The 1,153,433-nt window shown below is 41.8% G+C and overlaps 3 protein-coding genes, 7 long non-coding RNA genes and 1 other non-coding gene across 19 annotated transcripts; 5 read left to right on the forward strand and 6 right to left on the reverse strand.

The window, feature by feature from the left end:
* Positions 1–4,116: 4,116 nt before the first annotated feature.
* Ptprm (protein tyrosine phosphatase receptor type M) lies at positions 4,117–771,464 on the forward strand. 8 transcript variants are annotated; one of them, XM_048363182.1, is made up of 35 exons: positions 4,117–4,622; positions 181,359–181,481; positions 277,573–277,844; positions 293,654–293,732; positions 313,331–313,446; positions 337,193–337,367; positions 343,056–343,349; positions 443,885–444,193; positions 452,036–452,145; positions 461,030–461,231; positions 465,864–465,966; positions 491,002–491,275; positions 492,233–492,269; positions 499,514–499,588; positions 527,439–527,571; positions 610,738–610,889; positions 615,109–615,183; positions 615,409–615,435; positions 619,665–619,676; positions 620,364–620,551; positions 665,466–665,553; positions 676,992–677,068; positions 681,401–681,437; positions 708,615–708,712; positions 735,396–735,512; positions 736,230–736,280; positions 740,067–740,221; positions 740,428–740,563; positions 742,308–742,457; positions 743,399–743,572; positions 744,446–744,577; positions 750,776–750,901; positions 753,472–753,635; positions 761,859–761,994; positions 770,520–771,464. In XM_048363182.1, the coding sequence occupies exons 1-35, from the start codon at positions 4,550–4,552 to the stop codon at positions 770,571–770,573; spliced, it is 4,524 nt and encodes a 1,507-aa protein (XP_048219139.1). In that variant the 5' UTR covers positions 4,117–4,549; the 3' UTR covers positions 770,574–771,464. The 8 variants fall into 8 exon arrangements, with proteins under 8 accessions (XP_048219139.1, XP_048219131.1, XP_048219133.1 ...); XM_048363180.1 differs by lacking the exon at positions 499,514–499,588 and having other exon boundaries at positions 4,237–4,622; positions 770,520–771,463; XM_048363174.1 differs by lacking the exons at positions 499,514–499,588; positions 619,665–619,676 and having other exon boundaries at positions 4,118–4,622; positions 770,520–771,461.
* Positions 38,172–48,145, reverse strand: LOC125363864. Its single transcript, XR_007213368.1, has 3 exons — positions 47,430–48,145; positions 47,043–47,209; positions 38,172–38,182 (listed from the first exon to the last, which is right to left on the reverse strand). It is a non-coding gene; the product is annotated as an uncharacterized LOC125363864 (long non-coding RNA).
* On the reverse strand, positions 41,488–47,012 carry LOC125363865. The gene is made up of 3 exons (XR_007213369.1): positions 46,760–47,012; positions 46,086–46,089; positions 41,488–41,548 (listed from the first exon to the last, which is right to left on the reverse strand). It is a non-coding gene; the product is annotated as an uncharacterized LOC125363865 (long non-coding RNA).
* LOC125363869 lies at positions 126,402–141,612 on the reverse strand. The gene is made up of 3 exons (XR_007213373.1): positions 140,348–141,612; positions 135,847–135,850; positions 126,402–126,411 (listed from the first exon to the last, which is right to left on the reverse strand). It is a non-coding gene; the product is annotated as an uncharacterized LOC125363869 (long non-coding RNA).
* LOC125363868 lies at positions 147,308–169,700 on the reverse strand. The gene is made up of 3 exons (XR_007213372.1): positions 169,688–169,700; positions 160,908–160,912; positions 147,308–147,495 (listed from the first exon to the last, which is right to left on the reverse strand). It is a non-coding gene; the product is annotated as an uncharacterized LOC125363868 (long non-coding RNA).
* LOC125363867 lies at positions 171,039–172,215 on the reverse strand. Its single transcript, XR_007213371.1, has 2 exons — positions 171,148–172,215; positions 171,039–171,110 (listed from the first exon to the last, which is right to left on the reverse strand). It is a non-coding gene; the product is annotated as an uncharacterized LOC125363867 (long non-coding RNA).
* Positions 541,435–554,417, reverse strand: LOC125363866. The gene is made up of 3 exons (XR_007213370.1): positions 554,406–554,417; positions 553,802–553,804; positions 541,435–541,819 (listed from the first exon to the last, which is right to left on the reverse strand). It is a non-coding gene; the product is annotated as an uncharacterized LOC125363866 (long non-coding RNA).
* LOC125363863 lies at positions 570,840–579,085 on the forward strand. Its single transcript, XR_007213367.1, has 3 exons — positions 570,840–571,482; positions 571,822–571,825; positions 579,002–579,085. It is a non-coding gene; the product is annotated as an uncharacterized LOC125363863 (long non-coding RNA).
* Positions 771,465–889,501: 118,037 nt separating the features above from the next.
* Positions 889,502–912,682, forward strand: Rab12 (RAB12, member RAS oncogene family). Its single transcript, XM_048363187.1, has 6 exons — positions 889,502–890,015; positions 901,402–901,462; positions 905,814–905,952; positions 909,314–909,403; positions 909,842–909,946; positions 911,450–912,682. The coding sequence occupies exons 1-6, from the start codon at positions 889,502–889,504 to the stop codon at positions 911,561–911,563; spliced, it is 1,023 nt and encodes a 340-aa protein (XP_048219144.1). The 3' UTR covers positions 911,564–912,682.
* Positions 912,683–957,406: 44,724 nt separating this feature from the next.
* On the forward strand, positions 957,407–1,077,880 carry Mtcl1 (microtubule crosslinking factor 1). Of its 2 annotated transcripts, XM_048363128.1 has the most exons (15): positions 957,407–958,496; positions 969,141–969,365; positions 971,158–971,316; positions 1,022,786–1,022,845; positions 1,027,641–1,028,942; positions 1,030,020–1,030,181; positions 1,039,304–1,039,426; positions 1,042,667–1,042,897; positions 1,044,750–1,044,947; positions 1,053,732–1,053,899; positions 1,059,508–1,059,759; positions 1,065,356–1,065,652; positions 1,067,325–1,067,356; positions 1,069,722–1,071,282; positions 1,076,455–1,077,880. In XM_048363128.1, exons 1-15 carry the CDS (start codon positions 957,450–957,452, stop codon positions 1,076,674–1,076,676), a joined length of 6,039 nt encoding a protein of 2,012 aa, XP_048219085.1. In that variant the 5' UTR covers positions 957,407–957,449; the 3' UTR covers positions 1,076,677–1,077,880. The 2 variants fall into 2 exon arrangements, with proteins under 2 accessions (XP_048219085.1, XP_048219084.1); XM_048363127.1 differs by lacking the exon at positions 1,039,304–1,039,426.
* LOC125364348 lies at positions 1,034,603–1,034,730 on the forward strand. Its single transcript, XR_007213502.1, has one exon. It is a non-coding gene; the product is annotated as a small nucleolar RNA SNORA51 (small nucleolar RNA).
* Positions 1,077,881–1,153,433: the final 75,553 nt, after the last annotated feature.

The following is a 1,153,433-nucleotide window of genomic DNA, read 5'->3' on the forward strand; positions in this document are numbered from 1 at the left end:
CAATACTGGCTCTTTACATTGGCAACTAGGTGGACACTGAAGGTAGAGCTGATAATAGTCACATCTTTTATTGAAAAACTATCAGTTCTAATTAAATTTTCAAACATTAAGTAAAGTTTTAAGCTTTAAAATAATTTCAGTTGAAAGTTGATATTAAGTCTCATTGTGTTTTACTTTTAAAGTGTAATAGATCTCTGAATGTTTGGAGGAAAGTAACTTTCAACAACTATAGGAAAATAGTTTTATTCTTTTGAATTAAAAATGAACACTTCATGCAAAATATGTAATCCAACTTTGCAAAATTTGGACACTTGAGTCTTTTAAGATCATGGTTGTCAGAACTTTTTGGAGTGATGAAAATGTTCTATATGTGTGCTGTCCACTAGCGACCATGTGCCACTTCAAATGTGATGATTATCATTGAGAGACAAGGATGAGCAAAAGCTGGGAGCCACTGGCTCTTGCCTATAATCCTAGCTACAAGGAGATCTGAGGAATGAGGTTCAAAGCCATTTCAAGAAAATGAATCCCCACATTTCCAGTTAATCATCCAAAAGCTGGAAGTGGAGGTATGGCTCAAGTGGTATAGGACCAGCCATGAGCAAAAAAACTGAGAGAATTTGAGGCCCCTGAGTTCAAGCCACACACACACACACACACACACACACACACACACACACACACACATATGTCTGAACCAAAGACTGGCTGGATATGCTAATTTACACCTGTCATTCCAGCTACCTGGAAGATAGAGTTTGGATGATTGTGTTTCAAGGCCACCTCAGGCAAAAATGCAAGATCTTATCTGAAAAAAAAATTAACCTGAAGCATAAAGGGTTGCAGTGTGGCACTTGTCTAACTAGGTCTGAGTTCATATCTCAGTGTTGTCAAGAAACAAAAATAGACTGAATTGAGAGTAAATAAATGGGACCTCATATAGCACAGCATTAGTATCACCAACGGGATTGGAAAAATCCTCATTAAAACAACATTTTAATTGGGCTGGGGATATGGCTTAGTGGCAAGAGTGCTTGCCTCGTATACATGAAGCCCTGGGTTCGATTCCCCAGCACCACATATATAGAAATCGGCCAGAAGTGGTGCTGTGGCTCAAGTGGCAGAGTGCTAGCCTTGAGCAAAAGGAAGCCAGGGACAGTGCTCAGGCCCTGAGTCCAAGGCCCAGGACTGGCAAAAAAAAAACAACAACAAACAAACAAACAAAAAACATAATTAGTGATTTTACTAAGATAAAGGAGAATACTAATTTTCTAGAATATATGACAACATATATAGTCATCCTGTTTCTCACCAGAAATGCATTAACAATGATACTATTTGTCCCTGATGTCTTTCTGTCTTTTGTTACATGACGGTAGAATTCTATATAGGGCACACACTAAGTATGTTGAAGGTCCTTGTTTAATCCCCACTAAGCCCCACCTCAGAAAAGAAAAACTATAGGGTTTCTTATCTTTCAACTTGGCTTTGTCACAATGTATTTGCATGGTATAGAATATTTGCTAGCTTGACTTACAACTTCAGGTTTTATTTCTTTTGGTGGTACTGGGGTTTGAACTCAGGGCTTTCTGCTTGGTAGTTTGCTGCAATGCATCTGAGCCACAGCTTCAGCCCAACAACTTAGTTTTTAGACATATGTTTGCTTTGTCCTCTTCTCTAAACTCATCAATATTAGTAGCTAACCCGATCACACCAATCACCCTGCAAATGTCATTCTTGTCCCCAGAGAGTCAGGACTAAACTGTGAAATCGCCACTGCTATAAAACAACTCACAGAAAAAGTCCCCCTGGGAGGATTCCTCCAGGGCCTTTCCTTGAAGAAGTCCAATGCCTTCATTTCAATGGAGGCCTTCCATTGAGGCTCAAAGACGGTTTTGCACAGCTACCTTTAAGGGGCAGTAAAGAAACTGTAGTTATCTGAACCTTAAGGGACGTATTGGCTGGTAAAAGTCCATTACCCTGTTGGGTGCCACTGTAATCCTAGCTACTCAGGAGACTTGAGATCTGAGGATTGAGGTTTCAGGCAGCAAAGCCCATTAACCACCAAAAAGTCAGACGTGGAGCTATTGGTCAGCTATAGAGGGTAAACCTTTAGTGAAAAACTAAGGACAGCATCCAGGTCCTGAGTTCATACCCCAGTACTTGTGCTAAGTAATTATAACAACAAAAGGATTACCTTTTGCATCTTGGATGGATGGCAGGCTAAAAGGAGCAGAGGCAGCTCTGCACTATGTGGTGAACAGTAGAGCTCAGGACATCAGAAATCCACACACCCCTCTACTAAGCTTCAAATACTAAGTACCAAGGCAGTTCTTTAGTTTGATTCACAGTTCGATTCCTAAACCTCAGGGGGTCTCCAGGGGGTCTCAGAGGCATAACCTGCACATTAGCATTCTATATTGACTTCTCTGCTCCTCTGGCTCACTTTCTCTCCTTGTTGGGATCAATTCTTCAGTCAAAAATCACTTGTACTGAAACCCAAACCTCCGGGTCTGTTTCTGAGGGGGCCCAGCCCAAGGAGGCTTCCAGCATTTTGCAGTGCCAGCTGGACACTATGGCTCCAATAGATTTTTGCTGAAAAAAATTCATATGCTTGGTGAATGAAATTAACCTGTGTAAAGTTACTCGGAAGCAAGGGTGCTGGATTAGCTTTTACTACCTCCTCTGGACCCTAGGCTCCCACTTGTATGAAACTCTATTAGGAAAGTCATTGCCTTTGGGTGAAGCACATTTGAGCTCTGGCAAAGCAGTTTCATCAAAACTGGAAAAGTGCGGTTGCAGTGTGGACTGCTGTCACTTATTGATCTCTGTGAAGCATGAGATTCCCTTTCCTATCAAACTTCAAAATTTCATTTCACATTTCAGGACAGGGCTCAACAGGTACCTATTTGGATAAAGGAGCACAGTAATATAAGGTCAGAAGGGGAAGTCAATAACTAATAGGGAAAGACTTGGAAACAGCAGTTCTCACAAGGACTTCGTAAAGGGAATTCAGAAGCAAGAGGGCTGGTTGTCATACCCAAGCAAAAGCCCTGCAGTTCCCCAAGGTGCCCTGGACGGGTGACTCCTGAAAGATATTCTTGTTATTGGTTCTGGGGTCACTGGTGACTGGGTCAACAGGGGCTTTCTGGGGTTTTGAAATCATCCTCATAGGTGCCCAGGCCTCCCCAGGCCAAAACATTTCACTCCTTCCCATGCCCCCAACCGCATGCAGCCCAGCCGGCTGCTGCTGGCTCCACGTGTTGATCCCCAACGAGGATTACTTTTTGAAAAATGACAATTTAAACCTAAGTTTTTACTTTGGACGGCAGCCCTAGAGGCGTCTTTATTCACTTTATAAAACAATCCTCTCAGACCTCAAACGGCAAAGTGAAAGACTTCAGGACATTTCCATCCACGCTCCACCTTTCTTCCTCCCCTCCTTGCCCAGCAATTTGCACCCGATTGGAAAGTCACCGCTCGGTCCAAAGCCCGAGGCGCGCGTGGCGACGGCTTCCACGCGGCGCCGCGGCTCGCTCGCGGCCCACTCGGAACGCGGAGGCAGCATGCCGCCGCCGAGCGCGCCCCGCTTCCCGGCCGCAGGGTCGGGGCGGCGCGGGCCGGGCGCGGGGCCGCAGCCGCAGCCCCTCGGAGCCTCCGCGGTCGCAGACCGGCAGCGATCCCCGCGAACGCCTTGCTTTGCAGCCGCCGCCGGGGAACGCCGGCGCGCGGACCCCGGGCGCAGCCGGCCGTGTCTGGCGCCGGGACGGGACGGGGCTCCAGGCCGCGGCTCCCGCCCCTCCCCGCCCCGCCCCACGGCGCTCGCAAACTCCTCGCAGCTCGTGACCCGGGACAAACTTCTGGCGGCAACGCGGCCGCTCGCACGGCCGCCCTCCCCCGCCGGCCGCCGGCTCGGAGACGCTGCCCCGGCGCGGAGGGGCTGAGCGTGGCGACCCCGGGGCCGTGCCTCCCCGCGTGGGTCACGCCTCGCCCCCGCCAGGCTCCCGCAGCGCCGCGGAGGCCGAGCGCCGGGCACGGGCCGCGGGGCGCAGCGCTCACGCCCTCTAGCGGGCCGCGGCGGCGCCGGGCGGGCGGCCGTGACGTGGGCTCCCTTCAGCCGGCCTGCGGGGCACCGCCAGTCAGTCGGGGAGCAGGAGCCCCGCGCGCAGTGTGCGCGGGCTCTGCCTTCGGCGCGCCGCCGCCCGGGGGCTGGCTGGGCTGAGGCTGCAGGCGGACGGGAGGCGCGCAGCCACCACAGTCACGGCCACGGCCGTGCGCCGGCGGCTCGGTCCCGAGCGGAGGACGCGAGCGGCGGCGGGTGTCGCCGCCGGAACCCAGGACGGATTTGAGCTCGGCGGGCGCGCCCTCCGCTCCCTCTTGCTGCGGCGCCAGGCACCGAGAGGAGCCCGGGGCCGAGCGGGAGGACCCCGGAGGCCGCCCCAGTTCGGACTTGGGCAACTATTGGCACTTTGGGGGGTCTGGCTCGGCGCGTGGCTGCCCGGAGCTCAGACTCGCGTGCCCCTCGGCCGCCCGGCGCGCGCGGCGCACCATGACGAGACTCGGGACTTGCTGGGCGACTTTGGCCGGACTTTTCCTTACTGTGGCGGGGGAGACGTTTTCAGGTAAGTGGGCAGCGCGGGACGCCGGCTGGGCCCCGGGCGGGAGAGTCCGAGGCGGACTCCCGGTAGCGAGTTAAAGGGAGGCCGGCCCCGGGCACCCCGGGCGGCCGGCGCGGCTCACGCACCCGAGCGCGAGTCGTCGAGCCGGGACGCCCTCGGCGCAGCCCCGGTCCCTCTGCGGCCTGAGCTCGGGCTTCGGGTGGCGCGGTCGCTCCTGGCCGCCTTCCCGGCTTCCGAAGCAACAGCAGAAAACTTTGCCTGAAGTTCCCAGCTGCCGCCGCCGGGCGTGGGCGCTGCGCGATCCCCTTCGACCCGGAGCCGCGGCCGCCCGGGGGCTGCGGGGGCTCCGCCGGGGCCATGGCGGGACCTGGAGGCGGCTCCGGCGGCCTCGGCGGGCTCCCGGAGTCCTGCAGCCTTCCCTGCCGTCCTCCGCGCGGCCGGCGGCCGAGCGGATCCTCGGGACCGGCGTTCCGGGTGGGTCCCGGCGGGAGGTCTCCGCCGCCGGGTCCCCCCTCCCCACGCCTCCCCTCCGTCCCTCCGGCGGGCGCCCATGCCCACCCTCCGTCTCCTAGGACGCCGGGGCCGGTGGCAGCTTGCTTACCCCGACCCGAGGAAAGATGCGGGGCGCGGCGAAGAGGATGGGCTGCGAGGGGGCAGCGAGCCCAGGAGCCGGGCCTGTGTGGCCAGTGCCCAGGCGCACCTGGAGGAGACGGGGTCGTGAACCCGAGTTGGTGGGCGCTGGGGGTGCGGCCCGGCCTGGACCGAACGTGGCCTGGTGGTGTCCCAGGGCTTTCCTTCAGAAGCTCTGGTGCGTGTGTGTGCGCGTGTCGGTGACACGCGTGGGAGGATGCCAGACCCTGGCAACATTTGCACATTTGCCTTTTCCTGTTAATTAGTTTCATCAAGGAGTGATGGAAATGAATTTCTTAACAACAACAACAACACCAAAAAATACAGAAGCTCGCTGTTTACTCTTAAACTTGGTACACAAAATAGTGTTGCGTGGTTATTCGGAGCAAGCTGCGGCCTTGCGATTGTTTGCTTTTATTTGACGAAGGTCTTTCTGGTGAAAATTAATTGCACAGGAATGCGTTTGGTTCTCTGGGCTTGTTCACATCAGTTTTTGCTTTCTTGGCGTCTGGGCCCCTGGCTTGGGGGTGGGGGTGTGCAGAGCAGAGGCTCTGAGAGTGGTACCTGTGTGCTGCTGAGCTCCTGGAACTTTCACCACAGTTGGACACAGCAGGGATGGGCGAGAGCTGATTGCTCTGTGCTTTGAAAGAAATTCAAAGCCTCCAGTTGTGTGGAGAAATCACCTCTCTTCAAGTTTAATATTTCCTTAATGTCTGATAATTGCACTTACTGCAGAAGAGTTAACATAATGCACAGTTGTCTGATATAAATTCGATGCCAATTTTGGCCCTTTTATTAGTGAATAATGGAGTAGCACTTACCAGTTTGGGAGCCTTGTAACTCATTAGTACTAGAAGTCAATTTTGAGCCTGGGTGAAGTTTTCTCTTTATTAAAAATCGCAAACATCTCTGCCTGGGTCTTGTTTGAAGTTAAAGCTCGGGGATAGATTTTTAAATTGAGTGTAAGGGGGTGGGAACAAATATGTATATGACTAGTTAAGCCTTGACTGCACCACTAAAAAGTATTTCAGCCTTAGCAGTACCACTAACTTACACCTTTGTTAGGTTGATATAACCAGCCACACTGGAATAGGCATTTTACTGAATTTCACCCCAATTTTTCTTTCGGAAGAAAGATCTGTTTTTGAGTTATATGTACCTTTAATAGGAACAACTCTTTTTTTTTTTTAATTTGGAAAGCCAGAGTGATCTGTTAGGTTAGTGAGTAAAAGGGGAAAAGAGGGTTGTGTTCAAGTGATGGCTTAAAAAAGTTGAAAAATTTAAATTTGAATGTGGCAGATCTCATGTGTGCAGGGATCAGATAGGACTCGGTTGATTCGTCCACCCACCCACTTTGCCTTTTAGGAACTACATGTGCCTTGCAAAAGGCAGTTTTTTTGTGTGTTTTTTTTTTTCAAACTGGGAAAATTCATTTTGATGCTTTAGGTGACAATGATATGATTCTTTTTATGATTTCTTGAGAAATTGCAACAATTGGCTAGTTTATACCTGACATGTAAATAAATTTTAGAGAAGCTGGATTGGAAGCTCTTTGAGGGCTAAGTGATTTTCTTTCCTTCTTTGTTCCCCACAAAACACTTAACAATAGAGGCCATAGGCCCAACAGGCATTCACTATTCACTAGGCATTCACTAGTATAGATCATTTACTTTCAGATTATATGTGGTTTGTCTTCTATGAAAGTGAGAGGGAGCAGTGATTGTTGAAACCTCTTGTCTAGGGTTCCCAAAACTCTGAGGCACATCCCTAGCACCATGCAGACACAGAACACCACCTTAGGCTTGGCTTGTGTTTTCCATGGCTTTTTTTCTTCTTTAGACTACCAAATGGACTAAACTATGGACCTTTTGTAATCAGTGGAGGTTTTTTATGTAAGATTTACGCTGAAGACAACTTTGTTGCTTCTCTTCTGTGTCCTTTGGAATGGGTTTGGAATTAAAATCGCTAATTAGTCATTTCTGGAGGTGAACTACCCCTCCTTTAGCTGTCAGAAACCAGAAAGACTGCTAAACTCATTAAAAGAGTCTTTAAGACTTATCTTTTGGCCTGTGAGCACTTCATTAACTAAATATTTTGTTTGAAAATTATTTCTATCCCCATCATATGTATTGATTTGATAGACAAAATAACAGAAGTGAACTTTCTGTTTGAGCAATAGTTAACAATATTGCACTATAAGACATGAGGAAGAAAGTTGAATTGTTTCAGTTTTGCTTAAACTCGCTTTGTGGTGAGAAGTCAGAGTTGACAAGTTATTTCTCTTTGACCTCATTTTTTAAAAGCCAAATTGTAATAAGCATTGTACAATGAAGTGCTTAGTTTTGTGTCTCTGTGGGATTGATGTGTTATGTTCTGTTAAGCTATAGTTTGCAGAAACAAATACAGAGTTGGCCTATTTAATTCTTTCTAACTTAAGTATTTTGAATGGATTAAACCTGACCATAGCTTGTGAATCTGAACTCAACAGAAACTTCTTTTTCAGAATAATCTTTCAAGGACATTAGTGGGAAAACTGCCAGAATTTGAAGACAGTCTGCAGCTGAATTAAAAGCATTGTGCCCATGTTCGTGTTCACTTCTTATTTTTGGGAATTCTGCTCTGGTTATATAAGATCATTGCTAGCACCGGGGAAGCTATGTAAAGGGGGTACTTGAAGTCTTTGTGCTGTTTTGCAACTCCTCTGTAAGCCTAAAATTATTTCAAAATGCAAACTTGCGAAAGTCTATTTACAATGGGTGGTGATGGATTTGTTTAGCAGTCTGATTTATTTTTTCTTCAGATAGCTATAGTCAGGACATTTTACATTTCTGTGGTGCTTTCACTAGATAATTGATAGGAAGAAAACACTCCAAGTTTCAATCAGTGAGCCTGAACGGAATATGCTAGGAAATTACTGTACCATTCTTAGTATTATGTGTTTGCAGGGAAGAATTGCTTGAGCATAATAAATTGTTCTGATCTAGAAAATTACAGGTTTTAACCATGTTTCCTAAGGGTTATTGTACGAGTTTCCAGAGAGGAAGTTTCTGGCATGGAGTAAAGAAGTAAGTGTACATAACTAGAGTAATTCTAAATAAGCTTTCACTAACAAGCAAGTCACTTGACTTACATCTCCATATAACATCAGCCTATATGAAGGAAGCATGGTCTTTACTCTTGGGAAAAGCTGGATTGTAGACTTTATTTCTGAGACAGTTGTATAAATGTCAATGCCTTTTAAATTTTTCATTGCATGTGAGAGGTGCTTGGCCTTGTTAGGTTGATTTGGGAACACATAGCCTTGTTGAGGAACCATTGTAGATTAAGTATTCTTTCAGTTTTTGTTTTGTAATTCACGAAGTTTCCCAGAAGGATGTGTTATCTAAAATACTCTTCAGCATAGTTTTCAATTTTTCTAAATGTAAAGGTGGTGTATACTTGCCATTTAACTTTCATTCGGAGATCTCTCTCTTTAAAACTAAGTTTTTTACCATGTTCTATATAGTTTCATGTCACCAATGTGACACCAACCCTGTTAATTCTTAACCATTCAGCTAGGAAGGTTTAAGTATGAGCATCTTTCCAACTCATGAGTGAAACATTTTTAAAAGCTATAAACTACGATAAGCCAGCATTTCACAGTAAGGCAGTTCAACTTCTTGGGTTCCTAAAATACTGTAGTGGTTTTTAGGTTAGTCATCAGAAACTCTGAGTTTATACTGTAGCTTTGAAAAGGAAAAATAAGTAGGGCCTGTTGGGTGGGAGGAGGAAGGATTTTAGTCATCAAACTTTCCAATCTGTAATACACTCTCTTCCCTTTGGTGGGGCAACTTGCAAGGCCAGGGCATAATTAAGGGGCTAGAAGTGAGTGAGAGGAAACACAAGCAGAAAGGGAGATGAGTAGAATAGGTTGTATGTTTCATTCAGCCTGGTGATCCTTGCTGGTAAGGGATTGGGCTGCTTTTAGGCCCTCTTTGCTATTCAGTGGGGGATCCTGGGAAATGTGAAGAAGGGCCATGAAGGGAGGGTAGCCTGCATGTAGGCAGCTTTCGTGCCTCTGGGAGGGCTCGGCTATTTCTGTGGGTAAGGTTCATCTGGAACCCTTCTGGATGCTGTTTTCTGGGGCCTATCCAGTCACCTCTGTCAGGATCCTATTGAGCGCGTTGGCAAGCCTGCTGCCACCCTTTGAGATAAGTCCTTCCAAGAGAAAAGTTCCTAGTGTGGTCCTTGGGCCTCTAGCCTCAGCACCACACAGAAGATGTTAAAGGCTGTGGTCTAGGACCGGCATTTTGTTGGACACAGGTCTCCAGGAGATTCCAGTACACCTAGAAATGTAAGAAGCTGTTGTAAAAGTGTGTTGTTAGACTCCCTTGGGAAGAGCTGAATGAGAACTACAGATAAAAATATAATGTTCATATATCTCTTCTTACCCTCTTGATTTGCACTGCCAAAATTCCGGACACTGTGTTGTGATTGTGCCAGATTGTTATGTGTATTCACCAGTGTAATGTTTCAAATAGTCTTTTCTTTCTTTCTTTTTTTTGGTGGGATTTGAACTGACGGCCTCCTACTTGCTAGGCAGCCACACTACTGCTTGTGCTACACCCCAGCCACAGTCTTATCTGTAGTAGGCACTGATTGGGTCCAGTCAGTTGTAAAGCTAAATTAGGAAAAATAGTTTCCTAAAATTTTACATAAAACTTGCTTACGTTTTGCTGTAACATTCAGCCATTAGAACTTTCCCTGGGATACTTGGCCTAGAAGATATTAGTTGGCTTATTGTAATAAGGGTGTAACCCACTGTGCTTATTAAAATAATGCCTTTGCTCCAAGCAACTATTTCTTGCTGTTTATAGGGCCCTGAATGAGCTGGTAGTGGGAAAAGATTAAGTTGTCTTGGCTATAGTTAACAAAGCTGTCCATTGATTTAGAATTTAAAAATCTACTCAAATGTATAGAAACAGGAGTCTTTCTTTTGGAAGGAACTGAAACCAGTTTATAAAAGGGTTGGAGTTTTAATGCAGAAATCTGAGACTTTGTCTTTGGAAATATCATTGAACTTCCAAAATAGAAAGTAAAGGGCTTCCACTTTGTGTCTAAAGTACTAACTGTGTTTTCTAAATTAGAGACTAGATTTTTGCCGGCCACAAAAGACAATTGCTGCATCTCTGTCATTTAATACTTAAGGAAATGAGAGTGGTTACAATATTTATCAGATTTACTTGAACACATCCAGCCTGCCTTTCTTAGAAACATTTCAGAATGTGTGCCAGGAGAGGCTTGCCTCGAGCTCTCTTGCAACAATCTGACATGCAGCTGATCACTAGGTGTAGCTGCTGCCCTAACCCCACCTGCCTGAACCAGGAAAAGAGTCCTAGAAGCAATATATTTATGGCCAAACAGAGGATCTTTAGTAGCTCTGTTTTCATTTTTATGTGCTGGTCATATGGCTTGGCTTTAGGGCTTCTAGCTCTTGATCAGCTTTTTTTGCTTGCTTGCTTGCTTGCTCACTTGCACACTCCTTCTTGGTACTCTACCACTTGAGTCACCCAAGCCTCAAGTCTAGCATTTTGTTGGTTGATTGAAGAGATTCTTGCAGACCCCAGACTGGCTTCATACTGCAGGTGTGAGCCATAGATGCCTACCTCATCTCTAAATCTTAATTGTAAGATTACATTCTTCAGTGGAAATTATAATTCTATTAATCCTATTTGTAGCCTAGTTTGTGGTAATTCAACATTGACCCAAAGACAACTTTCTTTTTTGTCATCTGCTATGTTGTTGCTTCTCTGTCTGTGTAGGTGGAACTGAGAATAGTATTTACTAGCCGGCCAGGAGGGAATTCCTCTTAGCCTTTAGGTACTTTTACACTAGCAAAAGCAGGGGACCACTGGTGTGGAGCATCATTGGATGCTGCATATTCTTTGCTTCCATCTGCTGGGATTACTCATGAGGCACTGAGGTTTAAGTATAGGAGACACTAAAATTTGTATGGCAATCTTAGTGGTTTGTCCTACTTAACACTCAGAAACTAATGAGTCAGTAACTTTCTAGGAGGCACATAAGTCTTGGGTCCTAGACTGGAAGGAAGCAAAGACAGGTGGAGGAGCCAGAGAAGAAAGCTTACCAAGATATGACTCAGGGGAGGGGAATGGCCTCTCATGTTGAAAGAATAGATTATGGGATCCAGAGGAGCAAATGAATGATAGTAATGGAGCTAGAGACTTGTCAGAGCTGCTGGTCTTAGAATCTCTCTCACAGGAGCAGCCATGGTTTAACAATGATTTATTTGAACATGCAGCAGCCTAAGTGGAAGCAAACCATTTACTTTTTATGGGTTGCAAAGCATAAAGGCTTATAGAGTACTGGTTTATTTTCAGATGGGTGAATGTTCATTTTAATCTTTCTATTCAATATGCAGAAAGCAAATTGATCACAATGGAAAAGATACTTCTTAGTCTGGCTTCCTGTGGAAGTCTGAGGCATCCTGGCTTCCTCGGCGTCCCTCTGTGGAATTAAATCAGTTCACAGGTGGGCTTCCAGAAGGGTGGGAAGGAAGTGACCACACTCTTTGGAAATGTGTGGTTTTTTTTTTTTTTAAAGGATCCTCTTTGATCTCCCTTCTGAGTATGAGTAACTTGGCATACTTGAAATAGACTCATTGTATTCTATCTACTTATAATAAAGAAATTAAGATTCCTTTTAATTATTTTAAAATTACTAATTCTGATTGCTTATAAAGTCAAATTCTTGAATGCTGTTTGGCATATAGTAGCCATTTAGTAAACATTTATTAAGTGAATGAGTATGTATGATTTAATACTACTTTGGCAAAAAAAAAAAAGATCAAATATCCCAGATTGACTTTTTAAGCTTTAGAATAACCTTAAACAGAACCAGGTCTAGATATAGTACTTGGTAGTTTACGTATGTGTAGCAATTAATTTGATGAATTTAAAGGAAAATATGTTACCTTTTGTTAGTGACCTAGTTAAAAGTAAGCCTATAATTTTTTATCACATATAATGAAATTTATAAATCAGTTATTGACACCAAGTAGAATTTTGACAGACTGATCACTAACAAGTAAAATTTATCATGTGGCAGGTTTATGATTCTACTCTAGGAGGATTTGATTTGGTCCCTACCATATTAGAGAACCATGATATCACTAATAAAAGAATAATATATGCTATCTCTATAACCTTTTACTTCATATATACAATGAAATTAATTATACTATCACTGAACTCAAGAGTGTGCATGATTTCACTGGTCTCAACTTTGTTAGTATGTGCATGTTCTTTCTGTTCCTAGTTCAGTATTGTTATCCTTCTAAGTGATAAAAATTCATAAAAGTAATCATTTTATAAGATGTTTTCTTGTTCCTTGGCTTTTGAAAGCTCTATTCCTGATGATGATTTTCTGTAGAGTCAGGGCTATGTAGCCATTGCTTTTAGGGTCTGGGCTTATCTTAGGGGCAGCAAGATGTGCTATTGTTTCTTGCCCACCATCCACCTGAAGGGTCACAGGCCACATTCTCATAACCAAAGACAGGTTAATGAGAGAAAAGTGTGCCACATCTATTTACGTTTGAGATGACTCCAGAGCCTGTGCTCATGAAAAACCTTGAGAAAATTTCCTGTTTTTCTGTTGAAGTTCTAGGAGGAATGGACAGCTGTGTAAAAGTTTTCTAGACAGAGAGCAGAAAGTCTACAAGACCTGTCCTCCCAGATTCATCCTGTCTTCTCCAGGTAGCATTCCTTGTTCCAGGGAGAAGACAGGACTTCTCTGGGAAGAGGACAGAGAAGGGAGTCAGTGCCCTTTCTAGGGGTTTAGGGCTGGCTTTGGAAGAACAAGGCTTTAGTTTGTGTCATCTACCTTGAGGAAGACGAATTTTGTTTTCTGTGACTCACTTTGGATAACAAGAGGTAGGAGGCAGGTGAAACTCAGAGACCTCCCCAGTCTTTATGTCAATTGCTATTTGTATCACATGTGTGGATTTTTAAAGAGCCTTCTATTTCCTTGTAGCTCTGTGCAGGGGGCTGTGAATTCAGATGGGGAATATCTGTTCCTGACCTTTGGTGAGTTAGGGGTGGGGCTTCCCAGGCAAAGACTGGGAGCAAAGGGGGTGACATCAGTCATTGAGGATTCCTGGAGTATAGACACACTGGTGGGCGAAGCTCTTGGGGTGATGATCTGTTCCTGGGTTTGAGTTCTGTTTCTACCTGAATCAGCCTGTAGTCTTGGACATGTTATTTTATTTTGCCATGATTCCATCTTGTTTTCTGCATTCCAGGATTATGGAAGACATAAATCTGAGAACCAACGGTGTGATATTAAGGGTCTCTTGAGAGTATGGAGCTGTGTGTGTTTAGTAATCAAGATAAGAAGGGGTCCACCTGGCCTTTGAGTCATGAGCCTTATGGGAAAGAATGGGTCTGTGTGTGTTATGGATAAAAGGGGATCCACCTGTCTCCATTTACCTTTTAGGTATAACCATGTGAACTTTTTCTGATAATCAGAAAAACAAAAGGGTTGGACATTGGTAATCTTTCTCTGGGTCTAAGGCTTTGGTGGCCGTGGTGCTTGAAGGTTGTATAAGTGTTAATGTGTGGCTGTATGCATCTGTGTTAGAAATGGATGACTGATACTGTGTTCTAAAAGAAAATAAAGACCTGAGATGAGCAGAATGAACAACTTGGAGCTGTCAGGGTGAAAAGCCAGCACTACTGAGTGCTGCAGACAGCAGGTGGTCACCTGTGACACATTAAGAGTGTAGATCTATTGGTCCAAATCAGTATCCTAGCTTTGTGGGAGGTGCTGTAGGAGGATCATGGTTCAAGACCAGCACAAGGCAAAAAGTTAGTGAGACATCTCAAGAACAAGTCAACTACTTGGAAAGTATAGGTAGGAAGATCGTGGTCAGAGGTCAGCCCAGACAAAGTTAATGTGAGATTCTATCTGAATGATAGACCAAAAGCAAAATGGTATGAAGATATGGCTCCAATGGTCGGGTGTTGCATTAAGTACAAGGCCCTGAGTTCCTTCCCCAGTATACTGCCAGAGGGGGGGAAGGAGTGTGGATTCCTAACCCTCACAGAGTGAGTCAGGATCTCTGGAGCAGCGCCACAGAGATTGTTACAGCATACTTCAAATGATTTGCTACTCATTCACGTTCAAGAGCTTCTGGTGGGAGAATAGAATGATTCAGAGACACTGCCCTTGTGCAGAATTAACCACATCTTCTCTGATTGGTGTTAAGAACACATTTGAGGAAACTTTATAAGTCTTTACATTGTGAACTGTAAGTAGCCTGTGTGTTTCAATATCTATATGTGTATATATAAAATTTCTATGCACATAGAAGGACATGTATGGACATAACACGTATAAACACCTGCTGATTGCAGTGGCTTATAACTGTAGCCCAAGCTACTTGAAAGGTTGAGATTGAGAGGATCATGGTTTGAAGCCAACCCAGCCAAAAATTTCCATAAGACTGTCCATCTCAACCAGTGAAAAGCTGTGTGTGATGTTGTACACACATCATCCTTTTTTTGTGGGAGATGTAAATAGGAGTGCAGTGCATGCTGACCCAAGTAAAAACATGATATCCTAATGGAAAAATAACTAAAATTAAAAGGGCTGGTGGTAAAGAGTCAAGTGGTAGAGTACTTGGAAAGAACAAGGAAGGTCCTGAGTTGAAACTCTTCTGAAAAGAAATCACACACACACACACACACACACACACACACACATACACACACACACACACACAATATTAAGCAGATACATTTTGTACTGAATTTTGAAGGCATTTATAGAAACTTAGCTGCTAACACCATCCCTCAGTGTGGTGACCTCTAGTAAATGGGCTCAGTCTGGAACTTGAAGATGTAGTAAAAGAGTCAGGATAGTTGGTGATCAGAACACCAGTGATTCTTTTTAGCTCTCTAAATTGGCATATATGAGCTGCATTTTGTGGTGGCTCATTCATGGAAGATTATTTTCTAACATGTACACCCTTATTTCATGTTTATTGAAACATGGGTATTGTAGTATAATTTGCCTTAGGAGCCCCATAAGCGTAGGCTAAAGCTTGGCATTTGAGTTCCTTGAAGTCTGACAGGTCTCAAAAATGAACATTCCCTTCTGTGAAAGCACTTGAAATTTCTACTTCCTCATCATTTTGGTCAAGGAAGAAAGACACTTGTCAAAATGTATTTTCTAGGAGATCTGGCTCACTAAGTTATCTTTCATATTATAACCCTAACAGGCTGTCACCTTGATACATTGACATTATTGCATTCACATTTCTCATTTGTAAAATGAAATGTTTGATTCCAGGACCTAGAAGGTCTTTCCAGTCACTTAGAACATACGAGGACTGTCAGGTACTTACATCTTAGTTCACTTGAATTTGTTGGGAAGGATGGTGGAAGAGAATGTTACCTGGGTACTGAGATAGGTCATTTTTGATTTTGTGAGGATGAAAGAAATGTCTAGAACACTGGGTCCATCTCAGAGGAGACCTGGTAGAGATAAGGGCCCTAGTTAGAGAAAATAGGTGCTACAGGGGTATGTGGACTTTCCATGCTTTACACATTTACTATAGGCTGACGTGGCTAGGATCCATGCTAAAGAAGTGGGCACTTGCCTCTTGTGCTAGACAGTATAGTTAACCATTCACCAGGCTCCCCTCAGGCCTACAGCTGCTGCCTGCTGAGAGATGCGATTTTCTACATAAAACTTGACAATATAGTCACCTTTTATTTCAGGGGCTTAGAATTGACAGTAATAATTGATGAGTATATTTTGAGCACTAGTGATGTGCTAGGTACCATGCTGTGAGGATGATATCCTCCAAGTTACTGCTGCTCTGTAGCTAATAAAAGCTTCATGGAGAGGATCCATAAAGGCTTTGTGAAGTCAGGTTGTTCCATTCCTGACAGAGGTGGGCCATCTAAGATGAGTGCTGAAGGTATACAGTTACCTTTTTCCTGACTTGGGCTTTGCTTTCATTCACTTATGTTAAGAGTGCACTAAGAAATAGAATTTCAAAGTGTATTAGAATGACATTGAGTGATGGATTCTGTGATTTGAAACCTGTGTGATTATAACAGACAAGGGCCTCATATAAAAAATTATACCTAGAGCTAAAAAATTAACCCCCCAAAACATTCTCAAAGAAACAACCACCCCATTAGTAAATGGGCTAAAGTAAATTAAGAAAAGACTTCTCTGGAGAGGAAGTAACAATAGCCAAGAGACACATGAAGGAATGTTCAACATCTCTGGCTATAAAAGAAATGCAAATGAAAGCTACATTGAGATTCCACCTTGCCCCAGTAAGAATGGCCATTATCAAGAAAATGATAACATGCTGGCAGGGCTGTGGCCAAAAGGAAAGGCTACAATACTGCTGGTGGGAATGTAAACTGGTTCAACCACTCTGGAAAAGCTGCATGGAGGTTTCTCAAAAGACTAAAGATAGAGCTTCCCTATGGCCCAGCAATCCCACTCCTGAACATTTACCCAAATGTTCACAAAGCCACACTAAAGCTACCAGCACAACCATGTTCATAGCAGCATTGTTTACCATAGCTGCAATATGGAACCAACTCAGATGCCCCTCAGTAAATGAATGGATCAAGAAAATGTCGTATATATACATAATGGAATTCTATGCTTCCATCAGAGAGAATGATATTGCCTCATTCCTAAGGAAATGGAAAGACATGGAGAAAAACTTATTAAGTGAAATACGCCCTATCCAAAGAAACATAGACTCCACAGTTTCCCTCATTTGTAGTAATTAGTATGTGTCTAGGATAGTCCTAATAGAGCATAACAATAGCTCAGTAGCCATGTACATACGACCATATAAAATGATGCCAATCAAAATGAACTTTTAAGACATGGAAACAAGAGGGTTTTTTTTTTTTTGTTGTTGTTGTTGTTTTTAATGTGAATTGCTTTCCTCCCCCCCCCCTTTGGTTTATCCATGTTGTCACTGTATTTGATTTTGGTACCCTGTGACTTGTATATATGTTTATTTGATTTGGGGAAGGGAAGGGGAATAACAAAATGGTGAGACAAGGGACAAAGGGTGAACCAATACAACAGTGATATTTACAAGACACTGTTGAAAATGAACTTTACAACTTGGGAGTAAGGGAAGTTGGAGGGGAGGGAAAGTGGGAGAAGATGAGGGGATAAGGTAACAATGTTTGACAAGAAATGTATTCATTATCTTATTAACTATAATCCCTCTGTAATCACCCTTACAATAAAAAAATTTAAAAATTTAAATGAAAAAGAAAACTCCTAAACCTGTATGACAAGATAGGCATGGTAGTCCATGCCTGTAATTAAGTTTAGATGATGATCTTTTGGGAAGTTTCTCTCTGGGTCTTACTTCCAGGATAAGGTTTGTTTGTCCTTGGTAGTAAGTTTCTTCTTGGGGACACTGAATACTATAACCTTGTTGGGCTATTAGAAAAGTCAATGAAAATGTTAGAACATTTGGAATTAAGCATCATACTTTGGCATCAAGGGAAGTTGCTGGTGCTTGTCAGAGAGAAGGTAATGGGTGGGCAGAGCTGGTCCTGTGGGCTCAGCACTGCCATCGGATTTATGTCATTGTCTTCAAGAGTCTTTCCTCTTTCTGTGATGTGTCTAAGGAGTCACAGGCTAAATCCCACCAACTCCATGCCCAGTGGCAATAAGAGATTTCACTTTTTGGTACAAATCAGTTCTGTTATTGAGCACCCAGAGAAAGTAGACTGCTACCCATGGGAGAGAATGGATTGTCTGGGCAGAGGTATCCCAACGTCCTGTGCTGACATTTGCTTATAGATGACAGTTCCTAGCCCCTGTTTTGGTTGGATTCTTAGTTTTCTTTTAATTCACTTGTCTTATCTCATCTTAATAAGCTTTGCTGTATTTTATTTCATATTATAATTATTATAAATGTACTAAGTTGTTTTGGAACTGGGTGGTGACAGAAAATGAGTTTCGAATCTTAGGATTTGAGTGAATATTCCAGATGGAATTTTCGTGGCTGCATATTCATTTTTTCTTTTTTTTTGATTTTTAAAAGTCAAAATCTCAGAAGGTAACCCTGAAATTCACTGTGTTATAGCCCATGCTGACCTTGAACTCCATGTTCTCTTCCTTCAGCCTCCTGAGTTCTGGGATTATAGGCGTGTACAACCAGGCACTGCTTTCTCTCACTTTTTTTTTTTTTTTTTTGGCCAGTCCTGGGCCTTGGACTCAGGGCCTGAGCACTGTCCCTGGCTTCTTCCCGCTCAAGGCTAGCACTCTGCCACTTGAGCCACAGCGCCGCTTCTGGCCGTTTTCTGTATATGTGGTGCTGGGGAATCGAACCTAGGGCCTCGTGTATCCGAGGCAGGCACTCTTGCCACTAGGCTATATCCCCAGCCCTTTCTCTCACTTTTTAATGATACCATAGAATACTTTTGTAGCTTGCTAAAGGTGAATGACAAGGAGTGAGTGTAGAGCTGTTGGTCATAGACTAGTGCAAACTTATCATTTAAATACTCAAAATCTTTTGGTTAAGCAAAATTTTACATAGGTACAAAAGCATAAACATATTTGGGATATAGGTATTTTAGTTAGCAATTGCTGTGTAACAAACTACCCCAAACTTGAGAGTCTTCAAACAACCGCCATCTGTTATTTTGCATGCTCCATGGGTGGCTCAGCTGATCCTGGCTAGGTTCTTGGGAGTTGGTTGTCTAGGATGGCTTTGACTGGGACAACTGGGCACGCACTCTAACAGGGAGTTTCTAAAGGGAGGTGAATTGTAACAGGATCTCTTGGCTTGTGTTTGTGATAGGCTTATCACTTCTAACTTATTATTTTGTCCAGAACCAGGTCTCACACCAGCCTGACATATCTCACTCTTTGGTGAGTTCATTTGAGGACCCCACATTGAGGCTGTGAACAAGGTCAGGAGGCGAATTGGGCCCTGGGTAGGTCCCAGAGATCCAGTGTATGTGACCTGAGATGTCTCTGCCTTCAGAATAGAACATATGTGGGAAATCATGGGCAGAAATGGAAAAAGAAAAAAAAAAGGAACTTGGGGGTAAAGCCCTGCATTTAAGGGTCACTTCTGTCACTTACTGTCATCTGAAGAAGGAAGTTGTTAAACTCAGAGAATTTATTGGCTAACCTGCAATTAAGATAATATGCAATTAAGAGTCACTCAGTACCATCATGATTTATGGGTCTGCCTTTGAGATCTAATGACAAGACTTCCATAAATCTGTCTCTCACTGTTCTGAAGGCCTAAGAGGGTTTTATTTTTTATTATTTTTAAGTTGTTGTACAAAAGAGTGTCAATTCAACATGTCAGTTTATGAGTACAATGCATCTTGGTCAATGTCATCCCTTTAATCACCCCCCCCCCCGCCCCGCATCTCTCCCAATCCCACCCCTCCTCTCAGGTTTCCTAGTACCATTTTCACATGTGTATTTCGAATATTGTTATTGCTTTGCCTACTCTTCCTCTCTTCATTTGCCTACCGCCTTTCTTTAATCTCACCTCTCCCCTGACAACACATGTTGCACCTTTTTGGTATTTATTTTTTTGTTTTTTTTTTGTTTTTTTTTTGGCCAGTCCTGGGCCTTGGACTCAGGGCCTGAGCACTGTCCCTGGCTTCTTCCCGCTCAAGGCTAGCGCTCTGCCACTTGAGCCACAGCGCCGCTTCTGGCCGTTTTCTGTATATGTGGTGCTGGGGAATCGAACCTAGGGCCTCGTGTATCCGAGGCAGGCACTCTTGCCACTAGGCTATATCCCCAGCCCCTTTGGTATTTATTTTTAACTGTATTAGACCCTTCTTGTCTGTCTTAGTTTCCAGCTGGAAGAATTACAGGGCCCCTTCCAGTCTGGCTTGTTCATGTGTGAAAGGGATGGGACCTGCATCCATGGCCATCATCTACAAAACAGTGTAGTCTAACAGCAGCTTTTAGTGGAGTCCCATGACTCAGTAATAAGAGTCCATGCCATTGCCTTGAACTTTGCTACTTATTTTTTCCTAGTCCCCAGTCTTCCCATCTATAAACTTGCTGCAGTTTTTTTTCCTGGTTGCTCAGAAGCAAGAAAAAAAGAGATAGGACAGTATCATGTTACCTTGAGGCTAGATCTTGTATACACCTATTAACTCCCTGAGCTGTCGTGTAAGTGACAAATTTTTCTTTCCTCTCCATTGGAGAGTGAAGGAGAAACCGAGGCCCTAACACATGTCAGGTTGCTAACCAGACAGTGGGTACAGCTGATTTGGGGTTCCAAAGTGGTCCTTCCCACTAGTCTTTTGGGCTCAGAATCTGTGTTCTTATCCTCACCTGTTGAACTTCAAAGTGCAGACCATGACTTTCAGCTCTGCCTTTGTTGTTAGTATAATTTTTCACATGCATTTAAAAAGCAACTGTAAGATTCATTGTAGCCAGCATGCACATTATGTTATTTTAGAGCCCTCTTAGTAAATTAGAAGGAAGAGTACTTAGCTGCTTAGGAACTCGAGTAACATTAATTGAATAGAGATTTATTTAGTTTTTAATGAGGAAAGGAGGATAGACTGTCTTCTCTGTGCTTTCAAATTTTCTGCATAGAGCTGTGTTTTTATAATATCCGGTGTTTTGCATCTGAAAATCTGATGAAGGTTAATGGTATAAAGTCTTGTGTTTGAAGTTTCAGGAGTAAAGTGGCACTAAAGTCAGCAGTGATATGTTTTAAGACTTTTACCTCAAGTGGAGGTGAGTAGGCCTTAGGTGACCCAAGCTAATCTCCTTCTCCAGGACACAATACATTGTCCTTTGAGGTTTGGCAAAGATAAAGGCGCACATGGATCCGTATTTAAAGGGTTTAAAGCAATCCAGTAGTGTCCATCTGTGTACTCCATGGGAGAGAACTAGTCCTAGTCTGTAGAATCATCTACAAACCTTGCTTATTTAAATTGCTTTCTTTTGGAGTATCATTGGGAAGATTTACATAAAAATAAACAACAGTAGAATATTTGAAAAGTGAGAGAATATTGGCATTTTCAGTGAGTATTTCTTTGGGAATAATTATTTATTGTCAACGTAATGTACAGAGGGGTTACAGTTTTGTATGTAAGAAAGTGGGTGTGTTTCTTGTACAATTTGTTACCTACCTCCTCCCTCATTCTCTCTCCCCCCCCCCCTTTTCTTCTCCCCCTGTGAGTTGTTCAGTTGATTTACACCAAATGATTTTGTAGGTATTGCTTTTGGAGTAATTTGTCTTTTTATCCCTTGTCTCTCGATTTTGATATTCCTTTTCCCTTCCCTAGTTCTAATACAAGTATATACAGTACCCAGGGTACTCAGATGAGATACAGTGATATCATGGGGACAACCACAGGAAGGAGATACAAGAGGATCAACAACAAAAAAAAAGCTATGGTTTCACATGACATGTTGAAAATAATTACAACAGTGATATAACACTTGTTTCTATAACATGGAGGTCATTTCACTTCACATCATCTTAGGTGTTCATAAGGGCATTTTGGGCTCTTGTGGTCTTCTGCTGTGACTTGCTTAAACCTGTACTAATTATTCCCTATGAGGGAAACCAGAGAGTCCATGTTTCTTTGGGTCTGGGTCACTTCACTTAGTATATTTTTCCCCAAGTCTTTCTATTTCCTTACGAATGGAGCAGTGTCATTCTTTCTGATAGAGACATAAAATTCAATTGTATATATGTACCACATTTTCCTGATCCACTTATCTACTGAGGGGCATCTGGTTTGGTTCCATATATAAGCAATGACAAATTATATGTCGATGAATATAGTTGTGCTGGTGGCTTTAGTGTGTTCTTGCTTGTAATATTTTGGGTAGATGCCCAAGAGTGGGGCTGCTGGGTTGTAGGGGAGCTCTATGGTTAGCCTTCTGAGGAATCTCCATACCGCTTCCATAGTGGCTGAAGAAGTTTACATTCCCACCAACAATGTAGTAGGGTTCCCTTTTGGCTACATCCCTTCCAGCATCTGTTGTTATTAGTTTTCCTGATTGGCATTCTTACTGGGGTGAGGTGAAATCTCAGTGTTGTTTTGATTTGCATTTCTTTTATGGCCAGTGATGTAGCGCACTCTTTCATGTCTCTTGGCCATTCTCATTTCCTCTTCAGAGAAGTCTCTTTCTAGGTCTTTAGCCCACTTGTTGAAGGGGCTGTTGGTTCTTTGAGGATTTGTTCTGGAGGAATTTAATTTTTTGAGTTCTATGTATATTTTAGATATCAGGCCTTTGTCTGTTGTAAGGCCGGTAAAGATCTTCTCCTAATCTGTGGGCTTTTGGTTTATCTTGCAAGCTATGTCCTTTGTCCTGCAGAAGCTCTGCAGTTTGATGCAGTCCCATTTGTCCAACCTTTCTTTGACTTGTTGCATTTCTGGGCCTTTATTAAGGAAGTTTTGTCCTTTGCCAAGGAGCCCAAGTGTTTCTCCTATTCCTTCTTGTAGTGTTTTCAGAGTATTTCAGTATTTAAAGTAAGTTTATATTTCTTACTAAATTTACTTATGATCATTTCAAAGGTGCAAATGAATATATAAGTACTTACTTTGGCAAGATTCCTGATGCAGTGGAGAAAGACCAAGGTGTTTGGTGCTAGTGAGGATGAGAAAGATCCTAAGACTGATGTTTAGGACACAAAATCTTGAGGTTTGCTTTTGGTATCTGAAGCTTATGACTTTGTGTTAGGCCTTTCCCATTGCAGTTCCAGTCCTGCAGAAGTAGAGTGGGTATTATAACAATACTTTGACTATCATAAAAGGATATGTCTATGTGGTGACTTAATTTATAAGTTCCTTGGTGACATTTAGTATGGCTTGTGTTCATTATACTCTTGTTGTCCTTGTATATTTTTTGTTGGTATGGGGGTTTGAACTCAGGCCCTTGACCTCTGGTTTGACTTTATTGCTTATGGTTGGTGTTGTGTCACTTAAGCTATGCCATAGCCCAGCTTTTTTCCTGGTTATTTTTGAGGATGGATTCTTATGACTTTTCTGCATAGGCTAGCCTTGAACCATGGTCCTCTAGATCTTAGACTCCCAATCAGCTACCATTACAGATACGAGCTGCTATTGCTTGGCAGAGTTTCCCCTTGAAGTAACACTTGTCCTTCTACTTCTGCTTCTTCCATCATCTTTTAAGGTTGGCTTGTAGTTCAAGTAAATAAGTTAGTTCACTAGTTCAATGTTTCCTATTTCATAAATGAGAACTCAGTATTACGTGGGTGTCTTCTCCTCTTGGGATGCATTTTCTGAGTGCATATTGTTTGTTTCACTCTGTACTACCTCCTGTACTCTGAGATTGTACTTTCCTGCACCAGTCAACACAGTAGGAAAAGCTGAACATGTTGAGCAGCAACGGCAAGAATGTTAAAGAATTATTTGCAAGGCATGCTCTCCTCAAGAACAAAGCTCTCCAGATCAGAGTAAAAGAGCAGTGGGATAGGGTGATGTCCTGCTCTGATAGATGGCCACAAGGGCAGGTATATGAGTTCTGCCAGGGCCTGGGCCCTACTTGGTCAGCCACTGAAGAGGTGAGAATGTTGGAGTTAGGCTGCCTTATGGAACTCATAGCAACACTAGAGACCCCTGAGTTACCTGGCCCTTGTGTGTCTAAGAAGACCTAGTGTAGACATGAAGAGATGGAATTCGGCAGACAGTTTACAGGCCCTTCTGCAGGGAGAGTCATGCAGAGAAAGCTGGAGAGTGGATCCTCCAGTGGTTCGCTTCAGAGCCACATGCCAGTGACACATTCAGATATTTGAGACTAAATGCATTTTTACCTATTTCCCTCAAATGTTTCTTTCTTTTCTTCAAAACTGGTGAGTGTTTAGAGGTGGAAACTGTGTACTTAGAGTAGGGGATGGAAGAAAACCCCGGTAAACTGGAGGGAAAAACAAATAGTGAATATTAATTACTTACTTACCCGTATGGGGGTTTGAACTGAGGGTTGTGCTCACTTGGCTTTCTTGCACATATCTGGTTCTGGAATGCTTGGGACATGCCTCCAGTCCTGCATTTTGTTGGTTACATTGGAGGTAAATGGGCTTTTCTACCTAGGCTGATTTTGAATAATAATCCTCCAAGGTTCAGCCTCTTGAGTGGCTAGGATTATAGGTGCAATCCTCTGGTGCCTGGCAAGCTTTTGAGTTTTTAATGTAGAAGAGTGGTGGCTTGCCACCTTTTCTTCAGTCACAGCACACATATTTGCATATGCTTTTGGGATAGCTTTGTGTCATGCTACTGCGAGGGAGGCTGAATGTTAGACCAGAGAACCTGTCTAAAGCAATTAACTAACCAATCAGCAGCAGGTACCAAAGATGGTTGACAATTTTTGTGGATTGTTTGCCCAGACTTATCTCAAACTGTGATCTACCTGATCCCACTCTCCCAAATTGCTACGATTGTAGGTGTGAGCTACTGTATCTGACTTGCTTAATCAGTTTTAAAATGGTACATTAAAATATTAAAGCTGGCAGTGTGGTTCAGATGATAGGGTACCTGACTGACAAGGCCTAATCTATGAGTTCAAACCCTAGCACTACCAAAAAGAATTGTTTACATTTTTAAATAAATTATAAAACCATAACAAATCTGTTTATCATTGATTTACATAAATGTAATATAAGAAACACCTAAATGTATGAACTGTTATAAAGTGAGTATTATGATTGAAAAGCATAGAATTTTCTGTTAAATTTGTACAAACATGTATAGTGAACTCTTAGAATCTGGCTTCTGAGAATAATTACAAGAGTCATTGGCATACTTCCAGAAAGAATAGCATTAACTTTTAAAGACTTGAAGATCCAATTTTGTAATTCTTATGTATTTGATAAGAGATTTACGTTACTAAAATGTCAATTTTTGTCTGTCAAATTCACAAAATTTATTAATAAGATGTAGAAAATAGTAAGCTGAGGATGGATTTCCCATTACTGGAAAAATACGTAGATGAATATTTCTTAAAATAGATTTTATGTATTTTATTGTATAATACATACCAAATTGAAAATACCATACATTCTTGTTTGTGAGTTTTTTTATGTATTACTTGAAACATTTAGCAAGCAAGCATTATGGTTGAACATAAAAGGATATGTGTCAGGTCAGGCTCTCGTGGCTCCTGTCTGTACCCTTACCTACTCAAGAGGCTGAGATCTGAGGATCATGGTTCCAAACAAGAGCTGGCAGAAAAGTCTTTGAGACTCTTATCTTCATTGAAGCAGCAAAAAGCCAGAAGTGAATTAGCTCAAGTTCTAGAACACTAATCTTGAGTGGGAACAGCTAAGCAAGAGTGAGAGGCCCTCAGACATCAAGCCCCAGTACCAGCATGCACATGCATACACACACACACACACACACACACACACAGTATGTGTCAGGAATATGTAATCTTTGCATTTGTAGTTTCTAGGAAGTTCTTTCCAAGCCAATGTCATATTTGAGTATGAGTATTCTTACAAGATAGAGTCATTTATGTTTAATATTGAACAATCATCTTTCCTTAAATATTTCTAGTTCTTTGGCTGTGAAACATACTCTTTGACTATGGTCACGTGAAGGAAGATATGTGCATGCTAGGCTGTGTAATGTACCTAATTTCATAATCTCCAAGGGCTACAGGACTCTCTTTAGTTTGCTTTTATCCTCCAATGAAATATGAATGTGATGGGAGAAGCCAAGAAGCCCTGTAGTGAATGATTGCTGTTGGAATGATTGTTTACAAAGGCTTCAAAGAGGACAGCTCAGTTTCTTGGATGGAAACATGAAAATGTTCCATGTTTTGGGAGGGCTGTGCCTTTCTTTTGAAAGAGATAGATCTGTTGAGAAATGATTGGTAAAGGAGAAAGACTAATGCTCTTTGACCTTTCAGTGTTGTACCCCTGAGATTTCCTGTACCAATACTAGGTGGTTCTGTGGGGCTTTACACTTGCACTTGAAATGATTGAGCTGCTTTGTGGTTGTAGCATTTGCAGGCTTGACGTTCTCCAGTGGAGACCTTAGTGTTTGAGAGTACTGCCTACCCTCATGAGGCAGAAGTCAAGGTGAACTCTGCTTTTAGTCTCTGCGTTTGGCAAGAGTTTGGTTGTTGTGGTGGTTTTGTTTTGTTTTTTTTTGAGCAGGATCTGGCTCAAAGTAGTGACGATTCTCCTGTCTCAGCCTTCTAAGGCAAGGTTATGGGTGTGCACAACCATGCTTGGCATTTGACACCATGCTTGGCATTTTTCTGCCTTTCTGCCTCAACTACTTCTTTGGAAATCAAAACAGGTAATTATGACATTTATTTTTAGATTTAAGACGGTAGGTTCTAAGTCATTAGTACAGTGGTCCTTTGGTTTATTCTTGAAGGGATTTCTTTTGGGACCTCTACATATGCTTATTCCCTATGTGAATTAGTATAGTATTTTCATAGACACTACTCCTGGATACTTTCAAATCATGTCCATATTATTTATAGTACCTAATTTCATGCAAACACTGTAGATATGTTATTTTGTATTGGTTAGGTTTTTGCCATCTTCATTCACTGATGAAATTTGGTTTTGTTCATCCTCTTATTATTCTCTTTTCCTTCCCCACTCCCATCTCTAATCCCCTCAAACAGTTCCTTAATTACAAACATGACATTAATACGTCACTTTGGATATATCCTTGAGTGCTACCACTGGATAGACAGATAGTTCTATTTTTAGTTTTTTTTGAGGAGCTTCCATACTGACCTCCATAGTGTTTGCAGTAGTTTACATTCCCACCAGTAGTGTACAAGGGTTCATTTCCCCCCACATCTTCACTAGTATTTGTGTTCTTGATGATGACCAATCTGAACAGACTGAGATGGAATCGCAGTGTCAATGTCACTTTAATTTTCCATTTCCTGTCTGTTTATACCTCTTCTTTTGAGAATTGTCTGTGGAGTTCATTTACCCATTTGTGAATTGGACTTTTGATTCTTTGGATATTTAGTTTGTTGAGCTCCCTGTAGTCTGGTTTATTAATCCATTATCAGATGTATAGCAGGCAAAGATTTTTTCCCATTCTTTAAGCTCTTTTTAGAGGCCATTTTCTGTACAGAATTAGTTTGATGCAATCCTGTTTGTCAACCCTTGCTCTTACTTGCTGAGCTATTGGAGTTTTATTTAGGAAGTTACTGCTAATGTCAATATGTTATAGTGTTTTTCCCTATTATTTCCTGTAGTAGTTTCAAAGTTTCAGACCTTACATTAAGGTCCTTGATCCACTTTGCATTGATCATTGAGGGATGTCCAGATCAATGGCTCTTTCCTTGGGATGGAGCCTGTAAAACAGAAGTTCTCAGAGTACATAAAGAACATAGTAGGACATTATTGAAATATGACATACTGATAGGAGAATGAGAAACAAAAGTTTACGAACATGCCATTTAAGAAAAATGGCTGGCAGCTAGGCAGAATTGCATAGTGCTGTTGTGCTGATTTTTGGTGCTAAGGACAGGCTTTTATGAGTTACTGGGGGCTTTGCTGATTGGCTGCTTTTTTGTGTGTGTGGTTTTTGTTGGTTGTTTTTCCCCCTTGGAACATGCTTCAAATGAGGAATGTAGAGCCATCTGGAGATACCAGTTTTCACCTCTGTATTCTGTCTGGCCCATTCATCTGGCTTCATTCATCTGCATTCTGTTTGGTATGCCTGACACACCTCTATATTCCACCTGTCCCCACTATTTCTCTGTCTACCACGTCTCCTAACAGGGGGCCCCAGTCATAGCGGGATGTATAAAAAAAAGTACCATGGGTGTGTCTTCATTGAAGCATCATTTGGAGAAGTAAACTCTTGAAAAAAGTATAAATATCCAATAATGAGAGTGAGAGTGAAATCAGGGTTAGGTTGGCAGACAACCACAAATGATGTCAAAGAGTATTTAAGGATGTGAGATAATCATAGTGTAGTGATATGCGACCTACCCTAGTGATCTAATGTGTTAAGAGAATGTCACTAATTATTTAATTTGTCAAAATGCTTTTCAAAAAATGTATGGAAATGTAGAGGGTATAATCCTCAAATACTAACCATGGTTATTTCCAGATAGTGGATTTATTGTTATTTTTGCATTTTCCGAACCTTTGTTTACTAGGCTTGTTTGAATGCTTGTTTGGCTTGTTTGTTTCTGTCTTACAATGACAGAAAACAACTTAATGTAGTTATTATGAAAGTGTTGAGTCTGTCCTTGGGTTAGTGAAGAGCACTGTGATCTTTTGGTGAGCATGACCTGGCAAAAGCTGGTGCGCATTCCTCTTTGGTTAGGAGCCCAGTGCTGAAAGAGAAGTCCTGATGTCAAAGTTGACCTCCAGTTTCTATTTGTTCTGGACACATGGAAAACACAAAGAAAATAAATGTAGGTGTGAATATGCATTATGGTGTGTTGTTTAAAAACAACAACAACACATCTGGCCCTTCTAATTTCCATTTGGCTAGCTTTTCCTCTGGAATTGGTTCTTTGCAGGAGTGTTAATGGATTGGTTAATTTGTGAACAACACTCCTAATTGTATTAAATCTCTACAACCTTATTAAGCGTTTGTTCAGCGTTATATCCAAAAGCTTGGGGAAGTAGCCTGCCAGTGTCGGGCAAGGGGAAGGTGGGAGGATTTTGAGACTAACAAATAAGCCTGGGCACTAAATAAGACCCTTCAAACCCCCATCTCTAAAATAAAAGTTAGGGAAAATCCCAGGGTGCAAGGGACTGTAAAGCATACCAACAGCTTTCTTGTAGATCTAAATGCTACTGAAGAGACAACATGCAAACAAACTATCCCAGCATGGTGATTTTTTTTTTTAATCTTTTGGGCTTATGTTTACTTTGGGGAAAGAACCAAGCAAGACTTGACAAAATCTCCAGAGTGCTGTCTTCCTTTTTCCATTTTCTTTTTTTTCTATTCTCATTGCTTCTGATTATATTTAAACATGAGCCTAGAGGTAGTCTGTGCTTAGGGAAAGACAGGGAAACAATTTCAGAAAATATAATTGGATCATGTCTATTTAGAAAAATAAAGATAATAGCCTGGAATATATGGATTTTTTTAAAACTGTGGTTGACAGCTGTTTTTTTTTTCCTGCAAGTAAGAAAGATGAATTCAGCATCTGAGAGTATTTGTTGTGCTCTAAGCAGTGGGGCAGGGAGAAGTGTGAGGAAACAATACCAACCCCTGAGTACTAGTTCTTATTATCTGGTTGATTACCAGTCCATCCCAACATATGTGTACCCATTCCTTTCCCTGAAGACTGCAGAGTTTATACTCAGAATTATCACAGTAAATGGAACTCTAAGCATATTTGGCAATCTGCTTGTTTGAGTTAAGGGTATTCAGTATATTTTGAATATGAGCATCTTTGAAAAAGAGCTAAAGTATCACTGGGTACCAGTGTTTCATACCTGTCTACAATTCAAGCTATTCAGGAAGCTAAGATCCAGAGGATTGTGATTTGAAGGCAGTCCCAGCCAGAAAAGTTTGGGACAGTTCATCTCCAATTAACCAGCAAAAAGCTAGGCTGATGGTATGGCTCAAGTGATAGAATGCCAGCTGTGAGCAGCTGAGCCAATCAAGTGTAAAGCCCTGATTTCAAGCCCTTGTATTCCCTCCTCTTCTCCCCCCCAAAAACCCAAAAAACGATAAATATATTTTCAAGCACAAAAGTCTTTTTAATCACAAAAGCAAGTTCAAACTCCAGAGCAGTTAGACTTCTTACTTTCACGATAGGTCTCACCACATCGCATTTGTAATGTTTTTCTTGTCATTTTTTGTTGGTTTAAATTGGGTGGTCCCATAGGTTTTTCAGAGTCACCTGGAAACTCTCTGCCATAATTTTAGCCAGCTAGAACCAGAGAGATGAGACCACTTGGGGTTTGAAGCCATCTATGAGTTATAAAGTCTTTAATTTATAAAAGGTGTTTTGCCATAGCAGTGGAAAAGGGACTAGTAAAGAGGGTGAAAATAGGGCAGAGAGAGCCGAAAGGAGAGAGAGGATCAGGTGATGCTGCTCTCTGAGTTCTTTTTGTGTACTGTTATCCATTCACCCAGAGGGTCTGGAGATAGCTAGGGACGTGAGGGTAGCCTTAAAGGGGTCCAGCTCCTCTGCTTTGTAGAGCCTGCTTTTTCTTCTCTTCCAGATTCATTGGCTTATAGCCAACAAAGGCTTGACTGCTATGTCCTACTTTTCTCTGTTTTTTTTTCCTGCTCCTAAGCTGTCAGGCCATTGTCCACCTGCAGCTCCATGATTCAAAGCTTCTGATGTTGTCCAGTAGGTCTTTACGTCAGTATTCTTCCTGTCTGTGGTCATTATTATATTAATGCAATTTTTACAATCCACAGGGTCCTAGAATCTGTTCAAGAAGATTAGGAGCTGGGTGCTGGTGGATCACACCTGTAATCCCAGCTACTTAAAAGAGTCTGAGATCTGAGGATTGAGGTTCCAAGCTGGCTCAGGCAGAAAAATCCATGAGATCCTTTTCTCCATTTAACCACCCAAAAGCTCGAAGTGGAGCTTTGGCTCAACTGGTAGAGCACTAGCCTTGAGCAAAAAAGCTCAGGGACAGTGCCCAGGCCCTGAGTTCCAGCCCCAGGACCGACCAACTGACCTAAAAGACAACAAACAAAAACCAGAGACAGGAAGGAGCTGGATCCCTATAATCCCATTCAAGGGCTAATCCCAGTGACCTAACACCTCTTAAAGGTTCTATTATTTCTTATAGTGCCATAGACTTGGGACCAACCCTTTTAACACATGGCCTTTGGGGGCCACTCTGCTTACAGTGGGAGCTGAACAGAGTCCTGTAGTAGGCTGGCATTTCCCATACTTGAGAGAGAGACAAAAGGGGCTTGGCTTTTACTGTAAACTGTGCAGTAGGTTCCCTCTATTCCTTTTAGATTGTCTAGGTGCTGGTAACAATTTAAACACATTTAACATTGTTTTCTAGTTGGTTAAATATATAGGATGTTTCCTTGAACAAAATTCATGGCCAGGAAAGTGATGCAAACCAACCCTTTGGTTAGTAATTGCCGGTGTGGTGCTTTCTGCTCTTTCTCTCCCCTCTTCCCCTAATTGGTTGAGTATTAATAAACTCACGGTTTGTTTCAAGAGCACAGGAGGTTTTAATGGTCTTACAGAAATTTCAGGAAGAAAGCTAGAGAATTAACATAATAAATAATTATTGCTTGCAGGGCTTTTTGTTGTTAAGATAATAAAATGTTAAAAGCAAGCCACTTGAGCAGAAAGTAATTGCCCTGACAAGCACCACACAGGCAGCCTTCACAATAAAGCAGCCCTTCCCTCAGTGTCAGCCAGCTCTGCGTCCCCAGTCCTACTTCCTCCCATTATGGAAATATACTTTTCCTATCCACACAGTAGAATGAAAACTGCAGGCTTCTAATTAATCTTGGCTGACATTTGATTTCACAGCCACGTTAAAGGCAAGAGGCAGTGTGGCTCTCCCACCCCATAGATGTGACCACAGGCAATTCTCTCCATTAATGTCACATTGCATTGGGATGTCTCATGGTGGCTGCCACATGTCAGTCATTAATGCATTAGCAGTCACTTAAGTCCACTTTCTACCTGCTGCTTCTCTGCTTGAGAAAATGGCTGTGCAAGAATTTTATTTCATAGGCCTTTAACCTTGGACTTCTGGATTCAGGACATATGGAGCTCACTTAGATATAATGCTTTGCTTTCCTCTTCCTACTCTGGGCATCTTATCAGCTTGATGAGAAAGATCATATGCGCACAGTTCACATAGGTGGCCACTAAAATGCAGTAGATCTGTACAGCTAATGTTTTCTAGGAATTAAGTGGAAGAAACGGAGTCTCACCCCAGACTTTTTCCTAAGGTATTAAGAGCATTTTTTTTGTGGATGGAATTGGATAACTTTTTATTTCCTTCTAACTTCCTCAATATAGTGCCTGCTTTGTTACAGAATTAATAGATAATTTTGAATGGCTAAGGAAAATAAATCAAACTTTTGGAGGACATAAATGACATCAATTCCACTTGGCATATTTGAAATGGTCATGTAAGGGTAAGAATATTGCTAACATCAGAGTGGAGGCAGAAGGCCTATCTAGCATTAGATACTGCTTTTGGGCTCCCCAGCAACAGAGGGAAATTCAGGAAAGCTTTGTGCCTTTTGTTCCAAAAAAACCCAGGAGAACCAATGAGGATCTTCTCATTGTAAGCTTGAGGTCAGTGTTGCAGCACACTATGTTCAGCTTTTAAAAAGTCTGACCTTCAAATTGAAGGAACTACTTCTAACTGTTCAGTGAAAGCATTTCTGTGGTCATCCACTTGCTTCTCTGTTCTGAGTGTTGGCAACAGGGATAGCAGTGATAAATGCTCTTGCAGTAGGTAGAGTTAGTCCTAGGGTCTTTGCAGTTCGGAATAAATGCTCTTGCAGTATTAGTTCTAGGGTCTTTGCAGTTCGGGACGACTCAGAAGTGGCAGGATGTTCAATTCATTCTTTGAAAGGCAGGTTCTGCCAGGTTGGACATAGGCAGGAACCAGATTGTTTTGTTAGATTCAGACAGAGTTTGGTTGTGATCCCAGATTTCCCCACCACTGACAATGACAGGAATGGTTTTTGCATGGAGGATTTTGGAGCAGGTGTTGCCCAGGGAGTCACCATGCTTGTAGGAAGTGACAAAATCCCAGCAACCACCCTGATGTACTTGGCTGAAAAAATGCACCTCTAGGCAATGAAACAGATTGACCCAAAGATTGAATGGCATTTAAAAAATTGGCTATTTAAGTGTTGGGGGATGTCTAGCAGTGATTTTGTTCTGGCATGATGCTTGGCCATGTGGGGGAAAATAATGAGATGCCAGGTGTTTGGGTACCTTGTGTTGTGGCAGTGCCATCCTAGGAGGCTTAGTGTTGTTGCAAGAGAGGCTCCTGTGGCACGAGCATTTCTTCTACAGTGAAGCTTCAATGTCTGCATTAGATGAGTAAAGTGATGCGTCTGAGACCACACTAGCAATGCCTCTGTCCACATTGGAATGGTACCTGACCGTAGAAGATGAAGATGAAGATCATTGTACTGATTAGATATTTACTACCTCTGTTCTCATTTTTCCTTTTTCCTCTGCTGTTGATTTGTGAATATTCAGTTTTGTGCATACACTCTGTGAGGAAGCCAGTGGAAACTTCACTTATTAAGATAAGAATAAAATTTAACATTGATGTAACTTTATTTTGTCCTAAAAAAAAAATCCCTCGTCGTTGGTGATAGCTCTCATGTTTTAGAGACAGGGACACACTGGGCCCTGGAGTGGCTAATATTAACCGTCAGAGTGCAGAATGCGAGCACTAGTGAAGGCCTCGCAAATGCCCGCGGCACTAGGTGCCTCCCAGATGCAATGGTAGTCACAGTTTATGCTTGACTTGGCACCTGGCTCTTGTTTGGCTTGCACTTTCTTGTTGGCACTCGACCACTCGAATATCCTTAGCTTGTTTTCTGATGGTTATTTTGGAGATAATCTTGTGGGTGCTTTTCTGCCTGGTCTGGCCTCAAACCGCAGTCCTCCACATTTTAGCCTCCTGTGTACTTAGCTGATTCCAGGCATCAGCCCTGCTTTAGCAGGGCATAGAGAACTGTTTTTTTTCTTTTTTAATCAAGCTAACCTAACACTATCTATAGGTTCTTATATGCTCTATCTGATCTTCTCACTCCCACATCATTTTAGTTTACATTTTTGTTTTTCCAGTCCGGGAGTACTTACATTGTGTTAGGAAGCAGGGATAGAAGAGTGAGTGAAATAAATTGGATTCCTGTCTTTAAGAGTTTGTGTTTTATTGGAGGAGGCATGGAAATATGCATTTAACCAGAGAAATACTACTAAGGATGTGATATAATGTCCTGGGACATGAATCATGAGATGACTTGACCTAATCAAGAAAGGCTTCATGAATAATTGATTCCTTCCTTCTATTCCATTTTCCTTTCTTTGTCTGTTGGGGATCAAACCCAGGTTCTTTACCATTGAGAATCTTTGCCCCAAACCCTGCCAGATGACATCTGAGTTGATCCTTCATTGTGCCACAAGGGGATGGTATCAAAGAGAGTATCACATACCCTTTGTTGGTTTGGAGAAAACAATAATAAACACTGAAGTATTGAAATGATCACCATGACTGTTTTATTCTACAGGATTAAAGATACTACAATGACGACCCCAAAGTAAGCCAAGCATATTGAGATATAATAAAGTTATTTTAAGTTACCCTTTTCCCCTGTATCTTCTTATAGTCCCCCCCCCCCATATTTCCAGTTGTTAAAAACTTGCTTGTAGCCATCAGTTTTTTATTTTTTACTTTTCGCTGGTCCTAGGGCTTGAAATCTGGGACTGGGCACTGTCCCTGAGCTTCTTTTGAGTAGTTTGTTGGAGATAAGAGTCTCACAGAGTTTTCCTGCTTGGGCGTGAACTATGGTCCTCAGATCTTAGCTTCCTGAGGAGCTAGGAATATAGGTGTGAGCCACTGGCACCCATTCCACTGTTTTTTTGTTTTGTTTTGTTTTGTTTTTTTGTAAATACACAAATACTATATGTAAAGTGGACATGTTTCTTGAAAAAAATTACTAGTTTGTAAAAATTCCTATTTGCCATGTTTAGAAAATGACCTAATTTCTTTATTTGGAGGGTCAACAATGATATTATTTTATTTTATCTTCCTATCCATATAATTTATTCCAGAGTGTTGCAGTTTTCACCCCTCAGATGCCTTCAGTTGAGGTATTTTAAGCAGTTTCTCCACGCACAGCTTGTCTATATGGTGTGTACAAATACAGTGTACTAATGTCTTTAATAAAGGGATGAGGGCTGGGGATATAGCCTAGTGGCAAGAGTGCCTGCCTCGGATACACGAGGCCCTAGGTTCGATTCCCCAGCACCACATATACAGAAAACGGCCAGAAGCGGCGCTGTGGCTCAAGTGGCAGAGTGCTACCCTTGAGCGGGAAGAAGCCAGGGACGGTGCTCAGGCCCTGAGTCCAAGGCCCAGGACTGGCCCAAAAAAAAAATAAATAAATAAAGGGATGAGTTCCACAAATGGTCACTGGAGTGACTGACTTTTACTGAGAGAAGCCACCAGAAATAATTTCACTGTATGGCTAACAATCTTTTGAAACTGGTTTTCTTGCATATCTTTGGAATTCAAATCTTTTGGAAATGTTTTTGATAGTTTTGTTTACTCTTCTATATCATGAAATTTCTTTTCCTTTTAATTTTTTTTTTGTTAAGAAGTTAAGGGTTTTTTCCTAAATTGGAAAACTGAGCATATAAGAGAAAATTTTATAAACCTGTGACATCAAATATTACTAGTAGTTGATTATATTTGTTTCCATATTGTTTTTAATTTATAAAGTTTCAAATTAGAATCATATTCTCTTTCTATTTTGTTAACCTTAAATCATGACTAAATATTAAATTAAGCTTAATCATAAACTACAATTGTATGTCTTTAAAATGGAGGAAGCAGTTTGAGAACATGATTTCTGTGGTTGCATTAATACTTGGCATAGAAATACCTAGTTATCTGGTGGTACAGTGGATTGAGTTTAGGGCTGTGTCCTTCCTAGTCGCTTTGGCTTTGATCCTAGTCCTTTGGCTTTTACTTTGCCTTTTATGTAATGTCTTATGACACTTGCTGGCCTTGGGCCCTGATCTTTCTATCTCTTCCCTCTGAGTAACAGATTACTAGCATACCACCATACTGGGCCCAAGTTCATAGTTTTTCTTTCTCATAGCCTAGATATTGTTATGGCTGTTATGCTAAATGCTTAGTTGTGCTGCGTTTAAGATCATAAATCACATCAACTTTTTCACATCTGTGATTATTTTTGTAAGGAATTTCACCATGAATATCTTGAAGGTTGAACATCTAATAAAAAATTTAAAATCTGAATGTTCAAAAACTAGAAACTCTTTTAAGGTCATCTTGGTGCTCAAAGAATTTTGGATTTCCACATTAGAGATGCTTGGACCCCTAAAGATTGTACAAATATTCCAAAATCTACCAACTTTGAGGTGTAAAACAGTTTTTGTCCTAAGTATTTTGGAGAAGGGTTATTCAACCTGTGGTGTTTCTTTTTTTAAAAAAAAATTCTCTACCCTATGAAAGTCATACTCATCTCTATTCATACTCTGAGATTTTTGAGATGCACCAGAAATATTTTAGTATTTGTTCAGTTCTTAGTCAAAAGATATTTATCTCTGGATGTATTTTGAAAAAACATTGGTATTTTTTTTGAGACTTGTGTATTTATTGACTTGTGTCCCCCCCTAATGCCTTTTTTATTTTAAATGGAGTCATTATCTTTTGTTTTGTTAGGGCTCTGGAAGAATTTTTCTAACTTTCTTCTCTTAAAAATCTTTTTTTGTTGTTGTTTACATTCTTGGAAATACTTGTCTGTCTTGTAATTCAGCACTTTTATAACAGAGAGAAGCTTGATTGTGTGTGTGCGTGTGTGTGTGTGTGTGTGTGTGTGTGTGTGTGTTAGGAGGTAGAGAATGAGAAGATAAGTTAACTGCTTCTATGATCACAAGTAGCAGCCTGGCATGGCCTGGCTGCTGATAGGAGAGGTTCACAGGCAGTCTGGAAGGATACCGCTCCAGTTCTCTTGTCTTTGTCCAAATGGGCAGTGCTGATATACTGTGGTCAGTGTGCTTATTCTCATATGCATGAGAGTCTCTATAGTTTAGTGGGAAAATGAATACAGAATAAAATTAGGCACAAGTAGCTAGCTACTGTCACCACCATGTGAGGTGTTTTTGTTTGTTTTACATTATGTTTGTACTAAAGTCTTACCCACTCAGCTGTCTGGAGCGGACCAGGCAGGCAGAAAGGAGAACCATTGAGTGGGTTATGGCACACCCATGATGTGACACCAAGCATCCACTAATTGACTGCTGTTGATATAGTGGAAAATGATAATTACATGTATGTAATCAGACTTCCTGCAGAGATTTTGGAAACTACACTACTTAAAAGAGAATGTAGGTTTGCAAAGAGAACTAAATAAAGAATCTTTCTTAAAACTATGCAGAGAGGCAGTTCAGAACCCTATGTCAGACATTGGTAAATAACTCAGCATTAGTGAATAATAAAATTTCCCAGACCTGAAATAGCATATTAAAAATGTATTAGAGTTCCAAAAATGAGCTAGTTTGCATTTTCAAAAATGTAGAGAGTTTTTCTGAAAGTAGTAAGATGTTGCAGACATTATTTTAGGTCAGATTCTTGAATAAAGCAAAGACTTGCCTTTTTTTTCCCCCTTAAGAATTCTATTTAAGTGCTGGGAATGTGGCTTAGCGGTAGAGTGCTTGCCTAGCGTGTGCAAAACTCTGGTTTTGATTCCTCAGCACCACATATACAGAAGAAGCCAGAAGTGGCACTGTGGCTCAAGGGGGTAGAGTGCTGGCCTTGAGCAAAAAGAAGCCAGGGACAGTGCTCAGGCCCTGAGTCCAACCAAGCCCAAGGACTGGCAACAACAACAACAACAAAAATTCTATTTAAGAGCATAACAAAAGGAAATTCTTTTTAGTTTAATCCAAGTATATATTTCTTCTTTTGAAGCTCAGCATTACCAGGAAAGCCTTTGGTTTCCCAAAACTCAAAAATGTTTATTGTCAAGTTATTTTTTAGTAAGCATTGTGGCTCCAAATTGTGATTCTATGTTTATATAACTGAAATCTTGAACTAAAGGTTTAAGATTGTATGTTGAGTCACACATTCTCTCACAGTAATGGACACAAAGTGTAATTCTGAGATGAAGAAGTTTGGTACTAAACTTCTACTAAGTGTGTCCTTCCTTCCTTGCATCCTTCCTTTGTAGTTTTGGTAGTACGGGTTTGAACTCAACTTGAGTAAGAGTTTCACTTTAGGTGTGGACTATGATTCTCCTGTTTGTACTTGCCTTTATTGCTGGTACGAGAGGCATGTGTTATTGTGTCTAGCCATTATGCTTCCCTTGTAGCTAGGATGACAGTTGCATACCACCATGTTTAACTATTGGTTGAAATGGGGTTTCTTGAACTTTTAAGCTCAGGCTGGTCCTAGACTTTGATCTCTGCCTCTGATGTAGCTAGTATTACAGCTTGAGACACCATACCTGGCTATACATATTTGTTAATCACCTACTATACACTCAAGCACTTTGGAAACTCAGTTTTTTGGAGTGAGAGGGGGAGAAGTTAGATACTGAAGAGAATTTTCCAGAAGTAAGTAACATTGTCTTTCAAACAGCGTTAATCTTTTATAACTGCTTCCAACCATAGAAAACCTCTGCAGTATTAATAGTATTGTTGATGTCAGCACTTTTCTTGGGAGGAGTGTTTTTTGCTTATTCAACTTTTGCCTCATGTTAGATTTTTTTCTTCCTGCTAAACATTGCTATTATCTTAGTTTTTTTTGTTTTGTTTTGTTTTTAATGGCTGTTCGGTCTGAAAATTTGGTTTCTTTTTTCTACTTCTCCTAGTAACTGTGGGTCCCTTGGTACATTAGCCAGTTTAAGATTATTTATACCCAGTTATTTAGCAGTAAACTCTCATTCCTAAAGGATGCTTTTGATTGTGTGGACTCCACTAATGTTGAAGCACTAATTCTAAACTTGGAACAAATAAAGATCTTCTGTTTTATTTCAATTTTTATAATTTCCCACTACAATATGGCCTCCCACTGTGGAGCAGTTTCATGAAGTGCTTAGCATTTTTGGCTTCAGCAAGATCAGAGGAGTTTAGCTCTTCTATCATTGGGAAGTGTGATGTGTTAGGTTTTGTAAGTAGGTTATCCTTAGGAGCTATTAAAAAAAGAAACTTTGTTAGAAAAAATGATGTACTCAGTGTGCCTTATGTTATGAGGTATAGCTAAATACTTTAACTAAAGTTTTCATGCCTGAAGTAACAAAGGATTCAACACTCCTGGATGGGTTAATTTTAATTGATATCTGGATGGCTGAGATTGGAACAGAGATTATTAAGAGAATTAATGTGGTCCAAGTAGTCTCAAGTCTTCACTCAGGATTCACAGGAAGCATGAAGATGCCACTGTGTAATCAAGCCATCCCTGTCTTCTGTCTTGGCCATACCCGCATCCATAACCTGTCACCCACAGCAGCACATATTATCCCTTTCTTTGGCTTTGATCTATGAATGCTGTCATTAACAGTCACCTGGGTCCCTCACCTTTAGGGTTCCCAATATCTTCTTGGGTGTGTGCTAACGTGTAGCAGCACACTGGACATTTTTGGTTCAGGATGCTAGCATGGGGCCCAGAAGGCCTGTACTTTACAAAAGCATTCCAGGTGATTCAGAGCCCCATTCAGGGAAAACAAAAGCCATTTAATGGCCCAAAGATGCTCTTGGCTCTGTTTCCATGGCACCTGCCATAGGACTTGGCTACCACAGGCAGGCTGCTCCTGAAGCATAGCTGCATACTGGACCTTCCCTTTCTGCCCTGTTCTCTATCTGGCTCAGGTGCTGGCGTGAGGCTCACCACCTCTCCCTCCTGGGATCGCCTCTTCTTTCACTATCCAGTCACTGCCTCATACTTGTTCTCTAATGCACCCTGCTTTGTTGTAAAGTTTGATACTTTTATCTCTCTCACAGTGCTCTACCTCAATCTCTTTATTCCTTCCAGAGGAGGACTGAGGGCCCAGACACTTGAATTTGAAATGTGGATCCTGGCTTAGCTATCTGACCAAGGATAAGTTAACCTTTCTGGGCTTCTGATGCCTCAGGTCAAAGTGGGAGACTGGTAACTTCTTCATGTTTGCAGCAAGGACAAAATGAAGGGGCAGGTCTGGCAACAGTGACTAGCATTGTCAGCTGTGTCATGGCTGTGATCTCTCTCTTCTGTTGCCATATTTAGAATCACCCTGCAGAGGGCTTTATCCCCCTGGTTCTGGAGGGTAGCAGTCTTGCATCCCTCCACTTTTAGCAGCAAACACCCAGCTGCTCCCCAGGCTGCTCTTCCCACGCTGATGGGTTTGTTCTGACTTCCCTTGTGCATTCATTTCCTCATGTTGATGGTACCAGGCCTCAATGGACTTGGCTTTAAAATACGTCACCTTGACCTTCATGACTTAAAGTCTTTGTCCCTGTGGCTACCACCTGTGCTTTCTTCACCTGCTTCCCATGGAATGTAAGCCCCTTTACTGCTCATCTCCACAGCACCATCTATTCAAGCCCTGCTGTCTTCAAGCTCATCTATAGTGTAGGAATGAGCACGCTGCTATTACTACTGCTGAGGCTGGCCAGGCCTGCAGTGCACTGCACCTTCTGTACCCTCCACACCAGCTCTGGATTCACTCCAGACTGCAGCCCACCTGGTAGGGGTCTAAGGATGCAATGGGCTCAGGCCCACTGCCTGCCCTTGCTTCTGCCAGGGCCTGCAGGAGAGCACCCCTTCACTGGAATTGAGCACTGTTGGACTCACGACAAGCTCACTGCCTGCCACACAGCACTGGATTCCTGTCTGGGAGCAAGCCTGTGACGGCTGGGATCCATGCTTCCAGGCTCCTTGGCTAGTCCCATCCAGATTGCTAAGGCTGGCTGGCTCTGTGGCGTGTGTGTCTTTCCCGGAACAAAAGGAACCCATCTTGAGGTCCCCTCCTCATAAACGTGTCTACCTTTTATGAGTCAGAAAATGGGTCATAATGTCCAAATGACCGTTTTCCCAGACTGCACAGTTTATAAACAATTTCACGGATCTTAAGTCCAAGTTTCAGCCAGGAGTTCCTCCTCCTCAGTTTCTGCAAGAAGTATAGTCCTAGCTGTGGAAAATTCTCTTCTCCTTTTTATTTCTTACTCTATGAATCACTATGCTTCACCCTGGTGAATTAGTTTCCTAGGCTGCTGCAACCACTTATTTCTGACTTCTTGCTTTTTAACAAGAGAAGTTTATTCTCTCACAGTTCAGGAGACAGAAGTCTGAAATGAAAGTCCAGGAAGGCTGGTCTGCCTTCTTAGGCCTGGCCTAGTCTTTTCTTTGCCCCTCTCCTAGTTTTCTGGGCTGCAGGAATGCCCTGGTGGTCCTTTTGTTTTGTCTGCATGGATCTGGTCTCTTCATATTCAGTTGTTCATTCTCTCTTCTACCCCACCTTCCTCCTTGTTCTTCTACTTCTCTTTGCCCACCCCTTTCATTTCCCATTCCCTCCCTCCCTCCTTCCTTTCTTCCTTCCTTCCTTCCTTCCTTCCTTCCTTCCTTCCTTCCTTCCTTCTTTCTTTCTTTCTTTCTTTCTTTCTTTCTTTCTTTCTTTCTTTCTTTCTTTCTTTCTTTCTTTCTTTCTTTCTTTCTTCTGTCTGTCTGTCTGTCTACCTGTCTGTTTCACTGTCTATCTGTCTGGCTTGTCTGTGCTGGTCCTGGGGATTGAACTGAAGGCCTGGGTGCTGTCCTTGAACTCTTTTGCTCAAGGCTAGTGCTCTTGTCATTTGAGCCACAAATCCACTTCTGGCTTTTTGGTGGCTAATTGGAGGTTTGACTCACAGGCTTTCTTGTCTGGGCTGGCTTTGAACCTTGATCTTCACATCTCAGCCTCTTGAAGTACTTAGGCGTGAGGCCACCAACACCATCTTGCTTTCTCTCTCTGACTGTTTTGGGCCTTGATTGCTAGTAGGGCAGGCACTCTACTACTTGAATTATGCCTCAAACCCTTTGGCTTTACTTTTCAGATAGAATCTCACAGTTTTGCCTGGGGTCAGTATTGGACCTATATCTTCCTAACTGTTCCTCCTGTGTAGCTGGGATTGCAGGCTTTTACCATTCTGTCTAACTTAATTGTTGAGATGGGGTATTGCTAACTTTTTGCTTTGGTTGGCAGCGAGGATTTACAGACTTGAGCCCCCCACTCTATATTGACCTTCCTGGATAATCATTTCACAGTCCATAACTCTATGTGAAAGGCCCCTTTCCCTAAATAAGAACACTTTCCTGGGGTTGGGCTTGATTTCTTTGGGTGAGCATGCCCAGCCTACTGCACCTGGATAATAATAGTTTACATGGTTATACATCCATTCTAGCATGCCAGGTTCATAAGCTAAATCTGTGTTAACTGGTAATATGATTGCTACTAGGAATGTTTCATAACAATAATAATAGATATGAGATTTTTTTGGTGTGTGTTACAGTACATTTTTAAAAATAAAAGCAAATAGTGGGTCAAATCTGGTGGACAAGCTACATGTTATTCACAAACAATATGCTGGAAATGGACTGTTCATCTTAGGGGGGGTGGGGGGAGGGAAAGTTGGAGAAAAGTGAGAGAGGGGGTAGCAAGTTTGACAAGAAATGAATTCAGTACCTTACATATGTAACTGTTAACTCCTCTGTACATCACCTTGACAATAAAATTAAATTAAAAAATATTTTAGTGTATCACTTTCAAACATCTATGTATGTTATGTACACATATTTAATATTCTGATTCTTTGCATATCTAGTAATTTTTCCAGACATTAGATATCTAAACAAAATGTTTTAATTTTTTTTGGAATAATATGACTGGATGATTACCCATTGCAACTACTGGATTTTATTTTGGGGGGGGGGAATTAAGGTTTGAACTCTGTGCCTCTTGCTTGCTAGGCTAGGTACTCTATACTTGAGATATACTCCCAATCCTCTTTTACTTTTTAAAGTTAGTTTCTAGATGGGGTCATGAATTTTTTCCTAGAGTCAGCATTGGACTGCAATCTTCCTACTTGTTCCATGTAGCAGAAATTATAGCTATGAAGCATCTCATACAGCCTATTTGTTGAGATGAGGTTCTTACTAGCTTTATTTAGTCTGGCCTCAAAACATAATGTTCATGATCTCCACCTCCTGAATAACTGGGATTATAAGTATGAGACACTATGCCTGGCAAGAAAGTCTTTTTTTTTTTAAATTGGTTCCAGTCGTTCATGTAAATTGAACTCGGGACCTGACCACTGTCCCTCAGCATTTTTTGCTCAAGGATAGGACTCCACTTCTGGATTTTTTTGCAGATTGATTTGAGCTAAGAGTCTCACTTTCCTGCTGGGGAAAGTTTGTGAGACTCCTCTTATGTTGAACTAAGATCCTCAGATCTCAGCCTCCCGAGTAGCTAGGATTATAGGAATGAGCTACTAGCACCTGACTTATTCTTTTAAACCTTTATCATTCTGGGTACTATGGCACACAATGACTTCTACTGACCCAAGAGAAAAGTGCCCCATGATTCCATTTGATTGATGAAGTGACTAAGGCTTGAAGCCCTTAAAAAGCCTGGGAAGATCTGCTTAGGTCTGGCCCTTTTGTCAACAGTCTTGCAGACTGTAGCCAAATTCCTCCACTTCTCTGAGCTTGATTAAGTGTAGCACAATATAGGCTATGGAGTGATAATTCATTAAGAGGCAGAATTCAAAGACCAAGAAGAAATTTTAAACAGTTGGCAGGCTTTGATTTTGACATCGATGTTTGGGTGATCTGTGAAGTTTGATGGTGCAACACTGCTATAAAAAAAAACCCAACATTTCATAAACAGTAATGTGTTACTGTGGTACTATTTTCAGTGGTACTAGTTTTCCCCCTTTACCTAGACCATGCTCCTTTAAAAATAAACTTGTTATCCTGGGTACCAGTAATCCTAATTGCTCAGGAGACTGAGATTTTGAGAATCATGGTTCAAAATCAGCCTGTGCCCAAAGGTTTGTGACACTCTAATTTCCAAAATGACCAGCAAAAAGCAAGGCTGGAGCTGTGGCTCAAATGGTAGAGCACCAGCTGTGAGCTGTGAACAAGAAAGCTGATTGACAATGTCAGGCCCTGAGTTCAAGCCCCAGTATGGGCAGTAGAAAAAAACAAAAGAACTTAGCCCTGAGACAGTGGCACACATATGTAATCCTAGCTAATCAGGACGTTGAGATCTAAGGATTGCAGTTCAAGCCAGCCCTGCCAAGAAAGTCTCTGAGATTCTTCTCTCCAATAAACTACTCAAAAAAAAAAAAAAGATGAAAGTGTGGAAGTGGAGTTCTGGGTAAGGTGGTGGAATGCTGAGTGCAAAAGCTTGGGGACAGTGCCCAGGCCCTGAGTTCAGTCCCAGGACTAGCAAAAAATTAGAACTTTTTAAAAGAAAAAAATGCTTGTTATTGCTTTGTGAATTTATATGTTTTAGTACTTGATAATAAAAATATTTTGTTTTATTTTTTTTGCCAGTCCTGGGCCTTGGACTCAGGGCCTGAGCACTATCCCTGGCTTCTTTTTGCTAAAGGCTAGCACTCTGCCACTTGAGCCACAGCACCACTTCTGGCCATTTTCTATATATGTGGTGCTAGGGAACCGAACCCAGGGCATCATGTATACGAGGCAAGCACTCTCGCACTAGGCCATATTCCTAGCCCCTCTAATAAAAACATTTAAAGAGTGCCAGGCACTGGTGGCTCATGCCTGTAATCCTAGCTACTCAGGAGGCTGAGACTGGAGAATCACAGTTTGAAGCCAGCTGGGGCAGGCAAGTCTGTGAGACTCTCATCTCCCATAAAATGCTCAGAAAAGTCTGAAAGTGGTGCTGTGGCTCCAGTGGTAGAGTACTAGCTACCCTTGGGCAGAAGACACTCAGGGACAGTGCCAGGCCCCAAGTTCAAGACCCAAGACTGGAAAAAAAAAGTTGCTAGAGACGAGCCTGTGAAGTACCTAAGAGTTATTTCATTGGAATAATTCTTTTTTTTTTTTCAAATTTTTATTATCAAACTGATGTACAGAGAGGTTACAGTTTCATACGTTAGGCATTGGATACATTTCTTGTACTGTTTTTTACCTTGTCCCTCATAACCCCCTCCCCCTCCCCCTTACCCTTTTCCCCTCTGAGGTGTTCAGTTCACTTACACCAAACAGTTTTGCAAGTATTGCTTTTGTAGTTGTTTCTCTTTTTTTACCCTGTGTCTCTCAATTTTGGTATTCCCTTTCAATTTCCTAGTTCCAATACCAGTATACACGGTTTCCAATATACTCAGCTAAGATTACAGAGATAGTGTAGGTACAACCACAGGAAGGTGATACAAGAACATCATCAATAATAGAAGCTACAGATACACCTGGGATGTTGAAAGTAGTTACAACTGTCATATAACAATTGTCTCCATAACATGGAGTTCATTTCACTTAGCATCATCGTATGTGTTCATAAGGGTATAGCTATTGGGCCTTGTGGTGCTCTGCTATGACTTGCCTAAACCTGTACTAATTATTCCCAATAAGGGAGACCATAGAGTCCATGTTTCTTTGGGTCTGGCTCACTCATTGGAATAATTCTTTTTTTTTTTTTTCTGCCAGTCCTGGGCCTTGAACTCAAGGCCTAAGCACCGTTCCTGGCTTCTTTTTGCTCAAGGCTAGCACTCTGCCACTTGAGCCACAGCGCCACTTCTGGCCATTTTCCTGTATATGTGGTGCTGGGGAATCGAACCCAGGGCCTCATGTATATGAGGCAGGCACTTCTTGCCACTAGGCCATATCCCCAGCCCTGGAATAATTCTTAAAATCATCTTGCTATCATTTAACTTTATAGTGAAGAAATAGTTGATTTCCTTAATAGCTATTTTGTTGAGAGGCCATTTCTGCAGTTGTATATGGGGGGATTTGATGGGAGTCTTTCTGGTGTGGACTTGACTTGCATATGTAAGGCCCTGGGCTTGTTAACCTCTGAGTGAGTCTGAGAGTGGCCTTGGGCTGCCTCTCTTTTCCTTCCCTCTCTTCTCTGTCAGGAGAAAGCTACTTGTCTGAGGCTTGCTGACCCACCCTCCCACCCCCCTTCAGTTTCCCCTCTGTCACTGCCACTGTCAGTATTGGCTTTCACTTAGCAATCTCCTACTGTTGGGCTTGGAATTGTGACTTTCATTCTTTCAGGGGTCTCTCTGTGGCATAAGGGTGGTCTTTTGTAGAGTTTTTTTGCTAAGTAGGCCATTCACACTGGAGAACTGAGCCCTGCTCTCTAGGCTCCCCAGCTTCTTCAGCCAAGGTGGTACCCAACTCAGTCAGCACAGTGTTCAGTAGGCTGTTTCACTCATGTGTAGCTACATTTGAGGGGTTGCATTGCCGTAACCTGACTCTTCTTATCTGTCTTGGGGACTTGTGATGCTAGATAATTATTTATGAAATTCTTACGTTGTATCACATCTTGCTTTTCCCACCCCTATAATAAGTAATGACTTTCAAGGGATGTATTCATCTGTCTTTCTGGAAATTGAGCCTGAACCATTCATTTGATATTTTGTGGTATTGGGGTTTGAAAGTAGGGCCTCATGCTTGCTCCACTGGTGCTCTACCACTTGATTCATGCCTCTCGCCTTGCTTTTTGCTGGTTTCTCTGGAGCTTTTCTTCATGGACTTGCTTGGAACCACCATCTCAGGATCTTCGCCTCCTGAGTAGGTAGGTTCACAGGCCTGAGCCACTGGCACTTGGTTTCATTTTTTTTTTTACTGATTTACTAAAAATGTTTCTCTCTTTAGAAGACTAGAAAACGATCCAGGTTGTTGTTGAGTTGATCCAATTCTTTCCATGCCAAGCAGACTTTCAGTCTAAATTTGGGACCCCAGGAGACAGATTTAGGATTTAGAGGGTTAAGAGCAAGACATGACCGGCTGCGAGGTCACATGGCAGAGGCAGGAGGCAAGGCTGGACATTGACTGTAGCTGCCGCTCTGTTTAAAACAAACAAACAACAACAGAAAACACGGCGGGAAGAAACTCAATTCATGGGGAACAGGTGATGGGGCGTCTTCTCCCTGTGATAGACTCTGATGGGGGCACTCACTGTAGGGGCCTTGGGGGAGGGGTACCCTGAATATTGGTGCTTTTGCCAAGTTTATGAACATACAAGGAATGGTGTGCCCAGAGGAGGAGAAAAATACCGAACTTTTAATGTGACATTCTTATTTATTTATTTATTTTGCCAGTCCTGGGCCTTGAACTCAGGGCCTGAGCACTGTCCCTGGCTTCTTTTTGCTCAAGGCTAGCACTCTGCCACTTGAGCCACAGCGCCACCTCTGGCCATTTTCTATATATGTGGTGCTGGGGAATCAAACCCAGGGTTTCATGTATATGAGTCAAGCACTCTTGCCACTCGGCCATATTCCCAGCCCTAATGTGACATTATCTAGCCTATGAAATGTGTGATTGGCCTTCAGTTCACCTGGTGCCACTCCTACTTCCTCAATGGCTTAGGAGAGAGCTCCACCTCGGCTGCTAGAGAGGGGCTTGTGCCTCTTCCTTTGTGTTGGATGGTAGGATGCAGCACTTCTGATTCTCCTAGTTTTCTGGGTATGTTGCATTGAAACTATTCCAGTCTCCCTAAAGTAGAGGCTTGTTTGGTACCATTTGAAAAGTTCAGTGTAACCTGGTTCAAAAATTATTTTTTTGTATAAATACCAGTATTGGAGCTTGAATTTAATGCTTTTTGCTCTCACTGGGCTTTTTCATTCACAGTGGGTGCTCTGCCACTTGAGTCACATCTCTACTTCTTGCTTTTTGCTGGCTAATTGGAGATAAGAGTCTCAAGAATTTGTTTTCCAGGGTTTGCTTCAACCTCAGTTCTTAGATCTGAGCTCCTGAGTAGCTAGAATTAGATCACCTAGCATGGGTCAATTTTACTGTGATTTAACTCAGTTTTAGTCATTGGCTTATCCATACTTGCCATGTAGGGGAAAGGATACATTTACACAGATTTGATGATAAAGTCTTACAATTTAATGGTGTTAATAACCCTATCACTTTTTTTTGTCATTTGTGGGGCTTGAACTCAGTGCTGTCCCTGAGCTTTTTCACTCAAGGCTAGTGATCTACCACTTTGAGCCACAGCTCCACTTCTGTTTTTTTCTGGTGGTTAGAGATAAGAGTGTCACAGACTTTCCTGTCTGGGCTGGATTTGAACTGGTGTCCTTAGGTCTCAGCCTCCTGAGTAGCTAGGATTGTAGGCATGAGCCATTGCCACCCAGCTTACCCTATCACTTTTTACCTTAGAAGTTAAATGATAGTGTCCCAGCCCTTTCTCCCTCTCCTTTGATAACATGTTTCATAACATGTAGAGAAAGGATACAATCATTCTTAACAGGCCATTCTTTTCTCCAGCCTGTAGATATATAAGGGAGGCTATGTCTTCGCAAGCCCTGCAGTGGATGAAACATGGTCATTGGCTATTTCGGGTCCATTTGCCTGCTCTATGGTGGTAGTGGAGTAGGGTGAGTGGATGAGAACCATGTGTACTTCATTTCTGACCCTACCTCTTCTGCGTGGCTTCAGTTGAGCTGTGATGCACTGCAGATCAGAGGCTATGTTGCCAGCCTAGCTGCCTGGCTGTACAGCTCTTCAGATTCTCCTCACCTAAGTGGGCTCATGCAGAGAGATGAGAGGGGCCAGGCTCTCAGGCCTCGACAAGCTTTTGCAGAGCAATGCAGAAAAGGAAAGTCTGTGGTTTGGAACCGGAGAAGCATTTCCAGGACTGAGGTGAGTCTGGGAAATGGGGACAGCTGAATGCTTCCCAGATTCCTTCTCAGAACAACCTTTCCTTCACCTGGCCCCTGGCCCACAAAGTGGGCGAAGGGCTGGCTTTCTATATACATTGTACAAAGGAAGAGTGAAGCCATCTTTAAAACTTCTGTGAATTGGGGAGGCCTTGGCTTTCATTCTCAATACTGCCAAAAAGAAAACAAAATAAAAGCAAAAACCAAACTCCTTAGGATTGAAAGGAGGCCTGTATGGGATGTTTGGGGGAAAAATCCTCTGATGTTTTTATGCTGGAGAATCATACAGTCACTACCCCTCCATCCTTGTACACCAACAAATCAGGAGACAACTTGCTGTGATTGCTTCCTGGTCCTGTTGCTCCAGGAGGAGGAAGGGACTTTTTTTTTTTTTAAGTCCTCCATGTGTGCTGGGCATGGATGTGCTATGTTACTTCATTAAATGTTTGCAATAGCTCTTAAAGGGAGATATTGATGTTAACATAGTTTTTATTTTGATAATGCTGAAACTGTCATTCTGCTGCAAAAAAATGGCAATCAGAAGCAAAGCCTCCTTACTGTAGGAATGCTCACTATATCCTGCTGATGTTGCATGTGAAGAAACCTGTTTAGAAAAGATGAGCATGCTCAGGGTGCTGAAGAAATTTCTCTTTTGCATATGTTGCCCACATGATGGAGGCAGTCTAGCATACTGTTACACCAGAGCTCTACTCAGATAGATACCTGGGTTCCATTCTTTTTCCTTTTTGAGACAGGGTCTCATCCAGTTGCTCATGCTGATCTTGAACTCTTGGTCATCTGGGTTCCTCCTGCTCTGTCCTCTCTAGTAGCTGATGTTTGTGACAGTTGTGTTACCGCTCAGGATTCCAATCTTGACTCCCTACCACCTTGTATAACTGGCTAAATTGCCTACCATTTCTATGTGTCATGGTGCTGTTCATTAAACAACAAAGCATTGGAACTGGCAGTACAATGTGACTATTCTCGTACCACCAGAGGAGTGGAGCTTTGCCCTTCCTGTGCTGGCTTAGCTTGATCTGCTGGAGGACAGGGTGGGTTGTCTGGACTGTCCCAGGATAAGCTCTGGGCTGTTTGGTTTCAAGTTGCTGCTGCCTGCTTCAGGTTAAGATGTCAGTTTCCTGAAATAAGTGTCCTGGATGCCTTCAGTAAGCTGCTTTTGCCTCGCTTGGTCTCAGAGCCCTGCTCACCACTCCACATCTCCCAAAGCCCCCAGCACTGAATTTACTCCCCTTTTTCTGAGTGGCCTGGGGCAGGGTGAGGACAGCTCAGTAGCCCTTATTACATTTCTCACCTTACAGCTGCTGCTGGATGGCCTTTTAGGGGCATTGGACTCTGCTGTTGGACAAGATCTTTCTGCCATCTGTTGCAGTAATGAGGGAAACTGTGAGGCCTTCCAGTCCCTGGACAGAGATAACACTGGAAAGGAATTGAGTTTCTGGAAGAGGTATCTCATGGCTACGAGTCACCTCAGAGGGACTTATGTCTACTTTTTCCTGAGTAGGCTTTGAAAAGTGGTGTTGGCATAGAAATATCATGAGAATGTTGATGTGGCTTGGGTCAAGGTGGCATGGATGGTCTGGAGAGACAGAGGATGATTTTCTTTGATTGTATACACTCCCAACATCACACCACTGCCAGCCAGGACAAGCTTGGCAAGGACAAAGAAGATTCTACTGTCTTCTTATATTACATTTTTACAGAAGAAAAGCTCTGTGAGATGGCATTAAGGAAGTACCCTATAAGTTAACTAATCTCCTTTCCCCCTTCCACTTTGAAGTTGCATATTGATATTTAGGATTAATTTTAGTGTGCTTGTGATGTCTCTGAAGTGACAAAGAGGAGGCCTGGCTCCAGCGCTATAAAGTTGAGTGACATTGGTGTGTGGGCATCTATGGAGTCTAGGTTTCCTCTGAATTGTCTCTGAAGTCCTGGGCCTTGGGACAAAGGCCTTTATTATTTTTTTCTACTTTGGGGATACTTCCTGCGGTTCATGAGTCCCATTCTTGAACAAGGCTGTTTGGAGGTGACCCAACTACCCCAGCTATCCTAGGATGAGTGAAGAACTGAGCAGCGTTGTCCACTCTGAAATGGCTTCCAGAACCACAGAGCAACTCTGGGAAGCAAGTATGGGGCACAAGGGTAGGGGAAATAGCTGAGGAGGGAGCAACTTCTATCACTTTGAACAGATATTTTTAAAAAAAGAACAAGGCCAGAAACATCTGGAAAACTGCAAGTGTAGGATAGTCCCTGTGCGCCCCTCTGATGGTCCGATCAGAGGAGATGGAAGCAGATGTCACAGTTAGTGATCTGGGGTGCCCTTCAGAATTCCTGTGTTCTCCCTTAGGGCACAGCCTTGCTATTATTAAACGATTACGTGCACTTGCTTATTCCTCTCCTAGTGTATGCTTTCTAGCTAATGTCATTTGAAGCTAAAGATAGTTCTCTTGTCCTTAATTAATGTTCCTAAGATTTTCCTGCCCAGCCTTCTTAGATTTTCATTGTAGTGAATTTTTTTATCCTCACATCTCTGACTTGCTGTACATGGTGTAGGAGGTTCTTAGAGTTTTCAGTGTATGATATAGCTACCACCTGCACAGGTAGACAGCCATAGGTTGATCCTAGGATGTGCTAGCCTGGGGATAGTCCCCAGTGTTCTGATCTGAGTGGTACGTATTGGCTTGTTACTTCTCCTTTCAGAGAATCAGAGTTGTCCGATAAAGAATTGGATCATAAAGTAGTGATGCTTCTTGCTTTTCAAAAAGGGAAGTCCTGTATTAGTATATGCTCATACCAGCACAGGTACACATGCAGGTGCAGGCACACATATACACACACCAATACATACACACATCCTTTCTCTTAATCTTTCTTTTCAGAACTACTTTACAAGGTAATATCCTTGATTATATTTTGTCTTAGTCATTTTTGCTTCTTATGGTGGGCCCTCAATAAATAATGCTTCTAGCCGCTGTTGACCTAGCTGTCTTGTTTCTTAAGGTCACTGAAAATACTTTGAGAAACAGGACCATGTTACCATGCAGTTAGTGATTGATAAATGACTGCTTGGTTAATTCAAGTGCTATGACGAAGTGACCGATTGACTAATCTCTTGAGATTGGCAGGTTATTATTATCAGTTTGAATAGTCTCTTAGAATAGCTTTCTTTGATTTAATAGATAAATTGTGATTTTACTTAGATGACAATATCATTCTGAATGGGCATATGTATTTTCTCTGATAATAGTTATACATTTGTTTTTTTTTTTTTGGCTGCATAGTAGTTACTGGAAAAAATTAAAACAAAACAAAACAGGTCAGGTTCATGATTTAGTTTGTTTATCAGTACAGTCTGCAGATAGTAAAGCTATCAAAGATAAGATGATATATTTTTCTCTATCCTCTGTAAAACAGTTTAGGGTAAGAAGCAGAATTGAAGAACATAATGTTAAATAGAATCCAAATCATATCTATTAGTTGTGCTAATGCCTTAAGGGTTATTGTTGAAATTTATGTGGCCTACCATCTCAGCATAAAGTAATTGAAGTACAGGCTCAACTTGGTTGCTATAGTGATCAAATATACACAGGGCAGTATACTAGTGACTTGTGGGAAATGGGGGTTCAGGACACCTCTGGAATGCTGGTTTCAGATAGAAGATGGTACTAGATGTTTGATTCTGTATGGTCAGAGTTTATTTGGAATCTGAGGAACTGAGGGAATATTAAAGGTCATGTGTCAGGCTTAGAAGTAGGGTGTGGATGACGAGCAATCATAGAAAGAACAAAGCAGATTGTTTTAACACAAGGGATATTTCTTTTCAGAGGGAATGGTATCACTTATAGGCAGCAGATCCAGTTAAAAATCTGAATGTTGTCAGCCCCAGCCAAATTGTCCAGATACGTTTTCTTGCCTTCTCCTGCCTCTCGTGACAGACGAGTTCAGTGCCCCTCTCATTTTTTTTTTCAGTAGGATGTTGCCAGTTGCTGTGGACAAACCCCTAATGACTTTGACTTGGGATCGATATGCCATCAGTCCTTAGCAGAGCCATATGTTTATCTTGTAATGTAGTGTCTTAAAGCAGGGTTTAGCTTAAAGCGTTGTTTTTCACTCTAGGGAACTTAACAAAAAGCTATTCTAACAGCTAATTTTGCAAGTTTTATCAAAATTTTAAGAGGAATGATCAGTTTATAACTGTTATATGTATTGTTCTATGAGTTAAGCATTGAATGATGACCCAATTTATTTACTATTGCAAAACAATAGTAAATATTTTGGTGAGATTTAACCCCTTACATTTTCCCTGGCTTTCTTTTTCTTTTTCTTTTTTTGTGAGACAGTGTTTCTGGCTCACTATTTAATGTAAACTGGTCTGGAACTTGGAATCCTCTTGCCTCAGACTCTTCCTGAGTGTTAGGTGTAGTTTAACATTTTAATTTGAGCTGGCACTTTTGGCTCATTCTTGTAGTCTTAGCTACTCAAAAGGCTGAGATCTGGAAGACTGAGTTTCAAAGCCTGCCTTGGCAGAAAAATCCATGAGAAACCATCTCCCAAATAAAAAGCTTGGCTGTGGGCATGAATTAAATCATAGAGCACTGGCTGAACAAGTGAAGCAAGTAAGATCAAGGCTCCAAGTTCAAGCCTTGCTCTGGGGGAAGGTGTATGATTAAGTTGATACTCTGAAAGGTTAAAACTGGGAATTTTCAGGAAGGTAATCTTTAATATTGTTGGCTATTTAATCCTGATATGTTTTCAGTTTGGGAAGTTGGTTTGCTTTTGCTGTGTACACAGCTCTTCATTTATGTACAAGCATGCTTTCGCAATAATGGTTGGTAAAATCTGAGAATGAAATGTCTTCCATGATCTCATTTTGAGTGAGAGCACTGTCAGATCTGGTTTTCCTCCAGAGGTGCTTTCTTTTGTACCTTCTGCTCCTAAGGTTAGTTCCTTTGTCTTCAGTGTGACTTTCAGCTTTTCACCCTTAGGAACTGGTGCTTGGGAAGGATCTCAGCTCCTGGGGCCTCTCCTGCATACCATTTACACATTGTGCAGGGGTGGCATGATGGTAATAATCAGGAGCTGGCTCAGGTAGGGAGAGAGCTACACTTGCTTGTGTTGAAGGATAGGGTGCAAATGACTCAGGACATCGGGGGCACAAAGATACCACCTCACAAGAGACACCATCCCTCTGTGTGGCACATGCCTGGAACTCTGTACAGATAATGCTTTTCAAGAATTTCTGTGCTCTTAAAATAATCTTGATTTGTCCAGTGGCCTTTGCTTTACATGTATTTTCTTTCTGTGCCTTATAGCTGAATGGCTTATCTGGCAAAGCTAGTCTTCATCATCAAACCAAGTAGCCACATAAGGCATACCATTTTAGAAACCATAGGCAACATGTTCATAGGTGTCCTGACAGCTCCCCCAGTTGGCATTTAATACCAGGGTAGAAAATAAGGGCTAAAGATGGTGGGTGTTTTCTGCCTACTTCCTGGTAACTCTCTGAAATGCTTCTTCTTGGTCACTTTGCTAGGGTACCCCAGAAGGCACATGCCTCCAGAGGAGGGAAGCAGTGTGAGGCTGGGGCTAGATGAGAGGCTCACTGAGTGGACTGGAGATTCCAGGAGAGAACGTGTGGACAGGTGTGGGAGGGCTGCTTCATCCTAGGAAGAACACAAGAAAGCCAAGGTCTGTGAAGTGAAGTCCCTTGTTCTTCCTGCAACTCTTGCTTTGAAAGACCTTGGCACTTCCTCCTGGGATCAACTCCACATGCTTCTGGTTGGGGAAGAGGAAGTACAGCAGCCCTCTTGTGTTTGGGGCTTAGCTTCCTGCAGTTCTGCTCACCTGCTGTCTACTGCTCCTGGCACTGAACCTTACATGTACTGAGCATTACAATAGTTTGAGAGAGACTGTGTTCACATAACACTTATTACAGTATTTTGGTATAATTGTTTTATTCCTTGTTGTTGTTAATCTCATGCTGTGCCTGCTTGGCAAACTGAACTGTATTCTAGGTCAGTTTGTTTATGTGATACAAAATATCCATAGGGGTTGTTACTGTCTGATGTTTCAGGTAGCCACTGTGGGGCTTGGGATATCCCCTCTGGATAAGGAAACATTGACTACAATTTCTTCCTTCTAGTATTTGGGCTTGAATTTAGAGGCTGAGCACTGTCTCTAAGCTTTTTCACTGAGCTACTTGAGCCGTACCTCCACTTCTGATGTTTTGATAGTTGGCAATGAGTCTTATAGACTTTCCTGCCTGGGCTGGCTTTGAATCATGATCCTGAGATTTCACCCTCCTTAGTAGTTAGGATTATAGGTGTGAGCCACAGGTGCTCAGCAATGACTATACTCTGAGATGACTTGATCTTCCTAGAGTTGTCTTTTCCTTCACTAGAATAATAGAAATGACACAAAATATACTAGCAAATTGTTTGCCACAAAGGATTTCTCTCCAGTTAAATTACAATTAGTATAGCACAAGAAAGCAGCATCACCCTCAAAACTAAGAGGAATGTCATGGTCCCAAGTGTTTTGATGGCAGCCCCTCTAGACAGGGTGTCTCCTTGTTAAAGGAGACTATTGAGAGAGAGACAGCTGTTACCATATGGACAGGTGGAAAAGGGCTGTGTATCAGAAACTTTTGTTGTAGCACATTAAGCCCATTGGAAATGCACATGCTATTTTCTGGTAAGTTCTATGCACATATATGTAGATTCTGCATGAGAAAAAGGTTAGCTATTATTGTTAATGATGTTTTCAAGATTGTCCTTAAGCAAAGTATTAATTCTTGTTGTTGTTGTTTGTTTGTTTTTTTACTTCAAGGCTCCTGGGTCCTCAAGATGACCCTGAGCCATCAAGATTGCTTACAGAATATCTTGCACGCATTCACATTGGGCATCCTGCTTCTGTAGAGCTCAGCAAGTGCTAATGGCCCTTGACACCTTCAGGGAATTATACTAGAATGACAGGGCGGGTATGCTGTAAACTCTTCCCAAGTCCAGCATGTGCTTAGCTAGAACATGTAATCCAAAGTGACAAACTTTGGAACTAGGTCCTGAAGTCATTTTAGATTTTGCATCTGGACACCTCAGTGGCCTTGACCCTTGGCAAAAGTGGCTTCTCTTTGGGCCCCATGGGCCATCCCTGTCCTAGAAGATTTCTTTTTGATCTCTTGTGTGGAAGCAGGAAAGGGATGTGATCTTTCTTGTCCTGGATGCTCCTAGCAAACCTACCCTCCAGTTAAGGACAGCAGATCACATCATTTGGAATTCTGTTTCCATGCTTCTGCTCCAGATGTGTGTAATAATGGCTTGCCAAGACCTGGTGTGCAGGAACAGCCTGAGGCCTTAGGAGATGTGTGCACACATGTGTCAGGGGCTACCTGCTTATTTCCTTCTACTCACGCTCTCTAGCTGAAGCAATATTGCTAAGGTTTGGATGTGGTGTGAGTGTGACCCCAAGTGGTTTATCTATATTTGGTTCCCAGTATGGCTCTGTTGAGTGGCAGGGCTTTCAAGAGGTGAGGCCTAGTATAAGGTGATTAGGTTACAGGGACACTGCCTTCAGAAGGGATCAATGAATGTCTCATGGCTTATTTTCAAGTAAGACCATCTCCCACCCTGTGCTCAGCCTGTGGCTAGCTCTTTTGGTTTCTCTGCTATGTTGTAATGAAGCTAGGGGAGTCTCACCAGTGCACCAGTTGGAAGCCTTCGGGCATCGGAATCATGAGCTAATCATTGCTTTATAAAACACCCAATCTCAAGCATTTTGTTAGAGGAGCTATGTCTTATTCTGCAGTGCTTTGAGTCCAGCTACTAGATACCAGCCTAGACATCCCTTACCTGTAGGTCCATCCCTCCTCTCTGTTTCCTGTCTAGCATTCATGTCCTGGGGGAACACCTCAAGAAAGCTGGCAACCAGTTTGTGCTTGAGTGGAATGTGTGGCCCTTGTGGTGTTTCTTCTCTTTCCTTCCTGCCTGCCTTCCCGCGAGTGCCTAGCTGATGCTGGCTCTGAGGGAGAGGCTTACCAGTAGGAGGCCTGAGAGGTCTGTCTGTTCTTACTGCCATGGCCAAATAATCCTGGTGTGTCTCATTTGTCTGGCCTGCTTTCCTGGCTGGTGCCCAAGAATGAGTTTCTTAGTGTTTCCACATGTGAGGGCAGTGCAGTGCCTGGGTCATTTGACATTGTTCTTGCCGTCAGCACCTCTCTGATCAAAAAAAGGCAGAGAAGGAGGTTTGTGTTCACAAAAATCAGGAGTGTATTAAAAATAACATAGTCGAGTTGGTGCTTTAGAATTCATAGCTGAGTGGCTTCTTTCTAGCACAAGACGATTAGGACCATGTGGAAAAAGGCCCAACCCAGTCAGTGGAAATGGGTTTTAGAGTTGTAGGGGAGCTTGGGAAAAGTGACCTAGAAAGCTCGGAGTGATGGGACAGATACTTCTTGATAATACCACTCCTGGTACTTTTGTAGTGAATAGAATATCTGCTCACTATACATTGCTGAACTTATGGTTATTTGATTAAATTACTTTCTTCTTTATTCCCATGTGTGCTCTTTGAAGGCATAACCTCTCTCTTTCCATTTTATTTCCCTGCAGCCAAATATTACACACTCAATAAAGATTTACTGACTTGAGTCAGCATATAATACAATGTGCTTTCTGAGTATGTATGTTGAAGAAAAACATCATTTCCTAAGTATACTCAGACATTTTTTGTGCCTAACTAGGAAAAAATCTACAATTAAAGAAAAGCTTAATTACAGGTTTTGTGGATGTGTGCTTTGTTTTACATTGCTAGGGATGGAACCCAGAACCTTGTGCATGCTAGGCAAGTGCTTTACCACTGAACAACCCCTACATCCCCTAAAGCTTCATTTTGAGGAGGGTTTGTATCAAGCTTCCCATTAGAGATGCAGATCTCTATTTGCAGACCAACACTCCCCACTCCAAGTGCGAGTGTTGTTGGAGAAGTGCTGCTAAGTATATGAGTTTGAGTGGTGGAAAGTGTGGAGAGTGGGAGGCAAGGAATGCTGCGTTGAGTGTCCTGGGAGCATTTCTGGTTTTAATTTGGTTTACCTATCCGCTGTCTGCAAGAACTGGATGGAAGAGCTGGGCGGTGGCCTGAGCTTTTGGTTGGTTCTGTGTGAATTGGCTCCGAGGAGGAGGAGAAATTCTGGAAGTAGCTGCTGGCATGGGGAGTGTCAGACATGGGGCTCCTGAGAAGTACACAGACTGGAATCTGTTCTCCAAGAGGCTGCCTTGGGTCTGACTTGCTGTTGACAGCAGCCTATTGGAAACAGCATTCCACTGTTAAGAGAAATGGCTTGCTTTCACATGCAACTTCTTAATTATGTAGCCAAAAATCCTGAAACAAAACAAAATCCATCCTCTTTCCCCCCCCAAATATCTTCTGGATGCAGTTCCTTAATAGTGCACATTTCATAGACAGTTGAATAAAACAGTACAATGAACAATGTATCCTTCCCCCCAAATGGATCAAATTTTAGCCACTTAAAACATATGCAGATAGTACATTCTTATAGGTTAAGGTTAAGGTCTCTGCTTTCCTTCTGTTTTCTCACTTCCTCCCTTTCCCTTATTATGCTGGATCGATTGTTTCTCTTAAATAATACTTGATTTGTGCCAGTGCTGGGGCTTGAAGAAAGGGCCTTGGCACTGTCCCTTTTTGGCCCGAGACTGACACTAAACTGCTTGAGCCATCACTCCATTTGTATCGTTTTGCTAGTTAATTGGAGATAGGATTTTCATGGACTTCCCTGCCCAGGCTGGCTTTGCTCCATGATCGTCAGATTTCAGGCTCCTAATTAGTTAGGATTACAAGCATGAGCCACTGATGCCTGGCTTGAAATAGTACATTTTTAGAGAATGTTTTATTTCCCACCTCTTTACTCAATTTTACTATAAGTATATTAGCATACCTATGTGCAGGTTTATCTTAAGCAATATATTGAGACTACCTTTAGGAATACTAAATTGGACATGTGCCAAGCAGGCAAGTCACTGAAGATTCAAAACAACAACAACAAGATGCTTTGAAAGAGAAAATTCTCCAAATAAATCCTCAAGCCTCAGTGTATGCCCTGGATCTACTGTCTTTCAAAACTAAATTGGGAGAGTTTCCGCTCTGTATCACCTGTCTCCATCCTTTGTCATAACCTTTGATTTGTGCTGCTTTTCCCTCCACCTTCGCCCTGTGACATTTAAGATGTGTGCACATACCACAAAAGATATAGCTCCTAGCTGACTTGGTTCCGTGGCTGGGTAGGCCTCCATGCTGCACAAAACAGGAGCTGGAAATTCACAAGCAATTGCATTCATTTCTGCTCAGCAATTTTTGTGTAGGATTGGGTGTTGAAATGCAGTAAAGCAAATAATGAAGGCATATGTTTACCTATAATTCTTTTTACCTTGGGAGAAGGATTAAATAGGAACAGTTTGGTTGTTGTCAAATTCTTAGCAGTTGCTTTCAAGCGTGAAACAGTCCCTCACTCTCGGAGGATTTACTTAGCAGCCGAAATAGAGAGGTCTTTACTGCTAATGGAACGAGATGGCAGGCTTAAGCAATGGGGGGCTTTATAGCCTCTTTAGCCACTTGAGAAGATGGAACATCAAATCGTGAGACTGTCCTGGCCTCCATTGGTGCTTCAGAAGTTGTGAAAAGATTGATGCATAAATAATTCAGGAGTGCGTGAATGTCTGGGTGCCAGGAACATTGAGAGTATCTAAAAGCTTGGTCCCTGGTAGGTTTCCTCTGGAAGACCCTCCAGGAGCCTCCTTGAGCTTGGCCCCGAAAACGTTTACAGAGGATGGCAGTTTTGAAGAGAAAGAACTTGCACTTGAGACTGAATGAGCTTTGTAAAGAAACATTCACTAGGGACCTCTGTCCTGGAAATGCATGATAAAGCCAAGAATATGTTATCAATATAGATAGTTGGCACTTGCTGCTTGTGTGTGTCTATGTGTGCATCTCTGTTGTGTGTCTAGGGTCTTATACAACTGTTTTATTTAGCTTTATGCTATTTGCTGGTTGATCTTTAAGAAAACACTTGGGACACGCAGGAGAATGCAGGAGGATTTGGAACTCTGTCAACCACGATTGTCTATTTTGGGCTTTATTAAGAAATGATATTTCCCTAAAGTTTTCTCTAATGAGCAGATAGGAAAGCAGGTCCTGGAGACCTCCCTGTCTATGTATTGATATTCAACAACATCATGACTCTCCTGGGCATAGACAGGATTGAACTTACCTGTTCATTTGGACTTATCTGTGGCCATGTGACATGCTCTGGCCAGTCACATGTCTCACCTGGGAAACAACATTAAGAATCAGTGCATATTTCATTGCTCTGAGGAAGACTTTGAAAAGCACCCCAGTTGATTGGCAGAGACCACAGAGCATGAGTACAAAGTGCTCGTGCCTTGGTATTTGGTACTTAGTGCAGCATAACTCAGCCTACCAGGACTGATGGAAAAAAAAATGTGCTTAGGAGGCCCAGAGACTTCTCTTTGTCTTGGCATGTGTGGTGACCATATTCAAGGAGCATACAAAACCTGAGCCACTGGCTCATCCCTTCAGTTCCTCTCTCTCTCATCACTGTAATATTTTCTGTCTTCTTCCTACTACCACTTAAGGATCTTCTGATTCTTGGTATGGTATCTTAGCATAGTTCTCAATTTTGCACTAATCCAAATGTATTTCTTTCCTTCAGATACATGACCCTAAGCAACTGGGCCTCAGACACCCTCTGCCACAGAGGAGAAAAATGTGTATTCTAAAGCTGATGACAGAGGTCCCTGTCATTGGCAAGGAATAGAGTCATAGACTTTTCCAGAGCCAGGTTCTGGGATGTGTCATACTCAGAACTGTTTCTATAGGTGCAGCTCAGTGATTTGTAAATTTTTCTGCATGTGATCCTTGCTACTCATGGAACTCTTAAAAGGCTGTTGATAGCAAGTGCATTTTATCTCAGGGGTTACCCATCTCCAGACCCCCACTTCCAATCAGAACACTTTGTGTACTGCTATTATCACATAACTTTTGAGTGTTGTGAAATGGGAAGAGTTGGAAGAAGCAGAGGTATTTGAAACTATAGATGGAAATTCAAATATATAACAGTAATAAAATGATAACAGCTACAACTTACTAAAGTGCTTATTACTATATGCTGGCTGCACAGTTCGAATAAGTTCTTTCAGTTTATTGATGCATTTTATCTTCATAGCTGCAAATAGGTATTGAGATGAGGCAGCAGAGGGTCAGAGAGGTTAAGTACTTTTCCAAGGCTACAAACTAATAATTGGTGAGTTAGGATTTGAATCCAGGCTCTTTGCTCTAAAGCAAGGATGAGGAACATCTGGTGTAGGAGATATATAAGACATGTTAAATCATTTGGACAGATAAGATTCTCCACAAAGCCATCAATCTGTATTGATAATTTCGTATGGCTCACAGTAATATTATTAATATCCGAATAGCTCTTGGCAGGAAAAAGTTTCTCTATTCTTGCAGTTAAATAAAGATGAGATGCTGTTAAATAAAGATGAGACTATTGTTTTTGCTCTTGTATCTTAATGATCATTACATTTTAAAGCACTTTTGGTTCATAGTAAAACCAAGAGGAATGTGTAGAGACGTCCCATCTGTTCCCACACAGCGCAGCCTCCTTCACTGTCAGCATTCCCACAGAATGGTACCGTGGTACCGCTGAGGAACCTTCATTGTCTTGTCAGCACTACTGAATGATGACATGACAATGTAGTTCACTTTGTGATTCACACTTAGTCTTGAACATTCTATGGATTTGAACAGATGTACAATGCTAGACAGCCACTATTATATTGCATAGAGTAGTTTAACTGCTTTCAACATCCTCTGTTCTCCTATTCATTTAGCATCTACACTACCCCATGGCAACCACTGATCATTTTACTGTCTTTACTCTCCCAAGTATATGCTACTTTCACAAGTTGTGTACACATGTCTTTTCATCCCCAAATTGATATATAGTAAGAGCACGTTTAGTTTTGTAAGAAAGTAGCAAGTTGTCTTGCAAAGCACTGGTACCCTGTTCATATTCCTTCCAGCAGAAATGAGAGTTCCCATTGCTCCACATCCTCACCAGAATTTGGTGATGTCAGTTGAGGGATTTTGGTCTTTATGATAGATATGTGAGTATTCTTGACTTGAATTTTTATAAATATGTGCTCTGCATTTTCTGCAATATATTCTTTGAAGAATCCTACAACATGTAATACACACACACACACACACACACACACACACACACACACGTATCTGTCTTGTCTTTCAAGCTTCTAGCCACAGTCTTTCCTACCCATGTCTCCCTTACTCCTATAGGCCATTGTTCATGATAGTGGTTATGTCAGTTGTATGTTGACATAAGAAAATCAATACGGGGTTCCTTGTGGCCTGTATTCTCTGTGGTTTATTCTAGGCTCTGTAGGTCATGAGTTCTGTCTTTTCAAAAAGAGATGTTGGGATGCAAGGAGTTGCATCTAAAAAGGCCTGTTGGCATGGTGGTTTTCTGTAAGAAGAATATAGATGGAGGCAAAGAGTGGCTGGTGAACTGTCTTGAGACTTGTTTTGCAAGTCATCCTGGGATGTCTTGCATAGAAGCTAAAGGTCACAAATGCCACTAAAGCAGGCTTGGGTATCACAATTGCTGTGGGCTGTGCTGTGAAAAGTCAGGCTGGTACCCTCTGTGAGGTGAGAGGCTCAGTGAAGCAAGGACAGGAGAAAAGTTCCCCATGAGGGGTTAGCTTCAGCACAGGACAGGAAACTGTCCTAATTCAACTTTCACAATGATCCATCTTTAAAATGTCCCTTAGGAGGTAAATGGTTAACTCTGGTACAGCCAGTGGAATACTACCAAGAGCTGAAAAGAATGGGCCATCAAGCCATGAAATGACATGAATGAGTCCATGAAATGACATGGAAGAAATGTCAATGTAAATTGCTGAGTGAAAGAGAAACCTGAAAATAATTCTAACAATATTTCATTCTGAAAAAGGCAAAACAATGGGGCAAGCAAGATTCTCCTTTTACTTTGATCCAGTCATCAGCCTGTCTGTCTGCGAAGAATAAAAAATGGTCTTGTTGGAACAGCTGGGTTTAGCTAAGTTCGCTTCGAAACCCATAATCTTTCCAAGTTTTTTTCCAAGCATAAGAAGAAAAATCATTTTCTAAAACTTTCCATTTCTGAGTTTTCTGTTAGTCTGGGGAGCTTAATGCATATAAAAGTTTTATGTTTTTTTTTAAAACTCAAATCCTTTATGTGTTAAACTTTTGTATATTTGAATGCTATTATCATTTTTAGAAATTCTTATTTTTACAATTCATTTAATTGAAATGTAAATTTTAACCTTTACTTTAAAAATGTTTACTTGTTTTGTCATAATCACTTCATTGTAGGAAAAATTATAAAATAACAAAAAAGTATTGAAAGGAAAATAGAGCATAACCCAATTACTCAAAGAAGTCTTATTTACAATTTGTTGTGAATAGTAGATTTTCCTGCATGTATAGATTATATATGTATTTTCCTTTTTTCCTAATATTCACTATTTTACAACTGACATTTTCTAGAGATGACGTCATCATTTTTCCATGATGGGAAATAATCTTGGAAAAATCTTTTACAAAATCTGATTTCTCTTTTTTTAAATGCCAGTACTAAGGCTTGAACTCATGGGCTCTCCCTTAGTTTTTTCACTCAAGGCTAGTCCTTTACCATTTAATCCATACCTCCCCTTCTGGCTTTCTGGTTACTAATTGGAGGTAAGAATCTCATGGACTTTTGTGCTTAGGCTCTTTTTGAACTGTGGTTTTCACAACTCAGCTACCTAAGTAGCTAGGATTACAGATGTGAGCCATTGGTGCCCAGTAGAAGAGATGTTTTTTTTTAGAGCTGGGTGTGACTTTGATGCTCTTTCATCCCTTAGCCATTTGATTTGCATTGTTGGGCATTAATTTGCAAGTAGTCTTCCACCATAAATAATGCTGCAGTGAACACTTCTGTGCCCATAGTTTTAGGGGATTTAATTCTGTGTATGAGAGATGATTAAGGCCTCCTGTCTAGTGCATCTTGTGCTTTTGTAAGAGAATCTCAAAGACTGAGCAATTTATGAACAATTGACATTTACCTGCCTCACAGTTGTAAGGATTGGGAAATCCAAAGTGGAGGGACCACATTTGACCAGGATCTTCTTGTTGCTTCAAAGCATGGGGGAGGACAGCCTGTGGCAACAAAGTAACAGAGAACCAAACTTGCTTTTATGACAAAATTACCCTTATTTTTTTTAATGAATTTACCACTCTAATAATAATATGCACCTGTGCCTAAGAGTAGAGTCCTAGGTGGTCAGATCATTTCTTAGAGGTACCAGTTCCTAACACTGTTGCCTTGAGGAATAATTTTGCAGCTTAAACTTCGGGGGGCCACATTCAGACTATGGCATCAAGAGTAAAAAAATGTCTTATCCACATGCTTCTGCTGTGACTGAATTAGACACTTCACCCACTCCAGAGCAGCCATGCAGGTTGGGATACATGCCCCTTACAGCTTTGTGGTAGCTCATAAGAGGATCTGATTTCAGGACTCTGGACCCAGCCCCCTCCTCTCCTAGGCTTGGGCACTCATGAAGAGCAGTGTGCTACTCTGGTGAGAGGACTTCTGGAAATCATGTGGGGAAAACTGCTGCCACTTCACCAGACACTGCTGATCATGGAGGATTCAAATCCAGCTAACGTGGGAATAAAGTGGAAACCATCCCCAGGTCCTCCTTTAGCTTCTGGAGCTTCAGATTTACAACAGATTGTCCAGCAGTAGATTAAGTAATGGCTTGCCTACAGATACACAGTGTATTACTTGGGGGTGATTAGTGTGATCCTACTCTCCCACAAATGACCTTCTATGTTCTTCCCACTCTGCCGCCTTCTTAAAGAAGGCAGGCTCCAGAGCACCCCTCTCTTTATCTGCAGTCACAAGAAGAAACCTCAGGGGTTTCTTCGAACTAAATGATGGACTTAATATCTGCCAATGTCCAGTGAGGTGTAAGTACAGAAGTACTATGTAGTAGTTAGATTTGAATTCTAAAGCACCCTTTTTTTTCTGAGTAACCTGGGCAGTGCCTCTGTTTCCTTTTCTGTGAGGAAATGAAACCACAGCAGCATGTACTTAATAGATGATTGTGAGGGCCAAGGAATGTGTGTATGTGCGTGTGTGTGCACATGTGTGTGTGCACAGAACCCCAGGCAGTTCAATGTGTCTCAAGTGAGCACTGTGCCCAGAGCACTGTTCCTTTTCCAGCTCCTTCCATTAGCAGCAATTTTCAAAGACCTTGAAGGAATCATTCTTGCCTCACAAGACCTTGAAATGCACCTATAGCTGTCATTCGAGAGTGTATATTTAGAGAGTAATAAGATAAAAGCTTCTGTGAAAAAATCTTGCCGGGCTAAGAAAACTTGCAAGTTCAAAGGGCTTTTTAAGCATGCACTGGAATGTCATCTCCAATGTTTCCTTTGTTTCCTGATATGAAAGTAGTTAAAACCAAACAAAACAACTTGATATCTTATCAATAAGTTGCAGCTCTCCAGATTTCCTGATTTGATTTGATTTATTAGTAATTTCCTAGCTCTTATTGTATTGAATACAAACAGATGCTTGCAAAAGTCTAGTTTCCCACACTGTTTTATTCCATTTTGCTATTTTTGGCTTATGAATGAGCAAGGAATATGGCCTCAGGCTTGCACTGTAGTTTAGTTGAGTTGCAAGGTGAAACAATAGAAAATGCAGATTTCCCTTAAGATCCTCTATGCCTTCTTGAAGAGAACAGTTGGGAGTTAGTAGGAGGCAGAGTTTGGGAATCAAGATGCACCCTCTAAGTCTCCACCAGGTGCTTCCACCCGTGCTTGCACTGAGTCTGGTAATGGGGGGCATTGTGTGGCAGATGTGGTCATGAGCCTAGGCTTAGAACCCAGGTGCACAGTCTGTTGCTGAGATGAGCTGCCCTCTCCTGGCAGCTATACTTCTCTGTGAAATAGGATGCAATGCTTCCTACTGTGAGGTTGGAATGAGTTAACATTTATTTCTGTAAGTGCTCAAGCAAGGCTCTTGTGATTCTGGCATCATTTTCTCTGATGATGTTGTTTACACATCCTCAGAACTTCCTGCTCCGAAGTAGGACTTTATTCTAGGATTTTAGACTAGATTATTTTCTTACACAATACAACCAGATAATGAGACATAGGACACACTGTACGGTCTGTAAGACATAAACCTGACTTTGTCAAGGTCTCACCTTTGTTTAAAAGGTCCCAGAAATCTTTGTTGGTTAGCCAGCTCTTCAAAATACTGACCCAGTACATAGAGTTTAGCAGAGAAAAATTTTCCATTTCACAGTTTCATACATAGACTTCAAACCTGCTCGCAGGGACTTCCTTAACAACTTCAGCTGTCATTCTGGATTCTCAGAAGGATGTGTGTGGAGAGTGGTAGGGGCAGGCAGGTAACTTCTGCTAGTGTAGCCCCCCCCCCCCTCCCAGAAACACAGCCAGTGGTGTCTTGACCCAAGAGGCCCGGCTAGCAGTGAGGCCGTCACAGGTGAAGCCTCCCTGTGCTCAGGGTGCAGCCTGACTTGATTCCACACTGGAACTTGGTTGAGTTCCAATTGTGAGGTTTCTCCCCTCCAATACTGGGGTTTGAACTTGGGGTCTTGTGCTTGCAAGGCCAGCACTTTACCACTTGGGCCACATCCCCAATGCTGTTGTTTCTAGTTTCTTTTTCAAACAGGGTCTTGAGCTTTTGCCTGGGCTGGCATTGGAACATTGTCCTCTTATTTCTGCTTCCCAAGTAGCTGGTACCACAAGCATGCATCACCACACCTGACCTAGCTGTCAGTTACAGTTGAAGTGCCAGACTTTGAAGTCAGGCCCTACTTTACCACGTGAACCCCACCTTACCACGTGAACCCCACTTTACCACGTGAACCTGAGAAGCAGCCCCTGTGAGCAGACCCAGGACAAGCCCATTAGGGCCCAGTCGGTCTAGAACTCTAACCGCTGGGAATGCTTAACTCTGACCACCCCTAGAATGCCTCGAACCCTGAGCCAATCAGATTTGTACCTGTGTCCTAATCTTGCTTGCTTGAACACCTGATTGTTGTAACTTTGTTTTTTGCCTTTATAAGCCCTGTGGAATCGTAGCTCGGGGCTCCCTCCTAACCTCCGTTGTGTCGGTGGGTAGGACGTGGCCCGAGTTGCAGCTCGCTTAAATAAAGCCTTGCCTTGCTTTTTGCATTTCGGAACGTCTGAGTCTCGGTGGTCTTCTTGGTGGTCGTTTCGCGACTTGGCACAACAACTTGATGTGCTTCTTTTCCTTATCTCGTCAAATCCTCCCACTGGGGAATTGCTCTCAGTTGACCCCAAACATTGTAGCCCTCATCATCACCTTGTGCATGTGGTCTAGTGTCTTTCCTCGAGGTAGAGAGACCACCTTGATTTCCTTCCTTGTCTTGAGGTTCTGAGATGTCTCATACTAAAATATGGGCAGATTAGGATTCTTTCTGTAAGTTATTTCCATTCACTTCCATGACCCTATTGACTTGTATAACCAGCTACTCTGTCATCTTTCTGCACAAGACATTTTCCACTTTCATTTTTTTTTGTCTGCCATACATTCTAACTCTTCTCTTTCCCAGGTAAGGGACTGTCTCATAGTTGCAGCTATTCTGGGCAGGGATGCACGTTTACTGGCTTGGAGCATGCACCCTAATACCTCCTGTCTATAGCCCCTAGTCCTTCTGTGTGAGATCCTACCATATCACAGTTCTGGCCCTTCCTGGAGACTACCTTGTCTTTTGGGGGGGATAGGACTTGATTCTGAAAGTTCTAGATCTTAAAGTGCATTGAAGGAGCATGTTTGGGATTCCACAGGCCTAGTGGCTTGGGATGAGGCTCAGTCCATTCAAACAAGTATTTAGGAAGCATCTTGCAGCACTGTGAAATTCTAAGGAGACAGGAAGATGAGACCATTAGGTCCAGAGGTGCTGGACCTGAGCACCTGGGCTTTTATTACCTTAATGCTTCCTTCAGCCCTTCACCTGCATGGTTGTATAAGAGATAGCAGAATTGATTATCTTACCTGGGGATTTTTCTCTAACTAATGACCTCTAAAAGGAGCATAGAGTGTGCTGACAGTAGCTGTTAGTTGGGAACAGGTTTTCTATAGCAACTGAAGTCAGAGTTTCATTTATTCCAAATGGGAAATCATGTATAGTGCTAGGTTATGGCTACAGATAGAATGTATGCTTAGCATGTGTGAGGGTTCAATCCCTAGTAAAGCACACATGCATGAAAGCAAGAAAGCAAAGGAGCTGTCTTGATATTTATGAATTGTTTTGGAGAGCCTGTCACCAGTGTCTTACACCTGTTGTAATCCAGATCTCAGAAGGCTGAGATCTGAGGCTCGTGATTCAAAGCCAGCCCAGGCAGGAAAGTCCATGAGATTCTTATCTCCAATTAACCACCATAAAGCCAGAAGTGGAGCTGTGGCTCAAGTTGTAGAATGCTGATCTTGAGCATAGAAGTACAGTGATTGTGCCCAGGCCCTGAGTTCAATCTAAGGTTGGCACCAAAACATAAATAAAAAATAAAATGAACCTTGAGTGATACTCACCAGACACTATGTTGGGAATGAGAGGAATCAGTGGGGGAGGGGGAATGGATGAAAAAGAGGGAAGGGACAACATTGTTTAAAAAGAAATGTATTGACCATACCTATGTAACTGTAACCCCTCTGTATATCACCTTTACAATAAAATTAAAATAAATAATGATTTGGAAAATTCTCATCTTGACCATATGACAGATGTACTAGTTCAATTATAATATAAAAATTTATGAGTTAAGAGCCAGGTGCCTGTAATCCTAGCTATTCAGGAGGCCGAAATCTAAAGATTTCAGTTTGAAGCCACCAGGGGTAGGAAAGTCCTCGAGACTCTTATCTCCAACAGTCGTCCCCCCCACCCGCCAAAAAAAAAAAAAGCTAGAAATGGCACCATGGCTCAAGTGGTAGAGTACTACCCTTGAGCAAAAAGAAGCTCAGGGACAGTGTCCAAGCCCAATGTTAAGCCCCTGGACCAACAGAAAAAAAAAAACACCCCAGCAACAACAAAAAAGAAGAGTTAGGATACACATTCTGTGAGCTTCTATTAGTTTCTGAATGTCAGACTAGATTTTAAGCATGTATGAAGTATTCAGTACTTTCTCACTTTAATACCAGAGCATTCACACAATTCAGAAATGAAAATAGTAATGAAAATATAATGATTCTGCTGTAAATTAATGCAACTAATTTAATGTATCTGTGATTCCCCAGTGTGCTATTGCAACACAGCAGTTACTGTCTTTGAAATGAGAGTTTAAAAAGATAATTTAACTTTCTGCAAATTGCAGTTATGGTACAAAAACTTGATTTTAAATCATGTATGTCTTATGCTATTTTATTTAAAAGAATAGACTATTTAAATAATGCCAAAAAGTATTAGTTGGCATTTCAAGTCATTTAATGAATGTGCTTAAATATGAACTGAAAGGAAAAACTAAATTCAAATTTATTTCCATCTTCCATCTTTTTAAAGAGTACATTAAAAAATTTAAAGTTTCTTAAATTCAAGTAGTATATATGGCTGTTAATAATTCATTCATTTGATAGATAAGTATAGAATATCTATGGTGTCTGGTCATCTTCCAGATGCTAGTAACACTAACCAAAATAGCCATGAAACTGTCTTCAGGGAGCTCATACTCTTTATCTACACTTTCATGCTACCCATGCATGAACTGTTTTCCTTTTATCTGCCCAGAGAGCTGTATGGACAAAAGGATCCGAGAAAGACAAAGGGCACTGCTGTTACACAGTTTAACACAGGAGGAAGTTGTGGCTTGGTGAGAGCAATCTCAGGCCCCCAAAGTGATTACTGGGTTTCTTGTTCATCTCCATCTATCCTAATACTGGTTTTGTGGTTTGAACTATTAAGTTAGCTTCATTGAAGAGTTGGTATGGAACCATGTAGTGAGACATTAGGCACCACAGTTAAAAAATAGTGGTAGAAGCCAGGTGTTGGTGGCTCATCCTGTAATCCTAGTCACTCAGGAGGCTGAGATCTGAGGATCATACATTGAAGCCAGCTAAGGTAGGAGGGTCTAAGACACTTAGCCCCAATTAACTGCCAAGGATCTGGAGCTAGACTGTGGCTCAAGTAAAAAAAACTAGCTTTGAACACAAGAAGCTCAGAGATAGTGCCCAGACCCTGGATTCAAGCCCTAGGTTTGGCGCGTGCATGCTTGAACACACACACACACACACACACACACACACACAAGCACACACACATACACGATGATACATTTGTGTATACAGCCTCAGAGGAAAGCAGTAAAGATGGTGGAGTCACCTAGTGAGGCCCAACTGAAGGAATTACTGAAGTGGACTCAATGGGTAGAAGGGGCAGGAGGCAGATTTCAGGTCAACATAAGAAAGAGACATCTAACCTGTCCACAAAGAGATAGTCTACCTCATTAGATGCTGAGTTGTGACTGGAGATCTTGGACTGGATAGTTGATTATGTTAGGTTCTTAAACTTACCTACCCATCAAATGATGTAACTGTTTGTTGTGAAGGGCTTTATTTCAGTGGCCCTGGAAAGGCTCTGTTTCATTTGGTATAGGGTGGCCCTGGAACATCAGAAATGTCAGCCAATGCATTAGATGGCCCGTTTACCAGGTAGGGGGGTTGGGACATTCACAGGAAGTTACAAATATGCAAAAACTATTTTTTGAGGTCAGTGTATGAAATGCTTTAGGAACTTGAAAGCATACTTTGTAGCTGTACAAGAGAGTGAAAGAAAAGTTGTAGAAAATAGGGTACAGGCAGGTGTCTGCCAGAAACTGGAGATTGAGCTTTATCATGTTGAAGGACTTACACAATTGCAGACTATTTTAACCTTTAACAAAAGTGAGTTCCCTAGATTGTATGGCACATGAAGGTATATGTATATACACAAGGTACACATGTATACACATGTACAAACTCAGTCAGGCTATGAAGAGACTGGATTTGCAAATGTTGGTGGAAAGAGGCTGGTAGGGATGATGGCAGATAGGCTTAATGCCAGGCAAGCAGTTGGCTAGGAGCTGACATGGCGTAGACTTCATGGTTAGCTGAATACATGGGTGAGATGAAGAAGAGCATGGTGTTAGGAGGGGAATCCAGGGAGCACCTGGGTAGACCCAAGTTTGTGAGTATGTTTTGAGTGTGTGGGACCTAGACATGCCTGTGACAACCAGTGTGCTACTCCAAGAGGTTGAATGGAAATTTGGAGATGTGGGGTCAAGCTTTGGAGCTGTGACTCCAAAGCTTGTAAAATGATGTAGCGTAAGATACTCTTTAGAGAGCAAGAGTGTTGTTGAGGAGTGAGCACTCCTGATGTCTAATATCCATTAATTGAGATGTACACAGGACAGTAGCTGTTGTGGAAGCTCAGGGATGAGGAAGGAGGTTTCCAGACAGAGAAGCAAAGGCCTTAGAAGAGGAGAAGACAGATCTTTGATTCTAAAGAAGGACCTGTACCTGGAGATTGCTATTTTAGCTTTTGAGGCAGGATCTTGCTTTATAGCCTAGGGAGGCCTGGAACTTGTGATCTTCTTGCCTCAGTTGTCTTAAGTGCTAGAATCATAGGTGTGTGCTACAATACAGGGCAGAGAGTTTTTGAAATGCTAGAAATTAACCTGTGGCTTTGCTAATGTTATATCAGCAAGCATTTTACCATTGAACTATACCTCAGATCTTACAAGCACTTCTTAAAGCTGGAATAGACTTTTTGTGTATATGCAGATTTGCTTGAGTAATGTAGAGGAATTAAAGGAATTAATAGAGTGCTTTAAATTTTTCATCTTTGTTATTTAAAAGTTTTTTTCTATCACAGATTCAGAAGAATTGTTTAGTGGATGATAGATTTACATTTGTCAGTCTTTTACACAGGGATCCTTGTGAAATAGCTTTTTTGAAACTAAAGCTAATTTTTTTCTTCTTGAGATGAGACACATACCTAACAATATCATTCTGCTTTGGTATTTAAGGAGAGGGTGGATCTAGAAGTGCATTTGTGAAATCTTAAGAGCCAGTGGTTTGTTTTTGTTGGGTCCTGTTTAGTCAGCTCATTTTATATGCCCAGACAACAGGGCAGCTTGTGCTGTCTTGTGTCCCAGCCTGTCCCGTGTCCAAGATCTGATTTTCTTTTTCAATTCATGATAACATTAATTTCAGTTGCCTCAGAGACTACTGTCCAGAAACATTTTGTCTCTTAGTGATTTGATTTTTTGGTTCTACAAATCTTTGTCATCTTATTTAAAACACATGTAAGTCCTTAATTAAGAAGGCTTTAAAGTCATGAGATTACAAAGTAATCTTGAATCCAATCCTTTGGAATTTTAACTAAATCACTCAATATCTTTAAGCCCACAGTATTCTTTCAGCTTTAAATTGAAACTGAATCCCACAGAGAAAATATTACCCAGTCTTCTCAAAACCTGTGTTAATTTCTTTTTTTTTTTAAATCCTTCCTTTCTTCAAGAACCAATAGCTTGATATGCTACAGTGGGGATTCTCAGCATTAGTAATGGTGAATAGGGTGTATTTCTTCTCCCCAGCCTTACTGTAATAACACATTGGTATGCAGAATGACGGGGTGAACAAACACAGGCGAACTTCAATTTCATGATACATTAAAGGATTGGTTGGGGGCTGTTTCTTAGGATTACAGAGTCCAGTTTAGGAGTTAGATGATATGGAGATTCTGAAAGATTTTTCCATCCATAGGTAGTTTTTCAAATACTGCCTCTTCTCCCCGGTTAGGGGTATTTCTTACTGTTATTCTTGTACTACAGATCCATCAAGAGTAACACACTTATGGTAACTACATAGGTTATGAAATTTCCTTGACAGTACATCTTGTACCAGTTGATTCACTAAAATTAAGCAAAATTATAGGGTACAAATGGGTAACAACTTGAGTGCTAGAACTAGTTTATATGGATAACTGGAATGTGCCAATCTATCTTGGGCATGTGTTACCCAGACCTGAGCTATCTTAATGGAAAAACAAGTGAGAAGATTGTTTTGAGTGTGAAATCAGCACAAATGGACGTTGTTAGTTGATATTAGTGGCCAGTGGCTGTCAGGATGCTTGCGGGGTGAATCTGTTTAGCCTAGTAATATAGCTATAACATGAGTTATAACAGACAGGGTATTTCCTGTGTCACTGGCTGTATTGTGTTCCTAGCCCTGTCCTCCTGGACATTTAGGATACAAATAAATGACATAATTTGATAATTCTTAGAGATGAGGAAACCAAGCTCAGTGGTGTTGTATAATTTCCCTAGAAGCTACAAAGAAAATAAGGGTCAGGTTGGAGCTAGAGCTTGTGTTTAATTCCACTGGCTATATTTCTACTCATGGGACATTTCTACTCTTAGAATGTGGAATCCACAGATCTCCTCTACTCAGATCCATCTCCAAGAAACGTTTCTGTCATTCCTGTGAGGAGATTCTCGTTTACCTTGTTGACAAACTCTAAAACCATAGGGAGGAAGTGGTGCTTGTGGCTCAAGCGGTAGAGCATTAGCCTTGAGCTGAAGAGCTCAGGGATAGCACCCAGGCCAAGAGTTCAAGCCCCATGACTGACAAAAGAAAAAAACACACACACTAAAACCATAAGGAGCTGAGTAAGGCTCCCTGTCTGTGCACATCTCACTAGGAAATACCCATCAACTCTGCCTGTAGTCTAGAGACAGAGCATATTATATCTGGGTAAATGATTGAAGCAAATAATCTGGATTTAGGGGTGGTTTTATTTATTTATTTATTTATTTTGGCCAGTCCTGGGCCTTGGACTCAGGGCCTGAGCACTGTCCCTGGCTTCTTCCCGCTCAAGGCTAGCACTCTGCCACTTGAGCCACAGCGCCGCTTCTGGCCGTTTTCTGCATATGTGGTGCTGGGGAATCGAACCTAGGGCCTCGTGTATCCGAGGCAGGCACTCTTGCCACTAGGCTATATCCCCAGCCCCTAGGGGTGGTTTTAGAAGGAGCTGTAGAGATGAAAATGCTCTCTGCTGCTTGCCTCATATACATGAAGCCCTGGGTTCAATTCCCCAGTACCACATATATGGAAAACGGCCAGAAGTGGCTCTGTGGCTCAAGTGGCAGAGTGCTAGCCGTGAGCAAAAGGAAGCCAGGGACAGTGCTCAGGCCCTGAGTCCAAGGCCCAGGACTGGAAAAAAAAAAGAAAAAAAAAAAGAAAAAAGAAAAAGCTCTCTGCTGTTTACGGTAGGAATTGGCATGACTGGTTAGTACACTTCTTTGAGAAACTGTGAAAATGTCCACAAAATTTCAGAGATTGTCTCAGTGCTCTAAATAGTCTTATGCTAGCAATTAGCAATAATGGTCTTTCATTAATCCATCAAATTTCAGATGCTTTTATCACACAGTGGATCACAGAGAATCCTCGGGATTAGCCACATGGCCCCATGTGGCAATGTGTCAGACACCAGGGGTGCTGTGATACTACATTGAAGCCAGGATATAGTAGAGTGGCACTTGTCTTTAGACAGTGGTTTCTTTCTCACTTAAATTATGAGCACATGCATATAAGAAGACACATTACTGACAACAGTGTGGATCTTGAACTCACACTTGATGTATGAAAATGGGTTTTTAAAGTCATACTAGTGAGATGCTTTTGCAAAATCAAGATATGCTAATTTTTCCCCTGCTAGGAAACATGAGTGCTAAGTTGGAAGGACCCCTAGTATGCATCATTGGTTAAAGAAGTATACCATGGTCATATTATTCAATTTTACCAGCAGACTTGTCCTCTTTCAAATTTGTAAGAATCACTCAGCAAATGTTTTACACATGTTTTTCTGTGTTTTTAAAAAATATTTTTATCTTTAAGTAGTTGTACAAAGGAGTTGCCATTCAACAAAGGCAATTTTATTTTTTAGTCCTCAAATCCTTTGCCTTTCTATCCTGGCAGGGAGCGTCCCCTTTTATTCTCAGCCATCATGTCATCTTTCCCACCTTCCTTTTGTTCCCTTCTGTTGTCACCTCTTTGGAACACGTGTGGGTGTCAGAATTGGACAGATCTAGATTAGAATCTGACCTGTTCCATATATTACCCTGGCACATGTTCTGCTGCTTCTTATTTACAAATCCTTGATGTCCCATCTTTCTTTCCACATACTCTTTCATAACCATCTTGTCTCAGGAAATGACACTTAAAAAAATCTGGTTTATAGGCAGAAATATTTGGAGTCATCCTCACTTCCTCCATTTCTCTTCTACCTTTCAACCTGCTGTCAAATTCTGTTGATTCTTGCCTTTGAATATTTGCAGCCAGCCTACTGTCCTCAAGCAGGTCTTTCTTGGTGTGACTCCTCCTTAAGATTCTTGCATTTCTAACTGGCCTTCTTACTTGCAAAATAGAAATCAAATTACAAAATAGCTTCTCATGTCAGTAGGCAAAATGCAGAGTTCTTGTCAGAAGCTCTTCTTTGGCTCTTCTTTGGGCTTACTGCTCCTTTTCTCTCACTCCTATAATCCCCACTCACTTTCCTGTCTTTTCTCATTCTTCCAGGTCATCTGTGACTCTCCATTAAAATATCTACCCCTGTAATATTTATCATGGTGGTTGTGGACACTGTTGTTTGGTTTTTGCCATGTGTTTCTTGTTTCATGCGATAACAGGAATTTTTCAGTTTTGTTAACTGCTATATATGCTCCCTGTACCTTTCTCTTTCCTTGCCTTTTCAATGTGAGAGGTAAAGTTCAAACTACCTAGTATGGCATTTGGACTTCTTCAACATACCCACTTCCATATCTTTGCAATGTATCAGTTTATAACTCACAGGAAGCCAAGCTGTGCTTGTGTGCCAGACCTCAGGTAGACCTTGGCCTTGTCTTTATTCTTCTCTTAACTGGGAAGATCTTCTCTGCTTATCTTTACTTGCCTAGGGCCCATTTTTTATTTTTCATGCCCAATCCACCTCAGAAAAACATCTGAAATGCCCCTCTATAAAAATGTGTTCCCCCTTTCTTCCCTGTGCTGTTTGCTCCCACATATACATATCCATGTGTGGCATTGGCCACACATGGCCTCAGAGAAGTTATTTATGAGTATCGCTGTGAGTATCGCTGTACTTTGTTGTCATTGTACCATCCTTGATGATGGATTTTAGTTTAATTTCAGTGATCCATACTTAATTATCACATGGTATGCTTTTTTTTTACTGATAGAAACATCTCTAAATTCCTATTTGAAATTATTTCAATTAAGCATGGAAAATGTTATTTCCCTTTATATGAATTATTTATATGAACAAGAGAGAGCATGTATATAACAAATTAGGGTATGTTATTTTCATATTAAATGTCCCTAAGATAATAAACGATGAATTATTAACGTACCAGTCAGGCATATATTTTATTTATGTTTTTTGTTTGTGTGTTCTTTGAAGTGGAGAAACTCAAACCTGTAAGTTCTTAGTGAGTTTTAGATTTTCATAAGAAAAATGATTTTTACTTAAATAGAAATTACTACTTACAAAGAAAAGGCAGTTCATTTTCCCTGTGCCCTCTAAACTTATCTAATATGTTTGGAACATTTGTTCTATATATTTTAGAGCCAATACTTTTATGATAGTAGAAAAAAAACAAAAAAATGGACTTAGGTTTATCATTAAGTCAACATATAATTATAACTATTTCCTTTTTGTCTTTCTGCCAGGTAAGTAGTACTTTATGATTGGATGTGCTAATATTTTGTATAAAGTATTTATTACAGTCCCGTGTATATAATATACAGGGAGTGCTTGGTAAATGGTGGTTTTTATTATTCAAAAAGTACTGTCCTCTTTTTAGAGTCCTTGCCTTATTTTTCAGTATTCAATTTATCTTGGTTGTGTTATTTTTAATGTCTTTTCTAGCTAAGCATAGTTTAAGATTGTAGAGAATTTTGTACATTGTGAGGAAGTAATAAATTATTTATCCACTGAATAAATAATGAACGTGTGAACATTCTTTTAAATTTTAAGTAGCTTTGATTACTTGAAGTTCTATAATACAGACCCCAACCACAGTGGAAACTTCTGAGCAGACAAGTTAATGCCTGAACTAATCCCAGAAAAGCCACTGGAGACAGGAGGATTCCCTGGGGACTAAAGAGAAGTCACATTTGCCTGTCTATGCTTCCTTGCCATAGACAGAGAGGCAGTTCTACAAAATTAGTGGGGATGTAGTCCTGTGATTAGAGACCTCTAAAGCACCACAAAACCCATAGATACCCTACTGCAATTAAATTTGATAGAGTTCCCCATTTGGTGAAGATTAGTTATTCAGGTTATTTATGGTTCATGACCATTTGGCTTGTATTGTTTGAGAACGGTAGGAAGAGCAATGAGCTTCACTGTGTATGTAGGGCAGATAACTGCTTCTGTTTCATGAATGTGTAGGCATGAGGGCAAGGTGGCTTTTCAAAGGTGAGACTTTTGAAGAGGGAAACTGTCTTTGAGAGCTGGACCTGCTCTGTTGCAGGTTTCTTTTTGTCTGCCAATTAACCAATCTAGTATTTGGAGACTACTTGGAAGGAATGATGACAAACTAGATGAGATGTTATCTTATGTGAAGGAGCTAAGCTCACTTTGCAGAGATGGTTTAGTATCCAGTTTTGCTTTGCCAGGACTCTATGCTTTGCCTGAAAGGTCAGTTCCTTCTCAGATCAATGAATAGAACTGATCTTTGCATCAATATTGTGTTGTATCATTGACTTCTGAATAAAATCATCCTTCCTTGTCATAATTATATTAATTTTATTCATTCCTACAGTGATTCTGTGTGTCTCAGAGTTACAAGGCCTCTCCTGAGTAATAGTAGGGGCTCTATTATAGGATGTATGATATCTTCCAGAGGAGATGAGGCCAACTCACATCACACTCAATACAAGACAAAGTGAGTTACCCACACTTATTTTCTGTACAGTATGTAGGAATTATAAACACTGGAGAGAGAACAAGTTGGATTTTCAACAGGCCTTACATGAGATACCTGATTTGAAAGAAATGGACTGGATTGGAAATTTTGAGTGAGGAAATTGCAGTAATAGAGAGGAATAGACATAGTAATTGTTAACTGGTTCTACCATTGATTTTATGAGTTATACAATTTTAATTCACTAGGATATACACATTTGCCTTAGTAAAAATGATGTATTTTGTGAAGTAGTAGGTAAACTTGTCATCTTTATTTCCTTTTGATATAGGACAGAGTTCATTATAGCATTTTACTTCATTTAGGTTTGGGTGATTGCACTGTTTTACTTCAAGCATTGGCATTTGTAATCATCAAGATAAAAAGGATATCATAATTGAGTGTTGTGGTTTCCTCTGCAGTCCTATTGGACAATGTGGTGCCTCATAAAACTTAGTCATTGGGGTCCTGTGTACATATCTGTCTCTTATCCACTAGCATTGGAGCCACCTTACTGATTTAATTGCTCTTCAAATATTTATTACCTACCTACTATGTGCCAGGCACTCTCTGGTATCTTTTAAATTATGCTTGCATGCCTTTCAATGAGTTCTATGTTTGTTTTGCTTTTGCAATTCCAATTAAAATATCCTTGGGTGGGTATTAGAGATTCTTAGTAATTACCAAATGTGTGCAATATTAAAAAATGTCAGAAGGGCAATAGAAAGGGAGATGGACCTATTGAAAGTGTGATTACACTTTGCATCTTGAGTGCCACGATGAATTCCTGTGCTGAGTGAAGCTGCTCTAGATCACAATGTGTTTATTACTGTTGAAATTTTCCTGGTGCCTTGCATTAATTCCACAGATAAGCAAGCATTTAAGGACCTAATTTTGCATTTTGACTGACCTTACCAGCTAATGGGGTTTTTGATATTTAAGCATGAAGTCTATTTCTAGCTTTTACTAGGAAAACAGATGTTCCTTATGGTTTTTTTAGTGCTAAAATTTCCTTAGGCTATTTTAGCTTTTACGTGATTTCAGAGTGAATGAAAACCAGTTTAATCTACCAAACAGAAAAACTGAAGGTTGATTAGTTTTAAGTCTTACAGACCATGGTCTTTGTATTATACCCCCAAACACCCAGTTTCTGGGGAGACCCAGCAATGTGAATTAGTAGAAAGAGTCCCATAGTAAAACATCAGAGGAGCAACCAAATCTTTTGGAAGACATAGTTCCATTATTGTGATTTTTATGTGATAAATCTTGTTTGTTTCTCCCCCCTACCTCTCTCCTTCCTTCTTCTTCTCCTCCTCCCTCCCTCTCCCCCTCTCTCCTCCCTCTATCTCTTTCTCTCTCTCTTTTGTGCTAATCCTGGGGCTTGAATTCAGGACTTGGGTATTGTTTCTGGCTAGTGTTCTATGAGCCACAGCTCCACTACAGGCTTTTTTGATGGTTAATTGGAGATGAGAGTCTTATAGAATTTCCTGCTTGGGCTGGCTTCAAACCTTGATCTCAGATATTAGTCTCCTGTGTAACTAGGATTACAGGTCTGAGTCACCAGCATTAGCCTTGAGCAGAAGAGCTCAGGGACAGCGCCTAGGCTCTGGGTTCAAGCCCTGTGACAGATTTTGAAAAAAAGTATTATTTTCTTCTGATACAAGTTTGAACCCAGAACCTTGTGCTCACTTGACTTGCTTGCTCATCTTGCATTCTACTACTTGAACAACAGTATTAGTTCTGCTTTTTTGCTGGCTGCTTTGCAGATGGAGTCTCACTAACTTTTTTTCCTGGACTGGCCTTGAACCATGCTTGCTTGGATTTCAGCCTCCTAAGTAGCTAGGATTACACATGTGAGCCATTGGAGCCCAGAATGTGGGAAAGCTTTTAATTTGATGCAGTCCCATTTGTCAGTTCTCTCTCTCTCTCTCTCTCTCTCTCTCTCTCTCTCTCTCTCTCTCTCTCTCTGTGTGTGTGTGTGTGTGTGTGTATCTTAAAAGAATTTTTCTGCAGATACTGAACTCTGGTCCTTTTACTCTTGCTCTACTTGTTTGCTCATGGCTGGTGTTATACCACTTGAGCCATGCCTTCACTATGTCATCTTTTTTTTCCTGAATCCTATTCAAAAAGTCATTGTTTTGGGGCTGGGGATATACCCTAGTGGCAAGAGTGCCTGCCTCGGATACACGAGGCCCTAGGTTCGATTCCCCAGCACCACATATACAGAAAACGGCCAGAAGCCGCGCTGTGGCTCAAGTGGCAGAGTGCTAGCCTTGAGCGGGAAGAAGCCAGGGACAGTGCTCAGGCCCTGACTCCAAGGCCCAGGACTGGCCAAAAAAAAAAAAAAAAAAAAAGTCATTGTTTATGCCTCTATCTTGAAGTGTTTCCTTATAGTAGTTTCAAAGTTGCTTTTAAGTTAAAGTTTTTTTTATCTACTTTGAATGGGATACAAGGAGGGAAGGGTTGTCTCCTATATATGACAGTTTTCCCAACATCTTTTGTTGCAGAGGCTTTTTTTTCCCAATGTATGGTTTTCATACCTTTGTTAACAGGTGGCTGTGTCTATGTTTATTTCTGGATCTTCTGTAACACTCTTTTACATGTCAGTTTTTTGTGTGTGCCACTTCCATGCTGTTTTGTTACCATGGCTCAGTAGAATAATTTGAACTCATGTATTATGATTGTTCTTTGATGTTAGCCAACAATGTTTCTGCCTGTCCCATGTGTTATCATGTTATGTAAACAACTCATTGCACTTTGGTTTAATGACATATACTTGTAAGCATTCACAGTTTATTTCTACTCTAATGCTTTGCTTATTTTATGTTTATTTCTTTTGCTGAAAATGTTAATTTAGGCCATCTTATCAGAAAAATCATGAAATACTCTATCATAGAAATTATGATCTTACCTTTACTGTATTTGGTAATTTAAGTTGTTAATTTGAGTCCTATGCTAATTTTAGATTTGTTACCAAAGTCTGTCAGAATTCTGATACTTTTTTGATCAGAATATCTAAATCTTCCAATTACTACTCTTATTCCTTGGATTCAGCTGTAATTCACACAGACAAAAGTACAGATCCAATAAGTTGCAAATGACTCACACTTGTAATCCTAGCTACTTGAGAGGTAGAAATCAGGAGGTTTGAAGTTTTAGGCCAGCCCAGGAAAAAAAGTTAGTGAGACTCTTAACCAATAAAAACTAGGTGCTGTATCGTGCATCAGTTATCCCAGCTATGTGGCAAACATAAATAGGATCATGGTTCAGGCTGTTTTGGGCAATAAGCAAGACTCCATTAGAAGAATAAGGAATACAAAAAGATTGTAGAGTGCCTACTTAACACACAAGGTCTAAATTCAAACCCCACTATCACCCAAAAGAAATAAATGCATATGCATTTCTTATGGATATCTTATGGTTGAGGATGGGAGGGAAAGACTGAGAGCCACAGAAGGGGAGACATTGTTCAAAAGGAATTGTACTAATTGTACTTGATTCATGAAACTGTAACTCCTTTGTATATCAACTACACATAAACAATTTTAAAAAGTATATACATTTCTTATGCATCTATTAGACTATGCTTTTCTTTTGATCTAAATGCTTAGTGAAAGATATATTTCTAGCACTTCTAGATCTAGTTAAATATTAAATTCTACATTCCAGAATGATTACAAATCTGAAAAACACAAACTCACATAAACTTAACCATATTTCTTTCCCTAAAACTGTTATGTTTTACCTTGTGAGTTTTCTTGGTTTCTACGTGATGAATTTCAATTAGGTATCTTCATTTCAATTTTCAGCATTTTCTCTGACTTAAACAGTTTTACATATTTTCACTTACATGTGTTGAGCAAGCAGATACTCTCCTTATATTGTAACACATGCAATTTCTTACTCTGTTTCCACTGGCTCATTTCCAGTGAGCAAATAAAATGCATTTTTATATTAGTTATTTTTATTAGCTCATGTCTGGCTAGAATATATCTGTGCTTGAAATTTTACCCAACAAACACAGGTGTAGTATAACAAGTTAGTAAAGTAGGAGCCAGCTAGTCACCTCATGCTTTGTTTTAATGTAACTAAATGCAAACTCCTGAATCATCCACATGGTGCAGTTAACTAGTGTTTTGCTGATATTTTACTTGCTATGGTATAGTAGGGTAAAGGTGGTGAATAGTTAAGGGAAAGTGGTGGAATGCAAAAGTGATTGGCGGTGACAGATGTTGACAAAAGAGGGGAAATGATATGTTAAAATGAACTTTATCGGGGCTGGGGATATAGCCTAGTGGCAAGAGTGCCTGCCTCGGATACACGAGGCCCTAGGTTCGATTCCCCAGCACCACATATACAGAAAACGGCCAGAAGCGGCGCTGTGGCTCAAGTGGCAGAGTGCTAGCCTTGAGCGGGAAGAAGCCAGGGACAGTGCTCAGGCCCTGAGTCCAAGGCCCAGGACTGGCCAAAAAAAAAAAAAAAAATGAACTTTATCTGACAGGGTGAATGAAATTATTACCTATTATAGTATGCTGATGAGTAACATTTGGGTTTTCCTTCTGACGTGGTTAAGATTAGTTGTTGGGAAACCAGAACTTGCTGAAGAAACTCCCTTTGTCTAACCGAGGATTTCCTGATTATCTGCTAGTTACATAGCTAGGAAGGGATTGTTATATAGAAGGAACCCTGGAGATAATCTTATTGTGATACTGGGAAATCTGAGGTTCAAGGAATTTGGCTTTTCAAAGGTCATTGTGTATTAGGATTTTTCACTTATAAAAGGATATGCAACTGAAACTAGTTTAAGTAAACTAGTCTAAATGAAAGATTTAGTCCTCTACACATGCAGGGCACTGTTCTATCAGGTACGCATTTTGAATCCCAAACATTTCATAAATAAGATTCATCTCAACCACTAGATTTGCTTTGTCTTGCAAAGTTAAATATGCTAAGTATGAATACATGAATTTATTTTTTTTCCAGTCTTGGGGCTTGAACTCAGGGTCTGAGCACTGTCCCTGGCTTCTTTTTGCTCACTCTACCATTTGAGCACCACTTCTGGCCTTTTCTATATATGTAGTGCTGCGGAATTGAACCCAAGGGCTTCATGTATGTAAGGCAAGCACTCTACCACTAGGCCATATTCCTAGCCCCCTGGATACATGAATTTTATGTCTGAATTTTCTTATCTATTTTTACTGGTTCTTTTCTTTTCTTTTTGTATTCTTACCTATTTTTACTGGTTCTTTTCTTTTCTTTTTGTATTGTTATTGTAAAGGTGTTTTACAGAGGAGTTACAGTTAAATGAGCCAAGATTTCTTCTGCTTCCCTAATTTTTTCCAAGTTTTGCCCTCCCCCTTCCACAAGTTGTATAGTTGATTTTCAGTAGTGTCTAATGAGTATCACTGCTGCATTTGTATACCCTTTGTTTTACCATTTCTGTGGTCCCCCTTACTCTCCCCTAAACAGATAAACTTCCATACAGGACAAAAGATACAGAAAATAAAAACAGGGACAAAGGAGAAAAAACAGAAAACTTCTTGTTTTTATTTCTTGGACTTCATTTCTATAAAGATATGCACATAGCTATTGAGCCTTTGTGATTCTCTCCTAAGAATATCCTCCTTTTATCTCATGGTGCGAATGTCTAGAATCCTGTATAAGTTATCATGTTCAAATGTTCTTTTTGTCATTTGCTATCCAGTGTGTTTACTTATAGGTTTATATGCACATTCTAGTTATAACAAATGAGGGAAATAGTGCTACCTATGTTTCTTTGAGTCCAGCTTACTTCGCTTAATATAATTTTCCTCAAATCTTTCTATTTCTTTACAAATTGCAAGATATTCTTTCTGATGGAAACACAGAATTTTATTGTGTATATATACCACATTTTCTTGATGCATTTATCCATGGAGGGCATCTGGGTTGATTCCATGTCTTGCTATGGTAAAGAATGCTGCAATGAACGTGGTTGTGCTGGTAGCTGTAGTGTGGCCTTTTTAGTGTTCCATTGGATAAATGCCTAGTAGTGTAATTGCTGGGTGGTGGATCAGATTTCAGTGTAAGGCCAGATACTATCAAAATATTACAGGAAGGGGAAGGGGAAACACTAGGGATCCTAGGCACAGGTCCAAACTTCCTAAGTAAAGATCCAGAATCATAACAACTGAAAGAAAGACTGGATAAATGGGATTGCATCAAACTTAAGTTTCTGCACGGCAAAGGACATAGCTAACAAGATAGATAGAAAGCCACAGAAAGGGAGAAGATTTTTATTATCTATGCATCAGACAAGAGGCTCATATCTAAAATATACTTAGAGCTAAAAAAATTACCTCAGCAAACCCTCAATGTAACAACAATCCAGTTGATAATGATAAATGGGCTAAAGACTTAAAGAGAGACTTCTCAGAAGCAGAAGTAAGAATAGCCAATAGACACTTGAAGAAATGTTCAGCATCTCTGGCCATAAAAGAAATGTAAATCAAAACAACAATGAGATTCTACCTCACCCCCAATTACAATGACCATTGTCAAGAAACAATAACAGATGCTGGTGGGGATGTGGCCAAAAGGGAACACTACTACACTGTTAATGGCAAAGTAAACTTGTTCAACCACCCTGGAAAGTACTATGGAGGTTCCTCAAGTGGCTAAACATAGAGCTTCTCTAGTAGTTTTAAATGTGATCAGAAATATGCATTGTATTAGAAAAGAAATGAAAGCAAGGAGGGAAGGACTAGCAAATCCAAAACAGTGTAATATTTGAAGATAGGATTGCTATCATATAAGAAGATATTTACTTTCTCTCCTTAGAAAACATACATCTTCCAGTATTAGTAATACAAATGCGTACTCTTTAATTGCATCCAATATTGTCAAACCAGAGAGATGTCATGAATCTAATATGTGGGCATTTTTCCAAATCTGTGATTCAATTTCTGATGGATAAATACAATGACCGATCTTTCTTAAAGAGTTTGATATGATATGGAGAACGTATTGATGAGTCAAAGGCAGTCTTACAATAGAAATTGACTTTATCATTGTTAACTTGCTGTGATCAGAGAATAGGACAGTAAAGAACAGTTGAAAAATATATTGAATACGTACTCTTGGTCCAGCACTGTCCTATACATACACTCTAATACAGTTATAAATACCAGCCTGTGTTACAGAGCAAACAGGCCCAGAGAGGCGAAGCAAGTGTTCTGAGGGAGATCTGCATCCTGGCTCTTAGCTACTGTGACGGATGAGGAGGACAGGCACAGTGTCCACCTTGGGTGTAAACACAACTTTTTTTTAATACGTAATTCTTTATTGGGTTTAAGTTATTACATATGTATCACAGTACACATTTTAACTTTCATAATGATGAAAATTATCATTCTACTCTAAATAGCTTACAAAGTCTATGAACTTTAACAATGAAATCATTTTCTCCATTTTGGATGATATGTACATTACGTTCCTTTTGTTTAGCAACATCTGTTCCCTCCTTCACTCATTCCTTCCTTCCCATTCCCACCTAGGAGTTGCTTAGTTCCCTTTCATCAGTGTCCAATGTAGAGATGGTCCCTTCTGCTATATTATTATTGTTATTATTATTATTACTATTCTCACACACTTTCCACTCATTCTGTGTGCTCCTTTCTTTTTACTGTATTTTGGTATCTTGAGACCTGTTTATTTTGTTCTGTCTCTTTGCATTTTAATTCTAACACCCACATATCAGGGAGACCATACGCCATTTATTTGTCTCTTGGTTCTTGGCTTGTCTTACTCAGCATGATTTATTCTAGTTCCATCCATTTTCCAGCCAAAGGCATTACTTTGTTTTTTTCTAATGGCAGTGTAGAATTCTATTGTCTAGAGGTATTTTTCCATATCTTGGTTATTGTGAATAGGGCAGCAATGAACATGGAGGTGCAGGTGACCTTGTCATACCCTGGTTCCTGTTGCTCAGGATAAATGCCTAGGGGTAGTATGGCTGGCTCATAGAGTGTGTGTCTATGTTTAGTATTTTTGAGGAACCTCTAGACTGCTTTCTAGAGTGGTTGTACTAGTTTACATTCCCACCAGCAGTGCAGTAGGATTCCTCTTTCTCCACATCCCTGTTCACATTTGTTATTGTCTGAATTCAGAATATAGGCCATTTTTACTGGGGTAAGGTGGTATCTCAGTGTTGCTTTTATTTGCACTGCCTTTATGGCCGGGGATAGTGAGCATTTCCTCATGTGTTTCTTTGCCATTTTTATTTCCTCTTTTGAGAAGGGTCTATTTAGTTCCTTTGCCCATCTAGTGATTGATTTATTAGGTTTGGAAGGGGTTAGTTTCTTGAACTCTCTGTATTTACAGAGGTAGATATTTGGCCTTTGTCTGTTGCCTTGCTGGTGAGTATCTTTTCCTAGTTGGTTGGCTGGATTTTTAGTTTAGTAGCAATGTCTTTAGCTGTGCAGAAACTTTTTATTTTAATTTAGTCCCATTTGTTGAGTCTCTCTCCAATTTGTTGTGCCCCAGTGACTCTGTTCAGGAAGTTCCTGCCTGTGCCTATAAGTTCTAGTGTTTCCCCTTCTGTGTCCTGCATTACTTTCAGAGTCTCAGGTCTGACCTTGAGGGATCTTTAATCCATTTTGAGTTGATCTTAGTGCTTGGTGACAAGTGGGGGGCACAACTGACTTTTGGACAACCTTGTCTTCTGCCTACATTTAAAGCAGACATTGCCCCAACTTTTTTAGGATGGATAAGCAGGTAGTTGTGCTACAAGTTATTGACTCATAGTTCTGTGAAGAAAAAAAATTGAATTTGTGTTTCTGAGAAGAACTATTCCAAAGTTGAATGTGTGCTTAAATAGTATCAAATTTCAAGAAATGTTTTTTAGGCAAGAAAAGTTCTCAGTTCTTTTCCCTAGAAAACTCTCTACAACTAAGTGCCCTTGGAGGAACAGAATATACATTCAGTTGTTGCCAGAGAACTATTTATTCTCTTTTAGAGAGAAGATTTGATCTTAAAAGTTGGACAGCGATCACATCTAATACGTCTGCTGTCATTACAATTTCCTATCCTAATCCTAAACCCTGTGGAGGGTTTATTACATTGGTTGGAGGCATTATCCTGTCAACAGCTGGATGAGACAGAAGTTAGAAAATGGACTTTTCGAGGACAAGAAGCCAAGCAACCAGAAGAACCAATTTGTCAACTTGAATTATCTTGGGAATGGAAAAATTATTCAGCAATGTGGGAAACACAGTACTGCTTGGGTACTCTGTTTTGTTTTATTTTTCATTGTCTTTCCAGTGAGTACCTCCTCCCTGGGAGCTGCATCAAGCATGGATAACAGACACGTGTGAGCTACCTTTCCCGTGGAGAGCCACGGTGGCATCTGTGCTCACTCACTTTGCTTGCTGTAATGACTGCCAGGGGGACTCTGAGTGGTCTGTATCCTTCAGGTCCTGTGGCCACATCAGCAGCACACCCTGGTAAAGGGAACGAAGGGTTTGGAGTAGCCCCCTTTTTTTGTTATGTTACTACTTTAAAAAAAATCTTTCAGCTTTGTAGTATTTGTCTTTTAATAATAGGACATTACTAAATTTCCACATCTGGGCTACAAGTATATGAAAGGTGAACTTCATTTCTGGTTTATAGAACTGTTTCTTCATAATATCTAGGGATATATTGACTGTGTATGGTTCTATAAAATTTACATATGTTGTATTCTTTTTTTCAAATTTTTATTATCAAACTGATGTAAAGAGAGGTTACATATGTTGTATTCTTTTAAGTAGGTATTATGCTTTGTAACATGAGTGGGCACATAGATTATTTTGTGAAATTATGAGATGGCTCTTCATAGTTGAAAATGTTTGTGAGCACAGTGTGGCTTGGTACTCCTTTTCAATTACCTTTCTCTGTTCTTCCTTGGAATTATACTTTAGTAAATTAAAAATTCATATGCTGACCCGGCCGGAACTAAGACTTATTATTGGAAAACCCTCTGGAAGGCTGAAAGCTACATTTCTTTATTTTTAGTGTGAAGCCATGTTTTTCTGGTTATATCAATGGACAGTAAAATAAAAATTACACTTTCTTTAAATAGTAAAACACATAAGCAATTTAAAACAATCTGGGACTTTTTTGTTAAAACAGCTCAAAGAAAATTTGGACTAATTTTTACTAAGATTATTGTTTTTGTTTTGATCACTGTTATTTCATTTGTACTTGTTACCACAATTCATAGACAATCTATTAACTTCACAACAGTAGTATATTATCAAAACAGTATTAATGAAATCAAGTTAACAGTTAAAAGGGAAGAAAACATGTAATAACCAGGCAGCAAAATTTAAACCTAATAGCTTCTTAGAAATGTTTTCTATGTTAAAACAAATTTCTTTGTACATTAGTGACAGATATTATAATGAGAATTTTTTTCTCTTCAAGTGTGTATGTGGATTGAAATGCCATAAAGGGAATGTTTTATAATACTTTTCACATTTCTACTTGGTTTGGTAAAAGGGCTAAAAGTTGTTCTTTGGCAAATGGAGGAAGGAGTTTTATAAATAAATATCCCATTATTTGTTTTTATATATTTGAGGTATCACATACTATATTCATTACTTTTACTTAAACTAAAGGATACATATATTTAGTTTAGTTGTAATTTGGATCTTAAATGTGCCATGAATTAGGTCCATGAATTAAAAGCTTGATCGACATGTGACACTATTGGGAGGTAGTGGAACCTTTAGCATGTGGGGCCTAGTGGGAGTTGGGTCAATAGAGATGTCCCCTTGAAAAGGGGTGGTGGTGGTATTGGGACCTTGATCCCTTCCTCTTTTCTCTGTTTGCTTCCTGGCTGCTATGAGGTGAACAGCTTTGCTCTACCAGACACCCTTTGCCCCAATGCTCTGCCTCACCATAGGCTCCCAAACAATGGATCCAGATGACCATTGACTAAAATCATTGAAACAAGGAAGTATAATACATCTGTCTTCTTTTTAAATGGATTATCTCAGTATTTTTTTTTAAATCACAGTTATAGAAAGCTGCCTAACACAGTTTTCAAAGTAGGTCTTTATATTCTGATACTAGTTCATGTTAACTGATGTTTATTCCATGATAAATGCAGTAGGTTTGTGTGTCTAGAAGTGTCGGTTGCATGGGCTCTTAACCGTGCTTATTCTGTTTGCATTTTTAGTGTAATCAATTTGCAACTTTATTCTGCCAAGAAAGTTGAAGAAGCATGAATTCGGGGAAGAAAAAGCATTGATCCATAAAAACTTGGATAGATCCTTTAGGAAGACTAAAAATGAGCTGCTTTCGAAAGGAAAAAAAATGTTACTGCACTAGGATAATCAAGCTAGTTCAGAAACAGGAGAGAATTAGAGGAAACCTAAATTGCAACGCTGAGAGAAAACATAGGTATTTGAGAGTTAAGTAAAGCCGATAGGTTAAGCACTCTAATCAGCACAACTGAGAAAAGGCTATGGCCATAGATTAAAAGATTAGGGAGTCATACACATATCTACTACTTATATTCAAAATAAATGTTTTGTCCTCAGCCCTTGTTTTGTAACATCTGTCCAGTGAAGTAAAAAACTATTATTTCTTCAAGGTTGAACAAAATACTTTTAACCCAGTGGTTATTGTTAAACACTCTCTATACACTTGTTTCATAGATTTCATTTCAGTTTATATATATAAAACTTGTCAACTAAGTCAGATAGTTATATTCTTCTACCATATTAACATAATTAAATATAAAAGAACTTGCTTTTCTCTCAACATATACAGTAATCTTGGCCATTAGACTAAGGAGTAGTTTGTAGAAATGTTACATTTTTAAGTGCTACCCAGAAAGTAATTAAACACTAAATGTTTACTTGAAATAAAAGCCACCTTTTAAATTTAATTGTATAAAAACTAATTGTAAATACCATCCTCATTTTCCACTATTTATTTGGGGAATAAAATCAGTGCTTGGAATATTTTTGTGCCTATGATTTAATCATGTTTCAGTTTTACTTATGTAACTGTTAAAACAATTCCAGGAAAATGCTTCCTGTTTAGAAATGAAAATGATTCATGACCCACCTAATTTATTAAAACAGTAACCTCTGGTTTTCTTTTGTTTGGATCACTTCTATTAGATAAAGTTCTTGGCCTGTGCACCTATATGGTGACCTAGCAGACCACAACAATGTAAGAGTTTAATAATAGTGTGTGAGTTTTGCTTGGGTGGTAGCAGGTGGCCCTGATATTCTGTAAACAGTGAAGTAGTTAAGTTGTGATGAGTTGACTGGTTGACTATACTCTGTAGACTCTTGGATTGTTTTCTGTCCTTCCATTCTGTTTTCCTGGAAATGTGACTGCTTACATTATTGGTTGGAGTTCTCAAGAACCTGTTTTAGAATCTTCTGATCCATAGTCAGAAGTGGTCTCCATTGAGCCTTGTCTTGTTTATCAGATTTGGGGAAGGGAAGGGGAAGCATAGAAATCATGGGATAAAAGATAAACCAATTCAGCAGTGAAACCCATTAGACACTATGTTGGAAATGAACTCTGCAACTTTGAGGGAGGGAAGTTAGGAGGAGAAAACATGGGAGATAATGAGGGAGGGAGGGACATTTGTTGAAAAGGAAATGTACTCATTCCCTGACTCATGTAACTGTAACCCCTCTGTACATCACCTTTACAATAATAGTAATAAAAAAATTTAAAAAAAAAGAAGAATCTACTTTACTTTTGAGTGCTGTCCTGTCTGGGAATGTTTTGTTTTCTTTGCTCAACAAACTCAACTGAATTTAATGGGGATAAGGAATTTCCTGTTTTAGCACTTCTAATGGCATGTAGCCATTGTTCTGAAGGATACCAAAATGCAAGTTGGATGGATGTTGCACAAATGCTAATACAAACCCTCTTAAGTGTCCAAGACAATGACTGTGTGAGCAGTTTCGTCTGCTACCATGGAATGCTGTTCCTTTTTCTGGAAGACTAGTCTTAATGTAGTAGGGAGCATAGATAAAAAGCAGCCCAGCATACTGTTCTCATCTGTAGTTTTTAAATCTGTGGATGGAAAGAAGCTGCCATGGAGAAATAGACCATGGTGCTCTCTGGAGGGCAGCATCTCTTATGAGTTTGCCTGTTTTAAGATCAGAATCTGTTCCTTGTCTTTGGAAAAGGTAGTAGCAGGTTTTTCAGCCCATGCAGATTGAGCCCCTTCCAGAACAGAAGCATTGTCATTTTATTAATTTGTATTTTGTTATTATTATAATTTTTGATGACAAGGTCTCACCTGTGTGCCCAGGCTGATTTTGAACTGGTGGCTCAGCTAATTGTCCTGTTTCAGCCTTAGTAGCTACTATACTTCGGTAGATACCACTACTTCTGTACTGGTTTTATTAATTTATGACAAAATAAGACAAATGAAAAGATCTGGGTATACAAACTTCAGCCAGGACAGTCTTTGATAAGCACTGTGGGGCATTTCTTTTAATAGAGTTACTTTTGGTTAGCCTGGAAGTAGGGAATGGAATGTACTAGAAGTCAAGTTTTTCTGTAAATATATGCCAGGGCTTAGTGCAGCCATATTAACATTACCCACAGTGCATTCTTTTTTTTTTTTTTTTGCCAGTCCTGGAGCTTGGACTCAGGGCCTGAGCACTGTCCTTGGCTTCTTTTTGCTCAAGGCTAGCACTCTGCCACTTGAGCCACAGCACCACTTCTGGCCATTTTCTATATATGTGGTGCTGAGGAATCTAACTCAGGGCTTCATGTATACCAGGCGAGTATTCTTGCCACTAGGCCATAATCCCAGCCCCCACAATGCATTCTTGCCGCTTCCAAATCACTGCTTCCAGTCTAGAGAGGAGCATATGTTTGGCTGGTTGGTTGATTTGTTCAGCTTGCTTGCTCAATAACTCTACCACTATGTTAGGCATCCAGTCTTACTTTTTTCTGCCTGGGTTGGCTTTGAACCTTGATTCTCAGATCTCAGCCTCCTATGTAGCTATGATTACAGGTATGAATCTACATGCCCAGCTCAGAGGCTTTTGTGTTCAAGGCTAATGCTCTACCACTTGAGCCACAGCTCTACTTCAGATTTTTGTGGTTAATTGGACATGAGTCTCACAAAGTTTCCTTCCCAGGCTAGCTCTGAACTGTGAGCCTCAAATCTCAGACTCATGAATAGGTAGTATTACAGGTGTGAACCACTGACACTCTCAGATTTACTTGTATTTTATTATTTTTCTTTTCATCTCAGCCTTTCCACTTACTTCTGTCACTGTGCATTTAAGCTCTGGTGCAAGCTACATAGTGCTGGCCTGTCATCCTACCTGTTCAGAAAGCTTAATACCAGGAGGATCACAGTTTGAAGCCAACTCAGGCAGACAAGTGTAGGCTACTCAATCTCCAAAATAACTAGGAAAAAACTGGGCTGTATGCATGGCTCAAGTGGTAGAGTGCCCACTGAGCAAGCGTGGGGAGTGCAAGGCCCTGCATTCAAGCCTGTGTGGCAGCAAAAAACTCAGCAAAAAAGAAACAACAAACTTCTGTGCAGTGCTGGGCAGAGAACTAAATCCACCTGAACTGTGAAGAGATGGACATGTGTCACAAACCTTCTGGTGGTGAGTGCCTTCATTTCCTGCAGCCCATCTGGTTACCTACCCTTTCTCTTAAATTTTTTAAAAAATTTCTTTATTGTCAAGGTCAAGAGGGGTTACAGTTTCATACTTAGGGAAGTGTGTACATTTCTTATCTAACTTGTTACCTCTTCTCTCATTTTTTCCCCACCTTCCCCCCTCCCTGTTTCCCTCACCCTCCTTGCAGTTGGTTTCACCACATAGTTTTGTAAATATTGCTGTTGCCTTGGTTTGCCTTTTTATCCTTTGTCTCTCAATTTTGATATTCTCTTTCCCTTCCCTAGTTCCATAACCCCTGATGTCACTGTAACTTCCTTTTCTCTCAAGGGCTAATAGGCAGTACTTCAAGATTTCCTTGTTTGCTTCACTTGTGGATGGGATTCAGATGTATTAATGGTTTGCATAGCTCCCAAACTCTAAACTTCTCATCCCACTGAGGAGCAAAGCTACTTTATAAGAGCCACTACTTTTTCCTATGGAATTCTTAACTTCTTTTACCATTGCTTTTCATATTACATTAATGCGTAATAAGCAAAAATTAACCTTGTTTTCTCTGAATTTTTCTTTGCAGGCCTTTCTATTTCATACTAGCCTTGCATTTTCCCATAGACCATATTGCTTTTGATAAAATTTGGATTCTTCATTTGGCAAGAAACTGAGAGTGTCCCCATTCAGCAAATGTCACTCTAAAAGATGTTTCTTATTACCATGCTTCCCCTGAGTTTAATGGTTGCCAAATGGGCAGGGCTTCAAGGACAGGGGGCTCTATGCCTGCCTATTTCTAGATCTTCCATCCACAGCATCCAGATTACAGTGAAGCTTGCAGGCTGTGACAGTTCAGGGCAAGCGTGATGTTGCCATGGGCAGTCCAAGCGGAGGCCTCTCCCAACCTCCTGACAGAGGACATCCGTTCCTCCTGAGGTGACTTGTCCTTTCTGATGATAGATTGAGAGAGACAAGCAGCACATGGGTAGATAAACACCTCACCCAGGCAGTGGGTGCCATTTAGCAGTTTCCTCCTGAGGTTGACATTTTCATTTCCTCCCTTCACCCGGCTCATCACCAAGTGTTTGCATCTTATTTTCTGTACACAGTAGTAATGCAGAATGACAGAACACACACACAGCTCCATTACTCATTTTATATGCTATTTTCTAGTCAAATTACACAGTGGGCTTTCTTCAAGCAGAGCTATGAAAGGGGCATGTGCTTTTCATTGTGCTCTGGCCTTGCAGTGAGCAGCATTTGTTCAAGATAGACTGAAATTTTCATGAAGCATTGCAGCTCAGAAAAACAACAGTGAGATGAGAAAGGTGTTTCATTTATGATCTGCTTGTGCCAGCTCCAGCTTGCCTTGTTACCAGGAAGCCTCTTTCCCAGGACACGATAATGATTTTTAATCATATTCCTGTGGGAAGAGCACTGTGTTGTCACCTGTTCATTCTTTTTTTGTGTGTGTGATTTTTTTTAAGTTTTTATTATAAAACTGATGTACAGATAGGTTACAGTTTCATACGTTGGCATTGGATACATTTCTTGTACTGTTTGTTACCTTGTCCCTCATACCCCCGTCACCTGTTCATTCTTTCCTGCAGTTTTATTGAGTTATAATTGGCAAATAATTCTTTCTATTTAAGGTGTGCAGTGTAATGTTCTATCACTTCCCATAGGCAACCATGGATGTGTGTTGTAAGGGCATTTAAGTTATATCTCTCAGCAAATTGCAAGTCTGCAATATAGGTATGGAATTGATAACCTGTAGTCACTGCTGTACATTGAGACTACTCATCATGTGTGTAGGCTTCACTAATTGTGGGGGACATTCGGCTCTGTGCGCTACTCCCCCGCTGGCAGGAGGGCAGAGTGTGTCCCAATTGAGACTAAGCCGAGATGGGGTTGAGCAGGTGAAACCCCCTTACATTAAGAGCAGACCCTGGACACGGGGATTTCGGGGAGCTGTCTGGTGAGCTTCCGTTTATTCAGGGAGAGGGCAATTGCATTCATTACAGTGATGACGGCGGGAAGGGGAGGGGCTTGGATTGCTTACCTAGGTACTAGCAGTTGGCTGACAAGCTGCTCATCATAGTGATGTCACAGAACTTCCTCTATGGGCGGAGATCATGGCCCACAGAACTGCCTCCCCTGGGCTCGGCTGGCGCCATGGTGGCACACGTGCTTACAGACGGAGGGCGGGGCTGGCTTAGCTCCCTCTTCCCGGGGAGGTTCGAGACCCGGGGAGAAGGTAGGAGTGAATAACAGCCAAGTAGCCCCAGGGCAGGAGAAGGGCCCTGCGTCTTAGGTATAGCCAGACCACAGCAATGTGTAACTGGAACTTAGTACTTTGTGCCTTTGGACAGTTTCTCTGGAACTTTTCATTCTTTAATTTTGTTTTTTGTTGTTGGTACTGTTGTTTAACTCAGGGCTTAGAGATTGCTAGGCAGGCACTGTAACTTCTGAGCCATGTTCTGCAGCCCTTTTTCCTCTAGTTATTATTTTTAGATAAAAATCTTTTGCATAGGACTAGCTTCAGACTGCCATCCTCCTACCTCCTCCTCCTGCATATCTGAGATTACAAGCATGTACTATCATGCCCAACTAGAGATGAAGTCTTGATATTGTCTGTCCCAGTTGGCCTTGTAACTTGATATTCACATCTCTGCCTCCCAAGTAATTGAGATTGCAGTTGTGTACCTTCTCTAATCTTTTCATTCTTCCATGTTCTTTTGGGTTCCAGAGTAGCTACTGAAATGAGTAGTTATGTAGAATTTGTCTCTTCTTTTCCAGCATCATCCCTGGAAAACTGGAGAATCCATTTAAAAGTTAAAGCTTAAAATATATATCTATGTGTACATATATGTATGTGTATACATACATGTGCATGTACATGCATGTATATATAGTATACACGCATATACATTTAAAAATAACAAGCTTAGTGTAGGAGGTAGTAGAATGCAAAGGATTATTCCAGGCAGTTTTCAGGGATTTCAGTTTCAGACATGAATTGGATCAATTGGCCTCCCTCCTCCCTGGTTTCCTTCTATCCAGGCATCAATGGTATTAAGAGGTTGCATGATCAAGACTTAATTCTCAAAAGTTGCTTTCTCCTGCTGAAAAGGACTTTTCATTGTACATAAAGACATTGCTTCTGTGGAATTCTTTTTTTTTTTTTTTTTGTGGCCAGTCCTGGGGCTTGGACTCAGGGCCTGAGCACTGTCCCTGGCTTCTTTTTGCTCAAGGTGCTTAACACTTTGCCACTTGAGCCACAGCACCACCTCTGGCCGTTTTCTGTATATGTGGTGCTGGGGAATTGAACCCAGGGCCTCATGTATACGAGGCAAGCACTCTTGCCACTAGGCCATATCCTCAGCCCCTTCTGTGGAATTCTTGCCAATGTATCTTCTGTTTTCAAAGTCTTGCTCCTGAGTTCTCAGTAGGGTAAGGGTGAGAAAAGTCTTTGGGAAGGCAGACTCTGTTTCTTGGCACAATTTCCAGGCTAGTACGTGGAACGACAATCCCTGCTGGGTTGGAAGAGTTTCTTCTACACAACTATTCTTAGAAAATGAATTAATGAGAAAACAACCTGAGTAGGGCAGGAAGACCAGGAATTCAGTGGAGAGGTGAAGGATGTGTTCTACTGTAGACCTGTAGCTCTGTGACATGGAAACTTCTTCCTCTGGCAGCAAGTGTGTCTCCTAAGAGGCTTCTGCATGTATTTTCTCCGTCCTGGCTGGGGGAGGACTGAGACAGAGCTGAGAGTGAGGGACAATATGGTGTCATGGAAGGAATGCTAGCATAAATCAAAATTATGATCATTGCATCATTAGTTGTTTTACTTGCAAATGGTGATATAGCTTGTCATCTATGTTCACAGATGTAGACAGAATCAAAGATGTATGTTAAGGACTATGCTTTGGTCGTTTCCTTTTACTACCCAGAATTCTTTGAATTAGAGACATTGTGCTGAGTGAGAGTGACTGCCCAAGAAGGGAAGACCAGTCCTGTGTGTAGTACTTGTGGTTCTCCGTTTCCCAGAACCAGCAGCCCCTGCCTCCCCAAGCATTCTAACCATCAGGAACACATGCTGAAGATAATCCTAGATTTAGGATGCCTTGGCATTGCAGGGTGTGTAACTTGGTGCACATTCAACAGTAGCTTGACTTTGTGTTTCAGTATCTTCTTGAGCTAGCAGTCTGTGACCTGCTCCTCTTTTAATATTGGGCAGTGAGCAGCGACCACAGCTCCCAGTCTCCCTCTATCATGAGTGGAAACAGCCTGTACCCTGAAGTGTGTGGAATGATGAGTCGATGATTGGTGTAGGGTAAGTGGGTTCCATATAGTTTCTACTCTGAACATTTCCAAGGTAGTGGTGGGTTCATCAAGGCAGAACCTCAGTGAAAGTTGAGGAGCTCTAGTTCTTACACATTATTTTCAACTAGTACTGTAGTACTTGGTGATACTTATTTAGAGCTGAGTTCTCTTGAGATGGGTCTTAAGTTGTATTGACTACTGTGCATGATGACCCAGTGTTCTGGGTACTGGGGATATAGAAGTAAACCTTCAAAATCACTGCCTTCACACAACTTCGAACAATGTGGGGGTGAGTTTGCATGAGAGAGAGAGGGGGGATTGTGGGAAAATACACAGCATGTGTTTCAGTGATTTTTTTCTGTACAAACAAGATACTCCAAGACACAATGACTTAAAAGAATAGCAAGCTTATGCTCACACATCTATAGTTTGGGCAGGATTCAGTGGGGGAAGGCTCATTGTGGTAACTTGGTACAAACTGAGTGCTGGTTTGAAACAGAGGTCCCTTTTTAAGAAGCAGAGAAAATTCATGTTAAAATGTGAAATATCTTTTCTTTCTTCAATGATCTTTTTCTTCATAATCATGCAATCTCACCCCTGCCCTCTGTACCAGAGTTTTTTTTTTTTTTTTTTTTTTGGCCAGTCGTGGGCCTTGGACTCAGGGTCTGAGCACTGTCCCTGGCTTCTTCCCGCTCAAAGCTAGCACTCTGCCACTTGAGCCACAGCGCCGCTTCTGGCCGTTTTCTGTATATGTGGTGCTGGGGAATCGAACCTAGGGCCTCGTGTATCCGAGGCAGGCACTCTTGCCACTAGGCTATATCCCCAGCCCTCTGTACCAGAGTTTGAACTCATGATCTTGCTCAACTTTGCTGATGCTCTACCACTTGAGCCATATCTCAGGTTTGCTTTCTGGTTGGTGATTTTAGAGATTGTGTCTTGTGAATTTTTTTTTTTTTTGCTTGGTTTTACTCTAAACAATCTTCTAAGTCTCTGGGCAGCTAAGGTTACAGGCTTGAACTTGTGGCAGTCTTTATTTGCTCTGTAATAATGAGGTCCTTGAGAAGGTTCTTGCTGGACATTGCCGACTGTCTCAGGCAGCGGCCTGAGTGATCTCATTTTCCAAGCTGCTCCACTTCTGACCACAAAAGAACTGACTCAAGCTCTAGGTTTGGGGTTGTGGGTGTCAAAAAGAACTTTTACCGTTTCCGTGTCTACCATAATAAACAGTAGACTGATGATCTTTGAGGGGTTGCTACTTCCATGTGTAATATGCTTGGCATCTGGGTTGGGGTACCAATCCTGACACCCGTCACAGTTCCTAGCGCTAAATGATGTAGCTCCTACCATGCTATGGTGTGGCATACCATGGAACATGTGCCTGGCCTTTCCTAGGTTTTCACACAGACACCTTCAAGGGCAGAGGAGGCAGTAGTTACCAAGGTGGTGGGCAGAGGTGGCCAGGGGGCTAGAAAGAGGACACCTAAAGCCATGCCTCAGGGAGATTGGATCACACAGGGATATAAGTTCAACCATCCTTTTCCCATTGGTCTTCACTTGCAGAACACAGATTCAGAATTCAAGTTGCTTAGAATTTTGAGAGCATGACTATAGTGCATTAGGTTCCTAGGAGGTCCTTCAGAATCCAGGGCTCTGGCAGATGTACTGGTTCCCTAGCCTTGCCCTGTTCTGTAGGAGTTGCTTCCAGGTACCTGCTCCCCTGGCTGGTGCATTGGGGCTGGTTGTTGACTAGAAGCTCAGCCAGATGTTAAGATTGGTTTTTTACCATCTGGGCCTGTTCTTGTGACTGTTTCTGTGGCAGGGCTTTCCTTGCAGTGTGATGGCTGGCTTCCAGTAACATGTCCCAGGAGAGCCAGACAGACGTTTCATTGCATTTCTGGCCAAGCTGTGGAACTTAGGAATCAGTTCCCACATACATTGCTGAAGCAGTCACAAGGGACTGTCCACGTTTGATGGGACAAGATACAGGTCTTAGACCCAAGAAAATAATTGATCTGCAGAAGGCAGAAAAGGAGTGTTGGTGGGTGGGGTGGCTTGCAACACTGCATAAGTTTCTTGAAGAATGTTAGAGATGGAGGCATTATATATATGGGGAAAGAATGTTGCATTCCAAGGAAGTGCATTCCTTCTGGAGCTGGTCATGGAAGTGGAGACCAGAATCAAAGGAGGCAAGTAGGTGAGGTGGATTTGGAAGGGACCAGCGGGGCAGGCGTCTGGGAGAAGACTTCTTATATGAGAAGCTTTTGAAGGCTTCTTAGCTATGGCATGGCATGACCATCATGGCTAGTCTGATGTCACTTTCTGGAAAGATCCCTCTGCCAGCTGTTTGCTCTTTATAAAATGATCTGTAGACAGACAAAGGTGGAAACAGGGTGACCCATTAGGACACTGTTGTAGTAGTCAATTCAAAGATTGATAATTGGCCTAGACTGGGTTGTAACAATGGAGGTGATGAGGAATGACTGCTCTCTGGATATATTGGATATATTTCTTTTCATTTTTGCTTGCTTTTTTTAATGGCAGTACTAGGATTTGAATTCTGGGCCAATAACTTGCTAAGTAGTACCTTACTGCTCAGTGATGACTCTATTCCTGTTTTCTAATTATTTATTTTGAGATAAAGTCTCACCTCTTGCCTGAAGATGATCGCCAATATTTTAGATTTCACGATGTAGCGTGATAATAGCAATCATCATGTCTAGTTCTTTGTTGAGAACGTCTTGTAAGCTGGCATCAAACCATGATTTCCAGTAGCTAGGATTGCAGGTATGATCCACTAGCATCCAGATTCTCTGGATATCTTTTGAAAGGTAGAGCTAGTAAGATTTAGTGACTGGTTAGATTTCACTTGTGAGATTGGTTAAGGGTGGCTCCAAGGTTTATGACCCGAGAAATGGAATTGGTTTTATTGCTATTACCAAGATGTAGAAATCTGTGGGTAGAACATGTATGTGAGTTGGAGTGAGATAAGGAAGCCGAGGGAGGGATTTGCTCACATGAGAGTAATTATGAATTATGTATGTTTGCTGTGCATGGGTATGTATTACATTCTAGAAATCTCAGCTGAGATCTCTCATTTGTCATGTGTATAGTTTATGGTTTTGGTTTAAATTATCTATATTTTTAAAAAATAATTTTCATTTGAATAAATGTTTTCATATATTTTACTCATTAACATATAAATTCTTAAACCCATTTTATAGCTTAAATGGTGCTTAAAAGATTGGGAGACAAAATGATTGCCCCTCTTCTAGCAATTTGAATCTTTTTTGAAAATATCATTAATTAAAAGATCATTTAAACGGAGTTACTCTTTGGATCAGCATGTATGCTCTACCTGGACTTGAGTCATGGCTTTACAGAATGGAAATTTTTATCTTTTGTTAATATTCTCATTGTTAATATTCCATAAGTCTTAAGTGAAAAAAAATTCTATTAGTGTGAAACCATGAGATAAATTGACTGATGGCAAACTAACAAGATGTATTAGAGATCTAATAATAAAATATTGAAAAATATTAACATTTTATTTAGTGAAGAATATTTTCACTCAAAGAAAAACTTGTTAGGAGGCAAAACAATATTTTTGTTCAAAAACATTTTACTCCTTGTTTTTTTTTAAGTTTTTATTATAAAACTGATGTACATAGAGGTTACAGTTTCATACGTTAGGCATTGGATACATTTCTTGTACTGTTTGTTACCTTGTCCCCTTGGGCTCTTCTTTCATCTAATCTTTCTATCTCTTTTCTCTTTCTCTCTGTTCCCTTTCCCTTCACCCACCCACCCACCCATCTATCCATCCATTTGTCTGTATGTCTTTCCATCTATTTCTCTGTCTGTCCATGGATGCATCCATCCATCTATCTAGAGTCTTGGTGGCAAGAGGGATCTTACACAACAGAAATATCAACAGTAGCACACATATCATGGTACTTTGACCTCACCTTTTGGCTGAACTTGAAGAAGCCGAGATTCCAAGATGCTTTTGTTTTCTAAACACTGGGCAACCTGACACTTGGGATCAGAATTAGACTTTAATTTAGGGAGAGGCTCAAATATCTCAACATTCTTTACAGCACTTGTTCTAGCTCTCAGGGCAGTTTTGCAAATGTGATTCCATACCTGGGAGTACTGACTGTCTTCTGGATATGCAGATCCCTCTGGACTGGTCTTTATCCTCAGTCTCATAGATGAGGAATTGTTTTCAAATAAAAGCCTTGGCATTTTTTTTTTGGCAAAGTATCATTGTGTTTCCTTTCCTCTTCAACCAACATTTCCCAGACTCCAGAAATGACTTTAGGATTTATTAGATTAGGGAATTCAAGAAAATCAGCAGACTGCTTGAGAGGACTAGACCAGCAGGGAGAATATTCAGAGGAAGTCAAAAGCAGGGACTAGTGATTATGAAGCTCAGTCTGCCTGGAAGACTGATGTGGACCTGAGCTTTTAGTTTAAGACCATAGATGAGGTGTGCATTCACAACTTTGTATGGAAGCACGATTTTAGTAAATAACACTAGGGAACAAGCCTATTAATATGCCCAACTGGGGAAATTAAGCTCAGTTCCTTGACTGATAATGATGCTTAACAGTTTCAGGTGTTGGGATTTCATTAAGATGGAGTGTTGTCTCTTGCCATACCCATGTACATATGTGTCACGCATTTCAGATTAATCATAAGCATAATTAATCATTGTACTAATTAGATCACCATATGATGATGATCTACCATGTAACTGAGAATGAAAAGCAGCAAGACAAATGAAGAGGCCCACCTAGGTCTATATAGTCAGTTCTCAGTGCTTCATGAGACTTAGCAGAAAAAGTCAACTCAGGATTAATGTATTGATGCTTCAGTTCAGTTGTGTTCTTCTTATAACAGCTAAAAATGGAGACCATTTTTAATGGGAAATAGAGCTCTCTTAGGGCCATTAGATCCCAAACCACCCTTGCTGAATTATTTTATGAAGATCATTTGTGACAATAGTTCTTATTGAAAGATAGCTTACTTTTGATAAATAAAAAATGAATCAGGTAGTGAATACATGATTTAATGTTTCTTAAAAGCCTAATTGAGATAAACATCACCCTGCCTAGTACAAAAAAGAAAAAAAAGAGTTTGAGAGTTTAGAACTTTAATGAATTATTGAATGTATTTCAAAGCAACAATTTTTTTAAAAAAATATTATTTTGAATCCTTCTGGTTAACCTTAAAGAGCTTAGTAAACCTTTGCATGGAAGTTGATTTCCAGTTCTGATTTGCCCTGGAATGATTTCAGATGGTTGTAATGAGGACAGTAAGTTGTAAGGCTATGTAGAAACTGCATGCTACTTAATAAATTATTCATGTTAGCCCAAAGGTATAATTATTCAGTGAAAGGAGAACTAAGAAAATTAGTTCTGCATTAATGTTTATTTATACTGATGATTTTTTTTCTTTTCCTCTACTAGCAGCAAAATGTGAATTTATAATCTTAAGGCAGTCTACATGCTTGCTATGTTTCCTGACTAAATGTTGAATCTGGTTAGCAGTGCCAGGTTAATTGTCTTCACCCCCTTTTTTCTTTCTGTTGTTGATGTAATGTGTTTTCTTTTGGAGAAATAGTTTCTTTCTTTCCTATAACAGGCAATGTCAAACTGTGGTTAAGGCCCATCTCCTTTGAAGGCACAGCGAGGAGTCAAAGCGAGGTAGCACCATGGACAATGCTAGTATTCTTCCATCTGACAAGACTCTTGCATTAGGAGTCAGTAACTCCACTTTGGGTCCACCTCTTTATCACACACAGCCTTTTCTTTCTCAGTCCCAATCAAAAATTATTATTCTCTTCTTTCTTTCTTGTCACATTATCTTGCTTTCAATTGTAACAGCATTTGATGCCTTTTAATTAAATATTCCTTCTGGTTTCTTTATTTTCCCCCTTCTTTATTGTCAAAGTCATGTACAGAGGAGTTACAGTTTCATATATAAGGGAAGTACATTTCTTATCCAACTTGTTATACCTCCTTCGGGCCTAGTGATATTTCCAGAAGGCAGAGTGTATGACTCTGAGCCATGCCTTCTAGAGGGTTCTCATCTCAGCCAAAGCTAGTCTTTAGGATGGCCCCTGTCCTCTGAGATCTGGCCACATGACCCCTTTGAACATTTGTCACTCATAACCTAGCTACCTCCTGCAGAGGTAGACTTCTTGCAGGAGGACCATAATAGCCATTTCTCCCAGCTGTGATGTCTGCTGCTTTCAGCTACCCTGTTGAAAGCAGATTTGCTTCTTTTCCCTCTTGTCTCTGGTGAGGTGTCACCTTCTCAGATAGGCTTATCCTAGCACTTTCATGCACCAGCTACTCACTCACCATGGCCCCAGAACTTTCCTGAAATTTTTGTTACTTTTGTTGAGCACTCACTACTTCATAGAAGTGGCATATAAGTTGCCTTTTTGTTATATTGTTGGTTGTCTGACTGCTTGAACAGGAGCCTTTGTGTCTCTTTCAGTGATGTGTGCCAAGTTCTTCCAACAGTGCCTTGAAAAATTGTTGCTGAGGGAATGAATGAAAACATATCTTGAAAATCTTATAAGCAAAAGGTGAAACCAGGGTCTATGTCTATTGCAGAGCAGATAGCTCCATGTGGTGAATGCTCATTGTGAGTTTCCAGTGACCAGTATCCCCTGGAAAAGTAAGGACAGGAGGATGTAAAATGATTGGAGCAGTGCTGAGCTTTGGTAGCTTAGGGCTAGAATTCATCCTGGAATCCTGCCATTTCTAGTGCATAGTGCATCCCTCACCCCTCAGGCATGGCCAGTCCCAAGTTTGGTGGTAGGAAAGAGGCAGGGAACTGTGTGTGGGGCTTAGATGTTGAGTGAGTAGCTGGGTTTCAGTTGAAGTCTTACTGAATTTCACCTGCCAGTATTTCATGCCCTTGTGCAGGTGTCAGCCCCTTTTGTCCCTGTTTCGGTGCCCTGCTTTCCAGGAGCAGTGCTGATTGCCACAGCATAGCCAATTTCAAAAGCCTGTGGTTTCCTCCTGGGACAGTGGGGTCACAATTGACTTGGAAACTTTTCACAGCAGGAAGCAGTGGAGCAGAGGAAATTTCTGGAAGAGTTAAATGTCAGGGATGAGGCTGGAGGCAGTGAGCTGCTTTGTTTCAGTAACCTTCCTGATGGGCAGCTTGCTGCCTCTCTCCCCCTGTAAGTCATGTGAGAGGGAGCTACAGGGGGAAGGTATGCTGTGTTATACCTTTTTAATCTGATGATAATTGAACTGCTTCACAGACTATTTCTATATCTGTCTCTAAAAACACACTGCCCAAGGCTAGAGGTATAGCTTAGCTGTAGAGTCCTTGCCTGATCTGTTCAGTATTCAAGGTGCTCAAGGGTCTGGGCTTTATCCTTGGCAAAGGAAGACAAAAACAAAAACAAAACAAACCCTCATAAAATGCCAAATCAACACTTTCCAATACAATGTATAGTTGTGAGCTACAGTTATAAGTCAACATTTTCTAGTAACCATATGTTTAAAAAGCAATGTTTACTGCGTTTCAGCCTGTCATCAATATAAAATATACTTTACTTTTATAAAATCCAAACTTTCAGCCAAATGCTAGTGGCTCACATCTGTACTCTTAGCTGCCCAGGAGGATTAGATCCAGAGGATGGTGGTTCAAAGACGGCCTGGGCAGAAAGGTTTGACTATCTCCAATTAACCAACTAAAGGCAGGTCTGGTTTATTTTTTAGAAAAAAAAACAAAACCAAAACAACAAAAAAGTAGTAGAGTGCTACCTGAGCAAGCTAGCCCAGTGAGCATAAGACCCTGAATTCAAACCTTAGTACTAACAACAACAACAATAATTTCAAAATTTAAAGTGCTTTTTCAAGTATCCAGTAGTCACAATTACCTATGCCTGGTGTGCGTGGATGGACATCTCAGCTGAGGAGTTTCATGATAAGAAAGAAAGCTGACTACATGTAGATTTCTCCTCTTTGTTAAAAATATTTGCTTTTATTCAAAATGTCTTTTCAATATATGAATTATACAATAGCATTCCTGATTTTATACATACATTATATAATGCAGGATAAAATGTATATTGTTCTGTATGCAATCATGAACATAGTCATTAGTTGTAACAATTCCGTTTTCTAAAGGTGAATCAAGTAGCAAAGTCATTTCCAATAGAAATAGTGAATACAGAAATCCAGAGATGTATAGCTGCACATGTATATATATGCATGTATGTGCTACATGCAGTTTTACAGATAGTTTTATTTTGCTACATGAAACTTCCACAGAAGTCTATAGTAAGAATTCTTTACCAGCGCTGAAAGAGGATTGGAGGTGGTAATTCATGCCAAAAATCCTCCATTAGGCTTGATATGCATAGCAAATTAGACTGAGAAAGAAGCTCTTGAAATTATTTCACCATCTGAGTAAAACAATGATGATACCTTCTGAGTTAAAAAAAAAAGATGTTTCATGAAGATGTTATTAAGATTTGGAATCATTCTCCAGGTTTTGGCTCCTTGCACATCACGTCCGTTACTTTATTGCCATTTTTAAATCCTCTGTATACTTTCTTGTTTTGTTTTTTTATTGCCATTTTTAAACCCTCTGTATAATTCCTTGTGTTGTTTTCCCGCTCTCCACTCCCAAGTCTGAGAGACAAGTAATTATATACACACCAGCTAAACGTCTGGTAAAATCTCCAGGCAAAACTGAGTTGACTTATGTGGAACTGAATTTAAAAATACTTGATAGGATATTGCTCTGGTCTCAGGATACATGTCAGTTTGCATTTATTGCTGCTGCCTTCTTAGCCAGATGTGTGCTAGGGTCCTTGGAGACACTTCCTGCATCTCCCTTCTATGTAACCCACAGGTCCTCACTTGGCCAGTCTCAATTAGAAAAACAGAACAATAGCTTAAGAGAATTTTTTTTATTGGTTTTATGTCTGGACAAATGTCTCTATGATGGACATATTTAGGTGAGTGTTTCATTATTTGTATTAGTGGGATGTACAGTAATATGGAGTATATAGTAATTATTATTTATAAATTATTCCAAAGGAAAGCAATTTGATTTTGAAAGATATGTGTCATTTTTATAAGCCAATTACATATGTAGCTAGCCATTGACCTGTATTGTGGTTTTGCAGTTGATGTTATATTAGTTTGAGTGCAAGGAGAGTGCCTCCAGAGAAAAGAAAACCAAACTTTTTAAAGTGCATAAAGATTAATTTTAATTTTTATTGACCTCAAGTAGAAAAGTTAGAACATAAATGGAGACAGGATTAGAATTTTATATAGTAATATATTCCTTCCAGTTCCTTCCTCCCTCTCCCTTCTTTGTCCTCTCCTCTTTTCTCTCTTCCTTCATCCCTTTCCTTCTTCTCCCTCCCTTTGTCCCATCTCCTCTTTCTTTCTTCGTTCTCTCCCTTTCTTCCCCTCTCTTCTTCCTACTCCTTTTTTCTCCCTCCCTCTCCTCCTTCCCTTCTTCTTCTTCCTTCTTCTCTTCTCCTTCCTCTTTCTTCTCTCTCCTGTCATCCCTCTTCCTCCCTCTCTCCTTCCTCTCTCTCCCTCTCCCCTTCCTCCTCTTCCCCCCACCTCCAATTCCCCCTTTTCTCCTCCCTTTTCCTTCCTCCTTCTATCTTTCTTTCCTCTTTCACTGTTTTCTTTACCTTTATGGGTTTGTTGGGAATGGAATCCAGGACCTAGTATCCTGGGTCTCACAACTAGGGCTAACTACTTTCTAAGTAAGTGCTCTACCACAGAGCCATACCCTCAACCCTAAGGTTAACATTAAAATGTAGTTTCTTAGAGAAGAATTTTCTTCCTCCAAGTGTTCAACTTGAATTTATTCAGAAGAATTTATTTGGAAGAAATTCATGGCATTGGAAAGAATCATAATTTTCTGTCTTTCAAGAACTCGTGTGTGTGTGTGTGTGTGTGTGTGTGTGTGTGTGTGTGTGTGTGTGTGTGTGTGGGAGAGAGTTATATAGTGAAGATGGTAAGTTCAATAAATGCTAGAATTCATAACCATTGATGTGGATGAAGTATTTCAGGTTATGAAATGAAAAGCACCTATATCTGATTTACATATAAAGTGAGAGTGAAAGGTAGCAAAAATAATAATGTGACTTTTGGAGGTGATTTCTGCCTTTGGGAGTATAAATTAATACAACTTTCAATACTTGAACTTAATATGACTTCTGGGATAGTATTTGTCTGGCTTAACTATAAGGAAAATGTTCATTGGCTTAACTTCAAACTGATTAAAAATTAAATGAAGACCTAAAGATGGTGGTGTAAAGGAATTTTTTATTCTAGTTTTATGCTTTTAAGGCCACAAAGGAACAAAACAATGAAAAAAACAGAGGAAGAATTGCAGTCTTCTATTAAACAACTGTGACTTCATACCACAAATTCTACAGCAGACCTGCCAGATGCCATGAAGTTGGAACGATAGAGCAAAGGCTGCTGTGAACTTCCACTGCCCTCAAATCTGGGGCAGGAAAAATTTCTCAAGCTGTTGTTCTCTGGACCAAAGAGCTTTGCTGAGATAAAAGAAGAGCAGACTGGGTCCCTTACCAGGCCATGCCACTACTCAGGACAGACAGTTCTGTGTAGTACTGGGCAAATGTCAAACTAACCAACTCCAGAGACCCCATGGCCATCAGGGTCTTCATGAATGAAGGTTCTTGGAGTCAGCTTCCCAGTCCCCAAGCCCATCGCACCCAGGATGACTGGTACCACCTTAGTGCCTAGAATGTACTGAATCTGCATTGAGGTGGAGGAGGATCAGACAGGAAGAGATTTCACCACACAGAAAGTTAGTGACACAGGCCTACTTGCTTAGGTTAAAGGGAGTAACCCCAAAACTGTGTCTGAAATCCTCCCTACAGTCCAGAAGTGGTGGAACGTTGGAGGTCAGCAGACACATGGAGCAGTTCTCTAGCATGTGGCCTGCATGTCACTGGGTATGGGCAGTGCATACCCACAGAGGTCAGAGGAAGATAAAAGCCATACGACCTACCATTTTACCAGCAGAATTAAAATTCAGACTCCTTATACTTCATGGCCTGTAAGGCATGATGGGACTGAGTTTTGTCAAATCAGAGTTGAAAGGAAAGATACATCAGATGAAAGGAAAGAGAAAATAAAGAGGGCTGTGAGGGAAGCAATCCTAATAGAGAAAGAAATACAAATCTACTGGAAAGATGAAAATCACCTTAGAAACCACCAAATAGAGTAAACACAAGTGAAAATTCAAGGATAAAGAGACTGGAGAAAACAAAGTGAAAAATGAGATAAAAAGGCTTTCTCTGAAGATGACAAGTGAAAAAAGCAGGCTTACCCATCACACACTTAGCTGTTTCCTCAAGGAAGTGAATGTGAAAGGGGAGGGGAAAACTTTCAAAGGGTTAGTAGAAGAAAACTCTGCTGATAAAAGAGAGACAGGCGCAGGTGAAAAGGTCACACTATGTACAGCAAAAGCTATTTTGGACAGTGAATCAAAAGCCCTGCACTGCTGGACAGTGGAGAACTCTGGGACATAGGACTGGGAGTCCAGGGCCTTCACAGGGCACTACAGCTGAAAGCAGCTCTCAAGCAGCATCGAGGTAGATGTGGAGTGAACTGGGTAGGGAGGTAGGTGAGGCCAGCAAGTAAATCAGGCCATAGGCAAATCAGACCAGGCAAAGTTTCCTCACCTTGCAGAGTGGGGAGATGGAGACTTACTTGTCAAAACAGAGAGATGGGAAGATGGAGAATTGTGATTACTGACAGCCAGGGAAGCATGGATATTTTCATACACATAAGAAACATCATTGTAATGGGCCTACCTATCACCTCAAGCATTATTGCTTCTCTGTGTTGGCCTCATTCAAAACTCTCTCCCCCAACTGTTTTGAAATATCCAGGAATTGTCATAATCTATCTTGACCCTATTTTACCACTAGAAGATTTTCCTTGCACTCAAGTTCATTTTAGTGTTTATTATCCAGCTGTCTCCATCTTCCTTCCCTCACATTTTCCAGCCTCTGTTCTCCTCTTTACTTGCATGAGATTATAATCTTCAGATACCACATCAGAATAACAAATGCACTAGTTGTCTTTCTGTGTATGGCTTATTTGGCTTAATAAAATGTCCTCCCAACCCTTCCATGTTACTGCAAATGACAGGATTTTATTATTTTTTACATCAGACTAATATCCCATATCTGTTCAGCCATTAAAGAACAACTCAGTTGTTCCCATTTCTTGGCTGTCAGTGACCATGGGAGTTTAGATGACTCCTTAGTGTATTCATTTTATTTCTTTGTATATACTTCCAGAGGTAGGATTCTGGGGTCCTATGGTAGATCATTTTTTAAAAGAATCTCTCAATACTATTTCCTATAATGTCTATACTAATTCATATTCTTGTCAGCAATGCAAGAGAGTTTGTTTTCAACATCCTTACCAGTATTTGTTAGTTCCTATCTTTTATTTTTATAATAAAGAAGCTATGTTTTCTTATCAGAGAGGGCTGCAAATATTTAATTACCAATAAATAATATGAAGATTCAAGGCCTGGGCTCTCAACCTTGAATGCAAATTGGAACCACTTGGAGACAACACTGATGGGTAGGTAATAAAAGTGTGGCTCATGTAGTAGAACATCTGCCTGGCAAGCTTGAGGCCTTGGGCTCAATCCTCAGTACTGCCACAAGCCAAAAACACAAGTAGAAATATGAAACACTGATGGCTTGTCACTCCCACAGAGATTCCTATTTAATTGCTGTTAGACATGTGTGCAGTGGAGATTTTAAAGCTGCTTCAGTGATTCAACAGGATTTCTGAATTGGAAAACAAATTTTATAAGCCATGAGACAAGATCCTAAGAAGATGGGAGGGAATTAGATCTTCAGCAGTTAGAAGGACTGTCTTAGTTCATGTTGTGTTGTTATAACAAATATAGAAGGCTGGGAACTTTATAAAGAAAAGAGGTTTACTTTGGCTCCTGGTTTGTACAATGCTAGCATCTGCTGGGCTTGTAGTGGAGGCCTTTGTTCTGCATTAGAATATGGCAGAGATGCAGAAGGGAAAGCAAACATGTGCAAAGTAGAAGCACACATGAGCTAACACATTCCTGCAGTAAAGTATTAGCCCTTCCAAGGGTGTACCCTATGGCCTAATCACCTCCTATTAGAGCCACCTCTTAAAGATTCTACTCCCTCTCAACATTATTGTTCTATGGACCTAGTACGTGATTTAAGAGTGTGGTGTGTTGGCATGGTAACAATTAAGTGTTGACACTTTGTGCTTACCAAACTGCATCTTAAAATAGAATTTGAATGAACTTGGAGGAAAAAAAACTAAATCAGTTTTACTAAAATCATCTTGCTTTGTAAATACTCTAAGGAAATTTTTATTCTTTTCTGGATGATGATGGGGTCTTAGGATCAGAAATTTTTGTGTTGTTAGGACCTTAGTTCTTCAGTGTTTTGAAAACACAATTACCTTTTGTAGGCAATTTATGTTTGTACTCATCTCATATAACTTACTGAGACCAGCCTGAAATTGGTGCCAAGGGCAATGTGACATATTCAAGGAAAGCAAATAGCATTGGGCACATGAGTGCCCTCTTATACAGGGATACTGGAGGAGGGAGCAGGGAGCTGAAATTCACAAGAGCCGGTAGAGAGCTCCTGTATTTTAATGAAAACAAAATGTTTGCACATGTTAAATCCAAGGTGAGCATGTGAAAACCTGTCCAGGTGGATTTTGTCAACCATTTGTCCTTAAACAGGTAGCTGAAATGTGTAATGTAGGTGTTGGTTATGGGCTGTAGGGGCTTACTCATTGGCATACTTAATAGTAACTTCTTCCCAGGGTCCCATCTCTAAATATCATTACTTGGATATTTTCATCTTCTCTGGGGAAATTCTCCCATGTCCCTTCCTCCTCTCTTCCTTGCTTCCTCCCTCTCTCCCTTCTTTTTGTGTGTTAGTGTGATTGTATAATGATTTGAACTCAGGACCTGGCATTCTCAGTATTCATGGATAGTGCTCTACCACTTGAGCCATTCCTCGAGTCCAGCTTCTATTGGAGATAAGAGTCTCATTGATTTTTATGTCTGGACTGGCTTCAGACCAAGATCCTCAAATCTCAGCTTTCTAAACAGATAGATTTATAGGTGTAGGTTGCTGGCATATAGCTTATGTCACCTACTTCTTTTCATTGCCATAGTGTCAGAGATAAAGCGCTGATTCCTTTGGACAAGTTTCAGAATGGTGCCCTCTGTCTCTTTCTCCATTGGAATCTACTGTCACATGCAATTGAATAGGAGAAATTTTCTTCCTGCTTTCAGTCTTTTTTTTCTCTTGTAACTGTAATTGTCACCAAGGGGTGAGACCATATTTGAGTTATTCTCAAGAAGTGCATTCTAAGCATTTAGAAGTCCAGGGAAACAAAGACAGGTTTTTTTTTTTCTTTCTTTCTTTCTTTCTTTTTTTTGGCTTATTTTTCAAGTGCTGTCATGGTCTGTATTCATAGCTAGAGAAAATAAAAGTTTATTATTCAAATTGTTAAAAAAATCTTTTCTTATTGTTCATTTTCTACTGCTATAATGGAATCCCTTGGACTGGGAAATTTATAAAGAAATAGGGGTTGTTCAGCTCACAGTTTTAGAAGGCCAGGTTTGAGGCTCTTTATCTGATGAGGCCCTTCTTACTGGTGGGAATTCTGAACAGCCTTGAAGTTTGAAGTGGCACAAAGCATCACATAGAGTGTTCCAGTGAATGAGGAATATTTTAAATATGAGGGATGAAATTCGTTGGAGAGGGCAGGAACCCCAATTGTGATTCTGTGCAGTGAGGTAACTGGCTCTTTATCCCTTAAACTGAAGGCAGTGGTGTGAGCAGCAGCTGCTTATAGCAGGGTGTCATATCTAGTGTAGCAGCAGATTTCCATCTCTGAGTGCTTTACTATGCTGTAACTTGATCAGTTGATGCCCTACACATTACAGTGCTAAGTAAAAATACCTTGTTTTGGAGTAATGATGAAGGCCTCATGTTTGTGAGGGAAGATATTTCAGAAGATGCAGCAGCACTGTTATTACAATGCTAGAACTGTTGAGTGTTTCTGCTGTATGTTAAGTGGTGAGTGTCAGGACTTTACCTGAGAGATTGGCCATTTTGCCTAAAGGAGGGTATGCAGAGATATTATTATCTTTTCCAGCGTTATAGTGAAAATATTCTTTAAACGTAATGAATGACTTTTCTCTTTTGGCCCAGTCCTGGCCATGAGCTCCCAGGACTGTGTACCTTGTAAGTGGAGTTATCACTCTTCTTCACCTCATTCTTGGCTTCCATGTGCATTCCTGTCCAAAGCCCCTGGCCTTTAGTGTGTGGCACCCAGTGTGTGCACATATTATTTCTCCCGTCTTCTCCCTGTCCTAGGCACCATTTCCCCTGTCTTAAAACCCTGTCCTAGACACCAGTTTGGCTCTTTCCGGAGGGTGTGAAATGCTTAGCAGGGTCAAGGGGAATGTAGATGAACAGTGCGGAGGTGAAAGGAAAGACCAGACATTGCTGTAGAGACCTTGAATTTTCATAAGCTGACTTCCATGGAGAAGTGTGGTGATTTGCCCCGAGGCCTCCCTCCAACACTTTGGTGATTTGGTATATTTTTGGTATGAATCTTGGAACTGTCTGGTTAATAGTTGTAGTGGATGTACTTCATGAGCCCTTCTTATGGATTGTTATATAATGTCATTTAATCTTCAGCTGTCTTGGGAAAGCACTCATAATCCTTCTTGAGGAACTTGAGGTTGGGTGAAGGTTAAAATAGCTTGCCAAAGTAAGGATTGCTGGAGAGGAGTGTGTGGCTACCCCTATAACCCACATGTACAGAACATTTTGTAAAACAGTCCCTACCCCTCCCTTCCCCTCCCTTTCCCTTCCCCACTCCCTTCCCCTTCCCCACTCCCTTTCCCTTACCTTCTCTCCAGCTCCCTTCCCCTCTCCCCTCCCTCCCTCCCTCCCCCCTCCCTTCCCCCTCCCTTCCCCCCTCCCTCCCTCCCTCCCTCCCTCCTCCCTCCCTCCCTCCCTCCTCCCTCCCCTTGCTAGGGGGCCTTGTGCTTTCTATTCCTCCTATGCAAGCAGTTTTGTAAATTGGCAAAGTTGTAATTGTTGGTTTGTGGGCACGTGGAGCTGTGCATATGCATCAAGTTTGCTCCAGTTTTGTTTTTATGATTTCCTTGATGTGCACCTCAGCTCAGGGGCTCTCACTTCCCATGTTTACTCAGAAATGTATCCAGGAACGTTGCTGCTAATTTGCTCAGTGGTACCCTTCACAGCCCCCACGACTTACTTGGTTTTCAGTGACTTCTCCTTTAATTACAACTCTAAAGTTTTCATGCCCATTTTACTTAAGATCTTACATTTTTGTGGCTCTCTCATACCTGTGGCCAGGAATGAGTAAATCTGTGGGCTGACCTAGAGATGGATAGGCCCAGAGGTCTCTCCTTTGTCTCTCACATTGGGCAGTAGTGGAAAGAAGTATTTGTACATACCAGAGAGCAAAACACCCGAGGGCTGATATTTATGTGCTCTGTGTGTGTGATCTGCCTTTTTCAAAGCTGAAATTATGCACAAGGTTTTGTGGTCACATAGCTAGGAAGTGACAGAACTGAGTTCCAATTCAGCTGGTCAGATTCTTGATTCTATATTCTCAAATGTAGGCTAGAGTTTAGATGTAGCCTGGTATACATATATTTAAATACTCTTTAAGGAGGGTATATCAGGAAGTAACTTGGAGAAAGGCATTTTAAAGGAATGTCGAAGAAAATGTTAAATACCTTGATTGAGGAGTTAACATTAGAAAATACACTAAACTATTCATTGTTCCTAGAATCATTTACCTATTTATCAAGATTACAACTTTTTCCTGAAAAATAATAGGACTAAAGAAGAAAGCCAACAGCATATTAAATTTTATTCAGTTCTGCTCCCTAATTTTTCTCAGGTTCTATTTGATTTATTCTCCCCATTTCACGACATGGGAAAATTGTTTATAAGACCAGAACTGCCTCTTTTCAGTTTGTATCTGACAGAAAATATTTAAACAGTGCTGTCTGTGAAAGATTCCCTTAGTATCCCAGCCTCATGGTGTTGTAACAGTGGGGTCTAATGAAATTTATGACCTTTGTGAGTTAGTTGTAAAATGTAGCATAAAGTTTAGGCAATATTTATTTGTTGGAAATTGCACATCTTTTAAAAATCGCAATTTGCTGAAGGAAGTCATTTGGATCCTTTTATATTAAATAGCCCTTTGACTGTGTTGGGATTCTTTCTGTCTTAGGCATGATAGGGTGCCAGTAATGTTCTCAAGGTACATCTGAGAACTGTTACAACTTAACACTGACCAGAGGGCCATGTGACCTCAGCCATCTCCTCCCGTTTCTTTAGTGTTCTTGTGATTCAGAATCTTGCAGTGGTTTTAGGGTGAGTATAAATTTAAGAATAAAAACTCAGTTTGTGGGAGAACAGCATGTTCCTTCTTCGCTTTTATTGCTGTTGTGACTTTGAGCTTGGTTTTGAGCTCCTGTGTAGGCTATGTCTGTAAGGCTTAGTTTTCTCAAGAGTCTGTTCAGGATGTGCTCAGGGTTGTCAGGGTCAACATGTACCACAGAAAGACTGTCTGTGGTATCCCTGGCATAGATTGGCATACAAGGTTTCTTTCCTTCCTTCCCTCTGGTGACAAGCAGTATGCATGGGAGGCTAGCTGGGGAAACTGGAGGACTTGTCAGAGATACTTTCTTACCCATGGGAAGAGACCTTGAAGCCCTAATGTGAGAAGCAATGCTAGATTGATATTCCCTTTTGTGTCGCTGGAGAACATGTTGCTACAGACACAGTAGATTGAAGTAGTACCTCTTTATTACTTGTGAATGGGCTTTACCAAGCCAGGGATATGGAAGAAGCCACAGTCAAGTTTATTGGTGGAGCTCTTACCTGGAGGCTATGGGAGGAATTCCCTTCCAGGTTCCTGTAGTGTTGGGAAGGATCTGGCTGCTTGTGGGTCTATCTCTGTCTGAGGTGCCTATTTCTTTTTGGCAGTGGCATTTATTTGTTTTCAGTTGTTCAGGGCTTCCTGCATTGCTTTACATGTTACTGATCTATCTTTAAGCCTAGCATTGCCCATCCAGTCAAATCTGTGACATCTCAACTCACCAGCAACCTCAAAGCTCTGTGCTCCAAGGGGTCCTTTGGTTGCATCAGACCCAGAGATTGGCATCACTTTGTATTAAGAATACTTTGTATTCTTTCTACTTAAGAATACTTTACATGGGATTTACCTTCTTAAGAGACTTTGGTGTATATAATACAGTATTAGTTACTATAGGTATGATATTGTTCAGCACATCTATAAAATCTATCTTATAGAAGTGACTTTTTCCACCCACTGATCAGCAGTTCCTCATTTCTCCTATCCCCCTGCTCCTGGCAACCACAGTTCTATTCTTTGCTTCTGTAAGTTTGAATATTTTAGGCACTTCATAGAATTGGAATTCTACACTATTTGTACTTTTGTGTCTGGGCTATTTCGCTTAGCACAATGTTCTCAAGATCTATCTGAGAACTGTTATATGCATATGCTGTTTCTGCCTTAGTCTCTGAGTTGCTGTGATTATAACACTCCCTTGTGTAGCTGGTTACAAGTATTTTCTTCATTCACTTGTCTATTAATGAACATTTAAGTTATTTCCACATCCTGGCTATATTGAGTAGTTCTGAAATAAATTTGAGAATTCAATCTCTTTGAAATCCTGACTTTAATTCTTTTAGATAAATAAGTAGTAGTGGAATTGCTAGCTCAATTGTATAGTAGTTGTTCTCTCTCTCTCTCTCTCTCTCTCTCTCTCTCTCTCTCTCTCTCTCTCTCTCTCTCTCTCTCTCTCTGTTTTGTGCTGATCCTGAGGCTTGAACTCAGGGCATGCATAACATTCCTGAGTTTCTTTTGCTAAGGCTAGTTCTCTAACACTTGAGCCACAGCTCCAATTCTGGCAGTTTGTTAGAAATAAGAGTCTCACAGACTTTTCTGTCCTGGCCGTCTTTGAACCATGATTCTCAGATTTCTGCATCTTGTGTAGCTAGCATTACAGTCATGAGCTACTGACACCTGGCAGTGGTTCCATTTTTAATTTTACATTTTGAGGCATATTGGTACTGTTTTGTATAATGGCTGTTCCAGCATATGTTCCCAGCAGCAGGACCCAAGGATTCCAGTTAGAATTGCCATGTTTAATTAAGGTCAGCAGAACCATCTAGTAGCATGGAAGACTCACATTGCGGTCATTATATTGCAATGTAAATCATTGTCACGGTCACAAGTTATATGCAAGTTCTATAGGATGCAAACTCTGGTTATGTGGGTGCATATTTTATCATTTCACCCATTTCCAGGGACATTTCATATGTTCCTGGCCCTGTCTGAACTATGCTGTTATTTGCTGGCCTGGCTAGCATTCCATTTCAGTAAAGATAGCTAATTTCATTTGATTTTAAGGTATTTATGGGCAGAAATTTCAGCTAATGTGCTATCATTATATCTTGATGTTCAGAAGTGCACTAGACATTCCTGGGAATAAGTAAACATTTAGAAAAGGAACAAGTATTGTTCCAGCTTTGTAGACCTGTTTATATCTAGACTCAGTATTATACGATGTGACAAAGACATATGTGGGTCAGTTTGCTGTGCATTTTATCACAGGAACAAGTGTGGAACTGGGGTACTTGGGATTTCCACAAATATAATTGGGCTTATAGGTCATAAATTAGAAGGTCTCTCACATACATGGACAAATGTAGCATTACCATCTTGATCACTTACTAAATCCTAAGGCCACACACTAACAGCAAAGCCATTAGAAGTAGTTCTCCTAAGACTATTGATATTTTTTTAAAGTTTACCTCTAAGGATTCCTCAGAGCCAGAAGGCAAGTCAGGCAATAATTTATCTCTAGAAAGAGTGCCTGGTTGTTAAAATGGAGTCAATGTCCATTACTTTATCACAGAGATAATCTCACAAAAGAGCACTTGTATTATTTGGGGTTCATTGGTTGCCAGCAATAAAATTAGACTGCAGTTCTCTTAAACCAGAACAGAAATTTATTGTATGGCCATCAGGAAACTCACAGAATGCAATTGCAGGCCAGAAAAGTAGTACAGCATACAGATCAAGAGAGATTGAGAACTCCATTTCCTGCTTAACTTCTGCCCTGGCTTTCAGATGTGGTGAAGGAAATGGGAGGGAATTGGTCTTACTCTGTCCAAAGTATTTCTGGAACAATGTCTTGGGAAAGGTAACCAAGTCTGCTACCTGAGGAGTTCCTCAAGGAGAATGCTGTTCCAAGCAAGGAGAGAGGAGATGCTAGGGGATATTCACTGTTAAGTACCCTGGGATCCCTTGTTGTTTGAAAGGTTGTCTCAAAATGATTTAGAAAAATTACCCAGGACCTAGTGGCTCATGTCTTTTATTCTAGTTACTCAGGAGGCTGAGATCTAAGGTTAGTGATTGGAAACCAGCCTGGGCAGGAAAGTCTCTGAGTCTCTTATCTTCAATTAACCAGCAAAAAAGACAAAAGTAGAACTATGGCTCAAGTGATAGAGTACCAGCCTTGAGTGGGAAAACGAAGGAACAGTGCTTAGGCCCAGAGTTCCAGCCTCAGTACCTGCATATTCCCCCTATCCCCCCCCCCCCAAAGACAGTACTGGATGGTTATTTAAAAAATTCTTAGTTAAAAAAGAGTAGTCTTTTGTTACTATGCAAATGTTGCCCTAAATCATTCAATAGTCAAAGTTATTACCTCTACCCAAATGTGTTAGAGTATTTTATGCATATTCTTCTTTGCATAATGTCAATGGAATCCTTTGTTTAGATGTTTATAAAGGTTCCATTCATCATATCACAGTGAAAGTGATGTCTCCATACCCTCCTCCACTCCCAGAAGGAAAAATCAGCAAGTAAATACACAGGAGTAAATACTACTCTGAGGTCAGGGTCATGTTAGCTATGTTTTTATTGGTGAAGTAAATACAAACGATGAAAATAATCTCTGTTCTATTTATTGCATGAAAATAGCTTTTAAAATGAACAACATTTGTGTCTCACATAAAAAAATCTGTATCTGGGAATTTATAGGTAAGTTATCATTTTGTAATAGCATTGTATCAAAAGCTGCTTTTCTTTATAAACCTTACACTTAATCCCTCCAGCCAGCCAACCTGCTGCAAGTTTCTCTGGGAATTAATTTAAGATTGAAGATAAAAAAAGAGGCCAAAGTTAATGACATCAAAGAGAGAGGCTCCTGAAGGAAGTAATAGTTTCAAAAAGATTTTGACTTATTTTATAAAATGAATATAGGCTGCTGTTAAGAAGAGTCATGTAAAGTAAGGTTATTGGTTTTGACTGATTCAAAATGATTTTTTTTCTGGTTTATAACCTCAGCTAATCTTGTAATAAATGTTTTAAAATAAAATTTTAATGTGCGCCTTGGGAATTCCGTGGACCATTTTGAAAAGTTCTGTTAAAATATGGATAATATAATTTTGACTGGACTAAAGCATTGCTTTTGGTAGCACAAAGTTTGTATACCTAAAATGTGAGATTTCTAGATGGATAAGTAGGCAAAAAGAATTATGTTGGTGAGCTAAAAATCTCAGGATTTAATTGTGTTCTTGCAGGAAAATTAAAAAAAAGCATAAAAACAGCAGGGAAATTAAGAAAATGACAATTTTGGTGGATGATCCTCATTTTATATAAAAGCCTTTTCTTATAATGACTTACACCTATATTAGCATTGAAGCAATACGTTATTTACACATTTAATCTTATTTTGATTTACTCTAATTAATCTGATATCAGCAGCCTGTTAGATGATAATTTAAAAATCTGCTGCCACCGTAATTGCTTTAGCAAACCTTCCTAATGATAATTTTATTCCCTGGAATAATTTAACTTTCCATTTAAAACGCACATCTCAACGTTATAAAGTGCGTATTGGCATCAGAAGTTGTTTGCTTTCATGGAGAATGATGGGTTTCTTAATGGACAGCAATGCTAGGCTTCATATTTTATGGTAATGGATGGATTAAAATTGCTTTGTACTACATGCACCGTCCATGGCTGCATTAGTATAAACAAGAAACTGTTTAAGAAATGCAAAAACTTAAAAACTAGCCCCTAGCAGGGTCTTCATGGGGCAAGCTGAGTAATGGTATCATAGTTTGTCAGCTCTCACTGGTTCTCCTCTGGCCTAAGCAATTCCCTAGGCTGGTGGCACTTCTGAAGACCTTTACCTCCTTTTTTTTTTTCCCCTGGGTAGATTGTGAGAAGAGGAGGGGACAGGATTGGTTCTTTCTTTCTGACCTTGTTTCAGCATCACAAGTTACTCAGAAACAGCTTCCTCAGTCAGAGCATGGCTTCCCACAGAGAGCTGCCTTCCACCAGCTCTCCAAGGGCTGTTGCTGAAAGAAAGGAGAATCATGGGGACTCTGCAGAGAAATTCTATGGTAGGTACACAGAGGTAGTCCTAGAAATCATGTTCAAGTTCCCAAGATGCTAATTTCAAAGACTGTTGTCTACCCATCATAAGAGGACGGAGGCTTCATAGTTGTCCCTTGGTGTCTATAGGAGTTGGTTTCCAGGACTTACCTCAGATACCAAAATCTGCAGTTACTCAAATCCCTCTTGTAAAATGGTGTGGTAATTTCATAGAATCTATGCATATCCTCCTGGAAACTTTAAATCACCTCTGAATGATTTACAATACTTAATGCAAATGCTATGGAAGCACTTGTCGTACTATGTTACTTCAGAATGATTTCAAGGGGAAAGAAAGTCTTCTTATGATACACATAAATGTAAAAATAGTTTTAAAAACTATTTTCCATCTTCAGTTAGTTGAACCTCATAGTGTGGTGTAGCTCTACAAAATTCTCTATGTTTTTGTAAATGCTGAGGACAAGAGTAGTTTTGAGGGAAGACTGGAGCTCGGATAATGACATTAGGAAAAATCACAAGGTCAGGCATATCATGGAGGATTGCGGAGGGAGGCTGAGAAGACTACAAGCCAAGAAGTTAGGAGATAGTAGTCCAAGCACCTTCTGGTCCAGGGGATTTGCCTTCAGTTGACACAAGTTGCCCCTCTGTTTCATCTCACCTGTACTCTGATTTCTATCTGAACACCTAGCCTGTTCTGTGATAGTCAGATGCATGGGCATATATTCATTCTGAGAATCTGACTTTGTAAGCCAGAGAAGATTGTGTGAGAAAGTTGTCAGCAGATCTTCCTTCAGAAGAAACAGTGTTCTTGTAACTCACTTGGGCAGGAAGAAATCCTCAGCCAGGTGAATGTGAGCAAAGTTTTGGTGACTAAATACAAATTAATATGCTGATGTGTTCTGGATTTCTATTTCACAGTGATTTCAGTGATTCATTAAGTCCTTGTTTTCTATATCTAGTCCAAACATGATCTGCAGTTGGAGTATAGTATGTCCTTTTATTAAGGATTTTATTATAAGGGAGACAGATTTTTGATAATTCAGGTAAAAGAAGCATGACATAGGTTTCATGGAAGAAAGAGCTATGTCCCATTTGAAGTGAATTGATAACAATATATATCTATCAAACATTGCATTGGTGCAGAAAAGAGAAGCTAAACAAGAAGGAACTGAATGGCAGCTGTAGGAGTTGAGTTCTGAGCAGTGTGACAAAGCTTCCTTCAGACTACAGAGTATTGGATTAATGGGCCTGGAAAGCAGTCTCATTTATAGGCCACATCAGGTGCTTGGAGCCACTGGGGAAACAATAGTAATATACTCCCTTTCCCACTCCATGATCCTCTCTCTGCCAGCAGCTTTTGGATTATTTCCCCACCCAGGGAAGATACTGGTCTCCTTATGCATAAAAAATACTCCATGACTTTAAAATTGAAATCTCATTGATGACAGGAGCTACACTTGTGGTTTATCACATCCTATTCAACTAACATTGATTGATTGATTAATTGACCAACAGGATCTCTTGGAATGCACGTTGTAGTCCTTGTTGGCCCTGGATTTACCATTCGCCTGCCTCTTCATTGCAGGGTGTAGAAGCACGCACCGTGCCACCATGCACAGCTTCCCACTGAATTCGCATTTAGTCACCAGGATACAGATGTATGTTGATTTTCCATGAAGGAATTGTGTCAGCAGTAGAAATGGGAACTTGAATTTTTTTTTGCCAGACCTGGGGCTTGGACTCAGAGTCAGAGCACTGTCCTTGGCTTCTTTTTGCTCAAAGCTAGCACTCTGCCACTTGAGCCACAGCGCCACTTCTGGCTGTTTTCTATATATGTGATGCTGGGGAATCGAACCGAGGGCTTCATGTATACGAGGCAAGCACTCTTGCCACTAGGCCATATTCCCAGCCCGGGGAACTTGAAATTTAAACATATTTTACTGAGAATTTTACAGGCTAATGTCAGAAAATAAGCAACAACTGGTAATTGTGGCATTAGTTACAGTCCTTGCCAGTGGTTTTATTCTTATTTATTATACTCATATAAGTTGTAATTAGTAGTAAGTACCTTTTAGTTTTTGTAAAATAATGTTCATAGTTGGTAGAGGTTATTTGCATTCTGGTTTTGTTGAATAAGTTTCTTTCCTAAAAAGGATTTATCCTGAAGGTGGTAACTGTTTTTATCTTGTATAGCATTGCAAGGAGCCCAATTAAAAAAATTATTTGAGAATAACTCTCTTGCATTACTTTTCACATTTAGATGCCATAGTATGTATATGTATATAATTTCTAGATACTTAGACTTATTTCTAGATATATGTAGCTGTGTGTGTATATGTATGTATGTATGAAAATTATGTAGTTTAGAGACCCTTTTTGTTTTGACCAAGAACCACCAGTAATCAAAGGAAGGAAGCCACTTGCCAAATGTGGTCCAATCAAATATTTATTTATTTGAATATTTATTTTTATGGTTCTGGGGATCAAACTCAGAGCCTTATGGTTGCTAATCAGATACTTTGATGCTGAATTAAACTACTACACCAGTGCTTTCGTCAGTAGCCTGTAGCATTCAGTCTATCTCAGAAGCAAATCTTGAGTTGTGATACATGATCTCTCTCAGAAGCCACAGAAGTTAGATCTGTCATATTCTCCCTGTCTAGACACATATCTTTAAGTCCATTCAGATTCACAGAGACCTTGCAGTTATCAGAGTCCTCAGAAATGGCATTTCTCTAGGATAATTTGTTAGCTCCTTGTTTGGAATGACATTTGTAAAGTAAATAAATAAACAAATAAATTTGTTTGAACTGCAGCTAGGTTCCAAATTCAGCTCCCCAATACATATTTAACCACTATATATCTGTTCTTTCCCCTGCTTTGTATGCTATTTATATTTGTATATGATCTTTAACTTGCTTTTATTTGCAGTATTGATTTATCAGGCTCAGGCCTACCTACTTGTAGTGCATGTTTTAGTACATATTTTTTAAAGTGAATAAAAGTATAACATTTAATGGGTTCCAGAGAACTATAAATGCACAATGTGTATTTTCAGGAGAGAAATCTATTCAGAATTTTAAGTTGGAAAGCCAAGAAATACTCATGGCATATGTAAATTGAAGAATGTCTGCGAGCAATGTAGCTCAGTATTTTAAAATTATGGCTATTACCTAAACTTCATTAGCTCTTACTGCCTTGATAAAACCCTTTGGGAAATGTACCATTTCTTCAACTGCAGAGTAATCAGAATAAAAGAGTCAGTACTGGGCTTTAGGATAGGCCTTCTTCTAGTCTAATTATTTTCTGACTCAGAAAAAAATATGATTTATATGCTGTGTTCTTTGTTTTCTGGAATGTTAATGGAATGTGAATAATTCCATTACAATAGATTTCAAAAGCTTGGTCCTTTGACCCGCAAAGGGTCTTTTTTTGCTTAGAGAGTGACTATTTCTTGATTAAGCAATTTTTAGGAGCCAATTGTTCAGCAAATGTTTTGGTTTCAGTTTTTCTTTATTTTTAAGACCTCAAATTATTCTAACCAACTTCCTTGTAGGGGAAAATATGAAAATCAGGCTGCTTTTCTGTTTGGAAATATTGGAAGGAAAATTCCAAAATGTTCATGTTGAACATATGGGGCCAGCACTGAAACTTGTGAGCCGTGCTTTTAATAAAAGCTTAAATTGTGTTACATGTTTATATTTTGAGATTTGAATCTGTTTGACTGTTTTCCTTTTGACTGCTATTTCTCTGCAAAACTGTGTCTTACTCTTTTTTTCTTTTTCCTTTTTCCAAAGTGACTCTCCTTGATCATGACAAGAACCACTGATGGTTGTGGGCTGAATAAATTAGGAAAAATTGATTTAGGTATGTTGGAGACCACATGAAATATCTTCCTGCTTTCTCTTTCTGGGACCCCATTAAATCCCCTTCATTCCTAAATGTATGTTAAAATCCATGATGATACTTTTGCTCAAGCCAAAATTCAGCTTCCAAAATTCAAGAGTATAGGGGTAGGAGATCATTTTAATGGGAATATGAAATGGAATGCTATCAAAGTTTGATTCAAGGCTGACCAGCATTTTATTTGGGATAATTATGTGAAACAGTTGAGGAATAGGAATCAAGTGATGCTTGAGGCCAGGATCACTTCATGAGTTTCTTGGATGAATACTGCTTTTGTGGGTAAATCATCTCTGTTTTTCTAATGATGCCAAGGGTATGCAATGTTCTCCACAATGTGTTCTCCACAATGCATGGATTATCTGATGGAGAGTAAAGCAGGGACTTTATGGAAATGATGTTGATGTTCTCAGATATTTTAAACTCACAAAAACTTGCCAAGAAGAGAGAATTGGAGGACAAACCTTGAAAATTACGAAGGAATCTGAAGAAATCAGCTTTATTGGGATTAATAAGTATTTGAGGGAGGGGGACCCTGAATTCCCACCACTGTAATCTCAAATACACATTATCTAGAACTAGGGTAAACAGTAGCTGTTACTGCCTCATCTGTTAGTATCTTGTCCACATACTCACAGTTAATAATGTGGCACAGTAGGATTGGAAACCAGACATTTGAATCCCAAAGACCAACCTTCCTATTTCACAGTGTTTTCCTGTTCCAAAAATATGAAAAGGTGTTTTGAAAAGTGAGAAGTGTAGGTGTGGTACTCCATACCCTGTGATCCTAGCTCCTTGGGAGGTAGAGATAGTTATACCATCTCCATCCAAGTCAAACCTAAGGAAGGGGAAAAAACACTCTATCTTTATAAAAATAATCAAAAGGGACTGGGAACATTGATCAAGTACTTGCTATACCCATAGTTTAAGAAAACAGAGGTGTAAAGGACAACAGAAAGAAACTTACTGGTACCAGATCTTATAAAGTATTGGTTCATGGGGCTGGGAATATGGCCTAGTGCTTGACTCATATACATGAAGCCCTGGGTTCGATTTCCCAGCACCACATATATATAAAACGGCCAGAAGTGGCGCTGTGGCTCAAGTGGCAGAGTGCTAGCCTTGAGCAGAAAGAAGCCAGGGACAATGCTCAGGTCCTGAGTCCAAGTTCCAGGACTGGCCAAAACAAACAAACAAACAAACAAAAAGTGTTGATTCAAGCCAGGCACTGGTTGCTCATGCCTATAATCCTAGCTACTCAGGATACAGAGATCTAAGGATCACATTTCTAAGCCAACCAGGGGAGGAAAGTTCTTGAGATTGTGCAGCCGTGGCTCAAGTGATAGAGTGTTAGCTCAGGGATAGTGTCTTCCCTGAGTTCAAGCCCCAGAACTGGCAAATATAAAAGAAAGCTACTTTACCTTTTGCCTTCTGCAATACCCACTGTTCACTGAGTAGTAGGAGTAGTTATGAACCAAGATTTTTTTTTTTTTACTGTCAGTCCTGGGGCTTGAACTCAGGGCCTGGGGACTGTCCTTGAACACTTGAGCTCAAAGCTAGTATTCTACCTCTTGAGACATAACTTCAATGAAGTAGCTTTCTGCTATGCCATATATGGGATTAAGTGTGGCCCATGTTATTATAGAGCTTGGGAGCTCTGTATAAGGTCTTCCCCATGGCTTTTATGACACCTTTATGCCTGTTGCTTTTCTCTGATGTTATCCACTCACCAGTCTCGGAGCTGGGAGGGAGTGTGTATCATCATCATCATCATCATCATCATCAATACCATGTATGCTGTGTTTAAGGCATTTCCTATTTTAGGCAACATTGTAAGAAATTACTTATAGTGCACCACAATGGCTCTTGCTTATGAAGAACAGTGCTTTCAAACACATGGCCTTTGGATTGGGTCAAAAGGCAGCAATTATGTTGACAGCTAAGAGGAGGAAGCATAGGAAATACCTTTTCACACTAGTATTCAGTACATAGAGAAAAGCCAAGGTTCCAAAATGGGAGAACATAATGAGATGAGTATAGCTCTTTTAGATATGTGGTAGGTCCATTATAAACGTCTGGATAAATGTTTAAAACAGTATTTACAAAATTAAGGTTACACAAAAATAATCACCATAAGCTGAAAAGGGAAACCGAAGCAAATATCTGTTGAAAGCTGTTCTCGTTCTGCTTTTCCTAAGCACTTAGTTCTATTTAATTTTGACATAGTTTTGACAGAGAGGGTCATTGATACTTCCATTTTGCTGATGAGGAAACATCTGCTCAGTTAGTGTGAATGACTTGATTGAAGTGCTGTGATTACTAATGAGCAGCAGAGAGTCTTGAGCCCAGGTAGGCCTCTATTTCCAGCATACTGTTTTGTAACCTTTTTCTTAGCTTATCATGTCATTAAAACCACTTGCCAAAGACACATAAAAGGAGTCCCGAGTCCTTGGGTTATAGAAAGGTAAGATTAAATTATAGAAGGGTTTAAAAAAAATTTCTCTTTGGATTATCCGAAGTATCTTCAGGAATTCAAGGAAGCCTGTGATTTGGGTTTCTTAGAGTGAGGGACAAGGGGCTGCCACACAGAATTTTGCCACTGCAACCTGTGCCTGTCCAGTGGACCACTTAATGTGTAGATTGGATGTGCGCCTGTGGTTGTTTCTTAGCTTTAAGTGAATTTAGCAGCACATGCTATTCCATATGTTCACTAAATCCTTGCCTGCTATTGACATATAATTGTTTATTTTCCATTTTCATGGTATTTTGTGCTTAGATTTCTTCTGTTTCAGGTGATCTTTAAGATATAATTAAGCTGCTCTGAGTATTGCCTTCTGCTAGGTTAGTAGGAAGGGCAGTGTTTAGCGCCATGCTGCATATTAAGGTATCACTAGTGAGTCTGGACTGAAATTGATGGCCAACTTCCTGGGAAGTGCAGACTTCATGTTCCTTCAGTGAAGCAAATGGCTTTTAATAGGAATATTTGACATTGTCCTCAAGATGATTTAAAGATAAATAGGTAAGACAATTCTTAACATACAGTTAATTCTTATAGGAACTTCTTGCTTAGCATTTCTTAATATTTTTGATATCCTAATTCTAGCAATCACCTAATATTTCAGTGTGATTCATTTAATGGCTAATGACATGTTCACAGTCACTAAAATAGAAGACTGGAGAATTATTCCTCACCAAGTATATTGATTTTAAAGCAAAGACCAAAACTGACTTACAGTATCAGAGATAGTCCTTATCAGGAATTTCCCCCTTTAAGTAGATTTATATCTTAATGTCCCTAATGTCCTACTGAAAAATAGGATCATAAAAAAGTCTCTCCTTTTTTTTTTTTTTTTTTTTTTTTTTACAAATCAGGCCGTTAGAAAGTAAGAAGTATCTCATGATTTTGATTCTAATGACATACTTGAAAGCATAGTGCATGCTATGTATATTTTAAATTTCTTAGGACCTGGTTCTCAGAGAATATTTGTTGTCATGTGTGATACCAAATTGTATCTATATTCCTCATCCAATAATGAAAAATTATTGAAAACACTTATTTTTTTTCTGGTGTATTTCGAGATAGATATAGGAACACTGCATTAGGCATAGAGATGCAAATGTACTACATAAGAATTTTCTTATATGATGACATCAAATTGCGAACTGCATTTTCATTGTTTCCCCTTGCTTTTAATCTTCCTGTTGCTGGGTATTTGTGCAAGTCTTTATGCAGAGCCTGCTCATGGACTGTTTGCAGATGATAACTAGAAATACAAACAAGGAATTGTGGTGGCTATATTTCATTCCTAAAGCTGAATTATGTCAGGCATAATTACTGGCACTAACATCTGGAGCTGTTTATTAAAGGGAAACCTGCCAAGATTGTTAGCATATATCGAACAGCATTATCCATATGTGTGCATGTGAAAGGAAAGGAATACTATCCAGCAATGGATTGCCCCAACACATTAGCATCTCAGAGCTAATTGCAGTTTAGCACAATGAAGCACTTTGCTAGAGATTTTACACATCATACTCATCCATACCTTGAAGATTTCTGGATCCTGAGGTACCTGGTTGTTGGTCTAATCAGAGTTAAAATACACTCCTTCACAAATGCCCTGTTGAATTATCTTTTCTTAAAAGTGTTCTGTGAATCCTAAAAGAGAATTAAAAGCTATTAACAAACAAGCTTAGCAGATATTGAAAATGTAATATATGCTGATCTTGTTGAAGATTAGTAGATACACTTGACGAATTTAATAGGGAATCTTCTCTACTAGGATGATAAAAGGACACTGTGGTGTGATTGGCAAATTTCTTGGAGTAGTATTGAATTACTCTTCATTCTTTTTCTTGGAAGGAAGCTCAGTAGTTGGACAGAGTCTGAAGGCAACAAGAAATCAAACTCTAAGAATGCTGTACTTTTCTAATAACCTTGTATTTCAGTTTGTTTCCATAGTAATCAAGAGAGGCTACCATAGCGTGGCCTGGTAGATACTGAGCTCATTAAGCATCGACAGAGGATGCCTTTAGGGAGGAATGGTGTTGTAAGCCAGTCAAGGTAGGAAAGTCTGTAGACCCTTATCCCAAATGTACTACCAAAAAGCTGAGAGTGGGGTTGTGACTCAAGGGGTAGAGTACCAACTTTTAAATGTGGAAGCTAAAGGACAGTGCCTACCTAAGCCATGAGTTAAAGCCCCAATAACAGAAACTCTCCAAAAAATGTGGTAGGATGGTTTTTCATAGACAAAAGAAAAAAACAAGAAATAACAACAAAAAACAGTCCTGCTTCTATAGTGAGTATGTGAAATATGGCAGTTGAGTCAGGATAATTGGCATCCCAAATAGTTAACATCTCTCTTTGATTAGACCATTTGAAATCTCCATGTCTGCAGATGTTTTAAAAGGCAGGTTATCAACAACTGTGGTTATTGTACTGTACAATAAAACGTCAGAACTTATTCCTGGATTGAGAATGTTGCATTTGCTTAGTATTTGTGAAATCCTAGGTTGGATCTCAACACTACCATTTAAAAATGAAAAACACTCATTCTTTTCATTTAATTTTAGCTTTGTACCCATTGACTAACTTGCTGTCACATTACCTGTTCTTGTTATCTCTAGCCTTTGGTAACTTGTAGTTACTACTACTTTGTTAACTAGTTAAAAAATTGTATTTGAGGGAGATTAGGCTATATTGTCATTCTGTACCTGGATTATCTTAATATAATGTCCTTCAATCTCATCAATGTCCTAAATGACAGGATTTTGTCCTTTTTATGATTGAATAGGATTCCCTTATGTATATTTTTTCCATTAACCTAAAAGTGATTTTTGTTATTTTTCTGTTTACATTTAGGAAAATACAAAAAAAACACCTTTCATTGTGATATTTTTATACATGCATGGGCCCCTGATCCTATTCACCCCCCACTATTCCTGTCATTCTCTCATTTCTTCAGACAACTTCAGCAGGTTTCATAGTTCTATTTGTATATATGTCTATCAAGTACTTCAACTGTATTCACTGTCCTTTACCCTCTCCATTTTCCCTCCCTCTCCCTAATATAGAACTTGCTATGCATTCTTATTCGTCTCTTTAGTGTATATTAATTGTATAAGGAGGCTTCACTGTGATATTTTGTACATGCAAATACTACATTTTAATCAGCTTAACCTGGCTTACTTCACTTATCATCATGCTATGTAGATTCATACAGATTAACCTTTTCTATTACTCTGTCTTTCTACATTTCCTTGCTACTTCTATTATTGAACAGCTACCAATGAGTTTCTTTTAACATGGACATAATGTATTTGATATGATTTATCCTATAGTATTTTCTTAGCCTCTCAAGACTTCTCCTTTACATCCCCTTAATCAGCCCACAGTTACAATCATGTCTCTTTATAAATATATATATATATATACACACACATACATGTTTATATATGTAGTTCTATATATCTCTTTCATTTACCTATAGAGATAGCTAGCTAGCTAGCTAGATGGATGGATTATTTGATTTATCTTTTAGGATTAGATTCGACATATAAGAGAAAGCATGTGACCTTTGTCCTGAGTCTGGCTTACTTCACTTATCACCATCATGTGTAGATTCATACATTTTCCTTCACATATTATAATTTTATTCTGCTTTATGGCTGTGTGTTTCCATCCATCTTTAGTGCTTGTTTCAACTCTAGTGATACAGATTTCATATAGCACTTCAACATCTGCCTCTAGTGGTAACCTTTGAGCTTGCGGAAGGAGGGATTTCTGTTATTCCACTGTGTTCCCAGGGCTTCCAGTGCAAGTGGTTTACAAGTAGTGTTGATGGTGTAATGTGTAATTGAGATGCTAATTGAACTTGCCCTTGAAGGAGAAGAAAGGTTTGTCAGGGATGAACTGATTGATATGTATTTACCAGAAGGCAAACTTAAGATGGTCCCTCACTTTTAAAAATAGGTTTTAGCAGAATAGACTTCTTGGGCAAGTAGATGGAAAGCTGGTGAATAGATGAACCCTCCAGGGAGAGTTCCCTCTGTGTTACAAGTCTTGCCCTTTCAATGCATGTTGTTTTAAAAAATCAGTTACACAAGTGGTATGAGAAAGCTTTTGACTGATTCTCTGAATAGATGAATTACTTGATTTCTACTCTTATTTATAAATTGCTGTTTTGTAGTTTTAGAATGTACCAATTATCGATGTCCCAGTGGTTCTCATGTACTGTATAGAAATATATGCTCATATATAGAAAGGTTTATAGTTGATCTAAGCATGTATAAACAGTTTGCCATTTATGAATTATACGGACCTGTAGCAAGAGATGGTTGCTGAGTCAGCTGGTCCCAGGTATTCACCTTGAAGACAGGATACCTTTAGTAACTTAGGATTTACAGGCTGTGGAAATGATGGGGCATTTCAAGTGGCTGTGGACTTTTGCCTTACCTAGCGCTATGCATCTTCTCTCCTTTGGCTCTCTTCTGTGAGTGGTTCCTCTGTTTATTGCTTTCTGGTTTCCTGACAGTTGATTAGGACCTGAAGAATGTGTCCCAGTAAGACCAGAAAATTTGCAACACACAATTTGGGGTGCAGGAGTAGTTCAGACTCTCACTACTACACTTTGTGTTCAGATAGATCAATAGCTGTGGAATGTAGGATTGTGTACAAAGAAACTAGACCCCTGAATCTATCTCTATTAGCTTTTGAATATGTGTGTGTATACATGTATATCTATGTATATATATATGTTTTATTATTGTAGAGTTGATGTACAGAGGTGTTACAGTTTAGCTTTTGGTTCTTAATATAGAATGATAAAGGTGATTTTTTTGTACTTCTTGAATTGATAGATATATCATTCATCTGAATTCTTTCTTAACATCTCTCTGCTCATTTTTTTGTGTGGCTTTTCTGCTTTAGTGGTAATGATAAAACTGGTTTTTTAGGCCCTGGCCCCAAATCCAGAATTCCTGTATTTGCCCACATATGCCAAATAAAGAGACATGATAAAGGACAGAAAAAGGAGGGTTAGTACATACCAGTCATGGCAAGACAACACTTCATACCTCTTCAGCCATTTTAGGGAATATGAACTTGCCCTACATTAATACAGGAGAGAATTGGGAGCAGGAGGGAAGAAGATATACATAATTTAAACGTGGCATGCCATAGGCAGACTCAGATGTGGGCAGAGGTCGTATGATGTGACTGTCTATTGTCCCAAGATTGTTCATGTGCAGCCTTGTTAAAAAGCTTGGCAGATGTTTCCCACTCTCCCTAGATTCCAAGATGGTAGTAAGATGATAGCAGAGGAGAATAGCCTAGAACTAAGAACTTAGGTCCCAAAATGGAAGTCTAGGATGCTTAGCCTATTGGCTGCTCCTTGTCAATTCATGAGCCCTAGTTAAGAGTCTGTTTTTCAGCAAAAGAAGTTTTTAAGTTACTCCTATAATCACCCTAGGAGTTCATTTCAGTAGTTAATTTGGTAAACACCATTCCCAATCTGTCCCATATGCTCCAAGGAAAGATATAAATGAATACTTTTGTGTGATTCAAACTTAGCTCAGTAAATAAAATTTTACGTTTTGTTCATTTCATAGGAAAAATGGTCTGAAACATTATCTGTGTCATTGGTGGCATTAATAAATCAAAGAATTTATACATGCTTAATTTCAGAAACAAACAGTGTTCCCATATGATTGTACCATTTCACAATCTCTCAAAAGTGAAATAATGCTTTGGTTTCTCCACATAGTTGCCAGCACTTGGTCTGAGGTCATTCCAAAAGAGTGCTTCCCAGGACCTGTGGTGGTGAGCTTACAATAAAAATGTATGAAATGTTCCAAGGAGTGAGGGAGAATATGAAAAACTTTTGGAGAATAGGCAGGTTATATGTCAACAAATGGTAGAGGGACTACAGAATTTTTATCAATAACATTAGATGACATTGAAATTTATACTAAGAGAAAATTTTATACCAAGCTAAATTACCTCTTAGGATTAAAGAAGAAAGAACACATTTTAAGATATGAACAGAAAGATAGGATACTTTTCAGAAGAGCAAAATGTAAATAGGTGATGAATACAAATAAACCAACTATTAATAATTAGGGATAAAATTTTAGAAATTGTTTATTTTGCATCTATCAAATTGAAAAACAGTAGACCATCAGAACTATTGAGCTGAAAACCACAGTAGACCTTAGGTCTTGGGACATAGAACTTATTCTTGGCTGGTAGGTTTATATTACTATATTTTTTAGATAATAAGGTAGCAGTAGCCTTAAACTAGTACAGTGTCTTTGAACCTATAGTTTCCATCATGCAATATATCCAAGTAAGAAGTTCATTCCAGTGTTTGTAAGAGTTCAAACCTGAAAACAGATTTCCATCATGGAGGGATTGGTAAAGCTGATTAATTCTGTATAATGGAATTACTATATAGTTACTAGAAGTAACATGTATTAATTTATAAGAAAAATACATCAAATTAAAACAAGGCACTAAGTATAAAATATTACTTTTGAACAGCTTACTCTATTTGCATAAAAGCAAATAATCATTTCTGCCTAAGGATGTTTGAAAATATGCCAGTATTTCTGAAAAGTTTAGAAAGTCATATTTGGGGAATGACATGTGTGATTTAAAAAATCTTAATAGTTGCTGTTTTATTATTTTACCCAAAGTTTGACTTTTTAGAAGGAAACAATATAAAACTTGATCTCATGATGTTGGGGAATTACAAAGAAATCATTGTAGTTACTTAAGGCAGCAACTGGACAGGATGAAATTGGCAGGAACAAAGTCAGCTGAGTCTGCTTCATAGTTTTTTCATTGACTTTGAAGGAGTAAGATGAGTTTCTGTCCCTACATTTTTCAAATTTTCTAATTCTCTCTTTTAAAGTTTCTTTAAAATGTCAAAGAATGAGAAAGTATGGTATTATATATGTAAGGGATCATATTCAGATATAATATTTTCTATCATAGTCTTCTTAAGTTCCCAAATCCTGTAAACATCTTTATACTTTCTTTCTGTAGACAATATTGAAACATTTGTTTGGGTTAAAGCCATCTGAGAAGGATATATGGGACATATAAGGATCATCTGTTATAGTCATGGGAGGTGAGAAAAATCAATAAAGTGGGGTGTGTGGGGGTATGCGTGTGCATGTGTGAGTGCATGTGTCTGTCTGTGTGGTATTCAGTGTTTCCTTTCTATTCTTGCTGAGATTTACTAATAGCTCAGAAGAGGTTATGGCTACTAATGGAACGTGATTTAGAAGGTCTTGGAGGTTCGAGGTTCAAGTTGTATAGAGGAACAGGCTGTCCCTGTAGAACACAGAGCACCCACTTTTCCTGTATAAAGGTAGTCTGTTCATACCTGGGGACTGAGGTGTGCTTCAAGGCGGGCAGTGCATATCCTGAATTTTGAGAGAATTAAATGAGTTAGGATTTAAATCAGAACAAGATTTATGAAAGGAAGTATAAATGATTGGCCTGGCTTTTATATCTTTCTGAAAGTTTTTGTTTTACTTTTGAAGCTAGCCATTTAAAGAGGCTTCAAGATTGGTGGTTGGAGTGGGAAGCACAAAGGAAAATATACAAAAATTGACTTTTAGTTTTCAGAATGTTGATATTTAGTGGTTCTTAAGGCTTGACTTCCTTATGGAGATGTTATGAAATACATGTTTTTAAAACCTACCACTTGTTTGAGAGAATTTTTAGTAATCAATTTACAGAAAAATATAAAGACTTATTAAGCATTTGAAGTACCATTCTGATTGTTGGTTATACAAGCCAAAATCTTGAAGGTTATTTATTTTTGTTGATTATTTATAGGCTCTGTCTCCTTTCTCCTCTCCTCCTCTCTTGTCTCTCTCCTCACTCGCTTCTCCTCTCTCTCTCTCTCTCTCTCTGTCTCCTTTCTCTTCTCCTCTCTTGTCTCTCTCCTCACTCGCTTCTCCTCTCTCTCTCTCTCTCTCTCTCTCTCTCTCTCTCTCTCTCTCTCTCTCTCTCTCTCTCTCTCTCCCCCTGTCCCTGTCTCTCTCTCTCCAGGACTTTGAACTTCGGGCTTCTCTTTTCCTCTTTCCTCTTTCTTCTGTCTTTTCTCTCTCTTCTCTTTTCTCTCATCACATTTCAGGGCTTTGAACTCAGGGCCTCTTGTTTGGTTGGTTTTCTTCCCTGGTGCTCTACTATTTAAGCCATACCTCTAGCTGTTTTTTTTTTCTATTTAATTGAAGATGGCATTTCTGAAACTTTTCTCCCCAGGCTGACTTCTAACTGTGATCATTTAAATCTCAGCCTCTTGAGTAGTTAACATTACAGGTTTGAGACACCAAAGGCCTGGCGTTGAGGCTCTTTTTAACTGAGCTAAGGCAAATTTACCTCAGGGTTTTGAAACAAATGTAAATCAAAGCTTACAATGCCAGTTATCTGATAATTTGTTGTGTGATTCTTAAAGTATGGTACACAGAGGAAAGGAAGCAAATGGACTGCAGTTTTTGCTGGATTGAGAAGCCTAAGCAAGTTTTGGCTCTGTCAGTAATCTCATGTGCAACCTAGAAACATACTGTATTTCCTTGGATTAGTATTTTTTCCTTTCTAATATGAGAGTGTGAATTTGCTAGTAGGCAGTCATTAAGGTCTTTCTTCCCTATCACAATAATCTGTTTCTGTGTTCAGACACAGTGATTCCCAGTGTTGATACCCTAATGACTCTAGTATCCCAGTAAGAATTAGTACAAGAATATCGCAGAAACATTGTTTAAAGTGTTTTGATTATTTGTACTCAATGGCTTTATTCTGCTTTTGGATTGGCCTTTAGAAGCTATGGTTAGGGTTTTAAAGTAAAGTGAACATCTCGACTTACAGAAATATGAATTAAACACAGGTTCAAGACTAGGTGTTTTTGGTACATATCCAACTTTTGCAATATTATATCGGGAGCCTTACCCCGATTGTAAACAAATAATGTTTTCTAGTCTGTTTCACTTATATCAGCTTAGCAGATTACTCATGGAGTATAATTGACAGCTAGTAAACCCTTTGCACAGACGAATCAGCTTTTAACTTCATATTAAATTATCCTCTTCTAAATGACTGAAAACTATAATCAAGCTCTTTCTGTGTAATTTGCCATAGATTGCTACTTTAAGAGAATAGCACCCTTTGTTAAAAAGGCTTTTATATTATTGGCTTACCTTGTCCCTTCCTCCCACTGAATTAAAGCCTTCACCCCACTGTTCAGAGCCCCAAGCTTCTCACCTGCATGGTTTTACAATAAGACCATAATGAATGTTGAAAGTTGTGTAGATTATTTAAAATCGGCTTCCATTAGCTCTCTTGCTGCTCTTGACCTCCAGGGAGAGAGAAGAAACAAGCTCCCCAGGACAGAGATGGAACATTTGTCAGATGCTTTAAAGCTTAAATTGTCCAGCTTCTATAGCTCTTTTTTTTTATTTCTTGAGCCTATTCGTCAGGTGAGAAGTGGGAATACTCCTTGCATTATAAACAGTAAAAAAAAATATAATAATCAATGTGTTGTTCAGGAAAGTTGGGAACTTAAAATTTTTCAATCAGTAATTAAAAGTAGTACTAACTTTGTGTGTGAGCTTTCTTTAGATAGTGTATTCAAAATGTCTTCAGTAGAAAAGTCTTTGAAAAAGGTTAACATTCATTTCTGAGTTGATCCCTAAAATAAACACATTCATTAAACTGGTCATTTATGAACATGGTATTGAATATTTAGATTACACAAATAAGATCAGCATCTTAATTGGTGGCAAAATCTGAGAAGCATTCCTACCAAATGCCAAACAAGGCCAGCATCACATTGCTTTTGCTGTTATTTAATGTTATGCTGCAGGTAAATAGCAAGTGAAATGAGAGAAAGAAAAATAATTTGAGGTGTAAAAATTAAACACAAGGAAGGCAAATAATCTTACAGATAATACCTGAAAAATTCAGTCAGTGACAAAACTGTTACAAATGATCAGAGGGTTGAGTAAGATAGCAGTATATGCAATTAATATACAAAAATGAGTAGCCTTAATACACGGTGAGCACTTTTACCACTAGGCCATATTCCCATCCCTAGCCTTAATATATTAATGTTAGTTAATAATATGAGAAAACAGAAGAGAACAATCTGTTTAGGATATTAAAAATACAATAAAATTATAAGCTTAAAGTAAAATTAAGTATGCATTTGCAAAATCTATATAAGGGGTAGTTTAGACCTTACATCAAAAAGTAGACCTGAACACATGGATCTTGGCAGGATTCTTCCTTGAAAAAATGTCACTTCTCTATAGATTACTTTGGAGAAATACCTAGTCAAATTCTTTGACCATTTTATAATTGGGGTGTTTGGTTTTTGTTACTGAATTATAAGAATTCATTACATGTTTTGTATCTTAGCTTCTCATCAGATTAGTTTGTAAATACCTTCTACAGTTTGTAAATATCTTCTCTTATTCTGTGAGTTGCCTTTTTATACTGTTGTATTGTTTGATGCACAGTTTTAAATTTTTATCCAATTTACCTATCCTCCCCTTTCTTGCCTATACTTCTAGTGTCATATCCAAGAAGTCACTGATTATTCCTGTTAAGATTTTTTAAGGTGTCACAGTGTTAGCCCTCTGTTCAGGTTTCTTAAGTTCATTTGGACTTAGTTTTTATATGTGGGGTAAAGTAAAGGTCTAGGTTTATTCTTCTGTCCATGGGTACTGTTTCTTCCACCACCATTAAATGCACTAAGTATCCTTGTCAAATGTCATTCCATCACATAAACAAGAGTATGTCTTTGTTTCATTCTATTGTTCAATATGTCTGTATTTATGTTAGCACCACACAATTGCAATTTGATTTTATTTTTGAGTAACATTTTAGATATGATCGAGTGAAAAGTACAGAGATTTCTTGAATACTCCTTGTCAATCCCCTCTATTAAAGAAAAAACTTAGCATTTGCATGGTGCAAATCCTGGAGGTATGGCTCAGTTGTAGAGTATCTTCCTGGCAAGTGAAGCTCTGAGTTCAAACTCCAGTACTGTCAAAGGGGCAAAAAAGCGACTCTTGGAAATGTTGAGCCTCACTGTTTGAATTATAAATTCATAACATTTTGATAAACATAGTGAACTGTACTTTTTGCAGAAAAGATAGAGGCAACTTACGGTTCAATACAAGACAAGATTAGCAAAGATTATAACAGCAGTATTGAAGAGAGGTTGGAACTCAGAAACCATGGAGTAGGTGATTGGAAAATTAGTGACTTTCTTGCCTTCCACAGTTTGTAGGTAGAGGCTGGGTGGACAATGGTCAGGGACTGGTAGAAGGGAGTCTCGATTCGAAGTTACGCTATCCAAGTTAGTTTGAAGGAAAGCTTTTTTTTTTTTTAATTTACACTTATCTTTAATGCTATTAATATCCCAATATACTTGTGAGAAAACTCTAGTTTAAAAAAATTAAATGATGTGCATTGTTACTGTATTTTTAATTTAAAAAACAAGTAGCTCTTTTAAGCTCAATTTAAAAAATGATTCAGTAATTAATTTGTGTTATAAAGAAAATATATTCAGTATTAATAGCTACTGATGTATTCAATGATTTTTATGGTTTTAGGAGTGGACCCATGGCCTTATACATACTACAAGTGCTTTACCACTGAGCTACATCTCCAGTCCCTCTTGATGATTTTAACTGTATGCGCAGATGAATTTTTTTGCTTAGTTATATATTCTCACTTTTTTGGTGAAATTTCACAGCTGTATTTAGTAAGATCCTTGGAGAGACAGCCAAGTAACTGAATTGTGTGTGTGTGTGTGTGTGGCAAGCCAATGGCATGTCAAATTTGAATTTATGTTGGAAAGCTGTTTTGCACAAAGAGAAGTCCAAATAAACAGCCAAATTATCATTTGTCCTTAATTTGGATGTGGGAAAGTAAGTAAGGACTTGGCTTTTATTTCTAGAGGAACTTGCAGATACAAAAATAGGTTTTCCTCTGAACTGTGCTAGATGTTTGCAATTTTGAAAAAATTCCAAGTGGGAGAAATTTAACCCGAATGAATTATGTTAAGTGGTTCAAACATCTATTACTTTGGATCATCTGCTTGTGTCATATCATTTATAAATGAAATGGAAGTCCTTAAATAGCACTGTAGTATTGTATTATTTCTATATTGCAGGCAATAAAATCGATGGTATCATAATTTATGGAAACTTCTCATGGACATAGAGTCACTGTGTATGAGTAATAAACCTGGAATTTGAACTCAAAAACATTTTTTTGTTGTTATATGTGTGTGTGTGTACTGGGGCCTGAACTCATCCCGGGCCCTATCCCCAAGGCTTGTGCTCTTTGAACCACAGCTCCACTTAACGGCTATGTGTTTGTGTGCATAAGCTTAATTGGAGATCTCACAGTCTTTCCTGCCTATACTGGCTTTAAACCATGATCTTCAGATCTCAGCCTCCTGATTAGAACCCAAATCTTGTTTCCAGTTAGAAGCTGTTATTTAAGGGTTTCTCTGAGTTTTTCCAGTTTCACTTGTTTATTTTACCTTATATAATAAGTTTTAAGCATTCTAAGTATCAACTATTCCAGCATTTCTGTTGATAGAAGTAGGATTAATTGATCTGTGTCCTAGACTACTTGTGAGCTCTAACTCAAATTTAAATGTATTTTCAGGAGTAAAAAAACACTGAATGATTATCAATACTCTACCTACTAATGTTTATAAAACTTAGATTAGGGGGCTGGGGATATAGCCTAGTGGCAAGAGTGCCTGCCTTGGATACACGAGGCCCTAGGTTCGATCCCCCAGCACCACATATACAGAAAACGGCCAGAAGCGGCGCTGTGGCTCAAGTGGCAGAGTGCTAGCCTTGAGCGGGAAGAAGCCAGGGACAGTGCTCAGGCCCTGAGTCCAAGGCCCAGGACTGGCCAAAAAAAAAAAACTTAGATTACCTCCAGCTTTCTGTGTGAGTTGTTCCTGAATGGATGGGCATGTCTTGTTTATTATCAGTGTCAGAAAATTCAGTGATCCTCAGGCCTTCAAGTTTTAACTTTTTCTTTTTGTTAATGGAGTATTTCGCAGTATGTCCCTAATTTTGCACACAGGACTCCCCTTTGGGTGATGGCCTCAGAATAAGTTACACAGTCATGGTATAAGCTTGTTCTTGAGTACAATCGTTTCTTGCCCCTCTCTGTTAATTTTCTGCTACAGGAACAACTGCTGTTTTTACAGATAGCATTTCAGGGCCAGCAGTCTATAATCCTAGAGATCTGAGGATTCTGGTTCAAAGCCAGCCCAGGCAGGAAAGTTCATGAAACTCTTATCTCCAGTTAATCACCAAAAAGTTGGAAGTGAAGCTGTAGCTTTAGTAGAGTGCCAGTCTTGAGCAAAAAAGTTAAGGGACAGCACCCATGCCTTGATTCAACCCCCAGTACAAGCACAGAAAACAAACAACAAGAACAGATAGCATTTATTTTATAGTAAGATAGAAACAAAAATAGTATAAAACACAGAGAACACACTGCAGGTAGACTTCATGTCAAAAGGAGGTATAATGTGTACACAAGTATGTTAGTTAAAAACAATCCTTAGACTCATAATTTTGCTAACTGTATTGATAGTTCTAGAGCAACTGGTATATTTTTTTTCCCTTCATTTTGCCAAGGCAAAACACCTACTAAACTTTATTACTTCAGTTATTATTTTAGCTACCTTGGTTTTTAAAATGTCTCTAATGGAAATTTAAAAATATGATAATATAGAACCATATCAATCTAATTAAACTGTTATCTCATTTTTACTTTGTGATAATGAACTAAAATCAGTATCTCTACTTGTTGTGGAAGCTGTCCCTAGTATATCTCATAAATGGCATGTTTTCTCCCTGGTACTTCAGTGCTTATGTGGAATCTTTGGTAGGCCCTGAACCTTACTGTTGCATCTTTTTGGCTTGTATTTCATTACTTCATATTGAGGTAATGAAAACTATTCCATAAGGGCCAGGAATGAACCCTGGTAAGTGAAAGTGAACTATATTCATTGAGTTAAAATAAAATATGTTTACATTAAAGACTTTTTATGGCTGGTTTTGGGAGGAGGTGTGAGGTTGAAGTTGAAGTATGTTATGTCCACTTTTTCTTTGTTGAGAACTAAACTTTTATTTGCTTATGAATTTGGTATACAAATGGTTGTCTTAACCTATGGGAACATGTAGGGGCCAATTATTTCTATATAACTTGTTAGGAGGTCTTCCTGTTTTTTTTTTCAGTTCCCATCTTCCCTGTCCAGTTATAAATTAACTTGAAAATGAGCAAGCAGAAAATGGTCTGCATTGCCTCAAACTCCACACTATTGGACAGACACACATGCTCAGTGCACGTGGCACTCTACAAACACTTTTAACCACCTGAAGGCCGAACATTTCTTCTTGGGTTATGCATAGCTGAGCTAGTCTGTGACACTCATTTATCAATGACTGTGGCATTACTCAGGAAACATGGAACCTGAATATCTGCCAGTGCCTCATAGTTAATACTTTCCCTAAAAGCAAGTCATTAATGTAGCCAGAAACAATTTTTTTTCATTCCCTAGACGAGACCTACTTATGTCTATGTTATACTTCCTTTTGACAAGTAGTCTACCTGGACTATATTCTCAGTGTATAGAAAGTTTCTTGGAGGCCCCAAGTACTATAGAGTTGTTGCCTCAGACTTGTTTATCTGACATGTTGATTTCACTTCATACCACAACCCAGTACTGAGTGGCTTATTTTCTAAGTGTTCTGGCCTTCCCTTTATCATAATTGAGAGTGTCACATTGTTCTGATGGAGATAGATGTGGAAAAAATGTGGATGGGAAGCTCTTTATACAAAGAGTTCAAACACGTCTGCTGGAACTTCATCAGTGAGCGTCACTCATCTATCATAATTTAACAAAAGGAAAAGATCAAGACAACTTGCCATCCATCATGTCTATTTAACTGTACTCCAGAGTGAACTAAATTATGTTGAACAACTTTTATCTTTCAGGATTCACACACTCTAAAAGTAAACAGCACTTCTCCATCATGCTGTTGCTTTTTGTTTGTCAATTTGAGATTCAGGAACTTATTCCAAAATTCTCCTTTTGAAAAATTATTTTTGAAATTGTCATGATCATTAATTATACCCTCTCAGAAATTTTTAACCAGGAATATGACTGTCAAATTTAGTAAAGCAATGCATATGGGCTACAGTGATATGAAAAGATAATGTTATTCTAGAATATTGATGTTATTAATTGAAATAAGATGAATTTCTATGACAAGTTTTAATCTGGAGCCCTTGAAGGTACTTTAGTAAAGTACTATTGCAAGATTATTGAATCCTAGCTTTAGAAAGTACCTAAAGCTTTCATTAAAAAAAACCAACAAACCAAAATCCTGAGCCTTGAGAGGTACCTGACCTTCATAACAAGGCCATCTGAATGATCCATAGACAAACCAGGACAAGAATAAAGGTTTTCTGATTCTTAAAAAACAATGTTTCTTTTATGTCACTGTAGGCCTTTTTTAGTATAGATTTTAGATGGTTTCCATGAACCTCAAGTCTTAACAGTCTTTGGAAACAAAAGGAAAAAGGGAAGGATGACTATGAGATATATGAGTGAACGTTAAATGTTAATCCATCTCTTTGGAGTGATGAGACACATATGTGGAAAAGAAAAGGAAAAGAGATCACATTCTGCCCTTGCTTCTCTCCAACTCAACTAACATAGGAGAGCTGTCAAAATTTGATTTACAAAATTTTCTAGTAGAGCCACTGTGTGTTGCCATCTTGGTTAAATTGTACATTGATGGGGACAAACCCCAAATACTTACGGCTTTTGTTACTAACCTTGAGAGGAAGAAAATCCAGGAAGAAAATATTATGTAGCATCTTGATGGAAATTATTGGCATAAACCTTCAGGCTTAGATCTATGCTGAGATGATGGGGGACCAAAATTAATAACTGTCAGCAAGTAGAAAGTATTTTCTTTGTTCAAGTAAAGGAAGTACAGAATCCACAGGTTCCTTTTCTCTTGCATCTTCTACTATCCTCTATTATTCAGCTTCCCATCACCATGAAAAAATACGTGAGATAAGCAAGTCATAAGTGTGAAAGGTCCATGGTTTCAGAGGTTCTAGTCCATGGTTGCTTGCCCTGTTTGCTTTGCGGGGAACCACTCATCATGGCAAAGAACATGGGGAACAGAGCTGTTCATCTCTCGTTGGTTTCAAGTCCTAATATCCTCTTTAATGTACCCCACTGTGACTTAACATCCTCCCATTCGGCTCTATATCCTAAAGGTTTTACCACCTCCCAGTAGCACCAGGTGCTGGCCATGAAGAATTTAGCATATGGGTCTTTGAGAGACATTCAAAATACAAACCATAACATACTGCAGTATTGGAGCTGAGCTGCATAGACCATAGGTGGCATAGACCAGAGTGAACTGGCTTTTGAGGTGGTGTCTGGAAGCAGCTACATTATACTTTCATTTAGATTTTATTGTCTTGGGTCAGAACTTAGTTGTAGGAACACTTCCTATTTCAAAGAAGAATGTAAATTTCAGTCCATCTTCTGGGAAGTCCAGCTAAAATTGGGACTAAATCAGTCAATGTGATTTTAATAAATCATCTCAGTTGAATTTGAGCTTTGAGTTGGTCATTTTGTTTTGAGGCAGGGTCTCCCCAGCCCATGCTGGCTTTGAATTTGGGACCCTCATTTCTCAGGTTCCCTCTGTCTTGTGATTATACATGTTCACAAACCTGGCTGGTTTGACTTTTTTATTCTTTTGGTGTGTTTGTAGCACCATGTGAATACTTTGTCATTGGCGCCGAGTCGTTCCATTAGAGACTTAACTGCTAACAAGTCCTCTGACCTCACATTCTCTGTGTAAAGTCTCCATTTGTATGGAGTGATTTCTCCTTTGACTGATTCTCCCCTCCTACATGAGCCTAAAAATGAAAAGTACTTTGTAAATGCCTACAACCTTCTATCATGGCATTTTTAGTACCTGTGCTTAATTTTCTGTTGCTTTGTTGCCTGTTACTTAAAATGAATGGCACAGTTTGGTGAAAAATCCTGTGCAAGAACATAAGTAATTCCAGGGTCTTGCCTTCCCACTGGTGAGAGCCCATCATTATATAGACCTTTGACATACAGTGACAGGGCTATGAAGAAAAGGAAGGTTCTCTGAAGCTTTGATGAGTTGAAGTTTTTCCCCCCTCACCTGACTCCTGGTTCCCCAGGGCAAGCTTGGGCCTCTCCTCTTTCATCCTCATCCCACCTCTAAGTACTTCTTCTCAACCTCTCAGTGGCCTTTAACCTAGACACAACCTTGACAGAGGGATTCAGAGCAGCACTGACTGGAGGGAGGCCTGCTTCTTGACATACCTAATCTTTAGGAACTCGTAGGAGGGATGTATTCATAATTTGGACTCAGAAACAGCATAGTTAAGCCTGGAGCCAAAGGCTCTGGGTTTACTTGCTAATTTGTTTCCAATGAGCTTTTTCAGGACTCCTCAGGAAGGTAGCTTTATGCAGCGTGTAGGAACCACTGTTCAGGCTATTAGACACCCCCCCCCCCAATAAAGGAATAAGCTGTTTACACTAAACATTGCATACTTGTCAAGGGGTGAAACTTCTGGGAAGTTGCACAGCAAATTCAAAGCCAAATATGGTCTAGTGGAATTTTGCGTTAAATGCACTAGACCCTTTCTGGGACTCTTATGTCGTAAGCCCAGAGGCAAATGCATGTTATCAATATTAAGCAGCACAAAAAGTACAAAGACTAGGTAGCCTAAATAATTTTTCATGAGCAGCAGTGTTGGAAGTGTCTGTAGGAAAAGAAGGAAGAAGGTGGTATGTGCTCCAAAGCACACAGTATATATGCAGCATGCTCACCTATGTCCAGAGATATTTCTACTTTAAATTGGATTTTAGCATATCTAATACATCTGGGGTCTATTTATATAGTTGTGATCTCATTTATACTAACAGTTTATTTTTAATTATTCCCCATTAATGTTTTGAGTAGTAAATAAAGGTTATCATATCCACAGACAAACATCTCAAGGAGGAGGCAGATAGACTTGGATTCTAGTTGAACTGATAGTTAATTGAGTTACTAGTTAGTATAATAGTTAACAGACTTGTTTTTACTAAGTGTGGAGTAGATACAGTTCTGTTATACATGATGGAATGAAAAGTTAGAGAAAATGGAATTTACCACATGCAGTACATTGAAAAAAGGCCCACTTACTAACATTCCAGGTGGCATTCTGACATTGCTAAGTTCATTTAAAAATAGTCACTGGCAAGTGGGAAAATAGGGATTCTCTAAGGAGTTAGCACTTTCAGATTCATTAGGACAGAAATTTTCTGCCTTACTCGGGGAATTCCCTTTGCTTCAGTTTGAGGCCCCGTCTTCACTGTACTGCCACTTTATAGCAGATACTCAAAGTCACTAACCTAGATGACTTCAGGGATGAGGAACAGATGACATTCACCACAGTGATGAAGTAAAAGAGGGGACAACATAGTTTTAGGAGGGTGCGTTTTGCCAGATTTGTATAGTTTTTTTTTTTTTTATAAAAATTCAGTCCAGAAACTTCTAAGTGAAATGTTATGATCTTCAAAATGTTGCCTACTAATTCATATGAAGTAAAATAAGAAACACCAGGTGATGTAAGGTGTGGTCTGACACCCTCAGGAAGACTCCACAGCTTCTATTTAACCAACAGTGGTGCACATATACCTGGCTATCAAAATGTGAAAGAGGCATTGGTTGTTCAGTGGCCATTGCTTAGTGCTGTTGGTCTTACTGAAGAGCTCTGTGTGGCTAAGGACTGTGGAAGTGCATCCATGGCAATTTTTCTGTACCAGGCGGTCCTTTATACTTTGGACCAAAGTAGGCTAAGTCTCTAGTACATAGCATTCCATTATAATGGCAACAGAATACATGGAAAGGCAAATATCATGTGTCCAATAGCCCCACTTGAACTGTCTTGAACTTGAACTTGTCTTGAACTGCCTGTTAGCTGCCCACTGTCATATGTCAGAGTTGTTCATGTGTCGGACTTCAGTATCCTGTAGCTTTTACTTTGATTGTAAAGGTAGCATTCATTAACTATTTTGAGTTGTGTTCTATTGCATACAGTGCATGCGTTGTCAGTAAATCTTCCCATTATTGTAAAATTTTTTTCATAGACAAGGATTCATTTCTTTGGATTGATGAAGCATTCCTTTGGGTTATAGACCAGCTTATTTCCCTTTTGTTTTCTTACTCTTTAGTCTTGGGATTTAGTGGGGGTACTCAACACTGTAAACACCATAGTGAGCAGGTAGGCTTCCCTTGTGTGTCTTACCTATTATCCTGTTATTCCCCCCACATTGCCTCTCACTGCTGTTTTATGTATTTAATCTTGCTTTTGCTTCCTCTGCACCATCAACATACAAAGCTTTTCTTGTTCCCTTACCTATACGAGTGGTAGTTATATCAATTTGGATTGTCTTCAGCTTGTTTTTGTCCTTGAGTTTTTAGAAAAAGGGGGTTCATTTGTATTTGTCTTATAGTATTTACCACTTTATTTCCTGCTCTGTAGTGATAGGAGAACATATCTTTTGTCTCGATTTAATCTTTAAAGCTGAATTGTTCAGCACACATACCATAATCCACCTTTTACTGCTTCAAGTAGAAAAATTAAATAAAATAAGAAATTTGGCCACTTAAGCTGCATTAGCTACATGTGGCTAGTGGATACCATGAAAAATAGCACTGCCATCTCCTTTATCAATGAAAGTTCTGTTGGATTGGGCTGCTGTCAGATCTTGGGGGTGCAAATGCTGCCCTCTGTCAACTCTACCTCTTCCTGCCAGGCTGGAAGAAACTTGTCTGTAATTACCCTGATTTTTAGTGGGCTGGGTTGCATAAGTTGTGTGTGGGTAGTAGTGTGAAGGCTCTTATACTTTAATGGCTTTGTGACTAGAGCAAATTATGAATTTCTCTTGGCTTCAGAGTTTCTTTAATTTTTTTTTAAATTGGAAAGTGGAACAGCCATAGTGGGATACTTTCTGCAAAGTTCTTAGCATAGTGGGTGGTGGGCATAAACTAGGTGTACAGTGAATGTTCTTGTCATGTGTTGTATATCAGGTGAGCACATCATGCCTGAAAATACATGCATCCTCACTTTCGCTGTACTTGACCTGTAACCAAAGAGGAAGTAGCTCCCTGTGTCCAAAACATATTTGTGCCATGGAGTTTTAGAGAAGCTAGATAGTTGGTTCTACAGTTCTTTTTTCCTTGATTATTATGCTTATGTAAGTGTATGGAGCAAGCATATGAAGCTATGGCTCAAATGGCTGGCAAGGTTAATGTGTTGACAGGATCTTTTTAAAACATCAGAATCAGGGAATTTATGTTTCTAACTTAAATTTCCTTTATGTTTTTTTAAATAAAAGTTTGTATTGGCTAGTAACTGTTATTTTCAGTTAATGAAAACACACAGGAATTGTACTATGCTTTCCTATGGCTTCCATGCAGCACTGAGGCTGATTGTTCTGGATTAAACTGTTATAGACATTAGTAAGCTGCCTAGCCTTCAAGGCTAGGATGTTAAATCTTAAGGAGTTTTCATCTCAATAGGTGCCTCTGCCTCTGATGAGATGTCTTTCATCCTGCAGAGTTCTGTTGTGAAGGAACCATGAGTTCCTTTGGTAGAAATGAAACCTTCCTGCTGTTTTGCCTCAACAGATGATGGGGAAGTCAGCTCTATGTCCTGTAATTGCTTTTATCAGTGTCCTCAGGCAACAGCCAAATTATAGATTGGGGGGTGGTGGTGGGGTGGCAGGGCAGAGGAAGTTTTCCTATAGAGAAGTTCCTGATTATGGGAACGGCTGTGTACCCATTTGCCAAGAGCAATTATATTATGTAAACATGTACCTTCAACTTCTCAAAGTTTTATTAAAAAGATGAATTCTTGTAGAACTTACCCATTTATGCAACTAGCACATTGCTGTTTACTGAAGTTTCTCTGTGTGAAGGAAGACAAGATGTAGGTATGTGAGAAGCAATAGATGGGTATATTCAGGTATTCAAATTTTGGAACTACCAAGGAAAGGTGGCATAGGACTATACAATTTAAAGAATTATTCTATAGAGTTTTCATATTTCTACATATAAGGCATTTTATACATGGTAAGTAGGATGATTTTTAAGTTACAGTGAGAGGAAAGCTACTTACAAAGTTTACAAGTAACCTCTTTATGAAATTTTGCATAAATGGGGAGGGGGGAATGAGGGACAAGGTAACAAACAGTACAAGAAATGTATCCAATGCCTAACGTACCCTAACGTCTACTTCTGAATAGATAGGAGAAAGGTCCAAAATCTAGTTCACCTGCTGCGACCTATGTAGCCACTGATTATCTTATAACTTATATTTGCTTCATTTTCCTGAGCTGCAATGAATGGGCAATACAATTCCTGCCTTACCGAATGCAATATGCTGTTGTGAAGATAGTAAGGGATAATGGGTATGAAATGCTTGGTGTACTCTTCTAGGCTGTATAAGTAAAAGTTAATATTCTTGTACTTGGAAGAATAATATATCCTTAAACTAAAAAGAAAAAAAACTTGCTCCACCCTAACATTTCAAGAAATTAAACAAATGGAACTCCTGCTTTATTTAGGGAGTGGACCCTGGGCTTCACCTACAGGATTGTCTGTACTTGGCAAATGCCAGTGTGTTTTCCCTTGAATATTTTAGATTTGAAACAGGAAAAGAGAAAATATATGTAATGATTCCTTAATATATTTTAGTCTATAGTTTAGTTTATAGAGCAGCTTGTGCTCATCTTTTAAACTGTAGATAAAAACATCTATATAAGCTATCAAAATTAATAACACTTTTATTTACATAAAAGTAGGAATGCATTATTTAATAGCTGTTCTTTTGGGATTAGTGTGCTTTTATCTAAGAGGCTTCATGAGTATTCTGAAATTACAGAGTTCATCAAACAAATGGCAATGATTACCATGAAACCGGGCTTGTAAGTTACATTTTTCTGTGAATTAGTGGGAAAGCATCACACATGGATTTGTGTTATTTAGACTGACTGGAAGAAATCATTTTTAAAACCTAAAGCAGACTGTACATTTAAAAAATTAATGAATACAGATAAAATTTATGGCTATGAAGATGTTGACCTTTTAGCAAACCAGAGACTGATCTGCAAGGAGATTTAGTCTACTAGGTGGAGGCTGGCATCCTCTATCTCTACTCCATCCAGCAACACAGCAGCAGGACAGTAGTAGAGCCCAGCAGCCTTCCAAAGAAAGAGGAGAGGGAGCAGGAGAAATAAGAGGAAGAAGAGGAAGAGGAAGAGGAGGAAGAGGAGGAGCAGCAGCAGCAGCAGCAGCAGGAGATGGGAGGAGAAGGAGGGGGAGGAGGAAGAAGAAGAAGATGAGGAGGAGCAGCAGCAACAGCAGAAGATAGGAGGAGGAGAGGGAGGAAGAGGAGGAGGAGGAGGAGGAGGAGGAGGAGGAGGAGGAGGAAGAGGAGGAGGAGGAGGAAGTGGAGGAGGAGGAGGAGGAGCAGCAGCAGCAGCAGCTGGAGCTGGCCTTGCTCCAAACACTTTCCTTCTTCTAGACTCATTCCATGAGAGAGCTGAGGACAAGGTACTGGAAACACAGGCCAGAGTGGACAGCCCCTGAGAAGAAGTTAGAGTAGACAGTGCTCATAATGGGATACATGCTTCTAGGAACCTGCTTCAAAGTTAGAGTCATGGATGTGGTAGAAGACAAAAGCCCTCAACATCTCTCAGAAAATATGTTCACAAACCACAAAGCCATGTTTTTATGGGGGTGGGGTGGATTTGACTTGATATGGCTGACTGGTACTTTCTTCAGGCCCACAAGGTCTATAGTTATCCTCTATGACCTGGAGCCACTTGCTGGTGTGTCTTCAACCTAGAATTTCTCTTTAGCCTTCTCCAGGAGACAGCCTAGTTGGTGGTTCACAGAACATGCAGACAATAATGCTTATACTGCCTGTATCTTCCATTTCTGTATCTACTTGCCCTGATAACTCTAGTTCTTCCTGGTGGGGACCATGAGGAAAATATCCCAGTGATTGTATTTCTTATTTGATAGCTTTTTTCTCTACAAAGAACAAAAGAAGGAAAAGATGAACTGGAGGTACCTGTGTTGCCTCCAAGGGAAGCTAGATACCAAGGATATGAATTGACCTGGCTACTCTGACACTGGAACTCTGCAGTTGCATGGCAAAGCTTTTGGCTCATGCACTGTAGTAACTCAGCAGAGCCATTTCTTCTATAGGTTATGGGAAGACTAAGAAGCAACAGAGGTTGAGGTCACTAACTGAACAATACCAGTTCATCTTAACCTCTTTGTACTTGTAAGTCCCTAGTCCTAGAGGCTGGTTCCCAAACCAACTTTTTTTTTTCTTCTTATTTATTGTCAAAGTGATGTACAGAGAGGTTACAGTTTCATACGTTAGGCATTGGATACATTTCTTGTACTGTTTGTTTCCTCCTCCCTCATTTCCCCCTTGCTTGGGGTTCCAAATGGCACTGGGGACACCTGAGCATCCTAGGAACATTGAGTATTTCTTCCTCTCAAGCCTATGGTTTCCTGTGAGTAGTAAATAAGGAAGAACAGGAATTTTTGAAGACTCCCAGGATTCACACTGAGAGAACTGAATTGAAGTTAAGAGCTTACAGTGGTAAATATAAGCACCTTAGGCACAGGGGTCCCCAAAGGTCATATTCTAGGTCATAGGGTACATGGAAGTGACACGGTTGAATCATCTAAATCACTGATTAGATTACAGTGGTCTGGAATTGCTAATGCCCCAAACTTTCCTGATTGTCAAATGTCATTCATAAACACACTTATGTATATTTGAATAGATGGCAAATCTGTGACCAAAAAACAAGAAGAAATACAGACACTAGAAATATATGTATGTCCCAGTGCCTGTGGATCACACCTGCAATCCTAGATACTCAGACTGAGATGGGTTCAAAGCCAACCTGTGCAAACAAACTCAAGAAACTTATCTCCAGTTGATCAGCAAAAAGCTGGAAGAGGAGCCATGGCTCAAGTGGTAGGACAACAGCCATGAACAAGAAAACTAAATGAAAATACAAAGTCCTTATTTCAAGCCCCAGGACTAGTGCACACAAGGAAGGAAGGAAGGAGGGAAGGAAGGAAAGAAGGGAGGGAGGGAGGAAGGAGGGAGGGAGGAAGGAAGAAAGGAAGGGAAGGGAAGGGAAAAGGGAAGGGAGGAAAAAAGGAGGCAGGGAAGCTAGGGAAAAAGAAAGAAAGAAGAAAGAAAAACCTATACACAAAGTATCTAGAAAACAGAGTGTAGAGATATGTGCAAAAATGATAAGATTGAAAATTTTATATCAGTTACTAGAAATATGAAAATTATAAATGTAACAGCTCAAATTTGAAGATGACTTAAATAGCTTAGTCACATATGAGTAGCAAAATAGTGAAAATACAAAATATCAAGATTGAACCAGAGACCAAACAATGTGAGAGATGAGGATATGATAGATAGATATGATCTAACATGGAAGTAAAGACTTGAAAAAAATGAAAGAAGAATGAGATAAAGGCAGTGTCTGAAAATGTTCTGTAAAATGTCTTAAATTGATCGAAGACATTGATCAGAGATTTGGAGAAATTCAAGTGTCAACAGAATATGACAAAGAACAATATATATAGGCTCATCATAGTCAAATTGCTAAAAGTCAAAGACAAAGTATTTTAAAAGCATACAGAAAAGATACATGTTTACCAGAAGCAGCAAATGCTTTTTACTTGATTTTTCCAACAGAAGTATTGGAATCTAGAAGACAGTGAAATAATTTTCAAATCCTGGAAGAATTAACACCAATGTAAAGCCCAACCCAATAACGATCTCGTATAAAAGTGAAGATATGATTCAGATGCATTAAGGCATACGAAGTTTAGTAGTGTGTTGAATTTGTTAGATTCCCTTAGCAGTTCCAGATTACTGCATGTTAAATCAGGAAAACCCAGTGCCACGAGCAGTGGGGGTCCAGTAAAATCATTTGCTCAGAGTTGTACCTGAATTCTACATGAATGTAGAACATATCTTTCTCCTGTCCTTTCATCCCATGATAACCTTAGTGGTAGTATAAACCTCAGTGGTAGTTCAGTTTGTTTATTTTCCCCATCTTGATGGTGGTTGGTTGGTGATGACTTCCACAGCCAGCTGTGTCCACCAAAGGAGGCTGGAGGGAGATGGAAAGGAAAGGAGACAAGGTGCGGCTTCTAGCCATGCGGAGAGGGAGCATAAAGGTCTTTGCTACTCCAGGGCTTCCTGCAGGCAGGAACTTGATTTTTCGTTCCTTGAGAAGTCTTTTTACCTCTGTCTCTTCTACTTCCTGTTATTTGTGGCATTTATTTCTGCCTTTTTGCTTTCTTTTATTATTTATGTATTAATTTTCAAACTTATCTAGTGTTATTGGAAAGGTGATGTACAGAGAGGTTACAGTTACATAAGTTAGATACAGAGCACATTTCTTTTTGAACGTCACTCCTTCCCTTGCTCTCCCAATGATTCTCTCCTATCTCCACCCACAAGTGGTTTAGTTCATTTTCAGCATAGAGTCTAGTGAGTATCACTGCTGTATTTGTTCACACTTTGTCCACTATTTTTGTGTGCCCTCCCCCCATTACTCTCCCAGAGATAGATAAAAGAACAAGCAAGACAAATTTTTGACAAAACTTGGATTTGGTCATTAGGACCTCAAGCTTGCTAGGAATGTTTGTAGATTTTTCTCTTGGTCTTTTTGATCCTAAAACAGGCATGCGATCCATAGATAATTTTGCTTTATAGTTCTTTAAATTAATTATCTTAATGTGATAATAGGAAACACATGAAGGTTAAAAACAGCTCTCCCAAGCACACATTAATGTGAAATATGGGCATGTCCAGTGTATACATGATGAGAATATGCTGCATTCTAGTGCTTTGTTCATAGCAGCCGTAGAGCAGGTGTAGAGGCTATTAGAGGCCAATGATAGGAAAAGGGGGCGGGGCAGTGAGGGAAATCTGACAGGGAAAATTGTATTTCATATACCACATGTCTCATGTGGATTAGGAGTACATGAGAGCTGCCATCCACAGCACCACAGACTGGGTAGAGTGGGTTAAACAAATGGATTCTCTCAAGGCTCTGGAGACTAGTTGTAGGCAGGCGTGGACTCTTCCAAAGGCTGTGAGGGAGAATTCTTGTTCTGGTTTGTATTGTCTTTTGGCAATTTTTGCTGTTCATTGGCTTGTAGATATATCATCTCTGTCTCTACCTTCATGTTCGTATGACGTCTCCTAGTGTGGGGTCTCAGTGTCCAGATTCCCCATTTTTATAAGAACACAATTCACATTGGATTCAGCCCATCCTATTCCAATGAGACTTCATGTTAAGTAATTCCATCCACAATGACCTGAGTTCTAAATAAAGCCACATTCTGAGGTTTGAGATTAGGACTTTGACATAAGAATTTGGGGAACACAATTGGACCCATAATATTGTTATTTCCAAGTGAGCTGTTTTTAAGCATGTTTTCTTTCTTTTTCTTTTTAGGTAGAAAAGAGTTTCTTGGGTGGGGGAGAGCAAACGGGGGCCTGCACAAGATGGAGGAGCAAGGAGATAGAGGATAAGGAAGAAGAGAGAGAGAAAGGAAAGAGAGGAGAGAAAGGGAGCAAGAGAGTAAGAGAAAATGAAAGAGCAGAAAAAGATCGGGGATTCCTCTTGAGCCTGCTGGAATGTTTTAAAACATTATATCTGAAGATTTTAGGGGGGTATGAGGGAGGAGGTAACAAACAGTACAAGAAATGTATCCAATACCTAACATATGAAACTGTAACCTCTCTGTACATCACTTTGACAATAAATAGGAAAAAAAAGAAAACAATCTCTTTGCATGCTACACATTGCAGCTTTCCCTGGGTCTCTTCTGTAGGAAGGTACTATCAAATCTGACTTGGGTTCATGGTATTCACCATCAAAACTACATTTCTCTGTCCCTCTGGCGGTAGACGGGGCTTTTAAAAAATTGCACATGAGGGGCTGGGGATATAGCCTAGTGGCAAGAGTGCCTGCCTCGGATACACGAGGCCCTAGGTTCGATTCCCCAGCACCACATATACAGAAAACGGCCAGAAGCGGCGCTGTGGCTCAAGTGGCAGAGTGCTACCCTTGAGCGGGAAGAAGCCAGGGACAGTGCTCAGGCCCTGAGTCCAAGGCCCAGGACTGGCCAAAAAAAAAAAATTAAAAAAAATTGCACATGAAAACTGTCTAATAGAGCTTTCTGTGATGATGGAATTGTCTGGTAGGGTGGACATTTAGCATATGAGGCTGCTGAGCAGGTGAAATTGCCTGTCATGTTTAAGGAATATACCTTTAATTTTAGTGATGCAAAGTTTCTCTCAGTTTAAATAGTTACATGTAGTTTGTAGCCTAGTATTGAACAGCATATCTCTATCAGTGCAATAGACCTAGGATTGCTAGGCACACCATCCAAGTACCTGCTCAGGGTGGAGGCCACCCTTCTTCCTCCTACTCCCCAATCCCTCAGCATAGGTATCAAGGTGATGGCTGGAGTCCTAGCCTGACCTTGAGGATGAGGGCCTTGCTGGAAGGACTATGGAACATAGGCTTGTGTTTCTATGGACTTTGTGAAGTAGCTGACTTATCAGCCCCAGGCTACTTATGCATGTGGAAAATATCTAGGACAGGAATAACTGGAACAGTATCTTGTTTAGCCCACTAGTGCCTGAGTTTTCTCACCCTCTCTGGATAATCCCATACTATGTAGTACTGGAGGCAAAGGCCAAGTGTAAATCTCAACAGCATTGGCAATGCCAATAGATGAATATTTTATAGAGGCAAAGATACTCATTGTTATCCTTTAAACAAACTCTTTGAAAAGAGGAGGAAATGGGGGAAGGGGGATTGAGGGACGAGGTAACAAACAGTACAAGAAATGTATCCAATATCTAATGTATGAAACTGTAAGCAAAAAAAAGCAAAAAAAAAAAGAGGAGGAAACAGAATTGTTTTTCTAGTAACTTACATCCATCCATTTGCCATGGAGGAGAGAACCCTTCTAGCATCTTCCCCACTAGGGGTAGCTACCAACTAGGCATCCTGGAAACTTCTTGTCTATAAAGCATTTAGACAGATTTGCTAGTGTTTAACTCTAGGCTAATTTTAGAATTCCTCTGTTGATCTTGCTTGATTACAACCTAAGGCCTCTAAGTTTGCTTGGAATGAGAAAACTGCATTTGAGTAGTAGTTTCACTTAAATAGTTTTAGGATTTTAGCTGTCTCGACAGCTGCTTTTGGGGTTACTTGTCCATAAAAAGATCCCCCAAAGGTTCTATGTAGAACTAAGGGTTACTGTAGGAATTAGGTGTGTGTGTGTGTGTGTGTGTGTGTGTGTGTGTGTGTGTGTGTGCGCGTGTGTAGTGGGGGGAGGTTCTCCTAGTGCCATTGGGTGCCAGGGTGGGTACTGAGATGGCAGCATTGGTCTAGCTTCCCTATTACTGCTCCATTTGGCTGGCAAAGTCACCACCCACTGTTTTTGTTGGCAGCATTTCTGCAAGCTGTGTGTGTTTAAACCCACCATTTTTTTTGTCAAGCTGTTTTGACAGCGATTTAGTCTTTAAATAGTAATAGCTCATTAATTGTCATTCTCCCTGTAATCTAGAACCTTCCCAGTCTCCTTTTGTATACTTTGGAATATCAGAAGATATAAGCTACTAATATTTTTATCTCAAGTGAGATTATGGATGCATTACAAACAACACCCCAAAGCTCCTAGCACATATGGGAAGTGTGTCGTGACTGAGGTCAGTCTTGGGGTCCTATTCAAGTGTGATTACAATCTGACCTCGTTTGTTCCTGACATGTGGTCTGGGCCAGTGTGATGAGGTAGTGGGCGGTTTGTGCTTATAGGATCATGTGCAGAAAGCAGGGGCTGCTAGCAGATGCTCTCACTTAAGATGATTTACCTGAATCTCTTGCTTTGTGCTTTACAAAGTGTAGATGCATCTCTCAATCCTCATGTTAGGGCTAATACAGAAAGCAAAACGTTTGCCAAGATCCATAGAGTTAAACAATTCTCTTTTTAAGTGAAATTGTTTGTTTCCCAAGGCCAGACCTGTTTCTGCTTTGTGAAGCATTTAAAATATTCATATACAACAAGTCAAATAAAAAGTGTTTTTGTGTTTGCAGATGGCTTACAAAACATTGTATCTACTATAATGACATTTCATGTTGGGTAACTGTTGATAATTTGATTTCTTATGTAAGGTCCTTTCTTATTCACCCAGATTTTAAGACTTGGTATCCTACTTGATAAGAATTTCTATATAAATCCCCTAACACATGGTATTTTTCTAGGATTTCCGAGGAAAATTAGAATTACAGGATAGTGTTATGATTAAACCATATTTTTCTGCTATCACTTAATAACTCTAGAAGGAGATACCAAGGGATAAGTTTAGTTGTGATAAGCTAAATATAAGTATATAGACTTTGTTCACCTTTAAGTAAGTTCTTTGTGTATGTGTATGTATGTGAGTGTGTGTATGCACATTAAAAAAGTTTTAGCTAGGATTTACTTTAGGATAACAGGGATAACGTAGGGGGAAAGAGAAAAAGAGAGAAATATTTTTGCCCCATGCAGGAAACAGGAAATTGGAGTTAACAACTCAACATGGCATTTCTGATAGTAGCTTTTATACCTATTTTGTGTGTATGTGCACACTGGTCCAGGGGCTTGAACTCGGGGCCTGGGCACTCTCTCTGAACTTTTTTCCTCGACTACTTGACCCATAGTTCTGCTTCAGCATTTCTGTGGATAATTGGAGAGAAGAGTCTCACAGACTTCTCTTCTGGGGAGGCTTTGATCTGTTTTTCTCAGATCTCAGCCTCTGGAATAGCTAAGATCAGGTATGAGCTACTGCCACTCAGCAGCTTTTGTACTTTTTGAGCTGGTGAAGTCCTCTATTAACTCTTAATCCTAGCTAGTCATTCTGGGTAGGTTAAATGTGTGAGACCCACCCAAAACGCAGATAACCTTCAACACTTCGATTTGCCATAATAACTCTTGTCTTTTTTTCTCTGCTCATTCATAAGTTTGAGATTTTCACCATTTCAAAGAAAGTACATTTAGGTATATCTTTTGATCTTGTAATTTAACATAAAACACTGAAATGATTTACTTCTTGATTTAAAACATTTTATTTTTTATTGTTATTATCTTTAAGTCTTTATACAAAGGGGATTCAATTCAACATATCAGTTTGTGAGTACAATGCTTCTTGACTTATATCACCCCTTTCATCAATTTCAAATGATTTCTAAGCTTCTTAGTAAAACAAGCTTGTTAAAGCCTTTTAGGTAACCTCTATTAAATTGCCAGATCTTCCTCCAAAGCACTTTGTGAAATTAATCCCTTTTCCTAGTTTTGAAGGCACCTGTGCAGTCATTGTTGGCCCAGTCTTCTTTTACTGAGCTCTACATAATGCAGCTGCAAACAGAACAGTATAATCTCATCAGTTTTCAGGCAGGTCTAGAATAGCTGATTATTGGCTATGATAAAAATTTCATGTTTTGTATTTAAGGCCTTTCAACACTTGATCTTCTTGCCTCCTGTTTGCCACACCTACTTTATCATCCCCTCCTATCAACCACTTTTACCATGGATCTTCCCCTTACATATCCGAATAAACTGGCTTCCATCTCTTAACTGTAGTTAACTACATTTTCTTCATTTTGGGGTGAGTATACACTCAGTTAAAATTTGCCTCCTTCACATCCTTTGATTCCAAGAAAACTGAACTCCCAATTTCACAAATCCAGAACTGAGTGTCAGAGGCCAGTGATGATAGAATGGAAGAAAGTCCTCTTAAAGTGGGAACAATGATTATGTCATATTAGTGCCAGTGGAAGACTCAGATTGAGCTTGTTTTCCTGTGTGTCTCAAATGTGTTCCATATGAAACTGTCTCTCCAATAGTACACTGGGATGTAAAGATTATTTTCTCTATTTATGTGCTAAACTGTAAGGAAGGCTGGAAATCGCTAGCTTAGAGAACAAAGAAGTCCTTGCTTAACAACCTAGGCCAATGAGCTCTATTTACCTCAGTAATTTGAATTTGTGCTGCTAGGAGTATGATTTTCTGTAAATATGTTCAAAATGAATCTGTTGTTTATTTGCTAGATGTTTCCTGTCATTTTCTATTAGACCTGTGCCTGACTCTTCTAACTTGTCTATTCCTCTAAATAGTACAAAATGTTTGTGTCTCATTTGGCTTTTCTTTATCCCTCTACCCCTGTTTTTAACTTGGTTGGGTTTTCACATTCATTTATATTCAATCCCAGTCTTTGCAATACATTGCTGCTGCCACAGCTTGCCTTTATTGCCAGTCCAGAAAAGTGATTTCATGTCCTAGGGTCTTGATCTTTAATCTGAAAATGAAGGGAGTGGGGAAACACATTTTTCACATGTAATTTTAGAATCAGACCTATATCTGGGAAGTAATTTATTTCATGTACAATTTATGTGACTTTAGGTAGAAATTGTAGTCTCTCCAAAGCCCCAGTTTCATCATTTGGGAAGAGTGTATATAGTCAGTTCGTGATAGAGTTGCTGTTAGGTCTTCATGAGATGTCCTACTTTGTAATGTGACCTTTACCTTGCCAGGCACCTAGTAGACATGTGGTAGTCCCAGATGACTACTGCAGTCTTCATTCTAGTCACTTCATGTTCTGGTGCATGCTCCTCTCTCTGAAAATTTTTCCCATTGCATATTCTCCTGGTAATAAGAATTTTATTTTTAATTTTTTATTCCTCTTTTACACTGAATAAATAATCACAAGTGTACTGAGTGCTACCAACGCATAGTACTAAATTCTGTCGGAACTTGGGACAACTTATTTGGCTGAGTTGGGTTGGGACAACCAGGAAAGCCTTTGCTTAGGATATGATGCTTGAGCTAAGTCCAAAAAGTCAGAGGAATGAGAGAGATAAAGAGACTGAATTCTTCCCAAGGGCATTTAGCTAGGGTTGCATATTAATGCTACTGAGAATATTTTGTGTTGTATAGAACTTTTGCAGTAAAGCTATAAGACTGTACTATAATCACCCATTGGTGATTTTTGTTGCTGTTATCAATGTTCATTTTTTTCTTTGTTGCTCTTTGTTTCCTGTGAATGAGCAAAACTATTGTGAATGGAAGCAGCTCTTGGATCCCTTGAATTCTAGATGCTTCCATTATTCCTGATAGACTTGAATGCAGACTTGTTAGACAAGCAGCCTCTTCAAGCACTTGGCTAGACTGTCTTGCTGGGACCTATACCTGCAGGACAACATCGCTACCAATGACTTATGCTTCAGGAAGCCTTGCTTCAGTTAACATTCTGCACTGGTCTTAGAAGACATTACTATTAGGCAAGCAAGGTGACCACAGATGAGCTCACTCTGGAGGAATTTTCCCTGATGGTTCAACAGAAAGCTTATGATTGGTCCCATGTAAGTGCTATAATTGATAAAACTAGAAGCTGTTGTGTTGTTGGTGCAAATTACAGCACCCATACCGTACCTCTTTTCTGGCTATACATATAGGCCATTTGCTTTACTTATCTGGAGAGAAGGCTATATAGGGATTGAACTCAGAGTCTCTCATTTGCTAGTCAGGTGCTCTACCACTTGAGTCACATCCCCAGTCCTTTTTCTTCTATAGTTTGCTTTGCATATAGAGTCTTGTGCCTAGGTTGACCTCATACTGCAATCTTCCTACCTCTACTTCCTAGGCAGCTGGGGTTACAGGCCTGTCCATCATGCCTAGTCTCCTGACCTTAGTCTTCTGTACTGCTCCTTGGTGTTTCAACAGTAGGCCCTATTAAAGGCTCTCTCCTGAGTGGTTTTTTTTTTGTCTACTTGCGTTCTTTATCGAAGGTTAAGTGGGCTGACCTGTTAACACAGTAGATAGAGCGAAGACAGCAGCAATGTAGGCAGTAGTAGCAGCTCATTTGGTGGCAGCACCAGCAAGAGGCAATAGCAGCAGAAGTAGGAGCAAGAATGTGACTGAAGAGCTCCTGAGTTTACCTGGGGGTAGAAATGGTGGGGAGCAGATACAGGAGAGGTGGTGAAGGAATGTGTAAACATAAAGAAGGTAAGAGAAGGAGAAGAGTCAAAGATGAGAGACTGTGGGCCCTAATTGATAGCAATTCCAGGGAGTTACCAAGAATTATGAGCTGAGGAATCTAACATCAATGGCTTGGGAGCCTAATACCGGCATTGTCTGCTGCTGTTGGTACTTGTTGCTGCTATCAACTGTGGATTGCTGGTCAACCAAGTGGGACCACTGACTACCAAAGGCCAGAATAATAATCCTCTCACCTGATTACCTAGAGCTAAGTGTCTGCCCCCCAGAGCCAGAGGCCATAACTTGTAGTTCTGTGGACTTAGAGCCATGAGCCTCTGGGTATGTTAGTCCAGTTCACGGGCAGTTGGCACTCAGGGCACTCAGCTGCTGACTGAGGAATCTGCCCATTGACTATTTGTGATTTTCATGCATACATTACTGAAGAATCCCCAGCTAGTGGGCAAGAGGACCTTGATCAGTGATGCTCAAGAGGTGTGAAAACCTGAAGCAACTACTATGACATAGATTAAGGCAGTAAAGGGTCATTGTAGCTCCTTTCAGGGAGTAGTATTATCTTTTGAACTTGTCTTATATTATCTTTTGACCAGAGAACCCCCTTTCTATTATATCTTGTGTTTTTTTAAATCTCCATAAAGACCAAAACAAAAAAACGTCTAATTGTAATCATTACTTATTTATCCAAAGTATATCTTAATTAACAGGACATGGATCCATTAGTGCTATTATCCATTGAGTTCCATGACACTGGTCAGAACACCACCTGGTGCATAAAAGTTACTTATGCATGTTTGTGAACCTAATGACTTACCTGTTGATTAACAGTTTTTTAATGTTGCTCTTGGGGCTTGAACTCAGGGCGTGGATGTTGTTCCTTAGCTTTTTCTTTTTCCTTTGTGTCCTCAAGGCTAATGTTCTACCACTGGAGCCACAGTTCCACTGTTGGCTTTTTGATAGTTAATTGGGGAAAAGAATTTCCTGCCTGCACTGGCTTTGAACAGTGAACCTCACATCTCAACCTCCTGGATATCTAGAATTATAGGCATTGAACCATAGCACCTGGCTGTTTATCAAATTTAATCACACCTTTTTAGGTATTTTTCCTCTCTCTTGCTTTCTCTCTAATTCTCACACTCACATTTCTAATCAAATGAATTAGGTAATATTTGGTTTCAAGTCATAGTGGAAATTACATGAGGATTAACAATCATTCCTAAGTTCAAGTGAATTTGTCATTGTGGTTTCAGATCTTGTATTGTTGAAGGTATGATTCTGAATATCATTGGTGTTTATCCTGTATGACATTCTATTTTTTAATTTAAATTTATTGTCAAGGTGATGTACAGAGGGGTTAGAATTACATACATAGGTAGTGAGTGTATTTCTTGTCAAACTCGTTACCCTCGCCCTCATTTTTCTCTCACTTCCCCTCCCCCTTATCCCTCCTCCGAGCTGTACAGTTCACCTTTTGTCCTTTGTCTCTTGCAGTATGACATTTTAGAAAGTTATTTCTGATGGGCATTCAGTGTATTCTTTTTAAAAATCAGTGATTTCTATTAGTAGCAAACACTATAGAAATGGCTAAATTTTAGATTTTATTAATGTTTGATATGGGTTTATGAATTGTGGAAAGAACACTTAGAATATGAACCTCAGATGAGATGTCCAGTATCTTCTCAATTATGGACACTTGCCCAAGAATGTTTTCTAAGTTTCTTAGTGAACTGGCTTAATTCTGTCTCGATTCTGTTTCTTATCACATACTCTTAATTTTTAATCCCTCTTTAAAGACTTGGGTGATTTAGGAAGTTTAATTTGTGGGAGGAGAGATAGGTTCTGGAAATGTGACCAACAGGATATGGTGGAGCAGTCTTACATGTCTTTGGTTTAATAAAATCTTATAGCCAGTTTAGAAAGGCATAATAGATGCTTTTTAGCTATACAAGTTTGAATGAACATATTTATAATTAATTTTGTAGAATACCCATTGAAATTTGGTTAGTGATCTATATTTTTCTAATACTTGTGGGAGAAATAACTTAAAGCCTTCATAGCTAGGTGCCTGTGGCTCATTCCTTTAATACTAGCTGCTAGCTAGTTGAGATCAAATCAGCCCAGGCAGGAAAATCCACGGGACTTTTATCTCCAGTTAGTACCCGCGGTCTTGAGTTCAAGCCCCAGTACTAGCACATACATCAAATTTCCTATTTTTATCTATATTATTTTATATAGAAGTAGATATTTTCATATTTATACCAACAGCTCTATGTACTATACTATATATTGTGTATATGTACATTTTTACGCATGTAAAAAATATATGTATTTATAAATTTTAAGAGGAAGAAGCCTATGTAAGAAATAAGATGTGCTCTGAAACAGACATATGCTGCTTTAATTGCTAGTTACTATCATTAACCCACTGATATTATCTTAAGAAATTTATTTTACTTCTCTTGATTTTAGTTTATCAGTCTGATGAGTATGGTACTTTATATATGGTTTGGCTGCAGCATTTGTAGTGGAATCATACACTTTTCTGTGGCTTATAATTCAACTTTCTTTTTGGCTGTGTGTATTCTGTTTCATTTTAAGCTGTATTGCGCTGTTGGAATTTGGCTTCCATTACCTTTCCCTTGTCTCCTCTTCTGGCCTGCCTCATTTATTTATTTATTGATTGATTGATTGTTGTCAAAGTGATGTACAGAAGGGTTACAGTTTCATACGTAAGGCAGTGGGTACATTTCTCAAATAATTTGTTACCTCCTCCCTCATTTCCCCTCCTCCCCCTTCCCTTTTCCTCCCCCCCACCCATGAGTTGTTCAGTTGGTGTACACCAAATGGTTTTGCAAGTATTGCTTTGGGAGTCATTTTTCTTTTTATCCTTTCTCTCTCGATTTTGATATTCCCTTTCCCTTCCCTAGTTCTAATACAAGTATATACACTATCCAGGGCATTCAGATGAGACAGTGATAGTGTGGGCACAACCACAGGAAGGGGGGATACAAGAGGAACAAAAACAACAACAAAAAAAGCTATGGTTTCACGCGGCATGTTGAAAATGCCTCTTCCTGTTTCATTTTAGCATCCCTATATTGTGTGCTGTACATTTGCCCTGTGCATCTTCACTGGTAGAATATTTCTTTTATTATTTTTTTATGACAAATGTATATTTCAAGTATCTGAAAAGGTTTTCAAACCTACTGTAAAACATAGATCAGCTAATATTTTAAACTCTAGTCACTGTTGTATAGTTGTGTTTGGGGTTTCTCTTTCTTCTTTCACCATTCTGTCATACAGTCTATAGTTTTTGTGATCCATGAATGATTATTAAGGAATCTTGCGGGGCATGATGTGACGTGCTTATAATTGTATGACTTGAAAAGCTAAGGCAAAAGAAAATTGAATTAGAGGCCAACTTGGGTTACATAGTCTCAAAAAAAAAGGAATCTTAATAAGTATATCAGTGTCCTGGATTTTGTATCATGTAGTATAAAAAAAGCACAAATACACAACATTTCTTGTGTGCTAATTGCAGGCAAAATTTCATACCATGTTCTTGGCACTTGAACATAAAACAGATGAGTGTGCTGAATTCAAACGTGGTTAAATAGTACGTGACTGAATAGTAATCAAACAGACATAGCACATTTTACTATAGCCCAGCCTTTTAGTTCCCAAGATATGGACTTCCTTCCTTTCTTCTTTATGGATTGAAGCTTGCTTTCTCTGTATCAATAACTGCCATGTGGCTGTACCATCTGCAAGGGACAAGGAGTTACTTGATTCGTTCAGCAGTCACACTACCTGTGTTAGGAGCTTTGTAGCAGTATGGCTTTAGTGCCCTTCATAGTCTGTTCTCTTATGAAAAAAGCAACTAGAACTGCAACTAGTGTTTTTTGAGATCCTGAGAAATGTATGGGCTGCTGTTCACTTCCCTCTGTGGAAACTAGAGGGAGATGGAGTTGCTCCTTGCCAGGTGGAAAGTGGATTTTGAGAACACTAGAGGGTTAGCCTCACGAACTCCTGTGGCTGAGTCCTATCTGTATCTTCTTCTCCACACCCCTGCTAGAGCATGGTTCTCTAATCTTACCATTATTAGTTTCCTTTTTCATAAAATGCCTTTTTCAACTTAAGTATCTGAAGAATCTGAAGATGAAAGTCAGATAAATCAAACAACTAGTGGTAATGGAAGAATACATAATCCCCGACAGAAAAAGAAAAGGTAGAATTTTTATAGAAAATAGACACCAGAGATGGTTCTTGAGTAAAAAATAGGAAAAAACACAACTCAGCTACCCATAAAGATCTGACCTAGGCTTTATTCAAGGTAAATTTGAACAGCTAGGACAGAAAGTTGGATGACTTAACAAGAAGAAAACAAATTTAGCTTTTCTAAATGGAGAAATTAAGTTTATTTTTAAACTAGTACATAACACAAAAGTTGTTTTGAGATTATATATATATATAAATTTCTAATTAGGTTAAACACATCTATATACTTAAACATTTTCTATTTCTTTATAGTTAAAACATTTAGTATCCTCTCTTGGGATTCCATCAAACTATAAATCTACTTCACAGCAAAGAAAATACTCATCAGACTAAAGGGACAGTCTAAAGGATAGGAGAAACTATTTGCAAACTGTACATCTGATAGAGTTAGATTCAAAATATATATGGAACTTAAAACAAACCAGCAGCCTAATTAAAAAGGAGTATAGGCCTAAATAGATATTTCTCAAAGAAATACATGCAAATGGCCAATATGAAAACTGGTTAACTTCACTAATCATCAGAAAAATGCAAATCAAACCACAATGAGACATTCCTCATCCAAGGCAGAAAGGCTGTAATCAATAAAACAAAAGATGTAAGTGCTAGGTAGGTGGTGGAGAAAAAAAAAAAAAACCCTTGTAGACTTTTGCTAGGAATATAAGTTAGTTCAACCATTATGGAAGTTAATATAGAGTAACCTCAAAAAGCTAAAGTAGAGCTATCATATGATCCAGCATTCCTCCCCCTGAGTACATATCCAATCAAATGAAAATCAGTTTATCAGGGAGATAGCTGCACTCCTATGTTCATTACAGCACTACTAACAATAGTCAATAAATGGAGACATCATGTTTCCCTCAACGAATGGATGTATAAAACAATGTAGTATATGTGTACATAATACCATTTAGTCATGAAAAATAATGAAATTATTTGTGGCCAAATGGATGGAAGTGGGTATCACCATGATAAGCAAAATAAGTCAGGCACAGAAAGACAAGTGCTACATAATCTCACTCCTATGTTGACTCTAAAATGATCTAATTCTTGGAAGCTGAGAGTGGAAAGGTAGTTAAAAGGGAGGTGGGGAGGGATAGAGGAAGGTTGATCAGTGGCTACTAAGTTACAGTTAGTTAAGAACAAGAAGCCCAGGGGGGAAATGGGGGAGAATGAAGGAAGGAATAATGTCAGAAAGCTTTATACCCAGCCTTACTCATTGTACCCCTCTATACAACTACTTAATAACAATAAAATAAAAAATAATTAAGAATAAAAAAGAACAAGAAGCTCGAGTCCATTGTAAATGTTTATAGTGATTATGTGTTTTAACAAGCTGGGAGAAAGGATTTTGGAGGCTTTGCAATACCAAAGTGATAGAGTTTTCATTTTGAGATATTTTCAAGAGTTGAATTTGTTGAATCAGTCCAGCTCTTTATGTACTGTGGAGGAAGGCCACAGTGAGAAGAGGGACAACATCTTGGGATGTAGACAAGGAAGGCCTCCCTGATCTGGCCAAGAAGCACGTATTTGATTAATGAGGAAGAATCTTAAAATGCTTTGTAGCTGATTGAATTTAGATTTGAAGTTTACTCAAATAGGTTTTGAGGACACTTCAAAAATCTTAGTTTTTGCTGTGTGTCACTGACTTGTAAATAGACTTTAAATATAATGACAGAACTTACTCTTCCTCCATTTCCTTGTACTTTTTCTTGAAAATCATTGGCCAAAAGGGGACTTAGTCTTTTATTTCTAAAATTCTATCTATAAAAACCGATGTCTTGGTGCATCATAGTTACTGTTTATCCTCAGATTTTTGTTTTATGCTTGTTCCTTGCTATGTTGGTGGCTAATATAGGTCGATGCTAACTACAAGAGACTGATGTTAAGGGCCCTGTGCTAAGGGCTCCTACAGTCATATCTTTTTAAACACAAAGATGTGAACTCCTAGACTTGCCCTTGCCCAGTGTTAAGTTGCACAACTGTGTTCATCATTTAGTTTTTTAATAAGATTTCTCTTCATTTCCTCTGTTCTATCAGATTCCTCTACTTCTGTATACTGTTAGGCTGAACACATTGTTTTATTGTGCTGTGAGGAATAGTAGCTGCCGTTCCAGTCCAGCTTTGATATTAATTTCCTCTCCAGCGTGGTGATCCTGAGCTGGGTACATTAGCATTTCTTTATAATTTTGAAGAGAGATTTTGATCTCCAAGCACCCTTACCAAGGGAGCATACTTTGTTTTTCTTTTTTTCTTTTGTCATGACGGGGTCCACCTGAGCCTGGTGCATTCTAGGCTATAAGTACTTTTACCAATGAGCTATACCCTCTGCCCTCCTTGCATTCTAGATGATTCATTGTACCTGCTTTCTGTGCTAGGTTAGTTTTCTCCACTTAGGTTCTATTGTGAATTGGAAAGCAAAGGAGCAGTTACCCCTTGGCCTTAAGGAGCCTATTGCCTCTCCAAGTGTTCTTGCATAGAATGCTTTTGTTTCTACAGGATTGATTTATTTGTTCAGCAGAATTATTGATAGTCAGTACCAGCAGTGAACTTTTTTGGGTATCTGAAGAAATTAATCTTGCTTCTCTGTGCCTTTCTTGATTTTTTTTTCTTTTATTTTCCTGTTTAGGATAGAACCTATAGCCTTATGAATGCTTGGCAAGCATTCTACCACAGAGCCTCATAATGCCTTAAAAAAAATTAACTCCTTTCTGTTAACAAATCTTCACTTAATGAATGTCGAAAGGAACATCAGTGGTATTGAGGTGCCATGTTGTTTGTAATTCAAAGGTGACATCTAATGGCTCTTGCAATTAGATGCATTTCACTTAGGAAGTAGATAGCTAAGGAGAACAGTGCATTATCCTACTGTGGTTGTCTCTAATTGTATTTTTAGGAAAACTTGACCCTTGGGACTAAGTTACCAAGTATCAAGTCCTGACCCCCTCCTCACCACTGTGTTGCCTTTCTGTAGCACTGCAGCTGACTCATACCATTCTGATACTGTAAGAGGGGAGGATATCTTTACTCTTCTTTGTTACCAGACTTGTGGTAGCTGAGTGGAAGTGTGATACAGTAGTGTGAAGAGCTCAGTTCTGTTGGGTAGACTGCTACCCAGCACTGTAATGCTCCTAGCCACATTTGCAACCAGATCTCCAGCTATTCTTTGAGCTGCAGTAAACTTCTGTTTCATGCATTCATGATGTCCCTGTCACATACTCCCTGTTGATGCTCTCTGGAATGTTCTGTGCCTCAAAAGTTTACCCAGCTTCCCAGCTGCAGTTTAAATGTCTTCTTCTCTATGAATTATCCCTTGTTCTTTCTAATCCAAAATTACCTCTTCATATCCTCTGCTACATGCCCTCTTCTTGCCACTGCATTGAACTGCATTTGGTCATGTGTGAGTTCTGTATTCTGAGTAGAGCCAGGGGCAGGATACTTTGGTGCCTTTACCCACAATGAACCTTACCCTGATGTGGATCAGGAGATAGTAGATGTTGGTTGGATTTCTTTTGATATGTCAGGCAACATCCTCAGTCTTAGAATACTTTGGGCATCATCTAGCAACATTTTTAGATTTGGCATGTAGGATGACATGATTTTAGGTTCTGTGTGAACACATATATTGGATATCCTTTAGCTTTAGTACAGATAAAGAGTGACTCCAGTGCACTTCGTAGCAGGTACTGTTTCTGTAGCAAGTTTTGGGTGCCACTGTATTGTTGGAGGCTGAGTGTGCAACTACCCAATGCACTATGTATGAGAATAAGCATAAAGGGCCAACATTCAGGAACAGAGGGGTCAGTAACTTTCTGAGTCTCAGGGCATGAGAAACCATTAGTGTGCAAGAAAATGCCTCAGAGCCTGGCGTGCAAGGCATCAGGGCATGTCCTACATTCCACACTCTAGGTTCCACATATATACTACCCCATCCTATAAATATAGAGTGAGGCCCAAGATGGGTGTTGTAATAAACTATCCCAGCAAATCTGACACAGGAGGCAAATGAGCTACCCTTTAAATAAAAGCTGAATTGTCTCTGGGTACTTCATAAATAAGGAATCATAAAAAAGTATACACATATACATTGGTATTGGAGAGATACAGTTTATGGATAGCTCAAGAGGGTCTGTAAGCACTAACTCTATCCCAGTACCAGAATCACTGAGCTAGGAGAAAAGCACATAACAAAGAATGACCAGCCAGGCCAGGAAATCAGAAGATGGGGAACTATATGGAAATGTTCTGTGAGAATTAGTTAGGTTTTCAAGAACTTTCAAGGAAGTGGTGAATAACATCCAATTTGTATGTCAGTATTCTGTTTATGTTGATTTCTCAGTGTTTAGTGGATCGAATGCTTTAGCTGTACATTTAAAATAAATTTCATTTTTCATGACACAATTCCTCATTTTTTCTGACCTAAGAAATTCTTTTGTTTTACTCTGAGGTTTTATGTATTTATTTTCTAAATTCTATAGATGGGATTATATAAATATGAAGTAGAATGAATGTCTTTATTGAGAATTATTAGTAATAGTGCCACATTTCGCTCTCCTATGGTTAAGGTCACAACTGCATTTCTGTTACAAACATCTTCCAAAAATTGATAGAGCATGTGGGAAAAACTGAGGTAGGTATAACTTGTTGTCACTCAAGTTTCAGTCAAGTGTACTGCTGAAAAGTAGTGTACAGTCCCTCACTTCCCTCAGTCCCAGAGCAGAAATAATACAATGTTGGTATTGATAAATTCAGCCTGCAAATGGAATTCAGCCACTGGAACACAGGAATTCTGTAGCACCTGTTTCCCAGAAATGGCCAAGGTAGAGGTATCAGTTAGTAAACTTGAGCTAGGGTATGGCTCCCAGAGTACTATATTGGATCATTTGGCTTTAACATTACAGATGTTGAGCTGGCCTGGGAAGATTTCTCTAGGCAAATTCATGGCCTCATGGAGAATTATTTTTGTTTAAGGCACTGGCTTTAGTGTTTGTTCTCGATTCCTAAGATGCTCACACTAAGCTAGATACTGTGAAAATAACCAAGGTAGTTTGGAGTTTTCCCCTAAAAAGGAAATAGAGAAGCTGAGTATGGAAATAGACACCTACAATCCGGGCACTCAGGAGGTTGAGGTAGGTGGTTTGTGAGGCCAGCCTGAGCTATACAGGGAGCTTCTGTCCGAAAAAATAAACAACTACCATCAGAGAAAAAGATAAGTGGTGAGGAAGGAGAGAGGGAAGTATCTTCAGACCATGCATAATAAAGTATATATTTATACTTAGACTGGACTGAGCTATTGCTTAAGTGGCAGAATACTTGCTAGTATATGAGAGGCCCTAGGTTCAATACCCAGTTAAAAACAAACAAACATAACAGTGATCCAAATCATTCATGCTATTCTATAGACAGAAACCAAGGTCCAAGAGGAAAGAAAGGCAACATTTGCCTATATTGACCCATAGATAGATAGGTAGATAGACAGACAGACAGATACATGAGTAAGTATGTAAACAGGTAGACAGATACAGCATAACACACACACACACACACACACACACACACACACACACACACACATGCACATATACAAAATTACCCTTATGCTTTTTTTCCCCTTAGGACATGAGGGTAGTTTGAACTTTTAGGCCTATGATTGATAGGCTGAGACTGTCATTTGAGGGAACATATCAGCTCTTTTCATGGTCTTGGTTTTGTTTTTTATTCACATAGTTGTATTGTTTTTCTTGGTCTGGCTTTAGATCATGATCCTCTTATTTCAACCTTCCTTGTTGCTGGCATTACAGGCCTTAACCATCACATATTGCTTGTGTTTTGAGCTAGTGTCTTGCTAATTTTTTCATGGGCTAACATTGACCCAGGTTCCTGTATCTGCCTGCTAGCATGTGATGATACCCCACCACCAAGTCCTTTGTACCATTTTTGAAGTTAGACAATTTTACACATGAAAAGATGAAGGAGGCCTTTACATGGGCAGGGCTAGAATTTTTCTTTGGGATCTTTGGTGGCATGTATACTTTCTTTCTAACATATCTACTATATCAGCTGGTTACCTTGTCTAGAGCCATATATTTGTGTGTGTGTGTGTGTGTGTGTGTGTGTGTGTGTGTGTGTGTATATGTTTATATATATATATGCTTATATATACGCATGTATGTATGGGTAGAACCAAGACCACCTGCCCCTTGATCCATGATCATTCTTCTCTTGGCTTGTTTTTCTTTGTAGTAGGTGATAAATATATCCTTACAAGTGAATTGAGCAAACACTCAATGAGAACTGGAAAGACACTTTAGCTCTGATGACCTGCAGAAGGTTAATGTTATTAGTTCCCTATATTTGAGTAACTGGTCAAATCAAGTGACTAGAAGGATATTTTATATACAACATTTTTGTACTTTGTAAGTATTGCTTTCAGCCTGGAAAATTTTGCATGGAATTCTGATTTTAAAATTAGATAACAGTGTGTGTGTGTGTGTGTGTGTGTGTGTGTGTGTGTGTGTGTGTATGTGCGCGCACGCACAAAGCATGCTTTTTTTATAGCCTAAATGCCAAAATTTGATGCCAAGTATTAACTGTATTTATGTTTCATAAACTTGAAAGATGCATAATATGTAATCATTAACATTCTTTTCATGTTTTAAATATAAAACCAAATATGTCTGGCTGAGGCTTTAAAGCTTTGGTGTGGGGCATATACCGTCTCTGTGTATTCTGTTCACTTATGCTGAGATCTGCCAAATAGTAACCTCATTATGCAGATTCTTAGAATAGCCATGACGATCTTAGTAGATTCTTACATCCAGTTCCTGACTCTCCAGTTTTCTTTTTATGTGGACCATTTAGGAAGATAACTTCAGGATGAGTTTTTGTTCTCTTTTTCGGTTGGAGGGCAGGTCCTATAGAATTTTCATATTTCTCCCTTTAACTTCATGTGTCCCTTAAGTTGTTTTCTTTGAGGAGAACTTTATCAACCTCTAATCTTTTAGTACTTTCCTTCCTTCCCCTGATTGAATGCCTGGCACATAATTCTTTTGTTAGGAGTAATGAGGCTGGGAGATAGCAGGAGATGCCACCAGTCAGATCAGTAAAGGTAAGAACTCTAGAGTCAACACATCTTCTGTTGGTGAAACCACCTGTTTTGTGAATTGTGTCCATTGTCTTTCTAACAAAGAGAACAGTGTTGTTTTTTAATTCTTACCTCAGTGATAACAGTCTTCACAAAATTCTAAACCCCACAGCTATTTACTGAACATTTAGCACTTATCAAGGTTTGGAAACAGGTATATACTAGAACAGAAAATTGTACTGGTCCAGATGAGAACAGGGCAGTAAAGAAGATGAACATATTCCCAACTGCCCTATAGTACTTTAAGGCTGTCAGGAACCCCTAAGTCCTTTGCAATGATGGTACATAGGAAAGAGTGCTTTCTTTGTGAAAAGGTATCATAATGGATACACAGGACAGATGCTTTTTGCCCTGTGCTTTGAATAGTGCACAAGAGTTTTCAAACTAGACTCAGGTTGGTGTTCAGTAGGTACAGTGACTGCATGAGCGATTGGTGATGTGAGCAGCACTGTCTTTGGGAGCTGAATCTTTGGATAGCTGGGTTTAACTTGTAAAGTTGGAAATGGTGGCAAGAAAAGATTAAAAAGGGAGCCAGAGATCAAACCTGAAAAACAACCTATGGCATATGATAAAGCTTGAACCTTAGTCCATTGTGAATGAGAGCACAGTCAGCTGTGTATTTATAAAAAACCATCTTGCTTGGGGTGTGTGAGACATGCTAGAGAAAGAAAACCTGATAGAATGGGTCAGATAAAGTGGGAATAGGCTAAAACTGAACTTATGCTGATGGGAATAACATTTAGAAAGTAATTGAGACATAAAGTGTTAGGCAATGAGGGAGGTAACTCTACCCATAAAGACAATATAGCTAAGGTAGAGGTATTTTATTGCTTTACCTTCCTATTTCCAAGGTCCTGTAGGCCAAAAAGCTGTGAGTTTTATTGAAACCAATCTCATTTTGTATCAAAAACTACTTGGCATGCACCAAGTTCATCTTTCCCCATTTTCCTGGAAGATACGTGGTTACGTTGTGAAGGAATCATAAATGCTGCAGGACAGAGGTTCTTCAATTTGCCCATGGTCATAGTTATCCTTGAAAATCCTGTAGGGAACTTATGGGTTGAAGATCAGCATATTTCCTCAGGCATTTCAACAGAGCCCCTCTGGGGCCTCCTTATGTTGAAATAGATTGTTCTTTCCTCCTTTGAGCTCAGAGTCAGGTGTTAGTAAAATTTCTGATTCTTAGACCTGAGAATAATTCTGTCTCCAGTGAGATGCTATATGGAGAGAGTCATAAAGGGTGAATCAAGAGACCAGATTTTTGAAAAGTAGGAAAGACCATCAGGTTGCCTTTCTCCTTTGTGGTTCTAGCCCATCTGGGGTATTTGATTGTCTTCACTCCTGAACTAAAAACAGTGACTTCTTTAGCACACATTTCCCTTTTCATCCTTGAAATCCTGTAAGTTCAGTGTACCTTTGTGATAAGCCTGCTTATGCCTCCTAACATAGTGATCAAGTCACACTTCACTGATGGATCAAGGACAGCATATATCCCAGGCCTCTGGTCCCATCATGTACAGTCAAGTGTACAGGTTCCCTCATGTTAATGAGAGGAGATTGGGTTGAATATTTTATCAAGAAGATATGTGAAGTGTTATTTACTTCCTTTTAATTTAATTCTGCTAAATGAGGGTAATAGGTACAAAAGTTCACTGAGGGATATGCATTTAGCTGAGCTTAAGTTAAACAGCTCCCACAATTGTGAACAATTGGCTGGCTATGAACAGCATAGTTTGACTTCATGGCTTAGGCTGGCTATGAACAGCATAGTTTGACTTCATGGCTTACTAGTGAAATCCAAAGTTTGTTTTATTAGCTGTCACAGATCATGATTTTATGCTAATACAATCATCAGAAGACAGATTTGTAAATCATATTAGCCTGGCAGGAGTGCTCCTGGGCATTAAATGAAATTTGCTTTGTACTAATAACTGGGTATCACTGACCAGTAACCAGGATCATTTTCTGAGTATAATCTCTCCCTCACTGTGTAGTTCCATTTAGGAGAAACATGACAGATCAGGGGTTTCTTAGCAGGAAATTAGAGGCACAAATTAAACACTTTCATCTAAGCATGCTTTCTGTTGTCCTTACTCATCTGAAAGGTACATATAACTCAAGTATTGAATTATCTAAAGTTATAGCCTTCTAAAGGATTCCTTCATGTTTTCTTTGAGGAATACTGTGTGTGTGTGTGTGTGTGTGTGTGTGTGTGTGTGTGTGTGTGAGAGAGAGAGAGAGAGAAAGAGAGAGAGAGAGAGAGAAAATTTGGTCTTCAATGCATATGCATATTTTTCCTAATAATACTGTAAAAAGCCAATTGTATTGTCAAAACTAGTGTATATATAATTTATAAATAAATTTATAAATACGATGGTAGGCCTTTAAAAACTGGTAAAGGGTCTTTTATTTTTCCTCTTTTATGGTAGGGATTGAGCCCAGAGCCTCACACATGGTAGATAGACTCTGTCACATCCCCTCTGCCTGAAAAGTAAAGATGTTGTCTTAAACAGCTTCAAACCACTGAGCTACAACACTGTTTCTAAAATAGGTCAATGATTAGATTATTCTGGGACATCTTTTGAAAATCACAAATTCCTGGGGCTGTTCCCAGAAGATTGTAGTTAAATAGGTCAGTCTGGAGCAGTGGTTAGCAAACATTAGTGTGCATCCTAATCACTAGAGGCTTGTTAAAGTTGAGCTTCTGAGCCTTCACCTGCAGAATGTCTGATTCAGGAGTTTTAGGGTCAGGCTGGGTCATTTGCACTTCTCACATGGTCTTGGGATCTGCAAGTGGCCCAGGAACCCACTTTGAGAATCACTGTTCCAATGTAGGATTCAGAGTCCAAAAGTCTGATGATTGTTCCCCTAGCTTGGGAAGGTTCTTCATTATTTTGTTTCTAAGCCATGTTTCTTGATTTTACAGTAATGATTTTTGGAATGATGGTGTATGCCACAATAGCTCAAGTGTTAAGTTCAGGTATATTCTAATTATAAAGGGAATTCATGTGAGTGGTTTAATTAAATCCAGTAGTAGCCTCATTAGGTACTTAATTAGTATATGGAAAAACAGAGGTAGTTAAGTCCCTTAACTTTGGCTGTGTCTGAACTGTATTTAGAAATAATATCATTACTCATTAAAAAACAGATTTTAACATCGATATGAAAAATACATGGATATTTGTTGTAATTAAGCCTTTATATACATTAAGAATCTGTAGATTGATGTGAAATGAAGTATATGGTGAGTGTAATAAGTCACAGAAACTTTAGGAATAAGACAACTCATTTCCTTTGTATTCTGTGGGATATATCCATTGGCAAGCAGCACTTTTTACAACAAAGCATAGCATTAGCTATTTAAATACCTCTGCAGTGTGGAAAAACTGCTTGCTAGATTAAATTATGTACAAGAGCATTTCTTTAATGCTTAGTGTCTGATTCACTAAACATCACCAGCACACTCAAAGTTTAAGAGGCATTATAGACTTTTATTGTTTGGCAGGCAATTAAATGTAGATGTCAGTGTGATTTAAAAGAAGAAAGTAGAGACTCTGGCATGTTGGTATAGGTTTTTTTTTCTTTAACTCTTAAAACAATTATGTCTATTATAGCTCACCTTGTGTTTATTCTTTGAATTGTATGACTTACAGCCATTTATCTTACAGTCTTAAAATATGAAATAAATGGATCCAAGTGCTTAAGATTTTATGTATGTTAGAAAACAGAACAGAGGATATTAGATTTTGGAGGGGCTACTTTCACACTATTTTAAAATCTATTTTCTGTATGGAGAGACCCATTTAATATTTTATGCACTTGATAAGGGCTGCCTTAAATGGGGTCATTCTGTATTTAGAACAAATGAGAAAAATGTTCTGGAGAATTCCTGAAGGAGTATTACAGACTTTTTACAAAATAACTTTAAATGGACTATAATTGCCAGAATCAGAATGATTACTGGAGTGTGTAAGTCAATTTAACCTCTTTAAGGCAAAAACCATCGAAGATGTGTGTTTAAGTTAAAAGTTTATGAAATTAACATTTGATCATCCTCAATGGCTTCTTAGAAACTGCACTTGTTTCTGTGCAGTTCTCTTGACACTTGGTGTATTATTTGCTGGCTTTATAGGCGTGGGTGAAAATGTACAGGCTGGAAAGAGCTTAGAATACAGACCTTATTGGAACTTCTGGGCATGCACTGAAACTTGTGGAACTTTGGGTGAGATTTTTTTTAATTACTTTTATTTTTAAAGCTATGTTTAAATAGTGTACAAAAGGGTTTTGCTTTAACTTATGAGTACGGTGCATAAATTTGTGAGTACAGTGCCTCTTGATCACCCCTTCTGTTACTCTTTGCCATCTATCCCAACCCTACCCATCTCTTCAAGTTACCTAGTTCCCCCGCCCCCTAAGATCCCCCCCTCTCTCTCACACACACACACACACACACTGAGTATTATGACTGTATTCATCCATTATTCACCACTGTAAGCTGCTATTTGTAAAAACAGAAATGTATTGATCACGGTCCAATCAGAAGGAAGATATAACATAGTAACTCAAATAGGGAAAGTTAAATATAAAGAATATTGATGTAAACTGGGAGATCAGAACAGCTGAGATTGGCTAGTATGAGCTAATAAGAACTCTAAAGAATAACAAAGATGTGTGGTGCAGCCCTACCCTCAGGGAAAACATGGAGCCACACAGAAGACCCTTCTGGGCTGGAGTACAAGGCAGGACTGTGATTAGAGAAATCACTTATAGGCCTTGGAGGGAGACTGTCCTTGAAATACAGTACAAGCTATTATATTACAAGGAGCTACTCTGCTGGAGTTCTTTGCTACAGAACTGCAGAGTGGGGTGGGGGAGGGGAACCTAGTTTTGCCAGATGAGGAGCTAGTACATTCAGTGTCCAGAGGACTCTGCCACTTTGCTGAGGGAGGCTGTCCTTCCTACTGACTCTCAGACTTTCTACCAGGAAGTGGAGCTTTTCTGCTCTCTGGAACAGGAAATACAGGTAAAGGGCCTGGACATACTTTCTCAAAGCAAATGATCAGAAGTGGATTTAAAGTTGATGACTGTTAGGAATATATGTATGCTTATCTCCAGAGTTGTAAATAAAACTAAGTGAGATAATTCATACACACACAAATTGTATGATTTTTTCCATTGCAGTGAGTTCTTGCAATCTAACCTATCAGACAAAAGTCTTTCACTACATGTGAGGAATAGGTGAAATATTAAATATATTGTCCTTTATGTAGACTATGGCTGCCATCTCCCCGTGGGGAGGAAATGGGAAATGGCAATACCAGAGGATTTTTGTAGATCACAAGTTGCTCTCTTTTAGCAGTGCTCTTGCCCATTGAGTATTGGTTAACAACTTCAAGCTTAATAATCAGTCCCTGATAATGGCTCTTAGCCACAAACCTCAGAGGATATAATGCTAGCAACTTTGAAAGGTATTGAAATCAGTTCTTTAGATCTAGAGCTGCCCTTTATAAAGTTAATTAAGAACAGGACAAAACAGGTTTGGTTTGTACACTGTGCATATCTTTGCATAAATATGACATGACCATGGCTCACAATTAGAAACATATTTTTAAGATCTGACTTTAAGTGATGAATTCTAATCCTTACCAATTTGTTTTCTGGTGTCTCCTTTCCAGGCCTAGAGCTTAAGTAGTATATAGAATGCTTATATGAAAGGTCTAGAAGGTTCACTTTGAGATGCCTTTCTGTTTTTTTCCCCCGACATTGAGATTTGAACTCAGAGCCTTGCATTGCATTTGCCAGGAAGGCACTGCACTATTTGAGCCACTTTCACTTCCCCAGCCATATTTTTCCTTTTTTTTGAATGTGGGTTTTGTGTTTATAAATGGCCTCCCTCCAAATTTCTGCCTGTGGAATAGCTCAGATTATAGGGATAATCCCATAGCACCCATGCTAGGCCATCTTCTTTTTACCTTATTCCTTTATGGTTTCATACTACTCTTTATCAAATGCCATTACTGTGAAGAGAAAAGAAAGAGAAATTCTCTTCAATATGCAAATGACAATATTTTATTTTCATAAATCAGATATGACCTTTATAGACAACTAGCCTTGCTATCTAATTATCGCCAGGATAAAAAATAAGTTGGAGAGCCATGATTTGCTGAGACTTCATTAACATTTAACTGGCTTATACTTTTCAACCACAATAAAAAGTGAATGTGCTCAGTGATTTAGTCACATTTTGCAGCTGTGTTATCTTGGGATCTACCAGAACCAGGCTAGATGGTTTGTGGAACTGTATCAACATGTTTTTCATTGTTTGAGTGGATATTACATTATACTTCGTTAAAATTTTTCAGGCAAAATTGTTGCAGCCAGATTCTACATAGAATTATGGGGATTTCATTGCTCATTTGTAAAGGAAGCATTTATTAGGTATGCCTACTGTAGGGAATACTCATGTAACTAAGATGCAGTTAGAATCACTATTGCTTTTGAACAGAATTCCTCTGCTGCCCATGAGCTTCCAGATATATGCCCATAAAATATGCAGATTTTATGAAAAATACCTGGGAGTGTTTGACTTGTATATATTGCTGCTACTTAAAGCTTCCTGGAAAGCCAGAAGCTTAGTAGTTCTCTTTTTAACTGGTTGTTTTAGTTCTGACATCATTTCCTTTAAGCTCATCTTATTTTAGCTCAAAAAACCATGTTTACTATCTTGGTGGGTCCCCAACTTACTTTAGTTCTGTAAGCCATCTTTTCTGTCTTGAGGGGTGCTCACTAGTAAAGATAGTTATGCAGACGGGATATATTTTAGGGCCATCAGAAATTCATAGTACAGGCATCTCACTTTGGAGGGGCTTAGTCCAGATAGAACCATTTTGTACATTTTATGTTTCAAGTGATAAAAACAGCTTCGTGAGATGAGAAAACGATATCCTTGCGTTGGCAATGTATGGGTCTTTAGGGTTTGCTATCAGCCACGCATGTTCTTGCCCGGGTACTTGTGTGTGTTTTCAGTACGAGCAGTCATTTTGCAAACCTAGTCATGTACCGGCCTAGCATGGTTTGTGATGGGGCCCCAAATGCTTGCTGTTTAAGATCATGCTACAGGGCTTCATCAGCATGCTGTGTGTGTCTCCCTAGGGGGCCAGTTCTGTCAAGATTGATGATTATTTTATTCTTTTGGTTTTGTTTTTTTTTTTTACTGTTATTTGTGCTGCTGCTGTTCAGGCTTATCCCTTAAGCACTGAAACTACTCTGTACCTTTAAAATAGAGTTTGCATCCAAAAAAAAATTCTCATCAATGTTTGCACACACTTCTGACATTTCTTATACCAAATTGGAAAGCCATTAGCATTATGAACTCAATAAATCCAGTTTGCTCCTATACTTGTTAAAAACTCAGTGAGAGGGCGATATAAATGACCATTTGTTGTCAAAGTGAAATGTTGAGTTTAATCCTGTATCTTTTGTAAGGAGATTTCTTTTCCCTGGGAATTTAGTTGGGACCAGAATGGTTCAAAGTGTTGCAAACACAGAGCACTGATTTCAGGCCTGTGACTAGGATTGCTGAGCAAGACAAAGGCGGAAAGCTGAGAGAAACCACTTAAAATAGCCCAGAGTTTCTTCGCTCTCCTTTGTTGAACATTTATTGGCATGTAGAGACAAATATAGATAGCATCTCATGAAATTGGCAAATACAAGTTTTCCAAAGGTTTTGGACCAGAAACACTTCAGATTTGTGAATTGTTTTGATATTGACATATATGTATATACATAATTTGATATCCTGGGGATTTTACTAAAGTTTAAAAAAATGTATTTATTTGTATCATCTGCACATAGCCTGAAAGAATTTTGATATAGTGTTTTTGGTGTGTCTACTTTTTTATTTTGACCTATCAACATGAGGTAGGGTGTAGAATTTTCCACTGTGTCATCTTGTAGATGCTTACGAAGTTTAAGATTTGGGAGTGTTTGGGATTTTGCTTGTTCTGATTAGGAATATTTGTTCAATATGCAGCATGAATCTAGTAAGATGGCTAATACCTAAACAGCAGGGTCAGAGTTCCACAGCTCTCCATAGGCCAGAGTGATATACCCATAGCAACCAAATGAATTTAGTCAGGAAAAGTGGACATCCTAGTATAAATTCAGAAAAATCACTTACCTCATTACAGAAAAGGAGAAACCACTGGAGAGCAGTGGTATGGAAATGGTGGATGGTTCTCAAGGTCTCCGCAGTTCAGAATGGACAAGCAAGCACTTTCCCTAGGTTGTTAGTAGAGCAAGAGGTCAAGGGTAGGGCTTATATGATTTCTGGTTCCAGAGCTGAGTGCTATTCTTTGGGACCAGTGAGAACACTTACCAAGAAGGGATGGGTCCTAAGTGTTCTAGTAGGAAGAATTGAGGAGAATACAGCATGTTTTGTCTGGGGAAGGGAAAACTTAGAGCATGATAGTCCCTTCTAAGCAATCAGCTTTCATGTATAGGAGCAGAGAGTTTCACAGTTTCCCAAGTGATTAGAGCTAAGATAAATGGGTATACATCTCTAGAAGTCAAACATGAGACTTTTTAATGAGATTTTTTTTACATGGTAGGTGTACTTTACAAAATTCTGACTTTAATCCCTTATCTTATTTCTTAGGAGTCTGACTGGCTCTCTGGGAGAATGTGGGATTGAGTTGGACTTTTAACCTCCAACATTTGTTTTCCCTTTGGGAATATATACCTGTTATTTTCCTCAGACATTGAATTCAGGGTATCAATATTCTTTTTCCCCATTAAACCTTTATATTTTTATTTTAAAAATTTTCCTTCTTTATTGTCAAAGTGAAGTACAGAGAGGTTACAGTTTCATATGTAAGACAAGTATACTACTTATCCAACTTGTTACCTCCTCCCTCATTTTCCCCCATCTCCCTCCTCCCTAGTTCCCCGCTCCTCCATGAGTTGTATGGTTGATTTTCACCAATTGGTTTTGTAGTTATTGCTATTGCAATGGTGTGTCTTTTTTATCCCTGTCTCTCATTTTTGGTATTCCCTTTCCCTTCCCTAGTTCCAATACACGTCTATACAGTATTCAGAGTACTAAGATCAGTTAAAGTAATAGCAGGAGTAAAACCACAGGAAGGAAATATGAGAGAACAAAAGGTACAGTTTCACATGCTATGTTGAAATTAACTACAGCAATGATATACCACTTATTTCCATAACATGGAGTTCATTTCACTTAGCATTATCTTATGTATTCATTTGGGCATAGTTATTGAGCTGTTGTGCTCTTCTGCTATGTTTATCCTAGAGATGTACTAATTATTCCCTATGAGGGAAACCATACAGTTTATGTTTCTTTGGGTCTGGGTCACTTCACTTAGTATGAATTTTTCTAGAGTTATTTTGCTGTTTTTTTATGATACTAGAATTTGAATTCAAGGCCCTTGAACTTGCTAGAAAGGCATGCTACTAATTGAGCCACATCCCCAATCATTTTGTGTTTTTTGATTTGTTGAGATAGGGGTCTTGATAAATTTGTATAGACTAGTCTCAAAATATGATTCTACTATCTCTATCTTTTGAGTGACTCTTGGATTACAGGCCTATGTTATCATGTCTGACTTTATTATTGTTATTATTAGAGATAAAGTCTTGCTCTAATGCTCATCCTGGCCTGGAAGATGCTACATAGGTCAGGCTGGACCTCAAACTCACAATCTTCCTGCTTTGAGAGTATAGACACATCTCATAAAACTTGCGTTCATGTTTCTTTGACTTTGATGCTACTTCTCTTTGTTAGCAAGAAATCATAATAAGCATGTTGACATAATATAATTAACATGCTACGTGTTGGGTTATATAGTAATATCCATTATATAATGGGTGGCTTGTTTTCATAATCATTACATGATCAATATAGTCATGTACTTGATCCATAGGAAACATTTGGCAAAAGATCTGATACCACGATCATTCAAACTTGGAGACATTTAAGAAAATGTAGGGTGGAACCTGAAATCATCATTTGCTGTATGCTGTTGATGCTAAAACAGCTGAACTTTTATGCACATTCTGCATTTTCTATTATTTGTTGTTCCTTTATTTAAATAGTTTATTTCTAGCACCAGAATTAAGCAGATGTTTGCCACATGTTTAATCTTGAAATTGTTATTGCTTTAAAAACATGTGTGGACTATAAAATAAATTTATAATCTTTTTAATTTTGAGATGTCAAATTTCCAAAATCATAAAATGAAACCTGTTCTATGTTAGATTTAGTTACAACCCTTTGAAAATGGTTTGTAAGCTGTGACTATCTATAGTTTGTATTGTGTTTCTTCCTTTTCTGCTATTGTGCCATTTCTGTGGTGGAAGCATTTTCTTTTCTTTTTTTTTTTGATGAATTATGCTGTACTTTTCTTATTGAAAGCATATTGAATACTTAAGGATGTTCTATTAAAGTTTTGCATGCAAGATGAATTTTCTAAATTCCTATACATCTGGAAAATGCAGTTTTAAATTTGCTTATGTCCTACTTCCAATTTTCTTCTACCAACACTGAATTCTTTTTGGAAAGCAAAATAATGTAGCAGAAAGGACAAGGCATGCTTGAGAGTTCATAACACCCAACAAGAGTACGATAAGGGCCAGATAAAAGCTTCCCATTCAAACAGGTCAAGACAAATTTAGTGTGATATCAAGCAAGTATGTGGCCTCCTATAGTCATTACAGCTTATTTTGAATTCTGGCTGTTATTTACATTAGTTTTTTTTCTTTCACATTGTAGGTGGTTGTGTCTTTGATGAGCCTTATAGCACATGTGGATACAGTCAGTCTGAAGATGATGACTTCAATTGGGAGCAAGTGAACACTTTGACTAAACCAACTTCTGATCCATGGATGCCATCAGGTTTGCTTTTAATTGTCAGGTTTTTTCAAACCAAAGGAGTCTTAAACAAGTCTTAAATACCCCATGACAATATTGGTCATGGGATATTGGTGAAATGAAGAAGGGTCTTATTCTTTGAGGGTAACAGCGAATGGCTAACAGTTAGTGAGAATGGTATTATCAGGGTGTGAACTAGGAATGTCCCCTTTTAAAATCGAGTGATGATTTCCTTGACTCATGGATGGAACTGTTGCTGCAGAAGACAAGTAATAAGTCTCTATCTCTCACAGAGGAGACCTTGGAGGTGACTTCCTTTCTCAGCATCAAGGGTTTACTTAGCACCTGGGGAATGTAGGAGGATACCCATTGATCTTGAAAGCCTTCAGAAGATTCAATAGATGTCATTTCACTAAGCACTCTAGAATTACTGTATTTTATGCTGAATGAGACAGCTATTTTACTAAAGCCCAGCAAGAACTTAACTGTGATTTTGGATGGAAGAACAGGAAGATGGTGACTGGAAAATTGTAGTCATACTGGAGATTGTCTAATTCTATTGGACCTCATTTTCAGGTTGTAACCTTGGATCACCCTTTAAATTTTTAGATTCTCAGGTTCATTATAGTGATGGGTTAATGAGCGTGCCAGTTTAGGATTCATAAGTGATCTTGTAAAGATAGCTTTGAAACATGAAGTAGATTTTAATGTAAATATAACTAACCTTTGGTGCCAACCATGTTCCTCTCGTTCCCTTCCTACCTTCATAATTTCAAATAAGTAAGATATCACAAGAAATGTACTCAATGCCTTATTATGTAACTGTACCCCATTTGCACAACACCTTGTCAATAAAATTTAATAAAAAAAGAAAAAATAATTTCAAATAAAAGAACATGGGCTCTAGAGCACTATAGAGTTTTTACTCTTCGGCTCTTGGTCAGTTCCTCAGAGCTCTCTTTTTCTTTGTCTATCTCTTCCATTCTCTTGTATCTGTGTGTGCCTTTGAGTATCAGTGTGTTGGAATCAGTGGTCCACTTGAGGTGATTTACCTGCTTCGACTCTTGGTAGTGATAGTTAGAAGGAGTACGGTTATGCCTTTCAAGCCATGCTGCCTTTTTCTGTCTCATCATGGAGCTGTTGGGTCTTCTTGTGGCCTTTCTTGAGAGTCTAGCTGGTGTCTAGATAGGCTTGCCAGCTGAGGCTAGGGCAAGTGGGAGTGTTCTATATTTATTCATTCATGGTAGATTTCTCCACAAAAGAACATCCACAGTTTCTTTACTGAGTTTTCATCGATGAAACTGTGTGTGTGTGTGTGTGTGTGTGTGTGTGTGTGTGTTGTTAGGATGTTAGGATTGAACCTACAGCTTATAGACAGCATTTCTACCACTTTTGTGCTGTCACTCAGTACAAATTTGGGCACAATTCCAATCCTCCCCAAATTATAATTTTTTATATTAAGTAGTTGATTTCATTATTGTAGTACATTAGATTGAAGCAAAGTTTGGGAAAAATAACTTATAAAAAGAAGCCCAAATATTGTGAAATCATTGATCTCTACTTATCCTAGTTTCATCACCAGACAATCCACTTCTGTAGATGAAAGAGATGAGAGAAAGCCCTTCTTGGTGCCATCTTGTCCTTTTCATCTTTTTGATATCTCACACTACCAACACAGACTAAACTGACACTTTTTAAATAAGTAATGGGCGAATAGTGGAGTCCATTAACAATAATAAACAGCAAAGGCTAAGAGTAGCTTAAAACAGCTAGATAGGTTACAGAAAGAGCAAGGCAAGTTACTGAAAATATATGACCTTGGAAGGCTTTTCTTCCTTTTAATAATGAAATAAGACATTTGAATGTTCTGTTTCCAGTAGAATAATTGTTGATTAATATGATATCTTTGAAGCTTAAACTCTCTGAAAATTACATCATATAATGCTTTCTGTCAGGGGTTTCTGGTGATTACAAAAGGACTCCTGTTCTCCACACAGGGTACAGATCATGGTTTGAAAATGGCGTTATTTTCTGTGTTAATATGTTAAGTGAGGAAGAAAAGCCTAGTGCTTTCTTTTGGGAGGGCAGTGCTGGAGTTTGAACTTAGGAGCTCAAAATTTCTAAGCAAGTGATCTGTCACTTAAGCCACACAATCATTTTGGTTTTGTTATTTTTAAGTACGGTTTCACTTTGTGTTTGGGCCAGCCGGAAACTTGATCTTTCTATTTACATTTCTTGTGTAGTTGGCATGACAGGTGGGAACCACTGCTCCTAACTTTTTATTGGTTAGGATGGAGTCTCATAAACTTTGTGCCTAGACTGGCCATGAACTGTGATCCTCTTGGTTTTAGTCTCTTGAGTAGCTAGAATTACAAGTGAAAGTCCTTGTGTCTAGTTAATCCTACTGTTTTCTGTATCCATCTGCATATTTTTACCTGCCATAGGAGTAGATGAGACATTTGAAAATAGTTATCCTGTCATACTTATCTTGTAAATACCTTCTGTATTTTAGAATGTTAAGTTATAATATTTATTTAACAAACCTTAGTCACTGCTATTCTTTTTGGGTTGGTCCTTAGGCTTGAACTAAGGCGTGATGTTCCTTAGCTTTTCTTTGCTCAAGGTTAGTACTCTACCACTTGAATCACAGCTGCTTCTGGCTTTTTAGTGATTAATTGGAAGTAATAGTCTCATGAACTTTCCTGCTAAGGATGGCTCAGAACTGTGATTCTTGGAGCTTCTAGATTACCTAGTATTATAGGCATGAGCCACAGGTGTCTGGCCTGTTTTTGTTTTGTTTTTCTTAAATCCCTAGTATAAACTAAACATTATACTAATTGCTACAATAGACCATAAAATATATTTTATCTTACCTACATAGGAAAATCTATTCTAACTTTCCTATACAGGAAAACTGAATAGTCTAAAACTGTATACAATTAGATGTAGGACTAAGGGATCCTGTTTTGTTTTCAGTGTAAGCCTAGTGCATTAGTGTTGTAGACTTGTGCCCACTGGCCCTTTCTTCCTATGTGAGAAGTTAAATTCTCCTGCAGTATTATTAGAAGAAAGGAGCTATCTCCTTTTACATTTGCATAAATAGTTTGAACCTTCCTGGTATGATTATTTGAAACTTGAAATGATTCAAATTATCCAGTATTTTGAGCGCTGACATGATATGACATCAAAAATAGAAAATTCCACACCTGACCTCATATGATGATTTAGAGTCAAAACACAGTGCACAGAAATCTTAGGTAAAATTACATATGTGGTCTGTGAAATCATTTGTAGAACATTTGCTTAGCATTCAAGGAGCTGCATTTGAACTCCAGGACAGTAAAAAAAATATTAACAGTGAGCTATTGCATTATGTTATTTTGTGTTTAACCTTGAGACCAATCTCCAAAGTATCATATTATATACATATGTGAAGTTCAAGAAAATTCAAAATACCCACACTTGTACTACCAAGTATTTTGGACAAGTAGTATTCACTTGTCTACATTAAGGGTTGTATTTTTATTTCATTTTATTGTAAAGTTGATGAACATAGGGTTACAGTTACATAAGTAAGCTAAGGAGTACATTTCTTTTGAGCAGTGTTACCCCGTCCGTTGTTTTCTCATGCTTTCCCTCCCCCTGATTCCTCCCCCATGTTGTAAAGTTCATTTCCAATGTAGTATCTAGTGAATATCACTGTTGTATTGTTTTCCCCTTTGTCCCCCGCCATTTCTGTGATTCCTGTTCCCTCTCCAAATCAAATAAACTTATATACAAGGAGAGAATACTAAAATTAGAAACAAGGACCACGGGGAATAAACCAGAGGATGAAAAAAATGAAAGACAAAAGAAATAACTGCAAACAGTACACTAAAATGAAAAAAGAAAAAAGGAAAACAAAACAACCACACAAACACAAAAAAAAATCCCTCTTGTTTCCATATTGTGGAGATAATTTCAATTATGTGGTCAATGTACATAGCTGCTGGGCTATTGTGAATCTCTGCTAGAACTATTCTCTGCATATTACTAATTATTACAAATGAGAACTCCCTAAAAGACCCAGAAACACAACAAATTAAAGAAAGGCTGGATAAATTAGATTGCATCAAACTTCAGAGCTTCTGCGTGGCAAAGGACATAGCTAGAAGATATATAGAAAGCCCTTATATTGGGCGAAGATCTTCACTAGCTATATAATAGACAAGGGCATCATATCAAAAATATACCTAGAGCTAAAAAGAATTACCCCCCCCCAAAAAAAAACCCCAAATCCTCAAAGAAACAATCACCCTATTAAGAAGTGGGCTAAAGAATTAAAAAGAGACCTCTCTGGAGAGGAAACAAAAATAACCAATAGACATAAGAAGAAATGATCAACATCTCTGGCCATAAAAGAAATGCAAATCAAAACTGCATTGATATTCCATCTCACCCCAGTTAGAATGGTAATAACAGATGCTGGCAGGGATGTGTCCAAAATAGAATACTGCTATACTGTTGGTGGTAATATAAACTTGTTCAACTACTCTGGAAATTCAAAAGAGTAAACATAGTGCTCTGCTAACACCCAGCAATCCCACTCCTGGTCATTTATCCAAATGATCACAAACAAGATCACATTAAAGCTACCAGTACAACCATTTTCATAGTAGCATTATTTCCTGTAGCTACAATATGGAACCAATCCAGATGCCTCTCAGAATATGATTGGATGAAGAAAATGTAAATGCAGCACAAATTTGAAATACTATTTAGTTTCAAGTATTTCCTTTTCTTTTTAATTTTTTGTCTTTTCCTCTTCCTTTAGTGTGTTTATTGTAAGTTTGGCCTCTCAACAACTAATTACAAAGCTGGTCCTCTAGTGCAAAAACAGAAGCTAACCTTTTTTTTTTTTTCCAACTTCTTAGGATAAATAAGGGGCAAAAAATCACACACAGCCATAGCTTTTTGTGGGTTTATTAGTTTAAACCTTTTATTTAGAATATAATTAGACTTGTTTTATATATGTATTTGTCCCCCCCCCCCAGCCCGAGCTGCTTCTGTAACACATTAGACTGACAGTTGATAAATTGTGTCCTGCTGACCACATTCAGCACCCATCACTGTTAACTGTTAGCTAGAGATGTTGCCATTTCTAAAGGATTGAAAGACTACTGAAAGAGCAGGGCTGGGAATGTGGCCTAGTGGCAAGTGTACTTGCCTGGTATACATGAAGCCCTTGGTTCAATTCCCCAGCACCACATATATGGAAAACGGCCAGAAGTGGCGCTGTGGCTCAAGTGGCAGAGTGCTAGCCTTGAACAAAAAGAATCCAGGGACAGTGCTCAGGCCCTGAGTTTAAGCCCCAGGACTGGCCAAAAAAAAGAAAGAACAGCAGTATTTCGGGATATGTGAAATTCACTTTTCAGCATTCATAAAGTATTATTGACACATAGTCATGCTCTGCTATTTAAATCCTAGTTGTGGCTGATGGTAAGGTGAAAATCAGAGTTGAATACCTGAGGTCCAGTTGACCTATGGTATTTGCATGGAATTACTGGTTTGGACTCCTGGTTTATATTGTTACTGTTTTCTCTACTCATAATTTATTGATACATAAGCATTACTTTTCAGTTTCTTTCACTTTCAGTTCATATAATATTTCTAAAACAGATTTTTTAAAAAAAAATCAATAGAAATAAAGTTAGTGATTTTCTTTGTATTAAATACCTGTTGTAAAAATATCTCAGTGTTCTTCCAGTACCACAAGCTTGTTTCACTACTGTTATTCTAATTATCAATAACCCATGAAGATGAATTTAAAATGATAACTGATGAACATTTCTACTCTCTTAGCTCTATGGTTTTTCTGTATGTTTTGAAGTTAGGGTTACCATGTTGTAAGTCAAGTGCTGGAAGATATGTTTCCCTGTGTCTTTATATATGAAGTTAACTTTAATCCACAAAGATACTTTCTACCACGTAATAGATCGTTTTTCTGAGGCAGTGACATTAGTTCTGGAAATACATAATTAGAATCAGTAAATATGAAATTCCCGTATATCTTTGTAGTTCATTTCAACATTTAGAGTTAACAAAAGGTCATGCTTTTCAGACATCTCTGAACAACATGGTTTCCTTGATGGTAAAACAAGGCCAAACCTAGTTTTCATTGGTGAGATGGGCTTTATTTCATAGAAGATTATCTTCTCCATTAGCAATGGGGAAATTTTTTGGCTTCATCATAAGGATTTTTACTTGGAGCACAAGATTGATTTCAATAATTTGTATAGCTCTTCTGCAAATTGTTATATACCACAGAATGTTGTATAGTTACCACGTGGTATAGTTACCTATTGTATAGTTACCACATAGGAACAAAATTGTTCATCCAATTAAGAAATCTCAACCTACCTTATTTAACAACGATTCATGTTTTATACTTTGTTTCTGCATAACATTTGTATATTGCTACTCATATATTTCTAAAACTTGGAATTTAAAAAACTGCTATATTATAGGGATAAATGTTACCCCGGTATATAACAATGGGATAAACTTTCAGTATAGTGTTTCATGCCTATAATCCCAGGTACTTGGAGCATGGGTATTAGGAAGATTTTCTTTGAGTAGGCCAACCTAGTCAAAAAGTTTATGAGACCCTATCTCAGCCAATAAGAAATGAGTCATGGGGGTACATATCTGCCATCCCAGCTAGGCAGTATGTATAAACAGGAAGATGGAAGTCTAGGCCAACTAGAGCAAAAATGGACAAGACCCTATTACAAAAATGCAAAACTTCCCCAAAACAATAACAAAAGGGAAAAGGGCTGTGGTTAAAGTGAGGCAATACCTTGCCTGCCTAGCAAGCACAAGGCCCTGAATTTGAACCCTGGTTTCTCTCTCTCTCTCTCTCTCTCTCTCTCTCTCTCTCTCTCTCTCTCTCTCTCTCTCTCTCTCTCTCTCTCTCTCTCTCTCTCTCTCTCTCACACACACACACACACAGAGCTTACTATTGATAGTTACAGGTAACTTTTAATTATATTTATTTGATAGGTGATAGTTATGGCATTGATATTTATTCCCTGTGTTTTCTCCTTCACATACAATACATATAAAAGTAGCTGGCATGAAGTGAAGTTGAATCCTAGTGAGGGAAAAAGGTAAATATCTTTGTCCTCTGGAAAAGGGTTGTTGCCTTCTCTAGGTGATACAGAAATCTCATCTTGCCTTCCATGTCTCAGCTTTAGACATTTGCTCATCTTCATGGCAATTCTGTAACTAAGGATGGAGTCATGGCTGTAATGTAATGCTTGTATGAAAAGCAGAGGCCGAGGTCTGAAGTAGAGCAGCCATGTGTACCCTCAGTATGATGACCCAGAAAACAGAAACAATGACTGTTTGTTTAGCATCAGCTTCACATTCCGGAAAGATGATGGATAGAGAGACAAAGTAATTGAAGTTCTCTTTGGGTGCATTTACTAAGCATATGTTGTGCGTGCTAGAGAGGACTTCTCCATTTATTCACTCTGCAGGATTTCTGCTCAGGTTTAATGAGTAATAAAGAGAAGACTGTGCACTTGGAAAGAGTTTTTTCCCCTTAAAATTTAGTGTGTATCCAATGAGAAATATGTTTGGCACAGAATTCTTAGACAGTTGTCTAATTATGTCATTCATTCTTCAATCAGTCAACATTCTACAAATGTTTATTAAACACCTGCCTCATTCCAGGCATTGTTATGATGATTGGGCTTCTGCACTGAGAAAAAAGAGAAAGATACCTTACCTGGTGTTCCTTATGCTGTCTGTTGTTAATCCACTGTTCTTGAATGGACAACAGAACCTATGCTAGCTGGGCACTGGTGGCTCATGCCTGTGTAACACTAGCTACACAGGAAACAGATCTGAGGATTGTGGTTCAAAGCCAGCCTAGGCAAGAAAGTTCACAAGACTCTTTTATCTCTTACCATAAAAAAGTTCAAAGTGGAGTTGTGGCTCAAATTGTAGTGCTATCCTTGAGCAAACAATTTTGCTCGGGGATAGCACTCAGGCCTTGAGTTCAAGCCCCAGGATCTGCACATAGACAGACACTCACCAGAAAGATCTTATGCTGCTAATCATGTTAGGTCTCATTTAGAAATGAATTGGTTCAGTTCATTAGATTTATATTTCCTCTATAGTTTACAAAAGAAAACAAGAACAAAGGCAAGAAAAAGTTTAATCAAACACAGGACAGTGCTGTACCTTCTGAGTAATGTGTACTGTGAAACAAGGTAATCTTGTACACACAGATGACACTTAGCAGTTGATGAATTGTGCTTTTATGCTTTCTATCTTTTGACCCTCATGATGGTCCTGAGAGACAGCTGACAGTATCCCTATTTGACATAGAGAGACTAAAGTTAAAAAAAAAAAGCTCGGGCTGGGGATATAGCCTAGTGGCAAGAGTGCCTGCCTCGGATACACGAGGCCCTAGGTTCGATTCCCCAGCACCACATATGCAGAAAATGGCCAGAAGCGGCGCTGTGGCTCAAGTGGCAGAGTGCTAGCCTTGAGCGGGAAGAAGCCAGGGACAGTGCTCAGGCCCTGAGTCCAAGGCCCAGGACTGGCCAAAAAAAAAAAAAAAAAGCTCAGTCCAGCGTTATCAGTGAGTTAAACACCCTCTGTCTTTGCTCTTTTGAATGTGGTTGAGTGACCTTCCTGTGTACACACAGGCATTAAGGGAAGGTACTAGCCCTACCTTCAGGTGACATCTGTTGGCAACTTCTCAAGATGAATATGAATATCCCCCACTGAGGGGGGCTGAATGCGTACACTGCCAGAGTCTGCCTGTTCTGACCTCTTGTTGTCCCCAAACTTGAGCAAGTTCTTAAGCTCTTTAGTATTACATTCTCCTTATCTGTACAATATCAGTAATACAGTCTACACTCTGTATCTAGGGGTTCCACATGTGTGGATTTAAATATCTGCAGGTTGACGGTGTTTTTTTAATGGTCATATTGAATTTGTACATTTAGTTATTTTTGTTATTTATTGTTATATTTAATTGTTGTTATTCAGCAACTGTACACATAGCATTTGTGTTGCATTTGGCATTATATGACACTCAAATGATTTTAAGCATATGGAATGATGTACTTAGCAAATATGATACCATTTAGTACAAAGGCTGGATATCTTTGAATTTTGCTCTCATTGAGTGGTCTTGGAACCAATTCCCTGTAGATATGGAGGGACCATGGTATGTTTAAGGAGTGATTACTGTGGGCTTTTTAGTAAATGCTGGTACAACAGCTGAGTCTATTCACTTGTCAGTGTGTATTTCATGAAGAAGGCAGCTGACCAATGCTGAGAGCCAGGAAGATAATAAATCAGGATAAGGGCTTAGGGTACCATGGGAACAGCAGACTCGAGGAGGCAGTCTGTGAGCAGAGACATGAATCAAAATCAAGGAGAAGAGGCTGTGGTAGCAAGGCGATCCAGGTGAGGTGTGACAGTACCAGTGGGGCAAGCTTTGCTCGTGGTCAGCTCATGTAGGATCTGATAGCGACAGGAAGTGAGTGACAACCTACCTGAGGAGTGTTGACCAGGAAATGGCCCATAATCCTTACCTGAAGCTTAGCCTCATAACTGATTCAGTACATGTTTAAGCAATGTCTTCCCCTTTATATTTTTCCTCCTCCCTCCCCATGTGTTTCCTTCTTTTATGGGCAATATGATATGAATCCAGCCCATAGCTTAATTTTGACTAAGTGAAGTAGGTAATTCATGCCTAATTCATATTGTTTCTTCTAAATGATACAAGAAACAGAATCTATGTATCTTTACAAAATGTTTAAATGAATTAAAATAGAAAAGCCAAAAGTCAATTAATGTATCAAAATGGTAAGATTCCTTCATTTCTATTCTACACATTTATTTATGAGCTACTATAACTTGATAATAAAAATTAATACTTAAAGGGTTTGTGGGAACATTGGATTTGACAGTATTTCAGTTGAGCCTGAATATTTCCAGTGATTGAATGTGGTTTTGTTGTCCTTGGTTGTCTGTATAAATGTTCCACACTAAGATCCTGTCTGACATCAGATGTAATGTAGTCACTGACAAGTATTCTTCATATCTGGATCTTTCTTCGTCTTGGTGTGGCGAGGCTCACAATGAGTTTAACAGCTAGATTTTAAGTAGCACATGGTAAAATACCACCAAAGATGTTGGACTAGAGTTATATGCAGCCAGCAACTTCAAAGTTATAGAATTTAGAAAAATAAGTTCATAGATTTAAACAAAAACAGTTCAGGTCAGGGACCTATAGTGGAGCCACTAGTCCAAAACCACAAGATTTTCAGTCCCCTAAACATGGAAGTAACAGTGTGCAACTGGTGACTCTTACTGGTTGGTTATGTGAGGTACGGGTCATGTCTCACCTGTTCTCATTAATTAAAAAAGAAAGCAGAGTTGCTTACTTCTTGAGGTAAGTATCCGATTTGGATTTTCTCCCATTTAAATAATTGTGGGAGAATACATAAAGCATAAAATTTACTATCTTAAACATTTATTTTTCTGCCAGTGTTAGGGTTTGAATTCAGGGCCTGGGAATTCACTGTCCCTTAACTTTTTCTACTCAAGATTATTACTGTTTTGGTATCCTGTGTCTGTACATTTATGTACATTTATCTGATATGGGAAGGGAACAACAGAAAGGTGAGACAAAGGACACAGGATGAATCAATGCCATAGCACCACTCACGAGACAGTATGTTGGAAATGAACTTTACATCTTGGAGGGAGAGCTGGGGGAAGGGAAAGTGGGAGAAAAAGGAGGGAGGGGGTAACAATGTGCAACAAGAAATGTACTTACTACCTTATGCATGTAGCTGTAACCCCTCTGTACATCACCTTGACAATCAAATTAAATAATAAAAAAGAATACTACTCTGCTACTTGATCCACAACTCCACTTTTTTCTTTTTGGTGGTTAGTCTCACAGGCTTCGTTGCCTAGGCTGGCTTTGGACTGTGATCCTCAGATCTCAGCCTCCTGAGTTGGTAACCGTTAAAATGAGCCACTAACACTTGGCTCATTTTAACCATTTTTAACTGTGCAGTTTACTGGCATTAAGGGCATTCACACTGCTATGCAACTTTCACCACCGTCCATCTTCAAATTCTTTGCATTTTTGCAAACTGAAACCTTCCTTCTGTCCCCAGTTCCAGGAACCACCCTTCTACTTTCTGTTCTTACAGATTTGTCCATCCATAGAATGGAATCATACAGTGATGTCATTTTGTGTCTGACTTATTTCACTGAACATAATGTTTTCATTGCCTCTATTTTTATATGTCAAGATGTTTCAAGGTTAGAGCCATCATTTTTAAGCATTTTTGATTTTTAATATTTAATTGTTTCACAGGAACTTGTGTTAGCCATTGAGCTACAGAGATGACCTCGGCCATCAGTTTATCTCTAATATTCAACAAATGTTTTCCTTCCCAATTCCTGTGGTGTCTGATTGGAAACTCACATACACATAAGTGTAGTGGCTAGCTGCGTTTTAAATATTTGCTAAAATGTATACAAATTAGCTTTGTATATATAAGTAGGCATTTTAAAGTACTTTCATTTCTTAATTTCTTGTATAACTGTTCAAGATGACATCATGAGAATTATGTGTGGTCGAGTACTAGAATAAGCAGATGAACCAAGTACAAGTGCAACAGATGTTGTAAATCATATAGTTAGCATCTGACTGTAGTGTGTGAGAGGGTAGAGATATATGGAGAGATGAGGACCAGAGAGGTAAGGTGATAGAAGTTTTTACATACCACACTAAGGATTTGTTAAGGTTTCAGGTCTCCTGCATCCTCTGTGCTGAGCTCCACGGTGCATGGCACTGGCACAGAGAAGGGAAGGGAAGGCACTAGAAGACCCTGCTTTGGCATAAAAAGTTTTAAAAATGGATACTAGCTTACAGCTCAGAACCCAGAGATATAGCCCCTTGTTCTTCTCATCACAGATTCACAATAGAATTGTGGAGGGTGTGTTAAGTAGGAATAGAATTAATTGGCAATTAACTTTTCTGAGGAAAGCCAGAACCCTAGGGAAGCTTTGCCTCATACATGAAGAGGAGACATCCAGTAGCACCCGCGTTTAGGGAGCAGGACTGAGGGGTCAGATGGACTTGGGTGGGCTATTGCTGCATCATCTGGCACAGAGCATTGGCAGATGGATGGTGACCTTTGATGGACCCTCACGCAGACTGCCAGAATAGGAAAGGGCCTTGGTATTTCTGGGTGGCCCAAGGGCTTTTTTCTGCCCATTTCCTGTCAGAATGAGTCATTCACAGGATCCTTGGCAGTGCCTTGGGAATTTCCATAGTTCAAGAACCAAAGACCTCAACACAGTTAGATGAGAAATGTTAGACTCCTACCAGCCAAGCTCAAGTTCTGCTTTCTGAGCATAAGGTCCACCCCCCAGGAGGGCTCCATGCAGATGCCCTACCTGTTTTAAGTCTGCACCCAGTACCTGAGTTACCTAGGTAAATGGAATACCTGGAGGCAGTTACCTCCTCCTCTGAGGTCACATCCAATCCACCTGGCCACATCTCCCACCTTTTCCTATATATTCTGGCTCAACGTGGCCCCTGCTCTCTTTTCCCTTTCTCTCTTACTCTTTTCTTTCTTTTCATCTTCTTGCTTCTCCTCTGTCTCCCCATGCCTCAATTTTGTGTGGGCTGGCATTTTGCTTTCCCCCAATAAACTCCTTTCTGCCTGAACCATGTGGTAGGTTTCCTTTCTGGTGAACTTTAAATCTGGTGCCGTGACTCCGGAGGGTACATTCGGGAGTTGCTGGATCTCCTCCCCCCTCTTTTCCATTGAGGGTTAATCTACCTCTTTGACCGCCCCTCCTTGGACCAAACTGTCTAAAGCTGGGGGAAACTCACCTCGGACTTCTTGCCTATACCATTGTTGGCTATGCATCTACCACACAATCTCCTTTCTTCGTCTGGTAAGTGACTCCCGTCTATGGGTCCTCTTTGTCTGACCATGCCAGAGGGACCCTTATGCCTTTTTGGCCAGTCTGTTCTCATTTCAGGGATACCTGTATTGAGAATTTGACCCTGCATCCTGCGCCCCCCCCCTTTATGTCCTTGTGGACCCCCATCTATGTCCTTATAGACTCCTATGTCCTCACCAAACTGCTCCATAAAGTCAGAATGCCTCATAGGTTAGAAACTCAACCTTTTGGCTTGTGCCCTTGAGAGTGCGACATGGGCTGGGGTCCTCCCTCTAGGTTCTCTCTCAAAGGCTAGCCATTCTGGGTTTGATGTACTCCACAAGCCAAAGGAAAAGGCAGGCTGTTTTAGCGAAATAACTCTGACAAGCATTTGTGGTCAATTCCTAATAAGTTACAGCCCCTGCTTCATGAGACTTCTTCCCAGGCTTTACTCAAGGACCATCTACCATCAAAGCACAGCTGCTGCTTGCCTTCTCTGGGAGGGGCCATATCTCTGCCTTTTGCCCCTAATGTTGAGGTGCCTTGGAAGCCAGAAATGGCCAGAGAGTTGATTTCCTTTTTCATAATTATTAAAAGGTCAGAATGTAAAGTCCACACCTGGGAGAGCTCCATGTAGATGCCCCCTACTTGTTTAAGTCTGTGCCCAGTACCTGATTTACCTATGTAACTGGCACACCTGGAGGCAGTTACCTCCTCCTTCTCTGAGGTCACATCCAATCCACCTAGCCCTGTCTCCCACCTTTTCCTATATAATCTGGCTCAAACAGTCCCTGCTCTATTTCCTTTTCTCTCTTACTCTCTTGCTCTTTTCTCTCTTTCCCTCTTCTTGCTTTCCCTCTGTCTCCCCATGCCTCCATCTTGTGTGGGCTGGCATTTTGCTTTGCCCCCAATAAACTCCTTTCTGCCTGAACCATGTAGAAGATTTCCTTTCTGGCAAACCTTACAGTGGTATGTTTGGGACACAGGTTCAGGTACCAGTCTTTAGTGATAAGGCAGTACCCAGGCTTTCTGCTGGTAGAGAAGAGATGTGGTGAGAGCATATTGCTGGTGGCTCCACCCAGTTGCTTGGAGCCTGACAAGGTTATTCCTCAATCAGGGCAAGGGGTGTGAGAAGCAGAGGGCTTTTCAGGAGGAGGCAGCACCCTAGATGGGCACACAGCATGAGGAGTGAGGCTGGAGGTCAGAATGCTCAACAGACAAGCCTTCTGTCCAAAGGTAGGGGGGGGGGGTGAGGAAGAGAACTCAGGTTTGTATAAGCTGGAGGTAATTTGGGGAACTACCAGCTACCTAGAAGAGGAAAAGAAAATGGGGATCCTGAGCAAGGACTCTGAGAGGCCATAGACCATGAGGCCGCTTTGAATATTGAATTCTGTCTAGCAAAGGGAAAAGAGAAGATATTTGACTATGGGAAGGAAAGAAGAAAATACTATTATTCTGTTAGAAAAAGATATGCTAAAGAAATCTTATTAGTAAATACATACCTAAGAAACATGTAGAAGAATGTCCATGGTATTAGGAGAGTTCACGGCAAAGTATTACGAGCTAAGTGTTCAGAATCTGTGTAGAGGGAAAAAAATGTGCGTGCACGTGCATGCATGTGGCAGTAGGTCAGTGGTAAGATGTTAACATTTGGTAAATCTGGGTGAATTGTAACTAAATGTTGTATCTTTTCAACTTTGCTGTACTTTTCATGCTAAGTAAAAAAATTGTAATCTAAATTAAGGAAACAAAAAACACATGATTGAAAGAAACTGGCTTTATGTCATGCCAGTGTGATTTTTACCTTCTTATGAATTTAAAATAAATGTAATAACACTGAGATGAAATTTCATAACCCTGTGTTGAACCTTGGTTCTCCTTCCTGTGCAACTCATGACGGTCCTTGGTTGTTAGTGCAGAGGCTGAGTGGAGCAGATGGACTAATGTAACACCATTTTGGAGCACCTGATTTCAGGGATATCATTTTAGGACTTTCTAAAATAGGATAAATACTCCATGCTGTGGTTTTTAATGCCTCAATGGTTGTATCAAATATAGCCATCCTTATCCCATTGGTAGATAGTCGTTAATGGACGCTTTATAAGAAAGTGCATCAAGATTTATTAAATTTTATATTTGGATCCATACTTGTATGTATTTATAGCTCTTCATAATATGGGACTGGATATGGAAAAAAACATAATACAGAATTTCTTGGCAAATTCCAGTAAGTGATTGTGCAGATCATTATTTTAAATAAGTGGACTTTAATGCCTAGTTAATATACTTTATTTTTGGAGTTTTGCCTGGCTTCGCTCTACCCCCTGCCCTCATCCACGTGGGAGGGGGTCCTGGGCTTGTCTGTCTCTTCCGTGTGGGATCCATTCTCACTCTCTCAAGTCTCCTGGCCAGTAGAGATTAATCGCGGAAGCGGGGTCCCAAGGCAGCCTCAGTTTGTGTGTGGTTGCGAGACCCCATGCCCGCCAGCCCAAGGAAAGACACGGGTGCGTGGGAGTCCCGGAGAAAGCCTCTGGGGCGTTCTGCCTTATTCAAATGAGGAGCCAACAGATATACCCCCAAAGGTGGGCACAGGAGAGGGGCCACTGGTTGGCCACAAGGGCTGTCCCTCAAGTGATGTCAGGGGACTTCCTTTATGGGCGGAGACCACAGGCCCATAAGGACTGGGTTCTGGGGTCCCCAGCCATTAGACACGTGCTTGTGATGGGCTAAAGCCAGCTGTCCCTCTTAAAGGCACAGCTGTCCCCAACAGAGTTTGTGACAAATTATATTTTAACATGGTTGTTTTAAAGCCTATGCGGCTGAAAGAGGAGTAAGTATGGCGATTTAATTGATTGTGTACTAGACAAGCACCACACCTGGGATGGTGGGTGGGTGAATTTGAGAGACCGACTATGCTGTAGGAAGTATCTGTGTTGGATATGACAGGACCATGTAAATATGGTGGCTCCTTTAGGGAAGATTTCACTGAAAATTATTTTTTCATATGACCACCCTCTGTGCTTTACATTTTCTAGTTTTCATTCCTTCTTGCCTTCTAGTCTTCCTGCCTGCATGCTTATTTGCCTTTCTCGTTTTCCTTCCTTTGCTTCTCCCTCCCTCCCTCCCTTCCCATCTCTCTTTCTAATACTAAACTGGGGCTTGAACTCAAGGCCTCACACTCTTGCTCGTTCCCCCCTCCCCAGTGCTCTACCACTTGAGCCACAATCTAAAAATAGCTTTTTTTTTTTTTTCAGATTAACTGGAGAAAAGAGCCTCAGGGATATTTCTGCATAGGCTGTCTTATAATTTGGATTCTCAGATCTCAGCCTTCTGAGTAGCTAGGATTACAGATCATAGCTGTGAGATTCCAGTGCCTGGCTTAGTTTTGTTCGTTAACTGCATTTTCCCCTCACAAATGAAAAAAATATGTCTTCTTATTTATAGTAAATGTATGGAATATTGAAATCCTTGTAATAAGACTTGAAGACACAGGTTGGGTTTGATCTCCACATTGATCAATATGAATGACTGGGTCTTCTGGTAGTTATCTTGGGAAGTGGCTGATTCCTCATCAGTTTATTCCCTTTCCTGGTGCCTTCTCTTTTATCTCCAGAGAATTTAAGACTCATTCTGCTCAGTGCACACCTTGTGAAGATGGTGGCGCCTCCCTAATTGCACTGTATAAATAAGACACCCTGACAGAATCCTAATGATCCTTGCTGACTGGGGAATGACAGGCTGCAATTTGCCCATAGGTCAGTGACTGAGCTGATGACAAGTGACCTTTCTGGCACTGCAATCGATGCTTGTTATTTGGAAAACAAAATGATACAGTTTGTATTTTTCAATGGGTAGGTTATTGGGCCCATCTACCATTGACATATGAATTTGTTCCTGGGGCCAGATGAGTCACTTCAGACAGCAATGTTAATTCTTTCCCCATTGATTTGGGTCCTGCCCTTAGATAAAGGTTCATGAGATTTGTGGATGGCACAAATTATTGTAATAATTGGTTTTACATATTGAGCAAACAAATGTTCTTAAAGGGCCCATTTTACATGATACTATTACTAATTTTGGATTTACTGGCAAGAATTCACTTAAGATATGACATTTTTATACTGGATATTTTTTAATAGTTTTGGGACAAAAACAATTGAAATAAGTGGGTTTATGTGTGTCATAATTAAATAGTATCTACACATTTTCTGAAATGTGTGTTTTGGGGTTGAAGAGTCATGCAGGTAGCTAACTTTTGGGAAAGGCTGTGCAGCAGTTAGCTGCCACCAGATGTAGCCACAGGTGTAGTTAGTCACGGCTAGACACTGCTTTCTGCCTTCTGGCCATGTAGGAAGATTGTAAATCTGTGTGGTCTTTGACCCACACATAGAATTACCTACCAATGCTGACTGGTAAGTATTCATGGAAATGCCTGGTGTGACTTTTAGTCAAATGCTTCTAGAACCAGGACAAGATTCATCAGGTGAATCTATGCTTTTTCTCTTTTTCCTTCCTTGGTAATTGTGGAAGCATTGGGATGCTTTTAGGCTAAGATGCCTGCTATAGCTCTTAGAAAGTCTTCCTATAGCTTTTATTAGCTGGATGGTGTCTCAGGCTCACCTCAAGCCATAGTCATCCTGATCTCTAACTCCTGAGTAACTAGGATTACAGGCATGAACCACTGCTACCAGCCTTAAGGTCTATTTTAACATGTTTAGAAATATCTGGAGGTTTTTGTTCATGTGGGTATTATCTGTTGATAATTTTGAATTATGCATTAAAAGTGAGAAGATTTGAAAACATGAGAGTACATAAACATCCATTTTTACTGTGCATCAGAACAGTGTTGTACACTTGGGAGTAGTTGAGCATCAAATGGGAATAGTGAAGTCAGATTGTGTGTGTGTGTGTGTATGTGTATATACTGGAATTGAATTCAAACTCTGGGCACTGTCCCTTAGCTTTTTTACTCAAGGCTAGTGCTTTACTATTACTTCAGCTTTTTGGTGGAAGATCAGAGTCTCTGAGACCTTTCCTGCATCTGCTGGCTGCAAACCATAATTCTTAGATCCCAGCTTCTAAGCTAGGATCACAAGAGTTAGCTACTGGTGCCTGGCAGATAGTGGTTTTTTTATTACCATGACCTTAGGTGTTTTTTTTTTAATCAGATCTGATGGCATATGCCTATAATCTCAGCTAGGTGGAGGTGGAGGTAGGAGGATTTTAGTCCTGTCTTGTTAAAAAGTACAAGTCCCTATCTGAAAATAACAAAAAACGCTGAAGGGTGTGGCTTAAGTTGTACTTAAACTCAAGCATAATGCCCTGAGTTCAAACTCTAGTATTTCCCCAAATAATAGTAATAATAACCAAATAAAACACTTCTGATCTTGTGGCCTCACTAAAAGGATCTTAGGGATCTCAAAGGTCCCTGGAAAACACTTAGAGAACCATTGGTGTAGTCCTTCCTAAGGGATGTGCCTACCTATAGTTAAAGACTCAGAGGAGTCATGAAAAAAAACAAAACACAACATTTTGAAGCATTGCAAAAAGGATATCCCTGACTATTACAATTTACCTTTTCTTTTTTTAATAAGAACAATAGAAGCAGTTTATTCTAAGTAATTTATTCTTATTATTGAGACATAGCCCTTTATAATAACAAATATATATTTCACTAGAGTAACAAATGATATAACTCCCAGAGGATTACATTGTATCAAGACGCATACCTGTATGTGAATGTTATTAATGTTGTGAAGGTTGAGTTTATGAAATCCTTTGCTATATAAAAATTGGAAAGTAAGATTAATATTCATATACTTGAAATTGAGTATAGGATTTCTGAGTGGTAGAGGGTTGGATAAAGTGAGTTATTTAAACTTATATATGGGTATCCTATTTAAATTTATTCAATGATGCTACTTCTGAGATTTTTAACTGTGATCTGTCATATATTTTGTCATGATAAAATCACTTCAGTTCCTTTTATTGTGAAATGAATAGTGACAAAATGATTTTATGATGACTAAACATGTTTCAGAAGACTTGGAAATTGTGCTTGGTGGCGGTTATGAATCAATAACAAATCCCAGGTGAATTTACCAGTCACAAGTCTTTTGTCAATAGTCTGATTATGTAAAGTACTGCATTTATTTCTAAAGATGAAGATAGCAGTTCTAACAAGCCTTGCTAATATATGAAAGCCATGATAAACAGTGTCTGAATTCTATGTTGATGCAGATGGCAAAATTTTCCATTAAGATGTGGTGATTTTCATAGATTTGTTCAGCTACTGTAGATATCTAATATTTAAGCTTACAGGCAGTTCTTTCATTCTCCTTTTTAGAATAAATACTTATGAAGGCATTATTTTTGTTTCCTACAAGTTGAGTTCTTACAGGCTTTGTCTAATAAGTTTTGAGGTCAGGATAGGGAGCCTGACCACTTCACCTTCACAGGAGGATTGAGTGTTAAAATTTAATAATAAATTGGAAGAAAGTTAAATTCATCAGATGCCTTAGACTGACCTTAACAATTTTATTTACGAATTGACTACGGACTATGGTGGCTTTTGAGCCTTAGACTCACTTTGGAAATGATATGCTATCAAAGCCCCTAGCAGGCTAAGAACACTTTAACTAGGACTTGTGTGACCAAGGAAATGTAGTCCATAGAATTGGGAGAGCCTAATGTTGCCACTTGACATTTGCAAAAGCTAGCTGTCCTTCACCTCCCATAGGTTCCCAAGATGCTCCAGGAGCAACATCTTCCTTACAGGCAAGTGAGAGAGATTCTTTCACTTCAAGATGTGTTCATGTCGTACTTCTGTTTGGCTCCTATATTGTTGACCCTGACACTGAAGAGAGAAATGGCATGTAGTATCATTTTATCCTTTAAGCAATAAAGGTCGTAGTGGTGACTGAGCTGGAAGCATTTCTTACCCCCACAATTAAGTAGTGTTTTTTAATCAAGTCACACCTTGTAATTTGAGTAATTCCTTTAGTCCCCCAGCAGATGGAGATGTGTAATTCTTCACTTTCTAATTGGGGCCCACTGCTCCATGCCCCAGGTTAAGATGTAGGGTAGCTGTTACTAATTAGGTAATGAGTATACCCTCCTGCTTCTTCTTTATTCTTCTTTCATTGTGTAAGGTCTTTGTCATTAGTGACCTTCTTCAGTAGATGAGAATAATATTTTCTTTAATGATATATCCTCAGCAGAGCTCAGGGCAGAGAGCATCCTCTCAGCTGCAGGGGGGACAGATTAAATCTCATGTGAACAGCTCAGAGGGCACATCCTGCTCCTGTTTTGGTTCAGAGCACATCCCAAAGGCCAGATCTGATTTCAGCCAGCAGGGTAAAACTCTGATCGCAGATTTTGGAGGTCAGCATAGGGAGTAGAGGAAGGCCATCCTCTTTGTGTACTCGTTGACACACATTCCAAGGGGGTCTTCTGATTTCTTCTTTCCTCCATGATACTCACCCATCTAAGAAGAGATCATATGAGATTTTATCTCTGACAACCCAGTAGAACCTTCCCAAGATTAAAATTGTTATGAAGTACATTATAGCCAGGCCATATTTTTCGTTTATTACTCTTTATACTGACCCTCTGGGGGCAATGATTGCCTTTCAGATTTTTAAACACAATCTTTTCTCTGCAAACAATCTTTCCTCCAGAAAGTTAAAAAGCAAAGAAAGGTAGCATCCTGAGGCAATTCATGGAAGTAGCTGTGGAACTCTTAAGACTTGGCAATGAACTTGGTTCAAAATAAAACATGTAGGGCTGGGGATATAGCCTAGTGGCAAGAGTGCCTGCCTCGGATACACGAGGCCCTAGGTTCGATTCCCTAGCACCACATATACAGAAAACGGCCAGAAGCGGCGCTGTGGCTCAAGTGGCAGAGTGCTAGCCTTGAGCGGGAAGAAGCCAGGGACAGTGCTCAGGCCCTGAGTCCAAGGCCCAGGACTGGCCAAAAAAAAAACAAAAACAAAAAAAATAAAACATGTAAACACCTACAAAACAATTCGCTTGCCAGACAATTAAGAAAAATGTGAAATGTGACCAAGTCTGTTGCTCTTAGAATAGTGTGTGTGTGTGTGTGTGTGTGTGTGTGTGTGCGTATGTATGTGTGTGTGTGAGAGAGAAAGAGAGAGAGAGAGAGAGAGAGAGAGATTAATTCCTGGGGCTCTAGACACTGTCCCTGAGCTTTTATATTCAAGGCCAGGGTTTAATTTACTTTTGAACTTTCTAATGTAAGGCTTTTCTGTCTTTATAAGAGTCAATTTAAGGATGTATTGTAGGCTAAATAATGAATTACACTCATGCATAATATTTTCATTTACCTTGTAAGTCTTTATAAGAGCAAATGAAATGGTTATTTCATAAATCCCTATTGATTTACTGGAGTTTTTTTTTCTGGAGTTTTTTTTTTAATTATAGTTTTATGTTTAAGTATTTGTACTGTTTTGAAGAGTACCAAGAATATGAGAATACATCCAAATTCAGTAGGCATGTGTTCTAGATTTATGGATTTTGTAGAGACAATAAAACTCAACAATGTATATCTTAGAGTAGTACTAGATGTTGTACAAAATTAATCTCCAAGTGCCAATGCTTTATCCCTATAGGCAGTTAATTTGCATTGTATCATGGTGTGGTGTGGCTACAGATGGGAAGTGTGTGAGTAGGAGGATCTACACAGAAGTCCGGACTAAAAGGCTGTGCCATCTTCAACACATTTCTCAAGATTACCCCCAAGTGGATTTCTACCTGGCAAGGGAGAGAATTTCTGGAGGGTCTTGTGAAAAGTTTTTTTGGGCCATGTCTGGATATAGAAAGAAGGGCACTGGGGAGCAAAACTTAAGGACTGTTGTTTAGTAGCGTGTCCCAAGTTCCAGGAAGGAAGGAAAGAACATTTGATGGCTTGCTGTTTGTTTCTGCTGCACATGGCCTAGAGGATTTTGCTAAGAAAATGGTCTCCTGACCAGGTATAGTAGCTCATACTTGTAATATCAGCTCTGAATAGTCTAAAATAGGAGAACCAAGAGTTGGAGACCAACTATGTAATGACACCCATACTAAAAAAAATAAAAACAAAAACAACCAAACCTCATCTCTCTCAATCCCCATAAATGATAAAAAGGAAATAGTCCTGGAAAATTATTAGAGGAGAAAATTAAATAGGATTACTTTTTGTTCTTTTTAGAAGTGTCTTTTCAAAAGATCCAAATAACTGGCTATGATGCTTTGAGAATTCTGTGCCGGTTTGACATACAAGTTAGTGAAGAACTAGTCTATGACTACTAGATCTTAAATCACTACATTCTTCCCTAAGCTTCATATTATTAAATTACAATCCTAAGATTTCTATAAAATATTCACTTTTCTCTGGAAAGATAATTTCCTAGATACAGCAGTGATATATGAGCATATATTGCTACTTAATTCAGTAAAGCAAATATCATTGAATAAATGTCAGCTTTCCAGAGAAATCACTGCATATAACCTCCCTGGATAATATATTAATCAAAAAATCCATATTGAAAGTAAACAGATTTTTTAATACATCTGAAGGATCTTCCTAATAAACCAAAATGCCAACCCATAATATAAAGCTATTGGTAGCAATAGATATTTATAGATGATGACATGATTTTTAGAGATCCTTCTTCACTATGGTCTTGTTTGTACATCTAATTCAGTTTAACCTTGTGCTAGGGAGAAGTGAGTTATTATGAAGGTGCATAAAGACTACTCTGGCTTCTCTTTCCCAGTAGGAAAACTCCAGAAGGATCCGATCTCTTAGTCTCTGGGTCCTTTCTTTCCATTTACTCGAGTCAAAGCTATGTAGTCCTGATGATCTACTGCATACCACGCCTCTGAAAATGCGTTCTTCTTGGGATTCCTATTCTTTTTATATGGGCTTTATTTTTAAAAATGTGTTGATTACAAGACTGACAGAAGATTTTTTTCTAAGAGAAAAACTTGATCAATTTTAGGTTGTTTTGGAAAGTTTACATTGAATTTGTCAAGATAAATGGTTCCATACAAGTGAATGAACATAAACATATTTATAATAAAGTTATGTGCTTAACTGGCCTTTGAGATTTCCTCCTGTACACTCTACAAGGACCAATACCCCTCTCTGCCAAAAAAGTAAATTCACCATGGAAAACTGGAAATAGAACATTTCAACTCAGAGATAATAAGTAGGCTGCCAGATCACAAAGTCTTTGTGTTCAGCTTTAGAGAATAAATATTTTCTAATTATGTAATGCATCATGTCTTACTAGTAAAAAAAAAAGTCACTATTAGCAAAGTTGGTAAGAGTTCTTTGATTTCAGTGCCCCCTAGATGTATAACTTTGTTAAAGCTCTTTATTTCCCTGAGACTCAAATCCTTCATCTGTAAAATGGAGAGAATCTGTCTTGGCTCCTGAGGTAAATGAGAACATTTATACCGAGCTGAGAGCAAGGTCTGGCCCAGAGTCTAATTAGTTATTTAGGATTAGGTTCATATTCTCTTATGTCTTCTCACCAAAATTCCACATTTACTTTCCTTTTAAATGATTTACCTCTAGGTCCAAGATCCATGCTGAGTTAATTGCTTTTCAAATAGATACCAGTAATAACAACCTCATTTGTAAAACAGACTATCTAGTGGGATCAGAACTGCCTTCTCTCTACCTCCAAAATTCTTGCATTGGGGTCCTTGACCTCATTCCATAAAGTAAGCCATATTTGGAAATAGTATCTTTTTTGTTTATGTGCTTTTGCTGGCATAGGGGTTTGAACTCCTAGGGCCTCACAAGTAGTAGATAAGCACTCTGCCTCCTAAGATCAAGATGACAGGCCCCAGGCCAGTACCCCGAGCTATGTTAAGATGAGACCTCATAAACTTTTTGTCCTAGCTTGCCTCACACTGTGATTATCCTGAGCTCTGCCTTCTCAGCAGATGGGGTTACAGGTGAGAGCCACCAGCTCTTACATGGACTTGTTTTTAGTCCTAGTGATAGAGGAACAAATGATTGAAGACAGGAATGTAGTGCTGAAACATTTCAGCACCTCTCTTGAGTTGACACCTGAAGTCATGGTCTGACAGGAGTGTAGAATGTATTCCAGAAGTGTCTAACTGCTGGATTACATTGCTTCACTTACTGTGAAACTCGTTGATATATTTTTTCTTATTTTATGCTCAAAATGTTTTGATTGGAAGATATTGGAAGATAGCTCATTAAAATCTCCATATGATTAAAAACATGGAAAATAGAACATTCTGAAATACTTTTTTTCCTCCCCCACACTTTCTTTGCTTTAAAAACTAGGTCACTACTTCTCAGGAAAGTTTTGAACATTTAAATAACACCCTCTGTCCCATCCCAGGTTATGTTTATATAATGCAAATGAGACATTTAAATCTTAAGATAATATTAATAATGATTGTTTAGAATCTGAATGGAGCCACATGGCAATTTGTGATGAATCTTCAGTGGAAAAAGTCAGTTATCAGTCACTTATTATAGACTAAATTAGGGTAGAATACTATGCATATGAATGAGTTCACCTATGGCTTAGTTTTTTTTCACTTCCTGGATGGGTTGATGTTTTTATTTTTTTTTACAGTATAAACAACGTGAACCTATTGTGTTATAATTTTTCACTCTTTAAAGTGTTATGTTAAACATTTAAAATAACACTAAGAATAGTATAGTATCATCCCACCATTTTTTAAAAAATTTTTGTGCTGGTGTGGGAGCTTGAATTTAGGGCCTGTGCACTGTTCCTAAGGTATTTTGTTCAAGGTTAATGATCTACCACTTGAGCCACGAACTTCAAAATAGCATTGGCATGGGGCTCATTCACCCGACTCTCCCCATGTAACTGCTCACTAGGAGTAAATCAAGGTATAGCTCAGTGCTGGCACTGTAGGCGTATCCTGCTTTGTGGCTGACAATTCAAGCCTCCTGTGATTTAAAATTGCTCTTCTGTCAAATTAACTCAGTTGTTTCTTAGTCCTTCCTTGTGTACCCCAGAGGAAGTAAGTGATGTTCTGACTATACTCAATGGCTTACCCAGTGGCAAATATCTGGATGGTAATTTTCCTCCTGTTAGTTTTGCTGTTAGACTAACAGCTAGTAGCATCGCCTTTGCAGGAATTCTGTCAGTGCACTCTTTTTACCCCAAGTATCAACCCTACAGCTGGTTCTGAGTGTTTTGCAGTGTAATTTGAGCCTCTGTAATGGCACTTGTGTAATTTAGAGTTCTTCTTCCTCTCCCCTGACCTTTTCTAGGTGGGCAGAGGAAATGACTGTTGGGGGACAATCCGAGGTAGGACTTGGAACATTTTATAAATTTGTGTGATGCCATTGTTTTGAATGTTTATAATGGTCAGTTTATTGAGGAATTGAGGCAAATTACTATCAGTCATGTCAAATCTGACTTTCAAGATAGTCATCTTCTGCTTCCTGTTTGTACTTTATTGCGACAAAATGTATGGAATGATACCTCCTGAAGACAGATCTCCATCTGGTGCCAGCACATGCTCAGTTCCACTGCCGACTTGCACTATATGTCTGTTTACCAGGCAGCTTTCATAACTAGAACATTTGTTACTGCTAGTGTCACTATTCTATGTTAATTAACCACTTTGGAAATAAGAATTCATTTGTATGAGTTCTGGTCAAAACACATCATAACTAAAAAAAGGCCATGGATCCAACAGCTGGTGTGAAACAGTGAGGTAGAGAATGTGAATGCTGGTCTGGTGAATTCTGTGTGTGGCAGCGTTCCCTACCCCCATTCAGGTCACAAGTGGACTGCATATCAGACCATAATTTCTTGTTTGTCTTTTGAGGAAAATGTGTGAATATATATGACCTTTAGGATTAAACAAAAAGGCTCGCATTGTTGGGTGGGGGGGGCTATATCTCTTCTATGCCACTAATCCAGGAGAAGGACAATAACAGTTCCTAGTTTTTCTAGATAGTTTTTCTTCACTTATACAGGGAAGGATCCCTGATATACTTGTCTGTTCCCATGGAGAGAGAAGAGGTCTTGGGCCAGTACCTCTTCTGATGATAGAAGGTTGTGATGACTTGCATTCCAGAAGAATCAAATAGTTTGAAATGTTGTCATCAGCATTCAGTCAGATCAGATAATCCAGAAACAGAGTCACACAATTTCAGGTATAATTTAGCCTGTCATCTGGTGACCATTTTGATGGATCCTTGCTAATTGGTCCACTGCGCTTAAAAGAGCTGGCTCCAAGAATTCCTTTTCGTTTCCCTCTGGATGTATGTGCATGTGGTGCATGTATAACTTTTGAGGGCCAAACAATTTTTATTATCCTGGCAGGATGTGAGAATATTTCTGCATTCAAATTTATAATATGTATATGAAGACAGTCACTCTGCCCCTACTTCCTATGCCATCACCATGCTGTCCACTTACTTCTTCAGGGCACAGTTAAGGGCTGAGGACCAAATCACCGCCCCATCTCCATCTGCCTGTCCTCTTTGCTCTGAGTGCTCAGGTATCTAGGTCCCCTCTTAAGAGAATGGAATGCCCATCCCTTGAGTCAAGTGTTGGAGCTAGGCTTTCATCAATGCTTGTGGGCCTTGTTCCTCTCTAACCTTGCTCTTTGCCCTGTACTTGGACACATCTGTCTGACTTTACCCATTTCCAGTACTTCTTCAACTCAAGATATGCTCTCCTGTAGAGCTTCCTCCTCTCTCAGATGTCTGCTCTTTGTCCTCTTGTTCATGCTGTTCCTTTCTGAGATCATTAGGTAGGTACCATTATTTCTGTTGCATTTAATGTGTTAACATCCCAAGCATCAGGGCTGGGAATATGGCCTAGTGGCAAGAGTGGTTGCCTTTTATACATGAAGCCCTGGGTTCGATTCCCCAGCACCACATATACAGAAAACGGCCAGAAGTGGCACTATGGTTCAAGTGGTAACGTGCTAGCCTTGAGCATAAAGAAGCCAGGGACAGTGCTCAAGCCCTGAGTTCAAGCCCCAGGACTGGCAATAAATAAATAAATAAATAAATAAATAAATAAATAGATAGATAGATAGATAGATAGATAGATAGATAGATAGATAGATAAATAAATAATGTCCCCAGCCTCTATGTCCCTAATAACCAGGGTGCTTCTCCACTCAGAGCCACTCCATCTTTAATGCTTCAATTTGTTTATCACTGCAGTGATCTTCTGTAATTGAAGATGGCACGGAAAATAACTATGCAGATCATCCACTGTCCATCAGCAAGTCAGGCACATGGGTTTTTAGGCCATTGACTGGTGACTCTGAATGAACTTAGTTGAATGTTAGCCTCACTCTTCTTGCTTCCTGGTCTGGGAGAACACCATGAATATACTGTGATCTAAAGTGTCGCTGAGGTCCTTATCTGAGTGCTTAAGAAGTCTGCTGCCACCATCATGACAAATCCCTTCATGTGAGGAATTTCCAGTCTCACATTGATCTTGGCATTTGACTTGACTAGAGGCTTTGACTTCGCAGGTCCCTGTGTGCTTTTACTGAAGCGCAGGGAAGGACTCTTCCATTTTGAAGTTGGACTACAGATAAGCAGGTCTGCTGTCTGCTCACTGCAAGTCCCCTAGGGTTAGATATCTCCTAGTTGAGGGACAGATGTGATGTACTTACTATACCTGCATAAAGAAAAAAGTAAGGGGCTTGTAAAGGTTGGCAGTTAAAAACAAATCATGAAGATTTATAGCAAAAACTGTATTGACCTCTGTCCTTAAAATGGCTAAAATGACAAATTGTATATATCCGTGTTTATCACAATTGTAAATTAAAAAATTGAATCATCTAAAGTCTCTTCTAGCTTCCTATAGTTATTGAACTAGAATACAGAAACAGATTATGAGTTATTCCACTATAATAAATAAGAAATGCTTCTCTAAGCCTAGCAAATATGAAAGTGTAAAGTTAATTTTTGGCCAGGTGCTCCTTGGTCACACCTTTAATCCTAGCTACTTGAGAGGCTAAGATTAAGAGAATTCTTGTTGGGGGCTACCACTGGCTAAAAGTTTACCAGAGTCCAATCTAAATCAATACAAGCTGGGCATGGGGATGTCTTTCATCTCTGCTGGGCCCGAGACTTAATGAAGAGAGATTGTGGCCCAGGCCAGATGAGTCATAAATGCAACACACTTTAAGCAATTTTAGCTAACGCATATAGGATAATTGTGTGGCTGAAGTGTTAAAGCATTTGCTTGGCACATGTAAATCCCTGAGTTCAAATTACAGTACTGCTGAAATTGTTATTTTTGTACCAGTTACATATTATATCCTTGATGTTTTGTATGCAGACAAATTTATGACTTATAATGTAGAGTAATATTTCCTATTCTTCTTTTCTCTCCCCCCCTGCTCTCCCCCTCCTCCCTCCCCTCATAGTGTTGTACAATCATCTTCACCATTTAGTTCCAGAAAATTCCTACAACCCTAAGTTGAAGCCACGTACACAATAGGGAATAATTCCCATATTTCCTCGCAGACGAATTTTCTCTCTTTGTGGACCTTCTACTATGCTGGAACTTCCTTTGAATTGGAAACTATTACTTTTGAAATAAAATTTAAATTGATCTTCAGGTAAGAAGATCAGACAACTGAGCCTATTCTCTTTTTGTGATTATGTTAAAAACTATTAATATATAAATGATAAATAATGAATATAATTTTTGTCCAAGTCTTTCCATTTCCTTACAAATGGGACATAAATTATATTAAGTGAAATAAACCAGACCCAAAGAAACATACACTGCGTAGTTGCCCTCATTTGTAATAAGTAGAGTATGTCTATAAATCTACAAGTTAATCCAGTGGATAGTGAAAGACAAATAATTACAGTTGGACAGGATTAAATGGCACTCCAAGCATTCCCACTGTGAAAACAAAGGAGCATATTCTTAGGAGAGGATCATAGTAGCTCAATAGCTCTGTGCATATGACCAAAGAAAATGATGCTTATTGAAAGGAACTTCAGGAAATGGAAGCAAGAGGTGTTTTTTTTTTGGGTATGGTACTGTTTGTAGTTATTTTTTTTCCTTTAGCTTATTCCCTTTCATCATCATTTTTTTTTTAAATTTGTGTACCCTTTGTTGTGTATAAAAGTTTATTTGATCTGAGGAAGGGAAGGGGAATCACAGAAATGGTGGGACAAAAGGTGAACCAATTCTGCAGTGATATTCACTAGACACTATGTTAGAAATGAAATTTACAACTTGTGGGAAGGAGGGGAGAGGGAGAGGAAAGTGAGAGAAAATGAGGGAGGGGGTAACACTGTTAAAGAAAAAATGTATTCATTAGCTGACTTATGTAACTAGCCCCTCTGCACATAACCTTTATAATAAAATTTAAATAAATTTAAGTAAATATTCATCAATCTGACTAGGATATAACTGAAAATTCTAAATCCATTATAGGGGAGGTCCGGATATGCATTTATTGACATTTAGAACAGTTTATAGGAGTAGAGGTGTAGCTCTTTGGTAGAGGGCTTACTTACTATCCACAAGGCCTTAGATTCAATGTCAAATACTATAGTAAGAACTTGGTGATATTAATTAAGAGAAAATTAAGATTTCAAAATTATATGGTATGATCATATTCTACAAAAATCAGAGCCATATGTGATGCATAGCAGGATATAATCAAGGTATTTACAGTGACTTTTTGATAGATTCTTGAGTTTGTTTCCTAGTTTTCTTTATGACTTAAATACTAGTACCCACTTTTGAATTTGTGAGAACATTTGCATAAGTGAGCAAATAGATTGATTTATTGCCTTAATCAACATGAAAATAATTAGTGCATGACTTTGTGGTATTTAGAAAATCCAAATGAAATACATTAATCTCTTAATTATCTTAGGCAAAAATTCATTGACTAAAAAGCCTTGCAAATGAAAATACTGAAAATACCTTTATACTCTGCCTTGCTCTGTCCTCTCAGAATACAGTCATGACCACATCATGGTTTGAATTTTTTTTAATTTAATATAAAGATGGTGTATAGAGAGGTTACAGTTACGTAAGGTAGTGAGTACATTTATTGTCAAACTTGTTACCCCCTCCCTGATTTTTCTCCCACTTTTTGGAATTTTTAAAAATGTTTTGAAATAATGGTATACATTTGTTCAGTTGGAATTTTTAAAAATGTCTTGAAATAGATGTATAGATTTGTTCAGTTGATGTAATTCCCAGAAAAGAGTAGACAGCGCTTGATGACTGTAGTAACTGTAGCATATATTGCCTTTTTATCTGTTGGAACAGGTCCAACTTACCCCTTTTTATGTTCATTGGTCGTATCTTAGTGACTTGGTCCATTTCTTCTGATATGAAAGAACTGGAGACTTCAGGATGTGTAAATAATGAAAATGTGCTTCCCTTTGTTGTAGAGTCAGGGAAGTACAAGATCAGGGCACAGTGAATTTGATGCCTGCTGAGGGGTCTGCATCCATGTTTGCACCACTTATGGCAGCAGTAGGAGGAGGAGAGGACATGCAGCTCTCCACCTTCTTCTGTAAGGACATTAGTCCTGTCCCTAAGAGACAGAGAGAGAAAGAGAGCCTTGATGCCCCGTTCACCCACTAGAATACCACATCTGGGATGTTACATTAAAACAAAGGAGTGTTGAGGAACATACACCACAGCAGGTGCTATAGCATATTCTCCTGGCATTTCTGTATACAGTAAGCAACCTTATTTGTGGGTTTGTACACATGGCTTTCACCACCTAAGGTAAAAAAAGATTCCCATTTGTGCATCCCACAGCTGAGTTGGAACAAAGAGACTGCAAGTAAGTCTCATCTCAAGTTGTATCTCAATAGTTGTATGATATGCTGTGTATTTTCCTGTAAGTGATTTTGTGAAAATGTCCTTTCCTGAAAACAAATAATGTCCAAAGAGCAATGTGAAAGTGAACATGCTCAATGGAAGTAATGAGGTGAAATTTTGAGATAGGTTGCAAGGCAGCATGTCTTTGGTGTCTTGGGGAAAGTGAATGCAGGATCTACAGAACATCACTGAACATGTGTATATTCTCTTGTGGCCAGTGTTCTTGGAACCATATACTTCCAGATAACAAGGGCCTACTGGGTATTTTAAATCCAGCTTGTCATCTAGGAGGTTGATTCTGGTTGTCTTTATGGATTGTGAGAAATTAGCTATCTAAAATACATTGTGCTTTCTAATCAGCTAATATGTGTCCATTTACTTAATCTTCTAATTTTCTGTTCACTTAAGAATATATATAATTGATATATGTGTATATGTCACTATATATAATACACGTGAAGTAGAAATATATTGTGCATTTATAAAATATTATAACGTATTATATATAATATAGAAAACTAGAAATATAATGTACATACATATATATACACAAATATACACATGTATATAAACATATGTCTGCATATATATTACATGGAATATACATACATAGAACTTTGTAGTATACTTGAACAGCTTTGGTTAGATGTTATCTTGATGCTTGGTATTTTTAAATATGGTTGTAAATGTTATCTGTAAAGAAGCACTTTTTAGCTGGGTGCCTGTAGCTCATGCCTGTAATCCTAGCTATTGAGGAGATTGAGATCTGAGGATTGTGGTTCGAAGCCAGCCTGGGCAGGAAAGTTGAGACTCTTATCTCCAATTAACCACTAGAAAACCAGAAGTAGTGCTGTGGCTTAAAGTGGGGACAGTGCCCAGGTCCTGAGTTCAAGCTCCACAACTGATTCAAAAAAAGAAAACTTTTTAACTATTTCTGTCATATAAAATTGCATTCTTTTTACTCAGTTCATTTAAAGATTCTGAGAAAATATATATCATCCTAGACTTAGGATGATAAGAATTTTTTTTTCTGAAGCCTTATTAATCATTCATTAAATCAGTGCTGCCTATTTACTGTCACTTCCTGAGCACTCCGCTCACTGTAGTTGGGATGTAGGCCAGGGCAGCATGGTGAATGTGGACTGATGTCACCCTGACCTCACTCTGTTGAGTGCTGTGGGATGTTTGTGTCTGAATATCTTATGAGTCTAGCTAGATCCCAAGTAATAAAATCCCAATTACCCTAAGCCCTTAAAATTAATTGTTCCTATTATCTGTATAAACACTTGAAAGCATTAAATCTCTCTGCTTCAGTTGATAACAGTTACATTCAACAGCCAAGTGAGAAATCTATTACAGCACTGCCCAAGGGAATTTTCTGTGGTGAAAATCCTTATATGGGTAGTGTCCATGCTGTATTAGGGAGTGTAGTACATAAACCACCTTTAGAAATATCCTATTCAGTTCCCGCTTTTTGGCCTCACTACTTTTAGGTAGAAATATTTCTTTCTCTCCACTTTATTATCCAAGTGTTTTTTAATACCCTTTTCAATTTGATACAGCTGCTAGGTATCATATTTTGGCCTTGGTTTCCTGCATGCTTTACCTGGGAATTCTATCTGGCCACTCATTCTCTATCCTGAATCTGCTTGTTTGGATCGTGGTACTTCTTAGTCGATTGAGAAAAGATTATGTGTGCTGTGCTTTTTTATCCAAGGGCCATGGAGTAATGGGATTCTTTGAGTTAGCCTAGGAGAAGATTCCTGGGCTTTCAGCATTAAGGTTCTGGGGGACATAAAGTTGTAATGTCATGTCAAGGCTGGCAAGGCTGTTGGTACTACAAAGGTTTGGAAGTGGTGTTAGCTCTTGAGGATTACCACTAAAAGAGTCAAAGATGAAGCCCTGGTGATTCAGGGAACTGTGTATTCTTTGGCATCGGCATTTAAGGGAAATACAACTCGGTATCTTGGCTTTATTTTCTGACCCTTCTGTGAAAAAGCCTACTGCTATTATTACAGATGTGCAGTAGTTAGTTCATGCTGCAACATAAGAAGGCTTACAACATTGACATCACTTTTGAAACCAATCTCTTTTGAATTAGATTTTTGCCTTCAATGAGTCAGTCTATTAGAATTTTATAGAAAGGATGACATTTCTGAATTGATTCATTGATTCACTCACTGGCAACATTCATTCACTCAACAAACAATTATTGAAAAATTCTTTATACAGACACTTTCCTGGGTGGTGCATATTTGATGGTAAACAAATCTTCAAAGAAGTTTCAGTTTATTAGGGATATAGACAAGTGTACAATCCCTTGTCATTCTAATCATTGAAAGTCTATTAGGATTCTGGAGAACCACTACTTCATACTAAGGAAGGAACTGACCATTGGATTGTATACACTGCCTAGGGAGGAGACAAGATGCCTAGAGGATAGGGAATGGAAGACTCTTTTAGACAAGTACATTGGTTTGTTATGACCGTTGTAATAAATTGCCACATATGTCTTAGCTTACAATAATAATTTCTTACTGAGTTAAAACCCACAATGTCAAAGGGCTGTGTTCCTTCAGGTGGTTCTTGTGGTGAATGGGTTTCCTTGCTTTCTCAGCTGCCTGCTTTTCTTGACATGTGGTTATTTCTTCAGTCTTCCAAGCCAAGCAGCCTGACCTTTTGGCCTCTTTTCCTTCTTTATAAGACTTTTGTGATGACACTGGGCCCTTCTCCATCATATCCTAATATATCCAGGTAAGCTGATAGGCTACTCTAAAACTATTTGCAACCCTAATTCACCTTAGATTTGTGTGGGACATAAAATACAGTCATGTTTCTGTAGATTAAGACACACCACGATTGTGAGATAGCCTTACTCAGCATTCCTAGAAATGAACATATTTGAAGAGCTGAAAAAAAGCATTTCAACCAGGCTAAACCATGGGAAAGCAAATCATAGGAGAAGGACTGAAGAAAGCAGCCACGAAAGTGTGATTGAGTTTTATCCTGAGGAAAGTGAGGGACTGTTAGAGGGAAATAATTAGATTTGAGTTATTGAAAACTTCCTTTACCTGCTCTTGTAGGCTCTTAACTGATAATACATGCATACTTCACTGACTAGAAATTGAAGCTAATTATCTGAGTTAAATCTGAAATATGAGTTAGTGAGAAAAAAGGAATATTCCTGTACATAAGCAGAACACCAAAAATATAATTCTACCAATACTTTGATTATGACAAGTCGCTTGGACTATTGATTCACATTTGAATTGTACCTCTTTTATCTAGTAAATACCTTTCTCAGGTACACCCAAACTCACACAGGAGGAGTTGGTTTCAAACTATCAGGTATAGATGGGTCTGGAGGTTGATATGGTCCTATCTCTGCTCTTGTCTGTATTGGCTTTATCTTCAGTATTCTCTTGTGAAGGCAGATATCCAACAGCTCAGGCTGTTGCTCCATTGGATTACACTCCTGACACAGGATGAGAGGAAGTGCCTCATTACACTACCCTGAATCTCACACTCATCCCTTTATCAATCTCTGTGTTCAGAGTGGTGGGACTATGTATTGAGCAGCCCATAGGAATCATGGACAATTTTGCTAGTTAAGTAATCCTGAAAATTGTTTCTAAAAGTTAGCTGTATATTGAAATATTGGGCTCTGATCTTTGTCCTCAAATTTCAATTAAAACCATTCAAATGGAGGCATTCGCTAAGTTTCTTTGTTGTATGTTATCATTATTGTGGACAGATATCATCTGAAATCCATCCTGCTATGGATACTTTCTAATTGTTCTCTGGAGTTAGGTCTGGGTTTGAAATCTTAAGATGTACACATCTGTATTCTGCCAGATTGTCAGTTTTAAATGAGCACAAAGACTTTTGGTAATGGGTGTCATTTGCCTGAATTTGAAAATGGTGATATTTAATTAAACTTCATATAATAATGAAAAAGATTGTGCTTTTATCTTAGATCACTTTTTTCCCTTGAGCAACTATCTCTTTAAGTCTCTGCCAGCAGATTTAATCTTATTTCCAGTAAATCCCTTTTAGTCACATTATCTTCATTTAAATACAGATGCATGTTAGGATAATTCTCTTTTCCTTTCACTTTGACATTTTGCCCCTAGCATTTCAGTTGTTCATGCCTGAACATTTGTCAAAGAGCATGAGAATTCAGACTGAAAAAAAAAAAATGCAACTGCACTAAAATGGCATAGTTTCTCTCGTTGGCTTTATGTTAAAAGTGATAGAAGCTTTTTTCTTTTTTTTTTTTTTTTTTTTTGCCCACCAGGTCTTGAATTCTGAGACTCAAACTTGCCTGGCTGGCACTCTACCACTTGGACCATGTCTCTGTCTAAGTTTTTTGGTCATTATTAAGGACACCATCTAATGGACTTTTCTTCTAGCCTTGATTTGAACTGAAATTCTCAACATCTGTGTCTGCTGAGTATGTAGGATTATAGGTGTGAGCCACTGGTGTTCTACTGAAAGTGATAGAAATGTGGAGTCCTTGTCAGGGTAAGCCCTCTGAGGCCCTGCCTCTCCCTCTTCCCTCTGCAGTTGTCTGGCAGTAAGTAGCACCACGCCCTTCCTGTGCTTCTGTGTTTCCAGCTTTGTTTCTTAACAGATAGTGGCTAATGACAGTTTTGTGAACTTTCTATCTCTATAGCTGCCCTTATTCTCTCTGATTTCTCTGCTGTACTCCCTCCTCCTGTTCAAACCACCAACACAGCACATTTCATCCAAAGTTTCTACTCATTTCTTTCCAGAATGATTGCTCCCAATCTTTCAATTCCTGGTACAATTTCTGAACCTCTCCAGTAACCTGCTGTGCTCTATCTGTAAACTCTTTCACTTCAGTCTTCTGATGATTGAGATAAAGACTTTCCAAAATACTTTCAGCGCCCAAAGAGTTGTGAGAATTGAGCTTTATATCCCACTACTTCTATGACAGCTGGTTGAGAGGCAGTTTTACTGAACTTGACAACCCTTGGTGATTTTTGTATTCTTTGCTTGATACTTATATCTTCTATGAGTATCACCTTATCTTTCAGATTGGACTTTGTAAGTCCTTAGAGGGTAGAAGGCATAGCTTGTACTTTTCTGCACAGAGGACATAGAGAACTGAGTACCACTCTTGGTGGAAGGTAGGTACATAGGACATTTAGTTTGAAGATGGCAGGAGAGAGTTTAGAGACTGAGAGAGAAAGCTACCTTTTCTTGGGCTGGCAGAACGAGTTAAAGAGGATGGCTTCTTCTATGCTTTGATCAAAGGACACATTACAAAATTGAATATTTTTAATATTGCAAATAAATTTTAAAAGCCCGCTCTACTACCTCAGTCCTAAGAAAGAGAATTCTTCAGGTGTCAAAAAAGGAGAGAGAGAACACAACTTTTCTGAGAAGAGAATTTGCAGCAGGTCTAGATTGTCAGTTCAGGCAGACTGAGGATGAGTAGAGGTGTGGGCAGAGCAGTCCCTGATGAAACACATCACAGAGCCACTTGGAAATTGGGCCTCTAGATTGTCCCTTCTTCATTTGATAAATTTTCATTGTGCAGAATCCTCAGTCTCAGTAACAAATATAAACAATTTCCTGTACATTATTGAAGCTTATTAGGACCACTTCAGGGCATCTTACAACGCGGGACTCCGGGGAAACTCTGGAAAGATAAAACATGCTGAACTACGGTGAGCTCACACCCGAATATTGTTATCGCATTCGAACATCCAGCAGCTTGAAATATAATCAGCAGACACAACAAATAACATCAAACTAATTACAGATTACAGAAATTAAAGTAATACAACCTACAAGGAATACTTAAGATATTAGCAACAAGTTACAGACGGATTTGAGGAAAGTAGAGTCTAAAAATAAAAATATAGCAATTGAGGTTTTTTCCCTCAATGCTAGGATCTAACCCAGAACATGACACATGCTTGTCACATGCTTTACCACAAAGTTCCATCCCTCCAATTAAAATTTTAACTGTACTCAGTTCAACAGATTGGTTTAAGAGTGATCCAGCATGCTGGCCGAGGCCACTTTCCCATGTTGTTTGTGAAGACCTGGAATGTGGCTACTCTACAAGTAGAAGGGACTGCAAGTAATGTGCAAATAATGCATGTTTCACTTGAGACCTCTCTTTGCAGGGTACCCTGGGTAGGCCCAGGTTCAGAGGTAAATGCTTGGTTGCCTTTCCTTTAAATGTAGGCAACCTTGGTTTGGTTGTCTGTGTATATAGAGGTGGAGTTAGAAATGTGTTCATGGGATCAAGGCAGTGGACCGTGTTGGTAAGCTGCTGGCGTGCCTAAGATGGTCCTGGTGATAAAGGGAGAGAACCTGTACATGAAAGAAGGAACTCCATTTCCTTTTTCTCTTTTTCCTTGGCTCCAAGGTATTCTCTGCCAGGTGTTTGTTAACCTTCACCTCCTTCTCACTTCCTTTGAGGCAGTTACAGGTGCGTCTCATTGGACACACCTGGACAGGGCTACTTTGAGAAGCTTTCCTTGAATAATTGTACTTATTGTGAGAGAAACAATTTTCTCCCTGCATTCCCCAGATTTTTTGTTTTTGCAAAATTTAAGTGTGCTTCAGAATGTTCATGTTTCTCCACAGATTCCTGTGCTTAGTGCTGGAACTGTTGGTGGCATCATTATTTTTGTTTTAATGTTAACATGGAGATTTTTAAAAAGCTGCCTTACTAAAATGCCTGCTTTCGCACTTTCTTTTTAACCACTTAAGGGACATTGACAGCAAATATAGAAAACAGAAAAAATAAGCTTGTAAGTCAACATGCAAATATTTTATTAGAATACAGGTTGATCATTCTAAATATGAGATCTAAAATGCTTCAAAGGCCAAAACTCTTGAGCAGCAATGTGATAGCCCTAAGTGGGAACATTTCTGCCCCTCAAGCCATACGTCCTCCTTCTCCATTTTATGTATACTAACATCAAAGATTTGTGTATATCTAATTAAAGTTCTTTAAATATACAAAAAGATGATGGGGGAGGAAAGAGCCTTTGGGTCTGGAAAGCAATTTTATTTTATTTTATTTTTTTGTGGTTCTAACACCTAAGAAGCCTCCAAGTAAACAAGTAATCACATGAGTGTATTGACAAACAAAAGATAAATATGGAGTAGTCTAAAATTCTAATGTGAAACACTGTGGTGCTTAAGGAAATATGTGTATATGCTTAAGGAAATAAATAATCAGTAAAATTTAGATACACGTAAATTTTGAGTTTGTTTGACTCCAGTATCTATGCCATTTGTTTATCATTTGTTAGTAGGTAGGTTTTTTACATCGTGCTTACTCAGGAGGTACAAATGTAACCTCCAATTTTTTGTTTCTTAGATTCTTAGTATTCTAACTTTAAAGTAGTAAATTTTCCCTGCTGTGCCATGCGATTTGCGTGTTCATGCATATTCATAACATAATAAGCATTGCTGCTTATGAGCAGTAGATGGAGCTTAAGTAGATGTAATAAAGGCAGTCTTCTGATGTTATATTTGCCAGTATCTTTCTTTTTTCCCCCTCCATCTTGAAATCTGTGAACCAGAAACAAAATTAACAGAATGGGACCTAATTTATTCTATTCCTGGTCTCCTTATAGGACATCACTAAAGATGTGAGATGAAGTGGCTCACTAGTACAGGGCTGAAGGCAAACTGGTCCCTTCCTTTCCAAGAACAGGGAATGTGGATTTGGTAGTAATGGGAGAATCAGACACTCATTGTGACCTCTAAACAGTTATCTCTGAGACAGAACCTATGCTTACTCAAATTCAAGGCATGGGACCAACCATATTTTAGGACATATACCCTGCCTCTCTTCAGAAAACTCCACTTTTATTAGGATTAAACCAGAATTGTCCTAATTTTTTTATTCTTCTTTGGATTCTGGTATACAGACAGCCTGAATTTGGTGGTATTGGTTAGGTTTTTGTTTTTTTTTTCTCGGTCAAGCTCAATTGTGCTCTTGATAAAGGATATAGGTTGAATTGTTGAGATTTTATTTGCAGTATCACAAGATTGCAGATGTCTTGAAGAAAGTTTTGGATGTGCTGTATATGAAACATTCTAAGCATGAGAAATGAGGAACGTTTTTGAATAAGGATCATTTTGTTAGCGTTTTAGTATTTTGTCTTAGCTAAGTGACAATATTCCAAGTTACTACACAGTGATTTTTTTAAGTGAAGGAAAGTCAGTAAGATTTTTTTTTATTTCCAATCAACCAGAAAAAAATTCTACACAGTAATTAAGAAAATAATTTCCAATTTATACATTTCTTGTTGGGTATAATTTAAGCATAAAAAGACTCAGATTTTCATAGTATTACTAGCTGTGGATTATGAGTATCAGTCAGACTTGGAAATTTTTTTCCTGTACATTTAATCTCAATATTTGTGTTCTGTTTTTTGTCATGATCACAAAATACCTAAGATAGAAAAGAGGTTTATTTTTGCCTCACATCTTTTAAGTAATCAGTCCCTGATCGGTTGGCTTGTTGCTTTGAGCCTGTGGCGTTATATCATGGCAGGTAGCAGAGCAAAACTACGCATTTCATTACCAGGAAGCAAAATAGGAAGAAGAATGGCTGGTGGCCACTCTATCCTCTAAAATGGCACATCCCTAAAGTCTTATCCTACACCCCACACCTAAGGTTTCCACTTTCTCTTAATTTCAAGACACTGAAGAATAAGCCTTTAACACACCAGACTTCATAGGACATTAGTTATCCTGTCTTTATCAGTAGTTATTACCGCCTTTGGCAGTTAAGGCCCCTGAGATTTAAGGAGGTTAAGGAGCTGGTCTGAGCTCAGATTCCTACTGTATTGCCTGGGCAAGTTCTCCAACTCTCTGTACTCACTTCTCAGCTCTGACTATCACTCCCCAGCTCCTAAGTAGGGTTCCATGAATTAGTACATGAGGAAAACTGTCCAGGGCCACACAGGAAGCCCTCAGCAAGGCCATTATACCCTTGCCTCCCTCCCTTTCTGTGAGAGCTGCAGAACCACCCTTGTCCTGCTCTGGCCCAGGTGCATCCCCAGTGTTGGTCTCTCCAGGGCAGGGTAAAGGGACAGGATGCTGCTCCCTCTGTGCAGCCACAGTCCTTGACTTGATACCACAAGCTCTCCTAGCTGCAGAGCCATCCATATTGCACAGCTCTTTGCCTCTCTTCAGTCCCTGTCCTGCTACCCATTGCCCAACCTGCCCTATTATGCCCATTCTTCTCCTAACCTGAGCCAGGTCAACTTTAATGGAGATAAGTGTACCTACAACCCACCTGGTGATTTTGTACTTTTTTCTAAAGTATGAGAGGAGAGGGGGCAGGTGGCAGAGTCGAGTGTATAAATGATTAAAGTTACAAGAATGTTGAGAATGGAAGACAAAAACGTCTTCAAGACACTAGCAATAAAATTCTCAAGGAAACTTCCAGGGTTGTGTTTGTTTGTGACTGATCACAGCGTGTTCCCCTGCAGCCAGTTGTCCAAGAAAATGATCCTTCATGACCTTCCCCAAAACGGAGTGACTTGAAATTATAGGAAGCATGAAGAACTTGAAGTACAATTAGGAAGAAGAGTAGGTGGGGAAAGCATCTTGCCCTCTAGCACTTGTTTTCTACCCCTGTCCAAGTTCCTCTGGGTCTCAGGGTTGGGCTTGGGATATGGAAGGAGCCAGATCATCAAAGTGCAAGGCAAACTGCATGCCCTAGGTAGCTCTGTCATCCTGTAGGTTGTTCTGTAACTTGCTTGTTGTGCTGCTGAGAGAGATTCGGAGTATTATACTGATTCATTATAAATAGCCTGGAGATGCAAATAACTTGAAGTACATAGTTTCCACTAGAGAATTTACTCTGATATCTAGATAGTTTGCTTATAAATGAATTAATTGAGCAAAGCTTGTTGTAAATTGTGGTCTGTATGCATTCACACTTGAAGCATTAGGGTTGTGAGGGAAAATCTGAGCCCTATGCCATTGTCTCCTGGGAGATGCTTGTTTAGTAGCTTGTACATGTGAGAAGACAGGAAGGGGTGGAGGGAGGAGAGGGTGACAGAGACATGGAGATAGAGAAAGACAGAGAACAAGTGGCAGATGGAGAGATAGAGAAATTTGAATGTACTCTGGAATTTGGTATGTAGATTTAAGCCAAATACCTTAGATATGTGTTTTCATGAAATCCATTGTTTTAGTCAAGCCTAGTTTTTGTGAAATAGGCTTAAATTGGGTCGCTCTACTACTTAACATTTTTCCCTTTTTTGAAATTTATAGATTTTTACCAAAACTCTATTTTATTAATTCTTATACTTGGGTGAAGATGTAGATAGGTTATTCTTTTTTCATTTTGGTGATACTCAGGTTTGAACTCAGGGCCTTGCCTTTGGTAGGTAAGCATTCTACCACTTGAGTCAAGCCTCCAGCCTTTTTTGCTTTATGTATATTCAGATATGACCTTACACTTTACCCAAGGCCAGTTTTGGACTACAATCCTTCCTGCTCACCTTCCAGACTTGCTGGGATCACAAGCATGTCATAGCACCCCTAATGTGTTTTTTGAAATGAGATCTAACTTTTCCCATGTTGATCTTGAATAATGACACTCCAAACATGGTGATACCCACAACATTAAGCATCCATCTGGTTTTCATCAGAGCCATTTTCTTTCTTTCTTTTTTTTATTGTCAAAGTATGGTACAGAGGGGTTACAGATTCATATGTAAGCTCCTTAGCGTGGAGTACATTTCTTGTTCAACTTGTTACCTCCTCCCTCATTGCCCCCTCCCCCTTTTCCTCTCCCTCCATGAGCTGCACAGTTGGTTTACCCCAAATGGTTTTGTAAGTGTTGCTTTTGGAATGGGTTGTCTTTTTATCCTTTGTCTTTCAAATTTGATATTCTCTTTTTCTTCCCTAGTTCTAATACCCATATAAACAGTATCCAGGGTACTCAGATGAGATACAGTGATAGTGGGGGAGGAGGTGGTGGTACAACCACAGGGAGGGAGTGCAAGAGAAACAAAACAAAACAAACAAACAGGAAAAAAACAAAACAAAAAAGTACGGTTTCACATGGCATGTTGCAAATAATTACAACACTGATATAACACTTGTTTCTGTAATGTGGAGTTCATTTCATTTAGCATCATCTTACGTGATCCTATGGGTATAGCTACTGGGCTATTTTGATCATTTGCTATGACTAGCTGAGTCATGTACTACAGACGTTGTTCTAGCACCCTGTCCCTTGCTCTCTAGTGTGAAGGCTGATTTGCCATCTTGGGAGAGCAGTTTGCATTGACTTTACACAGGATGCTTGGGAGACTTGGAGCTACCACAGCTGCACTGTAGCTGGAACCTGGCCCAGGTGGAAATTGTGAGCCAATGGGAATGTAGATTCCTTGTGTGCTTTTTCCTATTTCTGAGAAGAACAGGAAAGGTGGGGTATCTTTGTGAAACTGTTACAGGAGGCCTGTTGGGATATCTGGAAACCTGATGTCAGCGGCGCTATTAGGTGAGTCTAATTAATATTCTGAACATTTCGGAGAATTAATGTAATAACTAGGGTAATGTTTGCACATATGTGACAGTCTCAGTTTATGAGTGACTCTGTCAAGAATTGTATCTGAAATCCTTTTTCTTGTAAAATTAAGTTTCAGTGTATTTCTACAGGGTAAGTTTGAGCCCTAGTTCTCACACCTTTTATATGATAATCCTGTCTACCAAGGCCCTTGCCCACTGATTGTTAGTCAAGAAAATGAATCCATTTTTAATTCAAAACATATTGATTAGCAACCCTATTTGTGTGACTATGTTGCAAGCTAGATGAACATTATTGAGTGACTGGCATGTTAATCTTAAGGCTTACCTTGTCCCCTTTAAACTTTTCAAGTGATTTTCAGCATTAAAAGAAATAGTTGTGATGGGGCTGCAGGTTCTACAAGTTCAGGTACATGCAGTTACTCCCTTTTATTTTTTCCCCCTTTCATAAACAGGGTGTGTACTGTAAATTTCTTTGATCTTTCTAGTTGAGGCTGCTAGAACAGTCCCATGAACATTTCTGAGGCGAGAGGACAATGATACTTCGAAGTGGGAAGTGAGCTTCTTAGAGCTAAGCTCAAGGGTTCAGCCTGGAGGGGAAGATTTACCGTATGAACCTTCTGCAGCAATCGTTAAGAAGGTGGGCTCTTGGTCTTCCATACAGGAAAGAGTCTGATGAATTGTCATGAATAGTATGAAAATGAAACTCTACAAAGCTGTCTGAGAGAACTGTGTAATCAGCTGGAATTTAAAATATGCACTTTTCAAATTTACCACTGAAAATGGAAAACTCAGACCTGGGAAATTCCTTCCTTCCTGCCTGCCTGCCTGCCTGCCTGCCTGCCTGCCTGCCTGCCTACCTACCTACCTACCTACCTACCTTCCGACCCACCTTCAGTGGTGTACTTATCGGGAATTTGAATCTGGGGAGTGAAGCAGGGAGAAGGTTATTTCTGACCTCTGCTGCAGCTTATGTGTGGTGATCATGTTGAACACATATTGTTGAAATATTATGCAGGCAAATTACTCCCTGTGATGTATGGATGGTTTCAGATCATGCCTATGTTGTTGGAACTTTTTTCTAGAATGTGTCTTTCTCTCTTTCCCACAGATAAACATATGCCCAGGTCAGGCTCCCATTCTTTTGCCTAGAAATGAAAAGTAGGAAGAACTAAGGCATAAAAGAGCAGGTGTGAGTTTGAGGGAGCAGTGGATGCACATGGCAAGTACAAGAGGACATTTGCAGTAAAAGCACTCTACTGAGCTTGAAAAGGATCAAAAGCTTGAATTCAGTAGCCAGGAAGTCTTTCAAACACAGCCAGTCATTCATTTTTGTACTCTCTTTCTACCTTCAGTCCATCTCTGAAATATAGCATTTGCAGTAAGCACTTTAGAGATATTTAAATGTTTAAGACAGAGGAACCAGCTCCAGGGCTTCTTATCCAGATGTGGGTCATCGTTTGTATGAGAATGGATTTAATATTTGCAGGGAGAAACAGTGTGGAGAAGACAATAAACTTGAAGAACCACCTTGTCCTGTTTGAAGGACATAAGTGTATGTTATGTCCCCTGCCTTTGAAGAGATTTTAATTTAATAGAATAGATCAGACATGTCTGAATGAAAAATTCAGTAACCCTGACCAGTATATCACTGAGTGCCAGTATATCAGTAAGTGCAAGTTTGGGGTCTCCAATTTTCAATAGTTTTCTCAAAACCAGCTTGGAAAAGGATTCTGTGATGAAATAAGTCCTATTATTCTGTTATTCTCAGACTTAAGCTTACATACCTGATTGTATATAATGTGCCATCAAATTTGATAAATGTTTTACAATTTCTTCTTTGACCTCTGAGTAACTATGAAGTATGTCACTTTCTATTTAAAGAATTTTCCAGATATGTTATTTCTGACAACACAATGTCAGGAAACCTAGTGTGGTTTAATAGTTTACCGTGTGTATGTGTGTGTGTGTGTGTGTGTGTGTATGTGTGTGTAACATTTGAGTTCAAACTTAGTGTCTTAAGCTCTCACTTACTTGTTTGCTCACTCTTCCATTTCAGTCATGCCTCCAGCTTGGCTTTTGCTGATTAATTGGAGATAGAATCTTGAGTGCTTTTCTAGCCTGCTGGCTTCAAATCATGATCCTTTGGATATCAACCTTTTGAGTAGTTAGGCTTATTGGCCTTCTGGGCCACCAATACCTGGCTTAATTTGATTCCTTTAAAAACTTTTATGATTTACTTATGGTACAGAATGAGTTTCATCTTGGCAATTCTGCATGCACTTGAAAAGAAGAATAATGAACAATATGTGGGGAAAACAAAGATAGAGAGCAATAGGTGAAGCTAATATGACTAAATTATAATACATGCAGATATGAATTTCCATGTTTGAAACATCTTTTTGTAAAACATATACACTGAAAAAAATCACAGTAAAGTAAAACAGACTATGTTGGGGAGCAGATAACAATGGGAAGTGGTGGCCATTGGAACGGGCATATGAAGGTGAATATATTAGAAATATTTCATAAGCATGTATGAAAATAGAACAACGAGACTAGGCAAAATTGTTTTAGAAAGGAGTAATGAAGGGTGACAGATGGTAGGAATGATTGGGGTGATATTTTGTGTGTGTGTGTGTGTGTGTGTGTGTGTGTGTGTGTAGAAATGACACTTTTGGTATAACATGTGCTAATAAAAATTAACATATATTCTGCTGTTTAAGTTTCCTACAAATATCATTAGCCCAGTTGATTGCTAATGTTTTTCAAGTCCTATGAAATGACATGTATGTGTGTGCTCTCATGAGTGTATATACATGTGAGCCTGTCTTAGGGCTTGAACTCATGGCCTGGGAATGGTTCCTGAGCTTTTTTGCTCAAGACTAACATTCTACCACTTGAGCTACAGCTACAGTTTTGGCTATTTGTCAGGGTGGGTAAATTTGAGATAAGTAGTATTTCATGAACTTTCCTTCTCTGGGCTGGCTTTGAGTCATGATCCTCAGACCTCAGCCTCTTGAGTAGCTTATATGATAGGCATGAGCCATGGGTACCCGGCTTGCAATGGCCTTCTTTATCTTTGGTACTATCTTATACTCTGATATCTGTTTCACCTTATATATAATGCAGTTTTCTTATGACCAGTATTAAGTGAATTTTCTTCATCGTATTGATTGATGGATTGATTTACTTGAACTTAGTACTGAAGGTTGCTAGGTAGGTGCTCTACCATTAAGTTATGCCTCTATCCCTTTTTACACTATTTTTTTTAATATTTTGGTCCTTAGTCTTGAACTCAGGACCTGGACATTCTTCCTTTTTTTTTTTTCTCAAGTTTAGGCCACTCTACCACTGAAGCCATAGCTCCACTGTTGTTTTTAATTGGAAATAGGAATCTCATGGATTTTTCTGCCTGGGCTGGCTTCAAACCGCATTCTTCAGATCTCAGACTCCTGAGCTAATAGGATTACAGGCATGAGCCACCAGCTCCTGGTTGCACTAGTTACTTGAGACAGAGTCTTTCTTCCTGTCCAGGCAAGTATCGGGACTGTGATTTCCCTATTTGAGGCTTCCTGTCCTAGCTGGGATGAGAGGCATATGCCTCTGTACTCAACTCTTGGTTGAGAAATGATTTTGCCTATATGTATACCAGGGCTGTCTTGATCTTGGTGTTCCAAGTAGCTAGGATTACAGGTGTGACTTATTTTTAACCTACTTGTATCTTTACATTTGAAATGAATGCCTTATAGGAAACATATAGTTAAGGCTTATGTTCGTTTCTGATAGGTACCTTCTATTTTTTAATTGGTTTACATGCTATTTACATGTAATGTTGTTTGTTATAGTTAGGTTTAACTTCATTGCTTTGTTGGCTTTCTGTTTGATTCATCTGTTTATGGGTGTGTGCCCTGTCTTCTACTGTTTTCTTTAAGACTATTTTTTTTTTAATGTTTCTGCCTGATCTCCTTTGTTGGCTTCAGTGCAATGGTGTAATGTTGGCTTCAGTGTAATGGTTATTCATATAGTGTCCATATTTAACTTATCAGAGGCTACCAAGGATATTATAACACTTTAAATATAGTATAAGGATCATCAATAGGCCTAATGTCCATGCTTCACACCTATAATCCCAGGCACTCAGTGGCTGAAATCTGAGGATTGTGGACTGAAGTCAAACCAAGCAAAATAGTCCATGTGACTCCATCTCCAGTGGCCCACCAAAAAGCCAAACTGCTGGAATTATAGCTCAAATGATGGGGTACCATCAACGAACAAATAGAACAAGTGAGAACTTGAACCTCTGAGTTCAGATTTTTTTTTTTTTTTTTCCAGTCCTGGGCCTTGGACTCAGGGCCTGAGCACTGTCCCTGGCTTCTTCCCGCTCAAGGCTAGCACTCTGCCACCTGAGCCACAGCGCCCCTTCTGGCCGTTTTCCATATATGTGATGCTGGGGAATCGAACTGAGAGCTTCATGTGTAGGATGAAGCACTCTTGCCACTAGGCCATATTCCCATTCCCTTTGAGTTCAGATTTTAGTAATGGCACCAAAATAATAATTGTCACTAGTAAATTTTTACTTTTTCCTTCCTTAGCCTTTATATTGCCCTCATCATACATTGTTTTTAGAAATACTGCAATCCATTATTTGGTTAGTAATGAGGCATAAACTCAGATCTGATGTTCATGTCTGATATTCTACCACTTGAGCTATGTTTCTATTGTTTCTATTTTTGTTAATATAAGTTTCATTTTAAAGATTTAATAATAGAAAAATACTTAAAAATTTAGCCAAGTAATTAATGTTTCCGGTGGTCTGGTGGTCTTTACCCATATGTGTAGACACATTTGTAGCTGGCATCATGATATATTTTCTAGCCTAAAGGATGTCATTCATTTCTAATAGTGAGCATGTGCGCATGCGTGTGTGTGTGTGTGTGTGTGTGTGTGTGTGTGTGTGTATGCTATACTCTTTCATCATTTCTTTATCTGCATATGTGTTTATTTTTGTTTTCTTTTTCTTTATTGGTGCTGATTCCTGGCTCCCACACATGCTAATAAGCACCTGTCCTAACACTAAGCTGAAATCCAACACTCTGTCTTTTATGTTTTTTAATTTGCATTGAACTTTTCTTTAACTTTTTTGAAAATGACTTTTTCTTCTGTCCTGTATTTGATTAAGAAGTAAGCATTCATCTTTTTGTTCCTTTGTATGTAATAAGCCCCCACCAGCTGCAGTTCGGAGTGTTTTGCAGGTTTTGCTTTATAACTTTCATAAAATTTAGAAACATTTGCAATTACAATTTTCAGACTGGTTTGTGGGAACATGTACTATTCATGGCCCGTTGAAGACATTGTTACTGCTAAGCTTATTAGATGAACCTTTTCTAAACCTGGGTAGTTTTCTATGTACTTCTGGTGATTAGTATACCACTGAATAGTGCAGTTATGTGCTTTGCTGGCCTCCTGGGGCTCAGTCCTTCTTTCTCTCCACTTGCATCTTAATCTATGTATCTAGCTTTCTTTTCTATAGTACTATGCTCCATAAACTCCAGTTACCTTGGTATCTCAAAACTGTCTGCTTTGTCTTTTCAGCACAGGGACTCTGCTGGTCTTTGCTTCAGTGCCCCTATGTGATATATATAGCTTCAACATTCTCCCAAGGAAGAAAGCTGAGGTATAGCCCACACTGCAAAATCTAGTGCCTAAAAGCTAGTACTGTGTAGTATCTGAATTGAGTTGCACATGGGAAGATGAATGTAGCTTGTGTTGAATGCAGAGTGTTCTCAGGATTGAAGATGGAGCTGGATGGGCTGGTATTGCCCTGGGAAAGTAGGACTTTATCTTGCTGCTGAGGGGATTTCTCTTCGCTTGGCAGTCCTTTGAACTTGCAGCATGGCTTGGCAGGTGGCACAGAGGTCATCCAACTTGTTTTTTTCAGATATTTTCTTTTCCTATGGCCTAGAAGAATTTAGTTTTAAGTTGTATTTTATTTACATTTCTGGTGCTGAAGGTTGAATCTAGGATTTCACTCATGCTGTCTACTGAGTCGTCACATCCCTGGTCCCTAGAAGAATTGTTTCTTACTTAATAATAAAGTACTCCTCTGAGTCATTCACTTGTAAATTGACGTGAGCTTTTCTAAATTATAAATTACAAGGGAAATAAAGTCTATATAAATATTGACTTTTTAAATGAAATATAGTTATTATTTTAAATTTATCATCCAGAATGTTAATATCATTGTAATTGGAAACTAATTGTTACCATTTCCGTTCCTAAGCTTGTTCTTTTTTTTATTATTTAGACATTTTTCATCAGTTTTCTCTTCTTGAGTACTGTTTTCATTCTGCTCCCCCGTTCATTTGAATTCTGATACCTTATGTCATATGCTTGCTTCTTTTAATACTTTCATAAGTCACTCAATCATGATCATCTACATTTAAAATAAACATAAAATGATACCTTTGAAAGTCCTCATAACCCTAAATTCTGTTTGAAAACTCAAATTCTTTTAAATTGAGTTGCCATATCAATTCTTGGTAGCAAACAGTTGGTACAAACAACATGAATTTACAGAAGACTGAGAATGTAATAGCATAATAACTACACTTGTTTGAAATGCATCTCTTTAAGAAGGATGTCTTTCCTTCCTAGTTTTTGGCCTATGGGAGATACTAGTTGATCACCAGACTAGGACCTGATCTAATGGGTCATTTGTTAATCCAGCACAAACCCAACTAGAAGAAATACATGGCAGACTTAAAATTATTATTTACTTTTATGTGACATACGTTGATGAGAATCCCAGAAAATAATAGCTACCATTCCGTTAATTTTGTATGAGTCCTGCTCTGTGTTTTGTGGTTTGTTATTGTTCTGGGGCTGGAGATTGAACCCAGGGCCTCACACATGCCTAGACACCTGTTCTGTTGTAGAGCTTTTCAAGTGCTAACCACTATGTACTTGCACCGAGATAAAAGATAAGCTATGGTTGTTTTTTAATTATTATTAGATGAGTCTTTAGCTTCATGTAGAATTTTAAATGATTTGATTTAGCAGATTATTTCCATGTTCTTCTCATATCTACTCCAGGAAATAATGCATGCTGTGAACAGGACTGCACTTTGGCTGTTCTCACTCCTACGACAGCATGATCGATAGAACAGACTCTGGGAGGATAATTGGGGTCGGACTGTAGAATTGGAGTTCTCTTGGCACCATGTGATTCGCAGAAGCCTTGGAGTTTGTGAGCTGCCTGAGCAGCCGCTGCATACCCCATATACAGTGTTGGTGTGCCTACTGGTCTTGCGAGTGAGGTGCCCAGGAGCTGGTCAGGACTGATGGTTCTGACCTTGCCATCTGAGCTGTTAAGGATGAGCAGTGCTTTCTGCTAGGAAGGAAAATTGCCAGGCAGATGGTATGCAGGGAACTTGGTATCTGCCCTGAACATCAGATCTGTCTAAGGATTTTTCTAGCTACTCTTCTTCTTCCAGAGCAAAATTAGTTTCATCCTCTCTTGGCTAATGCCTTCTTTGAAGGAAGCTTGCAACAATTTTTCAGAAAAAAAAGTTGGTTGATTTTAGGGAACATGATTTTATATAATAGCACTCTTTCTTCTAAATGAACCCCTTGGGTTTCTCCCTGCACTCTAGATCACTAAGTGCCTATACTTGCCCTCTTTCAAAGGTGGTAGCAAGCTACTCCTCAGTTAAAGTCTGCTCTGGGAACTGCAGCGGGCTGAATCTCAGGATGTCAGCTTCCTTCTCTGGTGCCACTCCGAGCCTGACTGCTGCAGGCCCGAGCTGTGAAATATTCTTTGGTAGATCACCAGAAAGGTACCTAGAAGTCTCCAGTCCTTCATTCTGAAGGACATCAGTGGGTCTTTCCCTTTTCTATTGCCCTTTTATTCTGAGTTATCTCTCTTGTGGTCACCTTGTTTTCTTGGAACAACAGGTCTAATGAATAAACATTTTTTTCATGCATGTGGATGCAAGACCTGAAAGATAACCATACGTATAAATAAAATTACATGCATATGTGTATGTATAAATGTTCTCTCCCCTCCCCTCCATTCTCTGACCATTTCCTTTCCTTCCCCATCATTATCTCTTTTCTATCTTTTTATTTGAGGCAAAATCCCAGTGTAGCCCAGACTGGACTCAAACTGGTTTTGTAGATTGCCTTCAAACCCTGTATCAAATTGATTCACATTTTCTAGTTCTGGGATTATAGGTCTGCCCCACTATGCCTTGCTGTTTGGTTTTCTTTGGGGGCAATTGGCTAAACCTGATCTTAGGAGGACTCTGAAGTAAGACCCCTTGGCCTAGTTATTTTCCATTCTTCAGGATATCATCGCTCTGGACAGTTGCTCATGAGTGATGTTTTACATGTGAAACAAACTCCCATGGCTTTGCTGTGTTTAAAATATGGTTCTCTCTGGGGACATGGTGAGAAGAGAAAGTGGGCCCTGTCTCAGGGTGCTTGGTCTCAGCTGGCTGGTGACCAGCATGTCAGGACCTTGAATGAGTGGCTATCTCTAGGGAAGCTCCCCAGGAGGTCCGTTTGCCTGTACTCTGGGATGAATGGAATTGCAGTTGTGCTTTTCAGACTTCCTCCCTCTTCATGGACCTCTGTTACAAACCTAAGTTTTTGTCTGGCTGCGGGGGTTGGGGAGTGTCTTCTTTTGCTTCAGTTAGTGTAAGGCGTAGTATATTTCATGTGGAGTGGCTTCCAGTGCTATTGGGACAGTTTTTCTCCAGCTATCAAAGAAGGAAATTGACTAGGAAGAAGTGGCTAGGAGCCGGGACAGTGGAGTTAATAACACTCCAGATTTAGTGGTAGAAAAGAGAGACTTACTAAGGCCCATTTCCCTAAACTTTGGGCCAATCTGAATCTTGGAAGAAAGTCATTGAAAGTGTAGGGAATATTTGCATTTTTCCAGAAAAACACAGTGCTATCAGGGTGTCTTTTCTAAAGAAGGAAGATGTTGCAACTTCTGCTCTAATGGAACATCAAAAGGTTCTTTAAAATTGGAGAGAATTGCTAGCTGTTTGTGAGTGCTGATGATAGGTATGAATTTGGGTGATGGGACAAAAGCAATCTTAATTTAAAAGGTGTGGAGGTTTGGGCCACAAACTATACTGTGCTTTCAACTGGCAGTGGCCTGGTTACCTTCTGAACACGCTTCTAAGCAAGCGCTGGACTCTCTGTCTTGACCCCTAATTGCCTATTTATTAGAGACACCTGCAGCCTACCAGCTGGGTGTTAAACAACAGAAAAAATGAAAATCACTTGAAACTCATATTTTCCTGGAGTCATATACAATTGGTATTATCAGTGTTCAGAGCATGGAAGATATTATTCTAAGTGTCACATATATTAATTTATTTAATCCTCACAACATCTATTCATTAGGACAATATTACATGTATGGTATAGCAGTGATTCCTAGGCTGCCTGTTGTTTTCCTCACTGGGTTGCATCCTCAAGAACCTGAACTTGAACCTGATGTGACTAGAGAGCCCAGGGGATTCAAAAGTAGCATCTGCAGCCATGTGCATCTTAGGCTGAGGCTCTGCCTGTGGTAGGAGCCTGCTATGTATGATTTTACACCACACCACACAGGGTTGGTTAAAAGACTTGGACTAGATTGTCTTTTCCATATGTGAGACATAGGTTTGATAACTGTACTTTATGAAGCATTTCTATCCAGTGGAATGTACACTAGCATCATGATAAACCTCCCTTTAGGCTGTTCCCTACTGATGTGCCGTTTTAGGGCCAGTGTGTGCTCATCTGAATACAGCATGCCAACGTGGGCAGGATACTAAGAGTCTGGTCCACATTTGGACCACAAGATGACCAAGTGTGCCACCCAGTACTGACAGGTGCCTTCCCCTGACAGCACAATCCCTGAGCATGGCAAAATGATTTATTTCCATTTGTTCAAAGGCTCAGTTATTTCCATCAATGGCAGAACTTAAGAAATTAAAGATGTACATCAATTTGACAATAAATAAGAAAAAAATTGAATAAAAAAGAAATTAAAGATGGTGGATGGATCTATTAAGAAAACTTCCCACAAAATGAAAAAGTTCATGCTGTTATCTTTTTTAATGATGCAAGTAAGAAATCTTGTCCATTGTGGGAAATTGAGAACATCACAAAACAAAATAAAAGTAACTGCGATTATACATTTGTGTCCATTATTTTCTTTCTGTGCTTACAGACACTTATATTTCTTTAAAACTTACAGTGTATTGAAGATATGTACAACATTGTTAATATATTTTGGAACAAAGTAGAATAAATGTATATTCTGTGATAATTCAGGAATAAAGAAATGTCAATAGGTATTTCTCAATCTTAAAAATCCATATTTTACACTTACCATGCATACTTCTCCTATCTTCTGTCTATCCTTATTCTTTCACTACGATGGACCTGATTTTATTAATGATCACTGTAGCTTTGTATCCTTCCTCAAGTTATTGTTGTTTTTAATTAAAATCCATCTAATGGTAGAGACAAGAAAAAAAAAAGATCCCCATCTCCATCCCTCCCCTGAACACTTACTGTAGCTGTCATCTCTTTTTCTTGAGAATAAATTATTTGAGGTTAGGGACTGGGACTTAGGGATGTATGTATCACCTGCATGTGAACTCATCACCGAGTCACATAAGTGATGGCTGTTGGGCACGCTGGCTTTGTGCAAAGTATTAGCAGTACTTGTAGTGCAAGTGTCAGAGGGGAGTCAGGATATTAGTCACAAACTAATGCTCAGGAATGTTTGTCCTTCTGGGCTTAGGCCATTCAGCTAGTCTTTTCCCCATGTGAGCACTTGTGCCCATATCAGTGTTTATATCAGCAATGGACACACATCCTGAGATTGGCAGGTGTCGGAAAGCACAGTTTTCTTGTAATATTACATCTTCAGTTATCAGTCAGAGGCACAGTTCATGTATACTGTACAGGATACTTTGCCAGTGCTGCAAGAGTTTATCAGGGAGTTGAATGGTATTAGGACCAAGGACAATTTAAAAATTAGGTCTGAGTGACAACAACTCATTGGTGGAATCTGACATTTGTTAAGTTTCCTGTAAGGTTCTGATCATCAGTTTTAGCAGCTATGGAGTTATCATTGCTAATGCCAGGCTGGGAATGTGTGGCTCACTCCTGTAATCCTGGCTACATTAGAAACTGAGATCTTGAGTTTGTATTTCAAAGCTAGCTTGGGTAGAAAATTTCCCTAAGAGTCCACATACAATGAATCAGTGAAAGCTGGGTTGGAAGCTTTGCACAGGTGGTAGAGCACCAGCTGTAAGAAATACAAGCAAGGGCAAAGCTCCTGAGCTCAAGCCCTGTTACTGGCAAAACATAAAATAAAATAACAGAAAAAAGTAAAATGAAACCGTAAAGTTTTTGCCATAAAATTTGCATTGGATGGGAAGTCAAAATGTCAAACTGACAAGATTACTAGGCCCTACCTTACAGCCATGTCTGGTGCCTCCTCATGAGTGATTCCTCGCCTAAGTCCTCCAACCTTGCACCTTGATAAATAGGAGGTTTTTAATTCACAAATGATAATGCTCTTCTAAGAGAGTGATGGTCATGTACTGTATCAATTTGGAAGGATGCTCTATTTTTCTAGACTAAAATAAGTAATGTTCTGAAATAACCCAAAATGTTCCAGTGGATGTGAAACAGCCTCAAGGTGCCCTGAGACCAAACAAACCAATAGCAGATCCAGAATTGCACAGTGTTACAGTGCCTGAGGAGTAACTGACAGGAGTGTGGTCTTGGGCAGCAACAAGGCTGGGTGGATCCCCACAATTTGTGTCAGAGAGAAGGGCGTATATAATGGTCAGGACAAATGAAACTTTATTCAAGCTGGAATGGACTTGGTGTTTTCAAGCTAATATCAAAAGTCTTCAGGCTCATTTCTGGTACTAATAACACAAGGGTTCTATGTTACAAAGAAACAAACAAAAGAAAAAACCTGATTCATGATTCATAGTGTATCTGGAAGCTGTAAAGGGGAACCAGTTTGCTTACTCAGGGCAATCATGGTGGATATGGTTGAAGATGGCCACACTCAAGTCAAATTAATATAAAGAACCATAGTAGCAAAGGTGATTCCAGTCTAATAGAGAAACATTTCCTGGATGGAAGCCATTAGCAAAACCTAGGTTATAGAATTAGCCCCGCAGCACTACAGCTGATAAAATACCTGCTTACATTTAGTGTTCTTGAAAAGAGAAATGAGAAAATAGATAAGAGAAGTATTTTTAAAAGATAAAATTGGTTATACAAATAAATGATGGCATTATGTAAACATTTCAATAAAGAACCACATTCCTCTTGTTCTCACTGATCCTTAGAGAGTTCCAGTAGTTCAGTTTCAGTGCTGTTGATTCTTAAAATATCAAATTTACTCTAAATACCAAATTGTATTTTGAAATCAAAATGAAATGATTTTCAGATTATGTGCCATTTGGATTATCTGTACCATTTTATCATAAATAATAGAAACATGAATGTAGATGATGATAATAGTGATACCTTGTGACAGTATTTGTATGACTCAAAACACTTTTGTATTGCTAGGAACAGACAGAAATAATGTACATAAATGTTAGTGATGCTCTGTGCATCATATTTTCAGGAAGCTTGTGTCTGTATTCTTAATAGTTGCATGTTTGCTTGCCTTAGAATTGAAGATGGCACTTTTCATATTCAAGATAACAATAGACATATGTTTTATAGCTGTGAAAATACCAGCACATTCTATTGGAGCAAATCAGGCTATTTTTACTTCAGAGAAGCCAAAACTAGATTGTTACATGAAAGTGGCTTATAGATATGCAGAATAACAATTGAAAAATTATATTTAAAAGTAAACAAAACACAAATTGGTATTAATGTTATTGAAATTGTAATGCAAATGTTTAGAGATGTCGTAAATCAGTGTAACTTACAGGATCATAAATGATCTACAAATCACATGTAACTAATTTTGAATGAGAATGAGATTCCTCTACTACGAGGAATCTCAGGAAGTGAAATACTTAAAGAAGGATAATGGGAATTTCAGGAAACAATTCTTTAAACCAGGGTTCCTTCTATTTTGTGTTTGATTTCCTTTTTTTTGTCTGCCTGCCTTTCTTCCTGCCTCCCATTTCTTTCCCTATATCCTTTTACAAATATTATCTTATACTTTATGGGAATGAATATTCTTGTTAACTTGGAGATAAATGAGGCACTTCCTTTCTTGCAACTCTTGTAAGTTAAATTCTCATTGACTGAATATAGCTTGAGGTGGAGCACATGCAGAAAGCTCTGCATTGAGTATTCAGCACTTACAAGACAACTTGTGACTACTGAAACATGCTGTTTTTTTTATAAACTTAAGATACTAGAACATAGTAAACACTGTATATGACTTTTCCACCCTCATTCCCTTTTTTTCCAGTACCCTGTAGGGAGCTGCCCCTCTTCAGACTATGTGCTTCAAGTAGAGCTCATCCAGCTATTGGCATGCCAGTGTTACTCAGGGCTGGCCACTCAGAATCTTAGTTTTCCACAGCCACAATGCTTGGTTCAGAGGTCGGAATCTGACTTTGGTATTACAAGTCCACAGAATTACTCAATTCCCTGTGGCTAGTTGCTTATTTATAGACTTGAGTGTATCCAATCAGAGTGAAACATGAGACTTTTGTCACCATTGCTAGAAAGTTTACCTTTTTATTTCCCAAGGGTTTTGAAGAGGTAGGTTAAAGCTAGGTTGTATTTCAGCTGCCAAACATCCTTTGTAAGCTGAAGTCAGCGCTAAAGCACAGAGCTGAGTTGGAGGCATCTTTTGAGTCCTTCCTTCGCTATCTATCCACCATATACCACACACAATATTGATCTGCTTGTTCACTATCTGACTTTATGTTTCATATATTTCTTATTGGATTAGTCTCTTCATTTTTAAAAATAACTTTTCTGTCACCAGTGAATGTAGTAGAAACTATAGGTAAATGTTATGGCACATGCCTGTAAACTCAGCACTCAGGATGTTGAGACAGGAGGATCTAAAGTTCAAGGCCAGTTTGGGCTACAAAGAGAGAACTTATAACCCAAAAGAAGAAAAGAAACTTCATTTTGTTTGTATACAGAATAGAGATGTTTTCCTGAATCTCGTATTTGGACTCTTGAAATTTAGAGTGCATTGAAAAGAATTGGACAGTTTATTGTGTTGAATGTACTTTGTGATGTTCTAGAATAGTATTTAGACACAGGGTTTGTACTAAGTTGGGAGAGTTTTAAATTTTTTGAATGTTCAGGACAATGACATTTTTCCTTTCCTTGGTATTTGAGGAAAATATATACTTCTTTTATTTTCAACTTGGGCTAGATTGCAGTTGGGAACTATTGACTATTTGTACTGAGGAGTGGAGTGTGTTCTTTAATATTTCCGAAGGTGATTTATATTTTATTTTGAAATACAACATATGGGGATCAAGCCTACTTTCCTTTTCATATCAGTTTTGTATCAGTGTAAGTATATATTTATTTCCAAAAAATCCCAATTAACACTCCAGCCAGGACTACTCAATGGCATAGGAAGCGTTTCCTTCCTTCCTTCCTTCCTTCCTTCCTTCCTTCCTTCCTTCCTTCCTTCCTTCCTTCCTTCCTTCCTTCCTTCCCTCCCTCCCTCCCTCCCTCCCTCCCTTCCCTCCCTCCCTTCCTTCCTTCCTTCCTCCCTTTGTTCCTTCCTTCCTTCTTTCCTTCCTTCCTTCCTTCTTTCCTTTTCTTTTTTTTTTTTGTTGCCAGTCCTGGAGCTTGAAATGAAGGCCTGGGGCACTGTCCCTGAGCCTCTGTATTCAAGGCTAGCACTCTACCACTTGAGCCACAGCACCACTTCAGATTTTTCTGTTTATGTGGTACTGAGGAATTGAACCTAGGGATTCATGTATGCTCACCAAGCACTCTACTACTAAGCTGCATTCCCAGCTCCTAGGAAGCTTTAGTTTTAAATTTTGTTAGGGATAATTTGCAAGGAAAAATATGCCTGTGAGTATGGGAGTGTAGCTTGGTGGTATAATACTTGCCAAGCACCTCTGAGCCTGGGTTACATCCCTAGCATTACAATAAAGAAATAACAATATATAGTATGTGTGATTAGTCTTGACATGAAATTTTTGTAAGAGGACACATGTGCATCTAGCACCTAATTCTTTTTCTGAAGGTGTCTAAGTTGGTGCTCTTGGAGAAGATACCTAGGAGCTTGGAGAAAAACTCTATAGGTCTACCTTCAGAACTTGGCAATTGGTCTCTCTCTTGGCTGAATCTGTGTGAATACTATGGGCACTTTACCTATCATTTTTAGGCAATATTCGGTTTCCTGTTTACACTTCAGAGCTTGCTAACTATTGAAAGAACTGAAAGAAGTATGTCTTTTGCCTAGTCCCTATTATATTGAGTTCTGTTCAAATGATGAATTGATAGTATGTAGAATGAAAATGATTAGAAACATATGGTATACCAGTTAGCTGCAGAGTTTGTATTGTAACTCCAGAAACTGTTGGTCTTTGACTTTGACATGCTCTTTACAATCTAGCATACTTTGATCCATGTGCTTGTGATATTACAACTAATATAAAATTTATAGGACTTTCTTTGTGAGTCAGGCTTCACTTGTGTGTGTGTGTGTGTGTGTGTGTGTGTGTGTGTGTGTGTGTGTGTGTGTGTGTTAAGGTTAAGGTTTGTGAAGCACAGAAATGAAACTAATGGGGAAAGCTATGTACAAAAATCAGACTAATTATTTCATAGCCATGTGGCATTGTTTTGTGTACTTCCAGCTGAAAAGTGAATCACATATAAGGACTTAGATGAATGGTAAGATGTGTAACTCATCCTTGGACAATGGAAAGTGAAGTAATTGAGAGAAGATAAAAGGACAATCAGGGAGGTCCTTTTCTGGTTGATGCTTCTTTGAAGAAGAAAGGGATTAGGTTTCTAAGTTCAACCCAGACCGATTTGGACATTCAGGTCTCTAATCATAGATTTGAGACTGTATAAGTAAGGCATCAGAGTTGCTTAAATACTCTGACATGGGTAGGGCATGGAAATAACCCATTTACTAAAAACAAAATGACTTATGCTGCTGAAGTCATTTGTCACCCTTACTGAGTTATTTGAACATTCAGTACACTGGTGAATGGACTTGAAGGTTGAAGAAGTTTGTCAAATGAGTGGGGCCCTATAAAAGAATGGAAAAACAAGAAATTAAAAAACTCCTAGAACTATTCTTATCTTGAAATCCTGGTACATTGTGCTTAAAAATATGACAGTTTTCATTGTTTTTCTTAATGACCTGGAATATCAAAGAGAAAAATAATGTAAATGGTAATTTTGTATTCCATGTCTTAATTTCTGAAGTTACTTGAGTATATAAGTGATAACCTTTATAGAACCTGAGAAAGAAATCAATACAGTGTTTAAAATTGCAACATTTTGCACTTAGCTTTGTTGAAAATTAGTTTTTTTTTCCTGAAATGAACAGTGTATTTTTCTGCTCAAGATAGAGATCTGGTGAGCCTTACTTGGCCTCCCCTTGTTGGCGCCTCTCTCAGTGACTTGGTTACTGTCATTGTGTGTGATGGCAGTCTAGTTCCTCCAGCAGTAAGGCCCCCAAAGCAGAAGATGGGGCCCTCCCTCCTCAGAAGCACCAGCATGCCTGCTTCCTTTCTCCTTGCCAGCTTCTTTTACCTCAAGGTGGCAGGAAACATGAGGCAAGATTAATTTGAACGTAATCTAAGGGACATGAAGGGGCTATGTGCAGTTGTACAAGATCAATGGGTAGGAGCTAAGACAGAGTGATGATGGCTGTCCCAGTAACATTGACCTGGCTTTGAGCATTAAGTCCTTGTCTGGTATGCCAACCTCCTATTGGCAACACATTCCTCTGTCTGACACTACCAAGAGGGAAAAGATTCTCCTCTTTATCCAGGTACTGTGTATATGTATGTGGTAGTGATTCTGTGCTATTGTTTCTTTTGAGAACTATAATTCATCTGTAAAACACTCATTTTAATGAACTTAGTTAAAGTCACTTCATAACTGTAAACATGAGATTTGAACCTACTTTCTAAACTTCAGGATTCAGAAGTTCCATTGCCTTTTAAAAACAAAACAATATCAACAAAAATCTGTGAATTTAATTTCAAATGCTTTCTCTCTTTGTGATCATCTTCTCTGTTACTAGTAGTTTTCTGTTAATATGTAAGCACACACCAAAGTATTTGGATGATTTTGTGTTGTGTTTCTAGAGAGCCACAAGTGTTTCTAGTCGCGCTGCCCACTTCTGCATTGCCCTTATACAAAATTAGTATGGGACATGTGAAGGAACAACCTGTACATTCCCCAGAAAGCCACCTCTGAAGAGAAAAAATAGATGTCAGATGTCTCTTGAAGCTGCCTCAGAGATCAGTATGTTGAGAGGGGAAGAGGATAAGGGGAGAAAAGGAAAGGAAAGAAGCAGCCCTACTTCTGCTGGTCCGCTGCAGTGATCTCAGCCAACCATGTTGAAAGCACCTGAGTGAAGCTTTGATGGAACTTTCAGAGTTGTCTCAGGTTGCAGTGAGGTATGCAGGCTTTGCTGCCAGTGCTGCCTAGCTGTTCTGTGTGGGTTACCTTGGACAAGACAGCTCTCTCCATTTAAGGCTGCCTTAGAGGCCGCAGTGACAGACGCCAGCATTTACAGCTGCTGGGAAGATCTGCAAGGCTTTTAAAAGTGGATGATTTTCAAAGCATCCAGGGCACACAGTTATCACAGAACAAGGAGAGGACTGGCAAAACCAATTATTCATATGTGGGAGTTCCTAAATTTTTCCTCAGATATGTACATGGCCTTGTTGGCTGGTTTACTTTTCATTTCTAAGTCAAGGAAACATATTATTGGATTGTGAATAAGAGAATGACTTCATTCACACAAGAACCAACCACAGGTACTTTCATGCATCTTTGACTCTTTGTGAAAACTAGACCTTTTTCTGTTGGATATTAGGGTATTATCGCAGCCCCTCAAGTCCTGTGTGTGCTTCTGTGGTGTCCTCATCACAGTCTGGGCTGGTTAAGCCCTCCCACCCTCCCATTCCCACTTTTGCCAAAGCAGCCTACACTTAGGAAAATCTCATATCAATGCTCACATATTATGACTTCATGCCTGTCTTCCCTTGTAGTACGTGTTTTTTGTTTTTCTCCTTAGGTTTAGAACTCCTTTAATTATGCACTTTCCTTTCTTCTTCTTTGGTCTATGTTTTATCTTAGTCTTTGAAATATCTTGTAAGCAAAGGGTTAAACTTTGGTTTCAGGTACAGCTAGCTCCAGGGTTTCCAGCAATGCCAATCAGGCAGTATGTCTCTTTGGAGAAGTGAACTTTGCTTTATGGCAGAGTTTCTCCCAGTGGCCCAAGGGAAGACTAATGGCAATTTCAGGCTTCTCCCCCTAAAACTAAGGGTTGAGAGGAGGAAGGACCATCACTGGACCATCACTGTAACCTGTAACATAACGTGTGGACAAGGTGACATACCCAGGCTCACTTGACACACTCACCATTCCCAGAGCGCTGTAGTGCTCATTTGCCAGCCTAATGGAAACAGCCAGGTGTCCTCTGTCAGTGGGGAAGGGGAATGTGTTCTCATGTCCACTGAACTATTCCTCTTTTTTTGTGTGTGCCTGTATTGGGTTTCAACTCAGGACTTTGTGCTCTTATTTGGCTTTTTCACTTACAGCTGGCACTCTACCATTTGAATCATACCTTCAGTTTTTTTTTTCTGGTTAGTTGGAGATAAGAGCCTCTTGGAATTGTCTTCCAGGGATGGCTTTGAACCACAGGTTTCAGATTTCAACTTCCTTGCAGGCATGAGCTACTGGAGCCTGGCTTATAGAGCTATTTTAAGAGATAAAGGGAGAGTATAGAAAGAGATGGAAGCTTTGCATTATATTTCCATCAAATGAATGACTTGGAATATGCACCCAACCACATTACTTTTCAGTGGACATGCATGTGTTGCCTTATAGTCTACGCTTCCTTTTCCACCAGACCCTGCATTGCTGCTCTCATCTCTCTCTCGCTCTCTCTTTTCGCATTCATTACCCAGAACTTTTTGTTAGTTTTATTTATTTATTTTTATTTTAAAGGTGATGTTCAGAGAGGTTACAGTTACATAAGTAAGGTAATGAGTACATTTCTTGTTGAACAATGTTATACCCTCCCTTATTTTCTTCTGTTTCCCCCCACCCCACTTACTACCCTCTTCAAATTGTAAAGTTCATTTCCAAACATAGTGTCTTGTGAGTATCAGTGTTCATTGATTCACCCTTTGCCTCACCATTTCCGTGATTCCCCTTCCATCCTTAAATCAGACAAACTCATATACAATACACAGGGTACCAGAATCACACAGAGTCAACAGGGGTAAACCAAAGCGGCGGTGAGGGGTGGGGCAAGGGAAAGAATAAAGAAATAACTGCATACTGTACACTAAGATGAAAAAACCTGCTTGCTTCAATATCTTGGGGTTCATTTCCATTAGCATCATTTTATATGTTCATATGTACATAGCTACTGAGGTCTCATAATCCTCTGCTAGAACTATCCTAGACATATACTAATTATTACAAATGAGGGAAACCATAGAGACTATGTTTCTTTGGATCTGGCTTATTTCACTTAATGAGTTTTTCCGAAGTCTTTCCATTTCCTTACAAATGAGGCAATGCATTCTTTCTGATGGAAGCATAGAATTCCATTCTTTGTGTATGCCACATTTCTCGATCCATTCTTTCACTAAGGGGCATCTGGATTGATTCCATTTCGTGGCTATGGTAAATAATGCTGCAATGAATATAGTTGTGCTGATCACTTTGGTGTAGCCTTGTTTTTGGTTATTTGGGTAAATGCCCAGGAGTGGGATTGCTAGGTCATAGCGAAGCCTCTATGTTTAGTCTTTTGAGGAACCTCCATACTGCTTTGCAGAGTGGTTGCTGGCAGATTTGGCTGTACAGGTGTAGAAAATTGAAGTTAGATCCTTAAAAATCACCTTGCAACAGAATCAAATCCAAATGGATCAGAGACCTTAAGGTAAAACCAGTTACCCTGAAAATATTACAGGAAGGAATAGAGGAAACACTAGTTCTCCTTGGCGAAGGTCGAAACTTTCTCAGTAAAGACCCAGAAACAGAACAAATCAAAGAAAGGTTGCATAAGTGGGATTACATTACATTGCAGGATTCTGCATGGCAAAGGACATAGCTTAGCAAGATAAAAAGAAAGCTCACAGATTGGGAGAAGATGTTCACTAGCTATGCAACAGACAAGGGCATCATAGCTAAAAAAAAAAATGACCCCCCCCCCGCAAGAAACAAATCCTCAAAGAAACAACCATCCCAACTAATAAGTGGGCTAAAGAATTAAAGAGAGACTTCTCTGGAGAAGAAATAAGAATGACCAATAGACATATGAAGAAATGCTCAACATCTTTTGCCATAAAAGAAAAGCAAATCAAAACAATATTGAGATTCCATCTCACTCCAGTTAGAATGGCCATTATCAAGAAAACTAATAATAACCAAAGGTATCTCTACTGCACAGTTGGTGGGAGTGTAAACTTGTTCAGTCACTCTGGAAAGGAATATGGAAGTTCTTGCTCTCTTGAACCGTGCCCTGCCTAGCAAAGGCTTTGCAGTTAGTCTCTTGGAGGAAACTGGAACCTGAATGTCAAGCACATTTATTTACATCCTTATTTAAGTTACTTCATGTTTAAAAGGTGTCAGCTTTATGTGGACAGATGAAACAATGTGAAAGATTCTTGGTTTGGTCTGACCATGCTTGTGGTCCTTCATGAAGAGACTGGTTTCAATAAAAACATGTGACTTACTGATATCTAATGGCTTGGTATCATTAAACTCAGAGTTATACTAAATTGATCAACTATAAACTTTGCCTCCCTTAACAGTGAAGGGAAGCTCACTGTTCAAAAGTAAAGTCTTCTCATTTTTTAAAGTTCTGTGTAATTTCTTGTTTAAAGAAGCACATTAACTTTAGGAAGCTAAATGACTTCCACTGTCAAATGTGGTTCAGTCTTGATTCCAGCTCAGGAATTTGACTGTGGTCAGTTGGTTTGTTGTTGTTGTTGTTGTTGTTTTCCTTTCTCTTCTCCCCTGTCCCAAGGGAGCACTTGGCTCATCTGAGATTGTGTCTGACTCATGAATATCCTTTTGGTAGAATATATTACACTCGATGTTTTTGGCTTTCCTTGTTACCTGTGGAGTGGATTTTTCCCCCAGTGGCTGCCTGTGATGTTTTTATCCTTTCACTTTGGGGGAAGCCTGCAGCATGTCTGTAATTGTGGGAAAGGACTCAGGTCATCCTCCAATAAGCCATTCTTCTTTTGAAAGACACCTGTGGGAGCTTTAATGACACTCTTCCCAGGTCTCCCTCCTGTTCCCCAGCCTCACTCAGTCTTTTCCTGGAAGCCAGAGAATGAAGCCTGCAGAGGTCTCTTTTAGACATGAAGAATAGTTTCAGTGTTCAGACTCTGATATGTTCAAGCACATCTCTAAAATCCATATACAGTGCTAGCTCCAGTTCTTCTCTGTCTCTGTCTCTCTCTTTCTTTCTTTGTAGTACCTAGGTTTGAACTCAAGGCTTTAGACTTGCTAGAAGGTGCTACTGCTTAAGCAGTGACTCCAGCCTTTTTCATTCTAGTTATTTTTGAAATATGTTCTTTTTTTGTTTTGCTTTTTATCCAGGCCATCCTGGACTATGATACTTTAATTTATCCTTCCTGCTGTAGTTGGGATGATTAGTGTGTAACCATGTACCTATGTTTTTCTGATAGGATTTGGTATCATGAACTTTAGGATTTGGTATCATGAACTTTTTTGCCCCGGCTGGCCTTTAACCTCTATCCTCCTAATCTCTAATAGTAGTACAGGTAGGCACTTAGCTTTTACGTTCTAATTCCTGAGTGGAATTCAGACATAGATCCAGTGTTCACTAGTGCCCAAAGGTTATACTATGAAAATAGTGTGAGGTTAAAGGACACAGCTTTCACAGTGACTAATGCTCACTTCCACCTATCTCTAGCCCTTGGCATATAGTTTTGTGTCTTGGCCTGACCATCTGCCAGGATCAAAACAAATTGTATGCAAAGGAACTTAACATCCACCACCAGCTCAAAGTATTTTTTCATTTATTGTGTTTTAAATTAAATTAGCAAAGTGGTCCAAAACATAGCATTAACTGAAAATTGATAGAAGAACATGAAAGTAGAAACTCTTAGGTACTTAGCTTTAGTATAACAACAAGCAAAAATTTAATATAAAAATGATGAAAGTGCTTAATTATAGTTGACAAAATTAAAAAACCTCACAGACAGTTCATTCTATAAATTACTGTCAAGTGGATATTGGAGAATGACAACTTTAAATTAAAGATACATTGTACTTAAAGCTGATTGGCCTAATTGAAACCCTTTTCATATACTGATTCAAAGATGATAATAACAACTGTAGATCCACATATGTCAGAGTGAGTTAATTAGCCAAATTTTGGACAGCAAAAATTATACAAACAAGTTTGACAAGCTGTGTACTCACTATCTTACCCATGTAACCATACCCCTCTGTATAGCACCTTGACAATAAAATTAAATCTTAAAAAACATACAAAGAGGAACACAAGTATGAGATTCCCTGGGATGAGTTAGGAATCATAGTCCACATAGAAGGTATAACATAAATCACTGTAGTCCCTGAAGGAAAGGAAATGGGCTGATTCTTTTCCAAAACTGATGTAGAACAGTAGGCCACTAATGCAAACACAAACTATAAACTCAAGCAGGATAAATACAAAGATAATTTGAAAATTACCATTGTCAAACTACTAGAAACTAAATAGGAAAGAGAGTCTTAAGAGCAGCTAAGGAAGCAAGACATTGTATTTGTGAACCTGTTCCTCCACACTGAACACCCAACATAACAGCCGACATGTTGCCAAGTGTATCTCCTTTCTCCTTACCCCTCTTTTTTTTTTTTTTCTTTTTGGCCAGTCCTGGACCTTGGACTCAGGGCCTGAGCACTGTCCCTGGCTTTCTTTTGCTCAAGGCTAGCACTCTGCCACTTGAGCCACAGCGCCACTTCTGGCCGTTTTCTGTATATGTGGTGCTGGGGAATCGAACCCAGGGCCTCATGTATACGAGGCAAGCTCTCTTGCCACTAGGCCATATCCCCAGCCCTCTCCTTACCCCTCTTAACAGGGACAATAATCAGACTTACAGCAGCCCTCAACACAGATGCCAACGACTGCAAATCTGTGGATTGAGATCCTTCAGATGACTGAAAAAATCTTTCAACTGATTAAACATAACAGGAAAATAACACTTTTCAAATCTTTTCTACTTAACATATCCACAAAATATAAAAAAGACAATATTTCTTAGTATTCTACTAGCTTGTCTAAAAAGAACAGTTTGTTAAAGACAAAGACTTCATGCAATGTGTGAATGTTGTTAATGATTGAATCTTTGTGCAGCTTTCAATTCATACTCCACCATTTCTTTCCAAAAAGATGGATGTCTTTTGTTATTTCAACTGTATAATTTAAGAAATGGAGCTAAGCCAGGTGTTGCTGGCTTATGACAGTTATCCTAAATACTTAGGAGGCTGAGATTTGAGGATTATGGTTCAAAGCCAGCTTGGGCAGAAACATCTTTGAGAATCTTACCTACAGTTAGCCAGTAAAAAGCCAGAAATAGAGGTGTGGCTCAAGTGATAGAACACCAGCCCTGAGTTACAAAGCCAAGTCAAATCAAAAGGCCCTGAGTAGAAGCCCTATTACCAGCACATACATACCCCCCCACCCCCCCCCACACACAAAGGAAATGACTCTAAAGAGAACTGATTCTGTTACCTTTACAGGTAGAAGTTGATGGGAGTGGCCACTCCAAGGTAATGTCTTGGACGGGCAGTGAGAAAGTTTAATTTTGTGCCTAAGTACATGCCTTACTAGATTACACAGTGACTTTGGAAGTTGCTTAGAAATGTGAAAGCCTGCTGAGAAAAAGAAGAATTCACATTCCTGTATTATATGTGTAAACATCAGGAATGTGACTAAATAGTACAGCATTTGTCTAGCATGCACCTGCACCCCTAAGTCCCCCAAGTGTGGTTCACTCCACAAATAAGTTGACCTGAGTTTCTCAATGTTCAGTTTCCTTCCCATGTATCAGTTGCTCACTGACTAATATGATCATCTGAGTAATTAGAAGTGATGGAGATACCCAACAGCCTTTGGAAGGGGAAATTGGAAGCTAGAAAAAGCAGTCTTCAGCTTAGAATAATATTGTATACCAAGCTGATTCCCTTTGAAGCTGTCGTTGTCCACTGAAGATAAACAGCTTCAATCAGGGAGCGGTTTTTTCTAATCAGGTTCATATCTTTGAACTTCAATGAAAGCTGATTTGGTAAATTGTTAGTAGTCAGTGGAATTATGTGTACAGTCTGGTTATCTTTTCATTTAGAGAAGTCTAGCTAATGAGAGCAGGTGGTGGAGGAAAAATGAGCATAAAATTATCTCTGAATCTGTTGGACTTAGACTGCCAAGTTGAGAGTTGCTGAATCAGCCATTTGTTGAGATGTGTTTGGGGATTTGCCCCCATAGTTACACATATCAGAAAATTTAAGCAGCAATATTAGTTTTTTATGTGCCAAAAGAGGATGCAGGATTTTAATTCCATTAGCTACAGGAAATGATGGTTGTAGTTGCTTTTTTGTTGTTGCTGGCTTGAACTCAGGGCCTCAGTGCTGTCCCTACACTTTTTCAGCTCAAGGCTAGCAATCTAGCACTTCGAGCCACAGTGCCACTTCTGGTTTTCTGGTGGTTAATTGGAGATAAGAATCTCACTGACTTCCTGCCTTTGAATCTTGATCCTCAGATCTCAGCCTCCTGAGTGCTAGGATTACAGGCATGAGGGTGTCTGGCCTGTAGCTGCTTTTGAAGAAATACTTACTAGTCATTGTCTTTGATTTACTATGTGACCCACTGATTTTTATTGTTGAAATAGGGGAAATAAGTTTATTAGGGAAAGAATTTCATGAAATTACATTTTGGTTGCTTGTTTTGTTTCGTTGCCTCTCTTGGCTATACTAGAAATAATGAGGGTTTTGTTTCTTACTGTATTTGCATTTCCATAACTGTTCTTAACTTTCATAACACTCAAGTGAATTACCTATATAAACTCTTGAGAAGTCCTGTAAAAAATATGTGGAGCAGGGGGCTGGAGATATGGCCTAGTGGCAAGAGTGCCTGCCTCATATACATGAGGCCCTGGGTTCGATTCGCCAGCACCACATATACAGAAAATGGCCAGAAGTGGCGCTGTGGCTCAAGTGGCAGAGTGCTAGCCTTGAGCAAAAAGAAGCCAGGGACAGTGCTCAGGCCCTGAGTTCACAGCCTAGGACTGGCCAAAAAAAAAAAAAAATGTGGAGCAAAAAAATATAGTTGAGCCTAAATTTTATTTTACTTTAAAATCCATTATGGAATGGAAGTTTGTGTTCTGAGATACATGGAACCACTTGAAAATGCTGGAGCCACAACAAAATACCCTTAGACTTGCTTGCTAACCTTAAAATACTGCTGAAAGATGAATCTAATATCTGTTAGGACACATACTAGGTTTTTAGCAGTTGGTCACTTCTGAGGCATGAAATTAAAGGTTGAGAGAGCAGGAGATTTCTAATGTTTACTTTTAAACTTCTTGTATGTTAGGATTTTTTACACTGGGACTTAAGGGATTTTTCTTTATCTTTAAGTAGTTATACAAAGGAGTTGCCATTTAACAAAGCAGTTTATGAATGCAATGTATCTTTCAACATTCTTACCCCTCCTTCTCAACCCATCCCTTCCCTGATTTTTCTTAATTTTGTAGGATATCCATTGGATTCTTGATTGCATTCTCCTCACTTTCTCCTCTTGCAGGATTCCTATGTAAACTTTAAATTAAGTAAGAGTATTGAAGAGAATTACCATTTTGTATTCTTTCTTCTACAGACTTAGCCTTTGATCTTTGACAAATTTGTTTTTAAAGAAGTAATTTAAAATAATTCTGATTTTACAAACTTATCCTTGGAAAGTGGATAACATTATTTCTTCAGGCATTTGTTTGCCAACCAGTTCCCTAGACCAGTGGACATTAAAAAGTACAATCATTACATAGATGTACAAAGGAGATGCCATTTAACAAAGCAGTTTATGAATATTTATCAGTGGCACTCCTTTAACATTCTAAGCCCCTCCTTTGACCTACCCCTTCCTTTTTCTTATTTTAGGGTAGGTACAATGAATTCTTCACTGCATTCTTCCTCCTTCCCCCTTTCATTTGTCAACCCCTCTCCCCCTGAGTCCTACCCTGCTTCTTGCATGTACCCATTCTTTTTGGAGTGGACTTTGTTGTTATATTGACGCTAAGTCATTCGTAACCACTGTAAATAAATCACCTGACTGTGTTTACTAGTAATAGATTTACTGATATATTTTCTCTACCACAAATGAGAGAAACCATGCATCCTTTGTTTCTCTGTGTCTGGGTTTTTTTCACTTGATATAATTCATTTTCATATTTAAATGTTATATATATATATATATATATATATTTTTTTTTTTTTTTTTTGCCAGTCCTGGGCCTTGGACTCAGGGCCTGAGCACTGTCCCTGGCTTCTTCCCGCTCAAGGCTAGCACTCTGCCACTTGAGCCACAGCACCGCTTCTGGCCATTTTCTGTATAGGTGGTGCTGGGGAATCGAACCTAGGGCCTCGTGTATCCGAGGCAGGCACTCTTGCCGCTAGGCTATATCCCCAGCCCTTATATTTTTACTACATATATTTACAGTTGATTTGAAAATATTTATATACTGAGAGTTTCCAGGGGATAATTTTCAGTTTCATTTATAAGCGGATTTTCTTTTTTGTTTTTGTGATTCTGGGATTTGAACTCAGGGCTTTATACTGTTTGTCAGATACTATACCACTTGAATCCTATGTCCAGCTATAGGATGATTTTCTTGAATACAATTGTTCCTCATTATTAGCTGTGACTTGTAGAATCTCCCTTGCCCCACAGACCCAAAATTTTGGGTGCACTCAAGTTGTTGTGCATATGAAATGGTGTAAGTTTATACAGAACCTTTCCATATACTCCTATACATTTTAAATCATAGCTAGACATTTTATAACACTTACTGATCCCTACTAATGGCTATGTCAATAATTCATAGACTGTCCTTAGATAAGAGATATAAGGAGTTTTTTGGGCATGTTCATTACAAATGTAGTTTTTGTGAGTATTTTTGTGATATATATATTATTTTTAATTGTTACACAAAGGACTTACAGTTCAACAAGTCAGTTTATGAATATAGTGCATCTTGATCATTGTCACCCATTTTATCATTCTCTCCCAACCCAACCCCTCCTTTCAATTTTCTTAATTTCATAGGATATGCATTGACTATTATGATTGCATTCTGACCCTCTTCTCTCTATTAGTCAACATCCCTTTGACCCTACCCTACCTTTCAAGCACTAGTTTTCTGATATTCCTTGTCTTAAACTGAGTTTTTATAAGGAATTTCATTGTTTGAATTCTCCCCTGAAAATACTATATTTCAGTTGATACATATGTGTACACTTGCATATAACCCCATTGTGTTTACCTGTACATTTATAATAGTCTCAAAAAAACAAACAAATCCAGGAATCAACCAGGGAAGTGAAGGACCTCTACAATGAAAAACATAAAATATTTTTGATTCATGATTGGTTGCATCTGCTGTTGAACTTTTATCTGAGCAATTTTTTTTCATCCCCAAGTAGAGAAGAACACCTGCTTGCTAGTCCTCTGTGCACAAATACCCTGGATTGTTAGAAAGTTACGCATTAATGTCTTCACTTAATATTTAACTATACATCTCAGTGACAAGAATGCTTTCCTAATAAGCATAAGAGCGTGGATTTTATTTCATTGAAAATACATACATACATACATACATAATACATGCATGCAGATATGCCAGATATTGTGCCTGGCATAAGTGCCTGACATTAATTGCTATTAATGAATTTTCTCATGGAGAGATAACATCAGAGTACATAGTTTAGAAGGCCTGTGGCTTGCAAAATGCTTCTCTTTTCACATATCCACATAACAGTCCTATGGGGCTGGGGATATAGCCTAGTGGCAAGAGTGCCTGCCTCGGATACACGAGGCCCTAGGTTCGATTCCCCAGCACCACATATACAGAAAACGGCCAGAAGCGGCGCTGTGGCTCAAGTGGCGGAGTACTAGCCTTGAGCGGGAAGAAGCCAGGGACAGTGCTCAGGCCCTGAGTCCAAGGCCCAGGACTGGCCAAAAAAAAAAAAAAAAAAAACAACACCACATAACAGTCCTCTGTCTTAAGAGATGGCTTCCCTCCTATAAAGCTCCCCTAAACTCTTTTCTTTTGTTTGGGGTAGTATAGAGACAGGTCTACATAGGCATGAAGAGGTTGTGGGACAATCTTAGTTGCAGACTGAGAAACTGACTTGCATTTGAATCTCAGCTACACCAATCAAGGTGTCACATTACCCAAAGGTGTTAGTTTATTTCTGCCTTCTCTTGCTTGTGCAATTGCACCTGGAACTAACCAAAGGGGTTAGCTTACTTCTCCTGTCTAATATCTTAATTCTTCATTTGTAAAATGGGAATAGTAGGAAAAACTCATTTTGTGGTTTTTCAAATATCAAGGAGCCGTTTTTTGTGTTTTTTGGGGTTTTTTTGTTGTCACAAAGCTCCCAAGACATGTACAGTAAATTAAATCCCAGTAAGTTGTTTTGCAATGAAACAACATAGTCAAAGGGGACATTACTTCTTTGGCCATATGAACGTCTTGGAGAGCCCTGTGTATCTTAGTGGAAACTACCCAGTGTGGGGAGAATTAATGGCATATTTCACATGTGTAACGTAGCCAGTGTAACCCTGCAGTGAGCAAGCCATGGAATCACATACACTCAGTCCGGATTGGATGTCTCTGGCCTAAGTGACCATCTCACCTTTGCAACACGAGTGTAATAAAGTTCACTGGATTGAAGTATTTATAAAATAACTCAATGTGAAAAGTCCCTAAAGGTACAAGGCTTCCTAATTCTTCTCTTTAGAACATTGACTGATAGGTAATTAGCAAAGCTAATGATTCTGTATTCTAAATTTCCATCTATTTCCACAAGACTAGAAAACTTTTGTGATGCCTGCTCTGTTCACAACTGTGATTATTGTTAATTATGCTAACCATAAAACAAGAATTAATGGGATAACAAAAAATTTTAAGTAAGACATGCATAGCCACATTCTATACCCAACCATAGATATATGATGTGACTATAATAAAAATCCTAAGAGAGGGAAACAAATACCCATGGTATTAGACCAGTTGTAAAGGTCAGCAGAGTGTTTGTGATTTGAATAATGCTGGCTGGTGCCTATTCAGGATAACAAGGGGCTGTATCTGTGTTCTTGCTGTTTATGCAGCAAAGGCAATACTAGTCTTCAAATCATCTGACTTACGAAGAATTCATGGACCTTGACTTGCTTATATCTTTCTCTTGGCCTTGCGCCTGGAACTAGTTTTCAAGGACCCATGGATTGGTAGTCTCAGCTATGGTGGAAAATTAGTAGATTGTGTCTGCGGCTGGAGAACTGTAAATGGGGCACATGCCAGGAGCTTGACAGATGGCTACACTTACTGGCTAGGCTGAGCTCAGTTTGAAGGATCCTGTGTGTCATTGTGATGACACTGGGTTTCCTGTCCTAAGCAGGCAGGAAGTTAAACTTTTGAACCTTGATATAAAGTTAACAAAATAAGATTTTAAAATTTTCTAATAAAAGCGAGCATTCTGGAGGTGTCTGTTTAGCACTTCGACTTAACCATGAGATGTCAGGCATCTTTACTTATACAGTGGGGATACCGGGTTCAAGGAATGTACATGAAAGAAATCTTCATGAAAAGGCTTAAAATTACAGGGAAAAACTATTGGAAGAAATTTACAAGGAAGTTGCTGAGTGAGGGATCAGATCATACCCATGTTGAGTTCAGGGTTTCTGATGGAGAAATGACCTTTGTCTTCCTCTGCATTCTTTTCCTGAAGATACTTCTACTGCTAGAGCTTGCAGATCCCACCCCAGGGCCATTTATTCTTCCTCTGTGCTTGAGACTCAGTCTCAGGTTCTTGTGACTATTGCTTTTCTCATAAGAGGCCATTGATTTAGTTGTAGAAGTTGTTATAGCCAGATTTTATAGTATCAAACATCACACTTGGAAACAAGGCTCTTTATTAGGCAGACCCAAAGACTCATGTGTGGAAAAGCCTGGTCCCCAGCTAATGGAGCTAGTGAGAGCAATTGGATCCTAAAAGCACTAACTTCATCAGTGGATTAATTTGAATGATTTGTGACTCATTGGAGGATGTAGGTCAGTAGAAGTATGGCTTGGAGTATCTTGTTTCCAGACCTTCTGTCCCACATTCTCTGCATCCCAGCTACCATGAGGTGAGGTTTATTCTATTATTGCTTCCCACCATAATATTTCTACAGAGCAATAGATCCAGAAGACCAGATTGCAAACTCTTAAACTAGGAACTCAAGTAAATTTTTCCTTCTTTTTAATGGTTTCCCAAGTTATTTTTTCATAGCAATGAAAACTGACTAATGCAAATTGAGTACAGAAGTTTGACTTTTTAAAAGCAGAAATAATAAAGAAAATCTTGGTATTGGCACAAGAACAGGCTAAAGACCCAGAAATGAGCCTGCAGACTTGTGGCCACCTAATCTTTGATAAGGAGCTGAAAAGATAGGATTGAAGAAAGACAGGCTCTTTAACAAATGGTGCTGTCAAAATTGGTTCAACACCTGTAAAAAAACTGAAGTTAGATCCTTATATATCACCCTGTACCAGAATCAATTCCAAATGGATCAAGGACCTCTAGGTAAAAGCGGTGGCAGGAAGGAATAGGAGAAACACTAGGGCTCCTAGGCACTCACTAGGGCACAGGTCAAAACTTTCTCAATAAAAGCCCAGAAACAGAAAAAATCTAGGAAAGGTTTCACAAATGGGATTGCATCAAATGGCAGCGCTTCCACATGCTAAGGACATAGCTTGCAAGATGAATAGAAAGCCCACATATTGGGAGAAGTTCTTCACTGGCCATATAATAGGCAAGAGCCTCTTATCTAAAATATACTTAGAACTCAAAAAGTTAAGTTCCCCCAAAACAAATTCTCAGAGAAACACATCCCCCATTAATAAGTGAGCTAAAGACTTAAAGAGAGACTTCTCTGAAGAGGAAATGAGAATGGCCAATAGAAACATGAAGACATGCCCAACATCTCTGGCCATAAGAGAAATGCAAATCAAGATCACATTGAGATTTCATCTCACCCCAGTAAGAATGGCCATTATCGAGAAAGTTAATAACAGATACTGGTGGGGATGCAGCCAAAAGAGAACACTACTACACTGTTGGTGGGAGTGTAAACTTGTTTAACCACTCTGGAAAGCATTGTGGAGGTTCCTCAAAAGATTAAACATAGAGCTCCCCTGTGACCCAGCAACCCTGCTTTTGGGCAAAGGATCACAAACAAGCTCACACTAAAGCTACCAACGCAACCCTGTTCATAGTAGCATTATTTACCATAGCTAAAATATGGAACGAACCCAGATGCCCCCCAATAGATGAGTGGATAAAGAAATTGTGGTACATATGCACAATGGAATTCTATGCTTCTATCAGAAAGAATGACATTGCCCCATTTGTAAGAAAATGGAAAGGCTTGGAAAAAAAATCGTATAAATGAAGTGAGCCAGACCCAAAGAAACATAAACTCTGTGGTCACCCTCATTGGTAATTATTAGTATATGTCTAGGATAGTCCTAGCAGATGACCACAATAGCTCAAAAGCTATGACCACATAAGATGATACTAAGCAAAATAATCTCCAAAATATGGAAACAAGTTGTTTATCATTGATGTTGTTATTTTTAGCATACTATGTGAAATTATTTCTTTTTTGTTCTGTTCATTTTCCCTATGATTTAGTCCCTTTTGTCACTGTGTTTGATTTTGTTACCCTGGGCATTTTATATATGTTCATGTGAATTAGGGAAGGGAAGGGGAACATTAAAATGGTAAGACAAATGGTAAAGGCAAAACCAAGGCAGCAGCAATACTTACAAGACAATATGTTGTAAACTAACTGTACAACTTGTAGAGTGGGGTGTAATTGAGGAGCTGGGAAGGTGGAAGAAAAATGAGGGAGGGGTTAACAACTTGGACAAGAAATGTACTCAATGCCTAATGTATGTAACTGTGACTTCTCTGTACATCACCTTGATAATCAAAATAAAAAAGTAAAAGAAAACGTGTGAGTGTGTGTGTGTGTGTGTGAGTGTGTGTGTGTATCATGTATGCAGCATAAAAACAAAAACCAACAATACAAGCATCCTTAAGATGTTGCAGAATCAGGCTAGGATTACATTATAATGTCCATCACTATGTTTGTAATCTTTGTATTACTATAGCAAATACCTCAATATTCTGTCTATTAGAAAAAAAGAATGGGAGATTGTTTACTGAGCATCTATTAAGGGCTAGACAGTACTTTTATATTCACAGCCCCTGAAGAGGTCTTTTGATGAGACTATTGGCCAATCAGTTTTCAGTAGGGAACAATCAATCATTTAATTTACTTACTCCAATACTATTATGGATCAAAAATAACCTGCCTTTTTGGTTACAGAAAATAGGACTTGTAGTGATTGGTGGAGTTTGAAATCTTCCCCCCAAAATATGGGGAATATGAAAGCAAAATATATAAAAGCAGTTTCAGTACTTTCACTGATTGTTTCCCTGATTGTTTTCTTGTTTTCCTTATACCTTTGTACTATTAGTTTCATAGAAAGCTGAAACACTGTACATTAGAGAAACGTGCATATGTTTGTGTATGTCAGATATAGGACTGAACCCATCTTATGCCTATTCTAGGAACTTTCTTTTTTTCTTTTCTTTTAGTGTCTTCTCTGGGGCTTGAACTCAGGGCCTAGATTCTGTCCCTGAGATTTTTCTTCAAGGCTGGATTCTACTAGTTGAGCCAAAGATCCATTTCTAGCTTTTTTGGGTTGTTAATTGGAGGTAAGAATCTCCTAAGCTTTTCTTTCCAGGCTGGCTTTGAATTATAATCCTCAAGATCTCAGCCTCCTGTATAGCTAGGAATACTTGTGTGAGCCACTGACACCTTGCTTGCATCTTTTTCTTCATCAACGTTATCCACTATGTTTACTTGAGATATTTCTAGGCATTTGGGGATTCCTGAGCCCCAACCTTTTTCAGAAGCAGAAACCATGCTTCAACTTTGACTTTTTATGGTACTTCTGCTGAATTGACCAGTGTGCTGACAGTGTCCCCAACCATGTATCATTTGTAGTCTAGAATTGCAGGCCATATTTATTGCCTGGTACTCTAGGCTTTGTGGAGGCTCTAAGATTCAGTGCTCTTTCCTGCCACTGTCCTTACGTGTTTTGGACCAGGTGTGCCCATCATGTCCTTGTGACATATTACCTGTGTAGCAGATGCCACTTCGGTGGAGGAGGTTCACAGAGGGGAACTTGAGCTTTCAAGACAGCTGCCAGAGGCAGAAATGAGGAGAACTGATGTAATGTGAGGCCAACAGTGACAATTAGAGACCAGATCTAGAGAATACATTCTCCCCCAGGAAGGTGCATGCAGGATGTGTACAGATTGAAGGATTTCTACATGTCTGCTTTGAGTAGGCTACAGTGCAACCATGGCCTAAAAGTATTAAGTGAAAAATTCTAGAAAAAAGCTTTCAAGCAATTTGTTATAGTATATTATTATTATTGGTCTATTTTATTATTGGTTATTATTGTTTCTGTATGCAATTTATTTTTAGAATAGTAAGTATATGTGTGTATATATATGTGTATGTGTATATGTCTCTGTGTGTATATGAACATCACATATGTGTAGAGTTTGGTGTTGTCTTATGTATCTGAGTTTCAGATATCCACAGGGTCTCTGCTTTGTTCTGATCTTCTTTGCTTATCAATACTTTGGCCAGGTCAGTGACATAACCATGAGCTTTTTTTTATGTTGTTCATGTCTCCCAGCCTGCCCTTCTCACCCTGGCCTTTCATACTATCTTTTTATGTATAAGCTAGGAAGCCTTTTCTGAGGCCTTATGTTTCCAGAGAGAACAGGCAAAAAGACAGATGGGGACCTAGTAGATTTGGGGGCTTATATTTGGAAATACTTTTGGATAATTTTTTGATCATTAGATTTGTTATTTTTTTTTCATTTAAGTGGGGGGGGGGAAATAAAATAAATCCAGGTGTACAGATAGATGTTTTGGCTGCGTGAGCCAGAGAAGGGTTTGTTCTGTGTGGTTGAGATCTTGGAAAAAGTCCCTGCAGGTGAATAATACCTGGGAAGCCCAACTGTGAAAGTCATAGAACCTGCTGCCTTTCTAGACTTGGGCATAGTCTGCTCAGACTCCTCCCACTACTTCCTCTTATTGTCAGAATGAATTTAACAGTATTTAGCAGAAATGTGTAGTACTTGTGTTTAGCAGAAGCACTGGAAACACAGCTTTTGAAATATTTAGGGAAATTATCTTGGCTGTATCTTACAGTTTTCTAATTTTACTTGACACATTTGAATGTGTGGTTCACAGCAAATTTGCACCAGGATTGTGATTCTCTACAGCTTGGAAGATGGCTCCTTTATATACTCAGTTTTCACCTCTGTCCTAGGTCCTTGGCATTTCAAAGGACTTACATTGACCAGTTCTTTTAGGAGCCTCCTGTTATTCTCTGGATGGCAGGTGATGTATCTGTTAATAATAATTCTTCTGAGAAAGAAGCCATTTATGATCTGACTGCCTTCCTGTATATATCCCCTTCATTAAACCTTCTCTTTGTTACCACCATACATCCCACAGGCAGGCTATATTCTTAGTTATGTCTTAAACATGCCTGCATTTCCTTCTATGATGAGCTCCCTGGAGCTCTGGTCCATGTCTTCTTTATCTTTGAATTCCAGCCCCCAGGCTCAGTGTCTCCACCATTAATAAATGCATTTGGTTTGACTGAATACATGATTTCTGTGTCTCCTGCTTGCCCTCAAATTCCGTTTTCTTTACTCTTTGACTTGTGGTTTGCAGTTCCCTAAATCCCCTGAAAAAAATTATGCCTCATGCTTCTAACTTTCTGTCTATGAAGTAAACAGAATAATGATTAAAATGAAACACACTCAATATTCATAGTAATATGAAAACTAAGGGCACCTAACAATTACTTACTGAAGGTTTTCACATTTTTAATATTTGAATGTAATCTGGCTCATTTCAGTGGGACTTTGCAAGTGGTAGAATCATATTTTAAAATATTCACACTTATACCAACCCAGTGTTTTCTACAGCTTATTTGGGATGAATTGAATTAAGCAACCCCAAACAAGTCTAGTTTTGAGAGCTTCTTTATACTCACTTCTACATCAAGGTTTTGGCTGATTTTCCTACAGATCATGTTTGGGTGGGATAATGCACAGCTAGGAATACAGATCTGTCAGAGAGCAACTTGAAAAAGTCCATTACCTCATACACTACCCTCTCACAGGACAGAAAGTGGGACAGAAATTTTTTTATTGTTGAATAAGAGAGAAAAAAGATTGAGTGAGAGAGATTGAGATAGATTGAAAAAAACCTAATGTACATACCATTATTTAGAAAAAATAGAGATTAGTAGGCCAAATATTAAATTACATTTTGAAAAATAACTCGGTTCCCCATATTGATCTCTAATGTTTCCAAAATTCTGTTCATTGTACAATTCTTCATAATGCAAGTTGTCATAAGGGAAGGAGAGCCACCAAAAATATTTGAACACTCAGAACAAGTGTTGATGTTTGTGTGCCATGGACTTACACCTGGGCCAGCTGGTGAAGTTACAGACCTCTCTTCAGAGTGGAGTTTGTAAATTCAAAAAATAAAATCTGGGGCTGGGGATATAGCCTAGTGGCAAGAGTGCCTGCCTCGGATACACGAGGCCCTAGGTTCGATTCCCCAGCACCACATATACAGAAAACGGCCAGAAGCGGCGCTGTGGCTCAAGTGGCAGAGTGCTAGCCTTGAGCGGGAAGAAGCCAGGGACAGTGCTCAGGCCCTGAGTCCAAGGCCCAGGACTGGCCAAAAAAAAACAAAACTTCTTTCAAGAGCTGTTTTGCTGCTTTAATTGGTATTGCAGGGAGCTGACCTCCATGCTTATAAACAAACAGGTCAAATACTTCAACCTAACCATTACCATGAGGAGTCTGAGAGCTACTAGACCCTGTGATAGTGAACTCCAGAGATGTGGTTCATTGGGAGAACATTTTAGGGTACATCTTTTAAGCTTTTTCACTAGCAAAGTCAATATGGGGTAGCTACAAGCACAAGCAGTATGGCAGGAGAATCTCCTGCTCCTGGCAATGACCTTCACTTATCACACATAGGTTACTGCATATCCAGTCAGTCCTAGAGGAGCCTTCTGGTGTTCCAAATGATTTACACCTATAGGTAGCAAGGGGAGGCCATTGACCACTTATGGTGAAAATTCAGATCTCCAGAGCAACTTCACCAGGCAACAACTAATATAGATGCACAACTTCAATTTCACCTATCATTTCTAAGCCCTTTACTTTTCTATAAGGTTCCCATCTCTAGGTCAGGGAAGACCTGAGCCCCTTAGCACTTAACATATTAAACATACACACTGGGTAAAAAAGCATATAACAGTACCTCATGGTCAGACACTGAGTGAGCAGGTACCCATAGCCTCCCAAAAGAAGCACTCAATAATTACTTTCATTGGAACAAACAGAGAAAAATAGTATTTCTTTTAAAAAAATCCACTACTGTATACTCCAGAAAAAAAAAGCTCACTTTGGTGGGGAGGTTGAAAAAAAAAATTCAAGTCTCACCTGAAACTACCAAACCCCAAAGTCACCTGAGTCAAACCATGTGTTATTCTTTTAAATTGGAGTATTTTGTTTCCCCATGACATTTCCATACATGCACATAATACACATGATTATATTAACACTCTTTTTTATTATTTCTTAACTTCTATCCTTCCTTTCTCTATCATTTCCCTAAGCAGTCCTTTTACTTTTATTTGCCAGTCCTGGGACTTGAACTCAGGCCCTAAGCACTGTCCTTAGCTTCTTTTTGCTCAAGGCTAGCACTCTACCACTTGAGCCACAGCACCACTTCTGGTTTTTTCTGTATATGTGGTGCTGAGGAATTGAACCCAGGACTTCATGCATGCTAGGCAAGCACTCCAGCACTAGGCCACATTCCCAGCCCCAGTCCTTTTTCTTATATGACGTTGGTTTTGTTGTTTTATAAAACCCTTAGTTCATATAATATTTCTATTCTGAAAAAAAGAACAATAACCAAAGGCAAGCACTGTAACAAAAGAATGGAAAGATTGCAAGGGCCAATCCTAGTACTGGCCTTCTGACCATTCTCAACCTACTAACAGAAAAACTAAGTATGACCAGAGAAAACTGTAGATTCCATAAACACCTCCTTTAAGATTTCCCTTTCCTGGCCAGAGTTTCTACTGTGACTTCAATCAAGTTCACATAGAGAGATCCTAGGTACTCGTAGGTAATGCAGGAAGGTAGCACCGCAAGGCCTGCAGCTAAGGACATCAAGATTCTGTAATAATGAAACAGCAGTAATGAAGGTGAAATTATTGACCCTCAGTCCCTCTTATTGAGTAACTATACTTAGCCCTGTTCAATATCCTGAGGGAAAACAGCATCAATAGTCTCAGTAGGGGGGCTGGGGATATGGCCTAGTGGCAAGAGAGCTTGCCTCGTATACATGAGGCCCTGGGTTCGATTCTCCAGCACCACATGTACAGAAAACTGCCAGAAGTGGCGCTGTGGCTCAAGTGGCAGAGTGTTAGCCTTGAGCAAAAAGAAGCCAGGGACAGTGCGCTCAGACCCTGAGTCCAAGCCCCAGGACCGCCCCCCCCCCCCCCAAAAAAAAAATAGTCTCAGTAGGACTACTCCCAGCAAGTGTCAAGTTCACTTTCCATCTTCTTCCTCATTTGTGCTTTTATTTCTCTCAATTTCCACTTCTTTGACACTTCATTCATGTGCCTAAGAACGTCTGAAATTAAATCAGAGAAATGCATGGGAGGGAGCCCACAGATATATTTCAAAGGGTTCATGAAGTTGGATGAGCATACAATTTCATCTGAGTTTTCACACCCTTCTAAAATGTAGGATATCCTTCCATTACCATATAATATGGTAACAAGCCACACTGATGTGACTCTGTCATCACTAAAAATTGTCAGAGGTTTTCATGTCACATTATCATGTCACATTAATTAATTCAATCTACTGCTGGATTGCAGTATTCCTGCACTGATCAAGACATTAAAATTGTATCACGAATTTGGCATAATCATTAAGATCTATAAACTTTTAAGTGGCTCCCCTATAATCATACAGATTTTATTTTATTTATTTTTTTTTATTTATTTTTTTTTTGGCCAGTCCTGGGCCTTGGACTCAGGGCCTGAGCACTGTCCCTGGCTTCTTCCCGCTCAAGGCTAGCACTCTGCCACTTGAGCCACAGCGCCGCTTCTGGCCGTTTTCTGCATATGTGGTGCTGGGGAATCGAACCTAGGGCCTCGTGTATCCGAGGCAGGCACTCTTGCCACTAGGCTATATCCCCAGCCCCTTGAAAGAAGTTTTATAAAGTCAATGTATTAAGCTAGAAAGAACAAAGCATTTCAATGCAAGGTGCTATTACTTTTGGGAAAACCCAGTTACTTTCTGGGAAAGCCGTACTGTGATTCCTGGAACAGTTGTGGAAATATAGGTCTGCCTGTGTTTGACTTATACTTTGATTACGGCTCCTAAGCGTAGCTTAATCCCCCAAGGTTTGCATAGCAGATAAAGTTAACAATGAGTATCCCTCCATCCTCGAAGAGAATTATGCTCATTGTTTGTATCTGTGAGAGCATAAACTTTTCTGTGTGGATCAGCTGAGTTTTTAATTTACTGTGAAAATAATCCTAAAGTTGCATTGACTAATCTATCTCTGTCTTTCTTTTTCTCTCCATTATCTGGGGCTTTGTATATATTGTGCAATAGCCACTCACAGCTTTGATTATAATTTCGGGGCCATGTGTTGCTTACCCCTTTAGACTAGAAGAGTCTAAAGGGTCAAGGATATGTCTTCATCCTGCCCGGCTCAGTGTGTGTTACTCATAGAGACTTCAGAAATGTTTGTAAAGACCGATGCTAAGGTGACAGTCCCTTCTCCCTCTGGTTGACTCCCCATCCTGAGAGACATACTCAGAAACCTCCTCAGAGCCTCTCCCATACTCACCTCCCAAAGCTGGCTGAGGTGTGATTTGCTGTGTCCCCTCTGTTACTGTTGGAATAGTACTCTACTCATTCTGTGGCAGGATCTTCTTCCCTATCCCCTGACTTCCAATCCATTGTGACTTCCACAGTGCATGGTACAAGGGTGGTTAAAGATAAGAATATAGGTTTAAGCAGTGATCAATAGTGAAGTTGTACTTGTAGACTGGAGAGACCTTTATTTCCTTGTTCACAAGGTCGCAATACATTTTAGAGGAGCTTGACATACATCTGATATTTGTTTTACCTGTAAAATTAAACATTCAAGTAGTATGATACATAAAGTGACTTCAAAATGCATCCAATGCCATTTGCTGTTCACAATGCACAATGGTACCTAACTCTAGGACTATTATTTGGGATAATATGCAAGGTTCATGGTGTAGAATAAAATGTCCTATTTTTACTATTTTCTCAGGATAAAATTCAGTCAGTCAACTATAGAACCCCTGTGTTTCTTAACCTAAGACTAATTTTGGACAACAGTAGCTCCCCAGCCTATCATTATCTATTTCTGATACTGAATCCTTTCATTGAAACTCAATTTACCCTTTAATCTTTCCCACCTCACCAGTTATCACTGCCCTAGGCTTCCATTGTCTACTATCCCAGGCTGAGATTTCCTCTGCATGCTAACAGAAAAAATAGTGCTATTTATATGTACTGGTTTGTTTGTCCATCTGGAATAAGGCTAGTTCTTTTCAAGGATTATTTATAAAAATATTGGTTAACTGAAAGAGATATAAGCCTTGAACAAAAGCTGCCAGGATCATCAATTATTTTAACTCTTATACATTTCTTAACATTTTATTATTACCACCAAGGAAATTATAATTTGTGATGATTCCTCCTATATCTCTTGATACACCTGTCCAGGGAGAATATGGAGTACTCTTGACATTGAGTACATCTTGAGTAGTCCTTTAGCACTCAGCAGATAATGTTTCTGTGCTAGAGTTGTGTAAGCTAGGAAGACTGAACATCTGGTTTGAATAATTTGACCTTAAATCATAATTTTAAATAGAGCCGCATGGGGGTTATTCTATCATTTTATTGTATTAGAAAACAACAAGAATAAGTACTATCATTTGAGCTTCTAAAGAGAGCCAAGAGCTGATTTAATTATTTATATTATATTAAATGCCTTACTTAAGATGCATGGTTTTCAGTGAGCCATAACTTTTAAAGAAATAATTTGATTCTTCTTATCTTGAATTCTGTCACAAATTCTTTTGTTTAGTTGAGAGAAAATAATAGAAATAATTTTGGCTTCATTTTGCCATTGTAAACATAATAGAACTTAATTTTTGTTTTATAAGTAAGAGAGTAGCTCATGTAATTTGGTAGTCAACTAGTTTTATTTTTATTGAAGTTGTAATTCAAAACTGAAGATGACCCTAATAGCTTCTAGTGCTTTTTTATTGTTGTTTCTCTGTTTTGAACTTTCTTCCAAGAGCATATGCTACAACTATTTTTTGTTCTTTTAACTCTGAGATGTGCTATGATATTTTGATTATGTGTGTTGGGTTAATATGTCAGAACTAAAATCTGACTGACCACATGAGAATCCTGGTTTTCTGTGTAGCTGTGAGGAAGGTTTTTTGTTTGTTTTTTTTAATCATTCTGAATGTTTGTGTTTTCATGAGGGTATTTTTTGGAGTAGCCGTTATTAAAATTAGTCCATGTGGGCCTTTGTGACTCTTTCCTTTTAGGGTGTCGATCACATAATATTGGTGAAGGTACTAGATAAACCACAGGGGCACGGATGAAATTATTACTTTTTGGAAAAAGTAGCAAAAGAATGAAGAATAACTTCCGTATTTGTGAATACAGCTTATTTGTGTACAAAGAGGGATTTTTAGGAAAATACATACTACTTATATAGTATAAGTTTGTCTATGGTTTGAGTGAGAGAAAAAATAGGTTCAATTTTTCTTTTGAAATTATTTATTTTGATATTTTAAAATAATGCGTATTATTTTCTTTATGTTTTAAAAAGAAAATAAGAACATTAAACCAGGGAAAGAATAAACAGAGACTGTGTAAAACAACTTTCAAAGAAGTCTTAACATTTGGCTATACAGTTATGTGCTATTTTAAGAGTTAATATATAGAATTTACTGGAATGTAGTTATTTTCCCTGTAAGCCCAACAATTCATCACCAGTAAAATGTACCAGTGAGTACATTTGGAAGGAAAAGTAATAAAAATGAAGTTTTAAAGTGGTTAAAACTTATGCTGTGATAAGCGTGTCTAAAATAAAAATAAAATATGCTAAAGATAGGAAAAATAAGGTATAACTTTATGAAAGAAGAGTTTTAAAATTTTAGTTTTCATTGGAATTATAATTTCCTGAAATAAAAGACAAATTAAATATCAAAGCTCAATAATAATGGCTTGCCTTCCAACCAAGGTTAGAGATAATAGTGACAGAAATAAGCATGTGAACATCTCTTTCTTTCTTTTTTTATTTTTTAAGGGAAACTTTTCTTTTCTTTTTTTTGTGAACATCTCTTTCTTTTTTATTTTATTTATTTATTTATTTATTTTGGCCAGTCCTGGGGCTTGGACTCAGGGCCTGAGCACTGTCCCTGGCCTCTTTCTGCTCAAGGCTAGCACTCTGCCACTTGAGCCACAGCACCACTTCTGGCCATTTTCTGTATATGTGGTGCTGGGGAATCGAACCCAGGGCCTCATGTATATGAGGCAGGCACTCTTGCCACTAGGCCATATTCCCAGCCCCATCTTTTTCTAAAAGAATAAATTTGTATGCATTCTATTAAGCAATGTTACTTAGTGTAGGGCTCCTACAGGCTGAAAACATTAGGAGAAGGAGAAAACCAAAACTTCATCCAGGAGCTACTGGCTCCTGCCTGTAATCCTAGATGCTCAGGAGACTGAGATGTAGAGGATTAAGGCTTAAAGCCATTGTTGGTAGAAATATCCATAAAGTTCCATTTAGAGTAAAGCAACAAAACACTAGACTAGATAGAGGTGTGGTTCAAGTGACAGAGCACCAATCAATGAATTCTGATAGATTTTGTAAATAAAAGTAATGGCTTTTACCACTAACCACAGTTACAGTTACAGTTACAGTTTTTTATTCTTGTAATAAAACAAGTGCATTTAAAATTCATCAGACTTACTAACATTTCAACATTTAAATCATAGTACATTTTTCACACTAAATTATATCTAGAATGTTCACTTGTATTTGAGAATTTGTGTTTAGATACTGAAGACAAATCTACTAGCATACCTGGTTGTATTATTGCTAGGCTGAGTTGGGATGATTGTTAGTAACCTACATAATTACACCATTGATTCTTGTAAGTTCACGGTACCAGAAGTGAACTTGACATAAGGCATTAAACTATTCCATCTTCCTAGGCTAAATACAGACACATTTGTATAAAATCTAGGACTAGGGCTGGAGAGTCGGTTGCATGTCTGTTATGTAACAAGCATACTTAAATGTTCTATGTGGATTTTCTCATTTTATTCACTCAACAGCATCTTTGAAATGGGTACAGTGTTATTTCCATTTAATAGATTAAGAAATAGAAGCACTGAGACAATAACAATCTCACTCCAGGGCACATATTAAGTGACTGGGTCAAGATTCATCTATCCTCCTTGGTTACCGAGCCCAATTTGTACATCCAGCTCAGGGGCCTTTCCCTGTGCTTCACCCATCATGTTGTTAAGCACTTTGCTTGCCTCTGTGTATTTCCAAAAAGATCTTGTTAAGCTGGGTTTATTTTAGATTATTTGACTCAGGTTGAGAGAGATTTTCATGGGATTACAGAGCTGGTAGGTTTTGTAAGTTAGATTTGTCTAGCAACTTTTGCTCAAGGTGACCCTGGGTCTCATACTCTTCATGGTGTCCTCTATAGGAATATTGTAATAAATCACACTTTGTCCTTTCTTCTGAATGCATACAGGAATATCATCAGATCCTCACAAACAAGGCTATGGAAGTTTTTTACATGTTTAGTAATATGATAAAACTATTCCAGACATTTGCTTTAATATATTACTTAATATGTTAGCCAAAGATGATAGTGCATGTCTATAATCCCAGCATTTTGGTAGCTGAAGTAAGAACATCTTGAATTCAAGACCAGACTGGACAGCATAGTGAAACTCTGTTTTTAAACAAATCAAATACTATGGGGGAAAATGATAATAGGAGTAATATCAATCAGTAAAGATGCATTGTACTCATAAATAGGTTAAAATATAACTAAAATTTAAAAACATATAGACATATGCACGCACACATTCAGAAGTGACTAAGTATCTTTGTTTAATGGGGAAAAGAGATTTTCCTAGCCATTTCAGCACTAATTGTATTTCTGCCTATGCAAGTTGCTTCTTCAGATGTATTTATCAGTGTCTTGTTACTTTCCTAGTTAATTAACCCAACAGATTTCTAAGTTCCAGACCTTTTGGTAACTTGTAAATTAAATGTTATTGTGTCACCAGATTCATGTGTAGAATGATTTACTTTTTGACCAGTGCCTTCTTTCTGTCCTCTGTGGTGGGAGTCCTGTGGTAGGAGTCCTGAGTGGCTCTGGGGAATCCCTCTATTTGATCCCTTCCTGATGAATAGCCACCCATTTAACTTCCACTTCATGAATATGGAAGTTTTCAGTTAGGGATATGGACAGAACCCCCAGAGTTGCTTAGGTAACTATTCTATTTGATAAACAAGGATTTATCTGGGTCCTTTGTAGGACAACTAACAGACATTTATAAAGCTAAAAATGGCAAAAATGAGGCACTAATAATTATTCACATTCGGTCTGCATTTTGTATAAAAGCTTACCATGTAATTGCTTCTAAAGGCAAGCCACACTTTAGTTGTTAGAAGATCAGCAGATATACATGTGAAAGAAAATGATCTGTGCTTCAACAGTAATTTGGGGAGAAAATAAGTGAAAGCTTATATTGTGATTGCTGGTGTCATGCTGAGATTTAGAACAAAAAGGAATCCATTTCTAAAGATGTCAATCAATAAAATGCTTGACATATGGGAAATTAAGCAGTCTCTTAAGAACATTCTAAATAGCCTACCTGTCACTACTGGATTGTTGTTGTACTTGAGGCTCATTACCTAAGATGTAGTCATTAGCTTTGTTCAGATAGTTAAAAGGTTGTGTTTGCTTTACTCTGTTTGTTTTCTACTTATAAATGGTAAGGCACACATCTTTTGTTTCCCAGCTAAGTTACTGAAGCATTTTGTCTCAATGACACACTGTAATACAATTACTTCTCATCAAAGTCAGTACTCATATCAAAGGAGGGCTCATTCCCTTTCCTAAATGGAATCCCCAGGGCTTTTTCCTGTTCAATGAGTCTCTCCACATACCTCTTTTCTCTGTTCATAAGTGTGTCCCAAAACTCCTTTTAAAGATGGATTGACAGCCCCTAAATCAGTTTTCAGGTACTTTCAGGTTGCATGTATGCCAATGATGGCAAAGTTGTTGGATCGGATTTGTTATTTCAGTCATTTTAAATTGTGTGCGTATGCTGATTACAAACATTTAACATATGATTAATGAGTAAGCTGTGAGGTTCTTGATGGAGAAATAGGTTCACGTTTTACTGTTTGCAGTCTCAAATTTCTAATACAACTAGTTGCTCAGGTGATTCCTGCAGTAGCTGAAAATGAATGATTAAAAGTAAAAGAATACATTTTTGCTTCATTCAATTTTTTTATGAATCATAACAAAAACCATTTGGTTCTACTCTGAATCACTGAATTGAAAATGAATATCTTTTGAGCATTTATTATAAATGCCCCAGTATGTATGCACATTTGGGGTGTATAGGCTGTGTTTGCTATTCATTCTATTGCCTGGTATTAGTTAGTTTCCCAATACTGTAACAAAATACCTGCAATCATCAACTTATAAAATGAAAATGTTTATTTTACTCATACTTTGGGAGGTTTTAGTCCATACTGCATTGACAAAAAAGAAAGATAAAAGAAAAGAGACCAGAATCCCACTGTTTCCTTCAAGGGCATGTTTCCAATGACCTAAGATCTCCCACTGCTGAACTTTTTAATATCTCTGAATAGCGCCAGGCTGGGGAGTCAAGCCTGTAATACATGCCCCTTGGCAAACATCCTGGGTCCAACTATAGCGAGCATCTAGACTGATGTGGGATTCCCTCAAGCGTATTGAAAGACTGTGCTAACCAGGCACTGTGGGGGTATGCATGGTGCCAGTGGCTCATGTGACCTCAGAACCTAACTACTCAAGAAGCTGAGTACTGGAGGATTGTGATTTGGACTACTCCATCTGCACAACAACTGGCAAAATGCTGAGCTGAAGCCATGGGTCAATGATAGAGCATCAGCCTATCAAGCAAGCCAAGCAAGTCTGAGATCAAACCCTAGTACTAGAAAAAGAAAATATAACTTGTAAGAATGCCCAATGCCACAGTAAGTCTCTCAGCTCCCATCCTAGCAAGCACACCAACTGAACTGGTGGAGAGTAAAGAATATGCAGTTGGTTAAACTTCTGCTTTAGCCTTCCTTTGCCACGGTAATATTTTACCCAGCTTATCAGCTGGGATACTGTGTTTTCTCTTCACCTTGAATGTGGCAAAAATGAGGGACATTAACAATGGTCTTGTTTAGTAACTGATGAAAGTCTACAAGGAAGGGTAGAAGAGAGAGGACAAATAGAAAGCCATGTGTTCCCATTGGGAGAAGAGAAAAGGTTTTTCATTTTTTAAGTTAGTTTTGTGTGCTGGTTGTTTGCACACAGCCAGGTGTTTGTTTGTTTTTTGGAAAGTCATTATGTAGTTTATTTTATATGTACACTTACCATACAAGCATATAACATGCCAATCAATATGTTCATAAGCTAGCTATTTAAATTACAACTGAATTCTGAGTAAGTTCCTCTTACCTAGGAGATTTTTAACTGCTGGGTCACTAATTTTCAGCTGAAGGGACAAAAAGATTTATCCTTCAGGTAGCAAGCTACTGAAAATACTTAATATAACTTGGTTACTTATATTTTCTTTGTGAATTATAAAGTAAAAAAAAACCCCTAACCTACACTTACTCATTTCTCACTTTTTCCTGTTTGTTTCAAATGGTAAAATAATCTCAGAATGCAATAGCTAATCTTTTGAATGCAGTTTCCAGGTTTTAGTGACGGAGGCTGGAGAGGGTACAGTATGCCTATGTTGAATGATTTTTCAGTCAGTGTTCTATGCTTAACCCATGCTGGGTACACATAGAAAGACACCATCTACATAACCAACAGTATTACTGTGTAAACCTTGTACATCTTACTTTTGTTTTGCATTTTTTAAAGTTCCTTAATTTGATTATTATTTTTAGAAATAATGTTTTTGATAGTATATATGATTTTTACAAAATATTGTGAATTAGAACCTTGTATTTTTTTTGTTCATGAATAAGCTAAGGTGTAGATACATTGTAAGTTAACCATATCTATAGAGATAGGTAACTGAAAGTCAGAGCCTAACATTACACCATTTTACCAAAGAGCAAGCACTAAGATGGGAGATGTGTTTGATATTTTCAAGCTCTAAACATTAACAGTTGCTTTATAGGGTTCAAATTTGGTTAACCATCCATAGATTAAACTAATAGTTCAGTAGTAATCTTCATTTTCCTTTTGTTAAATTTACACAGCCAGGTTTTTGCAATGGGTGAAGAGGCACTGCTGCTTAGGAAGAGCACATGAGACACTTCTGCAGAAGGCGCAGGTGCTGTGGGGATGGTGGATTCGGTGGCTGCAGTGGTGCTACTGGAGGTTTTCCAGTGCTGTGGCTCCTCTCCCTGGAGGCACTGCTCCCTTTCTGTCTTGTTCTTCAAGGTCACTTGTTTTTCCATGGACTTTTTGTCTGTTTGAGTTTCAGGAGGACTTTTCTTGAACTAGAGATATTCTTTAGGAGTCTGGGCAGTACTGGCCGAGGGAACAGGAAGAGGCACATAAACTAGTATTTTCACCTTTGGGGAAATGAGATCAAATTTTAAAATACAAAATGATGTATTGCCTTTCTGACAGAGCAGGGCACAATGTATAAGTCCGGTTTTGGTTATTGTGGGAGGATTTGCACTCATGGGCTGGCAAGTCAATTATGGATTATTGCCAGCATTGATTCCTTTATCATGCAAAATGAAATTCAGTAGAATATAAAATGTGAGTTCATTCTATATATTACACACGTGATGAGAAACTGTGATACTTTCTTAGTTTTTATTTATTTTTTAAATGTCTTATTGTAAAGGTGATGTACAGAGTGGTTACAGTTACTTAAGTCTGGTATTGAAAACATTTCTTTTTGAACAGTGACACCTCTCCCTCATTTTATCCCAGTTCCCCCCCCCAAGTTGTTTAGCTCATTTTCAACATTGTATCTAGTGAGTATCACTACTGAATTAGTTCACCCTTTGTCCCACCATTTCTGTGCTTCCTGTTCCTCTCCCCAAATCAGATAAAGTTACAAGACAAAGGGCACAGAAATAAAAACCAGTGACAAGGGGAAAAAGAGAGGAAAACAAGAACCACAAAAAGTAACATAAACCTCTTGTTTGCCTTTGTTCAAGTTCATGTCAATGAGCATGTGATACTTTTTTATAAAAGTTATTTTTGAGTGTACAGAAATATACACATATGTAGAGACACAGCATCCCACATCTGCACTGGGTTGCAACAAGCAAGATATTTTGTATTGAATTAGAGCCACAGTTTTTGAAAAGTTCTTGTGTTAGAGCATTGCTTTTAGAACTTGAAGGGAAGAGCCTTGACTCTCCCTGGCTTTCTCAGATGCCTCCTTGTGCTGCTTTGCTAAGATTCCCCTGCACCCTGTTTTTTCACTTCTTTATTCTGGTGAGATTTCTTAACATCAAATGTGTGGAGTGACTTGCTTAGGAACAGGGCGGCATGGCTTTTGTTCATACCCTCACTCCTTCTTAAGATCTGCACATCCACGTGGCACTTCCACACATCATGGCCTCCTAATGTCCTGCATTTTCTCCTGGACTTCCTACCAGTTATTCATTTGTTTTTTGTTTTTCATTTTTGCATTTAGTTTCTCCCATCTCCATGATCACCACCTCTTTTTATCTGCTTGTCTCCTGTATGCCATCTTCATTTTATTCTGATAACTTTCGTTGTTCTAGAAACTTGGCTTTTAAAACAACTACCTTTGGGTTAAAAGAAATCAGACTTTTCCTCCAGGTTTTTCTTCCAGTTTGTCTCATCTGCTTTTCAGGAAGCATGTGTGTAAATCACCCCTCTGTACACTATTCCATACCCCTCGCTTTAAGATGTTCAAAAACACAATTGCAATTTTACTGAGTATGTGCAGTCCCTCTTTCCTATATATAATTTTCCCCTAAATCATACAGGATAACAGCTGTTGACATTTACATCTTATTAGATCTTATAACTAATCCAATGATGTAATATGTTCAGGAGACTATCTACATTATATGTAAATAACTAATACCACATCATTTTATATAAGGGATTTGAACATTCAGGGATATCAGTATCTACCTGGGGCCTGAACGCAATCCTAGAGTGATGAGAGGGGTGCCTGGGTGCAGTTTTGATGTAATGATAAACCTGTGCTACTTGAGTGCACATTGGTTCTTAGTCCATCCACAGTACAGAAATGGACAGCAAGTCTTGAGAAAACATTCAAAGGAATGTGGCAGTCATTGTTTTTGTTCTTTTTATTAAATATAAACCAATTTCAGGCCTGTATGTTGTGAGTCTTTTTCATTTTTCTAATCATTCATGTATAAATTCAATTGGGGACATATGCTTTTTTTTTTTTTTTTTTTTAAAGAAACTCCTATCAGATGGCTTGAGAAGTGCTACTTCCGTGAGTTGGTTGTTGTGAGTGATTGTTCAGAAAGCAGCCCAAATGGGTTTACCAATTTAGAGTCAGGGCACATGTCAGGAATGATAGAACTTATAAACATTTTATGCAGCTTTTAGATTCCCAAGTCCACCAATTTGAAGGCTTACACAGGAAAAACTAAAGACAAAACAGCCAAGGGGAAGGAAAGACCCAATGATCTGTGTGTGTGTTGCTAAAATTCAAAAAGTTTTTAAATAGTGAATTTCTTATTGGCCTTAAAGTTCACAAAATACTGCTTCTCTGTCAGCCTAAGGATTGAATAACATCCACTGTCTACTGGAAAATGTTTCCTATTTTGTTGTTTGCATAGTTTCAGGAATGTAGGATGAGAATTCATAGTGTGCTTGGCCTTCTTTTTGTTTGTTTGTTTTTCCCTCCAACTCTCCAGCCTCTATCACACCAATACAAATTCTAATGATAGGGTAGAAAGGAATAATGAATCCTATGAAGCTATTACTGCTGGCACGAACAATGACAGGAGATAGTCTAATCAAATGTGTTTGTCAATGGATATGATTAAGCTAAATTTAATTCACCCTAAGATTTGAGAATGTGAACATTACATGTTCTCTGAAGAGAGTTTTCCTCTTGAGGGAAACAAAAATAATCATTCTTAAAAACTGTCAAAGTCTGGGGGCTGGGGATATAGCCTAGGGGCAAGAGTGCCTGCCTCGGATACACGAGGCCCTAGGTTCGATTCCCCAGCACCACATATACAGAAAACGGCCAGAAGCGGCGCTGTGGCTCAAGTGGCAGAGTGCTAGCCTTGAGCGGGAAGAAGCCAGGGACAGTGCTCAGGCCCTGAGTCCAAGGCCCAGGACTGGCCAAAAAAAAAAAAAAAAAAAAAAATTAGAAAAAAAAAAAACTGTCAAAGTCTGCATCAAAAGACTGTCCCTTTTGAAGCCAACTTCCTCAAGTATAGCTCATTTAATTTTCCTGTAACTTTATATACAGGTTATATACAGGTTAGTGACTTAAAGCTGTTTTTATTTATCTGAACACAGACAGCCATGATAATTTGAATTATGATTGCTTTTACTTATTTGACCAGTTAGAGATGTTTATGTGTGTGTGTAAAAGTAACTATAGAGGGCGGCCCAATTACTCTTGGAAAATACATCTCCATGCAGTCAAAATATTGAAGTTGAGAGCTGGGAATATGGCCTAGTGTCAAGAGTACTCGCCTCATATGAAGCCCTGGGTTCGATTCCTCAGCACCACATATATAGAAAAGGCCAAAAATGGCACTGTGGCTCAAGTGGCAGAGTGCTAGCCCTGAGCAAAAAGAATCCAGGGACAGTACATAGGCCCCAGGACTACCAAAAAAAAAATTGAAGTTGAATTGAAATTTAAACATTCAGCTATAAAGGGATAGTTTAAATATAAAACATAATGAGCTATATTTGAATATTAATGCTTTGAATTTTTTAGTTCTTTAAACATTGGTTAGTGAGTTGACTTGACTTTCATTACAGATAGGTATAAATTCAAACAAAAAGCACCTCCCCACTTTAGCAGTTTCTTTGCCTTTCCTGAGGCTGGGCTGCTAGACTTCACTATACACTGAGGCTCACACTTACACAAACTCAATACAGCACTATCAGGAGAGTCTCCTGGGGATGCAAATATCCCCTTATGTGCCATGTTAAGTCCCAATGTTCACACACGAAAGTAACTCTCCCCCAACAACGTAGTATCTAAATAGCAGTATTTCCTTTATATAGACAGGAAAGGAAAAAAAAATCTCCATCTAGATGAAGTAGGTTAGGACCAGGAGGGAGAAACAGATGATGGTCAAGGATCGCAGATAAGACCAAGAAGCCATGTGTGTGAGAAGGTAGAGCAGCCAATGTTATCTCAGTCTCTATGACCAGGGTTTGTGAGCTTATGCTGTTCGACAAGCTTTGCCCTGAGTGCCTTCAAATATATTCATCAGATTAAACCAGTGGGTGATTATGTAGCTAGGAAAACTCGGAAACCAGTTGACTTCCACACAGTAATGACAAAAAGTGAAGTCCCTTGTGAGAGCTTGTGAGGACCCCCTTGCTTCATGGGATATGGGCATCAGGGGTTTCTGCCATCTTGTGTATACTGCCACGATTATCTTCTATGGTTTGTCTTTAGTTTTCTTGATGGAATCAGGGTGAAGAATGATTTTTCAGACAGCACTTTAGGTTTGGGTGATTCAGAAGTGTCCTCAGGCCCACACAGAGGAACCACATTGGCAGCTCTGTGGTGGACTACAGAGGCCTCAGTAATAGAATTAGTAGCAAATCAGCTTCCCTTGCTCACTGCCCTCACTGAGGGCAGAAAACAATTTTTCTCCCTCCCCCCACTTTGTTTAAAAAATACAAGGTCTCACTATGTTGCTAAGGCTGGTTTCAAAGTCTTGGCATCAAGTAATGGTCCCGCCTTAGCCTCCCAGGAAGCTGGGACTGTAAGTGTTTGTCACTGAACCAGCCCCCAACTTTGGCTTGAATCACAGAGTTCTACCTTATTACTGAACTATATGTTCCATAGGCAGCCCCTTCCCTTGTCTGTTAGCTTTTATATTTCCAGGTGTATAACATTCATCTCTTGAAAAATTGCTCTATTTTAAAATAGCTATTACAATTTTCCTGCACGGTTGTAAAGGGGTTTGTTTGTTGTTGTTTCATATATGTTCCAATAGCACATGAGGTTACTGGAGTGTGGCAGGATGAGTAATGGACTGGAAACTCAGAGGCTCAAAGATCTGATTTTGCCAGTCATTCATCCTAAAACTTAAATGAACTGCCTCCTAATCTCTTGAGAGTTTCCAGTCCTATTTATTTTATGGCATTAAAACTAGCTCATTCCATAGCAAGGCATTATAATGGTAACAACTGTAAGCAAACATACTATTAACATTAATTCCTTAATAATGTAAAGGATAACTATACATTTATATTTTATTTGGTCCTTATAACATTTTTTTTCTGGGAAAGGCAGTCTCCTTGTGGGCTATTTGGGGGATCCTAGCATCTAGGTACAGGATGAAAATTACACACAGTTCTCATATTGTTATGTTTGTTTGCAAATATATGTACGGTTTTTACTAGAACATGTGTACAGACATATACACACACCATCTTGACCATTAGGGTTTACAACAGGGGAGTGCTTTACAAAGGATGTTGAATTAAGGGCAGCAGCCTGCTTGCTCAAGAGGAATTTTGAGTCCAGCCTCACCTGGACAGTATAGGTAAACTGTAGGGCTTCCTCCTTAGACTGTCAATACAATTTTCCTCTTGACTAAGGAGATAACTTACTTTCCATATTTTTCTCAGAATATTTAAAATAGTTTAGGATTTCATATGTATAGTTTTAGTTGCTATTTCTGTTCATCTTGGCCATGAGGGGCAGTAAAATGGCAGTTTATCTGGAAAATGTGACATTATCTAGAAGCTCTTCAGCATGTGTAGGTCAGTTATGGGGGTGTCAAGAGAAAGACACCTAGAGACATCTGAGGATGTCTTCCTTCAGAATGGGTAATGGCCACTTCAGTGTTCCGGGTCTACTGCTGGTTGTTACCTCCCGCTTCTACTCATGCACATTGTGAAGTTCCAGTTGCAGCGTGCCAGAGGGGTGGTGGTTAGAACTAACATATGACCCAAAGGAGTATCACTGCACCTCTAAAGTAGGAGTCCACAGCCCAGACTAGTGTGTTGTCTCCTCTGGTCTGTGCACAAGACACTCAAGTCGTGGTTTCCAAATGATGCTCCTGTTACAGGGGGGTGGTGATCCATGGAGCATTCTGATACAGAACAGCTGTTTGTATCCATGCTGCTCATTGTGTTACAAGTGGTCACATGTGCCATAGGCCATAGAGTTTTTAAGTACAGAGTGGCTGGTGAGACTGAGGACCTGAATGTTTAAAAGTATGGGATTTTACTTACTTTGAATTTAAATAACCACATGCAGCTAGTGATTACTAGATTGATTTTTGGCATGTCTATAGCCATTTTGTTGCATAACTGTTATTTTGTAGATGAATGCAGCAACATCCCTGGAACTACATTACTAACCTTGAGAACACACGTGGAGTATTAGAAGCAGGAGGTAATAGGTGAAACGTATATGAGAGAACTAGAAATTTTAAGCTTAACTAAGATATATGGAATAGCTTTTCTGAGGTGAGCAAAAGCAGAGTTGGATCTTGACTGTCCTCCGTTTTGTCTCTGCAGGCTCCTTCATGCTGGTGAACACATCTGGAAGACCAGAGGGGCAGAGAACTCACCTACTCTTACCTCAGCTCAAAGAAAATGACACCCACTGCATTGATTTTCACTATTTTGTATCCAGCAAGAGTAATGCCGCTCCAGGCTTCCTCAATGTCTATGTGAAGGTCAATAATGGACCCTTGGGGAATCCTATCTGGAATATATCTGGAGACCCAACACGCACATGGCACAGGGCAGAGCTGGCCATCAGTACATTCTGGCCTAACTTTTATCAGGTATGTGTTTTCTTTCCATTCCATACTTTAAAGTATCCTCTCATTTGTAAAACTATAAATTGTTCAAATATTAGTATTAGTCAGAGAGTGTAAAATACCATCAAAATAATGATCTATGCTATTTGATGAGGAGTATCTCGAGGCTTTCTGAAATGAGGAAAGATGTAACTCAAATTGATTTATGTCTGTTCCTCATGATGCATTCTTTTCTGCAAGGTTTCCTTGCTTTCCATGTAAAGTAAGCATGTTGACCAAGTCTTAGCACTTGAAAATACAAATGCCCCTTCTGGCAATACATAAGCCATGAAGAAGGGAGCCCTGGGGAGGTCAGCTTGGGTTGGGCTTCACCCTAAGTCCTGGTCACAGAGGAGCTACTTTAGAGGAGCTATTGAAACCCTCTTTATTTCCCTTGACCAAGAACTTCTGGCTTTTTGGTGGTTTATTGGAGAATCTTCTGTCTCAGCTTAGAACCATGATCCTCATATCTCAGATTGCTGAGTAGCTAGAATTATGGGCTTGAGCCACCAGTGCCCACATGTTTTTGTTTGTTTGTTGTTTTGTTGTATTGTGCAGATCTTGGGCTTTGAAATCAGGTCCTGGGCACTGTTTTTGAGCTATTTTTCCTCTACTACTTGAGCCATACCTCCACTTCAAGTTTTTCTGGTGGTTAGTTGGAAATAAGAGTCTCCTAGACTTTCCTGCCTGGCTGGTTTCAAACCATGATCCTCATATCTCAGCCTCCTGAATATCTAGGATTGCAGGCATGAGCTACCAAGTTCCCAGTTTAGACTTTCTTACTGCCTTTGGCTCACTCAGGAGTCAAACCTTCCATATGTCTATCATCATTTCTCACATTTAATTATGTTGCTTAGAAAGACTTAGGCATGGGAGAAGTAGGTCTTACCAGGAATGCTTATCTTCAGACAATCTATTCTGTTGATATTGTGTTTATTAGCCAAGATCCTCTGTCCCTGCATTGATAATGGTGATGGGTACAAATAGGCAGTAATTTTTTTGCTAATGTAATCATGAGATCCCTGAGCCTAGCACTGTTTCTAATACTTAATGAATGAGACAAATGTTTCCTAAGTGGAAATGAAGAAGTGAAAAAAGGTCAATTAGAAGACAAGAAAATTGTTAATATTTTTTAAGAGTATACTTGGGCTTAGTAAGCTTTAAGAATGTTAAAAATTTAGATAAATCTAAATTTAGCAGTCTGCTAAAGAAATAACGACCAATGAATGTAAAGCAAACAACTGCAAAGATATTCATAATAGTTCATTTATAAAATTGCAAAATAAGTAATATTTCCAACAACAGAGGATTTTAATGTATGCTATCTCAATACCAGAATTGCCTTTGTAGCTACTAGTAAGATTATGGAAGATGATTTAGTGATGTAATTAAGTTTATTTTTATAAATGGGTATGGAAGGTATAAAACATTATCTTAAATTTTAGTCTTAAATATATATACATATTTTAACTATACATGGTAAAATATATATAGATATATACATAAGTATATGTAAATATATATTATATATAAATACGTGTTATAAATAAATATGTTATACATACTTACATATTATAATATGTAATGATTATATATAGTGATACATCTATACCTTAATATTTAATATATTTATATAAAAGACAAAAATAGGAAAATACCTGTTCACTGTGTTTCTTTTTCCTTTTCTTTTCAGTAATGAGTTTTGAACTTTGAGCTTCATGTTTGCAAAACAAATGCTTTAACATCTATGACCCAGCCATTTTGGCTTTAGTTATTTTTTAATTCTCTCACATTCTTGTCTAGGCCAGCCTAGATCATTATTCTCCTATTTAAGTCCCCCTTTGTGGTGGGGTAACAGGCACATGCTTTCACTCTCAGCATTTTTTTTTTTTGAGATGGAAGTCTGCATATCATTTCTCACAGGTTGGCTTTGAACTGTTATTTTCCAAATCTCTGCCTCCTAAGTAGCTAGGATTACAGGTATGAGCCAATACACCAAACCTGAGAATATCTTCTTTTAGCATAAATATTCTAGTAAGCTACCAGTAGAACAATTTAAAAATATGGCCTCTGAGGCGAAGTTTTCTGCATAGTATTAAACCACTGTCCATGTAGGGGTTTTGCCTTGCAAGGCTCCAAGAGGATTCTCCGTGCTTGCTAAGAGGCTGATTTGGTGTCAAACTGAATCAGAAGGAAACTTTCTCGGGTGAGGGAAGATCTCAGATGTTCACTCTGCTTCCTGGACAAGATTCTAGAGTCACTTTCACCTGAGGCTTATAGGATATACTCACAGATATAGGCTTAAGCATGTCTTGCCCATCTTTTCTCAGATTTCCTTCTCTTTGGCTTGAGTTATGTTCATCTGAACCTTTGGAGTATGTATGTTGTTTCTTTTTTTTTACCTTTTGATGTACTGGTTCATATTGACCTTGGTTGCAACCGATATATTGAATTTCTGGTTCACTTTTTACATTCCTAGTTCAAGTACAGTCAAGTACATTGAGGGAATGGTTTTAATTAATAGTCTTTGATGACCTGGCCTTTAAGAATTATTGATAAAATGACAGTGAAAAAAGATGGTTCTACATGTAGTTGGTTGTCAGTGAATTCTCACTTTGGTTTTTTGTTTTGTTGGTTGTGGGGCTTGAACTCAGGGCCTGAGTTCTGCTGTCCCTGAGCTCTTTCTCTCAAGGATAGCACTCTACCTCCTTGAGCCACAGTACCACTTCTGGGTCTGATAGTTAATTGGAGATAAGAGTCTCAAGGGGACTTTTCTGTCCTGGCTGGTTTTGAACTGTGATCCTAGACCTTAGCCTTCTGAGTAGCTAGGAATAGAGGTGTGAGCCACTGGCACCTGACTTGAATCCTCACTTTCTTGACCACTTATGTCTAAAATACTTCGCCTTTTGAATTCCGTGCCTGATCCTAACTGTAGAGCCCTCCCCCTTGCCAGTGGGATGCCCCATAGTACTAAGGAGCGCATGATTTATTGAATTTAATTGGAACCTTACTCTTATACCTTTTTATTTTGTGAAGTCTCTTGCTTCACTGGTTCTTAGGTTACTGAGGTGTAGTAACAGAATACCACACTCCAGCTTTCCAAACAACACTTACAACTATGGACAATGGGAAATCCATGGTTAGAATTTGGTGAAGGCTTTCTTATGGTTCGTAGATAGCTGTCTTTTTACTGTGTTCTTCTGTGAATGGGAGAATGGAGGCAAAGGAGGAGCTGTCTTCTTTCCTCTTCTCTGCAAGCCACTAATTCCATCACAATATCGCCTCATCTAGTCCCCTTCCACAGGCTGTAGCCCTGATACCATCACAATGGGAATTAGGATTTCAATATTAATTTGGATGGCAATAAACACATTCAGTTCATAAACACATTCAGATTGACCTTTGCAAGTGAGATCTTGGATTTTTGGTTCACCTTTTACAGTTGTCTTTACTTTGAGTTTTGACTTTTTGTTTTAAGGTGGAATTGTAAAAGTTCTTTAGTAAAATGTTGTCATATTTTAATGAAACTGCTAAGGTACAGCTATAAAATGGGATTTGGATTACGTAAACCCTCTTCTTAAATTAATTCCTGAGCACTCTACCAAGCACTTTGTTTTTGTTTTTTGGTAGTGGGGGCTTACCTGAGGCACACCTCTTCAGCCCAAACAGGAAATGGATAGTGAACATAGTGCTTTCTCAAATGTTCAGGTTTTTCTGCTAGAGTGCCGTACACACTGAAGTCATAAATGGCATATTGTAAATGGTAGAAGAGAGATATCAAAAGGAAACATGTCAAATGCTGAGGTGTAGGCCTTCAAACACCAAAAAAGGTCTGACTTACGTTTCTCACTTGGCATGAGAAACGAAGCTGTACTAATAGAAATGAAATAAGATATGAGCTGGATGGCTCATCATCAGGTAAGAGCAAAGATAATCAGCAGTCAGATACAGCAAATGACAGAGCTTCCATGGGCTACAGACCAAGCCCTAGGCTTTTAAACCACTATACCCTTACAAAGGAGGTAGCTATTTTCACCTGATACAAACACATCTACATTCATTCATTCATTCATATTTATTTTATTATCTTTAAGTTGTTGTACAAAGGGGTTTCAATCCAACACATCAGTCCATAAGTACAATGTATCCTTTTAAAATTATCTTTGATTATATAAAGGGTTTCAATTCAACAATTCAGTTTATCAGTACAATTTATCTTGATCAATGTCAACTCTTCCCATTGCCTTCCATCTACTTTGTGTGTGTGTGTGTGTGTGTGTGTGTGTGTGTGTGTGTGTGTGTGTGTGTGTGTGTGCTACTGGGGCTTGGACTCAGAGCCTGGTTACTGTCCCTGTTTGTGTTTTTGTTGTTGTTGTTGTTATTGTTGTTGTTCAAGGCTTGAGCTCTAGTACTTGAGCCACAGCTCTACCTCTGGTTTTTTGTAGTTAATTGGAGATAATTGTCTCATGGACTTTTATGCCTAGATAGGCTTTGAATAGAGATCCTCAGATGTCAGTCTTTTGAATAGCTTAGCTAGGATAACAGATGTGTAACACTACTTCCATCTATTTTTGATTCAATTTTCCATAAATACTTTTGCATAAAGAGTTCTGTAGTTGGCTGTAGGTATAAATATGATTTGTTGACTATCAATATTTCTAATTTCAAATTCTGGTGTTTCCTGTATATATGTTGTTATGTATGTATATATGTGTATGTTTGTGTGTATGTGTGAAACCATGGTACATAAAAGTATCAAAATGATATGTTCTTAGGATATAGATCAACTATCTCTGAACCTGCAAGCTGAAGAAAATGTAACTGTATGTAGCTATTTAAATGAGGCAATATTCTTGAAAGACTCTCTCTCAAGGTAAAGGGATTCCTCTCCTCCTTGACACAAGTCTGCTTGATTATATCAGCTGTAACATGTATCATATAGATTGCACAAAATTAATACATGATTTACATATACTTGAAATATTAGTCTGTTAAAGGATACTCATATAGTACTCCCTTCCTTCCTTCCTTCCTTCCTTCCTTTTTTTGGCCAGTCCTGGGCCTTGGACTCCGGGCCTGAGCACTGTCCCTGGCTTCTTCCCGCTCAAGGCTAGCACTCTGCCACTTGAGCCACAGCGCCGCTTCTGGCCGTTTTCTGTATATGTGGTGCTGGGGAATCGAACCTAGGGCCTCGTGTATCCGAGGCAGGCACTCTTGCCCCTAGGCTATATCCCCAGCCCTTTCTTTCTTTTTTTGATGTGGAATTTGTGGGGCTTGAACTCAGCCTGGGCGCTGTCCCTGAGCCTCTTTGTGCTCAAGGCTAGCTCGCTATCACTTGAGCCACAGAGCCACTTCCAGTTTTTTCAGTTTATGTGGTACTGAGGAATGGAACCCAAGGCTTCATGCATGCAAGGCAAGCACTCTACCGCTGAGCCACCTTCCCACTTTATTTCTATAGAATAGTCTCCACACTAGTATGTAGTTGGAGAGGTAGTTACTGCCTATTTGATTTGTAGCACTGAGGATTGTACCCAGACCTGTGTATGCTAAGTATGTTCTCACTCAAAGCTATGCTTCCTCCACTCATAATAATAATAAAAGAACTTCCTTTTCTAGTACTGAGGCTTGAATTCAGGTCCTCATGCTCTCATTTGCCTTGTTTGTTTATGGCTGGCATTTGACTCCTTGAGCCATACTCTAGTCCATCTTTTTTTTTTTTCTGGTTAATTGGAATAGGATACTACAGACATCTCTGCCTGGCTTTAAACCACAATCCTCTAGAGCTCGGCCTTTTGAGTACCTAGAAATATAGGCATGAGCCACTGGCATCCAACAAGTAAGAAGTTTTGGCATGAATTTACATGGATAAATGAAATATTTTTGAGGCATTTCACATAATATTGTGATGGGCAACATTATACACTGTAGAAGAACACACATTTTGGTAGGACAGAATTTGATTTGAATATCATCCCTGCTTGTTTATGGTTCTTGATAGATTATTTAAATTTTATAAGCCTCACTTTCCTAGTTATGGTCGAAGTATAATGACCTTCAGTGTGTGTGGATCAAAGGAAAATGCATTGGGAATATTGTAGTGTCTCAGTCTGTTGAGACTCTATTACGATTTGTGGGAGACGGTCAAAAAGGAACCAGCTAATAGCTGAACACCATCTCCCTAAGAAGGCCCTTCCGAAATGCTTTTCAAGAGATGTCACAGGTGTTAAATGACAAAGGACCCAAGAACAAATCCTTTCATGAAAGGAGATGACGCAAAGTAATCTATTTTCTTTTTTATCAGAAAGCACCTGCACTGTTGTCCTAAAAGAGCACCTGGTAAGGCTTCGTCCCTGGAATTCACTTACACATATTGTTGGGCTACAGGCTGAGGAAGTGGAGTTCTAAGTGCATAGTTGAGAACCTCTACATGGAACTCTGACCGTTCCTTTTTTCCCTGTACCTTCTGATCCTCTGTTAACAGCATCCATTTCTCATGGGAGTCACTTCATATTGGTCAACATGTAAGCTTTGCAAGTGATGTATTGGGAAAAAGTTTCAATCAAACCAGATAAAACTGTTCCTTGTGTTTTTGTTAAACATTGTAGATCTTTTGCAAGTTTTATCTGTCATAGTCTTGCTCTGCATGGGATCTTTTTGCAGAGTTTTGGATCATTTTTTCATGATGGTGAAACCATCTTGCACAATCTTCTCTACCATGTATGGTAAAGAAGCATTTTTCAGGTACAAACCACAGTGGTAAACTGCATGGAATACAGCTAACTGCAGGTTAATTAGGACTTTTTACAACATAAATTGTCAAATATTTGGTGATTATCACAGAGTTAATCCTTCGATGAATGTTTGTCCTAATTGTTGCTCCTCTTCCCTGCCCTGTTGGACTCAGAGTCATCAGGGAGGAGAGATCTGGCCTGTCCTGAATTACTATCCTTAGGTTTAGACCTAGACTTCCTGCCATTTGAAGAGAAATCTTTTCTTCTCACATTCACCTTCTTGCTTTATTGTACCGGTAACAAGAAATAGCTGTTTTCTGTGATTCTTTTTCTACTTCTGTTCTCTCCTGCTCCCATGTTTCAGTTGCTCCTGAAGCCAGTGAATCACCAGTTGATTTCGCGGTGTTCTTTCTAATCAAAATCTCACCTTGGCCAGCTTTCTCACTGTAGACAATGGTTCTGAGTTTACTTAGAGTCCAGAAAGGCAGAGTATTTAAAAATCACTTTGTAAAGAGAAAAACACATAAGTTGCCTGGGAATCTCCTTGCCTGGGCCTTGCAATAAAAGGGACCTGGGGGGCAGGGGCAGTGACTAATGTGCGATAGAGTCATCAAATGAGGGACTATCGGCTCACTGGAGCTTCCTTGTTAAAACAAATTTCTCAGATGTGTCAAAGTGCCCTGGGAGAAGATTCAGAGTAGATTCCAGCTGGGCCCTGCTCTAAATTCTTTGTGCAGGGAGAATACAAAGGAGCTAGCACTTGAGGGGTGGGGAGAGGCTAAACCAAGATTTGCCCTTTACCAGGCTGACAGCTTTGCTGGTAAATGAGGAGTTGAGGGAATTGGAATGGCTTGATCTTCCCCAGCTTCTTCATGTCTAGTTTCAATCTTTGTTCCATGCACAGCTGCCTCGGTTTCTTTGCTGCACTTGCCTTCAGTGCTCTCATTTTATCAAGAAGCTGTGTAAGGCCCCAGTGAATGACAGCCTGCATACATTTACTGCCTAGAGACTGTTTTAAAATGGAATAGGTAACTGTTTTATATTTGAAATTCCAGGGAATCTTAGGAGACATTCATTGGCCACATGGAAAGACACATTGATAATTCTTGACCTACATGTCTTCTTAGAGCTTGTGTGCATTTTTGAGTCTCTAGGGGAAACATATGGTGGGTTTGGGTTCCCCACTGGCATCTGGGCATGAATGTAGGCTTCTGCAATGCATGTGTTTAGTTCAGTATTGCTGAAGTGCACTTGGGAAATACTGGAATGCGCCATCTGAAAAATAGCACCTACCTTGATTCTATAAGTTCCTTGCCTGTAGCCTTTATTGAATTGCTTCCTGCCTTTCAGATGACCTGGGGAATTTGATGTGACAATGATGTATGACTCTCTTCCTCCAACAAGAAAATGAGTCTAAAACAGCTGTCCCTGTACTGTGCATTTGTGCTTAAAAAAGATAAACAATCTGTTTTAAGAAACCAATGGAGACACCTGAGGCTGTTGCTCCACTGGTGACTTACAGCTGCATCCAGGAGGTTGAACAGTTTGTATTAGGGCCTTTTTATGCTCAAGGACCGTATTTTGTTTATTCATTTTTTAAAAAACTTGCCACATTTCTAAATTTCATTTTCAGCTTATACTTATTATTTGATATTCAAGGATGAGCACCTTTTCTGTTGCTTACATTCTCACACCTCTAGGTGGGCTGCTGTTGCTTGCTTATTAGAACTGTCCCTAACAACTTTTTCTTCTTTTTCCTTTCAATGATGTTTACTTCTGTTGTCACATTTAGTGTCACAATACATTTTATGAAGTAAGGGATTTCTTCATATTTACATACATGTATATAATTTACTTTGATCATATTCACCACTTTACTGTCTAGCCCCTCATCTCCACCTTCCACCGGTCAGTACGATCTTGGTATTTTGTAGTTCTTTCCCCTGTGTAAGAAAACATACATGTTGGTAGAACTGGCTTCATTCACTTAATATGACCATCTTCAGTCTATCCATCTTTCAGCAAATGACATAATTTCATTCTTTTTAATGTCACAGTCTCTTGTATATAAACTACATATTCTTTGTTCTTCTGTGGAAAACCATGTATGCCAGTTTCTTAACCAGGCAATTGTAAATAGAAATATTATAAACACGGGTATGTGGGGTTCTATGTGGCAAGGTAAGTTGCTAAGTTTAATTTTTGTAGGTATATACCCAGAAGTGATATAGATGGACTATGTGATGGACTATTTTCAGTTTTTTTTTCAATACTGGGTTTTGAACTTAGGAACTCAAACTTGCTATGCTGATGTTCTACTACTTGAATGACTCCTTTAGTTTTGTTTTTGTTTTGCCAGTCCTGGCGCTTGGACTCAGGGCCTGAGCACTATCCCTGGCTTCTTTATGCTCAAGGCTAGCACTCTGCCACTTAAGCCACAGCGCCTCTTCTGGCCTTTTCTATGTGTGTGGTGCTGAGGAATTGAACCCAAGGTTTCATGTATACAAGGCAAACACTCTTGCCACTAGGCCATATTCCCAGCCTCTTTGTTGGTTTTTTAAAATATAGAATCTTGCAAACTTTTTGCCAAGGCTAGCCTTGAACTTTAGTCCCTCTGCTTTCAGCCTCCCAAATAGCTAGGATTGCAAGTATTAGCAGCAGCAACCTCTTTTTAATGCCTACATATTGATTTCCACCAGTAGTGAATAATAAGAATTTTGTTTTGCTTTCATTTGTTGTAGCATTCTTTGTTGTTTTCTTGATGATAGCCATTCTGGCTGGGTTGAGGTAAATTCTTGACATTGTTTTGATTTGAGTTTCTCTGATTTGTAAAGATGTTGACTGTTTTTATTTCCACCATGTATTTAAATCTTCTCTTTATTTTTACTAACTTTATAGATTTTTGTCAATTTTATTTATTCTTTACAAGAGCCAAGTCTTTGTTTCAGTCATCCTTTATTTTAATTCTTTTAGTTTCTAGTTAATTAATTTCATTTCTCATAGCTATTGCTTCTTTCCTTCATGTAACTTTGAGACTGACTTGTGCTTGTTCTCTTTAGATCTTGAGATGCATCTTTAAGTTATTTACTTGGTATATCTTAGTTTTTTTAAAAATATATACACTTACAACTATAAGCTTCCCTCTTCAATACGTTTTATTGTATCCCATAGGTTTTGGATGTTGTATTTTCATTTACTTCTGGGAATATTTTTATCCCCCACCCCGTTTTTTGATGTGGCATACTGATTAATCAGAAGTATATAATTTAGTGTTTTATATGCTTTCTGTAGTTTATCTTTGTGTTATTTTAATTTTGTTGTATTAGTTACAACTTGATTAATTTCCTAAAATATCTATTTTGGAAAAAGCATCCTGTGCTGTTAGGTTATTGGAAGTGTATCTCAGTGGTATAGAAATAGCCTAGCATGAGTGAGGCCTCAGAATAGATCCTCAGCATTCACATAGATAGGTAGGTAGGTAGGTAGGTGGAGATGCAAATGACAGAGCAGTGATAATAACTCACTTGTTTTCTTGTCAGTTTGATGCCTTTAAGTTTACAAAATTAGGTTGTCACCTTGTATTTTGATACTGTATCAAAATAAGTAAACGTTTGAATATTTTGCTCTTGATCCTTTCTTGCTGTTAATTTATAGTGAGAACACTGAATTAATATGAACTCCATGAATTATAAAGACCAACTGTATTTTAAACTATTTTATGATAGATGGTATCATTATCACCAACACATACACAAGTGCCCCAGAGAACTCATGAGCAGCCCTAAAGTTCCCCCAGAGAACTCATGAAGGGCCTATAGCCCACAAATAGGGCAGTATCCAAGCACTTATCCCTTCCAGCCTCGGACTACAAACAAGCTCTTTCCATGGCATCATGTCCTCATGAGAGACACTGGAATCATACTGGCTGGGTTCAAATCGCAGCTCTACCACTATTGCTCATAGATAAATCTTGCTTGGCAAACTTCTAATACCAATAAATAAGCCTAAAATGGAACTGTTGAATGAGTGTATGGATGAATGAAGTCCTATACCTTGTTTTTAAATCAGGACCTTTATATCTATGGTTTTCTCTTTTCTAAGGAGAGGACTATGATGAGACAGAATTTGTTCAGGGAGGTATGACCATAGATTCATGAGGTTTTCTGAGATAAGTATCTGTGTTGTATACCCTGAGGTTGAGTTCTGGGCCCAACAATGATGTTACTCTATGATTCTTCATTGTGGTTTTTGTAGGAGGAGAGAGGTCACTCACTATCATCTAATTCTTTCTCAAAGAAGACATGAAATTACTTTATTTTCCCAACCAAATATCCTGAATACCTGCTCCTGATTTCTTAATGGGACATATTTTTGCTTTAGTTTTTAATACTACAGAATCTAATTCTATGTGTGTTTCTATTTTGTTTGAGTCATTTGACAAAAGCAATAGAAAATTTTTGAAAATTGGTAAGACTACCCTTGTTTTTCATTTATATCAAACCCACAGAGGATTTTATAGATAATCTGCAGGAAGACAGACACCTACACTTTAATACCCTGTGTTCTAGAGAAATTACAAATGACTTCCACCTACATATTTTCCTTGGCAAGCATTTGCTGTGGTGAGAAAATCCCTTTCCTGTGCTCCTATATACAAGGGAAGTGATAGCATGGAAAGCTAATTTTGCTCTTCACTGAAGCAGAGAGGATCAGGATGCTGCAGTGTTCAACTTCTTCCCTTCCCCCTTTGGCAGGAACCTGAGAAGAGCTTCCTGTCTTCCTGTGGCAGGCCGGCTTTCAGGAATGGTTTAAGAGCAAGTGATAGCCCAGTCAGTGGATTAGCCACTTGTTTCCTATCTCACAGAAAGCGGCTTTGCCCCAAATCTCCAAAGGTTAAGAGGGTACAGCAGTTCCCTCCTGAGATCTTATTAGGTGAGAGAGAGAATGAATGTTGATTCTCTCTATACCATATTTCTTTACATCTCAGGGAGCAAACCCATTTATATAAAATGTCATACTATACACAAATATGTGCAGCTTCCTTTATATTTTGAGCTATGACTGGATTATTTATAATTCATAAAATAACATAAATGCTTTGTAAATCATCATTATACTCTATCAGTTAGGGAATAATGACAACAAAAATGTTTATACATACTCAGTGCAGAGTTGGTTATTTTTCAAATACCTGCCATCCACAGTGGATTGAATTCATAGATACGGAATGGGAAAAGTGGCACAGGTTCCGTTGTCACTATGTTTTTTTCAATTCATGACCTTGAATATGTATATTTCCTCATGAAAATGCCTTATGTAATTTATGCATTCAATTCATTAACATTAAACCATGCCCAACAAGACTATACCCCATGCCTGAATGAAACTTATGTGACCCATATGTTTTCTTGTTAGGGCACAGCATAGTTCCTGCATTTAAAAGTGAATACTACACAGTAATTAAGCAATGCCATTGGGACTATTTCAACCTGCAGAATCCCTAATGAAAAGCATAGAAAATGAGGAGATGTAGGACTGAGTATACCATGATTGGGGTCCATTTTTACCACATGAAAGCTGAGACAAGGAGACAGGCATTGCCTTTCTAACCTCAGCTAGGAGCAAGTACATCAAGTAATTCACATGTTTGGTTTCTTTGTGCATGCCCACAAATGACCATAAAAACTTTGGTAAGACATATGATTTGAGGTGACACAGGGAGTAGGAAAATTCACAAATATACAATCCATGCTTAATGGGACCAGCCATATTCTCTGTTAAGCCAAGGTGTTCTAAAATTACATACTGGGCCATGGTAAAATTATTCCAAAATAAGAACAACTCTGTGTTTCTATCCTACTTATCCAGAACTATTTACAAAGAAAAACATAATGTCTGGCTAAAAGAAGTTATTTACCCCCCCAAAGTGTGTTTATTTTGTTAAAAAGCAAATGAAAATATTTAACCCAAATCTTGCTAATACCAAGCAAGGAATATGCTAAAAAAAAAAAAAAAAAAGAAATCTGAGGCCATATTTTAATACTAAGGTATTTACAAATCCTGTTTTTTTTCTTTTTATGGAAGACTTAAATTTTAAGTGAATTGATTTTGTTTTATTTTACATACTGTTTTATTGTCAAAATAGTTTCTCTAGCTTTATTTTGGCAAGTTGTATAAATAATATGTATTGTTTTTCTAAATGGTAATTATACTACAAACCTTATGGCATTTAAAATACCTTGTGTAGTGTTTCACACTAATGATAAATCACTGGTCAGGCCAAAGGCAGAATTGTCTTGCTGTCAATATTGGAATATGAGCTTCATGTGTGGATTGCCAAGCAGATTGTATTTGGCTTTTACAAAATAGTGCTTTTGACATGTGCTTTCTTACTAATCAAAATAATGACAATGTGTTGGAGAGTCAACCATGATACAAGAGACTAGATCATAAATATTTCAGGCTGTTAGGCCAGACATCTCTGTGGCAACTAGTCACCTCTGAGGCTGTCTGAAAACAAATGAAACCAAAGCATAAACCAAAGAACATGGTTGTGTTCCAATAAAACTTTATTCATGGACATTGATATTTGCATTTTGTATAGTTTTTAGGATCCCCAGTCTCTTGTTTTTTCTCCTTCCATTCTAAAGTATAAAAACCATCCTTAGGCTGTGATGTGTACAAAAACTAGGATAGATTTGGTCCAAGGCAGTACTTTGCCAATTCTCCTCCTAAAATTTGTGTTGTTAAAATTATATGATACATCTTTTCCTTGCAGCTACATTCCTAAGTGGAATACATTATCACCTGTCTCTGATATAAGTCTGGAAGTAAACATTTTGGGGCATCTTACCTATGTGTTTAAAGGAAATACATGGATCTTTGCATCTACATGTATTTTACATGTATGTTTACATGCATATGTATGTACATGCAAATGTACAGATAAGTGTATGCTGGGTATAATCTTGTATACAACTTAGGACAGTTTGATAACAGAGATAGTCCACATTTGGAGGTGAAGTAGACCTAGGATTATATCCAAATTTAATAATTTGCTTGACCTCAGAAAAATAATTTAACCTTTCTGAGTTCACTGATTATATCTAAAAAGGAGTTAATGTGACCTACCTCATGTTGGTTGGCTATGGCACTGTAAATAATGCATTCAGCAGATCCCTGGGATATAGAAGTAACCATACAAATAAATGTGCGTTGAATTGCTGAACTGCTTTAGAAAAAAGACCTGGGTTGTGTCCCTTAATAAACCCAAGCCTTACTTCTAATAGAAGATTTTGATAAGTTCTGTTTTATTTGGTAACAGCAAGAAGGCCATATTTGCACGTCAGTGGCTTGCACTATTCTGTTTTCTTTTTCCAGCAGTACCACTGATGTTTTTGCATTTTCTCTGACCTCAATCTTTGTAGACCTGGCTGCCAGCATTTTCAGACTTCCTCTGGCATGTTATACTTTGTGGGGGCAATACTGGTACTTTCAGTAGACAAATCCCTTACTTGACAAAACAGACGTGGGCTAATCTTTTTTCTTTTTCTTGTTATGGAAGCTTTCCTTTGATGGGCATTGGCTAGAAAGGAATGCAAAGTGGAAAACTCAATAGCTAACAAGAGTTTTTGACAATGAAACTTGAAATGGTGTTCTAAATCTGTTCTTAAGAGACCTATTAAGATGGGCCTTGTATTTTTTTAGAGGTACTGGGAATTGAACTCATAGCCTCACTGTTGCTACGCAGGTGTTCTATTACTTGAGTCATGCCTCCAGTCCCTTTTTCTATAGGCAATTTTCAAAGAAGGACTTTTCTTTATGCCTAGGCCAGAGTGGGCTGTGATCCTTCAGCTTGTGCTTTTCCATTTGCTGGGAATAACAGTTTGTGCCCCTAGGACCAACCACTGAATGAGATTGAATCTGGTGTATTTTTTTATGTTCAAGCTGGCACCGAAACACAGTCCCCTCTATCATGTTTCCGAAATATAGCTAGGATTATGGGCTTGAGCCATCAAGCATACCACTTCACTCAGATCAAAAGCCATGTTTATAGCCGGAGGGTCAGTGATGTCAGGTATCTAAGACTAGTGACGTCAGATGCCTCCCCCTCAGCTGAGGTTGTTTGTACAAGAGCAACTTGCAGGTCTTTGCAGAGACTACTAAGTTTCTCTTTCCAATTTTTGCAGGTTACAGCTATTTTACAAAGCCCTAGGTCTCTTGGATGCATTTTTCTATCCTATTCTTGAAATTCATCTCAGTGTGTGAGTGCATGTGTGGGTATGCACATGCACACACACATGCACATGCATGTGTCCTGATACTAGAGCTTGAACTCATGGCCTTGTACTCTCATCTAGCTTTTCTGCTCAAGGCTGGTGCTCTATCACCTGAGCCACACCTCAGGTTATCTTAAATTTATTTGCCCTTGCTGGCTCCGAACTACAGTGCTCAGATCGCAGCCTCCTGAGGAGCTAGCATTACAGGTGTGAGCCACAGGTGCTTTATGAAATTCATTTTTATGCCTTCATTGTCCTTTTTTAGTAGACATAGAAAAATTGGACTTATTGCAGGACTATCAAGGCATCTGTTTCTTTTGTATCATCAGTGAAAACAAAAAATATTAAACTTGAACAGGACAAAGTTCATCATGTCTATTTTTCTATGGAGCCTCTTCTCACTTTAGTGTGTTATGTTTTATTTTTGGAGTGTTGTAGCACAGTGTTGTGTAGTCTAGAAAGAGTTTATGCCCCTTATAAATGACTCTAATGCTCTTCCTTCCACATACCTTCCCTTACCCTAGTTTCCCCTATGTTGAGTAGGTGAGTCCTTTAGTCAGTTGCTGTCTGACATACCCTCTACTCTTTAGTCTCCCGGTTGCCAATATTGAGAGTCTTATCTGTCTCTGTAGCCTGGAACCTGGAACACCAGGTAGTAATCACTCTATTAATAATAGTTGAAAACACAAAGGAAGCAAGGAGTGCAATTATGCCTCTTCTGGGAGATACCTAGTAAAAATCTGAGAAAATAAGTGAGTAATATAAATTTTTCTTAATTTTTCAGGTGATTTTTGAAGTGGTTACGTCTGGACATCAAGGGTACCTTGCAATTGATGAAGTGAAGGTGTTAGGACATCCATGTAGTAAGTGCTCTCTTCTGCTAAATATTTGTGTGATATTTGGGTTGCCATCTTTTACATGGTAGATTGAAAGAAGGGATCAAAACTCAGGGATATGACATCTTACCAAGCATTTCATAACAAATCCCTGAGCATTCGTTTGCCAATCCAAAAGATGCTATAAAAATTGATGCGTCATTTGCATGTGACCTGTACACATTATCCTATATACTTTAAGTCTCTTTAGATTAATTATATTATCAAGTGCAATACGAACAGTATGTAAATGGTTAAAAAGGGAGAGGAGAAAAAAAGGAAAAGTATCAGTGTGAGCTCAGTTTTTTTTCTTGGATATCTTCTATCTATGGTTCATTCAGGCTGCAGATATTGAGCCCATGATTATGTAGTGTCTATAGTTTCCTTCTACTTATTTCTACATTTTAAAGGCCAATACATTGTACCCTTTTGCAGTGATGAACTACCTTATATTTCTTTTAAAAATTATTTTATTGTCAAGGTAATGTACAAAGGGGTGACAGTTACATATGTAAGTTATTGAGTACATTTCTTGTCATAGTTGTTACTCCCATCCCTCATTTTTCTCCCACTTTTTCTTCCCCTCAATCCCCTCCCCAGATTGTACAGTTCATTTCCAACATAATCTTGTTAGTATTGTTGTTGCATTGGATCTCCCTTTGTTCTTTGTCTCACCAGTTTGTTTTTAATCTTCCCTTCCCTAATTCAAATAAATGTATTCCCAATACCCAGGGTACCAAAATGAAATATACTAACAACAGGGGATAAACCATAAGGGAAAAAAAAAAACTAAAGAAAAAGAAATAACTTTACATAGTACATTTAAAACATCAGCAACAAAGAAAAACCTCTTGTTTCCACATCTGGGAGTTCATTTCACTTAACATCATCTTATATGATAATATATACATATCTATCTATTATGATCATCTGCTAGGACTATCCTAGACATATACTAATTATTACCAATGAGGAAAACCATGGAACCTATGTTTCTTTGGGTCTGGCATACTTCACTTAATATGATTTTTTTCCCCCCAAGTCTTTCCATTTCCTTACTAATGGGGCAATGTCATTCTTTCTGGTGTAAGCATAGAATTCCATTGTGTATATATACTACATTTGCTTGATCCATTCATCTACTGAGGAGCATCTGGGTTGGTTCTGTATCTTAGCTATGGTAAATAATGCTGCAGTGAATGTGGTTGTGCTGGTAGCTTTAGTGTGGGCTTGTTTGTGATTATTTGGGTAAATGCCCAGAAATAGGATTACTGGGCCATAGGGGGAGCTCTGTTTGGTCTTTTGAGGAACATCCTTACTGCTTTCCATAGTGGAAAAACCACAGATTGGGAAAAGATCATCTTCACTTGCCAAACAACAGACAAGGGCCTCATATCTAAATTATACTTAGAATGCAAAACATTTAAATACTCCAAAAACAAATTCTCAGAGAAACAAGTTCCCCATTAATAAGTGGGCTAAAGACTTAAAGAGAGACTACTCTGAAGAGGAAATAAGAATGGCCAATAGCCACATGAAGAAATACTCAACATCTCTGTCCATAAAAGAAATGCAAATAAAAACAACATTCAGATTCCACCTCACCCCAGTTTAGAATGTTCATTATCAAGAAACCTAATAACAATACATGTTGGCAGGAATGTTGCCAAAAGGAAACACTACTATGTTGTTGGTGGGAGTTTAAACTTCTTCAACCACTCTGGAAAGCAGTATGGAGGTTCATCAAAAGACTAAACATAGAGGGCTGGGGATATAGCCTAGTGGCAAGAGTGCCTGCCTCGGATACACGAGGCCCTAGGTTCGATTCCCCAGCACCACATATACAGAAAACGGCCAGAAGCGGCGCTGTGGCTCAAGTGGCAGAGTGCTAGCCTTGAGCGGGAAGAAGCCAGGGACAGTGCTCAGGCCCTGAGTCCAAGCCCCAGGACTGGCCAAAAAAATAAATAAATAAATAAATAAAAGACTAAACATAGAGTTCCTCTATGACCCTGAAACCCCACTTCTGGGCATTTAGCCAAAGTATCACAAACAAGGCCATAATAAAGCTAGCAGCACAATCATGTTCATTGCAGCATTATTTACCATAGCTAAAACATGGAACCAACCCAGATGCCCCTCAGGAGATGAATGGATCAAGAAAATCTGGTATATATACATAATGGAATTCTATGCTCCCATGAGAAAGAATGACATTTTCCCATTTGTAAAGAAACAGACTTGGAAAAAAATCATACTAAGTGAAGTGGACCAGACCCAAAGAAACATAGATTGCATGGTTTCCCTCGTGGGTAATAATTAGTATATGTCTGGGATAGTCCTAGCAGATAGAGTGTCATAATAGCTCAATAGCTATGTACATATGATCATATACGATAATGCTAAGTGAAATGAATTCCAAGATATGGAAACAGGAGGTTTTCATTGTTGTTATTTTTAATGTACTATGTGAAATTATTTCTTTTTTCTTTTCGTGGTTTATCCTCTGTTAGTGTATTTGATTTTGGTACACTAGGTTTTGTATATATATATATATTTATATGAATTAGGGAAGGGAAGGGGAACATCAAACTGGTGAGACAAAGGATAGAGGGTGAACCAATGCAACAGTGATGCTCTTAAGACAATATGTTGGAAATTAACTGTACAACTTGGTGGTGGGAGAGGGAAGGTGGGAGAAAAACGAGGGAGGGGCTAACAAGTTTGAGCAGAAATCTATTCACTACCTTACGAATGTAACTGTGTCCCCTTGGTACACCATGTCAACAATAATGTTAAACTGAAAAGAAAAAGAAATCTAATAACAGCTGCTGGCCGGGATGTGGCCAAAATGGAACAATACGACACTGTTGGTGGGAGTGTAAACTTGTTCTACCTTATTTTCCGTTAGGAGCAGTTAGTTACCATCCCTCATTTTTTCTATATTAAAAGTATTCCTATGCATAGCCTCCTTTGTCCTCTGTATGGTAATGACTAGGGTCCTATATAATTTATTATGACCATTTTTATTCATTTATTTTAGTTATTCTGTTTATTAGATTTATAGGCACATTCTAGTTACCACCAATGAGGGAAACTATGCAGCATATGTTTCTTTGGCTCTGGCTTACTTTGCTTAATATTTTCCCAAGTCTTTCCCTTTCCTTACAAATGGTATACTATCATTCTTTCTGATAGATTAGTAGAATTCCACTATATATATACATATTATATATAATATATATATTATCTGTATATATAAAATCACATTTTCTTGATCCATTCTTCCACTGAGGGTCAAAGGCTCAATACTTATGGACAGATGATCATACAAAATAACATTCTAGGGCTGGGAATATGGCCTAGTGGCAAGAGTGCTTGCCTCGTATACTTGAGGCCCTGGGTTCAATTCCTCAGCACCACATACACAGAAAATGGCCAGAAGTGGCGCTGTGGCTCAAGTGGCAGAGTGCTAGCCTTGAGCAAAAAAGAAGCCAGGGACAGTGCTCAGGCCCTGAGTTCATGGCCTAGGACTGGCAAAAAAAAAAAAAAAATAACATTCTATCAATTTAATTCAAAGAAAAGGAAACAGGAGACTTTTTTACTTGCCATTGCTGCTGTTTTTGTTTTCTTTTCCTTTTGTCTTGTTTGTTAGTTTTTATTTGGGAGGGTAAGTGAGGGCACACAAAAGGTGGAACAAGGACGAATAAATACAACAGTGATACTTACTAGACACTGTAGAAAATGAAGTGGATATCTTATGGGTGGGCACAGGAGGGAAAGATTGTGAGAGAGTGATGGAAGAGGAGACATGATTCAAAATGAATTTTACTGATTGTACCTGAGTCATGTAAGTATAACCCCTCTGTATATCAAATATACAAATACAGTAAAATATATTGTTGTGGGGAATATCTGTACCTGTGTGTCTTGGTGCCATATGGAGAGTTTGGGTGGAGTATCCCCCCCGCCCCCCACCACAGACACACTTCCTAGAAGTAAGTTCTCAAATGTGGGCAAGATACATTTTTTATTTTACTAGATGCCGCCAAGTTGCTATGAAAAGTGTGCGCAGCAGTATATTATTCCCACCAGTGGTGCGTGGAAGTTAAATTTCCCCTATATCTTTGCCCAAAATTGATATCAGACTTTAAGGATTGGGCCACCTGAGCACTGGCAGCCTGCCTTGTTTTTAGAATGCCTGGTGATAGGTGCCACTGAGTTCATGAGTTTCATGGACCTAGTGGCCCCTACACAAAACTGTTCATGTGAGAACAATTGTTTACAGTATTTGGAGTGTAAAACATTTGCAGGAACCTCTCAGTGTTTTTTTTTTCTCTTTTTGAATGGAGTGTATTTAGATAGACTGTTATGTCCAACTCTTGTAGTTATGGAGAAGAACTGTGTGATTCTTACCTGAGGTAGTGTTCACATGCAGCTGTCTAACTCTACGATAGGGTTTTTGCTCTCTCTCTCTCTCTCATATCTGTGTTCAACACTCTCAAGTTCACCAAGCATGCAGGTGAACATGTAAAAATCATCTCCTTCATTACTAAGAAGCCATGGCTTTTGTCACTTCTCAGGTTTGCTTTTTCTTCCATGTCAGAAGACTGGAGAATTCCAGAATTTCTTCTCCCCTTTATATACTGAAAAGGCAGGAAACTAAAACCAACAATGCTGCATTTAATTGAAGTGGCAGGGCAAATTTAGGAAGCTGAATATAATTATCCGAATTGAAACTTGGCCAAATGCGCACAGTAATAATAGCCTGTAGCTCAGAAAAACGCCCCAGGATCTACTGTGCACGAATATTCATGGTCTCTGATTCGTTGCTTATGAGGAAATAAAGAAGCACAAGGCAGCCATATTGCACCATTACGAAGTGCTAAGTGATGTGGTGACACATGTCCCTTTGCCTCCCAGTCCCTTAGAAGAAACATGCCCCAAGCTCTTTGACTTGGTATGGTACATTGGCTGGAGCCAGGGCTTCGCCAGCCTGTGTCCTGAGTTCCTTTCTTCAACACCTGGCCTCGGGACAACACAGGAGCTTCCCTGGTCAAGGCCTTTTCATGCCATTGAATTCCAGGCATGGTGATCAGCGAACATGTAAAGACAAATGCTTACTTACCCTTCTGTTAGTAGGTTCTGGAAATATGGTAGCTGCAGCTGGGCATTTCTGAGGAATGCATTCCCACTGCCCATGGCCACAGACATGGTGTTGATGGGCCTCCATAGAGAATCCCTTGCTAATGCCCAAGTTCTTTCGTAAACTTCTGGCAGGAGGCATAGCGCTGCAAAGCCAGCCTACACTGAGGTGATGTAGGTTTCAGCAGCCTATTGATCTATAAACTTTAAGTGATTTTGTGTATAGCCCTTCTGCAGCTTTTTTTTCTTGAGTCTCTTAAGTTTACGGGGAAAATATGCAAATAAAGATTTTATGTGTTATGATATTACTTTGATCTTAAAAATGGAATGTAATAACTTATGAGATTTCTATCAAGTATTCTAAATAATAAATTGTGAAATTTTGATATTCACTAGATTTAGATCCCAAGGGAACAATAAACATTTCATGTCCAATACTATGATTTTCAAATGAATGCAGGGTTGTTGAATCCTGTTTACTTCTGTGTAGAGGCTCCTGTTTGGATTCATATAGGTTTATGAGTAGACATTACAACCATTCTTTGAGTAGTAGCAAGTATGCAGTTGTTCATAAAATTGATTTTAACGTAGTGACAATAAGATGCAGGGTCAGCTGGAAATGTGGAGATGGCTGTGCAGAATCAGCAGCTCTCTGGGTTAAGACCACATCTAAAAATGTAGATAAATCCTGCATTTGATATTCACACACTAGTCCATGTTTGACTTTGGTCAATAATCTTAGAGAAAGTGAAGAAGCACATTGTCAGCTTCCTATGGTTGAGGTAATTTGTTAGGAAATGTACATCCATAGGCCCCTCTCTCTCTCTCTCTCTCTCTCTCTCTCTCTCTCTCTCTCGTGTATCAGAGTACTACCACATGATACAGATTGGTCTTGTACTGGTCTTGTATTCCTTTATCTACTTTCCAAGTGTTGAGATGAAAGATATTTGCTGACAACTTTTCGAGCCTCTGTAGACATTTCTATTATTAACTTGCAGTACCAGCAGATAATTTTACATCCTTTAAATCACACAAATTTAGCAAGTTTAATGTCATATGAATTATACATCATATGTTACCCATTAACGTGTATAATTCAGGGATGTTTATATGTTCACAGAGTTATGTAACACGGCACCTACAGTATGAAATCTTTCTCCCGAAAACAGTGTTCCTCATTTTCCCCACTTTCAGCCTTCAGCAGTCATTGATCTACTTTCTGTCTATAATATGTTCTACACATATAATTGTTTTAAGGTCAGTCCTATGGATTGTTTTGATTTGTGTAGGGCATTAGAAAGTGGTACATCATTCTTTTTGCATGTGTATCTGGTTTTCTTAGCATTGTTTGTGGTTACACTTATTATTATTTTTTCTTTTTTTTAATTTTTATTGTCTAACTGATATACAGAGTGGTTACAGTTTCATATGTTAGACATTGGATAGATTTCTTGTAGTTTGTTACCTCCTCCCTCATTCCCCCCTCCCCCTCCCCCTTTCCCTTCCCCCCCATGAGTTGTTCAGTAGATTTACATTAAACAGTTTTGCAAGTATTGCTTTTGTAATAATTTGTCTGTTTTTACCCTGTGTCTCTCGATTTTGGTATTCCCTTTCACTTTCCTAGTTCTAATACCTGTATACATGGTTTCCAATGTACTCAGATAAGATAGAGAGATAGTGCAGGTACAACCACAGGAAGGGGATACAAGAGGATCATCAACAATAGAAGCTACGGTTTCACAGCATATGTTGAAAGTAATTACAACAGTGATATAACAGTCATTTCCATAACATGGAGTTCATTTCACTTAGCATCATCTTTTGTGTTCATAAGGGTACAGCTATTGGGCTCTTGTGATCCTCTGCTGTGACTAGACTAAACCTGATTTCTAAAATTGAAATTAAATTCTAAAAGTAAAAAAATGAAAACAGATGTATTAATATTTTTGTTTGGTAATCATGTCAGTAAGAACTCTGGGTTTATTCTGTATGATTCATGCACAACTATGCTAACAAATGATATCAAGGTTCTTTAGTCACCTGCTTGTTATAGTGAATACCATGTCTTCCATCCTATATAATTTATAAATGTCATTCATATATTTGAGTAACTTAAAAGCAAAGATTGTGTCAGCCTGAAGACAAGTTTTGTATTGTTTTGAAAGTGCTTGATACCCTTTAACAAAGAATGCAGTCATAAAATTCAATGCATATCTTTTTTTTTGAAATGTGCATAATTAAACCAGAGTATTAATGGATAAAATGTAGAACAATGATACACTTTAAATACAATGATAGTACAATGACACAATACATATAGTAAATATTATTTGCTATTTTAGATATAAACTCTTACTGCTTTCTTCATATTAAAAATAATATAGAAGCCCATACAGTTGTGAAATTCAGCAGTGGAGATTGCATCAGTGAGAAAGTGAATGTAACGAGCTTCCTTGCTTTTTTTTTTTTCTTTTTTTCCTCAAATTTTTATTATCAAACTGATGTACAGAGAGGTTACAGTATCATACGTTGGGCATTGGTTACACTTATTTTTAATAGCATATATTAGTTGTACCAAGGATTACTGTTGTGGTATTTCCAAACTTGCATATATGATATCATGAACATTTACGTCCTCGATTATAGTTTCTTACTCTGCCTCCACCCTTTTTAAAACAATTACAAGTTACCTTGTGCTATTTTCATATACATACATAATATATTCAGCCATATTCACCCTAACTCATTCTCTCTGTTATACTCCCCACTCCCAATATTACTTGTTCTTCATCAGAACCGGTTTTACATTTCTGACTGACTGTTCTAACCCACTGAATTTCATGAACACTATTCTGGACCCTGAATTCCATTTAAATTGATCTATATATTTTTTCTTATGCTAATACCATACTGTTTTGATTAGTTATTTTACAGTTAAGTTTTGTGTGTAGGGGAGGGTTTTTTTAATTGCTTATGGGGCTTGAACTCAGGGTCTGGCCGCTGTTGCTGACCTTTTTTGCCTAAGGATGGCACTCTACAACTGAGCCACAGCTCCACTTACGGTTTTTTGATGGTTAACTGGAGATGAGAGACTCATCAACTTTCCTGCTTGGGCAGATTCCAAACTGCAGTCTTCAAATCTCATCTTCCTGAGTATCTAGGATTATAGGTATGAGCCACCAGCAGCTGCCCTTTATAGTAAAATTTGAAATTAGGATCTATGTAGCCTCCCAATTTTCTCTCTTAAAAAAAGTTATTGCTTTGTTAGAGCACCAGCTATGGGAAAGCCAGCTGAGTTAGAGTTTAAGGCCCTAAATCCAAGTGCATATACCAGTACCAATGTATATATATATATATATATATATATATATATATATATATGTACATACACAGATGCATATTTATGTGCCACATATATATATATATACACACACACACACTATTCTCAATTCCTTTTATTTTCAGATGTATTAAAACATAAGATCTATCAATTCCAACTAAAAGAAATTAGGTGGTAAAGTAATTGGAATTGCACTGAATCTGTAGGTTCTTTCAAGTGAATGATTATTGCCATCCTAATACTATTAGGTTGCTGATTTATGAACATGAGATATCTTTTCCTTTTATTGAGGTCTTTTCAATTTTCTTCCTAAGTTTTTATAGTAGTACAAATGTTATTCTTACTTTGTAGAATTTATTCCTCTGTATTTTGTTATGATGTTATTATAAATGTGATCATTCAGTTTCAGATTTGGATTTTTTTTACCATTGTACATATATGCAATTAATTTTGTTCATTGCTCATTATATCTCATGACATGCTGAACATGCTTATTGATTCTATTTTTTGTGTGAATTCCTAAGAATTTTCTTTTACAATATCACATCAACTTCAAGTAGAGTACACAGTCTATTGTTACCCAATATGGTGCCTCTTTTCCTTCCTTCTTATTCCTGTGAACCTCCTACAATGTTGATTAGATGTAGAAAGTCCTTTACCTTGTTCCTGGTCATAGGAAAATATCTATTCATCTCTCAGTATGATGTTGACTGTTTTTTGTGAATGCTTGTTTTCAAGAAGAAAATTCTTTTATTTCTACCGTGTTGTGTTTTTATTATGAAAAGCTATTTTTGTTTTAGCAAGTGCCTTTTTCTTTGTCTATCATATTATTATTGTTACTATTCTATATTTTACTGGTACAGTGTGTTGTATCAATTGATTATCTTTTTTATTTTAAACTAATCTCGCAGTCCTAAGATTAATTTTGTTGGTTGTGATGCATATAATCTTCTCTTATGTTACCATACCAAACATTGGATAGAAAGTTATTTGCATATATGGCATATGGAATACTGTAATCTAAATAATTTGGAACTATTTGCTTTAATTTCCTGACAGTTTATAAAATAATAGCATAATAAAAATGATACAGAACTCCTTTAATTTTTCCATTAATTTATCTGTATTGCTATACATTGACTACTTATTTTTAAATTTAGATTTTTATGAAGACTTATGGCATGCAGATGAAATGACCTTAGTAAAGCACCAATTAGAATTGTTTCGTAACTATCTCCTACTGAAAAACACATCCAGGTGCTCTTTCATTGAGAAGTATCCAGGACTCATGTTAAAAATTTGTTTCATTTTCATGTTAGAGAACTTAATCTGGATTTTTCATCAAAGAAATTAGTCTTAAGATACATATGTAGTTTTTCATATACCTTATGAAGCTTGTTTTTCTTGGATAAGAATGTCATATGTATTTCCACTTGAGTAGTTATTTCATTAAATACTATTTTTAACTTCCAAGCAAAACAAAAACAATTTGATCCTGAAATACATTGAAATCGAGATTTTTCTGGTTTGATTGCAGAGTGGCGTGGGTCTTTGGGGGCCTGCAGTCTCACTCATATGGCATGGAGAAAAGTAATAACATTTTCCCTGTAGGGTAAACACACACTTAGTTTTTTTTAAGGTACATAAAGAATTTGAACCATACTCAGCATATTCTAAGAATGTAGTAAATATTCATATTATTATTTCTTAATATTATTTTCAGCTTGAGAATTCTTAATGTTAAAACTCCAAATCTGAAATGCTCCTAAGTTTGAAAACTTTAGAGCCCAGACACAGGAAAATTTCATAACTGACCTCATGTGACAAGTCACAGCCAAAACACAGGCCCATTAAAGATCGTATAACACTACCTCTAGTCAGTGTCTGTGAGGTACATATGAAATATAAATCAGCTTCTAGGTTATATTTGAATCCCTAAGGTATCTCAGTATGCATATACAAATACTCCAAAAACTAAAAATATCTAAGACTGGAAACACTGTTGGATGTACACGTGCAGGAGAACAGACAGTCAACCCTCTTTATTATACACTGCATTTTGATAAACACACTGGAATAAGTTGTGAATACTAAAACCTCAGTAGATAAAATGAGGGTTTAGATGGGATAAATTACTGTGTCTACTTTAAAATTTAGAACATGTTTGCAAAATACATTGTTCATCAAGGTTACATTAGGCAGTATTGGCTCTTTTTGGTAGCCTGTGCCAATAGAGAATCGCCAACTCTTAATTCTGTCACTTATGCATGCTTTGAGCTCGTTTCAACCTATGACATAAGGAAAATAAAAGAGGTTAGGAGCTGCTTATCTGTTACATCATTTAAGATCACTGATCTCTGATCTTGTTGCCAATATTTGGATGCAGGCTTTGAAGAATCAATAATGACACATCTTCAAAAAGGATTTCTTAGTGCTAATTTCTTATTTGAGTGTGGAAGTTAATATCAAATCAATTAATGCCTAGAAACTTACATCTTTATGAAAGCAACAGAAGGTGTCAGAAGAGAGAGAATAGAAAAGCTATACCAGAGCCTGTTTGTTATTCATGGAAGATACTTAGTTTGCAGGGCTCCTGCAGAGTTTAGAAGAAAACTGGCAGAGCATTTTGAAAGGGTATCCAGGAGACAAATGGGCCTATAAATTTGGAGAGAGAAATAATGTTTCTTTTTGAATATGAGATAGATTGAAAATTTCCATTCTAAAGGTGCTATACCTGGAGTTGCAATTAAAGTAGCTTGGTAAGGTTCAGGGCTTATAGCTCAGCAGGAGATCTAAACTTTCCTAGTTGCAGAGCCCTTTTTCTTGGGCTCTTTTCCAGTTTCCAGTGTTAGGTCAGTTATTTTAAACAGTGCAGATCATTTTGGGGGGCTAAGTACCAGGCACCGGTGCTACCTTGCCTGTGTCATCTTATGTTAGTCTTTATGCCACCCTTTTAAAATGGGTACTTTAAAAACAACCCTATTTTACAAATGAAATAAATTCCACTAAGGCATGGGTTTAGGAATATTTGTATGCATTCTGCAGTTATAAAGAAGGTGAGTATTGATTCTTGAACACAAATGTACTGAAACTCAAGTCATAAAATTGTATCCACCTTAAAGCACTTGCCAGCTGAAAATGGTTCCAGGATTTATAGCTCCAGACAGGGAGAATTCAGGCTTCTTAAAACTTTGGAAAATTATATAAGCCTTGATAGTTGTCGAAAAACTTTCATACAGCATTATAGTAGAATGTTTGATACCTCTGTTCTTGGAAGAAACTAATCTTGGAAATACAATTCTACTGTCTCTTGGTCTTATTCATCTTGGTAGATGATTGATTGTTTACTATTCAGGTCAATTATCTTCTATTTGAAATAGATACTTACAAAAATGCTTAAACTGGATAGTTTTGAAAGTCTTCATCTGGTTTCCATTGGAGGCCTGGCTTTGTTGTGCTATTTTTTTGGGGGGGAGGGGGTTTAGAAGTCTCTTTCTCAACTAAGCAGTGCTATTTGCTAAACAGAAGGCAGTGGGTTCCAAGAGAGGGCTTCCCCAAACCTAACTGAACAGAATCACAAAGTCTATTGGGCCTTAAGCTCATTGTGCAAGTAATATGCACCAACAGTCTTTCAGAAGGCCACTTGATGGGCAAAATAATTTTAAACAGAAGTGGTAACTTTGTTTTGTGCAACATGTATTTATTTATGGAAGAGCGAGGCATATATAGAAAGGCTCATGTCACATAATTGTGTCTTGGGCCTCAAATGTGCAAAAAATCTGAAACGTAACAGCCCCTGCTGACATATTAGACAAAAGTGATGATTGAGCTCCTACCACATATATTTCTTTGGGAGGTAATGATTGCTTAAAACATTGCCATTAAGAAAGGAGCCTCCCCAACCCAGTATCCTATAGAAGAGCAGACTGATTCTCAGATATTTTATTAAGAACTTGCGGTGGGGATGGGAGGGAAAACTGGGTGAGAGTAAAGGAAAAAGTGACATTGTTCAAAAAGAAATATATGGGGGCTGGGGATATGGCCTAGTGGCAAGAGCGCTTGCCTTGCATACATGAAGCCCTGGGTTCGATTCCCCAGTACCACATATACAGAAAATGGCCAGAAGTGGTGTTGTGACTCAAGTGGCAGAGTGCTAGCCTTGAGCAAAAAGAAGCCAGGGACAGTGCTCAGGCCCTGAGTCCAAGGCCCAGGACTGGCAAAAAAAAAAAAAAAAAAAAGAAATATATGCTCTTATGTAACTATAACCCCTCCGTACATCATGTTACAGTAACTATAAAAAAGAAGAAGTTGTCAGAGAAAGCAGAGTATGTTTATTCATCAGTTTCTCAAGAAACAATACAGAAATTAATAGTAGTATTTTTGAAGAGGTGCTAAGACACTGCTGATAATAATGCAAATTGTTACATGTGTTTAGGGAACATACTTTGACAGTTACATCAAAAGTCTTTGAAAATGAGTAGCTTTATTTTTAGTACACTAATTTCTAAAAAAATTAACCTAAGGAAAGTTCAACATTTATGTATTTAATTATGAATCTTGGCATTATGTAGGTATGCAGTGACAAGGATGTGTTTCATACACTGAGAACTATGTCAAAAGTCTTTGAAAATGTGTAACTATTTAGCTCAAAGAAAAATTAAATATTTAGGTAAGTATCTAATTATGAATTCTGGCATTCTGTAGATTTTCACTAGCAGGTGAATGTTTCCTTAACCCTGTGCAAACCTTTGGTATGCGTGTATCAGTTTTTCACCTGAGGCTTTGTTGACATTTGCAGCTGCACAGTTCTTTTTCAGAAATGGTGTCTTGCATCTCAACATCTTTAGCAGCATCCTTGTCTTCTGCCCACTAGATACCAGTGGCAGTGCCACCACATCAGCTGTCCTCTGAGGGAGAGAAATGACCTCTTGTTGAGAAAATGGTATATAATAATCCGTTTTTCAGAAAATTTTATGTGGAAATTTCATTAGGAAAAATGTTGACAGTATCTTGTTAAATTGAAAAAAAAAAAGTGAGTGGCAGCCATCAAAAAGGCAGAAAGGTAGTGATTATCCAATTTAGAGCCTATGATGTCCCTGTAGTAGTGAAAGATTGTTCTGAGAGTTACATGCAATGCCCAGAACTTTCCCTACATCTCCTGAAGCAGTCCTTGTAAAAATATAGCCACTATAGTTAAGTGTGCCAGAAGGGGATTCTTCCGTGTACTGAGAGCTTTCCATTTTGGTTTAGTAGAATTTTTCAGAGTATTCTGTGTGTTGATGTTGTTTGAGTTATATGTGTGTATCACTACTTGAGCTCAGTTCTTCCACTCTTTCTTGATGTTTTTGTCCATGGCTGTTACCACTTAAGCCAGGACTTTATTTCTAGCTTCTTGTTGGTTATTTGGAGATGATGTTTGTGCTGATTTGTCTGCCCAAACTGACCTTGAACTGATCCCAGTTGACTCAGATCTGAGCCTTCTGCGTAGTTAGGATTATAGGCCTGAGTCACTTGTTTTGCTTGTTTTATGACAGTCTTGTAATGTAGGCCAAGGTAACCTCAAACTCATCATCATCTTGCTCTCACATGCCAAGTATTGTGGTTACAGACAAGCACTACCTTCCCAGTCTAGTGTAGTTTTTTCTTCATTGTCTACCCTATTCCCACCCTGGTTTTACTTCTGTGGATTTGGTTTTCATCTCCTTCAGCTCCTATAGGTACAGCAGATAATATTTGTGGGCATTCCAGAGTTCACTGTGAGCATGTTTTAACTATAGTTTAACTTCCCAGCCAAGTTTTAGATCATTCCATATGTTTCCTCAACAGACTACAGGTTTTTCTCCTTTAAACAGCATCATCAGCAATAAAAATTAAGTAGAAATTAAGTAGAAATGCATGAATCTTTAACAAGTTCCTTTTTATAAATAAATATGTAGTTAAAATTAAGTATTTCACCCAGCATCAGTGGCTCAAGCCTGTAATCCTAGCTACTCGGGAGACTGAGAGAATCACAGTTCAAAGCAAGCCCAGGTGGGAAAGCCTTTGAGACTCTTATCTCCAATTAATCAGAAAAAAAGCCAAAAGTGGAGCTGTGGCTCAAGTGGTAGAGTGCTAGCTTTGAGCAAAAGTAGCTTAGGGACAGCAACCGGGCCCTGAGTTCAAGCCCCACCACCAACAGGAAGGAAGAAAGGAAAGAAGGAAGCAAGCAAGGAAGGAAGGAAGGGAGGAGAAAGGAAGAAAGAAAGAAAGAAAGAAAGAAAGAAAGAAAGAAAGAAAGAAAGAAAGAAAGAAAGAAAGAAAGAAAGAAAGGGAAAAAAACATTGAGCAAAATTTAAAAGACATTGTTACAAGACTAAGAAAATAAGTTGTGTTCCAGTGACTCACACCTGTAATCTTAGCTCTAACTGGGATCTGTGATCTCAACGTCCTATGTAGGTAGGAGTATAACCCTGAGCCATTGGTTCCCAGATAGGCACCAACTCTTAAATGTTCCATATTATCTCCTGCCACTGGCCTCCAGAAGACCAATGTTCTATAACATGAACACACTTCAGCCATATCTAAACCCTAGCAGTAAGTTATGATGAACAATGAGTGGGTGTGTGAAGCATCTTGTTTTGGAGATTCAATTTTAGTGACCTGCAGTGAGATAAACAAAATCAGGATTTGGGGAGCCTGGTGAAGACATCATTAATTGAAGCAACTTACCATACTGAGTATAAACAGTAGTATAAGCTTTTAACTCACAGAAACACAACAAGGGAATCCAGTATCTGCCTTGATACTTTATTCTGCCTTAGTTTCTGTGTTTGAGGACTACAAATCAGCTGACAGACTAATGGGGGAAAAGAAGACAATGTTTTTCCCATCACAGGCAGGTTGGTGTGTTCAGTAATGGCAACCTCTCTGTGTAGCTAAAGATAAATATTTACCCACTAAATTTAACAGAAATAAGGGAAGATATTGACTTTAGGGTATATAAAGCTCTATTGGGCTATTGGTTAGTAACAGACTAAATTGGGCTGTTGGTTAGCACAGGCTAAATTAGCAGAAAGCTCCTTAAGAGGATTTAATAGAAACTGTATTTTGCAGAGTCCCTGCTTTAGTTAAATAAGCAAAGTTTATTCAAGATTTATTTTTGCATATTCTTTAGATCAAGTGTTTTACTTGACAATACTCTTCATGACATCTCTGTGTATCTAAATGCATCCCTACATTTTCCCTATCTGACTGCTGTGTTTTATATACTAACAATAATCCTGAAAGAAAATTAAGAAAACAACTCTAGTTATAATAGCTTCAAATTCTAATGAGGGAATTTATTTCATTAAAACACAACATTTTAAATAATAACTGGAATTATGACTAATAGCATGCCATTTTTCTTTATTAACAGCTAGAGAATTAGCATTTTATGACTCTTGAAATATTTATGTTAATACTATTAATTCATGCAAATATAACCTGAGAGGGTAAACTACTCTTTTTATTAGATGATGCTTTTTATGTCAGTCAATACATCAAATATAGAGAATTATTACTATTTTTATATCTTTCTGCAGAGAGAAAAAATAAAGCTTTTTGAGATTTTTTTCAGGGCCCTATGAGAAATATCTAAACCAGTTCAAGATCAATATTTTATCATTTTTGAAAGAAGAAAAAATGTCATATCAATTATACTTTTTAATCATTAGCAACCGTTATTTTATTGAGAAAACTGATGTCTAAACAATTGTGCTGGGTGCTGGTGGCTCACACCTTTAATCCTAACTACTCAGGAGGCTGAGATCTGAGGATTATAGTTCAAAGCCAGCTCAGACTGGACCGTTTGTGAGACTCTTTATTTAAAATTAACCACCAGAAAACCTTAAGTAGCACTGTGGCTCAAGTGGTAGAGCACTAGACTTGAGTTGAAGAGCTAAGGGACAGTGCCCAGGCCCAGAGTTCAAGACCGAAGAAAAAATAAAAAGGATTGTGAACTGTTTCCATATTTCAGAGTTGTATAGAAGACTAGCAAATTTTATGAATATGTCATCGTCAAATCTTATAGGTAGATATGCTCCTTCATAGCAAAAGAAAAAAACAATTTGAATAATGTGGCAAAATAACGTACTGCTTGGGAAGAGATCCATATATTCTTAGTTTCTTTGTAAGAAGGAGAAACCAAAAATATATAAGCTAAATCATATATTATTTGACTTAGAAGTGATCTAAACATTTTAGGAATGTCTGAGGCTTAACATTGTATTAGTTGCAAGTTACCATAAAATAGTTTGGAAACTATTTTATATAAATTTATTGTAAAACAGTGTTTAAATAACTTGTTAAAATGTCTTAACTTGATTAAAATAATTAACTTTAATGTCTAGTAAATAAAACTCTAGCATATTTGTCTAGTAAACCCAAGTAGAATACAAACATATGCTGCATAATAGTTCCAGTAATTCAGAAGATAACTCTTGCCCTCTCTCTCTTTTCCCTCTGTCTGTTCATCCATCTGTCCACCCATCCATCTCTAAGCCAACCAGTCTTATTTGTCAGAGATTCATTAAGTCATATAAACTTTAACATTTGGGTTCTTCTTTAAAACAAACAATGGTGTAATTTTATTTTTTTGCCATATGACAAAGCATTTTGTGAGTACAATGTCTTGATTAACATATTCTGAGAGTTTTAGGGATATTCAATTTACATAAACGCAGATTGTGCTCTAATCAGTTGCAAGAGAATTTATTGCTTTCTTAATTTGGTAATATCCCAAGAAGTGATAAAGAGGTAGGGAAATATCATACATACATAATATCACATATGTACTTAAAATATAAAGATGGATACTACAATGGGGATCTTAAAGTTTTATTCTAAAAGTTGCAGCTGTGAGCCAGGTATAAAATACACTAATAAGTTATACATATGTATATATATCTACAATTTATACATGTGTCTGTGTGTGTATATATGTGTGTATGTGTATGTATATAAACATATACATATATACATACATATATACATACGTGTATATATACATGCATATATATGTATGTATGTATGCATATTTGTATAAATGTGTGTATATGTATATGTATGTATGTATGTATGTATGTGTGTATATTTGTGATAGTAAAGACCAGCTGAGAGAATCTATAGAAACTTCATGGAAGGAATAGTCTTGAAAAATTTCAATTCCAACAGGCAGACAGAGAGTCACCTAAGCTGGATGAGGATCATTAGAAATGACAGAAGTAAAGGGAAAGCTAGAGAGGCAATGTGATGCACTGGCTTTTGCCTGTACTTTGGAACTGGTAATCCCAAGATTCCACTCTCCTTCTCTAGCCCAGAGCCCTCAAGTCCTCCAGTGAAAACATGGGTAAGGGCTGGGAATATGGCCTAGTGGCAAGAGTGCTTGCCTCCTACACATGAAGCTCTTGGTTCGATTCCCCAGCCCCACATATATAGAAAACGGCCAGAAGGGGCGCTGTGGCTCAGGTGGCAGAGTGCTAGCCTTGAGCAGGATGAAGCCAGGGACAGTGCTCAGGCCCTGAGTCCAAGGCCCAGGACTGCCCCCCCCCACCCCAAAAAAGGTAAAATATCTACCTCATCAAACTTTTGTGACTCCTGGGTTTGGAGGGAGACTCTAGGGTACATAGGTATTCAATAAATGCTGTCCCTCTGACCTCCACCATTTTCTAGAGAAAAAATGGATTTCTAGTTTCTCAGGAACCAAGGACAGGAGAAAAAATTGACCTAGGATTTTTTTAAAGAGAGGACTTTCTGTTTTTTGCGAGTGTATGTGCCAGTCCTGGGGCTTGAACTTGGGTCTTTACAGAGATCTTTGAAAAACACATAATGAATCTTATGTTTGAGCAAGGCATAATTTATTTTAAATCAGTGAAATAGAGTCCATAGAATTGTATGTTAATAAATTGATATTAAGAAACAAATGTCTGAATTACTTTGTGGTTGGAAGCCATTTTACATGCTAAATATCATGAATACATTAAGTTATTTGTGGCCTCCAAATTAGAAATAGGATTTTCCTACATTTTATTGATTTTAAGTGCATCTTTTTGCTCTGTGGCTGTAACCTACTTCCATTCCTAGTTAAGTTCTGCTCACGTTCAAATATACGGTAGTTCATAATCACTGAGTACTCAATGATAGGGCACAGTTCCTTGAAAGCATCTATACATCGCCTGAATTTCCATTTGCAATATCAAATTTCAAGGCATAACAAATTTATTCTCATTATTATCCTGCCTTATGTGTCCCAATCAGAAAAAAGTGATTGTTCTCTTCCTGACTTTCATTCTACCATTATGGTGACAGAACGGTTTTCTAGAAGAAGTTGCAGAACATTTAGAATCTGACCTGTCATTCTAGTTCCTGGATACCAGTTTTCATGCACTGAAGAAGTTGATCCGTGCTGCTCACACCAAATAGAATTATCCTTTTTTGGAACAGCTGTCCCATATGGACAATGTACATTATGAGACAATGCTTCTTAGCATCTGGAATCATTCTTTCTTCTTGAATTAAAAAGCCTCTGCATAAACTACTGGGCTAAGGCCTTTGCAGGCAGCATTACAGAGTGTGTCTATAGGGATAGTATTTTTGGTAGCTGGAAAATATTACACAAGTAATGTTGCATACCAATTAGTCGTATTAAAATATGTATTATGCACAGCTCTGTGTTTGGGTTTTAGAGTTTCCTTGACAACATCATTTAACTTCTTACTGTTCTTTTCATGTTGCTAGTATAAATATCTAATATGTTTTTGTTCAAAACATCAATTAGGCTTCAGTATAATCTTTATTAATACAGATCTGTTATTACAAGAAGACTGCTGAGCTATGATAATTTGCACAGCAGGAACAATAAGATATCTTCTCTTTTAGTCTGTCTGAGACTGCTTGACTGTTTTCTTCTTTTACAAAAAGTACATATCCCAAACTTCCTTGATATCTTGTACAATTTATAGTGAAATCATTATAGCTTGTATAAGCAAAAGCATTATGGAAAGGTCCCAAATTGCAGGTAGATTGAAAAGGATACCTGTTAGTTTAGATCTCCACTTTTAATATCTAACTTCTTTTCTTCACGTAGCCAGAACTCCCCACTTCCTGCGGATTCAGAATGTGGAGGTGAATGCTGGCCAGTTCGCCACCTTTCAGTGCAGCGCCATTGGGAGGACCGTGGCAGGCGACAGGCTCTGGCTGCAGGTATAGTAACCTTACACCACAATGCCAGCCGTGAGGTTGAGTCACCTTGGAGGGGGGATCCGCACACAGGCAGTCTTGTCAGGGCCCTAGTGTAGGATGCGCCACATTCCTGGGTGTTGTGCATAATAAGCGACTCTTTCCCTCCTCACATATTTTCCAAACTCCTTGTTACCCCTTGGTGTTTTCACTTAATAATCTCTTGTGGTAGATCATGTGGGAAAATTACTTTTCACTATTAAATTGCAAATTATAATACCTTTCCCCATTTTTTTCCCTAAGAAAATATCAAGAGCATCTCACATATACAGATGCTCTGCACATGTACACAATATGCCTTTATGTAACGTGGAGTTCCAAGCAATTCACTTTAATCTAGAGGTTAGTAACACGTCTTTTAATTTCAAGCATTTCAAGTATATAGTAAATTTTTTTTTCATTTATTTTATTGTTATTATAAAGGTGATATACAGAGGGGTTACAGTTACGTAAGGCAGATAGAGAGTATATTTCTTTTTGAATAATATCACCCCTTCCCTCACTCCTCGTTTCTCACGAGTTGTATAGTTCATTTTCAAAGTAGTGTCTAGTGAGCACTATTGCTGCATTTGTTTGTCCTTTGTTCCCTTCATTTCTGTGTCCCCTTTGCCCTCTCAAAGACAAATGAAAAAACAAATCAAAAAGGAAAACAAAAGCAGCAACCATGGAAAAAAAATCTCATTTCCACTTCCTGGAGTTCATTTCGATAAATATAATTTTGTAATGTCAGATGCGCATAATTTTAATATAACTTGAATGAATCATTGTACAGTTTTTCCCATCCTGTCTACTTTGCACGACAGTTTCATGAACCTCTCTTCTCTTCTCCCATTCCCCCTCCTTCCCACCTCTCTCTCTCCGCCACTCCCTTTACTCAGCTCCTCACTCAAGTTTGGCCTGAGCTCTACCATGAAACCACAACGTAGGCTTTTAGAAATAGTTATTTTATTAATTATAAGATTGATTATGCTACTGAGCTGTGCATAACTTCATATGTCAACCCTTCTGCATGTGCTATTCCACACATCCTCTGCTTTTCCTGCCCCATGCTTTTCCTTGACATCGGTCACCTCTCTGCCTCATCACCCTTCTTTCTGGTGGGACCTGATTGTGATGTGATTATATGATTCTAAGACACTAACTTTTAAATTCCTTGTGCTTTATAATTATTACTACTTAAATAAGTGTTCATTTTTCATTGCTGTGTTTCTGAGAAAATGGGAGACAGCTTATTGCACTCTCCCAAGATGAGACCCCAGTGGGTTGTCAGATGGGAGTGTGCTGAGGAGAGGAGTCCACTTGACTATGCTTTATCCTCCACACAGGGTGCCTTACCCTCTGCCTGATGTCACACTTATATCCTGACCCTGTTTCAGTCACGAAAGAGGCCTATATACACAAGACTGAAAGTATATAATTTAAATCGAATTTTTTTTCTAAAAAGTTTTAATCACTATTTTAAGATTTTTTTATACCATGTAAAATTTTTTGTTAGTACTGAACTTTTCCCCCCATTTTATTCCACTTTTCAGTTATTTTAAATTCCTGATGTTAAGGATAGATGATTTATTTTTTTCAGCTAAAGACTGTATTGAGTGTTATTCAGATTGACTACCTGGTGATTAAGAATAAAACAGATTTTCTTTTATTTACTTTTCCTACATGGAATTAACTACCTTTAAAAAGTAAAACTAGGGGCTGGGGATATGGCCTAGTGGCGAGAGAACTTGCCTCGTATACATGAGGCCCTGGGTTCGATTCCCCAGCACCACATATACAGAAAATGGCCAGAAGTGGCACTGTGGCTCAAGTGGCAGAGTGCTAGCCTTGAGCAAAAAGGAAGCCAGGGACAGTGCTCAGGCCCTGAGTCCAAGGCCCAGGACTGGCCAAAAAAAAGTAAAATGATTTACTTTTGGTGTTTTTCTACAAAATTTAATTTTTATGGAGCAATCAGTTTTGATTGTATGACTATTTGGAATGTATGTAGTGTGGGCTCTTTGTTGCATAGATTCATCCAAAATACACCTAATAGTTTACTGCATGCTGAGAAGATGTATGTTCATTTTTAAAATTTGTTTTGGAAAATGTTTTGGTAGATGTTCTGAATTTGAAAAACTCTTGCTTAAACTTGAATGTAGGGTTAGTAATCTTTAATTGTTTTTTTAATCACAGTTTTAAAGAGAATTTGTCATGTTATTGAGAGAAACCTAGTTGCTGTTGCTTGGGGGTGAAAGAAGGTGGGGCCAGGTCTTAATATAGAGTTTTCAACCCTGCCTCCACTATTATTAGAGAAGATTTTAAAGAACATTTTGCCTATTCATAAATTCTACTTTAATTGATCTGGGGTGAGACTCAGCAAATCAATTGTCTGAAGTAAAATGCAATATATATTATAAGTTGGAAGAGAAAGAGCCAAACATAGTATACAACTGATACCACTGTAGTAGTTCTTCTATATCATTGGGGGATTGGTCTAGGATCTCTGTGGATGTTACAATCCTTAGGTACTCAGGTGGCTTATGTAAAATTGTATTACATTTGTATTTAATCCGCTATGCACATCTTCTCATACACTTCAATGATTTTTTGATGACATAATACAATGCAATAGCGGTATTTGCTCTTTTGAATAATTTAGGAAATTATGACAATGAAAACATTCTATATCTTTAAATGTATGGGCTTATTTTTCTTCACATATTTTGACCTGTGATTTGTTTAATCTTTGGGTACAGAATCAGTGGATATTGGGAGCTTGCCCTATTTGAGAGCATAAATGTCAATAATTCATTCCCATTAGAACTATTGACTCTTTTCCTACTTTCCAGCCTTTTTTTCCTTATGTGTGTTGTCCTGCAGTTTACTTCAAATCTAGGTTAAGAGGAGGATAATATAGATGAGTTTGGGTTTTAAGACAATCTCAGCTTTTCCTGCACTGAGGATGCTGTTTGGTTTGCGAATCATTGTGATTCTGGAAAAACTTATGATTTATGTGCCCTGGTTAGGAGGTTTATTTTAGTAATAGCTCCTAATAGAAGACCAGCATCCTTTACCAGCATCTTCAAGTGTGCCTGAAATGTAAATGAACTTTGCATTTAAAAATCATTATGTATATGCATATACTCAAAATCATAAGAACTATTCAATTTGAAATACTTTTCCTAAGTATTTCTGTTAGAGAATTTTAACTTGCAACATGCTAAAGCTTTTACAGTAGCAAAATGCATTTTTGCACATAAACCCACTTGGGTCCTCAACGTAATTCTGAGATGCTGGCAGACAGTTTAATGAGAAGAAATATGTTTCGTTTTTCTCTCTGTGATATGAATCTCACCTAGATTTCAAAATTTATAATGCATCTTTAATCTGTGACACCTCGGTTCTTTTAGTATAGTCACCTGCAAAATATGTCATTATGTGTGTTGTACTACATGAGCCCCATCATAGGTGTTTGGCAAGGAGTTTTACAGGTGCTTGTTGTGTCTGTTTTATAGATGAGGAGCTTAAGGGTGAGGATTGACCTGGGTCACAGAGGGAACTGGCATGGTTAGGAATAGTCTAACCATCTGTCACTACCTGTGCTTCATACTCATTAATTCCACTGTGCTATCTAAAAGGAAGGGGAGTTGATCATATACATTGAGTACTTTGTGGGAGGAATCAGGCTCTAACCAACTTACATAATTAACATCTGAACATAGGAGAATTTTCCACGTTTATGCCATGAACATATTGAGCCCTACCTGTAAGAAATGGCCAGGAATTTGAGTGTTTGAAGTGTAGTTTAAATATAATTCTTGTTGTAGTCTTCATAAAATCATAATATGAATAAGTCTGATAATGATGCCAATGGAAAAATGTTTATAATTAGCAGATGTGTCCCATCTGTTTCTGTTTTTCCACTGCATCTGTGGGCCACACAGGTTAATGCCAATGTGAGAGGTTTTTTTTCAAACCATGTACAACAAAATTAAACCTAGTGAATGAAGATCCATTATTATACCTATACTGTTCTTAGAACACATTGCAGACAGTCTTCCTTGGGAAGACATAATTTATAGAACTACTTTATAGCAGTGCAAAACTTTTAGGCAATGAAGTTCTAATATTATCAGACATAATCATCTGTATGAGATGCTAAAACAAATGTTTTGAAAATATTTCAGAAGATGTACCTGCATATTTATATTCTCTCTTCCTCCCTCCCCTCTTCTTGTTCTCCCTTGCTCCTTTCCTCTCCTCCCCCCACACACTGAGAAGAGGAAATTAAATTTTAGCTTTCCTTTTCATATATGTTTAATATGCTTTAATACCTTAATACATGTTTGCTCTGTGGGAATTTTTGAGTTGCTTATTTTTTATGCAGTCGTTGATCCTGTAAGCCAGGTAAGGGTATAGTAGACTCATTATTGTTCTTTCTTGAGCATTTCAAATTTTATCTTCAATATTTTTACTTCTCTTGGGCCTTCATAATTATAACACTAATTTGAGTTTTTCACTAACTGAAGGTAGTAACCGAAACAGGCTAATGTTGGCCTTTGCTTACCTAAGAGTAGTATGTACACCTTTTTGTCAGGGGATGTCACTCTGGAGCTCTCTACCCTCTTCTTGACCAGCATCTGGTCCTGTTTAGTTGTTTTCCTAACTTCTGACCTTTCATTCATTCCCCTGCTGTTCTCACTTAGCTACCATGTGGTTCCCAGAGTAGGTCCAGACAAATGACAGAAGGCTTACATGCTGTACTTTCTTGACAATGAGGAGGCATTTATTCATTGAGTGAATAGCAGCTGTCAAAGGAAACCTGGAAGAAAACCATTTTCTTGACAGAGGCACCTACTATGTTTCAGTGGCTTACTTTACAGAATTACACAAGTGTGTAACTTCTGAATTTGGAACAGTCTTCAAATTAAATTCCTAATTTGATTATTATGAAAATATAAGTCTAGAAAATATAGAAAACTTTAGCATAATCACACACAGTATTGAGGGTATGTATTGTGGGTAAATCTATTTTATTCATGAAAAAATTCTCACATGTGTACTTATGTATGCATGTATTCATGCTTTTACTGTGTTCTTATTGCAAGTTAGTAAATTTGGCCACTTGGACTTTTTTTTCTCATTTTTTTTTCCAGTCCTGGGCCTTGAACTCAGGGCCTGAGCACTGTCCCTGGCTTCTTTTTGCTCAAGGCTAGCACTCTACCACTTGAGCCACAGTGCCACTTACAGCCATTTTCTATATATTTGGTGCTGAGGAATTGAACCTAGGGCTTCATGTATACCAGGCAAGCACTGTTACCACTAGGCCATATTCCCAGCTTGGACTTTTTTCTTAAGGAAGTGATGTTGTATTACATGTAATTTTTAGCTGGATACTCTAAGATTTATTGTAAAAATATCTAAGTTAACTTCAGAATTTTAGAGTCCATCATAGTTTATATAGCTGAGTTTTCCTCTTTCACAAACATCTTTATTCTTATTAGGAAGAAAGTACCACAGTGGTCTTTCTAAATGATTTTATTATGTACATCAATTAAGGACATAAGATAATTGGCAAAAAAATAAAAAAAATTAAAAAGGGACATAAGATAATGTTACTGTGAAGTATCTTACTACATAACTTACTACTGGCATAGCCTGGCATCTACAATTGTACCTATTGGTGGAGTACTCTATATGCTCCTTGAATACTTGCTGAACCACAAGCTTAGTGGCTTTGTTGCCAGTCATGTATCTCCAACAGTGACACTTCACACAGACACACTTATGCCTGGAACAGGATGATGAGCCAAGAGGGAACCATGTATATCTTTCTGGGATACTTGTGCCAAGCCCTCAGCTCCTGTCCAGACTGGGATGTGAAGAGGCGATAGAGAACCTGATGGTGTATTTTCCACTGTTGCAGTAGCCACAGCAGATATCAGGAAGGGTTTCAAATCTTAGAAAACCAGTTATTTATTAGTGTGATTTTAGCAGCCAAGAGGACCAATACATTATCTTTCCAAAATCTTTTTTCTTCTTTCCTTTCCCTGAACTTTTGTATTCTGTTGTAATTTTCCCCTACTTCCCTCATGTTACAAGAAATATATCCCTAAGAGGATATTCCAGCAGAGTGTGGCCCTATCTACACCTGTGCCATTGTAGTAGGTGAATAAAATTTCTCCCATTCACTTCTTTCTGTGAAGAATGAAATGCAATAGAAACTCTTAATTTTAGAATATAATTTTCCTAAGGGCAAGGGTAATTTGATGTCAGACTGTTTTAGCTGGACATTTGTGGCTGAGGCCTATAATCCTAGCTATTCAAGAGGCTGAGATCTGGTGATCATTCTTTGAAACCAATCTGAGTAGGAAAGTCTGTGAGACTCTTACCTCCAATTAACCACCAAAAATCCAGAAGAGGAGGTGTGGTAGAGTGCCTGGAACACAAATGCCCAGGGACTGTGCCTATGCCCTGATTTCAGTCCCTAGGACGAATGATTTAAAAAATATTTCACTTGTTGCCCAATTCTTTATTTGAACTCAGATAAGTTTAGTGCAAGAGAAAGAGAGATGTGGATTGGGGGAGGGGGGACTGGATGATGGGAAGACAAGTACAGCTGGGACATTTTTTTCCCTAACCTAAAATGTTTCTCATTAAAAACAGTTTCTCTAGTGTCCTGGAGAATTTGACTAATGAATGAACAAACTATAGATTGTATGAGTTGTACTTTTATTGCTGTGATTTCATCAGATATTTGAAATAAAGGAAGTAGAATGACATTGACTACTGGTGTGGGTTAGAGAGGACCCTGGATGACATAGCTATGTCCTCTCAAAGTTCTCCATTGATCTCTGTGAGGAGTTCAGTCTACGTCCACTTATAGAAGAAGAAACGGTGAGTCAAGCATATTAGTGAAGTTTTTAGGGAGACATTATTCATAATCAACGCTGGGGTTATAATTCAGTCTACACTTGTCTAGAATTTTTGCCTTCCTGAACCATAATACTCCTTGAGTAGAGGAGAAAAATCTAGCCACTTCCCAGGGATTCATAAACATTATGTAATTTTAAATAGTCATCTCTCTCAGAATTGAAAGTTAAAATTGTATTTGAGCATGTAGTGTTGCCTTTGCTTTTTGTATTTGAATGCATGCATGTGGTCAACAATCTATGGTAGTGTTTAGCTTCATTTATAGATTATGAGGGCAATGAAAAAAAACATAATGGTATATCAAAACTGCTTTGTTCCTAGATACAAAAGCCATAAAATGATTTATGATGAAGTGAAATTATGGTTCCCTTGGCAAACTTAAAGAGTATTTTGTACCATATATATTAAAGCATAAATTTAACATCACTTCCCATCAGAAAATACCAGGAGTACACAGAAAAATGCCTTCTGTTGCTATAGTAACCATTTCCTGTCTGAAACTTGAGAGGTGAAAATCACATCCATTATTGTTTTAATCAGTTATCTCTCCAGCTGTAGCACTATATGATACAATGTTGAACATTTAGACTGAAAGACCTTAAAGCTTATTATGCCTTGTGTTTTGACTTAGCATGATTTGCAATTACTTCAATTTAATTTGAGATTTATTTCATGTTGGTGAAACAGTATAATGTGTGTTGAGATTGTGGGTGAAATTAATAAAGTTTACTTTGTGACATTATCTAAGTCAGTCATGGAAAAATAGGAGGATCTTGTACTTCACACAAGAGTCCTTCCTGCTCCACAGTACCTTCAAGGTCAAGAATTTCAATTGGTAGAGAAAGTACATTTACTGAGGTATTCAATTAATATTGGGTCTAGGTCAGGGTGGTGCCATGCAGAAGGGAGATGAGAATCAGGCATCAGTTTCAGCCACTGATTGTAATGGCTGCTTCCATTGGGCCCATGAACTCTAAATCCTGTGAATGATTTTCTTTTCTTTTAAATTATCTTTAAGTAGTTTTACAAAAGACTTAACCATGTAACAAAGCAGTTGTGAATGCAATATATCTTGATCAATGCCACAGCTTTTTTCCTTGTCTTTTAAAAAAAATTTCTATGAGGGGGAAACTTGCTTGTTTCCAAAAATCAGAGACTCTCCTATGAGAAGGGAAGACAGACATGGCCCTGGTCCTTTCATTTCCAAGAAGGAAGGTCACTTCTGTGCCTTTATAGTAACATTTTGTTTGAACTGTTAAAAAGCCAAAGGTACAGAGAGTACATTTATTGAGATACCCAATTAATATTGAATTTAAATTGCATGAAACATTTCAAAGAAAATGACTCCTGGTCCTTTAGGGGCTGATCAGCATGGTACAAGTGGGCATGTTTGGAGGTGGGATAGTACACACTGGTTTTGCTGCTGAAAAAGTACAGGTTAATTCCCACCTGTGTTTCTGAGGAAGGACCCAGCTCATCTCCCCTGTGCTCACCCTCTCAGAACTACTCCAGAGTGCCTGAGATTGATTAATTTGCCAGCAAGTGCTGCTAACTTCCCAGGCCTCAATTTCTTTCAATCATTGCTCTGATTATCACAACACTATTCCTGAAAGACTTAATATGTATCTTTTTGCTGGTAAATTACTGCTCATTTAGAAGTCCTCCAGTTAGTCCATTGCTTAAAGAAGGTTGTAAGTATAATTTAAATAACTATCAGTACTTTTTTTCTGGCTTGCTCAAATTGAAATAGGCATGCATTTAAAGACACTCTTTCCTTCTTAAAGGGCTGTATTTAACCCAGTAAGATCATTTTCTCTCAGGCATTGTCATTATGGGTCTCTTATTAAGTTAACAAAGGATAGAGCAGAAAGTCCATTAAGAGCCCTGAACAAGCAGGTGTCATGCTTCTTTGCATGGACTGTCTGTTTTTTGTTGCCAGTAATCCTATCTTAGGCTGTTTTGCATGATGAACTCTTTACATCCTACTGAGTAAAAGGAAGGACTTCACCTGCCATGCTTTGAAGTTAGACGGACTTGGTAGGGTATTCTCTTACCCTGGGGGAACTGGGAAGAATCCAACTGACAAACTTATTAGCTCTACCCAACATACCCAATATATATGGCATTGTTTTGTTCTGTTAGAATAACAGGAGCCCTAGGCCCCCTACATGCAGTGGTACCAAGGTTCTGAACACATTGTCCTCTCTGGTGAGTACTGATGTGAGGAAAGACCAACAGGAAGAAGGATTCTCTTGTCTTTCTGTACTTAGCTAGAGTTGGAAGCAGCAGAGCTGGCCACGCTCCCTGTTTAGTTCACTTCTGAGAACCTTGATGTTCCTAAAATCATTAATCACTCAGTCCTTCATCAAATGCTATATAATGCTGTCATCAGACAACCTCCTCCCTGTTGATATGGATGGCATGGGTGCTGTGCTGTAGACAAAGCAGTCAAATGAGTGCCAGAGCTGTCTGCATTCCTGGGACTTGTTTCCTACAAGGAGTAATAGAGAATGGCCATAGTAAGGAAGAAAACCGCACCAGAATGGTCATTGTTTTCTTTTTCAAAAGGAACAGCTGTGCTGTACTGAGCAAGAGCACATTTCTGTTTCTCCTCTACAGTCAGGTGAGGACTCACTGAGAGCACAGTGAGCAGCAGTGGGGAAGACATAGGGAAAGTTAACGGTGGTAGCTTGTAGCTCAGTTTCCATTACACAGGACATATTAACGAGAGAAAAGCATAAACGTTATTTAATGTACATTGTATGTGACCCAGAGCCTTTAGAAAGTGAAAAATCAAAGACCAGGAAGAACTGTTTCTATGCACAGTAGCAAGACTTAGTTCCAATGGTTTCTGTCTGTGTGCTACCCTTCTTTTTGGATATGGGACAGCCACCTTTCACATGAGAGGCTTCAGCAGTCAAGGGAGGGAGAAGGTCACTAGGGACCTCTACAAGATTTGTAGCCTTCGTGGTAGAAATAGGGATGAGAAAAATTCCTGTTTGGTAGCCTGCTTCACAGGAGAAATGAACTAGAAATTCCCATTCTAATGACTGCTTTTGGAGAGCTGAGTGAGAGGATTAGGTCATACTTCCTGTTTCTATAATTTTCTTATATTTTTTTTTAGCTTAGAATACTTCTTAGCATTCCAAATGATCATCCTTTCAGGTAGCCTTTCTGTATCACATCACAGTAAGAAAATGATGCAGGACATCCACCTCTTCCTTTCCTTTCCCATCTCTTAATACATTTTGAAGAAACTTCCTCATTTCTTCTCCTTTATCCCTGCGGTGGATAGCTTCTTAAAGATGTCATCTGATAGTAAGCAAATGTAAAACTCAGTGGTTTTTTTGACCAGTTTATTAAGGGATGAATGCTAGGATTCCAACAGGAAAGAAGAAATAATATTACCCAAAGGTGGAAACCTTTACCTCGTATGCATTACTTCTTTCCCCTAAGGTTTTAAGGTATTGATTGGTATTTGCTCTTATTTTAGTGCTCCTCCCATTTCTTCTGTGTCTCTACCTGTCTTTCCTTTATTAGTCCCTTCCCTGTTACTTCCCCCAAACTCTTCTCCATTCTTTTCTGTCTTTACATGACTTTTTTCTCCCTCATCTTTCTCCTTGGATGTCCCTTTCCTTTTGATCTCTTCCTTATTTTCAACCTCAGGACTCACCTGTGTTAAGGTCATTGTTCTAGTTGGTAGGTCCAAAGTGGGATTTTTCAGCTGGGCGCTGGTGGCTCATGCTTGTAATCCTAGCTACTCACGAGGCTGAGATATGAAGATCATGGTTTGAAGCCTGGTAGGAAAGTTCATGAGACACTTATCTCCAGTTAATCACCGAAAAAGCCAGGAGTGGAACTGTGGTTCAGGTGGTAGAGGGCTAGCCTTGAGCAAAAGAAGTTCAAGGACAGCACCCAGGCCCACAGTTCAAGTCCCAGGACTTTCCAAAAAAAAAAAAAAAAAAGAATTTTCTACTTGTATAAAACTGTTGGTAATGCCACAAATTTAAATAATGTACACCAGTCTGAGTGATTAATCTTGTAGATTTTAAATATTGCCAAGCGCCTCTAATTCTAAGTATATATTTTATAGCACTACAAGTGCTTCTCTTAAATTACTACAAGCACACTTAATCTTATTTAGTTTTGTGTCTTCAATTTCAAGAACTATTTAATGATAGCTACAGAAAAATATAATTTCAAGGAATATCCTTGTCCTGTAGAAAGGGTCAGCATAATCTCAAAATACAATAGGGAATTTATCATTTATTTTAATTTAAAAAATACTGTCTAATGTAAGGAATTCGTTCTACAAAAACTATTCCATTGGTTCATGTCTAACCTTGTATCAGTGCCATCCTGTCCTTTTGTTACTGTTGCTGTCGACTAAATTTTGAAATTGCAAAGTGTGAGTTCTCCAACTTTCTTCTTTAGATTTGGTTGCAGTGGTAGCTTTTGAATTGAACTCTCGCTAGTGAAGAAGGTTCCAACAGGACATTAAATAATTGTTATATATCTCTGAGCAGTTAGGATATATGGTGAGGGCACACCTTCAAAAGGTCACAAGCCTTTCATTACCCAGATGGTTATATTTTTGTCTAATTTCTGCTGTAACAAATTACCCCCAAATTAACAGCTTTGTTATCTGATACTTTTGGAGCTCAGAAGACCTAAAGGAAGGGGACATCAAGGTGTTTCAGAGGAGAATCTGTTCCTTTCCTATTCTAGCTTCTTCTTTTATTTCTTGGCTCCCTTACACCATGCCATCTACTGTGTGCATGACTCTGCTTGTGCTTCTGTCATCACATCTCCTCCTTCCGTATTTGATTCTCCTGTCTTCCCTCCTTGGGGCCTCTGGTGACACTGGGGAAGCCAAGTAGTGAAGTAATATCTTCTCATCTCCAGGTTTGCATCTCCAAACATATTCATTTTTCATAGAAGGTAATAGTCACAGGTTTTGGAGACTTATCATATAGACATCTTGGGGCTCATTTTCTGAAACTATCATGATGAGTTTGAGTGAAGTTGCTGACTGGTACATGCCAAGAAACTCTAAAATGTCTTTTTTGCAAATGTAACAATAATGTATTGTCAATTTTAAAGAATTAGAAGAGGGTTATTGTGTATATTAGTGGCAGAGTATTTGCTTGGGTTTTAGCACATCAAAACAAAGACAACACAAATCATACATACGTACATACATGCACGTGTATGTGTATACAAAAACATATCTATTCTTTCTCACTGAGGCTTTCACTGTCAGAGTTAGGAAGTTGTTTGGGCATCTGTGTAGTGTACCTGGTTACATTAAGTATGCAAGATTAAGCTCATGACCTGAAAGGGCCCGTGGTCTGCTGGAGGAGATGGATTGTACTGCAATATAATATACTTGAAAGTAAAACAATAAGTTTTTGAAATTTTAGCTTCCTTTCCTTTTTTTTGTAATTTATTTATTAATTAAACAAAAATTTTTTGATAAGGTATTGTGCAAAAAGGGTACAGTTACATAGTAGGGCAGTGTGTACATTTCTTGTGATATCTTACACGCTGTTTTTCTTTTCCTTCCCTAGGTCAGGTAGACATATATACAATACAAAATGTACCAAGAACATATACAGTAGCCACGTGGCCTGTGCCAAAGAAAATTCGCCTAGGGCTTTAAATGTAATGTCGACATTAGGCAATATGTCGACAATAGTCTTATATGAACGTACATACATAGCTTTGAGCTGTTGTATTCCACTGAGAGGTCAATTTTTGACCTTTATATGTTGAGTAGTTGTTTGGTTTTAGTTACATAATGTTGGGTCGCAGACCCAATCCTGTGGGAAATACCATTTGACAAGCAGTTTTTGGTTTCACAGAACTGGTCTCTACTGTCTCCCCGTCACTCCATCTTAACAGTCATATATCAGGGAGATCATGCCCCTTTGTTTTCTGTGTTCTAGGCATGTCTCGCTCAACATTATTTGTTCAAGTTCTGACCATTTCCCTGCAAATAACAATATTTCACCATTCCTAATCGCTATGTAGTATTCCATTGTGTATAGGTACCATATTTTTTGGATTCAATCATCTGCGTTGATTCCATATTTTGGCTGTTGTGAATTGTGCAGCGATAAACATGGAAGTGCAAATGTCTTTTTGATATCTTGGGACCTGCTGTTCAGGATAGATGCCTAGAAGTGGTATGGCTAGGTCATAGTGTAGGTCTATATTGAGCTTTTGAGAAGCCTCCATACTGCTCTCCAAAGTGGTTGTACTAAATTGCACTCCCACCAACAATGGAGGAGGGTTCCTCTTTCCCTGCACCCCCTCCAGCATTTGTTGCTGCCTGAGTTCAGAGTATAGGCCATTCTAACTAGAGTGAGGTGGTATCTCAGGGTTGTTTTTATTTGCATTTCCTTTACTACCAGGGATGTTGAACATTTCCTCATATGTTTCTTTGCCATTTTTATCTCTTCTCTTGTGAAGTCTTTCTTTAGCTCCTTTGCCCATTTCCTAATTGGTTTACTGGGCTTGGAGGGGCTTAGTTTTTTTAGTTCTCGGTAGATGACAGATATTAGGCCTTTTTCTATTGCTGTGCTGGTAAATATCCTTTCCCATATGTTTGGCTGTCTTTCTATTTTAGTGGCTATGTCCTTAGCTGTGCAGAAACTTTTTAATTTATAGTAGTCCCATTTGTCGAGTCTCTCCCCTATTTGTTGTGCCCCTGGGACTGTATTCAGGAAGTTCCTTCCTATGCCTATAAGTTCTAGCGTCTTTCCTTCTCTGTCCTTCAGTAGTTTCAAGGATTCAGGTCTGATATTGAGGTCCTTGATCCTTTTTTAGTTGATCTTGGTGCATGGTGATAGGATTGGGTCTACTTTGAGTTTTCTGCATATGGCTGCCCAGTTCTCCCAGAACCAATAGCTGAAGAAGCAATGTTTATTCCATTGTATGTCTTTAGCTCCTTTGTCAAATATCAGCTGACTGTAAGGGTGCAGTTTTATTTCTGGATCTTCAATTCTAATCCATTGGTCTTCCGGCCTGTTTTTATACCAATACCAGGCTGTTTTTGTTATGAAGGCTCTGTAGTAGAGCTTGAAGTCTGGTATTGTGATACCTCCTGCACTGCTTTTTCTTTGCCTAGAATTACTTTGGCTATTCTAGGTCTTTTGCTGTTCCATATGAATTTATGGGTTGCTTTCTCTATTTCAGTGAAGAATGTAACTGGGATTTTGATAGGGATTGTATTGAATTTGTATAACAATTTGGCAATATGGCCATTTTCACTATATAGATTCTGCCTACCCATGAGCATGGGAGGTCTTTCCATCTCCTTGTGTCTTCTTTGATTTCCCTTATTAGATTTTTATTGTTCTCATTAAATAGGTCCGTTACGGGCTGGGGATATGGCCTAGTGGCAAGGGTGCTCGCCTCTTATACATGAAGCCCTGGGTTCAATTCCCCAGCACCACATATATAGAAAATGGCCAGAAGGGGCGCTGTGGCTCAAGTGGCAGAGTGCTAGCCTTGAGCAAAAAGAAGCCAGGGACTGTACTCAGGCCCTGAGTCCAAGGCCCAGGACTGGCCAAAAACAAAGAAATAAAAAAACAATAAATAGGTCCGTCACGTCCTTGGTTAGGTGGATCCCTAGGAACTTTTTTTTTTTGGCTACTGTAAATGGAATTGTTTCCATAATTTCCTTTTCTGCTTGTACATTGCTGGTGTGCAGAAAAGCTGCTGACATTTGTGGATTGATTTTGTATCCTGCTACTTTGCCAAAATGGTTTATTAGGTGTAGGACTTTGGGGACTGAGTTTTTTGGGTCCTTTAGGTATAAGATCATGTCGTCTGCGAATAGGGATAGCTTGATTTCTTCCTTGCCAATGTGGATCCCTTTGATGTCCCCCTCTTGCCTTATTGCTATGGCTAGGGATTCCAGGACTATGTTGAAAAGAAGTGGGGAGAGTGGGCATCTTTGTCTTGTTCCTGAGTTTAGGGGGAATGATTTTAGTTTCTCTCCATTTAATACTATGCTAGCAGTTGGTCTGTTGTATATGGCTTTTATTGTTTTGAGGAATGTTCCTTCTATTCCTGTTCTCTACAGAGCTTTTAATAAGTATGGATGTTGTATTTTGTCAAAGGCTTTTTGGGCATCGGCTGAGATAACAATGTGATTCTTGATTTTAGTTCTGTTGATGTGGTGAATTACATTGATTGATTTACGGATGTTGAACCATCCTTGTGACTGTGGGATGAAGCCTACTTGTTCATGATGTATAATTTTCTTGATCAGTTTCTGGATCCTGTTAGCTAATATTTTATTGAGGAGCTTTGCGTCTGTGTTCCTTAGTGATATTGGTCTGTAGTTCTCTTTTTTTGTTGGGTCTTTGCCTGGTTTGGGAATGAGTATGATATTAGCTTCATAGAATGAGTTTGGGATTTCTCCCTCTGTTTCTATTTCACGGAAGAGTTTGAGGAGTATTGGTATTAGCTCCTCACTAAAGGTTTTATAGAATTCGTTGGTGAATCCATCTGGGCCTGGGCTTTTCTTTGTTGGGAGGTTCTTGATTACCCCCTGTATCTCACGGTAAGTTATTGGTTTATTTAGTTGATTTATTTCTTCTTGGTTCAGTTTGGGCAGTTTATACTTCTCTAAGAATTGATCCATTTCTGTAAAATTACTGTTTTTTAGTGAGTAGAGGTCTGGAAATAGTTCCTTATGATTGTTTGAATATTGTCTGTACTTGTAATTTTTCCGGTGGAGTCCCTGATTTTACGTATATGAGTCTCTGTTCTTTTTTTTGTAAGTCTTGCGAGGGGTCTGTCGATTTTATTTTCTCAAAGAACCAGCTTTTAGTCTTATTTATTTGTTGAATAGTCTTTCTATTTTCAATCAGATTTAACTCTTCTTTAATCTTTGTGATCTCTCTCCTCCTAGTCATTTTAGATTCAATCATTTCTTGTTTCTCCAGTTGTTTTATTTTCATCGTGAGGTTATTTACCTGCTCTGCTTCCATTCTTTTAATGTGAGTACTGAGGGCAATGATCTTGCCCCTCAGTACTGCCTTAGCTGTGTCCCATAGGTTTCTTTTTGATGTATTTTCATTGTCATTGTGGCTTATGAATTCATTAATTTCATCTTTAATTTGGTCTGTGGTCCAAGGGTTGGATAACAGTGTGGGGTTTAGCCTCCAAGAATGTGTATAGCCTCTCTGGTAGCCATTGTTATTGAGGGTTACCTTTAATCCACTGTGGTCAGATATAATACATAGGATGACATCAATACTTTTGTATTTGCTGAGGTTCTTTGTGTGGGCTATGACATGGTCTATTTTGGAGTATGATCCATGGGCTGCTGAGAAGAAGGTGTATTGGGTCTCTGTAGGGTGGAAGATTCTGTATAGATCTGTCAGATCCATTTGGGATATGGTGTTACTTAGGTCCTCAGCTCCCTTGCCAATCCTCAGGGTGTTGGATCTGTCTCTTGGAGAGAGTGGGGTATTAAAGTCACCCACTATGATTGTCTTTGAGTCTATCTTGTTCTGTAGTTCTGTGAGAATTTGCTTGACATAGGTAGGGCCTCTTTTGTTCGGTGAGTATACATTAATCACCGTGATGTCTTGATTCTGGATTTTTCCTTGTATTAAAATGTAGTGCCCTTCTTTGTCTTTTTGAGTTGATTTTAATGAGAAGTGCAGCTTGTCTGAGATCAGGATGTCTACTCCTGCCGTTTTGGTAGGCGCGTTTGCTTGGAAGATCTTGCTCTATCCTTCCATTCGGAGCCTGTTTTTTTTTTTTTTTTTTTTTTTTTGGCCAGTCCTGGGCCTTGGACTCAGGGCCTGAGCACTGTCCCTGGCTTCTTCCCGCTCAAGGCTAGCACTCTGCCACTAGAGCCACAGCGCCGCTTCTGGCCATTTTCTGTATATGTGGTGCTGGGGAATCGAACCTAGGGCCTCGTGTATCCGAGGCAGGCACTCTTGCCACTAGGCTATATCCCCAGCCCCTCGGAGCCTGTTTTTATCTCTTGCTGTAAGGTGTATCTCTTGTAGACAACAGATGGCAACTTTTTGTTTGTGGATCCATTCTGCCAGTCTGCTCCTCTTTATCAGAGAGTTTATACCATTTATATTCACAGAGATCAAGGATAAGAGTGTTTTTTCTCCTTCCATTTTCTTGTTAGGCTGTTTTTCCTCTTTCTTTTATTCTTGTCTTTAGTGAGCTGCTCTTTCTGTTGGGCTCTGGCTGTTTTAGTCTCTTTCTGTTTCTGTCTGTGTGTCCTGTACGATTTCTGTTGGGTGGGGTTCCCCTCTTAGAATTCTCTGTCGGGCTGGTTTTTTATTCACATACTCCTTTAGATCCTCTTTGCTATGGAAAGATCTGGTTTTCCCCTCGAATATGAACTCCAGCTTCACTGGATATTTTATTCTAGGTTGGCAGTTATTGGCCTGTAGGACTTGGATGGTGTTCTTCCATTCTCTTTGCGCGTCGTAGGTTTGTGTGGAGAGGTCTGCTGTTATTCAGATCCTCTTCCCATTGTAATAAATTTCTTTCTTCGCTTTGGCTGAATTCAGAATTTGCTCTTTATTCTTGAGAACTGAAGTCTTGATTATTCTGTGCCTGGGCGAGGCTTTTCTAGGGTCTGGTCTGCCAGGTGTTCTGTAGGCTTCGGTTACCTGGATGAGGTCCCTTGTGAGATTGGGGAAGTTTTCTGCAATCACTTTATTGAAAATATGTTGAAGCCCTCTGCTCTGGTATTTGGCTCCTTTTCTATTCCAATTATGGGTAGATTATATCTCTTGTATTTGTCCACTAACTCCTGGATTTGTCTGCCCTGGATCTTTACCGTTTCTTAGATTGTGGTAATTTTCTGGTCCTTATCAGCTGCATCATCATCCAAGAGAGAAATTCTGGCTTCAATATGGTCAATTCTTTGTGCTATGGATTCAAGTGCGGAGTTTATGGATGTCAGGGAGCTATTTATGGTTGCCAGATCAGCTCTGATCGTGGAAATTTCTTCCTTTAAAGAGTTGTATTTTAAATCTATTTTTTCAGGCATTTCACTTCTCAGGATGTTAAGGTCTTCTTTAACAGAGGTTTGCACTGTATCTATTTTTGCTTCCATTTCTTTCTTGGCTTCCTAGAGGTCCTTCGAGACTTCCACTCTAAACTCCTGGAATTGTTTTCTGATTTCGTTTCTGAGGCTTTACATTATTTCTGCTATCATAGACTCAGTTGTTTTTTTATTCTCCATCTCCTCTTCAGTCGTACTGCTTTTTGGAGCTGGCGAGTTGGCTTGCCCTTTGATGAAATTGGTTATATTTCTTTGTGATTTGTGCATCTAGAGATCTGAGTGTGGCTTCTCTGGTTTGGGTTTGTGCTGGTTCCCGCTGGTCCATCAGTGGGAGACTTGTTTGTGTCCTGCCTCTGGGTTTGAGTTTGGCCAATGGGTGAGCGTGACTGTCTCGGTTGTTGCCGAGGTGGTCACCCTCACTGCACTTGGGGGTGGGTAGGTTCTGTGTCTTTCTGTGCAGGACAGTGTCCTGCTGCTGTGTTGTGCTGACCCTAGCGTGCCCCTGGTGGGGGTTTGCGAGTCGCTGATTCAGTGTGGCATGATGGCTTTTCTCTTCTTTGGTTCTTTTTTCCACTCGGTATCTTGGTCAGAGGAGCTCACCTCTCAGGCGGTTCGCCCACCTGTGTGGATTGCTCTGGGGCCAGTGTTGTTGAGGGGTGGCCCACCCACTTGTGCGAAGTGTGCCAATCTGGGTGGGTGCTGCCGCTGGGGGGCTCTGCACTCCTGTGCGGGTGTGCCTGTCAGAGTTGGCGCTGCAGCTGGGGAGCCCTGCCCACCTGTGCGGGGTACGCCTACCAGAGCAGGCCCCGGGTTGTTGGGGTGTGCTTATGCCCTCCTGTGTGTTTGCTGTGGGGGGTCGGTATGTGTGGGCCCCATTAGGATCAAGTGTCCGGGCGCGGGTTGGTGCCCCCAGGCTCTGCGCCTCCGCTGCAAGGGGGGCATGTGATCGGGTCCAGGTGTCCCTGCTGGGCTGGCATTGCCCACCAGCGAGCCTGTGCCTTTTGCAAAAAGTCCATGAGGACCAAGTGCCTCAGGTGGGGCTTCCAATGCCTGCCGGTCCCCAGGCCCCTGTTGTCGAGGGGGCAGGGCCAGTGCGGCTGGTTCAGGCTCCCCTGCTGCCTTGGCACTGCTCTGCCCCTGCTAGCTCCTGTGTCCTCCCAGAGTCTGAAGGGACCTTTTGCTGCCTGATTTGGGGGTTATTTGTTCCCTCGATGTGGGGAGGGGGAAGGAGGGAGTTCTAGCTTCTTTGTAGGGTTTGTGTCTCTGATAGCTGGTCTCTGGTTGGGGGAGGGGGTAATGGGGAACTTACTGGTCCTGGATTATGTGTGTGTCCCGTGCTGTTGTTGGCCCTTCAGGGCTGTGGTACTGGGGTGCGGTGATCGGTCGTTTGGTGGTGGCGGCCCCGGCTCTTCCCTTTTGCACCGCCTGGTTCCCCGCTGCTCACTTCCCATCCTGGCCGTGTGGTCCCACACCTCCCATCCACCGCAAGTCTGTCTCGATCGGTCCGTGCACCCCCTGGGGTCCGTGGAGTCCTGCTGTCTGGACTCTGTGCTCCTAGCGTGACTTTTTGGCAGTCGATTTGTTGGCGCCCGGTCCCCTTTCCCAGCCTGGCCCTGTTCGGGCAGGGTCGGCGGGTGCGGGGAGGCTACTCTGGAGATTTTCTGGCTCCGTGCAGATTATAGGCTCTTCTTTTTTTATTTTTATTTTTCGTTTCTTGTGTTTCTCTGTTCCTTCTGGCTGTTGGGTTTGCTGGGTTCTTGATGGGGTGTTGGGTGCTGGAGTTCCCAGCTCGCTATTCAGTTGGAGCGAGTTGGGGTGCCTCCCTACTGTGGCAGCGCCATCTTCCCCCTCTCCTTTCCTTTATATCTTTTCTTTTTTGTCATCTTTTTCTATGATGTCTCAAACAAAAAAACACCAAAAAAAAAAAAAGAAAAAAACCCAAAAAATAAACTCCTTCTAGAGAGTTCATGTGATATGTTTGGGTTTTGAAGACTTGTTCTTCTGAGGTTATATATTTTATAGCCTGAGTTTGTGGTGTGGTAACAGAGCAGCTCCTTAGTAATCTTCTCCAGTGTATGTTATATGTGAATCAAAAAGGGAGGTTTGCTTACCCTTGAGGACTCTCAGTATAGCCTTCACTTAGTATAAGAGATTGGCAGTGTATAGTTGAAAATTATTTTGGCGCATGCATCTATTAGGGCTATTAAGTAATTGCCTTAAAAATCTGTTCTTAGAGGGTTAATACCACAGGTAGGTAAATAAAAACATGAGATGTTCCTTTTATTCCTTTGTTGTTACAATTAATAAACCAAACAATCAGTGTGCAATATGCCTTTCTTCAGGGTTTAATATTTTACCCCCTCAGCATTAGAGAATTGAGGTGTTATTTTTTTTTTTCTTGAGGAAATGCTAATTTTGTAGAGCAGTAATTGCAAGACAGTATTTGGTTATTTAGAGGTAGTGTGTTAGAAACTGGAAGTACAATTCAGAGAGAAATGCTTTCTCTTCTATTAGTTAATATTGGTAAATTTTATTGTTTTGGGGTTTTTTTTTGGCCAGTCCTGGGCCTTGGACTCAGAGCCTGAGCACGGTCCCTGGCTTCTTTCAGCTCAAGGCTAGCACTCTGCCACCTGGGCCACAGCGCCCCTTCTGGCCGTTTTCCATATATGTGGTGCTGGGGAATCGAACTGAGAGCTTCATGTGTAGGAGGCAAGCACTCTTGCCACAAGGCCATATTCCCAGCCCTGGGTTTGTTTTTTTTAACATCTTGGTGCTATTAGTCAGATCTAATTTCTGGAATTTAGTAAAATTCACACTTACATAAGAGGTATATAGTGAACTTCATACTATGATTTATGGCTTTTTAAGTAATAATTCTTTCTTTTTTTTTTGGCCAGTCCTGGGCCTTGGACTCAGGGCCTGAGCACTGTCCCTGGCTTCCTTTTGCTCAAGGCTAGCACTCTGCCACTTGAGCCACAGCACCACTTCTGGCCGTTTTCTGTATATGTGGTGCTGGGGAATCAAACCCAGGGCCTCATGTATACGAGGCAAGCTCTCTTGCCACTAGGCCATATCCCCAGCCCCTATTTCTTTCCACTTAACGCTGAGGATAATGTAAGTGGAACTCTGGTTCCCCACTTCTGATGTTTCTGTGCATGTGGCAGGAACTATAGTAGAGGAACACCCCTGCCTGCCTTCTCCCTGCCCAAGCAGGAACTGCCTGGGAGGAAGTGTAAACCGTGACTAGCTCAGCCCCTTCTTCAGGGAGCTAGCTGCCTGTGAAAGCCCTGTTCTTCCATCCTGTGAGTTTTACAGCAGCACCAAACACATGAAGGGCCTTTGTGGTTTTCTAATGCCGCTTGTGACTAGGTGGGTGAGTCTGTTTAATTCTGTGCTTCAGTAGTAACAAACCCATTGTTTCTGCTCACCTCAGCCAGAGGTTAAAGTCTTTTGGCATGATAATAAAGGTGATATTTTGAAAGCCTGCCTGCCTTTTTCCTGGAATTCATTGTTCATTTTATGCAAAGCTCTGTATGGACTTGGGGAGCCAGTCAGTTATGCCAGTGTCCTTGCAACTAGCTCTGATTTCTTACAACAGTCCTGAAAGTCATTCCTTCCAGATGAAGAAAGCAGAGTCCTATGAAAGTAAATCATTTCACAAAATCAAGTTTTATTTGGCACCCTGATCAGGCTAACTCCCAAACCTGAGACTTTATGGACCTGCTGTGAATAAAAATACTACAGTTAAAAGCTTTTAAAGGACTTAGCATAATATAAAGCACTGAATAGTATGGATGCTCTTTGTTCTTTTGTAGCCTGGCATTGTTGTAGTTATAAATAAAAAGCATTTCCATGAATCCTGCATTCACTGGGGCTTGCCCACCTCCTCCAGTTTCTCTTACTGACTTCACTCTACCAGTACTTTTTAACCATCATGGGGCTTCTGGGCTTTTTCCTGTGGCTGGAATGCCCTTTCCCTTGGTTCCACTTTGTCTGGTTAGCTTCACATGACCCTTCAGATCTCACTTCAGTTGTTACTTCATGTGTTACTTCATGGGAGCTGTCGCCAGTCCAGCCACCTGGATCTTTCCCTTTCCCATACAGGCCATCATTGGCAGCTTTGTGTTTTTTACAAGCCTGCGTTCCCCAGATGACACCAGGAAATACCACAACTAGTTTCCTTTTGTTCATCTTGTGAAGCCTAGTATCTAGACCCACTGTTAGCAAACCAAGGATGATGCCCCAAAACTGATTGCTGAGTGAATAGTAGGCATAGTGTTTAATGACATTTCTTAGCTTTGCTCTCTGTTGTTCACTCCTAATGCAACTACCATGTTATAGATAACTTCTCTCTAATAGAATGCAAAATATGTAGAGAGCTGGCATCTGTAGCCTTTTGTGGATTTAAACTCTTGGAAGCATAGAATGGGTTTCGAAGTATGAGTAACTATAAGAGTTCCGTGATAAGAAAAGATAAAAATGGACTAGCAGTGGGACCTACTTTATGTGGTGCTGTGAAATGTTCTCGTGTCACATTTCAGCGTTAGGTGGTATTTATTAAACATCACTTTCTCTTTGGTTTTTGTGTATTTGAGAAAAACATCATAAAGTTTAGATTAGTCCTCTAGATCTGGTCATTAGGAATGTAGTAATCTCAGTGTAGTTTTAGTACTTTTTGTTTTTTGTTTGTTTTTGGTACTTGGGGTTGAACTCAGAGCTTGTGCTCGGTAGGCAAATGCAGTATAAATTTATCCATTTCACCAGCCCCTTTTGTGTTAGTTCTTTTTTAAGAAAGGGTCTTGTTTCATGCCCAGATGAAGCTGTTGTGATCCTGTTTGCTTCTCGATATCATAGGGATGACAGGTGCTCACCTCTGCACTCAGTGTGTGTCCCCTGTAGCTGGGAAAACAAGTGTGTGCCACCATTCCTGCCATTGGTTGGTATGGTCTCATGAACGTGTTTGTGTGTGTGTCTGTGTGTGTATCTTGGTGCTGGAGTTTGAACTCAGATCCTTACTTTCTCAACTATTTTTCTCATGGCTGGTGCTGTACCACTTAAACCATACTACTAGTTATAGCTTTTAACTGTGTAATTGAAAAAAAATAGTGTTATAGGCTGGTCTGCTTGGGCTGGCTCTAAACATCAGTCCTCAGATCTCAGCCTCCTGAATATTTAGTGTTACAGATGTGAGCCACAGACACTACTCTTATGAACTTTTTTTTTTTTTGGCTATCCCCAAACTGTAATTCCCCATCTTTGTCTCTCCAGTAGCTAGGATTACAGATTTGTGCCAAAACGTGGGAATTAGTATTATTCTTGATAAATTATTTATTTCTTCATATATAAATTGAGATCAGCAGTGTGGCAGTGGTGACTTAATTTTATTTCCTATCCAAGCATACAAAATATGAGATAAAACGTTATAAAAAGACCAAACATTGATAAGAGAGCAAAGTAAAGTTGAGCTAATTTAACATAATTAATATCTTGAAAGGGTGAAAGCAAGACATTTCTGCACACTGTTTTGTATCCCTCAATCTTGGAAGTGTTGTACTGGGCAAAATTACAATTTTCGGCCAGCTGTTCTCATAAAACAACTTCCCAAAGGCCATGAACAACCAAACAAAAAATGCAGAAGCGTGATATTGATCATGCATTATCATGTGCCCTACTGTTTGGATATGACAGTTGATATGGAGTTTTGGTTTTTCTTTTGTCTTTCCCATCCCATTGATGCAGGGCATTGATGTTCGAGATGCTCCTCTGAAGGAAATAAAGGTGACTAGTTCCAGAAGATTCATAGCTTCATTTAATGTGGTGAACACCACCAAGCGAGATGCTGGGAAGTACCGCTGCATGATTCGCACAGAAGGAGGTGTTGGGATATCAAACTATGCAGAATTGGTAGTTAAAGGTATTTAATGTGTTCTTTATACCCCCCAATAGTCTATGAAAATAGATATGTTAGATGGTGGTTAGTTTATTATTTGTTTAAACCTCAAGCTTTTTCTGCACAGTAGTTTGATGATAGGCTACATTGATGGATTGCATTTTAAGTAGAAATTTTGCATGTGAGCAATATTTTTGAAAAATGCAAGTTATTTATGTTGGCTTAGTTGCATATAAAGCAAAGAATGTGCTCTTGGCAAGGTCTTCTGCCAGCTCTATATATACAGATTAAAAGCTATAAATTTTTTTAAGAAATGAAAAATTTCTTACTGATAGAAAATCACTTAAAATGCAAATATTCAGCAGCTAGGGTGTTTATGATAGCAGGATGGTTAATAAAATGAAACAGTATCAGTATAAAAATGTTCCGTTATATCAGACCAGCCATATTGATAATACTGTCTCAACATTCATAATGTCCCAGTTAGGCTCTATTACTATATTTTGCATGACTGGCAAATTGAGTCATTATATTTAAGAAGGTGAGGGATGAGGGAAGAGAAAGAGGGGAAACAAGTTTCCTTTGGCTGCCTTAATGCTTTTTTTAATCGGCTGACAATTTTATTATCAAACAACTTGGGCAATTTTGGGTTACATATAGAATAATTGAGACTTAGAGATGTACCAGGAAGCCATTTTAGGCAATGGTAGTAGATCATTCTGTTCCTTTTAAGAGAACATAATAATGCCTTATTGTGTGTGTGTGTGTGTGTGCGCGTGAGCACGTGTGCACACACACGCATGCCCATATGGAAGAATGGAAGCCAGAGCTTTGAATATGTGTTACTATTGAACTGCCCCACTGCCTATATCTGTGCTTTATTTTTTTAAGTTACCCTTTCGTATTAAGTATAGAATTGGTAAAGTGGTCATCAGCAGATTCCTTTATTTAGGCCATTTTAAACTATGCTGGGTTCAAATTCCTGAATTAGCTTTGAGGGCACAGGCCAGTGGCTTGCCCTCTCTGTGCATCTGTTCTCTTGTATATGAGACAAACAGTAATGACAGGGTTGTGAGAGGAGACACATATGGAAAGCACACCTGTGGCAGTTAAAATGTGTGCCGAATAAGCCGCCTGACATGTCAGGGCCACGAACCGGGAGGCAGAGGGTGATGTTCTTATTATCTGACTTGGTAAAGATATCTGTGGTTTATATTGGAGAATGAATGGCAGAGCTACCTTTCCAAATTCTAAAAAAATATTAGAGATAATTTTTTTTAGGAAAGGAGAAAAGAAATGTCATAGATAATGTGGTCATAGTCAGATGATCATCACTATTTTACTCAATTTTCTTCTGGATGTTTCTTATGGCTATTCGTCAATGATCATTATAGTGTGCATAGTTATTATATCTTCATTTTTGGCAATTCATGTGAATATTTTCCCACATAGTGATGTTGTCTTTCCAACCATTAGTTTCTGATAGCTTAATCATTTTTTCAAGTAAACTCATTGTAATTCACTTGAACATTTTCTCATTATTGGATATTTAGGTGATTTTCATCTGTTTACTTGAATAAATTTGAGAAGTTTAATAGAGAAAATAAAGAAATACATGCTTTTTTTTGCTGTTGTTCCTCCATTTTTCTGCCACAGCCACATGGAGAAGCTCCCAGACATAGCTTTTTATTATGAAAGATGTAGCTGGTTTGGGCATTTTTTCTGGCACAAGGTCACTACTGCATAGTCACATACAACTTAGGAGACACAATGCTAGTTCACTTGGGGCTCTCCCTTGAGAAGTATTCACTACAGCATGATGGTTGTTCAGTGTAGGGAAGTGTGCATTAAGAATATGTATTTGAATCATGTATTTTTGTCACAGACTCTTGGGCATTTTGGTTTTTCTGAAACTTGGATTGGCTTGCCTGTCTAAAGATTTGATACAGTTAAAATAGTTTCTTTTAAAAAATTACCTCTTTGAGCTGGACACAATTCTCTGCCTTAGCTCTGGTACCTCAGAGCATGGAGCTCCCGAGGACTGGACATGAACCCCATTGCAATCTATAGCTTGGTATTGTGGCATGTACCTCCTTTCCAGCTGAGACCCAGAGAACTGCAGTCCTAGGACAGCCCAGGATTCCTCCAAAAAGTTTTTGGGACCTCTATTAGTGTTTTCTCATTCCAAGCACAAAGTCCTGAATTCAAATTCTAGTACCACCAATAAATAAATGAACAAAACGCAACCTTAATAATGTTAATTTATAAGCAAACCAGAAATGTCTAGTCTTCCAGAACATAGAAAGAAAGAATGAATGGGTTCTTGTTTATGTTTGTGTGGCTGGCACATATGCCTGTCTTAGGGCAGCCTCGTATTTCTCTAGCTCTGCTTGCTGCACCTGCTTGCCTTCCCTACTTGCTGGCATGCATATAGGGCTGAGATATGAGCTTTGTCTTCTCCTTCAATTATCATTTTAAGCCTATTTTATATATCATATATATTATTTTTTGGAAAATGTGACAACATACTGGATTCTGCTAGTTGAAAGAACTTATTTCTTTGAGGCAATGACTTTAAGATATACAATAATATTTTACACCTCTTGTGCAGTTTTTTATATGTCATGTAGTATGTGTGCTGCTCCTACTTTGTGAAGAGAAAAAGCTAAATTCCATAAAGTCTATAATTATGTTAGGATCACATGCTGATTTAATGTCCACTCCCCAAAGGACAAGGACATAAAAATATTTCTACAGTGCATGTAAACATTCTTGTATGTCAGTTTCAGCATTTACTTCTGTACAATATAATTTATGTGTTTAAATTACCTATACTGAAATGTAATGATGACATATATGCATCAGCCATTACCATCTACTTAAAATCAGTCCATATATTTATATGTATGGATTTTCTCATTTCTGGTAGCTGGTGTTATAGGTCCCTAATCCCAGCTCCTCTGGTGATAGAGGCAAAGAGGAAAATGGTGCTAGGCTTTCTCAGACGAAAGTAGCATGAGACCTTATGTAAAAAACAAACTAAGAAAAGCAAAATGTCTGAGTTCAGAAGTGCAAAAGTAGACCCCTTGCCTTTAAGTATGAGAACCTGAATTCATTCGCCAATACTTAAAAAAAAAAAACCTAGGAAATGGTATTTTGCATTGCCATTATTCTTACTAACCAATCTTCATGCCTTCCCTCTGTGAAATTCTGTTCAAAATTTTTTTTTTTTTTTTTTTTTTGGCCAGTCCTGGGCCTTGGACTCAGGGCCTGAGCACTGTCCCTGGCTTCTTCCGGCTCAAGGCTAGCACTCTGCCACTTGAGCCACAGCGCCGCTTCTGGCCGTTTTCTGTATATGTGGTGCTGGGGAATCGAACCTAGGGCCTCGTGTATCCGAGGCAGGCACTCTTGCCACTAGGCTATATCCCCAGCCCCTCAAAATTTTAATATTGACTTTTTTGTAGTTTATTCTTTCTTTGATTAACCAAAAGTCCTTTTGATTGTCTGTTCCATTTGTTTCCGTGTTATTGATGAATCATTTCATTTAGCATTTGAGTTTCTTTTCTCTATGGGAAATTCAAATAGAAAATACACTCTTGACAAAAAAAATACATTGAAGTCATGTCTTTTTAGGATTCTAAGTAATGATATTCTAAATGAGCTACTTAGTTTAAAATAGCACTTAAAAACTCTTGCTATCATTTGTATCTTGAAAGTAATTAAAGGCTCAGTTTATGGCTATGCAAATGTCTTAGGATGTGTTGTAAAAGGCCTGGTTCTTGTCCTGATTCAAGAAATTGTCTAATTATAGGAATAATTGTTAAGTCATTGTGAGTTATGTCAGAATTATGCATAGCAAAAACTTTAACAATGGAAACAAGTTTAGTATCTTCACATTACATTTATATTCCTTAAATGAAATCTGTTAAAAAATTTCATGCCTTATTTTGACTTATTCTAATGTATTATTTCATATTCAATGTAACTTGGCAAAACTAAACATAAAAAGAACAAAAATATTGCAACTCAACAAAAGAATGGATGCTGCTGATTTCTTAGCTGGTCTGGAAATTGAACTGATAGCATCTCAGGTTCAGGCCTCTGATGGTACTAACTTTCCTAAGGTGATGCTAGCAGGAATCAGGTTGTCTGGATTGTCCATGTCTTTCTTCCTTGGAGAAGGAAGAAGTTTCCCCAAGCAAGCCATATGCCAGTAATAGATTGGGGCAGCCTTTATTTTCCACGTATTTGTAGAAGCAAAATGAAAAAGAACAGAAACATCTCTCAAAAAGCACAAACTACCTGTAGAAACACTTTGGAGAAAATCAACAGATCTTATGTTGTTCATATGAGATGACTTATTGAAGCATAAGCATGTGACTTTGTAGAGTGACCTTGTTTTTTATGGGGTGGGGACAACTAACAAGGTCATTGGCATGTAGTTAACCTTTATATGGCACTTCAAGAGCCATTCACCTGGCATGTAACTGATGGAGTGGGGAAAGGATTTTTACTAAGAAGGCCAAGGCCTCTTCTGCCTTTTCACACAGTGATGGGGAGCCAGTCAGTCTTGGGTTATCAGTATAGTGAGAGAGACTTCTTTGGGTTGTAAAGAGACTTTGCCCAATGGCAAAGATATTTTCCAGCTGGACCTGGTATGTTCTTTGATTTTCTTTCTATTCATACATTTAATAAGGCTTGTCACTGGACATTCACTGAACATTAGCAGTGGCAGACTCTTATTTTCCAGAAAATTCAATTCTCCTTCAGACAGCTGAGCTTATTGTGGTAGGTATTTTTGTTGTTATTTTTGAGACTTTGAGTCATCTCAAAAAATGACTTTATGCTGAGACAAACCATAATTTCAGCAATGTTTATTAAATGATAGTGTCTTTGGGATATAAATATAAGAGCACTCAATGATGTAGAGAAAACTCTACTACCTTTGATTTTCAAAGATTCTCAAAAAGAGTTTGACAGTGGAATGCTTGCTGCTGTTTCATGCCACCACCATGATAGCTTTCATAGTGACTTCTTGGTAAATCACAGGTCTGTGTAGCTGAGTAAAATGAGTTATGTCCAACAGTAATTAGGGATAGATCTTTTTAATCAAGATAGATTGTGGTTCTTGTTTATGTGGATGTTTGGAAACTTGGTCTTTCTGTGTTGCACAATTTTTGTAGGCTCCAGTGATCCAGCTCAACCTCCTAGGTAGATGAGACTAAATTTGCCCAACTCAAGTTAGACTTTTAAAAGCATTTTGTTTTTACAACTGTGAACTTTGTGAAATCTTTCTGTTTTGCTCAGGGCTAGCATTTTTGTCACTTAAGCCACATCTCCATTTCCAACTTTTTGGTCATTAATTGGAGATATGAGTCTCATGAGTTTTTCTGCTCAGAACTGTGATAATCAGATCTCAGCCTCCTGAGTAGCAAGGATTACAAGCATGAGCCACTGGCACCCAGCTGTATCAACTGTGTCTTTAACATCATGATTTCATTTCCTTTAGGCATATGCTTAGGAAATAGAATACGAGATCATGTGTCCAGCATCCAACAACTGTGTTTATTCTTCTTAAGTGGAAAGGAACCATTTTCATTAGTTCATCCTTTATATTTTAATGGTGTTTGCCTTTTAATCATTGACACACATTTAGCTTTTTTCCAACTAAAGACATAAGTGTTTGAAAAGTGGCTCTGCTTTGCTTTTCAGAACCCCCTGTTCCCATTGCCCCACCCCAGCTTGCTTCTGTGGGAGCGACCTACCTGTGGATACAACTCAACGCCAACTCCATCAATGGGGATGGGCCTATTGTGGCTCGAGAGGTGGAGTACTGCACAGCCAGTGGGAGCTGGAATGACCGGCAGCCAGTGGATTCTACCAGTTACAAAATTGGGCACCTTGACCCAGATACAGAATATGAGATTAGTGTACTCCTCACCAGACCAGGAGAGGGTGGTACAGGATCTCCTGGACCAGCCCTCAGGACAAGGACCAAGTGTGCTGGTGAGTATGAAGATAAATTTCATTAAGCATCATGGTCTTTTGGGGCATTGGCCAACAATATTGGGATCATAAGGTCATTTGTGTTTCCCCGGCTATGTCCATATCCTATGTGTAGATAAAAATTCCCTTGTCCCTGAGAATAGTAAGCTAATAGTTTATGAACTTTGGAACCTGGAGACAATATCTTTCAGCTCAACTCCACCTCTTTTTCTGTTCTTGTTGTGGGTGCCATGTAGTTATACCAGAATGATCCCTAAAGATCTCAACAACTATCTACTTGAATGATGTATCCTCAAGGGCCAGGTCCTCCTTGTCTTATTTTTAAAGTTAATGTGGTTATAATCTGGGAAAAGGACTTTTGGAACAAGAGATTTCCTCTTAGGTTGAGAGCTGTGTTTTTACTAATAGATGAGTGGTATGATACAGGGCTGATGGGCAGCGACTGGAGACCCATTTGGAACAGGAACATGAGTGATTGGTGGGCTGTGTGGAGTCTTACATTCTTATATTAGGAAGTCCATATTGTACAGTTTTAATAAAATAAGGTTGATGAAGGGTAAACTTTCTGGTCTTTGGAAAATCAGAATGTGAAAAAAGCTCTCATTGGAGGTCTCCAAGTTGTTTCTGAGCTGTGATTAAGGTAGAAAACAACACTGGCTCCTAAAGTTCTGTTTTGTCATAGACATCGAGAGTACTTTTGCTGAGTTGTGTGCAGTGCTGAGAGGAGACTCCATGAAGCTTGTTGAATTCAGAACATCAGTGCTGATGTTACATTTCTTTGTAAAACTTTAAAACTATAGGCACTTGGTGTCAGGGTTTCCATAACCACAGATTGAACCAAACTCAAACAGAAAATATTTGGAAAACAGATCTATACTGTGTGCAGACTTTATTCTTGCCATTACATTTCATTTGCATTGTATTAGGCATTATGAGTAATCTGGAGATTAGTTATATACTTACATATTGCAGAATGAGTGGAAGGGTTGTGCAGGCACTACATCATTTTATGTAAGGAACTAAGGAAACAATATATATTCAGGAATATTTGTATCTATAGAGGATCCTGGAACTAATCCCTCCAGGAAAACTGTTCTTAGCGCCATCTATTTGGTAATATTATAAGAAATGATTGAAGGTGCTTTCATTTGGTCTTTGTAGTATAGATTATACTGCTTATAGTAAGTCAAGTACTCATAGGAAAGTTCTAATTTTTCTTTAAAGATCTTTGTTAAAGCCTGCGTCACTGGCCCACACCTGTAATTCTATTTACTCAGGAAGCTGAGATATAAGGATCATAGTTCAAAGACAGCCTGGGCAGAAAAATCCATGAAACTGATCTCCAATTAACCACAAAAAGCTAAAACTTGAGTTGTGTCTAAAGTGGTAAAATGCCAACCTTGAGCAGAGAAATCAGGGACAGCACTGAGGCCCAATGTTCAAGTTCCAGAACTGGCACCAAAAAAAAAAAAAAAAGAAAGAAACGTATTTATTTTAGAGAAGGGAAAAATGTGTATTATTTTGTTTTAGTTTTTTGGCTTTTTTCTGTTTTTTTTTTTCTCCCAGAGATTTCTTTATTGAATTCAGTGGTAGGCTATTTTAGCAGACCCTGCCTTGGCTGTGCTGTACATCATCCATGAGTTTCTACCCTATTCCCCTCTCAAACCCTCCATGCTGTAGTCAGAACTGTTCTTCTGGATTGGTGCTTCCACAGTCCTCTTCAGTGACTCTAAGGAGAAAAGAAGTTCTAGTTCTTTTTTCTCCCTCTATTTTCTAAATCTGTCATCTGCTCCCTCTCCCTCTCACTAATGTATTACTCTCCTTCACCCATTCCATCCCCCCCTTGATATTTTTATTAGGATCCATCAGTTTGACAAATGAGTTTCATTCTGACATAAGCATATGTGTACAATGAACTCTGCTCAGACTCACTTCCTCTATCAGTCTCCCTCATCCTCTCTTTCCTCTGCCTAAAACAGTCTTAACAAGCTTCATTGTTCCATTTTCACACATGCCTACTAGGTATTTTTCATGATTTTTATATCATCATATCATTTGTTATCATACAGCTGTAGCTTTGCATATCATGTCTTATGTCTTTTTACAATATAAGAATAGCTTTCAAGTTCCTTAATTGTGGCTCATGAAGCCTCCAAGGCTCTGTCCTGTGGTGACCTGAACCCTCTGTGCCTTTCCATCCACTTCAAAGCACCTTCTGTGTTATTTCAGAGAGTTCTCTTTGGGGACCCGGTGATACATAGATTTTCCTCTCTCTGCAAGGAAGTTAGGACTTTGTTTTCTCATTGGAGAGGAAATATGTGTGATTTGGATCATTGTGGTCACTAGCAGCCCCACGTAGTCAGTGTTCCCAGTCCTGTTCTTTTTTTCCATATTTTTGCCTGTTCTTTTGATTTTGTCCCTGTGCATTTAGCTATTAATATATTATTATATATATTTCTCAATTATTATTCATGTGTATATTCTCAGGAAACCCTTTGATAATACTGAATCATGTAGAAAGATAGAGCTCTTAGAGACACAGTATCTCATAATAGAGTACTAGTCCGTTTTAAGAAATAAAAGGCCCACCAGCACTAAGCCTTAAAGAATTAGACCTTAGCTGAGCAAGCGGCCTTAGTGATGAAGCACCCTGTCCACATGGTGGTCGCCAACTGCACACAACACTGTTGCCAAGCTCCAACACAGGATGTTTCAGCAAGTTACCACCGGGCAAGCCAGCCTTTGAAAAATGAAGGTCATGTATTAGATGAGAGAATCAAAGTTAGAAATAAGAGGAGGCCTGTTGTTGGGCTGGGGGAAGAAGAAAGAGATACAGCTCACCTTTTACTGACCTGAGGCTTTTGAAAAAAGGTCACTGATGGCTGCTGGTGATGTGTGCAGACCCATGGAAAACAGAGACAAAAGGGACAGATGCTGTAAACTCTAGACTGGAAAATACACATGGGTTCCCAACTGTCATTCATTCAGATGGTTTGTTGAGGTTTATGGTGTTTATACAGAACAAGACATGGCTTTGATATACGTGTCAAAGGCTTGTCTTTCTATAGCTGTATATGGAAGTGAATCTGATAGGATGGGAAGTTGAAAAAATGAATGTAAACTTATCCCTTGTGGTTTAAACAGCCAAGGGTATCAGTGAACAAGTCAGATCGGTAAAACTGAGCAATACCATAAAGAAGACATGAAGGATGTGACTTGCATGAACATGAATCTGTGATAAGTAATTAATTTAAATATTCTGTTTTGTATTTATTACTCCAGTAAGGATATTGCCTTTCTCCTCCCCAAGAAGCTATTATAATCTTTGGTTGCATTAGAAAAACAAAATGTCCATATTGAGGCGGTAGCCTTCTACCAGTGCTGGTAGTATTCCTGCAATCTTAACGTGTTTTTTTCTGGTTCATGCATTTGAAAACCAGCTGTGTTGAGGAAAAGTCAATCAGCATCAGATAGGTTGTGTACTTTGCTCAACTCAAGAGGAGTCATGGAAAGATGAGATGAGTTACTTGTGACTACTGAGCAGGAGCCGAGCGTTGCATAGTGAATTTGGAGCTGAATAGTGAGAAACTGATGTCGTAGAAGATGATTTTTACATTCAGAAAGATAGATCTGGTTGAACCCGAAGATTTCTTCAGTATGAAAATTCTTTCTGTGTGTATATATGATGGTACTAGGGCTTGAACTCAAGGCTTCATGCTCTTCGTTGGCTTTGTTATTCATAGCTGGTGCTGTAGCACATGAGCCAGGCTTCCAGTCTGGAATTTGCTGGCTAATTGAGGATAAAGCGTCACATGTTTTTCTTACCAGGCTGGCTTTGAACTGTGGCCCTCAGATTTCAGCCAATTCACTAGGATTATAGACATGAGCCACCTTTACCTGGCTTTGATATGATCTTTCTATAATTTATCAGTTATATATCACGTGTTCTAGGCCTCCTGTTTCATTTTGAATTTATCCTTACCGAAATGCTTCTAATCGTGATTATCAGACATGGTTGGCAGACTGGTATTTGTGATGATCTTTTCAAACATCCATGTAGAGGGAGAAATAGGATTAGGTTCTTATAATGGCTAGATCGACTAAATGTGAAGGTCTGTCTAGACTGAGATTTGGTATGCCTGTGTTTTGTGTTAGAATAGTACTTCATCATTGGAGCCACATGTTGATGATGGGGTAAAGCTGGACTCAGTAGTTAAGGACTCAGGACTTGGTACCCATTGTTGAATAAGCTCTGCTTGCAGATAATGTGCTTCTAAACACGTAATTTATTTTTTGTGTATTCCTTGCCTTTTCATAAAATGTCTAGGAACCATCTTCTGTACCTCAGAATTTTATTGCAGAACTTTCACTAGCAAATAAATACCACCTGCATTGTGGTCAAAATAAAAGATGTTTTAAATTCTTTTATTATTTTCATTCCAAAGCTTTTAACATTGGCAACCTGCTTGCCTCAGATCTTTTAGAAATATTACCTTCCTAACAAACCTAAAATCTGAGGACCACTTTTTTATATCACAAGCTCATAGAATTAGTTGCTTGCAGCTGAGTATTAGGTTTTTGACAGACATCACCCTCCCATTTTTAAGATCCATTTGTTTTGACCAAACGCTCAGTTTCCAAGCATGTGCTGCATTGAGACCTGTCTTATCATGTCTTCCTTGCACCTCTGAAACTGCATTTAGTTTCTTACATTAATATTGCAATATCTCCATTTATTTTCTGCTCTCTGTGCTGTGGAATTGATATCCCTGTGTGGCTTGGAGATGCATTGTCATTACTGGTAGATTTCTTCAAGAATTATATTATAGTTCACTTCCAGACGCTAGTTTCTTATGCTTCTGAAAATTAGTTCCAAGTACCACAGAGGCCCCATATGTGAGCTTGATTCTGTCACTTGGCTCCTGTGATTCCACATCATCATTTCTAAATAGAGGCAGCAACACCTGCCCTAACTGCAGCAGTGGCCTGTTTCAAAGTCAGGGAGATCTTCATTATAAAGACGTATTAAAAATGATAGAATTCTCTGCCTCTATAAGTTATTTTTTAAGCACAATTACGATAAGGTGCTAGCTTAATGATTTATATACGTATTTAGCTATTTCCCAGCTTTGCAATTCGGCCATAGTTGGGTAACTTCAGAGAATTGAAATTACTTCAGTATCCAGTTAAACAAAATGCAATTTAGTTTGTGATTTCTATTATATTTTATATTCTTATAATTATGAGCTGCCAGTATATCCGCAGACATTAAATTGTACCTACTTGAAACAGAGAAAGGAGAGGTATCGTTAGATTCATTTTTATAATAGACTTTGTATGTGTTTTGTTGAAGGATACTGCTTTTTATGCACCTTGGTTATTGTTTATCTGTGTTTATGTGACATGCTAACAACTAGCCCCAGAACTTTAAGGAGGAATGTGATAAACTAACGATGGGATGGAGCAATTAAAATTGATTAAATTAGAAAGCTGCGGAACTCAGATGTATTCCTTGGGATTAATACAAATAAAAATATTTGCAAAAAAGAATTACTGTATCTTTTATAAAAATTAATAACATTTATGTAGTGCCACGAGCTCTTCCAAGCCCTAACTCTAGAGCAGCAAGGTCTGATTTCTTTCATATTTTTAATACTACACCTGGAGGTAGAGAGAGGGAACATGTAGGCAGCATATAAATACATAAATAAATATACATATACACATATATGTTATAATATACACACATATATGATATAATGAAGAATTGTGTAGCAGTAAGTGCATTGAAGAAGAATAGAAAAAGGAATGTATTCTCATCTTTTTTGTGGTAAAATTAGATAAACACACTTAACCACTTCTCTAAGTTCAGGTCAGCAGTAAGTACCGTTAGCCCATCTCCACAACTGTTCTATTCTTCCCAAATTGAAGCTCTGTCGTGACGTATTGAACTCCCATCTCTGTTATGTCCACACCCCTGCCTGTGTGCTAGCCACAGTCCCTGAGACTTTACCCGTCGGAGACACTTAGCACCTGTCTTGTAGACGCTTCCATTTGTGGTGTGTGCAATTATACCATCTGGATGTTTTGTGAAGTTTTTTATGGACTACTCAGAGACTGGCTTCCAGTTAATGATCCTTAAAGTTAAAAAAAAATACACCTTTACAATTTAGAGAAAATTTGCCTCACACTATACCCACCGCTGTGCATCGAAGCAGAGCATGCGTGAGGGTCCTGGAGGCACCATGTCAGTTCACCACACCTGCTTCTCTGTGTCAGCAAAGGGCGATGGATAGAACTGAGGGTGATTTGATAGCCTATATTTTGTACTAAGGATGGTACATTTGTTATACCCACTTGCATAGTGTGTGAATTTGTCTGGTTATACACACTTTAGTTAGAAACTTGTATACAATTGCAAATAAAAAGTTTACATTTGTATGATATTGTAAATTTGTTTCTGATAATATGCAGGGGCAGCCATCTTGTCTACAGAATTGCCACCAACAAAAATTAGACATACTATTCCCTCATTTAGACACGTTTCATCTTTGGGTTTTTTTTTTATTCTGCAGGAGACTGAATGCATGCAGACCCTATTCTTTCTGATGGTGATTGTCCTGTTGCACTTAGTGAATAATACATTTGTAGAGCTATCTTGTGTTATGGATATAGACATGTCTTTTGATGAGTAAGCCACATAACATTCAGACAGTGCTTCTGCATGGTAGGATTCAATATTATCAGTAGGAATATGTACTGCCTATCAATTTAAAGGTTTGTTCTTTTCTTTTTTTTGCCAGTACTGGGACCCGTTCTCCCTCATAGTTGTCCTTCTACCACTTGAGCCCTGCTGCCAGCCCAGCTTTTCATCCAGGCTGGCTTAAGACTGCAGTGGTCTAGGTCAGTCTTGTGAGTAGCTAGGATTACATATATGAGCTACTGGCTACTAGGAAACCTGTGATTTCTTTTGTGATCCACCTGGAGGCCATTTCAGTCTGTTCTGTGTGCTGGTGCATGTTGTGCTAGATCGAGTCTAACTACCATGAAGTTTGAGTTAATATTGGTTCTGAAGTATTAATTCCCTGTGTTTATTTAACTGTGACACCAGAGAGACTCATTTTAAATATTCCTGATGAGAGAGATGGATTTCTTCACAAAGGGCATGGTTGGAGCTCAGACTCCATTCTGCCAGCCTTTAGCTGAAGGCTGTTCTTTTGCTCCTATTTGGTTATTATTCCTAGTCCATTCTTGTGGGAGGAAAAGAAATGTTTGGTTTGGAATGGACTTGATGTGCAGTTAGGCTAAGACAAAACCAGATTGTCCCTCCTAAATCAAAGGTAGCCAGACTTGTCATTTGTATTTGTGGCTGTCATCACCATACAATATGTATTCTGACTCTTACTTCTGACCCAAGGAAACTTGAGGGCAGGTTATCTAATAATGGCTGTTATTCAGATCACACAAAGACTCTAGGACCTAAATGAATAGAATGTAATTTATTTTTAATTTAAGCTTATTTACCAGGGAAAAAATTAAAAGTGTTCTAAATCTGAAACATCTCTGCCAAAGGGCAACATTTTTTAATGCATGCTTGACACATTAAACCATTAAGAACCTTTTAAAATTACCAACATTAAAAGGGCATTAGAAGAACTTTTCCTATTGGAGAGCATATATAAACACTTTTTGCTTTGGATTGCATTTATACTATGTATGTAGGACAGGAATGTATTAGGAATGCACCACAGTTTTCACCTTATGTCCAGTCCCTTCCTTAAGTCCCTTCTTTACAAACATTCATGCCTGCCTCTGGCTAGACCGATGCACTTGCAGGGTTAGAAAGGAACCACCTGAGCCATAATGTAGGAAAATCTTAGCTGCTCCTCAAAAATAGTGCCAACAGATAGTTAAGTGAAATTGGAGTTTCTTAGAAGGTCAGGTAGGTCCCATAGCTGTGAAAAATGAGCATGCTGCTAACTCTTACTTTCCCCCAAACCTTTTTCCCCCAAAGCTTCCTGTATGGCTTTGAATAAACTGAGGAGGTAAAGACATTTAGGCAGAGTTGGAGACAGCCTTCAGTCAATAGCCTGAAGCCTACTGGGCCATTTAATGAAACTAGCTTGGGGAAGGAGTCACAGATTCTCCCAGGTTGTATTTGGTACACCTGCCAGTATGGACTAGATTCCTTGTTCTGAAACATCAGTTATTAATGTCAGTCTTTTTGAATACTAGTGTTAGTATATTGAGTGGATGAGTGTTTCAGGATGCCTCTAAATCCTTGTATCCATTGCCTTATACATCTTGAGAAGGTCAGTGTATAAGGAAGAAAGGTTTATTCTGGCTCGTAATTTCTGAGGTTTCCATTCATGGTTAGATGGCCCATTGCCTTAGGCCTGTGACAGATAAGTAGTTCGTGGTAAGAAGGCATGACACAAGAGGACGCTTACCTTTTGGTGGATTGGAAGCAACACAGTGATAAGAAAGATGACTCTGGTCCCAGTATCCTATTCAGGGTCACCCTTAGTGATCTCATTTGCTTCAGTGAGGCTCCACCCCTGCAAGGTTCCACTACTTCCCAATAGTGCTATGAGTTGCAACCAGTTTCAATACATGGACCTTCGGGGACATTTTAGATCCAAACTGTACCACTCATCTTCAGACCATTGTTGAAGTCACTCTGGGACATCAAAACCTTTCCTAACATGTATTATGGATTTACCAAGAAGAAATAGTGATGATGAGTATTTTTACAAATTAGAGCAATGTCTTAGCTCTTTATTCCATTTATGATACAGTGGGACTGCATTTTCAGTCTCTCTGTTAGTATTTGTAGTACACTGGGGTTTTGTGCATAATCAAATATGTGCTGCATGCTTCAAACATAATTGTCCATTTAAATTATCACAAGGGCTTATATTTGTTGTTGCCTCTGTAAACAGGATACAGTTTTCCCTTTGGGAGCTTTCACTTTGATATCTGAATTTGGGTGAGTGCTGATATTGACAGTAAGACTAAGAACCCTCAACCAATTTTTACCCTACTTAAATTTGAATTTTCTAAAGATGTGATCAACTTACTACCAATACCAGCATCATCTTTGTGACATCATAGCTGTTATCTGGTATTCACTGAATCTTACATAGCTATACTGTGAGGGTCTAATCAGTTTATACAATTGCTCTTCAGTAAAACTGAGCATCCATACTACCCTGGTAAAATCTTCTAATCCCACTTTAAGCTGAATGGGTTGAGTTTTGTTTGATATATATCCATCAAGTTGTAGTTTATAGTAAGTAAAACAAATAACTATATTCTCAAGCTAATGCCCAAATGATCACAAGTTCACTGAAATATATAGTTCTCCTCTTTCACTTAGTAGTCAGTGGAAAGGTAGAAAACAGCTTGGTGACCGGAGTTACTTTGCAATTGACAGAGAATACAGAAAACCATCAATGTCTTATTTATGTGTGAGATGTTGTCATTCCACAGTAAGTTGACTTGCTTAGTGATGTGATATATGTTTGTAGTACTGCTACCCCGAAGAAGAGTACCATTTCCATCTTTAATACTGACAAGATGGCTCAGAACATGCAAAAGTGGAGAGCACTTTGGTTAGAGCAGCATGGCTGAAGGGCAGGTTTTCCTTTTGCTCATTTAAACACAGACCTCAGAATGTTAAAGACACGAGAGACTTGCTGCTATGGATCTAGGGCCCTGGGACACGCGGTGACCATGAAGATGGTTTCTGAGCTTCTCCTGCCTGTATTCTGTGCTCTGGAACCAAGAGCAGAGGGCTTGTTCAGGAGGTTTTTGTTTGCAGAACAGTGCAGGAAATGTTCACTCATTCTTTGCTTCCCAATTATGTCATGTGTTGTGCCTAGAACCTTAAATTATAGCATGACTCAAGACAGTATCGTACTTTGGAACATGGGTAGATTTTTGCCTTTGACCTTACATCCCTTCACTGCTGTCCATTGTCTGCTCACATGCTGATTCCCTCTCCTCTTATCAAACCAACTCTCAGGTTGTTTATCTCCATTCATGTTAATATGTAAATTGGTACACATTTTGTGGCCTTCCTTTAGAGCTGGCTTACTGTATTGTAAGGAAAACGCCACTCATGTTTTTTTAAAAGTGAAATTAATAGGCGGTAAAATAAATGAGAGCTAAAATCTTTAGTAATAACAGATTACAAAAACTTGATGATGTGTCGAATTTTTAGTTTATGAAGGTTAACTATGATCCTTTGTTTGTGTGACATTTTTATAAATTAATTTGAGAATATAAAGAAGTGGTAATTAGCTATTAGAATAAATTGCAAGCCAATAGAAAGCTTTACATGAATAATGCATATGAATGAAATTTAAACTACAATGCAGGTATATTCATTAGCAAGTATAGTTAAACCTATTTTTAAAACAAGAAAGATAATAAGATTGTTGGATATCAAAATTGCTCATCATTCAGCTATTTTATTGCTGGTACAATGAGCAGTATAAGTAATATAATTTATTCACGCAATGTATTTCTTTTTAACAAATAGCAGTATTTCTTTCCTATGGATATGGACAGGTGACTGTACAGATATTTATAGCTGTCAGTAAAAACCCTTCCTGGCATAAGTTATTGCTAGAATAGATATAAATGTTAAATATGTGTGTCCATTACATGCTATATCAGTATCTTTTATTAATCCTAATTTGAATCAAATGTGTTCATCATAACCTATTATGTATTAATATTTATTTCTTGTTAATGATCTACTTTAACTATTGATGTCATATACAAAAATTAGACATATATGAGGCAGAAAGTTAATAGATTCCTTTTATCTTTCTTTTAGTACCTTTCCTGGAAGATAAATCAGATATTGGTGTCAGTTAGTTTTCCATGAGATAACAGATAACCAAACTAATCAATTTATGGAGATAAAGGTTGATACTGTCAACGGTTTCAGTCTGTGATTAGTGGGCTCCATTTATCAGGTTTGTGGCAAAGGAGCATATCCTGACAGAAGCACATGGCAAAACAAAGCCATTCATTTCGTGTCTAGGAACAGAAACAAGTGTGTGTGTGTGTGTGTGTGTGTGTGTGTGTGTGTGTGTTGGGGTCCCTCTATTCCCTCTGAGAATATACACCACTATTCCTTAGCTTTATTGCTCAAAGATGGTGCTCAAAGGCCTAGCTCCCTTTCCAGCTTTTTGCAGGCAGGCTGGTGATTTAGCGATAAGAGTCTTAAAAACCTTATTTCCCAGAATGGCTTTGAACCATGATCCTCAGATCTCAGCCTCCTGAGTAGCTTGGGTTATAGAAGTGAGCCACCATTACCCAGCTAGATTACAGATTAAAGGCAGAATTTCTAAATCAGCAATACTTGTACTTAAGAGCAAATTACATTCTTTCTGGCCTTTGAGTGTTGTATGATGTAACTTAGGAACATGCCAGATAATCCAGCTACATCAACCCTGATGAAAGCAAAAGAGACATAGCACAATTCACATGACAGCACCTCATTTTTATTTACTTCCATTATTTGTTTGTCTAGTCAGCAAATATTTGTTGAGCATTTGATAGGTACTTTTCCAGGCTTTAAGATTTCAGGGAGGCATAAAAAAAAATAGTACCCCGCCTTTATGTACATAGCTTTTATATTTATGGGGTTCTCTATTGATTTGCATTACATGCAAATATTTACATGATGCGTATCCTGTTGGGATTCCCAGAGCAGATGTAGAGATGAGGCTCTTAAGATAAACATAAGCATTAGGAAAGACTGGAATTTCACAGATAAATTATTTTAATCAAGATGTTTGAGTTGTAATGAAAACTCTGCTCAAATAATGAGGCTAACCAACAATTTAACTTGCATTAACATGTACTGATGAAAAATCCATATTACAGTTACTGATTAGTAGCTTAGGGGTATGACCAGGAGATAGGTTCTTTCTAAATCTCAATTTCATGAGCTTCAACTCAGGACTCGTCCTCTTCATATTTGTAGTATAGTCTCATGAAGAAGCTTAGTTCACATCAGAAGAGCTCATATAGAAGCATTTGCCCACACATGGAATATAATTTCTTTCCTTAAGTTATTTAGGTTATTAAATACCAGTAATAACCAGGATAATTTTCTGAACTATTTCATTTAGTGCACTTGTTCTCTAGCACTAACGTTTGAAACAGAGGAAGGTAGGTTAGAAAAAGGGCTAGTAATTTCCATTTCCATTTTCTAAGTGATTCTTTTGTTGTTGCTGGTGGAGAACTGGCTTAAAGTGATGAGCATGTACCAGCATACCACACACCTGATTCACTGGCCAAAATCGAGAACATTGGCCACATCAAGTACTGGCAAATATGTCGCCCATCAGGACCCCTCATTTAGGATGCAGCATGATACAGCCCCTAGGAAGATAAGTTGGCTCTTGCTTTCCAGTTCAGCAATCCAACTTTGTTTGTTTACCCATGAGTAAAAACTTAGATCCACATGAAAATCTGTACATGGGTTTTTATAGCAGCTTTATCCATAATTGCCAAAAATCTTTCAGTTGGTAATGGATGAACAAATGTTCAGACAGGGCAATATTATTCAGCCCTAAAAGAAATGAAGGCCCAACACATGAAAAGACAAGAAAGAAACTTAAATGGACCTTCCTGAAGGAAATGCCCATCTGAAATGATATGTAAAATATGATTACAGCTCTCTGGAGATGTGGAAGAAGGGAAGCAAAATTTTAAATAGTACAGTGTTGCCAGGACTAGAAAGGGGCAAATGAGGGAGCCCAGAAGACAGAGCAATGAGACTATCCTGAGTGAAAATAATGGTGGGTGCATGTCACTATACATTTGTCACAAATTGTAGAATCTACAATGATATGGAGCTCCAATCTAAGCCATAAACTTCAAGGGATAACAATGGGTCAAGTGTAGGTTCATCACCAGTGACAGAGTACAGCAGTGTGGTGTTGAATGGTGATAATGGAGGAAGCCATGCATGTCGGGGCACATAGTGCACAGGGAGCTCTGTGCACCGCCTTGTTACTGTGAGGCTAAAATTGTTGGGCTAGACTTGGGAAGAAGAGGAGAAAATGAACATGAGGAAAGCAACTGACAATGTCCACTATGCAAGAAGAGGTGAATTAAATGCCATATTTAAAGTAAAATTACTAAATAAATTGTACAAAATTTATTTTTGTCTTATTAGATGTGCACAAGTTGTTAAGTAGTTTCTTGAGTCAGAATTAAGATCCCAAAATAACCTTGCGTTTCATTTAATTTGAGGATATGAGTGGAGTTATGAAAGGGTGAACGTTGACCAAGATTCATTGTACTCATGATTTGTTGTACTCATAAACTGATGTGCTGAATTGGAACTTCTTTGTATACCTACTTAAGGATAATTATATAAATAAATGAAAATGCTTAACTTTCCAGGTTCTTGTGGCTTAAATCTATATTCCTAGCTACTCAGAAGACTGACATCTGAGGATAACTATTCGAGGCCAACCTGGGCAGGAAAATCCATGAGACTCTTACTTCCATTAACTCCAATGTATTAAAAAAAACAACACACAACAAAAAAGCCATAAGAAGGAGCAAGAGAAGATGGGAAGGAGGAAAAAGAAAACAAGAAAGAAGAAAGGGAAGAGGAGGAGAGAGAGGAGGAAGAAGAGAAAGAGGAAAGAAACAGCAGTTAGAAATGGAACTATGGCTTAGGCTTGAGTGATAGAGCAGTAACCTTAAATGAGAATGCTATGGAACAATGCCTAGGCCATATACATACATACATACATACATACTTACATACATACATACATACACTTGACTTTAGCAGGGATTCTAGAATATTTACCTCTCTGGCCCAATTATATACCCATTTTTCCAATTCATTGTGAATCTGACCATAGGTCTGTTTATGAAAGCAATTTGTAGAAGCTGAAATTCTGCAAGGATGCTGGGCTGCCATTCCCTGGAGAGTCTCCCACACTTGTGTACATCCTGCAAGCAGAGGCCCAGAAGGCCTTTGTTCTGGAATATCTTTCTCTTTTTTTTTTGCCAGTCCTGGGGCTTGAACTCAGTGCCTGGGCACTGTCCCTGAGCTTCTTTTGCTCCAGGCTAGCACTCTACCACTTGAGCCACATAGTGCCACTTCCAGCTTTTTCTGCTTCTGTGGTACTGAGGAATGGAACCCATGGCTTCATGCATGCTAGGCAAACTCTGTACCACTAAGCCACATTCCCAGCCCTGGAATATCTTTCAGAGATGGTTGGTCATATACAACCTTGGAAAATGGAGATGGTGTTTATCAGAAGCATAGGAACATAGAGCAAGCTTCCACTTACCTAGGAGATATAACTTGATAATTCTTCTTCTGTTCTGACTTATCTCCCCCCCCACCACACACACACACTACCATGTCAGCTGTGCCTCCAGCTTCTCAGCACACTTCTTCAGCACACTTCCAATTTCTCAACCATGCTTTTGAACCGTGATCCTCAAATCTCAGCTTCATGAGCAGCTATTGGCACTGGTCACCAATGCCTAGCTCTTTTTCTCTGTAAAACAAACCTGTTTGTCGTAGTGTTAAATTGTAACTCTTATTCTGTTCAATATCACATACAATATACAATGTTATACCAAACCCTTGCAAATAGTGATTAATCTCAGCTTTAATTATTAAAAAGGTTTCTATCAAAATGTTAAGGTTAAGATATTACACATTATGAACGCTCTGTGAATATGTAGTAGAGAATTTTTCTTCAAATTCCAGTATCATTTCATGATGTATTTTCTATACTTTTTTTTTTTGCCAGGATTGGGCCTTAGACTCAGGTCCTGAGGACTGTCCCTGGCTTCTTTTTGCTCAAGGATAGCACTCTGCCACTTGAGCCACAACGCCACCTCTGGCCATTTTCTATATATGTGGTGCTGGGGAATCGAACCCAGGTCTTCATGTATATGAGTCAAGCACTCTTGCCACTAGGCCATATTCCCAGCCCCTGTTTTTTCTATACTTTTTAAAACAATTTCTATTCTGAGAATTTCTCCTAGCAGCTTGGGGGTGGGAGCGGGACACAGCAAAAAAAAGCAAAACCATATTTCACCCGGGAAGCTGACAGCATGACTACGGGGCCATACACATCTGCTTCAATTGAGCCACCAGCCTGTGGCGAAGAAAAGTGAATGCTGCCTGGGCAATCTCATCTCTAAACTGTGTCTTTAATTTGATCTCTGGCTATGTTGAAGCTGGATCAGGAAAGTGTCTGAAAACCAAAGTGGGTGTGAGGATGGTCTAAGCAGAGGAACTGTTTTTGGCCATCAGTGGAAACCACTGGCTGCCATTATCATTTCCTGTATCTGCCCACCTTGGTCTGACCCTGTGTACGTTTGTTTACACAACAAGTGTTCTTTTTTTAGGAGACAATTCTTCAGTGTCTAGGAAAGGCTTCTAAAGAAGTTTGCAAGAGGGGCTGGGAATATGGCTTAGTGGTAGAATGTTCGTCTTGTATACATGAAGCCCTGGGTTTGATTCCTCAGCACCACATATACAGAAAATGGCCAGAAGTGGTGCTGTGGCTCAAGTGGCAGAGTGCTAGCCTTGAGCAAAAAGAAGCCAGGGAACAGTGCTCAGGCCCTGAGTCTAAGCCCCAGGACTGGCAAAAACCAAAACCAAACAAAAGTTTGCAAGAGCAGTTACTTGCATATGTAACTACTGGAGACCCATGATACAGAAATTCCAGCAGTTGTGAAATTGGAATTCTTCGTGAGAAGCTCCTCAGTGAGACACACTGGGAAACGTTTTCATCATGCCTATGTGGAGGTAGATCTCAGCTGCTCTTTTCAGGCAGATTCCGAATGCCAAGTGTTTCCATTGAGACAAATGTTTAGCATGTTGCATGATAAATTGATTAGTCAAAATGTAAAATATTTGTTTAAGTTAAACCGTGTCTACCCAAAGACAGTGTAGATCCTATGAGAAGTGTGCATGACTTTTCTTTTCCTAGGAGTTTATCCTCAGAAAATGACACCTTTGAATGAGTAATGCTAGAAATGACAGACAAAGTCATGAGTAAGAATGGGAAGGAACATGAATGTGCCTGGGTCACTGCCGTGTGCTGGTGAAAGTATGGAAAGGCCACGGAGAGGATTGGGCTGTGTGGCAGGAGGCATGAAATGTATTGCTGCAATTAATTAGACAGTCTTGCCCATCAGCCTTGCTACACTTCCCTGCCTCCCCCAAAGTATGGGCTCTGTCACCCCCATAAACTACCCACTTTTTCTAGCCAACATTTTTTTACTTTCCTGCTGGTCTTCTCTCTTAATCTCCAAATCTGTCTACAAGTCCCACCTATTTTTTATCCTGTAAATCTTTGTGTTTGGGGAATTTCACAGCAGTGTGTTAGCCCACACTCAGCCTTGCTATGGATCACTGTGGCCAGTGGCCACTTATAGATTATCATCCCATGTTCCCTCCAGGGCATCCTTACCTGTAGTCACAGATTCTTTTAAAATGCTAGTTCAAGCCAGGTGCTGGTGGCTCATGCCTATAATACTAGCTATGCAGGAGGCTGAGATCACAGGATTGGGGCTCAAAGCCAGCCGGGACAGGAAATTGCTTGTGATCCTTATTTCCAATTAACCACCAAAAAAGCCAGAAGTGCAGCTGTGGTTCAAGTAGTAGATAGCTATCACTGAGCAAAAAATGTAGGGACAGTGCCTAGGCCCTGAGTTCAAGCTCCAAGATCAGGACACTTAGTATGTAGATAGATGGATGGACGGATGGATAGATAGATAGATAGATAGATAGATAGATAGATAGATAGATAGATAGATAGATAGATAGACAAATGCTAATTTAGTAATACTATTTCTAAGCATTCTTAGTGGTCATACCAGCTGCTTCATGTGAAGCCAACTGACCCCTCCCTCTCTCCTGTGTCACTATCTCCCTAACTATCCTCCATCTAAACAAACATGTTAGATGGTGTTTCATATGTTTTTCAGTCTTCTTCCACTGTAACCTAAGCTCTGAGCATACCTGTCTCCATTAAAGTTCCTGAGCTGTAGAAGGCACTCAAGGAATGCCATGACCCCTAACCCCTGCAGCAACTCTTTCCCCCATCAAGTTACTCCTTCCTGACTTAGAGTATAAGGATATCACTCCTCCCCACTGCACTTATTTCATCCTGCCTTCTAACATAAATGTTATTATTCTGCAGTGGTGGGGTTCAAGCCCTGGACTCTTCCTGTTGCTGGAAAGGTGCTCTATCAGAGCCACTCCTCTGTCTCTGATCATTCAGTTACTTCTTAAACATCTTGTCTCTCCATTGTACAGGAAGCCACAGGGCCTTAGGAATTATGTTGTTGTCCTTTACCGGTGTTCACAGAGCACTGAGCTGAGTATGAGCTTTCAAGATGACTCTTGATCTTTCAGAGTTTGGATCAGTGTCTTGTGAATGCCAAGAAGTCATTACTTTTCCCTCAGTGGAGCCACTAGCCTCTGTGGACATGTGGGACCGTTGAATCCCTGAGCCCTCCGTCCTGTATGTTTCCCACTGCCCTGCCAGCCTCAGGTCTCTGGGTACTGAGGAATGTTAGCCATGCATGGCAGCCAGCATGTTCTCAAGCATCAGTTTGTGGTGTATGGAAGTTAGGGATACAGAGTTCTCTGAGGGTTCATGAGAGTCAGGAGTCATCTATGAAAGGCCTGCACATCCAAGTCATGGCACTGACACCAGTTCCCAGAGCTCCTCCTTCAGTCCTGCAGAAACTCTGACAGGAGTTGCTTGAGCCCACCATCCTGATTCTCTTGCTCCTACTTCTCTACCGGGTCACATGCTATTCCCTGTCTCACAAACGCCTTTTCCTCCTTGTTGCTGCTTGTCAAATATATCCATCTTTGGTGGAAAGGAGCAGGAGTGACTTGCTGGCCAGGTAAACCCAATGCCTGTCTGGCAGTAACACTTTGAATCCAGGCATCCATCATATGTATTGTAAATCTCTTCTCCCTCTCTGGCTCTGTCATTAGTTTCTAAAAGCCTTTATCCTATTTCTTCTTATTTCATGTGTTCCAGTTCCTAGCACACATGAGAGACCTAAGAAATTCTTGGAGCGTTTATATCCCTGCTCCTGGTATGGTCTAGAGGAGCCAGTTTTTAGCTTGCAGTATATTGCCTGTCTTCTTGCCACTAACCTTTGAGGAAATAATCTGAGAAAGGTCATTACCAAGTTATCTCAGCACTTACTTAATGTGTGTTTAGCTGCTTTACTGTCACATAAAAGCATGTGGTAGTAAAATAAAGTAATAAAGCTGTCAATAAAAGCTCCACTTCCACTCAATATTTAATGCTAAAGAGCAAGAGGCATTTGAGATTTTCACCCATAATAGTAAATTGACATTATCAAGACTGGTAGATGATCAATTTGCCTTGAAATATTATTAACTTGATGAATAAAAGTGTAAATTGTTAGAAAATGGTGTGCTGGAAAGCAGTGTGTTTCAGGGTTCCTTTTGAAACAGTCTCCTAATGAAATCAGGATGCGAAGCAGCTTCATCATGAGAGTCTGCCTGGTCCTCAGGACAGCGGGGACCGTTGGTCAGCCACATAGTCACTGAGGAATCAAACCCAAACTGGTCACCAGCATTATCTTCCTTAGGGCATTTTAGTTTATAAGTTATCACCACCTCCGATTTTTTTACCCAATCCCTCCCTTTCTAAATCAGGAAGCCAAGATGCAGAGAAGGTAAGTGACACTTGGAGATCACACACACCGTAGGTAGCCATCCAAAATGTGTTCAAATAAAAAATGAGGTCTTCCTAGTAGACATAGCTAATTTTATTGCTAAGACATCCAACAATTCCTGTGAATACAAGTATGTATTATAGTTAGGAAAGTTAACATCATGATTAATATTCCAAGAGTGAATGGCTTGGTAGACTGGGATGGGAAGACACTGGGATGTCATGGAGATGAGTGCACACAACCTCTCCTTTCACCAGTACCAGCCACCCACCAAGGGGCCAGTGTGCCATGCAAATGAAAGTTCTCTCAGAGTATGAAATTCATTTGAGCAAACTTCAACCCATTGTCCCTGACAGTATCCAACTTTCAGAATTCCCCAGGAAAGTAAACCTTTATTTCAAAAATCATACTTTGAAGTTGGAAGATAAAAGCAGAGCTGTCTAAGGCCTAGTGCTCAAATAGATAGCCAAAAGTTTATCGGAATTCAAAATGAATGAAGATAACAGGTTCCCCCACAGTCCCACGTCCTCTGTACTATGGAACTTGGTTTAAAGCAGCTTAGTTCAGCCTAACACAGACAGAAATCAAAGCCTTTTGTAGGAGTTTGAAATGTGTTTCGTTTTTTTAGGGACGTGAAAAGCAGATTTCTTACTTTTATGCACCTGGTCACCTAGGAATAGGTTTTACTCTCTGAGTCCTAATGTAGTCTTTGAGCAAGCAGTACAATGCATTTCTTTCAAACCCTTGGCTATCAGCTGTCGGCTGGAAGGTGCATCCTACTGCTTGTTTCTGTGCTCCAGAAAGAGCCATCTTGTTTTGGGAATTGGAAGGCATGCATGAGTTGGAGCAGTGACCATATGGCCTAGTAATGGCTGGTTGATGAGGATCTGTGGCTTCTTATCCTAGTACCAGGGAGGCAAGCATTAAAAGAAAGGTTTTTGTTTTGTTTTGTTTTGTTTGCCAGTCCTGGGCTTGGACTCAGGGCCTGAGCACTGTCCCTGGCTTCTTTTTGCTCAAGGCTAGCACCCTGCCACTTGAGCCGCAGCGCCACTTCTGGCCGTTTTCTGTATATGTGTTGCTGGGGAATTGAACCCAGGGCTTCATGTATAGGAGGCAAGCATTCTTGTCACTAGGCCATATCCCTAGCCCAGCCTAGTACCAGGGAATGGTGCAAATTGATGGCCACTAAAATCTAGTGCACACCTGCACTCATGTGGGAATTTACATTGGCAGTGTTTTGATTTTATTTTACTTGTTTCAGACAACTCAGGAAAAGCGAGCAGATTTCAAATTCAGTGTCCTATTCAAAACAATATATGTCTAAGTCAATAGCATGATCCATTTTTTTTCAAATTTTGATTATCAAACTTATGTACAGAGAGGTTACAGTTTCATACGTTAGGCATTGGATACATTTCTTGTGTTGTTTGTTACCTTGTCCCTCATACCCCCCTCCTTCTTCCCCCTTTCCCTTTCCCCCCATGAGTTGTTCAGTTCACTTATACCAAACAGTTTTGCAAGTATTGCTTTTGGAGTTGTTTGTCTTTTTTTACCCTGTGTCTCTCAATTTTGGTATTCCCTTTCAATTTCCTAGTTCCAATACCAGTATACACGGTTTCCAATATACTCAGATAAGATTGCAGAGATAGTGTAGGTACAACCACAGGAAGGTGATACAAGAACATCATCAATAATAGAAGCTACAGATACACATGGGACATTGAAAGTAGTTACAACTGTGATATAACAATTGTTTCCATAGCGTGATCCATTTTAAAAAAATTTATTGTAAAGGTGATGTACAGAAGAGTTAAGATTCATTTCTATCCATTATTTTCATTGATTGGTTTTGAACATTTTCACAAAGTTTATTCTTCATTGATATCTTTTAAAACAAGTACATATTTGAAAATAGAAATGACTTAGGTACTTTTAGTTAACTGAAATTTTGGCAAACATAATTCTTTTAGTTTATAGTTTGAAGAAATGCACACTTTCTGGGTTTGATTAAAAGAGAGAAGGTGTTTGTGATCAAATATACATGATAATAGCTGTTCACCATTTCTACGTATAGCTCAGTGACATTAAATGTATTCACATTGCTATATGACCATCACCACATACCCCATTTTCATCATACCCATCTAAAATTGTGGAACTGTTTTGTTAGGATGTTGTATTATCCTTGTTTATTAATCAGGAAGCTGAGAGTCTAACTTATTTAAGGTCATGCCTTAGCGTTTTTCTTGGCATACATTAGCTATTCAGTATTTCCACATTGTAATATTTCCACAAATGTATGTAATGTATTCCAATTGATCCCTGTCCATCACTGCCCCTGACCCCCCAACCCCTTCCTATTATAATCTCAAGAGGTTTTATGGTTTTTGTTTTCATTCTTGCTGGCAATCTGTTTCCATCATTTTTTTATTGTCAAAGTGAAGTACAGAGGGGTTACAGTTTCATATGTAAAGGAGTGAGGGAGGCGGGGTGGGGGGATGAGGGAGGAGGTAACAAGTTGGATAAGAAATGTACACACAAAAGAGAAATAACTACAAAACCAATACTTGTAAAACTGTTTGCTGTAAGTGAACTGAACAACTGGGGGGGGAGGGAAAGGGGGGGAGGGAGGGGGGCATGAGGGACAAGGCAACAAACAGTACAAGAAATGTATCCAATGCCCAACGTATGATACTGTAACCTCTCTGTATGTCAGTTTGATAATAAAAATTTGAGAAAAAAAAAAAAAGAAATGTACACACTCCATTTTTGTTTTTACCATTATGAAGCATTACTAAACAACAGTCTCTATTCCTTCTCTAATCCAGCTCTGACAACTCTTATTTACTGTGCTTGTGAATTTCCTAGTCCTCCATATCACATGTAACTGGAACCATGTAGTGTGTCTCCTCTTGTGTCTGGCTTATTTCATTAAGCATGATGCTTAATGATTGAGACATACTCTGTTATATGTAATGGACCATATTGTGTTTATCCATTCTTCAGTTGATTGTTTCTGTATTTCTTCTCTGGTGAGAAATGTTGCTATTAATAACAAAAGTATCTACTTGTGTTCTAATGGCTTTTGATTCAAATTAGATTCAATCCACACAAAATTTTAAATTGGAAATCAAGTTTGATGTAAGCCTGAGGTAAGGTACATGCCAAGTGTCACTAAGGTTTGAGAACATGGCATTGCTATTTAGGTGTTTATATATACCGTGCTATTTTAGTTAATATACATATACTATTAGTACTTGTTGGGTTTAAATAAGTTCATTTGTTTTTGTTTGGATTTGATTTTGTAGTTAATTATAATTAATATTACCATAAATCTTTGCAGTGATGATGTCTATGGGTAATTTATCTGAAATAGAAGAAAAAATAATCAGAAAAAACAGCAGTGACCTTTTGAAACTGGCATAAGTACAGTGCTCACTTGTGTTGTCAGCTGAAATCTATTCTTCACTGACTGCATAACACTGCTTATTGTCCCTGAACCTCCTTTCTTTCTTTTTTTTTTTTTTTTTGGCCAGTCCTGGGGCTTGGACTCAGGGCCTGAGCACTGTCCCTGGCTTCTTTTTGCTCAAGGCTACCACTCTGCCACTTGAGCCACAGCGCCACTTCTGGCCATTTTCTGTATATGTGGTGCTGGGGAATCGAACCCAGGGCCTCTTGTATATGAGGCAGGCACTCTTACCACTAGGCCATATCCCCAGCCCCTGAACCTCCTTTCTTAATTCATCTTAACACAATATATTTTTACAGTGTATATCAATCTTTTGTTCTTACTGCCAATTAAACTTTGACCTTGATTACACACATGGGACATGTAAGCACACTGTGAGATCCATCTGCATTGTCTTTTTACTGAGGAAGGAGGAGCCTGCCTCCTACCTACCTACCTACCAACTATGTACTCAGTACACATTCACTACCTTGGCTGACCTCCCATCCTCTTGTTGGCTTTGATGTTTCTACCATATCCACTCAGTTATTAGACATTTTAATTTACTTTTTTAATTCATTCGCTTCTGCATACTTTCTGCAAAGTTATGTTGTTGACTGCTCTCACTAAACCTTTTTAGCTTCTTTCCCTCTCTTTCCTTCCCTGAAAGTCATTACAGCTTTTTCTAATTGCCAAGATTGTGATTTTTCCTATCATACTTTTTTCTGAATATGCATCTTCTACATCTGTTCTAATGCTAACATTATTCAAAATGCATCAATGCCTTCTCATTCTTGTAGTGTGAAGCACTGTGTGTGCATGTATATATGCTAGGGGTACATGCTCTGAGTCTCTTTCCATGTTTTCTTCTAGACCTTTCTTTGCAGGTAGTTTACCTTGGGTTATCTTCTAATAAAGAGGAGTTGCTGACTTACTTTGGATAATATCACATACAGATGGCCACTTCAACCTACATTAATTTCTCAGTAGCCTCATAGATTGGTTCCAGAACCCCCTTCAGGCCCTGAAGCCCTTGGATAATCAAACTTGTCTGATAAAGTGCCATGCTATTTACATTAAACCTTCACTATCCTCCTGATATTTTAAATCAGATCTAAATTATTTATATACAGTATGAAGTATATGCTATGCACATAGTTGTTAGGCTATAAAGGAATTATGACAGGAAGAAAAATCTACATCCTTTGTAGAGATGTAATATTTTCTATCTAGTGTTTGTTGAATCTCATTGATGTAGAATCCATGAATGTAGAGGGCCAACTATATAAACATTAAAAATATGAAATAAAAACTATTCAGTACATTGCTGATATATATTAGTGTTAAAAACTCAAAGTAAGAGCTGGGTACCAGTGGACATGGAATTCCAGCGGATGGCAGAGAAGTGAAGATCATGGTTCAAAGTCAACCCAGGAAGACAAATCTATGACATTCTTATCTCCAGTTTACCACCAGAAGTAGAGAAGTAGAGGTATAGTGTCAAGCAAGAGCCCAAGTCTGAATTCACATTCTAGTACTGACACAAAAAAATATAAAGTTGGTGTGAGCTGTTTTCAGGATTTGAGGATTCTTCCCAGAAAGATAGCAAGTAGTGGTTGGATGGTGCTGAGGTGTGGGTAACTACACACAGGACAGGAGCTCCTATGTTAGACAATCTTTTCTGGTCCCCTATGGAGGAAGGTTTTTTTATATTGCAAGTATAAAGACACTTCTTCCCCCTAAGAATTACACTGTGCTCATGGTAGCCCAGTTCCCTGTGTTTAAGTGACTATAGGGATTGGGAGCAGGGGATGAAGAGTTTCAGAAAGCTGGTATCAAGGTGCCAGGTTTTGCAGGCAACAGGATGTTGCAATGGTTTCCTACATGAATGATTGTGGTAGCTAATGGAAGCATTGTGAAATGATTCAGAATAAGCTTCTGGTTTGCTTGAAGCTTACTGACCCAGTATAATTGAGTGTAATTCAGCAGAATCAGTGAATTTATATCCATGCAGTTAATACCAGCATTTTCTTGAGAATGAAGACACCATGAATGGGATTCCTAATTTGCTTTTCTGCTTGAGCACTGAATTTAGGGGAAATTTTATTAAAATCTCTACAGAACCTAAAGAAAGAAAAAAAGCCTCATTTAAAAAACCCATCTTACCCCATCTACTGTTAAACACTGTTGGTAACTCTGCTGTATTTGAAGACTAAAGCAAACTAGTCAGAGTGCAGGTGGTTTTATTTCTGCAACACATTGCATTTAACCACTTGAGAACTGTGGAAGCTCTAATTGGGATGGAGACAGGATTGCTATACTTTATGAACAAAACCTGCCTCAAGATGGGAAAGAGAAGGAAGAAAGTAGGAGGTGAGAGACTAAGACAGAGAAAGAGAGAGAGAGAGGAGGAACAACAGAATCAAATCTGAGGTACTCTTCAGAAGGCATTAAAATAAAAAATTTGTAAGGGATTAGTGTGCAGTAGAATCCCAGCATCAAATTTCATTAGCATGCTGGCAGCAAATAAATCTTCCTGAAAGAAAGGAACAAGACTCATCAAGAAGGTTTATATTTTGTTGATAGCAATCTAATCTTCCAATTTAGGTAAAACACCTTTGTTTTGCTTTACTTTGAAGTTGCTAAATTCTTATCTCCCTGACTGAGGAGAGCTAGTTCGAGGAGTTTGACATGAAGTGTTTTGCTGATAGTTCATACAGTTCCTGACTCCCAGAAGATGATGAGCAGTGACTGTTGGAAAGATTTAGACTTAAGAGATGTACATAGCAAGCTCACAAGTCCCAGGAGTTTTGTACAAAAGATCCCATTACAGGATAGATGGGCGATGTTTCAAATTCTTAGAAGAACAAAGTTCTTTTAAAAGTATTTTTAGAGTATTTTTCTAATTAGATGTTGTAGATGGGAATTTTCTCCTATTTGTCTTTTCCTTTTTTAATTGGTTACTCTGTAGAAAAATAAATAGATCTGTTGAGGGAAAAATCAGACACAAGATTTTTTTCCCCAGTGCTAGGGATTGAACCAGCACCTTATACATGTTACACAAGTACTCATCACTGAGTTCACTCCAACCCCAGGAGGAAGAAATATGTTTTGCTTGAATTGGCTGGAGTTTTCTTTTGCTGTCTTTTCTAGGTAAACAGGGAAGAGGTGGGATTCTTGTGAGTCCTTTCTGCTATGCCCAGGTAGTTAAAGTAAGTGTCAGTTTGTGTTTAGGGAGTTTAGATCAGATAAAATCTCATTGCACACAATACTGTATTTTTAAAATAAAAGTCTACTCTTTTTTTTTCAAAAGACAAACTTAGGCGATTCACTTTATTGAATATAGAATCATGGGAAAGGCCTCTGGTAGAAAGCAAATAGTGCCAATTAGAGACGATTACTTGACAGATATGGATGTCACAATATGCCAAAGAGCTGATGTTTCACACAGGCCTCATTAAGACTCTAAGAGCTCCCCTTCTGTGGTTAAAGGCAGAGGTGAGGAGGCCAGCTCATGTTTCCATGTACCTTTGCACATCTGCAGTGTGGGTTTTTTGTTGTTGTTGTTGTTGTTGTTGTTTTTGCCAGTCCTGGGCCTTGGACTCAGGGCCTGAGCACTGTCCCTGGCTTCTTTTTGCTCAAGGCTAGCACTCTGCCACTTGAGTCACAGCGCCATTTCTGGCCATTTTCTGTATATGTGGTGCTGGGGAATCGAACCCAGGGCTTCATGTATACGAGGCAAGTGCTCTTGCCACTAGGCTATATCCCCAACCCCCTGCTGTTTGGTTTTAACCAGTGAATGCTAACAGGATGGGCACCAGTTTTGTGAGCATGGGGAAAAGAGTTACTGCGCATTTGCTGACCAGTTGATAACAGAACGTCTACATGGAAGGAAGCCCTGGAAGTGAGTCTAATTATAAGTTTTTAATTCCAGTAGAAGACAATATTGTCAGTGCAGACTACTGGCTGGATGAAGCCCTAAAGAAAGCTGGTCTGTGAGCAGAGGTGGGATGAGATTCTAGACACATAGACCATGTGCACAAGATGTACAAGCAGGGCTTTTAGTAACCCAGGGAATGCCAAGTGTCACATTTTCATTCTCAGAGAACATATATGTGAGGAGTACTAGAGAAGGTTGCAAGAGAGATATCTTACATTGTATTAGTGAGGATTCTCTAGGGAACACTAGTGGGTAATAAGGAGTGTGCGTGTGTGTGTGTGTGTGTGTGTGTGTGTGTAAACATATAAAGAATTGGCTGACATAATACACTAAGTCCCAAGATCTGTACTGAGCAGTTAGGGATACCGAGAGCCAATAGCATGATCTATTCCTATATCCAGCAGACTTGAAGAGCCAGTGTTCCAGTTCAGGTCCCAAGGCTAAAAAGAAATAACATGCTAGCCCAAAAGGGAGCAGGCTGAAAGACTTCCCTTTACTCACAGATGGAGCAGCCTTTTGTACCTTTTCAGCCCTTCACCCACCCCAGATAAGATAGAATTTGCTTCACTTGGTCATTCATTCAGAGGTTTATACTGTCCAAAAAGTAACCCCACAAACACACTCAAATTATGTTTGACCTAATGTCTATGTACCCTATAATACCTACATGCTCTGTGACCTGTCAAATTGACACAAATTTAAACATCACAATCATGAATAACAGAAGAATACCAGTGTGTATTATAACAAATCATTGTCTGTATACTAATAATTTGGTAACATATGAAATTAATTTGCTCATGAAACTCTTGTGACTTATAATTTTATTGTACATCAACAGAAAAAAAGCCATATTTTGCATTTCTTTGAGTATATTTGAATAACAGAATTCTCAGTTCTTGGAAGAGTCCGGCTTCAAGTCATAAGTGTGTGTGCATGTGTATGTGTGTGTGTGTGTGTGTGTCTGTATGTATGTGCCTATATCTATGTACATACATACACAGTGATCCCATGTATCCACAGTCAAAGCTGCATAGCCCATAGCACATGCTTCACACTGGAGTTCTTTTTTAAAAAATAAATTTATTTATTGTCAAAGTGATGTACTGAGGGGTTATAGTTTCATACATAAGGTAGTGAATATATTTCTTATCAGATTTGTTACCCCTTCCCTCATTTTTCTCCCACCTTCTCCTTCCCCAATTCCCTCCCTCCTGAGTTGTACATTTGGTTTACAACATATTGCCATGTGAGTATTGCTGTTGGGCTGCTTTGCCTTTTACCCTTTGTCCCTCCATTTTGATGCTCCCCTTCCCTTCCTTAGTTCTGATACATTTATATGCAAAACTCAGGGTACCAAAATCAGTTACAGTGACATCAGGGGTAAAACCATGGGGAAGAAAGACAAAAAGGCACAATTTCACATGGTAGATTGAAAATAACAACAACAATGATAAACCACTTATTTCCATAACTTGAAGTTTGTTAGCATCATCTTATGTGTTCTTTCATAAGGAAATGGAAAGACGGGGAAAATCATACTAAGTGAAGTGAGCCAGACCTAAAGAAATACAGACTCTGTGGTTTCCCTCACTATTAATAATTAGTATACATCTAGGATAGGCCTAGCAGAAGACCACAATAGCTCAATAGCTATGTCCATATGAACACACTGGAGTTCTCTGTGAAAAGCCAGACTGAGCCCCCTGTGGGTTGTCTTCACTGCCCTCCAGTAGCAGTTGTCCAGTGAGGTTGAATAACATAAGGTAGCAGTGCCAGGCATTTTCAAAACCAACTGACCGAGGTTTGAAAACTGACCTTACATAACAAACAGTTCTCTAAGGATGGTAAGACAAGCATTTATAGCTTCTAGCACCGAGTTCATTGTCTGCACCTGCTGTGCTTTATGATTGACATTTTCCTTTGATTTTCCTGAACAGCTCTGCCTCATATAACAGTTTTAGAATTTATCTAGAATTACTGTTAAATGTTGAAAACTACTTCTAATTATTTTGGCCACTGAAGAACCATGTGAGATGAGAGCATATAAAAAAATCACAGGTAATAATCCATATACTCAAATTCATGTTGTTTCTAGAGTTATGAAGCCCTCCCCCAAAAGACAGACAGACAGACAGGCAGACAGGCAGACAGACAGACAGACAGGGAGACACACACACACACACAGAGGGTAGACAGTAGAAATTTAAATATCCAGGGGTCCAATGTAGCTCTATATGTGAATGTACACATAGTTTCTGTCCTTTCTTCTCATCTGTGTTTGGTTCCTGAAAACCTTGGTTGCACTGGAAAGCAAATATTTAGAAGGGAATGACTCCTGTTATCAAGGACATACATTTAATAAATAGAGGAAATAGTTTCTTGCAGATATAATCAGGACAATGCTAACATTACTATCTCCAGTGCCATTATATGCTATAATCCAAGTGAACAGGAACTTGGACAAAAATAGGGCAAAACCATGATCTACAAAGTTGAACAAGTTGTTGAATGCAGAAACTGGGAATAGAAAATTCTGGCAAGAAAGATCAGCGAGCCAGGGAGAACCTGGTCATTCTTGTTTCTTGGCCCCAAGTATCCTGCTTTTTCAGTAATCCAGCCTGGTGGTCCCTAGACTATCAAGCTTCTGCTAGAAATGCAAGTACTCGGGCTCGGGCTCAGATGTAATTGGAGGAGAAACTTAATTGTGGCATCTGGCGATCCAGTTTTAGCAAATCCTTTCTGATGTGTTCTAATGATGGAGAACCAACAGGAATCATCCCCCCGTACAAGTGAGCTACAGGGAACATCACAGCCATCTTTCCTCAAACTAAGATGAGGAGTAAAGAATGCAGTTACATGTCTACCCACTACTATGCTGGACAACTAGATTGTTTTTCACCATTGCAATGTGAAATTCTGAAGAATCTTCTAAAAATCTTCAGCATGAACAAAATGAAAATAAAATATCAAACAAGGTAGGCACTGGTAGCTCATACCTGTAATCTAGCTACTCAGGAGACTAAGGTCCAGAGGATTGCAATTCCAATCAGTCTGGAAGAAAGTGAGATGCCGTTTCTAAAATAACCAGCAGATTACTGGACTGGAACCATGGCTTAAGTGGTAGAATATCAACTCTGATCCAGAATACCAAGTAAGTAAGTGTAAGGCCCTGAGTTCAAGCCACCCCCCAATTAAAAAAAAAAAAGGAAAATTTGAAGAACTGGGAGGGGAGAAGAAGGAGGAGGAGGATGACGAGGAGGGAAGGAAGGAAGGAAAGGAAGGAAGGAAGGAAGGAAGGAAGGAAGGAAGGAAGGAAGGAAGGAAGGAAGGAAGGAAGGAAGGAAGGAAGACAGGAAGACAGGAAGACAGGAAGACCCTGGCATTTTTCATGTTGTATTACTCAGTATTTCTCATTTCACAAAGGCTGAGACACAGTTTGCAAACATAGGCTTTCCATTTGCAATATTACTCAGGACCTAAATTCTCCAGATGAGAGAGAGGAAGAGACTGAGTGTTCAGTTTCTGCTCATGTGGCTACAGTGCTGGAGCCTGCTTTCTTCTGCTGAATGAGGTTCAGAGCAGCTACAACCATTCCCTATACCATTTGTGGGATTACTAGGCAAAACAAGAATTTTTAGTTCTATAAAACAAAAATCATCAGCAGCCCAAATTCCTAAACCAATTTCGGGTCAGTGGTGCCACGTATATTCATTTACAAGTTAAGAGATTTGTGTTTTTCTTTCCATCTACATATTTGCAGAATCAGTCCAACAGCCTTATGTAATACACATTTGAAAGCCAACTATGTACATATTAACGTGGCATTCCTTAATTATGCTGACAGTATTATTCTGACAGTACCTCTTGGCCCTTCTGCCTGTGGTTATTTTATATAATGAAACTTAGGTGAGAAGAAAGAGAAATACTCCATTTCCTTTTCTTCACCATCAAAGTATTAAGTTCAGCCACTCGGTTGCTGCCTGAATTTCAGAGAAATGATAGTTGTGATGAATGGTTGCTGAGTGTATCTCCCAACATTGAAAGGCATTTACTGGCACTCTTCTGATGGCCCCATGTCAGCTGAGAAGAAAGCACAGGCCTCTCTCAGAAGAAATAGAAATAGAAACACTTTCTTTTAGACTGACCTATTGACCCCTTCCCCTATTGACTTGGGCCCCATGTGGCCCAAGAGAACAGGACAGAAGGGGAATCTTCATCTGTGCTCTGAAATTTCTGGAATCAAATCACTTTCTCTGATTTGAGAGTGAATTGAGGATTGTTTTGAGGACTGAAATGATTTAGGTTCTAAATTGAAAGAAGTCACTTACTTTGAGTGGGGTCAAAGGTTGCATTGGAATAAGCCCCTTATTTTAAAATAATGAAAGAGCCCCATACACTCACTGTAATTTTGTAGTTGGGGGATTTTTCCTATGCTTTTATGGAAATTGTGTCTGTGAATGTGCACCATGTGGGAGAATGTCTGTCCTGTAGGAAATGGGGTAGAAAAATTGTTGTGGTAATTCATATTGATAACGTTTGGCATGTGTTAGCATATTTGACTGGCTGTGTGTCTGCCTATTTCATTGGTTTTTAAGAGAAAAGAAAACGAGAAAATGTTCTAACACATTTAGAACTGAATTCTCATGGACAAAGAGACTTGCAAAAGGAATTGGTATTGCTTGCAATCCCCAACCATTCAGTGCAGAAATGACCAACCCCTGGCAGGAGGGAAGATAAACAAGATGAGGAAATGCCTAAGCACCAGGAAAAGGAGAGTGGCCTCCACCAAGCATGAGCTGGGGGGTGGGGGTGGGGGACAGGGACTTGGTGCTATAGAAGGCTGCACGTATCAGGGAACCTGTCCATCAGAACAAATACAGGGTCATATAAGGGAACATACTCCCTATACATGCATACACCTTGGCAGAAAATTTCAGTTTGTGTTTTATTGGGTTAAAGGTGGGATTTTGATTCTTTTCCCTCAAGTAGTCACCTCTCACCCTTGCATTTCCATTTTTTTCTCACGTGAGGTGATGATAAAATTTAAAGTTCTGTCAACTCCAGCTGTCTGGTTATATAAATGATGAGTATGTACTCCATTTACTCCATTACATTTTCAAGAAAAGCATGTTTACAGTATCTATAGCTAAGTGTTAAATTGTTTCAGAGTTTATTCCAGAAAGGTTCATTGAGTTGGTTGGAGAATTGTTGTATGTAAATACACCAGAAGGCACGATGGCAAAGCTGTGGACAGCCAGATGCCCTTTGATAACTGGGTCATTGGCATCACAAACAACCTGAACCTTTCATCAGTCCTCTCATGTTGAGCTGCCCGATTGTACCTGCAGAGCCAAAAGGTCATTGTATCATTTAGCCCATTAAAATCAAGTCATGTATCTCAGAAGTTCATGTGCTTCTTCTTGCTGTTGTTTGGTTGTACTAGGGCTTGAACTTGGGGCTTTATGCTTAGGCAAAGACTATACCAATTGATCTATTCCCTCAGCCTTTGTGGCTTTAGTTATTCTCTGAAGATGGTCTTGGTGTTTGTGCACAGGCTGACCTAGACCTTGACCCTTCCTATTTATACTGTGTGTCAAGCTGGGATGACAGCCACATGTCACAGTGTCCAGCTTTTTATTAGTTAAGCTGTAATTTCAGTAATGTTGTGTTCAAACTGACCTGGAATTGACATCCTCCTCATATAAGCCTCCTGAGTAGCTAGGATTACAGGCCTGAGCCTCAGTGCCCAACTTCTAGAAAGTTTTACATTTCGAGTCTACCTTCTGATGCAGAAATGCTGTTTCATTCTAATGCATGACTTTATCCTTTAAAATACTTGCACACTAATGATCCCACCAAATTCTTGGAGCAGTGGTTGAGTCTGATATAACCCCTGTTTTACAGATGGTGGTAAACTGCCCTTAGACTTTACAGTTTGTGAATAGGAAGAAACAGACTCAAATACAAGCTCACTGCACTGGCAGTCAGCTTTCTGTTTCTGTTACAAAAGATCTGAAATTAAAAAGTTAAAAAGAGGGAAAATCTAATTTGGCTCATAGTTGTGAAGGTTTCAGTCCTCAATTGGCTGGCCTATTGCTTCCGAGTCTATGGTGAGGTCAACATCAAGGCAGGAACCTGAGAAAGCTGCTTGCCACATGACAACCAAAAAAGAAAAAGGAAGAACAGGATCCAGAATCCCAGCATCTCCTTCAAAGGCTTGCCACTGAATGCATAGAAGACTTCCAACTTTGTCCCATCTGTTAAAGGTCCACTACCTCCAAATAGTTTAGGTTGTGGATCAAGCCTTTATTTCAAGAGCCTTTGGGGAGCATTTACCCAAATTACAGGCTGCCCTACCTGCAGCAGTGTTTTTCGCTGTGCAGTAAAGCCAGTACCTCACCTCAGGGGTGACTTCTCCTGCATCAGGTGTCTAATGCTCCCCAGAATATCTCACTTGCTTCTTCTCTGCTTGAAATGCCCAGAAAGTTGTGCTGTTAGTATTCTTCAACTGAAATTCATACCTCAGTGGTGCCTCAGCCTTTCAGAGTCTGTCTTTTAATTTCTTGTGATGTAATAAGTTGCCTCTTTTTTTTCTTTTTTGTCTCATTCAGGGTACTTTTAGGAGCCATATAGAAACTGTTTCTCTATTTGTCTCTGAATACTTGGCTTTTTCTAGGCCTGGAAGCTAGCCCGTTTTTGACCTAGTTTTCAGAAAACCAGGACTAGAAGTTCTTCTATTCCCAAAAACATAGCAACCTCTAGACAGACTCAATGTTTTAATGCTAAGTTTTATGGGGACCCTGCCACTAAAGAGCCCCGCCTCCTGAGCCTGAAGCAGAGCCGGATAGCACTGTGGTTCTTGACCTTTCTCCGTGTCCTCATGATACCTGTGTAGGTCCAAAGATGACATCCAGAGGAAAGGTGCCTTCATTAGCACTTAGAACTTTGTGTGGATTTATTTTATTTTGGTGTGGATATTCTCTGAGAATTCATCCATCGAAAACACTTTGAAGTCTTATTTTAGGAAATTTGTCCTAGTTAGATAAAAAATAAATACTCTGTTATTCTCAAAATGCTTCAGTTTAGTTTGCATTGCACTCCTCTGCAGGGTTCTTGTCAACTTTTCCCCTTCCCTAGGTGTCTACCTCCTTCCCAAGAATTCTGTTACATAATACTTTGAGAGACATACATGAGTAAGTAAAATTATAGGTATTATTTATTCAGCTTCCCTGAATTATCCTTACAATGCAGCTCAGGGAGCATTCTACATTGTAACAGAACTCTTTGCTATAGAACACTGTTTTTGTTTTTCTTTATTTGCTTGTCCAGTGCTAGTCCTGGAGATTGAACTCAGGGCATGGGTGCTGACCCTGAGCAGTTTTTTGCTTAAGGCCATTGCTCTACTCACTTGAGCCACAGCTCTACTTTCAGAATTTTGGTGGTAAATTGAAAAGAGTCTCAGTCAGGCTTCTGAGTAGCTAGGATTACAGACATGAACCACCAGCACCCAACTACAACATAATTTTTTTTTAGCTTTCCTGTTTTTATAGGCATCCAAGCAAATCATGTGGATCAAATTGTATCCCTTCTAGAATCCACAGTTCTTCACTTATTTGCTAAAGCTCTTTGCAAACCATCAAGTAATGGGATTTATTTTTTTAATCATTAGGGGCTGTAATTTAATGAATAAGAGTTGATTTCTTTTTCAAGTAAAGTTATAATGCAGTGGAGTCGAGTGACTTACCCAGAATTGCTCATCAAGCCACTAGGTAGGAAAATATCCAAAAGGGGATATCTTGATTCAGATTAGGAATGGAGATGTAGGTCATAGGCAGAGTGTGAAGCTTTCCATTCAACTCCTAGCACCAAAATCAAAACAGACCCAAGCTAGGATTCATCACATGTTGGAGAGATCCTTGGCAAGATCAAGATATAAAGGATTTTAAAGGGTAAGGACATATAGTAAGCTTACTGTGGGCCCATGTTTAAGATTCAGTGTGAATTCTCCCACTGACCCCTGAAGATCTCATTCTGAAAACTGACATTTTAACACTGAGTGGAACAGTATATTAAATTTTGCATTGTGATTTTTTTCCCTTCCGGTAGATTCTTGTCTCATGATTAAAAATTTTAGAAGAATTGATCCATTTTGTTCATTTGAATTCCCCTCAGTGACAGCCTTTCTATCTGTATCTGCTCTGTGCAGTGACTTCCTGCTTGTGTGTCTGTCTTCAGTTTTGAAGCTGACAACATGTCTTTGCACATTCATTAGGGTTTTAAGGCCTGAGAAATATTTCTGTGGAAATTACTTTTGAAATACCTATGAAGTATTTGTTCTTTGCTGTTCAGAGAGTGGGGACTCGAGTGCCCTTGTGGTAAGGCCAGTTCTACTCATGTCCCTACCTCACTTTCAGGCCTCACTGAGTCCTTTCTCCCCACCTTCCCCTAGTTTCAGGGTCTCAAGTGTATACAGTGGGAGATCTGCGGTTTATAAAATAAATCTGTAAGAAATCAACAGGCACAGCTGACAGGACTCACTAGAGGGAAATTACAGGCTGATGATGAAGGTAGTCAAATGATTTCATCTTTCAGCTTAAAAAGCTCAAAAGAAAGAAACCCTTTTGTGTTTTATATTTTCAAATAAAAAGTCATTACTTACTGTTTTGGGAAATAGACAATTAAAATAAGGAGAGAAAAATGTGTCTCACCCCATCGTAGTGCCTTGAATACAGTGATTCTAAACTTAACTACTAAGTTCTTCGTATTTTAGGATTTAATAATGTGGTTGGTTGACAGAGAAAAACATAATGAACTGTTCTCTCTTGACTTCCTGTAGCTTTGGCTTGAATGCTGGTTTTTCTTTCCTGCACAGTGTTGCAGGCTGGGGGCAGGGGGAGTGGTGCTGGCACCCTGCGCCTCTGTGCTGGAATCCATGGCAACATTCCTGGGCCAAGAGCCCTGCTTACTTCATTCCCCTCAACCACTGGAGTGGTGGGGCAGAGGACGGCATAGAAGCAAGCACTAGATTAGGGAACCTAATTCTGCCCATTCAGAGTTTATAGTTTAGTAAGAGAAAGCACTGGTTAATAGGATATGCCTGGTAACAATCTAAAGGATGTTTAACATCAAATGATGACTGGCCCTGAATAGCAGTCAAGTTTGTGCTCAAGTTATTCAGTGGGAAATGTGCCAACCATCAGTGGGCTCCAGGGGGGTGGAAACATAGCCTGAGTTTTGAAGGGCAAACTCTGCTGAGAAAAATGGAACGGGGAGAACAAAGACAGTTAAGCAATGGTGTGTTATGGTAGCCTCCCTCAGATGAATTGGTCCTTCATGCTGGGTAAGGAGTCATGGTAGTGTATAAATCTTCAAGCCTGACATATCATGGAAGATAGTAGATACTGTCACCTGGAGGGATGAAATTCAAAGACGAGCATCACAGCACAGTGAATAAGCCAGTTATATTTCCCTGGATTCTGAGAATTTTTTCTTCTTTTTCAAATCCTAAGAGCCAATTATTTTAGTCTTGGTTTTGTGACCAAGTAGCTAAGACACTAGAACCATTTTTTTTCTTTACATCTCACTTCTTTTCCACGTAAAATATTTCTCTTGAATAAAGTAAGACTTTGTACACACTTGTGTACACTGAGAATGTGGCGTAGTGATAGAGTGCTTGCCTAGCATACATGAAGCCCTGGGTTTGATTCCTCAGTACTATATAAACAGAAAAGGCCAGAAGTGGCGCTGTGGCTCAAGTGGTAGAGTGCTAGCCTTGAAAAAAAAGAAGCCAGGGACAGTGCTCAGGCCCTGAGTTCAAGCCCCAAAATAAAATAAAATACAGTAAATAAATAAAATACAATAAGTCTATAGTAATCGATGAGGAAAACTAGGAAAGGCAACAATTAACTATTTGCTATTCTGAGTTCTGAGTTTTATGTTTTTTTTTTTTGAAGTGGAATACCTACTTTCATGGAAAGTTATTTTATTTGGGAGTTAAATTTAAAGGACGGGTAAATGATTAAGGCTGACTGGGCATTTCTTTTATACAACTATTTTTTTGTGTCTTTTCCAGTTCACATGATGGCTTTGTGTATACACACAGGAGAGTGTTCTAGGTTAAACAACTTTTTTTTTTTTTTTTTAGATACTGGGGATTGTGGTCATGGCTTCATGCTTACTTCACTTGTTTGTTTACCTGGTCCTCTTCTACTTAAACTATGTCTGCATTCATACTTTTTGCTAGGTAATTGGAGTGTAGACTAGCAAATTTCTCTATATATACTGTCTTCGAACTATAATCCTCAAAGCTCAGCCTTCTGGGTAGCTAGGATTAGATATAAGCCACATTCGCCTAGCTCTAAATGACCTTTTAAAGGTGATTTAGAAGATGATAGTTTCCTTTTTCCTGATACCATTACCAAGTTAATTTTATTTCTTTTGACAAGTTATTTCCCTGCTCAAAAACCTCCAGTGAGTTTTTGTTTCCCATAGTGAGCTTAAAAACATAAGTGTTTTTTATTTGGCTTCGGCTGCTTTTCACTGTTAGCTCTTACTATTTTCCTTATGGAATTTCTTTTCCTGCCAACAAGGTTAACTCATGGACTTTCAAACATGCTTTATTTCCCAGAACCTTCTGGTTTTGTTGGCTTGGTCTTGCTTGAGTAAGATGCTCCTACCATGAAAGATGCAGCACGAAAGGAGTAATCCGGGGTAGAGAAGGAACTGTGAAAATGTGGATGTTGTAATTTTACCTAATCTACATGGTAGCACTTGGACAAATGGGGCAAATGAGGAGGGTCAAAGAATTTAGGCTGAGTGGAACTGGAGCAATCAGGAAAGGATATTGAAGATGGCAGGTTGAGGCAAGGAAAGCCAAGGTCTGTGTGGCCATGCTTCTCTTTCTTTGCATTTATGGCCTCTCTCTTTTGGACACTACTATGTGATCACAGTTGCCCAAGCTGTGGAAACATTGATCTATTTAACTGGAGCATTGCAGTGCATTCTCACCTCTTTCAAACTAGTAATTAGGCCTTGGAGAGTTATTTTCAGACACTATTTCCTTTATTGATTCCTTGTAGCTTTGGGAAATAGTATCTCCTCCAATTCCAAGTGTAAGTTATTTTAGAAATGCCTTCCTTGTTTCTGGAGACTCTAAAGCAGCTTCCTGTCTGTGATAGATGGATGAGCTGTGGAGATTTCTCTGGAATTGTTGCTTTCCTTCTCCCAGGACCTCCAGCTGGCATTCCAGTCTTCTAATTGTTTCATCTTTGTTCTTTGCAGGAGCACTTACTGCTGTCATTTTGAAACACTCTCTCTTAACCAAGGGAACGGTGATTCATAGGATGTCATAACACTAGAATGAAGTACATTGTTTGTTGTGCCATAGAGTAGGTTACAGAGAAGCACACTAAAGACCTAGAGCACTCCAAGGTTGAGGCAGATGCTCCCAGCTGTATGGATTGGGGAGGTAGAAAAGGAACAGTTATTTCTAGCCACCAGCCTTCCACGAAGGGCCCCTGTGACTGGAGAAGCTAGAGGAAGACATTAACTGGGAAATCACTCTAACCTGATGGAAAAGCTGTTCTTGGTACATTCGTGTTGTATGACTGGCAGTTTTCAGGAGCATAGAACCTTTCAAAAGCAATCTGAAAAAGGTATCAAAGAAGAGAAAACTTGAGTATATGGGAACTCCAATTCTAGATTTGTGTTTTTTATTCATTCAAAACATACCATCTATCTGGCCTTGCTCCCGTTACTGGCACTACTGCTATCATGTCAAGAGTAAGGAAATATTGACTAGCTTAGAGGAGAAAAATCCACTCAAACTTCTGAAAGCTTTTATGTAGTTTCAGGAGCATTAAACTGTAGAAATGAAATCACCACATTTCATAGATTATACTTCTGAGCATTAAAATTTAGACATCTTAAGAGAAAAGTACAAATATATGTTTAGGTGCAGAGTTCTTCTATATCCATTAGTGAAAATGAGATCTAAACATGTCATCCTGAAATGCAGGGATTTTTCATGACAGTATCTTCAATTTTAAAAAGAAATTTAAGTTTTTCAGTTATCAGTTCAGATCTTTTGCCTTTCTTAACATAGATAGTATAAAAAGAATAAGGTCTTGTTTGATTTAGGTGATCATTATTTGTTTGTTTTGATGTTATTGGGTGTTAAATTTTGTGCTTGCTGGGTTGGAACCTTGAGCCTTTTCTGTTGTGTATGTGTGCATGCCTCTGTGTGTGTGTGTGTGTGTGTGCGTATGTGTGTGAGAGAGAGAGGAGAGAGAGAGAGAGAGAGAGAGAGAGAGAGAGAGAGAGAGAGAGAGAGAGAGAGAGAGAGAGAGAAAGAGATTTTGTGTGTATCCTGCGGTTTGAACTCAGGACCTAAACACGGTTCCTAAACTTTTGCTCAAGCCTAATCCTCTTATCTACTTGAGCCACAGCTCCACCTCTGGCTTTTTTGGTGGTTAATTGGAGATAAGAGTCTCATGGACTTCAAATAGCAATTTTCACATTTCAGCCTCTTGAGAAGCAAGGATTATAGGCATAAGCAGCTGGCACCAGGCTTTCGTTATATTTTTAATTGACTCTTGCATGAATGACCTAGTTGTTTGGATTGCAGCCTTTGTATTTATACTTATCACAGCTTGGATGACAAGTGTTTGCTTATCAACCCCAGCTTTTTATTGGTTGAGATGGGGTCCTATAAACTTTTTACCCCAGTTAGCCGTAAATCATTCTTCCCATTTCTTCTGTCTTGAACAGTTAGGATTATAGACATACATCATCATCATGACAAACTGGTTTAGATTATTTAACTATATTTCTTTTTTCTTCAGTGATGAGAATTGAACCCAGGCCTCAGCCATGCAGTCCCTCTAACACTGACTTAAACTCTCTGCACAATTTAATTAGGCTTTGGGCTATTAAGTAACTTTCCCTAAATTTTAGTATGTGAGAAATTAATATAGGTTAAATTTTAGGAAAAGTTTTCTTTTTTCTTTTTTTTTTTTTGCCAGTCCTGGGCCTTGGACTCAGGGCCTGAGCACTGTCCCTGGCTTCTTTTTTGCTCAAGGCTAGCACTCTGCCACTTGAGCCACAGCGCCACTTCTGGCCATTTTCTGTATATGTGGTGCTGGGGAATCGAACCCAGGGCTTCATGTATACGAGGCAAGCGCTCTTGCCACTAGGCTATATCCCCAGCCCCATGGAAACGTTTTCTATAAGCAAGTTTAGACAATTAAACTAAAACATAGTATGGGGTAATTAAAACTTTTATGTTAACTACACACACATATGCATGCATGTATTTCTTAAGTTAGAAAGTTATTTTAAGCCAATCATTTGGTTTCTGTCGTAATTAAGCAGTGCTTACCTGGAAGATTTTTTTATTTTATTATTTCAAACAGGTTTGCTTTTGAAGAAGGAACATTCTCCTGAATTAGTGAATTGATTTTTTTTTAAAGAGCATAACTTTTGTCCACTTCTTTTTGGAAGAAAGCAAACATTTGTGTATACAACATTGAAAGAAACTACACAGTGTTAAAAGATAATTAGAACAGTTAGGATAATTGTCTTTTATGGATGCATTATACTTCCATTGTTTACTGCTAAATGAAATGTAAAAGTGCTTATTGGAGTAAGGAATAATATACAAGATAGATCCAAGTACAAGAGTTGTATACTGTCTGAACATTTGTACATGAGTCTAAATTCAAAATACATACCCATATATCCACATGCATGTGTGCATCACACACACACACACAGTTTAGACTTAGTGTTACATGTTTGTGGTGTAGAAAGAATTTGCAACAGCTCCTATTATTCTACACATTGTGTTCCGTTAATGCATTTCTGAGTTCTCTATAAAAGGTTGCAAATCAGAGAATTGGTTTTCGTGCGCTAGTAGTTTCCTGAATCCTTAGAGGATTTTTCATGTCTTCCACTCAGTTCTTATGGCTGCGAGTATTGCCTGATCATAGAACCCAGAACATTTGTGAGCCTAGCAGTCACTCAACTATTACAGGAAGGATGTTCAGTTTCCTCATGGCCTCAGAGCTGAGAGGAGCATCCCGGACTCCTACCTCTGCTTAACACAGAGGCCATCTCCATATGGAAGACAGAAGACAAAATTAAACATTAGTGCAAAGACTACATACATGTTTCAAATTTCCATATTGTTACATTAAATCAAAACATTAAGGCTGTTTTATTTCCTTTTTTTCAAATGCTGAGGATAGAACCAAGACTCTCATGAATTACATCTTTGAGAACCAATTCAGAAAGTACAACACAGTTTCATTCCAACAAAAATAAATATCTCTAAATCTTTAAATAACACTTTGGGACTAGAGACTTTGGCAAGTGAGCTTGGTTAGAATTTGTTTGACTTAGTATCATAGTTTCAGAATTAATACAGAAAGAAATCTTTCCATGGAAACACTGACAAAAATGGTTATAATCAGTATCTAAACTGATATTTCAAAATTTAGTTTTTGCTAGACTCATCTATAAAAATCAATATTTTCTGTTTCTTGAAGATTTCTAAGAGTATTCCTTTAAACGTTTTTGTGTTGATTTGATTTGGTTTTCTTAAAGTACTAAGGTTTGAACTCAGGGTTTCATGCTAATTCTATTCTTCTGCCTATTCAGCTAGCACTCTACCACTTGAGTCACTCCCACAGTCCTACTCTGTGCTAGTTAACTAGAGATACAAGTTGTGTGAGCTTTTCTGGTTTTGCTGGCTTTAAACTTTCATCCTCTCCTCCCAGCCTCCTGAGTATCTATGATTACAGGTACCAGGCTCTGCTGCACAGCAAAAGTAGTCTCTCTTAAAGATAACTTAATTGTATACCATCCCAGTAAATGGATATGCCCCCGGGGGTGGGGGGCATGGAGGGTTGCAGCTTGACTGTAATAGTATGTGCTTTTCAGGCTTCATTTCTATTTCTATTTTGTAACTGTGTAACAGACACTTTTAGTCAAGATGCCAGTAATGTAGCAAATTCATCATTATTAATTATTCTTATTCAGAGTTGGGAAAACTCATTCAGTGGCAGGTTTTTCTATGTGTTTTGTTTGGTGCCCGTTATTGGGCTTGAACTCAGGACCTGGGTGCTACCTCTTGGGTTTTTTGCTCAAGGCTTTTGCTGTACCACTTGAGGCACACCTCCATTTCCAACTTTTTGGTAATTTGCCTTCACAGGCTGGCTTCAGACTGGAGCCCTCAGATCTCAGCATGCTGAGTACCTAGGATTACAGGCAGGGCCCACTGGTACTTGGATAAGTGGCATTTTTTTGTATTTGCTGCACATTTGGAAAAGGAAGAAAGAGCCTAGTGAGCCCTATTTGAGCAAAGCTTCAAGGTATTTAATGTTCATTTGTTGTCCCCTGGAAAAAGGAGGCAGAATGCTTCCTTTGTCTTAGGGTATCAGAATGTCCCTTGGCAGGAGGCCTGTACTACTTACTGGTGGATAGGAAATGAAACATTTACCAGGATGACATCATTATTTGGAAGAATTCTTGAAAGTAAAAATAATTGGTTCATAATAATACAATATCAATTCTTGAAAGAGAGGAAAAATGTTCCAGGGTAAAACTGATGGGGAAATTAATTTTCCTTTCTCATGTAAAATTGTTGTGACATGTTTAAAATAATTTCTGTAATTATAGAAAGGAAATTGGATTTTGTTTCAACCTTTCTATTGGAATGTGTGGGCTTAAGCGTGACTCTACACTGAATATTCTCCTAGGTTCTGACTGATGATTCAGAATAGTATATCTGACATTTAGTTTCATTAAAGATTAATAGTAGCATAGTCTTATGTGCTTTACCGCCTCACAAAAAGCAAGAATTAGTGGCTGGAACTCTATATTATGTATTAGATGGCAAGACTTCCAGCCTTAGCTGTCACTCACTTGCTCACATCTGTGCTCACCAATGCTTGAGTTACTACTCCCATCCATAACAACCATAGTAATAACATTCCAAGCCGTGCCCCAGGTACATGGTGAAGATTACTAAGGTAACACCCATGATGGACATAGGGCTTCTTAGAAGAGTACTGAAGGGAATGTGGGACAGAAAAGCCTTCCAGAGAGCCTTGTCACCACGTGTCACATGCTTCAGCGAATAACCCCACTAAAACAGTACTACTATCCTCATTAGTTCCCTTGGAAAGGCAGTGAGGAAGGGAAGGGAAGAGGGAGACAGAAGAGTAGGTGGCCTTCGCAGTGACTTCATCACTTATTCTTTTGTGACTCTGAGAAAGTTGCTTGAGTGGACAAACAGTCTGGCTCATCCATCATCTACAAAACAGGTAATGAACTGACTCATAGTGGTAGAGTATGTGGAAGCAAGCTCATTCACATTCAGAAAATTCTCCATAAATTTCTCTTTTTGTTCCAATCTGGGTCGAAAAATACATTAAAAGCAATAATTTCCTATATTATTGATGGCATGATATAGCATATCATAGGATTAATTGGTCATGTTTCTTATTTGATTAATATTAATAGTTTCAGCATTGTGGTTGTGTTTATCTCCATAACAATGTAAAAGAAAATACCTCTTGTTACTGCTCCTATTTCTTTTGATGATTGCTGTAGATTAATTATTCAAGGATAATTGGAGGTAATACTTGGCTTAGGTAACATGGGCTGGAAATTTATTTCATATGTATATATGAATACATGTGTATGTGTATGTATATGTGAACGTATTTTATATCCACATGCTAACAGCTCACGTACAAAATCCTAACAACTTAGAATGCTGAGATCCAGAGAATAATGGTTCATCGTCAGCTCAGGCAAAGGAGGCTGGAGGTATGGCTCAGGTAGTAGAGCTCCAGCCATGAGTGGGCAGGCCTAGCTAAGTTCAAGCCACAGTACCTGCACAGACCCCAAAAGACACAAAAAGAATGCGTAAATGCCTTAGACATCCGCATTGAATTATCGATGAATTGACCCAGGATACCAGAGCTCAAAAGAGAAAGATCAGAAGGAAAGAAACAAGACTTAGACAGGTGGTTACAATGATACATTTAGGAGATTAAGGATTTTATGAGTGGATTTGGAAGGGAGCCACGAGCCTGGATTCCTGACATCATGTACTGAAGAAAAAGACCTGAAGTGTCTCATTGCCTTTAAATGAGGATGTATTTGCCTTCTTATCTGACCTAGCATAATAATAAGTTCACTTGTTAATTAAAACGAACAAATACAAGTTTTTAAACATATTGGAAATAAAGGACTTCATCTCAAGAACTTAATCTTAACTGGCTTTTTTTTTACCTGCTTGAGGCCCTTCAACTCAGGGCTCTGCTTACACTCAGCTTTCTTGCTAACAGCTAATATTATACTACTTGAGTCATGCCTCCAGCCCTGTTTTTTGCTGTTATTTTGGGCATCTTGTGACTTTTGCCCAGCTGATTTCAAACTGTTGCCCTCTAGTTCTCAGCCTTCAGAATAGATAGAATAACAGGGATGAGCCACTAGTAGCAGTCCAGATCCTAATTTGCTTTTCTTTTAATTATTGCCAGTAACAGTTTTAGAGTATTTATCTTAAAATTGAGCCTAGGTGACATGAAAGGGAGCTTTCCAAAGTGAATGTCAAAGTGAGTGCTGGACAACTTGTAAGAAAGTCATCATTTTCAATCAGAGGAAATATCTCTTTCACTGTAGAATTGAGCATTTAAACACACACACACCACATACCACACACACAAAACACACACACACACACACACACACACACACACACACACACACACCCTCACGTGAACCAATGAAGTCGGGATGCTGAATCTAACCAGCACCATCTTGGCCACGTGGTGGATGATAGGGTATTGGATTAAACTGGCACCATCTTGCCTTCATGGTAGGAAGTCTCTCTTCCCAGGTGATGGGAATGTCTGAATTCCTAGAGCTAGGAGACAGGAATTAGATGATAGGTTACTAGGTCTGTCAATGCTGTTCCTGGAACTTGAGAGACTCTGGAGTTTCCTGTGACCCTAACCCCTGGATTGGACCCAATTTGAGGGTCAGAGGAGGGCCAAACACCATTACATCAGGCCTCATTTGCTGTGTCCTGTCTCCTGGCTCTGCTTTGGTCAATATGGTGTCCCACTTCAGCTCCCCGTTATGCTTGATCTGGGCTGCTGGTATTGTTTTTCTGCTCTTCTTTCCTCTCCTGCTTTCATGGCTCACTTTTCTAACAGTGTTAAGTATATTTTCAGAGCAGCAGATCTTGTGACAATAGTCTGCTTGCAAATGCTGGCCTTTTAATAAAGACTCCCAATGTGACTTCTCAAATCCAGCTTCTATGTGTCTTGCTGACTGGATTCACCTTGTAGCTCCCAGTTCTGGCTTTGGGTTTTATCTTGTCTTTAAAGAAAGTATTTTTAGAAATTTATGTTTGGAAATTTGTGTTGTAAACAATTTGGCTTATTATGTCCTTTGGATCCCTGACTAGACTTGTGCTTCTGCATTAGCCCTGTGAGTCCCAAGGGTTCTTATCCTAAGGGAATCATACTTATCTGTGCATTAGGAAAGGTAAAGTACTTCTTCCTGTTGGTATTAGGATGAGTTCGGTATTTGTTTTCTTATTTTTGTTTTTTTTTTCTTTTTTAATCCCTGCTTCTTTTTAGTATCAATGATCTTATTTGTTGATCTGAATGTTATCAGTTGACTTTTCCTTTATTTCATGCAATTGCTAATTCAGATGTGAGGATTGTGACCAACTTGGCCATTTTATTGATCTTCCTCTAGGAGTGTCTGCTGAAGTACAAATGGTTGTTCACAGCTTTGTCTGCCATTCTTCTTGTCCAGTGGTTGTGGGCATTTCTGGCAAAGAGAACTGTGAGTCAGAAATATAGTGGCAGTTAGGTAGTTTGTTGGCAAAGTGACCGCGTGATTTGCCTTCCAAACTTGGTACTTAAGGCAAATATGCCAGGGCAACACTGAAACCAACTGTAAATAATGACGCATGGCACTTGATCTGTAGGTGACATTTTGCATTTCAAAGTCCAGCACTACCATGTTTTATGCAATGTGTCTTAGGAAGATTGAACTTTGAAAACCAGAAAGCTGGTATTACTTCAGGTACAAAACTGTTGAGTAGAAGTGACATCTTCCCATCATGGCATTGGACATCAGTGATAAATAATGAGCACTGGTCTTCATATTCTAGACAGCCTTCTTTTATGGAACATGACTCAAAATCTGTTTGTTTGTTTCTTTTTTGGTCATGGGGCTTGACCTTATGGTCTGGGCACTGACCCTGAGCTTTTTTTTGCTCAAGGCTGGCATTTTATAACTTTGAGCCACACCTCTACTTCCAGTTTTTTGGGGGGATTAATTGGAGATAAGAGTCTCACTGACTTTTCTGCCTGCTGGCTTCCTACTGTGATCCTCAGATCTCAGTCTCCTGAGTAGCTAGGGTTACATGTGTGAGCCAGCAGGGCCAGGCTAAAATCTGCATATTTTTAAAGATCAAATTTGGGATCCTCAGAGAGATACTCTGTTTTGCCACAAGTGGCTTCTTGTGGCATCCTTGAACCTCCCTGTTCTCTCTGGACCACTTCCAGAGGTACTTTGGTTAAGATTTTTGAAAAGAGCTGACTTAAGTGACCTTCAATTTTGAAGACAAGAGAAGCAGATTAGCTCTGCCCTGAAAACACTGAACCCCTGCTGTTGCTTATTACTGGAAGGAGATGTAGGACTCCTCCCTGTCACTCTTGAAAATCTGCCTGACATGGAACCAGGAAAGGTTTCTTCTCTGGGCCTATTGCTGTCTTTTTGTAAAGCATCTTGTGAAAGAAACTACACTCAAGGAAAATATTCATGTATTTATTTCAATAAGTAGTTACTGAAGTTACATTTCATATAAATTTGTGATAATGGAAAAATGTAAAATTTGAACTATTTATTTATTTTTTTTTTGGCCAGTCCTGGGCCTTGGACTCAGGGCCTGAGCACTGTCCCTGGCTTCTTCCTGCTCAAGGCTAGCACTCTGCCACTTGAGCCACAGCGCCGCTTCTGGCCGTTTTCTGTATATGTGGTGCTGGGGAATCGAACCTAGGGCCTCGTGTATCCGAGGCAGGCACTCTTGCCACTAGGCTATATCCCCAGCCCAGAAATTTGAACTATTTCAATAGCAGCCATCAGTAAAAGAGTTAATTCATTAAGGAAAAATATCTTGGTAAACTGCTTAGCATGTGAATCTAAGGCCATGGGCTTTTGTGTGAGGAGAATACAGAGAGTTAGAATGGTTCTAGGTAAGAACAGAGTTGAGAGTGGGAGGAGCAAGAGGAAGTAGGATTAAGTTGGAGGTTAAGCAGTGGTGTAGGGATGTCTTTCCACGGTAATTGTCACCCACATGGGTCTGTTCTGAATCCTTCCAGTCTACTGGTGTGCTTGCAAATGGCTGCACAAGAGTTCCGTGGCAGGGCAAGGTCTCCATTTAGTGAGTGTCTGTTAGGGCCTGGGGTACTTGAGCTTGCCCAAAGAAGTGAGCAGGAGCTCATCACCAGAAGGAAGAGGGAATACATATTCCCATATATGCAAACATCCTTGGCACAGGTGCAGGACAGCCTCAGACCAGAGCGAGGCATTGCAGAGCGTTTCATGGTATCTCAGATAAGGAATACCCAGCTTCCCTCTGGGTCCTAGGTTTATGGGGATTTTCTGCCTTTGGATGGCTTGTGCTCACAGTTTCAGAAGAGGAACAGTTAGAGGAGAGCAACACATGGCATCAGACACCAAGTCTGTGAAGTGTAGTAAACAGTAGCAGCAGCTGTATTTTCACTTTACGCACATGCGTAATATATGATGTGCTGTTTTACCCACATTTCAGTTATTATCCTATTCCTAAATATCAGTGGTCTGAAAATCTATCAAAGCATGTCAGTAATAGGCCTTACTTGATAATTCTCTGGAGTTGTTAGCTTATTTATAACCAAACTATTACATTTTCCAGGAAGCTTTTGAAAATATAAACATGCCAAAATCCCAAATGATTGATATTTGTTCTAGAAGTAGATATTCACCTGTGTATAATAGATATTCATCCATGCCCTTCTTTATTAGGTATATGAAATAAAGAACATTCGCTTGTTTGGTCATGCTCAGTCCTTCATCAAACGTAACCTGAGGGCCAGTCTGACTTTTGGCTACTAAGGGGGTTGAGATTGTGGTTTGAAGCCAGCCAAGGCAGAGAAGTTCATGAGACCCATGTCCTAGGTAACTACCAAAATAACAGAAATGGAGCTGTGGCTCAAGTGGTAGAGCTCTAGCCTTGAGCAAAAAAGCTGAAGTACAAAGCACAGACCCTAAGTTCAAGCCCTGGTACAACACACACACACACACACACACACACACACACACACACACACACACACATGTGCTTTTAACAAAGCATATAAAATATTAATTAAGTCTTGATATTTAAGGATTAATCTTTCAGGATTTGAGAGATATTCAATGTAATCTTTTTATTATCTTAACATAAATAAATTAGATGGATGATTATTTTATGTTCCCCATTGCACTCAATTTTTACTGAGAGAAATGGCCTACTAATTAGTTCTTCTTTCTAGAGAGAGAAATGTATCTGTTAAGAATGATGGATGTAACTTTGGCTACATGTGAGAGCTGTTACTATTTGACATTCTTGTATGGAAATGTGTACACATGGTGAGGTAATATCCTTCCGAAGTCATTTTGAGATTTCTATTTAATCAGAAGCTGCCCATTTTGACAATATAATTCATTGCCAAATCTATTTGTGTGGCAAAAAATAACCTGGTTATCTGCCACACATTCAAGAGATTTGCTAAATAGCAAAAATCTTTTAAAAAGAAAACAATATAAAGCTGGAAGGAGCTTAGACTATGAAAATTTGATTTGAAAAGGGAACATAATTTCCGAATCATTGTAGAAGACAAGACAAAGCATACCAAGTTGAAAGCAGTAGATTTGCTACAGTTTTAGGGAAACAATGGACTAGTCACAATCACTAGCCTTACAGTCAGATTTTGAATTGCAAATGCAGAAGAGAGCTTATATTTGGATCTGTTGCATCCTGTCCATGGCTTCCTCCATCTCTAGTCCTATTTTTCTCATCATCTATCCTGCTCCAGCCCAGCATGCTTGGCTGTGTTTTGGCAAATGGCATTTCTCATTTTCTCTCTAAACCCCTGCCCGTCAGCTTATTCATCCTGATGACCCATCATAGTGCACAGACCCCTCATCTGGTAACTTGATATTGCTCATGGGAGAAAATCAAATGGGTCTGCTGTAAGGCTTTAAGTTCATTAAATAAAAATAGACACATGCATTATTTTCTTTTATATTTATTTTGTCCAAATTAGGGCTTAACTTCATGGCCTGGGAAAGTCTCTTGGCTTTGTCACTCATGGCTAGTCTTCTACCACTTGAGCCACAGCTCCACTTTCGGCTTTTTGCTGATTAATTGGAGATGAGAGTCTTATGAACTTCCCTATTGAGGCTGGCTTCAAATTGTGATCCTCAAATCTCAACCTCCCAAGAAGCTAGGATTACTGGTGTGAGCCATTCACACCAAGCTACATATGTACTATTTTATATTCCAACAGAATCTTCAGCGTGGTATTAATTCCTGAATATGATTAATATAAAGTGTTATTCAGGACTTGCCCCTCTAAACTATGTGTCATACTGCTTGTGCTACTGCTTAGAGCCCTACTTAGTAGTCCCCAAACTAATGAGTTATTCATTAATTAATGATTAATTAAATATTAAGTATTTATTAAATACCTATTCTGTCAATCAGTCCAGTTAGAGGACACATTCTAGTAAAGATAAAATGTATGTTGGGCTGCCATATCGAAAGTGAATATGGTGAAAAATTGATTAATTTTGAATGAGAATAGCATGTGTATGATGGAGAGAAGGGAAGGAGATAGGGTCCAGAGTGAAGTACCAGAGCTGACTTTGACATCTGTAGCTCATCAGCTGGTGGACTGCAGTAGCATTCATGAAAAGGATATATGCAGGAAGACAGAGTGTTCAAATATCATGAGTCTTCCTCAGAATTCTTCCCCTCACTGGGCCATTGGCTCATGCTTGTAATCTGTGCTAGTCAGGAGGCTGAGATCTGAAGGTTGTGGTTTGAAGGCAGCCCAGGTAGGATAGTAGTTGAGACTCTTATCTCCAACTAAGTGGCAAAAAACCAAAAATGGAGCAGTAGCTCAAGTGGTGGAACACTACCCTTGAGTAAAAAATAAAAAAGCTCAGGGACAGTGTCCACACCCTGTGTTCAAGCCCAGGACTAGCACTAAGAAGAGAAAAGAAAGTGTCTCCCTACCACTGTGGGTATAACAACTTAGTAATAACATGGAAAAAGCTCAGAAAGCCGATGCTTATTTATTCATGCTCTTTTTGAGTTTGAGTTGCAGCCTTGTCATCCAGTCCAGTCTCCTGGTAAATGTAAGCATGAGTGCTTTATTTTCCCCGACTGAGGCAGCATTAGGCAGTGGACACACAAATGTCCAGATGGCATCTGTAGAAACTTGCTACCTGCTTTTATTCTCACAGACTGCCTCACCTGGGGTCTAGCTTGGCGTCTTTGACACCCCTGCTCTTCCTGGAGGACTCCTCTATCCATTCTCATCTGCTGCCCCCTGGCTCTCTCCTCCAGAGTCCTCACTCAGGCCTCCCTCCTTGGGGAAGCCTCCTTGCACTTATCCTCTCTTGTGATAGCATATCCCCCCCCCCATTTTCTTTTGTACCTTGTCTTTTTCTTGTACCAGAGAGAGAAGCCAGGGTGTTATGCATGCTTGCAAGTGCTCTACTTCTGTGCCACATCTCCAAACCTCTTTTGTAGTTTTTATGTTGTTCGGATAAATATTTGTGCTTTTTAGTAGTTTATAGTAGCCCCCTCCCCTTATCTATAGGTTTTACTTTTCACAGCTTCAGTTACAAAATATCCAGTGGAAAGATCTAAGAATAAATGTTTAGTTATGTGCAATTCTGAGTCATTTGATGAAATCAAACTACCTGTTTCTGGTCAGCTCAGTACTTGAATCATTCACTTCCCACCATGCCCAATCTGTATAAAACACTTGTGGAGGGGCTGGGAATATGGCCTAGTGGTAAAGTGCTCGCCTCGTATACACGAAGCCCTGAGTTCGATTGCTCAGCACCACATATATAAAATAAAGCTGGAAATGGAGCTGTGGCTCAAGAGATAGAGTACTAGCCTTGAGCAAAAAGAAGCCAAGGACAGTGCTTAGGCCCTGAGTTCATGCCCCAGGACTGGCAACAAAAACAAAACAAAATAAAAACACTTGTGGACAGCCAGCCAGTGACCATCTTGGGTACCACATGGTAGTACTTCCATGTTTAATGTTCATTTACCCCTTGTTGTACTTGGCAGTGACTCAAGCACAAATGTAGTGACACAGAGTAGTAAATGGGCCTATCACAGAAGGTCAGGTTAGCCGTCTTACTTTGTAGTAAGATCCAGTAACAAGTGATCGGTGCTGTAGATGCCCCATGCTGCAATAAGTATCCCATATTTCTTCCTTTGCATACTGCTCTACAGTGAGAATTTCTTCAAATCCCAAGAGAAGGAATGCTGTAAAGGGCCCACATGAGTAGTGCTTCTCTAAAGCACAGTAATAAGTTTCATCTGTCTACCCTGATACAGCAGATTTTCAAGTATTTCCTGTTTCATTACTAAATAAATTTTATCTGCTGTGTGTAAAACACAAAATACTTTTTTCAAGTTTGTTACTGAAAATGTTTATCTGTCTTCTCTGTATAAAACACAAACAGGAACGCTAAGATATCCTTTCTTAAAAAGAATGGAAAATACTTTAAGGCTATTTTAACAAATAATGTGAGCCATGGGGCTTCCTGCTTGCTAGACTGTTGCTCTACCACTTTAGCCATGCCCCACCCCCTGATTTCTGTTGGTTGTTTTCTAGAGAATATCTCTCAATCTTTTCTGCTGAGGCTAGCCTATAACTTCAGTCTTTCCACTCTTAGCTGCTCACAGAGCTAGGAGCAAGGCGTGATCCACCAGCACTGACTCAAACAATTTTTTTTTCCTTTTCTGTTATTTCCTGTTTCCTTTCTTTGCAGTTTTCCATTTCTTTTCCCTCTCCTCATTCCTTTTCTCTTCCTTTTGTTTTTCTTTTTGTGCTGTTATTAGGTCTTGAATTCAGGGCCTCACCCTTGCACTCTGCTTTTTCACTCACACCTGTTGCTCTTCCACTTAAGCCATGCCTTCTGCCCAACTTTTTCCTGGTTAAAGATGATATCTGTTTGTTAGACCATTCTGGCCTATGCTGGCTTGGAACCTTGATCCTCAAGTCTCAGACTCCTATTTAGCTAAGATTATAAGCGTGCTACCGAACTTCAAGTGAAATCTTACAACAATGAGCACACAGTAGTCTCTTAATGTGTAATTGTTGATACATGAGTCAGAATTAAATTTTAAGTTGCTCTATGTCTTAGAGTTTAAAAACATACATGTAAAACAAAGGCATGCATACTTACACATATGTACAATATTACATATATATACAATATATTATACATATGTAATATATGTAAAGTGATAAGATCTGTGCCACACATTGTGCAAAAAAAAATTCTACTCTGTTCATATTTTGGTTCTAGGGTTTTTGATTGTTTGTGTTTGAGTTGAGTTTCCATCATGTTACTCAGGCTTTTCTTGAACTTGGGCTTAAGTGGCCCTCTTGCCTCTCGGCCCCTTGAGTAACTAGGACCACAAGTGTAAACTACCATGCCCAGCTTGACAATCTCTACTTCTAGTGTAAAATAAATTCTTTCCTTGCCAAATCAAAATCTGAATGTTTACATTTCTTACTTTTGATTATTTAAAACAATTACATTCTTTTTGCTTTCTATGGAAGTAGTTGGTCACTTAGCTGATTTATTTGAGCATCTTTGTGTATTTTTTTGAGTTTTTCTCTGTAGCCCAGCCTGGCCTCAAACTTTTGATCCTCTTAACTCAGCTTCCAGAATGTCCAGTCACAGTTTTGCACCAGCGCACCTGGCTTCGTTTATCTGATCTTTAAAAATGTTAAGCAGTCACCTAATGTTCATTTCTATCCTTCCAATTTTGATGTGAGCTGCATGTTGTGTGGGCTGTTGGGTAGTAAACACATGCTGATCATACTCTTAAATCTTTACCCACTTGAAGAGAGCCGATGCAACCTACTGGAAATTAAGGTTGTAAATTTTCTGGTAGGGATTTCAGCATTTCTGTGATCAATACTTTGCAGATAGCATTGGTCTTTTTTCCCCTCTCCTATGAAATATGCTGGCTAGTGGGTGGAAAAATCAATGCCTGCGAATGAAAAACAGGTGTCAAGTTTGATAGGGACATCATGCATTTGATGTTTCGAGGCCAGAGGGTCCTGTCAACAAACAGCAGTAATCCTGTCAGATGCAATATGTGTGGAATTAATGAAAATGCCAGAAACAAGGCAGTCTAGACAGCAAAGTAGATCTGAAAAAAAATAAACAAATAAAACTTAGGGAAGCTGTGTCTTCCTCTTGCATCCCAAGTGAATGCCCTCTAGAATGACAATGTAGCAGAGCTGAAATGCAGGCAGCCTAAAAGGCAGGCAAAGAAAGAAGGATAGCCTGCTGTCTTTGATCCCCAGGACTCTACTAAGTGTCTGGCAGAGGTGTGAGGATGTGGAGAGTGATGGAATAATACTGTGGCTGAATTTGGAAGTTGCTGAGCACAAGCAAATCAGCAGTCTTTTCTAGGCCTGTCAAGTTTGGTTTTGTTCAGGACTTAGTAAAGCTTGATTAGCCAACAAGATGGAAAAAAGTAAGGGAAAAAATGTTCAAATACAGATACTTTATGGGCAAAACTTAAATATAATAACCACCAATGTCCTAGAGTGAAAATTGGACTTACAGTATTAGGGATGGTTTGCTAATTCAGTAATTTAGGGGCAATGCTGATGTAGGTGACAAAATTTTTCATAGTGTCTTCCTCCTGGAAAATGTAGAAGAATTGATGAAAACTACTAGAACAGTCAGGAAAATAGATAGCTATGAAGCAAAACACATCAAAGTCAGGAACTGTGGTAAATATACTGTTTACCCACCTATGATCTATGGGAACTTGGGAACATCTTTTAACATTATAACTTGTTTCCTCATCTTCATGCCTGGGTTTGTCATGAGAATAAACTAAGTTATTGGATGTGAAGCACACTATTAGGTTGTTACAATTAATGCAGTCCTTCAGTCTGACAATTGTTTCCATTCTTAGCTTTTGCTTAGTCTTCATAACAAATGCAATTAGCAGGATTCCATTAACCATAGTCATAGAGGGGCAGCACTCAGACCTTGAGTTCAAGCCCCAGTACCAGCACAAAGACTAAAAAAAATAAGTAGTGAAGAAAATGCTTCTATATTTGAGTACACAGCCTTTGTCTTTTCATATAATAATGAAAAAGTCAAATGACAACTTAACAAATCTAAAACTTAATAATTAGTATATGTCTAGGATTGTCCTAGTAGATGATCACAATAGCTCAATAGCTGTGTATATATGATCACAGAAAATGATGCTAAGCAAAATTATTTCCAATATATGGAAACAAGTGGTTTATCATTGTTATTTTTAATGTACTATATGAAATTATTTCTTTTTTCTTCTGTTTATCTTCCCTGTTATTTAACCCCTGTTGTTACTGTTTTTGATTCTGGTACCCTGGATATTGTCTGTACGTTTGTCTGAATCAGGGAAGGCAAGGGGAACATCAAAATGGTGAGGCAAAGGGTAAAAGGTGAACCAATGCAACAGCAATAATTACAAAACAGTATGTTGTAAACTAACTGTACAATTTGAGGAAGGGGGTGTGGGGAGGAGAGAAGGTGGCAGAAAAATGAGGGAGGAGGTAAGAAGGTTGACAAGAAATGCACTCACTATCTTATGTATGTAACTATAACATACCCTCTGTATATCACCTTGACATAAAAATAAGAATCTAAAACTTGAAGTAAAACTGAATGTCTCAATATATTGTAAACTCTTAAAAATCATTGAGAAAAATTAACACTGCAGATTAAATTGGTCAACTGGCAATCTAACAATTATAATGTAGGATTTTCTCTTCTCTGAATTTCTGTATCTTTAATTGCCTTTATGAGTATTCTTTTTCCAAATTATGTAACTTTTATACATTCTTTTGGGGAACCACCACTCAATCCACATAGTCCACCTTCCAGCCCCCAAACACCCATATCCATCCTACACAAAATGCCTTCACCCTGACCCAGTATCCCTAAGACTCAGCTCTTTACAGTGTCAAATTGAGACTCACAACCTCATCTCAAAATCATCAGCTCAAAAGTCCTTAGTCATTTGAATCAGGTATTTCTGGATTTGATGTTATGTATTCTAGGGCCAAAACCTGTGTGGAACCCATACAACTACAAAATAAATTATATTTTCCAAATACACATAAAATTGGCTCAGGATAGTCATTTCATTCCCAACAGGAGAAGTTGGAACACTTTTATGCCCAGGTTTGAAGTCTGGCAGTGAAGATTCCATTATAATTTCCTAGCCTGAGCATAATCCTCGAGGGCTCGGTCAGCTCTGGCCCTGTGCCTACAGCTGCAGCTGCACCTCTGGAGACTGGAGACTCTAGGGATTGTCTCCCTTTATTTACAGTTGAGTAGCTCTTTCAGCCCCACGGATGTCTGACAACCTCCCTGTATCCCATCCTCTCTCTGTCCTCATTCTGTCCAAGCTGGCAGTGTTTCCCTTGATACAACATTTTCAAACAACTTCTGGGTCTCCTGCTTATGGTACTGGATCCATGCTTTTAGACAGGAGAGTATTCCATTGAGTTTTCTTGGGTAACCTTGTCTCTGTCCCTGGCTTTTGCTAAGGTGATTGACTGGCCCAGTGGGTCACACATGCCATCTCTTTAGTGAAAGGCTAGCCACCCACTTGACCTTTTCTCCAGAGCACCTTTTCTTACATTGAGTAGCCCAATTTTAGTATCCTTCATAAGCTGGATAAACTAAGAACCTTCCAAGTTACCAAGTGCTGGCCCTTTAACTTGCCAGTTTTGTTTTTATTTTTATTTTTTTGCTTTCACTATATCTCCCTTTCTGTTTGTTCCTACCATCTTCTTTCCCTCTCCCACCTCTTTCCTCCCCTTTTCCTCCCTTTCTCCCCTTCCTGATTCTCTGTTTTTATTATGATTATTATGATTAGTGAGGAGAGACAAGGCGGCACCTTCAACATTTTGGTTGGAGATTGCAGCTAAATTTCCAGTTCATCACGTACAAAAAAATCTGCTTTGTACACAATCCCAACATGCTTTCTGTATTCCTATAACAAAGATTTCCTCTCATCTAGCTTCAAATATTTTATTTCCTTCTGTGTCTTTACCAGCTATTTCTTGAATGTACATTTTTCTACTGATAGTGTATTCAAAGCAATCTAGGGTTTTCTTTGCATCATTTGACACAAATATTATTCAGCCTATGCTTGCTGCACACCTCCTGAGGCCACAAGTTTAGAGATTAGTCACAGTATCATCCTACTTTTCCATGATTGCCCCAGTAAATTACCATACTCTTAGTAGAAAGAAACAACCGTTAGGAGACTGAAGTCCAAAATCTGGGTATGGCAGGATTGTGCTTCTTAATGAGCCGCTAGGGAAGGTTCCATTCACTGCTGGTGATTACTGGCATTCCTTGGGTTGCGGCTGCATCATGCACCCTCCTCCCTCCTATGGTCCTCTCCTCTTCTGTCTTTCATACCTCCATTATTGGGTTGGAGGTGTGGCACAGGAGGTAGAATGCTTGCTTAAGCAAGCTTGAGGCCCAGAATTCAAACCTGGAACTGGGAGGAAAAATTTTCTTAAATTTCTCTAACAAGGACACTGATCATTTATTCCCCTTCCCCCACATAATCTAGGAGGATCCCTTCATCTTTATTTATCCAAATAAAGTCCTATTCCAAGGTTCTAAATCATGGACCAATCTTTTTAGAGATTACCAGTCACTTCAGTACATTGCCTAGCATGAGAAAAAGTTCTTTCAGACATGGTCAGTGGAGATAGAAAGAGAAACATTTTTCTAGAGGTTATTTTGGTAATTCATACCGAAAATCTTAAACATTTACTGTCTTAGAGCTAGCATTTCTGTTCCCAGGAATTAAACCAAGAAATAGAGACAAGAATAATGCCTGCTAATAGAGAGCTTCAAGAATGTTTGTTATGATAAACTACAAATAGGGTGTTGGTGAAATAATTTTGGTAAATATATTTAATATAAAACTGTTTTCATGGTACTGGATTTTGAATTCAGGGCCTTGCAATTCCTAGGCAAGCACTCTACCATTCAAGCCATGCCCCAAGTCCTTTTGCATTAGTCACTTTTTTTCAGATGAGCTCTTGTGTTCTTGCCCAGGGTCTGCCTCAGATAGTGATCCTCCTGTCTGTCTCCAGTGGATCTGGGAGATGTTTCTACCTCTCTTACATGTTTGTTGAAGTGAGGCTCGCACTGACTTCTTTTTGCTCAGGCTGGTCTCAAACTATGATCCTCTGGATCAGCCAAGGAGTATATATTTAATATAGGTATGTCTAGATTGAAATATGCTCTCCCAATTTAAACACTACCATTTGTAATGTAAATATGATCCTTCTGTCTGCAGTGGTATACAAGGTAAAGATGAAGGAGAGGGTTTGTGCCTAAGGAAATTTCTCTGCTCAAGAAGGAAGAGCTTGAGCTTCTGTTTTTGTGAGATATACCGTTCCTTGCAGATAGCAAGCTTTCCTAGCAGCAATGAATGATGCCGACAAAATATGGAAATTGTGTATGGGTAATACATGAAGCTAAATAAAACATCTAGGTAGGGGTGACAGTATCATTTTTAGGCTTGTCTTCTCAGAATAGATTGAAGCTTCTTCAAAGTTTTGTGGTTTTATTTTATTATTTATTTATTGTCAAAATGATGTACAGAGGTGTTACAGTTTCATATGTAAGGCAGTGCATACATTTCTTATCCAACTTGTTACCTCCTCCCTCATTCCTCCCCTCCCCCGCCCACTGCCTGCCTCCCTTCCTTATCCCCCATGAGTTGTATAGTTGGTTTACAGGATGTAGTTTTATAAATATTGCTGTTGCATTGGTTTGTCTTTAATTCTTTGTCTCTCCATTTTGATATTCCCCTTCCCTTTCCTAGTTCCAATACATGTATATACAATATCCAGGGTACCAAAGTCAGTTACAGTAGCATCAGGGGAAGAAAGACAATCTAAAAAGTCATGTTTTCACATGGTATGTTGAAAATAACAACAGCAGTGATAAACCACTTGTTTCCATAACTTGAAGTTCATTTTGCTTAGCATCATCTTATGTGTTCATACGTACATACTATTGAGCTGTTGTGACCTTCTGCTAGGATTATCCTAGATATGTACTAATTCCCAATGAGGGAAACCATAGAATCTATGTTTCTTTGCATCTGGCTCACTTCACTTAAAATGATTTTTTCCAAGTCTTTCCATATCCTTACAAATGGGGCAATGTCATTCTTTGTGATAGAGGCATAGAATTCCATTCTGTATATGTACCACATTTTCCTTTCTTATGGTAGTTTTGTACCTCTCTCCCATTTAATACTTTCATTGTCTGGAATTATCCTGTTCCTATTACTTCTGCTTCACAGAAAATATATTTCTTACACATTTACTAATTTTTCAGGCTCACAGAAATGTATATATGAGGAAAAATATTGCATGCCTCAGATAATGATTCTTTGGGATGCTTGAAAATTCACTTTTGCTTTTAGCAGTGTTGTTATTATTTAATTTCAGAAGCAGAAAACTGTCATTTCTGTATTGCTGATTCAGTATCTTAAGTATTTGTAAAATATTAAACTATAGTTACTGAACACTACCTGTTTCCCTACAGGTTCTACTTGGCTCATTTCAAGAAAGGAGTTAAATGTTTATGTGGACAGTCTGAATTCTTCACCTTTGTCATAGTTCCACAAATCTTTGTGATTCTTATTCTTTAGTTCCTTTTTTTTTCTTTTTTTCCTCACTACAATTCACATTTGTAAACTTTTAAAATAAATTAGCATGTCACTCATCTTCTTATCCCTGAGACAAAATACCTGAGATAATCAACATAAAAGGATAAAGGTTTATTTGAGCACATGCCTTCACAAGTTGTAGTTTATGACTGCATGGCCCTATTCCTTTGGTCCTATGAAATAGAACATTATGGCAGGGAACACATGGAAGAATAATAATGCTTACCTTGTGCTACCCAGGAACCAAGAAGAGGGACAGGATAGACCACCACTGTCCCAAGATCTCCTCTAAAGCACATCCTCAGTAACTTCCTTCCACGAAATCCCACTTTTTTATTTTTTAAATTTAATTTTACTGTCAAGGTGATGTGCAGAGAGGTTATAGTTACACAGGTAAGATGGTGAGTACATTAATTGTTACCCCTCCATCATTTTTCTTCCACTTTTCTCCCCCCTAGCCACCTTCCCCCTGCAGTTGTACAGTTAATTTCCAACATATTGTCTTGAGAGCATCACTGTTACATTGGCTCACCTTTTTTCCTCTGTCTCCCCATTTTGTTGTTCTCCTTTCCGTCCCTAATTCAGATAAATTTATATACAATACTCAGGGTACCAAAATTAAATACAATGACAACAGGGAATAAACCATAGGAAAGACAAAAAAAGGAAAAAGGATTCCACATAGTACATTAAAAATAACAATGATGATGAACCACTTGTTTCCATATCTCGGAGTTCATTTTGGTTAGCATCATGTTATATGATGATTTGTACATAGTTCTTGAGCCATTGTGATCCTCTGCTAGGACTATCCTACACATATGCTAATTATTACCAATGAGGAAAACCATGGAATCAATGTTTCTTTGGTCTGACTTACTTTAATCCCACTTTCTGAAGGTTCTACCATCCTCATAGCACCACAGACTGAGGTCCAAGCCTAAAAGACTTTTAAGAGGTCTTTGCATAGACAATATTTACAAGTCCAAAGTTGCTTTTCTTGTTAATTGAGAGCCACTCTTTAAAGGGTGGGTGAAAGTTGGGATTACTTCTGTTCTTATATAAAGAAGAGGAAGTCTGAGATAGTGATGGAGAAGCTTGCCTACCTAGTCCTGTCTGACAGGGGCACAAGGTGGGAGCTGCATTGCTATAGGACTGATGGGAGAGTTTGAGCAATTTGTCCTTTTCATAGTAACATCCTTACTTTGTGATTCATGCACTGTTATTGTCCTTTGAGTGACAAATTCCTCTCCAAAGTCTACTTTGACAGAAAAAGTTTGTTTCTCTGTCTCCCACTGGTCTTTGACATGTCTCCACTGAGACATATATCAATAGTCTCTATTGTGCTACAGCCCTGCCATCCTTACACTCACCTCTAGAGTCTTAGAACTAAGTTAATCATCCTATTGATCAACTTTTCTTTGCTTAAAAGACTTACATTCTAGGAACTCTTAATTCTGTAACCAAAGACTGAAGTTCTTCATAGAATACCATAGTTACTCCATAATAGTGCCATACTTTCCTCAGGAGACAAAATAAAATTGACAATAAAATGATATTTTCAAAAAGGCTTATATGTTTAAAAAATACACTGGTTTTCTGGAGTGGGGATTTTTTTTCAGGTAACTTTTAGTTTCTCAAGTAATCACATTTTTAATTATATATCAACTGCATTAATATTATTTCCAGCAGCCATTTAGTCAGTCCCTTTATTTTTATTTTGCAAGTCTCTGCCTTTCTTTTCCTACCACTTAATTCACAAATATGCAAAAATCATTGAATGATGCAAGCAACCAGAATTAGAATGTTTGGTCCATGTGGGGAACATATCTGTGGGAAAATACGGCCTTGAGACATCTTGACAAGTGATATTACTAGAATTGCTTTCATTTTAGTTTATTTTTTACCAAAGTTATATCAAGGAAAATGTGGCTCATATTATGCTTTTGTGCAACTCAGAAGTAATTACCAGATTCCTAATTCTCTAAGTGGCAGATTTTTAATACCATCATTATTAGAAGCCACTAGATTTATTGTTTAGAAACCAGCCTTTGAAGTTTAATTCAGTTGCTGATGTTTCAAATACCTTTTAAATCTTGTGAATTATTTTTGCTTGCATGAAAGATGAAGTCTTATAAGCTGTTCTAGAACTTTTACAAAACAGTATATTTCTCTCATCAACAATGTGATACTTGTTCAGTTGCTTTCTTCTTTAATTTAACAGAAGTTTGAGACCAATGATGGGTAGCTCAGTAGTAAAGTGTAGACTCGGTATGATGAAGGTCCTAGGATCTCTTCCCAGAACCCCTCAAAATAATTAAAGGTGGCTTTGTATAAGACTCCATCTAAGCGCACGCGTGCACACACACACACACACACACACACACACACACACACACACACACACAATATATTTCACATCTCAAACTGCACATGTTGCAAACTGATAAGAACAACTTGGGTTCAGTCATTAAAAAGGCTTTTTATTTGGCTTCACTGAACAAGTAGCCATTTTTTACAAGATAGAAGAAATGAAATCATTTATAGATGATTTTCCCTTAAGTTCCCCTTCAGATAAACTTCCTCTGGCAGTTAGTCTTCTTCAGTGATGATTGGCAGGTTTCCTGGTTGCTAACTGCTGTTACACTTTTCAGTTTGTCCTTCTGTCTGAAAGGACACCCACATGTCCAGATTTTCACAGCAGCTCTGAACACAGGTATTTTGGCTTTAGCATGTGAAAGTCAGTGGGTAATTCTCTGAACATGCACCATGTGCTTTGCAATTTATCTTCAACTTCAGATTTTTTTGTTTGTTTCTCTCTGGTTGTTTGCTTGGTTGGTTGGTTTTCAGGCTGAGGATTGACCCTAGGGCCTCAAATATGCTAGGCAAGTGTTATATCATTGACCCCATCACAAATCTTTTATTTTGGTATGGGGAAGCCAAGCATGGAGTCTTGATGTCCTCACTCTTACCCAAGTGACACAGTGCCTAATAATCTTCCCACCCATATTAGGATTGAGAACCAGGAAGTAAAAGGTTGCATTGGGCTTGTGATTTGTGAAGCAAGTTGAACTTGAAGGGATGAAATTAATGTTATGTAATGAAAGTTAGAGTTCAAGGTCATGGGTAGGGTTCAAAGGAACAAAATACATGTGACACTGTATATATACTATATATTTCACAAACCACATGGAACCTAGAAAAACAAGTTGTGCTCAAAATCTGCATGTCAGTTTCTTTAATCCTTAAGTTTCCACTTTCTGATTTTCTAGTTTATGTGTGTTTTTGTTTGTAGGGGGAAGGGAGGGAGAGAATATGTGTTTGGCAGTTCTGAGGCATACACACACTGTCTCAGTATTTTTGCTCAAGGCTGGTGCTCTACCACTTGATCGCTTTAACCACAGCTCCACTTCCAGCTTTTGCTGACTAATCTAAGACTAATCAATGCACTTTCTGCATTGGCTAGCTTCAAACTAGGATCCTCAGATTTCAGTCTTCTCTGTAGCTAGAATTATAGGTATGAGCCAGTGGCACCTGACATAGACTTTTCTATTGTTTTTTAAAAAAAAATTGTTACTATAAGGGTGACAATTGCATAAGTCAGGTAAAAAGTACATTTCTTTTTGGACAATGTTACCCCTTTCCTCATACTCTCTCCCAGTTTTCTCCTCATATCCTCACCCATAGTTCATTTTCTTTCTTTTTTTTTTTTTTTTGCCAGTCCTGGGCCTTGGACTCAGGGCCTGAGCACTGTCCCTGGCTTCTTTTTGCTCAAGGCTAGCACTCTGCCACTTGAGCCACAGCGCCACTTCTGGCCGTTTTCTGTATATGTGGTGCTGGGGAATCGAACCCAGGGCCTCATGTATACGAGGCAAGCACTCTTGCCACTAGGCCTAATCCCCAGCTCCCCATAGTTCATTTTCAATGTAGTCTAGTTAGCAACTTTTCTATTTTTATCATTTTTATTCTTTTCTGTTTTGTGGGCACATGTTTAATATTGTTTTTGTGTAATTGCTTGCTACAAGAGTTCTCTCTTCATCTTGCACTGTGAAGTTCAAAGTTCATTTTTCAGTTATTCTAAAGAATATTGTTCACTTATCAATTCCTGCATTCCAGGGTTAACTTGCCAACTTGGTTTCACTGTACATTCTTTCGCTCTGGCTGATTATAGCCATATAACACTCGGTGATGATAGTATTTAGCACTGATTGACAGGATCATGCAATCTTGTCACTGATTCAGTAAAGTTTTGTCTCAGGTTCTCTATTTAGCTCTCCTTGATGGTGATAATGATTTTGAATCAGAGCAGTTTGTCAGCAGCCATAAACCAGTCCTGTTCAGTCTTCCTCATACTGATGTATCAAATAGCAAAGCCCATTTATTTTTTGTACAGTGTTATAAACAACATCTGTGCTTGTGCTTTCTGGGCAAGAATGGAGCTGCTAGGTTCTGCATAGGTTTATGCTGTCTTTAATCATTGTTCCAGGCGATTTTCATTGCAATCTTAAGCCAAAAACATATTGTATTGCTCAGGTGTGGGTCATGGATTGGATCCAATAATGTCTAGAAAACCATTTTACTCCTTCAGCTCTTTAGTGCCAAATGGACACACAGTTGGCACTTGAAGACCTTTTGAACATAATAAGATGCACCTTTAAAGGAATGGCCTTGAGCTAGCCTGCACCAAAATGTACTTTGTGTGGGAAAAAAAATAGAAATAAGGCCAAAGAAATGTGTCATTTCTAACAATGTGGTTGTAGTTCTTGTCTTCTGCCATATGAGAAGCAGTATTCTGGATTCTGTGCTACAATGTGTAAGCCCAGTACTCCTGGTGACTAGATGGCCACCATCAGTGGCTTTGCCACACTGCATGGTTGGAAGTATGCATCCCTACAACAGATCTCCTTGGCTTGAGCTAATGGAGGTTGTCTGATAAGTCCCTTTCACTAACTTCGATGTGTACTGTGCCACCTGGGGTACATTGGGGGCAAACTGTCATTGACACAGGGTGGAAGTGAATAGTGTATGTCCCTAATCTTTTATCTTCCATTTATCAACTAGACATATGTTTCCTTCATGCAAAGGAAAGAAAATCACAAGAACCCTTGCGTGTCTCTCTTTGGAACTCACTAGAATTAGCTTGTCATGAAATGTAAAAGTAATGTGCAGTTGTAGACTCTGCTGCCAGCTCTTTCGTCTCTGCTGCCTGATGGCTGAGTGGATTTGGAAATGAAAGGGGTTATTATAAAGTGATTACTGAATAGCTAGGTATGTCATTTTAAACAAGCAGCTAAACTCGCTCCGTTAGACATTCAGTCTGTAGCCTTGTTTTGTATCATTCATATTTAAGACATGATTTTGATTGTGGAGGAGTAATCAAGCACTAGGGGTAATTTAAGAAAAAAAATTTACTGGCTGATATTTTCTTTCATTCCTTATTAAAATACATTAGAATTTAAATGAGGTATTCTCTAAAATATGTAACTATTAAGTATGTACCATTTTTTAAAAATCAGAACACTAGTTGGCTTTAGTTCAGAGCTGAAAATTCTGCACTCTGCAAAAACTCATCTTCTCTTACAATTCAAGTAAAAGCTTATTGTAAAATAATATACTAAAGTGGCATATGGCATAGAATGAATGGTTTAAAATTATAACCCTTAATATCTTATTACTGTCAGTCTTGTGTGAGAGGGCAGATGCCTTGAAGAGTCTTGAAAAGAAAAAAAAAAGAAGATATAATGAAGTACAGAAAAGGTAGTCTTTGCCATGATTTTTCTTTCTGAATGCTTTCTTGGAATTGTCATCTATGTTGGTAGCTTGACCCACCATGGTCTCTCAGTATTCCACGCCTCACTGTGAGCTGTAGACCTGTTGAAAGTGATGGGTGCTGCGTCTTCTGTCCTGATTGCTCACGAACAGCACCATGGGCATCTCATCTAACCTCTTCTCCCTTCCTTCTCTGTCTCACGGTGCTGCCTCCAGTGCAAGTTGGGTTTTCAATGATTGTTTTTCACACCCTGTCTCATCTTCCACCTTATGCTGCCCATTTAAACCATCATCTTATGGTTGCATTTTGAAGAGGATTTTACAGTGCCATATCCTGTCCAGAATTCTTTTGCCTATTATCGGTACAGGCCTGCCTTCAAGTCTGTGGCCTTCCCTTTCCATGATTACTATCTCCAGTCCATCTCTGCTCCTGTGCTTCTTTCCCAGGCTTAGCACACCTCTTCCCCCCGTTCCCCTTTGGCTGGGCCACTTGGCTCCATGCATAGCTAAATCTTATCCTGTTTTCAGGCCAGCTTTTGACCCTGTGATAGCCCAGACTTATACCCATACTAAACTTAATTTTTTTCAGTAACCAGTTCTTCTAATCATTCAGCCACAATTTGCCCTGGATTCAATCCTATGTTTAGGACTGTGGTGAATGGCAGACTTTCCTGATGTCCACTTCGTGCTGCTTTCATAGCCTTCTGAAGGAACACACTGTGTAATCACCTGGCACTGTATCTCTGTTGCCTGCTCTCTGTTATTGGGTCGCAGGACAGTGTCCTCATGTGCTCTGCTCAGATTCCACAGTAGAAAGAAAATGTGTGTGCACTGGATTTAGTAGCTGTTATTTTTATGCTGTTTAATTAGATACCATTTTTGGAGTTCTTCACCTTATTCATGTTTGGGGGATGATTTTCCTACACACCTGGTGTGTCTATGGAGAGGAAAGAACCCCTCCTCCACTGCCTTCTACCAAAGATAAATAGATTTGGACATAAAAGTACTGTGATCAGTAGTAACTCTGCAATCGGGAATTTTTACAGAGGTAAATAGACATTTCATAAGGATAGTACGAGATTAAGGGAAGAAAACGGGGTTCAGTAGAAACAGTAAAGAGAAAAAAAAATATAAAAGGGGAAACTGGTTAAAGGAAGCCTGTCTGGGTTTGCTAACTAGTATTTAACCCAAGTAGTTTCCTCTACCCCAGAGAGATCAGGAGGCAAGGGCCCTATCCTAGATTGTTGGCTGGAACTAACAGGAAACTGTTTTGGTAACTTTAAGTCTTCTTGGGCAGGCCATTTAAGAAGATATAGGCTCATCTTAGGGATGCTGCCATTAGAAGGTAGAGTTTATTCATGTCATTATAGGCCCAAGTTGAGACCCTGTCCAGAAGAGCTCAGAGGAGCCTAACTAGAGTTTGGTTAAAGAGCAAATCTTTGTCAGCCCTCAGCCCTTCCTAGTCATAACTCATTCCTAGAAGAGCAATGACTCAGTGAGTTAATGACATTTGAGAGATGAATGTAGGCTATTTGATTAACTTCTTATAGGCATTTCCCTGAAGATACAAATACACTTTTCTGAAACCACAGGTATATTGATCTGCCCAAGGTAGAGTGAGGAATTTTTAGATCTCCTAGTGAATGCAGGGTGAAAACTTAATTTATAAATAGATTCACCACATACCTGTAGCAATCAAAACCATGTTACTGGCATTGGCGAAACCAATATATCCAAAACAAGCAGAATAGTGTTGAAAGCTTAGAAGTAAGCCCATGTTACTTTTATAGCAAGTTAATTTTCACTACGAATGTCAAGATTTTTCAATGGGGAAAGAATAGTCTTTTCGAAAAGCAATTCCGGAGAGCTGGGCTCCAGTGACTCACACCTGTAGTCCTAGCTACTCAGAGGATAAGTTTTGAGGATCAAGGTTCAAAGCCAGACTGGGCAGAAAAGTCTATGAGACTCTTTATTTCCAGTGAAAAAGCCATTTCCTCCAAAAAGCCATAGAGGAGCTGTGTCTCAAGTGGTAAAGTACTAGCCTTAAGCCACAGAAGCTCAGGAATAGTGCCCAAGCTTTGAGTTCAAGCCCCAAGACTGGCACAAATATTTTAAAATTTTTAAATAAAATCAGGTACAACTGGATATCTATGTTCCAAAGCAAAAATTTGGATCTCTGTTTCACATTATATACAAAAATTAACTCAAAATGTAAGAACTAAAGATATATATATACACACATATGTATGTATGTACACACACACACACACACACACACACACACACACACACACACACACACACATTGGGCTTTGGCTGTAATCTTAGCTACTCCAGAGTTTGAGATCTGAGCATGGATGTTTTTAGCCAGCCTTAGCAGAAAAGTTCCTGATACTTCTATCTCCATCTAAACAGCAAGAAGCCAGAAGGGAAGGAGTAGCTAAAGTGGTAAATGTTCAGTCTTAAGCAAAGCAAAAAAAAATATATAACTAACAAAAATACAGATAAATTTAACTTAATTAAAAGTGTTTGGGAGTCAAAGAATGAGAGAAGTATTTTGGAAATCATGTCTCTGGTTATAGACTGGAATCCAAAATATGTAAAGAAACTCTTACAAGTGAACAATAAAAAATGCAACAGAAACATGTTCAAGGGCTGGGGATCTGGCTCAGCAGAAGAGCGCCTGCCTGGCGAGCACAAGGCCCCGAGTTTGGTTCTCAGCTCTGGAAAAAAAAAAAAGCAACTCGACTTAAAAATGGGAAAAGGATTTGAGAAGACATTTTTCTATGAGAGATAAGCAAATAGCCAGTAACCATAAGACAGAGAACTTAATATCATTAGCCATTAGAAAAATGAAAATCATAATTAAATAGTAGTTCATACCCACTAGGATTACCATAAAAGAAAAATAAGGTTAAAATACAGAAAGTAACAAATATTGACCAGAATGTAGAGAAATTGGATACCTCACTCACTGGTGGTGGGAATGTAAAATAATGTTACCATTTACATTTTTATGCATAGAATACCTACCTAACTGGATAAATCCACTTCAAGTTATATACCTAAGAATATCCCTAAGATAGAAAAACATATATCCACATAAAATTTTCATGTGAATGAGCACAGAAGCATTGTTTAAGATAGCCAAAATTTAGAATCAAATCACAACGATTTGTTGGGTAATTGTATTAAAAATAATAGTAAAAATATATAGTTGGCTAGGTGAGAGTGGTTCATGCCTATAAACCTAGCTCCTCAGGAGGCTGTGATCTGAGGATTGAAGTTCAAAGCCACATCCTTGAGATTCTAAGCTCCAGTTAACCAGCAAAAAGCTGATGGAGGTGTGGCTCAAGAGGTCGAACACCAGCCTTGAGAAACAAAAGTAAACATGAACATCATTAAACACTTACAAAAGTGGGATATTTACTGAGTAAAAGAAGGCAGTCAAAACAACTTGCACATTGTGTGATTCCTGTTTTAAAAAATGTCTAGAATAGGCAAACCCATAAATAAAGAAAGTAGAGTAGAGGTAGTGAAGGTCTACAGGTGGGATGAGAAATGAGAGGAGATTGCTAATACTTATGGAGCCTATTTTAACGTCATGAACTTATAAAGCATAGCAGTGAATGCATAAAGCTGTGAATGTACTAAGCTTACTGAACTTTAAGTTTGGTGGCAAATGAATTACAAAGCAAAAGATGTTTAAAAAGATTTTAAATAAAAATATGAATGAACACAAGAGGAAGCTTCCACAGAATTCAGCTTTATTTCCTTCAGTCACTTTTATTGGTCTTAGTAGGATCCATCTCTTAGTTGAGAAGCAAAAGAAAATATATATAGACTGTTGTTTATGGCTTTCTGAAACAGCAATATATCAATGGATTGCTAGGAATGCTACTTATCTTTCATCTGTTTCCACTCCTGTACCCCTTTTCTATCAATACATTTGTATTTGCTTTTATTAATTATCTCCCATTCTAGGATGGGGCTAGTTGGGGAAAAATCAGATTGTTCATCATCAATTCCTTGTACTTTCATTTATATAACTATTGATCTTCCTTGTGGTTTCCTTGTTGGAATCTGTTGTGATTAACCAAAGACACTATTCCCTTTGTTTCTCCTACCCCAGAGATTAGATATCAGGGTCTAGAATCACCCAGTAATCACTGAGTAGTTAAATACTTTGTCCAGTGACACTATTAAAAGCAAATTGTGATTCTGTTCAATGATTCTATATAAAATATGTATTTCTGGACATCTATCTCCAACTATTTTTTTCTGAAAACAAATCCTTCTTTATTAAAGCTGACTTTCTTTTTTATTTTAATTTATTATTTTTATTGTAAATGTGATGTACTGAGGGATTTCAGTTACATAAATAAGGTAATGAGTACATTTCAAACAGTGCCCATCAACCAACTTTTCATGCCTGGTTAGTTTGTAATGACATAACTAACCCTCCATATCATCATGCCACAAGGTAGTATCTAGAGATTCATAGGAGCTCTAAACAAAAGGATCTTTTACATTCTGGAAAACTTACTCTTTACTAAGAATCAAACATTGGAAAGCATTTCAGAAGCTCAATTTTTAAGTATTTATTATGATACTGGCCCAGTAAATTGTCTGTTACTCTTCATATAAACATCTAGTTAAGAAGTCCGATCTCTCACATCTGTAATAACTTGGTATTCCGGACGCTGAGGTCTGAGGATGGTCAAAGACAGCCTATGCAGGAAAGTCTGTGACACTCTTATCTCCAACTAACTAGCAAACAGCTAGAAGTAGGGATATCACTCAGCTAGTAGAACACTAGCCCTTAGCAGAACAGCCAAGTAAGAGCTTGAGGACCTGGTTTAATTTTCAAATGGTGTGCAAACAAAACCACACAATGGTTATGGAAATGGTAAATGGAAATCATTGTGCAGAAACTTGAAGTACTTTTTACAAAAGAAACATACTTTTTTTCAAAATGTAGTTTGTTTCGTGGAGCTGAAGTCATTCCAAGGTCGACCGTTGAGTTTTCTTTGCATCCACGCTTCCATGGCCAGGCTTCTTTCTGTCCTCAGGAAATAGTCCTCAGTACCATGCCAACTATTCTTCCGTCAGCTGCTTTGCCTCCCTCTCATTCTCCTGGCTTCTCCTGAAGATCAATGTGAAAAAAAAATCAATCAAACCCAAGAATTTTAAATAATAATTGGCTTCACAATCATATGTTATTTTATTATTTTTGTTATTCATTTTTCACCTTGCAGCACTACACCTACCATTTCACCTAATCCCTCCAGTTCTTTTGCTTTTAGTTGTTTTTCAGGTAGGACCTCTAGGAGTGTGTGTGCATCGTGCACCCATATGCACGTGTGTGCACACGCGTGTGTAGGACCTGGGCCTGGGTTTGGACACTCTTCCTAAGCTTTTGTGCTCAAGGCTAGTACTCTGCCACCTGAGACAAACAACAGCTTCTCTATTCCCTTGGTTAATTGGAGATAGAATCACATGGACTTTCCTTCCCAAGCTGGGTTTGAACCATGTTCCTTAGATCTCAGCCTCTGAGTACCTGGGATTACAGGTGTAAGCACCAGCACCCAACTACATCTCAAGATTTTATCCATGCCAGCTCCAAACCAGATTCCTATATCTGCTGCCCAAATAACTGGAATTACACTCATCACCACCAGCCCAGCTTTCATGTACTATTTTAAACTGAGGAAATCTTTTTGAAACAAGCTGTTGAAGAAAAACAGAACAGTAATTGCAGTATAGAAATTAACCTATTAGAGTTGAATGTGGTCTTTTGTGAAACTGTGTGTTTAGGTTCATAAACAACTTCAAATGGAAAACTTTACAATCATAAAAAGACTGTAAATACCAGCATATCAGTCTTTAAACACATTGAAGTATGTTAAATAACATGTATCTGCTTGATATTAACTACAGAGAATGCTTACTTTTGAGTCACACTACAGTTGCCTTTGATTGGCTTTAATCATATTATCACTATAAGAAAGAGGGACTTTGAGTGTTCTTTTTTCCTGTGTTAAATATCAGTTCCAAACTTTTAGGGCTTTTTGTAGGTATCATAGATTTATGAAGGTTAGAAAAGGTCAGAACTTGTTCCAAACCAATTTTTGACACTTCTAAAAAACTCCATGAAAATCATTTTACCTCCTGTTTTATATAGTCACAAATAAGTACCAAGAATGTCTTTTCCTGGGAGATTGGGAGAAGATGGCAGAGGTACAACAGCGCCTTAGCTGAGCTCCCTCCAACATCGCAGTTTTCCCACCCCAGAGAAACATTTACCAATAGATAGACAGCCCAAATAAGTTCTAACAGAACAGGGATTCCAGACAGGAAGGAAAAATCAACTTTGCTGGTCTGAAAACACAGATTTGAGCTCTGTGCGGTGTTCCAACGCCATACCAGTGGGGGCGACAGCACAGCACTGCGCACCACGCACAGCTCAATGGAGACCAGGGAGAAATTCTCCAGAAGGCAGCATACAGATAGATCGCAGGCTGAGCACAGACGGGCTGAAATTGCAGAGACAGCGTGAGTACTCCCTCGACAGTCTCACTCGTGCCCACAGAGCAGCTCCTTCCCCAATCAGGAGATCAAAGCGCCATCTTTGACACTGGCAATGGGTCAGACCAGACTGGAGCTAAAGCCCACCTGGGGAAAGTGAGGACAAAGCGGCCATCTTTGAGAAGGGCAAGAGGGACCAATTAGTGAGAACCAGCTCCACCCAGAATGCCCCCTGCCCAGGTAGGAGGCATGTCCTGGGCCTCGGATCGGCTAGAAGTGCCCGCCCTGCCCGCTGCAATTCCTAAAATAAAAGCAAAAGTGGCGAGCAGCTATCGGCGGCACGGAACAGCCACACGGGAGAACAAACTTCCCAAGACAGATAAGCGGTCCCATTTAGAAGCCCAATTCCCAACCCTAAACGGAGCTGAATTCCATATTCAGCTCTGCCCAGAAGGCTGCCCTGCCTAGGAGGGAGGAACCTCCCCCAGGCAAGTGACTCTCAGCCTGGTAAACCAGGCCAGAGGTGCCCCGCCCTGCGAAGTCCGCAGCCTATTCAAAGCCAGGCGTTAAAGGCAGCGGCCCCACAGCAGACTGAAGGAGCCACGGTTCCCGAGATTGTTCATATCCCCATCTACACTGGATGCCCAAGGCCTACCTGCTGCTGTGTGAACCACAGAGACCCAGGATTTCGCCAACTGGGGAGGAGGGTCAGAACAGATCCATTCCCTGCAAACTAAAAGCAAGTCAAACCAGCCAAGTGGCAGAATAGACGGCAGACCATCGCAAGGAAACCAGAGAATGTAGAAAGCCCACCCAAACAAGGAAGACTTTTTCTTTGTTTGTTTGTTTTGTCTCAAAAGTTTTTTAAGCTTTCATCTTTATTTTTATTTTTTTCTTATATTTTCATTTCTGAAACATCATTGGTTTGTTCTTGTTTTCCATTTTCACCTGTTGGTTCTATCAATTTTTTGTTGTTGTTGTTCTTGTTCATTATTTTTCGTTTTTCTTTTTCTGGTTTTCTGGTTTCTTTCTTTATCTCTCTATGTACTCTCTTTCTTTAAAAATTACTTTCCTATGAATAACATCTGCACTCTTTACTGCTAACTCTCCATTGTCTATCATTTTAACCTTGTTGTTTCTACTGATTCTATTCTCCTCCACATTTCCACGTCACTGAAACTAAACCAAAATCATAACCCCCCCCAATACATTTTACTCTAGTTTCTTCATTATCTCTAACTTACCCTCCTGACTTACTTCTGGGTCCTCCAGATCCCATTGGCTCCTGGTTATTGGATAAAGGGTAACCCTGCTTAATTCCAGTGAAACAAAGGGGTTCATAGGGAAAGCCAGTCTAAAAGGAACTTAATATAAGAACAAGAATGTCTCAGGGGCTGGGGATATAGCCTAGTGGCAAGAGTGCCTGCCTCGGATACACGAGGCCCTAGGTTCGATTCCCCAGCACCACATATACAGAAAACGGCCAGAAGCGGCGCTGTGGCTCAAGCGGCAGAGTGCTAGCCTTGAGCGGGAAGAAGCCAGGGACCGTGCTCAGGCCCTGAGTCCAAGGCCCAGGACTGGCCAAAAAAAAAAAAAAAAAAAAAAAAAAGAATGTCTCATAGGGTTGTAACAGTAAATAAGTAACTACTGAATACAGGACTCAGGATTGGTTGTTATATTGAAATTGTATTCTTTAGGAACACCAAATCTAATTTTATACATAGGTATAAAAGGTATTTGTATTTAATTGTGAACTTCTAAGATTTACACAACGGTGCTTGGTAAGGTCTGTGTTAGGTCTTAAACGGTGCTCACAGGTGCTTGTAGACTGGCATTCCCAACCCAAATGGGCAGAAGAAACACAAGAAAGATGGCAAACAATGAAGTCTTATCCCCCACTCAAAACAAGCAGGAAGCAGAGCAGTCAATCAAAGACATAGAAGAGAATGCCCAAAATGCACAAAGTCTACTGATAAACATGATAAATGAAAAGTTTGAATCTCTTCAGCCAATTGTTCTAGACCATGAGGAGGCAAAGCAAAAATTAATGGAGAATTTCATGGCATCCACAAATAGAAAGATAAATGAACTTCAAGAGTCAAATGAAAAGTTAGCTACCCAGCTTAAAGATTTGAGAGACAACACCCAAAACCAAATTAATGAAGTTAATGAAGTAAAGAAGTCCATACAGGACCTAAGAGATGACATGGAAATCATCAGGAAAGGCCAGTCAAAAGGAAAACAGATTCGATATCAAGTAGCTAGCCTACAGTCCCGACTAACTGAAGCAGAGGATCAAATCTCAGGAGCTGAAGATTCCCTAGAATCTATGGAGAAAGATAAAAAATCAATACAAATCCAGTCCAATCAACAAAACAGATCGCTACAGGAGATTCAAGACACGATCAGGAAGCCCAATTTAAGAATAATAGGTATTGAGGAAAACTTGGAGAAAGAAGTTAATGGGATAGGCAACCTATTTAACAGAATATTAGCTGAGAACTTCCCAAATATCCAGAAGGAAAGGCCTATACAGATACAAGAAGCATTTAGAACCCCAAACCGGACAGACCAAAATAGGACATCCCACTGACACATAGTGATCAAAACAGGATCACGAGAGTACAAGGAAAGAATCCTTAAAGCTGTTAGGGAGAAGAAAACAATCACATATAAAGGAAAAGCAATCAGAATTACCACAGACTTCTCAGCAGAGACCATGAAAGCAAGGAGAGCCTGGAATGAGGTATACCAAACAGTAAATAAAAATAACTTCCAACCAAGAATAGTGTACCCAGCTAAACTCTCATTCATAGCCGAAGGTTAAATAAAAGTCTTCCATAGTAAGGAAAAACTGAATCAATTTATCTCCACCAAACCAGCTTTACACAAAATCCTTAAAGATGTACTATACAGGGAAAATAATCAAGATCCCAATACAGACAGAGAAATGAACACTAAATAGTAAACATTAAGAACATCAAGAAATGGGAAGACAGAGCTTTTAACAAGATAGTGATAATGAAAGGAACAAACGATCATCTCTCAATCCTAACTGTCAACATTAATGGACTTAATTCTCCAATCAAATGACATAGGCTCATAAGTTGGATCAAAAATCAAGATCCATCTTTCAGCTGCCTCCAAGAGACACATCTATCCAGCAAAAGTAAACATCTTCTAAAAGTGAAAGGCTGGAATCAAATCCATCAAGCAAATGGCCCCCATAATCAGGCTGGAGTTGCAATCCTAGCATCAGACAAAATTGACTTCAAATTAAAAAAGGTAAGAAGAGATAAAGAAGGTTACTACATACTGGTAAAGGGATCTCTCCTACAGGAAGATATAACCATTCTAAATATCTACACACCAAATGCAGGCACACCCAACTTCATCAAACAAACACTACTGACTCTAAAAACACTCATAGACCCAAACACATTGATAGTTGGGGACGTTAACACTCCACTATGACGTGTGGACAGATCAATACGCCAAAAACTGAACAAAGAAACCACAGAACTAAATAATTGCATAGACCAGCTAGACTTAACCGATATCTACAGAATATTCCACCCAGCAACAACAGAATACACATTCTTCTCCGCAGCACATGGAACATTCTCCAAAATAGATCACATCTTAGGGCACAAAGAAAATCTGTACAAGTTCAGAAGTATCAAAACCATTCCCTGCATTCTCTCAGACCACAATGGAATAAAGTTAGAGCTAAACTCAAACAGCCACCACAGAAAATCCTACAATTCATGGAGACTAAACAACACACTGCTGAACCATCAGTGGGTCATTGAAGAAATTAAAACGGAAATTCAAATGTTTATGGAATTCAACCAAGATGAGTACACAAAGTACCAGCTCCTTTGCGACACAGCAAAGGCAGTACTCAGAGGAAAATTTATATCTCTGAGTGCATACACCAACAAACTGGAGAATCAGCAACTCAATAATTTAAGGAAGCACCTTAATTTCCTTGAAAGAGAACAACAAGCCAAACCCCAAGTCAGTAGACGGAAGCAAATAATTAAAATCAAATCAGAATTAAATCAATTAGAGATGAAAAAACCATCGAATAAATCAACAAAACAAAGAGTTGGTTCTTTGAAAAAATCAACAAGATAGACAGACCCCTGGCAAATTTGACGAAAAAACAAAGGCAGCACACTCAAATAAACAAGATGAGATGAAACAGGTAACATCAACACAGAAATAACCGAAATTCAGAAAATAATAAGGGACTATTGTGCAAACCTTTATGCCAACAAATTTGAGAACTTGGAAGAAATGGATGATTTCCTAGAAAAAATTCATATCCCCAAACTCAACCATGAAGACTTAAACCTTCTAAACAGACCCATATCCAGTATTGAAATAGAAACGGCAATAAATGATCTCCCATCCAAGAAAAGCCCAGGTTCAGACGGATTCACTGCAGAATTCTACAAGGCCTTCAAAACAGAACTCACACCAATATTTCTCAAACTCTTCAATGAAACTGAAAGAGAACATTCACTACAAGATACATTCTATGAAGCCAGTATAACCCTCATCCCAAAACCAGGCAGGGACTCATCACGGAAAGAGGACTATAGTCCGATTTCCCTGATGAACATAGATGCAAAAATTCTCAAGAAAATTCTGGCCAATCGACTTCTACAGGTCATCAAAAATCATACACCATGATCAAACTGGATTCATCCCAGGGATGCAAAATTGGTTTAAGATACACAAGTCAATTTATGTAATCCACCACATCAACCGGAGCAAGGTAAAGAATCACATGGTTTTATCTCTGCATGCGGAAAAAGCATTTGATTAAATCCAGCACCCATTTATGCTAAAAGCCCTGGCAAGACTGGGATTGCAGGGAACATTTCTGAATATAATCAAGGCAGTTTATGACAAACCAACAGCAAGTATAACTCTAAATGGTGAAAAACTAAAGCCATTCCCTTTAAAATCAGAAACAAGGCAGGGATGTCCACTCTCTCCCCTGCTCTTTAATATAGTACTATGATTCCTAACCAGAGCAATTAGGCAAGAAGAAAATATAAAGAGGATCCAAATAGGAAAAGATGAAGTTAAACTTTCTCTCTTTGCAGATGATATGATCCTATACCTAAAGAATCCCAAGACTCTACCCCCAAGCTACTAGAGCTGATCCAAAACCTTGGCAAAGTTGCAGGATATAAAATAAACCCTCAAAAATCAACAGCCTTTCTCCATGCTAATGACTCGAAGACTGAGGATGAAATCAGGAAAGCAACTCCTTTTGCAGTAGCCCCCCAAAACATAAAATACCTAGGAATAACCTTAACCAAAGAAGTGAAAGACCTCTTTGAGGAGAACTTTAAAAGCTTGAAAAATGAAATTAAGTCAGAACTAAGGAAGTGGATAAACCTCCCATGCTCCTGGATTGGGAGGATTAATATAATCAAAATGGCAATATTGCCAAAGGCTATCTACAAATTCAATGCAATACCCATTAATATCCCAACACCATTTTTTAATGAAATAGAGGAAGCAATACAGAAATTCATATGGAACAATAAAAGACCTAGAATAGCAAAAACAATCCTAAGCAGAAAGAACAGTGCTGGAGGAATTACAATACCCAACTTCAAGCTTTATTATAAAGCTATAGTAATAAAAACAGCTTGGTATTGGCACCGGAACAGGCCTGAAGACCAGTGGAACAGAATTGAAGACCCAGAAATGAACCCACAGAACTACGCCTACTTAGTCTTTGATAAAAGAGCTAAAACAATAGTTTGGAAGAAAGATAGCCTCTTTAACAAATGGTGCTGGCAAAGCTGGTTCAACACATGCAACAAACTAAAACTAGATTCTTATATATCTCCCTGCACCAAAATGAATTCCAAATGCATTAAAGACCTCAAAATCAAAACAGACACCCTGAAAACACTAAAGGAAGGAGTACGAGAAACACTTGGGCTCTTTGGCGCAGGATGGAACTTCCTTAACAAAGACCCAGAAATGCTACAAATTAAAGAAAGGTTGGACAAATGGCACTGCATCAAACTGCAGAGCTTCTGCACGGCAAAGGACATAGCTCGCAACATAAACAGAAAGCACACAGACTGGGAGAGGATCTTTACTGGCCATTCAACAGACAAAGGCCTCATATATAAAATATATGCAGAACTAAAAAAATTACCTTTGTCCAAAACAAAACCGCAAGGAACCAATAGGCCCCTTATCAAGTGGGCTAAAGACTTACAAAGAGACTTCTCTGATGAGGAAATGAGAATGGCCAAGAGACATATGAAAAAGTGCTCTACATCACTGGCCATAAAAGAAATGCAAATCAAACCAACATTGAGATTCCATCTCACCCCAGTAAGAAAGAATGTTATATATCAAGAAAACTAACAGTAACAATTGTTGGAGGGGATATGGACAAAAGGGAACCCTACTTCATTGTTGGTGGGAATGTAAACTGGTTCAGCCACTCTGGCAAGCAGTATGGAGAGTCCTCAGAAGGCTAAGCATAGAGCTCCCCTATGACCCAGCACCCCACTTTTGGGTATCTATCCAGAAGACCACAAACAAAATCACAGTAAAGCCACCAGCACAACAATGTTCACTGCAGCGCAATTTGTCATAGCTAGAATCTGGAATCAACCCAGATGCCCCTCAGTAGACGATTGGATCAGGAAAATGTGGTACATATACACAATGGAATTTTATGCCTCTATCAAAAAGAATTTCATTGTCCCTTTTGTAAGGAAATGGAAGGACTTGGAAAAAATTATACTAAGTGAAGTGAGCCAGACTCAAAGAAACATGGACTCTATGGTCTCCCTTATTGGGAATAATTAGTACAGGTTTAGGCAAGTCACAGCATACGATCACAAGAGCCCAATAGCTGTACCCTTATGAACACATAAGATGATGCTAAGTGAAATGAACTCCATGTTATGGAAACGATTGTTATATCACAGTTGTAACAACGTCCAACATCCCATGTGTATCTGTAGCTTCTATTATTGATGATGTTCTTGTATCACCTTCTTGTGCTTGTACCTACACTATCTTTGTAATTTTATCGGAGTATATTGGAAACCGTGTATACTGGTATTAGAACTAGGAAATTGAAAGTGCCTACCAAAATTGAGAGACACAGGGTAAAAAAAGACAAATAACTACAAGAGCAATACTTGCAAAACTGTTTGGTGTAAGTGAACTCAACACCTCATGGGGGGAAAGGGAACGGGGGACAAGAGAGGGGGGTATGAGGGACAAGGTAGCAAACAGTACTGTATCCATTGCCTAACGTATGAAACTGTAACCTGTCTGTACATCAGTTTGATAATAAAAATTTGAAAAAAAATCATTTTTAACTCACTCATTTCTTAAATCAGAAGACAAAAATAAGACCATTAACTGGAAAAAAATTGTCCCAGTACAATATTATTTGCCAAGCTCTAAAACAACTATCATAAGTACTACTCATTAGGAATCAAATCTGGTGCAAATATAAAGCTCATTCAGTGAAATAAAATGAAATGCTAAGTATACTATGAAACTGTAACCTCTCTGTACATCACTTTAACAATAAATAAGAAAAAAACAGTAAAAACTAAACACATCGTACATAGGAAAAAGTAAACAAACAAACAAACAAAAAATCCCGACAAACCTCACTCATAAAGCTTATATAGAAATACTTAGGTTTCAGAGGCCACTTTCTATCCAACTTTGAACCATGTTTACCATGGTATACGATTTCTGAAATGTGTAGTGTGAATATAATACACCGTTCTAGGTAACAACATAGGTTCGTTCACCTTTCATAGAACAAAATAGAATGCAATAGAACATGTTAGGATAGCTCACTCCTTTATGATTCTGAGACTCATGAAAATTAAGTGTTTTATTCCCAAACCATTTCCTGACTACAGGAACAAAATTCTTTTTAACAGGTAACAACTATAGAATTAATGATTATAATAAAATTTCGACTCTTTCTTTATGACCTGTAGAATAGTGAAGATAAGATTAAAACAAGGAATATAACCCTGGTTAAATGTCAAACCTTATTTTCATACTGGAAATACACTATAGATCTATAAAATACTAACTCATGAATATTTCTTGAAATAATATTGAGTGTTGACACTTTTTATTGCTACCATATTTTAAAAATGTTTTACTTTGGAAAATGTTAAAGATTGAAAAATAAAATAAAACAAACAGGGCGAGGGATATGGCAAAAAAAAATAAAACAAACAAACTTACATATAAAATAAAAAAGAAAGTCTTTTCCTGCAGACTCATTTCTATCATTCAACAGCTTTCTTTTTCTTTTTTGACAGTCCTGGGGCTTGGACTCAGTGCCTGAGCACTGTCCCTGGCTTCTTTTTGCTCAAGGCTAGCATTCTGCCACTTGAGCCACAGTGCCACTTCTGGCCATTTTCTGTATATGTGGTGCCGGGGAATTGAACCCAGGGCCTCATGTATATGAGGCAAGCACTCTTTCCACTAGGCCATATTCCCAGCCCTCAACAGCTTTCTTGTAAAGTTCATCTATAGGATGAATTGCTGGTTCTTCATTTTGGGAAATCAAAACAGATTGAGATTCTAATTTTGAGTAGAGCTGCGTATGGTGTTTCTTCTATGATGATGAACCAAGCTATATCAGATGTACCCTTGACATCCTAGCTTTATTTCTCTTGGACGTAGATCTAGGAGGTATATTGCTGGATTATGTGATAATTCTCCATTTAGATATTTATGGAACCTCTATACTGTTGCACGTAATAGTGGATGCGAACGTTAACATTATGTTAATGAAATAATCCAGGTACATAAAGACAAATATTGCATATTCTCATCCAAATGAGGAAACTAAAGAAGTTATCTTCCTAAAAGTAGAGAGCTGAATAACAGTTAGTGGTTGTTGGAGAGGTGGTGGGAATAGGGATTAAAAAGAGTTTCAACAAGTATAAAATATACAGCTAGAAGGAATAAGTTCTGCAGCAAAATAGGATTATTGTAGTTTACATCTAATATGTTTTATAAGGAACCAAAAAGAGATATGCAATGGCTTCACAAATAAACTAATGATAAACATTTAGGAAATTTTTCAGTACTAATGACTCCGGCTGATTACATCATCACCACAGGTTATGTACATATACCAACTTGCCACACAGCAATGTAACATATACTGATATGTTAAATCAAAATTTAAAACATAAAGGAAATAAGTGAATATTGGAGGAATGAACATGTTTTCTGGATAAACTCATGTGAAGCAACAAATTGAGCAAGATGATCATTATTGATTAGTGTCCGCTAATAGTGTACTGTTATTTCACACATGTATTAATGAACAAATTTAGATATTTTCTAGGATAACTATCTCTGTTAGACGTGGGATGAGATTATGTAACTTGAGTTATAGAACATGGTAAGACATATAGAGACTGGATACGCACTTCCACATTGCGATTTTGACCATGTGTTCCTATGACCTCTGTTTCAACTAACAATAATATAGCCATTAAGAGGTTGCATTCAAGAGAATTGAAGACTGCTTTTGAGGGGACAGAAAAGATAACTATTCCTATGTGTTTATGGACCTATTTGAGCAGAGAGTTTCCCAAGGAGAAATGTATTTGCAATGCAACAGGGAGATTTCCCTGACTGGTTTGCAAAGCAACAAGGGTTATCTGATTGGTTTGGTAGTTGTGACTTACTAATGGAAATGTTTTATTTGGTCCACATAGTCAGAAGACATGAATTCGAAATCCTTCAAATGATACAAATGAAATTTCTCATCCAGAAGGCATTTTGACAGTGGACTGAGGGGTAGATGAGAATAATAGATCAATGGGACCCTTCTGGAAAATGCAGCTTAAGTAGTACTTTATACTATATATGAATAACTAAGTCTACAAACAAGTAAACAAGTAAATGCTTTTAGTTTCATGAAAAACAAGCTACTTACCTCTCTTAACATGAATACATCAAAATTCTTCTGCATACATGAATTATAATCATTAAAGTTGTTTATAAGTAGACTCTAAGGATTTCTTGTGTGTATTACAAACTGTATATGTACATATATATGTGTGTGTATATACATATATTTATAATCACATGTCATCTGTGTATCTCAAGTAGAAAGCTTATATTTACTATGTAACTTATACATTTTTAACATCACACACTGATCCAGTATTTTGGGGTAGCCTTTGGGGTTTAAATCATTATTGAGATTGCCTATGTAAGAAATGGGAGTTGGAGACTCATTTTGATGGTTCCTATCTGTAGCTTTTATACTTTCTGAACTGAGTGAATATATACAGTCAATTAATGAGACAGTAGTTAATCCTCAGACAGTGAGTTTTGGTTGGTAAACTGGGTGTAGTAAACTTCAGGACTTCCGTTTGTCTAACAGAACTTGCATTTTTTCTGTCTCAACCCACTCTAGACTAGTTCCCTTTTACCATTTCAAATGATAAGGCAAATTTAGATAACTCTTCCTAGGTTTTTAATCTTGTATTTAACATCCAAATGTAAGTATGGTGAGAGGAAAGCCTGTTTTTTCAGTTCATGTCAACACCTGTGTCTGACCTTTGCCATGTTGGTTTAAAATAATATAATCTTATCTCCTTGTCTCTCTATCTTGCCTCATATTGAGTACCATCTTCTTTCCTGTAATTTGTAAATATTCCGTATGTAACCTTTGTCTCCACTTTCTTATATTGCTGTGCATATTCAAATTCTTACAACTTGAGTCATTCCCCAACCCATTTTTGCTTTAGTTTTTTGAATAGGGTCTCATTTTTGCCCCCAAACCAGCATCAAACCATTATTCTCCTGCTCTATCTTTCAAATAGATTTTAAGAAGGTATGTACCACCATACTCAGATTGTCCTTTCAAATACAGTCTTTGATAAAATTTTGTTTGGGCCATCCCTACTGCATTTAAGTTTCTAATAAGGTCAAAGGGGATTTTTATATAGTCTACTTTCATTTTATTATTATGGACAATTTGTCTAACACTATATGACTTTTCCTGTCTTTATCATATACCAGCAATTCTAGTCTAGTCTATATCTATTCACTTAGCAGTGTCACCCTATCTTGCAGAGCAAATTTTCCTGCTTAATTCTCAAAACTGTTAAGTGATCTTTAGTCTTTATTCATTTAAGGTTTGTGGTGCTGGGAGTTGACCTTGAATAAACTGGAGAATTGTTCTACCAATAATCTACACCAGGTCTATTTAGTTTTTAAGCAATATCACATTCCTCAAAATTCTACATTTTTGTTTTCATTCCATTTACATTGATATGGAGAAAACTGACAAATTAACAATATTGAATCTTTCTACTAAAGAGTGTGATGTATCTATACTTCAAATAATTCAGTCTTCATTAATGCCTTTCAGAATGTTTTTTGATATATATATATATATATATATATATATATTTTTTTTTTTTTTTTTTTTTTTTTTTTTTTTTTTTTGGCCAGTCCTGGGCCTTGGACTCAGGGCCTGAGCACTGTCCCTGGCTTCCTTTTTGCTCAAGGTTAGCACTCTGCCACTTGAGCCACAGCGCCACTTCTGGCCGTTTTCTGTATATGTGGTGCTGGGGAATCGAACCTAGGGCCTCATGTATACGAGGCAAGCTCTCTCGCCACTAGGCCATATCCCCAGCCCCTGTTTTTTGATATTTTATCTATCTCTTAGAAGATGTGTGCCTGACTAATTTATACCTTTTGTTCCTATATTAAGTAAAAATGAAACTTAAATTAAAATTTCTATTTGGCTTTAATATAGAAAAGTACATAGGATTTCAAAACTCAGATTAATATATTTTGCTCATAACTTGTATATCTTAGATAAGTGCCAGAACATTCATTCTGTTCTGTGAAGAATTCAGGTTGTTGTTTTTTCAGTATTCATTCATATTCTTCTGTGTGTGTGTGTGTGTATGTGTGTGTGTGTGTGTGTCTGTCTGTATCTTACACACACATATGCATGTGCTTGTGCTAATACTAAGACTTGAACTCAGAACTCAGAGCCTTATGTTCAGTGCTGGCTTGTTCATGCTCTCTTTCTCACAGTTATTGCTCTATAACTTGAGCTACAACTCTAGCTTTCCATTTTTCTTGAGATCAGTCTTACAGATTGATCAGTCTTACATGACTGATCTTTTCTTTTCTTTTTTTTTTTTTTTTTTTGGCCAGTCCTGGGCCTTGAACTCAGGGCCTGAGCACTGTCCCTGGCTTCCTTTTGCTCAAGGCTAGCAATCTGCCACTTGAACCACAGCACCACTTCTGGCCATTTTCTGTATATGTGGTGCTGGGGAATTGAACCCAGGGCCTCATGTATACGAGGCAAGCTCTCTTGCCACTAGGCCATATCCCCAGCCCATGATTGATCTTTTCTGCCTGAGCTGGCTTTGAACTGTGATGGCTGGATCTTAGCTTCCTCAGTACCTAAAATTACAGGAGTGAGCTACTTGCCCCCCTTCCCCCCATTTGTGTTTGTGTGTGTCACATACATACCAGCTCTGGGGCCTGAAACCAGGGCCTGGACACTGTCTCTGAGCTTGTTTGCTCAAGGCTACTTCTCTACCAGTTGAGCCACCGCCCCACTTCTGGGTTTTTGGTGGTCAACTAGAGATAAGAGTCTCACTGAATTTTCCACCTAGGCTGGCTTGAACAGAGACCCTCAGATCTCAGCCCACTGAATAGCTAGCATGATAGGCATGAGCCATGAACTTGGTGCTTAACCTGCCTGTTTTTACCTTTTCTTTCTCATTGAACGTGAATTTTATAAGGCCCTTTCAGCTGTTGATAGTTTACTGTTGCTTGCTAATCAGTGTTAAAATTTTCCTTTTTTCTTAACTTGACTTTTTTCATTATTATGAATGAATATTTCAGTAACATTTGCAGAGTCCCTTGAAATGATCAGATGTTTAATTCTTTAATTAGGTAATGTGATGAATTATATTAATACATTTAAAATGTTTAAACAATTTTTCATCTAACTTGGTCATGTAATGTTTCATATGTATAAGGCTAGATTTGAATATTTTGCTTAGAATTTTTGTGTCTATGATGAAGAATGAAATACATCGTTCACATATAGAACCTTGTTTGGTTCTGGGATTGAAGTTACCAATGCCACCAGGCACTTTGGCTCAGGTGCCTGTAATCTCAGCTCATAAAGAGCAGGAAGTAAAAAGGATCTTTACTCAAGGCCAACCTGGGCAAAAGTTTGACCAAACCCCATAAGCCAGGTATGGTGACTCATAAAAGACATGGGTAAGGGTTTGTGATCTGAGGCTGGTCCTTTGCAAAAATGTGAGATCCTGACTTATATAACTAAAGCAAGAAATGGCTGAGGTATAGCTCAAGTGGTAGAACACTTGCCTCGTAAGTTCAAGGCCTTCATTCAAACCTCAGTACTCTGAAAAAAATGTTATGTATTCTAAGGCTATAATACTTTGCAAATAAAATTTGTAGCTGTCAAGTCATGATGAATTGATGCTTTTATCATTATGTAATGATTTATTGTCACTTTCTGCACCTGGTCAGTGTTTTGTTTTTTGGTTTTTTTGTTTTTTTTTTGGCCAGTGCTGGGCTTTGGATTCAGGGCCTGAGCACCCTCCCTGGCTTCTTCCAGCTCAAGGCTAGCACTCTGCCACCTGAGCCACAGCGCCCCTTCTGGCCATTTTCCATATATGTGGTGCTGGGGAATTGAACCAAGAGCTTCACGTGTAGGAGGCTAGCACTCTTGCCACTAGGCCATATTCCCAGCCCTGGTCAGTGTTTCTTTTGGAAAATATTTATAATTTTTCTTTCCATTTCTCTATTTTCTATGTTCTATAATGTATTATACAGATTATAGCAAGAGTATATATTGATTTTATGTCTCTTAATCAGCAAAATTGCATGTATACATATATAGTCATTCTTTTTATAAATATTGGATTTGTTTCTACCACTTCTCTATTCTTCCTTTTGAGTTTCCATCCTTCCTTATGTTCACTTCTACCTGTATTCTCTGCTCAGTGATAGTATTATTACTATTATTACTTACTGTTGCTGCAGATGTCACAGTACTGCTTTCTTTATGATGTGTGTTTGTCTGCAGTATCTATCTACATAAAATTCTATGCCTTGCACCATCAACCTCCCTCCCTCATGATGTAAAAACCTTACTGAACTGTGAGCCATGCCCCTTCTGCTTAGATGCTGTTGTGAATAATTTGGTGAATAATTTGGTTGCTATAAAGTTCCCAAGTTACACATTATTATTTTATAACATCATTTAGATATTTATCTCATTTTTCCTAGTATCTCAGGCCTTACTTTAAATATTATTTTTTTCCTGATTTTTGGTCCTTTTGTAATTTATCACATGGATAATAAACATACCCAGTTATGAGTCTTTGATGTTACCCTGGTTTCCTGTCTATCCAGGAAAGATAGTTTAGAGGGTGGGAAATTCTGAGTTAATATATTAGTTCCTCTGACTTAGACTATACTTTCCCCTTGTGTTCTGCTCTCTGTCATGGCTTCTGAGAGCTGCCAGTCTACCTAAGAATTCCTGACAGAGATAAACTCCTTTTCTTCAGACATTTATAAGATCTCTCTGAAGCATTTTATAGTATATCAAAACGTGCACAAATTTCAGTTTGCCTCTTGTTAATGTGATTTTTGCATGTTTTTATTTTTAAAGAGTATATGATTTGTTTCTATTTCTGGCACTTTGAGTTAGACATAGATAAATTCAGACTCTGTTGTTCATCTTTCATCCCTATTTTCTATTTTGTTCTTGATCCATTTGTTCTTTGAAGGGCATCTGAGCTGCCTATGGTGAATACCGCAGCAATGAACATTGTTGTACAATTGGCTTTTCTATATCCTAATTTTTAATCTTTTGCATAAGTGTTCCAAGAGAATTATTACCGGATCATAGGACAGTTCTGTGTTTAGTTTTTTGAACAATCTCTAAACTGCTTTCCAGAGTGGCCAATCTTCACTGAAATAGAAAAAACAAATCCAAAAATTCTTGTGGGGCAACAAAAGACCGAATTGCAAAAGTAACCCTGAGCCAAATAAAGCTAGTATTGGAAGGTATAACAACTCTAGACTTCAGACTCTACTACAGAGCTTGGTGTATTGACAGATAAACAGGCCTGGGGACCAATGGAAGAGAATAGATGACCCTGAAATAAACGCACAGACCTACAGCTATCTAATATTTGATAAGGAACACAAAAACATAGGATTGAAAAAAGGTAGCCACTTTAACAAGCATGTTAGAAAACCTGGATATCCACTGAAACTAGATCCCTATCTGTGTACTAATATCAAATTAGATCAAAGATAGCTGAGTACTGGTAATCCTAGCTATTCAGGATGCTGAGATCTGAGAATCACAGTTCGAAGCCCCACTGGGCAGAAAAGTCCATCAAACTCTGATCTCCAAATAACTGCCAGAAAACTGGAAGTGGAGCTGTGGCTCAAAGTGGCAGATCACTATCCTTGAGTTAAAGAGCTCAAGGACATCTCTCAGGCCCTGAGTTCAATAAGCCCCATGACTGACAAAAAGAAAGATCAAAGGCTTCACTATAAGTCTAGAAATGATTCAGTTAGTACAGGAAGGAATAGGAGAAACATCAGAACTTCTTAGCATAGGCAGGAGCTTTCTGAGTAAATTCCAGAGGCTCAGAAAATCGAAGAAAGGATTGATAAATGGGCATTGCATCAAATTAAGAAATATCTGTGAAGGACATAGTTGATAAAAGTAAAAAGATAGTTATAAAACTAAAAGGAGAGCCTACAAAATATATAGTTGGCAAACATCTCCCATCAAACAATGGCCTGATATTCAGAATATACAAAGAGCCCAAGAAACTAAATTCTCAAAGGATCAACAATCAAATAATAAATGGGAAAAAGAACTAAATAGAGATTTCTCAGAAGAAGTAAAGATGGCCAATAGACACATGAAGAAATGTTCAACATCTCTGTAAAGAAAATTCACGTCAAAGCAGCACTGAGATTCCATCTTACCCCAGTTAGACTGGCCATTATCAAGAATACAAACAATAAATTCAGGTTTGGAAAAAAGAAACCCAAATAATACACTGTTGGGGAAAAAGTAGCCCTAATACACTGTGGGAATATTATTAACTATTAAGAACAATAATAATTAGTATTAATTATATTCAGAAATGTTAATCATTGTGGGAATGTATTATCCATCAATTTATGAATATATCTAATTACCTATTTTTTAACTTTGAATGCTTTGCTTTCATACAAATACATATTATAACATAATAAATATAATGAATGATTAAGAGACTTTTCACAGACACCTGTCAGAATTCCTCCTATCAAAGAAAGTATTTTTGTACATTATTAATATCTAGTTTAAGGGTTATTTCAAGTGTAGCAACTCATAATTGTCCCATATTAAATTTTGCTTATTCACATTTAACTGGATTGAGTACCACTTACTTAAGGTATGTTCTCAGGAAGTCAGTATTGGATATCTTTGGAGAAAATGGAATATTTGAACAATATTTTGGAGGACAGTTTGCCATCATCCAAGTTATCTGCCCATTTTTTGAGCTTCTGGGTGTGATCTGTGCCACTTCTTGTAATAATGAGCAAGTAGATCAGCCTTTCATCCCTAGATGAGTAAACTATACCTTAACTAATGCAATTCTGTACATGAATTATTAAATGTTAGGTGCTTATGCTTTAACTTGGCCACATTGAAATATCAAGTTGCAAAGAAGGATAGTAGCATTTGTGTAAATTTTAGAGAATCCTACAATAAAAATACAAATCTATGTCTGGGAATAGCAAGTCAGGAAGTGGAAGGAATTGAAATAAGAACCTTGGTGTCTAACCAATGTCATAAGGTATCTTCTTTTACTTCATTGTTTCAGCAGCTGACCAAGTGGATAACTAAAGGGACTCTTGGCCACTATGAAGACTGATGTGTACAGGGCTGGTGCAGCTGTCAACTGATCCCTGAGGGAACCTTAGTTTCTAGTAAAAGGGATCCTGCCTTCTTACACAAGGCCATCCTTTATATAACGGAAATAGAAATGCTAGCTTTCTCATGGGATGGAAAATAAAATGATCGATTCATGTCTGGATCATGCATTTCACAGCAACATAGGATCTTAGGTTTAGAAATTAGGCCTAATTGAAATTGGTCTTTGGAAAAACTGAAAGACCTTGTGAGAATTATGCCCACTATAAACCAAGTAATGACGTGGAATGCTTGTTTCCATGTAGAGCTTAGAACTGCTGAATGTTTATACATTTATTTTTGAAGGACTATTTCATATGTTAACTTAGTGCTTTCCTTGAAAATCAGCTTTTTTAAAGAGAAATTAAATTAGTCTTCCTTTGTGTAGAATTATGTAATTTATGACTAAGAATAATTGTTTGTTTTCTAGAGTATTTCATTTTGTTTTATTTACCTTTTTTTTTTGAGATAAAATTAGTCTCTAGTCTTTGCTGGCTTCAAATTCACTACATTGTCAGGCTGGTCTCAAATTTCTGATTCTCCTGCTTCAGTCTCCCAAATGCTGTGCGGGAATTTATTGATTCTAGTTAGGGTAAATTATGAAAAGTCTTAATGCAAATTGGGAAGAAGATTCTAGTTGAAGAAAACCTTCAGATTATAAAATTCTTCTAAGTTTAAATTTACTCAGTTATTCCAGTGGCATTTAGATGTAAATTCAACTTGATTTATTTCAGAATTCTTTGCTTCAATGGGGAAGATGCTCTTTAACCTCTGGAAAGCATTTACTGATTCAAAAACAGTTTGTTAAAAAGAGCACCACATGTCTTGATCTTTGCTACTTAGGAATATTGAATTGTTGGGTAGGCACGTGTACTACTAGTAAATTGTGTGTTTGCTCTGGTTTTTTTGAATAGTAAACGAAGCGATGGCTTTGTTATGTGTCACCCTCTTTGGGGAATCTGAATCTGGTGAGGCAGAAGACAAGAGCTTGCAGGTGCTGAAGGGGACACCATGCCACTCAGATGCTATTCCCCTCATTGTAATAGACCTCTGTGTGGTTCATGAACAGGTAGAAAAGAGCATTGGCTGTAATCTATGTTTTTGATTATCAATGACAGGATCCTAAAATTACACCCAAATATCTCTCACAGGTTCTGAAATTGAGTTTCTGAGCAAGCACTGTAGAAGTAATAGGAGGTAAAGTGTAGAGTTCCAGAGAAATGAGCTGTGAATTGAGCCTGCTTTGGAAATTGATCCTATCAGTCAGCTCTGCCCCTTATTTGGAGAGGAACAGGACTGACGGGAGAGGGAGCCTGGATCACTGATTAAATAGGAAGCTGCAGCCCTGGAGGCCACAGCAGGGCTTGCTGGTCCCCCAGGTCTGGGCTGCAGCTGTCAGGCTTCTCTATGGGAAACCTGGCTCAAACTGACAGAAAGAGAACAAAATGAAAAATGCTTCAGAGCTCCCTGGATACACTCCCCCACCCCACCGCCACCTATTAGCTCCTCAGGGAGGCCATTTTTGTCTCTCTTTCTCATCATGAGCCTCTGTACCCAAGACTGATAAGCCCTATGTTTCATGCCAGTGCGTCTGTCATGATGCCCATTTCAGAGAAGGTAGACTTGCCAGTGTGTGAGTGTGGAAGGGAAATGGCCTGGAATTGATCCTTAATCTCAGTAGCATCTTTAGGATTGTGAGAAAAGAGGAACAAGTGTGCTTTAACTACTGGTCCTATCAATATAATTTATTACCTTGTTATCTAAGTGTAAGTGATTTACATGTGCACATAGAATGGTTAGAATAGAATACTGGGGTGGGGGGGAAACCATTATTTGTATTCAGTTTTCAGAAATGCAGTGTGAGTGGCAATTAGCTTACTGAAATTACACATTTCTAGTTATGAAGTGGCCATATATTTCCTTCATGGTGATATGTATTTCTACAGTGATGCCCCTCAAAAACGTCAATGATGATTAATATAACACATTAGAGTAAATGTCCCCTGTAAAATAATTCATTCATAGTTATCAGTACATTAATGAAAAGGTTTCTACAGAAAGTTTGAAAATAAAGGCACTATAAAACACTAACTTCAGCTGCAATGATTATAAGTCTATGGCTGGTTCAAACTACATTTTGCAGACTAGCAGAAGGAAAGGACACTTAGGATGAATTGAAAGGCTTGTCAACTTTTCTTTGGCATTTTGGACTCAGCAATCACAAGTACATGGTAGCACATAGGATTCACTCATATTTTTGGACAAATATGACCTTGTTGTTGTTACTACATCCTCTTCATCCTCATCATTTTTGGGCTGGGGATTAGCCTTAGTCATTTACTCTGTCCCAGGTAACATATTTCTCATTGGCCATTTCCCCAACTCACTTAACTTTTCATCTGGATCCTCCCAGGAGACAATGACCAGTGCTGCATCCCTTGATGAGCCCTGTGGTTTTTGACAAATGTGGCTTCAAATTCTCTTTCAGTCTTTTAACATTCTGATATGGGCTTAGGAGTTAAAGTGATTTTATCACTTTGGTGTTGGTATCATTCGTCTGTTACCCCTATTTATATTAGCTCTGTTGTGTTGGTATAAACATATTAGTGGCTATAGCAGAACCATAGGCCATCCACTAAGGCTACAAAGTCTGTATAAAAAGAAACCTAGAGGCACCTTGACTAGTGATGGAGTTTTCTCTTTGTAAACCCATCTTAAGGTGAAGATATCCTAAGCTGCTACAGCACTGAACCCTCCTCCTAGCTTGCCAAACGTCGGACTAGCAACAGCGTGCATGGGAGAGCCTTAGTCTCTTTCCCCTCATGATTGCTGATTCAACTGGGAGCTGTCACTCACTGTTGCTAGCCTGGGAAAGATAAAAGTTCAAATTTGAAATACAGCTTCTACTAAATATGCATTGTTTTTTCACCATTGTAAAGTTGAAAAATTCTAACACAGGTTGTCAGGGACTATTCCTATTACACAGGTGCTTTTATAAAACAGGTTTGGGTTAACCTGAAACTTAATGCCAGTTAATAACCAAGAGCCTCTTCATCTATCATTTGGACCTCACACATCTGTCGCTAGTGTATTAATTAAAATTCATGACAAGAGTGGCTATATATACTTAGCTGTAGATAGATGGCTGTTTTGTGGTAAGTGTAATTGTCTTGACAAATGAATAAGAAGCTGGGGATGTAATTTTAACATGATGGGATTCTAAAAAGTAACTAGCAAAGAAGAAGAAAGAGCTCGTTCATTTCAAGACAGTTTGACCAGTATGTAGACAGAATCTTTTGCTTCTTTTTTATTATTATTATTCTCTTTAAGTAGTTGTACAAAGGGGTTTCCATTAAACAAAGTAGTTTTTCCCTCAAATTCTGTACCCTCTGACAGCCCTTCTGATGATGTACATGTGAATATACCATCAATTAGTTGAAAAAGACAGAATCATTAAAAACTAAAAAATTAAAAGAAAGAAAAAAAAGAGGTCTTTTTGGAGTTGGTGTGTGTGTGTGTGTGTGTGTGTGTGTGTGTGTGTGTGTGTTTAGAGAGAGAAAGGGAGGCACTTAGATATTTCACCTTTGTGATTCTATCCTAAGAGTATTCCCTTTTGGTCTCCCTATGTGTGAGTATATAGAATCCTGAATAATTTACCACATCCCAGTGTGTTTAGGTCTCATTTCCATATATCAGAGAGAACTTGTGCTGTTTGTCTCTCTGAGCTTGGCGTACTGCACACAACATGACTTGTCATCATTCCATCCATTTCCCTGCAAATGACATTATTTTGTTCTTTCTAATGGCTCTGTAAAATCCCATTGTGTATAGGGACCACATTTTTTGGATGCATGTGGAGCATCTGGGCTGTTTCCATATCTTGGCTGTTGTGAATCCTGTGGAAGTGAACATGGATGTGCATTGTTTGTGGATTCTGTTGGCTAGTTTTTGTGTCTGTGCTCATCAAAGTAATTGGTCTGTAGTTCTCTTTTTCTTTGTTGGATCCTTACCTGGTTATGAGATGAATATGACACTAGCTTCATAGAATGAGTTTAGAATTGCTCCCTCTCTTTCTGTTACATAGAGAAGCTTGAGGAGTATTGCGGTGAGTTGATCTTTAAAAGTCTTATCAAATTCAGCAGTATATCCGTCCAGGCCTGAGCTTGTCCTTGTTGTAAGACTTCTGATTTTTTCCTCAATCTCAATTGCTTGTTATTGGCCTGTTAAACTGTTCTATAACTGCTCGGTTCAGCTTAGACATCTTATGTCTAGCAAAATTGGTCCATTTCTGCTAGGTTTTCCTCCCATTTTGAGAATATATTTTGAATGTATTTCGTTATTTTTGTTTGGATTTCTTAGACATTTGTTGCAATGTGGCATCTCTGATTTTATTGATTAGAATCTCCTCTCTTCTTTGTCAATCTTGCTAGTGTTCTGTCAGCTGTATTAATTGTTTCAAGGAACCTGCTTTTTGGTTCACTGATTTTTTTTTTCAAATTTTTATTATCAAACTGATGTACAGAGAGGTTACAGTTTCATACGTTAGGCATTGGATACATTTCTTGTACTGTTTGTTACCTTGTCCCTCATGCCCCCCTCCCTCCCCCCCTTTCCCTCCCCCCCCGAGGTGTTCAGTTCACTTACACCAAACAGTTTTGCAAGTATTGCTTTTGTAGTTGTTTCTCTTTTTTTACCCTGTGTCTCTCAGATTTGGTATTCCCTTTGAATTTCCTACTTCCAATACCAGTAAACACGGTTTCCAATATACTCAGATAAGATTACAGAGATAGTGTAGGTACATTGGTTCATTGATTTTATGTATAATTTTTCTCAGTCTCTTTTTCGTTAATTTCTGCCCTAAGATTTGCCATCTCTATCTAGTAATTTTGGTTTGTTCTTGTTTTTCTAGCAGTTTTAATTGCATCATGAGCTATTTCTCTTTTCTTTATGTGTGCACTTAGAGCTATAAACTTTCAGCACTGCTCTTGTTATATCCCAGAGGTTCCTTTGTGATATGTTTTCATTTTCACTGAATTATAAGAACTTTCTACTTCCTTTCTTAATTGCTTCAGTGACCCATGTCTTATTCAGTAGTGTGTTATTTAGTCTCCATGTGTTTGAGTGTTTTCTGCAGTATATGTTGTTGTTAAGAAGTAGTTTGATTCCGCTGTGGTCAGATGATGCAAGGAGTCATCTCAAACCTCTTGTATTTTCTTAGGTTCTTTATATGTCCTATGATATGATATGATCAATTTTGGAGAATCTTCCAGGAGCTGCTGAGAAGAATGTGAACTGGATCACTGTTGGTTAGAATATTCTGTGGATATTTGTTAAGTTTATTTGTGTTATAGTGTCATTTAATTAATATTCTATTTGCTTATCTTTGGTTTGGATGCCCTGTCCTTTGGCGAGAGTGTAGTATTAAAATTTCCCACTATTATTGTGTTGTGGTCTAGCCTGCTCTTTAAGTCAAAAAGTGTTCATTTAATGCATTTAGGTGCTCCATTATTTGGTGCATAAATATTGATAACTGATTTCCTCTTCATGGATCATTCCCTTTATTAATATATAATGACCTTCCTTGTCTCTTGGAACTGATTTTATGAAAAAGATGTATTTTATCAGATACCAGTAATAGTTACTCCTGTCTTCTCGCAGAATCCATTCAGAAGAAAGAACCTTTTCTGCCTCTTCATTAAAATTTTGTCTTTTTCTTTCACTGTGAGATGGGTCTCTTGGAGGCAACAAATGGATGAATCTTGTTTTTTGATCCAATGTGCTGCTCTATTTCTTTTGGTTGGAGAATTGAGTCCAATAGTGTTTATTGTTATTATGGAGAGATGTGTCTTGTTTCCTGCCATTTTCCTGTATTTTTCTTCTTTCTTCTTCCTGTGCTTACTAAAACTAGCCTTCTAGTGACTTTTGTCTTAATGTGTTTCCTTGACTTGAATTGTTTTCTTCAGATTGTATGTTCTTTCCCTTTAGTATTCTTTGTCATTCTGGTTTAGTGCTCATGAAGCCTTTTAATTTTTAGTTGTCATGGAAGGTTTTAGTTTCTCCATCAGTGGTGAATGATGGGTTCACTGCAATTATTGATCTTCAGGACTTGAATTAGACCATTCCAGGATTTTCTTGCATTGAGAAGGTTTGTGTAGGGAGATCTACAATGATTGTGACCTTCTTTCCTTTGATTTTGCTGAATTTAAAAGTTAATTCCTTGTTTTTTAAATCCAGAGTTTTCACTAAAATGTGTCTAGAAGTATTTCTTCTTGGATCCTGTCTACTAGGAGTTTTGAATACCTCTGTCAGGTTGGTGAGATTTTCTTTACTGGGACTGGGGAAGTTTTCTGTTATTAGTATATTGAGTAGGTGTTCAGTGACTTTAGTTTTGAATTATTCCCACTGATCTAAACTGACTACATTTGTTCTTTTGGCTGAGTCTGGAAAATCTTGGATTTCCCTTTGGCATGTTCTCAGTGTCACCCCCTCCCCATGCTTTTGGGGTTTTTATTCTGATTCTTTTGTTTTATTCTCAACTCCTGATACTCTGTTTTCCATTTCACTTATTCTGTTACGTAGGCTTTCACTTGTGGTTTGTAGTAAGAAAGGTAAACCTTTTGTGCTTCCAAGTTCATTGTTAAGGTCAATTCTCATAGGGTTAATTTCATCTTTTAATTAGGTATGTTCCATTTCTGTTTTTCTCTCTGTATCATTTTAGGTGACCTTATGTTCTTTGTCATTTCCACCTTGCATTTTTCTATTGTTTTTTGAACATCCCCTTTATTTTTTAAAAAATTTTTATTGTCAAGGTGATGTACAGAGGTACAAGGTGATGTACATATGTAACTTATAGTTACATACGGAAGGTAGTGAGTACATTTCTTGTCAAACTTGTTACTTCCTCCCTCATTTCTCTCCCACCTTCTCCCCTCCCCAATCCCCCAAAGTTGTAGACTTAGTTTACAACATATTGTCTTGTAAGTATTGCTGTTGCATTGATTCGCCTTTTACCCTTTGTCTCACCATTTTGATGTTCCCTTTCCCTTCCCTGATTCAGACAAACATATATACAATACCCAGGGTACCAAAATCAAATACAGTGACAACAGGGGATAAACCATAGGGGAGATAAAAGAAAAAAGAAATATTTTCACATAGTATGTTAAACATAACAACAACAATGATAAACCACTTGTTTCCATACCTTGCCATTCGTTTCACTTAGCATAACTTATGTGATCATATGTACATAGCTGTTGAGCCAATGTGATCATCTACTAGGACTCTCTTAGACATATACTAATTGCTATCAATAAGGGAAACCATAGAATCTATATTTCTTTGTGTCTGGCTCACTTCACACAGTATGATTTTTCCCAAGTTTTTCCATTTTCTTAGAAATGGGGCAGTGCCATTTCTTTTGATAGAAACATAGAATTCCATTGTGTATATATAACACAATATTTTTATCCTTTTATCTACTGATATCTGGGTTGTTTCCATATTTTAGCTATGGTAAATAGTGCTGCAATGAACATGGTTGTGCTGGTGGCTTTAGTATGGACTTGTTTGGAGAAATATCAGTACCAAAATTCAAACTCTATTAGTAATAAAAACAGCTTGACATTGGCACAAGAACAGGCCTGGGGACCGGTGGCATAGAACTGAAGACCCAAGAATAAACCTGCAGACCTATGGCCACCTAATCTTTGATAAAGGCACCAAAAAAATAGAGTGGAAGAAAGACAGCCTCTTCAACAAATGGTGCTGGCAAAATTGGTTAAACGCCCATCAAAAACTAAAGCTAAAACCTTATATATCACCCTGCACCAAAATAAATTCCAAATGGATCAAAGACCTTGAGGTAAAAGCAGATACCCTGAAAACATTGCAGGGAAGAATATAGAAAACACTAGGGCTCCATGGCATTGGTTGAAACTTAATAAAGATCCAGAAATACAACAAATAAAAGAAAGGTTGGACAAATGAGATTGCATGAAACTGCAGAACTTCTGCATGTCAAAGGACATAGCTTACAAGATAAATAGAAAGCCCACAGATTGGGAGAAAATCCTCACTGGCCATACAGGTTGTGATGAATCTGATGGTGGAGTGATTAGCTGCATAGATCTCTGTTCAACTTTGTGTTTGTCAACTTTCAGCTCTGGGTGGTGCCACAAGTATAATGTGTCCTGTTCAGTTGTTTGGGTTCTGTGTTGTACAGGGCAGTCTGGTGTCCTAGCCTAGGTTTAGGCTTGCTGATGGGTTCACATAATATAGAACACAGAAGTCTAGTGTCCTTTCCTGGTTCTGTGTCTAGGCTGGGCAGACTACAGCTAGTCAAAGTGGGGAGCTCATTCTGACCTGAGTCTTGGACTGGCATTTATTTCAGGAGCATGCAAGGTCCACCTATGCTTTATTAGGAGGTTGTCCTTGCCCAAGTCCTAAATAGGAACAGGCATAGGCCTGAGAAGGCATATGCTCCCCCAGGGTAGTATGGGAGATTGTCCCCACTGGAATCCCAGACTGGTGCCTTGTTAGTCCCAGACTAGAGTTTACTTCCCATGCAGTGAGGGCCTGGGGCCCTGGACTAACAGGCATTTGGTTGTGGGCGGGCTTATATTTTGTGGACTAGTGCCTGCTCAGTCCCAGTAGGGGCTAGGAGTGTGTGGAGGCTAGGTTCTGGTCTCTGGGGTGGTAGTAAGCTTTGGAAAGAGTACACTTCCATCAGTTGGCTTCGGGAGATTGTTCCTACAGTCTTTTAGCAGATCAGGGTGTCCACTGGCAGCTAAGACTGCAGAGGATGCAGAGTCCCAATGCCAACCTGTACTGGTTCTGGTGGTCTTTCTTTGAAAGTAGACAGGGGGATAAGGAAGGGCTCTGGCTTCTTTGCCTTCTTTAAGTATGGTGTCCTTTCTCAGGCGGGAAGTTGGGGCCCAGCACTCTGGCTCACCATTGGTGCTTATCTCCTGTGGGATTGGGTCCCAGTGGGGTAGTCACAGTTCCTGGCATTGAGTTTGAGCTGAGTGGCAGCATTGTAAAGGTTTTCTGTGTCTGGGTGCAGCAGTCCCAAAGTGCTGATCAGTGTCACTGTCTGCACTGGTCAAGTCCTGTCACAGCCACTGGGCTGCTCTCATGGCTTAGCTGCATTGCCGGTGTGAGATGTGGAGGGGTGAGATGGGGAGTGGTGCGAAGGCACTTTGCAGCTTTCCATGTCCTTGTGTGTGTTAGGTATAAGTTCTGCTTTGTTTTTGTCATTCTCTATTGGTTTATATTTTTCTTTTTGTCGATCTCTTGGGGTGAAGTGCATGTTAGAGGCCTAAGCCTCTGATTAGAGAGAGCTAGGGTGATTCCCTATTGCTTTGCTGCCATCTTCCCAGCAAGACTTCGCCATTCTAAGGAGTTAAGTGTGCATTTTCTTGGCTAAGAAATACTAAAATAATGCAAACTAATTTATGCAGAAGAAAGTAGTTTTCCATGGAAATTAAGTTAGAATAGTACTGCTTGTTTAAACTAATTTCAGAAGTGTTTTGTCATCTTTTTAGTAAGTACAATTGATTAAAACCTTGGGAAAATGCTTTAGAATAGTCGTGTGGAAAACCTGTGATTAATAAGGAAAAATGAGAGTAGACACATGCTAATCTGTTTACATATAAGATATCTGGAGCTTATTAAAAGTTTATATAAACATTCAACTAATGAAGCATTAAATAAAATTAGACATTTCCTTTAAACTGTAAGTTAATAATGTGGAAATAAATCTTGAGTATAATTTCTAAATAACTGACTTATGATATTTTCTCTAACACTAGTAATTTACATATAAAGAATTAATTTAGTAATGTAACCATTCACCAAGCACACCAATTATGTTACTAGAAAGTTTATGGCAGCTAAACAACCTTGATTTATTGCATGTAGTAAGAAAAGAATCCAGGAAAGATAGGAACATAGTGAAGATAGAAGTGAAATAAGGCAGAGAATAAACATCATGTGATATAGACATGTTCTGGAGAAGATTGCAGTTAGGCCTGTGTCTACCATTTTGGCCCTTTAGCCATCTTCTTTCAGAGCTGGGATAGTGAGAATTGGATGGTTTACTGATGGGTGTAGTTACTCCTTTCTGTTTCCTATAAAATTATGGCCCCAAATATTCACTCTCGCCTCTTTATTTTCTCATTAAAAAAAAATCCTTCTTACTTCCTCATTCTTTTGTATCCTCTGCTCCTGTTTTATTGTCAGGCAGAGTTTGGTTTATCTGCTTATCCTTAGCCTGTTTGCTTATCTGCAAGCTGTATTGGCCACAGTTTTGTCTGTCAGCTTTTCTACTAATTTATCAGCAACAGGTACCATTCCATTGGAATGCCACACTTGCTTCTTTGGGAAAGGTTTGTCTCACTCATCCTTGGTTCCTAAGTTTGTCAAGGTAGAGTAGCACAAATAGTCTTTATTATCTCATTTCTAATTGGAGCAAAATTTTAACACACCAATTTTAATTTGCACACGTAAAAATCAAGGTGTTATTTCATTTTTTAAAACATTTTCCCCCTTTGGCGTGATTCTGAGTTTCCTCTGTGTCCTAAACAGCCATGAGTAATGGTATTAAGACCCCCCAAAAATGCACCCACAGTCCCCCAAGACACATGGACTACTCACTTGGGATCACAAACTAAGCAAGATAAAGGCTAAGCACCCCAGACTTCTCCATTGGGTCTGTATCCCTTGTCCTCAACAGTCTATCCTTTCGTCACTTTGCTGGCATTTTGGAATCCAGGAATGACTTGTTTGCCTACTTGATCTCAAGAACTCTTACTGTCACAAGGCCCTGTTTGACCATTGCTTTGATGGTAGACTGTGAGAGCATCTGATGCCACCACTGAACATACCTGTATCCTGGGACTGTTTGAACTGTGCAAACCTACTCACCTTTTGCCTACAGTTCTCCCTGTGTAACCTAAGATAAAATGTATTTTACACATACCCCCAACGTTCTGTCTTCCATTACCTGTGGTATAATAAGTCTTCCTCTAACAAAGTTTCTAGACCTGATGTGGTACTCCTAGGGTTTGATTCTGGAGTTTAAAACTTCCAGTTTCAGCCCTGTTTTAGGGATTTATAGATATAAGAAATTATAGATATAAGAACTTGCAATAATTGTCCAGACATATTTCCAATTCTCTGCAGCACAGACTGGGCTGAGGACAATGGCTCAGACTTTGGCTTTCAATGCATTTGGCCCTGAAAGGAGAATGGAGAAGTCTCTCCAACACATTCGACACCAAATTAAATACATTGGATCTTCATTACATTTATTATCCTTTGCTTGTTTACATATCTTTAATCTCACTGATTTTTTTTTCTGACTTGTTTGTCCTGGAGGAGACCACAGAAGAAGTAATACAGCATAATGTTTGTTTGTTATCTCTAAATTTCAGTATCATGTTCCAGACTTGACATAGGCAAGTCACCAAGCCTGATTTGGACACAATTTTTGCATCAATGTATTGTGAATACAATCCTCCCTGGGGAGGGAGAGAAGGAGCTTATACATGCAAAACAATTCACACATAATGTCCAATTTCACATATACTTTTCATTATCAACTCTAGATAGAACTGTAGATCTCTGTACATTCATATATGGTAACCACACTTCAGGCAATACAAAACTCAAAATCATCAAATGTCTTATAAGTATGCTAACTTAGAGCCTTCTAATTTAGCCTTTCTTAGATTCCTAGTACTCAACTTCTTGGAACAGCACATAGTATATAGAAAATATTCAGTAAATGTTATATATTTAGATGTCCTATATTTTATTATCATTTCATAAACTAAACTTCTGTATATATTTTAAATTTGAACTACTCAAAGTATTTATTTGTTTGTTGCATGTCACTTAGATTTCTAAGCTTGGAACTGTTTTTGGAGCTCAAGTTAAGGAAGAATACTAATGCATTCTTAAGAATAGGCAAGATATACCTCAGCACTGATCCTATGTTTTATGCAAATGAAAAGTAAAGACAGCCTATATATCTGTGCTTCCTGAACACAATATTATTTTATGCTAAATCCTCCAGCTTTTGCTCTTATTTTTCAAAAATATGTAATTATAAATGAATCTTGAAAACTACAACATGAATAAGATTGGCTTCTTGTGCCAAAAAAGACATTAAGGAAAAGAGACTTTAGTAAGGTAACATCTGTTCTTCCTAATGTAAATTTTGTCTCTGTTGTATGGTAACTTGGTGATTCTAGAACTCAGGTTCTGTCTTAATTATTGTTTTGAATGTCTTATATTTATATACTTTTTGGTCCATTATGACTGTCTGAGCTCCCAGCTTGTCATCACCAATTTATTTACAAGTAAGGGGGAAGAAACAAAAATGGTGAGCTCCTTCCTTTAAGATACCTCCCAGAATTATTTTCCACATTTCATTTTATTCATTCATCAGAAATAAGGCTGATAGATGCATTCTAGTGCAGAACTGAACAGAAATTTTCTTCTGTATCCCAAGTGGTCTTATGATTTAAGGATTGTGCTGGACACCAGTAGCACATGTTTATAATCCTAGATGCACAGGAAGCTGAGATTGGAAGATACTAATTCAAAGCCATCATGGACAGGAAAGTCTATAAGACTCTTATGTCTAATTAATCACCTAAAACTGGAAATAGAGCTGTGGCTCAAGTGGTGCTGGCTTTAAATGAATGTCAAATCCCAGTACTGGTGCACGTGCACACACACACACACACACACACACACACACACACACACACAGAGGATTTAGGGATTGTTTTATTGCAGAAGAAAAGAAGACTTGGATAAAGGAAAAAGTAGATATATATGTGATTTACAGGCTTCATCAGCTATCTTATAAGGTTTTTTTTTCCTCTGTCTCATGTTCTGTTTCTTCTTTTCTTTAAAAAAAAAAAAATAGATCCCATGCGTGGCCCCAGAAAGCTGGAAGTAGTAGAGGTCAAATCTCGACAAATCACCATCCGGTGGGAGCCATTTGGATACAATGTCACTCGTTGTCATAGTTATAATCTCACAGTTCACTACTGTTACCAAGTTGGAGGACAAGAGCAAGTGAGAGAAGAAGTAAGCTGGGATACAGATAATTCCCACCCTCAGCACACAATCACTAACCTGTCACCCTACACCAACGTCAGCGTGAAGCTCATCCTCATGAATCCTGAGGGGCGGAAGGAAAGTCAAGAGCTCATCGTGCAGACGGATGAAGATGGTGAGCTCTTTTAAATGATGCATTTGTGTCAACTCTGTTCTTCCACTAGCAACTGTTATTTCTTTTAATGTAAGAGGTTTATAGTGACAACAGAAGGAAGGATTGATTCGCTGACTATTAGAAAAAGTGTACACTGCTTTGTATTCTTAAACAGTTTCCAATGGAGGGAATGAAGATGTAGAAGTTGATTTCCTTGTTTGCTGTACAGTACTTTTATATATATTGCCAATGCTATATATTTCTCTAAATGTCAGGTTTGTCAGGTTTTGCTAAAACATTGGACTGAAAATTTGTTTTGGGGGATATGAGATAAGTTATGTGAACCGCCTATTCTTATATATTTGAATGGCACACTGAAATAATTTTTCAACTGCTGATAAAAATTCAGCACAAAATAGAGGCTGCTGCTACTTTCAGTGCAATGCGACAAGCCTTGCCATCAGCTGTCACAAAATGAGACATTTTCCCCATGTGGACAGTGTTGCAAATAGACATCAGGTTAATAAACCAAGACTTAGCAAATAAACCATTCATGTCACCAACAACTCATCAATAAATAAAACCCTCTGAAATAATTTTAATTATAAAAAATGCCTTGAAACCCAGAGCATAGGTACAAATATACTTGTGCCCTGATTGTACTTGGAACTTTGGTTTGTAATAAAATGTTCCTGAGGTACCTAAAATACAATGCCAGCGTATCATATATTTAACCTGAAGTTTATTTGTCAGACATCAAAATAAGTGGCAAACGGGAGTTCATTAAAGGATAGATTTATTCCTGGAAAAAATAGATGTGAATCTATTTTTGTTTCTTCATGCAACCAGTTACAGTTTTGATAACTGATTTTGATTACTTTCTAAATTTTGAATAGGCGGAGTGATACTTGTGGGATTTTTTTTTATTAGTTTTCATTATTGTTTCTTTTTGGTGCTAGTGCTGAGGCTTGAACCTGAGGCCTTACATTCCTGCTTAGCTTTTCTTTCCTCAAGACTGATACTCTTATCACTTGAGCTATACTTCCACGTCTAGAATTCTGGTTACTTGGGGAATAAAGAATCTCATGGACTTTCCCTGCCTGGGCTGGCTTCAAATTGCAATCCTCAGATCACAGCCTCTTGAGTAAGATTACAGGTATGAGCCACCAGCGCCCAGCTGATGCTTTGTGTTTTTAAGGCTAGCAAAGTGTCTTTGAATGTTTGTTACCTACTTATCTACCACTGTACACTTTGGCTGATGAAGAAAGACTTGAAACAGCCCATATGAATGGGCAGTTCACATTATCTCCTTTATTTCTCCTTTGTCCATTATAGTAGGCTTCTGTTGCTTACTCTTCAGCAGTTATTTTTGGTCATCATTTGGCACAAGTCACAAGGTCAGGCAGATACATAAGGACAGGAATCCTTATATTTTCATTTCTTCCTGTTCCTGCAGAACAGGAGAACACTGTCAAGACATTATCACACTGGCCCCTTGCTCCTTGTGTTTGCATGTTTATTCTGGTCCTATATTTTGTTGACGCTACTTCCAAAGCATTAGGTTATTCTTTTCTCACAACTTCCACTACCAGTCTTTTTTTAATGTTAAATTTCTGTCATTATTTCTAACCTTTGAGGTCCTTGCCTTCTCTCACACTAAGGCACCACTCTTCACTCACTAAACTTATTTGTAAAATGCACCTTTCTCGCTAAGACTTTTCAATGGCTTCTCCTCTGTATCTTTACCTGGAAGCCTTGGCTTTCAAAGTCTTCTAGAATCTTGACTCCTACTCTAGAAGTAACAACTTCCCTCTATTGTAGCCTGTTCTCTCCCTATGCATCTTGAATGCCATGCTTTTGCTTCCTGAACTTTCTTCTTCCCTGCTCCCTTCCTCCCTCCTTGACTCTCTCCTTCATCCTGCCCTGTGCTCTTTCCCTTCGACTCCCTAGCTCTTCTCAAACTCATCATCTTCTCACACTTCAAAGTTCTCCCACTGAAAATCCTACCTGGAGCTGTCCCCAGCCCCTGCCACCTCTCTTATGCTCATGCTGCTGAACTTATTTGCACTCGATAAGACCTTGATGGCTCCAAACCTTCATTTCATGCCATGAAAAATGAAAATAACTGTTCTCAGTCACATTAAGATTATAAGAAATTTATATGCAGAGATAATTGTAACTGCTAGAGAGGGAACTTTATTAATTATTATCTTTAAGTAGTTGTACAGAGGGATTTCAATCCAATATGTCAGCTTATGAGTACAAGGAATCTTGATCAATGTCACCCTTTCTGTCATCCTCCCCCATCAGTCTCTACCTCACTGATCACCTCCAGTTACTGGTTCAGCATGGAAACTTTCTTAATAGATACTTACTGCTGCTGCTATTGTTGTTGTTATAATTCATAGCAGTGCAGACACTCCTTTGTTCCTTCATCACATTACATGTGTTTCATTTTAATCCTTAACTACTTACAAGGAGAAACCATTGTTATTCTTCAACAGCAATATGCATGGTCTTGAGTAGGAAATAAATACTCCAAAATACAAAATTAGTCCTTGCATGGAATAATAAAGCATATTAGTCTTTGCACAAGATAATAAAGTATTATTGGCCAACAGTTAGTTCAGGTTTTAAACAGCACTAATGGTTAAGCCAGTGAGTAATTAAATGAAGTCATTTCTAGAAACAAAGCAGAGATGATCTGCTGAAATGAGAACCTGCTCAACACTTGAGTTTCAAATGGAGAACTCACGCACACCAGGGTTTCTTTGAAATCCTTTGATATAGGGTCGGAATCACTTATTTTGTGTGTTTTTGTTTAAATTATCTCCCCACTCCTAGGAGCAAGGCTGTAGATTATTTACAAATGGAAAGCTATTGCTCCCATAGCACACCAGCATTCAGCTAATTAGAAACAACAATTATTTTAAATTGCGTTTTCTAACCAACCCACCTAACAAACACGAAAAGGCTTCAAGAACAATGGAGACAAGAAAGGCAAAAATAGAGTAATTGTGGAACAACATGAAATTTGAAGAGTAAAAAGCAGGGTTACTCTGTTTATTCACCATTAACAAAGTTAAGCTTTTCTTTATTGTAGTTCTGATTTGTGTGTGTGTGTGAAAACATTAATTCTTTTTTTTTTTTTTTTTTTGGCCAGTCCTGGGGCTTGGACTCAGGGCCTGAGCACCGTCCCTGACTTCTTTTTGCTCAAGGCTGGCACTCTGCCATTTGAGCCACAGATCCACTTCTGGCCATTTTCTGTATATGTGGTGCTGGGGAATTGAACCCAGGGCCTCATGTATAGGAGGCAAGCACTCTTGCCACTAGGCCATATCCCCAGCCCCTAATTCTTAAGAACAGTACTGGAAAGCAGGTGCCAGAGCACACGTCTTTCAGCCTAGCTAATTAAAAGGCTGAGACTTTGGAGTATTAGGGTTTGGAGCCAGCCAAGGCAGAAAAGTCCAAGAGACTCATCTCCAGCAAAAAGCTGAGCTGAAGATATGGCTTAAGTAGCAACACACTAGCAAGCCAAGCAAGCATGAAGCCCTCTGACTTCAAATCCTGCCACCTGGGACAGCATAAGGCTGAACTGCACACATATAGATATTTACATAGTTAAAGTTCAGAAAGATAGTGTCTTTTCTCATTTAATTAATCTAGTGTTTTTAAAGTTCTTTTTTTATTCTTTATATTAAGAAAATTACATGAATACAATTAACATTTTCCTGTCAATATTTCAACAGTGTTTTCAATTACAAGGTCTCCCGGGGATATTTGATTCTGTTTATCCTTTATAATGTTCTTTGATCAAAATAGTTAGAAAACTTCCAGTTGCTTTTACTATTATATGCTCTTTACCAAATACAAGAAACCAAAGGTGTATTTTTTCTAAGCATTTACTTATTGTAGCTGCATCTAAGTTAATAAATATTCAAATGGGAAATTATCCTGGATTAATAGATTCTCTTGTATAATTCTATCTAATGTGTTCAGAGAGTGACATAATAAATGCTTTCAAGGTAAGGAACACTATTTCCTCAGTCATGGCCTACTGTCCTTCAACAAGATGCTTGGTATCTTTTCTTAAGGCTGATTGCTGTGGTCATAGATGAACTTTCTAATGTTTTAGCTATGATGGTAATCTTTTAGCAACTGTCAAAACTTCAGTTCCTTACTGTTGTTTGCTTTGCTGTAGACTCCCATAGATTTCTTCAGCTTATTATGAACACTTACAGATTTCCTTACAGTAGGAATCATTTCACTCTAACTCTACTTTGAGAATGATGCAACTAAAATGCCAGGAGGATTGGCAATTTGTCTGGATTCCATAGCGTAATGACTGGAGAGTCTTCAACTACTAAGGCCTACAATATGTAACCGTAATTATTTTTCTAGATTCTAAACCCATATATAGCTCTTTAGAGTACCTGCAAGGACTCCAAATCTAATCAATACAAGTATACCCTCAACTAGAAAGATGAGCTTGGATCTTAAAAATCTTTCACTTCCTTTTGAAATTCCAGGCACTCTCTCCAAACTGGCATTCTTTCTGAACATTAGATAATTCATATTGTTAGAATATATTAGACATTGCCAGAAACCATGCAGACATTCAGGTACAGAAGAACAAAAGAAAAGTTTATTGCCAGCAAAGAGGACTGGCAAGACCCCTTCTCACCGGGAGAAGTGAAAAGTGTGGTCTATTGTCTGGGGTGACATATGTAACCTAGGAGGTCTTGGAGGTGGGGACCTCACTGTGGATGTGCAGACCAAGGGCTTCACCATGTGGGGCTATGAATTGATAGTTGCTGTCAAGGGGGGTCCTGCAGCTGCCTTGACCCTGAAGGTCACTTGTAAGGGGATCTTGTTGCCTTACATGGTCATAATAGCCCTAAAAGAGTGCCATCTCAAGGAAGAGCTAGTTATTTACTACCCTTACTAGATGAGCCTCGTGTTGTCTAGGGAAGGAGCATGCTAAGCTATGGGAGAGGGGGCTGTCAGGCTTACACATATCCCGTTCAATCTAAAATGTTTTTCCAACCGTCCTTTAAAAAATGATTATGCCAGGCACTGGTGGCTCACACCTGTAATCTTAGTTATTCAGAAGGCTAAGATCTGCCAGCCTAGACAGACAAATCCAAGAGACTCTTATCTCCATTTAACAAGCAAAAACCAGAAGTGGAGGTGTGGCCCAAATGGTAGTGTGCCATCCTTAGGTGAAAAAGCTTAGCAAGCCCTAGAGGCCTTGAATTCAACTCCTGTACTGGTACACACACCCTCAAAAATTATTGAGATATGTTTATCTATTAATCAAGGATGAACTCTTGAGTTGCTTCCAGTTTTTATTATGAATTGAAAATGAAAAGCTGCTGTGTTTTTGCAAAGGTTTTGGAGATGACATGCTTCTTTTTAGTTTTCTTGAGTGTTTATCTAAATTATATATATATATATATGTTGAACTGCTGGTTATATTATAAGTCTGTTTTGGACTATTTGAGAAATGGCAAGACCATTTTCAAAGTAGCTGTGTGATTTTTCACTCCTTCCTGAATTGTATTAGAGTTATAATTCCTCCATGAGTTTTCCAGCTATCTAGTGTGTGTGTGTGTGTGTGTGTGTGTGTGCATATCTTATAAAATATTAGGGTTATAATTTCTCCATGAGTTTTCCAGCTATCTAGTGTATGTGTGTGTGTGCATGCATATCTTATAAATATGTTTGAAGGACTGTTTATTCAGATCCTTTGCTTATTTCTAATTTTATTATTTCATTGTTGTGTTTTAATGGTTTATGTATTCTAAGTATATGTCTTTTGTAAGATATATAATTTGTCAAAACTTTGTGCTATTCTTTGTGTTACCTTTTTCTTAACAGTACCCTTAGAAGCACCACAGCTCTCCATTTTCATGATTCACTGTTGATTGACATTGTCTTCTGTTGTTTCTGCTTTGGGTATCAGGATGTCTGAAACACCATTGCCTACTCCAAGGTCATATAGGTTTCCACCGAAGTTCTTTTCTAAAAGTTATTTAGTTTTAACTCTTATATGTAGGTATTGAATCAATTTGGTTTAATTTTTATACGTAATATGAAAGAAGAATCCATTCTTTTAAATAGATATGTCATGCACTATTTACTGGAAGATTTTTCTGCTACCCAGTAAGATAGCTCACTGTATGGGTTTATCTGGGATTCTCAGATCTCTTGCACTGAACCAAAACCCCACTGCCTTAATCGTTTTAAGGTTTGCATGTTGTTGTTTCTGTAGTTGCTGTATCTCTCTCTATCCCACACTAGCCTAGTACTTGTGATCCTCCTCTTTCACTTCTGAGTTCTGAGATTACAGGCATGGATAACCATGCTGATATGTTATAGGTTTAGAAATCAGGACATTTGAGTCCTCTGCGATAATGTTTGGTTCACTCAGTGTGTATTCCAGTCTTTCCATCATTTGCTCTAGTATTTATGTATACTCCTAGGGAGTATAGAGGTCCTATTAATAAAGACTTACATGACAGTTTGCTAAACTATGTATAATGTAAAGCAAACTCAAAACCTGCACTGAGTAAATTATGAGAAATAACTTTTTATGCCAGTACGGGGCTTGAACTCAGGGACTGGGTACTGTCCCTTAGATTATTTGCTCAAGGCTGGTACCCTATTACTTAGGTCATGGCTTTACTTCCAGCATTTTGGTGATTAAGTGGAGATAAGAGTCTCATGGACTCTTATTGATAGCTTCATCCTCAGATCTCAGCCTCCTGAGTAGCTAAATTACAGCCATCAGCTCTTGGCCTGAAAAATAATAGTTAAAAATGATATTCAATTTTATTTTATAGAAAATTGATAAGGAAAATTCTGTTTCCCTCATTAGAGGAATTGTAAAGGTAACATGAAACTTCCCTAAATATTAATGATTTTTAACAACCACATTGTTGTTGAATCTTCATTAATTTCCATTTATTTTCAATAGATGTGTTCATTTTTATATATACAAATGGAGAGAGAGATGCATATATGGGTGTATATGAGGTGTGTCTACATGTATGTGTATGTTTTTTGGCATGGAGTCTATGTTGCCTGAGCTGGTCTTGAGCCATTGCTCCTTCGGTCTTATCCTCCAAGTAGCTTTTACATATATTCTTTTTATATGCTTTTGTCACTCAGTATTATGATTACAAAGTATATCTGTGGTGATTTATATAACTGTCACTTGATTTCAATTTATTAATATTGTTGTCATATGACTATAAGACAGTTTGTTAAATTCTTTGCCTTGTTTCCAGTTTGTTTTTTATTGTTGTTATTAAACTCACTGCTATACTAATATTTTCATATATGCTTCTTGATACCCGTGTGCAAGCATTTTAGCAAGGACTCACCTGAGGGTGGCATTTTTTTATCATACTGCCTGTGCATCTTCTTTTTTTCAAGACAGCATTTTATTATATGGCCCAGGCTATCCTTGAACTCACGATCCTACTTCCTGCCTCATCCTACTGGCATTACAGGTGTGTGTCACTATGTCCAGCTTTGTCTAGGCATCGTCTTTAATTTTATCAAATACCACCTGATAATTTTCCAGATTTGCCTACCTACTTACATTTCTGCAGTGTGTGTGGACTCTGACTGCTCCATATCATCTTCATTTCTCTTATGAGAAAGCAAAGAAATTCACATGAGCTCTCTCTAATTGATGCACACTGTATAGAAAAATTGATTGAATTATTCTTTCTAAGGACAGTGTAGCTAAATTGTTTATAAATCAGAGTGCTATCCATAGGCAATCAAAGCCTTATGCCTCAGTGGAGAATTGAAACGTAACTTTAGCATTTACTCTTCTTAATCCTTCCTCAGTCCCAGGTGCTGTTCCTACTGAGTCCATCCAAGGAAGTACTTTTGAAGAGAAGATATTTCTTCAGTGGAGAGAACCAACTCAAACATATGGGGTCATCACTTTATATGAGGTAGTATAAACACTTGTTGGTAATTTTTCACAATATTGTCTAATGATAGTCTTGGCTGTCTAGTATTTTAAAAGTACATAATTTCATCATGTCTACTGAGACATGTAATGCTTTATCTAATTGTGGGTATTATATAAAAGCAATTTTGTGTGTGTTCATACTAGGACTTGAGCTCAGGACTTTCATTTTTGCTTGGCTTTTCTACTTAAGGCCAGTGCTCTGCTACGCAGTGCACACCTCAATTCAGGCTTTTTCCTGGTTAATTGAACATAAGAGTTTCATAGGCTTTTCTGCCCAGACTAGCTTTAAATCAGGATGCTCAGATTTGAGCCTCTGAATAGCTAGGCCTATAAGGTATAAGCAACTGGGTACCCACCTTGAAGAAAAAAATCATATAAATGAGTTTCTGAAAACCATGTATAATTTCAAGATATATATATGAAATTAGTTGGTTTATTCTGGATTATATGTTATTCTATGTTAAAAGCCAGTGTAACAATTTTTAAAGTTTCTCTTATTAAAAATAGCAAGTATTAGGAAATACATGCTGATTAGGAAGCAAACACTGAATCCTATTCTTTCTTAGCTGTGAGATATTTTCCTTCTCAGTTGTAAAAAAAATGGTGATTATTCAATTAGCAAAGTCAGTAATAATTGTCTCAGGAGTAACAGTAGAATAATGTCTTTGGGTTCTTTGTATTAACAAACCATCCGTTAGACTTCATTGACACAGCTTTGTCGACAGCATATCAAACCGTTGAGTGACAGACAGCAGAGAAGAATTTGATGAATTGTTCAAGGAAAAAAATAACAGCCAATAATAGGGTGACATTCATCATCAGATGTGTGTGTGAGCATTGCTTCATTGTTCCTATTGTCATAGAAACAAGTAGGTACATTTTTAAGCTAGCATTTATTTGAATGCAAATTCAACAAAATTACATGTTGTAAGGTTTCTAAAAATTGTGGCAGGCCCTCCCTTGGAACCTCTGCCTGAGTCCCTTTCAAACTCCTGACAAAAGCCCATGCAGATGAGCTGTCAGCCCTAATCACTGATGAGCCCCTTCTCTGGCCCACCTAGCCTTTCATTGACGTTTCCTGAGACCTTTGGAAAATTGGTATTGAAATGCAAAGAAAAATTGATTAGTAGCAAAACGAAGAAAGATAAAGAACTAAGTTGATTTTCATACTGTTGTTAATGATCATTGTAAAAAAGTTTCTATAGTGTTATGAAAATTCATGGCTCAGCATTTTCTAAAAATTTTAAAGCTTTAGAATTATATCAAATGAATTCAGTTTTGATGCTTAATGATAAGAATCCTTTACTTCATTTGGTCCTATGGACATTATCAAGCCTCTCGTTTGGGGGATTTTTCCCAAGGATATTTGATTTGTTTACTTGAAAACATAATCCTTGAAGTCCACTTTGGGATCCAAGCAGTAAACCCCCTTGTCCTCAAAGTCCCATGTTGTTATCTAGACAGAAAATAATAGCAAAATCCTTTCTTTCTCATCCCACTGGACATTTATCTTTGTGTGATAAGTAACTTGACCATGCAAACAGCGGGGAAAATAATAATTCAAAGGAAGAGCTCATTTATCTCTCTGACTCAGCAGCCAAGCTCTCCCAGTTGAACACTGATATAAGTGCTAGTACATAGGGATGTGGGGAATGTGTCATAAATCAATGTTTTAGAAATCGGATATTCGTAAATGGAGCAGGTAGACTCATTTTTCTGTGCATCCAAGGGGGAAATGGCAAATATGTGAATTGGGCTTAAGTACACGTTTTATGGACACCAAATCTTTCTCTATTTCCCAGCAGATTTCTAAATGTAAGGAGGAAGGGAGACCTAGGTAGAATCTCAAAAGGGGACTCTTGATTAGCTGATGTGCTCCATTGTGCTGATTCACCCAGACTATGCTAGAGTCCGCAGTCAACACAGCTTCCTGCTGGAATGAAAGATCAACCTGAAATCAGACTGGGTCCCTCTCTGGAGGATTACAGTCTTCTGGCACAGACCCTATAATTAGAGAATAAAACAACAGTTGTCTCCAATGAAGCAGAGATCATAAGGACAATGGATTCTGTCATGGAGTCACATAGGAATATAGATAAACCCTGGAAAGGCAGATGAATGATCATGGTTGGGAAAAGAACTTCAGTAATAAATCAGTGTATTTCTTTAGGACAAGTGATGTACTTGGATGATTTTTTGAAGACCAGAAGTAAAAACAGATTGTTGTATATAGAAACGTGTATTCTAGATTTTTTTTTAATTTCAAAAGACTGAATTTGATTATGTAAGATTTTAAACTGCAGCCTGGCATACTGCTGCATGCTTATAATCCTGGTACTGGGGATCCTGAGGCAGGAGGATCAAAGGGGTTATGGCTAACCTTAGCTACATAATGAGACCTTGTCTCAAAAAATACTTTATTTCAGAATAATGAATGATTTGATGTAGAAAGTCTTCCTGTAAATAGACTGGGATAAAATTGCTTGTGATACAGACTCAATACAGTTTAATAAGTTAAAGACAAAACAACGCCTTAGGAAAAGCATGGGTGAAGAATTGGAATAAACAATGGCATTGGCTTGCAAAGATCTCACGTACACACAAAGGGTAATATGTCTGTTCAACCTAACCATTAAGCAATGCAATAGACAAAATGTTTAAATCTCTATAATATCAAGAGTTAGTCAGTAACATGGACAAGTATGTAGACTTATTGGAGTAGTATATTTTTGTAGGCAATATGAGAGTATCACAATTTAAACATTGCACATTAAACTTATTTCTAGAAGTTTATCAGTCAGGAATGCATTTGGCTACAGCTCCAAATGTCTGCATCTTTTGTGTTTCTCAGTTACCTAATGATCATCAGAGTAACCCAACAACAGGAAAAAAAGGACAGACAGAGAGGCAGAAGGAGAATGAGAGAAAGAAAGAAGACAGAGAAAGAGAGAAGGAAAGAAGGAAAAGGAAAGAAGGAAGGAGGGAAGGAAAGAAGGGAGGGAGAAAGAGAGGGAAGGAAGGAGGGAGAGAAAGAAAAGAAAAATTTAAGTTTGGCCATCACTGGTGGCTCATGGCTATAATTCTGGCTGAGTTCTGAAAATCAGGGTTCAAAGCTAGCCTGGGCAAGATCTTATCTTCAATTAATCACCCAAAAGCCAGAACTTGATTTATGCCTCAAGTAGTAGAGTACCAGTCTTGAGTGGAAAAAACTAAGGGATAATGTCTAGGCCCGGGGTTCAAGCCCCAGTACCAGCACAAATTAAAAACAAGGGTTTGATTTACATAAATTTCAGAACAAAAGAAAAACAACAACAAAAAGTGTCATGTCTCTTCTAGAAGCAGCTAGGCTTTTGGCATCTAACCATGGGAAGAAGAAATGAAGTAACAAACTCAGGTTGTCAGTTTAACATGTGAATGAACTGGGTAAAGTGTTTTGTTCAGGAATAAAGTAGAGTAGAAAGGACTGAACTTTTCAGTTGATTAGGACAGTGGCATACCAAGAGTTCAAGATCTCAAGATCTTGAGTCTGGATAACATGGGCTCAACCACCATTGACTGAGGTGGAACTGTAACCCTCTGTATATCATCTTTCCAATAAAAAAGTCTTAAAAATTAATAAAAAGAAATTTGGTTTCTATACTGAATATTTCCCATGAACTAATCTCAGTTTATATTTATCACCTCATGTCCTGTTTTTTTTCTTCTGAATTCAATGAGCTATACATATGAACTTTTTATCTATGTCTTCTGAATTTTCATACATCCCTACCTGCGCATCTTCTCTCTTCTCCCATAATATACATACTTCAGCTGCTTTTCCAGTTTCCATTCAAGTAATCTCCTTTCCTTTCATGTATCCTAAAGACCTTTCTACCTCTGAAATTTGACTTAATTATTTATTTCTTTGTATTTATGGAAATCTCAATTAAAGGCCTGTTTGTTTGTTTTTGGTTTTTGGTTTTTTGTTTGTTTGTTTGGTTGGTTTTTTTTTTTTTTTTGCCAGTCCTGGGCACTGAACTCAGGGCCTGAACACTGTCCCTGGCTGCTTTTCTTTTTGCTTAAGGCTAGCACTCTACCACTGGAGCCACAGTGCCACTTCTGGCTGTTTTCTATATATGTGGTGCTGGGGAATCGAACCCAGGGCTTCGTGTATATAAGGCAAGCTCTCTTGCCACTAGGCCATATTCCCAGCGGCCTGTTGGTTATACTGGCTGTAATTACTCCCAACTCTACTCCTGGAATTTTAGTTCCTTAAACTCTTAATCCAGTGTACTGTCCATGAAACTCTCCATTTATAATTAGAAACTTAAAGGAGAAAGTGGTAGATAATTTTGGAAGATATTAGGCACTTAACTTGGAAATCAAAAGCACTATATATATGCATGGTTCGTTCCAGCTCACTTAAAATTTTAAATTTTTATTTTTATTGAAAAGGTGATGAGGGGGGGTTACAGCTACATAAGTAAGGTAATGAGTATGTTTGTTTTTATTTTTTTAATTTAATTTTGGTGTCAGGGTGATATACAGAGGGGTTACAGTTACATTCGTAAGGTGTACATACATTTCTTGTCAAATTTTTTACCTCCTCCCTCATTTTTCTTCCACCTTCCCTCCCCCTAGTTCTTCCTCACCCTGAGTTGTACAGCTAATTTTCAACATAGTGTCTTGTGTATATAGCTGTTGCATTGGTTCACCCTTTATCCTTTGTCTCAATACTTTGATGTTCCCCTTCCCTTCCCTAATCCAGATAAATGAACATACAATACCCAGGGTACCAAAGCCAAATACAGTGACAACGGATAAACCATAGGAAAGAAAACTATTTCTTCATATAGTACATTCAAAATAACAACAATGAAAAACTGATTGTTTCCAAATCTTGGCGTTCATCTTGCTTAGCTTAGTCTTAAATGATCACATGTACATAGCTATTGAGCTAAATCATTGTTACCTCATCCCTCATTTTCTCCCACCTACTCATCCCTGTTCCCTCCCACCCCCAAGTTGCAAGGTTCATGTCCAATGTAGTAACAAGCGGATGTCAATGTTGCATTGGTTCATCCTTTGTCCTGCTGTTTCTGTGATTCCCTTTCCCTTCCACAGATCAATTAATCTTATATGCAAGACACAAGTACAGAGAACTACGAGAAGTTAAAAAGAAAAAAAAAACCTGCATATAGGACATAATAAGAACCTCTTGTTTCCATATCTTAAAGGTCATGTTGATACGCTTCATTATATATGGTCCTAGGCACTCAGCAATTAGGTTATTGGGTCTCACCTAAATTTAACTTCCCCTCTTTCTCACATTTCGTTTTTGTGTGATGGTGCTTTCTCTTGGGCATCTCATATAATCACTCAGATTCCTACATGGTATCATCGCCTTTACAGAGGCTTCATTAAAATGTCCTCACCCTCATTCAGCAAACATGTGTAGGTGTAAAGCCTTCCCAAACTTCCCTTCTGGGAGCTTCCCTGCTGCCTCTTCCACTGCCAAGTACTTAATAGGCACTTAATCAGCATTTGCTGAATGAACAATTGAAAAAGAAGCTTGGAAGGGATGCGTTGCCTGTGGATTTGAGTATGGCCGTGCACAGTGGTACCTTGAACATCACTGTCAGGCAGACCGCAGCTGCTGGCTGCCTGTGGCCTCTGGGACAAGCTGTGGAGTTACGGAAGTTAGCTTTCCTCTAGGCCTCAATCTCACTCAGGATTCAGCCACCTAGGTCTCTGTGAGTAATTTCGGGGGTGGGGTGGGGCGGATGGGAATGGGGATGGAGCCGTGAACTTTCTGACACGAGTACATGTATTAGAGGTGAGGAAGAGGATTCATAATTGTTAGGAGGGCATGAATTATCATATTCATGCACTTTGTAGGGACAAAGGGAGAGAATTTGTCATTTTTTACCAGATTGTTAAGGGCTGTGTCTAAAGACAGATTAGAACCCCCAGCGAAGTTTGTCCTGGGCTTCATGACCATAGGCAACTCCAGCTCATCCACCCTGGGGTGAGGAGTCTTCTGCTTCATAGTCTACACTGGTAGAGCAAGGATTCTGCTTGCCTGGGTATAAAGGTTTTACATGAGCACAGGTAAAGACGTGCTTTTCTCAGGAGTCTTTTTAGGAAATATATACTGAGTGCTGAATATTTGCTGATCACAATGGAATCAGAAAGAATAAGACATCAGTCATTCCTCGAGAAGGAGATATAATTACACGAAATGTTCTGATTCCTCTGACATACTTAAATTGTGATTTAAGACTAAGCAAGAGATTTTACTGCATCTTTGACTCATCTCCCAGTGAAGGATATAAGCAGTTTCAGCTGCAGGCATTAGCTGACCAATGTGATTAGTAAGCCAGTCTTGAAAAGACTATAAATAAGCAAAACTGGGACTCTGGCCTGAGGTATAGGTAGACACCTGTGTATCCTTGTCTCACCTGAACTCTGCAACATCTCTGAAAACATTTCCCAAATGAATTTCCTTCCTTCTTACCTATATTTCATGTAATCCTAACGGCAACATCTTTGAAAACATTTCCAAAATGAATTTCCTTTCTTCTTACCTATATTTATTTCATGTGAGCCTAGCTGTACTACTCAGGAAGCTGAGGTCTGAGGACCTGGGTCCAATCTAGTATGGTCAGACAAATCCAAGAGAGGTGACTCAAGTGATAAAGTACCAGTCTTGAGCAGAAAAAGCCAAGCAAAAACATGAGGTCCTGTATTCAAGCTATATAACTTCTGGGAAAAACAACCAGCCAAACCCCAAAAAAGTAGAGAACTCGTAAAGAGGGGGATTGCACAAGCAAAACCTGGGCCACAGAACAGAGGGTAACATAATGCAGTGTGATTTATTCAGTAGTCTGGAGAAGCAGGTGAAAATGGAAGCAAAGGTGCCCAGACTTCGTTGGGTGTGCCTGTATGAGCCCTTAGTTTCTATTCAAGGCAGTAAAATGAATGAAAAGACGAACATCACCCTTGTAGGCAGTGCTCACCCTCAATGCAATTAAATAGTATCCTAAGTGCTGGACTGCTTCTTCACCTCCCCATACCAGGGGCTGTGCAGTGCCTGAATCACAGGTGATACTCCTGCTCAGAACACAGCACTAGGAAGGTTAGGGGCTCTCAGCAAAGAGGCTTTGAATGCGTGAATGAGTGAGTGAAAGAATGAGTAAAGTTTGAGGAGAATTTATTCTGCCTCGTTGCACACTTCCTCCTTGGAGCTACCTTTTTCTATGGAGGATCCAGAATGGGGAACTAAGGAAGCAAGTGAGGGCATGGACGTTTGTATTGCTGAGCTCCCTCCCCTAGCAGATCTAGTCTTGTACTGTGTAAACTTCCTTCACCTTGAGTGGAAAGTCTACTACAGGGTTAACAGATTTCCTGCCTCACTCTGATGGTATCATTCACTCCAGTGATTAATGTATACATCAGGTATTTTTCTTGCCAGAGCTCAGTCGAGTCAATCTAAATATTCTTTCAGAGAGGTCTTCTTAATTATAATGACATGGTATAAACATAAGAAGAAAGAATGTCAATTATCACTCTGTATAATAACAGTGCTAGTGTTCATGCACATAAATTATGAGTAAGTTTACTTATTTAGAAGCAAGGAAAGTGCTCAGTTTTGCAATTTAAAACTTTTGAATATGCCACATTTAAAAATTATATCATTACAACCAGTAGAAGTTAGTAATCACCCCTGAAGTACATGTTCCTGAATAGTTGATGAACTCATCCTGAAATTCTTTTTTTAAAAAAAAAATCTGTTGAAAAGGCAAAATTTAAAGGCACCTATGTTTTATTTATTTTTTAAACATTCCAGACTTATCCAGCCCACGAAAACAGGATATGTAACAAATACAATCAAAATTGCTAGAGGTATATCTGCTAGTATGCCCCTTTCCAGTCATGCATGCTGATTTAAGTTAATTTTTTTTGCCAGTCTTGAGGCTTGAATTCAGGGCCTGGGCACTGTCCCTGGCTTCCTTTTTGCTCAAGGCTAGCACTCTACCACTTGAGCCGCAGTGCCGCTTCCAGCCTTTTCTGTTTATGTGGTGCTGAGGAATCAAACCTAATGCTTACTACATGCTAGTCAAGCACTCTACCTCTAAGCCACATCCCCATCCCTGATTTAAATTGTTATGAATTAAAATAAAATGGAATTCTTGTTTCCTTCTACTCAGGAGCCACATTTCAAGCACTCCGTTGTCACACATGGCTTGTGGATGCCATATTGAAGTGAACGGTGCTGAAGAGAACATTTCCATCACAGTGGGAAGTTCTGTTGGACAGTATTGTACTGGAAGAAAAATGACTGTGACCCCAAATGAGCACTCGGTTCAGAGCCCTGAGAGCTACTGGCATGAGTGTAGGGTTTATTTTTAGAGCAGACAACTTTGCCCACAGTGATTGAAAATACTTAAATGTGTCCTTGTTCCTAGTAAACAATAATCCTATTTAGTGCTAAATCAAATCATGGCCACTAGATTAGAGATGAAGCCTTTCATGCTTCTTATCTCTGAGCTAGTTGTCTTGTTTTGTTATTTTGTTCTAAATCAGCTGTTACGTGGTTTTATAAAACTGACACTTGGAAAACAAAGAACTTTAAGGTATCAGCTTACATCTGAACTTATCCTTCACACTCTCCTCTACTGGCTTTAAGTTCCTCTGTGAAGGAGAAAACTCCTCACAGGTTTGGCTGAGCTGCTGCTCCATTCTGTGGATTCTGGATTTGAAGAGTGAATGTAGAAGGCAGTTTCCAACACAGGGTCTGACGGTGCAGAAGGCTATGGTGGATAAATATGCAGCCTAGGTCCACCTGCTACAGGGATTTCATCACATCCTTATTCTCTTTGCAGATTGTCTACAAAGCAGTCAGTTCATTTGATCCAGAAATAGATTTATCCAATCAAAGTGGAAGAGTTTCAAAACTAGGAAATGAAACTCATTTTCTGTTTTTTGGACTGTATCCGGGGACCACGTATTCCTTCACCATCCAGGCAAGCACGGCTAAGGGCTTCGGACCTCCTGCAACAAACCAGTTCACAACCAAAATATCAGGTATTATACATTCATGGATTATGCTGTGTTTTTCATCAGAAGCAGAAATTTTGTACTTTTACGTTCCTGATGTCCCAAACGCCAAGCTTGAGTCAAGTACCAGTGGCTTGTGCCTCTAACCCTAACTACTCAGGAGGCTGAGATCTAAGACTCACCATTCAAAGCCACCCCCAGAAGGAAAATATATAACACTCTTATCTCTATTTAACCAGCAAAGTGCCAGAAGTGAATGTGTGGCTCAACTAATGGGGCACCAGCCTTAAACAAAAAGCTGAGGGACTAGCTCCATACCTCCCCACCTCCAAGCCAAGCTTGCATCACAAACTTATCTTAGTCAGACACACACACCTCTGGATGCCTGACCCTCACACTTAAGGCATTAGGTGAAATATTCTAAGTATTTTATCAGTTGAGAGCGTAAAGTCCTCCTGTGTTAAACAAGGGCCAGTTAGAGCAGTCTGCCCTGAAGGACTTGGAGATGAGGCAGGAAGTTCCCTTAAAGCACCTTGATCCTCTTTGTAATCTCAAGACAGCAGAGCAGCAATGTTGGGAAAATGTGTGTCATGCTTGAGCCATGAGCTCAGGAGAAGAGCAGCCTGCCTTGGAACTTTTGCTGTTAGTAGTTTTCCATCTTGCAGAGAGTGGCTCCATAGAGGTTAGCACCAGGCACTTAGGGCCCCCAGCTTTCTGCTGGAAAGAGACTTGATTATATCATCCAACAAAAGATATAATTTGGGAAATATTTCTGGGCATGTTCAACTGTGCATAATATGTCTTTGTACTTCAGACTGGAGGAAATGAAGTTGCCATCTGGTATGGTATATATGTAACCACAATAAACAGATTTGTTTTATTTTTTCCCCTTTTTAAAATTTTTCCTCCATCCTTTGGATGGGAATGGGAAAATATTTAAGGGTTGTCTTGTTTTGTCTGTTTGGTTGGTTGGTTTTCTTGTTTTTTGTATGTGCAGAGAAACTGGCTAGAAGTCAGGGTCTGGGCACAATCCTTTAGCTTTTTATCTCAAAGCTGGCTCTCTACCACTTGTGCCACAGCTCTACTTTTGGAATTGTTTTCTTTGTTTGGGGAAGTTTGCAGGGGGAGGGGAGGGAGAGGATAGTGATTAAGTGGAACTAAGAGTATCATGGGCTTCCTGCCCGGCTGGCTTTGAGTCATGATCCTCAGAGCTCAGCCTCCTGATGTAGGTGTGAGTCACTAGCACCTGGAAGTATTTGAGTTTTGACTTTGTTTTCTGTTTTGTGAGGAATTATCTTAGTCTGTTGTCTCTGTCACTTGGACAAAATACCTCAGAAAGAACAACTTAAAAGAGGAAACATTTGTTTTGGCTATTTTGGCTGTGGTTTCTGAGGTCTCAGTCCATGGTTCATTGGTCCTGTCACGTTGAGCCTGTGAAGAGACTGAACATCATGGGGAGAACACATAGTGGAGCCAAGCCACACTCTCATCATGTTGGCTGGGAAGCAGAGAGATGGTTCTGGGACAAGGCATATCCTTAAAAGGCGTCTCCCGGTGACTGCTCCCTCCAACTGATGGCCCATTCAGCCCTGTATGACCCAACCACCTCTCAATAGTGCCATCAGCTGGTACCAAGCCTTCAACACAGGAACCTTTGGCATTTTATATCCAAGCCATAAACAGGTAGGAGGAGCAGGAGGAGAGTGAGTGGAGGTATCATCCACTGTCACAACAGCAATATTCTGCCCAATTTTGTTATCTATTGCCCTTAATTCTTAGCTTTATAAAAGTATTTGTTTGGAATAGAAAGGAAGGAATGTGCAGAAGTAGACTATTATCAGTGGTCTGCTAGGTTGTGAGGGAGAACATTTTGAAATCTTTCTTTTAACTAATTATAAATCATACTTATTCATTGGAAGACCAAGCTTTTCAGCACAAACTTGACTGAAGATTTAATGCATATTTGATATCCAATGTGAAGCACCTGGTTTTGTGAATTTAAAAAGTAGGGGAAAAGTCAACCTTATAGGTTAAAAATGACAGAAGTGGTACAGGTAAATGATCAGAAAAACCACTGGATGTGAAGTCAGAAGATTTGGGTTTTAGCTCTGATTACTTATGTACTTCCTCTCTTATCTTAATAGAACAAATATGTTCCTTAAAGTGAGAGCATTATGATACTTATCAAGATATTAAGATATTAACTAATGCATCAATTTGTCATGGGAACTTAGGAAGTATACGCCAATTTGTATGCCCCTAAGTAATTTTAAAATATTTCTCCAGTGGAAAACATATTTCAGTAATCATTTTAATGAAGGTATTCTTTTACCAAAAAATATTCCCTGTGCTCATATTTATTCATTCAAAATTCCAACCGTACTGAATCTGGCCACTGCTAATACTTGGAGTTCATATAACTCTGTCCAAAAGAAAGGAAACTTGGCATTTTAGTTAGCCTATACAGGCTCAAGAGTAGCGATTTGATTTTTCTAATATTAAAAAAGTTGCCAGGTACGAGTCCTTGCTACTCAGGAAGCTGAACCAAGAGGATTACTAATGCCTAGGAAATAAGGGCCAGTCTGGGCAAACAGCGAGACCTCATCTCGAAAAAAGAAAAAAAATAGGTACAGTGCATGAGATTTACATTCTGTTTTCATGGATCTGAGAGAAGGAATTGGCCTCACACCAAGGTATAATTCTGTGTTAGGATTTGGAGTTAATTTTGAATACAGAGAAAATTTGTTAGGCAAAACTAAGGAACAAATCATGTCTATTACATAAAAGCATTTTTATATATCATTGAAGAAGAGCTGTTTCTGGAAGAAAGGAAAGATCTCCAGATTGTCCATCACAGACATCTTCCGGTGGGTGAAGAAAACAGCAATCCCCTTCTGCCCACACACCACAGATCCGCTTGGTGATTTGTCTTGTCCATAGTAGGGCGTAATTACTGAAAAGAGGTGGTACTGCCTTATGGTGAGAAGAAAGAATGCCGGCAAATGGCCTGGAAATTGCTTTCACTTTGGGAAGAGAACTAATATTTGTGAAATTCTATTTGCCTGCAATGCTCTCTCTTTGTCTCTCTGTTACTTTGAACTGCATAACTGGAGAATAGTTTCTCATCCTCTGAGATGCCTAACTCTGAAGCTCCCAAGATGCTGATTGAACTGAAGTTGTTACATTGATTAGAACAAAATACATCCAAAAGTCAAATTCAGTAGATCATTTTTCAGTTCCCATGTGTGTCTGCTGCATTCTTTCCTGAGCACCCACAACCTGGTTATTTCCAGCTCAAACTGTTACAGAGTCCAGGGAGGGGATTCCTGGTCTCTCCTTAGAGTCTACCACAGGGAGACAGTCTCAAGTAAAGATGGCTTTATTGGGGAAGTAAAAAGTGAACTGACAAGCCAGGGACCCAGAACTGACTCAGGAGCTAAATCTGCGACCCTGTCCAGCCTTGGGGGTGGGCTTATAAAGGCAAAAACCACAATGCAGGTGGTCAGGCAGATTATATAATTTTAGTACAGCAACAGGGACTTTCCACATAGGGCAGTTTCAGCATTTTTTAAAAAAATATGAGCAGACATGATACACTTCTCAAAATTTGAGCCATTTGCAAACATGCAGACATCAGCTATTTTTTTTTTTTTTTTTGCCAGTCCTGGGGTTTGGACTCAGGGGCTGAGCACTGTCCCTGGCTTCTTTTTGCTCCAGGCTAGCACTGTGCCACTTGAGCCACAGCACCACTTTTTGGCTGACATCGGCTATTTTTTTTGAGGGGGGATGTGTTCACCAAAAATAACATTTAAACAACAAGTTAGTTAATTCTTTTCAATTTCCGAGGGCAGGGGAGCTCTCAGTGAATTCAGGATGGAATCAGTCTTGCTCTCCTCAATACCACAAAGTCCCATGGGCCTGTACCATTTTCCTTAAACTTTAGGAGGGTTCTTGGTGGTGGTGGTACTTGAACTCAGGGCTTGGGCACTGTCCCTGAGCTTTTTCCCTCAAGGCTAGCCCTCTACCACTTTAAGGCACAGAGCCACTTCTGATTTTCTGGTTAATTGGATATATAAGAGTCTCATGGACTTTCCTTCCCTGGCTGGGTTTGAACCACGATCCTCAGATCTCAGATATGAGTGGCTGGAACTCATAGGCACCGGTGCCTGGCGCAAGAGGGTTCTTTGATTTGGGAGAAACTTTGATAGATGAAGTATAAAGTTCAGTTTTATGGAACTTTTGATTATTTTCAAACTCAATATGTATTTAAAGTAAACCTTTTAGTGAATATCACATGTTTACACTACAGTGCACAGATTGCAAATTTCCAGCTTGATAAATGTTTTGACAGCACACTGCATCCATTTAGCCAGGATCCCAATCACAAAACAGAGCTTCACTAAGACTTCAGATGTGCTCCTGTACCACTCCCGAAGGACCTAAAAGATAGGCCAGTCAGTCGGTATGGGCTGGTTTTAGCCTCTTGATTTTTCAGTGTAGACAATACTCATAAACCTTGCTTGTGGCCAGTTAATAGCTGCAGTTTGAAGTAAGCATACTGAAGACTTTGTTGTGTGTTTGTTTTCGTTTTTTGTAAAAGAATAAATTACAATGATAAACCAGAAATAATATGTCTACCATCTCATGCTTTTTCCCCAGCACCATCTATGCCAGCTTATGAACTTGAGACACCTTTAAATCAAACTGACAACACAGTGACAGTCCTACTGAAACCTGCTCAGAGCAGAGGCGCCCCTGTCAGGTATGGAGCGGGGGCGGGCTCTAGAGAAGAAAACAAAACAAGAGTTCTTTCGCCAATGTTTTTCCTTGGGATTTTCTACAAACTTCAATCTGCATGTACAGCCCTGTCTTTATTAGCTTTTGTTGAGGAAAATGACAGAGGAAAATGCAAGGTGTGGAAGTTTTGTTCATTCTCATAAAAGTAAATTGTTGTTTGGCAGCTAAGGAACAAAACCCTGGTCTGTGGAGGAGGCCTTCACTCCCCACTGGTGACTGCTTGCCACAGTTCTGTTGCACAAAGACAGACAACATTTTTGTCTTGAGCTCCGCTCTCCTCTCCACCTCTCCCCTCCCTCCTTAAGTAGACCTTTGAATATGTTTATTTGGAGCTTTATATCATTTAACTTCAGTAAATTGACTACTCAAATATTTAATATATAATTTATTATTTAATGTAGAATATTTAATGTAGAATTATTCTCATAATTCTTTTATTTGAACCTAGAGTACTTCATTTTTGTTATTCATTTATTTATTACCTGTACTGAGGTTTGAGGTCAGAGATTTGTGCTTGCAAGGCAGGTACTCTACGACTTAAGTCAGGCCTCCAGCTCATTTTGCTGTGGTTACTTTTTTTTTTTTGCCAGTCCTGGGGCTTGAACTCAGGGCCTGAGCACTGTCCCTGGCTTCTTTTCTCACTCAAGGCTAGCACTCTACCACTTGAGCCACAGCGCCACTTCTGGCCATTTTCTGTATATGTGGTGCTGGGGAATCGAACCCAGGGCCTCATGTATACGAGGCAAGCTCTCTTGCCACTAGGCCATATCCCCAGCCCCATGCTGTGGTTACTTTTGAGAGGTAGTCTTGCTTTTGAATTAAGCTAGCTGGGACCATGATCTTCTTTTACACTACCTAATATAGCTGAGATAATAGGAATGCACCACTGCATTCTTTTCATTGGTCTCAATGAGGTCTTAAAAACATTTTGCCTTAAACCATGATCCTACTGATCTCTTTTTTTTTCTCAAATTTTTATTATCAAACTGATGTACAGAGAGGTTACAGTTTCATACGTTAGGCATTGGATACATTTCTTGTACAGTTTGTTACCTCATCCCTCATTCCCCCCCTCCCGCCTCCCCCTTTCCCTTTCCCCCATGAGTTGTTCAGTTCATTTACACCAAACAGTTTTGCAAGTATTGCTTTTGTAGTTGTTTGTATTTTTTTACCCTATATACCACTGTTTACCAGTATACATGATTTCCAATATACTCAGTTAAAATACAGAGATAGTGTAGGTATAACCATAGGAAGGGGATACAAGAGGATCATCAATAATAGGAGCTACAGTTACAGATAGCACGTTGACAGTCTACTGATCTCTTAAGTAGTTAAGATTACAGGAATGAACCAAAAGTAACAAAGTAATGTATGCTTTTTAAAAATTTCTTTGCAGTGGAGGGTTTGGTAGTACTGGGTATTAAAGTCAGAGCATAATGCTTTGTAGGTGAGTGTCATACAGCTTGGTCCACATTAGTCCTTTTGATTTTAGTTTCCTTTTCCCATAGTGGCCCTCTGAAATACTTGTGTAGGCCAGCCTTGAACAATGAACAAAATCTTCTGTTTCCACCTTTCTACAGCCTGGATTAGCATCCCACACCACAATATCTGGCTGTTTTTGTTGTTGTTTTATAAGAGGAACAAATGTTTGTAAAGAGTATTGAGAAGTCTTTATTTGAACAGATTTAAGTTTATTACCAATATCTAGGCCCAATTTCTCATTTCATTATGATTTACATAACTAAGAATTATAAAATCCAACTTTTATAGTGAATGAATAAAATGCTTTTATTCTTCCTAGGAAGGAGCAAAAGAATGGCAGAATAATCCTGAGTATAGACTTGTCAAAAGCTTCTTAACCTGTATAAATGAAATTTCTACAGATATTTCACAGATATTTCAATATTTTACTTCTGTCATCAGAATGATTCTCTTCCACATAATCCAATATTGTGAATAGCACAAGCCAAGGTAACTTTTCCATTCACAGCTCAGGCTGTATATAGTTTTTCCCTGGTTCCTTTTAGAACTACATTGGATCACCTTCTCTCTGCACTGTTATAGGACAAACAGTTGGGTTTTTTCCAGCTGATAACATTTATACAAGTGTAAGCACATAATGCCATAAACCAAGTCATTAGTAGAGTCAGGTTAGGGTAGAATCATGGCAATTGTTATATGAAAAATCTCTAGAATTCTGTGAATTTACTCTGTTTAACTAAGCAACATGATAGCTTTTGTAAGCTTTGGAGTTTGCTGTAATAGATGCAGTTTCTCAAAACTATGAGCGAAGGCAGAGCTGAACTGTCTGGGCTTGAGACGGTGTCAGTGCTGAAGAGCTGATGTGCTTGGTTCTCCTGGGGCTGCCTGTGTAGATCTGTGCTTTATTGAATGCTTGCACTAGTCTGTGTGACCCAAGGTACACATTCCTAAGGTCTGACCACAAAACAGCTGTATTTATACCCTGGGGTCAACAGCTGTATCTGTATCCCAAGGTCAGACATTTTTACTTCAAGAAGTTCAGTGTTCATTAAATAAAAATGTACACGTAGACCATAGCCTTGGGAACATTTTCTTTGACCAGATTCAGCAATAGTAACATAGATATGATTAGTGTGTGTGGGGGGGGGGGGGTGGAATTTACTGTGAGGTATTGCAGTAACAATGGGAAAGGTTAAAGGTCACTGACTCCCAGCTGAGTGAAGCAGAAGTCCTTACCAATTCTTAAAAGTAGCCAGTTACTCTCTCTTCTCTTATGTTCTTTTTACACAGTTAAAATTTTTTTAGTGTCTTTTATCTTCAAATCCCTTTACTCAGATTCTATCCATGTCTACATATTAGACTTTTCCATGTCTAAGTTTGGAAGTAATTTCTCTTTGGGCAATCCTTCTCTCTTTTTAAAGTATCCAGTGTCTTGCAAACTACCATTCAGATTTTCTGTTCTGCCTTGGTAAGACATCCTTTTTATTTAGTTTTATGCTTTCTTTGTTGTTTGAAGTGACTTTAGCATCTTAGTAATTAGTTAACTGCAGATTTCCTCAGAGCTTCTATTCTTATTACTATAAAAAGAAAAAAGAAAATAAGAGATTGAAATGCTTATCAGAGTCCAAACTACTTGGGTGATGTCTCACTTTTACATCATTTCACCCTGCCAATCATTTCTGAAGTTCATGGACAGTGGGTTCCCATCATCACACCCTTCTAGACAGTTGTTATAACTCCCTAGCTTCCAAGTCCACTAGAATACTTCTTTGATTAAATATTATCTCATTTTTAATTGAACTTTTCAGGACCACTTTGCATTCCAACTAGATTGTTACATATTGTGTACACAGCTTTAGCATATTGAGATTAATAAATTTATTATCTGCCCATAATCCATGGTGCTGCAATCAGGATTGCAGTAAGCATAAAGGGAAAGACTTTATGGATACCACCATACCACCTCAGCAGGAAGGATACCTCTCTCTGTGGGGTGTGTGTGTGTGTGTATACATACCAACACTGGGGCTTGAATTCAGGACCTCACTTTCTTGACTGGAACTCTACCACTTAAGTCAGACATTCACTTGTAGATTTTTGCTGATTAATTGGAGTTAAGAGTCTCATGGGTTTATGTGCCTGGATTGGCTTCGAACTCCAATCCTCAAATATTAGCCTTCTGAGTAGCTAGGATTACAGGTTTAAGCCACCAGTGCCCAGCAGATGTCTATCCTAAAGTAGGCAAATTATCTTGATACAAATAAGAGAGAGAAAATTAACTCAAACTTAACTTTCAGGGTTTTTTTGTTCTCCTTCTTCTTCTGAGCAGAAGAACATATTCTCTTCAAGAGATTTATTATATAGCACAACATAATGGGACTAATTACCTATTGAAAAGATGGAAGGCCACTAGATATAGAAAGATGAGTTTGGGGGCAAAATTCATCATTCTTTCAAAATGAATGGGGTATATTACAATTCTCAGTTTCATTTAATGTTTGGAGAAAATAAGAACTCTGATTAGAAGATCATATGGACCTAGATTATAAAGCCATAATGTAGATTAAAACATTTGAACACATCTGGAAATTTGCAAAATGCACATGTAATCAAACTGCAATACAAGAAAGCTTCTCCCAAATGATAAGACAAACACTAGAAGAAAGACGGGAAAGAGATTTGAACATCTGTTTGTTCCTGGATTTTGCACAGCACTTTGTGTTCAAAAGACAGTCATTGTATGATTTCCAGAACCTGTTCTCTCAATTGATTTGATTTTGTTTGATCCATATTCATTGGAGTTGGAAATTCATTGGGGTTTGTACTTCATTTACACATTTCACTAGGTGAGGTGCTTGTATATCGATTCCACTGCAAACACTCAGCTTGGTTAAGGCAGGTTTCTGAAATTGCTTTCAGCTCTCAATGCAAATAATTGTTGTCTTTTTAATGATCAGTATATCTTCTCTGTCACATAACATTATTTAAATCTTGATGTGGCTAGCAAGAACATAAATTCCATCATTCTAGCCAGTAAACTAGATTAGAATTTTAATGTCTACACATGGTTTCAACTGTTTTCTTGAATAAGACAAAGGAGTAGTTTAATTTTCTTTTACTCATTGAGATCACTTCATTTCTCCTTCCCTCCATGGTTCATTCTGTGTAGATGCAATCCAACACAGGGAACCCTATATTCTGGCAGTGAGAGAGCAAATCTAAAAGTATAAGTATACACAAACTGTTGTGCTTTTCTTGGGCTAACAAAAAATAATCTGATTTTGTGTGTGTTTATGTATATTGCATATGTATCAAAGAAAACTAGGCAATGAAGGAATTGTGTTTATTTTCAGAAATTGTGTTTTTTTTGCATGTCCCCAACTGATCGCCAGATTGCCATTTCTAGTTAAGAGGACTCAGCACAGGAGTGCTCATTTGAGTTAGATAGGAAGTTTGACAGGGAGGAGATAATTATTGTGAGGGACATGAGATAAGCATGCATTGTGTTTTAAGAAGTTTCCTGTATTCAAAATTTCAAAATAGCCAGGCACTGATGGCTCACACCTGTAATCTCAGGAAACTGAGATCTGAGGATAATGGTTTGCAGCCAGCCTGGACAGAAAAGTCCCCTATCTCCAATTAACTACTCAAAAACCAGAAATGGCACTGTGTCTCAAGTGGTTGAGTGGTAGCCTTGAACACAAAGTGGCTCAGGGACAGTGCCCAGGCCTCAAGCCCCATAACCAACAAAAGAAGAAGAGGAGGAGAAGGAGGATGGAAGGAGGGGGGAGGGAGGAAGGGAGAGAGGGAGGGAGGGAGGAAGGAAAGAAGGAAGGAAGGAAGGGCAACTTATCTGATTGCATATAATTAATTATGGTTTAGAACATAGAGGTTATGAAGTATGAACCAGATATTGGAAAAACAAAAACAAAAAACCTTAAGCTGTAGCAATAATTTGATTTTATGTCTCTAAGCCCCCAAAAAGAGACTTTGGTTCTATTAATTCTTCTTGAACATCCTGTTCCTTTTTGGAAATAAGGGGCCATTCAGGCTACCAAATTCATGGACTGCTTCTCAATATTAAATGAGCTGCTGAATCTGTAAACATGCCAGATGTACATTGAACATCGGATACAGTTGCCTAAATGGGCTGTGCCCTCCCCACCTTGCCAATAGTCATTTGTCTTGTTTCTCTTCACATAACAAGACCACTAGAGGTTCCATATTTTTCTTCTTTTCTTCAAATCTGATATCATGAAAAATCTAATTTTGATGAAAACTTCATTATGCATTTTACAGTTTCTTAAATCAGCAAAACTATAATTAAGATTCCTAGAGAACTTCACCCCTATGGCTACCTATGTGCCTTCAAAAACTGGAGAGAGGGCATTGGGAATTGAACTCAGGTATTTGCTCTTAGGAATTGACCTTATTGGTAAGTAGTGAACTCTCTCCTGACTCTTGGAGACAATTTAGCAACTCTTAAGTTAGGTATCTCCCTGATGATGCCCGAATCACCACCTTATTATCAGCTCAGCTGACTAAACATAGCCAGAAAGCAAAAGAAATTGATCTTCTGTCTGTGGGTACTTTGAAAGATAATTTGGCAACAGCAAAATTTACAACGTGACCTATTTACAAAGTACCGGTGAGATACATCATATGTATAATGCAAGGAGTCCAATAGTAAACTCACCCTCTAAGAATCAAATTCCTCTTGCACTTCCTTAAGTGACAGAGATATTTGTGACTCATCTGCCATTGTAGGTCCACTTAGTCCTATGCTTATATTAGAATAAACTATGCTTATATTAGAATTTATTCCTTATATCCTAAAATCTCTCTTTAATTTGAACAGTGAGATTGAAAGAGTTTCATTCTGGTTAAAAGGAACCCATTAAATAATGACTTGAAAAATATTGCTTATCTCTTGTTACTTATTCACAATGAAGTATATTTTTCTATAGTGTTTTCTTGCTGGAATGGATGATTACTTTGAAAATCAAAATCCTTTAGTTGGAAAAATCTCATAATGCAAAATTGACTTCAATATTTAAAGATTCTGAAAGTCAGGCATCAGTTGCTCATGCTTATTTAAAAACAAAAAAACACCTAGCTACTTAGAAAGCTGAGAATGGGAGGATTGGGTTCTAGGCCAGCCTGAACAGAAAAGTTTGCAAGACCCTTTCTTAACCCATACCTGTCTTCGGTGGCTAGCGTCTCTGGATGGCATGGAACTGAGGGTTGCAACTCCAGGCCAGAATTGGCAGAAAAGTCTATGGGATTCTTCTATCTTCAGAGAGGAAAGCTGGAAGCAGTGTTGTACATATGTGATTCCAGTAACAAGAGGAAACATAAAATAGGCATTTCTCAGCTCACAAGCAACCTCAGCAGGAACAGGGACTCTTATCACAAAAATAACCAAGAAAAAACAGGGTTTGAGCAGGATACCAGGTGCTTAGGCCTGTAGTCGTAGCTACTCAGGAGGCTGAGATCTGATGATCGTGGTTCAGAGTGAGCCTGGGCATGAGTCCATGAGACTCTTATCTCCAATTAGCCACCAGAAAACTGGAAGTGGCACTGTGTGTGCTAGCCTTGAGCTGAAGAGCTGAGGTACAGCGCCCAGACCCAGAGTTCCAGCCCCATGACCAACAAAAAAGAAAAACAAAAAAAAAAAAAATAGGGCTTGAGACAAGTTCAAGTGGTAGTATGTCCACTTAGCAAGCACCAGGCTCTGAGTTAAACCCTAGTACCTTTCCTCCATCAAAAAATGTCTAAAGATCCTATAATATAACTTTTAAATTAATTTTACATGAGCACATTATAATTCTACAGCCCAGGCTGGCCTTGAACTTGCAATCTTCCTGACTCTGTCACTTGAGCTGTCAGACATTATCTTTTTCAACAGATGAAATCAGTCCTACAGCACTTACTTTATTAAATTAAATTTTAAACTTAAAATTAATGCATATTAATGGAAAAATTAATGAGTTTCACTGTGGTATTTCTATCTTTGCATATATTACGATTTGATCATATTTAACCCTCCACCATCTTTGGTCTCCCATCTTTCACCCCCTACCTATATACTCTCCCTCTCCTAGAAATCCCTCTTCTACTCTTAGCTCATCTTTTTTTGCTAACATAATGACCTCTAACAGCAACATAATTTTATTCTTATTATGGCTGAGTAATACTCCCTGTGTGTGTGTGTGTGTGTGTGTGCGTGTGTGTGCGTGTACATTTTTACTATCCATTCATCTGACAACTCAGCCTAAGGGATATAGCTAGAGTTCGATGGCTGGTTTTATAACTTGGCTATTATAAATTGATATACTATGCAGGTATCTCTATTGTATGCTGATCTAAAATTCTTCACGTATTTGCCTGGAAGAAGGTATCTGGATTTATGGAAGCTCTATTTCTAGTTTTCCTTGGAGCTTCATGCTCTTTTACATAGTGGCTGTACAAGTTTACATTCCTACAAATAGTCAATTGGTTCTTCAGCTTACTCTTACCCCTACTATAGGAGCATTCATGCTCCTGCTTCAGAATAACCCATTCAGGCTGCATGGTCCCCCATAAAGCCATACTCCTTCTAACATGAACTTACTTTCATATCCATCTTTCTCTGAATAATTCTATGGCCATTACACATTTCTAAATATCCTAGATCCTGAACTTGTATGCACCAGGATGAAAACAGCTTTTCTTGCAAAGTTGCATTTGAATTCCTTTTCCTTCTGCACTCATGGCTGATGCAGGGGAAGTAGATGGGAGGGAACGCAGCCCAAGACCTGGGGCTCTGTCGTAGGGAATAGGGCACAGACAAGTGCCCTGAACACAGGGACTGGGTAACACATAGGAAGTCCCCTAAGAGTTTGAGAGGCAATACAACTCGGGGACCAAGAAGCTGGGTCTTGACAGATAGGTATTGTTCAGAGATATGTGTCACATGAAAATATTTTACAATGGATGTCAGGTATGGAGCAGAAAATTAAAAAATGAAAGAAGAGAATGAGTGTGCTTGGTTGATATAGCCCTGTAATTCCCACTACTCAGAAGGCAGAGACGCAAGGATTGAGGCAAGCCCAAGCAAAGTTAGTAACGCTCTGTCTCAAAAACAAACTTAAAGTGAAAGCACTGGGATCATGGACGGATGACTGGACAGGAAAGGTGGGCTCTAATCTAGGAGGTGTTAGAAAGGGGAAGAGACAAGGAAGATGGGGCCGGATGGGGGTGAACTCGTGCTGCCTGGTCAGGAGTAGCCATAGAGGACACCTGAGATGACTGGGCCATCTCACAGGCATGGGAGAAGGCTGAGGAGCTGGAGACACATGGAGGACACAGGCGGGAGGGCAGGCTGAGGAGCTGGAGACACATGGAGGACACAGGCGGGAGGGCAGGCTGAGGAGCTGGAGACACATGGAGGACACAGGCGGGAGGGCAGGCTGAAGAGATGGCCCTTTCCCTGGGCCTGTTAGAGAATGAAGGCAAGAGGACAGATGCAGGCCACATTTTCCTTAGAAACATGAGTTGGAAAAAATTAAAACCATTTAGTCCTTCGTAGAAGGAAAAAGGAGAATATACTGACTAATCAAAGCAGCTGCTAAGAGTGACACTTTAAAGCATTACTAAAGGGAATCCTAGGGTATTAGAAAAAACATTTTAATGAGCTTAGCAAAGAGCCTCTGGTAATTCATTGGAAATATCTATCTGTATGAATGTTTTTAAGCTTCAGTTTTCATAAAGAGTAAAAACAAAGCATTAATCCATCTTGTTCAGAAGAACTGTCTAGAACTTTATTTTTTTGTTCTCTTTTTTTCCTCTTCACCTGTACCTGAACCTGTGTTCTTCACTTGTTTGGTGTTGGTTTGCTTTCATCTTTCATTGTAGGTTATGCCTGTTTTGTCTGTCTGTGTTGCCTACACTGGTCTGGAGCTCCTGCTCCTTGCGCCGAGCCTCCCCTGTGCCAGCGCTGTTCCCGTAGCCAGCTGCTGCGTCACTCTCTTTGTAGGTGACCATCTGAAGGGCTGCAGTATGTCTGCAATGCTTTCCGAATGAATGCCCATGGTGTCTTTATTTACTGAAAGCCAGAATAAGAAGTGCTTCTCTATACTTCAGAAGGAATGCCAGTGGTACACTTAGCAGATGACTGGCTAATTCTTGTTCCCAAGACCCAACCATGGCTCTGCTCAAAGAATCTGCCAGCCCCAAGGAACTATGCTTGCCTTTGAAAAGATAAACGTCTGAGATAGGAACTTCTGATTCCTCCAAAATCCTTGGATGACATTGACAGTGAGGGCAGATCATTACAGGTGCCACCTGATGCATGCAGGACCAGCTTGTGTGTTTTCTCCTACTGCCATTGTACTCAGAGCCTTTCATGAAGGGAGGCAGGGGCAACAAAGTGGCTCTCATTTTCCATTAACTGTCTAGAAGGCTACGGGAGAGCGCTTTCTCCCATCTATCTGGACCATCCATCCATAAGTATGAACAATGGCATTTAGAAATAGTTTGCATTATAAACCTAAAATGCCAAAAAGTTTCAAATGGCTCTCTTTGGTTGTGAATCTCAAAAGGGCCACCTCTGTTCTCAGACACTGCTGGATCTTCTTTGTTACATGACTCCAGGGAATTGAAAGGATGGATTTCAAGAAATGTTCCAGTTAGATTGAGAGTCTCTAGAAGAGAAGCTCTTGGAAATTTTGAGAAAGACCAGCTGATCAGATTCCCAATACTTCATGTTCTCATTCTTTTAGAATTAACATTGCATATGTCAGTAAAGGTTGCAAGTTCTTAAAAACTGATGAGCACGTCAAATAGAGACAACATGCTTCTAAGCCCTTGTGTGTACTCAGAGCCCTCGATCCATTGCTGTGCAGTGTCCTGGGACTTCTTACTCCTTTTTAGTTTTTTGTGGTTCGTGCTGGTACTGGGACTTCAACCCACAGTTGCATGATCTTGCTTAGCTCATAGCTAGCACTGTGTACACCTTGAGCCACATTTCCACTTCCAGCGTTTGGTGGGTTATTTGGAGATGAGACTCTCTAGGCTCTCTGGGCTGGCTTCAAGTTGTAATTCTCAAATCTCAGCCTTATGAGTACTAGAATTGCAGACTTGAGCCACTGGCTTAATCCATTTTTTATTTGAGGGTGGGGTCCATGGCTATGCCGTAAACTCTGCTTGTATCATTCTACTCAGCAGAGTATTATAGCAGTAAGTAAGCACTTAGAAATATAATAGAAAAGATGTAATTCAGTTTCATCAAAACTATTTTATATGCTGGGTGTCAGTGGCTCATGCCAGTTATCCTAGCTACTCAGGAGTTCTAAGAACTGTAGTGTGGAGCTTGCCTGGGCAGACAAGTCTGAAACTCTTAACTCCAATAACAACCAAAAAGGCAGAACTGAAGGCAAAGCTCACATGGTAGAACACCAGCCATGAAGTTAAAGAGCCAAAGAAGAGTGTTGGGTCCTAAGTTCAAGTCATAATACTGGCAAATAAAAAAGAACAACCCAACACTATTTTGTTAAATATATTATTATGTTACAGCTAGTTAGTTAAAACAATTGATCTGGAACGGTTTTTGTTGTTGTTGATTTTTTTGTATTCCTATAACATCATGCCCCCTTGTGTTCTGCACCGTGCCTGCTCTGGTCCTTTTATTTCTTCTCTACTTTTCCCATTGAATCTTTCCCCATCCAGTTGCTACATGAGTCTTGGAAAATAAGAGCTATCTTAAGGTACAAGCATCTAGTTGAAATCCTCACCCTTCATTACACTGAAAAGTTATGGAAGCTTCAGAGATGACAGTTGGCCATGACTCATTCACGCTTCATTCACCAGGTATCCATGGAGTACTTGCTGTCTTTAGGTGAGGGTGCTGGCTGTGATTAGTGCTAGCTAGGTATATATAGATTGAGACCAGCCTGTGCTTCCACAAGCAGGGACCTTCTATCATGTCTTCCCAAGAGTAAAGCTGAAGCCAAATGGGAAAGTGGGAAGTGACCAGCCGGACCAATGCCTCAGATTCATTGTAGTTCAAAGAAGAAGGAGAATTCAAGAATAGAGTGAAGACAGGTGGGGAAATTCAGTCATAATAGTGTGTGTGTGTGTGTATGAGAGAGAGAGAGAGAGAGAGAGAGAGAGAGAGAGAAAGAGAGAGAGAATGGAGCTAGAAAAACTGAGGGGATGGTAGGGTTGAGAAAGATGGAGGAGAATGATGATGACTTTGATCAGGATGCATTATACTCATAAACTGACATGTTGAATTGAAACTCCCTTTAAAAACTCCCTAAAGGGCTGGGAGTATGGCCTAGTGGCAAGAGTGCTTGCCTCCTACACATGAAGCTCTCAGTTCGATTCCCCAGCACCACATATATGGAAAACGGCCAGAGGGGGCGCTGTGGCTCAAGTGGCAGAGTGCTAGCCTTGAGCAAGAAGAGGCCCAGGGACAGTGCTCAGGCCCTGAGTCCAAGGTCCAGGACTGACAAAAAAAAACAAAAAAAAAAAAAAAAAACTCCCTAAAGATTAAAAAAATGATCATAGTAAACAAAAAATAAAGAAATGCCTGGGAGAAGTTAAAGTGGTCATACTAGTTAATAAAATTGAAACTGCACACATGAGGTTTGGGTCAGCATTTGGGAGCCTTAATTCAGTTTATGAACTTAATCTTGCAAGTGACTATTTTCCTAGCCCAAATTACAAAAAATCTACGTAAATGTAATAGGAAATACAAAAGAGTCACAAAAATGATTTTCATTATTTCCTTTCTGAATACTGTACCTCCAACCTAATTAATTGTGTAGTAAATGTTTATCAAACTAAAACCTGATCTTTCTCTTGCCAAAAGAACTAATTATCACTTGAAAACTTTTCCAGATGAGAAACCAGAGACCCAAGACCTCTCTTTAACTATTCAGGAGTAGGATTTTTAGTTCATATTGTAATCTTTAAATAAAAGTTAAATGCCATGAACCTTTCATGGAGTGCAGAAGCATAAAAGAACACCCTGCTTTTACCTTGAATCAATCAGTTATTCATTCATTCATTCATTTTTATTAAGAAGAGAAATTCAGAAAAATTATTTCAAATAAGCCATTTCATCAATCCAGACAGATCTCATCAGGAAGGTCATGGTCTATCTATCTATTTGTGCTGCCTCTTTAGAATACATGTCTTTTATCCTTCCCTACCCATCCACAACATTAGTCACTGCCTCAGTAAGTTCTGTCTTCTGACATCTCCAATCCATGTCTTACCCCTTCTATAGGAGCTTTTGTGCTCCTGCTTCAGAAAAACCCTTTCAGGCTACATGGCCCCCCACAAAGCCATACCTCTTCTAACATGAAAGGCTTCTAGCCACTTTCTGTGGGAGCCATCCTCCAGCTGGAAGCTGGAAATATAGTGTCTCCTTAGGTTGACAGATAATTCCCAAGACCCCCGTGGATTCCTGAAACCACAACTCCTGCTAAACTCTCTTTATACCATGTTTTTCCCTATCGGTACCATCTGTGATAAAGATTAATGTACAAATTAAATATTTAAAATATGAACAGTAGTCAGTAACAGAACCATAATAATAATAACTTAATAAATCATAATAATAGCTTCATGAAATTGCTGGCTGGTGTTCCACATGAAGGCTATTATTAAGCAGGATGAGGGTTACTTGATCACAGCACTGCACTACTACATTAGTTGGTCCGGTAGCTGAGACAGCCTCTAAGTGGTCAGGAGGAGTGTGGCACACACAGTGTCAAACATCACAGCCTCATGAGACGACGGCAGCTCCCCATCTTACTCAGAATAGCATGCAGGTTAGAACTCAAAATTTAGTTCTTTTGATTTTTGTTAAAATAATTGTATTGGAGCTGGGGATCTGGCTCAGCGGAAGAGCGCCTGCCTGGCGAGCGCAAGGCCCTAAGTTCGGTCCTCAGCTCTGGGAAAAAAAAACAAACTATAAAATAATTGTATTGTCAAGGTGATGTACAGAGGACTACAGTTGCATAATAAAGTAAAGGGTACATTTCTTGTCAAGCATTGTTATTTTTGTTATTTTGTTGTTATTGTTATTTTTCTTTCCCTTATTTTTCTTTTACTTTCCCTCCTCCCCAGCCACCCCCTCAACTTGTAAGGTTCATTTCCAACATACTGTCTTGTGAATATTGCTATTGCACGGGTTCTCCTTTGTCCTTTGTCTCTCCATTCTGTTGTTCCCCTTCCCTTTATTTTCCTTGGGTAACCGAAACTATACAGAGAGAAACCCAGGTAGAGGTGGAGGGCGGAGTATCCTGTCCTGAGGGTTTGCTAGGTGCTGGCAAGACATTTTGTTCATGTATTTTGCATCAAATGCTTTCTTAATGGAATCCTCTCTTCTTTTTTTTTTGTCTTCCTTGTCATGCCTCCTGCCTCAAACATACATATATACTCTACCCACTCCTCTCAGTTTTTTCCATCCTCCTCTGATATGGGCTGGGTGACTGACTACTCTTTGGGTCTTCTCTGGACTCACTTCCTTCTCATATCTTGCTATTCTTCCAAACTCTAGACTTATATACTGGCTGCTAAGCCATCAGGCCCTGCAAAGGCAGGGGCTGTCCTATGAATTTTTTATTCAGTATTTTGAATCCTGGATCTGTGCCAAGCCCTCAATAAATGTTTTTTGTGTTTTTTTTTAATTAAAATGATTGAACCAGAAGGGTTTTTACTGGAGCAAAAACTGAGTGCATTTGCATATGAGCTAAGGGCAAGGGAAGAGACACGGAGGCAGGCAGTAGGTAGGCACCTGAGGCTGTTGGTTAGAACTTGGGTGGGTCACCCATGGAGGGAGTCGGGGTGCAAAGGGTTCCCATGGGACACAGACGAGCTATGAGGAGACCACAGAAGGAATTCCTGCACTGGGCACAATCTTTCTCCCCAGTGCACCATCTCCTTCTCATTTTTAAAGTCTTTTGCTGGGACCCATATCTCCTGGGGCCAGGCACCTGCATTTTCTTTCCAGACTCTTCTGTAAATCAATTAGTATGTGCCAAGGAGACAAAGGGCATTGCAGAGCTCTCTCTTCAGAATTTCAGGAACCGTGTCACAAGGATAGTCCTTAAAAGATTGGGCAAAAGCTGAGCTCTGATGGCTTACACCTGTGATCCTATCAATTAAGAGGCTGAGATCTAAGGACTTCAGGTTGAAGCCAGTGCAGCCCAGAAACTTGCCAGTAAAAAATTAACCAACTAACCAGTAAAAAAAATAAAGAAAAGAAAAACGACAAACAAGAAAAGTCAGAGGTGGAGCTGCTTAGAGAGATAGAATGCCAGCCTTCAGCTCAGGGACCACACCCTGACTGCAGCCTGAATTCAAGCCCAGCAAAAAAAAAAAAAAGAAAGAAAAAGTGAAAAGGGATTAGAAAGTTGGAAGATAAACATGCCCAATCACTTTGTTACCATAAGAGAAAGTAAAGATGTAACATGATTTGACTACAAAACATGTGGACAGATTTACTCTCTGGACTTCATTCCTTTGATTTGCTGCCTTAAGTGGCATACTTAAAATATCTAATCACTGCTTCCCTTTGTATTCCAAGAGTATTACTGTTCTTTGTGCATCCTGATATCATCAGTGGTGTGGAAGACCTCCTGTCCCATCCGAAGACCTTATCAGGAAGAGCGTTATAGTCTGGAGTAGTTGTGGATGACAGCTCTTTGTGGGGAAGGAAAGCACAAGGTGTTAAGAACCGCAATGCAGCCTCGGCAGGCAGTTATTTAAGCATAACCCCGGGAAGCTTGTACACCTTTGCTGAGACTTAGTCTCCTCATCAGTGAGAGGCAGAGTAATAGTGTATATCTCAAGGGTGACTAGAGAAGACCAAGTAACTACAGTTAATCACCTGTACACACAAATTGGATGGCACCTCAAGCAGCCATTACCGCAGGTTATTGTCTGCTAATAGCAGAAGTGACTGGTAGATAACATGACCTCCCTTCTATTCAGCCCATGTCTTAGAACATTCTCCAAGTCCTAGCATAGTATCCTCCAACTTCCTATTACATTCTTCTGAGCATCTAGGGATCCAGATGTAACAACTACAGTGATATCAAATGAGAATTGCTACATGGAGTAAGAGCTGTCATGTCCAGGCTTCTGCTTGGTCATTTATAAAATGCTTTTAAAATGCCCAGAGCAGCTTTCCCTGTTCAGTGCCAGCATTCTTCCTTGATAGTTGAAGAAACCGAGGCTTGGGAGGGTTCATGGACTTGCTGTCTCTTACCCCAATGCCAGGAACTTTCTGAATAACTCCAGATCCTGAGCTCAGGCACTCAGAACTGGTGAACTGTGGACACGGTGTCTGTCTCCTGCTGCTTGGGGTTCCCATGGCCCCGGCACCAGGCCTCCTCCCTTCCAGTGTTTGGAGCAAGGTGCTTGTACTGTCTTGTAGAGATGGACTCTTTGGCAAATTAACAGGCCTTCTTTCCTGTCTTCTCTGTCCTTATTTCCTAATCCTTAGAAGCAATGTCCTTAGTTTTCTTCCTTACTATTTTCAGGCTAAACTAGTTTCGGAGAGGGTCAGGCCTGGCTTCATCACAACTTCCTAAGCATTTAGTATTGTCATTTTAAGAAGCTGAGAGCATAAATAAAAGTGCATTGGAGGGCTAGGTCTTTATTCATTTACTCACTCAAATTTATTTATCCATTTATTCATTTAGGCAGCACTGGAGTTTGAATTCGGGGCCTTGCATTTGCTCAGCTGCTGCTCTGCTACTTGGGCCACACATCTAGCCTGGCTTTTTGCTGGTTATTTTGGTGATTGGGTCTCACAGCCATTTCTGACTGGGCTGTCTTTGAACTTGAGCTTCATGGGCCTGGCTCATGCTTTGTCTTCTGAGGTGCTCTTAAGTACCCTGGTGACTGTTCCTTGTTAGCTCACTGAAGAAATGTACATCCCAGAAATGTCTTAACTTAGTAGGACTAAATGATTTTTATCTCAGTTCTGGACTCTGGAGGGAAGGTTCTGTCCTTTGTGAAAATACTTTCAGGGAAGGAACTCAGACTTCCAATCTAATAATTTCTCTTTTCCATTGGGCACAAAGAGCAAATGCTATTCATTCTGTGATAAACCTCATCTCTCATATCATGGCATTAGCTTGTTTCATTATTTCTTACTGTTGCTGGATCTCCACAGTTGTGTGTTTACAGAAAAATGCTAAATCCCTTAGGATCACCCCACCCTTCCCTGCCAGCTTTTAGGTGAGTTTGTATTGTATTAAAAAAATAAGACTGTGGATTCCTTTACTGCCAGGAAACAAAGATCATTTTTATTAATGTTGCTTCTTAGATGACAATGTCAGTCTCCTTTTTTTAAAAAAAAAATTCATTTTGGAAATGAAGTTTGCTCTTCAAGAACCTTTGGTAAGAAGCTTTAAAAATGGCAGGAAAAAGATAATATAATAATAATAGACTAGATATATTGGAGCATTTATATAATGAAACTTAATTTAACTTTTCCTCTAACTCCATTTCAAACTTGCTTCTGTGCATGAAAATACACTGTATTGCTTTCCCTACCCTGTATTTCAAATATCCTTCTCTTCCATATGATCTTCTATGTATTAGATCAGAGCTGCAGTCTCCTAAAAAGAGCTTTACATGTAATTTTACTGGTGATCCCAGGCTTCCTACTGAGGAGAAGCAACAGGCCTCCCATAGGGGAGAGGGGATGAGAGGCTTCCCGCCCTGAGGGCTCCTGGGACCATATTCTCCCATCACCATTCCCCAGAGATCAAAGAAACATGTAATATATTGAATTGACCTTAATAATTAAAATAGACAAGGGATGGGAAGCAATGGTTCGTATTGGTAATCCCAGCTACTCAAGAGGCAGGTATATGGAGGATTATGGTTCAAAGCCAGCCCAGCAGAGTAGCCCATAAGACTCCATCTCCAAAATAGCCAGTGAAAAGTAGGGTTGAGGCATGACTCAAGTGGTGGAACACCAACCATCCAATCAAGGAACTGGAGCAAACTTGAGGCCCTAAGCTCAAACCCAGTATGAAACAATCTCCGGAAGTTGAGGGACTATATATAGATTGTGCTACCTCAGGAGTGGTTCTAGAGGTAGAAACTGAGTAGCTTCAGTTTGACTTCCAGTGAGCCACAAGACTAAGCATGTCCCTGTTCCTGGTCTTTCTCCCCACTCCACTGACCTTTCTCCCCTCAGGGCTGGCTGGCACAAGACTATGCTGGCTTTTGTGCCCTGCAGTAGAGTCTTGCCAGGAGCCAGGCATTGTGAACACTGAGTGAGAAAATGACTGAGACTTTGGGGAATACTTGAAGTAATCCAGGGGTTCTTAGAGCATGAGGAAAATATGAAAAGGACAAATAGAAGAAAAGGAGTGAAATAACTTTCCTTGCAGTTTTGAGTGTCACAGTTTGTCTTTGTGCCAGAAATCATGAGATAGGAGAGGCTGAAAGGCTCTTTGTGGGTGGTGGATGGTTTCATTGGGAAAGCTGGAAGCAGCCCCTGTAGATGGAAGTTTCAGTGTTGTGGAACTCATTGGCACTGAGTGTTGGGCACCTGTTCCTTGGTAACCAGTCCCCTGTCCCCATTCACAGTGAACACCCACCACAGTTAAATGGCTCAGGACTGAAAGATTCTGAAATTTCAGATTTCAAATTGTCTCACATTTGGAGACAGACTTTACCAGTTGAATACCCATAATAAAAACAAATATGAAATCCCAGATGCTCCAAAATCCAGAATTTTTTGAAAGGATTCCCATAGTAAAGATGCTCTTAACCATGGGCTATCTTTACTAGTATTCTCTTTCTATTTTATTGAAATTTTTAGGGCTGTTTAATAGTTTCATAATAGTAACTGATCTTGAATTCTATTTAATACCAGTAATGGGCTTAAATTCAGGGCCTCACACTGTCATACTTATTGCTTAGAGCTGGTGCTGTACCACTTGAGTCATGCCTTCATTCTGATTTTTTATTTTGTTTTGTGTTTGGCTCCTTGGAGATGGAATCTCATAGACTTATCTTCCCAGGCTGGCCTCAGGTATCTGGTATCAGTCTTCTGAGTTGCTAGGGTTACAAACACAAGGCACTGGGGTCCAGCCCTTGAATTGTACTTTTTATATACAATCCTTTTTTGCTATGAAGTCATAATGATAGAATCATGATAAACAGGTGAAATGCATTGTTGAATGTACAGTAGAAATCACTCTTAAAGAGTGATTTACTAATTTACTCCAAATATGGTACCTGTTGTGAAGATTAATGACAGCTGGCCTTTTCCAGAGTCTTACAGCCAGAATGTAACATGTTCCTTTTGTTGTTAGAGTATTATTATCATTACTGTTATTTTATTATTCCAAACCTTGATAACTACAGAATTTTTCCAATCTGCCCTTTGATCACAATATGGAACTGTAATTGAGTTCATATTTCTCACCCACCTTTCAGCTGTAATTAATATTTTATTCTAGAAGATTTTATACCTAACTAGCAGAGCAGCAGAGTATTGAACTGCAGGCACACATATACATTTGCACCTACCCACACACACTCATAGCGCTGGTAGCTCACTGGTACCTGGAAAGCTTTCTCTAATGAGTTATAGCTGAGAGAGCATAAAGTATATTTGTGGTGGTCTACAAGTATTCCATGGGAATTTATGGCCAGTCTTTAGATCACAGCAAGAAAGTAAAGACGCTAATAGAGGATGCGCAATCCCACATATATGCTAGTGCTGTGCCATATGTTACCCAATGTGCACGGCCTGTGAAACTACTTACCAGCTATCCTTACAATGTAATGGTCAGAACAGTTAGGTCATTTGCTCTTAATGCACATGCTTCATGCAGGACTCTGAGGAATTCTAACAGTGGTGCAGCATACTGAATTCACAGCTGGATTTTCCTCATGGTAAACTGGTGATATACTTTTGAAAACCTAGTTAAGTCTTACCATGTTGTTTAAATTATTTGGTTGTTGTTTGGTGTGTGATAATGGGTTTTGGCAAGGACTGTACCAGAACAGCAAACAAAAAAAGTATCACATTTTCTTGTGCTGCCTGCCAATAAAACTTGGTTGCACATTGATTTTTGCATGCTCTGTATATAATTAATATTTTTATTTTCTGTAACTATCCCCAAAATAATAGCCATCAGAAAGATATCAATACCAGTCTGTCTTCTTTTTGTATATAGAGAAGGTATGAATTGTATCAAAACTTGCAAATCGGGGCCAAAGTCACTCTGAAGTTCCATTAAGTGAGCAATATTGTGGGTCTCTGGACTATTGAATAGTGCCTGTTTTAAAGGATTTAGCAAGAGTACAATGAAAGGATTATTACGTCCCTCCTGTCTCCTCTGCTTCCTGTCTGTCCTGCTGTTATCTGGTTAGGTGACTATGTTAATCAGAAATGGAATAAATGGATAAGAAAATTGGACTTAACAATGAAAGGTTTAATCACAAAATGAATTAGGACACAAAAATGAATGTCCATTTGCAGTCTGTTACAGTCTTCCTCTGAAAGACCTCAAAGTTAGAAGGAAACTAAAATCATTTCATCACATTTGAACTTTCAAGTCTATGCAACTACATGAAAGATGTTCAGATGTTCTTTTCTAGGTTATACTTAATGTACTATTCTATATAAATGCAGATTTCTTATTCTCCTTGTTAAGGCTTTAGAGTTTTGTTGTAGAAAAGCCTAGCATAAATTAAACTTTAAATTAAATTCCCTTCCATTGGAAAGTTCTGATATAGTGATGTCACATTTTGGACAGATTCATCTTTACCACGGGCTGAGCTTTAATATTGCAAATACTGCCAGAAGATTTTATGTTAGTTGAAATTCCAGAGTAGTGGTAGAACTGGGCAAGGAGTGGAGAAGCTTAATAAACAAAAGGAGTCTAAGTAATACATTAAAAGGATAATCAAATTTTAATTCAGCTCACTAAGCTAGAAACTTCTGATCGGCTTTCCATCCTTGAGATTTGCTTTCTTTAATCTTTTTCAGGAAAAAAAAAAACATTCAGTGAGATTTTTCGAAGGTAGTTTTAAGATTTAGATTGTGGATGGAAAGGTTTCATAGAATTCATTAGTAAAATGATGTACAGGTAAAAACAAAACAAAACAAAAAAAAACCAGCAGCCAACTGTTCAGTCAGGGTACCGTTGACCCGGGTACTAATAACATGTTAATTTCTATCAGGGAGATAGCAATGTATGGCAACTGGGCAGCAGAAAGGGTTTAGCTATTTTTCATTAGCAATTGGACTTTGATAAAGGGGAATGGAAAAGAGCTGCTTGACCTTTCAGTGCTTAAATTATTAAAGAGCAAATAGATTTGAGGTCTGGATGCTTGCAAATCTAATTTGTCTTGTGGAGCAAGGATGAAAAGACATTTGGGGTGTGAAATTGCTCCAGTCAACTTAGTTCTTTCTTTAATATATCTGGAGATGAGTAGATGGTAGCCGTTTAAAAAGTAATATGTCTAGAGTAGACTGTATAATATAACTAATACTAGCAGGATAAAAAAAGCGATAGATGCATTAAGTGTTCATTTAATTCTCAAATTTTCATCTAATCCTCACTAAACTGTTGATTGGAAAAATTAGTAATTTTATCCATATTTACATAAATGGTATTTAAATTAACCAAACACAATTTTGTTTCATTAGAGAACAATAAACTGTAATGTTTGAGTTAAAATAGGACAATGCCTGAAGTAAATTAGGCACTCTAGAAAATTTTACTGAATTAGTAAACAAGTAAACACGCTAGTACATAGAGAAAGGGTGAGTGGGTTGTGGGAAATGGATGTGGAAGAGGGTGGAAGAAACGTGAAGAATTAAAATCCCTTGGTGTTCATTATTTAATTGCTAATGACACACATGGGCCTACCAACTCTGGAGCTTGAACTCAGGGATTAACACTGTCTCTTAGCTTTTTGGCTCAAGGCTGGCACTCTTACTACTTGAGCCACAGCTCCTCTTCTTGCTTTTTGTTTGTTAATTGGAGATAAGATTCTCCCAGATTTGTCTGCGTGGCAGGCTTCAGACTTTGATCCTCAACTCTCATTTCTTGAGTAGCTAGGATTACAGATGTAAGCCATCAGCTCCTAGTGGGTTAATAAAATAAACTTAAATTTAACCAGCACCATATTTTTGTCCTTGGTAAATTTCTCCTCTTTTAATCCTTAGGTATTAAAGATGTGAATATAAAATTAATTTCCTACTCAATTTTAGTAAAACAAAGCTCCCTTGGGAATGTCAGCGATCTTCATTCTAACTAACAATATATCATGTGTAACTTACCCCTGAATAAAATGAAAATGACTTGTGGATTGTTACGTTTTCAAACATATATATCATGGCTAAGTTTATTAGAAGACTAACAAAACCAAAAATAACTAAATCATAGCCTTCCTCCTCTAAGAATTTGAAAGACTTGAAAATAATAAAAAAAGGCATACCAGTTAATGTGGTCCCTTTGGAAAACATATTTTTGTAAGTTTGGAGCCAAGCAGGAGTGTAGAAACTGTGGGACCCATAGTAATCCCCTGCGAGAGGGGTCACAGAGCATTCCTATATTTAATGAGAATCTTCCTGCTGAGAATTCCCAGCTGAATTAAAAGGCTCATGCTTGTAATCCCAGCTACTCAACTTGCTGAAATTGGATGATCAAGGCTTGAAGCCAGCCCAGGAAGGTAAATCTTATTTATCTCCAGCTTACCAGCAAAACGTTGAAGTGGAACTATGACTCTGATGGTAGAGTATTAGCCTTGACTACAAAAATTTAGAGAGATCAGAATCACCATTGCAAGTCTGTGAGTTCAAGCCCTAGTACCAGCACAAAAATAAATAGATAAATAATAGATAGATAGACAGACAGAAAACTTCAACCCAAGTAGGCCAAGGTGAAAGGATAGAGACAAAGAAGTTTGATTCTGGAGAATTCAGGATTTGGTGTCTTGGGAAGTCTTGGAAGTGACTGCTTTGTCATGGAGCAGTTTAGAATTAGGAGACATCTCTCAGCAGGTGGAGAGTGAGAAAATACCAGGCTGGTGCTGAAGTCTTTGTGAAGTACAAAGACATTAGGAAAATGGGGACAATAAAATCCATATGGACTGGACCAGGTGCTAGTGAAGAAAAATTTCTGTGGCCAACATTTTCTTCACTTGTGTCTTCATTGTTCAGCTTTGTTTCCTACATAGATTTCCTAGAAGTTGTTTTTAAATGGAAATGTTCAAACATTATATCTAACAGCAAATGAGCTAGAAAAACTAACTCTTTGAGGGAAGCTGATGTTACAATTTATCTTATTGAATGAAGAATCCCTTTGCAAAGCAAGTAATAATTTTCATGGTTTGTGAGAGCAATAATTTTCATTTTGTGAGAACAATTCTTAATATGTTGAATACAAATTTTTGGTATTTGAAAGACACCCTATACATCTACCTAATTCTCTCGTTTCCTAGGGAAAAAATTTAAGACTTCCTCCTCAAATTAATTTAAAGTGAATTAATTCAGTTGTTAGCAGAATTAGATTAAAGCGTAGACCAATGCACTGTCTTGACACTGACAAAAGCAGTCTCCAGAGGGTGCTTGCCCTTTATCAGTGCTGCGTGAGTCTGATGGTGATTGGTGTTTAACTTCTTCCACAGCTGACATCTAATAAGAGACAGGTGATATTTAGACTGTTACTTCCACCTTGACCCTTTACTCCTGCTCTCACATGCAGATAAATACTGGGAAAGTCTAGTTGGAAAAGCCAACCAAGTAAATGGTCCAACCACCCGGAACCCACCACGTTCCATAGGACACATGTAAGGGCTCTTCTCTGGGTTTGAAAGGCTCCCAGCTGACAGGCAGTAGCCTGTCAACCCACTTGGGAGGAATTATACCCAATGGAAAGTCTCTGATTTTCCTTCCTGCTATCTCTCCTCCCTTTCCTAGCCCTCCTCTCCCTTTCCCTTGCATTTTTGTTGTATATCACTTGCAAATATTTACTTTCTCATCACCCTGTAAAGTTGCTGTACTACCTCTGTACTGGGAAATCACTCATGTTCAAAAGCAATTGATTTTTAGTTAAACAGAATGGTAGCATGCACTTTACAACTGTGGTAAGTGGTTGTATTCACAGATGTAGAGGGGCTAAGTAGAGATTCAAGTGTCACACAGATGAGAGCAACGAGGCCATCCCAGGATGAGAGGGGGTGTGCATCCTGTCCTGTGCTTCTCTCTCGGCATTGTGGATAGCCGAATCAAACAACTCTTGAACTACATCATTGTTCTAGGGAATTGTGGTGTTTCTGTGTTACTGTAGGGAAAAGATGCATCTTGTCTTCTAGAAGGATTTGCTAGAAGGATTTTTCTAATCAGAAATCAGTTTGTGAAATCTATTGTCAAGGTTTAGTTTTTTCTTAACAGTTTTTTTTTTTGCCAACAAAACTACATAAAATGTTCATTATTCTAGCAGATTTAAATGTCTTAATGTTTTCAATGGTCCATCATTGAAAGTTTCTCTCATTCTCCTGAGATTATTGAACGTTCAAAGACCTTGGAAGTACGTGGGCAGACGTCTGAGCTCTGCACCGCAGTCGGGGAGCCATCATTCTTGCGAGCATTTTTGAAGGCGCTCATTTCCATCTTGTCTTTGCATGTGATGCAAATGACCCTGCTCATTATTTACTTTTACAAACTACTTGTAGCTCCTAAAGCCTTGGTTTTAGACATTTCACTCCCTTTCTTATGTCATCTCTGACTGAACATGGTCCACAGCAAAGAAATATAAGGCAGCATGAGAAGGTAGACCTTAGTTATTGAGAATCACACAGAGTGTTGGTGACTTGACCAAACTTCATGTGTTCATTCATTTGCCATGGAAGAAATAAATACATTGACTTTTTCTTTGTAAGCCTACAGTTAGTATAATTTCATCTATGATGACAGCCAAGTTAATGCTCTGCAAATCCATCTTCAATTACAGCTTTTATTATCTGACTTATGAACAGTAAAGACTGTCACATTTTTAAAATGAGAATGCATTTTGTTTCTCTCAAGAAACTGTTAGTTTGAAATAGAGCCAATGACTCACACCTGTAATCCCAGCTACTCAAGATATCTGAGTATCTGATTTGGAAGCCAGCCCAGTCAGGAAGAAAGTCTCTTACCTCCATTAACCACCAAAAAGCCAAAAGCAGTGGTGTGTTTCAAGTGATAGAGCACCAGCCTTGAGCGAAAAAGCTAAGGGACAGTGCTTGAGCCCTGGATTCAAGCCCCATTACTGGCACAAAATAAATAAGTTAATGAATGTATGAATTGAATAACCTATTAATTAAGCAAGGGAGAACTGAGGAAGATGATTGAGTGAAGGTCTGTCAGGCACCATGCATGTTTTCTATTTCAGGGTGTTCTCGGCTTCATTTACAGTTCCATGTAATTGAAAGCAGAGTGGATCAGTTCTGTTATCATAACATGTCATCGATAATTATATTTTTTTCCTAGTGTCTATCAAATAGTTGTTGAGGAAGAGCGTCCTCGAAGAACAAAGAAGACAACAGAAATCCTAAAGTGCTACCCAGTGCCCATTCACTTCCAGAATGCATCCATACTGAACTCACAGTACTACTTTGCTGCTGAATTTCCAGCAGACAGCCTCCAAGCTGCTCAGCCTTTCACGATTGGTGATAATAAGACATACAATGGATATTGGAATGCCCCCCTTCTTCCCCATAAAAGCTACAGAATTTATTTTCAAGCTGCAAGTAGAGCCAATGGGGTAAGTTTTATAGACGATTGTTTGTTTAGGCTACTTGGAGTTATTCATGTGAACCTTGATTAAGTAAAATAGTAGGGAAAAATGAAGTCATGCAAGTCATACAAAGTGTGATTTTCCTTGTAAATAATTTTGTCTCTTGAAAAAGACCATTTTCAGCTAGAGAAATTTATGGAAGAAATGAGTATACTCACTTATTTTTGGTTAGGAAAGCATATTGTCAACATGATGATTTTAATTTTTAGATTTTTCTCATTACCAAAAGTTGGCGAGTCATTCTGCTTAGCTTACTATTTTGCAGGAAAATAGTATAGCTGTAACACATACGTTGAGCTTGTTTACAACTTTGTAGGATCCACATCTGTCTTTTCAACACATTCTGCCTCATTTCCTTAGCTCCAAAGTCTTTATGCTAAAAAAAAAAAAAGTACATAGCTGTAGCTATGTTAGTGGTCTTCTTTTTTCTTGTAAGAGAAATAGCTTTAGAAAGATAAGACAGAACCAAAATATGTCATTTTTCAAAGTTTCCTCTTCAGACAAACACAGAATCCTGAGCAGACTTCAGGATCATCCCAGATGACAAATGTGATGACTGACATTCTGTGATGATTTCTTTCCTTCACAGCACAGATCTGGGTTCTTCCTGGTCTACCTGACCTTCACCAGAAAATGGGGGTGGGGAATCCAGGGTGCAGAATTCTTCCCCAGAGTTCTTAGTGCCATCAGGAAAGATGTTTCATGTCTGGCTCCTCTTTTAATCCTGTCTGGAAATGTCTACCACCCCTGGGCCTGGAGCCAGAGCACGTGTCCAGGCATGGTTCACACAGTAATGGTCATATGCCAGTAGCCACACTGGGAACAGTGAGATGTTTCCTTATCCATCTTACTCAACTGGAACTACATTTGCATTGAGGAAAATAAAACATGAATAATAACCTCCCCTCTTTATATTTGCTACAGGAAACCAAAATTGACTGTGTCCGAGTGGCCACAAAAGGTAGGTTGAAATGTGGGATGATCTCTTGGCTTATATTTTTTTTTTCAAAATTTATCTTATACTGTGTTCCAAAACCTCTTGAAATATAACTTCATTGAAGTTAAGTATGTATATTTGTGTGTGTGTGTGTGTGTGTGTGTGTGTGTGTGTGTGTGTGTAAAGGTATCATGGGAACTTATGGCAGTTTATATTGACTATTAAGTGTAGATGTTTCTTAAATGAGAAGCCACTGTTTTGTTCCAAGTAGATTTTCAAAAACTATTATAAATAATACAACTTTTTATATGATGGCCGTGTTTTAAGCCATCATAGCTGCTAAAACTGTATCCGGTGAATTTTCATATACAAAAGAAGAAAATATTATCCCCATCCCCCTGTTATGAAGAGCGAGTGTCACTACGCTGCCCAGGCTGCCCCGCAGGTGCCTGGGCTCAAGTGATCCTTCCACTGGATGGCAGCTAGCACTACAGATGCCTGCCACCCTACCCAGCTCACGTGCTGTTTTCCAGCAGTGATGGAGTGGTAATAGCATGGGAAGCCAAGCCTGCGTAGACTTCTTTTCAATGCTGATACTTGTTTATGAACCTACAGCAAGCTACTATTACTGTGGAACTTCTGTTTCCAGGCCTACTTAAAATCCTCTAACACATGACAGAGGATGAGCTCTGGGAGTGGGCAGGGTGACTGCAGGCCTTCTCCACACGTCAGCACCCCTATGTCCTTGCACACACACAGTAATGTCTCATTGACGTTATAGCCCCACTTTAACCATCACATACAGAAGAGTATGAGAAAGTAACTGGGATTACAGGCACGCACCACCATGCTCATCACTATTTAGATCGATTTTTAAATAGTTGACTTTTTATATCATGCCCTACCTAAGTTCTTTTATAGGAATTAATTAGTAGTGAATTGAATGGAATCATACTCTGCTATGTACTAGCAGCTATTACCAGAATATTGCAGAACCCCTGAACCAAGTGTCATGTTATATCCATCTTAGATCTCTAGGCCATGGCTGTGTTGGATTCACTTTCCTTGATAGTCTGAAAAGTCACACTGGTTCCAAGTGCCTAATCTGATAATGCCTTACATCTAACATCACAGCTGGAAGTTTTGAAATCACCTTCATACCTGTGTTCTCATTTATTTCTTCACTATTACTTGGAAAGGGAGACAGTGCTGCTAATCTTTTTCTTATTTATTTTTGGGTATTTGTGCTGGTCCTGAGGCTTGAACTCAGGGCCAGGCAGTTTCCCTTAGTTTTGTCATTTAAGGCCATCACTCTACCACTTTAACAACTCCACTTCAGGTTTTTGTAGTTAATTGGAGGTAAGGATCTCACAGATGTTTTGCCCAGGGGGGCAAAAATATAGTTAGATCTTGCCTCCTGAGTAGCTAGGATTGCAGGCATGAACTACTCTTATTTTTAAGGTGAAGAAAGTGGGATTTGGGGAATGAACTGATTTATCAGGGTCTCTCTCCTAATAATCTGTGGGTCAGGGCTTGGTCCCAAACACTTGGACTCAGGGTTTCTTCACCTTCACCTCATGGCTTAAAGCCCAGCAGAACTCTGACCTTTATACTATGGCACAGTGTTAAGTGTCTGACCTTCCCTTTGTTAGAATCGAGTCACTACTCAGTTTACTTGGGAATAAAAAGCAGCAAAATATCTGTCGTTTACATAGTTAAATAATTACATAAATAACAAATACGTACATATGAAAGCCTTACACGTAGGTTGGGGTTTTCACAGTGGATGGAATTTAGATGGTGATTGGGATCATTTTCTCCCATCAGCCAGAGTCCGTCAATATTGTAATTTGTTTTTCAATTCACCAAAGCATGATTAGGCAATCAGATGACCTGATTCACTGAATATTCCTCACTTGTATTTTCTGAGTCACTTGTAAACATTTACACAGCAACAAATGCTAGCCAAATAACCTCACTGGGGAGGAAAGACAGGAAGAAAACTTATATTCACTGCCTAAGGTACTTACTCATTTCTGCTTCATGCAAAAACAGTAAGGTGGAAATCCTGGGAGGTATTCTTCCCCCTGGACGGATAACACTGCTGTGTTATGTTGTATCAAGGTCTACAGAGACAGAGTCAGGGACTTCCTTTTACAACACAATAGAATGGCTGCCACCTTTAGAATGAGAAAGTTCCCCTTCCATAAACTAAAAATTCTTTGTGTAGCTCAGGAAGCCATTCCATCCATCTTCACTGTTGAGTAAAAACAGAGAAATAAGTAGATCTAAGAATGTGATTAGCATCATGTAATAAACGATGCTTGAAATTCAAGAATTCAAAAACCCTGAGTGATTTCCCCCATAGTGCTGATAGCATGGTGGCCTGGTTGAATTTCAGATACTAAGCAACTCCCCTAACCAGCACCTCCAATGCATAAAGATGTAATAGGTCTTATGAAACAATTGTTAACAACTGTCTTCATAGAGAAAACACAGAGGTGGATTTGTTTTACATAAATAGTTTGTAATCTTAAATAAGGGTTATGCCTTTAAAAGTGAACTTGACACGGTTTATAAATGTTGTGATTAATCATATTCCAAAAATTTTGACATTCACCATATCAAATATAAAGCCTCATAAAAATAGATACAGCAAAAATATACCTCAAGTGTATCTTACATATTTTTGTATTTTGAGAGTTGCCAATATTTTTACATATCCTGCTTCAATTTGTTCATGTAGGTAAGACCCCTATGTAAGCTCACATGATGATTGGTTGATTGTTGACTAAAGACAAATTCATCACAAAATAATCTCTCTTGAGACACAAAAACAAAGACCTCATATAATAAGGTATTTGTGATATTTGAATATGGCCATCCTAATTACAATCTGTACCATGGAGTGTGTCAATATTTTTTTGTTGCTCCAAAATTTTATTTTGTATTTTTTAAAAATCATATTTGCATTTTTACAGTTGGATTCTTTCATGATTATTTGGCCCGACTGTGTTTTATTTGACATAGCCCACGTGTTTTATCTTTTATATTTTGTAGCTCCCTTATTGTAATTGTAAAAGTAAACTATCATGATTTTTAGAAGGCTCTATGGATGACCAGTTGTAAACTGACAGGGCAGACTTACACAATAAAGGCTGCTGTTAGGTAAATTAGATTTCTCCTATGAAATGACGTATACACGTTGTAATTAAACACAATATTATCACTTTAAACTGTTTATTTTACATTAATCTTCTGTACAATGATATTTTTTGTACTAGGATGCCAAGTATATCTGTCTCCAACAACATAACTTTTGAGCTTTCCTGTTAGCCATTTACCTTGAAAATCAACATGAATGTTACATATGTGAAAGACATCTGTAAGCCTTCTGGGTACATATACGAGGCGATATCAAATTTGGGAGACTTTGACTTCATAAAAGTGTTGGAGGTTTTGTTTGTTTCTTTTTGTTGACTATAGAGTTTAGTCATCCATGTTAATTCTTTCTTCTCTTTGCTATGCTTTAGCTCACAGCAAGGTAGTTTGAAGTCCAAACAAAAATCTACATGCAAACACATGCTAAATTCTTTCTTAAAGTACTAGAGAAGTCAGACTGTAAACCTTAATCATGAAGAAAACATTATTTTTTCCAGCATTATATTTTAAGAATGTTCTATGGAAAAGATGCCTTGCTATTGTAAGTTTGGCATTTCATATTGGACTCAGATTTGTATTGAATGTGAATACATTTTGCTGGAAGACCTTGAGGAAACTGAAGGATTTCTATTGTTCTGATATAATTTCTAACTGTATTCAGAAATTTGAATGTTTCTTTTTTCTAATCACTAGGCTCTTGGAGAAGTTTCTCCAGAGTGTTTTTCTTTTCACTCTTATTCAAAGAAATTCCATCCTTTAGACCACAGTGCTATACAGAATGAAAATGTGCTGATAAAAGAACCCAAAAGAATGTCTGTTGAGATATAAAGCTAATTAAGATTCCTCTTAATTACTCATATTCAATATAGGAGCAAACAGATTATGGAGTGAAGCTACTCATATGTGGTAATCTGCTATTATTTGGGCTGTGGATTTAGAAATCAGAACATACATATGCAACATTCAGACTTTTGCATTAAAAATATTTTCTTGATCTGACATACTCTTTACAATTTGTATCCAGGCATACATTAACCCCCAAGAGGTTCCAAAACACAAGGAACTTCAAAAGCCTAGTGTTTCTCAAATGTATTTGATACAAACTCATTTTTTGTAGAACACAAGGGTCAAGGAGAACAGTATGGGAAAAGCTGCTTCAGTCAGTTCCAGAAAATCCTGTGATATGCAGCCAAAATCACACTTATGGGGCTGGGCTGTAGCTCTTGTGGTAGAATATCAGCTTAGAAAGCTTGAGGCACTGAATTCAAATTCCAGTAGTCCCCACCCCCAAATAAATGAACAAAATGATACATTGGAAGTTTGATTTGCCTGCTATACTAGATTATTTTCTTTTTCATATCTACAGGAGACCCTCAATTTTATTAACCTTTGCTAATATCCTCAAACGTATAGAATTGCAATTCCTGACTTCAGTTTGCCCAATTTACTGTCATCATCTTTTATAATGTGTTCTTATTGACATTGTAAGGTAGAGATGAACAAACATTTTACATCATGGCCCAGGTAATAAGCATTTGGCTGAGAAATAGCTCAATGGGAGAGTCATTTGATTCTATCTCTCGCACTGAATAAGCAAACTAATAAATAATACTCTATTTTAAGCTTTGTGCAGTATGATTTCTTCCACAAGTACTAGGCTCTGCCTTTCTGGGAAAGCGCAGCCATAAGTGACACCTAAATAATTGAACTTGGTCATGTTGTGATAAAATATTACTTTTAAAAGCAAGTGGTATGAGTGCCTACATCAACAAACTGGAGAAATATCAATTCAACAACTTAAGGAAGCACCTTAAGTTCCTTGAAAGAACAACAAGCCAACCCCAAGCCAATAGACAGAAGCAAATAATTAAAAGTAAATCAGAATTAAATGACTTAGAGTAAAAAGAGCATAGAATCAACAAAACTAAGAGTTGGTTTTTTGAAAAAATTAACAAGATAAACCCCTAGCAAATCTGACCATAAAACGAAAACAGCACTGCCAGATAACCAAGATCAGAGATGAAACAGGAAATACCACCACAGAAACAACTAAGATTTAGAATATAATAAGGGAATATTTTGCAAACTTTTAGTCTAATAAATTTGAGAATCTAGAAAAAATGGATGAATTTCTAGCAAAAATTGATATGCCCAAACTTCTTAACCATGGAGATGTAAACCTATAAAAGCAAGTGGATCATTTCAATGTGATTTGGAATATAATCAAGTGTTTTAATTGAACTAACAATAATAACCACAAACAATTGCTCTATGGAGCTGAAAGCTGGAAACAGAGATCCTGCAAAGCTCTTACAAAGATCCTCTCTGGAGTTCGTATGTACACTTCATGTGGTTGAGCTCAGCTGCGGATTGTAGTTTTTGAGCTCTATTTTTAAATTATTTATTTATGAATACTTGGCTGCCTATACCTGTTTCTAACTTGATATGTGTGTGTCTGTGTGTCCTGACATGGGGGCTTGAACTTGGAGCCTTTTGCTTTTACTTGGCTTTTTCACTCAAGACAGGTGCTTTACCACTTAAACCACACTTCCATTTTTAGTTACTTGTTAGTAAATTAGAAATAAGTGAACTTTTCTACTCCGGCTGGCTTTGAACTCTGATCCTCAGATCTCAGCCTTCTGAGTAGCTAGGATTACTGGCATGAGCTACCAACACTCAGCTCAAATAACTTTTATCATATAAGTATATTATTTATTATCCATATAACTATATTATTTTTTCCAAAGTAGAAGTCAAATTTTCCATGTGAGTAATGCAAAACTGCACAGGAATACATCAGTAGTTCCTGACCAGCAGAAAATGTTGCATGTAGAACTTAGAGTTGATGCCAAGTTTGTAACATGTCTGAGAAATACCATCCCACCATGGACAACTTCTACCAGTGAGCAAAACTGCCATCTTTCAAGAAAGTATGCTGGGATGCATTGGGAACTCTGTTCTCTGCCCTAACACCTGTTCCTCTCGTAAAGCATAACTAGAGTATATATGCATTAATAATACACAGATTATTACTGTAGATCATTTCTAAGATTGGTTGCTATAGTTGTCTAGTTATGAGGAACAACACTGAATGGGGCAGAGGGATATTTCAAAATATTATGCCACAGCAGTTTTGGGCTTAATTGTGTGCAGATGGTAGATGATCTATTTTCCTCAGTCACTGCCACACTTCTAATAGCCCCAGGCTGTTCCATGTAAATTAGTAATCTTTCATGTAAGCCTGTTCTTAATTTCGCAGTATTTTTTTCTTTGCATCATTTTCCAGCTGTATCATGTTAGCACTGACGTTTTAATTTTCTTTTTCTTTTTGTCAATATCTGTGTGTCATAACTGTGAAGCACTTAAACCCAGCCACGGAGCTGTGCAGGCAGGCCAAGAAGCCCACCTGGTCCGCTTCAAGAATCTGAAACCATTTATCTGATCTTGTGTTAACTAGGACAATTATAGGAAAGGCAATTAGAAGTTTCTATTTCGTCTTCAATTCTGAGACACAATTTTTATCTTCTTCATGTAAAAAATAAAACAAAATTCCTGAGTAGAAATCTGCATGAAATTTAGTTATCAGAGAAAAACTGTTCTCCACAAAAAATGTTTTTAGCAAGAGAAGATAATATTCTTTACAAAGGTGATGTTAGCAAGAAGAGAAATATTGTGACTTCAGTAATAACATTTTAAGTAAGCTAATGTAATGTAAAAGCTTAAAGTTTGAGTCATCAGAATTAGCAATGAATCTTTATAAAAGCACTCAGTTGCATTAAGTCTTTAGTTTAATGTAGGACTAACTTTTTTTATATTTTGTTCTACCTCGTTTTTGTAATTCTTCAGTAGCTCTTTCTAAGATCTCAGCCAAAAACTGTGTCAGTTAGAAATCCTGCTGCCTAACTACAGCTTAAGAGGAAAGAGTTCTGAAAATTCAACACCTTGCTATGTTTTTTTCCCTCTTTTTTATCTTTTCCTTTCTGTGGTTGTTGGAACAAAGTTGAGACGATTTGATGTGCTGATGGCGATTCTTCTTGCTAGCCTAGCTTCAGTCTGGCTTTTTTTTCCCTCATGCATGCTGACCTGGAAATCCTCCTTTGCCTTAGCTGCGATAATCGTGACTCAGCTTACAACACCTTACATTCGCATCGCCCCAGCTGCAGGCGACGGCCAACTAACAGGTCAGATGTTCAAGTATAGATGAGTCATCTTGCCCATTTCCTGCTCATTTTTCTCAGCTTTGTTTCCCCTCTACATTTCCTCCTCTGCTTAAGGCCTGCTTACAATGTTTCAGACCCTTGGTACAGACCTGTGCTCCCATTAAATTAAGTGATATGCTTGGCCTCTTCTGTGTGCACATTTATATCCATGCATTAAGTAACAACCCCACTGCATGTTTTCATTGTGTGTTTGGTCTGTTGGTATGTTCCTTTCTAGCCAAATGTTATATAGAAATGAAATTTGCTGCTTTTGCAATAGCAATGATATCAAGTGATAGGATTTCAAGCAAAATACTTACAGATGTATTCCTATTTTTCCAAGTTAACCTAAGAAGTCATTGAGATTTGAGAGTGAGATAGGTTTCTGTTCATCTCATCTCACAAGGTTGGGTTGCCACATACATTAGCAATATACATCTTACCTGCCAATATTAAATGAAGCCACCCAAAGCTGTTCAGGGTGATACTGTTCAGATAGCTTTTGTGTATGTAGAGTGGTTACAGAGCTGATGATTGCAAAGCAAAGCACTTAGAGCAGCAGCATATATTTGAAAGTCACTGCAAATACATTGAGTAATTTAGAGAAGTTTAGAAAAGTGAATGGCCTGCAATCATAGACTTAAATTGAGCACTTCTCTATATCAAAAGAAACGAGGCCAGACATGATAGTTCCTATCTATAATCCCAGCTACTCAGGAGGCAAAGATCAGGAAGATCTCAGTACAAGCCCAGCCTGAGCAAAAAGTTATCAGGAATTATCATCAGTAACTCATGGATAGTGGCATATATGTAAGGCCAGCTGTCAGGGGGCCTGTGTAGGAAAATTGAAGTTTGAGGTCAGCTCAGGCAAAACTGTAAGGTATTACCTAAAAAATAACTAAAGCAAAAGAGGGTACAGCATCTGCCTAGCAAGTGTGATGCCCTGAGATCAAATGTCCATACTGCCAGAGAGAGAGAGGTACAGACACTAGCTTGTTCATACTTACTCTAGAGATATATGGAAATCTATAAGTGCGAATAGAAGAGCCCATTATTTACTCCATATCCAAAGTGAGTGATTAGTGAATTCCAGAAAACTTAGTCGTGCAATAACAGCAAATTATTATCAAGATTTCTAATCTAAACACAGCGAGGACTCAAAATTTTGATTTCAGGACCCGAAATCTTAAGGGTTATTGCATATAGTTTAGATATGATTAAAATCACATATGAAATATGCAACTAATTTTCACAGTATTTCCACTCAGCAGGATTTTTTACATGAAACTAGGGAATATTATCTGACAAATTAATAATAATTCATAAATGTCAGTCAGGGCAGTGGTATGTGCTCCTAGGTACTTGGAGGGTAAGATGGGGAGGATTTGAGTTTGAAGCTAGCTAGGGAAAAAAAAGTTTGCAAAGTTTCTCAACTTGTAGCTAGGTGTGGTGGAATGTTCCTGTCACCCAGCTATGAGAGAGGCTGAGATGGAGAAGATCATGACTCTATACTAGTTTAGACAGAGACATCTACAAGACTCCATGTCTGGAAGAAGCTAGGCACGGAGGCATGTGCCTGTCATTCTAGCAATGATAGGAAGCCTAAAACAAGATCACAGTTCAGGCTCATGTCTTGGCAGGCAGTAAAACCCTATCTCAAAAATAACCAATTTCTAGCAGGACACCAGTGGCTCAAGCCTGTAATTCCAGCTACTCAGAGGCTGAGATCTGAGGGTCATGGCTCAAAGCCAGCCCAGGCAGGAAAGTCTGTGATACTCTTATCTGCAATTAACCACCAGAAAACTGGAAGTGGCTCTGTGGCTCTAGCCTTGAGCTGAAGAGCTCAGGGACTGTGCCCAGGGCCTGAGTTCAAGCCCCATGAATGACCAAAACAAACAAACAATTTCTGTCAGAGAGGTGGGGTGGAAGGGAGTAAGGCTTGGCTTAGTAGTAGAATGCCTTTCTAGCAAGCACAAGCCCTGAGTTCAAATTCTAATAACACAGACAGACAGATAACATGTACAGACACACATATACACAACACACACGTGCACAAAACCTAGCAAAATACAAGAAAGTCATAAATGTGTCAGTTCTTTAAGCTTATTATTTTTTAAAATAAAGTGACTAAGACTCAGGAATATTGTAGACTGATTTGATAAGATGGAGAAATGTAGGACAATTCTACTTCTCCACTAGCATTCTGGGATACCTTTCTAGTTCTCTATTTTAGGGCCTAAACCTTATAAGTTATTCTGATATTTCTATTGCTCTTGCTTTCAAGTTTCTTTTTAAGCATTTTTTTAACTACAAAGTTTTGAGTCTTCCTTACCTAGGACTTCTGACACACTCTTCTTACCAGTAAAAGAAACAGAGAGATACTGTCTATTAACAAGAGTCTTCTTTCAAACCTTTTCATTCAAAAGCTGGCTGCTGACATCTTGTATAGGAGTAGGTGTCCATCTAGAGGGTTCTCTGATCCTAATCCCTTTCCTCTATTATATATGAGCTGGCACCAGTGTTGTCAGCAGGTCATTAAAATTGAGCAATATCACTCGATAGCCTCTGTCTCAGGCTTTGCCTATAATCTGCTGTCATCTATTGAAGCATGATATTTATCACGCATGAAATAAGGGAGGCTTCTGGATAGAGCTTCCTCTGCGATTGTGTAATGAAGATAACCTCGTAGAGAAGCTTCATTACTAAGGCTCTCAGAGCTGTTACTAGGAGCTAGTCTATGAAGGTCACATGCACCCATGCAACATTTGACCATCATTCCTTTAAAGGCTGTAGGTGTTTTGCATCATCGACTCGCTGGTTCATTAAGGATTAAAATGATGAAGGTTAAAAGAAGCCTCAAAAACCCCATTAAAAAGGCAGCTTCTATTCTTTCTCCCATATTTGCTGCTGGCTTTAAGGATGGCTCATCTTATGCAGACACATTCACACTCTAACAATATTTCTTTTGCCTTTTCCATCTACATCAGCCATCAACTTTGATAGTGCCAACAGTCTTTTTTTAATAGATTTATTCCCAAGTCACACTGCAAGCCTTAGACTTCATTCATTCAAACATTGTTTGACATTTATTAAGCACATTCTGTGTATCAAGTTTGGATCAACAGCTCTTATTTAAGCATTTTAAGTTTATGCAATTGCCCAGACATCTTGGTATATTTACATTAATCTTCCCATCAGCAATGTGCATATACTCTTGTGACTAAAAAATTAGTGTCCTACTTTTTATTTAGCTGAGCTAAGAAAATATACTGATTTATAACTAATGGGGAAAAATAGACACATGCTCCATGTGGAACACCTTAGGACATGGTTAGCATATCACTTCTGAACCTTCCCATCTAAGGCCTTTTGTTTACTAGATCAATCCTGTCCCTTCCAGAAGTCAACAGTACAGATGCATTCTGAAGTACCTTAGTTTATTACATTTTAACACACCAATATTTTGTCCCTGAACATCCTATTCAATGGTAAGCCTCCACTAGGAAGCTCTCTGGAGAACACTTGTCCTTTGCCTACAGTTTCATGCCATGCCATATACACAGTGTGCTGGTTAAGTGGGTGGTACTGTTGTTGATGGGGCCACCTTCACTCTTTTAGCACCGAGGTAACCAGTGCCCTGGGCACCGGTTCCCAGCCCTGTGGATTGTGGGGGTCACAAAAAAATGCTCATTCCTGATACTCCTTAAGTGACTGACCCACCTACTAGAATGCTTCCAGAAAGGAGCTCTGCCTGTAGTAGGGTACTAGCACACGTCCCAGGCAGCTCCATGTTGCACTGGGGGGTGTTCCGTACACATCTGTCCTGGTCAGCATCATTCCCCACCAAACACGTGTCCAGCCATGCATGTTTAACCAAAATGGAAGGCTTAGAAGCCCAGACTCCAGCGACACTACTCACTATGTCAGATACTCTCTGATTCGGATTGCTGCCTGCTGAATTGATTTCAGTTCCCACTGGTGGGATTAACCTCTAGTTTTAAAACACACTTGGCTTAAGCACTAAATTTAGGAGAAGTTGGAAGGAAGTTGGAGAAGTTTTGGAAGGAAGATACTGTCTACCTCACAACTCCTTCTCTGGAAAGTGCACACTTCGAAAGCACTAGAAAGTAGAAATGCTTCTCATCTCTGCCTCATTTCCTTCATCTTGGGATTCATCATTTATTAATATTGAGAAGAAAATAAAAAGCTATACACACTATACATTTCCATTTAAGAATTTTAAAATTGATAAATATATTTAGGCTATTTATATTCAGATATTTATTATTATACTTTTAATAACCCAGCCATCTCTGATATACTGTGCAAAATGATTTGTGTAAACAAAACTAAATCACTCATTTGTTTGACCCATACATCCAATATGATAAGATCTATAGTTTAGAGTATTTATGAACAAGATGACTTCTGAGATTCAAATACAACAGTTCTTTCAGAGTATGTCGTATTCCTTGCTAGATATATAGTTAACACAGAGAGAGAGAGAGAGAGAGAGAGAGAGAACAAGCTAATAATATCCCTACCTAAAGTTTCAAGGAGTGAGAATAGACTTTATGCAGTAACTACTTATAATAGGGAAGCGGGCTGAGTTCCGTTCTGATTTATAAATAAGGAGGTAACTAGACTTTTTAAAGAAAGAATGTGGGTGCAGGGAGAGGGACAAATGAAGGCCTACTGAAGTCAGGGAAGCAGATTATTCTAGAAGGCCGGAAGGAGGTTGTCCACCCACAACTCACCCCCATCCCCTGAGGATGAAATCTTCTAAACATGGGAAAAGGACAGTGCACACTTGCACAGGCCTGGGATTCCCCTACTCAGTCAGCTTCAGACTTGGGTTCACCACCAGGCTTTGTGATTGGAACCTGGGGGCTTCTTCCATCTCAGAGTACTGGACTTTTACCTTGACACCTCCAGTGGCTCCTCTGTGCGGTCCAGGCTTTTCCTGAGTTCCACCCCACTCTGATCCCTGCAGAGACAGCTGTGGGGCTGCATGATAGCCTTGCCTCCTGGGCTCCTGGAATCCTTGCCCTTGTACTCACAGCATTCTTATCCCCAGCCCCAAGGACGCTCCTCAACTGTGTCCTCTGTTCCTCCTCCATACTTCCAAGTGTGGCTGGAGAAATGGCAGACATGTGCTCTCTCACTACCTGTAACATGGCTGCTCTGTGCTCATCACCAAAGGTCTGTGCCATGTTCGTGGTACAGTTGCGCCCTCCCCCACCCAGGTTTCTTTCTCAGTTCCTACAAGTGGTTAGCCAGGTTGTTCTCCCTTCCTTCTTTCTTCTGGTCTCCTTAACAGCATGTTGTGGCTTCCTAATAGCCCTGGGGTGGCAACCGTTGGGTCATAGAAAAGCCACCTTTTACTTTGACACAAAAATAACTATTGATGTCCGATGGTACCAGCTAAAGAAAATTTCTGTGGCTCTCACAGAGAAGTATCCATGTCCAATGTAATATTAATCTGTACCCTGAGCCTTATTCTCTCTTTCTGGAGCTCAACATTGTCTTGCTTTCCTTACAGAGGGGAGAAGAGTGTACTGTAGATTCAGTTCTCAGATTTCAGCCCAAAGCAAAAGAAGTAAAACTAGGCAGAGAGGCTAAATTAGCTCCTTGAAATGGGATGATGACTTTAGTAGGGAAGAAAATAGGAATGTCAGATCCTTTGGTCCACAAATGCATTCCTCAACTACCAGATCATAACCCAGTAGAGGTGGCAACCCTGTCCTGTGTCTGATCCAGTGCTTCTGGAAACTGCGTGGAGGGCTTCTCACCAGGCAGCAGCTTTCCTTTAGAACACTTGAGGGTAGCATAGAGAGTGCTCAGAGCACAGACTTGAGAACCAGCTGCCCTCCAGTTTCAGCTCTGTCACTGATCAGTGGAAAGTTTTCCGGCATCCTGTACCTCAACAGGCTGCTCCTCTGTGCAATGGGTTAGCGGAACCCATTCTTGAAGCCAGTGACAGCATCAAATGAACACATGTATACCAGGTACTAGTGGTTTACCCCTATAATCCTAGCTATTCAGGAAGGCTGGGATGTGAGGATTGTGGTTCAAAGCCAGCCCTGGCAGGGAATCTGTGAGACTCTTATATCCAGTCAATGCCAGAAAAAGCCAGAAGTGGAGGTGTGGCTTAAGTGGTAAGGTCCTAGCCTTGAACAAAATAGGTAAGGGATGGCACCCAGGCCCTGAGTTCAAGTCCCAGTACCAGCACATACACACATTAGAAACGATGTAGTAAAACTTAAGTGAATATGAGCTATCCTTGTTTTTCTATCTTGACATTTGTTTTTGTGGCAAGGATGGAGACAGTTTTGAGTCTTTCACTGAGTTGTTGAACAGGAATTGCCTTAGCCTCCTAAGCATTAGCCACTTTAGGCCCCCTGGGATACATCAGAGGGCAACGCATATGAAGTTTGGAGACGCTGAAAAGGTTCACCCTGTCACCAGCTACTTCTGCAACTCCTGCAATAGTTCAGTTATTTTAAACCCTCCACACCTTTTCATGCATGTGAAAATACATGCGTGAACACAGGTTTTTTTTTTTTACTGTTTTTATACATGTCTCTGTAGCCTATAGTTTTTCACTTAAACATTCGTGTCTCAACTTCATCCAGTACATAGTGACCAAAGACATTCTTTTTTAATACTTGACCCCCATTCCAGTCACCCAGTCCCTTGTTCATGGACCTTCAGATTTTAACCAGGTATTTTCCTTGTCCTTATAAGAACAACCACAAAAGCTGCAGAAGCCTCTTCTATATGTTCTTCCATTTTTTGGTAAAGGTTGTATTTCTCAAATTTGAGTCCAAAAGCAAGTTCTTTCCTATGTAGAGCTGACCAGCTGCTCTGCTCCTCTAGAATAGCAGGTGACTGAGCACCAGGACCCCAGAGCAAGGGCTGGAAGTGGGGGTCCCAAACTTATCCAGATTTGTGTGTCTCAGCCTCTTTCTTGGCCATCTGTGAGTATCTGTTCATAACATTCTCCGTTGTCAATCACTAGCTTTGAAGTTTGCTAACTGTCTTTTAGCATAAAAGAAAATTCCAATGTTACATAGTAAAATGTGTTTCATTTTCCTATGATTCTCCAATTGAGACTCTCTCTCTCAGGTTATTCAGCCATGGATTTTCTTCCATTTTCATAGGATTATCTACATTAGCTCAGAATTTACTTAGAAATTATGACTGATATGATGTGAAGTGTTTATGGAGAACAGAATTCTCAAGGTAATAGCCAGTTAGACCAGCAGTGTTTATTAAGTAGCTATTTTCTCCTTGATTTGAAAAGATACATTGTCAGATATGGAGTTTCTGTGTATATGTAGAATTCCTACCTCACATTTTCTTATGGCCCTCTTCATCTCTTCCTGTACTTTTATTATACAGTGAAACCAAAGTTCTCTTGTTAATTTGTGCCAAAAGTCATTATCACTTATCTTCCAGTATCCACAGCTTGGCTTTACAAGAGCCTACAAGGCTGTACCTGGAAAGGCCTCTCTTACTTTCTGAGCGCTCCTTATCTTCCTCTCCCTGTGCCTCATTCCACCCCAGTCATGCTACCCTCCCTGAGTCCCCTTAGGTAGTTCTTTGTACATGTCAGCTGTGTTACTTTTCAATTATTATAATACAATACCTGAGATAATCAATTTATATGAAGGAAAAGTTTATTTTGACTTACTGTTTCATTTCATGGTCCCTTGGCCCTGTTTCTTTGAGCTTGTGTTAATGCCGTAAGTCATGGAAGGAAGGTATGGTAGAGAAGTACTACTTACCTTTTGGTAGTCAGGAATCAGACAGGAAGGGGTCAGGTGCCAAACTCACCTTCAGGGTCATTCCTTTGATGATCTGTGTCTGCTTGGCAACTACTAAAGTTTTCACCCCCACCCCCACAGTAATACAGCAGGCATTTAACATATGAGCCTTTAGGGGTGCTCATAAAAAAATGTCAGCCTTGCTCCAACTTTGAGCCAAATCTCTAGGTTTTCCATTGTATTGAAATTGGTTTACGTAAACATCTATTGACTGACTTCTTTGCCTTCTTAGTGAAGGTTGAAATAGGTCTTATTTTCTCAGAGGTATCTGTTGTGACTCCTTGTTTGTTTCCCCTTGCACTGAGGATTGAACTCAGGGCTTCATACTTGGTGGACAGATGCTCAACCACTTGAGCCATACCGCTGATCCTTCAGCTTTTAGTTTACTTTTCAGACAGAGTTTCAGGAAACTTTGTCCTTGATTAGCAATGGACCATGGCCTCCCTAGTACTGCTTTGCAGGTAGCTGGTGTTTGCAAACATGTATTAGAATTGAAGCTAGTGGAGGACAGGAATCTTTGTTTACTGACTCCTGACCCCAGAAGGCAGCAGACTACCCACTACTTGCAAGTCAGTTCCTCCCCTTCAATGTTTCTGAGGTTCTGCTTGAATCTTACTATGGAAAAATGATAACATTCCCCATTTCTTTCAGTCTCCTCTAAATAACTACAAACTTCTTCGGAGTTTTCTGTGAGACTAGTCTTGCCAGTTTATATTCCAAAACTGTCTCCCAGCTCAAGTGCCTCTCACCTCCTAGCCCCTTCCCCAACCTAGACCACTGCAGGCAGTCACATTCATGCCTCCCCTTTGGTTCATTTGCCACAGTGTGGTTGAAGTCTGATCTCACCGCTCCTCACCTTAAAGCCTTCGGATAACTCCTCCTTTGTGTAGGGTAAATTCTAAGTTTCATATTCTAGGCAAAAGCTTTTGTATCCTGACTGACTCCTATGTATCCCCCCCTTTCTGTACTCCTGCCCAAATTCATCTTCTTCCTATTTCCCAAATGCTAGGCCCCATCTTCTGTACCTACTGCTCCCTCTCCTTCATCTTACAGGCTGACGTCTTTCAGACTTCTGAATATTTACATATACATAATGGACTGTCTTGGTGGATAAGATCTAAGTCTAAGCATAAAAGGCATTATGTTTCATGTATACCTTATACATGCACCCTGAAGGTAGTTTTATATCACACTTTCAATGGCTTTGTGCATTTAGCTAAGTTATATGGCATGCTCAAAAAGTCTCTAAGGGTGGAGTGGGGAGTTTCAGATTTTCAGATTAGGATGTCACTCCTGTAGTGGCTTCTCAGTTTCCGGGGCCAGGTTGCTCCTGTAGCAGCTCCTCAGTTTCCAGGTCTGGGGCCTGATCACTCCTGCAGAGACCTCTCCATACCACTGCCTCACAGTAGTGCTGGGTGCTGTCACTGTCACCTACTCTAGTGATGGCTGTGTTACCTTCCTAGAGTGCAACCCCTGGCCCTGTTCTCAAGGTTCCAGGCACCCAGAAGGTGTTCCAAATAATCTCCTGAAGTATGGTTAAAAAAAAAATCTTGAAGACAGGAATCTTTTGAAATGTGCTTATTTTGCCAACTTTGGCTTGATTTTATGTTACTGAACTATAAAATCTGTTTCTTCATCATGGTATATATTTTAATTCGGGTGACTTTCTTTCTCATTGCAAATACAAGTAACCAATCATTTTTCAACTTCCTTTCTAAAAGCACAGTTTTCATAGTGTATTACTTTGGGCAAGTCATACCAAAGATTTAATGGTAACCCATTTGTTCTTAGAGAATAACCTATTCCCTAAGCCATTACTGTCTACCCTTATCTCCATTCCCTTCCCCTTCCCCCGACACACACAGGAAAATTCTCTGCCTCCACTTAGCAGACCCAGCAGTGATCTGTGATTACACATTATAAGCAATGAGTCATGGCTGCTCCAGGTTACAGATGGATGAGGCCTATCCTTCTGTGGAGCCTGGAATCTGTACCTGTAAATGAAGATGTAACTGAAACGACATCTTAGCCATATTCTGGAACCAGGGGACTGGAGATAGCCTGAAGGCAGCTGGATTGTTCACTGAGCTTCAGCTGACAGGAGCACTAGATACACAAGGCCTGTGTCTGAAAGAAGCACATCCAACTTGAAGAATGGCAACAGGTCACGTGGCTGGAGCACAGGGAGCCAGGATCATGTGTGGGTGACTCTGTGTTACATTGTGGTCTTGATACCAGATAGCAGGAAGCAATTCAAGTGCTTTTATGAAGAACAGACAGGATCAATCACACATACCCTATGTAATCCACCCCCCTAGAAGGGAAAGGGAGAAATGAACACAGTAGCAGAACTCTAGGGAGCAGAAAGCATGCAACAGTCTAGAAAACAAAGCAGAGTGAGTGTGCATAAGCAGAGCTAAGTGCCAGGAAGTTACTACGCAAGGGCTGGCCCTGAGGAAGTGCCCAGGACAAGAAAGGGAAGGGATGGGAAGGTCTGGCCGATGAGAGGTACTCAGAATACTTTCTACATGGAACAGTGGCAGTCAGCCATTGCCAAGATGTCACTTGACATGAAGTAGATAAGGACACAAGTGTGAATGAAAGCTGATAATGATGAGGAAACCCAGTAACATGGGCTGAATCCACTGGCACCAAGCTAAAGCCCACCTTCTTTAGTTGTAGTTATTTATATTCAGCCCTTTCCATGGATCAGTCCCTAACATCATGAGCAATTGTATCACACATTTTCATCTGCCTTTACAGGGGCCACCTTCTCTGTCTCTTCATTTTTCACAACCTGTCACTGCGTGCACATGTGTGTGTGCATGTACACACGTCTGTGTGTGCATGTGCACATGTGCAAATGCCTGTATGTGTGCCTGCATGCTGTGTGCATACATGTACAGGCATCTGTACTGGGGCTTGAACTCTGGAACTGGATGCTGCCCCTTAGCTTTCCTGCTCAAGCCACAGCTATGCTTCTGGGTTTTTAAGTGGTTGGTTGAAGATGAGTCTTATAGACTTTCCTACCCTGGGCTGGCTTCAAAGCACAGTCCAAAGATCTCAGCCTCCTGAGTAGCTAGGATTGCTGGTGGCACAAGCTACCAGTTCCCAGCTGAAAGACACTTTTTTCAGAGACCAGGTACTGTGTTCTAATGGAACAAGGGTCATTTGTAAAAGATAAAATTCCCTTGAAAACATGAACTAATAACATTTCTGCCACAGAGGGTCTTCCACACTTGATGCTATTGGAACTGTGGGGCCTTCAGGAGATGCCAGACAAAGTTACATAGACTGCCTCTGCCCAGCTTTCCTTACCATTTAGTGCTGAGAGAAGCCACACTCGCAACTTGCTGTCTGTGGAATAGCTGCCTGTGGGAGCTGTACTGTGAGCTCTTTTGGAGAAGCATTTGGTCACTGACACAATCTTCCTTTGCATTCATGAGTTTCTTATCCCCTTGGAGGGCAAATTTGGGGTATAATTAGCTCTATGTTAAGGGATAAAGACCAAACAGCATGTGCTGTTTGCTCTCAGGAAAATCAGGTTTGTGGCTTTTGTTAAGAACAAGATCAACAAATCTACATTAACCAATTCACTGATACCTTGAACTGTTAATAATAATCCTAAATGGGTAGAAAATAAGTTAACAATTCATCATACTCTGAAATATGATATCTATGATACTGGAATCATTTTAGTGTTAGAAGCTTCTATTTTAACCTTTTGGAAAGAGTTTTGGGGAACAGCTGAAATTTAAAAATGTATTCTCTAGGCTACTTACTGAAAAACTGACCAGACTCTTTCTTTGTCTTGGTAATTGGTTCAAATGATGGTTGAGTTAGCACTCACATGTTTCCACTAAGAAGGCCCTGTGACTCTGTCACTGACACATCATATAAATCCAACACTTACCAGGCATATAATGCCTATAATGCCTGTAATCCTAGCTACTCAGAAAGCTGAGGTTGGGATAGCAGTTCAAAGCCAGCCCTGGCAGGAAAATCAGTGAGGCTCTTACCTCCAATTAGCCACCAAAAAAAAAAGAGATGTGGCTCAAGTTGTATAGCACCAGCTTTGAGTGAAAAAGCTTAGGGAGAGTGCCTCGTCCCTGAGTTCAAGCCCCAGTACTGGCAAAAATAAAATAAAAAGAAATGCAATGGTTAGCAGTTCTGACTGCCTTGGGTGTGTCGTAGGCAGTGCTGAAAGGGGCCTCACTGGCCTGGATTTGCACCCAGGAGGCCTGGGCAGAAGAGCTATGGGAAGTTGCCAGGCATTTCATCATCGCTTACAAGGTTTGCTGGACAATTCTGAAATTTCTTTTTCAAATAGAAATAGAAGGAAATTTTATTCTTCCTGCAGTATGAGCTGACTGCATTTTAATGGGGTATAGTGTAACTGTTGATTTATCATCCTCTTTCATTCTTTTATGGGTTGTATTTGTCATTCTGCTATGGCACTTTTATACGTAACACAGCAGAGTTATCAGAAAATGGTGAGAGGACACAGGCTACATGACGGGGCACTCTGATTTGGGGAACCGTGATGGGGTACCGTGATGGGGTACTGCAGAGGATCCTGCTGCTTTCCCCATCAGTTTGTAGAAGGAAATACCGAGTCAAGTGTCAAGTCTTTTATTATAAAAGTCATAGATTTTTAAAGCAGTAACATGCACAGAGATGGTATTGTTTTCATTTTTTATTACATAAACAGGACTTTCTAGGTAGAAATAGTTCCTATAAAAGCAAATCATTTGATTTATCAGTATACTTTGGTGGTTTTCTTTTCTGTCAGCAGTGTAATAAAGAAAACCCAAGTGATACACTTAACTATTTTATTTGCTTAACATGGAATTTTCTGGCTTAAAAAAGCATAAATAGGAATATATTTTTATGAGACCTATTGTTGTTATGAATGCTATATACCATGCATGAACACAGAATGCTGAGAAGAAAGTTTTGAGTTCAGAATAAGCCAAGTTTGATAAAAGATGCAAAATACTGTGGAAAAAAAGAAAAAGAGATTAGAGTTTTTTCCAAACAAGATTTTACACTGATAATTAAATGGTTCATTTTCTGTAAAGAAATATATTATTTCTGTTTTGTAGTAAAATTAAAGCATCCTTGATATAAATATGGTTAGTCTTCAAATATCAATCTAGGCTGAGGGCATTATCTGTCTCTGTAGTTCCCGGATGCCTGCTACCTTAACCGCCTGTAGACAGATTCTTTTGTGATGTTTAGATTTTTCGTTCTTTTATTAATTTCACACAGTTTTTACTGTACTTTAAAATGTAAGGCTTCAAAATAACTCTGGCATATTTCTGTCTTAGTATTGCCCTGGATTTCATTCAGAATTCATATTGAGCTTCCGTGGGATCAACTTGCTGGTTAACTTTTTTTTTTTTGCTCAAGGCTAGCACTCTACCACTTGAGCCGCAGCGCCACTTCTGGCTTTTTCTGTATATGTGGTGCTGAGGAATCGAACCCAGGGCTTTGTGTATGTAAGACAAGCACTCTACCACTAGGCCATATTCCCAGCCCTCTGGTTAACCTTAAACTAGTTTCTCCTGTATATAATTATTGTTCGATTACTGCAAAAGTACTCAGTTTTTGGGAGAGTTCTTTGGAAACACTTTTGGGTATGATCCAGTATATTTACTCAGAATGGAAAGCAAGTTTGAGTCTTCATCATCTTCAGATGTAGAGGACAAAATGAGTGAGTACTTAGGGTAAACAATGCTCTTTTTAAAATTGTTAACTATTTTTTAGCATCCCTGAACTTAGAGCCCCCTACATACCAGGCAGATATTCTATCATTTGTGCTCTGTCTTCGCCCTTTTTACTGGTTATTTTTCAGATAGAGTCTGTAGATTTTTTCAGGGGCTGACCTGGACTGAAAACCTCCTACATATCTGGGATTACAGAAGCATGCCACCATGCCTGGCTATTAAAAAAATCGTTACAGAGGGGTTGCAGTTATATAAAAGAACATTTCTATTTTAACAATGTCACCTCTTTCTCTCTGTCTCTCAATTTTTCCCTCCTCTCCTCACCCACAAGTTGTATAGTTCATTTCCAACATAGTGTTTAGTGATATTACTGCTATATTTGTTCACCCTTCACCCCACCATTTCCGTGCCCCCATTACGCTCCCAAAGATGGACAAATAAACAGCTAAGACAAAAGGAAAAGAAAACAGAAACAGCAAATAGAATCTCAATGATTATATTTTGTCCAGGCCTCCCTCAAACTACAATCTTATCTCTGCCTCCCAACTAGCTAATATTACAGACATGAGACACTGCACCCTGTAAGAATTCTTATTTTTAATGCTTTACTGACCTTGGAAAAGAATGTAGGGAAAAGCCAATAGTCTTTCCAATGTTATCCCTGTCAAACCTTGTTTGTTAACATCTCCAGTGGGCTGAGAATGAAGTCCAAAGTCTTCAAAAACTTGAGCTATAAAATTCTAGTGTGTTAAAAAATACCTTTCCCTTCATTCTGCAGCAGTGCTTTTCTATTTTTAGAATGGTTGTTTTCAACAGAAGATGTTCTTGGCTTTGGCTTCCGTGTCTGGTTCTTTTTCAAGCCATGCCTTCCTGGCTTAGCTTCCATACATTCCCCATCAAAATAACCTTTCTCTCCACCCCTCACTGTGGAGCTGTGGTCTGTCCAGCTGCTGTCCCATCTCTACCACTTGTCAGCTACAGTGCCAGGGCATTAAATAGGTAACAATACCAGACACATGCAGCTTCCGAGAACATCAGTTTCCTCAATGATAGGTTATTTGGAGCTTTGTTTACATTAAAAAAAATGATACAGTATGGAGTGAAAATGCAATTTGGGCCTGCTTTATTTTAAAAGGTCAAAAACTTCCCATGCAGCTGAGGCTCTTGGGTTCTTGTTCTTTCTCTCCTCCTTCCCCAACCCACCCTCACACCCTGGTCTGGGACACAATTAAAAGGGGGGAGGGGGTCCTGATATAATCTAGATTTTTCAAGCCCATGTGGCCAGATCTCTTAGTGCAGGTTTCAGGCATGCCAAACAGATATCTGGACTTAACATAACAATTCAGTCTCTGATTTAAATTTATTTATTTATTTTAATTTATTAATTTACTTCATTTATTTTTAGTAGATCTAGAGATTTCAACCCAGATCCTTCTGCAGGCTAGGCAACTATTCTACCACTAAGCTACGCATCCAGCCTTTGTTCTTATAAGACGGTCTCTCCAGGGCCAGACTGGCCTTGAACTCATTCTACAGTCAAGGCTGTCCCCCAACTCTCCATCCTTCTACCTCTGCATCCCAAGTGCCAGGATTGCAGGAAGTGGAGATCTCAGAGCACATGGCAACGGTGTACTTTAGCTAGAATGTATTGCATTCAAGTTCAGGCTTTCAGGAAAGCCTTTTAATCTCACAGAAGCTCACCTTCCATACAAGAAAGGAAGAATACTGTTTCTTAAAAGCATATGAGCTCTAGGGCCATGAATGCAGAAATGTGCATAGAATTTAGCAAAAAGCTGTCCAAGATTGAAGGCGGATGAAAGCACACGTTTGTCTTGAGTGATTTTGTTGTTATTCCAGTGTAGCATTGTTTTATGGCCCTTGAGGCTTTCAATAGAACTGAATAATTAATCCAGGCCACTGCCAATCCCAAGTTTGATGTTATATCTCTGCATAGATGTCAAAGTAGAAAAAGTCCAATCATTTTATATTCATATCATAAACATCTATTTACATATGTGTAATCTGATGGGATCACATACACAAATGGATTTCTTGATGGAGTGTAAGGTTATTTATACAAATACCATGTGGTGCTATGGTTCTGTGGAGCACCAGGGAAAATAGGAGCATTGTGGTTCTGCCATGTCAGCACCTGTTGTGAGTTCCCCCTGGATCAGTCTTCCCAGTTGTCTCCTCTTAGGGAAGCTTCTACAAGACCCAGGCTGTTACCTTGTCACAATGGTGATGATCAGGGTGAAAAAGTGTCTCCATTTTCAAATACAACCACTTTATTGAAGTAGTAATGGCCCAAAGCAGCAGGCAACCTATTTCCTACTTCCCTGCAGCCAGCACATTGAAGAAAACCGCATGGTCCCTTTGTCGTCCTGGCCATTGGGCTTTCTTTGTCCCTCCAATGTCCTTGGTTTAAATGTGGACACCTTTGTGTTTCTCCTTCAATCATTTCAGTTCTCAAAAGAGCATGAGAGAATGCACTTTACTGGAATCCCATTAAGATAGGTGACAGATTATCATTTAATAACTTTTTGAGACACTGAATGTGAAGTTGAGAAAACTGTAAGGCAGTTTGTAAGGGAATGAGAAAGAGAGCTTAGAAGTAGGATGCAGATACTCATTTTCTTCAACATGTTGTTTTCATTTTTAGAGCACAAACAATAACTGTCTGTGAGAAACAGTATTTGAAAACAAGCCTGACACCTGCCTGATAGCTAATAAATAACATCTCCTCAGCACATCTATCAAAATCTCCAACGAGGTTGCCCACCGATGCTAGTATTTATTCAAGCAGTACAGCACTCGAGCAGTGTAATCTGTGGTCATATTCATATGTATAATTTATGTATTTCCATTACTAATGATTCAGTTATGAATTATAATTTTGTGTGTTATTTTGCTAGTACTGGAGATTGAACTCAAAGCCTTGCACTCTCATTTCATTTTTTCACTCAAGGCCATTGCTCTATCACTTCAACCACAGCTCTACTTCTAGCCTTTGGCTGATTAATAAAAATCTCACAGAATTTCCTGCCCAACTGGCTTCAAACCATGATTCGCAGTTCTCATTCTCCATAGTAACTAAGATTACAGGCATAAGGGACCAGCACCTGGCTTATAGTTTCTTAGTTTATGCAAATTGTAGCTCTTGGTCAAAACCAAGAGATTGTCTGTATATTTGCTTGTATTGACTTAACTTTTTCTTATTATGTATGATTTTATGTAGATAGATAGATAGATCGATAGATGTCTATGATATAAACATCTAAGAAACTTACCAATATTGTCAATATGGTAGATTCTCCTTGCCATGTATGGTTACGTACAAATGCAGCATATCCTTACAAATAGAGACCACATCAGAGTGAACTCTAGGTGTTATTAGCCAGTATAGGGGCCTAATCAAGAGAATTATTTGTTCTTCTGTCTTGTTTCTTCTATGGGTAATAAAGAAACAAGAAACTGTTCCCATAGAAGGGACTAACCATTCCACAGGACTAAGGTAACCATCTTGTTCAGTAATATGTTTTGAATCTTATGAAGGCTTTATCTGTTATATTCCCTTTACAGAGAACCTCAAACCATTGTAATTGCAATGGAAATGAAATTCAAAGCAAAGACTATCACATATAAACACGAGAAATGGTCTGTATCCACTAACTCCTTACAGGTCTCCAGTGCCCCATACTTTATTCAAGACAGCTACTCCTTCCCTTCTCAGTGATGGACATGGATTTCACCACTGTGGGTCTGCAAATACATTTTGTCCCTCGTATTTATTTCCATGTTTCCTTCTCTTAGTCTCATTTTCTAATTGATGGAAGTTTGGTCAGTAAATTTCCTGGGGAAGACTTTTATGTCATCACTGTACTGAGAGCATTCCTTCTCTGCCTCTCTTAGCATCCTTAGTGAAGCCATGTTCAGATGCTGTCCATCTCTCTTCACATATTGTGGTTATATCCATGGAAGGTCATCCAAAGGGAGCCCCCCATACCTCTCTTATTAGTGACCACTTGAAATCCAGGGGTCGGTGGAGGAAAGGGCAGAAAACAGGACCTTTTGTCACCTATGTTCCTCCCCTTCTTGTTTCTTTTTTCTCAATATCTGAGTCTTAATATAAATATAAAACATGATACTTCAAAGAGTACAAATGAGTGAAAATGAAGATTAAGTAAGGTTTGCCTGTGGGAGTGTCAATTCTGCCAGTATGCCCTCATACATACAGTGGATACAGCAAAATACGGGGTTAGGTGCTGTGAGCAGAAAAGAGGTAAGCCTAATAGTTTTGTCCCAAGGAATGTGGTTTGCATATAATACATATAATTTGCTAAAATCGCTTAATTCAAGCTTGGAAATAGTTCTCTGCAAGAGAGGTGAGGCAGAGTGTTATCAGAATTCAAAAGGTGGGAAAATATTTCCAACAAATCCTACTGAGCCATCGGGAACACGACTAGAACTCTGCCTCTGACACATGGATAGGATTTGAATCTAAAATTGTTAGGGAAAGAGTCCAAGGGAAAGAAAGCATGTGTACACACCTTAAGAAGGAAGCCAAAATGAGGAAGGAAAGGAAGGTCAAAAGGAAGGAGAACATTTCCATGGGCTAGTACATCCATTGGTGGAGAGTAGTAAGCATACAGTTAAGAAAGGAGAGTGAAGCCACTCATAAAAGTCTATGATTACTTTTTTGGAGGGTGTTCCTAGAGTTTGAACTCAAGACCTTGGGGCTCACTCAACTCACTTGCTTAGCTGGCACTCTACCACTTGAGCCATGCCTCCAGCCTTGCTTTTTGCTGGTTATTTGGCGATGGAGAGTAGGCTCATTTGGAGATGGCTTTTCTGCCAATACTGGCCTCAAACCACAATCCTTCATATTTCAGACTCCTGAGTAACTAGGACTACAGGTGTAATCCTGTCTGTACGTGGCTCCAAAGAACTTTTTCTGGACCAGAAGCATAGCTCAATGGCAGAGTATTTAGTTAATGTACGCAGGGCCCTGGGTTCTTGTCCCTAGCACCACCAAGTCTTTTTCTGCATCATATACATTGTTTTCTTTGTATTTGCTCCTGATATAGTTTAAGACATTCATCCAGCAAGGATTTGTCAAGTGAATACTCTCTTAATGATCCTGTTGACCACTAAGAATCACGAGAATAAGAAACAGTCCTTAGTCTTACAGAGGCTTAAACTCAGGGCCTCAAATTACCCATTTTCTTATTCATGGCTGGTGCTGTACCACTTGAGCTATGCTTCCCACCCAACTTTATGCTAGTTAATTGGATATTGAGTCTCTGCTCTTTTCTGTCCAGGCTAATTTTGAACCTAGATCCTTGAGGTCTCAGCCTCCTGAGTATCTAAGATTACAAGAGTAGGAAATTAGTGCCTTACTCTTAGGAACGTCCAGTTAGAGACAGCGTCAGATGCCTTCTCCTTGTCTTCTTGGTGAAGTAATGGTCCTAGTGGCAATCATCTGTGGTTCTTGGTTGGTTAGCTTTTCTCATATCTACTCTGATGGGCTGTCTGCATTCTATAAGTATTGTGTGAATGCCTTTCCTCATGTTGACTGTACTAAATGGTCTTTTCTATAGAACTTTCTTTTGCACAGAAAGTTCTCAGGTATTCATCTCATTTGTATTGCAGGGTGTTTTACTTTTTTATATTCTGTGACTTTATTTTTCACCGTTGCACTAGCTGCTATAAGGTAGTTCTAAGTTTAAGTGGTCTAAGTTGTCTTATGAAGTCAGCAGTCATCATTGAGTTTTCTCTGTGGTGCTGGGACCACTGTGGTGCCTTGAAGCCAGAATGGGCATTCCAGTCAGTTCACCAGATGCAGAGTGCAGCTCATAGATTTGTTTCTCATGACAGTAAACCAATGGTCAGTCCTCATGTCTTTTTGCCTCAGCTTCCTGACTTGGAAAGCAGTGGAAATTATACTTTACACTGTGTTTGATAAGAGTTCTGTCAGGTTCCTGAAATAGGGTAGACATTCAAAATGCTTACTTTTCTTCCTTCCTATCAAAATGAGTTGCACTGAGACAACTTATCAGCATAATTCATTTATTAATTCATTCATTTTCGGTGCCAGTACTGGGGCTTGAACTCAGGACTTGGGCACTGTCTGGTAGCTATTTTATCCAAGGCTAGCGTACTACCACTTGAGCTACAGTTCAACTTCCAGCTTTTTTTCTGGTTAATTGGAAATAAGCATCTCATGGACTTTCCCTCCCCAGGCTCTCTTTGAACCATGATCCTCAGATCTCAACCCTTCTGAGTAACTGAGATTACATGTGAGCCACTGGTACCCTGCTCTTCAGCATATTTTAAATTCCTTTGTAATTGCAAATATCCTCAATTACCCCATGTGGTATCTAATCATAAACTAGGTTTGGGGTCCATTGGATTTGACTCTTAATTGTATAAAAGGATCTTTTCACATAGTGCAATGATAGAAATTGGCTACCTGACAACAATAGATAGATCTCAGCATATCAGGAGATATTTTTTAAAGTGACAACCTAATAAATCTTGTTTTTTCCATTTTGTTCCAATGTGAAAAGCTCCCTCACTAATGTTTAGGAGCAATGACTCAAGAGTGAATGACAATCTCAGGTTGCACAAAAAGCTCTAAAGAGCTTTATAAACAATTACTCCTCTGTGCAGGAAGCTGTGGTATCTGTTCTTCAACACACATTCTTAAGAGCAAATCCTAAGTCCAATCATGACCCAAAGCACAAAGTATGAAAGAAAATGGAGGGCCAGTAGACTGTGGAAGTTAATGCCTTGAAAGTTTAGTTTCAAACAAAATGTTGGAGACTTCTGCTCTTAACTAAGTTATCCTCAAAAGTCATTAATTTTAGCACATCCATATATATATATGGATATATATATATATTTTTTTTTTAAATTTTTTTTTGGCCAGTCCTGGGCTTGGACTCTGGGCCGGCCTGAGCACTGTCCCTGGCTTCTTTTTGCTCAAGGCCAGCACTCTGCCACTTGAGCCACAGCGCCACTTCTGGCCATTTTCTGTATATGTGGTGCTGGGGAATCGAACCCAGGGCCTCATACATATGAGGCAGGCACTCTTGCCACTAGGCCATATCCCCAGCCCAAAACTTTGTATATTTTTGAATACTTTGATTATCTTCAAGTAGTTGTACAAAGGAGTTGCCATTCACCAAAGCAGTTTATGAATACAGTGCAGTTTGACCAATGTCACTCCTCTTGACATTCTCATATACCCCTCCCAGCTGACTTCTTCCCTCACTTATCTTAATCTCAGGTTTATGTATATATTGCATCTTGATCTGTGTCATCACTTCAGCATTTTGCCCCCCCTTAGACCTACTTCTTCCCTTAAATTTCTTAATTCTATGGTTTATACAATGAATTCTTGCCTGTATTCTCCCTACTTCTACCCTTCATTCTTCAAGCTCTCTCTCCTTGACTCTACCTTCCCCTCTTGCAAGTACCCATTTCTTGGTACTTATTTTTTTTGGTCTTTGACTTAATCTTTTTAAAGAATTATACTATGTGTGTTCTCCTTAGAGTTTATTACACTTCAGTTAATTCATTTGTAACCCCGTGCATGCATGATTATTCATTTTATATTAAAGTAACACACAGTTGATAACTTAGTATTGATGACTTGTTTCCTCATTGTATTACTTGACCATGTTTTGAGGAATTGAAATAAAAAAAATGAAAGTATTTCATTAAAATAGTAATAGCACTAATATTTCTCTTAGAACTTTTAGTGTCCAGATAGTAAGTGATAAGCCTTTGACAGATCTTCTTATCCACAAGGTATCAGCCACATCAATAAATGAGAGCAATAACTGTCCTGAATTAGAACAAAGACAAGAAAGCAGATTAATTTTTAAAGAAGATGTGTATCAAATAATCCAACATCTCAGTTTTATATGAAAACAGAGGTTTTGATTATTATAAATCATGAATGCTCTGTATGCCCAGAGTGAAAATAAGAGACAAAGGAAGAGTTATAATTCAAAAATATAATCAAGTTACAAACCATACATACAATGAGAATGAGGATTATCCCTGCAATAGTAATTGCATTTCCATCCCCAAGAAGAGAAATAATGATATGTAACTTAAGTGAAAAATCCTTGGATGTGTCTTGTGACTAAGTATAATGTTAAGGTACAACGAGAAGAAACTACCTTAGGCTATGAAGAATTTTAATTCTCTGAGAAACAATACATGAACGAACTGTTTCACAATAGTCTTTAAACCAAGAATTGAAAGCTTTGGGGATTTAGCGCTATTATAGAGCCTAGCAGGTATGAAGTCCTAGGTTTGGTCTTAGCAAATTCTCCTTTCACTTATACACACACACACACACACACACACACACACACACACACACACACACACTTAAAAAAAGAAGATTCATTATTCTCACATATCCCCATGACTTTGTTTTTTCCTCTCTGTCCTCTCATTAGGATTTCCCATCTCCTCAGTTTCTCTTTTTACAGTTATCTCCCATGGTCATCAGAAGCCATCCAATTGGTCCCCAAACTGAACCTGTGGCTCCCTGCCCATTGATACTCTTCAAATCCCCATTCCATCCTCTGTGCTTCCTCATTGGCTAGATGCAGTCCTGGCTGTTGTACCAATTGGGTTACACATATCACACTGTAAGCCTCAGTTCAAAACCCATCCCAGCACTCCACTGCTATCAAACTTGTTTCCTGGCTCCAGAAAGCAAAGCTAAAAGCTTTGCTTCAGAAGCATCCTTCCCAATCGTCAATGGAAATCCTTCAAGTCTTTTGTCATTGAACCTCTTTCTCAATTTGTTTTCCATGCTCTCCAATCAGCTTTTATAGTTCACATCTGACCCCTAATATGGCTTCCTGTGTTGTTGGCCATGCCTGGTTCCTGATAGGATGAGGACCCCCTTGGACTCCTCTAGCTCTCATGCAGGGCCTGGTTAGAGCAACTGAGACATCAGAGGGACTTAATAGGGAGGCTTCACTTGAGGCCATTTCATATGATCAGGATTGCTCCGCTCACTGAAACCCAGCACAGTGAACCTTGTGTGAGGTTTCAACACCCCAGTCTTCCAGGGAGGCCTCTAAGCTATGAATTACTCCTCCCTGCAGTCAGGATAGAACTCCAAGTGGGTCACACACTTCGTTCTTCATCTTAGTTATGAGGAGTAACAAGACACCCTGTCTCCAGCCCTAGCCTCTGCCCATCACTGTTGGCTTTGATGGTCTCAAGACTTGATCTCACTGTGCTGATTTCCTCATTAGCAAGGAGCCCAGTACTTTCCCCCTCTCTAGACCCCTAGCCTCTTCCTCCCTCCACAAAAAGCCCCTTCTCCCCTCCCCAGTAATTACCTCACCGTCCCCTCCCCCGCATACCATTCCAGGCTCCTCTTTCAACCTTCTCCTTCCCCAGATTCTAAGCACCCTCCTCTCCCACCCATCTCCCCTGCTTTTCTTGCTGCTTATTTCGCTGGGACAATGAAGCTATCGGAGGCTACCACTCCAATGCTCTTCCAGAGCACATATAAGCCCCTGTAAGCCTAAATGCCTGCAGGCTGGCCTCCCTGCCCTTGCTGCACATGAAGGGTCCACTCCCTACCCGGGCCAGCCCTTGGGCCAGCTGGTCTGCCTTGTACACTGCCCTCCTCTGCCTCTCCTGACCTCTTATGGGGCATCCCTCCTGCTTCCTTCCTTTCTCCCTTGCATCAGCACATTTCCCTCTTGGTTTGGTCATTACCATTTGTATTCAGAGATGCTGTCATATCTCCCATCCAAAAAAAGATTAAAAAACAACAACAACAACAACAACTTTTGGTCCCTGAGCTCCTCTCAGGCTTGTGCAAGCCAGGCCACATTCCTGATTTTGCTCCGAATCCTCCCATAGCTCCTTTCTCTAAGAGGAAAGCAGCAGAATTCTCCTTGCCATCTAGAAGTGACTCCCAGGGTCACTGCTCATCACTTTTCCAGCTCACTCCACTCTAGCCCTGCCTGGTCTTTGATTCTCATCTTGCACCTCTTTCCCATTCCTTCCCACTGTATACACGGCTTTGTCTTGGGTATCAGCCTGTCTCACTCTCTTCCTCCTACAGTTCTCTACCCAAATGTTATTTTCCCAGTAATTTCTTCTTTGATGCCTGCATCTTAGCAACCACCCCACCTTTGTCTTAACTTATCTCACCCTGCTTGGTGCTTGTTAGAAAGCAGGCCAGCATATAGCACCAAGGAACATGCAGCATTTTATTCACGTGTGTCTATCTTTCCCAGGAGAACCTAAGTTCCAGTAGGACAGAGGGCTCTGGTTTGGTCCGTTTGCTCTCTTTCATTCTCCTAAAATAGGACAGGGCACACATAGTTGGTCAGAAAGCACTTTTTGAATAAGTGAAGAATACCGCTGACATTTCCATCTATGTTCAAGGTCAGCCTGGCACAAATCACTATAGTATAGACTTTCCCCTTGGCACTGTTATGCCAGGCTAAACCATGGGCCATTCCTAAACTGGCCTCTGTCTGCCCTCTAACAAAGAATCTGTTCTTTGCTGTGGGCAGCATTAGCACCATCAATAACTGAAGGCATCAGTGGCCACCCCATGACCTCTGGGTTTGGATCCTTGGTTCTTCTGGGAAACCAGTTCAGTAGTCAGTATTGAGTCTAGATCTCAGGCCAGAGGCTAACTAAGTACATCATGTTCTCAGCCCGGCTGGCTGCTGTTACTTAGTTTAATGTTGAGTGTTGGGCCAAAATGGACTGTTTTTCTGCCAGGTGGAAAACCAACCAGAATACTACATTGAATAATTCTTCCTTTTCTTCTGAGTTTCTTTTTTCCCCCACAGTGGATATTATATCTAAAGACAGTACAGGGCTTGACAGAAATACCATCCTCATTAATTTGTTGTCATTATGGAAGTAACTGGAGCTGACAGGAGGGGACAGAAGACTGGTTTAGGTGAGAATCGTGCTCCCTAACTCCAGCAGCCTCTTCTCTCTGGGCTGTCTCTCCGTCTCACTTTGATTCACACCTAGCTGGTGCCTACTGCTAAATGTACACATCAGAGTGTATTCATTCACTTTAAAAGAAACAAACTATGTAGTTATCCATAAATAGAATGCACACAGGAAGAAAAATACATTGCCTTTCCAGGAAGAATTCAGCATTATACATAAGAACGTATAAAAGTTTACGCCATTAGAAACCTGGCTCCCCAAAGAGGCAGATGGGCGTGAGGAGAGATAGAACAAAAGCAATTCTCTTGCCAAGCAATTTGTAAATTAAAATTACTGTTACATTTATAGTCTTGAGTGAGGAAGGCAAAGCAACTACCTTATTTCAACCAAATTTTGTCACAGATTATCCTCTGTCCAAGGCTGAGTGATAACTCCCACCCACAGGCGCCTGTTCTCAAAACAGTTTAAGTGGGAGAGAAAAGCATCCTTCCTGGGGAGACCTAGAGACACTGATTTGAGGAAAGCTGTGGGGCAGAGTGTCCAGGAAAGGCTTAGAACTGTCTTCACCACCAAGGAGGCTAGAGCCAGTGACACACACTGGTGGGATTGCAGGATGCCAGTGCCCTGTTTCATTCTTTGTGTTTATGTCTCTGCTTCTCCAGAGAAGTCCTAATCAAAGCACTGAATCTTATCTGAAGGTCAGTCATAAGCAGCCTTCTGCCTTTTTTGTTCAGTCCCTGTCCCTTTTTATGTGATTGCTGTCATCATCATGATCGCATCATGCAGAGAGACCTTTTATTTTTCTTTTCTTCCTTTATGTCTTCATTTTTTTGTGCTGGTACTGGGGCTTTTGAACTCAGGGTCTGGGCACTTTTGAGTTCAGAGTTGGAGCTCTACCACCTCTACCATGTAGGGCTCCACTTCTGGGTTTTTGTTAATTAATTGGAGATAAGAATTTCAAAAATGTTACTGCTTGCGCTGCCTTCAAATCATGATCCTCAGATATCAGCCTGTTAAGTAGCTAAGATTTCAGGCATAAGCCACCTGAATCCAGCTGAACCTTCATTTTCTTGACCTGTAATGGGAAATGAATTAAAAGTTGAATCCTAAAGAATGATGATATTGAATTTACCCTGGCTACATAACAATATTCTTGCCCACTTCCAAAATGGGATAGAAGACTAAAGGGAACACCTGTTTTTGTACCAAAGTGACTCATTCATAGTTCTCCCAGAGCCTAAGTAAAATGCTGAAGGAAAGGTAACTAGTTCTTGTATTAAACAATCTATTGCAAACATCTGTTAATAGGACATCTCTTCTCTTTCTGAGTTTTTAAATGATTATATCATGTTAGTTTTTTATGCTTGACTTTTTAACTGAAAGTTTCCTAAATATTTTCCCAATTATTCCACTTAGTAATGTGATTTTATTAGTTAAAAAGAAACCCTTATATCGTTTATATATTTAGAAAATGTATTTGAAGAACTAGTAATCAGTAGCTACTGAGATAAATGAAATGGCTTCGAGAGTATGTCAACATTTGAGAGGGTAAACCAGTCTTCTATTTTTTACAAGTTAGGATTTTGGTTTTGCATTCAAAATTAAAATTGAAAACATTGGTGGTCTTCAGTTTTTTAATCCAAAATTTTATTTCTTTTTGTGGGGATGTTTTTACTTCCTCTCTTTTATTGCATGCATGTTTTGTCTTTAAGTTTTTCCTAGCAGTTATATAATGGGACAAAGTCCAAATCAACCATGTTGATCTATGTTTTATGTTCTGTGTTCCAGTGGCTTGAGTGGTGTACTTCCAATATAATTACCATAAAATAATTGACACTGATACTTTCAGTATTTAGCTGGACAAGTAGTTGTAGAGGTATTCTTCAAAGCAAATAGCAGAATGTTCTCTTGACATTTTCAGAAGTAAAGCAATCTGTAAAGATTCAGTCAGAAGGGCACATCAATATGACTATCGCTTTGATGGGACAGTGTGTCTGTAGTGAAACCCAGGATGAACTTGGTCTTGGATCTTCCACTTCTTGTTTCTCCCTTCAGGGTGGCCATCTTTAGCTTTGGTGTGAACCTAGTGTTACAAGGTCTCATGTAAAATCTTACTATGAGTTTTCACTAGAGAGAAACATGATTTATGTAGTCCTGGAAGAAACAAACACATAAGTAGTTATAGCTTGGCACAACCTATTTCTTGGGATGTATTCATTTTAGAATTTTCCTGTCTGCTGTGTAACAAGGGCATAGATGCGGTAATAGTTCAGGTACCAATGGATGCATCAGAGGAAAATCTAGAGGAAGGAAAGAAAGAGCTGGTATAACTAGCCAATCTTAATTACATTGCTATGAACAAAATTTCAAAAGAAATTCTAGAGTATGAGGTTAGGACGTATTACCTTTCAGTCCACCTAGTAAGAGGAGTTGGTGGGCCAGAGACCAAACAACCAAACAGCATCACATTCGGTTTAGTGAATTGAGCATTACATTCCTAAAATTTTTCATCTTGCAGAGGAAATGGATATTTCATCAAACATGGACTTGACATTCCATCACATTATACCATAAGCAGAACAAATAAATTGTACATTGGAAATGGGCAGGCAGGAGAGCTGAGCTGTAGCCTCCATTCTGAGGCCCTAGTTATCTCATTTAAACAGATATTAAACTTGGGTGCCAGGGGTGTGATCACCAGCTGCTTCCCACTTTGTGAATGCATTGCTTAGAAGGAGCCTTTTGCCTACCAGATGTGACCTAGATTCAAATTTCCAAAGGCAGGAAGAAAAGAAATTCTATTGTGCTAAAAAAAAGAAGAAGAAAACAATTGCTGGTAAAATGCATGGTAAATGAGCTTATCTCACTTTTCCAGGTGTTGGAACTAATATGTTATGGAATTATTGCTTCATTTATGAAAAATAATAGAAGAAAATGTTCCAGTAAATCAAATTTGGATAAAGGCTTAGGGATAGGTATTATGATGTTATTAGCAAGTTTTTAAATGGCAACAAGAACAGGAGCCAAATGAGAGAATAAATTATTTTAAAACTGTATTTGAGAAGACTCTTCTAAAAGGGTCAGATGCGGGTGTGCTATGGTTTAGTAAAATATTGAAGAACAATGTGAACAATTACAGTCTTTTCAGTGCATATGAAAGCTGTTTAAAAATGTCGAAGCTTGTGTGTCTGCTGGCTCTGATAAGTCTTATTACTCTGTTGAATGCAGCAACATTTTAAAAAATGTAACATCCTTATTCTCTCTTACCCACTCTCTTTTCCTTTTGTCATTTCCTTCCACCTTCAGGAGCTGCCACTCCAAAACCAGTCCCAGAACCTGAGAAACAAACAGACCATACAGTTAAAATTGCTGGAGTCATTGCTGGCATCTTGCTGTTCGTCATCATATTTCTTGGCGTTGTGTTGGTAATGAAGAAAAGGTGAGCTTCTAGCCCTAAATCCAGTTATATCCACTGTTTGTTTGGTCACTTTTTTTGCAGGGGGAGGGCGATTTGGAATTATTGAGTTGGCATTGGCCTCCAGGCACACCTGTGACTCTAATTATTAACGTTTTTCATTATCTAGCATTCCAGGTTAGGGGACAAAAATTGAGAGTAAATGCCTGGGGTTTTATATGAATATACAAAATATTTCATGCCCTTGCCCATAAAAAAGACTAATAAGTCTTTCCCCATAGAGTAAGTGGTACAAAATGTGCTATGAAAACATAGGAGTTACTTATTCACCCACAGATGTCTAGTACTCATTACTCATATGCTATTATATTTAATGTACTTGAAGACATATGATAAAGATGATATTTATGATAGAATTTACTGTTTGTAATATGTAGGGGCTATACTAGAGTTAATCAGCATGCCACCCTCAAAATCTCAAAAGAACAAAATACATGGCCTTGGGCGTAAAAGGAGACCTAGAGCAAGATCACAGTTGCAGTTTAGCCCTACCTAGCGAAGGAGGCATTAGGAAAGGAGTAAATAGATCTGACTGTAATAAGTGATCCTTACTTGCCAGACTTGAAACCTGTGCAGTTTCTTCTTTCGTGGAAAACAGACTTGCTGATTTTTCTTTGTGGTTTAAAAACAATGTAGTCAGGGAGTGAGAGAGGAGTCTTGAATGGAAAATGAGGAACAGTTGGTTAAGCATGATTTTAAAGATTGTGTGGCCTTTAAGTACGTAATGGCATGATCCAAATCTTATCTAAGGAAGTTAAATGCTATGAGAGGGAAAGCGGTCTAGTCTGGGAGTTCAGTGAAGAGAGAATTCAACTTGAGAAATATTTAAGAGTTAACTTTATGTGAATTTTTTATTGATATTGTGAGGGTGATTACAGAGGTGATACAGTTCCATAAGTCAGATAATGACGACACTTCTTTTTGAATGATGTCATCTTCTCAATCACCATTTCCCTTTTTCCCTCCCATCCCCACCCACTTTCAAGGCAGTGTCTAGTGAGTACCACCCATTTGTTCACCCTTTTTCCCTTCATTTCTATGCTTCCCCTTAACCATACAAGAACAAATAAGCAAGACAAAAAGAGAAGATAAACAACACAGAATAAAACCTCTTGTTTCCATTTCTTGGAGTTCATTTCAATAAATGTCCAGATACATGTGCGCACAGCACACACACACACACACACACACACACACACACACACACACACACAAACACCTATGATCCTTTTCTAGTATCTGCCTTCATTTTACATTTTTTTCTCAGGGCAAAGTGTTGCTCCCTTGAAAAAATAAGAATTAAGTATTCCAGTCTTGGATCATCAGCATTTGATGGGTCCTTCATCCCTTTTCTTATGTCCTTTATTTTTTGTCTTCTCTTGCCCATCTAATTGCACTCTTCATTTTTGATTCTTTTTTCTCTGTTCATTCTACTTCCCTATGCTACTCTTTTCATTACTCTTATTTATCTTTCTCTCCTTATTATATTTTTCTTCCCTATGTCTAATTTCTTTTTTTTCCTTTTCCTCTTCCATACTTCTCATTTCTTTTTTTTTTTCTTGGATTGTCTTTCTTGATTCCCTCTCTCATTGTTTATGTTTATAAGTAATTTGGAGGACCATGGCTTTTTCTTTTGTTAAAAATATGTATTTATATGTGTACATATATACACATGACTCCATAAGACAATAGGCTCTTCCATGTGTAGATATTGAAACTGAAATTTTCAGAGAAATTTGAGGACTCTATTGGATCTATATGTCACCTACCAAGCTCTCTGTGAGGAATAGCTTGAAGCTAGTAATCTAGTTGCTCTGGTGGCCTTAGCTAAACATTAGCTAATCTTCCACAAAGCTTTTTCTGCTGGATTAACTCCCTTTCCTATCTAGGTCTCTCAGGTAGTCACGGAGGATATGTTCTAAATTATGCATTTGCAGAGATTGCCTCCAGTAACATATGGCCTTGGTACAACTTTCGACTAAATTCCCATAAGTCATGTCAGATTTTACATGATTATTTACTACACAATAATCTTAAAAGGATTGTCTTCACAGCATGTGTCACTGCTGTATTTGCTTTTTTCTGAAATATAGAATATGCTCACCATAAGACAAATTAGCCAGTACACTGTACGTATAAATACAACACTTGTAGAATTTAGACCTGAGCAGTCATGTGGTACAACTGTCATGTTCCATAGAAATGCTCGAAACTTCAAGTTTTTCAGGATTTCTCACCACAATTCAGTCTACATTTCAAAAGTATTTTTAAACAGAATAGTTGAAATGTGGTGTGACTCATAGTTAAGTTTCTGGGGTATTACTGATATAAAACAAGTGTATTTCATTATTTAAGCCTCCCCTGTAGGACTTTGAAACACTCTCTTTGTTCAGTCACATCAAGACTGGAAGTGTTGGTTGGTGAATAGTTGGATCTTTGAGCCACATTCTCCAATGTCCCACAGGTGGCCACATCCATTAGAAAGGAGAAGCAATGGGGAAATGACAAAAGAAAAGAAATGGGGGGTTGTGGAGAGAGAAGAAAGAGAGAGAGAGAAGAGAGGGGAGAGAGAGAGAGAGAGAGAGAGAGAGAGAGAGAGAGAGAGAGAGAGAGAGAGAGAGAGAGAGAGAGAGAGAGAACGAACTGCACCAGGAGTAGGTTTCTTCGTACATTTAATCATCTTTTTGCCACCTGGAACTTAATACTATTTAAACTTGGGGCTCATTCCTATATGGAATGAACCTACTTTTCCTCTGCACACAGCATTCTGCGTCAGCAACTGAAACATTTTCCATAGCTCTAGAGGACAGCCTGGGCCGTGAGTAAGTGGGACTGAAAACAAATCCATCCACGTTACTGGAAGTGCGTCCTGCCGCGGCTGTGGTGAGCTAGTCACGGTGATCGCTGCAGGCAGGCACACCCAGCCACATAGCCACGCGAGCCTGGCTCCTTAGCAGAGGAGGACAGCAGATTCCAGCACTGCAGGATTGCTTGCCATTTTGTTGGGAGCCACTGTGGATTATTAGCTTAGCTATCATCATTTTGCCCTCTGAAGGAAAGTCATGCCATTAAAAAAAAAAAAAGTTGCTGAAAGCAAGCCTCCAGTAGAAAAACTAAAATCTTTTTCCTCACACTGTCATAAATTTTTTTCACATATAGGCAGTGATGACTAAGAATTGATATGACCATTGTTTTATTTGAATTTTGGGTGGGATGGGACTATAGTATCATATAAAACCTTTACACACTAGTGAGTAATTGTTTTGTTTCTAAGTATTAAATCAGTTAAATATATTAATCAGCAGGATATTAATATACTAGTGATATTAATATGGCTACTTATATTGTAATGTAATCATTAAAATGTATTAAATATATATTTGTTCTTATTTTATTCCATCGGCAAGGCAATTTCTTATTTTCCCTATCCTAATAAGCCTTGTTCTTCTGATGGTACATTGTTTTGACGTAGCAAATGTTAAAGATGCATATTGAATATCTATAAAAGCTTCATAGAGTACCTCATGGCAGTATAGTCTCAAAATTATATTACAATAATCCAAATCACAGATATTTATTTTTGCCATCCATGTATAACTAAATATATTTTGTAAAGGAAAGCACCTACATTTTCAACATTTTTCAGGAGGAATAATTTATCTCAATAACATGTTTGGCAGAATTTAGTATGTAACCACCATCAATTTTAGCATGATTAATTATCTTTGCTCTTGTTTCTAATATTGTTGTAGATCTTTCATAAGTTTGAGGACATTTGTATTAATTACAGTAATATTCCTCTCTCAGCCCTGTAGTACATAGAAATTACATAAGTTGCTACTCTTAGAAAGTAATTAAGGAAATGGGAATTATTGGGCAAAATAGCAAATTATATTTACTATTTGCCCCCTTTCAGCACTCACTCTAATGGTTTATTTAACTGTATTCTAGTATGAGCTGGTTGCTTTGTTTTGTTTTTTAGATAGGTCTTACATTGTAGCTCCTCCTGATTCTCCTGCCGCAAGCTCTTGAATACTGTACTACAGGTGCATGCCACCCACACCATGCTTTTGGGAACTTATTGTAAAGAGTATTTTATTTTTAAACAAGGGTAGAGAAGATATGTACCAATCTCCCATCTGTTAGGAATGCTTTGGAAGGGGCATGGCTTTAGAATTGTCCATACCTGGATTGATATCCTAGCCCTCTACTTTGCAGTCTTATAAACATAAAGGAGATTAATTTCTCTGAATTAATTTGGAAATGTTCGATCTGATGGTAGTGATGATGGCGATTGCTATTTCCTAGCAATCATGAGGACTAAAGAGGATCGTGTAGTGTGCATTGTTAGTAACAGACCAGTACTAGCTAAAGAACCCAGAAGTTCAAGTACTGATCCAAGGGCACAAAGGTGGTTGACTCTGAGGCTCAATGTAAATGTATCTGATTCTTAACTACTCTGCTGCAATGACATATGCATGCATCCTGCTCTATAAATTCCAAGCTCCTTTTTATGATCATCAACTAAAAAGAACCAAGCACCAAAGGCTCATACCTTTAATCCTAGCTACTCAGGAGGCTGAGATCTGAGTATCAGGGTTCAAAGCAAGCCTGGGCAGGAAAGTCCACAAGACTTTTATTTCCAATTAACCACCAAATATCCATAAATGGAGCTGTGGCTGAAGTGGGAGAATGCCACTCTTGAGCAAAAGAAACACAGGGATAGCATGCAGGCTCTGAGCTCTAGTACTGGCACAAACAAATAAACATAGTACCCTCATCAGCTTGTTCATAGCTTCGCATTGCTTTAAGACATTTGAGACATCACTAGAATGTCACAGTGAGATCATTATTTTTATTATTAAGTAGTCGTACAAAGGGATTATAATTCCGTAAATCAGATTATAAGTACAATGCTGCGTAGTCAGAGTCACCCCTTCCTTTGTTCTCCTCTAGATTCCCCCTCTCCTACCTTTACCCTGAAGTTACATATTTTTAATATAATGTGCATTGAATTTAATGACTACCTTTGCTCACCCTTCCTGTGTCTGTTCCTTTGGCTGCCACTTTTGCTCAGCACCCCAAACAATTTTCTCCTTCCTGGTAATCACTTTGATAAACAGTACTTTAGTTGTTCAGGGGAGCTATGCCTTTGGATTCCTCCCCTAAGAATACACACCCCCCCCTTTATTGTGTGTGAATGAATTAAGCCCTGTATGTGTTATCATGCTTAGTTGTATTTTAGATCTAGCTTCCACATACAAGAGAAAGCATATGCTGTTTGTCTCCCTGAGCCTGGCTTATTTCACTTAACATGATTTGTTCTGGGTCCATTTGTTTCCTTATAATTGACATATTATTCTTTGTAATGAATGAGTAAAATTCTATTGTGTGTATGTACCACATTTTCTTGATCCACTCTGTGTTGGAGGCCATTTGGGCTGTCTCTCTAACTTGACTATTGTGCCTGATGCAGCTTTGAACATGGATGTGCAAGTATCTACCAAATCCTGACTTGTAATGCTCTAAGTAGATGCCGAAGAGTGGGATTGCTGGATTATAGGGTAGTTTTATGTTTTTTGTTTTTTGAGGAATCTCCAAACCAACTTCCAGAGTGGTTGTACTAGTTTACATTCCCACCGACAGTATAATAGAGTTCCTTTTCCCTCCTCATCCTTGACAGCACTTGTTATTGTTCAAATTCTTGATGCTGGCTCATCTTATTGGGGTGACATCAAATTTGTGTTGTTTTGATTGGCATTTCTTTCATGGAGGCCAATATTTTTGAGCCATCAATGGAAAATATCCAAGTAAAATCTTTTTCAGCTACATCTTTTACAGAGATGTTTTAAAAGTCTATTAAAATATGTAGTTTGTATCATTCATTGATTCATAAATTTGGATAATGAACAGTAGTATGTCCTACCTGTGGTTTCATGAATGCTAGGATTTGTAGAGGTTTCTACTAGTTGTAATCAAAGCAGTGTCAGTCACTCTCCTTCTAGCCAAGAGACAGTGTGGTGTCTGGTCTCACCAGGACATCCGAGTGAGAACAGGCCCTCTGTAGGTCATAGTAACACTGGCTATGTGCTGCTAGGGCAGATCACAGTCCTATGAGTCGCATACACTCCTGTGTGGACATGACCTTGCAACACTTAAATGCTTTTGAGAATCAGAGCGTGTCAAAGCAGACCTAGCAAGGTGCCCCAGTGGTGTGCCTTCTGTGGTAGGGATATCAGGAGCCTTCCTCTCCTCAGTGTCATAGAGCCCCACAATGCTCCAGTTGGAGACTCTGAGCCTGTCTTTAGTTCTGCACAATTCAAAGTAGAGGTTTAGCTCCTAACCACTCTGAATCCTGGGCTAGCTAGCTACCCTGTGGCCCTTGCACCCCAGTTAGTGAGCTGAATGTTCACTGGCCATCACAGGGCACAGTTGTCCTCCTGATTCTTAGTGTTAGTTCTTAGGCACTTGTCAGCAAAACTCACTTTTATTCTCTATCCCTTCTCATAGCTTGTGAAAACATGTTTCTTCCTTAGCTCTTGCCAGGGAAGCTTGAAGAGTTCATCATACCAGGGTATTGAGAGCATTGCCTGGGTACTACCAACCTTGATTATCCTCATTGGCTGTCTCCAAATGGCATTGACACTCTGTTTACACAGGCTTTGAGCTCCGTAGAGAACTCTTCTATTTGTGCTGCCTTGATTTCCTCTTTCAGTTTACAGAATAGAAATACTAAAAATGATCACCGAACCCTGCACCTCAGGCAGGAATTCAGACCTCCTAATGTCACTTCTCCACTGTTTTCCAGTAACTTACTTAAAGGAGAAGGATAATATCTGTGCACATTAAGAAAAAAATAAGCCAGATTCTAATCTAACAAATTTCTAACATAAATCTAAATTTATTTTGAACAGGGAAAAGAATTATAAATGAAATCTTGTATATAATTTCATATATTGAAAATTAGATGTAGTTATTTTTTAAAAGAAGAATATAGAAAACCTACTGATAATTAAAAGCATACTGGGATAGGGTTGATTTTTTTTGGATAATGTTAGGATTGCAAGACATAACACTATGTCAAACAATATTTATTTAATATTTTACTTTAAATGATATATTTACTTAAGTTAGATACATTTTTGCCCATGTCCACATGAGCTACACCTGCATCCAATCCAGACAGATTATGCTTGGAAAGTGAATGGATGTTATCTACTGAAAGTAGTTGGTAGTTTTGTTATTCCCATATATTCTATTTCCTTATTGACAGTGGTCTGGTGGACTTAAGGTGAAGCTATTTTCATGGGTTTTACAGCAACAAGTAAAAACTGACTCATTTATTAAGTTCCAACATACCCTTGTTTGTAAGAACAAAACAAAAGTATAACTGAATGGTACATTTTATCTCTCCTTCACACTCACAGGCAACAATACAAATTTCCAGCCTTTATTGTGTGCCTGCCTGAATTCTAATTTTGACAACTGGGATTTAGTGTTTTTCTTTTTCCCCCTCCCCCCCGATCTCAAGCCAGCAGTGCACCCTCCTTGTGTTCAAGCTCTGGATGATTTAGGGGCCATCTGTCTCCTATTAGATTCTAGCACATGAGGGCTATGTGATGACCACTGTTAATCATCTTCATCATGCAGTGTATTCTTTTTTTTTGTCTGGATGTATAATCTTTTTATATATTTTTAATTATCAAACTGAATTACAGAGAGGTTACAGTTTCATATATTAGGCATTGGATACATTTCTTGTACTGTTTGTTACCTCTTCCCTCATTCCCCCCTCCCCCTTTCCTTTTTCCCTTCCCCCTCCCCCCCCATGAGTTGTTCAGTTGTTCAGTTCATTTTCACCAAACAGTTTGTAAGTATTGCTTTTGTAGTTGTTTGTCTTTTTTTACCCTGTGTCTCTCAATTTTGGTATTCCCTTCCAATTTCCTGGTTCTAATACCAGTATACATGATTTCCAATATATTCAGATAAGATACAAAGATAGTATAGGTACAACAACAGGAAGGTGATACAGGAATATCATCAATAATAGAGGCTACAGTTACATATGGCACGTTGAAAGTATTTACAACTGTGATATAACAATCGTTTCCATAACATGGAGTTCATTTCACTTAGCATTATCTTATGTGTTCATAAGGGTATAGCTATTGGGCTCCTGTGATCCTCTGCTGTGACTTGCCTAAACCTGTGCTAATGATTCCCTATAAGGGAGACCATAGAGTCCATGTTTCTTTGGGTCTGGATCACTTCACTTAGTATAACTTTTTCCAAGTCCTTCCATTTTTTTACAAATGGGGCAATGTCATTCTTTCTGATAGAGGCATAAAATTCCATTGTGTATATGTACCACATTTTCCTGATCCACTCATCTACAGAGGGGCATCTGGGTTGGTTCCAGATTCTAGCTATGACAAATTGTGCTGCGATGAACATTGTTGTGCTGGTGGCTTTAGTGTGATTATTTTTGTGGTCTTTTGGATAGATACCCAAAAGTGGGGCTGCTGGCTCATAGGGGAGTTCTATGTTTAACCTTCCGAGTAATCTCCATACCACTTGCCCGAGTGGTTGAACCAGTTTACATTCCCACCAACAATGAAGTAGGGTTCCCTTTTGGCCACATCCCTCCAACAGTTGTTATTGTTAGTTTTCTTGATATAGGACATTCTTACTGGGGTGAGATGGCACAGGCAGTGTATTCTTACATCTAGAACTGTGCCCATTGTAGACATGAAGCAGCATACTTGCTCATTAAAGGGAGTAAATATTTCTTTAATGCAGACCATCATGAGCTGAGCTAGAGCCCAATCAAAGAGCACTTCCTAGCTTGCACAAGGTGCTGGGTTCATCTCCACAACTGTAAACAAACAATGCAGTACTACACTTTGAATTGCTTCAGTCTTTTAAAAAAAGGTTTAGGGGTCTAAGTTTCATAGTATCATATATGTATAATTTTATGTAGTATATTTTAGTGAACATATTCCCTACTTGAAATGTATGATTTCAATTTAACCTATTAAAATAGTAGATGAACAGGTATGTGTTTAAGTATTTACACAGCTTGATTTTTAGTTAAGTCACAACTATTATTTAAATCATTGATGATTAAATTTTTATTTTTTGTAAATATTAAGTTGACACAGTGATCATACTTATTTATGGGCTACATATGGGAACATATCGGTATTTTCACACAATAGAATGGTCACATTGAGGTACTATCACTTCTGACATATATAATTTCTCCATGTTGGGACATTTAAAATCCTCTTTACATTCAGTGAATAGTTGTAAACCATATTTACCCAACTGTGCTATAGATTTCTGTAAGCTTAGTTATTCCTGCAGTCTAACTCTACCTCTTCATCATTAGCCATCCTCATATCAGGCTTCAATATCCACAATTCTATTTTAAGCTACCTCTGAAGCATACTACCGGAAGTCAGCCAAGGGGAGGGGGGCCCTGGGGAACAGCATTTTACCAAGGAAATACAGCATCAGTGACTGGTTCTTGCCCTGTGTACTTTTGTTTCTCTCATAGTCACCATGATGTAATAAACAACAGCACCCAAATTTTATGCAAGTTATAAGTGAGTATCTAAGTAAAAGGACAGTTCAGTTCGTTATGTGGAGGGCACACTGACTGTAGGAAGCCTATAGTTGATGAATGAGAGCCATTAACAAGTTCACAGTTACAAAGGTCAACATGGTAGATCTGATTATATACAATGTTAACAGTCTTCATCGGTTTTTAAGACATAAAGGACATTGCTCACAATATTCTAAATAACGTGTATTCTGTGATTTGTGAAATTGTGAAATCTCAAAAAAATCTTTAATTAATATCCTGACCACTGCATTAGCTTTAGTGGTGTTATTTAGTTAGTTAGTTAAATTGGGGGCACTCAGTAATCATTTCTCTTTTCAGCCGTTGGCATGACTCATTTTAGTGATAATATGGGAAGAATTTTCAACAATTTCACTGGAGCTCTGAACAAATAACAAATCAAATTAAGCTAAGGTAAACGAAGTAACCCTAATGAAAGAGATAAATTAAGAGTGAAACTAAACTATAGAAAAACAAAATAAATTTGGGGATTCTAAATGTTGTTTATCATTACAAATTAAAGGCTCTACTGCATGCATCTGATAGTCAGGAAGTCTTTTATTAGTTTTGTGATTTAGTAAAAATACAAACCATTTAAATTATTTCTGTAGCATCATAGAGTCCCCCACTCACATTTTTGTGCCAATACTGAGGCTTGAACTCAGGTCTGGATTCTGTCTGTTTACACAAGGCTGGTGCTCTACCACTTGAGCCATAGCTCTACGTCCAGATTTTGGTGGTTAATTGAAGGTAAGAGTCTCATGTGTTTTTTTTTCCCCCTTGGGCTGGCTTCAAATCCTGGTCCTCAGAGCCTCTGAGCAGCAAGTAGCTGGGATCACAGGCCAGCAATGGCATAGGAGTCCCTTTTCTCTCGTAAATGAATTAGGAAAAAGACTCTGGGGCTCAGCAGTGAAAATAGCTTTCTAGGTACATGTAAAAAAAGCCACCAAGAGTTCATGAAGATGTGTTTCTCTCCCCATGTTTATAGTAGACAAAAAGAAGCAACCCAAGAGTCCTCTGGCAGAGGACTGAAATAACAGTGTGTAGGAAATGTACAGGGTGGAAAATTATTTGGCCTTAAAAAGGAAGCACATTCTGACTCATGTTACAGCATTGTTGAACTGTGAGGATCTTATGCTAAGTGCAATAAACCAGTCACATAAAGAACCAATAGTCAGATTCACAGACAAGCAATAGAATGTCAGTTGCCTAGGGCTGAGGAAGATGAAATGAGGAGTTATATTTAGTTTAGGTTACTGAAAACCTCCCTAAGTGGATAGTAATGTTGGTGATGGCCACACAACGGTTGTATGCAGTACCTCTAAATTGTAGACCTAAAAATGGCTCAAATGGTAAAATTATATATATGCAAACATATATATATATGATTTTATTAAATGCTTTAAAGTTTGTAGACAAAGAAACACTTAGATTCAAACTCTTAGCACTTCTTTTGCCATTGCAATCACCTGTCGCCTTCACAGCCTTCGATGACTCAGTGGCCATTCTATAGTTTGTCATCAGGTATTTCCTCTTGGACTGTTAGGCCTCTTGTGGCTGGAAGAGGTGTGTTGTTTGGCTGACAGCAAGAAAGTATTTATACAATTGGTCCCTCTTTACCTGAGGCCATGTGTGTGTGTGATGTCCCACGGGAAACATGCCACCTACAGTCTCTCAGCATTGCTACTGACATCAGTGACAATGAGAAAACCCACTGTCCTCTGAAAGCTACGCGTGCAGTGTGAGCGGCTTCCCCCGAAGCTAGACAGGATGGCCACGGCTGGGAACAGCCAGGCACACTCTCAGATGGCTGCTGCCGCTGCACTGATTACTGCAATCACAAGCCAGAAAACACTATGTTCTGTGACTTGATTTTCTTGGCTCCAGAGAGTGAAACATACCTAGTGTTAAGCTGATGGCTTCTATAGCCGTCAGGGTTTTGGTTTTTCTTCTTGTTGGTGTTGTTTTTATCACTTACCCAGTAACAATGGCAGTGGTGTGGATTGCCCTCAAGCAGAATATGGATGTGTCCAGGATCCTAGAGACTGAGTGCTTCAAATCAAACCACATGGATCCCTGAATAGAGGATCCAGAGCTGTGCAGCATTTTTGAGGTTTGATTAAAAACAGAAGAAAGTAATTTCCACTTATGGTGTGAAATACATAGTGCTCAGTTCCTCTCAAATGAATGAAGCTTCCTTTCTGAATCCTAAATTATTCTCTACTTTCCCTTTCTACATAAATCAGACTTGGTGGATCTCAATTGATTAGAAACTCTTTGAGAACAGGTGCCATCGCTTAAATCATCTTTATCTCTTCCATTTCTAACCCAGACTAAGCACTTAATAAATGTTTGATGCATTGTATAAATGAATGGACAAGGGCTAGAAACGCAGCTCAGTAATACAGCACCTGCTAGCATGCTAGCATGCCTTGTAAGGCCCCTTTGTTCCATCACTACTATCTTAAAAAGACAAAGACAAAAACAAAGCTAAATGAGTGAATGAGCAGGTCCTACCATCTGTAAGTCCTTGTTGCTCTGCCCACCGAGCCATCTGTCCTTACTGCATTCCCTGCTGAGGCAGGGAGGGGACAGGTCCTACTCTTCGTTTCTTTTGTTAGTGCTGGAGGCAGAACCCAGAACCCTGAACATGCTAGACAGGCACTGTACCACTGAGCTGCCCTCGCTGCCAGCAGGTCCTGTTCGTTTTATCACTTCCCCCTTTCTTTTTCTAGTAACTGAGTCACCAAGAAGAAGAAGAGTAGGCAGTGATGCAGTTCCTCCTCTCTGTCCTATTTGGGTATACTCTATTTGTATGCATTCCATAGTGACACTGATCCTTGTGTGGGTGTGGATGTCTTAAGGCTTGAGCTCAGGGCCTCAGGCTTGAACTCAGGGCCTCAGGCTCTCACTTGGCTCTCTCATTCAGGGCTGCCACTTGAGTCACACTTCTGCTTCCGGCTTTTTGCTAGTTAATTGAAGATAAGAATGTTTGGAATTTATCTTCTTGGGCTGACTTTGAACCAAGATCCTCTGATCTCTGCCTCCTAAGTTGCTAGGGTAGACCTGAGCCCCCAGCACCTTGCTTATAAAAACCTCTACTGAACCCATCCTTCCTCCTAACAGGTTTAAGAACCAGAAGAGATGACAATGACTAAAGAGTAAAGAAAAAGAGCATTACATTGATTCATCTAAATGACTAATAACACATCTTTAACACTGAACAGAAAGAGACTCTTCTAAGTCATTTGTACAGTTGTTTCTTATTTGTTTCTTAGCAGTCATGTTGGTGGTGGTGGTGGTCAATATGTTATAAGCATTAATTATCTGCCTCATGAAAGACTGCTATAAAGTTTTTTGGGGTTTTTTTTGTTTTTGTTTTTGTTTTTGGCCAGTCCTGGGCCTTGGACTCAGGGCCTGAGCACTGTCCCTGGCTTCTTCCCGCTCAAGGCTAGCACTCTGCCACTTGAGCCACAGCGCCGCTTCTGGCCGTTTTCTGTATATGTGGTGCTGGGGAATCGAACCTAGGGCCTCGTGTATCCGAGGCAGGCACTCTTGCCACTAGGCTATATCCCCAGCCCCTGCTATAAAGTTTTTAAAGAGCATTCTCACAGTTAGGCCTTGAAGTAACTTTCATATATACCCTACTGCCCTGTTTTAACTCACGGGAAACGGAGAAAGAGAGAAGTATTCCATGCCACATGGTCAGTAAAAGACCCAACCAGGAAGTGAAGCCACACACCCTATATTCAGAGCTGCTACTCAGAGCCTCTGTGGAGGTTTAGTTGAAATGTAATACACATAGGAGATGATTGATGAGGAATCTATGGGATTTATTTGGCAACACCCAAACTGACTCAAACTACCTCTCCTTCCTAGTGCATCTATTCCTGGGGCCCTGGAAATCCTGGCAGCCTCTTGCTTCTTCTTCCCTTGTTCTGGATTGGCATAGGTTCAAGGCTAAGCCTGCTTGTACTGTGTGTCCCCAGCTTTGCTCTTATCAGCTCCACTTACCTTGGTGACCCAGGAGAGAACTGGACTGGGAAGTCCCACTGTGTTCTTCCTCCTCCTCTGTGCTCTCCTGTGAGCCTCCAGACCAGACAGTGAGGCTGACAGTCTGGATGCAGGTGACTGGCACTGCTGCTGTCACCACTGTGTCTCCACAAACCAAGACGGAGGAGACTAGTACCTGCGTGGGTGAGAATTCTCCTGTCCAGCATGAAAGTATGTGACACAGTGTGAGTTTTAAATGTTGGCTAGCCAGGCACTGGCTGTGCATATGGGCCTTGAGCCTTGACTACGGAGAGGCAGAAGTGGCATGTGGCTCTGGTGTGGGAACAGTCGACAAGGTGAACATGGAGCCGCACTGTTTATGGTGTGGCATCTGATAATGAATGAGGTGATGTTACCTCGCCCTGATGTGCATGTTGTAAGTCTTTACAGTGACTCAGACTTTGCTGTTTAGGGTTCTACACTGATTTTTGTGCCAGTATCTTTTCTTAGCTTGCTTACTTTTAGTTGTACTTTATCCTACCATTAGCTTTGGGCAAACAAGAAATGGTCTCTGCTTTTCTACTCTAAATAACCCTGTGTGTGTGTGTGTGTGTGTGTGTGTGTGTGTGTGTGTATTGTGTATATATATACATATAATTCAGTTTCAGTTTGAAATGTGTAGAATCAGTATACTTTTGTTATATATTACAACAGTATTTTATAGTGTTCATATTAGTTTCACAAGTATATCCTGATAGCTATTAAATATTTTAAAATAAATTTAGTGAGAGTACTTTTTTTTTTTTTTTGGCCAGTCCTGGGGCTTGGTCTCAGGGCCTGAGCACTGTCCCTGGCTTCTTTTTGCTTAAGGCTAGCACTTTGCCACTTGAGCCACAGCGCCACTTCTGGCCATTTTCTGTATATGTGGTGCTGGGAAATCGAACCCAGGGCCTCATGTATATGAGGCAGGCACTCTTGCCACTAGGCCATATCCCCAGCCCCAAGAGTACATTTTTTATTTTTGATAAAATAACCCTGCTATTATGCCAGATCATTTGATTTTTACATTAAATCTCTCAGCCCCAAACCAGTTTTTGTTCATGTGGTTGTGCTGTGACTTGAACTTGGAACCTTGTACTTGTTAAGCAGGCACTCTACCACTTCAGCCATTCACCCAGCATTCCACCTTTTCCCATTGCTTTATAGTTAAGACTAAGTGAAAGTCTTGATGTTCCTAGGACGAGATTGAACTCTATGGCCTTGTGCTTGGTAGATAAGCATTTTATCAGTTGCCCATATGACCCCAGCCCTTTTGCTTTTATTTTGTTTTAGATATAGGATCTGGCTAACTTTGCTTGGGTTGGCCTTAAACTTGGGATCCTCTTGCCTTTGCCTTCCAAGTAGATGGGATTATAGGTTGGTACTACCACACTTGGTAAGGTCTTTGTTGTTGAAAGGGGCTGGGAATGTGGCTTAGCAGTAGAGTGCTTGGCTAGAATGCATAAAGCCCTGGGTTAGATTCCTCAGCACCACATAAACAGAAAAAGCTGGAAGTTACAGTGCTGTGGTTCAAGTGGCAGAGTGCTAGCCTTGAACAAAAAGAAGCCAGGGACGGTGCTCAAGTCCTGAATCCAAGACCCAGGACTGGCAAGAAAAAAAAAGTTGAAATATCATCATAAATAGGTAAAATTAAACTAGCAAAAACAAATGTATAGACTACATTTAGTGCCTTACAGTATTTAATATTTTACCCTCTCAGCAGCAAATTTGCCAGATTTGGTAATTTACAGACTATTTCTTCATTAGTGAGAAAAAATAAGTCAGTTTTATAATAAGTTTTCTTAAAATAACCATTTTCTAAAGTTTGTTGTATTAGTAGAATTATCAATTTATTTGTGCTATTGCAGGAGAGAAAAGAGCCAGAGAAAGCAATAAATAATCATAAGTTATTTACATAGCAGGAAGCAGTGCTGAATTCTATGGAACAAAGCTTATTTATGAGCTCTGAAATAAGGAGCCTTTTCTTCTGTTTTTGGATATTCTTTTTGAGACAAGGTCTGGCCTGGAATTCACTGTATGGTTCGGACTGATCCTAAACTCACCCTCAGCCTCCAGAATACTGGGATTTGAGGCGTGCACCACCACACCAGCTTGTTAGTAATGGCGCAGTGTTTAACCACTGCAATCCCTGCAGTGACAAGGACCACAACAATGGAATTTCTTTCCCTGGACCTCACCACTGTGCACTCAACTCTTGTAGCAGAGATGGTTATGAGGAGGAATATTGCTCTCCATTCTCTGAATTCACTAAAATGCCATGGATGTGAGCTCTTCCCAGACTCAGTGGAGGAACTTAAATACAATATATTGCCCTTCTGTTTGACTTTGGAATTAAGTTTCTCTATAAATATCATATCATACCTCTAAGCAATAGTTTCCTGAGATAAAGAATTATTGTGAGAAGATGGGAAGAAAATAAAGAGTGAAAAGTATAAATGTTATTGGTGTGTCACAGTGAGAAACATTTTCTCTCCTTTTTATGTTCATTTCTCCTGCAGGAGAGTCCTGTTGCAGTATCACACGTACACATTAGCAATGGCTGTCTAGAACTTTACATCTTCAAAAACATGTTGAAATGAGAAAAGGAACAATCACTTATCAAGTTAATGAAACACATATTTTTTTAAAGGGGAGAGTAAAGAAGAAACAAAAGTAATGGACCTACTTAAAGCAATTTCCTCTTGGCAGAGAGATTTGTTCTCTGAACTTTTCATACAGTAGCATCTATGCAAGCTTTCTAGTAGCAGTTATTTAGAACAACATTATTAACAAGAACAGACTCTTATCCTATCATAAGATTCTATGTAATTCATTGAATTGGAAAGAAATTCACCCAAGGCAGAAAATTACCATGGTGGTGTGTGTGTGTGTGTGTGTGTGTGTGTGTGTGTGTGTGTGTGTGTGTGTGTGTGTGTGTGTGTGTACTTCAGTGGTCATCACATGGGTTGATTCTAATGTGACTTGTTTTTTCCGGCCAAGCATATTTATTCATATAGCTTGAATGGATACTAATTCCCTAATTTTTTTTAAATGTTAGGCCCCCTTTTTTTCCTATAAATTCTTATTCCTGAAACAAAAGTGTGATTTGGAAACATTTTAGTATGCAAGTATTCATTTATCATCCTTCTCTTTTGAAACATGTTTGATGCACAAGATTGTTCACACTAAATAGCACATAGAATTTCAAGAGCTGAGAAGTCTTGGAGTTCATCTCTTCCTAACCTCTCTTTTTATGGAGGGGAAAAAAAACCCAAAAGCTCAGAAAAGCTAAGTGCTGAATTGAGGGACTGGGGAACCACAGCTGTGGCTCCAAATTTACAGTTTCTGCATAAATCACTTCCATGTGACTTTTTTGATGACTGCTAAACTGAGTGATGTCAGCTAAGCTAATTTCATGGCATGACAGTGACAGCACATGGTCCACACAATTAATTCCACAGCATCATGTTTTTCCAGTGCAGCAAGGTGAGCTCAAGTAATCCAACCATTTTTAGCTGTGACAGGCCCAGCTGCCTAAAGGAAAGTGCTGGGCCCCACTGTTTGGCCCAATGTGATGGATTGCTCTGCCAGCCACCACATTCTCATCAGTTACAGTCTTTGCCTCCTCAGATATTAAATAGCAAATTTGTAAATGAGCCAAGCCTTTGTGTTTATTAAGGCTTCATGCTACTATTCTCTCTGTAGAACGTTTCATGCCTCTAGTACAGTCAGTATTAGGCCTATAGTTAATCTCTTTGGGGGTCCTTAAAATATTGCACAAAGGTCCAGGCATTAGTGGCTCACACCTGTAATCCTATCCTAGGGGGCTGAGATTTGACGATCATGGTTTGAAAAGTAAGAGAGGCCATGAGACTCTTAACTAACCATCCAAAAGCTGGAAGCAGAGTTCTGGCTCAAGTGTAGCACCAGCCTTGAGCGAAAAAGCTAAGGGAGGGCACCCAGACCCTGATTTCAAGCCCTGGCACCAAGAAACTCTGTGTGTGTGTGCACGCATGTGTGCGTGCAGAGTACGCACTCCTGCTGTGTTGTATTGTGTTTGTCTGGCTTTCTGATTATTATTACAAATAAAAGTTTTGACTCATACACTAAGGAAAGAGAAAAAAAACTCAAAAAGAGCAAACTTCAGAGAGATTGCCCAGGAGTAGTTCTTTGAACTCTCAAGATATTTTAGCTGTGTCAAGCACCTGTACTGTGATTGTGTCTGAGGAGAAGAGCCTGTGGTCCAGCCCCTCCCCCCTCCTGATTGCCATCAGAGGCCCTAGCTTCCAAACCTAGATTGTGACAACTGCATTTGAAACTCCAGTAGACTGACCAGTGATGGCCCAAATGGGTCCAAAGTGAAATAGTTCCCCTTCCTTATTTCTGCCACCCAAATTACACATGCCCTAGAGCAAAGATAAATTAGTTCTAAATTTTCTGTTGAGCCCAGCCTTGGATGGGGCTTCCTTGTGAGTGTTCTTCCACCATTTGCCAAGGGCCACAGGAGGGGCTGAGCACAAAAGTCTTCCCATGGAAGAACTCTAGATTCAGTTCATGGATAATTAAGTCAAAACACAGAAATCATTCATTCTGGACCCAAATAACCTTTTCTTGCTAAGGGACTTATTTTTTCAGTTTTGGTATTTACTGTCTGAGGGAGGCTTTTAAAGGTTATACTTCATGCATCCAGTATGTGCAGCAAGTCTACAGCTATAAATGTCTCCACAGCAAATGGCCTGTGTAGTGTGCCACAGCAAGCCAGCTAGGTAATTTATGTTGCTCGAGGACTATAGTTTTCTAATAGATTGAACTGTTAGTTTTCAGGAGGATTTAATGAAATATTGAACCAGATGCCACTGGTTTGCCATGGATGTGGGACTATGAGAAATGAGAAAATGTGGCCTTGTAAACAGCTTGGGCCTCTGTGAGGGGGAGAAAATGATGGAGTCTTAGTGAAAGGGAATCAGAGGCAAGTGAGAGTATGGCAGGTCTGATGTAAATGTGTTTGCTTCTATGTCCTGTGCTTATGTGAAATGAGAGCTTAGACTTAAACAAGGAAGCTTTGAGTACCTGGAATAGTCCTCTAGATCAGGATGAGGCTAGAAGGGGCTACAGGATCTCTGTGTCTTTGTTGTTGTCTAACTATCAGATGTGCTTCTGTTGTAAGCTATTCATCAGAACCAATAGGAAGGATGACATCAGGATTTATCTAGAAGGTCTCTATGTCTCTTCAGAATGGAACTCATATATTTCATGCTAAGAGCATTGATAAAGAGACTTCTTCCTCAATGCTTAGGCTTAGTCCCCTTTTTATTTATTTCTAATGTTTTTAAAGCATAATAAGAACAAGAATCACTTCTCAAAAAAGCAGTGTATGTCTGGGTTTAAATGTAAAAAGAAAATCCTTAGAAAGATGCTCCCTGTTCTCTATAAGCAGTTATTCAAACTTAAAACACTTTTGTTATCCTAATCTGTTTGGCCTAAGAGTTGTCATTTTTAAGTTGTACCTTTATTTGTCTTCTTTTAAGGAACATCTTTGGTTTTGCCTATCCCAATTCTCACTAAGGATTGCGAACACCTACAGAGGGCCACGTGTCAGGTGCAGTGGGAAGGGCCTGGCAGAGTTCATTGTTGGGGGGCAAGTGACCCTGCACCTAGAGCAAAGAACAAAGCTTATAGTGGTGAAGTGAGCAATTCAGTGCATGTGGATTTGAGTCCCTGGGAAGACTGTCTAGGTAACTGGTATCACCACTTGTCTCTAGGTACTTCTAGACAGAAGTAAACAACCTTTCATTTAGTAGTAGTTGGGGACCTTGATTTTGTAATCCCACCTGGTCCTCGGAAATCTTTAGTAGCATATCCTATAAAAGAAAAGAGATGGGCCTTCTTGTGAAGTTGCTGAGTTCCATGATGACTGCTCTGTACTTATGTGTTACAGAGCCTTGAAGAGAATCCTAATGAAGGAAAACTATTAGGACAAGCCAGAAAGCTTCTCTTATCTTATGTGGAGAGAAAGGCCTTGGACTGTGTGCACGCAAGGGTCTGGGGAGGGCTACAGCATGGTCATTAAGGCAGGCTTTTGGCAGGTGACCTTTGAGAAGCCCTGGAACACTCTTAGACTCTCTTGTTCAATTAATTTAAAGATTGCCAGATAACATTTAAGACTCCATAGCACTGCTGATGTGTGATTTCTAGTATTTCCAACTTCAGACTTTACAACAAAAGAGTTAGTTAGATAAGCAAGCACTTGGGTTCTTTCTATGAGAACTTGTGGTCAGCTATTTGATTTGTTAACTTCCGTGGCATGCGCCCCAGCTTGTCAGATGGGTAAGCCTTAAATTCATAGGGAGACTTGTGTCTTATTGTGTTATATTACACATGATGGCGACAAGCTTAGCATGGAGCCTATTAATTGCTTTCTCCCATGCCTCTGATCTTGCCCTCAGCTACTTCCTTGGGAGTAATAAGGTCTTACTGTCACCACAACTCTGTGCACATGAATCCATTGCCTAAAAAGAGAAACATGAATACATAAACAAAGAATTGATTCTTTTCAGATATTTGCCCTCTCGTCACTAAGATTTATATGATAGATGGAAGATGACAACCTGAGTATTCCTGTGTAAGCTTCAAGGTTGGGGCAGTTTGGGCCTTAAAGATTAACCCACCTCCTGGGACATGTTTGAGGTATAGATCATCCAAGCTTTGTTTTCTGGTATTGCTGCTCTACATAGCCTCTGACTACCTATGTGTTTAGTGCACCAGGAAATTCATTTCTGCACAAAACAGAGCTGTTCTGAGACACCGAACAGATTATGCAGAAGTGTGAGCCCCTGTGTGCAGCCCCAGACCCTTCTGTCTCAGAACCACCAGGGAACTTATGACCATGATTTTTCTTGAGCACACCCCAGGAACAATAGATCAGGGTGCGGGGCAGGGGTGTCTAAATACAAATTCTTGTTCTCCCATGGAATGGTGGTCCCTGTGCTACCCAAGAAAGGAAAACTAGCTGCACATATCACTGTCTGACAGGATCCAGTGAGAAAAGAGGATGAGCCATAGACTATTGGTTTCAATACAAGAACAGAAATACTTTGAATTATCCTGAGAAGAGCTTATCCAAAGTGGAAAGAAAACCAAGGGAACCTAATTCAGTGCTCTTGATTCTTCTGAACTAAGGCTGAACCTTTTAGTTTGGTCTTGGTAGTAGATGAACTCAGTTATGTGACATTGATGGTGCAAAAGAGTGATGATGCTTAATAAACCTTGGAGTTAGGCCCCAGCGGCTCATGTCTGTAATCCTAGCTATTCAGAAGTCTGAGATCTAAGGATTATGACTTAAAACAAGTCAGCCCAGATACACAAATCTCTATGACTCTTACCTCTAATTAACCAGAAAAAAAAGCTGGAAATAGAGATATGGCACATATGGTAGAGCACCAGTGACAGTACAGGGCCCTGAGTTCAAGCCCCAAAGTACTGGATCAAAAAGAGTTTGCGGGCTAGGGGTATGGCCTAGTGGTAAGAGTGCTTGTCTCCTATACATGAGGCCCTGGGTTCAATTCCCCAGCACCACATATACAGAAAACGGCCAGAAGTGGCGCTGTGGCTCAAGTGGCAGAGTGCTAGCCTTGAGCAAAAAGAAGCCAGGGACATTGCTCAGGCCCTGAGTCCTAAGCCCCAGGACTGGCCAAAAAAAAAAAAAAAAACTCAAAAAGAGTTTGCTATATGTATATTTAAATTCATATGTATATACACATGATTTTTATTTTTTAGTTTGTGATATATTTAAGGTTTCTTTTGGGATGTATTTGCTTATACTGGGGGAAAACACTTGGGACTAAGCCAGTGTTCTACTACTGTTCCTACACCCTAAATCTTTTTTGTTCATTTTTCACTTAAGCCCCTAAAAGCATATTATGTTACCTTTGTTTGCACTAGCCTCAAACCACTATCCTTCTGTCTCCACCTTTGTAAGAAGGCTTCATTCTTCTTAATAAAGGACTATGTACAGGCCAGGGATTGTGAGTGGTAGAGAGAAATGCTGATGAATTCTTAAATATTTCAAGCTCCTGTTCTTCAGGGCACTAAGGGATAATTATCAAACCAATCCAAGGACCTAGAGGGTATAGTTGTCTGGTAAGAATCATGAGCTGTGATCAGAAAGATGATTTGGAGGAAATGATTCAATACTCTGATTTATGGATACTGTTCTGCCAGGTCAGGGGGAAAAAAAACATGCATTCACAGACAAGTCAGGGTAGCCTTAGATGGAGAGGCAGTCCTATTGAGATTACCTGAGATGAAAAGTATAAACAAGTCTCTCTCTCTCTCTCTTTCTCTCTCTCTTCATGTATATATATACATACACATACATATATTGCTAAAATAATTATCAATACTTATTATAATAGTTACTTTCTCTTATCTTCAAGCAGTTGTACAAAGGAATTTCAATTCAACATGTCAGTTTATGAGTACAGTGCTTCTTGATCAACATCACCCCTTTCTTCATTCTCTCCATCTCTCTGCTAGATCTTCCTAGTTGCATTTTCACAAATAGACATTGAATATTATGACTGCATTCTTCCACCTCTCCTGTCTTCATTTGGCTACCATACTCCCCTTAACATCACAGAGCCCCCAGGCTCCTCATGAAATAAATGGATCATAAAAATACTACTTTCAGACAAAGGATATTAGTCCATTTGCAAAGCAAATAAAACTTAAGTATGGTTTTAGAAATAAACATAAAGACCAAAGCAAAGACAGATGGACTCTGAGTTTTATAACCTAAGAATTTCTAAGATATTACTGTAAATATGATGGAAGAAATTGTCAACCAGATAATGGGATCACAATGTGACTGAGAGCAGAGGAGCATTTAGCTCAGAAATTGTAACTTAGTAAGCAAAAGAGAGATGTATGGAGAGACTGCAGTTTTCCAGCTCTTATTAAAATAAAAAATGACTTGCTACCTGAGTAAGAATGAACATACTTTCTTATTAAAAACATCTTTGTCTTATGATTGCCTGTTACTGTTTGAATCATAACTTCCATTGCTGCTTTCATTCAAAAGAAGCCATTAAAATCATATCCTTCCCAAATGTGCCCACTGTGTGAAAGCTTTAATTAAATCTACAAGTACAGCCTTAAAAGAACAAGAATCAAATTAATTGCAACATGGGCCAAGCATTTGTTTCTCTGACAGTCCTGTGCTTGGGAGAAAAGGCAATCTGTACACTCTTATCTGAATTAGTAAACTCCATCTTACTTTCCATTAGTGTGGCCAAAACCATGTGTCTTCTCCCTGACACTGTTTACATGCTAATGCCCTCACAAATAGAGTCAGTTCCAACTGGTTTCCTGGAGTCAGGGCCATAAATCCCCATGTAGAATCCTCTTGTCTTCTGCTTTCTGCCTCACTGGCTTTTGTGAGTTCTCTAGATTGAGCTCCATAATTAGACTGCAGAGTAATTAAGGAAAATTCAGCCCATGCAAATAAAGCAAAGGGATTTGCTTCTAATTATGGTAGTTATACTATAGTCAAGAAAAATTAATTTATAATATGATTATTGGTCTTTTCAGTGACCTGCAGGAGTCAGAAGTACGGAACTGATGTGGTAATAAAGATTTCTGCAACAAGTATTAATATTCTTCTACAACTGAAGGGAATTTGACATGAACAGTGTGTACTTTTAGCTGAAAGGGGGAGTGGGTTCTCAAATTCTGAAATTATAGTGTATAATTATTTTCTCTTTACTTTTGCTTTATTTGCAGAAGGTACCAGGTTTTTTGTTTGTTTTGTTAGTTTGCCAGTACTGAGGCTTGAACTCAGGTCCCTGTGCTCTCTCTCTCTCTCTTAGCTTCTTTTATTTGTTGTTGCTGTTGGTACTGAGGCTTGAACTCCAGGCCTGAGTGCTGTCCTTGAGCTTTCTTGCTCAAGGCTATCACTCTTACCACTTTGAGCCACAGTACCCCTCCCAGTTTTTTTTTTTTTTTTTTTTTTTTTTTTTTTGGCCAGTCCTGGGCCTTGGACTCAGGACCTAAGCACTGTCCCTGGCTTCTTCCCGCTCAAGGCTAGCACTCTGCCACTTGAGCCATAGCGCCGCTTCTGGCCATTTTCTGTATATGTGGTGCTGGGGAATCGAACCTAGGGCCTCGGGTATCCGAGGCAGGCACTCTTGCCACTAGGCTATATCCCCAGCCCCCTCCCAGTTTTTTGGTGATTACTTGGAGATAAGAGTCTCATAGACTTTCCTGCCTGAGACTAGTTTCAAACAACTATCCTCAGATCCCAGCATCCTGAGTAGTTAGGATTATAAGCCAAGAGCCACCATTGCTGGCCAGAAGAGAAGATTATTTTTAATATGCTGATGCTACATTATACTCACACTGGCAGTCTATAAATACCCACTCTGGCCTCTATTATTTACAACTAGGGCTTTAATTAGACAGTATGTATTTTTTTATTTTAAGGTCTCACCTATGAATGCCTTAGGGCAAGTGTTTTATGGCCAGTGAACTGTAACTGGTAATATTCAGCACTTGTTTGGGAAATGGCTGTCAGCAACATGGCCTAGCTTAGCACACTGATTGCAATGGGGATCTTGAAGATAATTTTGTTGGTTTCATGTTGTTTAGAATTTGAATTGCAAGGATTCCTACTTTGAATTACCCTATGTTTTTATATTAGAATCATCTTGCAGACAGAATTGTGTTTTCTCCCTGACCATGGCTGGCAGCCTTATTTGTGACCTGTCTGCCTCTTGCTGCTCTGCTTTGATGCTTTTTTCTCAGTCTTTAGACCCTAAAGACTAAGGTATCAGCCTGTGTCCTCAGGACTGTAAGAGAAAACACATTTGAAATGGGAAAGGCCTTGCATATTAATTAAGTGAAATAGTATCCACCAAGTATTAAATTTTAAAGATTTTGTCTGTCCAGGGTCAAACTAGGAAATTAAAAAATTCATGAGCTTATATTGTTAGGAGTTAGCTGAGGGGAAATTTATCCCATATTTTAAGCAACTAATGAATTGCTGATTGTATGGCAGTATAATAAAGAGGAGAGAACACAATTTGAAATAATCTAGAACTTCTTTTGGGAAACAAGTAAACAAGGAAGCCTGTGTAATCTTTGTCTGTTGCAATCTCTAAAAATAGGTGAAATAAGCCTTTATCTTGGGTAATTTCAGTGATGTGCCGAGAGGCAGGGTTGGGATCCTGGGACTCTTGAAGTCTTTGCACTCTTCTGATTCCTATAATGATTCAGGCAATGAAAACACTGGCAACAGGATTGTCTTGATTCAGAATTTACTAAGACTCAGTGCTCCCCCTCTATAGAACAACGTTATCAATTATTAGCTTAACCTCAAAGAGCTATCTTTGTTAATAAAGGGAACCAAAGTGCACTTCATCTCCAACAGGATGGCAATTTGTGATGTACTTTGAACGTCCAAATGACTGTTAAAGGAAGGGCAAGAGAAGGGTCATGTGAAGATTAGCTGCAGAGTAGCAAGTGGTGACTCATGAAGGCTTTTGCTCTGATTAGCAATGCCCCAACAGCCAGTCAGGGATAAAACCATCAAGGGTGATCACCTTCTTGAAGAGAAGTCAGCAATAAACAAAGGCTGCCATTCTTGATCAGTTCACTAAACACTTGCAGACTTGACTAATAATAGCTTCACTGTGACTTGAAAGCTGGGGTTGACAGTTTTAGTTATTCTTTGTGAATTAGGTTGAATAGAAATACACTTGCTTCCTTTCCATCTTTTTTTCCTTTTACCAGTTGTGTTCATTTTTTTTTGATCACCAAGGACAATCAACTTAATAAGGTAAAAGGTTGACTTAGGTGGTTTCAGAGGCTTCATTCCGTTCATGGTCACTTGACCTTGTTACCTTTGGCCTTCAGCAATATAGTACATCAGAATTAGAGCCATAGGCAGATAAGATCTGGTCACTTCACGGTGGCTAGGAAGCAATGGGAGGGGTGGAGGGAGAAAAGAGCCAGGATTTTGGTATCCCCCTTCAAGGATGCACCTCAGTGAACTGATTTCCCACTAGGTCTAAAGGTTCAATACTCCCTTAGGGGTGGAGGTTATTCAGGATCCAAACCATAGTATCCTTCCTATTTTTGCCCTGTTCTGTTTTTTTATTTTTTATCTATCTATCTATCTATCTATCTATCTATCTATCTATCTATCTATCTATCTACCTATCTATCTACCTATCTATCTATCTATCTATCTATCTATCTATCTATCTATCTGACTGTGTCTCCCTAAGTAGCCCAAGCTAGGCACAAAATTGCTATATAGCCCAGGCTTATCTTAAAGCACAATTCTCCTACCTCAGCCTCCCAAGTGTTAAATATTACAAGCATGTACCACCACAACCAGCTCCTGTTCTCTCTCTTTTTTTTTTACATGCCTATATTTCTTAATTATTCTTATTTTTTTCTACCAACCTTGCATTCTCCAGTCTTCCTGAGAGGATATATTTTCTTATTAATCATTCAAATACTGATAATTTTTAGAACCAGCTAAAATGTCTATTTTTTGTATTAACTGTTTTTTAAGTGTGAGAAGCATTTCTTTGATCCTCTATAATTTCTCACCATTCTAAGCAATAAAATAAACACTTTCTCTAGGAATTTTTCACTGTTTTCTTGGTCTCTTTAATTCATGGAACTCATTTCTGAGAACCTTCTGCCAAAATAATAACTTTAGACAAATGAACTGTAGTAGAGTTTAATTGAGCAAAAATTGACATGTGACGTAGGTATCCCTCAGAATCAGTGGGTTCAGAGAGTGCTGCTCTTAAGTGCATAGGGAGCATTTATGGATGGACAACAGAAATGATACAGAGATGGGAAGCCTAATTGAGTACAGCTTGGTATGTCTGCTTCAAACATGATCCGATCAGTTGCCTTCCCGTGTTTGGCTAAAGCATGGCTACTATGAGAGGGTGACACTTAGCTATTTGTTAGACTTGTTTGACTGATACTCTATCACACTTTCAGTCCTGCTTTTTGCTGGTGAAATTATAGGACTTGGACTTGGGTAATAGACACTTGAGGCAAGACAAACAAGAAAAACAATAGTGATATGGTCATTGTTCTCAATGCCAAGAAGCCCTAGCACTGTATTGTTGTAGCACAGAGACTTTGGTTCCACCGTGATAGCACACTCTTCTAGCAGCCTGTACAATATATCATGATACAAAATATCAGGCTCTACTGCATTTTCATTTGGATGTTTTATATGTATGGGTGTGTTGGTTCTGGCCCTTGAACTCAGGGACTGGTCACTGTCCTTGAGCTTTTTTGCTCAAGGGTAGTGCTCCACTTCCATCATTTCTTTTTTGAGATGAGAGTCTCACGGAATTTTCTGCCCAGGCTGGTTTGAGCCATTACTCTCTGACCTCAGCCACCAGACTAGCTTGGATTACAAGTGTGAGTAACCAATACCTAGAGCCTTTAGGATTTTGTTTTGTTTTTCCAGCTAGTGATTTCACAGGCCACCTCACTTTTTTCTTTAATGTATATGACCTCTTTTGTCCCATGGGGTAAAAACATATTTTATTCCATAACCAGTGGAAAATGTATGAGAAACCATAGGTTCATCAGAAATCAGAGGTTCCTAAATCAAAAATAAATAAGTTTTCACACAGTAATTATTGTGCAGATATTTATGAAGAAGTAAAAAGGAAAAACATTAATGTCCTATTTTGAAAAGAAAAATGTAAGTGTAATCCAGAAGTACTTCAGCACAACACCATTAAAGCTAGCTATGGTTATGTTGGTTGCATGTAAAATTTGATTGTTATGTAGCCAGAGAGAAGGATCCACCCACCTCCACATTATATAAAGGCTGAGCACAGCTGGAATTGTTTGTTCTTCGTTGTGGTAGCAGCCAACAGTTTCCTGCATTCTAGAACATTGCACCAACCCATAATTTTGAAGCCATCTCTGCAGGAAAGATTTAAGTGAGCAATTCTGTTCCTGTAATGAAGCAGGTGCCGCAGGTGTTCTGTATAACAGACATCACATTACCACAGTATGCAGGACATATCCATCTTCAATCCTAGCCTCTCACCATGATGGTTTGTGTTCACGTGTTGTTTATGTTCAGCCATGGAATGACAATCACCAAGTAAGATGACTGAACAGAAAAGACCCTTAAGTTGATGGCCACTATAACAAAATTTCTCTTAGCTTTGCTATAACTAGCTTAATAGGTATAATATGATTTTCTTAAAATGAGAAGATGAGCCTCAGAAGACCCTATGATTTTTTTTTTAATATAGTGATTCAAACTCCACCCAAGACCTACCCAGAATCTCTATGGAAGGCATATAAGCATAAGTACCTTAAAAGCTTATCACATAAATAAAAGGTACCCTACTTCCAGTTAAAAGCCTCTGGATGAATGAGACAGTTGCCCAAGGCATCTTCCTCAGGTGGCCTGGCGCAGCCAGGGAAAGTGAACACCTAGCCTAACGCTATGGTGGCCATCTCATGGAGGTATTAAAGAGTCATCTTTTAAGATGCCACATGGGGTAAAAAAGATGCAACAGATACTCATACTAAGTTTAGTTTACTGGCATATATAATTGTTGTGTTTTCAATTGTTTAATTGAACTTTTAACTTTTAATTATTTAAATAAAATTAATAGAGCCCTATTTTAAATGCATATTCCATACTGACTCTCAAAAAAAAACAACCCAGTACTTTTTTTTTGTTTCTCTTGTATTCCCTTCCTGTGGTTGTACCCCTGCTGTCACTCTATCTCATCTGAGTACCCTGGATACTGTATATACGTATATTAGAACTAGGGAAGGGAAAGGGAATATCAAAATAGAAAGACAAAGGATAAAAAGACAAACGATTCCAAAAGCAATAGTTACAAAACCATTTGGTATAAACCAACTGTACAACTCATGAGGGGAGAGGGAAAAGGGGAGGAGGGAGGCAGGGGAAAAATGAGGAAGGAGGTAACAAGATGGATAAGAAATGTATTCACTGCTTTACATATGAAACTGTACTTCACTTTGATAATAAAGGGGAAGAAAAGAAGAAAAAAACAATACTAGGTTTATTTTTTATTGGTAGAGTACTTTAAAACTTTGAAGAACTATTTTTAGTGTACAACTTGAAATATGTATACATTGCATAATTCCTAGATCCAGATAAATAACAGAACCCTTACTGTACCTTTCATACTTACTCTTGTCTGTGTGTAGCTAGAACATGTAAAATCCACTCCTTTTAATTTTTAAATGTGTAGTATATTAATGCTACTTACCATGTTACATAATGGATTTCTTGAACATGTTTATAGTAACTGAAATTTTGTACTCATTGACTAACACTACCACCTTCCCCCAAGTTCCTGGTAGACTTTGAACTTTCTGAATCTATGATCTCCCTTTTTTGATTCCACATACATGTGAGATCATGCAGTGTTTGCTGTTTTGAGCCTGGCTTACTTCCCTTAGCACAGTAACCTCCAGGTTCATGCATATTGTCACAAATGCTAGTTTTCCTCAGTTTATCCCAATTTTCTGAATAGACAACATGGTTAAAGCTGTTAATATGATTCATCTAGTGGTTAATTGTGTGTTTGTGTGTGTGTGTGTGTGTGTGTGTGTGTGTGTTCTGGTAGTGGAGTTTCAATTCATGGCCTCATGGCTGGTGGTCTACCACTTGAGCCACACACCTTCACTTTCCATTCTAGTCTTCTTTGCCTTTTAGAAAAAGAGGCACTACTATGTGCTTAAGACTCAATAAATTTTAAGACTAAATAAATTTTACTTGAATAGTTCATGCTTTACACTACTGAAAACAGTAAAGCCATTTCATATGAAATAGGTAATCTAATCTGGATTTCAGATACATAGATTTTAAAAGTTATATGCAAGATAATTGTCTTATTTTAATATAATTGTACTTCAGAGAATATATGTGAGAAAATATAAGAAATTATCATGACAGATTTTGAGTGTGGGTGTGACAGTATGACAATATGAATAGACCAAGTTTCCTCTCAAAAGCTATCTATGCCTGGGATATATTAAATGTTAAGTTATAGGCATGCAAAGAAAAGATTAATTAATAAATTATAAGCTGGAAATGGCCTAAGGACATAGTTAGAAAACTGGATGAGCCTATGGCAATTTCTCTGTGTGCTGGAGAAGGGAAGGTCGAGCAACGTGGAGTTGGGTGAGTGGGAGAAGGCCTGGAAGGTTGTCGAGTCTGCTGAGAGGATGCTCAGAAGCCTGTTTCGAGACCTCCGCCCTGAGCTCTCCTGGGCCCTCCCTCTCAGTAGGGTGTTCTGCAGGTCACTGTCATTTGGTACTTGGTAAGTGTGCCTAGAGGTTAATTGGAAAGTTCTTAGAAGGCTGTCATAACTGAGGGATTCAAAATAGAGTACAGCATTGCATGATGGAAGAGCAGAAAGGCAAGTTTGCACGCATGAAGAAGTGAGGAGGCAACATGGGCATGCTTTATAACCCTTCATTCCCAAGAAAACGCATCCAGTCTCCAAAGAAAGACATGAATTCCTCAACTTCCATCTCTATACATCAGCAACCAAATTTCAAAATAAGTCTTGGCAAGGAAAACGGTATCTAGACCGTAGCAGAGCCAATAATAATGTCATGGTTTATATTAAAAAAAAAATAGAGTACAGCAAAGATACATGCTATCTCAGTAGAAACAGTATAATTTCCAGAAAGTGGATAGGTAGAACATTATTTCCAGAAGGATGCCAGCTAATTAGTGTGGATGGAACAATGGGAATTGAAAGCCACCATTTTGAAAAAGCCACTGAAATATAAAATGCAAATAACCATATGTAGAGTGAGGAGCTTTGTGTAAGAGGGAGTTAAGTAAATATACGCATGTTTGTTTATAAACACACATAATACACACTACTTCCACAATGAGAACCTATGAAGAATGAACCCAAAACACTTGAAATTGGGAGAAGTAGGGTGGAGGGAAAGTGGACAAGAGTTGAGCAAGAGCTTCATCAGACTATACTGTTTAGTACATAGCATCTTTGGCTTTTGAAACATGTAAATCTTTTACATACACAAACATGAAATTAACTTAATATAAAAAATGCTTGGGGCTGGGGATATAGCCTAGTGGCGAGAGTGCCTGCCTCGGATACACGAGGCCCTAGGTTCGATTCCCCAGCACCACGTATACAGAAAACGGCCAGAAGCGGCGCTGTGGCTCAAGTGGCAGAGTGCTAGCCTTGAGCGGGAAGAAGCCAGGGACAGTGCTCAGGCCCTGAGGCCAAGGCCCAGGACTGGCCAAAAAAAAAAAAAAATGCTTGCCCAGAAGTTTGATGTAGATGGATACAGAAGAATCTAACCATACAATAAATTTCTAATACTGTCACCCAGAAAAATTATCTGAAGTCATAGATATGCCACCTACTTCATCTAGTCATGCAATGTCCATATCCACTTTAAAGATAGATTTAAAAATTACCCAAACAAAGGAGGACACTTCTAGGAGAGGAACACAGAGGTGCAATGCCTATTTACTTCTCATCATACAAAATAATATTTATCTTGTTTCCAGGAAATGGAAACGAGTTTTTCTTTGTTTCTGTTTTTTCTTTCTTTCTTTTTTTTTCTTGTTTCATCTTTTATTTGTCTTTAGGAGGGCAAGAGGAGCACAGAAATGGAGAGACAAAGGGTGAACAAATGCAGCATTGGGACTCACTAGACATTATGTTGAGAATGAACTATACAACTTGTGGGTGAGGATGGGAGGGAAAAACTAAGAGTACAAGGGAAGGGGTGACATTGTCCAGAAAAAAATGTATTCTTTATCTGACTTATGTAACAGTGTCCCCTCTGTACATCACCTTTATAGTATCAGTTAATTTCTTATTTATCCAGAGAGTAAAATCCTAAAAGCTTCTGGACACAGCTCTTTGACCATATATTCTTAGTGACATATATTCAGAGCCACAAAAGAACTAAGTGGAAGTCTTAAGTGTTGCTTGGTATATTTTCTGTTAGTACTAAATATATTCTAAAATTCTAAAATTATTCTAAAATTATTTTATGTATAGTAGGATAAAACAAAGTAATTTATAATCCACAGTAATTAGAAGTCCAAGTGATCACTGTAAGAGAGAAAATATTCAAATCTTTCATTAATAGATAAGGAAAATATTTATAATGCTAAATTTAAACTGGAAATATCAGTAAGAAAATGATATAAGTATATTTAAATATGTGTGTAACGTTTCGTAAGCTCTATTCATTGAAATGATCAGGAAATCATAAAGCCCCAGCCCACTGTGAAGGGTCCCACTGGCCAAACCTAGGATAATGTGATCATTCACAAATAACAATGGTAACTGATTATTACATTTTTTACATTTTTACATTTTACATTATTACATTTTTTTAAGTTCATGAATCTACAGTATCCGTCTAGAAAGAAATGAAGGTCAAGGTGATACATGCCTGTAATCTCAGCAGTTGGGAGGCTGAAACAGACTGTTGCAGGTTTGAGATCATCCTGAGTTATATAGCAAGACCCTGTCTCAGGAAAAATGAATAATTTCCAGAAAACAAATGAGAGGATGAGAAGTCATCATTTCCTATAAACAGAAATTTTCCAATTCTTCAAATAGTTTATGTTCACTCTATAGAGTGATTTGTGTTAATTAAAATGTAGGGTTCTTTTCTTTTTCTTTTTTTATTGTTATTATACAGGTGAGGTACAGAGGGGTCAGATAAAGACTGCATTTCTACTCCCAAGAATATGCTCCTTTGATCTCACTGTGTGTGAATGCCTAGAGACTTGTATAATTTATCATGTCCCCATGGGTTTTTTTGTTTTATTTGGTCTTTACCATCTGGTGTGTTTACTTGTAGATTTCTAAGCACATTGCAGCTATCACAAATGAGGAAAATCATGCATTCTATATTTCTCCGAGGCTGGCTTATTTCACGTAGTATAGATTTTTCCAAGTCTTTCCATTTCCTTACAAATGTTACAGTATCATTCTTTTGATGGATGAGTAGAATTCCATTGTGTATATATACCACATTTTCTTGATCCATTTGTCCATTGAGGGGCGTCTGGGCTGATTGCATATCTTGGCTATGGTAAAGAATGCTGCAATGAATGTGATTGTGCTGGTTATAGTTTCAAAAGTAAAAAAATCCCCATTTCCCAGAACCCAGTGGAGTAGTTACTAAGAAGAATCATTACATTTTGCTAAAACAACTAAATGAGATATGTTGTTACTTCTACTCAAGGTGTCACCTACAATAACTTAATTATCTTATTGTGATCATAATGCAAAGATCTGATGGTGAGTACCTAACTTGTCAATGTTAGCCAACTACTGGTAGTTTAGCCAAACACCTTGGGCCTCCCAATGCAATGTTGTTGAAAGTTTCAGAATTGCCTGGGTAGTGCTTGAAACATGAATGTTTCATCTAGAAACAACCAGGAATATCTAGAATATGAGATACTCTACAAAGAGCTGGCCTAGATGCTTCATAAAATCATCGTTAAAATGTGAAGCAAGTGGACTATTCTAGGAAAAGGAGGCTTAGGAGATATAATCAAATGCAGCCAAGTGTTGGTGGCTCACACTTGTAATTCTAGCTATTCTAGATGCTGAGATCTGAGAATCACAGTTCAAAGTCAACCCAGGCAGGAAAGTTGTGAGACTCTTATCTCCAATTAATCAGCAAAAGCTAGAAGTAAAACTGTGCCTCAAGTTATAGAGCACTAGCTTTGAGCAAAAGCGCTCAGGGACAGTGCCCAGGTCCTGAGTTTAAGCCCTAGAACCAGCACACACACACACACACACACACACACACACACACACTCTCTCTCTCTCTCTCTCATTCACACATACACTCTCTCTCTCACACACACACACACACACAAAACAAAATCATCCAAGTGATCAATTGATTATAATGAATATTGACTCTATATTAAATGATACTATAGAGTCTTTTTTTGTGTGTGAGAATGGCACAGGTTGAATGTTTATCTGAATCTCTTGGGACCAAAAGTAGATTTTGGAGGGCGTATATTGAGAATATTTGCTTAGACATCACTAGTTGGATCACTAATTTAAAAATCCAAAGTCTGACGGGTTCTAAAATCTTTCAGGACAAAAGCTGGAAATGAGAGGTGTGATTCAAGTAGTAGAATGCAAACTTAAGTGAAAAAGTTAAGCAAGAGTGCAAGGCCTTCAGTTCAAGTTCCAGCAATGACCTGAAAGAAGGGAGGGAGGGAGAAGATGTCAGAAGGAAGCTATCAAGAAGTACAGCAAGACATCCATATTGTCTCTTTTAGATGCTTATGAGTTCCTTTTGCATTATATATAATTTTTCTAAGCTTTATACTTTCCAGATAAGAACCAAGTCAGCAAAATATCTGTACCTCCAAGGGCAGTTAAAAACACGATTAAATGACAGCTAAGGAGTTTCTATCCCCCTGTGAGTTGTGGTCAGCCTCAGTGTGCATAAGATGCCCAGTAGCCTGGAGCCAGATGTCCTCCCCACGGGGTCCTCCTGTGCAGTCTCAGGGAGCTCTCTCTGCTGGTAGGGTCCAACATGTGGGGAGCAAAAAGGCCCCAGACTTCATCCAGTGAGCAGCTGGCAACATCCTGATTAATGGAAATGCAGAATGGTGCTGAGGGGCCTAGAGTTTTCAGGGACAGGTGGACCACCAGCTGGCCACACACAACGGATATAGAGGGAGAAGCCGGCCCAGTCTCCATGGCAGGCATAGCCCCAGCAGGGTCAGCACCCAAGGCCTGGGGCCACGCTCTTACTTTGGACTGTCTCCCTACAGCGCTGTGTGTGTGTGTCTTTCCAGACACACAAGGTCTTGAATTTTGATATGTCATCAATGACACATTAAGAGAAGCACCAGTCACACCAGTCCAGTATAACTGGGTGTTATAATGTTGAGTAGTTTCTCTTAGTGAAGTGGAGGTGTGGATTGAGTGATAGAACTCCAAGCTTCAGTGAAACATCTAAGGGACCGCATGCAAATCCTGAGTTCAAGCTCAAGAAAGGGCATGTGAAACCATCTTATGTTTCCAATTATTTGTCCCTGTGTCATTTCCCCCTTATTGATTTGGTACTGACACTTCTGGGTTGCGCCTTCTTCCTAGTGTGTCTGCACTTACCCACCATCTCCCCCTTTCATAAGCATGCCACAAAATGACCAGCTGTCCCATAGAACTTCCTGTTTCCCTCTGAAAAGCTTGTTGTTACTCATAAGGGCCATGTAACAATCATGATAATAGGGCTGAGAACATTGCTTGTTTCAGCCAGCAGAGTTTTAAGATGGGTTTTCAAAACAAAGAGATATCATGAGGAATATATGAACATTAATTAAATAGCAAGATTCTGTTTCTGGAAAGTTCTCTGCATAAAAAATGATTCATTAGAGTAACACTGTGCTTAGACTCCATATGTGAAGAACTTAGGCAACGGGCTGGACTCCAACCTGGAAACAAACTGACTCCTTGTTTGAGTCGGAAGTTTCTGCGCATCTGTGGTAGCTGTGGATATTTATTCACAACCCTATTTTTGTGATTTCAGGATCAAAGTGATTTGTGGTGGAGGCACCCTGGAAATCATGTGGACAGGAAATAGCACAGCCACAGCTGTATTTATCCAACATATCCTGTCTGTCCAAGGGAAATGTAGAAAGTCACTTTTCAATGACATTTTTGTGTTGCTTTTTTATTTTTCTTCCTTTGAAATACTGCATGTGTTTTGTAGTCTCCTGTTTGGAAATGCCTTATACTTAGAGTGATGTAGTGTTCCTCAGCTCCAAACTTGGTTCATTTTCTCTGTTTTATCAGATCCTACCTGCAAGAGCCTTAGTAGTAGTAGTAATAGTAGTATTGCAAGGATTGAGCAGAGAGGGCTCCTGCATCAACATTTCTTAAGAAATTGGCCTCTGCACACCTAAGAGCCCCAGGGATAGGGCTCTACCATTGGAGCATATTTCTGCCTAGAGAACTTCCAAGAGCTGTGGCTCTGTTATGATCTATGCTTTGACCAACATGAGTCCAAATTCTCAGCTCGTACAATTTCATTTGTCCTTATGTTCCAAGAAAGCCTGTTACATAGTCCTTTCACCCAAGTTCCATGAGCAAATTCTGATCTCTGGCTCAAGTACACATTTTCTTCTGGCTGAGTATCTCTTTCCTGAAATGCTGAGGACCAGAAGTGTCTTGAAATTCAGACTTTTACAGATTTTGGAATATTACAGCATATGTCAGGTCATGAATTACCCTAAAGAAAGGACTGACTTCTAAACAAAATTTTTTTTTTTTTTTTTGGCCAGTCCTGGGCCTTGGACTCAGGGCCTGAGCACTGTCCCTGGCTTCTTCCCGCTCAAGGCTAGCACTCTGCCACTTGAGCCACAGCGCCGCTTCTGGCCGTTTTCTGTATATGTGGTGCTGGGGAATCGAACCTAGGGCCTCGTGTATCCGAGGCAGGCACTCTTGCCACTAGGCTATATCCCCAGCCCTCTAAACAAAATTTATTTACATTTTATGTATACCTTAGGTACGAAGCTGATATACGTAGCTCAACAGTAATTTTGTACAGTATTTTTAGTGTACCTGTGGTTGAACTTCAGATGTCATGTGAGGCAAATGTGAAATTTTTCACTGGTAGCATATTGCCAATACTCAAAAAAAAATTGGATTTAAGAGCATTTCAGATTTTCTAGATTAAACATGTTTGACTTGAAATGGACAAGCATTCCTGTACTGATAGCACTTTCTGAGAAAAGTCTTCAACAACTTCCCTGGGTGAGCACCTGCATGTGTGGATTCACAGTGCACTGGAGTAGGAGCTGTGTGGGGGTTGGGTGTAGGTGGCAGCTAAGAAGCTGAGTCAGCAACTCTCAGGGCACTCCGGGGTGGGGCCCTGTCATGTCAACCACTTCAAGCTGTGTCAAGGCAAAGATGATGAAAGGTTTTTACTACAGCTGTAGACAAAGTGATCAGATACCTTCTGTTATAGCCAAGTAGAGTCTGTCCCTTAGTGCTCCTACAGTTAAAAGGGAAGAAAAGAAGCAGAATGACTAGTTGACAGTACAGCAAGATGGCTGCAGGTAGAAGATTCCCTCAGCATTGTCACAAATGCTGGTTCCGCAAAACTCAGTGTGCTGTTTGTGTGAAGGATTTGCCTGCTCTCCAGGGTTAGGGCCCAACACAGAGAGTAGCAGGAGCAGCCTCATTGTCACTGGCTTTCAGATTCATTTTCACATTGGCAACTGTGTATTAAATGACTGTTATAAGCTGGGCTTAGGTGGCTCATGCTTGCTCTCCTAGCTACTTAAGAGACTGAGATCTGAGGGATAGTGGTTCAAAGCCATCCCATGCAGGAAAGTCTGTAAGACTCCATGGTCTCCATTTAATCACCAAAAGGCTGGAAGTAGAACTGTAGCAGTAGAGCACTAGCTGTGAGCGGGAAAGCTCAGGGACAGTGCCCAAGCCTCAAGTTCAAGCCTCAGGACTAGCACCAAAAGAAAAAAGAAAAAAGATCATGTGAAACGTTTATGTACAATCCTACTGCCATGATGTGGGCCTCACCGTCCCTGTCCTGAGATGGAATTAGAAGCCACAGCCCTGAGCAATGCTGCCATCTTGGAGAAGTGTAGGACACCTAGAAATTCCAAAGCACATGAAGCATATGATAGGATAACAGTATCTCTGGTAAATCACATATCATACCCTGGGCACTTGGCCCAAGGGCACAGAGACAGCACCCTAGAGTGCCATGGGTTATTCTGCCTTTAATTGCTTCTAAATGGTCGATTGGGAGCATTATTTAGAAAGCCAACTAAATTCTCCTTCTGAGCACTCTGAGTTAACAATGTTTGCTTCTGAGTTGTTTTAGCAAAGCAGAATAGCTTATGCATTTGTATTTACTCAGAAATAATCACTGAGTATTTGAGTGACCAACTAAGCATTGAGTAACTTAGGACCACAGTCTCTTTTTTGAGCTTGAGGCCAGCACTGTAGAAAATGAGGTGAATTACTTAAGGTTCTACTACATAATGTTTTGTTTTAGTTACTGGTATTGCTACTACTCAGTACATCATCCAGAAGCTGTGTCACTAAGCTAAACCTCTATGAAGCGTCACTCATCATGATTATTCCATATAAATTTTAGTATGGTCTTCAATTGTTAGATTACTGTTTATAATGAAAGCATGGGAAAATTGAAAAAAGTAATAGGTGGTTTTTCCTGACTGTAGGATTTGTATGAGCCACTACTTTAACTTTGGTTTCTGCTCACAGCACAATTGAAGAAGTTGCTTAGGAGGAAGCTTCTTTCTTTATTGGCAGTCAGTATTGTACATTCATAAATGTATAATTGCATCATACCCCAGCAATAAGTTAATGCTGAGTTCATAGGATTAATCAGGCCACATGCCGTCCTTGGCTCTGCTGATCTTGTTCTCAGAAACATCAGCGTTTTCCCTCACATCACACACACACACACACACACACACACACACGCACGCACGCACACACGCACACACGCCTTACAGAGCAATGTGTTAGCAGCCCTAATGGCAAATGTTCAGACACAGTGAAAGATGAGGTTCAGCTGTCTTGTTCTGCTTGGTGAACAAGGTAATGTTCTCTAACTGTATGATAGGAAAATAGAACCAAAGCACTTGGCTGCCAAACCCATTCTCCTTGACTTCCCCAATTGCCGCAAGTTCATGTCAGGGATTATAGCCCCCCAGAAGCCCCTGTGGAGCCAAGTAGAAAGAATGTTTTTGGTCTGAGGGAAGAAACAGTCATCTGACCTTTGCCATGATTTCCTAAGTGTGAGCACTCGTGCTTCTAACCTTTATCTACTGGACAAGATAAACTTCGGTTAGACTGTGAACTTGTCCATCTATGGCAATAAAATTCCGCCATGGAACTGAGTTATAATTGCAAACCAAAAATGTCTTATTTTGAAAGGCATAAGTCTTTAAGAAAATTAGTCAGCTATGACAATCACTCCAGCAGGTTTGTATTGAGATCCTATGTGTGTTTGGCATACTTTTCAGACTGCTTTTGGTATGAAGTAAGGATCATTCTGGATATAAAGTAATGAGAATGGTTTCATTAGTCACCCAGTGTTGAGCTCAGTGCTTTGTCCCTTAGTAACACCAGGTAAAATACCTTTGGTGTGTGTTTGTGTGTGTGTATGTGTGTATGTGTGTGTATACATGCACACACACACGCATGCTGGTACTTACTAAGGATTGAATCCAGGACCTTGTGCTCTTGCTGCCTTTGTTGTTTTGTATTGTTTCTGCACAAGGCTAGCCTAGCTCTCATGCACTTGAGTGATACCTCCACTTCTGGCTTTTTATTTTTTCTTCTGGCTAACTAGAGAGAAAAGTTTCTCAAATTTGTCTACTCTGACTGGCTTCAAACCATAGTGCCCATATCTCAGCTTCCTAAGTAGCCAGGATTACAGACATGAGCTCTGTGTACCTGGCTTGCTTGTGTTTGTGTAGAGTGTTCATCACCAAGTGAAGAATGGAACCATGCCTGGTTAGGCTGGAAACAGAGAGTACCAGAAGAGTTGAATAGAGAAAGCATGAAGATGCTGTCTGTATAATGTGTGCTGACTTGTCCCTTACTGGTTGCTGCTCACCTGCAGCATGTGCTGTTCTCGTGGATCTGGAAGCATTCCTTGTAATGTCTGGAAAGACAGACAGATCGTCAGACAAGGAGTTCACATCCAGCAAAGTTGCTTCTGGTGACCATCTTGTTCTTCCACTACCTGCTTTCTCTTCTTCATTTGTTTCAACAGTATCACTATACTTCTCTGAGGACTGACATTATCCTGGTCTGTGTGTGCTATTACATGTCCTAAAGAATTTGATCCTCACCCCAACGTAGTAAAGGAGAAATTACAGACTGAACACAGCTCATCCATAGATCCTAAGTCTAAAATACTCCCAAACCTGAAACTGTTGGAATTCCAACACCAAGCAAGAAAATTCCACACTGTGAATTTATCATCTTATTTTATTTTTTTATTAAGGTTACCCTCAGGCTTTCTGTGTCAAGTACATATGAAAAGAAATGAATGTAGTGTCTAGACATGGGCCCTGTTCCCAAGAAAGTTATAATTTGTATAAACATATTCCAAAAAAAATCTTTTTAAAGACAAGAAACAGTTCTGGTCCCAAGTATTTTGGAAAAGAATAGCTATTATGTTCTAAGAAATGCCTATATTGTCCTTGGTTTATAGAAGATGAAAATAAAATGCAGAGGGTGTAAGTCACATGACTGAGATCCTAGGAGTGTAGTTATAGAGATTCAGAACCAGACTAGACACTGGACGCTGACACTGGAGCCTGGGCTCTAAGTCACACCTGTCTTAGTCATCACCTGTCTTGGATAGGAGAGAATTCTCCCAGGAAGAACAATCCAAAAGGCAGGGTTCTTCTTGCATCTGTCAGCATGATTCCTGCCTGGTAGGCCAAGGAAACCCCTGAGCAAGGGTAAAGCCAAGGTCAGTGTGGTTCTATAACAGAAGATCGTAGGGCTCCGGATTCCCTCAAGGAAAATAAGCATGGTGGTTTCTGCTTTCCCCTGCAGCTTAGTGGCTCAGAAAGACTCATTAATTATTTACTTAAGTAATACATCACTGGAGCAAAATTCATTGAAGTGAAAGTATTTCATTTTCAACTGTCCTACAGGGAAACAATGAGCCCAAATAAATTCTATAAATTCTCCCTGGTGAGGGAGCAGTGATTGATTGTTTGTGCATTTGCCAAATGCAGAGATAATCAGAGTGTGTTTTGTTCCTTCTCTTTATGAAGTTCTCTTACCTATGATTCTCTCAGGCTTTATTGCTACAGTATCACTGAATAATATTCGAAAGAGGAGAAATAGCACTGTACCTCAGTTTCCTGAAAAAGAAACATACCTGATTCCAAACAACACATAAAAAAAACAAAAAACATACCAGTTGTTAAATCATGTATTACTTAGCACCAAGTGATAGATATCACTAATCATATCCCAAAAGAAACCTTATGGCTATCCACTTAAATAAATGACTGGCCTACAGGCCTCATCACTGTGCTTTTGCTGGGTCCCTAAAAACTGCCTTTCTCCAGTTAGAGCCCCTGTGTGGAGGAACTGAAAGGACCACAGTATAGGCAGCAATCCAGGCAGAGCAAGTTCAGATAGTACAGGTCTTCACTGCTGCAGTCCCACTGGCCAGCCTTCACCAACTTTCCCTCATTAAACAGCTTCAGACTCACAAATAGTTGTAAGAATTTTCTCGTTTGCAGGCATGTAAGATGCATGCTCTGTGTGTGAATTAAGCTGATGACTGCTAGTTGGCATTATTGTTGGGCAGTGCAGGAGTATATTCCCATCCACTCAATTCTGGGGTACATCTCTTCTTCAGTTAACATCATTCTTAGGCTTTGAATTCAGTATGAGGTAACTGCTAGCATACATTAACAGGTGCTGGAAAGCCTTTGTTCTTCAAACGCGTAAGTCAAAGAAGCATATCTCAGACTACTAAAGAGTGAATTTTTGGTCATACCTCTTAGGCAAAACAACAATAACAGGACTTTCAGAACGCTCTTGTGTAACAACTGGCTATATTCTTATAAACAGTTAATGACATGAAAGCAGAAAATGAAGACTTTACAGATGAAAGAGATCAATGAAACACTGCAATAAAATGAGTGTTCCTCGTCTAATTCTTCAGTGTGTGTGTGGTGTGTGTATGCATGTGCCTGTGTGTATAGCAATGATATTATAAGACAATTTGGAAGATTTTGTATGTGTGTGTATATTAGTTTTGCATCAGTGTTATGTATCTTGAGATTAATAATGCTATCATTATATGGGAGAAAGTTTTATTCTTGGACAATACATACTAAAGGATTAGGGGGAAATTCTTAATGTTTCAGATGCCAGGCACAGAAAGTGTTGGTAAGTCAACACACTGCCATGGATCCCATGGGGTTTAACAACAATGGACCCCATCAGAAAGTGCCCCCATAAGATGATAATGGTGCTGAAGAATCTCTGCCACCCAGTGCTATTGCAGCCATTTTGACATCGCCAGTGCAGGACTTTCCTTGTGCATCTGCGGCCATGCTGTGTAACAAGCCTGCTGGACTGGCAGCCACACAGAAGTGCAGTGTACATGGTTATTTACACTATATATTACCTGACAGTGATGAACAGTTGCATTACTGAGGTTTACTATACTGTGAATTTTATCATTACCTGAGAATACTATTCCTATTTCTTTTTAAAATTTTTTATTTTATTGTAAAAGTGATGTACAAAACAGGATTTGCAGTTATATAAGTAAGGTAATGAGAACATTTCTTTTCTAACAGGATTGCGCTCTCCCTCGTTGTTTTCTCTCCTTTCCTTTCCGCTTTACTCCCTTCCACCCCCCGCCTCAAGCTGTCAAGTTCATTTCCAACATAGTGTCTAGTGAGTTTTGCTATTGTATTGGTTCACCCAAAAGCCTGAGCATAGTGGTTCGTGCCTATAATCCTAGCTATTCAGGAGGGGGAAAACAGGATGATTGTTGTTTAAGGCCAGCAGACTTCATCTCAGTCAGTAAAAACTGGTCATTCTTCTGCAGAATGTGTAAATAAATGGGATCACAGTCCGGGCCAACCTGGCACAAACACAAGAGTAATTTCAAGACATACCTAAAGCAAAATGTGCTACAGGTATGGCTCAAGTGGTTAGTGCACCTAGCTAGCAAGCACAAGGCACCACGTTCAAACACCTGCCCTACCAAAAGACACAAAATGTTGACTCTAAAGTGGAATGCTACATGCTGCTTTTAGCAGCACCTCTGTCTGGTGTTCATTGCCTTCCTTGATCACATCAAGAGGCTGGTGAGGTGACTGGCCTGTAGCAGACTAGTGTGTCTAAGGGCACACTGTGGTGTTCAGACAACAAAATCAAATGACATCATATTCTCAGCATTGCTACCCATGCACGCATGTTTGCACATGTTCAAAAGTAGAGAAATAGGTGACCAGGATTTATTCTTGTCATTATTTCATCTGAATAAGAGGTAACTTTCTAAATAAAATTTTGCACTGATAAATTCCTTTCCTACTGTACGATTTTTCTTGTACTTTGTGGGTGAACAGCAAGAAGGGGCATGGCTCCCTAGCCCTTCCCTGGGAGGGAGAGCTGCAGAATCCATCCCATCAACCCCAGCATCTTCCCGAGGCTCATGTTCTCTCTGTGCAGAATTAAACTAAACCAGGCTGGGAATATGGCCTAGTGGCAAGAGTGCTTGCCTCGTATACATGAAGCTCAGGGTTCAATTCCCCTGCACTACATATATAGAAAACGGCCAGAAGTGGTGCTGTGGCTCAAGTGGCAGAGTGCTAGCCTTGAGCAAAAACAAGCCAGGGACAGTGCTCAGGCCCTGAGTCCAAGACCCAGGACTGGCAAAAAGAGAGAGAAAGAGAGAGAGAGAGAGAGAGAGGAAAAATTAAACTAAACCATGTCCTGACTGTACCAGGCTTTATTCTCTGTTGTTTCTTGGAAAACTGGACCCAAATAATTGAATTCATTTGATACGGAAGGGTCTAGAAAAGATTGCTTAGTGCTGCTTAGAGGAGTAGGGTAGAAGATAGGGAGTTGTTTTCTTGTACATCTTCCATCTTGCAGTGTAATCTGTAGCCCAGCCTGCCACTTCTCAGATGGGACACTTGTTATTTCTTTGTCATCACCTGCCACACTTTGGCATGCATTCCATCCTGTTCATTGTGTGCGTGTTGAATTATGTGGGGAGGTGAATTGAGTCTTGATATTTTTTGAAGTAAAATAGGCCCTGTTTTCTTTTGTAAAATCCCTCTAATTGTTTAGTGAAAGACTTCAGTTGGGTTTCTTATTGAAATACAAATAGAAGAAAGATTAGTTTTGAAAGCAGTCTTAGAAAATACACAGACAGGGATAAAATAGGAAAAAAGAGGAGAAATAAGGAAGACTGTACCTTGATGTCAGTCAGAGAGCTTTGAAGAACACTGGGGGGAGATGGAGGGAATGGCCCATGGCCTGGCAGCTACCAACATAAGGAGCACTTTACCAGGACACAATGGAGCGGTGGAGGAGGGAGCCCACTGGCAGGGCCATTTTCCTCTATTTTGTTCCATTGTAGAATTGTCTTTTTTTTTTCTAAATTTTTATTATCAACCTGATGTACAGAGAGGTTACAGTTTCATACATTAGGCATTGGATACATTACTTGTACTGTTTGTTACCTCGTCCCTCATACCCCCCTCCCCCCACCCCCTTTCTTTTTTCCCCCATGAGGTGTTCCATTCTCTTAGACCAAACAGTTTTGCAAGTATTGCTTTTGTAGTTGTTTTTCTTTTTTTACCCTGAGTCTCTCAATTTTGGTATTCCCTTTCAATTTCCTAGTTCTAATACCAGTATACATGATTTCCAATATACTCAGATAAGATTACAGAGATAGTGTAGGTACAACCACAGGAAGGTGATACAAGACCATCATCTATAATAGATGCTACAGAGGCACATGGTACTTTGAAAGTAATTACAACTGTGATATAACAGTCGTTTCTATAACATGGATTTCATTTCACTTAGCATCATCTTATGTGTTCATAAGGGTATAGCTATTGGGCTCTTGTGATCCTCTGCTGTAACTTGCCTAAACCTGTACTAATTACTCCCAATAAGGGAAACCATAGAGTCCATGTTTCTTTGGGTCTGGCTCACTTCACTTAGTATAATTTTTTCCAAGTCCTTCCATTTCCTTACAAATGGGGCAATGTCATTCTTTCTGATAGAGGCATAAAATTCCATTGTGTATATGTACCACATTTTCCTGATCCAATCGTCTACTGAGGGGCATCTGGGTTGGTTCCAAATTCTAGATATGACAAATTGCGCTGTGATGAACATTGTTGTGCTGGTGGCTTTAATGTGAATTTGTTTGTGGTCTTTTGGATAGATACCCAAAAGTGGGGCTGCTGGGTCATAGGGGAGTTCTATATTTAGCCTTCTGAGGAATCTCCATACTGCTTTCCAGAGTGGCTGAACCAGTTTACGTTCCCACCAACAATGAAATAGGGTTCCCTTTTGGCCACATCCCCTCCAAAAATTGTTATTGTTAGTTTTCTTGATATATGACATTCTTACCGGGGTGAGATGGAATCTCAATGTTGTTTTGATTTGCATTTCTTTTATGGCCAGTGATGTAGAGCACTTTTTCAAATGTCTCTTGGCCATTCTCATTTCCTCATCAGAGAAGTCTCTTTGTAAGTCTTTAGCCCACTTGATGAGGGGGCTATTGGTTCTTTGCGGTTTTGTTTTGGAAGAAGGTAATTTTTTTAGTTATGCATATATTTTAGAGATGAGGCCTTTGTCTGTCGAATGGCCGGTAAAGATCTTCTCCCAGTCTGTGGGCTTTCTGTTTATCTTGAGAGCTATGTCCTTTGCCGTGCAGAAGCTCTCCAGTTTGATGCAGTCCCATTTGGCCATCCTTTCTTTGATTTGTATCCTTTCTGGGTCTTTGTTAAGGAAGTTCTGTCCTGTGCCAAGGAGCCCAAGTGTTTCTCCTACTCCTTCCTTTAGTGTTTTCAGGGTATCTGTTTTGATTTCGAGGTCTTTAATCCATTTGGAATTGACTTTGGTGCAAGGTGATATATAAGGATCTAGTTTTAGTTTGTTGCATGTGTTGAACCAGCTTTGCCAGCACCATGTGTTAAAGAGGCTATCTTTCTTCCAAGCTATTGTTTTAGCCCCTTTATCAAAGATTATGTAGGCGTAGTTCTGTGGGTTCATTTCTGGGTCTTCAATTCTGATCCATTGGTCTTCAGGTCTATTCCGGTGCCAATACCAGGCTGTTTTTATTACTATAGCTTTATAATACAGCTTGAAGTTGGGTATTGTAATTCCTCCAGCACTGTTCTTTCTGCTTAGGATTGTTTTTGCTATTCTAGGTCTTTTATTGTTCCATATGAATTTCTGGATTGCTTCCTCTATTTCATTAAAAAATGGTGTTGGGATATTAATGGGTATTGCATTGAATTTGTAGATAGCCTTTGGCAATATTGCCATTTTGATTATATTAATCCTCCCAATCCAGGAGAATGGGAGGTTTTTCCATTTCCTTAGTTCTGACTTAGTTTCATTTTTCAAGCTTTTAAAGCTCTCATCAAAGAGGTCTTTCACTTCTTTGGTTAAGGTTATTCCTAGGTATTTTATGTTTTGGGGGGCTATTGCAAAAGGAGTTGCTTTCCTGATTTCCACCTCGGTCTTCGGGTCGTTAGCATAGAGAAAGGCCGTTGCTTTTTGAGGGTTTATTTTATATCCTGCAACTTTGCCAAAGTTTTGGATCAGCTCTAGTAGCTTGGGGGTAGAGTCTATGGGATTCTTTAGGTATAGGATCATGTCATCTGCAAAGAGAGAAAGTTTAACTTCATCTTTTCCTATTTGGATCCCCTTTATATTTTCTTCTTGCCTAATTGCTCTGGCTAGGAATCATAGTACTATATTAAAGAGCAGGGGAGAGAGTGGACATCCCTGCCTTGTTTCTGATTTTAAAGGGAATGGCTTTAATTTTTCACCATTTAGAGTTATAGTTGCTGTTGGTTTGTCATAAACTGCCTTGATTATATTCAAGAATGTTCCCTGGAATCCCAGTTTTTCCAGGGCTTTTCGCATAAATGGGTGCTGGATTTTGTCAAACGCTTTTTCTGCATCCAGAGATAAAACCATGTGGTTCTTTATCTTGCTTCGGTTGATGTGGTGGATTACATTAATTGACTTGTGTATATTAAACCAACTTTTCATCCCTGGGATGAATCCAGTTTGATCGTTGTGTATAATTTTTTTGATGAAATGTTGAAGTCGATTGGCCAGAATTTTGTTGAGAATTTTTGCGTCTATGTTCATCAGGGAAATCGGTCTATAGTCTTCTTTCCGTGATGAGTCCCTGCCTGGTTTTGGGATGAGGGTTATGCTGGCTTCATAGAATGTGTCTGGTAGTAAACGTACTCTTTCAATTTCATTGAAGAGTTTGAGAAATATTGGTGTGAGTTCTGTTTTGAAGGCCTTGTAGAATTCTGCAGTGAATCCGTCTGGACCTGGGCTTTTCTTGGATGGGAGATCATTTATTGCCATTTCTATTTCAATACTAGATATGGGTCTGTTTAGAAGGTTTAAGTCTTCATGGTTGAGTTTGGGGATATGAATTTTTTCTAGGAAATCATCCATTTCTTCCAAGTTCTCAAATTTGTTGGCATAAAGGTTTGCAAAATAGTCCCTTATTATTTTCTGAATTTTGGTTATTTCTGCGGTGATATTACCTGTTTCATCTCTTATCTTATTTATTTGAGTGAGCTGCCTTAATTTTTTTGTAAGGTTTGCCATGGGTCTGTCTATCTTGTTGATTTTTTCAAAGAACCAACTCTTTGTTTTGTTGATTCTTTCGATAGTTTTTTTCATCTCTAATTGATTTAATTCTGATTTGATTTTAATTATTTGCTTCCGTCTATTGACTTGGGGTTTGGCTTGTTGTTCTCTTTCGAGGAGATTAAGGTGCTTCCTTAAATTATTGAGTTGCTGTTTCTCCAGTTTGTTGGTGTATGTACTCAGAGATATAAATTTTCCTGAGTACTGCCTTTGCTGTGTCCCAAAGGAGCTGGTGCTTTGTGTCTTCATCTTGGTTGAATTCCATAAAGATTTGAATTTCTTTTTTAATTTCTTCAATGACCCACTGATCGTTCAGCAGTGTGTTATTTAGTCTCATGAATTGTGGGATTTTCTGTGGTGTCTGTTTGAGTTGAGCTCTAATTTTATTCCATTGTGGTCTGAGAGTATGCAGGGAATGGTTTTGATACTTCTGAATTTGTACAGATTTTCTTTGTGTCCTAAGATGTGATCTATTTTGGAGAATGTTCCATGTGCTGCGGAGAAGAATGTGTATTCTGTTGTTGCTGGAATATTCTGTAGATGTTGGTTAAGTCTAGTTGGTTTATGCAATTGTTTAGTTCTGTGGTTTCTTTGTTCAGTTTTTGGCATGTTGATCTGTCCAGAAGTGATAGTGGAGTGTTAAAGTCCCCAACTATCAATGTGTTTGGGTCTATGAGTGTTTTTAGAGTCAGTAGTGTTTGTTTGACGAAGTTGGGTGCGCCTGCATTTGGGATGTAGATATTTAGAATGGTTATATCTTCCTGTAGGAGAGATCCCTTTACTAGTATGTAGTAACCTTCTTTGTCTCTTCTTACCTTTTTTAATTTGAAGTCAATTTTGTCAGATACTAGGATTGCAACTCCAGCTTGCTTATTGGGGCCATTTGCTTGATAGATTTGATTCCAGCCTTTCACTTTTAGAAGATGTTTACTTTTGCTGGATAGATGTGTCTCTTGGAGGCAGCAGAAAGATGGATCTTGATTTTTGATCCAGCTTATGAGCCTATGTCATTTGATTGGAGAATTAAGACCATTAATGTTGAGAGTTAGGATTGAGAGATGATCGTTTGTTCCTTTCATTGTCACTATCTTGTTAAAAGCTGTGTCTTCCCATTTCTTGATCTGATATTTACTATTTAGGGTTCATTTCTCTGTCTGTTTTGGGCTTTTGATTATTTTCCCTGTATAGTACATCTTTAAGGATTTTTTGCAAAGCTGGTTTGCTGGAGATATATTGTTTCAGTTTTTCCTTACTATGGAAGACTTTTATTTGACCTTCGGCTATGAATGAGAGTTTGGCTGGGTATAGAATTCTTGGTTGGTAGTTATTTTTATTTACTGTTTGGTATACCTCATTCCAGGCTCTCCTTGCTTTCATGGTCTCTGCTGAGAAGTCTGTGGTAATTCTGATTGCTTTTCCTTTATATGTGATTGTTTTCTTCTCCCTAACAGCTTTGAGTATTTTTTCCTTGGACTCTAGTGATCCTGTTTTGATCACTATGTGTCGGTGGGATGTCCTATTCTGGTCTGTCCGGTTTGGGGTTCTAAATGCTTCTTGTATCTGTATAGGCCTTTCCTTCTGGATATTTGGGAAGTTCTCAGCTAATATTCTGTTAAATAGGTTGCCTATCCCATTAACTTTTTTCTCCAAGTTTTCCTCAATACCTATTATTCTGAAATTGGGCTTCCTGATTGTGTCTTGAATCTCCTGTAGTGATCTGTTTTGTTGATTGGACTGGACTTGTATTGATTTTTTATCTTTCTCCATAGATTCTAGGGAATCTTCAGCTCCTGAGATGCGATCCTCTGCTTCAGTTAGTCGGGACTGTAGGCTAGCTACTTGATTTCGAATCTCTTTTCCTTCTGTCTGGTCTTTCCTGATAATTTCCATGTCATTTCTTAGGTCCTGTATGGACTTCTTTACTTCATTAACTTCATTAATTTGGTTTTGAGTGTTGTCTCTCAAATCTTTAAGCTGAGTAGCTATCTTTTCATTTGACTCTTGAAGTTCATTTATCTTTCTATTTGTGGATGCCATGAAATTCTCCATTAATTTTTGCTTTGCCTCCTCACGCTCTAGAATAATTGACTGAAGAGACTCAAACTTTTCATTTATCATGTTTATCAGTAGACTTTGTAGAGCATTTTGAGGGTTCTCTTCTAAGTCTTTGATTGCCTTCTCTGCTTCCTGCTTGTTTTGAGTGGGGGATAAGACTTCATTGTTTGCCATCTTTCTTGTGTTCCTTCTGCCCATTTGGGTTGGGGATGCCAGTCTACCAGCACCTGTGAGCACTGTTTAAGACCCAAAGCAGCCCTTACCAAGCACTGTTGTGTACATCTTAGAAGTTCACAATTAAATACACATACCTTTTATACCTGTGTATAAAATTAGGGTTGGTGTTCCTAAAGAATACAATTTCAATATAACAACCAATCCTGAGCCCTGTATTCAGTAGTTACTTATTTACTGTTACAACCCTATGAGCAATTCTTGTTCTTATATTAAGTTCCTTTTGGACTGGTTTTCTCTATGAACCCCTTTGTTTCACTCGAATTAAGCGGGGATACCCTCTATCCAATAACCAGGTGTCAGTGGGATCTGGAGGACCTAGTAGTAAGTCAGGAGGGTAAGTTAGAGGTAATAAAGAAACTAGAGTAAAATGTATGGGGGGGTGATGATTTTGGTTCAGTTTCAGTGACATGGAAATGTGGAGGAGAGTAGATTCGGTAGAAACAACAAGGTTAAAATGATAGACAGTGGAGAGTTAGCCATAAGAGTGGAGATGTTATTCATAGGAAAGTAATTTTTAAAGAAAGAGAATACATAGAGAGAACTAAAGAGAGAATACTGGAACACAGATGTACATAACTGAGAAAAGTTATTTAAAAAAGAGTAATAAAAAGGAAATACAAAAAAGAACAGAGAAAGAAAAAAGAAAAAAATGGTCAACTACAACAACGACCACAAAAAAAACAAAAAAAGTGATAGAACCAACAGGTGAAAGTGGGAAACAAAAACAAACCAATTATGTTTCAGAAATGAAAATATAAGAGAAAATATAAAAATAAAAATGAAAGCTTAAAAAACTTTAGAGACAAAACAAAACAAAAAATAAGACTTCCTTGTTTGGGTGGGCTTTCTACAGTCTCTGGTTTCCTGGTGATGATCTGCAGTCTATTCTGCCACTTGGCTGGTTTGACGTGCCTTCAGTTTGCAGGGGTGGATCTCTACTGACACTCCTCCCCTGTTGGTGCAATCCTGGGTCTCTGTTTATCCCACAGCTTGTAGGTAGGCCTTGGGCATCCTCTGTAGGTGGGGACGCTAGCATTCTCTGGATCGCCTGGCTTTGAATAGGCTGTGGACTCAGTAGGGCAGGATGATTGTGGCCTGTTTTACCAGGCTGAGTCACTTGCCTTGGTGCGGTTCCATCCTCCTGGGCGGGGCAGCCTTCTGGGCAGAGCTGGGTATGGAATTCAGCTCTGTTTCGAGCTGGGAAATGGGCTTCTAAATGGAACCGTTTATCTGTCTCGGGAGGTTTGTTCTCCCATTTGGCAGTTCCATCCCACCAATAGCTGCTCGCTGCTTTCGCTTTTTAATTTAGGAATTCCGGCTGGCAGGACGGGCACCTCTAGCCTGGCCAAGGCCCAGGACACGCCTCCCACCTGGGCAGGGGGTGTTCTCCTGGGTGGAGCTGGCTTTCACTAATTGGTCCCTCTTGCCCTTCTCAAAGATGGCCGCTTTGCCCTCGCTTTCCCCAGGCAGGCTTTAGCTCCCATCTGGTTTGACCCTTTGCCAGTGTCAAAGATGGCGCTTTGCTCTGGCGGTTGGGGAAGGGGCTGTTTGTGGGTGCGAGTGAGAATGTCTTTGGTGGGAGTACTCATGCCGTCTTTGCCATTTCAGCCTGTCCGTGCTCAGCCTGCTATCTGTATGTTCGCTGCCGTCTGGAGAATTTCTCCCTGGTCTCCATTAGCTGCACAGGGTGCGCGGTGTGGTGCTGGCGCCTGCACTGGCGTGGCGTTGGGACTCCGCCCAGGGCTTGAATCTGTGTTTTCAGACCAGCTATGTTGATTTTTCCTTCCTGGCCGAAATCCCTGTACTATTAGAACTTATTTGAGCTATCTATCTAGCGGTAAAAGTTTCTCTGGGGTGGGAAAACTGCACTGTTGGAGGGAGCTCAGCTAAGGTACTATTGCTCCTCCGGCATCTTCCTCGCCTCTCTCCTCCATTGTAGAATTGTCTTAAACTGCATTTGGGCTTGATACAGAAAATTACTGTATCCAGAGCTCTTCTTCCTAAATAATTTTTATATGGTAATGACAAAAAAAGAATTCATACTCCTCAACATTAAACAGATGTTCTTTATGATTTACATCCTTGTGTTTTTTTCTCTAGAGTTCAGTACTTGTGGTTCTTCTGATCAGAAAATGGAAAGAGTTCAGGTTATAAGCATATGCCATGTGCTGTTTGTTTCATGTGCATTTGCAAACCTGAGCTAACACTTTGTTGTTTAAGTGGCTACTGGAAACTTAGAATTCTTTTCTTTCTCCTTCCTTCCTCTCTCCCTCCCTCCCTCCCTCCCTCCTTCCCTCCCTCCCTCCCCCTTTCCTTCCTTTCTCTCTCTCTGACTGTCTCTTTCTCTATGTCTCTGTCTTTCTCTGTGTCTCTGTCTCTATCTCTCTCTGTCTGTCTGTCTGTCTCTCTCTCTTTCTGTCTCTCCCCCCTCTCTGTCTTTTTCTCTATGTCTCTGTCTTTCTCTGTGTCTCTGTCTCTATCTCTCTCTGTCTGTCTGTCTGTCTCTCTCTCTCTCTTTCTGTCTCTCCCCCCCCACCCTGTGCCAATACAGGGACTTGAATGCAATGCCTGAGCAATATCCCTTAGCTTTTTCACTGAAAGCAGGCACTCTGCCACTTGAAACAGTTCCACCAAGTTATATTTGTTTTGTAATGTATTACTTACACTATTTGACAGAATATCCAGTGGCTCTGTGATTTAAGGTTTTCCATTTGGCTTAACAATTACATAGCCATTTCAGTCTTAAGACCAATGTGACCACTATCTCCCTATTCCCAATAAAGAATGTGACCTAAGATTTAGATCTGAAATAAATAACTAAACCATTTACTTAGTAGAACATCTTATGAACTGTTCACTTCTATGCAAAGCAACAGTCAGCTGTCACTGTGATAAATGCTGTTTTTGTCCATGGAAAGAACGGTGATTTTAACCATTTAATTTCCCCTGCAAGCCTTAGGTTATGTTCATGTAATTTTATTTTTAGATGTGTTAAGCCTACATTTGGCTATCATTACTAAGAATAAATTGCACTAAGTACTTTGGATTTGCTTCTCTGCTTTCTTTTTTTTTTTCACTTTTATTGTCAAACTGATATATAGAGCTGTTACATTCTTCCAAAACGAAACAGCAAAGAACCAATAGCCCCCTCAAAAAGTGGGCTAAAGACTTAAAAAGAGACTTCTCTGATGAGGAAATGAGAATGGCCAAGAGACATATGAAAAAGTGTTCTACATCACTGGCCATAAAAGAAATGCAAATCAAAACAACATTGAGATTCCATCTCAGCCCAGTAAGAATGTCCTATATCAAGAAAACTAACAATGACAATTGTTGGAGGGGATGTGGCCAAAAGGGAACCCTACTTCATTGTTGGTGGGAATGTAAACTGGTTCAGCCACTCTGGAAAGCAGTATGGAGATTCTTCAGAAGGCTAAGCATAGAGCTCCCCTATGACCCAGCAGCCCCACTTTTGGGCATCTACCCAAAAGACCACAAACAAGAACACACTAAAGCCACCAGCACAACAATGTACATTGCAGCACAATTTGTCATATCTAGAATTTGGAACCAACCCAGATGCCCCTCGGTAGACAAATGGATCAGGAAAATATGGTACATATACACAATGGAATTTTATGCCTCTATCAGAAAGAATGACATTGCCCCATTTGTAAGGAAATGGAAGGACTTGGAAAAAATTATACCAAGTGAAGTGAGCCAGATTCATTGCTTTCTTTATTGTGTGTTTAATTGATTATGTACTTAATAACTTTCAATATTTTGGCATTTTAAAATACAGCAATGTGCTGTATTATTGTGATCCATATATAGTTCTATTTGGAATGATATGTTATGCTTCAATTAGAAAAATAATTTGACATATTTACTACAAATAACACATGTGCATTGGATATCTTATCTGCCAAAAATAGTTCCCTTTGCACACTGCTAGCTTTCATATATAATTACTTACTTGTTCATCTCAGCACGTGATGTCAGCTTGTACTATGGATTCTGAAATAATCTCATCTAGATACATAATGAATTTCTATTCTCTAAGAGTTGTTTATATTTGATAGCATTTTTCTCCTAAGAAAAAATGTATTTTTCTGAAAGAAACAGTACTAGCCCTTTTTTGGAGACAGTGCCGATTTCTTTGGCATTAGGATATACTTGCAGTAGCCAGTGATTCAAGCCACTACTGGTTGGTCCCATGCAGATTTGAAATGTGTGAGAAATGGTCTCTTTGCTCCTGGATCTCATATGATTTTATGCATATTGAAGAATAATTAATGAAGTAGACAGAATGAGGAAACAATACTGGTTTGGAGTTTAAAGAAAAATGAGGATACCATAGACCCAAAGAAAAAATGCATGCCAGGGAGCTGAGACCTGAAGGATAAATGGCAGAATAATTCTTGTGGTTGGTGATGGAAGTAAAGAACAGATGCAGGCAGGGTGGCCTAGTAGCAATTGGCAGAGGCCGACATTCTTTTTTAATGTAATTTTGTTATTAAGGTGAATATAGAAGCTACCATTTCATGAATTAGGTAATAAGTACATTTATTTTTGGACTTCACCCCTTCCTTCCCTTTTGAAGTTGACATCCTTAGTACAGTCCATCCAGATCCATGAATAGAACACAAAGATCTTACGAGAAAAATGAGCAAAGGTAATGCTGTCAGTTAGTACAGTAACTTCATTAATAAGCAACCAGATGAAAATTTTAAATGTTTACTTTTCTCATCAAATTGACAAGTACTTTTAAAATCCAGTCCGAGTTCAGTGTCTTCTGCTGAAAGAAAAAAGGAGTACAAATTAGGGGGAAAAGCAACTTAGACTACCCTTTTAAATATGCATAGCAATTAATACCTCCTACAATTTCTAAGGGAATTTTCAGTGGCAGTAAAGATTTATAGGTAAAGGTGATCATCACAGGATCATTTATGACAGTGAAATATTTAGACACTACCTAAATTTCCAGTAATAGTGACATGAATAAATGATGCTGTTTTGATTATTATTGCTTAGTTTTTGGATACTTTCTTTAGTTGTTAAAACCTACATTTTCAGACAGATTTTAGTGACATGTGGAAGTAAATGATACAGAAAAATCCAAATTTTATTTTAAATAAATATGTGTTAAAGCCTGGATAACAGTATGCTAGAGTATCAGCAATTATTACTCTGAGCAGGAAAATTGTGGAAGGTTTGAAGCCAGACTGTGGATCAAGCTGTAGAGTATCTGCCCAACAACTGTAAAGCTCTGAGTTCAAACCCAATACTTAAAAAAAAAAACCTATTATAGTATAGATGTGTATATGTACATAAGTGTTTTTATGTACATATGTAGATACACACATTGTTTATGTACATACATATATACATATCATATATGTATGTAGGCATATGCAGTTTGTATTTTCTTTGTTCTTTAAGTGTTTTTGATTTTTGTACAGTGAAAAGTCAGTTGGTTTTAGGAAAACTAAACTTTTATTTATTCTAGCAGTTTATTGAGACATGACAAATAAAATGGGTACAGTGGAGTTATCCCTGGACCAGCTCATGAAATGAAGCTTCTGACCTTCACGGCCATACAATGGACAGGTACCTCATATCTGAAACATGCTTAGAACTCAAAAAGAAAAAAAAATCCCTGAAAACAAATCCTCAAAGGAAAAAACCACCACCAAGTGGGCTAAAGACTTAAAGAGAGAATGGCTAGTAGACACATGAAGAAATACTCAACATCTCTGGTCATAAAAGAAATGCAAATCAAAACAATATTGAGATTCCACCGCATGCCAGTTAGAATGGCCATTATCATGAATCTAATATCAACAGATGCTGGGGAGGATGTGGCCAAAAGGGAACCCTACTTACACTCTTGGTGGGAGTGTGATATTGTTCAACCACTCTGGAAAGCTGTATGGAGGTTCCTCAAAAGACTAAACATAGAGCTCCCCTATGACACAGTAATCCTACTCTGGGCATCTACCCAAAGGATCACAAGCACCAGCACAACCATGTTCACTGCAGCATTATTTACCATAGCTAAGGTATGGAACCAACCCACATGGCCCTCAGTCGATGAATGGATCAAGAAGATGTGGTATATATACACAATGGAATTCTGTGCTTCCATCGGAAAGAATGACATTGTCCCATTCAGAAGGAAATGGAAAGACTTGAGGAAAAAAGTTATATTAAACAAAGTAAGCCAGACTCAAAAAAAGTAGGTTGCCTGTTTACCTCATTTGTCATAATTAGTATAGGTCTAGGATATTCCTAGAAGAGGATTATAGTAGCTCAATAGCTAGGTACATATGACCACATAAGATGATTCTTATTGAAATGAACTCCAAGCTATGGGGGAAAAAAAGAAATGAAGCTTCTGGATCTTTTATGGATCTGTGTCTTTAAAAACATCCTCAAGTCCTAATCCCTTTGAATGTGACTATTTAAAAGTGGGCTCTTTGTGTGGTTAATCAAGTTTAGGTGAAAGGATTAGGGTAGGCTTTCATCCAATATGATAGATTTCCCTAATCAAGAGGATATTGAACCAAGTGTCAATGGCTCACACCTAATATCCTAGATAATTGGGAGACTGCAAAAGGGAAGATCACAGTTCCAGACCAATCCAGACAGCAAAGTCCTCCAGACCCCTTCCCAACCCATAGCTAGGAACTGGCTGTGTGTGCTTGTCATCCCAAGCTACATGGGGGGGGGGGGGCGGCGCTGAGATGGGAATTCATAGTCCCAGGCCAGCCCAGACAGAGACAGTGGACCTGGTGGTTTCTTTCTTTTTTTTTTTTTTTTTTTTTTTTTTGGCCAGTCGTGGGCCTTGGACTCAGGGCCTGAGCACTGTCCCTGGCTTCTTCCCGCTCAAGGCTAGCACTCTGCCACTTGAGCCACAGCGCCGCTTCTGGCCGTTTTCTGTATATGTGGTGCTGGGGAATCGAACCTAGGGCCTCGTGTATCCGAGGCAGGCACTCTTGCCACTAGGCTATATCCCCAGCCCCTGGTGGTTTCTTTCTGTGATCCCAGTGATGACAAGTGGGCAGCTCATGGTCAGGTGCATGCCCAATCAAGAAGCAAGAGAAACAAGATCTTATCCTAAAAATGAGCTGGTGAAACAGGACTGAAAGCATGGCCTAGCTTAGCAAGGGCTGAGTTCTGAGTTCAAACCTCACCCCAAGCCTTCTTTTAAAGTACTGTCTATGCCAGGGGAATATTCTAAAATAAAACCTTGTCCGAATTCTTTTGATACTTCATGAATGGCAGATATCCTAAATAGCAGAGTCCTAAAGTTTAAGATAGTTGTTACCCAACTTGTATTAAATTTGGCTGGTCTAGGTTGGGGGATGGGGATTCATTAATTCACGTCTATAAACTCAGGCTGACATAGCGAGTATAAGACATCTCCCAAAGTGCCTGGCATTCTCCTCCCACAATGGAAATATCAGGCCCCCATTTGTAAGTGCTTCTGGTAGCCACAGTTCCACTGCAGGAGCTGGGATTCTGCAAGCAAGACTTTTGTGCAAGTTGTACAGAGGCTTGGAGCAGTGTAGGAGGCAAACACGGCCCTTGGGTGAACTGATGACCTCTGTGTTCCCATGGGAGAAGATGTGCCTCTGTTGGGTCTATATTTGTAAGACACAGGGCGTCCATTTCCCAGCAGTCCATGTAGGTTGCAGCCTCTGAACTCTTGCTTTGGAAATGTATGACATGGCTGCTTATATTTTCATTTATGAAATAGAGATGTATTACCCATGATAGAAAAGAAAATGCAGATTGGATTAAGTTATCATTGTCGGTCATTTAGTAAGGTTCTTCCTCTGATAGTTTTGTGTGTTTTTTTTTTATTAATGTAGTGACCCAGTCTCTGAACTTTTAAATCCAGTCTTTAATTGAACTTTCAATGTTTGGTTTGTGTCTCTTAGATGAAATTGAGAATATTCTTATTAATGATTTAAGTCCATTTTCCACAGGACCAAGCTTCATTTTCTTTGACTAATACCACATGACAACTTTTTAATCCCAGCAATAAACTGTAAAATTATAATCTTTAAAAATACTTCTCCTACCTCCAGAATTGGGGTTCTGAAAATCCATGTTAGGAAATTTATGCAATGGCTGTTTGTAGTTTCATTTATGAAATTATTGCTTATTATCCATGATAATAATTCTTCAAAGTTGAAGACTGAGAAGCAATAGGAAAGTTAGCCTGTGATATACTCATGTATCCATTTCATCATACATACATAAGCTATCCATTGCTAAATGTTTACAATAATAGTAACAAATATTATTTATTATAATTTTGATTTGTAGAGAAAAACAAAAGATGTGCAAAGCAAAATGACTTCTCAACATCCACCATTCCCCAAATCTCATGAAAACATGTTTGTTTATTGTTTTGCACCTAGAAATTTCTTGAAGTTAATTTTTAAAATACATTTCCCCTGATTCCTGGCCTACTGGAGTCATTTTCCCCATGGGTCTGGCATCTTAGACATTTTTTCAAAGCATTTCAGGTGTGTGTGTGTGTGTGTGTGTGTGTGTGTGTGTGTGTGTGTGTGTGATGTTTGGAATTTTTGTCTGTTGTTGATGGTTGCTGCTGCTGCTGCTGTCGGTTTGGGTTTGGTAAGACAAAATTGAAGCCAAGGTAGTGAGCATGCTAAGCAAGAAGTACGCCACTGAGCTTTCCGATTTAAAGATCCATGGTATTCTTTTCTAGTTTTAATTCATTCTTCAACCTCAAATTCTTATCTGGTTCCCTTGATATATCGCAGCATAAGTTGGCTGCTTTGAGTGAAAAAATAGGCTTGGAGTCACCTTAATTTAGTTCCTCTAATTTATTTCCACCCAACTCAGCTCCAGTAACCCAGATTTTTTGGCTGGGCTCTGCCTGAGATGCTTCTGAAGCTCCTCCCAAGGGTCCTTCCTTAAGGCTCAGCCCTGTGACAATACTTTCTTCCCATCTCAATCTTTCTTACTGAGTTGGTTTGTAAAAACTTATTTCTTCTTTAGTATCATGAAGCTTTCTCTGGCTCATGCTCTCTCTCTTTCTTCCTTTCCCTCTCCTCCCTCCCCCCTTCTCTCTCTCTCTTTCTCTCTCACACACACACACTCACACACACACCCTCATACACACACACACATTTGCTCTCTATCTTTCTCATTCATTCCCAATAGAAATGCGTAGCTATTAATTTCCTCTATAGCTGAAGTTCTCCATGAACTTCACACCATAGAGATAGAAATCTATGTGCAAAGTTTGAATTAAAAGGGATTGTGTATCCTGTTTTAATCCCAATAAGAAGTGATTGGTTTCTAGATCCATAGACTATCTACATATAATAATAGCAATACCTCACATATGCAAATTCTGTTATTAATGTTCATAAGGTGATGTAAAGAAAACTCATTCTGCTAAATATTAGTTTCTTTTCGATTTTTTTCTTTTTTTTCTCAAATTTTTATTATCAAACTGATGTACAGAGAGGTTACAGTTTCATACGTTGTGCATTGGATACATTTCTTGTACTGTTTGTTACCTTGTCCCTCATGCCCCCCGCCCTCCCGATTTTTTTTTTCTGTTACTGGTTTTTGGGTTTGTTTTTTTTCTACTGAATGGTCAATTTTTTTTTAAGTACCATCTATATTTTGATTTTTCCCCCTGAGGGTACACACCACTTCTTAATATTTTCCATAGTGCATGACTTGGTACTTTATGAGAAATTATAGGCTTTTTCTAGAAACAGAGGCTTTGGGGGGCAAGTGTTTTCACTTGAAATTCTGTTTACCACTGTACTATTGGTATTCATTAGTACTGGCCAAGCAGCCAAGGTGGAGCACAGCGTTTCTTTCCTGGAGGATCTGTCAGGAGGTCCTTGCTTCCCCACTCACTGGAGGGAAGGAAATGGACAAGTTCACCTCTTCCAAACAACAGCTCTGGGCAGTTTTTTACTCAGTCCATGTTTAAACTTTCTGACCGAGAAACCTATGCATCTTTCCTTTAATACTGTGGCAAGGTTAGTAATACTTATACACACTTGCTTCATTGTTGCATGAAGCACGTCTGAGCTGGGACATGCTGGCTTGCCGTTTTCTAAAGTAAATCAGTTTATCTTTGGTTTAGCCCCAAATTACAGCAGAGTATACTTCCTCCTGGGATCCAAATGTAAAATAACTGAAGCAGATTGAACTTGGCAGTGACTAATGAAGTCTTCTGCAGAAGTCGACGAGTCAGTGGAGTTTTGCTTATCAAGAGGAAGTGCAGAAGAACCAGGCCCTCTTGGAGACCAAGGCCTTTTCTTCCTCCTCATCTTCCCTACACCTGGCTCCCCTGGGGAAGGGGCCTATGTTCAAATATTCCACCTACATTCCTTCTAAAGAAAACAAATTCAGAGTATACAAGTGTGTTACATTACATTACCGATAATTCCCAGCCAGCTTCCTTGTTTAATGAGCCATTTCAGCAGCCTGAAGGTATTCTACATAACCGTAATTTTAATCAGTCACCTAAAATTTATGAAGCTGGGTGGAACTGAATTAGAATAGAGGGGATGTTTCTTTGATAACTTCTTATACTGGCTAGCCACCTTCTACCTTCAGTGACCTGGAAAGGGCTTCCTGTCTCTAAAGTATGTCATAATGGCTACCTTGTACATCACCCTGATTCTCATTTTATGCTACTGTGGTTTTGTGTTGTTTTGTTTGTGGTTAGTTCTTATGACATCAGGTGTTTAGATTCCAAGCTGACTCCAGGAATTTCACATGTCAGGTCCGGCCACTTGCTCCCATAGGCCATCTATAGTGGAGGACAGAGAAAGGAGATTTGTTAGACAGCAGCCATGGGAAGATGACACTTCCATACATCTTCAGCTGTCCTCAAGGGCCTTTACCTTAGCTTTAAATAGACAGAACTGGAGACAGAGAAATAAAAAGCTATGCATAGTTACAACAATCCCTAGTCACAGGTGTGATCCGGTGGACCATCACCTCAGTCTTTGTCCCTGGAGGGATTCTAGAAAGCTTCCTCACTAGAAGGGAACAGGACCAAGTTGCCTAGAAGATGATCTGCTGAGATTTCAGCTGTTTGTAGTAGAGCAGTTTTTCCTGTTGCACTAGATGATAAAAAAAGGAGGCATTGCTTGCCCTGAAGGGGCAGTTTGCCTTTTGTTACAAGGTGCTTATTAGTAAATGCTGTCCTTTCTAGAGCCCAAGGTAATGGCAAGGTGACTACAGGAGAAAATAGCTCAACTCAAAGAGCATAGATGCAAAGGTGGGGGACAGGGTCCCCAGCTTTTATCCTGCTTTTTAGTCAGTTCATGGGTTTAAGTTGCCTCTTACATTCATATATTTTCTTGTAGCAATACACATCTACACCTCAGAAAATGCTAAAGTACCTTTGTGTGTCTCTTCAAATACTTTATTTTTGTGCTTCTTTTAACCTTTGAAATGGTTTTTGGAGGGAATTCGTATCATCACAGTGCACTTAAGAGATTACACATCAGGATTTTCTGGACACATCTTTGAAATATGTTTTTGAAGGACAAGGATGTGCTCGTCTCTTCACTGCAAGCTTCATATGCTCTGCCCACATGGAAAGCAGCAAAATTTGTGTTTTCCGGCTCATTAAACTGACAGCAGAAATTAGTTTGTGGTATTAAAAAATAAAAAGTTAAATTACAGCTACACATGTCCTTTATGCAATGGGGCGTGTGGAAGATGTTTGATTTTAATGTTTGCTATAATGGAGAATTTAAATTGCAATGTTTGTCAAGTCTCTAATCTTTGTTACAGAGCAGAATATTAATTATGCTGTGAACTATGAGAGGTAAATAAACCGAGCATCCACTGCCACCCCAGGGCAAATTGCAGATTACTGACAATGTGACATAATGCTCTAAATGTCAGTTTTGTCAAACAAATTTAGAGGAACAGTTAAACTATTAGCTTCCTGTTGTTGCAGGCCTGTCTTGCAGGGAGAGGCTGTTTGGAGCTGCAGGGACACACACAGCCTTCTGGAAGGGGGAGGGAGTGGAATTGAATAAGCAAGATGGATGAGAAGACAGCACCACAGACGAACTCAATTAGTTGATAACTGTCTATTAACTTCTGTAGGTGGTTTCAAATAAACAAGCAGATTAACTCTTGCACTTTTGTGGGGGATATAGGAGCGAGGGGAAAGGGCCAGTTGGTGCTCAATGGATTGAAAGATGCTTTGATTCTCATTTTGCTGCCTTGCATTTCACTAGCTTTGTGTGTGAAGTATTAGTGCCGGCCTTGTGTGGTTTAAAAGAATGGAGGAAGAGCCCAAACCCTGCTTTTTCTCCTGGAGGTTCTTGTGTGGACTGGTGCCTGCCGCTCGCCAAACAATACATTGAATTGAGGTGGCAGTGGCTGCGGGTTTGAATTCTATACTAGGGACAGAGTAGAACTGGAAAAGACAGAAAATGCTTTCTAAGTAACTGTAGCCGGATTTCCTCCTCAGGAGAGATGGAGGTCCCATAGTGATAGTTTCAGGCCCCAAGCTCAAATACCTGTCAGATCTTGCCACTGGCCTAACATACCAAATAAAGAAATGAGGAATGAAGAAGGGAAGAGAAACATGTAGCCCAGGCACATTTACAGAAGAGGTAAAGTATAAATACTCAGTCATGTTCCTGGTATGGGCAGGAGCTTTAGGCTTGAATAGACAAAAGAACTAGGAGCAAGGGGAGAGAGTTATGCAATTTTATACAGTCTTGGTCAAAATGTGATCTGGCTGAGTATTGTAGAACAGTCCTAGAGAAGGCGTCATCACTCGAAATTTGGGATAGGATAAACAAGTCATTGTTGCCTGGCAGGTGATCTATCTTGAGGCAGTTTTAAGATCCTTTCGTTGGAGCCAGTTTTCTTCATCTTTCTGTTTTAAACCTGTCATTAATAAGTCCTATCCTTCCTAGATTCCAAGGGGATTACAAAGTGAATGACAAAGACAAATAAAAAAATGTGAACAGACATGACAGGCTTTTCTCCTAATTTCAGCTAATTTGTGCGCCAAAGTAAATTGTTAGTGCTTCTCAGCAAAAGTGCCTTTTAAGTACCTACTGGGCTCTTCTCACAGAGCCAAACCTGGAGCCTCAGTAAATTGGAAGTTGGCTCCATTTTCCTCCATGAAGATGTTTCTATTCTCGGTATTTATATAAATTATAATCTTCTAGTGCTCTAATCCAATATGTAATCAATAAAGAAACATAGTAAGGATGAATGGGAAAAATATAAACAGTTAGACAAAAATGAAAGAAAACATCAGGAAAATCAAGAAAAATAATATATGTCAGCTGCCAGTGACTCATGCTTGTAATCCCAGCTACTCCGAAGGCCGAGATTAGATGATGAGAATTTGGAACCATCCCAGGGAGACAAATCCATGAAACTTTTATATCTAAATAGCCAACAAAAAGCCAATGTTTTTTTTTTGTGGCTATGGCTCAAGTGGTAGAGTGCCAGCCTTGAGCAAAAAAGCCAACAGTGGGGGAGAGAGAGAAAGGGAAAGAGAAAAAGAAAGGGAAGAAGGAGAGAAGAAAGGAGGGAGTGAAGGAATGTAGTAGGTGAGCCTACTCAGTGGATATTATCACTTTTTAGAAGGAAATCTAGTTTCTCTTGAATATGACTTTTTCTTTTTCAAAGAAAAGGCCAAGACTTAGTCTAACTCTTAGGTATTTGTTTTGAGACCTGGCTGTAATTGCCATTTTAATTAGGGTATTTTCTTTGATCATCGCTGGAATTATCCATCTCAAGATCCTTAAGTGTTTAATGTTTAGTATTCCTTCAGATTAAGTATAAGCAATGATGAGCTGATGGATATTATTAAATATGACAACTCTTTTTATAGTTATTTCTGAGGCCATGACAGTGAGGGCAGTTGGCTCACCCACACACTTTCTAAAGCCCTTAGGAGCTGGGTTCCAGTGAGCAAAGTGAGATAAAAGTCAACTGATTGTCCTTGAAAAAATTAAGGCACTGGGCCACTGCAGAGTTGAGCAGGTTATTGTTTAGCAGAGTCCCATTAAAAGACGCTGTCAGGACATAACAGGCTTGGGGTGGATGAGAAGAAAAGCATTATCCAAATTATAATCCTGACTTTACATTCTGCCTCCTCTTGAACAGAGAAATCTACTACTTTATAGAGCCAGTAGTGGCTTCCCTTGTTGCTATGTTGCTGCTGTCTGTCCCAGGAACTCAGCTCCTGAAAGACAAAACTGCTACATTTGTCCTATATCCCAGCCAACTGGACATTGCTAGGCTCATGGGGTTACTAATGAAATAATTGGAAACAATAATAAAAGACATCATTTTTTTCCTTTTTTTTTTTTTTTTGGCCAGTCCTGGGCCTTGGACTCAGGGCCTGAGCACTGTCCCTGGCTTCCTTTTTGCTCAAGGCTAGCACTCTGCCACTTGAGCCACAGCGCCACTTCTGGCCGTTTTCTGTATATGTGGTGCTGGGGAATCGAACCCAGGGCCTCATAAGACATCATTTTTATATATGTAGATCGCTGAGAATATAAAATGTTGTCATTAGGCTCTTAGAAAAGGCTTCTGTCTACTTTTTCTTGACCTCAGTATTCAGTCCTTACCCAATATCTGCTCCTGACTCAGATTCTCATTTTCTTGTCATGATCATAGAGTAGGCAATATGCTCTCTTTTGTCCATGAGACAAAACTAAGACAAGGATATTCACTGTCTATTGTCTAGAACACTAGAATGGAAAGAGCAAGATCCAGTTTCCCTGTTTGTTGCTGTGTTTATTCAAGAAAGAAGAAATAGAGGTTAAGAAATATGTTTTCCATTGTATTCTCCTCCTCAGTGTGACTTTTCTTATCTAAGAATGGTGCATGAACCTCTCAGCTCAGATCTAGACAGTGGCACTAGGCCTTCCTTATAGGCAGCTTACATCACACCTTAGTTTCTCTAAGAACTGGTTAATGAATGAATTCAGAAATATTTAACCATATGGTAGTAATTCTTAGAGATAATTCTTCTGTTGTTTCAAGAAAGAAATAATGAGGAGGCTTCAAGTCAGTATCCTGCAATTGGGAACGTAACAAAAGGTTTTCAACTCTAGTCATCTTAATGTAAGCCAAACTCAGGGCACTAGAGATATATCTCATGATAGAGCATTGCCTAGCATATACATGGCCCTATGTTCAATTTCCTGTGCTGTAATAAAAGTGCGTATGTACATGTATCCATCTCAAATAGCACACTTATTTTGCTTAATTTTTTGATGGTTGTGAACTTGATGTGTGTGTACACGTGCATATGTGTGTATGTTTGGGTGTATTGTGTGTGTGTGTGTGTGTGTGTGTGTGTGTGTGTGTGTGTGTTGGTATGATATAGTACAGGACTTCAATTCAGGGCCCTAAACTCTTTCTTGCTTGTGTTTTTTTTTCCACTCATCACTTGATAATTCCTCCAGTCCAGCTTGTTTTTGCTGGTTATCTCGAGATAGAGTCTTGTGGATTTTTCTGCCTAGGCTGCCTTTGAAATGTGACCCTAAGATCTCAGCCTCGTGAGTAACTAGAATTACAGGTCATCAATTCCTGGCCTACTTTTCTATTTTTGAAATAAGAGTCTCAAATTTATGCCTGGGCTGCATTGGACCCCAGTCCTATTTATACTTCCTGCATAGCTAGCCTGACAGGTGCCTGCTACCGCATCCTGCTTTTCATTGGTTTTATGTGGTCTAGAAAACTTGCCCCAGCTGACCTCAAACCTTTATCCTCCCAGTCTCTTCCTCCCAAGAAGTAAGTGGGAGCCACCACACCTGGATAATACAGATACTTCTCAAAAGACTCTGTGTTATTCCAGATACCATGTGCAGGATGAAATGCTGAGCATTTTCCTTGCCATGCAGGGCAGACAAACCCTGCCACACACAGTACAGTGTCTCCTCAGCCCAGCCACCAATGCAATTTCAGAGTTTTGCATCTGACTGAAGATAACTTGAGGTCATTTTTTCTGTTCTCTCCCGAAAGGAGTCTTACCTGTTCAGACTGTTCACAACAACACCTTACACAATCTAGTGGTTGTGATTTATGTCTGCGATTCATGCCCATATGTCTGCTGTCATACTATTTAATATGGGGGTCAGGTGTTTCTGAAATTAAGCAAAGCCATAAATCTCCTCCTGGTATATAGCTTTGGAGAGGAGAACTTGCAAATACCTTGTAGTGTGGCATGCATTCCCTCTTTACTCCTTAATGTGCCTGAACCTTGCTACCCATGACACAGAATAGGCCCTCGTGTTCGAATTCCTTTGGTTGGAGAAGGTGGTGGCAGGATCTTTCTCTTTGCTCCAGAAACCCAAAGCAAGTGGTTTGCCTGTTGGGTCCACATCCTCTGAGAGGTACTGGAGCCAGCGCTGGTTTCCAGGCAGCTCCCAGATAAGCAGATGGCTTCTTTAATGATGAAACCTAATTTTTCTAAAATGCTAATGAGTTGGAGAGAGATAATTTCAAAGCCTGCCTTCCATCGTAGGAAATGTCTTTTGTGTCTCTATCCTTTGCTTCAAAGAATTATGCAGCTATCACCTGGATAGGTTCAGTTTCTCTCTTTTTATTTAAATCCTGCGACTCTAATCACAAGCAAAGGGGAAAGATAGTCAATGAGGAAAAGGAGAACTGCCATTCAGGATGAAACACTCAATTAAAATAAAGCTATTTTCAATTTTCAAAAAGAAGCAGGCTTTAGTTTCTTTTATAGCTATGCGTTTGGAACAGACTCAGTGGCTTCTCAGGTCATGCATATTTCCAGTCTTTTTGTCTATGAATTTCCATTAAAACTCAGAAAAATCAGATTTCCCATTTGAAAGCTGGTCTGAGTATGACCTTGTCAAGCTAGAGGTCTGGGCCAGATTGTCCTGAGGAAACAAAATGAATGAAAATAATAAAGAGACCTGGATTTTCATTTAGATCCCATTCCTGAAGTATTTGTGACCCAAATCCTTCAACCTTGTCTCTGATTCCTTGTCTGTAACAGGAAGAATATAGCCCATTCCTAGCCTACTTATTTGTGAATGAACTGTTCTACCTAGAGAATTCTGCATGATCTGACTTGGCTGATGCTTTTTTTGTGTGTGCTAGAATTTAGGTCTTTATCTTGCCTCTTCTATTCTTTTTTTAAAATTTTTATTGTCAAACTGGTATACAGAGCGATTACAGTTTCACACGTTAGGCATTGGATACATTTCTTGTACTATTTGTTACCTCCTCCCTCATTCCCCCTCTCCCCCTTTCCCTTTCCCAATGAGTTGTTCAGTAGATTTACACTGAACAGTTTTGCAAGTATTGCTTTGGTAATTGTTTGTCTTTTTTACCCTGTGTCTCTCGATTTTGGTATTCCCTTTCAGTTTCCTAGTTCTAATACCAGCATACACGTTTCCAATGTACTCAGATAAGATACAGAGATAGTGCATGTACAACCACGGATGCTTTCTTGTGTGAGTCATTTCTTATGCTTCCCATCAACCAGGGCTGAGATTAAAGGTGCAATCAGAGTCTTGTTTTGATGTGGTAGCATCATTCATGGGGAATGGTTTTTTGGTGGCATTGGGGTTTGAACTCAGGGCCTCATTACTTGCTAGACATGTGTTCTTTCTCTTTAGCCAGGCCTCCAGCCCTGTTTGGGAGCTGATTAATTTTAGGATAGGGTTTTACTTCTCATCCAGGCACCTGCCTGAGCTACAGTTGGCCTACTTTAGTCTTCATTGTTGCAGTGCACCACACCATCCAGGTTCTCACAGTGGAGATGGGCTCCCACGGACTCTCCTGCTCCCGCAGCCCCGGCGCTGTGATCCTCCCAGTGTCAGCCTCCCACATAGCTCAGGATGACAAGCGTGCATCCTCCTCACCCAGCTCGTAGGTAGTGTTCTCTTCTTCCTATCACCCTGTGTCAGCAAGTGTATGCACGGAGATTGAACCGTGGGTAATGGTTTCGCCGGTTTTGTCCATCTGTGATGAAGTTTAACATCAACCTAGCACTTAATGGGTTTTCAAGGAGCCTATGATGATTACCTAGATCCATCATTTTATTACGAATCTGAAAATGTTGACATCTTTTGTCCTATGTTCTTTGCATATTAAGTATCATTCTGTACTCAACCCGCTTGGTTGCCCTGATGTGCAGTTCATATAGGAAATTGAAGATAAATGCTTGAAGTTCATTGCCCTTATTTTTCAATTTCATGATAAATTTGTACTCAAGGACTTTATAACATTTTTAATGGTGCCATTATAAACACAGGCTTTTTGTTCATTACTTGATTAACTATTAAATAATGTTTTATTAGTGATATTAGATTTACAAAGGAGATTCCATTGTGACATTTCCAAATATGCAAACAATGTATCTTAATAAACCTCCCCCAGCTCTGTCGCCCTTCTCATCCTACTCCTCTCTCTAAAAACACTTCCAACCAGATTTGTCATTCTATTTTCATATGTGCATACAGACTACACCAGCCATATGCGTCCTCATTCACTCTCTCTGCTAGTCCTCCCTACTCTTGCTGATGCCCAATGCCCCATCTCAGCCTCTCTTACTTGTCCTGAATGCAGGGTTTTTAATGCTTGTGGATATGCTTTAATTTTTTATAGTAACTAGTGTTTGCATGTTCAGAGAAATTCATGTGTGGCCAGCAAGAGCCTCTTCAAGTTATTTTTTATATTCTTTTATTATTTAATATATATATATATATATATATATTTTTTTTTTTTTTGGCCAGTCCTGGGCCTTGGACTCAGGGCCTGAGCACTGTCCCTGGCTTCTTCCCACTCAAGGCTAGCACTCTGCCACCTGAGCCACAGCGCCCCTTCTGGCCGTTTTCCATATATATGGTGCTGGGAATCGAACCTAGAGCTTCATGTGTAGGAGGCAAGCACTCTTGCCACTAGGCCATATTCCCAGCCCATATTCTTTTATTTTTAAACCAGTACTGGGGCTTGAACTCTTGTCCTACGCACTATCTCTGGGTTTTTGTAATCAATGCTAGCACTCTACCGCTTGAGGCACAGCCTCACTTCTGGCTTTTGTTGTGTGACAAATTGGAGATGAGTCACACAGACTTTTCTATCTAGGCTGGCTTCAAACCATGATCCTCAGATCTCAGCCTTCAGAGTAGCTACAATCACAAGTGTAAGCCACCAGCCCCTGGCTTTTAGGTTCTTTTTCTATTTGAGAGTTTCTGAGATAGCACACAGTCTCTTCAACTCATTTTGCCTGTTGTCTTCCTATAATTAGAATCAGTCATTTCTATACCAAACTCTGCTTGCTTACAGTGGAAAATGATGTGTAGCAACCACAATCATCTGCAAGAGATGGTAGTTAAAAACTAAGTCCATCATTCCTTCTAGACCCACATACCCACACTTGTCTGACCAGTTTCTGATTCATCTCCCCTGACTGTGTTCACTAGGAAGGGAAAGGCCATTAAGTAACAGTGAACTCTATGACAAGATCTTCATGTTGTCTGGGAACCAAAAAAATGCTAAACCATAATAGACATAATGGATAAATTTGAATATTTCAAAATTGTAAATTTCTACAAAAGATACTATAAAGGTAGCTTGAGTAAAGTTATACCTTAGCAGAAATATTTATAATATTTAGATTTCAAAGTACTAATGGCTCAGATATAATGAATATGTAGACATCAATAAGAAGACAAACTAATAAAAAATGAATATAAATACAAATAGTCAAATATACAATAGGAATGTATTCTTCAATATAAAAACATAAATTTTCTTTTTTTTCTTTTCAGTTTTTTAAAAATTTTATTGTCCAGAGGTATTATAATCACATACATATGATAGTGAATATATTTCATGTCAAACTTGTTACCTCCCCCCTCATTTTTCTCCCACCTTCCCTCCTCCCATCCCCTCCAAGTTGAACAGTTAGTTTACAACATGTTATCTTGTAAGTATTGCTGATGCATTGACTCTCCTTTTGCCCTTTATATCACCATTTTGTTGTTCCCAGAAACATAAATTTTCTAATATAAATAATATTTGAAAAGTTGTTCAACCTCACACATAACCAGGTATATATAAAACATTCAGGATGTTATAAGGTTCATTTTTTTCACTGATAACATTGGCAAACATTTTTGTAAATGACAGCACAAGTAGATGAAAGTGTGGTAAATCAGATTAATCAATTCTGCTAATTTACTACTACTTCATTGATACTCAAAGGTTTATTTTAATTTTTGAAGAAGTAACCCCTTTTTTCTCCATTATCCTTATCCCATTCTACCATCCTACACATACGGACAGAACTAAGAAATAGCCAGATTGAAAGACCAAATAATTTGCCTTTCATGCTTTTATTAACAAGCAAAAAAACAAGTGTAGTGGTTCATGCTTCTAATCCCAGCTACTTAGGAGGCAAAAACAGGAGGATCAGATCCAGAGTTTGAGGCCCACACATGCAAAAATAGCAGAAAACCCTGTGTTGAAATCAGAACAAAAGTGTAGTTCAAGAAGTAGCGTGTCTCCCCCCCCCACCCGCCCCACCACAAATCATATTATTATATAGGCCCACCAGGGTACTTTGGGATAAACTCTGTATTTTAGGTTTACCTCATTATCAGCCTCAATCCCATCTATAATTCCATGTCACAACATAACATATTATATAGATTTCCAAGATTAGGCCATCTTCAAGAGATCTTTCTTCCTGATGATTGAGGGTACCCTTTGTGGGTTAAAGTCCCCACATCTGTTAGGAAGTATGTTTCTTGGGAGTTACTGGAGCCTCTTAAGAAGCAGGCTGGATTTATTTCTGTATAAATTAGCCAGCAACTGTGTTTTTAATTGGGAATTTTGTTTTTAAGTTTTCAATTTTTATGTAATGAGATTCTTGGATACTCGGTTCTGTACATCCAGGGGATCATTCAGATTTTATAATAATAGGAGTGCTTAAGTTGAAATCCAGAATGTGCAGTTTTACTGAGGCCCTTTGTTTTTCCCCATGTGCTGACACCAGTGGCTGCCCTGTTTTTATTGGGCAGAGACATTGGAAGGTATTTTAGGGAGCGTCACAAATAACACCAAGGGGAACGTAGAGGCTCAGTTCTCAATTCCAGTGTGACATACACTGAAATTCTCCCTTTCTCATTTGTATTTATAGTCTGGTAGAGGATCAACAGTATGCCAATTTGGTCTTGCTGCAGAGTGACATTTTTGAAACCATTCTATTTTGAGGTAATGTGCACACATGAAATTAAGCACCATAAGTAGACTGTGAGCCGAGACCTGCTATCACTAATGCTTCTCTTTTCCCATTTTTGCTCTACTGTGGGTTGTACCAACTTCATATTTCTTGTGCCAATCGTGAGTTCCAGTCCCTTTGGAGTCATATTGCCCTGATGTGAGAAATAAAACTAAACCAAGTATTACTAAGGATGTCAGATACTGTATCTATTATTTTTATGTCTGACTTTTTATTCCAGTGTTTAAGAATCTTCTGCTGGTTTGGGAAATTACGTTGAGGTGCCTGTACAGTGAGGAGCTGGTCCCAGATGGAAAGTGTTTGTGTTAGGAGGGGTCTGTGTGCAGGTGGATGGTGCAGGGCAGATTGTGTGCCTCGCTATGAGTCTTGCAGTGGCACATGCTCAGAAGCAGCGAGGTGTTGTAAAATGGGAGCTTCCACCCTCCAGATGTAGAGCCAGTTACAGGAAGTTTTTCTTGACAGGAAAGGTAACTGAGAGACGCAGGGAAGCTAGGTTGTTTTCCCCCACAGACAGGGAATGAGGGAGTCATCAGAAAGTGTTTCAGGATTGAACCAAAGACTTTTTTCTTTAAGGTTGCTATATGAATAATGTTTGATTCAAGTTACAGAACTGGTTGTGTGTGTGTGTGTGTGTGTGTGTGTGTGTGTGTGTACACACGTGTGCACTTACCCTCCATGACTGCCTGAGTTTTATGCCTGTTACTGGGGCTTGAACTCAGAACCAGGGCGCTGTCCCTTAGCATTTTTACTCAAGACTGATAGTCTACCAGTTGAGCTACAATTCTGCTTCCAGCATTTGGCTGGTTAATTGGAAATAAGAGTCTCAAGGACTTTCCTGCCAGGTCTATCTTCAGACTATAATCTCTGGGTCTCAGCCTCTGGAGTTGCTGGGATTGTAGGCATGAGCCACTCGTGCTGAACCTCCATCACTGTCCTTAGTCCATTTTCTGCTGCTATAGTAGAATACTACCAAGTACACAATTCATAATAAAATAAATTTATTTTTCACATAAGTCCAGTATTAAGCTTTCAGCACGCAATGAGGCCCCTCCTGCATCATAACATGGTGAAGAGATCACAATGGGAGACAGCATCGGCTCACCAGGTCTCTCTTCCTCTAATAAAGCCACTAAGGCCATCACGGGCCCCAAGTTCACAGTCTCATTGAAACTTAATCTGAATTTCCTAAAGGCTCCACCTCTAAGTACCATCAGCATAGGAATTTGAGAATTCACCTTTCAAAACATGAACTTTTGGGGAGAACCCATTCAAACCATTCAGAGATAAAATGGCTACATCCATGAAGTGACTGCATTTGTTCAACTGGCAGCATCCTTTGGATTCCTCGTCAGCTGGAAGGACTGAGCCGGAGATGCTGCATCCTCACCAAGCACTGAGCCAGAGCCCATAGAGCCACTCACTGTAGGCGTCTGTCTGCCTGTCTGCTGGGCCTCTCCCTCTCACAGTTATGCTTATCAGATTTTTATGTAAGGCTCTTACCAATCTGATGATCTAAATAGTAGCAACAAATACATGATGACTACCACCATTTGTCAGGTACTGTTTCAGGATGAGGGATGAACAGTAACCAAAGAACAAAGACCAGTCCTCTGCAGCTCCATGGAAAGTATACCTGCAAGCATAATCAAATGCCTTTAATACTGACTGAAGTAGCTTTGATGGCTCCTAGACCATTAATGCTAACTGATCAGATACCTTTAAATTTCAAGGATTAGGATATGATTTGTTTTTTAATCAACCAGAAGTCTATTGTTTGTGAGGCATGGTAGATCAGCACTTGAGAGGGTGAGGCAGGGGGTTCAGGCGACTCAGGCTAGCTTGGGCTACAGAGCAAGACCTTGTCTCAAACAAGAACGAAAGCATACTGTTAGGAAAATGTAGGTACTCCTACACTCACTCTCTTCTTAAAATTTTAAGTTCCCTATATTCAGTCAGAGGTTATTGCACCTATCTTTATTCTAGCAAGTCAATTTAACTTAGGATTCTATGATTTTTATTGCAAAAAATGACATAATAAGCTTGATCTTCTTTTTTTGTTGTAATTTGTGATAATAGTGACTGTCATCTCAGATGACATAAGGTGTTTATGTCATGATTTAGAAGTGATCATAGACTGTACTGCCTGTAATTTCAACTGATTTTAAAAGAAAGTCTTCAAAATATTTTATTTTCAGCTTCTGAGTTTGGGGAAGACTAATTTTCATTAAGTTGATATAACAGACCTGTCTTGAGCCTCTTCTCCACAAAATGCATATGGTCCTGTGCATGTGTGTTCACCTCTACTGAGGAGGTGCCAGCAGCTATTCGATCCAGAGATCTGCCTGTGTCTTGGCTTCTTTGCCCTGATGTGTTCCTCTCCAGACACCCTCCTCCATTGTCACGGACTGTTCCACAGCATCTTCTGCCACTTAGGTCATGCCAAATAATATCAACTGATGCCGTTGGTTTGTGATGGAAACATTCAAAATCCTCTCCACTGAGTGGGCATTTAAGTATTGTCAGCCACAGCTTTACCACGGTGCTATGAACAAAAGAAGGTAGTTCTCCCATCTAGCTACAGCCTGTGTACTCAGCCTCTCAACATTTTTCTCTCCCTTCTTCCCGCCCCAACCTCTGGAAACCACTATTCTACTCTGTGTCTAAGATCAGCTTTTACAGTTTACACATGCATAAGAGAACACAAAGTATTTGTCTTCTGTGTCTGCCATACATAACATAATTAGTGTCCCCCAGTTCCCTATGCAGTGCATTGCCAAAAATACTGGGATTTCATTCTTGTTTTATGGCTGAATAATTTCTAAGATCATCACTGTATCTCATTGTGTGGTCAAGCTATACACTCTAAAGCAGAAGACCCAAAGATTTTAAAAATTAATGCCATAAATCCTAACTGGGTTGAATATAAAGCTAATCTTTGGGATAAATACTTGTCTCATTAGTCAGTGAGAAACAGAAATCAGCTGGGTAGGTAGCAAGTACCTTGCATGCTTTGGGGTCCAATTGAGTGGACTTCTTACATATAATAATATAATATATAATAAAACATATACAATATATAATATAATAATACTGTAAATGATAGCAGAAGAACCCTTCTACCAGTCAACAGTGCCTACTTGGCAAAGTAAACTAGCTTTTATCTCTGTGCAGATTTAAGCAACTAGTAAAGTGTGATTACTGATATACTCAATTGTTTTAGGGACAATTTATTTTGACCAGGATGAGGATTTGAACTTAGAAACTTGTACCTATTTGTATGGTTCCCTGTTCAGGTGGTGTTCTACCACTTGAGCCATGTCTCCAGCCCAGCTTTACACTGGTTATTTTGGAGATGATTATATTGGCGTCTCACAGATTTTTCTGCCTAGGCATGTTTCACAATACTCTACCTCAGCTCTCAGTCTCCTGCGTAGCTAGGATTGCAGTCAAGAGCTGCCAGCACCTACTTCAGAGGTGATTTTATCTCTACCTCTAAATACACTGCCAGTTGTCTAAAGTTCTTTAGCTTCGGAGCCTTGGACAACTGAGCACAACTGACTCAGTTTCCTTCTCTCCAGAGTAGAGCTGATAACAGCCATGCCCTTACTGAATTGTTGTTAAGAGTCACAAGTTTGTGAATATAAATTGCCCTATTTGTCTGAAGTCCTCCAACTTTTCATAACTATTACTTTCATATTGTGTTTCTATCAGCTGCTATTGTACTAACTAGTTCCAGTTAAAAGAATTGGTTGTCAGACCACATTGGTTCTTCTAAAACCTTTGAGTTTAAAAACCATTATGTGGTAATTTGTACAAATCTGTCTTTAAGGTGATATCCGCTTATTCATTTAGGCTTATTCAGCTGGATCTTGGCAATTTGGTATAGTACGCATTGTTGGACTCAACCAATAACTATTCAATCCCTACTGTGAGAAAATTAAATACTTCTTGGTTCCAATCTCTACCCCAGCTCTCAATTAAATCTAAACATACACTTAATTATAAAAGCCAAGACCAGAAAGTCATTTCTCCTTTCATGCTCTTATTGCCATGTGATTTCCATTGCTGTAAATTTTATCATCCCTGTAGAATTTAAGTAAAAGATTATTGCAAAATGAAGGCTTCTGAACCTTACTGCTTCTTTTCTTCTGCTTCCTTTAGTTTTTTGGTGTTCTTGTTTTGTTTTATTTTGTGCCTTTTTTTTTTTTTTTTGCCAGTCCTGGGGCTTGAACTCAGGGCCTAGGTGCTCATGTCCCTGAGATTCTTTTTATCAAGGCTAGTGCTCTACCACTTGAACCACAGTTCTACTTCTGTCTTTTTTGGTAATTTATTTGAGATTTTGGAAATTTGCATGAAAGTCTTACAGACTTTCCTGCCCTGGCTGACTTCAAACTATAACCCTTGGATCTCAGCTTCCTGGGTAGCCAGGAATCCTCAGATCTCAGCCTCCTGAGTCGCTGGGATTACATATGTGAACCCTCAGTACCCAGCTGCTTCCTGTAGTTTTAATTTGCTTTTATTTTTCAAGTTTTCTTTGTTCAGTGCTTAGATTATTTAGATGTTTTTGTTGCTTCTAATATTTGAGCATAATGCTTTAAAGTCAAGTGCTTTTGATGGGGCCTCCAAAATTGGGTGTTGTGTTTTCACATTCATTTAGTTAAATTTTGTTTTAATTTCTTTTGAGAGTTCTTTGCCCTGTTTTTCATTTTAAGGGTGTGCATTTCTTCAAGTGTTCTTGGATTTTCAGCTACCTTTCTGTTACTGAATTCTAGTTTAATTCTATTTTCATCTGAGGACATACACTGTATAATTTCCATTATTTAAAAATTTTTAGGGTATGCTTTATGGCCCAAAATTTATTCTGTCCTTGTGAATGTTCCTGTGAGCTTGAGAATAATGTGATTCTTGCTGTTGTTGTGTGAAATATTCTGAAGGTGTCAGTTAAATGCAGTTGATTGATGATGCTGTTGAGTTCAACTATGTCCTTACTGATTTTCTGCCTGCCAGATTTGTCCCTAGCTGACAGAGGGATGTTAAGTCTCCCATTATTATAGTGGATTCGTCTATTTCTCCTTGCAGTTCTATCACTTTTCTTGTATATATTGATGCTTTGTTGCAGGTATGTGCACATTATGGGTGTTTAAGTCTTCTTGAAGAAAGGCCCCTTTTGTCTTGATACAATGCCTTCTCTTTATCCATCGCTTCTGTAAAGTTTTCTGGTGAATTTAATGCAGCACATTCTATCTACTACTGTTTCAATGGTACATCTCTCTTCATCCCTTTGCCTTTAATCTATATGTATCTTTACATTTATGGTGCATTTCTTACAGATAATAAATAGCTAGGCCTTGCTTTTAATCCCATTTTGACAATTTCTTAATTGATCTGTATAGCTCATTGACATTTCAAATTATACTATTTTTGGCCATTGGTTGTCCTATATTTTCCTCCATCCAATAGTTGTTTATAATTCTTTTCCTGCCCTTTGTAGTTGTAATCGATTGTTTCATATTATTCCATTATTTCCTCTTTCTCACCTTTACTATTTTACTTTTTGCATTAGTTGTCCTAGAGTTTGCAATATGCATTTGCAATTAGTGTGAATCTGCCTGCAAATATATTATACTGGGCCGCGGGTTCTGCATGTTCTTGCAGTAGCAGTTTATTATTTATTGTTCCCTTTTATCCCTGGACCTTTACTGTTGTTCATTTCACTTTTTCACTAGCTGTGGACATTGAATATTACACAGCAGCTCTCTTTGTTTTATGCAGACTTTTATCTGCTAGATCAAATAAGAATTTAAAATTATTTTCTTTTATCTTGTCATTTCTCTGGTTCTCTTTCTTCATGGAGATCCACATTTTTTATATATTATGCAAGAATTTTTAAAATTTTCTTTGGGGAAATTACATCTTTTCTTCACACCTTCCCTTCAGAGTTAGTATGATAGTTTTCCAAAATATCCTAAAGACAAATTTGAGGCAAGAGTACAAAGAAGTAGCAAACTCAAAACAAACAAAAACATTCCTTCTTTAAAAATACCCTAACGGTCATCAGTGATACTGGAAGAGAATAATCCATGCGTGCACGCTGCGTTTACAGTGTTTTGCTGGGTCTGGCCTTCCTCGCAGTCATGCTGGGTAACAGAAGCTCCTTCCGCCCTGCATTATCCCAGGGTCTTGAATAAAAGACACTAAGATCTTCGTCTTTCATTGCCATGGCTTCATTTCAGACAGACATGCAGGGGTTTTTGCTGAGCTTGCTTGCTCACCTCACAAAGAGATACTTTGGGAATGCTATTCTGGAACTGACTTCCCGAAGATAAATGTGGTCCTTGGCTGTGGAGTTCTTGAGCATGTTGTGAAAGCATTTGATGACAGATGCGCTGCTCTGAATGTTCTTGGAATATCTCACTTGGAGATGGAAGTCAAACAGCCACAGTTGTGATAGTTAGAAGCATTGGACGGCAGCCCAGGACAGCAGTTACAACACTACTCCCCGAGACAGGTGGTGCACTCCGGAGTTACAGGAGCTCCGTTTTCAGAGTTGAGACCTTAGCAGTGGACAGCACTCTGGCATGGCAGATCAGGGAGGCCAAGGCAGCTGCTTTCAATGGAGAAGGTAGAACCTGCTCCCTGCGCCCCTGCCATCAACAGAGCTAAAGCATCTTGCTGCTGCAGGCACACTGGCTGGCTTCTCATCGACTGCTTTCTGTGGACAGGAAACACTGCATGTGAAGTACATGGTCCTGCTGCCAGCTAAACATTGTTGGGATGCCAATCCCACCAGAGAACTGGAAGTGAACCTGTCCCTTAATATGCTTGCTCACCCACTAGTCATTTTCAGACTGGAAGGAAAGAGACATAAGCTTTGCTCAACTTCCCTCAGCATATTCGTTATCTGGAGGGTGGAACACATCATAAAAGAGGCTGTATAATTCATCGTTGGTATCACCAAGATTGCATTCTGAAGATGCCATATTTCTGGCTCCAGACATAGACAATACAGTTTGTTTCACTGGCGAGGGTACAGTCACACTTGAAGCTTATTCTGCCTACAAGGTACCCATTTAGTCCTTGCGTTCATGAACCCGTGGTTCTCATCCTCCTTGTAGAGGTCACTTTATGACTGTTGGGGCTCAGAGCATTGTGACCAATCCCCTTCTAGGCATGACAGGTGATTGACTTTATTAAAATCCATTCATTGTTTTCAGAGGATAGAGAACCGGGGTAAAGGTGGTCCAAAGTGCAGAATTGGTGAGCTCTGGTGAGCTCTGGTGAGCTGATTTGAGCAAGCTGCAGCAGATGAGAGCAGGGAGCCAAATCATAGAAGAACTTGTATTTCTTTTTTTACATTTTTTATTGTTACTATAAAGGTGATGTAGAGAGAGGTTTCAGTTACCTAAGTGTCAGGTAAAGGGTACATTTTATTTTGGACAATATCACCCCTTCCCGCACTCTTTCCCAGTTTTCCTGTCTTATCCCCCCTCCCCCCACCACGAGTTGTATAGTTCCTTCTCAACAGTGTCCAGTGAGTACTGTTGTTGCATTTGGTCACCCTTTGTCCCTCCATATCTGTGCCTTCCTTCCATTCCCAAAGACGTATAAATGAACGACCAGAACAAAAAGAAAACAAAGACAGGAAAAAAAGAGTACTTTTATCTCTTAGAAGTGAAATCTACTACCAACAAGTTCCCTGATTCTTGTTTGTTGACAAATGTCTTTCTTTTCTCCTTTTGCTTTTAAAGGGCGATTTCATAGAAGGCAGCATTTTGTGTCAGTGGCTCTCCTCTTCAATATGACCCTGTTGCTTCCTGATTGAGGGTTTTTGAGAGGTTCAGTGTAGTACTTTTTTTTTTTTTTTGCTTTTTGTAAGTGAGGTATTTTGGACTTATAGTTTTTTTCCCCCCTTTGTTTTTTGTTTTCTGCAGTTTGGATGTAAGATTCCTAGGCATAGATCTTGTTGGCATTCCATTGTACTATCTTATTTGGCACTTAACTGCACTTTCATGGATGTGTGCTTTAATAACTGATCATAATTTGAGGAAGTAGTTATTATTGCCTTAAACATATACAATCCTTTCTGTATGCTTCTGGCATTTCCACTATATCTCTGTTACATCTTTGGAGTTGTCTTGCACTTGACGTTTTTGTTGCTGTTTGTTTTTATACTCTGTTCTTGTTTTGTTTTTCAGTTATTTTCCCTTTGCTTTTCAGCTTTGGAAAGCTATCTTGTCATATCTTCAAGCTCAGGGAGTCCTTCCTCAGCAGGAAGCCCATCGAAAGCACTCTTCTTCTCAGTTGCTGTGTTGTTTATCTCTAATGTATCTTAGAATTTCTACCTCTGCTTGTGTTGCCCATCTGTTCTTGCGCAGGCTTTCCTTTCCAGGCCTTTCCTCATTAATCATGGCTGTTTTTAATCTCAGTCTCTTCATTCTAGTATCTCTGGTTCTGCTGCTTTTTCTGTCTTCTTTCTTGCTCGCTGGACATGATGTGTTGCATTAATAGAATTGGGTGTCAAGGAACATAAGAGGCTCCAAAGCACTGTGATCAGGTCCTGCACGGCTCACCTCTGACTTTCTCCAGTGTTTCTGAAATGCTTACTACCCCAACCTTAGGCATGCCTAGAAGACTGAGTAAGCTGGGGTTGAGTACTAACCTTCTCCTCCATCAGTTTGGTACTGGTGAAACTCAGCAAGTTAGGCTCCAATAGAGTAGTTTTTCTTGAGTGTAAGTAAGCCTAGCTAAGATCAGAACAAGGGAGGGGTAAGACTGACAGGAAATGTATGTTATGTATATAACTATAACCCCTCTGTACATCACCTTTATAATAAAATAAAATAAGAACAAATGAGACTCCAATACAATGACTCATGCTTCCTAATGGTGCATACTACTTTGAATGCAGGAGTCTTGTTAATCATCTCATTTTACTAATGCTTTCATGTGATGATGATTAATTCAATTACTAATCATCTTAGATGCTACCAGAATTGTGTAATTCCTTGGCCAGACTCTAGTAATTCAATCTGACTTCTTCTAAACACATGATACTCAGTTTTGAAGTAATCGAATTTGGTAATAATCTAATGGTAAAGAACTAGATGGACTACTTTACAGAAGAAATTACTTTTTGTACCATGTTTGGAATGGTAAAGGTCGAAGTCTTATCTCAATTCCCTTTTTTTTAATGTCTCTGAAACTTAGTTTCCTCATTTAGAAAATGAGAAGGGAGAATAACTCTTACACCATTGCTCAGATTAAACAGGCTATCATGATCAGAGTACTGGCATGCAGTATCGTGTGCAATGGGTTAGTCTCCACTCCAGTACAATTAAGTTTCTTATCTCTTATTCATGGAAAGCAGATGTACCAGCTAATATGTTTTATGTGAGCCCTACAGTGTTTGGTTTTTAAATTTCAGCTATTCAGCAATACTTAAAAATTAACTTGACATAAAATCTAGATTCCTGATTTCTCCTGAAACTTGGCATGGGTGAGATCTTGCTTGGGGTGTCTACCTGGAGCTCACTTGCTGTTTGCCTCAATTTCTCCAGTTTCTCCCACCCTTATTGTCCATCCCTCACATGTCATGGCTAGAAGGCATTTGTGTTGGGGAGGAAAGTGTGGTTGAAGGGTGGAGTTAATGCAGGAATAATTGCTGAAGACATTGTGAGCTGAATTTTTTATTTTATTTTATTGTAAAGGTGCTGTGCAAAGGGTAACAGTTTACATGAGTCAGGGAATTGAGTACATTTCTTTTTCAACAATGTCACCCTCTCCCTCATTCTCGCCCAGTCTTTCCCTTCCCAGTACCCTCCCAACCAAGTTTATAGTCCATTTCCAACACAGGGTCTATGGGTTTCACTGCTGCATTGGTTCACCTTTTGTCCCACAGTTTCTGTCTCTCCCCTTCCCCTCCCCACATCAGACACTTATATACAAGACAAAGGGTACAGAAATCATAAACAGCAACAAAAAGAAACAAACCAAAGAAAAAATAATTGCAAACAGGATATTAAAAAAAACCTCTTCCATTTCTTGAAGTTCATTTTGATTAACATCATTTTATATGATCTCGTGCACATAGTCATTGAATGTGTGAGGTCCTCTCCTAAGAATATCCTCCTTTGTTCTCACTGTGTGAATGTTTATTACTGCTGTTTAATTAATCATGTCCAGGTGTAATTATTTGCCTTTTACTATCCATTGGGTTTAGTTGTAGATTTATAGGCACAGTATATTGATTACAAATGAAGGAAACCATGCAGCGTGTGTTTCTTTCAGTCTGTCTTAGTTCACTTAGCCTAATTTTTTCCGAGTCTTTCCATTTCCTTACAAATGAGGCAATGTCATTCTTTCTCATGGAAGCACAGACTGTGGTATATAGACCACATTTTATTGATATATTCATCCACTGAGGGGGCATCTAAGTTGATTCTATATCCTGGCTATGGAGCTGAGTTTTGAAGAAGATTCATGGACATGGAGTCTGGGATGTGAGCTCAAAGCAGCAGGTCTGACTTGACCTCTGTTTAAGTTGAGGACACCCCCCATGAGTACTTACCAGGGTTCCTTTATGATTAAAGATCAGTAATGAAGTGTTTAGGATGACATCACTGAAATTTGCATATTGAAGATTAAAATGGAGAAATATTTTTCCAGTACAAGCCTAGCTTTTATTGGGCTTATATACCCCTCATTTGCAATACCCCTTCCTGCCCTGCCAACCCTAATGCAAGAATCTGTGGCAAAGTTATCTGTTGCTTCCTCACCTTCGGACCTAGAGAAATTAAGGAAGAAAAGGCAGAGGAATGTCTGGTAAAGTTGACCTTGGCTGCATAGACAAAATAACAAGAAGAAAAAGAATATTGAAGCAATTACCTACATCCATCAGTCCAAAGCAAATCAAACTCAAGCAGAAAGTGAGCATTTTGCCTGAATTATGGAGGTAATTATCTCAGTCCTCCACTTCAGGGATCCTGGGGAGACCTGGCCTGAGACTGTTTTTCTGGGAGCAGGCAGTTAGAAGTGGAGAGGAAATGTATTGTTGGGAGCACAGCTGTGGAACTGGGGCTTGCTCTGGAGCCTTTGCCCAGAACACCTGCTGAGAATATCCAGCCCCAGATCCTGGCCGACTCACCACTTAGCTGACTTAGCTGACTGAAGAACAGGGGAACCATGGGAAGAGAGGCTTGCCTGTGCCCACAGGGATCACAGAGCAGCTCATTTTTCCCGATCTTCATAACTGCACTCCTAGAGACATTGTAGGTGATTTTTATTCATCAGTTTAAAAATGTATTTCTTTTTTCTACCAATGTTTTGCAACTAAAAGGGCAATATGTTGATGAAACTCTTGTGCCTTCAAAGTATGAAATTAAAAGACGAGTATAACTAGAGGCAAGAAAGCATTTGGATTATGTATCCATTGGAAATGATCATAAAGATTATCCATATGGCCTTATGATACACGGTGCCTTTCATTGGATTAGTGATCACCTGATTTCAGTGTGATTTTGATTATGACTCATTCAGTGTCAATCAGTGTCAAGATGATTTACTAGAAATCGCTGCCATTATTTCTTTGGAAATGGCTACTAGGTGCTTGGGCAAATCTCAAATATTATTGGCTGTAGTATTTACGGTATGATAGTGCCATGGACTTAAATCTTCCCACTGTATCCTTTTTCCTTAAGCTTCTCAAACCCTATTCTTCTCTTGGATGCATAAAATTAACTCCTGTGTATTTTGTGTGTTTTACCTGCTTAGTATGTTAATTCTCCTCAGGTTATTAGGGCTGTTGTATAAGTAGCATAGTGTTGGATTGCAAGTTTCTAACGTTACTGAGCAGTATGAAGAGGCTGGACTTGCTGTTCTTATTCTTTTTTGTATCTCCTTTATGGAAGGAGGACATTCTAAGTAGTTCCCAGAGAGGAAGCATTCTAACTGGGCATGCAGCTTGGTTGTATTCAGTGCATGTCCAACCCCAGTCATAAGTCAAACATTTCTGTTTTCATTTTGCCTGGCCAACATTTACTAGAATCTTCTCTTTGCTACTCTGGTGACAATATAGACAATAATCCATTAATAGTAATTCTAAAAGCCTATCAATAAACAGATGGTTGTATAAAATATTATTATTTTAATTGAACTTTATGTAGGGAAAGACACCATTTGGGGCTGTAGACTTTTGGAGGAGGCAGTGAGTGTTTTTCATCTCTTGTACATAGCCTGGCAGAGTCTCCGACATATAGAAGGTACGCAAATAAATGCAGTAGTGATTAATTCAGTTGTTATTTGTGAATAGTGACCAGTACGCAGGCCATTGCTTCCTTTTCCATTCCTGTGCACATCTATATCATTGAATTCTTTATCCTAAGGAAACTGGCCAAGAAGCGGAAGGAAACAATGAGCAGCACACGGCAGGAAATGACGGTGATGGTGAACTCCATGGACAAGAGCTATGCGGAACAGGGCACCAACTGCGACGAGGCCTTCTCCTTCATGGACACACACAATCTCAATGGGAGATGTACGTACACACTGTGCATGGCTTTTCATCCAGCTCTGGTTCTCTGAGATCCCAGGTTGTATGGGGAGATGAAAAACACCAACTAAACATTCCTAAGGTGTTGTTAGGCCATTTTGCTTCTGATGGTCTCCTTACATGATCCTGAAACGCTGATACACAGGGGTTGCTTAGCAGAGTTTCTGTTCTGAAGGTGCTAGGATCAGGCCAGAGGGCACAGGAAACCCCGGTGAGGTGCCAGTGAATGCTGGGAGCACAGTGCCAGACAGATAGGCTGAGGAGGAGGACACTTGCTTCACATCACTGCTTTCCTTACTCAGATGACACACGTGAGCAAGCCAGGTGTGGAAGTACACACAAACAGTTCACTCTGTGACAGTAACAAGGTAATTGTTTATTTGTTTAGCTGACATGTTCTGCCCTTATTATAGGGGTCTTAGTGACAATTAATAAATTAAAGTGTATTCCAACTTCACAAGTCGTAAACCACACCTGAGCTCAGCTATGTGCCACTGTGTGTGATCCAGGTACAAGGCTTTATTTTAGGAAACTAACAATTAGGTTGATTATGTGACATACAAAAGAACCATCGTTTTGTTCCTGGGGAGCTTCTGAGAGGCTGTGTCTGGTATTGTAGTTCACGGCACACGAGAGTTCCCTGTGTGTTAAATTTGTGCCTACAAACTAACACTGACCCCAGCCGCACAATCAAGACATTACTCAGCAGGGGGTGGAGCCCAAGTGTACACATGGAGGGCCAAATAACCATAGATGAACTGGGTGTGTCAAGACTGCAAGGACTTTACAGGCCGGGTCTGGGGGCTGACTGAGAACCACATGCTGGTGTGGGCCTGTGCACAGTGCTGCTCCCTCGCCGTTTCTCTGGTCATGTCATGGCCAGTACTTGGTGCCTGCTTGGAGCTGGCTTTTCTTCTGCACTCTGCTTGGCTTCAGAGAAGGCCGGTCTTTGTTTTGTCTGTTTATAGTGCAGTTATAGTCTGCCACTTCCTACCACACCGATGTGTTCACACACACTCCACCCAGGGGACTAGCAAGCCTCAGGTGCTGTTCATATGCCCTGGGAAGACTGCAATCTTGGTTTTCATCCTGGGCCGCTGGGCTCCGCCCATCTACGCCATGTCACTGTTGGTATGGACACTGTGGTGTCTCAGCTTCTCACAAGCTACTTCCCGGCTTTCCATGGGATTCTCTCTCCTCTTTTCATAGCAGATGTTCTATTTTTCACTTGAAAATCCTCATATAGTGTATGTAACTGCCCAAATAAAGTACTTTCTGCATTTGTTATAGGCTCAGACTCAAAAGTCCTTTTGGCTGAGGACAGGATTAGCATTTTTGCCGAGGGGAAGAACAAAGTTAGACATTTATGCAGGATAGGAAGATGAGAAAGTCAGCAGGTAGAGAAGGAGGAGAAGGAGAAAAGTAAACAGGGAAAGGGAAAGGGAAAGACAAGGGAGGGGGGCTGGGGATATAGCCTAGCGGCAAGAGTGTCTGCCTCGGATACACGAGGCCCTAGGTTCGATTCCCCAGCACCACATATACAGAAAACGGCCAGAAGCGGCGCTGTGGCTCAAGTGGCAGAGTGCTAGCCTTGAGCGGGAAGAAGCCAGGGACAGTGCTCAGGCCCTGAGTCCAAGGCCCAGGACTGGCAAAAAAAAAAAAAAAAAAAAAGACAAGGGAGGAAGAGGTCTGCTTTCTGGCATAACCCACTAAGGTTCCAAACTTTCTGTCTCATGGCGGTTCACCTCATAAATAAATTTACTCAAAATGATCCACCTTTAGAAAAGGAATGTACATTAGTAGTTTTGAGGCATTTGAAGTTTGAGCCTCAGGATATATGTCTCTGGATAGAAAGTTTAATTTGGCAGCTGCTGCTTTTAAAGTCAGTGTATCTGTGGAAAGGCAAAACTATTGACACACAAAGGACTGCTACAAAAGCCAGTGTCTGTGAACCTGTGTGGCTGATCTGCTGTTTGGCAGTTTGGCATTCTTTGATTGCACACATCCAACAAATCCTGCAGAAAAAGCCAAATAAGAGGCTTTCCATTTCCTTCCAGTCTGTTTGCAGTGAGTAGGTCTTGTGCATCTTATCTGCTTAAGATTTTTCTTACTACTCTATCAATGTGCAGTTACTGGGATGAAAACTCTCAGGAAGGGAGTCCATTAGATCCCTTGGCTAGTAGCCTCACCCCTATGATGACTTGAATATATGTAAGAACTTTTAAGGCTGGAAGAAAGAGCTAGAAACTGTCAGGTGGGTTGTTTTTAGAAATGACAGAGTGAGCAAAAGGAGCCAGGAAAATTTTAAAGTGAGCAGGAACACATTTATGACAATTGGAAGTAATGTCCCCACCAAAGCAAATAGGAGTAGTGCTTTCTACTTGAATATGCTATAAAAATGGGAACACCACATCTGAGCAGTAGGAATGGGTTTAATTTGTATACTGAAAGACAAATGCATTTTAAAATATTTTAACAGAAAGGTATAAATAAATATAACTCTTTTGTATTTGGCTTGCCACATTTTTACCAACCACATAAAAAATACCCACAAATAATAAAGCAGGATTATTCTCATGTGACCTAGCAGAGTTTACAAGTGCAAAATATTTTAGTTCTTATTTTCATCAATTGCTCTCTGGTCCTGATAACTTGCTACCACATGCATCATTAATGTGACCCTTCTGTATTTCTGAAAAAGCATCTGGTAGAATGGCAGGCAGCCTGAGTCCCTGTTCTGGTTCTCTCGTGGACTCATGTTATCTTTATCACACCTGAACAGAGACAACGCATTGTCTTACAGGTACTGGTCTCAAGCTGAAGCATGTTAGCATGTCATCAGAATAATTCCAACATGCAGTATCCACAGGATTCAGAATGCTTCCTATAAATACAGTAGTGACTGTGTGTATTGGTGACCTGATGGGAACTTGGCATCAAATAAATCATATAAGCATAAACCAGGAACATGATCATAGGGCTTAACCACCTTAAATATTCGGAAAAGTGTTTCTATAGCAAATCAGTTAAAAATACTGAACCATATTGTGAACCATATTGTGTCCCTTTAAGAGGAAGAGACAGCATGATGGTGCTGAGTTAATAAAGGAATATTTGGAAGATATAATAAGCATTTTTTTAGGAAGAACAATATGAGAAACATTCAGTAGAGACCACACAGCCTTTATTTTCTCTAATCCAGATCATAGCAGTATGGAGAGTTCTGTATATTTCCAAAATATGAGGAAGGAGAGGATTTTCACAAACTTATAAACACATTGGAATTACCAGATTATTTTTCTTTTTCTTTCTTTCTTTGTGCCAGTACTGGAGCTTAAACACAGGCGCTGGACATTGTCTCTTAGTTTGTTTGCCCAAGGCTAATGCTCTACCATTTGCTACCCAAGGCTAGCATCCTATCATATCCCCCTCTGGGTTCTTGATGCTTAATGGAAATGAGAGTCTCATTGCTATCCTGAAATCTCAGCCTCCTGAGTAGCTAGAATTACAGGCTTGAGCCACTGGTGCCCAACATTCTCACTATTCTTAAGACGCCATCAAGACTCCTTCCTTTTCTTTGATTTGTATATTTCAACTCACTGTGATAGGGGAGTTATATAAGAAAGGGCTAGAAGCCAAACAGAAGTCTGTTGATTTTGTCAAAGTGATGACTATGATTGTGTTTCTTTGTTGTTGCTCTGTTTTGGTTTTGTTTGATATGGGTTTTTTTGTTGGTGGTGGTGGTTGTGGGGCTTGAACTCAGGGCCCGAGTGCTGTCCCTGAGCTCTTTTGCTCAAGGCTAATTCTGTACCACCACTTTGAGCCACAGCAACACTTCCAGTTTTCTGGTAGTTAATAGACCTGAGTCTCACAGAGTTTCTTGCCCATGTTGGCTTTGAACTGTGATCCTCAGACCTCAGCCCCCTGAGTAGGATTATAGGCGTGAACTGCCAAGTACCCAGCATGTTGCTCTGCTTTTCCTTTGAGGGTAAAACAAGTCTTTAAGTGATACAAGCATGTTTGTCCTCTAAAAGGACTAATAGCTGCCTAGAGTCTGCTGGGGATAAAGTTCTTTGCCATGTAGACTTCAGTGAATGTCAAATTTTTCTTTATATGAACAGTTCCCATCTCATAAAGCAGTGTGGGTGATGTAAGATCTCAAACCCTCTCTACAGCCTCTGACCAGCCTTTCTTTTATTTACAGCTGTGTCTTCACCATCATCCTTCACAATGAAAACTAACACACTGAGCACATCGGTGCCTAACTCCTACTACCCAGGTAACAGAGTTCTCCGTTATATCGTCTCACTGCCACCGTTGGCATTCAACGCTGCCAGCCCCGTGTGCTACCTCATGCTCTAGGGGCTTACTGTGTTTGATAAGTTGTAAGCCAAGGCTTTCTCTGGCTTTCATGGGGGAAATTGAGGAGCCTTTCATCAATCATTTACTGTTCTTTCTCTTTTTTTTACTTTCTCTGCATTGCCCTGCTTGCGATGTATGACAGACCCATTTGTGCCAACTGCAATTTTAGGTGAGAACATTTCACTTTACCACAGTTAATTGCAAGAGTGATTGAGCTAGTCAGGGACAACTCTCAGGAGACTGCAGTTCTAATTCTGCATGATGCAGTGATTAGAAGGGGGACTTGGGAGGAGGGGAGAGGGGGCTGGAGCATGGGGAGGGGTGGATGATGAAAAAGGCCTTTTCTGAGCAGTCTCCCTGGATAGGAAGGGTTTGATGCATGTATGTAGGGATGATATCAGAAGACTCAAGGGAACAGTCACAGCTCCAATAGTGTTCTTGTCTATATTCAGGATTTGATGTTAGTTCTGATCCCAGGGGAAGAAAAATGACATGTCATCACTCAGCTGTGTACTTCCAAAAGCTGAATTCTGTCCAATGTGATAGTCATAAAAGTGAAAATAGCTTCTCATTATTTTCACTTATTGCTAAGCACTAAAAATGCCAATTTCAAAAATAGCATTTTTCTAATGATGCCCACTGTTATGCAGAGCAACAATCACCATAGCGTCTAGGCCCCCTACCCCTCCGCCTAGGGCAACCCCCAGCAGCCCGAGTGTCTGCCACACAGCAAAGCTGATGTTCTGAATAGCAAAATGACACGATGGCACTTTGTCATCCTGTGGCTTATTATGTGTCAGATGTCACTAGAAATGAAGTAAGATGTTAGCCCAGTGGGGCAGAATGCATTTAAAGTATGAAATATTTTCAGCAGGGGGTTACAGGGAAAAAAAAAAACCCTGGCGCTTGTGCAGTGTAAGAAGGGTGAGGAGAAATGGCATTACCTGACTGATAAGCAAACAAGCATGAGCTGCTGCTGCATTTGAGATGCATAAGTAACCCAAGTGTGTCCTGGCTGTGTTCTCTTTCTACTACTAACCTTCCCGGAAAGGAGCACAACAAAAAGGACTTCCAGGTATATAACAATTCATTATAGCAAGAGCTCCATCCTCAGTCGTTCAACCTCCTCTTCCTAATTCTCTTGGCAAGGGCCTGTGTCCTCACAGCAAAATTTCCCCCCTGTGTTTCTCTTTTCTCTCACTTGTTATGATCTCTGAGTAGAAGCTAATTTTTATTTCCCCTATGATGTTGTCTGAGCCTAAGCAAGTTTGTTGCCTGAGGAAGGGGAAAATGAACTCTATGACAAAGTTTAAGGAAAAACCCACAATTTTTGAGTCTTATTTTGAGAACTAATAAAGCCTCCTAAATCATGCTTGCGCACACACACACACACACACACACACACACACACACACACATTTTTAAATGTCAAGTTTAAGAAGAATTCTCTTTATTTTTTTCTCAAATGAGGATCACAGAAGCCCAAACATTGTATTTGCATGCAAATAACATTCACAGAATTGATGGATAGGAGGTTTGTGGTTTTCTTTGTGTGCTGTGGTATTCATTCCCAGGTTTCTCTGTAGATGTGCTCTTCCTGGGAGAGCAAAGAGCAGAGAGGGCTGAGATGTGCATTGTCAGAGGGAAGAAAATGTTCAGATTTCACAGCAGGATTGAGAAAAGCTTATTAAACAAATTTCATTTTTTTTCTAAAACTGCTGCTTTGTTATTATGAACACTAATGACATCTTTTAAAGATGGTTACTCTTCTTTTCTGAGACTCACTTGAACAGACAATTCAAGTCACAAAAATGATACACTGTGTAAAAAATTAGTCATCCAAATGCACAAATAACTATTCTCATGTATGGCTATGGCTGATGTAGGTACTAATGGTAGTACTTAAGAATATTCACACCCATTAATGCTGCTAATGGGGATATATTGCTTAATAAGAGTGCTAAGATTATCCGTTGAAACCATGGAAAGAAGATAAGACATATATCTATTACAGAATTTAAAGGGATAGTCTTATGTGTAATTTACATTGTGACAAGATGGAATGTTTTGTTTCTAATTACAGTCCAGCACAATTAAATTCTCTAGTACCTTCGCCTTTTTTTCTCACTTTCTAAGACACCCAGCCCTCACACAGAGTATAATGATGTTTTTACCTGATTTTCTTGCAAAGCTAAATGGATTGATTGCTTGATTGACAGATTGCTTGGGTGGCTAGATTAGATATATAAAGTAGATAATAAGTAGATAGATGATTGATGCATTGATAGATAGATCCTCTCCCATCACAAAAATACAGCATTATTTCCAATTCAGTATTTTTCAACTGATTTCTTAAAAGTTTCAAGATAAAGTATTCATGAATATAGATAGAATTAATTCTCAGCTCTAAGAAAATTATCAAACCGTTATTGAGAAACTCTTTCTTATTACCTCTTCTAAGGCATTAGTTTTATGTTCATGGGTAATTTTTTAACAAATGTAGGAAATGTATAACAAGTGATATAGTTTGTTAGCAATTAATCCTTATTAAGAAGTCAGAGAAAACTGATGAATCACTTTAGTGGAATCAGGAATTTGTTTCTTTCTTTTTGTTTGTTTGTTTATCCTGATGTTTGAACTCAGGGCCACATGTTTTCTTGGCTGGCACTGTACCACTTGAGCCACTGTTCCAGTTCAGCTTTACGCTGCTTATTTTGGAGATGGGAATCTAGTGTGGACATTTTGGCCTGGCCTAGCCTTGAACCTCAGTCCTTCAAATCTCATTCTCCTGAGTAGGATTAGAGGAGTGAACCACCAGCACCCAACTAAGAGTCAGGAATTTCTTGTCCAAGAGGTCACTGAGTTTCCTAAAAGAAATCCAGCCTCTCCTGCACATGCCCATACTAGCTAAGCACATTCTGTCTCTCGGTGGACATAGTGTAGGGGGTGAGTGCTCTGAAATGTGTTCTGCAGTAGAAATGGGGCCAAGCTGCCATGATTCAGTGCAGAAGTGTTGTATAGAGCAGTGACCACAGCGGTAGCCCCGCTAAGGCCTGGGATCAGACTGTTACCAGGTCGCTGATGAATCTGCCTGAAAAGCCTAGGTGAAGTTTAGAAGTCAAACCCACCATGAGGGGCAAATTAATTATGTTCCTCCCACAAGGTATAACACTTAAGAGAAGGAGAGAGACACAGAGGGGAAACTAATTAATGTTCCATTTATTTTAGTATAAACAACAGAACTTCCTGCTGGAGGAATTAAGAGCCCAGTCGATTTTAGTACTTCAGTACGGATCCTGCGTTTCAGTTGCTAGAACTTGGCAGTTGCCAAGCAGTACATGTACTAGTGTACAGAATTTCCAAGTGTCTTTGTGACTGTTCAAATGGGAACATACATATTGCTAAATTTCAAAGCAAATCCAAATGAAAAGAAAATCATAAAGTCAACTTACCACCCTCTTTTATTTTGTCTTTGTGTCTTTAGCCGCCTTGTAGTGATCCAGGTGCCATTTCAGCAACAGCAACATAGCTACACACCTGTGTGCCACCTTTCATACCATGCATCCCCAGGGGCTTTGCAATGCAGACAGAAGTGAGGGTCCGGGACAAGCCCAGCTCACCAAGCGTCCTAAAGCTAAATTTTCTTTGGAGCTGAACTTCTGAGTACAAAAGTTAAAAAAAAAATCAGAAATAACTCTAGCTGAATTCCTTCTTGATATCTCATCTGGTAATTTGCCAACATTGGACACAGTATTTCTAATATTTTAATTCCTTGTAAGATTAATTTGGGTAGCATATGCTTCTTTTAGCTGATTTCAGCATTATATTTCAATGAAAGCCACCCTCAGTCATAAAGGAACTAAAGGGATTCAGCATTGTAGTGAGTTTAACCTGTCGAATCTGAAATTCTTAATCAAATAGCACTTTCCTGCCATAGATGTTTTTAATATCTACCATTTCTACAGCTCATTAATCTAATTTACAAGTTGTCATCCATTAAAATACAGCCTCTTTAGGCTTATTTGACCAAATTCTGACATTTAATTTTGTACCACAATTTGGTTGACTTGTCCAAGAAATTTCAATGAGAAAAATGTGTTGAATACAAATAAGCTTTATTTAGTCATGACTTGGTTCATGGGGAATGAAACGCAAGTATGATACTAACCTTAACCTCCTTGTCACTGAGTAATTAAATCGAATACCTCCATCCTAAAATGATGGGAGACATTGAGGCTTTGCTTTCTGACCTCCTCTGAATAGAAACTTTTTGAAAAAAAATGAAATCACAAAATTAAAAAAACAAAAACTACCTGTAACTATTCACACAGTACTATTGCTTATGCCCTGTTTCCTTTTTCTCCTCCTCTTTTCTCCTGATATGTATCTTCTTTAAAGTGCCAATCAATGGTAAGTTTCCCAGCTTGCCCCCTGGAGCAGTTCTGGAGGGAGTGGGAGTGTGTGTCTCACCCGTGGACTCCTCTGGTGGAGCTACGTGCCACCCTGAGCTGGCCTGCATGTTTGCTGTTGTAGAACATTCCACGTGTGATGTGCTGGTCCACAGTATTTTGTCAAGCTTTCTGATCCCAAAGCATGCAAAGTGAACTCATCAAAACCTTTTCCTCGGAACCAGGTTTCCTTCCCCCGCCCCCTCTTCTTAGATTTTGTGTATCCAGTCGCCATTCCCATTGCTAGCTTTCTAAGCCAACCCATTTTGTGCACTTTTGATTTGCTCACAGAACATTCATACTGAGTTTATTTCCTTCATCACATGAACGAGGGAACAAACATTTGGAAGTCTCCAAGCCTGGTTCTGAACCAGGTCTTGATGAAGTTTCAGATGCAAACTTCTACCAACTTGGGCAGCAAAAGGCTAAAAGGCTCTTAGCATTGAGCTTTGCAAAAGCAACAGATCGTTTGGACTGCTTTGTAACTCCATTTAGAGTTCTGAATGTGTGACTTTTCTTTCTTGGTGGAGCCCCCTCGGGATTGCGCAGCCGTAGAGTGAGGGATGTTTCAGGCAGCCTCCTAGCTTTCTGTGGCCCCAGTCTGGCCCCACGGCTTCACCCTCATTTTCCCACTGGCTTTCTTTCCTAGATGAGACTCACACGATGGCGAGCGAGACCAGCAGCCTGGTGCAGTCCCACACGTACAAGAAGCGCGAGCCTGCAGACGTGCCCTACCAGACGGGGCAGCTGCATCCTGCCATCCGCGTGGCCGACCTCCTGCAACACATCACACAGATGAAGTGTGCCGAGGGCTATGGCTTCAAGGAGGAGTACGAGGTGAGCGTGCCCCCTGCACTGCTTTTACACACACAGCCAGCCACAGGTTCTGGGAGTTGCCACTGAAGAGCTGCTGGCTCATTGGCGAACCCTCCTGCAGCTGCTGGTGAGACTTACTGCCAAGGCGCTCACATGTACCAAGACAGAAAATACAGAATGAACACAGAGCCTTCCTACCAGGTTCTCTTCCCTCCCCATTCTTTGCCTTCCTTGGATTTTCTTCAAATTAACTACAAAGCTCAATCCTCATTTTATGGACATTATCTCAGGAAGAAACTGTCCAATTACAGCCATTTTAGGACAACCACTGCTGTCATGTGGTAAAGATTAGAAGGCAGGGACTGGCTCTTATCATGGCCCTGACAGCTGCTATTGTCCTGCCATCCTTACAGCACACCACCATCCCGGGCTCTCCTGTGGGCAGCTGTCAAGACACTTCCTACTAAATATAAAATGCAAGGTCCACCCCTTTCACAGCCTCTGCCATTAGTCAGTTTTGTTGGAAGGTCACTCAGGAACTGAAGGGAACTCACGGACTTGGAGGAGTCTGACTCAGATGAGTACATCATTGCTGGAGAGTGTGCGTGGGTCGGGGGGCGTGAGGTAGGAAGGCTGGGTTTGTTTTATGTTATTAAAATTAGCTTACAGTCGTTGCTGAAGGTGACATAGTATTATATAACTCGGGGTAGACATCGAAATACGTAGACATATAGCTTTTTTTTTTTTTTAATTCTGCTTCCAGAGCTTGAACTCCGGGTCTTCAACTCAGGTTTCAGAGCATAACTCTGAGCTCATGGCTGGTGTTCTACTACTTGAGCCACTCCTCTGGCCTTCACCTGTGGCTTTTTTGATCTTAGAATATGTTTCTGGTCCGAGTTTACATAATTGACTTATAATTAGGAAATATCTTGTCTAGAATTACAGTACTTTTAATATCGGTTCCTATCTCCGCTTAGAGCTTGTGAGCCTCACATTCTGCCATGACCTCTGGTGGGTCCACTCAGGGTGCTTCCAGATGCCACCTGCCGTGCGTGGGTCAGGCTCTCCTTCCAGTCCTGATTATCAAAGACTTCATTGCACACAAGACTCATGTGGGTCAAGGCTCTGCCACACAGTACAAGTAAGACCAAGACAGATAGACCTTGCTCACTTCATGGGTGAATTCTAGTGGGTGGCCGGTGAGCTCATTTTAGAAGACTACAAAGCCAAGGAAACTAATCCAAACCAAGTCCCTCAAGGGTGATTTTAGTCCAGCAAAGAATTTTCAGATGAAGTTCTGCATTTTAGCAACCCTGAAATTCTCAGATTTACCTTTGCCAGTTCAATGTATAATTCAGTGAAATTGACTGCCTTTGCATATCACCTCATACACTTTTAAAGGGTAGTTTAGGAATTAATGGGATTAAGAGTAAGACTTCAAAAGCATTAATATCTTATGAAAGACAAAATTAGGTTATCGAGAAAATAGAAGCCTAATGAATAGAGATGATGTCTCAGTTCGAACCAATATTCTGAATGCAGATATTGCTCACATGTTTATTAAAGATGTTAATGTCAAAAAGATCAGTCATAGGCTCAAATAGTAATTCAAAAATTAGCTGAGTCCAATTTTTCATGGACTATTTAAAAATACCTACCTTGTGATTTCTATAAGAAACTATAAGCAATGAATATTTGAAAGCATGCAAAAAATCATTTCCCACTTGGATCTCTTGAAGACTTCTGATTTATTTCTATAAACTGAAGTATCGTGTACTCATTTTAAGCATATTATGACTGACAATTCATAAAGATTTGTTTCAGCCTTGCCCGGTGCTGGTAGCCCACACCCGTGATTCTAGCTACTCAGGAGATTGAGATCCAGAGAAGTGAAATTCAGAGCCAACCCAGACAGAAAAGTCCATGATGCCATCACCAATTAACCAGTGAAAAGCAGTACTGAAGGAGTGGCTCAAATGCTAAAGTCAAGCAAACAGGAAGCCTTGAATTAAAAGCCCAGTATGGGAGAAGAAAGAAAAAGAATTACTTACTAAAATAAAATATTATGGCCAGGAGCTAGTGTCTCGTGTTTATAATCCTAGCATGCAGGGAGCTAAAATCTGAGGATCATGGTTCTAAGCCAGCCCAGGGAAGAAAGTCTGTGAGACTCTGATCTTCAATTAACACCAAAATGTCAGAAGGGGAGGTATGGCTCAAGTAATAGATTGGTAGCTTTGAAAGTAAAAATAAGGGAGAGTGTCCAGGCCCTGAGTTCAAGCCCCAGTACTAGCACATAATTTTAAGGGTTATGTTAATTAATTATATGAAAAAAGAAGAGGGGGAGGAGTTGCAAATAATATATTTTAGGAAATGAAACAGGAAAAAATGGAAAGGAGCCATGGGAAGAATGAATGGAACATCCAGTTAGAAAATTCTGTCCCTTCGTACCTCGGTCCTGTCCTGCCCTTCCAGGGCCTTTCAGTGTTGCTGGGCAGCAGCTATCAAGGCAAGGGAGTGTAGGATCTGTACAACAAGAAGAGGACCCCTTGTAAGTAGATCCACCTGAAACCTGAAGTCCTACTCTTTGTCCATCGCCATTGTGTTACCACTTAGTTACACGGGATTTGTTCCTTAGCCATGTAACCACAGCCAAGCTGCAGGAAATTCCCAGTTCAATGAAAGAAAAGTCCTATTCTCCAATTATTCTTGCTGTTTCTCTTACCCCATGTAGTTTCTGTCCTGGTGAGAATCGAGGACTCTTTTAAATGGTTATGTTTTTAAAGTTCAGGTAGATCTTCTGTCTTTCAGTCATGCTCTGGAATATGTGCCTTTTCTGGGAGCCTTGGCTAAGTCACCTAAATGCCCCAACCCTAAATTTCTTTATCTCTAAAGTGGAATCATGACAGGATCAACCTTGCAGAGTTGTTGTAAGGATTAAGTCATATAATATGTCACGAATGCTTGGATTCTATCTAGCATGTAGTAATCATTCATTTAAAATGTCAACTAATGGAAGAAAAAGTCCTAACGTACAATGAGATCTAAGAGAAGTTCATAGAATGTTCTTTGTAGGGAAACTCTATTGTGTCAAGGCTTCAGTCTGTCTCTGCCATCTCTTGCATATAACCATCTAAGGAGAGTGAGCCCCTTACCGTGTGGAAATGTGGCAGTACATTTTGCCACATCTCCAGGACTGCATAATTTTCTTACCTGGTATCATTTATAATCAAAAGGTCACCTAGAAATAGGTGGGTGGTAGGGGCGCTCCCCTGTAATCCTAACTATGATGTAGGAGACTGAGATTTGCAGGACCACAGTTTGAAGCCAGCCTGGGCAGAAAAGTACTCAAGACACCATCTCCAAAGTAACCAGCCATAGTTGAGTTCCAGTGGCTCACACCTGTAATCATAGCTAGACAGAAGCCAGAGCAGATTTAAAAAATATGTTCACAAGACTGTTATTTCCCATTAACCAGAAAAAAGCTGAAAGTAAATGTGCTTGAGTACCAGCCTTGATCAGAAAAGCTAAGGGAGAGCACCCTGGCCCTGAGTTCAAGCCCTAGTAACAGCACAAAATAAAACTCAAAATTTGCCAGTAAAAAGCAGCGCTGGAGTCATGAGTTCAAGCTTCTGTATTAACAGAGGAAAAAGGGAAAAGAAGGGAAGGGAAGGGAAGGGAGATTAAGTTTCTGTGATTTAATAATTTAAAAAGTATTTAAAACATATGCTAAAATATAGTGCCAATTATATTTTATTACGGATGGAATAATCTTGCTACCCTAAATTTTTTATATCTAGGGAATAGTGCACCTGCTGACTGTAGGATCCTCTTCCTCTGGGGTCTTTGCCAATATAGCTTCTGGAAGGCTTTAATGTAACCCATGCACTGCCCTTGGTGCCAAAGTGACTAAAGCTCCCTGCCCTGGGAAGCTCACAATTGAGAGGAAGCACCCAGCTACCAGCGGTGGTTCATCTTATCAAAATCCATGCTCCCCAAGCAGGTATTCAGAGTGCTTTGCAGGCCAGTGTCGGGCCTGCAGGCCGGCCTAGAGCAGGAGTGATTCTTGCTTGAAGGACAATCACAGACTGGGTAAAAGAAGTGAAGGAGCACATTGCAGATAGACACTGAACAAAAGAGTGGGGTAATGGAGAAGTAGCCCCAGTCTTGTCAAACAAATTTTCTCTGTCTTTTCCAAGACAAGAATGGCTAAAAATTGGCCTAACCACTACTGGAGCCGACAGGAGTGTGTCCAAACAAGAAGCAAACATGGCGGGGGGGCGGGGGAGGAGGTGGTACCACTCTGGGGGGCAAATCTTTTTATTTAATTTGGTTCTAACAAGATTGTCATATGGCACATCTCACCAGAGAGACACAATAATTAGATTCAAAGGAAACTCAGACATGAATCACAATAAAGAAATCAGCATGCTGAATTGAATGGAAAATGGTATGTTGTCAGCAGAATGGCTCAGGGGTCTCAGGAGAAAGACCAGGTGGAAAGGGCAAGTTTGTTTACGTTGCTGCAAGGGATGAGCTGGTTCTTTCTCCTGCAGGCAAAGGGCAGTCGGTGGGAACCCCCTGGGAGTGATATGGTGTTCTCAGAAATAAAGGACAGAGCTGCCCTCCAGGGGACTCGGCCTCCAGGCCTGTGGACAGCTTGGCCTTTAATCAACTAGAGTTGAAAAGTGAGCTTTATTGCAGCCCTGTGGCTCATCCCGTACACCTCGAGCTAGGCGCGTGGGTGCTAGGCCTTTTGCTGTCCTCTCTGGCCCAGCAGCAAGGGGGCATCAGGTTGTTCCTAGGCATTGACGACAAGGCATCCGTGACCCTGTGCAATCCCTGACAGGAGTTCTCATGCCTCCGTGCTTCCGAAGGGCCTGGTTCGTGCCTCTGTAATTTGACCTGCTCCAAAGTCCTTTGAGGCATCCAAGCAGAGAGACATCAACCTTACGTAGGCAAACAGCCATACTATTTGGAAAGAATATGTACTTCTGGGTGTATAAAATTATGATAAAAGACCTGACAGCAACTGAAAAACCCCTCCAGTGAGGGCATGCTGGGAAACCCAGGGGTTCTGGTTTGGTACCTAATGGCCATTCCTCTGGAGCCTGGAAGCTAATTTTCCTAATTCCAGTGCTGAAATGTATCCGAGACATAAGGAACTCTGAATCAACTCTTCATGTGTATGTGTACATCTAAATGTATTGAGAAAACAGGATCCCACCTACTTTCCTCCTGTCTCTCGCTCCCGGACACAAATGCCACGATTCATTTTGTAATGAAATATGGAGCTTGTTTTCTCTCCTGCTTTAAATTGGGTGGATGGAAGACACAACACCAAAATCCGCAGGCTTCACTATAGCATTTGAGTGTTTCTGAGGAGCCTGAATTTTCTTTAAACATGCTATTTTTCTGCAGTCTCTTTTTCAGTGCATAATTTATTCATTCCCTCAAGTCCTTACTTTTATTGTATTCTAAGTAAAAATTTGTTCAATACAAATGTGGTGATTTCTATGAAGCCCCTGTCCATGTTGGTCATAGTTGGGGCTACCTAAGAAAGAATTATCTACATATTCTATACCCCCCAACCCGCCCTCTAACATCTCCCTGTTGTTTTCACTTGTTTGTCTTGTCTGAGAAGCCAGCACATACTACAAAGAAAGCACTGCTTGAAAACCACCACTCTCTGCCCAGATGGAGGTTCAGACTCCCCATCTCCAAACACTCTTCCATGGGAAAGGCCTTAGCTGAGAAGGCAGGTCCAGACTCTCAGAGCCCCGCCCTCGGAGTCCCTCTCCTCCTTGCAGAAGAAGGGCACATACTTGTGGGAGAGTTTTAAGCATAGTTCTCAGCAGCTCTTTTGTTGATTTTTTTTTTTTGCAAACAGAAGCATAAATAATAGAAGGTAGAATAAAAGGCACTTGGTGTGACAGCTGCTGGACTCCCTGGGCCAGCACCAGTCATTCTGTAGATCTGTAGCTGTGCGGCAGTACACTCAGCCATGGGAACAGGAGGAGCCCATCCCCCCTCCCCACCTCCCCAGCAGCCCACACACTCCCAGACACACCTCTCAGTTCCCATTTCAGAGTTCCAGGGACCAGCTGAGCCCATCAATTGCCACAATCAGTCCAGGTTGTTTTCTATCCCACAGGATACAAAGCACACAAAACAAACCCACTGCAACCTGGGGCTGGGGGCGGAGGAGGGAGGCCTTGGCAGGCGCTGGAAACACATTAGGAATTGCCGCAGCTGCGCCTCCAGTGGCTAGGGTAGCAGCCAAGTGGTTTTGACTGTTTTATTGGTTTTTTTCCTCTCTCTCTCTCTCTCTGATGATTATGGTGATATGAGATTATGACAATTTACCTCTGAAATGATAAGATTTCTTCAAGCTCTTTGGGCAAGACTAGCCTGTGTGTTTATGTATACTTGCTTACTGGATAAAAGTTACAGCATATATGTTTTTGCACATATGTGCCTGTAGTGGGGCTTGAAATTAGGGCCCTGGAATTGCCCCTTAGCTTTTCTCCACTCAAGGCTGACACTTTACCACTTGGGCCACAGCTCCACTTCCTGATTTGGGGTGCTTAATCGGAGATAAGAGTCTTAGAAACTTTCCTGCTCACACTGTCTTCAAACCATGACCCTTAGATCTCAGCTTCCTGAATAAGTAGACAATGGTAGCCAGCTCAGAATAATTTTCAGTAGTGTACTCGGTAGACTTTTCCCATGAGTGCATGGTTTGGTTTTTCTCAAGCACCATTATGATGTGAAAGTGTCTGTTATATTTGTTGCCTGCTGCACTTTGTCTAGCTTCTTTTCAGGACCCCTCTCTGGTGCTAGTTGATTTCTCGACCCCCAGTTCCTTTTGTCCTGACCTCCAGTGACTTCATGCACAAGCCCAGACTTCAGAAAACTAGGTGACCGAGTGTTTGGGGTTTTTTTTTCCTGCAGCTAGCTTGCTGTCCTCACTCTGATGATAGCCCATGTCAGGTGACATTTTCCAATGTGTTTGAAGTACTTGTAGGCAATGCGTGGTTTCCATTTGGAAGCTGGTTATGAGAATTTTCTTTATCTAACCTGAGAGAAGCTAAGCAGTTTTCCCACTTGTTAACACGCTTTTAGTGTCAAATGTTATTAGCCACTAGTCCTTTTATGGGACTACAGATGTACCTCCTCTGTCCCAGCATCACTGGACCTTCTTTGTGCCTAGTATTCATCATGCCTTTCATTACTATGATGGTGTCACTACCCATTAACAAGGTCAAACCAAATTGTTCACAATTGTTCTTGTCCCTTCCTTTCCTTTTCCCCCACCTCCACCCTGGCAGGTCCCAAGTTCTCACTGTTCTTGCTCCCCACTGATTTTCAGTCTCTATCTCCTTATCTTGCTGCCACCTTGCCACTAGTTTTCTGTGTAAGCCATGGATATTGTTGATTTGAATGCTATAGATTCTTTACAAAATCAGGACCTCTCCACAGCATGCTTAAACCCCAGGCTCAGCTTGTATTTCCAGCATTCATTTAAACCACAGGTGGTCTCCTCTGAATCTGTTGTAGAACCAGAGTTTTAGGGTACAGACCCAACTCCAGGAGTTCCATGTGTCTGGTTTAGCCAGTCACCCCAATGTGTCAAATAAAGATACAGGGAAAGGACAGAGAAAAGAGATTTAATGAAGGCAACATAGGCATGCCACCAGAAGTGGCAAAATATGTTCTTCAGTTCATCTTCCCCATACAGACATGGGCTTTAGGCTTAAGCAAGAAAGAATCAGAGGCAGGAGAAGAAAGACATGCCTAATGATTGAACAGTCATAGTTACAGTGTGTTCTCGTGGTCAGAGACGGTGTGCAGAGGTCACCTGGTTGTTCTGTATCTCAAGATTGGTTAGGTGGAGCCTTGCTACAGTAACAAAGTCATTGCTACCTGGAGGATACTGTTCTACAGAGGGAATGCCCTTCCTTTCCTGGGGAAAGTTCCCATTGTAGAGTTGCCTTCCTCCTTTCCAGTGTGTTAACAGAGTGAGACTCAGAATAAAGGAGACAGATGCAAAGTGGAAGTAGGGATGCCTAGTCTCATCTTGGCCACAAAAGAAGTCAGTGCTTTTTTTTTTTTTAAGCAAAAATAGTTGCTGAGGACCTGTGAGAATTGCCATTCCTCATACTGCCAACGTGTGTGTGTGTGTGTGTGTGTGTGTGTGTGTGTGTGTGTGTATGTGCTCTATGTTGTGTGGTCTCTTCAGAATGACTTCTAGCTCCCTTCACTTGCCAGATTCCTAGGCTGGCCCTGATCTCATCTTTCCACAGTCTAATAGCTCTGTGTTTTAATAAAAAGTTGTGTTCAATATTCTAAGTGATAATATACTAGGCAATGTGTTAGTTGACTTACTCAGTGGATACTTAACAAACACTGCTGAACTGATTCCTGTGTGTATGAACACATGTACCTCTACATGGGATAAAGTTGGAGAGAACTGTCAACCAGTTCCAACTGAGGAACTGCAAAAGGAAGGGGACCTTATTTGGGGTCTTAGGTTTGCCATTGGGAAGATACGGGTTCAGGCCACTGCATCTGTGTTGTGGAGACAGGAAAGTGGGATCTTGTGTGGCTACTAAATATTGAGAAAGGACAGGGACTCCATGACAGACAGAAGACAGAGGAAGAAATGGATGAGAATGGGAAGGTCCACTAAGTCAGAGTCCAATAACCTTTTCCCACTATTACTTCTAAGCCCATCCCCACCAACTCCTTAGCACTGTGGCCTGGGAGCTGGAACTATTGTATAATAGTGTTAGCATATCATTGTATCAAGTCTCCCCAGAGTCTGCAGTGGGCTACAGTCCTAGCTCCATTATGTCACTAGTTCCCACTGATCTACTTGTTAAGATCATGAGTAGTAGGAAATATAAGTACAAACTGTTTTGATGTTCCTTGATTGGTTTCACATTTCTTTTTTCAGTTATTTTTTTATTACCTTTACTTGTACTAAGGAGTTGCTATTTAGTAAAGCAGTTTATGAATACAGTGCATCTTGATCAATGTCACCCTTGTTTCACATTTCATTTGGGGTGAATTCATAGTACTTCCACATGCATTGCTACAACAAATTGCTACTGAATTCAGCCAGGCACTGGTGGCTCACACTTGCATTCCGATCTACTCAGGAGGCTGGGATCTGAAGATCATAGTTTGAATCTAGCCTGGGCAAGAAAGTCTTTGTGATTCTAATCTCTTATTAATCACCAAAAAGCCAGCACTGGAGCTGTGGTTCAAGTGATAGGGGGACAACCTTCAGTGAAAAAGCTAAAGGATAGCACTCAGGCTCTGAATTTAAGCCCCAATAATGGCACAAAGCACAACAAAAATAATATTGAATTAGAATCCATATGATGTGTGTGTATGTATATAACAGCCAGTCCTCAAACTTGAACTCAGGGTCTGGGTGCTTTCCCTGAGAGCTTTTTTCTTTGCTGATTGTAGCACTCCATAACTTGAGCCAATGCTGCACTTTGGGCTTTCACTGGTTCATTGGAGATAAGCGTCTCAGGGACTTCACTGAGATTACACATGTGAGCCACGGGTACCTAACTCTCTGAGCACTTTTTTGCTCAAGGTTAGTACACTACCATTTGAGCCACAGCTCCACTTCAGCTTTTTGGGTGTTTAATTGATGATAAAAGTCTCATGGACTTGCTGGGGCTGGCTTCAAACAGATCCTCAGATCTCAACCTCTTGAGAAGCTAGGATTGCAGGCATGGGCTCCTAGCTCCCAGGTTGGAGCCCATAAAATTTTGACCTGTCATTTCACAGAAAAGTAATGAAGCATGGCAGCTCTTCCAATTTCTTCTACTGTATCTTCTGAAATAGTGCAATGTCCACACTTACAACAGAATTCGAATTCCCCCATTTTTTTTTTTTTACCATCCTATAGGTTCTTAAAACTTCTTCACTCCTTATATCTTCTGTTGCCCCTTAGGGAAGCATAGAAAAAAACCTCTCGTCTATTTACATCAGGGAATTGTGTAAGAGATACTGAATAATTATAATGTATTCAGTGTTAATTATAAATATGCAGCATATGTTTTATATGCATTGTATATATGTACTTTAGGTAATTATGCATTTTAGTTACTTGCCAATTTTATGGCCAAAATATTTTCCTTGGCTGATTATGAAGTATATTTTAAGCTTACTTCTTGAATCATGAAGAGAATATACTATAAATCTAATTAACATGATTTATTTACCTAAAGAGAATACTTGCTTTTACAATTTTTCCCAATTTTAATGGTAAAAACAGTTGTAAGGATACAAAGTGACTTAATTTGTTTTTAAAGCTTTCCAAGACCAATTTTATTGTTATTTTCTTTTGTAAGCAAAACGTAACTTGTGGAAGATTTGGAAATTTTAAGAAAAGCATATGGGGAAAAACAATGAAAATCACTCATAAGAGGGTTTTGCATAGTGGTTCACACTGATAATCCAGCTACTCAGGTGGCCTACATTACACCTTGAAGCTATCTTGGGCAAATGGTTAGTAAGGCCCCCCTAGCAACAAATAAACACCGGTGATGGTATACACCTATAATTTCTGCTACACAGGAGGCATAGAAAGGAGAATTGTGATCTGAGGCTAAGCTCAGATAAAAACACAAAATTCTATCTGAAAAATAATTAAAGCATAAAAGGTTTTGGTGTGTGCCTAAAGTGGTAGAGCACCCGCCTTGTTGGCACCTGCACACACCACACACTTTGAGAGCAAAGAAAAGGGGAATTACCTGGACATGATAGTGTATACCTGCATTCCCAGCACTAGGGAGGCGAAAGCAGGATGATTTTGAGTTTGAGGCCATTCTAAGTTCCCTGCGAGACCTTGTTTGAAAACGAGAAATCATGTATAACCTCACTGTCAATTTTCAGTAAATTTCTGAATCTTAATATAGAATCTTTAATTTTTTAATTTAGTTTTATTGTCAAGATGATGTACAGAGGAGTTATAGTTATATACGTAAGGTAGAAAGTACATTTCTTGTCATACTTGTTATATTGGAATGTTAATATAGTCTTACATGTGATTTTTTTTCCACTTAGCATTACATCTCAAAGTTTTTCTACTTAGCATTATATCTCAATGGGTTCTTTGCCATGAAACTTGCTATAAATAATTATTTAGATTTAACCTCATTATTTTCTTTTTTAAATTAAATTTTATTGACAAGGTGATGTACAGAGGGGGTACAGTTACATAATAAGCTAATGAGTACACTTCTTGTCTTATTTGTTACACCTTCCCTCATTTTTCTTTCCCTTCCCTAGTTCAGGTAAGCATATATACAACAGCCAGTGTACCAAAATCATATACAGTGACCACAGGGCTTACGCCAAAGGAAATTCACCTAGTACATTAAACATAACAACAATAAAATCCTCCTGTTTCCATCTCTTGGAGTTCATTTTGCTTAGCCTCATCTTAAAAAAATCATATGTGTGTAGCTGTTGAGCTATTTTGATCCTCTGATAGGTCTAACCTAGACCTTTTTATGTTTATTTAGTAATTGTTTGGTTTTAGAGTCATACTGTAAAGTTTCTGACCAAAGCATATGGAAATACCATTTGAAAAGAAGTTTGTTATTTTATAGACATGACCTCTACTGTTCTCTCCCCCCACACCAACAACCACATATCAGGGAGACCATTTGCCTTTGATCTCTGTGTTCTAGGCTTGTCTTGCTCAACATTATTTGTTCAAGATCTGACCATTTCTCTGCCAACACCATTATTTTATCATTTCTAATTGCTGTGTAGTATTCCATTGTGTATAGGTACCACAGTTTTTGGATCCATTCATCTGTAATGGGGCATCTGGGTTGTTTCCATATTTTGGCTATTGTGAATTGTGCAATGACAAACGTGGATATACAGTTAACCTCATTATTTTCTAAAAGTGTAATTCAAGAGATGGAATTTTGAGGCTCGAACAATACAAAATGCTGCAGGCTTTTACATTTGATGACTTGCTCTCATGAAAGGTGGTACCAGTCAATGCCAGGAGAATGCTTGCCGGAACTCATGATCACTAAATGAGCATTGATCGTTTTTGTTTAACCTTTGCTAGTTTGATGAGCTAAAATGTCTCTCATAAATGTTGCATTTAAAGCAAGACATGTCTTCATGTTTGCTGGCCACGTGGAAATTTTCTTGGTGCATTATTCCTGTCCTTTGCTCCTTTTATTCCTGGGGTGTGGGTTGAGCTTTTTCATGGCCTACTAGGCTCTCCTCCAGTGGAAATAGGTTCAGAGCCCCTGGTCTTTGTGTTCCCACCATGTTAGGATTACCTGCTCCATGGGATAGATGGACTTTTAGACAACCAGCTTCATGCAAACCCTGTGTAATTAGGAATTGCATGGGATCCATTCATAAGACTTGGAGAAATCCATTATTTAGTAAGTGCAAATTTATCTATTCATGTGGTTTGTCTTCATTCATTTGTAATTTTTCTAAAGTTTCAAAATCTTTGCAAAATCCTCTATATAATCTATCTTCTTCCTTATGACAATGGTATCTTTTCAAGTTGAATTTTATTTTTGTTGCAGGTTTATAAGTTAGATATCTTCCCCTTCTACTCTCACATGCTAAGGTGCCCAGCCTTAATGTACAATGTTTAATAAGGCATATATTTACCTTATTTGTTTACACAGGTAGATAGAAATGTTCAGACGCATAAATGTGTCTATAAATATAAAACTGCTTTCTGTGCATTGGTCTTCTATCCACAAATCTTGCTCAGTAGTCTTTATTTCAATCATTTCTCTGTGGATTATTTAAAAGTTTTTCATATCAGTTGTCATTATTGACAATTTTGCTTCATTTAAATCTTGCATTTTACCTGTGTTTTCTGATTGGAAAGCTAACTATAGAGTCTCTAGTACAATGTTGAATAAAACTCAGGAGGATATAGAGCATAGTCCTTGGCCCCAGTTGATTATGGACCCCAGCCTATATCCCATGTAACTGCACAGCTCCGTGCCCTATTTAGTACCATTCACGTTAGGAGACAGGTTGAAAGCAAAACAAAGGGTGAAAACAAACAAACCTAGCACCTTCAACAGAAGAAAAGCCCAGCCATAGCTCTTGCCTTAACCACAAGTCCAAAGAAACATGACACCAAAGGGAATTAGTAAGTTTCTGAAAGGTGACCTTAAAGAAATGGATATCCATGAGCTGCCTGATAAACATTTCAGAACAATACTTTTTTAAGAAGTTCAGTGAACTATGAAAATAATACATAAATAAAATGAAGTTTTAAACCACAAAAAGGTTTAAACAGAAATTGTAGAGATTTAAAAATAGAAAAAGCAATCCGAAAAAATTCAATACAGAACCTTAAAATCAGACTTAACCTAGCAGAAGAGTCAGTGAACTTGAAGTTCATTTGAAGTTATCTAATCAGAAGAGTAAAAAGAATTTTAAAAAAGAATGACAAAGAGTAAAGAAAACCCCTGAGATCTGTGGGAATCATTAGGTAAAACATGGGACACATTATTAGAATCATAAAAAGGGATGGGGAGAGGCTGGGAATGCGGCTTAGTGGTAGAGTGCTTGCCTTGCATGCATGACGGTCTGGGTTCAATTCTTCAGCACCACATACATAGAAAAAGGCCAGAAGTGGCGCTATGGCTCAAAAGTGGCAGAGAGCTAGCCTTGAGCAAAAAGAAGCCAGGGACACTGTTCAGGCCCTGAGTACCAAGCCCAAGGACTGGCAAAAATAATAATAATAATAATAATAATAATAATAATAATAATAATAATGAGGCTCGAAAGTCACCAAATAGATTGAACCTACCAAACCCTACATTGAGAATATTGTGATTAAATTATCAAAAGTCAAAGATGATGAAAGAATTGTGGATAAATCTCATTCAAAGGAGAACACATCAAGCTATCAACATATTTCTTAGCAGAAATCTTGCAGGCCAAGAGAGAATGGGTTGATAGATTCAAAGTATTTTTTAAAATGCAAGAATACTATACAAGCAAAGCTGACCTTCCATTTTTGAAGGACATAAATAATCTTTCAAAAGTAAACAAGAGCTATAGGAGTTCAACAACAGTAAACCTTCCTTATGAAACATGCTAGATAGTTCAAACTGAAATGACATTTGATTGATAAATAAGAAGAAATCATATGAATGGGTAAAACTCACCAAAAAAAGTAAATTGTAGCTGGATGCCAGTAGCTCATGCCTGTAATCTTAGCTACTCAAGAGACAGAGATCTGAGGATCATGGACCAAAGCCAACCTAGGCAGGAAAGTCCATGAGATGTGTTGTGGCTCAAGTGGTAGAGCAGAAGCCTTGAGTACAAAGAGACTCAAGGATGGCACCTATGCCCTGAGTTCAGGCCCCAGGACTGGGAAAAAAAAAAGAAGAAAATTGTAGTATTAATAACCTAAAATGTGAATAGAAAGGAATCAAGGCCAGGCATAGTAATGCACACTTACAACCACAGTTTCTTGAGATATAGAGGTAAAAGGGTTGTGGCCCCAAACAGAGCTAGTATGCAGCCCTATCTGCAGAACAAACTAAAAGCAAATTGTACTGGGATCATGGCCCAAGTGGTAGACCACTTGCCAAGAAAGCACAGGCCCTGAGTTCACTCCCTAGTACCGCAAAGTGGAGAAGGAGAGAGTTTCTCTCTATGAAAAGTCATCAGTTCACCGGGAAAGTAGTATTAAAGGAAGAATAAATACTACTATAAATAGAACCCAATGAATTATCAGTAGTAGGTTCTTATCTATCACTATTGCAGATAGATTACATTCTCTAATCAAAAGATGTAGAGTTCCAATCTTGGTGACAGGTTTCTGTACTTCCAGCTATTTGAGGGGTGGAAATTGAGAATATCACAATTCAAGACAGGCCAGAGCAAAAGGTTATCGAGTCTCTCACCAGCAAGCCAGAGGTGTTGAGCACGCCTGTAATTCCATCTATGTAGGAAGCTATAAGTAGAAAGACTGCCCTCTGAGGCTGCGAAAATCCCAAGATTCTACCAAAAATGTAACTGAAACAAAAAGGTCTTGGGTATGACTGAAGTAGCTGTGAAATCAAATCCAAACAATGCTCCTGCCATCCCACTCAAAAATAAGACAGTGAGGTATTTTACACAGAATGTACTTTTTTCAAATCCACGTTTGTTTATTCACTGTACCCTTAAGGGTACACATGGGCTGAAAATAAAGGAATAAAAAAGATATTCCACTCAAATGCTAACCAAAAGTGAATAAGGATCAATAAATAGTTATACATATTTCAGATAAAATGGACCTTAAGTGTAAAATGGTCATGTGAGACAAAGAAACCAGTTGTTTAACATCAGAGGAGCAATTCAACGAAAGATAGAGCACCAAACATCAGCACCTCTAAATATATAAAATAAATACTAGCTGAACTCAAAGGAGACATAACCAGCAATAAAATAAAAGTAAGGACTTTAATACCTTCAACAATAATAGATAATCCAGAGAGCAAACCAACAAGAAAAGAAAGCAGTGTGGCCCAATGAACCTAACAATCACAGAGAAACATTCATGTGCACAGCGGGGAAGAGTCTTCCATCTTTACACAGAACATTCTCTAGGACAGAACACACATTAGGCTGCAAAACAGGTCTTCACAGAATCAGAAAGAGTAAGATTACATAAAGTCTTTTTCCTCAACACAACATTATAACAACCAGGTACCAATAATCAGAGGGAAATTGGAAATACACAAATACATGAATTTAATTAAAAAAAAAAAACTTCTGGACAACCAATGAGTCAAATCAAAAGGGAAATGAAAACAATCTTGAGATTGAAAGTAGACACACAACATCCAAAACTACTAGATGCAGGAAAAACAGTTCAAAGCGGAAAACTATGATTATAAATGGCTTCATTCACAGCAACAGAAAAGCTTAGCTCAACTAGCAAACCAAACCCAATAAGAAAGGAAATAGTAAAGATTAGAACAGAAATGCAGAATAGAAGAGATAAAAAGTGCCAGACATTTAGACTATTTGAATGACTAAAGGTCTGAATTAAAGAGCTGATACCAAGGAAACACAAATAATCCTAAGAGAAAACAATAAATAATTGTTCAGTAAATTCCTGGAAATGTACAAACTGCTCAGATTGAATCAGGAAGAAATAGAAAATCTGAACCAAAAAAGTAGGATATTAAAATTCAAATCAGGACCTCAGTGTAGATGGCTGTACTGGTGGCTCTACCAAGGATTTTGTCTGAGGCAGGGCATCACTGTGTGGCCCAGGCTGGCCTTTAACTAACAGCTGCTGCCTCAGCCTCCTGAGGCCTGCGATTATAGGTGTACACTATTACACATGTTCTCCAGCAAATACTTAATAAACTGTAGACCTCAAACTTCTTCAAAAATTGGAAGAGAGAACACACAGACACTTAGTTTTATAATATCAGGCTGGCCTTGAACCATAACCTCCCAGTCTTCACTTCTAGAGTTGTTAAGATACAAGTGTGAGCTATCACACCCAGACTATTTTATATATTCTTAGTATACTGAGTGTTCTATAATATATATATATATATATATTAGATCAAACCTTTTAATTTTGTTGTGGAAATTTTCCATATAAATACTGAGGGTTTTTTGTCTGTTTAATCCATCAGTTACTGAAGAAGTATGTTAAAAAGAATCGTATGTTTTGAAATTAACTTATTAAGTAGATAGATGTTTAGAATTCCTACCTCTTCTCAGTAAATTAAAGAACATTTTGTCATTAAACCATGATACCTTGTCTTTTGTAATGTTTTTGCTATACAGTTTATTTTGCCTGTTCCCAATATAGCTCTAACAGTTTCTTTCTAATTATTCCTTACCAGGAATATATTTTCAGCTTCTCTATACATAGTTTCTCTTACGAAGAGTATGTATAGTAGTCCCCTATTCTGTAGAATATATATCCCAAGATTCCAGGGGAAGGCAGAAACCATAAATAAGATGCATATGTAGCATGTTATCTAGTATCTTATTCCTGTACATATATACACATGATGAAATCCAACTTACAAGTCAGATACAGTAAGATATTGACAATCACATCATAAAACAACACATGTAATGATGTTCTATAATAGGAATGATATCAATGTGCTCTTTCTCTTCCTGCAATTTTCTATTTAATATTTTAGAGCCCTGCTTGACAGTGGGAACTGGATGTATAAAAAGCAAAACCACAGATTAGCAGGACTGCCACCGCTGGACTTCATAAAAAATAGAGTTGTATAGCTTTTATCTTTAAGTCCTACTGTATTACCACTCAATACATTTTTTTTTTTTTTTTGGCCAGTCCTGGGCCTTGGACTCAGGGCCTGAGCACTGTCCCTGGCTTCTTCCCGCTCAAGGCTAGCTCTGCCACTTGAGCCACAGCGCCGCTTCTGGCCATTTTCTGTATATGTGGTGCTGGGGAATCGAACCTAGGGCCTCGTGTATCCGAGGCAGGCACTCTTGCCACTAGGCCATATCCCCAGCCCCCCACTCAATACATTTTTAACTCATGGTGGTAACTGACATATGTGAATGTGTCAGTTACCTTATATGTGTGTGTGTTACATGTCTTAGTACGTTTTTCTGAAACATTACCTTTTCCTGCCTGTTTTTCTCATCCTATTTTCTGATCTGGAGATCATGCTCTCTCTTTTTTCTAGTCACTACACACGCTTTTTTCTTTGACTAGTCACTACACAAATGTTAGCATACATAGAGAAGTTTAAAAAGCTGGAATTAATTAAATCACTTAACATTCTCCCTATTGCCATCCCTTCCTCCTCTCAGTGTCACCTGGTTTGAAGGTGGCTGAGGATTCCCTGAAATTCGTGGCATGTATAAAGTAGCCTCTTTTCTCACCTAGGAGGAAGTGTGAAGCTAGCAGAAATGGTGTGCTTTTCATTTTCGTGTGTGTACCAGTCCAGGGGCTTGAACTCAGGGTCTGGATACCATTACTTAGCTTTTTTGTTCAAGGCTGGTGTTCTGCCAATGGTCCACTTTAGGCTTTTGCTGGCTAATTACAGATAAGGGTCTCACAGACTTTCCTGCCTTCACTGGTTTCAAACTGTAATCCTCACATCTCAGCCTCCCTAGAGCTAGGATTACACCAGTGCCTGGCTTGCGTGCTTTTCTGATGTTGTGGAACCATGTCTTCTTCTCAGCTACTGCATAGTTAGCAGAGTGATAGGTTTATACCAAATAGTAGCCATGTTTCTCTTGGAACATAGGCCTCTGCCTTTTGCTCTCAGACCGTAACTACTGCTGTCACACCCAGGCACCAATCACCTGTCTTCCCCAGGAAGGGCAGGCTTTCTTGCCATGGCCACTGGTTCTGTTTCTCTCATCACTGGAAGACTCCCTCTGTGTCTGCCCTCTAGTGTTGCTGTCTATACCTCCCCGCCCCCCCATGTAGGGCATACATCTAAAATGAAGTGAACAGCCCTCTTTGATTTGCCTTTTTAAATTCTTAACCTAGGCTTGCTTTTTGTAAGTCAGCTGAATGTGGTTTTAAGCAACAGGATCACTTGTTCCACATGCTCTGCCCAGTTCTACCTTCTTTCTTGGGGTCCATTGTTCATCTTCCTGTCCTTTCCTTCTAGAGCCAGAAGTCAGAGCTGCACATCACATTCCGCTCTACCGCTCCTCTTCTTTCTTCTTCTTCCATTGTTGGGTCTTTGGGGCCTTGTGTTAAATATCTAACTTTTTAAAAATTTTTTAAAGTTATCTTTAAGTAGTTGTTACATAGGAATTGCCATTTAATAAAGCAGTATATGAATAGAATATATCTTGACTGATGGCACCTCTTACAACATTCTCACCCATCCCTCCCCTCCTACCTTGTCCTTCATCTCCTTAATTTTGTAGTCTAGACATTGGCTTTCTGGCTGTCTTCTCTAACTTTTAAACCAATTCTCCCTAGTGGAGACATACATACCTCATCATCAGAGATTGGGAAGATTTTTCAGGTATAGTAGAAAAGTTGGCATGTAGTTATTTTTAAGTCATATTGCAATTCAAAACTGCCACTATTTAGAAACTATAACTTTCCCCTCACAAATCTGGTGAGTGGAAAGGAAGAGAAAGTAAAGCTGGACATCTAACTTAATGTTTTCCCAAGAGTCCCTTTAGCATTTGCCCTTTTTCCTCTGCCCTTTCAAAATTCCTCTGAATGGTTGTTTCCATTGGCATAGGCAGGCCTTTTAGGGTTTTTCTTCCCAATCCTGCAGTTCTGCAGGGAGTTGCGCCTGGCCAGCTCCCAGGGTTCAAAACCGCTGTCACTGTGCCCCAGAGCCCAGGGTGGATCTGGGGCTGCCTGTACACAGAGCTGACCAGAAGTGGTCCTCGTCTAGTGTCCTGTGTATTTGGAGCACAAAGTAAATCTTTTGTGGATTCTTCAGTGGTTTATTCTTTGTTTAGGATTTTTAAGGTCCAATTTCCATGTTGGATTTCTTGTTTATAGCTCAACACAGACCTCATTAGTATGACTCACCCTTTATCCATCTTAAAGGGGCTCATGTAGTCTACAGAATATGAAATTGATCTATTTTTCAGTAACTAAAAAACGTTTAAATTTATGTTTGAGTTCTAGCTATGACTACGCATTGATCAGATAACGAGAATTTCATTTAAATGCCAGTGAGTGCTTCACACCCCGGTTCCACAAAATAAATAAATGATTCTCCATAATTACTTTTCCAGTCCTTTTCCCATGTGGCTCTTTCTAATAGTTTTCTCTCCCAAACTGAGTAGCGGCCATCATGATTCTTGTGAACCACCAGTTCTGCCAGAACAGTTTCATCAAGTCTCCGTCTGTTCTTGGAAGACCATTTTTCACAGTAACATCCCCCAAGCATTTATTAAATACTTAGACCTTTAAATGCTTTTCCCACCATTATCTCAGAAGTCCTATTAGATCCTTAGCACCCTAGAGACATAGCTTAGGCACCACTTGAAGGCCCCAAGTTCCATTAACCAAGACATGGAGCAGTGAATAAGGGGCGGTGAGAGTCAGTTTCTGTCCTTCGGAAACATCTTTCAGTGTCACTGAGCTTGTATATGAAAGTAATCAAGAAGGACCTCACAGGGGTTTTGATCAATATCACACCTTTCCAGCATGTAGAAAGGGTTTTACTGATGGAACCGTGTGCAACTAGCAGGCACAGTGTAAAAGTGAAGAAGCAATGAAATAGGTAATAAAAAATCAAAGTATCCCTCTTTCAGCCGTGTCCCATTGATATATGAGAAACTCATAGTGGAAATGCAACCTCAGTGCCCTGAGCTTGGAAGGCAAGTAACGGACTTGTGAGACCTGAAGGAGGCCCGCCAGTCCTGACGTCCCCAGGCCTTCCTGGTAGGGCCGGTGCTTACTGGCCCTACCAAGGGACAGTTTGCCATGGTGATCCAGAGCTTGCCTTCCCCTTCACACACACCTCTCCAGGCTTCCCATCTCACTTCTATCTCAGGGCACAGAGTGGAAGTGTGGTATTTTGTGTGTGTGTGTGTGCATGAAAGGAGACATAGCCAGGTGTCAGCTACCTACTCATGAGGCTGAGGCCTGAGGATAACAGTTCAAAGCCAGCCCGGGCAGGAAAGTCCATGAGACTTTTATTTCTACAAAACTACAAAAAAAGCTGGAAGTAGACTGTGGCTCAAATGGTAGAGTGCTAGCCTTGAGTACAAGAGTTCAATGACAGGGCCCAGGCCCAGAGTGCAAGCTCTAGGGCTGGGGGAAAAGAAAGTAGACATAAGTCTTTTTTTCTTTTTAAAAATTTTATTGTAAAGGTGATGAATAAGGGGGTTAAAGTTACGAAACTAAGGCAATGAGTACATTTCTTTTAGACCACTGTTAACCCCTCCCTCATTTCTCCACTTAACACTTCCCACTCCCATCCCCATCATTGTAAAGTTCATCTCCAACATAGTGGGTATAGTGAATATCATTGTTTTATTAGTTCATCCTTTGTCCTGCTGTTTCTGTGATTCCCTTTCCCTTCCATGGATCAAATAAGTTTATATACAAGACACAGAATACAGAAAACTAAAACAGAAGGAAGAAAATAGGAATAGCTGCATGCAGTAACATAATAAGAACCTCTTGTTTCCAATTCTTGGAGTTCATGTTTAGATGCTTCATTCTATATAGTCATATGCGCTTAGTGATTGGGCTATTGTGATCCCCTGCTAAGAATATCATAGACATTGTAGTTATTACAAATGAGGGAAACCATGCAACCCATATTGCTTTGGGCCTGGCTTGCCTCACTTAAATTTTCTCCAAGTCTTACCATTTCCTTACAAATGGTGCAATGTCATTCTTTCTGATACCATTCCTTTGCATTTAAGAGCTTCCTTTCCTTTCCTTTCCTTTCCTTTCCTTTTCCCTTCCCCTTCCCCTTCCCCTTCCCCTTCCCCTTCCCCTTTCCTTTCTCTTCCTTTCTTTTCCTGTGTAACGGTCCTTGGGACTTGAAGTTAGAGCCTGGATGCTGTCTCTGAAAATTTTTGCTCAAGGCTAGTGTTCTACCACTTGAGCCACAGCTCTTTTACTGAGTTTCAGACCTGGATGCCTTTGTTGTGGGATAACTGCCGGGGCCTTTGAGCCACTCTCGGATGGGCTTGAGCCTCGCTGAAATCCCCCACCTCATGCTTAAGAGCATCTGGAGCCTCATGCCCTCGGGGTGTCCAACCCACCACCAGACTTCTGCCCTCTCCTCAATTCCCAGGAAGAAAGTCTCCCACCCGCTTTCACTTTCCCTCATGTCTGTGCCCTGTCTTCAGTGCAGAAATTCCCTGCCTTTGCTTGATTCTGATTCTACTCCTTTTAGTCAGCTTTACTAGAACCAGCTCAAGCCTCCCCACTCCTTAGAAGCCCATCCATCACTCATGGATAACTTCTTTCTCCAACCACTCCAGCAAGCCTGAGCCCCTGCAGAGGAACTCAGCCCCATTCACGTGCTGGTGCATCCCTTCCTTACGTGGAACAGCTGGGCTTCTCCTCCAAGTCATAGGTCTTGCATACCTTACTTTGGTCTCCATAGTGTCTAGCACTGGACCTTACAGAAGGCATTGGAGTTGACTCTTAGGAAAAGGAGTTCTTTATCAAACTATATTATGAAATGTCAACACAAGACAGTGAGTCAGAAATTTAATGCCTAATTATAATTTCTTGGTTTTGACCAATTTTTTTATTTATTTATTTATTTATTTTTTTGGCCAGTCCTGGGCCTTGGACTCAGGGCCTGAGCACTGTCCCTGGCTTCTTCCCGCTCAAGGCTAGCACTCTGCCACTTGAGCCACAGCGCCGCTTCTGGCCGTTTTCTGTATATGTGGTGCTGGGGAATCGAACCTAGGGCCTGGTGTATCCGAGGCAGGCACTCTTGCCACTAGGCTATATCCCCAGCCCGGTTTTGACCAATTTTAATACCAGGTTATATAAACTGTTTCAGGGTGGTGGTAAAAGTAATCAACATTTTTATCAACAGAGTAAGTAACATTTGTTGGGCATCAGCCATGGACCAGATATTATCTCCTGTATTATCTCATTTACAACCCACTGCCAAGTCCTGACTATTGAGAGGAGGAGACTGAGGCATAGATAATTCAGTGACCATGTCACTAAAACCAGGAGAGGGGCTGTGATTTAAACCCAGGATAGATGAATCCTGAAATCATGCTGTGTCTGGATGTAACCAAGAAATAGACTTCCCATCTCCATTTCCCTTGTCCTTTTGGCCTATAAAACATGAGAGAAGGACCACATGTGGTGTGCATACCTGCAATCCCAGCAGCTCAGGAGTCAGATAAGATTCTAAAGCTGACTCGGGGATAAATGAGACATCCTGCCTTTAAAAATCAAGGAAAACGGGCTGGGAATATGGCCTAGAGGCAAGAGTGCTTGCCTCGTATACATGAGGCCCTGGGTTCGATTCCTCAGCACCACATATACAGAAAATGGCCAGAAGGGGCACTGTGGCTCAAGTGGCAGAGTGCTAGCCTTGAGCAAAAAAGAAGCCAGGGACAGTGCTCAGGCCCTGAGTTCACCGCCTAGGACTGGCCAAAAAAAAAAAAAAAAAAAAAAAACAAGGAAAACAATGTCTAGCAGGTAGGACACAGCTCAAGTGGTACTGTGCTTGATAGCTCCTAAGTTCAACCCTTCATACAATCAGACATTTTAAAAAAAAAACTGAAGAAATAGAGGTATAGGAGATGATAGAAGCCAGGTTTCTATATATGTCAGATATTTCAGAAGCAACCACTGCTTTGACATTTTTTGCCTTCTTGTAAATAATAAATAAACAGCATGTTTTAGAGTCTCCATTTTATTTTTATTTGTCCCCAGACATAGAGAAATAATAAAATGTTGGAAATTAAATTTATTGGCTGCATGACTCTAGGCTGTTGACGTTAGAATTTTCATCGTGTTACACAACCTGGTTTTAAATGTCTTGTTTATACAACGTATCCTTTGTTTGAAAGCACAGAGAGTCTAAAGTGCAGATTTGCCTGAATTAGCCCTGGAGAAGCATTGTTCAGGAGGCCAGGGGAGGGTGAAAGATGGCTTTCCCTTGTTTTCAGCTAACCATCCAAAGCCACACTGCACTTAAGCCATTGTGATTCTGTTATTTTCAATTAGTGCCTTGTATATGTTCAAGGTGAGGAGCAGTAAAGAAAAGATGTTGAGATCATTAGCATTTGATATGTACAAATAGAGATATTTTAGAAAATCAAAAGGTCATTTTCGTAATTATACAAATGTTCAGAATCTAGTTAAAATCTTGTAATCCTACAATGCAAAGCTTAAAGTGATCACTGGGTTTTGTTTTGTTTTTTGTTTTTATCATTGCTGTATGTTTGTTTAGGTTTAGTTTGGGTCCAGTGCTACGACTGAGACTCTGGGCCTCATCCTTGCTTAGCTGACTCTCTACCATTTGAAGCATGCCTCTGTGCTGGCTTTTTACTGATTGTTTTAGAGATAAAATTTCACAGACTTTTCTGCTCAGCCTGGCTTTGAACCATGTTGCTCCATAACTCAGTTTCCTGGGCAGCTAAGATTACAGTCATGAGCACCAGTGCCTGACTTTGATTACTGTTTTTAAATACTATTATTTGATTGCACATGTATATTTCATGTGTTTAGTATTTTCTTAGCCTGGCCACTGTTTATTTGATGATGCTTGTAGGTATAAGAGAACCACACTTAAAGTACTTCCTATTTCCAGCATTTGGATACTCTGAGAGACTTCAATCACAATGAACTTTGTTCTTTCTTACTGTTTTAATTTAGTCTATATTATGTTTTAGTACATGCAGAACTGTATCCCAGTGTGTCCCAGAGTTGAGTTCTTTTGCTTTTCTTGGGTTGATTTTGCTTAATTAAAGGACTCCTAGAATACAATAATTTATAAATTTGAATTTTAGTGTAAAAGTGATATACAGAAGGTTACAGTTGCATAAGGCATAAGGTAATGAGTACATTTCTTTTTGAACAGTGTTACCCCCTCCCTCATTTCTCTCACTTTCCCCCCTTCCAACCCCTTTTCTTCAAGTTGTAGAGTTCATTTCCAGCATAGTATCTACTGAGTCTCACTTCTGAATCAGTTCGCCCTTTGTTCTACCATTCTGTGATTCCCCTTCCCCTCTCCAAATCAGATAAGCTTATATGCAAGACAAAGGGTAAAGAAATTTTAAAAATAGAGTTAAAAAAAGGGAAAAGCCAATATAGTATCCATGACTATGAATTCATGTGAATTCAGGAGACATGCAATGTGGGATATGGAAAATACAAGCATGTATATAGTTTATCAGCACGCACATTTTTGTAATTTATTTATTAATTAAAGAAAAAAAATTTTGACAAGGTGTTGTGCAAAAAGGGTACAGTTACATAGTAGGGCAGTGTGTACATTTCTTGTGATATCTTACACCCTGTTTTTCTTTCCCTCCCCTAAGTCAATAGAGATATATACAATATACAATGTACCAAGAACATATACAGTAGCCACATGGCCTATGCTGAAGAAAATTTACTTAGGGCTTTAAATGTAATGTCGACAATAGACAATATGTCAACCATAGTCTTATATGAACGTACATACATAGCTTTTGAGCTATTGTGATCCACTGAGAGGTCAATTTTTGACCTTTATATGTTGAGTAGTTGTTTGGTTTTAGTTACACAGTGTAGGGTCGCTGACCCAAACCTGTGGGAAATACCATTTGACAAGAAGTGTTTGGTTTCAAAGACCTGGTCTCTACTGTCTCCCCCTCCCCCCACCTTAACAGTCATATAACAGGGAGATAATGCGCCTTTGTTTTCTGTGTTCTAGGCTTGTCTCGCTCAACATTATTTGTTCAAGTTCTGACCATTTCCCTGCGAATGACAATATTTCACCATTTCTAATCGCTATGTAGTGTTCCATTGTGTATAGGTACCATATGTTTTGGATCCATTCATCTGTGGAGGGGCATCTGGGTTGATTCCATATTTTGGCTATTGTGAATTGTGCAGCGATAAACATGGAAGTGCAAATGTCTTTTTGATATCTTGGGACCTACTGTTCAGGATAGATGCCTAGGAGTAGTATGGCTGGGTCATAGGGTAGGTCTATATTGAGCTTTTTTTTTTTTTTTTGGCCAGTCCTGGGGCTTGGTCTCAGGGCCTGAGCACTGTCCCTGGCCTCTTTTTGCTCAAGGCTAGCACTCTACCACTTGAGCCACAGTGCCGCTTCTGGCCGTTTTCTGTATATGTGGTGCTGGGGAATTGAACCCAGGGCCTCATGTATACGAGGCAAGCACTCTTGCCACTAGGCCATATCCCCAGCCCTATATTGAGCTTTTTGAGAAACCTCCATACTGTTCTCCATAGGGGTTGTACTAATTTGCACTCCCACCAACAATGGAGGAGGGTTCGTTCCTCTTTCCCGGCACCTCCTCCAGCATTTGATGTTGCCTAAGTTCAGAGTATAGGCCATTCTAACTGGAGTAAGGTGGTATCTCCGGGTTGTTTTTATTTGCATTTCCTTTACTGCCAGGGATGTTGAACATTTCCTCATATGTTTCTTTGCCATTTTTATTTCTTCTCTTGTGAAGTCTCTCTTTAGCTCCTTTGCCCATTTCCTAATTGGTTTACTGGGCTTGGAGGAGCTTAGTTTTTTGAGTTCTCTGTAGATGACAGATATTAGGCCTTTGTCTGTTGCTGTGCTGGTAAAGATCCTTTCCCATATGGTTGGCTGTCTTTCTAGTTTGGTGGCTATGTCCTTAGCTGTGCAGAAACTTTTTAATTTGTAGTAGTCCCATTTATTGAGTCTCTCCCCTATTTGTTGTGCCCCTGGGACTCTATTCAGGAAGTTCCTTCCTATGCCTATAAGTTCTAGCATCTTTCCTACTCTATCCTTTAGTAGTTTCAAGGATTCAGGTCTTATATTGAGGGCCTTGATTCCTTTTGAGCTGATCTTGGTGCATGGTGATAAGCTTGGGTCTACTTTGAGTTTTCTGCATATGGCTGCCCAGTTCTCCCAGCACCAGTAGTTGAAGAGGCTATGTTTATTCCATTGTATGTCTTTAGCTCCTTTGTCGAATATCAGCTTACTGTAAGAGTGCAGTTTTATTTCTGGGTCTTCAATTCTACTCCATTGGTCTTCAGGTCTGTTTTTATACCAATACCAGGCTATTTTTGTTAAGATGGCTCTATAGTAGAGCTTGAAGTCTGGTACTGTGATACCTCCTGCACTGTTTTTTTGTTTTTTGGTGTTGTTGTTTTTTGTTTTTTGGTTTTTTTTTTGCCTAGAATTGCTTTGGCAATTTCTAGGTCTTTTGCTGTTCCATATGAATTTATGGGTTGCTTTCTCTATTTCAGTGAAGAATGTGGCTGGGATTTTGATGGGGATTGCATTGAATTTGTATAACAATTTGGGCAATATGGCCATTTTCACTATATTGATTCTGCCTACCCATGAGCATGGGAGGTCTTTCCATCTCCTTGTGTCTTCTTTGATTTCCTTTATTAGATTTTTATAGTTCTCATTAAATAGGTCTGTCACGTCTTTGGTTAGGTTGATCCCTAGGTACTTTATTCTTTTTTTGGCTACTGTAAATGGAATTATTTCCATAATTTCCTTTTCTGCTTGTATATTGCTGGTGTACAGAAAAGCTGCTGACTTTTGTGGATTGATTTTGTATCCTACTACTATGCCAAAATGGTTTATTAGGTGTTGGAGTTTGGGGACTGAGTTTTTTTGGGTCCTTCAGATATAAGATCATGTCAACTGCGAATAGGGATAGCTTGATTTCTTCCTTGCCGATGTGGATCCCTTTGATATCCTCCTCTTGCCTTATTGCTATGGCTAGTGTTTCCAGCACTATATTGAAAAGAAGTGGGGAGAGTGGGCATCCTAGTCTTTTTCCTGCATTTAGGGGGAATGATTTTAGTTTCTCCCCATTTAATACAATGTTAGCAGTTGGTCTGTTGTATATGGCTTTTATTGTTTTGAGGAATGTTCCATCTATTCCTGTTCTCTACAGAGCTTTTAATAAGTATGGATGTTGTATTTTGTCAAAGGCTTTTTGGGCATCGGCTGAGATAACAATGTGATTCTTGATTTTAGTTCTGTTGATGTGGTGAATTACATTGATTGATTTACGGATGTTGAACCATCCTTGTGACTGTGGGATTAAGCCTACTTGTTCATGATGTATAATTTTCTTGATCAGTTTCTGGACCCTGTTAGCTAATATTTTATTGAGGAGCTTTGCGTCTGTGTTCATTAGTGATATTGGTCTGTAGTTCTCTTTTTTTGTTGGGTCTTTGCCTGGTTTGGGGATGAGTATAATATTAGCTTCATAGAATGAGTTTGGGATTTTTCCCTCTGTTTCTTTTTCACGGAAGAGTTTGAGGAGTATTGGTATTAGCTCCTCACTAAAAGTTTTGTAGAATTCATTGGTGAATCCATCTGGGCCTGGGCTTTTCTTTGTTGGGAGGCTCTTGATTACCCCCTATATTTCGCTGTAAGTTATTGGTTTATTTAGTTGATTTATTTCTTCTTGGGTCAGTTTGGGCAGTTTATACTTCTCTAAGAATTGATCCATTTCTGTAAAATTATTGTTTTTTTAGTGAATAGAGGTTCTGGAAATAGTTCCTTATGATTGTTTGAATATCATGTGTACTTGTAATTTTTTCGGTGGAGTCCCTGATTTCACGTATATGAGCCCGCTGGGGGACCCTTTCCACCTGTGCGGAGTGTGCCTACCAGAGCGGGCGCTGCCGCTGGGGGGCCCTGCCCACCTTGCGAAGTGCGCCTGTCAGAGTGGGTGTTGCAGCTTGCCCGCTTGTGTGCTCCTGAGGCAGGTTGGGCAGGAGGTCCTCCTGCTGGAGGGCTAGCACACTGGCCCACGCTGGCCCTCGGCCCTGGGGGGGGGGGGGGCGCGTGCATGTGCACTCTAGTGCTTCCTCTGGGGACGTGCTGCCCAAAGCTGTTGGAGGGTGCTTGTGCCCTCTCGCGAGTGTGCAGTGGGGGGCAGTATGCGTGAGCCCCAGCAGGGCCAAGTGTCCTGGCACGGGTTGGTGCCCACAGACTCTGCGCCTCAGCTGCAAGGGGGGTGTGTGTTCAGGCCCAGGTGTCCCTGATGGGCTGGTATTGCCCACCACCGAGCCTGTGACTGCTGTCCAAAAAGTCCATGAGGACCACGCGCCTCAGGTGGGGCTTCCAATGCCCACTGGTCCCCGGGCCCCTGTTAGGGAGGGGGCTGGGCTGGTGCAGCCGGCTCAGGCTCCTCTGCTGCCTTGGCGCTGCTCTGCCCCTGCTAGCTCCTGTGTCCTCCCAGAGTCTGTAGGGACCTTTTGCCACCTGATTTGTGGCTCCCTTTTTCCCTCCGGGTAGGGAGGGGAAGGGAGGGAGCTCTAGCTTCTTTGTAGTTTTTGGGTCTCTGCTAGAGCTGGTCTCCCATTGTCGGTGGGGGGGGGGGGGGTGTAATGGGGAACTTACTGGTCCTGGATTGAACACACACTTTGTGTTTCAATGTTTTGAATGAGTGCCACACAACAGTTTCTTCAGATTTTTCTTGCCTAGCCCCTGTGATTTCTTCTCAGTACATTTTCCACATATAATATAAACAGCTACCTAAGTGAATCTCAAATGAAACCAAATGCTACAAGAGCTATCTGGCATCTTTTAAAGATAAAAATCTATATATAGCCGTTTCTGAAAGTTTTTATTTGGACAGCAGTGCCCAAACAGAGAAGTATCTGCTGTCTCCTAGATTGAACTTTTCTAGTACTTTATAGCAGCTCATTGAGCTTGTATTTGCCATTCTAACGAAGGAAATTGTAAGATATAAAAGGTAGAGCTGAAACATATCTAACTAAGTCCATGGTGTCCTCGCAGGCCTGATCAGCAGCCATACTTTCCTAGGCTTAGGCAAAACAAAGTGAAGAGGCTTACTGCAGAAGACTAAATTATACATGAAGTCATTAAAACGCACCCTTCACTTCTGATTGAGGGATTGCTGCCGTCTTCATGAGCAGAGGCAAGATGAAGAAATAAATAAATGAAAGGCCTGATCACATCATGCATTTCAGAGGAAATGTAATTGCTTGGAAGTTCACTTGCAGTTCTTGGGGATGTGCAGAATCACACATCACTGAGTACCAGAGAGGTGTGGCCACGGCGTTCTTGGGAATTCACAACGTGGTCTTCCAGTGTAGCAAAGGAGCTAGAGGCCTAGAAAGAAAATGCCCGTGGCACATCTTTATCTAAGATGTGTTTGTCCACCAGGGAAAATGACTTGCCTCTAGAACTAGGAAATGCATCCATTTGCTTGGGCTGTCATAACTAAGGACTACAGGCTGAGTGGCTTTAACAACAGCCCATTTTTTTGAATATCGGGAGCTGGATGCTCAAGGTCAAGGGGATTCCCCCCCAGCCCCCTTGGCTTGCTTGGGATGCTCCACTGCATCACATGTGTGCATGCATGCCCCATATGCCTGACAAAGGACAGAACTTTATCAAAAATAATCCCTTAGAAAATGACCACAGAAAGAGATTTCACCAAAAGGTATATACACAGATGACAAGCAAACACCATCAACATGATTTGATTAGCCATTATAGAAACACAAATTGCAATCACAGTACAATACATGACATGCATCTCAGAACAACTAAAATAAAAATCAGGGGCAATGCCGAGCGCTAATGGGGATGTGGAGAGCCTGCATCCCGTGTGCTGCTGGGGGAGGGGGGGGCGGTGGTGTGAAATGGCACACCAATCTGTAAAACAACCTGGCAATTCTGCAGAAATCCAGCTAACCCAGAAATACTTCTCCTAGGCATCCCCAGAAAACTGAAACTTAACTTCCCCATCAAGCCTTTGAAGTGAGCATGAATAATAGCTTTGCTTGTAATAATCAAAGCTGGAAAAAAAATGAAGTTGTTCCTCAGTAGGGGCATGGGTAACACAACAGGTGCTTGCATCTTGCAGCGGCCTCAGGCTACACAGCTCCCAAAGGCCCATGTACTTCATGTGGGAGGTTCTTAGATCAATGAAATGAGTGATCTAGAAGGGGATTGTGGATCCAAGGTCCCTGTTTCTGTCTCTGGTTCCTGGTTATTGGTGAGGAGCTTTGCTCTCTGATTTGCACAGGCCTGAGATCAGTGTTTCTTACCTGACTGTGGACTTGAACCTCTGGAATCATGAGCCAAAATAAAATTTTCTCTTCCTAAGTTGATTATCTTGGGTATTTTATTATACTAATAAAAAGCTAACTAATACATATAATGTGAAATACTACTTGACTATGAAAATGGCCTATTGACTCTGTAGCAACTCGTTGGATCTTATTGGTGTTGTGTTTAAAGGGAAAAGCCAATTCTTCATGATCTCATTTACAGATTATTCTGGAAATGTTAGAGAAATCATTTAAGTGTAGATGCCAGGAATTAGGATAGGTCGAGCGCATATGAAGAGACTCCACAAAGCCGTTTCTGATTATAAGATTATTTTGTATTTGTTACAAGTAGGAAAAATGACATATAGCTTTGAGCAAACTAATCCCTATTTCCTGGTTTTGATATTATAGCACAGTTTTGCAAAGTGTGGAAATTTGCAAATTAAGGAAAACTGAAAAGTATATGAGACTCTCCATACTGTCTGTCCTTGGACTCTTCTTAGGCTGTGTTCCAGTGGCTCACACTCATAATCCTAGCTACTTAGAAGGGTGAGATCTGAGGATCATGGTTCAAAGTCAGCACAAGCAGAAAAGTCCATGAGACTCTTACCCCAGTAAACCAGCAAAGGCCAGAGGTAGAAGTGTGACTCAAGTGGTAGAGTGCTAGCTTTGAGCAAAAATATTCAGGGATAGTATCAGGCCCTGAGTTCAAGCCCTAGAACTAATACACACACACACACACACACACACACACACACACACACACACACGCTCACACAAAAGTTATTTTTTATGTAATTTGACATTTATTTCATTCAATAATTAGTTGAAAATGTATTTTAATATATACTGGTCACAGGTCACAGCTGTAACTAGAAAAAAGATGAAAGATGGTCTGGTAAGCAGACATCTCTGAGACATTTTGCATAAAACACAGCACAGCATTTGAAAATTGTAAACAGACTATGCTTGTTACTTTGTGTTGTTATTGGCATTAGCAGTTGTCTTTAGTAACACCACTGAATACTTCATTGTGATAGCACTCAAAGACTTATTGCATGATCAAAATCATGAGTCGATGTTTTGTTTTTCCTTCATCTCCTTTCATTAATTTTCTTAACTGAAACAAATCTCTAGATGTTATGTGAAGGTTTATTGTGTCCTAGAGTGGAAAGAGCAAGGCAGGTCCTATAAGGGCCTCAAGTCTCTGCTATTTGCATTTCACAGTTGACCCTGGAGTTTGCTCTAGCCTAAGGCAGCTCATCTGTGGCATGATGCATCCTGCTTTTAATGTAGTCACATGTCTTATAGTTTTTGATTAAAAAAAAAAAAAAGTGAGCCCCATGCCCCAGGGTTCAGCTAATATCTGGATCCCTGAATAAGGGCCAACTCTTCATTTTTTTGGAAAAAAAAATCAGCAGATTCTAAATGCAACTGTTAGCTACTTTCTTTTACCACTGACCTTGGTTCAGTTAAACTAATTGTTACCCTTTTACCACACTGTGATTCTGAAGGGAAAAGCAAAAGGAAAATACTATACCACTAGTGAATTTGTAAACTTCTAAGTAGAGTGCTGTCTGTATAAACAGTACCTGAGCATTACTGTCTCAAATGTGATAGTAATTTATTTAGAACTAGATAGAAGTACATAATTTGTGATACGTTTTAAGGATTATTCCTTAACAGGTTTACATTTAAATACGTTTATAACATATGAATCTCTCGTTTGTAAGTGCCATTTATTTATTCACTCATACACTGTGCTCTAGGCAGACACTACCTGCTAAGGGTGCAGGGTGTGGAGGTCAGGTCCTCCCAGCTGGAGTTCATGGAAGGATGTAGATACTTGTGACTGTTTGCTCTGTGCACTTCATGGCAGTGTTGCAATTGGACATGTCATAGTAACGTAATAACATTTTCTACTATAGTAACATTTCCTACTCTAGTAATATTTCCAAGTATAGTCTTGCTGTAGTAACATTTCCTACTATAATAACCTTTCCTACTCTACTAACATTTCTTCCTGTGATAACACTTCCTGCTATAAGTTTTCTATTGTGGTAACACTTCCTACTGTAGGAAGTGAGACATGTCCTACTGTAGAAACTAGCATAGTAACATGTCCTACTGTACCATTCCCTTCTGAGGTGACATTTCCTGTAGTGGTAATACTTCCTGCTGTAGTGACACTTCTTAAGTGACAGCATTTCCTACTATGGTATTGCTTGCTACAATGGTGACATTTCCAGGGCTCTCTGCATGCCCACGCTCTGTGATCAAGGGTGAGGAACATCCAGCCCGCAGTCTGTGAGGTCCATAGAATCATTCAGGGCATAATGTTACAGGCAGACATACATGCTTCTCCTGTGTTTCTTATCAGCTGCCATTGGCCATCTGCCTGTATTTATAATTTGAATAATCCATGAATGATGTTAAATATCCAAATGTCCTTGACAGAAAGAAAATTCCTATTCCTTCTCTATATGTTCTCTTTACTAACGTTCATTATTTCTTGATTTAGTTTGTTTTGGTTTTACTGGTACCAAGGTTTGAAGTCAGAGCCTCATGCTTTTACACCTTATTTTCTTTGCTTGCTTGGCTCTCTACCAGTTGAGCCGCACCTCCAGTCTGACATTGGTGGTGAGTTGCAGATATGGAATCCCATGGACTTTTCTGGCCTAGCTAGTTTCAAACCAAAGTCCTCAAGATCTCAATCTCCTAAGTAGCTATCATTATAGTCTTAAGCCACTAGTGCCAGGCTCATTCATTGGTTTCAATACTGGAAGCAATCTGGTAACTCATTTAATTGTGGGAATGCTATCCTGAATATTTAAAAAAATCTATGTAAAAAAATAAAATCAGTGCAGTGACTTCCTGTGGCCTCACAGCTGGAAATGGATCAGAGTTGGGATTTCTTCAACCTGAGTCTTCTGATCCTAAAGCACATATTCTTTACCTTTCCGCTTCCACTGTGCTGAGTCAAGAGGGATGTGAAATGCAGCTATTTATTTAGTTTGCTTGTTTATTTCTTTAGTCAGTCGTGGGACTTGAATTCAGGGCCTGGGTGTTATCTCTGAGCTTCTGTGCTCAAGGTTAGTGCTCGGTAGAGCACTTTGAGCACAGCTCTGCTTTTGCTTTTCCAGAGATAAGAGTCTCATGGACTTTCTTGCCCTGTCCTGCCTGCTCTTAAACCAAGATCCTCAGGTCTCAGCCTCCTGAGTCACTCAGATTCCAGCCGTGTACTTGTTTGTTTTTATTTTGGGTAGTAATGGTGCTTGAACTCAAGGCTTCACACTTGCTAGGCAGGCACCCTATCATGTGATTCATGCCTTTAGCTCTTTTTTTGCTCCATTTATTTTTTAGATTAATGTTTTTATTTCTTTTTGCCCAGGGTAGGCCTGGATTGTGATTTTCCTGTATATATTTCCTGCATAGCTGGGATAATATTCATTTTTCTATGATGATAGTGTCCCATAAACTTTTTGTCTAGGCTGATCTTAAACCCCAATGTTCCTGAATGTCTCCTCCTGAGTACCAGTTATTAAAGTTGTGAGTTCATTGCCACTAGATCAGGAATGAAGTTTTCCCCAAGTGCGAGAAACAACAGCTACTAGAGACCAAGTGATGGTCCGAGGGCTGCTCTCAAGGGTTTGTCACCCCACTTTCACAGTGATCGGTGATTGCCTTCCTGGTTATGTCTTGGTGCTTGGGATTCCTAACCTTCGTTTGGAGACTATAATCTTTTCCATATCACTAAGAAGAAGCTCCAGACTCTCAACATAGCCAAGTGGCACTGTCAGACTCAAATTTGCTGCTGCTGTTTTGTTTTAATTCTATCTGCTTTTCCTATTATCTTTGCCTGGCATGTTGCTGGCTTTCTATTTATTGCAAAACTGTAAGTTTGCATTTGCAAGTAACTGTATTTAAATTACTAAATGAAATCAGAGGCAAGTGGTGAGGAGTAAACAGTAACTGCTAAAATGTAGAGAGACATTGTAATTTGTTGTCAACTTCTCCTAGCTGTCTTTGTAACTGGGAATTCACTTTCCGTCTGTCCCATTTAGCCACTTGCATCTTCCAACCACAGAATATAATAATAAGATGAATTTTAATTTCTAGAGAGTACTTTCAATTGACAAAGACATTTCACCAAGGTCTATTGTAATGTGAGGTATCTACTTTTAACCAGTTAGTTCATTCAGGGTTCTCTGGGCAGGCTGTGCCTACCCGTGGCTGTATGGATGAGTGATCCCAGCTTGCTGGAACTTGCACTATGCAAAGATTCTGCTCTGTACCTGCTACAGGCTAATGGTTCAGTAGTTTGTTCTGTGCTCCTAATTCCTATAGACTGTGGCTCAATGCCAGGTCTTTCCTCACCAGAAATAGCCCATGTGGAGGTGCAATGGGCACCCATCTTCAACAGGCAGGACACTTGGCCGGAATTTAGTCCAGAAAGAAGAGCCTCTGTTAAACTATAACACTGAAACACACGTTATCATTTTCAATAACAGTGCTTAGTTTTAAGTGTAGACATTGGGCTGGGAGTATATCTCAGTGGTAGAACATTGCCCAGCATATGTAGTGACCTAGGTTAGCCCTGCAAAGTAAATAAATGAGTAAGAATAGATAGATAGATAGACTTTCTGACAGGAAGTTGAGAAGTAATTATTTTCAACTAATCTATTTGAAAGAGGTATTTCTAATCTTAAAATTTTTCTACATCTTAAAAATAACCCTCCATTGTAAATTTTAGTCTTTAATCACATAGCTTGAGTATTATAGGAAGAGCCCAGGAATTGTACAGAGATTTTATTAATTAATACATGTCAAAAAGAGAGTCACAAATTACAAATTAAAATTCTTTTTTTGCCACAATTATTCATATCCCAGCTTGTCATCTTTAAACTTGTGTCCTGAGCCTTTCAATCACATCCAGAGAGGTGTATGTGCTCCGACTTCTGAGGGGAGGACGTAAAAAGGTCACAGCTTTCCAAAGAGATCACTTGCTATTTTATTTTATTTCATTTTATATTATGTTATTTTGACAGTAGAAATAATAAAACAACTACCCTAAGTGGCCTTCACTGTAGCTCAGTAGTAGAGTATGTGTTTACATGGCTAAGGTTCTGTTTTACATCTCCAGCACTAAAAACAACAGAACTTACTTCTAAATAAAGGGAAAATATTGAGCCAGTGGAGGAAAAGATCCGCAAAAGATTATCGAGGTGGCAATAACAAAAAATCGACAGTGTCAGCAGAGGTGTCCTGTCAAGCTTTATTATTAGAACCAGAACCATCGCCAGCCACCTGGTCTGAACGCTAATGCGTGTCAGACATGTCCACAGATGAGTCTCACATCCTTGTGATGGTTGTGAGATCAGTAAGGACCCACTCGATAGGTTTTTTAAATAAAGAAGTGACAGGTGCCCTCGTGTATTTTAAGGAGCTCACTCAGGGACAAGTTAGGGAGCTTCTTCAGCAGTACAGCAAGCGATGAGCAAGAACTTGGCATTTATACCTACCAGAATGGCTTGATTTTCTGCAGAAGCATCTATTTGTTCTCCAACTGTTTGGAGAGTTACCTTTTCCCAAGAGGGTTCTCTTGTTGCGCTTTGAAGATCTGGTTGCCTCTAGCTCAGGCTCACTGACAGATCCCTGTTTCAAGTCACATGCAGAAGAGAGAAATTATAGTTGCTAGCAGTGGTAACACCCTAAACTTCAGTAATACCTGCATTGTTGGAGAAATGAAAATGGATTTCCCTCTCTGAAGTGGGTGGCAATCGCACAGATAAGATTTTAACCCAGCATAGCTTCGAACAGTTAAGAAGCAATTTAATCAGACGCTTTCAACTGTCTTTCAAATGGAGTGGCCTCTCTTTAGAACCTGCCACAGCTTGATCCTTGATGTCACCATCTTGACTCCCCATGCAAGCATTGTGGCCTCTCTGGGGTTGCCAGGGCAACACAGCCTTGAATCATGTACAAATTGGGTAACAAACACTAGGGTAATCCAATGACATGAGTAGATCTAAGTTCCAAAATCTCTGAACAACTGATCCATCTCATTGAAGTGCATCATCACCAAGACCTGGGCAAGGAATGACTCAAGCCCAACTTGAAAAAGTCTAACTTCATTTGACATCTCTAAACACTGCCGGAAATTCCTTACTACCCAGTCCCTCATGACACCTGTCCCCATTCCATAATTAGCACTGGAGACCATGAGGATCAGTTACTCTGCAGAAAGAGGCTTTGAGCTTCAAACTGACTAAGATCCTCCTTAGATGAGCCCTTGTGTGTCTCCTCCAAGGAGGAGTACAAAGGCCAGGGGCCCCCATAAAGCTCTACAACAAAGAGCTCAAGTCCTAAAAAGATATCCAAGATACCAGAGAAGCCGGGGCATAACTGAGAATGTGGGTCTTCATTACTGAACTGTTATACAGGCAATAAAGAGAAGAGAAATGCAAGCAAAAGAAGGTTAAACATCCTCTACCAGCCAACTCTCTGTCTTCAAATTAATGCTGCCCAGAAGTTTTCCCCAGCTATATAGAAAGCATCCCCTTTGTAAAGAAAGCAGTCATGCGTCAGACTGCAATGCTAGTCCAGCAGCTGTGTCCACTCTGCCATGACTGCTTTCTCCACTTACTTGCCTCTCCCTCCCTCCCTCACACAGGCTTTTTGTTGGTTTTTGTTTTCTCTTTGGCCATATGATGGAGATTCTCAGACTTGTTCTTGTTTCTGTGGAGTATAAAGAAATGCATTCTATTAGCAGAAGGTGGCTCCTGCAGGTGTCCAGAGAGACAGATGGACAGGTTAAAATTGGGCAAATGTAAAGAAAATACAAAAACAAGTAGACTGGAAGTTGCTGTAGAATGCATGTTCTCTTCTCTCTCTCTCTCTCTCTCTCTCTCTCTCTCTCACACACACACACACACACACACACACACACACACACACACACACACACTCTACCTGTCAGCAAACTCATTCATTTCTTAGGAAGTACTAACATGTTTGGTGGCAACCCACAACAACTTCCTAACACCATGTACACAGTGACCGCAGCAGGGACAGGCCCCCAGAGCTCAGCCAGCCGTGTGGACTAGTGGTCAGAGCAGGTTAGGGGCTGGGTCTGCTCCTCTGCTTACCAGCTACTGATGTCAGGAGCACCTTTGATCTTAAATTTCCTAATCTGTGCTACAGTATATAAACTGCTCCTCTGGGGCCATTGGTATAACTCGGTGGCAGAATGCTTGCTAGAGCCCCATAAGCATATATCACATGAAAGCATGGGACATTACCCTGAGTGGTCACTTATGATATCTTTTATTCAGAGAATCATTCAGCAAAATAAGCTGCGCTGAAGCTCAGCCACACATTCGGGACTGTGAGGGCACGATAACACCACAGACTTCCTTAGGCTGCTATCCTTGAGAAAGAACAGTTCAGTGAGGGAAGGCAATTACAGGAAAAGTGCCACCAAGACCATCACTGTTCTAATATGGTGAAATCGAAAAATGCTGTACAATTTCAAATGAAAGTAAGCTGCAAGCTGGCTGCTGATAGCTCACGCATATAATCCTAATTACTCAGAAGCCTGAGATCTGAGGATTATGGGTTAAAGCAGTCCTGTCAAAGAAGTCTCCGAGACTCTTTATCTCCAGTGAACCACCAAAAAATTCAGACATAGAGCTCTGGTGCAAGTGGTAGAGCACCAACCTTGAGAGGAAAAAACAAAGGGACAAGCCCAGAGTTCAAGCCCCACTACTGGCTAAATAAATAAATATAAAAAAGCAGTTATCTGAAGTTCTGGAGAAATATAGCAACTTCTTTCAAAGAAGTGAGATTTCAGTTTGCCTAGAAATGACAGCTTGAGTATTGAAATTTTTTTATTGTAACACTTATTTCTTTTAATTTATTTTTATTATAAAGATGTGTGTTAGTTGCGTAAGTCAGGTAAATGAGTACATTGAGATTCTTGTTGTCACCCAGTTCCACATCTTTTGCTATTGCAGTGTTGTGGGCTTTGACTACCTTCCTTGAGGACATTAGAAGATAACAGAGACTAGTCACCGAGGCAACTGGGCTGAGCCTCAGATCCCCTTTCCACCAGTCCCGCACTGTGTGCCTCACCAGCCTAGGGTAGCTGCCATCAGCTGCTTTGGTGCTACAGCCATAAATACTTTATATGGATCTAATAAAATGTAGCACTCTGAAAAACCAGGAGAGAAATGTGGGCAGAACACTCAGAAAGTCCAGAGCCCGCATGCCCCGGTAACCTCCTCCTCCTCCTTCCAGGGTGATGACTTCAGTCATTTTACGTGCACACTTTTATTCATAAGATAAAGGGAGGAAAAATTCGATTTCAGAAGCCTCTAAAACACTTGACCCTTCACTGCTTGGAAACCTGCGGTACATTACATGCAGCCTTGACCTGGATCCCATTCTTTCTGGCAGTCTTTCTATTGAATAGAGTTTTTTTTTCTCCTTTTTTAATATCTAGGAGCTGTGGCATTTTTAACAGACTGCATCATTTTGGAGTAACGTTCTCTTGAGGTGGGCAACTGAGATGTGTAATTATATCCTGTGGAAAATAATGGTGGAATGAAAGGTGGGGAGGAGGTTATTGAATCACAAAAACATGTTTCCTATTCCAAAAAAAAAAAATGACAGCATGCAGGATGTTCAATTTCCTTCTGCTCCGAGCCCAAGGAGAGAGCGGCATCTTAAAAGCAGAGAAGTCATTGGTATTCACTGGAGCTTACCCCATTTCTTTTTTATTGTTTCAGAGACTTATTGCTCTCGCAGAGTGCGTCCCAGGTTTGCTGCCTTTTCTCGGTATATATGGGCTAAGGTAGTCAGAGGAAACACTTTAATTACATCTTAAGCAGAATGAAAGCATATTTATGAAAATTCTAACAGAAGGTGCAGTGAGACCATTAACTTAAATCCCCAAAATACATAAAGTGAGTTTTTTTCATATTAAAAAACATAGATGGTCTATTAAATTGTACCTGTGTATTAAAAAAACTACCCTAAACACTAAATATTGCCTAAATGTGCATGTTGTATTCAAAACTCGCTCTGTATAAAGTACTGGGAGTGTGGGCCGTCTTGCTCTCTGTCCCAGGCGCATCCTGAAGTCCCTGCTCTGGGATGGGAGCTCCTCAGTCAGCTCCTCACCCACTAGTGAGCCTCGCTGTCCCTGCCCTGGCCATTAGTTCTGCTTGCTCCTAAGGTCGTTTTCACCCACATCACCTGTGCTTTGGTTAAATTTGGTTCTAATGAACTTGGTCATAACTTTGTCAAATGCAAACTATCAGATGAGAGCTAGAGGAGGAATTGGAAGCTGTTTCTTAAACTTGAACATAATAGAGAAATGCAAGGAGCAGGTAAACCAAGTTTGCCCTGAGCCACCAGAAGCCAGCTGTTGGCACATGTATAGAAAACTCTGCCTTCTTCCAGGAACAGAGCTCTTTCATCTTGGCACAACAGGGTTCAAAATCTGGTTGCCTCTACTTCTACTTTCAACACGTGGGATAAGACCCATTCCTCTCCAGGAATGCTGCAGAATATGTGGTGATTATTCCTTCCCACGAATACCGGTTCAAAGTGGAATTGTAGTCAAAGCATTTGTTCAGTTTATGTCATTTTAAAGGAACTTTTATTATTTTCGACCTCTCCGACATGAAAAAGACAACTAAAGAACCTTTTGTTCTTGACAAAGGAAAAGGAACCAGAAGAGAATCTTGTAAAAAATATGCTATGGCTTTGCTTAACTTATTTAAAGAGCCAGGCATGGTAGTACACCCGTGTAATCCCAGCACAAGAGAATGTCAAGTTCAACGTCAGGCAACCTAGGCCACACAGTGAGTTCCTAGGCAAGCCTACACTACATAATGAGAACCTGGGGGAAAAGCCAAGAAATATATTCGAAAGGATACAATAGATTTATCAAATAGCAAATTACACGCAACCTTAGGTTCTTAATTTTTGACCTTATATTTCACTGGTTCATGGATTTATTGGGGACTGTCCATGAAACAAAACAACAGAAGGAGGGAATTGACAGATTATCAGAAATGTCCCAGTCTGTTGGGGGAAGGAAGAATCCAGTACATCTGCTTCACCTCAATTATACATATTTGTGTCAGGCCTGCCTATGTCTAGGTGGGAAGCTGTGTTTTCTAACCCAGATGACAAGTATTCTGGTCCAAACTACTATGCTTCCTCTGAGAAATCTTAGTTGAGGAAAGCAGCCGGGAATTCAGAATGTAAAAGACCCAGGTATTTCATCACTGCGCTGAGTGTCCAGTGATTCTGGAGCTATCGATGCCTTTATTTCCTTCTTAAAAACCCAAACAGTTGACTTCTCTCCTGCTTTAGGCAAAAGAGGGACTCTAGAGCCTAAAAGTAACTATTTCCTTAGATATTTTGAAATATACTCCAATAAAAATTGGTACTATTTAAAACTGGGTGTGTCTTAGAAGAAAAACTAAATCATCATAACAAAAGCCAAAGCAGCCAAAACAGAAAAGCCCTTGGTTCACTTATCTGGCTCCCATAGATGTATTACATACGTTCCAAGTCGGGAATAAGAAGTATAGTCTTCATGATGCAAACGTATTCATGGGAAGATTAGAAGCAAGTGCATAGATATCAGTAGGAAGTCAGGAGAAGGTGGCGTTCATCTGTGGAAGCAACAGTCATCTGATCTGTTCCTCACAGCGTTCCTTGTTGTATTTTGTTTTGCTTTTGTGTTTTCTTAATACATTTTTCCATTTGTAAAGATTCATACAGTTTCTAGAAGAGGAACTTGGGAGGTTTACAGCAAAAACATGGAACGTGTATCCTATAACAAAAATAACTATTTTAAAAAATCAACAATTAGGCAAAGTTTTTTATATTATCTTGTGAACTTTGATTTGCAGGTAAGGTACTGATCTAGGCACGGAAAGCAGTTGTTGGTCATGTGTATTTGATTCTGTCTTCTCCTGCAGAGTCACTGTCAGGGGCTTGGGTTTGAATACACTGGGGTCCCTCTCTAGCTTGTGTCCCTTAGCTATGAGCAGGGAGCTCACCCCTCCACATCTCCCTCAGTATCTCTTGAAACCATGGACTGACTTACAAACATTTGTTCCTGTCTGACATCATCAGAATAAGAGATCAGAGATAGACAACATTTTGGCCTTATCCTTAGGAAAACATTCCGGAAACTGTAGCACTCAACTGGAATGAGATTGGTTATTTTCCCTTGTGTAGATTTGAGTCTTCTTGCTGGGCGCCAGTTAAATGAAAACAATGAAATTACAATAACTGTTGTTAAGTGGAAAGGCTCTTGGAAATCCTATGATTACCACACGTGTTAAGGAAACACAGCTGTTACGTAAGTCTCAGACCCTACCAGCGAGCCACTGCGTGTTCGTGTTAGGAGTGGGAGCAGATGCGTGGGGCTCAGGTGTATCTATGGCTTGGGTCACCTGGAAGATCTATCCTGTGAATTGAAGCCATGGATTTATTAGAAGACTTCAAAGTCTCCCTCAAGGTTACTCTTCCTTCTTTCAATAAAACACACGCACAGAACTTTTCAGATGGGTGGAAAAAGCAGGGGGAAGTGAAATTGGTAATTAAATCATGACAAATGCAAAGTAGCAGTACTGTTGTTGAAAGTCAAATAATAGTTATTACTCAACTGTGAAATAGTTGTCATTCATGGACTAACAAAGACACTATTCAGAACCGGAGTATCTGACTTCAATATCCCTGAAGCTATTTTTAAATGCATATTATACAGCAGAGGAGAAGTTAAAGTTTTGTAGCTTGATCCATGTTTATAATTCAGATTATATAATGGTCTTATTCTGAACTAGGATTTTTTTTACTTCAAGTATTTTATTTGCTCTATTTATTAATAGCTTGAAACATTTTTATTTGTCTTGCGTCCTACCGTGTTTTGCCCTTCAACTAGCAGTGTAAAGCGTGGCTCTGTTGACTTGCTGTTTGCACACAGTTTATTTTCCTATGAATGATGATGATGTTAGATGATGATGTTTTTATGCTGATTGTGATCAGGACCTAGGGAACTTTCAAGGAGATAGATAGTTTAAAGCTCAGCTCTTACATATGTCGTGTTGTCTTCATACTCACACGTGTGGTCAAGGGGTGTCTTTTCACCTAGACAGTGGCCTGGCATGGAAGGTGGAATCTGCAGGGCACGAGGGGGCAAAGCTATGAGGCAGTAGCAATAACAGTACCCCTCGGGTCATGTTATGTGCATGTGCCGCCAGGGTGAACTCTGCAACCTGTGAGGAGGCAAGGCTGTAGTGGCAATGGATTCATGCGCTTGGAGGCTCAGTCTTCATTGCGGCCATGATGAGACGTGAGCGTGTTGAGTCTCACCAGAGGTTCTCGTGTGAACTGGGGTTTTGCCATGGAAGTGGCGTGCAACCCAAGCATCTCGGGCTTCCTGTGTGATGGCATGACCCCTCCCTCTCGTGTGCCCTTGACCCTCAGTAGAGGTTCCTCATTAGGCCCTCAATAGAGGTCGAACAAATGGGGCCACCTGATCTTGGGAGCAATTCAACCTCCAAACCTGTGTCCTAAATAGAGCTCATTTTAGTAAGTAGCCTGCTTCAGATACTTTATTATTATAGTGGAAAATGGACTAATACAGACAGGTTTTTCTAAGTCTTAGAGCCTTTCACATACAGAAACTGTAGAATGAAACTTCATTTTGAGATCACAGCCAAGATGTACTGGAAATCAACAGTGCAGTCCTTCATTCAACAGCTAACTATTGAACTCAAACTATGAGACACAATCTCCAGACCCCCCCCAAAAAAAGATGAACACCCCGTAACTACTCTCAGAGACACCCCCCCCCAGCCTGATAACAGAGACAGATTTGGGAAGAGCAGAGCAACATGCCAAGCCATCTGCTACACACAGGCTCCAAATACAGTATGGAGTGCGGGAGGGGCCTGCAGCAGCGCCAGGGCAGTTCACTGAGTAAGGAAGCACCGAGCCAATATGTAACAGAAATAATGTGGAGCCATGACTCATCACTAATTGTTAGTGAATGACAGAAGTGGCCAGGAGGACAGAAAGGAGCCGAGGGTGTAAGGAACTGATTCCATTCAGAAGAGAGAAGTGGGACACCCACATGTCCCTGATGTCCTACTCCATGCTGCGGCAGCATTTTAGAGTGTGCCTTTATTCTTCTCCTGTACTTTATGGTTTCTTCCTGGCCTTCCCTTCTAACTTCCCAACCAATGTAAAAAACGCATGATGGTACTAAGTCCTCCTGGCTGCCGTTCTTCCGTAACCTCCGTGGGGTTGGCTGTGCAAAGGGTCACGTGCGAAATGCCACACAGCCCAGAGTGGAACTAAAACCTCAGGGTATTTTTTCATTTGTCCTTTTTATAGCAAGAAGAAATTTTCCTTATAACTGGAACAGGAAAAATATATCTTAATAACATGAAGATTAAAGACCACAGGCATAATAGTGCCAAATCCTTAAATAAATGGACATCTAAGCTCCATTAAAAATGAAGAGAAAACTCAGACAGAGTAGATTACAGGATTTTAGCCTTGAAGTCATGAAGTTTTAGCTTGCCTACCTTTACTATGTTAGCCAAAAATAACCTTCTTTTCAGTTAGCAGTTAGGGAGAAAAAAAAGTATTTTCTTATTTCTTATGAAAGAATATTGAAAGAGTAGTATAATGAACGAATTGAGAAACATCCAATTTTTTTCTGTACAAAATATTCAGGTTAGGACAGGCATGAATATGTGATGGCTTTTGTTAGGTTGTGCCAATAAATTGTAAATTCACTCTTCAATATGCGTTGCTGTTTTTATTTGATATTTAACTCAAGGAAAACAAAGCTTAACAACAGTTAGATAAAATATTTAAGGGGTAACAGTTCAAGACTCTGAGTGGAGTTGGGAGAGATGGGGAGGAGAAGCATGGAAGAGGTAACATTGATCAAGATGCATTGTGCTCACAAACTGACATGGTGAATTGAAACTCCTTTGTAGAACTACTTAAAGATGATTTTAAAAATACTTTAAAAAATAAAAATGATTGCACCTAAAAATACTTGAAGAATTATCTCCTTCCTGTGGCCATCCTTTCCTACTTGACCATTATTTCATATTTTTAAGGGGCTCCTCCCTGGGTGAAATGGTAATGCGTAGTGTCACTTCCTCTTCCTTCCAGAGTTTCTTTGAAGGGCAGTCTGCACCGTGGGATTCTGCTAAGAAAGACGAGAACAGAATGAAGAACAGATACGGGAATATCATCGCATGTAAGTGTTAGCAGTGTAATTGTGCTGTTATATAACTTTCTTGTATGATTGACCACCAGACTCATATGGTGAGAATTTACAGTGCAATTACTGCCTTTCGCCTGCTGCAAGAACTGCCGCAATGCTCGTACTAAAGGAAGGAAAGATTATGTGAATATCCCTGCTATGTCAGTGCGCTCTCTCTGTGGGCCCAGTTTTACCTTTAGATTTAAGGTTTGGGCAACATAGGTAATGTTAAAATGCTGAGGAGGAAAACACATTATACAAGGAGCAAACATTCTAGTCCTAATGTTACCCAGCTGCTACCTGGAAATGAATAGAAATAATGATGCACAGCACACCATCGTGCAAGGAACTCAGAGTGTGGCGCACACATTAGCTCATTAATCCTCTGGACGCTGGGTTAGGTAGGTCAGTAATAGCCCCATTTTAAGGGCAGGAAAGCGAAACTCTGAAGTTAAATGATAGTCCCCATATCACAATACTCATTAGCAAAAGAGCAAGGATTATATCTCAGAAATCCCCAGTGCCGGTGAAGCTGAATGTTACCAATCCATAATGCCTCGGACGGGTTTTAAATTGAGCCCAGCCTCATTAATGTTCTGTAACGATGCAGAGACTTGTGGTAGATTGATGGGCCTCCTTCTCCCAGGGCTAGAGCCATCCATCCCATGTATTAAACGACTCCAAATCACCCCTGACTACATCAAGGTAGTGCTGAGCCCACTGTGGGAGCCTAACAGAATTAAGACTATTGACAAAGGAACGTAAACTGAACAACAGCGTGCAGCTAGGCCCAGAGAACATGGCCCTCATCACGCCTTATTACCTATAAAGAGAACAAACCTAGAAGGTGAAGCTATTCCAGGGGAGCAATGCATTAGCTTTATTGATTGTGAAGGCACAGTTAAATTCTGTTTGGCTGAGTTAACATTTCTTGGTTTGACAGTGCAATTTCTCTCACAGTGATTGTACCCCCCAAAACATTTCTCTGATTGTCAAAATGTTTCTGTCTGGTCAAGCCCCAGGGAGGTCGCTGACCACTTGGGATGCAGCTCTTACAACTGCAGAGCTGATTTTAACTTTGCGTATGTGTTTCTGTACTGGGGCTTGAACTCAGAGCCTGGTGCTGCCCCTGAGTTTTTTGGCTAAAGGCCATTAGAGCCAGCGCTTTACTTCTGGCTTTTTGCTGACTAGAGATAAGGGTCTCATTGACATCATTGCTTGGGCTGACTTCAAACTACGATTTGCAGTTCTCAACCTCTGGAGCCACCACTGCCTGGGTGATTTTAATTTTATAATTATGATTTTGAATGTGAATGGTAGGCGATGAACATCTATCATATAGGATGTTACGAATGTGGATTCTGTTGCAAAGCAGACAGGGTGGGCTTAGGTGGAATATGAAAGAACTGGATGGCCTTTCCCTTAGGCCACAAGTAAAGCCAGGTAAAGCTTTGCAGGTATTAATAGTGCCAGCTCTGTGTGTGTGGTGCAAGTTTGTTTTAAAGCATGACTTTCCTAGGGCATTGAGGCTGTCACAGTCTTTTGTAAGCCACAGACACTTCCCTGGGGGCTAGAGTTTGATTGTCCCATGGTGAATTAAGTTTTAGGTGCTTAAACTTCAGCCATCTCCCTCATCTCCTTAGACCCCTGAAATAAAGACACACATTAAGTGAAAGCCACACTCCGAAGCGCCTTTAAGGCAGGGGCTTTGGTTTCCGGGCTGACTGCAAAGCCTGCAGCCCATCGAGAGATCTGAACAGCCTCAGTGAGGCTTCCGCAGCTCCTCTTCTCAGAGGGCTGGAGTCTAAGGACAGCAGGGCGCTGCCTGATTCGTTAGTTGCTCGCTAGTTGTTGATGACTTATTGCCACCCAGCCCAGCATGGACATGGAGATGACAGGTTATCAGAGAACTTTTTCAATAATGGGACAGGTATGAGAAAGGGTATGGGTTCCCCCCATCACCTGGTCTAGGAAGGTAGAGCAGCAGGATGGAAGGTCTTGTCCCTCAAAAGAAGGAGTGGGAGGAAACAGAACAAGAGATATAAGAGGCGAACACAACTCCTAACATGGCTCTAATAACAACATAGACTATTTTGTGAAGACCCGTAAAAACCACAAATGCCACCCGATTATGACAGTTTCATAGGGCTTAGTCTTCATTTTCAGGTTGAGAGGTGAATTGTCTGTATCTCAGAAGTACAAAGTTGTCCTTTTATGATTGGGAAAAGAAAGGACTTTTCTAGTTAAATTATGGAGAAAGATTCGTTTCTGTAGGCTTGGGGAGAGGAATGGTCCTCCAGGCTTCCATGGCCTGGTGTTAACTGGTCCCCCGCTATCAGGTTTGCAGGCTCTCACAGTGCTCTGAGTGGTTCCGCTCCTGTAAAGTCCCAGTTGCCTCCAGAGTCCTTCCCACCTTGCCACAGCTCGATCGTGTGTGTATGTATGTGTGTGTGTGTGTGTGTGTGTGTGTGTGTGTGTGTGTGTGTAGCTGTGTCACAGGAACATAGAGCATGGTCTCCTGCTCATTTCATATCATGGCTAGACAGATTATGTTCTTAAATAAACCCAGTAGTAATAATAAACCTTCACTCAATAAATATCTTATTGATCACTTGCTGTGTACCAAACACCATGCTAGGCACCACTATAAATTAGTGATTCCATATAACACAGTACTTACCCCTAGCAGTTACAACCTAGTTCAAGCTTTGGCAAGTGCTTTCAGTAAAGGGCCCAACAGTGAATACTGTAGCCTTTATAGGTGTATTATTATTCCTGCTGCTATAATAAAGCATCACCTACTAGGCAATTTATAAACAGCAGGCATACATTTCTCATGGTTTTATTTTATTTTATTTTGTGTGTCAGTTGTGGGGCTTGAACTTGGGGCCTAGACGCTGTCCTTAAGCTCCTTTGATCAAGGCAAGCACTCTACCATTTTAAGCCACAGCTCCACGTCTGGTTTTGGAGTGGTTAATTGGAGATAAAAGTCTCATGGGGACTTTTTTGCCCAGACTGGCTTTAAGCCTCAATCCTCAGATCTCAGCCTCCTGAGTAGCTAGGATTACAGGTGTGATCCATCAGCACCCAGCATATCTCATAATTTTAGGGGCTGGGAAACCCAAGATCAAGGTGGGCAGCCTAGGTGACGGATGAGGGCCTTTTCCTTCTGCCTCAGATGGCACCTTGTAGCTGCGTCCTCCAGCAGAAGGCACCACATAGGGAGAGGGGAAGTACGAAAGGGCCTCACTGATTCCCTCCAGCCCTTGTATAAGGGACCAGACCTACCTAAGAAAGCAGACCACATGGCCTAATTAACTTCCACAGGCCTTACCTCTCACAACTGTTGCATTGGGGACTAAGTTTCAAGATGAATCTTGAAGGGACACAGACCCTCACACTCTTGTCGCCAGGCCAGCGAGCCCCCGTTCAGCTGCTTCATTTACCATGTTAGTACAAAATCAGACAGAGAGCACAATAGCAAACGGGCCTGTGTTCCAGTAAAATGTTACTGCAGATCTGGCCACAGCACCAAATTTGACCACCCAGGTCATCTTCAACTCTCAGAACTCTGCGTTATGACCAGTTATTTCAGCCTGTGGTCCAGGAGCTGTGTCACGCACTGGTCATCACCTGGCATGTGTTTCCCGGGCAATTTTAAAGAAGCTACCACAGTGCTGGTGCCAGTCTAGACAACTTCATTTGGAAGCTGCTTCATTTACACAGTCTGTGGCAGTAAAAATAAATCTAACTCATTGTTGAGGTTGTGCAAGGGTTCAAGGAAGAAGAAAGAATAAGAAAAGTTACCCATCCCATATTTATGTATGTACTTATGCTTATAGATATGCCCAAATATACATAATGGTAATTTCTCTATAACCATAGAAAATGGTCCCGCTCCTCTCTCATTGCAGACAGATCAGTCACTCCTAATGGAAACTCGGAACCACAGAGACACCATCCCCCACTGCAGAGGGTGGAGAATTGGAAGATTTAGCCAACATATCTTAGAGATTCTTGTTCATGTTTCTCAAAGCACATAAAGAGTGCCTATAATGATCACGTTCATTGTTTTGCAGCAGTATTTGCATATAAAATGCATTAATGGTGCTTAAAAACTGTTTATTGGCTTTTGCTCTTAAGTAAGTTCAACTTTTCCCTTATTTACACTATAAATTTGCTGAGCTAGCCCTTTCCAAATAGAAACTAACATCATTCTGTTGGCCATTACCACCGCCGCACACACAGACACAACCCTTCTAATACTCTCAACCATTCCCGGTTATAATTAACCAACAGAAGGCATACACCAAATCTCCCCCACTAATGAGGCAGTCCCCTTGCAGCTGCTCCTCATTTGGGGCCTGGCGGTTAAAGAGGAGAAGGCAAAATCTGCAAAGCTTCTCCAGCATGCCCCTGGCCTCCTCTTCTCTGTCATTCATTCAACAAATACACAGTGGTCTGCCGTGTGCCAGGCCCTCTGCCAAACTGAAGTCATTCTCCTCACAAATATTTACTGAGTGTTTCTTCTAAACTAGACATTATTATTTGGGTCAGAGACAGAGCAGGGAATGAAAGAAACATAATGCTTTGCAGGTAGAGGGGACAGAGCCACCACTAAATATGCACTGAAATGATGAAAAGAGACACATGCAACTGACGAAACAAAGCAGGGAGGGGGGTGGTCTGGAGCCTGAGTTGCAGCTCTTAGACAGGTGCAGAACTTCCTGAGAGGGTTGAATATAAGTCAGGGTGCGACGCAGGGAAGGAGCAGAGGCACTGAAAGAGGAGGCATGGCTGACCCAGGGGGGTTGGAAGTACAAGACCACGCTTGCTGGGGCAGAGAGACCTAGCCCTCACTCAGAAGCCAGGTGTCAGTGGCTCACGCCTGGAATCCCAGCTACTCAGGAGGCTGCGATCTAAGGATCAAGATTTGAAGCCAGCCCAGGCAGGAAAGCCCAGGATACTCTTTATTTCCAATTAACCATCAAATGAAAGCCAGAATTGGAGCTGTGGCTCAAATAATAGAGTGCTAGCCTTGAGCGTAAAAATTCAGACAGTGCCCAGGCCCTGAGTTCAAGTCCCAGAACTAGTGTGCACATGCGCGCACACACATGCACGCACACACACGTCAGAAACTTACCTTCATAAATCTGCCAATCCCAGCTTGGAGGGGGAAACATAGGATGAATTAAACGATTATAGATTATTATACAAACAAGTGAAACTCAAGTTAGGGCAGAATGAGAGGGACATGGTGTCATGAGAACTTTCGTGTGTGAGGGTTGACATATTAAAGGACATGGGAAGGCCTCCCACACCTCCCTGCCTATCAAAGCTCTGCCTGCTTTGCTAGGAGTAGCAAATAGTCCTTTATACAGACTGGGTTTCTCCAAGTGGTAGATTTTATTTTATTTCATATAGGGGGAACACCATTATGATATAAACATGTCTTGCATTTTGATGATATTCCATCACCGCATGGCACCTGAGTTTCTTTCTTTCCATTACAAAAGTGACCCATATACACTAAAGAAAATAGGTACAGTAACAAAACATGGCAGAAAATTGCCCAGATCTCAGTATCTAAATTCACACTCTGCCTGCTTTTGTTTTTGTTTCATCCCAATCTTTTTTTTTTCTATACCATGAAGTACTTGGCTTCATTGTTTTTTTTTTCTTTTTCTTATCTTTATTTTTAGTCAAAATAGGTTTGGTGGGGTTTTTTTTCTGGTTTTCAAGACAGTGTAAGCCACATGGACAGCTAAAGTAGTACAGGAAATCATAAAGATGAAAGTAAAACTGCCCCCAAATTCTACTCCCATCAGAACCTCCATTCTTCCTATTCTCCCGTTCCTACTGGAAGGTGCTATGCACAGGCAAGACTCACTGTGTACAGAGGATTGTTTCCAGAACCCCACCCCCATGGGTGGGTGTATCCTCCGATGCTCAAGTCCCTTACCTGAAGCGGCCTATCAGCTACACACGTCCACATAAAGATGGTGCTTTAAATCATATATCGTTCATATATCATACCTAATACAATATAAATAGATATACTATGCTGTTTAGGAAGAAAGACACAAAATTGCTTGTACTTATTCAGTAGAGACATAGTTTGAGGGTTTTTTTCCAAATATTTTCTATCTGAGGCTGACTCGATCTTTGAGAATAGAGCACACATGAGAAGGGTCAACTTTGTGTGGCTATGTTTGATTAAGATTCTTACAGGCTGCCCTGTGATCTGCTCTTCTTTGCTCTGTAATATGCCACAGTTAACCTTAAAGGTAAACAAGTTAAAGCTATAGAAATCCCTGCTAGTAAGTGTATAGGGTCTTTTTGTTATATTTCCCCATTGATTGAGTCTCCGTTGGTATTATTGAATGATTTGAACAGGTGGTAAAAGAAAAAAATAATATTTTATTTAGAAAAGCACTTACCCAAATAGTTCCTCTAGAGAGAGAGGCGTCTAGAGGCAAAGTGAAGTAAATAGTCCAGGTGAAGACCAGTAGTTGCTAACTTTTACTTCTTAATGTGTAGCAGGCATTTACAAATGTGTTGCTATATTAACTCAACTCACTGAACCCTAACACTATAAAATATTGGCAATGTTATTATCCCCTTTTCCAGTGAGGTAAACTGTGGCACTAAGTCAGAACTTATCCAAGGTCATACAACTAGAAAGTCACGGAGCTGGGACTCTAAGAGGGATTCTGGCACTGGAGCAGAGGATCTTAAACTCTACATATAAATCTGGGTGGGAAAGCTGAGCTGTGCCTGGGAATTAACACATGGGTGTGCTGAGCAGCAGTTGCTCTGTTTCCAACCCCTTTTCTGGTTTGTCCTTTAAAATGAGCTTATATTCCTCTTCCTCCAACTGTTTGGAGTTTTCCGTTTTCTGCTTCCACGGTTCCCCAAGCAGGTGCCTTATCTCTTGGTGCTTTGAAGGTGGTATTGTGAAATACCCACAAGGTTGCTTTTATTCACATAAGTGTGGTGATTTCCTTTTGGTAGGAACTGCTAGGTTTAAATATAAAGTGTCCTGAAGGTTTATGTATTAGAGGCTTGATTACCAACTGATAGTGTTTGAGGAAGTGATCTGATCCTGAGGGCCCGCACCTAATAAGGGAATTCAGCCCTTGATGGAGTCATAATAAGACGACATCACTGGAAGGCGTTGATTGTAGGACGCAGAGCCTGCTTGGAGGAAGTCAGTTGCTGGAGCATGTCCTAGCCCCCTTCCTCTGTTCCCGTACTCTGCTTTCCATCCACCGTGAGTTCAACACGAGGAAACTATGCTCTAGCATGCTCTCTCCACCACAATGGGCTCAAACTCTGAAGCCAGGAATTAAAATAAACCCTATGCCACTCATGTGAGGGACTTAAGCATCTGTGGACCCAGTGAGCCCGGCAGAAAAGCCACACCAACGCCAAGGGACAGCTGTGTGTCCGTGGCAAAGGTCAATTCACTCCTCGGTAGCCAAACCTACATTTTCATAGGAAAAAAGAAAACCTCAGAAGCATTTTTCTAATTCCGGAAATATGTATGGTGTATGCACTCACAGCACGTGACCGCCCTCCATTAGTGAAGTATAGTGTCATTGTCACCACTGGGTTTACTTCTTCCGGGACAGGGACTGAGCTATCTGGGGAGGGGCTTCCTGGCAAAGGAACCTAAGGGTTCTACTGCTGGGAGTTCACCAACAGTCCACCCCTACTTGAAAGGGCTGTTCCCTAGGTGTGTCTCATCTCATTTCTCATCAGGCCTCCCCATCCCCTACCGACCTTCATTTTTCCACAATCCTTCCCTCGTCGGGGCCCAAACATGCTGTGTGCTGGACCTTGCATTGAGGAACTTTATCCTTTCCACTTGCAACCTTCATCTCCCCACAATGTCCCTTCATTATGGAACGCTTGCTGGCTCCCCAGAGTCTCACCTTACACTCTCAGAGCTCTCTGTGCTTCCCAGCTTAGTACTTACCAAGACTACATTTACTTCATTATTTACAAATCAGCTTAATTCCTTTTCCACTGCCTATAAGTGCCACGAACCCAAAGACCTCAGCAGTGACTTGTTTATTACCACTGCATCCTCAAAACCTAGCGTGGTGTTTTAGGCATATAGGAGGTACTGAACATATATTGATTAACAACAGGCACACTGAGTTGGATTTTCAAAAATTGACAAAACTTAGAGGTAAAGAAAGGCAGATAAGGGATTAATATGAGGTGAGAGCTGGCTGTTCTGAAAACCTTAGAAAAGACTATATTAAAAGTAAAATTTGCAAAGACACTATGGACAAATCTAGACCTGTTGAGTAATCTTAAACCGATTTCCATCCATTAGCATAGTGAAGGATTTAATATTGCTTGAGCTGTAAGAGATAATCCAGAAGAGGTATATAGAACATGAGCCATCAGTCTTGTCAGAGGCTGTTCTGGAAGGTTCCAGAACAACTTCCAGGAAAGGAGATAAATCACAGGGAATGGGCTGCATTTATCCTGGAGTTCTGAGATAAGAGTAAGAAAAGGTGGGTTCTCACACTGGGGAACAGTATATCGCTTTGGTTTTCGAAGACTAGAAAGTTCTCCCATACTACTTGCCTTCTTAGAAGCCAAATCCCTCTTTAGAGATGACTGAAAGCTTTCTGTCTGTGAACCAACTGAGACTTCGTTTTGTTGGAGTGTCTTTTATTCAGGAACCTTAAATGCCTTTACCAGTCAAGTTGCTTATAAATCCCCTCTGATATAGGGGTGTGTGCGTGTGTGCATGAGTGTGTGCGTGCGTGCATGTGTATACTGGTTCTTCTAACAAATATAAAAGCTATAACAATCTATACATATCCAATGCACCATCAACCCACTCAGCCCCCAAAATGAGCTCATGCTCATAAGCCACTGGTTTTAAGCAAGATGTATTCTGGGACATTAGTTCCTAAAGTCAGTCACCATAAGACATCAATCATCTTACTGCATACAGGTCTTTTTTCCAGACTGCCCTCTTTTTTACTTGCACATCAGCTGTTAACAATAGTGAGAAGGCACATGCATGTATCTATTGTTTAGCACATGACAACTGATGTCTGTCCATAACTTACTGTATGGTATACTTTTCCTCATTTCTTTATGTGCACTATTTTAATGCTCACTCTAATACCATGAGAGAGGCTCTATCTGTCCCCACTTACAGAGAAGCAAACTGAGGAGATAAAGAGGGATGAGACAATTCACACCCCCAGTAAGGATCCTGTTTCACACCTGACCCCTAACCTTGCACACAGAACTACATCTCACATTCTCTTCAGAGAAGAGCAGGAAGACATCACTTCCTTTATATAGTTCTCCTTGTCTGGCCCAGCCTATAACCACAGTCCAAATAAATAAACTGAATCCAATTCATTGTGAGGCTGTGACATGAAATAATCTGTCATGATATAAAGGGAAAATCCCTGTCAAGAGAGGGACATTAGAAAATTGATACCCATTTCCATCTGCCTGCACTATTGAAAATAGACAAAACATTCATCCAACAGGGGGTTGATCTTGGTCCAGAGAACAGGGGCAAGAGGGTTATCACCTGTACTCTCCTGGCCCTTGCCTCAAGCTGTGGACTTTGTTCCTCACCTACCACCCCAAACTGAATTCTGGGTTAATTTGGATTCAGAAAAATGCAGCAGCAGCTTCCTGCTAAGGCCATTTATCCCAGCAGCACTGGAGGTGAAGTTTAGTGAAATGCCTTGTCAGGCCACTTCTGTCAGAAACCACGGGGCTTCCCTTTCAGTGTATTCTAAATATTGGATTTGGGGATACAATGAAATGGAAGAAAATATCCTTCTGCTAAAAAAGAAGTTGGGATTTTTGTTTTGTGGGGCTGAGGCTAGACTTGGTACAACTAGGTAAACACTCTACCACTGAACAACACCTTTAGCCCCAGAAAAATAATCTTTAATGTGATGCATTTTCTTAAAAAAAAAAATGTTGCCGGACATTCATGGCTCATACCTCTAACTCAGAGGCTGAGATGTGAGTGTTAAACTTCTAATCCACCCATGGCAAAAATGTTCATGAGACTCAACTCCATTTAAGTAGCAAAAACAAAACTGGAAGGGAAGCTATGGCTCAAGTGGTATCCAAGCCCTGAGTTCAAGCCCCAGGACTGGCACCAAAACAAAGAGTTAAATTCAAAAAATACTTGAAGGGGGCACTCTGTTGTAAGCACTAATATAGTGGGTCCAAGAGGGAAATTCTGCCTTGACAGAGCTTATAGCATTTTCCTTTATAAAGGAAAGGGAAGTTCTTGATAATCTTAGGGAAGTTCTAGGGAATTTCTTGATATTCTTAGTAGTGTTGATGAATATTTTTTCCATTTGGAACCCTATCTAATGCAACTCCAACACCTCTACACTACTTGCTACTGTGTGTCAGATATTGATGACAACGTGTGTTTTCGTTTGATCCTTGAAACAGCTCAAGGCTAAGTAAGGTCCTGCCATCTTCTTCTGCAGATTCAGAAAAGGTGGGTGGGTTGCTCCGCCCATGTGGCTGATTGGTGACAGCATGGCTTTGGCCTGCCAAGGCCCTCAGTCACAGAGGGAGGAGATAGAGAGTGCACAAGTGATGAGTTAGGACTCTGTCTGAACATCCCAGGAGGCTGGACAGTGGGGTTACAACCATCATTTATCAAGGAAGACACATCAGGCAACCTTCAGTATCTCAAGCCTTTTATGTGGTTCAGAGAAGTTGTTCGAAATTCTAGTCCAAGAAACAATTCTTTTGTGAGTTTTAGGACTTCATGTAAAAGTCTCCAGCTTTTGCCATTACTAAATATATATATATATATATATATATATATGTTTAAGTTAATGAGATTTACTATGAAAAGTAAAGAATTACAAATTCTTCCCTGCCTTAATAGCACAATAGAAAGTTTAGAAGACATATGGTATTTAAGACTTTTGTAACAAAATGCTCAGGATAAATCAATTTAAACAGAGGGAAGATTTATTTGGGTGCTCAGAGGTTATGGTAGATAATCAGTAGACTGTGTTGATTGGGCATATGACAAGGTGGACGGCAGAGTGGGGAGGGCTTATTGAGCAACCTCCTTTACCTCGTGGCAAGTGGGAAGCAAAGAGAGATAAAGAGGAACTAGAATCCCACTATCCCCTTGAATGACACACCCTCAGTGACCTAACTTTCTTCTATGCCTTACGTCCTAAAAGATCCATCTCCCTCTGGCCCCCAGTAATGCCTCAGGCCAAGGATCCAGCCTTCAACACTGAGTCTTTAGGGGGACATTCAAGGTCCAGACTGTAGCAGACTTCAAGGCAGCATGTGTAGGGATCTCGAGGTAATGGTCATAGATTCTGGGGCCCTGATCAACCTAAGCGCTTTTGTTAATGGTGGGTTTTTTTGTGCTTTTTCCTTTGCAGATGATCATTCTCGGGTGAGGCTCCAGACAATAGAAGGGGACACAAACTCAGACTACATCAATGGAAACTATATCGATGTATGTATTCTGAATTAGAACACATGTCAGTTTCAATCCAAACATTAATATTGCACAACATCCCACTGACTTGCACAGTGATGACAAACTTCTCCTTTTTTCTACTCAGCCTGTTTGTGGATGATTCTCTGCAACTTTTCTTTGGCTATCCCATGCTTACATGGACTATGAACATGATATTTCTTTTCTCGTTGTTTTGGTATTTTTTTAGTCAACAACTTGTAATTATTTGACACCTTTAAAAAATCTGCTTGCATATTAATGGGACAAAACTCTCTTAATTCCTAATGTGGTGATTTGAAGTCTCTTGTCATCATTGCACTTTTAAGTTGCCTTCAAAGTAGTCGGCAGCTGTTTGCCAGGACTTTCAATGCAAGCAAGGCATGGCATTAAATATGCAGGCTGTTTAATTATTGAAGTTGCTTCTTTGTTCATTCTGCATCATGTCAACTTAATGTTTTACATGAGGAAAAATTCTTTAGGAGACAGCAGGCTTTTAGTTGAAAGAATGAATGAAATCAAAAGCAGACTGAAAAATCAAGGGAAAATTGTGGCTCCCTCCAAGGCCCTTGTCTATATTAAACAGATTTCAGCTTCCTCGTGATTCCTAAGCTCATATTATGAGCTTGGTCTATACACCAGCACCTCCTGGGACATGTCTTACTCATGTACAGTTTAAGCATCCCTAATCCCAGAATCCAAAATGCTCCAAGATCAGAACTTTTGAGCCCTGATATGATACCACATCAGTGGAGCATTTCACATTTGACCTCGCACGACAAGTTGCAGTCAAATCCTAGGCACACCACACACAGTTTATTTCATGTCCCTGGGAGAAAAAGTCTCTCCCAACCTCTTCAGTTTTGAGGCACCAACTTTGTTTCATACACAAAATGGTTTAAAATATGGTATGTGATTTCCTTCAGCCTATGTGCATACAAGATATAAATGAATATCATGTTTAGATTGGGTCCCATCCCCAAGTTATCATGTCATTGTATATGTGGTAACACACATGCTGGTCTCAAGAATTTCAGAGAATGGATAGTCAACCTCTTTATGTATTGTTCTGTTTTCTTGGTTGAGTTTTCTCAGGCACTACAAAAAGCAACTGGCATCATAATCTCTAGGAAAAAGTTACCTAAAAGTTATCATAAAATGTTACTGTGAGTGCTAATTGGAAAACCTTGACATTTGTATAGATTTGTGGGTTGGGCTTAGGGATAATTATTGGATAGTTTATATCCCAATACATCAACAAAAGATCCTGTACCATTTTGCTAAAGGCCAAAATTATAAAAGCTCCGTTTCAGAATTTCTTCCAAAGTGCACTGCACAATCCCTTCGTGCGTGGGCATAGGTAGAAGTGTCTAAGACACTACCACCACACCAGCCTCACAGTGTCAAAGCTGCTCCAAGCGTCTTCTTCAACTCCCTGTGTCCAGGTGGACTATGGCACACCTTCCTCTGGCAGCCACCAACAGAGACTCCCCAGTCTTATCTCCACCCTTGGGAGCCTGAGTCCTTAAGCACATAGATAGTGCCCTGTTCATCTTTGTATTGCCAGCACCTGCCCAAAATAGTGCAGAGTTAGTGTTTGATGAATTTCCAGCTAAAGGAGTACATGAAATCAAAGGGAATATCGCAGAGGAGGCCATTAGAGCTAAACCTTCCATAATGGTAGGTAGGGAATCAGTGGTAAGAACACATTACAACTCTAGGATGATGTGGGCAACGCTCTAAAAAAAACAACAGAAATACCGATGGATGAGTCCTAGTTTTATTTTAACTGAGAGAATAATCAGTTCCCAAGTCTGTACCTGTTATAGGTCAGCTATGGTCTGGATACCAAGTTTAGAACTGTGAAGAGATTCTCATTAAAAGCAGAACTTCCCCAAAATGAAGAAACTCTTAACCTGAGAGACTAGATGTTCTAATTGGGAGAAGTAGGCAATAAATAAAATAAATAATCCCCCATGATAGGCCAGAAGGCAGTAGGTACTGTGGAGAACACTAAAGCCAAAGGACTTGTGACGTTTGGAGGTGATCAGTAACTTTGAATATAGTAACTGAAGTCTGCTGCTTCTACTACTAGGATGACTTAGAAGCAGAGATGAGTGGAACTGTGTACCCATCAGGGAGCAGCAGCCTGACCAAAGGCCTTGCTGCAGAGAAGGCCTGGTAGATTTAAAAGAAGGGGAAGTATTGATACCTGCTGTGGAGTGAAGGCTTTGGGGGAAGAGAAAGGAATACAAACAGTGACACAACCTTCGCCTTTCAGTGTGTGACATGGGAAGTCATTGGATTTGAGCAGAGGTCTGGTTGCCCAGAGGAGAATAATCTGGGTGGACAGGAGCCGAAACAAGCAGAACTGCTAGATGGCAGTGGAAGTAACCTGAGGAAAAGGGTGGTGGCGTGGTCCACCTAGAAAAGGGCGGGGAGACGTGGAATCTACACTGGGGGCTGAGCTGATGTGATCTGCTGACAGATTGGTTCCTGTTGTGAGAGGAAGAGAGGGATCACTGATTCCTTAAGGAGAGTGGATTGCCCTTTGTTTTACAGTGACTCCGGGTAGAGCATGTTTAGGCAGTCCTTAAGAAGGAAATGAGTTCAGTTATATGTATTGAGGTATAAATATTTATTAGCTGCAAAGTAGAAGTGTTAGGAAGGTATTTGACACACATCAGGATTTCAAGGAAAAGGAGTAGGCTGGAATAAAAATGTAGGAGTCATCAGATTACATATGGTATTGAAGGCCATGGGACAAAATCAGATGACCAAGAAAGTGAGTACAGACCGAAAAAGAAAAAGCCAAAGGATTGAGCACAGCAGAAACTCATCCCCTGGAACCAAGTAAGTAAAGTGTTTTAACAGCATTGGAAGTTTTTATGCAGTTGGCAGGTCACACAGGTGAGGACTGAGAAATAACCCTGGTGTTTAGTTACACAGGCCATTCATTGGCTGGGTGTGACTTCTGTTTATCACAGGCATCTCTCCTGTCTCCTTGATTCCTTATTGAGCACTGGACTGGACATGAAGAGCAAATAAGTCAAAGGTCTTGCCCTGATGGAACTTATCTTAGTAGTGGAACTTAGCAGGTAGAACTTAGCTAAGTGGGAAGTGAGTTATTATGTAAAGAAATCTACTAAATATTGGTCACAATATGTGTGTGCATATATATGTGTATATATATACATATATATATATATGGCAGGTCATTTATATGAAAGAATGCATTTGCTAGCCAGGCTCCAGTGGCTCATACTTGGTACCCTAGCTTACTCAGGAGGCTGACATCTGAGGGTCACAGTATGAAGCCAGCTGGGGCAGGAAAGTCTATGGCACTCTTATCTCCACCAAAATAGCCAGAAGTAGAGCCTCAAGTACTAGAACACTAACTCCAAGCAATAAAGCTCAGGAACAATATGCAGACCCTGAGATCAAGTCCCAGGATTGGCAAAAAAAAAAAAAAAAAAAAAGAATGCATTTGCTTTTGTTGTTCATTGACACTGATTTTTAAGAGCAGAAATAATTAATATAACGGTTGTCTTTAAAGATTTGTATTTTCTCTCCAAGTTCCTTTTTGTCTGTTTCCTGCTTTCCAGCTAGCATTGGGTACCGCATATGATGTAATCTCAGGAGATAGAAATGACAGTATTAAGGTCCATCATGATATAAGGTGCTATTGGTGTAATTTTCTCTCAGTTGGCTTTATCTTTTCCAGATACTTATCCTACAATGTCTTTGCTACCTGCTTTCTTCCATTCCAAATTTCTTCTTTCCCATTTCCAGCAGGAGCATGATTAAAGGAAAAATATCTTGTGGAATTTGTGCTTCTTTAAATTCCTGGCCCTGGCAATGGCATCATGTCATGGTGTTAGCAGTGCTTAAGAATGGTTCTGACTATTACTATTGATGTAGCTGTCCATGCTGATATAAAAAGATATGTTAAGCCCTTGGCATGTTGCCAATAACATCCCAAACACAAATGAAACACTCTTACACATTCTCAGGCAGTTTGCACCTTAATAGGAGTTGTGGTTGTGTTATTTCAGAGGATCCATAGTTGTTAGTATTTATTGCTCATCCATCATCACCTAGCCAGTGTACCAGTGTGTGATTAAGTTACTTATGCCACCCATGCAGCATCACAGAGGTTATATTTGATGCACCTCTGCTGATTAAGAAAAACTCAGTGGTCCTGGGTCTGCAATTTAAATTTCATGTCATGCTGGTGTTTGTAAGCAGGGTCATTTCCACAGACTTAGCATGTAACTCCTATGCTACTTATTTATTTTACGTTTATCAGATATTTTTCTCATTTATTTTTAGGGCTATCATCGACCCAATCATTACATTGCTACCCAAGGTAAGTTTATTTTGCTTTGATGTCTCTCTTTGGTTGCTCACTTGCCATTCTCTATTATTTTTCCTGTTCCTCTCTTGAAGATGTCACATATGCAATGTATTATAGTTCTAGCCATCAATCAGTATGCCTTATTCTCCCATCAGAAGGGTGGGCAGTGTAATCATTTATTTAGAACTTCATGTTATGCCCAATTGAAAGAAATGTGTTCAATTCACCATTGAATTCTATGCCAGGAATGAGTCCTACTAAGGATAACTATGAGCTGACTACCCTGCACTTTGCTGGTTGCTGCAGGAATCCCACAATGTGTGGAGGGGGTGTGAGTTGAGATGACCTGGGTTTACTTGGGCAGGTACAATCCTAGGTAACTTCCGTGCGAGGTACTAGAAGATTGGTGGGAAACTATGGAACAGAAAAAAAGTGACTTTCTGGTGAGATGATTTAAAAAACAACAACAACAAATCAGCTTTATGGCTGAGGTGGGATTGGGAGAAAGACTGGTGAATGAACAGACATCGTGAGCAAAGACATGCAAGCAGGAAATTAGTACTCCCAGGTGGAAACCATGAAGGAGTCCTTTTGATGATAGGAAACCAAAGGAAAAGTGGACGAAATGTCGAGGAAGCTCGTGGTAATAGTTTTGGTATGATATTCTCTTCCTACCATGAGGCTAGTTCGTAATCTGTGAAGGATGAGGATCATAAGATGTGTTAGTGAGTCATGAGATGAGCTGAAGGCATGGTAAGAAGCAGAGAAGACCCAAGGAAGGTTGAATGGCATGCATTTTCTCCATGTTATTATGTCAGCATTATTTCATAAGCTTTTCAGTACTATCACAAAACACCTGGCATAATCTTCTCTAGAAAGAGGACAAGTTCATGTTGGCTCTCAGGAAAGAGGACAAGTTTGTGCTGGCCCTCAGTCCTGGAGGGCGGGGGTGGGGGGGGTGGGAGGTGTCAATCTGTGACCAGTCCACACATTGCTTTGGGTCTGTGACAACAGAACACATCATGGTGGGTACATCACGTGGCAAAGGAAGCTGCTTCCCTCATGGCAGGGAAGAAAAAAAAAGACAGATGCTCCTTGGACCTGAATGTCCCTTTCAAGGGCACTTCCTGATGACCTAAGGCCTCTCCTAAGGCTCACCTTCTAAAGGTTGCACCATTCGCAATACAGGCTAGCTGTGAATTAAAGCTGTGGGCTTTGCGGGGAGCATTCAAGATCCAAACCATAGCAGTATACCATTCCAGAACAAAAAGCAAGGACGTCAGTAGACCGTTCTTATCCGTGGACTCCACATCCACAGATTCAACCTTCCAGCAGATAACAATATCCGAGGAAAGAAATGTGTCCGTATTGAACATGTACAGCTTTCCCTCTGTCATTCCCTAAACAATATGGTATAACAACGGTTAGATACCATGTACATTCTGTTTGGTATTATAAGTCACCTAGAGATGATTTAAAATATATATGGAGGATGTGTGTAGGTTATATGCAGATACACCTTTATATAGAAGGGACTTAAGCTGCCATCTATAGATTTTTGCATTTGATGGGGTCTGGCACCAGTCCACTGAGGACAAAGCAATGGCTTATATTTGAAATGTAGTCAAACAAGGAAACATTACAAAGAAGGAACTGGGTTTTAAACTGTAATATTTATATAAGTAGCTGCATTTGACACTTCCCTGTGGTAGTTTTAGACAGCAAATCTTGGGGGGGGGGGTGGCGGGGAAAGGGCTAGATGTGTCCTTGTCCAGCCTAAAGCCCTCACTGCACCATGGGTGACACCACTTGTGGATGGGCGGCCCGCATCTCATGTCACCACCAAGGACTCCGTACTCAAATCAAGACTGCCTGACCTCCTCTGTGGCAGGAAGTCAGTCATGGTCCCTCCCCAGGGCACTTGGCTAACCAAATGCATGCTCTATAGAGTGCCCTGTGTGAACTGGCCAAGGAAACCTTGTATAAGAGCTTCCAGAATCTTGCAAAAGCACTGCCTGGCTCAGGCTAACCCATCAGGAACAGAACTGGACCCCTAGAGTCGGATCTTAGGTGCCACCCACTCAACTCACCAATGCCTTTAGAGGAAGTAGGCCTTTTGTTTAGCTTACATTAGTTATGGGGGGGGGGGGTCATTGTTACATTTCCACATACATTTACAATCTATCTCAATCAGTCTCACCCCCTCTATCACTCTTCCTGCTCTTCTTCCTCCCTTCCCAAGACAATTCCAACAGATTTCTTTTTTTTATTTCTATAGTTGCAAATAAGTTCTATTAACCATATTCACCCTCTTTCTCCTCCTTGTTAGCCCAGCCCTTCCCAGCAGTAACCCCCCTCCCAAGAGTCTCACTTCCATTGTTCTTTGAAACTCCTAATCATGGCTTTAAAGTATCCTAAGGCAGCTATCCTAACATCTCATCGATTATCATTTGAAAAGCTTGGTTTTAATAAGCACAGGGGAAAATTTGGTTGTAAAATACCCAAATGAACTTATCTATTCAATAACTTGATTAGCAGCCCATGTCGTCACAAATACCATGAACAGAAAGTTAAATCTGGCTGGAAGCTTTCAAGAGCATCTCTATCCTGATATAGTGAAGCAGCTAGCTGCCGTCAAGCTGCAAATCTACGCTCCCAGTACTTGATTCTCTTCATACCTGTCTCACTAAGGGAGATAATTCCTTGAAGGAAAACATCATTAGAGAAGAAAGAAAACACCAGTGTTGCAGAATGAGTGTAGTAATAAATTGCTCAGTACCCTTCTTCAGGAGCTTTCATAGGTAGCCAAGCAGTGGCAAAAATTTGCCTTTGGTGGAGAAGGTCATGCCATGTGGTAGCCTTTCCCAAGTGCAGGGTGGCTGCAGGCCAGACTTCTCAGCCTGGGAGCTCTTGGGTCACTGCTGGTGGTGCAGGGGACAGGGAAAATGAATGGATATCACGCAGGTATCGGGGCTGGGCACTGTCCCCGAGCTTTCTTTATTTGTGTAGGCCAGTGCTGTACTATTTGCCATAACTTCACTTTTAGATTTGTGTGTGTGTCTGTGTGTGTGTGTGTGTGTGTGTGTGATTAATGGCAATAAGAGTTTCACAGACCTTGCTGGTCAGGCTGGCTTCAAATTGTGATCCTTACATCTCAGCTGAATAGCTAGGATTGCTGGTGTGAACCACTGGCGGGCATGAACGAATATTTGTAACATTCAGACAAGACTTTGCATCAGTTTGAGAGTAATACATCCAGGCCATGACGTTTAGATTCAAAACCTCGGTAAATCTGAATCGCCTCTCTAATATTTGCCTCAAGCACAAATGATGGCTGTAGATGTTCCATAATGAAGATATCGGATAGTCTATAGTCATTGGCTGAACAGGTAGAATATGTTCATGGATCACCTTTGTTTAAAAGGGAAAAAAAAAAAAGGGCTGGGAATATGGCCTAGTGGTAACGTACTCGCCTTGTATACATGAAGCCCTGGGTTCGATTCCTCAGCACCACATATATAGAAAACGGCCAGAAGTGGCGCTGTGGCTCAAGTGGCAGAGTGCTAGCCTTGAGCAAAAAGAAGCCAGGGACAGTGCTCAGGCCCTGAGTTCAAGGCCCAGGCAACAAAAACAAAACCAAACAAACAAAAGGGAAAAAAAAAAACAAAAAACAGCTGCACACTTGTGAGTCATGCCTATAATCCTAGCTATGCAGGAGGCTGACATATGAGCCTTGTGGTTCAAAGCTGCCTCGGGCGGAAATTTTATGAGACTCTTATCTCCAATAACCACAGAAATCCCAGCAGCGGACCTGTGGCTCAAGTGGTAAACTGTTAGCCTTGAGCACAAAAGCTCAAGGACAGTGGCCCAAGCCCTTAGTTCAAGCAATAGGACTGGCACGCACGTGCACGTGCACACATACACAAAAGAAAAATACAAGTAAGAACATGAGGCCCTAAGTTCAAACACACACACACGCACACACACATGCATAAATCCTACAGCCACCTCATTCTGAAAAGCTAAGAAAGGAAGTGATAAGGTCTGACATGGAGGTACAAGTTTTAAATCTCTCCTTGCATAGATTTTCCTGTTTTGCAAAGAAATAATGCTCTAAAGATATATTCCCTATCTGAACCTCTAAAGCTACATGTCTAATTGGCAGACAACCAATTTTGCTCCCAAGAGACAGCAATGCTTTCATTTTTCACCAGGTTTCTTCAGTATACAGAATATATCATGAATTTATGTATTGAGTTTCCCCTCCCCCTCAACTACCTCAAATTTGTTGCTTTTTCTACTAGTGCCTGACTTGACCTTTGATGATAATATTTCTGCCAATTAAGGGATTCTGTTCAAGCCAGAGCCATTGCTTTTAATTTTTTTTCTCCCCTTCATCTACTGTTAAATTGTTTTTTGTCTGGAAGTTAATATATTGATTGCCTAATATTAACTTCATCCCATCTGGGTGACCAGACTTAACACAGTTGTAACATTCAAGATTTATGACTTAACAAATTAGAAGATCAAAGGAGAGGAAGTCCCGTCTGTTGCAGCTTAGAGTCTCCGGTGGACTGCTTTCAGCAAGGAACAGGAGAACGCAGGTAGGGGGCAGGCCAGCCCTGAACTGATGATCTATCTGACCATCAAGATACACCGTGTGCTGCATATTGGATGAAGAACATTTAGAACTGACCTTTCATAGTGACTGGAGAGGGCATCTGCCAGCCTCTCTTTGGACACCCAAGGGGCTCTGCAGAAATGTTATTTTAATTGTTTAGCTTCATTTTTAAAACTGACTTCAGGAGCTGGGTCTAACCTCAAGGTTTGTGTTCAGGCTAAAATGTGAGGATTGAGGTTTAAAACCAACTCTGGCAAGAAAGTCCAGGAGACTCTTATCTCCAATTAACTGCCAAAAGAAAGCCAGAAGTAAAGCTGTGACTTAAGTGGTAGAGTATCAGCCTTGAGCTGAAAAAGCTAAGGGACAGCACCTTGGCCCTGAATTCAGGCTCTAGTACACTCACACACACACACACACACACACACTTCAAGGGAGTCCTGCTTTAGATAGCTCAGAGAAAGACAGTGTAAGACAGTTAAAAATGAAAATATTCGGGCTGGGGATATAGCCTAGTGGCAAGAGTGCCTGCCTCGGATACACGAGGCCCTAGGTTCGATTCCCCAGCACCACATATACAGAAAACGGCCAGAAGCGGTGCTGTGGCTCAAGTGGCTCAAGTGCTAGCCTTGAGCGGGAAGAAGCCAGGGACAGTGCTCAGGCCCTGAGTCCAAGGCCCAGGACTGGCCAAAAAAAAAAAAAAAAAAAAGAAAATATTCATGGTCTGTAGAAGGTGTAGCTTGTGATCACAAAGTCCTTTGTTCTCCCTTATTTCTTTTGAGAGGGCATAGATCATTTTATTAATTTGTTGACATTTGCATTTTAATTGACACGTAAGAATCTCACACATTTAGGGGGTATAGTATAACATTTTAAAGCACATATACCCAGACATTTATCATTTCTTTGTGATACAAATATTCCAAATCAGACATACTAGCCATTTTAAAATATTTAATTGTTAGCCAAAATATCCAATGATTCACAGTTGTAATTCTAGCTACTGAGGAGGCCAAGATGTGGTTAGAAGCCAGCCTGGGTAGAAAAGTCTTTGAGACTCCATCACCAAAATAACCAGCAAAAGCCAGGCTAGAGACATGTTTTGAGTGATAGAGCACCAGCCATTAACAAGAAAACAAAGCAAGCATGTAGCCCTGAGTTTAAGCCCTGGTACAAATAAATAGAAAAGCGCAGTAGCCAGGTATAGTCATTGTACCCTACTATAGAACATTAGAAGTTAATTCCCCATGCTGTAGCTAAGTGGTAGAGCTTTGCCTATCGTGAACAAAGCACTGTGTTTGATACCCCATTACAGGAAAGAAACGTAGTTGTAGTCATTACACCTCTAAACCTCTTTCTTCCTCTAAGCAAGCCTTTTCCAGAGACACCTGGGTAGTGAAAGTCCTCTTTTACGAAGGTGCCTTGTGTGACATTCTCATTCCTCTGAACCATATGTTTAACTGATGAGATGAATCTAGAATTCCTGCCCTTTCTTTCTCAGTTATGCTGCTTCTCACTACCGCACAGTATAAAAGTCGATTTTCTATGCTGCAGTCCTATCAGGAAATGCCTCCTAATGAAAATTGTCTTAAATGTCATAACTTGAGCTGCAGACTGTGAGATCCGTACCTTTTACTCTTCCCAAGTACAGCTGCCTGAGGCCTACTTGATCATTGCTTTTTGTCTGATGTATTGGCCGTTAGACCAGGTTGTGATTTTGCTGTGGGAGGGGTTCTTTGGTTTCCCTCACTGCTCACTCTGGGCAGTACCTGTGGGAACCTAGGAACTGGGTGCTCAGGTGAGCGTGAGAGTAGAGAGGATCTACACTGTGTTCTCTGAGGGACTGCCCTGCCCCGAGTGCACTGGCTGTTACAGTTCCTCACCTTTGGGAACACAGCACTTCTTTCAAAAGCTGATGGAGAGGAATTATCATATGTGCACATACACACAGCATCTTAACCAATTTGAGATGTTTCATGGACACACATCTACTCCCACGCATGAGTTCTCAAGCTCCAGAGAACTTGGGTTAAGATCTTTGCTTCAGTCAGAAACTTAAAGCTACCTGGCAGTAAAATAGCATTTAGCATAGGCTTGATGAATCTACCTTTAAATAGGGGTGTGTGTGTGTGTGTGTGTGTGTGTGTGTGTGTGTGTGTGTGTGTGTGTGTACGTATATATATATTTCTTGGGTTAAAAAGGCATGGAAAGCCAGGCACCTGTGGCTCAGGTCTGTAATCTTAGCTACACAGAAGGGTGAGATCTGAGAATCACTTGAAGCCAGCCTGGGCAGGAAAGTCTCTGAGACTGTTGTCTCCAGTTAACCACCAAAAGGCCAGAAGTGGAGCCGTGCCACAACTGGTAGAGCACTAACGCTTTGAGTGAAAAGCTGTGGGGACTTCCCAGACCCTTAAAGTCCAGGACAAGCACGTGCACGTACACACACACACACACACACACACACACACGCACGCACGCACACAGACAGACAGAGAAACAAAAGGCATGATTTTTTATTATTCTGAAATGCATTTCTAAGAGTATTGAAGTCATTACTGATTTAGAGAAATTATCATTTACATCTTTATTACCTAACTTTTTACTGAACATCCCTAAAGTAGTATTCTGATCTTTAATATTTTGAACCAAGGTCAGTGAAGAGCTAGATTTTTTTTCTATTGTATGTTTTTAATGAGTGTGGGAGTTGCCTGTATGTTATTATTTTAAATTCATCCCAAAAGTTTGTATCTCTTCTCACTTTTCCACAATAATAGTGTTTATATTAGAAAACTCCCTCACTAATAATCAAGTAGAAGAACAGATTGTAGATCAGGCTCATTTCTTAAAAACGGAATATTGTAGAAATCTCATGTCTACTGCAGTCAGGGAGCCTGTCGAAGGTTTGTGCTGCCGCAGAGAAGTTATTTGAACCTCCTAAAAGTATTTAAGGTAGAGTTCTGGTCAATAGTACTGAAAGCCAGAATTCAAGTTCCTGTGTGCCAGTATTCATGTTTAGGTGCATCACAACCTGCTGTATTGTGAATATGGGGAGAGGGTGCCATGATTTGTCCTTACTTTGTAGATGAGGAAACTAAAGCGAAGAGACTCAAATAAGTGGCTAAGAGAGTTGTAACCCAACACAGGCCATTGTACTCCAGCATCACAGATCATTACCTCACTGTACTGCCTCCTAGCTTCCACTGTGGGGATTGCTTCAATGCACACAGCTGTGTAGATGACATGGTAGGGGGGAATGTCACCTGTGTGTGAGCTATTATTACTTAAAAGGGTCAGCCTGGCCTTATGATGAGAGAAGTTTCCCCTAGAGCTCCGCTGTCTGGACTCAAACACTGGATCCTCCATGTCTAACCTGTGTGGCCCTGAACAATTCCCCAATATCTTCGTGCATAAGTGAAGATAGTACCAGTAATCTTGTAGATGTGTCATATAGTTGAACCAATGTTTCTTACACAGTTGAGACAGTATCTAGTACCTACACAGATGCTAATTATTAAATATCGTTCTCTTTCACTGGCTTTAAAAATGTACTGAAACCACATAAAGGAGGTCTTATAGTTACTGATGTTCACATTTCAAAGACTACGTCATCTGTGTACATTGTCTTTTCTTCTGGCATGAACCTTGATTTCTCCCATACAAGTAAACCTGACCTATACATTCTTAAGAAGCATTGAAACAGTCCATAGAGACCAGCATGTGGATGTCTTTGGTCAGCCTGTGTCACCTGCCATTGACTCTGGGACTGCACATCCTGTGTGATGATGTTGAGTCCCACTGGCAGAGACCAGGAGAACGGATTTAGAAAGCTAGATGCCAGGTGTCCAACAGACAGCACAGCCCAACAGGGTCACAGTGGCCCAGAATCAGAGGAAGAGGCCTCAACCAAGTTTTGTAACCAGGTTAGTAGAAGAAAGAGTGCCAGAATTCATTCACTGATTTACCAACCACCAGGTACATAGACAACATGCAGCAGATAGTCAGTAGGAATGTAAGACTGAGGGACAGCATGAATAAGTAAACGAAAAAAGTGGGAGCTGCCAGAATGTTCCAACCAGGCAGAAAAAGGTATGTCATGCTAGCCAGTAAAGCACCTGCCATCCAGAAATATGTTGATATTATTATCTCCAAGTATATGGCTGTTTGTTTCTTTAGTAATTAATGGCTGGCCAGTCTTATTTTGGGTATATGTCTTCTTGAGCCCTGTCAGCAAATCAAGGTACCCATCTCATTAAACTGAAATAGCCCATCTTATTAAAGTAATTTTTGCATAGTTCCTCCCTGCCCCTGATTGTGCATCCTTAACCCTCATATTCCTTATTAATTTTTCTTTGTCCATCATTGGAAAAAGGGAAACATAACAGTGATTCATACAGAGCCTTGTGTTTACAGTGAAAGTAATAACAATGCAGGACAGAGATTAACGCTGGAAATGTGTACCAAGCCTCCATCGCTGCCTGACAGTGGAAAATGACAGTGGTCACTTCATCAAGTTTGCAACAAGCCTGTTTTTCCCTCTGCATTTCTTCTATGTATTTCATGTGGTGTGTGAAATTTTAATAAAGATTTTCATCAAGATGAGTGGGGTTTATGGTTTCCCTGATCAAAATTCCTTTCCAGGCCTCTGAGCAGTAAATAACAGGCTTTGAATAGTTCCTGTCACTTTCCCAGGCAAGCGGAGTTCTTAGAGCATCTATGCAAGGTCTTCATGCTCTGTGGTGAAGGAGCCTTTGTCACCTACATGCCAGCCTCCAGATGGAGAGGAGCACATGAAATTATTCCTCAGGAGAATTGAAAGAACTTGGCTTTTTTTTTTTTTAATCAAAAGCCGAGTCCTCAGTAAACAGCTTTTGTTTTTATTCCTGCAAGCACCAGTGTAGCTTGCACCTCAAGTACAATTTCTGTGGGAGCTGATGTTGTTTTTCCTAGCTAAGTTGATTCTACATTGTCAGGAGGTTATAGGTTATGCTTTAGATTCGTTTCTTATGTCCTAGTTGAGATTGGGTTAAAGGTATTATCTAGTGAAATGGAATATTCTCTTGTTTCCAGTGTTGAGGCGAGAGGCTTTGAAAGAATTATTTGTTCCCAGGCAGCCTCATGAAGCTAAGGGCTCCATTAACCCAGGGCCACATTTGTGCAAGGCCTACCTCCATCTTACCACCCACCCGTGGTGTTCCTTGTTCCTAAGAAAACAATTACAAAGAACAACATATCTAGAAACTCCCTTTCTTTTCCTCTTGTGTATGTGTGTATATGCGCCTGTACTAAGGCTTCAACTCAGAGTCTGAGCAGTGTCCCTTGTTTTTTGGTTTTGTTTTGTTTTGTTTTTGCCCAAGACCGACACTTTACTACTTGAACCACACAAACAGCTTTTTGCTGGTTAAGTGGAAATAAGAGTGTCTCAGGATTGTCTTCCTGGGTTGGCTTTGAACTGCAATTCTACTTAGCTTTCTGAGTAGCTAGGATCACAGGCATAAGCCTCTGGTACCTGAGAGAAAATTCCTTCGAACAATAGTTCTTCATCTAATTGATTTCCAAAAATGCTGACCTCTGAGCCAAATGGTCACTTTCATAGACATGTTTTGGCCCTGTATTTCTGATGAAATTTCTTGCTCTTTAGCAGTTCATTTTAATTATCAAGAACATAGAACAAAAGATAAATTGCATATTAAAGGTGACACCAAAAATAGGCCATAGTAATTCATATCTGTCTATGTGCTTATGGATGCCAGCAGATACAATTCCTCAAATAACAGGACTTAAAGCCACACAGAAAATTCTGATAAATGGTGTCCTGTTTTTAAGGTGGTTAAACAAATGGATTTTATTCACTTCCTGTTTTGTAATTTTATCATTTTTAGTTTATTTTGGTGTGTTTATGGGTAACCAAGTATGTTTCAATGTATATATTCATTGTGGAATGATCACATCTAAGCAATTAGCATTCTTATCATCTCAGATGTTTTTCATCCTTTTGTTTGGTGAGAACATTTCAGTCCTGTTTTTTAGCTATTTCAAATATACAATGCACATCCATTACAGCATGATTCACAATAGCAAAGATTTTGAAACAACCTAAGTATTCTTCTATGAATGAATGAATTTTTTTAAGTGTGGTCTGTATATACAATGAATACTATTCAGCATTTAACATTTTTTTATCCTTACTGACAACATAGAAGAAGTTAGAGTACGTTATGTTAAGCCAGATACTAAGAGACAAATGCCACTTGACCTCACCTGTGAAATCTAAGAGTCAAACAAATGTTTCCTAAGTCTAAGAAAAACTCAGATGTGGGATACGTTTGAATTGTAAAATTATACTCTTTCAGAGCTGATAGAAACTTTAAAAGTTCTACTTTCTTTTTTAAATTAAAGTAGTTACCACTTAAAGCATTGATTTGTTATCCATATAATTCAGAAAGGAATCCTCTGTGCAATAGTATCTTCAAATTCTATGGACAAACATTCATAATTTAAAAGAGCACATGCAATATTTATCTAGGGGAAAAACCAATATAACAAGAAAGACTTATTCTTTAGTTTTCCTTTTTGTTCAAAAAGAAAAAAAGTGTGATTCTCTCTCTCGCTCTCTCTCTCTCACACACACACACACACACACATCTTCTTATCCAGGTTCAGCCCTTTGTAAAGATAGAAGTGAAAATAAATCCTTCCCTCTCACCTCATTCAGTACAAGGCTCCCCAGGCCTCAAACACCATGGACCCTTGTAAAGCAAAGTCGTTTTTTAGAGACTGGTTTATCTAAAACTGAACAACTGTTGCTGCTGTTGCGGTCACGCTGTATGGCTGGCTTAGCACTGTGTCAGCAATGCACCAGTACCTCAGAATTTCAGTGCAGAAACATCTGTAAATGACAACCTCTACTACTAGTTTGTGATTGTGATGCAACAGCAGATGTGGGGTGTGTGTGTGTGTGTGTGTCTCACACCAGTACTGGGGCTTGAACTCAGAGAGAGAGATTTGTGCTCTTCCTTAGCTTTTTCACTCAAGGCTGGTGATCTACTATTTGAGCTACATCTCCATTTCTGGCTTTTTGCTGGTTAACTGGAGAGAAGGGTCTCTGGTATATAGTCTGCCCAGCCTGGCTTCTAGCCATGATCCTCAGATCTCAGCTTCTTCAGTAGCTAGAACTCGAGATACGAGCCACCCACTCCTGGCTTCAGACTCCAGACTTCCTTAAATGCTTCTCTTCCCTATTTGGCAGATTAAAACTAAAATTTGGTACCCAATGGAGACCTTAAACCACTGTCCCTAACTCCGGTCCCAAGTTCCTATTCTACTGTGGACATCTTCAGACAAGTTTGCCAAGGCAGGAAACCATTTAGGAAGTTTATGTCCATTGCAAGTTACTTCTTTCTCTTGCCTTTTAACCCAAAAGTTTGTGGCTGGATATTTCCCGATGCTCTGCCTCACATGGCCACTGAGCATTTAAGATTGCCTGCACCAAGCTATGTCTAGGGAGCCAATTTATCTCTGTTTTATTTGATTTATTCTCTTTTTTTCTTAAATAACAGAGGTTGCCACTTGTGTACTGAGAAAAGCTTAATTAAAGAAGATAGAGAGTAACGAAAGCTTTTATTTCTCTGGCAGTAACCCCTGAAGCATATGAATCTAGATTTTCCCCTTCACTATGCTTCTCCTTGACAGACAGCAATAAGTCTTTGGGTTGCCAAACTCTTCATTCTGAAAGCTGCCTTTCTCTTTATTTCCTCTTTGGTTGCCTTCTCTCTGTCCCCTTGTTGCTGCAAGTACCCAAACTCTGCTTCTGAGACTTCTCATTGGAGACCAACACTAATGAATGCTTCTGAGACTTCTCGTTGGAGACCAACACTAAGGAATGCTGTGGCCGCAGCCTGTAGGAGGTTCTTGTGGACATGTCATGCTCTCGCTTTCCAGGCTCAAGTGCTTTCTCCTCCACCTCCTCTCAACCCCCTCTGCACATTGCTTGTTCCAGATATCAGGGATCAAAGATCCCTGCAAAAGCCGTGACTCCAGCTCGACATTGTAGAGCAGATCGTAGGCATGCATGAGCCGCCATTCTTTCTCGTATTCCATTGGCTCATCAGAGACCTAATTTTTAATCATGCAACTCTGATGGTTGCCTTTATCAACCTGCTCCATGTGAAGAATAGTGGAAGCCTTCACCTTCCCAAACACAATTATACCACCCTGAGCTGAAAACATTGTGTGAGAAGGGGCATGCTTCTAGAACACAGGTGAATGTAACCCCAAAGGAATGAAATACAAATAAATAATGGTTCATTTAGATAGATGGGGTTTCCAGTAATGCTTTTCAACATTCCAGTTTCAAGTGCATGTTATACAGGGAGTTACCCCACTTGCATTTCACTCATGAAATATTTCTTTGCTTCTTTGTAGCATGCTAACAATCAGACCTTTGAATCTTGACCAAAAATTCCTTTATAAAAATACGTTTTGTGTCAAGAACTGGGCCAAGACTCACTAAAGGAGAGAGCTTATAGATTCCAGATTTAGACTTTCCAGGCTCAGAATCCAACTTTGCAAACAGTCTGACAAACTATATGAGCCATAGCTTTTAGCGTTATCCTTATGATCCTACCTATTCCAAAGAATCATCTCTTAGTACTAAAGGTAGCTCAGGCTTCAACACACACAGCATGTTAATGCTTTCTTCCAGAAGCGCAATCAAAGGCAACCACTTAGGTTTGTAACCGATATGCTACTATCATCATGGTGAACTTTGTTTTTGCAGTTCCTGGGCCTTAAACTCAGGGGCTGGGTGTTATCCCTGAGTTTTTTGGCTCAACGCCAACACTATACTACTTGAGCCACAGCTCCACTTAACCTAGAACTCCATGTTTGGCTTTTTGGTGGTTAAATGGAGATGAATCCTCATGCACTGTCCTCTCTGGATTGGCTTTGAACTGTGATCCTCACATCTCAGCCTCCTGGATAGCTAGGATTACAGGCCTGAGCCACAGGTGCCCAACCATCATTGTGAACTTTGAAACAAAACACATCTTGGGAACAGAAAGACAATAAACTATATCATGGGCTGTGAGAATCCTGTTTTCCTACAGTTCTTGATGACTTGCAGAAATGGATGAGCTGTAAGAGCAACAAAGGACTCCGGCTCCTGACTTAGAGTTCTAGAGGTTTCACTGAAGTACACTTAAAGTCAGACTACATGTGAATTAAAACAGCTTAATTCCAAGCACCAAAACAGTTCCTTCCCAACAGGCTTCACTGAGAGCAATTTCTGAAATAAGCATGACTCGGGGATGTAATAGAGAAGTACTTTGGAAAGCAAAGAAGCCACTGGAGAACACAATAAGACTAAGACATGATGTCTAGGGAAAAAGATAATAGTGCCAAGGAACAGAAGAGAAAGTGAGAGAAGGCAGAAAGACAGAAATGAATGCCCTTGGCTGCTTCGGTACTGTGTGTGGAATAGATCTGGCTAGGGCATTTTCTTCTGCTTCACTACAGGTCGACCAGATGGCTGAAAATGGTCAGTCTTGATTTATACCAAGGAGGCTAGCAGACAGGGAGCTGGGCTGTGGCCACTTTGGAGTTCAGCTTTGCATAGAGAGGCATGTGTAGCTCAGGTCTGCACGTCAGCATAAGGAAAGGACTGTTTGATGTCCTTAAGGGATTGTTTGGGCTTGGGGTGTGGTGTGGAGGAGGTATATGTGTGTCAGTGTGCCAGTACTGGGGCTTAAACTCAGGGCCTGAGCACTGTCCCTCAGCTTTTTTGCTCAAGTCTTACCATTTTATAGCTTGAGCCACAGCTCCACTTCCAGATTTTTGGTGGCTGATTTGGAGATAACAGTCTCATAGGCTTTCTTGTGAAAGTGTATTTTTGAAAGTATAGTACTGTGGTTATATTCTTATAAATATTGGTTCCCAGTGAAATATTGCCATACAGACAATGAAACATAGACATCACTTAGTGAGTCACTGTGCCCATGGATCCTTGCGGGCCCCCACCCCCCTCCCCCCGCACCACAGCCAGAGTCGCCTACTCACCAAGGGAGAGCAAGCCTAATGGATCTGGAAAATTGCCAGCAGTAATTCACTAAGAAGCTTCCACAATGGCACCAGCAGAGAAGTCTTATTCTGCTTCTATGTTATAATAGAAAACTTTTCTATACTTTCTAATATTTAGAAATTTTTAATTTTTAATTAATATTTAGAAGTTTAATATTTAGGGGTTTCATATCCTTTGAACTTACATACTGGCATTTTATAAATAAGATTTCTTTTTTTAAAACAAAACCATAATTGTGATATAAATCATCATATACTAAGTATGATATAACTGAAGTTATTTTAAAAATCATTATTAGAGTTATTTTTAAATAGCTATTTGTTTATTTGTTTGTTGTTTTGTTTTTTTGCCAGTCCTGGGGCTTGAACTCAAGGCCTGGGCACTGTCTCTGGCTTCTTTTTGCTCAAGGCTAGCACTCTACCTCTTGAGCCACAGAGCCACTTCTGGCTTCTTCTATATATGTGGTGCTGTGGAATCGAACCCAAGGCTTCATGTAAACGAGGCAAGCACTCTACCACTAGGCCATATTCCCAGCCCCTTAAATGCCTTTTAAAAAAATCTGTATCTGGAATTTTATAACACACATATCCATTTAAATAGCATATGATTGTTTGAAATAATTCATTTTAAGATTTTAAGGGTAACCTCATACATTTTTATTTTAAAATGCTTCTTTAAAATTAATTTTAACAGCTGGGCACCAATGGCTCATCATGCCTATAATCCTAGTACTCAGGAGGTTGAGATCTGAGGATTCACAGTTCAAAGCCAGCCTAGACAGAAAAGTCCATGAGACTCTTGTTTCCAATTAACCACCAAAAAGCTGAAAATGGATTTGTGGCTCAAGTGGCAGAGCACTAGCTTTGAACAAAAAAGCTCAAGTACAACACACAAGCCCTGATTCAAGCCCAAGACTGGTAACAAGAATAATAATAATTCTAACACATATAGCTTAAAAAAACTCAAACAGTATGACAAACCTAGCCCTTAAAGCCACATTTCTCATTGAAGTACTTGTTTGAAGAATGTGGAGGTCTGAGTGGAGAAAAGAAAGGAAGTACCCACGAAAATTGGAGTCATTTTGTTTTTACTTTACTTTTTAAAAATTACTTCATAAGTAATTAAGACAAAATAATGGTGTGGAAATCCATAAACTTTACCCTTGTAAAGATAATTTCAGGAAAACTAAAATGCAAACTGTGAAGGAATTATCATAGTGACTAATAAATGAGGGATAAATTCACATTGGAACTATGGTACTTGACAATAATAATTTGCCAAATGGGACAGTAGACTAGAATTGAAATATACTATATTCCTCATATCTATAGAAAGAACATGGCTACCAATTAAAATTTATCCTTATTAAAATAATATATATTATACATATATATTATGTAATTCTTTTTCCTTTTGCATTTTCTTTTTGTTGTTGTTTTGTTTTGTTTTTCTGGGATTAGAGCTTGAACTCAGGATCTGAGAACTGGCCTTAAGCCTTTTTTCTCAAGTCTAGTGTTCTACAATGAGCTACAGCTCATTGACTTTTTAGTGGTTAGAGATAACAGACTCATGGACTTTCCTGCATGGCTGGCTTTAAACTGTAATCCGCATATCTTGGCCTCCTGAGTAGTTAGTATTACAGATAAGCCTCCAGCACCTGGCTCCTTTTTGTATTTTTTAATAGTTCATAATTATTTTAATAGAGCAAATGAGTAAAGTAAAAGGTTATTAACCCCCAAAAGAGATAATGGTTGTAGGGTTATAACTAAAATTACACACGGATTTCCAAGGGAATTTAGTGTTTACCTGCATCCTGTCATTAATGTCTGGTTTATACCAATTTTCTCCGAATTAAATCAGACATAACCTTTTGCTGTCCACTCAGAGTTTCATATGTTCTGCTGATATACCTAGAAACAAACATTCTATGAAATTAATTATGTAGAGATGGCCACATATATTTGCACAGGACATGCAAGCAAGTGTTCTTGAGAATATGGTGGAAGGGTTGTGAGTAAAGTATAAATGTCAACCTGTGGCTAGTGGTCTGGAGGAAAGGTGATGCAGGAATGCGCGAGAAGGCCATGCCTGATTTTAGGCATACGAAGGGCAGACACTGGGGGACGGGCACTTCTGTCATCCTAGCTGCTTGCAAGGCTGAGATCTGAGGATTGCGCTTTGAAGGAAGCATGGTCAGACTCGGCTCTAATTAACCGGAAAAAAAGCCAGAAGGGGAGCTGTGGTTCAAGTGATAGAGCACCAGCCTTGAGTAAAAATGCTAAAGGACAGTGCCCAGGCCTTCAGTTCAAGCCCCAGTACCAGCACAATAGGAAGAGAAGAGAAGGGGAGAAGAGGAGGGGGGGGGCAGGGAGAAAAAGAAGGCAGACCCTTGCAAGTCAAGCAAGAAGAAACCCTGGCAAATGCCTAGCACCTGATAATCAGGTGAGCAAGGTTACAAGGAAAGACTGAAGAAGGGGTTAGTCATTGTTGGGAAAGCACTGAAATTCATTAACCAAAACCACTACTTAATGCCATTATTTAAGTCATTGTTTTCAACACTATTTCTAAAAAGGGGTGGTGTTTTATAGCTCCAAGGCCAATTTTCTCTTTTACTATCACCAATTAAAACTCCAATGGGCTGGTGAACATTCCCAGCCCTGTAATTCTATACCTAGAGTCCTTTCCCCAAGGACTGTCCTTAGCAAACACTATTTTAACATACTGCTAGTTCCATTTTCAAATTTAGGTGACAGAATATAATCCCAATATTCCCTAAGATAGAATAATTCTTGGTGTGTTTGCTTCTCATTCATTAATTGGTTTTTATTGTTACTTTTTTAATGGAAATTCCCTTGGCCTATTCATAACAATTTTGGAAAATGAGGATATCACATACTGTGAACATGGCTATCTCAATTCTACTTTCTTTTTCTGCAACTGAAACAAAAAAATTATAAAAATTCACCATTTTATCCTAAGTAGCCTCAGGGGAAGGCAAAGGCAAGAATCAAATAAGTGATGTTAAGATTATTAATGCAAAAGCCAGCTGTTTCTCTGTCACTGTTATCACTTCAGTAAGCAAAGCACAGTGGCAGATCCTACCTTTTACATTTCCCTTCTGCCAAAATGAAAAGATACTAAATATGAAATTCTAGTGTAAGTGTTATGGCAGTATCCTGTCGAAAAAAATCACATAAAGTTTTGTAATAAAAACTTACTCGGAAACCACTGAAGGGATGTCTAATTCTCTAACTATTGAATAACTGACTTTATAATACTTATTATAGATTATCACCAGCAGCAACAGCAGCAGTAATGGATCAAATATTTAGAAACACTTTTATGAATGTAGGAAGAGCTTTTAAGATTAATGCATAAATCTCAGGCTCATCTTTTTCCACATTCATGCTGTTTCTTTGGTTGTTTCCAGTTCTGATTGAATGCATTAAAGGCGAAGAACTTGACAAAGCCTAGCCTGGGTCAGCACATAGAGGAAGGATCCTGGCTCTTCTGCAGTTAGGTCAATCTTGAGGACCGCCCTTCCTCTGTCCTTCCTTACTGGCTATGGCTCTTACCATACACTTCCTCCTTTAGCTTCCAGACAACATCATGTATCTTATGACAGCATTTTAGCGCTCATGTGAACACACGGGATCCCTAATCTAGTCTTATCTGATATGAGCAATAGAACTGGGCTGGCCTGAAGTCCCAGCTTCGCAGCTTCCTCCCTGCAGCCCTAGGAAAATATTTTAGTCTCATAAGTTACTTCTCATCTTCTGCTGGAGCCTCCGGCCATCCTTGTGATGCTTTGTTTTGTTTTTAGATTTTTAAATTTTTATTGTAAGCTGATGTACAGAAGGGCTACAGTTACGTAAGTCCGGTGATGAGGGCTTTTTCTGTGAACAGTGTCACCCTTTCCCTCGTTCTCTCCCAGTTTTCCCCTTCTGGCTTCCCTCCCCACAAGTTCTGTAGTTCATTTCCAACATAGTGTCGGTTCATCCTTTGTCCCACCATTTCTGTGCTTTCCCTTCCGCTCCCTAAATCAGATAAACTTACAAAGGATATAGAAATAAAAAACAGAGACAGAAGGGAATAAGCCAAACACAAAAGGAAAGAAGAAAAGAAAAAGAAGATGAGCCACAAATAATATAATCAGAAACCTCTTGCTTCCATTTCCTGGAGTTCATTTTGATGAGCATCTTTGTATATGATCATATGCACATGGTTACTGAACCCTTGCGATTGTCTCCTAAGGATAGCCTCCTTTGTTCTCACTGTGTAAATGTTTTCACTGCTGTTTAATTAATCATGTCCAGGTGTAGTTATTTGTCTTTTACTATCCATTGAGTTTACTTGTAGATTTATGCACACATTCTAATTATTACAAATTAGGGAAACCATGCAGCCTATGTGTCTTTGCATCTGTCTTACTTTGCTTAGTATAATTTTTTTTCACGTCTTTCCTGTTGTGGTTCTTAAATGAGACGATGTGCACAGCGCACAGCTCCCAGGCACTGGTTTGTGGGGTGATTGCCCTTCATTGTTAGGTCATTCTGCTCTTGGACACACAAGGGTTCAAGCATCTTAGGACTCTTGACTTTTTCACTACATATAGTGCACTAGAGATGACCCCAATCTCTAAGCCAGTCCCAGTGTTTCCTAGTCAGGTTCAGATGTGAACCTGTCGACCACCCTCCTAGTTCCAGGCCTGGAAGTCCACCTTGTCCTGCCTCTGCTCTAAGGAGACATAGTCCCATGTCGCCATGCCAGCATGGGGCCTGTCACCCTGCACCACCCCCAGACTCCACTGACCTTCCTGCTGAGCCATCTCCTGGTGCCACACTGCTGGTGCCTGTGGAGTCATATTGTGTCCTGTCTGGACATTTCTGGTGCTGATCATTCATGATGAAGAGCCATTCTTGGCTTTAAAATACCACGAGATGTTTTTAAAACGTTACCTTCTTTACCAATATGGAGCAGAATCTCTTTACTTACTTTTTCTTCTTACTATCTATGGTCAACCAATTCTTGTATCTTGGGAGTTGTTCGTTTAATAGAAAGAACCCCTCCTACTCCGGAAGCTGCTACTGGCTTACATGTGTAGAGGACCCCTGGCTTTGACCTTCTGATAACAGCTCCATTCTGGTCCTCTCAGCCCTTGGTGCCAGTTCTTTCTGTCCATCCACGGCTGCTGACAGATACACCTGGTCACTCCCAAGGCTGAGCCTCTTTGTGGAAACCACCTGTGCAGTTTGCTGTCTGCCCAGACGTTAGTGACACCCAGCTTCCTCCTCCACTCCCTTCTGATTGCCCAAGCTTGGAATCTGTAACTGCACTTATTAGCCTTTTCTTTGGCATCCGTCATCTTCCTCTGCTACTCATCAAGTCTGAACCTTCGGTTTTCATAAAACTGTTATGCTTTCACGCAAGGTGGCCATGTGTGTGTCCCCTTTACCTCTCCTCTTGGGGTTGTCCACCTAGAGGATCTGCTGTCTCTGCCTTCTCCCCTCAGGCCTCCATCAAGGTCATGTCCATAGTCAAAGGCCTTCATGCACCAATCAGATCTAATCCCCTCCTTTCCCAGCTTTATCTGCTGTCAGTCTGCTTAAACATCATTTGCTAATAATGGTCTGCACGAGTTCCTCTTGTGTAACCCAAAAAAGGCAGTTTGAAGTTTTAAATTATATACTCCCTTTGAATATTCTATCAAAACATTCATCAGGTGTTTGTGTAAGTTTGTTAGTCATGGACAGATGATATTACATGTTTTCCAAGATAAAATGAGAACCCCTTTAATTAGAATGCATATTTTGAGACATGTGTTAAATAGATCTTAACCACCTTACAAATTAAAGTGACCAAACCTGAAAGAAAACATATGAAACCTTTGTTCCTGGTTTTATCCAAATAAATGGGATAAACCCACAAAATATCCGAGGTCCATTTCAAAAACAGTCCAGAGCTTTGCAAAGTGAATCAGAATAACAAATTTGATCTGTCTAAGAAGGATCATTATGAATGCCACCTTCCCTTTGTTTCTTACCTACAGTATTTACACCTAGATGCTACCTCATCATCCAGTTTGAGAGAATGAAAGTCAAGTACAAGAGAGACAGTTGTCAATGGAGCCTCCCATTCAATGAGTTTAGGCAGAGTATATGTGGATGTAAAGCACCAGAGAATGAATGCTCTAAAAGCTATTGCATCCTGACACTGGTGGTTGTCATCCTAGCTACTGGAGAGGCTGAGCTCTGAGGACTGCTGTTCACAGACAGCCTGGGCAGAAAAGTTCATGAGACGCTTATCTCCAACTAAGCATAAAAATAAAAAAGCCACAAGTGGCACTGTGGCTAAGTGGTTGAACAGGGACAGTACCCAGGCCCTGAGTTCTAGCCCTACAACTGGCATAAAATTAATTAATAAGAGCTATTGTTTCATTTAGCCTTTGAGAAATGTTCATGTCTCCGTCTTAGGGCACTGGACTTCTGGTACTAGCTATGGGAAGGCATCTGCTCTTGCCTTATCTCTAGCTAAGAAAATATCAAGTTTCTGGGGAGTGCAGAATGTTTATGCTGTCCACCTCTGCATCCCATATGAGATGCACTTTGTTGTAGGCCTGGTGCAAAATGCCCATTGCACAGTTCCAGGCGGAATGCTGAGTTAGTGTGGGCAGGGGTGGCCCTTCACTCCCACTGGGGCCAAGAAGGCAGCATGAATGAGTGGGTCAAGGGAAATAGGAGGCCCCACACACAGTCCACTGTCCATATGCAGTAAGAATACATACGCTCCACCAGTGAAGTTGGATGTCAAATTAAGAAGTCTTAGTGGTCTAAGGAATTGACTTTCAGTTTGTTAAGCTGAGCCTTGATTGCCACATAGGGGGTGAGGTTTCAGAGGAAACTTCAAAGTAGCCTGGGAGAGGAAGATGGTCAGGGAAGTACAGGGTCAAGATAATCACTGTGGAAACCTGGTTTGGGCACAAGTTGCTGACATTAAAACATGGATTACTTGGGAGATAGATAGGAGGATTGTGGTTGGAGGCCAGTCTAGGCATAAAAATTTACAGTACTCTTTCTCAGCCCTGTCATCCCCAGCAACGTGGTAAGTCACAAGTAGGAAGATCACAGCCCAGGGCAGCCCAGACAAAAAGCAAGACCCTACCTCCAAAATAACCGGTACAAAAAGATAGTGGAGGTATGGCTCAGTGGGTAAAGCATCTGCCTAGCAAGCTCAAGACCCTGAGTACAAACCCTCCACACATATAAAAACAAAAAACAAAAGAACTTGTACTCAGAGCCCCTTGGAAGATACTCAGCAAGGGGTTTTCAGAGATGAGGCTGGACTGGGGGGGGGGTGGAGGCTGAAGAGAGCTTGCAGGCCTCTGCTGTTTCTAGGGAGCTGTTGGAGCAAGGTGGAAGGGACAGAGGGGACTAAGCAGGAAGCACTGTGTTCCGAGCTCCCCCAGAGAACTGGGGCTAGTGGGGAGGTTCAGGAGCTGGCTGTGTGGGTGGAGCTGGATTTCATTCTGTCACAGTGAGGATGCCAAAGGAGGGAAGTGACCTGATCCAGAAGCAGTTAAGGACTATTTCCCTGTGACCCACAGGGTCCCTGTTCCCTCTGTGGGAACAGCAGGTGCACAAGAATCTAGGCGAATCCTGCTAAGCTGTTCTAAACATTCAGATAGAAGCCCTGTGATGGAACAATTTCAGACTGCTTGCTTCAAAACTACACCTCTTGATCCCAGCATCAAGAGGGAGGTTGAGGCAGGAGGAACAGGAGTTCTAGGCCAGCTAGAGCTACATAGTGAGATCCTGTCAGGAAAGGGAAAGGGAAAAGGGGTAAAATAAGGAAAGGAGAGGAAAAGGGGAAGGAGGAGAGGGAAAGGGTGATGGGGGGGAGGGGGGAAGAGAGCAAAGGAAGCTCAGATTTACAGCTCAGTAGCTGTGTGACTATCAGGACCTTATTCAAGTGCTCTGGGCTCTCAGTCTCCTTCCAGTGATATGGGAGTGAACAATTAGAACGATTTCATTAGCACGGTGATTTTAAAAGTGAAAATGTTTCAAAAGAACCTAGAAAAGTAGAATTTGCTCAAAAGATGTTAGATTTTAGGATGGACTGCCACTTGGTATTGTTTTGGGGTTTTTTTTTGGCCAGTCCTGGGCCTTGAACTCTGGGCCTGAGCACTGTCCCTGGCTTCTTTTTTGCTCAAGGCTAGCACTATGCCACTTGAGCCACAGCACCACTTCTGGCCATTTTCTATATATGTGGTGCTGGGGAATCAAACCCAGGGCTTCATGTATAGGAGGCAAGCACTCTTGCCACTAGGCCATATTCCCAGCCCCGCCACTTGGTATTTATGCTTTGCAAAAGAAGGAGGAGGAGAAGGAGGAGGAACAAACACTGCAAACATGCCAGTGTTTGCTTTCAAAGACCTTGGCTTCTTGGCAGCTTTACTTGACAGGAAAACATGCTGGATATGTGCAAAGAAGGAGGTTGGAAGTTTTAAATGATAACCTTTAATCTTTCTTATCCCATGAGACCAGAAAACTCATCTTACACAGTAAAGCCCGCCCTGAAATGTCTTTCTCTTACGCTTTTTATTGCATTTCCTTTTATTTCTTGTTGTTCTTTGCTCTTCCACACATCATAGCACAGGTCTGTGAGTGCCAACTATTGTGAAGGGAACGGAATATGGTAGTGGCCCGATATTTGACATTTCTACAGCTTACTTTTCAAATGCTTGAGTCCCACAGGGGGGCTACTGTCCAGAATAACTTCATGCCCATTGTGTGACATCTTGTAAAGTCACCACCAGGGTCATCCTAGTGGCTCCCACCAGCCAGGAGCCTGGAGAATCAGAGGCTGGACTGTCAGCCACACCTTCCCTCCTTGAGAAAGGATGGGCTTACCTTCGGTTTGGAATTCCCTGTCTCAGGAACTGAGTTGTGTTCCTGCTGTGTATAATAACCCCCAGTGACCTTGGGAGGCAGACACCTCAGGCTGGGGATTGCCTCTGCTGTGCTTCTCCCTGTGTTAGTCCCATCCAAGCTGCTACCTGCTGTTCCCAGCACCATCTGTGGACTCAGTGTCACCAGGCTGCACCAGGAACTTCTCAAGTGCCCTGGAATGAACTATTCTTGGTAACAGTCGAGACTGCCTTTCCCCTGGCCTCCAGTACAGTTTGTTGTTTTGAAGAAAGGAGACATGATATATTTTTTTCAGATCTTGGAAAATAATTTGAAATATGTCAAAGAAAAAAAAGGAAAATAACATTGACAAATGAGTGAAGTTCACTCCAATCAGAGAACAGTGGGATTCTTTGGTCCACAGAGCTTGTTGCTGGGTTTAGACTAATCAGTAGATTCAAAACACTGCTTTTTAGGGGAGGACAGTGATTGGCAAGTAGGATTGCACTCTGCCCATCCAGAGTAATGGACTGATCCAAATTTGGAAGCAGAACCTTCAGCAGGCAGACTCAGAAGAGCTATCTGCTTAGTGATGGGGGAAACAGCGGTTCCATGTCAGTGCTCTGGGAGCACCCTGAGGACTGAGTGATAATCCCTCTCCTTTAAAGAATCCTTGCAAAGATGCCTCCTTTCCCTGAACTGGAAAGGAGTCAGGGTACAAAGTTCTTAACTTTGGTAAGTGATCTTAGAAGTATTAGTTAAGAAAGGGAGTCAAACCAACACCAGACATTTATACCATCTAATACTTACTATGTGTTGAATATAACACCACAGTAGTCATAGAGTTTGCCTATGTGAAAATACTTTTGTTTTTCCGGTGCTGGAACTTGAGCTGAGAGCTTGAGTGCTTCCCTTTAGCCTTTCCTGCTCAGGTCAGGTGCTGTTCTGCTGGAGTCACCGCTCCTCTTCCAGCATTTTAGTGGTCAATTGGAGATAAGAGTCTCATGTATTTCCCTGCCCAGCCTGGCTTTGAGCTATGAATTCTCATATCTCAGCCTCTGAGTAGCTAGGGTTATAGACCGGAGCCACCAGCAACTGCCTCACGCACTGCTTTTGCTCGTGGAGCTCCTCTCATGCCTGGAATCCCCTTGGCACTGAGGAAGAGGCAGTGTACACCAGGAAACGCTCTGGGCACTGAGAAAGGGGCAGGGTACACCAGGAAATCCCCTGGGCACTGTGGAAGAGGCGGTGTACACCAGGAGACCCTGTCCTCCCGAAGAAGCACCTGGGCCAAGCTGGAGTAAAGTGCACAGGAACAGGACTCCGGGCCTAGAAAGTCTTGCCACTCCCATGGGTGCAGGTACACTTTGCCCTGGATGCCGGAAAACTCTGACTCATCCACTGTAGCCATTGTCATCAGAACTAGGTCTGGAAGCTTCAGAGCAGGCATCGCAGGCCTCGTACCCAGTGAAGGTCTCCGTCCTTTCTCAGGGGTCACATTGGGAAGACAACTTGCATAAACATGGATGCTGCAGTCTTTTCCTTATGAATAAGTAACAAGCTGTTAAGTACACAATGAATGTACCACTGTGCCAGCTAGAAATATTGTGATTGATAGAATCCGATGTTTATTTGGCCCTCTGTAGCCTCAGATTAAAGTCACTGAAATCTTCAGCCTCCCTTGCAGGAAGATGGCACGCACAAGCCAGGGGAATGGGCAGAGGTCGCTGGGGTCACTGCACAGGAGGTGGTGTGTGTGTAGACTCACTATCAAAGGATTAGACACAGGCATTAGGGAATGGAGTCCTCTTCTGCAGGAGGACAGGAGTGGACTTGGAAGCAGCCAGGGAGGAATGATGGCAGTGTGAGCTGTGCGTGGCCAGGGAGGGAGGGAAAGAAGAAGTACACAAGAGCCAGTTAATTGATGGGGAGGAATGGGGGAGGGGACTGAAGGGACCCCTGAGTGTGCCAGTGTTGCTCCGCGTCCAGTCCTCAATGGATATCTGCAAATGCTCATTGGTTACCTCCTGTTGCTTTGGGACGTATGAAATACTTGCATGTACATGAATTCTGAGAGCTCTCAAGATGATTAAGAGGTGTTACTGCTGTGACTAGTGAGTGACAGTGAGGCTCCCAGGGGCTAAGTAACTTCCCGTAAATGACACAGCCAGGTAAAAGGAAAAAGCAAATCTTAGCTATCTGGGTTTCACATCGCACACTGTAACGTCAGGAGACCATGCCAGAGGGCGCTGGATCTCAACCAGCCTGAACATTTTAGGGTGTCCAGTGCCTCGGGGCTCACCACACCGTTGCTGTGGCACTGCTTTCCTCTCGCATTTCAGATTCGTATGATTACACATATTCCTTCAAAGATGAGCACACAGGAAGTAGAATGGGGGGTTTTCCCCTTAAATCTGAATTAAGAGACATTTTAAGCTCAAATTTCTGCAACGGAGGGTGTCAGTAACTTGGGCATTCTGTAATACGTATCACCACACTGCCTCTCCTCCACAACACTCATAGAGCTTTTGGAATCTCAGGTTCCCAAGGGCTAGGAAGCCAGCCGGACCCATGCTCTGCCAGGATCTTTGTGCCCAGTGAAAGAAAGTACAAGTGCTTGCAACTCTCAACCCTAGTCACTCTTTAGAAAATCAAGCAGGGAAAAAAAAGGATTCATTTGACAGATGACACCAAATAAGAAAAATATGAGAAACAAGAAAAGGCCATTTTTCCTCTAGAGGCTCATTTCATTCTCCGTACCACTTCTGTGGATATCTGCCAGTTGTTAGCAGAAAGAGTAATGTTACCCATTTTTTTAAATTTCACTCTTGAGTATTATGGAGATAAATAGCTAAATGATGGAGAAATAACTTTCTTTCATGGTAGTAGTTTAAGAGGGGTAAAAAGAACTCAAATGCAGATCATGTTTGATGACATGAGAAAAATTCAGCCATGATTGAAGGATTTGGTATTTCTATAGGTGCAGAATTAGAAAGAAAGAGCACTTTTTTGCATCTTCATGAAAGAGCTGTGCTCATCTATAAAAGTGTGAGATCTTCATGTGGGTATGAATAGATTTATTTGCAAACCCAATTGCAGCCTGGCATGGTTGTTCACACCTGTAATCCTAGCTCCTCAGGAGGCTGAGATCTGAGACTCACACCTGTATTCCTAGCTCCTCAGGAGGCTGAGATCTGAGGTTCACACTTGTAATCCTAGCTACTTGGAAAGCAGAGATCAGGAGGATTTTTGTTCAAGGCCAGCCTAGGTAAAAAATAGACCCTATTTCAACCAGGTCAGGCATTGTTATGCACGCCTGTAATCCGAGCTACACAAGAGACATGGGAGGATTAAGGTCCTAGTCTGGCCTCAAACAAAAACTTGAGAGCCTACCTAAAAAACCTGAGAGCCTGCCTAAAAAAAATAACTAAAGCCAGAAGGTCTGAGGCCATGGTTCAAGTAGCAGAGCACCTGCTTAGCAAGAACAAGGCCCTGAGTTTAAACCTTAGCACCACTAAAAGTAAAAATTTTTAAATTCCCCAGGGGAAAACTTCACAATGAGAAACCAAGTGTCTTCTGTTTTATGGCAGGGCCCATGCAAGAGACTGTCTATGACTTCTGGCGGATGGTGTGGCACGAAAACACAGCAAGCATAATAATGGTGACCAACCTCGTGGAAGTAGGAAGGGTAAGTCAGCCAAGCACTGCGAGCACCTTTGGATTCCAATAGAAAGCCAGGCATGCGCCAAACTCTTGAAGGATTATGTACTCTCTACGAAACATTAACTACTCCAGCTTCTCCTGTTGCTTACTGCACTTGCTTATAAATTATCAGTAAACATAGCCCGAATTGCTTTCATTTGTTGCGATAGCAACAGACAGGAAAAGCACTCAGGATTTAAAAGCCGTTGTTATCTGGCTATATTGAGTACAAAAAAAAAAACACCTCTCAATGTGAATGCTGGTTGTTAGGTGTCAAAACGCTATGGGTGCTGTGTCAGACTCGACTACATTCCATAATTCAGGAAAATCAACTCTAAAACCTGTGTGCATGCTGAGATCAATCCTTAGGTCAGCATGCTAGCTAGCATCTCCTGTTGCTTCGATTTGAGCTCCATGTGCCTCAGTCTCCTAACCTATGCAATAGAAGCTGTAATCTCCCGCTAATGTCTTGCTTTAGTTTATTTTAGTGACTGTTGATCAATGATATTTATGTTTAACCAGGAAACTCTGAAGTGAATTGTAATCTCAGAAGTAGTATACTATAGGATTTTTCCAAAGAAAAATTTTAAATGAGAAAACACATAGGAAGCAATTCACTTATATTTATAATAGATTCAATTTCCTAGTTATGGTCTATGCAAGAGAAGATTTTGTTACTCCTTAAATTGGTCTAGCGAGATTTACCCTAAAAACAGACAGGCTTAACGTCAGCCTGTAATTGCAGTATAAAAGGTGTTGCTTAAAGTTCTCAGAAGATAACAGGAGGCACAAAGAAGGAATAAGAGAGACAATACAATTCTCTTATAATAATTCATTCAGTAAGTGAAAGATACTTAAAATTCTACCTGCTACCTCATATCTGTAATCCTAGCTATTGAAGAGACTGAGATCTATGGTTCAAGGTTCAAAACCCACCAGGTAGACAAGTTTGAGAAATTCTTATCTCCAGTTAACCAATAAAATGTCAGAAGTGGAGGGGGGAATTCAAGTAGTAGGATACCAGCTATAAGTGAGAAAACTCAGCATGAGGCTTTGAGTTCACACCCTAGGACACACACACACGCATCCAGCCATGATGACAGACTAACCAATCCTGTAAACCCTCATAAACACCTAGTAATGCTAGATAGCACAGTAATATAATTATACATTATATTTGTATACATCACATGTACATGTAAATAGATGTATTAAAAATACGTAGAGTAGCACTCAAAAGAGTAAGGAAAACTATGATAGCCCAGAAGTTAAGTGAGGACTAGCGATGAAAGAGAATGGACATTGTAGCTGTTCATAGGAGCAGGCAGGGATACCTGAGCCCCCATCTTGGTGAGAAGCAGTAGCTTTAGATGGCCTGATCTTGGATGAGGTTTAAAGCACATCAAGAAGGGACCAGCCTCTTGGACCTGTGCCATGGTCATATAACCAAAGCCCACAAAGAGTAGATCATGAAGGGTCAACGTAAGGGAGGAGAAAGGGCAGAGGGGAAGGAAGGAGTACCAGGCAACTCTGGAGAAATGCAGGGAAATTAATTCATCAGCATTTGGGATCCAGATGAAAAGTACTGTGGCTAAATCATGGATCAAAGGAACACATCTACTGTAAATCAGAAAATACTTAAGTGCTGCAAGTCAGCACTTGAGCTAGCCCTCAATATCATGGTTTCACATGCGTGGATTCAACCAGCTGTTGAGAACATTCAGAACAAAACTGTGTCTGCATAGAAAGTGGGCAATTTTTTTCCTGTCAGCATTATACATCATTTAGAGCTTATGTAAAGTATATAGGAGGATTGCATGTATGTTCTATGCAAATATGGTGACATGTACATAAGGGACTTGAACATTCCCAAACTTTGGTGTCTGACCAGGATTTTAGGACCAATACCCAAGAATATACCAAGGACTGTAGTAAACCTGCAGGATTATAAAAAAGAAAGTAACTAAAATTTCTTAAGGGTTGTTGTTAGAAAATAAGACCCAACATGTAAGGAGATAGAAGAACGGATTAAGACCAAAGAGAAAATTATATTAGCAGAAAATTAATAAGTGAAAAGCAAATAATAATCATAAAAATCAATGAAATAGTCAGATGTCATAACATGTACATGCAATCGTAGCTACTCAGAAGGCTAAGATCTGGGGGGGGGGGGTTGAGATTCAAAGTCAGCCCAGGCAGAAAAGTCTCTAATTAGCCAGCAAAAACCAGGCTGAAGATATGGCTCAAATGATAGATCACCAGCTGTAAGTAAGAAAGGTAAGCAAGAATGCCAGGCCTTGAATACAAGTCCAAGTACTAGAAGAAAATAAAAGTGATCCAACAAAGTATAAACTTGGCTTTATGAAGAAACAGACAAACCTCTGGTGATGATCAGAAATAAAAAGAAGAAACCCACATATGACCAATATTAGAAATACAATAGGGTTTTTATTATCATAGGTTAATGTAAGCATCCCTAATATAGGTGATTTTCTAGAAAAATATTTTCTATGACTGATTCTGGAAGAAAATGAAATTCTGACTAATAATTATTTTTCAGTTATTTTTAAATGTATGTATGGTTTAAAATTCACCTAGATTTACAGACATGAACCACACCCACATAAATGTATTTATGGATAATAGCTAGTCATGAAACAACATTCCAACTTTATGAATGGTATTAAAAGGTGAAATTTAATAAACGTTTAAAATATAAATGCATTGTATAAGTATTACAAAATTATTTTAAGAGAATAGAAAAAGATTGTTCCTCTTATTTTAAGGTTAGGACAACCATAAAATTAATATAGACAAGTGCAGGAAGAGGGAAATTATGTATTTCACAAATTGTTAGGAAGAGAGAAATGGGAAACTATGTCTAAACAGAGAGCCAGATGTTGACTTAGGACTATATGGAAAGATAATTAAAAAATAGTGAGCTTAAGGGAGCTAGTACTTTGGTTACCCAAAATAGTACCTTCTATCACAAAATACCCCCAAAATGAGGAGAGATAAGTCAAGCAAGCAAAGCTTTAATGTTATAGAAAAGCCTTGCTAGTGGTTCATGCCTAATCCTAGCTACTCAAGAGGCTGCAATCTGAGGATCAAGGTTGGAAGCTAGACCAGGCAGAAATGTCTGTGAGACACTTATCTCCAATTAACCAGCAAAAGGCTGGAAGTAAAGCTGTGATGTAAGTAGTAGAGCACCTGCCTTAAGTTAAAAAAAGAAAAAGAAAGAAAAGCTCAAGGACAGTTTGCAGGCCCTGAGTTCAAACCACAGGACGAGAACACACACAAAAAAGTTGTAGGCAAGAAACTCTAGATCATTTAAACATTTATATTGCTTTTTAAGAATGTTTCAAAGACATCAAAACAGAATAAATTAAGAAAAGGATTGGAGCATCTTAGCGTAAGGCTATCCTAACTAAAGGGGGAGATAAGCTCTTATATAAAGCATTAGAACTTGAAAAACAAAATCCTGTGCTCTGAAAAACACAACAGCCGAATTCCCTTTCATTTCATCTCTTCCTGGAGCCCATGGGAGCAAGTGCCGGTGAGCTGGCTCAGAGCTGGGGCTGGCAGGCCCTCAGTGCCCCGGCAACCTGGAGACGTCTCTGCTGCTTCTAGGATGGATGTAACAGCGCCTTGTATCCGTCAGCCCCAACTACCATAACAAAATGCCCCAGACTTCCCTTGTCTTACACCTCTGAAGGGTAGAAGTGGGATCAGACTCTGCAGAGGGCTTTTCCTGGCTCTTGTGTTCCTGCCCTTGTCCTCAAAACTTCACAGGGAGCAAATCCTTTGGGGCCTCTTCTTATAAGGCCCCCAACTAGTGGACCTCTAACTTTATTTAACCTTAATGACTTGCTTATAACCTTCATCTCCACACCCAACCATACAAGGGATTAAGGGTTCATTGTTTGAATTAGACAATAGACAAATATTCAGTCCATAACAATCTGCCTCATGGAATTCTTATATAAATCAAATGAGTTTCTACTTGTCACGTGGAAAAAGAACTTAGGAGGGCTTAACAAATACAACTATTAGTTCACATTTCTTGCCAATAAACCCTAGACCTGAAGTGATGCACATAATTATCTGTTTTACACACACAAAAAACACTACCTTCTTTGGCTATGCTAGTACTAATAAGGTGTGGGGGGGATGGGGCTTCAGATCTACCAGAATTCAAGCTTCTTTGAAGGATGAGGTACAGGTCACCCCATTCCCTCCCTCAGGGAGTTCCCACAAAGTGGTGTGGAAATAGAATGCTCCTAACATAGCCTCACTGCCGTGCTAAATACTTAGCCCTGCTCCCTGAACTGCCACGGAGCCACAGAGCCGGGCTAAGTGCTTCCGCACACTCCGGGTCCTTGTGCTCTTTTGGTGAAGTGTTCACTCTCTCGTGAACCCTTCATTCATTTCCCAGATCCTTGCTGGGGAGAAGGAGGGACAGGAAGTTGACATTGTAAAAGTTCACGTGTTTCCACAGTTACCACGGTTATCCCTCAAACTGAAATATTTTATCAGAACTCACATTCAAGAGGGTTTATTTTGAAAATAAATAAGTATCAAAATTACAAGCAGTGTGGAATTTTTAAGAATAAAGGGGTGTGTGTGTGTGTGTGTGTGTGTGTGTGTGTGTGTGTAGGTGTGGTTCTGGTACTAGGGCTTGAACTTAGAGCCCGAGTTGCTGTCCCTTACCTTTTTCCGCTCATGGCTGCTGGTCTGTCATTTAAGCCACAGCGCCACTTCTAGCCTTTTGATAATTAATTGGAGATAAACATCTCATGGACTCTCCTGCCCAGGCTGACTTAGAACCAAGATCCTCAGATCTCCGCTTCCTGAGTAGCTTGGATTGCAGGCATGAGCCACTGGTACCTGCTTTTTGCCTACTTAAATTCCACAAGATGCTCTCTCCGACTCAGTAGCTTATGAGGTTAAGTTATTTTCATATGATAAACCCTTTGGCTGTAAGGAAAGGTAGACAGTATAGTGTTTAGTTGAAACATTGAAAGATGATTACACTATAAAATTACTATAAAAATAAGAACAATACACTGACGGCCCCAGTCTCTTAGTCATGGCGTATCTTGCAATGAGTCGGGTTTCATTTCCAAAGGCCATGCTGTAGCCGTCACTCTTTCTTCCATGGTCCCAAATGGTGTGGTAACTGGATTTTTATGATGGTAGCTACTGTGTCTGGCAAATACCCAGTTCAGCCAAGAGGACAGTGGCCTAAGTGGAGTGGTAATTAGATTGGTGGTTAACTTACAAAGCCATGTTCATAGGCTTAACCAATTTAATAATTTTAGGTCTGTGAAGCATATTTATAAAACAAAAATCCTTCCAAACTCATACCAGATTGGCAGTGTGCATGTGGGTAAATGCAAGCTTACCTAGTGCCTTTCATCCCTTGGATTTGTCTGTCTTCAGTTAGTAATGACATTAATGGCTTAAGCCCTTGAAATGTCTAGCACGGTTTGGGAGTTTTGACAAGAGGTTCTAGTCCTTGCAGTAAAAAGGCTTTCCCCCCAATCCAGGCTGCTTCCTATTCTTAATCTTGAACAGTTCTTTAGAGGCACTTTCCCCCATTTTCCATGCATAAAAGCAACAAACCATCCAAGAAATCAAGCTGACATGGTTTTTAAGGGCAGCCACTACCTACTTAACATGTGTACGGCTCCTGGTGTGTCCTTCATGAATTAGGCATGACAGGAGGATGTGTTTGTTTACACAGACTCACTGTCAATTCATTAAGTCAGAGCTGCTTCCCCTTGCCTGCCCTGAAGCCTCTACATTAGGAGGCTTTAATTGCTGCTATAGGTGCCTCCGGAGGCCTTCCCTGTTGCAGCACCTGGTGCAGAAGACAAAGAAGGCACCCCCCTCCCTCTCCAGCGGGGTCCTCGGCGTCTGCCAGGACCTGTCATTACCCACGACTTCCTTGACACCCCGCATGTCCCCTTTCAGCTCGTGGGCTCTGGGAAAGGACCCTTGTCAGTTTTCCTGGCACCTGCTGACAGCTGCACACCTGGCATTTAAGTAGTGCTGGAATGTGTTATGATTGTTTTCCCTCTTTAATGAACCCACCTGAGGGACATTTTGTGTCTCATCCAGTTGCCTGTTCCCAGGCATTCCCATTCACACTGCCGACGTGGAGATGCAAAGCCTGTGGTGGCATTGAGCTAATCCATCTGCCCGAAGTCTCCCAACCAAATCTGCAGGACTCCCAAAGGAGATTTTTGCACCGGTAATTTAAGCTAATGATTTCTCAACATATTTAGTCAGTTTTATGAAGACCTCATTAGAATGTGACTGTTCATTAAAAATCCAAATGAGGTCTCACAGTCATTTAGGAAAATTATTGTTGAGTCACTGTGAATAGTTCTGATAACAGATGGTAAAATGTTTTACAACTAAGAGAGGTAGGGAACCAAAGATGTTAACCTCTGTCATACAAGGGGAGGGAACTTTAAATAGATGCTTTAGAGAATGTTAACCTACCACCAAGCACTGGTAGCTCATTCCTGTAATCCTACTTAGAAAACTGAGATTTGAGGATTTGGTTCAAAGCCATATGGGGCAGGAAATTCCATAAGACGCTTATCTCCAATTAACCCCCCCAAACCCAGAAGTGGAGGTGTGGTACAAGTAGTATAGCATCGTTCTGGAGTGCAAAAGCCAAGCATGAGCATAAGGTTCTGAGTGCGCACATGCTCACTCACATACACACACACACACACGCACACACACACACACACACACACACACACAGAACCCACCTAGCAAGTGCAAGGCCTTGAGTTGAACCCCCTAGTACTGCCAGAAAGAAATATTACCTAGTACCAGGTCTTCCGGTCACTGAAGACATCCATTGAACGTGAACATTAGCACCTTAGCTCTTTCCTCCCTTGCTTGTTTCTCTGCCATGAAGGGAAAGGGCCTCTCCTGCCCCACACTCTCACCATGAGGTGCTGCCCGCCTCTCATCAGGCCCAAAAGCAATAGGGCCACCCAACCACAGCCTGAGAGGTATTTTGTTGCAGTGGTAGAAATCTGAGTAACACAGGAGTTACTTATCACTTGCTAGCCCCCCGCCCCCACCCCCGCCACATCTCCTTCCCTTGTGCTATGGGATCCTTCGTAGCCCAGTTCTCCAGCTGCTGCAGTGATGGAAGGCAGGCTCTGGATTGGCACCAGCCTGACTGGGTGCTTGGAAGAGAAGCTGAAATTCTAAATTAATTCAACTTATATTTATTTAGAAATCCTTACTCACATATGACTAATGGCATTTGCCTTCTCTCTGCTTGCTGAAATATGACCTTTAAAATACTGGCCTTTTTTCTATTTTCTTCTTTTTATTGGCATATACTACTTGTCTAAAGCGGCCTGGTCACGTTATTTCCATTTATGTATAGTGTAGCTCAATCACATCCACTCCCTCTGTCACTCTTCCTCCCCATTCCCTTGTTCTCGATATCTTGCGTGCTTCTTTTTTTTTTTTTCTGATTGGTAAGAAACTTTAATGTTATCAGCCAACATTATCAATATTATCTGTTATCAGATATTCCCTTCTAGGTGGCTCCCTATAAAAATCTTTATTTTTTTTATATAAATATATTTTTTATTATCAAACTGAATTACAGAGAGGTTACAGTTTCATACATTAGGCATTGGATACATTTCTTGTACTGTTTGTTACCTCGTCCCTCATTCCCCCCTCCCCCTCCCCCTTTCCCTTCCCCCTCCCCCCAATGAGTTGTTCAGTTGTTCAGTTCATTTTCACCAAACAGTTTGTAATTATTGCTTTTGTAGTTGTTTAAGACAAACAACTACAAAAGCAATACTTGCGTGCTTCTTTAGATGCCATCCTCTTGTTAGGTCTCACCAGAGGCTGTCTCTTAGTGCAAGTTTCGGTCAGCCCTGTCCTTCCTTATTTACAGTAAGTCAGAGATCCGAAGTCCGCCATTTGGTTTCCAGTGCCCTCACGTGAAAAGGCTAGGGACTAAGGCACAAATGTTAATGGCCTGTTTGGCAGGATTACTATGAGGATTGGTATATGAATGGAGCATCTCTTGTGCTTCTTCCCCTTCCCACAGCTGGCTTTCTCAGCCTTTCCTCTGAACAACTCCCTGGTGCTTCTGGGGAGGCCATGGAAGCTGTGGTAAGAAGCCTCCCCAGAAGCAGAGCAGTGGGGATGGCACCTCTGTCTGGGGGGATGGTGGAGTGCACACCTTTCCTTCAGTCCTGTGCCTCACGTGGTATTTGATGTGTGAAGTACTTACCGTGTACCACAATATAAAAATAGGAGTGAAAGAGGAAGTCAGCAATGGCCAGTGACAGCTCCTGTCCAGGCGCGGCCATGATTCCCTCAGCACCAGCCAGGAAAAAGACGCCACCCCACCCCCGCTGCCCAGCAGCCATCTGTGGAATCAGCAGCAGGAGAAGGGCCTTCTCCAGACTGTGGACACGGCCGGCTCCCTGGCTGTCTGCTGACACCTGATGTGTTCTTTGCCCAAAGATCTCAGGTACCCCCTAGAAAAAGTTCTGACAACAGCCTAGAGGCCCGATTTTGTCTTGTTCACAAATGAACCAAGGTTAGGCTTGCTAATCCTTCTTAGCACAAGTTAATCAGACACTTGATGATACATTTACTGCCATGGCACTGAGAAATACAAAGATATTTCTAATTCTCTTGTCCTCATATCAGACAGGGTAATAGAGACTGCATGTAAGGAGTCACTAAGCTGGCTCTGCCTTCGCTAAACAGGGATGGATTCTCCCTCTGGGATTCCAGGACCTCTTGGAAAAGCGGTGAGGAGGTAGACTTTGTCAGGAGAAAGTTCTTGCTAATACCAAGCACAAAACAGTACGCACTTTAAAAACACAAGGAAGGAAAGGCACAGAACAGAGAGTGGGAGCAAGAAGAAGGAGCAGGTGGCTTGGTGAGGACTGTACAAGCTGTGTGGACTGAGACTTGAGGCTGAGAGCTTGGGGGGCAGGCGGGCAGGACAGGGGCGGCAGCACCTTGGTGAAGGGAGGCAGAAGTAGAAAGCAGGTGGTGTTTTGGGTTGCTTGTCTTAATGAGAGGTGCACTGAAGGGGGTGAATGACATGTGCTAGTTAGCATTGCTGAAAACAATTCTGGCTGTGCACAGCAGTGCATTTGCACATCTCCGGTCCCAGCTACTCCAGGGGCTGGGGCTGGGGTTGAGCCCTCCAGTTCAGGATCAATCTGTGTAGGAGAACAAGCCCTTGTCTCAAATGGGAGGGAGGTGGGGAGGGAAAGAAGGAGGAAAGGGAAAGAAGAGAAGGGGGAGGGGAGGAAGGAAAGAAGGATGGAGGGAAGAACAACAATTATGTTGACGAAGAAGGCTCAGAAAGGCAAGAGAAGCATAGACACAGGCTAGAGGTGAGAGTGAGATCTATCAGAAATAAGTTTGAGAAAAGATGATGGGACTTTGAGAAAAGGTGTTGATGATGTGGATGTTTTGGGGGGCAAGGGGTGCCAATAAGAAGAAAAGTTAAATATGCTCCAAGCTTTGAGCTAAACAGGGGTATTAAGATGAAAAGACAGGACTTCTAAGGACTCTGCTATGAACCAGGTTTGTAGTGGGCTAGATAGGAAAGCAGCAGCAGTGCAATAGTGTCTGTGTGGCAGAGACAACTATCGCATGTTCCTGGAGAGGTGAACCAAAGCAGAGAGACCAAGCGTTACCTCGGCAGAGGAAGACAGCCATGATAGTGGTTGTTGTGATATGTATGGTATGAGATGTCTGTATGTGTTTCATGGTAGGGTAGTGTATTCAGCTGTTTTCTCCTTACTGTCATGAAATACCTGAAAATACTCCTTTATAAAGAAAAGACACTGCTTTAGCTTATGGTTTGCAAGGCTGTAAGTCCAAACTGTGTGGTGAAGGCTCTTGCCAGGGTCCCTTGGACCCATCACAGCCTGGAAAGGGTGCCTGAGGAATCCTGTGTCTCTCCCTCTCCTTATAAAGCCACTAAAGTTCAATCTTGAGACTCCATCATACTCTACTTTAACCACTTCCCAAAGACACCCCCCCCCCCCACCAGCCTCTAAATTCCATACTGATTAAACCCCTGTGGAGCTGGGGAGGATTACTTACACTCAATCCATAGTGAGTAGACTGAAGCAGAACTGAGGGCCTGAACAGAAGTAATGGGAGTCAGAGATTTAAGGTATAAGAAAAGAAGGAACAGGGGCTGGGAATGTGGCCTAGTGGTAGAGTGCTTGCCTAGCATGCATGAAGCCCTGGGTTCGATTCCCCAGCACCACATATATGGAAAATGGCTAGAAGTGGCACTGTGGCTCAGGTGGCAGAGTGCTAGCCTTGAGCAAAAAGGAAGCCAGGGACAGTGCTCAGGCCCTGAGTCCAAGGCCCAGGACTGGCAAAAAAAAAAAAAGAAGCCAGGGACAGTGTTCAGGCCCTGAGTCCAAGCCCCAGGACTGGGAGGGAAGAAAGGGAGGGAGGGAGAGCGGGAGGGAAGAAGGGAAGAAGGGAGGAGGTAGGAGGGAGGGAAGAAGGGAGGAGGGAGGGAGAAGGGAGGGAGGGAGGGGAGGAGGGAGGGAAGGGAGGAGGGAGGAGGGAGGAGGGGAGAAGGGAGGGAGGGAAGAAGGGAGGAGGGAGGGAGGGAAGAAGGGAGGAGGGAGGGAGGGAAGAAGGGAGGAGGGAGGGAGGGGAGGAGGGAGGATGGAAGGAAGGAAGGAGGGAGCAACAGGTTACAGGAAAGCCAGAGATAAGATGGGAGACTCCTTCAGTGAGTAAACAAATGTGGGCGGGCAGACACCAAAGCCTGGGCTGTACCAGTGAATTAAGCTTATATGCAGGCACAGGAGTGGAGAGTCAGACAACGTGATTAAATTCTATGAGAATGGTTTCACAGAGTGCCCTTGTAGTTCATAAAAGGTGCTTTATCCAGACTTGGAGTTCCATCTGGAGGGTATTGTCAGGTAATGCCCTCTGAGACAATAGCTCAAGGGCTAAGAAGACATAGCCTAGAGGAAAAGAAGGGTGTTGCAGGCAGAGACAGCCACAGAAGCTTCTAGAGATGCTACCGATGTGAGCCTAGGTTGGGGGGGTGGGGGACAGTCAGGCCTCCTCAAGGAGAGCTGGCCCTGCTATGTCAGGAATTGTAAACAAGAGTCCCCAAAATGACTGTGCTGGTGCTACTGAGACAGTGGCTCCTAAAGGCAGGAACGCAGCCAAGGACTTGACAAGAAAAAGTCACTGGTAACGCTTTTGTCCTCTGTGGCTTCAACGGGTGACCTATCAGGTTACTCTGGTTGTATGCAACTGAAAGCAGCTCTGCTTAATTCAAGCCAAAAGGAAGTCTGGGAAGACTACAAGACTCCACATGTTGCCATGAAGAACAAGGCTTGCTTGCAATCGGGCTGGAGAGAAGGGACAGCTTTGAAGGGCAGGGAGGTCTGTGGTCTCACAGCCCCGGCTGGGGGCAGGTACGTGGTAAGAGGATGGGCACCACGTTTTTTCTCATTGCACTCAGGATGATACTTAGGCCTTGGACTTGATGCCAAATTCGCAAATAATGAGAACAGGGATCTGTTGTTGGTTTTGTTTGTTTGTGCAGCACTGGGAATTTGATTCAAGGCTCTTGCTTGCTAGGCAACAGCTGTACCACTTGAGCTATGGCCCAAGACCAAGGAGAAAACAAGATTTGGAAGAAAAAGAAGGGAAGGCTTATTAATTTTGCCTAGCAAAATAAGGACTGCGATGAGCTACAATCTCAAAAGCTGCAGTCTCACTCCCAAGGGAAGAAGATAAACAATTTGGGGTTCCAGATGCCTTTGGGCCAGGGGCTGGTCTTGATTCTGATCTTTTTCTGATGGTGCTGACCTTACTCTTCAGAAGTCCATCTCTGGCTATCTTGGGTGTTCCATCGCTTCCTGGGTCAGCAAGATAAGGAGATAGCATGGTGACCTCCCTTAGAGCTGAAATGATGTTCTTGAGCACAAGAAGATGTGGGGGGGGGAAGAAAATTAAAAAGATCTGTTTGAAAACGTTTAAAACACATATAACTGAGAGCAGGCTGACAAGTCATTAGGCTAGCACACCTTAGGTGAGCGGGGGGGGGGGGGGGTGTCTGTCCTTGTTGGAAGCATTTCAGAGACAAAGATAGAGGCTCAGGCTCCCCAGCCTTGCTTCACATGGTGATCTCTTGTCCCTAAATAGAAAGCCACCCCACAGTAAGGTCCTCTGCCAGGAGGAAGGCAAGGGTGCATTGGAAAGCATGCATGGCTGGATGGACACACAACAAATACTGAGCACAGAAGCGGGTCTGGAGAACCAAGCCGAACAGTGTCGACTGACTGTAGACTTGCCAGAAACTTAACTCTGGAGGGAAGAGAAAGTAATGGGGCCCCACCAGTGCAATGCCTTGAATCATAGGATGTCTATCCAATAGAAAACTACTAAAGTGTGTGTGTGCGTGCATGTGTGAAGGAAAAAGGGAGAAATTAGAAATCTCAAAAAGTAGACAGTAACTGAGTGCTCATCAAGGAAGCCTGGGAGGGGCCGGAGTGTCGATATCCCACTGAGCCTTATGACACCTTTCCCCGAGTATGGTCAGTCAGACTTAAACGAGTGCAAGCGAACACAAACCACAAACCTGGAATGTCAACCCCATGAGAGCACCAGTGTTCCCTGTGACACTGCGGGGGTGAGAAACAGAAGGAAATTGGAGAAAGAACTCTTAGAAAGAATCGGGGACTTAGAGAAAGGGGCTGGCCTGGAATATAGGAGCCCGCCTTCTCTTCTCTGGGGGAGAGGATGAAGAAGGGAGAGATCTAAGTAAGAATGAAGTGATGGCAGCCAGAAGTGAGGATTGAAATCTTGTGACGGCCAGCACTGTGGTCCTCAGGAACTAACGTGGTGGCTCTGCGACTAGGAATCTGGAACTGTGAGAGTTGGAAGGTGAAAAACTGAGCCAACCAATTACTCTGAGCTTGCTTGAATTTCACATCCTTGAAAGGAAGGAAAATTGGCCAAATAAACCCTAATATCCTAAAGAATAAAAATGTTATGGTTTACATTCTGGATAAGAGCTTTACATGACTAACCAGTGCACCTGCATGCAGATGTGTGTTCTTCATAAAGACCAAAAGAACAAGGTCAGGCTCTCCTTTCATTTCTAGATTTGTTTTGCTAGTACAGGAGTTGGAAGGTTTGTGCTCCATTGGCTTGCTTACTCCGCTGGAGCCACGCCTCCACGCTAGCTTTTTGCTGGTAGTTTGCAGATGGAGTATCTCAGACTTGCCTATCCTAGCTGGCTTCAAACTGTGATCCTTTGGCTCTCAGCCTCCTGAATAACTCGTGTGACAGGTAGACCTTCTTTGGAAAACAATCAGATGTGACAAGAATAATCACTGATGTTTAGAGAACATACTCTTCGCAAAAGTTCTCAAGATTGCTTATAACAAGCACTGGCATTTCAGCCAGCACAGTAATTCAATCATGTCCTTAAAGCACATTTCTGTCGCCTTACCTGAGGCTCGGTTGTACCAAATCTATTTATTGCTCATAGTGGGAAAGTTGTCCCAGGACAGAACATAGCTTCCTTGGAGAACTTTCACAGAAACTTATTTTACCCAAAATATGAAATCTTCAAAGAATCCTCACTCTGTTCCTTGGTCTAGCTTGAATAACAGATCTCCTTATATGAAAGCTATCTAGTGGTGGAAAGGAAATACAGAAACAATTGCTTAAACAGTTCTATTTAACAAGAAACTCTTCATTGACTACTTAATTACATGGTGCTTTTGAAAAATGTGGCCTAAAAGAAAACACATATTCTCAGACTAAAGCAAGGGGGAAAAACATACAACTTTATTCTTAAATCTTGCTGAAGATTTATTCCTACCCTGTCCACGACCCACTTCCAGTCCATTGAAAGTGTATTCCTTTCCTAACAACTTTCTTATCATTTTTACTACTAAACTATCAAGTACTAAATACTACTTTTTTGTTTTTGTGCTAGATCTAGGCCTTGAAGTCAGGGCCTCATGCTCTCCCTGGCTTGTTTGCTCAAGGATGGGGCTATTCTGCCTGATCCCCAGTTCCACTCCCCAAGTACATTTCATAACCTCAACTCATGAGATTTTTCTATATAAAATTTTATATCTGAAATGCTTCAGTAAATTTAATTCTGGTAGTATCCTGGCAAGTAAATGCATACATGAATACATTTACATATGCACACATACACACACCTTTGCTTAGGTCTCTTCCCCTCCCTCCTATTTGTCTGTATGTATACTCAGATAAAATCCTGTTGACAACTTTCCTGTTCCCAAGATTTGATCAAATGTTCTTCCTAAATGTGTGTGTGTGTCACACACACACACGTGCACACGCGCCTGTGCTCATACCTCCTTGCCTTAGTTTTGGAAGTGCTCTTCATTTACTGGGAACAGCAGTCTGCTCTCTGTTCTAAGCACAGGCTGCCATCTCTCTTTCCGGACTTGTGTGTGAGCTGTCTCTGTGCCTTGCTGCATTTCCTGTGGGGAAGACAGGCTCAGGTCACACCTTTCCCCCACACTGCCTGTGTCTGTGCTGTTGTCAGTGTTAGAAGCCTAAACCCTCCAGACTCTTTATTCACCTATCCTGCTGGCTCTTCTCCCTGGTACATCGCAACTAGTTAACCTGCAGGCACAGTGATATGCCACAACGATGTCTCCTTGGACTGCCTAGATGACATGGGTCCCTTGGATTTGAATGAACCTGGACTATCCCTATCACGAAGTATTTTACTGTACCTTTTATATGTGTATGTGCAGATACTTGTCATTGTGTTGACTACAGGATTCACAGGTTTGTAACTATGTAGGAGCATTATGCTGTGTTAACCTAGGTACTGATACCATCTGTGTGCTGTCCATGTGTATAAGTACAGTCTGCAATGTTCTTACCATGATGAAATCACCTATTTCTTAGAATATGTCCCCATTGTTAAGCAACTCTTTAGTGACCTCAAAACTTGCTTTAGGCCAGGAGGTAGAAGAGAGGACTTTTCATGGTGCTTGCAAGCTAATTACAGAGTTGCTCTCTACAGCATTTGCAAGGAGCAGGAAGAAAGTGGAGTTGTGGCTCCGGTGGTGGATAGCAGGCCTTGAGCAAAAAGCTAAGTGACAGTACTCAACCTGTTTAAGCCTCAGTACCATCACACACACACACACACACACACACATACACAGAAGGAACAAGAAACCCCTGCAACCATGTTGACCTCCCCTGCCAGCTCCAGGCTTCAGGGAACAGAGGTCACATTTCCTGTGTGGATCGCAGAGGCCAGACCCATGGGAGGACTCAGAGAGAGTAAGGGAAGGAGTGGAAGAATAATTACAAAGGAATGTGTGCCAAACAGCTGACTGCAGATTGCATGCAAGAGGAATTTCCATTTGCTTCTCTTGCCCTCATTTTTTCTACATGGGGAGAACAGGTTTGCATTTACAGGCACATATGGATATGTAATAGGTTTGTATGGATGTGAATGAAGGTCATTGCAACTCTGTTTGAGGTGACAGAAAAATATCTACTTTTAGCCTATATGAATAACCCTTTTGTTCCTGGTAATTCAGCCTTATCTGTTCCATCTCTTCTTAAAAAAAAATCATTCTTTTTCTCAGTATCAATGAGTTGCAAATCAGGCTTGGGAGAAGATTCTTGCTGTGCTGTAATTCGTGTGCCTCTGCACCGGCCATCTCTCCCATCGCCACAGTGGCAGGATGATTGGAGACCAAAGCACATTTGCAGGTCTGAATAACAAGTGTTTCCCAGGATGCTCTCTGGGTTCCCAGGGAGCTGCTGGCTGAATGTGTGGATCAGGACTTGAGAATTCACAGGCTAGTTCATGAAGATGCCTGGGTCCCATCCGTGCTCACCCTGTCAAGCCCCGCTGCTTGCCCAAACTGGACAGTTCTAGGAAATCTCCGCCTGGCTGTTGGTCAGGTTGCCATTTGCCCACGCGGCATCATCCTTTGGTCTGTCACCCACTTTGGCCTGCCATGGCCTTGTGGGTCCATGCAGGTGGACACCTGCCTCAGTGTTTGTAAAGTACCTGAGAGGGTGCAGGACCTTCGTGTGTAGCAGATGGCCACACGCCCCCAGGGCCAGATGCATCCCGGCCTGAGAGCTTTGATTGCACAGTCCCAGTCGTGTCCCTACCTGCTGGAGCAGAGCACAGCTGTGGTTTCTTGGCACCATCATTAAGCACAATATGGACGGGTCTCAAAGTTGCCATAGCCCTCCTCTGTTCTGCTTACACAAGCACATGAAAAGTCAGTCTTCACCACCCTGCGCACTGCAGGTCAAAGCCTGCTCTCAAGCAAGGTGCTGACAAGCCGCAAATGATGTCCTTGCCTGGATGCAGCATCCTTCTTCCCCTTCCCTGCTCTCCAAGTCTCCTAAGTTAATCTTCTGAGCCCTTCGTGTGCCCCTCCCTGAAGGCTTAGGGCTTTCTGGCCATATAAACACATGAGTAAATGTTGGGGCCTCCCACGAGGATAGGACCAAACAGTAATAATCCAGTGAGCAGTTTTAGAGCCTTTGTACAACTTCCTCTGGCTTAACAGAGTGGCAAGACAACAGCATCACTAGTTTCTTTAATTAAGGAAATAAATAAGGCAGAATGCAATGCAGGAAGCTGCAAACAAGCAGAATTCACTGCCCCAGAGCTTTGCCCCAACAGTATCTCCATGTTAAGTTTAGAGAGGGACAACAGCTTCTGGTTTACCCTGCTAGTCCATTACTCTGGGATGAAGTTTCTAGAAGTAAAAAGGTGTATCAGCTCTAGGCTAGCAGTGTTGAAAATCTACTTAAAGAACCCCTTCTTCATGCCTGACAAAACAAGGCTGTGAAAGTTGCTTCCTGTGCTTCATTATAATCTTGCAAGGAACCTGTGTTGAGGTGACATTACTTGAACATCATGGGTGTACTTCTAGGTTGCAGAAGTGTACTGGTGGCAGCCAGTAGTGAGTATAGGAAACAGGCAGTCTGGCTATCCGGATTCCATTGAATTACTTACCAGGAGTTACTCCAAAAAAAAATGTAGTCAGAAATGGAAAAGCCACAGGAGCTAGGGCTGCACAGTGAGAATCCCTTAAGAGCCGTTTCCAAACCTGATGCTAGATTTGTATTCTCAGTCTTGGCATAGACCAAGAAGTGTCATGGGTTATAATCAAAGGAGCGTAAGGAGCTCTGATGGTACTGGGCCTTGAAATTGGCCTGGGCACTGTCCTTAGCCTTTTTGCTCAAGGCTGGTGCTCTACCAAATAAGTCACAGCTTCATTTCTGGCTCCTTCCCAATTAGTTGAAGATAAGAGTCTCCTGGCCCAGGCTGACTTCAAACCCAGATTCTCAAATCTCAACTTCTTAATAAGTAGCTAGAATTAGAGGAATGAACCATCCGTACCTAATTATAACTTTATTTTTAAGGCAATTAATAAAAGTGATTTCTAGAACCAATATTAAAAATGAATATTTGAAGCTAGGCACCGGTGGCTCAAGCCTAGAATCCTAATTGCTCAAGAGGCTGAAAGCAGAATTATGGTTCAAAGGCAGCCTAGGCAGAAAAGCCCCAAGACCCCTATCTCCAATTAACCACCAAAAGGCCAGAAGTGGAGCTGTGGCTCAAATGAAAGAGCCCTAGCCTCAGTCAAAAAAAAAAAAAATCCCAGAGACAAGGCCCAGGCCCTGAGTTTAAGCCAGGGTTTAAACAAAAGAACATTTGAAGTAACTCAGTGTGGTGAGACATGAAGAGGGCTGGCCCTTACAGAAGAAGGCTTGGAACTTGGGGCTCATTCTAGCTTTGTTGCATTCTAGCCACATGAACTTATATAAGTCACCGAACCAGTGTAGACCTCAGTTTCCTGGTTTGCCAAAAAACACATTGGACTATCTGGTTATTTAAAGCATGTTGAGTCTCACAATAATCCAATTAGATGACCTTCTCAAATGTCTGCCCTCCTTATCCGCCCAGGAAACCACACTTGATCTTGTTGTCTCACTGTGGTATCGTCTCCCTTGGGAAACATTGCATCCCTTTGGGAATTCCATTCTTTTGACCACTGATAGCAGTTTTCATTTTTAAATTAATTGTGATGAACAGTCACCTGTGCAGTCCTCTTCTACATGCCAAAAGAAATTAATCTACAAAAATGATTTTATTACCTTCTTTTTATAAGTAGGAAATGTGGAACAAGAGGTTAGGTAACATGCCCAAGGTCATGTAGCCAACTAAAGAAACTGCCTGGCGGTGACCCCAGATACACATCCCAGGGAGTGGCCTCTGAGCCACGGATCTTACCTCTCCAGCTTCCTTGAGTTACGTTTGCTGGTCCACACCTGTCTTTATGGGAATATTACAACCCTATCCAATTTTCTCATATGCTCAGCAAGGCCTGAGCGGGGTCCTGCTTGTCACAAGCTTTGAGCTGTTCTGGTGACTGGCGACACACCCTAGAGGCCCAGGCCTTGGCCTTAGACATGGGCTTTGCCACACTGCAGCCCTGGTGTTGAAACGTTGGTCCCTTATATCTTCTGTCTTGAGAGACTCACCCAGTTTCAAGTTAGGGATTTGTAAAAAATGGGGGTAATAATATGTATCTCACAAAAATTAATATGAGAGCACATACAATCAAATAATTTTAGGTGTTGGAACATTTTACTCACCATGTGATCCAATATCTTCAGTGCCACATGAAGAAGCCAAGCCAGAACAGTCCTAGGACTTGCACAAGGTCGCAGATGGAAACCAACCCTGACACGTGCAAAGACCAACAATGGGAGAGAAAAGGAGTTTTTGTTCTCAACAAATCAGTCACATATTCTCTCAGAACTATCTTCGGGCCTGTATTTGTATGCTAGCAACACTCCCATTGCTCAAAAGATCTCCGGGAATCTTATTTCAAGAATAATCTTGGAGGTGTATGGCGACACTCTGTGCTGTGCTTGATGATGACACACCCTCCTCCTTTGGCAGGAGGCCTTGAATCTGGGAATGGCTAAACGTCAGAGGCAAATCTCTTCAATGAGGTAGCAAACACGTATCTGGATAAGTGCATGTCTTGATTGTCTAGCTACAGTTGGCATGTGCTGCTAGCTGGCTATGTTTCCATCCAAACAAAATAGAGAGCAAAGGAACAAGACAGATTTCTCTCTGTTTTGTGAGGTGATGCTTAAAAATCCCTCCAAAGCTATCCGGCTGTGTGCGGCTTATGCCTGATGAAAACAAGATGGAGATGGGAGGTGCCCTTGGGTTCATTAGAAATGCTGGATGATCTTGAAGTGATAATATTAATTAGTAGGTTAAATGTAAAAACAGAAATCCGGTAGCCTTGTGTGTTGGTAGTGGTTAGGGGTTTACACAAGAGCCTAAAGGCATGGAAGGGGCATTTCCCGATACTTCAAGTTATTTTCCCAAATTCACATTATCCAGACCTCCGGAAGTGCTTGATTTAGTGCTGGTTTTCAAAGACTTCAGGAATGTTGTCCAGAGGAGCTCCCCATTCACCAGCCACATGAAATGCCTCTGGAAGGGAAAACCTAAGAAGCCTTCAACTAAGTGTGTGTGCATGCCTGTGGGTGTGCACACACAGACATATATACATAAATTTCATTTTTCACACTCTCCTTAAGGCAGCAATATCTTATCCCACATTATGCATATGTTAAAGGATTGGTCTTCAAGTGATGCTGCTGGGGGTATATGTGGAACCTTCAGAGGCAGGACCTATTGTAAAGGAGTTAGGTCACTGGGAATGCACCCTTGAAGGACTCTGAAAGTCCATTCTCTTTCCTGCCTTTTCTCCCTGGCCTTGAGCTGAACACATCTCCACCCTATATACTCTAGCCATGGCAGGCTGCCTGCACCTCCAGGAGGCCAAGATTCTGTGAAGTAAAATCTCTGAAGCTGGGAGCCAAAATCAACCATTCCTCTATATAAAATGGTTATCTCAAGCATGGCAGAAAGCTGAGTAACGCAAGTAAGACAAACAAAAGCCAAGGACATCTTATTCCACATGGAGACAGAAACAATCTATATTTTCAGGATATTTAGATGAGCTATGTTCTTATTCCTGTAAGACATCTGTGTTTTGTTTTTTTTAGAATACAGTGAATCTGGTTTTTTTTGAAACAACACCAACAGTTGCTCTTGGCCAGGGTCTGTGTAATGTGCTTCGAATAGCTGTGTTTTTGCTTCATCCAACATCTCCATCAAAGCTGTTCTCAGCAGGTGAACCCAACTATTAATAGTTTAGTCGTTCTCTATTTAGCTGTGTCTTCCAGGGAAAAAAAAAGGTTGAAAATTCTTGACAAATCAAAACTTACCAACTGCCTTTTTCTTTTTTCTCTCTTTTACCCCTTTAAAATTATGCTTGTTAGATTACACCATCGTGCCCCTAACTTAAGAGCTAAACATTGGGGCTAGGGATATGGCCTAGTGGCAAGAATGCTTGCCTCATATACATGAAACCCTGGGTTCAATTCCCAGCACCACATATATAGAAAAGGCCAGAAGTGCCTCAAGTGGCAGAGTGCTAGCCTTGAGCAAAAAGAAGCCAGGGACAGTGCTCAGGCCCTGAGTTCAAGCCCCAGGACTGGCAAAAAAAAAAAGAGCTAAACATTGAGTTTCTTAATACTTGTGAATCTTGGGCTTTTTAAGCAAAATGAGTCTTCAAACTCTGTGGTCATCTAGAATCCTGATTACAATATTAGCATAACTGTTTGAACAGCCGATTCAAGTCATAGCACCCAAATATGTAACTAATCATTGAGTTCATGTCAGAAGACATTCTTAGTCCCTAACTCCCTGGCCAACACATCAAATACATTACCAGAAAGTTTAGGGCAGCTAAACAACCCTGGCAATCTTTCCATCTGGAAAGAAGAATTCAGGCAAAATTTAAATATAAGTAAAGGGGATGGAGGGCTGGGAATATGGCCTAGTGGTGAGTACTTGCCTTGTATACATGAAGCCCTGGATACGATTCCTCAGCACCACATATATAGGAAAAGCCAGAGCTTGAGCTATGGCTCAAGTGGTTGAGTGCTAGCCTTGAGCAAAAAAGAAGCCAGGGACAGTGCTCAGGCCCTGAGTGCAAGCCCCAGGACTGGCAAAAAAAAAAAAGTAGAGGGTAGAAAAGTTTGTTAGAAAAGAAATATTAATGAGGAAGAGCGCTGTGGCATGGACATGCATGAAGACAGCCGTTTAACCTAGGTCTGCCATCTTCGTCATTTTCAGCCGTCTTCCTCATAACAGAGCTTGGCCTGGGATTGGTAAACATAGGGTTCATTGGATGGCTTTCTGATTGGTGGGTCTCCTTCCTGTTTTCTGTTTACTTTGCAGTGCCAACATGTACTGTCTTGTTTTTACTTCTTCATGCTTTTGTTCTTCCACATCCTCATCCTTACCTAGTTCCCTTTCATTTTGTTATGTGGCAGGTTTTGGTTTATCTGTAAGTTCTCTAAGCCCAGTTATCTGAGTGGCTGCTTCTCTACCACCTAACTTTCTACTGTCAGTAGTTTAGGGTGAGGTTGATGCAAATTGGGTAGACAGGATGTGCCATTTGTGGTTCTCATTCTCTCTGTCTCTAACCTTGCAGTTTGCAGATTTTTCTTTTACCATTTCAAAAGAAAAGACAGGTTTAAGTAGCCCTTCCTTTGTTTTTAGTCTTATAATTTAGAATCCAGAAATAGGTGTGATGGGAGGGAGCTTAACTGCTTTTGTCAGTTTATTTCCTTGGTTTTAACTTGCTATTTCTTTAAAATAATAGCATTTCCTGGTTTCTCCACCTATCTATCCTGCATCTGAAGTTGCAATCCCCTGGGGAGCTGTAGGACCCTAGGAAAGCCTCTCCACACTAGAAATTAAGATTTAACTGGCCTCGTCTTGGAAATTTGTTTAGACATGCCTCCTGTGTGATTCTTAATGTGTAGGCAAACTTGGGAGCTGCTGAGGTAATGCTCAAGCCGGGTGGGATGGTGACCAGGCTCACATCAGTCCTTTCATTTAAGCCTTGCTGCTCAGCGTAGCTTCAGAACGCCTGAGTTAGTTCCACTGCGTGCTGTGCTGCTTCCTGTGTGTGAATTTCAAAGCCCCAGATGATCAGCCCCTTTGGAAGAGGCCCTGTAACCCTCCATGAAGGAATGGGCCAGTAGCGGCTCAGAACCATTTGCTTGATGGATGCCGCGATGGAACCTGTGCTAGGGCACCAAGGTAACTAGACGATCCTGATAGAGGCACTGTTTCCCAGCTGGAGACTGTGGCTCTACATGACCAGATGAGTGAGGAGCGGAGCCTGCCCTGCAAGCTGGGCAGAAGCATGGGGCTGGAAGAGGCAACGGAGCCTGGCGCAGGATCAGAAGAAGCCGCGTCCAGTTGTACAGTGCCTGTGCTCGGCGGGCATCTCAACCGCAGTGGTTTCAGCATCTGTCTATGCAAACTCAGGACAGGAGGCAGCTGCAAGCCCTAGCCGCTCCAGACATCCAACATCTCCATCCAGAGAGAAATAAACACACCTCATCTTCCTGTGCCACTGTCTTTAGGCACAGTAATAACTTGACACAAGTCCAAGCCGTTAAAAAAGATATTAAAAAGAAACCAATTTAGAAGTTTTCAGTAGGCTGAGAACAGATGTGACAAGCCATTTCAGGATATTCTGGGAGATGAGAAGGGAGGACCAGCTTTGAAAGTGGCTCAGCCGCCTCTTCCGGGCGGCCCTGCCAGGTGCCTTTGCGTAGGAGAAGCTCTGCCCTGGCTGCGTTCTGGAAGGAGGCACCGCGGGCTTCCGCTCTCCGCCCTACCAAGGCACCCAGGCCTCCATCCGGCCCCGCCAGCCAGAGCGGGCACGGGGCTCGGCCCACAGCTCCTTCCTGAGCTTTTCCTGAGCCTCGCATGGAGACCAGCTGCTACTGCACCTGTTGCCAGCATGGGCTGATGTCCTTGACCACCATGTGCCCCCAGAGGCTGATCATTAGAAGAAGGGGGCCTGGGAAGCCAGCTCAGACTTCAGGTGCAAACTTCAACGAGCCCAAAGAAATTCTCTAGGAGAAACGCCTCCAAAGAGGAACTCAGGCGGAGCCCTCAGACCATGTAGGGCCCCCCAGTCCCCCCCTGCCGCATTCCAGTGCTGTAAAAGCCCCTCGGTTTTGTACGGATTTAAAGTCAGAGCTGATGGCTCAGCAGTAGGACTGCTGCCTAGCAGTTGTGGGGCTCTAAGTTCAAACCCCACTAAAAAGGAACAGAAGGAAGGAGGTTGGAAGGAAAGAAGGAAGTCTGAGAGCAGGGAGGGGAAGGTGTCTAACAGAAGAAAAGGCAAACATATAAAATGCCCTGCGTCCGTGGCATTCTTCAGTAAATTCACTTGTTAGCAGATGCATCAAAATAAGGCATTTTTACTAGGTAACCTATCCCTCCTGTAACACAGATTGTAACTATTGGTGTTTTGCTCTGTCAGAATTCCAAGAGAAATAGATGGGTTTTGTAATGGTATGTGCATCCCATAATTTAAAAGCACACAGATATAACCAGGCGTGGAGGCATACACCTGCAATAGCATCACTAGAGAGGTGAGGCTCAGGAGTTCGAAGCTAGCCTGGACCACAAAACCAGATCCTCCCTTAACAAAATAAAGAAAGAAAAAGGAATAATGCATGTATCGCTGTAATTTTTAGCTCCTGCTTGTTTAATTGAAGTTACACAACAATAAAGACAAATCTGCAAAGACAGAGCAGGGTCCAGTATGTACCATGTAAGGAAAAGTACAATGCTAGATATCCTATAAATGAAGTGATGGTTGCTGTCAAGTTCAATATCGTCCTATATTGCCCCATTTCAGACTTCCTGTACCTCTGGGACAGAGCTTACAGGTCTGTCTTACTCTAGGATGTTTAATATACTTCACTGAAGTGTATTCCTGAGACAAAACAATCCCCTTTGATAAAGGCACAGATAATGTCCCCATGGGAGAGGGGGTCGCACAGGAGACTGAAATCTGTTTTTTTGTTTTTGTTTTTGTTTTTTGCCAGTCCTGGGCCTTGGACTCAGGGCCTGAGCACTGTCCCTGGCTTCTTTTTGCTCAAGGCTAGCACTCTGCCACTTGAGCCACAGCGCCACGTCTGGCCATTTTCTGTATATGTGGTGCTGGGGAATCGAACCGAGGGCCTCATGTATATGAGGCAGGCACTCTTGCCACTAGGCCATATCCCCAGCCCCTGAAATCTGAATAAAGGCTGGCCCACATTTGCCTTCTGTTTCATTTGTCATCAGCTATATTTCTAATTTATATCTTGCCAACTAAGAATCATAAGGCTTACCTAAAACTGCCAGAAAGTCTCGTAAGGCATCAGCTACAATAATGAACAGCCACAGGCCACATTGGAAACCTTTGCACAGCAGGTGTTTGGTATTCTGGGGAAGGTCCTATTGACCCATATTCCTATTTGTAAACTTTCCCAGTCTGGGACTTTCCTTCCTGTATGGATCCTGCACTTCACCAGGAAATGAATCTCACATATCTCCTGTATATTTCACATGTTCAGGCCATGATGATTGGTGCTTCAGAGTCTACACATAGAAGTAAAACACCGATTCAGAAATGGCAATAAGTAATTGCCCAGAATTGTCAGATGTGTATCATCCTGCCTCCAAATAAGTTCATTTCCTCAAGGAATCTGAGTTCATGTTTATAGAGACAAGATTTTGTGGCATATATATATATGCCATAAAATATATATATATATATATATATATATATATATATATATATATATATGAATGGAAAAAAATCTTCAACTGGCCCAAAGTAAGTAGGTGGGAAGAAAAGATTCTAAACAGAAGGAATGGTTTGTGTAGGAGTTTTGGATCCTGAAACCTGGGGATTAGGATAAACTGCCCTTGAACATGAAAAATATAAGCAGATAGAAAGGAGAGTGGCAACAGATAAGGCTAAAAATACATGCTGTGGCCAGGTTTTCAAAATGTCTTTACATACAGTGTGAAGAATCTCTGTTTCATTTTGCACATGGTAGTTAGGAACAGGAGAGCCTCGAGCAGCATTAGGAATTCCGCTTGGGAGGCATTTGCTGGTGTTCAGCTGTGCAGAATGCCTGTGCACGAGGTCCCAGAGCCCACAATGAGATTGTGGCAGAGGGACTCCAAAGTGGGGAGACAGACCACGTGTCCATGGCTCATACTTAAAATCCTAACTCCTGGAGGCTGAGAGCCACACTGGTCTAGTTCACAGCCAACTTGGGTAGGAAAATGAGTAAAAACTCATGGCCAACTAACCAGCAACAGAACAGAAGTGGAGCTCTGGCTCATGTGGTACCAGCCTTGAGCAAAACAGCTAAGAGGCAGCATTGAGGCCCTGAGTTCAAACCCCAGAACCAGTACTACCTGCCCCCCCCAAAAAAAACTGGGAAATCAGCTCTGCAAGGCATTTCCAAGACCCCCCTAGTCTTGGCAATGCTTTGATTTGGGGGGAAAAAACAAAACAAAACAAACCACTGGCTGGATTTTGTGCCTAGGTGGCAGGAAATTGCGGTGACATTAGCAGAAGTCAGGAAGAGAGTAACAGACATGGCACCAAGAATTCTTTCAGACATTCTGCTTTTGAGGATGTCCAAGGGGAGAGGCTCACAAAACCAGTACACAATCCACACACTTGGTGGAGCAGAGTTCAAAGCCGTCCATGGAGATGCAGGGACAGGAGAAGCCACAACTACCAGCAACTTAGGAGGAGCAGGAAAAAAAATCACACCTGAGGCTAAGGATGCCTGCATGCCGCTGCCCAGCCTCTGTATCTACTACCTGCCTCATCCCTTTTATTAGCATCTGGAAATCCTGCTCAATTAAAAAACCTTAATAGGCCAGAACCTGTAGCTTACACCTGTAACCTTAGCTACTTAAGAGGCTGAGATCTGAGGATGGCTATTCAAAGCCAGCTGGACCAGGAAAGTCTGTGAGACTCTTATCTCCAAGAGACTACTTAGAAAAAGCCAGAAGTGGAGCCCTGGCTCAAGACTTAGAGCCTTATTAACAAGAGGCTCAAGGACAGCAACCAGGCTCTGAGTTCAAACCCCAGAACCAGCAATATATAGACGATGGACCAAGTCTAGCAAATACCTTCTACTTAAAACTTTCTCAGGTATCAGATAATATTAAAAGAGTCTGTTCATTTCTTGTCAGTTTTTATCTGTTGAATTTGCTTGTTTTACAATGAGTCTGTTTTTCTACCTTAGGAAACACACTTGGCTACTTCCCTCTTCAGGAGTCTCTTTAATCTGTAGCCTTGAGGCTGGATTTATGCGCAACAATTTTCAATCACTTTGTGAAACTAGAAGAAATTTAAGATTAAGTAACTGAAGAATGAATACTTCCTTTTATGGTTTATATTTCCAGGATATTTCCCAAGTAGAGATGCATGGGAAATGAACAACTACTGTAACTAGGATATCTCAAGTTATGAATACAAATATTAACTCTAGACCATGTTCCTAAGCTGCGCTCCTTCCATGATTCAAACTTAGCCTGCTTCTGGAAAGGGGGATCGGGGATGGGGGAATGCAGAAACAAGAAAATAGACCATGCTCTAAACTCATCATTTCCTTTGTGTTTTATGAAGGTCAAATGCTGTAAATACTGGCCAGATGATACAGAGATATATAAAGACATTAAAGTTACCCTAATAGAAACAGAACTACTGGCAGAGTACGTCATAAGAACCTTTGCTGTCGAGAAGGTAAGTGTAAAAGTTATAGTGATCTACTGTCACTTCACAAATGCACTTGGATAATTTATTCATGGTGGTACCTGAATGCAGATAGAGTGTCTGGTGCTGTCGCAGAGTTGCATCTTGCCTTCCGTTTCTATAATGTTGCTTAGTTTCCACTTTAAAGTAAACCATTAACATTCCATAACTATCTTTATGTTTTGCCACTAAGCACAAGGCAGTGTCTATGTTTTCTGATCCTGGATGATATTACTTTGCCCATCTCTCTGTTGACAGAATAAACTTGGTTAAATTTTAATAAAATTCCTCCCAGTTTGATCACTTTCTCCCACTTGAGTATCTAGCCAAGTTTCCCTGTCGTGAGTAAGGATTAGTGTTGAGACACAAGTCCCTACTCTTCCTGAAATCCCTGAAGCCCTTGTGGCTTTTCAGGCCTGCAGTTCAATACAATGGAAGGCATTTCCAGACAAAAGTAGATCTACCTGCAAACCCAGGTGACTGACCGGTCTCCATCAAACACCAGATACTGCGGCATGAGCCAACTCCTTCATTCATACTCACGCCCATCCTACTGTGTCTTTCTGGAGTTGCTGGTGTTGGGTCAGTGAATGCTGCACTTTGCTTCTATCTGCCTTATCCCATGTGCATGGATGGGGCATCTTCTCTGGGAAGCTTTGTAGGGCATAACAGGGAACTTCCCTATTCCCTCTCTTTCTGCTGACATAGGGAGGGGCCGGAGGTGAAGCAAACTGCAGTCCATCCAGAGAAGTGTCACAGGTAGGCTGTGGAGAAGGTGGAGGAGAGGCGGCTGAGAAACTCCTCTGCCCACACCGGCTTTGCTGTGGAGAGCCGATTCTTCAGAACTGAGCCTCGAATGCACTTAGCACTTCGGTCATGGACTTGTTCTGCTCACGCTCTTGAGTGGTGGCAGCTCTCCTTGGGGGTCCCGGATACTAAGCAGCTGCTGCCCACTGGGCTCCTGCCCTCCTCTTTGCTCTGTTTTCTCACTGTGTCTAAATGTACTTTTTGGATTAAGAAGACCCTTTTGTTTTTAGGAAACTGTAGCATCTGTTTATTGGCTAATTGACACTGACAATTTGAACTGTCATTCTTGATTGGCAAATCCAAATTTGTCCTAGAATGGCAAGGCTGAAAAGACCTTAGTTATTTTACTCTGTTTCTCTTACTATTTAGCTTTTTTCTTATTAGCCTGTCTTTTTAAATAAGCAGGCAGGAGGCTTGGAGACTTCAAAGAATGTGAAGTTCTGGTTGACTCATTCTTTAAGTTCTGAATCTCACACTTTGATGTCGATTTTTTTTCTTTCTTAGGCAGGATTTGGGGGGAAATTTTGTGGCCAATTTTTTTATGGCTCTTGGCAAGAACACTCATAAATAACTGCATTAAAACAGTGATAAAAGACCCTCAATATTTTTTGCTTAAGCCATCACTTAAGCCCTGCGTTCTTTGAACAATAGTTGGCTCTCTAAAAAGCTGAAAATGCATCTGTGTTGCTTAAAAAAGGGCTTGTTTGTTTCTTTACTCTTTTTTTTTAACCTCTTATTGTGCTCAGCTGTGCAGCACTGCTTCTGAAACACCCAGTTATTTTAGGGATCAGACAAGCAGTGAGAAAGTGGTACAAGGAGGAGAAGCCTTTGAAGGCACCAGGGGAATCAAAATGACATGTTGATGATTTTCTGACTGAGCAGTTAGAATCTTAGAGGGAAACAATTCATTGGACTTCTGTAGATCACTTCTTGTAGACTTGAAACTTTCTCATTAAAAAAGGAAAGAAGCTGGGAGCTGGTGACTCAGGCCCATAATATTAGCTACTCCGGAGACTGAGATTTTGGGATTGTGGTTCAGAGCCAGCCCAGGCAGAAAAGTCCATGAGTCTTATCTTCAGTTAACCACTGTGGCTCAAGGGGTAGAGCACAAGTCGAATGAAAAAGCTAAGAGACCATCCCCAGACCCTGTGTTTAAGCCTCAGTGCGAGAGAGAGAGAGAGAGAGAGAGAGAGAGAGAGAGAGAGAGAGAGAGAGAGAGGGGGGAGAGAGAGAGAGAGAGAGAGAGAGAGAGAGAGAGAGAGAGAGAGAGAGAGAGAGAGTAGTTAGGTGTTTACCTTAAGATTCCTGCAATTCTGAAAGCATATTGCAACAGGAACCTAATGGTGAAATAGGGATTTGGACTCTTCTGAAAAGTAAGCAGACAGTTGCCAATTTGAAACAGATGAAGTCCTCTTTTGCATCTGATAGTTTTCTTTCTTTCCCAACAAGTCTGATTGTTTAATAAGTCATAGAATGTCCATAAGGTCTCCACAGACCTGGGCTATAATATCTCCCTGCCTCTCCTGGCAGTAGCTCCCAAAGTCTCCTACCTCGGCGGAGCCTGACACTGAGGAGGCAATGGAATATGATCTTGTGTCAGAAACAGAACATGTACTTAGTGATTTGGTCACCCACTTTGGGATACGTGCTATAGTACAACATGGTTTTCTTTTCCCACTATATTACATGAAAAAATTAAATGGCTATTTTCATATAGCATTAATGCTGTTATAATGAAACCTAAAGAAAAATGTAATTAACATTACATTTCCAGTTGGGAACTATTGGGGCTGTGATTGCTGGTTGTAGCTATGGCCTTCATCCCCAGTATATTACAAAACTGCAAAAGGAGATTGAAAGTTGGAGCAGAAGCAGTTTCCTTTGCTAATCTAGTCAGTAAAGAACATATTAAAAGGTAGAGTTTGATTGTAGAGCAGGTTTTCTGCACTAGAGAAACTGACATTTACCCTATTCCAAAAATGAATCTTAAAGATATTAGTTGGGAGCCCATCTAACAATGGGTAGAGCTTGGGGTTCAGTGATGCTGCCACTGAATCCAACAAAGAATGAAATGCTTATCTTCTTATTTGGAATAAGTCAATATTTATTGCCAAAGCTTCCCTCCTTCTTGTTTATCCCAGCCCATTGTTAGGGATTTAAGAGTAACAGGGGTTCAACTGTTTAATTTCTGACGGAGATTTTGAGGCTGCCAAAAGTTAACCTATATTTTTCAGCAATAGGTATTTGGGTTTGTACGTACCTAGTAGTCTGGCCCAGGTAAATAAAGTAGATAACACTGTTTATTTGCCTTATGATTCCCTGACTATTTTTATTCCTTACTGCTTAAGCTTTTCTAGAGAATGGCATTTTCACAGTAAAACAAAAGGGGAAAAAGCAGACTTTTGTGGATTATTTTCTTACTGAGTCATTGTAACACAATGATAGCAAACAAGTCTTATCTTAAAATCTGTACTTGTTTGCTTTGCCAGGTCTTTCCAAGCACATGAAAATTCTAAACGTAGTCTTTGTTTGCCAAATATGTGTGAAAAAAAAAAATGTGATAGCATGATAGTATGTTCACCTTTAGGATAAGATAAAAGCAAAGCCAAGACCTGAGCAGAGGTGGTCTTCAGTCAGTGCTTAGCCAGTGCAGGGACAGAACAAGTCAAAGCTGATCCCAGATGGTATGTAGCCTTGCCTTTAGAAGTTATTTTTGTTTTGAAAACATTTTTTTCCTTTAAAAAGTCCTAAAGTTTCGTAGTTAGAAAACAAAGCTAATGGCTATAAATCAACTTATTCTTAAAATAAGAGCAAATTAAAAAGCAAAACAAGTGCAAAGTCTCATCTCTTTCTCCTCCAGCTACCTTACCCTATACTTTCTTCACCCTATGCTTCACCTATGCTTCTTCAATTTACTGATCCAACAGAAATTCCAGCAAAGCACCCTCAGTCCCCACGCTTAAGCATTTGCTGGCATGCCTTGCTTCCCACAGGGAAGGCCGGGAAAGCAGCGTAGACAGGAGGTGATAGCTTCATGTCTCTACAGCTTTAGTACCTCAAGTAGTATGGAACACTGGGGTTGCGAAATTATTAGTGAGCTTGATGAGTGGGTTAGGTGTTAAACCATTTGAAAGAGCCACATAACACACTGAGTTGCAATGGAAATTAGTTCTGTGACCGATCTGGTTGGAAAGAATTCCTCTGCTTACACAGTGTGTGTGCCCTAGAGCACTTGGCATTCTGAGGCAGGGAAAGGGTCCTGCATTTCAACTGCAGTGAAAATGAGTTCTCTGACCTCTCCTGTTAGAAAGTCATCCTCGGGTTGTACAGTGTGTGTGCCCTGCAGTACCTGGTACAAAGAGATAGTAGGTAGGATACAGAAGAGCTAGGACCAAGTCCTGCATTTCAGGAGCTGGTGTTGAGAAGCATTTAATGTAGTCTGCTTTATTGGAATTTTGAAGAACCAATGAGATCATCCATTTGTGGAATTGTGCATGCAACTTGGCATGTTCCCCAAACATAACCCCCCTTTCACATCTACAACCATCTTTCTAAGGTGTCCTACACCTCCCAGATCATTTGTTAAATCAATGAATGACCTTCTTACCCCAGATATTCAAGGCTTTCCAGCCCTAGACTTAACTTCTTAGGGATATTTTAGGATCCTGGTTGCTCTTGCTCATCATTTATTTTCCTTTGTTCTCTTCTACATCGTGGCTGGCCTACCATGGATTGCAGAGGGGTGTTCATGAAATCCGAGAAATCAGACAGTTTCACTTCACTGGCTGGCCGGATCATGGGGTTCCCTACCATGCCACTGGCCTCTTGGGATTTGTCCGACAGGTCAAATCTAAGAGCCCACCCAATGCAGGCCCGCTGGTGGTCCACTGCAGGTAAGTGGAGCTCCCATTGCCTCTTAAAGGAAGCAGCAGGTGTGGGTTCAGGAGCTTATAGAGGATGCTGAAAATGTTTGGAATGGGATAGAGGTGAATGCGTTTAATACCTGACTTGCATAAACCTTTCATGGTTAAGTTAGATTTTTAAGGAGAAGAAACACAATTGTATTTAAACTCTGCTGACAGACCCTCTTTTCCTGCAGTGCTGGTGCCGGAAGGACTGGCTGTTTCATTGTCATCGATATCATGTTAGACATGGCCGAAAGGGAAGGCGTGGTGGACATCTATAACTGTGTGCGGGAGCTGAGGTCACGGAGAGTGAACATGGTTCAGACAGAGGTACCCCCCCCCCCCCGGCTTGGTCCCCCGTGTCTCTCTTTCATCCCCGCCTCCCACAGTCACAGGCAGAAGAAAGCCTGCCAATTGTTTCTTCAAAATGGCCTTCGAGAAAAAGTGGTGTACCTGGCAATTCTGTTTTCTTCTTGCCCCTCCTTTCTCCTGTTTTCTTGTTCCTTTCACAAACAAACAAGAAAGGAGTTTTCCAGGTGACCGAATCTTTAGCCAGGAGCTAATTCTTGCATTTTTCTGTGTCGAGGGACCAGTAGAGCCTCTACATTAAGCATTCAAGGGCGGTTTTTTTGTGTTTTTTTTTTTATTCTACCTTTTAAACTAGCTGGGAACCAGAGCAAGACCGCTCAGGAATAACTAGGCATCTGCCAGGTGGCTTTAGGGTAATTGCTGTACATTTTACTCTTCTCCAGGGTACTAAGAGGAACTCTATTTTCCTGTCCCTAGAAATTCTGCCCAGTGGCCTCATATCATGGGAATTTGCCCATTTTGTAGAAGTCTTTGGTAAATTGAAATTCAAAGTGATTTCAGAATTTAAATTTTTGAGAAGTTTTACATATAGTACTAAGAATTTCATATTTTTGTTAATATTTGATCATTTTAAGTAGGCCTTACAACGTAATACCTTAAAAAGGACCGATAAAAGAGAACCAAGAATAAGTAAGAATCCTTATGTTGTGATTGTACATGAAAGCTGTGGAAACCACTGGGAAATCTAATCTATTCATTCAACCAGCATAAAACTAACAGAATCTATAAATGCTGCTTTGTGGTCTCTTTAGACTAGTGGTACTATTTTTTTTTAAAGATAATGATAAAAAAAATAACTAAAGCCAAAAACAGCCTGATGGGTTGACCCACATAGTAGAACACCCACCTAACAAATGAGAAGTGCTGAGCTCAAGCCTTAGGACCATCGGGGGGGAAAAAAAAAAGAAGAAAAGGAAGAATAATAAGTAATGGAAAATTTACTAATTGGTTATAGGAAAAATCTCTACCTAGTCTATTTAGGAGTAGCGGACTCATTTTTATGCATATTTGCTTTTCTTTTTTCTTTTTTTTGGCTGTACTAGGGATCAAACCCAGGACTTCACACTTGTAAGGCCTATGCTTTGCCACTGAGCTACAACACCAGCCATGGAGAACCCATTTTTAAAGTATCCACTGGTTGTATACATGGATAGCAGTTGTACTCTAATCTGAGCTATTGCCATTGTTGCCTTAACTGACATTTTAAATAATTGATCTCCAGTATTCAGAACTGCTTTTCTTCAGAGCAATGGAAGCTTTCCAATTAATGTAGACTGTTAATTTAGGTAGTAAATTCTCTTTTCAACATACAAAAATTCTGCTCAATTACTTGTCTGAACAATGAAGTTCCAGTCATGGAATCAGAACCTTAGTGTTTTTAGTCACCATTATCACAATGTTACTGTTATGCTGTCTGTCAGTTTGTATAATTCCACATAATGCCACAGTATGTCAATCAAGTGGGCAATGTGAGAGTCAGGATTAGCACCACTGAAAAATCCATGTTCCTCCCATCCAGGACCACAAAGGCTGTTTGTCTCTCCCTCTCTGTTGAGGACACAGTTTGCATTATCTTGATAATGTGGGGCTAAAATCACTACTGTTCTCTCTCTCTCTCTCTCTCTCTCTCTCTCTCTCCCCCCCACTCCCTCTCTGGGGCTACCTTGGTTTCCCCATCACTGACCAGTTCCCTCTGTTCCTCCAGGAGCAGTACGTGTTTATCCATGATGCGATCCTGGAAGCCTGTCTTTGTGGAGACACCTCCATCCCTGCTTCCCAAGTTAGGTCTCTGTATTACGATATGAACAAACTGGACCCGCAGACAAACTCAAGCCAGATTAAAGAGGAATTTCGGGTAAGGCATACTAAAGGGAGAAGCAGTTGTCTGTGAGTTTGCATCTTAGAAAGTATCTCAAAATCAGTTCTTGAACCTTTGAATCAACACAAGGTTTCCCAGCTTCAGCTCTGCTGCCTTTGGGGCTGCAGAGTAACTTGGTTATGGGTATTGTGGGACTGTCCTTTGGATGTTTAGCACTATCCCTGGGCTGGAGAAGTGTATATCACCAGTGCCACATGGGACACTTGTGCAAATACCACCAAATGTTCCCGAGGGCACAGGGGACAGAATTACCTGGTTACAAACCATTAGTCTAATAGGCCATTTGCATTCCAAGTGGATACCAAATGGTCCTCGGCACCAGAGCCTGCGTTCAGAGAGTAACTAACCATGGGAGCAGTAAAGCAGTGGAAGTACAGGTGAGGAATACTTTCAGGCATCCATAGTTCTTTATGTTCATGTTCAGGTTTTACTTACCTCAGTGGGCTGACCCTCTCCCAGCCTCTGCCCTGGCTAAGCCTTAGGAGTCCAGTCATCCCACAGTCCTGCCTTTTATGCCTCTGCCTCTGGTGCTTGTGTTTCTGATGCATGTGTTTGGGGACATAAATCTAAGTAGATGGGGAAAAAAAGTCTAAGTGTGGTGTTCCTGAGAGCACTGGGGTGGGGGGGGGCGCCAGCTAGTAGTCAGCTGCAGGAGATTTGAATCGTTCATATGCTGGACAGGAGACAAATGTACTGTGAAGGCGCATGCTTCCTCTGTGCTTTTTAAACATAATAATGTCTTGGACTTACCCCACTGTAGTAGATTCCTCCCCTATGGGACACATCATCACTGTGCATATTTGTGGGGTACAGTGCTTCGTTTACATGGGCTTCCTCATCCTATGGACCAAGTCATAGCAAGGGTGACGCCTTTACCTGGCCGACCCTCAATCCTGTACCTTCCCTTCATCCCCTAGACCTTGAACATGGTGACGCCGACGCTGCGCGTGGAGGACTGCAGCATCGCGCTCCTGCCCCGGAACCACGAGAAAAACCGGTGCATGGACATCCTGCCCCCGGACCGCTGCCTGCCCTTCCTCATCACCATCGACGGCGAGAGCAGCAACTACATCAACGCTGCCCTCATGGACGTAAGCCCTCTGCGACCCTGGGGGAAAGGGAGGGCAGAGTGCAAGCCCACCACTCAGAAGGCGCAGACCCGCTTTCAACAGTATACACACGTTTTGTGATCTCAGTGGCCCCGCGGAAGCGCACACCATGTAGTGACTGTGACCACAGATTGACCTTCTGGCTGACAGGGAAGTGGCAGCCGTGCAGTGACCAGGACCGTGGCCCGAAAGGGACTGGCGGCTCTGTTTCACTCCCTGTCCTCCTAACTTTAGCAGTCATTCATTGGAAAGGAAGCCCAATTCATTATTTCCCGTCAGTCTGTTGACTTGTGGCTACTGAATATCCGGATGGGAAAGTAAATGGCTTTTGTTAGTGCTCATGTGGAAATTGTCATTCTGTGGACATGATATAAAAGGTAAACTTTCTGGTACTTTCCAGAGGGCGTGGATATCATGTGTGTTTCCCTTATTGGCAGGAATAAGTAGCAACATCATATATACAAATGACAAGCAAACACATTTTAGGAAAATTAGAACTGTTTTCATTATGCATAACTTTTAAAGTAAACCTAAGTAACATTAAATATGAACATGTCTAATAAGCAATAAAATAATTAATGAGTAAAGCCAGTATTGGCTTTCTGTCAGAAACATAAAAATTCAGTAAGAAATACTTGATATGTCTTCTTGGTATTAAAATGAGAATATTTAAACATTATTATTCTGCTGCTAAGATTATATTCAGGCTATTCTGGTGTTGAAAATTGAAACAGAATTCAGCAGTCAATAAATATGTTCAGTGTTTCTGTGCCATCCATTTCCACATGCATGAAATAGCTTCCTCCCTTCACATTTCCCTGGGTATATTTGGATCTTTCTTGTTTATGTTTGCAGAGCTATAAACAGCCTTCAGCCTTTATAGTCACCCAGCATCCTTTGCCAAACACAGTCAAAGACTTCTGGAGACTGGTCTTGGACTATCACTGCACATCAGTAGTTATGCTCAATGATGTGGATCCGGCCCAGGTGAGACTCAGGGGTCGTTGTAACAGGGGTCGTCTGGTGGGTTTGGCACATTAACATGTGCAGATTGCCATGCCAGAGCTAAAATGCCAGTTGATGATTTAGAACCAGGGATAGTGAAACACTGTATTCAAAATCAGATACCAGTGGCTGTGCCTGTGAACCTAGCTATTCATGAGGCTGAGATCAAGAGATCTCAGTTCCAAGGCAGACAGAGCAGTAAAGCCTGTGAGATTCAGTGTCTAATTAACCACCAAAAAGATGGACTGGAGATATCACTCAAATGGTAGGGTGCCAAGACATGAGCAAACAAGAAGCTGAGCACTTAAGTGAGGCCCTGACAGACAAGCAATCAGGGACTATCAAGGGATAGAGCAGAAAGTCAGTAGAAACCCAAAAGACATAGAGAAGTGACAAAGCAAGACAAGGTCAGAAATTAGGTTATCCCAAAAGAAAAGGAATGTAGCAGAGCCAAAGCTGACAGGAAGGAACTCAAGCATCTGGTGGAGCAAGCATTAACCCTAGGACAATAGAGACAGAACACACTCCTGTTCCCATAGGACAATAGAGATAGGACATGCTTCTGTTCCCACTTGAGTGGAGGGACTTACATGCCTTCTAGTGTTTTCCACTAGGAGCTTGGAGGTGGAGACTATCAAAATAGGGGGAGTTTAAGAGATGGCAATTAGTTCTGTCAACTCTTTGGTAAAAATGCTAGAAAGAAACCAAACTGGGGCTTAGAAATAAGAATAGTTCAGAATGATAAGTGGAGTTCCTCTTAAACAGAAAAAGAGGAAGAATTGAACAGGATAATTCCCTATTAGAAATGGGGACCGAAATGTGTTCTTAGATGGGGCTCTCAGAAGGATGTTAGTACCAAGGTCTTGTAGGAACTGAACTTATTCCAATCACAGACTTTATCACCATGACAGAGAGTGTTAAGAGAGGTCAGAGTTAGCAAATATTAAGAATAAACTCACTAAGCCAGGTGCCAGTGGCTCACACTTATAATCCTAGCTAGTCAGGAATTTGCAATCTGAGGAGCTAAGTTCAAAGCCAGCCTGGGCAAGAAAGTCCATGAGACTCATCTCCAGTTAACCAGCAAAAGGAAAACTAGCCTTGAGCAAAAAAGCTCAGGGACAATACCTAGGCCCTGAGTTCAAGTCCCAGGACCAGAACCAAAAAGAGGAGGGAGGGAGGGAGGGAGGGAGGGAGGGAGGGAGGGAGGGAGGGAGGGAGGGAGGGAGGGAGGGAGGGAGGGAGGGAAAGAATAGACAAATAAACTTGCTCTAGAGCTGAATTAATTTCCTATGTAGTAGAGAGAATTTCCAATTTTAAAAAATTGATGGGAGGAGCTGGGAATGTGGCTTAGTGGTAGAATGCTTGCCTAACATGCATGAAGCCCTAGGTTCGATTCCCCAGCACCACATAAACAAAAAAGGCCGGAAGTGGCCCTGTTGCTCAGGACATAGAGTACTTTGCTAGCCTTGAGCAATAAAGATTAAAAAAGCCAGGGACAGTGCCCAGTAGTGGCAAAAATAAATTTAAAAATTGATGGGAAGAAAATACAATGTAGGAGATTGTAGGAAGGAGACATCTTGGCCAGTGTGGATGCTGAAATACTTTGACTTTTTATTTTTAAATAATGGCAAACTTTATTGGCACAGATCACAAGAACTGAAATGAGGTTTGTAGGTTTTTACCTGCTTAAGGCATTGCATTATATTGTTAAGTCTCTCTTGAGATCAAGTTAATTAAATAATAATGATAACTACTCTCATCTAGTTTTTTTGGCTTAAGAAGCTTAAATATTTTAGAGCTCTTCCCTGTTGATGCCTCAGAGGGTAGACTACAACTGTTCACAACACACACAGTTCAAAATATAAGCCAGGATTCTGGCTTTCTAGTAGGTTAAATTCGTACCACAGGTTAAATTTCATTGACTCAGATTTTTTTGGTCATGGAATAAGGGACTTGTTTCTTGTTAAGACTCATCCTGCGTTTTTTTTCCCTGTTGGGGATCCTGAAACATTGACCTTTGTTGGTTGAACAGAGAGTTAGGGATTCTTGTTATTGAAGCTTCATTCTAAACCCAAACTGTCTGGTCTCCAACCAGGCCTTGACTGACTGATGGTAGAAACACAAAACAGTCCCTATTTTATTCAGTAGACAGAGCAGATATTCAGAGTGAGAGAAAGAGGCTCTCGGGACTCAGTCTTTTAGCGAACACTAAACTAAGCATTTGAACTTAAAGGCTTTGCAACTGAATAAGAGCAGCACTCAACTATTTTTAAGTATTTATAGGCTTGGTTCATGGATGTGTTATGCACCATTTAAGCCATTTTCTACATGGTTTCCTTGGGCAGAGTGTAGGACACTGTGTGCCAAGAGCCTGGCGCCAGCCCAGGACATTCATATTTCCTAGGTGCAAATGACAAGCTTTTGATCAGGCACTTGAACTGAGAGAAGCAGCAGACAGAAAAGCCGGCTCAGTCCGTAGGGAAATGGGCAGAAAAGTTCAATGGGCATGTTATGATTTTTACTACCATTTTGGCTTCCCATCTTCATGCTTACTAATTTTAACAGTGGGTGCCCTTGAGTATCAAAAAGAAAATAAGAATCAGTATGCTATTGTTTGGCAAGGTAAGTTTAATAACTTGTCACCATGAAGTACTAGTGAGGAAGGAAAATTTTCATGGTAGCATTGTTTTAAATAAATGTAGCTTCTAAAATATAATCCATGTGGCTAACATAAAAAGTGTACTGGGGCTGGGAATATGGCCTAGTGGCAGGAGTGCTTGCCTCGTGTACATGAGGCCCTGGGTTCAATTCCTCAGCACCACATATACAGAAAATGACCAGAAGAAGTGGCGCTGTGGCTCAAGTGGCAGAGTGCTAGCCTTGAGCAAAAAAGAAGCCAGGGACAGTGCTCAGGCCCTGAGTTCACAGCCTAGGACTGGCAAAAAAAAAAAAGTGTCCTTCTTTCATTCTTAAAGTCCAATTTTTAGCTTTTTATGTGTGTATTAGTACTGGGACTTGAGCTCGGGGCTTTTTTTGCTCAAGGCTGCTATGCTACAATTTGAGCCACCACTACATCTCCAGCTTTTATGGTGGTTAATTGGAGAAAAGAGTCTCAAAGACTTTCGTGCTGGAAGCATAGAATTCCAATTGTGTATATATACCATCTTTTCTTGATCCATTCGTTTCATTGAAGGGCATCTGGGTTGATACCATATCTTGGCTATGGTCAGCAGTACGGTAGTGAACATGATTGTGTTGTTGGCTTTAGTGTGGTCTGGTTTGTGGTCAATTGGATAGATGCCCAGAAGTGGGATTGCTGGGTCCTAGGGGAGCTCTATGTTTAGTCTTTTGAGGAACCTCCATACTGCTTTCCAGAGTGGTTGAACAAGTTTACACTCCCACCAGCAAGCAGTGTAGCAGTGTTCCCTTTTGGACACATCCTCACCAGCATTTGTTAACATTGCCCCATTTGTAAGGAAATGGAAAAAATTATACTAAGTGAAGTAATCCAGACCCAAAGAAACATAGGCTGCATGGTTTCCCTCATTTGTAATAATTAGAATGTACCTATAAATCTACAAGTAAACCCAATGGATAGTAAAAGACAAATAACTACACCTGGACACAATTGATTAAACAACAAACTAAACATTCACACAGTGAAAATAAAAAAAGGATATTTTTAGGAAAGGATCGGTGCTCAATAGCTATGTGCACAAGATCATATAAAATTATGCTTATCAAAATGAACTCCAAGAAATGGAAGGAGTTTTTTATTATACTGTTTGTGGTTCTTTTCTTCATTTCTTTTTTCTCTGATTTAGTCTGTTCTGTCTCTGTTTTTTATTTCTGTACCCTTTGTCTTATATATAAGTTTATCTGATTTGGGGAGGGGAAAGGGAAACACAGAAACTGTGGGACAGTGGATGAACCAATTGAGCAGTGAAACCCACTAGGCACTATGTTGGACATGAACTATGCAACTTGGGGCGGAGGGAAGTCAGGAAGGGGCAAACTGGGAGAGTAAGTGAAGGGGGGTGGGGGACACTGTTGAAAAGGAAATGTTCTCATTACCTGAGCCATGTAACTGTAACCCCTCTGTGCATCATCACCTTACAATAAAATAAAACAAAGAAGAGTGCTCCCTGGGGTTGTCTTCAAATCATAATCTTTAGATCTTTGCCTCCTGAGTAGCTAGAATTACAAGTATAAGCCACCGGTGCCCAGCTTAAACTTTAGTTTCTTTACCATGAAAAGACAGACAGGAGAGAAGGAAGGAAGGAAGGAGGGAGGGAGGAAGGGAGGGAGGGAGGAAGGGAGGGAGGGAGGGAGGGAGGGAGGGAGGGAGGGAGGGAGAGGGAGGAGGGAGGAGGGAGGAGGGAGAGAAGGAAGGAAGGAAGGAAGGAAGGAAGGAAGGAAAGGAAGGAAGGGAAGGAAGGGAGCCATTCAAGTTAATTCTGTTAGATGAGCAGTTCTCTTGCAATTTGGGATACGTCAACCTTTGCAATATTTTAGTATATGAATTTTTGGAAAGTAGAAGCCATTTTAAATGGTCAGGTGCCAGCGGCTAACACCTATAATCCTAGCCACTCACAAGGCTGAGATCTGAGGATCATGGTTTGAAGCCAGCCCAAGCAGGAAAGTCCATGAGACTGTTATCACCAATTAATTACCTAAATAAATAAATAAAGCCAGAAGTGGAGCCGTGGCTCAAGTGCTAGGGCACTAGCCTTGAGCAAGAGAAAATCAGAGATAGCTCCCAAACCCCGAGTTCAAGTCCCAGGACTGACACAAAATCCATTTTTTTAAATAAAGATCAATCCGCAGTGGCTCATGCCTGTAATTCTGATTACTCAAGAGGCTGACATCTAAGATTAGAAATTTGAACCATGTCCAGGCAGACAAAACTAGACACTCTTTTTTTCCAATGAAGCAGGAAAATGACAGAATTGTTGGCATGGGTCAAGTGGTAGAACACCAGCTGTGACTCTAAAAGCTAAGGGAGAGCATTCAGGCTCTGCGTTCAAGTCCCAGTAACAGGATTTTTTAAAAAATGTTAATGGAAATTCAACCAGTAGATTTGCCTTTTGTGGTCAATCATTTTGCTTAAAATGAGGTGTTAGCCTTTTTATTTTTCTTGGCCCCATAGCAACAGGTTACGAGATCACAGAGTTTAATTCCCCTCTTGCCTTGCCACAAACCATCTGTTCCTCAGGTGAATCAGAAAGATAAAAGTTAAAACACACCATGCCAAAATAGGCCTCTGGAATACCGAGCTACAAGGAAGTTTATTTTTCAACTTTAAATGCCTTTGAGGCTTTAGGAACTTTTTTGAAGAGAAAATATATCAGAAATTCTTCCCATCTGGCTGTCTCCAAGATTAGGAAGTTTGTAGGGTGATGACGGATGACAGTGCCTCAGTTCCTCCATAGCCCATTCTAGCCCACCGAGGTCTCCGTTGTGTGTGTACAAAAGGTCTAGTCCCCTGGTAGCACCGCTGCTGGATTTTGACACACTAAGAAAGCAGGAGGATGTTTTGTTTAGTTTGGGATTTTTGAGACAAGGTCTCACTAGATAGCTCAGGCTGACTTTGAACTCAGTATCTATTTCACAGACTGGTAGAAAGCTGGAATTATAGTGTGTGCCAATATGCCCAGCAAAATTGTGTCTTTAATCAGGCCATCCATAGGTAGAACAGCGAAGAATTTTATTTTACCACACTAGGTTCCTAGATCTGAGCTGGGAGGAGTTGAAGCAGAATCTGGCAATCCCAGCTGGTTACTGGTTGCCTGTAAAGTGTGCATCTCCAAGTCCAGCCAGGAAGCATGGGGCAGAGGTTGGACATTAGCAGGGCTGTATGTCCATGACTTTCATTGTGGCAGCTGATAGCATCTCATCCAGGACTGTCTTGGTAAAAGCCACATGAACTCCTTAGAATGCAGAATTGTTTAGGGCTAGCAGATGTTTCCTGGGAAAATGAAAAAGAGGCCTAGAAGGACCGTGGTAGTAAAGGAGTCTACCATCACAAAAGGCCTAACTCTTGCTTGCTGCAAAAAAGAAAGGGCAGGAAAAGATTTCATGAGGTCTTAAGAACTGCTGAATGCAGAGAGCGACCATATCCAAACTATTGGATATATGTATTTGGATAATTGAACATGTGTTTCTCCGTCTTTGTTTCAGTTGTGTCCACAGTACTGGCCTGAAAATGGAGTCCACAGGCACGGGCCCATCCAGGTGGAATTTGTGTCTGCAGACTTAGAAGAAGACATCATCAGCAGAATATTCCGGATTTATAATGCTGCCAGAGTACGAGTGGGAGCCAGTATTGCTTGCTTCATTGTTTTCTCCTTTGTTGAACTTGTGCTACTCACTCCTTGTCACTCATTGTTCCAGAAATTTGTATGCCTCAGGGAACAAAATCTTAGGGAATTTACATTCTAACAAGAGTCAGGTTTAACAGAAGCCATATTAAAGCAAACATTATTCAATAGCATTTGTTACTCAATAACTGAAAGGAAGACATGATTCAGTGGCACCATAACAGAGCAGGACCACTGCGGAAGGTTCTTGCAGTGGATGAGAGAGCTTTGGGCCAATCTCTGAATCTAGCATGGGCAAATTGGGACAGATAGAGAAGAGAAAGTGAAGGGAAGTATCAGAGATAAGGGAGATCCTTGCTGAAGATGGGCCAGGGTGATCAGACATCATGTGGGCATTGTAGCCGCTGAGGAACCTGGGCCAGGAATGTGGCTCAGCGGTAGAGTGCTCGCCTAGCATGCATGAAGCCCTGGGTTCGATTCCTCAGTACCACATAAACAGAGAAAGCCGGAAGTGATGCTGTAGCTCAAGAGGTAGAGTGCTAGCCAGGGACAGTGCTCAGGCCCTGAGTCGAGCCCCCCCACCCCCACCCCCGCCGCAAAAAAAAAAAAAGGAGCTGAGGAACCTAGGTATGGAGGAAGGGTGGTCAGGTATTGGGAGGAGAAGGGGTGAGTTCTAAATTGACTTAGCAGGAATTGCTAAAATTCAGCTTCTTAAATGTGCAGGAGGTCTAAGAGAAGGCTCGGGAGCCTAACTAATGTTTGGTTAAGCAAAGAGTCTTGCCAAAAGACAAATGACAGCTGAGCGCCAGTGAGCCTATAAGCTCAGCCACTTAGGAGGCTGAGAACTAAGGATCTTTGGGTGGTTCAAAGCTAGCCTAGGCAGGAAAGACCAAAAGACTGTTCAATTAAACACCAAAAAAGCTGGAAGTGGAGCTGTGGCACAAGTGGTAGAGCGCTAGCCCTGACTTCAAGCCCCAGGACCATCACACACACAAAAAGAGAAGGACAGGCAATAAGTAATAGATGTAACATGGTTCGTATTAGATGTAGCAGAGTTCATGTCGTGTTATGTTAGGCCCGTGAGGGCCATGGTCAGGAAAGATAGGCTCCATTTTGAATGAGGTGCCCTGAGAGCAAGGCCCTGATGATGGAGTGAGCGGCCATGGCTGTCTGGAGCCCGGCCTGTGCCTGGGACGGTGCAAGCACAGGGAGATGCTGGCATGGCCTGAGCCCAGTAGCAAAGGCCGGAGGAGTTCCCTGGGGGAGGCAGCGTCCTGCTGGGCCTCACAGGTAACGGCTCCATTGAGGTTTGGCTTGGAAAGTACTGGAAATCGTTACAGCGTTATTAGGAGACAAACCACATCGACATCTTTAAAGGAAGATTCTGGCTCCTACATTGGACATAGTGTAAGAGAAACTCCTCTACCACAGGGTTTTGAGAAGAATCCAGGTGACAAGTAACTGTTAGGACAGGACTGCTTATCACCCAGAGGTGAGAGGCAATAGAGAGCTTTTATGTTCCAAGGTGGTGCAGCCCGACCCCTGGAGTCACGGGGACCCGAGACTCTTGTTAGGGGAACCCAAATGACAGAATTGGCACTAACAGAAGTGCAAAAGGCAGGTATCCCAAAAATTATTTAGGCTGGGGCACAAGTGAAGAATTAGTCCAAAGGCTAGTTTTAGACATAGTAAGTCAGAGCTGACTTCAGAGATGATTCTTTGAGCCCTAAGTGGGAATGTCAGATCAGCCTTGATAGGCAGATCCAAACTGGAGATCAAAACCTTTGATTGTGGGTGATACCGAAAATCCTGAGACTGAAATGGAATCGAAAGACAGAAGAAAAGAGGGTCCTGGATCTGAGGCCAGAGGCTTCAGTCAGCCAGAGATCTTAGAGAAAGGGAGGCTGGAACGGCGCAGAGCCGGCTGAGGAGAAGGAACAGGCCAGGGAAGAGTGGTAAGAGCACACGCGCCGGCAGTGAGCACTACTGAAGGCTGTGCAAGCAGTTATCACTTCCCTAATGTCCATGCAGAAACTCTTTTTTACTCTAAAATTCTAATTATGTCCAAAGATTAATATCTTAGATTTATGTCAGTAAGAAAATATAACGTTATGGAAACATGTATGACCCATATCACACTAAGCCCCAAAACATGTGTAAGTTATAATTTATTCTTTAGTTTACATGTAGTTAAACTCATTTCCCACATAATGCACATTGTACTCAGTCCCAATATTATCATTCCCTTAGATTCTGCAAAACATAAGCATGCTGCTTCACTTCAACTTGTCTGTAGCCTGTCACTTACAACACCTGGCCTTTTATTATTATTAGTAGTAGTAGTAGTAGTAGTATTTCTACTCGAGATTAAAAATCGTAACTCTTCAGGCTCATAGAAGCTGCCTTGATTATTTGGTGGCCAGATTGTTCTTTAATAATGTCCTGCTCTGATAGGAAGAAAAAGTAGGTGGAATCAGCCTGTTGGAATTCAATAAGGAAAATATAATACCGGTTTTCTTCCTCCCACCCCCCCCAATCCTTGTCTGTTCTCTGTAGCCCCAAGATGGATATCGGATGGTGCAGCAGTTCCAGTTCCTGGGCTGGCCGATGTACAGGGACACACCGGTTTCCAAGCGCTCCTTCCTGAAGCTCATTCGCCAAGTGGACAAGTGGCAGGAAGAATACAACGGTGGTGAGGGCCGCACAGTCGTGCACTGCTTGTAAGTACTTGTGCTCAGCAGAGCTCTTCTCCGGAGGACCAGGCCTAGCTCAGAGCTCAGCTCAGCTCTCGTCTCCTTTTGCCTTCCTTTGTTTCATTATACATAGAAGCCACACTGTCATTGAGGGTTCACTGGGCTTTCAAGGAACAAGATGGGCACGTTTTGCATGTGGACAATATCTTGGTCTGTTTTCTGTTGCTTTAACCAAGTACTTGAGACTCCAAGTAGTTTATAAACAATGGAGGTTTGTCTAACTTGGGTTTCAGAAGCTGGAAAGCCAAGAGTGTGGACTCTGGCATCTGGCAGGGGCCTTGAGCTGTGTGCTAACATGGGGAGAGCAAGTATGGTAGCTCAGGTCTTTCTTCCTCATGCCATGAAGCCACTAATATGCCCAAGGGGGTCCTATCCTCCTGACTTCACCCAGTCCTAATAACTTCCCAAGGACTCAGGCTCTACTGTGTGATTTTGAGGATTAAGTTTACAATACATGAACTTTGGGGGAGCACATTCAAACAAAAGCACCAGGTGTTAGACGCATTGACCCTGTGACTGAGACAACCCCATCTGAAAACAACCCGGGGATACTTGGGTAGATGCTTTAGGCTCCTCCTACGTTTGGAGAGCCAAGTATTAAGTATTGTAGTATTGTAAGGATCTTTTTTTTTTTTTTTAGCTGTTTCTTTAAACTGTTAGTAACTTGAACTCATCGTTAGTTGTGGTAGTTGCCTCACAGAAATCCAAAAATGCTCCAAGGTCTCCCTCCCTCCCACCCAAAACTGTTCCATCAAAGTATTTGGTAACTCTAGGATATGTTGGAGGTTTCCAAGGAAATCTTTGTTGGTGGTGGTAGTCACGGGGCTTGAACTCAGGACCTGGATGCTTTTTCACTCAAGGCTAGCACTCTACCACCTTGAGCCACAGCTCCACCCCTGGTTTTCTGGTGGTTAATTGGAGATAAGAGTCTCATGGACTTTCTTTCCCTGGCTGGCTTTGAGCCATGATTGTCAGATCTCAGCCTCATGAGATCTAGGATTGCAGGTGTGAGCCACTAGCACCCAGTGGCCAAGGAAATCTTTGCCTTTGTGAGTTTTAGTTGCCTTTGTGAGTTTGAGGAGAGAGATTTGCCAGAGAAAGCATAATGTTTATTGGGAGGATCGAGGGTGCTGGAGGAACTTTCAAGAGGGTGGGCCCCGCGGGAAGGGTCGTTGGAAACATGCACCAGCGGGGATTGTAGTTTCTTCCATTTTCTTTTGGTTTCTGGCCATGAGGTCAGCAGCCTTCCTCTACCACATGTTCCTACCACCATGTTCTGCTTTACCACAGGCCCCAAAGCAAGCACTCTTAGGCTAGGCCCTCCTAAGCCGTGACCCGCCATAAACCTCTGCTCTTTAGAACTTGACCGTCTTGGTGCTTGCTAGACGGACTGAAAGCTGACATACACGGACCCGCTGTCCTCCCAGGCTGGCCGCCAGACCAGCAGGTGCTGAAAATAAGAGCCTCTGCACAGATGATTCCCACCTCACCGAGACACCTCTCTGGACACCGAGAGGCATCTGAGAGCTCGCTACAAACAACAGTGAGATCAGTTAGTTGACCGTCTCCCCCACTGTGGCACGGAAGGCAGACCTCAGTGTGCGGGAAAGCTCCCGGGTTACCCCATGTGCACTGGACATGGAGAGCGCTGGCTGCGCGGCCCTGCTCGCCCCAGTTCTTCCCCCTGCACTTCCTCACTGGCGGTGATAGGTAGCTAATCATCCAGCCGGAATTGGCTTCATGAAACAGGCAATTAAAAAGTCATGGCAGCTAGGGAGGATGTTTAGAGAATCGGTGGAAATACAAAGCATAAGCATATGCTGCTATTTAGAGGAGTTGCTGTTATTAAAAGTACACCGTAGGGCTGGGGATATGGCCTAGTGGCAAGAGTGTCTGCCTCATATACATGAGGCCCTGGGTTCTATTCCCCAGCACCACATATACAGAAAATGGCCAGAAGTGGCGCTGTGGCTCAAGTGGCAGAGTGCTAGCCTTGAGCAAAAAGAAGCCAGGGACAGTGCTCAGGCCCTGAGTCCAAGCCCCAGGACTAGCCAAAAAAAAAAAAGTACACCGTGGGATCTCCTCCTCATTGAAGGCAGACTCAAAGCAGACCAACCTGGACTGAAGTGGTGAGCGTAGGGGAGGCATGGATCACTCGCCAGGCGGTGCTCTGACGTCACGCGGTACCAACACCGCCTGGAAGCCCTGAGCTCTGCACTGCTTTTTGCCAAACCAAAATTGTCTTGGAAAGAATCTCAGGAGCCTCCTGGTGCCTGCCATCCATAAGAAGAGCCACCTTCGTTGCCTACTAAGTGGTGTACTAGCCATCCCACTGTTGTTTCTTTCACTGTTCATTCTGTCTCTTGGGCACAGCGCATTAGAAACATCTCCATCTCGTTTGTTGCCTCTGATCACAGAGTAAGAAGTTCACCATAGTGAGTTAATTACACTTAGGCAGGACAATAAATGACCTTTCAGTTCATTTGTATTAGATCTTATTCATTGGACTTTTGTTTTGTGGTGTTGTGGTCAAACGCAGGGCTTACTGCTCCTAGGGAACAAGCGCACTACTGCTACACCACCGCCCCATCAGCCCAGTATTTTTAGATACTAAAGCTATTTTTCAGATAGTGCTCCTGTGTCTGAAGACCTCCAGCACAAGATCCGGAAACATAATCCAGCACCTAGATCAGGATATCTCTAGCAAATACTTTAATCCCCTGTACTAACTTGCCAGTGGAGGAAATGAACTCACCAAGATAGGTGTAAGGGAAAGATTTTTCTAAAAACCCTCCATTTCCCATAACTCCTAGACACCATTCTTCTCCAGGAATCAGCTTTGACCCTCAAACTAAATCTTCACCTGCCATTCCAGGTGTTATCACTAACCGTGGCTGTGTGGCTGGCATGGACAGTGGCAGGTGTCTGGTATTCTGTCCTCCCGCCTGCCTGATATCCCTGCCCTTTCCCGCAGGGAGAGCACCTCAGTTTTCCTTGGGGGAGCGGGGTAACGATTCTACACACACACACACACACACACACACACACACACACACACACATTCAAAACAACCCATGTCTTGCTATCTTAGTGTCTAATTGGACATAACACTTCGGCCTGGAAGCATTGTTATTTGCACTTACAAATTTTTGAGTAAGACTTTTTTAAACTGAAGCTGGGTGCTGGTGGCTCACAACTATAGTCCTAGCTATTCAGGAGTCTAAAATAGGAGGATCAGTGTTCTAAGCCAGCCCGCACAGTAAAATCCCTGAAACTCTGATCCCCAATTACCCACCAAAAGGCTCACATGGTGGCTCAAATGGTAAAGTATTAGTTGAGTGAGAAAGCATATAAGAGTGTGAGGTCCTGAGTTCAAGTCCCAGTAGTTTTTAAAACTATAGGCTATGTTGCATGAGCCATGAATTCTTGTTCTAATCAAGTCTGGCTTTAATCACTGCAGAAATACATATGAGTACAAATTTAAAAAAAAAACAAAACAGGGGAAAAAAAGTTTTTAAAACTATAGCAAATAAAGTTTAAGTTCCTATCTTCCAGTGTTGTCCGTGCAAATGTTTCAGGTAAATCAGCATGTTGCAGCGCCACCTATTGGTCGCAGGCAGAGGGAACACCTGGCCTTAGGAAGCGCTCTCCAGGCATTAAGAGTCACATATGGGCAGGGAATGCTTTTCTTTAGAAATGTCTTCCATCTTAGGAAACCAGAAAAATAAGGTGAATTAAGCTACCTACCATTCTGAAACTCAGTGAAAGTGATGGATGCGGCTAAGATCCACCAATGAGAAGCTGATGGTGCAAACGAGGCAGCCGACTAGCCGTCCAGGGATGGGAACTAGACTAACAAGCAAGGGAGGAGTCCCGGGAGGAGGACAGCTCCCCGCCACCTGGTTTACATTCTACTTCCTCGCAGCTTGCTGCAGAGCGGCAGGGAGGACTCCCACCGTAAATAGGGTTCTTTGGATCATGGCCCAAAATGTCTTCAAGAAGAAACCAGAGAAACTCTTTGTAAATGCAAAATTATCAGGGACTGGTTAAGAGAGACCAGAACAAACAAAACTATTCGTAAAGAATATGAAACACTATCTATCGTATACATGAGGCCCTGGGTTCAATTCCTCAGCACCACATATACAGAAAATGGCCAGAGGTGGCGCTGTGGCTCAAGTGGCAGATTGCTAGCCTTGAGCAAAAAGAAGCCAGGGACAGTTCTCAGGCCCTGAGTCCAAGCCCCAGGACTGGCCAAAAAAGAGTTTGAACTCATTGAAACACTATCTATTTATAAGGACAAACATAAGTGATAAATCGGATTTCATTCAAATGACAATGTCTGTCCATCAGGAGACATCAACAAAAGAGCAAAACCAAGATAGGGAAGAGAATTTTGCAATCCATACCTCTAAAAAAAAAAAAAAAATCAGTGAGGACCAGAATGTCTAAGAACTACTGCAAGTCATTGAAACAAGAGAGACAAACCAACCTTTTTAATAGGCAAAAGAAAAAGGCACTGCTTTTACAAGAAAGGACTAAGGATATAACTCAGTGATAGAACCCTCACCTAGCATGTGCAGGGTCCTTATGAGATCCACATGACTGAAGGAGGGAAAACCTATCCAAACAGCTACTGAGTTGTCAATACCATTCATTATTAGGACAATACACAGTTAAGACCAGGACTGAATACCACTGCATGCCACCAGAAAGGCTGACATGTGAAAGACAAACAAATGATAGTACCAAGTGTCAGTGAAACTGTGGAGAAACTAGAACTGTAATGCACTGCTGGTAGGATGTAACTCTCAGTAAACTGCCTTGCATCTGTTTGGCAGTATCTATCAAAGCTAGACATGCATGTGCTGAGCTCTTCTGTTCTAAGAAAGTGGCTACAGAAATGAGTTCTGTGCCAGCGGGCTTGTTAATCGCAGGAATACTCATAAAACACACAAACTGGAAGCAGACCAAGCAACAGGTATTGGATAAGTAAATTATAATGGAGTATATTTATTTATGGTCTGTGTCCAGATCTGATGGAGCCAACATGGTATGTTCATTTGATAAAATTAACTCAGAATCCTTTTTACCATTGATGCTATTTTTTATTTTAAAAGATGAGTTAGAGCTTTCTTAAGGACTGATCAAGCTGCCATTTATGATAACAATCCACAATCATTGTCAGTGCCCAAACTTAAAATTACAAAACAAAGATCAAACATGTTATGTTTCTTAAAGAGCGTATAGTTATAAAGTACCTTGGTCTGAGTAAAGGAATGTATTCATCAGTCCCTCTGTCCTAGTACTAACCACCAATGCACAGAACATAGGGGATCAGAGAGAAACATAATAAATGCTCTCAGATAAATGCAATGAATGAGAAAAATCCAGAATATGGAGCTCTCTACAGGACAAATACTCCATTTCTTCAACATATAAATTCCCCAGAATGAAACAACAAAAAGGAAACCTACAGATTACAATACATTTTTAAAACATACCAACCAATTGTAATGTGCAACTTTGCTTAAACACAGAATTAAGCAATTATTTTTAAAAATCTGGAAAATTTGAACACTGACTATATATTTGATTATATTAACACAACAATGTTTATGTCTGGTGTAATAGCAATATTGTGTTTAAAAATAATTTGAGCCAGGTACCAGTGGCCTATGCCAGTAATCCTAGCTACTCAGGAAGCTGAGATCAGGATTAAACTTTGAAGCCAGAGCTAGCAGAAAAGTCTGAGAGACCTCATCTACCAAAAATTAACCAGCAAATGCTGGGCAGGCACATGACTCAAGTGATAAAAGATTAACTAAGCCAACAAGTCAGAGAGGCACAATGTCTTGAGTTCAAAACCCAGTACTTGGGGAAAAGTATAAAGGTCTTTTAGCTCCTTGGAAAAAGAGATTAGAGTGGGAGTAATAAAAGTACAAGATGAGCCTGAATATCTTACACTTCTAGAAAGTAAAGAAATGCTCAAAAGAGGACAGAAGTGTATGACAAGAACATGAACGTCAACCCACTGGCACATCTAATGGCCAAATGTGGAACAGTTTAAGCCATAAAATATTGGTGATATTGAGTTTTAGCTTCTAGAATAAAATATCACTGTAAATACCAATATAGATAATAAAATCAAGAATATATTTTTTAATGGGGAGAGAAGACAGCTCCTTCTTACGGTAGATGTTGAGTGAGGAACAGAAAGACAAAATCAGCAGTGGGCAGCCGCCACAATCCAAGGTTATTGGAGAGGCACTCTCCCAGTGGATGAGCAATTCAGGAGGCGAACTCAAGGAGAAACAGTATATTTACATAGTCCCAAGAAATCTTTCCTCATTATTAACAAAGAGGAAAATGGCCACTTCATAGTTAAAAAGAAATATTATCCTGCGAGCAAGGTAGACATCACCAGGAATACAGATCCCTTCAAGGGTGTAACTTTTCTTCTGTGGTTTTCTTGCCAAAATTTTTGGCTTCCCATAAGACATGGCCAATCATGAGACATCACGCGGATTGAAATGTAGCACAGTCCATATACTTTGCAGCCTCAGATTGTGACTGAGGCCCATGGGGCTCCTTTTTTTTTTGGTGGTACTAGAGTTTGAACTCAAGTCCTCACACTTGCTAGGTACTCTTAGACTAAGCCATGTCTCCAGCCCTGATTTTTGCGGGTTATTGTCGCAACTCACTGCAACCCGGGACAAGGCAGTAATGGAGACCGGACCACGGAATTGAGGTTTGGGGCTCCAGGAGCCTGAAGCCTTCCACTAGCTTCAGGTGCCCAATGTGCCTTTTACTGAGTATTTATTGAGTATGGTACAGGGGTGTATGTGCAGAAAGTGAGGTATCAAAATTTCTTGAAGTCACAAGACCAAGTGATACAATCTTATTCAAGTGATAAATAACTTCCTTATTTTAGGAAGTGGAGCTATGCAGTCACTGACTTACAATTTGCATAGGCTTTTGCCTATCCTCAAGCTCCCAGAAAGTTTGGGGTCGAATTAGCCCACACCCAGGATAAAAATCTGAATTCCTGTCAAGCCAGGACCTATTGACCTTTCCAGGAAACGCTCAGCGTTCTGAGACTTCATGTTGGTTGGGAGGAAGCTTTCCGAACTCCCAATCCTTTCAGATCTCACAGCTTGGCTTTTCAGGCTCTCAAAGTTATTTTAGAGTGAGGTTGAATGTGGGCAAAAGCCCCTCATGTAGCTATGATAACAGGTGTGTGTCCCTTTGTCCACCCCTTTGTTGAGACAGGGTCTTTTCGGCCCAGGCTGGCCTCAACTTGGTCCTTCTGTTCTCGGTGCTTCACAAGTATTTCCTACATCCTGTATTCTACATCCTGTGCTCTATATTCTGCAAAATAACCACCAGGGGCTCTGCAACAGTGTTAAATCCAGGGAAGAGAAGGAAACAGGAAGAACTGTCATGGATTAGAGGAAGTTAGAGAAACATGATGGTCAAATGCAAGTTGGAATCCCAATTAGATTCTGGGCCAGAGAAAGGACATAAATGGAGAGTGTGAAAGCTGACAGCAGTATGGGTACAGTTTGTAGTACTGTAGTCCTGCTACCTTACTCATTTTGATTGTGTGCTGTGGCTATATATGTACCGATAACATTTTTAGTTCATAGAATGAAATTGATATGTTTATATCAGAGAAGCTCGATATATAAGGAAAATCTCCACATTGGTTTTGCAATGTTCCATGCATCTAAAATTAGTTCAAAGTATTTTTTTTATTTAGAAAGAACCTTCATGTTTGAGAGATGGTGAAATAGTAATGGAATTTTTAAGGCCAAATATCTCTTTGAACATAACCCACATTTGTCACTAGTTTTCATGGCAGACATCAGATGCGATATCCGTTTGTGGAAAATGGGTTGTAGGCCCTTTGTCTAAAAATCAGTGAGGCACAGTATCAGACAGCATGATCTAGGGCAGAGGTGGAGCTAGGAAAGGCTCTCCCGTGGCGGGGGGGGGGGCGGGCGGGGAGGGAGTGTGGAGCTCTCACTTACTCCCTTTAACGAGGGGACTGGTCCAGCCCCAGCTGGAGCAGTCCCCTCCTGAGGGAGGTCTAGTTCTCCAGGCTTTACACCACAATGCGCCACAGATGATGGGCAAGGAGCCTGGCAAAGGCCAGCATTGTCTTACCGTCTCATTTCTTCCCGACAGGAATGGAGGAGGCCGCAGTGGCACATTTTGTGCCATCAGCATTGTCTGTGAGATGCTCCGACACCAGAGAACTGTGGATGTCTTCCATGCTGTAAAGACACTAAGGAACAACAAGCCCAATATGGTGGACCTTCTGGTAGGCTGCTCCTCTCTCCTCCCCTGGAGCGTACACTTGTCCTACCCACTGGGACATTTCGGAATTGGCATAGGGCTATAGCATTTCTCTCCTGAGTAGTCACAGGGCATCCCTGGGGGGGGGGGTCTCTGCCCTCTCTCATGGGGCTGGGACATCCCTGTGGGGGGTCTCTGTGCCTCGGGAGCATCTCTGCATCAGCACAGGGTTGCACCACCCTGTGTTGTTACTGCTAAAGGAAGAGACTCATTTTCAAAAGCATCATACTTTGCTCAAAGGAATTTTCTCCCTTTTTCCTTTTTCTGTCTTCTCATTTTTTTTCACAAGAAGACTGTCTCAGCTTATTTGAAATGAAGAAATAGTTGAAGCTCACAAGTGAACATCCTTATTAATTTCCTTTGCTGGCAGGGCCTTCCACGTGGCTAAGCACTTATTCTTTACTGAGAAGAAATAATCATAGCACATGAAATGCCAGATTTTCAAATTATATATTTTATAAATAGCTTAATCGCCTAATATTTATCAAAGCTGTGAATTTTAGTGTGACATCCAGAATATTGCATTTAATTATGGTGGCCATATCTGAGAAAAGGATTAAAAGAGTTGAAAAACAAAGAACTAGGTGCAATTATTTTCTTATAGTATTTCATGAAATCCTCTTTTTAGGTGGAGTTGTTTAAATGCCAACCACGGTGACTCAAGAATAGGAGAATAGCTTCAAGGAGGCAGCTTTTCGATGAGGTTTTTGTGTTTCTCTAGGAGAAAAGGAAGGATCTGAAGGAAACAGTAAGACCAATCCAGGATTGGGGCCATGGCCTAGGGTAGAGAGTGGGGAGACAAGGCTGCAATTCTGTTGAGCTCAGAAGGCCTGCGTTCTGGAGCCCGCAGTACTGCAGGGGTGCCAGAGAGCTTTAGAAAACAAGATGAAGGAAGCCAGCTCACGTTGTAATCCTGGCTACCCAGGAGGTTGTTTTCTAGAGGATTAGGGATCTAGGCTTACCCAATCGGAAGAAGTACACTCAACCCCATCTCCAGAATAACTATCAAAAAAGAGATGAGGATATAGCTCAGGTGAGGGTCTGCAGTCCTAACAAGGGCACAGCCCTAAGTTCACACTGTATCACCTCCAAGTAGATAAGAGGACTAAAATAGTAAGATTCAAGCTGAAGGGGAGAAAGTAGTCATGGTCCTCTACTGTAAGCTAAGAGGTCACTGCAACAATGTCTGCAGCTTGGTAGCAGGGGTACCAGCTCTGGGGTAGAGTCAAGCCTTCAAGCTTTCCTCACTACAAGCCACTCTCCAGGGGCCCCCAGATACACGTCTTGTGCTTAAGGAGCCGTTCCACTCCCAGAAAGCCTGGTGCTGGCCAGCGCACACGGCAGATGAACAGACAGCCCTCAACCTTGTGTGCAGTTAGCATTTCGGCTTCTGCCCTACAGGAAGACTATGGAAGCCCAAATTCTGAACTCCATTACTAATTGAAGATGGGTGGCCTTTGGTACATTAATTTACGAGTTCTTGAATAAATCACCTCACTGGGTTTTAGTTGTGTAAAGTAAGGGGATTAAGATACATGTGGAAATGTTTTGAAAGGAGGAGAGAGAGGGTTATTGGCAGTGTAGGTATCTACTGAGCACTGTGCCTTCCCGGCCTGAGGATGCTGGTTATAAACCAATGTCCAGGGGCCGGCCGACAGCTTGCGTTTGGAAGATGCCCAGTGTGTGGCCCTAGCTCTGAGTCCCCTTCTCATAGTCACAGATGTCATGTGGATGAACTCAAAGGCCATCCTCTGGGCTTCCGTAAAACCAGCCATGAGGTGCCTCCCTTCCTGGAACACCACACAAATGGCACAGTGCTCAGTCTTCTGGGTGGGGGCATTTGAGAATTGGGGGGGTAGTTTTATGCCAGTATTGGGACTTAAACACAAGACTTCACCTCTCACTTGGCTTTTTCACTCAAGGTTGGCACTCTACCAGTTAAGCCTCCACTTCCAGCTTTTTTCCTGGTTAATTAGAGAAATGAGTCTCATAGACTTGACTGCCTAGGCTGGCTTCGAACCTCAGTCCTGAAATCTCAGCCTCCTAATGAGCTAGGATTTACAGGAGTGAACCCTCAGTGCCTGGCTTGGGCTGGAACACTTGAGAGCAAATCATAGGGTCAGTGGGAGGCTAGGTTTACAACAGATCGGGCCGGCAGATGATGGAATTGCAATCTCGGGCTGTGAACCTCAAGGGCAGACATGCGGCTTCCAGACTTTGGTTGGCACAAAGGCAGAGCTGACCTTGATGTGGAAAATAAAGAAGAATCATTTCCTTCTCAGTGAGCCTGGGCTAAAGAGATGGCTAGAAGCAGACCTTCCAGACCTTTCCTCTAATGGTTCCACCGTTGCTTTCATCACTCAGGAATTTTTGTGGGCAGAAGTAATGGGACTCTTTCCAAATCAGTGGTGCAGAGCATGGACAGGCGATTCTTGGTGAGATGAATGGATACTTCACTGGCTGGAGCAGAGGTTATCACCAGCCATTATACAATAACTTAGGGGATTTTATCATCATGATTTTTCTCTTCTTGCTCACAATAAAAGGAAAATTGATATCTTTCACTGACACATAGTAATTGTACATATCTAGGGGACAGCATGTGGCCAGGTGTCATGATGTACAATGGTCACTTGTCTTGAGAACATCCTCTTTACTGACTCCTTTGAAGCCCTGGATTTCTGTCATGGTTCTCTGGCTGTGCTGTAGAGTACTGGAAGCCATTTCTCCTACCTGCACCCTGTACATCCATGGGTGACTTTGGTGGAGAAGAGAGATGACCTGACTCTGAAGGCCAGCACCAGTTTTAGGATAAGGTCAGTGGCTGAGAAGTGTAGGAAAGTTGTGGGATTTCCTGAGAACATCATCTGCTAGATCTGTCACGTGACTGAGCAGGAAGGCAGATGTGATCGGTGACTGGGGGCGGGGGCAGGATGTCACATGTCACGTTGCTCTTTTTTCATGGTTTGATGCTTCTGGGCTTGAATAAGAGCTTGCATTTGTTTGGGTTTTGCCTGGAAGTCCTATTTCTATTGGGTTTGGTATTCACAGTGAGTATGTTGGCCAAAGGAATCAATTAACCGTGGTCACGGAGATAAAGTCTGGGATGATTGCTCTGAGCATAACAGACAATCTGCGTCCTGAGTGAAGAATGTTGGGTAGTAGCTGAGTCTTGTGATCTGTGTCTTCAGAGGAGTGTTCTGGAAAACTCTGGGGCATGCTTCTAAACGGGTCAGTGAGACAGTACGGTGGTGTGGGAGCCACTGCCCCTGGGTGCAGACCTGCTTTGGGCCTTCCACCCGGAGCTCCGAAGTGCTGTGGTGTGCTTCCGGTCTTCCAGGAGGAACACAGGCAGGTCAGCCTCCCCCCTCCACCCCTGCCTCTCCTTTTGTGGCTCTGCTGTTTTTAAATTGCTCCTGACGTGAAAGCCTGTCTATTCATTTTGAAGCCTGATGCTCTCAGGGGAGAGCCCGAGACCCTGGAGGTTGATTTCTTCAAATTCTATGTTTTGAGGACTCTGGAGAAAAGCCAGTGGATGGCCAGGAGGAAAAATAATTTAGAACATTAGATTAGATTTTTCTTTTTCATCTAGCAGAAGCAGCTGCACTTGTTCCTGACCCCCTTTTCAGCCTGGCTCCTAAAGTCTCTATCTCTCCAACCAGCCTCAGGGCCCATCCGCGGCCTGGGGCTTCAGATGGTGGACCACAACAGCCAGCTAGGAAGAGGAGGCCCCTGGGGCAGAAAGGCTTTGATCTTGTGACAGTCACACCCCGCACTTGTCTTTGAGGTTCGCAGGGCCCTGACTCAGTAAGACATAGTATTCCCCAGAAAGGGACTGCAGCTTCTGAATGCCCTCCTCTGCCAGCCAGGTGTGAACGGCTGGCCCACGCCACACCCTCCCTTTTTTATATGCTGGTACTGGGTCCTGAACTCAGGGCTTCATGCTCTTGTTTGGTGTTTTTGTTCTAGGCTGTTGCTCTACCACTTGCGCCAAGACTTCACTTCCAGAACGGCTGATCTTAATCATTCTCCCCAAATGCCTCTACTGATTTGGCAAAGTTGCTCTTAAAGCAAATACAGACTCTGATCACCTGTCTGACTTTGAGCTGTGTCAGCTAATGCCTCCTAACTATTAAAGTAGAAATAAAAGTCGCCCAGATCCCTAGGGTGGTTGTCTAGACCAATTCTGGAAAGTTCAGGGTTTCTTCCTTCCCTGGATCTCCTCCTCCATAGCGAAATAACTTTGCACCCAGTACTTAGGCCTTTAGACAGCGGCTTCCTCTCCAGCAAAGACCATTTCCCATCTACCTGGAACTCTGGCCGCTCTGCCTTTGTATGTGACACGCTGCATGGTTGGAAGATGCCCGTTCTCTGCACTAGAGCCTCCTCACTTCCCTCTTCTAAAGTTCAGGAAGCGCATCCTTGTGCCATAGCAGATGGTGCCACACAAGGCTGCGAGGAAGTCCAGGCTGAGACCAAGCCCAGCACCCCACTCCCACTTCACGCCCACCGCCGGCTGATGTCACCCAAGGCATAAATGCTCTGTTTTTCCTTTTTTCCTCTGAAGCATGGGAATAGCTCATGGGGCTTAATTATACCATTCAGAAGCAAGTGAGCTGACAGAAGGAACTGCAGAAGACAGGCCTGTACCTGGTGATCAAGTGTAATCAGTTTCCAATGTGGGAAGATTTCAGGCATTTACCCAGGTGCTTGGAGGCAGGGACATGGTAATTCACGGTCTTTCTTCTCCTTCCCCTTATTTTTCTGATTCACAAACCAGTCATCACAGAATCTGTAGGATTGGCAGCTTGCTTGGGAGGCCTAAGATGGGAGAGGGGGAATTCATTCTGAAAATTACAGTCATGTCTGAGACAGGGCAACTTTGGCAGCTTCCGGCAGCCTGGAAGCTGGGACTTCCTCTGCCTTGTGCCTGCCTGCACGCCAGAGGCCGCAGGTCCCACTGGCCACCTTCATGGTGGTCACTGACATTAACGGCAGTTAGGCTGTCCAAAGTCATTTTTATGCAATGAGGAATCTGATTTCCATAAAATAATCATCCCAGTGATTCGCAGAAACAAGAGAAATGGTTGCAGCATTCAGTGGCCCATTTGTCAGCGTGGCGGCGATCTGACAACATGGCCTTAAAAATTTTGAAATTCAAATGATGTCTTGTAAATGTTCTAAAAATAAAAAGTATCCAATCCTAAACTAGTAAGTGCTAGAATGTGAATCAGAAATATAACTTTGCCTACGGCAAGTAAAATAGTTCAAGAGTAGAAAGATATAAAAGGAAGGGGCAGGGGGGGGAGAAGGGGAATAGGGAGGAAGAAAAGAGAAAAGGAAAACAAACAAACAAAAAAAAAACCCAGAAACTTCTATATAAAGAGTGGACTGGTTAGGATAGATTAGGGAGATTCTTGCTATTTGCTAGATGAGATAGTTTAAAAACTACTCGTTTGTGTCATCAGATTTGCTTTAAAAGCCAACTGAGTCCAAACTTCCTAAGATTCCTAGCATGACAAGGCTGGAAAGGAGCTGTAGATGGGACAGACCCATGTTACAAGCATAGGAGAACTGATTAGGCGGAATCTCAGAGCTGGTCACAGGAGCCTGCTCAGTATAGAACATTCAGACTGTGACTCTTCAGAAATACATGCCATCAACTGAATTCATGTTTCATGCAAAGCCTGTTCAATCCCAGCCCCACCTGAACCCCTGATTGACATGGGAAGCAGGAATCACAGCATGAAATGGGCAGCATCTTTCTCCCAGTGATTTTTATAACAGCTTTATTGAACTAGAACTCAAATGCCGTAAAATTTGCTCTTCTGAAGCATTCACTCCAGTGACTTTCACTATGTACACAGAACTGTGCAAACATCACCACCATCATTAAATGCATAACACCTCCACCACCATCGGAAGCCCCTTCCATGATAGCAGCCATTCCCCATGACTTGACTGGCTCTTCTGTTCCTAGAACCAACATCAGTCAACACCCAGTGTTTATAACTTTGCCTATTTTGGACATTTTGCACAGAATAATACCATCTGAGACCTTTGCTATTTAACTTATTTTACTCAGCACGATTTCAAATTCATCAAATTTATATCTTTAAGATAATTGTCAGAAGACACAGAGTCACTATATAATCATCAATATATCAATTCAACCGGAAGAAATAATGATTGTAAATCTACATGCACCTAAAATCAGGGTATCCAGTTTTATAAAGCAAAAACTGTTAGTACTAAACAGAGAGAGAGGCTCCAATGCAATACCACTGGAGAGCTCAATGTCCCATTCTCAGAAATGGACAGGTCAACCAGACCAGAAGATCAACAGACATGAGAATTAACCTATACTCTATGGAGTAGACTTAACGTGTGTAGAACATTTCACCCAACAGTTACAGAATAAACTTCCTTGTCATCAGCATGTGGAACTATCTCTAGAAAAGACCATATATTCTACCAAAAAGCAAGACTACATTCAAAACTGAAATCTAAGACCCCCTCTGATCACAATGGAGTAAAATGATATAAATACAGTCACACTGAACAAACACTTTTGAAGCAATATCATGGAGGGAATTTAAAGGGAAATTTACATTCTTCTCAAAGTAAATGAATATGGAAATACAATAGAACAGATATTAAGAGTTCAACAAAAGCAGTGCTAAGAGGGACATATACAGCACATAAATGTCTACTTTAAAAAAAAATGAAGCTCATCAAGATTCCTCAATCCTATAATCCCTGTTATTTAGAAGGTGGAGATTGGGAGACTGCAGATCAATGCCAGCCTGGACCAAAAGAAGCACTCCCTCTCAACCAATAGCTAGGCATGGTCCACACACCTGTCATCCCCAGTGACATGGAGATCCCAGTGACTGGGATGTCACAAGTAGCAGGATCCAGTCTAGGCCAGTCTGAGCATAAACCCTACGTTGGAAATAACCAAGTCAAAAAGAAAGGTATTGGAGGTGTGGCTCAAGTTTTAGAGTACCTACCTAGCAAGTACAAGGCCCTGAATTCAATCCCCAGTACTGAAAATATAAAATACATATAAATAAAAAATATATAATATGTACAAACAAATGAATAAAATCTATATAAAATATGTATATATACTATATGTGTGTATAATGGTTGTATGTATTTCAAATGGACAACCTAACAATGTAGCTCTTGGAAGCAAGAACACACCAAACCCAGAAGTAAAGATTACAGTAGAAATAAACAACGTGGAGGCGGAAAATACAAATGCCCTATGAAACAAGAGTTGGGTTTCTTTTAAATGGTAAGCCAGATAACAAAATATTTTGTTAAACTAAAAGAAAAAGGAGATGAATAAAGAAAATCAGAAATAAAAAGGAGACATTACAACCAATACCAGAGAAACAGAAAGGTTCATTAGGGATTATTATAAAAATTTCTATACTAACTAACTTGGAAACCAAGAAGAAATGGACAAATGGGACTGATAAGAGCAAGCCTTTAAAGCCTTTCTGCCAGTCCTCATGGGCTCTCCTCCCACCTCTCGAGTTGCTTGAACAGAGCTTGGATTGTTGATACACAGGTAAATGTGAGGACAAACTATCTTCCCTGGCGTTTCTGGAGCATTGGATCTTCCCAAGATACCAAATCTTCAGAAGCCCAAGTCCCTGATATTGGGTCTAGCAGCATATATTCTATATAACCTAGGTACAGCCTTTTGTATATATAAATATAATCTCTAGATCATTTACAGTACCTAATACAACTATATAAGTCAACTATATAAGTAGTGGTTATTCTCTATTGTTTAGGGACATGCGTGATAATGACCTAATAAAGCTTACATGGTCAGTACAGATGCAATTCTTTCTCTTTTATTTGTTTGTTATTGGGGGAGGGCGCGGAACATGCTAACACGTGCATGTGTGTGTGCACACGTGCGCGTGTGTGTGCATGTGCGCTCATGTGCACTACAGAGCCTCCTACTCTCACTTGACTTTGTCCGTGCAAGGGTGGGTCTACACCTCCATTTCTGGCTTCTTGCTGGTAAATCAGAGATCAGAGTCTTACCCACTTTTCTGCCCAGGGTGGCTTCAAACCTTGATCCTCAAATATCAGCCTCCTAAGTAGGTAGGATTACAGGACTAAACCACCAGCACCTGGCCCAGGTACTTTTTTTTTTTTCAAATATTTGAATTAAAAGTTGATAGTATCCAACTATGCAGAACTCAGGGATACAGAAAGGCAACTGCGTGTGAATTTGTGGTCCAGGAGTTCTAATGAGCATGGATATCAGAACATGCCTTTTAGGGGAACCTCAATGAACAGTGAGTATATTTGTATTTACAACTATGACTTCCTGGTTCGTTCCTAATTCAGATCCTTATCAATTTGATATCTTCCCATTAAGACCCTTAACTGTGTCGCTGCTTGAATAGAAGCAGTGTTTAGGCAATACAAAGCTGACACCATTCTTCCTCTGTTTTCCAGGATCAGTACAAGTTCTGCTATGAGGTGGCCCTGGAATACTTGAACTCTGGCTAAAGGCATCCACAGCTCCGTGCGGAAACGCTTCCTGCCACAATGCCAAGACGTCCCATGGTATTTGTGTAGATGAGATGAAGATTTCTCAGTATGCTTATTTTGCTTTGCATAATTGGCTCTTTTTAAGAGCCCGGGAAAGTGTTTATAAAAATGCTTGCACTGCCCAATTCCCAGTAGTGCTGCTGCCTGACAGAAACACACACAGCACACAGTCGTCAGACACTGTCTTCCTCATCATAGGCCTGCGAGCATGGTGGAGACAACTGGTCAACTGAAGAGCACAATTACATTCTTATGAAGGAATTTGTACCTTTGGGGTGATTTTTTGTGTGGCCCGTGATGCTTTGTCATTGTTACAGCTGAGTGTATGTGTTTGTTCTGTGGAGAATGCTACCTGGCATTATGATAATATATTATTTTTAGTTAATATTTGTATTTTAACATGTCACATAATATAAGCTTCTGTACCTTTTCCAGGACTAACAGATAAACGTGTAATGAACAAAGATATGTTCGATGAGTGGTTGTTTCTACGAGATTTGTATCATTTCCAAGGGAAAAGCTTGGGAGGACTCAGTTCAGAAATGTAACACAGTCAAATTTACAGATCCAAAGCTTTTTCCATTTGTTTATACTGTAAATATTTTTTGATTTCATCAAATTATTTATTCATTAAAAAAATTTTGTGAAGCACAGTGAGTGACAGTCATTTTTATTAAGCCCTGGGAATGATTGTTGTACAATCATGATGTACAATGTTACCTTGTATTGCTATCTCAACACAATAAATGATGACCCCTGAGCAGTCATGGTGGAATGCTGGGGAGCACGATGCCCCCATCACAAGAACAACCTGGTAACAGTAAGATGTTTTTACAATATGGAGACATTGAAAGGATAGACTACATTTCCCAGAATTCTATTCTCTAACTTCCTAGTTATTGTGAGCCTCGGGAGTCATTTAGTACAAGATGTAGAGCGAAGAGGTAAAGCAGAGATAGTGTTTGGTTAAGTAATTGTACAAAGGAGTTGCCATTTAATAAAGCAGTTTATGAATACAATGGATCTTGAACAATGTCACCCCTTCCAACATTTTCACCTAACCCTCCCAACTTGTCCCTTCCCTCGCTTTTTTAAAATTTTGTAGGATATACATTAAATTGTTTTTATACTCAACAGAGCAACCGCCGCCTCTTTCCCACAAAGTGAACTGGCAGATTAGTGACTACTTGGATGTTCATTGTTTGTTTCAGCATCCAAACTTTGGATGCTGAAAATAATAAACTTCCATTATTTCATCTAGTTTCTTAGGTCAGAAATTTAGGAGTGGGTCAGCTGCTTGATTCTGGCTTGAAAAATCTCTTCAAGCCCAAAATATTAGTTAGAGGTTTCCAATTTTCTGTCATAGGCTGTTTTCTGTTGCTATAGCTGAATGTTACAGGATTGTTGGTTTATACAGAATAATGGTTTATTCAGTTCCAGGTTCTAGAGGGTGAGATGTCCAAGGCCACATCTTATGAAGGCCTTCTTACTGGTAGTGACTGCAGAGTCCCAATAGTAGTAGTAGTAGCAGCCGCAGCAGCAGCAACACCAACAGCAGCTGGAGCCATCTGAGATGACATGCATTTCCAAGGCAGCAAACACATGTCTCACAAGTTGTTTGCGAAAGTGCCCAGTGTCGCCCCATGTGGCTCTCTCCACAAGTTGCTAATGTGTCCTTAGCCAGCAATGAAAGAAAACAAAGACCGAATCCCCCATTTGGAACTTATGCATTATCATCCCCATAATATCCCATTGGTACAAAAGTCACCCCAATTCCACATGGGTAGGGCCTACACACAGGTGTCAGGGACAGGATGTACGAATGCATAGAGCCATCTGGAAGGTTGGCTAACACCTGCTGGCCACATTCAACCCGCCCACATTAGTTGACGCCTCAGCCTCTGTGGGCTGATTACCTGGGAAGAGTAAATTTCATCTCTAGGAACTTTACCTTGTCACTCAAGTTTCTTTCTTATCATGTCCCTGTCATACTGCTATGTTTTTTGAAAATATAATTTTATTATTATTAAGGTGCTGTACAGAGGAGTTACTAATTCATAAGTCAGGTAGTGAGTATATTTATTTTTTTCATTTCTTTTTTCAGACAATGTCATCTCTGTCTTCATTTTCCACTAATTTTCTCCTCCCATCCATGCCCACAAGTTACAGAGGTCATTTTCCACATACTGAAGAGCATAATTGCATTTGTTTTCCCTTCCCCCCTCTCTTTCTATGCCCCCCACCTTTGCTCCTCCAAAAGAAAAAAAAAAAAACCACCACCAGCAACTACAACAAAAAAGTCATGTTTCCGTTTCCTGAACTATGCTTTTATTAAATAATAAGAATAATCTGCTGATTAGCTCTAACATTCACTTTTAGTTCAGGCTAAGGAAAGTTTATTTCGTTACAAACAAACTCCCTCCATAACCTCATTAACAGGAGGCTGTCCTGTGACAAACCCCAAGGTAATGACCTCCTCGGATGCTCCCACATGGAGCAACTTGGTGTCCACCCCAGTACTTAGACCATCTCAGCAAGTGCCCTCTTTACACCAGTCGAACAAAAATCTCCAGTTCACTTGCTGAGTATTGTCCTCCACCTTTCCCCCATGATGCATCACTTCAACCATAGTTTTGCCAAAACCCTTCCTGCCTTTGATATCTTACAATTCCATCATGTCCAACCTATAAGTGATTAGTTTTAGGAAAATGCGTTAAGTGACAAAGCAAGGTTTACCTTCCTAAATGAAGCAATTAATACACATGGGGGGGGAAAAAAAACACCATTTTTTTCTTTCAAAATACTAGGACATCAGGCAATAGCAGACTTTGACCTCCAAGAAAAATGAGGTAACTCCTTGGATTGCTAGGGTCTTGTGGGAATTTTCAGACCATATTGTTAGGGCATCTAATATCCTTGTTTAAGGACATGAGACTGAAAGTTCAGAAAGGCCAACATGATTGAAATTTCCGGGATGCAAATAAGCAGGAAAGCAGCACAAACTGAGGAGCACCATTGAAACTGACCCAGAACTAGTACAGATGTAGTCTCAGTAGACACATTAAAAACAGTTGTTTTTATCTGTTTGGGTTTGGGTCTTCTTGAGACCAGGTCTTGCTATGTAGCACAGTCTGGCCTCCACGTAGTGAGCCTCCTGCCTCGGCTTCCTGAATGCTGGGACTGTGGACACGCATACTCAGACCTAGCCAAAGACGTTACAACCATACTACAAGTGGTGAAAAAGGGCCCAAATTGAACTTAAACAGATTAATATTTCAAAACCTGAAAGAAGAAAATAAACTACATCCGTGAACTTGATATCACTAGAAGGAATTCTAAACAAAACACATGAAGAAAAGATTTTTTTTAATTAATAATAGAGTATGAGTGAACTGTTGGAGTCTCTGAAGTGGTGAAGAAAGAAGAAAAAATAGTATCTGAAGAAATAACAGCCTTGAGTTTTCAAACTGAATAGAAATTATCAACTCAGTGGGGAGGGGAGCCTGGAAGAGGAAAGCGGGAGAAAACAAGGGAGAGGGTAACTCTGTTCAACAAGAAATGTACGCATTGCCTTACTCATATAATGTAACCCTTCTGTACCTCACCTTTACAATAAAACAAAATTAAATTTAAAAAATTATGGGGCTGGGGATATAGCCTAGTGGCAAGAGTGCCTGCCTCGGATACCCGAGGCCCTAGGTTCGATTCCCCAGCACCACATATACAGAAAACGGCCAGAAGCGGCGCTATGGCTCAAGTGGCAGAGTGCTAGCCTTGAGCGGAAGAAGCCAGGGACATTGCTTAAGCTCTGAGTCCAAGGCCCAGGACTGGCCAAAAAAAAAAAAAAATTATAAACTCATAAATCCAAGAAGCTCAATAAATGAGAAGTCCATTAGACTAACCACAGATTTCTTAAAGCAAACCCTACATACAAGAAGGACCTAGAAATTTTATATATGTACATATATATATGTATATATATTCGTCTCTCAAAAAGAATATTATATCATTTGCAGGTAAATGGATAGACCTAGAAAAAACTATGTTAAGTGAAGTCAAGCTTAGAGAGACAAACAGTACATGTTTTATATGTGGAAGCTAGACATAAAATATATACATGAAAACATACATACATACACAAGTCCAATTGTGTAACTCCTCTAAACAATGCATGAACCGTTTAACAAATGAATACTGGGAAGCCTAAAACCATTGGGATGGAGGGGAGACCAATAAAGCAGGACATGCTAATAGAGGGAGGAAGGGTGATTCAACACAGTCGTCATATTCAATGTACATTATGTAAAAATTGAAGTACACAATTTGAGGGTATACATGTGATGAGGAAAGATGAAGAACAATGGAAAGAATGACACTGACAAAGATGCATCATATTCATAATCTGACTTGTAGAATTGAAACCCCTTTGTACAACTACCTTAAAAAGAATATACATTTTTTTAAAAAAATGAAAGCATTAAAGAAAAGAACCTCAATAAACTTTACTCATAAAGAAATGGGGAGAATACCTCAAGGTAGATCACAATTGAATTGCCTAAAGCCAGAGTCTAAGCTCAATAAGCAGACAGAGAAGAAACACATTTGTGTACAGAAAAAGAAAAGACATTTTTTATAATGTTGGATGACAGAATATGGAACAATAATTTAATGATTGAAAACTTTTAACCTAGAATCCTATAGCTAGTGAAAGTATTTTCTAAAACAACCATAAAAATAAATGGTCAAAATTCTTTTTTATCTCAAATGGAAATCTGCATATATCCAAAGAGTAGAAAGCATTAGAACAAGTTATTACATTAATAAATGTTATGAGTTTTTACAAAGTATCTTGAAATTTCAATTCACTTCAAAAAAATGTGTGTGGTTTACTTTACTTCAAAAAAGTCTGTGGTTTACTACTAACAATAGCAGAGGAGGAAATTCTCCTATATGTAAAGTGGTACAGAAGATGACAGTGCTCCATTAGATACTGCACTGTAAATCCTACTCAAATCATGTAATAAAGTATCGACTACTAAGCCAACTCAGGACTTAGAGTGGAATCATAAAAGAAATTCAATTTCCAAAAGAGAGAAAAGAAAAAAATGAGCAAAGTACAGATGGGACAAGTAAAAAACGAAAAGCAAGCTGAATACTTAAAGTCAACAGTGTCACATACATTAAAATATAGATGGCCTGCATGCCCCAATGAAAAGCCAGGGACTGTTAGATTGGAGGGAAAAATAAGCAAGAACCAGCTACGTGCCCCCTATAAGAAATCCATTGTAAACACAAAGAAAAATTCAGAACCTATGTGGCTGCTTCCTTTAATATACTGCAGCTACCAAGAGCTACTATATGAAAAATCATACAAGTGGATTTACTATTGCTCCTATAAATTCATGCCAGCCATCTTTCTTTTTCTACTCCCATAGCAAGTAATCTAAGGCATCTCCATATTTTAAGCTCCTCATACCACAGTAGCTTCATTTCCTGCTTCACAGGAAAAAGTACCCATCCACCATCTATGGATAAACAGACCTGTCTCCACCCGCATTCTCAGTCTTTGCCAACTAGAAAAACAATACTAGTGCCCGCACCCTCCATTCAAGACTTTTCTTGCCTATCACAATGGCTCCCGCCTATAGTCCCGGCTTCTCAGGAGACAGAGATCAGGATCACGATTGAAGGTTAGCTCAGGCAAAACATTCACAAGACTTCATCTCCACCAAGAGCTGGGTATGGTGGCATGCGCCATCCCTTAATGGGGGGGCTCGCCTAGGCAGAAATGTTAGACACTATTCAAAATCACTAAGGCAAGCCAAAATGGACAGAAATGTAGCTCATAACATAGAGCCCCTGCTAGCAAGCACTGGCCCTGAGTTCAAATACAAGCGAGTGAAGACAGAAACGCCTTGATGGCCGGAAGCGACTCTGAGGCCCTGCGGCTCTATCAGGTATGGAGGGGGCTTTGCTCCCTTGCTTTCCCCTCTCAGGGAAGTTCCTCTCATGGCTGGCCGCTAGTGGGGACTAGGCCTGATCTTCCACACCCGCAGATCCATCCTCCTCTCTCCCTTTCCATGGAGCCCACATTTCCTTGGTCTCCACCCCGCAGGAAATTCGTGTCCCCCCGCATTTTCTCTGGCTTCTGCAATGCACCCTCCCTCTCCCCTTCACCCAGGACAGCGTTTCACAAAGCCACGCATGACTCGCAGCCCTGCCTCCCCCTCCCCCAGAGCTCCAGCCTCCCGCTGTCCTGACACTCAGTTGGCCTCAGGTGACCCAGTCAGCTTCACTCTTCTCCCGCAGCCTGCTGGCCCACATCACCTGTGTGCCCTCCCGTCTCCCTCTCCCTCTCATCAGAGCCCTCCTACCCGCCCCCCCTTCTGTGGGGGGGGCATCCACATGGCTCCCTCCGCCTCCCAGTGTCCACCCTCCAACCCTCAGCTCCCAGCCTCTCCCCTGCTCAATGAGGATGGCTCAGAGCACAAACGGGGTGCACAGTGCTTTGCCTTGCTTTAAAGTCAGCTGACCTCTGACCCCGGCATCCCTCATAGACATAGATCTACACATATGTGCTTTTCCAGGAGCTTTCGTTCTCAAGGAATGAGGGGGTCTATTCAGACACTTGGCAAACTACAGAGCATCCACGATAAAGAATGTTGCTCTTATCTATATGAACAATTACTACCAAAGCCAAGGCTAGGAAAGGAAGAAGAAAAAAAAAAAAGCAGAAATTGGTTTTGGTCTTGACAGAAAAAAAAAAGAAAAACCCACCTCAGAATAAGAAGCTAAGGTGCAGGGGGTTAGCAAGTGGCGGTCTGCACTGGCTTTCTGGCTGCCGGTGGCGTGTTGGGCTGCAGCCCTGGAGAGCAGGTGCTCTTGACAAGGAACTCGGAAGCAGGCCACTGACTTCGTGTCAGCAGCAGCCGAGCTGTGTGTGCGGCGGGGAAGCGCTGTTGGTGGTAAAATAGGTGCGCACGGTGTACTGGGCCTGCTGGCAAGAGGCCGAGCCCGGTTTCCCTCCAGTGTGGGCAGAGCTGAGTCGTGAACGCATCGCAGGAAATGGAATGAAAGTGTTTAACTCCAGAATCAAGAATGGCCCACTTGCTTTGCCCTGCCCTTGACCACTTACTTTGGACAGGTGCCTCGCTCAACCTTTGGAGAGGCCCAGGCAATGGGGAAACTGAGGCCTGCAATCCATGGTCAGTGTAGAACTAAGGCGCTATGGTTTGGGTATGTGTCCCCCAAAGGCCCATATTTTAAAGGCTTGGTCCCCAAATCACAATGCTTTGGGGAGGTGGAATAACTTCAGAAGGGATTGTTGGAGGCAGGCACCAGCGTCTCACACCTGGAATTCCAGCTACCCAGGAAGCTGCGATCGAACAATCCTGGTTTGAAGCTAGCTGAGGGGGGAAAGTCTGTGAGACTCGAATCTCCAATGAACCACGTAAAAAATCAAAAGTGGAGATGTGGGTCAACTGGTAGAGTTGAGCCTTGAGCAAGAAAGCTCAGGGTTGGTACCCAGGCCCTGAGTTCAAGCCCAGGACTGGCATTAAAGACCAAGAGAGAGAGAGGTGGGGGGTGGGAGGGGAGGGCTGAGATCTGAGGATCACAGTTCAAAGCCAGCCCTTGAGGTTCTCATCTCCATAATTAGCCACCAAAAAGCTGGAAATGGAGGTGTGGCTCAAGTAAACAAGCTAAGGGAGCTTGAGTTCAAGAGCCTGAGTTCAAGCCATAGTCCAACACCCACAAATAAAGAAAAATAAAACTTGGGATGTTGAGCCACTAGCTCCTTCCCCTTCCCTCTTCTCTTCTGTTTCACCGTGAAGTGAATGGCCTTGCTCCATCCCACCCACCCACCCGCCATGACACAGATCCCAAAGCAGGAGACACGGCGACCCAACCACTGCTCATAAAGGCAGAACCAAAGTCCTTTCTAAAAAAATAATCCGTTAAAAAACGGATCTTTTCACATTTCTGTTCCTGTGATCTAGTATCACCTTAGGAAACGACGAAAGGTCTGTTCTGGCTGAGTTTCAGGCAATGGCCCACTGACCCTGTGTGGAACACGTGGGCAAGGGCAGAACATCATGGTAGGAGCAAAACTGCTCACCTCACGGAGAGCCAAGACCGAAGGGGCCAGAATCCCCCGCCCCTTCAAGGACGCACCCCCAACTACCCAACTTCCTTTCACGAGGCCCTTCCCCGCTAAGCTGCCATCACGTCCCCACAGGGGCCACGGGCTGGGAGCACTGCCTTTGACAGGGACCTTCAGGAACGTTCCTGGCTGGCTCCGGTTATCTGTCACCATAACACAGCTGACTCATAGACGAGGCCATTGCTAGAATGAGCCATGCAGAGGGTGATTCCGCCCCGGGCAGAGCCGGCATGACCCTCGGCCCACCCACCTCGGCTCCTCCTGATTCCTACCTTGCAGAGACGGAGAGGAAAAGACGTTGGTCATTTTTAAGTGAGAAAACCTAGTAGGGGTAATTCTGAACCCCTGAACCAAGTTCCAACTCTGACATTCACCAGAAATTTCTAGAAAACAGTCCTTTGAGCATAAAAATTTAGAAGTATAAGACAGGAGCTTCTTATTATGCCCTAGGATCTAGAAACTTCTTCCTATAGGAACAATTTCCCAAAACGTGGTCCAAAATATCTGTAGTATTTAGAGGCTTGGGATTTTAATTTTTTTAGTGTTATTATATAGGTGATGTACAGAGGGGTTACATATTATTTTATTTGTTTTGGTTTGGTTTTGTGTCAGTCCTGGGGCTTGAACGCAGGGCCTGAGCACTGTTCCTGGCTTCTTTTTGCTCAAGGCTAGCACTCTGCCACTTGAGCCACAGCACCACTTCTGGCCATTTTCTATGTATGTGATGCTGGGGAATCGAACCCAGGGCTTCATGTATCAAGGTGAGCACTTTACACTAGCCCATATTCCCAGCCCTCCATATTATTTTGTATGATCAGATGCACATAGGCAGTGTACCTTTCTGTTCCTCTCCTGAGTGTCCTCCTTTGATCTCACTGTGTGTGAATGCCTAGAGTCCTGTATCATTTATTATATCCTGGTATTTTAGACCTAGCTTCTGCATATGAGAGGGATTGTGTTTGTCTCTCTGAGCTTGGCTTTCCTCACAATGTGATTCGTTCTAGGTTCATGCATTTGTATTTAGTTTTATAACATCTTTAAATGTATTAGAAAAGATAAGCCCAACGCTGGTAGCTCTGGCCTGGAATTCTAGCTTTTCAGAAGACTGAGATCTGAGGAGTGCAACCCAGGGAAAATGAATCTATTTTGACACCATAGTTTTCTTTCTGGTTTTAGTCTTTGTTCTCATTCTTATCCATTCTCAATGGCATACTCTTTACATTGTCTTGAGACTTCAAAATCTATGATTTCAGTAGCTGGCATTTTATTCTTTTCTGGAATCTAGGGAATTTTATGGAACAACACCCCCACACACACACTGAAAGTAAGAGAGCATTGCTTTGACCTCACTTGCAGAAGACAAATCCCAAGTTGACTCTTGATTTTGGTGGGCCTGTTGTGTTGCAAACCAGGCTGGTTCTCATCAAGCCTCTGGTGCTCAAGGTGTTTCTTACAGAGAAACCATGCCTGTTGTACTCTGGGATTTTTATGTTCTTGACTTTCTTAATGATGTTAACTTGGATGTGTTACCTTTCTCACAAATGAAGTGCTCTTAAAGTTTTGCACATGACCTCTACTTACTTGTAGGGAACTCTGAAGCTGAGCTATAAGACCAGGAAAGGGTTAAGAGGTTGGAAGGCCACCTTGTCAGGACTCAGAAGGCTGAGAATTGGACCTTGGAAAGGGAGAAACAGACAAAATAGGATAGACATCTAAGTTTTAGTCTCCACCAATGTGTGTACAAACACTGTTTCATGTCAATGATTATAATAATGAAATAGATCGAACCTTGTTTTCTGCACATGCCTATTCAATCTTCCCCATGCTAAACTAAATAAATAGGCTTGCTTATGAGAATCCAGTGTTCAAGAGCCAGTGAGCCTTGAACCCCTTGGTTCCCTGCTTACTTAACGCTTTCTCTGTCTGCTCTCATTTTTTTTTCAGCTCAGGTACCCTGGCGTGCTGTCCCAGCGGGGAGCAACTAACTGTCCTATCTGATGATCTATTGCTCTGGTTTGGTCAATGAAAGCTCATGGGCATAGATGTGTGTGTGTGTGTGTGTGTGTGTGTGTGTGTGTGTGTGTGTGTGTGTGTTGGTACTGGGCTTGAACTCAAACTCAGATCCTGGGCACTGTCCCTTAGCTCTTTTCACTCAAGGCTGGCACTCTACCACGTGAGTCACGGTGCCACTTCTGTCTTGTTTTCTGGTTCTCTAGAAGTAAGACTCTCACAGACTTTCTTGCCCTGGCTGGCCTCAAACCTTAGTCATCAGACCTCAGCCCCTTGAAGCAGCTAGGATTACAGGCATGAGCCACCAGTACGGGGCTGCGGGGCCATTTTAACATGACTATGTCATGTACTGGGGATTTCTACTGTAGGACTCTAAATGTACCATTTCTGACATGTGTGCTCCTAAGCAGCCCAGTTTCACTGGGTGCTTATCAAGTGTACTTGGAGAAAGAACAAGACACATTTTCTTCCTTATCCTACTCACTGTCTCTTGCCAAATAGAAATAAAACTAAGTGAGCCTCGGCCAATGGTGACCCTTTTTTCATGGCAGTGTCTCCCTGTTGCTTTCCCAAGTTATGTGGCATGATACAAAATAAAACAGGGCCAGGCCCCAGCAGTTCAGGCCTGCAATCCTAGCTGCTCAGGAGATGGAGATATGGGGAATCACGGTCCAGGCCTGCAATCCTAGCTGCTCAGGAGATGGAGATATGGGGAATCATGGTCCAGGCCTGCAATCCTAGCTGCTCAGGAGATGGAGATATGGGGAATCATGGTCCAGGCCTGCAATCCTAGCTGCTCAGGAGATGGAGATATGGGGAATCATGGTCCAGGCCTGTAATCCTAGCTGCTCAGGAGATGGAGATATGGGGAATCATGGTCCAGGCCTGCAATCCTAGCTGCCCAGGACGGGGAGATATGGAGGATCCTGGCTCAGTGCCAGACTAAGTAAAAGTCTGGGAGGCTCCATTTCCAAAATATTGAGCAAAAGGTCAGGCTAGAGCCATGGCTCATGCAGTAGAGTACCTGTCAAGCAGGCACAGGGTCCTGAGTTAAAACCTCAGTACTACCAAAAAAGAAAAGAAAAGGAAACCGTGATTGATGGCAGAAGTTAAGAGCTATGTGAATGCCAAATACAGCTGCTGTGGTGATCAAATGTAAGAAATTCTACTCACCAAAAGATTGCCACATGGGTAAAGTACAAATGTTGGGAAATGAAATGTTAATATAACTAACTGCAATAGACAAGCTTCGGAGGAAACTGGTCTTACTGACCGCATCTGAGTAGCAATGGCAGCACAGACTCCTGGCTCCTCCAGCTATTTCCATGGACCAGCGGGGCCCCCAGGCCCTGGGAGCCAACACAGACAGCTGAGCCACAGACAGGCACCGTGGCTCACACCTGAAGCCTAGCTACTCAGGAGGCTGAGATCTGAGGATCACAGTTCAAAGCCAACCTGGGCAGAAAAGTCCTGAGACTCTTATCCCCAATTAGCCACCAAAAATCCAGAAGTGAAGCAGTGGCTCAAGTAATAGAGCAGCAGCCTTGCGCAAAAACAGCTCAGGGATGGTGCCTTGATGCCAAGTTCAAGCCCCAGAACTGGCACAAAAAATAATTTAAAAAAATAACCCAAGCCTGAGTGCTGCACTTGGCAATTGAAGCAGGCTTCTTCTTGGTTCATTAAGGCAATATTGCAATACCCTTTCCCCTTTGCCGTTAGTATAAGTAATAGAATGAAGGTATAATTACCACTGCAGACTCCATTTAAGTGATTTTTTAAATCTGCTCCTTGATCTTAGCACTGAAAAGACTCACTGTGGGCCACATATATTCTCTATAGCCCAGGCAATGGAGGACCAGGGCACTTCCCCTCACCCCACAATGACGGCAATTTTATCAGCCCCATCGCATAGGGAGACAACCCTGAACTGGCAGTGAGTAGCTTCCTTGAAGCTAACAAGGTGCTGGCAGGACTCGAACTCGGGTCAGCTCACCCATATGCTTCCCAGATTCCCAGTGGGAGCTTGGCCCGCTCCCAAGGTCTCCGCTGCAGCTGCAGCCACCTGACTTTCGGCTTGGTCATGGGCAGGTCTTCGTTTCTGTATCTGATCAACTCGCTCAGGTGCTTCCTCACTCTGCCCTCCTTTCCCAGGTCCCAGTGCCAGGGCAGAGGCTGCCTTGCCCTCAAAAGGCCAATGCTGCTGGGCACAGAGGCTCATGCTTGTCATCTTAGCTACTCGGGAGGCCGAGATCTGAAGAGCTCAGTTCAAATCCAGCCATGGCAGGAAAGTCTGGGAGACTCTTATGTCCAACTAAAAATCTTATCTCCAGCAAAAAAATCCAGAAATGGAGCTGCAGCTCAGGGTGGAGCACAAGCCTTGTACAACAAAGCTAAGAGACAGTGCTCAGACCATGAGTTCGAGCCCCAGTACTGAAACAATAAAACACAAAGGTCCCCACTGAGTGAAATCTTTCCTCCCACACCTGAGCCTGCCTCTCCCAGCCCTGCTGAGCACAGAGAAGGGAGCAGCAGCCCCATTTCCTCCCAGATGAGCACACACCCTGGACGATGTTTGTTCACCCTTAAAATGGCAGCTGGGCCCCCCTAATGACAGGCCAGTCTCCTCTGAGATGGGGGGATCTTGTGCTGGCCAGGCTTGTAACCCCTTAGGACCTCAGAGTCAGGACCAAGCCTAGCCTGGGGGTGAGGTAGAGAGGTGGAGATGGAAAAGGCTCCTGGCAGGAGGAAGAGTGAGAAACTCGCTTGGCCACAACCATCCTGACTGGGACCTGTGTGCGTCCAGGGGACGAGGCTGTCACAGAAACCCGGACCCTGGTGGCTTTCTGAAAAGGTTTCTAAGACTCATGGTTTTAGGGCCTGAAGTGGAACCACCTTGGCTGCATCATCACAAGGCAGAGAAACGCACCAGGGAAGCGTCAGGTAAAGAGCCAAGCGCCCCGGAGGCCTTGCACTACAACAACCTGGTCTCCTGGGATCCAGCTAATCCACGCGGCCAGGCCACCGGGAATCCCTTTCCCTGGGCCAGAGAACTGTTCCTTGGGCTCGTAAGACTGAGGGTGAGGTCAGCAATGGCCTGGCCACCTCCCCGAGGCTGCCCCTCCCTCCACACAGGCCCCCGAGGAGCAAGTCTGCAGCACATGAACTTCTGGGGCTCACACTGCAACGCATCCAGCCACAGGAAGATCACGTTGGGAGAGGAGACAATGTACCCAGGTGTTCCAGCTCCTGAACCAGAGACGTTACAGGGTCTGAGGGAGGGGATTCCCCGTCCCTCCAAGCGTACACCACGCACAGACAGTCTCAAGCCAAAAGATGGCTTCATTGGGGAAGCAAATAAAGGGACGCAGCACAGACTCGGGAGCTGAAACTGTGACCCCTAACAGTCCTCGAGCCGGGGTTTATAAAGGTGAAAGCATAGCACAGATGTGGGGGGTGGGTGCAGGGGGTAGAGCAAGCCACGAACAAGTTAAGCAAGCTGTTTACAGAAGCAGAACTGGGCCTCCAGGAGTGTGAGCCAGCCACATACGAAATCAGCCCAGAGCTAAACAGATCTATCCCCTTCCTCACTGCCAGTCAGTACTGTGCTGGAACTCCAGCCGGCAGGGACGGCGTGCTGACCCTCCTGGGCCTGCTCCAGCCCGCCTTGCAAGACGACATGTGCTTGGGCCTGCTGTGGTGCTTCTCCCAGAAGTAATCCAACCCAGAGAGGATCTTGGCTGGCAAGCAAAGCCTTCACTAGGCCAAAGAGATTTTCCAGGAGCTGCAACTTTATTGGAAGTGTGTGTGCGTGTGTGTGTGTGTGTGTGTGTGTGTGTGTGTGTGTGTGCGCGCGCGCACGTGCAGCATACACTGAGGCAGAAGACTCGGCTCATCTAATGACTTAATGACAGGTCTGTGTCCATTCACTCCACTCCCTGCTCATCCTCATGCGAACTCAATGTCTCTATTTCATAAAACACCAATTTATCGGTTATTACCCTCATGTTAAAGTACGCACATCAATTTAATATCATTCACCTCTCTTTCCAATCCTATTAGCTAATAAAAGCATTAGCAAATTGTCACGCGTTTAAATGACCGTGTAATAGGTGTTGGTTTTAATTGTCGGCTCTTAAGTGGCCATTACACCCAAGTAGCTTGCTCTGCAAGTCAGGTGAGCCCCTCACTCCCGAGGAGAAAGTCTGACTTGCCTGCGGCAGAGCTATGGACAAGTCTGTCACCCACTGAGGACAGCTCGGGGCTCGGGGCCACACCTGCAATTTAACATTGACTTCCAGACTTTTTTTTTTTGAGGGGAGAGGGAACCAAACATAAGTCTAATTTTACTTTTTATAACCAGTTAAGGTTTGCTATTCTGTGACATTCAACACATTCACACTGTTGCACAACCATTGCCACCTTCCGTCTCTAGAACATTCATCCTCCCTTACTGAAACATTACATCCATTAAACAACAATACCCCTTCCCCAAAGCCTGAAGATGACTATTTCACTTTGCCCCTATGAATTTAACTATCTGTCCTTTGGCAGTTGGATTCACTAGCACAAGGCCCTCATGGTGTACCCTGACTCAGTATTTCCTCCCTTTATAAGGGTGAACGATATGCCTTCATATATGTGTGTGTATGTATATATATATGTACATATATGATTTTTTATTTATCTACTCATTCACACATGGATCCTTTGATGGTCTCCATTTTTAGCTATTATAAATAATGTTGCTCTTGACTACAGAGTTTTGTTTTCATCTTATATTGCAATCTTGATATTTCCCTTCTGCTGTCTCCTTTATATCTAACTTGCATTTCTCAGTATCTATACACCATTAGATTCCACCATGGTCTCAGTAAATCCTCCCAAAAGACCCAAGCAATATGAGCTCTAACAACAACATGAAAAGCAAAGTTCCAAAGTCAAATGAGCTTTCTTTTATGTAAAAGGATGTGTAACTATGGGGTGACAGGGTCACTGGTCCACTGAGATCTCGGGTTTGAACTCCTGTCATTTCATAAATATGTTCAGCCTCATGGGAATCCCTGAAGCTCACCTTTAGACTCCCTTTATTCATTTCTTCCCCCAAAGCTGAAAATCCAAAGTTCTTCAGAATCCAGCTGCAATGCTTGAGCACACCATCCCTCCCACCTTGACAGGGCTGCAACTACGAAGCTAGTTGTCTGCTTTGGATGTTTTCCACGCACAGCCTGACAGCAAGAAGACAAAGCTGTCCATGTAGTCTCTCCAAAGGAGCCGGAAAATGAGAAGTGGAGCATAGAGCTGGTGACATGGGAAGAAAGAGACAGCGCCTTCCGTCCTAGCCAAGCGGGAGTCTCCCCAACGCCCTGCCTCCTGCTCCTGATGATACAGGCCCTGCCTTGACTGCCGCTCCAACCCAAGCCTTCTCCCACTTTCCCAGGACAGCCAGCCAGCCAGAGTGCCAGCAGCTCCCTCCAGTTTGCAACTGCTGAGAGGGGCCTCTGCACCCGTGAATGCAGACCTCCCCACCCGTCTCCACCTCAGGGCACTCCTGAGCAGGCAACCCAGGAGCCCCCATCACCTAGCCCCAGCCACAGGGCTCAGCACCACCCATGCTGTGTACTGAGGCTGAGGAGTGGGGCCCGCAGGGAACAGCAGGTCAGACTAGATGTGGCCTAGGGCTCATCCCGGACCTCAGCTGAGACACCCGGGTGTGCACAGGGCTGCGGGACCCGATACCCAGGCATCGCCCCTGAAGGCCATTTGCCCACCCGGTGCAGTGGTAATTGGAGAATAGAAGATTGCACATCTAAGGGCTGGCACCCCAGGAGCACGGGGCTCTTGTGTTCTGGGGTGTCTCAGCATGGGAGCATCTGTGGCACTTCCCTCCCACACTGCGCCCCGTAGTAGGGATAGGACAATCTCCTTCCCGGGGCAGTAGATACAGTGAGACGGAGCCGCATGACTCTCTGGACGGTTTTGCCGCAGGACAGGTCAGCTCTCCAGCCCTGTGCGAGGAGCGCTTCTTCCCAGGAACCTTGGGACCTCACGGCCAGTTAAAAGTCACCGAGAGTCAGGTGCTGCTCGCACTTGCCTGGAATCCGAGCTGCTCAGGAAGCTGAGGGCTGAGGATTGTAGTTCGAAGCCAACCCAGGCAGATGAATCCATAAAACTCTTTAATTAATAAATAAAAAAAAAGCTGGAAGTTGAACTGTGGCTCAAGTGGTAGAGCATCAGCCTGGAGTGAAAAAAGCCAAGTGAGAGCTGAAGGCTTTGAGTTCAAGCCCCAGTACTAGCACCCCTCAAAAAGAAATCTCTTGGGGCTGGGGATATGGTCTAGTGGCAAGAGTGCCTGCCTCATATACATGAGGCCCTGGGTTCGATTCCCCAGCACCACATATACAGAAAATGGCCAGAAGTGGCGCTGTGGCTCAAGTGGCAGAGTGCTAGCCTTGAGCAAAAAAGAAGCCAGGGACAGTGCTCAGGCCCTGAGTCCAAGGCCCAGGACTGGCCAAAAAAAAAAGAAAAAAAAAAAAGAAATCTCCTGGTGAGGGTCAGAGTGGAGGTCCACTCTAAACGCAGCTTCATCGTCTCTGGGATGAGAAAGGTCTGGGCACTGGCCATGCTTGGAGTCCCCAGCTGGGCCCACTCATGCTCTTCCCACTCATGGAGTCTCTCTCGAGACGTATTTGTGTGTGACGGTGAGTCGGCTCTGAGATCACATCTGAGGATTCTGATGGGCTTGTTTCTTAGTCACTGTCAAGCGGGTGACAGGGATGACAAGCTGCTGTAGTTGTCAACCATGTGTGAGCTCACTTGATTCAAATATTTCAGGTGGTTGCCACTTTAGTGGACATTATTAGTACCACACATGGTGAGTTTCATTGCTATTTTTAAGTATCCTTAAAAATGATACCCTAGGATTTAACCTTGTAATAAAAAAAATAAATGTATGCAATGGACATGGACAGCAAACAGAGCATGTGTTTGATATTACCAATGCAAACCATTCTCATCACAAACTTTATGTGCTTGTTCCAAAACAACAGCTGAGTTCTTTACAGGACTTAAAGGAAAACATCATAAAGTGATAATGAGAAAGAACTGCCTGTCTCACACCTAGAAATATAACTCAAAGGCTAAGGATTCACCAAATCCTAGATACTGCGATAAAGAAAAAAATATCCTTTAGCCAATTAAGTTTATTAGAGTTTATTTGAGCAAAACAACAACAAAAACAACAATATGAAGCAGAGCAGTCACAAAACTCCTAAGTACCAAAGAGATCAGAGAGCAGTTATAGGAAGGCACAGAAAATGTAATTGGCTACACCCTAGCCAGTCAATAGGCAATGGGTAACAGCTACCCCACAGTCAGGGAAACTAGCCTCAGGGCTACAGAACCCGACCCATTTATGCATATGAGCCTCTGCAGACTCATCTGTGTTCAGATGGTAACTGAGTACACTCAATAATGGTTAGATTCAATCAGGTAGTAAATGCAATCAGGTGTCTAGAAGTCTGTTTGCTAGTGTAAGCCTAGCAGGAGGCACCAGGAAGATTGAGAAGCCTGAGAGACTCACCCTATTTAGAGAGACTTGCTCTGACATCAAAAACAAGTCCACATCCTAAGATGCTATCTGCTTTGGGGGACATTTTTCTTCAGCAGACTTTGCCTTAGGCTTCCAGTGGGTGTTTGGACCCACAGTTAGAGCCTCAAAGCTTTCCTGCGGCGCAGGTAGTGAGAATCTGCCATAGTCCCTTTCAGTGGGGTTCAAGAGCTGCCATTCTCTAAATCGTCCCCATGCAAATATTGTTTTCTGACTTGCATTATATTTTCTATCCCATAGCAAGTTACGAAGTGCAGAAATCAGAGAGGATACACAAGTGATGGAAAGATGAATGCTGTTAAGATGACCACACTGCCCAAAGCAACCCGTAGCTCCACAGCCAATCCCAGCAGCATAGAAATGGCATCTGTCACAAAGAAGGCAGCTCAGGAAAACAACACGAACACTCCAGGAAGTCAGTGTTCCCAGCCTCAAGGCATGCTCGTCCAGAAGCCCATGCTGCTGGAATTTTCCATAAAGCTTCGTCCTCCTGTCCACAGGGAAAGAAAAAAAAAAAGACTGCATTTTTGTTCCTTGCCATTACAATTGATTGTCCTCTTTTTGCCTGGTAAAATTAATAAAACTTTAGTTCCTTTTCTTAAAAAAAGAAAAAGAATAAGAAGCTATTCCTAGTATTCAAATGGAACCATAAAAGTTTCAGAATAGCCAACAAAATCCTGAGAAAATGAATAAACAAAACCATGGAGCTGTAGGAGAGCTGATATCAATATACTGAACACTATAGTAACCCAAACAGCACAATACTGGTGTGGCAAGAGACACACGGAGCAAACAGAAGAGACATTCCAAATATTAATCCACAGAACCACAGCCCAACAGATTTGACAAAGGCACCAAGAACCAGCACTGCAGAAAGGACTGTTTGCTTCATAAATGGTGCCCTTCAAAGGAGGCTTCCATAGGAAGAATGAAAACTGGATCCTGATGCTCTTGGTCTATACACACACTTATGGATCCTCAGAAACAGAACAAGGACATCAATGCAAGACCTGCAACTAGGAGCTCAGGAAGAAGGAGGAGGAAGGGAGGAGGAGGAGGAGGAGGAGGAGGAGGAGGAGAAGGAAAAAGAAGAAGAAGAAGAAGAGGAGGAGGAGGAGGAGGAGGAGGAGGAGGAGGAGGAGGAGGAGGAGGAGGAGGAGGAGGAGGAGGAGGAGGAGGAGGAGGAGCAACAGCAGTAGCAGCTGGGTGCTGGTGGCTCACGCCTATAATCCAAGCTACTTAGGTTGTTGAGATCTGAGAAATCAACCAGGGGTTCCACCAAGAAGTGAATGGATAAAGAAAATGTACTTCCGTACACGATGGAGTATTATTCAGCCATGAAAGGGATAAAATCCAGTCTTTGGCAGCAACATGGATGAATGGAATTGGAAGACGTTATGTCAAGTGAAGTCAGCAAGACACAGAAAGACACGCACATGATCTCACACAGCTGTGGAAACTCCAAAGTCAGCTCCATACAGTAAACAGAACAGAAAAGAAGTCAACTAGAGACCAGGGAAGTGCAGGGGAAGGCTCAGAAAAACATAGGGGAAATTAGTTCTGCTTTTCTATAGTACAGTACAGCTATTGTCTACAATATGATATGGTTAGTTCAGTGATTAATATTTGAAAGTGCTAATTATCCTAGTTGGACCCGTAAACCTTAATAAGAATCACAAGCCAAAGACATAAACTCTTTAAGATCAAGGGACCATGGGGCTGGGAATATGGCCTAGTGGTAGAGCGCTCACCTCGTATACATGAAGCCCTGGGTTCGATTCCCTAGCACCATATATATAGAAAACGGCCAGAAGTGGCACTGTGGCTCAAGTGGCAGAGTGCTAGCCTTGAGCAAAAATAAGCCAGGGACAGTGCTCAGGCCCTGAGTCCAAGCCCCAGGACTGGCAAAAAAAAAAAAAAAAAGATCAAGGGACCAGAGTAATTTTGGAATGAGTATGGCTGCTAACCTCGATTTTCCTGACCTAGGATTAATATTTTGCTTTATAGGATGCAGGTCGATATGTGTGCTAGCTGCGTGGACTGTGGCGGTCTGTGGCTACAGGAAGCTGCCTCCACAGTCTGCTCCCAAACTGCCTGGTTTCACTACTAGTGATTCCTTATTCTCTCTCTCTCTCTTGCAAAACTGCTCAGGAAATCTAGGAGTCACTGGTGATCTTCCTGTGAAGATTTTGACAGGCCCAGAGCGCTCCTGCCCTGGCTCTACCCCACCCCCAGGTTAGAGTTGGGTTCATAGCAGGCCTATCATGACAGAGTTGCAACCGAGAGTTACTCCCAGGTTAAAACCATCAGAGTTGTGTTTAGTGGCCACAGAGTTGCATTGGGGTAGCATTGGTGTCTCCCCCCTCCATGTCTCAGAAACTGTCATGGCTGCTGCAGAGAGCAGACTTGGTTGGCCTTTGGTCTGTGTGGATTTCTAAAATCTTTTAAAGTTGTCACCCTGCTTAAACCAGTAGGGTACCAGCCTACAAAAGCCATAGTACCCAGAGTAAGCAACCAGGGAATACTAGGAGATTTCAAATGTCTTTAACCAGTCTTGTGTAGAAATTTGCAGGCAACCCAGCAGGAGGTGTGACAATCTATCCAGGGGACTTGGAGATGCCACTACAGCCTCACCCAGATCCAACCCATCTCCTGCCTGCCTCCATCACACATGACTAACAAAGCCTGCTGATTCGGGATGGAAGACACAGCCACTTTGGATCCGCTGAAGCTGAGACTTTTACATTGTCCCATCCCTTTGCCCTCTTGTTTTTCATTTGTGTTCTCTTCCACCTGCCAGTAAGGTTAAATGATATGATTTGATTTGATGGCACATGGATCTCATTCAGTCTGCTGTTCTCTAAGTTTTACATCAGAACTCTGGCAAGTACTTGTTGGTCAATTCTCAACAAGTTACAGGTAAGCTCTACTCCTATTGTTCTCCTGTTGCTTTAATTGGAAATAAAAAGGGCTTTTATGGCTAAGACTCCTTGGATTGCAGTTCAAAGCCAGCCCGGGCCAAAAAAAAATATATATATATATTCGGGGATGGCTATACCTTTAAGACCTGGGGTTGCTTGGCTATTAGCCACCCCCCACCCCCCACCCCCACCCCCCAGTCCAGAACCGGAAAGTCGGCCCAAGCCAGCCCCGCCCTCCATCTGCGAGCACCTGTGCCACCATGGCACCAGCCTGAGCCCAGGGGACCGGTGCTGGGGGGACTGTGATCCCCGCCTCTGTGGGAAGTTCCATGACATCACCGTGATGGACAGTTCATTAGCCAATCGTTAATACCCAGTTAGTCCCTCCTCTTCTTGTCATTACTGTTATATAAACCCCTCCCCTGAATAAAACTTTGGGAAGCTCCTGAAGCTTACTCCGAGATGTCCACGCATCCCTGGCCTCCTTGGCGAGTATGGGGGGGGAGGGCATTCTCGCGGCCACACCGGTCCGGAGCTTACCCATGGCCCTCGCTCCCGCATTACTTCCTACTGGCCAGAGGCTTGTGTGAGAGCGAAAGGGGAACACACGGAGGGGGAAAATAGGCCCGGAATCTCCATGGATGGAGGTTTAGAGCTAGCCTGGCCAAAAAAAAAAGTATATATCCCTCTAAAACTCCATCTCTCAACTAACCAGCAAAGAGCCAGGCAGGAAGCTTGGCTCAAGAGAACCAGCCAAATGCTAAAAGTGGCATCGTGGCTCAAGTGGTAGAGCACTAGCCTTGAGCAGAAGTGCTCAGGGACAGTGCCCAGGCCTTGAGTTCAAATCCCATGAACCATGGAGAGGAGTAAGAGGAGATGAAGTCTCATCTTAAATGGAGTCAATTTAAACTTGCCCTTCCAAAATTAATCAGAGCCGGGAGATCAAGAGGAATAGTTGTTTACCCACCTAATGTGCATACCGGTCCATTTTCCATCTGGACAGAAATTTGCATTCTTGCCTTTGTTAATATATATATATATATATATATATATATATATATATATATATATATATAGCCTCTGACTGGTTACTCCCAACCAGTCCACTATTCCTAAACACTTCCTTCCTGCCCCCAGTCCAGTTATTCCTCCTTCCTTGTAATGGGCCACAATTGAGTTTATGTTCCAAATGGAACTTTTCTGGCTTGTGCCCAGGGTATGTTCTCCCTCCCATGTCGTTCATGTTAACTGGTCCTGTGAACTGTCAGCCTTTTGCCTGACCCTTTTCAAGTCTCTTTTAACAGGATAACATCCTTCACCCAGGATGCCACCTGGGAACTTGCAGTTCAAGGCCATCCTCTTACTACACTGCTCTGCCCAGCACAGATCTGGATCCTGAAGACCCCAGCCCCAGTGACTCTTTGATGTGCCCAAGGTGCAGGAGGTAGCCAGAGGAGACCATGATACCCATTGGTCCTGATAACCGTTCTCGTGGAAATGATGAGGACTTTTACCAACCAAACTGGACGGTACCAGGCCAAATGACGAATCAGGGACCCCTGACTAGTTCGCCCCTTTTCAGCAGGAAGTAGTTCCAGAAGAAACAACCTCCACCCATACTCCCAGCCTGGTACCCCTCCTCTGTTATTAATAAACAACAAACGGGGGAATGTTAGCATTTCCCTAGCCTCAGGTCCTCAGCTCCTCCCACTAGCCCCCAGATCCACCCAAACCTAATGAGCCACTCCCACTCACTACCTAACTACTTCCCCTTTACCCCCAGAGAGACAAGCTGCCACCTGGATAAGGTGCAGACGCCATGTAGCTCCATCTCCCATGGGAACTATGGCCCCACTAATAAACCTCCTTATGAACCTTCTTCTCCTGCCTGTGATTATCTCCGCATGGTCCTCTGGGATGGCTGAGACCTATGCTTTCAAGTACTATTAGGTTTCTATCAACTTCATACAAATTTGACTCCATTAATACATTCAAAGAAACAAAACTGGAGATTCAGTGTTACTGCTGAACAATTCTTCTCATATAGCATGGCGAGGTCTAATTTAGTCTCTCCCTCCTTCAGATGTTATGCTTGCATTCAGGACCCCCGAAAAGACCACCAGAGACCAAGACCTATGTAAACAACAAAGAGGCATTTATTGCGAGCTAGCTCGGACCTCTGCTGATGACACTCAGAGGCCCTGAGTCACAATCTAACAGTCTTTTTATATCATGAAACAACTCTTAAGCAATCTGGGGAAACTTCCACACAGTCAGGCATATGTTTGATTAGCAATACATCACACTAAGCAAGCAGAGGGAAATAGGCTAATCTTATCTATAGTTAACTTTGTTAGCAGAGGGCCATAGTTAACTCTGTTAGCAGAGGGCTATAGTAAAACTCTGTTAGCAGAGGGCTAAACCGCATTCCTAAAGTTAAACTTCAATCTCTGTTTATATCTAACACATCCTTCATTTGAGACATTCAGCAGTTTTTCTCAAAAAATGTTTTGTGCAGGCTTTCTGTGTAACCTCCTGATTTAGGGGCGAGCAAGCTTAGATTTTTAAGATGGAGTCACTTAGGCCCTTTTCAGACGCTTCAGGGTCTCTTCTGGAACACCCCCAAATTAGTTCCTGGTTAAAAGGATAAAGTTAGAATTTGATTCTAGCAAACTTGTCAGAAATAATTCAAAATTCCTAGTCAAAATAAGAACAAAAGTTAACACACACACACACACACACACACACACACAGAGCTTAATTTTTGAGCTTAGCCATCCTTTGCCATAATTTTTCTTTCACACGCTTTCTACGGCCTTCTTACGCCCTGCCTCCATCCTTTCTTCCTTTCTCATATCTAACCAGTCATTCCACTTCAGGTTAAAAAAACATTTGCTTAAACATATTTTTCATACTCTGTACTAACACATGTCTCAGTTTCCTTGCACAAGGAGCTATCTGATAAACAAACTAAAGCAAAAGAACTGGCTGTGGTTCAAACGGGGAAGAGTTTGTAGGGCAGGCAGGAGGGCAGCTCAGAGATTAGCCCTGAGCCCCAACACCGGGGCCAGGGCGGAAACCATGCACCATCCATCCACCTAAGGCTGGAACTTCAATGAACAACTTCTTCTCCATTTCTAAGCCTCTGTGTGGCTAGTAAACAATACAGCTTATCTCTGGGTAGTCTGATCCTTTGTAAATATTACCTACAAATAAATAACAGGAAAACTAAGACTCCCTCATCCCAGCTACTATGATTCCAAATTATTTACAGCAAGATCCTCTCATGAAAGATTTTTAAAGTATAGGTTCTGGGAGCTCATACGTATGAAAGGCAGCAATCATAATGTTATGCCAAGTCGCGAAACCACCACCAAGAAGACTACCGAGACTCAGACGTTCCGAAATGCAATAGCAAGGCAAGACCATTCAAGCAGGGCCGCAGCCTGGGCCTTGTCCTGCCCACCGACACAGCGGAGGTTAGGAGGAAGCCTCGAGCTGCGATTGCACAGAGCTTATAAAGACAAAAAACAAAGTTACAACAATCAGGTGTTTAAGCAAGCAAGATTAGAATACGGGTACAAATCTGATTGGCTCAGGGCCCGAGGCATTCTGGGGGCAGTTAGAGTTAAGCATTCCCAGGCGGTTAGAGTTCTTGACCGGCTGAGCCCTAATAAGCTTGCCCTGGGTTTGCTCAGACAACAAAACGGGGGCTGCCTGAAAATGGGGCTTACGTTTAAGTCTTCATTCCCCCCTTCAATAACCGCTCCCACCCCCAAACTGTATGCCCCTTCATCACACAAATGGATGCTTGGTAACCCAGAGAGGTGTGGCGTTCTAAACTTGGGGATCCAGAGAAGCCCACGTGGTTCTGACCTCTGATAACCTTACCTCCTGCCTCCCCTTGTGATTTTTGTCCAGCCTGGAAAATAGAACAAAACCCCAAACCCAACCAACTTGGTTGCTTACGGCCTGATCAATCAATTGGCACAGGTCTCTTTATGGCCAACCCAAGCTCTGTCACTGTGCTCACTGCACTGTTTGGTCCTTTGGTCCCCACACAGATGCCCAGTGCCTATCCACCATGTCCCAGCTCAGGCGCTCCTCCCCTGCCTCCCCATCGCCCTTTTCTGTCCAGGGACCCGGTAACAGCGGAGAACACAGGCTCAAGCTCCTCACCTCAAGGAGATTTCACCCAGCTGTGAACACCGAACAGGGAGATTTAGGAACACCTTAAAACCAATACATTCCACTTTTTTGCCCAAGGAGAAGAATGACATGATGAATCTCTGACTATCGAATCCAAAATACACCTTTCAAAATAGTTTTGAAAAAAAGCTGGAAGTGATATGGAAATATACTGTCAGTGTTAGTGGCAGTGTTCTCCTCATCAATGATCCACAAAACGGAACTGATGGCTTCTGCTCCAGGCTAGTGACTCACACCTACAATCCTAGCTACTCAGGAGGCCGAGGTGGGTTCAAATCCAGCCTGAGCAGACAAATCTGTGACTCTTACATCCAACTAATCAGCAAAAAGCCAGAAGTAAAGGCATGGCTCAAGTGGTAGAGTACCAGTTATGAGTGGAAAAAGCCAAATGGCAGCACTAGACTCTGAGTTCAAGCCCTAGTGCTAGCACACACAAAAAAACAACAAAAGAAAGAATGAGAAAGGGGAAGAAAGGAAGGAAGACAAACAGGAAGGAAAGGAGGAAGAAAGGAAGGAAGGAAGGAAGGAAGGAAGGAAGGAAGGAGAAAGGAAGAAGAGAAAAGGAAGATGGTAGTAGGGGGCAGGGAAGTGACGGGAAGGACAGGGGAGGAGAGGACAGGAGAGGAAAGGGGAGGGGAGGGGAGGGGAGGGAAGGGGAAGGGAGGGGAGAGGAAAGATGATCCCTGGTTACTGTCAGGGATAAATTCCTGGGTCTCAACTTGCACACACACCCCCAGCCCAGAGGTTCTGTGTCCTGGATTCCTAGAGATACCCAATCCTTGTCTGCCCCCCTCCCCCCACCCCAGGCTCTGTGGAAGGAAGGCAAGAACAAAATATCGGGCTGTCAATGACTATAGAAAAAGAGCCTGGCTAGGCAATTGGGGGAAACCACACACACACACACACACACACACACACACACACACACACACACACACACCTCCGTTGGTTCTTGAGAAGCCTTGAGAAGCCGTGGCCTTGAGAAGTTGCACATTCAGGCCCTGAGCATCATGGACCATCACCCCCAGAGACTTGTGTGTGAAGAGCAGACTGATTGGACTCCAGAGTTGTATGCAGGCGCAAATGCCCAGCCACAGGGGCTACTGGGTGCATGGCAAGCTCACACAGGGTGCTCAGAGCCTCTGACTGGACCTGGAGACTGATAGGGCCCGCGGGGTGTCCGATGACCTTGAGAGTCTCCTAGAAACCCCTTACCCATCCCCGCACCACACACCCCAGGCGGTGCCCTCCCTGGGAACCCCTCTTGTCTAGGAGGAGCCCTGCTTATCTTTTCCTTCAATGAATCTCGGTTATTTGACTCCCCCCATGTTTGTGGGTACATTCTTCAAGGCCACAGAGACCAAGGCACTGACCTAGGCGTGGCACGTTTTCAGGGTCACCCAGAGCTCTCTTCCGGGGCATTAAGGCAACTGAAGAGCAAGCACACACAGTGTCTGTGGCCAGGCCTGGCGCTGGAGTTATGTTTGCATCCCGGCCCTGCATCGGAGGTGACTTGAAGCATCCTCCTCACCCCTCTTGTCAGCAGCAAGCGCCACACACACCTGGTTGTCTTGGCATCTTTGGTATGGTAGGAAACCCACCGCTTGAAGAGGTGGGGCACCAGGTGGAGCAGATGGGGACATAGGGGGTCCTCAGGCCAAGCAGGAGCCAGGCTGATGGGAGTGGTCACTGGGGACCCTCCCCATCCACATGCAGCAGATGTACCCACGGCTGCCATTGTGCCCAGGGCGCCGCTCCAAGGCACATAGTCCACATGGCGAGTGGCATTTTAGCAGGTGGGGGCCACAAAATTCACCCCATCTGTGGGGGAGGCACCTGCCCAGGATAGTGAAGTTATTTCATAAATATGAAATGATATGTTTTTGAAGGCAAATGTATCCCACCATGAGACAATAATGTTCCCACACACCAAGTGTATCTCAGCAGATGTTTTGAATATATATTACCTGATAATGTATGTGCACCAAAAGCAGTTTTATTTTCACTCGTTAAATTTCTTTTTTCCTTTTTGGAATGCTAGTACTGGAGCTTGAACTCAGGGCCTGGGCATTGTCCCTTAGCTATTTATTTCCATCAAAGCTAGTACTCTATCACTTGAGCTACAGCTCCACATCTAGGTTTTTGGTGGTTAGTTGGGGATAAGTCTCACAGATTTTTCTACTCAGCCTCCTGAGTAGCTAGGTGTGCATTGAATTTCAACAAACAAGTAACCATTCTCAGTGACGGAGACAGAGAAATCCTGTTCCCATCTGTCAAATCGTGTGTATGGTCACATAAAGTAAGTAAATTGCTAATAGAGATTTTCATGAAAACAACAATAACAAAGCTCTGTGTTCCTCAGGAAGATGATTTCTGTGGCCTGCAGCACTGGTTGTGGTGAGAAACCAGCTAATGGTTCTGATCCCAGCCTGGCTCACAAGAGGTGTTTGCTCGTATTATGACATTCTAAGTGACCCAAAAGGAAAGGGCTGAACTGGTGTATCAGGAACACCCCCAAGTCCCCGTGTCCAGCTTTCTCCTCCCTGATGAAACTGACTCCTAGGAGAGCAGGGCCTCAGTTTCCCCCAGTGTGGGCACAGAGGAACATCTTTATCTCCCAGTGGATCTTGTAGGTTCTCTCTGAAGTGCCAGCAGCCTGTGGCTTGTGTTGGCCTGTCCTCTGGGGCCTCGGGAGGCCGCAGGGCAGGAGGCTGGGTGGACACTGCTGCTCAGGCCAGACACGGCAGACCAGGGCCCAGAGCTCCAGTCCAGGTGACCCCATTGCTTTGTCCTTCTTTTCCTGGCTCACTCAACCCTCACTGCAGTTCGGATTCTTCACGTGCTCCCCCCGGTCGTCTTCTGTTAATCTGTCTGACGTTTATGGACCGTTTCTGTCTCTGACATTTTATTTCTGTCCTTAGATTACTCCACCCACTTCTCTGGCCTTTCCCTGGGAGGCTCACTCCCACCAAAGGCTCGTCACCAAAGGTCTTGTCTGGCCTGGCCTTCCTTCTGTATCTGTGACCAGAGGATGGAAGAGAAGGGAAGTGTAGATTGTCAGGGTGTTATTTTTTCTTTTTTTCTTTTCCTTTATTGTCAAAGTGAAGTACAGAGGGATTACAGTTTCATACTTAAGGCAGTGAGTACATTTCTTGTTCAACTTCTTACTTCCTCCCTCATTTTTCCCCACCTCGCCCCTCCCCTTTTCCCACTCCCTCCATGAGTTGTACAGTCAGTTTACACCAAATGGTTTTGTAAGTATTGCTTTTGGAATCATTTGTCTTTTTATCCTTTGTCTCTCGATTTTGGTATTCCCTTTCCCTTCCTTTGTTCTAACACACTTATATACAGTATCCAGAGTACTAAGATGAGATACAGTGATAGCAGGGGTAAAATCACAGGAAGGGAATATGAGAGAAAAAAAAAGGGTATGGTTTCACATGGCATGTTGAAAATAATTACAACAATGATATAACACTTGTTTCCATAAATTGGAGTTCATTTCACTTAGCATCATCTTATGTGTTCATAAGGGCATAGACATTGGGCTATTGTGATCTTTTGCTATGACCAACCTAAACATGTACTAATTATTCCCTATGAGGAAAACCATAGAGTCCATGTTTCTTTGAGTCTGGCTCACTTCACTTATATGATTATTTCCAAGTCCTTCCATTTCCTTTCAAATGGGACAATGTCATTCTTTCTGATAGAGGCATAGAATTCCATTGTGTATATGTACCACATTTTCCTGACCCACTCATCTACTGAGGGGCATCTGGGTTGGGTCCATATTTTAGCAATGACAAATTGTGCTGTGATGAACACAGTTGTGCTGGTGGCTTTAGTGTGATCTTGCTTGTAATCTTTTGGTAGATGCCCAAGAGTGAAGCTGCTGGGTTCTATGTTTAGCCTTCTGAGGAACCTCCACACTGCTTTCCAGAGTGGTTGTACAAGTTTGCACTCCAACCAACAATGTAGTAGGGTTCCAGGGTGCTATTTTAAGAGTGTGTGTGTGTGTGTATGTGTGTGTCTGTGTTACTGAGGACAGAACTCAAGCCTCACCCTTGCTAGGCAGGTGCTCTACCTATTGAACCACACCTCCAACCCTTCCTTATATTGTTTATTTTCAAGATAGGTTGGGGATTTATCCTCCTGCCGTGTGTCATTGTAGGTGGGATGTCCACACCATTGGTTTGGATGGAGTCTCATAACTTCTTTTGCCCTGGGCTGGCCTTGAGCTGTGGTCCCCCTAGTCCCCATCTCTCAAGTACCAAGGATTATAGGCCTCAAGTCCCGTACCCAGCTTACATATGATTTGAGTGTGTCCCCCAGAGTTGATGTGCTAGAAGGACAAATAAATGGAGCTGCACAACCTTGGGCTGTCAATCTACAAAGCTGTGAGCTAAAAAGATTGCTTTTCTTTATATAAAGAAAGTACCCCACCTTGGGCATTTTGTTATAAGAATAGGAAATGGACTGAAAGGCAAGGTAAGGTGTTAAAGAACCTCAGTGGCTCCCTCTGCCACATCTCTTGTGTCTTATTCAGTCTCTCCCTAGGCTCATGCAGAGCTGGGAGAACAATCCTCTGGCCTCTCCAGCCTGCTGTGAGGGTGACGGGGGGAAGAGGTAAGCTTAGAATAGCTCCAGGCTAATCTCTCTGCCAGGTATGTGCAGAAAGCTTTGAACCTAGAAGGTCTATACAACATAGCAATAACAACTACGAGTTGGACCACCTCACCCAACTTATTGGATGAAACAGGGTCTCTATAGCTTGGTTTTGTTTGTTTTTTTGCTCAGACTGGCCTTGAACTGTTAGTCCTGAAAAACTGGGATTCTAGATGTCCACCAGCAACAGCGCCTGCTGTATTGCTGCTTCTATTGAAAACAGAACATTCTCTACCATCATGCCTTCTACCAGAACTGTTTGCTTCCATATACTAGTTTTCTATTCTACAAACTTTACTACATTTTGATCAATGAAGTTAGTTTATCATGAATTCTCTTGGATTTCCAGGTATCGCATTATAGCATCTGAAAAGAGGACTAATTTTAGTTCTTTTCAGATTTGTGCACATTTATCTCTGTAGTGTGATTTTGTTGGCTAGAGCATCTAGTACAGTACTACAGTTTTGAATTCAGTGAGCTCCCTACAACGTTCTTGATCTCAACAGAAATTTCTCTAGTATCTCTATCATGTAGACGTTCACTTTAGAACCAAGAACATAATTCTTATGGTTAAGAACATAGCCATCAAATCTATAGTCTTTTCGTGTTTTCATCAGGAATAAATGTTTTCAACATCTATGGTCATAGCTACATGGATTTTCTCCTTAGATAGATGTAGGCTACATTAATGAATTTCCTAATATTGAACCAATGTGATATTCATAAGATAAACTACACTTGTCAATAATGGTTCTTCAATCATATTTTGCCTAGTGATTTTGTAACAGTATTCCTAAGTGACACCATCTTTGTGTGGGGGTGGGGGTGTTGGTACTGGAGTTTAAACTCAGGACCTTGGCGTTGCGCTTTAGTTTTTTTTTTTTTGCTCAAAATTGCTGTGCTACCACTTGAGCCACTGCTCCACATCCAGGTTTTTGTTGGTTCACTAGGGATAAGAATCTCTCAGATTTTTCTGCTTGGGCTGGCTTCGAACTCAGATCCTCAGACTTCAGCTTCCTATGTGGCTAGAATTACTGAGTAGCTAGAACCACCAGCACCCAGCGATATATTGTTTTTTGAATGTCTAAAATCAAGTTTAAGATGTCAATGGTATACTAGTTTCACAAAGTGAACTGGAAAGTTGTCTTTTTAAATTTCTTTTTTTTTTTTAACAATTCAAAGGGCATTAGAGATATATGGCTTTTTTTTTTCTTTTTTCTTTTTTTTTTTTTTTGAGATAGCATGCTCAAGTGTCTCCCAGGTTGGCTATGATCTCACTATGTGGCCCAGGCCGGCCGGGGCTTCCAAAGCACTGGGATTGCAGCCCTGTGCCACCACACCCAGCTCTAGCCCATAATAACATCCTTCCCACAAATCAGGCAAAGGGACCCAAATGCACACGGAGACAAGCAGTGCACACCAAGCTGAACTGCGGCTGCAGTGCTCTCCCTGGGTTTCTTTTCAGGTGCAGGAACTTGCGGGAGAGGATGGCTCAGATCTGTAATCCCAGCCCTTGGGAGACTGAGGCAGAAGGATCAGTAGTTGAGTCTGAACTCAATACAAACAAAAACACAGCCCTTAAAGGAAGGGTTGGTAACCAGTAGCCCCACATGTACTTCATGGTTCTGCGCCCCCAAACTTGCCGACCTGCCCAGGACTCTGAGTCAGATCCGGGCTCCGAGGGCCCTGCCTCGCACCGCTGGCTGCCTTGCTCAGGCTAAGCTAGGCAGCCTCCCCTGGAGGAGCCTGGATGGCCACCTTCATTACACAAAGCTGCTCCTCAGTGTTGGAAGATTGATGGAAGATTGAAGTAGAGGTGGGGTGTCAGGCCTGGCGAATGTATTATTTGGGAGACAGAAATGGCGGCCCCTGGGTGCACAGAATGGGCCCTCTTACCACGGGCCCCACCCAGGCTCCCCTAATCCCCTTCCATTCCCAGAGCAGCTGCCAGGGGCTGATCCCCGGAGGAGGCAGAGAAGGGAGAACTCTGCCGTGGGGAGCGCTTCCCTCACCGCCGCAGCTTCCCATCGCTCTGAAGATTTCTTTTGTGCAAAAACAAAAAGGGGGAAGAAAGACTTTCATCTGCCAAGATTTTTACTTATCACGTCTGAAAGGGTATCCTCTTGTACTGATTTTGAAACGCCTTAAAAACGGGCATCAAAGAGTCCAAGGCCCATTAATCTAAATTGCTTTAACACTTCGAGAAGAATAAAAGGCACTTTCTAAAATCTGCAAATGAGAGTAACCTACAAAATTACAGATTAAATGCTGGGGGGAAATCCACCTTCGATTCTCACTTGAAACAAGCATCTTAAAAGAGAAAGAAATATTACTTCAATATTTGAAAAATCATGTTTTGAAATAGAAGAGAAAAAGACAGATGTGTGCTTAGGCCCAATGGAAAGCGACAGGGGAAAGAAAAGAATTCTTCAGCTGAAACTCGTTGCCATTAAATTTCATTCAATAAAATTTCCCAAAGAGGGATCAGCTCCATAAAGAGGCTAATTTTACAACCTTTTCAGAAACCCTTAGACATGAATCTAAATTTCACACTCATTTTCCCCTTGGAAAAGGATACACAGTTCTCAAAGCTTAGAGCTGAATTCTTGCCACAATTGGTAAGAAAGAGGTCATCTTATCTGTCATTCTCTCCATTTAAATTTATTCTCCAGCCTTCAGATAATAGAAATAGAACATAAGACCTATAGTGTTTGATAGACTTGATTTGGTAGCCCCAGCCAGGATGAAAAAGCCATTCATTGTATTATTAATAATATAATAACACCCTAAATTTACAGCCTGCATATTTCTAAAGAACTAATAAAGCCTCACCAGGCAATTTTGAAATCTGATTAATCTCATTATTGTTCCTGAGAGGCTGATGCTGGAGACACGAGGTCTTGGCACGAGCCCTTCCTCAGGCCCAGAGCCCACACCCCTGGGAGCACAACTTCCCATAAGTCCCCCTTCCATAGACCACACCCCACCCACTGAACTCAGCCTTAGCTTTTTCCTGGCAGCCATCTTTGATTTTTCCCCTTATTTCCCTGTATTACAGAAGTATAGAAATGCAAACTAATATAGAAAAACTGGAATATCACAACAAAGACACGATTATCATTCTACCACACATCCATCCAACCAGGTTGCTTTTCCTACCCACAGATATAAGAATAGATGAGATTATTTTATTACTTTGCTTTCATGCATACATGTGCACGTGCACACATACACATACACAGTCATGTGCACAGTATCCTGAGGGACTGGGTATAGAACACAAATCTATACTCATATTCTCAGATGCTCAAGTATCTTATACAAGATGGCAGAGCTGAATGTGTGTGTGTGTGTGTGTGTGTGTGTGTGTGTGTGTGTGTATTACAAATTGACTGAAAAGTATGTTATACTCTGGGGAAGATTGGAATGGTGTAGCTCCTTTAAACAACAAACTTGAAGTTTAAAAATGAATACCAGGGGCTGGGGATATAGCCTAGTGGCAAGAGTGCCTGCCTCGGATACACGAGGCCCTAGGTTCGATTCCCCAGCACCACATATACAGAAAACGGCCAGAAGTGGTGCTTGGCTCAAATGGCAGAGTGCTAGCCTTGAGCGGGAAGAAGCCAGGGACAGTGCTCAGGCCCTGAGTCCAAGACCCAGGACTGGCCAAAAAAAAAAAAAATGAATACCAATGTAACTGTGACCCCTTTGTAGACCACCTTTATAATGATAATAAAAATGTTTAAATAAAAAAGTAACAAGGAAAAGGAATACCAAGCCTTGAACTGATATTTCACACCTGTAATTTTAGCTCCTCAGGAGGCTGAGATCTGAGGATTGTGGTTCCAAGCCAGCCCAGGCAGGAAAGTCTGTGAGAATCTGTTGGGGTTCTGGACCCCCTTTCTCCCCCCACGGGGAGAATGGTAACCACAAACTCTATGAAAGAGCACCCAGCCTGGCCCTCCGCCAGCGGAAGGCCAAAGGCGTGCTCACATGGGCAAGCGCTAAGTTGAGGACGGGTTGCTGAAGCTTCCCCTCCCCCCAGTTCCCCCCACATGTTACCGAGGGCGGAGGCGAAAAGGAAGGCATCAGGGACACGCTGCGGTGGTGGAATGCGTCTCAAAGACTTTAATATGGAAGGGCACTTATATAGAAGTGATGGCGGGAAAGAAAGGGGGCTGGCCAAAGGGTCAGTCATAGGCTAGGGGTCACGTTCATCAAGTGACATCACGAAACTTCCCTTTGTGGGAGGGACAACCCCATCATGGTGGCACACACACGTGTTCACCTCCCAAGGGGTAGAGGTCAAAAGGTGGGAGGGGCTTCTATTGTCCCAAGGCTGGTGGAAGGGCAGTCTTTCCCAGGCCATAATAATCCCCAACATCTCCCCCTTTTGTTTTTTCAATAAGCAGGGGATGCTGCAAACACATGGCATGTGTGGGCATAAGGCAAATGCTGACATAAGATCTGTGGGGCCCCTTCCACAAAACTGGGGTGAGGGGTAGGTAAGGGTCCATCCATCTGGCTATGTCCAGAAGTCAGAATCCTCAGCTGGTTTCTGCCAAGTGCAGGAAGGTGCAGACAGCAGCCCTCTTTTGTTGGTGAGGTAGAAGCTGAAACTCTGGCATTCCCGGCAGTTCACAGTAGCTGATAACTCAAACATAAGTGATTAGTAAAACATTCTTTTATATAAACATTGAAGCCAAGGTGTTAAACCTTTGCATTTACCCTTTTAAACATTTCTATCATAAAACATTGGGGTTGAGTGTCAATACCCTCAGCTTCTATTTTCTTTCCAACGGGACTCCCCAAGTCTAGCAGCAGGGGGAGAGGAAAGGAGAAGCACGGTGCAAAATTCCTTTGGTTTCTTTGTGTGACGCTGTAGGCAGTATTGCCACAGCAAAACATTGAGCCATGAGATGCTCAAGAAGGAATCTAGAAAGCAGACAAGGAAAGGAAGCTTGGTTGCCTCCTACCGTAGGCAGTCCTACTTTCCATATTTTCATGGGAGAGCAGAAGTCCAACATGGTCCTCCTTTTCCTGGAGAAAACAAGAAAACATTTCTCCAGAGTGGGTGCTCTGGGTTTAATTTTCCAATCTGGAAAAACACATATACTGTACTCCATCCCACACTGATTCGGGATGATTTAAATTTTCTGGATAATTAACATAAGCATAACTAATCCTTAATTAATCCTAGGGAATCCTTAATTAATCCTGGGGAATACCTCCCCCTTTTGTTTTTTAAAATTATGACACCGGCGGCCACCAGGCAGGGAGTATGGATGGAGGTCTCGTCTTCTGTAGCTACTTCCTGCTGTCAAGGGGGCGACGTAAATCAAGGGCCCCTGGTCAGCCTGGCAGTCCGGTGTAGCTGGCAAAAAGTCCCCATCATTACCATGAGTATGGTCACTAGGGCCAGAGAGCGCTATGGTTTTCTCCAGCCCCCCCTGAGTCTTTGGGCATACCCAGAAATTTCCAAGGCTGGTGCCTCCAGGGTTCAGGCCTGTGTTAGGGTGACGACTGTGAACGGCAAATTCCCCATTGGTGATCTCAGCAAGAGATGTTATTCTGTCAAAAGACACTTTTGAAAAGGTCAGGCAAAGTATCGACAAGTTCTCAGAGCTGGTTGGCATGAATGGCATAGAACACACCCTGGGCATAAGCCAGGAACAGTTCCCTTTTGGAGCATAAACCCAATTGTAAAGTGAACGAGTAAGGAGAAACGACTGAAAGAAGTGGTTAATGATAGAAAACTGGTTTGGCATAGCCAGTCAGAGGCAAAATAAATAAATATATATATACACACCTATATACAACTGGCAAAAAAGAAGAAAATGGACAGGAATTATCTCTCTCGATTTCCCGGCTCTGATCCATTTTGAAAGGGTGAAACAAGGCATCTCCCTTTAGGATAATATGGCACCATTCTCCTCTCACTCCACTCCACCTTTCCGTCTCCTGGACTGGCTAAGTCCCAGGAATTTCAACGTTTGTGGCTGGAATTGCAATTTTCCATCCGCGTTTGAACTCGGGGCCTGAGCACTGTCCATGAGCACTTTCGCTCAAGGCTAGTGCTCTACCACTTGAGTCACGGTGCTGCTTCAGCCTTTTGCTCGCTCTCTGTGGTTGAGCTCTCAATCTGGCTCTTTGCTGTTTAACTGGGAGGTGGGATTTTGGAGAAATTTTTCCTTTTGCCCGGGCTGGCTTTGAACTATCCAGGGAGTCATAGTCCTACAAGCCCTTTTTATTCCCAATTGAGCAACAAGGAAAAAACACAGAGATAATCCATTTGTAACCCGTTGAGAACTGACCAAAAACTGCTTGTGAAGGTTTGGCTATAACACTTAGAAAACATGAGATTTACATGCCATCAACTTGAATCACGCCATTGAATCCCACTGGCAAGTGAAAGAGAACACAGATAAATGACAACCAAGGGCAAAGGGTTAAAGCATTGTGGAATCCTCAGTCTCGGAAGTGGCTGCGTCCCTCATCCCCATTTGGCAAGTTCCATGCCATGCGATGGGGAACTCGAGGCAAAGCTGTAGTGGTATCTCTTGCTCACATCTTGCTCTGGGTTGCCTGTAAAATTTCTATATAGATTGGTTAGGGTGTTCAAAATTTTTCAGCACTTCTGGCTCTGGTATATCGATGCCCTTCTGGTTTAAGCAGGGTGAAAAGACTTTCTTAATCACAAAATTCAAAGACTTTCTTAATCCCAAAATTTTACCTGGCTTGCTGTGACCACTAACATAACTATGGTGATTTAACCTGGAGTAACTGTTAAGATGGAACTATTCACATCCTACTCAAGGCTCATAAATCATTTGAGCAGCTTCCAATGGGAGAGAGAGCAAAGAATCATTAGTAGTGAAACAAGGCAGTTTGGGAACAGAATGTGGTGGCATCTTCCTATCCAGGAGCTGCGACCGTCCATGCGGCTAGAACATCTGTCCACCTGTATCCTATAAAGCAGTATATTAATCCTGGGTCAGGAAAATTGAGGTTAATAGTCACATTTGTATGAAGCAATCTCAATTTCTTGATCTTGAGAGTTTATGAGAACACAGGAGAGAAAATGGGAAGGTAAAATCTTAATTTATGCCAAAGAGTTGTTAAGGCTACATGCACACTTAACTTTTAACACACTGAGTATAAAATAACATGCTGATTTTATACCATTGTGCTTTTACTACATGCTGCATATTTGAACCTTATGGAAACACACTGAATATAAAATAACATACTGGTGAACTTTTACCACATGTTGCATATTTGAACCTTATGGAAATTTTTATAGGCACCTTTATCTCCATCGAACACCGGGATGGAAACCTATTGTTATGCTTTTAAATCTTACCAACAACCACACGTGCGCGCACACACACACACACACACACAAAAATACCTGAGCGCACTTTAAAATTGCTTTGATTGGCCATTTAAATTTTCTGGAATTCCAGCGGCAAATGATATTAATTTGCCCATAATAGAACCACGTGGTTGAATAAAAAACAAAAGGGAAACCTGTTAATTACACACTCCCAACATGACAATTTTTAAATCACAGTGGACAAGCAAACCCTTTTATCCATCTAGAAAACTCCAGTTGATTTTATCTCCTTGAACTGGTAAACATGGAAGTTCAATCAAATTACCTATTGCTGTATCAAAACTCTTTGTTTTCCTTTCAATATTCCATTTTAGTTTATAATTTGAGGCTTTCCTGTCTCCAACCCCGTCTGCAGCTGACACAGAGAGAAAAGTGCAGGCAAGCACAGCGGGGTGCTTGCCTCTCTCACCTGCAGAGAGATCGGCCAGCCCAGGCAAGCCTGGCACGCCCCTCACCTGGGGGGAATGGGTGGGGCCCCGCCTCCAATATGGCGCGCCCCATTGTGCTCCACGTGTGTGTTAAGTCAGAGAAATCAGGATTCAACCAACTCACCCGAATTTCTGAGCTTAACGACCATCGGCGGGCATAAAGCAGTTTGCCGGGCTGCAGCAGCCCACGCACCCCAACTGGGACACCATCCCATGGTCTAAACTGCACGCCACGCTTTTTTTTTTTTTTTTTTTTTTTTTTAAATCCATCCGCGGGCTGGGGCCGCACTGGCTCCAGCCCAGCCATTGTAAATACAAGTCTGGCCAAAGCAGCAGCCATCCCCAACGCTCTGCCGCCGCCATGCCACAGCTTCCCACATGGCGGAACCGCGCTTCCGCCACGCCGTGCTCGGCCGCCGAAATGTTACCGCAAAAGACGCCTGGTGCCACGCGGGCCCCAGCGCACGCAGCTCGCGAACCCGGGCCGCGCAGAGCCCAGTGTACTCAGCTCAGCCCGCGCAAGCCAAATCGCTCCGGCGCTCGGCCACCCACTGCTTCTCAAGCGCCGCTGCGGGTGCCGGGACCGCCGTCTGGCCCGGGGCGCACAGAGCAGAACTAACCGACCCCAGCCCGGGGTCGCATTCCTCTTGCTCCGGCCCCACTGCTCCACTGACATGCTTCCGCGGGAAGCGCGCCCCGCTCCCTCCGCCGCCCGGCGCCAAATCGCCACGGCGGGGCAACTCTCTGGCGCCGCGTCCCGCGAGCCTGTCTTGTCTCCATGCTTCTGCCCCATCTGGATGGGCAGGACCCTCCTCTAAAACCCTACTTAGCAAAATCTGTGGGGATACTGTACCCCGAACTTCTCGGCCGTACAATTCGGTCCCCGTTCGGGCGCCATTTATGTTGGGGTTCTGGACCCCCTTTCTCCCCCCACGGGGAGAATGGTAACCACAAACTCTATGAAAGAGCACCCAGCCTGGCCCTCCGCCAGCGGAAGGCCAAAGGCGTGCTCACATGGGCAAGCGCTAAGTTGAGGACGGGTTGCTGAAGCTTCCCCTCCCCCCAGTTCCCCCCACATGTTACCGAGGGCGGAGGCGAAAAGGAAGGCATCAGGGACACGCTGCGGTGGTGGAATGCGTCTCAAAGACTTTAATATGGAAGGGCACTTATATAGAAGTGATGGCGGGAAAGAAAGGGGGCTGGCCAAAGGGTCAGTCATAGGCTAGGGGTCACGTTCATCAAGTGACATCACGAAACTTCCCTTTGTGGGAGGGACAACCCCATCATGGTGGCACACACACGTGTTCACCTCCCAAGGGGTAGAGGTCAAAAGGTGGGAGGGGCTTCTATTGTCCCAAGGCTGGTGGAAGGGCAGTCTTTCCCAGGCCATAATAATCCCCAACAAGAATCTTATCTCTACTAAACTACAAAATAAGCAGCAAGTGGTACTGTAGCTTGAGTGGTAGAGCATTAGCCTTGAACAAAAAATAGGTCAAGGACAGAGTCAAAGCCCTGAGTTCAAGCCCCAGGACCAGCACACACACATACACACAAAAGAATATCAGAAATCTAAACATAGTTTTGCCTGGGGGTAGGCCAACAAATGGAGAGAGGAAGTGTGGTTGAATTCAGTCATAATAGTCAATGAAAATGGAGCCAGGTAACTTTGAGGGGAAGGGTAGGATTGAGAAAGATGTGGAAGAATAAAGGGGTGACGTTGATGAAGATACATTGTACTCATAAACTGACCTGTCGAATCTGTTTATATAAATACTTTAGAATAATTTTTGAAAGTATTTTAATAGCAGAACAATCCAGGTGCTGGTGACTCATGCCTGTAATCCTTGTGACTCAGAAGGCGATTGGGGATTGCAGTTGAACCTAGCCTGGGAAAGAAAGTCTGAGAGACTCTTATCTCCAAAAAGCAAAAACCAGAAGTGGAGCTGTGGCTCAAGTGGTGGTGCACTGGCCTTGAGTGAAAAAGTGAGGCAAGAGCACAAGGCTCTAGTTTCAAGCACCAGTATCTGCATGCATATGCTTGCACACACACATACACACACACACACACACACACATGCACACACCTTTTGGTACTGGATATTCATTTAGGAATTAAATTTATAGAATAAAAAAGTCAAATCCCAACAATTTTCTCCATCTTTGTTACCAACCAGAGGCAGTCAAATAGATGTCACTACCTTGTTCTGGTCTCAGAAACCACCTCCAGATGGAGGTATGACAGCAACAGGGCTTGTGACACCAGCTGTCATTTCTGTTGATTTCTAATAATCTTTAATGCCAGGAAGACACTCTGCTATTGAGTGACTCTCCTTGGTGACTGCCATTTAGACCTGAAGGCTCGTGACTTCTCCATTTTTCCAGTTGTTACTCCCAAATGAAGAAACTGTCTTTACTGGAGCCCCCCTCCCCCCAGCCGACACCCCATCCCATTCCCTGTGTCCGTCATCCCAGACTTACCTCAGCAACCTGCCCAAGTCACCAGGTGACAGCCACTTCTAAGAGAGATGTGAGCTGGAAGAGGTCAAGCCAAGGCCACAGCTGAGAGAAGGCGGTGACAGTGACATTCAGAGACAAATGCCTGCAAGAAAATCTAGCTCTCGAATGAAATGAGCAGCTAGATAATAAGCACATGAAGCAGGAAGCTAAAATCAGTGTCCATTACAGTGAGGCCCATTATTCCTTTCAAAGGGAGTGAAAAAAAATCTGTAGTTGTGCAACCCTTAGCTCAATACCCCACTGCAAGGATGAAAGTCATTAAAATGTAAAGATTAGGAAAAGGATTCCTGTAGAGAGACATGGCTGGGTACTGGAGAGAGGAGAGAGAGGCTCTTCTCTCCAATCTAGTGAGAGGCTCAGGACAAACACACAGAGCACACTGAGCCTTTGGGAATACTTGGTAGAGTTATACAGGCTGATGCTTTTTCTCCTCACCAAAACCTGCCCCACCCTGCTATGGGTGTCATGAACTAGTGCACATGCATGCGTGTGCACACACACACACACACACACACACACACACACACACACTGAATACGATGTTTCAAGGCCTGTCTGACACATAAAGCTATGGAGTCCTTAGGTAAGAAATGAGCAGCTGGCTAGGAAGTAGTTACCTATGACCAGAGTCAAGTCTTATAGGCCTTGCTTGATTCAGGTGAAGACTAGCCTGGGGTTGGCCTTGAGGACAAGCTCTCCATTGTTCAGTGGACCCTCCATGAAGAGACTGATATGGCTACTGGATTCTCAGAGGCAGAGTGAGCAAAGCCCCAGTGCTATGGGTGTTGTGACTCCTACAGGTTCCAATCACAGCCCTGCAGTTAATGACTGTGCAGATAGACCAGTGCGCATCCTCACATAAAGCGACTGGCCAGCAGAGGCGACCATGACGACCCACAATCTCTCCTCACATTGGCAAACATTCCCCAAGCAGCAGCACTAGAAGCTGCTTGAGGGTACAGAGAGATAGGCACCCTGATATACAAGCAAGAGATTCAACTATTTAAAACTGCCAGAAAAACAACTTGGCAATAGATAACAAAAGCCTTAGAAATATTAAAATCATTTAGCCCAGTAATTACTGTAATTACACTTGGAGGACTCTATCCAAAGGAAATAAGAGATGAATATAAAGACCGTACTTGCACACATAGAAAGAAAAATTAAATGACAATGTCTACCATAATTTTTAAAGTTTATTAATGTCTACTATTTAAGTATTTAAAGGAATTAAAACTGTGTTGATGAAGTGTTTTTAAAGCTTAAAACTACATAAAGTTAAAAAAAGTAGAACTCTAACAAAGCATAGAAGAAAATATATCAAGATAGGAATGGTGATGTTCTTTTGAATTATAATGGACTCGTCTTTCAGATTTTACTTTCCAAGGATAGACATCTATCTACTACTCTTCTAATCAAATAAAGAAGAGAAAATGTCAATGAAAGACCTGCTGGTTGGTGAGCTGAGTGTCAGGGCATCAGGGGCCATGCTGGGAAGGGCTGAGGCCTGAGGGGTGCTCTGGGACTCCCCTCACCCAGGGCCAGGCCCCACACGAAGCAGGAAGCTAACATCAGGGGCCAATGTGGTCCATGACTCCTTTCAACAGGAGGCTAATGGACACAGTCTGGGCCCAAGCAGTCAGTCCTCAGGTTTAAGTGTGTCACTCGCCTCAGACACTCAAGATTGTCATGACTCTTCTGGAACAGTCCTCAAGAGCAGGCTTCTCTGGCTTTAATGTGCACGCCAGTCACCTGAGCAGCTGGTCAAAAGGCAGATTCGGGTTCAGGATGTTCAGGTGGAGACTGGGATTTGGCGGCCATCCTTCCCAAGAACACAGTTTACTGAGCACCGCACCCGGAATTTGGAATTGGCTCAGTCTGGGTGGGGTTTGCTGACAGGCGTAACCAGCTCCCCTGATCATGCAAATCCACTGACCCTGTCTTGGGTAGAGCCCTTCAGCACTCACGTTTCTAGCGCCTGGAAGACTGGTCCAAGAATCAGAAGCATTTGCATCATCCTGAGGGACACAGATGGCCAGACCCACCATACCCGCAGAGTCTGAGTGTGTGTGTGGGGGGGGGGGGGCGTGTGGGTGTGTGTGTGCTGGTCTTGGGGTTTGAACTCAGGGCCTGGGCGCTATCCTGAGCATTTCTGTTCAAGCCTAGAGCTCTACCACTTAAGCCACACCTCCACTTCTGGCTTTTTTTTTTTTTTCGGTTAATTAAAGGTGAGAGTCTCTCAGACTTTCCTGCCCAGGCTGGCTTTGAACCTCAATCCTCAGGTCTCAGCTTCCTGAGCACGATTGCAGGCTGAGGCCACTGGCACTCAGCCAGCCCCATGATTTTTATGCATAACATGACTTGGGCCCCTTGGGTGTGAAGGACACTTACAGGGAGCTGAGCGAGAGTCTTTGATGGTCAGGAGGAATTCCGCTCCTCCCCTTGTTTATGAACGAATGAGCTACCTCCTCCTGGCAAGGTGAGCTACTTCCTAACTTGGCCAGGGTCACAGTCAGGGCCAAGGTCGAGTTATTTACCTGCTCCAAAGGGTCAGCTTCTGCTTTTAGTTCATTTCCTTGAGCAGCCCAGGGGAAAAATATCTCATTCACTATGGAGCAATTTTGGAATTTGCACATCAGTTTCTTAAATTGGAACTTAAATTGGCAAGTAGGGTGATGAACAGAAACTTTTTTAGAGCCAGGTGTCAGTGGCTCACGCCTTTAATCCTAGCTACTCAGGAGGCTGAAATCTGAGGATCATGGTTTGAATCCAGCCTGGGCAAGAAAGTCCATGAGACGCTTATCTCCAATTCACCACAAGGAAACCAGAAGTGGTGCTGTGGCTCAAAGTGATAGAGCACTTGCATTGATTGGCAAAGCTCAGGGACAGCACCCAGGGCCTAAGTTCAAGCCCTATGACTGACAACAACAACCACCACAAAATGAAATGACTCTTTATAGGTAGGGAGACAGTACTTGACTCTAACAGAATTTTGGGACCAGCTAGAAATGCAACCTGTCAGGTTCTGGAAGAATGCTGAGATTGCCTAGCATGGTGATTCAGGAATGAAAGTGGGATAGGGAATAATGTTCTAGATCACCTGGAAGCAATGGCCACACAGAATTGAGTGTCATGCCTGAATCCTTGAAATTACTGAAGGACAGAGTAGGAAAGACGCTAGAACTTATAGGCACAGGAAGGAACTTCCTGAATAGAGTCCCAGGGGCACAACAAATAGGGGAAAGACTCGACAAATGGGACTACTACAAATTAAAAAGTTTCTGCACAGCTAAGGACATAGCCACCAAAATAGAAAGACAGCCAACGATATGGGAAAGGATATTTACCAGCACAGCAACAGACAAAGGCCTAATATCTGTCATCTACAGAGAGCTCAAAAAACTAAGCCCCTCCAAGCCCAATAAACCTATTAGGAAATGGGCAAAGGAGCTAAAGAGAGACTTCACAAGAGAAGATATAAAAATGGCAAAGAAACACATGAGGAAATGCTCAACATCCCTGGTAGTAAAGGAAATGCAAATAAAAACAACCCTGAGATACCACCTCACCCCAGTTAGAATGGCCTATACTCTGAACTCAGGAAACAACAAATGCTGGAGGGGCTGTGGGGAAAGAGGAACCCTTCTCCATTGTTGGTGGGAGTGCAAATTAGTACAACCACTTTGGAGAACAGTATGGAGGTTTCTCAAAAAGCTCAATATAGACCTACCCTATGACCCAGCCATACCACTCCTAGGCATCTATCCTAAACAGCAAAACCCAAGATATCAAAAAGACATTTGTACTTCCATGTTTATCACGGCACAATTCACAATAGCCAAAATATGGAAACAACCCAGATGCCCCTCCACAGACGAATGGATCCAAAAAAAGATGGTACTTATACACAATGGAATACTACATAGCGATTAGGAATGGTGAAATATTGTTATTCGCAGGGAAATGGTCAGAACTCGAACAAATAATGTTGAGCGAGACAAGCCTAGAACACAGAAAACAAAGGGGCATGATCTCCCTGATATATGACTGTGAACAAAGGGAGACGGAGAGACAGTAGAGACCAAGTCTGTGAATACTGTATATGTTCTTGATACATTGTATATTGTATATATGTCTACCTGACCTAGAGAAGGGATAGAAAAACAGGACATAAGATATCACAAGAAATGTACACACTGCCCTACTATGTAACTGTACCCTTGTTGCACAACACCTTGTAAAAAAATTTGTGTTCAATTAATAAACAAATAAAAAGAAAAAAAAAGAATTGAGTGTCATGATTTCCCTTCCAAAAAAATCCTATCCTTATTTCTTTTTGATATATTACAACTTAGGGAGAAAAATCTCTTTCCTAAGATAGGAGAGTATTAGAGAAAAGAGAAAATCTCTCTGTTTCTGGGCGATGTATTTACTTGCCCTGGGGCACAATTAAATATACAGTCTAGAGATTCTTCTTGCCTCACTTTAAATGAAGTTTGTGTTGTATTTCCTGCTAGCTGGGGGTTGATTTCTTATTTTCTAATTTGGCTGGAAGGCAGTCAAGGAGGTGATCCACCAAAGGCTATTTGAAGTTTAGTGCATGCCTAAGAAGGGGAACAATCCAATGTTATTTTTGAACAGTGAATTTTTTTACTCTGCAAAGAAATTACTGCAATTTGACGCATGAAATCTAAGGCATAGATAAGTGCCATCCTGAAAATTTGTCTTTTGTTGGCTTGATGATAACAACAACCAAAAAATTCATGTCAGTACCTAGTTAAGAAGCTTCTGCCTGTGCCTTGGGCAATCCCGGCACGCCCTCTGCATTGTTGTAGGAGAAAATGGCGGTGTGGCCATTCTACCTTAGGCTAGGCAGATCGTGGTGGGCAATTCTGGAGAGAAAAATCACTGAAATCCTCTTAGTTTTAAGACAAATTACACATACTGATATTCCCAAAATTCTGCCTCTTTATAAAAGATATCAAATTACCCAATTAGTGGTCTTTTTCTGGTTTTGTTCTTGTGAGAATCAATTTCTCTTCTACACCACATTTTAAAAATTTGAACAATCATATTTTTCTTAAAGCTTCTAGAAGTACTAGATACAAATTTCTGCCTGTAATTTTAGTCTTTGAGAATTTCCCAGGCAAATTCCTTTCTTTCGGAGTCACTATAATCTGTCCTTCTCCAAAGGAGACATCAGAAGAGTTGTTGACCTTGTGTACCCTTTCATGTCAGAGAAGGTTCGGGGAGTGATCAATACACCTCTTGAATATGAAGGCGTTGTGCGCAAAGATCTGATGAAGTTTTCAAACATCTTTGCAGAAAGCTGGGTGCCAGTGGCTCAGGCCTGTAATCCTAGCTATTCTGGAGGCTGAGAACGGAGTGGAAATGAGTTCAAAGTCCAAACTGAGTTCAAAGTCAGATGACAGGAAAGTCTGTGAGACCCTTATCTCCAGTTAACCACGGAAAGAAGCCAGAAGCAGAGCTATGGCTTAAGTGGTAGAACACTAGCCTAGAGCAGACAAATAAAAACAAAAACAAAAAAATGCTCAGGGACAGCACATTGGCCCTAAGTTCAAGCCCCAGGACTGGCACAAAAAGAATAACCCTCCCCGGCCTGGTTTATAGAGCATTGTATTGTGGGAGGAAGTGTCATTTTTACCTGGCTTTGCCAAGTCGTCAGGACAGAACCGTGCTAGCTGGAAGGTGGTGTAGCGGGAAAGCAGCCTCCCGCGGGTGAACACTTGCCAGATACGGACCTAGGAAGCAGACTGCGAGCGAGGCAGCTCCTGGAATCGGGATCTCAGCGACTGTGCGGGTGGTGCAGGCTCAGCCACAGGCGAAGCTTTCCCCTTTGTTTTGTCAACAACCCCAGACTCACTGAAGAAGGTGTCTGTGGAAATCCTCGGCCTTGTCATCCTGTATTGAGTATAATCAACACGTGTTCCTAGGCAAGTGCAAAGGTGAATTTTCGAAAGTGTTGACTCCCACTAGTAAAGACTCAGGCCAAGGCAACTAAAGAGGGAAGGATGCCTTGTGTGCTTTTGTTTGTTTTGTTCTATGCTGGTCCTAGGGCCTGGCTCTGTCCCTGAGCTCTTTCACTCAAGGTTGTTTCTCAGCCACTTGAGCCACAGCTCAAAGCCACCTCTGGCTTTTTGGTGGTTAATTGGAGATAAGAGCCCACTGACTTTTTCTGCCCCCATTGGCTTTAAGCCGTGATCCTTGTTTCTCAGCCTCCTGAGGAAGAGGCTAGGATTACTGGCATGAGCCACCAGTGCCCAATTTATTTTATTGTTGAGACCAAAAGAGGAATAAAAATGTTCCATTCATCTTTTGTAACTAAAAAGAAAAAAAGAGCCTGTGAAACAAACCAAAGTTTAAATGGATTTCATAAGCATATTGGGATGAATTAAGACAGAGAAGAACAGGCAGTCCCAGAGGGACACAGAGACGGCATGAAAAAGAGAAAGACAGATCCAAACAGAAAAGGGAGTGTGAGGATTTAATGTTTAAAAAACAAACAAAGCCACGTTCAGTGTAGATGCGGAGCCTTTTCTCCGTCATGGAGGAAGAGCTATTCAGATAGGCCCTTTGGGGCTCCCAGCATTGTAGAGCCTTCATGAGGCAGCTCTTGTGCAAAACCAGAGTAACTGTGGCCATCTCTAGAAGCAATGCCAGGTCCTGCAGTCCAGGGAGCATCTGCCCCAAGTGCACGGGTTGTCAGCATGTCGAAGCTGCTAAGGTTTAAGCTGCATGATCAAAAAGATGCCTTTAATACCTTTTGTATTGCTAAAACACCAGTCGACTTCCGTATTGATACAGTGTCACTAAATGGAAAGAGAAATATATGAAACAAATTGTCTGGGTGAAAGTAAGATCTTTCCTTTGGCCAAATGACCTCTGCATTCTTTTTTTTTTTTGCCAGTCCTGGGGCTTGAACTCAGGGCCTGAGCACTGTCCCTGGCTTCTTTTTGCTCAAGGCTAGCACTCTACCTCTTGAGCCACAGCACCACTTCTGGCTGTTTTCTATATATGTGGTGCTGAGGACTCGAACCCAGGGCTTCATGTATAGGAGGCAAGCACTCTTGCCACTAGGCCATATTCCCACCCCGCTCTGCATTCTTCTAAAAAGGAATCCAGAGGCTTTGGTGTCTGGATGCCATAGAAAAAGTCCCACATTTCCTAATTGGCCCAGAAGACTTTACAGAGAACTTCATGTCAATGGTTCATCTCTGACAAGGCTGTTCTTAGGTTTTGGAACCTAAGAATGATCATTTCTAGAATCAGGATAGGCTGCAGGTTTCTGGAATGTTCTCCAGGACTGACATCCCTGTGATCCTGCCTATTGACCATCCGAAGCAGCCAGAATCTTCTTCTGTGCAGAACAGAACTCCCAGCTTTCCTCTTCTCCACACCCTCTCTTCCCACGGGAGGATGTATTCCCTTCATGTCCTACTCAGGTAGGGGTGGGGCGGGGCGGCACCAGGGGAAGGAAAGCCCTGGGAACAGGCTTGGCCAGGAGCTGAGTGAGCAGGTGGACGACCACCCAGGTGGCAGATTCCCTTCTGCAGCTGTGCATTTTGGCTCATCCTTCACAGGGAGCAGAGGCATGGCCATGATTCCAGGCAGGAACGCAGTCAGAAGCGCTTACCTCCTGGCTCAGCCTCCTGGACTCTGTCCCGAAGCCTTGTGGGCTTTAGTACCTATAATAGAACAGGAACTCAGAAGCTCTTGACATCTCAGGGGCTACTGAGAAGCCAGGGCCCCCTCTGTAGGCCTGGCTGTGATAGATGCGGCTCAGGGATAGTAAGAGGAGGCAGAGAGAGACCGGGGAGCCCCAGGATGATCAGGAAGAAGGAACAGAGCTCTTTCAAAACTACTCTCAGGAGGCCAGGGAGAAATACAGCTGGAACGTTCGATTTGGAGGAAGACGTTCCCTTGTGCGTTGCCTCTCACCTGGCTGGCTGCTCGGCAGATCATTAGCCACCATTGTCTTTGTCTCATAATCTGTGAATGGAGATGGTGGGCACTGCCTCTCAGTACTTGCTACTCAAGGCTGGGGCTCTACTACTTGAGCCACAGCTTCACTTCTAGCTTTTTTGGTGGCTAATTGGAGCTAAGAATCTCATAGACTTTCCCACCCTGACTGGCTTCAACACGATCCTCAAATCTCAGCCTCCTGAGTAGCTTAGAAGTTTTACAGTTGCCAAGGGTAATGTTGAATGTAGCAGCGAGGATGCCTAGTGCTGAGATGGGTTTGCCCAGAGGCTGTGGGGGAGGGGGTTGTCGCAGATGCAGGTGAGTTTGCCATAGCTGGAGGCATGTGTCGGGTGGCCATGTTGGAAGGGAGAGCAGGGGTTGCCGCTGGGGGAGACAGGCATAGCAGGCCACCTGACGCGCGACCTGGTCTATTTTGCATTCACATGCTTATTAGCATTCTAATGTGTCTCTGTGAGTGGTGCCGGGAGGGTCAGATTAATCACAGCGGAAAAATATTCCTCTTTAAATTGCAATTACAACCATTATTTATATTTTGAAATTAATCAATCGCCATTGAATAGCTTTACTATTTTTGCAGCACTTTGCGGAATGGAACCTACAAAGCTCTCCTACCTTCCAGGGTAGGTGGCCCATCACTGCCGGGAGGCAGGAAGGTTCTCCTCCTAGCCTAACGAGGGAAGAAGCATTGCTCCTGTGGTTGATACTAAAATTTAACAGACGATTTCCATGTAAAACAACATGTGATTTATGACCTTGTGCTTTCTTGGTTAAAAACTGGTACTTTTCTAATATAATAGACAGGATCTCAGACACAAAGGCCTGATATCAGCACCACCAGCTTGGGGCGGGGGGTGGGGGGGAGGGGGGGAGGACACTTGATGGTATGACGTGACCATTCTGCATACTAGGGAGTGAGGCAGTGGGCACCAGTGGAAAGACATCTTGCTGGCTTCACCACGTAGAATTTTTCCTTAGCACAATAGAAAATGTTTAGCAATGTGATTAAAATCACATTTGGACCAAGGCAAACGATTCAGTCTATGATAGGGAGATTTTAATACCTCCCACCATGGAAGACTTGCTAAACGTCGTCAGTCATACCCATACTTGGATTTTGCCCTGCCCCAGCGGTGCTCTTGGTTCTGCCCCCTCATCTACATTCAGCAGTGTCCTTTGCTTAGACTTAGGGTCCCCTGGGAGAATGACCATCCACTCGTGTGGCTCCTCCCTTTATTCTTATTTCAATACATAAACAAAACAACTGCACATACTACACACAATTTTATGAGTTAGGGTTTACGTACTTACTCACGAACCCATCAACAAAAGCAATGTAATGAACATCTGTCGCCCCAAACAAGTTCCTTACACTCTTTTCTTTCTTTTTTTCTTTCTCTTCTTTACTTGGGGGCAGGGGCAGGGGGTGTGGGAACAGTTAACATGACCTATCCACTCTCACACAATAGCGTATTTTTTTTATAATTTATCTATTAATTAAACAAATTTTTTTGACAAGGTGTTGTGCAAAAGGGGTACAGTTATATAGTAGGGCAGTGTGTACATTTCTTGTGATATCTTACACCCTGTTTTTCTTTCCCTTCCCTAGGTCAGGTTGACATATATACAATACACAGTGTACTGAAAACATATACAGTAGCCACGTGGCCTACGCCAAAGGAAATTTGCCTAGGGCTTTAAATGTAATGTCGGCAATAGGGTTTGCTTATCCTTGTCTTATATGAAAGTACATACATAGCTTTTGAGCCACTGTGATATGCTGAGAGGTCTATTTTTGACCTTTATATATTGAGTAATTGTTTGGTTTTAGTTACATAATGTAGGGTCACTGACCGAAACCTGTGTGAAATACCATTTGACAAGAAGTTTTTGGTTTCAAAGACCTGGTCTCTACTGTCTGCCCCTCCCCCCACCTTAACAGTCATATATCAAGGAGATCATGCCCCTTTGTTTTCTGTGTTCTAGGCTTGTCTCGCTCAACATTATTTGTTCAAGTTCTGACCATTTCCCTGCGAATACCAATATTTCACCATTTCTAATTGCTATGTAGTATTCCATTGTGTATAGGTACAATATTTTTTGGATCCATTAATCTGTGGAGGGGCATCTGGGTTGTTTCCATATTTTGGCTATTGTGAATTGTGCAAATGTCTTTTTGATATCTTGGGACCTGTTGTTCAGGATAGATGCCTAGGAGTGGTATGGCTAGGTCATAAGGTAGGTCTATGTTGAGCTTTTTGAGGAACCTCCATACTGTTCTCCAAAGTGGTTGTACTAATTTGCACTCCCACCAACAATGGAGAAGGGTTCCTCTTTCCCCACACCCCCTTCAGCATTTTTGTTGCCTGAGTTCAGAGTATAGGCCATTCTAACTGGAGTACAATAGTGTATTTTTACTATGCCATGAAGAGCTTCTCTAGAACTTTGACTGAAACATTTTAGCCATTAAACAGCTCCTTGTTTCCTTCCCCTGGCTCAGCTGCTGCTTTGTGAGTTTGATGGTTTGGGGCTCCTCACATAAAGTGCAACCACACCATAGTGGTCCTTCTGTGAGGCTTAGCCCAGAGCTCCCTTGTACTCTGGTAATGCTGGGTTGGAGCATTTATACAAAAGAAGTGAAATTGCAGTCTCTGGGAGATCTGCACTTTATAATCACAGCAGCACTATGCACAATAGCCCAGCTATGGACACAACCTAGAGGGTCTGCTGATAAATGAATGGAGGATGGAAGGGAGGTATTTATACAGGATGGACATCAGCCCTCAAAGAGAAGGAAATGGAAATCCTGCCGTATGTGACGTGGTGGATGGACCTGCCGCTCACTTCTTAGAGCAAAGATGATTCTTTTGTTTCTACGTCCCCAAAGCCTGGTGCTCAGCTTTCTGGCCATCTGGACCCAGTCCCTGTGATCAGGCACAACTCTTTGCTGATGAGCTTCTGCCCAGATTCCTGGCTGGTCATGGGTGTGACCAGCTTCCCTGCAGCACAGGCAGCAGACACGCGGAAGACCCAAATGTGACTCTGCCAACTCTGAGATGGAGTGAATGGACCGCAGTGAGGCCTGCCCTGGGGCGAAGTGGCCCTGGTGAAAAATGGAGGATGTGTGGCTACTGCTTGTATTTGGAGATCAGGAGATAATGGGCCTCTGGGGGTTCTCGTGCCTCTCTGACCGTGGGTGTACACTTTAGACTCACAGGCAGCAGCTGAGATGTGGACCCAGGTCCTCCTGGAATGACATGTGTACCCCACGAGCCATCTCAGCAGGAAGCCTGTCTGGCAGCAAGGCAGAGGGAAGCCACACCAGAATGGAGGCAGGTAAGGAAGTATGTCCCCTGACCTCACCACACAGGGGCCCACTGGTAAATGCTTCCTCATTTATTGCAGGTTTAAAATGTTTACAGCCCCAAAGTTGGAGGCTGGAATGAGGAAGAAGACAGACTCCCTGGAACATGGTCAGATGTCTCATCCTGGTGGATGGACTCTTCCGGGCTCTGAAGAGTTCCCCCTCTCCCTACAGTTGTCTCCAAACTCCAAGCCTCAGGCCCCAGATCCCACTGTTTCTGCAAGTCTAGCTCGAGAGACCGCTGTGATCAGCTCTCTCCTACTGAGTGTTGGGTGTGGGGCTTGGAGTCTTCTACCACGCAGTGTTAACGGAATAAGTAAGGTTATTCTCACCATAGCATCTGGAGGCCTTTGGGCCAATACTTTCCAAGGACTTGAATTCTGCACCCCCTTGGAATCTCAAGGCATGTACGCATGCAACACAACACCTTAGGCAACTCTTATGTAGCCTTGAGACTGGATGTGCATGTACAGCCTTGTGTGGCCCTTCCTTGCCAAATATCACTTTTGTCTAGAGAGGGTATACACAGGCACCACCGAATGGCAGCGCGTGGTCCTCAGGTGACAGCGCTGTTGGATAGTGTGCTGCGACTGGACGGGGTACAAGGAGGGGCTGCTCCAGGGGGACCGCATGTGCACCTGTGAGCAGAATGAAGCGGGTGCCGCCGCAACGAGTCTGAGTCTCTGCCAGGATGGAGCAGCACACAGTGTGTTGCAAGGCTCTGAGCTGCTGCCGTTGTTCCTGCGCGCGGCGAATCTATGGATGGAGAGCTTTGGATGCACCTGGCCTCCCTCCCCACCTGGCTCTGGAGTCTTTGTCTTTGGCCTGCTCAAGTCAAAGAACCTGAGATCCCGCCGGCAGCGCATACCACCAGGAGTTGAGGCCAGAGCACTCCTAGAAAATGACCGTCCAGTCCAGTCCATGACTGGACACATTTCTAGATAAAGACTGGACTCAGTACTGGATTCCCTTCCCCCAGAGGCTCTTTCATATCTCCAAACCAGAACTAGGGCTGACAGAGTGCTTTGGGCATGCCACTGTCAGCCTTTTCACTGAAGTGATCTGTCTACACACACACACACACACACACACACACACACACACACACACACACACCAGGAAGCTTCAAGGGCCAACCTGAGACCTAACACTGTGGCTTGCAGTGAGCAGATTCCCCATGCATGAATCTGAGCTGAAGCAAAGAAATCAATAAATGACTTGATGTCCAAATGTGAGGGCTGATTGTCATCCACCCATGTGGTTCCTTAGCTTTCTTCCAATTAAGAAAACGAATGATCTACTGAAAATTGAAGGAATGGAAGGATCAATAACAGCCTTGTAAAGCAATTTATCTCAGCATCCACACATGCTGGACACAAGGAGCACAGTAGCATCTTTGACTCAGGCTCAGTTTGTTAACTTCACAGATAAAACTGTTTATTGCCTCAGATCCTATTTGACTTTTAAAGCCCCTACTAGGATTCTTAGCAGAGCAAAATACATTTTCTGTTTATTCCCACAGCGCGTTATGGTTATTGCTAAGCCCCGAGAAGAGCTTGAGCCTGTTGATGATCTAAGGCAGACACCTGCAAGCACCTCTCTGCTTTCCCTCCAGAGCAAAGGGGGGCGGCGGGGATCCAAACCCTCAGAACAGGATTAAACCTGCTCGCTGTCCCCAACTGAGCCCTGCTTTAAAAATGCCACCATTCCCAGAACAGTCCTGCCTAAGTTCTCTGAAATCCAATGCGTTTCCCACCGCTGACAACTGCAAGCCACTCCGCCCTGATTGCTGTAACCTAGATGACCACGCAAGTTGCTGGAGAGAGAGACTAATGAGACGGAGAGCATTCTTGGATGGAAACCTGCAGGCCCATTGCCTAATGCGGCGTGGCTGGTGCCTCTGGGAGCCCACCTCCCGGATTGCCAGCGTGCCTGGTTGCAGCAGAACTTGCTGAGGTGTCGACAGGATGTAAGTGGACTGTAAAATCGAACAGCAGGTGAAGGGAGACCCTGTGGGGAGGCAAACGTCCCTCCCAGCTCACCAGATCTCTGCATTAGCTCTCCAGTAACAGGGCGGTCACCTGCGGAGGGCCCCCATTAGGAGCACAGGCAGTGAGCCAGAGGGCAAAAGCCACAGTCATGGATCTGGGATGCAGCAGCTTCAGGCTGCAAATCTATTTCGGGGGAGGAGAGCTATGCTTTACTTTTAGTGAGGCTGAGCCAGGCAGCAGCCCTGTTGTTGTTAATGTTATTGTTAAGGTGAAACCAGATTGTTGGGGAGTGCTGGTGGCTGAATTTGGCCTTTTGAGTTGAGAATAGAATGAAATAGATTGGAAGACATTGGTGACTTATTCCTCTGATGAGTCCAAATGCTAACCTAAGGAAAGGAGGAGCAACAAGTGCTGAAAACTCAGCAGAAGTCTCTTGAAAGGTCCAAAAGCTTCTAGAAACAAGCACTTCCTGATATCTCCTCAATCCTGCTGGCTTCCCTGACAGAGTCAGGCTTTGCCAAAGAGCCCTGTTAAGGACAAATGACTACACCTCAAATGTGTTTTCCTTCCTGCCTGACTTAGTGTGTCTTCTCATCCAGTCTAGCTCTCTGTTGAATCACAGTGGGCTGACATCATTAACTAGGGCAAACAGGAACAGAGATGCTCTGCTCTGAATCACCAAGTCTTTTCTGAGGGAGTCTGTGACACAGCTTGCTCTGTTCTATTTGCTAAACTCCCAGGACACTCAATGTGAAGCACTGATTCGGCCTGCCAGCAGGGGAAGGATAAAGCAGGTTCCAGCTGGAATTTCCGTCGTGGTCACCTGGAATAGAGACCACCCGGTATTCGGGCTTCATTGACTTTCCCCAAACCAGGCCACCTTTGGCCTCTACTCTGAATGCTGTCACCAGCCATGTGGGGTGATCGACATCTGAGCAAGAGAAACAATGTCATCTTCCATGTGTAGGACGAGATATAGACATCAATCCCATAATACCCACCCATCCTGGGCTCATCTCAGGTACCTGAGGTACATTAAAGACTTGCATGGATGTTGGGGTCTCCTAGGTTTTTCTCTACAGAAGCAGAGCTCTGCCATGAGCTGTGGAGACCAGCTGCAGGCGCTGGCATTTAGAGCAATCTCCCATGCGGAAGCCCATTGTGCCCAGCAGGTGGCAGAGGTGCTAGTGACTTCTGCTCTCCCCACAGCTTCTTCGGCCCTCATGATACCAACATTTGTTCTAGTTCCCGAAGTCTGCTTTCTGCTTTTGTAATAAGAATACTCTGACGCTACTCAATCTGAAGACTGACTATTGCTCTGCTGGGTTGTTCTTAGGATAGGGCATCTGAGTGTCGGGGCCAGCCTAGGCGAGGAACTGGTAAACTGGATAAACACTGGTAAAAAATCACCTTTGTCCAAGCTTTCTTATGGTCAAGATTGTCTCTGCAGCCTTCAACCCACTTCTGTTACAATGAAGAGATGATTTTCTGTGCTTGCAAGTGTTTAGCTAGAAAGTCAAGATCATCATAAAAGTATCAAAATTGGAAGTGAGCTTGCTGGGGGTGGGGTACATTTGTTCTTTGGGGTTTTGGTTGGGGGGTTGTTGTTTGTAGCAGTACTGGTACTTCCAACTCAGAGCTTTCTCTCTTAGTTTTTTCACTCAAGGCTACAACTGGAGCCACCGTTCCACTTCTAGCTGATTCATTAGAGATAAGTCTCTTGGATTTGTATGGCCAGACTGACTTTAAATTGTGATCCTCAGATCTCAGCCTCCCGAAGAGCTGGAGCTGGAATTACAGGTGGGGCCCATCAGCATCCAGCTGTCTCATTGTGTTTCTTGGGCCTGTACTTTGTGCAAGATGCTGAGCTGGGGCTCAAGAGCTTGTTTCTGAGTATCCTATCAAGGCCCTTGTGACCAGACAGAGGCACTGGGAGATGCCAGAGGGAGTCAGAAAGAAAGATGGCAGGATGGCAGGTAGGCGGTATTACCACTTTCTCTTCACGGTTGCTCACAAGAACCATGGTCCAGATGTAATCTAAGTATGGACAACACGATACTATATAACTCCATTAAAGAGAGAAATTCTGCTGTTTTCACAGAAATAACTATGGCAGCTACACAGCAGGAGCAGCTGCACAGACGTCTAAAAGCAGAGGCAATGGTGTGTGTGCCCACTGAGTGGGTGGCTCAGACGTGTCTGGGGAAGGCATCCGCTGAGCGGGGAGCTGGCTGGGATTTCAGAAGAGGGCCCATTACAGGTTTTCCTGTTCACCAGCCAAGCTCCCAGTAGCCATGGATCTCCTGCGCTTCAAGGCAGCCCTGGCTCATTGGACCCTTCAGTTCTGGTGGTGGGAGCCCTCCGGCTGTCATGTTGGGTCATGGCAGGAATACTTCCCCTGCTTGGCAAGTCCTTGAGGATGGCGTAGGTCCACCAGAATAACACTAACTCCCTTTTCTTCCAGGAAGAATGGGCTTGTGGAAGTCATCCGGTGAGCCTTCTTGAGATTATGGGAAGGGGCTTTCCTTCATACTGGCAGATTGTTGGGGTCAGCTGCACCTTTAAGGGGCCACACCTGACCTCGGCCTGTCCCTCCCCTTCCTGTCTTTAACAGGAAGACAAGCCCCTGTCCCTGGGGCTAGCACTTGTGCTATGGCGGAGGGGTACCCTAGGGGCCCACCCATAGGGGGCTGGACCTCTGCCAACAAAGGAAGTCTCCTGACATCATTTGAGGGACAGCTCCTTGGGACCAATCAGGGGCCCCTCTCTTGTGCCCGCCTTTGGGGTATATCTGGGAGGCTCCTCATTTGAATAAACAGAAGCCCTAGAGGTTTTCTCCAGGGACCCATGCGTCAGTGTTGTTCTTGGCGGTTTGGGGGCACCCTGCGACCACACGCCACCGAGGCTACCCGTGGCCATCACTCCCGCGTGAGTGATAATGGACCACCCAGGAAGGGGTGGACAAGCCCCTCCCCCTCCCAAGCGAGGGGAAGTGGAGAGAGAGAGCCCACAGCAGATGAGCAGTTTCCTGGTTAATAGCACTCCCCTTCCCGGAGCTGGCCACAGCACCAGTCCCTGGGCATGCATTTTCTCCCCAGAAACCCCCCAAAACAAACCCTCCCAACAAACCTGAGAAGTGGCAGAGGTACAGGAAACACAGGCTGGGAGAGGTTAAGTGAGGAATCAGCCTGGTGATATGCCTGGAAACATATATATAGAGAGAGAGAGAGAGTGAGAGAGAGAGAGAGAGACAGAGACAGAAAGAGAGAGAGAGACAGAAAGAGAAAGAGAGAGAGGAGAGAGGAGAAAGAGACAGAGAGAAAGAAAGAGAGAGAGGAGAGAGAGACACAGAGAGAGACAGAGACAGAGAGAGAGGGGGAGCCAGAAGTATAGCATCTGGGGATTTCCATGCTGTAATAATGTTCTATTTGTTGCAAATTATTAAGTACATTGCACCGTCCATTATTCTCCCCCATCTCTCCCAACTCGACCCCTCCTCTCAAGTGACCTGATTGCATTTCACAGATGTAACGTTGAATATTATGCCTGTGCTTGCCCACCCTTCTCTCTCCATGTCTTCCCTTAACTTTATCCACCTCCGCCAAAATGCGTTTAAGCCTCCTGGCACCCGTCATTATGAAGCTGTAGGTGAGTTGTTCAAAGGAGTTACAGCATTGGAATCCACCCGTGTACCCAAACTTCAGCTGATTTGTCAGTGTGTATATGCATATGACCCTGTATATGTTTTAATATGTTTATAATTTCATATGAGGAAAAAGTGCCCTTTGTCTCTCCAAGCCTGACTTATTTCAGTTGAGATAATTTTTTCCAGTTCCATCCATTTCCCTTCAAATGACATAATATTATCCTTCCTGCCAGGTGAGTGAAAAATCCATTGTATATGTATGTATATATCACACTTCCTCCCTGGATGGGGCCACAAGGAGCTGAAAACTTCAGGCTCTTCTACTGATGATGGGGCTATGTATTATGTCTTCCTAGTGTTGGTGTTTAAAGTGGTGTCAGGCGTTTAAGTGACTTTTCTCCATCGCTGAATTTTTCATTTGGACTCAACCCTCCTACACAGGCTCCCTGCTTCTAGGAGGTAATAAAAACCTGACAAGTCTTTGCACTCAGGAATATGTTTTCCTTCAGAGTCATCAGAAGACTAGATTCATTAAACTAATCAGAGACTGCAGGCTGGGCTATTATATCTTCAAATTTGCAAGTCAGTCAGCTAAGTAGCCTAGTTTCCATTATTTGCATCTCCAACCCTACTGTCATCATCTTGGAAAACCAGGTTGAGTCTTTTGAGGGCAAGAGCTATGGTAGCAGGAAAAAGACCAGAGTTCTCAGTGGAGATAAGCATGCATAGCTGGATTCTCCCCAAATCATCAATAAGTTCAAGCTGTATTGTTTTCTTATCTCACTCTTGTAGAACAGATCCCGGCAATATCGATGGGATAAGTAACAAACAGATGAATACTGAGTGCTGGTCAGTTCTGAAGCAAACTGTAATGAGGAAAACTTAGTACATTTCTAGGAGACTCCCCTCCTGGGGCTCATGTAAGGGGGCCATATCCAGCCTCAGAGTGGCTTGGCCTAGCCAGCTGGCCTGGAACACAACTTCATGCCAGCTTTTCCTTTTCCCTTCCTTTTCTGGCATCTCCATGCCACTTACTTAAGTCACTCTGCTGCATACACTCCCACTTGCCATCTTCCTTTCCCTGTCAGTGACCATGGTGTCAATGACCTCAGAAGGAAATCAAGGTCACCACCAATGTTTCAATTACTCACCCATGGATGCCAAGGACAGCCTTCTTGCTACCCTTTCCTTGAATAATATGGATTAACAGAAGGAATCAATGCATTTGGTCACATATAAGAAAATTTCCGGGCTGGTGCTTAAGAGCGTGGAGCTATTGGGCTTCCTACACCCCGCTTTCCAGGTGAGGCAAGACAAGCCACCCTTATAGAAGGCCAGGGTTGCATCGATCTATGATTTAGCCTCAGGGAGAAGGTCACAGAATTTGATGTGCCTTGAAGGAATTATCCCCACAAGCAAAGGGAAGTAGGTCTTTAATATTCTCAGTGCTGAATGCCTGAAACCTAACACCAAGGATTATTGAAAAGCAGTCTAGAAAAAATTTCTAATAGGATAGAAGACCCGATATAAATCTGCATACTTAGAGTCAGCTGATATTTGACAAAGGAGCTAAAAACATACAATGGAAAAAAACATAGCCTCTTCAATTACTGGTGCTGGGAAAACTGGGCAGCCACATGTAGAAAACTCAAAGTGGACCCTAGCCTATCACCATGCACCAAGATCAACTCAAAACCTGAAACCCTGAAACTACTGAAGGACAGAGTAGGAGAGACACTAGAACTTATAGGTCTAGGCAGGAACTTCCTGAATAGAGTCCCAGGGGCACAACAGATAGGGGAGAGACTTGACAAATGAGACTACTACAAAATAAGTTCCTGCATAGCCAAAGACATAGCCACCAAACTAGAAAGACAGCCAACCATATGGGAAAAGATCTTCACCAGCACAATAACAGACAAAGACCTAACATCTGTCATCTACAGAGAACTCAAAAAACTAACCCCCTCCAAACCCAGTAAACCAATTATTAAATGGGCAAAGGAGCTAAAGAGAGACTTCACAGGAGAAGAAATAAAAATGGCAAAGAAACATATGAGGAAATGTTCAATATTGCTGGATGTAAAGGAAATGCAAATAAAAACAACCCTGAGATACCACCTTACCCCAGTTAGAATGGCCTCTACTCTGAACTCAGGCAACAACAAATGCTGGAGGGGATGCGGAGAAAGAGGAACCCTTCTCCACTGTTGGTGGGAGTGTAAACTATTACAACCACTCTGGAGAACAGTATGGAGGTTCCTCAAAAAGCTCAGCATGGACATACCCGATGACCCAGCCATACCACTCCTAGGCATCTATCCTGAACATCAGGTCCCAGGATACCTTAAAGACACCTGCACATCCATGTTTATCACTGCACAATCCACATTAGCCAAAATATGGAAACAACCCAGATGCCCCTCCATAGATGAATGGATCCAAAAAATGTGGTACATGTACACAATGGAATAGTACACAGCAATTAGAAATGATAAAATAATGGCATTCGCAGCGAAATGGTCAGATCTTGAACAAATAATGTTGAGCGGGGGACAAGCCTAGAGCACAGAGAACAAAGGCGCATGGTCTCCCTGATATGTGGTTGTAGGGGGGGGGGGGAAGGGGGAGGGGAGGGGCGGCGGGAAGAACAGTAGAGACCATGTCTGTAAAACAACAAACTCTTTTCAAATGGTATTTTCACATGTTTTGGTCAGTGACTTTACATTATGTCTCTAAAACCAAAAAATTAGTAAATAAACATGAAAAGGTCTAGGATAGACCTATCAGAGGTTCAGAAGAGCTCAACAGCTATGTACATATGATTGTATAAGATGAGGCTAAGAAAAATGAAGTCCAAGAGATGAAAACAGGAGGATTTTATTGTTGTTGTGTTTAATGTACTAGGTGAATTTCCTGTGGCATACCCCTGTGGTCACTGTATATGATTTTGGTACACTGGCTATTGTATATACACTTATCTGAACTAGAGAAGGGAAAGAAAAATGAGGGTATAACAGGTATAACAAGAAATGTACTCACTGCCTTATTATGTTACTGTACCCCCTCTGTATATCACTTGTCAATAAAATTTAACTTTTAAAAAAAAGAAAAAATTTCTAAGACAGGGCTGGGAAGGTGGCTTAGTGGTAGAGTGCTTGCCTAGCATGCATGAAGGAAGCCCTGGGTTCTATTCCTCAGTACTACATAACCAGAAAGAGGCTGGAACTGGCACTGTGACTCAAGTGATAGAGTGAGTGCTAGCCTTGAGAAAAACAGGCTCAGGGACAGTACTCAGGCCCTGAGTTCAAGCCCCAGAACTGGCAAAAACAAAATCTAAGACAAAGTAACAATAGCACTTTGGGTTGTTGTTGAACTGGGATGTTTTAAATTCCCATGTACCTTTATATGATCTGGAGTGTGTGTGTGTGTGTGTGTGTGTGTGTGTGTGTGTGTGTGTGTGTGTGTACTGATCCTAGGGTTTGAACTCAGGGCCTTGGCACTGTCTCTGACCTTTGGTGCTCAAGGCTAGCATTCTGCCAACTTGGGCTACTTCTAACTTTTAGATAGTTAACTGGAGATTAGAGTCTCATAGACTTTCTGGCCTGGGCTGGCTTTGAACCTGCTCCTCAGATCTTGGGCTCCTGAGTAGCTAGGATTATATCATGAGCTACCAGTGCCTAGCTCTCATCTGTTTCATAGCAGAGCTACATACTATGACTTTTTAAATTTTGCTTTAATATTTGACTCTGTTTCCATTTATTTATTATTGTTCACAGTATCTAGGCTAGCCAGTAGGTGGAAAAGATTAAAAATACATTTTATAAATTGAACAAGACATATAGTTTGTGTCCTGTAGGGTTAATTGGTGATACTGTCACCACAGGGACTCCTCCTTACACAATACCTGTCAAAGAGAGGTGGAGGAAAATCCTTAATTTATTTCTGGCAAATTAAATTAAGTTCATTCTTAAAACAGACATTAGATTTCCTTATTTACAAATGAGGATTTTTAGACTTAAAGCAGATTAATAATAAGCCATATCCTTTTATAGATTTATGCTCATTTCTGATACTAAAAAGCCCCAAGTGAAAATGGTCTGTCTCTTTCTTTCCTCTCTCCCCTTTCTTCTCCTTCCTCTCCTTCCCCCACTCTCTCTGATGCACACACAAATGCATATATACACACAATATAGAAGAAATTAGATATTATGAACTTTGTTTTTTTGCTGGTTACAAGGTTTGCACTCAAGGCTTTTTACTTTACCTTATTTTCTGTGCTAGTCAGTTCAGTTTTACATATTTATATGTAGTGTGTTTTTTAGATATTATATATTATATATACATTTATATATCCATTATATGTGTGTATGTATATGACACACAAAAAAGAGGAGGCTGAGCACAATGGCTTATGCCTGCAATTTCAGCTACTTGGGGGGTAGAGGTTAGGAGGGTCAAAGTTCAAGGCTGGGCTGGACAATCAATAAGCTGGGTGTGTGGCAGACCACAGCCATCCCAGCTATGTAGGAGGCTGTAGGCACGAAGTTCACAAACTGAGGTTCACTCCAAGTAGAAATAGGAGACTCTACTTGAAAAATAACTAATGCAAAAAAGGGCTGGGGGTGTGGCTCAAGTGGTAAAGTATGTGCCTAGAAAGTATGAGCCCTGAGTTCAAGCTCCGTACTACCTAAAAATAAATAAATACAAAGTTACCTTGGCTCACAGCTTCATGGTCCATGGCCACTTGGGCCAAGAGGCGGCACAGCACATTATAGCAGGAGCACGTGATGGAGGAGGCTGCTCACCTTATGGTGGCCAGGAAGTGAGGAGAGACAGGAAGTGGCCAGGGTCTAAATACCCCCTTCCAGGGCACACCCCACTTCCTTCCCCTAGGCCCTACCTTCCAAAGGTTCCATCACCTCCTAATAGCACCACCAACTGGGACCAAGCCTCCAACATGTGGGCATTAGGGGAACAGCATCTCCCTCTCCCTTCTTCTTTCCTCTCTTTCCTCTTCCTCCTCCCCTCTAACTTCTCCACAGGGCAAAGCCATTTCTCTCTTCCCTATCATAAACAGATCCCTACTCACAAGACATAAATTACACTTTAGCAATAATAATACTTACTGTGCCAGTCATTGGCTAAGCATTTGACAAGGAAGAACTCACTTAAAATCATCATCCTGTTACATCTCTCTTCCCCTACTGTGTGTGTGTGTGTGTGTGTGTGTGTGTGTGTGTGTGTGTGTGTGTTGGATCTGGGGCTTGAATACAGTCACTCTTGCTCATCTTTCTTGTGCACAGCTGACTTTCTAACATTTCAGCCACACCTCCAGTCTGGCATTTTACTGGTTGTTTTGAGGATGGAGTCTTGGACTCATCTGCCTAGGCTGGCTTCAAACCAAGATCCTCCAAGTCTCAGCCTCCTGAGTAGGGTCCAGATGACTAGGAACACAAGCCTGAGCCATGGGTACCTGGCATTTTGAAATAATTTTTGAATTAAAAATTAAGAAAACAGGGGCTGGGGATATGGCCTAGTGGCAAGAGCGCTTGCCTCGTATACATGAAGCCCTCGGTTCGATTCTCCAGCACCACGTATACAGAAAATGGCCAGAAGTGGCGCTGCGGCTCAAGTGGCATTGTGCTAGCCTTGAGCAAAAAGAAGCCAGGGACAGTGCTCAGGCCCTGAGTCCAAGCCCCAGGACTGGCAAAAAAAAAAAAAAATTAAGAAAACAAAAGCACAATTCCACTTACAGAAACAGGAACAAACACCCATGTTACCTGGCTGCTGAATTGTGGAGACAAAGATCTGCACTGCTCCTCTCTGGCCTCAGTCCATTGCACATGCATAAGACTTGGAGAAACCAGATAATATGCACCTGCCTAGTAATATACTACTATAGTACTCCTTGTACTAAGCTCCTAGTACTAAGCTGAGTACTTGGGGATGCAGAGGCCCAAAGCAAGAGTCTGAAAGAAGCCTCAACCTCTAAGGGAGAAGAGAAGGCTGACAACTCACTATAAATGGCACATTATAATGTGGAACCCCATATCCCAGCCCCTTGGTGTTACTGGATGCTAAGGGAACCCTAACCCCTTATGAAGGGGTTCAGGAAAGCTCTAGAGAGGAAGATGGACACACAGAGTCCCCAGGCTGCTTGAGGAAGGCCATCCCCAGTGGCTTAAACACTGTGAACCCAGCTTGGCCAGCACAGAGCTTGGGCTGCAAGGAGTCCCAAGGGACCCTCTTTCCTGGCATCCAGCTGCTCATGGTGGCACCTGGCTATCAGGCTATGTGGGGAGTCATGGAGCTAGGGAGGAGTGGTCACAGCAAGGCCAGTTCTGGATGTAAGTTGTGGACCTCTGGGGTGCCCAGGCAGAATGGTGTCCCAGAGCAGGATGGTGGTGCTGGGGTTTGGGAGTGTTCTCCGGGAGATGGGAAGCCTTGCTGCGGCCCCAGACCACAGGAGGGGCCGAGCTATGGCAGGAAGGGTGGAGAATTGGCAGAGGAAGAGCAGAGCCTGCAGGGAAGGGGCAACGAGGGAGGCGGAGGCCTCTGAGAGCTTGTGGAGCAGCCAAGTCATTTTCAAAAGAAAAGAAAACAGTTCTGTGGACTGGTTCATGAAAATAGATTTGGTCAACAGTACCCAGGGCTATAGACTCTGAGCACATGAAGAAGATTGTTAAGGAATGTAAAATTTCACTTAAGACTGGAGGAATAAGTGCAAGACATCTATTATATAACACGGTGACTGTTCTATAGTCCCTTTATATCCTGAAAGGTATGTTCCAAAATGCACTGAAAGCCCAGATGATATTAAACCCTGCATATGCTGTGTTTGTTTCCTATCCATACATTCCCAGGATCAAGCTTTATTTATGAGTTGGTCACGTTAAGACACTGGCAATGATAAAACAGGGTCCTGATTGCCAGCATCACTGTTATGTATATAATTGAGAATAATGTGTCCATTGCTGAGTCAGAGAAGAGTCACCTGACCTTGAGCACTGCCATCCTGTGACAGCCAATCTGGTACCCAAGATGGCTACCTAGTGACTCACAGGAGGGTAGCCAATACAGTGCAGAGACACTGGCCAAAAGGATGATTCCAGTGCTGGGTGGGACAGTGGGGGTATCAAGAGATGACATGATGCTACTCATAATGTGCAACTTAAAAGCATGAATTGTGGTTGGGTGCCAAGGACTTATGCCTGTAATCTTTGCTCCTCACAAGGCTGAGATCTGAGGACTGAGGTTCGAAGCCAGCCCAAGCTAGAAAGTCCATAAGACTCTCACCTTCAATTAACCACCAAAAAGCAAACAAAAAACCCCAGAAGTAGAGCTGTAGCTCAAGTAGTAGAGCACTAGCCTTAAGCACAAAAGCTCAGGGACAGTGCCCAGGCTCTGAGTTCAAGCCTCAGGAAAGGCAACAACAGCTAGCTACAAAAAGTTTATGAATTATTCCTGGAATTTTCCATTGAATCTATCCCAACTACAGTTGCCCACAGGTAATGGAAACTACAGGAAGCAAATCTTCAGATAAGAAGGGACATGTTTAGTTAATAACTTCTATGTGAAAATTGCTAAACGGGAAGGCTTTGTTCTCATGACAAGAGAATAGTAAGGATGTGATATTATGCGTAAATTAGTTTGATTCAGTTGTTCCACCATGAATGTATATTTTTAAACACCACATATATTTTGAAACACCATCTTGCACACAATGAATATATAAAATTATTTTGTTTTGGTACTGGAGCTTGAACTCAGGGCCTGGGTGTTGTTTCTTAAATAGCTGGTGCTCTACCATTTGAGCCACACCTCCACTTCCAACTTTTTTGCTGGTTAATTAGAGATTAGAGTCTCACAGACTTTACCTATCAGGGCTGGCTTTGAAACGTAACCTGTAAATCTCAGCCTCCTGTGTATGTAACTAGGATTATAGGTGTGAGCTACCAATGCCTAGGAATAAATGGAATTTTAAAATGTATATTATATATATACATATATACATATATATATATATATATATATAATTAAAACAACCAAGAATTTCTCCTGTGCCTGGTCTGGCGCTGCTCTGGGGCCTTGTCTCATCCTTACTAATGTCTGCTGCGTGGTTGTAGCTGCCTTTTGACATTTAAGGCCACTGCAGCTGCGCAGCTCTGCTTGCTCCTTGTGGCGTGAGCCTTGGCCCTGTGCTTTCAGCTCAGCCTGTGACCGAGGAGCCTGGAGGGTGCTGATGAGGGGCCATCACGGGGCTGTGAAACAGCAGGGAGCACCCAGTAGAGACTGCAGGGGCCAAGCTTGCTGGTCCAGATCCACACTGTGTGTGTTCAGCAGCTCAGGGCTCTCGGCGGAAAGAGCAGAGCGATGATTGCTCTCCCAGGACTGCTATTCTGCTAAGCGAGGCAAGGCAGAAAGGGGGTCGCCCAATGGGAGCCCTAAGAATCAGATGAGGGTCAAGAGCCTTTGGTCCTGGCTATGCTTCAGAGTCTCTGGAGAGCTTCACAAGTGGTAACTGCCTGGCCCTAGAACATCTGCTAATTAGACGCTAATTAGCCTAAGGCGGAGCTGGGACCCCACTGGCTTCTGGGATGCCCCGGGGTAACTGGCATAAGCAGTCAGGACTAAATATTGCTCAAAGCAGAAGCCTCTACTTGGCACTCACTGACATCAGAAACCCTAGTTGTTCTTAGAAATGCACATTCACTGGTGGCTCATGCCTGTAGTCCTAGCTACTCCCAGAGGCTGGGATCTGAGGATCATGGTTAGAGGCCAGACTGGGCAAAAAAAAAAAAAAAATCAGCAAGACTCCATCTCCATTTAACTATCAAAGAAGTTGTACTGGAGGAGTGGCTCAAGTGCTAGAATAGCGTCTGTGAGTAAGAAACCTGAGCAGAAGCATGAGGCCCTGGGTTCAAGCCCTGGTACCCCCAGAACATATTTGTGTTTGTGCATGCTGTCTGGGAGACTGCGGTATACCTTAAGGTGTGTGAACCACTGGCCACAAGGAGCTGTAGACTGAGAGTGTAAGATCCTCAGAGCTGGAATCAAGGGGTATTAGAAAGGACCAAGGTGAGGACTGGGCAGGGTAGCTAGTATTTGTAATCCCAGCTACTGGATAGGTAGAGGTAAGGAGGATCCGGTCTAAAGCCAGCCTAGGCTAAAGCATGAGACCCTGGTAGTGGAGCTATGGCTCAAGTGGTACAATGCCAGCCTGGGGCGTAACAGCTAGGGAACAGCGCCCAGGCCCTGAGCCTAACTCATAGTACTGACACACACACACACACACACACACACACACACACACACACACACACACACACACACACACACACACACAGCTCGAGACTCAACTCTACCTGAAAAACTAAATAGAAAGACAAGATCGGTAGATGAGGACCTGCTCCGTGGGTGACACTGGAATTCAGGGGTGTGGGACTTCCCAGAGGCAGCGGGGCGGAGCCCAGGACACAGACATGGGAACCTGTGGGAGGGAGGGGGTGGCAGGGACTGGAAAGCCAGATGCAGATGCTGCGGGCAGCACTTGCGCAGGGAGGAAGTGCTGAGAACCGGGCTGGGGAGCGGGGGGAGTAGCCATCCTGGTGGTGGGCTAGCCTAGGAAGCCTCCTTTTAGGGCTAGCAGCAGGGGTGACCAGAAGGGCCCCCGGTGAACCCCGGCCACCCCACACACTGCGTGCCCCTGAGAGTTAGGCAACCTGTTTCATCACCTGTTCTTCACCCTCCCCCGGGGATCCCGTGGTCCTTCATGACGGCAGCACGCCCCAGTCGGCCGTGTTCCTGTGGGTCCAGCAGGCTGCCCGGTGCCTTCCGAGCGCCCTGTGGCCGTCGTGATGGGCGTCATGATGCTGAGCTCCTTCTGCTTTCCCGCCTCGTGAGGATCCTTCCTCTGCTCTATGCCCATCCCCACCAGCGGTCCTGGACCCTGGAATGTGGGTTCCTGTACCCGACATGGCATGGGACCCTGGGTGGCCCAGGACTCTGTCCCGGCTGCTTCCTCAGTCACACGGGGCACACAGTCGCCCCGTTCTGGTGGAGGAGGCTGGTGGGAGCGCGGGGAGTGCTGGCATGAAAGCTTGCCTAGCCAGGTCATGGTGCCCCATGCTACTCGGGAGGCTGAGACCGGGAGGATGGCAGTTCACAGCTAGCCCAGGCAGAAGAGTCCATGAGACTCCATCTTCAATTAACTAGTAAAATGGCCAGGCTGGAGGAATGGCCAGCTGGGAGTGAAAAAGCCCTGGGTTCTGACACCAGTACTGGTGCACATGGAGAGAGAGGGATGGGAGAAGGGGAGATGGGGGGAAGGAGGGGGAGGAGGAGGGAGGAGGGAGGAGGGAGGAGGGGGGAGGGGGAGGGGGGAGGGAGGAGGAGGAGGGAGAGGAAGAAAGGGGAGGGAGGAGGGAGGAGGGAGGAGGGAGGAAGGAGAGAGGAAGGAGAGGAAGAAGGAGGAGGGAGGAGGAGGAAGGAGGGAGTTGGAAGGAGGGAGGAGGGAGTTGGAAGGAGGAAGGAGGAGGAGGGAGGAGGAGGGAGGAGGGAGGAAGGAAGAAGGAGGGAGGAGGAAGCAGGGAGGAGGAAGGAAGAAGGAGGGAGGAGGAGGAAGCAGGGAGGAAAAAGGAGGAGGGAGGAGGGAGGAGGAGGGAGGAGGGGAGGAAGAAGGAGGAAGGAGGAGGGAGGAGGAAGGAAGAAGAAGGAAGGAGGAGGGAGGAGGAAGGAGGAGGGAGGAAGAAGGAGGAAGGAGGAGGGAAAAGGGAGGAGGGAGGAGGAGGGAAGACGGAGGAGGAGGGAGGAGGGAGGAGGACAAGGGAGAAGAAGAGGGAAAGGGAAGCTTGGATAGTATTTCCCTGGCTCAGAACTCGTGGCCTCCACACCTAACCCTGGCATGTGGTGTCACCGAGGCACTGGTCATATAGAATTAGGGGTGGAAGGAGGGGAGCCGATGGAAGGTTTTGTTCAGTGGCCCAATGCAGGCGGCTGAGATCTGAGCAGGGAGGGGCAGCCCGGGCAGGCTGAGAGTCTTATTTCCAAATAACCAGCAAAAAGCCTCAAGTGGAGTGTGGCTCAAGTGGTAGAGTGCAGGCCTTGAATGAAAACGTCGAAGGAGGGAGCCTCAGTGTGAGCACAGGAGAAGAGTAAAAATAAAAGTGAAAGCAAAGGAAAAGAGAGGAAACAGCAGGAAGTCCTCATGTAAACCGCCCTGTTGGCCGGGGTGCCCCCCGGGGTGGGCCTGGGGAAGCACAGCCTTCCCATGCCACTTGTCAGCCCCAAGCGGAGCTGGGAGCGCCCTCTGCCTCCTCCTGCCACAGACCTGTGGCTAAAACCAGGTCCCCGGAGACCTCATGCATAGGAAGCCCTGCCAGAGCCTGGCTGTAAGCAGAGGCTGGGGTCCTCGCTGCAGCTGTGGTGGTATCGCCATTAGATGCATCCTCTCGATCTTCTCTCTTCCAGTTTCCCCAGCTCCTGTTCAACTTTCCATCAATCATCTTTTTTTTTTTTTTTTAACCAGTCCTGGGGTTGGGACTTAGGGCCTGAGCACTGTCCCTGGCTTCCTTTTGCTCAAGGCTTGCTCTCTACCACTTGAGCCACAGCACCACTTCTGGCCATTTTCTGTATATGTGGTGCTGGGGAATTGAACCCAGGGCTTCATGTATAGGAGGCAAGCACTCTTGTCACTAGGCCATATCCCCAGCCCCCCCATCAATCATACAATCTATGCCCTTACCTATGGTGGGGGGGGGGGGAACGAGTGCGCACACTGTTCCTGTGGAAGACTGAGGTCCATGAGCAGAAGGAATATGTCTATGAGACGTGACACTGGAACAAGGCCTTGATCACCAACATGTTCCCCTGAGCATGTCGCACACCCTGTGTGTTCATCATCTGCTGAAGCAGGCATCTGCTCGGGCAAGCATGCTTCCTTTGCACAGTTTGCAGCCCCAGGCCCTTGAATCCAGTTTTTCTCCTCCTTGTGAAAAAGGAAGCAAACACCTGATGCATGGGCTTTGTAAGGAGCAGGGTTTCGTGGCATGCCCAACGCTCTGCTTGTAATGTAGACAGGACTTCCGTCCCTTGACAAGTAACTGTGACATCGGTTGGAAGAGTTTTTGTGAGGTCCTTATACAGCTCTCTGGCACAAAGCAGCAAGGACTGAGCCCCCATGTTTTCTTGGTAAGTAAATGACAGCCGCTTGCACAGAGCATTTCTCTGCAAAGGCACAGCCAGGGAAGCTGCGAAGTCTCTGCAGTTGGTCAGCCTGAGTCCAATGCATCTTGGTTAACGTCATCCCTTTCTCATTCTCCCCCATCTCTCTCATACCCTCCACTTTCCTAGTTCCATTTTAGCATGTGTACATTGAATATTATGGCTGATTCTCCTCCCTTCTCTCTCTCTCTCTCTCTCTCTCTCTCTCTCTCTCTCTCTCTCTCTCTCTCTCTCTCTCTCTCTCTCTCTCTCTCTCTCTCTCTCTCCTTGACCTCTCTCCTATCCCCCAAGTTCCAGCTTCCTGGAAAATTCTCACCTGTCGATTTAGGGCCTATATGATGGCCAGACCACAAGCCAAAGTAGTGCAGGCTGTTAATCTCCAGCTTCGACTACCCATCTACCAGCAGGCTTGCTCTGGGCAAAGGACAGGGAAAGTCAGTCCCCACCTTGCAGAACTCCTGCCCCCCCCCACTTGGCAGGGTGACACCCACTCCACTCTCCTACCAGAAGGTCTCTGGAGGCCTGTTTCCTGTTCCAGGAATGAGTGGATGCATGCTAGACCTCACTGTCCTACCAGAAGCAAAAGGTCTTGGCCAAGAACAATGCAGCAAACACATCCCACTCATTATTGCCTTTGTGGTCACAGCTATGCACCAAGTTTGTTCAGAGCAAAAACAGAGCATGCTACCTGAGCACCCCTAAATTGCCTCTGCCCTTGGAGACCTTGAATTAAGTTGCTTTCAACAGAATCAGGCTATGTGGAGAACCATGTACTTCTTACCTGTTAGTAGGAGAAAAAAAAATCCGCTTTGAAAATTGCAGTGAGAAATATCTTCTTGGGGATTTAAAGGATAAAAAATTGCTTGGTGATTTTAAACACAGTTTATTTTTTCCCCATTTAAACAACACATATAGGAGAAAGAAAATGATGCCTGAAGTGGTGATGTAAGAACTGTTTACCGATGTACTTTTCTATAGCCTTGCAATCCTGTTTATTAGCACATAAAAGGCATCCAATAACAAATTAAGAACCTATTAAAATAATAGTAACGCATCTGCCTCCAGCAAGGGTCCGGGAGAGTGGCCATCATTCTTATCAAAGTGCTGAGTTCGTCTTTGCCACTAAAGAAGTTCTAACCTGGATGAGATTGAACCACCTTTGCTGTAGCTAAAGCACCATCTTGTGGTTCTGGAGAGAATTGCCTAACAAGAATTGAGCTCCAAGCTACTCTATCACCCACGCGAAAAATCCTTGCTGGTAATCAATGAAACAAATCTTTGCCTTCCCAGTTTCTAGAACCCCTCAGCTGAGGCGGAAGTGTATAAAACAAAACTAATAGAGGAAGACAGATTTAAGAACGGATGAGAACTTGATCTGTAAGAAAGCTCTGGCTTAAGGAAGAGCATGTTCCTATCTATCTGTGTTTCTAACAACCAATTCACTGGCTTGACCAAGAAAAAAAGAAAGGCATCTAGCCTTTTCTATGTGTCAGGAAAACAGTAACAATAGACATGAGACCTTTCAGAATTCTCTGCCACGCTCAAGGCCTGAAGCCTAGCTGCCTTTGGGAAAAGGCATTTCAACAGGATGTCAGATTGCTGCACATTTTAATGTTTCTGTCAAACAGCGCAGAGCCATGTCAGTGTTGGAGGATGCAGTATTTATAGGGCTACCTCTTGCCTGGCATTATCTGGCTTGCAGGGAGACACACAGAGCACTGCCTGCCAACACTCTCTGTGACCTTTGGATTTGATGTGTTGCGGTTTGAGTGACAGTGGGTTTGTTCATTATGATTGCTAAGTACTTTCTGGAGTTAATCTAATAAAAATCTTTATCAAGTCGCTTAAAAGAAATGGTATAGTCATTTCTTGGAACACTTTGAATAAGCTGAAACTCTGGCAGAGAATACGAAGCATAACTTGAGATACAGAGTAACTCTAAAGGCAGAGATGATAAAGTTTTGATTTATTTTTTAGTTCAATATTTTATAGAGGTGAATAGAAACAAAAGTAGCTAAGTATGTTAGAAGGGACTTAGAATATCTTAGGATATGATTTTAATAATGTAAATATATTGATGTTATAGGAGTTTTCTTTGCAAATATTTATTATAGTTCATATTTAAGAGGAAATACATTCCCATCACTACACATGAGATAGAATAAATAGGAAGGAAGATTAAGATGCTTGCATTCCTGTTGCTGTTCCCTGAGGAGAACTTGGGAGGCAGAGGCAGAAGTATCCCAAGCTCCAAGCCAGCCTGGACTATATAGCAGATCCCTGAAAACAAACAAAAGAACCCGAAACTGGGGGTTTGGGTGTCAGTGGTTTGAACAGACTTTGTGGCAGTCCCCAACTCCTTACTTTTCCTCATCACCATTCTCCACCAGCTGATGTCAGGCTGATTTCCAGCTATTTTGTATATTAGATTTACCAAGTACAACACAATTTAAAAAGACATAGAGCTTACTCATACATTTTCGTCTTAGACAACTTAATTTCTAAAACTGCTACCTAAACAAAATGACCAAGATTGTTTTAACTCCGAAATTATACATTTCTAAAAATGCAAGCCCATGGCGTCCAGCCCAGGAAAGTCTCCCAACGATAAATCTTAACTAATCACTTGTGACTATGAAAAATGAAGCTCTCCAATTGAGATTTGTTTCCAAACTCAGCTAAGTTTCACTGCAATTCTTTGCTCAAAACAACCACAGAGTGAACTGTTCATTGGGATAATACATGGTTCGCATTTCTAGTTGTTTATCAGAAGCCAGATAAATTAGGGTGCCCTTCTCATGCAAATAATCGAGAATTTCTTCAGAAATGTTTAATATTCAATGTATATTGCCTAACATTCTTCTAGTGTTGTTTTATCTCATTGCAAAGTGGAATATCATGTGTTGTTGTTGTTTTTTTAAGTACCACACGGTGTCATGCCTGTAATCCTAGCTACTCAGGAGGATGAGATGTGAGGATCATGGTTCAAAGCCAACCCAGGCAGGAAAGTCTGTGAGACTCTTATCTCCAAGTAATTACTAAAAAGCTGGAAATGGTGTTATGGCTCAAAATGGAGAGCACTAGCCTCAAGCACAAAATTTCAGGGACAGTGACCTGAATTCAAGCCCCAGGAAGAATGCACACACGCATGCGTATGTGCACACACACACATACAAATGTACTAGGACAGTGTAAATACTTTGTGTAGCTTTATTCATTCAGAGAAAGAATCTCTTGCATGCTCATTATTAACTAGGATCTGAGCTGGGTACCAGTAGGCCTGTAATCCTAGCTACTCAAGAGGCTAAAATCTGAAGATCAAAGTTCAAAGCCATCCTGAGCAGGAAAGTCCATAAGACTCTTATCTCCAATTAAATAGATAAAAATAGAGCTGTGGCTCAAGTGATCAAGTGCCAGCCTTGAGTAAGAAAGCTAAGGGATAGTGCCTAGGCTTTGAATGTGAGCTCCAGTATCTGCACGCATAATTTAAAAATTCAAAAAAAATAGAATAAGATAGAATAGCATCTGAGCAGCACAGGGAAGTATAAAGGGAAGTAAGATTATGTGCTTCTGGGGTGCATGGAGAGAGCCATTTGCCTGCCTACTTGGCCTCATTCTCTGTGTTACACATCTACTCCATTATTGGACTGCTTGAGGCCTTTGTTCCTCAATAAGTGTGAACAACCTCTCTGGTGATTCCATGGGTTTCGTTCATATTTTCATTAACTTTTTCTTATCTCTAAGTAGTTGTATGAAAGGGCTCCTATTCAACATGTCCATTTCTGAACACGATGCTTCTTGATCAGTGTAACCCCTTCCATGCCCAAGGTCCATGTTCACAGGTGGACACTGAAGAGAATGACCGTGTCCACATACCCTTCCTCGTTCCATTTATCTGCCTTCTCTCTCCTTCCCTCTCCATCTCACCTTCCTGACATTCATTTTGTTAAAATGCATGTTTGTTGTTCAGAGGTGTTACGTCATTGGAATCCTCTGCGTGCCTCATACTTCAGTAAATTTCTGAATATATGCAAATGACTCTGTATATGTTTCACATGTCTCTATAATTTAGTTCTAGCTTCCATATATGAGAGGAAGTGTGTGCTTTTTTCTCTCTGTTGCTCATGATTTTAAACTCTGCATAATATTCCATCATAGATGTATGCTAGCACTTCACAACCCCAAACCACTGAATATTGAGTGGACATTTTCCAGTTATAAATAATGGTGCTGTGTGAACCTGTTATTTGCCATGGCAAAAGAGACTTTCCAAATATGATCATATTAATGATCTTGGGATAGGAAGATTGAGCAGTAACAGGTGGGTGCCATGTGGAGTTAGGGGTCCTTGTAAGAGGAAGGCAAGAGGAAAATGGAAGAAGCAATGTCAACAGAAGCAGGAGTCAGCCAGAGAGACTGGACGATGATGGTATAGCTGGTGTTGAAGACAGAGGGACATAAGCCAAAGAAAGCTGCCAGTCCCTAAAAGCCAGAAAGGACAAGGGAGTGAATTCTTCATCTTGATTTTAGCCAGTAAGTCCTATTTCTGAATTCTGACACAAATAAACTTGTGGTGTTTTTCAACCACTGAATTTGCTGTGATTTCTTACAGAGGCAATAAGAAACTGATACAGACCCCAAAAAAGCTGAATTACTTTTATATTGAAAACTCGGGATGAAGAAAATGCCTCGCAGCTGACCCTATGGGCTCACACCTGTAACCCTAGTTACTTGGAAAGTTGAGACTGAGAGGATGGAGATTGGAGGCTAGCCTGAGAAGGAAAAAGAATCAAAAGACGCCCTTTCCCAACAGAGTACTGGGTATAGTAGCATATGCCTTTATCCTTGCTACTGGGAGGCCTAAGACAGGTAGATAGCACCCAGGCAGGAAACAAAGCCTATCTGAAAAAATAACCAGCAAAAGGCAAAGCCACAGGTGTGGCTCAGCACTGCTGGCTTAGGGAAGACAAGACCCTGAGTTCCAACGCAAGGACTAAAAGAGTACAAAGAAAAAAGAAGGACAATGCGTTACTTGCCTCTGAATTTCTCCTATCCGCTACACATAAAACACTAGCCACGCAGAGCACATTCACTGCGCAACCTTGTCTTCTGCACATACTGTAATGGCTGTCGGGGATGTGCACTTTGTAGTTAGGCAGACATGGGCCTCATTCTGCCTTCAGCTCTTAGTATCTCTGTGACCCTGGGGGCGGTCACTTGAGATAGCATAATGATGCTTTTCTCTGCAGGACAACTGTGACTATTCCACGATCCATGTACTGTTTTTAAGGCATGTGGAGGAGGTAGCCTTCACCTGTAAAGAAGCAAGAGGTTAGATGACTGGATCATGACTTATTACCCCAAAGGAGGGCAGCGTGCTGGGGGCTTGGGGATGCACTAGAGAAAGCCAGAGGCAGGAAAACTTTGCAAGGGAAACTGCAAGGGAGAAGTGGTTGGGGATTTCCTAGGAAAGATTGGGTGAGGTACAGGTTGAGGCTTGACCGGGCTAGTGTTTATGGCATTTACAGGCTCTGGGGCATAAGGGAGTCACTGAGTGCCTGCTTCCTGGCTCTGGAGAGGTTGGGGCAGGAATGGGAATGTGTCTAGTGACTCCCCAAAAGAAGAAGCCAGATAAAGCAGAAGGCAAAGGGCTTGCAGGGCTCCGGAGAATCCCGTTTGCAAACCAAAGACATGTTCATTAGGTTTTTGCTTCACCTCGAAGTTAGCCTGAACGAGGTAGCAGATTCTTCCAAATGAGCAAGTCCCTGGAAGTAAAAAAAACAACAGAGGAAATAAAGTAGAAAGCACAGGCAATACAGTTGTAAGGGAGTTCAGTCGGCTGCAGGTGGACTCCTGTCTCAAAGACCAGCGGCCTGGAACAGAGTTTGAACCACATATTTAAAGACAAGAACTACATGCTTGGGTGGGTGCTCAAGCCCAACAAAAGCAGACCTTACTAGGAAGTAGCTCAGGTACCAGCAGGCCTTTCCACCTAGAGAAGTAGCTCAGGGGTCAACTAAAACTTCCTAGAGTAGATATGCCTCAAGTTTTCCATATAGGGAGATACTTAGAGGTACTCAGAGGCCAGTGAATCAAACCATTTAGGGAGGTAATCAAGGCAGAATCAGAGCATTCTCTATGCAAAGCTCTCCTAAGGCTCAAGAGCTTGACACCTGCAATTCAATGAATGGCCTCTCTCCCTCCAGGCTTTTCAGCGCTGGATGGAAAGGCCCCTCCACCCAGCAAGGCCCCAGATGGCTGTGAGAAGTGACTTAGACTCAGCCTCCTCACTTCAATACTGGGATGAAAATGTACCTGGGGCTTAGTTGGCACTGAGTAAATGTGGTTTCTCTGTCTCTATATCCAAGCAATTACCTTTTTGGCACTTACAAACTAATACCCTATCCGAGCACTAGTGATTCACACCTATAATCTTATCCAATCGAGATGCTGAGATCTGAGGATCATAGTTTAAAGCCAGCCCTGGCAGGAAAGTCCACGAGACTTATCTAATTAATATCACACACACACACACACACACACACACACACACACACACACACTGGAAGTGGAGCTGTGGCTCAAGTGGTAGAGCACTAGCTTTGAGCAAGAAAGCTAAGGAGCAGCACCCAGACCCTGAATTCAAGACCCTGTACAGGCATAAAATTAATAATAATAACAACAGTATCTATTGTCTGTAAACAATGTCTTTCCCTATGTTTGCTGATTCTTTCTTTTTTAAAATTAAATTTTATTGACAAGGTGCTGTGCAAAGGAGGTACAGTTACATAATAAGGTGGTGAGTACATTTCTTGTCATACCTGTTACACCCTCATTTTTCTTACCTTCCCTAGTTCAGTAGGCATATATACAATATCCAGTGTACCAAAATCATATACAGTAACCACGTAGGGTACGCCAAAGGAAATTCACCTAGAACATTAAATGTAATGACAACAATAGAATCCTCCTATATCCTTCTCTTGGAGGATCACAATAGCTCAACAGCTATGTACACATGATTATATAAGATGTTGATTCTTTCTTGATCAAAGCTAGCATTCTACCATTTGAGCCACAGCTTCATTTCTGCATTTTTGGTAGCTTATTGGCGATAAGAGCCTCGTGGATTTTCCTGCCCAGGCTGGTTCATACTGTGACCCTCAGATCTCAGCCTCCTGAGTAGCTAGGATTACAGGACAAGCCACCAGTGTTCTGCTATAAACAATATCTTTCTGTTTGTAAAATGTTGATGTAAGACTTCCACATAAAGTCATATAGTCCTATTTCTTGGGTATACAGCCAATTTATTAAACTACAGCAGACTGAAAATATTTTAATGGTATGGATAGCAAACCTGGATATTACTTCTTCTTTATCCCTGTTGCCTGAGTGACCAGTGTAACAACTATTTACCCAACGTTTGCAGTATATTGAGTGTTAAAAGTCACATAGAGATGATTTAAAATAATTCAAGGGACTATGTGCATTGATTTTACACAAACACACCATTTTATATAAGGAACTTGAAATCTTCCAATTTTTCTTGTTAGTTATGGGGCTTGAATTTGGGGCCTGGGTGCAGTCCCTGAGCTTTTCTGCTCAAGGCTAGCATTCTACCACTTTGAGCCACAGCTCTACTTCCTGTTTTCTGGTGGTTAGTTGGAGATAAGAGTCTCATGGACTTTGCTGCTTGGGCTAGCTTCAAACTGTGATCCTCAGATCTCAGCCTCCTGAGTAGCTAGGATTACAGGCATGAGCCACCAGCACCCGCAAAGGTGCTGGTCTTTTACTGTTATTGGCATTATAAAACTCTCTGATTTACAAGCACCCAAATACATCAAAGCACATGGTATTCACTGTTAAGTTGGGAAGGGAGTATGGAAATGTAGGGAAACTTTGGTGATGGTATTTTTAAATATGGTCAGGCTATAGGAGCTTGTTGGAAAATCATAGAGATAGAAGTTAGAATTATGACAAAAAGGGGAACAAAAAGGCAGGGCTGACTCTGGGGGTGGGGTGGGGGGGCTTCTGGGAGGGGTGGGCCTCTGCACTGAGCCTGGAAGGATGTGTGAGGTTCTACAGCCGGGAATGGCTGGAGGGTGGGGGGAGGGGTATTTGCCTTGCTGGCAAAACAGAGATGAAGTCCTATGGCAAGGAGGAGGGTGTGCAGAAAGGGGGTGCTATGCCTTCAAGTGGACAGCAGAATAGCTTCTTGTTGTTGTTATTGTTGGTGGTGGTGGCTGTGTGTGTGTGTGTGTGTGAGTGTGTGTGTGTGCGTGTGTGTGCGTGCCAGTACCTGAGCTTGAACTCAGGGCCTGAAGCTCCTGCTTAGCTTTTTCACTCAAGGCTGGCACTCTGCAACTTGAGTCTATCTCCACTTCTAGCTTTTTGCTACTTAACTGGAGATAAGATTTCTCGTGGATTCGCCAGTTCAAGCTGACTTTGAACCTCAGTCCTCAGATCTCAGCCTCCTGAGTAGCTAGGAAACAGGCATGAGCCACTGGAACCTGACTGAAATGCCCATGTCTTTATGTCCTTGAGCGAAAGTAAATCCAAATCCAGCCTTTTCCTCATCCTAGGCATGGCGTCTCTTCAATCAACGTTTCTCAGCTTGGCTCTTCCCTCAAGCTCTACTGCTTGATTCCTGTGGGGTCCTTCCTTACCCTCCCACTTTACATCCAGGATCAGCTAGAACCCCACATCCTTACCTGACCTGCCACCTTTATCGCCCTAGACCATGTCCCCTAAGGATCCTGGCTGCTTTCCTTCTTCCATTCACAAGATCCAGGCCTTGGTCACTATGCAAAATGACCTTTGCCAAGTAAGACAGGACACAACTTCCATGGCCCTGGGATATCGGCTCCTCCCATTGGCCCTCTGTGTCTCCCTTCCCGCTGCCTTCTCTGAGGGTGCCTCCTTTCTGTTCTTCAAGTCTCTCATACCCATCCAGCCCTTAGCCCAGTTCCAGATGGCCTATGACCAGGATGGCTTTCTTCCTGGTCTGCCAGGGCCAGCACTTCAGCATGACAGTCATTTCCACCAAGGCCTCTTCACCTGAGGTTCATTTCTAGAGAATCTCCTCACTTCTTAGATTGCTACTGAGTGCACTTATTCTGTCTCCCTCGCTGCATTATAAGCTTAATGAGAAAAAGGACTATTAGAGACAACTTAAAAATCTCCTGCATTTGAATCTGTGCTCTTTAGAGCTGAACTATTCTCTGCTGGAGTCAACTTGGAAATCATGGTGGGCTCAAAACACATCTCAATCATGTGTGGAAGGCAAACGCTCTCGAACAAGTAGTGCCTTCTTCTTAACATCTTAAAGCTAGCAGCCAAAAGCAAACAAACAAAGCAAACAAACAGAACACTTCAAGACACCACCTTGTTCCTATTCTGTTCCAGTAATAAAGTACTCCTCCTGAGACCAAGAGGCCATGCCTACCTTTCTCACTCCCCCAGCCCCCTATTTACTCTGAAGCCAACCTCTGAAGACGATGGAGATGCACTGAAGTACGCTCTTCCTCTGGCTGCCTTATCATCACTCTCCTTTCTCCCTGTGTTTTTAGGTGGCCTATGGGGGAGGGTGACCAGACTTATCCAGACTCCTGGGCCTGGGACCTAAACACCCCGTTTCAAGACAGAGTTCCCGTTTCAAGACAGAGTCCGTCGTGAACATCACTTAGCTCCTCGCACCTAAGTGTGGGCCTGGTACACAGACCAGTAACTACCAGTCTGCTCAGGATTCATCTGGCCCAGCTTCTAAGCTTCTCATATGAGAAGCACAGTCACCATCCAAGCTCAAAGGATGGACTCAGACAAGAAGTGCAGCACAGGGGACTTGGGAGGTCTTGCAAGATCCGGTGTCTGTTTGATGGCAGACACAAGCTCTCAAATAACGAGCAATTTTCTACCTAGTTCACGGAAGTCCCTCCTCCTAATTCCTCATTGAACTGAGGAACAGGAAGCTCACATTCTCCCCTGGATGTCACCTAAGGTAAGTTTCTTTCTATAATTTGAATACATCCCATGGTTGTTTGAATTTTAGAAACAGGCTTTAGGTTCTCTCCACCCCACCGGTGCTATGTGGCAGGAAGGCTTGTGCTTTCTGGCACACACACACACACACACACACACACACACACACACACAGTTTCTACTCATTTTCTCATTTTATTGGGGTCCATTTTTCTGTCCTGTTTATCTACAGGCTTTCCAATGCATCAACTTTGTTACACCCGCCAGTCACTAAGCAAGCAAGCCTCTGGAAATTTCCCACTCCGAATCAAATGCTTTGTCTTACAAATAGACTACCACTGGCTTTATTTCTAACACCCTGTCAGCCTCAGGCCTCACTGCTGCAGGTGGGCAGGTTCACTCCCCATGAAGTGAGCTGAGCCAGCTGCTGCCCCTCCTGCCTCCCACTGGCCACTCTGAGGGTGTAGGCTGAGCCCTGCTCCAGCTCTCTGGAGCCCCTAGACCTGAGCTCTTCCTTCACACCCAAGCGCGCAGCTCAAGCTTCTCCGGTGTCCCATTGAGGGTGATTATTTCTAACACCCTTCGTGTTTCTGCAGCAATCATTGCCTCCCAAAATATCCTTCAGGTTAAGAATTGAAACACACAAAGGATGAGGAAGAGCAGGGTGCAACTACGAATTACCCTATCACGTAATGAAGCAAAACACCAAACACAAAATGACAGAAAGTGATCGATTACCAGGATTTTCATGCACAGACAAAACACCGTAAGGAAAAAAATACTAAGTATGATCAGAGGCTTAGAAGAGATGTTGCTATGAGTAACTGCAGCTCTCAACTTTCATGTATTTTCTATATTCTATAGAACAAATGCATGTTGCTTTTATCATTTGTTTTCAAAGATTTCTAGACTGTACCTGTTATTGGTTTTGCTTTGTTTTGTGTGTTTTCCTCTGGCACTACTGGAGTTTGAACATAGGATCTTATACTTGTCTGGAAAGTGCTCCACCACTTATGTCATACCTTCAGTCAATTTTTGTTTTCGTTATTGTTTAGATAGTGTCTCTCATTTTTGTGAGGAGGGGGGAGGCAGATCACAATCCCACTATCTATGCTGCCTAGTGAATAAGTAGGACCATAGATGTGAACTGCCCTGCCCGGCTTATTCTTTAATAAAAAGGTCTTGCTAACTTTTTTGGGTTTATATCTCTCCCCACAGCTGGCCTCAAATCTTGATCCTCCTATCTTTGCCTCCCAAGTAGCTGGGGTTATAGGTATGAGCCATTGTGTCTTGCTATTTAAAATATGAATGTGGCTTAGCGGTAGAGTGCTTGCATAGCATGCATGAAGCCCTGGGTTCGATTCCTCAGCACCACATAAACAGAAAAAGCCAGGAGTGGCACTGTGGCTCAATGGTAGAGTGCTAGCCTTGAGCAAAAAGAAGCCAGGGACAGTGCTCAGGCTCTGAGTCCAAGCCCCAAGACTGGCAATTAATTAATTAATTAATTAATTAAAATGTGTTTAAGTATGAATGTTCATATCTAGCAACTTATCACTTGAAAATATTCATATGTGCACATAGAATGTTCATGAAATAATTCACCATAATAGTGAACAAGGTAAAACAACTAAACATAAAAAAGGAGTGTGTACATAATGATGACATGTATGCAAATACACACAGACCTTGAACTATAATGTTGATGGAACACCTCATGTTCTGGACAAATGTTCTCCATAGAGATGGGTTAGAATCAGAATGTGAAATGGCTGTTGCAACTATGTATAAATACTTTGGTAAAAATACTTCAGAATGTAAAGCTAAAGTTAGCGTTAATTGTTCCTTAGTGGTATAGGTGTAACTACAGCATTCATTTTCTTCTTTTGTGCTTGTCTTTCTTTACCTTGTCGTTTCTTTCCTTTTAAACAATAACATTAAATATTATGTTTCTAGTAAGTGTGTGTGTGTCTGTGTGATGTGTGTTAAGTATATTTAAGACTCTAAATATAAATAGCCAGCTGTGTGAAAAAGCCAGATCCCTGGCAGGCTCTACAGACTGAGAGCAAGAAAGGAGGCTAGACTCACCTAGGGTGGGTGATTTGTGTGGCTTCCTGGTTCTTGGTAAAAGGTAGTTGCCATGACAAGCGACAGCTATGTATCTCAGTGTCTTCTAATGCTTTGGGGGAGTACATGACACGTGACAAGCCTTTCCTGAGCAGTTGCAGCTGGCCTTCTGTGTCTGAGTGCGCATCTGAGGGACTTAACCAACCACAGATCAAAATACTCTTAAAAACAAACAAAAACAAAAAGGCTGTGCCAACCAGGCCCCAGTGCCTCACGCCTGTAACCCTAGCTATTCAGGAGGCTGAGATTTGAGGGCCGAGGTTCAAAGCTCCCATCTCCCTTTAACCACCAAAAACAGTGGAAATAGAGCTGTGCCTCAAGTGGGAGAGCTCTTGTTATGCCTAGATTTCGGGTCCCCAAAGACCACCAAGGAGGGGGCTGGGGATATGGCCTAGTGGCAAGAGTGCTTGCCTCATATACATGAGGCCCTGGGTTCAATTCCCCAGCACCACATGTACAGAAAATGGCCAGAAGTGGCGCTGTGGCTCAAGTGGCAGAGTGCTAGCCTTGAGCAAAAAAGAAGCCAGGGACAGTGCTCAGGCCTTGAGTCCAAGCCCAGGACTGGCAAAAAAAAAAAAAAAAAAAAAGACCACTAAGGAGCCGATTCCAATGCCAACACACGAGAGTCTTTATTGCAAGCTTGAGCCTGGTCTCACAACCGTCAACGACACAGCGGATCTGGATTGAGAGTCCCGATCCTTAGATAGGCAGGGTTTTTATTGTGATTACAACAGGGGCAGGGTATTTCCAACTTGGCAGATACTTGATTGGACGGCATTTAGCAAGCAAGTCTTGTCCTATTTCTGTTGGCTATCTACTCTTTCAGTTATCTATTTTGATATCAGGAACTGGCCTCGATATCAGGAATTGACAACAGGTAGTCACGTTGCACTGATGCAGGGGGTTAGTGCAGGGGGTAGAGCAAGTCACAAATGGGTTAAGCAAGCCATTTACAGAAACAGAATTCTGTGGTCAGACTGACCTAGTACCAACTTTATTTTAACAATTGCGACCATGTTTTCCCATTACCACCAAGCAAGCTTGAGCAGGCCAGAACAATCCAGTACCCAATCATAAGTAAACCAACCCAACAGTTACCATGGCATTTCTACTACTATTATGGTTATTTCTATAGTCTATGACTATGATCTTTTTTTTTTTACTGTCTGTTACCATGGTTGCTACCCAGGTACAGAGGGGAACAAGGGCTCCCTATATTTTTAAATGTCAAACGACAAGAAACTAGTCTCCCGGGTGGGGATGCAGCCCTCTAGCATGGAGTCATCACCAGGGTTTAGAAGCTGTTATAATTTTAACACTAAAACTTATATTTAGTTACTCGAGTTCTCAGGTCAGCCCTTACACTCTATCCTTGAGCACAAGAGACAATAACCAGGTGCGAAGTTCAAGCCCCAAACTGACAAAAAAAAATTTTTTTTTTGGCTATTCCTATATAGGTAAGACTATAAGCTTTGGTTTCTCACCCATGGTCCCTAAGCAGCACAGGACCACAGTGACTGGCTGAAGTGACCCCCCCTCCCCCAGGACATGGCTTCCAGTGGGAGTAAGTGACTTTGAATCAGGCCAACGCCATCTCAGAAGCAGAACACAGAACACCAGGAGGACTCAGTTCAAATGCCAACTTGGATCTTGTGCTCTCATCTGGACCCGGTGGCCCAGTGTGGCCGGCCTGCTCTTCCTGCCGGGGCTGAGCGCACGGGTGGCGCGGGTAGAAGCGGGGCTTGAGCTGCACCTTTGCTCTGACTGGACACAGTGATTCTGAAGCTTCGCAGATCTGTCCCGCAGAAGGGGCGGGGAAGCCGCTTCACTGCTTCCCATGACTGGACCTAGCTTATGGGACATGCTGGCTGCTCAGTATCACTGCGACAATGACAGCCAGACAAAGCAAATGACCTGGGGGGCGGGGGTGGTTTCCAGGCCTTCCACCATGCAGGCCACCAGCACTGTGCAATGCCTCGCCTGCGGCTTCCACCCTCAGACACAGGGATCATTTGGCCTCTACGATCACCTAGAACTCGGCCTCTGAGGAGCATGGCAGGCGGCTAAGGCCCTCCAGCCTCCACCCAGCCCAGCTGCAGGGAGCAGGGAGCAGGAAACTCCACCCTTCCAGGCTTGGCTGAGGCTCCTGGCCTGTGTACCGGCTGAGGTCAGTCCTTGCTGCCTTCCTCCTGACCTTCTGGAGTCTTCTGTGAATTACAGTCTTCTAGATTGCTGGGCCTGGAGATAAGGCCTGCTGTGCTGGTGCCAGTGGCATTGTCCCAGATCACTGTGGGGATTGGCCTGGCTCGGAGTTGACGCTGGCTCCCACACCAGGACTTCAGGCTTTCCACTCGCCTGTCTCCCTGTCTTTCTACATTGCTGGCTACTGGCCAATCACAGCCTGCATGTGTGTGTGTGCAGGGGAGTGTTCACACACAACTGGAATCCTAGTGACTCAGGAGGCTGAGAGCTGAGGACCACAGTTCAAAGGAAGAAGTAATCTTGGGTATGTTGTTTAGAAGCTGCTTAGTTTAGTTTATAATGGTCTGCACGCACAGTGAAGACATTCCCTGGCTCTCTCATTCTCTCCATTTCTTGGCTTTGCTTTTGGGCTTCCTTTTTCTACTAGACTAATTCCTGTCTATTGTATACAGCTTCCTTTGTGTGTGGGGATGGAGGAGCAGCTGGTAGAATTGCTGTCCATGCACAATCCCAGCAACTCCTAGTGAATGCGCAAAGGGCCTCTTTGGGTCTACTCTGAACCAACCACTGTGGCCAGGCGAATGGACCACTCTGATTGGCTAATATGGGTCATGTGCCCAGTGTCATTGGAGCGCATATTCAGAATCCTGGACAGAGGCTTTCTATGAACTGGGTGCCTGAAGTGAACCAGTATGAGCACACTGGAGCACACCTGCCAAATACTGTGAAGGTATTATTAATTATATGCCTGGTTTCCTTTAGTGATGTCATTGTCAAACATTGCAGAATTTTCTCACATGGTAAAGATTTGAGCAGATATGACTAAGAACATTATGGTTTTATAAAATAAGGAAAGATCTTCGACCCAAAGAAATTTCTAACTAAAGAAACACTTAAGAAATATCTTGGATTTGAGAGCCGATTATTTATTGTTGCTTCGTTTATCATGTATTTAGTTATTTCTGGTACTGGGGTTTAAACTCAGGGCCCTGTGCTTGGTTGGTTTGCTTGTTGGACTAGTGTTCTACCATTTGAACCATCCCTCTATCCCTATACTCTGATCTTCAATTTATCTCTTTTTAATTAAAAGCCAGTAGTGGAAGTGTGGTCCAAGTAGTAGTGCAGTATCCTGGCCACCCAAGACTCGCACCCAAGATAAGAACATCACCAGCACGCAGTCCATTGGGCAAGGAGTCTTCATTTAGCTGTGCACAGTGTCTGCTCTCCACCCTCAGGTGGAGTGCTTGGAAGTGCTTGGGTTCAAACTCTGGACCTTGCATTTGCCTAGAAAATTTAGAAAGAAAGAAAGATTACCCCCAATCCTGTTTGTTTTAGTTATCTTTTAGGGTAAGGTTGTATGTTTTTGCCCCAGGGCCAACCACCATGATGCACCTATACCACTTGTGTAGCTGGGGATATGAATGTGTGCGCACACGCACATGCGTGCACACTTAACCTTGTTTGTTGCCATGAGGCCTCTTTTTTTTGGACTGAACTTGAATCACAAGACTGATCTTCACCTTCTAAGTAGCTAGTGTTACAGGCATGTGCCCAGCCCTTACTTAAGTATTTGTTTTCCTGTTTGCTTTCTCGGCTGGGAAGTAGCAGTCAATTGCAGATCTAGTTCCAGCTGAAAGCTAGCTGATTTAGTGCACTCTATCCTAGTTGCCCAGAGTCCAGTGACCTGCAGAAGTTCAACTTGCTCCCAGAACTTGGTCCCTATCTCTACAGATGAGTTTCCATGATGCTCAGGAAAAGAGAAACACTGACCTTAGTTGGCTTTAAGGAGAGTCAAGGAAAGAGGCTGCTGCTTCCCCCAGGGACAACCCGAGCCAGGACAAGCAGCTCCATGTCATCGATGCCATCTTGAAGCGGAAGCTGTTTGTGGGCACACACACAGGATCCGCATGGCCGCAGGGCACTGCCTGAGGCTCCTCAGGCCCCCAGCCCAGACCACTGGAATGGCTACCCCTACCTCTCAGTGAAGGCGCTTTTGCCAGGTGAGTAGGTGACTTGGCTTGGAACATGTGTGAGTCCATTTTCTGTTCTGCAACAAAATACCTGGGAAACGTCTAAAGAAAGGGCTTGTCTATCTCATAGTTTTAGAAGGTAAAAATCTAAACATCCTGGCACCAACTGTGGCATGAATTCATGACAGATGGAATCATAGTGTGCTTCACGTAAGAAAGAAAGGTCACATGGTAAGACAGGAAGCCAGGGCAGGAGGCAGTCTTGCGGTGTTATAGCAACTCTCACATGAGAGGGAATAGGATTCTACCACAACTTTCTTAATCCTTTCCCTGGGCAGCTCCTGCAATGACCTAGCCACCTCCCACTCGGCCCTACCCCTTAAAGGCCTCACTACCTCAAAATCACCACTCTGACACATGAACTCTTGGGAGACAAACTCATACCATATGAAAAACATAGCCAAGCACAAGCACAGGTAATAGAAAGTGGGACACTGGCTTCCAGCAAGCATAGAAGGCACATGCATCAAGATCTCCTCATCTCCAGGTAGGGTGGCTCACGCCTGTGATCCTATAGGGAGGCATAGGTTAGGAGGACCACAGTAAGAGACCAGCCTAGACAAAAAGCTCTGGAAACCCTATCACAGCCAATGAAAAGCATGCTATGGTCATGTGACTCTTCATCCCAGCGACAGTGGGAAGTGTAAACAGGGGAACCTGATCCAGGTTGTCCTGGGCATTAAAAAAAGAAGAAAAAGGAAACTGTCTCAAATAATTAAATCAAAAAGGACTGAAGGTATGACTCAAGTGGTAGAGCATCTATGCCTAACAAGCACAGACCCTGAGTTCAAACCCCAGAACCACATAACCACCCAACAACAATAACAACAAAACCTCTGACCTACCTCCAGCTGTGACTCTCACCTGGCAGCTTGCTGGGCCCCGAAGTCTGCAAAATGGAGGCTGAGGAATGGCCCAGGTAACTGTAAAGATCCTATTTCTAGAAACTAGTCATTTCTTATATCACCGACTTTGTGTCTGGCCTTCAGAAAACCTCTTAGATGCCAGAAGTACTGCTCACACTCTTCCCAAAGAAGATGGTTTGTTTTATTATTTTAAAACTACAGTTGGGCTCTGGCGGCTCATGCCTGTAATCCTAGTCACTCAGGAGGCTGAGAGTTGAGGATCCTGGTTCAAAGCCAGCCAGTCTAGGAAACTCCATGAGACTCTCATCTCCAATAAACTGCCATAAAACAGGAAGTAGAACTATAGCTCATGCTCTTATGGTAGAGCACCATCCCTAAGCAAAAGAAAAAAATCTAAGGAATAGCACTGTCCTGAGTTCAAGCACCAATGCTGGCACAAGCACCCCCCCACACACACACACACAAATCCATTCCATCCCATCACTTAATATATATTGGTTGGTTGGTTGGTCAATCGTGGGGCTTGAACTCAGGGACTGGGTGCTGTCCCTGAGCTCTTTTTGCTCAAGGCGTTGAGCCACAGCACCACTTCCAGTTTTGGAGTGATTAATTGGAAATAAGAGTTTCATGGGGACTTTTCTGCTTGGGCTGTCTTTGAACAACGATCTTCATATCTCACCCTCCCGAATAGCTAGGATTACAGGTGTGAGCCACCAGCGCCCGGCTTAGTATTACATGTTTATCACCATGCATTTCTAAACACATTCCTTCCACAGACTTAAATGCTTTTATTTGATTACATTCATTTCACGGTGACAGCCAGATGGGCTAGAGGCAGAGACAAAAAATTTATTCTTTGAACACATTTATTATTGGTGCATTTTCTTCTGTGTTGTCATAAAGGCCAGTCCCTCACCACACATTAATTTTATGATTTTGTTTATGGTGCATGTGAATGCCAAACTCCAGTGCACTTTTCTATCTACTCGTGGGCTGAATCATTTTATTTTCCTTTGCAGAGAAGAAGTGCTGTATTCTATTAGGCACGAATTTATAGCAGCCTTAACATTTAGTTTGCTGGATGATCTTTCAGGAAGCAATGTTTGTAAAAGACTAATTCAGCTCCTGGCAGGACACGAATAGTGGTGTTTCCAGTTGTTGGGTTTCCACGAAGCCTTGCTTGGATGTGTTATGCTGTGACTTTATTTATTGGCTGTATTCAGACTGTGACACCCAAGTCGCAGAATCCTCACTCTGCCATGTCGAAACAGCTCCTTGCCTTTTTTATCTTTATGCTGGTACTGGAGCTTGAACTCAGGCCTTGTGCTCTTATGTAACTTTTTTGTTCAGGGCTGACACTCTACCATTTGCACCACAGCTGCCTTTTCACTAATTAATTGCAGATAAGAGACTCTCACCTTTTCTGCCTGGCTGGCTTTGAACTGCAGTCCTCAGATCTCATATTGCAGTGCCTGGCTTTTCTTGGGTTCATATAGAGTTTACACGGCTGTGTCTATTTTCTCCTCAAACCACTGAGCACATTTGATTGGGGTGGAACAATTGCATAAAAGTCACTAGCAATAGATGCTCATACATAGGAATATTGTGCTTCAGGGTAAGCGCTCCTCCCAGGTGAGCTGGAGCATCTGAGTTTGATGTCACTGAATGTGTGTGTGTGTGTGTGTGTGTGTGTGTGTGTGTGTGTACATGCAGGTGCATGTGCCAGACCTGGGGCTTGTACTCAGACCTGGGCTCTATTCCCTTACCTTCTTTGCTCAAGACTGGTGCTCTACCACTTGAGCCACAACTCTATTTCTGGCTTTTTGGTGCTTAATTAGAGATAAGAGTCCCGTGGACTTCCTTGCCTGGGCTAGCTTCAAACCACAATCCTCACATCTCATCCTCCTGAGAGGCTAGGGTTATAGGTGGGAGCCAGCAAATCCATCTCATCTTTTTGTTCTACAATCTTAAGGCTCCATGTTGGTTTGTATTCTTCAGACAAGAGGTGAGTTAATAGAAAATCATTGCCTCCAGCTGGGAACTGGTCCCCCCACCCCCACCCCAGGGTCTCACCGTATATTCCAGGCTGGCCTTGAACTCCTATTCTTCTGAGTACTGAGATTGCAGGTCTGTCCCTATAGCTGGTTTGGAAATATCTCTCAATGTCATTCTACTGCCCTTTCCTATCTACTTCCTGTGTTGAAACTCAATAATGGTCCCTTTGGGGCTGGGGATATAGCCTAGTGGCAAGAGTGCCTGCCTCGGATACACGAGGCCCTAGGTTTGATTCCCCAGCACCACATATACAGAAAACAGCCAGAAGCGGCGCTGTGGCTCAAGTGGCAGAGTGCTAGCCTTGAGCGGGAAGAAGCCAGGGACAGTGCTCAGGCCCTGAGTCCAAGGCCCAGGACTGGCAAAAAAAAAAAAAATAATAATAATAATAATAATAATGGTCCCTTTGCATGTTTCGAATCTCCAGAACCTGTGGCCATTGCCTTATGTGGCAAAAGAGGTTTCTGCAGATGTGATTAAATGAAAGATCTGAGAATGAAGGATACTGGATCACGTGTGTGTGTGTGTGTGTGTGTGTGTGTGTGTGTGTGTGTGTGTGATGGAGTCAGTGTCCTGGAAGGGCAGAGTCCAAGGGGAAGGCAAGTGACATGGAAGCCGAGCCTAGACATGAAGGCTGAGGACCAGCTGAAAGAGGCAGGCAGCCACCAGCAGCTGTCTCCGGCTGGAAACAGCCCATCCTCAACACCTAGGACCCGTGAGATGTCACTTCTCCTGGAGGACACAGACTGAAAACCTGTTTGCTGATGTATGCTGCATTTCACCATAAGGTGCTGCTTTTACTCAGGGATCACAATACCAGCACCCCATCTCCCGTGGTACTCTTCCAGTCCCTGGGGAGGGATCCAGCGGGTCTGCTCCCTATAGAAAGCTCACAGAATTCTTCTCTGTGCTTGCCCACAACTCCATTTTCCAGCTCAGAGATAACACGTGTCCATGTTCTGTTGCTGTAACCAATATCTGAGACAATCAACTTAAGAAGAGGAAAGGTAGATTTGGGCTCACGGTTTTGAAGGTTTCGGGGCATGATTGACTGGTCCACTGCTTTGGGGCTCGTGGCAAGGCAGCACCTCTCATGGCGGAGGGGAAGCACGGAGAAAGAAGAAAGGGGAAGGATTCCAGCCTCCCCTTCAAGAGCATACCACCAATGACCTGACTTTTCTCACTAGACCCCACCCTGCAGGTCCCACCACTTCCCACAAAGGTCAGAGGCTGAAGATCCAGCCTGAAACATGTGGGCTTTGGGAGAGAATTCCTCGTCCAAACCATGGCACTATCAGGGCAGAGCCGAGGTTGTCTTCCTTGAAGAAAATTGAAGAGGAGGAGAAGATCCGGCCCATCTCGGAGGACTCCTTGTCCAGCAGTCTTGACCAAGTGGATCACCATGTCCTTTAGGGTTGGATTTCAACTCAGGTGGCAATGCCTTACATTCAAGAGACTGGTGTCCCAGTCTTAGCTGATAACCCCATTTCCTTTCCTCCCACCTCTAATCTCTAGATAGAATGAGTGGCTTTGCAAAACTGCTGTCTTCAAAACGAGCAAACACTGAGTCAAAAGAACTCCAGAATAAGACGAACAGCCAAGCGCTGGGGACACACACGGATGTGTCAGTATAAAGCCTTTCGCACACGTGACTGTTATCATCGAGGTGCTTGTGTTCCCACGTGTTAAAATCTTGGTCATCGGGGTAACATTACTAGAAGGTGGGGGAGCCTTTAGGAGGTTCGGCTAAGTGAGAAGTCTGTAGGTCATTGGGGTGATCCTTCAAAAGGGACAGAGGAGCCCTATTTCTGTCCCTACTTTTTACTTCCTCGTTATGAGGTGGGCAGTTTTGCTTTACCAGGCACTCCCACGATGAGGTTCAGTCTCACAATAGGCCCAAAGCAATGGTGTCCACTCGTGGTGGACTAAAACTATAAGCTATGACAAACCTTTTCTCCTTATAAGTTAATTGTCTCAGGTGTTTTGTTACAGGGATGGAAAGAGCTAAGACAACAGCCATGCACATTTTAATCATATCCATATTTGCACACTGGTATAAGTAGCTATGTCAGTGTCATCATAAGCACTTCTAAAAAAAAACAAGCAAGCAGATAATCACACATACCTTCAGAGAGATCAGGGATGAATGCAGAAGAGAAGCACTAAACTCAAATCCATTCTTCATGAGTTATATTAGCATGTACTTGTGCATCATAGATGTGTCACATGCCTGTCTGGGAAAATATGTTTTGTATGATGTGTCTAAAGTAAAAATTGAGACAATCTAGGTGTGTTCTAGATCCCTGGGTATAACCAGTCACTTCCCTATCCATGCTACAGAACCTTGAAGTTGCCTATCAGTAGACCCAGGTATCCTCTTGCAAGAGAGGTTCAGAGGCAGGTGGCTGAAGTGGAGGAGAGTAGACTATGTTTGGCCACCCAGCCACAGATACCCTGAAGCATCAGTAGGGCTTGTTGTAGCTCATGTTTTTCCTCGTCCCTCTGAGATCCTTCCAAAATGAGACCTCTTACTGTATTGTCCTCCAGCATTCAGCGACAAGCCCAGGTGAAGTTTACATCTGGGCTTCTTACTCCTTCCTGGGAAGAGGTTTTGCTTTTGAATCATAGCGTTTTCTCAAGGTGGGGTTTCTGACTGGCTGTTTCAGGGAAGAAGGGAGTCAGCACCCCAGAATCTCTAGCTTTCTTCAGAGAAGAGGGGGTGATGAGTCCCTCCAGTGAGATGATAGAAAGGCAGCTTCGTTTTGGTGTTTGGCCAGTGGGAGTTTTAGCTTGAAACCCAGAGAAAATCCATCATCTTTATGAGCAGGCGTTCTGGATGAAGAGTTCCTGGCATTTCTCATCTGAGGCCGTCTATCTAGTATTGGCTCCAGAGCTGACCTCTTTTGTTTCAGAGTGCTTTAGGGCATTTGTTTCATAAAGAAAAACCCAGCTGTGCTACTTAAAGAGAGTGAGAGCGCAGGGGGTGAGAGAGACAGAGAAAGGAAGAAAGAGAGGGCTATGTTGCGGTAATGAATCTCTTTGAAATTTGGAAGTTAGTTGCTGTCTAGTTTACTTGTATTTTTACTTTAAATTTCAAACTGGCCAAGGGCCCTCACCTGCAGAGCCCACGTGTCCCTTCTGCATGCAGGCCTGCCTCTTGGGAATGCTCAGGGAGTGGCAGCAGATGCCTTGGTAGGCCCCTGGCCTTCATCGTGGTACTTCTCGTCTCCCTCAGAGAAACCAGCATAGTCCAGTCAAAGAAGCCAAGGCAATTCCCCAGTTGCCTGAATGGCGTCCTGTGCATTAACTCTAAATGGAGTGGCATTTGGGCACAATGTCTGGCAATTCTTTCCTCCCATGGAACAGTGCTGTCGCCTCACTGTGTTCTTCATGACGAGAAGTCCTTTGAAGTGTTCCTGCAAAGCATCTCACCTTCTATATTTGTCTGATTCTCTCCCATCCACTACATTTAGGTCAAATAGTTCCAGCAAGAACCGCTATTTGGTGAAGCTGTGATTTTCTCACTGCTTGACAAAAGGGACACACAGTATAGCTGGGGTTTGAACCCAGGAGACCAAGCCCAACAACACAGGATTCTTCCCAACTTCCTCCCGCAGCTCCTTCACAGCGAAAACATCCACCTACAGCCAGGCCTTGCGCCTCACTACTTTACATCTACGTTGCTTTCCATGTTTGCAACTTTATATATTCAGTGAATCATGTATTGAAAACATTTGGGATATGGGTAGAGGGGTGGCTCAGGGGGCAGCATGCTAGCCAATGAGCAAAAGCACCAGGTACCGAGTTTGAGTTCCAGTCTCAAACCAAAAAAAGAATCAAAAAGAAAACATTGAGAAAAAAATGGTGTAAGTTGTGAATAGGTACAGATCTTTTCTTGTCAACATTCCCTAATCAATACAGTAGAACAAATATTTACACAGCCTCTACAGTGGATTAATTACCACATTTCTAGATATGATCTTTAGTATTGGAAAATGTGAGCATGTCACTCCATTTTTTTTATTGTTTATGTGTTTGTTTGTTGTGCCAGTGCTGGGGTTTGAACTCAGGAGTTGGGCATGGCTATCTCTTAGCCCCTCCTGCCTGGAGCATGTCCTGCACAGACATGGGCAGGTCTAACCTCCACGGACTAATGACTGCTGGTGTCCTGATGAGGTCTCTGTCCACCGGCATCACCCACCAACTTCTAGATGATTCACTGTCACACCTGAATGGGCAACCATGGATCCAACAGAGAAAGCCTGCCATGTGCAGGCAAAAGCCAACAAATGGTAAGTAAAAGGCAGGGACGGGGAGAATGATGGGAAACACTGTGTCAGTAAAGCTTTAGCATATACCTTTAAAACGTCTTCAGTGATGTTCACCGTGATGCTGAAGCTATATGTCATAAGCAAGAGCATAATCTTTCTATTTAAAAAATACCATATGTGGGCCAGGCGCCAGTGGCTTGTGCCTGTAATCCTAGCTACTCAGGAAGCTGATCTGGGGATCATGATTCAAAGCCAGCCTGGGCAGGAACATCTACAAGACTCTTATCTCCAATTAAGCACCAAAAGCTGTGGCAAAAGGGGTAGATCACTAGCCTTGAGCAAAAAAGCTTAGGTCCTGAGCTTAAGCCCCACAACAGGCACGCTCGCACGCGCGCACACTCTCTCTCTCTCTCTCACACACACACACACACACACACACACACACACACACACACTATGTGATCTGATGCTGGGGGTTCATGCTTGTAAATCCTAGCTACTCAGAAAGCTGAGATCTGAGAATCTTGATTCAAAACAAGCCCAAGCCTAAAAGTCCATGAAAGTCCAAAAAAAGTGGCTCAAGTGAGCACTAGCCTTGAGTGAAGAAGCAAAGGGACAGCCCCCAGTACCAACACAAGCACCGTGTGTGTGTGTGTGTGTGTTCAAATGTGTTACTCTTGACAAATAGCTATTCCTTCTCTCTGGAGACTTGGGACACATTATACTTTCTCACTTGTTCTGGAACTAGCTAGCTCTGGCTCTGAGCAAGTATGGCAATCCAGGCAGAAGCTTCCATATTCAATATTCAATTAGCTGTTTCTCCCATCAGGGGAGCCGCTATGTTCCCTGTGCAGATGGTGCCATCAATCAGGGTCTCCATGTGACACAAACGTAATGGAGCCACACATACCCTTGAGCCAGCAGAACACCTCTGTTGTTCCAAGTCATTGAGATTTTGGTGTCATGACCCAGCCTATTCCAGCCTATGGTGATGGACACAAGTTTGGCATTTAAATCTTCATTAAAAAGTTGGAGAGAGAAAAATCAAGAAAACCATCTAGAAAGTGTGACACATTCAAAGATGGAAAATGGACAAAGAGAGAAGAGATTAAACTAAAAAATTCCAAGATCTTAATGATGTGCATGCCAAATGAGAGAACACAGAGAATTAGTGGGAAGCAACTGTTCAAGAAATACAAAAACATGAGTCGAAATCAAAGTATAGAAGTATCTATCCATCACCAGCACAGCACCTAATGGTGCTGCAGAAGGATCAGCATTAAGGCACATTTCCAAACAGCCAGAAATGAACAATTCTGTTACGCTTTCAAAAGGAAAACAAGCAACTCACAAAGACTGGTTAGGATAGAAAGGAACAAAGATCAGAATTTTTTAAAATGGCAAAAAGTCTTTGCAACTTAAGCATTGTAGAACTATCAATGAGCCAAACTATCCATGATGTATGAATACTGTAGAATATTTTATGGTATTTTTCTTCTTTAGTTTTTTCTCTTTGTTTTTGATGGAGCTGGGGATTGAACTGTGGGCTTGGGCATGGTCCCTGAGCTCCTTTTGTTCAAGGCCAGTCCTCTATCACTTGAGCTACAGCTTCACTTCCAGTTTCTCCTGTGGTTAATTGGAAAAAAGTGTCTCATGGACTTTCCTGCATAAGCTGGGTTTGAACCTTGATTCTTAGCTCTCAACCTAGTAAGTAGCTAGGATTACAAGCAAGAGCCACCAGCACCCAGCTTTACTTTATGTTATATTTTGGCATTGCAGGGGTTTGAACTCAAGGCCTTGTGCTGATAAGACAAAGGCTTTTACTACTGAGCCATACCTCTGGCCCAAGACATTCTCAAATAAGCAAAGATTATAACATTACTTCTTAAGCTAAGAAATTCCCTATATATATACTTATATGATAGAAGTGTAGAGCAAAAGAGATGAAGATGTGGGTGAATTAAATCATGGGTCAACAAAGGATAGCAATGAAAACAAGAGGCAGAATATTTTCTATGAGTCTGAAGAGCAACCAGCCACATTGCAGCTGGGCTATGGAAGATTTCAAAGGCATAACTACTAGCTGCTCAGTGTGCCAATGGCATGAGCTACATAACAATGCTTTGGGCCACAGGTACCACAATGGTGCCACAATATCGTAGTACCTGATGACACCCTAGCTCCCTTGGTTTGTGAAAGAATATACAATGCAACATGATTTCTCATGATGGGTCCTGTCATTACGCAATAGGTGACTGTGCTGGAAAGTTCCATGCTACATTTCTATCTGTCACGGAATAGCATAACAAAGGCTTACTTCTGCTCCAGGAAGGTATCATTTGGAGCTATCTGACAACCACAGGATACTAAGAAGGTAAATTCTTACAGATTGCTGAAGGTCTATGGTACTTCCATTCAGCAGCTGTTATAAAGGACTAGACAGATGTGTGTGTGTGACAAGGAGTAATCTTCACCAAGTCCTTTTACAGTCCTGGGGGCCCCATGCTTGCTATGCAGGTACTCTACTGCTGACCTATGCCTCCATCCCCAGAATTATTTGACATAGCAAAACCAAGATCCCCCAAATGAAGGCTTAACCTAATGCACGCAATATGCCCTACTTCTATGAAACGTGAAATCCATTTATGGACACAAAATGTTTGTACAGAAAGAAATTACTTTTTAAAAAAAGAAATGATCAACCCTAAAGTAAGGTAAAATTTAAAATAGCCAGTTCAATCTGAAGTTGGAATTAACAAGAAGGAAATTTTTGTAGATTTCTTTCTTTTTCTACATTTGTATTAGCATAGACTGGCTATATGTGGATGTTTCATTTGTGCCATCCGTTGTGCCTTTACCAGACTTGCCCCCGCCATCGTTTCCCCTCAACCCTCCTCCCTGCCTTCCCAACCAATCTCACCAAGCTTCTTGTTCTATTATCACACACATGCATAAAGTATTTGGACTATACTCTCCTTTTTCACCCTCTCTTTTGTTCTTCCTCCTCCCCCTGGTAACCAGACGGGGTCGATCCATGTTACATCCCTGTCATTCATTATATTTCAGTGTGCATTCATTGTTCAGAAAGGTTTCACACGAGTGTCTCACACATCACATCCTGTTTCTTACTCACACACACAGACCTCTCGCTCACTCTCACTGTTCCCATCCTCACTACCCCTTTTCTCAACCGTGAGTTTCATTTTGCCATCTTCATTCACAGATAGTATTGTTCACCCTCTCCCTCCAATCCCTTCAAACAGTATCACAATCACAAGCATATTCTATAGATAGATGGATATATGATAGATATGTATACATGAACCTTTGTAAGATTACATATATGTTTACCATTGAGGACTAACATCCACATACGAAAGAAAACATGTCACCTTCGTCCTTCCAAACCTTACTTCATTTAATATGATAGTCTCCAGATACAGCCATTCCCCTGCAAACAACATGATTTCATTCTTTTTTCTGGATGAATAATACTCTGGAGCGTATATACACCCTGTTTTCTCAATTTATTCATTCCTGGCAGGTTCCATGGGCTGGCTATTGTGAATAGTGCTGTAATGAGCTTGGGTGGGCCTGTGCCTCTACCCTACCCTGACTTCCGTTCCTTCAGAGGTAGGGTATTGCTAGATTACATAGTAGTTTTGTTTCAGTTTTGTGGGGAGTATCCAAACTAATTGCACAGTGATTGCACTAGCTTACATTCCCACCAGTGCTATGCAGGGTTCATCGACCCATCCCCAAGCACCCTCACCAGGATCTGCTGTTTGTTTCCTTGTGGACGCCATTCTTACTGGGGCAGGGTAGAATCTCAGTGTCATTTTGTTTTACATTCCTTTTTCAGTAAATATTTTCATTGTGATTACTGATTTACAATATTTTTATGGGTAAAGATGTTGAACATTCTTTAGCTACTTATACTTCTTTGGAGAACTGTCTATTCAACTCATGTGTCCACTTATTGATTGGATTGTTTATTCTTTTGCAATTAAATATTTGGATCTCTATACATTCTGGACATCAATCTTTTATCTAACGGATAGCTGACAAATATTTTTCTCCCATTCTATGAGCTTTCTTTTATAAACCAATCTCTCTGATGAATGTAGATGCAAAAATTCTCAATAAATTACTTGTAAACCAAATTTAACATCGCAAAGATTGCATACCATAATCAAGTTGGCATTATTCCAGAGATGCAAGGTTGATTCGATGTACATAAATTAATAAGTATAATAGAGTACATAAGCAGAATCAAAGACAAGAATCACACAATCATCTCAATGGATACAGAAAAAAAAGCCTTTGACAAAAGTCAACATCCTTTTATGATACAATCTCTGAAGAAACTCGATTCAGAGGGAACATGCCTCAACATAACAAAGCTCCATCATTCCTTGTTCCTTTCTCCTTAGTGACAAACTGAGACTGGTGGTCCAAGGGACCACAGGAATTATGTAAATCAGTGCCTTCAACCACTGGTGATTTCAAGCTGACGGGTGGCGGTATTTACACTGCAGGAAATGGCAAATGCTGCGAGCACAACTGTGGGGCACACACAAAGCTCACTTGCCAGCACACCACAGTGCAAAGGCTCCTACGTTTACTCTCCTCACTGCTGCCCTTGAGGTGAGAGATGCTGAGTCAACAGGTCAACCTAGGAGTCTGTTAGGAGTCTTCTATAGGAGTCTTCTGTTAAATGTAGTCACAGTTAAAATGAACTCCTCTAGCAGATACACATTTCCTGCACCTGTGTCTGGTGTCGCCTGGCCATGGCGGCTCTCAGACACCACTGCTCCACACCCATGCTCTTGGTCATGCCCGCCACAGCGGACTCTCACGTGGACTTCCCACGCCCCGTGAGGCACCACTGATGTCTTCTGTCTGAATTTTGACACCAAACGAGTGATCACAGTCTTTCGCCAGCCCCGAATCTGTAGAAACGCCTCTGACTTTTTCGTTTATCCACATTGTCACACCATTTCCAGAGAACCAGGGCCCTCTGCCCTGGAAATGCCATCCTCCTTCCCTTCAGAGCAGGAACTGTTCACGGGGGATCCAGATGTGAAGGGGGAGGGGATGGGGAAATCAGCCAGGCACGCTCAGGGCCAAGGTTCAATTAAAAAGGCCAAGGCTAGGCAGGCACCGGTGGCTCATGCCTGTCATCCTACTCAGATCCTACTGAGACCTGAGCATGGGGTTCAAAGCCAGGCAGGGCAGAAAAGTCCCCCGCAGATTCTTATCTCCAATTAACCACTCAAAAACTGGAAGTGGTGCTGTGGCTCAAAGTGGTAGAGTGCTAGCCTTGAGCAAAAGAGCTCATGGACAGTGCCCAGGCTCTGAGTTCAAGCCCCATGACCACAAAAAAGAAAAGGAAAAAAAGCAGGTGCTTGGGGGGATGGAGGTATGGCTCTGTGCCCTACTGAGATCAGAGTCCCTGCCTGACAAGACAGAACCCCGAGTTCAAACCCCAGTAGGAAGGATAGATGGATCATAGATTAAATGAGAGAAAATGGTGTACACACGACCCTGTATCTTATGTAATTAGCATGGGGATCTCAAACTGCCTTCTTCCTTGTAAACAATGGCTTCATGGGAAAGGAACTTAATTTGTTTGTAGGGTGATTGAGAGATTGATTTGTTTTTCCTGAATTAACTTAATCAACCAGCTGTTAGCTGTCATCTGTGTAATCACCAAATTTACAAAAATCAGTCCGTAAGATAAAAATGAGCTGATTTCATTACTGAATAATCACTGACTCACCCCCAGAGACAAACACACACTTGTAGGAAGGGGCTTTGGAAAATCCTATTTTGTTCCCTTTATTAATTATTATTCTATCAGAGATGAAAATGAGACAGAGTCTTGCCTCTTTATTCTGAGTGATTAAGTTGGATTTTATTTTCTGGGTAATGGTAACAGTTTGGGCTATTTTAATGAAATGAACGTGAAAATGATTGACCTAAGTATGAGCAGAAATGCAAAATGGTATTTCAAATGTAGTGTGTCCAAAAATATAAACATTAGAAACCAGAGTGAAGGCTTATCACAGAGATTTTTAAGTGGGTTTGAGTAGCTTCAGCAAGCAACCGAAACTTCTTTCAGGTACCACTTAATTACATTCAGCCCTTCATGGCCATTCAGGTCCTGCTATGGAAGAAACCAGCCATCTACCTTGTAGCGAGTTGAGGTCAAATCTCTTCCTTCACTCTGGGCAAGAACAAGGTCATCTATCTGCAAGGGGCTGCAGAGCTCAAAAGCCTGGAAACCCACCCAAATCTCCTCTCCTGCCCCTTCCCAACACTCTAATATAACTTGCTGAACTGAAGCTGAGATGTTTGTTGCATAGGAAAGGAGATGTCCGTTGGTCACCCAGGACAGAAGTCCTCTCAGTATATTCCACAGAGACTGTAGGGTCAGCCACGTGTGGATTTGGTGGGAACATGGCCGGAAGGTAGGCTGTGAGCTGGCAGAGGTAGAGCAGTGTCTAGCCTTTTTTTTTTTTTTCAGTACTATACCTTGAACTCAGGACCTGGGTTCTGTCCCTTAGCATTTTCATTCTAGCCACAGCTGCACTGAGGGCAGAGATAATTAAATAGAGATAAGAGTCTTTGGGACTTTCCCACCCAGGCTGACTTTGAACTTCAATCCTCAGATCTCAGCCTCCGAGTTGCCAGGATTTTAGGCATGAGCCACTTGCACCTGGAACAGCTTCAGTTCTTGGGGTCTCCGAGGCAGGAAAGCCATGAGCAGTTGAGTCCTTGTCTAATGGAACCTGTCCACTTCTTACCAGATTCTGTTCACAGGCTAACAACCAGGTAGAAATGGGTGCAGACGGCCATTACAGGTGTGGCCTGGGAGGGCATGAGGAACATTCACGGGGGTTGGTTCTTCAGGGAAAGGGGCTGCCTTTGGTTTATTGGTTTAGCTTTTCCAGGGCTGTATCCAGGGTATCTGAGAGAGAGCCCAGGTGCACACTCCTGTAGCCAAGGTGAAGCCTCCACTTACATAGACCCTCCCTCCTGTCACCCTAATGCCAGGCCCTGCAGAGGTGAGCACTCACCCCCAGGACCTGCCACTCTGCAGCAGAAAAAGCTGACAGACTTCATGGGGGGAAAGTGGCTCAGTGGTGGAGCTTGAACTCAGGGCATGGGCGCTGTCCCTAAGCTTTTCTGCTCAAGGCTAGCACTCTCCCACTTTGAGTCACAGTGCCTTTTCTGGTTTTCTGGTGATTAATTGGAGATATGAGTCTCACAGACTTTCCCTGCCTGGGGTGGCTTAGAACTGTAATCCTCGGGTCTCAGGCTCCTTGAGTAGCTAGGCTTACATGTGTGAGCCACCAGTGCCGGGTGAAGCTGACAAACTTTTGCTTGTCAGTCACATCCTTTGCTGTGGGGCTGTGTGTGTATCCCAGAAGAGCATCATCTCTTAGGGCTCTAACTTGACATTCGAGAAACTCTCCAGCTTCTGCACACACTCCCAATGCTCCCACGTTTCAGTGAGGGATCCAGTGACTCTGAGAGCAGGAGGGCTGCCTGTCTCAGCAGGGAAATCTTAGAAAACCACACCAGGTGCAAGTGGCTCACACCTATAATCCTGAATACTCAGGAGGCTGAGGTCTGAGGATCATTGTTTTAAAGCCAACTTTGGCAGGAAAGCACATGAGACTCCTATCTCAATCACCAAAAAGCTAGAAATGCAGCTGTATATCAAATGGGGGAGCCTTAGCCTTGGGTGTAAAAGCTCAGGGACAGTGCCTAGGCCCTGAGTTCAAGCCCCGGGACTAGCACACAAAGAAAAAAGAAGGAAGGAAGGAAGGAAGGAAAGGAGGGAGGCAGGGAGGGAGGGAGGGAGGGAGGGAGGGAGGGAGGGAGGGAGGGAGGAAAGGAGGGGAGGAGGGAGAAGGAAAGGGAAGGGAGGAAGGAGGGAAGGAAGGAAGGAAGGAAGGAAGGAAGGAAGGAAGGAAGGAAGGAAGGAAGGAAGGAAGGAAGGAAGGAAGGAAGGAAGGAAGGAAGGAAGGAAGGAAGGAAGGAAAGACCATTTGCAACTGGAACATCATTTTCTGTGACGGTTCAGCACGCAGGGGTTTGCATGACGTAGATGCATTCCCAGGTCCATTTTAACATGGAGCAACTGTAGAACATCTACAAAGGTCTCCTGATTGTACCTCTCTGCTTTCAACATTTTCCACCAGACTCTGGGGCATGCACACTTGGCTTTGTGTAAGTGACAGACTCCAAGCACATGGGCAACTGTGGTTGGCCTTTGCTGCCTGCCATAGCAGTATGGGAGGAGCAGAGTACTCCCATCTGCACTCAGTGATTGTTACACACTAACAGCTCTTGTGCACAGCTTCCTAATAGACAGAAAATGCTCTTAAAAGCCGTAAAAAGTTACATTCCATTGTGCATACACATGCAAACCACACACGCACACACACACACACACACACACACACACACACACACAGCAAAATTGCAGGATACAAAATCAACAGGCAAAAATGAGTTGTGACTGAATACCAACTAACAATAAACAATCCAAAAAAGAAAATTAAGAAGAGAATTCACTACTGGAAATAGGCACTTGAAGAGGCGGGAGGGAGGAAGGTAGACCAGTGAAGAGAGGAGGAGGAGAAGGAGGAGGGAGAATGAAATCATAGTATCCAATGAGTATCCTATGAAACTAAGAACACTGAAAGGAGTTGAGTCGGGAGGGAGGGTGCGAATGGTAAAAGGGTGATATCAACCAAGATGCATTGTACTTAGAAATTGATTTGAGTGGTAATTCCTTTGTGCAACAACTTAAAGATAATAAAAATACAAATTAAAAAGAGAATCCATTTGTAATGACGTTAAGAAGCATACAATATTTTTACAATAAATTGAACCAAGAAGATGAAAGCTTTAAACTCAGAAAGCCATAAATCTTGTCAAAAATCCAAGTACCAGTGACTGCAATCCTAGCTACCTAGGAGACTAAGACTGCAACTCCAAGCTAGCTTGGGCAGACCAAACCAAGAGACTCATAGCTCTAGTTAAGCAGCAAGAGGCCAGAAGTTCAAGTGTGGCTTAAGTGATAGAGTACCAGTATTGACCAAAAAAGCCAAGCAAGAGTGTGAGGCCCTGAGTTCAAGCCCCAGTACTGGCGCACACACACACACACACACACACACACACACACACACACACACACACACAGAATTTTCCAATCCATAACCACAGGATGGCTTTTCATCAATTAGTAACTTCTTTAATATTTTGACTTTGTGTGTGTGTGTGTGTGTGTGTGTGTGTGTGTGTGTGTGTTGGGGCTTGAATTCAGAGCATGGCTTTGTTTCTTAGCTTTTTTGCTCAAGGCTGGCACTCTATCACTTGAGCCACAGCTCCACTTCCAGCTTTTGGGGTTTTGTGTGTGTGTGTGTGTGTTGGATCATAGCAGGTAAGAGTCTCACTTTCTTGCCCAGGCTGCCTTCAACCACAATCCTTAGATCTCAACCTTCTGAGTAGGTAGGATTACAGGCATGAGCCACTAGTCCCAGACTGAAACTTAGTTTTCTTAAGATGTCAACACAACTCTAATTGTTACACAAATCCAATGCAATAGTTACCAAAACCTCAATAATTTTTTGTAGCAAAATAAAACACATCCTAAAATTCAGATAAAAATTTTTAAAAAGAACTCTGACAAAAACATCTTAAAACACAAGTTCTAGGTTGGGGGAGTCACATTTCCTGAGTAATCAAAACAATGTGGTACCAGCAAAAAGATGGATGGATATACCAATGGAACAAAATGAAGAGCTCAGAAATCTACGTATTTACAGTCAGACAATTTTCTACAAGGTTGCTAAGATGTTGCGATAAGAGGACAGGTTTCCAACAAATGGTGCCAGGGAAACTGAATTTCCACATTTAGTTGGACTTTTATCTTATATCATTATATGCGGAGGGTAAAAACTTAAAACATGATCAGAGCACTAGTACTCACACCTGTAACTCTTAGTTAATCAGGAGGCTGAGCTCCAAGGACTGGGATTCAAAGCCAGCCAGGATGAAAAAGTCCATGAAACTCTTATCTCCAATTAACCAGCAAAACAAACAAACAAAACCAGAAGTAGAGGTATGGCTCAAGTGGCAGAGCTTGAGTAAAAAAAAAAACAAGCAAGAACATTAGGCCTTGAGTTCAAGCCCCAGTACTAGGGCTTAAACAAACAAATACCACTTCCCCTACCACCACAAAAAAATATGGAAAGACTCAGAAACCTAAGCTGTGATGGCTGGATTTTCCCATGACAAACGTGCCTCATTGTTGAACAATTTAACAGTGATTTTTTTTTTGTACAGAACACTAAAACCTCAAGCAACAGAGGAAAAGTAGGTAAAGTGGACTAGATCAGAATTTAAAACTTCTGTGTACCAAAAGTTACACTCAATAGAATGAAGATAGCCCACAAAATGAAGAAAAAATACTTGCAAATCATTTATCTGATAAGAGATTCACTTCCAGCCTATCCCTAGAACTTGTACAGCTGAAAGGCAGCAATAAATAAATACCCAATTAGAAAGCAGGTAGAAGACTTGAATAGATATTCCTCCATAGACAATGTACAAGTCATCAACAAGCACATGAAAGGATGTTCCATACCATGAATCATCAGGGCAAAGCAAATCAAAACCGAGCAGTTCACGCCCAGTAGATGCCAAAGGCTAAAACCAAACCCGGTATGCTGCCATAGGAATCTAGTTCCAGCTACTGGGATTGCAGTCCAAGACCAGCCCCAGGCAACAATATGAGACCCTAACTGAAAAATAACTAGAACAGGAAAAAAGGGCTAGGACAGGAGTCAATGGGCTCACAGGATTCCAGAATCCTCGCTCCTCAAGAGGCTAAGATCTGAGGACTGTGGTTTGAAGCCCCAGCCTGGGCAGGAAAGTCCTTGAGACCTTATCACCAATTAACCACCAAAAAGCCAGAAGTGGAGCTATGGCTCAATGGTACAGTGCAAGCCTTGAGCAAAAAAAGCTCAGGGACAGCGCTCAGGCCTTGAGTTCAAGCCCCAGGACTAGAAAAAAAAAAAAAGAAAGAAAAGAAAAAGAAAAATGGAAGGGGGTGTCCCTAGGAGTATGATTTGAATATAGAGTACCTGTTGGCAAGTATGGGGGCTTGAATTTAACCCCAGTGCCAACACACACACACACACACACACACACACACACACACACACACACACAAAAACAACAACAACAACAATAACCACGCATAGTAGTAAACAATTGCTGGCAATCATATGAAAAAAGTAAAGCATTTGCGCAGTGCTGGTAGAAATGTAAAATGGTGAAGTCTGTCTTTTCTCCAGTGTATGTTTTTCACACCTTTGTCAAAAATTAGATGGCTGGATATGTTTGTGCAGTTTTATTTCTAGGTCTTCTACTCTGTTCCATTGGTCTTTGGGCCTGTTTTGGAAATAGTACCATGCTGTTTTTATTACCATGGTTCTGTTATAATTTGAAATCAGGCATTATGTTACCCTTGGCATTGTTCTTTTGCTGAGGTTCACATTAGCTATTCAAGGTCTTTTACACTTCTCTATATATTTTAGGATTAATTTTTCCATGTCTGTGAAAAATGACACCGGGATTCTGGTATGATTGCATTAAATCTGTCGATTGCTTTTGGTAGCACAGCCATTTCCACAATTTCACATATTAATTTTACCACCCATGAACATGCAATGTCTTTTCATTTTGCAAGTGTTACTTGTATGACAAGACATGAACAGGAACTGTCTACAGCTGGTGGATCTAGAAATTCTAAATGACAAATCACTCACCTCCCTGCTTCTTCTCTGTTCTCTTCATCCCTTTCTATCCCCCCCAATCTCTCTCGTATCCCTCCTTCCTTCTCTTTTTGAGCATTGTCCCTTTAAACACATGTTACACCCATTGAAAATAGAAGAACTATATCTCAAGGGAACATTATTTGCTGCAGTTTTCTTTTTCCTTTCTTTTTTCCTTCAGTACTGGAGGGGGAACCCAGGGCCTCCTACGTGCTAGGCAATTGCTCTGCCACTGAGCCACTGAGCTCAATCACAATTCTCATAATCTAGGAGCACCCTAGTGAGTTGCCATTCAAAGTCCTCTGGGGCTTCCTTTTCCAGAGCATTAATTGTCTCCAAATCTAGGCAGAAATATTAGGATGGTAATGATTAAACAAAGAAATACGTGCAAACACCCAGGGGTTTGAGTTTCGGGTCACCTATTTAGTTTAGCATCGGTTCTGAAAATTCACCAGGCTTTCTTGATTTATTCTGACCTATAAATTTTTCTCTTGGCCCTAGGGCTTGAATTCAGGGCCAAAGTGCTGTCTATTTTTAACTTTTTTTTTTTTGCTCAAGGCTGGCACTCTATCACATAAGCCACAGAGGCACTTCCAGTTCTTTGGGAGTTAATCGGAGATACAAAGCTCATGGACTTTCCTGGATCTTCAGATTTCAGCTTCCTGAGGAGCTAGGATTACAGGAATGAGCAACTGGTGCTCGACTATATATATATATATATATATATATATATATATATATATGTATGTATGTATTTTTTTTTTAAGCAAAACCTTAGGTTTCATTGTAAGTATACTGCAAATTTGCCTGGTGCCAGGCATCTCCAGCTGGGACTGGGGCAGCTGCCCCAGAGAGCTGCTAATGCCTTAATTATGGTTCCAGTGGGAGGCATAATTGGTTGGTGGTCACTGCACCCCCAGAGCTCCAGTCCCTCTGGCCTGGTTTCTTCGAGGCCAGCAGCCCACTGCCCTCTCTTAATTAGCTTCACCATCTAAGGCTTTGATGTCAGTGTTTCAACAGGGGCTACAGTCTGCTGTTTCATGTTTTGGTTTCCAAACTACTCAATGCAGATAATAGGCTTTTATATTCCAGAATTCACATGTATCTTGTCAAAGTGTCCTTCTGTGAATTGTAAAAGTCTCCTATCAAAAGGGCACAGCGCCGGAATGTAACCCAGGCATATACTCTGGAAGATTTTAAATCATCTGTAGATTGCTTGTTTTTACTGGATGGGGCCTGCGTGCTTGCTGCATAGTTTCCCCATCACTAAAGAGTTTAGTTTCCCCATCACTAAAGAGTTTAGTTTCCCCATCACTAAAGAGTTTGGCAAGAGTGCATTTGCAAGCTAGCCAAGATGGGCCTTGAGCAAAAGCAGCTCAGGGACAGCACCCAGGCCCTGAGTTCAAGACCCAGAATTGGCATTTAAAAAACACACACACACACAAAGAAAAACAAAACACCTTGAGGGTAAGGTTCCTAGAAGGACAGTGATGTCTCACACCTGTAATCCTAGCTACTCAGGAGGTTGAGATGTGAAGATCTCAGTTCAAAGCCAGACCAGGCAGAATAGTCTGTGAGACTCTTATTGCCAGTTAACCAGCAAAAAGCCAGGCCTGAAGCTGTGGCCCACGTTGTGGAGCACCAGCCTTGAGCAAGAAAGCCAAGTGAGTTCAGGGATGGCTGGGAAGTGAGGAAACCGCAGTGTGGGGCTGGGGAGAGGTGACGGGGAGCCCTCATGGCTGACTAGGTGTGCATGGGTGTGTGCACATGTGCGCTTGCATGGTGACACTGGGACGCCACTTCAGGGTCTCACACTTTTACGGAACTTTTCTGCTCAAGGCTGGCAGTCTATCACTGGAGCCACATCTGCACTTCTGGATTCTTGCTGCTTAATTGGAGTGAAGAGGCCTACAGTCTGGCTTCGAACCTGGATCTCAGTATCCCGAATAGCTAGGAGTACAGGTGTGAACCACTGCTGCCCAGCCTTGTGGCCTTTCCTGGGAGCATGTTTAGAAAAACACTGCATTCCCACGACCTGAGGGTGGACTTTGGAGATGTCTGATATCAAGAATTAACCACCGGAGGCCCCTGTGCAGGTCCCCCGGGCGGGGGTGGGGGGGTGGGGGGGAATGGTTCTGACAAAATCTGTCCTTAAATCTGAGCAGAACCTAGGCAACCGTTATACAACCCACATAGCAGAGCAGCTGTCTAGCAGAGTTGGGGGAGGCCAGCAATGCTGCTTGCAGCTCAAACGAGAGTACTTCAGCAGCTTAAAGCAAGAACCGAAAGCAAAGGAAGCCGAAGGATCTACTCTGTTATTTTTCTCAGTTTCATTATGATTCCTAATAAACTGTAAATGCTACATTATACTGCATTGTTGTATTGTTGAAGGAATAATGAAAAGAAAAATAGAGGACAAGGACAGTTGATTTTTATTTTTAAGTGTTTTAGATCAATCCATGATTGGTTGAGTTTTGAGATACAGAACTTTCTGGTACCAAGAATTGATTATGTTTTAATTTCTTAGTTTCTATATGAGATTTGAGATTCAGTTACATTTATACTTTAAAAAATATAAAGCAGTGGGTAGGATGTGAGGGGAAAACTGGGAGAGAGTGAGGGAAGAGGTGACATTGTCCTAAAAGAAATGTACTCTTAGCTAGGTGCCAGTGGCTCACACCTGTAATCCTAACTACTCAGCCCAGGCAGGAAAGTCTGTGAGACTCTTACCTCCAATTAACCACCAGAAAACTAAAGGTGCTGCTGTGGCTCAAAGTGGTAGAGCGTTAGCCTGGTGCTTGAAGAGCTCAGGGACACCACCCAGGCACTGAGTTCAAGCCCCACAACTGAAAAGAAAAGAACCAAAGAAATGAACTCTTTACCTGACTTAATACTTCTGTACATACCTTTATAATGACAAAACATTTTAAACATATATATAATATATATATATATATGGCAGATATAAATCCGCAAGACTCCATCTCCAGTTAACCAAGAAAAAGCCAGGATGGAGGTGTTGCTTAGGTGTAGTGTTCCCACTGAGCGGGCAAGCTGATAAAGTGTGAGTCCTAGAATTCAAGAACCAGTACCTACAAAAAATTACTTAGTATCTACATTGTCACTGAAAAGTTTAATGAGCAATCATGCATTGACTGCTACAGTTCTTTTGTTGTTGTTATGCCAGTGCTGGGGCTTAAACTCAGAGCCTGGGCACTATCCCGTAGTTTTGACACTAAAGGCTGGTGCTCTCTCACTTAAGCCATACCTCTACTTCTGGCTTTTTGGTGGTTAGTTGGAGATAAGAGTGCCCGGGCTTTTCTGCCTGGGCCAGCTTAGAAGTGCTGTCCTCCATCTCAGCCTCCTGAGGAGCTAGGATTTACAGAAGTATGCCACTGGCGCCTGGCTACATTCCAATTTTCGGTACAGAGGTTCTGAGTCAATACTGATGACTTGGTGTTCCTAATTACTAGCACTTAAATTGTAGTTTTACATGTTCATCAGTTTTACTCGTGTAACTTTATTTTCACTTTTATTTTTCTTAAAATGTGTATATATTTAAAGTGTTTTGGTTGGTATTGTGTTTTAAGAGTTTCACTGTGTAGCCCAAGCTAGACTCAATCTCCCCATTTCCTGCCTTCCTCTCCTGAGCGCTGGGATTGCAAGCATGTACACAATGCTACATCGCAATGTGATAGTTTACTATACATCATACAGAGTAAATGATACTACACTAAAGGTAATTAAAACATCCATCACTTCATGGTGTGTGCACATGCACATGTGGGGGGGGGGGGGACGGGGTAGGGGTGTTGAGACATTGAAGATTACCCTTTCACCCCCTTGGTGAGTCTCAGTCCTCCGATGTGGTGTTGTTAAATAGTCAACATGCTGCCTGCTACATCTATAGAACTATTCATCTCATACAACTGAAACTCTGTCTTTGATAACTTCCCCACCCAGACCGATGGTCCCTATTCTACTGTTTCTACAGATTCTTCTTTTCCAGGTGTTACAGGTGTGTGAGATCATACTGCAGACCTTCCTGGGCTGGCTTAGTTTACACTGTCCGGTGCCCTCCAGATTCGGCCATGGTGTGGCAAGTAGAACCATTCCTTTTCTTTTTTAAGGCTGAATTGTTCTCCATTATCTTTATATGGAAAAAGGAAGGAAGGAAGGAAGGAAGGGGAAGAAAGAGAGAGAGAGAGGATTGATTTGTTTTCAACAGCATGGTCATCAATTGGGAAATGCAGAGGACAATTTTAAATAAATAGTAAAACTAAAATTTTGGTGGAGGTTCCAAGCTTCTTCCAGTTTAAAAGCCTTTTGTGTTCTTCCCTATTTGCTTCTGTACTTGAGGGAGAGGCGAAGAAGGCAGGCTGTACTCATTCATGCCTCCAGTGTTTTTCTAAAGGCATTTCCTGTCATGTCTCCTTATTTTGGACACTACTCAAGTAATGAGCAACTTAAAGGCACTCCTCTAAATTCTAAAGTGCTGGTGGAGGCGTGGCTCAAGTGCTAGAGCACCAGCCCAACTGTGAGAGCCTGCCCAGAGTTCAAAACCATCAAATAAATAAATTCAAAGTTTCTATGTAAATAAAATTTGTTAATGATTCCAGTTTTAAATCTAAAATAAAGATTGACAACCTCTCCCCTGCATATATCTTTTTAAATATATGAACTAAGAACAAAACATAGTTGCATTTTTAATTTTTCTAGACAAAACATAACTTTCCAAGTTGATGTCATGTTCTTTTCTTTTTCTTCTTCTCCTTCTTTCCTTCCTTTCATTTTTGTACAACTGGGGTTTGAACTCAGGACCGCTGGCTAATTCGAAGGTGCTCTAACCATGTTTGTGTTTTAGTTATTGTTCCTTTCTTCTTCTCTTTTATTCTTTCTCTTTTTATTGATGTGTGTTCACGTGTGCATGTGCATGCGTATACTCCAGTTTGGGAACTTGAACTCAGCGCCTCTCTTGTTTGGGTTTTTCGCTCCATGCTGGGGCTCTACTACTTGAGACACCCATCCACTTCCAGCATTTAATTGGAGATAAGAGTCTCACAGACTTTCCTGCCCAGGTTGGCTTTGAACCTTGGTCCCCAAACCTCAGACTTCTGAATAGCTAAGAATGCAGACATCAACCACCCAAATCCAGCTTGTTTGTCAGATTTTTTGTCTAGACAGCCTCAGACTACAATACTTCTACCTGCAGGTTCATCATATCTGGACTTGCAGGTATGAGCAACCATGCCCAGCTTGTTGAGATGGGGTCTTGTTACCTTTTGACTTGGCCTGAAATCACTTCTGTGTAGGATCCTTCCCCTCCCTGCAACTCCCTGGCAGGAGGTGGCACCTTCTGGGTGGTACCCAAAGCTGACACCTCATGGCGGCCTCCCTCCCCATCCACCATCAACTATCACAGAGCTTGGACTCCTTATCTAAACTCAGAAGCCCCATAAATCAAGTGTGTATAACAAGACAACTGTAGATTACTTCCTCTAACAACCAAGTAAAACTCTTTTGGCACAATTATAAGGTAGGCCATATTCTGAGCCACAAAACACACCTTAACAAATCCTAAAGAATGCCTGCTCCGTCCCAGTGAGAGGAAGATATTTGCAAAATCCCCAAATACTTGGGAGATCAAGCAACATACTTCAAAACAACACACAGGTCGAAACAGAAATTTCAAGAGAAATTTTTAAATAGTGTGAGCTTAATGAGAGCTTGTGGTATCCAGTACAAGCAAGGCATAGAAGAAAATTCAGAGCATTGACTAGAGACAAAAATAAATAGATCTAAAATTAATTCTCCGCTGGGAATATGGCCTAGTGGCAAGAGTGCATGCCTCGTATACATGAGGCCCTGGGTTTGATTCCCCAGCACCACATATATAGAAAACGGCCAGAAGTGGCGCTATGGCTCAGTGGCAGAGTGCTAGCCTTGAGCAAAAAAGAAGCCAGGGATAGTGCTCAGGCCCTGAGTCCAAGGCCCAGGACTGGCCAAAAAAACAAACAAAAAACCAATAAAATCAATTTTCCAAGCTTCTTCTTTAAGAAAATAAAAAACGAAGAGCAAATTACATCAAAGTAAGCAGGGGAGAAAAAGGAAAAATTATATCAGAAATCAATCAAATTGGCCCTGGAAATCAATGAGAAAAAAATAAACAAAACAAAAACTAGTTTTGTAAAAATATCCAAAAAAGTTGATAATCAGGCCAAGAAGAAAAGAAAGGATACAAATTCTATTGTCAGAAACTCCATGGGACGCTACTATGAATCTGCATGTAACTTCAGTGCTATGAAAACTCCCTGTAGAGCAGGGTGTGGTGGCATGCACTTGTACCTCCAACACTCTGGAGAATGAGGCAGAGGATCAGGAGTCTGAGGTCAGTGTAGGGGACAGAGCAAGACCCTGTTGCAAAAAAAAAAGCAAAGCTGAAGCTGTTATTCCATGTTACAGTACCAGTACTTGTGTAGCATGTACAAAGCTATGAGTTCCACCCCTAACACCAAATCAATCAACAAAAAAACACTACTCTAATCCAGGCACCAGTGACCAGCCTATAATCCTAGCTACTCAGGAGGCTAAGATCTGACGATCAAGGTTCAAAGCCAGCCTGGGCAGAAAGATCTGTGAGACTGTGTTCAATAAACTACTTAGAAAAAGCCAGAAGGGGCACTGTGGCTCAAGTGGTAGAGTGCTAGCCTTGAGCACATAGAGGCTCAGTGATAATGGTCAGGCCCTGAGTTCAAGCCCCAGGACCCATGAAAAACAACAACAAAAAAGCAAACAAAAAACACGTCTCTAGATATTAACAAAATAAAACAAAAAACAACCGACCTATAGCTAACACATATCACACAATGAAAAATTCATAGTTTTCCCATGAAGACCAAAAACAAGAAAGGGTTTGTAATCACTGCCTTTTAACATTTTAGAGAGTCTTAGCTTAAAAAAAAAAAGAAAGTGAGGAAATAGAAGGTATGTTAATGGGGAAGGAAGAAATAAAAACTGTCTTTGTTTGAAGATGACATGATAATCTGTGTAGAATATCTGAAAGAACTGACCAGAGAAAAATCCCAGAACTAATGAGCAATCAAGAGTACGGTTGCAGAATATAAGGTAAATATACAAAACCCATCACATTTCCATAAACTAGAAATGAGCTGTTGTAAGGTGAATCCAGTGAGCAAGATAAAGAGAAACCACATTTTGAGAGGCTGAATTGGAAGCCTTTATTAAAAGACCAACACCTGCAAGCCGACTATTGTCACAAAGACCTGCAGCCCTTCAAGTGCACGTAGCACTGTTAGAAAACTGAGCCAAGAGAGCAGGAGAGGAAAGAAGCAGCAGAAAAACAATTCCAACAGCCCAGATGAACTGTAATGGAGAGCTGAAGTGGCACACCACGATGACTGGAGCAGAGCTAGGAGACCTGACACAGCATAATGGCTTCTGTGCTGCTCTGACCCTAAAATCCAGTCTGCTCCAGGGGCAGGGTCACAGGAAACTCGAACCTCCCAAGTTCAAGGCGCAGGGCTGACAGGTCCAGTAACCTGTCATCCAACCCCCCAACCCCTTCCATCCCCTCTCGGTATTCAGGTGGGAGATGGGATTTCCCTCCTCCTTTGGGTCTAAACAAGGTGGGTTACCTGTAGTTCAAAGGATGGCCTATCTCACCTCTAGGCCTTGGAGCTGGGTGGACAGCCCCTATCATCTGGTTAGGAGCCAGGAGGACTGTGAAAATAAGGTTACTTACTTAACTTAGACCTAATCTTCCCCTGACTTCACAGCAAGTAGAATATGAACCCAAACCACAATACCACTAACATTACCTCCCCTACCATCCCAAATACTAGATAAATCTAATCTAATATAAAGAAGAACTATGTAAGGAAAACTACACAGCTGGTGAAAAAAATCAACAAAGTAAATAAAGAGAAATTTTGTGTGTATGGGTGGGTAGTGCTCCTGTCTGTATGTGGTTTCATGGAAGCTTGTCCCACGGTGTGGAGACATTAGGAGATGATGGCAAAGTAGGGATGCTGAATCTAACCAGCGCCATCTTGGCCACATGGTGGATGATAGGGGATTGGGTTGAACTGGCGCCATCTTGTCTTCATGGTGGAGGCAGGGAAGTCCCACCTCTCAGGTGATGGGTGTGCCTGAATTCCTAGAGGCAGGTGTGGGGACTTGGATAATAGGTTACTGGACCTGCCAGTCTTGGGTCATGAACTCTAAAGCTCCCTGTGACCCTGACCCCTGATCTGACCCTATTTAGGCCCAGACAAGCTCAGGCACCATGGTGCTATGCCACCTGTCTCCTGGCTCTCCTCTGCTCACCATGGAGTCACACTTCAGCTCTCCATTGGAGCTGATCTGGTTTGTTGGTATTGTTTGTCTGCTTTTCCTTTCCTCGCTAGCTCAGTTTTCTGACAGTGTTAAATGTACTTGTGGAGCTGCTGGTCTTTGAGACAGGAGTCCACTGTGCAGTCGCCAGACTTTTCATAGACTCCCGATTCTACCTCTCAAAATGTGGCTTCTATGTTTTCTCCAACCATAGGACTTTAAGAGCCAGGCTGAGTGAAAGGTTGTTGCTGGGCCTTCCCCAGGCGCTAGCTCTCTTGTCTTGTGAGCTCTCCCTCTCAAACTGTTATAAAGTAAATTATCCAAGAAGCCACATATTGAAGGATAGAATCTTGGAGTCTTTATTAGAGCATTAGCAGTCTGCAGGCAGCTAGTTGTTACAAAGGCCCACAAATACCCTTAACACTGCCAGGAAACAGTCCAGAGAGGAAAGATAGAACAAAAACAATACCAACAAACCAATTCAGCTCCAATGGAGAGCTGAAGTGGGACGCCATGGTGACCGGAAACGAGACAGGACACAAAGACGGAGACATGTGGCATGGCATAATGGTGTTTGGGCTGGTCTGATCCTAAATAGGGTCAGGGCAGGGGCAGGGTCACAGGAAACTCCCAGTCCCAGGCACTTGACTGACAGGTTCAGTAACCTATAGGCCATGTACCCAGCCCTGTCTCTTGGGATTCAGGAACACCCATCACCTGGGGATTGGACTTCCCTTCCTGTAGGAATCCAGGCACGCCCATCAAGACAAGATGCCAGGTAATGCAACTCGCCATGTGGCCAATGATGGCGCTGGCCAGATCTGGCCTTACGGTGCCATCTGCCATGAGGTGCTCACTAGAAGACAGCTGATGCTAGTGCCGGACCTCGGACCTATGGAACTATGAACAAATAAGCCTCTTTCACTTGTAAAGTACCCAGCCTTGGGTATTTTGTGATGGGGAGTAGGACAGGACAACTCCGGCGCCTCATGGGTCAGCTTTGTCTGCTCCCTCAGTTCCACAGTGTCATAGGCGGCTCCTTCGTCTCCATCCACAGCAGCTTCTTGGCCAGGGCTCAGGTACAGAAGGAGGCGCTGCCAGGCAGGCCTCTGGGATTCAAAATGGCAACTGCCCAGATGGATTCCAGAGCCGTGTCATAAGGAGACATGATCTTTGGAATGACCCCCACAACCCCCAGTTTTACAGAGGCAGAGATGCAATGAACTGACTGAAGCTGGAGTCCAGGGAGCCACAGACACCAGGAAAAAAGGAGAGAGAGACAGGAAAGCCTTTCCAGATGCCTGTATGCAAATAGAATGATGAACCCTGTTTTTAAAAAATTGAAGGTAGGAGGAAGAAGAGCAATAGGAGGAGTGAATTTGATCAAAGCTCATTATGTGCAATGTGGAAATGTCACAATGAAACCTCTTCATATATGCTAATCTTAAAAAAATGACAAAAACAGACTGGGGCTTCCAAACTTGAGGTTCTTCCAGGGACCAAGGAGAAGGGGAGCAGGCCAGCCCGGTTGCCTGCTGGCTGGGAGAAAAGTAAATAAAAGTTCAGTCACAAGATGTGTCCTCTCCCCTCCTCTTCCAGTCCCCACCAACTCACCACCTCCAGATCATTTTTCTTAAATAGACTTGATTTGTTTTCTCAGCAAAACAGAGCAGAAGTTAGACAATTCCCCCATCTCCTCTGCAGTCCCATCAGGACCGTATCGCTTGAGCCCTGCTTCTCCATGTCTCAGACCCTGGCATCTTGTGTCTCCCAGTAGCATCCAGGGACCTTGGCATGGGAACTTGTTATCTTATGAATGGGGTCAAATCTCAGAGCCTGCACACTGTGTGACAGTTTGGGATGCATATGTTGACGTTCCTTTTCTGTATACGCTGGTACTAAAGCTTGAACTCAGGGCCTTGCACTTCTGCTTAGCTTTTTGCTCATGGCTGGTGCTCTACCACTTGAGCCATGCTTCCATGTTTGCATTTTGACATTTCTTATCTGAACTCCCAAAATTAGAATCCTCAAATTCCCACAAAATTGGCATCCTCTCTGGGTTTATAGACAAGGTATTCTTTTTGTATGTATACTGGTCTTGATGTTTGAACCCAGGGCCTAGGCTGTTCCAGAACCTTTCTACTCAAGGCTAGGATTCACAGCTCCACTTCTGGTTTTTCTTGGTAGTTAATAAGAGGTAAGAATCTCACATAGTTTCTTGCCTGAATCATGATACTCTGGTCTCAGCCTTCTGAATAGCTAGGATTACAGGTGTGAGACAACAGCATCTGCTTAGATGAGGTAGTCTTAAAGCAATCCAATATCCAATAGAAACTTACTTTGATTTTCAATGTTTGGAAATATATACACATCTCTCTCTCTCTCTCTCTCTCTCTCTCTCTCTCTCTCTCTCTCTCTCTCACACACACACACACACACACACATTTGCAATACTGGAGTTTGAGCTCATAGGTTTGTGCTTGCTAGGCAAGTAAATCTATCACTTGAATCACGATTCCAGCTCTTGTGATTTATTTTCAGATAAGCTCATGCTTTTCGCCAGGAGCCAACCTCAAACCACAGTCCTCCTACTGGTGTCTCCTTGGTAGCTGAGATGAAAGGAGTGAGCCACAGAACCTGGCTGATATTGGGAAATCATTTGAAATTGTTCATCTCTCTAGCTCCATTTACCTGTTCTTTGCCTTCATAACCAGTATATAACAGATCCATTGGTCCACTGAGGAACATCTGGGTTGATTCCATATTTTGGCTATGCTAAACAATGCTGCAATGAACATTGTTATGCTGGTAGCTTTAGTGAGGCCTTGTTTGTGGTCATTTGGGTAAATGCCCAGGAGAGAGATTGTTGGGTCATAGGGGAGCTCTAAGTTTAGTCTTTTGAGGAACCTCCATACTGCTTTCTGGAGTGGTTGAATAAGTTTACATTCCCATCACCAGTGTAGTAGCCTTCCCTTTTGGCCACATCCCTGCCAGCATCTGCTATTGTTAGTTTCCTTGATGATGCCATTTTAACGAGAGTGAGATGGAATCTCAGCATGGTTTTTGATTTGCATTTCTTTTATGGCCAGAGATGTTGAGCGTCTCTTCATGTGTCTAGTGGCCATTCTTACTTTTTAAGTCTTTAACAAATTTATTACTGGAGTTCTTGTTTCTTTGAGGATTTGTTTTTGGAGGGGTTAACTTTTTGAGCTCTAAGTATATTTTAGATATGAGGCCCTTGTCTGATGGATAACTAGTAAAGATCTTCTCCCATTTTGTGGGATTTCTATTTATGTTGCTAATCGTCCTGCCTTTTGTTGTGCAGAAACCCTTCAGTTTGATGAAATCACATTCATCCAGTTTTTCTTTGATTTGTTGTAATTCTGAATCTTTACTTAGGAATTTTTTACCTGTACCAATGAGCCTTAGTGTTTCCTCTACCCCTACCCCTTTCTGTGATGTTTTCATGGTACAGTCCTTCCTTACATTGAGGTCTTTGATCCATTTGGAGTTGATTCTGGTGCAGGGTGATACATAAGGATCTAGATTCAATTTTATACATGTGTATAGCCAATTCTGCCAGCACCATTTGTTGAAGAAGCTGTCTTGTCTTTCTTTCATCCTGTTTTTTGGCTCCCTTATCAAATATTAGGTAGCTATAGATTTGCAGGGTCATTTCTGGGTCTTCTATTCTATTCCATTGGTCCTCAGGCCTAGTCTTGTGCCAATAGCAAGCTATTTTATAACTATGGCTTTGTAAGAGTTTCGAGTTTGTTACTGATACTCTTCCAACACTGTTCTTCCTGCTAAAGATTGTTTTGACTTATTGGAGTCTTTATTATTCCAATTGAATTTTTGGATTGCTTTCTCTATATCATTGAAGAAGGTTCTTGGGATACTGATGGGTATTGCATTGAATTTGTAGATAGTCTTTGACAGTATTGCCATTTTCACCATGTGAATCCTCCCAATTCTTCTATTTCCTTAAATCCACTCTAATTTTTCTCAGATTTCTAATTTTTTTTTCATAGAGGTCCTTCATATTTTGGTTAAGTTAATTCCTATGGGTTTTTTCTAAGGCTATTACAAATGGAGTTGTTTTCCTGGTTTCAGTCTCGATCTTATTGTTGGCATATAGAAAGGTTGCTGGGTTTTGTGTAACTTTTATTTTTCTTGTTGCTTTTGGTGGTTTGAACTCAAGGCCTTGAGCTTGCTAGGCAGGAACTCTACCACTGGGACCATACCTCAGCTGTTTTTGCTTTAGTAATTACTAAAGGATGGGTTTGGAGCTTTTGCTCAATTCCCCTTCTGAGGTCTCCCACACGGCTGAAGCCATCGTCATGAGCCACCACTCCAGGCTTACTTGTTGAGATAGGACCCTGTCTTCCCTCTCTGTTCTCTGTTTTTCTTGCTCTCCCTGTTCCTCTGGACCTGGCCTTTTGGAAAACCTGAAACTTCCATTGTAGGAGAAGATGGTGGTGTTAGGGCTAGCCTTGGACCTTGGTCCTTCTACCTATACCTCCTTGAAGCTGGGGTTATTGGCATGGACACCCCCCCCCCCCCCACACACACACACACTCCTAGCTTAGAGGAATGATTTTAAAGTAGACTGTGGAGTCTCTCCTGCATTTCATAATCTGTATTTAAAATGAAAACCAGAGAACCAGCCAACTTTATTAACATGGACACCTCTGAAGATCACACATGCCCTCCCTCGTTCCTGCAGTACGTACTGTCCCTTGCTGAGTGTTGTAGGTGCTGGAGCTCAATGGCACATGGAGCACCCCCGTGGCCTTGATAATTGGTTAAAGGCAGCAAACATGCCTTGAAACTGTAGCTGGGCATTTGTGAGACCCTGGTTTTCACTCCTGGCACTTCCAAGATGGAAAATGCACTCTGTTAAGAAGAGGAGGAATAAGAGGACCAGGAGGAGGACATACTGACTCACACTCGTGATCTGAAGATCATGGTTCCAAGCCAGCCCGGGCAGAAAATTGTGAGACTCTCGCCTCTAATTAACCATCAAAAAGTTAAAAAGTGGATCTGGGGCTCAATTAGTAGAGTGCCAGTATTGAAGGGAGAAAAACAGAAAAAAAATTCAGGGATGTGGCACGCCAGGCCCTGACCTCGAACCCCAGTACACACACACACACACACACTCAAATTGTGATTACAAAACAAAGACTTTCCGATGTAAACGTTCCTGACTTGCTTTGTGTACAAAGTGTGCTACATCTTTCCAGATGAGGTTTGTAGTGGAAAACACACCACGGAGTCTGCATCACTAAACTAGTTCTAAATACAGCTGAGCTGCGGTGGCAGCGGGCCTGCCCTCTGCCGGGTGCCAGCTCTGATCACTCTGAGAACCGTGTGTTCCCAGGTGCTCAAGTTCACGCCCAGGACCTTGGCTCAGCACACCCGGGCAAGGCAGACCACAGTCAGCTCCCCTCCCGCGGAAACCCTGGAACATCCCACTCAAGTCTCTTGACTCCTAAACCCTCCTGGGTTCAATCCCAGTGCCCATCTGAGTTTTTAACCGCTAGTTTCCCACCTCAGTGCCTGCCATTTGCGTGCTAATTTTAAGAATTTCGTGTGGATGCTAAGAATTTGCACTACTCATTTGAAGAATGAAAACTTCTGGAGGGTGGAAGAGCAGAGAACAATGGGGAGGCGGGAGGGGGGAAGTTTGTCTGCTGCAGGATGTAACAGGACCATGGAGCCTGTTGAAGTTATTTTAAGAAGAGTGACGAGGAGGCTAGGTGGTTGGGATACATTGTATCCACGCGGGGAGATGTCACAAGGAAACCCCTCCGTGCCTTTGCACCGCTCAATGCAGGCGAGTACAAAGTTAATCCAACCGGCTGGTGGGCAGGGAGGGGGCCCGAGCGGCGGCGCTGCGCTACGGTCCTCCGGCCGGCAGGGGGCGCGCGCCGCCCGCGCCTCCCCGCCCGCGCGCGCGGCCCCGCCCCGCCCCGCCCGCGCCTGCGCTTCCTGCCCCTCCTCGTCCGGGATGCTGCTGCCGCTGCTGCGGGGTAGCTGCTTCCCTTCCTCCTCCCCGGGCGGCGCTGGCGGCGGCGGCGGCGGCGGCGGCGGGGACAAGGGCGCGGGGAGCCGGCCGGCTGCGCAGCCGCAGCGCGGAGTCCGCGGGCCGCCGGGGCCTCTGGAGCCGCGGAGCGCCGAGGCCGGGGCCGAGCCCTCGCGCGCGGCCGAGGCGGAGGCCCGCGGGGCGCCGGGGCCCGGGGCGCGCGGCGGGCGGTGGGCCGGGCGCGAGCCGCATGCGTGCATGGATCCGGGCGCCGCGCTGCACAGGCGGGCCGGGGCCGGCGGCGGCGGCGGCGGCGGCGGCCTGGGCGCGGGCTCCCCGGCGCTGTCGGGCGGCCAGGCCCGTCGGAGGAAGCAGCCCCCGCGTCCGGCCGACTTCAAGCTGCAGGTGATCATCATCGGCTCCCGCGGCGTGGGCAAGACCAGCCTGATGGAGCGCTTCACCGACGACACCTTCTGCGAGGCCTGCAAGTCCACCGTGGGTAAGGGCCGCGCCGGGGCCGGGGCGGGGGGCGCTGCGGGCCCGGCGGCCGGGGGCGGCCCGGGCCCCGAGGACGGACGGCGGTGTCCGGTGCGCCTCCCCCGCCGATCGCCCGCGCCGGGGGGCCCGCCCCCCCCCCTTCGCGCCCTCGGCCTCGGTCACGGGGCCCGGGCGAAGCGTCGTCCGGCCGCGGAAACCCCCCGCCGCGCCCCCGGGGAGGACGGTGGGTGGGAAGGGGGCGCCGGGGAGGCCGTGGGCCTGGGCGGGGCGCTCTCCTACCCCCCCCACTTCCCCGCCCGCCGCGGGCCCGGAGCCACGACGTCGCTTCCCAGCTCCGCACACACTGTTGCGACTTCCCGAGAAGTGGTCCCAAGTTCCCCCGGGGGTGGGGGTGCGTTAAGGCCTGGGGCGCCCGAAGTTCCTCGCTTCACCCAGTGAGGGGCCTGAGAGGCTGCATGACCCCTGACCTCCAGTAACCCGCTGACCTTCAGTAGTGGGAAGGACTCAGAGTGAGGGGCAGAGGGGCTGCATGACCCCTGACCTCCAGTAACCCGCTGACCTTCAGTAGTGGGAAGGACTCAGAGTGAGGGGCAGAGGGGCTGCATGACCCCTGACCTCCGGTAACCCGCCGACCCGCAGTAGTGGGAAGGGTTTCTCCAGGAACGCCCCGTCGGGGACATCCACACAGTGCCGCCGTTCCCAGGTTCTAGATTTGAAAATCCCAGGGGATCGTGTGTGTGTCGCGGGCACTGCCCCCGGCTTCTTCTCCCGGCTTCTTCTCCCAAGGGCGGGTGCTCCACCTCTTAAGCCACAACTCCGCTTCCTGCTTTTTCCTTGTTAATTGGAGACAAGCCTCACCGACTTCACTGCCTGGGCCGTCCTTGAACCGAGGTCCTCAGATCTCAGCCTCCTGAGTAGCTAGGATTACAGACTTGAGCCACAGACATCCCACCCAAAGGAGGTGGTTTTTTTGGTGTTCTTTTTTTTTTTTTTTTAACAAAAGTATACTTTTGGGACTTGACATTGAGATTTTTCTGGTGTTGTTTCTGTGGAAAACCTTTTAAAATTGCCACTGCTAGGAGTACTCTGGTTGAGATGGCTCTTCAGAATAAACACTTCATTGAGATCCTTGGAAGTTGGAGGAGTTGCATGAAGAAACACTGAATAGTTTGGAGATTTGAGATACAGAACTAAAAGGATCATTCCATGTACTCACAGATGTATTTATAAGCAGTGATGGTTCCACTGTTGAGATGACTTTGTATTGTAGAGGATTTTAGGCACATACTCCAGGGAATTTTAAATTGGTGAATTCCATGTAATGAAACAGTACTATGTGCAAAATGTCTTGCTGGAAAATTAAACCCCCAACTTTTGTAGTGACTTTTTAATTTCATTTTTTGGGAACTTACTTCCCTTAATGCTCTTTTGGAATGGACCATTGTGGAAATATTTATGCTTTCTGTACTCTGTTTTCTGAATGTTAGTCTTGGGGACATATTAAAATTCAGTAGCACAATTGTACCTGTTTTGAATATTCTGTATTGGATCATAAAAGAGTATAGGGAGTTATTAAACCAGGAAATGAGGTTTGTATCTGTTTTTTAGTATCTGACTTAAATATAGTAAAGCATAATTCAGAATTGTTTATCCTTTGTGACAACTCCACACTTGGATATATAAAATGAGAGGTGATCGAGTTATGTTTCATGGTGATGGAGGAAGGGGAGCTAGGAGATAAGCAAAGATGTGCTTCATATTGAAAGAGATGAAAGTAGGGAGCACTTTCTGAGCTACATGGGGAAGCACAGCACCACTGTTGGGAGAGAGGCTTTGTAGGACACTTGGGAGCCTTGGCTGCCCTAGTGGGGAGCGTGGACACTGTTGGCAGCAGGAACCATAAAGGCATGGACAGACACAGGACTACACAGAATGACATAGAATATTTGGAAAGGAGCAAGAAAAGGGACTGTCCTGTTTCTCTGTAACACATAAATGCTTGCACATATACAAGTACGCGTCCCTCCGTAATGTTTATGACTTGCTCTGCCACATGTAGGCCATACTTCTTGGCCTTATAAATGTTTCTAATGGCGGGAGTCCAGAGAATGAGGATAAGCCATGGCTGATCTTGAGCTTAAGCGACCACGAAAGTGAGACCTAAAGCTCCTGCCTTAGTTGTTTCCCCAGCCAGTGATTACGATCATTTATGAGTGCTCACTGTGTGCAAGGTGGTAAGCTACCCACCGGGGGTTCAGTGGTGGGCAGCCAAGGGCTCTAGCTAGAGCAAAGCTCGTGGGGACTGGGTGAGCCTGGGCAGTAGAACTGCCACCTGTCCAGGGCTGGGTTGGTTAGCGGGGACTTCTTCCTCACTGGAATGCTGAGAAGCTAAGTTAATTCCAGGAGTGCCTTTGGAAAAATGTTATTTAGATAAAGGGCTTGGGTGTGGTGGTGTATGGGGCTGCTGTTTGAGCAGTTAGCCCTAGGTCCCTCTGAGGCTGGTATTTTCCACTTTGCTCTCTTAGTGAGTGCCCCGCAGGGAAACCGTCTCTGCCCTAGGTGCCAGTTTCGCCTTTCCCTGGTCAGAGCTTTTGGATATTTGATTCTCTTGACAGCCCACTGGAGAAGTCTATACCCCTAACCCCGACCTAATGGATGGCTAAAGCCAGCACAGCTAAAGCCAGTACAGCACTCCTGTAATTCAGAGACTACAAGAGGGTGTCTTTTCTCAGCAGTCCAACTCCCACTCCCACAGGCTTTATCTAACAGGTGCTAATGGAAATCCTTAGGGGTTTGAGATGCTGGACTAGTGTGGACAAAATTGAATCAGTCGAATGTGGAACTCTTAAAATTGATTCAGAAGCTTATTTGCTGTCTAGTGTGCAGAAAACTAAATTTGAGTGGAAATGATAGTTTGCTGTAGAAATTTCCAGCTGTCTTTTTTATCTGTTACCTACCTGTATCAATCTGTCCTTGCCTTTGCAAGCACATGCCAAGTAAAATCATCACTTTTTCCCAAGAAAGAAGACTTACAATAAAGAAGACAACAAATTATGAAGGATGCGGTATCAGGGTTACATAGTTCTAAGTTTCATCCTGACAGTCTCAGTGGTTTTTCTTACTTGTAGCCATGCATCTAACTTGAAGGTGGCCTGTGCCGTTTTGCCTGGCTGTCCCCCTGTACTCTGCCCTGAGCTGAGGGCCTCTGGGGCTTCCCGCTCTGAGGAGAGGGCCTCTGGGCAGAGGTGGGGCCTGCTAGGGGAGCTGGGAGCACAAGTGACCTCCACTCAGGCAGATTGAGAGTTCCTCTGGGAGCAAGAGAACTAAGTGCCCTATAGAAATGCCTTCTGTGGGTCTGCCCTTGAATGTCAGCCGACCAGACAACCAGGCGGATCAAATGTAGTCTGAACCATCACCAGCAGACTATCCATCAAGGGAAGTTGACTTTATTCTAGAAACTTGGGGATTTGTGTTAGAACTCAGAATGGGCATCTAATTCAGGGTTAACATCCTAAACTGTGATTTTATTTTGCTGTTCTGTATTTATGTGCAGTTTTCAAGCCATGACAGGCCTGCCCAAGTATTGCACTTAGGCAAGAAAGCCAAACTCTGCAGCTCTCCAAATGATCCCCTCTCCTTGCCCCCCAGTCTCAGGAGAACCCCACAGCTGCCCCCTGCAGGGTGATGTCATCCATGACTCAGGCAGAAGCAAGTGTAAGCGGAGCCCTGTCTAGTGTGACTGGCTTTATTTAACAGCTTTAATGCAGACTCACGGGCTGCTGCTGTCTGTTTTCTGTGGAATCTGGTCGCTCCTTCAGCGAGTTTGCAGATTTTGTTGGGGTTGGCTGGTAATGTTGAATCTGGATCCAGCCCTGGCTAGATTCTCCTTTGCTCTCTGCTTTTCACACTAAGGGGAAAGATTTCATGGTGTGTGTAGAGATCCTGGTTCTTAGAGATGGCCGTGTTCTCCCCAGCCTTTGGAGCCTGCTGGAGAAGGCAGAATAGCTTCTTTGAGAGTGATAAGTCTCACTTATTCTCTAGCCTGCAGTGCCAGATACGTTGTTCCAACCGAGCATTGGTTTGGACTAGGGAAGAAAACAGGGCTTTGTATAGTGGTTACTGAGCAAGTACTTTTGAGAGGTTCTTTCTGGAAGGTCATTCTGCTTGTCATCTTACAGGCACCAAGCTAACGCCTGCTACCTTACCTGGCCTGTCCCTTTTAGAGGGGAAGTGAGTCACCAAGAGAGCCATAATCAAATGTTAGGAAAGAAGAGAAAGTTATTGTATTTCCACTGACAAAGAAACTAATGACTCTCCTTTCATCCTTCTTCTGCACAGCCTTGAGGTTTAGAAAGTATTTGGAAAACCAAAAATACAGACCCAAAACAGTGCCCTTAATTGAATGTGATTGTTGCTTAATCCTGGGCCTCCTTAGAAACAGGATACAACAACACAGTCACAGACTTACCAGAACACCGTATACATTCTGCAGAAAACCTTTCTGGGTCCCCGTCAATCTGACAGTCCTTACTGCTTGGTGTCCTGTGCTTATGCTATACTTAGAAGTTTATAACCAAAACAACCTCCGGTGCCACCTCAGGCTGCCCGATGGGGAAGGAGCTGACTTAGAAAGCACCTGGCCTTTCCAGCCCGTGACTTAATGCAGAAGCTTTAGGCCTCCAGAGGCCAGGGCAGGGTGATGGGATGGCCCTGTAAGTGAGGCACTGGCTGTTTTTCTCCTCCTAAGCCCGTGTACCCCGGGATGCCAGCAGCCCTTGTTGAATCATGTGCCCACATCCAAAGGGAAAAACATGCAGCCTTCTCCTCCAGTCACCACTACCTTTCCCTGAGATCTCAGCTTCCTGAGTAGCTAGGATTACAGGCGTGAGCCACCGGTGCCAAGTTTTGTTTTCTTTCTCTTGTGGCCAAGAGTTGGAAGGGATGGGTAGTGGCCTTTCTGGGTGGCATGTACTGGAGCCCCTCTGTACCTTACTTCATGTCACATACTTGTCTTACAATGCAGAGTTCCTTTTTGACCATGAAACGTGTCCATAGATCCCTTCTGTCTCTGTGGTGAGTTGGAGTTGCCGAGTCCGGAAGCCAGCCAGGTGCCCACCAGCACGCTTAGACGTACATCTCCAGGCCTTGCCAAGTGCGAAGCCAGCCAGGTGCCCACCAGCACGCTTAGACGTACAGCTCCAGGCCTTGCCAAGTCTGGAAGCCAGCCAGGTGCCCACCAGCACGCTTAGACGTACAGCTCCAGGCCTTGGGCAGTCTACCAGCCTGTCTGGCATCCACTATCTTCCTCATATGTTGATGACAAGGTACACTACAGTGAGTTACAGTGCCTGCAATAGGGCCAGCACTTAGGGGCTCTTCCTGCTTGTCTATGAAAGGAATAAACACCTTTCTTTGAGCCTCTCTCCTGTGTGTGTATGTCCACAGAAGCAGAGCCGTGCAGGAGACCCGAAGGTGTCCGGGTGGTGTGGGGCTCCGGGCTCACAGCCTCGCCCAAGGGGGTCTGGGGTGATCGCAGGGGGTCTGTGTTCTTTTTTAACTCTAGTACTCGTTCATAACACAGTGTCAGCAGGAAAAGCAGAGGGTCGATGTGTTGATTTCAGGGATGAAGAGCTTCCTGGAGACTTCAGGACCTACCTGAGGCAGCAAGCTGGTGCGGCATCTCTTTCCTTGGCGATTTATTCTGTGTCCTTCCGATGCAGAAGACTACTAAGGTGGCAGGTTTTCTCCTAATGTTAGATTTGCCTTTGTGTGTCCTTGACACAATTCTTAGTTTAGTGTTTTGTCAACTCACTAAAAATGCTGGAATCCTCCCTTAGTGGGAATATCACATCCCAAACTGATGTCTAAAAGACATTCTCAGAAGAAATGTTGTGTAAAGGTGGTGTAAATCAATGGCTAGAATCACCCGCTGTGTGAATGGAGGCCTACTCCGAGCCTGTGGGCTTCTTCCACATGGTAGTTAGTGTTCAGCAAAGCCTAGATGGTCTGCTGCAAGCCCAGGTCTTGGGTGGGGAGAAGCAGGGAAGTGGGCACAGAGGTGGGCCAAGGAGTTTTGCTGCCTCTTACTGGAAAGGACTGTGAAGGAAGAAGTGTCTGTTTTCCTGTCTCTGTTTTCATTTTCTGTCATTTGTTTTGGCCCAGCCTAAAATAAACCCAGAAATGTGTTGGAATTGCCCTCCCTGCCTTCTGAGCAAGGAGGTCCCAGCCCCTCCTGCTGTTAGCCAGGATGAAGCCTGGAGCAGAGGCTGCTTTGTTCTCACGGCTGTGGTTAGGACTGTTTGTGCAGATCATCTCCCTCTTCCCACTTCTGCTCTCGGGGTGTTCACTGTGGGCAGTGGTGTGAGTGGAATGGTGTGTGTGGCATGGCTGTAGGCAGATCACCACTTCTGTCTCATGGGGCTGCCAAGAGAATTGACTGCATTGGATGTCAGGCTGCAGATAGCCACTGTCATTATTACTGAAGGAATTAAGGAGAAGGTGAACAGTAATGACTGGTGTGGCAGTCTAAGCCCACTGATAGCAAGAAGGGTAGCCCTGTAACCTGGGGCCTTTCTAGAGCATCACTTTCTAGAGCATAACATAGGCTAGAAAGACCTGCTTACAGTTGGTAAGCCTAAAGAGGAACGTCTTTATCAGAACAATCCACAGTTCCATATTAGTGCCAGGCAGTGCCCTTTAGACTTCAAGCAACGCCCAGTCTGGAGAACACACAGCCAGGATTGAGGGGCAGCAGCCTAGAAGGATGGATGTGATGTCGGCTGGGTCGCCTCCAAAACTTGAGGACATGAATGAGGGTCAGAGCAGAGCATCAGGGAAGGATTCCATGGGAAATCTAGGATTTAAAAGGTTTCTGGGCAGACAGGGAGGCTCTCTAAGAAGAGCGGACCTCAAAACAAGCCTCCTTAGCCGAGTGCACGTGTTGATTGCGCTCAGTGTGATGACCGTATCACCCTTAGTGAGGAGAGGTCTGATGCTTCTGGGAGCTTGTCAGAAACTGGGTTTTCAGCAGGGCTGTCATACAGATGAATGTGATATGCCCTCTTTGCCCTTCACTTGTTTACAAATACCCTGGAGCTCCTCAGTGAGGGGCCGCTGGTCTCTGCTGACTTCCCTTGAAGCTAGGGTCCACCAAATAAAGAGATTATTGGTGACTTTGTACCATTTATTATTTCTACTACCATCGTTTTTGTGGCATGTAAATGTTACAAACAGATAACATTAAGAGATATTTTTTACCCTGTATGTAAGAAGAATTTTAGAACCGTGGTTGTATGCTTTTACACAGAGAAATGTTTCTAAGCCTTAACTTGTAGCAAGTTTCTGGGTATTACAATCTACTTAAGAGAGGGCACTATTTTAAAGAGCTGCTTATCTTTTATGGAATTTTACATATAGGGTATTTTTCTGTGGTTGTTAGTGATGTTATTGTGGTTAATCTATTCACTTAATTATGTATTGTCTTCATGGTGGATAGATTCTTAATTCTCTTTACCATCAAATAATCTTTGCCTTGCTTATTTTCTGATTTTTGAATTTGAAGTCCTGTCCTTTTATTTTTTTTCTCATTAAACTTTGTGATTACAAAATAGTCCTCATGTAGGACTGCCAGAATTGGGTTGGTTTCTCAAGCTGGCTGGAAAAGACAGCCAAGTCTTAGAGGAGACAGCTCAGTTGAAGCCCCAAACACCTACTATGCTGTTCAAGGGGCACTGTTAGGAGATTGGGAGCACAGCTCAGCGGCAGAAGCAGCTAGTTCTTCTCAGTCAGATAGCAGCTGCTGTGACAAGTTTCACAAGTTACAACTCCCCTAACTAAAAATTTAAAAGCAAACTCACTTAAAGTAACTGGGGATATGACAGTGTGACTCTGATCTGTGAATTCCATCATATGACAGCAGTGATCGCCCGGCTTTGGTCCTGTGGAGACATACGGTGTGATCTGCACTGCTGAGCCTCATCCGTGTCACTCTGGGTACAGTTCCCTTGTGGTGGGCCACTAAGGCCCTGCTCAGGGCCTGCTTCTAGACTCAACCGGAGCCTGAGTGTCATCTAACTGGAGAGCAGTGGGCTCCAGAACTGAAAGTGAAATTGAGTTACCAGCTCTTCTTGTCCAGCCATATTTGCAATTGTGCGAAATGTACAGTGGGCTTTCAGCCTTGTTTTACTTGGGGCATTTTATATTCAGGCAGCTTTTCTTCATTGTACATACTGGGGACTCCCCTGCCAGCTCCAGGGTTGTAAACATGTCTTGATTCTGGCTGGAGTCTACAATGTGTTACTAATTATAAAACCAGTCACATGTCTTTCTCTTTACCTCAGATCCTCATCTGACCACTGCCGCCTCAGGTCTCAGGGATGGGCAGGGCCACGTTGAACAGGGCCGCTGCCTGCCTGCTTGCATACTGGGAAGGGTCAGGAAGCTGTCTGCAAGCCTGCCTCCTTCCCGTCTCCTCTTAGTTGTCAGAATTGGGTAAAAAAAAAAATATTGTCTTCACGTATTTAAGTTTTCCATAGCCCAAAAGCACATCAGATATGATAAAAATACAATTTTAGTTCTCAAAATATATCTGAAGCTTAATGGGTTGAGTTGAAAAGGAAAGATGTTATATGATGGTTTGCTCGGTCACATTAAAAGTTAAACATGAGTGTGTTAATTTAAGTATGAAGTGTTTGCCTGTCAGGGGCCTTGCAGTGTTGCTGAGGTTGGCCTTGAATCTTTCTTTTTTTTTTTTTTTAAATCAGTCATGGGGCTTGAACTTGAGGCCTGGGCTCTGTCCCTGAGCTCTTCAGCTCAAGGCTAGCGCTCCACCACTTGAGCCACAGCGCCATTTCCAGTTTTCTGGTGGTTAATTGGAGATAAGAGTCTCATGGATTTCCTGCCTGGGCTAGCTTTGAACTGCGAACCTGAGATCTCAGCCTCCTGAGTAATTAGGATTATAGGCGTGAGCCACTAGCACCCAACTACTGCTGCTTCTCCTCCTCCTCCTCCCCTTCCTCCTTCCTCCTTTTAATAATATTCTATTGTAAAGGTGATATACAGAGGGGTTACCCTTACATAAGTAAGGTAATGAGTACATTTCTTGTTGAACAGTGTTTCCCACTTTCCCTTCCCCCCAGGTTGTAAGGTTCATTTCCAACCTAGTGTCTAGTGAGTATCGCTGTTGCATTGGTTCACCATTTTGTTTTTCCCCTTCTCTTCCCCAAATCAAATAAACATATATACAAGACATGGGATACCAAAATCAAAATCAGTGACAACAGGGGGTATACCAAAGCAAGGGATGGGGGGACAAAAGGAAAGAAGAAATGACTTCACACAGTACATTAAAAAACACACAACAACAAAAAACTTCCTTTTCTGTATCTTGGAGTTCATTTGATTAGCATCATTTTATATAGTCCTGTATACATAGCTATTGGGATCCTCTGCTAGGACTTCCTAGACATATACTAATTATTACAAATGAGGTTCTTTGGATCTGGCTCACTTATGATTTTTTTCCCAAGTCTTTCCATTTCCTTATGAATGGGGCAATGTCATTCTTTCTGACAGAGGCATAGAATTCTACTGTGAATATATACTACATTTTCTTGATTCATTTATGTACTGAGAAGCATCTGGGTTGGTTCCATATCTTAACTATGGCAAATAATACAGAAGAGTGAGGCTGAAATCAGAAAAGCAACTCCTTTTGTAATAGCCTAAAAAAAAATACCTGGGAATTAACCAAAGAGATGAAGGACCTCTATGATGAAAACTTTAAAAATCTGAAAAAGGAAATTAAAGCAGATTTAAGGAAGTAGAAAAAACCTCCCAGCTCCTGGATTGTGAGGATTAACATCATGGAATATGGCAATACTGCCAAAAGCTTTCTACAAATTCATTGCAATACCCATCAATATTCCAACACCGTTCTTTAATGAAATAGAAGAAGCAATCCAAAAATTCATATGGAATAATAGAAGAGCCTTAATAGCAAAGTAGCAGGAAGAATATCAATATCAAACTTGAAATTCTATTAAAAAGGTGTTGTTATAAAAATCAGCATGGTACTGGCACATGAACAGGCCTGAGAAAAAAATGGAATAGAATTGAAGACCCAGAAATTAAATGATCCCACAGACCTATGACCACCTAATCTTTGATAAGGGAGCGAAAAATCATCAGATGGAAGAAAAACAGCCTCTTCCATGTACAGTGCTGGCAGAATTGGCTATGCATGTGTAGAAAACTGAAGTTAGATTCTTATATATCACCTTGCACCAGAATCAATTCCAAATGGATCCAAGACCTCGAGGTAAGAGCAGATACCCTGAAAATAATACAAGAAGAATAGGGGAAACACTAGGGCTCCTTGGCACAGGTCGAAACTTATTAAATAAAGATCCAGAAACACAACAAACCAAAGAAAGGCTGGGTAAATGGGATTGCATCAAACTGCAGAGCTTCTACGTGGCAAAGGACATGGCTAGTAAGATAACTAGAAAGCCCACAGGTTCGGAGAAGATCTTCACTATTAAAATAGACAGGACCTCATATCAAAAATATACCTAGAGTTCAAAAAAATTAAGCTCCCAATAAAGAAATCCTGAAGGAAACATCTACCCCATTAATAAATGGGCTAAGAAATTAAAAATAGACTTCTGGAGAGGAAATAAGAATGGCTAATAGACACATGAGGAAATGTTTAACATCTCTGGCCATAAAAGAAATGCAGATCAAAATAACAGAGATTCCACCTCACCCCAGTAAGAATGGCCATTATCAAGAAACTAATAACAACATTTTCTGGTGGGGGTGTGGCCAAAAGGGAACCCTACTACACTGTTGCTGGGAATGCAAACTTGCTCAGCCACTCTGGAAAGAAGTATGGAAGTTCCTCAAAGGGCTCTACTATGATCCAAAATAGTCCCACTCCTGAACATTTACCCAACTGTTCATTCACAAGACCTTGAATCTCGTGCTCATTTAATCTGGCCTCAGCCTCCTGCATGCTAGGACCTTGAAATGCCACTGTCTCCGTAGGGGAAATCTTTAAGAGCAACATTTCCTTTTTAACTAGAATAAATTCCAAATTCAAGATCAGATTTTTAGTGTTCCTTTGTCAGAGTGATTTTTAAATGGCTTGTTTGCTAAACTCTGGCAGTGGGAAACTGAACTCTGAGTAGCAGATGTGAGGAGTTGCTTTCTAGTTTTGTACAAAGCCCAGGCAGATACTTTTATGTATCTGCCCTATCCTGGGATTTTGTGATCCTGGTCTTCCCTCCCCACCCACCTCACCCCCCCTGCATTTTCCTGGTAAGGATATATGAAACTCATGAATTGCATGTTTATTGTTTGGTTATATTTATTTGTTTTGCTTACAGGTGTTGACTTTAAAATCAAGACTGTAGAGCTAAGAGGAAAGAAAATCCGGTTACAGATCTGGTAAGTTGGCCCAGCGTCCTATGTGGGATGAGCTGGGGAGCCAGCTCGCCTCGCCCCAGCTTCTGTTCCTTAGCTTGTTTTAGAATCAGTTGGACAGCATGGGCTTCAGCAGAGAATTTCGGAGTCTCTACTTCACCCTTGATTTACACACAGGGTATCTGTTACTTTGCATGATGGCTAGTTTAGAGCCTTTATACACTGTTTTCAAGTAATTTGATGTCTCAAAACTGCCTTCACTAATTTTGGTTGCTCAAATGCTTGTCTTGAGCTGGAGAGGTTGCTCAGTGGTAGAGTACTTAACTTGCCTAGTAGCATGCTCCCAAGTTCCATCCTCAACACTGGGGGAAAAAAAAGAAAGAAAAGAAAGCTCATCTCCATGTCTTTAGTTTTATTTTGTGTGTGGTAGATTTCAAAGAGAGCTGAATGCTGTCACAGGCAGATGGGCTTGAGGGGGGTAGCTCGCCACCTGCAGACAGTTCTGGGGCCGTATGTGTGGTGCATTGGTGGAGACCACGCCGCAGCGCCTTCAGCTGTGTGCGGCCTTTGTGACCCGACTCCCTTCTGCCTGTTAGAAGCAATCCAGATGCCTCTGCCTGAAGAGAAGCCTTAGAAATGGCAGGAGAGCTCACAGCAGTTGGAGTTAACTGTGCGAGGAGCTTGCTGTGGCCCCTGGAGGAAAAGTAGGGCCTAGTGTGGCAGGGATAGAGCTGTCTGAGCATGCCCTTGTTTCCACAACACTGATATGGCGTACTCAGCTTACTAACTCCTCTTGGCAGGTCACCCTCCGCTCTGACTGTCTGTCCACCATCTGTGTGTGTTTGCTTTCATCCGCGTTAACTGCTGCCTCATCTGTGCCATCACCGGTCACCTAACGCTTGAATGTTAGTGCCATGTCTCCATCCTTCATCTGTGTCCCTGTCTCGGGCACAGCTGCCGCCAAGCCAGCCTTGCCTGCCCACCGAAGTGTCTGAGGTAATGCCTTCATTTGCCCCCCTGTGGCCTTCTTGCCCACTCCTTAAGAGCGCTAAGGGTTTTATTTTGCTTGATTATAAAACCTTAGGTCCTGTCTGGATATCTGAGTAACAGAAGGTGGTCCTTTTTTGAGGAGTGTATGAGTAGATACATTGTTTCATTGACTTGTGTTGCAAGCCATAGGGATAGGCCTCATCTGAAGGGAGATCAGGACCTGGGTGATGGATGAGGGTTCTTTCTCATAAGGAGGCTAGTGGAGCTAACAGAACGTGTGGCAGCTTGCTTTGCTGGGTGACCATGTCCAGTGACTGGCCCATCAGAATAATAAGTCTTAATGTGTTAATACTGAAGTTTTCGTGTTGGAGGTAATCCAGTTTGTGAAAGTGTGTCCAAATGCCCACCTCCTTGGGACTCCCCCCACCAGACTGTGCTGGTGGCATTGGTTATAATCCTCCCGGTATGGATTGAGCCCCCTGCCCCATAGGAGCTAGCAGTGAGAAGAGTGGAGGTGTGGGCCCAGAATCGCATGGGGCTCTCAGACTCCTTTTCTCCTGACCGTGAATGCATTCTCCCCCCCCCCCCCCAGTTTCTCCCCTGCTTCACTCATGACCCACACACCCCCGCCTTTGGCTTCTGAATTTGACAGCTCTTACTGAAGGAGGGAGGAACAGTGAGATTCACTGGATTTATTGAGAGGTTGAGTGCAAACTTTCTACATGGAATATTCCAGTAATTTTAGAAAGTAAGACTTATCTTTTCTTTAAAGGCTGTGAAGAATAAATACCCACTAACAGTTTAGAAGACTTTTTTATCTTGAAATTGAAATAAAGGCTTGGTGATTGAGCTCAGTAGTAATAGCACTTGCGTATTAATACATCTTAGGTGGAAGTCTTAGGTGGATCGTAGGTAAAACAACAAACACACAGAGACAGACACCAGATAAAGGAACCTTTTTTTTCATTTTGCTACAGAATACCACTTATGTAAAGTACAGGTTGGACCAGGTACCGGTGGCTTGTGCCATTGGTCCTAGGTACTTAAGAGGCTGAGATCTGAGGATCATGATTCAAGGTCAGCCTGTGCAGATGATCCTGAGAGATTCTCCTCTCCGATTAGCTAGCAAAATACTGAGAGTGAAGGTATGTCTCAGTGGTAGAATGCCAACAATGAGCAAGAAAGCTGAGCAAGCCTGAGGCCCTGAGTTTATAAACTCTAGTTCTGGCCAAAAAAAATTTTAATTAATTAAATTTTAAAATAAAATGCCCTTTGAGTATCTTTTACTCAAAATGCTTAGCATCAGAAGTATTACAGATAATGGGATATTTGCACAGACATAGTGAGATGCCTTGGAGAATGGGTCCCAAATCTAAACAAATTGATTATACATATCCTGAAGGTAGTTTTGCATACTACTTTTAGTGTGCGAATATTTGACTGTGACCCATCCTATGCGGTTTAGACGTGGGGTTTTCCACTTGTGACATCTTGCTGAAAGTTTCAGCACTCAACAGGGTTTAGGTTTGGGGGCACACTGGGGTTTTGAAGTAGAGATACGCAGCCTGTGGTTCACGGTGTGATTGTATACACTACGGACACAGTTCACAGCAGTTCCGTGCTGCTGCTGGCATATTTGTCACGTGCGTTCTGTCACTTACTCTGTGCTTGGATGACGCTTTTGTTTTCTTTGTGGTCCTGGAGATTGAACCCAGAGCCTTGCACCACACTTGAGCCATGCAGACAGCCCGAGCTCTGCTTTTCCACCCTGAAGCCACTTATTCAATTATTTTGTAGCCATTCTAAGCAAATTTTGGTTGCTATAGGTTCCCAGAAGTTTCTATCACATTTTCACAAGACCGTTTTCTCATCATTGTCACTTTTTTTTTTTCAATTCCTTGGTTGTCTGTAGTTGGAAGGACCACTTTTCTCTCCACGTATTATTTCTTAAGATTGTTTCTAAAGGAGAATGTGGTAGCTAGCGTATATTTCTGTGAATTTGCATTCATGCACTCATGGAAATGACCCCGGTAAACTTGGGCTCAGGTGTTGATGGACTTGAGGCCATAAAGTGTATCTCCTACATGAGGCAAATGTAGGAATACAGTGATTCTCCTGAGAGCTGGGGGCAAGTCCCCAGAACCTCAGTGAAAGTAATGAACAAACAAATGAATGATCACTTCCCTTCATCGTTGGAGTTTTGTTGCAGCAGCATTCTTGGTTCACATCATGTTCGTGTCTTTGTGATCACTACTTGGAAAAAGCAGAGCATTTCATATGTTGAAGTTGATTCTTACAATGAAAATCAGTATCATTTGTATAGACATACTCAGTACAGCACATTAGAATCTTTGAATTGCTTAAACACTGTTAAATTCACAAGCTGAGGGATCAGAATTATGGGAATGTTTCAATTTGTACAAAAAGTAGAGAAAAATCAGGATAAGATGGCATGCTAGCTTTTAGCAAATGATGAGGAGATGACACAAGTAAACTAAGTCACAGTGAAAATTCTAGTTCATAGTGATCAAGAAGGGAAAGTGAAGGGCTGGGAATATGGCCTAGTAGCAAGAGTGCTTGCCTCGTATACATGAAGCTCTGGGTTCGATTCCTCAGCAACACATATAGAAAAGGCCAGAAGTGGCACTGTGGCTCAAGTGGCAGAGTGCTAGTCTTGAGCAAAAAGAAGCCAATGACAGTGCTCAGGCCCTGAATTCAAGCCCCAGGACTGGCAAAAAAAAAAAGAAGGGAAGAAGTGAGGAATCTCATCTTCACAGAGAGAGGAGAGCATTGCCTTACTGTCATGTAAGTCTTTGAAAAGCAAAGATGTGGCATGTTTTGGTGCTGGCCCTTAAGTAAGTACTTAACAAGTATGTGCTGATCAGACCAGCATTTCATTTCTCCTGTTACCTAACCATACAAAATGGCAGATAATTCAGTGTGGAGGGAAAGTAAGCAGGTGAGGTTGTCCACATGAATATTTGGGGGTGGGAAGGGCATCTCTGAAGCTGCTTAGCATGCAGAGCCAGGCACAGACATAGGGAGCGGTGAGTTGTCTTAAGAAATGGTTTTTCCTGTTTTATTTTGAAAAAAAATGAGTGATAGTATATTCTGCTATATTGACCGCCCCCCCCCCCCTTGCTGATTTCCTTACTGGGGGCCAGGGGAGTTAATCCTGGTTCATATCTAGTTGTTAACTCATGTAGAAAGATACCTTGTATCACATAGTTTAGGTCAACCTTGATTCCATCTGCTGTGTAACTGGAAGGCTGAGGAGATGGCGCTTGTTCCTCATAGAAGAGAAATGGGGACGTAGCGGGTATTGTAGTGTGGGGTTACTGACTTTGACTTTTGTGAGGAGCTGATTTTTGCTGCTGTTTCATAGGGACACGGCAGGTCAGGAGAGATTCAACAGCATTACCTCAGCTTACTACAGAAGTGCCAAGGGGATCATATTAGTATATGATATCACGAAGAAGGAGACATTTGACGATTTGCCAAAGTGGATGAAGATGATTGATAAGGTACGTGTTACATCCCTAGTGGATACAAGCTCTGCTGTGGGTGCCAGTCCTCACTTAAAAGGGAGAAGGGGAAAGGAGACACGGGCTTTGCAACCTGATTGTCATGTAGTACAGTGACAACCCTCTGAGTAGGAGTGTAAGAGCTTGTTATAGCCTAGTAAATGGTCCAGAACCAGTGGGGTTTTTACTCTGCACCTGGCCTGTCTCCTTCCACCTTTGTGGCTGCTCCCATAGCATCAAGCTCCTTGCGGGAAGGTCAGTGGAGGCTCACTTTGTGCTCTGAGAAGGCACCATCTCCTCAGGAAACCCACCCTCAGCATTGTAAATGTTCTCTAGCTCAATTTGAACAAGAGATTTTTATTTTGGCTCATAATCTATACAGAAGACCTATGTCTAATTGCTTAATCTGTGGATTTTCCTCTCAGAGTTGGATGCCCACAGGTTCACCCTTGAGAGGCAGAGCTCTTACAGGGAGTTATGATGGTGTACAGTTGGCCATAGCTTGAGATCTTTGTTACCCGTATTCAATATTTGGTTCTTAATTCCTTTATGCTACAGTCACACCTAAATATACGTGGGTTTTGTTTACAAATTATGTTTAAATCTGTGCTGGTAGCTCACACCTGTAATCCTAGCTACTCAAGAGCTGAGAACTGAGGATCACAATTCAAAGCTAGCTCATTCAGAAAATCCTTGAGCCTCTTATCCCATTTAACCACCAGAAAACCAGCAGAAGTAAATTAGTGGTTCCAAGTGATAGAACTTTACCCTTGAGCAAAAAAGCTCAGGAATAGCACCCAGGCCCCTGAGTGCAAGCCCCATAACTGAGGAACAGAACTATACCACCAAACCAACAACAAACCTAATTATGTTTTGTCTACAGTTGTCTTGATATTAGAGACTGTTTATTTCCAACTGTGTGTATGTGCATGCACACATGTGTATGTGTGCTAGTACCCAGGTCTGAACCTGGATGTCGTCCCTTAACATTTTGTTCAAGGCTGGTGCGCTATCACTTGAGCCACATGTTCACTTCGGCTTTGGTGGTTACTTGGAGACTATGTGTCTCCTGGACTTTCCTGCCCGGGGTTACTTGGAACCCTGATCCTCAGATCTCAGCCTCATGAGGAGCTAGGATACAAGTGCCAACCACTCTGCCTGGCTTACTTTGTTTATCAGGCACATGTTTGAAATGAGCCGCTTTGAAGTGGGTCCCTGCTCTGAGCTTGGCTTTGTCACTGGGCAAATGATTTCTCCTCATACCAAAGTGTTACAAAACCAGAGCTGCTTTGCCTGTCACACAATGTGCTGGCCACCAAGACGAAAGATTTTCATAAAAGGCAGCAGCCCCAAGGGCATAAGAGGAACGAAACCTCATACTCTTCATGTCTAGAAAGTGGCAGTGTTAGGCTCAGAGGTTCGTACCCTGACATCTAAAGGCCACATCAAACCCTGTGAGGCCCAAGGCCACTGGTGTCAACATTAGTGGCTGTCAAATCCCTGGGATGCAACTTAGACAGGCACATGACAGAGCTGGTGACCGGCATGCGTGTGACAAATGGTGAGAGGCTCCAAGTGAGAGAAGTAAAAAGTCCAAAGGCTGCTTGCTTAGTGTAGATTAGAGTAGGCTCGTGGTTTTGGTTGTTGGTGATTATGGAAGTTAGGATTGTGGGCTGGGCATGAAAGTGATTCCAGTACTCGGGAAGCTGAAGCAGGAGGACCAGGAGCTTGAGGCCAGCCTGACTCACATAGCAAGACTCCGTCTCAAAAAAAACAAACCAAAACAAACAAACAAACAAAAAACAACCAGATAGGTAAATAAGAACCCGTTAGGAGTCTTGGAGACAGAGATCTCATTCTTTTGAGGGTTCCATTTCTGAGACCAGCGCTGGGTATTAAGAGGCTCTGGCTGTGGCAGCTACATGTTTGCTGCTAGTTCATGCCCCAAGGCAATTATAATTATAAAGAAGAGTCCTTAATGTAGTCTAAAACTAATGCAGTGAATAGAAAAACATGAGAAAATGACACACACCCTTCAGGCCTAGTAAGTACTTGAATTTGTCAATCCACCAATATCTTCAGGTCTGAAGCCCCCCCCCCCCCCCCCCGCCCCATCCACCCCCTCCCCGCCCTTCCTCAGACACTTGAGTCATTTCCTGGGTGCTCTCTGTGGGGCCAATACCACCCGCCTCAGTGCCTTGTGTGTAGTCTGTTCCAGAGGATACACACAAAATTCAAGGAGTTATACAAGAGCTTTTAACCTTTTTTTTTTTTTTTTTACCAGTTTTTTTTTTTCTTTTTGGCCAGTCCTGGGGCTTGGACTCAGGGCCTGAGCACTGTCCCTGGCTTCTTCCCGCTCAAGGCTAGCACTCTGCCACTTGAGCCACATCGCCGCTTCTGGCCGTTTTCTGTATATGTGGTGCTGGGGAATCGAACCTAGGGCCTTGTGTATCCGAGGCAGGCACTCTTGCCACTAGGCTATATCTCCAGCCCGCTTTTAACCTTTTTTAAACAAGAAAAAGTATTGTGCCTCTATTTTTGAAAAATGAATAAATGCAACCTCGGTTCCCCCCCCCAGTTCCAAAACGAATCCCTTTATTATAGAAAGATAGAAAATCAAGAAAAGCACAAAAATCAGTTTGAAAATGTAGACTCCATTTGGTTTTGCACCCTGCTTACCACACTAGATAATCTGTCCTACAAGTCTTGCTGCATCATCCAGTGGTATTCATAAGCATAGAGATGTTTTTGTTTTGTTGGTGGTACTGGGATTTAAGCTCAGGTCCTTACTCTTGCTAGGCAGGTGCTCTACTACTTGAACCATAACCCTACCATGTTTGCTTTTAAGTAGGATCTTGTATTTTTGCCTGGGGCTAGCCTCACACACTGACACCTGTGGTCTTCCACGTAGTTGGGTTGACTGGTGGACACCAACATGCCCAGCTTATGGTTGAGATGGAGTCTTGCTAACTTCTTGCCTCAAACCGTGATCCTCTCAGATCCTGTCTTTACCCCCAGAATAGCTAGGATTACAGGTATAAGTCATGGCGCCCCAGCCTTGTTTTTATGCATACTTTTATTCTTTATGTGTTTGGGGGGTTAATGATCATTTTGGGAATGAGGCGCTGCCCGTATTTTAAATCATTCCCTTCATGGGGTCTTAGATGTTACTGGGTCTAAGGCCAACAACATGGGGCTTCTTTTCTGCCGTGCTCTTCGCCCTGTCAGTCACTTGTCCCCTGTTGGTCCTAAAGCCGCCCACAGGTGTCAGGGGTAGGGACAATGGGGTGAGCAGTGGCAGGGGCGGGGCTGGCTGCATTGCTGTTGGTGTGTGACCACGCCCATCTCTGAAACTCCTCAGTATGCTTCCGAAGATGCCGAACTCCTCCTCGTGGGGAACAAGCTGGACTGTGAGGCGGACAGAGAAATCAGCCGGCAGCAGGGAGAGAAGGTAAGGTGCACCCTGGGTGCGGCTCCCGCCAGCTCGCAAGTGGCTCATCTTCCATGATGAAGCAGTTACCTCTGCAGTGATCCCTCAGTCATGGCCTTCCGTTTGTTTAGTATTTTCCCCCTGTTCTTTGAATTCATTTTGAAGTGTATACGATATGTTATTATTTAAACTGACATCCAGAAAAACTGTTTTTGGAGTTGTGGAGTTGTGAGATCTGATTTCGTGGTTCCACGGGCCTTGGCTGTGCTGGGGGTGTGGTCCTGAAGGAGCCATGATACTTGCTAGAAGTGTGAACTTGGTACATGAGCATAAGCGAGGCTGTCCAGACCTTTAGTCTTGTTCCCAGAGCCTGGGGCTGGCACAGCTCGCAGCGCCTTCCTGCCCAGCGAGGCCGGTGTGTGCTGCGGCCCACAGTGACCAGGTGCCATGTCTCCCCAGTTTGCACAGCAGATAACCGGGATGCGGTTCTGCGAAGCAAGTGCCAAGGACAACTTTAATGTGGACGAGATCTTCCTGAAGCTCGTGGATGACATTCTGAAGAAGGTACAAGCAACTGCAGCATGAAAGAATTTCATTGTCAGTGAAAGGAATGGAGGAAAAACATTGCAGTGCTCATGGTCCTGTCCGGGAGCCAGGGGTAGTTGCTGCCTGGCCCAGGAACCAGTTGGAGACAGCTGGTCTCCCTCAGAACCCTCTGCTGGTGTGCAGGCTGCTGGCCTCACCCAGTTGCGGGGGGAAATGGGGGTACGGTGCTGTACACCACTGCGTCCATATGCTTGAGCAGCACATGCAAGGCTGGCCTTGATCCTGGCACTGTAAAAGGAAAGAAAGCCAGGCACCAGCGGCTCATGCATGTCATCCTAGCTACTCAGGAGGCTGAGATCTGAGGATAGTGGGTCCAAGCCTACACTAGCAGGAAAGTCTGAGACTCTTAATCTCCAATTAATCACCAAGAAATCTGAAAGTAAAGCTGTGGCTCAAATGGTAGAACACGAGCCTTGAGCAGAAAAAAGCTCAGGGACAGCGTGAGTTCAAGCCCCGGGTACAAAACATGCACACACACACACACACACACACACACAAATACAAATAAGGCAATGTGCCTGGGGCACGGCTCGGTGATACAGCACTTGCCTGGCGTGTGTGAGGCCTACCTTCCAGCCCAAGCATCACAAAAATAACTACAGAGACAGTGAAGCAAATACTTTGGGGCTAGGGTGGAGCCTAGTGGTAGAACACTCATCTGGTATGCCTTGTGCCTTGACTGTAGTTTTCTGATCAGCAAATATGAAAGGGCTAAGGGCTAGGAATGTGGCTTAGCGGTAGAGTGCTTGCCTAGCATGCATGAAGCCCTGGGTTTGAATCCTGAGCACCACATAAACAGAAAAAGCCAGAAGTGGCACTGTGGCTTAAGTGGTAGAGTGCTATGCTTGAGCAAAAGAAGGTCAGGGACAGTGCCCAGGCCCTGAGTTCAAGCCCCAAGACTGGCCAAAAAAATTTTTTAAGGGCCAAGTTTATTAGCATTCTTTTTTTTTTTTTTCCTGTTCTATAAGAACTGAGTTTGATGGACGGTGGGGGAAGTTGGCATTGTTCTCTCACCTGAGAGGTGCTTGCCATCTCCTGGTTCCCACCCCAGTGGGTGTTTCCTTTTCAGAGACCTTTGGATGGTGCCTGTGGCTCTGAAATTGCTCTCTAGCTCTCATGCAAGGGTTTTGGTGAAAGATTTGTTTGTCCTTGCTATCCACCAGGGGTTGTTTCCAGGACCCTCGGAAACGCCAAAGTCAGTGGATGCTCTTGTGTAAAATATTGTTGTGTTTGCACCTAACCCACCTCCATCCTGTCACCTTAAGGTGACTGAATGACCTCCAGTGCCAACTGCTGTGTGCACATGTGTAAACACAGGGAATGAGGCCAAGGAAACTGCGCATGCTCCATACCTTCAGAGAGCTTTTAATATTAATACTTTGTCTTCTACATAATTGTGCCCTTTGCTGCTTTTTACCTTGTAAGATTGCAACGTCGTTTGTGTTTCCCCTTATCCTGTAGATGCCTCTGGATATTTTAAGGAACGAGTTGTCCAATAGCATCCTCTCCCTACAACCCGAGCCCGAGATCCCGCCAGAGCTGCCTCCGCCAAGACCACACGTCCGATGCTGTTGAATTGCTGCTTTGGAGACGGAGTGCAGCCCATTCCTCGAGAGGGAAACCTTCTGTCCTGCACTACAATCATTTCGACAATTCCTTCCGCACTTTGTAATCCAAGTCAGAGCTATACACTAACTTGTAAATATGCAAATATACAATCCTGGGTAAGTTTGGGTTGTAAGTTACGTATTTCCCTCCAAATTCTATTTCCTTCATTACCCCAGTGTCTAGTGTACACACACTGGGAAATGTACTTCTAATATGAAGAATGGGAGAGAGCGAGAAGAGCTATGATGTTTCTTAAATAATATAATTGTCCTTGTTAGTTATGAGGACAGAAGATATTCTGATAACGAGAGAACGTGGTGCTTTGCTTACTTAAAGACATTTGTAAAACTAAAGACATTGGGAGGGGCTAAGTAAGTGCTTTTTCTTTATTTACAAGACATTTCCAGCTGTAGCAACTTTGAAGTATTGGTGTTTCTGCCGCAGGCGAAGCTCCAGCCCGAGCCACCACTGAAGGGTATTAGTGTTCTGAACTGGCTGGATATTTCTACCCAGAGGCTGGATCGGTGGTTCAGAATCTCTGGTGGTCTTCCTGATGGGTGTTCCTAACACAAGGACAACAAAGATTCAATTAAAAACATTCTGTTAGGCTAGGGGTACGGCTCGGTGGTAGAACACCTGCCTAGCATGTGTGAGGCCATGCCCAGCACTGCAAAAAAAAAAAAAAAAAATGTGTGAAAGAGAAAGATTTTAAAGGCACATTGCTTCCTAAACAAATCCTGTTTCAAGGAATTTTCAAGACACCTTTACTCTATGAGAGGATACGGGTGTGCTGGCATCCGCACTCTGTAACATTGTCACGATGAAACTCCTCCTCTTGACTGGTGAAGTTTATTCCCATTAAGCGTAAACTGTGTTGACCTTTTTTTTCCCTTTGGTCTGATAATGAATTTGTGAACTCCCTTTTTGGTATATCTTTTATTAAACTGCACTGTTTGGTTTAGTCAAGATAAATAAGGAAGTATTGTATTGGAATAACTTGGCGTGTCCCGAGTGTTGTGCTGAGAAGCATCGTGGTCTTTCTACACTAATGAAGTGCAAATAAAATTTTGTATTTATGAATGACAATTGAGTTGCCGCACTTACTTGTACAATTATAAATCATACTCTGACAACATCCACATTTTAATCTTTTCAGTGTTTTTGTTTTTGCAGGTACCAGGGCTTTAACTTAGATTCTCACACTCTTGCTCTCTTGCTCTCAGCTGGCGCTCTACAACTTGAGCCATACTTCTAGCCCTAGCTTTTTGCTGGTTAATTGGAGATGGAATCTCACAGACTTTTCTGCCGAGGCTGGCTTGAACCTCAGTCCCCTAGGTATAACCTTCCGGAGTAGCCAGGATTGTAGATGTAAGTCACTGGAGACCAGTTTTTGCTTGCTCTCTTGATTTGTAAAAAAACCATCCTTTTAAAAAAGTTTGGGATATTATTTTATGTTGCTATATTTCATTGTCTTTGATTAGTGTCTCACCTGATTCTCACAGAAACTGAAATAAGTAGGGCTAAATATGAATGAATCTTGAGACATCTGTGCAGATGGACAGGAATATAAGCCACTAAAGTACAAATGAAGATCCCCGAGACTGCAGTATCCCTGTAGGCAGAGCCTCAACTCCAGACATGGGTCAGAGTCAGAGCTGAGCAGCTTGCAGAGAACTGCAGTGCTTGTTGTAAAGCCAAGGGAGCAGCAGGTTTGTGCCCACGCTCGTCGCCATCCTCCTTCCTTCTGCACCTCATCTGCTGCTGTGTTTAATTGCTTCAAGTTGGGAAACGTGAGGTGAGCACCTTAGGCTCGGGAGGTGGAGCAGACTACTCCGAGGCCAGCCTAGACAGGTTAGTGAAGCCCCATCCCGGCCAACAAGCCTGTTGTCCTCGCTATTCAAGAGATTAGGTCAGGTGATTGCTATCCAAGGGAGGACCAGACCAAAGCTTGAGCTCCTGTTTACCAAAGAAGTATTGGGATAGTGGCTAAAGTGGTTGCGCACCTGCCTAGATGTATGAGGTCCTGAGTTCAAACTCTAGGACTGCCAAAAAGAATGGTACTGGTTGGAAGCAAAGGGAATGTGAGGGTCATTGTATTGACAACATGTTGATTTGGAGTCAGACCGAAGCTTCAGAAGACTGATATTCACAGTAAACCTCCTGTGCTAACCATCAACATCAATTATAGCTTCCTGCCTCTTAGAACTGTTGGCATAAACCTGTTCTTATGGTAGACGTCAGGCAAGTCGTGGAAGTGCAGTCCAATTGTGCACACACAAAATCAAAAGTGAGTTCTTACAGTACTTTGAAAGTTATTGCTTAAAAGTGTTTTAAAGTTCTGCCTTGGTGTTTTTAACAAGGAGACGAGCTTGATGTGTATATGGACCACAGTTCTGAACCCTAATGTTACACACAGAGGAGGGCTAACCCTCCTACCTCCCTCGGTGTGAGCAGATGGCTCAGTGAGCTCTCACTCTCACCCTCCTCGCCCAGCAAAGCCCAGCACAGCTTCCAGAGCAGGAGAACTCAGCATTGTTGGCTGATTACAGGGGTGGGGTTCACATCCCAAGTGCCAAGACTAACCAAAGACTTTACTGTCTTACGCGGTTCATTTCTTCAAGGAAAAAAAAAGCAAGCTATTGTGGTCTGATAAATGCTTGGGGTTGAGATGTACATTAGAGGGCTGGGGGTCTGGGACAAGTGTGCCGGCTTTGTGAGCCTGAAGCTCGGAGTCAAAGCCTTGATGCCATCTAAGAGCTAGGGCTCATTTCTCCACTGATTAAAAGGATCAAAAGGGAGTCCGGTGCCAGTAGCCCATGCCTATCCTCGCTTCTCGGGAAACTGAGACCTAAGGATTGCAGGTTGAAGCCAGCCCAGGCAGGAAAGTTTGTGAGTTTGTGTCTTTCCAGTTAACTACCAAAAAGCCAGAAGTGGAGCCGTGGCTCCAGTGGTAGAGTGCTAGCTAGCTGTAAGCCAGAAAAACTCCGACAATGCCCAGGCCTAGAGTTCAGGCCCCAGGACCAACACCAAAAAAAGTGACAGTGTTGGAAAGGTGTGTTTAAAGCAGACAGAGCCAGCTTATTTGAAAGCAGAAGTGGAGAATAGACTGTAGAGAGGGCCCCAAGTCCTCTGTGGATCCACTAGAGGGTGGTGATTCCAGTCCAGGGGCTTCTCGGATTCCTCCCCCTTGGGCTTGGGGCTGGCTGCTTGATGGCTGTGTGCTGCCCTGGCTCCTCATTCGCTGAGCGGGAGCCCTGGGTATTGTGTGAAGATGAAGCCACATGCTATCTGTCACATGTTAGGTCCACCGTTTTTTACTTCTGTCTACCTAACCAAGGAGGCCTAACACCCTCAATCTCAGTACTGCCAGGAAAAATAATAGAAATTACATTCTTTTTGTATCAAAGGAGAATGTTCTTTATTCTGCCGAGCCAGCCGGCAGTGAAAAAGGACTCCTGAATGAGGGGGGCGAGGATTAAAGAAAAGGAAAAATACAAGACAAGAGAAAAAAGACGAGGCAAAGATGGGGTTACGGGAGGTCCGCATCTCGAGATTGTAACTCAAGACTGCAGCCATGTTTATTCTTAAATTCCAGCTTATATGCAGTATGAAAACCAGGAAATATCATAGGCTTAAAATTCCAGAACACAAAAAGGCTTGGAGTTAGCAATAACCGACATAGCTAAGACAGGGTGAGGTTGGTTAGCATAAGAATGGACTCATAGCAGACATAGTAAAGCATTTCCGATTTTCCATTAAGCCATGTCCTTGCACGTCCTTGAGAACACAGCCAGAGGTCAGGAAGAATTTAGCTGCAAGTATGGCTCCCGACACTTTATTAAAAGAGAAATAAAGGACACCACCCTTTGTAGTCTTGATGATCTCCTAGGAAGAGACTGATTTTGAGTGTCAGGTCCTCCTGTCCTAAGACAACATAGCAAAGCTTAGAATTCCTCAGCCCCTGTAGGATCTCAACCGAAATGCCTTTCAACTCAGAGAATTGTGAAATCAGCATAAGGTCTGATTTCAGAGCCCTGTGCTCTGATTTTGTTCATGACCCTGTAGTTTGCATAAAGTACTATGATTTGCGAACCTAGAATCCCTGTACAAGTATTGTAACCACCTATTGATCTAAAATTATTCTAGACTGCTTTAAAGTTGACATGGGGCATAGCCCATGACTGAGTGGCTTGCTGGGTGCCAGGCCTTATTACAGGACGCCTACAGGTCTTCATTCACTTTTCACAACCATCTTGGAGGCAGCTAGAACCCAACATTACTCCCATATCTCAGGTAGGGAAACTGAGGTAGACAGACATGAAGTCATCTGCTAAAAGATTCTAAGACTCCTTGAATTCACCCTAGGGGGTCTGGCTGTGGAGGTCAGCCCTGCGACCCCTGCCTCCCTGTGCTCTTCTAGGAGCTGGGCTGTGGCAGGCTCTGGTGTGTGCTCACGAGAGTTCCCTGGGTCTAATACTAACAAGTTGTCCCAGACTGTGGCAGAAGCATTTAACAGAGGTGGGGTTGTGCGTCACCCCTGTAAACAGAAATAGATTTTCAAGGAGCAGAGATAGCAAGTGTGGGAGGCCACTGGAGAGTCGGGGCCCTGGCTAGAGACAGATTTGCCAGCATGTAGCAATCGGAGCTGATGTAGGCCAAGGGGAAAGCCCGCCAAAGAGGAACAGAGCATGCAGGAGCAAGAGCCTTGGGCTGTGGGGACTGTGGCCTCTGAGTGTCACTCGAAAATTGATGAAAGCGTCCATTAGCTTCCCACAGGTCCTTTAAATCACACTCATGAACAGCATTGCAAGGTGTCCCACAAGGAGAAAGTTTTAGCAAGATCTAAAGGTCTTTGTGCTCAGCCTTGGTAACTTAAGCCTTTAATCCTAGCTACTAGGGAGGCTGAGATTTGAGGATTCCAGTACAAAGCCAGCTGGGCAGGAAAGTCCACGAGACTTAGCTCCAGTTAATCAGTAAAAAGCTGGATGGGAATGGAGCTGTGGCTCAAGTGGTAGAACACCAGTCTGAAGGGGGGATTGGGAAGCCAAGCCCCAATACCAGCACAAAATAAAATAGAAACAAAGGCCTTTGGTTTGTCAGGTATCTGGATTGTAAAGTTGGAAAAAAAATGGAGACCAACATTTCCTGCATCCTGCCCAAGAAATGGGAATTAAAGACACAAAACAATGGTGCTTCACCACTGCTGGCCTTTATTCTCTCTGAGCTGAGTGAAGACTCGTGTGTCTTGCAGCCCCCAACCATTAGATGATGGGTCACTAGATGGTGGGTGGCCAAAGTGGGTGCTGCCTACTATTCTACGTGGAGCTGTAGCTGGGCTAGCCTGAAATGCAAGGACAGTGAGCCGCAGGGCTTCTGTTCCCAGCTAAGCTTCCCACCTTTCCTGGTCTTGACTCAGGCCTGCAGAGTTTTTCTCATTTCTAAGGAGAGGGCGGATTTAGAGCCCCTTGGGAAGGAGCCGCGCTGCATTTTCAGTTTACTTCATGGTTTCAGCCCCCCTCTTTTTTTTTTTTTTCAATTTTGGCCAGTCCTGAGGCTTGGACTCAGGGCCTGAGCACTGTCCCTGGCTTTTTGCCACTTGAGCCACAGCGCCACTTCTGGCCATTTTCTGTATATGGTGCTGGGGAATCAACCCAGGGCTTTGTGTATACAAGGCAAGCATTCTTGCCACTAGGCCATATTCCCAGCCCTGGTTTCAGCCCCTTTTGATGTTTGTCAAAAATAATACGGCCTCCCTGTCTCCTCATCTGTCTGTCCTGCCTCTCAAGGACTGGAAAGGAGACTTCTGGCCTGCACCTACCGAGCAGGAAGCCAAGGCAGGACTTGACAGTGCTGACCTGTACAGTTCCTTTGCCTAAAGCGTGCATGTGTGTATATGTGCATGCGTGAGCGCACATGGCACACAGATGTCTATATCAGTCCGGGGGCTTGAACTCAGGACTGGGTGCTGTCCCTGAGATTTGTGCTCAAAGCTAACCATCTACCACTTGAGCCATACCTTGACTTCCAGCTTTTTTGGTGGCTGATTGGAGGTAAGAGTGTCACAGATTTTCCTGCTCTTAGCTGGCTTTGGACCAAGATCCTCAGCCTACTGAGTAGCTAGGATTACAAACAAAAAGCCCCCAGCACCTGACTACACCAGCACCTCCCTCCCTCTACCTCTCTTTCTTCTCTCTCTTTTCTTTCTTTTTTTGTTTTCCCTCCCTCTTTTTCTTTCCCTTTCTTTCTAATAATTGTGTTCTCCACACTTCTTCTTTGGCCCTGGGACTTCTCAAGCTTCCTGTAACTATTAAATCCAAAACGAATCCAAACACATTCAGAAGTCTTGTCTTCTTTGAAGTGCGAGTTAAAGGCAGCTCCTCTAATTATATGTATGAGGTATTGTTTTATCCATTTGACAGTCTCAGAAGACTTAGGGAAACTTGCCCTCCTCTGCACTAGGGTAGGGAGCTGGGATGGAGCCCTAGCTTTGTGGTCCTGGCTCTTTTTAAATTTTGGAACAGATGTACTGACCTTGTGGTGAAGTACATGCTAGCATGTTCCTTTCTTGCTTTTTTGTTAAAGCCAGAGCTCTTGACTTCCTGCCAAATACAAGACAACCCCAATCATGGGTTCTGTTACATTTTAATTTGCCGTATATCACTCGTTATTTCCAGCATAAGCAAACCTACATAGAAAACACTGAGCAAGATAGTTTAATACAACCTTGTCAATGGTTACATTAACTGTAAACAGGTTAAACTTACTCATTGCAAGTCAGAGGTTGTCATGTTGTAACCTCTTGATGAATTTGTTTGAAAAAGACATAATCCCTAACTTCCTGGCCAGTGTGCCAAACACTTTCATCAGAAATTTAGGGCAGCTGAACAGACTCCATCCTTGCATCTGACAAGAGAATTCTGGCCAGACACGCACATAGGTGGTAACGTAGGTGATAGGAAAGTATTATTGGCATAGTCATGCCACCAGGAAAGCACCAACAGCCCTTTCCTGCCATCTTGGTTGTCTTTACACTGGGCCTGGGGTTAAATAGTAAGAAGTGGACGACTCTGATTGGTGGTTTCCTACAAAGTTGTGATGCCAAAGATTTGTCATCCCATCCTCATTTCCTCATTCTTTTGTCTTTTTACTTCTGAATTCTTTTGTAACCCCCTCCCATTTCTTCGTCAGGTTTTGGCTTCTCAGCTTATCCTGTCATCTGCAAGTTGCATAGGCTTTGATTGCCCGACCACCTGCTTTTCCACTAACTTGTATCCACAGTCAATAAAAAAACAAGACCTAATCAAATGCCGCCTACAACAAACACATTTTAAGTGTAAAGGCTAAGATAAAAGGATAGAAAAATGTGTAGATCACAGAACTAATAATTAGAAGAAAGCTGGGCAAAGGAAGCAATTAGCAGAGTAAAGAGACAGCATACAGAATACAAGAAAAATCTTCATCAGCTTTTCTTCTGACAGATGATTAATATTCAGAATACATGAAGAACTCAAATGCTGAAATCCAGAAAAACAAGTACAAATGAACTGAACTGAATAGTTTTCAAAAGAAGTACAAATGGCCAATAATTATGGATTTTTTTTAAATGTTCAACTTCTTTAGATATGAGGGAAATACAAATCAAAACTACATTGAGATTCCTCACCCTGTCAGAATGAATGCCTTAAAGAATACAAAAATTAACAGGGCCTGTAACCCTAGCTACTTAGAGGACCCAGATCTGGAGTAACAAGTTCAAATGAAACCAGTCTGGGCAGAAATGTCTGAGAGACTCCATCTCTAAAATAGCCATCAAACAGTTGGGCTGGATACTGACAGAATGTCAGCCAAGCAAGCAAGAAAGCCAAGGTCCTGAGTTCAAACCCCAACACCAGCAAAAATAAAATAATAACTAGCATGTGATAGGGAAAAGGGAGCCTTATCTATGGTTATAAATTAGTCCAGCCACTATGGAAATGAGAATGAAGGGCCTTTGAAAATTAAAAACTGGAACTATCTGTGTTAAAGGATATTCAGCCATAAAGAAGAGTGAAATTATATTGTTAGCAAGAAAATTATGGAACTGGAAATCATCCTACTAAGTGAAATAAGCCAGAGTGAGAAAAGCAAGGATGATGTTTGTTCATGCGTGGAGTCTAGAAGTAGTTTAGGGAGAGAGGACTGTGATTGGAGAAGAAGAGCTATTACTGTTAGGAGAACAGTGATGCATTAAGGAATGGATGTGATCAACGTATGTTCTATGCGAGTGTGAGAAAACCGTTTATCCACATAGATAATCATAGCTAGAGCTGGAGTAGTATTACTACCAGACAAAATAGACTTCAGAACTAGAAATGTCAGAAAAAGTGAAGTATAATGGAGTCCATTTACAAAGAAGACATGCGCCTAACAATAGATTTCAGAGATTTTTTTTTCTATTTTTGTTTTATTTACTTGCAATGTCAGTGGTGAAACCCAGTGTCTTGTGCGTGCTTAGGCAGATGTTCTACTACGAGCTACATCTCCAGCCCTGACTTCAAAACACAAAATCAGTAAAGCTGGAAGAAGAAATGGTCCTCAGCCCTCACCAAAGCATTCATTAGAAAAGAAGACACGAGAGGCATCGCTACTCATTTCTGTAAGCAGAGTTGCTCAGGAGGCTAAGTTCTGAGGGCTGAGGTTCAAAGCCTGACTGTACAGGAAAGTCTGAGTCTCTTATCTCTAATTAATCAGCAAAAAGCCAGAAATGGAGGTATGGATCAAATGGTAGAGCACTAGCCTTGAATGAAAAAGCTAAGGGACAGTGGCCAGGTTCTGTAAGCTCCAGGACTAGCACAAAGAAAAAAGAAGGAAGAAGAGGAAAAAGGAGGAGAAAAAAAAGAAAGAGAAGGAAGATGAGACACATGAACAGCACATGAAAGGATCTTCAGAATAAATAGATCCATAGGCATTAGGGAAAGTCAGTCAAAGTGGAATCACTTCCTACCCACTAGGAAAGCTATTCTCAAAGGTAGAGGAAACAAACAGAAAACTGCAAGTATTGGGAAGACTCGGTTGACGGGTGAACGGATAAGCAAAGTGTACATCCACATCATAGAATATTATTCAGCCTTAAGGAAGAAAATTCTGACGTGACAACCTTGGGGACACAATGCATGGTCAAATAAGCCAATGACAAGATGATAAATAATGTGTGATTCTACTTCCTAGAGTTAGAGACAAGGCGTACTGCCAGGTGCTAAGGAGATGGTAACGGGGTAGTCACAAGCTACAAAGTCAATATGAAAGAAATTACCCATTTTCTTTATGCAATCAACATTGAGAAAGCACCATAAAAATGTTTTTTTTTAAAGCGCTAGAAGTTCTTAAGTAAAAAATTTACAAAATGTTTACAAGAGCTGTATGGTTGAAGATGACGTGTGTGTGTGTGTGTGTGTGTGTTTACTGGGGCTTGAACACAGGGCTTCATTTTCTCACTTGGCTTTTTTTTTCACTCAGGGCTAGTGCTATACTGCTTGAACCACGCTCCACTTCTGGCTTTGGGGCAGTTAATTGGAGATAGAAGCCTCACAGACTGTCCTACCTGAGCTGACTTTCATCTGTGAAACTCAGCTCAGCTTCCTGAGTGGCTACAATTGTAGATTTGGGTCACTGACACCCAGTGAAAACTACAAATCTTGATGAAAGAAGATAAAAACCTAAATAATGGAGACAACTCCTGTTTTCGCCATCTGGAAGGCTCAAGTTAGTTCCTTCCTGATTTTTCTATCGATTCCAGGCCAATGTAATCAATAGCTTTACTGGGTGTGTTATGTAGAAATTGGAATTGTAAACTTCCTATGGAAAGCCAGTGAACCAGGATGACCGCAGCTTTTCTTGGACAGTGCTGGGCATTGAGCTCCAGGCCTGCTGCTTGCTTAGGCAGGTGCTCTGCACTTGGCCACGCCTCCAGCCCCTTGGCTCAGAGGTGATTTTCTGAGGTAAGATCTCAGTTATGTCCAGGCCGTCCTGGCTGCGTTGCTCATGCTTGTGCCTCCAGTGTCTCTGTGCAGGCGCGCTCAGGCAGCCATTGGTTGAGACTGAGGGAATGTCGTCATGAACGTCTATGCCTGGGCCTGTCTGCACCCACAGTCCCTCCTTATCCACCTCCCAAACTGCTAGAATTACAGGTTTGAAGCACCATGCCCAGCACAGTCTAAGCAAATTTGAAGAACAATGAAGTTGGAAGTTGGGTGCCAGTGGCTCATGCTACTTAGGAGGCTGAGACTAGGTGGGCACTGTCTTCTCACTCAAAAGTAGCCAGTGTGAAAAGTGGCTGGTGACGTGGCTCAGCAGTGGAACACCTGCTTCGCAGGTGCAAGGCTCTTTTTAGAGTTTCACACCTTATCCCCCAAGCCTCAGTGAATAAATACAACTTGAAAAGAAAAAAAAAAAGAGAGAAGAACACTGCTGTGCTTGATTTCAAGCCTTAAGCATCAATCTGCAGTAGTGAAGGCATAGTGGGAAAGAAAATTAGATGCACACAGTAGAATGGGATGGGGACAAAAACGTGGACCAACATATATGGTGAGCTGATTGTAGGCATGTGGGAAAGGCCATTAGATGAGCCAACACAGTTTGGGTTGTTTTTCTTTTTTAATTTCAGCAAATGGTGTTGGGACAATGAGATATACATATTCCAAAGATAAGAGCTTCAGTCTTTACTCAGTTCAGTCCCAAGAAGGAGGATGGTAAGGAAGAGAGGAAGAGGAAGGGACATTACTAATTTAACATCATATGGTAGCCATAGGCACAAGTTTATGTGTCAGTTAATATTTAATTTTTTTAATCTCAAAATAGCTGGACTTTTTTGATACCTCTCGCCTGTAATCTCAGCTACTCAGGAAGCTAAGATCAGAGGATAGAGGTTCAAAGCCAGTCTGAGCAGGAAGTCCATGAGACCCTTATCTCCAATTAACTGGAAGTAAAACTGTGGCTTAAGTAGCAGAGCACCAGCCTTGAGCAAAATAGCTAAGGGAAAGCAGCACCGAGTCTCTGAGTTCAAGCCCCAGTACAAAAAAAAAAAAAAAGCCAAAAAGGACTGGATGTGTGAATCAGGAGATAAGGTTCCTGCCTAGCAAACATGGTGGAAGGAGACTGGCTTATTATACTGAGTCACACACCATGGTTCTTTCTTTAGCCTGATTTCCCAGGTCAAGACAGCTCTGAAAGATGGATGGAGAAACCTGGGCTTGGACGCCCAGAGAACTATCTTGGATGTGCTTTGGTGTGCTCTGCCTTCATCTGACAAATCCTGTTTCCAGAATCATTACTGCTGGGTGCCAGTGGCTCACACCTGTCATCCTAGCTACTCAGGAGGCTGAGATCTGAGAATCACAGTTCAAAGCCAGCCTGGGCAGGAAAGTCTGTGAGACTCTTATCTCCAATTAACCACCAGAAAAGTGGAAGTGGAGCTCTGGCTTAAAGTGGCAGAGCTCTAGCCCTGAACCAAAGAGCTCAGGCCCTGAGTTCAAGCCCCATGACTGACATAAAAAGGTCATTATTACCTTTAGTAAAGGGTTGATGTTTGACATTCTGTGAACCTGAGTTTTCATTTCTTTAATTTCATCTTTGGTTCTTTTCTCTGCTGTATGTTTATTAAGCCCTCACAGCTCTGGGAATCCATGGGCACTCGGTACACCTGGCTTTAGGTGGTACAACAGAGCTGCTGCAGTAACGCAAACTTTCCACTAGATGGGGGCAGAGCACCAATGAGTCTCATCACTTGTAATTTGTCCAATTATTCCTAAATTAGCGTCTTTTTAATGTTGATGTTTTCCACGAAATATGCCATACTTGAATAGTAAATTATACCGTTCATTTGAACATTTTCCCCTGATTTAGAAAGGGAATATACTGTTAAGTTAATACCTGTTCCATTTTTATTAGTTTACGATAGTTACAGGGCATTTCATTGTTAAATGTCCACGTTTACAATCTGTTATAATCAGTCTCACAAGAGTAATCATATAAATGTTTTTTAATTACACCTGACCTCTTTTTTTTTTTTTTTTGCTTGTTTAATTCTATGGTAGTTTGAACTTGGGGCCTGTTGCTTGCTAGGCAGTTGCTCTACCACTGTGAGCCACGCCTCCAGTTCTACACCTTGTATTTTGGCAATACTTTGGCCTAGCGAATTTAAACTAAAGAGTTTTCCCAAATAGAATACTGAGTGTTGTATGGTAATTGTTTTAAAGGCTTTTTTTTAATTTTTTGGTACTGATTCTGGTGCTTGAACTTAGGACCTGGGCACTGTCCCTGAGCTTTTTTTGCTCAAGGCTAGTAGTGCTCAATCACTTGAACCAAAGCTCCACTTCTGACCTTTTGGTGGCTAGTTGTAGATAAGGACTTTACTGCCCTGGCTGGCTTCAAACCGTGATTCTCAGATCTCAGCCTCCTGAGTAGCTAGGATTACATTTGGGAGCCACAGGCATACCTGGCTTAAAGATATTTCTCTGGGCAAAATGTAATGTTTTGTTTAGAGTTCCCCTCCCCTGACACTCCTCCCAGCACAGTTTGAAGAAGACAAAACTTGGTGCTTTTGAAGGACCTGGGTCTGCCTCAACCACACAATTCTGCATTGGTCCTTCCCAAGCACTGGGACTACAAGTGGGTACCACCATGTCCAGTCACGATCCTTCTGTTTATGCTTCCCATATAGTTGTTATAACAGACATGTACTTAAAACACCCAGCCTTTTATTGGTTGAAATGGGACCCCTTTTAGGTTTCTACAGTCACCTTTCTTTTTTCAAGCCATTATGCAGTTTTCACCAGCATCATTATTCATGATTCATGGCTTTCACTTCTTTCAGTAGAAAAAAAATGTAAACTCTACATGCACTGGAAGCCATTTCTAGAACTTCTAAGTACACCACACCCCCAAGCAAGCCTAGAGGCTGCTAGGCCTTCTTCCTCCCCAGCCCCCATCCTATCCCTGGCCCTAGAGGCTTCCCTGGTTGCCGTAGCAACAAGAAACTGGCCAATCAGCGTTCAGGGTGTGTTTGTGGGACCTTGGGCATTGGTCCAGCCAGCCAGATTCCTTTGGCCTTGTGTGAACTGGTTCTATTCAGTGACTGCTTGGCCCAGAAGGGTCCAGCCCACTTCATGTTCTAACTTGTCAATTACTTGTGGGGTAATTGCCCCAGGTGGGGGTTAACTAATAGTTCCATGTGTTTTCTCCGTGGAGAACATAGTCATCTCTCTGTCCTCACAGTTGGCTGATTTTAAATTCAATGAATGTCTTTCGGCTGAAATGATAGCTGTGGCTTGGTTTGATGTCTTAGTAAGGAATCCAGCTAACAACAGAGAAGACAGAAGGACTCTAAAAAAATGGGTGTGAGGTAGAATGAGGTAGCACACACCTACAATTCCAGCTACTTAGGAGGATGAGATAATCAGAAGTGGTTCAAGGCCAGCTAGGCCAAAGACCACATTTCAACAAACAAGTCTGGTGTGGTGGAGCAAACCTGGAAAACTTGAGATTGAGCAAAATAACAAGACTAAAGAAAAAAAGGGCATGCATAGTTCAAATAGCTTAGTGAGTAAAAGCTCGTGAATTCAAACTTCATTACCACCAAAAAAAAGAGAAAAAGAATTAATGTCAGTGGCTCACACCTGAAATCCTAGCTAGTTAGGAGGCTGGGATCAGAGGGTTGCAGTTTGAAGCCAGCCTGAGCAAGAAAGTCTATGTGCCTCTTATCTCTAATTAACCACCAAAAAAGCTGGAAATGGAGCAGTAACTCAAGTGGGAGAGTGTAAGCCTTGAGCAAAAAGCTAAGGGACAGTGCCCAGGCCCTGAGTTCAAGCCTAGCACATGAAGAAGGGAAGGGAGGGAGGGCAGTCAACCGAGGCAGATTTTACCTCCCTTAGGCGGTTGGGATGATCACACATAGCTGTTGTGCAGCTGTGCGAGGAGGAGCCATTGCTGTGGTGCTCCTGTGGAATTTCCTTCAAACACATCTCCCGAATCCCGCATGCACATGACACAGATGCTTACAAAGCACTTGGAAACAAAGGTTCCCAGGCGCCAGCCTCCAGGGCATGAAGAGGTGGGATGGAATGGGCATGGGGACAGAGGAGCCGTCAGCAGCTTGCCTGGAAAGCTCGTCCCGTCGTCAAGGCTCTGGCACCCAAGACCAGAAAGCTCAGCAGGACGTTGCCTCCAAGACTTTCCTCCTGGTCTGCACTGGGGAGATGGCAATCGGTGCTGCTGCCCATCTGCCCTAAAGGATGCTAAGTAAAGCCAGAGCCATGCGAGCAGTAGGGACTATGGGATGGCGACTTCATGTAGCTCCTTCCTACTTTGGATGTGGGAAGTGCACTGGGCCTCGTGTTCTTCTCTTCTATGAACTGAGATCCAGAGGACAAGGAGAACACATGGCTGTCGGGTGGAAATCCTTCCCACACCTCTGCTCTGTGCTTTGGTGCTATAAAGAGCCAGGCAGACCCAGGACCCAAGCAGAGCAGGTCAGGCCTCTGGCAACTGGCTGCCTTGTCCCTGGTGATCAGAAGCCTGAGAGATACTGCAGGGGTCCCCAGCACTCAAGAGCTGATTGTTGGCCATTTTGGAAGTTCTTCCAAGATGAATCAAGCATAGCATGATTGTTGGCTTGGACCTGGGGGACCATGCGAGGTTGTGGGTGCTTAGACCTGCGAGCCCCATGCTGCCCGGCAGTAACCCTGGACTTCACAAAAAAACCCTCCAAACTCTCCGTGGAGCTGGCCAGGGACACCAGATGACAGTGCCCCGACCCTGTGCTCACGGCGGCTACTGGAAGCTAGAATGTTAGCCAGGCACCAACGACACTGCCACAATGATACCAACTGCCACTTAGCCAGGGACCAGTGAGTCACACCAACAATCCAAGCTACTCAGGGGGAGAGATCTGAGGATCAAGGTTTGAAGCCAGCCAAGGCAGAAAAGTCTGCGAGACTCTTTATGCCAACAAACCATCAGAAAGCCAGAAGTACAACTGTGGCTCAAGTGGTAGAGCAGCACCCTTGAGTGAAAAAGCTAAATGACAGTACCCAGTACCAAAAAAAAAAAAAAAAAAAAAGCCAGCTCAAGCAGACATCCTCTATAGCGCTATCTTCAGATACTGTTTCTGCAGTATGTGAACCCAGGGCCTCATACACTCTCGGCTAGCCCTCAACCACTCTTCCTCTCACTGCTTTCTTCATATTAAGATTGATTTAGGCTGGGCGTCTGTGTCTCATGGCTGTCATCCTAGATACTCTGGAGGCTAAGATTTGAGGATTGTGGTTGGAAGCTAGCCCAGGCAGACAAGTTCAAGGCACTCTTTTCTAAATTAACCACCCAAAAGTCAGAAGTGGAGCTGAGGTTCAAGTGGTAGAGTGCCAGTCTTGAACAACAACAACAACAAAAAGCCAAGGGACTGAAAAACTCCAGGCTCTGAGTTTAAGCCCCAGTACCAGCAAAATAAGATGAAGTGAAAATGAGTCTTCAGCATGTTCTCTTTGCCTGTGGTGCTGAGGATAGAGTCTCCAGCTCAAATACGCTCTACCACTGAGCTCCACCTGGCCCTACCATGTTCTACTATGAATAACACCCCCCCCCCAAGACACCCCCTTAGCGTCTACAACCACAGACTCATTTGGCAGGACTTTAATATGCAAATAGGTTCACAAAATATCTTAGGCCTAGGATAAAACGCCCACTGGTGGCTACTCCCACACAGTTACCTTCCTGTAAATTCTGCTCAAGGCCAATGTCTGCAAAGAAACCTTTGAAAAGAGACCCAGGGCTGGAGCAGTAACTCAGCAGTAGAGCACACACCTGGCAAATAGAGACCTTGGTTCATCCACAGCATAGTAAACAAACAAAAAAAAAAAACATAAAAACAACTTTCCTACCAGAAGTCTTGCTGGACACTGTGGCACATTGATAAGGTTCCTTGGTCTTAATGTCTGATTCTTTGTGTCTGGATTCTATATGGCTTCCTGATGGTGGTTTAAATATGAAGAGATGGGCTCATGCTAAGACAAATCTATATGTGAAAATAAACAACAGATGAATTTGATGAATCTCAGTTGTTACACAACAATGATCATGCAACAATGATCATGCCCTTGCTTTGTATGTGACTTGCTACATTGTAGTTGTTTTACATGCTCATTCTCTTTTGGTATTTCATGTGTGATCTAAATGGACTGGCCCAATTTCTAGGAAGTGATTCATACAAACATGGAAGCTGATTGGGCATTCATTCATTTGCTTCTTGATTCATTCATCCTTTTTGAGCAGAGCCTGGGGAGTTACCCTGGGAAGCAGGCTCTGCCTGGGGGTGGGGAGAAACAGGAGCCATGTACCGCTCTGTTGGTGGATTTTCCTGATCCCACTGGCTAAAGGCTACTTGCTATGCGCGATATAATTATTTATTGAATGGTCTCCCTAGTGGATTGGGAGGTCTTGAGGGCAGGGACGCTCTGTGGGTGCGAATGAGTGATTCATAGCAAACACGCAATAAATGAATGTTCACAAGTGAATATGTCGTCCAATGAAGGATAAGAGGGAAAGAGGAAAGGAGGAGGTGAAAAAGAAAAATGGAGAGGGAGAAGAAGAAAAAGGAAGATGTGACCACAAGTGCACAAATGAAAAAAAAAAAAAAAAGCAGGGACCTGTGGCTCACACCTGTAATCCCATCTACTCAGGAGTCTGAGACCTGAGGATTGAGGTTCGAAGTTAGTCCAGGCAGACAAATCTGAGAGATTTGAACCAATGCAACAGTGATACTCACAAAACACTATGTTGGAAATGAACTTTACAGCCTAGGGGGGAGGGGAGCCAGGTGTGGGGGGTGGGAGGATAGTGGGAGAAAATGCTTGACAAGAAATGCATCTACTTCCTTACTTATGTAACCGCAACCCCTCTGCACATCACCTTTACAATGACAAATAAAAAAAAATGTGATGGGAAATAGGAAGGAAAGAAGGAGGGAGGGAAGGAAGGAGGGAGGGAGGGAGGGAGGGGGGAGGAAGGGCGATGAGCCAGAAGTGGAGCTGTGGCTCAAGTAGAGTGCCATTCCTGGATGAAAAATATAAGGTAGAGCACATTGACCTTGAGCTCAAGCCCTAGTACTCTCTCTCTCTCTCTCTCTCTCTCTCTCTCTCTCACACACACACACACACACACACACACACACACACACACACACAGATGCCTTTAAGCCACAACTTTACAGATTATGTCAGGAACTGGCACTGCTCCATAATTCTTTTTTGTTGTTTCCAGTTCCTAGAGTTTATTTCAATAAATGTTATTTTATATGATCAGCGGCAAACAGGCATCGCACCTTTGTGTTCCTCCCCTCAGCGTATCCTCCTTTGATCTCACTGGGTGTGAATGCCTCGCACTCTCCATAATTCTAAATCAGAGCTTTACCCTTCCACCAGGCTCACTGTCATCCTGTAGAAAGTATTAGCATTAATTGCTACATGGGGAGCAAATTGAACAAACTTGTGGAGACACCGAGTGTACTGTGGCCTCTTTTGCTTATGGCTGTGGTTCTGTGCTTGCAGAAGGGGAAGGGGACTGGGCGAGCGGTCACCTCTGCCTGAGGCTGTGTTCTTTTCCTCCCCCTTAGCCTCTGGGTGGATTTTGTCACCTGGGTAACTGACCCTCTCTTCTGCTGGCTGGAGGATCGGAAGCCACGCCCTTGCTCTTTACAGATTTGCATTTGCAGCTGGGCTCCCTGACCTCCCAAGACCCAAAGCTAATCCGATCACATGACAAATGAGAGTGGGAGCCTCCGATCCCCTGGAAACGCTGAGCCCAGGGCTCCCAGGCCCTCGCAGCCTCTGCGGGGAGGCGGCTTAAGCCAGCAAACTCCTCCAGGTCTTCCCTTGAGAAGGGGGGGCTGACAGAATAACAATTGTGCCCCCTGAATTGTGCCTCTGCGGGAGCCCCTTGGGATTCTACTTTTGCGTGTTCCGGACACCTGCAGGGCAGCACTGAAGTTGAGACTGGCTGAAATGAGGGCAGAGATCGTGGGTTCTTGGTTCAGTTATATTAATTGAGATTTTTTGAAATGAGTAAAGAGGGGAGGGGAGAGTGCTGGGCAGCAGGGCTCACTGGCGTGTGTGGCAGGCTAAGTCTTTATCTCCTGGCTTTGGCCACAACCATGCTGCTTTGTTCATCTCATTGTGAGCCAGTTAGTTGGCTCAGTGACTTCTGAGTGAGTGAGGGATGGGGTCCAGCTGTATGCAAAGCACAGAGGCCATGGAGGAGGAGCGACGCAGTGTGACCTTTGGTGTTAGTCCCTTCCTCTCCCTTTCTTCCCCCTTCCCTTCCTTCCTTCCCCTTCCATCTCCTCCTTGGGTGTGTGTGTGTGTGTGTGTGTGTGTGTGTGTGTGTAATTTCATCTTTACACCAATCTATGAGACAGGTACCGTGTTTATACAGATGTTAGAAGTGGGGACTCCCATGCTTGTCCAGGCTCCATGGCTAAAACTTGGCAGAATAGGGATGCATTTTGACTTCCAGGGCTCTCCTACTGTGATGGCTGTCACCCAACTCACCCATATATGTGGCCTGATGGAGTGAAAATGCCAAGCTGTCTTAAGGGCAGGCGCTGGCCCTCCTTGAGCTCCCTGTGTTCTAGGGCTGCTTTTGAGTGCTTCCTGGGGGTTGGGGTTCTTTCTGCCCCAGCTGCACTTCCCAGCCCCCAGTGGCTTTTGTTGCCCGTTCCCCACAGCCCAAGCTCTTGAGGAAAGCTCATGGCAACACACGCATTGAAGATGAGCTGGAAGGGATGGAAAGAAGCCTGGACTTGAATTCACATTGAACTTGACAGACCATTTTGATACAAATGATGGATCTCACCCATTTCCCTTTCATATGCAAGCCTCTGCCTGGCCCTTGCTTCCCCAGCAGGACACACTGAGTACAAAGCAGAGCTTGAAGTTGAGGCCACTCTGTGTGAAGGTGCTCTGGCTTGATGCACTGCCCTAAGAGTCATGGCAGGTGTTCCGAGGGCCCTGGGCTTCCTGGACATGGATGGAGAAAGCAAACTGAGCAGGTGGATGTGTGTGTTCTAACAGTTAAATGTGCTACTGTATCATGGTATAATAAACAAATGTAAAACAAGGCGGAATAAAGAAAAAGTAATAAAAAGGATTTGGAGTTTAGCGTGTGTGTGTGTGTGTGTGTGTGTGTGTGTGTGTGTGTGTGTGTGTGTGTGTTGCTGGTCATCAAAACCAGGGCCTTGCTGATAGCTCATGTCTATATCCTAGCTACTCAGGAGGCAGAGATCTGAGGATCACAGTTCAAAGCCAGCCTGGGAAGGAAAGTCTGTGAGACTCTTGGGCTCTTATCTCTGATTAGCCACAACAAAAGCCAGGCGTAAAGCTGTGGGATCAAGTGGGGAAACACTAACTGGAGGAAAATGCTCAGAGACAGTACCCAGACCCCGAATTCAAACCCCAGGAAGCAGAACAAAAACAAAAGGAAACACACACACACACACACACACACACACACACACACACACAATCAAGTGTTGGTGAAGGTGTGGTAAAGTAGAAATCCTTTTACATTGATATTAACATTAAATGCTGTAGCTCCCATGGGAAAAAAAAAACTGTATATCCACCACACACCCCCCCCCCCCGCCACACACATATATGAGTTAAACATAGAGTTGACATGTGAGTCTGGAAAGTCCCCCTTGGATATGTGTCCAAGAGAAATGAATGCAAGTCTCATAAAACCTTGTACATGCTGGGGTGCCAGTGGCTCACTCCTGCAATCCCATCCAAAGTACTTTTTAGTTCAAAGCTAGCAAGGCAGAAAAGTATGTGAGGCTCCATCTCCAGTTAATCAGCACAAAGCAGGACTGGAGCCATGGCTCAGGTGGTAGAGTGTCAGCTGAGCAAGCAAGCTAAGCATGTATGAGAAACCTTGAGTTCAAAAGCAAAACTAAACATGAATGGTCACAGCCACACAGTTCATAATAGCCAAGAGGAAATAACCTCAATTCCCAATTTACTGACCGATAAGCCAAATATATCATATCCACATAATGGAATATTCCTTAGCCAGAAAAAAAAGGAACAAAGTCAGTACTTTTGTGTATGCATCATGTTGTGTGTGCTACCATATTCATGAACCTTAAAAACATTACTACTGGAAAGCAGTGTGAAGGGTCCTCAAAGGACTAAACATGGGGCTGGGAATGTGGCTTAATGGTAGGGTGCTTACCTAGCATGCATGAGGCCCTGGGTCTGATTCCTCAGTACCACATAAACAAAAAATAAATAAAAGAAATTTAAAATGAGAGTTTCCCTATGACCCAGCAATTCTACTCCTGGGCATTTATCCAGACCACATATTCATTGCCGTATTGTTTACCATAGCCAAGATATGGAATCAACCCAGATGCCCCTCAGTAGATGAATAGATCAAGAAAATGTGGTACATATAAACAATGGAATTCTATGTTTCCATCAGAAAGAATGATATTGCCCCATTCATAAGGAAATGGAAAGACTTGGAAAATTTTATATTAAGCCAAGTGAGCCAGACACAAAGAAACAGGCTCCATGGTTTCTCTCATTTATAGTACTTGTAATGTGCTTATAAATCTACAAATAAACACAATGGATGGCAAAAGGCAAAATATTACACTTGGAAATAAACAGGATTCTAAACATTCACACAGTGAGACTAAAGGAGGATCTTCTTAAGAGAGGTCCACAAAGGTGCAAGAGTTATGTTCCTAAGATCATATAAAATAGGAGGCTGAGGCTGTGGCCTAGTGGCAAGAGTGCTTGCGTCGTATACATGAAGTCCTGGGTTCAATTCCTCAGCACCACATATACAGAAAACGGCCAGGAGTGGCGCTGTGGCTCAGGTGGTAGAGTGCTAGCCTTGAGCAAAAAGAAGCCAGGGACAGTGCTCAGGCCGAGTCCAAGCCCCAGGACTGGCCAAAAAACAAACAAACAAACAAGATCATATAAAATAATGTTTATCAAAATCATCTCCATGAAATGGAAATGAGATTTTTTTGCTATTTTACTTTTGGGGTTTTTGTTGTTGTTTGTTTCCTTTTCATCATTGTTTTTTGTTTTTGTACTTTTTGTCTTGTATGTGAGTTTATCTGTTTTGGGAAGGGTAAAGGGAAGCACAAAAATGGTGGGACAAAGGGTGAACCAATACAGCAGTGATACTCACTAGACACTATGTTGAAAATTAACTATATAACTTGTAGGGGAGGGGAGCTGGAAGGGAAAAAAAAAGAAGGGATGACACTGTTGGAAAAGGAATGTACTCATTACCTGACACGTAACTGCAACCCCTCTGTATACCACTTTTATAATAAAAATAAAATTAAAAAAGTAAGAAAATGTTTTCCTTCCTCTCTCTCTCTCATACAATGTGTGTGTAAATGTAATCATGTGTGTAAAGGTGAATGAACAACATTCCTTTGGCCTCTACAATCTGCTCAGATAACCACCTCTGATGTTTGCAAGATGTCTACCAAAGTCTGGCAACACTGACTGCTTTCATTGCATGACAAACACATCAATGGAGTGAAACGTGATTTCCTTATCCTCTATTTTATCATGAAAGGACACAAGTACTGCGACTCAGAGAGGGCTGATACAAGCCCCCAGAGCTCATGTTAGTAAGAGTCAGTATAAGCAGCAAGGTCTAATCTTATGCTGGGAAAATAAGAGAAAAGAAAAATAAGCAAGTAAGAATGTTGTACCGAGAGTGAACAAAATGTTCATGTGTGCTCAAATACTCAAGAAGGTAGATCTCATGTTAACTATGAGAGGAAGGAAGAAGGGAAAGAGGAAGTGAAAGGATATGTCCCAGCCATCCCAGGGGACCATGCGGAGATAATCACAGACAGGAGAAGGTTTATAAGGAGATTTATTAGTGGGCCATAGCTCCCACAGGAGAGGGAGCTACATGGCATCTGCCCCTTATCCAGGTGGCAGCTTCTCCCTGGGGGTAAAGGGGAAGTAGGTAGGTCTTAATAGTGAGTAGAAGTGGCTCATTAGGTATGGGTAGATCTAGGGGCTAATGGGAGGAGCTAGGGAAATGCTAACAGGAAGGAAAGAAGAAAACTAGGAAGCAAGGGAAGGAAGAGGGGAGAAAGGGAAAGAGGGAAGGGGAAGGGAAAAACAAGATGACATAAACAATCTTGGAGGTGATGGGTAAGTTTATTATTTTGTTTTGTGATAATGGTGTCTTGGTTGTGCGTATTTGATATGGAAACAGAACTTAAACATTTTCAGGTTAGGCAAAGCCAGTTAGAAGCAAACCAGAAAACTTGAAAAGAGAATGCTTATACTTAAAAAACAACCAAAAAAAAAAAAAAAAGCAAACCACAACAATAGAAGGTAACTGAACAATAGCATTACATCAAACAGATCTTTGAGTTTCTTTTAATTTGTTATTTTAAGTGGTAGGGAGGAACATAAGTTCATAAAGTTGCTCTGTTGAAAATATATTATTTTAATGACAAAAACATTAGGTCTAAGTGTTTAATTTTTGAAAGGAAATAAATAAGCCAGTGCCAGGGTGAGGACCTCCCTTTATGTCTTTAATGCCGGGCTGGAGGGGGGCTTGGCCGCCATGTATAAAGGACACAATTACTCTAAGCACCTTGAACTTAACAGGCCTCTACAAACAAATCATTTTTCGGTTTTAGCAGAATTCCCGTTTACTTTTCTATGTCACGATGGTTCTTTTATACATAAAAACTATTTATGCATAACGTTTATGCATAAAAACATTTTTTAAAAAAAACTATTGTTTAGAACCTCTTGACAGGAGAGTTTGAAATCACCCCAAGGTCTGGCCTGGTGGGGGTGTGTGTACTCTGGTGATTGCCATGGCCCCCAGGGAAGGCGGGTGGGCTGGGGCTCGGGCTATGGCCTCCCAAGGCCTCAGGGCCTCTGATCTTCTCCTTCCTGGAAAGGTGGAGGTGGAGAGAGCCCCATGGTGAGCCAGGCAACACGTGGATAGGTGTGGGAGTACACTGCCCCTGCTGGGCCCCCAGTGTGCACCCCGCAAATCTGAGGAGAAAGGAGTGGGAGGGGCTTCAAGGGGACAGGGACTCAGTCCTGGTGGCTGCCAGCTCCCTGGTGTGCACCCGCCAACCTCTCCTTTGTGTGTGTGTGTGGGGGGGGTGTTGCCTGGATACTTATATTTTTCCTTTTGTGCTGTGCTGTGTTGTGCTGTGTGTGTGTGTGTGTGTGTGTGTGTGTGTGTGTGAGTGTAGTGTAGTGTACTGGGGGTTGAACTCAGGGCCTCTGGCTTGGCTTTTGTCACTCAAGGCTGTCACTCTGCCAGTTGAACTACAGCTCCACCTGTGGCTCTTTGGTGCTAATTAGATATGAGTTTCACAGACTTTCCCATCCAGGCTGGCTTCTAACTACAATCCTCAGATCTCAGCCTCGGGAGTAGCTAGGATGACGGGCCACCCAGCTCTCAAGCTTACATCATGGTTTGTATCCATTTAGTACTAAGTAGTATGCAGTCGTTTAAACAATAGTTCTGCATATTATCTGCAAACCCATACCATTGATATCATATTTAAATAACAAAGAATTTAAATGCATATGATTATATAAGATGATAAACAAAAAGAACTCCAAGAGAAGGACACAGGAGGATTCTATTGTTGTCGTTACATTTAATGTTCTAGGTGAATTTCCTTTGGCGTACCCTACGTGGTTACTGTATATGATTTTGGTACACTGGATATTGTATATATATGCTTACCTGAACTGGGGAAGGGAAAGAAAAATGAGGAAGGGTGAAACAAATATGACAAGAAATGTACTTACTACCTTATTATGTAACTGTACCCCTTCTGTACATCACCTTGTCAATAAAATTTAATTAAAAAAAAGAATTTAAATGCATAATGTATAGTGTTACAACTAGAAGCCCTGAAACTTGATGACGCAGATAAAAAGAATGTCACCTTAAGGACAAGCGCAGTCAGGTCCTGGACAGAGCTCCACAGACAGAGCCAAGCTGACTTCTCTCCTAGCTTCTCAGAGAGAAACCAGTGCTCCCACAGATGCAGACATCACTGTGGATCCATTTGTCTCATCTCCAAACCGCAGGAGCTCTAGGAGGCAGGTATGGGGGAGGCAGCACCTCAAAAGCGGCTGCTGGACACCTACACGGTCCTCTGCACCGAGCCATGCCTGGAGATGGAACCGGGTCTGGTCCATGCTAGAAAAGCTCTCTACCACCAACCCCACACAGGAGAAATGTTCTGTGTCACCCTGGGTTGTAAGTAAATCTCTAGGGAGCTTGCTTGCTTACACTATCTATCTATCTATCTATCTATCTATCTATCTATCTATCTATCTATTATTTTTATTTTGTCAGTCCTGGGGCTTGAACTCAGGGCCTGAGTGCTGTCCCTGAGTTTTTCTGCTCAAGGCTAGTGCTCTATCACTTGAGCCACAGGTCCACTTTTGCCTTTCCTGCCCAGGCTGGCTTCAAACCACAACCCTTAAGTCTCAGCCTTCTGAGTAGCTAGGATTCCTGACATGAGCCACAGGCACTTGGCTTCTGGAGAGCATTTTGTTCTCTATTTTTAAATTTAAAAATAAGGACTTTTTTGCCCTTTTTTTTTTTATCTAATCTAATTCAGTAAAGGCACTTTAGTGGACATGTGTCCCCTCATCTGACTTTTCTTGTAGGCAAAGGATTGTGTGTGCATATGTGTTTGCTTCCCAGTACTTGGCCTTGAACTTAGAGCCTTTTCGTTTTGTTAGTCTTTCTAGCTCATCCTTAGCTTTTTCCAACTTGAGCCACACCTCTGAACCTGGAGCTGCGATCTTCCAGCTTGCAGTCTCTCCAGTAGCTAGGGTTATCTTGTGGGAATGTCACTCACATTTGCCCAACTCCCAGTGTCTGTCCTACCTCTGAGCCAATGGGACATATAATGCTGTCATTGCCCCCTGGCTAATGGCTGTCTTATCTCAGGCTGGTTATAGTTTTAATCTAGAAAGTGTTAGTGATAAAGTTTTCAACTTAACAGTGTTGAGCAAAGAGTGAAGTTTTGCACTTGTAAGTGAAAAATATGAGAATTATGTTTCCCCCCCCCCGGTGGAAAATGAAATATGAAATGTTTTCTTATATTTGTAGTTGACACAATTTCTTTTGGGTGAGAAACTTGTGAATTTATGAACTATATTTAGTCTTTCATTTGTATAACAGCCCCTTTTCCCTTTATGAAAAAGGGAAAAAAAAACACGAGGGGTTTCTGTAGTGTCGTGGTAATCCCATTGGCCTCACACGCGAAAGGTCCCTGGTTCGAAAAAGGAAAAAACATTCACCAAAACATAAGAGCTCAATTCTGGGGGAAAAAAAAAAAAAATCTATTGTGGGGCTGGGGATATGGCCTAGTGGCAAGAGTGCCTGCCTCATATACATGAGGCCCTGGGTTCAATTCCTCAGCACCACATATACAGAAAATGGCCAGAAGTGGCGCTGTGGCTCAAGTGGCAGAGTGCTAGCCTTGAGCAAAAAAGAAGCCAGGGACAGTGCTCAGGCCCTGAGTCCAAGCCCCAGGACTGGCCAAAAAAAAAAAAAAAAAAAAAAAAAAATCGATTGCTTTCTTCTTCCCTCTGAAATGCTCCCACAAAATTAGTTAACCTGCTGGTCAGCCACAGCTGACTAGCTCAGCAGGACACCATAGCTCATGGCTGCTTCTATAGGAACTTCTGGATGCTTAGTAGAGGACTTTACTTGTCATTCCCCCCAACCCCCCGCCCCCGGGGGTCCTGGATCTTGAACTCTGGTCCTGGACACTGTCCCTGAGCTCTTCAGTTCAAGGCTAGGGCTCTTCCTCTCTGAGCCACGATTTTTTGGTGGTTAACTGGAGATAAGAGTCTCACAGAGTTTCCTGCCTGAGCTGGCTTTGAACTGTGATATCAGATCTCAGCCTCTTGAGTAGCTAGGATTACAGGCGTGAGCCACCAGCTCCCAGCATTTACTTGTTTTTATAAGGGTAGCAAGGCAGTAGGCAGGGAAAGAACCTGAACAGAAGCCAGGAGGCTGGCCCAGGGATTTTGAATCATGAAACATATGTGAGAGATGTCAGAGGCACACATGATGTACACAATTTTTTTCTTTTTTTATTTGTGTGTGTGTGTGTGTGTGTGTGTGTGTGTGTGTGTGTGCGTGTGTGTGTGTACTGGTATTGAGGCTTGAACTCAGGGCCTAGGCAATTTCTGCTAGGGCCTAGGCAATTTCTGCTAGGGCCTAGGCTTTTCTGCTCAAGAATGGAGCTCTACCCCTTGAGCCACACCTCTGGCTTTTTGCTTAGTTGATTGGAGGTAAGTGTCCCAAGTACTTTCCTGCCCTGTCTGGTTTCAAACTACAATCCTCAGATCTCAACATCTTCAGTAGCTTGGATTACAGGGGTGAGCCACCAATGCCCACCTTTTCTTTTTTCTTTTCTTCCACATAGAATGGGTATGGATGTAAACCATTCTTGGTGGGGGGTTACATCTGAGATTTGTTCCTTTTTTAAAACATACAGAGAGGCATTGTTTGGACGGACCAGGCTAAAAACCAAACTGTAGTTACTCGTGGTAAAGTTTGACATCACCAAACACAAGCTAAGTTGTAAATTGACCGTAGGAGAAATCAAAGAGAATGAGAGATGCTAAATTTCTCAAAGAGGAAAGTGGCATGACAGTGACCTTTGCTCTTTTTCCAGCCTTATAAAAGGTAAACAGACGTGACCCATTCGTTACTTCTCTGTGGCTCTGTCTCTCTGTGCCTGACTGACGGGGAAAGTAACTTTGAAATGATCGTCTGACTTTTTTCTTCTTTGGTTTCCACTTTCTTCTGGTCCTCTCTATGACACTGACTTCCCTGCTCAGCCCTTCTGCAGCGACATTTTGCTTGATTCTAGAATGACAAAAGTTGAGCCTGACGCCAGTGACTCACACCTGTAATCCTAGCTACTCAAGAGGCTGAGATTTGAGGATTGCAGTTCGAAGCCAACTCAGGCACGAAAGTCCATGAGACTCTTCTCCAATTAACCACCAGAAAACCAGATGTAGCGCTCTGGCTGAAAGTGGTAGAGCCCTAGCCTTGAGCAAAAAAGCTCAGGGACAATGCCCAGGTGCTGAGTTCAAGACTCATGACCCATCCAAAAACAAATAAGAGGACCAACAAAACAACAGAACACAAAACAAAAACAGCCAATCAAGACAGACATATGCCACAGGCTAATGCCTTACAGATTTACAAAAATGAAGCAAGAAGGCCACCAGTGGCCCCCACTACTACTGTCCTCCCCGCTACTCGAGCGGCTGAGATCGGAGGGTCACAGCTTCAAGCCAGCATGAGCAAGTTCATGAGACTCTTATGTTCAATTAGCCACCAAAACCTGTAAGTAGAGCCATGGCTGAAGTGACTGAGACCCAGCCTTGAGCATAAAAGCTCAGGAACACTCTGTATAGCACCTTTATAAATAACCATAAAAACTCAAGGACAGTGCCTAGGCCCTGGGTTCAAGCCCCAGAACATGCATGCACACATGCATAGACAGACAGACACACAGACACACAGACAGACAGACAGACAGACACACACACACACACACACACACACACACACACACACACACACACACACACAGCAGGCAGGAGGGGGAAGAGAGAAAAGACATCTCCCGAAGGGAACACAACTCACCAAGAGCTGTGACATGGCTGATCTTCCTCACCGTGTTAAAGTCAGCGTCTCCGCTGGGATGACAAATGTTTCTTTTTCACAGGTTGGCACAGAAGCATGCCTTGGGAATTTGGATTACAGGTAAGGAGATGGTTTAGGTCTGAAGGTCAAGGCACAACCTTACACGCCTGCGATTTTTCTATCACCTTCCCTGTGAAAAGACAATCGATGGCAACATGGTCACACTGGTGGGGGGTGTGAAGCGCTTGCTCTTCCCCAGCCTCCTGGGCTTTCGACTTGATGATTCCACCTACTCTGCGAGGCAGAGAGCTGAGAAGGGGACCCTGGGCCCGCCATGTCAGCTTCCCCAGTGGTGCCAGCTGTGCAGCTTGGGCGGGTTCCGAAGGGTGCCCCCTGCAGACCACCCCACCCTGGCATCCGGGTCAGCCATAATTACCCAATTTCAGGAAGAAGAATGAGAGGGTGAAAAGACAAGGATTCTCTGCATTTCCCCAGCCAAACTTTAGTCGGGTTCCTAAATCCTCTCTTGGGCCTATCCTTGTGAAAACTGGTTTTAGCAAAAATCTATTTGCAAGAAGTCTCCATCCTCAATATTTGATCAACTTCACATCCTCCATCACCCTCCAGGTCTTATCCAATCACACTGGCCTGTCTTCAGCAGGAATCCTAATAGGACAATTTATCCAGAGTCCTCACATTTTCTATGAGTCCACTTTTTTTTTTCCCCCATAACAAAACACCTGTACCTAGGTCATGTTATAAAGCAAATCATTTTAATTAGTGTACAGTTCTGGAGATTCAAGGTGTGATATTGATACTTGCTCAGGAGAGGGCCTAATGGCAGACAGCTTCATGACTGGAGTATGCACAGGAGGAACAGATCAGGCCTGAAACAGAAAATCAGGGAGTGATTTAGGGGTTATACTTGCTCTTTTTTGTTTCTCTTTTTTTGGTAGTGGGTCTTGAACTCACAACCTGGGCACTGTCCCTGAGCTCTTTTGCTCAAAGCTAGCGCTCTACCGCTTGGCACCACAGTGCCACTTCCAGTTTTTTAATAGTTAATTGGAGATAAGACTCCCATGAGGGCTTCTCTGTCTGGACTGGCTTCAGACCTCAATCCTCAGACCTCAGCCACCCGAGTGGCTAGGATGACAGGCATGAGCCACTGGCACGTAACTGACACAGCTCTTTTAATGCTCTGCTCTTACAGGACGTCAGAGATCCTGTAAAAGCTTCCTTAATCACTTCCATGGCCACATGCCCAAAGGCATTGATGATCTCCCAGCACATCACCCCCACAAAGACCACCACTGAGGACATGCGCACAAGCCCTGGAGAACACGTTCAGCCATGTCCAAAACCCGCCCCCCCCCCCTTGGTGATTTTCTGTGCACTGACCCCAGCCTGCTCCTTGGCTCTCCATCCCCAGGTGACCATGCTGTTTTTGGAGTTGAGCCCAAGCTCTGCAAGGTCCCTGCGTCTGTCCATGGTGGCCCCAAGTGAAGGCTTCCTTCCTGTGTTTCAGTGTCACCGATTAATCATTTTCTTTTTGTGTGCTGGTCCTGGAGCTGGAAAGCAGGGCCTTGGCACTTTCCCTTAGCTTTTCCACTCAAGGCTGACACTTGAGCCACAGATTTACTTCCAGCCTTTTGCTGGCTTATTGAAAATAAAAGTCTCACAGACATTCCTGCCTTGGTTGGCTTTGAACCACAATCCTCAAATCTCAGCCTCCTGAGTAGGTTGGATTACAGGCATGAGTCACCAGTGCCTGGCTAAATAATTATGTTCTTTCGCAGAAGAAATACGTTTTGCCAAGTGTCCATTACATCTGCAAGGTGCACAGTGTCTTGCATACATCATCCTGTATATGACAAAGGCTGAGTGACACATGGTAACCACTGCCCCATCCAGATGGCTCTTTATATAAGGAGATTGTGCTGGACATCCCTTGTGAAGCTAGCAGGGGCAGACACTTGGTCCCAACTGGGCCAAGAGGATTTTCACTGCCGGCATTTTCCAAGACAGGACCAGAAAAGAAGCCAGTTAGCTGGGCAGGTAGAATAAGAGACCTACAATGTCAGGCATTGCAGTGCTGCTGAAGACCAGCACCACAGGCAGGGAAATTACAAGAGAAGGGAGACCCATAGCAGGTCAAGACCTGGAGATGCTGGAAGAAGCTGAGGTAGGAAAAGTGCCAGCTGCACAGAAGTCTGAGTCAGTACAAGTTCACCTCCTGGAACTTTACTGGAGGAACTATTTCTGTGTCTCCTTTCTCGGCATTTCTTCCTGAGATAAAAATCAAAGCAGTGGGCTGGGGATATAGCCTAGTGGCAAGAGTGCCTGCCTTGGATACACGAGGCCCTAGGTTCGATTCCCCAGCACCACATATACAGAAAATGGCCAGAAGTGGCGCTGTGGCTCAAGTGGCAGAGTGCTAGCCTTGAGCGGGAAGAAGCCAGGGACAGTGCTCAGGCCCTGAGTCAAAGGCCCAGGACTGGCCAAAAAAAAAAAAAAAATCAAAGCAGTTCCAGACAGACAGAACAGATAATGTCATTAACAGTGATAAACCTTTCTACTCAATTTTCTGATACTTAGCTCCAAATTTTTAACAGTGGAGGGAAATAAATCCTAAGTCAAGAGATTTGCATTTTTGCTAAGTCAGATGTTTGATTATAGAGCTAACAATTTTAGGGATGTTGTTGTTGTTTTCTTTTAAATCCCTTTTCCAAAGCCACTTCCCATTGTTAATTTGCATTTAAAAGAATCCTTAAAAAACGAAACTAAACTTCCTCTTTAAACCAATGTAGTAGCCCTTTTGAGACATTTGCTAATGCCCAAACCTGATGACTTTCTTTAGAGTTAAGCTTACACCACCTGTTTATGTTTGTGGTTTTAAGTTTAAACCCACTCAGTTTTTTCCACAGCATGATGACAGTTTTTATCTTGACCATGTTCATACACACACACACACACACTTGTGCACAAAGCTCTTAAAGTGTGCAAAAATGAATATTGGTCATATATTTTTCCACAATTTTAGTAGCAGGAGATATTTTTGCCTATCTCATTCTTGCAGATGACCAAGATTTAAGACAAAACTTAAAAAAATTATTTATTGTCAAAGTAATGTACACAGAGGGGTTACAGTTTTATACATAAAGCAGTGAGTACATTTTTTTATCAAACTTGTTACCTCCTCCCTCATTTTTCTCCAATCTTCCTCCCTCCTCAAACTCCTCCCCACCCCCACTACCGGAGTTATACAGTTGTTTACAGCATATTGTCTTCTAATTATTACTTTTGCATTGGTTCACCTTTTACCCTTTGTGTCTCCATTTTGATGATCCCCTTCCCTTTCCTAGTTGCAATAAATGTACATACAATTCCCAGGGTACCAAAATCAGTTACAATGACATCAGGGGTAAAACCATGGGGAAGAAAGACAAAAAAAAAAAGGCATAATTTCACATGGTATATTGAAAATAACAACAAAGATAAACCACTTATTTCCATAACTTGGAGTTCATTTTGCTTAGCATCACCTTTTTTTCTTTTTTGCCAGTCCTGGGGCTTGGACTCAGGGCCTGAGCACTGTTCCTGGCTTCTTTTTGCTCAAGGCTAACACTCTGCCACTTGAGCCACAGCGCCACTTCTGGCCATTTTCTATATATGTGGTGCTGGGAAATCGAACCCAGGGCTTCATGTGTACGAGGCAAGCATTCTTGCCACTAGGCCATATTCCCAGCCCCAGCATCATCTTATGTCTTCATATGTACATAGCTATTGAGCTATTGTGGTCTTCTGCTAGGCCTATCCTAGACATGTATTAATTATTACCAATGAGGAAAACCATAGAATCTATTTTTCTTTGGGTCTGGCTCACTTCACTTAGTATGATTCTTTCCATTTCCTTACGAATGGGACAATGTCATTCTTTCTGATAGAAGCATAGAATTCCATTGTGTATATGTACCACATTTTCTTGATCCATTCATCTACTGAAGGGCATCTGGTTTGGTTCCATATTTTATTGATGGTAAATTGTGCTGTGATAAACATAGTTGTGCTGGTGGCTTTAGTGTGGTCTTGCTTGTAATCCTTTGGGTAAATGCCCAAAAGTGGGGTTGCTGGATCACAGGGGAGCTTTATGTTTAGCCTTTTACTTTCCAGAGTAGTTGAACAAGTTTGCACACCCACCAACAGTGTCCTTGTGTTTCCTTTTGGCCATACCCCCGCCAGCATCTGTTGTTATTAGTTTTCTTGATAATGGACAATCTTACTAGGTTGAGGTAGAACCTCAATCTTGTTTTGATTTGCATTTCTTTTATGGTCAGTGATGTTGAGCACTTCTTCATATGCCTCTTAGCCATTTTCATTTCCTTTTCAGATAAGTCTCTCTTTAAATCTTTAGCCCATTTATTATGGGGACAGTGGTTTCTTTGAGGATTTGTTGTGGGGGAACTTAATTTGTTAAGTTCTAAGTATATTTTAGATATGAGGCCCCTGTCTGTTGTATGGCCAGTGAAGATCTTCTCCCAGTCTGAGGGATTTCTAAATATCTTGCAAGCTATATCCTTTGCAATGCAAAAGCCCTGCAGTTTGATGCAATCCCATTTGTTCAACCTTTCTTTGATTTGCTCTGTTTCTGATCCTTTATTAAGAAAGTTTTGGCTTGTGCCAATGAGCCCAAGGGGCTTATTCCTTCCTCCATTGTTTCCAGGCTTTTACCTTGAGTTTTGATCCATTTGGAATTGATTCTGGTGCAGGATGATATAAAAGGATCTAGCTTTAGTTTGTTACAGGTGTTTAACCAATTTTGCCAGCACCATTTGTTGAAGAAGCTGTCTTTCTTCCATTCTATTTTTTTTCTCCTTTATTAAAGATTAAATGGCCCTAGGTCTGTGGGTTAATTTCTGTGTCTTCAGTTCTATTCTTTTGGCCCCCAGGCCTGTTCTTGTGCCAATATCAAGTTGTTTTTATTACTATAGCTTTGTAGTGGAGTTAGAACTTTGGTATTGATATTCCTCCAGCACTGTTCTTCCTGCTTAGGATTGTTTTTGCTATCTGGGGTCTTTTATTGTTCCATATCAAGCTTTGGATTGCTTTCTCTATTTCATTAAAGAATGGTGTTGGGCTGTTGATCAGTATTGCATTGAGTCTGTAGATAGCCTTTGGCAATATTACCATTTTCATGATGTTAATCCTCCCAATCCAGGGACATGGGAGATTTTTCCATTTCCTGAGTTCTGCTTTAATCCTTTTTCAGGTGTTTTTTTTGTTTGTTTTTTTTTTTTTGTTTTGTTTTTTGGGTTTTGTTTTTTTTTTTGGCCACTCCTGGGTCTTGAACTCAGGGCCTGAGCATTGTCCCTGGCTTCTTTTTGCTCAAGGCTAGCACTCTGCCACTTGAACCACAGCGCCACTTCTGGCTGTTTTCTATATATGTGGTGCTGGGGAATTGAAGCCAGGGCTTTATGTATACAAGGCAAGCACTCTTGCCACTAGGTCATATTCCTAGCCCCCTTTTTCAGGTTTTTAAAGTTTTCATCATAGAGGTCTTTCACTTCTCTGGTTAAGGTTATTCCTGAGTATTTTATTTTCTTGAGGCTATTGCAAAAGGAGTTGCTCTCCTGATTTCAGCCCCACTATTCGCATTGTTTGCATACAGAAAAGCCATTGATTTTTGAGGATTTATTTTATATCCTGCTACTTTGCCAAAGTTTTGGATCAACTCAAGTAACTTGGGAGTAGAGTCTATGGGGTTCTTTAAATACAGAATCATGTAAGACGATACTTTTTTTTTAACAAAGAACTGTAGCTAGGCCCCATTTCTTCAGGGCCTGCTTGTTTAGCAAGGTATTAGCATACTTTCTGATCTTTGAATATATTCAGTGGGAAGAAGGCTGGGTGGGAGGTCACCTGAAACTAAACTGGCCTCACTCTGTCTTTTATCCAATTTTAGACACGAGCTCTTTACAACTTTTTACATGGCCAGGATTAGTTAGTTGTCTGAACCAGGTCCACAGCTGTCTGCACCCTGCCACACAGGGAGAGGGACATAACAGGCCTGTGACCAGGCCCAGCCAGCCGCTGGGACATTTTTCCCCCCAAAGATGTCCAAATGAACAAGAAAGATACAGAAAACAAGGAGCCGTAAGACAGTAACATGACAGGTTAGCCTTGCCCCAAAGCCTCCAATCACGACAAACTGAAGCCCAGTGGCCTGGTCTTCAGACCTCCACCACAGCCAGACACCAGGTGGTCTCTCACCCTTCTGTGGACAGACAGAGGCTCTTCACCTTGTTAGTGTGGGAGGAAGAAGGCTGGGTTTCAAGCACCTCTGTTTCCCTTCCTTCTTCAACTTCCAGTGGATTGATCCCCAGATGCCAGAAAAATATACAAACAGAAAGCTGAGACAAACAGACACTTACTCTAGAGGTCTCCTGAGTGACTCCAAACTCAAAAAAAGATTTTAGTGGCATGCCTGGTGTCCACACCTGGCTGTGGGAGTGGCATGAAAGAGCCATTGGGCCCTGAGAAGAGTCTCAAGGGGTGCCTGCCCTATGGAGACTCCCATTCTCTCACAGCTGGAATTGACCAGGACGTTTTCCAGTGCGACTTCAAGGGACTCAAGTACCCCCCTTGGCGCTGGGGTTTTGCTGACTGGGATTCCGGATGAGCCCCCAAATGCTGTAAGGAAACTCAGTTGTGAGAAACAGAGAAGCCACCAATTACAAAGAACATTGAGTATTTATTGGAGCGCTGAAGGACTGCTGGTGGACTCCTGTCTCAAAGACCAGCAGCCCTGAATGCAGCTAGCACAAAGCTTTTATAGGTCCAAACCACATAAGGTGTGTGGAATTAAACCTAACAAAAGTGTTATACATGAGTAAAGCAAAACAGAGGAGGATACTTAAATGTAATAGAAAAGCAAATGATATAGGGAACCAGTAGATGTAGGGAACCAATTAGGGGAGATGAAGGGCCAATTATCTAGAGGAAGCATGGACTCAGTTTCCTTACTTCAGTGTCAACAAGGCTGAGATACTGTTTTCTTAGTGGATAGTGGTTGCAGTGTAGGGACTTGGATAGTTACATACAAACAACATAATTATAGGATAGCAGGAGCTGGCATGAATTAGGCTGGAACTTGGATATGCTAATTATGATTCTCTGTAATCTTTTAAAGCTTTTTGGAAATAGAATTTATAATTGGAGGAAACTGAAACCCCAAAAACGTTAAGTGACCTGTCCAAAGAGCTCATGAATCATGAATGGGAAATTTGCTATATGTCTTGGTAGATTTTACATATAAGAACTCATTTAACTTCTGAAAATCTCTGGGGGATTTTGTTACTATTATTCACCAAGCTGTTGATAGAGAAAGGAAACTATTTAACCACAGAGAGACATGAAGTTGTAACTTGCTGGGATTTATTTGACTGTCTGAATGAAAACCTCAATTAAATTTCCTTGCAAGCTGAGGTCATTCTGGTCCCAAAGAAGGACATTTGGAGGTCACTCTTGGCTTCCCAGAGACAGAGAGCTAAGAATGGGTATTATTTTCCTGCCCTGATGGTAGGGGCTTAACCCAGGACCTCACACCTGCTAGGCAAGCTCCCAACCACTCAGTTATACACAGCCTTGGTTGTTCCAATTTCTAAATCAACCAAAAACATCCTGATATTTGGCTTCTGTTGCTAAATATAAAAGGCTAGTAGTTGTAAATAAAAAATTAGAGATTCCATCATCCAAGTTAACATGATCAAATTTACCATTATCAAGATATTTAGCAGAGGCACAGTGGCTCACACTGTAAACCTACCTGATCTGAGGGTCGAGGTTCAAAGTTAGCTCGGGTAGTAAAGTCCAGGAGACTCCTATCTCCAATTACGCAATCAAAAGTCCTCTGGCTTCACTTCTGTGAAGTGTGGCTCAAGTGGTAGAGTGACAGTTAAGGGACAGTGCCCAGGCCCTGAGTTCAAGGCCCAGCACCAACACACACACACACACACACACACACACACACACACACACCCCAAAGATATTTATATTGTATCTCAAGATGTCTAAATAGTAGTGAAGGTGGTAACAACATAGTGAACCAAGATCTAAAAATATGTATAAATGTCATCTTTTCTACCTTTATCTCTGTTGGAAAATATCAGTGTATCTAACAGTAATTGGTATGGTGCAGTCTCAATCTTCAAGTTGACATATATGAAGAGGAGTGATTACATTTTTGCCCAGCAAAAGCACAAACGTTTCTCCTTCCTTCTCAGAAGTTTTCACAACCAGCAGTGCAGTTCTCAGACTTTCCTGACCTAAGTGCAGACCTTTCACAGAGAATTTGCATCAAAAACACTGCCATTTATATGACAGAAACCTAGTTAGGCATCCACCCTCTGTGTCTTCTGCTGCCCAAGCATACTTGGTCACCTGAGTGCTTCAGGAGAGTTTGATCAGGAGTACAAGTTGCATCTGAGGAGATAGAAAAGGGCCACTGTGTGGAGATGAGCCTTGAATGCCTCTGACTTACAGTAGATACTTAAAAAAATGGGGGGTGGGGGGGAGAAGCCAAGCACCAGTGTAATCCTAGCTACTGAGGGCACTGAGATCTGGGGATCACGATCAAAGCTTGCCTGGGCAGGAAAGTCTATGAGACTCTTATCTCCAATTAACCACCATCAAGCCAGAAGTGGATGTGTGGCTCAACTGGTAGAGCGTTGAGTGAAAAAGCAGAGTGAAAGTGAGAGGCCCTGAGCTCAAGTCCTAGTGCGTGCAGGAACAAAAGGAGTGGGGGGGATACCATGAACCTCAATGATGTGATATTTACACCTGTATCCTCATATATAAGGGGTGTCCTAAGATGTTTCATTCATTGAGCATTTAATTTAGCAACAGCATTGATCTCCAGCATCATAGCCTGAGACACAGTTTTCAAAAGTATGGATGAATTCTGGTCTTATTCACTCAGTAACACCTAAGGCCTAGCCAACAGCATTCGTGGTCAGCTTACATGCTGCTCAGGCTGGCTCTAACCTTGATCCACAGATCTCAGCCTCCTAAGTAGCTAGGATTACAACTATGAGCCACTAGGGCCTGGCTGATTACTAGTTAATTGGAGCTAAGAGTCTCACCGACTTTCCTGCAGGGCTGGCTTTGAAGTGCTATTCCTCAGTTCTCAACACCTTGAGTAGCTATAATTACAGGTGTGAGCAACTGACACCTGAATAAAGTTGAATTATTAACAGAATTATCATTGAATATGTGTGTGTGCGTGTGTGTGTGCTGACACATACATGCACAATGTACACCCACTATTTGTGCCTCATTTGTACAGTGTCCATGTGTCCCTAGAGCATTCCAGTCACTTTCCAGGCCTGCATGTCAGCAAGAATCCAAGAGAGTACAGGGAAAGACGTGGGGTCTGTGATGAGGCAGACACCCTTGCAACTCTAAGAGGCTATGCCTGCTGTAGGAACTGGAATCTGCCTTTTACCAGTCTGCCTTTGAATACAAGAAGATGTGCCATCAAAGGAACAGGAATGTGAGTTGGCCATCTGCACTGTAAATGGTGGCACCGACAAGAAAGGAAGGACAACCCATATTTCCTTTCAGGCCTTCTTCACTCCCGAGGAGACCAGTCAGAAGAATGTCGATAAAATTCACCAACACTGCCAGGTGCCGTGGCTCATGACTGTAATCCTAGCTACTCAGGACGCTGAGATCTGAGGATCGCAGTTCAAAGCTGGCCAGGGTAGAAACGTCTGTGAGACAAGTCTATGGCTCAAGTGGTAGAACACCAATCTTGAACAAAAATATGAAGCTAGAGTGCAAGGAGTAGCTAAGGAGTAAAAAGGCTGAGAGAGAGTGGGAGGGTGAGTTTAAGCCCCAGTTAATACTCACGCACACAAAAATAATTGTCAGGTCACTCTGAGGTAGGGTTTTTTTTTTCCTGTTCTGAGAAATATATACAAATGCATGAGATTCAAAATATAAATGGTATAGTATCTTACCACGAGAATGAAATACTCCTGTTTTGCACTTAAGGGAGGCCTGGTACAACAATTTATGATCTTGTTTTGGTCTTGATCCATCAAGGTCACAGAATGACCTTGTGATACTGAGGGTCTGTGAGGTGGTTGATGTTGGGTAGAAAATGTGAGTCATAGCACGGAGAGCCAGGTCAGATTCTGAGACCGTGGAGTCTAGAGCGACCGTGGAGGCCAGCTCTGGATATTGGGGACACCTTTTCTCCTTCTTGTAATTTTTGTCTTCCTCCTCTTCCTCCTCCTTCTCCTCCTCGTCCTCATCCTCCTTGTCCGTGTCTTCCTCCTCCTTCTTCTTTCTCCTCTCTCTCCCTTCCTCCAGGGGCTTGAAGTCAGAGCCTGGGCACGGTTCCTGAGCTTCTGTGAGCCTTTTCAGCTCATGGCTAGTGCTCTACAACTCAAGCCACAGCTTCCCTTCCAGCTTTTTGGTGATGAATTGGATATAAGAATCTCATGGACTTTCCTACCCAGGCTGGCTTTGATTGTGATCCTCAGATCTCAGCTTCCTGAGTAGCCAGGCACAGGGCTTCATAGTATTTTCTGTATGAGATTTTGAGCTCCCCAAATGAAAGTAACATGTCTTATTCAACCCCACTGTTCTCATTGTCTGTGTGAAGTGCGGATGTCCCACAAGTAATCTTCAGATGAGTGAGTGTGTACATGTGTGGGAGAAAGGCATCGAGATTTTTCAAGTCTTTTATCTCAACTATACTGCAAAGGGTTAAACAAAATAAAATGTGTCTGTTTCTTCTTAGTGTGGCTGGGTATAACGATGAGTCAGCCTGATTCGATTGGACATTCTTACCTTGAGGAACGGAGGTTAATCACAGCCCAGCAGCCTGGCTCTCATCTGGCCATGCCTGCAGTCCTCTGACTATGGAGTCTCCTTTCCTGTCTCATGTTCTATGGTCTGGATGACAAATCATGAGATCACTCAGTCACTGAAGGGAAGACTGCTCCAGTACCGCAACCCCAAGGTACCAGGTCTGGGGGTTCCTAAAGACCAGAGGGCAGCCAGTGTTTCCTCTCAACTTCTTAAATCCAGGGGACAATATTTAAAAAGCTAAATGTGAAGCCTGGCACTAGTGGCTGAGATCTGAGGGCTGAGGTGGAAGTCAACCTGGCCAGGAAAGCCCATGAGATTCTTTTCGCCAATAAACCACCAAGAAGCCAGAAGTGGAAGTGTGGCTCAGTTGGTATAGCCCTAGCTTTGAGTGAAAAAGCTAAGGGACAGTGTCCAGATGTTCAGACCCTGAGTTCAAGCCCCGATACTGGCACACACACATGCACACGCACACATGCATACAGAGTTAAATGCAAAATGTTTATGTTTATAATATTTTAACAGTTTTTAAAGAGGCTTTTATTAGCATCCATTAGTTTTCTTATTATTGTTATTCTAAAGGTGATGTGCAGAGGGGTACAGTTCCATATGTCAGGTACAGTATATTTCTTTTTGGACATCACCTCTTCTCTTGCTTTCTTCCAGTTTTCTCCTCCTGTTCCCAACTGCCAGTTATATAGTTCGTTTTCAACACAGTGTCACTGCTGCATTTGTTCACCCTTTGTCCTTCCATTTCTGTCTCCCCTTGCCTTCCCAAAGGCAGATAAATGAAAACACAAGACAGAAAAGAAGACAACAACCAAGTAAAAAGCCTCTTGTTTCCATTTCTTGGAGTTCATGTGGATATATCTCATTCCATATGAACAGAGGCACAAAGCCATTGTGCCTTTGTGTTTCTTCCCTAAGAGTATCCTCTTTTGGTCTCACTGTGTGTGTCTGAAGTCTTAGATAATTTATCATGCCCTGGGATATTTTAGATCTAGCTTCCAAATATGTGAGAAAACATGCACTGTTTGTCACTCTGAACTTGGCTCACCTCACTTAACATGATTTGTTCCAGGTCCATCTATCCTAAGTTTATAATATTAAGAACCATTTAAAGCTAAGTGTAGTGGCACACAACTATAATTCCAGAACTCAGCAGGTGGAGGTAACAGGATGGCAAGTTTGAGATCAGGCTGGTCTGCAATAGCAACTTCCACAGTACTCTGTGTGTCTCAAATAAAATAAAATAAGAACAAAAAAGGAAAGAAAACACTTAAAATCTTGGTTAATTTTTAATACTATGTTCCAACAGGAATTTGTATAACTAACATTTGATATATTTATTTCATTATTTTAACCTTTGTTATGCTATTTATCTATTAAAATTATTTCAGTCTTTGAGTATAGCTTAATCTGAGATCTGAGGTAACCTATAATTTACTAAAGATAATGTCATGCTGATAGTTAAATTATTACTTAGAAATTCACTGAACCCTTATTAGGTTCATAAAGCTGGAAGTATATTAAAGCTTATATTAATACTTAGAAATTCACTGAATCCTTATATTCATAATGCTGGGAAGTATGTTTAAGCTTGTTAAAGTTCAACTCCCTAATTATATAGATAAACCCTCTAAGAAGCAGAAAGATTGGGTTGTTGGCTTCTTGTCAGTAGTGGGGCTTGAATTCAGGGCCTGGGAGCTGTCCTTGAGCTCTTTTGTTCAAGACTAGCACCCTACCACTTTGAGCCACAGCTCCACTTCTGTTTGGTTTTTTTTTTTTTTTGGTGGCTAACTGGAGATAAGAGTCTCATGGACCCTTCTGGGCTGGATGGCTTTGAAATGTGATCCTTAGATCTCAGCCTCCTGAACAGCTAAGGTTATAGGTATGAATCACTGTCAAATGGCTGTCCTTTTCTCCTTCTTCCCTCCCTCCCTGCCTCCTCCCCCCTTTCTTTCTTTTTGGTGCTGTGGATTTAATCCAGGTTCTTGTGTATGCTAGGCAAACAGCCACTGAGCTACATCTCCAGCCCATCTGTCTCCATTTCTGTTTCCAATGGTGGTAACTCTGCACAGAGGAATTACTATTAAAAAAAAAAAAGCAAACACAGGGCATATAGTAGATGCCTGGTGAAATTTATAGTGTTCTAAATCAGGGATGACAAGATAGTTAATTTCCTTCATTTTTCAGAATATATACAGTGAAGACTATGGAAGAGAGGAAACATCGATTGCCTTTCCTTATTTAAGAAATTATTTTCCCTATGTAACAAACTTAGAATCCCAGAACAGTTTTAAACATATTTTGAAGAAAAAATAAAAGAGCAGTTAGGCTGCTAGAGGAAAGGAATCCATTCTCTTTCTCTCTCTCTGTCTGTCTCTCTCTCTCTCTGTCTCTCTCTCTCTCACTAGTCCTGGTGTTGAACTCAGATCAGGCCCTGGGCGCTGTTCCTGAGATTTTCTTCTCAAGGCTAGCACTCTACCACTTGAGCCACAGCACTCCATTTCTGGATTTTCCTTCCTTCCTTCCTTCCTTCCTTCCTTCCTTCCTTCCTTCCTTCCTTCCTTCCTTCTCCTTCCTTTCTTCCTTCCTTCCTTCCTTCCTTCCTTCCTTCCTTCCTTCCTTCCTTCCTTCCTTCTTTCCTTCCTTCCTTCCTTTCTCTCTTCCTCTCTTTCTTTCTTGCCAGTCCTGGGCCTTGGACTCAGGGCCTGAGAACTATCCCTGGCTTCTTTTTGCTCAAGGCTAGCACTCTGCCACTTGAGCCACAGTGCCACTTCTGGCTATTTTCTATATATGTGGTACTGGGGAATCGAACCCAGGGCTTCATGCATACAAGGCAAGCTCTCATGCCACTAGGCCATATTCCTAGCCTCTTTCTTTCTTTCTTTCTTTCTTTCTTTCTTTCTTTCTTTCTTTCTTTCTTTCTTTCTCTCTCTCTCTCTTTCTCTCTTTCTCTTTCTCTCTTTCTCGCTTTCTCGCTTTCTCGCTTTCTCGCTTTCTTGCTTTCTTTCTTTTTTTGAGGATATATAAGAGTCTCATGGACTTTCCTGTCCAGGATGGTTTTGAACTGAGATCCTCAGAACTGAGATCCAGTGCCGGGCCTGAAATTTTAATTTCAACTTTAGCCAACATGCTGAATAACATATGAGGTTGCTGTACCTTAATGAAGGCAATCTCTCAGAATCACCTGCAAGCAATTAAAATTACACATGGATCCCTCTCCCCCCTCTTGCTACTTGACTGGGACAGACATTCTGTTGGGAATGAGAGTGCTATAACAAGACTAACCACCAGGGGGACCCTTCAAAGATGTCTCATCTCTCTGTGCAGACCTTGTAGTTTTTAATTCTGCCAACCCCAAAGAGCACCATTTATATATGCATGCATGTATATATGTCTGCGTATGTGTGCATGCTTCTTTTAATTATAACCTTTATTAAAAGTTTAAGTAAGTTGATTTTGTTGTTGGTGGTTGAATTCAGGGCCTGGGCACACACTGTCCCTGAGCCTCTTTGTGCTCAATGCTAAGGCTCTACCACTTGAGCCACAGCACCATTTCTGGTTTTTGAATGGTTAATCAATGAGGGGATTTTTTTTCTGCCTGGGCTGGCTCGGAACTGAGATCCTCAGATCTCAATCTCCTGAGTAGCGAGGAGTACAGGATTGAGCCACCAGCGCCCAGCTTTGATTTTAATTTTACAATATTTTTTTTTCTTAGCATTTGTTAGTTGTAAAAGGTGGTTTCATTTTGACATGTCTACATATGCCTGCAGTGCACCGTGATTAGAATCACTCCCTCCATAACTGTTCACCATCTCCACTCTCCTCTTTCCCAAGCCAATCTCAGCAAGTTTCTTTGTTCCATTTCCACACCACTACATCAAGCATTTCAATCCCATTCACCCTCTCCACCCTTTCCATTCTCCTTCCTCTTCCCATTTGTATCTTCCTCACCCCCAGGACTTTTTTTTTTTATTCTTCACTTTCATTTTACTTAGTGTATACTAATTGTCCAAAGGTTTCCACAGTGGTATTTCACACATGCATATGTTGTGCTTTTCCCATCTCCTCCCACCTCTTATTATCCAACTGATTTTTTTAAGTGAGTTTCCTTCTGACATGAGCATTCCTTTTCTTAGGAATGTCCTTTACATGAAATGTAAATCATTGTGTGCCTATCAACCCCAGACAGACATTTTTCAAAAAATGGACATAATGCTGTGATGGTAGTAATAAAAATTAAGAAAACAACTCATAACAACAAAATAAAATGTATCTTAACACACAAAGCCTATGTACAAACACACTAGAAAACACACACACATACTCAGATTCTTTGAGTAGAGGCAAGTGCTGAAATGCAGAGAAGCACAATGTTGATGGCTTGGATGGCACTGGCTCTAGGATGAAATGATAAAAGATAAAAGATGCACCAAAAATCTCCAAATATGCCAGGCATGGTGGGACATGACTATAGTCTCAGCTACCTGAGAACCTGAGACACCGAGGATCTCTTGAACCTAGGAATTTGAGACCACCCTGGGCAATAGCTAAACAAGAAAGAGAGAGAATTTTTTTCAAAGGAAGGGAATGGAAAGGATGGCAAACAGCTTTGGCAGGATTTGGAGTCAGGCTTGCTTGCGGTCAATGCCTCAGCTCTTGTCACCATATCACCCTGCTCTTGGATAACAAGATCATGGACATATTTCCAAATAGGTCTTAGTGCACCAATGCTGCCTGTAGTCCCCTAGGCCTGTGCACAGATCTGCAGAAGAATGAGGAAATCTCACCCCTGGAATATGTGTGGGGTTCCAGTGCAAGGAGAGGTTGCCCAAGTGGTGGAGCAATCCACAGCCAGGAAGGGGACAGCTGGAAGTCACTATCATCCTTGACTGCAAAGTGATTTACAAGAAAGGCAGCAAGGCAGCTCAAACCTCAGAAAGTCACTCCCCACCATGCTGGAGAAGGCATCGGGGTGGAGATGGGAAGCTTCTCTCCCATCTGATGCTCCTTTCTTCAAGCCAGTCGGAAACTGCAGACGCCTGGAAAACCACTCTTGGTGGGTCATCCCCTCCCAGAAATGAGAAGGAAAGGTTGAGATGGGAACAGGGTGTAGATCTCAAGGCAAAGGGACCACTGGGCACAGCTCTGTCTGATTTTGCTGCTGTCTTGTGGAATAACCAATCTAAGGCTCATCTCTATCTTTTGGGAGCACAGCACTTCTGATTCAACTTTTCTTTGTGTGTGTGAAAAGAACATCAGTTCATGCTGTGCTTTTGAAGCCGGTGGCTAGGTAGAACCATTCTGTAGTCGCTGTCAGATGACGGAGTCTCTTTTCCTTCTCTCTGCCTGCCTCTTTCTGTTCTCCCCCGGTGGCCACTGTCCCTCATCAGGAATTACTGCCCAGCCACAACCTACGAGACTGCCTCTTCCCCTTCCCTCTTGTTTCTGGAAGAAATCTTTCTATGCAAACAAGTACCAGTCACGCTCAGAACATCCCATGTCTACCCCAACCTCCAGCACCCTACCTGCCTTTCCACTTGCTGTTCTCCCTTTACTGTCTCGGCTGTCTCGGTCCGTCAGGACATGGCAAACCTTCCCAGGCTGGGTGAAGATGCCACTGTAGCACCTTGTAATGATTACCTGCCCCCAGCCCCAATTCCAAGGCCAGAAGACAAGTTGAACCTTTTTGTTTGAGTATGACCGAACACCTGGGACCAGGCACCGGTGGCTAACGCCTGGAATCCTAGCTACTCGGGACGCTGAGATCTAGGACTGCTATGGTAGATCTAGGACTGGCTCAGGCAGACACGTCTGTAAGGTTCTTATCCTCAGCTAACCACTGAAAAGGCAGAAATGGAGCTTTGGTTCAGGTAGTACAGCACCTCCTTGAGCATTAAAGCTAAGGGACAGCGCCCCAGGCCTTGATTTCAAGCCTCATTTCTGGCACAAAAATAAACTATCCTCAACGATCTGTGCAAAGGGCTTTGAACCATGCGTTCTCACAGTTGCGGTGGCATTTGCCGGCTGGGGTTGCAGGCCTGCTCGGCGGGGACTGGCTTTGGCAACCTGGACCAGCGGCGTCACCTCGCCGTGCCCGGGTGCTCGTCTCACGGAGCGGTAGATGGATCCACACCGTCAGAAGCCCGGCGGTGCCGGCTCGTCGCGGACGCGGCACGAGTTAGTTCCCTTGCCGGCCCCAGGCTTGGCAAGCCGCGGCTTCTATTTCCGCGGCGCCCCGCCCCGGAGCTCGGAGGCCGCGGGGTGCCCGCCGCGGAGCGCCGCGCCTGGCCTCTCCGCCCGCGGCTTCCCGGCTTCTTCCCGCCCTAGTCCCGCCGGCGGCTATAGAAGCGAAGAGGGTCGCGGGCCGGGGTACCGGGGATGGTACGGGGTTCCCGCACCCAAGCCCCGCCCCCGAGCAGCCCCCGCCCAATCCCCGCCCCTCTCCCAGGCCCCGTCCCTGCAATGCCCCACCCCGCGCCCAGGACAGCGCTCCAATCGCAGGCCCCGACTCTATCTCCGCCCCACTCCTAGGCCCCGCCCCGCGCCCAGGACAGCGCCCCAATCCCAGGCCCCGCCCCTAACCCCGCCCCAGTCTCCGCCCCACTCCTAGGCCCCGCCCCACGTCCAGGACAGCGCCCCAATCCCAGGCCTTCCCCATTCTCCGCCCCACGCTCAGGTCCCGCCCCTGCCCTGGCCCCGTGCCGCGCCCAGGGCAGCGCTCCAATCCCGGGCCCCGCCCCCAGGACCCCGCCCCAATCCTAGGCCCCGCCCCCACTCAGGCCCCGCCCCTCCGCGGCCCCGGCTGGCTGGGGGCGGGGCATGCGCACCCGGCTAGCAGTTCCTTTCCCCGCGAAGCTGCGCTGACCCGAGCGAGCGGCGCTGCGGTGGGCGGGGAGCAGGACTCGGGAGTCGGGCGCGCGCCGCCAGCGCGGTCGCCAGACAAGTGCGGGTGCGCTTGGCCGCCGGCACCGAGCGAGGATCGCCGCCGGGAGCAGGGGGCCGGCTCTCGGCCGCGCGTGGAGAAGCCCAGCGGCGGTGACCTCTGCGAGGGGGAGCGGGCTCGTAGCCGCGGTGTGCGCGGGGCAGCCGGGGCACGGCGGGAGCGCGGGGCGCGGGCCGGGCGGGGCTGGGGGACCGGGATGACCGGGTGCGCGGGGAGGCTGCACGCCGCCGCCGCCGCCCCGAGCCTCCGCCGCCGCCCGAGCCGCAGCTCGCGGCCGCCGCCCGGGCCATGGAGACGCTGAACGGCCCCGCGGGCGGTGGCGCCCTGGACGCGAAGCCCCCCGGCCAGCACCACCGCCACCACCACCTCCACCCGCTGGCCGAGAGGAGGCGGCCGCACCGCGCGCCCTCGCCCGCCAGACCCTTCCTCAAGGACCTGCACACCCGGCCCCCCGCGCCCGGCTCGACCCCGCCGAGCCCCTCCCCGGGCCGAACCCCGGCGCCCGGCGCCCCGCGCTCGCCCAGCCTCGCGGGCAAGGCGCCGTCGTCGCCCGGCTCCCTGGCGGCGCCCGGCCGCCTCTCCCGGCGCGGCGGCGGCGGCGTCCCCGGCGCGAAGGACAAGCCGCCGCCGGGCGCCGGAGCCACCCGGGCGGCAGGCGGTGCCAAGGCCGCCGCGGGAATCAGGAGGGCGGCGCGCGCGGTGCCCGCCGAGCCGCCGCCTCGGGCCGGGAAGCCGCCCGGGGCCGAACCGCCTCCCCACGCCGCCAAGGGCCGCAAAGCCAAGCGCGGCTCCGGGGTGCCCCCCGCGCGCGCCCTCGGCCTCCCGCCCCCGGCCGCCCCGATCCCCGCCGTGACCCTCTCGGTGACCTCGGCGGCCGGCTCCCCGGCCCCCAGCTCGCGGATCAGCCACACGGACAGCAGCTCCGACCTCTCCGACTGCCCCTCGGAGCCCCTTTCCGATGAGCAGCGCCTGCTCCCCGCCGCCAGCAGCGACGCCGAGTCGGGCACCGGCTCCAGTGACCGGGAGCCCCCACGAGGAGCAGCCCGGGGGGCGCCGCCCGCCAGCCCCGACCTCCTCGCTGCACCCCCGGTCGCCGCCGCCGCCGCCTATCTCGGGGGCCGGAACAGCCCCAGCGGGCTCACCCCAGGGTCCCCGGGGCCGGGAGCGACCGAGGATGCGGGAGGGCGCGTGCCACCTGAGCGAGCGGTCCCCGGGATGCCCAAGGAGCCCAGCCCGGAGGAGCATCCCCGGCTCGGGCCGGTGCCGGTGGTGGTGGAGGAGGAGGAGCTGCTTCGGGAGATGGAGGAGCTGCGCTCCGAGAACGACTACCTCAAGGTGAGCGGGTGGGTGCTGGGTGGCCGATGGGACTGGAGCTTGGGGCCCGGGCTGGGGGCGCTGCCCCTGGACCTCCTATGCTCTGAACTTTCCTGCACCACATCTATTAGGTTTTGGTGACTAGAGCCATAACTCGCGCACAAAGCGAGACCTGTCGGTCCCTTCGTCTAGCCTGTCTTTGCTGATGTCATTTGCTTTCGTCAACGAGCCAGGAGAGAGATGGCTACCATCATTTGGGCTACATCAGTTGGCCCCGGGCTGGTCTCACCTGTTGGAGAGGTGTTGTTATCTCTTGCCATTCAGTTGTGGCCAGAAAGGGGCAGCCCTGTGGTGGTGCGGGCTTGCAGACTGAACTGCAGCTCCTCCCGTCATTTCAGAAAAAGCCAGGCGCCCACAGTGTCTCCCGTGGGCTCCTGCAGCACACGCAGAGGGAGGGGCCTGGGCCCTTTCAGTGTTAAAAGTTCAGGAGGGATCCGTGGAGCCTGTGGCTCGGGTTCAGGGACAACAGTGTTTCCGTGGGTGGAGAGCTTTGAAACTGTCTACCAGCCAGCCTTCCCATATCAGGAGAGGCGGTGCCAGCTCTATGGGAGGAAGGAATTGAGGCCTCTGTCACACTGATACGTCCCACAGGGTGTGCTGGCCGTGGCTTCTTAGTCCCCTTAGTCTTAATCCGACTCCATCTTTTCTCCATGGAGAAGGCCCAGTGCCACAGATCTGAGGGTTTACACTGTGTTGAGGGAGTCAAAGACAGCTGAAGTGATCGGAGAGAAAAATAAAGAGAGCTGTGCTGCGGAGGCTTTTTTTTTTTTTTTTTTTTTTTAGAATTTTATTACAATCCTCAGGTTAGCAAATAACTCCAGAGGCAATAATTTATTCCTGTACCTGCTCAAATCCTTGGGAATACCTCTCAAAGTGACTGTGTGGCCCTTTTTTATGAATGGGCTATGCCATTTGAGCTGTTTTCTCAGCAAATGACAACCTGTCTGCTTGAGGCCCAGTGTTTGACACACGGGACTGAGGATTGGCTTTTCTAAGTTGAGGGTGATAAGTATACAATTCGGGCTGGAGTCAGCACCTGAACTGTGGTACTCCTTCCTAAACCAGTCTTTTTTCAGGAGCTGCGCTAGACAGGGATGTTCGCGTGGGAAGGAGGAGAGAGTGGAGGACCGAAGTCAGAATAGGGACTTGGAGATGTTTCCAATAGTGCATCTCTTATGTAAGATACAGCAGAGTGAAATTCCAAGGGGTCCAAGAGAAAAGGCGACTGTGTGGGACTCTTTCTGGCAAGTAGCATTCTGGAAGGTCTGCCAGGGTGAGAGGTCAGGTTGGGTTTTTGAAGCATAACCCTGACCTAACAGTATTTGTGATCAAACAATGATGCGTCCAAAGTAGCACTGCCCAGCAACAAAAAATGGGGTCTCTTGAAAGAAAATATATTTATTTTTATTGCCTGGATCTTAACGAAGGCCATCATTTTAAAATTCATTGTTGGGTTTTATCCTTCATTTATTGGTTTTATCCTTTATGTATTCATTTGCTTGTCTCGTTAGATTCCCAGTGAATAAACAGCTGTCTGACCCTGACCTTTCATTGGCTCCTCGCAAGAACATAAGAACACTCCCCCCCCCACCCCACTCCACCCCAATCCCTCACAGAGCCTTGAACACGATAGAATGGAGCTCTATCTCATGCCTGCCCCCAGCTCCCATTGTTAGGTTTGTTACAACTCCAGTTCCACAGATAAGGATACTGAGAACCCAAAACTTGAGGGACTTGCCCAAGGTCACCTAGCAATGAGTGACACCCTTTGTGTTTGCCTCCAGAACCTCTGTTCTGTTCAGCACACCAGGAGACATTCCTGTTTCTTGAAAGGCTGCTTTTCTGTGTACCCTGCCTCTGAGCTATTTTATTAGCTCTGTGTGTTCTGTTTCATTTTCCTAGGGGACTCTTGTTTTCTTTTCAGGTGAAAGGGCTGTAACCAACTTCTCTCCACGAAATCCCACAGGCAAGGTTTAATTTGCGGGAAATGTTCACTTGCCATTTCCTGTGGAGAAGGTGTTATGACCATCTGTTTGCTGGGCCTGAGTCCATTCTGTGCCCTTTCCATCAACAGCCTGAGAATTGGGTAGAAGGGTCCAAATGAGAGGAGGAAAAAAGAATAATTGCATGTATGTGTGTGTTAGGTACATGCTTGGTCCTTCACAAACCGAAAATACAAGTAGCTCAATTTGGGAAAGAAACACAAGAGGCCACGTAGACTTCTGTAGGGTTGTCAGCCCTGTGGTGCATGATCAGATGCAAACAGCAGCGACCTCAGGGGACCTAGGCTAGTCTGCCTTTCTTTGTGTGGGGTATGCACATTATAAACCTAGCTTTGCCTTTTGTTTTCTATGATGCTTTGGGAAACTTTTTTTTTTTTAAAGATGGTAGATAAAAGTACATCTTTGACCTACTAGTTTTTTTAGGGAATGTTGCACAGAACTCTCAAGATCAGATACGGCATCCATCTGTTCAAATGTTATCCAACAAGGAGATGCTTGGCCCAGAAATTTTACTTGGCTTTGCTCTGGAGGGTTGTGACCGTATGTAGCATTACATTCTTCCCTTGAACCTGGATTGTTACCAGTGCTGTGCCACGATTTCAGAGCTCAAATGACCCTTGTCATCATACAGGAAAACAAGGCCTATCACCCTAGGAGGATGTCTTATGAATCAGGAAATTCAAGTGTGATTCTGCTGGTTTTTAGTATGCCTTCTCTGGTGCTGTGTGGACCCTGTTTTCTGTCCCTGCATCAAAGGGGACTGGGGTGACCAGATGAAAAACACACAACTTAGTCTAGGTGGCTGGTTTTTGCATGAAGCACAGACGGAAATGTGCTTGGATTTTCTTTTGACCTCTGATGAACTGGAAGATATCTGCAGGTATTCAAAATGTAAGGTAAGCAGCCAAGTTAAGTTATCTCCAGTCCTTTGCTTCTTTCCCAGATAACCCCAGGCATGCTTTTTAATAGGAAACCTGACTTCTGCAAAAGCCTGATGTGTTTCTACCCTGCCAGGATGCTACATGTTTTGCTTGAGTGCTCTAAGACAATCAGACAAACCACAGTGCTCATTGTCAACAAATTAATTACGTCTTCTGGCTTTCAGGAGAATGTCATCACTTTGAGTTTATTGTCTTATTTCGAAGATACTCTAAGCAGCCTTACACACACTCATAACCTACCCCCACTAGACCCTTTCCACACTACTGTTCTTCAGGGCAGATCCGAGTTGGGGTGGGAAGGGCTATTTCTTTTGCTCCACTTTCTCACTTATTTCATAAGAAGTGTCTTTAGTTTAAAGAAAACAAATGTAGATGGCATTGGCTTCTTTGGAGGGGTGATTTCCTAAGGTGGATGGTTGAGGTTTTGGTCTTATGGGAGGTACTGAGAAGAATTGAACCTTGGCCTCAAGCGTGCCAAGTGCATTCTGTACCACTGAGTTACAGCCCCCAGGATTGTGCTTTTATAGATCAAAATATCTGCCCAGTGATCTGGCCTTGCCATCCTGTTTGTCACTTGGGGCAGTTGTTTAAGAGTTTCTGGCTCTGATAGGGTTGTTACATTTGGTTGAGTAAGATGCCAGGCACTCAGCATTGTGGAAAGAAGGACACTTGTGGGCAGGAAGAAGCAGCTCTCAGCAGCTGAGGTCTTTCAGCTCCTCCCTGTCCCTTCGCTTTCCTTTTCTTTTGGAAGGATTAGCATGCACAATGTTCCTTATTCTTCTCGATATGCTACTTTCCACACCCATTCTTTATGCAGCCTGTGAAAGCAGCACTGTCTTCATGATAGGTGGCAAGATGGGGTGATGAGGCCCACATCCCCTCCCTCCGTACTTGATGAACAATGGCTGCAGCCCCTTGCCTCCTTAGCTCCAGCTGGGCCTGGAAGGAACATTGCCATATTGTCCCGAGGGAAATGAGGTGGATGATTTGGATGTGACAAATGATAATAGTTTGTGCCTGCAACTCCCAAAAGATGCAACGATTGCAACAGTAGCTAGAAAACTGCTTCTGGTGTTCAGATTGGGTTTATTGAAAGAAGAATTATTAAAATAGAAATTGTGATTGGTTTGGGGCTAAAAGCGTGATAATCATTAGTATGATCAAGTTTTGATCACTTATACCAAGATATCATGAATTTGGTCCTTTGTATTTGTGGATAGAACAGTCCTAGAGGTTTTGATTGAAACATTTAATTCTGGTTCTTTTAATCTTGGTTTGTTCAGTTGTCTGCATAGTAGCTCACTGTTTCTTGGGCTTGATGAAGTCACAAGGCTTTGTTGTCTGTAGGAAAAAGAGAATAGTTGGATAGCATCATGCCACTTCCAGGAATCCATTTTATATAAAATATTTGAGATGTATAATTAAAACTAGACCAGCTTGTAGCAAGACAACGATGTAACATTTAAATATACCACGGACTTGATATTAATTCAATATAGAGGTGTTAAAGAGAGCTTTCTTATTAATTTGTGTGTAATAAGAAAACAGAAATTTCCACTTTTATTTACTGTCTCTAAAATCTCTAAATTATATCTGCTAGAAACACTATGTACTGCCTCATTTGATTTTCTTAAACATTGGAATGGCAGACATCTTCAGGGGTCTAGAATACAGTGTTTTCTAAATTAGAGCATGTCCTCAGAAAATTAATGTAATGTTAGCTTGAAAATCACTATTCATCATGACCCTAATCTGAATAATAATAGTTTTTGCTATTTGAGTGACTGCTGCCAGCTTGTATGGTTTGTAATTTGCTTCCCTGTGATTTCCTCTCAGCGAACCTGAAAATTGCTTTTTCTAGATGCCACAGCAAGAGAGGAAACAGTCCTGGTCCTACCTCTGTACCAGACACGTGGGTGGGAAGCTATTTGAACTTTGTAATTCTCAAGGTCCCTTCTTTTTTTTTTGGCATGGTGCCGTGAGCTCAGGGCTTCCCACTTACCAGGCAGACATACTGTCACTTGACTCATGCCTCCATGGGTCTGGCTAGTTTGAAATAAGGTCTTCCTTTTTTCCTAGGCTAGTTTGGATTGAGATCGTCCTATTTATACTTCCTGCTGTAGCTGGGATGACAGACAGACCTAGCCTTTTCTGCTGGCTTGGGCTAGCCTAGTGCTGTGATCCTCCCCATCTATGAGCTTCTTGCATAGCTGGGGTTATACCTGTGAATTACTGGTGCCCTGCCCAAGGCCCTTACTTTTGAGATGAGCATATTCATATCTTTATGGCAGTGTTTTTCTTGGGACCACTTGCTCTAATGGATACACTTGTATGATGACAATTGTCAGTTTGTAAATGCTAGGCTGATTTTATTAGTTCACATGGATAGTGAGCTTTTAAAAGTACAATTGAAGATCATCATCATTTCATCTATCCCAGTTCTAGCAAAGCCTTTGTAGTATTAACTGTAAAGTGTGTGTGAGTTTAGAAGCAGACTGCTGTGTTTGGCTGCCTTGTGTCTTTTTTGTTCTAAGGCTTTTGGGCACATTAACCAGTCTCAGTTTGGTTTCCTTTTCTTAAAAGGAATAATATACTCCTGACAGCATTATTATGAAGGTAAAGTGTTTAACGAAGAATATTTTGTTTTAGAAATCGAGATAAAATTTGAGTTATAAAAAGCAGCAATTCACATACAAGCAATTATTGTTCTTTCTAATTTTTTCAGTGAACTAATGTTGGTGATTTTTTTTTTTTTTTTGCTAGTCCTTGGCCTTGAAATCAGGGCCTGGGCACTGTCCCTGGCTTCTTTTTGCTCAAGGCTAGCACTCTACTACTTGAGCCACAGCACCACCTCTGGCTTTTTCTGTTTATGTGGTGCTGAGAAATCAAACGCAGGACTTCATGCATGCTAGACAAGTACTCTACCACTAAGCCATATTACCAGCCCTGATTTTTTGTATTCATGCCAAAGGATAATATTTTGACATATGGGATGCTCAATGATTGGAGTGTGGATATGTCTGGTCCTTAAAAGCTTTTTTTTTTTTAAAAAAAAAAAACCCAATGATAATCATTTACATGTCTGCATTCCAAATTTGCTATTTAACAACAGCATCCTGCATCTTCTTAAAGTGTGAATAGCATTTATGATTTTTTTTTTTTAAGTTCTGGGGTTTGAACTTAGGGGCTTGAGCTCACTTGGCTTGTTTAGCTAGAGCTCTACCACATGAGCCAGGCTACCAGTGCTGACTTTTGCTGGTAATTGGAGACAGGATCACAGTCCTTTCTGTCTGGGCTGGCTTTAAACTGTAATCCTTCAGATCATAGCCTCCTCAGTAGCTAGGATCACAGGTATAAGCCACCTGCAGCTCACGCATGACTGATTTTTATAGATACTTTGCAGAATGAAAATCCATTGCAATGTCTCCCATGAACAAAAGAGTCAGAATCACTGTGTATTTGTATGCGTACATACCTATTGATCTAGAAGTGTACATATGATGACTATATTGATTACTGCTTGTATTAAACTACTTTAAAAAAGATTAGTTACCCAGTGAAACAATTATCTCCTAATTGTCCTGAGAAGTGTTTCAAATTAGGCTCTTTCTCAAAGTCTGGTATATAAGACCTTGAGATATGGATAACCTAGATTTTTGAAGATTCAGAGCTCCCTTTCTGCTCTCTATCAAGAATGACAACAATAAGCCCATCTTAAAGATGTTGGTCTGCTGGTGGGGTACAGTCCCTGACATCAGAGCCGCAATGGGGGTCCGGCATCTGGAACACATCGTCTTTCGTGAGGCGCAGCAGGCATTTTCTTGACAGCCCTGGGTCTTCTGTCTTCTGCAGAACCTGGCCCGTCCATTCCACTCACAGGAATTCAGTGGTCCAGCTGTAGGTTGGATGCAGAGGCTCCCCTATCCAGAAGGTTTTCCTTCCAGGAACAAGATTTACAGGGAAAGTGCTCCGGGCAGGAAATAAAAATGAAACTTGGTTATACTTCACAGCCTTTTCATTGCTGCGATTTCCTTTTCTTAAGATACATCTAGAACAGCTTGTATTTTTCATGACATTTTCAACCATGGACATTTCTATGAGGACCAGAGAAGAGAAACCCTTTCATCTGAGCACCAGGAGGTTAATGAAGGTTTATTCTTCAGCCTGTGCTGCCTCTGGTAGTCCACAGAAATGCTTTGTTTGCTTGGGAGAATCCTTCATTGGGCCAGGAGAGTCTCTTGATGTGGGTAGTGTGGACACAAGAGAAAGCCATAAGCTGCAACTGGGAGGCAATGAGCTGCCTGTTTGTGTGTTTTCAAAAAGACCACTGCATGCGGCTTCCTGCATTTTGTGCCAATCCATAGTTTTCCATGATCCCCACTTCATTTGTTCTATTTCCTTGGTCTTACCCAGGATAAACTCATTTTCAAGGCATTAATGTCTGGTCTACTTAAGAGTTCGAAACTTCTGTATCTTATGTACAAATGCAGAATTTGGGAGGGCAGTGAGAATCCAGGAACAAATGGAATGCAGGACAAGAGTTGACAAGCAGGGTAGGAGAACTTTTTTTCTGATGTTTAAGGGAAGAGATTTTTTTTTTCTTCCTGCCCAAGAAAGAATTTGAGCCTTGAAAGAAGGCTCTCCATTTGAAAGGGGCCTCAAAGACAAATCCAATGGAGTCCTCTCAGAGTGAAGTTTTATGGTACTGGGCTTCTTGCATATTCCTTCCCCTGGGCTTTGCAATTATTGCTTGATGGCTTATATGTGTGCTGCCCTGGCTCTTTTCATTGGTTGAACAGACACCTAGGGCATTATGGGAAGAAGCTTTTGAGCAGGAGCCTGAGGCACTTTGGGAATAGAAGTGCCTTGGTGGGCCACATGTTATCTGCTGTGTGTAATGTCTGCCACCTTTTATCCCTGTCTATTGAACAGTTCCCTTTTCTCTCATTTTGGCCAAGGGCCATTTGGTTTTTATGTCATTGTTTGTGGGTCACACAAAACTATCAAGACAAGCATATGGGGCTGCTGTTGAGAAGAAGCCTACATGTCTATCCATCATGTACCAAATAATTTTTCAGGCATTTTATGGTTGGCCAGACATTCCCCATGCCAGATTAGGATGTCCAAGTTTTGGAGAGAGTCTTTCTCTTTTGTTTCTATGTCTCTTACCTGTCCTGAGGTTTGAACTCAGGGCCTTGGGCTTGCTAGGCAGGTGTTCTACCACTTAAGCCATGTCCTACTTCAAAAGTTTTCTTCTTGAAACTCAATATTAACTGAACAAACTAAAACAGGGTTTGTGTGCTATTCTGGAGGCATTTGGATATTCAGTTTTTGAGCCATGCAGGAAAATTTCTAGAATGCTTTCCTTCATTTCCTTCCTTCCAAACGATTTCTGGTTGAAGTCTTTTGGATTACTTCAGTACAGTGTATTTTCTATATACTGCAGATAAATCTCTGTGTTTGGGAAGTGGTTTCCATAATTAGGCTGCAGAGCTGGAGCTCAGCAGTGCTGTGGTTCAGCCTCATTTTAGTCATCTCTGGGATTTGGTCTTTTTAAACGTGGAGTGTTGTCCTGGTGTATTCCTTCTACAAATGTGTTTTGAAAGTCTGAAGGACAGTCTGACCAGGTCTTTCAACGATTTCAAGTCTTTCAGATGAGATTAGGCACGTTCAGGGTGGTATGGCCGTAGACAGATTTCAAGTCTTTCAAAGCTCACCTTTTAGGATAGATGACAAGTAACTAGGGGGAAAAAAGAAGAAACAATATGATGGCGGTAGAGGTGAGAGGCTAACCAAAGGGAGGCCTTAGCAGTGTGCCTTCTATGTCATGTGAGGCCTTGAGCTCCCTTGAGATCTAGGGGAGAGCATTTCTAGGAGAGGGAATAGCAGATGAAGTCTCTCGGCCCCACTGGCAAATCTAGACCTAGTGAGCTGAGTGTGCCTGAGTGGGAAGAAAGGAAAAAAAAAAAAAAGCCGTGGAGGGCGTGGTATGGGTGGGCCGATCTGATTTACATATGAAAGAGTGATTCCTGGGAGGAGCCTGTGGGAGCAGTAGGGGGTGGGCGGGAAGCTGGGGGCCAGGCCTGGGTTCTTGGTCGGGGGTCAGTGCAGGAGTGGGGAGGAGAGAGCTTTGGTTGCCGCTGTGGAACCCAGGGAAGTTGGGGAGCTGTGGGCGAGGCTTGGGGTTCTCTTGTCAAAAGTCAAGTTCACTTTAGAGATTTTAATTGGCTCTATTTACAGTTCTAAAATTAGGCATATTTGATAAAATAGGATTAGTGTTCCTTGGGCCGAATGGAGAAGATCTGATTTTCTAGATGAAGACTAGAGAGAGTGGAAAAAGAAAAAAGAACCCTGAGGCCATGTGTGGTTTCTAAAGTACTCACCTTGGGATGGGCTTAGGGACCTAATAATGGAGGAGCTAGTTCACCTCCACGGCAGCCTCAACCCCACTTCCTTCCTTCAAGGGTTAAAGCTGAGGGAATTCCTTGTCTTGCCTTTGAAACTGACCAGTTCCAGTTACCCCTTTCATGATTACACCTTACAACTTGCTCTTGGTTTGGTGACTTGGAGCTCTAGCGTGAATGACTTCATTTTGAAACTCAGGGGAGCTTAGATCAAGACAATGGAGCCTACCATCCTTTATTTACTGTCATATTTGAGTGACTACTTTTAAGAAATATATCCTCATTTTTTTATCTGTAAGTTGTACAAAGGAGTTTCAACTCAATATGTCAATTTATAAGTATAATATATCTTGATCAAAGTCATTCCCAGAGTGCCGTCTTTGTGATGACAAAGAAAGGAGATGTGGAAAGGAAGAACAGGGGCAAGCCCAATGTGTAACAGTCAATGCTGAGTTTGGTATTGTGGGATGAAATCTCCATTTATCTGTCTGTCTGTTTGTCTGTCCGTCTATCCATCTATCTATCCATTCATGCATCCATCTATCCATCCATCCATTTTTGTGGCAGCACTGGGGCTTGACTCTCCTGGCTGCTATCCCTGAGTTTTTTTCTCTCTAGGATAACACTCTACCACTTGAGCCACAGTTTCACTTTCAGTATTTTGTATTCTTATTTTTGATGGTTAACTGGGGATAAGAATCTCACAGATTTTCCTCTCCAGGCTTGCTTCAAAATGAAGTCCTCATATTTCAGCCTCATGGGTAGTTAAGATTGTAGGCGTAAGCCACCAGCACCAGCTAGAACAAACATTTTAGAGACATATGCAGGGGTGCTGTAATTCCAGAGCAATTACCAGTTATTATCCTACTAGTTTATGTCCTTTGAAGGCTGGGCGTGTCTGACTCATCTTAGTACCTAAATTGTGCCTTAGAGATACAGGTTTAGGTCAATGGTAGATTTTAATCTATAGGCTTAATTATCTGTAGAGTGGATTGCATTTATGATTATGTAAGGAAATACTGAGTGTGGAATAAATCCAATGAAGCTGTTACAATGCATCCAGGCTACTTTTTAGCTTCTGAGTCCAGGAGACTCCAAGAGAAGAGGTCCCTGCAAAGCACCTGATTGGCCATGAGCTGATGGTTAGGGTCCCGAAATTTGGTGTTTAATGTTGAAGAGGGTGATGTGTGGAGGAGAGGGACACCATCCTTTTTGGTCTGGTTTGACTCATGAGCCTGCCCTGTCTGGTTTTCCTAGGATGAGCTGGATGAACTCCGAGCTGAGATGGAAGAGATGAGAGACAGCTACTTAGAGGAAGATGTTTACCAACTGCAGGAGCTCCGGCGAGAGCTGGACCGTGCTAACAAGAACTGCCGAATCCTACAGTACCGGCTCAGGAAAGCTGAGCAGAAAAGCCTGAAAGTGGCAGAAACAGGGCAGGTGGATGGTGAGCTCATCAGAAGCCTAGAGCAAGACTTGAAGGTGAGTGAGAAGGGTTGATGGCCTGGGCGTCCTAGGGGTAAGGGGTTAGCTATATGAAGAGGGAACTCCAGAATTCTCAAATGTTTCTTTTTTTTGGCACATGGAGGTACAGGGTATGGACCCAGGCCTCCCTTATGCCAGGCAAGCACCCTACCACCGGGCCACATACTCCTAGCCTCCTGGGACACACACATTCTTGATATTTTACTGCTATGTCAGTCTCTACCGATTTCAGTACCAACACTCTTTATTGACTTTATGGCACAAAGAGTATATCTAGTTATATAACTTGAATGGCATAAGGTTTAAATCTATCATAAAATTATCTCGACTAAACCTTTAAAAATTATTATAATGGAAAAAAGAATTAATACCTGCCATTTACTCTGACAATCTGGATTGAAATTGTGCAGATATTCCTAGAGATCTGAAATAAGTTAAAAAATTTCCATTTGTTATCAAGTTGAGTCAAGGACTGTTCTTAAAAGTTACCATCTCCCTAACATCTTCATGGTTATTGAGGTTTTTAGGATGCAGAAAATCTGACATTCTCATAACATGAGGGATACTTGTATAGTGGTGACCTAACTTAAAGAAAACTACTTTGTAACTAATAATCTAAGTTTATAACTAATGACCTAAGAACCACTGGCAGAAATGAGGTGAAGAAATCCCAGACTTTATACTGTTGCTCACTGTCATGACCTGATCACCAAATCATTTATCTAGAGATGAATTATGCATAATGTCCTCCTTATTATGAAAGTACTTGTGCAGTCTCATCTAGCTTTCACTATAACCGGAAAAGAATCTTTGTAATTCTATCAAAGTTATAAACAGCTAAGAAAATGTCATTCAGTGCAAGAAAGGGTGATTTATATTTTAGTTACAAAGTCTTTTCTCATTTGCTTTTAGAAAGTAAAGATGTAGCATTGCTTTGAACATTTGAGCATTTAAACCATACAAGCACCACAGTAGACAACTTAAAATTTGGGTATGTTAAACATCTGCTACATGTAGAATTTATAATTAATATTGCTATTTTTAGCTAGGCAAGTTTAAAACAGAAATATTGACTTGTTCATTATTATTATTTATAATTTATCTTATAAATCATGTGAATAATTGGCATTCTCAATGCTATTCTATGAGGAAATTGGGCTATACAGAGTTGCCTTTGAATCCAGATGAAAGTATGAGTCATAGTCTCCCTCACAATATTGATTTTATGATTCTTTCTCTCTCTCTTTCTCTTTCTTTCTTTCTTTCTTTCTTTTGCTTTTCTTCCTTCCCTTCCTCTTCCCTCTCTTTCTCTTTCCCTCTCCTTTTCTTTACCCCTCCCTCCCTGCTTGCCTGCCTACCTGAACTCAGGGCCTAGGTGCTGCCCCTGAGCTTTTGTGCTCAAGGATAACACTCTTATGACTTGAGCTACACTTTTTCCTTGTGGTGGTTAATTGGAAGTAGGAGTCTCTTGGATTTGTCTTCCTGGGCTGACTTCAGTACAGGACCCTCAGATCTCAGCCTCCTTGAGTAACTAGGATTTTAGGCCTGAGCATCCAGTGCTCGGTTGATTTCTTGTTTTAAACTACCAATTGACTATCCCTTATCTGACATGATTCAGATTTTGATCACAGATGCTTCACCTGTAATACCTCTCCCATTAAATACAAGTCTGTTGAATATATCTGGAATCTTTTGTTATTTGTTGTACTACCATATTACTTGATGATTCTGCCTCTGGTGTGGTCTGAACACTTCAATCTCTTGATGTTTATCTCTGTGGCTGATGCAGGTAGCCAAAGATGTGTCTGTCAGATTGCACCATGAACTTGAGACTGTGGAGGAAAAGCGTACTAAAGCTGAAGATGAAAATGAAACTCTCCGGCAACAGATGATTGAAGTGGAAATATCCAGACAGGCCCTCCAAAATGAGCTAGAGAAGCTGAAAGAGGTAATGTGGAAATGCGTGGCCTTTCCTCCTGTGTGAATTGTTAGAAATTCGGGACTCCATGGTCTCATTCTTGCGTGGCTAGAAAGCAGAGATCAACCAATGATGGAAGGCATGTTCGTTTGGCTCAGGAGTTAAGAGTGGTTTTTCTAACCAGGCACCAGTGGTTCATGTCTATAATCCTAGCTACTTAGGAAGCTGATACGATTAAAAGCCAGCCTAGGCAGGGAGAAGGTATGAGACTTTTATCTCCAGTTAACCACTAAAAAGCCAGAAGTAGGGTTGGGGATATGGCCTAGTGGCAAGAGTGCTTGCCTTGTATACATGAGGCCCTGGGTTCAATTCCCCAGCACCACATATACAGAAAACGGCCAGAAGTGGCGCTGTGGCTCAAGTGGCAGAGTGCTAGCCTTGAGCAAAAAGAAGCCAGGGACAGTGCTCAGACCCTGAGTCCAAGCCCCAGGACTGACCAAAAAAAAATAAAATAAAATTTAAAAAGAAAGCCAGAAGTAGAGCCTGTGATTCAAGTGGTAGAGCACTAGCCTTGAGTGAAAAAGGTAAGGGATAGTGTCTAGTCCCTGAATTCAGGCCTTAATACCAGCACACACACAAAAAGAATGGTTTCTATTTTTTCCTAATATTGTCAAAGAAATGAATAAAAAATCCACACATAACAAATACCCCAAAGGCAAAGAAGACTTTGGAACAAAGATCATGTATTGTTTGTAAAACCTAAAGTATTTACTGTCTAGCCTTTTATAGAAAAGCCTGGTCTAAGTCTGTTACTTAAAATTTCCATTCAGATTAGGTGGCCGTTAATTCCTTTCATGTGCCCAAATTGGATGCATTATTACTAGAGTACAGAATTAAGCAGTAGCTTTTATTTTCTTGAATCTTCTTGTCCAAAGATTTGTGAAGTGTGTTCTGTAAATAGGTAATATATGCTATCTATATATATCATTCAGCCAATATGATTTAAATATAGATATTTTTACATTTCAGGGAGTGATTATCCTTGTAAAATATGGTCTAGGAAAAAATATGTTTCATTTGCATACAGCAGTGTAAATCCTGATTTACTTTTGACTTCCATTATGTGATTAAAGCTGAGTGGTTTCTTGGAAAACATCCTGCATGTTGATGGGATTTAAAGCCCTTGGTGAAGGCTTTAGGATGTTGGTGTAGTACTTGCTGATGGCCTCACTTAGCAGGTCACTTTTGATATTTGGATCCATTTCCTGAATCACCCAGTCATTCTCCTATCTGTCTTAACATGCACTCTCATACTTGGTTCAGGCTTGGTCCTAGGCTCTGTGGTGGGAAATGCCATTTGTTTCCTTTCCTTGTCTTTAGTCCATTCCTCTTGTCAGTGAAGTTCCACTGGCGTGCTATTTCCCCAGGACAAGGTTTGGCTTCACTCTGAGGTTACTGTGTTTGGAACAGTGCTCCATACATGTCATGTGAAGCAATGAGCAAAGGAATGGATAACAAACGGAGAGCTGTGGTGAGCACAGCTTGCTTGCTGGTAGTACGGAGCCTACTTTTGTTGCAGGAGGCAACACCCCCTTTTTTTTTTTTTTGGCCAGTCGTGGGCCTTGGACTCAGGGCCTGAGCACTGTCCCTGGCTTCTTCCCGCTCAAGGCTAGCACTCTGCCACTTGAGCCACAGCGCCTCTTCTGGCCGTTTTCTGTATACGTGGTGCTGGGGAATCGAACCTAGGGCCTCGTGTATCCGAGGCAGGCACTCTTGCCACTAGGCTACATCCCCAGCCCCAAGCAACACCCCTTAACTTCCTTAGTGATCTGTCCCCAGGACTAGGGAGTTGGTGGCCCTTTTTGTATTCCCACATACAGTTTCTGGTACTTCCTCTATCCTTTCCTTTGTTTAAGTTTGCTTCAGAGTATGCCATATGATTTCCACCTTGTGGACAGAGAAAGTAATACGGGAGAATGTTTGATAAAATTGATATGTGTATATGTTTTAATGTTCATATATAATTACACACACACACACACACAGACACACACACACACACAGAGTGATTCCTTGGTAAACTCAGAAGATTGGCTCGAGGACCCACAGACACTAAAATCTATAGTGCTGAGACCTGTATATAAAGTGATGTGATATAACCTGTGTGTATTCACTTGAAACATTTATATATAAGATCCATTTAGGGGGGTGGGAATATGGCCTAGTGGCAAGAGTGCTTGCCTCCTACACATGAAGCTCTCGGTTCGATTCCCCAGCACCATATATATGGAAAACGGCCAGAAGGGGCACTGTGGCTCAGGTGGCAGAGTGCTAGCCTTGAGCGGGAAGAAGCCAGGGATGGTGCTCAGGCCCTGAGTCCAAGGCCCAGGACTGGCCAAAAAAAAAAAAAAAAAAAAAAAAAGATCCATTTAAACAGGTTACTCATAACTCATTACTCTGGATTACTCATAATACCTAGTACAATGTAAGTGCTGTGTAAATAGTTGTTACATTGTTTAGGGGGCAACAGTAAGAAAAATAGCCTGCACATGTTCACTACCGCCACAGTATTTTTTCCTGCAATATTTTTTATCTATAGTTGATTGAATTTTGGGGTGAGAAACCTAAGGATACAGAGGGCTGACTGAATACAGTACTTTAGGCAAGCATACATTTAGGTGGCTTTGTAGAGGACTCCCTCTCTCTTGGGAGGAAGAGTCTTCTGCTGCTGCTCTGGACTTTGAAAGCAGGGCCACGGTGAGGTAGGCATCTACAGTGGCTCACTCTGTGCTTTGGCTTTGGCTTTTCTGCAGCTGTAGTCTTAGGAGTTTCCTTTCTCATTGATACATAAAACATAAAACATGGGTTGTACCTGAAAACATAGTAAGTTTCAAAAGCCAGACATCCCATGTGTAGGCATAACCATGTGAACATTTATAAGACAAAGGCAAGTGGCCCTGAAGTGAATTGGCAAATTCATATCACAGAAACCAGATGAGTTGTTTCTAGGGGCTGAGGAGAGGGAAACCTACTCTCCAGGGAATAAGGGTTTGGGGTTTCCTCTGAGGTGATGAAAGTGGTTTGGAACAGGTAGCAATCCTGGTTGTACCAAGTTGTAAATGTACTAAATGCTTTTAAATGGTACACTTGAAAATGGTTAATTTTATTTGCGAATTTTGACTACCATTAAAAATGTTTTTCTAACTGGGCACCAGTGACTTATGCCTATAATCCTAGCTACTCAGGAGGCTGACATCTAAGATCTCTGCTCAAAGCCAGCCTGGGCAGGAAAGCCTATGAGACTCTTATCTCCACATAACTACCAAAAATGCTGGAAGTGAAGCTGGGGCTTAACTGGTCTTGAGCACAAAAGCTCAGGGACTGTACCAGGCAGTTCAAACCGCAGGACCACCACACATAAGTTTTTCTCTGTTCTATTCATTCACTATTTCTACCCATAGCTGTCTCAAAGGCATATTTGAAGGGTGGCAGAATGTATTAACGTATGCATCAAATATGATGTTAATACTTCTTTTGTACTTAGTAAGTGGTTAGGTTTTATAAATGGTTATGTGCTTGAATGGTAGAAGTTTAGGATGGCTTATATAAATCCATTAGATTGAAAATCTTAAAGTTTTAATTGCAACCCACACTAAGATATATATTTTATATCATCACTCAGTATACAGATATCAATAAAGTTTTTTTCAAAGTAATGCTTATCTATTGTTCATTATATGCTAGTATTTTCAGTTTTATTTTGATTTATGGAATATCAGCAGATTGCTCCAACTTGTAAAAAATATATGGGATTGTTTGTTAATTGTGTGGTTTAAATTTTCTGTAGCCTTTTGTAGTTTTAGCTCATTAAATTATGAAGTTTAATTTCCTTTTTGTGATTTATTAATTTTGGCTCTGCATATTTTGAAGTCATATTTTAGACTTAAGACTTTCATAATGAATCATTCTTCTTATTGCTTGATAATCGCCTCTTTATTATTTAATTTTTGCTATACGATCTTACTGTCTTTGTCTAGTTTAATTCATTCATGAGCTACAAGTTTTGGGTTTGGTAGCTCCTGCCGTTTCTACCCTTGTCCTGGAAAGGTACTTTTATGCCACTGGTGCCTTTGATTTCCAGTGGTCTTCGGGAGCACTCACGCCTTTACCTTCTGTGTAGACACATCCCTACACTGATGGGGCATTCAGGAATATTGGTTGAACTAGAGAAGGACTAATCATCTTAATTTTCCTTTGAGAAAGAACCATACAGTGCTTAAAAATCTCTTGGTGAGGAATTTCCAGTTGTGTAAATGATTACCGGAACAATTAGTACAAACCAGTCATTCTACATCAAGATGCTTGGACATAGAATGTTAGTGTTTGGTTAGCGATAAGCAACGCTGCTCCTCACAGTTCTGAATGTTCACGAAGGTCACTGGGATCACACAATGCCAAATTGTTCCCTGTGAACACAGTGACCTCTTCTTCCTTCCTTGTTTCCCTGGAGTCTGGTCCAGGGCCTTGGGATGGCCCCTCTGGGTGGGTGATGGTGCCCTCTGGATTGGCCTTCAGAGCAGCGATTTGGCTTGTGGACTTCCCCAGGGATGAAAAACCCAGCCATTTCTCCTTGCCTATGAACAAAACCGTTTGCTAGAACTTGATAATGAAGGTAACATTGCAGTGTGCTATCTACTGATCTTTTTGCATTGGATAGAAATTGTGAATTTTAATGAAATAGAGGGCCCAAGTTGCTTTTCTTAAAAATAATTAAAATACAGACAGAACATGTATTTCTGAGTAATTTAGACCTTCATGAGGCTGTTAATGGCATCAGTATTTAATTTGTATTTGGTTAGTGCTATGGGATAAAGAGAAAATACTTCCCTTTTCAAAATTTACATCTGATTCTTGGAGGTCTGTTGAGTGTACATATTGTATGCCATGTTATTGATGTAATGTGATTGAGGTGTCTTTTATTTGTCAAGTGCAGAATGAAGAGTCGGAGAAATAGAAATGCATAGCACATACTCCATGCTCTTACCTATTTCCTGAGAGTAGTTTGCTGCTATTTCTCTGACTCAAGTGAGCCATCATACATTGAGTAGTATGATTATGAGCCAAATAAGCAATTTCGTTGTTTTTTCTCTTCCCTTGTTGTCAAAAATTATTCAGAATTGAAAAGACAATCAGTCACATGTATAGTTAGGCAACCAAGCAGAATGCTTTCTGTGGAGTAGTTAATTAAGCAGCTCTTGCATTTCTGGCCTAGAGGTGGGGTGAACCTCAGAGGAAGGAGAGTCATCCCCCCTTCACCTCCCTCCCTTTCTGCTGCTTTTGCAGGGCACATTTTCTCCTGGCTTATTTGTGCAGATTGGTCAAGTGTGTGTGTGTGGAAGGGTGTGGTATTTGAGTTTGAACTTGGCCTGGGTGCAGTTTTTGAGCTTTTTTACCACTTGAGCCACATCTTCACTTCTGGCTTCCTTTGGTGGTTAATTGGAAATAAGTCTCATGGATTTTCTTGCCTGGGTTTGCTTTGAACTGGGGTCCTCAGGTTTCCACTCAGCCTTCTGAGTAGGTAGGATTAGAGGTGTGAGTCGCCAATGTCTGGCTTGGTTTCTTTCACTGAAAGTGTGTATATGCGTCAGTGTGGGGTCCCTGGTGACTACCTCATCGCAGACGCGCCCAGTTTCACTGGGATGAGAGAATGTAGAATGTGAGAAGTGGGGTTGCTCTTCAGACGTTTGACATTGACATGTCTTTGGGTGCTGACGCTGAGCTTCCATGCCAGAAGTATTTATCAAACATGCGTTTGTGTTTATATTTCATTCTGAGCAGTTGGGGAAAGCCCTTGTCTGTTGTCTGTTTATCCCACTTGTCTCAGTCTCTTTTGGTAGTGGATGTGGGAGCTGAGAGGGCCGTATGGCAAGTCTGGAGTGCTAACCCTGCCATTCTTCCCTCCAATGCCTGGGAGGGGGAGGTTGTGGGTGAGACCAAGCTTGAGTGCAAAAGCCAAGGGACAGCGCTCCAACCCTGAGTTCCAATTCCAGTTCTGGCACAATAAAAAACAAAACAAAACTAAAATGAAAGAAGATTTTTACACTCTTGTTAATTACTATAACAACAACAATGTATGTTCTTTTGTTGTCATTTTTTTTTTCTCTTACTCCTGAGAGGAAACAAATCATCATTGAAAAGTATTTTAAAGTATACAGGAACCATGAAAATTGAAAGAGGATAACATTTTACACAGCAAGCCTGTTTGGGACTAAGATGTGTGTTTGCCACATTAAATAATCACAAGACTCAAGGCTTCCCTGACTAGAGAGGAGATGAGGAAAGAGGGCGCTAATTAGCAGACTGAGCCAGTGAAGGCCTGGCCAGGCCATTCTTTTAAAATTTGAAGTAACACCATTGTCTGGTTCCAAGGCCCTCATCTGTAGGAATTTTGGTTGGGGGTCAGATTTGGTTGATTTGTAAGAATTGAGACGCACTTGTGAACACCATCTAGGGAATATCAAGGGGTCAGTTTTGAGTAATCTGCTTACAGCAAAGTTTCTTTAACCTCTGTACTAGGAACCTTTTGGCTAGATGATTCTTGGTGGTCAGAGTTATTCTGAATGTGTAGGATGCTAACAAACACCCCCAGTTTCATCTCACCTAAATTAAAAATTTGTGACCATCGGAAATATCTCCAGACACATTTAGGGGTAGGGGATAAGCTTGCCTCCAGCTGAGACTTGCTGATTAAGATAAGCTAGTGCAAAAGGGTGGACAGGAGTCTTCCTCTAGCTCCCTGGAGCTCTGGAGGGAAGAGCTGTGATTTGGCCCAGCTCTTTGACCCCTGCACACACTGAGGATCACATACTGGCCATCTACCACGGTGTCAGGGGTCTTGGAGGACTTGTTTGACTTGATTGTATATGGTGACTGCCTTGGGTTCATTCTCACTCCTCACTTAGTACACTGAGGTTCACATCTTGCTCCTCAGCCATTTTCATAGAGGATAGAACTTAGTAGTTATGCCTTTATTCTGAGGCAAGCTGGCCTTCATTTTCTTACTCAGCACAGAGACCAATAGCAGGTGGTCTTATGTGCTCATCCAAGTTCTCAACCTCTTGCAGGACACAGTAAAGATTGCATAGGTGTTTGGAGACTTGTGCACAGGCTTCGAGCACAGCTGCACCAAGGGCCATGCTTGGACAAGTCACCTCTTGTTTTGTGGGTTTTACTGGGGTGGATAGAGTATAGATGCCTCCCCAGGATCAAGCCCTTTAGTCCCACACTGCTCAGCCCTGGATGTACATCAAAACCTTGGGGGACGTTTGAAGACTCCTGACGTCCTCACCACACCCAGGCCCTAACCTCAGGACTCTGGGATGGGCGCAGGCCTCTGTGACCTTTACAATTCCTTTGGGTGCCAGTCCGGCAGTGGCATGCTCGAGGGTGGTGATAGGTTTAAAGTACCTCCCATCTTGCAGCTAAGTGTTCTACTTAGGAGAGGTGCTTGAGGGTTAGTTAGATTCATGAAGGATGAAATAAGAGTTTCCTAAACTGACGTTTTGTGAAAACGAGGCTTTGAAGTGGCTTATTTGGAGAAATGACCTCTTTCCATCAAAGTGGAAGCCCCAGACAGATTGACCACAATATGTAATTACTCAAGTGCATTGTAAGTGCATAGTTGCAGGTTTTATATTTCTGTGACTCTAGAAGTTGTAAAGAACAGAAACGGTAATTGGCTTCCTGGCCATTAATTACAGTTTTCCTAAAAGGAATGAGAGGCCAGATTCTAGAGTGTTCATGAAAGCCTTTGTCTCTGGTTCATTTGAACTTGGCACTCATCAAACTTGACTCCATCTCCTTACTTTTTTTTTTTCCCCTTAACATTTTCTGCCATTCCCCCCTGTCTAGCTGTGTGAGAATTTGTGCTGGTTGTGTTTGATTCTCTCATTCGTCTAATAGGATAGGAACTGTTGTTAAAATGTGGATTGATTTTGAAACAGTCCTTTCTGCCTTTTACTTTTAACCATCTTGGTCAAAGTAGTGTTTTCAACAGTAGGGAAAGTGGTGAAAGGAAGTCCTCCATCCTATATAGTCTTTCTCTACACACTATATCTAGGAAATCCTCCAGTGGGGGTTGAGTAGGGTTTGGGTGGAAATTGGTGAAAGGAAGTGGTATCTTGGGAACTGTGAGGGAAAAGCCCACCTAGAGCCTCCTGCTGACTGTCTCCTGGGTACCCAGCAATGGTTCTCAAAGACCAAAGTACTTTTCCTTGTGTTGTCTTCAGAGTAGCCCAGTGAGCCCTTCTGGGCGGTTCCAGGTGGGAAGAGCTGACCTCACAGGGAATGGCGTTGTGTTCCAGGTAACACAGTGCAGTGGGGCCAGCAGATCTCGTGCCTGTGGGCAACACTGAACGAGTGAGGCAGATACTGTATTTTCTTCATCAAAATACCTTTTGGGGCTGGGAATATGGCCTAGTGGCAAGAGTGCTTGCCTTGTATACATGAGGCCCTGGGTTCAATTCCCCAGCACCACATTTACAGAAAGCGGCCAGAAGTGGCGCTGTGGCTCAAGTGGCAGAGTGCTAGCCTTGAGCAAAAAGAAGCCAGGGACAGTGCTCAGGCCCTGAGTCCAAGCCCCAGGACTGGCCAAAAAACCCCCCACAAAACACCTTTTGATTTCCCAAAGGCAAACTCAGGGAGAATTGGGGGGGGGGGGCATATGTGCACATTTGTATAAGTGTGTCTGCTAGTATATATTGGAGGCTCATTGTGTGCAAGACAAAATAATAGAGAGAGAATTCTGGAATTCCCCCCCCCCCCCCCCCGCGTCACATCAGCAGTCTGGGAACCACTGCTTGTGAGGATAGACCATTTTTTACCAACTCTGCCATTGATTAGAAGGTATGTCATTAACATGCTGCCAATGAAATCATGACAGGCTGTAGATTATGACCTACAACCTGGTTTCAGAGCTGTTAAAATGGGACTGTGTATTTTCAAAGAAATGAAGCTGGGTACATATAGTTTATGCCTGTAACTCTAGCTTCTCAGGAGGCTGAAATATGAGGATCATGGTTTGAAGCCAGCTTGGGGAGAAAAGTCCATGAGATTCTTATCTCCAATTAACCAGCAAAAAGCCAGACATAGAGCTCAAGGGGTAGAGTGCCAGCTTTGAGCAAAAAAGCTAAGGGACAGCATTCAGGCCCTGAATTCAAGCCCCAATGTGTGTGCGTGCGCACGTGGGCACACGCACTCACACACACACACACATACACACACAAACACACACGAAAGAAAAAAAGCATGGCATACACAGATTTAAAAAATTCCCTTGACTGGGGCTGGGGATATAGCCTAGTGGCAAGAGTGCCTGCCTCGGATACACGAGGCCCTAGGTTCGATTCCCCAGCACCACATATACAGAAAACGGCCAGAAGCGGCGCTGTGGCTCAAGTGGCAGAGTGCTAGCCTTGAGCGGGAAGAAGCCAGGGACAGTGCTCAGGCCCTGAGTCCAAGGCCCAGGACTGGCCAAAAAAAAAAAAAAAAAAAAAAAATTCCCTTGACTAAACAGTGGTATACTTCATGTCCAAAGTATGTCCTATCTCAGTAGGACTTGAGCAAGCCTGGGAACATTTCCCGAGCTGTTTGTCATCAGGAGAGACTAAGGAAGATCATGGAAACAGCTTCTTGGAGTATTCCTCAGAGCCAGAATGAACAATTTTAGAAAGATGGGTCTGACTTCAATTTCTTCTCCGCGGTTAACAGACCCTTATGTGTCACTTAGGGGAGTGTCTGGCTACGCGGTGGGTGAGATGATGACATGCTACACTCCTTGGAACTTTCTAGGGGATGTAGTTGACAGCAGGTGACAGGAGCAGACACCGCGGGAGATGCTAAGCAGGTGACTGAAATGAGGACAGCGAGGCTGCTGGGGTATTTCTCCCAGGGTTTTCAGTGCTGAGAGGATGGCTGAGAGGATTTCAGTGCTGGAGAATGCAGGCCACATTTGCAGCCCCGGGGTGGAGTACCGTGATGTGCATGAGGGGAGGGAACAAGCCCTGGACCACATGAAAAGCTGATCAAGAACTAAGACTATGTAGGGCTCCCGAAAGACTGCTCCTGACCCAGGCCCTAGCCATCCCATCTGTAGCTCGGTCTCCATTGTGTGCTACTCATCTCAGTATTGTCTTTTTGGGACCATTTAGCACAACGAAGAAAAGGAGTTTGGTTTAGGTAGCCATTATCTTAATGCAGTCAGTCAAAAGAATAAACAAATTCCATCCTAGCACCACAATACTTGTGCAGATAAATAATAATGGTTTAACTTTTTCCATTTCTCCAATACTATTCAAGAAACAACCGTTTAGTCAATAATTCTCTGGCCAACATCATTCCCTGTAAAATTGTGTGGCCTGTTCTCTGTCTCTACGTAGCAAGCCTTTCCTCTCTGGGGTGTGCAGCTCCCTAGACATGGAGGAGCCCTTTTCTTCCCACACTCTGAGCTGACGAGTACAGACTTTAACAAAATTATACATTAACCATTTCATATAAGAACACATCATTGTCTCAGTTACTAGTTTGGATTTATGAGCACTTACAGATACATTTTTATTCTCAGTTTAAATATACTAAGAAACTCAAAGGATGAGTGGGTGATTTCTGTCTTCTCTTGCAAAATCATGTTTTATACATACTTTTTATATACCTATAAACATGTAGGCTTACAGTGTGCTTTTTGAGGTCATGTCTTTTGATAGTTGTTGGTCAATAAATGTTGGCCAAGAATGTGAATAATTCAAAGCCTTCGTGTACAGGTGCAGTTGATGCCTTGATTTGCAGAGATGACATGGCATATCTTTTGCTTTTAGAATGGAAATTGGAGCTACTGCTTTTGAGCCTTCCCTGTCTTCTCTGTATAGCAGTACCTTTTTCTACAGTGGTAGGTGGGAAACCCAGGACTTTGGGTATTCTGGGCAAGTACTCTACTACTGAGCTGTAGCCTAAGCCCTAAGAACTCACTGCCTTTTAAAATCAGGTCCAACCTCCCTGGTGGGTTTATAAAAGGTGTGCTGCTTTGAGTATTGGAAGAGAGGCTCACACAGTCCTAACTTTCATTCTGCGGATCTATACTACGTGCAAGTTAGGCTCAACAGAGTGAAAAAAACCCAAACAATAGTTTGAGCAGCAGAAAGTGAGTCTACTTCATGCACAGAGGGCCACAGGCAGACTGGAGCCTGTGCATGTTGAGGTGCACGTCCCATGTTCATCTGAAAAATCATACTCTGATGTAATGACAGCGGAGAGGTGAAGGCAGTAGTAAGGAGTGGGCAGGGAGCTGCTCTACCAGGAAGCTTGTAAAAGCTGGGGGTGTGCAGGGGCGGGGCAATGCAGGAGGGGTTCTGCTAGCTTATAAATGGGCTTTCTTCAATGGCTTCTAGGGTGTGGTGCTGGAGTGGCTTTTCCTGTGTTAAGAACGTATTTCCCCCAAATTGTCACCAATATTCCATTGGATAACTTTTAAGTAACTATTATTGTTTTATTATTAGTATTATTTACTTCTTACTGTGCCTAATCAATAAATTAAGCTTTATCATGGGTTCATATAGGAAAAATACATAATGTGTATGGTTTGGTACCCTCGAGGAGATGGTTCAGGCCTGGGCAATGGACACGTTCCTGTCAAGGTCAGGGAAAAGGTCAACGACTTAGCCCTGGGCTCATGGGAGGTGTGTGTGTTCACCTAAGTGCAGATACAGAGGTTGGCTAGAAGGTCCCTGTGGAGGAGACTGAAGAGAAAGGAGAGTCACACCCCTTTCTCATGGCAATTACAACATTGATGTCTCCTCGTAAAACATGTTCATGTCTCTGGCCCATTCTGCCCAGTGAGTTTGGAGGCAAATGTCTTTGTAGTTGGTTAGTAGAGAGATAGATTTTCCTTTTTATTAGCATCCATTAGGGAGATTTTATTGTTATAATTCCATAGATGGGTACAGTGTACTGAAATAAGGATATTGGGTCCAACCAGCGCCGTCTTGGCCACATGGTAGATGATAGGGAATTGGGTTTAATTGGTGTCATCTTGTCTTCGTGGTAGAGGAAGGTGAAGTCCCAACTCTTGGGTGATGGGCATGTCTGAATTCCTAGAGGCAGGGGTGGGGACCTGGATGTTAGGTTACTGGATCTGTCCTGTGCCCCGAACTCTTGAGACTCCCTGGTTTCCTGTGACCCCAACTCTTTATAGGCTTGGACCAGCTCAGGCAGCATTATGCTGTGCCTCGTGTCTCCTGATTCTTCTCTGGTCACCATGGCATCCCACTTCAGCTCTCCATTGGAGCTGATCTGGGTTGTTGGTATTGTTTTTCTGCTCTTTCTTTCCTCTCCTGCTCTCATGGTTGTTTTCTAACTGTATTAAGTGTATTCCAGGGGCCGCAGGTCTTTGGGGAAGGAGTCTCACTGCAGTCTCTAGCTCTCCAATAAAGACTCCAGATTCAACCTCTCAAAATGTGGTTTCTCTGTTTTTTGCAACTGATTTCCCAAACAACATAGTACTCTGAACAGTTTACCCCCTCCATTATAGTCCTTTAGTCTCTCTCCTCCCCTGCCTTTCCTTGGTGAGTTTCCTTTGTGTGTGCATAGAGATAGCATATTTGATCCTCTTCTCTCTCCCAGTACCTTCTCTTTTTTCTCTTCTCTTCCTCCACATTTTCTCCTTTCCTCCTTTACTTGCATGCCCCATTCGTAACAGTAGTAATAAAGACAGTTTTATACTGTGCTTTTTAATCAAAATCCAGCCTTTTTTCTTTTCTTTTCTTTTTGTAATGGTGGTACTGAGACTTGAATTCAGAGCATAGGTACTCTACTTTAGCTTTTTTGTACTCAAGACTGGTACTCTACCAGTTGGGCCATAGTTTCACTTACTGCTTTTTGGTGGTTAATTGGAGTTATATAACAGTCTCACGAAATGCCTGCCCTGGCTGGCTTTGAACGGTGGTCCCCAGATCTCAGTCTTCTGATTAGTAGGATTATAGGCCACTGGTCCATTGGTGCCTGTTTTTGTTTTTTTTGTGTGTGTTTTTTTAAACAAAAGTAATACTTAAAAAAACCCATTGAAATCAGTCTTTTGCTCCTCATCCTCTATTTTAAAAACTGACATATATTTGTGCATATTTATGGAGCATGGTATGTAACTTGATACATTTCTACTGTGATAATTATCATTTCCAGCTCCTTAAGTGTAATTTCTTTGTGTTGGTTGTCTTCAGACTGCTCTGGTTGTAGCTCTCCTATAGGGTTGGGCTCTCCAGAATCGTCTTAAGCTTGGAGGCATCCTTTGGAAACTAGATAGTGGTTATTTGCACTTAATAGCCTTGCCAGATAAGCTGATTGATGATTGTTTATTTTATCATTCTTATCAGTCAGATGTTCTCAGACTCAAGGAGATTAAGAAACATAATCTTAGATAATTTATTCAGAAGTGATAAACTGCTTGTAGTCCCTCAAGGCAGAGATGATGTGGTCTTCATCTCTGTATCCAGATCACCCCTAGGAGATGCTGTTATAAATTCATTGAATTGAGTTGAAAAGTGAACCTCAGAAGCTCTGGATAGGATTGAGAAAGATGGGGGTGACATTGGTTAAAATGTGTTCATCATCTGACCTATGGAATTGAAACCCTTTTATACAACTACTTACAAAACAAGTGACCACTAAACCAGTGCTCTTGCCTTTTAGATCCTTTCACCACACCAAAAAAGCCTTAACTACCTTCTTCTGTAAAGGACAGTTCCAGAGTCTTAAAGAGCTAGGTAGCATTACCAAGGAGTCCCTGAGTCCTGTTGCATGTGATTCTTACTGCAGGGCTCTATGCACCAGAAATGTTTTGAAGTGAGATGAGTGTGTGTGTGTGTAGGGGGAGGGCGGGGGGGGGGGTTGAGAGCTGACTGCCAGGAGGTCAGAGGTGTGGACAGGACCCTGGTTAATTACAGTGGTGTTAATTACCCAAGAATAATTGTGTCTGGCTGTCCCTTCCCTGCCTTCCATGTAGAATTAATGAGGACACTCTTGTTTCAGTCGCTCATCAGTGTTCTTTGTTTCAGCTGCTTTCCTAACTGCAAATAAATTGCTTAGAATAGCAAATACCTTTGATTCCATTGTTAAGACTGGAGAATGTTTAAAGGATGGGTTTCAATTGGATTCATTAATAGAGGGAACTGGCTGCTTTTCCAGAACAGAAATTACATATGCATGTCATTCACAAACTTCAACTGAGTAAGAGATTATGGGTTAGGAGAGATAAATGGGATGACAGCTGAAGAGAGGACCGTGGCTAAGCACCCATGAATACACGCACAGACTAGCAAGGACAGGAAGGAAAAGAAGAAAACAGAACTGATTTACTTTGTGTCATGCAGTACAGTTAATGGATACGGTTAAATTATGATGTGCTTGCTGTTTAGGAGTTTATTTCTCATTGCACTTGGTAGCTGTCCAGGAACTCATCAAATCAAGTTAATGGAGAGTTAAATGGCTTTTGAAACAAGCTGGCTTGAGGCAGCTGGAAGCTGGGGCAGAGCTTAGGCTGAGCCAGGGGTGGGTGTTCTCCTGCCTGGGGAGATCTCAGGGGAGCTGCTGCAAAGCCATTATCAGCATCTCCCGGAGAGTCCTTGTTCCCTAGACTTCTTTCAGAGCTGCCCTTGTTTCTTCAGGAGCTCTAACACTGGATAACCTCCACCCTCACAGAACCAACTGCCGTCTCCAGGCTGGTGGAGGCCCAACCATCTTAGTGTGGTGGTGGGGTTTGAGCAGGGTGGGAAGAATGGCGTTATAAAATGAACTTCTTAGGCAACTCACAGAAGTTACTTTAACCACTTGAGAATTGCTTTTAAGCTTCTCTGGGTGGACAGGCTGGTCTGGATTTATGGGTAGTTTCCTGTTATTTGGTAAAAAACATTGTTCCAGCAGTTTAGGAAGGCTTAAAGTTTTTAAAATTATATTCCACATGTACATATGGAAGACACATAAATGAATTGCCAAGTGTAATCACATATTGTACTGGTATGTTGTGTTTCTCAGTAATTTTTGTTTGAAAATTTTTGTACTTCTCAGCACAGTATAAATCCAGCCCTAAGCATAGTAGGTCCTACTACTTGTAGATAGGTTAATTTTCAGTGAATTCTGTAACAGGTTACTATATACCTAGTGGCTTGTAACTGTGCGTATTTATTGTGTCATACGTTTTTCTTAAATGGACCCAGGTCTTTAACACAGGACCTCACACTCTGCTTGGCTTTTCACTTTGGAGATAAGAGTCTAATGGACTTTTCTGCTCAGGATGGCTTTGAACTTTGATACTCAGATCTTTCTTTCTTTCTTTTTTTTTTTTTTTTTTTTTTGCCAGTCCTAGGCCTTGAACTCAGGGCCTGAGCCCTGTTCCTGGCTTCTTTTTGCTCAAGACTAGCACTCTACCACTTGAGCTGCAGTGCCATTCTTGCTCTTTCTATATATGTGGTGCTGAGGAATCAAACCCAGGGCTCCATGTATGCAAGGCAAGCATTCTACCATTAGGCTATATTCCCAGCCTCTTGATGCTGAGATCTTAGTCTCCTGAGTAGCTAGGATTACAGGTGCAAGCCCCCAGCACCTGGCTTGTGTCACACTTCTGTCGTCCAGTAGTCTGGAGTGGGTCTTGTTTGGTAAAGGGGGCTTCTCTGGTATGGAAATTCCCCCAACCTACCTGACTGTCAGCATCTATGGGATGGCTGGATTTCTTGAATAACCCTCTCTGTTACCTGCCAGCTCATCGTGACCAACTGCAGTGTTCTCTCACTGCCGTTTCTATGATGCCTATCCTGATGCCATCTGCATTTTTAAGACCCTTGTGATTACATGGGGTCCACTTGGATAATCTATGATAATCTCTCTGTGTTAGGGTATCTCATTAGTCCCTCATTCTCTTTGTTATTCTGTGGCTTGAGGGCTTGGACATTTGCAGTGTGGGACATTATTATGCCTATCACAATAGGATGAACTGAGACTTCATTTATTTCTTCTAACATGGACAGTGGGGAAGTTGAGGCCCAGGGCATCAATACTTATGTACCAATGGGTGTTAGTATTTGCACCAGTATACCAGGTTAGGATTTGGGCACTATCCCTAATCTCTTTTTGCTCCAAACTGTTGCACTACTTCTTGAGCTGATCCTCTCCTTCTGGCTTTTTGTTGGTTAATTGGACATAAGAATCTCCCTGTTTGTGATTTCTCTACCCTTTGTCTTTTTTTTTTTTATTATTTTTTTGCCAGTCCTGGGGCTTGGACTCAGGGCCTGAGCACTGTCCCTGGCTTCTTTTTGCTCAAGGCTAGCACTCTGCCACTTAGGCCACAGTGCCACTTCTGGCCATTTTCTATATATGTGGTGCTGGGGAATTGAACCCAGGGCCTCATGTATACGAGACAAGCACTCTTGCCACTAGGCCATATCCCCAGCCCTGTACCCTTTGTCTTGTATATAAGTTTATCAGATTTGGGGAGGGGAAAGGGAAAGCACAAAAATGGTGGGACAAAGGGTGAACCAATTCAGCAGTGTAACCCATTAGACACTATGTTGCAAATGAACTATACAATTTATAAGGAAGGGAAGTCAGGAGGGAAGTCAGGAGGGAAAAAACTGGGAGAAATGAGGGAGGGGTGACACTATTCAAAAGGAAATATACTCATTCCCTAACTTATGTAACTGTAACCTCTCTGTACATCACCTTTACAAAGAAAGAATCTCATGGACTTTTCTGCTGGGGCTGGCTTCGATCTACAATTCTCAGATCTCATCCTCCTAGGATTATAGGCATGAGCCAGTGACACTCAACTGTCTTCCTACTTTAAAGCTGAGGAAACTGAAGCTCAGAGTGGCTAGTGAGCCTGCTCTAAGTCACCAAGCCAGTAAGTGACAGGAGGGAGGGTTAGGAGCTGCCTGTTCTTCCACTGCTTACAGGGTGCAGGCCACTAGCTGTCAGGTCTCTGATTTCTTGTCTGGTATTCTTTTTCTATCCTACCCTCTGCCAGCTCGAATTTTCCTCCAATGATGTAATAATGCATTTTCCAGAAGTTCCTTTTGAAAGAGAATTTAAATATCATCAGTGCTTTTCAGAAAAACCTTTTAACGCTTTTGTAGCTCCTGATTTTCTTCTTTAAGAGACACTTTTTTTTTTCATCCTCTAAGGGTGTGATCTTTATTGTCAGCTACCCAGTTCAAACATTAAGAGATGGGTGTAGAAATTCATAGATGAAAACTTCACTTGGTTTTCCTCCCTTGCTCTGCTTCTGTACTTAGCTCTGAGTCTTATCATCTTTATTCCTAAAATCTTAGATTTTTTTCCCCCTTGAAGCATTAGGTACTTTAAAAAATTTTTTAATTTTTAATTTTTATTTTTACCAGTCCTGGGGCTCAAACTGTGGGCTTGGGTGCTGTTCCCCATTTCTTTTTGCTCAAGGCTTGCAATCTACCACTTGAGCCACAGGGTTGCTTCTGCTTTATCTGTGATTAATCAGAGATAAGAATCTCTCAGACTTTCCTGCCTGGGCTGGGCTGGCTTTGAACTGTGATCCTCAGATCTTAGCCTTCTGAGGATTACAGACATGAGTCACTGGTGCCTGTCCCATTAGGTACTTAATTTTTTTTTATTGGAAAGATGATGTACAGAGGGGTTACAGATACGTAAGTCAGGTAATAAGTACACTTTCTTTTGAACAGTGTCACCCCCTCCCTCATTCTCTCCTAGTTTTTTTCTGTCTCCCCTCTCCCCCAAGGTGTATAGTTCACTTCCAACATGGTATCTAGTGAGTATCACAGCTGAATTGGCTTGCTCTTTGTCCCACCATTTCTGTACTTCCCCTTCCCCTTCCCAAATCAGATAAACTTACATACGAGACAAAAGGTACAGAAATAAAAAACAGTGACTAAAGGGAGTAAACCGAAGAAAAAAGGAAAGAAAAATAAAAAAGAACCATAAAACAGTGCAATAAAAAAACCCTCTTGTTTCCACTTCTCAATTCATTTCAATAAGCATCATTTTCTATGGTCATATGCACATAGCTATTGAGCCCTTGTAATCCTCTCCTAAGAATATCCTCCCTTGTTCTCACTGTGTGAATGTTTAAAGTGCTGTTTAATTAATCATGTCCACCTGTAATTATTTGCCTTGTGCTATCCATTGGGTTTACTTGCAGATTTATAGGCACATTCTATTGATTGCGCATGAGGGAAACCATGCAGCCTGTGTTTCTTTGGGTCTGGCTTACTTCATCACTAGGTACTTTTTAAGTGTTATCACAGTGTGTTTCTTTGGAATGGAGGGTGCTTGTCATTGAATCCAAGGTCCCAGGCATGCTAGGCAGGCAGGTGTTATGCTTTTGAGCTTCTCTTATTCTGCGTAGAGTAATGTCACCAATTCATGTGATAGTGTGTACAGAATTTCTGTCCTTTAAACAGTTGGATGATACTATATTATATGTTTATGGTACATTTTGTTTGTTCATCCATTGATGGATGTATGGGGTTATTTCCATCTTTTTGCTACTGTTTCTATAGTTGTACAAGTCCTTCTGGGTGTGTGCCTACAAATGGGATTACTAGATCATATGGTAGCGCTCATTTTAATGTTTTGAGAAACTTCAGCCATGAGTTCACACCTATAACACTGGCTATTCAGGAGGCTGAGCTATTGCAGTTCATAACCAGCCTGGTAGGAAAGTTCATGAGACTCTTATCTCCAATTAACCACCAAAAAGCCACAGGAGAGCTATGGCTCAAGTTGAGTGAGAAACTAAGGGACAGTGTTGGGGCTGGGGATATGGCCTAGTGGCAAGAGTGCTTGCCTCGTATACTTGAAGCCCTGGGTTCGATTCCCCAGCACCACATATACAGAAAATGGCCAGAAGTGGCGCTGTGACTCAAGTGGCAGAGTGCTAGCCTTGAGCAAAAAGAAGCCAGGGACAGTGCTCAGGTCCTGAGTCCAAGGCCCAGGACTGGCAAAAAAAACAAACAAACAAACTGAGGGACAGTGTTCAGGCCTTGAGTTCAAGCCCCAGTACTGGGAGTCCTCCCTCCCTCCAAACTGAAGAATTTTTATGCTGTTTTCCATAGTAATTGTACTATTTTATATTCCTACCAGTAATGTATACACATCCTAATTTTTCCACATCCTTACCAAAACTTATTTCTCTTGTATTAGTGTGAAGTTTAATTTGCATTTCCCTAATGACTAGTGACCATTGAGCATCTTTTCATGTGCTTGTTGATTATTTATACATCTTTGGAGAAATGGTTCAAGTTGTTTATGCGTGCACAGTTTTACTAGGTAAAACCAAGTCATTTTCCACAGTGGCTGTAATGGGGTATGTAATCAAGTTTGTGAGCATTTTGATTATTGCATGTCTGTGACAATCCTACTGTGGTTAGATGGCTAGTTTCTTGGCATTGTGCTGAAAGAAATGATTGTGCTTATGGTGTTAGTTTGCATTCTCCTATGGGCTACTGGCGTTGGGAGCGTCTTTTCGTGTTTTCTTGTCTAATTGTGTCCTGTGAAGTGTGTGGGTCCTGCTGGTGTAGTTTTCCCACCTTTCTTCCTTAGCTGCAGTGAGTATATTGCTCTTAAAGGTGGGCTCAGAGCACCAAGCCTGTATCAGTTATGCTGTAAAGTGTCTTCCAGGTTGTGTCTTGAAGAAGTTCCCCCCCGCCTTTTTTTGGATACCCAGAGATTTAACTTCTGGTGTGGTTAAATCTTTTTCTTTCTGGCATATACCCCATGCTTGGTAACATGTTCTCATGAACCTGTTTGCCTTCACAATTAAGTTCTTGAACCAAATGGAACTTGCCTTTATGGTTGGTGAGAGCAGAAAGCCTTTTTCATTTCCCGCCATGATGAGGGCCATTCATGGGTGGCTTTTTGTTGACCCTGTCTTAGGGGAACCACCTAGCACGTGGCTTGGCTTGGAGTGAGATGCATCTCAAAGTTATTAGGGAGTCTTCACAAAATGGATCACTGGCGTGGAGGGTAAGTATTTTACATATTTATAGGGTACAAAGGACTACATACTGTTACGTCTTGTTAGTTCAAACAGCGTGGTTCAGAGCCAGTAACTAGCTCTCTATGGTTGAATCTGGCCAGTTTGTCATATCTTATAGTTCCACATGTCTCTTTTCTGAAGAAATAAGGAGAGGGGGCTGGTGGATTTATTACAGGTTTTATGAGGTTGGTATGACGAAGCAGTGTGCTGTTTGCTCCCCCCCCCCCCCCCCCCGCTCCGCCAGGGTTTCCTTGATCTGGTCCCTCTGTATCTAACTCAGGGTGCCGGTTGCTGAGACTGCCATGTTTTCTTTTCTAATTGGGTCATTCATTAGTGCCCCCCTCACTGTGCTTTCCTGAGGACTTGAGATAAAGAGTCTGAAGTGCTGAGGGCACGTATATGGAGCTGGGCGTGGGTGGAGACCTCATATAATTATAATCCAGAAGATGGGAAATATGTATTTAATAATTCTGTTATTACTATTAAGGTGACCTATAGAGGGGCTACCATTTCATAAGTCAGGTAATGAGAACATTTCTTTTTTTGGACAATGTTACCCCTTCCTTTACTTCCCCCTAGTTTCCCCCTCCCATCCCTAGTGTATATTTCCACATAGTGTATATTGAATAGCATGAGTGCATTTGTTCATCCTTCTCTTTTCATTTCTGTACCCCTCCTTGGCCACCTCCAGAAGAAAAAGAAATCCAAAGCAAAAACAAACACCACTACCAAAAACAACAGCAACAAAAGGAAACATGTTTCCATTTCCTGGAGTTTGTTTCAATAACTAGTGTTTTAAATGTTTAGAGAATAGTTACATTGTGTTCCTCCCCTGAAGGTAATCTCCTTTAATCTGACTGTGTATGAATGCCTAGAGTCTTTATAGTTTTTATTTATAGGTTATATTTTAGATCTAGCTTTCACATATGAGAGAAAATATATGCTGTTTGTCCCTCTGAACTTAGCTTACTTCACTTAGCATGAGTTGCTCTATCTAGGTCCATCCATTTCTTTGCAAATGACATAATCTTATTTTTCTAATGGATGAGTGAAATTCTATTGTGTATATCTACCACATTTTAGTAATCCAGTCATCTGTTGTAGAATGTCTGGGCTGTTTACATAACTTGGCTGTTGTGAATAGTGCAGCAGTGAATATGGATGTCCAGATGTCTCTACCATCTCCTGATTTGTGCTGTTCTAGGTAGATGCCCAAGAGTGGTATGGCTGGGTCAGAGAGAAATTCTGCTTCATTTTTTTGAGAAAGCTCCAAATCTCCTTCCAGAGTGGTAGTACTAGTTTACATTCCCACAACTAGGGTTCCCACATTCCCACCAACGTTTGTTGTTCAAATTCAGGAAGTTGCCCAATCCAACTGGGGTGAAATGAAATCTCAAAGTTGTTTTGATTTACATTTCCTTTATGGCCAGAGATGTTGAGGGAGCATTTCCTCATGTTTCTATTTACCATTCTTAACCTCTTCCTCTGAGAAGTCTCTCCTTAGCTCCTTTGCTCATTTAATGATTGGCTCATTAGCTTTGAGAAGGGTTAGCTTCTTGAGCTTCTAGTATATTTTGGACATTAGGCCTTTGTCAGATGTATTGCTGGTAAAAATCTACTGGCTGCCTTTCTAGTTTAATAACTATGTCCTTTGCTGTGCAGAAACTTTTTATTTTGATGTAATCCCATTTGTCAACTTTCTCTCCTATTTACAGTGCCTTGGGACTCTCTTTAAAAAATTCCTACCCATTCCTGTAAGTTCTAATGTTTTTCCTACTCCATCGTGCAGTAATCTCAAAGTTTCAGGTCTGATGTTGAAGACTTGGATGTACTTTGAGTTTATATTGGTGCATGGTGACAAACAGGGATCCAATTTTAGTGTTCTACATATGGATGTCCAGTTTTCCCAACAGCAATTATTGAAGAAGCTATCCTTTTCCCCATAATATATCTTTGGCTCCCTTGTCAAACATCAACTAACTGTAGGTGTATGACTTTATTTCTAGGTCTTCTAGTCTATTCCATTGATCTTCAGGTCTGTTTTGTTCCAATACTAAGCTGTTTTTGTTATTACAGCTCTGCAGTAGAGCATGAAGTCAGGGATCATGATACCACCAGCATTGTGCATTTTTTGTTTTGTTTATCCTACAATTGCTTTGGCTCTTCAAGGTCTTTTATTTATTTGTAATTGGGTCACTCACTAGTGCCCCTTCCCCCATGCTGTCCTGAGGACTTGAGATTAGGAGTTTAAAGTGCTGAGGGCACACACATGGGGCTGGTGGGGGTATGGACCTCATGCAGTTTCAAAGCAGAACGTGGGAAATATTAATGCATACTCTTTTTGTCCTGTTCAGTTGGTCATAACCTGGTGGTTCTCTTTTGTTTTAAGGAAGCTGTCACTTTGAGATGTGTTTTGGATTAGGCAGACCCTGTAGGAAGGGCCCCTTTCCTGCTCCATTTGTACCTCCCAGTGGGGAAGAGGAGCTTCCACAGTGTGGCAGGGCTTGGGCTCTCTCATCATAGGTGTGTGGGTTATTGAAGTGGGATTATTAGATTATTACCTGTGTGTGTGTCTGTGTGTGTATGTGCATGCGTACATGCATGCACTGGTTCTAGAACTTGAACTCAGGGCCTGGATGCTGTCCCTTTGCTTTTTTTGCTTGCATGCTGTGACTAGCTTGCCCTCTACAGCTAGAGCCACAACTTCCAACTTTTTGGTGATTAATTGGAGAGAAGAGTCTCATAGACTGTACAGCCTGGGCTGGCTTTGAGATCCTCAGATCTGAGCCTCCTGAATAGCTAGGCTTACAGGTGTGAGCCCACAGCACCTGGCTTAGGTAATGATCGTGACAACCTGGCTAGATGCTCAGCTCTGAGAAAGGCAGGCTTTGTCTTACTGGTCAGTAACCCCAAGCAGAACTCTGGTAGCTTGGACTAAGGCTAGACAACTGAGACCAGTGGCGAGACAGTTGGGCTCCTTCGGCATTCCCGTTTTCTAGCAGGCAGAGCAAGGCTTTGCTCTTCCCCAGCTGAGAACATAGGGGTCTCACCACATACCCAGTAGACTAACTGTTGGTGCAATCACTTGAGGAGTGAACAAAATAATGACCAGCATTTCTACTTCCAGTCTCTTAAAATCCCCCCATTGTTTCTGGTTGCTTTTGTTGACAGTGAAATATTTTATGACTGTGGTACAGTATATGCAATAAACATAGTTACCCCCATTTAAAGAAAATGCTAAATGAAAACCAAAGCAGACTTTACACCAACCACATTTACAGCCAAGAAAAAGAAAACACAAATTGTTGATGGGAGCATATTTTATCACTGAGGAGCAATAAAAATTCAGAGCTCCTAAAAAATGATACGACTTCATGTTTACAGAGGCCCTGGGACAAGATATATGTCTGTGAGAGCTAGGAAGTTTTCTTGATATATTAACAGATTGTAGATTTTGAGGGCAGGATCCTGGGGCCTCATGCTTGCCGGGCAGGCACTCTGCCCCTGGAACCATATACCCCTGGCTCACAGAATTCTTTTGCGTTAGCTTAGGTGGGCAGATCTCTCTTTGGGGATGGAGCTACCAGGTTGAGCAAGGCTTCCAAGACAGAAGGCTTGGCTGACAGGGCCTCCTTTTGTCTTCAGCCAGTGGTCATGACTCGTCCTCAGGACCTTAGAGCCCTTGCAAGAGGCCTCATTTTTCCAAGGCAGTTTGTGTACAAGGACAGCCGAGTCTTCCCTGGTAGGCGTCATGAGCACAGGATGCTGCCCTGCCAGAGGCACACAGCGCCCCCGCTTTTAGCTCTGTTACAGATGGAGGCCCTGACTCGCCTCAGGTGACCTCATGAGATAGTTGGCCACTTGTGGTATTTGCTTGGCAGCAGGGAAAGGGGGAGCTTTCCATCAGCCAGCAGCATTCTCGTTCCTGGGGCATTCTTCCTTGTACAGGACCTCAATCTTGTTTTAGATGACTGAGAGCAATCAGAAAATAGCAGGTGCCACCCCACAGCTGGACGAAGATGCCTGTACCCTAGGGCTTACCTGGGGCATTACTGGGACTGGGGAGGGAGGACGGGGGGGGGGGAGGGGCTGTAAGCCATGCACACAGCAAGGGCTGTGTGCTGACCGGAAGTATGACTGCGAAGCCAAGCAGGCCGTGGATAGGCTTTGTGAATCTAGTGCCTTGGCTCAGGTGTTGAGTGCATTCTGAAAGCTGCTAGTAACTTAGCGAGATTCGTGTGTATTTTTGTGTGTGTGTGTGTGTTGGTACTAGGCCTGGACACTGTCCTTTAACTATTTTGTTCCAGTTGAGGCTAGCACTGTGCCAGTTGAGCCACAGCTCCTCGTCCACCTTTTTTGGTGGTCACAGAGAGAGTCTCATGGACCTTCCTGCCCTAGCTGACTTTGAACCCCAAACCCTCAGATCTCAGCTTCCTGAGTAGCTAGGATTACGAGTGTGAGCCCCTGGTGGATCTTAAAAGGAGGAGGATGTGGCCTAAATTATGTTTGGAAGATAAGTGGCACTAGAGTGGTGGGGAGAGAGGCCGTTTAGGAAGCTGTGGCAATGACCTATGTGGGAAGAGAGGGAGGAGGTGAGTGGAGGCAGATGCACTGGCAGTAGGCCTGCCATAGACTAGAGAGAACACTGAAGGTTTGGGCACTGCCATACACCTGCAAGGACAGTGTCTCCCACTCGAGTGGCCATGGCTTACAGAGCATGCATGAGCTTGGCCTTGTTCCCATGTGCGTCCATTCTGTCACTTAGCAAATATGTAAGTTGGGAAAGTTGACTTGAACTTCCACTGAAAAGTAGAAATTTTGTTTTGCTAGTTAACTGGAGAGGAGAGTCTCATACATTTTTCTGCCTAGGCTGGCTTTGAGCTACTACCTTCAGATCTCACCCTCCTGAATGGTTAGGATTACAGGCATGAAACCACCTGCACTGCTGCTTCCTCCTCCTCCTCCTGTTCCTCCTCCTGTTCCTCCTTCCTCCTCCTTCCTCCTCCTTCCTCCTCCTCCTCTTCTCCTAATTTTTAAAGTTCTTTATGTTGTACAACGGGGTTTCAATTCATTATGCCAGTTTATATGAGTCCAGCATGTCTTGATTAATGTCACTCCTTTCATTATTCTCCCTTTTCTTCCAACTCTACTCATCCTCTCAAGTTACCTTTTCTACATATGTACATTAAACATTCTGATTATATTTGTTCACTCTTCCTCTCTCCATTTATCTGCCCATCAGGAGGACGTTTGTCTTCCCATCAGATGAAAGGCAGGGACGAGCTGTTGAATGCCACCCTTTCCCCCCAGGAGTCACCGTTGGATCCTAGTCTGTGCCCACAGCAGAGGCCTTGAGAGTGCTTCCCTGGGAGTGGGGAGCTGTTGTTAATGTACCCTTTGAATGGACTGCCGTGGTAGTGATCTGACCGAGGGGGTCTTAGCTTATGAGAGCACTTTATCTTCTTGACAGTGAAGCAGCTTGCTGGCAAAATAATTTCAGAGGTCACAGACAGTCCCCTTTGGGTTGCTGGATGTAGGCCTGCAGAGTTCCCATCTATTTATGCGGTGATAACGTTGCTAGGGAGCCAGCTCAGGGCCGGGGTGGGGCAGCCAGCTGTGTACTAGGACTAGGTCACCCTGCTGCCCTCCTGTGACCTGAGAAAGACCAGGATGGCGAGGACCGTGGACTGTAGTGCGTGATGTAGTGCATGACTCCTTCAGCATGGGCACTCTGGGTCTGCAGTCTAGGGGGCCGAAAACGTTTATTCAGAAAAGAAACTTGTGAGGCCCTGACTTTTGCTAACTCTACTTTCCCTTGAATGTTTATGTGCGTTTTTGACATGTTTGGATATAGCTCATGTGCGCTCCGTCTTAAGAAGGCTCTCGAAGGGCATTGCACCAGGCTCTTGGTTCTCCGTGTTTTGTGTGCATGATGTGGAACATCCCTCTTCCACAGGCCACCCAGGAGCGTAAGGTGATAATTTACCTCTGCCCCGTGAGGCTGTGCCTACTGTTCTGGGATGGGCCCAAGGTTGGCAATGTAAATCCTTTCAGAAGGGGTTGGTGCTGTTTTGGAAAGTTAAATTCTGTGCTATGATTTCTCACTGGAGGGCTATGTTGGACACCCTCTACCCATATAATATTAACACCCTGAAAACAACTGTGTTTTGTCCTTGGCTGCTTTGAGCCCCGGCCTGCTCACAGTTGAGAAAGGCAGATGGTGAACTCTCCCCCATTCTCTATCCCAGGGAGGTAGGACAGAGATGGGTAGCTGAATAGGGAAGAGGTAAGCTTGGCTGCTGTCTGCAAGAGGAGGTGTCAAAAAATAATCCTTTTTGCTGTCATTATAAAGGCTAGATTAGAAATCCCCCCCCCTCCCCCGTTTGGTACTGCGGTTTGAACCCAGGGCCTCAGACTTGTTAGGCTGGCCCTCCAACACTGAGCCATACTTTTAGCTCTCTTTTTCTTTTTCTTTTTTTTTTCTGGGGGGTGAGGGTGTGATTTTGCTTGCACCATTATTGGGGCTTGCACTCAGGGCCTACATGCTACCCCTTAGCTTTTTTGCTCAAGGCTGGAGCTCTACCACTTGAGTTACATCTTTTCCTCTGGCTTTTTGGTGTTCAGGAGAGATAAGAGACTCACCGGCTTTTCTGTCTGAGCTGGTTTTGAATAGCAATCTTCAGATTGAAGCTTCCTGTGTAGCTCAGATCACAAGTGTGATCTGCCAGGACCCAGCTGCTGTTTATTTCGTCTTCAATTTTTTTTTTTAATGTCATGGGGCTTGAACTCAGAGCTTGAACTGTCCCTGATCTCTTTTACACAAAGCTAGCACTGTACCACTTGGCGCCACAGCTCCACTTCTGGTTTTCTAGTGGTTAATTGGAGATAAGAACTTCATGGCCTTTTTTGCCTGGGCTGGCTTTGAATCGCAGTCCTCAGATCTCAGCTTCTTGAGTAGCTGGGACTTACAGGTATGAGCTACTAGTGCCCGGTTGCTGTTTATTTTTAAGATGGAGTTTTGTGGACTCTTCTATGTGGGCTGGCCTCAAACCATGATCTTTCCACTCTCAGTTTCCCGAGGATTATAGGTCTCAGGCACTGGTACTTGGTTAGAGATAATTTTGTGTTGGGACCAACAAGTGATTTGGGCATGAAGAATTGGAGACCTAGATTACGGTAGTGATGCCAGAAAAGTGGGAGAAGTCTAAGTGTGGAGGCCCCTTGAAAGGAGGCTGTTTAGATCTGAAGGCTGGAGGCAAGGGAAGAGAGGGATAGAAGGGAACCAAGGGACTCCGTAGGGCAGAAATGAAGAGGGCAGATTCGGGAGAGGAGGGCTCAGGTCAGCATTGTCTTGCTGAGTGTGAGATAAAATTAAACATCACCGAATGTTTTAAATAGGAACATTCTATTTTGAGTAAGATGCGTAAATATCATGACTATTTATTTTAAAAATCTACACGATTAGAAGTCTTAACTAAATAGCAGTTTTGTAAAATAGGTCAGTTTCCTTTTTAAATGTTTTCTAACTTTAAAAACAGTTTTCTTAAGTAGTTGTACAAAGAGAGTTCAATTTAATTTAAAGCTTTCTTAAAAAAAATTTAAACTTCCACATACTGTTGCATACAAACTGTTGCATACAAACTGAAAGTGGGCAGACAGTTTCCAATCCAATTTTTCAGTACAATTCTTAGTTTTCCAAGCGTGGCTCGTTACTGTGTTTGGTTTGCAGAAGTGTCTAGGAAAGGCCTGCGCTGGTTTCTTGTCTCAGAGCTCAGCATGTGAAGCATCAAGGCAATGCAGAGCGAAGAGGCTTTTGGTCACAGATGTAATGATTTTTCTGTTGTTAACACAGAGTGCTTTTTGGCATTTTTGCTCAGAAATCTTACTTGGTTCTGCCCTAGTTGTTAATCACAGCAGAAAATACTGTCACAAATAAGGTTTAGAAGGAATGATCAAATAATTCATTCACCATCTACATACAACGAGTTGCCACCTGGAGGTGGGCACTCTATTTCTGGGAGCATAGGTTGTTCATAAAGTACACGGTGAGCTGCAGGTGAGGCATGGTTCTACGTCAGAAAACAGAGGGTAAGAAGCACGTCAGTGAATGTACTGGCCAGCGGCCAACATGTGTTCTCTCTGCCATTTCTGCCTGGCTGCCCCGCCTGCTACTGCCAGGAGGAAAGGTGGAGCAGGCCTAGGCCAGGGCTGACTTAGCAAGAACCCCGCTGTCACTGCTGCCTTCAGTGAGCAGAGCCCTCAGTGAGGGAGGAGGGGAGGGCAAATGAGCCAAATTCCTCCTCAGGCCTATGCAGAGCCTGTCTTTTTTATTTATTTTTGTGCCGGTCCTGGGACTTGAACTCAGGACCGGCCTGGGCATTGTTCCTGAGACTTTTCTTTTTGTTCAAGGTTAATGCTCTACTACTTGAACCTCTCTACTCTGGCTTTTTGGTGGTTAGTTGGAGAGAAGAGGCTCATGGTCTTTCCAGCCCTCCTGAGTAGCCGGGATTACAGACATGAGCCACCAGTGACCATCAGGCCTATCACGAGTATTTATACACACTTCCAACTGGGTATAGAATGGCCTAAGACAGGCAAGAAAGTTCTCATAAAATTTGAAAATTCTTTGTGAAAATATTAAGTGCTAAATCATATCAGCTAAGGTAAGGCCTTTTCTAATGTAGTTGTTTTTCCTTTGACTCAGCTATAAAGCCAATTTTATTGTCCTTTTTTTGGTACTGGGGATCGAACCCTTGATGTTCCACTTGCTGGACAGGTGCTTTGCCACTGAGCTATATCCTAGCCCAAAGTCAGCCTTTTTTATTTTTAAAATAAGACAAAACACTATTTGAAATAAAGATATTAACAGAGCTGGGACTTGGTTTTAGCCTGCTTGTAAGGTAATAAGCTAGCCTGCCTATACTTCTTGTGTGCAGGTAGAGATGTGTGAGACAGAGTTTTCATCACTCAGAGCACCAAGTTTTCCCCTTTCCCTCAAGTTCAAGCACATCCCAGTGGGCCCCAGTGGGTAGATGCTGGGCCAGCAGAGAGCTGGTGTAGTAACTGATGAACACGGAGCTTGTGGAATCCCGCATCCTGAGAGCATGTTGTTCAGCAGGTCTTCTCCTTGATCTCGCAAGGCCACTCAGTGCAGACAGTCCTTGGAAACAGTCTGTGTAAAGACTAATCCTGGGGCTGGGGAAGTGGCTCAAGTGCTTGTGTTTGCCTAGCAAGCATGAGGCTCTGAGTTCAAATCCCCAGGAGACTGGTGGTGTTCATGTTAGATGGCAGGATGTGGAGGAGTGTGAGAGACCCATGGAGACTGCTAATGCCTTCTTTAAAATTGCACATCACAATAGCATAAGTAAGTATCTGAGAGCATTATGACCCGTGACCATCTCACAGAATAGGATTTCCTTACATTTCAAATGTAAGTTGATTCTTATTTCAAACTAGAAATCCTATTGTCTTTCCTGCAGACATATAATAGACAACTGCCCGCCTTTCTTTTTGCCCCCATTCTTTAGTCTCTCCCTTAGTTTTAAACAAGTATGTAAGATAGAGTTTATGTGTATAGTTCTTTGCCAGGTGCCTTTGTGCATATGGACAAAGTAAATGGTTATGTCCTTGAGAAGGATGTGACCATCTGAAACAAGCCAAGTTAACCCATTAAGTACTTCATCATGAAATATCAGTGATAGTCAAGAGAATCATGAGCGGAGTCATCTAGGACTCTGGTTAAGCCGTGTTGCATGTTTTTTTTTTAATTCGTCTGCCTTTCTGTAGCTGCCTCAGTTATAAGAACTGGGGATTCTAAGGTGTTTTTTGTTATGAAAAATGTATCATAAATTACATTGGCTTTCTCTATCCTCCATTTCCTGGTCTCTGTCTCTTTGACATGTGAAGTGTAGGGGTGGTATGAAAAGAAGGTTTAGCTCCTTCAGCTTTTTGATGAGAAGAAAATAGGTTGCAGGTGAATGAATGTACCTGAAAATTGTGCCAACTCCGCCTCCTCTCTGATCCATTTTACATTACAGTGCCACAGAACAGACCCAGTGTGAGCAACTGGCCCTTTTCCAGATCAGACCTGCCTCTGTCGAAAGGGCAGATGGGCCCCTGACTTGACCCATACACACAATGCTTTGGAGTCCTTGCATGACTTTTCTGTGGAAGATGGATATGTTGATGGTATAACCATTCTCAGCTCTTCATGCAGAGGACTGATGAGGGTAGAGTTCACCAGAGAACTTGCAGAAGTCACACAGGGGACAGGACTAGGTCCAGAACTCAGGCCTTTGATGCTGAGGTTAGATGTACCCTTTTTTTTTTTTTTTGTCATTGCTGTTATGTTTGAGAGGAAAATGCCATCACAAGCATAAAGCTCTGGTGTTCAGTTCTCCATTCTCCCCTCAGCCAGCTCCAGTTTATTAAGTGATGGGCACAGTGGGACTGCTGTCCATTCCAGGCCTTGCAGCAACTGTGTTTGTTACTTGCTATGAAAGATTTATAGGCCTAGGCTGCCATCCTTTCTGCCAGGTCATTTCAAGGACAATGGCATCCTCATCTGCTCACTTTCTGTGGGACCAACCTTGTCCCAGAAAACCTAGCTGAGCCAATGCAGCTTTTGAGAGTTTCAGGGTATCCCATGGGGCCCCCCAGCATAACCTGACCTATTTTGTTACACATTACGACTATTTTTAATGTTCAGAGATAACCCCTCATGTTCTCTGAGAGAATGCAGTCCTGCTGCATGGAACAGGACTTGCTCCTGGATGTGACACTCCTGCTCACCATGTTCTGCCATGTTAGGTTTGTAGTCAGAGTGAGAATCGGCTCATATGCAGTGTGGCCAGAGGCTCTTGTGGGCATGTTCATGCTGGGGTCTCTAGTGGGGTCCCGGGCCTTCAGGAGGCTGTAGGCCATGTTGTGTTTCTATTGTGAAACACTTGGAGATTTCAGTTTTAGCTAGTCATGAGCAAAGAATTGTACATCTCAAAAGCAAGAGATTAAAATTCTCATGTAGATGGATCCAGGAATAATAAAATATAGAGACCAACTTTTTGGAGAAAGGGAAAATTTAGTCTTGACAAGGAAAGGGAGGAAGAGAAGTCTGAAGATGAAAATGTCTTCGTCTTTTTATATAGAGATAGCATATTTATCTAGAATCCAGATGGTTTCAGCTTTCAGCACCTGTAATGTAGTCACGAATTCCAGAGCATTTTTTTTTTAAGTTCCCGAATCCCCAAGGAGTTGGATATAGTGAACCTGAAGACGTTTTCGGTGGTAAGATTCCCTCATGGAGGCCTTTCATGTGAAGCTGGGAGGATTGGATCTCTTTTTTATTCTTTTTTTTTTTTTTCTCCTCCTTTGGTGTTATGAGACAATCTTACCATGTAGTCTAGTCTGGCCTTGAACTCAGGACCCTTTTCCCTCTGCCTCCATAGGAGGGATTATAGGTATGTACTACCATGCCTGGCTGAATTTGAAACTACTTCTAATGGCTGTGCTCTTCTAGGGCCTTGGCGCCTAATTGGTTTGACATTGGCAGGTTCAGAGGAAGCACTCTTGACCCACTAGTAATGCGTAAAGGGAAAGTGTTAATTAGCATGGTGGAATAGTCAGCCAGGGAGCCTCACAGTAGAGTCCCCAAGCAATAACTGCTATTCAGAGCCTCAGTTAGGCTTTTCCTTATGGAAAATATGGACCTATATCCTATAAAATCCATGTAAGAAACCAAGAAACAGCACAAGGGCTTTTCTAGAAGAGTAAGATATACAGATTGAACATTTCTAATGAAAAAATCCAAACTGTTCCAAAATCTGAAAAATTTTGAGCATCAGTATAATAACTCAAATGAAAAATTCTGCACCGTGAAACTTCTGTATCATGCACAGAATTATTAAAATATTATAAAATCACCACCAGGCCATATATACATGCATATGTATATATATGAAACTCATGATATATATATATATATAAAACTCATGTTACACACACACACACACACACACACACACACACACACACACACACCATGAGTTTCATGTTTAGAGCTAAATAGCATTCCCAAAGAATCTCATATAATTGTATGTATTAAAAAATCTGAAAAACTGGGCTGGGGATATAGCCTAGTGGCAAGAGTGCCTGCCTCGGATACACGAGGCCCTAGGTTCGATTCCCCAGCACCACATATACAGAAAACGGCCAGAAGCGGCGCTGTGGCTCAAGTGGCAGAATGCTAGCCTTGAGCGGGAAGAAGCCAGGGACAGTGCTCAGGCCCTGAGTCCAAGGCCCAGGACTGGCAAAAAAAAAAAAAAAAAAAAAAAAAAAAATCTGAAAAAATGAAATCCAAAATAGAATTTGGATCTTATGAATATGAAAACTTAAGGTTTTCATCCTGTCCTAGGGGGTTGGTGCCATATTGAGTGCCCATGGGCCACCAGAGGATTCCAATCCTAGGCACAAAATTTCCGGGAGTTTACAATGCCATAACCTGCTATAGTGGTTGGTTGTATTTTTTCAAAGTTGTTTTAAATTTTTACCTTTACACATAACTGACTCCCCTGGAAATTAGATATGAATCCCTCCCTCCCTTTCTCCCTCCTCCTCTCCTCCCCTCCCTCCTGGAGATTCTGGGTCAGTGAATAATAGTCCCTGCAGAAACTGAGGGTGTGCGGACTGGCTACCAGGACTTGAGCTGACTGTTCTTTAATGAAGTTCTTGGAATGCATTTACTAGGAAAATACAGGTGAAAAATGAAAGCAGAGAAGTCTGTGGAGTAGGAGCTGGTGGGGATATTTGCTGTCCACTGCTCATCAGGAGCAACGCAAATACTCTTGGAGCCTTGTGTAGATCTGCAGTTAGAAGGAGGCATATAGGTCTGCTTCTGACCTTAGTCATTTGGCAGATCACAGCTGTAGCAGGTATAGAAATGTGTTTAAAGGTGGACATGCACGCACACACACACGAGAGAGAGAGAGAGAGAGAGAGAGAGAGAGAGAGAGAGAGAGTTGTTTGCATTTTTGAAAAATTCTTGAGGAATGTCTTCTTCTAATAAAGGTGGTCTGATCAAGTTTCCTGCTTCTTTAAAACTAATAGGTTTGCTGAGTGCTAATAGTTCACATCTGTAATCCTTGCTACTCAGGAGGCTGCTGAGATCTGAGGACTGAGATTTGAAGTCAGTCTTGGCAGACAAATCTGTAAGACTCTTATTTCCACCTACCCAGAACAAGGCTGTAATCTCACCTGCACTCGGGGAAATGCTGCTACTTTGCAGAGGACTTGATAAATCCGTAGCAGTCCAGTCTCACATAAGCAGTCAACAGGTCCCTTGTGCTTTTGAAGTTTCCCTGAAAATTAATTATTAATGCCTGGAGAAGTTGTTATTGTTTTTATTTCTGCATTTGGAATCATTTTTTGAGGAAATTGGCCTTATGGAAAGACTTATGAGTATGGAAAGACTTATGAAGCAGATCACACACAGATGTTATACTATTTGGGCAAAACTTTCTCATCTTTCAGGAGCTGGGGCTGGGGACCTCAGTTGGGAATTCTTGGTTATTGGGTGTTGTGATCAGAAACTAGACAATCACAGGTGGTAAGTCACAGGGGACAAAACCCTTGTCATATAATATGCTGATAGTTGGGGAAAACAGGGGACAAGATTTTCAAAATAGAGAGGAGACTGGGGCCCCAGCAGCACCTACCTGCAATCCTAGGTTCTCAGGAGGCTGAGATTTAGAGGATCATGGTTCCAGGCCATCCTGGGCAGAAAAGTCCGCTCAACTTCATCTCCAAAAGAACCAGCAAAAATTCAGGACTGGGGCTGGGAATATGGCCTAGTGGCAAGAGTGCTTGCCTCCTACACATGAAGCTCTCGGTTCGATTCCCCAGCACCACATATATGGGAAACGGCCAGAAGGGGCGCTGTGGCTCAGGTGGCAGAGTGCTAGCTTTGAGCGGGAAGAAGCCAGGGATGGTGCTCAGGCCCTGAGTCTAAGGCCCAGGACTGGCCAAAAAAAAAAAATCAGGACTGGAGGCATGGTCCAAGTGGTTCAGTGCTAACCCAGCAAGCAAAGTCAAGCAAGCACAAAACTCAATGTGCAAAACCCAGAACCAATTACAAAGCAAACCCCAAACAACAACAACAGCAGCTGTGTACACACACGTGTGTGTGTGATATGTGGAGCCAGATGAGGATGGCATATACACTGTGAATTCCTCTCGGAAATCTCTCCCCTTTCCTCTGTTACTGAGGTTAGTAAAGCACGGTTGAAACACTTCTTCTGGAGTCAGTCAAGGAGGAGTGAGACGATGGCATAGGTGCAGAGTAGGTTGCAGGGGGAGAGGGCAGAATCACTATTCCTTTTGATTCTACATTTGGGATCATTTTGGGGGGAATTTGCCTTTGAGTGGATGGCAGATCCTGCACAGATGCTGAGGGGTTTGAAACTCATTGATGATGTCTTAGTGGGCCACCAAGAAGGCCTCTTTGCAGCTGCATCTGTCTGCCTTCGTGTTCACAAGTCTGGGCTTGCAATTTGCAAAGCAGAAGTATGTTGGAGACTTTACCTTAAGCTTAGCCCTGTTCCTCTTTCTTAGATCCTAGCTGGCATTCAGTCATAAGACAAAGCCAAGTTCAAGAGGGAGTTAAAGAGAATGCCACTGGCCAGGTACCGGTAGCTCCTGACAGTAGCTCACACCTGTAATCCCAGGTAGCTACTCAGGAGGCTGAGAGATCTGAGGATCATGGATTGTGGTTTGAAGACAGCCTAGATAGGAAATTTTTGTGAGACTCTTATCTTCAACTAACCACCAAAAATAGCTGGAAGTGGAGCTGTTGCTCAAGTGATAGAGCATTAGCCTTGAGCAAAACAAGTTCAGGGATAGCGTCCTGGCCCTGAGTTCAAGGCACAGGACTAACACTAAAAAGTAAAGAAGGATGCAGCTGATTTTCAAGATTGTGCTGAAACTCTGGCTCTTTGAGGTTGGAGAGTTGGTCATAAATTCTTTCATACATCTAGGAATGTATACACTTGAGGCTTTTTCTTCATGCTTAATTTATTGGAAGACCACTTCCCTCCAGGTAACTCAAAGACCTTACTAACAGGGCAGTTGAAGAGCTTCTTAGTTGTCACCAAAACAACCTCATGAGAAGAAAGCACATTAGAATGCCCTAATGAGGATCTTATTGGGAAGGAGTTGTCCTTCTAAGTCTGCTGCATTTTTTTTTAAGAGGAGTGTGCGATTGAGAGAAATTTCTAGCAAGAAGTACAATAGCCATGAATAACAAACTGTCTGCTTCTCCCAATAGCCTAAACACACTAGATGTGGGTTGCCAGGGTACTAGAGTTGGAAGAAGGTAGAACACAGGACTGGTACCTCTTGGTGTCTGAGAAGAAGGTTTCATGGTTTGGGAGTAGGTTTCTCCAGGGCCCTGTGTTCCCCTCTAGTGTACTCATGATGTGAAGGGATCCGGGTTGCACACTTCCAGTGTGGAGTCTGTTTCTTCTACACAAAACAGGTCATATTAAGCACCTCTGCTTCTATGAGAAATGCTTAGCCCCATTTCAGAGTGGCAGCATTATTTCTTACCAAACTCTTTGGGGACCTGAACTTCCTCCACATGTCCATCCATTAGCTTCGTAGTGAGCAGCACTGCACTTCTGTGTTGCCAGCCTGGTTCCCTCTGGGCTCCCTGGTCTGAGGGCAGGCTGGGGAAACACGGCTTAGATCCTCTTCTTTCATCGATGAAGGGAAAGAAAGAAAACTCTCCCCAAGAGGTGGGTTAGGAGGGGAGCCCTTGACTTCAGTGCTTGGCTGCAGTGGAACAATTGTTAGACACCGAATGCAGGCAGCACGTTGGCTGGCTCACATGCCATGCTTTGTGATGGTCCTCTCGTGCTTCAGTTAACGCAGAGGCTCAGGGATGGTTAGCTGGAACTGTCTATGCCGGGGACTCTAGATTTTTGCAGTTGTTTAGAGTTTTTTCCTTTCTTGCTTTCTTTATTCCTCTCATTTTTTCTTCCTAGGTTTCCACAAGAACAGTATAGCATGTATTTGTGGGGTAAAGCAGTATATATGAGATTTTATAGAGAAGTTCCTGCAAATAACAAAACTTAAACTTCAGAGATTTGAGTTTTTTTTTTAAAAAACTCTGTGATGAATTAAAATCAGTCCTAGTATTTTCCAATACATTTTAGAAGAATTTTTCATACATAAAGGATGAGAAATTATTTGCTTTTTAATCATAAAAATAGATGGACCAATAGAGGTATTTTGTCTCCTGACACCTTTAGAGGTGTAAAGAGATAAAAAATTTAAATGTGTACTGTGTATTTTTTTAAGTAAGGGTGTTCAAGACAAAACTTCTTAAAGCTTTAGTCTCTGTTTAAAAGCTGCCTTCAAAACATTTCTAAACAGTTTGAGTCTGCCTGAATGTGCAGTTTACAGATTAAAAAGAGTACTGGCTAATCTTAGCTTCTTGGCCATAAAAGGCAAGAAAGGAGAACATATAGCACTGCACAGAGAAATCGCAGCAAAGCACAGCTGGTGTAGTGCAGAATATAAGCTGTAAAGATCTGTGTGTACAGTTCTGTGTAGGGGCTTTATAAGCATCTTACAACAGATCATTATGGAGGCAATTAGTGTTCTTTATTGTGGTAAATATACAAACATAAAAGCTACCATCTTAGCCCATTTAAAAAATAGAATTCAGTGGCATTGAGTACGTTCACCATGTTGGGTGACCATTACCAGTATTTCAAGAGCCTGTTCATTATTCCAAGCTTTGTACCCATTTCATATTAACCTTCGTTCCACCTGTCCACCCCTATTGTTTTGTTTTGTTTTTCCATCTGAGATCATACAGAATTTGTGTTGTCTGGTTTATTTCATCTAGCATGGTTTCCAAGTTAATTCACTTAGCAGAGTTCTATTAAGTTTATTCATTCACCTGTTGGTAGACATTTGGATTGTTCTAGCTCTTTGGCTGCTGTGAATAAGGCAGTTGTGAACAGTAATGTGCTAGTGTCTGTTTGAATCTCTCATACTCAGTGGATATCTTTCTAGTCTTTCTGGGGGGGGTTAGGGTGGAGGTATGAGGACACATGCATAAGCAGAAGCCACATGCTATCATGAAATGCTGCCATTGGTAGGGGCCTCCATAAGGAACACCAATCACCACTTGCAAATACTTCATGTCTCAGCACATGTATGGCAGCCAGGGAAGCAACCATGTTGCAAAAGCATAAGTAACATTTAAAGTAAGTGGAGATGTCACTGTGATTCCCCCTAATCCTGAAGTTGTTCAGTAGTTTAAGTCACCCTATGAAAGTCCAGCGAGAGACTGTGTCTTTCACTCGCTATGTATACTCACCACAGTGGCTTTGAACTCACAATTCTCCTGTCTCAGCCTCCCAAGTGCTGGCATTACAGGTGTGTACTCTCATACCTAGCCTAAAGTCTTTATTTCCCTTTTCTCTGGTTAGTGCTTTTATTTATCCTTCAGTTTAGCCAGTTTCTCTTAGCCCCATTATTCATTTTATTTTAAAATGTTGAAGGAAAACCTCATCTATCATAGAGGAGGAGAGAGTCTCCTTTGATAATTAGGGCCTAATAGTAGGGGAAAGAGCATCTGTCATCATTTTTCTCCTACTGGTCTGACTCATCCCTTAAATGGTGTGTGAGGCCCTTTCTGCCTTTGGCCCTTGGCATACTTAATTGTCTCATGGAAAATCTGACCTACTTAACTCCCTGGATGATAGAAATAATGCCTTCTTATTGAGGGAGAGCATTTTGTGTTGTTCAGTTAAAATTTTTCCTATGAATCATTAATAGGCAGTAATAGTAAGACACTTTCATGACCAACAAGTGATATCCCATGAGATGTAAGGTTCTACATCACCTAATTTCTCTTCTATTTGCAGAAGAGAACTACAGAAAATATACCATTGAAACAGTTGGTATTCCTAACAGATATTTCCCATACAGAGTGAAAAGACTTATTTTTTTCTAAACACTGTTGTTGTTTTTTTCTAGAGCGAGAAGAAAGCTCTTGATTTTTATCTACTTTACTAAAAATAATTAAACTTGAAAACGTAATCAAGAAAAGATTCACAACTGCTTTGCAGGTGAATGCTTGCTTTTTTTTGTGAAATTCTTTTTTTTTTAATTTTTTTATTATTAATTGAACATAAATTTTTTTACAAGGTGTTGTGCAAAGAGGGTGCAGTTACATAGTAGGGCAGTGTGTACATTTCTTGTGATATCTTACAACCTGTTTTTCCATCCCTTGTCTAGGTCAGGTAGACCCATATGCAATATACAATGTATCAAGCACATATACAGTGTTCACAGACTTGGTCTCTACTGTCTCTCCGTCTCCCTTTGTTAACAGTAAACAATTAATCTTTTTTTTTTTTTTTTTGGTCAGTCCTGGGGCTTGGACTCAGGACCTGAGCACTGTCCCTGGCTTCTTTTTGCTCAAGGCTAGCACTCTGCCACTTGAGCCACAGCGCCACTTCTGGCCATTTTCTGTATATGTGGTGCTGGGGAATCAAACCCAGGGCCTCATGTATATGAGGCAGGCACTCTTGCCACTAGGCCATATCCCCAGCCCCGAATGCTTGCTTTTTAGACTTATCACTGATTAGCCATCTTACTTCATTTAGTCCTCATAGGAACCCTTTATACAAGGTAGGCTAGGCATCATTATTCCTGGTAATAAATTAAGAATTCCAGTGCCAGGGCCCTAGCCCACAGGCAAGTGTTCTATCCAGAGTGAAACTTGTGACATGAAGCTTGTGTTTCGCTGTTGTTTGAGGAGCTGGGGACAGAGCCCCATTGCACGATAGGCAGATGCTTTACACTGAGCCATACGCGCCTCAGCCTGAAGCCTATTTTTTTTTTTTTTTTGCCAGTCCTGGGCTTTGGACTCAGGGTCGGAGCACTGTCCCTGGCTTCTCTTTGCTCAAGGCTAGCACTCTATCACTTGAGCCACAGTGCCACTTCTGGCCGTTTTCTATATATGTGGTGCTGGGGAATCGAACCCAGGGCTTCATGTATATAAGGCGAGCACTCTTGCCACTAGGCCATATTCCCAGCCACCCAAAGCCTGTGTTCTTAACCCACCTTTCCTTTCCACATGCCTGCCGGAAAAAGGAAAACTCGATGGAGGTGATGGCCCAATTTTGGAATGGGGTTTATCATCTAATGCAAAACAAAACTATAACTTGAATTTTTTTTTTTTTGGCCAGTCCTGGGGCTTGGACTCAGGGCCTGAGCACTGTCCCCGGCTTCTTTTTGCTCAAGGCTAGCACTCAGCCACTTGAGCCACAGCGCCACTTCTGGCCATTTTCTGTATATGTGGTGCTGGGGAATCGAACCCAGGGCTTCATGTATACAAAGCAAGCACTCTTGCCACTAGGCCATAGTCCCAGCCCCTATAACTTGAATTTTAAAAAGTTTTTCTAAGGCCTACTGCAGAGGCTTTTGGAATCCAGTTAAAATTACACATTCATCTCTGGGAGATCGTACGTGCTGCCATTTCTCTAGGCAATAAAGAGAAGAAGTAAAATGCCCAAGAAAGGAGGAGGTACAGCCAAACAGTGGCTCTAGAGTGGAGGAAGCTTGCTTGCGTTGTGGGCAGAGTGTGAATCCACTTGCCATGTGCTGTGTTTGAAAAGACCTTTCACCGGGCATTTTCCCATCTGCAGGCCTCTCACTATTAAATCTCAAGGAAGGTCTTTTCTGAACGCCAGTGACTGTGCCGAATGAAGCGTGTCTGCATCCCCAGGGCATGCTGCAGTTTGCCAGGCAGGTGTAGGGTAAGGCTGACCCACAGGTTGCCGGGCTGGAGCAAGGACTCAGGCTGCCTCTGGTTGCGGGCACAAGGGGTGAAGGCTGGAGAAAGAGGAAGAGGATGAGACCACAGCAGAGACCCACCACACTGCTGTGCTCTCTCAAGCGAGACAAGGGGCTGAATGAGCACATGATTGATCAGTAAAGCAAAGGCTCTTCAGAGCCAAGTTGGTGCCTCTGTGTATTTCAAAGGTAGCTGTGCCTTGAACAAGCAGACCTACGAAAGTAAATGGTCGCTTCTTCCCCCACAACCCTTGCTAGCCTCAGTTTCCTCCTATATGAATGCAGGAAGGATTGAGATGGCCACTCTCTGTCTTGGGGAATTGAATGACCACAAGTGTGGCAAGTACAAATGGGAAAGCACCACTGAGGACTCCCTAACCCCCTTCTGGGGAAGCCTCACTTTACTGTTTTGGGTAGGAGTAGTTTTGCTGAGGGGTGCATGGAACAACCTGGTCTTGCCACTGATTGTGCTTTGAAAGTCCCTCTCTTAAATTTAAATAACACAGTGGCAGATACAGTTACAGCTTGGGGTGTTCGGGTTTTTAGCTCCTTTATAGATGACAGCACTGGAGATCATGGAACTGCCTTACTTGATTTTTGCCACATGACACTAGGGCTGTTTGTGATCTTTTGCAGAAGGCCCGCTGCTGGCCACAGCCCTGCCCAACTGTCTCCCTTTAGCAAGGCCTGGGCAGGACACAGCTGTGGTCTGGCACCTGCCAGCCAGAGCAGCCCTTCCTTTGCTGCTCTGTGCCCCAGGGTGCGCATTGTTCTTGCATGATGTTCTTCTGCTCCCCAGTTACCTCTTAATGGAAGCATGCTTATTTGTAGCCTTCACTCACCAGCCCAGCTAGAAGGCCATAGTTGGCTAGCCCCTTTTACACCAGAGCAGTACTTTGAGGCCCCGGGGGTGGGGGTGGGGGCTGTCTCACACTGTGTGAGCTGGTAGCATCCAGCTCCTCCCTGGCACTCCCTTAATGCTCTTGCTTAAATAAAATCACCACAATTCCCAGGACATGTGGAAGCTTAATGGAGAAGAGAGAGGGTGGAGAGAGAGAGAGAGAGAGAGAGAGAGAAAGTGAGAGAGAGAGAACACACTTTTGTTCTACAAGAATCATGAAGCCATGTCCTCCTGCCCTTCTTTAAATCGAGTGCCCTGGCAGAAGCTGGGGAGGGTGGGGTCCAAGCAGCTACTACTTAGTACGAGAACTGCTGAAGATTTGCCCAAAGGACAGGAAAGGGTTTTCTGCATAATTCCAGCTGGAGACATGCTTGATATTTCTCAGCAGTTTGGAGGATGATTAATGGAACTAAGCAGTGGCTCAGGATAATGAGGATCTTGGGCAGATGTGGGTCAGTAAGTCAGAGGGAATATTAGGGCTCGCATAATGGGAGGGCCTCTTGAGGTAGGGAGCTTGAGCCAGGAAAGGCAATTAGAGTTTCAGTTCCATTTGCTATCCCCCAAATGCCTATTAGGCCCTACTTTGTGCTCTGTGCAAAAATATAGATGAGGATTCCCAGCAGGAAGAACGGATCCTGCTTGGCACTTAGTCCCCCCAATTTAATTTCTTGTTTATTTTTGACTGGTGTGAACACTAAGGGTCCATAGTTTTGTCTACCATTGCCAGGTGAGGCAGAGCAAAAGCTTAATGCTGGTGTTGGTGTTTGCTTTATAGTTCAATTCCGCTCTCCTCAAAAAATATAACATCTCTTCTTACTGAAAGAACAATATAGAAGTTCCCTGACTTAGGATCCTTTCACTTAAAATATATCAGCTTTACAATGGTGCAAGAGTGATCTTCACTGAGTAGAGATTGCACTGGTAAATTTGAATTTTGACCTTTTCCTCGGCTAGTGATAGTCAGTACTTGGCACCATCCTCCCGTCCTCTGTCTGGATGTAAAGTGAGATGGGTTCCCAGTCAGCCGCAAGACCTTCATTCCTACGCATGGTGTGCTGTGTTGCTCAGCTCGGATGCTCCGTAGACTGTGTGGGTGAAATGCACTTGTGACTTACAGGTTTTATGGTGGGTTTATTAGATTTTACTGCCATCAAGGAGCAACAGTTAATTGTTACTATGTTACTTATTGATAACATTTCTGAACATTCCCACCACATTTTATTAAATACATGTTTTCATTTTAAAAATTGACATTTTGTGAAGTATTTCCTGTTTTTCAACATTGAGCAATCGTACTTTTAATAGCTATGTGATATTATGTTCACTGTTTTCAGTGACCTTGGAAATTTAGGTTCCCAGGTGTTTTTTTGTTTTGTTTTTTGTTGTTTTTTTTTTTGCGGGGAGTGGGGTCTCTCTCAGCCCAGTAGCACTTAAGGGCCAGGGATAACATGGTAGTAGACAGGCTATGACCTCAATGGTCTTTTTCCTCAGGTTTTGTCACTGGAGCCCAGAGCTCTGTGCTGACTTGTTTTTGCTATGCTTTTCATCAGCCAGAGTCTCAATATAATTTTCCTTACTGACTTTGTGGTATTTTGCCTACTGGTGGTAGTTTTCTGCCTTTTCCAAATAAGGACTTCTGCTGCCAACATCTCAGATCTTTTTAGAAATTATCCGAGTGCCAGAAATGCGATTTCATAGCCATGCAGGAGGAGGGCCTTGTGAGCATGGTAGTTGGCAACTTTTCCTATAATAGTTCTTTGGTCTCTTTTGCTAAAGGTAGACAGAGAGGGGTGTGTGTGTGTGTGTGTGTGTGTGTGTGTGTGTGTGTGTGTGTTTATTTTTAATGAGAAAAGTTGGCAATTAGGGGCTCAGAAACAGTGAGAAAAACAAAAAGACTCCAAATTTGGGAGGCTGGGCTTCATGAGTTCTGGAAGGCTGCTCTGTGAATCCGAGGGCCATGACAAGGAGCAGAGGCTTGGAAGTGACCTCAGGTTGGAGTGCAGTTGGGGCATCTTATGACATCACTGATGGCTTGTCCATTAATCAGTGAGAATATAGTATATCCCTCCAGTAAACTTAGATTAGATGAGATACTGTCTTAGTCCTGGCTATTGTAACTAAGTGCCACAGGCTGACAACACTTACTTTTTATCATTCTGGAGGCTGTGAAATCCAAGGTCAGGGTGGCAGCCTGGTGGGCAACTCAGGAGGGTCCTTTCCTGGCTTGCTGACCCAAGCTTCTGGCTCCGAATCCTCTTGTGGTGGAGAGGAAGCTTTAGTGTCTCTCTTCCTCTCCTTATGAGGATATGAATCCCATCAGGACCTACCACATCCAGACCGAATTACCTCTCCAAGGCCTCCTCTCTTAACACCACACGCTGAATATTAGAGCTTCACCATATGAACAGTGGCTATGTAAACAGTCCCTAACAGTTGTGAAAAGAGGGCTTAGCATCAAGCTTGGCACGAGCCAGTGCACAGCAAATGGTGATTGGTAATACCATTGTTCTCTTGAGGGATGTGGGAAAAATGGTTTCCTTTACCTATGGCCAGGTTTTCCACTGAATGGGGAAGGAGATTTTTCTGTGTTGCATGTTGCAGTGTAACATGGCTTCCTGGCAGCCCTTAAAGACAGGGTGGAAGAGAAGTCAAGGAGGGATGACATTTTCTATCCTAGGAGGGCCTCATGTTTCCAGCACAGGGAATGCTGTCCTTCTCACCATCCTTTACTCTCCTAGCACTCAATGAGACCTTTAAGATAAGTAACAGAGTTCTGGTAACTTTATCCTTAAAAGGAGAAAAAGACGTATCATCTTCCTTCTCTCAATCTGGTTTTATTCCCGTGTACACTATGAATCAGCCCCCAAACCTTTTGTAAGTCATGGAAATCTGTAAGAAGTTTGAAAATCAGCAGCCTGTGCTGGTACCTCCATTCCCATACTCACTGGGACTTGTAGTGTCCCCATCTTTATGTGCCTTGTCTTCCACTATGCATCTAAGCTTCAGGTCTGTCTAGGAGACACTTGCGCAATTGAGAGCTTGTCAGTTTTCTGAAATTACTTGGAAGAAGTTGGCATACAAAAGGCAGAATTAAGAAGTGACACAAGAGTCTAAATAATAGCCTAACTTCATATTTTATTTAATCACATTCAATACTCAGCAAATGCATTGGCCTTATTAGATGAATTCCATTTAGATTCACAAACTTACTCTTTTTTTCTTTTCAGTAAGAATGGGGAGAGTAGATTTGCTGGCAGTTAGCCAGACTAAAAGCAAAGTATAGAATCAATCAATAGGCAAGTCTTCTGTTGTTGGGTCTAGTTATTTGATTATCTACATTTATTCTTTCCTTCCCTTTTTGGAGAAGACTACTGAATCACAGAGTTAGTCACAAAAATAAACTGGGCACGAATCAAGCTCACACCAGTTGTCCTTCCCTGGAGACCTCTAGCTCCAAGCACTCAGCACTATACAAGACTCGTGGCAGGTGGGAGCACAGAGATTGACATTAATCCCTGCTTGGCTCTAGGCCAGGAGGACATATACCCAGAGACCCTGAGCCATGTAGTACAGTGAGTCCTGGGCCAGTTCCCCAGCCCTTGGGGAACTCCTTGGTCTTTTAAAATATAATATAATATATATATATATACACATGCATACATACATTCATATGTATATATACATACATGCATATATACATGTATATATGTATGTATATATAGTTTTACCAGGAAAACCACACTCGTAAAAACAGTATCCGTTTGCGGAAGAGATCTAAGAAGTTGAATTGCTACTGCAACCCCAGCTCTTTTCTCTGGTACTTTTTAAATACAAAGTTTAACTTCCTGGTTTTCTTCCTAATTTCTTTACTTTGTTTTTTTTTTAGATGCTGGGGGTAGGCTCTTGGCCTTGTTCATGTTGAGTTTATATTATATCTCCCCTTGTATGCCTGTCCTTTTTTTGTTCAGTAATATGCATTGTAGATAAACTGGGGTCTGTGAAAAGCCACTGAACAGTAAGTTAAAAATCATTTATAATTCTATTACTTGCATAAAGATCACTAGTTATCATTTTGGTGGATAATCCTCTACCCTAGATTCCTAGTATGCACCTATAAGATGACCTGTAAAATTAATAAACAAACAAATGCACCTCATATGTTATACACATACACTTTAAATAGAGGCTGACAAACTATGGCCCATGTCTTTGTAAATAAAGTTTCATTGAAATATGTGTGTACAGATTTATTTAGGTGGAATCCAGAGCATTCTTCACAATGTATTAACATAGTGTCTGTACATGATGTGGCAAAGCCTAAGATAACAACTAGTTGGTAGGTTTGTGAACTGGTTCTGGGGCTTAAACACAGGGCCACAGAGCTGTCCCTGAGCTTTTGTGTTCAAGGCTTGTGCTCTACCACTTTGAGTCACAGCTCCATTTCTGGCTTTTTGGTAGTTAATTGGAGGTAAGAGTCTCATGGACTTTCCTGCCTAGCCTTGCTTTGAACCACAGTCCTTAGATCTCAGCTTCCTAAAATGTCTAGGATTATAGGTTTGAGCCACTGGGGCCTGGCTCAGCCTATTTTTGAGGAACAATGTTGCCAACCACTGCTCTCTAAGCTAGAATTTCCTAAGCAGAGATGGATAGCTTTTCTTTCTTTCCTGCCAAGAACCATTTAGATATTTATAACATCATCTATGGGCCATACAAAATTATCAATACATGCAGATAGCTTCAGGCAGCCACCCAGGGCTGTCTTGTTATGTAATATGTATATTTGTGTTTTAGCAAATTGAAATTACATTTTCCTTTTGATGTATGTGAACATTTCCTGTATCTTCCAGTATTCTCCCAAACCATTACTGTATCTAGATAACTAGTGGGCAACAAAACACTTGAGTGACACATGTCCTAACACTGCTAATTGCCAAGAGAGTTGGTTCTAGATGTCATACACACACACACACACACACACACACACACACACACACACAGAAATGAAGAAAAGGTAGCTGTATGAGATGGTGAATGTGTTAACTTGGTTGAACACAGCAGTCACTTCACTACGGACATGGATATCATGATAGGAATGTCAGAACATATTGTACACACTAACTATGCTCAGTACAGTAGAAGGGAAGATCGTGGTAATACCTCCATGTATTATTCCCTTACTATCAGAGGTGCTTCACAGGACATTCGACCCCCATCATGACACAGTGTGTATTGTCCTCAGAGCTGGAATTACCATGGCAGGGCAGGACCAGGTGCCCTACTTCTCTTGAGTCTGTAAATTTCCAAGTGAAAATACAAGGTAACTTCTAGTAATCTCTTGACTCTTTTCTTACTAGGATGGTTATACCTTTGCTTGCAGATACTCTTTTTGTCATAGGTGTAAAATTCTTAGGTCATTTGCCTTATATTACTCTCTGAGGTTTTCTTTCTTTTTCATTAGCATGTATTAGTTTTACAAGGGGAGGTTTTATGGTGACATTTCTACACTTGTATATAAGGAAGGCACTCTTGCCACTAGGCCATATCCCCAGCCCACATTTCTACACTTGTATACAATGTATCCCCTTTGATTTCACTGGTTTCTTTTTTTTTTTTTTTGCCAGTCCTGGGCCTTGGACTCAGGGCCTGAGCACTGTCCCTGGCTTCTTTTTGCTCAAGGCTAGCACTCTGCCACTTGAGTCACAGCGCCACTTCTGGCCATTTTCTGTATATGTGGTGCTGGGGAATTGAACCCAGGGCTTCAAGTATATGAGGCAAGCGCTCTTGCCACTAGGCCATATCCCCAGCCCTACACACTGGTTTCTTTTAACATATAAAAAAAGAAAAAATAATTTTAGGAATTTATTTAAGTCTTTTCCATGAATAATCCCTTTTTGTTTTCAGTCGGTCATAGGGCTTGAACTCAGAGCCTGGGCACTGTTCTTGGGCTTTTGTGCTAGACAACTTTGAGCCACAGTGCCACTTCTGGTTTTCTCGTGGCTAATTGGAGATAAAGGTCTCATGAACTCTCCTGCTTGGGCTGGATTTGAACCACGACCCTCACATTTTAGCCTCCTGAGTAGGTAGGATTACAAGCATGAGCCACCAGTACCTGGCTCTTCCCTAAATATTTCTGCTTCTGTTTCTGGATATTTAAAGGTAATTTCTCAAGAACAGATAGGCATTCATCTTTTTTCTTAGTTCCTTTGTAATACTTTGCATCTCATTTTTTTTCCATTGTGGGGCTTGAACTCAGGACTGGGCTCTGTTCCTGGCCTTGTTTTTTTTCTCCTTGCAGTTATGACTGTATATAATTGTGAAACACATTTCTTTCCCAAACTGCCACATATAGGTTTTAAGGACAAGACCAAAACACATCATGTGAGGTTATAAACATTTCACTGCTTCTATTGAAATAACATTTATTAATTTGATCCCTGATCAAAAATTTTTGTTTTTATCATGAGTTTGCTTACATATGTACATATGCATATTTTTTGTCAGTTTTACCTGATAAGCAATGATGTTGGTGTTTGCCCACTAACATTTTAGGCTCAATACATTTTACATTCCAGTCTGCTGAAAACCTTAATTTAAAAATTTTAAATTCACTTTTGTTAGTTGTGGTGTTTAAACTCAGGGCCTGGGCCCTGTCCCTGAGCTTTTTTGCTCAAGGCTAGCCACTAGCACCCAGCCATCTCAGATTTTAATTCCTCTAGGATTTCCTCCCTCCCTCTCTCTCTCTCTCCCTCCCTCCCTCCCTCCCTTCCTTCCGTGTGTGTGTGTGTGTGTGTGTGTGTGTGTGTGTGTGTGTGTGTGTGTGTGTGTGTGTGTGTACTGATACTGGGGCTTGAGCTCAGGGCCTTTTCTATGATTGGTGTTCTATAGCTTGAGCCATGCCTCTGATCCAACTTTTTAAAAATTTTATCCTGCTTAATTAGAGATTGAGTCTTTGGACTTTTTCTGCCTAGGCAGGCCTTAAACTTCAATCCTCAGATCTTGCAGTCTTCTGAGTCACTAGAACTATGGGTGTGAGCCACCGGCACCTGGGGTAGGATTTGTTTTCTGATGTTTCTGTTTTTGCCATGTTTTCAGAATATTTATGTCGTTGTTCTACAAACCCATACCAGCTGGCACATTCTTTCCTCGCTGATTTAAAAGGCTACCTTGGTGGAAGATTAAAATCTCATATACTCCCAAAGCTATTTCCGAGTTTTCTGTTTTGCTCCATTAATCTGTATATCCTTGTTCTAATATAAAACCATTGTGTCATATTTCTGTATTCAACAGTGTAAGCCTGTTATTATTGTTTTCCTTTTTCAGAGTATTTCTTGGCTATTCTCTCTCATACATATACCAGTCAGAGTCAGCAAAGCCTTTCTGCAAAGGGCCAGATACCAACATTTGAGGCTTTCCAGGCCATAGTGGTTTACACTGGTGCTCAGTTCTGCCCTTGACTGCAAAGCGGCCATAGACAGGGAGGCTGTGTTCTCATGAAACACTCGTTATAAAACAGGCTTGGGCTTGATTTCTCTTGAGGACCATATGTTGCCTTCCCCTTTTCTAGATGAATGTTTGAATAATTTTATCAAGTTCACAAACACATGAAAAGTACACATCATGTTACATGCATGTACAAACCTATTAGGTACACATATATTACATACAAGGGAGGAGTTTGGTGAGTGACATCATCCTCATAAAGTGGTCTGGAGAAATGTTGTGTCTTTAAAATGAAAGGCCTTCCGATCAGGCAGCATTGGCATTACTGTGCATCAGTCATCAATGTTCTATGGCTTCCTTCGTGAGTCCTGCAAATTTCTGTTGAACTTCGACGATCATTGCAATACCTTCCACTCCGTTTGCCATTGCCAGTGGGTTCTGTGTTGCCTGTCTTATATTAACCCTGCCTGTTCTGTGGTTTGCTCTAGCCAGATCACAGGCTTCAGAGCTACGCCGCCCATCTGCAAGGGGACAGACACACCAGGAGAGGCTGGGGGAATCCACCCACCGCTCCCGGCCTTCTGGCTTTCCCTCCCTGCTGGAGGCCTTTCTGTGCAGCAACCTGTGATTCTGCATGATCCTTAGGAACCTTTGGTGTCCTCTGCTAGCTTTCATTTTGGGTTTATGCCTTTAGTTTTCTTCTAGTGTGGAGAGGGTCTGCGTTCTGTTTATCAGAAGAATGTGTTGAAGTCAGAGTAGCTCACTGAGGGTGGTGGTTATGGCAGGCTCAGATTTGAAAGGCTTAATATAAAGCCCAAGAAATAGTCCCTTTCACCCTTCCTCCTTTCTTCCCCTTCTTTTTCTCTTCCTCCTTCTTCCTCTTCCCTGTAGAAGTCACCAGAGGCTGTTATCTCATCCTGCTAGTTCACAGAGAAGCAACCTCACTGTGGGGTGCCAGTGAAGACCTGGAAAGCCTACTTACTATGAAAGACAACATCTCCCATGATCTTTCAGAAAGGCCAAGACTGTTGCAGAACACTGCTTTTCTGGTTGGCCCCGTCTTTCCAAAGACAAAGAGAAATAAATGCAGCTGGCATTTAGAGGTAGCTCCTTCTCCATCAACACCACTACAACCCCCACCTTCCCCACCCTGGTGAAGTCTGGAGCCTGTGACTGTTTACACTATGGACCTGCCAGCACCCCAGGCTGACTTCATAGCCTTCTTCCTCCCATTTTTTCCCCTAGAGCTTTCCTTCAAATTACTGTTTTCTTTTATAGGTCTCCAACCTCCTAGAAGCTAATGGGAAGCTGGAATTATAGTTGTTCCCTATCTTAAATTTCCCCCACAGGTGGCAAGGCCTGGCATTCTGAGCGGGAGATGCTTAGGGTATGGCTAACAGAGTTGGTGGTCTCGAGTTTTCCCTGAGTGTGACTTGCATAGGCACCTCCCTCCTCTCTGAGCGTGACTTGCATAGGCACCTCCCTCCTCCTCGAGCTGTCAAGATGCTGAGAAGCTGCACAGGGACAAAGCCAGAGGGATCTGAGAAGCCAAGGGGACTTCAGTATAGAGCCCAGGTTACAGAGTTGAAGGAAGGGTTACCACTCCTTTGTGCCAAACTGGCTAGCATCAGTTCGTGCAGAGTTTTACTTGCCAACTATTCACTCCCATTTTCCTCACGGGAGGCTATGCACTTCTTGTTTCTCCAGGTTCCACCTCTTCTTCTGGTCTTTCGGTCTGTCTTTGTGCTTGATCTGAGCAGAATCAGTACTGGCTCCTGCTAGTTAATTTTGAACATCCCATAGTCCTGTGACACATACCTATGTTTGAGTTGCTCTCTTTTCCTCCCTGGAATAGGCAAAGATGCACCTGTAATGTCACTCACTAAGTGTTGCTGGCCACAGTGCTTTTACTAGGTAATTGCACTTCTGTATGTGAGGCTTCTGCATCCATGGATTCAACCAACCATGACTCAAATATCTGAAAAACCTTTTGTCTGTGCTGAACATGTGCAGGCTTTTTTTTTTTTCTTGTAATCATTACCTAAACAACACAGTATGCCAGCTATTTACACAGCATTATATCTTATTAGGTATTGTAAGTAATCTGAGGATGACTTAAAAGATGCGTGGAGGATTTTCAGGGATTCTATGCAAATATGGCATACTTCTGTGTAAGAAACCAGCACTGGAGGATTTTGGTGTCCTGATGGGGGAGGGCAGACTCTTGGTACTGAGAGGTGGTTGTGTGGGAAACTAGGCAGGGACCACATAAGAATAAATTATGAACTCTCTAATGCCTGTAAGGTGCTGGTGTGATCATGAATTGGAGTAGCTTTTTAACAAGAAGTTTGTAACCTAATCTGGGCTGGTAGTTTACCCCTATAATCCTAAATACTAGAGAGATAGAGATCTGGAGGGTTGTTCCAAGCCAACTTGGACAAAAGTTGATGAGACCTATCTCAAAAGATTAAAAAAAAAGTGTAGTACTCCCTACCCCTAAAAAATTTTGTAAACTAGATAGGGATTTTTTTCCTTCATAAACAAGAGCCATGAATCTCCCCCTTTCTACTACTTACTTTATTTATTGCCAGTCCTGGGGTTTGAACTCTGACTCTGGGCCTCAGTGCTGTCCCTAAGCTTTTGTGCTCAAGGCCAGCACTATACCACTTGAACCATGGCTCTACTTGTAGCATTTTCTGTGATTAATTGGAGATAAGAATCTCATGGACTTTTCTGCCTGTGCTGGCTTTGAACTGCAATCCTCAGATCTCAGCCTCCTGATTAGCTAGGATAACAGGCATGAGCTGCTGTTGCTCGGCCTTTCTACCACTTTTTATCTAGCCACTCAGGAAACACCATCTAATTATGATAGGAGGCTAAACAAATCATTATTAGGAAACAAGCCAGTTCCAGAAATCTATGTATCTCCTATCTTTGTCCTCCTCTTGCCTTTTCTTTACTGCTACAAATTATCCAAGCCATCTTTCTTTTTCACTAAACTGAATCAGTGAGAAATCCATCCCCCAATAGAGTAATTGGAGTAAAAATGTCTTAGTAATCGAAGACCTCACAAAGCATATCCAATGCATTTAAATGTTGAGTCTAAGTTGTTTCTCGATAATAGAGGAAAACAGACTGTGGGCATGCATGTCCCACTCATAGGACGAGACTCATTTCCAGGTGTCCCCTGTCACTCTCCAATAACATAATGTCACTTGGCTCTGTTCCAGAGTTCCCTAAAGAGAAGAAGTAGCCGGGAAATGTTCAAAGAGAAGAAAACCTTTAACCAGGTAAGCTGATGCCTTCGTTCGGAATGTTTTGTCTTGGAAAGAGGAAGCTTACTTTGTCTTGAATTCTCTCAAAAAATAATAGCTTTGTCTTGAAACATTCAAAAAACCATCACCTGCCAAAACATTAGAATTTATTCAAAACTTCCACAGGTGAATGTTTTATTTCTGAAGCTGCAGCTCCTTCCTTTAATTTTTCTCATGCACTCACAGCTTTTTAGGAAAGAGAAGAAGCTGGCTTTGCGTGAAAACATAACTAGGTGTGGTCCCGGGGGCTGGCCATATTGGTAGAAATGTTTTGGCTTTCAGAGTCATTCATACAGTAAAGAAATCCAGCTACTAGACAGTTTGGTCATTCATTAGCCTTTGGTTTGTAAGTGCATGGTTTTTAAATGTGCAGCTGAACAATATAGAAAGAAAATTTAATTTCCTAATGGAGAGTAAATATTTAAGCTGAATAATTGGTAAAGGCTCAGTAAGCCCTCTCTATGTACATAATAATGTGTTCTTCAAAGATCTTCTGAAAGTTGTTTTACTGGATTCCTTTCTTCTCTTTAAAATTGCTGCTAGCATTAGGTGCTGGACAGCACAAAGGTAGCATTGGGCTATCAGTTCACCCAACACTAAGAGTAATTGGAGAAATACAGTAAGTCAGAGTACTAGGGAAGGCCCAAAGGCGGTAGAATAGCACTATCCCAAAAAATTCCCCTCTTCATGATTCCCTCTGGTTCCTGTGTTCCCCAAACTCATAAGCCTTCCAGGATGTCTGTGGAGAAGGGCCCAGTCTCATGAGCAACAGGAATGCCAAAGAATAACTCTTTTCTTCCCCCCTTAGTCCTCTAAATCTCATTCTGAAATCCACTCATCACAGGGAAATTAAAGGCATCTCCCCACTGGGCTCCTCCCCCTCCTGAGCTTAGAATTCGTTTCTGACTTCCTGGCTGTTGGCCAGCAAAGAGCTTTTCTTTCCCTTACCTAGGATGAGGGTCACAACATTCACCTGTGGGTAAAACAGGACACCCATAGCTCCCCGGGTGGCGATGTGTGGGGTTGCCCTGCTCTGCCAGTGGGGTAATTGAGAAAGGAGTTTCTGTCCAGCAGAATGGTGGAACGGAGCACCTCGGGAACTGCAGGCCGGCCACCAAAACCCAAAGGAAGCTGGCGCCTCGGCGCAAGGTAGGCATGCGGGCAGTCAGCCACTGGAGTGCTGGGTAGATGGCAGACTTGCAAGCCAGAGAATATATTCTGATTTACGGTGATATATTTCTGTTGCTTGACAAGGCCTTTCCAGCTGGTGGTGACGGTGCTGGTCCCTGTGTGTCTGATCCTATGCCATGCTTGCCTTCTCCGCACTCAGTGGGAATCGTTTCCTGGGGAAAGTTAGGCTTGACCTTGTGCTTTCATTCTGCAATCTGGGAGCTCTCCTATGGGCTCCTGGAATCAGAGCTTGGTATTCTTAATCTTAGAGTGCAGTCTGGAGGCCTCTCCCACAGTCTTGGCAGAGTTGTCACAAATCTTCAGTTACAAGATAAGCCCCCAATAGTTGAGCCAAGGCTGAGATTATCCTTCTGATTAGAGGAATGGCTGCCCTACTCAGTTTCCCCGGGGGATTAGGGTATCCTCTCTCACACATAGGCTTCCGTGGGAAGTGGCCTCAGGGAAGGAATCCGACTCCTTCATTTACCACCCACTTCCTTGGCTCCAAGGTTGTCTTTCTGTCTGGCTCTGCTTTGGGCTTGGTGGCAGCCTTGTAGTGCATGGGTGTTGAGTTGAAATGACAGCATGCTTTCTCATATGTCAGGCTCCTACTGTTTCTATAGTTTCTTTCTTTAAGGAACAAGAAGACTTTGTGGATATTTTGTCAGTCCTCAGGTAATGTGCAGATCGGATACTCACTAGGGCCTGCCATGGAATGCCACTTTAAGTAACCTGACTTGGGCTCCAGGAGATGGGGAGAAAATGGTGTTGTCCATAGTTAGGCTTGTAGGAGGTAGTGGATGGAGGGAAAGAATATAAGGTTCAAGGTTTTCAGAAGTCATGGCTATTAGAGGGCTCTGTGAGATTTTCTACTGATGTAAGGGAGTGTAGATAGGTACTTAGAACTTCCACAATATTTTACTGTCCCTCTCGGGGGGCCCTCCTTCTCCCACTTCTTCATTTGACTTTGGAGGAAGGGAGAAGCTCTTAGGAGAGCTGCCTGAGAGTCTGATCCACACTCAGTTCCACATGAATCTTCCTGAGCTGTGTAGACCCCTTTCACTTTCACCACATCAAGGCCTCACATTGGTCACCGTAGGTGGCCCTGACCACGCCTTCTATGGCCTAATCTGGAGTCCCAGGCTGGAGGTGGCCATAGGATGGAGCCCATTGTTCCCACTGCTGGACCAAGTTCTCTTCAGTGATATTTGCTACCCAGATTTCTCTGCTTCAGAGGTGGAGATGGGATCATTTAGGCAATTTGGGTCAATGGCTAAATATAAGGCTGGGTTGCAGGGCCTCTTCTGTCTTCCCTTCCGCACATTTAACTCCTCCAAAATTCACTGAAGTTATTTAGAAGCTGTCTCCATTGATGAGCATTTTACCTTTCTTTAAAGTCCATGTTTTGTATTTACTATAGTCAGTCAAAATGTACTTTTAATTGTTCTATTTTAGAAAGTTCTAAGACACTGGAGTTGTTTAAAAATACATGCCAATTTCTGCTACAGAGTAGGTACTCAATATTTACTGAGTGAATAAATGAACAAATAAGTATGCTTTCTCTTTGCTATTAGGATAAACGGTATATGTGTTTTTAAGGCCCATGTAGGGTCTACTTAAAAAGAAGTTATAACTCATTTTGCTCAGTGGCTATGAGTAGGACAGTAGTCACCGGAACCCTTTTTATGTCTGTGTAACCAAAACCTAACTAAAGGGTTAATGTGATAAGTTCTTAGAACTTGAAGGTTATGTGTGTAAAATAGGGGAGGAACCAAGCATGAGAGGGAAGCAGGGCGACCAGCTACATTCATAATTTTGTTTCAGACAAAGTAGAAAGTTGGGTTTGGGGCACTAGGATAGGATGATTTGCCAGTTGCAACCCATTTTGTATTGTTTTAATGACCTTCATAATGACCTGTGGTTCAAGGAGGATCTGGCTTTAGGAGACAGTATCACTTCATCTAAGTCCCTGGATAGTGTTGGGGAACAAAGCTAGGACTCTGAGTAGCATATTGGCCCTCATACCCAACAGGGCTGACTGGTTTGATCCTCCTCCTCTCAAAGGACAGTGGGAACCCATTTTTTTCTCCCATAGGTTTATGGGAGAGAGGAGAGGACAAGGCAGGGAGAAGAAGAAAGTTAAATTGGTGTCTGTCTCATGGCTTTTATGCTGTCAGAATATGTCACTGAGAGTGAGATGGGTCTTTTGAGCATGAAAGCTATGTTGAACCTACCAGATTTTTTGAACAAAAGTGATCCTTTGCCAGAGTTAACAGTTTTCTCCCAGATGATGGATTTGATCTTGAGGGTGGTTAAGCAGCCTGGCGCACAGTGTGGTGATTCTCAAAGCAATAGTTAACACTTTCTCCATGGGATAGAGAAGCCTTTACTAGTGTCATTGCCCCATTCCTCCCATTGCCGTTTAGAACTTCTGTTAGCCAATCAGAGATGAAATTGGTCATTGCTCCCACTTACTGAATATGAAACAACCTTGTAATACAACAACTTTGTAAGGCCAAGATACAATTTGCATTGCTTCAGAGCATGGAGACTCCCATTGGAAAGGCAGAGTTGACTTTCCACTTGGTCTAGAAAGTGCCCCCACCAGGCAGTGCAGGCCGTTGGACATTGAAGACCATTAGTGGCAGAACTTGCTTTGGTAGCTGGTTGCTCTAGCACTTTACCCACATCTCTAGTCCTGCAAAGCCTTTGGGAACTCTCTAGAAATCTCTGGTATTTCCCTCTAGAATTCTGCTGAGAATGACTCAGGTTTGCAAACACTTGACTGAGTTAACTTCCTACTGTAGTATCATACCGACTAAAGGGAACAGGGTGGGACCAAAGGTCAAATGGTTCTTGCAGGGCAAGGTTGGCAATAGCCTGGTTGTCTTGGTTTGTGGTGCCTCATGTATGTTAGTCATAAGCCCTTGATACTGACATAGCACCTCAACTTCCAGAGACCCCTCACGCCCATCACCTCATTGTCCCATCTTTATGTCGTTCTTGTGGTATTTTGAGAAAGGGGAGAGGTCCAGGGAGAGGTCCATTGCCAGTCAGTAGAAAGCTGGGCTTTGATTGGGTGGTACCCAATCTCCTCATCCAAGTGGAACCTTGTGGATTACCAGCCACTTGGAATGAGAGGGGTGTGCACTGGGGAGGAAAACTGCAGACCCTGAAGCCCCAGGCTTCAGAGAGGGGTTCTGGTGTCTTTCAAAGTGCTGGGGATGAAACTGGCTGGTCACATACAGTTTGCCATATTACTGACAGCTGTCGGTTTCATTTCATCGTCTCCTTCATTCATAACCTGTATGATGATTTCCATGTGCATGATTTTCCCCCAAACTAATCCTTCCGTTTCCTGTCTCCCGTAACAAAGCACACAAAGTGTGGGCCCTTCCTAGGTCTCATCCATGAAGATTCTGGGCTCACCGATGTTTTGTCCTGGCTCCCTTCTCCACGTAACTTGACAACACCGACAGAGAGATCGGTGTTTTGTGTTTATGTGTGTGTTTTGGGGGCGAGGTGCGAGGGGAATCATCAAAAAACACGAACATTTGGTATTTTCAAATAACCCTTCTCCCGGGCTGTTCTTTCCTGGCAGGAAGACAGTGCCGATCTGAAGTGCCAGCTGCAATTTGCCAAAGAGGAAGCCTCCCTGATGCGCAAAAAGATGGCTAAGCTGGGGAGGGAGAAGGACGAGCTGGAGCAGGAGCTCCAGAAGTACAAGTCGCTCTATGGTGATGTGGATAGTCCCCTCCCCACAGGGGAAGCCGGAGGACCCCCCAGCACCAGGGAGGCAGAGCTAAAGCTGCGGCTGAAGCTGGTGGAGGAGGAAGCCAACATCCTGGGCCGGAAGATCGTGGAACTAGAGGTGGAGAACCGAGGCCTCAAAGCCGAGATGGAGGACATGCGGGTTCAGCACGAGCGTGAGGGACCAGGCCGGGACCACATGCCAAGCATCCCTACCTCACCCTTTGGGGACTCTCTGGAGTCCTCTGCAGAGCTCCGCCGACACCTGCAGTTTGTGGAAGAGGAGGCTGAGCTGCTGAGGAGGTCCATATCTGAGATCGAAGACCATAACCGCCAGTTGACCAGCGAGCTGAGCAAGTTCAAGTTTGAGCCTCGCCAGGAGCCGGGCTGGCTTGGGGACAGCACAGGTAAGGGCCCTGGAACGGGGTTGCCACTGCAGGAGGAACTGAAGTCTGCCAGGCTGCAGATCAGCGAGCTGAGCGGGAAGGTCATGAAGCTCCAGTATGAGAACCGAGTGCTGCTGTCCAATGTCCAGCGCTGCGACCTGGCAGCCCACCTGGGGCTGCGTGCCCCAAGCCCTAGGGACAGTGATGCCGACAGTGACACAGGCAAGAAAGAGAGCGATGGGGAAGAAGGCCGCCTGCCCCAGCCCAAGCGGGAAGGGCCAGTGGGCGGGGAAAGTGACTCGGAGGACATGTTTGAGAAAACATCAGGCTTTGGGAGTGGAAAGCCTTCAGAGGCCAGCGAACAGTGCCCAGTAGAGCTTCTGAGATCTCGAGAGGACACCGAGTGCTTGGTGACCATAAAGCAAGAGGCCCAGCGACTGGAGAGGACTGTGGAGCGCCTCATCACGGACACGGACGACTTCATCCACGACTCAGGGTTACAGGGCAGCAGCTTGGCCTTGCCTGGTATCCAGGGTGAGGGCGAAAGGGGCCAGAATGAGCCCCACCTGCTGGGGACCCTCAATGTGAATATGAAAGCATTCAGGAAAGAGCTGCAGGCCTTCCTGGAGCAGGTGACCCGCATTGGGGATGGGCTGTCACCTTTGTCCCACCTCACAGAGTCATCGAGCTTCCTCTCCACGGTGACCTCTGTGTCCCGGGACTCCCCCATCGGGAACCTAGGGAAGGAGCTGGGCCCAGATTTGCAGGTAAGGGGGCTTCAGGCTTCGCCTCCCTGCTCCGTCTTGCTCTTCCTCCTCCTCGCTGGCATTGCTGCTCTGGGGCTCGCACTGCTCACGGCTGCTTGGTTGTGATTTCAGACCTGCATTGTACTAAAGCCTCCAGCACCAACCAAATCCTTTCTCTTGGTTGGGTTGTTTTGTTTTGTTCTTAAGTTCTCTTTATTTCCTTGTTTCTTCCTCCGTTTCTTCTTTTTATTTTTAACTTCGCTACTACTGGTGGCTTAGAGGCCTCCCTCGTGACAAGGCTAAACCTGGGGGGGGGGGTGCTCTAGAGACCCACACAGCCTGTCCCCGCTCTTTCCTCAAACAACCAGCCACCTCGATGAAGAAATAATCAGGAGTTTAAGACAGATACCAACTCGTGCCACAGTCAGGATGTTAGCAGACTCGCTCCCAGGCCTCCGAATCCCTGCTTGGGTTTCTTCCCAAGGGGACACAGTGCAGTTCTGAGAGGCCGTAGGTGGCCCAGGCCCACTCACTCCCATGGAAGATAAGCCAGGCTTGGGGAGAGAAGCCCCATTCCGAGAGAAGGTTGTTTTTGATGGAAAAATCCCACTGCCGGCTCGCCCCTGCGGCCCTCCCATGCATGGAGGGGCTCACAAGGACCGCTTTCCCAGACATCACCCCGGGCGCATGGCCCAGCTGCCACCCTGGACTGTGCCTTGTGCCGCTCAACCCGCAAGTAAGGAAGGCAGAGCCTGATCTCTGTGTCCCTCATAGCTAGTGTGCTTCCCGTGGAGCTGTGTGTGATCCATGCGTCCTCGTCGCACGTGCTTCATCCATTACTCGTGTTTGCATTTCCCCCTTTCTCTTCCCAGTTTCGTAGATGCTTCCATCCGTCTTCATTTTACTTCTCGTTCTCCTTTGTCAGTGTGTGTAATGAAGTTGGTTTTCTTGTTCGTGCTTTTCCTTGTCTGGTAGTATTTTTTCATTGTCTGCCTTACCTGTTTTTGTTTTCTTTATCCACCTCCCTATCCTTTATCCTCTGTGTCTTGTCTAAACATCGAAATCTGAAAACAAAAATCCCTCCCCTGCACCTAACAGTCCAAACTGAGAGATCAGCTGGAGTGGCCGCTCTCTCAGGAGCGAGGGGACGAGCCAGAGGGCCTGCGCCTGCGAGCCGCCACGCGCGAGCTGCACCGCCGGGCTGACGGGGACGTTGGGAACCACCGGCCTGCGGGCCAGAGCTGCTTCAATCTGCTAGAGGTGAGTGAGTGTGCTCACTGAAGTCCCATGGCCAGCAGCCACTGTGCCACTCCACCTCTCCCTGCCCCTCTTCTGTGTGTCTGGCTGTGTGATGTTTCCCATGGGACAAGGTCCTTAGGCAAGCTGGCAGGAGAACCTGGAACCAGGTAGAGCTTACCCTGGAATCAGAATCCATTGCAGGCAGTGACAAGCGGGATGTGTACACCGGTACCTATGGGTGAGCCACCACCCTCCTTGTCAAATGGGAAGGACAGCTCATAGCAACCTCCTCCGCTTCTTCACCCCCCAGGCCTGGGTCCCCACGCCCCATGGGTGCCTGGAGGGGTGGGCAGACATGCTGGATTGACTTGAGAGTGTCTAATGGCTTCCTGCCCTACAGCAGAGAAAGCCGGATCTTCCCTGGTCTGGAAGGAGCTTTCCTTTCCTTCTGTTCTTCATTGCCTGTGTCTCATATGACTTGCCCCCATGGTCTCTGGGAACACTTGTTTTGGCCTTGTTTTGGTAGAAGCAATGATGTCTTATAGCCCACTTGTGGCATCCTCAGTCAGCCCTGTTACCATAGTAACCACTGTACACACAACTGCAGATGCTTGCCTTGCTGAAATGATCTGTAGTTCTGTAAGAGGGGAGCTTTTGAAACAAGGCACCCCACACAGAACAGAAAGGTCTTCCCAGCAGCTAGCCCCGGCTGGACCCCTGCCTGGTACTCGGGGTGTTCACATTTTTATGATGGCACATTCTCTATTAGAAAAGGGCATGTCTTCTCGGAAGACCCACCTGAATTTCTCCATTCCTATCTGGCTGTGACGGCTTCATTCTGAGACATGGGAGTAACTCCCCCAGAGCAGAGCTGATGGGGGTGGTGGGGATTATCACTGTGGGAAGCAAACAGATCAGTAGGCAGAAAAGCTGGACTGTGTAATGACGGACTGATGCCCTGGATCCATGCGCTATGCTGCTGGTGAGGTAAGACGGGGTGCCACCATCAGAAAGAGCCACCGTGGGCTTCTCCCACAAGACCCAATGGGTCTGATTAGTGGCTGTTCACCTGGCCCCTTGTAAGAGAGCGCATTGCATCTGTACCTCTGTGAGCACAAGGACATGAAAATCATGTCTTAAACGAAAGCTAAAAAGTGTCATGGAACACCATTTACAGTCCCATCATCCTCGTGTTACCTGAGAGGCCAGCCTCACCTGAGAAGGTGGCACCCGGGCCGCACCCCAGAGGAAAAGAAATGAGGTACCACTCTGTGTACTAAGGAGGTGTGGTAGAAGGTGCTCCACGCACCGCAGGGCCAAACACACGCATGTGCCAGTCTCGTGGGAAGCAGGCAGTCTTAGCACGTCCATCGGAGGGGTACAGGGTGCCCCCACGGGCAGGTCGGGAACTAAAATTGTCACCTGGTGAGAGCACCCAGAGTGAGCATCTGCCATTTTGCGTTTAACATTTTCTGAACCATCATTGTTAGACACAGAGTTAGGCACGTCTGACATCATTTCAAACTTCAGTGTGTTATGTTCCAGAACAGCAAATCCGATGTCTCTCCGTTTAATATCAGAAGTAAAGCAGAGTAGCCAATTATTTGGGACACTCATTTTCCCCACGGGTTCAGTGAGTTAGCCCAGATGACTTAATGGAACTTTCCCAGGAAGTACTTTTGTTACCCTGTCCTGTGTGGAGGCTCGTCCTCTGAGTGCCGAATACGTGGGCCGTCGCAAACTCAGAGCTATGTACGTTTCAGAGGGCTGGGCAGATCTGTCTCTAGGAAGGGAACCTCAGGAAGGCCCATTTCCCAGCCTCTAGTTAGGGCTGGAGCACCACGCTGTTTCTAGCAGTGCTGTGGAAAACTACTAGTGTGGTTTTTCAGGAAGTCTTGTGGCTTCGGCTTTCTCCTCGGTGAGAAGATGAGGTATAGGGTGGCAGAACTGCCTGCTGCCCCATGTCGGTCTATGTGGGGGGACTTCCAGACCAGTGAGCTGCCGAATGAGGAGGTTTCTCAAAAATACCAAGTGCTGTGACCCCAGAAAGGTGGGCTAATAAAGAGAGGCAGCGGGCCAGGAGGCCCCCATCCTGGTATCAGTTTTCCCAGTTGTTCCCAGTTGTTTCCCAATCCCTGAGTCAGAAATGTAGCTCGGGCCGCACACAGCCCTCTTTAGCCTTTGCTGGGCTGTTTGTGAGAGCTGCAGCCCCCTTTCCCGGTGCCTGTCATTCAGGCCAGGTTGTGTCCAGTCATGGCTTATGAAGCTCTGTGAGTAGAGGAGATCTTCTCCAATGTCCAGATTGACCCTGGAGCCATGATCAGGTGCCACACAAATGCCTGCATGGCAGAGACTCGGCAACTAGCACTGAGGGGAAAAAAAGGTATTTGGTTGAACTCGGCTAAATGACAGCTAAGTCCACATCCATAAAAGGCAGATGAGCCAAGATGCATGGTACCATATGGTGACATGGGAATCGCTGGCAAGTGTCACCCAGTGAAAGCAGCAGAGAATGACTAGTCTTTAGACTTATTCTCTTGTTCCATAGTGAGGGAGATGAGGCCCAGGGGGTAAAGCCTTTGCTAATGAGCCTCTAGGTGGGTTGGTAACAAACTAGATCCTGAGCTTTGGCAGAGAAACAGTCAGCACTGAGCCTGCCCTCCCCTGGGCTGTGTTTCTAGTCACCGTCACTCGTCATTCAGGACTGACCAGCCATGGTAGTCATTTCACTGTCTTATTTTAATGGAGGGCCTTGTGGAGGTAGCATTGTTTCCTAGAAGGGACTGGAGTGTTCATCAGGACGCCTGCGTCCTTCCTCTTCTAACCTTCCCTCTGACATTTGTGGTCACAAAGGCATTTCACATGGAAGAGAAAACCTGAGAATGCAAACACATTCTATTTTGAAAGAGACTTTCCACGGAACATGTTCTGAAGCTCCTTCCGTGTGTCCACAGTGCTTCCTTTGGCTAGAAGGGCTGAGGGTCTGTCCCTTGCGTCAGGGATGAGGCCACAGTCTCGCCGACCTGGTTGTGAGATTTATGCTGCGCTAAAGGGCACATTCCAGGAAGTTAATGAAAACACCTTTAAATTCGCTGTCAGCAGTATATGTTTGTGGGAAGCTCTCATGAAAATGGCACACAAAGTTTCCCTGTAACAGCAGCTCGGCCCCAAACCGCTGTTAAAGAATCCACAACTCAGTTACTGACAAAAAACAAACATGCCCCTCCCCTCCCTTCCCTTCCCCTCTGGATGTCTCCCCCCTTCCCTCCCCTCCTTTCTCTCCCTTTCCCCTCTTTCGTTCCCTCCCCTTCCCTTGTACAGGAATGGATGGAACCCAGGGCCTCCTTGCACACGCTCTGCCCGGGGAGAACACTGCCCCCGGGCCACACCCTGAGCCCCAACCACAGATATTCCCATCCTGAAAGAGGCCAGCAAACAGTTGAAGATGCGCTGCTAGCAGTTGTCTCTGTGTCCGCTTAACACTGTCCTTTAAATAACCACTGATTTTGTCCTCTGGCCAACTACTTGTAGCTGTGTGGAGCTCTCTCTGTGCTCCTGGTCCTTAGTGACTGGGGTGTTGGGAAGCCGCCAGCAATACTAGCACAAAAGAAGAGAGAACTTGGTGAATTTCACAAGTGTTTGGTAAGGAATTTGACTTTAGGCATTTTCGTATTTGGGGATAAAGAAGGAAGATACGTTGTTAGTTTGGAAGATGATGGTATTCTAGCCATGCTTCAGTTGCAGCAGTGCCAACAGCAGCAGTAATAACATCAAGAAGGAGATAAATGAGAAAGTCTATATATGTTACCCATTTCAGCAGACAGCTGCAACCGTTCGCTACACTTAGAGAAAGCAAGGTCACTCCAGGCCAACTTTCTTCTGTTTTTCTTTCTTTTCTTCTTTTCTTTCTTTTTTCCCTTCCTTCCTTCCTTCCTTCCTTCCTTCCTTCCTTCCTTCCTTCCTTCCTTCCTTCCTTCCTTCCTTCCTTCCTTCCTTCCTTCCTTTTTCTTTTGTCCTTTCCTTCCCTCCCTTTCCTCCCTCCCTCCATCCTGCAGTCCAGTTTTTCGGCTGGTTCTTCGCAGATAGGAGTCTCATGGACTTTTCTTCCTGAGTTGGCTTTGCATCCTGGTTCTCAGATCTCAGCCTTCTGAGTAGCTAGGATTGCAAATGTGAGTTATCACCATCCAGTTTGGCTAGCATTCTCTTTTTAAATTTTTAATTTTATTAAGGTGTTGTACAGAGGGGTTGCAGTTGCATATGTAAGGTAGTGAGTACATTTCTTGTCAAACTTGTTACCCCTCCCATCATTTTTCTCCCACTTTTGCTCTCCCCCGCACTAGCATTCTTAACACAATCACAGCAGGAATAAACAAAAGTTAGAGCCCAGGAACATCCATGATTAATACAAGTGTGTAGAAATTAACTGCTAAAAACTAAAGATAGGCCTCCAGGTGCTTAGCACAGGCTGTATTCTTACATTGTATATAGAAAGAGGAGGCAGAGTAAACCTACCCCGTATGCACCTCAGCAGGCCCAGTGCCTGGTCTGTATTGTGAGTGAGGAGAAATGCTGGGGGGTGGCCGGACTAAAGACAACCTAGCAGACTTCAGAAGGATGAATACTTGGGTTTCTTGTTCATCCCTGTAGATACTGATTGGTAAGATGCTGGCACTGTGCCCTGGCTCTTTCCCCGCACCTCCCATTAAACGTGCTGAGAAGAGCAGAGCGTATAGAATTTTTCAGGTGGAATGCACCAGGCTCCTTAAAAATAGTTCTGAATGAGAAGTGGCCAAGCACGGACACTGGTCAGATTTCACATGTAAATGAAACCAAGCCTGTGCCCAGAGGATTGAGTTTCTGGGTCAGAAATCTCAAAGAGCTTCTCCCTGGCTCCTTCTTTTATCCTTTAATCATTGAAGCACACTGGGCCTCTGCGGTCCCTGTGCCTCAGCTGTGAATACCAGCCGCAGAAAAATGACATGGGGTTTATGCCAAGTATTTGTACACATGTGCCGACCTCACAGCCTGTGTTTGAAAGGCGTGGTGGCAGAACTAGCAAGGAGAAAATGGAGCTCACCAGAAGCGAAGCCATGGTAATGGAGGTGTTGCCGAGTCCTGGTGTGTACGTTGCATGGCTAGTATTTATTACAGGGCTCACCATGAAAAGCATTTCCGTATTTTGTTCTGTTTGCTGGCACTGGGGCTTGAACTCAGGACCTGGGTTTGCTTGCTCATGGCTGGTGGTCTATCACTTGAGTGACATCCCCAGCTTGGCTCTTCTCTTTCTGTTTATTGAGATAGTGATGTTCCTTTCTGAAGTGTGGTGAAAAAAATTAAGCCTGCTTCTTGGGAGATGTCCAGAAAATTAGCCGGGTGAATCACAGCAGTGCACAGACTCAGGGAAGCACAGGTGCTGGGATTCAGGGTGCTAACAAGGGAGAAGAGTGGCTATGATGTCAAGACTAGGGGCTTCACAGCTTCAGAAACAAGTGGGCATGGTATTTTTTTTTTAATACAACTGCCTTAAAATGGGCACAATGGCTCAAGCCTTTAATCCTAGCCACTTAGGAGGCCGAGATCAAGGGGTTGTGATTTGAGACCAGCCTGTACCAAAAAAGTTAATAACAAGACTCCATCTTGACCAGTGGCTGGGCATTTCAGTGTGTGTGCCTGGCACCTCAGCGATGTGAGAAAGTACAAAGAGGAGGATTGCAATCCAGGCTGATCTGAGCATAAAGTAAACCTTATCTCAAGAAACAACCAACACATAACAGGGAGTTAAAGTCCTAGTATTGCAAAACTAAAACATACCAGCAGCAAAACTGCCTTCATAGGTCAGGATGCATTCATGTAGAGTATGATCAGAATCATAGGTAAGTGAACAATGGATGGGTTTTAGAACCAAGCCTTTGGGAATTTGGTGATGAAGGAATGTGTTTCTTTTCCTAGAGGAAGTTTACGTGTCATATGAAAATGTTTCACCAAATGTATGTAATTGTATGCAGTTACGTGGCAGAGTCATTCTAGATGGAAACTTTTGCCATCGTGTGTTTGTGTTTTGTTCTTTGTAACACTGGAGTGACATTGGCACATTGGCTAGGAGTGGCTATCAGGGATGTTAGTATTCCATTAGCCAAAAGGGATAATCTAGAAAATTAAAACTTCTGATCAGCCTAGATAGACCTGGCTTACCTGGTCTGCACAGATGGCACTGAACCTCTGTAGGTAAATCAGAAATGCTTGGCCGACACCCTCATGGGACTCCAGGGGTTCTCTTCTGTGCCTCTCAAAGGTGTGGCTGGAACAGGAGGGCCCATCTTCAGTCACGTGATAGAATAGGAGGCTTATCTACATGGTTAAAATAATAAAGTATTTATTAAGATTGAAGCCAAACTAGATAGTTTAGTGTAATTGGATTCCTTAATCTGAAGTCCAGAATTCTCTAAAATCTAAAACTTTTTGAACCACCCACACGACTTCAGAGAGATAAATTTCTACACTATGAAACTTTATGCACAAAATGGCTTTAGGGATTGTATTAAGTAATCTTTAGTCCACGTGTATAAAGTATGTACAAAACACAAAGGGATTTTTTGTTTAGACTTGGCCTATCCCAAGGTGTCTCATATTCATGCAGATATTACACATACAAAAAATATGGCATGTTAATCTCCTGGTCCCAAGCATTTTTGGATAATGGATACTTAACCTGAAAATAGAAATTAACTTACATAGCTTGTCCTTTTTTCCTTATTAAGCTTGATTAGGACATCTGTTTTACTGTCTTCTCAGTATAAAGCTTTCTGATGGTACCTGATGCGTTGAAATGTGGAGGGCCTCTGTGTTTTAAGTTTGTAGAATAATGTGTAACTGGAGGATAAAGTTGGTCACCAGTAGCCCAGGCTACCTGGAAACATTGCTGCAAGTAGGAAACACCTGAACTACAGCCCCGTAAGGGCAGGCTTTGGTGGCTTCTGATCTCAATGCTTAGTACTCTTGAGTACTCCATCAGTATTGGTTGAATAAAACAGAAAATGTCCTCTTATTTATATAACTAAATTTCAGGATAGTCAGAGTAATCCTAAAGACTGGAATTTATTTTATTTAGAATTGAAATGATAACACTGTCTGATCATTAGGTGAATGGATTAAGGGAATAGTTACCAGATTTGGTAACCAGGACTGTTGGTTGCAGTAGTGCCAAGGGAACTAGAGACAGGGCCTTGTGCCTAGCACCTGCTGGGATACATTAATGAACAGGAGAAACATTTGCCTATAGTTGTCAGGCAGGAGAGAAACAATAGGACACTTAGCCACCCAGCAAGGGCTCCGAGTTGGGAGTAGAAGGAGTCCTAGCTCAGATTATTCAGGGTCAAGCTTTGAAGTGATCTTACCAGTATGGTGTGGGAAGGCCTAAGGACTGGAATTTGTGTCTTATTGCCTCCTGCAAACACAACACCAGCCTGGAGGTACAATCTCAGCCAAGCCACATAGGAGACACATAGATGACTGCCCATTGGAAATGAATTCAGCATGCAGAACTATACGCACACAATCAAAAAGCTATCTGACAGGAGCAGGAGTTGGCACCTGGCAGGATTTGACTCTTAAGACCTTCAAATGTTCAAATAAGACACTATGCAATAAGTGTGATCAAAACTATAAAAGGCAAGCAAACATGAGAGAAGAATAAGTTGCTATCATTAAAAGACCACACCTTTGAAAGTAATAACATAGAGCTTTTAGAAATGAAAAACTAGACATTGGGGTAAACTCAACCTATAGAGAGATAAATACCTCTTTTCAAAGAGAATTCACAGATAAAAGACTATAACTTCCAACAATTTAAGCATGTTCTCAGAAGTCCGTGGGTTTCTTTACAGTTGGATGAATTTAAAGCTAGCTTTCAAAATTTGATCAAGGGACTGGGAATATGGCCTAGTGGCAAGAGTGCTTCCCTCCCATACATGAAGCCCTGGGTTCGATTCCTCAGCACCACATATATAGAAAAGGCCAGAAGTGGCGCTGTGGCTCAAGTGGCAGAGTGCTAGCCTTGAGCAAAAAGAAGCCAGGGACAGTGCTCAGGCCCTGCATTCAAGGCCCAGGACTGGCAAAAAGAAAAAAAAAAATTATTTTGGTCAAAAAGTTGATGAATCCCAGATGTCTTTGATTTCCTTTCCTTCGTTCTTCCTGTAAGTGTTCCCCATTACCCAACAATGCTAAGTGCAGGGCTCTCCACATTTGTTTTCTGCATTTCCTGTTTTGGGGCATGATCTTCACTCATGACAGCCACAGAGCCTCAGACCCCGAGGAGCAGCAGTGTCCCCTGGGAGGAGAAAGAGCCAGGGAAATGGCATGGTTTTATTGCAACAATCCACTCTTAATTCCTAGCTTTATAAATGACCTATCTTCAAGTAGCTCAAGTGAGTGGGCAAATATCTTGCTTTAATTTTAATGATGCTTAACATTTTTAGCATAACTGCTTCCGTCTTAAAAATTTTTTTTAATTAAAAAAGTAATGGCTGATCTCTCTCCCAAGGCCATTTGGACTTAAGGATAAGTCACCACCAATAAAAATACAAATTCTGTATCTGCTTTTAGCCTGAATATAATGACCAGATGTCTGTGTTGTTCCTCTTGGGCAGTGTAGACCCATCAGAGGCTTGGGGGCAATATTTGGCCTTTGGAAGAGCCCCACCCCACCCACCCTGAGCACGCAGGGTCACATTGCCAAGGTGAATGGAAGGCATGCTTGGTGGACAGGAAAACCCCTAATCGGCACATACCTGAACAGAATCACGGTGCAACCCAGGCCTGCCTGACTCAGGAAGTGAATCAAAGCGTTGAGGCTGCTATGTGGACAAGGACCCCAATTGTAAACCAGCCTGGCTTCCTTTGCTGCGGCTGGTTTGTGGTGGTTGAGGGTGAAGTTCAGGTGCTAGGCCCCCACTTAGGCCTTGCCTCCTAGGTGAGAGGTGAGCAGGTGGCCACGGTGCTCGAGTGCCCACCGTCACTCCACTGCTGCAGCCCCATGCGCGGTGTCTCCCCTGTATGTCTCAGCTTGTACGGATGTCTGTCCTGTGTCATCACGTCAAGCGGAGTTCTCGTTTCCACTAAACCCCTTCCTTTATCCCACTGATCAGCTCAGGGGCCCCCCTGGTTTACCTGAGCAGAGTGTTTCGATAGAAGAGCTACAGGGTCAGCTCGTGCAGGCGACCAGACTTCATCAAGAGGAGACAGAGGCATTTACAAACAAGATCCACAAGGTAAATATTGCACAGGCATTTCAGCACAACTGCTGCTTAGTCTGCAGCCTTCCTCGGAAAAAACATCAGGATGCATTTGTAAAGAATGCTGCCAATCATGTATAGGCTACGTGACCCATAGGCAGATGGATGGATCACCCAGTTGAGCTCAACCCCCCACCCCAAGTTCCATAAAGACAACTGCTTATTTCTCTGTTGTATGGGACATTTTTCAGTATACTTGTCTCCCTTTATCCACAGGAGCATATACTGTGGGTGGCTTTATGGATTCTCAAAACCACAGATAGTATCAAAACCCTTATGTATTGTGTTTGCCAGTACTGCACCTATGATCAAGTTTAACTTAGAAATTAGACACAATAAAAGACTAACAATAATGACTAATCATAAAATAGAGCCATTGTAACAACATATGATAGTCAATTTTAATTAAAATTTATGGCAGTGCATGTGTGCCTATAACCTCAACACTTTGAGACGTAGAGGAGAGAATTGCAAATGCAAGGTCAGCCTGGGATTTTATAGCAAAACTTTTTTTTAACTGAATAGCCTTTCTTGGAATTTTGATTTAATATTATTGAACTGTGATAGATTTTGGGTAATAAACCGCAGAAAGCAAAACTTAAGATGAGAAGGAAGGAGTGTGTTTACTTTATGGTGTTAGGAAGTCTTCTCATACCTACTCTAACTTTGCAGCAAACTAATATCAAACCTGGGCCTTCCTTAAATGCAAATGGAATTAGGTGTGTCATACTGATTATTAAGTGATTTTTTTGATTGAAACAGGCTCACCCTAAACTGTTGTCTTGAAGAAGCTGTCATTAACTGAGCTATGGCCTGGTTAACTCCTGGCCATTTTCAAATAACCTGTTACAGGATAATTAAATCCTTAAATCCTTAAATCCTTTCCCAGAGTTCTTAGAGGAAGGGATTCCCAGATGTAGGCACTCCTGGCTCCAATCCTCCCCAGGACATTGTGAGCCCTGGCACCTCATACCTATTTATCTTGGGGACCAATATCTAGGCTCATAGCCATAGCTACTCCTCCCTTCTTGTGTTTGTTGTTGGAAGATAGCTGCTTCTTTAAAATAAAACAGAGAAGTTGATCTTGAGTGGTGTCCCTTGATGACATCCTATGCAAAATGAGGGACCCAGTATATTCTGGAATCTGTTTTGGCGAGGAGTATGTGCTATCTACCTGTGGTGACTGAGGCCAAGGGCGTCTGAGTAGTCACAGCGGGTTAAGAGAGCATCTGCTGCTTGGGAATGGCAGAGCTGAGGGCTAGGGCTGAGTGTTCTCCTCTGTCCTCTTCTAAGATACGGAAGTCTCCTGTAACATTTCCGAAGGAAAAGGACTTGGTTACTCAAGAGACAAATTCCTGATTTAAGTTGCTCGTTTATTTAGCATAGCCTCCAAAATGTCTCGAAATGTGAGCTTATCAGTGAAGATGCTACGACAGGGGCAAGTCCCAGGTATATGTAACAGTGGATTCACCATCAAGGCGTGTGCTGAAGATGAAACTTCAGAGTGGAAGATTCTGTTCTCTAGGCTTGTTCAGAAGTGAAGGGAAAGTATCCTCTGTGTTCCTAGGGAGGAAGACCTAGCTCTGATGCAAGAGGCACTTGAGGCCTCCGAAGGGACAGTGACTGAGGGAGCACGAGAGGGCAAGGAGAGCCTGTGTGGGAGTGGATGCTGCCAACAAAGGGCATGAGAATGCCCCTGGGAGGTGTGGCACCCGGAGTCCCAACACTTTTCCATCATGTCTTCAAAGCAGCTTGTGCAGCCTTTATGTAGTTCCCGAAGAAGCTGAGCCTTTCCCACTGTGAATCGGTTGAGAGCAGAGCAAAGGAGGAGCTACAGACATGGAACTTCCAGTGTACCAAGTTACCCTGCACTCCTGCGCTCATGCATTCTTGGGTCCACACCCAACCTCAGACCTCTGAGAGCTGCTGAGGTGGTGGATTAAATTGCCAGTGTTTTCTCTCCTTTTAGCTGTAAGTGCAGAGCAGGTGTCAGGACACTGGCTGTGGGAGTTTGCAGAACTCGACCTTTCCAGAGCCCTCTCATTCCTCATGGCAGGCCTTCATTTAGTACTTCAGCCATCTGGGTAGCACTCACAGACAGCCATTAGTCCTACCCCAGGGTTCCTGAGAATTACTAGTACCTTGGCTTTTGGCATAAGAGGGAGTGTTAGATCAGGAGAGGGAAGCTAGTAAATTGTAAGGTTGCCATTGTAACCCCAGTTTTGACCTGTTGCATGGAAGCCTTTGCTCTCATGTAGCTACAGTAGAGATTATTCTTGTACCTTTATTTGAAAAATGGGATTTTATTTGCATCCTTTGGCCTAGTCAGTATTGATGCCTAATGATTCTTGATGGCTTTGAAGAGTTCCAATAGGTGTTTAGAAAATGGGAATTTAAGCCAGAGATCACCGGCTCATACCTGTAATCCCAGCTACTTGAGGAGGCTGAGCTCTGAGCACTGAAGCTTGAAGACAGGCTGGATCAAGAAATGCATAAAACTCCAGTTAATCAGCAAAAGGCTGGACTAGAGGAATGGGTCTGCTGAAGAGAGAATGCTAGCTGTGAATGAAAAAGGACTAAGCGAAGCACAAACAAAAAGACCTTCCGCCAAATTAAGATCCAGGAATTTTGTTATTTCCCTAAGAGACAGGCATATCTGACAGGAGCATTAAATCTTAAGTGTGGACATAATTACCACCTTGTCTTTTTGCTCACTGTGACAGGCACACTCTTTTCTGCTCCAGCTGCTCTGGTTTCCCAGCTCTTGGTGGACTTTTTCCATGAGCTTGGTATTCTCTATCAGAGGCGAGGAGCCAGGGAACTCAGAAAGTAAAGGCAGTCACTCACTTGTACAAAGGAAAATGGGAATGACTTAAATGTCTGCGAGCTGTACATCCAAGAAACAATTCTCCTGAAGGGTTAGAAATAATCTAAAAGCACCATTAAGAGATTGACAGCAATACATGTGTATAATTTCTTCCTTTGAAATAGTACTTGCTTTGGCTCACAAAGCACTTTAAGGTGTTTTACATAGTAAAATTTCAAGTCATTTGTCACCTTGTATGTATTGGGGGTTGGGGGGGGGTTGCTCCTGTATTTTACATCCTCCTTGGAAAGTGGTCTGGATTGACCAACAGTTTGCAGAGACTTCTAGTTGGCTTTGAGTGGCAAGTTGAAGTAGCCACGTGTTACACTTCCTCTTTGCTCTTGCTCAAGATGGAAGAGGAGCACCTGTATGCCTTGAGGTGGAAAGAACTGGAGATGAACAGCCTGGCTTTGCAGAACACCCTCCATGAGCGAACCTGGAGTGATGAGAAGAATCTGCTGCAACAGGAGCTCCGGTCCTTAAAGCAGAACATTTTCCTCTTCTATGTCAAGCTCAGGTGGCTGTTGAAACACTGGCGGCAGGGGAAGCGGATGGAGGAGGGAGGAGAGGATCTCCCTGAGGTAATGCCTCTCTCGAGTTCATTCTGTTTGTGTGTGGTGTTCTTGACTCGCAGACACTGTTGCCCATTACCCCGTACAAAGCTATGTCCTATGCTTTTTTAAATGGTTTTTATAAATTTCACTCCAGGCTATAGAAATGCAGTAGCTTGTTCAGGTATACATGTAACAAAGAATTCTGTGCCGTGCTTTGATTTCGCTCTGTTCTAGAACAAAGATTTGCTGTCATCTCCTTCGTTGTTGGATGTATTAATCTACTGGAGTGCTTGGCCTGAGTTCTCCTTTACCACCTCATTCAGCCTGGCTGTCTATAAAAGCTGGGTCTCAGCCCTGTGGGAACCAGTGCTGAGACTCCTGCCACCCTGTCCCTTCCCTGTCCAGTACCTGTGGTGCTACAGCCTCTGGGCTCTCCTCGTTAGTTGACCACAATGAGCAAATGCTTTTTGATGTAGGAAAACCGAATGACACTTACAAGATAGTGATCGTTGTCAAAACAAGACGTGTATTTTCTTAATTTGAATAATAAATTGTTTAAGTGCAAAAAAATAAAAGCTGGGTTTAAATGCTTGCCCTCTTGCCCATTTTAGTTCATGTTCCCAGATATTAGAGCCCAAGGCAACTATAATTTGGCGCGCGCGCGCGTGTGTGTGTGTGTGTGTGTGTGTGTGTGTGTGTGTGTCTGTTGCTTTTGCCCAAATTCTGGATTCTCCTTATTCCTGAGTTGCTGGGATTATGTGTGTACCACCACACCCAGTTTTGTAAGGATCTCACAGGGCTAATTTGTCACCTCTGAAACTCATTTATGTTTTTCCCCTCATGTCTCAATTCCCACAATTCCTAGATTCATAGTAGCCACAGGACAGAGCTTTTTGCTCTGTGAATGATTTATTGCTGAAGTGAAGGCAGAGTGACCTCTGTCTCCACAGGCTTTGCCTTCTGGTGAGCGTAGGCCTGAGTCACTGGGCTGTATGTTATATGCAACCACACCCGGGCTGCTTGCTCAGCTACTTCAAAGCACTGAGCCCCCAAAGACCTTTTGTCTGTTTTCCACTCTAGTGAACAGCGTAAGTAAGTTTTAGTTATACTGTGAATAGTGATTCTCTTTCTTCAGGGTGAAGAAAGTCTTTAAAAACTGATTCAATTGGCCTTCAAGGATCCATGGAAAATCATTGTTAGGCAAAGCTAGAAATAATTGATTGTAGGGATTTTGGTTGATCTCTCCTCCTCTAAAACTATTCCTATTTTTTTTTCCACAATGGTCAGAATATAGAAGTACACTAATTAGCCATGGATGGATGAGTGGATAAATATAATGTGATATATATATATGTATACATATATATGACTATATGAATACATGTATATATGTGTGTGTGTATATATATGTATATATATATAAATTTGCTCAGAAGGTAGATCACAAGTGTTCTCGTGACACACAAATGAAGGTAGTGACTTGATACAATAGAAAAGAAACCCCAGTGCTGTAAGCAACACCCATTTATGAGAAGTAAAGTCTATTATTTGTTTTTTTCTAATAAGTCAAGCACCCATGGTGTGCTGTTTAAACAGAGGCCATACCAATGAATGGAACGATCAAAATAAGCATCTATAGGGAGAAGACTGAAAGAAATGATTTGGTAATCCATAAAGTAGATGGTGACCCTCAAGCAATAAAAACTAAGCTGCCTGCAGGCAGTTCCAAGTGCTAAGGAAGCTTAAGGGAGTAGATTGCCCGGGCCCAGGAGTTTGATGCCAGTCTGTGCAATATAGCAAGACACTGTCTCAGAAAATTTGACCTACTGTGAGAAAAGGCATAAGCAAAGCTATAATTATCACACGTTGCTGGTTTCAGAGTGAACATCCTGAGAACTTCTCTGGGCTTGGTGAACTAGGAGTCCAGGGGGGTCACCAGGTGGAAAGACCAGCTCGAGATGACGGTGACCAAGGCTGTGGTTTTCCCGTGGGGGAGCATTCCTCACATGCTCCTGTGCAGACTGGAGACCATGAACCCTGGCTGCAGGCGGTGGACGGAGGACCACTCAACAGGCAGGTGGGTGCCTACATCTAAACCTGCCATTGTGTCCGTATGGGGATAGAGGGCTCCTGGGCCATGTTTGTATGCTCCATGTGTTGGTGTTCCCAATCACAGAAAATCCTCTACCTGACTCTGACTACCTGTGGGGTGAAGATGTAGGCTGGCCTTGGAGCTACAGGCATTTGAAATCACTGTGTGCCAGACTCTGCAGTAGCTACTCCTCTCCCACCCCGCCCCTCCACCCAGAGCTTTGTGGTAGAAGATTGTCCTCAGGACTTGGGCTTTGATCCGAATGAGGAAGAGTAGCTGTGTTTGGAGTGCAAGCTGAGAGGATAGTTGAGATTTCTCTCAACTGCCTTCCTTCCATATGCAGATCAGACATTCACACCCCAATAGCAGCTCTTTATATACACCACCCCTTTCCTTTCCCTGAATGATATCACTCAGGAAGGAGCAAGCCTTAGCTTACAGCCATTAGGAAGTGTTTCCATCGGGAGATTTTAGATCATGGAAAATGATTTCCAGCACTGTGATCTAGTTAGAAATCAAGCTATAACTTTACAAATAATATTTTCAAAGCCGGTAGTTTCCTTTTGTGTGTGCGTGTACTGCAGCTGGAATTCAGGGCCTGGGTGCTTTCCCTTAACTGTTTTGCCCAAGTCTGGTGCTCTACCTCTTGAGCCACAGCTTCACTTCTGTTTTGTTTTCTCTTTGCTAGTTAATTGGAAAAAAAAGTCTCACAGACTTTGTTTCCCCCGCTGGCTTTGAACTGAGATCCTCTGGCCTCCTGAGTAGCTAGGATTATAGGTGTGAGTCACCAGTACCCAGCCCAAAGCTGCAAATTTTTTTTTTTATTATTTTAAAGAGATGTTCCCATTCAGTCCTCCAAAGTATCTATGTTTAGCTGTGCTGGTGGGTGTTTCCCAAATATGCACCCCAGTGCTTTGGAAAAAGGAAAAAAATGGCACATATCTAATTTTCCAAACACAGTTATGGAAAATGTTACCCTGAGGATGGAATCGAATGCAAAGTCACTCACTGTAACCTCAAACTCAGCATAGCTTAATGTTATCTCCCTTTGCCTTCTGCTCCTTTGGATGCTGATGTTTAGTGATTACCCTTAAAACCGGGCACAAACACGTGGGTTTCTGTTTGGCACCGCGTGTGGTAGAATGAGCTGACCGAGTAGCATCCAGACGTCAGCATCAGGCCTGCCCTTCACCGGGTCCACCCGTCCACAGCAGTGACAGCAGCCTCTGTGTGCACAATGCATTGCGGCTGAGGACAGAAGATTAATGAGTTCTACTGTATGCGGCAGCTGGTTCGCCGCCGAGTGAACATTCTCGACTAGAAGCTTTGAGTCTGTGAGTGGCACGGGTATTAGTCGGCAGCCGGGAAGCTGCAGCCAGCGTACATGCCTCAAAGAGTTGCTGTGCAGAACGCAGGCCTTTTCAGAAGCCCCGAGAGCCTCACAGAGCAATAAACAGCTTGGGAAATGTGGCCACACTGCTTTCCCAAGGATAATGAACAAGTAGCAAAATCTCTCAGTCCTCAGTGTTTGATTTGTGTCATAGTGCACATTCATACAACTGGGAAATGGCAACATTTATTATGTCCAGCGAGGTTTAGAAAATAATCACTTGTAACCACCTGCCTCAGGAACAGATTTGAAGAAAAGCAGGTTGATAAACACTTGAAAAATATTTCCCGGTTCCTAATCTTTCATTTCAAGGTCTCTGTCTGCTGGCAGTGACCAGGCAGAGCACAGTACGCATTGTCAGATTGCCTTGCTCCCTATAAAAGCAGAGGTCTGGCCTGGCCCCGTGGCTCACGCCTGTAGTCCTAGTTACTCTGGAGTTTGAGATAAGAAGATCACATTTGTAAGCTAGCCCAGGCAGGAACGTCCATGAGACTCTTATCTCCAATTCATCACCAAAAAGCCAGAAGTGGAGCTGTGGCTCAAGTGGTACAGTACTAGCCTTGAGTGGAAAAAGCTAGCAGATAATGCTCAGGCTCTGAGTTCAAGCCCTGGTATAGAAACAAAAGGAAAAAAAAAGGCGTAGAGGCCAAGAGCTGGTTTCAGGCCTTTCAGGAGTTCTGCTCACTACCGTCAGCATCTGAGACATGCCTAAGACTGTTCATGATCCCATACTTAGTAATTCCAGCACCAAGGACTCTTCTGGGCATCAGGATAATTAATTTAGAGACATCTTATTTTCTCATTTGGGGATGTGACATAATTTATACTCCTTAGTATAACAACCATATGTCAATGTGTTGAACCTAATCAAGTTTCTAACAAGCTCTCTGTGCATCTTTACGGTATCACCTATTCCTGCACACTAAAGTGTGGGATTGGGTCTAGCCTCAAGCCTGAGGGGAAGTAGAGATTTTTTGTCCCTGGCCCCCGCATAGCTGGGAAGGCCTTGGAATCTGCTCTAAAAGTCAGCCTCTCCTCCCGCTCAGGAGCCTTGTGTTTGCTGTTCTTCCTGGACTTTAATCCTCTCTGGTACCCACCTTGTGGCTTTCAGTCTATCCTCCCAAGGGGAAAAAACTTACAGAAATAGCCGAAGAAGCTGGGAAGTCAAAACTATGACTCATCTTTGCTCTGTGTGTGTGTGTGTGTGTGTGTGTGTGTGTGTGTGTGTGTGTGTGTATGCCAGTACTTAAACTCAGTGCCTCTAGCTCTCTCTGTTGGCTTTTTTGCTCAAGACTGGTGATCTACCACTCAAGCCACAGCTCCACTTATGGCTTTTTGCTGGTGAATTGGTGGTAAGAGTCTCATGGACTTTTTTCTGCCTGAGCTAGCTTCAAACTTCAATCCTCAGATCTCAGCCTCCTAAGTAACTGGGACTACAGGTGTGAACTACCAGCAGCTCATTATTATTATTGTTGTTGTTGTTGTCATTTTAAATGAGTAAACTCCCTTTGTAACCAGGCATGGAGGTGCACAGCTATAATCCCAGCATTGGCAGAACAGTCCCAGTGGAAGCAGGCAGATCTCATTTCTAGGCCAGCATGGGCTCCCTCCTATGGCAAAAGCAAGCAAGCTCCCCTCCTGAGCCTTTGTAGCTTTTACCCTTTAGTTGTGTGTGTTACATTGTGGTTTATTCATGAGACTGTAGCTTTACAACCTCACCTGGGATACATGCCACTCTCAAAATACAAGAAACCAGAGCAGAGCTTGAGATCATGAAACATTCATCTTGGTTGTGATTTGCCACTCTTGTTTCCGTTACTGTGAAAATGGTGTATACACATCGGTAAAAATCGACCTGCAACCAGGGGTGCCTAATGAAAGGACTGTTGGTCCATTCTCCTTTCCAGAGTTCACCACAGTCAGCAGTTTACCACACACCTTCCTTTCAAAGCAGAGAACAAAGCTCTAAACCTTGCTAATCAGTGATTTCTTTCATTGGGTTTCATTAGATCTGTCCTGATTGCTTAAGCCTGGGAGCTGATGACTATTTATAGTGGTTATCAGATATTAAGTATGCTAAATATGTATGACACTAGTGTTTCAAACACCTGTGCTTATTATGAGAAAGTCTGCAGGCACAGAACCCACATGGCGGGATGCCCTCGTGCCTTTTTGGAGGGAAGGAAGGGTTAGAGGAAGACAAATGATTCTGTATCACAGTAAATACATCTGTCCTTCCATTTCAGATTGTACTTTGGAGCCCATCTTCAATAGTTCACTCTCCTTTATCTGCAGGGAGATAATGGTTTTCGTAAGGAGTCTTCAAGTTAATCTGAACATGGGACCATAAGAATGATGAATGGTGAGGCTGGGAATATGGCCTAGTGGCAAGAGTGCTCACCTCATATACATGAAGCCCTGGGTTCGATTCCCCAGCACACCACATATATAGAAAATGGCCAGAAGTGGCGCTGTGGCTCAAGTGGCAGAGTGCTAGCTTTGAGCAAAAAGAAGCCAGGGACAGTGCTCAGACCCTGAGTCCAAGCCCAGGACTGGCAAAAAAAAAAAAATAAATAAAAATAAAATAAAAAGAATGATGAATGGTTTCTTTATACAAATGGTATAGGATGTGCAGATGTAGCACTTTTGGTGATCTCACCATACAGGAATGGCTTCTCCCTGGATTCCTGTGGGTACAGGATGTGCCTTTGAGTGTTGCATCGGGCCCCCCTCCTATATGTGTCATATAGAAATGACACATGTGAAAGTTGGAGGTTAGAATCAGGTCATCTGGCCCCATACTTTCTTTGCCTCTGTGGAATAGCCTAAATAAATAGGAGGTAGAGGGTATCACCTCTATTTTGTGACTGGCTTTCTGTGGGTTAGCCTTTAGTGACAAGTCAATATATCTTCAGATTAAACCTAGCATCAAAGTTCATGGCTCCAAGGCAAGTTGAGAGAGAGAGGATGATAGTTTCACAGTTTTGCAGAGTTATGATTTCACTTGATGCATGTGTTGCGGACATTTTGAAAAATACCTAGCATTATATTACAAGCATCTTGGTAGATTACCTTATCCATAACTTCCTTTTTTGTTTCCTATGAAGAACATTTATTTCATTCATTATTGTTGACTTGCAGAGCAGCTGGATTAAAGGAAGATACAACCTTGAACCTGTTATAAAGTGTGACACATTATAGCAGTCAAGCTCCTGATCTTGATTTTAGGATTATTTTAAGCCTCACCCAAGAGAGATGAGCTACAAATGGCTAAAATACCCTTCAATGGAGGAAGAAGAAATAGCAAAGCCATTTTATTCTTTGACCTTGCTAGAAACCCAGTCCATGGATCTCTAAGGGGATTGTGAGCTGGATTTTTTTGTTAAAGCTGACCTATACTTAAATCAACAACGCAAAGGTAGCATACCTGGGCCTTTAGCATGATAGGTTCAGAAAGTTCTGCATAAAAATGATGTTCTATATATGAAAGCTAAGTGGGCCAGAGTCCTAATTTGATCCTGGACTTGATTTGGGTTATCTTTACCCAGAATCCAGCTCTGCAAGCGGCATCAGGAGGAAGTGGGGGGGCTGTAGACATTATTTCAACTTTATCACTACTACTATTTCTTGTGATAAAGGAGACAGTATTAGTTTCTCACACATTAAATGCTTTTCTAAGTTAAAGTTAAAGGAGACAACTTGGTAAGGTATAATACTTGGGAAGGCAAATTTTTCTGGCTTGATTTGTCTGGCCTTGGTGGGAATAGACTTGTGGTCCTGGCTCCTTCTTCCTCAACAATGAGACCCCAGCCATACCTGAGATGTTCCAAGCTGCCCTGGCACCCTGCATGCTATATACTGCTCCCAGGGCATTATGAGAACCAGTGCCAGTAGCATCCATTTTCTGGGCCTTGCTTTCCGTTTGGCTAACTTGATCCCCGAATAATCCAGTCTTCATTGAATACATTTTGGAATGCATTTGGTGAAGATTAATATCATCCTTGGGCCAGAACAGTATATTGATTGCTCTGACCCAAATGGGCATGAAAACATTAGGACTTAATTTTATTGAATTTCATAGCTGCTAATGCCAAAAATTTCTTGATTTGTTTCCAGAAGAGCCAAATTTTCAATCTGCAAAATGACTGTAGAATTCTGAGTCTAATGTTATTAGCAGTCATGCGGTGGAGGAGCTGAGAACAGCAGGGACTGAGACCATATGAAACTTGAAATTCATAGAAAGCTGTTGGTTATATGTAAGATCCTATTTATGGTTCTCCATTTGCTCTTCAGTAAAGATTAGATAGTGCCTCCAAAGATAGGATCAAAATTATCATTGCTATTTCATACTTAAAATTCCTTTGATGCAGCCAGGTGCTGGTGGCTCACGCATGTAATCCTAGCTGCTCTGGAGGCTGAGATCTGAGGATTGTGGTTCATAGTCAACCTGGGCAGGAAAGTCTGTGAGACTCTTACCTCCAGTTAACTAATAGAAAACTGGAAGTAGAGCTGTGGCTCCAAGTGGTAGAGTGCTAACCTTGAGCAAAAGAGCTCAGGGACAACGCCTAGGCTCTGATTTCAAGCCCCACAACCCACAAAAAAATAATTCCTTTGACGCAAAACATAGTGATTTTTTTTTAGTACAAGGCTGAAAATACTAAATGAATCATGAATCTATCATAAGCTATGCAATTTTCAGCACATTCTATGTAAAGATACATAATTCTCTCTCTCTCTCTCTCTCTCTCTCTCTCTCTCTCTCTCTCTCGTCTGGTCTCTTAATTTCCCTGATTCCGTGCCCCCAGTATTAGAAACACATGCATGTAATACCACAACCAACTCTGAAGATATATATTTCTGAAAAGATTGTGCTGACACTTTTTCTCACTCTAATATACTTGTATACTTTATTTTTTTATGCTTACTTAATTTTTAGTTGTTTTGGGTGTGGAGTTTTGAAAAATTGCTGTGCATTGATTATTGCTTCAGTTCATGAGCTTCTCTATCTCCATTAGTCAGATACTTATAGAGGATGTGCTGGATTTTTTCTATGTTAGCCTATATATATATATAGAATATATATAGAATATATATATGTATATATATATTCTATCTCGGTGTGGGCTCCGCCTCTGAGTTGGAGCTTACCAACATGCGAATATATATGTACATACATATATATATATATAGTGTGTGTGTGTGTGGGGGGGGGGCTTGAACTTAGGGTCTGAGCACTGCCCTTGAGCTTCTTTTGGTCAATGTTAGCACTCTACCATTGGCCACAGCTCCACTTCTGGCTTTTTGGTGTATAATTGGAGATAAGAGTCTTACAGACTTTCCTACTAGCTTCGGATCGCAACCCACCTATTTCAGCTTCCTGAGTAGCTAGAATTACAGGTGAGCCACCAGCATTCAGCATGAATTATAAATTCTTAATGCTTTCTGTACCAAAATTGGTGTTCAAGGTAAGGAAAATCAGAGTAATAATGCTAACAAACAGGCCCTACCACTCCACTGCTGCATCTGATCCTGTAACTTCTTGGTTCCATTATGGAGACAGCCATAGCGTTTTCAGTTACCCTGGTCATATTAAATATGTTTTCAATTTGGCTGTATTTGTATCTAAACATATGTCAGTATATCTGAAATTCTTCCTATCTACATTTAACCTTCTCTGTTGATTCAGTGGATTAGCCAGATGGCTTGATAGGCAGAACGGAAGCATGAAGTTTTGAGTATAGGGCTGGGAATGTGGCTCAGTGAAAGAGTGCTTGCCTAGCCTTCATGAAGCCCTGGGTTTGATTCCTCAGTACCACATACACAGAAAAATCTGGAAGTAATGCTGTGGCTCAAGAAGTAGACTGCTCACCTTAAGCAAAAGAAGCCCAGGTACAGTGCTGAGACCTTGAGTTCAAGCTCCAGGACTGGCAAAATTGAAAAAATAAGTCTTGAGTGTGCATAACCTGGACACAGACCCCACGCCTGGAGAGCGGTGCACTTGCTTCACGGGGCCCTGTGTCAGCTGAGCACAGAGCCTTCTGTCTGGGTACAGGCTCCGCCTCTGCCTTGGAGCTTATCAACATGTGACAAGGCATAGTTTTTATTCCTCTTCTCGCTTTAGTGAACCAAACAGGAACACCCCCAAAACCTGGATTTGCTTTGGTGCCTTCTGTCTAATTGGAGAGGGAGATTATTATGCCCAGTATTATCAAGAAACTGTGTGGCTAAGTCATCTGGACTTTCTGATGTAGTGCCTATTCTGGCGCCAGGGTCAGATAGACATCAGGGTTTCAAAAGGCTAGGCAGGGTTTAAAAAGCCTAACATCTTTTATATGAAGAACAAACATCGGTAGTACAAGCCTACTGTCCACGTGTTGCTGTGCTTAATGTGAGTTGAGGATTGTGTTCAACTTCATGCGAGGATGGGACAGGACTGGTTCCCCCAGGCCAGGCAGGGGCAAGATGAACAGGTAGAACTGGTTGTTACCCAGGAGGGTAGTGAGGATCAGTAACTGAGCTCAGGGGGCCATGGCAAGCCTGCATGAGCCGGTTTTAGTTATAAATCTCTATTTCCCCTACCTTGCTAGGAGCCACAGTTAGAGTATGTGTTTATGAAGTCACTAGGCCTTCAAGAACTCCCTTCTAGGGGCTGGGGATATAGCCTAGTGGCAAGAGTGCCTGCCTCGGATACACGAGGCCCTAGGTTCGATTCCCCAGCACCACATATACAGAAAACGGCCAGAAGCGGCGCTGTGGCTCAAGTGGCAGAGTGCTAGCCTTGAGTGAGAAGAAGCCAGGGACAGTGCTCAGGCCCTGAGTCCAAGGCCCAGGACTGGCCAAAAAAAAAAAAAAAAAAAGAACTCCCTTCTAGTTCAACAGCTAACACCAGAGTGACAGCGTATATGGAGATACGTGTATGTGTCTGGTCACATCTGCGTCCTCATGACAGAGCGCCTGGCCCACCTCAGAGCTCTGGTTGTGTGAGGCTGGATTGATTAACCTGGCAGCCTGGCTTCAGGGACTCCTTGTGGCCCACAGCTTCCTTGCCTCCGCTCCTGGAAGGTCCCAGTACCTCAATTGCAGACATCTTCAGCATGGGCCCAAGTTCTAGACTCAGAACATGCTGCCCTGTGTCCAGGGGCAGCCCTCCCTCAGCCTTCCTGCTGACCCAGCAGGTCATTAGTTTCAGCCCCAGGAGTCTTCTGGCCCGAAGTGGGGTCCTTCTCCGATGTCAGACCCTAGCTTGTCCTGTATGCTCTACCTGGGAACCTGGGAAGAGACCCAAAAGGCACAGCTATCCCCAACACAAAGCCTCTCCCTTTCCTGCCTAGTGGATCCCTATGGGAGAGGTAATGGGGCCTATCTCCTTGTTCCTAAAGGTGGTGGAGAACCAGCAGCTATTCAGTGCCCTCAAGGCCTTGCTGGAGGACTTCCGCTCAGAGCTGCGCGAGGACGAGCACGCCAGGCTACGGCTACAGCAGCAGTATGCCAGCGACAAGGCTGCCTGGGATGTGGAGTGGGCCGTACTCAAGTGCCGCCTGGAACAGGTACCTGCCTCATTCGTCATCACGGTATCTTGGCTACCAGGCATAGAGGGTCAGGAAGACATTTCTCCTTGATGGCCCTGGTCCAGGGCCAAGGACAGGCATGACTCAATAAAGGCCCAGCCTTCTCAGGATCATGTTCCCTAATACTCCCTGTCCTGGGTCTGAAATATGCCCTCACAAGCAAGAATTTCATTCCATTCTTTGTCCTTTCTGCATTAACCAAGGCTGTAGGGAGCCCCATCAAAAGAATGGTGATGTGAGATCATGCTGATGTCATCGGCTGAGCTAAAAATAATTCTAGGTAGGAGAAAGCCCGAGTACACTGGCTCCATGATCTCTGCAAAGGGAGACACATGCTCTCCTTTAGAGTTTCCAAAATACTGACAAGAGCCTGTAGACCTTCCACTGCTTGCCCCAGATGCCTCTTCAAGTTGTCTCCTTCTTATTCTAAGGAAGCAAGGTCTAGAAGAGGTCCCAGTGCTTTTTGGTGTTGGGGTAGAGGAAGAGCCAGGAGACCAGCTTTTCCTGTCTGTGCATGCCAGGCAGCCATGTTAGGATCAGATAAGAAACCACCTCTGCTAAGGTTTGCTTCCTCCATGGTGTGCTGCTCAAGGTGGCTTCCAGAACCTAGATCCTGAGGGAGGGGAGGTCTGTGAATCTGATCATCTACTTTCTAGACCCTGTTTTGAGGCAAACTATAAAGTAATTAATAGTATATGAATTGGCATGATCGTGAAAGAAAAAGGAGATCAAAGGGCCTGTCATGTCCAAAGAAAATAATTCTCCTAGTACCCATTTGCACACATGCACTGCCACCTGGCCTAGGTCCTATAGTCAACCTGCATTGTCAAGGCTCCAGGCCCCTGTAGCAGGGGTGTTGGGCTGGATCAAGGGAGAACGGCCTTCCAAGCCAAGCCCATCCTGTGATGGTTAGAACTGTACCTGCTATGGTTCCTGCCTACTGCTTGCCAGGAGATTCTTACCAGATGCTTTGTTTATCTCAGTACACAGCTTGCAGAGTTAGCGTGGAGGAGGAATGAGTAAGGATGCTCTCTGAAGAGCTTAAGCCTATTTAAAAATCTGTGTACAAGAGAGGAGTGAAGCTAAAGAAGACATAAGTGTAGCTAAAGAAGGGAGACATAAGCTTTGTATTCAGCCAGTTTCAAAACATTTCATCTTTGTTTTAGAGACACCTGGTATCCACCCACAGGGTTGCTCCAAGTAAAGCCTCCAGGAGGATGTCCCTATACAGCAAAAAACAAAGCCAGGACTTCAAACCTAGACTCCAGACAGTACCAGGCCAAGCTCATCTTCTGCCCAAATTATTCAGGGAGTTTGTTTAATATGAGCAGTCTGGGAAGCAGTGACGCCCATTTGTACTCATTCCATCTTGATCCTCTTCTACTTAAATGCAAAACAAAGATCTGAATATTTTTTCCTCAGTGGAACCCATATTATATATACATACATATATACATATTATACATATACATACATATATATAATTTCCTAAATTTCTAATTCTTTCAGCTGATTCTTAAATCAGACCTTGTTCTACATGCTGAGCAACCATAATAAGCGAGAAGTTCCTCAAAGTATGTTTCAGTGCCATGGGGGACTCAGACCAGCACGGTCATTTGTAGTGTGGAGAGTGCCTACCAGCTTATTCAAAGGCCTGTGGGGGGAATAGTAACAAGCAGGTCACATGCCGCAGCTTGATGGTATGAGGTGGGCCAGGTGAAAGTCAGCCAAGAATGAATCTCAAAGAATGGATAGGAGGGAAGAATGTTTTTGGTGAAAGAAGGAAAGGAGGGAAGGGAGGTAAGGGAGGGGAGGAGAGGGAAAGAAGGAAAGAAGGAAGGAAAAGAAAGAGGGAAGAAAGGAGGGGGAAGGAGGGAGGGAGGGAAGGAAGGAAAATAAAGAAAAAGAGAAATAAAGAAGGAAATAAGAGAGGGAAGGAAGGAGAAAGGAAAGGAAGGGAGGGAAGGATACCATGAAGACAAGAGTCTGGCCCATCTGAGGAACTCTAGGAAAGAGGAGTTTTGAAAGAATTTGATATTGTAATCTCAATTTTATAAGCAAGTTTAGATGTCCTTCTTTGTAAGGTGATTTTGGTTTTAAGGCAGAAGATAATTAGAAATGAGCAGTATTGAGTAGATTAACCTAGATTACTAGATTAGTAGACTGAGCTCAAGGAGCTCTGAGCTAGAGTAGGAAGAAACTGAGCATCTGCGATTCATTCACTCCTGTAACCCTCGCTACTCAGGAGACTAAGATCTGAGGTTTGAAGACAGCCTAGCCAGAAAAGTCCCTGACATTCTTTTTTCTAATTAACTACCAAAAAGCTGAGGAGCTGTGGCTCAAGTGGTAGAGTTCCAGTCTTGAGCAAAGAAACTAAATCTAAGGAACAGGTTCCAGGCCCAGATCCAAACCCTAGTACCAGCACCCCGCCCCCCCCCCCCAACAGAATATCATTTCTTTCCTTTTCTCTCCCACCCCTCACTCCCTATGGTGCTAGATTGCATTCAGGGCCTTAAGCATCCTAAGCTCATTCTCTACCTCTGAACTGTAGCATCAACTCCTTGCTCAATCTTTATAGCCACTAACCCTTTGTATCTCTCAACTATACGTGTAGGCAACAAGTGCCATAAAAAGCACACATCTTTCCATTTTCCACTGCAGTGTTGGTGGTATTCCAGAATTAATGCTGAGGAGATCCTTTGCCTCCCTGATCTGCCCAAGGGGTCTAGGGACAGGTCTAGGGACCCTGGATAGCAGAGAGAAGATGTCCACAGCTTCTTAAAAGGCTGCAGTGGGACGGGTGAGAGTGGTTTTGACCCTCCTGGAAATGGCGAGGATCGGAGTCAAACACCAGAACGCAGAAGCAAGGCCTGCTGGCCGGAGAAAGAAGTTGTGGAATGGAAGGTAACTGGCAGGGCTCAGGTCTGTAGTGCGGGTACCTGGCAGATGTTACCACCTGCCAAGGCAGAAATAAGGGGGAGAGGGCTATTGGTCTGGAAAGGAAAGGAGCTAAATTTCGGGTGTCTGTCAGTAGGGAACTTGAACATGGGCTGAAGACGTATGTGTAGTTGTGTTGGTAAACAACAGGGACATGTGCTGTTCAACTTGTGATTAGGAAATCTCATCTTCATGTGAAATCAGAGTCTATATTTACAAACTGAAATGGCTAGCCTTTGTTAGGAAGAACAACTTTATGGGGCGATGGAGACATCTTTCTGCAGTACATGGCTGTGTTTGTTTTTGAGCACTGAGGTGGTGGTAAAGCCAGGGCTGTGGGTGGAATCTGTAAAACTGGGCATAGAATAAGAAAAGTTTAACAAAGGAGCTTGAAATACCTCATTTTCAAGAAACTGATAGAGGAAGAAAAGACTGGGAGGGGTAGCCAGAGGCATGAGTGGAAATGCAGGAGCGAATGTCTCAGAAGCCAAGGGGAGAGAGAAGCTGTGAAATTCCAGGCAAACATCAATGTATCAGGTGTCCTGAGAGGTTAGGGTGGATAAGGCTAACAAGTTATATTGGACTCCATAATTTTGGAAATTACTGAACACATACAGAATCAAAACCAGGAGAAATACGCACTCCTGCCCAGGAGTGGGAGGTGAGACTGAGTAGAATTGCTGCATGCTATGAAGATGTGAGCTTGATTGTGGAAGAAAGGAAGAGAGAAGAAAGACACAACATGAAAGGGTTAGGGTCATGGGGGTGGGTTGTCTTGTTTGTGGAAGTCGCCCGAATCCTTTGAGGGGGCAGCAGCAGTGGACTTTGAGCAGAGTCCAGCACAGCAGTGCAATGCGGGGCTCCCATGTGAAGGAATCTGTGGGTAGGACAAGGAATCAACCGCACTGTCTCTGTGAGCCTGCCTTACAAAGCGCTCCACTGCCAGGGGTTGGCTCCACTACTTGAGAAGGCACCGAAGAGGAAGAACTGAGTTGCAAGAAGGCCTTTCTCTATGGGAGATTCAACACCCCATTTTCCACTTGGGGCATTAGTGCATATTTCTTCTGATTTTATTTCTGTGTTCTCTTTCTACTTAAAAAAAAAAAACCTCTTATTTTCCTCCTAATACATGTCTTATAACCAGTTGATCAAGAAGCAACGCATTGGTTCTGCTCTTCACCTCCACCTGTCACTCTCCCAGCCTGGAGAATGTACCTGCTACCCAGCCCCAGGCCTTTCTCCCTGATTCTTCTCTGGTTCGAGGGGCAGAACCATATAAAGTGCTCACTTTCATTATAGAGGTTCCGTTTAGTATTATTTTTCTTCCCACGTGTCCTTGGAAGAGAACTTTCTGTTTAGCCAAGCAAATCCTAAGCTACCTGGTATAGCAGACAGGCTTTCTGAATGATAACTATTCTGGCCTCCACATTTGAATAACTGGTTTCAAAATGGTTAAAAGTGTCTGTCATGGATAATGAGCTAAGAGTGGTTGTAGTGGGTCTTTGAATTAGTCATTGTAAGAGCATTAATTGAACTCCATATTTGAACAGTGAAAGGAAGGTCATGCAATTTGGAGACCATTCACAGTGGCAGTTAAAACCCACCTTGTGCCAGCTCTTGCTACGGAACTGATCATGTCCGTGAGCCTTGACACTCTGAGCGCACATTTCTTCATCAATGAATTGGGAATAAGATCTGAACCTAAGGGATTTCTGTAGAAAGTAAATGGGAAAAATTACACAAAAGGTCTTTCTTTGGGAATTATTAAACCGAGATATTTTCAAGTCTGCACTTAACAAATACAAGAGGCTGCTTATGAGAAGGAATAAACAAGGCACAGCGAGTAGACTGTCATTGGCGTTTCAGTGCTGCTGTGGTTTTCCTTCAGTTTTACCATTGGTGACTCTGCTTGCCCAGTGAGGGCTGTACAGCAGTGCCTTCCTGTCATCCCCTCTCTGTGGTTTGGTGTTGGCTTTTGCTTCTGCATATTCTGTGAGCACCTCACAACCAGTTTTTCTCTGGTCATTGGAGTTTAAAATCAGTTACAAACAAAAAAAATAGAGTTGTTGTTGTTTAAAAATCAATTTATTCCCTTTCCATTGCCCATTGGTCTTTTTTTTGGGTGGGGGGCACAAATCAGTGTTTGCCTTTTTTGTATCTGCCTTTAAGATTTTCTCTTTTGATTTTTTTTTTTTTTTTTACCAGTTTGGCTGAATAACATATAAGACTTGTTTTGTTTAGTACTTATTGTCTGGGGTATTCGACAGGACTGAGGACTATTGGGGTCTATTGCTGTTCCATCTTCCATCCCCACTTTCAAGTACAGCTAAGATAGAGGGACAGCCATGGTAGCCGCCCTCCAGGAGCGGCACAGACACACTGCCGAGACAGTGTGATTGAGCCTGGCATGTGGAGCCAAGAAGCTGGTCCTGGGAAACTCTTGGGCTCACTGCTCAACATTCTTCCAGACCCTCTGTGTTGGACGTGCATAATTTAGACTTTATAAATGTAACGTTCTTCGTCCATGGGCTTGGTTCAATCTTGGTATAAGCGTGCTTCCAGAAATCCAGTGTAAATGTGCTGGTTTTCTTTGACCTCTCTAATTCTGGATTTGTCGAGAAGGAGTTCCTAAGTCTTCTCTCTTTGGCAGCTGGAGAAGACTGAGAAAAGCTTGGGGGAGCTCGATGTCCCCACCGAGGGCAAAGGGGCCCTGAAGACCGAGAGAGAGGTGCACCAGAAGCTCCTGGCTGATAGCCACGGCCTGGTCATGGACCTGCGCTGGCAGATCCACCACAGGGAGAAGAACTGGAACCGGGAGAAGGTGGAACTGCTTGAGCGTCTGGACCGGGAGCGGCAGGAATGGGAGGAGCAGAAGAAGGAGCTCCTGTGGAGGATGGAGCAGGTAAGCTCCGGGGCCCAGGCCGCGAGCAGACGCTCCAAGAGCACCCCAGACAAAAGGAAATCGTCCTAATACATCAGACTATCTCACGGCCTCTAGAGGAAGGGGGGAGCCATTCCTATGGTTGAAGACCCGATGGCCTAGCCTTGCACACAGCCTTTCACTGCAAAGTTGGTGGACATGCAGGGAACGGGAAGGAACTTTCTCAAGGAATTTGAAGACTAAGCTCAAAAGATGAGGTGATTTCAGGTCATGTTCAGAAATGTGTACCGAAAAGCCAAGTAGCATTGCAGTTTGCTACTGAAGATGTGGTCACAGTGACTGCTCCAGCTCGAATAGAATTCTTGTCATTAGTGAAGAAATGGCTGAATTAAGGGAGACGTTGCTGTGTGCTACTCACTGTTCCCGCTGTGGGGGTTGCTGGGCTGCAGTTAGATAGGATCACAGTCAAGGGAGATAGCTGGTAGCTCATCATTGCCTGCTAAATAAATGACTCAGAAACTCAGACGGATACGGCGAGAAGAGGGGGAGTTGTTTTTCTACTACCCAGATAATCACCCTCTCTCTTTATTGCATCCGACTTAGACCAGCTTGCATAACTGAGCTAAGACAGGAATGGTCCTGCGTGTATTCCTGAACTGCATGCAGATCTGGTTTCCACATTACATTGGTGAAGACTTGGAATTCCTCCCTGGCTGGATTTTTCTTTTTCTTTTTTAACCTGGCATTCCCTTTGTGTATTGCAGCCTGTCACACATGTTCACAGGCCTCAAAGAGGTGCGTTAATCAGTAAGAAACCGAGATCAGGAAAAAGAACCTCGCCGTTCCATTTCCATTATAAGCACTCTTAGTTCCCGTGTTTATGAAGGAGTTGTTGGACCCGTGCTCAGTTATCCAGTCATGGTGGCTATGTCCTGTGACACAGATGAGCAATGGTGTTCGAGGGAGGAAGAAGGGAGAGACCTGCAGCATAGAATCTACCGAGAGGAAGGAGCAGAGATTTTCCTTGGTTAGATCACCTACATGGATGAATCACCTTGCTAAAATTTGATATGGCCCCACTTAAAAATTCCCCAAATCATATCAGGAGGTGAGTTGGCATTTCCTGTTTGGCTTGGAAAGGCAGTTCTGTGAAGGGCCTCCTTATTTAAGTCCTGTGCATCTGTGCTCTATTGAATGCTCTATTGAATGAGCTAAAAGTAACATTGATTTGTACAAAATTGGTCACCACTATACTATGCCTGCCTCGAGTTAACCAGTGTCTCAGTAGTCCCTGGCAGCTTGGCAGCAGGGACTTTCTGCTTGGCCTCTGCCAAGAACGATTCCTCACTTCCTGTGTCCCTCACCTACCCCAGTGGGACCATCATACTCCTGCGTGGCCTTTCGATGATCCCCTTTCCCTTGGAGCCGTCGTGGCTTTTTTGCCTTGTCACAGGCATCCTTCCTGCGAAAGACACACATTGGTGAAAGTTAATGTTCAATGTGGGGAATGAGGAATCTCCAGCGGAGGATAAATTAGTAAGCCACATCTGAATGGCACTCCCCCTTTGAAGCCAATAGCCTTGGGCAGAGCAGTCACCTCCTTGTTTGGAAATTTAAGATGGGTCAGACTGGGACCATTCCTGGTGATCAATGTGGTGGCAGTTCTATAGGACCCACCCATGGAGCTGCGTGGATCACTGGTCACAGCACAGGAGAAACCTGCCCCCTGCCCCCGTGAGCAGGGGGGCCCCCAGTGTCGGGTTCTCTTTAGGAGAGGAGTCTTCATTTTTGTTCACAGTGTGCAGTGCTGCACACATGAAATCTGACTTCCAAGTGAGGTACATTCTAAGACATCCTATAATTGCATTTTTCCAGTTTTCTAATCCATGTTATGAATATAAAGATTAAAAAATTAAAAAGCTAGAGTTATTTTTTAAAAGAGGTACAGTTTTTTCTTCCAAATACCCAAGTTGTGTGCACGCACGCATGTATGTGTGTGTGTGTGTTCACGTGCAAATGCACACGTGAGCTGAGCTGACACTGGGGTTGACCTCAGGGCCAGCTGCTGTCTCTTAGCTTTTTGTTCAAGGTTAGTGCTCTAGCACTTGAGCCACACTTCTACTTCCAGCTTTTTGCTGGTTAACTGAAGATAAGAGTCACATGGACTTTCCTGCCTGAGCTACCCTCAAACTAATAATCCTCAGATCTCAGCTTCCTGAAAAGCTAGGATTACAGGCGGGAGTCACTAGTGGCCAGCATAGTACCCAACATTTTTGAAGAGGATTTTATAAGTCTTGGTGTCCACTCTAAAACTTGGAGAAAATGTCCATGAGCAGTCTCTGCAAAAGAGGAAGTTTGCTAAAGAATATCCGGCCATGTTATATGTGGGGTTCATACAGATTTTATTACTCATTGAGTTACCTGCTCGTTTATGCGTTAGCTACACAGTCCCTAAATAAAGAAGAAATGTCACTGAACATTCTTCATAACGTCCACTAGATACTTGACTCCTTGGTAAGCTGTATAACCTTGACTATGATAACCTAATACCCTTGGCGAAAGGAGGAACAGTAAATCCATTTTCCACTTGCAGAACACATGCTTCCTAGTTATCTGGCGTCCTTAAATTCCTACAGAATTTCTGGGCCACATGAGACACTTTATGTGATAAATGATTGGGAATGTAGTGAAGGTCATGTGATGCTTGTTATCTGTCTTGTCAGCCTCTCTGGTCACAACCTGGGTTTGAAGGGGGGGAGGGGCGGGGGATATAGTTAACTTTTAAGGGAGCCACACTCCATTGCTCCTTTGAATTGTTAAGTTCTCAATTAACATAATGTCATTTGCCATTTGCTACATCCAGGACTGAAAAAAAAAGCTTGTGTGTCATCTGTTTCCCTTCCAGTAATTTTTCTTCCCTCCCTCCCTCCCTCCCTCCCTCCCTCCCTCCCTCCCTCCCTCCCTACCTCCCTCATTCCCTAGCTTTCCCTCCCTCTCTCCCTCCCTCCCTCATTCCCTAGCTTTCCCTCCCTCTCTCCCTCCCTCCCTCATTCCCTAGCCTTCCCTCCCTTCCTCCCTCCTTCCCTCCCTCCTCCCTCCCTCCCTTCCTTCCTTCTTTTTTATGTGTTCATTTCAGGGCTTGAATCCAAGAGCTTGGGCACTGTTCTTTAGCTTTTTCACTTAAGGCTAGCACTCTCCACATCTTCAGTTCAGCTTTTTTGGTGGTTAATTAGAGATGAGTCTCATGGATTTTCCTGCCTTGGCTGGCTTTGAACCATGATCTTCACTTAGATCTCAGCCTCCTAAATAGCTAGATTTACAGGCTTGAGTCACCAGCACCTGGCTTTTGTGTAATCAACTGCTTCCACCATGTGAAAGGCCTTCCTTTCAAAACATGTTGACAAAGCCACTATTCTTCTCTGTGAGCAGACTTGGTAAGGTGACACTTGTGGGGCTTATTGTGTTCTGTATTATTTGAAATGCAAATCTGCTAAATTTTCTGTCTGCATTGATGGCATTCTGCAAATACAGTAGATGAGCTGCAGAGGCTTCCTAGCTAGAGAGCTCCAGCCATAACCACTCTAGCTCATTTTTATGAAACCTAATACTTAGCAGCCTTAGCAAAAGCTGCTCCTGGCTGCCTGCGTTTATTTTCGAAATTCCACTTTACTGAGTTAGAATGCGCTTGTTCATAGCTCTCCTCTTTAGTCATTTCTTTCTCCCCCTTTCACACACACACCCTCGCTGCACATTTACAGCTTCTAGTGTGATTCCTGCATTTCAATTCCTTGCCCAAAATAGCTGGAGATGTTCATATGTTGAAACTAAGCTGTGCTGACATGCATTAGAACACAATAAAAGGCCTTCCTTTTTATATTATTTAAGTAAAGCATTTAGCATCTTTAAGAGAACTGAAAAGAACTCTGGCTTAGAGGGGGGAAGAAAGAGTGGAAGAGGCTGAACTAAAACCTAGAGTGACTTGCTCCTTCCTTAATTTGGCTGTGAACCTGCCTCAAGAGCTCATGTCTAAGCTTGGTCCGCCGGAATCAACACTCTTATTCTTCTTTTAAAAATATTAAAATAGCACTCTGAAACATTTCTTCTAAAAATGAGTGGAAGTCCTTTTGTCCTCAACATCCTTCTTGGCTTTATTCTTGATGGCTGCCAGGCCGTTCGTGTTCTCAAATTAGGACACTCTGGTGCTGTTCCTAAAGATGCTGTCTTAAAACTCATCATTCCGCATTTCGGGGAGTTTTCGACCCCCAGCACTTGTGGACTGAAAAATCTTTACTTGGCAATCCTGCAGGTCAAATCCAAATGTCACCTTCGGCATTCAGATAATTCACACTTACTGAAGAGAGCACTCTATCCAAGAGGGGGTGAGCTTGTCACCCTGTCAAGATCTCATTAGCAATTCTGAGGTGGAAATTGCTTCAGGTCCCAATTGTGCCTTGGATATGTTTAAGCAGGGAGACTGGAGAAGATGGGGAGGGCAGAAGGAAGCCAATTGCATCAGTCCCAATAGCCCTCTATAGTTTTTGCATAGCTGCTGGATAAACTGGACCCAGCACTCACAGTTCTCCCTTGAAGGCTGAAAAAGAGGCTAAGTTGCAAAGTGCTGGTGGCTCATGCCTATACTCCTAGCTTGTCAGGAGGCTGAGATCTGAGGTTTCAGATTCAAAGTGATCTTGGCAGGAAAGTCTGTGAGACTCCAATTAACCACCAAAACAAACAACAACAACAACAACAACAAAAACCAGAAAACCTGGAAGCAGAGTGATGGCTATGCCCAATCTTTAGTTGCCTTCACAGACAAGTTTTAATCACCTCACACAAGTTGTTTAACAAATGGTTTGGGGCACTCCGGAAAGGGAAATTCTCCTCAGTAATTTGCCATTGGTTGCAGTTTTCCATGGAGTATGCCTTAAGATCTGAAGGTAATTCCAAAAGAGGTGACTATAGTTGTCTCTGGAGTCATAGTAGTCATTGTTATACGTGCTGGAAGAAAAACCCAGGACCTTGTGCATGCTAGACAAGTGCGGTACCACTGATCCACATCCCTAACACTGCCCCCCCCACCTCCTTTCCCTTCTTTCTTCCTGTTCTTTTCTTCTTAAGACAGGGTCTCAAATGTAGCCAAGGCAGGCCTTAAATTCCTGGTCTTGCTGCTTAGGCATTCCAAGTGCTGAAATTTAAGTGCAGCTCAAAAGAGTTCTAGGTACGATGTTTCACTATGTTACGTTAAAAATAATAATAAGTATAACTTTTCCAGGAACATGGTACTCAAAGGTACAAATAAACATATATCTTATTTAAAAACAAAAACCTGAAATCATATATATATATGTACATATAGATTCTTGTCAGAAACAGTTGCCTATACTTGTTGTATATTGAAGCCTTTCTAGTCTAGCTATAATTGTGACTTTTTTAAACAAAAGCCTTTGTAATGTTATTATTAACATTTGAAAATAAGGCCAGAATTTTGAGAGTATTGATTCTTACCAAGTCTTTAGGATTGATCTATCTATGAGTCTACAGAGTAGAGAAAGGTGACTTTAGAAAGACCATCCAGCAGAGGAGGGAAGCTAATTATGTCCATTTTTCACAACTCAAGGTACAGAAAGAGAACAGTCCTCGGAGAGGTGGCAGTTTCCTCTGTGATCAGAAAGAAGGCAACCTCCGTCCCTTGCCTGCTCAGGGTGCCCTGCGAGTGTCCCGGCCGGTGTCCATGTGGCCCTGCGTGGACACCGACTCCCTCCCGTTTGAGGACCGGCCACTTTCCAAGCTGAAGGAGTCAGACAGGTGCTCGGCCAGCGAGAACCTCTACTTGGATGCCTTGTCCCTGGATGAGGAACCCGAGGAGCCAACACCCTGCAGGCCTGAGAGGGAGTTCAGGAACTGTCTGCCCGAGGTCAGCCTGGGTTTTATTCATCTGGGTCACCCTCTCCAGACCAAGGGAGCCATCACGAGAGCCAGCCAGTTCCTGGCAGAGCCATCTGGCAGGCCCTGTGACAGCTTGTGAATTGAAAGTCTTCTCACGGGGCCAGAACCCCTAACCTTCCTGTGTTATCCGTGCTCAGTTTCCCTTTGCCGCCTTGTTTTGGGCCTCGGAACACTGAGCTAGTGTCCTGTGTAAGATCAAGTTCTCAAGACTGAACATTTCCAGCAATACACAGGAGGAAGTACATAATTCTGGAAAGTGTATTTGTTCAACTGGTCTTGAAATTGTAGTATGTTGTTATTAGTTTTCTAAAAGTAATAACAATAATCTGTACTAAGGAAAATTCCTAAATTTGGAAGTAGCAAAATTACTGAAAAATCCCATATTAGTTTTTTTCTGATAAAGTGGTGGGGGACCAACAGTCAGAAACTACATACAAATTATATTACCAAGTGGGTGAGTTGAGCTAGGTGCTGAAATTTCCACCATATGGCATGAGGTATTCTGGTCATATCATTTCACAAGACAGGTCCTAGGAAACATTACCTCTGAATGCACTTAACAATCTTTAACCTGTCATTTAGTCTCCCATGCACTTAACACAAGTGTTAGTGTCAAATGCTGTTGTTAGAATATGAGAGAAATTATATAGATTGAGTGTCCCTTGCTCAAAATACTGGGACACAGAAGACTTGGAGTTTTGTGGAGTTTGGAATGTGCTCCATGTATATGCAGATGTGACCCAGTTCAAACACAAAAATAATTTGTTTTTCCTATATATTTCATCTGCATTATTCCATATGTGTAATTAAATAATTATATAAATTATATAAATCATTCATGGAACAAATGTCAGCACTGAAAGGGTTTCAAATTTTGGACTTTGGGCTTGTCTCTGGCAGTGAGGTCGTGCTTGTCCTCCACTCTGCCTGTCAGGTTGGAGGGTGTCATCATCTACATGCCATTTCTGGTGGTCCAGTGTCAGAGGCGAATGGACACCGGACTGGGTGGGACCAGGGTGTGCTGTGCCCAGTGTTAATGACCGGGGCTGCTCAGAGCTGAGAGTGTGCTCGCCTACAGGAAGTACCCCCTTCGGTAGTGACTGCCCTGAGGTCTGTGGCTCCGTCACTATCAAAGGCTGCACACAATAATATTTTCTCAGTAGACAAAACTTGCCATAAGAAGATGTAGAAGAGACATAAAGTGTCCTAATAGGACTCTAGCACTGTCTGCTCCCATATTTAGCTCCCATTCCCATCTCCTTCTCCTTCTCCCACCCCCTCACCCCCACCCCAACAGTCAGGTCACAAGCAGCTAGTTTTGAAATCCACACAGTGGGGGAGTTCTTTGGAGAGACCCAGAAGAGTCAGTTCCTCTGGGACAAGCCAGCCTTTCTCACTGAGGAAGGCTCCTCCCTGGACCGCAGCAGCTCCAAGTCCTCTCATCTTGCTCTGGGCTCTGCTTTTATTGCTGTATTTCAAAGGATCTGGGGCAGGAGCACTTCTGACCAACACTTGGCTCAATGTACATTTTCACGGGCATCTTCTCAGAAGGGAAGAGCAAAACTAGTCATTTTAGCCAAGGCAAGGCTCCTAGATAGCCCAAATGAACTGATTCTGATGAGCTGATTTCTTCCTTACAGGAGGAAGAAAATCATAAGGGAAATCTTCAAAGGTAAGTAAGTGTAATATAGAGTCTACTGAAATAGACTAAAGTAGAGATTACTGAAATAAACATCTCTTTCTATGGTGCATTCATATACATATTTTTTTTAGGATGAGCAGCAAAAACCCTAATTCCAATTGTATGTATGCACAAAGGACTGCTGAGTCCAGTGGGTTTTGAAAAGTCTGTGGGAAACCTCTCTTCATATGAAGTTTGGAGAAATGTATTTAATATACTATAGATTTTAAAGTTCTACTAGGAAGATTTCACTACAGTTTTTTCCTGGCAGTAACCCCTCCCCAGGATGCGTGTTTGCTGCTCATGCGGGTGTTGGTTGCATACCAGTTTTCTCATTGCCCATCTTGCTCTCTCTAGCTTCACTTCTTTAACTGAATACGTTTCCACTACCTGTAACTTAGCAGGCATTTGCTGTTTCCACCACTCCTTGCACTTCATTTTCCCATGAACTTGGAGTGTCTGAACGACTGTCTCCTGCCCATTCTGCACTATCAGATCCATACAGCCCCTTCGAGGTACCTGGCACTTTTCTGGCCCTTGCACTGTTTCCTTTGCTCATCCTCGAGCACTTACAGGGCAGCCCTTGAAGGCTCCTGCTCCAGTGGCTTCTGCCTCTCACTGGCCCTGTGATGTTAGGTCAGATGCTGAGCTGTTTGGCGCTCAGGTTGCAGATGATGATGCACATAACTTACATAGTGGAATCAACGAACAATGATCAGCTTTTGTGTCCCTCTCAGGTCAGTGGCCTCAGGTCGGGGTCAGGGTCAGGGCTAACCTCCTTTACCATCCAGCCTCTGACTTTGCTGTTTCCAGTAAGAAGTGCCTTACCTAAGCTAAGAGTCCTTAGCTTGGGCCTATAATTCTAGCTAGTCAGAAGGTTGAGATTTGAGGATCACAGAAGCCATCTTGGGCAGGAGAGACGGTGGACTCTTATCTCTAGTTAACCCCTAAAAAACTGGAAGTGGAGCTGTGGTTCCAGTGGTAGAGTGCTAGCCTTGAGGGGAAAAAAACTAATGGACAGCCCCCAGGTCCTGTGTTCAAGCCCCAACACTGGCATCAGACCAACCACAACGAAGTACAAAAATATTACTTGCTTCTGTTAATTTCAAAAGTAACCCATGCTTGTTGTAAACTGTAACCAGTATCAAACTGTCTGAAGTAGAAAGAGGATGGTGCCTCCTGACCCCTTTCTCTCCGGGTTCTCACCGTTCAGTGAGAGCTTCTCTCCTCAGTGCATGTAGTCTTATAGTTATTTTGTTTGCTTGGCCACTACTAAGGTAGATGCCACTCCTTTCCCTGGCACTCTCTGTGCTGCTATGTCCATCCGAGCCCCAGAACATGAAGACCCACACTCCATAGCAGGCCGGGGTCCTGTATAGATGGCTTCCTCCTCCTACGTTTGATCTCCAGCCTCTTGGGCAGGCCTGGGCTGGTCTAGAACCCTAGGTTGCTGTGTGTTGGGAGGCAAGGGAAACATTAACATGTCCCATGAGAAACTGGTCTAGTTTTGGAGGTAGTGAGTCTGTGTCCAACCATCCTCCCTCCCCACTCCAGCTAGAAGATTCTAGGCCACAAGTTCTGCTGCTCAAGTTATTTATTGGACATGGCCAGCCCCAAGTCACCTTGCCAACCCCTTCTGTGGCCTGGTAGGTGGATCATCTGTCCAGGCTCCTCCTGACAGATATGCACCCCAGTGATCCCAGCACCTCTGTAGTGGCTGTGGTGGGGGCGGGGGGATCCTGTGAATTCGTGTTGACATGAATCTGTGGAACTGGTGCTCACACTGAAGGAGTGGGCCCCCAGACCGTGTGCCTCAGGCGGCAGTTTACCAAGCACTGCCTCTGTGCTTTGGCTTATCTCTTCACCCCTCAGTTTTGCTCCTGTGTCTGGGGAAGGTGTTCTCTTCTTTGGGACATAATGGAGGAGCACACATCTCCCTCAAAAGACTTGGTCAGAAGGAAGGCAGGGAAGGCAACCTGTGGGTGAATTTAGCAGAGCCAGGTAGTTATTTGAACTGTTATTCGAGACACTTCCTTCTTCCTCCCACGTCTTCCAAGTGAGCGTCCATGCAGCATTCCTACGCGTCCACAGAGGATCAGGCCAGCCAGGTGAACCGAGACCTCCGATTGTGGCTCAGTGCAACACCGGCTATTCACGTTCACCAGATGCTGGTGCTCAGGAAGTCACCGTGGGGTGGCCGCGGAGCCGCTCCCAGGGGATGGGGGAGGGCAGCCCACCTTCCACCCATTTCCTCAGCAGCTGGGGGCTGACCAGTGCAAGCTGCAGGTTAGTGTACACAAGGGCTGCATGGGGCTTCCCGGTGGCTACTGACCCCCTCTGCCTTCTGCCTTTTCAGAGCCTTGTCTGTGTCCTGCATGTCCGAATTCCAGCGCCTCATGGATGCTTCTCCTTTCCTGCCTGAGAAGGGCCCGCCCGCGGCCAGCAGCAAGGAGGATGTCACCCCGCCCCTGTCTCCTGACGACCTGAAGTACATCGAGGAGTTCAACAGCAAGAGCTGGGACTACACGCCCTCCAGGGCTGGGGACAGGCCTCAGGACCTCTGGGCAGACAGGACGGAGGTGGGGCGGGCAGGACACGAGGCCACAGCCGAGTCGTTCCCCAGCTCCTCCTGGTATCTGACCACAAGCGTCACCATGACGACGGACACTATGACCAGCCCAGAGCACTGCCAGAAGCAGCCCCTGCGAAGCCACGTCCTCACTGAGCAGTCTGGGGTGCGTGTGTTACACAGCCCGCCTGCCGTCCGCAGGGTGGACACCATTGTGACTGCGGGCACCGAGGGCAGGAGCCGGCTGGACCCTGAAGGGCCCTTCCCCACAAGCAGAGCCAGAGGGAGCCTGGGAGATGCTAGGGGGGGCCACCCTGAGCCTGGGCTCAGCAGGTGGCCTTGTGCTGCCTCCAGACACCCCCGAGACCTCATGGAAGGGACTCTCCGGCCCCTTGACGGTCCCCTCTGCCCCTCCCTCGGGTTTGCACCCCCACTGCACAGCCTGGATATGTCCAAGAACATGAGTGATGACATGAAGGAGGTGGCCTTCTCCGTCAGGAGTGCCATCTGCTCTGGTCCCCCTGAGCCACAAGTCAGGGACATGGCCTGCCAGACCAACGGGTCGCGGACGGCGGGGACGCAGACCACGCAGACCGTCAGCGTGGGCCTGCAGACTGAAGCCCTGCGAGGCAGCACTGTCACCAGCAGTCCCCACAAGTGTCTCACGCCAAAAGCAGGGGGCGGCACCACGCCCGTGTCTTCTCCTTCCCGCAGCCTCAGGAACAGGCAGGTGGCCCCTGCCATCGAGAAGGTGCAGGCCAAGTTTGAGCGCACCTGCTGCTCCCCCAAGTATGGTTCACCCAAGTTGCAGCGGAAGCCCCTTTCTAAAGCAGAGCAGCCAGGCAGCCGGGCCTCGCCAGGCTTGGGCCAGAAAGGGTACAGCGAGTCTGCCTGGGCCCGCTCCACCACCACGAGGGAGAGCCCTGTGCACACCACCATCAACGACGGCCTTTCCAGCCTCTTCAACATCATTGACCACAGCCCCGTGGTACAGGACCCCTTCCCGAAGGGGGTGCGGGCCGGGAGTCGGTCTCGCTCAACGGAACCCCAGCAAGAGTCAGGCCCAGGCCAGGAAACGGGCAGCAACTCCCGAGGCCGATCACCTAGCCCCCTTGGGATCGGCTCAGAGACGTGCAGAGAGGAGGGGGGCGAGGCCACACCAGTGAGGCAGGACTTATCTGCTCCTCCTGGCTACACGCTCACTGAGACTGTGGCCCGAATCCTCAACAAGAAGCTTCTGGAGCATGCCTTAAAGGAGGAGAGGAGGCAGGCCCCCCACGCCCCCTCGAGTCTTACCAGTGACAGCCACGCAGGAGACTCAGCCTCTGCTGAGCCAGGGGCCATGGAGGTAAAGAATACTGAGTGGCCACGCCCTTCCTCGCCAGCTCCTCATTTAGCTACTTCGCTTGTGGGTGAGACCCAGGGCGGAACCTGGGAAGTGATTTTAGGAGTCCCTGGAATCCAAGATGGTTTGTGGTGCCCTGGGGAGGAGCAGGGTATCCAGGAGGATGAGATAGGCCAAACCGCAGGCTCTGACATCTTGTGAAGAGCAGCCATGTTCCTGTCCTTGGAACACTCATGGAGGACATGGTTTGATCCAGGCTCTCTGTCCTCTGGTATTTGGGCCTACACTTGGGGACTGGGCTGCCCTCTTTTTGCATGGCTAGGAGCCTGTGAAAACTAAGAGAATGTGGAGAGCGAGTGCATGTGAGTGTGAGTGAAAATAGCGTGTGTAAAAAGTGTGAACTGATTATGTGAACACTGAAAACTGGGTGTGTGAAAGCTCTGTGCACTGAGCATGTGTGAAGAACTGCATGTGTGAAAATACCTGAGTGTGAACACAAAGCCAAGCAAGTATGGAAACTGCATATGTGAAATGAATCTGTGTGAACTGTGAAAAAGTGTGAAAGCTGTGTGCACTCAGCATGTGTGAAGAACTACGTGTGAAAAAACCTGAGTGTGAACACAAAGCCAAGCAAGTATGGAAACTGCATATGTGAGATGAATCTGTGTGAACAGTGAAAGAGTGTGAAAGCTGTGTCCACTCAGCATGTGTGAAGAGCTGCACACATGAAGGCTGAACTGAGTGTGAACGGTGAAAGCTAAGCAAGCATGGAAACTATGTGTGCGACATGAGTGTGCAAACACTGGAAAATGACTGTGTGAAAGCTGTGTTCACCAAGCATGTATGAAGACAACAGAGTGTGAACACTGAATGGAAACTGCATGTGTGAAATGAGTGTGTGAACACTGGAAAATGTGTGAAAGCCGTGTTCATAGAGCATGTGTGGAGGCTGGACTGCATGTGAACCCTGAAAGCTGAGCACGTGTGAAACAGCAAGTGTGGAAAGTGCATGTGTGAATTGAGTGAACACTGCATGAATGTTGAAAACAGCCGGTGTGAACAGGTGAGTGTGAAATGTGTAAGCCCTGAGGGTGTGTAGAAACTTGGACTGTGTGTGTACGCTGGGCGGGGCTCTGGGATGGGGTGACTGAAGGGGAGCTGGAGAGCGTCTGGGCCACTGGTCAGGAGAATGTGTCTCATCAGGAACTGTCCTGCGTTTGGCTCGGGGCCGCATCTCAGCACAAGCCGGAGGTCTGTCATCTTACGTCACCTTTATTTCCATGAATCCCCCTTACGGTAAAATCAGATGAAACAAACAGGCACCATGGAAAGCCCGCATTTGTGCAGAATGGCTCTGATCCCTTGGCGCGGGTGGAAAGCTGGTCTCTCCTGAGCTTTGTCCACTGTGTATCCCCACACTGGTGTCACACCGTGGTGGACAAACTTCCATTGCCATGTCAGGAATGAAGTCTGACCATGGCAACTGCCTGGGGACGTGGCTCCCTGTGCAGGATGGACAGCGCAGGCCTGTAGCATGCCACCTCCTGGGAGCCTGGATGAGCCCGGGTCACACGAACATGCTCCAGGCTTGGGTGGGCCAGCCGACAGCCAGGGTCGGGAGAAGGCAGACAGCCCTAGGGCAGCTGCTGAGCCACACTGCGGTCTCCCTGTCCATGAGGAGGGAAAAAGGTGTACTCCTGGGTCACCCGAACACATTTCCCATGGCAGAAACGTGGTGGGTAATGTTCCCAGTCCGCCTCACAAGGGAAGGTTTAACTCAGAATACAGAGTCTCAGCCTTAACTAGATCAAAGCACGTCACATGGACGTGGGGGTCCCATATGGCTCTACCCGATTCAAATATTGATGGTATATGGCCTCCTGTCCCAGAGAGATGGGCCTTGGGGAGGAAGTCATTTACCCCCTGTGTGAACCAGACAGAGAGTACTGGGTGTGGCATTTCAGGTAACAACTGGAGACTTCTTTGGTTACTCCAACTGTGGGGAGCCCTCGGGTGAGTACACGTGACTTCGGATCATTTTGTATATCAATACCCCACTTTTTTAGTGCCTCTGCCGAAATCAGTTAGAACTAGAGCTTTGTCCTAAAGCATTATTACCTGGCTGTGGCAATTTTGTTGGAGATTGCGCGCTAGGCAAGCATGATCTAGGGCCCAAAGCCCTTAGGTGTGCAGTATGTTTGGGGAACCAAAACTTACAGTTACTGGCTGAGCTTTTCACAGTCTGTAGTAATAAGTGGCTCAATAACACCTCTGTGGTCTGAAGATAATTATGTTAGTAAAAGCTGCCCTGCTTTTGCCTCTGGCAGAGCATCACTTTACGTTTTTCTCTCTTGTGTTTGCCGGCAAATAGGATGATTTTCTGGGAGCAGACCGTTTAGGGGCTCGGGACCGGCACAGACTCCCTGGAAATGTTTCGGTGCTGTAGGCTTTTCCCTTTCCTGTCAGACGTCAGCCTGTTGTAGATCCCAGCAGAATGACTCCCTGTTTGAACTGACTATATCAGGGCCAGTGAGAGGCCCTTCACTCCCACCTTCCGGGAGTCTGCATGGTGTGGGATCCCTCCTAGACCTTTGCTGAGAGATCTTGGGCCCCAGATGACTTGTGGGACAGGAAGTGTGCCTTCTCGTGTCACTGTCATCTCACCAGCAAGGACGGCTGTGGACCAGTGTGGCACTGCAGAGAGCGGCGGTGTGTGAGGGGCAAGGGGTGACGTGTAAGGGGACGTTTTAGTTCTGTCAACGGCAGGAGTTCCATGGCTCGCAGCAGTCCGGCCTCTTTCGGCACCGCGGCTAAGCTGTTCTCTTTGGCCATGCCTGACAGAGACTTCACTGCTCAGGGCATCTCGGGAAACTTGGTGACAGCAAGGGAGGTGGGGTCTTTCCTTGGGGTTCCTTCTTCCCTCTGTGACTGGTGGTGGAGGGCGAGCTGTGGCCAGAGCCCCTCAGTTCTCTCCTGGTGTTCCCCTCTCTGTCACCACTCTTGTTGATGTTAAACTTTTATTGCTCTCCTGTTTTTAGATACCCTTTCCAACCTGCTTGTTTTTCTCTTCTCTCTGTCTGTCCAGAACCAAACTGTCTTACTAACTGCCCCGTGGGGACTCTAGTCCTGCCCACCTCGCGCTGTAAGTGCCTCCTTCCTGCCAAGCCTCCAGAGTCGTGCGTGTAACTTGTCTGTCTGACATTCATCATCATCTTGGCTCGTTCTCTCCATGAAGCCCCCCACGCTTCCTCCAGGAGCAACCTGGCAAACCCCGACTCCTCCATTTGTCCCCCTCAGTGGTTCGCTGCTTTGTGGGGAGATCCTGTTGAGACTGCCTCTCTCCTGCAGTTTGCAGGGGTGTTGTCTTGGGCAGAGGGGTCTTGTCTGAGGGCATCTTGAAGCCCTGCTTCTGCACACACTTTAGCTCCAACCACTCATCCACATTTAGGGGCTGCATATACATTGCCAGATGCTGGAATTGTATTCAGAGACTTTTCCAGTTTTCTCAGACCAACATGTCAGACAGAATAAACCCGGATGCATCTCATCCCAGACGAGACTGGTGACAGTTAAGTGACTGACAGATATTTGTTGAATAAATGAACATCAAAGCCATCTCTTCTCTCAAACTCCAGAGCCTCAACTGAATGATTCAGGAAGGGCTTATTTGACTTCCCACCAAGGACGGGTACCACGTAGCTCAACCACAGCCTTAACCCCCGAATGAAGTACGGTCTCTGTAGGGCAGCACGGCTTGGTTGTATGCACAGGGAAATGCTAGTGACTTGGGGCACATGGAGTGGGGTCCCCAGAAGCCCTTCTACCGGGGGGGGAGGATGGCAGCTGAATGATCAGTGCCCAGCGAACAAGCATCCAGCACCCAGCTTCACTTACAGTACTGTGAGAGAACACACTGGGGCCCCGGGCTCTGTATCCTGCCACTTGGCTTAGTTTGCGTGTCATGGGCACCTGTGGGTGTGTTAGCCATGGCTGCCGTCTGGTGCTCACTGTCCTGTGGCGCATGCTTGCTTTGCTCAGGGAGGTTGAGCAGAGCACCAGCCCCAAAGGAGGTGGGGGCCCTGAAGGAGCCATCTCCAGTGTTAGCACCCCTCCTGCTGACCACACAAGCAGAACCACCCTGCCCCAGGGCTCTTCAGAAGCCCGTGGGTCCATGCTGCTCTCCGGTCATCTCCACACATCCCTGCCGCGTCCCATCTTCCTGAGTGGCATTGTTCACCCATCTAGCACTGCCATCTGCCTCCCCCCAGTTCATTGGGCCCTGGCTCAACTCTCAGTGTGGTCTTTTCCATTGCTTGTCATAGCTCTCTCTGCCTCACTTCTCGACTTTTGTAGGTCCTCGTTCTAATGTCATTTCTGCTGTGCCTCCCATTGCAGTAACTCACTGTCTTGTCATTCAGTTGTATGATGCTCTACCATTTGAGCCCTATCTCCACTTTCAGCTTTTTGCTGGTTAATTGGAGATAAAAGTCTCACAGACTTTCCTGCCTGGGCTGGCTTCAAATCATGATCCTCAGATGTGAGCCTCGTGCATAGCTGGAATTGCAGGTGTCAGCCACTAGCGCCTGGCTCTGAAGTTCTTTTACTTATAGGCGATTAGCATTGTGGCCAAGTGTGTCTCCTATGATGAATTCTCAGAGCATTCAGGGGTCTGGAACATGGAATCACAAGTGCACTTCGATTCTAATTTGTCAAAACACTGTTATGTTGAAGGATCACTAAAGAAAACTAGACATCAATTAAAATTTCTGCCTGCAGCATTTTTTCCATGTTGTGGGAGTTTGTTTAGCCTACTGCCAGTCAGCTGGGAGTAAACAGTAGCAGAGTTCGTTGTAAAATGAGGCTCATTGTGATTATAGCTGACTGAATTCAGTCTCTGAGCTTCTGGCAGCCCAAAGCCCGGCAGGACCAGTTCACCACAGCTAAAGGATCCTTCGAGAGACCAGTGGTGGCTCCATGTGTGTTGGCTATGATATGGTGGCCACATTTGCTCCCTGTCTTTTGTATGTCCAGCCCAATGAGCAGGCCCATCTTGCTGGTTTGCCACATTTTGACCGTGGTTTTCCCCATACATCTTCGTTCCTATCCAGAAGTTGCCTGTGGCCCCTGGCATGCGCCTGCCCAGGCAGTAACACTCTCCCTTTCTTGACTCCAAAGGAACTGCCTTGCTCTGCACTAGCACCATCCCTAGAGCCCTGCTTCTCCAGGCCCGAGAGACCAGCACACCGTCGCCCTCCATCCCGGTGGGCTCCACCTGCCCCCGCTGCCTCCCAGTCTCCGTCGCCCGGAGACCTGCCGTCCACAGAGGATCACGCTGAGGAGGAGGAGCCCGGAGAGGCCGCCGTGGGGCTAAAGCTTGCTCGGGTTATCACAGGATAAGTCACTGTCATTTGCATAGCCGCACCACCATCCCCGAAGGAGAGATCGGGTCTTCGCAAGGCGGAAGGATGTTTGCAATGAAACACACAGCTGCTGAATATCCCATCCAGGAGACTGAGATGTTTCTAGAATGAAACAATAAATGTGCCTGTAATGACTTCAGTTTTTTCATAGCTCAGAAAACTATTTTTGTCTCCATTTTTTTTACACCATAGTATATGAAATAAATAAGGTTTAAATAGATTTAAAATATAAGAGTTTTTAAAAAATGGACACTTTTAAGAGACAACTGAACTCCCTTGCTCTCAATCCTGACTGCCTCTCATATTTGCACTGTTCTGTTTTGATTGGGGTTCTCTCTGTGTTGAATTTAGGATGTTCTAAGTTAATTTTATTTTGTCCATGTTACTGAATTTTTTTTTTTTTGAAGAATTTAAAAAATGCTTCCGACCGTCTGATTTTGTTGTAGCAGACAAGCCATGAAGCGAGGCGGGAGGAGAGTCTCTGACTGGAGGGGTACAGGTCAATGATTCTGAGAAGGCACAGGGTCCCCACGTGGGCCCGGGAAGGCTGCGTGGTCCGCGCCCCCCCCCCGCCCCCGGCCGCACGTCTTCGGGTGCATGTACGTACGCTGCACCGTCCTCCAGCACTCCCACCCGTGCCCCGTCTGACCCACCGTAATGCCACCGAGTCCTCGTGTTGCACCGTCACTGTTGGTTCCCTTGCATCGATGAGACAGCAGCGACATTCTCCAATTACTGTTCAGACATTAACTGGCCATGTGCAGTGTTCACCCGACACCGTCTCTGTAAGGAAAAGCACTCCAGGAAGCTACAAGGATGCCTGCGGAGACAAATGGTGCCTCAGAGGGGCAGAGCCCAGGAGGAAGTAGAAATAAAGCCTTTACACGCCACAAGTGTGGTGCTGAGTTTGTGTTTCACGTGCGTTCTGTCTTGACACGCTCTGGGCTCTGGGAAGTATTTCCTGGCTGAGGGACTGAGGGAATGGGGGGGGCAGCGTGAGGAGGGAACGGCCGTGTCTCACAGGGCTACACGCTCGTGTGCACCATGAGGTCACAGTTGCAGTGGACTTCATGACAGGGTCCTGGTGGAAATCAGCTTTATTCTCATTGCAAAAACCAAACTCCAGAAGAGATGTCAGGGTGCAAGGAAGCTGGTTATCTGTGAGTCAAGTGTGGGCAGCGTCAGTTCCCTCCCTCAAGGGTATGCACTCCTGGGCATCCCCCAGATCATTGCCAGTCAGAATATGGTAGAGACACGTGGGGCTGGGAATATGGCCTAGTGGCAAGAGTGCTTGTCTCCTATACATGAAGCTCTCGGTTCAATTCCCCAGCACCACACATATGGAAAACGGCCAGAAGGGGCGCTGTGGCTCAGGTGGCAGAGTGCTAGCCTTGAGCGGGAAGAAGCCAGGGATGGTGCTCAGGCCCTGAGTCCAAGGCCCAGGACTGGCAAAAAAAAACAAACAAACAAACAACAAAACAAAACAGACACATACACACCCATGCTCACTGATGCGCTGTTCATAGTTGCCAAGTTAGTGAAACAGCCCAGATGCTCTGCAACAGATGAGTGGCATGTATACAAAATGAAGTTTTAATCATCCCTTAGAAAGAAGAAGCTAATGCCATTTGTAGGGACATGGATGGACCTAGAACAAATGATGTCAAGCGAGGTAATCCAAGCTCAGAGATAAACAGTGCATGTTTTCTTTCATATGTGGAAGCTAGATCTGAAATAAAACCAGACATGATAACCTACACAAAACAGTCACACACAGACTGAAAGAGGCTACCCATAGGGGAGGAGCACAAAGGTGTAACTTCTCTGAACATTTAGAATATTGTCTCTTGAAAAGAACTCCAGGAAATGGAAAGTTTTTGTTGATAGCAGTGGTGGTTGTTTTGCTTTGGTATTATTTTTTCTTCTAGGGGGGCAAACAGGAGAGGGTGCAGAAAGGGAGGGAGGAAGGGTGAACAGATGCAAACATGCAACACTGAGTAGTATACACTATGTGGAAAGCAACATATAACTGGTAGGCAGAGGTGGAAGGGGGGAGTGAGCAAAGCAAAGGAAGGGATGATATTGTCCAAAGAAAGAAATATACTCATTACCTGACTTGTGAAATGATAGCTCCTCTGTACAGCACCTTAATAACAATACAATTATTTTTTTTAAAGGGCATGGCCAAAGCTCTAGCAGAAGGGAGCCCCCCACCCCCAGACGTGGCTTAGAGAAGTGTGTTACTGAACAGCAGCAGGAAGCCAACGCCTAGCTTTAAAATTTCACAAATCCAAAATCTCCTTATCAAAAGGAGCCTATGGAATTTGGCTTCTTCCTAGTATTATTACCGTTCAACCTTTAAATAAATGTTTCAGAGAACAAGTGTTGGTGAGAATATGAAGCGTATCCCTGGGTCCCACTGGTGGAAATGTTATGTGTGCAGCCACTGTGCAAGACAGCGTAGAGGTTCCTCGAAGCGTTAAACACCAAATTACCAGAGAGCCCAACTATTCCACTGATGCTACGTGCCCCACAAACTTGAAGTAAGGCAGTCACGCAGGCATTTGTACCCAAATGTTCTTGGCTTTATTATTCACATAGCCAAAAGGTAGAAGTAGCCCAATGGCCACCAACTGAGGAATGGACAGCCAAGGTGTGTATCATATGTGGACAACAGAATGCTTGCTATCCAGCCGTACGAAGGAAGGACGCTCCGGCCCAGGCTCTGACGTGGATGAGCTCTGAAGACATCATGACAAGTGAAATCAGATGGTTACTGAGTGATTCCACTTGGTTAAGAGAATAGTTCCATTCACTAGCATCGTGGTTCCCTAGGGGCTAAAGGGAAGGGGAGGTAAGTCTGTGTGCAATGCAGACAGAGTTCCAGGTGGGGTGCTGAGTCCTGGAAATGGAGAGTGACCATGGTGGTCTGACAACAAGCACTTGATGCCCTGAACGTCACTCTTGAAGATGGCTATGCTCCATGTTATACACGCCACAACAGAAACTTCTTAATGCAAAAAGTACTTAATGCAGCCATTGGAGACTATAAACTATATATACCTATAAACACCTGATCAAGAAATCAATGTTTTGTAGGGATTGAGGATGTGGCTCAGTTGGGAGAGCATGCTTGAGGTCCTAGCTTCCATTCCCAGCAGCACAACAAAAAAAAAAGTATTTTTATTTTGTATCTACTCTGGGCTCATGGTAAATGCCAACAGTCAGGCAGCCAGCAGGAGGGGAGGTCACTGACTGATCACCAAGAGCCGCCAACCCCCCAATGGGATCCGGCTGCATCCTGGCCTCCGTCTGCTCCATGGTGGTTTGAGCTCAGCCTCACAGCTCAATAGTTGACAGCAGAAGTCTCCAGCAGCTTCTATTTGTTTAGTGCTTCCACAGGAGAAAAGGGTGTCTTACCAGGAACTTGAGCAAGAGCACAAGACTGATCCTCACTGCTTCAGACAAGTCACATGTGGCCTTGAGCCAACCAAAATGACACACTAGTCCAGCAAGGGCGAGTCAGAGAGGGTGCCTGGCAGGCAGCGAGGATTGCCCTACTCACTACCCCAGGGACCAGGACAAGCTCTGGCCACGGGGGAACTTGTTAGCTGATTGGGAGAGAGAAAACTTTAGGCACAGCCAGGCACCAGTGGCTCAGCCCGTAATCCTAGCTGCTCAGGAGGCTGAGATCTGAGGGTCACAGTTTGAAGCCAGCCCAGGCAGGAACATTGTTAAGACTTATCTCCAAATAACCAGCAAAAAGCCAAAACTGGGGCTGTGGCTCACGTGGTAGAGCACTAGCCATGAGCAAAGAAGCTCAAAGACAGCACGCAGGCTCTGAGTTCAAGCCCCAGGACCTAGCGCGCGCACACACACGTGCACACGCGCACACACACGGGCACACGCACACACACATGGGCACACGCGCACACTCCCAGGTACAAATGGAATTTTAAAACAATGCAGTAGAAGTTCCAGGTGCAGGAGGCTTGGATTTGTGCTGACAAGGTGGGCATCTTTTCGATGTGAAGTTGGGGAGGTAGGGGTCCATTAAAAGCAGGGTCCAGTTGCTCAGGCCTGTAATCCTAGCCCCACAGGAGATTGAGATCTGAGGATTAGCAGTTCAAAGCCAGCCTAGGCAGGAAAGACTGAGACACTTCTCTCCATTTAAGCACTCAAATGCTGGAAGTGGAGCTGTGTGGCTCAAGTGGTAGAGTGCTAGCCTTGCGCAAAAAGGCTATGACAGAGCACCCAAGTCCTGAATGCAATCCCCAGCGACATGCAAGAACCTGCGTGAGGTTTTGTTTTTTTTTTTTTGGCCAGTCCTGGGCCTTGGACTCAGGGCCTGAGCACTGTCCCTGGCTTCCTTTTTGCTCAAGGCTAGCACTCTGCCACTTGAGCCACAGCGCCCCTTCTGGCCGTTTTCCGTATATGTGGTGCTGGGGAATCAAACCCAGGGCCTCATGTATACGAGGCAAGCTCTCTCGCCACTAGGCCACATCCCCAGCCCCAGAACCTGCGTGAGGAAAGCTGCGTCAGCGCTTGGACAGCCCCTCTGGGACGGCTCCTTGCACTTGCCCAGAGGAATTCTCCAGGCTTTTCATTGTGGAAACATCTGAACTTTCAAAGGCAAGACAGTCGCATGAAATTATTTTCCACTCTCCCTTCCAGATAAATGCCATGGCTCTGTGGGTTTTCCTCACCTGTGAAGACAGAGCAGCTGCCTGCAGGGCAGGGCTCACCGGCTCCTCCGGTTCGTGTCTGTACCGGCCGCCATTCATGCCCCAGCTGCTTTTATGACCTAAAGAAAGATGCAGCGGATTCCGGACTCCCCAGCAGTTCTCCTGTGGGGACCTCCTGTGCCCTGCCCTCCCTCCCCTGGAGACTGGGCAGCCCTGAGATGTTTCTTGTTCATCTGCGGCCAGAAAGGTGGCAGTCACACATTCCACCTTCGCCTGCTTTCCCCTACCAGGAGGCAACTGGTGTCCTAAGGTTTTCAATATGCACGCCTCTGTCTTTCTAGATGGGCACATCATAATTCTAATTACGATTTGATATGTTTTCCTCCGTGTATGAGTGTGTGTGTGTGTGTGTGTGTGTGTGTGTGTGTGTGCTGGTACTGGGGCTTTAGCTTTTTGTGCTCATGGCTGGTGCTCTACCATTGGAGTCACACTTCCATTGCCAACTTTTTTTGTTGGTCAATTGGAATAAGAGTCTCTCAAAAATGTCTGCCTTGGGTAGCTCTAAGCCTTGATTTTCCAGTCTCAGCCTCCTGAGTAGCTAGGATTATAGGCCTGAGCTACCAGTGCCCATATCCTACTTGTAGTTTTTAGATTTATTTATTTATTTATTTATTATTTTTTTTTTTTTGGTCAGTCCTGGGCCTTGGACTCAGGGCCTGAGCACTGTCCCTGGCTTCTTCCCGCTCAAGGCTAGCACTCTGCCACTTGAGCCACAGCGCCGCTTCTGGCCGTTTTCTGTATATGTGGTGCTGGGGAATCGAACCTAGGGCCTCGTGTATCCGAGGCAGGCACTCTTGCCACTAGGCTATATCCCCAGCCTAGATTTATTTTTTGACTATATTTAAGGCATGCCGCATGATCTTTTGATAAACATAGTAAAATGATTATAAGGAAGCAAACTAGAATACTTATTATGTTATATAGCAGTGCCTCCCCCTTTGTAGCAAGAGCACCTAAATAAAATCTACTATGGTTTTCCTCCCTATGCTGGCCTAAAATTCACTACAATGTAGCCCGTTTATGTAAGCCCCAAGCTCATTATCCTCCCATCTCTCCCTATTAAGTGCTGGGGTTACAGGTGTGGACTGCAGGCCAGTGTGTAAAACGTAGTCATTTAGTAAAAACCTAAACACAGGGGAGGAGGGAAGATAGGAGAGAAATGAGGGAGGAGGCAACAAATTTGACCAGAAATATATTCACCACCTTACATATGTAACTGTAACCCCTCTGTTTATCACCTTGACAATAGAAATTAAAATAATTTAAAAAACCTAAACACAGTAAAATGTCAACTGTAATCTGTAGACTTTATTACGCTTGACCAAGTTATATATACTTATTTATTTTGTTCGAAAGCAACTGAAAGGTACTACTATGATTTGCTATTTTTAATTCATTGCTTTAAAAAATTGTGGTAAAATACACATAATTTATGTTTCCCATTTGAACTATTTTAGAGTGTATGGGTCAGTGACTCTTATTATGTCACCGTGTTGTTGCAGTCGCTACCACTCTCTTCCAGGTTGGTCTCATCAGCCTGAGAGACACCCCACAGACAGGAAGCAGTCCCCTCCCAAATCTGCTTTCTCTGTGGTTTTGTCTACTTAGGAAATCTCACATAAATAGTTATTTCACATGTGGCCTTTTCTGTCGGCCTACGTAGCATAAAGGCTCCAAGATTCATTCATTTTATAGCATGTACAGGGACTTTTTTCTCTTTTATGGCTGGAAAGTATTCCACCAAGTGATAGACTGCATTTGATTTATCCATTCAGCCGTTGATGACTAAGGTCTATTTTTGAAATAAAAGTAAACCTTTGGCTACCTGCCTTTAAACAGCCTTGTGTGACCTCCCCACCCCCCCTCCCCAGACCCCAAGAGACAATTCACAACAAATAATCGAGATCCATGCCAATCCCTTCACATGGTATTATTTTTTTTTAACATTTCTTGTTTCTTTTAAAGGACCCCAACAACTATGCTGGCCAGGGTTTGCTTTGATTGAATTTATGCCTTTCAGCAGTGTGTGTGTGTGTGTGTGTGTGTGTGTGTGTGTGTGTGTGTGTGTGTGGGAGGGGGGAGATAGGTGTGTGGGTGGGCGCACACGTGTGGGGCAAATGTAAGTTTGCTTGCGACTATTACCCAACCAGGGCAGAATCCAGCTTGTGTGGCTTGTGTGGCTTGCCGCTCAATCTGCCAGTTCCTGAAGCCACAGTTTTGCCACAAGGCCCCCAAAGGTGAGGGGGATCGCCTTAATATCAGCTCTGTATCCGGAGGACAGAGTTGGGGGACAGAAACGAGATGAAGAAACAGTGGTGTGAGGTATGCGGAAAGGTGATGTGGTTAGCAAAGGTTAAGATATCAGTAGTTTTTACACGTGCAAATTCGACGACTCTTCCTGGGCACAGGTTCAGAAAACCCCACATCAGCCTATCTCGTTGCGGGAGCGCTTGTGTCTCTGTCTTGTACAGTGAGTGGCCAGTGACTTCAACCACTCTGAGCTAGACAGGGCTAGTTCCATATACCACCCCCCCCCCCCCAATTTAAAGCAATAGTTACTAAGGTGAGCTTGCTCTGAGGTATTATCTGTAGCAAAACTAGTAGGGCTCTACTATTTTTTCTGTTTGTTAAGCAACTACATGGTTTATTCAGATTTTTTTCTCAGTTTCAAAAGGAATAATGTATTCTTCAACATTTTCACTTCAATTAGGGAGAGTAAAGGTCTCAAGACTCTTAACTAGAGAAGAAGAATTATGAATTGTGTTATGTGATACATCCCCAAGAAGTTCCCTTGGGAAGTTCTGTTGGCTGGCAGCTGGAAGAAGATGCAGGTATCCGGGTGCTGATGGGTCCCGCCTATAGTCTCCCCCTTAGGAGGCTCAAATCTGAAGGTCCTAGTTCAAAGCCAGCTGAGCAAGAATGTCCCTGAGACCCTTGTCTTCAATTAACCAGAAAAATGCTGAAAGTGGAGGTATGGATCACGCGGTGGAGTGCTGGCCTTGAGCCAAAACACCTAGAGGACTGTGCCCAGAGAGAGTTCAAACGAGTACTGGAGAGAGGGGGGGGCAGTCTACTAGTGACTAGTCACTTGGAAGAATAAACACAGTCATGAGGAGAAGGTAAGCGTGGTGTGTTCTAGAAAGTGAAAACAGGCTGCTGTGTGTGGGGGGGAACGAGACATTCAGGACTCGGGGAGCCCCCCACCCATGCTGACAAGAGCACTGGCTGAGGTGGTTTCTGCAGGTGCCACACAGAGCCTGGAAAGAATCGGGCAGACCAGGGCTGCGGTTGCCCAGGCCCTCCGGGATTGGCCCTTGTTCATTCTCCTTCGGCCTCCTAGGCCTGTCAGCCTTGCAGCAATAGCCTTGAGCCAAGGCGAGCAAAGTCTCCTAAACTCCCTTTCCAGCTCCCTTCCCTTGAGACTAGGGCCCTCTGCTCTGCTAGCACTTCCAGCTGTCACTGACCTTTTGTAATCCAGTGACACCGAGTACCTGCACTAGTAAGCTTTCCATCACTGTGACAAAACACCTGAGATAATCAACTTCTAAGAAAGAAAGGTTCATTTTAGCTCATGGTTCCAGAAGTTTCAGTTACTTGGTGTTGTCACTTAGGGCCCGTGGTAACATGCTATACTATGGCAAAAACATATGGCAGAGGTCTATTCACTTCATGACAGACAGAAAGAGCTGGGGTCCCAGTATCTCCTTCAAGAGCACCCCCAATTATGTAATATTCTTCAATACTATTCCCACTTTGTAAAGAGTCCACCACTTTAGCACAATGGATTTGAGGCTATACTTCAGATTGAAACTAGAGAATAACTTGAGGTCTCATACTTTGAGTCACATGCTAACAACTGTTGGGGGCTGTCCTTCCCCCCCAGCCCTGGGACAATGGGAAGGAGCCCCTCCCACCTTCCGGCCTCAACAGGAAGAGAAAGCCTCCGCCCCTTGGGAGGTGAACACGTGCGTGCCACCATGATGGGGTTGTCCCGCCCACAAAGGAAGTTTCGTGATGTCACTTGATGGACATGGTCCTTAGCCTATGACTGGCCCTTTGGCCAGCCCCCTTTCTTTCCCGCCATTACTTCTATATAAGTGCCTTTCCATATTAAAGTCTTTGAGACGCTTCCCACCACCGCAGCGTGTCCCTGATGCCTTCCTTTTCACCTCCGCCCTTGGTAACATGTGGGGGGACTGGGGGGAGGGGAGGCCTCAGCAACCCTTCCTCAACTTAGCGCTTGCCCATGTGAGCACACCTTTGGCCTTCCGCTGGCGGAGGGCCAGGCCCACTGCTCTTTCATAGAGTTTGTGGTTACCATTCTCCCCGTGGGGGGAGAAAGGGGTCGTTCAGACCCCAACAAACAACTAAAACAACAATAATACCCAACCACTGGGCAGCACCCTCCAACAGGACAAAAGTGTGTTTTGCATACGTAAAACGTGTTCTCATCTCTCAGGAGAGGTCATCCGTACACTTGCCAGAGACCCACCCAGTGTGAAGGCTGCAGTCTTGACACTGGTAAAGCACCAGGCTGGGCTGGGCTGGAGAATGAGAGACAGCGCTGAACCTCTCTCCACTCCTCTTCTTCCCACCATCCTCACTCCTATATTTAGACCGGAATGATTGACTTTGGGCTGTTATATAAAACTGAGTTAGCATTCTCTGAAGTTTCCTAGTCCCCATTTAATTAGAATGTGGTCCCTAAGCTTCATCTATCCGGGACTTCCAGAGTGTCCACAGCCTTGCCCTGGCCGAATCTCCCCTGCAGAGGTGATAGGTGGGCTTCAGGGTGGCAGAAACAACCACCTGCCCTGGCAATTTGAGAACACAGAAGGGATTTCTGCGTGGGAAGCATCACCAATCATCCACAGAAGGGATCTCACCAGTCACTTCTCACCCCATTGGTTGGCTCCCCCTAGAAGGTGAGCCAGGTCATTCTCAGATCAGAACTAGTTAAAGCAAGAAGTCAAAATAACAAGGCATTAACAATACAGAAATAAGGGGGTGGGGGAGCGGGAGTAACAAGGCCTCTTCCTGCTGAGAACATGGTGTCCTTAACCAACAAGTCCAAATGGAATTGAATTCTCAGCCTCTAAAGAGCTTTTCTAAATTTATCCAGGACCATCAGGATCTATCACAAGAAAATTTAGGACACTGCGCTCAAGGCACAGATGCCTTGTTGGATCCGTATTACCTTTCCTCTAGGGGGATCAGACCAGCCGCCAAGTGCATCCCTAGGGGTCAGGCAAGGCTGTGGGCAGCACCTGAGCACAGCGTCTGGGCCAAGAGACACTGCAGGCAGAGTAATGATGCACCGAGAGGCCCGGTGATGCCCTGGGGAGGTGGGGGGGAGCTTGTTGCCTAGCAACGCCATTGCAGACGTCATCCTTGGGAGCATCAGTAGCAGGAACTGGTTAGCACATTACTATTGCTTTGCAACAGAGGTAAAATGAGGTTTGAATCACCACTGTAGGTGGGAGATAAACACATCGGATGGGGTATTTGCGTCAGAAGGCAGAACCCCTGCCTCGGCCCCAGCCTTTAGAGTCACAGAATCCTTCCTCATCAGTTCCTGCTCCCCCGATGTGCTTGCGTGTCAGGGCAGGTGGAGTCGTCAGCAGGCTGCTGCACTGTGGCCAAGGAAGGCTGATGTCTATTTTCAGCTTCTTCCCCAGTGAAGGAAGACTAGGATGCAATGGTGGCGGTGCTAGGACCATGGATTAATGAATTAGGGCTTCACAGACATACTGGGTTGGGAGTCTCATGAAGTTAGAGGGGTCTCTTCCTGGCAAGCTCAAAATGTGCACACAAATTTAGTAAACCCTCAATAAATTCTAGTTGGATCCAGTGCTCGCATTTCTGATGTTTTTAGAGGAGAGGGTGCATTAAAATGGAAGGAATGTGTGAAAAAAAGAGGAAGAAAGTCTATTGTTTTGTGACAACATGGATGAACTTGGGGGATATTATGCTAAGTGAAATGAGGTACAGGAAGAGGAGTCCCGCAGGGTCTCACCCCCATGGGAATTTCAGGAAGGTAAACCCACAGAAGCAGAGAGTGGAATGGAGGGTTCCAGAGTCTGAGGGAGGAGAGCAGGAGCTGCTGGTGGAAGACTCAGTTCAGTTAGACAGGAGGACAAAGTTTGGGAGGTCTGCTTTCAACATGGTGATTAGGGTAATCACAACAGGCTGCATAATTGGAAATGGCTGAGAATATATATTTTAACATTCCCACTTCCAGAAGCAAATAATGACAAGCATGTGGGGTGATGGACAGTAATTATTTTGATTGAGTCCTTCCACAGTGTATGCATACATCAAAACATCGTGTTGTATAATGTAAAATCTGTGTGATTTCCCCCCCCCAAGTACCAGAAAACAAAAATAAAGCATAAGTGGTAGAACCTAGCCATGCAATTGTGAAAGACTCATTGCCTATCACAAACATCCCCCAGCACAAGAACACATGCCCCTTGATGCTAGTAGCTACTCTTTGGAAATGGATGGAGGCCTCACGATGGGCTGTTACCATCATTCATTCCTGTGCTATCTTTAGGATCTGGAGACCTGAGTACATTGCCTTTATTCCTCTCTACAGCACTGCCTCGCTCAGGGCTCCCATCACCTAGGTATTCCCCAAGCCAATAACAGCTCTTTCTAGTAGCCTGTCAGTGGCCCTTGCTCTTCTAACCCAGAGTCCCCTCGGAAGGTCTCCAGGAGATGGTGAAGCAGATCTGAAGCTATTTCAGGCTTAGGGGAAGGGGGTATGACAAGAATGTGGAGATGTGGAAAATCTTCTCTGTCCCATAAGCACGCCTCCATCTGGACCCCCAGGAGTACCGTCTGAAGCTCATATGTCCAAGTGTTATAATTAATTGCAAACATGATGATAACAATTGATTGAACATGGGACCCTGTGGTGAAAACTATCACATATGTTACTACCATCTAGGACACTTATAAAAGATTATCATAGATTGGGTCTTACATGTCCCCCAAAGGCCCATGTGTTGAAGGCTTACTGTCCTCAGCCAATGGGAAATGGTAAAACCCTTAAGAGATGGGGCTTAGTGGAAGGAAGTTAGGTGCTTGAGACCCTGCCCTTTCCTGTCTCTCTGTTTGTTTCCTGTCTGCCATGAACTGAGCAGGTTCCTTGGCATTGTGCTCCCCACTCTGATTTGTTATTCTGCGCCAGGCCCAATGTGAAAGCATCAGATGACCATGGTTTGAAATCCCCCAAATCGTGAGTCAAACCATTTATTTTAAAGCTCGCCCTTCACACAGAAGGAAAGCTAACACAACGAGAAAACTGGACTCCAAGAAGTTAGGCCAAGAGTAGGGAGTAAGAGTGGGGACCATGGCCCAGACCTTGGCTCATCAAACACTTGTGGTCACAGCCGGCACGCACTCACGCTGAACGACTGAGCCACTCTGCCCCAATGTCATGCAGGGCCTCCTGCAGCATTTCTGAATTCATTCAGACACCATCCCTGGCATTAGTTCCCACCTGGGTCTTATTAGGCCCCCTCTGTGAAAGTCCATTCACCCAGCAAGCACACCACAGGTATCCAGCCCTTCTGCTCCTGCCCAGGCCCTGGGCACAGAGCCAGATAGAGTCCCTGAGGATAAGGGTCATACAATGGCACATTAGGCATGACAGGGATGGGGTTCAGGGCAGTGAGTTTGGGAGAAGGGAGAAAGCAATGCATTAGAGATGTCAGCCAAACCCTGCTGTCCTCTTTAAGCAAGACCCACTAAGTGCTAGAACATTGTATAACAGGGAACCTAAACCAGGCCACTCCTGTTGTACAGGAATTCAGTCATGAGAAACAGAGGAGCCACATTTTGAGAGGTCCAACAGGGACTCTTTATTAGAAAGTTGGCGACTGCAGGTAGACACTGATCTCAAAGGCCTGCAGCCAGAGTACAGCTTGCACAAAGCTTTTAAAGACAAAAACCATGTGTTTGGAATCTAACCAAACAAAAGCAGACCCTACAAGGAAATACTCAGGGAAAGCAAAGCAAACCAGCTAAGGAAAGCGAGTCACAACACAGGGAGAATTATCGGGTGAGCATTCGCTGTAGCAAAGCATTTCTGGGGCTAAACAACATGACACCTGCAATTCAAAGAACGGCCCGTCAGCTGTAGGGTCTTCAGAGCTGGTGGAAAGCCCCCACCACCCAGCAAGGTGCCAGGATGGCTGTGAGGTCCAGGCGTGTTACTCAGACCCAGTATCCTGATTTCAGTTCCCATCACTCAATTACTTGGAAAATATTAGAGCTCTCTCAAGTGGTCTGTTAGGGACTGAGCAGGGAGCAGGACACCCTCAAGGAGCCCAAAGCTTTGTCACCAGACCCCAAACTGCCCAGCTGGTTACATTTGCTACGAAATCAACTCTTACTAGGATTCATTGTGGTCTCTTCCCTTCCTTTCCCTTTCCTATCCTTTCTCTTCTCTTCCATCTTTTCATCTTTTCTTAGGGGCACTGGGGTTTGAACTCAGACTCTCAGATTTGCTATCAGGCACTCTACTACGTGAGTTGCCTTCAATCTTTTTTTTTTTTTTTTTTTTTGGCCAGTCCTGGGCCTTGGACTCAGGGCCTGAGCACTGTCCCTGGCTTCTTCCCGCTCAAGGCTAGTACTCTGCCTCTTGAGCCACAGCGCCGCTTCTGGCCGTTTTCTGTATATGTGGTGCTGGGGAATCGAACCTAGGGCCTCGTGTATCCGAGGCAGGCACTCTTGCCACTAGGCTATATCCCCAGCCCCTGCCTTCAATCTTTTGTTCCCCCCCTGTGGTTATTTTTCAGATAGAATTTTTTATTTCTTCCCTGGATCACCCATGAGCCCAAATCTCCCTGCCCTCATTTCAGATGATGGGGTTGTAAGGATGTGCTACTCCACCCTGCTTGTTTTTGAGATGCTCTCTCACTAACCTTTTGCCTGAGTTGGCTTTGCAATGCCTTCCTCCTCCCTGTGCCTCCTGAGTGGCTGGGATTATAAGCATCACACACATACACTTCATTCTCGCCTTTATCATGGCCTTCCAACATCGACTGTTCCATTAATGGTGCAGCTCAGGCCATCCTGGAGTGCTTAAGAAGATAGAATGTAGCACACAGGAAATAATGCTAGGACAGGATGTGCTCAAAGTTGAGTGGGTTAGACTGATCTTTTGTGTCTCTATCACAGACTTAATTTTTCCTGTGATTATTTCTTTCTTTCAAGTTGTCCAGTCATTTCTGTCACTCCATTTTGCCCTCTATCTTCCCATTCTCCATTCATTTCACTCTCTTGTTCACACTGGGGTGCTGGCTGTGAAGAGATCCCTCCTGCACCCCCAAGGATGAGACATTCCTGCATGGACAGGAGAACGGCAGGAGAGCAAGCGTGTGTGAGCCTGTGTGAGCAGAAGCAAGGCGGCTTGTGGGAAGACACTTTCTGGAAAGCCTTGATAATGAATCTGTGGCTCCCACTAGGGGAGGGCCACTGGTCCAATCCCTACCTGGACATTAGCAGTTTTCCCCAATGTATGACACCGCCAAGGGTCATGTAACCCACAAAGCCACACTTCCCTTCTCCATGGGCCTGTCCCTCTCCTAACTGATCCCCCCTGGGGGAAGGGAGGGCAGGTTACTTCGTCCCCATCCCAGAAGCTAAAGATGCTTCCTTCCTCCACCAAGGCAGCTCCATTTATGGGCTAGGCACCAACATCTCTTGGGCAAGGGCAGTGCCCATTTTGTCCCAGTCACAGTAGCTCCAGACATTACAGCTATGTGTACACTCATTTACATTTACTCTCTAATAATTCCAGTTTGAGAAATGGCCACCAGGTGTGGTGGCCATGTCTGTAAGCCCAGCACTTGGGAAAACAACAAAACAATAGAAGAAAGAGAAAGAGAAGAGAGGAAAGAGAAGAGGAGGAGAGAAGAGAAGAGGAGAGGAGAGGAGAGGAGAAGAGGAAAAGGGGAAAATACCAACTGCTTTGAGGCTTATCTGCTGATTATTTCAGGGTTTCCACCCCCTACCACCTTCCCTCTTCCAGTTACTCACTCAATCCTTGCACGGAAGAGACAGGGAGGCAACAGGGAAGAGGGGACTGCAGAGACCCTAGGACGAGATATAAAACAAAATCGTGAGAGAAATGGGAGGCAAAGAGAAATGTCCTGAAAGTTATATAGTAAAGGACACAGGAATTAGGAAAGAGTTTATGTTTAGAGTGGTGGCCTGACTCCATTATTATTTCACTTTTTGTTTATGCCAGGACTGGAACTTGAACTCGGTGCCCTGTGTTCTCACTTGGTCTTTTTCTCTTAAGACTGGAGCCCTAACTAACACTGAGCCATGGCTCTCTGCTGGTTCATTGGCGCTGAGAGTCTCACAGTCTTTTCTGCCCAGGCTGGCTTCAAATTGTGATCCTCAGAGCTCAGCCCCCTGATTACCTAGGAAAACAAGCTTGAGCCACTGGTGCCTGGCATGGTTCTATTTGAAAATACAGCCACAACGCAGGATACACACAGGTCAGATATGAAAATTTAGGCCTTTAGTTACAATTGAGTGGGTTCATTGGGAGACACCAGCTAATTCTGCCTCCTCACCGGCTACCTTCTCCTGGAGAGCCTTCAGTCAGCTCTTCTGCATCTTCTAGACCAATTCTTCCAACTGCAGCCCTGCAGTTCTGAAACCATTCCAAGCCTTCCCAGGTTTCGTGTCTCCCTTCTCACCAGTGATGTTCCCATCACTCCAAACACTGGCTATTCACTTCATTTCCAATATTGGAGTCATTACTGAGTTGTGGCATATAGGAACTTATCTTCCTATTTTCATCCAAGAACCTTAACTTCCCCACAAGAAACTAGCAGATAGAACATTCTAACGTTCTCTATTTCAAGTCACCCTTTCATCCACGTCCCCAAGATTGAGTTATGTTCTGGAAAAATATGGCATTGTTCTGTTGGTGAAAGACAAGGAGGCAGGCAAAAAGCAAGAGGCAGAACTAAGACAGTTGGAAATGCCTCCCATGGGAAAGAATGTCACAGTTTAAAACAGATGCTCCCTTGTTTCCTGGGTCTAAGCGGAAACGACTCGCTCTGGAAAGCTACAGTAGAACCCAGTGTTGCAGACTAAGTGGTTCCTTATCCACCCCGTGCAGTTACTGCGAGCTTTGGGCAGGCTCAAATAGAATCTGAGATCATTCAAATTGAAACAGTGAAGGCAGCAATCAAAATGTCACTGGGTCAGGGGATGCATGAATAATTCAGCTCTCTAAAAGTTAACATTTAGAAAAGACCAGATTTGCAAATTCCAGGAGATAGTGGCTGCCTGGAATAAGATGGTCCCTTCTCTTTGATTAAAAACAAGTAAATGGCCAGGGGAATCTATAGGGTGACCTGCTAGACCCCTGCTTTTGATTGACAGGAACACCTTCGGACCTAGGAGATAGTAGCCAGAGAATGGTCTGGTCACCTTGGCAGGACACACAAGAATATTATTTGATTTCAGTTCAGCCAACATTTTCTGACCTCCTCCCCAGCCAGGTATAGGCAGGGCTCGGCGTGGTGAGGGGATCAAACCATCACCCCCTCGAAGCAGCTCAGGGGCTGCACAGACACAGGAATAGTAACATCTGGGCATAAATAATAGGTTTATGACAAGGACAAAGGGAGCTGGGAGTTGTCTGGTAACCACTTACATCCTAAAGAGGCATTTGGCCAGGCTAGGGGCTCACACCTACAATCCTAGCTACCCAGGAGCTTGGGATCTGAGAACCTCAGTTTGAAGCCAGCCTGAGTAGACAAATCTCAGACTTATTTCCAATTAACCAGCAAAAAGCCTGAAGTGGAGGTGTGGCTCAAGTAGTAGAGTACTAGCCTTGAGCAAACAAAAAAAGCTAAACAAGAGCATGTGCCCCTGAATTCAAGCCCTTCTACTACTACTGGCACATGCACCACACACACACACACACACACACACACACACACACACACACACACAGACTTTGCCTCATAGAGACTTTCATCAGCAATAGGAAAACCTGGAGTTCAGAGCTCATGAGGACAGGTCTACTTTTTCATCTCTATAATTACAGGCGAGGGGCGTGCTCACCCCCCTCGCCCCTCTGGACATCTCCACTCTGCAGGGCACAGCACCAGCCCTCCTTCCCAGATGAAGTGTTACTTGATTGACTCTCTGAGGGAGCGCACGATTGTATGTAGGATCGTGGACTTGCAGAATGATGGCAGGACTGCAATCCTACTGTGGTTGCTCCTCCTCTAGTTTCTGATGCCCAGCTGGCACGCAGCAAAGACTGTGTTTTGTCTTCTCCATGTATACAGAGCTCTAAGCAGGGCATTCAGCAAATGACTGTAAAAACACATGAGGTGGACATTCTGCCTTTATTAGCAAGAGGACATGGCTTTTCCTCCAACCACAAGAAAAACACCGATGATCTAAAAGATCCCAACTTTCCTTGAGTCTATCTAAGAGGTGAGGCCGTGAGACAAGGAGTAAAGATAATTCTAAAAAATATCAAGCCCTCTGCTAGGAGAGAGGGGACACTCACTTGGTTTGTGCTCGGCAGAATAAAAACAGCTAAAATTTTAGCTATTCTTTAATGTGGCCAGTGCATAATAATTTGGAATAGCTAGAAGCCAGACACCGGGCACGTGCGGGAAGGGGCCGGGCACACATGATAGCTCTTTTCCAAGGGCCTCCCTAGGGGAGCGGGAGGACAACCGAGAAGACGGGGGTCTCATGGGAGCTCATGAGTGACAAGGAGAAGCTTCTGCTCCACAAGGAGGCATAATAAGAGTAATAAGAACAGCCCAGAGGGCAAAGAGCCAGGCAGCACTTGGTGGAGGAGACAGAAACCCATGGGCACCTTGAAGGTAACCAAAGCAACATCCTCAGATCCCAAAGCCAAAGCTGACTAAATGGACTCCATCTGTTATGTTGGCTTTGTGGAAGTGGAATGACCACTTCTGGGTCACTGGGGGCATGTCCACAACAGCTCTTCTCTCCGCATCCAGCCTTGAAAAGTCTGGCTGACTCAGCCTACAGAATCCTGCAGCAGACTTTGTCAGTCTGTGCTGCAGCTTGGAGTCTGTCCCGAGGTCAGCGAGGGCCTCCAAGGACTCTCCTGGCTGCTTCCTGCTCTCTTGGGGGTGACTTTCCCAGTGTTACCTGTGGTGTCTGTGAAAACCATTGGTTCATTGCTTTTTGTCCAGGCTGTTAATGCTTTAACACGTGGTGATAAAACTGGTCCTGAATACATTGTCTTGGCCAAAAGCAAAAGATCATTTGATTTTCAACAAAGGTGTGGGGGAAGGGGAAGGGATGCCCTAACATCTGGATTTCTCTCAGGGAAAAGACACCACACAACATCAAACAAAACACCTCAATATCTACCTGATGGGTGCTAGGCCTCAAAGCAACAGATAACATAAATATGATGAAGCTTTTAAAGGAAATAGAAAATCAACAACCATTAAAAAGTAGATTTTGGGCTGGCAATGTGGCCTAGTGGTAGAGTGCTTGCCTTGCATGCATGAAGCCCTGGGTTCAATTCCTCAGCACTATATATATATACATACATACACACATATATATACATACATACATACATATGTATATGTATGTTTGTATGTATATATATATATATACATATGTATATGTATATATATCTCCAGAAATGGTGCTGTGGCTCAAGTGGTAGAGCACTAGCCTTGAGTAAAAAAAAGCCAGGGACAGTGCTCAGGCCCTGAGCTCAAGCCCCAGGGCTGGCAAAAAGCAAACAGATTTCATCAACCTTTACAACTTTTGTTCATCAGATAATTGTTTTTTATACAGGCCTAGGGCTTGAACTCTGGGATTGGGTGCTGTCTTTGAGCTTTTTATCCTCAAGGCTAGCTCCCTACTACTTGAGCTACTATACACACTCCAATACGGCCAAAATTAAAAACACTGATGAGGAGGTGTACCAACAAGAACTCGCGCAATGTTAGTGGGCAGACAGCCATGTCCAGCATTTCCTGTAAGACTAAGTATGCACATGCCCAGTGGACTAGCAATTCCACTGCAAGCATTTATCTCAAAAAGAGAACGCTCATATTTGTAACTTGCCAAACTAGAAACCCCAGGTGTCCAGCAATAAGCAATAAGCTTATGAGCTGCTGTAATCCACACAATGTGATATGTGTCAGTAATAAAAAGGAATAAATTACCGACACAGAGAACATGAATAAACTTCAAAAACATGCGAAATGGAAGACACCAATTCAATAAAGACTGCATATTGCTATGCACATTCTAATACTGTATAGGTACACTTATTTGAATTTTTAGAATATACCAAATAGATAGAAAAAAGTATCCATCTAACAAAACAAGAGAAAATGCATCTCTGATGGAAGGAAAAGTGAGATGGGCAGTGAGGAGAGTGGAATTAATTGGGAAGGAGCATAAAAGGGCTTCCTGTGCCTAAAGGTCAAAGTGTGCAGTGACCCTGTAGCCCAGAGTGCCACAGACACAAGCAGTTATCATAACCTTCTGGCCTTGAGCCTTTGCCCTGGATGTAAATTTTACCCCCAAAGAAAAATAATTTTACCAGCAAAATTAAGGTATTGACTGATGGATAGAAAGTGGGAAGGATAAATAAAATAAATATGTACTAAATCAAAATAAATACACGTGAAAACAAAGGTAGTAGCAGCAGTAATAAAGTCTAGGTAGTTGATGTATGGGTATTTATTGTAAAATTCCTTCAACTTTGCTTTATGTCTGAAAATTTTTGTAATATGAATTGGTGGTATTTTGGTTTTTTTTTAATGACTCAGTTGAGGTGTGCCAGAGTTTTATTTTTTTTACTTTTTTTTCCAAATTTTTATTATCAAACTGATGGACAGAGAGGTTACAGTTTCATACATTAGGCATTGGATACATTTCTTGTACTGTTTGTTACCTTGTCCCTCATATCCCCCCTGCTCTCCCTTTCCCATTCCCCCCATGAGGTGTTCAGTTCACTTACACCAAACAGTTTTGCAAGTATTGCTTTTGTGGTTCTTTGTCTTTTGTTACCCTGTGTCTCTCAATTTTGGTATTCCCTTTCAATTTCCTAGTTCTAATACCAGTATACACGGTTTCCAACATACTCAGATAAGATTACAGAGATAGTGTATATACAATCACAGGAAGGTGATACAAGAACATCATCAATAATAGAAGCTACCCATACACATGGGACATTGAAAGTAATTACAACTGTGATATAACAATCGTTTCCATAATATGGAGTTCATTTCACTTAGCATCATCTTATGTGTTCATAAGGGTATAGCTATTGGGCTCTTGTGACCCTCTGACTTGCCTAAACCTGTACTAATTATTCCCAATAAGAGAGACTATAGAGTCCATGTTTCTTTGGGTCTGGCTCACTTCACTTAGTATAATTTTTTCCAAGTCCTTCCATTTCCTTACAAATGGGGCAATGTCATTCTTTCTGATAGAGGCATAAAATTCCATTGTGTATATGTACCACATTTTCCTGATCCATTTGTCTACTGAGGGGCACCTGGGTTGGTTCCAGATTCTAGCTATGACAAATTGTGCTGCGATGAACATTGTTGTACTGGTGGCTTTACTGTGATTTTGTTTGTGGTCTTTTGGATAGATACCCAAAAGTGGGGCTGCTGGGTCATAGGGGAGTTCTATATTTAGCCTTCTGAGGAATCTCCATATTGCTTGCCAGAGTGGCTGAACCAATTTCCATTCCCACCAACAATGAAGTAGGGTTCCCTTTTGGCCACATCCCCTCCAACAATTGTTATTGTTAGTTTTCTTGATATATGACATTCTTACTGGGGTGAGATGGAATCTCAATGTTGTTTTGATTTGCATTTCTTTTATGGCCTGTGATGTAGAGCACTTATTCATATGTCTCCTGGCCATTCTCATTTCCTCATCAGAGAAGTCTCTTTGTAAGTCTTTAGCCCACTTGATAAGGGGACTATTGGTTCTTTGCCGTTTTGTTTTGGAGGAAGGTAATTTTTTTAGTTCTGCATATATTCTAGATATGAAGCCTTTGTCCGTTGAATGGCCGGTAAAGATCTTCTCCCAGTCTGTGGGCTTTCTGTTTATCTTGCGAGCTATGTCCTTTGCACTGCAGAAGCTCTGCAGTCTGATGCAGTCCCATTTGTCCGACCTTTCTTTGATTTGTAGCCTTTCTGGGTCTTTGTTAAGGAAGTTCTGTCCTGCTCCAAGGAGCCCAAGTGTTTCTCCTACTCCTTTCTTTAGTGTTTTCAGGGTGTCTGTTTTGATTTCGAGGTCTTTAGTCCATTTGGAATTGATTTTGGTGCAGGGTGATATATAAGGATCTAGTTTTAGTTTGTTGCATGTGTTGAACCAGTTTTGCCAGCACAATTTGTTAAAGAGGCTATCTTTCTTCCATACTATTGTTTTAGCTCCTTTATCAAAGATTAAGTAGGCGTAGTTCTGTGGGTTCATTTCTGGGTCTTCAATTCTGTTCCATTGGTCTTCAGGCCTGTTCCGGTGCCAATACCAAGCTGTCTTTATTACTATAGCTTTATAATACAGCTTGAAGTTGGGTATTGTAATTCCTCCAGCACTGTTCTTTCTGCTTAGGATTGTTTTTGCTATTCTAGGTCTTTTATTGTTCCATATGAATTTCTGGATTGCGTCCTCTATTTCATTAAAAAATGGTGTTGGGATATTAATGGGAATTGCATTGAATTTGTAGATAGCCTTTGGCAATATTGCCATTTTGATTATATTAATCCTCCCAATCCAGGAGCATGGGAGGTTTTTCCATTTCCTTAGTTTTGACTTAATTTCTTTTTTCAAGCTTTTAAAGTTCTCATCAAAGAGGTCTTTCACTTCTTTGGTTAAGGTTATTCCTAGGTATTTTATGTTTTTGGGGGCTATTGCAAAAGGAGTTGCTTTCCTGATTTCCACCTCGGTCTTCGGGTCGTTAGCATAGAGAAAGGCCATTGCTTTTTGAGGGTTTATTTTATATCCTGCAACTTTGCCAAAGTTTTGTATCAGCTCTAGTAGCTTGGGGGTAGAGTCTATGGGATTCTTTAGGTATAGGATCATGTCATCTGCGAAGAGAGAAAGTTTAACTTCATCTTTTCCTATTTGGATTCCCTTTATATTTTCTTCTTGCCTAATTGCTCTGGCTAGGAATTCTAGTACTATGTTGAAGAGCAGGGGAGAGAGTGGGCATCCCTGCCTTGTTCCTGATTTTAAAGGGAATGGCTTTAGTTTTTCACCATTTAGAGTTATATTTGCTGTTGGTTTGTCATAAACTGCCTTGATTATATTCATGAATGTTCCCTGGAATCCCAGTTTTTCCAGGGCTTTTAGCATAAATGGGTGCTGGATTTTGTCGAACGCTTTTTCTGCATCCAGAGATAAAACCATGTGGTTCTTTACTTTGCTCTGGTTGATGTGGTGGATTACATTAATTGACTTGTGTATATTAAACCAACTTTGCATCCCTGGGATGAATCCAGTTTGATTGTGGTGTATGATTTTTTTGATGACCTGTTGAAGTCGATTGGCCCGAATTTTGTTGAGAATTTTTGCGTCTATGTTCATCAAGGAAATCGGTCTATAGTCTTCTTTCTGTGATGAGTCGCTGCCTGGTTTTGGGATGAGGGTTATTCTGGCTTCATAAAATGTGTCTGGTAGTGAACGTTCTCTTTCAATTTCCTTTAAGAGTTTGAGAAATATTGGTGTGAGTTCTATCTTGAAGGCCTTGTAGAATTCTGCAGTGAATCCGTCTGGACCTGGGCTTTTCTTGGATGGGAGATCATTTATTGCCGTTTCTATTTCAATACTGGATATGGGTCTGTTTAGAAGGTTTAAATCTTCATGGTTGAGTTTGGGGATATGAATTTTTTCTAGGAAATCATCCATTTCTTCCAATTTCTCAAATTTGTTGGCATAAAGGTTTGCAAAATAGTCCCTTATTATTTTCTGAATTTCGGTTATTCCTGTGGTGATATTACCTGTTTCATCTCTTATCTTGTTTATTTGAGTGTGCTGCCTTTGTTTTTTGGTCAGGTTTGCCAGGGGTCTGTCTATCTTGTTGATTTTTTCAAAGAACCAACTCTTTGTTTTGTTGATTCTTTCGATGGCTTTTTTCTTCTCTAATTGATTTAATTCTGATTTTATTTTAATTATTTGCTTCCGTCTATTGACTTGGGGTTTGGCTTGTTGTTCTCTTTCTTGGAGATTAAGGTGTTTCCTTAAATTATTGAGTTGCTATTTCTCCAATTTGTTGGTGTATGCGCTCAGAGATATAAATTTTCCTCTGAGTACTGCCTTTGCTGTGTCCCAAAGGAGCTGGCACTTTGTATACTCATCTTGGTTGGATTCCATAAACGTTTTAATTTCTTCGATGACCCACTGATGGTTCAGCAGTGTGTTGTTTAGTCTCCATGAATAGTGGGATTTTCTGTCTGTTTGAGTTGAGCTGTAATTTTATTCCATTGTGGTCTGAGAGTATGCAGGGAATGGTTTTGATACTTCTGAATTTGTACAGATTTTCTTTGTGCCCTAAGATGTGATCTATTTTGGAGATTGTTCCATGTGCTGCAGAGAAGAATGTGTATTCTGTTGTTGCTGGGTGGAATATTCTGTAGATGTCGGTTAAGTCTAGTTGGTCTATGCAATTATTTAGTTCTGTAGTTTCTTTGTTCAGTTTTTTGCATGTTGATCTGTCCAGAGGTGATAGTGGAGTGTTAAAGTCCCCAACTATCAATGTGTTTGGGTCTATGAGTGTTTTTAGAGACAGTAGTGTTTGTTTGATGAAGTTGGGTGCTCCTGCATTTGGTGTGTAGATATTTAGAATGGTTATATCTTCCTGTAGGAGAGATCCCTTTACTAGTATGTAGTAACCTTCTTTGTCTCTTCTTACCTTTTTTAATTTGAAGTCAATTTTGTCTGATACTAGGATTGCAACTCCAGCCTGCTTATGGGGGCCATTTGCTTGATAGATTTGATTCCAGCCTTTCACTTTTAGAAGATGTTTACTTTTGCTGGATAGATGTGTCTCTTGGAGGCAGCAGAAAGATGGATCTTGATTTTTTTTTTTTTTTTTGGCCAGTCCTGGGCCTTGGACTCAGGGCCTGAGCACTGTCCCTGGCTTCTTCCCGCTCAAGGCTAGCACTCTGCCACTTGAGCCACAGCGCCGCTTCTGGCCGTTTTCTGTATATGTGGTGCTGGGGAATCGAACCTAGGGCCTCGTGTATCCGAGGCAGGCACTCTTGCCACTAGGCTATATCCCCAGCCCCTGGATCTTGATTTTTGATCCAACTTATGAGCCTATGTCGTTTGATTGGAGAAGTAAGTCCATTAATGTTGAGAGTTGGGATTGAGAGATGATTGTTTGTTCCTTTCATTATCTCTATCTTGTTAAAAGCTGTGTCTTCCCATTTCTTGATCTGATGTTTACTATTTAGGGTTCATTTCTCTGTCTGTATTGGGATCTTGATTATTTTCTCTGTATAGTACATCTTTGAAGATTTTCTGTAAAGCTGGTTTGGTGGAGATATATTGTTTCCATTTTTCCTTATTGTGGAAGACTTTTATTTGGCCTTATGAAAGAGAGTTTGGCTGGGTACAGAATTCTTGGTTGGTAGTTATTTTTATTTAGTGTTTGGTATTCTTCATTCCAGGCTCTCCTTGCTTTCATGGTCTCTGCTGAGAAGTCTGGGTAATTCTGATTGTTTTTCCTTTATATGTGATTGTTTTCTTCTCCCTAACAGTTTTAAGAATTCTTTCCTTGTACTCTACTGATCCTGTTTTGATCACAATGTGTCAGTGGGATGTCCTATTCTGGTCTGGTCAGTTTAGGGTTCTAAATGCTTCTTGTATCTGTATAGGCCTTTCCTTCTGGATATTTGGGAAGTTCTCGGCTAATATTCTGTTAAATAGGTTGCCTATTCCATTAACTTCTTTCTCCAAGTTTTCCTCAATACCTATTATTCTGAAATTGGGCTTCCTGATCGTGTCTTGAATCTCCTGTAGTGATCTGTTTTGTTGACTGGACTGGACTTTTATTGATTTTTTATCTTTCTCCATAGATTCTAGGGAATCTTCAGCTCCTGAGATTTGATCCTCTGCTTCGGTTAGTCGGGACTGTAGGCTAGCTACTTGATTTCGAATCTCTTTTCCTTCTGACTGGTCTTTCCTGATAATTTCCATGTCATTTCTTAGGTCCTGTATGGACTTCTTTACTTCATTAACTTCATTAATTTGGTTTTATGTTGTCTCTCAAATCTTTAAGCTAGGTAGCTATCTTTTCATTTGACTCTTGAAGTTCATTTATCTTTCTATTTGTGGATGCCATGAAATTCTCCATTAATTTTTGCTTTGCTTCCTCATGCTCTAGAATAATTGACTGAAGAGATTCAAACGTTTCATTTATCATGTTTATCAGTAGACTTTGTAGAGCATTTTTGGGGTTCTCTTCTATGTCTTTGATTGACTGCTCTGCTTCCTGCTTGTTTTGAGTGGGGGATAAGACTTCATTGTTTGCCATCTTTCTTGTGTTCCTTCTGCCCATTTGGATTGGGATTGCCAGTCTACCAACACCTGTGAGCACCATTTAAGACCCAAAGCAGACCTTACCAGGTACTGTTGTGTAAATCTTAGAAGTTCACAATTAAATACACATACCTTTTATACCTGTGTATAAAATTAGATTTGTTGTTCCTAAAGAATACAATTTCAATATAACAACCAATCCTGAGCCCTGTATTCAGTAGTTACTTATTTACTGTTACAACCCTATGAGCAATTCTTGTTCTTATATTAAGTTCCTTTTGGACTGGTTTTCTCTATGAACCCCTTTGTTTCACTCGAATTAGGCGGGGATACCCTCTATCCAATAACCAGGCATCAATGGGATCTGGAGGACCTAGTAGTAAGTCAGGAGGGTAAGTTAGAGGTAATAAAGAAACTAGAGTAAAATGTATGGGGGGGTGATGATTTTGGTTTAGTTTCAGTGGCATGGAAATGTGAAGGAGAGTAGAATCTGTAGAAACAACAAGGTTAAAATAGGCAGTAAAGAGTGGAGATGTTATTCATAGGAAAGTAATTTTTAAAGAAAGAGAATATATAGAGAGAAATAAAGAGAGAATACTGGAAGACAGATGCATATAACTGAGAAAAGTTATTTAAAAATATAAAATAAAAAGGAAAAACAGAAAAAACCAGAAAAATAAAAAAGAAAAAAAATGATCAACTACAACAACAACAAAAAAACAAAAAGACAAAAAAAAAAAAAGATAGAACCAACAGGTGAAAATGGGAAACAAAAACAAACCAATGATGTTTCAGAAATGAAAATATAAGAAAAAAATAAAAATAAAAATGAAAGCTTAAAAATCTTTTGAGACAAAAGAAAAAAAGAAAAAAAGAAGTCTTCCTTGTTTGGGTGGGCTTTCTACAGTCTCTGGTTTCCTTGTGATGGTCTGCAGTCTATTCTGCCACTTGGCTGGTTTGATGTGCCTTCAGTTTGCAGGGGTGGGTCTGTCCTGACCCTCCTCCCCTGTTGGTGCAATCCTGGGTCTCTGTGGTTCCCACAGCTTGCAGGAAGGACTTGGGCATGCTCTGTCGGTGGGGGCTTGAGCTGTCTCGGGAGCCGTGGCTCTGCCCGTCTGCTGTGGGGCCGCTGCCTTTAATGCCTTGGTGGGGGGGGTTCAACCCTCCTGGGCGGGGCAGCCTTCTGGGCAGAACTGGGTATGGAATTCAGCTCTGATTCGGGCTGGGAATTGGGGATCTAAATGGGACCGATTATCTGTCTTGGGAAGTTTGTTCTCCCATTTGGCAGTTCCGTGCTGCCGATAGCTGCTGGCCGCTTTTGCTTTTTAATTTAGGAATTCCGGCGAGCAGGGCGGGCACCTCTAGCCTGGCCGAGGCCCAGGACACGCCTCCCACCTGGGCAGGGGGTGTTCTCCTGGGTGGAGCTGGCTCTCAGTAATTGGTCCCTCTTGCCCTTCTCAAAGATGGCCGCTTTGTCCTCGCTTTTCCCAGGCGGGCTTTAGCTCCAGTCTGGTCTGACGCTTTGCCAGTGTCAAAGATGGCGCTTTGCTCTCGCGGTTGGGGGAGGGGCTGCTCTTTGGGCGCGAGTGAGAATGTCTTTGGTGGGAGTACTCACGGTGTCTCTGAGATTTCAGCCCGTCTGTGCTCAGCCTGCGATCTGTATGTTCGCTGCTGTCTGGAGAATTTCTCCTTGGTCTCTGTTGAGCTGCACAGGGTGCGCGGCGCGTTGCCAGCACCCGCACTGGTGTGGCGTTGGTTCTCTGCCTGGAGCTCAAATCTGTGTTTTCAGACCAGCTAAGTTGATTTTTCCTTCCTGGCCGGAATCCCTGTACTGTTAGAACTTATTTGAGCTATCTATCTAGCGGTAAAAGTTTCTCTGGGGTGGGAAAACTGCGCTGTTGGAGGGAGCTAAGCTATGGCACTGTTGCTCCTCTGCCATCTTCTCCTGATCCTGCACCAGAGTTTTAAGGAGAGACATGAACACTTGGGCTGCAGCTCAAGATAAGTTTACCAAAGAAAGGAGAATGGCACTTGGTACACTAAATCCCGAACAGAGTACTCAAAATTCAGGCTGTTGAAGTTTTCTGACACACTCATTTTACAGTTAAGATACTGAAGCTTAGAAATGTAGTTAACTCACCCTATGTCCTGCCTCACAGCTAGTAAATTGGTGGGCCAGCGTTCAAGCCCTGGCCTATCAGATCCCAGGAGGCTGGCCCACCATGCTCCAGTGGGAAGACAGGCACCTGCTAGCACAAACCAGCACTCAGGCTCTGAGCAGGGGTTCTGTAACAGAGCATCGAGAAATCAGAGCCTTCATATTCCTTCTGATTGGGGAAGGATGGACTGAGAGAAGCCTGGAAGAGAAGGTTCCAAAGGAGAAAGTCTATGTCATGAGAGACTATATCTTTCATACATCTGCTGCATGCCCACAGGCTCAGCACCCAGAAAATATAGGCACTCCCAAAACACACAATGAGTGCATGAACAAACATGCAGAAATAGGAAGCCATGTAGCATATTATAAACTTACAAGCACAGATGGAGGCTGGTGGTTTATGCTTTTAATCCTAGCTACTCAGGAGGCTGAGGTCTGAGGATCACAGTTCAAAGCCAACCTTAGGCAGGAAAGTCTGTGAGACTCCTATCTTCAATTAACCATTAAAAAGCCGGAAACGGAGCTGTGGCTTAAGTGGTAGAGTGCTAGCTCTGAGCTGAAAAGCCAAGGGTGAGTGTAAGGCCCAGTGCCAACACACACACACACACACACACACACACACACACACACACATTCAGAAATATGCTAAAAGAATTTAAGTTAAATGAATTATTCTTTTTAACTGTATTTTTTGTCTTGTCTTTTTTGGTACTGGGGATCCATCCCAGAACATTGCACATGCTAGGTAAGCACTTTGCCACTGAGCTACATGCCAGCCCAAGTGACTTATTCCTGGAAAGCTTCATTGTTATTCTTTTACTGGCACTAGAGGTATTCTTTGTGCGGTCTAATGTATGCCAGGAAACCTCTGTACTCTCTGAAATGGACTCAGAATCCTGACTTCTGAAGGATCTCTAGAGTCTACTCAGACTGGCAACTTACCTCAGATGGAATAGTGAAGACTCTGGTAAGCACTTTTTGCCTTTTTTTTTCCTGGGGAAAGAGTAAAGATCCTACCAACAGGAATAGCACAAATGAGGAACACAAAAACTCCTTGGATAACTCTTAACCTGCGAGGAGAAAGCTGATGAGGGGAGCTTTATGAGAAGCAGGTAGGTGTGGGTCTAAGACCCTGCATGCTGGACACCCAGCAGGGCAGGCAGTCGCCCCAGAGCCAACTCCAGATTGATTTGCTTGTGTTCTGAGCAGTGTCCTTGGCTGGGCAGGTCATGGAAAGGAATGCCTTAAGCTACAGACATGATCAGTTTGAGAGTCCATTCCTGTTTCTCCCATGTGAGACTGGAGTCTATTTGCTTCTTGGCACAAGAGGAATGGGGTTCTTCATGTGGTATTTAATTGAACAGCAGAGATGTTTTTTCAGGATGGGAATTCCCAGTGCTTGTGGCGTTGGTGCTGTAGTCCTGCTTCAGGGGACTGTAGAGCCCTCTTCACCTCCCCCACCCCAAATAAAAACAACCCTACCCTATAGTGCTGGTTTTGACCTCATTGTACAGATGAAGCAATAAGACTTAGATTAAATAGTCAAACAATTGTTACACGGAGGAGTGAGAGGACAGGGCAGCTTCCAGGCCGCCTAGATGGGGTGTCTCCACTCCCCAGCTTGCTTTTCTGACAATACTGTTTGTGTGGTGATTTGAGCCTGTTATCCTCACATAGGGGAGAACAATGTCTGGGTGCAGTGGTACCTGTCTGTAATCCTGAAGCACAAATAGGAGGCAGGGTCGTGGTCCGGGATAGCCTACAGTAAGATGCAATCTTGAAAATGACAAATGGAAAAAAAGGGGCCAGAGGTATAGCTCAGATGGTAGAAAGCATGAGGCCCTAAACTCTGAGGTAGCTAAACTCTGGTAATGCCAGAAAAATAATAAAAATAACAATAACGAGGTTTCACCTCCCTTCCCAAGTCTAACCAGCAAATTACACTGCTATATACAAACCTGTGGTTTTCAGCCTCAAATGCCTACTGATAGAAGCCAGACTACTCAGTTTGGTATTTATATCCTGAACAAACTGGATCTACTTTTTCCTTATCTTTCTCTCTTTCATTTTTCTTTTTTCCTCTCTCTCTCTCTCTCTCTCTCTCTCTCTCTCTCTCTCTCTCTCTCTCTCTCTCTCTCTCTCTCTCTCTCTCTGCTTTTGAGGGTGATGCTCTACTACTTGAGCCCCAGTTTTTCTTCTGGCTTTTTAGTTGGAAATAAGTGTCTCATGAACTTTTTTTTGACTGATTTGGGTTTGAATCTCAGTCCTCAAATCTCCGCCTCCTGAGTAGCTAGGATTACAGGTGTGAGCCACCTTGCCCAACTTTTATCCTTTCTGTATGTCCTCAGGGCAGGTTGTGGCTTGTACCAGTTGTACCTGTGGCTCTCTGACATCTACCACAATACTTCTTTCTTTCTACAGTTGTCCTCAGGATCTGTGGTGGGGCTGTGTGCAGGACAGCTTCTTCCTGGGGTTCCAGGACCAAAACTCACACATGCTCAAGTCCTTTGAATAGAATAGCGTAGTATGGGCACACAATCTACAAACATCCTTACTTTCAATCATCTTGAGTTTATTTGTACCTGATACAATATAGTCATGTGAAACCATCATTGAATTGTTTGGGGAAAATGACAAGGGTAAAAGTCCGCACATGCTCAGTACCAACACAATTTTTTTCCTAAATATTTTCTATTACTACTGGGTTGAATCTATGAGTGTAGGGTGCATAGATATTCAGAGCTGGTTGTGCATAGCAGACACTCAAAAGTGTGTGTGTGTGCATGCACACATGTGTGCACAAAGATGTGTATCAGTTACTTTTCTAGGCTTCTAATTGAAATTAGTAAAAAGCACGTTTTCATGTGTACTCTTTATTGAGGCGTTTTGGAGTGTGTGTGTGTGTGTGTGTGTGTGTGTGTGTGTGTGTGTGTGTGTGTTGATTCTGGGGTTTGAACTCAGGGCTGAGGTGCTGTCCCTGAACTTTAATGTTCAAGGAAAGCACTGAGCCATAGCTCCAATTCTGGCTTTTTGGTGATTAATTGGAGAGAGGACTTTCCTATCCTGGCTGGCTTCATACTGCGATCCCAAGATCTCAGCCTTCTGATTAGCTAGAATTATGGGTGTGAGCCACCAGTACCTGGCTTCCATTGAGTTTTGCATACAAGCAAGCATCCCTCAATGAAAATACAAAACCTTTTCATAGCCCAGAACATTCTCGCTCTCCCTTTGGAGCCAATCCCTTCACATCTGCTCCCATCCTTAGCCAGGAAATGTTTTCTACCACCAAAGATTGGATTTGTCTCTTTTCGAACTTTATAGAAGTGGAATCACACAGAATAAACCCTTTCGTCTGGCTTCTTCCATTCAACACTATGTCTGTGACTCCACATGGTAAAAACAATGTCTTTAAGAATTCCCTGAGCACCAGATAGTCACACCTCGAATCCGATCTATTCAGAAGGCTGAGATCCCAGGAGCTCAGTTCAAGGCCAGCTAGTGTAGAAGAATCCATGACAATCTTCTTTCTAACTAACCATCAAAAACTCAAGTAGTAGAGTTCTAGCCCTGAGCAAAAAACTAGGAGGCAGTGTTCAGGTCCTGAGTTCAAGCCAGTAACTCCCCCAACCCTCCACCTGCAAGCGTCCTCTGTTGGGGAGGTGGAAACCTGGGCTTAAGGAGTCAGTCTGGGACTTCCCTGAGCTCTGGGGAGGCAGGGACTGTCCTGTTGACTTTCAAATTCTTCCTTGGAGCCCTGCTGCTTTCTCAGGGGCGCTCTGCCCTCCACAGCCTCCTGTTAGGGCCAGCACGGGGTCCCTGGCAGCTTTCCCTTCTCTCCTTGGGGCCCTAATGCCCGCTTCTAGGCCTGTGACCTACAGGGGCTCTGGCTGTTGGCAGATGTGATCTTCTTTCTTTCTCCCTAAGGGGAGAAAGGGGAGAGGGAAGGCCACACAGAGTCACCTGTCCGATGCTCTCTGGCTCTGGCTCATGTTCGTGTCCTTCCAGGGCAAGGATATTGGCGTGCGTGGAGTGGGACAGGCTGCTGTTGGGGGGTGATTCCCCTCTGGCCCCCCCAGTACTGGGCTCGAACTCAGGCATACTTGCTTGCTTATTTCCTACTTAAGCCAGGCACCCTTCCCCCTGAGGCTCACCTCCACTTTTGGCTTTTTGGGTGGTTAATTGGAAATAAAAATCATATAGACTTCCTTGCCTAGGCTGGCCTTTCTCTCCCTAGTGTGAGCGACTGGTGTGAGCCCCTGGCACTCAGCTAGCCTGGACCGTTCCTGCAGCTGCTGAATCCTGGGAATTCTCACCTGGGGGTGATGCGACCTGCTCATGCCAGGCCCTGGGGCTCAGCGGTGACCATAAGTGATGGCTGTGCTGATTTTGCTAATAGAGGGATTGGTGCTCAGTTTACACCACAGCGCATGTTTGTATTCCCAAGAATGAGCCCTAGCTTTCCCACTGTGTATGTGTACAATGCATATATGCACACACATATACACATATGTGCACGCATGCACACACACACACACAACTTATTCTCCCCTTTGTTAGCTTGGCTGTTGTCTGGGTCAGTCACTTCCCCAGGTGAAGTCCCCCAGACTGGTTAAATCCCAGCTGCTGCCCCTGCCCTGGGTATACACCATGGCTGAGATGGGAAGGAAGGTGCCAGCTGCCACCTCCAGGGAATTCTTACCTTCATTGGGGGGAAAAACTAGGAAAGGCAGAGAGTCAGCGCTGACTCATTTGTACTTTTTGAGCTGTCATTTTCTGAATGTTCCCGAAGGGCCTATGTCACTGACAGTAGGAAGCAGCCCTGGGAAACAGGCCTCATTATTCCTGTCTCACCAAACCACAGCGGAGGGAGGGCCACGGGTTGCCTTGCCTGGATCACACAAATGGTAGGCTTGGGATTTAAATACACGGGGCTCCAGGCTGCGTGGAGCTCGCTCCCCGCCTTTCTGTCTGGCTGCTTGAAGGTGATGTCAATGTCTCTGATCTCATGTATCCCAGCGGAGGGCTGAGAGTGCTGACCACAAAGCCCTGGCTGGCCCATTACAGCACTTAGGAGAGAAAGGCAGGAAGGAGATGGTGCCTCTCTCTCCCACCCCGAGACGCTGGTAGGCCTTCAGGGCCCTCCCAGGTGCATCAGCCTTTGTCATGTGGTGTGTGATCTACAGTATGTTGACAAGGCCTGGTGTATTGGTTTTCTAAGATTGTCAGAACAGAGTATCACCAAATGGCTAGATTGAACAACAGGCATTTCTTTTCTCACAGTCCGTTTCTAAAATTGTGTTAAAATTATCATTAAGTAGTTGTACAAAAGGGGGTGCCATATAGCAAAGCAGTTTATATCTTGATCAGTGTCCCCCTCTTTGACGTTCTTAACCTCCTTCAGCGCACCCCTCCCCTTACTTTTCTTAATTTGATGATATATATATACGTATGTATATATAATGAATTTTTTACTGCCTTCTTTCCCCACTTCCTTTCTTCATTTGTCTACTCCTCTCACTGTAAACCACCACCCCTCCCCTGTATATACCCATTTCCTAGGCTTTTCATTGGGCTTTGGCTTAGTCTTTCTGAAAGATGATACTACTTGAGCTCTCCATAGAGTTTATTATACTTCAATTAATTCATTTGTAATCACTTGCATATGGCCTAACCCAGTGTGTTTACTTCAAAATTTATAGGCACATTCTAGCTATCACTAATGAAGGAGATAATGTAACCTTTGTTTCTGTGGCTCTGGCTTACTTCACTTAATATAATTGTTCCCAAGTCTTTCCTCTTCCTTACAAATGGTCCGATATCATTCTTTCTAGTAAATGAGTAGAATTCTAATGTGTACGTATACCACATTTTCTTGATCCATTTGTCCATTGAGAGGCATCTGAGCTGATCCATATATTGGCTATGGTAGGTAGTGCTGCAATAAACATGGTTGTGCTGATGGATTTACTGTAACCTTGTTTGTGCTCTATTAGATAAATGCTCAGGAGTGGGATTTATGGGTCTATGTTTAGCTTTTTGAGGAACCTCCATACTGTCTCACAGTTTTACAAGCTAGATGTCTCAAGCCAAGATGTTGAGGATTGGCTCCTCTAAGATTTCTCTCTCTGGCTTGTAGGTAGCTACCTTCTCTACATGTTCTCATGCCTGCTTGCTTCTTTGCCAGTTTAATTGAGTTATAGTTCACCCTAGAACTCCCAGTTTAACTTACTTACCTCTTCAACTACAAGCCTGGTCACATTCTGAGATACTGAAGATAAGGACTTCAATGTGTGAAGTTGGGAACATCTAATTCAGCTCATAACACCTGTTCCAAAATAGTTTTCATTCTAGAGTAATGATGTGTTTCAAGTTCCTATCTTTGGTCTTCTGAACTTTATTGAGGTACAAATATTTCACAAAAAGGAATATGTTATGAGTTATCCTGTTCAGGCCAAACCTGCTGAGATGGCTCCAGAATCAGTTATTTGCAAATGACAGGAAAAATTAAAATTAATCTATAGTTTGGGATCCTACCTAAGGGCATGGAACAAAAACAATCTATTATAACCAGGCATGGTTCTTCATGCCTGAAATCCTAGGTACTCAGGAGGCTGAGGCTGAGGATCCTGGTTCAAAGCTAGCCTGGGAAGACAAGTCTGAGAGACTCTTATGTCTAATTAACCAGTAAAAAGCTGGAAAGTGTGGTTCAAGTGTGAAGCACTAGCCTTGAACAAAAAAATCTAAAAACACAAACCAATGTATTATAATGAATGACAAGTTTGTGAATAGAATTTGAAAGGCCAAACAATGCTGAATGCACAAAGGTTAGATGTGTTTACTTCAGAATTTTGCTCGTCATGTGAAGAAGATTGGAATTAGAAATTTTGGAACTTTGGCAGGAAGTGGTTTGCTAGGTGCTATGGGTTGAGTTTGTTCCCTTGGAGTTCATTTGCTGGAAGCCCAATCACTTCCACTGTGGTCATGCTGAGCTGATAGAAGCTCAAGAGATGGCTTCCAGTGGGAAGTGATAAGAGGCCTCTTAGCTCTTCAGGGACCCCAGTTACTCCCTTTGAGAGGTGTTGTAAGTAAGCCTGGCACTTCTCCCAAACCACCATGTGGTCTCTTCTTTTTGCATCCCCTCCCTCTATCATACCAGGTACCACACTGTGATGTAGGGAGAAAGCCCTTATCAGAACTGAGCAGATCCTAGCCCCACACTCTTGCTCCTTCAAAACTGTATACTAACTAAAGTGTTTTCTCTAATTTATCCAGCCCCAGGTATTTTTTTTTAAAACAACAATACAAAACAGACTAATACACCAGTCCCCAGCTGTGTAAGCTTGGGCACTCTGCTTAAGCAATCTGGATCTCTGTGTGCATTGGTCACAGATGGGAGACTTTAGTGCCTTCTTCTCTAAGAGTTGAAAAGTATTTTGTAGGTAAAGTATTTGGCACAGCTTGAGGTTTGATATTCAAGAAATGTGCATGGCTCACAAACCCCATCAGAGGGTGTGTAGATGTTGGAGATGAGGAGGTGAACAATGTCCTGACTCTCTCTTGAGCCCCAGTGAGTGGGAGTCTCTGCTTCCTTCGGCTGTGTCTTTGATCAGCCTCACTAGCTCACCTCATAGCCAGAAAGCACAGGGGAGTGGACATGAACCTGGGCCCCTCCCAATGACCTAAAGACCTCCCACCAAGGCTCTACCCCCTAAAGGTCCACTTCTAAAACAATCTCACTTTAGGAATCATTCAAACTGTCAAGCCACAGTGTGGAGTCCCTGTTCCCAATAGTTACCATTCATTCTGCACTGTTACGTCTTCATTGAAAGGTGTTATGTTGGTCTCTATGTGCTGTCTCCTTTCTTTAGGATTTGTTTCCAGAGAAAATAAAACGGGGGCAGGCTTGAGAGCTAAGTATCACCTTAGGGTGTGAATGTATGTATGGGTACACTCCTTAGAGAAAATTGTTATGCCCCAGGACGCACCTCTGCTAAACAGATTGTGAGGCAGCCTGGGTAGCAGGCTCCTCGTCTACCCTCCCTGCAGGTGCAGGAGACCAGATGGACCCAAATGACAGTCAAGCTAGAAAGAGAGCAGAGAGGTTAGACATTGTAGGTTAGTATTTTGGTTGGGTGTGTGACAGTACTAGGGCTTGAGTTTAGGGTCTCACATTCTCACTTGGCTTTTTCCCTCAAAGTAAATGCTCTACCACTTGAGCCATACCTCCACTTCTGGCTTTATCTGGTTAATTCATAGACCTTTCTGCCTGGGCTGGCTTTGAATTGTGATCATAAGATCTCAGCCTCATAAGTAGCTAGGATTTACAGTCATGAGTCACCAGAGCCTGGTGGTGGGTTCATTTTCTATGGCAGGATAACAAGATACCATCAAATTGCCTTTTTCTTATTAGCTCAGGGCTGCCATGGGTCAGGATTCCAGGGCTTCGCTGGGTCCTTGGTCAGGACTCCCAGGCTGTGATCCAGCTGCTAGCCAGGCCCTGGTATCTTTAACTGGAGTCCCCATGTCTTCTGCTAACTCAGTGGTTTTTGGCAGAATTCAGCAATAAGTTCTTTGAGGCCCTCAGCTCTCAATGGCTGTTACTTCCTACCCTGCCCCTTCCCAAAGTGCAGCATGGCAGTTACTTCTTCAAGCACAAAGAGTGAGTGTCTGCTGCTGCTTTCAGTCTCTTCAACTCCAACTCTGACGCCTGAGGCCTATTGCTAAGGGATCCTTGGACTAGGTCAGATCTATTCAGGATGATCTTCATTTCACTAAACTCAGTGAATTGCTTTGGTACTGTTGTAGTTCGCATCTAAAATGCACCCCCCCCCCCCATACCTATTTGTGAAAGGCTTAGTTTAGTCCCCAGCTCATGGTACTGCTGGGAGGTGGTGGGAGTTTTAGAAGGCCATGCCCAGTGGGAGGAAGTGAGGGAACTGAGGGCAAACCATTGAAGGGGATATTGGGACCAAGGCCTCTTCCGTTCTCCTCTTTGCTTCATGGCTGTCACGAAGTCAGTATGCCTTTCCCTGCTCTCATTTGAGTCATGATGCACCCACAACATCAGAGCCAAGCAAGCATGAACTTAGATTCTGAAACCATGATCCAAGATTAATCTTTTCTTCTTCTTCTTTTTTTTTTTTTTTTTTTGGCCAGTCCTGAGCCTTGAACTCAGGGCCTGAGCACTGTCCCTGGCTTCTTCCCGCTCAAGGCTAGCACTCTGCCACTTGAGCCACAGCGCCGCTTCTGGCTGTTTTCTGTATATGTGGTGCTGGGGAATCGAACCTAGGGCCTCGTGTATCCGAGGCAGGCACTCTTGCCACTAGGCTGTATCCCCAGCCCTCTTTTCTTCTTTTAAATAGACTGTCTCAGGTACTATGTCAGAGCCATGGGAAGCTGACTAACACAGGTACCTTGATTATTTTTGCCCATGCTGTTGTTTTTAATCATTCCACGTAAGCTAATCATGCTCATAACACCCATCATAGTCACAGGTTTTACCACCCTCCTAGGAGGGGACGATCCAGAGACAGGAACTTGAGGACTCTGCCTGCTGCAGACGGGTAACTGGGAGATGAGAACTCCAGGGGCAGGTGCACTCAGAGGCAGGCAGATGAGCAGCATCAAAAATATTTGTCACCAGCAGGCCCAGAGCTTGGAATAGAACAGTTTGAGAGATGGATCAGTATGCCAGCTGTCAGGCCAGGCTTTGAGCTTAACCAGCCAACACCCTAGCAAAGGTCCAAGGAAAGGGATGGGGGATGAGAAGGAGGTAGTGGCCTACTTGAATCCTACAAGGTAGGGCCAGCCGGGAATCCCCAGAGCTTGAGATCTGCCTGGTGTGCAGATCTGAGCTATGGCTGCAGCTATGGCTGAGCTATGGCTGCAGCCATAGCTGAGCTATGGCCCCAGCTGTGCTGAAAAATACCCGGATGGAGAAGTAGCTGGCCTCTGACCTAAGCTTCAAGACCTCATCTTGTCCTTTCTTCAGTGCTAGTTAGCCAAGAGTCTTTGTTAGAAGGACAATTCGGACTGCATTCTACTGAGTTTAGGGTAGCCTAGAGTTTAGAGCACGTAGATGCCTTGGTCACCAGGGCCATTGGTGAGACAGTCTGGAGAAAGGAGCCTATGGCAAAACCAGATCTCACAGAGAGTGGTAGAGCAGCCAGAGGCAGAAGTGCCAACACAGTGTAAAGGGAGGACTCTGGTGATATAGACGATTGTCCAAAGGTCTAATTTACCTGACAGCTCCAAATTTGATGTGGTGATCAAAGCAGGAAATCAGAAGAGATAGCAATCAGCACTTTCCATCTCTAGTCACCCAGGGATGTACAGAGAGGGCAGACACCTGGGGAAGAATGAGGGATGGGAGGTGGCAGGTCACAAGCTCCCGGTGAGGTAGGATGCAGAGGCCTTAAAGGATGAATATAGGCTCTTGAAATTTTGTTATAGCAACAGAAATCTGATTTCTGGCAAGAAATGTAACAAGGCAGATTGGAAGAAAAGCAGGAAGTCCTGGACGGGACCTATCCAGTAATACAGAGTGTCTTCTGCTCACATTGGTGCCCAGTGAGGCCCAAGGCAGGACCTCTCCAGGTAGAGGAAGTAGAAACCCCAGGGAGGCTGGAAGCTCTTGGTTTCCATATTGGCTTCTCCAGGGATGAGCTGTCTAACTGAAAGGATGCCCTTCCAAAGGCTCCCATCCCACTGGCCTTGCTCTCCTAAGCTTCTAGGCTGATTTCTCATGTAGGCTTTCTCAGATCACCCACTGCTGCCTAATTGTCTACCTCAATTTCTTATCTTGCTGTTTCTCCTTTCAATTCTGAGGTCTCTGTCTCTGAAGAAAGGATTCCAGCTGCAGCCTGGCCACACCCTGACAGCCTGAGTCCTGCGTCAGCATCCTTCTCCTAAATCACCCCAGAAGGGGTTCAGTCTGCATCCTGGCCAGAGATCGATGGTACTAATAGCTTCTGGTCCATTAGAGATGGAAGGATTCCAGCCTTTGCACGTCAGCAGTAAATTGCTCATCTGCCCTGCCAGGCAAAGATTCTGGGCACTGTGAAAAGAAACTTTGTCACAGTTCCTGTCAGATGGCTCTGCCCTGGGCCTGAGTCCTTGTCTTCCCTCACAGAGTCACCCGGTGAAGCCACTTGGTTGGTTTTCTCTATAATAGAACTGTCCGTGAAGACAGTTGTCTTTCTTGCAAAGACTGTAGACCATTCTGAATGAAACACACAGACACCTTTTGCTGGGTCACTCTGAAGACAAGAACCTGAGTGCATGGGTGAGACTTCGGGGCTGTGCTGGGCCATAGTGGGCGCCCCCCTCCCAGTGTGGTCCGGACTTCCTGCTCCTGCCTTAATCTGGATAATAAGCTGCATGAGTACCAAAGAGAACTTTTCTCCTTGATCATGGCTTCCATCGGGAGATCATGCACAGCTGGACTCAGCAGTGGGTCATTTCCATAATAAGACTCTGGGTCTTCAGCAGTTTCACACAGAGGTACCTAACACCATGCTGAGTAGCGAGGTCCTAATTCCATTGAGACAGCTGAGGATGGGAGGTGCAAATCTGTGACAGAGAACTTGCCTAGCTTGCATGCCGTCGTGGATTTGATTATTAGCATTGGGAAAAAGCACCACCACCACCAGTACTATTTACTATGTCAGTACTCACTGAAGGACTCTGTGTGTGTGTGTGTGTGTGTGTGTGTGTGTGTGTGTGTGTGTGTGTGTGTGTACCAGTCCTAGGGTTTGAACTCAGAGCTTGGGCACTGCCCCTGAGATCTTTTTGCTCAAGGCAAGAGCTCTTCCACTTGATCCCAAGCTCCACTTTCAGCTTTTCTTGTAGTTAATCGGAGCTAAGAGTCTCACAGACTTTTCTACCTGGGCTGGCTTGGAACCATGATCCTCAGATTTCAGTCTCTTGAATAATAGCTAGGATTACAAATGTGAGCCACCAACACCAGGCCCGAAGGACTTTTTTTTTAAAACAGCTGTAATTTATACAATTTTCTATCTCTAATGATGTCAGAATCTAAGATCCCAAATGTGGTCAATGGCTGGAGTTTTCTCACCTTATGGGTGGAAACTTTGGGGAACAATGACAAAATAAAAGGGAAAAGAGGAATCTATTTGCATCTTGAAACCAGAACTGAAAAGAGGCCTTGCTTTCCATTTTGGCTTGGATCCTGCTGGCACACACCCCATCTGCCAGGTGTAATAATGGATCTTTGAGTGGTTTGATGTAGCTCCGGGTTTAAAGCCCAGCGGAATGATTGGTGTTGAGTCTGGGCATGCTCACTATGAGGAGACTGCTGTTCTCTCCCTCAACCAAGCTCACAGGACTTCTATCCACGGATCTGCTGTGAACAGGGCAATAAGTCCTGTCTTTTAATAGCTTTCTCTCCAGCATTCCTCCAGAAACCTCAGCATTCAGGTTATAGCATTGAACTTGCCATAGATAAGGCACTTCCTTCCCACAAAATGAACTATATTACAGACAGAGCAAATAATCACTACCCCTTCTAACTAGCTATGCTTAGTTAAGATGGAACTCAGAGTTCTGTGCATCCTAGGCAAGCACTCTACCACGAAGCCACAGCCTCAGACCCCTCACTAAGTACATTTGGAATAGCTTTCCCATCATTTCATTCCAGGGTCTCTTGTCCTGCCTCCTTGAAATGCAAAGCAAAGTTCTTCAGACTTGGGCAACTAGGATCAGACACAGCTGGATCCAATCTCAGCTTTGACAATCATTATGGGACATGACGGTTATAAAAGCTATCATCAAATTTTAACTCTCCTCCCTTGAACATGGGCTCTGGGACCACTTGACTCAGACAATGCAACGTGAGTGATTTTATTGAGGGGTTTTCTTTCTCAGATCTCAGTCTCCACACTGTGAGGAAGCCCAGTGGTTCATGAAGAGGCCAGTAGAGAGAAGACCCAAATTGTATGGCTAACAGCCAAGCTTCTAGCCACTAAGCCAGCACCAACATGACCACCAGAATCTGTCACCTAGCCTCCATACTACTAGGACTACTGCATCACTGGACATTCATGTAAATGAATGGTTTGAGGCAGACCTGTTTCATTTCCGCTGTGTCCGTGCCTAGCAGTGATTTGCTGGGTCATGTAGTAACTGTATATTTGACGGTAATGGAATATCAGCCATTTCTATTGCAGCTGTGCAGGCCGCCTGAGGTCCGCCAACTCTTCAGGATCTGCCAGCTGTCTCACCACGGCTGCTCTGTTACCTTCCCACGAGTGATGGACGAGGATTCCATCCTTCCTACCCTAGCAACACTTCGTATTTGTCTTTGTGAGTATAGCTTTCATCCTCTGTGTTTGTGTGTGTGTGTGTGTGTGTGTGTGTGTGCATGTGTGCGTGCAAGCAGGTGTGTGAATGGATGGGTATTTCATTGTGGCTTTGATTTCAATTTCCCTGTTGGCTAATGAGGCTAAGCATCTTTGGGCATGTTTATTGATCACTGCATATTTCCTTTAGAGAATGTTTATTCAGACCCTTTGCTCAGGTTTTTGGGTTCCCTCACCCCCTCAAGGTGAGTGCTCTGCCACTTGAGCCATAGCTCCACGTCCAGATTTTTGGTGGCTAATTAGAAATTAAGACTCACATAGACTTTCCTGCCTTGGCTGGCTTTGAACCAGGATCTTCAGATCTCAGCCTCCTGAGCAGTTAGGATTATAGGCATGAGCCACTGGCACTCAGCTCTTTGCTTAATGTTTTTTTTGTTTTTGTTTTTGGTTGGTCGTGGAGCTTGAACTCAGGGACTGGGTGCTGTTCCTGAGCTTTTTTCACTCAAGGCTAGTGCCCTACCACTTTGAGCCACAGCACCACTTCTGGTTTTCTAGTGGTTAATAGGAGATAAGAGTCCATGGACTTTCTGCCTGGGCTGGCTTCGAAACAGGATCCTCAGATCTCAGCCTCCCCAGTAGCTAGGAGTACAAGAATGAGCCACTCGTGTCCAGCTCTTTGCTCCAATCTTTAACTGAGTCACATGTTGTTTTATTATTAAATTGTAGACATTTAAATATATATCCTAGATATCAATCCCTTATAAGATAAACGATTTGCTCTCATTCTGTGAGAAAATTCTGTGGCTGTTCTTAAACATTTGTGTTGGTATGTGGGTTTTGAACTCAGGGCCTTGAGCTTTGCTTAGGTAAGCACTCTACCACTTGAGCTATGTCCCCAGCCTTTAGGCTTTCGTTTTACTTTTCAGGTAGGGTCTGGCCTGACACATGCTCTACCTACCTACAGCTCTCATGTAGCTGGGGTCATGTGGACCATCACACTTGGCTTACTTGTTGAGGTGAGGGTCCTACTAACTTTTGTCCAAACTGGTCTCAAACTGTGATCCTTCTGGTCTCCGCCTCCAGAATAGCTGAGATTACAGGTATGAACCACCACACCTGACCCAGTTTTACTTTTTGATGATGTCATTTACGTTATCAAGTTTCAAATTTGGAGGTCCAATTTACTTACAGTTTCTGCAAGTGCAGCAGACACCCCGAGGAATCATTTGCATGCTTACAAAGGGAGGGGGAAGCTACTGTCCCCCACAGAAGATGGCTGGTGCACCTTCAAAGTTGTTCTATCTTTTGTTTTTCTTTAGTTAAAACATATTGGAGAAATGTAGGAGGAGCCGCCGGGGCTGCAGAGTGACTCTCTGGCTCACTCATTCTTTCAGGGTGAGAGAACTCGACTCATTAAAACACTAAGCTGCGCATCGCTGGACGTGTGCCCTCTATATTCCTTCTGGGGAATGAGGTTCTGGACTTGAATTAGGCCGTGAGAGCCACACCCTCTAGTCCTCTTGTTTTTATACTTTGTTTTTCAGTAAAAGCTGGAAAAGTTTTTTTCTACAGACTGGCCTCTGAGTATGATCCTCCTGTCTCTGCCTCCCAAGTCTATTTTCCTTTCTGAACGTATGCATTCTCAGAACTACACACGGCAGACTGAATGTGCTCAGGAACATGCCAGTCCTGACTTACGGGCTTTCCACATGAATAGGTAATCTCATAAAATCTGCACCCGGCTTGTGATAACCCGGGACTCTCCTTTCTTCAAGACAGAGATGTTTCTCTATTTTGTTATTTCCTGGTTGTGCCATTTGGCTTTGCTCTTACTGAGATGAAAACCTATTGTTATTGTTTTCAGTAGTTTTCCATTATATTAATATCCAAGTATTAAACATACTTGTTTGTTTTCTTGTGATGTCATTGTAACCCTTCCTTGCTAACTGTTCCCAGCATTCAGTTCCCCTGTGGAGTCCTGGCTAGTTCACAGTTAATCACCTGGACAGAAATCGCATAATGAATGTCTTCTTCTGCCCTAATCTAATGAGGTCTAAACAAATTCAAGTTATACCTGCACGAGGCTTCTTTGTCTTTTTAGAAAATGCTGTTTTGACTTATATTTCCTAGTTCAAGTGCCATTAACAGGAAAACAAAGTGTTTCTTACCATGCTTCCTTTAATAGCTTTGCCTTAAAGAAAAATAAGGCAGGAATCCCCCCCTCATTTCCCCCCTCCCCACACCGCCAGCCCCAGTTGCTTCCCTCTTGGCCTACAGCAAGCTACAAGCTTGTCAGCTGCAACATGTGTGAATTTCAAGTTTCTTCTTTCTGGAGAGTAATTAGAAAGAGCTCCAAATGGAATTGAGAAATAGAAAAGAAAGATGATACGAAAGAAGAACAAGGGGAATTTTTACTAAAAAATCTTGAGGAAGGAAGAGAGGGAGCTGAGGGAAAGAAAGGCCTCCCATTCCACGAACAGTGCCAGCCAGGCAGAGGAGCCACAGAGCAGCCTGGCTCTCTGTGGTGTCTGTGTGTGTGTGTGGGGGGGGGGGGGTTCAGGCCAGCAGTACTATCATCAAAGACCAGAAAGGCATCAAAAAGGGGCTCCGTGTTTAAATATGCAGAGGAAAGGGAATGCATTTGTCATAATGAACATAGTGAATCTACTCCATGTTCTCATGCTAGAACAGTCACTATCTCATTCACTATCCCATTCACTCCACCCCACCCCAGAAGCTGTGGAAGCAAATCTGACATCACTTCACCATCATAGTTTCATTATGTATGCAAACATATATATATATATGTATATACATATACACACATATGTGTATGACATTGTCTCTTGGGTTCCATGAAGGATGGGTCTCAGGAGCTCCCACAGATGCCAAAGTCCCCTGGTGCTCAAGTTTTTTATGTAAGATGGTGTGTGTGTGTGTGTGTGTGTGTGTGTACACGCACGTGTGTACACACATCCTTCTGGTTACTTAACTTCATCTCTGGATGACTTACATGGTGTGAGCACTAGATTACAGTCTTTGATCTGTGTCGTCTAGGGAGTAATGGCAAGAAAAATGTCTGTAAATGTACAGATGAACATTAAAAATGTTTTGTGTATGTGCATGTAGTGGGGACCTCTACTCAAGACCTCATCTTCTTGCTTAGCTTTCTCAAATTCTTCCACACAGTCTCTGAAGCAATGTAAACAAAATAATACATACTGGTGGGAATGTTGGTCCTATTAACACCTTATTTTTTCAGTACTGACTGGGGTTTGAACTCAGGTCCTTGTGCTTGCTAGGCAGGGACTCTACCACTTGAGCCATAACCCTGACCCTTTTTGTTTTTGCAATTTTGCAGATAAAGTCTTTACTTTTTTTCTTTAGTATAGCCTTGGATTATGATCCTCCTATCTAGGCCTCTCTCATAGGTGGGATTACAGGCATGAGCCAGCACGCTTGGCTTATTGAAATTGCGAAACTGGATCTTTAGACCCCAGTCCCCAAAGTCCAGGAATCCCAAGTTAGGTCTAGCCACCTGCCCCCACATGGTAAGTAAGGAGCTGCGGTGAAGGGCTGAGAAAGGAGATGTACGACATAGCGGCCATGGGAAGAGAGCACTGCAGAGCCTCCAGCTGTCTTCAGAGTGGATGGGCGTCAGGGGAAGTAGGGAGAACTAGGGGCAGGGAGGGAAAAAGTATGCAGAGTTAAAACAGTCCCAAGTCCCAGGCATGGCCTAGTTGACCATTAGCCCAGGCTTTGTACTTGGGGGAGTTCTAGAAAACTGTTGTCGCTTTGTTACTAGAACAAAGTAGGAACAAGGTGGTCTCCTGAGTGCTAGCTGTTTGCTTTGAGTTATAAAAGGATGACATTGCTTGTTTGAGGGGCAGTTTGCCTTCTATACAAGGTTTTTTGTTTGTTTGTTTTTGCTAGCCCTGGGGCTTGAACTCAGGGCCTGGGCACTGTCCCAGGGCTTCTTTTGCTCAAGGCTAGCACTCTACCACTTGAGCCACAGTGCCACTTCCAGCCTTTTCTGTTTATATAGCACTGAGAAATTGAACCCAGGGCTTCATACATGCTAAGCAAGCACTCTACCACCAAACCACATTCCCAGCCCACAAGGTTCTTATTACTGAATCTTTTCTTTCCTTCTGAAAGCAAGGAGGTCATATAGTGGCTACAGTAGACAATAGCTCAGATCAAAAGGCACAGATACGGGAGGGGGGTATGAGGGACAAGGTAACAAACAGTACAAGAAATGTATCCAATGCCTAACGTATGAAACTGTAACCTCTCTGTACATCAGTTTGATAATAAAAATTTTTTAAAAAGGCACAGATACAAAGTTGGAGGACTTTTAGTTAATTCACAGACCCAGCAAAGGCATCTATTAAGTTGCCTTTACAATGGGATCAGGCTAATTTTTTGCCTGGGCTGAACTTGAACCACGTTTCTGATAATCTCCATCTCCTGAGTAGCTGGGATTACAAACGTGACTCATCATAACTATTTTCCTAACAACAATAAAAAATCTTCACAGCATCATGACAAAAACATGTGAGGGAAGATACTCAGCTTGGAATCTCTCTTAGCTTTGTCACTCAAGGCTGACACTCTACCACTTGAGCCACAGCACCACTTCTGGCCTTTTCTGTTTATGTGGTACTGAGGACTAGAACCCAGGGCTCCATGCATGCTAGGAAATCACTCTACCACTAAGCCAAATTACCAACCCTCCATATCAGTGTTTTGCTGCTGGATTGTAGATAAGAATTCTTACAGACTTTTGCCTACCCTGGTTTCAACAATCCTCAGAGCTTAGCCTCCTAAGTAACTACAATTACAGGCATGAGCTGCCAGCGCCTGACCAAAAGGCTGTTTGTGTGCTACTTGTATAGAGGCACATTGCCAGTTCCCAGGAAATCAGACCATCTTTAAATTAGCCAGTGAGACTACCCTGGCCTGGCCCTGCCCACCCTCAGCGCAGCACTGGATTAGATTCGCAGTGAGAATATTTACTCCTCTGTTTCGTTCTGACTGCATGGCTGGGTGCTGGTGGCCTAGCTATTCATGAGACTGAGATCTGAGTATGGCAGTTCAAAGCCAGCCAGGTGAGAACTTGTATAGACTCCAAATCCTTTTCTTGTGCCCTGTCACGTCTCTAAAAGTGGCTTGCTTTCCCACAATAGATAAGTGCATCCAGAAAATGTGTACATATACACCATGAAATCTTACATAGATAGCCATTAGAAAGACTAAAATAATTTCATTTGCATGGAAATGGATGGAACTAGAACAAAGTAGGTTAAGTGAGGTAAGCCAAGATCAGAGAGATAAACAGCATATGTTCTCTCTGATATGCAAAAATTAGATCTAAAATATACTGAGATATGATAAATTATTCAGGATTCTAGGTACTCACATACAGTGGGACTAGAAGAGGATATTCTAGGAGAAAATTACAAAGGCGCAATGCCTAAGTGACTTTTCATATTTATATAAAATGAGGGCTGGGAATATGGCCTAGTGGTAAAGTGCTCACCTGGTATACGTGAAGCCCTGGGTTCGATTCCTCAGTACCACATATATAGAGAAAGCCGGAAATAGTGCTGTGGCTCAAGTGGTAGAGTGCTAGCCCTGAGCAAAAAGAAGCCAGGGACAGTGCTCAGGCTCTGAGTTCAAGCCCCAGGACTGGCCAAAAAACAAAACAAAACAAAAATGATATACATACTGAAGTAAACTCCAAGATATGGAACAAGAAAACTCTTCTTCTTAGTTCTTGATGGTTCTGTCTTCTTTACCTTGCATGTGGTGTAGTCACGTGTATATCTTAGGTGGGTGGGGGGAGGGTGCAGAACTCGAGGGGGAAAGTGTGAAAAGGGAAGCGGTGGAGCTCACAGGACGCGGAAAGTGAACTACACAACTCGTGAGTGGAGATGGCAGGAGGGACTGCCAGAGAATGCGGGGGCAGTAGACACCGTATGAAAGGAAACGTCTCCTTACCTGACTCATGGAATGGTAATACCTCTGTATATCACCTCCAGGATTACAATAAAGTAAATTAATAATTTTTAAAAAATGTCCTGCTTTGTTGAAACACACTGCACAAGCCAGACTCTAAAACCAAAACCTCATTCCCCGGAGCCTCCCACTTGGCTATGGAGCATTCGTGTGTATAACCTTGTTGCTCTGGCTTTGCAACCCAAGAACTCTGGGGTTAGGATGGCTCCCAGCACCCCTGACCCCCAGAGGAGGGGTTGCCAGCTATGCGTCTGCTTCCCAGCAGCCCCAGGGGCTCCCATGGGCCACCATCCCTGGTCTCAGCTTTCTGACTAGACTGGAGGGGATCGTGCCTCTTTGTGCCCCTCCCCTCACATGCACGATAGATATGCCAGCGTCTCCAGTCAGCTTGAGAGGGAGGCCTATTCAACTCAGGCCCAGCTCTCCTGCAAAGCGGCAGCTCCTGGATTCAGTTTGCTTTCCTGCCTTTCTAGAAGCTTCCAAGATTCAGTGAATTGCTCCCTCACATTGTTCCAGGGTCCAGGACTGACTGAATCTGATGAAAAAGTATCACTTCCATCATCTGTGGATATGCCTTGGCACAGTGGCTCCTGTCCACAATCACAGTCACTCAGGAGGTAGATACGAGGAGGATCGCACCTGGAGGCCAGCCCAAGCAAAAAGAGAACGAGACCACATCTCAACTAGCAGGTCGAGCATGAATGCTTCTGAATAATAACTAAAGCAAAACCAGGACTCAGGACATAGTTCAAGGGGTAGCAAGTGTCAGGCTACTGGCTCAGCTCCCACCCAGAGCTCTCAGGGAAACACTTCACTCAGCAGTCCACACTCCATGCATCACACATCCTCTAGTCCAACGCTCAGCAACCCAGGGATGCTGCACAAAGGGAGCAAGACAACCCCTCAAACTGTGACAGTATGCCTTAGAACACATTTCTTTTAAAGTATTTCCACGAGCCATTCCAGTTCTCCTGGTGCTGGGATGGAGAGGCAGGTCTGCGCAGGTCTGCGCAGGTCTGCACAGGTCTGCACAGGTCTGCCCAGGTTGCTCAGGCCCTGGTGTCCTGGAAAGGCGGTCGTGTTAACAATGTACTTTAGCACATGCACTTGTGCCCAAGTCAACTGTGTGTGTATAAATGGACATACATCCGTATACATGCATATGTACATATATGTATACATTAGTATAATATATAGCACAAAATGACTTCAAGTGAACACGTCAGTGTGTAAGTACAATGCATCTTGATGAATGTCATCCCTTCTCCCTCCCATCTGTCCCATCCCGTTATCTGATTCCATTTTCACATAATGTGCATTGAACATTATGGCTGTGTTTTCCCACCTTTCCTCTTTCCATTTGTCTCCCCTCTGCCCCGTAAACAACCAGGATCCTAAGAAAAATAAGCATCCCCATGTCTATGTCTTCAGTCTTTGAGGTGGAAGCAAATCAGATATTCTTGCTCAAGTCTTAGAATTGCATCAGTGCAATAGCAATTTTGACATTTAGTGACTTTTAAAGATCCCATAAGAATTCCTCAATAGCCCGGTGGCCAAGGGCGGCTGTTGGGGGTGTCTGGGTACATGAAGAGCCAGGGAAGAGCTTTTCCTTCTGTAGGCTAAGGGTCTTCGCATCACAGGACCGGCTCTATTCATGAGCGGCCCTTATGGCATCTGCCTGATGATCTGGACTGACGTGCCAGCTGCTCTCTTGTCTTTCTTGACGAGCACAGGGGACAGCTTTCCACAGTCCATACCCCTCCCAACCCAAGTCCTCCTCCTTGTACCCCAGCACACACCCAACTCTGGGTGACAAGTGAGCAGTCAATTTAATTTCACTGCACTCAGCGAGAGCACACACCAGATGGGAGGCCACAGAAAGTGCCTTTGGCAGGGGAGGGGATGGGGGGGGAGTGTCACCATAGCAACAGGAAAAGCGCTGCTGAAGGTTCTATTTCCCTGCTGCTACTAATTAGGATGAATGTTTCATTGGGCCTCGGATCAGCCGGCCCCAAGGCGGCCTGTTACTGGCAGATGGCTTGTGTTCTTCTCTAGAAAGTTTAGCCAAAGATCACAGTTGTGTTTGGTTGTTTTGTTCTTTTTCTAAAAACATTGACAAGGTTAAGATTGTTTTATTTTACATTTCATCGGAAGAGCTCAGATGTCACTAGATCCTCTCCAAACAAACATTATTTGGGGAAATAAAGGGCCAGCCCAGTAGTATTAACTAATTTAGTGAATAAACATGCACACACTGGCAGAAAGGCCATCCAGGGATTTGCTAGAATAACACTTGGTGCGGCCTTCTCTGGATCTCTCTGACATGTAGATCTATGTACATTTAAGCTTCCCCTATTGTTTATTTATCTACGTATTTGTTGAGTTATTTAGTGCTGGTACTGGGGCTTGAATTCATGGCTTGGGGACTGTCCTTTAGCTTTCTCACTCAAGGCTGACAATATACTACTCAAGCCATATCTCCATTTTCAGCTTTCTGGTGGGTAATTAGAGATAAGAGTCTACTACACCTTCCTGCCTGGGCTGGCTTTTGAACCTATGAGCCTCAGATCTCAGCCTCCCGGGATGCTAGATGACAGGAGTCAGCCAGTGGCACTGACTTGCTTCCTCTTTTATACCTTAAGAATGTCACTGGGCGTGTAAGCAGCTTGCGAACGAACTCATGCTTTCCGGGTTGCTCGGGTTTCCCTGAGCAAGACGCTTTACTTGTGACTAGAGAGTGGAGGAACAGTTCTCTCCGCTTCCATACAGGGCTTTGGGATCCGCCCGTGAAACACGTTTCAGAGCGTCTCCTGTAAAGGACAGTCTTGCAAGGAGAATGTGTTAAGAAGGTTTATTTATTTTAGTGTCACGGGCTAAAGGCAGGAGAAAGAGCCTGAGAAACATTTCCTGTTCCTCACGCAGAAAATGAGAGTTAAAGATTAAAATTGGTAGTTGTGATCCAATACCTTTATTTTTTCTGATCTGGGGACTGCATGTGGTCAGGTGTAGCAACCTCTAACTCTTAGAGCCTGTGGTTTGGGGGAGCCAAGATGGTTGTTACTTATTATTTTAAAATATCAAGATGTTTCTGGGCCTATCCAAAATGTAGGGACTATAGGTAAACTTCGGGGCTTCCATCTCACAGATATGTTTCTTAACCCATCCATAGACAGTGGCCACGTTTTCTTAGTGGCAAAGTGTTTGCCTAGCATGCCCGAAGCCCTGGGTTCGATTCCTCAGTACCACATAAACAGAAAAAGCTGCAAGTGGTGCTGTGGCTCAAGTGGCAGAGTGCTAGCCTTGAGCAAAGGAAGCTCAGGGACAGTGCCCAGGTCCTGAGTTCAAGGCTCAGGACTGGCAAAAATGAAAAAGAGAGTAGCCAAGCTCTTACCATTTCAAAGGAGAAGACAGTTTTAGATAGCTAGTTCCACTCCTGCCTGCTTTAAATGGAGGGAAGCTTAACCGCTTTGTTAGTTACTTCCTGTATCCAACTTCTAAGTGTTTTATTAAAAATCATATAATTTCCTTGCTTCTTCATCTATCTCTCCTGCTACACAATCTATTTCCAAGCTCCTATTTATCTTAATTGGTACAATCTATTTAACTGTGTTCCTAAAGATTTAAGAGAGCTTACCAAAAACTATATAGTATATAAGGATAATTTTTGAGTTATGTTTGGAATGCAACAGGTAAGGAGAAAAATAATTATGATGGGGATAAACTTACCATACAGCTCCCCAGTGTTCCAAGGATTCTTTCTTTTTTTAAGGTCCTGGGGCTTGAACTCAGGGCCTGAGCATTGCTCATGAGCTTCTTTTGCTCAAGGCTAGTTCTCTACCAAGTAAGCTACAATTCCACTTTCATAATTTATTTTTATTGTTATTATAAATGTAATATACACAGGGGTTATAGTTATATAAGTCAGGCAATGAGTACATTTCTTTTTGGACAATGTCACCCCATTCCATAACTTTTTTTAATCAGAAAAAAAATTTCAAGATGAGAAAAAAAGTACACAAATTCCTTCTAGGCTCTGGAGATATATAGAAGATAACAATTTTCAATTGGGAGAACGCAATATAATTTCCCAAATATTAATAAACAAAATTATAACAAGCCTAGTTCTACAGATATTAACTGGCTATTTTTAAAATTGTAGACCTGAATATAAGCCTACACCCAGAGAGTTTAGTACGCCTGCCCATCCCTGGATTATCATTTACAGCCAGAGAAAAGGAAGTGATGTATAGAACTAGACGTGAGAAAAGACAGCCGGATTGACTGCAGCTCCTGTCTGTCCTATTTTGAACATGACTTGGCCATTTCTGATTGGTTACCATTCAAGTCCTTGATGGAATAGTATAGTAAGTTATAGTCTTTTTACACATCAAGTTACATTGCAGTCTACTGTGTTCAGAAAGCCTTTAGGCCAAACTTCAAACTTACTGCTAGGCCAAAATTCACTTTAATAGGCTCATGTGAGATTTCTATTTACTCAATGGGGCGAACAGTCAAAAGCAATGGAGTAGACTGTTATAGAATGATATAAGGGAGAAAAATAATGCTTTTTCCTTGCCTGTCAAGAGTTATTATATGCTTATAACAAAAAAAGATTAACAATAAAACCACAGCAAATTTATTTACAGTTTTTTTTAACTGGGGTAACTTAAGGCATGAAACCTAAAGATTAAAAGGAAAATTTTCTAATTTCTTTTTAAAACTGATACATAAACCATAAATATTGCCATGTGACATTTTAATAAGTGCATATGTTGTGCAATTTTAATAAATGCATCTATTGTGTTTAAGTCAGATTAAACATCAAATATCCTCAAACATTTATTATTTACCTATTGTAAAATATTGAAAGTCCTTTCTTCTAGCTAAGCTGTATATATATAGAGAGAGATAGAGATAGATATAGATATGTTCTCTCTCTCTGTGTATAGGGCTGACTTCTGAAAAATATTTTTTCTTTCAAAATAAAATTTTAATGTTTCTAGCAAAGCAGGTCTACAGATAATAAATTTCCTCAATGTTTCTTTGCTGAAGTCAGTTCTTCAACTGCCTTGTTTTTAAAATTAGCTTATTATATTAGTTAAACAGAGGAGACTTCCATTTTTTCATTCCCAAATGTGTTCATACTGTATTCTAAACAATTTCACCTCCTCTGTCACTATTTCTGCCCCCCCCAAAAAAACCCCACCCTCATCAGTTTAAACTGTGTATTTTTACGCACACTTTCAGAGTTACCAAGGACTGGATATTCATGTAGAAACATGAACAGACAAAAAGGTATCTGATCTGAAATGGTAATAAATTTGAAGAACACAGCAGGATCTATCTGTTTGAATTTTTCTTGGCATCCCTGTGACATCATTCTGCTCCTTCTCGTATAGAGCAGGACAGCTGCTGCAAAACAACCTCATCTACTGTCAGGAAAAGTAGCCAGAGGATTCCTTTGTGGCCTGCCATCACACAGGAAGTCAGGGAAGGCCATCCAACACCTGAGTCCTTCCCATTCTTCTTCTTCAGTGCAGAGTGCTTGGTGTGGACTTTTCTGAGGCATGCTGTTGAGTTAGTCAAGACAAAGCAAAGCATCATCCTGAAGCTAAACATTTGAATATTAGAAGCTACCCTAGGACTGTGCCATTAGAGCCAGCAGTGACACCCATCGCAAGAATCATACCAAATCTCAAGGGATCCCAAGCAGCCAAAGCAAATGAAGTTGAAGATCTCCATCTGTGTGTGTGTGTGTGTGTGTGTGTGTGTGTGTGTGTGTGTGTTTCTGTAAGGTTTGGAGAAAGGAGACATCCACGTGGTTCAGGCAGAGAGTTTACTAGGGAGAAGCAAACTGCTGGCCTGCACAAGATGGAGTGGTGCAGAGCGGGGTGGCAGATGGGATGGAGGTATGTAGGGGGCAACTAATGATGGAGACTGATTATATAGGGAGCGGGCAGGGGGGAGGGAAGGTGTGGCACAGCAGATGTGGATGTGACCTCAGGGCCTGGGAACCTCTCAAGGTCTGAAGGAGGTGTGAATGGAGCAGATGAAGACATGACCTCAGAGGAAGAGGAAGTGACCTCAGAGCCCAGGCGTGCCAGTTATCTAGGTTGCAGATGCTCAGGAGGGACTTCTAGGGAAGAGGCCATGTGTGCACAGAGGGAGAACAAGGGAAGGGGCCATATTTCCTGGGTGGATCTGACATTCCAGCCTGCTGATGGTTATAAAGGGGCATGGAGTCCTTCTAGCTACTTCCTGCTGGCAAGGGGCATTGACCTTAGGAGTAGAAGGCAGAGATGTCATTTGGTCCAGGAGAAGGCAGCAGTAATGATTCCTTGGTGGTGAACACATGTATGCATCCTTGGGTGAAGTCTGGAAGAAATCTTATAAGGCAGGGGTGAACAGCAAGAAAAGAAAAACATTAGAGGGCACACAAAGGCAGAAGAAGGGAAGTCATCCATTCAGGGTAGAAAAGAAAAATTGGATGAGGGGCTGGGAATATGGCCCAGTGGCAAGAGTGCTCGCCTCGCATATATAAAGCCGTGGGTTCGACTCCCCAGCACCACATATATAGAAAATGGCCAGAAGTGGCGCTGTGGCTCAAGTGGCAGAGTGCTAGCCTTGAGCAAAAAGAAGCCAGGGACAGTGCTCAGGCCCTGAGTCCAAGGCCCAGGACTGGCAAAAAAAAAAAAAAAGAAAAATTGGATGACTGGCTAGTGCCTGTCTCCTGCATTGCAGGCAGTCCTGGATTTGGTGGATCATGTCCCTGACTGCTCCTGACTGGTTAACATCTGGTGACTGGAGAGGGGACAGCATGGTGGGCTGGCTAGAAGCTGAGGCTCCATCGGAGTGGTTAAGGGCCAGTGGGAGGCCTTGAACTTTTCCTGTAACTGGACTCTAGATGTCTGGATCTGATAATATGGATAGGAGACCCACTATAAATAGAAATCGCAGGTAATAGACACAAGTTCCTGTCTAGTTAGAATGTAGACAGGTATGAATGCTTATTAACTATATTTTTTGGCCTCCCAGCTCTGGTTAGTTTTGAAAGGGAAAGCACAAAGTGACTCCATTGTGGATCTGACACCGTCTCCTCTTACTCCTCTCCGTGGTACCTCATCACCAGGAATAGGTTTGTCCCAGGGGTCTCGGTGCTCATCACTGCGATGTCACGTCCCAGGTGGCTGATGGTATATCACACATTGGAGGGGAAAGTAACTGAAAGATTAAATGAATTCTTACCATGAGGCCCTTTTTAAAATTTCCAATTGAAGCAACAAGGAGATCAACAGAAATAGCTTTTAAGCAGGGCTTACCTGGAAGTTGTTAAAAATAAAAGCTGTTTGACCAATAAATACTTGTACCAGTTATTTATCCCTCTGTGGGTCTGAGTAAATGCTGCAGAGGTTAAATTTATAATGACAAAGCTCAATGGAAGACATGATGAGAGTTTAGAAACAGCAAGTGATTAAACAATCTAGTTTAAAATTAACTGGATTGTTAAAATTACTGATTATAGCACTTTAGGATACTAATTAAGATCAAAATTATTGTCAGCTCTGTATCCAAGGTGGCTTACATGCCTTGAGTTTAAAACTGCCAATTTTCCTTTTGGCATGCAGAGCTAGTTGAGTCTTTTTATTTAATTTAGTTTTATTGTCAAGGTGATGTGCAGAGGGGTTACAGTTGCATACATAGGTAGTGAGTACATTTCTTGTCAAACTTGTTACCCCTCCCTCATTTTTCTCCCATTTTCCCTTGCCGCACCCCCCCCCCAATCCCTGCCCCCACCACCAGTTAAGTCTTGTTTACCAGAAAACCTTTACAACAATTTTGGTCAAAGCCACATTACCATACTCGTTAACCTTTAAACACTTGCTAGAGGGTGGGGGTTGCATGGAAAACCCACTACATGGGCCAAAATGGTGAATTTCAGGACAAGTCATGATGGTAAGAACTTGGTAGAGTTTTATTTAGTAAGCACACAAGGAAGCAGACAAACAGAAAGGCAGGGGCACACTCTAGCAGAGTGTGGGTGCTCTGGAGGAGAGAAAGAGAGACAGACAGTTTCAGCTAAGAGAGTTCAAGCCCAGGATGGCTAACCTTCAAGAGGGAACCTGGAGGGGGTCCCTGGGACCAGCCTATGTCTCATTCTCAAGGGCCATGTGGTTGGTCAGGTGCAAGAGTCTATCAGGGAGAGGCAAACTTGTAGCCCCTGTCAGCTGTTGTGGGCAGAGGCTGCACCACATCGGGGTATGCGGGGGCGGGGGAGCACTTATGATGGCGATTGATTATATGGAGGGGGGCAGAGAGGAGGTGTGGCTGCAGCGATGACTTCTGAGCCTGGGGGACCTCCCACTGCCCCCAGGTGCACCAGTCAGCTGGCTTGCAAGTGCTGGATGGGGACACCTAGGGAGGGCCACGTGCACATGGAGAGAAAGCAAAGAGGAAGGGGTCATTTTTCCCGGGAAGATCCACCAGACACCAGGGATTGAACTCGGGCTTGTACAGCTTGGTTGTTGGGTTGGCTCTCTACCACTTGAGCCATGCCTCCAGCCTAGGTTTTTGCTGGTTATTTTGGCAATGGACTTTAGTAAACTTTTCTTCCTGGACTGGCCTCAAACCTTGATCTTCTAAATGTTAGCCTCCTGAGTAGCTAAGGTTATAGGGTTGAGCCATCAACCCTATTTTTTTTTCTTATTTCAAACTTTACTATGAAGTTGCAATAATCAAAATAATCAAAAGAGTATGCTCCGGCATATGGATATATATACAGACCAATGGGATAGGATAGAGAGCCCAGAAATAAAACTATACCTGCAAGGTCAGCTGATGCACGATAAAAAGCAGTGCTAAGAAAACGAGACATTAAAAGGTGCTAGCATATACTGCCAAGGTTGCCATCTTCATACATGGATTACTTTGAACCAAGACCACTGAGAAGAAGCAGACATAGAAGTAGCCTTAAATACAGGGCACAGATTTTCCTTTTAGATGCTGCTTCCTCTCCCCTTCTGGCAACTTCCACAACCCAGAAGCTGCCTCCAGAAGGCAGGGAGGAAACTGGCTCCAACCCTGGGCTAAAGGACAGAAAATAAGAAATCTACTGCCCCTGAATGGTTTTATTTGCTATTTTAAAACAGAGGAACAGTCTGGACTCAGAATGGTTCAGAACATTTTTTTCTACCAGTTGGCCATGTATTTATAGCCAGAACAAAGGAAATGACAACCCAGAAATGAGGTAGAGAAGCACTGTGATTGGTCATAGCTCTTGTCTGTCTTACTTGAATATGGTTTGAACAGTTGGCCACTTCTAGGCGGTTTAAACAGTTGACTGTGGCTACATTGTTTGTTAAAAGGGTAGGTTAGCCAGGCTGGTAGCCCACACCTGTAATCCTAGTTACTCAGGAGGCTGAGATCTGAGGATCATGATTCAAAGCCAGCCCAGGAAGGAAAGTCTGTGAGGCTCTTATCACCAAATAACCACCAGAAAACCAGAAGTGGTGCTGTGGCAAAGTGGTAGAGTGCTAGCCTTGAGCTAAATAGCTCAGAGACAGTGCCCAGACTCAGAGTTCAATGCCCAGGCCCAGAGTTTAAGCCCTACAACTGACAAAAATAAAATATATTTCCATACTTGGGCTCTGGTGATTCACACCCATAAATCTGGCAGCTGAGGAGTCTAAGATACAGAGGATCAAGCTTCAAAGCTTCAAAGTGAACCCATGCAGAAAAATCAACCAGATTCCCATCCTCAAAATATCCAGCAAAAAGCTGGTGTGGAGGCATATGAGAAAGAATGAGGTCCTTAGTTCAAACCTCAGTACCACCACCACAAAAAAAGAAAAAGGAAAAGAAGGAAGGAAGGGAGGGAGGGAGAGAGGGAGGGAGGGAGGAAGGAAGGAAGGAAGGAAGGAAAGAAGGAAGGAAGGAAGGAAGGAAGGAAGGAAGGAAGGAAGGAAGGAAGGAAGAAAGAAAGAAAGAAAGGAAAGAACTGAGCCAACGTTGAACCCATCTCTGCAGTGGCTGAGTAGCTAGGTGATTTTTTTCCCCTCCAGTTTAGTAGTATCCGCCAGCAGCAGGCTGAAGGAGTGAGCCCTGGCCGGGGTGGAGTTGCCCGGAAGCAGGACTTGCCACAGAGCATGCCACGCTTCCATGCAGCCAGGTTTGATGACAGCAGCCTGATGGGAAACACAAGGTGCCCCATGAGATAAGGCACCTGGGCTGGTCTTGCTTTGTGTCGCCTGGCCTCGCTGTGCTGTCATTAACCCCAACTTCAATGTGGAAAACAGAGACCATAGAACACCCCTGGCTCCTATCTTGTATAATGTAATGAAGCTGAAGCCTCTGCCTATGACATACATGGAAATATGCACCACTCCATTATGAATAGAAACACAGAGGTGTTCCCTAAAGTAACCAGGGTTGAATTTTAGCTTGAGGGAGTAGAAACATGGAATTTTCAAGAGAATCAGACTTAAGAATGCAAAATAAAAATCCAAGTATTAATAACCTACAGTGAATTTTGCCAAAGACCAAATTACAGTCAATCCATCCTTCTCTAACAAGAATTTCCTGTTTACAGTCTGTCTATTGGTATGCAAACAGTCTGGTAGCTTTGATAATAACCAGTGAGAGATTTTAAACAGACTCTAAACGTGTTTTACCATTCAATAACAAATGATTTTGTCACATCCCAATTCTTGCTTTCTCTTCTATGTGAACACAGATATGCAAGTATCTTTCTGATATTTTGATCTACTCTTCTTCAGATTTGTGTGCAATAGTGGCATGGTAAAGTAGGTCTATTTTCAGTCTTTTGAGGAACCTCCATACTGATTTCCATGGTGGTTGCACTAGGTTACATTCCCACCAACAGTGTGTGAAGGGTTCTTTCTTCTGCGCCCTCATCCAGACACATGCAGGTCTGGGTGGGGAAAGGCTCTTCCCTGGACAGTTTACTGTTCCTCACTGTGCCCCACAGTCCAACCTAAGGAAGTGCCCGGTGTTGTGGCCCACAGAGGGTTCTGTTCCACGGGGCCTCTCCTTTCAGGCAACTTGACTCCAGAAAAGAGCTTCCCAGATGCTAATATGGATTATTTTCTAGGCCCACAAAATACAGTTTGCAGATGCTACATCTAACACGGTTCCCTTCTGTGCAAGCTGCCCCAGCCAACTCCAGTCTTAAAGGAAGGGGAGCACTCCAGTCAGGTGACCTCCTTCACACCAGAGAAAGCACAGCAGTGGACTGTGCGATCAGGCAGTCTTAAAGTTCTTTCCTTATGCCCTCTCGTATAAAAGACTCTTTCCTGGTGCCAGTGGCTCATGCCTATAATCCGCTACTCAGGAGGCTGTGATCTAAGGATCACAGTTCAAAGCCAGCCTGGGCAGGAAAGTTCAGGAGCCTCCAATCGCTAATCATCAAGTAAGCCAGAAGTGAAGCTGTGGCTCAAGTGGTAGAGCTCTTACCTTGAGCAAAGGACCTCAGGGACAGTGCCCAGGCCGGAGTTCAAGTCTCAGGCCTGGCACACATGCACACACACACGACTCTAATCACTGTGGGGCTGTGGGATCCACTTCAAGTTGAAGCTTATCTTACAGCTTCTCTTATAGAATATTCTCAGCCTGTGGTTCCTAAACGACAGAACAGAACTTGACCACGTCCTTGCTTGAAGGCATGGTCTGCTTTCCAGGTGAGTGAGAGGGAGGTAGGGTACAATCTAGTTACCAAATAGACACCCCAGCTTAGCCTTTAACAAGTTATGCTCCATTGACAAGTCTGATAGATGCAGGAGAGACACTCAATGAACCATTGAACAACAGCCAGATAATATTTAAAAACAAAACTCCCACCCAGGCTCTGCAGCAACAAGTCTAAGAAATCAACTCATTATCTACAGCAACCAGCCCAGGAAGCCAAATATACTCTCAATGAGTCAGACTTTATATGAAGTCCAGCTACTATCTCCAGCAAACAATCCAGGATGCAAGCAATAACCTCTGTACCAGTCCACCCACAGCTCTAGGGCTCTGATTATAACCTACAGCTTTGAAGACTTTTGTTCATACTTCCAACTTAGATCCAATCAGAAGCCACCAAGTATGTTTTCTCCCACCCCCTCCCTAATCATACAGGAGGCCTGCTCCTGGTTAGCCTACCTTTACTTGATCTGTGGAGATACGTTCCAGTCAGCTTTTTCTTCCCACTAGATGACTTGTCTCCCTCTCTGCCTCCCACTGAGTCTGCCAAGAGGCAAGTGATGGTGATTGGCTCCCTGGTAAGCTCTTACCAAATACCTTTGCTTGTTCTCATTTGGGTGGTCTTCATTTATTTCTACATGAGAAAGGCTAGAATAGATGATCAGTCGAGGTCCTGATGATGTGGTTGAATTCTGCAGTAGTGTATATTTGTTCTACAAATATTTAATGAGCAGATAATTAATGCCACTGTACTGGATAGGAAATATTTGCTGAGTGTTTCCAGTCTAGGCAGGGAGAATGCCATAATTAAATCAATGCACAAGCAGATAAGAAATCCCGACTCTCACAAGGAGGATCTAAATAGTTGGCTTAGTCAAGGAGCCAGAGACAATTTTTTATGAAGAAGTAGCGCCCACACTGAGATGGGAAGAAGGGGAGAAGTGACAAGATGAGGGAGGGAAGCAGGGGTAATATCATGGCCAAGGTCATGAGCGAGAGAGTGCAGAGAACACGGGGGCCTGGAGGAAGGGAAGCGCACAGGGTACCCCCAGGGCAAGGTGGTACTGTTGGGGGGAGTCTGAGAAAGTAGCATGCCACAGGAGCACACACAGGGTCTCATGGGTGATGCGAAGTCATTTTATCTCTATCTACAACCATCCATCACAATATAAGAGCCACATTAATGAGGATTAACTATGTTGGTACACTTCTGGAGGCATTACAAATAGGGTGTGGTGACAATAAAATATGCTACTTATTATAAGTCAGAAAACCTAGTAAGAGGTGGGTAACTTGTTCAAGTGGGAGGAAGTCAACAAAGAAGTGTAAAGTTTAGGAGTTAAATATCTAAAAATTAGAGGATGCAACAAAAAAGAGACTGGGGGTAGACTCTGAAGATGACTGAGAGGTTTGGCCTTGTGGTGGGTAAAGGCGATGCATTTTGAGAAATTTGGCTCCAACGAGATGGGAAGCGATGGCATTTGCGAGGGCGTGGGAGAGATTTACTAGGACAGTTGAGAATCCTTTCCCCTTCTTTTCTTTTGACTTGGTTTAGTGTCCAGATTTTTTTTTTTTAAAGAAAAATTCCTTTGAGAGGAGGAATGAGTTGAATACAGAAGATAGTTCACAGGAACAAAAGTGAGCTCCTAGTGTGAAGTTTCTGAGAAGCCAGTGGGGGGTTGGGCAGGTCCTCCTGAGAGGAGGTTAGCTAGGGAAGGTGATGGCTCTCAGATGGGAAGGAGAAAGGCCAGTATCCATCTCACTGGTGGCTTCTATGTTCTCTGCAAAGCGGGAAGCTCAGTCATCTGCTGAACGGGAGGTGGAGTGGTGGGGGTCTGAGGCCAAGGAGAGGAGATGTTTGCAATGCTCACCTGGGAGGGAACGGGCTAGCTGGGCAGGGAGGCACCAGTGAGCAGGAAGTGGAGTTTGATGCAACGAGAATACGAGAACACGGTAGAATCCATGGGCACTGGATCTTGAACAGAGAGAAGAATATGTGTGTGTTATACGTCTACTGCGTGTCAGTGTATTTTTTTCTGGTCTTATTGATTATTGAGGTTTTGCCAAATTGGAAGCATGAAAGGAAAAAGAAGCTAGGAAGTGTATTCTGTGGCACGCTATCTGTCTTGAGAGGTGGTGAGGAGAAGCCGGGGTCATTGCTTCAGGAAGCAGTGGGGTCTTAGCCCACGTGCTGGGGCATGGCGAGTGATAACAAGGAAGGGGAAAGTGGTGTGCAGAGTACTTCTGCTGACTTGGATTCTCTTGGAATAATTGTCATTTACCAGATCCTGTGATGGACTCAAAGATAAATCACTTCAGTGGGTGGACAATACTAGTAAAGAGGTGTTAGCAGGAGCCAGTTTTGCTGTGAAACCACAAAAACTGAGCTTCACTTGCAGGCCCTGGGAGGGGCCCTGACAATCTTTACATTTCGAGACATGGATAGACCCACGAGTCCCTCCCAAGGCTTTGGATGGGGATGTGCAGGTGAGGAGCCTCGGAACTGAAGCTTTCTGAACATCAGGGAAGGTCCACATCTTCATACTGTCTAGCCATAGTGAAGAAATAAATGGTGTCTAGTGCTAAGAATGCAGCTTTGGGGCTCTATGAGAATGAGTTAGGATACTGACTCTTGCTAGTTAGAATATTGTCCAGTCAGGTTGAACTTGAGTTTTTACATATTCATGGCACAGAGCTTCAAAGTGATCTCATGAACTCTGTGATTTACTCTAACCAACAGGATAGGACAGGGACAATGGTAGGGCACCCTCATGACAGTGATATCTTATGAATAAGAGCTGCTCTTATTGGCTTCAACTAATCTTGCTCTCTTGAAAGTTTGAAGCATGCAGTTACCATGAGTCCAATAGCCATCAGGAAACACATTCTTCCTCCGCTCTGATGGAGTTGGAAGTAGCCCCTTCACCATACAAGCCTCCCGATAAGACCTCAGCCCTGGTGAACCTGAGGGCCATTCTGTTGAGGAGAAGATCCAACAAGGCTGTATGTGGACACCTGACTCACAGTAACTGAAGTCAGAACTGTGTTTTTTTGTTTTTTTTTTTTTTTTGCCAGTTTTGGGGCTTGGACTCAGGGCCTGAGCACTGTCCATGAGCCTCTTTGTACTCAAGGCTACGCTCTATTACTTGAGCCACAGTGCCACTTCTGGCCTTTTCTATATGTGTGGTGCTCAGGAATCGAGCTCAGGGCTTCATGTATATGAGGCAAGCACTCTTGCCACTAGGCCATATTCCCAGCCCTGTAATAACTGTGTTTTAAGCCACTAAATTTGTGGTAATATGTGATCCAGTATGAAAAATGAATATTCCATGTAAACCTAAGGATAATAGCATCTATTTTTCTTTGTGCACAGAGTACATGAAAAGAGATCTTCTGTTTTTGTTTTTGTTTTTGCCAGTCCTGGGCCTTGGACTCAGGGCCCGAGCACCGTCCCTGGCTTCTTCCCGCTCAAGGCTAGCACTCTGCCACTTGAGCCACAGCGCCGCTTCTGGCCGTTTTCTGTATATGTGGTGCTGGGGAATCGAACCTAGGGCCTCGTGTATCCGAGGCAGGCACTCTTGCCACTAGGCTATATCCCCAGCCCCAAAAGAGATCTTCTGATTCGAATGTATCTGCTTTGAATCTCTCCAAAATGGACATATTGGAGCTCAGCACCCAGTGAGAGACTATGAAGCGGTGAGGTCTTTTGGAAGTGATCTGGTCATGAGGGGCACAGGAATGGGTTAATGTTCTTATGAAAGAGGTTGAAGAGACCTGTTCTTCCATTTTTGCCTTTCCATAACATGAGAACCAGTGCCAAGGTGCCATCTTAAAGCAAGACAGGAAGCCCCACAGGGTGCAAAACCTGCCTGGGCTTTAATCTTGGCATGCAACCCTTCAGAATTGTGAGAAATAAATTTCTGTTTATAAATTGAGCTCAGAAACAAACCAAGACGGTGGCCACACAAGCCATAGGGTGCCTGCCGCCTTTTCTTTGTAGAACCTCTTACAGCCTGGTATTTCCAGGTTCTGAAAACATTGCCAAATCTGAATGTGTGTTTAGAAGTTCCAAGAGCAATAATCTAGTAGAGCGGCTATTTGAGCACTTAGAGCAAAGACGAGATTTGACAGAAATGCCCCTGTAAGGATGCAGAGTTTGGTCTCCTTAGTAAGAATCTGCATTAAGTTGATCACTTGAGAATCATAATTACTCTGGAAATGAAAGAGACAAATGCATGGGAAGATTTATATGTCTTTGGAGTTACTCATGATCAGACCTTTTCAAAAGTGCATTTGGTTCTGCTGGGGGAGGATGGGTACCCAGGGGAGAAGGGGGGGCTAGCAAAGAGGGTGAATGAGACTGAACATAAAGTTGTTCATCTGCACAGATGAGGCCCCTCCCCTCACCCCTCCTTCCCTCCTCTCACCCTTCCCTCCCTCCTCTTACCCCTCCCTCTCTCCCTCCTTTTCCTCACCCTTCCCTCTCTCCCTCCCTTTCCCCTTTCCTTCCTTCCTCCCTCCTTCCCTCCTTCCCTCCTTCCTTCCTTCTTTCCTCTTTCCTTTCTTTCTATGCTAACATTTGAAGGTCTTGCCTTTGCTAGACAGGCTGCATACTTTCGCTTTAGTTCTTCTTTAGGCAGAGGCACCTGTTTTTGTCCAGGCCTGGCTTCAGATCGTGATCCTCCTGTATGGTTTCCTTGAAGCTGGACCCACCTCTCACCATGCCCACGTGACATGTTGAGATTGAGTGTTGTGAACTTAAGCTTTTGTTCATGGTTATCCTCAAACTCTGATCCTGCCTATGCCCACCTTCCAAGTAGCTGGAATTACAGGCACAAGATAACCATGTTAGACAGTAAATCTCTTCTCTTTATACACTATTCGGCCTCAGGTATTTTTATAGCAATAAAAACAGTAATACAGTCTCCAATCTTGTCATCATTTCTAATAAGAAATGCATGTGTTTTTGGTGTTCATCATCCTATGACTCAATCCTAGTGACTCCATGCCAGAGAGTTTGTAATCTAGTTATTTGGTCATAGTTCTTTGTACACATGTGATGGTAATTATAATTTAAGAGAATAAACAAATCAGTGCCAAATGAGTTAGTACAATGTACAAGTAGCAGTTTCTAACTCACTATTGTCCTTTTCCAGACCAAAGACTTTCTGCCAAGTATTCCATCTATAAATAAATGTTTGAATTTGCTCAGTATGTTTCTGTCCTTAGAGCATTATGTTGACTATAATTCTCTCTCTCTCTCTCTCTCTCTCTCTCTCTCTCTCTCTCTCTCTTTGTGTCAGTCCTGGGGCTTGAACTCAGGTCCTGGGCACTGTCTCTGAGCTTTTGTGCTCAAGTCTGGTGATCTGTCACTTCTTCCACATTTGTATTTTTGGTGGTCACTTTGACATAGAGACGCACAGACTTTTATGCCCAGGTTGGCTTCAAACCATGATCTTCAGATCTCAGACTCAAAGTAACTAGGATTACAGGCATGAGCCATTGGCGCCCAGCTGTTGACAGCAATACTCTCTTAATCACTGCCTTCTATTGACTGCTGATAAAAGTCCAAAGTGTGTAACTAAAATATTTGGTTTTCAAAAGTCAGATTACTATGTATCTCTATTGTTTTCTGGAACCCAGGAACTCCAATCAGACCGAGATAGTCAATCCTCTCCCCCACTCAATCCTTCTTTCCCACTCTCAGGCTTTGTTCATCTCTTTCAGTGTTTCCGCCCCATCCTCCCTGCCCTAAGAGGCTCACTCAGGTGTAATGTTTAGTAGGAAACAACTAAGAATGAGAGGACAGGGTAGAGTCTGGATCCTGGTCTTCAGATGGAATGGGGTCATGAGTATATGGTGTGTGTGTGTGTGTGTGTGTGTGTGTGTCTGTCTGTCTGTCTGTCTGTCTGTGTCTGTGTCTGTGTGTGTGTGTCTGTGTGCTCTACTTCTAATAATTAGAGGTAAGAGTGCCATGGACTTTCCTTCCTGGGCTGGCTTAGAAGCACAATCCCCAGATCTTAGCTAGGATAACAGGCATGAGCCAGTCCTCGGGCTTGAACTCAGGGCTTGAGCACAGACCTTGAACTGTTTTGCTCTAGCAAGTGCTCTACCACTTGAACCACAGCTCCAATTCTGGATTTTTTTTATAGTTGGAGATAAGAGTGTCCTGGACTTTCCTGCCCAGGCTAGATTTGAACCACAATCCTCCGATCAGCCTGTTGAGTAGCTAGGATTACAGGCGTGAGCCTCCAGCACACAGCCTGGGCCTATTTTATCCAGGAAGTGACAGAAGTGGTCTAGAACTCGTGCAGTAGATTGTTTTTTCTATGTAGTACCAAATAATTAACATAACAGTTTTTATTTTTAAGTTTTGAATTGACTTAAGCAAGCAATGCTTTGAGTATTATAAAAGAGCCTGATTAGTACATGTCTAGGATAGTCCTAGCAGAAGATTAAAATAGCTCAATAGCTATGTCCAGATGAACGCATAAGATAAAGCTAACTGAAATGAACTCCAAGTTATAGAAACAAGTGGTTTATCATTATTGTTGTTATTTTCAACATACCATGTGAAATTGTGCCCTTTTTTTCTTTTGTCTTTCTTTCCCATGGTTTTACCCCTGATATCATGTAACTGATTTTAGTACCCTGGATATTGTATTAGAACTAGAGAAGGGGAAGGGAATACCAAAATGGAGAGACAAAGGATAAAAAGACAAACCAATGTAATAGCAATACTTACAAAACTCTATGGTATAAACCAACTGTACAATTTGGGAGTGGGGCAGGGAAATAGAGAGGGGGAAGGTGAGTGGGGAAGAGGGAGGAGGCAACAAGTTGGATAAGAAATGTACTCACTGCCTGCCTTAGGTATGAAACTGTAATCCCTCTGTACTTCACTTTTATAATAAAGAAATGAAAAAAAAACTTGAATCTTATCAGAGAGAAAGCAAAAGAATTTCAGATAACACATGAGGCTTTATGTTTGAACAAGGAAGTTTCCAGGATGTCAAGGCAAGAGCAATGCAGTGCCCTATAGAAATGTCAGCAGCTGGAGGGAGGGAAAGATGGGGAGAATGATCAAAGGGATGACACTGAGCTAGATGCCTTGTGCTATTGTGCTCATAATCTGACTGGTGGAACTGAAACTCCTTTGCACAACTACTTAAAATTATACATATACAACATACATTATATATGAAATATTATATGTAACTGTCAGCAGCAATGCTTTTTACCCTCATCATAGCCCTAAAGAAGGTCATCACTCACTTGGACTTCCAGTTGCTTTGTGTAAAGTCACTAATAGGTGACCTCCAGTGTCTCCTTTGCCCTTGAATAATGCTTTAGTAAGCCGCACAATGATGCTCATTTCCTCTCAAGGAACTGGCCATGTTGACTTTAAATGGTTTATTTGTTTTCTGCACCTGTTTCTATTACCTTCCAACAGAACCAAAGGCAGGCCTCCTGCTGCTCTGAAAAATTATTTTGTCTAGATCATACACCAGAGCAGGTGCCAAGCAGAATAGAAGGCGCCAGATGTCCATCTGAGGAGGTCAGCCAGAAGATGACATCTCCCAACTCACGCGAATCCAGAACTGGCTTGATTTTTTACTGTTTCTACATCCCAGGATCCGAGAGTGCTGAGCAAATGGTGGGATTCTGAAGTTCACTGCGTTCGTTTTTCACACTGAGATTGGGAATTGTAAACTACCGACAGGTTAAGTGATGTCCTCCTTCATGCACACTGACTCACGGCTGATGCAGCTCCGATGGAAGCTGAGGAACTCTGGTGCTCCATCTGCAAACACAGCAAGAGAAGAATGGCCCAGCCTACTCTGTTCCTTCCACTCCTCTGTTACCACAGAGCCTAGTGGGAGATAGCTCCCTTAAGAGACTATGTTCCTCTCCCGTCAGGTTCAACTGATAATACTGAGAAGATGTAAACCAGTAAAACATATTGCAGAAAAAAAAATACATGGTCTTTGTCAAACTTGGGAAAGGAAAGGATTTGAACTCATTAGATTCCAAATTTTTACCCTCAAGAGGTTGGTTGAGAATTGTCACTCTTTTTATAGTCATGCATCATGTAATTGGTTATTAAAATTATACCTTTGCCAACCATCGAGTAGGCTCCCATAATCTGGTGGCTCTTTCCCCAAAGACCTTTATTTTATTTTATTTTTGCCAGTGCTGGGGCTTGAACTCAGGGCCTGACCACTGTCCCTGGCTTCCTATTTGCTCAAGGCTAGCACTCTGCCACTTGAGCCACAGCGCCACTTCGGCTTTTTCTGTTCATGTGGTGCTGAGGAATCGAACCCAGAGCTCTATGCATGCTAGGCAAGCACTCTACTGCTAAGCCACATTCCCAGGGCCCAAAGACTTTTTAATTTCATTTTCATTGTTATTATGTAGGTGATGTGCAGAGGTGTGACAGTTATATGTCAGAAAAGGAGTACATTTCTTTTTTTTTTTGGCCAGTCCTGGGCTTGGACTCAGGGCCTGAGCACTGTCCCTGGCTTCTTTTTGCTCAAGGCTAGCACTCTGCCACTTGAGCCACAGCGCCACTTCTGGCTGTTTTCTGTATATGTGGTGCTGGGGAATTGAACCCAGGGCCTCATGTATACAAGGCAAGCACTCTTGCCACTAGGCCATATCCCCAGCTCCAGTACATTTCTTTTTGAACAATGTCATCCCTTTCCTCATTCTCTTCAAGTATTTCCCTTCTGTTCCCACCCGTAAGTTGTATAGTTCGTTTTCAGCATAGTGCCTAGTAAGTACTACTGCTGCATATTTCACCCTTTGTCCCACCATTCCTTTCTTTCTTTTTTCTTATTTATTGTCAAAGTGATGTACAGAGAGGTTACAGTTTCATACGTTAGGCATTGGATACATTTCTTGCACTGTTTGCTACCTCCTCCCTCATTCCCCCCTCCCCCTCCCTCTTTCCCTCTTCCCCCATGAGTTGTTCAGTTGGTTTACACCAGTTTTGCAAGTATTTCTTTTGTAGTCATTTGTCTTTTTACCCTGTGTCTCTCGATTTTAGTATTCCCTTTCACTTTCCTAGTTCTAATACCAGTATATACAGTATCCAGTGTACTCAGATAAGATACAGTGATAGTTCAGGTACAACCACAGGAAGTGGATACAAGAGGATCATCAACAATAGAAGCTACGGTTTCACATGGCATGTTGAAAGTAGTTACAACAGTGATATTGTCGGGATCTGAACAACCCCTTTCTCCCCGATCTCCCGGGGAGAATGCTTGAACCCTAAAATCTATGAAAGAGCACTTGGCCTTGCCTTCTGCCGGCAGAAGGCCAAAGGCGTACTCTCATGGACTTGCACTAAGTTGAGGAAAGGTTGCTGAAGCCTCCCCTTCCCCCAGTCCCCTCACATGTTACCAGGAGAGGGGGCGGAAAGAAGGCATCAGGGACACACTGTGATGGTGGAATGCGTCTCAGCCCCCAGAGGGCGGGACAGACAAATTTATTACGATGACAAAGGTGGAAGGGGAAGGACTTGGGGTGACTGACTGATTGGCTGACTGTGCTGTCACTCAAGTGATCCTGGAACCTCCTTTCTGGGCCAGGCAACCATCATGGTGGCACGCACATGCTTGCCTCCCAAGGGGCGTGGGGTGGGGGGGCTTTTCCGGTTGAGGCCGGAAGGTGGGAGGGGCTCCCTCCCATTGTCCCAGGGCTGGGGGAAGGGCAGCATCTCACTCTTGGCTCCCTTCTTCCACCAAGACCAAAACAGTCCCCAGCAGATATAACAGTTATTTCCATAACATGGAGTTCATTTCACTTAGCATTATCTTATGTGTTCATAAGGGCATAGCTTGTGATCCTCTGCTATGACTAGCCTAAACCTGTGCTAATTATTCCCTATGAAGGAGGCTATAGAGTCCATGTTTCTTTGGGTCTGGCTCACTTCACATAGTATAATTTTTTCCAGGTCCTTCCATTTCCTTACAAATGGGGCAATGTAATTCTTTCTGATAGAGGCATAAAATTCCATTGTGTATATGTACCACATTTTCCTGATCCATTGGTCTACTGAGGGGCATCTGGGTTGGTTCCATTTCTGTGCCCCACCTTTACCCTCCCAAAGGCAGATAAACAAGACAAAAGGCAAAGAAAACAAAGATAGCAACAAAGAAAAAAAAACCTCTTGTTTCCATTTCCTGGGGTTCATTTTGATAAATATTATTTTATATGACTAGATGCGCATAGGTGTTGTATTTTGTGTTCCTCTCCTAAGAATGTCCTCCTTTGGCCTCACTGTGTGAATGCCTAAAGACCAGTATATTTTTTAAGCATCCGGTGTGTTTACTTATAGATTTATAGACATATTCTAGCTACCACAAATGAGGGAAACCATGCAACCTATGTTCCATTTCCTTACAAATGGTACAACACCATTCCTTCTGATGGATGAGTAGAATTCCATTGTGTGTATATACCACATTTTCTTGATCCATTCACCCACTGATCTCCAAAGACATCTGTAAGAGTGCTACTTCACTTTACCTTTCATCATCAAATGGCTAGGTATATTGGAATATGTCTATAATCCCAGCACTTGGTAGGCTGAAGCAGAAGGATTGCATGTTTGAAGCCAGCTTAGGCTACATAGTGAGACCATGTCTAACAAAGACAGAAAGGAAGTAAAGAAAGGAGAATGAAAGAAGGAAAAGGAAGACAAAAAGTAGAAAGAAGAAGAGGAGGAAGAGGCAAGAAAGGAGAGGAACAGAGGAGAGGGGAGGAGATGGGAGAGAAGGAAAGGAAAGGGAAAGGAAAAGAAAAGAGAAAAGCTGTCAGCTATAGCATGGAGACCCTGAGCTGGCCCATCCAGCCCTGAACTACAAGGTGAGACCACTCTGGTGGTTACAGTTCTGAGTTCTTTCTAAACACACGAGACCACCACTGCCCTGAGTCCTTTCTAGACACGCGAGACCACCACTGCAGGATCCAGGAGGTCAGCAAACAAAGACGACATCCAGGAAAGAGAAGGCAGCCTTTGAAGGTTCCACCTCTAACCACGACATACAGGTTATAAACTCAAGTGCCTGTGTCTTCCCAAATTCAGATGTTGAAACCATAATCTCCAATCTGGAGGTCTTAGGAGATGGGCTTTGGGGGATAATTCTGTCATGAAGGCGGAACCCTCAGCCATAAGATGCCTGCTACACTTTGCATCTGGAATAATGTTCTTCCCAAGATGCAGGGGTTTAAGGTTTGCTTGGATCGCAGCTTGGTGTTATTAAAAAAGAGATTTTCCTTTTAAAAACAAAGAGATAGGATCTTAGCTGGGCACTGGTGGCTCATGCCTCTAATTCTAGCTACCCAGGAAGCTGAGACCTGGAGGATTGCAATCTAAGGCCAGCTTGGGCAGAAAAGTCCATAAGACTCTATTTCCAATGTAACCAGAAAACAGCTGGGAATGTTTTGGTGCAAGTAGGAGAGCGCTATCTGTGACTGAGCAAGCCGAGCGATTTGGAGCAAGTTTAATAGCAGAGAACGTGTGGGAGACCTTCTGATCATCGGGGCGGGGGTGTCCTTGAAGGGACTGTGGGCTCTGCTGTTTCTTTCACTTCCTGGCCGTCAGGTAAGAGTGGCTTTTCCCTGCCACACGCTGTCCCCACCGAGTGCCACGTCAGGCTCTGCCACGTGCTGTCCCTACCACATACTGCTTCAGGCCCAGCAATGGGGCCAACTGATTATGGGCTGCAGTCTCCAGAATTCAGAGTCTGAACAAACCTTTGCTCTCTGGAAGTTGATCAAGCCTTATTTGTTGCAGTTTCTGAAGCCTAACACAATACTCCATAAGAAGAAACACAATCACGTGGTTGCCGATGACCACCTATCATCCGAGCTACTCAAATGCTACGATTTAACCAGGCACAGGTGGCTCAGGCCTGTAATCCTAGCTACTCAGGAGGCTGAGAGCTGAGATTGCAGTTCAAAGCCAGCCCAGGTGGAAAAGTCCATGAGACACTAATCTTCAATGAGACTGCAAAATGCCAGGCTAGAGGTGTGGCTCAAGTGGTAGAATATCAGCCTTGAGTGAAAAACACAAGTGAGAATGCAAGGCCATCAATTTAACAAAAGGAGGAGGAGAAAGAAGAGGATCAGGAGGAGGACAAGGAGGAGGAGCAGAGAGAGGATGAGGATCAGTCCTAAAGAAGAACACAATTATATGTGCTGGAACTGGGAATCATCACATTAAATGAAGTAAGGCAGACTGAGAAAGGCAAATACTGCATGTTCTCTCACCCATGGAATATGAACCTATTTTTTTAAAGAAGGAAAGGAGGGCAAATTGGGGGAGAGATGCTGAGGGGGGAGCACGAGATGAGGGAGGGTGAAAGCGTTCACACGCTGCTATGGCTGCAGTCCAGACACTCCTCAAGGTCATGGGAGGACAGCAGACAGCAGAGCTGCGGGCACCGTGACCTTGGATTTGCCAACCTCCAGACCTGTGAGACATAAATGTGCATCATTGAAGTAGCCAGACGGTGATGTCTTGCTATGATGGTGTATTAGCAGCAGAATCTGAGACAAGGCTCCGGGCTCCAGAACGAGTCGCACCATCTCAGAGTCTTCACTGAGTCTCTCATAAATGGAGATGGCAGGGATTCACCCACAGCTCCTGGCGGCGGGCCTGGCACGTTGTAGGTGCTCAACGAGCCGTTTCTCAGCTTCCTGAACCAATAACGCTAGATAACGTCATGAACAGTCACTTTCTCTCAATTCCTGTGCTCTTGTCCCAGGCCTCCACTGAACCAGCATCCCCTAGCTAGTGCTTCTAAACTCTTGGCCTTGATAGCCATCCAAGTCCCAAGTTCAGCTGCGAGTTATTATTTGTTTAATTACTTCTTGTGCCAGTTCCAGAGCTTGAACTCCGAGTCTGGGCTCTGTCCCTTAGCTTTTTCACTCAAAGCTGACCATGCCAATTCATTGGAGGGAAGAGTCTCATGGACTTTCCTGCCTTAGCTGGCTTTTGAATCATGAGCCTCAGATCTCATCCTCCTGAGTAGCTAGGATTGCAGGTGAGAACCACCAGTGCTGTGCTGAGATAGGACATCTTCTGACTCTGAAGGCAAAGAATGCGTTTTGGATGTGCCTATATTTACCACAACCCTAGAAGTGCATTTAGTACAGACTCATTGTGTAAATTAATGAAAGAATACATGGATAAAATGTTAACAAAAAAACCCAACCCGATCGTCATTACTAGTTCTCACCGTTAATTCTCTTCTGCAGGCACATGAAACCCTACGCGCCAAACCTCCTCTGTTGGTGGGGTCATGTGATTCATCTTGTCCAAAGGAGTCAGAAATGGTGTGTGGCACTTCTGGGCGGACCCATAGCTCAGAGCCCTCTCTGGAGGATCTTCTCTGTCCCAGGCCCCAGCCGCTCTGGAGATAGCAGGCCTCAGTTAGCCTGGGCTCTTCAGCGACTTCACGGAGCAGCTTTTTCCCATAGCTTCCTGACATATATTGATTTGTACGGTCAGTGAGGAATGCACCTTGTTGATGAATTTCAGGGTCTCTTTTCTGCAGCATAACCTAGCCTGTGCTAACTAATATAGCCTATGGCCACTTCATCCTTCAATGCTCTTGAAGATATTTTCTTATTCAAATGTTGGTTATTGTGTATTTGTATTAGATAGATTCTTAAGCTTAAAAACGACTTGAAGTTGGGCAGTGGTGGCTCATGCCTGTAATTCTAGCTACTGAAGAGGCTAAGGATCGTGGTTCAAAGCCAGTCTAAGCAGAAAAGTCTATGAGACTCTTATCTTGAATTAACCAGCTAAAAGCTGGAAGTAGAGGAGTGGCTCAAGTGTTAGAGCTCCCACCCTTGAGCAAAAAAGTTAAGTGAGAGTGTGCTGCCCTGAGTTCAAGTCCCAGCACTGGCACACAAATAACAGAAAAAGAAAAGCCACCTGAATTTGGAATGGTGGGGCATGCCTGAGGTCTTAGCTCCTCGGGAGGCTGAGGCGGGAGGCTTGCCTGGGCCCAGGGGGTTGAGACTAGCCTGAGGAGCATAGTGAGCATGTTTGTCTCAGCAAGGCTGATGGGTTAGAACAAGGCTGCGAGGGAGGATGCAGGGGGCACTGACATCACTTCTCCCTTGATGGGGGCATACATGTTTCAGACGCACTTCAGTGGATTGCTGGGTTTCCCAAGGTGGAGTGACATTTGCAGGAGTGAGGGCCATATGTCCGCTGTCACGTCTGCCCGGCGGGGCCTGCTCGGTTCCTCTGCATGGCGCCACCTCCTCCAGCGCCTGTGCGAGGCGCCTCTCTTCTGCTCCAGAGTGCTTGGCAGGAGACTGCAGGCAGGAAGGGTGGCAGGGGCAGGAGGAGTCCAGCTCTTGGCAGTGCCTTCGAAGCCATCTCTTCCAAAGCCCTAGTTGGTTTGGGTTCCCGCCTTGGCAGGGACAAGAGGGAGAGCGGGTAGCATATGCCATGGCACTTCTGCTTCTTCATATTTCCCTTGCTCTGTGACATACAAACTATCCCCAGAAACACTCATATTTTAGCACAAAGAATCCATGAATGGGACAAGAATTCACCCAAGGGAGTGGTTCAAAAATTCAATCAATAGCCCATGCATCCATTATTGGTTGAAACAAAAGATGTTTATTTCCACAGAAGGGACTGCTGGCCAGCAGGACAGACAGTCGCTTTGGTGCCGTGTCCATTTCAGAACAGGAGCTCACCAGGGCACCTGGAATTGTCACCCATCCTTTAGCAGAAAGGTTTGGCTTACGTTACTGTTCATTAGCATCTTTCAGGAGTTTTTTTGAGATGCACATTTCAAGTGTGGAGATGTCGCTTGGTCTCTGAGTGCTTCAGGTAGAAATGAGTGTTGCCCCTCAGTTTCTGCTCATTGGTTGAGCATGTTCAGCAATTGCTCTGTGCCCTGTACCCCATTCTTGTCCCAGGGAGAGGTCCTATCTTCCAGAGGGTGTACCCAATCCAGCAGCTGGACACGTGCTCATTTGCAAGTTCTCTGAGCACTATGTAGGGAGCATTATGCCCCACCTCCTAAGGATTCCCACGTTAAAAGCTTGGTTCTTGGAGTATGAGTATTAAGAAGTAATGAAACATTTAAAGGGTTGGAGTCTACTGAGAAACAGGTTATTAGGGGTAAGCCCCTTAGGAAGAGCTGAAGCTAGTCTCTCACAGCGAGCTAGCTCTTAAGAGCGCATGTGGCGACAAAGCAGGGCCACCCCTTCTGTGCCTGACACTTCCCTTCCTGTTACGACACAGCCTGGGGCTCCTTCACCAGAGGCTGAACAGATGGGACCCTCCTGATTTTGACCTAAATAACTTCCTTTCCTTTATATAGTACTAGTGCTTAAGTACTTGTTATAGCAACAGAAAATGGACTGATACAGGGAAGCACTGAGCTCAGAAAAGGAAAATGCAGCTGGGTGCTGGCGTCTCACGCCTATAATCCTAGCTACTCAGGAGGCTGAGATCTGAGGATGGAGGTTTGAAGCCAGCTAGCCTTGAACAAAAAGGAGCTCAGGGACAATGCCCAGGCTCTGTGTTCAAGCCTCCCCACCAAAAAAAGAAAAGAAGAGAAAAATGCTCAAACGTTCACCCGTGCAGGCTAAAGCTATGGCCTCTACCAGATGGGTTTTCTCCACAGGAAGACCTGTAGAGGCTGGAACACCACTGTCCGCTGAAGACCACTTTCCTAGTGTAGAAGGACGGTCGTACATGAATGTTCACCCCAAGTCCTCTGAAGCTCGGGGTTGGCTCTCTGCCACAGGACTGTTGAACTATGAGAGCCATTGCAGAGCCTCTGTCAGCCCTCAGAGCCTGCCTCACTGCTAGGAATGCCAGCAGTCTTGTGACTGTGGCAGCTGCTCAGGGCCACTGAGTGGGTCCGAGTCTTCCTCCTAGAGAAGGGGGTGACTCCCGGAAGCCTCTGTTCCTGTCAGGTGCTACTGGGAGGGAGGAGAAAAGCCTGGAAGGAAAGAAAGAGCAAAAGACAAAAGGTTTGGCTTGGCTCACAGTTTGGGGGTTTCCAGCACATGACTGGTGGGTCCCATACCCTGGGCCTGTGGTAAGGCTACACAGCACGGCAGGAATCTGTGGAGGAGCAAAATCTTTCACCTCATGGCTAGGATGCAAAAGAGAGAACAAGGTAGGTGCCAGAGTCTCATAATCACTGACAGAGTCAAGAGTGTCATTGCGATGTATGCATGAGATTCTACCATAAGAAAATTTTCAACTCTTTCATTTTGCCCCAACCAAAATGCTTACTTCTTCTTTTCGCTGTGTCTTAATCTTTCATCCTGTGCATTCTCAAGAATGGAACTTATTTTGTGGTTCCTGACAGTCAAAACCAGTTCCTGCTGAACAAGGAAAAATGAAACGTATTCTTTCTTGCATCAAATATTTATTCAGCACGTGTCATATGCCAGGGGCTACGTTAGCTCAGAGACTGTAACTGAGAAGAAGCTAAGCATCACTCCTGACTTCAGGAGCTGGTGACCTCAGACAGGTACACAGGATCTCCCACGAAGAGAAAGCTGAAAGCAAGGGGCTCATTGGGGAATTGCAGTCGGTGCTGGAAATGCTCTTTGGAGAGCCAAGAAAACAATTAGGAGGGCAGATCAGGATTTGGACAGAGGAGAACCACTGGAGACAGGTGAGTTGGTAGATAGGTAGGATATGGTGTGTGTGTGTGTGTGTGTGTGTGTGTGTGTGTGTGTGTGTGTGTGTGTGTGTGAAAATGGGTAGAAAGGTGGGTGGAAGAAAGAAAGGAAGGATGAAGGAAGTAAATGAGATAATGAAAAGGAGAGAGGTAAAAAACAGGAAGGAAGGAATGGAAGGAGGACGGAATGGAAGAAGGGAGAAAGTATGGAAAGAGGAAGTGAGAGGATAGAAAGAGGGAGAGAGAAAAGGGAGGGAAGGAATGGAATAGAGGGAAGGAGAGAGGGAGGAAGGGAGAAAGAAAGGAAAGGAAGAAGGAAGGGAAGGGGGAGAAGGAAGGAAAATGGAAAAGAAGGAAGAAAAGGAGGGAGGAATGAAGGAAAGAAGGAAAGAGGAAAGAAGGGAGAAAGGGAAGAAGAGAGGGAAAGAAGGAGGAGGGAGGAAAGAAAAAGGGAAGGGAGGAAGAGGGAAAGGAGGAAGGAAGGAGCATGCAGATTTAAGTAGTTTTGCTACAGGGACTGGCCTTACATAATTGCTGGAGCTGATCACGCAGTTTCTGTAAGGCTGCAGCTAAAGTCTTAAAGAAGCTAGGGAAGAAAGATGATGGTGAAAGAAGGAGGAAAAGAACCAGCTAGAACCTGTTATGCCAACTGGAGCCCACAGGGACGGGCCAACACCCTTTTTTGTCTTCCTATCTCTGTCCTTGGTGCAGTTCAAGCCCAAGTAGCTCCCTTGTCATGGTCTGAGCACACACCCGGCCCTGGAGAGGCTCCGGGAGGATTCTAGGTGAAGCCACAGGTGAGTAGAAAGTCAGCCCCAGCCAGGCTGCCACTCCATCTCCACCACCGCACCTCCAGCCAGAACCTCAGATATGGCTCTTGGTGCCTGCCAATGAGCTGAGAGAGAACCGGAAGACATGGCCCTACTCACCATGACTCATTTTAGGTAGACACCTCTGAGCTACATCCCTAGCTCCCTGACAGATTTGAAAGCCACACAGATGGTGACTTCATCTGGGCTCGAGAGTCAAGCTACCTCAGGAGGAAGTGACAACTGAGGTGACATCCCCAAGATGGGCAGAAACCAGCAACCGGAATCCCCCCAGAATGGTATTAAATAGTATACACTGGGAAAGCTTTTGGGGAGGTGGGGGAGTGGGGGCAGTACTGGGGCTTGAACTCAGGGCCTGGGCCTTGACTCTAAGCTTTTATGCTCAAGGCTAGTTCTTTACCACTTGAGTCACAGCTTCAATTACAGATTTGTGTGGTTAATTAGGGATAAATGTTCTCAAGGGCTTTCTTGCCTGATCTGGCTTTGAACCATGATTCTCAGATATCAGCTGCCTGAATAGCTAGCATTATAGGCATGAGCTACAAGCACTCAGTTAGGCCTTGTATTTTTAAAAGAAAAATAAAACTGAAAGAGGAGGAAGAAGTGTCCCCAAAGCAGGAACTTGTACAGAAACAGGAATAGAATAGTGTCTGTGAACTAAAATCAGAAAGCTTGTAGAGAAGCTAGTTTCTGAACTTGCCCAAGGGTTCA

The sequence above is a fragment of the Perognathus longimembris genome, chromosome 15 (genome assembly GCF_023159225.1).
Source record: "Perognathus longimembris pacificus isolate PPM17 chromosome 15, ASM2315922v1, whole genome shotgun sequence".
NCBI lineage: Eukaryota > Metazoa > Chordata > Mammalia > Rodentia > Heteromyidae > Perognathus > Perognathus longimembris.

Bases quoted from the DNA above. Each gene is read 5' to 3' on its own strand.
- Ptprm (XM_048363182.1), top strand. From the start codon at position 4,550: ATGACGAGACTCGGGACTTGCTGGGCGACTTTGGCCGGACTTTTCCTT. The intron at 452,146-461,029 runs GTAGTATAAACA...TTCTCTTTGCAG, and splicing joins GGGTCATCACTTTATATGAG to ATTGTCTACAAAGCAGTCAG. The intron at 736,281-740,066 runs GTAGGCTGTGGA...CATGGATTGCAG, and splicing joins CATCCAGAGAAGTGTCACAG to AGGGGTGTTCATGAAATCCG.
- Rab12 (XM_048363187.1), top strand. From the start codon at position 889,502: ATGCTGCTGCCGCTGCTGCGGGGTAGCTGCTTCCCTTCCTCCTCCCCG. The intron at 901,463-905,813 runs GTAAGTTGGCCC...GCTGTTTCATAG, and splicing joins AAAATCCGGTTACAGATCTG to GGACACGGCAGGTCAGGAGA. The intron at 909,947-911,449 runs GTACAAGCAACT...CTTATCCTGTAG, and splicing joins TGGATGACATTCTGAAGAAG to ATGCCTCTGGATATTTTAAG.
- Mtcl1 (XM_048363128.1), top strand. From the start codon at position 957,450: ATGGAGACGCTGAACGGCCCCGCGGGCGGTGGCGCCCTGGACGCGAAG. The intron at 958,497-969,140 runs GTGAGCGGGTGG...TGGTTTTCCTAG, and splicing joins CCGAGAACGACTACCTCAAG to GATGAGCTGGATGAACTCCG. The intron at 971,317-1,022,785 runs GTAATGTGGAAA...GCTCTGTTCCAG, and splicing joins AGCTAGAGAAGCTGAAAGAG to AGTTCCCTAAAGAGAAGAAG.